The following is a 1,101,866-nucleotide window of genomic DNA, read 5'->3' as shown; positions in this document are numbered from 1 at the left end:
GTGGGAAAAGCCAGTATGGAGCACTTACTCAAAATGAAGTTCACAGCTATTTAGCACTGCCCAGCCTGAAAGAGATCTCCATAACCACATTAAGTCCTGAAGACAGGCCATGAGCACACACTACACTGCAGAAGGCTGCTCCTCTGGCAGGCTCTGGGAATGCTGCAGCTTTCTGCTGGTGGCCAGGAGCCCTGGTTTCAGCCAAGGCACAGTGCCAACATCACATCAATGCTGTAATTGCTGCAATGGGAGCTTCCTGGGGCCCTTTATGGGTGCCACCAGGAGATGAGCAGAGCCCAGACAGGTGACCTAAATTAGGCTGAGGGTTATTCCATACCTATGTGATTGTAGGTGGTTGGCTTAGGGCTGACTGCTGCAAGATGGGATGGGATGGGATGGGATGGTTTTATGTTGCTGGTGGGCTGCTGGCCTGTTGGCCAGCAGGCAGTTAAATTATTAGTTGGACATTGCATAGCGAGTAATTGCATTGTGGAGATTACATATATTTAGCTATCATCACATTTTTTATTATGTTTCCTTTTATTAATCTTAATATACAGCTTTCATCTCAGCCTACTGGCATGTCTCAACCATTTCTGTCCCTACAAAGTACTGCCATCATGCTTTGTAGCCACATACACTGCTGTCGCCAAGAATCATGTGCAGCTGGATGGCTGACACCTACATGTTATGGACAGGTGCATATTTCGGTCATTCCAAAAGGAGCTTTAGCTAGAAATGTGAAACTGGCTCATTTACAAGTCTAGCAGCTCAAAGCCCTCTAACAGTGAGCTCTCCTGTTTGTGATCAGGTTGAGAGATGCCTGAACTCTGAGGAAACCAGGAACTGTTGACACGTGGTCCAACTATCCGCTTGATCTATGTTCTGTGAGCATATAACATTCCATTTACTGGAGTCTTCAGGACTGAATGAATAGTCATCTCTGAGGTTTTCTCCCAGCCAGACAAGGCTGTCTGTTAATCCAGGGATTTATCAGCAGCACTGTCTTTCACCATGTAGTCAAGGACTTCTCAGGCTTTCTAGAGTGTCCCATTCTCCCAGACATCATTATAGAGAAAGGAGATTCCTCCTCTGGGGACATCCTCAAGAGCCAGTCTTTGATGTTTGTAGGCAAAATTGTCATTGTTTGAATAAGAGGTTCCTAGTTAGTGGCACTCTAAAGAATTACTCTAATTTTATATTTTCAAAACACCCTAAAATGTGTGTCTAGGAAGGCAGCTTGAGATTTGATGTATCTCAAAGAATGGCAGTGAACTTTGCAGTTCAAGTTGATGTCTTCTCTTTTCCTTCCTGTTCCAAAGAACTTGCCTTGACTTCAAATTGCTTTTAAATCCTTGTAAGGGGAACAGCTGTCCCAGAATGTGTTACACTCTAGCAGAGGGAACAGTTAGGTAATGAGAGGATCAGTTCGCACCTCTTTGATGAGTTTTATTCGTTTATACTAATTTTCATGTGTCATTCAGCAGTGAGCATCATCTTGACATGAAAGAAAATATAAAACTTCAAAAATCTTTCTGTATTGAAAAAGGACTGGGGACAACAGTACCCTGACAACTACCAAGAAAAGTAAGGACTCCTGTTATCTCCTTTCCTCCTTGCTGGTAGATGCCCTCTTCTTTACACTGCTTACCAGCTCTGCATGCCAATCTGTTGCTTCATCTGCTTTGAGATGGTGCTAAAACTAGGAGAATACAGGTAGCAGCTGAAAAATAGCAAGTGCCACATCTCCTACATGACAGCTCTAACCAGCATATTTTGGAAACAAGTTGGGACTGCTTCTGTCAGAGATCAGAGACAGATCATTTCTGAGCACATAGAGGATACCAAATAGAGTGCAGAAGGGAGCGCAGACTCCAAAGGCTTATTTTTACAAGGGTGAATGAAGACTTAGTAAGTTTGATAAACTTGAGCTAAATATGTCAATCCAACAGCCTTCTTCTTGCTAGCTTTCAGCCATTAGCCTGTTAGGAACATCTTTCTCCAGTGCTCCCAAAGATGTTCTCAACACCCATCTTCTCATTAAGCCTGGCTGGGCTCTGCAATGCTATACACACAGAGGGGCAGAAGTATGCTTTTCTCTGGAGTGGAAAGTAAGCACATTCCTAGTGTACAGTACTTTTAAAAGCCCACTTTGTCACCTTCTTGGAGGTAAGAAAGACTGTTTGACCAGTTGGACAGCTAGCCCTGAAACAAGAGACCCTGATCTCTTCAATATGTCCTACACCGGTAACCTGAGCTCCCAGCAGTGGTACTTGATGGAAAGAGTTTGTATTGTACTACAGAAGACACAGGACAAAACTAGCCCTAAACCTATTGCAGCATATAGGAGAAGACTGACATGTGGGAGTATTTCCTGCTTGTTTTTTGGTTATAATTTTTGCTTTGTGCTGACTTAAATCTTTTGTCTTGACTTCTGAAATTGTAAATTCAGAGACATTTTGCGTTTGGCATGATTAAAAGCTGCTGCTGACAAGCAACTTGAAAATGCCTTCATGTTTTATGTGTATTTCAAAATCTCTTCAGCTATATGCTTTTGCAGGCTCTTGATCTTGCAATAGCTGATTTGTACATTTTGAGGAAACAGTAAGAATCACACACAATTTCTGATCTTCTTAAATACCTTTAAGATGTCACATAAATCGATCTTTTTTTCTTCTCAGTTTACAAGGCAGCTCATGCTGTCTTGCTTAGCAAATCTTGTTTACTGAATTCTCTTTTAACAGATTTCAGTGGTAGTCATTCAACCTTAGATTCTTTCAGCAATAACAAAACATGCAGCTGTGCATGTTCATAGTTTTTTTTTTTTTCCCATCAGATTAGAATGATAAATCACTATTATTATTGTGCCAAATCCTTGCCAAAATGTAACCTGTTCATCAGAAGAATGTTCAGTTCTATCATCAACATAATAAACTAGTGCCTGTAATTCAAGGATCAATCATGTAAATGCATTCCTCATGACTCCCCCTCAGTTTGGTTCTCCAGTTCTTCTCTTACCTTTTGTTCTGGCTATTCTTACCATTCTATTCTTGCTGTGGATTTGAAGCATCTAACTCTTCCTGTGTCTAACATATATCTAGAAGGAACAAGTATCCACTTACATACTCAAGTAAAATTCTTACTTATGTCTCTTTGCTTTCTGCTCAGTCTAGCTCTTCTCAACCCAAAACTGGGCATTCCAGAAAGAAATAGCTTCGTGTCTTATTGTGAACTCTACTTACAATGGTCTATTCTGTGAATGAACAGTTGTAGATTTGCTTTGAAATCCATTGGTTTGTAGTCCTTGGTATTCAGAAACTGCTGGATATCCTCTCTTAGAAAATCAGTTCACTTTATGTGCCTCGATTTGGGCACTGACAGGCAATCACTTGTAATTTCACAAAAAGAAAAAGTCAGTGTAGTGAGTGCTGAATCTGCCATTAAAAATAAAACTTTCTTCTCATTTTGATGTGATGAGATAAAATGACAGTGTAGCTATAGTAGGTTATTTTAGGGATCTTATGCTCATACAGTGTCCTCTTCACAAAAAATGGCATTCTACACTGCCAAGACAGCACGGTAAATGGCTAACAGACATCTCTCATACTACTTTACAACAGAAAATCATCATCAAATGGAGGTGTTGTTCCCCAAGGACTGACAGTAGGCTGTTCTTGTTCAACATCTCCCACAGTCGCTTAGAAGTAAATATAAATGTTGCTGATGCAATATCCAGATGACATAGAACCCAGTTAGAATGGTGGTATCAGTGAGCTCAGCTAAGCACAAAGTGGTCCAGATAACTTGTCCATTTAAATGAAATCTTTCTTTACACACCTACATTTTAAGTGATTGACTTCAGAACAAAGAGTGCAAGATGTTTCTACAGAGTGGGAGGATTTTATCTTGGAAAGCAGTGCTTCTGAAAGAGTTTAGGGATCAAAATGGAGAAACAGCTCAACTTGAACTCCCAATATAAATCTGTAGCAAAATGGGCTAATGAGATTCTTGGGTGTTTCAGGAGGAAAAGGTAAATGGGAAAGGGGGATTTTCACTTTGTGAAGCGCTCTTGAGACCAGTACCAATATACAGCCTATAATTTTGGTGTTCGTGTATTCAAAAGAATATTGAAAAATAAGAGCTGTGCAAGAAAGATACAGGAATTATTCATGAGCCGAAGAAAATGCCTTACGGTGAAAAGACTGGGAGAGCTCAGTACTTTTATCAAAAAGAAGATTGAAATTTGACCAAATTATAAATGCTTCCAGAAGGGAAAAACAAAAGGTAAAGAAGACTTTTTAAAGTAACCAAGGAATACAACAAGGAAACCATGGATGAAAATTGAAGTATAGCCTTCCAACCATGGTCAGTGATTAATATATATTTAACAGCAAAGATTAAACAGTTGGAATCCAAGGTTGAAAAGAAGTAGTACGTTTCCTGCCCGTTGACGTCAGCTCTGTATTCCTGCTTGGATAACAGCCTTTATCAAAAAAATTGTCATTATGCATAGTATAAGAGGCTTATACCAAATGACCTGAAGGTTTAAATCTGTTTTGAATAGTCTAGATAGTTTATTATGATTATGAATACAGTCTAGATAGTCTGGTAGTTCCTTGTAGTTCCTTTAAAGTAAAGAATAGAATAGGTCTTGTTTATCGGAAATGGCTAAACATCTTCTCTTGAAACGTAAAACTCTTCAACATCTCTAGATTCATACTCAAAGTAACCAACATTTAGTGAAGATTATGGCTGTGGTCTTAAAAAAATCAGTGTAACAAACTTTTCCACTATTAATGCAAATAAAAATGGTGCAGTAATTGATATAAGTTACGACACAGAAACTGTCGCACCATACCGCAAATTATTGATATCTGTGAGATGAAATGAAACACAAATATCCTAAAATAGCACGGTATTTCTTAGATTTCATGAAATATTAAGCAATACTGGGAAATTTATGGTAAAAAAAATATGCTTTTAAAAACTTTCAGTCACTAATGTGGTTGCTTGAGTATTATTTAAATGTAAAAGAGCTGTAATGAATGGACAGTTTTGCTTTTTACTTCCTGTAGATACCTGGAGAATCTAATGATTTGTGAAAAAAGGGAAATTTGCTTGCTACAAAACCTTTTCTCCTTTTGCCTGTCCTCGGCTTGGCTCTGAAATCTTCAAATTATCTTCTGTGTAGAGAAAACAGGCTTCAAAGGAGTAGAAATGGCTGTTGCATGGGCAAAAAAAAACACCCTACAATTCCTTTCCTTGCATTGCTCATTACCTGCCAACTTTCCTCCCACAAAAAATCTATTATAAGTATTATTATACATTTCTTGGGACTTAACTTCCAAAAGGAGTGACTTATAGCTGCAGAGTCTGTGATTCTATATCCTCTCCTATGGAAGAGGCAGCCTTTTTAGTGGGTATTAAATGCAATTGTTTTGTTCTGCTTTTCTGATGGAATTAATGGCTTTTTTCTTTTTTTCTCTCAGGAATTACTATTTACTATGTGCAGAAAGATTAAAGCATCTTCATAAGTGTTGGTTCAGTAGGACACAAAGGCACCAACTGAAATGTTTTCCTGAGTTTGAACCTTAATCTAGTAATAATATGTGAAAACTAAGAATAGTATTAATGTGACCCTTCAAGGATATGTTTCTTTCTACCTTTGGGTGTCTCTGCAGATCTACAGCCAACTTGAATTGAGTGGACACACCAGGCTGTATGACCGGCAGCTTTGTGCATTAGTGGGCATCAGACCAGAGCTCAGGTATTGCCAAGTCTGTGAAGGAAAGTGTGTGAGTGGAGTTGGAAACACTAGATTTGAGAGAATAACCTTAACTCAAACCAGTGGGCTTTAAAGGACAAATGCAGACGCTTCAGTGCTGTGTGCTGGAGTGCCAAGTCTTCAGTTTGTCTCAGAATGGTTTGTTTATAAGAACTGGTAAATGTGCTTTTGATTAAAGAAAAACATCCAAATGCACTGACTTTTACAGATTCTGGAACAGAAGGACTCTCACTCTCATTTATGTGTGCACACATGCATAAATATATGTCTATATCTGACATTGCTATTCTTATTTTGGTAGAACCTAGAGACCCCATCACATTAATCATTCTACAAACGCAAACTAAGTATCTTAACTTAGTTGATTTTCAGTAAGTTAAGACTTGCTATTTAGTGTAGACTTATGGATCTTATTATCCCATCTTAAGGATGAGATTATTTTTTATATTTTTATCTTGAAAAAGAAATATTTACATTTTTAAGTAAAATTTGTAATCGTACCAGCCTTTCAATATTCCAACTTTAGTCCGAGGAGTAGAACACAAACAGTGCCAGACATGCATTCCCTTGTGTTTTTTATCGTTGATTTTGGTATGCTCTATTTTTATTCAATTCTATGGGAAATGCACACGCTTTGTGCAGCTGCCAGAATGTGATTCCCCAATGCCCCCTCTTTATTTCCAAGTGATCTTTTTTCAGATTCAAGTCCTTTTGCGACAGCACTTTTTCTTGTTTGATCAAGTAATCCTTCCTCATACTGAACCCATTTGCTGAGGACAACAGTTACGTACGCGGAGCTGAAAGGACAGACATGTGAGTTAAGGAAAGTCTCCCACCCTGACTGTAACGATTGGGTTTGCTTCCTTTCTCAGGGTCTGCCATTATTTGTGCTCACTCCACCTAAGGGCTGTATGTGCACAGCTCTATCGGCAGCCAACAGGGCAGAATCCTTGCTTTGTTCAAATTCAGCTGAGTGTAGCAGAGCTGGGCTGTTGTTGGGATGATGGTCATGTTCTGCTGAAATCCCTCTCTCTGAGCCTACCTTACAGGACTGTCTGGAGGCTGCCCAAGTTTTAGCAGATTAATCTGTAGGCACCGTCTGTATTCTGGGGCTAGCCAGAACACATCAGGCTTCAGAGTGATTTACAAGGTTGCAGTTGCATAAGGAGCTACAGAGGAGCTAGAGCTGATAATGCATTTGTGGAACAGGAGAGCAAATTGAGCTGTGTAACCCCAAAAGGGCAACTTACTGAAATAAGCACGTGGTCTTGAATCAACATATCCACTCACTTTAGCATGGTGCTTTTCAAGTCAGCATCGTTTTCTGCCCTAAGATCACTTCCATTGGGTGACTTTTTTCTCCTTTACATTAAGGGTTTATTTGTTAAATATAGTGTTAATATTGTGTTTATTGTGTTAAAATCAATCTGGCAGTGCCCTTACAGCCATAAAATCCATGCTGTTATATCATTACCATAAAGCCTAGAGAAGGTTTCTTGTTTTTGAAAACACAGTTGCAGTCCCAACTCAGTCCTCTATCAAGTGCCCCAGGCATGTACTGATGGCAAAGAAACAGACCACCACTGGAGATGACATCTCTGAAGTCCACCTGCACTATGCCTTCTAAAAGTACTGACTCACTTGCACCATGACACCCTGCATAAATGTCCTTCTCTTTTCTCACAGAATTACTCAGCAGAGCCTTCAAGCAAATGGGAAAAGGAAGAAATGTGGTATCGAGGACAGATAGGTAGGTTGGTAGTCTTTTGTATTTCTTTGTGCTGCCTTGAGTTATATCTCGTAGCTCAGGCATGTGCTTGTTCCTAGAGGTTTGGTCTACATGGCTGTTTGTAGAGAGGGTTATACACATTTCCCCATAACACATATAGCAAGGATCTAGGTCCATGGTACTCCTCTTGCTCCGTGGATTTCTCCAGCTGCTGTCTAGATAATGTAAGAGCATCTTTGTCCATTTGGGACTTGGACCAGAAGCATCTGGGTTTGGCAGGAAGTGAAACTCATGAAGAAAAGAGAAGAAATATTTTGAAGACTGTCAGCATTGCGGAGATGGATCTCCATGTACTGAAACAGAAGTGGAGACTCAAACTAGCAACATCAAGAGGAATCTCCCAGGCCAGTGCTTCTACAGAATTCATGGTGCCAGAAGTTCCTTTCCCTGAAAGCCAATTTTTCCCACCAAGGAAAGGTATGGTCCTGTCCTTCCAGGTCAGCCTCCAAAGTAGATGTTTTCAGAAACGGTCTATCGGGTCTTTTGGCTGACGGAAACCTACGTCAGAGCTTCACTTCAGAGGGCTTCCTTCCTCCCAGAAGAGCAAAAAGAAAGAGAAAAAAACAGTCAATGTATCCAAGAGCCTCAAGGGCCTGTAGGCTTGTCTGTGATAACATCTCTGGCCTGTGAGATATTTCTAAGCAGTGGGCTCTGAGCGCCTCAGATGTTGCAATCCATAAAAGACCTGGCTTTGAGAATGAGATAAAACTTTTCTCACAGGATTTATAGACCACAGTGAGCAATCTGCTAATGCATCCTAGAACCTCTGAGTGGGAAATGGGTCTTGGCAGACAGCACAGCTTCCAAAGTCCTTATGACTTCTGAAAATCATGTCACTTGCTCCAGCTATGCGCAGTTTTCTGGAAGATCCAAATCTTTCCTTGTAGCACCACTCTGAAGGGTCCTAGGAGAGGCCACTGGGGTGGAAACACCCATAGAGATCGCAAAACATAGCCTGGTTCCCTGAATAGGAAGAAGATGAGGAAGTAAGTAGATATCCAGCTTTACCACTATTCGTCTGCCAGATAGTCCTGTGGGAGCTGGCAGCAAGGTCCAACTAGTCTCATCCTTATTATAGAAAGGGGATAATGACTGCTGAGAGGACAGAAGGATTCTCAGTGTGTGATCAGTGCCCATACTGCTGCCCTGGCTAGCTTCCAGCATGATACTCACCAGGCTGAGACTTTTTTCCTTAATCCAGAAAGTGCTAGCCTAGTTCTGTGGGCTTCCCATGGGAATCATCATTGCATGGCTTGAGATATGGAAGGAACTGGGATCACTCTGCTCTCCTCACCTGTCCTGGGTCCCAGTCAGACACATCTGCAGTTCTGGTGTGTGCTTCCAAAGGGAGACTACTTTCTGTGAGTCTCTACTGTTTTTTCCTCTCTCTCTTATCCTTACAAGATGCAGAGGAATATCTATTATCTTAAAATATTTATTACTTAGTAAAGATCAAACATTATTTCATTTTAAACATGGTAAGTATTTAAGATTTTAACTTTTAAAACAAATATTTGCAAATTATTCTGTTGTATAAACAAATCCTTATTTAGAAGGATGATGTTTTGAAAAAGGTTTCTACAAAAAAAAAAAAAAAAAGACATTTTAATTGATGGCTTTAATTTTCTATTTTGTGTCTCAACCATCGGCATACTTCAATTTAGATGTCAACATTTTTATGCCTGGAAGCTGGGGAATAAAAATAGTTACACTCTAAAAAGAGGCAGTTCTGAGGGTGAGAGGTCCTGATCTTGCAAGTTCTTGCTCAAATGGAAACTCAATGGGACTACTAGGGTGAGGAGGAATTACTCACCCAGCAGACATTATAAAATGAGGTTGAGCTTCTCTACTAAAATGGTAATAGCTCAAACATGGAAAATCTTATTCACTCTGCTGAAATGGGGTGTAAAAATCCGTGCTTTTTGAAGAAGTGGCCACAGCTGAAAGGCAGTGGATATCTGTTTTGAAAGCAGATGAAAACCTCCTGCTAAGTGGTTAGGCTGTAATGTTGTCTTAACATTCATTGTGTGGTTTGATTTTTTTTTTTTTTAGTTTTTATTTTTAATATAGATGAGCTACAGTGATTGCAGGATGGTTTGGAAGCCAAGTATGTATTCGTGTGAATATTAACAATGCCTTGGGCTAGTGAGAAAGCTTGAAAACTTTGTATTAACTTAAATAAAAATCAGTGCATGTTTGGAATTACTTAATTATGTGACCTTAAAAACAGTTTTCTTGGCACAATAAGATGACCTTACCCTCAAAAAAATGTGCTACATGACAGAAATGTACTATATGGCAAAAATATCTTTCTTTCCATCACAAAGGAGTCCTGACACAGGACAGAAAACCTAATTTTATTCCAAGCAATCCAGCTGGTACATATGAAATTCAGAAAGAATGAACACATCACGACAGCAGCATACCAACTGTCTGACTCTCAAGATAAGGGTAAGTGCCTAATAGCTGCTTTCCAGAAAAAGAGTACTCAGCTAAGAACCAGGGTACATGTCAAGGAGGTTTTAAAGTGGGAGCATTACTCACAGCTCAACAGTGATTAAAGAATATTAAAACAAGCCAGAGAACCCTCTCTCTTCTTTTAGTACTCCAAGTGAATGGAAAAATATCCCCAAACGCTTTTCTCCCCTGGCACTTTCTTACCCGATGCTGTTTCTGAGTACCTCTATGCTGAAAGTCAGCTTAGGTTTCTAAGAGGCAGCCCCCACTTTCAGGATTCAGTGTCTGTGCATATCCTGGGCTCCATCACACATGACCAGCTTCAAAGCTGTTTGTAGCAAAACGAGTTTTACAACAGGAGGAGACCCGTAGTTCTGAATCCTTCAAAACACCACAGTTAATATATTAGCATCTTGTTCTCAGCCTGTGAAAGGGCACCTAACCTTTCCAATTGCTGGTATTTTTTCTCCTTTTGTGATGTTGCTGAATTTCCTTCTGAAAAACAGTGATTGCATGAATGATTAAGCAACTTTGTAATTTGCTTGTTGTCTGCAGTTTGTGGCAGTACTCCCTCGCTGTAGGTTAGAAATAAAGAATTTCCCCAGTATGAAACTTCTGACTCCAATTTAGTGCATCTTGGTGGTTCCTTCATGGACAAGTTTATGGGCAATAGAAAACTCTTTCCAGTGCAACTGATTCTCCTTCTCCTCAGCTGGAAAAAAAGAGGTCAATGCTCACTTTTTTCCTCTGTTCTGATTATGTTCGAACATATTTGTTGTATTTGGAATTACAAAGCAATTACCTTCCCCAGATCTCAGTGGTTTCCTCTGTTGTTCTAGGTTTTGATGTTGCAAGTATCTATGTGCATATGGAACTTTATGTCTGGCCAGCTTGCACTGTTGGATCAAAGGCTAACATCTTATTTCTCAGAATTATTTTTGTAAACAATTCATTTCCAGTGTACGACCACACGGCTTATTAGTTTTCTGGGGTTATGATCAGGGATGCTGAAAAAACATGGAAATTTCATATTTTTGTGTCTTTTTAAAGTTTAAAGTTTGGTCTTGGAACATGTCGATGCCTGAGCTATTAGTGGCTGGGACAGCCTGGCTCAGTGCTGGGGGATATGAGAAGAAATTCACAAAGAAGTTGATTCTTTTCCCATAATTAGCTCATTTCCTGAGCAAAGTTACCCCACATATAACATTAAGTAGATCTTCTATAGTTTGTTATTTATTAGCAGGCCTGCTTTTTTGTAGGTTAAGTCAATTCTCTTTTAAATGCTGCTCATTTTCTTGTTGCCCACTGTGACAACTGCGACAATCTGTTTGTCATAGAGTTTAGTACATCTGAATTTATATATAAAAGTAGCAGGAAGTGGAGCATCCTTTTTTGTGGGTTTGGGACCTTAAAACATAGTGTGAAGATTTACCAGATTACTCCCTGTTTTTTAAAATGATGTGTTAAGAAATTACTTCTTAACTTTGCATTTTATGAATTCTCTTACAAGGGTGACTCTACTTTGGAAGTTCTTGATTATTCTCTGTGTTATGGGTGTGATGACGTGGCAGTACGGTAATACAGCAGGCCAAGGCAGGTAGCAGGCAGTTTGCCATTCTGGGCTGAATTGTTTCTGGCTCAGTACCATACGCCTGATGATGGCATGTGTCTTCTCAGGAAGGACAAATTGCTCTCCTTCATGTTTGGCAAGCTCCTGCTGGAAGGCCAAAGAGGTTTATATTTAGTACTGATGCTGTTTAGCCAACAAGCTGGGAAAATTGTCATGATGATGCAACTAGAGATTTACTGAGGCTGTTTTCCAGAGCTGAGGATGACACGGTTGAAATAGGCTTTGAATTTCCAGACCTGAATCGTGGTGTTCCTATTTTCCTGAGGTATGGTACGTCTGGCTCCCACACCCAGCCTGAAGCCAGAACTAGAGATCATTCCAATATTGTATTGGTGGGATTCCTACAAAGCTGCCTATTTTGATATATGGCTTGGTACTTAAAATTTGTCTCTCGTCATTTTGTCCTTCCCTTCTGGTGACTCATTGCTCCCTGTCTGCCTAAGCATGTGTGCTCCCAGATGTGCTGAGAGCAGAGGTCCACAAAGCATCAGCTATTTTCCTATCAAAACCCTCTTTGCCTGCTGTGGGTGTGTCTCCTATGTAGTGCTCAAAATATTGGTGGGATCGAAAGCAATGCAAGCTTTGGTGCTCCCTGGGGAAATATCATCTCATCTGTTCTTTCCCTTTGTGAAACAGCAACATTGGGAACTTCCCAAAGACAGGGAGAAATGCTATGGGCTTAACGTAAATCTTATTTATGTTATTTCCACTTAGAATTGGCCACCAGGATATCAGCTGTTCACACAGAGCATCTGAGTTGCCTCCTCTCAGACACCATTCCTACGGGAACGATCACCATACAGAGATGTACAGTGAAATTCATCCTCTTCTGAATGCTTGCTTCAATCTTGGATAGGTACTGTTTGTACTGGAGTTACATTTTCAACTGAAAATTTCAGCTATACTTAGGCTTTGCAAATATAGCAGTGTTAGCAAGCTTAAGAAAGAAATTATCTCTTGAGGAGATAAAACAAATATCCCAATGTAAACATGATTTTATTGTCTTTGTTTAGGCTGTGTGAAGGAATGGAGAACCATTTGGGATGAGCTAAACAGGCTTTTTATTAACACAACTTTTCAAACACAACTCTGCTCAGTCTCTTGGCTCAAGACCCATGAAATAAAAAAGATTAAGGAGTCTACTTTCTTCTTTGCTTAAAAGATCCATACATCAGAATATTTGCTTGTGTTCTTCCACACATTCTCATAAGCAAAGGAATTTTGAAGGTAGTCCTAAAAGCGCTGTCAAGTTGCATCATAATCCTTCACTTAGGCATTTAAATCTTCTTTTATCTGAAGTAAGCACTGGTTTGGTTCTTGTAGCTGTAGCAAAACATGAGTAGTCACCTGTGCTTGTGTTGGGACTATTGGGGTTTTCTCTTCTATAAGCTAAGCAGGAAGTACCTGTGACTTGCTTATATTGTATGTGTGTCCTCCACATTTGCTGTTTAGGTACTATTGGCAGCATATTGCACAACTAAGAGTAAGGAGTCTACCATTTTCCTTGTTTGTCCATTCCCTGTACATAAAAATTAGGTTGTTCTGATGATGTAATTCCTGAGAGGACAGATCATCTTCTCTGGCTTCTTGTCATGACACTGGCATTGCTTGTGGAATTTTTCTTTCTATCGGAGTATAATTTCCAGCTCTTCTTCCAGTGAACAAACGCTGATTAATAACTCTTGGCATCGGAAATAATTCACAGCTTTTGCTTATTTTCAGTAGCTTAGTACACTGAGGGAAGGTCTTGACAACCTTCATTTGCTTTGATTAGTAGCTGATTGACTATTTTTGTGTTTTTCTCAGCTTTCTGTCCATTGGGCCAAGAAAAATATGGAGAGCTGGTTGTGCATGTCTGTATCATCCGTCCTGTACAGATCTGTTAACCACCCCCCTCAGATGTTTGTTGTTGACTATTACTTGAATAAATTAATTGCAATCCCTTTATCTAGCAAATACTGCCACATGGTGACTCATGGGTATGAACATCCTCCAGCTCAGAAACCATCTCTAGTCCATTGGTCCGTCAGTAAGATATTTGCTTATATTTTCCAAAGAAGTCTTTTTTCTGTCAATGAAGTGGTGTAGAGAACTGTTCAAGCCACAAACCAGGTCCTAAAGGGCAGGTGCTCAAGTAATGCATGACCCTACCCCTATAGGAAAAGTTTTGCTGTTTTTCTTGCAAACTTTTCAGCGTTACAGAAAAGAATGCTTTCATTTGGGCAAAACAGTTAAGAAACTAAGTTACAACAAGGAACATTCGGCCCAGCTTTCAGAGTCTTGCTGTCATCTAGACTGAAAAGCAGGTTCCATCAAGAGCTTGTCCTACTGCACTTCCTCTGCCAGCTGTCCCTCCTTTATAGGCCTTTGGAATCGAGAAAATCATTGAGCAGAGATGAATTTCCAGACTGGTGACAGATAGCACCTTCCTCTTATTTCTTGCACTTACTCACATTCAGTTCAGCAAGTCGCTATGTGTTAGTTTAGGTGTTGGAAAGAGTGCTAGAGAAGCATTTTGCAAGTTGGTTTCTCAGTTGGGCAGCTTGAGTGATACCAACACAGCATGTGTGTGGGCTGAATGCTTCCACTGGCCTCGCTACTGCCCCTTGGCTTCCCAACCTCACCCACTCTATGCCAGACAGTCCCTTTAGCTTGGTGTAAGGCTTTTTTAACCATAGGCTTTAATAAAATGTACAGAGTCAATTAACAAGGAATGTCTTACTCAGAGCAAATGATAGAGACTAAAATGGGACTCATAGATGTGAAAATGTATTTAGGATCAAAGATTGTCATGTTGTACATCTCCCTCCATCACAGTTGGGAGCTTTGTGGGATTCTGTCGCTATATTTGCTATATTGCTGGCTCTCCTATTGGTTGACTGAGTCTGGAAAACTACTGTAATAATCAGCTATCAGTGGGTAATGGTTTTCTTTGGGTTAAGGAAGAGCAGCCACCACTCCTGCCAAGCCCTGTTGGATTCTTTGGGCAGCATCACCAGGCTCCTTGGGCTCTAGTTCTGGTATACTGAATGAAGGAAAAGGCCTCTGACTGTTTTTGATCGGTCTTGCTGGGGAAGCACATGGTCCATCTTTCCCTGATGCTCCGTCTGGGAGGTCTCCTGAATATCTTTTTCAGAGCTATTGAGGAAATGGAGCTGTAATTACTGTGTTCTCTGTTTCTGTTACCCATCCTGTAGAGTCAGGTATTTTCTTCTTTCCAAAAGACTTTGGTAGCCAAGAAAATTTGCTTCTTCTGTTAAACAGTTAACAAAAAGTTAAACAGATCTACTAAATTCTCAGAAAGAACTGATTGTCTTAAGGGATTTTTGCCTTGTAGATCTTTTTTTTGTCTTTGTTTCTGATTGGCACTGAAAGGTTTGGGGGAATTATCTGTTTGTGTTTTTCCAGATGTCATTCTTTTTTTCAGCTTTCTTAAATCATATTGTAGATCTTTTTTTCTGCTAGTGTTATTTATTTCAATGCCATACTTTTATGTCTTTTAAACCTCCTTTCCCACTAGAGCAGAAATGTTGCTATGTGGACATTTGTCCCTGGCTGCTCTCGTGGAGCTTCTGCCCGTATCAGTGCTCTTCTAAGTGATGCTGGCAGCTTGTCTGCTTCTAGTGCTACTTACATGTCTTTGAGTGTTATGTTTCCGGAGGTTTTGCTGTGAACTATGTGTTTTTTGCTGTGAATTATTTATTATTTGCTGTATTTAAGCAACTCCTGGCAGTCAGTTCCTATCCGAGCTGTTGTTTCCACGTCTTTTTGAGAAAATTGTGCTTTTAATTGCTTTCTTATGATTCAGTTTCAAGCTGTATTCTCTTGATCCTGTAAGTAACACTGACAGATACCTCATGTGCTTTAGCTTTGATGCCGTTGTAAACGAGGATATTGTGATTATGGCAAAGCCTTTTCCTTGTATCCTTTTGTTGGCCTCTTTCTTGTGAAGACAACATACCACAGGGAGCTCTTTGAAGTCAATTTACCAGCGGGCAGAAAGCAGCCACCTTGCCTCTCTGCGGGTCCAGGCACTGACGCCACTAACTCTGCTGGTGAGTTTTGGGTAGCATTACCACCCTGTGGTGGTCCCACATTGTTACTCTCTTCAAGTCTTAATCATCCAAAAAAAGACCTTTTTTTGTTGTTTTCTGCCGAGTTCCTCTTGTTTGCCTGGTTTGTTTGTTAGAACTGCAGTGACAGCATGAAGATTTTCCAGTCAAATGTGTATTTACTATAGAGCTCACCTTGAGCCTGTTGATGCAACACTCAGGAGGGTGAACATGGAGCATTACATCAGGGAAAGCTTGGTCTGCTGGTGCTTTGCCCTTTGAAGACACACTGTCAGATTTTCCTGATTTGTTTTGCTGTCAGATTCCTTTTCTAAAGAGATTCAGAGGCAAGAGAATTTTTAGCAGGTTTGCAATGGGACAGGTGCTGCTGGTGCAGTTACCTGCACTGCTGGCACTCAGTTCTCCTGCTGCTGTTCCCCTGGGTGTTTCATGATTCCTGCAGGCGAATCTTCTGGCTTTAGTTTTAGAGCTCCAAGCAAAACCAACAAGAAATGGAGCTGAGAACTAAGGAGAAGATATGGAGCAGCAGAGGGAATAACTGTTTCTGTTACAGCTTTATATACTGAGAAAAAGCAAATGTAGTTTCATATTTTACAAACTGCATTTATTCTCATTGGATAGTCCCGATAACACCAGTAATAAAGGTCTGCTTTGTGAGAAAGTTCTTTATCAAAGGAGAAAAGCTGAGACTGGTGCAGAGCATCATAGAACAGCACTGGTCTGGCTCTCAGTGCTACACGCAGAGACCCAGAGAACACAGCTCATCTGACACTTGGAGCCCATTGACTTAAACCTTGGCTTCTAAATGTATTTTCCCCCTGATTTGCCTGGGGTTCTTGGGGTCCCACTGGCTGGAAAGGTGCAGCTGTGCCCAATGGCCACCCCATGGAGCTGCCTTCCATCTCCACAGGACCTTCGGGTCTCCTCACCATTACAATGCCATTACAGCGATGGATTCCCAGAGAAGTTCCTCTGAAAAATGAACGTTTCACTAATTAACACCTCCCTAGGACATAAGGCCTGCTGGTACCTGAAGAACAGTTGCGTGCCTCTGCGTGAGGCATCACTTTGAACAGAAAGGCCTTTGCTTCAGTGTTTCGGTTTTAGATTCCTTTAAGTTCTTGAGATTTCCAGGTATTTTTCTCTTGAGGCAGTCAGAAACAGTGTTTTGTGTGGTTTGGAAAATATGTCATAATCTGTGGGAAAGGAAGAAGTTTGTAAAACAGAGATGTCATGAACTTCATCAAAATGAAGAATCCCTTTGGCTGAAGGAGAGCACTGGGGCTGGGGATCTGCTTAGCCCAGGGAATTGCTTTGGTGCAGACACCGGACAGAAGCAAAGGAGCTGCCATTCTGCACCCAGCATGCATTTCCATCCTACTGGGAAATAACGTCCCCATGTGAAGGGCTTAATCTGATCCCAAACACCTGGTGTTGATTGGCATAAAAACACAAGGCTGACAGTTTCTACTTATTTTATTTTTTTTAGTCCCAGGTAATTTAACAGGAAATATTCCTAGCAAAATTTAGCCCTATCTTGAATTGTTAGTGATCTTTGTACCAAGAAATGGTGCTGTGGCATGAGATTTCCCACGTCACAAAACGTCTGGAGCCCTGGGAGCCTTCTGCAGGGTGGTTAGATAAAAGGAGATACATTCAAAGGCAAAGAAGGATCAAAGTCTGAGCTATGGTCTTAAGACTATTCTGCACTGTGGGCCATTAACACATCTCTTTGTTTTTCTCTCTCCTTTCAGAAGTCTTGCCTGGTTATTCTCCATTACATCAGATTTTACATTCTCTCTGTCTCTACTCAGTGTTTACCTTTCCAAGCAGTGCTGCTATGTACAGGTTGCCTCTCCAATGTTTCTTCACACATCCGAACAGCAGAAAGCTCTGCTCATTGGACGGCAGTGTGGAGAGCATGACTGGCATTTGCAAACTGTGACTTGCGGTGCCAAATACCAGGGAGCTCGCGGTGAGGTGTGGGATGTGCTCATACTCGATATAGCACTGCTGCCATACACAGGTTCCTTTTGTTATCTAAAATTAACCAGCATGTGCTTCTGGCAGCGTGCTGCTGCTGTTTCCAAAGTGACAACCTCTTCTTTCACATCCCCAGGAGATCACCTGAGAGGCGGCACACCTGTGTCTCAGCACTGCCTCCTTCTCTTTCCCCAGCCCAAGGGGGGCTCTGGTGGTGTCAAAGCTGCAAGCCCTAAAGTGACAAAACCCATTCCCAAGGGTAGGAAGGGACAAGGTTTTCCTGTCAAGTGCCCGCCTGCTCAGCATTAACATTCAGGACATCACATTTTCAAAATGTTCTGTTGTCAAAAGCTATGAAAAGCTGTGTCTTTCTGACTGCTGCCTTCCTGCATTATGCTGGGACCGGTCACCAGTGCCTCTACCGCTGTAGTGATGCAAGAAGCCAATGTGCTGACAGCCATTCGTATCTTTGCATCAGTCCTTACTTACTGGTGTAACTGCAGACAAACCGCCTTCTTTTCTCTAGCATCAATCTTACTTTCTTTTAACCAGCCACAAAATTTTAAAATACATAAGTACATTTTCTGGCCAAAACACAGATGGCTGAGCGTGGTGTGATGCTGGTGCCAGAGGACAGTTGACTTCTGGACCTCTACAGCCAAGAAGACACATGAACTACATCAATGTTTTCCAGGTACTTCAGTGTTACTGGGATGCTCAAAAGGCCTGCTGGCCCTTGACAACATTTTGGTGTCCAAGATCTTCTCTTCAAAAATTTCTTAATTTCAAGACTCCGTTTCAAAGAATAAGAAACTCACTGGCACAGAGCTTGTGATTTACATGATCTCTGGGAGCACTCCTGTGGATTTGCATAACGGTGTCAGCTGACAGTAAGGAAGGTTTATCGTGAAAAATGCCCTACAACAGTAATAACTTCCATTCACATTTTAATCGAGTCAGTTGTTCTCATCTGTATTTCTGTATCATCAGACACTTTGTGCAGGAAGTTTTATGTTAAATAAAGCTGAATATTCTGCTAAACACCACAAACAAGTGCAACCACTGTGTTCAGTGTGACCTAAATAGAACACTGTACACCTTTATGTCCTTCCCAGCTTCTCTTTGTGTCCTGGAGCATATGCAGGCCAGAGCCTTGGAGAATCGCTTCTCACCAACCACCACCTTTATGATCAGGCTGGAGCCAAAGTGGTGATGAAGTCACAGCTGAGTTCAAAGCACTGATGCTAAGAATAGATCCAAACTGCTACTGCTTGGCACAGTAATGACATGAATTTGGTCTGCTGAGAAAATGTAATGTTGAAATAAAAAAAAAAACAAAAAACAAAAAACCCTAGACCTTAAAAGTAACTTCAAAAATAATTAAAAAAATCTTTGGTATCCCAGCAGAAACGGATGATAATTGAGACCTACTCAGAAACATTACTAATTTCATCTCCCTGCATGCTGAGTTAGAGCCTGTGAAATACGTGGTTAGTGACTAATTTCCATTTCCTGCTTTGTAGCCCATATGAAAAAGCTGTTTTGAAGGGTTGGTCTATTTAGAGCATGTTCCAGCACTGGAAGACTGTAGGCCTCAACTCTGCAAATGGTGCCCAACTCTCTGTGGTGGCAGTGACAGCTGTCCTGAAGCTGCACCCTTCCAGGCCTGGGGTGCCCCAAGTGGCACCCAGCTGCACACTGACACATAGCAGCAGACAGACAACCAGCAGTATGGGTGCACAGCTATTTATTCACAAAGTGTCAGCCAGCAGACAGCTTGTTCTGTAGTTAACAAGGGGATACAGCAGCTGTTCATACTCTATGAAGTCACAGAATCACAGAATTGTAGGTGTTGGAATGGACCTCAAGAGATCATTGAGTCCAACCCCCTGCCAAAGCAAGTTCCCTACAATAGGTTGCACAGGTGGGCATCCAGCTGAGTCCTGAATATCTCCATAGAAGGAGACTCTGCAGCCTTCTCTGAGCCACCTGTTCCTGTGCTCCGTTACCCCTACTGTAAAGTTCTTCTGCATGTTTGTATGGAATGTGCTCTGTTCAAGTTTCAGGCTGTTGCTCCCTGTCCTATCACTACACACAGAGGGATGCCCAGCACTGCCCAGGCAGCCCAGCAGCAGGCACAGAGAGCCCTGGAAACATCTGCTAATGAGCTCAGCACGGAGCTGCTGCAGAAGTCTGTAACAAACATTGTATACAACTCAATGCAGCGCACTGTAAACTCCACAAAAATGATCTGTCACAGCTTAGTGTGGGACTGAGCAGTTCTCCTCTGGCTGTGGGTTCATCACAGACATCCATCTACATACAAAGGCTGCTTTAGGAATGCCATTCGTTTCAACTTGTGGTTAGCATTTATTTCCCTATGCTGCATTCAAATATAGCAGTAGATTTACTTATGATCTCTTACTGAGACTGCAGTCTTTAAAACTTTGGGAAAAAGCTTATTCATGAAGGAAAAATCAAGTGAATAGAACATATCAATCAATTTATTTCAGATCTACAAAATACAAATCTAAAAATATCGTTTTACAGACAGCATTCACCATTTACTTTGTATTTTAGTACAGTTTTAAGCCTATCTTGCACAGAATGGTAATGTAAGAGAACAACAAATTATTCTACATTTTACCTTTTCAGGTTTTCTTAACTCAGTCTATCGTACACATCAAAAACATCACTGTGCATGGGAATCAATTAAACATCTATATTTCAAAAATAGATTGGCTCTATCTCATAACAGAGACACCAATTACAGTACATTTAGTACAAATCCTTCCAGGATAAGCTCAGTAGTAACAGTGGTAGCAGTAGTTAAAAACAGTTCTGTGAAACAATCAAAGCAAATGGTAACAGAATTACAAAATTCAGTTCATCATTTAAATGTAAAGTAAAACCCATGTAAAATTACAATGGAAGAAGAAATTACATGGGCACGAGTGCAAAAAAGCAATACTGTAAGCCATCTTCTCTCTTTGGTAAGAATCAATCAGCAGGAAGTACATGGTAACAACTGGAGTCAAAGACTAATTCATGACATATAGTTATTCCTACCTTAGGCAGTCTAGGTGATTTGCAGGTATCCTACAGCAGAGAAGTTACAATTCTACTTAACAGTGATCATTTTTTCCTCTCTTAGCTTTAAATATTGAAATTATTTCTTTTCTTTCATAAATAGCTTTTCAGTAGTATAGTCTCTTAAAGAATTTAAAAATAAATAGCAAAATATACACAATTTCAAAGATTAAATTTAATTCCTTCTGGGTATCTCCCAAAAATATCTCTCCAAAGAATAAATAACTTTGGGTTTCTCAAATATTTGGTAAAATGTCAATTACTTTTACGTGAGGAGCTTTCTCTGAGGAATAAGGAAGTACCATTGATTTTTCTACAAAGCTTTTACCATACAGGTGGAATTTCAGTAAATTTACAATAAGAATGTAATCTGTAATATAATATGGAACTTCCCATTTAAAAAACAAAACAAAACAGTAAAAAAATCCAAAATTAAACCTTAAGAATTTCAGGTTCAAACCAGAGGAGCTTCTAGGGAACTATGAAGCTCTCTTACAGCAACAATCAAGTTGAGCTATGTATGTCAGGAGGCCACAATAATAATAAAGCAATTTCTTTTGGCAGTGGAGTCAAGGTTGTTTTCTACTGACACATATTAAAAATCAGAACAAGAATACAGTGGGACAAAGGGAAGTGATGTGGGTGAAGAACACTTGAGTAAAAGCCATCCTGATAAAGAAATAAATTTCCTGCAGGGATTTTAATATTACCATCAATTTTAAACAGACTCTTCTTTTCCCCATTTGAAGCCTGGATTCCCATGAACAATTAAGGCAATGCCGCTGAAAATTTCTATCTGAGATTGCAGGTTATCATCTGACCCAAGCTCCTCCTTCATTATTACGAAAGGAAAGAAGAAAATTGCAGGCCACATCAGCAAAGCAGCTATTTGACAGTCCGGCTACTGGAAGCATCATTAGCCATTAAAAATATATATATCTTAACTGCAAGAAAGCTCTTCTGGAGAGGCAGACAAAAAAAAAAAACCTTTTTAGAAGCTGCAGTGAGGTAAAGGCAGTACTGACTGCTCATGTATTTGGAATGCATAAATAACAACAAGTACATCCACTAACTTCCTATTCACACCTACAGATAGTTTACACCAAGTGTTAAGCAGAATGCTTTTCTACTCCTTGCTTGATTCCAAGCACAAGATGTAAGAACCAGTTAAATTGCACAGTCCAGCCCTTATCTCTGCAAACCTCGATCTGATCAAGGAAATGCTTTTTAGCATCTTCTTCGCTTTTCCCTACTGTCAGCGCATCCCGGATATATTCAATATCCTCTTTGCTGGTTAACTGGGGCATTCCGGTCATTAGCATCATGGAGAACAGGATGATGAGCAGGTTGGTGTGATGTCGGAGAGCTAAATAAGCCTTCACACACACATCCTACAAAAGAGAAGGATTTTCTGTTAAATGATGAGGTGCACGGCAAGGGATGGTTTAGCAACTTCACGGGAACTTGGGTATGAACTACTGCCACCAACCAACACCGCTCAGTCAGCAGTGTGTCAGGGAGAGGAGACCCCAGAGAGCTGCTCATCCAAGCAGAAACATTACGCTCACATCTGCATCCGTTGCCACGTCGTTGGTGAGCGCACCTCAGGGCAACAAGTCCTGCTTTGGTGCACAAACTAAAGGCTCTTTTAAATAATATGATATTAGTTGTTAAAGCTCAAAACCTTAGCTTCACCAGAATTTCAAATTAATTTCCCTGTCATGTAATCCCTTGCTGAGACTGTTAAAAAGGCAGCAGTAATTCATCGTCTTTCTTCACAACTGGTATGTTTCCATTTAAAGACCATGGGATAGCAAGTGACTCTGAATAAAGCAGCACCTCCAGGGCTCAATTCTTCATTTTACGTGGATGCCTTTAAAAGCTGCGGAGGTGACGGCTTGTTTAATGGGGATGGCTCTCCAGGCGTGGTGTTCTGTCACATCTCTCCAGCTGACAGCTCTGCTTCAAACCCAGGCGTGCTGCCTCGCTTTAGGACTGCCATGGTTATGTACTGTCCTACTGGATTCAAGGGATTATTGGGTTTTTTTATTGTTTTTTTTCACTTCCATATATAAGTAATTTGTGCTTAGCAGCATAAACTTCAGAAGGATTAAATTTCTGCAGCTTAGAAAAACAGAAAATACCTTCGGAAAGAATGGTTAATGATAAGTGACTAATCCATAAATCGGAATGATTATTTCTTACATTGAATTCATTACTCATTTATTTTTTAAAATAACATTTTAAGGAAAAGCAATCAAACGTTAGAAATCAAAATGAGGAAGTTAAATTGGGCCTGCAATGCGGTAATGGGAAGAGATGAGAAATAATTCCAAGCAGGTTGTTGCTATTAAAACCTAAGCTGAAGCAACACTGATTTTTACCCAAATAAAGATTCAGATTAACCTTTATTGAACTAATTTTAAAAGTCCTATGCAATTCAAGTACTTTCATATACCTTTCTAACAAATCTCATTAGCTCTGTAGAACTCTGGTTATTTCTGACACAGTGGATTTTTTTTTTTTCCTCAGAAACAGTAAGAATGGCACCAATAACCTTAACATCTATCACTGCTCACACCAGCGACGTCACACAAACGAGCAGACAGGTCAGGAAAACACAAGGGAAGAAAGATGATATTTTGAACATCTGTCCATAGGGGTTTTTTTTCTCATTTTTTCCCCTATTGCTTGGGCCCCTTACATTTCCTAATAAATCCTGTCCTGAAATAAGATGAGAACTTTAATGTCAGTTCAGCTCTGGCAAAGCAGAAGATGAATTGCAATGGCCAAAGCACAGTTTACAATAGAAAACACAATCAACTTTTCACAGGGATTAGTTTCACTTCATGACACCTAGAAAAAAAATTCTACTTATATATATCGACTTCAAACAGGGAAATCTTGTCACAAGAGTTAGTGTGGTTTTTGTTTCTCTTGAAAGAGATGAAAGCTCTTTATAGTCGTATCAAAGGAGGTTTTGCATTTCTTTGTGGATGATACATCTCACTGCTGAAGGTGTCTGAGACAGAAAAACAATTATGCAGTCAAGAAACTGGCATCGCTGTCCTCGAAAGAATTCAAAGGATTTAAAACATCTGCACCTCCTTGTTACAGTTATTTATGCAGGCAGAAGCTGAATGGAGTTTGGAATTAACATCTCCCAGGAAAAGTCATTTCTGTACTTCTGAGAAAGGCAGAGGGAACCAAAAGTGACACAAGTGCGTGTCAGGGCTACGTGCACACTGTGGGATTAAGAAGAAAGCTGTTAACTAATCAAAGCCACAGGCCAAATGAGAGGAGCTGAGGAGAAACCTCCCCCATATTGTCCATGTGACAACAGCGAGTTATTCTGGAAGCTTGAAACTGTATTAGTTTCCTAAGGGTCAAGTGTTTGTACAACATGGAGTGCCCAAGTTTTGTTATACAGGCCTTCTCTTTCCTGTAGATCACTTTTCAGTGATGAAGTGTACATCCTTCTTCCTTCTGTCACCTTTGTCTGACAATCAAATACATGGGATTTTGTTAGCAAGTGGCACAACCAGAAGAAATGATTAGATCAGTACTAAAACCACAGATCCCTGTAACATCAAGTCTGTAGGGTAAAGTAACAAAAAATGAATGAATGAAATAAATGAGAGAATGAATAAAAAATAATTCAATGGCAAAAGCAGTAAAGAGAAATTTAGGCTAACTACACATAATAATAGCTTGGTGGAAAAAGCTCTAAAGACTAGGGAGATCTACAATAAGGCTCTCTGAAGGGTTCCTACATGTAAGACATGAAAAAGTTGAACATACGTAGGAGTAAAAGAGTGGCATGGGCTTCAGCCAAAGCTGGAAAGGAAACGCCACCATGTTTGACACTCACAGCAAGAGAAATCTGAACAGTACTGAGGCAGCTGAAAAAATCACAGATGGGACAGAGAAATAATTGTCATCTCAGATTAAATCATGCTTATCAAATAATGTTTTCTACTAAACATTTCTGTCATTTCATTAGTAGCCTCTGGCATCTAATTTTCTTTTAAACCATTGTGAAAAGAGCAAAAAGGGAAGCAAAATGTGGAGTAAGAGCTAAGAGAAGCAAGCTTGATTGTCACACTACTGCCAGCTTTAACAGTGCAGCAGTACCAGCACCTAATTGCTGTATGCTGCTGCAGGGGGCCTGAAAGTCAGCTGTGTTGTTACACCTGCAGTAGGAGCTGTGGCTGACACATCTGTAGGGACAACAGGTGACAGGACATAAAGCCAGACAAACCCATGGATATTTTAGAATATCAAGGAGACTGAGGCCTGTGTAAACAAAGCATTCTTCTAAAGTACAACATATTTAATGTAACTGAAGCACAAATTAATGAGTGATGCTCTTAAAAATTAATGATGGATAAATGCTGAGACTTTTCCATTACTGCTTGCATGAGTCAGCAGGCACACTGAACGAACCCCTCACTATTTGGGAACATGACACAACCTGCTGGTTGGAAAGCAAGGCTTTCATTTTGTTTACATTTGTTATCTGAAAATATAATTAAAACACACTTTTTTACAGCCAGATAGGAGATGCGTATCTTGCTCTGTGTCACCATTTTACTTGTACAAAAGTATTTTGCTTTCAACTTTCTTTTTAAATCCTTTAAGGCATTACCAGTACAGTATAGCAGGTTGCATACAGTACGTAACACAGCAGAACTGTACACAAACTTACATTTTTTCAGCCCATATTATTGTTTGTCTGTGCCCACATCATCCCACATCAGATGAGCAGGTTATGTGTCATGGTCACTGTTCACAACGGCACAGCATGTTAAGCACTGTTCCTCTGGTTAATGACACTAATGGAACTGACACTGGCACTGTCGTGGCATTTCTGCACCAGTGGGATGGTAGCAGTATTTAGTTTAGAAATTTGTACTGCAGTAGAAAAATAAACACATTCAGACGAAGCCAGGATTGCTCTGTATGATGAGGGCTTACTGAAAAGAAGCTCAGACCAAAATCACCTCCTGTTACTTAAGCATTTGGACTGCTGAAGTAAAGGTCATACATTCTCTGAAGACCTGGAAGATCTATATATATGAACGCAACACCTCCTCACGACAGATGCTAAGAATTTGCCAGTCTTCCAGTTCTCCACCAGCAAACTTTCATATTTTTAACTATTTCCTGTTTCCAGAATTGAGGTGTTCTACAAACTGACGTAGCCTAGATGGGTGTCCCAGCCCCACACCTGCACGTGGCTGATGGCATGAGCAGTGCCACCCTTCTTGTATGAAGTACAGCTGATGGACTTCTTTTAGAGCATGGGCTCAGCATTCCCCGCTTCCAAAGCTAGTCCTTGTGCAAAAGAAAGACTCAAAAATGGCACCTGGTAGCTTATAGTTATTTTCAGAAGCCTGGGCTCGAGAATAACACTTGCCTGGTTATTTGCTGAACAATCACGTGTATGTTCATTGGGACGTGCTCACTACCCCACAGGTACTCAGTGTTGAAAAGCAGACTCTGTAGCAGGTAGGGCAGAGGGAATGGTTCATCCAAAGGGAATCCTGAGTACCAAAGTCAGGCTGCTGCTCTGACTCACACTCTGGAGGAGACTTCAGGTAACACAGAGAACCTCCTTTCGAATCAGGCACATATTTAAAGTTCCTAATGATGTGTGCAGGAACACCAGCCCAGACATCTCTTTACCTTTGTTCAGACATTTCATTAAACATACAAAACAGCATTTTGCTTTGCTCTCCTTGTGACAAGATTACAAAACCACAACTTGTTTTGGAGGAGCTCACTTAAAATTGCACAAACTGCAACAGAATAGATTTTTAACACTGTTCTCTTTCTGAGTTCAGTCCATCTAACTTACAAAATCAGAATCGTAACAGTCTAAGATCACTATAAAGCTTTGTCCAAAGACAAAGCAGGCCCAGCCTTAGGATAAGAGGGCAGAATCAGGAGGAAGTAACAGTGGCACAGCCAGCTAAGGAACACTGACTTGTACTGCACAGAATACTCTGCTTAACACTGTCTCTCTGCTTCACAGACACTGTCCCTTACAAAGTATTTTCAGTGTAAACAAGAAACAGACTGCCTGCCTGACTGCAGCTAGCTGAAGCTCTTCAGTGTGGCTTCATGGCTGTTTGCATCCTAGTTCTCCTAATCCTGCAGACAGTGTTCGTTTTTAGAGCTAAAATAACCCAGAAATGTATTATGACTCAGTAAATTATATTAATGCAATACCCAGGAGCACAGAGCTTGGAAGTCTAAGGCACTAATGCTCATTTCAGAGGGCAAAAAATGCCACTTAATTCATTTACAGTTAAATATTCACTTTACCTGAAATTTGTGGAAATGGAGACTTGTCTTCTTTCCGGAGGTCCCCATGACAAACAGAAAATCCGGAGTCAGCACAAAAGGAACTCTTTCCTTATTAATTCCAAGGAAGCTTTTATAATTCCCAAGAATATGGCCAAAATCAATATGAAAAAGGTTACCTTTATAAAAAGAAGTTACAGTTAGGCTCAAATGCAATAAACTGCCAAGAACACTCATATGCATTTACTGTATTTCCAAAATCATTTGTAGGTCTGAACTATGACTCTATAGTTCAGCAGAAAAAGACTATATTCTCTCTCTATATTTTTTTTTTATTTTTAATACATAATTGTGTTCTCTTAGTGAAATCATTTTTTGTCTTTGACAGTTGTTAAAACTAGGTAGGCCCACTATGTTTTCTAAACATACACTCACAGCTTTTCAATCACGAAGTGAGGAAAGCTTGTGCCTCCAATTCATAACAATCAGATCCCAGCACATCACTACGTGGGAAAAGTTTGTCAATTACGGCACTAATTTTCAGCAACTCTGGAACTAGAACATGCTTCTTCCTCACATACCTGCATTACCAGTTTATATATCCTCCTGCAGTGGAATAAGTTTCCCACTCTATGGATAACTTTGAGATTGCAAGTATAGTATCAGGTCCTGGGAAAGTGATGAAAAACTTCACTTTTAAGGAATGCTACACCTATAGGACTGGAGTGACCCACTCCTCTTTAGATTGCTTTCTTAGTTTCATTGGCAAACAAGATGTAAGGATAAAAGAGTATGTTCACTTAAAAACATGCATTTGTAATAATGGCATATACATACAAGAAGACAAAATATCAAATAACGTAGGATGTTACTTAATAGCAATCCTGAGGTGTATCATCCTTACAGGTGCCAGCATTTCAGCCAGCTTTTGAGTCCTCACAGCTTATTCCAGTGCTGACATATTCTGCAGACCTCCCAGTCACCTCCTTCTCCCTTCTGCTGTTCCAGACAGCTCCTGTTAAACTCTGGCTAATCTGCTCCTGTCTATAAACAAATATCATTTCCTTTACTGTCTCCCTTTCTACTGACCTATCACACACTTTCTGCTAATACATAATATATATAGTATTAATTTATATATTAATATTGAAAGCATTAATATTAAAGCATTTCTTTGTCTTCTTTTCCACAAGGATTTCTGGTGAACTTTTTTTTTTTTTTTTTTTTTTTTTAAATTGTAGTCTTCAATTAGCTCATTTCTGCCTTCAGGGTACTTCCTATCTCCAGCCTTCAGCTGGTAAAACTTTAACTACAATATGATTAATGTTAAATATATGGTCTTCTGACTAAAACCAGAAGTATTTTCTGTCTCTTTGCATTATATAAAGACAAATTAGGAAGTAACGAGCTCATGAAACTGGAACTGAATTTGTCAGGCCAGATAGAATGCCTTCATATGTACAGCTCAATCTGGGGTTTTTCCTGGGATGTCCATAAAGAAGTAATCCCAAAGTTTGCAATACAAAAAAATTTAGGTTCTTTCAGGAGGCATGCAGCCATGTGGGGAGAAGTTTGTTTCCTCAGGCATGGCAAAAGGACAATAGCATGCACATGTAACACATCCACATAGCCAACTTCTACAAAGAAATCTGATTTATCACACATTGGTCCTTAAGGATTTCAATGGACTATTCACAGCCGACCCGGTTGCGCTGACCCATTAAGTGACCTGTGCACGTTCTAGACAACACCCTCCTAAAGAACATGGATAGAATGTTCAGTAGACAATAGCTCACTATACAAAGACCAGCAACCTTCCAGAAACACATCTGGTGCTCTTGCATTAGCCAGTCGGTCAGGTAACCACATGCAGCCACCCTTACAGGGTAGCTGAGCAACTCAATTTTGAGGTAGCTCTCATTGGCTGGCACAGAAGAGCTTCCCAGCAAAGGAGACAAACAATGGTGTGACAGAGAACACAAGAGGTTGGCAGCTTCTTCTGGCTCATCAGCAGGTGAGATTAAACATTAAAGGTGCAATGCCCGTGACAATCTGACAAGTATGCTTAGTTCCATGCTTTAATATCTCATGTTTAAATTGTTTACATGTCATTTAGTATGCTCATGTTTGAACTGCTGGCACTCTTGTTCCATGACACACCATTCCACAGACCTCAGTAACAAAACACCACAGTCCATGTTCACTTATTTTCTAGGATTTTCTACAAAGGTACATAACACAGTTATGTTCCTTTGAAGCAATCACAGTCCAATAACATTTTAATTCTGATAGCACACATAATCCCACTCACAACCCCTCCTTTCACCCTCCAGACAAGTGAGTATCTGTCTACTTTTAAAACCTTTTGACCTTTAGATCTTAGATCTAGGCATAAACATTTGTTTTGCAAAGCCATATTACTTAGTTTGTAACAAACTCACTGTTGGAAAAGAACAGCATTATTAACATGGAATGGCTTAGGTCAGAGGAGACCTTAAAGCCCCCATCCCCAACCCCTGCCGTGGGCTGGCTGCCCCCCACCAGCTCAGGCTGCCCAAGGCCCCATCCAACCTGGCCCTGAGTGCCTGCAGGGATGGGGCACCAACAGCTCTATGGGCAGCTGTGCCAGGGCTTCATCACCCTCTGAGTAAATAATTTCTTTCTAAATTCCCACTCTTTTAGTTTAAAGCCATTCCCCCTTGTCCAATCACTATCCAACTGTAAAAAGTCTGTTCCCCTCCTACTTTTAAGCTGCATTTAAGCACAGGAAGGCCACACAATGAGGTCTCATGGAGCCTTCTCTTCTCCTAGCTAGCTAAACAAGCCCAACTCCCTCAGCCTTTTTTCACAGGAGAGGTACTGCAGCCCTCTAATCTTCATGGTCCTCCTCTGGACCTGCTCCAACAGCTCCATGTCCTTCCTGTGCTGGGAGCCCCAGGCCTGGACACAGTACTCCAGGTGGGGCCTCACAAGTAGAAGGGAACAACCATCTCCTGTGCCCTGCTGGCTCTTTTGATGCAGTCCAGAATACTGTTGGCCTTCCAAGCTGTGTATCTCTACAATTTAGAGATAAAGGTGTGGCACAGGACCAGGTCGAAGGCCTTGCACAAGTCAAGGTAGACAACATCAACTGTCCTTCCTTTGTCCACTGATGCTGTCACTCCATCAAATAAACATCTAGATCTTATATGAAGGCCCAAAAAGGGTAATGATAGGTTTCAATATCATAGAAGTATCTGAATTTGAAAGTAATGGTGACAGAACTGATTCTTTACCTTCATTCATTGTTATATGCATTACTTATTAGATCAAAACATAAACCTAGTGAGGTGTAGATAGTCCCCTCTTCTTATTCCCCCCAAAAACCCAGACTCACCTGTTTCTGTGATCATAATGTTATCATTGTGTCTGTCTCCTATTCCAAGAACAAAGGTTGCCACACAGTAGCCAGCACAGGAATAAACAAACCTTTCCACAGCTGCCTGAAACTAAAAATAATTTTAGAGATGTTAAATGCTTCAGTGTTAGAAATGTTCCTTCAGTCATTCCCAAATTAATATGCCTTTCTGTTGATGTGTATCAAGCAAAAGTCAAACAAACTGTCTTATAAAGTACACTGTTGCACAGCAGAGATAAAGATCACAGCCCTGCACTGCACTGTGCTGTGAGAACAGGCTGTACTCTCTAGGCCAAATAAAATTAGCACATAGTAGTCCACACTTTCTGAGAAAATAAAGCTCAAACAGGTCACTGAACCTAAGCAAAGGAGTTATGAGTACCCAAATCTGTACTTCAATCCTGTAAAACCACAGTGCCTCTCAGTGTTCCTACATGTCCTTTCAATCTGCTCCTCATGTATCACTTCTATATACCACTGACAAACGAATCATTTCTAAAGCATTTTGTAACTCAGAAGCCTGGCTGCCAGCTGGATGCAGAAGACTCTTCCACAGGCATTAACAGCTGAGTGCAGGGAAATGAATGGATTTTTCAAACTTGTGAATAACACAACTGTAAACACAACTATGGACACTATGCTTCTCAATTACTAGATTGCATTCAAAAACTGTGCCCTGGTTTTAGCTAGAGTAGATTTATCTACTTTGCAGTAGTTGGTATGGTGCTGTTTTGGATTTAGGATGAGAATAATGTCAATAATACATGGATATTTTAGTTGTTGCTGAGCAGTGCTGAGCAGTAAGTCAAAGATTTTTTGACCTCTCACACTCCTCTATCAATGGCCCAATAAGAAGTTGGGTGGGGACAGAAGCAGGACAGGTGATCCAGACTAGCCAAAGAAATGTACCATACCATATGGCATCATGCTTAACCATAAAACCTAGGGAGTTAGCTGGCAAGGGCTTTTATTGCTTGGAGACTGGCTGGGCATTGCTCAGCTGGTGGTGAGCAATAGCACTGTACATTACTTGTTTTGTGTAGTCTTTTTTGATGTTTTTTTTCTTTTCTTTTTTCTTTTTTCTTTTCTATTAACCTGTCTTTTTTCAACCCATGAGTTTTACATTTCTCCCCTCCTCCTGATCCAAGCCCCCATCCCACTTTAGGGGAGGAGAACTCAAAGAACTCACCTTCTCCTCAATGACACATCTGTCCTTGAGCCACTGGTTCAGTATTTCATCTTTAAATGCACCAGTGTTGCCAACTGTACTCTGCTGAATTTTGGCAATTGTTGTAGCATCTTTCACAATTTCAATCATTCCTAACAGAAAACAAAGAAAAAACTAGAATTTATATTAAATTTATATCAAAGCATATAAAATACACAAAATAATATTTTAAACTGTGCTTTTTAAACCTTCTGCATAATTTCAATAGCTTGTGAGCATCCACTTATTTTACAAGCAACGCTGGCTCTTACCCACTCCAAGCTGAAGCCAGCCAGAGCCCATAACAACACTATTGTGGAAATACAACCTCTGAAAACCACCACCAAATTGAATAGTCCTTTGGTTTGTGTTTGTTGGGCTGTTGTTTGTCTCTCAGGAGTGAGCTCCAGATCACATTCCAGCTGTTGAAAAGGTTTCTCCTGCCTGTGCTCACAAATCTCCCTCTGCTGGTGAACAGCTTCTTGATTCTGGGGGAGCAGAGCTGTTACAGGAGACATCTTTTGCTTCTCTTTGCATTTTCAAGTTGTGCCAGAATAGTTGTGTAGTTTAGCAGTGTGAAAAGTCTACAGATTTTAGAGCGGATGCTAATGACAACCACTTACTGATCATTCTCTGCTGTAGAGCTAAAACAGCAGTACAAAACCTAGACAGAATGTTGTGCAGCTTATTCTGCCTAAGCAAATATTCCAGCTATGTGGATAGCATATCTCTCCCAGCAGATCCTTCTAAATAGACACGCCTCTCAGTAGGTATGGTTAGTCCTAGAGAAGGCTTCAGTAACTGGGACAGATCTCAACTAAGCTGCATTCATCTGAGCAGAAAGCAGCAAAAGCACAGTGCTGCCTGTTACCGGGGAGCTGCGGTACTGAGGCAGGTGACTTTTACATTATGTGCCAACTCGAGCTTTTTACATTTGGCAGTAACCCAGCACAGTAAGTAGTGAAAACTGCCTCATGAAACCACGAACATATGGCCATGCCAACGGGAGAGATAGGAAGGTACGACTGTTCACCCATGATACATGGTAGAGAAAGTTCCTCCTCCTGAGGTCTATTTGGCAGCAGCAGTGGACATTTCCAGAACTGCAAACTGTGTTGAAAACAGATGTCTTCAACAGACTGAAAAAGATCTACATAGGAGGGGATACCATCCAGGTGTTAGGAAATCTGTAGGACATCTGTCTGTTTCCCTATTTTCATTGTACGATGGGGTATTGTCCTTGTGTAAATACATATAAACTGTCTCAAGTTCTTAAAAATATGAAGAGGGAGGGAAGAAGCAGTTTGGAAGAAAACCATCAAAAATATTGTGAAGGAAAATTTGCATGTCACCACTCTGGTTTTGTTTCAAACAAGCATAAGCTGTGTTTCAAGGTGTCCCACGTTGGGTATTACTAATTTAGGCTTACAGGTATTTTCAGCAAGCCACACAGAAATGAAGTGTTGATGTGATTAACCATGGCCCTACCATGGTGCTGGGGGGATGCTGAATTCTTACATCTCCTTCCCCATTGCATGTACAAAAAGAAACAATTATTTCCTTGAGATCACAGAATGGAGAGCCCATTAAGAATTTAAGAAAGAATACTGAAGTCTGTAAGATGACTATAAGAACACCATGGTCACTGGCAGAATTCCTACACCTTCCTCCATTAATTTAAAAATATTACACTGCCTTATGATTTTAAACAAGAAAAAAAAAAAAAGAAAGCATTACATTTGTTATAACACAAGGTTAAAAAATGACCTATATTTACAGTTTAAGCATAGTTTGTATTTTGGTATATCATGACCATTTCCTTTGACTTTATTAGAATTCTACCAGTACGATTTCATTAGTTTTAAAAACACTTATATGAGGAGAAAAGAAACACTTATATGTTGCACTTCCAAGTACTGCATCAGTAAGCTGGGCTTTCTACATTCCTGAGAAATCTTGAAGCCAAAAGAAAGAATGATAAAAATGTTACGTGGCAATTTTGGAGAGGAAGTACACTGCAGTACTTAGTTAAAAGAGTTCTTAATTTTACTGGGACTCAGTTTATCATTCTTTGGTCTGTAAAGCAAAATATACTGCAAAAAAATAAAACAACTGAAAAGCTGGAGATCATGTTCCCATAAGTGGCAGCATTTATACTGTAATCATTTTATCAATCCATGCAGTTCCTATCATACTGCCAGCTACACAGATGACAGGTGTTAACAAACTTGCTGATTTTTACAGATGTTCAAGATCTGAGTAAATGGAAGAGCAGTACTTGCTAATCTGTCTCACTGATGGATAGTTTATATCAGCCAAAGCATTCTTTTCAGCACAAAGCTTAATTTGGGCATAGCCAATTTTTCTGCAGTGAGGAGGCTTTCCTCCAGCCATCTGTGTGACAACTGGTCAGCATAATTAACTGTGACAGTCAATTCCGTATTATCTGAATACTGGGAAACTGTGCAATGTGGATGTCCTAGGGTGCATAATACATGCAAATCCAACACAGTGAGTCATGGAGCCATCGGGATGTATACATTATGTATCAGTTTGGTATTTCTGGATGTAAGTGGACTTCTCCCAAGCTGATCAGGTTGCTCTACATACCATGACACAGTTCTCCAGGAAATTTCGTAAGGAACCCCTTGACTTCTCCCATTATGAACTCTACAAAATAGAAGATCTCCACTGCATGAACTTATGCTTACTGACAAATAGTGCCTGAACATCCCATCAAGTGATGCTGCTGCTTCTAGGAAGTATAGACTATGGAGTTTCAGGTCAGGAAAAAACGCAAATGCTTTTCTATTTTAACTCTTTTCTCTATTTCACCTTTATTAGCACATAAAACACATATTAAACACTTGCTTTCACCACTTTTTCATATCAAATATTGTTATTAAAGAGAAGCTTACAGCTGGATTCAACAGTTGAATTAGCAAAGGAAGCACAATCACTTAAGCTAGTCTAGCAGTATAAGGATATCCATCAGAAGGGCAGAAACCACAGCTAAGAGACAAATGAAGGCTACTCACAGAAAGGTAAAGAAAGTGATTTTGATTTCTGGACTACAGAGTATACTGAATATTTCTCCTGTACACAACTTCTGTAACTACAATCTTTTGAATTTCTAATTACAGTAAGTGTGATCTCATACCTATTTTGTTCCCTGTAGAAATACAGCCATACGGTAGCAAACAGAGGTCCAAGGATTCTGCTTCCCAAATGGATTCCATAATTCGAAGAATCTAGTAAAAACAAAAAGGAATGCACGAATTTATTACAAGTTCACAGAAACAAAGAATCACAGAATGGATTGGGTTGGGAGGGACCTTAAAGATTATTGCTTTTCAATCCTCTGCCATGAGCAGAGACACCTTTCACTAGATCAGGCTGCCTAGAGCCCCACCAAACCTGGCCTCCTCTGTAGAGAAAGCACATCCACAGCTTCTCTGGCACCTGAGGGTGCCTTCATCATCTTAAGCATAAAGATTTCTTTCCAGTATCTAATCTACATTGTTCTGATATTATGTATTACTTAGACAAATAACACTGCACAGACTTCGGACATGTGACTAAACTTACTTGTCTATTTTGTGGCTTAAGAAAAGAACACAGAAAGTATGCAGCCACTCAAGATTATCAGTTACAGAATCAGGGTGGGTTTTTTTCCTAACCTGTCCTGTGACTGGGCAATCTTTACTGCTTACAAGGTATTAATAAGTGTTTTCTATTATTTCTACATGATCTGAGATTGAACACATGAGCAAGTACACCCATTTTCCACCATAAATATCCCTGCAAATGCTAACAACCCCATTTGTCAGAGCAGTCACTGAAATATTACTACAGCAATGCTATCTATCATTTTTTTTTCCATTTGTAACTTCACCTATCACATAGATCAATGAAGAAAACTCTTCATCAGACAAACAAGCCAGCTTGCACTAAATGACAGATTTCTTCTCTAGAACACCAAAATATTAAGTTTGTGTGAATATGGCAGGAAAAAAAGGTAACAGTAACTTAAAACACAGTAGTACAAAAAAGAAGATCCTGTTTTTGTTATCAGCTTGCCATACAGCTTACAAAATGAGAGCTCCTATTTTAAGTGGACAGCACATCCTCCTCTGAAAAGTAAAACAATTTAAAAATATTTACATATTCAATTTATTCCCACAATACAGCATTCAAGCTATCTTACCTGTAAAATAAGCATGTCCTGACGGAGGTCATCTCCGTGTTTAAAGATGATGCCTATGGTTTCATTTGATAGAGCAGTTGGATCTGCACATTTAAACTCAAGCCAGAGGGGCTTCTTCTTGGATGCCATTACTTTACATTTTTCTATCTGTGAAAGACACGTTTATTGTTAGGCACTGTGCTCCAACATCAGCACACCAACCTTGTTATACATCAGCTAGAGATTAGTTCACCAACTTCCAATCAGTTAAACCACAAGAAACACACTGAAAACACATGTAAAGGATGGTTTTCCATTGCCAGAGAAAACCTCACTGAACCTGAGAAGCTTTTAACACTGCCCATGATGAAACAAAACATATTCTTAACTCTCTACAACTGATTTTAACTTGTAAATCTGCTTCAGACAGAAAGAACTTTTAAGCCAGGAGTAAGAGCTTCTGAAATAACTGGAAAACACAGAACCTCCCCAGCACATTCTGAGATGCTTTGCAAAACAGGAAAGTCATCCAATGCAATTTGCCATATTGTCTACCCTTGTGACTTTTCGAGACCTCAGTTATTACAGACTACTTTATTTTACTCAATTTCCTTAGAAAATTGTGCAGCCAGATTCATGTACAAATGGCATTTGTGAAAGTAATTTAACACAGTAATTCATAAAATAACAGAATAAACACTCATTTAGTTTTTCTAGTTTTTCAGCTCTTGTGAAGTTCAGCAATGAAACTATTCAAATTGTATTATTTCAAATGTTTTCTCAACTGATTATGTCTTGTAGAAATGTGGTATGAAATACTTCCTATTCTGCAATAATTACGTACAGTAAAACCACATAAAATAATAACAGCATTTACACCAGTGTTTGAGAACTGACTGAAGTGATAATGTCAGGAAAGAGTATTTCAGAATATTCATGTTTCATAGACTGAGGTTCTGAACTTTGAGTTTAAAAGAAAACAGCTTTTATCACTAATTCTATTAAAAGGGGAAAAAAACTGTTACATCTTTGAACTTACTTGAAACATTGGTTTTGCTACTAATACCTGGTTTAGACTATTCAAATTTCAGGCTGTTTTAAGCTTATGGACAAGTAACACTTGTTAGAATGAAGACAAAATTAAAGCTTGCCAATATCAAATGTTGTATCAAACATTTCTGTTCATAGAAAAAAACAAAACAGCTGCATCTATTTTGGACATAGCTTCTTTTCTTTGTAAACCAGTTAGTTTATGTACCTAGAAAGGCCTTGGAAGGGCTGCCCACTTTCTAAGTAAAGGAAAACTAGAAAAGCCTCAAAGATATTTTATTTTGAAGTCTGTTTTTTGGGTCAAAAACTTAACAAAATAAATTTTAAAAGTTAAACATGTATAAAACTAAAAAAAAAATTTAATTATTTAAATTAAGTTTCTGAAGTTATCAGAAATGTTGTATTTCTGAGTAAATATTGTTTCAGTTGACTTCTGTACAGACAGTACCTCTGTGGTCCTCAGCTGGGAGGTGTTCAGCTCTTTCAGTTTGAAGGCAGACAGGCCTACAGGCTGTCTACGAAGGCATGAGCTTATTTAACAGAAACACGGACGGATTTGGAAAACAATTATCAGTCACCTAGACAAGAACCCTACTGACTGGCAGTTCCTTAAGCTGGATGGTTCATCTGTTCTTAGCTAAGAGAAAAACCAAAGGATTCCTTTCTTGTAGGCTGCACATCAGGTGCATCCAAAGAGCTTTCATTGTGTGTCTTTACACAAATTTCACATAGCATAGTAGCTTCAAGAGCAAATGCACATTACACATTACACCTGCTGATTTATTCATCATGTTTTTAACTGCAAAACATAGGAATTGGCACAGACCTCGACAATCACATGACAGCACTGGAGGAAACAGGTGTTTCTTAACGTATTTCAGCAAAATGTTAATGTATTTTTTAATAAAAGCAACACAATCAGCAGAGATACTGAAAAAATCAGAAATAGGTAAACGTTTGTGTTAGTAAGACCAAGGTCTCAAATAAACCTTAAGGACATCTGAAGATCAGACACATCTTTCAAGACAAGGAAAGTAAGAAGAAAAACTGAACATCCCAAAATCTCTGAAGTCTGCTGAAATGGTTTTATATAGGCATTTGATGTAAATAAAATTCAGCCACCTGTTAAATCTCCAATTTAACTGACACTTAATGATTAGAATTTTTTAAGAGTTGTTGTTTTTGTGTTTTTTTGTTTTGTTTTGTTTTGTTTTGTTTTTTACTGCATGGTAGCATATCATCTCACTTAGAAAAATGCCATTAGCAGTAGGAAGTATACTTTTTTGAAGCCATGAAATGTCATCACATTCACAGTGAAATAAGGCGTTTAGATGTTTTTACCAAAGGAAACATACTTGCAGATAGGATAATTTTTTCAAAAAGGATTTGTAGAAACTCAAAATGTACTTACCACTAGGGCTCCTGCTCTTAGCCCAGGGTCATATGGGACTCTAAAACTTTCTGGAAGTTTGCTGCCCTGTAGTTTTTCAAGTTTTTGTCTAAGCTGTGCAATAACTGCAATTGCAAGCAAGAAAACACACTAAAATCAAAAGTTGGAAGTAAAAGCATTATAGCTAATGGAACTTATTAACTCATGATTTAACTAAAAACAAATCCTCTGTTTAGCTACTTTTTAAAGTACATTCCTTGAAGACACTCTGTTTTGAGGAATGGAGGAAAACTCTTCAGCTTCCATGATTAACGGACTGTTTCAGATTCCAAAAGTCTTCAAGCACCTCACAACTCGTGGTCCCTCTACACAGCGTCAAAACCACGCAGTGCTTGGTATTCCTCAGAAGACTCCATCTTCACGGTTGAAGAGATTACATTAAAAACTCAACTTTCATTAAAAAAAAAACAACAAAATGACACAACACAAAATGTATATATACATTTGTATATTTCCCTTATTACTGCCAAAGAAATGCTCAAATATTTCCCTCAAAGGCTCAGAAGGAAGTGGAAACAGAAAGTACCTTGCATTTACCAATATTATTTTCACCTATCTCACTGCTACTATCCAGATTCATGGCTTTTGAATTCATGCAGCGGTGTACAGTGTTGTCATAAGGAATTCAAACACAGATATGCTGAATTTCTTATTTTTCTTTTTGCAGCCCTGTAAATCTCATATTACAGTAAGAAGAAAATTTGGTGACTGATGTGATATCTAATCTGGTAAAAATATAAAATTAATTAAAACCTGCCAGTGAAGTACAGGAGCTAGTAAGTGAACAAAATAATTAGAATCACTGAATCACAGAATGGCCTGGGTTGAAAAGGACCAGAATGATCATCTGGTTTCAACCCCCCTGCTATGTGCAGGGTCGCCAACCACCAGACCAGGCTGCCCAGAGCCACATCCAGCCTGGCCTTGAATGCCTGCAGGGATGGGGCATCCACAGCCTCCTTGGGCAACCTGTTCCAGTGTGTCACCACCCTCTGTGTGAAAAGCTTCCTCCTAATATCCAACCTAAACCACCCCTGTCTTAGTTTAGACAACTTTAGACAACTTTCTTAAGAATAAAATAGGTTGTGATAACCTAGGTCACACAAAAAGCCTTCTAAAATTTAACTACTGATCCCTTACACAAGTCTAGCTTGATTTCAGTAAGTCTTCTCACAGTGTCAGACAATGTAATTTGAAAACTGTATACTGATCAACTGAAATGTGTAAAAATTAGGTGTTAGCTGACACAGGTCAAAGCACTTCCTAAACCAATTTCCACGTTGATCTAGCTTAAGAACAAAGTACTGCATATTTTAAGAGAAATGTTTCTTCGTTAAGAGAACAAACAGCTACACATACACACATAGGGATGACAAATCATCGAACAGCACAGTGATGAAAGCAGACAATCCAATACTAGCTGGTACTGCTATATTCTTAAGAATTTATTTATTATCATTACTGGCTATGTTTTTAATATAAAGAAAGAGATTACAACTAAGGTGAATGTAAGTTTGATGACATGACTGTTACTGGAATACCACAGGCCTTAACGTAGTTTATTAAAAAATAAACCACAATCACTGAAGGAAGAAAAAATACATATATAAAAATTAGATGCAACTGCATGAGAGAATGAAATGAAACTGTTTAAAGCATTCAGGCTTAAAATATAAAAAATAGGAGAATAGAAATGATATGGAAGAAAAAGAAGGAATAAACTAAAAAAGGAAGTGTGGGAAATAAATTTTTAAAAATTCAAGAAGCTTAGGATGCCTATAGAAAAAGTTGTATCCTCAGTAGTCTGAGAATGAGTTAAACTAGATGTATCATTAGTAGGACAGTCTAAATGGAATCCTTATTCAGTGGAAATTTCAATTACATAAGACCTCTTTAACTGTTCTGCTTTTCAATACAGAGATTCTTTAATTTCAAAATCCTGTGGGTGCTAAAGTGATTGCTTTCTCTTGAAACTTTTCTTCTTTTCCACAGATCCTTCAAAGATAATATGTTAAGGAAACCACTGCTGTTGTAGACGTGTACATCTGCAAGGCTCTGAGTTCCTCTCAGAAACATGGGATCTGACCAAATCTGTTTAGATTATACAGCACTTTTAGATACATTTAAAATGCTATTTAGAAAGAATACTGTATAAGCATTCAGTGAGTCTCAAAGTTCACACTAAGTGGTAGTGTAAATGATAGCATATTGTATATCAAAGAACAAATGCATATTCCCTTTACACTTTATGCAATCACAAATAAATTTGTTTTTCAACTGATACAAACAATTTTAATAAAAAGGCACTACTGAATGCTCTGTATTTATGTTTTTAATATGGAAACCTCCAGCCCTGAAGGATACCTCCTGAGAGCCAGTAAGCACAGCCGTCAGATCCTCAGTGGATTCCTTACTTTCCAAGACAAGGTCTGTTAAAACTGCTGCATCTCAAATATCATGCCAGACTTTTCCAGTAACCAGAACAGGAATGTCTTTTGAACCAAGGACTCTGTGGCCTAGAACACACTGGTCTGAAAGTGTAGGAAGAACTGGTATGCCTCTCTCCAAAATTTTACAGCTTTTAGAATTTATTATTGCCATGTCTCTTGCACTTAGTCCCAGATCTGAGCAACTAACAGGAATCTTAATAAAAATGCTTTTAAGGAAGTCACTTGAGGGAAAAAAAAAAAAAAAAAAGGCAGGAAAATACAGAGGTAAACAGGCATTGCATAACCCTAGCATGGGGCCAAAGCAGTGCTTACAGGAACTGAAAATAACAATGTCACATCTGTGTCTCACAGGACTCCTATTCATTGCGCTGCAGAGCACCAAAGATGTGCTCTGTATATTCAGGGCTGATCCATCAGCTACTTGTGGTCTAGCAGAGACTGCTCTGAACTCATCCCCACTGCCCTTGCCAAGGGTGTTCCAGGCCCTGCTTAGAGTAAGGCTATGTTTCTTGGCAAGTGCCATTTTTTGCTCTGTACTTCCAGTTAATACTTGTGTCCTGGGTTGCTTCTATTTTTCAGTTCTGATATTCAGCTAAGAATTAAGTACAAAATTTTAACTTTCCAGTTGTGTGGCATGAGGCTCATGAAGATAAGTTAAAGAATGGAAATATTTCATCTGTAATCTATCCATGATTTTTAAATAACTTAGGTAACCTGATGCCTGGATTTCACAACTAAACGGAAAAGAACAATACTATTACAAACAAAGAAATGTCTGTTAATAAATACCTTGAGAAGTGACATCGTATTTTTCCGCAGAAACTGATTTTATCTCCATTGTGACTTTATGCAACAATTCAATGACTTGAACCTGTTTCATGAAGTCATGCAGCATTGCTTTTCCACAGCCCCTAAGATAGGCCTCTAGGATCACAGCGAACCTCTGTTGGTAGTGCATAGATTGGGCAATCTCACTTCTTAAAAACCAAAACAAGAAGTGACCAATTCGTTTGTTCTAGTGGTGAAGAAAGACATTATAATTAGCACATACGACAATTCCTTGAGATAATGCTAGTAATTTAGCATGAGTTGGCTGTATTTGAAATACTTACTCTTAAACCCCGTTTCAGCAGAAATCTGGCTAATGCGCTGTCATGATAGGGCTCAAATTTCACAGCCTGGAAAATACAGAGAAGACATGTTAGTAACATATGTAAGGCCCTCTTACATTTTACAGATCACATGTACATAACACACTGCTGTAAGAAAGAGCATAATAAACAGTTTTTTTGAGGAAACAAAGTTGAAAAAACAAAGCAATACTTCTCTGCAGGATTCAACAAGCAACTTTTATCTGCAACTTTTATTCTTTTCAGATCAATGCAGCGAGCAATTTGTGGCCAGCAGGGCAAGGGAGGTGATTATTCCCCTCTGCTCTGCCCTCATGAGGCCCCATACTGAGTACCGCATCCAGGCCTGGGGCCCCCAGCACAGGAAGGATGAGAAGCTGTTGGAGTGGGTCCAGAGGAGGACCATGAAGATGATCAGAGGGCTGCAGCACCTCTCCTATGAAAAAAAGACTGAGGGAGTTGGGCTTGTTTAGCCTGGAGAAGATAAGGCTTGGGGGAGAGATCACTGGGGCCTTCCAGTACATGAAGGGGGCTTAAAAGCAGGAAAGGATCAACTTTTTACAGTCGGATAATGATAGAATAAGGGGGAACAACTTTAAACTAAAAGACACGTGATTTAGGTTAGATGTTAGGAGGAAATTCTTTACTCAGAGGGTGGTGAAGCCCTGGCACAGCTGCCTATGGAGCTGTGGGTGCCCCATCCCTGCAGGCACTCAGGGCTGGGTTGGATGGGGCCCTGGGCAGCCTGAGCTGGTGGGGGGCAGCCAGCCCATGGCACGGGTTGGGGGTGGCTTTAAGGTTCCTTCCAACCTAAATCATTCTGTAATTCTATGACAAGCAAGGCAGGGCTGAGCTAACTGGTGAGACTGAGTTTTGGACTGCCAGTGAAACAACACAGCAGTCTGTAGGAAAACCTAGCAAGATGAGAAAACAGCCTGCAGTCTGACCGACACAGAGAATGCTTGAAAAGATTATTGCCAAATGAAATAATGTATTTGTAACTATTCTCTAAATAAAACGTTCAGTAAGAGCACACCATTTCTGCCAACAGGCAGCACCTCAGGACGGGAAGAAAGGCTCCCTGCTGGGTCCCCAGCTCCCACAGCAGTAGAGAAGCAGCTTATCAGTGCCCATCATCTGAGGCACTCTGGCCCTCAGTCCCAGCGAACCACAAAAAAGAAGAAAAGCTGAGATACAAATACTATTCTATAGGATAGTGCACAGCTAAAAAGACGACTTAAGCAGAGCTGCTTTTTTCAATGGCTCTGTGAGCACAGATAGATATTTTCTCTTCCAGCAGCCACTCCCTTGCACCATGCCCACAGATATTGCCAAGACACTGCCAAAATGGGGTGGAAACAAAGTCAACAATTTCTTTAAGTCTCAGGAATTTTGTTCTGTTATTCTCACCCTCACCACAATAAGCAAGTGAGTCGGTCTATAAAACACAATCTAACCCATGTTCTGGGTTGGGCCCTGAGCTGTGAGGGGTAGCCTGGTGACTCCTCCATGTGCTTTCTCCATCTGCTTCTTTTCTGTTGACTGAAGGACTCAAACTTACAGAAGGATCATACTGAGGATAAAGGGGATGAAAGGTAGGCATGTAGACCCGGAAAGAGAAAGTAGTAGCAAACAAGCCCTGGAAGAGAGTCACAAAATCCCTTGTGTGGATAGAGGGATTGGTGAGTGGTTTTAGGTTCTGGAAACAGGACGTGGCAGTGGGGAGATTAATAGCAAACAAAAGGGATGTGCAAAGCCTGGTGTGTGCAGAGTGCTCAGCTTTCAGAAGCATCACAGTACACAAACCTCCAGGGATAGCTATGCAGTGCAGCACAACAGCTCTTTCAAGATCTCTGTGTTCTGCAGCTTGCAAGGAAGCAACCAAGCCATGAGCATAGCTACGCTGAAATTCATTAAATATCTCCTAAACGTACTGCAGCACACAGTTCTACCTTCATTCATAAAATATCTACATTAACTCTCCAATAGTTTAATTCACCCAAACAACAGCATCTTACTTAGGAAAGATAAAAGGAACTCACAAACTTAAATTGATTATAAAATATATAGAACTTTTACTTCACGTGTGAGATGACGAGGTATTGTATGATGTTTTTTAATAAAAATTTATTTTCACTGCCATAAGGAACCCAAATGCAATGACGATTGCATACATTCAAACAGATTTGCTTACAAGGAAGGCTACTAAAGACCTTATTCTGGTATACATCCTGCTGAATGTTCTCCATGCACATACCTGAAAAACAACTTCAGAATAAAACAGAGCCAAAGGCCTGGCCACCACTTCAAAATAAAACTTCCTTACCTTAAAGTTGTAAATGTAAATTTCAACATAAGAGATACTAAAAAAAAAGTTTTATGACTGTCCTTATTATGTTTGTGTCTTGGAAATAATTATTTTTTTAAAAAAATCAATTCTTTTTTTCTGCATAGAGACAAGTATTTGAATATGAATAATAAAAGCCAGCCATGAGAAAAAGCCTGACAGTATTTCCCTACCTGGACCTTTGCTGGGTCAGCTCACCAACAGGAGGCACTGACACAATGCCACATAAAAGTAGTGTGATTTTCTTCACTGGCATTTGTTTTTCAATGGATTTTGCTGTGATTTCACTGTCCTTGCCACGTTTTACTGCAGAGATCTGCAGACCTTTATCGGATGCTCAGTGGATTTATTCATGGCATATCTACTTCTGTTTGGGATAGACCAAGTGGGAAATAACACGATTCCCATCTGCACTGGGATGTAGGATGGGAACACCCTATGCACAGGGAAAGAAGCTGTAAAGCTTTCACAAAGGCACACATGTAAGAAGTCATGACTGTTTTCAAGATAGACATCCATGATGTCCTCCTAGAGCAGAGCACTGCCAAGCATCCATTCATTCTCAGAAAATATCGGTGTCAATACTTGGCTGCATGGTGCCAAAGGTTTGTGCCCTGCAATTAGCCATGGAAGAGAATCCAAGGAAGCAGCTAAGAGGTATAAGCTAGCACTTAGTATTTTTTCCCTTTTGAGGATGACAGTATTTCAACATCTGGATAAACTTCTTATTAAAAATGACATGGTGAAATTAAACTACTATGAAATTATACTACACTCATTTAATTTACCTTCAGAGTGATTTATTCTCTTTAAAACTCTCTCCTGAAAGCAACTAATATCAAAAAGAAATTTTAAAAAGAGTATTTCCCCCCTTCTGTTAGGCACTTTGACACGGACCAATGGCCATCCCATGCCCTAATTTAGGTTCAGAGGAGAATGAAATTGCTGAGCTGCGTGCAGACTGCAGAGCCGCAGCCAAGCGGATCCAGCCCATCAACGTGGGAGGTCTGGGGAAGCAACCACGGCGGTTCCTTTGGCTAATGCTAAGCACACCAATTCTGCCTGGGGAGCCTCATCTTCAGACAAGTGAAGACAAGGCTAACAAGGTTTCTTTAAAGCACTGCCAGTGTGCAGCTAAATCTGAAAAATGAACTTTGTTTTTGCAGCAACCAGGACCCTCTGAACACATGGAAATCATGGAAATCCAAAGCCCCATCCCACCAGTTCCCAGGTTGCTTTTTTTTTTGGGGGGGGGAGGAATAAGGGGGGAATGGGTGGGGTTGTTTTTCATTTTTTAATGCCAATTCTGTTCTCTGATTCTTTGAAAAAAGCATTTCCTGCTGTGCAGGCTGACAGCCCTGCACGCGACCCAGAGACCTGCCAGGCCCAGGAAGCCGCAGCGCCGCCCCTCTTCACTGGGGGACGTGCTGCCCTTGCAAGACCGCAGGTCCCACCTCTCAGAAGCCATAGCACTTTGCCACCAACAGCCAGCCCAGCTCCAGCCCCACTTTGTGAAAAACAATCCAACCGATCTGCTTGTGCAACCGATGCCAACTTTCCAGACGTTTCATCTGGCAGACTGCACACAAAGCACTTCAAATAAATACAGTGGTGATTCATTTCCATTAAAAAAAACACTTTTTTTTAACTCAACTTCCCAGAATGAATTACTTTTATCTATGAATAACAAACTTTTATTTGCTTTTTAATTATTTTAGAACATTCTAGATAAATTTGGTCCCCTTAGCAGTCCATGACTGACAGCGCTGCCACACGTCATATAACAGCACTGTCATTCCAGATCCTGAAATCCAACTCCAGATTTTTATTTGGGCCTTTGCTGTGTTAACATCTGCCTTTACTTTCTTTCTCTGTGTTCATAAAGGTAACGAACAGCATCATCCATACGTGACAAGAACAGGATTAGAGATAGGACAGTAAGGATTGGCTCCCACCACAGCCATGTTAAGCGTTGACAACACAACATTGTGGTAGACACAAGATGCAAACTGTAAGGCACAAGGCAATGGTAATACCAAAATAATGATACAGACAGAAGGTGAAAGTTGAAAATGAATTTTGGGTTAGTTTAGTCACTACCATGCTTTGATTAAAATCTGAAGGGTTCAAAAGAGGGTTGTTTGCTGGCATGGGAATGGTTATATGGTAATGTAATTATTCTCAGAAGCCAGAGATCAAAAATACAAACACACCTTACCTGCACAAGTTGCAAAAGATAATGAAGAACATCATCATCTTCTAAACTTTCCAGTTTTTGAACTGCCATTGCTCGTACATTTTCATCAGAAAAGTTACAGTCCAGAAGCTGCATTGTGAGTCCAACATCTAAAGTGCTTTGATCCCACGCCTCCTTTTTAGCTAGCAACTGATATGTTTTGGCCACTATTTCTTGTTGTCCCCATTTGACAGAGCTAAGCAGCTTAGGGTATGCCTTGGGGTGCTTTATGCTTTCATATCTAAAGTGCCACAACAGTTCTTTGTCCTCAGGAGAAAGTGGATTAAGTGGGTCAGTTGCTATGATCTCTTCAAGTTGCTTGCGAAGCTGGTTGGGCATTTCAGCTCGTGTCCTGTCCCCCTGAGAGTCAGATGTCATCCTGTGCTTGGGCAAGGCAATTGGGTGACAATATTTGTCCAGCACAATAGAGATAGCCATGGAGTTTTCTTTATCCGGATTAGTTGCTGAGGTGAGTTTGTCTGCATTGATACTTCCTTGTTCTTCCCCTTTGCCTGGGATTTTCCACATGTGGAGAACATACTCCCCACTTCGTAGCAGGAAACGGTGATCTATCAATAAAAGATTCACGTAATACAGAAGTTGAGTTTTGCATTTGGAATCAGAGTTGGGGGATTCGTGTGACTGAAGGTTTGTCTTTGTGGACAATCCCTGTGCTTTACCACAGTATATCTGAAGATTCAAGAGTGCTCCTTTAGGCAAATCCTTGATTTTGATATCAAACTCCAACCAAATATTCCAGAGAACCTCCTCAGTAAAAGGCTTTGAGGAAGTCCTCCTCTGTGAAAGGAGCTGTTGCCCATGTTGAATGTTAGCCTCCACAAAAACAGTAAGATCAGTATTTCTTGGTAAAACTGGGATATCTATACCAATTATTTTCACCCTGAATTTCCTATTGCAATCCCACAACGAGATAGTGAAGACTCTCTCATGATCTTTTCCATCTATTGTCAATTGTTCATGATATCCTGTAACTCCTGTACAGTCATCTACCAATGGCCACTCTTCCTTCTGCACCTCATCCTCACTTGGGTCAGGGGGGTTGTCTAACACAAGGTGGATTTCTTCCCCATTCTTAAGGCATTGTCTTATCCAGTGAAAATCCTTGATGGGTGTGTCTCCAGTAATGTACTCATCTCTGCCACAGATCCTAAGAACAAAATCCAGTTCGCTATGATCTTCAGGAATATCCATCAAAGATTTTTTCTTTGCCATTTTTGTGAAAAAGCTATGGAGAATCATATCTGGAGTGTCATCTATTGACACTTTAATTTTTTGGCTCGTCGTTCCTCTATGTATGATTATGAAAATGTTATTATTAGTTATCTTTTTGAACAAATATTCTGGGAGTGGCTTAGATGTAGTCCATGGGTGCATTGCATACAATTTAGGATCTCTACAGGCTACTTCTATCATTCGTGGAGTGACTAATCTGCGTCGGGTAAATTCTAGTTCATCATCATGCACGTTGCTTACATCAGTAACATCATAACCAATTAAATCATTAAGCTGCCGCTGAAATTCCTGAACTTCTTCTGATGGTTTTTGTTTCTGGACTACATATATCTTGCCTACTTTCTTCTGTAACACTTTCCAGTACAATATGCAGTCTAATGTCTGTAATAGTTGATGTTTATCATAAATTTCATACCATTGTCCCTTCTTCTGATACTGGAGAACGAACTGATCTGGGGTGAACGCATGGTAGAAGTCTGTGGTTTGACTCATCTCTATTGCACGCATCCAAATTTGTGCTTTCATTTGCTCAACAGTACAGTTTCCAGCTATTTCGAGTAACATCATTTCCGGAACTTTAGTATGCTTATTGCTTGTAGGTAAAATGAACTCAATGGATATCAGTTCCATTGAAGACAAATTACTCGATGTACAATGAGGTTTCATTCTTCTTCTCCTTCGTTTGTTTTCTTCTCTCATAACAACAGGCTGTTCATAGTCACCCAACTCCATGCCAGAAGGAATCTAACAAAACATAAAAACATTTGATTGCATTCTCATCTACATTTTCTTTACAGTTATGTTTTACTTATACATGATTAAAATCACATACCAGTCACAATCCTGCTACATGTTTTTTAGATTTCCTCTTCCCCTTAATTTCTGGTCTTAAATTCTTGCTTTATATAAACCACTCCAGATGTAATCTTTTCAATTCAAAACCAAATATAAGGAAAAAAACCAAACCCAATGATTAAATAATTAAAATAGAGCTTTTAAACAGCCTTCCCAGATTTCACTGAGGATAAGCAGTCTGACAGTGTATTTTTGCCCCAGTGACTTGCTCTTTAATCAAACGCCGATTCCTCTTTTTTGATGTTGTTGGTACTAACAGAAGTGGATTTTCATAGAGATCAAAAGACACTGTAAAGCATATGAACAGAATACTATCCTACCAAGTTCTAGGAATGACAGAATATGAAAAAACGAATGATTAATTTTCAGACCGGATTCATTTTCCTCTAACTCTCTTTTTCTTGATGAGGAATAAGGACTTACACCAAAAAACATTCCTTAAAATTCAAAAGCCTGCTTCTTAAAAGAGACGTTTAACATGCATCTGAATTCAAGTCCAGTATCTTTAGATGTGATTTTTAAAATCAAACCACTCAGCAGACTTATAACATACAACAATTTTAAAAGCAAGCATTCTGATAAAAACTATGACTGTATTACAGAAGAAAAAACTCCTAAGCTGAGGACATAAAAAACCTCCTAAGCTGGGAGTTGGAACTAGATGATGTTTAAGATCCCTTCCAACCCAAACCATTCTATGATTCTATGACATTTCATTATCCTGTACCTTACTGTTATTTTGTTCACAATTTAACATTGTTCAGTGGAAATGAGTTGGAAGTGGAAATTATTCACCAAGAGGTCTGAAGACACTGGACGCACTTGCACAAGCCGCCCGCTGAGTTTTCTTTCACTGACTTACAGCGACATAAGAAACAAAAAAATATTTCTCTAACTATTGGAAAAACTAAAACACACTGAAGTAATGACGCTTCAGCAGATAACAGAACAAGAAGATAAAAACATTTTAAGCTAAAACAATCTAACATGCTAACTACAACTCTTTTTTCAAGTCACGGAAAGCGAACTGTGGACATCACTTCTGTAATGGACAAAAAGGAATTATTACCTGCTTAGCAAATAAAGGCTGAATTGCTGAAGACGACTCATTTGTTTAATTTCTGAAGTTCCTATTTTTCAAAGGAAGATCATTCATACAAAAAATACTTTGTTAAACTCTTCTGCTTTTCTTGCTCGCCCTCCTATCCAGATGCAAAGGAAGTGCTGCACTTAGCAGGAAGGAAGTTTTAACCAAGTTGATTATACGTATGATTGCTCATTTTAAAAAAAGGCAGAGCGCTTTTCCTGTCATAACAGTAAAAATACATTTACAATGGAGCAGTGTAATTTTAACACACATGCATAGGAGACATGCTTACAGCCTCTCTTTAGCACAGGCTAAAACAGCTAAAAATAATTTGGGCAATAAAACTAATGAATCTAAATAAAACATTTTTAATATCAGCATGAGGATGGAGTATATTTTAAAGAGTTTAGCTACTTTTTAAGAGTTGAATAAAAATACTAGATAAAAGAAAACTAAATCTGCAATGCTTCCTTATTTTTATTTGCATGGTGGTAGCACTTTGAGGACCCCCAGCTTACATTAATTACAGATTTTTTAAGCCAATCTCCCTATAAACATCACATAGAGATGGTATATTCCAAGGATCTTGCATGTAACCTCAACAACAGAACCATTGGGCAATCCTCCTCCTCATCCTTTTAACTCATGCAGTTACGGTTACAAACACATGGTGAAACCCACTAGAAATGACAACTTAAGATTTGGGAAGAATTTTAACTACGGATTTCATCCTTAAATTTTGAGGGCTTGATTTTGCAGCATCCTTCCAAAGTCTGTATTTTAAAGTGTAATTCCTAAAAGATATAATATAGTCAGGATTTTAATATATTTTTCTTTATTTAATGGTGAGCTATTACCAGGGAGGTTTCTCATGCCTAAAGGATGCATATGTTTCTTGCAAGTCTCTCTCATCCTAAAACTCTTTGTGATGACCCTACTAAGTAAACCCAGACTCATTACAGTTTCACTGTTTTCTGCCTGCTCAAAACATCCTATTTTGCCACTGTGTGGTACATACTTAAGGATAAATTTTCCAAACACATATATGCATATATTCCTTCTCCTGATAAGTTATTCCAGCACTAGTCCACTGATCAGCACTGTCAAGACATCCAAGTGAAGCATCTCTACCTCATGCTGCAGAGAATTACCCCATACGCTGCACAACTACAGTGACTGACAGCTTCATCCTCTTTTAGGACCTACCAGTAGAGCAGCAGTATGAAAGAATCAGATATTCCCCAGCAAACTGCATCAGATACAGTGCCAAGTGTGTGATACCTGTGCAGTTGACCATATAAGATTCTCCTTCCACATTCATTTGGGGTTGCAACCTGCCATGTCTACTCCAGTGCAAAAATCCAACTCCATCTCTAACCCAGCTCCAACAGCTTCAGAAGTCAGTTCTTGGAACAATGACCATCTCTAGCCTGTGTTTGTACAGTGACAAACACATAAGTGTCCCCATCTTACTTAAGGTGACATCAAAATTGTAACTATTTCCTGCTAATCCATGCGTGGCCATGGCACAGATTTATGTTTAGAACTGAAAATCTTTTAAAATTACTTCCTAAATCCTTTGTCATGTCTAAGCATTACTTCCAGTATGGATGTTTCTATATACCTATTCCAACAACACAAAAAAAAAAAAAATTAAATTAACTCCTTTTTTTTTTTTTTTTTTTTTTTTTTTTTTTTTAATTCTTATGAGCCCTCATCAAGTCTCAATATCCTTGTAATAACTGAAGCATCCTACCACTAGCCCACAAACCCTGGAGGGTACAACAGAACACAGGAGGAGGAGGGCCTTTAGGGTAACTAAAAGAAGCAAACAGGTTCACTCCCAGCTCCCATTAAGTTCCCACCTCTTTGCTCAGCAAAGTCAGCAAACTGACTGCAACAACAATAGAAAAGATTGGTTAATTTTCAGCTGGATCAGTTCCTTGATCTGACTCATCAGTTGCAGGGGTGGTAGGGCAGGGAAGGGAATTGAACCACTGCTGTTCACAGTAACAGAGACTGAAACATAACAAATAGTAATACTAAATCAGTGCACCTGTCAAACTTCCCTGCCTGGTTAAGACTGTTAGAGTTTTACTACTGCTTATTCTTTACCATTTATACTTATGTTTCTACTAGTTTCTGCTTTTAGTTAATCCATCATAAATCAGTCTTTTCACTTTACTGTGAATCTACAGGAAAATAGGCACTATCCAAGCAAGAATTAAATGTTATGCAAATACAATAACGATTCACTTACACTGACGCTCTGAGATAAAGCTAACTGTAAAGATAAATGAAGAAAAAAATCCACATATATGACACAGCCCAAAGGTTTCTAAGTATACTACATCTACATGCCAGCACTGCTTTATAGCTGGAGACTGCTTTGCAGTTGATGGATGAGTAAAATTCATCTTCCTACACTGCGATGAAGTTGTGAGCTATGCAGGGAAGATGCAGCACTAACACGTTAAGCATGAACACAGCTAAAAGAACTGCCTTGGTTCTTCTGTCAAATCCACTAGCAACTACCAACTCTCACGAGGATTAAATCAACACAAGTTCCTTCCATTAGCAAGTAAACATTACAGATAACGTTGCAGACTTCTACATCAAAGAGTATATTCATCAGCAGATACAGCTTAACAGGAGGTTGTAGAGTGAATCTGATTATAATTTGGGGAGGACTGCAATATTTTCAAGGCCCAAGTCTTTCCCAAAGACTTCTGCATATTTTGGTTTCTACTGAAGTTCTCTATCTGGCATAGATACCCAAAACTGGAAGAAACAGTAACTTCTAGCTGGTTCTAAAAATAAAGATAGGAAGTTTGGAAGAATCTTGGCTAACCAGTTAATGTCAGTGATGAGTAATTTACTTTTAAATCAATGCAGGGTCTGAAAACCCAAGGATCACAGCTCCAGCTGCTGCAGTAGCACACTGTCATTTCAAGTTGTACCTATTTTTCCAAATACCGACCTCAAACTGTATCATAGGATCACAGAATGGCTTAGGCTGAAAGAGACCTTAAAGACTGTCTAGGTTGAACTCCCTTCCACTGGCAGGATCTATAGAGAATGCCAGCTCCAGAATGTCCTAAGCTTTATTTCAGACTTTTTTTTTTTTTTGTCAGGGAAAGTTTATGACTTATACATACTGGCATACCGGGTGACACAAGAGATTATTATTTGTTTGATGAGGAAATACAGTCATTTATTGTTTCAATTCCATGTGCAGCACAGCTAACTCGCAGACCTTAAGAACACAGGCAGGCCGATCACCCACTTGGCACAGTTTGGCCAGCGTTACCAGTAATTTCACACGGAGCTTTTGTCATCAATTCCGCAACTCCTCAGGCCGAGCCCTAACTCGGCACCGAGGCCACGCAGAGCGAAGCACCGGCCGGGCTCGGACGCACTCAGCCCCGCCTTGCGGGCCGCGGTGCCGACTAACGACTCAGCAGAGCCCCTCGAATCGCCCTCAGGGCCGAGCGCGTCGCCTGACCCCGGGCCGGGCACGGCCGGGAGCGCGAAGCCATGGCCGGGCCGGGCCGGGCCGAGAGCGCCCTGCGACCGTGCCCGCCCGAGATGGCGGCCGGGACCCAGAGCCCGCGGGAGGAGCGGAGCCGCGGAGCCCACCGCGGCCCGGCAGGGAGCCGGAGCCCGAGTCCGAGCCCGAGCCCGAGCCCGAGCCCGCTCGCCTCTGCCCGCCGCGGGGGCCGGGCCGGGCCGCGGAGCCGCACCGCGGCATCCCCCGTCCGAGCCGTCCGGCCCCGGCCAGCCGCGGGGCCTCGGCGTCGGGCGGCGCCGGCGCGGGGAAGGGTCCGGCGGCGAGCCCGGAACGGCGCTACTCACCGCTGCGCGCGGCCGCGGCCCCGCTCCGGACAGGTGTTCTCCTCAGCAGGAAGCGGAGCGGGTCGGCGGCCGGAGGGGAGGCTCCATGGCCGGCGGTAGGCAGCTCCGGAGCCGCCGCCAATCACGCGCCGGGCACAGGGGGAACCGGCGGCGGGGCCTCCCCGCCCCGCTCGGCCGGCACGGCACGGCCCGGCACCGGGCGCTGCGCCTGGCCCCGCCGCGGAGCGCGGAGCGGGCCGCAGGGCCGGGCCCCTTCCCCCGAGCCGGGCGCGGGCCCGGGGAAGGGGCCGGCGCCGGGCCGGGCCGCCGCGCGGGTCTGTGGGGCGCCGGGCCCCGCCTGGCAGCCGGGAGGCAGCGGGCGGCCGCGCCGGACGGGGGACCCGCGGCTGCGGTGCGGCCGCATCGATCGGGGCGGGGAGCGGCGAGGATCGCGCTCCGGAAACCGCTGCCCGGCTTTTGCGCAGCCCGGTGACCCTCGCGGCGTGGCCGTGGCTGGGGGTCCTCGCCGGGTCCACATCCCGTCCGCGCGGAGGCGAGGAGCGGCTGGCTTGTGCCGGGCTGGGCTGCCCTCAAGAAGCCCTGTGACGGTCATTGCTCCCCTGCTCAGTGGCCTTCTCCTTTGGGAAGATTTTCATGTTGGCTTATTAGATGTCCACTTCTACAGGATCTACCTCTTAGTTGTCTTATTCCCCTTATTTTTCCTGCCCCTTGTTATGTGGCGGTGCCAGATTCCTGTTTTCCTGTTGTCTTTGCATCTTCAGACCAGGCAGTTCCTCAGCCCTGCGGGGCTCCCTGCAGCCCGCCTCTGGCCTCAGCCAAATGGGCCGTGTTGTTTTGGAAAGCACTGCCCTGAACTGGACAGAGGACTCCTCCAGCTAAGGTCCTGCCAAAGCTGCCCGCGGCAGGATTAATTCATCAGCATCACAGTGCCAGGACTCAACATGCAGCACAGGCGAAACCATTCACTTCCAACCCAAACAAACAGCTCGTCTTTACAACTCACTCCCCGCCCTGGCTGCTGCCTGACTCTGAAAGGATCTGAGCATTTGTATCTCCTCAGCTCTATTTTGAAATGGTTAGCAAAATTATTTCAGCAGACCTTTTTGGCCCTGATTTTGCTATGCAATTCACAGGTGAACCCTGGGCAGCAGGGAGCCCACATACTTGCCCTGAAAGCTGTGCTGACACAAGGTTACATCTCCATGGAGTGCTTGGTAAGATCAGATGTTTTCACAAAGACATCTTTCTAGGTACACTGCATTAACTTCCATAGACAGAAAAATGTCAGGAAGGAATAGCTAGTATGTTACTCGCACAAATGCTATGATGAAAGGTTGGGTAATTGTCATTATAACACTGGAATTCTCTTGACTCAAAAAATCATCTGCACGACAACATTAAGAACTGTAATACCAGGTTGAAGCAGAAAGCAATTCAGAAACCATAGTGTGAACGTGGAGTTTTAAAATGAATATACATTACACTTAACAATGGCTAAATGGAAGTGTAACCCTGTACTGGCCTGAAGTTCCCCTTTTTCTGAATATGAAAGCAAAATAAAAACCTTTAACAGCTTTCACGTGATGTGCTAGCAGCACAGGGGAAACTCGTTGAAGATTCACTGACTGTGCTTGGTTTTGCCTTATGTAATTGGTAATATTGGTCAAGGAAGTTCACCTTTGCACAGCATGTGCAGTGCTGAATTAAAAGAGATTACAAAATCTTATCAGAATTGGAAGCCTTTGTTTTTGTTGCCTGGATCCCCAGCTGGATTGCTCCAGGAATGCAAGGATAATAAGTTTGCCTACTAACCTTGTGGTTAGTAGGACTTATTTGAGAATGCACAAACATATGGAGATTGGAGCAGCTAAACCAAAGCCTTTCATTTGTCAGAAGACAAATTCAAAGGGAATAGTTTACAACCTGAACAACGTGTTTCATGTTGTCTTCTGCCAGAATTGTATAAAATACCTTAAATAACTGTAAATCAACATAATGCTACTTGCAATGAAAGAATGAAGTATTTTCTGTATTCCATTCAAGAAAATGAGGTAAAATATTTTGTGAGATGTTACAGATTTTTTTTTCCTAATTTCAGGAGTTAGTGGGCTAATAAAATATTTTTTGCAGCTAATTTTCCACTTCTACATACACAGCACAAGTATTTATTACTTTTTGTGGCAAATGAAGTAACACAGGATTTCCTGTTACCAAGATTCTCTCCTTATGGTTCACATATTCTTCAGAAATACATATTTTAAAATTATTTTATTCCTGTTGATTTCTAAACGTGACTTTAACCCTTTCCCATAAATTAGCTATCAGTCGTATCTCTTTTCCAGTCAATAACAGTCTGTACAAAACATAGAAAGGCTATTTTACCATATAAAAATGGAGCTCCAAATGTTCAGGAATACCATAGCTTAATGAAGGAAAGCAAAGAACACAATTTGGTATTCAAATGAAGCTGATTTAATCAAAATTAGTCATGCAAAGAAGCAATCACTTTGCTAATAAAATCTTGTGGAGTTCAGTCACAATGCAATTATTTCCTTTATCTTTCAGTTGTAATAAAAATATGACACAAAATTGCTGTCACGATCTTTAATGGGAGTTTTGGAGGTTGGAAAAATGTAAGATGGTATTATTGTGTCCTCCATACAGTCAAATATCAGTTTTTATGTTGCTTCATGGAGAATTGAGATAAAGAATAACAGCCACATTAAATGCTCAGCAACAATTTTATGTACCAACATATGTTGAAACTTGATGTAGATGTTCTATTGTCACTGACAGACTTGGTTCATTGCAGTTTTGGGAGCAGTACCTAATAGCTTGTGCTTTTTTCTGTATCACTATCAGAGTAAAAACTTCAGTACAGAAGTACTGTAGGTCTGATACCAACAAAGCCAGAGTCTGCTTGCCTCAACCCAGCAAGAGGAACGTTCACTTTTGTAATTGCTTCCTTATGTAAAGGACAATGAAAAAAATATTGAGGGATACATGCTATTTTCTGATGGAGGGTAAGCAGCTTTCCCCTTTCCTACAGAATTTATGAGCTGGAATTTTCTGAATGAGTCATAAGCACTTTATGATGTGTTCAGTTCAGGATTAAAAATAAATTGACAAAATACCTTTATTTTACAGCTCTGCTCTGAAAACCAACCAGGTAAACATGCAATCAGCTGTGTTAACTTCATTGTATGTGAGATTATGTTAACTTTGGTATCAGAAATAAATTTTTGTTCTTGCTATAACTTTCTAACAAGTTAAAGAGTAAGATGGGTTTTCTTTGGTTTTTGCATCATGTTCCGGGTATGGTGGCTGCTCATGTAGTGGGAAGGGAAAGAGAGTCCATCTATTTTTATGCCAGTTCTGGGTCACTGCTCAGGGAAGCAGTAGAAGACCCCGCGTGAGAGAGGTGGGATCCAGAAGAAGAGCAAATAGAAGAGCTTCTGCTGCAGAGCCCTTCTCTGGAGGGGTGCCAGTAGCAGCTGCATCCTCTGTAAGACGTCTTCTACACGAATGACTGGATTGAGTTCCCAGGGAGAAGAGACTCAGGGAATCTTTCAGGATCTCTTGACCATGGAAGTAACCCCGTGACCTGATTCAAAATGTCTTTTGCGAACTTCCCTTTAGAAGAAAGCTCAAACAAGGAAAAAAGGAGCCTCATCTGTCTCAAGTCCATTCTCCTCCAAAAAATACCTGCTCTTTCTTTTTTTCATGGTAGGTCTGTGCTCCTAGCCTAGATCATGCCTAAAATGCCTCATTTCAGACATCTCTTTTAAAACAGGAAGCAGCAGCTGTTCAGAAGCCTTCTGAGATACATCTGCTGAAGGCTTTGTCTCCCACTCAACTGACTTGGGCTCTTGCCCTTCAGAGAAGTTATTTAAAGCACAGAGGTGGGAGTACAAGCTGTTTCCTCCATACACCTCTGAAAGTTGCATACATGCATAAGCAGAGATGTAAAACTCATGTAATGTCTCTTACTGGCTTCAATACATAGCTTATCTATTTATATGTGAATGGCTGTGCTTGACAGACAGCGATGTTATTCCTCATGACACCACAGTGCGTGTAAGCAGATCTGTTAAGACCACTGTTTATTCATAAGGAGTGGGTGAGCCCATGAGTTGTGGCTGCTGTCAGAGGTCTCAGTATTAGGTGGTGAAGCAATATTGCATCATCTGGTGGTGCTGGGGCTTGGCAAAGGAAATGAAACAAGACAGAAATAGAAATGTAAAGAAAAGGAGAGCACACTTCTAACAAGGCCTCTAGTCTAGCAGACACCAACAAATTAGTATCCCTAAATATATGGTACAGACAGAATTTTCTCAGTCTCTGAAATGTACTCTCACCAAAAATAATGAGTCTAACTGTCTGCCCATCGGCTTCTCTATGTCAGCTGTTCTCATTAGCCATTATCCTACTGCGTAGACATTTATTTCTCTTAATATCTGAAAACTGGCTCTGCTATAGGCTTGCTTCTTGGTGCATTCTCCTGATCTTTTCTAGAAATATACCCTAACCCTTCTCCAAAAGCGTTAACAAATGGCTTTAGCAGACTGCCCAGAAGATCACCAAATCTGCATTATTCTGGACCAGAGCAGAAGATTTAGTTCCAAAGCGCTGGACCCATGTGGGAAGATCTGTTTTTCTCATGAGGAGGATGGGAATCCCAGTCAGATGCTGGGGTTGCATCTGTGACAGCACTTCATCTTCAGGAGACAGTATTTCATCACAGTGAGGTACTTTGCTAAATAAATAGCTGTCCTCGTACTGGAATACACAGCTTCTTTCTTTACAGGCAAATCAAAATCTTGACGGGCAGGCAGCGCAACTAAAATAAATTAAAAACCAGATTCAAACCTCGCTCTTCATATACCTGCTTCACAGAGATGAAAAGGTAAGAAAAGCAGGGAAACAGTAGGATGGGAAGGGTCGGCCTATATGCAGAAAATGAGGGCAGCATTATGCTGTGGATATTCATGCTTCATCACGTGGCAGTCTGTTCTGTATAGATGGTCCTCCATAAATTACGTCCATAAGAGTCACTTAGAGACAAACATGGGAGCATCAGCCAAGTAAAACAGTTGGTACTGCCAGACAGCATGTTTAATTTAGAATTCTTTGAGTTATCATCACAAATATTACTCTGCCTGTAAAATGCACATCTCCATACATTCCTACTTGCAGTTGAAAGATAGAGTTCTCCAGCAAACTTTCATGAAACTTCTTTAGCCTTTTCCCTTTTGCAACATGAACCCTGAGCTTCAACAGGATGGAGGGCATGGATGAGCCCAGATTAAGTGGGACTGTCCTCATCCATCTTGGAAGGCAGCAACCAAAGTGCTGGTCAGAGCCTGCACTTCCCAATGCATGCTTTCTAGTGCCTCAGCTCCCCAGAAAAGCCAACTGGTCTTTGAACTGCAGTTCTGTACACATGAGGAATACAGCAGTACCTGTCTCTGCTCCAGCTAGATACGTGTGTGAGATAAATTTTTAATGGCTCTTATTTTTGCCTGTAAAATTTGGCAGATGGAGAGAGCATGCTTTCTAGAGCATGCAGGATACAGTGATCCCAAGTAAACTGGTCAGACTAACGTACCTCCAGGCTTTGTTAAGCCTGCTTGCCAGCTGAAAGCAGGCAGAGCATGGAGCTGGATCTCTTCATAGTTGTTCATCTGGTTGTCTATCAACTACTGGAGATACACAGCCCACAATACTCATCTCCTGAACAACATTCAGAGTCTCTGATGCATTTCAGAAGCTAGAGGAAGTCTTCCTAAATTCACATAATGAAGCAGACATACAGGAGCTTTTTGTTTCATCCCAGCAGCAAGCAATTATTCTTCCTTGTGAAACCAATGTGTCTTCCCAGTACTTTTCCCATGTATTTCCAATAACAAAATGCTTTAGCTGAGATGGAATAATTGTCCTCCTTGAAGTGGATCACTTAATTCTGGATAAACCAGATTCTGCAGTGTTTCCAGAGTACATCAGTACCCCAAAAGCACCTGGTAAAGGAATGGGAATAAGGATACAAACACGAGATGCACCTAGGAAGATACTAGAAGAGTGTTTCCTTTTCTGGTCTCAGATGATCTAAAATACTCCAGATAGTCCTTGGACACTTCCTGGATTCCACAGAAGAAAGCAGTCCATTCCATCAGGAATGCCCTTCCTTCATGGAGGAGTGATTGATATTAGGAATGCTTAATGAACCTGAATAAATTAGTAACTTTGAGAGTAGCGTTTTAAAAATCTCTCAAAGAGTGGTGATTGCCTGACGGGCTACAGAAGGTCATTTAGCAGAGGTGGCTTTAAGCACAGAAGTTGCTTGTACTGGGATAGCACTGTAGATGTGTAGGAAGCACATCCTTAAGAATGACAATGGTGAGGACTTGGGTCAATGCCATGGAGCTGGACCTGAGGAAGGGCAATCTGCTGGCACAGAGATGCACATTGCCTTGGCCATCAGCACCTGCACAGAGAATACTGCCTCACAGACTTACAGCCCCTTCAGAAGGTAAACCCCGGAAGTCTAAATATCTGTATTTCAACAGACTGAGCACTGGAGATGGAAACCACACTTTTGTTCATTCTTTCCCTTATTTTTGCCTCCATTTTGAGTCATTGGCCCCAAAGTGTTTGTAGATGAATGAGATCTTTGCAAAGTTATTACTGGGAGTTCAGGAGTTGAGAGTGAGGATCCAAAAGTGTGCTAGTGAGGGAAAGCAGCCCTTAAGACTACGGCTTGGCTGTGGTGTACTCAATTCATGAGAGCCTCTGTTAATAGCTCAGTAAAGAACAGGGTTGGCTGAGCTTGTTTAACTTTGAGTCCACTTAGATAAACAACAAGATACTCATCATTGTGTCCATCTGCTGTGAATGAAGGCATATCAAAAGCTCATTGATCTAAAATCCCAAATTTAGCTTGCAAAATGTTTCCACTGCTCCAGTGTGAGTAATATGAATTAGCCTGACCAAAACAGAAGATAAAATGTATGCAGGCCAATCAATTACACAAGCTATTCTTGACTAACAGTCTTCAAGTAATGCATGGCCGACGCACAGGAAAAAAAATGAAAAAAAAAAAAAAAAAGATGGATTTGATGCAGTGTATGTTTGCAAGGGTGACAGTGCTTGTGCTGGCAGTCATTTCAAAGGAACTCGGCATTACTTCATCATCCGGCTTTAATTCCATGAAAGAAGGAACACAAAAATCAAAGATTGTCTTCACTGGTGACTGGGGGAAAAAAGCTGTTTGAGTTAGCCTGCTAATCCCATTTAAACAAATACTGAATGTGGAAATTGCGGATTTCTAAGATAAGCATATCTGTCACAGGCCCTGCAGCAGGGGGGAGGGAAGGGCTTGAGTTTGGGAAGATACATGGGCAACTTCTGGCACTGGTACATGCCAGGAAATTGAATCCAAGGTTGGATTCAGCCACATAGAGGCTCCAAAGGTAGGAAATGCCTGTCTCCCTGTGCTGACTGCAGAGGGGCCTGTAGTGCGACTAGGCCAGGAGGTTCAGCTAAACACCTCACATTGGCTGCCATGAATGCAGGCCTTCCAACAGCATTGCTGGCCACAAGGGTACATTAAATGAACTTCTGTAACTGGGCCTGGGCTTCGGTACCTAACCACTCTGAACCGCCTTCCACCACAGCCATACTCCTTGCCTGCTTTTCAGCCCTGGCAGCACAGGCGCCCAGGGAGGTGTCAGTAATAAACAGCAACAACGGCCCGGACAAAGGCGTTTCCCTTTCGGTCTCAAAACGAAAGTGCTCCATAGATAAGCTTTTGCTTTTCAGAGGCGCCTCCCCCCCACGTCACCGCCGCAGTGTGACGCCATCAGCCGCCCGGGCGCTGTTGCGTCACGCTGGCTGGGGGCGGCCCGGTGTTGTGCTGACACCTGCCGGGCGGGAGCGGTGGCGGCGGTGGCCGCGCGGGGCGGAGGGGCGGGAGCTCGGGGTGGGCTGAGCCCGGCGGCAGCGGCTGCGTTCCGCTGCTTCACGTCCACGCTGCCACCGGGAGCCTGAGGTGCTGCGACGGCGGTGGGAAGCAGGAATCGTGGAATCATAGAATCACAGAACGGTTTGGGTTGGAGGGTTGAAGCCCACCAGCCCAACCCCTGCCGAGGGCTGGCTGTCCCCCCTGCCCAAAGACAGGGATCTCCTGAAAAGAGATAAAGGGCCTGGAGCATCTCCCTTGTGAGGAAAGGCTGAGTAACCTGGACCTGTTCAGCCTTGAGAAAAGAAGACTGAGAGGTGATTTTATTAATGTTTATAAGTATCTTAAATTTGGGAGTCAAAGGGACACAGCCAACCTCTTTTCAGCAGTCTGTGGGGACACAACAAGGGGAAACGGCCATAAACTGAAGCGTAGGAAGTCCCACACCAATATGTGAAGGTACTTCTTCACAATAATGTGAAGACAGAGCACTGGAACAGGCTGCCCAAAAAGGTTGTGGGTTCTCCTTCTCTGGAGATATTCAAGACCTACTGGTGCAGCCTGCTGTAGGGAGCCTGCTTTGCAGGGGGTTGGTGATCTCTAGAGGTCCCTTCCAACCCCTACAATTCTGTGATTCTGTGAAATTTTGGGAGTCAGTGGGTCTGTGTACTCCTCAAAGCTCCACCACAAATGTCTCATGTAATTTGAAGAAAGGTCTTGGGCATTCTGTCTCTGTGTGCATCTCCTTCACTAGCGGGGCATGAATAGTAATACTTATCTCCAAGGGCATCTACAGCATTCTTGTAATTTAAGATCCTTAGGATATGGAAATGCAAAATATTTGTGTGGTTATGGAATAAAGTTGGCAACATGGTTTTCATTTGTCTGTGCTACAATTACACGTGCCATCTGAAATGAGCATTGGCAGAGCTTTCCTATCACACCAAGTCCCATGTAGTTACTTGAGCACCTAAAGCAGCTCTGGACATGCTTTCACAAGAGGAGCAGGACAGGAACAGGAATGACTTCTGCCAAAGATGGGCTCAGGGCAAATGCTCAGTCTGCCCAAGAAGCTGTCATCTGCCCACCAGGGTTTGAGCCCAGGCACTGCTGGAGCTGAGCAGACAGCTCATGCTGAGCACGCCAGGTGTGGGTCTGGGATCTCTAACAAATGGTAAGAGAGCTGGGGCACCTCTGCTGTGAGAGGAGTCTCTGGGAGGTGGGGTGCCTGGAGAAGAGGCATCTTCAGGTAGACCTCATCATAGCCTTCCAGTACTTAAAGGAGGGGAATCTAAGAAAGATGGAGGGAGGTTTTTTGTTTTTTTTTTTTTATGAGGGGCTGTAGTGATAGGAGGAATAATGGTTTTAAATTATAAGGAGGATAGACTTACATCAGATATAAGGGCACTGAGGCACTAGCACAGGCCGCCCAGAGAAGCTGTGGATCCCTGGAGGTGTTCAAGGCCAGGTTGTATGTGACTTGAGGCAAACTGGTCCAGTGGGAAGTGTCCCTACACATGGCAGGGGGGTTGAAACTAGATGACTTTTAGGGTCCCTTTCATCTCAAAGCACTCAGTGATTCTATGATTCCCAACTTCTCAACTCCTCTGCTGGAGTTGAAGCTGAGGGTGCGTGGCAAGGCTCACCTGTCCAGGGGCTCCATACAGACCAGTGAGACCACTGACATCTTGAAACCACTGTGGTCTCTCACGTAGGAGCTTGGACTGAAAGCAGCATTAATGCAGCCTCTGCATGTGTTGCTCCTTTCCATCAGCTCCATGCTATCCTTTATTTATGCTGTACAATTGATTAACCTACATACTTTATTTATCCTGATATCAGATAACCACTCCAAGCATGAGGGGTATTAGAAATACCAAAACTGCCATGTGTGATGCAGGACATCCATTCAACAGTGTTACAATATGCATCCACCACCATCTATGGCAGAACATTATCTGTCAGAATATGGAGGATGGCAAAACCCTTCACCCTCATACCTCCAGCAGATCTGATGGGGGAACGATGAGCCAGCTTCTACTTGAACTCAGAAGCTGATAGTTATCCCTGATGCAGGAAAGCAAAGTATAGGGCAAGAATATTATTACATTCAAATGTAAAGATCCCAGTCAAGATGTCAGCAAAAGAGATATAGCAAATATTATTGAGTTTAGTAAAAGAAATCAAATGATAATGAAACATAAACATTTCTCCTGTAACAAGAGGTGGGGAATCAAGTCATACTTGATCCAAAAAAGAAAAAGCATACTAATAGCACTGCATGCTGACTAGTGGGAATTAATATTTTACAAAGGAGTAGTCACAGTTCCTGAAGAGTAGAAGTTGAACAGTATGCAGTCAGCAATATTGATGAGTTTCAAACATGGTTTGTCTGGAGTGAATGGAATGTTTTAAGAAACATCTAATATGAAGTAGAAATTAAAGCCCTTGGACTTGTTGTAATTAAATTTAGAATAATCCCATAACTAAAAAAACCCCAAACCCTGGATTCAGATATTTTCCAGAAAGTCAATATAGGCAGGTAGAAGCATGACCCATTCCAATGGAGCTGCTGGCGTCACTTCCTTTCCCTACCCTGCTGCCCTCAATCTGTCTGGCCATGGGCAAGGGACCATGTTTCCTAAGTGGCAAGTGGTCTCCATCTTTCACCAGTTAGGATAAAAAGCAAGCAAACAAAAGTAATTGCCAACTCTACTGAGAGCAAGACAACTTATTTCCAGCAGGAAGAGCTGAAAGTCACTGAGAATCTCACTGCAAAGCACTGCTGGGAGGTATTGCTCTTGGGCACTCACTTCATGGTCAGAAGCTGGAGAAAAACTGACTTTAAACTTGGTCTTATCCCAGAGTAAAGAAAGAGGAGAAAGCAGAGCAGAGAAGCTGGTTGCTTCCCTCTGCAAAGAGAAAATAACTGGAAAGGATATGGATGAGCCAAAGGCAGGATGGCTATGCCCACAGGACTAGTAAAGCAAATGTCACCTGTATTGTTACTGCATAAGACCTAACAGGAGAAGGAAGGAATTTACACACAGAGGTGAGGTTACAGCATTGGTGCTGAACAGGTGGTTAGTAGGTGCATGACTCATTTGGGCTGGGCAGAGATGATAACACAGCAGGGAAGATCTCATACTTTCAATTGGTAAGAATTCAGGTGAGGGCATTTTAGACTGCAACAGAGGAATGTTGAAGCTGCATCAGGAAGGGTCAGGTTGGGTATAACAAAGAAGGTTCTTCACCAGAGGAACGGGCACCTTGGTCATGGCCCAAGGTACTGGAGTTCAAAACACATTTAGACAATGCTCTTAGACATAGGGCTTGAATGTTGAATAGTCTTGTGTGGGGCCAGGAGTCAGATTCAGTGATCCATACGGATCCCTTCCCACCTGGGATGTTCTTTGATTCTGTGTAGTGCTGTGAAGTAAAGCATATTCATTTCCAATTGTCTTGCTATTGTTTGCCTGATGGTCACTATAAGATGGTATGCTATTTTCTGTTTTGGATTCACTGTCTTGCATCTTTTGCAAGCTCATTCAGCAGTGTGTCACAACCATTCATTAACAAACTCAGTTGTAATAAAATAACTTTGATTACTGGAATCTTTGCTGGCAGGCAGACAGGCAGCTGCAAATAGCTACAGATGTTGCTGAACTCAAAACTGGATGGCAACTGTTTGGCATTAACTGAAGCACAGTATCCTAAGGGTGACCTTAGTTTCAGAGTAACACAGAGTGTAGTGAGGTTTCCTACACAAAGCCCAGGACATGCTTGCCTATCCTGGCTCATGGGATGCCCAGTTCCAGAATTTTCCAGTGGCTATGCTGACCACAGCAAGTGACAGCACAGAGAAGGAATGAGGTTGCTGGTATGACAAGAGACAGGAGGGAGCATTTCCACAAGTAACCAGAGCAAATATCTGTACAGCACTGGCACTGGGTGGGCCCTATTCTGTCAAAAATCTTCAGAGTAGTGAAAGTGGTCTCCTCTGCTTTGTAGTGATTGTGATGTCCATTTATCTTTGTGAAGGGTGACGACTGTATCATTTCTGGGCTGTGTATTTTTGTCCTGCTTGCAGTGGATCCAGAATAATTTTCTTGTGTCACCTCACTACAACTTATGCTTGCTCAGTGAGAGAGTACACTGTACATGGATGCCTACAAAAAGGCAAGGGCCACCCTGGGGTATGCACATCCAAGATGTGAATTTTAAACACATAAATTCAGAGCAACTGAAACTAAAAGGTGATGTGTTTTTTTTTTTTAAATTGAATAGTTAGGAACTTTCCACACGCATGAAAGAATCTTCTTTTTTTTTTTCTTTCTTGTTGTAATTATAGTCTCTGAGGTCTGCTTATGGATTACAGCAATCGTGACAGATGTCTTCTGCCAAGATTTATGCCTTTTTAGATTAATAAGTGCAAAACTTGTAAACAAAAATCACAAATTTCCTTAAAAGTTTTTCCCTGGCTTAGTTTTCCCTGGCCCCCTGTCTCTGCCATCCTTCCCATCTTTACATTAGGTCCACCCTGTTGCAGTATCCCTCTAAACTAGAAGTTTAGCTAGCCCTGTTGTGTTAATTATCATTTCATCATCACCAGTACAGCAACTGCCTCTTAGTTCCAGGAGGAGGGCTGGCATCTCCAGACTATTTTCTGGGCTTAATCCTGGGGACACAACCAAACTTCTTGCTGGCATATCTCACTAGCAGGTCACCAACATCTGATCCTGCAGCATACTTTCATTTAACATGCCCAGGCATCCAGGAAGGCCAACCATATCCTGGGATGCATCAAGGAAGGCACTTCCAGCTGCTCAAAGGAAGTGATTGTCTCACTCTACACTGCACTGGTGCGGCCTCACCTTGAGTACTGTGTGCAGTTTGAGGTACCACAATAGAGAAAGGACCATTAGAGGGTGGCCGAAAGACTATTAGAGAGTGTCTGAAGGAGGGCTGCAGGGATGGTGAAAAGTCCGGAGGGGAAGACATATGAGGTGTGGCTGAGGTCCCTGTGTTTGCTCAGCACAGAGCAGAGGAGCTGAGGGGAGGCCTGATGGCGGCTGCAGCTCCTCACAGGGAGCGGAGGGCAGCGCTGAGCTCTGCTCTGTGTGACAGCGACAGGGCCCGAGGGAACGGCATGGAGCTGCGTCAGGGGAGGGGCGGGAGAAGGGCTCAGGGAAAGGGTCTGCACCACAGGGCGGTGGGCACGGAACGGGCTGCCCAGGGCAGTGGGCACGGCGCTGAGCTGCTGGAGTTCAAGGAGCGTTTGGACAACACTCTCACACATACAATCTGATTTTTTGATGGTCCTATGTGGAGCCAGGAGTTGGACCTGATGATCCTTATGGGTCCCTTCTAACTTGGGATAATCTGTAATTCTAAGAATAGTCCTTGGTAGATTATTTTCAGCCATGAATTTGCCTAATTGTTCTTTGAATTATGTTAGCTTTATGAATCCCATGGCATCTTGCAGTCAGTTCCACAGCTTAATTGTGCACTTCATAGAAAAGTGTCTCTTTTGTTTGCCACTTGAGGATTTGATTTTATGCCTTCTAGGTCTTAAATTATGAAAGACACTCATGATTTTATATCTCTGCCATAAACCTATTTTCTACAGGCTGAAAGTTCAAGCACTCATTTCTTGTAAAGACACAACCCCTGTCAAGTTTCTTCCTTGCTAGTTTCCTAGCACTGCTATACCAAAGCTATTGGTAAGGACTGCACATTGTATTCAAAGAGATGTACCATGGACTTATGGTCACATACTGTTATTTTCTACTGTTCTTTCTTCTCTTGTCCTTTATTAATATTGCTTATTTGCTTAAATAATGTGTCAGCTTGACTTATCTGCCCTTGGAGAGAGGAAGATGGTGTCTGATGCACAGCTGGCTAAATTTCACCCAAATGTTTACAAAGAGTTGTGATAATAGAAGCTAGAGAAGAGGTACTCTCAACACACTCCAGGGCTACACCAAAGCCAAGGTGTAGCCAAGGTGTACACAGGCACAGAAGGAGTTTGGTCCTTACTGGCTGGCTATAATCAAGCTTATTTCAGGAACTTTGCTTGAATATTATGCAAATACACACTTACTAAAGGGATGATGGTGCTGCCTAGCTGAAATTACTGCCATGGTGCTTTCCAAGCTGTTGCAATTGCAATGTAAGGAATCCCACAGACTTACAGAAGCATCATATCTTTTGTACAGTGTTTATGAAGCTTGGAAGAATGCTGTCACCAAGAGCAACTACAAACATTTCTTTGAAAAACTAATGACTGAACACAGGTAACCCACAGTGGGTTAACCCACTGCATCCAGTTTCACTCTTCAGCTCCAGTTTTTCATAATGCCTTTGGCCCTATGCTGGATACATTCAGTCCTTGAGTTTGTGGAACTAATAATGCAGACTATTTCTTAATGAAATTAGATCCTTCTGCGCTGTTGTCCTTAGCTTTTCTGTTGATCTCCTTAAAACTCTTTACGTTCTCCTTGCAATTCTTTCCAGACTAAGCTAAAGCCTAGCTGCTGAATTTCCCAGTGTGATTGTTGCATAGTAGATCCCTGAAGCTCCTGGACAGGTGATGTGAATGCTAAAAATTCAAGTGGGTTACAGGAAGCCTGAACATACTCATTGGCAAGAACTCCTCTGAAGGTTTAAAAATTCCCAAACTAAAAATAGTTTGTGGCCAGAAGTGAGGGTAGGGATGTGGAGAGCCGGTGCTACAGGCAAGCTGCTGGGGTAAGCTTAGTGTCTGTGGTCTTGTCCTGGTTTCATCTGGGAGGAAGTTGATTTTTCCGTCTTAGTGTCTGGTATGACTGTGAAGACCAGAACAGGTCTTGCCCCTTGCAAGTTTTGTTTTTGTTTCTTTGTAAGCTCTTGATTGCTTCAAAGCAGCAACATTCCATCTAATGTGACTGCTAGCCCCGATGCTGGCCACCACTTGCCACTCCTGAGATTAGAGGATCTTCTCTACATCAGCATCCAGTGCAAGTAAGCAGAGGGGGAAGGGGGCATGCAAGAGAAGACTAGAGGTTTTTACTCGTACCCTCACAATCCTTGCACAAGGAAAGAAAAGGGGCAGCACCACAGCCTCACCATTTCCATCTTGCAGTTGTATTTGTACCACTTCTGTACCACTGCTGAAACTCCACTGATACCACCACCAAGTACTCAGAACAGATGGACCATGATTGTCTACTCTGTCAAGAAGCAAGAGCCAAGATGTGCACTTGATACAAAGCAACTCAACTTTGTCTGTAAGAATGGAATGGCAGGAATTGGTAACAAGTGAAAAAATATAAAGAAAAAAAAAAAAAGTATGATAATGAAAACATTGAGAAAAAGAGGAATGCATGCAAAAGAAACCACATTACAGAAGGGAAATTAAAGGTGAATGGGTTTGTGGTAAATGTGGAGGGAAGGGAGAAGCACCATCTCAGAAGGGTAGCAATACTCATAAAGGGGCTATATCACCTGCAGTATGTCACCATCAGGTCCTGGCTCACCTTCGTGTTGTCTTTGAGAGTTCTGCATTTCAAATTCAGAAACCATTAGGCGTGGTGAAGTATAATGTGATGTCAGCAAATCTTGGGCAGGGTGCTTTGTCCTGAACATATTTTCAAAATTTAAAAAGTAATTTATCTTGCTGCAGACATTAGAATTTTCAGAGTGGTTATGTCAGTGCTAATGAGCTCCAAAGCACTAAAAGGAACCATGTACAATACTAGCCAGAGTTTCATATAACTTGTTTGACAAGCAATAATGATTACAGCAGAGCTGGAAGTCAAATGTGGATATGCCAAACAAACAGTAGCTTTTGTCTGTACTAGGAGCTGTGTATATCAAAAGGGTGTTCCCTTTGGATAAAAGAGTGAAAACTCTCTTACCTAGATTTTCTAGGTTCGTTCATCCTTGATGTATCTATCTAGGCACATGCGATACTCTGAAGATAATGCCATAAGATGATGGCCATAACTAAATGGTGCATTTCTGGATCAGAACCTGGAGATGTTACTGAAAGTGGAAATAATGAGAGATTTGAAAAATAGCTCAAAAGCGACTTCTAGGAAAGCTAATGTACTGGAAAATAGACCATGAGGAGAGACTGGAGAAGCTCGCACAGGAAACAAACTGGTTAGAACCATAGAATCATTGAATGGCCTGGGTTGAAAAGGAACAAAATGATCATCTAGTTTAAACCTCCCTGCTATGTGCAGGGTCACCAACCACCAGACCAGGCTGCCCAGAGCCACATCCAGCCTGGCCTTGAATGCCTCCAGGGATGGGGCCTCCACAGCCTCCTTGGGCAACCTGTTCCAGTGTGTCACCACCCTCTGAGTGAAAAACCTCCTATCTAATGTAAACCTCTCCTATCTCAGTTTAAAATCATTCCCCCTTGTGCTATCACTATCCACCCTCATAAATGGCCATTCCCTCTCCTATTTATGTGCTTCCTTCAAGTACTCGAAAGCCACAAAAAGGTCTCCCCAGAGCCTTCTTTTCTCCAAGCTAAACAAGCCCAGTTCCCTCAACCTTTCCTCACAAGAGAGGTGCTCCAGCCCTGTGATCATCTTAGTGGCCCTTATCTGGACTCAGTCCAAGAGCTCCACCTGGACCCACTCCAAAAGCTCCACGTCCTTCCTGTACTGTGGGCCCCAGGCCTGGACACAGTATTGCAGATGGGGCCTCACAAGAGCTGAGTAGAAGGGGACAATCACCTCCCTCTCCCTGCTGGCCACCCCTATTTTAATTCAGCCTAGAACACAGTTGGCCTTCCGGGCTGCAAGCGCACACTGCTGGCTCATGTCCAGCTTCTTGTCCATCAGGACCCCCACGTCCTTCTCTGCAGGGCTGTTCTCAAGGAAATCTTCCCCCAGTTTGTATAAATACCTGGGATTGCCCTGACCCAAGTACTGCACCCTGCACTTGGCCTTGTTGAACCTCATTAGGTTTTCATGGGACCACTTCTCCAGCCTGTCGAGGTCCCTCTGGATGGCTTCCCTTCCTTCCAATCAGTATCACTGCTCAGCTTGGTGTCATCTGCAAACTTCCTGAAGGTGCACTCGATGCCATCATCTGTGTCACTGATGAAGATGTTGAAGAGCTCCGGTCCCAAGACTGACCCCTGAGGGACACTGCTTGTGAGCAGCCTCCACCCTGACACTGAACCATTAATCCCAACCCTTTGGCTGCATCCAGCCAACCAATTCCTAATCCATCGGACAGTCCACCCTTCAAATCCACGCCTCTTCAATTTAGAGAGAAGGATGTGGTGAGGGACCATGTTAAAGGCCTTGCAGAAGTCCAGGTAGATGACATCCATCACCTTTCCCATCTCCACTGAAGCCATCACTCTATCATAGAAGGCCGCCAATAAGCAATTTGTTTACACTACAGATCTCTCAATTTCTGCTTTTAGTATCGTGTTAATGGATGGAAGACAATTTAGAGACTGGTTGAAGGAAAAGATCTTGATTAAAAGCATATTTTATACCTGTGATAGAATTAATTTTGCTTTAGTCAGGACTTCTAGTGATTATCTATCAAACCTAGTCATAGAATTCTTCTAAAATCAGTGGAGATAAATGGCTGAAATGCCCATATGCACCCTGACAGCTAGCTTACATTAGACAGTTCAGCAATTTGAAATGTGCCCAATTTATACTGCCATCCGGCAAGCCGGTTCTGCCTCTGTAATCTACTTGTATTTCTCTGCTTATTTTCTAATCCATTCCTAATCTTTCCACTTTTCTGTAATTGGCCAACTCTCCATCTTCACATATTCCAGCCTCTCCTAAAACAAGAGCATTCTGCTGGGAAGTCCCTGCCTGAGGGGAAATCTATTCCATAGCTCTTTGCTTTGGTAAGAAAGACTGTAGATTTATTTTTTAATTTCATTTAACTACAAATTGTATCTGGCAATTTTCAATGGAACCATGGTTCAACTATTCATTATCAACGTCTTTGACAGCAATCTTAGAATCTCAGCTTTTCATTTTTTTTCTATTGTTTCTTTCCTGACTTATTTTTCCTTTGCTTTCATTATTTACATGTACATATGAACATCTGCATAATACGATATTCACTTTGTAACTGAATTGTTTCATTCTATGACCACTGTGAGACAAAACAAGACATGCACCAAGCAAAGCAAATCTGTATTTTAATATATTAGTCACTGGAAGGAAGTGCTGCCTTTGGAAATACTGGCTCATTTTGGCAGGAAGCAAATGAACAGGAATTTTGGTGATTCAGCTTTCAGCCAGGGAGGGACAATTAAGAAGAATGTGGATTAGGAAGAAGCTAGAAAAGAAAAAGAGAATATGAGGAATATGGAAGAAAAAAGCAGCTCTAATACATGTAACATGTTATGTGCAGAGTAAAGGTAGCATTTCTCTGTAACGGTATGTCCAACTCATCTTTACAGTCAGGAGATTTAAGATGTAGGCCTTCGTTTCAGGCAAGACTTGAAGTTAGCCTCTGGCATCTTCATTTACATTTCTAAATAATGACCACTTTTTCAAAGGTGATGGGACATTTGCAGATCTCATTGCCTGCAAGGGGATAATGAATGGCTTAGGCCATGAATTGCAAATGCTCAGCACTGAGAAGTTCGCTCCAGACAAAGCATTTGAGACTTTAACTTTAGGCTCCTAGTGTCAAAAACTTAAGGCTCAAAATGCAGATGTAAGAAAAAACTAATGGACAGTGAAAATGCTGGCTTAATTAGATGGCTATAATTAAACCCGTGCTCACCCTTATGTGGGTACTTCTAAATGCATGTAAGAATGGCTCATTGATTCTAAATTGAATAGGAGCCAACATCAAATAAACTGAAATAAAATACACATAAACTGGAGCAAGTGTCCATACTAGGATTTAGCATGGGTTTAATTAAATTAATAAAGATTAAACCACCGCTATTTCTTATTTGGATGGACCTTCAAAAGGTAAGATTTAGTGTGGATCATTTGTTAACTCTGATGACTGTTTTCACTTTATAATGAAAGTTTGGAACACTTGCATATATAGGAAAATTCTCAGTGCAGTTGTACATTGATAGCATTGATAATAAGCCTGTGTGGGAACAAAAACACTAAGTAATTCACTGCAATTCTGAAAGATCATTTCTAAATACTTGCAAATGAGCTATTCATCCACCTCCATCCTACTGGAGATTCATCGAGAATGAACTTGCCTTGAATATCTTTGACTTTTGAGGAGAGACTTAACAGTAATGCAGGTCATGTAGAGGGCCAAGACCTCAGCTAGCTTCAGTCACTATCTCTCTGCTGAAATAAAGATTATCTACAGTTATGCAGTATCTTCTTTTTCTTTTCATTATAAAATGCACAAACAAAGAGCATATTTTCAAAATATTCTTTTAGGTTCCTATTTTTATTCTTTCTTTAAATAATATTCTGAAAATTAGTCAAAATAATTAACGTGTTCCAATCATCTAATTTAGGTATTTATTTTGTGTGGAGGTGAATTCACAATAACTTCAAATTGATTATAAGGAATGCTGCCAATCGTTACTGAACCTCAATTTAATAGAATATTTTGAAAATGAATACCAATCACAATCCAGGGTTTTTGATCTAGAATTGCACCAAATACATGAAATATATGGAATATTTTCCAAAGATATGCATGAAACACGGTAAGTGTGTTCGGTGTATATAAGATGATGCATCCACAAATAACATGAGCAAACGTCTGGCAGGTTTTACACCGTGGAAGGATCTCAGACGAGTAACACGACCCGAAGCCAGGCGTTTTAACCCTTTTCCTGGCTCTGTGACGTCCGTGAGCGCTCTCCCAGCTCTGCACATCCCCGTGCCGCGCTGCAGTGGGGGCAGAGGTCCCTTAGCAGGAGCAATTTGGGGGTAAGCAGATCATCCTTCCAGGCTAACTCAAAGCACAAAAGAGAAATTCAAAATGAGGTGTTAATGCTAACAACCAACATCTGCATAATAATTAAGGGCTTACAACTTTCACTGAAACAGAGATCAAGACTCTTTCCTACCTCAGGTGCCCGAAGATCACTCTTCTGCCCCACGGAAGTGCCAGGGCCGAGCTGGCAAGAGATCCGCATCTACACTTCTTAAAACAAGCACTGCCGGCAGAGAGGAGGGCAAGGTTCATGTGGACAAAGAAAACAAACTAGAGGAGCCTGACTAAGACATGATGAGTGACAGAGAAAAGCTGCTCTAAGCATCCATTTAATAATGCCGAATCCCTATGACATAAAAAGCTGATGCAGCTTGAATTCCATTATTCTACTTCATTCAAAGTATTTTGAAGGGCAGCTTTCTCTCCATGGGCTTTATGCTGGATTGCCTGTCATGGCCTCTCCAGTCCAGAATAAAACATAAACCCAATATAAACACTGTGTTATATCCCGTGGCTAATTCAACGAAAAATCAATCATGCTCTCACACTGTTCTGCACTGAGTTTCTACTGCCCAGTACTTTGGCAACATATGTATCTGGAATAAAGGAAAGTGGAAGTACAGAATGGAGTGTATCAGGAAAAGAATTCTTAAATTGACAGGAGTGGTCAGGTGCTGGAACAGGCTGCCCAGGGAAGTGGTGGAGTCACTGGATGTTCAAGAAACATTTAGACATTGTACTGAGGGACATGGTGTAGTGGTGGTAGGTGAATGGTTGGACTGGGCAATCTTGGAGGTCTTTTCCAACGTTAGTGATTCTATGGTTCTATGATTCAATAACACGTGGCATCAAAGATAAGATCTCACCAATAAGGTTTTTAAATAATTCTTAGCAGACTTTAAACATAGTCTGTGTTGAGACAAGGGAGAGAAATTCACATTTGATTTAACAGTCTCAGTACTTCAGATAGTACTGAGCCTCAGGAAATGCAGTGTGACCAATATTACAGAATGACATGGTCTGTGATGCGTGAGAACTGTGTTCTTGAGCAATGTATTTCTTACGCTGGAATTATATTCAAAAAGTATTACTAGACTGATTTGTTATCTACTAATTTTACATCATCGGTAACATACATTTTCAGATTAAAACCACACTGGTTGGTCGTGTATGGGAAAGTGCTGCAGAGCATTCTTTTGTTTTATAAATTAAAATTATCAGTTAGAGGATATACTGTAGGACTATATTTTTGACAGAAAGCAATAGGAAAAAAAAAATAGGAGAATGTTCCTGCACACATATTACCATCAATAAAGAGAAGGGGGGAAGAAAATGAAAGACAAACAAAAGCAAACTAAAAATCAAAACAAAGAAAAAAAATACAAAGAAATAAATTGTTTGCCTTTTTCTCGATCCATGGAGAATTGTCAAGGTCAGCAGAGACCTCTGGTGATCATCTAATCCAGGCACACCAGCCCGCAGCCCGCAGCCCACACGGCCCAGCACAGCTTGCACTGCAGCCACCCCCTGCCCTGTGCAGCCATAGCCACAGCTCTGCCCCACCGAGCCGCCTGGCCCTCAGCACCAACCCAGCATTGGTGTCCTATTGACTCTGTCTGGGCTGAAACCAGGGCTGCACTGCAGTGCCAACTCAAGTTACAGCAAATATGTTTATGGATTTTGATACATTGGCTAAACACAGTTCTATAAACAGCAAATAATATGCAGTCGTGCTTTGCATTGTGGTAAAGGTATTTGAGAATAGGTTTCAAGAGTGCAAGAAAAGCACCAATTTTTTAATTTACTTGTGACTCCATTTTCAGCTGACATAAATAATTTTTTGTCAGTTTTCCAGTGGGATGTATAGAGTTGAAGTAAAAGATTTAACTATGTCTGTCTACCAGACTTTCATGAGCCCTCTCTTACCAGAGAGAAATATTGCTCACTTCAGAGCCACGCCTTATTTGTGTTGTTTGGCAGTGAGTACATTAGTGAAAAATTATTTGGAAGGATGAAGTACAGGAAGAGTAAAAATTCATCAAAAATCCCTACTGAACCCTTGAGAAATCACTGAATTGCAACAACTGCCATCAAAGCAGACTCCTGTGTTAGTTTCACAGAAACAAGGTCAAATATCAGCTTTTTATGTTTTGTTGCTCTTTTTTTAAAATACATTTTAATAAAAAACATTAAAAAATCAAATAAGTTTTGTTACTTATATATATTAACAATATGTTTATTGAGAGCTGCTCTGAAAGTAATGTCTCGTATTTTATGACATGAACCTAACATTTTAGACAACAGTCTATTATTGATTGCCAAGACTGCAGTGACCACCAGTAGAGCATTTATTAATAACAGGACAATGATTATCTTGACACAGTTCATAAGTGTTATGTGCAGAATATAGAGATTACTCCCAGAATGTGGAAACAAACGTTAAACAGCATCTGGTGAAAGATCTTCTAAGAGTGCTTTCTGTATGACAAAGCATGCTTCTTGGTGCATTTTTATGTTCACTATTGCTTGAGGGTTTGTTTTTTTTTTTTTTAGATGTATTGAAGTCTTTTGCTAAAACAGACATCTTTTTTCTTTTTTTTTTTCTTCCAAACATCATTGTCAACAAATGCTATTAAAATAAAATGCGTATTAAAAAAATTAATCTTTTCTTCCCTCCTGCACCTAGTCACTCACCATTTTGAAAGAGTGTTTACTGTGTCTATGAAGAAAATGAAAAATGAACATGCAATAATCATAACCAGTGGAATAGCCTTTACCTCAGGCTCTGTCTTTGCAGGGGTTTCTGCCTGGCCGTGGGTCCTGGCGGCCAATGGACTTTAAACTCCGCACTGCTTTCTCTGAAAATGCTTCATTGCTTTTCAGTTCTAGAATATGTTCTTCCAGCCGTTGCACCAGGAAGGCACTGGGAAATAAATGCTACATTTTACAGTTGTGGTTGCCCTCTTCTCTTTTTCTATCAGTCTGTAGAATAGAATGATGGCCAGCTCCAGAGTTCACCCAGTCTGCTGGGCTGTCTGTTAGGGGCCAGAAGAGGTGGGCTAGGGAGAGAGTGCAAGAATGGGGCAAACACTGAGGGTTACCTCCCCTGATGTAGTCTTCCCTTCTTGCCTAGCCGTTGTCTTCCAGGCTTTCCAAGACCAAGGGGATAGTCTTGGGTTTTGTACACAACAGGATCTTTGCCTTCTCCTCATGTCTTCCACTCATTCATTGCTTTGAACTGTGAGCTCTGTAATATTTGTAAACCCTTCTCAGTGAGCTCATCTTTTTGTACCGCATTCAGTTCTGCGGTACAAGTTTCCAAGTTGGCACCCACAGCTTTGCTGGAAAGGGAATCCACAGAGTAATTATGAGTCATCTGAAAAAAGTACCTCTTTTTGGTTATTTAAAAAAATTTTGCTATACAGCTTCATGTGCTTGTCTTTCATTCTTAGATTATGAAAACGAAGACAATAACTTACAATCTTTTTTCTTTGTACTATCACAGTTTTATAAACCTTTATCATATTCCCCCTCAACCATCTGGTTTTTCAGACTGAAGAGTCTTAGCTTATTTAGTCTCTCTTCATAATGAAGAGAAGCTGTTCCAAATTTCTGCTCATCCTAATTGCCCTTCTTTGTATCATTACTATATCCTTTTAGAGATGGCAGGACTAGAAGCACAGATCTGTGGAGGCACAGTGGACTTGTATTCATCAGTGCTGTTTTCTATTTTGCTTTCTTTCCCTTCCAGAGAAATTCCTAACATCTCATTTCCTTTTTTGACAGCAACTGCATCAGCAATTTTTTTTTTTTTTTGAAGTACAGTACACTGTGATTCATATATATGTATATAAGAGCAATTGTTTTTTTAACAACTGATTGAGACACAATTCTTATAAATCCCTTGCTTTTGTCTTTAATGAAAGTGCTTTCAGGAATTTTGCCAGTGCTTGTCTGGGAACAGCTCAGAACAAGGAACTTGATGACTGCTGGATAACACCTGAAGTTGAGCTGCAAACGTATGTGGACTTGCATGGTCACACAAGGTCTCCCAGTAGTGCGCTAAAGACATTTAAGAAACAAAGTAACTGAAGCAGAGTGCTAGCTAATACAGCCTCTCAACAGCAGAGGGAAAGATTGCAAGAAAGAGTGCTAATTTTTAAGGGTGTTGGACAGTAAAAGACTGTCCTTGCTGTCTAGGTAGAAGAGCATGAGTATGTTAGAGAAAAATCCCCAGCAGCATAAGACTTAATATCCAGGGTTTTTGCATAAATCACCATGACTCAAAACTCTATGTGATCATGTGTACAGATAACATTTTAGTAGTTAGCAGCACTGTTTGATACTAGGCAGGAATTATTTATGAAATAAAACATTAATGCAGTAGTTTATCAATTTATACTTTGTTTCCCATTCTTAAGAATTCTGTAAAGAAATTCTAGTGAATAAATAGAATGAAGATTGCTAGATCTTTTCTTCTCTGTTTTGGTGTAGACACTCAATGTATTTTTAGAATAATGATTGTTAGAAACTAAGAAGATCTAAAGAAAATTAAGTAATTGAGTCCATACACGTTAGTCAAGCCATTTTAATCCATTTCTTCATTTTATTCCTCTGTTAAAGAAAGGCAATATTTGCTTACAAAACTCAGGAGTGCTGTGAGCGATAATTAATGCATATAAGCAGCACTATGATTAAAGTGAAGAGCTATGTACTTCCAAAGGATTATTAATTTTATTATCATCATTAGCACTGCACTGAGCTATTGTAAATTGCTGAAAGAGCCAATTACTGTGGATTTTCTTGAGATGACTTTGTAAGGTATTAAAAGGAGAATGTTACACTGCAGAAATCTACAATGAAGTTGTAAAACTGAGATTACATTCTGTGCTGTAAAATGGTATCATTCATACCAGAAGCAAAAGTAACTTGTAAATACTGATTAACACAAAAACATACTAATCTATCTTTTAACTCATACAGTGGCTCCTTCCCCACTTGCTGAAAACCTCTATTAATGATTTTGAGTCATAAGCCAGAAGTGTAATCTCAGGAAAAAGGTCATGGCCAATGACCTTGGCCAATAGCCAATAAACAACTGGATTTCTGAAGTTTAATGAGGGCATATGGACCAACTGAGCAGCTGAATCTGACAGCGTGGAAGCTCCCACCACTGGGAATGCTCATGCCAGCTCCTGCAGTCCAGAGGGTGATGAGCTGTGGCTATCCCATGGCTGTGACCAGACACTCGTGCTAGAGTGGGGCCATCTGCAACACTGCTGGATAAGATATCTGTGGTCCTAAGGCTTCCAGCTACGGCTTCTTATCCCTCGCCTTGTAGCATATCTCCCTCAGGTAAAGCAATCTGCTGGCACGACTGAGCTCTGAAATGAGCTGTGGAATAAATCTGATTAAAAATGGCACCAGCAACTGTCGTTTGGGGAAAGGGTATTTTTTAAAAATAGATCATTTATAAAGATGTTTTGGAATATGGCTAAATCTCGAGACTGTCCCCATGAAGATTTAAAATAGTTTTGTCAAAACCTACTTTAAATGGCTATTTGGATTAATATTCTTGAGTTTCCCATGAGCACAAGCCAAATTATACTGTGAAGAAAAATTCACTTATTTCCACTGGCAGTAAGTAATAATTTCTTATACATAATTTCAGCCTCTTATTTGAGTAGCTACACAGACATTCCAATTTAGTTTCTTGATGAGTTGAGAATAAAAGATTTCCCTATTCTAAACTGAGAGATTAATTACAGAATAAAGACTGTCTATGAAGAGAGATACTGTTATTCTTCATCCTTTACCAATGCTGAGAGAAAGTAATTAGGAGTCTAATCAAACCCCATGCAGGGTTCGTACGGAAGGTTAAACCACCTCTGACCTTGCTGCCACTTTACTTTTCTGGATACTGGAAAGAGTGCTGGTTTAATTGAAACAATCCAGGAACCTGACAAGACACTCTTCCTGTGATAACAATCTCTGAATTATTGGAAAATACCATCAAGGGAGACAGCGGGGTTTTATGGCGGCTGAGAAAGTTGTCCTACAGAGCTGCCAGCACAGCCATGCCATGCAGGAAGAAATAGTGGCGTGGACTCATTCAGTTGGTGATTTTTAGAAAGGGCTCAACCAAGCAAAGATTGTTCTTTTTTTTTTATTGGTTTCATTACCAGCCAGCTTGGTTGGGACGTGAAGCCTACTTCAGTGGTGCCGTATTTCAATGTCTCGATGACACTGTTGAGCTACTGACCAACAGCATCACATTAAAACTCTTCTGCAGCAACAGGATGAGTGTAATTAATGCTGTGTGGTCATCACAGCATGTCTATTCACTCATTTTAGGCCAGATGGGACATCCTGAAATTCAGACTGGATCTACATTAAGATTTCTTTGTTGTGAGGGTGGGCAAACACTGGAACGGGCTTCCTATTGAGACAGCTGATGCTCAAAAAGCATTTGGCCAACATCTTCATAAATATGCTTTAACTTTTGGGTAATGCTGAAGTTCGACAAGGCTTGGTGATCTTTGTAGGTCACTGCCAAATGAACAATCCCCATTTTGTTATTTTCTTCTGCCTTTCTTCTCCCTTTGGGGGATTTGTCCTCGGCAACCTCTCACCAAGCCCTACTTGAAGACATTTTGTGGAAGCAAACACCCTTCCCACCGCTCTGTGAACCACCCTTCTCTTGCAGCACGTGGCACAGAGGTCACGTGCGGCTCCACCACTACAGCGAAGTCTGTTGGCCCACCTGCAGCCTCGAAGCCGGCAGAACTGCGCCCTAAGGGAAAGAGCTGCCAACTGGGCCACCCTACCGCACACGGGGTTGGAAACGGTGGTGCGGCGGAGCCTCCCTCGGCCCTTCGGAGCCAGCCAGAGCAGCGGGAAGCCGCAGGGCCCAGCGCAGCCCAGCGCCCGGCCACGGGTGGGCGCTGCCCCGCGGGCGGCAGCTCCCGGCAGCCCCTCGCGCCTCCACGGCCGGCCTCCCGCGGGGCGCCCGCAGCGCCCCCAATGGCCGCCTCCAAGTGCGGGAGGCGGAGCTCGGCCTGCGCGACGCGTTTCAAACGGGCGAACCGCCGGGCGCGGAGGGAGGGCGGGCCGGAGCGCAGTCCCCGCCTGGGAGTTTAAAGCGCCATTTTGTGCCGGGCGGCGGATATCGATCGTCGCTCCCTGTCGGGCGAGCGGCGGGGCGCTCGGCGCCCGTCCTCTGCCCTTCTCCGCGCCTCTTTCCCCCGTCCCTCCGCTCCCATGACCCGCAGCAGGAAGCAGGCGGCGCTGGAGAGAGGAGCCGGCAAGATGAACCCAGGAGCGGGGAGCGCCGCGGAGGGGGCCCGGGCGGCGGCGGCAGCGGCAGCGGCGGCGGCGGCGGCGGGGGCCGCCGGGAACGGAACGGCGCCCGGCGCCTGGGGGCTGGAGGGCGATTCGGAGAAAGTTGTGTACTCGCGTTCGCAGGTCTCCTACGCCGGCACCAAGGCGCTGGGCGACGCCCTCAAGCTCTTCATGCCCAAGTCCACCGAGTTCATGAGCTCCGACTCGGAGCTGTGGAACTTCCTCTGCAGCCTCAAGCACGAGTTCTCCCCGGTCATCCTCCGCAGCAAGGACGTCTACGGCTACGCCTCCTGCCGCGCCGTCGTCCCCGACCCGCCGCCGCCCTCGGCCGAGCGGCCCCGCCACCGCCCCGGCAAGCGGCGCCTCCCGCCCGCCAAGCGCCGGGCCGCGGTCACGGGCGGCTCCGCCAAGCGGCCCCGGCGGCGGCGGCGGCGCCGCAGGAGGGCGCAGGGCTGGCGGCACCGAGCGGCACCGGCGGCCGGCGGCGCCCGCGGCGAGGAGCGGCCGCGGGCGGCGGCGGCGGGGCCGCCGGGCGAGGAGGAGGCTGAGGCCGAGGACAGCGAGCGGGGCGGCCCGGCCGGGGAGGCCGCCTGGGAGCAGCCGTTCGGCGGCAAGTCGCTGGAGGAGATCTGGAAGGCGGCCACCCCCCGCCTCACCACCTTCCCCACCATCCGGGTGCGGGGCGGCGTCTGCAACTGGCGCAGCCTGGAGGCGGCGCGGCGCCGGGCGCAGCGGATCCTCGGCGTGGACCTGTCGCCCGTGGTGCGGGTGCGCCGCCTGCCCGTGGCGCCGTCCTGAGGCGGCGGGAGGGGAGGGACGGCCGGCGCGGACAAAGAGACCGATATCAGTCACCTGTTTACATTGCTTTTGTCTGGATCATGTTCTTCTGCTGCACTTTACGGCTCGCTAGAATCGGGGCCGGGGCGCCGGGCCCCGGGCGGGCGAGGGGCCGGCTGCGGGTACCGCGCGTGGGGACCAAGTTCCGCTTCCACTTCTCCCGTCGGGCTACCTCACTGGTCCAGAAGTCCACCCAAGAAGTTGTTTTCCAAAGGAACTTAACTTTCATGCTTGTATAATAAAGCACCATCCGATTCTCGTTCCCCCCTCCCCCCCGCCCTTTTCCGATGGATTATGTATGCTTTGTGGTGTTGCACTAGTATGTGCTCAGGGTATTTTGAATCCCAAGCATTCCCAAGTTTCAGTTCACTCTGACCGAGGATGCGTAAGAATGGAGGTTCAGGACTTGTGGCTGTTCTTGATGGTGCAAAAACTTTTTTTTTTTTTTTTTTAATTTCATGGGCTTAGTGATATATACAGATGTATTGCTCAGTATAATTGTTACACTTTTGTATCTAAAGTCATTTTTAAAGTTTTCTAGTTGAACTAAGTATTTGTTTCTATTGAGCACCTAAAGATAGAATCATGCTGATATTTTATAAACATGTTTACTTTAGGGAAGCTCATTTGGTCAACCTAAGTGAACTTAATAAAAATTAAAGAAAAGTGATGTTTCAGTTCAATGAAACTGGACTGCACAGAGGTGGGTTCCTCGCTGGAGTCTGCCGTGTTTGTGCTTAACGGAGGCTCTGTGGTATCCCCAGTAAACAAGCTTAGAGCTGGTGAAGAGTGTAACTACCCAATTGGAAGCATAGGTGTCTGAAGGTGAACTGTGGTACGTGTAATGCTGGCATTAATGGCAAAAAAGAAAAAAAAAAGAAGACTCAGTACCTGGTTACTTCTTAACGAAATAGCACCGGTGTCAACCCTGGGGCTGTTAGATGACTAATGGTAGATAACCATATCGTTGTAATTACATGCACGTAATTATTTTTATAAATCTCTCCTGGGCTTCTTAGTGGACTGTGGTGTAAAACTCATGATGTGGTTTAACCACTTGGACAGAAAAAACTCCATCTTGCTGTTCTGTGTGGTGGGCAATCTCTCTTTAATCTTTGTTGTTTCTGTTTTTTGTAAAGGGCTTTTCCTGGTTCTTGCTCATTGCTGTTGGTGTGTAAGAAGCAAAGGTGTAGATTTTCTGCTGCTTGATGTTTTTTGAGTTTGGGAGAAGTATTTGGTGAGAGACAGTTTGTATCCTTTGTATCCTAGCAAGCAGGGAACTTCTCAGTTTCCATAGTGGAATGAATGACTTCACAATTTGTTTATGGAATGGTTTAGTGACTTAAAATTTCTCTCCTGATTGCTGTTGACTCCTTGTTGCCTGCTGTTGGTGGGGGTAGTAAGACAGCTAGATGTCTAGAGGTAGTCTGTAAAAACTTTTAAGTACTAACCTGAATCAACCAAATTCTTCTAAAACTTCTTTATATGATGTAGTTTTTACTTAGCAAAGCTGAGAAATTCTTATTCTTCCAAAGTAACCATCTGTTCTACAACCATTAAGTTTTGAAATCGTTTCCATAACATTAGACTGCCTGCTGATGGCTGCAGTAGTGCCACGTCACATTTCAGAAGGGAACTAGGAAATGGAAGTTCAAGGGTGCATATTGTTATGCTGTTTCTCTGGCTGTAATACTTGCTTAAATTTAGAGGCGAAGTTGTGTTGATTTAAAACTCAGTATGACAAACTGCCTTGTGACCAAATGCTAAGTATTTCAGTTTTGACATTTTCAGAAGTGCTAGCTAAGAAGATTGTTACTGATACTTGAAGTGTCTAGTTGACTTCATTGAAGTTATGTTCCTAATGCTAGGTTGAATTATTTTTTTCAGTGTTCTTTTGAGAAATCTGGGTAGAGATAATAGAATTTAAGCAGCTGTCTTGTGCAGATTTTTCGCATAATTTGTAAGCAGGTGTAGGACAGACTAGATTAGATGTCTGGGGCAGAGTTAAGGCTGCCAGAGGTAGGATATGGGAGATACTGTAGTTTGTGCTGCCTTGTTTTGATGCTTATTCTGAAATGTTCTTTATGGGTACAAAATACTGTGAAATAACATCACTTCTGTTGAGTGAGTCTTGTAGGCTGCATGCCTACACAAGGCGTACTTATTTTTCTTATTTTTCTTATTTTTCTGCTTTGACTTCTTGGTTTTGAGGCAGCAGCTCTTTGGGGGGTATGCTATGTTTTGCAGATAACTCTGTGAGGAAGTTGGATCAAAGATCTGATAGCAGCATTCACAAATTCTTAACTGAGCTATTTCTGTCTGTGAAGTCAGTTAAGGGGGGAAATCTATTGTTAGGTTTTCTGGTAAATTAATGTGCTAAGATAGCAAAGGATCAGTGAAAGGAAGGACTGTGAAAGCTAGTAGCTTACAGGACAGGTAGCACAGCTTAATTTCATGGTCATGTTTACAACAGTTTTGGCAATCGAGGGTAGGATTACCTGTGGTCCAGCTCTTCCCCTCTTTTTCCCCTCTCAAAACTGCAGTTCCTACCTACTGCTTTGTCTTGGTGCTCATCTGAGGAAGCTAATTTGAAATCTGTTCTATTTTAAGTTTGTGCAGACTGATAATTGTTGGCTTTTTTTGGATCTCTTAGCTACAGACAAGAACTGAGGAAGTCAGGTGAGAGTGTGCAAGCCTTCTGCAATACTGAATTAGACAATTTTAAAATACAGAAGCATTAGGTTTTATTCTACCTGATGAACTAATGACATTATTGTACTTTACAGGTGCTGTCAGAGAAAGTATAATAGATTAAGTGGATTTCTGGTCTCACTCAACGTGGCTGTTTTCATACAAACGCATTATGATGTGAGAAGTGTGGTTTGCCTGATTTAATTCCATGGCTTTCAGTATCCTCTCACAGATTCATAGAATGGCCTGGGTTTAAACAGACCTCAAAGATCATCTGATTTCAACCCTTCTGCTATGTGCAGGGTCACCAACCACCAGACCAGGGCTGCCCAGAGCCACATTCAGTCTGGCCTTGAATGCCTCCAGGGATGGGGCATCCATCCTTGGGCAACCTGTTCCAGTGTGTCAGCACCCTCTGTGTGAAAAACCTCCTCCTAATATCTAACCTAAACCTCTCCTGTCTCAGTTTAAAACCATTCCCCCTTGCTCTATCACTATCCACCCTCATAAATGGCCATTCCCCCTCCTGTTTGTATGCTTCCTTCAAGTACTGGAAAGCCACAATGAGATGTCCCTGGAGCCTTCACCAAGATAAACAAGCCCAGTTCCCTCAACCTTTCCTCACAAGAGAAGTGCTCCAGCCCTGTGATCATCTTAGTGGACATCCTCTGGACCTGTTCCAAGAGCTCTGCATCCTTCTTGTGGAAGGATGGGAAGCACAAAATGCATGCCCAGAATAAATTCAGCTTACAGTGTCTAGTCTAGTTGAGTCAGCATGGCTGAGTTCATATTAAACAGGAGTCCTGTGGTAGCCTCTATTTGCAGACTTTTGCAGTAACCAGTTCCTTCCCTTCATTTAATGGCTATGTGTACTTGAAGTTATACTCTTTCCTTTACCAAAATATGAGTTTTTACCCAGTCACTCTAATGTTATAGAATTTCAGATTGCCACAATGCCAAAATGAGTTTTGTTACAGCCCCAGATGTCAAGGAGAGAGTTGAGATGTCCATTGTGTCTCACATGTTGCTGAGAGTATATTCTGAATTCAAGAGGCAGTGAGTGCCTTCCTCTGTCATCATACAAGTACATTTTTCAGGACTGAAGTGTGTAAAAGGAGAAAGCAGTGCCTTACAGATGTTTTTCTCTGATGTTGCATAGAAGTTGTCACACTGAAGGATCACAGTGTACTGTTGTCCTTGAAGCCATCAATTGCCAACCTGTGAACAGCAAACTCTATATACCCATGTCTCATGCAGAGCATCATTGTGTATACTTGCCAATGGCAAGACTTGCAGTACTTGGATTTTGCTCTGAACATGTAGGGGATATTGTGTGTGTCTGTATTTCTCTTTCTTCTTGCCTATCCGAAGCAAGGAGCAAAGTAGTTTGTGGGTGACAGATTTGATCCCAAATAACGTTTCAGTTAACAAGGCAGAGTCCTGGACTCCTTGTGATACTGAGAAGTGTTGATTTATGCTAATTTAAGTTGATCAGTAGTGTAGTCTGAGTTCAAAGTTTGCATGTACAGGAAACCAGCACTGAAAACATCTGTATTTCTTTTTGGCCTGGTAGACTGACACGTCAAGAAAAATTTCTTAATTGTATGCATAAATCAAACCCATTGACTATAGCTTGAACAGAATGCTTTGACTTCAGGTGCTCGGTTTATGATGGTGTTTACAAATACAGGAAATCTGGACTCAAATGACTGTATTTACAGTAGATTTTAGACACTACCCATGAAAAAAGGCAATTCATATTAAGTAACACAGCAGGTAAGGAATCCTGGAACTCATGAGACCCAAATGCTCTCTTTCTCTCATTTGGAAGAGGATCTTTGAAGTGCCAAGTCCTGAAGACTGAGTTATAGCAGCTTAGATCATTTCACTCTGTATAATAAAAAATCACTAAACATGAGGAAAATCCTGGATATTAGTGGGTTTGGTTGTTTGGGTGGTGATGGTGGTTGTTCCTTAGACCTTGGTTCTTCTGGTATTTATCTTAGGTGAATGTTACTGCCCTAACAGTAAAGACTGAGGCAGCTGCATTCCATAGTGTTCTGTGGTAGGATATCTGCTTAGGCAGTGACTCCAAATGTGTACTGCTCATGATGGTTTATTCCCAAGCTTTCAAGACTCATCCAATGGGTATGATGGTAATGGGACAGTGTAGGACAATGTTGAAATATTTCTCATCCCTAATCAAGGTAAAGCCATTTTTCCACATGTAAAAATAAAGTGTATTTCCTCAAAGTTAATGTCTAAATATCTTTGTAGGGCTATATATAAAAAAAAAATCTTAGTTCTTTTGTTGTTGCTACTTTTTCTTTAAGTAAAAAGACCTGAAAATATTTCTGGGATTGTTATCAAGAGTAGAATCTCATTTATCCACTTATTTACTGTAAAACTCCCCAGGATGCTGCTGAATAATTAAAGCTTGACATTATAGGACAAGGGAGAAATGAACCTTCATTCCTGTAGATTGCTTTTGCTCTGACAGGTGTACAAATGAGCCAAACGGGTTCCATGTGCTCTCCACTGGGATTTAAGAAAGCTCCCTTTCCAATTCTTTCAGACTCCTTATTTGAGATTCTAGAAGATGAGATTTGATAGTCTCAAAGTTAGAATATTGCCAACAGGAAAGCTCTATCCCTTTAACTGTTGCTCTTCCCCCCCCGCTACTTCAGGAATGCACACTGTCTGTGATGCCCTCTTTTCTTAGATTGGTTTGGAGGAGAGAGATGAACAGTCTAGAGGTCATGGGGAAGGAAATACATGCTCTTAAAGACAGCTTTTATTTTTGGGCGTTTGTGTGTTGACTGCTTCTTCCCACCTTCACTCTTTACTGTGCTGTCAGGCACCTCTAATTACCTGTTGCTTTGCTCATGCAACTGAGCAGCCTGTTTGCCAGCTTACGTTGCCCTTGCCAAACTACTCACTGTGGAATGATCTGTGAAGATGGAGAGGACACGCTTAGAACTATTTGCATTTGTAATAGATATTATCCTAACCTCACATTTGGGCAGCACTGGACTGTAGTCAAAATACCAGATGCCGTTTCCAAGAGGATGGTATTTCCTGGATGAGAGCTAAGAAACAGAACTGAAAGAACCTGATGTGATGATTCTTTGTGATTGAGTATGCATGAACCTAGATGCCTTTTCAAAGACTTTTAGGGAAAGAAGAAAAGTTTCTTTCCATCTACCCACACATCCATATGCTTAAACATTAAAATGAAGGTGCTATGTTATTCTAGGTTTTTTCTTTTCCAGTGGAGCAGTTGCAATAACAACCACCTGCTTTGCTCATCCCAGGGTTGTTAAAGCCATTTATAAATGAAATTGTCCCAGGGCTCCATAAGGTAACTAGTGAATACTCAGCCATGTACTTTTGAATTAGCTGTGCAGTATTAGGCTGTGTGGGTCGGCAGCACAGCACGTTGTCCCATCCCACTTGGTGGACTAGGGTGAGGTTACCCTTTTAATTCTCTGTGTAGTAAGTAGGAGTAATGACAATTACTTGTGGGGTTCAAACAAATCACAAATGTACTTTAAAAAGCAAAATTACAATGGATAGCAGTGAGGCAGAACTTGCAACAATATTACCCTCATGGAAACTGGGCAGATTTACAAAAGATAGCGACTTGGCAGAACTGATTTAAAATTCAGTGGAATTCCAACAGTCAGTGGTTTTGCAAAACTGTAACGATACTCCAAACTCGTAAGGACGCTGCCCCTATGTACCAAAAGTGAAGTCAGAGAGAAAGAAAGACATGAAAAGAGAAAAAGGAAAGACTGGATCCAGCCAAAAGAGAAGTCAGAGACAACGAGAGAGAGATGAGAAAAGGAGAAAAAGAAGAGGAAAGATGCCATCACCCTTGGATCCAGCTATGGTCTCTGCTCACAGCCATGGACCTCTGGCGGCAGATGCATGTGCGATCCTTCATGTTTGTGCCTTTTATTGTCTTGCTCACACATCCTCAGTCTGTTCTAAGACGTTTTAGGAGACGGGTAGAGCTGCTCCTGAGCTTTCCCCACTCCATCACTGTAAGTCAGTCCCTCAAAGGTGCTCACTGGCCTTGCTGGGTAACTGCAACACCTCAGTCTCTCACAGGGGCTCCCAGATGACTGCAGCATTTCGTTTTTCCTGCCCTTTGAGACATTAGCTCAGTCTTCTACACGTCTCATCCCCTCTAAGGCTATGTGTCTATTCAACTGCTGTGATGCGCATGTGTTCTTGAAGGAGAGAATAAAGAGTTGGGCTAGGAGATGGACTGAATGGCTCTTGTCCTTCAGATTACCCAAGCTCTAACGTAGGAGTTCTAAACATTAGTGATTTCCTAATTATGGAAAGCTTATCTTTCGTACAGCAGATACTACATTTCATAGAATTTATATATAATAATTTCTGATAGCTTGTGGTTTGTTCTCACAAAGCAGTTCTCTTTAAGAATCTTTTATTCTAGTTTTTATTTGTCTGATAGCATCATGTTTAACGTATACCACACGTATCTGCATGCTATACAGGATCAGCAAAACTGTTTCAAGGCCACAGTAATCCTACCTAGAAACAACCTTCAGTGCTTCTAATGATTTTCCCATTCAGAAGACACTTTCTAGTAAGATATGTGTGGATTTCTACCTTATGCAGTGTCCACTAATAAATTGTGGCATAATCTTCACTTAGTGTCTGCAGTCTTGGGAGGTGGTGAGGAGAACTGAGCTCCGATTTTTCAGATATCTGATTTTTATTTTTCCAGTAAGAGTTTCAGAGAGGAAGCAACCACAGACAGAAAAACCACTGCTTTCGGTGGAAGACTGGGAAGCGCCATTGCTGCTGCAGTTGACGGGCCTTCAGCAAGAGGGTCAGAGAACTTGGACACAAATTGCTTTCCACTTAACTACTTTTCCCAGAAACATAGCACCTCTTCCTGTGAAAGCACAGAAATAGCGGCCTTTGGTGTAGCTGTAAATGTCAGGTGTGATTTTTTCATATAAATTCCCGGTATTTTGTACCTTAGCTTATACTGTGGTTAGACAGCGTTTCTTTTTATTCCTCTAAGGAACCCAAAGGTTAGATCTTTAAAATGCTGCCTGCATTCTTTTTCTTTGCAAAGATGCATCCATTGCTCAGGAAGTTGTGCTTGTAGAACACAATAATTTAGGCTGAAAGAGACTGACAGTGGTTACCTGGTCAACAGCATCCTCCACAAGCAAGCACAGATAAAAGGTGTCTTGAAAAGTGGTCCTTCAAACACATCCGAAGTATTCTACTTATAAAGAAGTAGAAGAAATAAGGAAATAAGTATTCACAAAAAAGAGTGCAAGGAAAAAATCTTGGGCTGAAGCCCACGATGAGCAAACAAATAAGGTTTCACTCTTTTATGCTACAGATGCTGTACATTGTGGCAATAGTGTAATATGGAGCTTTTTATCGTCTTTTCTTGGATGATGAAATTAATGCTGCTGAACAGAAATGTCCCAATACTTCTAGATTCTAGATAAATGGGAAGGGTTAGAAGAAAAAATGGAGGAAATTTTGAACAAGTTCTGCTTTTTGAAATCATTCCATCTACTTGATTGCCTTTGCTTCAAATTCCAGCCTTTCAGCCTTTGTAATCTGACAAAATTCCCAAGTGAAATGAGTTGTGCCTCAGAGAATATACCCTAGCTGCTCTTAAAGCACATGATATTTGAATACTGATTAGATCTGTCAAATGTGCTCATTTATTAGCAAGAAATAATGGTCCTTTATGTAACAACTATGCATAAATTACTTTGATCTGCATATAAATTTCACCTCATTGTCCAGTATCTAATAGAAGCTATTTCATCCAGCTTTCCACTAGACCAGGTGTCTTAAATAATCCCCTGATGTTTGTATTCTTTTCAATTGGCTCAGCCATTTTGTCATTATCCATTTCCTCACCTCCAGTTTCCTTTTCCATTTTTCCAAAGCATGTAAAAGTCTTCCGGAATCCTTTCTATTAAAAAAAAAGTTGCAGTCATGTTGATCATGTCCCATTTGGAGCCATTTGAATGAAACAAAACCTCAAGGCTTTTGGGGAGCTGCCTGCAATTATCTTCAAAAATAAAAGTTTGACTTTGTGAAAAAAATCCTATTTAGAAAAAAAAGGAAAATATAAAGCAGTCTCTTTTTTTTTTCTTTTTTTTTTTTTCTCCCATGATTTTTTTGGTCATTTTAATCAAAACCTGTCTTTTTTTTTTCTTTTTTTTTTTTTTTTTCAAAAAGTATTTCATTAAATATTTGGAAAAATTGAATTGTATTTTGAGAGAAGCATAAAAGGTAACAGGGAAGTGGAAGCTGTTTAGCTATTTCTGAGCACTGAGTACTCTTGTGATTTTCTCCATTGCTTTCTTGAATTAAGTGCCTAACCTAGGATTTTGTGGGTACCTACCTACATGAATCACTGGTCAGGTGAGCTGGTCAGATGAGGACTGGCTGGGAAAGAGGGTCTTTGTGTTAGGCACACCTCTGACATGCGTGGTAGGATTTAGGATCACCTTGTCCTACCTTTTCATGCTTGACAACCCCCTTCTTTCAAGTCTCTCCTTCTCCAAATGAAATCTGTCTGAAACCTGGGTCTGAAAAGCTGGTACCCTACTGTACTGCACACTACATAGGATTTTCTCTGGGGCACTGGGTGTAAAAAACCCAGCAGTTCAGAATTGCAGCTCTCCATCTTGCCTCATTAGAATGCTGCATAATATCAGGAGCACTAGACAAGGAAATAATATGTCATGTCAGCAGTGTTGCTAATTAATGTGTAAATCACTTTGCTCACAAGATCTGCTAAGAAAAAAAAATCAAAAGATTTAAAAATTATATATATGCCTGCAACTTTTGTGAGTCAGTAAATTTCATGCTTTTCAAGATATTCTTTACCTCCCAGAACAGAATCTCATTTTAATTTTGAATGATAGACAAGTTTTCTCAGTCTAGGAATGGGGACAGTATGAAAAACATCACATACCATGATGCTGGCAATAAAATCCCAAAGAGTTGGCAGTCGTAGGTCAGAGAAGACAAGGCTTGGGAGGGAGCCAGAGCCTGCCTGTGAACAGCAGCAGCAGGCTGGAGACAGCTGTCTGGAATCCGTCTGGGCAGCAGGCACCCCAGGAGATGAGAGAGTCATGCAGGGAAGCAGCTTTTTGCTGCTATGGGAGCCATAACATTAGAGCTTGTTTCCACTTACAGAGGTTTCCTGTTAGAACTACAACTAGCAAACTCTGCCAATGAAGATGAAAGTTAGACAGCTTCCCAGAATTGAGCTAAATGCACAGAAAGGAGTTGCTGCATGTATAAAAGCATCTATATTACAGGTTTTGTTGGCATGGTTATGTGGTTTGAGAATGGGTGTTGTGTTTTTTAAACTGATGGAGAACAAAGCTTTAGGAAGTGGGCAGGAGAAAGGAGCAGCAAAGGGAGCCACAAGTTGCATGTCTCTAGGCATGATCATTAATAATTACAAGAGCAGTCAGACCAAGATTCCCTGGGTCTTTGGAACTGTGGGGAGGTGAAGACAGCTGTTGTTAACAAAGCAGTCTTCTGCTACTCCCATAAGAGCTGGGAATACTCATGGGAATTTATCATAATTGTAGGGTTACGGAGCCTGGAGCACTTTTCTTTTCTTGTTTCTGGACAGTTTCTGCACATAAGTCCCATCAAACACATGCATCATGATAGCTAGCTGGAACGTGGATCTGAGAATGTTTTTAAGGTGTTCAGTCACATTATCTGTCCATCTTTGACTCACCTTGGTAGCTACAGTCTAAAGATAAATAATCTGGGTTGTGATCAGGCATACTTAAGCTTCAGAACATCTCTTGTTGGATCACTGTAATTTATTCCTGTGTCTATGGATAGTAGATGAAGGAAAGATTGGATCCACATGTTCCAGTGGGGCCCTGAACTCCACCAAGGAGCTACGCAAGGACACCAAGGAACATGGTACTGCTCCTCTCCCCAGACCAGCTGGAGGCAGGAGGTGATAAATGCTGGCCAGCCCCACAGAGCAGCTGAAGGCTGGAGCCATCGCTGTGCCTTTCAAAATACCACCGAAACGGCAGCAGCACTGTGGCTGCATCCCAGGCAGAATATATGTTCCCATAAAACTCAGTTACGAGCTCTTACCACTATCAAAAACCACTGGAATGTTAAAACACCTTGTTACTAGTGGCAACCATTTTCTGCTAGTCTAATTTTTGTCCTTTCGAGGAGTGGGAGGAGATCAAGTCGCATTTCTTGTTTGCTTGGGAAGCTGCAGTGTCCTTTGCTTTGCTGTGCATGTCAGCCCTCCCTCAGCCTCCCACAGTCTGTGGGCAAGGATTTACAAGCTCAGCAGCCCCTTGGTGAGGGCTTTTTTTTTCTCTCTGCCACCTGGACTTTCCACAGGGCACAGCAGGGCCTGCAGCCTGTCCTATCACTACCTGCCCTCTCGTAACCTGTGACTCACCTGGTCTCATTGTCTCTCTGCAGAATTATTTTGTCTAGTTGGAAGATAAAGATAACTTTGTGTTTTCTAAGGATAGATGCTAGGCAGATGTTCTGGAAGGAAAACACCAAACAGCAGAGCAAGTAAACCAAAAGAGTACAATTTTGTGATAAAACAATGTTTTCATGTGCCCATCTGAAATAAAATTGTTAGAAATGGAGATCAACCTTTGCTTCCCCCTACCTGCCTTGTTGTTCCAACTCTCAGAGAACAGCCTCAGGACTCCTTTTCCACAGGACTCTCAGCCATAAATCACAGGACCTAGTATGTCTTGTGAGAAAGTCCTGGCCACTTTGTAGGTCTCAGACCAAACCCACCAAACCTCACCATCTAATATGTCCAGAGAGCTGCTGGAAGACTGTGTTACAAGGAGATTATATTATTTCTGTGTGACTTACCAGAGACATTTCAGCTCTTGCCTCCTGTAGCCTGCTGCTACAATAAACTGGAGTCCTGTTGCTTAGGCAGAATTTTGGATAATTGAAAGGACTGGAGGTAGCTGTGGGAAGGCACTGGAGTCCTGAGCTCTGCTGGAGATCTTAGTGACTTAAAGCATTGAAGTGACAGAATTCCCATTTCAGGTTGATGTGTATTAATACAAAGTGTGAGAAGTGAGGTGCACTGGCAGATAAAAACATTTTAAAGCTTGAGCCCATAAAATTAGTTACTGCGAGCTGTGGATATATAAACTTTAGCTGCAGAGCTTTTACACTCATACATGAACATTTTGATTGTAGAATAATAGAATCATCAAGGTTGGAAAGATCAGTAGGATGATCTAGTCCAACCATCAACCCATGCCCATGACTGCTGTAGACCATGTCACTCCAAGCTACATCCATCCTTTTCTTGAACACCTCCCTGGGCAGTCTGCTCCAATGCCTCACCACTCTTTCTAAGAATTTTTTTTCTTATACTCAACCTGAACCTCTGCTGCTGCAAGTTGAGGCCATTATCTCAGCAGATTAACATTTGCCCATCTCAGTGATGGCAGAAGGCACAAAGCTTTGCTGAGAAAATCCTGGAACACTCCAGAGGTTCATCCAGCTCTGCGGCCGTGTGCCTTGCTGACTGCAAGGGCTGTTCCCTCTGAACTCAGCCAGATCTGCTCCCAGCAGGATGCTGTGAGATACCCCACAGAACATATGTGAAGCTTTGTAGGACAAATTTCTTCCTAACACTGAGTACATGTGACTGTTTTTCATCTACTCTGACCTTGTGTCCTGCATCAGCTGAGGTCATGGCATCTGGTTTCACGGATGAAAGCAAAATTATTCAGAATAAATGCAACTCAAAGTGCCATACCCGCAAATCTTTAACATGGGACCTTTCAGCTTTTCAGCCCATCCACAATGGTGGCCTTCTCTGTTGAAACTGTGAATTTTCTGTTCCCTTTGGTTTTATCTTAAATCTGGTCTTACTCAAAACCAGTGTGTTGATGCTGGGGCGATCTAGCAATGGCTCTATTTTTTTTCTTCTAAAATCCTGTCCCTTATCATACATCAATTTTGGCTTTCTCCATTTCATTCACTCTAAATGCAATACTGATAAACCTCTAAATGAGCATGAGCCAGTATTGTCCCACACAAAGAGAATCATTTTTTCTCCTTTTCTGATTTTCCCAACCATCTCACAGTGAATCACATGAAAAAAAGCTTTCCAGAAAGGGATAATGTGCTTGTTCTAGCAGCTGGCAACCCTGCCCGTGGCAGAGGGGTTGGAACTAGATGATGTTTGAGGTCCTTTCCAACCCAAGCCATTCTGTGATTCTATGATTCTGTCTCCATAGGTTCGGACACAGAAAAGCAGAGCAGTTTGGGTCCTGCCTTCTTGGTTTGGAACTTGTCTCAGGTTCTTCAGCTGCCAGACCCCTTCCAATCAGGACAGCATTGGCATTTGTTCGGCAGTTCTCTGGGTATTACTACACTAATGACTGTTCTTCAGAAGATTTATCATTGAGGGACAGAGCACTGTGCTTCTGCTGGATGGAGCTGTGGGCTTAGAGCATATCTTTTTGCAGGGACCATCTGTATCTGTAGCTGTTCTGTAGCTGTTCTATGAGCTTTGCACTTTGTCTCTAGAGAAAAAGTAATCGCTGGCTATACTGTCCAGGTCAATGTGCAGATAGTGCTAGCTTGGGAAGGAGGCATGAGGAATTTGCCTGATCTGAGTGTTCATAGCATGGCTCTGCGGTTAACATAGGGAACTTGCTGTCATCACCACACAAGTTTTGAGGCTTGGGGATATTGCAAGGAGATGGAGAGGAAGGATTTATGGCTATGAAGATTTTTTCCCCCATTTTTTATTACTAAAAGACTGGAGTTCACATCTCAGCTGGTTTACACAAGATAGAGATGTGAGCGATTTATGCACTGATGACATCAGAGATCACAGTTGTTCTCTTCTGTCTTGATTCCCTGTCCTTGTCTGTCACCCTGCTGATGCACATCAGCTCTGTGTCCAAGGCTGAATTCCTCAGCAACAGAGATAAGGTGTCCTTGGTTGCTGGCACTTGCCAGTGGAGTGCCTTAATGGAGTCATTACTAGGTATGACAGAGCCAAATCTGCCCTTCAAGAATATGCTTTTTGGATGCAACAATCTGAAACAATGGAGGGAAAAAAAAAACAGGAAAAGAACCACAACACTAAAACATCTACTGGCAAGTCAGAGTGGCAAAAGGCAGGCTCCCATGATAATGATCCTTTGAGACAGTATTGCATTTGGCACTCAGGCATTTGTGTGATCTGCGTCTTGAGAATCCCTTAGCAAGATGAGGAAAGAGTTTCCATTTAAAAAGAAAAAATATGGCAGAAACTGGGAGTGAAAATTCACCTTCTTTAATTTGTGGTGTGTCCATGCTTACATCCTCCATAAATCTTGAAGAAGGAGCCACTCATAGTTCTCCCACTCACCTTTAATCCACAGTGTTCCTTCTCTGTAGACTTGAAGTTCCAGATAAATTTATCTAAGATTTATCTTCGGATTTTATGTTTGTTTTTGTTGGTGGGAGAATTCTTCTATTTTCTTAACTCAAGGGAAAATGAATCAATGTGCAGTGGGAGGCTTTGACACAAAACTGAACAAGAATGAATTTCTTGTCTTTGTGGACTGGAGAGCATACATCTCAACAGCATTCAGTAAATATTTATTCACAGTCTTTTTACAGTCTTTTGCTATAGGTAAAACAGAAATAATCTATATTGCCTAAAAACCATTTCAGTAACCTGTCAAAATTTTATTTTGTAAATACACAATGATCTCAAATATAGCAATATATTTTCTGTTTGATATTTTGATATTCTAATAGTGTAATTATGAAGCATTGAAAATTGGATAAAATCCCACTTTAATTGTTTTTTACATGATATTTGAAAAGGTAGCGTTTTTTCATATACTCACAGCCTAAAAAACTTCAGTGTATATTTCACAGATCATCACACAAACAAAACACATTGCAGAGCCCTTGCTATTTGTGACATGTTTTGACTAAAATAGCTGGTGATGAATAGAGACAGATACATATGTATGTATGTATGCATATATATGTATATAAATACAGATTTGATACGTGGTAGCACCTTCTTAAACAAGTATTATTTAACTGCAACTTATTGAGTAAGTATCTGAAAATAACATGTAAAAAATTAATGCTACAAAGAGAGAAAAGAAATTAGGTTTTGGATGCACCCATGTGTGCTGAGGGAACAGGCAGAGGTGACTGCTGAACAACTATCAGCTTTGGAAGGTCTTGGCAAACAGGAGTTGTGTGTGAAGACTGGAAGATAGCCAGTGTTACTGCGGTCTTCAAAAAGGGCAAAAAGGAGAGATTGCCCAAAGAGGTTGTGGAGTCTCCTTCTTTGGTGATATTCAAGACCCATCTGGACACCTGCCTGTGTGATCTTTAGCAAGAGATCCTTTCCAAGCCCCACAATTCTGTGATTCTGTTTACATATTTGACAAGATGCTGTGCACTGCCATATCCATTCCTCCATATTAGAAAAGAGTGAATTATTTTCTTCTTTCATTATGTAATCAGAGAAATATTTCCTACATACAGAAAACAAGTTTGTGATATTTCCAAAGTTTTCAAGGAATCTGGAAGGCATATGCAGGACTTGTAAGCACACTGAACTGGTTTTAAGAGCTGATAAATTTCAATTTGCATGCGCCCATTTAAATCCATGTAGAACCTCACTATGGCAACAGCATTGCTGGAGAGAATTAACATAGAGATAGACTTGGTATTACTTTCCTCGTTTCAGACTGCTCAAATAACAATAGCAGTAGAGTGGAAGTGCCTGTTGTGCCAAAAACAATAAAGTGGATGCACAGAGACAGAATTCTTGGCAACAAATAGGCTGTAATATGAAGTATTTTTAGATTTGGATTCCTTTCATTGGATGTGTAAAGGATAAAACTCCTTGGAGCAAGTTCCCAGTCTTCTCGTTCCCTTTCTGGAAAAGTGCAATTCTTGGAAGTAAGGTATTTGATTCCAGGAGAAATCCTTTCTCCTTTTGGCTCTTTTTTCTTTGTTTGTTTGTTTTCTTAAATCAAAACTCAATACGTGATACACTGACAAACTGCAAGATGTAGAGAAGTACTACTGACAGAAGGCTTTCCCACAGCCTCCTGAGGAACCGCAGTTACCTGAGGAATTCATCGTGTTCCGTGTTTTCAGTGAAACAGCTCTCATCCGGTCAGCAGTTCTGTGAGTGGTCATCGCTGCCTCCAGTGGTGCCATCTTGGATCTGGATTTTGGTGTGCTTTTTTTCAGATGGCACACTGTACTTCTGTCAGCTGGTAGTGCCAGTTACCCCAGGGCATGAGCCTGGTCTCTAGTCCACTTTTGCAAGGATTTCATTTTTAACTCTCTACATAACCACAGCATGACCGTAGTTCTTGTTTAGGAAGGAGGATGATTTTGGTTTTGCTCTGCACAGAGCTGTGCTCTTTTCCTGTTGAATTCAGTGATGAAATCACTGTGAATTCAGTGGAAGCAGGGCTGAACCAGAAGCTTCTAACAAAGGCAACATTGTTTGATGCGGCAGGGGTCAGGATGTTGGCGATGCCTTTCCTCTTTGTGCTCACTTCCTCTCCTCATTAAGGCTGTGGCTTTTGTTTTTCCAGCTCCAGGGTGTCTGTGTGCCATTGGGCATCAGTGGTGTTTTCTGGGCTGTGGTGTCTCCTGTGCTATGAGACAGATGTTTAGAGGATCCTTCGAAACATGGCATCTATTGCAGGGCAATGGAATCTCTGCTCCTACTTTAATCATAGAATCATAGGACATCCCAACTTGGAAGGGAACCGTAAGGATCATCAAGTCCAACTCGTGTTTTAGATGCATAAAATCTAAGATTGGGCTTCTGTTACCCTCCAGGTTACATTTGCATGATAAATTGATTATTTCTGCCTTTTGTGTGTGGGGGTGTGTTGTTTAATGCAAGCAGTAAAAGGTAGCTTAAACCCCAAGAGGCTGTCTGAAGTAGCTTTTGTCTTGTGTCCATCAGCAGTGTTTCCTACAGGCAGGATGTCAGCAAGCTTGCTTTCTTGACCTGAAGTGGAAGCAAAACAGAATAAATGAAGGCTCAGAAATTGAGAATTATGGAATGTATCCATACCTCAAATCTGGCAAGAGGCCCCATGAGAAGCTCTAAGCTGTTGCTGCAGAGAGCTGATGAAGGCACCAACACCTTATCAAGGAGGTACAGGCACCCCAGGGATTACAAGGGATAGAGGGGCAGCCAGTGTTAAAAGGATAGTGGGTATTTTGTCAGGATCTGCCTTCAAAGTGTACGTTTTTAAGTTGTGATACATAATGATACTGGTTTTGCAGGCTAAACTATTAAAATGAATTACTGCCTATTTTCATTCTTTGTAATTACTGTAAAAGTTAGAGAGATATATTTGTTCCAAATTAAATTTTATTCTCATACTCAAGTACGTGTTTAGATTAATTCTACCTGAAGTAGATAAACTGCTTTGGTTTTATGAAGCAATCTGGTCAAATTTCCCAACTGGGTATCCTAAAGAGAGAAGTCTGAAACATCAAATGTGCTGGCTGTCCGCTGATGAGGAGACCTTTCCCCTGCAGGGAAATCTGTATTTCATGTTGTCCATTCCACATTTCAAAAGCACTTCAGCTATAAATTGCAAAGATATTGCTCAAATACATGTTTGATTACCTCTAGTATTTCTGAGGCTCTCAGAGTTGACAAACTCATAGCAGCCAGCATTATGAAGCCCTTGTATTGTACTCTGCCTTGGGAGAGCTGAGAAAACTGTGTGAAAACAGCGTGTATAAAGGGGTGAGAGATATAAACTAATTCCCTTTCTGGTATCTGAAGATTTCTCTTGCTGTAGAATTCCTCCTGGGAAAGCTGCAAAAATTCAACCTTGGTTGAATTAGGAACCCATAAACCTCATTTATCTGAATATACATACAGAAAAGAAGAAGTATGATAAAAGAGAGTTTTAACTGTTCAGCCCCCTCTGCAAATATAAACACAGCTTTCCTTGTGTTTATGCAGAACTGCCTACAAAGGCCCTGTGATGCAGAAAAGGGATACCCAAAGCCAGAGCCCAGCTCTGCCAGGACTGAACACTTTGGCCAACTCCGCTGTTGCAGCGCAGCGATGGGGAGCGCTCTGCAGAGCAGCACATCTGTAGTCATGGAAGGCAAATCCAGGGCAGGGTTTTGAGTAGGAAGAGCTTTGGTCAGAGGCAGAAGATGTGCAGTCAGGGAGGAGGATGCACAATTATTAAGAACAAGAATGAAATACTGCCTGAGCAGCAAGGATGAGTAAATGGGATAATTACCAGGAATTTACGGAAGTACAATCATACGGAAGTACAATCATAAGATGGTCTTTATTAGAGCAGAGAGAACGCAGTGGAGGAGCCAGAAATAAGCTCCAGGTTAAGAGCTGTCATGATGGAGAATTTGCTGGAGTTTTAATACCAGTGGAGAAAAACATGAATTTAGTCTTAAGATATTGGGTGATCTTGCAGAACAGGGCAAGGAAAAGATGTGGGTCTGGCCACTTGTTCACAACTGCTGGTGCAGATGTGTTATTGTAACTGGTGAAAAGGATGTAGATAAGCAGATATAAAAGGAAAGCAGGATAGCACCTCCATCAAGTATAACCCTGAAAGAGAAGACAAACAAACGGGATAACAGGAAGAAAATTTCAATGGGCAAGGATACACCTGGCTGTTGAAGGTGAGGAAAAGGTAGAGAAAAATGAGAGAGCGGCTCTTGTTCTTAATAAAGAGATGGAGGGGCTGCTTCTGCGCAACAGAGAGTGAGAAGTTGGTGAGAGTAAGAAAACAAAATCAAAATGCTGGAACCAGAAGCCTTGAGGTTTTGAGAAGCTTGGGGTAGAGCAAGCAGCAGGCAGGGATGGAGGTGGAGCAGGGCAGGCAGCTGGAATGCCCTGGACTCTGAGGGAAAGGGAAAGAAACCCACTAACAAACTGGTTAGTGAGAAGCTTGAGGTGGGCAATGGAAAGGTGGGCACTTGAGCTGCAGAATTAAAGCTGGGGAAGGAGATTATACTGGAAGCTGAGCAGAAGAGAAGGTGGTGATTGGTGCTCACACACAGCCTTTTCTCTTCACATCTGAATGTGCCTCTTTCTGTCAACTCAATTAAATTAAGAGATCTCATTTTCCAGATGATGGGTGGATGCTGATACATAGACTTCAGGAGCACAGAGCTTGTAGGGACAACTAATTTGTGGGTTAGTGGCCAAAATTTTGTAAATAAGCCCTAAAAAAAAGCAGTATGTTCCTAAACAGAATTAATCTTCCCCTCCATCTTTTTGATGCTGTTGTGATGAAAGAACAAGAACAGAATCAATCCTCTCTGCATCCATCTCCATCTGTCACAAGTGCACATGGAGGAGTGGTGTTAGGGGCAGGTCTCCCTCCCTGCTGTCTGCCAAAGCTGGTGCATAAAAGACATGGCGCATGGGACAGAAAGCAAGCAAGAGAAGGAACAACTCTGTAGCCCGAGCCTGATGTGATGTTTGAAGACTAGGGAACTAGTAGCATTTATTTCATATGGGCTCTCCCTTTGAAGGCAACATAATTGCTTGAGATGACCTGACATGGTCATCCAAAGGCATCCCTGTCCATGGCGGAGGGTATTGCAGCTAGATCTGTAAAGGTCCCTTCAACCCAAACCACTCTGTGACACTGTGATTCTATATCCAGCCACCCAGCAAGCTGCGATCTGGCTGGAGCAGGACAGTTAGTGATGTATGGACAAGAAGTTCATAGGGTCACGGTGGTTCTGGAGGCTTAATGTCTCCCTCTGAGCAACAAGTACTAGCAAGGACCACATGTTTGTTTGCTGAACTAATGATGCTTTGTGGCAGTGAATGTATTTTCAGTGTCTAAATGTGGTGCTCAATTGGGCAGGTTTCCATGGACTTGCCAAGCCTGACACCACATGTGGGACATACATACCCAGCTGTGGCTCTTGCTGTTCCTCCCTGGGCTTGGCAAGGTGAACGTGCTCTGTGGCAAAGCTTCTCTAGCTCCTCTGTAGGATCGTCCTCATTGCAAACCCTGCATCCATGACTGAGGCTGAGCAGGTATCCTGAGCAGGTTCCACTTGGTGGTATGAGAGCTCTCTGCTTCTCACCATGCTCCATGCTCCACACAGCTCATTGCCACCTCCCTGCCTTGCCACTGCCACGGCTGATGTGGAGACTGCCCACATCACTGCCTGCAGCAGGACTCAGCCAGTGCTCATGATGCTGAGATAAGATCTGCTTATCACTTGTCTGTGCTCAATATATAAATATTAAGAGGAATATGTAAAAGAATCTCCTGAGAGCCACTTTATACAGATATTACTACAAATAAGTTATTGTCCTTTTATGGCTGAGGGAGAGATCTTGTAATTTACAGTGCATTGTATAACCTCGCTTATTTCTCTGGCACTGGGAGTAGCCAGCAAATATCTATTCATAACAAAGAGGACAGCGTTGGGATCACTGTGTAACAGGAGAAAGAAGGATGGTGGAAGGCTGATTTATGGTTGCTCAAACAAAAGTTATATCTGTTCTCTCAGAGGCAGACTGCCTTGTTAAGTAAAACATACTGCTAAGTAAACAGGTGATAAATAATCACTTTTATCGAGGCAATTTGAGCGGGTGGTATGAATTATTTCATTAAAAATACAAATAACTTTTACTGCTGATTTGACAACAAGCTCATTAATGGTTAGGTTCCATTTGATTCATCCTCAGATATCTGCTTTGGACTTACCCACTGCGCACAGTATGGCAGTGCTTTATCTTGGGGGATGTTTTTTGTACAACTGAGACTTGAAAAGGCAGCCAACATTTAAAAGAACTGCAGCAGAAAAAGCCCTGGGGAATGTAGGCTAAACCCAGACATCCAAAGCAGTGTCAGATCCACGGGAAGCTCTTGGCTCCATCTCTGCCTATCAGTTTGCTTGGTACCTTCAGGCTGTTAACTCTATGTGAGGAAACATCCACTGAGCCACGGATTGGGCATCCTTATCTCTGCTGTATCACAGTCCTTTCAGAGGAGCCCCAGAGATGGCTTTAGTTGTGTGGAGGACACAGAGGGAAAGGTGGGATGGAGCTGACAGCAGAAGGCACTGGCCCCTGGTGGGTCTCATCTGTTCAGGGGAGTTGGGGTGAAAGCAACAGCTGCTTGGTTTCATTCTTCATATTTACTGAAATCCCATATTATGAACACCTCTGGCTGGAGAAAGCATACACAACTAAAAATAACTTGGAATGAATTTAAGCCAGAATCAGCCCACCTGGCAGTTGCAAACACAGCTATCTCCTGTTCCTTCCTTCCTTCCTCCCCTTCTGTCTCTCTGGCTAAGTTTAACCAGTGTACAGGTGTCTTCCTGTGCTGTGAAGATGAAGCAACCACTCTTTTCTCAAACCAGAGTGGTTTGATTGCTGGGGCTGATGTTCTTTTGAAGCATAGCAGGGTGATGCTAATGAGCTGCAAAGTTTCCCTTCCAAACCTCAGCAGTCCAGAGCTGGTGAGATGGGGTGCACTATTTGGCTGCCTGGCTTGAATTGCAGTGATGTCATCATGGTGATGGTGGTGGACAGACCTGGTGGCCAACACCAAAATTACCATGAGTATTAAGCACATGTTGTGGGTAACATGTCCCATCCTGGGGCCTCTACCTTCCCTTTGCCCCTTCCAGCTTCTCTTGGGATCTCAATAGTTGAGCTACAACTGCCTGAAAGGAGATTGAGGCGACGTGGCAGTTGGCCTCTTCTCTAGGTAACAGTGATAGAATAAGAGGAAATGGTCTTAAGTTGCGCCAGGGGAGGTTCAGTTTGGATAGCCAGAAAAATTTGTTCTTAGAAAGAGTGGTCAGGTGCTGAAACAGTCTTCCCATGGAGGTGGTAGAGTCACTGCCCATGGAGGTGTTCAAGAAATGTGGAGATGCGGCACTGAGGGACATGGTTAGTGGGCATGGTGGGCATGGATTGGTGGCTGGACTATGTGATCTTAGTGGTCTTTTCCAACCTTCATGATTCTATGATTCCTTCCATCACAGCTGAAGGGAAATAAGCATATGTAGACACTGGAATGGTTTTATTTAGCTATACTTTTTTCTGTAAAATATCTACCTCATGTTCCTTTGAAAGAACATCTTCAACAAAGTTGAACCAAACATAGCCCTGAAGGAGAGATGGAATAGAGCTGCTCAGCCAGTCTTGCCTCTGGAAGCAGAGGATCCAGTCACCAGCTATGGGCATTTTTCCAGAGATGGGACTGGGTGCAGGGAGTTGTCTCTCAGCTTTTTCATCAATTCTTCTGTGGACCTGAGCACATCACCTAAACTACTACCCTCTGCAATTCCATTTGTGAAATAAGAGTAAAGATGCCCACTTCTCTGAATAGCTTCTGGATCTACAGAAGAAAGACACCTGATATATGATGTCTGAATATGTAATCAGGACCAACAAGGCAGCCTGAAGGCCAGCTCTCAAGTCTTTGATGTGTTCATTCTGTCATTCCTCTGAGGACATGCTGCTGCCCTTGTGCACAGGCTGGTGCTTGGACCTGTGAGCCTTGTGGGATATGGGGGGGTCCCAAGCAGACACCACCCCACACTGCTCTGGAGGCCATCTCACATTCTGTTTGGATTGAAAATGGAGTTGCACAGTGTTAGCTCCAAGTTTCATCAGATGTTTCATTTTTTTGGCAAGGTGAATGTGCTCTGTGGCAAAGCGTCCCTAGCTCCTCTGTAGGCTTATCATTGCAAACCCTGTATCCACAGCTGAGGCTGAGCATGTTCATGCCCAGGACATTTCTTCAAACAGCCTTCATGTGAGTTATGTCTGTGTTCTCTTTACTCCTTGTGTTCATAGTTCCATAAAATATGCAATTGATTTCCTAACGCACGAGGTGCTCATTTTAAGTCCATGGCTGCTGGCTATGTGTAGAGACTGTTGCTTTAGAATTTTCTCTGTTGCTTTTCTCACAGGTGTGACTGGATTTGTCAAACAGTAGTCATCAGCATCACTGTTATTGTATCTTTTGAAAGTTTATATTGCTCTCAACCTGCTTTGATTTGATTCTTGATAGCTCATAACTCCTCATGACTATAGAGAAGAAATTATTACTATTTCCATTAGGGGTTCATTAATAAATTGAACTAGCTCTGGAGGAAGCCAGTCACTGGGCAAGGTTCAAACCTCCCATCTGCACCAGTTCTTTACCACCTTTCCCTTATTCTTACTGTTATAAAATGCTCCTCTTTTTGTCAGTGCACATAATTTTCTTACTGAGCACAGACTGAAACAAAGGGTTTGATATTATTTAATAAGATTTTTTAATGGGGCCGAAGCTTTCAGCTGGGATTTGAACACTATCACAGTTAACATGAATGGCTAGGGTAAATGCTGAAGCCTGAATAGGCAAAGAATACATAGAAAAGGAAGTGTTTTCAAATCTTCTGGGCTTGCAATTCATCCCAGATATAGTAGGAGCCAGCAGAAGCAGCTGCAGATCCATTAGTCATTGTCTTTGGGCACTCATGGGGGATGGTGGTGTTTCAGAGGATTGGAAAAATATGCATATGCATACACACAAACAGTTTATCCATAAAAATATCTTCAGAAAGAAGAGAAGGAAGGTTTTGGATAATTACAGAGCAGTCTGCCAGGCTTCAGTTCTAAGAAAAGTACTAGAAGAAATAAGAGTATTGGAAAAAAGGGAAAAAAAGATAAGCAATAGCCAGCACATACCTGTAAGGAACATACAAAGTCAGAACAATTTATTTCTGAGAAAGAGACCTCGTTGGTAGGAAAAAATCAGTTGACTTAACATTTCTTGTAACAATTGTCCACAGATTCATTCATACTCTGACAAACAGGCAACACATCTCATAGCTATAGTCCTTTCTAGCCTAATCACATTGAGCAGGTATATGCCCTGCCTCTGCCCTGTCAGGCTATGTCTCTATGTAACATATAGTCTGGTCATTGCCCCTACACCCTCAGATCCTCTTGCACATCTAAATAGAGCTCTTTTTATGACTGAAGCTTTCTTTGATCTACCCTTAGATCTTCATCTTGAATCTTAGCTTGACACTGTTCATTCATTCTCTCCTCTTTGGCAACTTTCTCCTTGAAAAATGAGAGACAGTTTGGCTTAATAAATGATATGCAGACCCCTGGAGCTGATGAGCCTCTAGTCTGCCCTGAACAGTCCATTTTTTGAAATTCTCTCTGAAATCCAGACTTAGCGACCACAACCAGTGCAAGAGGATGTATAGGCATCCCTTGGGATCTGCATTTTAGTCATACAGCCCATATGCTGTAGGTAAACCTACAAAACTGCCAAGTTTAGCCTTGGGATTCAAAACCAGTATGTAGCAGAAAACTATGGAGAAGAAAGTCTGCAGAAATTTCTTCTCATGAACATTTTTGTATAACATCTATCATAGAATTGTTGAATCACAGAATCATAAAATGGTTTGGTTGGAAGGGACCTTAAAGCCCACCCAGTCCCAACCCCCTGCCATGGGCAGGGACACGTCTTACCAGCTCAGGCTGCCCAGGTCCCCATCCAATTTGACCTTGAATGCCTCCAGGGATGGGGCACCCATGTCTTCTCTGGGCAGCTGTGCCAGGGCCCCTCCACCCTCTGAGTAAAGAATTCTCTCCTAACATCTAATCTGAATCTATACTAGTGAACATTACAGGGTCTTTGTACAGATCTGGGCACTTGCCTGCAACCATCCCAGCTATTTAGCTTCTGACATACTGCCTGGCATGATTCTGGTCTCTGCCAGCTGGCAGTCTACAGGCTATTCCTAGGCCCAGCTTGGAGACAGCAGTAAGCCTGAAACTCTTCTGTATATGCAATATGAATGGGGATAAAGGATTGTAACTAAATGGATGTGCTCTCTGCCATGCCATTTGTCCTTATGGCAAAAGAACAAGCCCCAGCCCAATTTAATTTACCAGTATAAGCACAGAGACTGCACAAATATTGTGCAAGGACTTGCCCACTGATCGAGAGGTAACTGGTTAAGAGGTCTTTAGCTATAGCACAGTACAACACTGCTCCAGATTTTCTGGATGCAAAAGGCCATTAGTGAAGTTCGTCACCAGTTCTATCCCTCATTGATGCCCACGGTGACAAAAAAAATGGTTCAACCAATAACGCTAAAGCTTAAGGACAAGTAACCCCCAACAATGATAAAATATGGGGAAGCTGGAAAAGACAGATCCTAAAGAGGATTATATTCCCTCTGTCCCTTGCCAAAATAGCTGCTTGAGTTCAGTGGGGTGGCATCCCTTTGTAGGGTCATTGTGGAAATCTCCAGCTCTTCAAACCACTTGGAAAAAAGAAAGCTAAAGATTGAGTCTATTCGCTAGAATTCATGGGGCAAATGTGAATCTGATTTTGGTCACATCTTGTCTTCCCTGAGCTGTCAGTTCACCAGAGATGCAGTTCAAGTATGGGTTTGCTGCTCTCCTGGTAGCACATATTACCATACTTTGCAAATAATACTGCACTATGCCATTTTCTAGGAAGACACTCCCTCCATATATCAGGATCTGCTCTTCTGTAGCAGAAAATTTATTGGCCTGCTATGTCAGTCTTCCTCACATTTCGCCCTATTCCAGTTTATCCTTCCTTTTCTGTTGGAGTGGGAGCTGTCATGCGGAAGACCTGTGAACCCACAGCATTTGGCTGCACTATGGAAGTGCTGGACCACACATTTCAATAATTTAGCCCCCAAGAAACTAATGATATTCTACATCAAGAAGCCACTGATGCTGGATCTCCTCTATGGTTCAGGGAAGACATTTATTTTGGGGTTCTGAATGAAGCCTCAGATTTTCTTTCTAGTGAATGAAGCTGCAGGCTTTCCTCCTACTCTTGTAACAACCAGAGATATTGAATACACTACAAATTATCTCTGCGTATTCCTACCATTGTTTCAGATAGCTCTATTCAGTTTTCCAAGATACTCAAAGTTGATCCATTTCCTTGCACTTCTACAGAAAATTAACCTGGACATTCTAATTCATGCTGTTAGAATACTTTCCTCATCACAGCTGTGAAGTGCCTCCAACATTCAGAGAGGTAGGTAAAGGCAGCTGTAATTGTGGTCAGTGTAATATTGTAGATGCAGTTTAGACCCCAGCATGTAATGATGCTGTTGGTGCAGGACCATCTTCTCTAAGGAGAAGCAAAATATTTGTTTATAAATATCAAAAGGGACGTGGGAGGTAAATGGATGAGGCCAGGCTCTTCTCGATAGTGTGTAGCAATAGGACAAGGAGTACTGGACTAAAACTTGTACATAGGAAGCTCCGTACTAACATGTGAAAGAACTTCATTATGGTAAGCGTGACAGAGCACTGGAACAGGTTGTCCAGAGAGGTTGTGGAATCTCCTTCTATGGAGATATTCAAGACTTGTCTGGACACTTATCTATGCAACCTATTGTAAGGTACCTGCTTTATCAGGAGGTTGGACTCAATGATCTTGAGGTCCCTTCCAACCCCTGCGATTCTGTGATTCACAGCAAGATCTACTTTTTTTTTCTGTTAGTTTGAATACATCTGATTTGCCTTGGTAGACATTTATTCTGCTGAGGTGTACTGCCAGAACTGAAGGACACGAGATTGCCCATTAGCTTGGCTAAGGCCAATTTTGGACACTTAGATATTATTTCAGGCCTTCACAGAGCCCTGTGTGTGTCCTTTCAGAGCACTGAAAATTGACCCTTCCTTGTGCATGTTTGTGCTGATATCCCTGTCCACTTGAAGCAATCTGAAACAAACCACCAGGCAATTGTGAATATTTGGGGTATTGTCCACGGTCTCTAAGGAAGGGTTGTTAAGTGGATGATATTCAGGACATGTTGATCCACGTATAAATTCACTTTCTTTTCTTCTTTTCTTCTTTACAGCAATCTGATGTCTTCATGGACTCAGACTGAAACAGTCTGTGGGCTTATAAATGCACTAACATTGATCCCAACTGGCGTACGGTGGTATAAAATGCTAATACTTACAAGGTCTCAAGTGCTTAAAAGGCACATCCATAGAGAGATTGGGTACACATGTGTATGACATTTTTAGAGAAACACTGATGAGTCAGAGGATAGACCTACCAGTGACTTCAGCAAGTCTTTGGCATCATTCCACACAACAGTTTTGTAAGCAAGCTAAGAAAATATAGGTTAGATAAGCAGAAATCTTTTGGAAAATTGTCCTCAAAGGACAGCTATCAATGGTCCACAGTCAGACTTTTAAGTCTTATTGAACAGATTTTCTATGAGCTGGTTTCAGGCCACACAGAAGCCAATGTATCCATTAATGGTCTTGACACAGAAATAGACCATACCCTCACTGATGTTGTGGATGATCAAAGCTGAGGGAGAAGAGAAATGCAAACACTTTAAAAGGCAGGATTAGAGTTGAAAAAGTTCCCAACCAGTTACAGCAAGAACCTAAAATAAATAGCCAATAATGCCATAAGGATAAGGGAAAAGCATGATGTATGGAGAGTAATAGGTGACTACACAAATACAAATTGGGCAGCTGCCTAAGCAGCAGCTCTGCAGAGATGAAGTTGGTGATTAAAGGTGAATATGAGTCATAGTTTTGTGCTGCTATGAAGGAAGACAGATGCCCCACTCAGGTATGTAAAGAGGAGTCATATGTAACTTGTAGTCAGTGTTTCTTCCTTTATTTTATTCCTACCTTCAAAACTACCACAGTTTTGTCCATTTTGGGGCATCACACTTTACCATGCCAGCTGGACAGTGCTCCAAGGAAGGCAAAAAGATTTTTTTTTTCCTGGAGATAAAGAAACTAGTCTGAAAGGAACAGAAATATTTGTATTGATTCATACAGAAAAAATAGGGCTGAAGGGGGGAAAAAGATATGGTAATGCTCTTCAGATTATGATAACAGACGGCTACACAGGGAAGGGGGCCAAACTGCTTATGTGCCAAGTGTAGGGCAGCAAATCTCATGGAAAGACTTTGGGACAAAATTAAGGATAAATAAATTCTGTCCTAGAGGACCTGCAGCATTTTTAGGAATACACTGTAAACCTGTGCTGAGGTTAAGAAGTGAGATGAGATGGCCTCTCTGCTCCCTGCTACTCCTGTCAGAAATCTTGTCCACAATCTTGTGATCACTTTTTAAATTCAGTATGCTACCAATGTCTGTCCAAGTTCTACCTGATTTGTTAACTTATTTATCATTTCTCCAGTATTTTTCTGCTAGAATTATCCCTCCCATGCGCTCTGATGGCCTTATCTGTCTTTGCTGTCCATCTCTTTCACCTCAAACACAACCTTTCATATAATTAGTTTTTTCTCACAACAATACCCTATAAACAACAACGTTCATCAGTTGCACATTCAAAGTACACGTTTTTACCGTCTGATATTTAAGCCTGCAAAGGTGAATAATTGGTTTTTGCTCCTTCTTATTCTTTGCATTTTTGGAAGGGTGATGGGTTGTGTCCTGTGTGACAGGCATCTTTCTCTCATTCACATGGGCTGAAATCTGCACAGTAGGGACCTAAACAAAAATGTAGTTTACAACATCACAAACAAAGGGTAAGAAAGAAAAAATATTACAAAACTGAGATTATTCTAGAGATTTATGCTAGTTTTCACTCCAAGTTAGACATTTAAACAAGAGACTTGAGTGGCAAGCCTAGCTGGCTCCATGCAGTCATCCAAGACAGAGAAGCATTTCTGGTGAATGATTCATCCTGACCAACACCCAAGTTGCCTGCTGGTGTTGCCAACCTCAGAACCCAAGGAAGATGCGGCTGCTGGCCAGGGGCCACAGTATCTGGCTGGGTGGTGGGCAGTGCTCAGGTGCTACAGGAGTAGCAAACGTGAGCAGAAGGCAATTAAATTACCTAGCAAAAGGGACAGCAGGTTGTTAAGGAGAGTGGGAATGTCAATCAATTTTTTCTGAGATTATGGGAAGATATTTGCAGCAATTGCCTTTTTTTACAGTTCTATACATGGCTGTAATATGTTCCAGGAATCACATTTCGAATACTCTGCTTTTGTTGACCTTAACTTGGTTAATGTTTAATTTTTACAGATTTTGGTCAGATAACAAATTCATTTTATCTGAAGAAAATAACTTGGTGAAGCTGTGTGCAAATCCTGCTTTTTTTGGTGAGTAGTATCTTCTCTCATTGCTTGACCCTTAGCTGTAATTCTTCTTACAGGTGATCCAGGTTGGTTGGAGAGCTCCTTCCTGCCTGGCTCAGAGGGCTGGATAATTTCAGTTTTCCACTTGACAAGTAAGAAATTCCAACCACAAGTCCCAGTGATTCACCTCTCAACTTTGTGTCACGCCTGCTGCTTGGTCTTTCCAAAAAAAAGTGGGCCTTTTCATTTGAGTAAAGGGCTGCACGCCCCGGCTGAACTGACAGAGCCCTCCAATCATCAGCCAGGACCAAAGGAATCATTTCCCTGTTCCCTAAGCCATGTTTCTGGCACCTCCCTATTGGCCTTTCCTTTCCTGTTGCACAAACCTTATCTTCGCTCACAAGTCCTTCCTCAAGACCAGTGCTTCTTATCATCTCCTGTTCACCACCCACCATCCCGCTGTCACATTTCCCAGCAAACACTCTGAGTGTCAGCCCAAGGCCAGCACTACTGGGGGGAGCTGCCCAAAGTCACCTCCATGAATCCCTTGGTAAACCATCCTGGGATAACAGCCACACCAGGCTGAGCCCACTGCCTCAGGTGTGCAGGATGGTTTGTCCTTGTACTCCTCTATTAGTCAATGCTTGCCTGTTCTGGTGCTATATTTAAACGGTGAACTACTCGGAGCACACCCTGCCCTTTCATTTTGTGACTGCAGTGTCTCATATAATGGGGTATGGCTTCGTGACTTGTGCTGTTAGGAATGGACGCAAAGCAAATAAATAATATTAATGCTAATCAGAGCCTTTCCTCACTTCCTGTTTTTGTCTTCCTTTTCTTGTTTCTTTCATCTTCACTGTTATATTTGTGTTTATATTACTTAAATAAAAGAACGACTCAAATGCAGCTTGTTTTTTTAACTTCCCAAGAGAACATTCGCTTCTTTGTCCAAAGTTACAAAACCCGAATATTGAATCAACCACCATGGAAGCTGGTTTTAATCAAATATTTTACCTTGGTGGGCCTTGCTGCTGTTCAGGAAAATAATCCATTTCTGTCTCAGCAGAAGCCTGTGTTCTCTTTTGAATCCAATCCTTGCTTCATTTGATTTTCTGCTTAGTTTGATCAGTACCTCAAAGAACAGATCTTTTGTATTAAATAATAAAGTAGCTTACACCTTTCTGTTTGATCACTTTAAGAACCACTCCTGAATAATTTACTAGAAAACATCTTCACTTTTCCACAGACACATCACTAGACATGGCATGCAAAATACAGGATTTACAGCTATGGCAGGCTAATTTTTTGTATTTTTCCTGCAAACAGTAAATTTATTTTTGTGTTTTAGTCATCCCCTAGCTATTTCTGTATCTGAGAAAAAACCCGCTAAGTAGTTTTGGATAGACACTTGGATTCTGAAATGTGTCAGAGAGAAAATCTCTATATTTTACGTGACAGTCTGGTCAGTGATATTGATGCTGTAGAAGACTCATATGTAATTACTCATTTTGGCATGCTGAACCTGATCACTGCTTCCCTGGAGAATGCTCTGAGCAGCAGCTCAGGGAAACGGCTGACCACAGTGTTCTTCTGAAGTCTTCCTCAGAATGGGATATTGCAAAATCCTTTACTAATTTTACTGTTGTTTATTATAGCAAGATATAACATTTTAATAAAGCTCAACATTTTTGGTGTTGTCTTATTTAGCAAAAACTGTCACTAAAAGCCTGGACTTAAGAAATCAAAAGAAAATACACACATTTTAAGTATAAAATACCAGATTGTCATTAAATAACAGGAAATTTCAGCTTCTGGTGTGTCTGGGCAGCAGCCTGGTGGAAAGGATGGGATTGGATTTTTAGTGAAAGCAACACGGTCCCCATTTGTATGTTCAGTGCATTCCAGAGAATTAATGGCTCTGAAAATGAACTACTAAAATGGTAAGAGTTATCTACATATTCCATTTATTTTATAATAGCTGTTAATCTTACACAGCTCAATTTGATAAAGCAGATCATCAGATCTTGATTTTTCTGTGCTTAATTTAAACTGTAATTAACTGTGCATTATATATGTAAATTGTGATGCAGAAGTCTCTAAAAGTAAATGAGGATGGAAATACAGTCCAAAAACAAGTGTAAAAAATTGAATTGCTAAATTCCTACCCAAGTGGGAAAAGAGCACCAGATTGTGTTAAAGAAACAGAATAGCTAGAAAACATAACAAGCCAACCATTCACAATGTGTTCCCAGGTACAACATGAGAAGGAAAGGGAGGCAGTAATGTAAGGAGCAATGCCATCCGAGTTTCCTGCCCAGTTGTGTCCCTTCTGGGCAAGACTTATTTGATGAAGTCTGGCTGCTTGCACAGTTCAACATGCAGCAAAACTGGAAGACGGGATGTAAATGTCCATGGGGAGGCCATGGCGCTGCATAGCCTGGTGAAAGGAATAGGGTTATACAGCTTGAATACTCACTTAGGCTGACTAAATATGTCATGTTGACCCTTGGTTCAACCCTCTCTCTGAAGCATAGTAGAACCAGACATACAAATAATGGCTTTTTCTTATGCCAGCAGACACACTTGTGTAGCTGGGCAATACTCTGGCTTTGGGAACTCATCTGGTTTGAAACAAACCCTCCATTCCTACCATAGCACTCTTTCCACTAAAACCAGGACGAGACAGTATTTATTCTTGAAAACAGACCAATAAACAGCCATGTTGGAGTTTGCAAAACTTCTTTTGTATAATTTGTACTGCCCTATGACTGCTGTATCCCTGTGCAATGGACACTCATTGAACATAGTTCAGTGCAATATTTGATGAGTTAAAATAACACCTTCCTTTGTTAGAAAGACTTCTTATTGGATTCCAGTACTAAAAATTCCTTTGCATGTTTAAAGAATAAATCTCTTACACTGCTAAAAAACAAATCTAAAATGATTACTTGATTTAGATGTCTAGGGTAATCAAACACAAGTCTCCTCATTTTAAATGCATTCTAAATCACTACATAGCTTGCAATAAAGTAATTTTTTCTACTTTTGTGAGGGGAGATCATAAAAGATACCATCAAGTTTGGTGATACATGACAAATTTCTTGGCACATTCAATGAAAAGCAAAAAACCATTTGATTGTATTATACCTGAAAATCTTTAGTAATAAGCACACAATTGTGTGAAAGTGAGATGTCCAAAGCAACTCTTGGCAGATTTACAGGTTTGTCATGTGTAAAGTAAGGAAAACTACTCATGAGAGCAAACTCCAGGTGCCTACAGTAGATAGCATGAACACAGCCATTGTCTTGACAATCTGGAAAGACCCCTATATCTGTTCTGCACCTGATTTCTGTACAAAGAAAACTTCATCAAACAGGGGTGCTCTAACGCAATTCAACTCTCATAGATGCTAGGACACAAGGCAGAGGTAATTTGCCCCTGACTAATCCTATTGTAGATCAGTACTTCTAATGTGATCCACCTGCTGATCTCTAAGGTCATTTCTTCAGTCCCTCATGTCCTGCAGAGTCATTCTTCAAGTCAATATCTTCATCAGAGACCTGGATGAAGGGATAAAGTCCACCCTCAGCAAATTTGCAGATACAGAGCTGGGAGGAGTGGCTGACACAGCAGAAAGCTGTGTTGCCATTAATTCAACAAGACCTGAACACACTGGAGAGTTGGACAGAGAGGAACCTGATGAGGTTTAACAAGGCCAAGTGTAGTCTTGCACCAGGGGAGGAATAACCTCATGCATCAGTACAGATTAGAGGATGACCTATTGGAGAGGACCTCTGCAGAGAAGGACCTAGGTATCCTAGTGATCAACAGGTTGGCCGAGAGCCTGCTGTGTGCCCCTGGTGGCCAACAAGGCTGATGGTATCCTGGGGTGCATTTAAAAGAGTGTGATCAGCAAGTTGAGGGAGGTGGTCCTCCCCCACTACTCTGCACTGGTGTGGCCACATCTGAAGTACGGTGCCCAATTCTGGGCTCCCCAGTTCAAAAAAGACAGGGATCTCTTAGAAAGAGTCTAGAGGCAGGCGACAAAGATGATGAAGAGCCTGGAGCATCTCCTGTATGAGGAAAGGCTTAGAGACCTGGGACTGTTTAGCCTGAGGAAAAGAAGACTGAGAGGGGATCTGATCAATGTTCATAAGTATCTAAAGGGAGGTGGGAGGCAAATGGATGAGGCTGGGCTTTTCTTGGTGCTACGTAGTGATAGGACAAAGAATAACGGCCAAAAACTGGAATATAGGAAGTTCCATACAAACATGCAGAAGAACTTCTTTACGGTGAGGGTGAAGGAGCCCTGGAACAGGTTGCCCAGAAAGGTTGTGGAGTTTCCTTCTTTGGAGACCTTCAAGACCTGGCTGGATGCCTAACGATGCAGTCTATTGCAGGGTACCTGCTTTAGTAGGGAGGTTGGATTTGATGATCTGGAGGTCCCTTCCAACCCCTGCAATTCTGTGATTCTGATTCTCTGACCATTGGGCAAATTCTGTTGTTCTGTTTTGTTAGGGTGGGCCAATGAATTCTGTCTTCTTTTGTCTACTTTTGTTCAGCTATTGGTAGCTGTGTATACCCCAAATTCTTACATTCATAGAATGGCTTGAGTTGGAAGGGACTGTTAAAGGTCACCTAGTCCAACTCCCCTGCAACAAACTGTAGGGACACCTACAGCTAGAGCAGGTGCTCAGAGCTCTCTCCATCCAGACCTTGACTGTCTCCAAGGACGGGGCACCTGCTCCTCTCTGGGGAACCTGTTCCACTGCCTCACCACACTTACTGTAAAAAAAAACTTAATCATTTTATCGAATCTAAATCTCCACTTTTTTTTTTTTTTTTTTTTTTGAAACTATTTCCCCTTGTCCTGTCACAACAGACCTTGCTGAAGAGTCTGTCCCCTTCCTTCTTACAGCCCCTCTCTCACACTATTGTCATAGGGAAAATGTCCCATCCCTGGGATCTCTTTTGTGGCCTCCTCTGGGCAAACAATTGTCATTGTTCTTTATCTCATCATTTTATTATGAGTATTTGGTACAGATCTCTAACTGAAAGTTGTTTATATGGTGTTTGATAAACCTATTGCTTCTCCACAGTCCACACTTTGTGAAGACATTATCTGTGTTAAACCAGCAGCCCTTCCCTTGCCTGCCTGAACCTTGCACCACAGGCAGGGTCACAAGGGCTCTGAGACATACTGTCCAAGTCAATAAACATGACAACAATGGTAGCAGTTACTCTTGCTAGAACAATGGTGCCCCGTAAAGTCATATTTATTTTCATGGCCTTTGTTTTGTGACCTGTTGATTATAAGACTTTACTGTTTTACTCTTCTGACTAAGCTGTTTGCCTTTTGTTCTATCTCATCTGCACATGAACAGATGAACAGATATTCCCAACAAACCCAGGCTGCCAAACACCCCCTGGGACTCCAGTCCCTGTGCCAGATATTTGTTACATAGCAGTACATAGCACTGCAGGGAGATGATGTCCCTTTGACTATGCCAACAGTGACATCAAAGCAATCATTTAATTTCTGGCATATTGAGAACACCTTGGAGAATATAAATGATATTACAATGAAATGTAAATTTTCAGCATCTTGCTATCAAATGCTTTCTTAAAGTCACTGAAGTGTGAGAGTTGCCATTAATTTCTTTGTTCATTATTATTATGCAGTGTGAACGTGTGGTCAATGAAGGAACTACTAGGAAGTAAACCAACACACCCTACTTAGTGTCATGGTAATTTCTCTTCAGAATAATTGTACAAGACCCCTTCTTGGACCATGATGCACTTCCAGTTGCTTCAATCACTTAAAAATCTCTTAAGCAATAATAGTATATTTCCCCTTTTTCTTTGAGGTTTTTTAGTCCTTGTGCTCTACTGTAGCTTCATTCCTCGTATCATTTGAGTAGAAGTGCACTTGTTTTCCCATCTGACAGTATTTATAGCTCTGCAATTTGCTCTTGGAAGTTTTCAGTTTGCATTAGATAGTCTTTGTGAATAACCAGATCTTTTCACTGGAGTTCTTACTTGAAGTACCACATTCAGTCTTCTTTCAGTTGTGGGACTATTTAGTACATGAGGGAAGTAGTCCATGATGCACACTGACACAGCCTGCCCTTCCCTTTGTTTCTGTGCTTGTTGCAATTTGCTTCTCTTTCCTTCCTTTGGAAAGTCCCAACAAATTCCAACCCATATCAGGGAATGTGCTTCTGATGGCTCTCCACGTCAGTTTTTGTGATTGGAAAGGCGTTCAAAGTCCTTCCAAATGGAAAACTCATTTGAAGGGGTAAAAGTTGGCAACCATCCCGTGATGCTTCCTATTACATGACTAAACCATTGACTTTGGTGATCGCTTTTCATGAGCCTTTTAATCAGAAAAACAGTAATTTCAGTAGCCTCTTTGACCATAACATTGAATCCTTCATAATCAAATGCAGTTAAAAGTGAAAAGATTAATCTTGCTCTAAGGATGAAATACTTGAAATGTGTAAAATCTTTTTTTTTCCTTTACTTCAAGATAGCCACGTAGAAACATCCTGATCAGAGATCTTTTTCTTTCTTTCTTTCTTTTTTTTTTTTTTGTGGACTGCTATCAGAAGTACTGATTTGTTTTATATGTAAAACAGCAACTCATGCAATATAGCTTATGCAATTATACACTTCTGCAAATAAAAGAAGTGATATGATAAGATGACCATTTGTAAATCAGTGTGGAGTAGTCATCTCCAGTTTTACTAATATTAAAACAACACCAAAACCTGTCTAAGCTGCTTTAATTGATATTAAGCTACATGAGCGACAAAACTGATTGCTAATGCTGGAGAACAACTGCTTGTGTGGACACTTTTGGAAGACTAGTAATGCCAAGCCACTAAAAAAGGCAGGAAAGTGCTCTACATAACAAATCTTTGCTTCATGTCGCAGGATAATGATGGCTTGTTTCTTTGTGCAATTAGTTCATGTTTGTTTCATTAAAGCCAGAACCTTTCTGTGATTCTTTGTCAGCTTCTCACACTGTGGTACCTGCACTTTGCTAAAAATCTCCACGCATGAACTGAGACTCTTGTCAGGGCACCATCAAGAAAGCTGCCAGGCTGACCCAGATTAAACTTGGCTTGAAAGCCTCTTGGAGAGCACAGGAGAGTGCACTGCCCTCGTGACAGACACCTGGAAAACAGCTGCCTCGTGCCACCCAAGAACAAAGTGGTTTACAAACGGTACAAGACCACATCACACAGGGGTTAACCCCTGTATAGCTAGAGGTGTAACACAACAGCAAGCACTGACTTTTCCACACTGAGAATGAGGAAACTCCTCCACTTGTTAAGTGCTGTGAACCAACAGGCCAATTGACTGCTCTGGTAAATCCAAGTACTGTCATAACAGCAGCAGGTCAGGAGCACAGAGATATGGGTTAACAGGTTCCTCCAAAGCCAAGCACATAAATAACTTCATTGAAATACAGCAATGTATCAGATATCCCTTTGCTTTCAATACTGAAGATAAACAAAGGCCCCATTGTCACCAAATCACAAGAACTTGTTGGGCTTGATGCTATTTTTTGCTGAGTTCCTTAAGAATTAGAGGATAGCTGGCAATTCTGTTTGCAAATATGTGCACTTCTGTTGGGTTTTGCAAGTATGGAAGACTGGAAAAGCCATGGCTGTTCTGCACGTGAAGAGAAGACAAATGAGCTCTAAAACTACCAGACAGTATGTTTGCTGTCTCCTGTTTAGGAAATTTTCTGTTACAGTGATGTACAGAGCTGAAAACCTCTATTAAAATGTGTTTGGTGTCCAGTCCCAACTTCTGTGTCTAGTATCATCCACCTAGAAACTGGCCACCAGAAGGAAGCTGTGCAGATGGGCACTGCTCGATGCATTGAGAAGCCCTGTCCTTGTTCAAAAGCTCAGCAGCAGCAATGTGCGTAGCCAAGAACAGTCTGTGATAGACTCTCTAGTTTCTAGGCTTGTGTGACTACATCTTAGGCTTTATAACAGCAGTATTTCACGCTGTCTTCCATGGTTTATGGTTACAGTGGCACTGTGGGTGAAATACTAGGCATAGTCTTTTCAAGAGACCAAGCAAACCTTCAGAGATGATCCTGGATTTTAATCTCTTCATCTATAAGATATATGAACTGTTCCAAAGAAGAATGGGTTTTGAACCTTTGCTCTCAGATAGATCTTGTTTTCATATGTGAAATTCCAAAAGCAATGACAGATTAGAAAGAAACTTGTGCCAAAGTTGCTGAAGCATTTAATAGAGCCTGAGGAAGCCAGCGTCAATCTTTCCTCTGTCCAGGATTACTTTAACAGAAGTACACAACCTCCTCAAGCCCTCTGTATGGCTCACGTGAAATGAAATCTAATCTAAGTAAGGTAATCTGTCGGCATTCAATTACGTTTAACCTAAATTGTTAGCAGTTGTTTATTCTCCACGTTATAATTACATTGGCTACAAAGAGGATCAAGTCAACAGTGTGGAGGAGACGTCAGTGGGGTGACTGGGACTGACAGGCAGCTGCACCAATCCCTGCACTGCGGGCTGGGGGGGCTGCACACATATGTCCAGAAATTGCTGCAGAGGATGGGTTGGCTCAGCTCTCGCTGCTATTTAAAGGCACATGAGCTGCATGTTAAATCGGGCATTAGTATTGGCCTGGCTCACCGACTCACAGCTGGTTTGGCGGCACTGTACAGCAGTGTCGTTGGGGGGTTGAAGATAAAATGAAGGCAGTGCCTGTAAGTGCAGAAATTTTAGGTCATTAGGGGCTAACTGCTGCTTCTCCTCTTGAGATGACTCCCTAAACTTGAACGGCATTAGCAAATTAAGGGCACGGTTTGCCACTGTACTTTGAATTGACAAGAAATGCCTGGTTTCTTCCTTGAAGAGCATTCCAGGTAAACCTCTGGGATTTTTGTGTAAAATAAGGAGTGTTTGCATTTTGAGGATTTGCCTGTTTCCAACCTGAACACCCAGCTGGGTGCCCATTGTCAGCAGCTACCCTAGCAACGCAGGAGGTGGCTGAATTTTATAGCAATTTTCCTACAGAGTATTATAGGGGAAAAAAAAAAAAAGAATCTGTTAAATCCATACACTGCTATCTAAAACATCTATCAGCTCACAACAATAGCAAACTATTACCAAAAAGGTTTTAAATGCAAATGAGTGGGAGAGGAACCATAGCATAAGGAAATTGAAGCAAATTGCATGGGCCTGGTGCCATTCCCTGGCACTGGGGCCAGCTGGAAAGGAGCAGCCCACATCCATAGTGTTAACCTCTCCTGCTCTCCAGAACAGGATGGTTGCATGGAAACTGGTGCTGGGAGGCCAAAGTGCTGTTGAACCCTTCCAGAAATGGCATAGGACAGAGCTAGTTGGTACAGGCCAGCGTGCTGAGAACTATGCTGCAAATTTCATAGCAGGGAGCAGGGGAGCAGTCAGGGACATCCCAGTGCTCTCAAACCTTGGGGCATTGAGGTAGGCAGAGAATTGCAGCCTCTGCTAGGGACAAGAAGAAGAAGAATCTCAGAAGCAAAGAGAGTACTCCACCCTTCTGCAGAGGTTGGGAGCACGAGAACATGTAAGAGGTGTCCTTTGCTCTGGAAGCCTTGCTGGCACAAGTTGAGCTCTTCTGCCAGGGGTGGGTGTGCACTTCCTGATATGTGCATTTCTGCCAGACAGAAGTTACCTATTTATTTGTTTATAAGTATAGGTTTCCAATTACTTTTGTGGGGTTGTAAGGCTTTTCCTATAGCTGTAATGTTCCTTCATCTTATGCACTCTGAAGGTTCTAATACATATTTTCACCTCAGTCTTTTCTCATACAGTTTTGTGTCTTTGAATTTCATTTCATGACAAAAGATTTCAAGCACAGCCACAATACTTGTTGTGACTGGAAGATATCAGTACTCAGTTATTTAAACCGAAAGCTAGTAATAAGAAGGAAGACCCAGTCAAGAGGACTTACAGCTTCTGTGAGAGGATTCATCCCTAAATCAGTGCAATGTAAAGCAGCCTGGCCAGGCTGGCCACGGAAATGGGGCTGTGGTTTTGTAATGCAGCGTGCTCAGGGGTAGTGCTGGTTTAAATTATTCTCACTATCGTTCGTTCCCATCACAGAGCTGACATTTCTTGGCAGGATTTTTTAAATAGGATCGGTTCCCTAATCCAGTTCAAAATGCAGTCCTACAGACAGTTGTGCTGTCACAAGTGAATGGGCTGGAGGCCAGCAGGCAGGAGACAAGAGATGGAGAGTGGGAGCCAGGGAAGGTATCAGATTCTGAGCCTGTGCTGAGCTTATAGCTGTTTTCTATTCCTAATGCCTGCTGCTCTTTGCTTTCTGCTTCTCCTACGGATGAAAGCCAAATCCAAGGAGATAGCTCAGGATTTCATGGCACTCCATTGTGTGTTTTCTATGCACCTTCCTTCCTCCTCAGCTCTCACTGAGTGCCTGTGTGGACAACCCCATGACGCCTTACTGCTCTGGCAAAGCAGCACTGAGACTTCCTCTTCCCAAGCAAGAATCACTCATAAGGCAGGATGTGTTTTCACAGCAAGCACCAGCTTAATTTGCTTATATAAAGACTGGTAGATCTGGCCAATGAACCAATGCAACCCTTTGAGAATTATAGAATGGTCTGAATTGGAAGGGATCCTTAAAGGCCAGCTAGTCCAACTCCCCTGCAATTATCAGGGACATCTCCAGATGATAGTACCCATTCCAGCAGGACTTCCACGATCATTCAATTTATGTAGTACCTCTGTAAAAAATTAACTGCTCATAGATGGTTAATGCAGTTAACAACAGTGACGAAAGGGGAAGAACTCAGAGTAGAACAGAAGGAACAGATTAGGGAGTACTTCTTCACTGAGATGTTTTCAGCTTGGTTATGCCTAATGAAAATCACACGAGAGTACTTAAGGACAAGCTAAAGCAATCACAGAGGTGTCTGCAGGCAAAGCCAGCTCACAGGCATCTGTGGTTGAATTATCCTGTTTGGAGATTATCTGTGCCACATATGCAGAGATAGCTGGGTCTGACATGGCTCATTAGCACGAGCATCACATGAATGAAGCACTGCAGATTCCAGGTTCACATTGGGTCTGGAAGCAATCCAACAACCTCCATTCAGGACAAGGCAAAGGCCTGCTCTCAGAAAGCCCATCTGGACATGAACAGACTGTGTATACCTGTACCTTTGTCATTCCCTACCGAGCTCCAGGAGACCACCAATGTGAGGGAAAAGGGAGAGGTTGTTTCAATCCCACTGCTAGAGCCACCTAAGAAGCCCTGTCCAACATGGGTCCAAAATAAGTCCAACTTATTTGAATAATTCCAGAAAAAGACTTTGATGATATGTGCACTGTATTGCCACAGCCTGTGTACTTCTCTGCATCCATCATCCAGAGTGCCTCTGCCCTCCTGGGGCCTCAGCAAGGGGCTGACAGCATCCTGGGGGATTTGTGAAGCTGCAGAAGAGCGGAAAAGGGAAAGGTTTAAAGAAAGGAAAGGAAGAGCTGGTATGGGTCAGATCAAACTGAACCCAAATGTCTAAGAGCTGCAGGCAGGTTGGCCTCGCTCACAGCCCTGCTGGCACAGCCCCTGGCCAGGAGCAGGATGAGGTCCAGAAGTGCCACCTCTGTGCCCACTCCTCACCAACTGCCCCGGAGCAGGGGCAAGCCCAGCGGTGCCTGTTAGACTGTGCCTGGAATTTAAAAACTCCAGTATTAAGAAGCAGCTGACAGGGGATTGCGAAGTGTAAATCACATCAAAATCACTTTTTTTTTTCTTTGTTTTGTCTCTATCTTGTTTGTGTCTGTGGCTCTTTTTTTCTGTTGTTTTCCAAGGACACAGGTGATACCACCAATGCCAGAGCTAGGAGCTGCTCATTCCATCCCTGCTCGTGGGAAATGCGGCAGCCTGACGGTGCAGCTCCTGCCCAGGTCCATGCTTTGACAGTAGCCACTTCCCAGGAGCCTTTCCCAACAAAAAGGCCATTTAGCTGCTGCTCCTTCTAGTCTGAGAACATCAGACTAGATAGCATCAATAAGATATTTCTTCAAGTATCAGAAGGGTTTTATCCAAATCACAACAATATATGAAGGGTTGGAAATTTGTAGATAAGGTATCTAAACAACCCCTATTTCTCCACCAAATACACTAGAATAATAAAGAAAATTAGTCTCCTTTGAGCATCTTTAAGTAGTAATTTAATTCTGGTTTTATGTAGACATTAGACTTTCTCCCTTCCAGCTGTACTTGCTTTTATACTATGGCAGTGCACTATGACTGGGAAGGGTTCGGCAGGTGTCCTAAATATGTGCTTCCAGACCCTGAGATATTTTTGACATATCTTCAGAAGAAAATCTGCAACTCCAGACACTGTCTGAAAGAATCCACTTCAAAATAGCAGGGATCAAATAAGAAGTGTTTCTCTGTCTGCAGAAAACACTATGAAAGATCAAGCACCAATATGCTGCCCCACATGCTTTTCAAACCACTTCTCCATATGCCATACAATGAAGGAACTTCACTGTGTGATTCACCTGTACTGAACAGTGATCACTTCAGTATTTTCCAGTCTTTTGGCTGCTTAACATCTTCTGCATCACATACCCGAAGGGAGGTTGCATTGCACCCATGACTCAGACATTTCTCTTGCAATAATTACACTCCTAGAGCAGAATGGAGGTTTCATGACTTTGTCACCATGGTTAATGGATGTGTCTGTATGCTGACACCAACGTGAGTTATCCTTCTGTCTCCCAGGTATCAGGGAGCGATCAAAGTGACTCATCTCTGGGTGCCAACTCAGACCAGCAAGGAAACAGTGCCTTCTTGTTTCTTTCCTCTGAATTTTGCTCATGTAAATAGCAAAATCTGAAACAATCCATCCCATGACTGCATTTAAGGCAGATTAAGTGACTCAGTTGCAGGATCTCACCTTCCTGCTGATGCCAACAGCGCAGCCCTTTATGTCAGTGCTGACTGCTTCAGGCTTCATCTTAGTCACTGAAGAGAAATAGGCACTTCTAGGGCACAACTCATCTGGACTAGGTTAAACATCTGCCTTAGTGCAAGGCAGGTCACTTTCTAAAAGCACCTCTTCCCATGCTGACTGCGGGCACAGCCTGCACAAGGGGGTGATGGGTGACAAGTCGTGCCCTAGCGAGTCAGATACAAGTGCACATGTATCTGAAGTCCTGATCGAGTAACCTGCCCCACCACCCCCTGCCACCTCCTCCACCTGACTTCTTTTTGTTTATGCTGCACTGACAGTACTAGACTCACTGGGTTAATTAGTACATGGCAAAAGATTTCGTTCCTCCTTGTCTGTAACACTTCTTTCTGTAGAGGTGGAATGTCCTAGTTAGCCTCCTCACCCTCACATCTGTACAGGTTTCTCATAATGGAAAACAAAATTTTGTCCTTGAGTCAGAATAATCTGGACATCCTTCAGCTCCAGTGCACTTCAAAAAGGCTCTCAGGAAGTGCTGGAATGGTGCAGCTGAGCCAGTGCTTCAGTGCAGGGGCTGTTCCCACTGCTCTCCAGTGGGAAAATGCAGGAGTGCCGGGGTCAGGAAGGTCTGGCTTCCCCTGGGGAATTGGGGCACCCATTCTTCAGGTGGCAGGAGCTGCTCTCCCACATGGCAGCAGAGGACAGTGTGAGGTGATGGTGGTGGGACCTATGGAACCTGTCCTGCAGACAGGCTGGAAGCTGACCTGGCCAGCTCTGCTGTGTTTTCCACTTGTGAGCAGGGAGCTCACGTGTTGGGTGGGTGCCCACCTACCCGTCCAGATTCGCTCTTTTCACAAAGTGACTGATTTGTCAACTGTCCAGTTTGCAGACCTAGTTTCAAAAGAGGCAGCACAATGTGTTGGGATTCTTTTTGGGATTTGCAGTGCTCTTTTGGATGGTTTCCCAGGGGGCTTTTCATTTTATTTGACTTACAAATCCTGGAGAAAGGATCATATCAAATCCCAACTCTAATGGCACTGGCTATTTTTAAGTACAACACTAGCATGAAACACTTCTACTAAACACTCCTTAGGGGTATGGAGAGACGATAAAAGGAAGGGCCTCACAACAACAAAATCCATAACATTTAACGACACATTTTTAGGGAGTCACGTATAAATCTTTTCAGGGTTATGACGAATTTTAATGAAAATAGATTTAAAGAATGATTGAGGCAATTTAAACACAGTTATGAAAAGTAAATAGGCAAAAAAAGAGAGAATAAAAGGGCTACATAGCTCACAGTAACTTCGTTGTGATGCCTTGGACCAAACACAATAGGTGTATTTACTGAGGGACACCCAAAAACCTCATCTGATGTGAGTTCTGGAGTGGGCTGCTCTGAGTGTGGTGAAACCTTTCCAACTCCAAACCTCCAGCTCCCCAGTGTCACACCATGCAGAAGGCCCTGACGCAGGGCAAGGCCCCATCCCTGGCAGGAGGTTATGCATGGGGATTTTCAGGATTATTTTCAGTTATTGTTAATGATCGGGCGCAACTGCAGCACATTTTGAACCAAGAACATGGAAAGTTTTGACAAGCTTTATCAGAAGTTTTGCAGTTCATCTCAAGGACTGGCATTACAATTAATGTCCTTCTCTAGTTTATAGTTGTAATCCTGGAGCAAGAGCCGGCGCTTGTTAATTTTATGCTTTCTTTCTTTCCGGTTACCCATCATGTCAGCATATTTCATTTATGTTAGGCTTTCTGAAATCAATCTTCATTCTAATGTATAGTCCCCTATTGCCTTTTTTTTTCAGTAAGCAGCTGAAGATTTAGTGTTGGCTTCTAACACACTGAATCCATTTACGATAGTTTACATAATCAGATTTTCAGTGCACTGTAAATCTGTCTTGAAATACTCAGATTGCTCCAAGACTAAACTGGTTAACCTTCTGAACTGTTTTTCATCATTTGTGTACATTTCACCATTTTAAGGAACCGTTAAGATGCTATTTTGGTAGGGCTTTAGCACCTTCCATGTGTCATTGATTTCTTTCCACCCAGTGGGGAATTTCTACAAATGAATGCCGTATTTCAGAAGAAGAATTGATTCAGTCATAAATATCTTTTAAGCTACTAAATGTCATACTTTCTTGTGGCAGTGGTCTAATTCATCTCCTGAATATAGTGGTTGACTTTTGCAATTAAACAAAGTGATGAAGTTTCACTGGGAAGAACGATCAAAACTAGCCAACATGTTAACACGCAGAGGGGCACTGAATCTCAGAAGCAGCTCTGATGGGAAGCAAGAATGTGCTCCTGGAGGCTGTGCACACTGTCCTACTTTTAGCATCAGGGTTACCAGAAGCAAGACACACCTATGCCCAATGTAAAGCAACTGGAGCATTGAAACTGTTTCTCCACACCAACATGAGTTCCCATCTCTTTATATAAAGTTGATTCAACCCAAACACTCCAAACTCGGTTTATAACTGCACACACTGGAGTATTACTAAATCCTTTTAGAAGCTGAACTGGTGGGAGAGTGAAAAAAATTGCATTTGGTTGTAGTTTGCCAGTGTGGACTGACGTCAGATATGAAGTGTCTGAGTTCAAGGCTGGGAGATAAGAGCTCTGCAGAGCCTCAGCTGGCTTCACTCTCTCCCTGTGATAACGTTGTTACCCTGCAATGCCACGGGGAAAGGAGCACAGCATGGCAAGGGGTTACCTGGAGCAAATCCAACCCGAATCAGCCACAGTTGGATAAGAAGCAATTTGTTTACTTCATACTGATGAGCAGGGTTCAGCCAACACAGTCAGATCAGTCTCTGCTTTGAAACATTTGTTCCCACCCAAAACCTGGGTGCTGGGAGGTGTATTTCTGACACATACAGCTGCCTGGGTGAGCAGCAATCTGAAAAAAGGAGCGTGTGGGACAGAAGGGACAAAGAGAGGCAAGAGCTGAAAGGGGCTGTGTCTAGAGCGAAGGCATGGGAAAAATAAATTTTCCAGGGCAGGAAAATTGCCCATGAGGCATCTGGTGAATTTATGATACCTTCACATTGCACAGCCCTATGGCTGTCAAGTGCTGGATTGCTCTGTTAGATATAGGTGTACATTTCACCTGAATGCTCAAGTAGTTTCTTGTGCTGGTGTCCTGGACCTTGGGACCTTGCCCCTTGAACTAAAAAAAGCACATTGCTTAGTTGAGAGCATGTGATCCTTATCACCGGGGCGGAGCAGCAATGTCAGGCATGGCAGAGGCTCAGCACCCAGCTGTGCCTGCGCTGCCTGGTGCACCCTGCTGTGTGGTGGCAGCTGCAGGTGGGGTCCGGGTGGAAGTGCCCACTGCTGCTCACTCGGGTTCTCACCTGTCTTCTTTCACATGGAATTGGGATTATATGCAATGGGAGGAACCACGAGGCATGGTCTGAGCAGGACTATTCAGTATTTGGGTGTAGCAGCTAAAAGGCCATCTGCCAACAGAATAATCCAGAGGGAGAGCAGAGGAGTGGTGTTCCTTTTTATTACCTGTTCATATCAGAAGTGTTTACAACCAGAGATTGATGTGAGCTAGATTCCCAAAGTCACCTCTGCCCAAACTTCAAAGCAACCTTCAAAGGACTTAATCCAAAATGCTAAATGTTCAATTTTTTGAATCAAGGAAGAGGCAAGATGGGCTGGGATTAAAGTACATGTGTGTGCAGGAGAGAAAGAATCACTGATGCAGGTAGAAGCAGAGTTGTGCAGCTCTGGGTTCCCATTTCCAGCTCCAGCATGTGTAGAAAAGCTGTTCCCAGCTTTCTGAATCAGGCAAACACAGCTGATGTATTTGTGGACCTGAATCATGTCACTGTATGCGGTGCTCCAGCCAAACCCCAGCAGTCAGGCTCCTTCTTGAAGTGCTTTGGTACAAACAAAGCAGGATCACTAACTGGCTATGTGTACGTGTAACATGTATCTTATATGTGACATACATAACGCATATAAGGCTGCTGGTTGCAGTCTAATGAGTACAAATTTCTACTGGTGCTTTTGCATGAGTGATCATGGGGTGCACATTTCTGCACACGTGCAGCAGTGCAGCGCATGCTACTATGCAAAATGAACCTTGGCAGTTGGAGCTGGAGGGAAGGAATGTGGGAAGGGATTAGTGCTGACCAGAGAAAGGCAGACTTTGATAAGGAAGCACCATTAATCATGCCTAATGAGTACCAAATGTATTCCTGGTGCTGTGAATGCAAAAGGCTTCCTGGTACAACAGTCACAAAGCAGTGGCATTCGCACCTTGGAGTTCAGGCTGCAGCAGCATGGGATGCTGAGCCCCTGGGGCATCTGCTGTCTGGGAGGGCAGTCCTCAAACCATGCACTCAAGTTAAGTAGCCTGCCTCCAGCACACAGTGATGGCATCAGTGCTGAGCCAAGGATGGGCTGTGGTTTGAGCTCTTCCCCATCATACACCATGTGCCCCTCTTCAAGAGAGTCCATTCTGTTTGGAAATTAAAAAATAAAAATAAATGGAAAAAAATAGTGTAAACTGGATGTCCTCCACTTACTCTCTGTTACATTCTCAGATCAAATAACACAGTAGTCAACAATAGACTCCCTGTTTGTCTATGATACCCAAGGCTTGAATTAGCTACTTTGGGGCTGTAAATTTTAAGGCAGACTACTGAGGTGGAGGCAGGTTTGGCAAAGCAGCTCCTGCTGCTCAGCGGTCAAAAATACATCTAACAACAAACTCATAGTGTGGACTGCAAAACAATGAGACAAAACAGAGCCCATGTGACAGTGTTTGCTCTTTTTTTCTGTTTCCTGAGCCTTCAGGGTTGATGTCTTCTCTCCAGCCAGCAGTCTGAAATTTAACTTTTTAAAGTGGAGGTGCTCTTGTAATTTCATGATGCTTTTAAATGCACATATAAATGTGGTTTCTTAATTAACTATGAGCTGTAGGCTGAAGATATATCAGTAGAAAGTTTTTCAAGTCATATTTATAAACAAATTGCTAATCTCTTCACATTCGTAATTGCCTATCAGAGCAGATGAGCACTGCAGATATCTTCCAAGATATTGTTAACTCTTATAGCTATTTAAACTGAGAGTTGTTATGTTTTTGTAACATGTGATGGGGAACTTCTGTATGAAGTTTGACTTGTGAACTGGGATTTAAGAGAAAGAGCAAATATTGCAAAACTGATAAAATCTGGAGAGCTAGCAAAGGCACACTGGCAGGGAGAGCCAGGTGTGAGACACCCAGTACACTCCTGGAGGCTTGTTCTTTGACATGAACAGAATGCTGAAAGCGCATTTGGCTGCCTCAAATGCCAGCCACACCCATGGTTATGTCTTTCAGCACTTCCCTTCCTACCTCCAAATTGTGCTGAATAGGCTGTGGGCATCACCACTTCTGCTGCTGGCAGGGAACACAAGTGGTGGGAAATGGCTGCACCAGACCCAGCTCCTCCGTACACAGATTGTGCATGAGGCAGCCCAGTGCAAGTCCCACAGCTCCCGTAACCCACCTCCAGAAGGAGCAGCAGGAAAGTCTGCTGTTGGGCAGACATCAGCCTTGTGTGTGAGAAACCTACAGCGCTGAGGACTCTTTGAGCACAGCTTGACGTTTCCAACTCCAGGTTTTCTGAAAGGTGCCGTGGCCCAACTTCCAGGAAGCCACCTGGTTTATGCTAGGAAAGGCAGTGATCAACCTTGACATTAAAGGGTGAAAGCATTTTCCTAACTAATTTGAATGTTTCACTTACACAAAGACTGTGAGAAGGGTGGGTGCAGCTATTCAATGGGCTGGCATACATCTTTTATGAAAAAAAGGTTGTGGGTGTTGGGCTTGTTTAGTCTACAGAAGAGAATGCTCTGGGGAGACCTCACTGCTGCCATCCAGAACTTGAGGGAGCTTATAAACAGAAGGGGGGCTGACTTTTTACATGGTCTGATAGTTACAGGACAGGGGGGGATGGATTTAAACTAAAAGATGTGAAATTGAGGTTAAATGATAGGAAGATATTCTTTACTCAGAGGGCGGTGAGACCCTGGCACAGCTGCCCATAGAGCTGTGGGTGCCCCATCCCTGGAGGAGCTCAGGGCCGGTTTGGATGGGGCCCTGGGCAGCCTGAGCTGGTGAGGGGCAACCAGCCCACAGCAGGGGGTGGGAGCGGTTGGGCTTCAAATTTCCTTCCAGCCCAAACCATCCCGTGATTCTATGATTCTGTTATTCCTGGTGTCCTGCACGATGCCCTGTCGCAGATACCACACTTGTCTCCTCTGGTTCAGGCTGGATATTTGGAAGATAACAATCTCTCCATTTTGCCTAATCTGGGATCTGAGCATCTTTCCTGAAGGAACATTGTTTCAGGAGCTTCTATGTGCCCCACACTTGCTTGTGCCGTATGGGAAACTCCAATATAGCCATTTGCATGCACTTGAAAATTGTCTCTGAAGTGTATTTAAGAAGCCTGACTCAAAAGCTTTGAGAATAGACTGGAAGAAACCAATGACATCACTTAACAAGAATATTTCCGACATTATATTCCCCAGTTTTCCAATCTGACATGTAAGGAAGTAAAAATGTCAGCATAGTCTACCTCCACTGTCTCATTCTTAAGACTTCTGAGAGTAAGATAATGGAGCATTCCCAGAGATTTCTGCCGCATCCACCAGCTCATCTTTGGCCTTGAGTGTGCTGTGAAGCACATTACAGCGTGTCCAAATAATGAGAATTACTGCTGGCAATGCAGGAAGAACTCGGCGTCAAGGACAACACTGAGCTTTATCATGCTCACATGTAGCCTGCTGAAGATAAGAAAAAGAGATGTTCCAATCAAAAATGTTTGTGTATCTTTACTTTTAAAATAATAGCCTCAAAAATGATCCTGAAGGCTCTTGGACGGCAAAAACCTTTGCATACAGTAAATATTTTTATAACTTCAAATTTGTTCCTGGCAGACAATGCTTACATTTTTTTCCAAAGTTTGTTTTGAACCCCATTGGAATTTATTTTGGGATGTGGAGAACTGCTTGATGCTTTTTCTCCGTTCCTGAGCTGGTCTCTGGTGAAGCTGATGAAACACGTCAACTGTGGTAGCACTCTTTGCTCATCTTTTGGTTTGTCTCCTGCACTAGGCTGAGCAGAAAGTTGAGAGTAGACTTAATCTGAATCCTTCCTGGTGACAACCAGAGAAGTCCCTGATTTCTCAAGCTGAGCCTTTCACAGGGATGTGGTGGCATCTCCAGCAACACACAACATAGTGCACAGTGAATGGCAGCCAAAGAAAAAGCAAGACCTCACCTCTGCAGTGCTGCAGCATAAGGCATTTCTTCCATGAGGCACATGTGGTTTTGTGGTTCAGAAAAATTTTCAGGACCTGGCTCTCTATTCCCTGGAGTTTTAAGTTGTAAAGATGAAAGTCAAACACAGAGCTGCTTGGAGGAAAGAAGCTGAAGCCCTAATTTTTGAGTGAAAAAATGTATTTTCAGTTAAAGCTTGTAGATGTGTGTCTAATGCCATGGTGTGATCAGTACATCCAAACTGATGGCACAGCTTGCTTTGCAGAGGCAACACAGCAAGGCAGAAGTGAGCTGAAGCCAAAGCACTGATCCTGTTTAGCCTTAAGGGAGCTGGGATTTTCTTTAGGAGGGAATCAGGATTTTCTTTGGAAAGGAATTGGGATTTTCTTTAGGAGTGGAAGGAGATGAAGTCTTTGGTTGTGTTGCTAGCACAGCTCTCATTCCCATGTTGTTTTTCTTGAGGCTGCCTCTCCTAAGGGAAAGCTACCCGTGAGTGCCTCCTCTTTCAAAAAATGAGGGGGCATTTTTGAGCCAGATCAATGCTCCGAGCAGGTTTGCTGTCAGGCTGTGCTAGTAGAGCACAGCTCGGGGGCAGACAGAGCAGGGGGAAGGGCAGGAGCCTGGCAGTGCTTGTGCAGACAGAGCAAAGCCTGGTTGCCACAGCTGCAGAGCAAAAGCTGTTGGTTGTTCTTTTTTTTTTTTTCTTTCTTTCTTTTTTTTTTTTTTCAGGAAATTAATGCTTCTCTCACACATCTGTGAAAGAAGTTTTGCAGAAGTTCAGCAGAAGACAGCAGAAGCTGAAATCTGACCACCAGAGAAAAACTTAATTTTCTCAATTTTGTGAATGCTGATTCATAAACTCTCGTGATTGGCGATGCTGCTGTTTGCACGCCTTTCACACATAACTTTCCATAGGTTTTGCATCCTTTAATCAAATGACAATTCTTTCAAAGGGACAACATTTGCAAAGCTGAATAAGAGAGAGGGAAATTCACAGCAAAGCAACCGTAAGTAAATGAAAGGTGGTGAATTCACCATAAGCAAATAGAATCAAAGCAACCCACTGCAGGGCAGACCTTGCTGTAGGGGTTGAGGGGTCCATTCCCCCCCATCTCCATCGCAGTTTCCTCTGTCTCAGTGCTGCCCAAGCCTGGCGCAGCAGGAAGCGCTCACTGCACACCAGCCTGTGGGGATTTCCCTGGTCCACTGGTGTTATCTGAAAGTTCAGGACTCAGGGTGAAGCTCTGTGTCCTTGTTTGCTTCTCTTTGCTTGTTTGTCCTCCACTGTTTTGTATCTCAGCCCACGCTCCAGATCCTGCATCTGAAACTCAGCAATTCCAGGCAAGTTTCCCTGATCAGGATGCAGTGTTGGCTGACCATATGTTTTGAAACCCGAGGTAAGCTCTTCCATTGTCAACTGATTTCCATGTCTGTAGGATTCTAAATGCTCCTCCTGTGTCTGCAGGTCCATTGCTTTAAATGGGATCTGTGACCACATCCTGTGCCTAGTGGTGGCACACTGCCACTGGAAGGTTATGGAAGGGTCTTTACCTTAAGGAATGGGGCTGAGCCTCAAAGCAGACTCTGTGCAGAGCCCACATTCAGCTAGACTGCAAAACCCATCCTCTGTCTAAAGCGTCAGCGGTCAGCAAACACGGTCCAGAGTTTTGTGTGTTGTGCAGGAATTGGCAGGCTTTGGAAATGCAGCTTCCCCACTCAGGTTGGCAATGAGATAAGGATGATAGCTGTACCAGAGGGATGGATTTAGGGCACACTCCCAATGCCTCCCAGTGCTGCATTAGTCACAAAGGTCACAGCTATTAACGGACAGTGCCAAGCTGGTCATGTGTCATCAGCTTCTAGTTTCCACCCACTAATTTGTGCTAGAAGGGAAGTAATTTAGTGTCAGACATTTTCTCTGGAATCTGAAGTCTCAAGGCTGAGCAGAATGCTGCTTCCACCCACTGATTAATGGGAGTGAGAAGCAGGGGGTGAAAACTACATTAAGAATTTACCTATATATACTGTCTACTTAAATCCCCCAAAAGGGTCTCAGGAGCAAGAAATGAAGCAAGAAGAACCCAGAGAAACGCTTCTTCTCCTGCCCTTGCAACTAAAGGAAAGAGTGCTGGCATATCCCATACAAGGATTCTGTTGAGACCTCTTCATATGACACTTGGGCATCTACACACAAGCCAGAATGACCTGAGGTGTGGAAATCATAGAACCACAGAATCATTAGGGATGGAAAGACTACTAAGATCGTCTAGTCCAGCCATTAACCCATGACTGTGATCACTCTAGACCATGTTCCTCAGTGTTCCTCATCAAGTTCCTCAGTTCCTCATCAACCCTTTTCTTGAACACCTCCAGGGATGATGAATCCACCACCTCCCTGGGCAGCCAATGCCTCACCACTCTTTCAGAAAATAATTTTTTCCTAATATCCAACCTAAATCTTCCCTAGTGCAACTTGAGGCCATTACCTCCCCTCCTATCACTGTTACCTGGGAGAAGAGGCCGACCACCACCTCAACACAATCTTCTTTCAGACTGTTATAGAGAAATATAAGGTCTCCCCTGAGCCTCCTCTTCTCTAAACTGAGCAATCCCAGTTCCCTCAGCCTGCTACAGTGCACACCCATGAGGTGAAGCTTGGATTTCTGCTTGAGGAGTGCTTGGCAGAATTGGGACGGTTGTGGGAAGCAGTTACCTCCCTTCCAGTTACGGCAGTGATAGCTCTCAGTGCTGCCCTGTGTTAAATGACATCAGAGAGCTAAGCTGGATGGAAAATATATGTATTTTTTTCACTCAGCTGTGTTAGTTTTTAGCCAGATAGTTCTCCAGGACAACTCATGGTGCAGATGCATGTTCTTGTGATGATATGGCATGACCAGAGCACAAAAACAGACTGAAGGCACAGGCAAGACTCTTTTCAAATGAAAATGCTCAAACTACTATAGCCTGAATGTACTCTAAAGCTACTCCTTCTGAACAAAAGCTGTGTTAGGCAATGTCCACAGATATCATGAGGCTTTGTGCTGAGGCAGGTCTGCTCTTCTTTCAAACATCTGTCCTTGCCAGCTTCCCCCTTCCCACCAAATGTGCAGGACAAGCAGATGTGATAAGGAAGACAAGTAGGAGAATAGATACCGAAGATCTGGGTGAAACCCACTCCTGTAGCTTCCTGCTGTCAAAACATGTCTGTGAGTAGTGAGGATCAAGGCCTGGCCCATGTGGAGAAGCTCAGCTTTGCAATGCTGCCACTGCATCTGAGCAGGATGCAGAGTAGCAGACGTGAAATGAATGTACACACAGAGAAGTTGATTTACAATTTAGTTTTGTTTTTTTCTTAACGATGAAAAAACCAAGCACTGAGTTGTTAAGGACTGATGGCATTTGGCTGAATGACAGCCAGGCAGGCTGAGTGGGGCAGATGTCTGTAAACATCATCAGAAGGATGCAACGTGCTCATCTCTGCGTGCTGTCCTAAGCACACTGGAAGAAAACTGAGACATCTTAATAAATTCTGTGAGAAGTGACATCACTCTTCCCTGTGTCTGAGAAGCTGACTTCATCCCAAATAACATGTTTTACAGGAATCTCTTCCATCCCTAAGCTGAAGGAGATTTTTCAGCAAGCCATTTCCTTTGTGCATTTCTCAGTGCACAGCTGACGTAAACAGATACAGCATGTCACAGCCTGGAACAATTTCCAGCCATGGTGTAGGTCAGAGACTATGCCATGTCTGCAGAGCAGTTTGGCACATTTTGAGTTTAACCAGTAAATCAGATCAGCTTCTTAGAATGCTTTTGTTTTCTGCAGTCCAACAAATGCTGTGTACTTCAGCTGAAAGAGATTCTTCTCTAAAAAAACGATTGTAGTGTGAGCATTTATTGAGAAATTGCATGTGTGAGTCATAAAACAAAGACCAGTCCTAAAGAAAAGCAGAAGTGCACAACAGGAAAGGCTAATTTCAAGGTCATTACCCAAAATGATTGTTGTCTGGATGGAATGAATTGTGATATTTAGGAATGTCTACTGGAACGTGGAACATTCTTCCATTCTGGAAAGAAAAATATTTATTTTGTTCATTAATGCAACAGTCAGTGTTTTGGGTAACTAATAACTAGTGGCTCCTCCCATGTGGAAGGAACATTCTGTGGCCATATTTCTTAAACCTACATACCCATAAGGCCTTCTGGGGGCTTTGCATCTTGCCTTGAGGCCAAGACTGTAACTTCTCACTACTGGATTATATCACATTTGGAGTGAAGTAGAGGCAGATTTAAAAAATAACTGTGCTGTGGGCAATGCCTACAGAGTAGTTCTTATTCAGGATCTTGCAGACTCTGCAAAAGTGTATCTGTAAATCCCAATTTTACTTGGATCTTACCAGGAATGAAACCATTTGGATCTGGCAGATAGATAACACAGATAAATTGCAAATTCTGCCTGTACGGACTCAACTGTGCTGTGTCTCCTGATATTCTGGAAATATTCTTTGACCCTGAAACTCCTCATTTGTCTGCTTGCCTTTATGTCTTTAGGGCTTGATCTGCTGGAATCAGTGGAAGCTTTGCTCCTGATGATAGTGGGGCATGTCTGGGCTCAGCCTGAGCATGGATGGAGCTGAAACTGCAGCTTTTCTTCTGCCTTCTTATCTACACCTTTGGACTGCAGTCTAGCTATACCAGTTTCACTCAACCTCACCTCCTGCTTTGCTTCATCCTGCTCCCTTGCTCTCTTTGGGATCTCTTTCTTTACTTGAGTCCTAACTTCCCTGTTCTTGCTCCAGGTAAGAACAGCTGTGTTGGATTGAACCATCTGTTCTGCTTCCAATACTGGCCATAAACAGACACCTAGGAAAAATTCAGAACAAATCTATCATTTCTCCTGTAACACTACAGCAGCTTCTAGCTATTTCCAGCTCAGAGGCTTTCCAAAACCTGCTGTGGTCCCTTTGTGTCATGGATCCCTCCAACCATCTGAGGGATTGCTCTCCTTGCAATCAATCTCACTCTTCCTGGAGAAGGAGTTCCTTGGCTTGACTACTGCCTGCTGCATGACCAGGTTGCTTTTGTCCTTTTGGTTGCTTTGGATTTGGCTCCTACCTGCATTAGCTGGTCCCTCATTCTTGTCTTGGAGATACAATGAACACTCAATCCCTATCCACTCTGTGTATTAATGATTTTATAATTTCTTTTTGCAGTATCCTCATCTCATCTCTTTTTCATCTTGAGAACCCCCACTCTCCTGCACTACTCCTTGCACAGCAATTGGGCTACGCCTATTAGTCTTCTCTGAACATTCTGCACTACTTTGCCAACCTTTTTGAGAGGCCAGAACGGCACAGAGTATTGAAGGTGCAAGTGAACAATGGATTTATTTATACAGTGGCACAGTAATGTTCACTATTTTGTTGACTACTCCTCTGCTGGAATTCCATAACAATTATTTGTTCTTTGGCTGTTACTGAGCACTGACTTGATATGTTCAAAAAGTTTGTATAGTAGGTTGGCTGTGGCCTTCCTCCTGAGTAGCAATTGCAAGCAGAGACTGTTTTACACATGAAGCTAGAGCTGCTTCTCCCTAAATGCTCTCATTGCTTTACATCCACCTAGACTGAATTTCATTTGACATTATATGGGTTGCTCGCACTGTCCTATAATGTCCTTCTCGAGTTCTTCCCTGCCTGCCCTCGTATTTGCTACCAATTCCCTGTATTATAATTATATTTTGTCACCTCCCTCCTAACCTGTTGAAGCTTTCTGCTCTGGCTTTCCTCTGCTGATAATCTCTCTGCCCTTTCTTTGCTTTCCTCTCTGTGACAACTCATAGTACCTTTCATATTTATTCACTTTATTGGATTTATTGGATCTGTGATCCATCACGTTTTCCACCTGCGGCCTACACTGTTGAGAAAAAACATACTTTTTATTTGTACTTGTGGGTTCTACCAGCACTCTGCTTTGCCCAGTGGCTGTGACTGTTTCCTGGACCCTGAAGAAATGCTCTGTGTGAAGCCTCCTGCAGAGAAAAGGGACAGGACAGGACAGGCTGCTCCTGCCAGGCAACTGAAGTAACAGGAATTTTCAGAATAATTCATGATGTCATTTTAGTTTTTTTTTTAAGGCTTTAGTAAATAACATTGTGCGTTTTGTTATTTGGAAATGAAGGATTTATTATCCTTTTTTGATCCTGATAGCTAGCCAAAGTTTAGATTGTTTCAGTTAATTCTTTAGCACAGGGACTGTTTCAAAAATTAGCTGTTTATTTACAGAAAAACCAGACAATACTTCTTTGCTTAACACAAGGAAACATTTTGGTAGCAGCTCCAAGCTCTTTCAGCCAATGGGTCTTGCAGTTTGCATTACTAGGCAATACCTGGCAAGGCACTTTGCTGGCACTGCTCAGCTCCATCAGAGGACTTGGATCACGTGCCTACATTTTGGATGGTGGCTCTTATTGTTCCAGACAGCTGATTCCACAGAGAATGTTAACTGTTCCCTTTTGCTTACTGGGAATTAAGAGAGCTAACACAGTCTGTGACAGAAGGAACTTCAGAAGGAATGAGCGGTTTTCTAGATGTAATCATTTCTCGAGAAGGAGAATAGTCAGAAAACTTTTCTTAACTATTTTCTTTCACCTATAAAGCACAATTCTGTCATGTAGTGTCCTCATCTCATGAACATATCAATTCTGTATGGTTCTGGCAAGGTCAAGCCTTTCAGAAGCAATAACAGAACTCGGGCTAGCAGTGGAAGTAATTTCTACTGGGCTCAAGACTTTTAGAGAGTCACCTGCTGCTTAGTTTTCCATGTTGAAGGTAGAAAGTAGTACTGCATCTTGTCTTCAGGGATTTGCAGATGGGCTGTCAGTAATGAGAAGGGTAGGAAGAAAAAGAGTTAATTTAGAAACTAGAGTTGGCATCAGTGATATGCAGAAATTGACACATCCTTTCTGCATGACACAGACAATGGTCAATACATCTGTGCAATTCCAAAAATGTATGTGGCAACCACTGAACTGCAGCTCCTGGCTCCAGAGCTTTCCTTTTCCTCCTTATTGGAACATCTCACGGTCTTCTCTACTGATCTTTCTCATGAGGATGATGTAGTTTTTCCTCCCTCCCTTCAGACTACATACTTGAACGTGTCTTTGAAATCTCAGGTAGCTGACACAGCTTTGTGTACTCCTGTAGCCTGGCCCAAATCCAATTCTTTATTATATTGCCTAACTCTACTGTTCATAACCATGTCAAATGCAGCTAGGCCTTACCAGCCATCCAGGCACTCTCATTGCTATCATCTGCTTGTAATTCCCTTGGCTATCTGTGGTGTAACAGTTCATTGCAGTGATGCTACTCCTTCCAACAAAAGAAAAGACCCAAAGTGAAGACAGCATTGCTCAGAAGCCTTGCTAACTGCCACCTTCCACTGCCCATTCTCCATTGCAGAGGACTTAAATGCTTCTTGTCAAGGGACAACACTATTTTTTTCATAGTGACTGTTTCTTGTCATGCTCTACTTGATGAGAGGACAGATTTCCAGTTGAATGTGTATGTAAAGAGTAAAACCAAAGAAGCTTTCCAGCTACGTGAGTAATGTTACAGCATGTCACCCTCATGGGCTTGCTCCCTCTGATTCATGTCAGCACAAGTGTGAAACACTCATGGGCAGCACGATGGGCTGATACAGGCACCCAAGTGCCTTCCGTGGCTATAACTTTGTTTAATATTCCTTCTAAGGTTTCTTTTTGCCTACAGCAGCTCAGAAATCTGAGTGTCCAGGCAGAACACAGCCAAGCCTACCTAACGCAGAGCTGATCTGAAAACATGAGACATTAAGACCCTTTTCCACCCTTTCCTCCAGCAGCGAGATCTGGGCAGTTTTCTACATGCATTTTGCATATACATTCATGGTTAATGCTCTGAGACAGGATCCGATGTCAGAGCAGGTCTTCTGGGTAGCAGGAGGTGAGCACACACAACCTTGCTGAATCCCCAGAAGCTTCTGAGTTTGTCTCAATGACCCCATCACGATGCCTGGGGAAATGGAAATAGAATGCTGCCTATAGAAAATGCCATCATTTTGCAGAAGAGTGTCAGTGCCAATGAGACACCCTGATCTAGGAACAAATGACTCTTTATCCTGGCACATGTGAGATGGCTCTGCAATAGAAAGAAGGACAAGGGCTGCTGTTGCAATGATTTCTATTGGTATCCATCAGCAGTTAATGCAGACTCACAGTTTCTGTAATAATCTGAGGCTTTCAAGTATTTCCTTATTAGGCAAAAATCCTTTCTTTGGCTGAAATTTGGCAGATAAAATAGGAATTCATGAGAAATACCACTGTACTTCACTTTTCTCAACCAGAGAAATATAGTGATTTTCTATTTTTGTTTTGGGGATTCTTTCTGGATACTCTAAACATAACAGCAATTCAAATCATATTGGCATTTTCTTACATTTTGCCATCTCTGAGAGCATTTTTATGGAGTTAGAGAGCTTGTTAATTTATGTGTCATACAAAAAAAAAGAGATCAATCATTATATGTAGTCAGTTTCTGTTTGCATTTCCTGCTGACTTATCTCCTCTTGAGCCTGGGCTTGCAACAGCTGCTGTAATAGGCTTGTTACCCATAACCTACATCTACACTTGCCTGACAAACTGGAATGAAAGCAGTGGGTTGCATATATCTTCCTAGATAACAGTGGACTTCATTCTTTGTTGCCTCTTAGTTGTGTGGAACAAGTAGAATGACATCGTGTGACAAGCAGGCCCCAGTCCTTTGGCTATTTGTAAGATTCACTCAGATCTCAGAGCTCAGTGGTATGATCTTTTCTTAAAAGCTTCATAATAATGACCAGAAGGTACACTAAAGACACTGAAAAGCATTTTAAAGCTGACTTGAAGTGATGAAGGCCAATGAGTTATGAAGGAACCATTCTTCTATTGGAGAATACTCACTATCTTTGCTGAAAATATTATTTTTAGCAGCACTGTTTGCTATATATATAGTTTATGCACTATTTTGTTAGAAACTAGTGATCTCACCTCTCAGATGCAGTTAATAGAAACTTCCTATAGCATAGGTTACTTAAACAATAAATCACTAATGCTCTAGATATTTATTATTCATTCTGCTTCTAGTTAGTCTTATTTCCCTTGATCCAATAATAGAATATAAGTTGTACAACTCTGAGAAAATCTTTTTGATAGAAAAAAAAATCCTAGCATTTGTAAATGAGGCAGTAGCTTTGGATTGGTGGATTCAGACTCTATTAATAATCATCTCTTGGTTACAGTTACCTTCAGTTGTCCATACAGCAGTTTCTGCAGAGGAACGTGTTTTTGTGTTCGCAGTGCTGTAAGCCATTTACACCATCTATAGTCCATCTATACATGTATACATGTCTCTATTTTCCATAGGCTATATTTCAGCCAGACCTCTGAAGTAGCTGAGCAGCTGCTCAACCTGGAGGACAGCAGCTGGCAGTGAGAGGCGGCAGAGAGGTGACCTAGAAGAGCATTTGGTGAGAAGAGGTAAACATGCTATAAATTAACACCCTTGCATACCTAATGGAAACCTTCCTGCCTTAACAACCTGCTAGACAGGGATGTGATTGATCCTGCTGCACAGCATCTCTCCCTTCCATACTGGAAATCTGTGCACACTGTGATGGAGGAGTGGAGATGAGTGAAGTGGGAGACCTGGCAGTGGCAGCACTGGGACAGCTTGGTTCTGCACCATACTGCCAGCAAGGGCACAGTTGAGATTTGTTAAAACAAGCTGTGATTTATGTGCATTGTAAAAAGCCTAAGCACAATGTGGTTCAACTGGATTTGGCTCCTTCTTTGCCTCCTATTACCAGGAACCTCTCAGCTGATGGCAGATGCAGCCCCTTCCATGCCCTGCCAGGTTGTGTCACAGGGCACTATGGAGAGCGTGGGTATGCTTCTTCACCTACCCGTGCATCCTCCCTTGCACTTCTACAGGAAACACCACTCTTATTTATTATGGAGAATTTTGAGCAGTGAATTGCTAAACCAGGACCTCATCCATATGGGGGAGGACTATAAAAGCAATTGCTCTGTCAGCTTTCTTTCTCATTCCTCCTTCGTGGATGTGCATGCATAATCCCACGCAGGGCCCTTGTGTTGTTATAATCAATGATAAATTTGCTAAAATCGAGTGTCTTCTTGCCATCTTAACTTTTTTTTTTGAGGGATGTTTGGTTTCCGGGAGGCTGGGGCTAGGCAGTTAGGGAATGCCACATAGTAAGGTTAAAGCAGGAGGTACCAGGAGGCTTTCAGTCTCCTTTAACAATGATTTGAATCTGCCCTGGACAATGTTTTGTGGAGCTCTGTTGGAGTAAAGGGAGAAACAAGACAGATGAGCATGCAGGTGCACTGTTTTTGGTTATGCTTCTCTACGTTAGAGAGGAATTTCTGGTAGAAGGGAGTTAATCATTAATCAGAGAAGATCCAACAGAAACTTCAGCACTAGAAATGCTGCAGGTAATGGAGCAGGGTGCTCAAAGCAAGAAGGATTCTGGCAAATGCATAAAATGGAAGAAGCTACCACAGCATTTCCTCTCTTGAGCAAGAGGCAGCTCTGCTCTCCATGAAGTGTACGGGCCCTGGAGCCCAAACAAAGCATTGAGTGGCTGTGTGCTGGAAGAGCAGAGGCAGGAGTAGAAGATGGTGTTGGTACAAGGATGGCACAAGGGACATGGTGGGGACTGCTCACGCCACCACACCCCTGCCTTCCTGCCTAGTTTATATTTTTTTCCCAATTAAAGAAAAATACTGGCTATTTGGGTGAATATCTGTGAGTAGGGAAAATTTGTCCAGTGAACATTGATTTAGCATAATTTTCCTGCTTTGCAAGTCAGGGGCTTGGGCCAGGACTATTTACCTTGACACCGTTAAATCTGAGGTCATGGCTTGCTGCTGGTAGGAGGTTTACCCTGCAGCACTACTTCCACTTTCATGTCTCCTTCATATGCACAATTCAGGATGAAATGCTCCCATTCTGTTTGTGGCTTGATTTACACATTGGTTAAACAAGAAAAATAAATGTACTGTCCTCACAGCTCCACCTCCTCATCTCAGCTTCACCTGTGCTTAAACCTCTCTCTATTTTCCTGCCTTCTGCTGGTGCTCCTTCACAGTAACCTCTCCCTTCTGGCTGGTTTGTGAACAGGCTGGTGAACAGCACTCCTTGCAGCTTTTTGTGTTCCCAGGGGCTCTCAAGGCTTCTAGCAGCGTCCTCATTATCCAAATTTCTCCCTTTCTCTACTGAAATGAGCAGTTCTTTCAGCATCAGATATCCATGCTCAAACCATGAGGATTTGGCCCTTGTAGATAGGAAGAACTTCAGTGATAGGAATTCTTTTCTCAGTAACTATTAAAAAGAAGTTTGGCTACTTCATTTCAGTTCTGTACATTGTGCTGCACGTGCAACTCCTCCAAATACCTGTTGGCCTTTTAAGATACTGCCTACTTTTTGGAGGGCATGCACTGGGAGCTGTCAAATCCTCCTCACACACAACATGGCAAAATCTCCCTCTCCAAATCAGGCTGACACTGCCCATCATTTCTACAAATGCAAACCTCTCTGTCTCTCTCTCCATCCATGCCCATCATCGCAGAGGGTATATCAATCACAGTTCAAAATCCATCTCTATCCAGGGCAATGCTTTAGGAAACAAATGCTGCAGACTCATTTCTGCAAACTAGGTAAAAGTCAAAATGTATTGCCAACATACATAAGGAAATTTAAAGTTGATGAGAAATCTTTTTTCTCCACACTGTTGCGATTTATTTTCCGCTGGTGCACAGCCCCAAGGACCTCTGTGGGCTTCTCCAGCAGCTGCACTCCTGGGGCTGCTCAGGATGTTTTTTCCACCTTTCTTGGCACGCAGTTTTACAGTGCTTCTCTCACCTCTCATGCGTGAAACCCTTCTCCTGACACAATACCTGGCAAGGCCCCTGGCGCACGGCTGTTTGGGAACAGGAGAAGCACTTGTGTTTTGCCGCAGGCTTGTTCCGTCTGAGATCCTGGAATTATTTACAGTGATGTTAATTTTCAGGCACCACTTTTAGGATTATTTGGCCTCATCAATAATTGTATTAACAGCGGGACGGCAGTGATACTAGGCGGTGTCAACAGTTTCCCACATGCTTAAATAAGGACGTTCCCACTGCAGAGGGCAGCACTATGACAGCTGATTTTTTTCATTGGATCTTTTAAGAAAGGACAAAGAGGATCCGATTATGCTGTGCTAAAGCCAGTGCTGCTGTGGCAGCAGAGCCCTGGTTAGGCACATAGCGGCACAGGAGCCAGCCTGATCCTGGACAGCAGCTCCAGCTGCGCTCACTGCCACCGGCCAACTCCCAGGTCTTATGGCCACAAAAAACAATGGAACATTTTATGTGATGGAGGATTTATGTGATGGAGGATGAGACACATCTGTGAAGCGTTCCCACCATGGATGTGAGTCCTGTGGCTGCTGTCAGCAGCAGGCCCTGCTGGCAGAAGCCAGGGCTGCAAAGCAACCAGAAGGCTGTGTATCTGCTGTTCTGTTTCTGTGTTTGGTTTGGTTTCCTGCCTTCCCCCCTTATTAATGTACAGAAGACTTCTCCACTTTGCCATGAGTGATTTACAGCTTAGTAATTTCTGCTGAATGCTCTGAAAGTCACTGCAACCACGACAAACTGTTTACCAAGTTTTACAAGAAAATGAGCCTGCCCTCTAGCTGCAGATCACGCACATGGCTGTTTATTGCCTTCTCTGCAGGATAAAGGAGTTCACACCCGTTTGGCTTCCTCACGTGCTTCCCGGACACTCTTCCCTGAGCATGGGGCTTGTTGGGCATCTTGGTGGGACTGAGATGGCTGCCTAGGAGCCCCTGCGATTATTTGCCAGGATCCCCTAACATAGCCGCTCAGGAGGCCGTGATGTGGCCACCCAGGAGCTCCTGACATGGTTGCCCTGGAGCCCTTGACATGGTTGCCTAGGAGGCCTTGACATGGCTGCCCAGGAGCCTGGTTGCTGACCCAGTGCAGCTGCAGGGCTTTAGTGCAATAATGCTGGTTCTCCAAACTGCAGGGCAGCTGTTCATGGCGTCCATTCATCTTAATTGTCCTCATCAGTGGTGACAAACCAGTTCCTTGAAGGGCAGGGACATTTCTTGCAGCCTACAGCTTTGCCACTAATTGTAGCATTTTTGTGTAGTCTTGAGATATAATACTGGCGGTACATACACCTAGGTCAGCATCTGAATTTAAACGAGGAGTAGGATCAGAACCACAGCAAACATGAATTCAAGTGCCATTTTGTATGTATATACATATTCTGTGGCTAAAACTATCTTCAAAAATGCTGAAGAAAACAACAGCCCACAAGTTTGCCAGGGGACTGGTACTCTAAAATCATAATACCTCTGAAACACTGGAAAGGTTTGGTGTTTTGGAGTTCTATATAGCGAGAAGACAAACTGATGCAGATATGTACTTTATATCCTGGCATAGAGACACGTGGTACCGTACAAACAAACCACTGAATAAACAGAGGCAGTGCTCTGGGTTAAAGAAGCCAATGGCTTTAGGCATGTATTACTTCAAGAAGTAAACAAACTTTTCCAAATCACCTCAAATGGAAATACTGAAATTTCTGCAGAAGGAAACTTTGCTGGCACTTTCAGAATGGATTATCCTGTTACTAATAATTTGCAGTGAAAGGCAAGAAGTTGCTGGTTAGGGAAAGTGGCATCTTCTTTACTACTGTCATTGCCTATGCAGGTGCTAGAGATAACGTGGATCGGGTCTGGATCCTCTCTTTGCCCCAGCTGACTTGGAAATCTATTTCCCAAATGTGAGGATGACCGAGCTCTTCCATTAGTAACAGCAAACACATGTGACTGTGAGCAGACGTCCTGGCTGGAGCTGGGCTCACCCTAGTGACCATAGTGCTGCCTGTCTTCCAAGGGGTTTCAGCCAGCCTCTTCTGCAGGCACTGTCTCACTTAGGGACTGGCTGACATGCAGAGGTATTTATTAGCACAACAATTAGGCTGTCACACTCAGAAGAAAAAGTAATGAAATTAATTGTTCTGGAAACAAAACATAGTTCCTGGCCAAAACTTTTTTTTCCTTCCAACCACAAAGCTATGGCATTATAACCTGAATGTGGGGCACTCTGAGTTTAACTGCTGAACTGAACAGTAAAATCCTCCCTGGCCCATGTAATAAGTCAGTAAGAAGAAAAGAAGAACACTTCTAGCATTTCTGATTTAAATTTTTCTTGGAAATCTTGGATTTTAACCAATGTGTCAATTTTGTAGCAAGTGCCTGCCATTACTGACTGCTTTCAAGTAAAAAGTCCAGTGAACTCTTCACCAGGTATTTGGTTACAGTGGTGAGATAGAGGGGTGTGGTGAGCAGCTGAAGGGCTCAGGCCCTGGGACAGCTTTGAGCGTGGTGGGCAAACAGGGGACAGCCACAAGCAAAGCCCAAAGTGGAGGAAATTTCTTGTGAGAGACTCTGAGAGTGCAGCGAAGAGCAAGATCTTGTTGTGGCTGGTGTAAGCTAATACTTGGGATGGGCCACTTTGGGGGCATTTGCAGCAGTGCTGGCACATGTTGTGACATCTGACCGCAGTCAGCCACCTGCACATCATTAGGTTCATACACCATGTATGACAGCACTGTGCCTCAACTTGCTTCTTCATCAGCAGTGTTGAGAAATATCTAATAGCTGGCAGAAGCAGGGAGTCTAAAATCATATTCAGTAAGGAATTTCCCTCTTCAGGAGCCACTAGGTGGCATATGAGGTGTAGCAGAAATGAAGCGCAGTAGCTGCAGGCAGAACAAGCTTCCCAGCGGTTGGGTATGGCTGGAGGGACCGTCACCTGTCAGAGCAAAATTGCACAAAAGTCACTTTGTGACAGTAATTCAATATCCTGTCACAAAAGTGTGGGTGTTATGTTGTTCGTTTTTTTTTTTTTCTCTTAAAAAAAAAAAAAGGATGATGATATTAGCTGTTTGTAGGACAGTGTATATTAATAGGCAAGATCCAGCCCACAATTCTCCACAGAAACCTCCTAGCACATCACTGCCCTCCTCAGTCTGCAGACCAGGGTGTGTAGCAACCACCTGCTGGGCAGGCCAAGCAACAGTTATTGAAGCAGTTACCAGTTACCTCTTGTTCTCCCTTACAATTCATTTAGAATCTTATTTTACATTAACCTTGATCAGCTAGAAGTTTATATCTAGCCCAATATATCTCATAAAGGTCAGGGAACAGTCACCACTATCTTAGCTTGCTACTGCAAGTTTTGAAGCAGTTTTCCAGCTGTCACCTCTATCTTGTATTAAATAAACTCCAACAAATATCCAGGGCAAACCCATGTGCATACTCAGGGCTAGCTATTTCTGGCACTGGGTCACAAATACATCTTTGTTCCAGTAGTTTTTCGTCTAGTGAAATTTGCAAGTTATGCCACAGAAGGCTCCTAAACTCCCTCAGTACAATGTTGGCATACACAGCTTGGAAATAACCTTCTCAATCCTGGCCCTCTGAATCACAGGATGATAGCACAGCATGGTATTTTCTCCCAGCTACTCAGCTCGCAGGCATATTGTCATTTGGAACCAAGTTTTCATGGTTAATCAACTGAATGAATAACTTGTGGAACTGTGTGAAATGTAAGGGGTGCCTCCATGAAAATGGGCAGAAATAGCCCTCAGTGTATATGGGAAGATATGTTGAACCTATTAAAGAGTCCTGTCTCTGAGAAGGAAGAGCAAGGGGTATTTTGAAGGGCAAAGATGGGAATTAGGTACATTACTTCTACGCTGGACATCATTTGTACAACTGCCCCATGCCACGGGAAAGCTGTGGTCTAGATAAGTGAAAGGTGAGGGCAGGGACAAGTTCCCACACTATGCTTGCAATGGTAAGTGTAATGGTAATTGTGCAATTGGCCCTGCACTTTGGCCACAACAACCCCAGGCAATGCTACGGGCTTGGGGCAGAGTGGCTGGAAGACTGTGTAGAGGAAATGGACCTGGGGGTATTGATTGATGAGCCAGCAATGTGCCCAGGTGGCCAAGAAGGCCAATGGCATCCTGGCTTGCATCAGAAACAGTGCTGCCAGCAGGAACAGGGAAGTGATTGTCCCCCTGTACTCAGCTCTGGTGAGGCCGCTCCTCGAGTACTGTGTGCAGTTTTGGGCCCCTCACTGCAAGAAAGACATTGAGGCCCTGGAGCGTGTTCAGAGAAGGGCAACAAAGCTGGTGAGGGGTCTGGAGCACAGGTCTTATGAGGAGCAGCTGAAGGAGCTGGGATTGTTCAGTCTGGAGAAGAGGAGGCTCAGGGGAGACCTTGTTGCTATTACTACCTGAAGGGAGGTTGTAGTGAGCTGGGGGTCGGCCTCTTCTCTTGTGTAACTGGTGATAGGACTAGAGGGAATGGCTTCAAGCAGCACCAAGGGAGATTTAGGCTGGACATTAGGAAATACTATTTTTCTGAAAGAGTGGTCAGGCACTGGAATGGGCTGCCCAGGGAGGTGGTAGAGTCACTGACCCTGGAGGTGTTCAAGGAACGTCTGGATTTTGTGTTGAGGGATATGGTTTAGTGAGAACTATTGGTGATAGGTGGGTAATTGGACTGGATGATCTTGTAGGTCTTTTCCAACCTTGGTGTTTCTGTGATTTGTGATTTCTGTGATTCTGTAACCCAGGCCCTAATTTGATTATAAACTGTGGGGCCTGGTATTAGCCTTGTAGATGGCTTCTTGCTTTGTCTCTCTGCCCTGGCCAGTCAGTAGGTAGTGTTGGCTGAATTGTCCTACACAGTCATCAAGGACCATCAGGACTTGCGTGCTTTCTGCCAACTGAAATCTTGAGAGGATTTGTAAATAAAATGACAATTTAGAAGTTTAGGAAAGATTTACTGAATTGATCACACACATGTTCTTTCAGTAGAAACACCACTTAGGGCTTTTCAAAGCAAAACAAAGTTGTTGCTGTTGTATCTTTAGCATTAGGTGACAAAACACGCTTTTGGTGGCTCTCCTTGTGGTATGTAGGCCTATGAGAGTGGCTTTGGACTCTTCAGTTCAGAAGAATCTGCAGAACTGATAAAAAAATGAAGAGAATCTAGCCACTTTAAAAAAGAAAAAGAAGAAGAAGAAAGAAAAAAAAAAACAACACAAACCCCAATTAAACAAACTTTTAAATAATTTCTGGAGAACATTTTCCTTTTATGTAAGGACTCAGGCAGTAACAATTGGAACAAGGGAGTACTATATGTTTTTACTAGCCTGAAACTCTGTTGTGTGGGAGGAGTGATAGACCTATACTGTGTTATTTACATTAGCAATAAGTAAACATGCTGAAAAATGTTGAAAGAGCATGGAATTTACTGGGAAGAGAGGAGGTACTAAAGGAACCCAGCATGCCAGTCTCTGTTGTTGTCTCCTGACTCTACCTACTTCTGGCACAGTGCCCTCTTCCTTGCTTTTGCAGAGTGCTTCAGCTTATTTCCAGCTCTGCAAACAAATGCTTTCCCAGCTGAGGTCCCAGGTGATGAGCATGCCTGGGATGGGCATCACCATGGGCATTTAAGTTCATGTAAATTAAAGGACAGCTCACTCACCAACTGCTGTCCTAGACCATGCAGTAAGAAGCAGGTTAACTCTTTATCATCTAAAGAAAAAGAGGATTTACTTTTAAATGCATTTACTTATGACATGAGGATGCTGTGTGCTGTATCCGCCCAGGCTGAAAGACCTTTTTGTTGAAGGGACGGATCTTGGAGCAGAAACCCCATGAGGAACATCCAGATAGGGATGGATTTGCTATCCCACAGATGCCTAAGAAATCAAAAATGTCCAGTGTCACACTTTAAAATGAACACAGTCACCTGGGGCTTTGCTGTTTAATAGAAAGGTCACAAATATTTCTCATCTCCATAATAACCTAGAGGTCATAAAAAAAGGCATTTATGTCCAATGACACATCAAGCATCAATCCCTGCCATGGTGTGGTTCCAGCCCAGAGCTCTGCACTTGGCAGGATGGTATAGGGTATGCAGGGGGCTGCTTTTCCCCTGAGGAGAGCAGTTCCACCTTGTTCTAGCTAAAATTTCTTTGCAGAATGCTCGGTCCTTGCTTTCCTACAGCCTGGCTACCCTCCTTTCTGCAGTTGTCTGCTCTCACAGAACTGGGGACGGTTTCTCTTGGAGCAGAAATTCCATGCCCACATTTATGAAGTGGCTCTAGGTTCTCTCTCTGGGCTGGTGCCTTCAAGATTTTGACATTTGTCCTCTAATGACAAGCTGAATCAGTTCCCAGTAGTGTCACTTTCAGCTGGTTTTTGACAGCAAAACAGGCTGGGCACTAGTAGGTGAAGCTGAAGAAATAAAGTGGACTAGGGAAGAAACCTTGAAGCCCCTTTCCTCTCTTTTCTCTAATGTGTGGTATCTACACCACCACAGTGATCTGAAGACAGGTTCCTATAATAAACTGACCCGAACCTGAGGTCTTGTCTATTTATGGTCATGTCGCATCTGACCTGCTCTGCAGGGTCTGGGTTACACATTCTGCACTTCCAGAATCACAGCAGATGTGAGCAGTGGGTTTTTCTGTTGCTATTGCAACGCTGATTCCCCTTAGGATTTCAGCTGAGCTCACCGCTGTTCCACCCAGACCCGGATAATTCGGCCTCACTCCTGAGAAAAGCTTATTTGCTCTCTAAAAGCTGCTAGCGTGACCCAATCTCAGTGATATAAGGCACAGACAGGGAGGATCGCTGGTATTTGGGCTCAGGCCATGCTAGAAATGAACCAGCAGCACTCCTCTGTCAGTAGAGCTGGTTTTTCTACAATAGCCTACTGTGTTGACTTGAGAGAACTGTATTGCCCTACAGTCTTAACCAGAGTAGTTAATCTAGTAAAACTTGGCAAAGTAGATGCTGATCCAGGTTTTGTACTTTGATATCGAGGTAGAAATGTTTGTTAAAACTGTGGAGAAAGAATGTGGTTCCTTAGGCAGTGAGAAGTTTGGGTGGCATGGGAGGGATGGACCTCATGATTGTGTATATTCAATTTTCAGCTCTAAGCTTTTAATGCATGTTCCTAGCTGAAGTGTCAGCTTCGGTTTTCCAGGCACTGGGTAGAGTCATTTAAACAGTCAGAATGACATCATAATTAAAAAAAAAAAAAAAAAAAAGATTTTGATGCATTCAAACTTTGTGTATTGAATACAAACTTTGTGTATTGAATACTGAAATGTTTTGAATGTGAATGCTTTGAATGTTGAAGTATTTTTATTAGACTATGAAATACAAATGTTCTCTTCTGCAGGTGCCAAAGTACAACTTTGAGCCTTACCATAAAAAGTTCACATCTTTTCTTATGAAATGCTGCTGGAATCATCCTGTTTCATGGAGATCCTGAGTTTCAACACAACTGTTTTCCCATGCACAGATCTCTGTTAGAAGATTTTCAGCTTTCTGGCCACATTACTGGCTAACACAGACTCAGTACATCTACATGCAGTATAATTGTGTAAGAAATTCCATCAACTGAAGCATTTTGATAAAAGCCCCACCACTGTGTATATGCTTGAAATCTGCCTAGAAACATCTTACTTCCAGTATGACATATTCTGAAAGAGCATTATCATTACAATAAAGCCTCTCTTCTCTTTCATCTATGACCTACTTTACAGTAATTTCTATCAAAAAGCGCAAATGCCTACTGAATAAAACTCTATACATTTAATTCTTTACCCCAGGATCTTAAAATCTTTTATTAACCTTCAGAAATTAACCTCTCACTGGCACCCTAGGTGATGCTCATGGCACGTTTTGGGAAATCGAGGAACTGGAGGTAAAGACTGATGTGCTGAGCTGCTGTATAAGCCTGCAGTGAGTCCATGAGGCTGCCAAGGCTATCTGAGTTCCCAAAGCTCAGTTCTACTACCTCAGTGTCTTCTCCTGACCTTAGTCATAAAATAACGGGAAGTGGGGAGAGCTCTTCTGGCACACAGGCTGTGGAAATCCTTAGACTATTTTGCTCTTATTCAGTTCCCATATGATCTATTAGCACATGTGATACAATGTTTTATTATAAAATTTAGGGGGTTCGACTGTGCCAGGAAGTAAAGCAGCGAAAAGGGAAAGAAAGGAAGTAGTTCCAGACCCTATGCTTGTCCTTGAGATCCTCTGCCAGTAAGTGGTGCTTGTCCTGCCCTGTATTTTTAGTTTTCTTTATCATGAGACTGAAGAGCTGGACAGATACCAGGAAAACTAATGGACTGACTGACTATGCAGAGACAGAAAGTGGGAATAGCCATTATGTCCTGACAGCTGCACCAAATAAACAAGGAGAAAGAGGGAAGGAGTCTTCTGAGCTATTGCTCTGGAGCCACACATACAAGAAGTGAGAGAAGACAAAACATTTTACACCTGGAAATGTTGTTTTTTTTGAGGACCATATTCCCCTCCTGCAAGGATGTGGCAAAAACCTATTACAGTCAGCACCATGAATCATATGTCCTCACTACAGCTTGAGGAAGAGACTTCTTTAAGCCACAGAACAAAAATGCATTTTTTCGAATGCCTTTATGCCATCTTAACACATTTGCTCACATTTGCTGACAAAAACTCATAATGAGTTTTCATGCAATTTTCTTATTTTATTTTGTTTTATTTTATTTTATTGTACATTCTATCAGTTGTAGCTGATAGCAGTGGCAGCAGTCATACAGAGTAATTAGCACTGTTGCTCTTCCAGCTTTGGTTTCAGCTCTATGAAGGCAGGACTTCTATGGGCTGCAAACCAAGGGCACTTTGTGAGTACTTTCTTGGCTTCTAGAAGGTGATCAGTAGTGACAGCTAAACATCCCATCAATTATTTATCAACTTTATCATAGTTTTGAGTTTTGCCCTTTATATCATGCAGGAAATAGAGCAGAGAAATAGAACACCTCTGCCTGGGAAATCACTTAACATTGCATGAACTGATCAAAAAACAAACCAGACCAGCAGCCAGGTACAAGGAACATGGACACTAGAAGAAAGAAGCAGGTTGCCAAATGCTGGAGTTCCTATATTGACAGCTCCCCACAGTATCTTTCATTTTTAAAAACTGCAGCATTCATCCATGCTGAAAATCAGAAAAGGCAGTTCCATTGTCCATGTCTGCGGAGGGCATGGGCAAGCTTTATGCTGGTTTGTGGAAATCTGCATTAAAAAGGCACTCAAACTCCGTAAAGTATCGTTTAAATGCTGTGTTTTACAGCTAATGCTATAAGGAAAGAAAGAATAGCATACATAACTGTACATCCCTTCTGATGCCGATGCTAGAGAAGTTTGTCCTGCGGACAAGGGATGCACATGACACACCACAGTTCATGTGTGACTGCAGTTCATGTGTGAGATGGCTGCTTTGTGGCTAAGCATGGACAGAGGAGCTCAGCTCAGACCAGGCACTCAGCTCCACTGAGGCTTCCTTACCCTTGATCCTTACAGAAGCAGGTTGTGGTCACGCCAAGCCCAGCAGCATGTGTCCTCCACCCACCCAGCAGCACCATGCACATGGCAGGGGTTTGAGGGAACATCAGCTCTGCAGTCCCACCCTGTCCCAGGATGTTACATGCCAATTATTGGCATCTGTGCACCAGGCTGCCTCTAGTAGTAATTATGGCTCAGGTGTATGGGCTAATCTGTTGCTTCTTGCTGTGAGATCAGTGTCCTTGTAGTGGCACATCTTTCAACAGCCTTCCTAGGTAGGCTTTAAATCCCTCTAAAAAATCCTTAGCAAGCAAAAATCCTTAGTTCAGTGTTTCCCAACTCCTGCATGTCACTAAGCAGATATTCTTAAGCTGGTGTAGATTTAAGCTTAACTAACCCAAATGAGAAAAAACCACCTTGCCATGAATGTGTTTGTCTTTCTGCACTGGCTGACTCACCCAGGTTTGGGTTCTACAGCTATTGTTGAAAAATAAGGCTTGGAACCCTACTCACCCACCCTGCTGTAACTTCTTAGGCTTTGCCAAGGGAGTAGAAAATGCCACTGAACCAGAAGAGCAGCCCTGATGCTCCATGGGACTTGGGTTGTACCAGTGCAAGCGGCACAGGACAGAGCCCTACTGCCAATTATGAATATTTAAGCAATGCCTACATGTCTGTGGTACAGGTGAAGCAAGGCTGGGCCGAGAGCTGCCCACCTCCATCCTCACCCAACCCTGTGTCCCACTGGTCTGGCTGCAGGTTACACAAGGAGCTTATTCCATGGCAGTAGGCACATGAGTTACTCTATCTGTGGGGTGCCTGGAGCTGGTGGGAGTGGAGACTTAGGACCCCAGTATTGCGGGGTGCATGGTGGCTGGCTGGACAACTCCTGCTCCAGGTCACTGCGTTTGATGGGCTGATGCTTGGAAAGCAGTGGTCCTTCAGCTCACAGTGATGTGCAGTGGCTCTACCACAAGGAAAACTGGTTTGGCACTCCTTGTTCAGTGCTGTACCTTCTCTTTGGCCAGGATAAGTCTAATTTTCTCTGCCTGAAAGTAATATTTTTAAGCAGAATTACCTTAACCTCCACAGAGGGCTATTACAAGTTATTTGGATACATCTACAGTCTACTGTGCAGCTGTTCAGGCTTCAAAAATCAGATTACCCTTTCCTTTTAAAACCTAGAGGAATGTGATCTTGAGCTGTGAGTCACCTTATTGTGACGTACTGCTTTGGACTGTTTCTGCTTATAGAAGAAGATGTGAGCATCAAACGGCAGTGCAGGGCACTGAGGGATGAAGGAAAGCCTTCCAGGCGTGTCATCCCAGGGGGAACCCAGCAGGGATCAGGCAAGGGGCTGTGTCCCTGTGCCAGCAGGAAGTGGGATGCTGGATGCTGGAGGCAGGGTGCAGGATGCGGGATGTGGGTACAGGTGGATGGACTCACCCTGAAGCTAGGCATGCTTCTGCCCAATGGCACACAGTGCAGCATGGAAAGCATGGAAGGTGAAAGCATGCTGAAAATGGTGCTGACCTGAACAAGAGAAAGGTATTCTCCCTCCCAGCTGTCAGATAGACTCCTAGGCTACAGTGCTCAAGGCCTGAGCAGGGAGGATATTGCCCTCTACTCCCACCTGCAGCCCTGTCAGCATAGCCACTCCTGTCCCCTTGCCCTGCTGTGGGGCTCTGTGCCATGGCCACATGCCCTGTGTACGGTGGTTTGGTGAGGCTGCAGTGTGGTCTGGACTTCTCCCAGACCCTAACATGACTGACAGTGGGGAGCACAGCATAGACTTGGGCCAGAAAGCAGCCACTTGGTAGCACTTACATTAGTCAATGAGCAATAAGGCAATAAGCTGGTGAATGTCCTCTCATTCCTGGTGGTGCCCCTGGTCTTCCAAGTCCTCTTTGTGCATTTTTGCACGTGTGCAGCACAGCCGTGCTGTTACACAACCAGCTCTGTCTGCAAGTGTTCTGGTTTCACTTGTGATTCATATCACACAGGGGCTGAAGCATGTTCACTGGCTCCAGCAGAACAAAAGTCACGAAGCTTTGTAGGCTAAGGTTCATAGCACTTGGCCTCTGGAGCACCACAGGCACTTCAATCACATTGATAGTGGTTAATATTTACAGGACCAAAGATCACAGAAAATCAACAATGTCCGTGAGGTGACCGTGAGCCGAGACTTTGAAACCAGAGCTGGGAATGCTGAGGTAAAACTTTTCAGATAAAAAGGACAGCAAAAATAACCATCAATGTGCAGCAGTGGGGTTTGCTTCTTTCCCTCCTACATCTCTTTGTGCAACCTTGCACGCGCAGCTTAGCCTGAAAGCTTCTGACCCTAAAATCAGGCTTTATATCACATGCTTCGAATAAAATGATTTGTGATAAGCAAAGGGAGCACCGGGCTAATCCCACAAGTATCTAGTTCATGTCATGCTTTCCTGGAATTGTGTAGCAACCCAGTATTACTGGCTGGGGCTCCCTGAGCTGCATCATGGTCCACAGGGCACAGCCAGCTGACGGTGCTTTTTCTAGATACATCTCTTGCTTGCAGACCAGTTATATTGTGCAGTCCCAAATGCTCACATGCAATTCAGGAATCTGGGAAATACATTATGCAAGAAGGCTGCAGGAGTGGAATGAGATAAGACAGACAGAAGGGCAGGGAGAAGAGGCAGCCTCAGTATAAAGCCAACAGGAGAACAGGGCAAAGGTCTCATGTGTGAGAGTGGGGCCTCCGTGTGATTTAGCTCCATTTTGGAAAGCATTTCCTTGTTCATGGCCAATCCCTGGCCAGGTGTCCAATCTCAGAGTCACAGCACAAAGCAAGAGCACACAAAAGCTTTGAGGCTGGGCTGAGGTGTACAGCACGCTACGTTTTCTGTCCCAAACAATGTGCTAACTGCAGGGTTATTTGTGGAGTGGGGCTTCAGCTGGGGCTGGATGCAGATTGGCATTCAGTCTCCTGGCAGTGGGCTTGGGAGGGGGCCCCCAGGAGTAAGGGAGACAAAGGTGGCATCTGAGGAGTCAATGGGGGCAGAGCTGGCCAGTCCTAGCCACCATGATGCTGGTCCAAAGGAGAGCAGGGAAGTGACTGTGACCACAGAGCTCTGGAGTAATCCCAGGAGGGAGGAGTTTTTGGCACTGGGTTGTGCTTAGGAATACTCAGTGCAGTTCCCAATGGATTCTTCTCCCCACATCCCAAAATATCCCTGAAACAAGAAATCCTGGGAAGGAGTCTCCCATAAGCACCCCAGAGCCACCAAAGTTCAGCCTTTCACCTCAACTTCCCCCAACCCAGGCAGCTGAGATCTTCCTCCTGTGGCTCATAAACACAGAGAGACCCTTCTGCACAGCTGAGCTGTTTGATGCTTAAATTGACAGTTTTCAACCTGCAGCCCATAGAATCCTGAGGGCAGGTGTTAAATAACCCACAAATGAGAAGCTCATTGTCAGGAGTTTAAATTTCCCACAGGGGGAATCCCACATCTGTTGGGGAAAATATCTGTGCTCATAAACATAGAACATCCACAGCCTCCCAGATGTGTGCTTGCCCATAAAACATTTGGTATTCTTGTGGAATGGCATTCCTATGGAGTTAGAGTTTGGCCACATGATAGCAGTAGCCAGGGCTAACATTTGGAGTTGTCTACGTTCTGCAAATTTGTGAAAAGCTGTTAAGCACAACCATTAACAAGGCCGGGATTTAGATCTCGGCTCGCCTGACTGGCCAGGCCTGTTCCTCTATAATCCTGAGAAAAAAATGCAAAGTCATGTGTATTCTGTGTGGGGCTCTATTTTTATTTCTTGTACGCTTCTAGCACTTTCTCCTTTGCTAAACTGCTTGCATAATGCATTGCAATTGTAATTCAGGGAGAAAAGCATTGTGGCCGCTGGTGGCTGAGGCAGTAGGAAATGTTTTACTAGCAGAATTGGCAGGTTTTTTTTTTTTTTTTCATTTTATTGTGGCTGAGAAGGAGGAGGAGGTTAAAACACGTGAAGCTGGCAGTGTTTCTGTGTTCTAGCATTTATTAACAAGATGAGGCAGGGACCGTATTTGCTCTCAGAGGGGTTGGTGTTCCATGCTGCAGTACAATTTCATGCTGCACAAGGGAAGCTCTGCTTAAACCCTCCAAAGGGTGAGAGTGAGTTTAGCAGATGATCATTTCACGCAGTCCCATTAAACAGGGCATTCAGCATATAAAAATGCTATGGGGCTCTGAGCTCATCTTGCCACATTTGTATTTACTGAAGATAACACAGGATTAGGCAGCGGTAATTTGAGTGTACCATGCGTATGCATGCATATGGTATGTACAATCAGTTCAATGTCTATAAGGAGTTCGATTCCCATTGTCACATTACCTAAATACCCACTAAAGGAGGGAAATACTATTATCTCTTGTTTACAAATAGCAGATTGAGGCATGGAGAGCATAGCGTCCAGACAAGGGTTGCCAAAGTCCTGCCTATCTATCACTGGAAGTCCAATGGGAGTTATGTTAGAAAGTGCTTTTAGTGTTGTGCAGCTTAATTACTTGTCTGGGGTCACAGAGAGCAGCTACAAAGAACTGAACAGAGATTTCAAACTAGCACCTTATATCTAGACCATCCCTCTTTCCTCCTCCACAGAGGGAGAATTGTGATATTGAAATAAGACAGAAAAAATTTTGTGTCCTTGGCAAGTATTTATATTCTTGATTGAGTAGATTCTTTGGTTTCATGGTTTAATCCAAAGCTAAATATGAATCCAATTATTTCACAGCATCTTAGGAATACGATTTTTTCTGTGACTGCAACTTTTGAAATGTCACTGCTTTGAAACCTTTCAAGTTAGGATTCTTAGGCATTACACACATACATACCTGTCACATCGCGTTCTCATGCTTACTATGAAAAGAAGGAATCATTAATGTGTTTTTATTCTCATGGGAAAATATATTTTCTCTTTCTAGAAATGAAGAATGAAAATCGAGCCTTCGTGCTCTTTTTCAGCTAATTGGCTACTGTACACTATTTGTCTCTCAATAAGGTGTTGACTTATTTAACACAAGTCATTTCCAGAGTTTCCATTTTGCAGAGAATTTAGATGCATTTCCTGTTTTCTTTCTCTTTATTTCTTTGTTCTTTGGTGGCACCTTTCTCTGCACTTGAGATGGATTCCAGCTTAAAATTAAGTTCCCTCCCAATACCAGATGGCTTACTCAATTCCCTTTGAAATGTGAACCTGTATGCAAGGGTATGAGTGGCATGTGACAGGTAAGATCCTTCTCAGTGCCAACTCTTACTAAGAATTTGACTGCCTACAAGCCATGCATTTGCCTTTTGAAAGTGAAATGCAGAACTCTGTACTCTGTTGGGTGCCCCAGAACCCCTTTCCAATGCACACGAGAGCCCACAGTCTCAGGATGGGACCCAAAATAGCCAGTTGTCCAGGCAAGCCTTAGAGAGCTGCTACACCAAGAGCAAGGCAGGCCCCAAACACCCATCTCCAGGCAGCTCAGCCAGTGCTGTGGGCAGGCATCCCCACAGGATGCTCAAGGACTTTTCTTCCAGAAAACCAAGCAGGATACATTCCTTTATAACTGGACTGGAAGAAAAGTCCACCCCTATGCCCCCCTTGGGATGATAGCTTGAATTTCCTAAGTAGTCCAATTGCAAATTTCTCATGGTACTGTTGGGCAAATTTGATGGCACTAACCATTTGGTAACACAAAAGAACATTTGCATGTTTGATTGAAAGCAAGTATTTAAGGATATGCTGCCATTTCTTCTAGGTATTTAGCAAATGGGTTCCTCATTCCCAGTCAAGAATAGAGAGATGTGCCAACTGGTGTCTTACTGTGACTTACTGCTACAGTGCTTCATTTTTCCTGTCAGATGGAGTCATTCAGGAGCTGTGTGTGATTCAGAGAGTAACCTGTACTTCAGTAGTAAACATTTATCTTCTGGGTTGGGCTTTTTATTTGGCTGTTTGTCCTTAGACTTTCAATGTAAGGTATGGATATAATGACCCAATCCACTTTTCAGCGCAAATCTGCAAAGTCAATGCATAAGCAGGATGAGTGCAGCAATTTTAGGCCCATCTGCCTGACTAATGGAATGTATCTGGAAAAGATCTCTGCCTCGGTACACTTCCAAAGCGAGGCGGGGGTATTCATATCCATGATTGCAACACTTCTCCCCACACTTTCTCTTGGATGTACCTTGGACACCGCTGTCCCTGACCCACAGGCTCTGTCCATATGTCTTGGTGCCTTGATGTTGTGTCTGCTTGGGTCTGACCACATCCAGTAAAAATTTTGGAGGCTAAACCCTTTTCACCTTGGTCCTCCTGGTTATGCTTCACTTATCTCCATGAGATTGCTGGGAACAATCATCAGGTGCATTCGCAGGATCCCTCTTCCCTGCACATGATGAAGAGAGTAGAATGAATGAGGAGAGCAAGAAAATTGATGTGCTGAGGAAAAGGCAGTTTAACAGGTGAAGGAAAGGGGCAGGGGGAGAAACACAAGTGATGCAAAAGCAGTCACTCCCCATCTCCCACAAGCAGAACCATGCCTAGCCAGATTCCAAACAACAGCCACCTTAGAAGTCTCAGACCTTTTCTTCTTTCCCAGATATTGAGCATGATGCCATATGGTATGGAATATCATTTTGGCCACTTGGGGTCAGCTCTGCTATCCATTACAGCTATATACTGGGAGATGAGGAGACAAGAGGGAAGTCTGAAGCCTCAGGTATTTCATTGGTTACCAAATGGCAAGATGGAGCCAGATCCACCCACATAAATATTTATACTAGCAAGACAAAGCTGCAGCACAGAATCACAGAATTACAGAATGGCCAGGGTTGGAAGGGACCTCAAGGATCATGAATCTCCAACCCCCCTGCCCCATGCAGGGCCACCAACTTCCCCATTTAATACTAGACCAGGCTGCCCAGGGCCCCATCCAGTCTGGCCTTGAACACCTCCAGGGATGGGACATCCACAACCTCTCTGGGCAGCCTGTTCCAGCACCTCACCACTCTCTCTGTAAAGAACTGTGAAGAATTCCTGGCTGATGGGAAGAGTCTTCAGCAGGACAATGGCAATTCACATCAGCAGAGGAGCTGCTACTGTAATTAGTCACTCTTAGAACAAGGATGGCTGTCACCTTTCCATCCACCCTGCTCTCTGAGTATGGCTGCTACTTGTTTACACATATTAATATATGCTAGTTTTGCTCATTGTCTTTTATGTATGTATGTCTATAGAGTGTGAGGCCGGCAGCAAAACTGGTGGGCATTGACTTTTACCAGCCCTGTCCTTGCAGAGAGCTGTGTCTTTGCTCCCCTGCAGCACTGTCCATGCCTGTGTGCAGTGTGCTGCATGTGCACTTCTCCTGCTTGCTGCTGGGATGCAGATGTTGCAGCATCCTCAGCCTGCAACACCACTGCTCTGCATGCTCTTGGACAGCCTGCCTCACCCAGCCCAACCTACCCAGTGCTGTCCTCTGCCAGGTGACACACAGGCTCAGGAGGCTGTAGATGTGGGACTTCGTTCACTCCTGTACTCTCTGCACAGGGGATGGGAGGGAACATTGTCCGTAGGCTGTGTCTGCCATCCACACCCAGGGATGTACCAATCTGTTGTCTGGATCAGCCTTGATAACCTGGTTGAAGGACCCCACTGCACACCATGAAGGCATCAACTACTGTTTTCCCTGCTCCTTGTGAATACAATCAAACAGATTTGGGGCACTGCCCTGCTGTTGCTCCATGCTGGTCCCACCCTGGCTGTGGCAATGGCAGCCAGCCCCTGCTCTATGGGCACCTTTCTGTGACCCTGCCCCAATCCTTCTGTGGAAGTGAGGTGCTCACAGACTGGAGGCCACCAGGACATGGCTGGAGAGGGGTGTGTGCTTGCCAGGGGCACATGGGAAGCTGGGAGCCCATTCTGTGATAAAGTGGGCATAGCTTGAGCAGAGACTGGTGTGCAGAGGGATGTAGGAGGGAAGGGAACATGGCTTTGATGACCATGGGCAGCTGCACCACCAGGCTGATCAGCGATCTGGACAGAATGGTGTCCCGGAAAAGGCCATAGGACTGCAGGATGCAACCAGGGGCTTTGGCAACACTGGGAAGTGGGATCCCAGGTGTGGGGACCATAGGTAATGTGAGTTGTGTTGCCCCTCACCTCTCAGCAGTGCCTTGCTTCAGCTTTGAATGGGAGCTCAGTTCATGGATGCTCTGTGCTTCAGGTGCCTGCAATCACTGACCTGTTGATCTCCAGATATTGGAAGAACTGGTACAGCCTTCCATTAATAAATAGAGGAAGGTAATAAGCTTAGTCTTGCATAACCAAGGTTTACAAAAGACACTATATTCTTATTTTAAAAGTAATATTAATTTGAGAAATTTGGTTGATAAACATGTGTAGCAATATGCTGAGACTTTTACAAGGAAGCTTGCTTCAGCATGAATTGTACTCTGAGATAAAAGATAAGACAAAATTGATACTGGGTCTTTCTCTTTTTCAGGAACAATCCAGAATAAAGCAGTTGTTATTGACAACATAAGAAGGATTGGTTTAAAAAGCAAAAAAATTAACACAAGCAAATAATGCATATTTTGGTTTGGTAAAACAGAGCATAATCTATGTAGGCACAAAAGATGCAGGTGACATTTACTCAATAATTCTCTGTCTTGCACAGCAGTAATTCTGGAACTTACAGATAATCAGTTGTACTGAAACTGCATGTGATGTTGAGACCTTCAGGGTAAACACTTGTTACTTAGCAGAAGTAGAGAGGTTTGTGGCCTCCATGTTTGGTGCTGGTACAGCTGGAATACAGTGTCCAGTTGTGAAGTTCACACTCCAAGAGGGATATATAAAAATCTGAGAAGGTTCAGCAAAGAGCAATGCTGTCAGATGGCCCAAAGAACCTCTCCCAGGTTTGTCTGCTTATGTTCTCTGAGCAGTGTATAACAACCTGCAGGGAAAACAGACCTGCCAAAGTGTATTGATGTTACCAGTGATGACACAACAGACTTCTGTATCTACAGTTGACAGAAAAGGTTAAGTGGGAAATGCTATTTGATTATTTTCACTAATGAGGATGATGATTGTCACAGATTTGCCATCCCTGGAGAAGTTTTCAATCTCTTTCTCTGAAAGATATCCTCAAATTCAGCTGTAGTTACCTTGCTTGATGGATAGCAGCAAACACACAGCTCAGCCCTATGCAGATCTTAAAATGGAAGTTCTGAGTTCAGTATCTTCTCATGCCCTTATGTACAATGTTTGATACCTTTGTGCATGTCAGGAAGCATCAATATTTGTGTGGGGGACTGCATGGCAGCCAACACACTCCTCCTTCCCTTTGAGGAGAGCCAGTGCAGTCTGCAGCTGGGGGGTGGTATTGGATGGGCTTTAAGGTCCCTTCCAACCAAAGCCATTCTGGGATTCTTTGATATGATTCTATGGTACTGCAAATCTGCTTTCATACAGCCCCAGTCCTCCAGCTCCTCACCCTGGCATTGGAGGCATCTCCACTTGCTCAGGGAGACTGACAGCTGCAGGTCTTTGGAGGAGAGCTGGATAGAGGCAGCAAGTGACTGTGCCCAGTCTGCCCAGCTCAACACTGCCAGCAGTGCTGAGAGCTGCCTTATCCCATCCTGCTGATGCACAGCAATTCAGCCCGGATGGACCCATTAAGTTAAGCTACTGAGGCTGGCTGAGGTTCTGGAGCACCTGGCTGCATTTCCACAAGCAGTTTAGACACAGAGCATTCTCCTTTGCAAGGACTGTCTGCAAGCACTTTAGATCTATTTTCTCCCTTAATGATTCTTTTGAGTAAATCAATCATAGAATCATAGAATCATGGAATCATAGAATTGCTCAGGTTGGAAAAGACCTTAAAGATCATCGAGTCCAACCACAACCTAACCATACTACCCTAACTAACAACCCCCTCCTAAATCATGTCCCTGAGCACCACATCCAAATGATTTTTAAACACATTCAGATATGGTGACTCAACCACCTCCCTGGGGAGCCTATTCCAGTGCTTAACAACCCCTTCTGTAAAGTTCTTCCTGACATCCAACCTAAACTTACCCTGGTGCAACTTCAGGCCATTTCCCTCGTCCTGTCACCTGTCACCAATGAGAAGAGACCAACCCCGCTCTCGCTGTAAGCACCTTTCAGGTAGTTGAAGAGAGCAATAAGGTCTCCCCTCAGCCTCGTTTTCCCCAGACTAAACAGCCCCAGTTCCTTCAGTCTCTCCTCATAGGGCATATTCTCCAAGCCCTTCACAAGCCTTGTTGCCCTTCTTTGGACCTGCTCCAGCACCTCAATGTCTTTTCTGTACTGAGGTGCCCAAAACTGAACACAGTAGTTGAGGTGAAGCCTCACCTCGAGTGCAGGGGCAGGATGACTTCCCTAGACCTGCTCACTAGACTATTCCTGATATAAGCTAAAGACTTTGAAGAAATTTTAGAATGAGGAGTAAAAGTAAAACTCAGCACTCTGCATGTTGTGTTTAACAAAAACCTCTGTTTGGACTTGGAGTGCTAAGTTCAAGCAGCCAAGAACACAAGGTGTTTGATTCCTCTGTGCAGTTATAGGCAAGGAGGTTCAGGAATGAGAACAATAAACCAGACATAATCACTATTACTTGAAACTCTTTCAAAGATATCAGATGCTGAGAGTCTGAATTGGTGAGAAGTACTGTCTGCTTCTGCCGCCTTCTTATGTCTTGCTTCTTTTACTAGAACCATACATTCAAATACAGAAGTTAATCTCCTTCCCCAGCTCAGACTATTAAAACTTTGAGAATATATATTCCCATTTCTGATTTTGGGTTCAATCACTGCTTTGAGTAAGGTGCAAAAGTTACTTTTGCAGTGTTAGCCTATGAAATCCAAGAATTACTCTTCCAATGCTTCTTACTCCTTGTTCGAAAAAAGCAGCTACAAAATATGAACCACTTCACAACATCGTGTCATAGCAATGTTTGCAAAGCCTTACCTGACAGACTGTTAAAAATTTTCACCCTGTCTTTCTCCACACTGCAGTAAATACCAGACCTCATCTTTGGAGTTAAAAATCTTTGGGACATTTGCTACTTCACTTTGCATCTTATGCTGCACTACAAATTATGTCTTCACATCACTTTTTGACATGTATAAGCAAGGAACGCACAGCAGCATTTGTAAAAAATGGTCTTGTAGGAGCTCCTTGACTGCAGTATGAGCTATTTTTGACTGTCTCTTTTTGTGTAAGGGTGAACACTCCAAGCATGGATAAGTGACTTTTCCACCAGAGCAGTGCCCGCTGCACAGGTGCACCTGCTGGGGCTGTCCCTTTGTCAGCAGGCACAAGGCATGCAGAGGTATTTTTAGCCTTTATACATATACATATTTTTCTTCTAACCCATGAAGGACAGCGCTCTGGGACAAGAACTACGTCATCCAGTGAGTCAGGAGCATTGGCTGTAGGGCAGGTTCTTGTTTCTAGCCAACATGTGGCTCACCAGAAGCAATTTTTCTCCCCATCAGTTCTCAGCAGCTCACAGAGAACACTCTCCCCTTGGTATTTCAGCAGAAACAGAATCATGGAATCATCAAGGTTGGAAAGACCACTAGGATCATTTAGTCCAGCCATCAACCCATGCCCCTCAGTACCACATCTCCAAGTTTCTTGAACACTTCCAGGGACAGTGACTCCACCATGTTCCTGGGCAGCCTGTTAGTAGTCCTCAGCCATGCTTTTTTTTCCACTGTCACTTTACAGGAATGTCTTAAGTTCTTGTGCCAGGGACCTAACCTTCCTGTTAGAGGTATCGCTGAAGTGATATTTCTGTGATAGCCCACTTTCCCTCTGCCTCTGCTAGCTTAGAGCAGGCGTCACAGAGTTACAGCAGGTATCCAGCATGAAACTCTCTGCATATGTATGATTTGAACGCATTTTCCAGCATATAGACCAGTTTTCTTATTTATACTTTGGTGCCTTCCTCTCAGGGCTTTCTCCCTACTTTGCTTTCTTTCCGCTTGCTCCTTTTGGTGGTTAAGTTACACTCAGACCTTATTTTTTCTCTCCTCTCCTCTCCTCTCCTCTCCTCTCCTCTCCTCTCCTCTCCTCTCCTCTCCTCTCCTCTCCTCTCCTCTCCTCTCCTCTCCTCTCCTCTCCTCTCCTCTCCTCTCCTCTCCTCTCCTCTCCTCTCCTCTCCTCTCCTCTCCTCTCCTCTCCTCTCCTCTCCTCTCCTCTCCTCTCCTCTCCTCTCCTCTCCTCTCCTCTCCTCTCCTTGCAACTGTCTGCAGAGCAGAGAGCATCTCCTCTGCTTTTAACTTTGCTAGCAAAGAGGACGCCAAGTGAGACTTCTGCACAGCTTATGTTAGAACGTGATTTAAGTAATGCCTGCCTTTCCTTGGCACCAGGTGATGCTCCATCAGACTGAGCTTTGAGTGCAGAGCTTGGAAGGATGAAATATAGTACTAACCTTTAAGGCATCTCCAGAAACTCAAAGTGTGTCACTGATCAAATGTCAAGAGCAGTGCTCTTAGATATTTTATCTAGTTTGTATGAATTGGAAATCCAAGTGCTTTGCAACATGTGTTAATCATTATGTATCACTGAATCAAATCATTATGTAATACTTACGCCTTATTCTCTCAATTCTCCATACGCATACCTTTAGGTGTTATCATTTTAAAATGAGTGACATTTATTTGAAAATAGGATGTGCATGACTATATGGTTTTAGACACATTCATCTCAGTGTGCACAAAAAGAAAAATTCCAAAGCCTGATTTTGAAGTACCTTGAAACATTTCAGATGTGAGAAAGCCCAAACAAATCAGTCACATCAGTGTAAGGGACCAGGAGCTACATCCAGGGTCTGCTTTGAGAGCCCCCTGTGAGGCTGAACACAGAGCAGGGTCAAGAGCCAGAGCTCCTCTGGCACTGATGTGTGCAGGACTTGGAAAGGTCAGGGAAGGGATCGCATGACATGCTGCCACTCCCAGAAAAATGAACTCGATGGTCAGGAGGTGTCCCATGTTCCTGAATGGCATACAAGTGTATAATCAGACTATCTGACCTTATATGGTCCTAAACAAGCAGATTGGGAGTGTGCGCACTGATCTCCAGCATGGGTAATCTCAGCGGGTACCTAGGTGCAAGAGTTTAAGCAAAGCATTGTAGCCTTTACACAGATCTTGGTAGGCCTTCGTTCCAAAACTGAGTTAATGCACTTGAGTCCTTGAGCCCACAGAGAAACTGCGTCTTCAACTGCTTCTACATGTTCACATTTTTGTCATACAGCTCATGCTGCTGGAGAGATGAGAGCACCACTCACAGGCAGAGTAATGGCCAGATTTCACCTGGGAGAGTGAAAGAAATTGAAACATATTTATCACAATAATACCATCTTCAAATCAGCAGCAGTTCAGAATGAAACATTTTCTGAGAGTGTTGATTGTTGATTTTTTTTTATATTTGCAAAACTGTGGTCAGCTCTGATTGCTGTGTGGTAGGCTGCTGTAAATTTCACTTCTTTTGGTCTCATTTCTGGATTTGTACATCCATTACATGTTACAAACTACAGTTAGCACTGACAGAAACCTTTCAGGACGTAGCACTGAGGCTCTTAAGGATCTCTCTAGGGTCAAAATATAGCTTTATACAGCTCATACAAAATGTCAGTTCCCCAAGACAATTTACAAAATACAGTGCATATGCTTTCTAGACATCCTGATAGTTCCTTAAAGCACACCAGTGACTATGGCATATGGCTTTTATCGGAGAACTGCACAATGCTGCATTTGAGGCAAGGCATCCAGTTGAGATGTCAGTGGAGAAAAGGCAATTTTTAAAAAGTTCACTACCACCTTAACATCAACAGAAATTCATGTATTCAGCATGTAACAACGTCAGCTCCTCGGATTGGCCTCATTTCCCATGAGTGCAGACAGCAAAAGTAAATGGTTGTACTAAATGGAAGAAATGTGATAGGCAACAGTGTGTGTGCAGTTATATATATGTGTGAATGCAATGCATATATAACAAACCTATATGCTGCATGCATAATCAACAGCTTTGGAACACTTAAATGCAGTAAGCATTCTAGTAGAGAGTTACCATGTGTCATTCATACATGTGTTAGCCTTCTGTATGCACCTAGACTGCCTACTGAATTGATTACTGGTTGCCCAGTCTGTTTGTTCAGCTCCTCAGACTATGACTGAAATCCTGCCTTGCTCCTTTGCGGTGAGGTGCCTCTGACTCTGCAATTTTTGAAGCAGAATTTAAAAGTGATCCTCCTAAAATATTTATCTGAACATTTTACTGAGAACACTTAGGAAATTGGGCAGGATTTTAAAAACAAAATCAAAACAAAATTCCCACAGAAACTTGTGTCGATTTCTGATGTCCTTTAAGGTTGCTTTTTACTCCTTCTAGATACAGAAAGAAAACATCAGGAAATGTTTCTAAACACCAAGTTTGAGCCCCTCACACAGTCCACAGTTTTCTGCTTCCTTGTGGATGAATGTATTTGACTACAGCATGTCTTTTGCAAAGCCATTCTTGAGATTTGTCTTGAACACTGATGTCTGCTTCTGTGTTTTCCATTCATCAGACTGTAATCTGAATGCAATGGAAGCATCCTCTTCAAATAGATTTTAGAGTAGATTTTGAACAAAGTTTTCCTGAGTTCATCTTCTCTCCCTCCTTTCTTTTCACTCTATGAGCAGGGCACATTTTTGCAACAACTGTACGGAATGTTCACTGATGGCAGTTTCACACTAGGTATCAATGAAACATTTTGCTCTTTCCTCAACCCCTCCCCCAGCAAAATCTGCTGCCAGGGCACAGCATTGTCCAGAGATTCATGTTTTATCTTGTTTTCTTTGAAGCACTCAAAAGTTCTCCCAACAGAAGAGTTATCACTGATGCCAACTCTCAGATTTCTGCTCCCTGTTTTATCAGCCGTAGAGCTATTCTAAAACACATCTCAGCAATTATTTCATAATGGAAATGATATAGCTTTCTTTTTTCCTTCTTCACATCTTGCTAGAAATGGATTTATTTTTTTTCAGACTGAAGCTGACTTCAAGGCAGTTTCAGCATCACTACTGAATCTCCCCACCCTGCAGATGCCTGAGCTTTTATTTGCTGCACCCTTAGCACATAATATGTTTTCATTTCAGACTTGAGTTCCATGCTGTTCCTCATTATTGTTTCAAGAAATATTTGTCACAACAGTTGGGGAGTGCCAGCAGGTATTAATCTTCAGCCCTGCAAAAGAGATCTGCCATGACTAGGAAAGCAATGGCAGAAACAAGGAAGGCTTTCCACGTTCTATCTGTCAAGCCAGTTGAGCAGTCTCCCTTTCCAGCAGGCCCATCTTCACTCTGCACATCACATAACTGAAAGGCTTAGGTTGCCAACAGCCCCCTTCTATCAGTTTGCCCTACCTGACTTCTAAGTGAAGCAAGAAATAAGGTAGGCAATCTGACAGCAGTCATTCACGCCTGCATAGCACAAGTTTCTTACCATGAATGCAAGGCAGTCTGAAATAACACTGGCTTTTGTGGAAATGTTCTATCAGGAGAGCAGGGCCAGCAGGAGATGAACCATGGCAAGAGCTGCGGACTATGCTGCAGTTTCCTCCCACCCATGTCTCCTGAGTCTGGCTCTGTGGCTCTGTGGCTAGGAGATGATGTGGAAGAAGAACACTTCTCACTTATCTGAAGGAGCCTGTGATCCTCAAAAGCAAATCTTACCAGTAAAGACCAAAGCAAAGTGGATGCTGTGTATCTTGGCTTTGGTAAAGCTTAGTACACAGTCTCCTAAAATATTATAAGAAAAAAGCTTGAAATAAGGGCTAGACAAATGTCAGTGAGGTGTGCTGCACTGAGCAGAACTCTGCCAGCAGGGTGAGGGAGGTGATCCTTCTCCTGTGCTTGGCAGTGGGCTGTTCTGTCTCATTCTGGGCTCCCCAATACGTGACATGCATGGACATACTGGAGTGAGTCCAGCAGACGGCCACGCAGATGATGGACTGGAGGAGAGACTGAGAGAGCTGGGAGGACTGTTCATCCTGGAGAAGAGAAGTCTCTGGAGGACCTTACCAGTGTCTGCAAATGTCTGATGTGGAGAGTAAAGAAGGCAGAGACATTCTTCTCAGTGGTGCACTTGAGAGGAAAAGAGGAAATGGGCACAAACCGAAATATGGGAAATTAGACAAAAGAAAACATTTTTTTTACCATGAAGATAGAACAACAGAGCAAGTTGTCCAGAGAGAGTGGGAAGACCAGACTGGGAGCAGCCCTGAGCATCCCACTGCAGCTGACCCCGTTCTGGACAGGGGAGCTGAACCAGGTATCTCCCGAGGTGCCCTCAAAGACACTACTTACATGAATACACAGATATTATGGTTGTGGTGCTCAGGGTACAGTTTCATCTGCTGTCCCTGTTCAGAAGGCTCCACGGTGCCAGAGCGGCAATGCACCAAATGTTCAAGTATGTCAGAGCATTTTTATTTGCTTTGGACTGATGCAAGGATATTGGTATATTCAAATGGTTTCATATATCAATAGAAACAAAACAAAACAAAAAAGTTCTTTATACTTTTATCAAGCTCTCTTTCAGTTGTTGAGATAAGGTAGACTACATCCAGAGAAACTGTGAGTTTTCTTTTATTAGTGATAAAATCTAAGTTGCTGTTGGAAATGTCAGGAGGGTTTAAGAGGCTTAACAAGGAGACTCCTGAATTCCTCAGGAGATCTGTGAATGTAGGATACAGATCTGTCAGAGCTAGGGAGCACCTGGCACATTACCAGCAGTCAGCTCACCAGCCTTTGGAGAATGAAAATCACTTTTCAGTTCAACTTCCCTTGGTAACCTGCCAACTTCCTGCTTGCTCACAGAATCAACTGCTTCTAGAAAATATACTCTGAGGTCTAAGCCACGAGATTCAAAACACAGCTTAATACGTAAGCAGCAAGTACATGGGAAATTATATTGTATTGTAGCATCTCTTCCAGTGGCAGAGGTGGTTCATCTCCATGATGGAGCAATGCCCTAAGTTCTGCTAGTGGTGCTACTACCCTGCAGGCATAAAGGCCTCATTAAGCAGTCTGACTTCTTCCCTTCTGAAAAGCAATAGGCAGGCAGAGACGCAGAGGGGTGGTGTGGAGCAAGGGACTGAGGGGAGAAAGCCAAATTAGGGCAGCAGGTGGATAAGAAGCTGGCAAACAGGCCTGGAGCTGTGCAATCCCACCTGTTTTCCAGGAGCCACTGCCCAGGGGGATTCCTGGAAATTGCTGGTGCCTCTGTGAAAGAAGAGGAGGATTTCCCCAGTCTGACAGAGGGCCATATGCTGCTGAGTTTCATGTTTGTGCCCAAAAGCAATGGGGAAACTGAGTGCCCACCCTTCCTCATCATTTCCCTAAAAATACTCTGAGTGGTTGAATCATTCAGTGAGATTAACCTCACTGTGACCATAGGCATTTCTATTCACATGGCTGGAGACTGCCAAAGATATTTTAATAAATATGTTATTTTAAAGATATAAAGATGTATTAATACATATAAAATCTCCACATACAGCAGCAATTAGTATGATCTAAAGAGAAGGAGGATAAAGTGTAACTAGGAATACTGAACTATAATCACAGTGACCATGAAGCTCCCTCCTTCCCCTTCAAAAGCCCACAAATTTACATTTATTCTTTTGGTGTCCATGCGTGCTACTGGAGAAGCACTACCATGCTCACATCTGCCAAAGCCATGCCCAAAGCCAGCCAGAGACCCTGCAGCACTCACCCCAGGGGATGGAAGAAGACAGGGATGGAAAGGCAGACGGAGGTATATTTCCATACACGTTGTTTGCTCTGAAGCGTTAAATATTTTGCCATTGGCTTGACCATTTGCAGAGTGTTCTCTATTAAATATTCATCATTCACTATCCCATTAATCACAGTAAGTGAATCAGTTAATAGCTGTGATGAATGTAAGTGTCAGCAAACACTGATAATTTCTTTCTAAACAAAATTCTGTCTTCAGAGGAAACTCTCCAAAAAAAAAAAAAAAAGTCTGTGTGCTCACAGATCTCAGCACAATGTGTGCAAGAACCCAGGACTTGGCTGGTTCTCCCACATTTGGGAATTCTGGTGATTTGTGATGCTTCACTTTTTTAATTTCAAGTAGCAATGTGAGTTTGCTTGTTCTGCAGTGCTGAGTGTATTGGCAGTGTCATTCCTCTTGAATAGCCCTTTTGCCCGAAATGCAGCTTGTGTTCCTGTCAGGATGACAGATAACGCACTTCGTATCCCCCTGGAGCTTGGAAAATCTGAGATGAGATTGGCAGTGCAATATAAAAAGATATACTCTCAAAAGGGAGGCAGCAGAGGCAAAAACACTTGGCCTGAGTGGAAATAAATACTGGAACTTCCAGCCGCAAACAGTCCTCTGATTTCAAGCAGTATTTCAGTGTGAAATGGCTTTCCCTCATCACATTTGTACAGCAGCTAGAACAATCCTCATCTTGACATTTCAGTAAGGCAGACACTGAGTTCTTGAAGAAATACACAACCACATGTATTCTTGTATGAGACATCCACTGCTGTTAACAGCACATGCCCTCGGCCAAAATTAAATCCAGGTGTAGACCTTTGTACAGCATTGACTTCAGACATCAAAAAACAACACTGTGTCCAGGAAGAAAAAACAAAACAAAACAAAACAAAACAAAAAACAATAAAAAAACCCACGACACAGCAAACTTAGTTTCATTTTAAAAGATAAAACACACAGGTGGTCTGCCATTTGCTGTGGGTACATAAAAGGAGTATTACACAGATATTGAAGGAGAAATGGACAGATCTGGCAGATGGCATCATGCTCAGGGTTAGCCAAATCCCCTCTCACGCACAAGAGCCCATATGGCCAAGCAGAAACTCTATCCGCCACAAACCCTGTGCATGCTTTTGTGGCATTTCTGTGCTGGGAGTGTCGTGTCACCTTACAGTCTTGCTGTGATAAAACAAAACAATGTATTTTGGCAAAATGTGTTCATTCTCAGGACATCCTCAGCTCTCAAACTCTCCCCCCCCATCCCCTGGGGAGCTTCTGCCTCATATGAGCGCTAATCACGGCTCCCACACGATAGAAGGTAGTTTTGAAAGCCACGTTTGTAACAAGAGGCAAAACCCCTCCTGACAGATTTCTGTCCATGCAGAAAATCAGCAACCTGTCTCTGAGAAGCTAGGAGAGGCGGGTCTAACTGGACACAGCTGCCAAAGGGACCTAGAAAGCATGAGTGATGCCAACAGCTCAACACTTCTCCTTGGTCCTGACACCAGTGATGGCTCTGGTGGTTATTAGCTTGTGGGATGTCAAAAAAGAAATCCACTCAAAGGCTGAAGCACATGCAGTGCATTCTCACCACTTGTCTCACAAATGGTACCACAGGACATACAAAGTGTCCTGTTGTCATACTTGTCTCCTACCTTCTGCTTTTTGCACTCAGCCTGAGTTGCCACATTCTCTGCAAACTTGCAGGTAGGCAGGGAATTTCTAACTGGAGGCACTGCTCAGGTATGATGATCTTCCAGTGCCGTGTTCCATGCCAGTACATGCTCTGGCCACAATTAGCCCAATAGTGATATAAGGCTCAGAGGAATTTTGGTGATGGACCTCACACTGTCTGTTTGGGATGTAAGGCTCACTTGATGATCCTTATGGGTCCCTTCCAACCTGAGATATTCTATGATTTTATGAAACGTGCCAAGGCAAGAGGCCCAGAGAATATATTTTTATTTCTTAATGTAAATGTAGCCTCAACATTGGGAAAGGCTACCCTCATCAAGTTTGCTGGTGATACTAAGCTGGAAGGAGTGGCTGACACAGCAGAAGGCTGTGCTGCCATTCAGCAAGATCTGAACAGGCTGGAGAGTTGGGCAGAGAAGAAGCTGATGAGGCTTGACAAGAGAAAGTGTCCACTCTTGCACCTGAGGAGAAATAACTGCATGCGTCAGTACAGGTTAGGGGACGACCTAGTTGAGAGGACCTCTGCAGAGAAGGACCTGGTGGACAACAGGTTGTCCATGACCCTGGAGTGTGCCCTTGAGGCCAAGAAGGCCAGGTATCCTGGGGTGCATTAAAATGAACATGGGCAGCAGGCTGAGGGAGGTGATCTTCTTCCTCTACTCTGCCCTGGTGAGGCCACATCTGGAGTACTGTGCGCTTCCCCAACAAAAAAATAAACAAACGAGGGATATCCTAGAAAGAGTCCAAAGGAGGGCAACAAAGATGATTAAGGGCCTGGAGCATCTCCCATGCACAGAAGGGCTGAGAGACCTGGAGACCTGGAGGTGTTCAGATTGGAGTAGAGAAGGTGGAGAGAGGATCTCATCATTGTTTATATACATCTAAAGTGAAGGAGTCAAGCTTATGAAGGCACTCTTTTCAGCAGTAAGCAACAGTAAAAGAAGGGGCAGTGAGCAGAAACTGGAACATGGAAAGTTCCATATTAACACAACGAAGAACTTCTTCATGGTCAGAGTGATAGAGTGCTGGAACAGGTTGTGGAGGCTCTCTCTATGGAGATATTCAAGAACCCCCTGGATGCCTACCTGTGTGATCTATTGTAGGGAAACTGCTTTAGCAAGGGGGTAGTACCTATGATCTCTAGAGGTCCCTTTGAACCCCTACAATTCTGTGATTCTGTGCTCCTGTGAAAGCCCTCAGTATGGCCATGCTTTCTTTGCTTTGGTGCAGGAAACGCACAACAGTCCCTTCAGTGAATTGCAGTGGATGTAGTGTGACATTAATTTGTAGATTAGGAATAACAGTATTATAGGATTAAGTCAAGGGAGTCTAATCCATTTCCCCAAGACCATTCTAGTAACTGTTCCATCTCCAGGTTCCACATTCAGGATATTTTTGCTTTGGAATAAGCACCTTCCATGCCCAGGAGGAGAATGGTGCACCTCTGTAATTCTAAGTAATGACTTTGGCTCACATAATCAGGGGAGATTTAGATTAGATGTCAGGGGGAACATTTTCACTGAGAAAGTGGTGAGGTGCTGGAATAGGCTGCCTAGAGGCGCTGTGGATGCCCTATTCCTGGAGGTGTTCAAAGCTGTGGGCAACCTGATCTAGTGCCTGACTTAGTGGTTGGCAACGCTGGCCATGGTGGGGGGTTGGAACTAGATGATCTTTGAGGTCCCTTTCAACCCAAGCCATTCTATGATTCCGCGATTGTATGATCAGTCAAACCATCAATGCTGCTCACCTTGGGTTTTGCATCTGTTCCCTCCTTGTGCTCAGTCCCAGGGATCAGCCTGCCAGGTTCTGGCAGATCCTGACAGATCCTGACTGCCAGCCTTGTCAGGATTAAGTCTGACTCTAGGGTATAGGTCACTGAAACAGGAAAATGCTGAATGGAAAGTTCATGAAGCCTCTGAGACAGCGGGCTGTAAAAGGGCACTTCCAAGGAGGTGGAATGGAAGCCAGCTGGGTTCCTGCTGGCCTGCTGAGCTCATCATAGGGTGTCTGGAATAGTAGGAGGCACTCAGAACCCTGCTGTGGCTACGCCGTATGCCTGGGCTTTAAAAGCAATCCCAACGTGGAAATGTGATTCAATTAGATAGAGTTGACTTTTATTTTTCCCTCACATTTCACCTGGGGGCAAATATTAATTCTCACTTAAAAGTTATCTGTCTACATGTAAATAGTACTGGAAATCTAATACTGGAGCACAGATGGCAAAATCCCTGTTTACATAATATTTGTTCAGCAACAATAAGTTTATCTTTGCCTCTCTGAGCATACATAGCCTGCTCTGTCTGAACAGCACTGCAAAGCTGGGAAGACATTTCCCTCCCTCAAAGATGCCTTTCTCCATGCTCCTTTGGGAACACACAGTGGCCTCACCCTCTCAGCACTTCTTTACAGAGGATGCTGTGAGGGGTGAGGAGGCCCATGGCCGTGGGGTTCGGTCAACACTGCCAGACAGAAGAGCACGTGGGGAAGGAGGATCTCAGCTCACAGCCCGCTGTGGCCTTGCTGATGGGAGGAGCTGCCTTAGCTGGCAGACTGCATATTGGGGAGAGTCAGGAAGCAAGCCTGGGGCCTGCTCTTGTGCACGGCGGTGTGTTGAAAAGAGATGCCTCCATTTGACAGCTGGCACCACACACTGGCACCTGATAAAAAGCCATGGAACACCACAGAGCCAGCACAGTGCCTGGCAGCTCCCTCCCAGCCCTCCATGTGCTGCTGCCATCGGGGCAGGCCATGTTCCTTGGGGCTGCTGACCACAAGCTCAAGTCCCAGCAGAATACTGCCACCACCACTTCTAGTCCACTCTGTAAGCCTGAGAAAGGGAGAGGATACTGCTGTATTTGAAAACATGTAGGAATCGGTTTCTTCCATGCCATTCCATTGTTCCAGCTCTAGTTTTATTCCAGGAGCTTCTCACCCCTCAGCATGGACAACCCTGTAACAGAAAACAAAGTCCTTTGTTTGCTTGGGTCCCTGGGCCCCACTGGGCTGCCTGAAATGCTTTTTCCTGCAGTAAGCTCTGAGGTTGTTCCATTTTATCCCATTTCCTTGGGGAGTTTTTCCTGCATAAAAAGGCTGTAGCTCTTCTCCCTGTCAGGTCCTTAAGATATATTGTAGTTGTATTTCACGGGGATGTAAAGAGGCTGGCAGCACTACACTCAGACGGAGCCATTCATCACAAGAGGTTAGCAAGAATGAATATAATTTAGTAGCATGACAAAATTTGTGTCCTGTTTTTGCAGGAACCCCAAAGCTGTGGGCAAGAACACTTGAGGCTGGGAGCCAGGTCTTGTCACTCTTGTGTCACAGTGGGCACAGTCCTGGGGGCACTGCTGAAGAGAAGGACTGACACACAACGTGAGTCTGACAGTTCTGGGGCTGCCATTGCTTTAAGAAACTTCTGCATCTATTTTATTTTCTGTTGGTCAAGAAAGCTCTGAGTGGAGACCAGATGGTACTAATTTGCTTAGGGTTATTGCTGGTCAAAATTAAACAGTGCTCCATTCCCACAGACAGACATTAAACTGGAGATGATTATCATTTATTCATTGGTATTTCAGGGTTGCCCAGCTGCGAGGGCAGCCTCCATCAGCTGGGTGGTATTCAGAATACACGCAGGCAGAGTTACAGTTCTTCTTCCCAAGAAACCTAAACCTGAAGTGAAATCCCCAGATGCAGCATGCCATGACCTCAGGCTGTTATCAAATAACTTCCCTCTTACTATTTCAAAACCCATTTCTCAGCAATATGGCTTCCCCCTTTTCCTCCTCAACTTGAGAACCAGTCTCAATGTCAGATTATAGCAACTGCTAATTGGAATGACTGAGAAGGCACGTTTCAAGGAAATGCTTGGGCTGCTTCAGCTTTGTTGCAAGGGTTGCTGATAGTGATTGCTTTTCTTTTCCAAATCAAAACACAACCAAAACAGCCTGTGGACAGTATCTTGGAGATTTAGCCCTGGGGCAGTTTTTTCTTCTTATTGAGAAAAAGAGAGATTGTATGACTGCAGTGTTTGTAACAGAAACATTTCCCTGGAGCAATTCTTGACAAATTCACTGGCTTTCTCCAAGTCTATACTTAAACAGTGGTGCTGAACACTGCAGCCTAGCAGATCTCAGAGGACCACAGCAGCTGTGTGTCCCACATGGCAGGTCTAGGACACGTGGCGCAACTCCTGGGGATGGGGGAAAACAGCGCTTCAGAAAGACTGTGTCTCTGAGCACCTGGAGAGCAGAGGAAACAGAGCCACAATTCCATGTGCCTTTACAGAAGAAATCAGCCCAGTATAATCCAAAGAGGTTCAGTAGAGGCCACTATGTTTCCTCTGTTAGCCCGAACTGCTTTGATAACAGACCTGTGCTCCAGTACATGATGATATGCAGACAGTGAAACCCACTGATAGCAAATACCAGAATGAAGAGAAGTTTAAAGATAATGATATGGATGTCATAGTTAACACCCAATTAACTCATTACAAGCTGGTATTTGAACAAATGTATGAGGCCAGTGATCCTCTTAAAATGGTTGAAAAAAGTCACATGTTTGAATCAATAAAAGATTCTTCAGGACAACATCACAATTTTTCCTGGGAAGTTTAAAATCAGAATTGACTTGAGTAAAGGCTTTCAGTCAGTAATCCAAAAACAGAGACACTCAAATTCTGAAGGCTAAGACAGTATCTTGGTGTGGTAGGAGCTGTCAGACTTCTAAGTATGAATCTAAAGTCTGTCCCATAGCTATAACTGTGGTGTAGCTGGGTATCAGGACTGTGCCTCTGCATGCACACTGCACCTGTCATCAGTTCCCTTGTAGTTCAGGAATTCCCCAGCTTGTCATCAGAAGAGATTAAGGCTGGTCTGAGACAAAAATTTGCTCTGAAAGTAGGTCTGAGCTTCTTCCCATCATGGTAATTAAGTGCTTGGTACACAGGAGCTCTCTGCATGGGAATTTTGGTCTGTTCTAGAGATTATCCCAGGTAGCTCCTCTGTATCGCATTTCCCCTGAACACCTCAATGTGTGTGTGTTGATTGATGAATATCCAGGGTGGAGCGTCCTCGAGCTTTTCACTCCATTCTGCTGCAGAGGAGATCAAACTGTACATAGATAAGAGATTTGCAAATAGTCGGTACAAACTGTTCCTGCAGAAGCAGAAATAGTCATGTAGGACAGTGTTTTGTATGCAGTTTGTATATAGCTGTTCATGGACAAAACAGTTTGGAGTCAGGAAATTGCCAGGCCACATAAATTTCTGATCACTGAGGGAAAGAAGAACACAATTAGATAAACACAAACCTCTATCCTCCACCCTTCCCAGTCTCATTTTCCCTTATTTTGCTATAGACAGAACTCCTCTCTCCAGGTGCAGGTGGCACAGGCAATTGGAGCAGTGTGTGTAATACTGTTCTGCTGCCTTGTGCATAATGGTCTGCGACTGCTGACACTTAGCATCATGGTTCCTACCACACTACAATGGCTTCAGCTACCCTGTCCCTGAATGTCCTTGCTCAGGAGCAAGTCCCTCACAGGACACAGTACTTCAAGGGTGTCCCTGCTGCACAGTGGGTCACCCACGGGCTGCAGTCCCTCCTGGACATGCCATTCGGTAGAGTTTCCCCTCTCTGGACCCAGTGGCTGCCAGTTTCATTCTCACATCTGCTTATATAGGGGGATCCAGTGCTTCACGGGATGGAATTTTGATACACGATGGCACGTTTTGGTGCACAGGGTGTTTTCTCAGCATAATGTTTTAATTTCCTTCAGGACCAGCTGGAATCATTTTCTGCATGAGGGAAGTCATGACTTCACGCCATGCAGCCATCACTGCACACTGCTGCTATGACAGCTTGCAACATCTGCCCACTGCAGATAAGAGCGGCGGAGCACACACCGTCACACAGCACATGGGGTGCTGCAACCAGCAGTTCATAGGAGCCTTGCACCGGGAGTCTTGCTGACACCGGACAGTGGCCAACAGTTCTGAGAGAAATGGTTCCCTGTTGGAGAGTACCTTATGATCAAGGAAAAGATGGTAAGATCAAGGAAAAGTGATTTTCTTTTAAACAAACAGTCCGCCATTGAGTGTCTCTGCATGGGAAATGGTTATTAAAATACCATCATTTTAAAGATGCACAGCTCAGTATCTCCCAACAGCGTGAGCATCAGGGTTAACTCTACTTATCAGCAGTTGGTTTGCATACATTAGAAACTGTAGTAATCATTGCAGAAGTAGAGCCAAACATTATCAGAGCTGATTTTTTTTTGGTTTTGCTGCCAAGTGAAGGCAGACTGCAAAGTGGCTCTGTCCATCCCTCAGAAAGCACTGAGAAGGGGGAAACCTGGCAGCTGGATGTTGTTGAGTAGTGTTACTACATTAGGATGAGCTCCAGCCCTAAAACTGTGCTCTGTGAGTGTGTGTGTAAGTAGGAATCTGCTGAGATTGCAGAGGAGAAGTCAGAGCCGTGCCTGCAGCCAGCCTGCACACAGCTCCATCCTCTGTGTGCTTTAAATAGAAATCTGGGACCACTGAGGCTTGCATAAAGTGTCTCAGACAATTACTTTGTGCACTCATACTCTGAGCTGGGAAAACAGGCTCCAGAGCATCACATAAGAGCTGTGCAGGCCAGTTCCAGTTGTGCCCATTTTGGGAAGGGATTAAGAGAGGTTTAAGGGTGCGGGGAGAGTCTGCAGAACTGCTGCATTTGGTGAACAGCATCTGCCTTGCTGCTGAGGACTTACTCTCTGTTTTCATTCCGGATTGCTTTTTGCACCAATGCTGCGATACCTGAAGATGCAATGATTGCTATAATTCAATAATTTCAAAAACCTCTGTGATCTAAATAATGTCTGACAGATGTTTTTATACTTATCTAAATTTATAAAGAACAATGTCGACTTTGGTAGTGGTTATAAATCTCTCCATGCCCTCTGATGTTACAGTCTATGATTAGTGCACCGTGAAATCTGAAGATTCATTTCAGAATATGCTTTTAAATGCAGAAAGCCATGGCAGCCTCTCAGGGAATGCTATTTGCAGTGTCCAGGCTCTTAATTTTAATGCTCATCCCTAATCCTACTTCCAGTAAACCAGAAGTGGAAATAAAATTGTACTGTTACACAAGTGCAAAGGCAGTTAATTCTGCCGTCAGCAGATGTGGTGGCTAAAGATCCCCTTAACCACAGACATGTGATGTCGGAATGACAGACCTCTGAATGGGAGAATAAATACCAATGTGAAAGTGAAACATTAGCAAAGATTTCATAAAAAATTGAAGTAATGTAGTGTGTGAGGGGGTCTGAGTCACAGATGCATTATACTGCAATATTAGATGTTGCAAACTGTGAACATGACTCTGTAAGCAAAAGGAATTCTTTCTGCTTCCCACCAGGCAGACAAAACACACCCAACCTCTTGTTAACCTGCAACAAGCTGCATGTGTTGACTATTACAGTGATAGTTTCTCCACTGAATTCCTATGTACAATTTCTCTCAGGAACAGAAAGACCAATACATGGCTTTGTATATGAATGTCACTATTCTGGGACAGTTGCAAACTTCTACAGTCAAACCACAAGATTTCTCAGAGGGACTCACAAATGACTGATGTTTACCCTGGGGTAATTACAGTCCCTCCATATGTACCTTTCATCTGTCAGATACAGTAAACTGAGACACAGTCTGCCAAATTATAAATTCCTATTTTCTCAGATTCCTTTATAGATGCTAAAACTCAACAGTTCTTCTCAGACACCAGATATTTTTCCATGTCCAGGAGAATGGAGATTCTTTGGTGACATGTGAAAGTGATCTCTGGTGACACATTTTCATCTTGCAGGTTCTTTAGCACATAATAAAAGCTAGAATAAATTCAACTGTTTTGGGGGGATTGTATAAAGGCTAATCTGATTCAGAATTCCTATGCAAATGTTAACAGGTAAAATGATGTAAGGGCATTTTAAAAACAGGACATCTTCCTCACTCCATCTGCACTCCTTTCATGTTTTTCTCTAAACTTTGTTTTGGCTTTAAAGTCCCCAGTCACATTTTCATTGCACATTATATATGGAAAAATCTGGAAACTGGAGGGTTTTTTGATTTCAGTGTATACATATGGGCTATGCTAAAGTCACCATAAGTGACTGTATTCTTCCTGAAGGCCATAGAAACAGCACAGGGCAGTATGTTTCTTCAACTTATGAAAGGCTACAGCTGTCTATTTAATTAGACTGAGATGGTATTTTTTTTGTAGTCAGCTGAGGTAAGAAGCTGTGAGCTGCCTGCCATGCCATGGCTTCAAGGTACTGGAACCTCCACACCCTCAGGGCAGGCTAAGAACTTTAAAGGCTGCATATGTTAGAAAGGAACATTGAAAACTGTGCAGTGGAGACCTTATATTTAATGCCAACAAAGCATAATTTTATTTAAGAATTGGAATGTCTAATTGATGTAGATATTTCTCTGTTCACTGCCTGCTGAGTATCACATACAGCTTGGTTGTACCTCTGTTAGCAGGTGTGTGCTGGAAAAGACCTGGCTTAGATTTTGCTTGTTGCATAGCATCACCACTACAGTAATGTGGAGTTCAAAGCAGGTTTCAGGCAATGTCAGATGTCTCAGTGTTACAGAAAACACTTCTCTCTTGGTATGTCTGCAGAATATGTTTATGTTCTGGAGTGAGCTTTTGGACCAAAACTGCTGCTGTCAAATTGCTGTGTGTCACTTGGCAGCTCGTGTGGGACTGGGGATTGGCATTTTGGTCAGGAGCACTTTCCAGATCAGACATGTCTCCATTGCACAGGGGCTTAAGAGCCCTCCTATAAGCATCACGCCAAAATGGCTTGCACCCCTCTAATACGCACCATAAAATTCATCCACCTGCTGCATATGAGTCTTATCATAGTCTCTAGTGGCATAGGGTTTAGAAGTTAAGATGGAGTCTCAATGGAAGACGTAACACAGGATCATAGAATTGCTGGGGTTGGAAAAGACCTTAAAGATCATCAAGTCCAACCACAACCTAACCATACTACCCTAACTAACAACCCTCCACTAAATCATGTCCCTGAGCACCACATCCAAATGGTTTTAAACACATTCAGGGATGGTGACTCAACCCCCTCCCTGGGTAGCCTATTCCAGTGCTTAACAACTCTTTCTGTAAAGGAAACATTCTCAGAACAAAAAGTGAGACTGTAACATTTCACATGATCAAGGTGAGAAAGTGGGTGAAACTTTCTTCTAACAAATCCTGAAAAGAAAGAAGAAAGAACTACTTGTGATGTGATTATGTGATCATCTGTGGCACTACTTGACTGTAGTGACAATGAAAATATCAAGGTTAGAGATCCTAAGGAAAGTAAGGAAGGCAAATAGGACAGAGCAGCCCCTGGGTTTTAACAGAGCAAACTTTAGCTTTATCAACTGTCAGGTGAGATCCCATGAGAAGCAGTTCAGAAGTAGCGCAGGAAATCTGCCAAGGCCTTAAGTACAGCATCCTCCAAATAGAAGTGCAATACACAGTATGTCAAGTAGCTCTACCAGGAGACTGGATAGTGTAAATAAGAAACTCATGACTGAGCCCTAGAACAGTGAAAAAGCATATAGGAGGGGGAAGCAGGAATGGACAACAGATGAGGAATTTAGAAATATTGCCAAGGCACAAAGGGAGGGGTTAGTAAAGCTATACTTCAAGTAGAGCTGAGACTTGCCAGGGATGTGAAGCACAACAAGAAGAGCTTCTACTGTTTCACTGGTTCTGGAAAACTGAACAAGGAAAACATGGAACTGTTGCTGAATGGGGTAGAATATTCAGTGAGAGTGGGGCACAGATTAAGCTAGAGTATGCAGTGCCTCATTTGTCTCAGCCTTCACATACAAGGTCTTTCGGGCATCTTGACTGAAAGGCAGAGTTCAGGGAGAAGAACTACCAGCAACAGATGAGGGTCAAGTCCATGGGAGCAGACAGGCTGCATTCAGTATGATGAAAGAACTTGACAATAGTGCAATGCAGCTACTCTGTCATTTTTGAAATGTTGAGTAGACTGAGGATGATCTCAAATAAGTAAAGACGTAAATGTTTCACCCAGCTTCAAAAAAAGTCATGACCAGTTTTGCTACAAGTCATGGAAACAAGGCCTCTTGAGGCACATTTCTGGATACATTAAGGAGACAGTGATTCGGAACAGTCAGCATGGATTTCATAAAGGAAAAATCATGCCTAATCATTATTCTATAATAAAATGACTGGATTTGTGGTGAGGGGAGAGTAGCGGATGCAACTCACTTTCACTGTAGCAAGATTTTTGATATGCTGTCAATTTCATACCAAACTGACAGGTAAGCAGAGGAAACGGTCAGTATACTCACGGGCATGGCAGCCATTCAGAGGGACCTGAGCAGCCTGGAGGGATGGACCAGTGGGAATTTTCTAGAACTCCACAAGGACACATGCAAAGACTTGTATCTGCAACAGAAGAATCCCCTGCAACTATACAGATGGACACAGATTAGGTGGAGAGCAACTTTGCTGAAAAAAAGTCTGGAGGTCTTGACAGACAGCAAGCTAAACAAAAGCCAAGAGTGTGGCCTGGCAGCAAAGGCTGATAGCCTCCTGAGGTGTATGAATAGGAGCAGTGCAAGTAGATTGAGCCAAGTGATCATCTCCATTGGCATTCATTAGATTACATCTGAAAGACTGCATTTGCCTTCAGACACAAGATTGACGTTGATCAACTGGAGTAAGATCAGTGGAGGTTCAGAAAGGATTTGCAACAGATGCCCCATAAAGAGGTGCTGTGCTTCTGTAGCTTGGATAAAAGAAAACCAAGTGATTCATGAAAGGAGACCAAAAGATCATTGACTTAAACAGAAACAAGAGAGCGTAAGACTGTATATTTAACCATGAAAATAGTCAAGCAATAGAATAGCGTCCAAAGAAATTGTAAAGTTTCCATCTTTGGATGATTTCAACATTCAACTGGATGAACAACATGGTCTGATCTCAAAGGTCACTCTGAGACCTCCAAATGTCCCTTCCAACCCAAATTATTGTAGAATTTTATACACTTCATGGAGTTCTCACTGCTATCAGAGCTTGCTTCTGTGCCCCCAGTGGGCCTGATGTGACACTCCCTGGACTCCGTGTTCAAGTTGGGACTGGGGGAGGAAGTTCTAATGGCTTTTAATGGAAGACATTTCTAACACATACCAGCTTCGGGTTGTCTTACAGTTGTATATGTATCCCAGAGCTGGCATATATGAAGAAGTAAGAAGCCCTGTTATTACCAGAAAGTACCTCTTTCTTCCAACCTCTCCTCCTTCTTCTACTGTACCACTGGAATGGTTCTGCTGATGACTGCTTGTAGTGGGAATACTAGCAGGACCTGACCACAAGTAGACATTTTCCAAAGTAAGTGAAAGATGGAGAAGGGAACACTGTAATCCAGGAAGTTCTCGGAAAGGAAAGGGGAGGGACACAAAAAGCTGCACTGATCTTTCCCATGTAAGGTGAATAAATGTAGCTGAAAAAACACTTTGACAGTAATGTCTTGACATCAGATCATTGTCAGGAAATGAAAGCGGATGCTGTTCAGGGAATCTTTATCTCTCAATATTGCAATCACAGTGTACATAACCAACACAACTGTTGCAACATGCTTTAAACCAGAGTAACTAATGTGATGTAACTGACTTCTGCGCAGAAGCCCTCTCCAGCTGATGTCAAACAGGGGAAATTCCCAGATAACAAACCCAGGACATTCTACTGTCTGTAGGTGGTCTACAGCAGCAAAATGACTGGGACAGCTTTAAAAAATGCTTGCATTCACAGTCCATTCCCCTCATGCCCCCTTTCCCTTCTCTTAGAATTCAAGCAAGAGCACAAAGCAAAGCAGTGTTAGGTTTCTGGGTACTCAAGAACCATACTCAAGAAGATGATGGTGAGAGAGGAAGGGAAAAGTTTCCCAATTCCACTGACAGACTTCACATATATCACTGTTCTGGATGTTAGATGGGAATGACAAGCCAGTGCCCCAAGTTTTCTTTACCAGAATAGACATTATATGAAGGCCAAACTACAAGAAGCATCATGATGAACTCTCAGTCAAAGCTTTCATCTTGATCATCTTAAGCAACCATAGACCTACTGTCCAAAATCTTGACCCTATGTACTGCTAGTAAGCATCCAATTCTATCACTACTTCTGGACAATTGTCTTGGCAGTAAAATTTCATCCCCTATTCCAGCCAAGCTTGTAATGAAGAATATAATTTCTGAACTCCATATCTTCCTTCACTAGGAGGATAAAGTCTTTGACATCACTCTTTGCTTGGGAAAAGTCAAGAAGAAAAAAGCAAAATCCTAAATTTAAAATGGATAAAGAAAAGGAATAGCCAAGAAGGATGGATAGGAAAACAAACAACAAACAAAAGCAGAAGGAATAACAGCAAACAGAAACAAAATGTAGTGTCTTTCGCCATGGATCCAGGCAGCAAGCTGTTGAGTGGAGTGCTTTCATGAGCTACATTAAAGGTCACGAAGCAGCACAAGCAAAGTGAAGTCAGGGTGAAGTACACAGTGACAAAAGCACAATTAAAAATGATTACTCTACTACATGACTACATGGAATAGAAAATGAGGGCTAAACAATTAAATGCAAGAACCTGTTCTGAACCTAGAGCCTGGGACCAAATATTTGCCCCTCAAAATCTCAATTAACATTTAAAAATATTTAGAAAACTATGCTTTAGCTTTTCAATTTGTTAAATTAAAATAATGTTGTGTACTTGGTATATTTTATGGGCTTCATTTCATCAGTGTTCAAAGGACTGTAAGATCTTAAAAGGGTACGCTGGTACTGAAGTACAAAACGTATTCTTTTTTACTGACATCTTATTGATCAAAATCTCTCATACATTTGAAAGTACTCTCTCCCTGAATTACAGTGGCTTTTAAAAATACATAGCAGTGCCTCACAACTTGTGAATAACAACCTGAAGACCCATATTCCAATTAATATGTAGAGACAGGAAATTTATTCAGAACACTGAATTAATATTCTTATTTTTAAAAATCTGTAAGATTCTGTAAGATAATAAACCCACAAATAATTCAGAGTATTTTTTTTTTCCAAAATCTCTTTGGACTTCTGATCTGGCTGCATCAAGAGACAGAAAAAATGTTAAGCTTCAGTTCTTGCAGACGTAACCTATTAAAGAAATTTGTGTGTTGTAAGTAAAAAGGCGTTCACCAAGGAATGTGAGTGCAATCAAATTTCCATTAAAAATTAGGTTTTCCAATACCTAACTGCATTGATGATATTAACTATATATTAACTATTTACTAAAGCTTACAACAATTTCTACATGGCGATACAATGATGTGGACTCTTAATTTCATTTTATTATAAAAGGCTACATGATAATTGCACAATCAGTGTGTTACATTTGTAAAAAATGCAGACCTCTGAACATAGAACAGTAGTCCACAGAACAACCTACTTTTGCCTTTTTTTGAATCAGAGTTCACATTCAATAGTCCATTTTACTTAAACCATAAGAGGGGAAAATTTAAACTTAAATCTGTCCAATTCTGTAATCACACCAGTTTCAATAGCAGTACTGACTTCAGTATGTTTATACCTCATTTATATCAGTGTAATAGAGAATGAAACAGGCTGCAGGTATTTTAGTTTTATTTTTCTTAGCCTTCTCTATTCACTGAAACAAGTTGAATGTAATTAATATGTATGGAAGGAGTAAAAGTTTACGTTCCAGCAGTGCCTTTAAAAAACAGAGTACCTGTACTTGCTTGATTGGCAGTAAGTACCAGATAGAGCTGTAGAAGATTAAAGTACTTCCATCCTACTGCTTCTGCGACAACAACTAGGAGTTGCTCAGAAAATGTTGAGTGAACTTCATGTTCCCTAGTTGCCTATAATCAAGAGCATTAAAGCTATGCAGGAATTCATTACGATTTTCTAGATAGACCAGATGAACATCAGAAATTTTATAGAAGATAAAATAAAACATAATATTTTATTCATGAATAATTCACAGTAGTATTCAAAGAAATATTGGAATTCATGGCTCCTTATGAAGAATTTAGAGACTTTAAAATCTTTCTCAAGAAGTATACAGAAATATCTATCTGGAGAAAGATCAGTATGTTGCCTGTACAGACTGACTCATCCATCTTGACCCCTTCTCCTGAATCAGAATCATTCTTACTTACTTTAACATAAAATATAACAATCAGAGGAATCAGTGACTACAGTGAGTGGTTGAAGATATTTACATTGTTTGTTGTGTTCTTCTAGAGAACTCTGCACTTGCACACTACACTCAGTGCTCTGATGGATGCTCCAGTCAGCTCATTTGGCTCATCAATTATTTTCATGAAAAAGTTACTGCCTATGCACAGTAAAAGGGGAATGGCTGATTCAAGTCCCACATGGTAGCCACCTTCCTCCCTTGTTAGCATAACATTTAATGTTTTCACAATCTCTGCTTTTGTGATGACAGAAATCACCATTTATTGTGCTCCCAGCAGCTTTCACTGTAACCTGTGCAAGGGAGCTAGGGCAGGTTCTATGAGCTAACCATTCAACACAGAGCTCTCAGAATGCCTCTAGCTGCCAACCAGCCTTAGGTCTACTCACCAGCTGTATGGTCACTGTCCCTCCTCACTATATTAGCAGAGCAACTGGTTAGGAGTTTTCTGATTGATCAGACAAGAGTTTCTTATTAAAAGAGAAGTTCAAATAAGGCCTCTTCTTGATTACTAGTAACCAGTTTGTGAGAAAAGAGCATGCTTGGACATCCAGGAATCCCAAAGGTATGGATGACCCAACTACTATGTACAGATTTTTCACTGCATAGAATTTTCCCACAAGACAAATACTTTTTTTTCACCAGCTCTGCTCACTTTTTTCATGTATCTACAATTATGTTATGCTTGTACGATAGAAAACAACAACCATCCTCATGTTACATGGAAGAAATAGACAGCAGGCTTGCCAGCTGGTAAAGAGGACTTTAAACAACACACCAGGGAACAGTGATAATAGTTTGCAATTAAGTAAGGGAGGTCAGGTTGGTAAGTAATGGGACAAGGTAATAGGAGAAAGAGAGCCCTTGGGAAGAATGAAATAGATAAAAAGAAGCAATCTCAAATGCCCATATGCAAACATGCAGCCAGACAAACAAACTGAAGCAACAAGACTCCACATCTATGACATCGGTTGAATCACTGAAACATTATGAGATCAGTCATACCAGCAGAATTCTGGGATGTTTGGATGGCTGGATGGATGGACAGACAAAGGCTGTCAAAAGAAATATTAAACCATTGCCCAGGAACTCAGGGATGATTTCAGGAAAGCCAAAGTTGAAACTTGGTGGCAGGCATCAGTGATAACAAGAGCTTCTACTGCTACATTAGCATTAACAGAATACACAAATATGGGCCTGCTTCTGAATGGGATGTGTAAGCACAGATAAGGCTAAAATACTGAAGGCTTCTTTTGTCTCGGTCATCACCAGAAAGGTCTCTCAAGCCACTGTGTCTACAGGCAGGAGCAAAGTAGAAGAGCATTCTCCATGGGAGAGGATTGAGGCAAGTATTTCTTGAGAAACCTTGTCTCATCCGATGTGATCAGATCCCACACACTCTGTGAGGTGAGGCTGAGATTGCTTAGAGAAGGCTTTAGGGAGCACCCAATACAAGCTTTACAGTGCGTACAAGGACATTGAAACAGGGACAAAAATCACTAGAAGGATGATAAAACATTGGAACACTGGTTGAGAGAGATTAGGGAGCCTTGGTCCTTGGAAATTTTCAAGATTTGATGTGACAAAGCCCTGGAAACCTGGTCCAAATTCCACATCAACCCACTTTGAGCAGAAGACCAGGATAGAGATCTTCCAAGGTCCCTTCCAGCCTGGATGGTTTTATGAATTATCACAAAGAGTTTAAAGTGAGTTGCCTGATACCCATCAGAACGCGGAGGGAAAAGTAATGGGCTCAGTTATTTCCCAAGACTTCAATTCACCTTTTCCCTTCCTGATGCGTGTCCTCTACCAGCAGATCAAAGTCATACAATGTTTTTACAAAATACATGTGCACTCTTGCATCCAGGAACACTCTCTAATTCCCAGGTCTGAATCCAGAACCATACCACATCCTGACTGTATCTAGAGCTCTGTCACCCTTGTGAGACTAGAAATTTGCAGCAGTTCTCGTTGCCCTGACCCCACCTCGCACACCACAAAAAACAATCCCAGGAACGCCTCTTGGAAAGCCGATCTGATAAATAGATGCTAAACTGGACAGTCAGCAGCTTAAACACCCATGTACCTACCATGGTGTGAATTTAAATCAAGATACAATTTCTGCACTGCTTTCCTGATTTAATGGAACTCCTGAGAACCTCCCCACAGCTATGACTCGTTGGACTCATATGACTGTGGGGAAGATAACTGCAGCGATGTTCACATAAACAAGGACCAATGACCATTTCTTCTACATATATATTCTCACTGTTGTCTTCTGGATCATTTATTTTCCATCTTTAATTTCACTCCCACTTTTTTGCATTGCTCCAGGCTAGACAATTTACCCTTACTATCTTCTAAACATTTCCCTTTGGGAGGAATATTTTTGACTCTTTAGTATTTCAGCATTAAGAAGAACATTATTTCTTGTGCTACACACTCAGGTATTTCCTTATTCCCTCCAATTCCTAGGGCATTTTCGTTCTCTCTGTAAAAGAGACCTTTGGGATTAACAACTGTATAATATCTTTCAGTTAATTGTAGTATATATCTTAAAAGTCTTGTAAATTTAAACCTTTTAATTGGAATCAACTTGTTCTTATCAAATGGAAGATCCTTGTGACAGTATCAGATTTTTTTTATGGGTATAATAAATAAGCTCTAATAAATATAAGGTGAGTGATACAGAAATAAATCCTCTTAATAGGAATATGGATTAATTGCCACTACTATGATCAGGTTATAAAAGAGAGAACACAGTACTACGCAGACCATAGGAGGAGAAAAAAATGATCAGATACAATCTGCCTCCCCAGCAAGAAGAAATAAACTGCTTCCAGAAGCAGGAAAATGCATATCTGAGATAGAGAAAATGGATGAGAAAATGAAAACATATGGAAGGGACTGATTCAGCATAGCAAATTAACAGTGGCTATGGAAAGGTCCATGTTTCATTTGAAACTGAAGTTTGTCATAAAGCCAAGTATTTACCTCACTAAGTAAGGAATTATTTAAACACACACTAGGAATTACTCAAAACATTTGTGGAACGATTATTACTTGCTGCCCAATCAGCTAAAGGCCTGGCTTTTTAATTTTGTGCTGAAGATTATCACATTTCATGTGTAAGAAGTAATGTTGCCAGAGAGCTGATTATTGCTTCATCTCAGGCAATACCTTCAGCACTGATTTGACACACAAATCCTATCTTTAAAATCAGCAATCTAAAATCTCCCTCCAGTTTCCACTCACTTTGGGATCTCAGGATCTAATCTATAGAGAAATAAATATAAAAGACGCTTTGCTCATGATCCCAGAGGAAGGACTAGCTGTAAACAAGTGGGGATTTCAGGGGTGTGTTTTAATTATTTGGTTCATTTCTTGAGAGCACCGAGGAAGAAATGAGACCATAGGCAGGAACTGAGATCGGGGAGCCTGGCAAACCGGGATGGGAAGAGATGCTGGCAAGAAAATGCTGTGTGCAGGGGGCTGTGCTCTGATTCAGTTCAGTTCAGCAGTTTATCAGATTGACAAACTCCCCAGATGTTGCCAAAGTGAAAGAGAAAAGCCAGACCCTACAGTTACTTGTTGGGTAGGTGCAATCCAAATAAAACAGCTCAAACTGGGATCTCATGTTGATTCTGAATGCAGTACAAGCTGTCACATAGCATGGCTGCCACCTCTTCCTACAGGGCTCAGGCAGCTTTTCCTCCTGTTCCACTGTTCGGCACTTCTTGTAGCTCCTCATAATTCTAGGTAATGGGTTTTTTATTGTATATGCATCAATCTGATCTGTATCGATCAGAAATGGTGCACAAACTTCATCCCTGTCTCCTCCTGCCACACGGAGGACTCTGATCTCCAGTTTTCATTTCATGTTTCATTACGAAGTACTAAATTGAAATTACAACAAAGATGAATCAAGTAGAATTTGATTTATAAAAAGACAAAATCCAAACGTAGCATTCATAGAAAGCACTATGCAGCTGTATATAACATAGCAGGTGAGTATCTGTTCGACCCAAAGGCTTTCTTGGTGCCCATCAGTTTGCTTCTGTGCATGCTCGCAGCTGCCCCAGTACCTCCGCCCATCAGCACCCGCACACAACATCCCTCAGCTTTCATCCATAGAGGATTTCTAGGCCACGCTTCACACACACTAATGGGATTAAGCTCTTCACAAAGCACTGCTGCAATCTATTCCTGCATGGAGAGCTTTCTGCTCTCACTGCCCACTGTGTTACAGGCAGCCCTGCAGAATGAGGCAGCTCCAGCACGTGCCCTCCAGCACAGCCCCGACCGGTTGGCTCAGACAGCACAGGCTGCCTGCCTGCCTGCCCCAGGTTGTCTGCTGGACAGAGAATTTACAATGGACTGGGGTTGAAAGAGAGCAGAAAAACCTGTGTCTAATCTATATTGAAAAGACAGTGGGCAGAATGCAGGGAGCCCTGTTCCTGTGCCAGTGACGGCATTTTCCATAAACCAGCCAGCACAGAACTTGCGAAGCTCAGTGCCCTGTGCCAATGCAAATATTGTGCAAGACCACTGTTAGAAAAATAACTTTTTGGCAGAGATCATTCCTGTCTGGGACAGCAAAAAGAAAGATTTCCAGCTCCACAAAGGAGTGCACACATTTGCGCACTGCTTCATCACCTCTGCAATTATTCACCACACATGCTGATTTTAATCCTGTTCAAGTCAGTAAAACTGCTGACACTCAAATTTAAGTACACAAAGTAGTTTTTGCTGGATTTCGGCTAATAATCTAAATTCATCTCTTTTCATTCATTGTTATCTTAAGAATCAACAAAATGCAAACCCAAACATCAATTTCCATAGAAATTCCCTGGTTTTGAAGGTGCTGCCCTTGCCAATTCCCATCTTTATTTTTTTGCACCTCTGCACAGAAGAAGCACAACCCATGGCACAGCCCAGCAGCAGTTTGAATGCACCAGCACTGAGTGAGCAGAAATGATGCTGCATCTGTCTGCAGGGTTTGCTCACCTCGAGCTAGGATGACTTAGCAGAACAGCCCTGCATCCCTATGCAGCACCTCAGCTCCAGCCACAAACATCCTTGCTGACTGCCTGAAAGAGCCTTGATTTGTCCCACGGTCAAACCCTAAGCCTGTGGCGAACTGTTAGAGAAACGGGCATCACTTGGGGCTCAGTTCTGATCCCTCTGCAATCTAAGCATTCACACTCCTTGGGAACAGCAGGAGCAAGATCTTTCCCTGATGAATCTCCTAGTTCTCACTGAGAAAGTGTGCAAAGGAAAAAATAACACATTTTTTAAAAACTTGCAGTGCACCAAATGTGATGTTTTTTTGACAGAAAGCTGTCTGTCAGTACTGCTTGCCCTCCATACCACTTTTCCAGAGAGCAGCAATTAATTATTCATTCTTTTCTCCCTTTAAAGAAACAGTAGGCAAGATGCTGAGCTTATCGAAGTCAGCGGCAGCTCAGGGTTCTCATGGGAGAAGCGGTGCTGGCTGCGGATCACGCCTAACAGAGCACGCCTGAGCGTGTTAGCACAGCACCAGCTCAGGGCTGAAGTTCATGCGAGGAGACTGGTTGAGGTCATCTGCTGAGGAGCCACGAGTGTAACGGCGGGGCTGGAGCACACTGCTTAGTGGCAGGGCTGGCTGCTGTTCTTTTACAAATGCACTGATTTTTCTTGTTTTGCTTCTGGAGTTTTCCTGCAAAGCTAGCGCGAATGCTACAGAAACTAGGCGGTCACTAAACATGTCTAATCTTCCACGTCACCAACACAGCAACAAAGGAAACTGGGGGAATCAGTGTTTTTAGGGGACTCCTGGTTTTTCCTTTTCTTCCTAAGTGTATAGAAAGAAAACAAAGGTAGGCATAGCCTTCACCTTTCTAGAATGAGCACGGAGACCCAGACCATTAGCAAGGCTCTCCAAGCCCAACAGCTGGCACTTGGTCCTCAGACATAAGTGTGGTGGCATGGCTGAACTTCACAAATTTTGCTAACACAGTGGTGCTGTGGATATTGTGTGGACACATAACTGTACATCTAACTCCCTTTGAAAATCATCCTTTCAAATATACAATAGAAAAGCAATCCGTTTTGTTTGAGGTCTCTCATTCCTCCACCCATGCAAAGCTCAATCTCGCCCTATGGACACTACAGCCACTGTTATTATGGCAGTGCAGAGGCTCTGGATTGAATCAGTCCTCGGCAGCTTAGGGGATAAACAAACACAGAACTGAAGTGGTCTCAGCTCCAGAGGACTCACTTTCTATTGTTTTACTCCAGAGCAATGAGAAGTGATTAAATTACAAACTTCATTCTAGAAAAATGGCCGTAAAATCTTCACACTATGCCATAACATCAAAAATTCTCAGCCAAACACTGCTGGAGAAACTATTTAGAAGTACTTTTGAATCCTGGAATATATTTACTGGAAATAGTTCACTCTTCTTCCTGTAAAAGCCAGATGCATTAATTAACATGAACTCCATTTGCCCAAGCTGAGCCTCAGGGCACAGTAATGAAGCAGAGAAAATTTGGTTTGAGAGGCAAAGAAAACACTCTCTACTTACTCAATTTAAAAGAAAAGGAAATCCAACTGCTCAGATGTCTGTGGACCTTGATGTGTGTGCACGGGTGATCCAGTTTAATGTTCACATCAGCTACTCACTTCCACTGCATGCCACAGTCCACAGCCACCCCTTAATGGGCCGTGGAGGGTTATTTCAGTTGCACATTGTGCCATGGACTCAGCCTGTATGTGCCATGGACTCAGCTCAGAGATTACTCATACAAAGTTTATTGGCTCAGGTGCTGCACTGCACAAAGTTAAGCAGTGTCAGTTCAGATCTAGAAGCAGTTTATCCATTTTTATGTTATCTGGAACATAATAATATCAAATAAACTCTACTGACTCAAACTAGCTCTGTTCACTGTATATCTGGACCTCAGGAAGACTCAGAAGTGTGGCACAGGCACCTTTACTCGTGGAGCCCCATTAAACCCAGCAAGCTTCCACTCAGGAAGGTCTGTCCTGATCCAAGCTGGTTCTAGGAAGATGCACTCAAATATCCATGCACAACACTTAATTCATGAAAAATACTGAGCAACGGTGAAACAAAGAGCAGAGAAACCTGAGTAGCTCTTGATGGAGAGAGCCTCAGGACTCAGCCAAAGCAGAGGAACTGTCACGGATCCACAGCAACTATGCAGAAGCAGTCAAGTATCTCAGTACTTTAGAAGCTTCAAAGGATCCTGTAGCATTTGTCCACCTGTGTGACAGCATCTTCAAGTTAACACAGCTTCATGTTATTCTGAACAGGGAAGTGATTGAATTTCTTTTACTCTTTGAAGAGCAAGCAAAAGCCTCAGAACTGCTTATCATTTTTTTATTTCTTGACATACATCGTATGAGATAAATAAAGCCATAATCATAACCAGAAGTGAGGTTAGCCTCACGAAACTGAAATTCACTTCTTCCAAAAACCAAGGCAAGAGGTCTTGCAGCATATCTGGAAGGCTAGGAATCTACCCCCAGGAGAAATACGTGCATCTCCTTTCAGAGATAAGACCCAATAATGAGATAGAGCTCTTAGGAAAGTATAAAGAAAAACTGGCTTGCTATAATACACACTTTGAACCACAAAATCTAACAAGTTCTTGAAGGACAGCCATCCTGAGATGAAATTCTTGCTGACCCAGGTCTTGCAGATACACAAACATCTCTTGCTAAGCTGGAATTTAGGAAAGAGCTGCTACACCATGAACTGAACAGCAACTTCAGTAGACAGACTACCAAGCAGTATTTTAATAGAATATTAGTTTGTGTATATATACATGAATATATCTTTACATATATAATTTTATATATATTGTATTTACACAGAGATCCAAGAATCTGAGTATCAAACTACATATAATCTAGTGTGGCTGCCCACCAAAAGGCTCTGCCATTTCCCTTAAGTAGAATCTTGCACTAGATTTAACCTTATCCTAAAGCAAATCTTATTTTCTTACACAGTATGGTACAGTTATTTATACAGCCTGCATAACAGAATTTTTAAAGACTATTTTGAGTTACAAAGGCACAAGCCTTTGGATAAATTACAGGGGAGAAATACTAGTGCTTGCTTCATTCGCTGAATATGATTTAAAGTGATGTGTCAGGATTTTCTTTTATTTGCTTTATGCAAAATAATCCACTACTCCATGATTCCTTGTGATTGAGATACTATATTACAAGATTATTGATGGATGCCATTTAGCAATGAGAATAAAATTCTCAAGCCTGCTATAATCTACTTAGATGGTACTAACACCTGAGCCAGTTGTGCACTGATCGTCTCTGGAGCTTCATCCACAGTGAAAGAATGCCATTAACTATACAGAGAGAAAGCACTGAGGTGCTGCAGAAAGGTGTAGGGTAGAAAACTTTAGGAAGGACAAGAGAAAATTTAGGAAACTTAGTCCTGATGAAAAGTCTCCAGGTTCCACTCTGTTTTCTTCAGTTTCGCAATGAAGGGTGCACTGAGCTGGAGGAAGACATTTGCTGCCAATTGTTAAAAGCTTCAACACCACCATGAGCACTGGCTGCACCAACTTGTGCCAAAGCTAAACCACAAAGGAGTTCAGCTATACCTACATATTTAAATAGAAGTTGTCAGTTTTAAAATATAATGCTGGCATCTAATTCATGGAATCACAGAATCACCAAGGTTGGAAAAGACCTCTAGTCCAACCATCCACCAACCACCAATATAAGCCCACAAAACCGTGTCTTAATACATCTAAATGTTCCTCCAGGGACAGTGACTCCACCACCTCCTTGGGCAGCCTGTTCCAGCATTTGACTCTCTTTCTGAGAATAAATTGTTCCTAATATCCAACCTGATGCAACCTGAGGCTATTACCTGTCATCCTATTGCTGTTACCTGGGAGAAGAGGCCAAGACTCCCCTGGCCACAACCTCTTCTCAGGTGGTTGTGGAGATTGATGAGGTTTCCCCTGAGCCTCCTCTTCTCTAGACTGAACAATCCCAGATTCACCAATATGCTTTAGAATTATCACCAAGATAAACAGAGTACGAGGGATTGGTGCAGGCTGAGAACTAATTATCAAAAGAATCACAGAATCCTTAGAGTTGAAAAAGACCTTTAAAGGCCAACTAGTCCAACCCTCCTGCAATGATCACGGACATGCACAGTCAGATCAGGTTGACCAGGGCCTCATCCAGCCTTGCCTTGAAAGTCTCCAGGGACACAGGGCGTCCATCACATCTCTGGGCAACCGGTTCCAATGCCTCACCACCTTCACTGTAAATGACATTTTCCGTATACGCAACCTAAATTTGCCCTCTTTAAGCTTGAAGCCATTTCCCCTTCTTCTATCGCTACAGACTGCTAAAAAGTCTGTCCCCTTCTTTCCCGTAGCTCCCCTTTAGATACTGAAAGGCCACTATCAGGTCTCCTTGGAGTCTTCTCTTCTCCAGGCTGAACAGCCCCAGCTCTCAGCCTGTCCTCATAGGAGAGGTGTTCCATTCCTGGGATCATTTTTGTGTCCCTCCTCTGGACACGCTCCAGCAGGTCCATGTCTCTCCTGTGCTGAGGACTCCACATCTGGACACAGCACTCCAGGTGAGGTCTCGCAGAGCAGAGGAGCAGGATCACCTCCCTCACCCTGCTGGCTGTGCTGCTTTTGATACAGCCCAGGATATGGTTGGCTTTCTGGGATGCAAGGGCACACTGCTGGCTCATGTCCAGCTTCCCATCCACCAGTACCCCCCAGTCTTTTTCAGCAGATCCTTTCATCCCACAGCTTGTATCGGTAGTGAGGGTTGCCTCGACCCAGGTGCAAGACCCTGCATTTGGATTTGCTGAACCTCATGAAGTTCACCTGGGCCCACTGCTCAAGCCTGTCTAGGTCCCTCTGAATGGCATCCCAGGAAAAATAAATAAATAAATAAAATAAACCAACAAAAGAACCAGAAACTCTTCAGGTGAGATGAAAAATTCACAGTCTATGTGCAGAAATTTCAGTCACGTGGATTTTCTGTGTAGCTGCAACACGACTCTCACAGCTAGATGAAATAAATATCCAGTTTTGCAATGGTTATCAAAGTGATACAATCTAATCTCTATCTTAATTTGGCTGATCTTGTATACAATACACCAACCTGAGAACATATTTGCAGGACAGAATTCCTCTAAAGGCAGCAGCAGACTACATTACAGACTTTATATACATATAAATATATATATATATTTAAATATATAAACTGCTAACGGATATACTTCTACAACTCAATATAATTTCTTATCAGAAATCCCTGAGAACAAAAACATGTCCCTGTATTAATACGACTTTATAAAACCTACCATTACTGTTTTGTTTATTAAAAACATGTAAAATGAGTACCTCTAAAAGAGTCTTCTTATATGTCAAAGGACAGTAATAGAAATCATTTGTGAAGATCTCACTCACTGAAGATGCTCACCAATAGAGCATTTAGCTCTATCGTCGGGCTAAATGCTGTCAGAAACAATTCAGCTGAAATTCCATTTAAATTGAAGAACACAATTTCTTAATGTGGTTCCATCTGAAAAGAGAAGTCATGCCTATTTAAATTACAAATCCTGGCCAAAGTCATTTACAAAGATAACAGACAAATAAAGCACAGGCATCCAGTGTTTGAGGTCCCCAGGATCACCTCTCTTCTCCCATTGTAATACACTCCCACTGCTACAACAGCTGGAGTATTTCCTTTTTATCCAAATTTAAAATATGTTCTCTTAACCAGCAAAGTGTGATTTAATATAGTTCTGTTCAGCATAATACTATTTTCTATTAATACGCTGAAGTGTCCTAACTTACAATATTTCATTACAGATACAGCTTTAGATTTGCTCACATGAGCTAAATTAAACCATTCTTCAAGTTCAGGCACATTGTAAGATCCAAGAAAGAGCCAGCAGGAGGAGGGGGAAGATGCTGACAATTAAAAATTCCGTCTGAGCAAATCATCATTAATTATGCTATCGAAGGCTTGAAGATTTATCAGCAGAACTCCGTAGCGAGAAATGTCAGTCTTTAAAAAACAACAAGCCCTGTGGTACGTCTCTGACTTCTCTAATTTCTTGGAACACTTAAGATAAAAGACGGATCTGATCAAATTAATCTATTTTTCTTTTCAGTGATCTGACTTACATTAAAATAGACTTTCCAAACAAAAATGGAGATTTGTCCTTTGCCGCAATGTCACCAGGAAAGAACACATGGAGGGAGGACAGGGGGAAAAATCAGGTGTAAATGAGATCACAGTGCAAAGTTTGGGAACAGAGCAGGGTTGTGTGTAAAGACAATTTCATACTGCCCCATAATCGTGGTCCTGCACTGATGGGACACTCCATGGAGGGAGAAGGAATTAAGTCAAGAGAACTTCAGCAAAAGCACTTCAATTCGAGGCAGATATGGATAAAGGCAGAGAAGCTGGCCCTTGGTAAACAGCATTTTAAGATGAGTTTCGCTAATGGAAGAGGGGAGTTGTCTCTCCTCAAACAAAGGGAGGGCCACAGAAAGCCCCAAGGGAGGAACTGCAGTTGGGAGATGCCAACATTTTCGCTGTGATGGCAAAACAACGGCAGGGAGATAACCTCGCAAGCAGCAACAGAGCAAGCGGAAGGAAGGCCTGTGCTGAGAGGGGCTGGTAAAGTGAGTGGGCAGCAGCTCCTGATCCAAACCTTCCAGTGCTCTGCCTAAAGCACAGGCTGCCGCCATCTCTGCCAAGGGGAGCAGGGCCCAGGGCAGGGCCTGGGGCATAACTAGGGCAGGGCCCGGCAGCACGCAGGGAGCTGACAGGCGCCCGTGCCTCGAGGCGGCCCGCACAGACACACACGGCCCCACAGGGGCTTCTGCCCCCGGCGTGCGCCTGAGGCTGTGGGGATGCCTGTGCTCCTGTGACAACTTGACCAGCGCGGTCCACCCGCCCTAGTCCTGATGCTGAAAACGGCGACTTCTTACAACAGGAAAACAAAATAGGAAAACAACAACAGAACACTGCAGCTCTATCCATCCAGAAACTCGAAGTACAGGCAATCCCTGGATCTCTGTCCATACCTGGGGCTTGGATCCACACACCACCAAACTCCAAGGTTAACTAGCAAGGGCTAGTTAAAGAGTTTCCTAGCGCAGCGCTGATGAGCAGCAGGCACGCGGCCCACACACCTGTCAGAGGGCTCCTCCCATGCCCGCATTCCTGCAAGGCCCCGGGACGCGCCCCGCCCCGCCCCGCCCCTTCCCAGAATCGCGCCCACAGGCGGCGCCCGCAGGAATCGAAACTGGAGCCCCTGGGCGCGTACTCGCGAACCGCGCGACCCCGACACCGCCGAGCGCCGCACTCGCCCCGCCCCCGATGCCTCAGCCAATCGGGAGAGAGCGAGCACCGGCCGCGCGGTGACGTCACAGACCCCGCCTCTCTCCTCCGCCCTCCGCCCGGGCTCCGATGAAAGAGAACGTGCGGCTCGGGGCTCTCCTCCGCACTCGCGGTGTCGCACCGTCCCCCCCCCCTCGGCACCGCCTGCCCAATCAGAGGCCGCTCCTGCCCTGGCCCCGCCCACGCGCGTGCTGACCTCACGGCACAGCCTCCTGCTGCTCGGCGGCGCGGCCAATCGGCGCCCAGAAGCCGAGCGAGGTCCCGCCCGCCCGGCCGTCATCCGCTCGGCCCCGCCTCCTGCCGTCCCCCCTTTCTCCTCTCTGCCCCCTCCCCGCACCGAGCGCCTGGCGGCGGCGGGCAGCGCAGCCCAGTCCTGTCCGTGCCGGCGGCGGCGCCAGCTCGGGGCTCGGCGGCATGGAGTGCGCGGCGGCGGGCGCCGAGTTCAACATCCTCCTCGCCACCGACTCCTACAAGGTGGGCGCGGCGGGAGGGACGGGGCCGGAGCCGGAGCCGGAGGGGGGTCACCTCTGCGGGCACCGTTCCGGACCCGCGAGCCTGCCGCTGGCTGAGGCTCCGAGCTCGGCCGCCGCCGGCCGCCGTTCTCCGCCGGCGAGGTCGAGGCCGGAAGGACCCTGCGGCGGGAGGGAGGGAGAGAGCGCGCCCGGCCTCGGGGCGGCGCGGAAGGGCCGTCGGTGGGGCTCCGCGGGGCCCCGCGGCCCCGGTGCCAGCGGGGTGAGAGAGAAAGTGAAAGCGGCGCGGCCCGGCGGCGGCGGCCATGGCGGCTCCGGGCAGCCCCCGGCCGCGGCGGGGACGGCGGCGGCGCACGTGCGGCCCTGGGGCGGCGCTGTCCCTCCCGCGCCGTGGCGGGGCGGCATCGGCCCCGAGGAGCCGCCGGCTGGAGACGCGCGTGCGGGGCGGCCGCTCGCTGCGGCAGCGGCTCCGCGCGTCGGCTCTCAGCTCGGAGGCGGCAGTTTGAGCGATGGCGCTGCCTGGCAGAGGGATCTCGCCGCGCGGGCTGCCCGCTGCCGTTCCGCGGGCTGTGACCCAGAAGCCCTTTAGGCGTATCGGATCGTGAGCGCGCCCGGGCGCGAGCCCCGTGGCCGCTTACCGCGAGCGCGGGGCTCCGCGCTCAACACGGGGCTCCGGGCGCAGCCATGGCGGGCGGCCCCCGGCCCGGCCCGCAGACGCGCGCCGTGACTCCGGGAGCGACAAATGAACTTTTTCCCCTTCGGGAGCCGAATTGCGGTGTCAGGGAGGCGGTCGGTGCTCTGAACGCCGCCGCGGTCACACCGCCGATTGCGGTGAAAGCGTTTGTTAACGCTGTCGTCCCTTAAAGCTCTGACCGCTCGTATGGGGTTGGGCGTGTGCTGATACCCAACGGGGCTGAAATGTTATATTGCGGCCGGGTCCTGGCACTGGCAAACTTCCGGAGCAGAAGCTTGCTGGCTTATGTTGCTGTCTCTACCAGCTCATCTCTGAGGGTATGATGATACTATTATTATTTGATGTTATACGAAGAAACTCTTTTTGTGAAGGAGTTGGTAGCGCATACTGCCATAGTCTGCAAGCAGGTGAGTTGGAACACGAGGAGACACCAATAGAACCTCAGAGCGGCTCTCTCAAAGCATCCTAAGGCTTCCATGAGGCTCCAGAAACCACCTTCACTAAGGGCTCGACATTCCTTAAGAACTACGTTTTGGTCTTCTGTGTTAAGAGGGTAGGAGTGCCTTCTCCTGTGAAGACAGGCTGAAGGAGCAGGACTTCTTCAGAATGGAGAAGAGAAGGCTTTCACATACCTGATAGTCTTTCAGTACTTGAAGGAAGCTTATGAACAGGAGGGGGACAGCCTAATAGTGACAGGACAAGGGGGAATGGCTTTACACTAGAAGAGGGGAGATTTGGGTTAGATGTTAGGGTGAAGCTCATTACTCAGAGGGCAGTGAGGCCTTGGCACAGCTGCCCATAGAGCTGTGGGTGCCCCATCCCTGCAGGCACTCAGGGCCGGGTTGGATGGGGCCCTGGGCAGCCTGAGCTGGTGAGGGGCAGCCAGCCCACGGCAGAGGTTAAGGCTGGTGGACTTTAAGGCCCCTTCAAATCCAAGCCATTCTATGATTAAATTTAATGCAGACATGGAAGATCCACTTTTCTAACCTGCTTGAGTCTAATCACGTTAAGTACTGTAGGCTAGCATTTAGGCAGTGTCCATTTTCCATCTCATTTGCACACAACTTCTCTTAAATTAACCAGATCTGTTCTGGGATCAGTAGAAGTGAGGGGCACTGGAATGGCAGCTGACCACACTGTTCTTTCTGCTCTGTAGGAAGGCTGATGCAGTGACATTCTGCCAGTGGTAAGAACCTTACAGGAGTCAAGTAAAGACTGAGTTCTTTCTAGTTCAGGCTGAATTGGGGTTAAGTTCTCTGCGACAGTTCGGAGTGTTTTACGTTATATCAAAAGAAGTCGGAGTTGCCTGCTTGGTTCTGTTAGGACCTTTCGAATTGCCTCCCCGTGCTTTGTTCCAATCCTTAAGAACTCTTCGATCTTTGAGCAACACCTAAGTAGTTGCTTTTATCCTGTTAGGTAACAGGGGCACACATCACTTATCTGCTCCCTGGGTGATACTGTCATTTCCTAATCAATGAAGCTCACTTACTGAAAGCACTTTCAGTATGACTGCACTAAAAGATCTGGTAGTCCACAACATCAGGCTTTCTGCAGGAGTTACCAAACGCTCTGATGCGCTATTAGAACAAATTGATCTCATGTTTTTTTTCTTTTTTCCTTCCCCAGTATTTCTGCTATATCCACCATTACAGCATCGGTTTGTATGCAATATGTGACAATCAAGCTATGAGGGAAAACATCCACCTGTGTTCAGAAGTTTACTTCACAATTCCATTGCAGTAGGCACAGATCCATACAAACTAATGGTGGTGACAGAAGTCAAGTGCAGATAAACAGCTCTGCTGGGGAAAAATGCAGAGCGTCTCAAACAGAGCAGCCCCATCTGAGACAGCTGTCTGAGAGTAGCAAGTTCTGGTGTCTGAGCTGTGATCTGGCACTGCTCATTTGTTTGTGTTTGGCTGCTATTGGCTCCAGTGTCCCAGTTCTGTGCTGAGGTAGGAAATCTGAGGTGGAGAGAAAACTGATTACTGGTTTAAGAGTCTATTAGGAGTCAGAAACAAATGGTGTATGGCAAACTGATTTGGTTGAGCTTTCTTTTAAGAGCTGATCCAATTCCTCTTCCCCCTAAACAATTTTCCTGTTTGTGTGCCTATCGTAGAACGCTTCCTCTTAAGTCACAGAAGCTTATCAAACTCCCACTTTCAATACCATGCTTATTTCTAGTACGCTCCTTTTTTTCTGGGCAGGAATCATTCCCAGAGGGTGATTTCAGAGATGTGCTACACTCCAAAGCCAGTGTTGAACTTTCTTTTTTGAGCTGAGGCTCGCAGATCTGTACCACTACATCATGATTTTGGGGCAGGGCTTCAAATTGCCCAGTGTCTCTCTACCCCCCAATAACAATACAAATGTTTTTACATCAGATGGAAAACAATCTGAGTACTTTGTTGCAGATTCTTAAGCTTTCCCAAGTTCTCCAGCAGTGGCTTTCCTATTATGTGCCTCTGCTGCCAGGCCTGTGGTCACACGGTGGTGTTTGTATCTCACTGGTGAGTGAAAGCAGTTGTTAATTCTTTGGATCATAAGACTTGCAAGAAATTAATCTGTGCGGTGGTGCCTGGGGAACTGCTCTGTGACAATGTCCAGTAGAGACACTATACTTTTAGTGGTGAAATTTCTTGCTGGTAACACAGTACTTGCTGGAAGAGGGAAGTACTTGAAGTCCAAATTCTGGCTGCTAGTTGGAAAGCTGCAGCTGAGGGGATGAATACGGGTAGACTCCTTGAAGTTCGCTGTTCTTCAGCTGAACATACTGGCTGCTGTCGTAATGATCTGTTGATACTAAGAAGTCTCCATAATTTGATTTTTGGGGTTTTTTTTTTTTGGTTGTTTTCTATTCATCAAGGGTCAGTTTATCCCACTCTTGCCCTTCCTCCCATCAGGGCCATGTGTTGTCCTGCCCTTCTTGTGCCCCTTGTGACTCACTGCACTTCCTAGTGAAGTCTTCCACCTTCTTCATCTCTGATGCTACTGACACACTGTCTCTCCCTGTTTTCTCTTTGCTTCCCAGCTCTCTGTTTATCCCATGTTTGTTTGTATACAGGCTGCAAACCTTCTGGACAGTACATCACCTGAGAGCCAGGGGAGGGCTGGCCTGGCAGGGTGTTTTGGTGGGCAGATGTCAGGGATGGACCCACAGCTGGGCAGGCTGCAGTGTGAGCTGTGAGTGGGGAAGTGCTGTCAGGAGGACTGAACCTTGTTTGCTAAACCAGTAATAGCTTATGTTGTTACCAGCAATGGGCCCTATTACTGCTGGTTGGAGTGTTTTGTAATTAAGCTGATAGCTATAATAAGCTGCCATGCAATTACCCCATAGGAGGAACTGACTTGATATCTAGACTGCAAATGAGATCTGTGTCAGAATTCAGTTCTTTCTGGATGCTTCAAGGAAGCTTAAAGATATTTTCTTCTTTCTTTTGTTTTTCCTTTAAAAACAACAACAAAAGCAAAACAACATCAACAAAAAAACCGTGTGCATCTTCTGTGTTGAATTTTAAGTATGTAATTCCAATGACTTCTTTTACTCCACGTGGATGCAGAAGAGCACTTCTGAAGTGTTTCATGTGAGTGTGTTTATTCTCAGGCTCTGACAGGCTCTACGTTCTTTATTTATAAGGCTGTGGGTATGCAAGGAAGTGTCATGAGTATTCTTTATTGGTTTTGATTAGTACTTAATGATGACAAACTATTCTTAGCAGCACATATATGTCTGTTTATTTTAATTAAAATCTTCTGGTGGGGATGTGGACGTGTTCTGTTATTCCTGTAATTCTGGCAATGGAAGGATCAGAAGCTTCTGGCCTGGTATTTGATGTATGAAGCAGTCTTTGCCGTGTCAGGGTCTGTTGTCTTTCACCTTTTAACGTGGTCACAGAGTCCTGTTCCAAAACTCAAATCATCATTGCTCTATGGGAATGCTGCCACTGTATGGGATTTGGACAATTTTTAAATTAATTAATTAACTTTCATTATTGAAAAGCTAAATGCTTTTTCACTTTTAATTAAGGAATGTGAGGCTTGTAGCAGTACATGAAATTCTACCACTACTCAAAGATGTGTAAACAGTAAGCATAAGGCATTTCTGTCATCTTTGTTATGATAATCTTGGTTGTAAAACATGAGAATTTTTGGTGACAGATCTGCTGAAAAGTTCCACTTCTAAAACATCGTATTTTTTCTGAGCATTTCAGAATACCTTTAGTTACAGTGCTTAGACTTGACCTTGTTTTGTAGGTGAATGTGAACATCGTCCTTTAGAGCATCTCTTGTTGCTGCGTGCAGATTCCATATAAATGTCTGTGTGCACGTACTTGCATTATTTATCGTAGTACCGACTGATCCCTTAGGTTTTTTTGCTCACTCTTATTTTTCAGCCTTTAAGAGATAATGGGTATGCTAAAATACAGAGGCATTAGATGTGGTACGTGACTGAGACTGAAAGCTGACTTTTTATCAGCCTGTGTTTATCCTAAGTACTGCTTCATTTTCTCTGCTGTCTGTTAACTGCACCTTCCGTGTAAGCTACTGGCAACCTTTGCTTTGAACCACTCTATCAGTTAAACCCAATATTATTAGATGAAGTGGTCTTTCAGATCATGACCTCTGTCTTTTCCTGTGAGTTTTGAAATGGTAGTTAGTGCCAGAACAAGAGAGAATCTTAGAGATGCTTCATACAAGTCTCTCCAGGATAAATGCTTGAGGGACCGCTGCAGGAAAGTTATCTAACTCAGCATACTGTATATGGGGTAAGGGGGGATCCCAGATAAATATTTTCCAGTACCAGTTCATTCAACAGTTGCTCTGATACCACATCCCACAGTGTGGCTCTCCTTTTTGTTTGTCACTTATAAAGGAGTGTGGGTCAATTTTCACCTACGCTGTCATGGATCTAGCCCGTTTTGGCATGTGAACAAGGCTGGCAGGATGTTGACTAGCCCCTAATTCATGCCCTGTGTGATGTGCTGCAGATCCTGAAGTGCCCCAGTGGAGTGGCCCACAAGGACAGTGCTCCTTTGAGCTTGGCTACAGTATCTGTCTTTCAAAAACTAGACTCTTTTATACACATTTTGCAATAAAGAATTTTCAAACTAACTACAAAAAGGTCAAGTACCTACTTAGTTGTGCTGGTATTATCTGTCCTAGAGGTACAATACAGACCAGCCCCTGCTGGCTAGATACGCAGAGTGTTGTTTTCTTTGCTACAGACAGAGCTTAGAAGCATCTTTCTGATGGCTCACGATAGCACCCAGCTGAGCAGCAGGAATGTGAGCACACCAGATTTCTCTGCTGAGGTCAGAGCTGGGTTTCTCACATTCTCAAATGGCTGGCATGTATGGCCTTAAGTAACATTTTTAAAGAATTTCTTTGCAAACTCCTGTACAGTAAAGTTTGTAAACAGACTTTTATTCCAGAGGGTTTGCTACCTAGCCTATTAAAAAAAAAAAACAAAAAACAACCCACCTTTGTCTCCATTCTCACTGTTTTGTCACGAGTACCTCTTAATTCATTTCTCTTAAATTTTAACTTCTTATAGTTGGTGAATTTTCTTGGATGGCTGCTCTAAATCTGTTTTGTGCTTCATGCTATTTTTCTACTGCATCTAGTTGAATAGAAGTATTCTTTGTCCAGCATACACCTTTATTTGGATTAAATTTAATGAGGAGTTTTCACAACTGGAGAATAAAAGTGCTCTATTTCAGACGTAATTCATAACCTTGTTGTAGATGGTTGTTCCAGGGCTGTTTGTTGAAATTTGTGGAAACAAAACCTAAGCCTCAGTCTTTGAACTAAGTATCAAAAGACCTTTGAGCATGTTTTGGAGTTCTGTTTTCTTGTAAGGGTCTCTTAATCTCAGTAGGAACTTCTGCTGGGTCTCTATTTGTTTCTGTAGAAACGGGGGTTTCCTATAGAGCGTAGAGTCACTGCTGCTTATCAAGAGCCTGTCTGTACAGGTCCAACTTCTGTCACCCAATACCTGAAAGCATAGATTTATCAACAGTCTCAATCTGTAAGTCGCATGAAATACATTTCAAATGCCATCTGTTGTCATCAGTTGTTCTTTCTACACTCTGTAGCACACAGGGAGGTGCAGCATATCATCTGACAGCAAGGAAAGCTCAGGCGTTTTTGAAAGCATAGCTTTTATTTTCCAAGTGTCTTGTAGCCTTTTTTTGTGTCGTTGATTGTGTTGTGTTGGGTTTAGGTTTTTTTTGTTTGTTTTCCCCAGAGGTGTTCTCTGTCTCTTCTGTGAAATGTTCCTGTTTCCTAGGGCTTGATCCTTTTTTGGATTTTTTTCTAATATTTATTTATTACCACCAGACGTTTCATAGAATTTCAGCATGGATTGGGTTGGAAGGGACCTCAAAGCCCATTCAATTCCCCCCTGTTGAGGGCAGGGTTATCACCCACCAAATGAAACTGCTGTTTGACTTCCCTGCACAACCTCCTGACCATCATTGTGGTGAATGTGTGTTATTTCCCCTGCCCTAGATATCCAAAAATCCCCAGTAATGAACAGAGCCATCATCATGCGCTGTAGGCAGATGTGCCGCTTAGGTTCAGCACCCTGCCTGCCAGCTTGCAAGCACAGCAGAGGCCTTAAGGTGTGGAATGATGATGTGGCTTAGCATGGTGGATCTGGAGCCTTCCTGTTATGGTTAAACACAGCAAGAGTGGGGGAGAATGGGTCTTGAGGTTTCTTCTCACCTACCTGTACTGTGTGCCTGGAGGAAGCAGTGGTTGGAAGGGGTGGTGCTGTAAGATTGAGGTTGTGTCTGAGTACCACAAAGTCCATGGGGGGCTTGTGGGCACCCAGTGGGTGCTCTGGTTTTATAGAGGAAACTCGTGGCTTCATAGAATGTTAAAGGCAGCACAAATTATACAAAATCACAAAGACTGGTTAGGTGTGAAGTAACTTAATTGCAATGGAGGTGTTTGTTGTTGGTTTTCTTTTACTGTTTAAATGATTTCTAATATGTGAAGAATAGAACTACATCTTACATATATAACTTGTAAAACAAATTATCTCTGCCAGGTACTTGATGAAGTTTAATTTATAAATGTATCAGTTTCTTTCAAACTGGTTTAAATTTGCATCCTTAGAAATAACACTTTTGTGGACAGTAACAGCTATATGTTTTCAGTTTGAGGTCTAATCTAAAGTTAGAAAAAATAGCAGAACCTGTTATTTAATATTTGATGGATGTGCATTTGGGGTTTTTTTTGTTTTTCTTGGTTTGTTTTGTCTGTTTTGTTTTTTTCTTTGGCTGAAGCTCTGCAAGGTAGTCTGGAGGAGCAGTCTCCCCAGGCATGCTGCACAAAGGATACTTCTGGCTGTTGGCTTTCCAGCTGGTTTTCAACCCTCAGGTTCTGCTTGTGTACTGCCAGAGCACCCTGTTCTGCAGTTACGCTTCAAAGCAGAGCTAGAATGGGAAGGCTCCATGAAGAAGTGTTCAAATGCATCAGGGGAAGGTGGCACCAACTCAGTGTGTGCGCTGTGCTCCATAAGTTAATCTGGGACCTGTAACTCATAGACGAAAGTGTCTGGCTGGAGGAGATGTCTTTAAATGACTGAAGCCAGACGTTATTTCAAAGACAGTAGCGGGAGATCATGCAAGCTTTCGTTATAAGGCAAATGTTAACTGCAAATACCTGCCTGTCTTAGTAACTTGGATCATTAAACTTTATTAGAGACTTGAGTATACATTCTCACATGGATGTAGTGTTTTGCCTTGCTTGAATTGTGGATAAAGCAACAGCATTACACTGTTTTGTTCCAGAGCGCATTCCAGGAATTCAGGTACTCTTTTGGGAATTGTTCTTGTAGTGTCTGCTGTATACATCTTCATTTGTCAGCTCTGTGCTGAGTGCTCACTCTGAAATCACGAAGCTGTAGCATCCTAGCAGGATGAAGAATGAAAACAAAGTCAGATGGTGTTCTGAGGCAGTATGATAAAATGAAGTTCCAGCTTAAAGCCCAGTCCCTCGCATGGTCACAGAAAAGACCAGAACTTCTCATGCAGTCACAGTAACTTGTGTGGTGACGGTGTGAAGCAAGGAGTTCTGCTCTCTGTTGAAGTAAATGATCCTTCTGATTTGTTATGTTTTCCTCTGAGACCATTAATAACTTTTTTTGGTAAGGGATTTGTGTGTATGTTCACACTCCCATTAGTCAGAAGAAAATATCAGAAGATATTTTTTTCAGGACACTCGATAGTAGGCTTTGTGGTGGTGGGTTTTGTGTTTGTGTGTTTATGTGTGAACAGAAGTGTCTCAGCTGGCATTGTTAGTTTTTTTGGAAGCTCTGCCTAGAGCTGGGGACAGACATGTCACAGTTTATGGAGTGAGATGTTTCCAAATAGCTAGAACTAAGTCTAAGAACTAGTTGGTAATTCTCCCTTTGGAGTGGCTGTGGAATTGGAGCAGAATAGGTTGTGCTCTGCTCAGCAGTGCTTTGTTTGAAGTGAAAGCAGATAGCTTGCCATTACAAGCTTGGATTTTATTTGATTGGCCTTGGAAACTTCATACAAGTAAAGATAATGGAAAGATCTATAAATTGACCTTTTTGTTTATTTGACTGTTCCTTGCAGCATTGGAAACCCAAACACAACTGCTGCAATAGAAGAACCAGAAAATGCAATTGCACAGTCTAGCTGATTATCCAAGCTGAGCGAAATACTAAATAGAAGTGACATTTGAGAGGAAAAGAACCCACTGTTTTTAAAATTCTTAATGTACAGTTTTAGCAATACAGGTAATGGGATCTCAGATGTTTTGTTTTGAATGTGTCAAAGGTGCAGTTTAGAAGGACAACAAAGAGATTACTTTCGGTTCAGTTACTCCATTTCTGGATTCTTGTGGTATTGGAAATGACACCTTTTAAGATTATGTGGGGTAAAAAGTAGCAGCAATTAAGTTACACTGATCTTGTGGTTAAATCTGGGCCTTTCAGAAAGACTCGGATATGCCTTTAGCACCTTTTCAGATTTTGTTACGTGGTGGTGCTTGACTGCCATAGGATGAGAGGTGGTGAGCAGGTACAAACCTCAGGTAGCTCTTCTAATAGCATTCCCAACAATGACAGGTTTGTGAGCTGTCATTAACATAATCTGGGTTTGGGAAATCCTCTCTGGCCAAGGTGAATGAGACATTGGGGTACATGCCACTGTCAGTGCCTTCTTGAGCATGGATGGCTTTCACTTGAACTATGTGACTATAGCCTTAACCCTTCAATTAAATACAAGCAGATACCTCTGGGTTGGAAGTGGCAGACAACTTTATGGCCAAGCCTGATAGCTGCAGGAAGCAAAGTGTGGTGGAGAGAAAACTGTCTGGGCAGGTGAGTGCTCAGTGCTGCTCTGAAAACCCAAGCAATGGCAACTTCCACAGTTGATCAAAGCAAAGTTGTGGGGGCAGTGGAAGAGCTGACCATGAATGGTACTGGGGGAACAAAAGTCTTGTTACAGAAACGAAGGAAGTAAGATAAGGGATACAAACTTAGATTTTTAGTTCAGAAGAAAACTGCAGGAGGGGACATCCCCTAAATGCTTACTGAGTAGGGTGTTAATGGAGGAATAGGTCAAAAGAATTGGAGTGCCTGTAAGCTCTAACATACACAGGTAGAGCTCTGCCCCATTACTTTTTCTCTTGTGCTTTATAGTGTTGTTTCAAGCACTTACTGATGTTTTTCTTATTGTAGGTTACACACTACAAGCAATATCCACCTAATACAAGCAAAGTATATTCCTACTTTGAATGTCGTGAGAAGAAGACTGAAAATTCCAAGTTAAGGAAAGTGAAGTATGAAGAAACTGTTTTTTATGGTTTGCAGTACATTCTGAATAAATACTTAAAAGGTAACTATCTCAAATTCCAATACAAATACACCAATAAATATAAATACCTTAATTTTTCCCAAGCCTTACTGCAGTCATATGGTTGAAACAATTGCAGATTATCTTGGTTGGTACATATTTATGTGATTCTGAAATCGAGGTGACCACCCCAATAAAATGATATTGACTTCTAACTTCAGGCACCATCCTACTTCCTTTCTTTATGACAATGAATTATTAGAAATGAAGCGAAACATACTTCACAAAATCACAAGAAGATGCATTTCACATGTTTGAATGCATATTTTAGTCTGTATTTGCTATGGAAGGTAGTAACCTTAATTTCCCTTATGTTTCCCTTGTCACTCAGGTTATTTAATACGGCAGCTGCCTGTGAACTTGTTTTCAAGAGTAACATTTGAAAATTCTGTGGTGGTATTTAAGAGTTTGCTTTTTTTTTTTTTTTTTGCATTGTACAAATATCACCTTTTCTGACCCGAATGCAAATTGCATTTGCCAAGCATTAGAAGGAGAACTGCAGCCATACAGCTTGCATGCTTTTGTCTTATCCAGAATCCATAAATATCTCTGCCACATGTTGGAATTAAACTAAAATCAAAGCACTTAAGAATCTTACCTCTTTTCTATAGCAATCTGAGGATTGTTCTCTAACATTGCAAATAGACAATTAGTCCTAAAGCAGTAGCAGTGCTTACTCAAGTAATCAGTTAGTCTGTCTGTTTCTATCACAGAAGTAATTAATTAGAGACTGATTTTTAAGGCATCTCCACAGGGATCTTCCTGGAGCAGTATGGCTGGAGACTTGTGCTAGGCAGGCTATGTCTTGTTGTGTGTGTTGAGTTTCATAATTGCTATACTATTCCAGGAAGACCAGAGATAAACAAAACTCATGATGACTTATTAGCTATCATAAAAGACAAAAGATCTGAAATTGTCCTTGAGCCATCTGCAGATCAGAAGTCTATTTTATGCTGTTGGCTTCACGAGCATCATAATCTACACGATTAAATTAAATATGGTTTTAACAAGCTACTGTACTGCTTTTGATGTGTTTTCCATTCTTTTTTTTTTTTTTTTTTTTTTTTAAGCAAAGTAAGTCTTCTGTATCTAAACCTCTTGTTACTTCTTTTCTAAGCTTTCATTTGTTTCTGAAACCACAGGTAAAGTGGTGACCAAAGAAAAAATCAAGGAAGCCAAAGAAGTGTATAGGGAGCACTTTCAAGATGATGTCTTCAATGAAAAGGGATGGAACTATATTCTGGAGGTAAAACTTAATGAAAATAATACAAGATAACAAAGGATTTCTGAATCAACTATAAGATAGATATGGCAGTCTCTTCTTTAGACCAAGACATTTTAGCCATAATAGCAAAGAGTGGGTAAGTGTAGCTATTTATGTACAGTGTACAGGGATTGGTAGCTGTCAAAGAATGATCATATAATCTTAAGAGAAAAGCAGTGTCCATCCTTTTGGATGACAGGTATGGCTTTGCAGGAGATAAGGACTTATGGCTGCTATCAGCCAGGTTAGAGCAAGTGGGGGCTTGTTGACCAGTCTCCGTTTATAATTTGGTGCCTAGGGGTTGGTTGCATCATCTGTACTGCTGTCTGTAACTCCTCATAGCTGCTGTAATTCTAATGCAGGAAGCATTACAACTTTTTGTGCATGTGTAAATATTCCAGAAAATGTGTAAATGTGTTTTGTTCAATTGTTTCCCCAATTTTTTTCAGAGATGCTTCAGTCCAACTCTATTATGAAATACAAGACTTGACACGTAAATCCCTCCAAGTCTTTCCACATTTCATCCTATTTCTCTTTTGTTTGTAAATATGTCCATCTTCAAGTAATTGCAAACATCTCTGTGTAAAACCAGCATACTCAGACTAATAGCATTCTTCAGAGTAGTTCTAATCACTGTGGATGAGTTAAGTACTAAGCCTTGCTATGATTTCTAATGAATGACATTTGACGCTTGGAAACAATTTTTAGCCCCTTGAGTTTATTTTCCTATTGATACCCTGACTGAATGCATTTTATGGTGGCATCTGTTGGTAATCTGGAGATACATATATATGGATGTCATCTAGCAGCAGGGCTGAGCCACAAAATGTGCAGGAGAGCCACTGTTCACGAAGAGATACTTAATGCAGATTGATTCATAGAAGCCTTATCTACTTTTGAAATAACTACAGATGTGAAATTCGAACTGTATTCTTATTTAAGCTACATTGTGGACCTTGTGGGCTGCTCCCCACGTGTATTTAAAGTAATCTTGATCCCTCTTTCGCTAAACTGAATTGATAACTTGTTAGCTGCATGCCTGTCCACACTGAGTTTTAACACTGTTTAACTAATCCCATTTCAATGCGTGTTTTTGCCTTAGTCAAAACAACCATTCCACATGCCCCCTGTGAACACTGTTTGTCATTGCTCAGGTTTTCTTGCCAAAACAGTTCATAGGAAAACAAATACGATTTCCCCTTTTTGATCTTAGATGCGAATGTCTGTCGAACTGGAAGAGTTCGTTCCCTTTGCATGCTTTATGCCCTTATGTGCACTCTGAGATCCTTCCGCTTTTTGTACCTCTATTAACCTACCACTGCTTGCTTTCTGGCTCTGTTATCTAATTTCTTGTGCTAGGTAAAGCGTAGAGGAAAAATACTATGCATTTTTGCCTAAAATATGTACCAGATGTTTGCTCATTACAGTGTTTGCTCTCATTACAGAGAAGCTCACTACCTAAAACATCTGAAAATGCTGGTACTATACTGTTGTGATGCGACCTTACTGCTTTTCATGGATAAAATCAACACCTAAGGGACTTCCAAATCTCTTGGGCTTTTTTTCCCCTCTTAAGAATACTTTTATCTTTGTAGAAACATTAGTGAATATTTTTGAGCCTTTTGGAAGGTCTTGCTGTCCTTTATTTATTAAATTAGTACAATAATCTCCAAGTCTGAAGATCCCAAAGCCTGTGTGGTATATAAATGCAATTAGCTTCAGCGTATTGCACTTCAGAAGAAAACTTAACTGTAGTACATAGGGGATTTTTGTAAGTGTGTTTTGGGCACTGGAGAATATGTGTTGATAGCAGTTAAGAATCTCTGTAATTTCTCTGAAGTTATGCAATTTTTGTTGCCTTTAAAGAAGTAACATCTCATATGAAGCTCTTCGTCAAAAAGTATTAATGTTCAAAATGTTTTAAGTGTTGTTGGTTCATCTGGCACTGCTGTTTCAGAAAGTTATAATTACTGTTTTAGAGCTACTGAGCACAACTTTTTGTGAAAGGGATATTCCATAGAGTATTTAGTTTTTCAGGGATGAAAGACTGAATTTGACAGAAGAATGATACTTCAAAACCGGATTTTGTATTTAGTGAATAGTTGAGGTGATAAAATGTTCTTTCAAAGAGATTCTAGTAGATCCTACTCTAATAAGTTAACAAATCACACATCTGTACCAGGCAAAACTACTACAGCTCTTTAAAGGCTTAGATAGAAGCGAAACTTTTTTCTTTCTTCAGGTTAAAAACACTGAAGAAAAATGAATACCTAGTATTTCTTATTTCTGTGAATAGAGTCTATGTAATTTTAGGTAATATTTAAACCCTTTTGCCTCAATTTGCACAAGGAATGCAACTGAAAACCTTCATTTGATTTGATGAAGAGGCTTTGTCAGAAAACTCACAGACTGTTATTATCTACTGCAATCAAGTACGAGAAGTAATATGGAACCTTCCTGTTGCCTAATGACATTGTTCTTTCTCCCATAGAAATATGATGGTCATCTTCCTATAGAAATAAAGGCTGTTCCTGAGGGCTCTGTCATTCCCAGAGGAAATGTTCTCTTTACAGTAGAAAATACAGATCCGGAATGCTACTGGCTCACAAATTGGATTGAGGTCAGTCTTGGAAAGTTAGCATGTTTTTTTCCTAAATAAAAATGAATGCACTTAAATTAAGGGTTGAATCCCATATTGCCTTAAGGGAAGTCTGTGACAGCTTTCATTTTCTGCTTTAAATAAGCCTCGATTCTTTCTTTAGTATTCATACGTAGACCTTTCCTCCCTACCTGGGAAGTGATTGTAATAATTTTATAGCAGTAGTTCCTTTGTAAGGGAAAGAGGAGGATGGGAGTCATGTATGTCTGTAGCTTGGGAGCAGTAACTCTTGAGATGGCAGGTATTACCCTGCCTTGTAAAGGTATTATAAAGAGTAATTACTTTAACCTAAAGTAAACTGTTGGAGGCTTTCTGAATGGGTGATGAAAATAAATAGCCCTTTTGTATCTGAGCAAATGTTTACTTAGGATTCAAAAATTCTCACTCAGCGTGTGCCTAATAATGATTTGGGTTTTTGCTTTAGACTATTCTTGTTCAGTCGTGGTATCCAATCACAGTGGCTACGAATTCTAGAGAGCAGAAAAAGATTTTGGCCAAATATTTGCTGGAGACTTCTGGCAGCTTGGAGGGACTGGAGTATAAACTGCATGACTTCGGCTACAGGGGAGTTTCTTCACAAGAGGTAATACAGCTTTTCTAATAATTTGGGAAGTCTGATCTCAACCATAACAGACAGCAGTGTGTATTTGTTAACAGTTGTAATTGTGTGTGACAGTGAAATTGTGAACTCATAGAGTGCTGTGTTTGGACTTATGTGGAGGGAGTGGATCTGGGTGTGTGGAGTGTGCCTGAAATCTATCTGAGAATTAAAGTGGGAGAGCTTCCTTCACCTTGGAAATTGTCTTTCCTGTAAATGCATGAAGAGTGCATTGGTGAAAGAGGAACCGAGTCAGAGTTCTGCTGTTTCAAATTGGTGCTAGCCAGTAACTGATTTTAGGCTTCTATATTTGGCCTGGCAACTGAAAGCTGCATCGTTTTTCAGACTGCAGGAATAGGAGCTTCAGCTCATTTGGTGAACTTCAAAGGAACAGACACTGTAGCTGGAATTGCATTAATTAAGAAGTACTATGGAACAAAAGATCCAGTTCCAGGATATTCTGTTCCAGCTGCTGAACACAGGTAGGATTTTTGGCAATTAAAACTTTTTTCAATAGGAAAAAGTACATTTTGTTAAATTTACTCATCTTTATATCTAGGAATGTGGGTTTTTTTCACTTTAAAGGAAAAGTGAAAGCTTCACTTCATCTTAAGCTGTTTCATTTATTCCATACTGTATTTGACTGATGGAGATGATGAGGCTAAAGTTCTGTACATTCTAGGGGCTCAACAGTGGTGTGGCTGTTTTTAACTGTAAATGTTTTTCAACTATAAACTTTCTACCAGAGTGAAGTAGCTAATGCACAGAAGCATCCCTTCTAACTCACAATATTATGAGATTCTAAATGTACATGATTATTTTTAAAATGGAACCTGAAAGCTAAAAGATATTGAGAATGCATATTATGTACTTCACATTTACAATTTTGTTTAAAATAAAATGAAACACCATATAAGGTACAACTTTTCACAGAATGGCCCGGGTTGGAAGAGACCTCAAGGATCATGAATCTCCAACCCCCCTGCCACATGCAGGGCCACCAACCTCCTCATTAAATACTAGACCAGGCTGCCCAGGGCCCCATCCAGTCTGGCCTTGAACGCTTCCAGGGACGGGGCATCCACAGCCTCTCTGGGCAGCCTGTTCCAGCACCTCACCACTCTCTCTGTGAAGAACTTCCCCCTGACGTCCAACCTCAATCTTCCCTCCCTCAACTTAAAACCATTTCCTCTTGTCCTGCAGTTATCAACCATTTCAAAGAGTTGACTCCCCTCCTGTTTGTAGGCTCCCTTTACATACTGAAAGGCTGCAGCGAGGTCACCCCACAGCCTTCTCTTCTCCAGGCTGAACAAGCCCAGCTCCCTCAGCCTGTCTTCACAGGGGAGGTGCTCCAGTCCCCTGATCATCTTTGTGGCCCTCCTCTGGACCCTCTCCAACAACCCCCTGTCTTTTTTGTACTGGGGGCTCCAGACCTGGACGCAGTATTCCAGATGGGGCCTCACAAGAGCAGAGTAGAGGGGAACAATCACCTCCCTGTCCCTGCTGGCCACCCCTCTTTTGATGGAGCCCAGGATCTCATTTGCCTTCCGAGCCGCAAGGGCACACTGCTGGCTCATGTTAAGTTTTTCATCTATCAAGACCCCCAGGTCCTTTTCCACAGGGCTGCTCTCAAGGACCTCTCCTTCCAGTCTGTAGGGATGCCTGGGATTCCTCTGGCCCAAGTGCAAAACCCTGCACTTTGCCATGTTGAACCTCATCAGGTTCACCCGGGCCCACCTTTCTAGCCTCTCGAGGTCCCTCTGAATGGCATCCCTTCCTTCTACCATGTCAACCGCACCACTCAGCTTGGTGTCGTCAGCAAACTTGCTGAGGGTGCACTCGATTCCATCATCGATGTCATTGATAAAGATGTTAAAGAGGACCTGTCCCAAGACAGACCCCTGGGGGACGCCGCTCGTTACCGGCCTCCACCTGGACATAGAGCCATTGATGACCACCCTCTGCATGCGGCCTTTCAACCAGTTTCTTATCCATCGAGTTGTCCACCCATCAAATCCACATCCCTCCAGTTTGGAGATAAGGATGTGGTGGGGGACCATGTCAAAGGCCTTGCTCAAGTCCAGGTAAATGACATCGGTCGCCTTTCCCTTGTCCACCGATGCCGTCACTCCATCATAAAAGGCCACCAGATTGGTCAAGCATGACCTTCCTCTGGTGAAGCCGTGCTGGCTGTCACGGATCACACGCCCTTTCCTCATCTGATCAAGCATGTTATCATGGAACAGATCATCCTGGATCTTCCCAGGCACAGAGGTGAGACTCAACAGCCTGTAGTTCCCGGGGTCCTCCTTGCTCCCTTTCTTGTAAATGGGAGTGATGTGACCCTTCCTCCAGTCATCCGGGACCACACCTGACAGCCATGACTTCTCAAATATGATGGAGAGCGGCTCGGCAACCACCTCAGCCAGCTCCTTCAGAACCCTGGGATGCACGCCATCCAGCCCCATAGACTTGTACACATTCAGTCACATGAGGCAGTCTCAGACCTGCTCTGTCCTCACAGCGGGGGGGATTTACCACCCTGGTCCCCACCCAGAGGTTTAGGGATGCAGGGTTTTCCTTGTTCTAAAGTTTCCTCTCAGCATAACAGGTTCAGCCAATAATATAATCTTCTATTTGTTGTGAATGAACGGGATGGTTGGTGGCCCTGCCTGTGCCAGGGGGGTTGGAGATCCATGATCCTTGAGGTCCCTTCCAACCCTGGCAATTCTGTGAGTTCATCTGAAATGCCTGTTTGAGTTTAAGATCACTGCTTTGATATTGGAATCTTCTACAGGATCAAGAGTGAGCCCAAACCTTTGGGTGTTACTTGTGCATCTGCATACTGAAATGAGAACAAAGGAAGGAAAGACCTTGGTTTTTTTTTTTCTTAGCTAGTACAAAATATGGTTCTTTTGAATAGAGGCTTTCATTCAGAATTGCAAGAAGGAATAACAGAAAAGGTTACAGGAATAGTTCTAATAGGGTAGTGATCAGCTTTAAAGGTACTTTGTTTCATTTCACTTTCTGGATCCTTGCTGTAATGCTGTTCTAAAACTGCTGCTTGATGCAAATTTTGTTATTTCTACCTGACGCACCCCACAATTGATTTAAAAAATAAAAATGGAGCAAGTGACTGTAAATTTTCCTATTATGAAAGAAAACACATAGAAGCATCTTTTGCACAGTGTGCAGAAGTGGGTAGTGTGAGAGCATACTTTGTCTTAAACTGTCTTTTGTTTGAGTGTGTGCTGCCTAATGCTGACCAGTCTCTGTTTTCAAGCTGGTTCCCAAAGTGGCTCTTTGCAAAAGACCTGGATTTCTCCAGAATTGTTCTGCTGTTCCCCAACTTCCAATCTGAGGTGGTGCTCTGTGTGGTGCTTCCTTCTGGCACACCACCACCAGGTGTTGTTCCTGTGACTGCCCAGCCTCCTGGGCCATAATTTTGTTTTCTCTCTTTGGTCCTGTAAGCCATCCACTTAAAAGTTAATGCTAGCATTTTGGGGGAAAAATTGCAATGCAAGTTATTTCTTACTGCACACCTATGTTTTATACAAGTGTTCTATCTGTTCACACACAAGTTATTATGTAAGTTGTGCCAGCCACATGCAGACGGCCTCTGCTGATCGGCTGGCATTCAGTAACTTACTGCCTCTCAGCAACTCTGTTTTCACGTGCTTGCCTGTACCCTTGTTCCAAGGGTAAAGCTCTGAGGTTCTTCTGGAAGAAGCTTTGTGATCGGGATCTTGGTGGTTTTAAATTGTTATCCAAAATAAAACTAAAAAAAAAAAGTGTTAAGTTTCTTCTAATTTATGCTGCTAATTCTCTACTTCCCATTTGACAGTCTAAAGTTGCCAGAGCAGATGGTCTGTTCTTGCATTTGTAATTCCTTTATTGTCTGAATTCCAGATCCAAGAGAAACTCTCACAAATACAGAAAGTAAATAAATAAAACTAAGTTACACGTTAAAGAAGCTTCACATATTCAGTGTTTGTCTAAGCTGCCAGAGATGAATCCATGCTGCTGTTGGTATATTTGCTGTCCACGCAAGACAGAGCTCATAAGAACGTAATTTGTGCTGACCTGTAGTCACATTGCCTATTCTTATCTTGATTTATTTCTGTTAGGAAATGCAGAATGTGTGATTTAACACAAATGCTGCTCTAATGTGTTTTCTTTTTTCAATTGACTTCACAGTACCATAACAGCTTGGGGGAAGGATCATGAAAAAGATGCTTTCGAACACATAGTGACGCAGTTTTCTTCAGTGCCTGTATCTGTGGTTAGTGACAGCTACGACATTTACAATGCTTGTGAAAAAATATGGGGCGACGACTTAAGGCATATAATTGAAGGCCGAAGTCCAGAGGCACCACTTATTATTAGACCAGATTCTGGGAATCCCCTTGACACTGTTTTAAAGGTAACGCTTTAAGTTTTTTATATGTGAGATTAGGAAGGACAATTGTTTGTTTTGTAATGACATGCTAGCCAGTAAACATAATGTTCTAGCTTAGTATGCTTTGAAAAGCATACCTATGAAAAATCTGAACTTGTATCTCATTTAAATATAGATATGGCAACTCCTTTGCAGTCTAAATTTCTTCATTGTTTTCATTAAATGCATTCTTGCATACCATTTCTTGAAGCTTTTATAACAGCTATCAGTTTTACTCTTCTAATGATGCTGGAAAGATTCATCACTTAGTAGAAATATTATTTACTTCCTTCTTTTTATTTGTATTAATACGAATGCCAAGCAGGTAAGGCTTCTTTCCTCCAAGATTAGGTATCTTGGAGTCCTGTATTAGTATAATCTACCATTTTAAGGTGTAAATACGAGTTAAACACCCTTCTCCCTTCTGTAAGACTTGTATGTAAGTCAATGACAAGTGAACTTTAAGTTGAAAACTACTTCTGGCTAGTTGCAGAGTATAATGCAACTGTCTAGTTGCAGAGTATAATGACAATTGAAGTTTTAAAATAATGAAAGCTGTTGGTACCTCTGAATTTGAGTTGCTATCCACAGTTTTACTAAATTTGAAAGATTCTGGGGATACTGGTATTCTCTCAAATCATGCAGCTTTAACACTTTTTTTTCTTTTGGGGCAAATGATATATCACAAATAGGAACTTTGAATTATCTTTGTCATAGCAAGTAAGAAAAATCCCATCTAAAGAGTTGCATTTAAGTTAGTGCTGGCTAAGAAAATCATAGAAAACTGAAAGTCTCCTTCACCATCTTAAAGGTGATTTAAAAAAAAAAATAAAAAATAGAATTGTCAGATGACATCTGAATAGCAATAAATGACAGCAGCCAAAGAGAGAAAGAAAGGAAGCATGGATTGGATTAGCTTTTGGGTACATGTTTATAAAAGCTTTATGGTCTCTAACTGCTTTGATCTCATGGCTTCTGCCACAATGGCTGGTGTAAGTTTTGATTGTGTGCATATGTTAGATATATTTGTTTCTTTACCGGAAGGGCAGTTTACTTTTTTACTTTTATTTTGAACCTTCTTTTCCATAGGTCTTGGAGATCTTAGGGAAGAAGTTTCCCATCACAGAGAACTCTAAAGGCTACAAATTGCTGCCACCCTATCTCAGAGTTATTCAAGGGGATGGTGTGGATATCAACACGTTGCAAGAGGTGAGAGATCCAGTTCACATGTCAGGGTGGTACTGGCGATGTTACTATTTAATCTGAGATCTGTTATGACTAATTAGATGTTGCAGCTTCACTACTGACCCCTCCCTTGCCTTTGTCCCAGACACTGGCTGTGATATCCTCCTGTGTAAAACACGTTCGTTAAAACCTCGCAGAGAATAATTAAGATGCATAATAACTAAAAGGCATATCCTAATCTTAGTGTTGTAACCCTTCTGCTTATGCTATCTCATGCGTTCTTGTTTGCTTTTGTCCTGCTGGTCAAACTTATTCAGATAAAAATCTGGCAGTGTTTGGTCCTCTCATTGACGCCTAAAGCATGCTGTGTGATTGCTGTGCTAGAGCAATAGTAGTAATTAACTGGTTGGGTTCATTAGTTATGTATTCTCTGATGACTGTTTGTACTTGGAATTTTGAAGGTGTGGACTTTAAAGGTGATTTGTTAAAAATGAAGGTGAGGGAGGTTAAGGAGTCCATTGGTTTGGTGACTAATGGAGTAGGGATTCTTGAAAGCCCAAACGAACAACAGATTAGGCTGTGGTCTGAGTCAGTGACCATGTTGGACCATTGATACCTGAATCTGGTAAATATATATAATCTTTGAGTAATGACAATGAAGTGCCCTTTCAGCAAGACAAAATCTAGTTATTTAGTGGTTGCCGCATCCTAGAAGCTACTTAAAACTTCATTGCTATTTGCTAGAAGGAGATTCTAGCTAACGTAATGCAGATAAGGGGGATAAGTCAAAGGAGGAGGACTTGACTTTATAAGGTTTGTTCTGTATTTTTCATCTTTAACTGTAACAGAGTTCAAAACCAGAAATATGTAGGACAAACTTATATCCAATGAAATTAATTTTGATGCTTATCTTAGCTTCTTAGGTTGATGCATCTTTAGATTCTTATTAACGAAGTTGAAGTTTCAAGCCAGCTAGGAAACATCTGCATGTTTAACATGAACGCATCATGTTAACCTCAACCATGGAACTCTGAGATGTTTGTCACTCAAATCCATAGAGTTCACACTGAGGTTGTTTGCTGATAAGCCAGCCGTAGTGCAGTCATACACCACAGTTCTGTTCCTGCTCCCCATAGCCTTGAAAGCAAATTTTATTCCTGTAGCTCTGCGAGAATAATCCATGCTAATGTTCTTAAGGAAACAAAGCATGAGAAATAAGTCTTATGGTTAGATTCTAAGGGAAGAGGCTTCATAAATAAACTTACTATTCTCAGTGACTTTAAAACAGAATTTAACTACAACTTGGTGCTATTGTTAGGCAACGTATGTACTTGTGTCACAGACTCACGAAAATCTGAATGAAAAAAAGTTGGACCATTAATTCTTGTAGGAACTCAGAGTTTTCATTTTGTCAGTTATACTTGACGAAGTTCTGAGAGGTAATAAGCTCATAGAGCATTGGTTGTATTCAGATAAAAGGTGACTGGGGACATGAGCACCTCTCATATGAGGAGGGACAGAGGTGAATCTGTTCAGCTTGGAGAAGAGGAAGCTCGTGGGGATCTCATCGATTTGTATAAATACCTGAGAGTGCAAAAAAAGCAGGGCCATAATGTTAGTGGTGCCCAGTGACGGGACAAGAGGCAGTGGGCACAGTGTGGAACACAGGAAGTTGTGTCTGAACGTCAGGAAGCATTTCTTTACTATGCAGTGATGGAACACTGGCACAGATTACCCAGAGGCTGTGGAGTCTCCTTAGAGGTCTTCCAAAGCTGCCTGGCTGTGACCCTGGGCGCCCTGCTCAGAGTCTCCCTACTTGGACAGGGGCTGGGCCAGAGGGAATCAGGATTCCCTGCCAACCTCAGCCAGTCTCTGGGAATACCAAAACCATTTTTTAAAGTTATTTATGTTGAAGGATAAAATGCACTGCTCTCAGAGTTCTATAATAGAGCAGAAAAATAATTCGTGTAGCTAATGGGAGAGGATAAAAGGCAGAAGGAGCAATTCTTTGCTGATATTTTCCTCAAACTGTTGCTGACTGTGAGGAAAGTCTTACCTGTAATGTGTAGAAGTGGATAGAGGGTCCAATTCCACGGGGCTCACAGAGTAGATATAACTCACTGCTGCTTAGTGGCCACCTTCTCATCTTGCCTGTCTGTAATCTTGCTGTGCACCTCACATCAGCTTTGATTGTTGAACTGCTGACCATTAAACTAATTTATGCCACAAACGTAGCAGCAAACTAACTTGGCTGAAAGGAATCAATTTTTCTGTTTTAGTGAATGAAATTGTGCCATAAAACAGGATAATAATCACTGGCACAATACAGGAGAAATAGAAACTGTTGTCTTGAGCTGGGGGAAGCAGAAAAGGAGGAAAGCAATGCTTCTAATCTGGCAGCAGCAAGTTCTGTTGGAGCAAAACGACCACAAGCTTGCAGCCTATTTTAGTCATGTTTAAAATTTCATGGATTTTTCTTTCCTTCTATGTCAGCAAAACCAAGGTTACTATGCTGACTTGTGAAAGAATGGATACTAGCTTGCCATTTAAAGAAAAAAAAATCTTGAAATATAATTCATACTTTTTAAAAAGGAGTATACATAAACAAATGCAGTGACTTTTTTTCCCTCTAAACCCCTATGGAAGTGATCATTCTAACTATTTCATGTCAGCCTTAGATTCTAAGCATGACCAGTTATGGATCTGGTGAGAGGTAGTGGGTATAACAGGAAATCTAGAATGAAATAATTGCAGATCAGAACTTTTTAACTAGCTGAAAGAAAAACATAGAAAACAACTCAGTATAAACTGGATTTTAAAATTCTTTGTTTTAATAGGGAATGCTGGTAGAACAGGTAAGGAACCTTTTCTGACTTTCTTCTAGTATTTTCACTTTAAAAATCATTCCAATCTGCTAACTCCACAATATACTACACTTTCAAAGGACTTCCTTTTGAACATTCAATTTCCAGATGTCTTTAAATGGTTATAAAGAAAGAAAATCCTCTAACCTAGAGTCATAATTGTTAATCATGCTTATAATGGTCAGCAGGAGGTGGTCAAAACCTTAACACCAGAACTGTTCTTTATATAGGTTTGAAAATGTGAGACAATATATTGTTCTCTATTGGTTTTTCCTTGGGGAGGCTTCAGAACAGAAGGATAGAACTGGATCAGAGTCCAATGTTTGCCTTATCAAAAGACAGCAATAAATAAGCAGAGTCTGTATCTGTGAGTCAAGGCTAGTTTCTTCCTGTCTTACTGGGTATTATGCATGATGAGAGGATATTGAAGGTACTCTTTGTTATCCTTTTCTTGTTCTGTACATAGCTTCTGAATCAAGAAGCATCAAGAATTGTATTTGCACTGTAATGATCTTAAACCCTTTGTCCTTTATGGGTACTACTTTAAAAGCTGCTTCCAAGAGAACCTAATCACCTGAAAATACACGTTCCTTTTGTACAGGGTTGCTGTTGAGAATGATGAGGTAACTAGTATTAAAATGCACAGGATTTTCACATACAGAGGCACTATTTACTCAAGTTATACAGTTTCCGAAGGGTTCCTTCTTCAGGCAGAGGTCATGGGAGTGGGGCCTGAGAGTCCTTCTACTTGCTTCCTTGGATGAGGCTGAGTAAGCAGCTACCATTAGATTGAGGAAAGCCTATTGTAAGATCTCTACAGAATAAATCTATTTAACATCTTGTGGAAGATTGTTCAAGATATTCTCTCGTATTTAGGTCTCTGGAAGCAAGTGCAAATGCTCATAGGTGGGTTTCTGTTGGTTTGGTTTTTTTGTGTGTTTTTTTTTCTTGTAGTTAGCCCCTCTTGTAGTTAGGATCCGGGGGTCCTGGCTGATGGCAAGTTAAACACGAGCCAGCAGTGTGCCCTGGTAGCCCAAAGGGCCAACCATACCTTGGGTAAGGTTGAGTATCCATTGAAGCAGTCTACACACAACTAAATGGATAAATAAAATATTCATACCATGTTTACATTAGCTATCCATTTATTACTATCTGAAAGTTGTCACTTCTTTCCACCCCCACTCCCTTCTTTTAGAAAGCTTTGTTTTACCTTGGCTGTCTCAGAAATGACTTAACATCAGCATCTCCTGGAACAGTTGTATTATCTGTTACTGTGGCATTTCTTTTTGGTGCACAAAAATTAGCAGATTTCTCATGATACTGGTTTCTGAAACTGCACTGTTGCCCATGGGTTAAATCCTTCCGTTCTGTTCCTCGGCCTCCTTTTACCTGGATGGATGGGACTTTGAGATTTCACCATTTTCCATTTCCATGCTATATCCATTTTGATGGAAAAATAGCATGGCCTAAGAGCATATTCTGTCATAATTTTCTTTTTCTATTATACTGTGGAGGGGATGAAGAAGAATAAATGGAGTATTGAAAATATTGCCTTTGGATCTGGAGCTTTCACTTCTACTTTTATTAGTGGAAATATTTAGGAGATATGAGTTCAAACATTCTTATTGGGGTTGTCACTACCTTTTTAGCTTTATGTAGGGGTAACAAGTCATGGAAACAAATCTTGGCCATTTATGAGTGTGACTAAACTAGCACCCATGACTCTAGGCTAAGGGATGTCATGTTTGTGTAGGTGGAATGGGATGAGGGGAATGCTGTAGTAAGCTTTACATTGGCTTATTGATACCAGTGCGGTTCACATTGATCTGTATCTGCCTGAGAAGGTGCCAAAACATGTTCTAAGCAGCTTTATGTATTTCCATTTCTAGATTGCTACTCTTAATTCTAGACAATGCGATTTTTAAATTTAATTTTTAAGTGAACTGCTGCATGCCAAGTATTGACAGGATTGTTACGTAAATCTCCTGGAAACTGAATGTTAGTTGGTTCAGTTGTTTGTAAAAAGCATCTTGTTTAAGTGGTATGTTACTTTGATGGAAAAATAGCATGGCCTAAGAGCATATTCTAACATAACTTTCTTTTTCTATTAGATTGTGGAGGGAATGAAGAAAAATAAATGGAGTATTGAAAATATTGCCTTTGGATCTGGTGGAGCTTTGTTGCAGAAGCTAACTAGAGATCTCTTAAACTGTTCCTTCAAATGTAGCTACGTGGTAACCAATGGTCTTGGGGTATGTCTTATACTACTTCTACCATTATGTTTTCAGCTGGGGCCTCCCCACTTGACAAACGTTTTCATATCTCCTGTTAGATTACTGCCATCTACACAAGGTATGCAACTCCAACAAAGTCCAATGTACTTCTGATTTTAGGTAAATGTCTTCAAGGATCCGGTAGCTGATCCAAACAAAAGGTCAAAGAAAGGCCGACTGTCTTTGCATAGGACACCTGCTGGAGATTTTGTGACACTTGAAGAAGGAAAGGGAGATCTTGAAGAGTACGGGCAGGTAAGAATTTTCAAGGTTTATTACATTGTTCTTCATGCAGAAGTAGATTGGAAAAAAAGTTAATCGAAAACAAATTGTGAAATTGTAATTTTGTTTGACTTCTGTCTCAGTACTTCAGAAGTATCTCCAGTGCAAAACTCAGTAACAGTAAAATGTTAGGATGTTGTTAGAATGTCCAGATTGTACAATTATCTGTCTTTTGTCTCTGTTCAGAAACAAGAGATATTGCTTTTTTCTCCAAAACTAGTTTATCTTAATGTAATAAAATACTAGAAGGATATGAAGCTACTGGAGAACCTCCAGAAGGGGGCTACAAAGATGGTGAAAGGTCTAGAGGGCAAGACACTGATCCTTCTGGATCCTTTCCCACTTGAGATGTTCTGTGAGAATATTATGCTAGCCAAGTACTTCTGTATGAGCCATGCTCTGCAATTCAAGTAACATCCTGAGGTGAAAGGGGGGAGAAGGGCAGATTTTATTGAATTTGTATTTGCTTTCCAATTTGAGATTTGTAAAACAGTTCCTTCAGGTGTTAATGTTCTGTGCCTGGAGTTTCTCAGTTTTCAAAAATGTAAATTAATCCACAAATTCAGTTTCCTTGTTAATTTTTTGCAATCACAAAATTAAGTGCTATTTCAGTAAAATAAACACACTCTTTAGGCCAGTCTCCAGGCTTTCAGCTGGAAATCACTTTAATTTTTCATTGGATGAGCAATAAACTGTTTAACTGCATGTCTCTTCCTGAATTAAGAGGTTTGAAAATAAGTAAGCTATTAAATTGTACTTCAGCCATTAAAAGCTGGAAGATTCTTGAGTTTTTTGGTACTTGGAGACACATTTCTGTGCTACAAGGCATAGGAATACTATCAGGCACAAAGTTTTTATGCAACAATAATCATAAAACTGACATCTCTGAGAAATGTAAACACAGAAAGCAAATAGAATCTCCATAGATAACATGCTCTGGATGCAAAGACCTAGGAAACAGACTTTCTATCTGGAAGTATGATGATAGGACAAGTGATAATGGTTTTAAACTAAAAGATTAGATAATAGTAAGAATCTCTGTTATGAGAGTTGAGAAATCTCTTCAACTCAGTCATAAGAATTGGGGCCTGAAATAAGGCAGTATATGGTTCCTTTATTTTTGACAGGTGAAATGGTTCATAAGATGTTTTCTGTAATGGGATGTTGGAGAGGGCTGTATGTGTGGTGCAGGTTCTATGGCTGCCTGGGAAATGATGGGGAGATGCAGTCTGTTGTAGGCCCTGTTTCCCTAAAGCCGTGGGTCTGTGTGATAGGTTTGCAGGCATAGCAGCTGCCTGACATTGCTTTATGCTAGCTTTTCTGCACAGAGCTCTGCTTCTTGCTCTTTCAGTGTGCTGTTTGTGAGCACTTCTCGATGTGCTGTATTACAGAATTTTTATGCAAAGGAGACTGACTGTGTCAAGAAAGATATCTTTCATAGTTGGTGTATAGAAAACAAAGACTTCATCTAAATTTCTGTAGTTGAATTGTACGTAAGGTTTGGTTGGTGTCTCCTCTCCTAGCTAATCTAGCAGAGTCTATTTAGCTTATGTTGTTCTGTCTTTGGCCATATGTGGACAGCTTACTTCAGGGACTACCTAGCACTAAACTTCTGTCTGTGTGAAGGGTAACTTGAATCCTTTCTTCGGTGTGGCAGTGAGACATGGAAGGTGAAAAGATCAGGTATCGTGGCAGGCACGAGCTTTAGTCTCATCAGTTTTGATCTGGGTCCTTGCATTTGAGTTGACATGTAATTTGTGCAACCTGTATTGTTTGTTCATTGACCGTATCAGCATTGCTAAACCAGTGGTGTTTCTTGCAGGATCTCCTTCATACGGTATTTAAGAATGGGAAAGTAACGAAGTCGTATTCTTTTGATGAAGTAAGACAAAATGCCAGGCTGAAGAACAGTGAACTAGAAACAGCGTCTCACTAAGTTTCATTCCACGTCTGTGTATGTGTGTAACAAGTATGTACTGCATAGCTACTGGATTTACTGTACAGATTTGTGTGTTTGTGTTTTATGACATTGTAGCCAAATTATTTGTTGGTTTATGGACATACTGCCCTATCTTTTGCCAGCCTTTAGAAAAGATAAAATCAGGAAATGGTACTTACATTGTAAAACATATTTAATGCTAAAGTGTGCTTTTTAGGGCCCTTTGCCAGTAGTGATTCAATCTGGTATTGATCTTTTCACAAATGAGACAGAGCTGAACTTTTTTATATATAACAGAATATCACAAAATGGATTTACATAAAATTATCATGATTGCTTTATGTTTATATTTAACTTGTATTTTTGTACAAACAAGATTGTGTAAAATATATTTAAAGTTTCAATAAGTAAGTCTTTCCAACTTTTCATGATTTTTATGAGCACAGACTTTCAAGAAAATATTTGGTGGGGGGGGAATCCATTGCCTTTTGTCCATTAATCAGCAAATAAAACACGGCCTTAAAGTTTGTTGTGACATTGTACCATTTGACGACTAAATCAGGACTTGTATCTCCTTAAGATCCTTTAGAATTGCTGACCTCACCGTTTCTTGTAGCTGTCTGTATTAGTTAATCTGCATCGAAGAAAGTTACTGTTCATTTTAGAAGGTTTAGGTACTTACAGGCCTTGCTGGCACAGTAAGGTATGTAAATCGAATGCCAAATTTGAAAGGGTTCTCTACTGCAACTTAACTTGCCAAGTCTATCCCACTTGGCATATGCACCTCAATATTTTAATAGTAAAGTTTTTAAGAGATCTCCTCTTCCACTATAGAATATATGTGTAAAATATTGAAATATGGAAGCGGTGTATTTTAAAGTAATTACACTTCTGGGTTTATTTTTCATATACTGTAAGTGACATGACTTTAAAGCAGAATACTGGACTCGGTAGTGCACTTTTTTACTTTTTTGTATTTTTTTCATTGATTTGCCTTTTGTCAGACTGGATGTTAAATTGTAAAAAATGTTTAACTATTTTTGTTAACAACTTTAATAAAACTTTATGCTAGCCAAACTCCTACACGAATGGCAGAGCTGTTTCCCCTTCTCCCCCATCTCACTGGGGTGAGGAGGGGCTCTCATTTTGCAGAGGGTAACTGTAAGCAGTGTTTGAGAGACTTCTGAACTGTCTGCACTTGATTGTACGAGCTCTCTGCATATGCTTGATTTAAATGTCTGCTGGAAAACAAAACTGTTGAGGATTTCATTTGAGAAGCTATGTAGTAACCTCTGAAATGTTAGTACTGCAGGCTGGCTCTCGCTACAGAAGGAATACCTCCCTTACTTAAAAAAAAACAACAGCAAAAGCAAATGGCTGCTGTATTTTAATGATCAACTATTGATGGCATACTGATATAATTAACGCTTCTAATTAGGAAATGATGTTAAAGGAAAATGTCAGAGGTCCTCTGAAATCACTCTGAAATCACTTAAGCCTACAAAACTTATACAAAACATGCATTTAAAGGAAGATTGAAAAGCCATACTTCATTGTTTTTATTCTCTCACCAAAAAGGGCCACATCAAAGCATTCAGAATCTCTTTAGGGTTTGTGGTTAAGATATTTATGCCCGGTCTCAATAGTTCTCGTTCATGAAAACTTGTTTTCCACTCTTAGTGTATGTGATTATACATTTAAGTGATGTATTGTTTCAAAAATAGCGCTTTAGTAACATTTTAAATGCTGACCTTTCACACTGAGGAACTACCTTCCCTTTGCTATTAGTGATACTGTTTGTATTTGGCCAAGAAGGGATTTAAATCTGGACGTTGTACCAATAGCAGGTAAACAGTACAGAGCCTATTTTACTCCTCCACACGTGTACTAGGGAATTTTATGATGTACAGTTTAAAAGAAAAGAAATTAAATGCTGCTTTCATTCTGTACCAATAAAAGTTTTGATAACTATTAACTACCCATAACTGATATTTTTGTATTTGGGAACTGAGGATATGCTGTGGAAGCACTGTTTTCTTTTGTATCACAATGTGCATCAGTATTTGTTCAGTGTTGTCTAAAATGTAGCTTGCTCGTTGGAGTCTTAGATGAAGTTGTGTGTGTGTGCACGTCACTCTCGGAAGTTGTCATGTCACTCATCTTGGTAGCTGCTGATCTATTTCAAAAGAAGGGGACTTGGGGAGAAAAACACCCGGTGCTATTCAGACCCAAATACGTGTTTCTGTCGTTTTGGGCATCAAGGAGTTGACAGAAGTTACTGCAGTGCTTAAACCATACAGTATCCTAATTCTTCCACATAAAAGCAAACAGCATGTTTGGGCTTGCTTTAAATTACTAGATTTGTAGTCATCGATATATTTTAATTATCCCCATTTCATAATATAACACAGTATTTGTATTTAAAAATAGGAACTGGGAGTTTTGTGTTAATACCTTATTTGTAACCATACTTAGCATAAGAAATGGATTTTATAAAACTATTTTTCTTGAGCTGCATGATTATGAAAAGATGTTTTTTTTCCTACTTTGAAGGATGGGAGGAGAGAATAGAAGAGTACTTAACTGTTTGGATTGCCAAAATCAAAACTAAGTTGAAACATTTTTTTCCTGTAGGTTTTTACATTCCTTCTTAACCTGTGTAGTGAGAATAAATATTCCTCACTTAAATCCTCTGTTAAAGTAATTCTAATGTACTTGGCATCAAATACCAGTATGTAATACACATGGAAATAAAGTTTAGTTCTGGCAGTGAAAATAAGAGCCATTTGCCTGTGTCTTAAAGTTGTGATGTTGGGCATCAGACTTCATTCATGTGCTCTTTGTTGCCGAACAGATGGGAGCATAGCTGTGCTGTCACAGTCTGCTGTAGAAGAACAGATCTGACAGCTGCCGTGCACTTTGTGGTCAACTTTAGAGCAAAGAAGAGAAGGAAGACTGAACTCTCCTTCCTTTTCAGTATTTTTCTTGCAGTGTGTGAGCGTATCTGTGGTTCAGTATTGTGTGTTCTGCTTAAAGATCACAGAATGGCCTGGGTTGAAAAGGACCACAATGATCATCTAGTTTTAACCCCCCCTGCTATCTGCTATGTGCAGGGTCGCCAACCACCTGACCAGGCTGCCCAGAGCCACATCCAGCCTGGCCTTGAATGCCTCCAGGGATGGGGAAGATGGAGCACTTGTGATTGGATTTGCTATAAGGTCTTATCCACTGTCTACATTTCACGTAATCCTTTCTCAAATAAAGATTGATTATTTAATTTTTACGTGGCCATGTGGAAATGTTTTGGTATCTATTGAAAATATCATCTCTTAGTAGAGAGAATAGCTCCAGTCCCTTTGAATGGGATTTTCATAATTGGAAGTAATTGTACTTTTAGTTCCTACAAAACTTAAAATGACAAGATGTCCCTTAACTGCAATCTGTAATACAAGTGTAAAGATTATTTTTTTTTATTTGTTGCTTTTCCCTTCCCATCACACTCAAATACATGAAAGGGCACCTATAGTCTGTAGCAAGGGCCTTGCTGATGTTTAATTAATGGTAGTTGTATCTCTATGCAACACTGCATAGAGACAAGCTTCTGCTTGTCCTTGAGACTCCCAACAGCATCCAGTAGGCACACACTTTGAAGCTTGTGAGCAGTTCAGCACGAGGTGATCTCCTTGGCTTAAATGTGACAGACAAAGGCAAGTTATGGGGGGAACATCACTGTGCCTCCTGAAGAACCTAGCCAGCAGAAGTACAGAAACACTGACATTCAAGATACTCTGTAAAGTCATGCTTAGTGAAAGCACAACTGTTCCACAGATATGTTCATTTTACCCTCTTTTTACTGATAGCACAGCCAGCCTTGTTAATGATTTAAAAACACCCGCTGCATTTATCTAAAATACTTCTTATGGGAAGAGACGAAAAACACGCAGCCATAGAGCTCCTCCGGAAGTTCTTTTCCTGTAGCGTTACTTTTGCTGGTTTCTGCTGTAAGACAATGCAGAGCAATTCAAAGGATTTGGGAATGAAGGCTGTAGGATTCTTCTCAGGTAATGTACTTCATAGCATTTCCTTACAGCTCTTTATCTGAGTACTCATAACTGCTTTTTAAATACAATTTTTAAGCTTTTCCTAAATTCAGGACTGAAGTTCTCTATCCCACTCATGGCTGGAGCAGGAGGGAAGAGTCCATCACATCTCCAGCAATGTTTGTATTTCCTTCCCCTGCAAATCTTCTGAGGAGGAGGGCAATGAAGCAGAACTTCATTGCTGGTTTACGTCTGAGAAAAAAAGTCAGAACATTTGGGCTGTACAACTTTAGCAATTGGGATTGTATCTGAAACAACGTGGTTTCTGGATCTCTATATGCAATAACACAAGCATACTTTAATTGGTCTGTATACTTACCTGTGTGCATTTTCTTATGTTTCATTGACCAATACTGTGAGTTCTGATGATCCAGTTCTTGGCAGTTTGCTTGTGGTGTGCTGTTCATCGCAGGGGAGTTGGAATACAAGATCCTCAAAGGTCCCTTCCAACTCTACGGATTCTATGATTCTATGACAAGGAAACTTATTTTATGATGACTGAGTATTCCTATAAAAATATTACTCTCGTGCCAGGTGAATTGTGAGCATTCTAAGCCTTGTAAGGCTTCCTTTCATTCTAAGAAAAAGTGAAGAATATCAGTCTTGAACTTCCTTCCCTTTTCCGAAAAGAGGAAAGCTGTTTTCCAAGGGTCACTGTGATGCAATTTCCTCAGCTGACTGACGCAGCAGCAGCAAGCACACTTCCCTTTCAGGGAGTTTTCCATGATTCAAAAGATGCTACTCTGGTTTATGCATAAGGAATTGCAGCTTGGTTTTTTGGTGCCAGAAGGATGGCCTTTCCTGCAATTTAAGAGGATAAACTGTGGGTTAAATGGCTTTGGATAGGGATATGTCCGTAAATCACAGAAGGGTCAGAGCTTGACAGCTAATCTCCCTCTGGTGAGGGTGCCTCCCTGTGATTTCTGTCTCAGCTGAGCTGGTTCAAGTCTATCCTATAAACTGCTGCAAAGCATTGAGGCTGTTCAACTGAAGCAGAGTGTGGCCCGTGTCCCTGTGATAACAAAACAGTACTCTGTTAATGTGCACCAGTCTAACCTTAATCCATTTTTCAAGGCTTATAGCAACTTGTTAAGCCAAATGCCAATGACAAACTTCATTAAAGCTGCCATTCATCCCATGCTGTCTTTTTTTGCAGCTTCACCTGCAGCACTGTTGCTTGAAGACCACTGCTTGTTTTTATTGCATCAATAAATCTGCACAAGATAAAAGGAAGATTTCACCTCCATACAAAGTTTTGCAATCTTTACACCACACCTTCAGACCAAAGCAAATAGATTAACACAGTGAAACCAGAAAAGAAAGCTGTCCCTGTGCAGCCTTTCATGTCCTGACTTACAGTCATGAACATGCTAATGAAGACCTGGGTCTGGCAAAGTTGAGAGTGTTTGTTCTCTTGAAAACTATACATCCAATGATGCCATATGTCAAAACATACAGTTATAATCTTTCTAGAGACTACTAAGATGTAGCTGAATGCTCATTTAGCTTGATTTCTGCAGCTGCTTCTTAACTCACCCATCTCAGCCAGACTCCAGAGGCTTTGCACCCATGGCAGAACCCATGAGACAATGAGGCTGCACTGCATGCAGAACAGCAAGGCAAAGTCCTCAAGTGTTCAGAGGCTGCAGTGCTGAGTCTTGTATCCATTGTGGAAGCACAGCACTATATGAAATGCATGTCTGCTGCCATCCTGATCCCTGGAGCAAAAAATAATTGCATTTTTGGAGGTCCTTTGCTTCTACCTGTGGAAGAAAGCATGTTCATGTTCCAGCCCTGATCAATACAGCCTGTATGGAACTGGGGAAGATGCAGAGTTTTGTTAGTTTCTCCCATGCTACAAGGGGATCCAGCCCAAAGGGACTTTGATACATACTGTCCCTGAGACTTTGGTGTGCTGTAAACCAGCATGAGAAGAGCATGGAAGTGACTTTGCAGGTCGTGATATGATTGTAAATAATAATTCCCTCCCCAGTCAATCAATTATGCACAACGACGATCATTCAGGTGATTGTTATACTTCAGGAAAGGCAGATGATGTGTGTAGGCTAAGGCTGCCTCTAATTCACTTCTCCCTAGCTCCTTAAAACACCTGGAATTAGGAAAGAGAATGAAATGTACTTCCACCAAGCAGTCATGTGCCATTTTCCTAAAACACTTTCTTTGATAAATCTTTCATCTAAATAAGAAAGGCTGACACTAGACATTCTGCCTTGCCATCTGAAGCTGTGCTTATTAGAGATTGCTGTAGCTCGTGTGGCTACCTCCGTGGTGAGCTCGGTGTGCTGCAGGCCTCAAACAGCTGAAGAGGTGTGAGCCACAGCCAGCAAACCAGAAAAGCCAGGATGGTGCTCATGCTGATACCGCCAGTGAAACATGAAGTGCCATCTTCCATTTCTCCACTGCCCCTGGTTTGCAGATCATTTATTTTCCAAGCCCCAGGAAACACTGCGCTTAGTAACTTATCGATGATCTATTCTTTTCTGGATTTGAATTCTTATCCTTAAACCCATGTGTTTCAGCACCTGAAGCAACCCATGGTAATTACACAACTGAGCACTGTGTTAAGAGCTGGTACTGTCGTTTGTTCTGAATCTGCCAACTGCTACTTTCTTGTGCCATCTAATTCTTCCCTTTGGAAAAGGCGAGGACGTTTCACCTGTCCACACCATCCAGGTGTATATACATCTGTGCTGTGGTTCCACTCCAGGCTGAAGCGTCCCAACCTACATAGTTATTCTTTGTACAGAAGCTCCTTACTGCTCTGTATTTTTCTTTTTCTTGTCTCTCTCTAAACCTTTTCTAACAGAAATCCAAGTGACTTTAAGTTCAGTGTTACGATTGCTTTTTCGTAGCACTTGAATTGCTCAGGTTTTTTTTTTGTTTGCTTGTTTTTAGTGCTCATTAACTTTCTACTGACATTTTAATAACACTATTTTTTTAACTCCAGGATTTTGTGTTTAACTGGTAGTAGATGACTCATAATGTATCATTTCATATGTAAAATAGGATTATGTCTTATGCCCATCAGTTTATGTTTATCTACACTGGATTTCATCTCCAAATTTAATTTGTAGTCACAACATTTCATAAGATCCTTTTGTAATTCTTCCCAACTGGTACACATCTTTATTACCTCAAATAACTCAGCAACTCCAGCATCTCCTACTTACTCATCCTTCTCCAGACTGTTTCATAACATGTAGAGCACCATGAGTTACAGCACAGATCACTAAGAAACTCCACTCCTGTCTGTGAAAGCTGAGTACTTTTTCTACTCTATTTCTTATTTTTGGATCCACAGATCTCCCTTCATTTTGCAAAACTTCTTAGCTTCTTAGTTTTGGGCTCCTCAGTACATGAAAGACATTGAGGCCCTGGAATGCGTTCAGAGAAGGGCAAAAAAGCTGGTGAGGTGTCTGGAGCACAGGTCTGAGGGGCTGAGGGAACTGGGATTATTTAGTCTGGAGGGTGCTCAGGGGAGACCTTAGTGCTCTCTACAACCACCTGAAAGGAGGATTTGGTGGGGTTGGGGAGAGGTTGGCCTCTTCTCCTGTGCAACTATCGATAGGACAAGAGGGAATGGCCTCAAGTTGCACCAGGGGAGTTCAGGCTGAACATTAGGAAAAACTTCTCAGAAGGATTGGCTGCCCAGGGAGGTGGAGGAGTCACTGTCCCTGCAGGTGTTCAAGAAGCCTTTAGATATTCTACTGAGGAACGTGATTTAGTGGGGAAATATTGGTGATAGGTGGACAGTTGGATGATCTCAGAGGTCTTTTCCAACCTTGGTGATTCTATGATCCTTTAAAGACTTCTGGTAAGAAATCCTGTGGTACGCATTTTGGAATTAAAGTATAAGTATATTATATTATAGGATCTCCTTTACCACACACCTGCTGATTCTTTCAGAGAACTGACTTCCTCTTGAAATATTGTGTGGAGTCATCCCAGTAACTTCTTTCCTACCATTACAGTTTCAAAGTTGAGTTTGTTCAACTTCAAACCACTTGGCCTTTCTATGCCTTTGATAGCAAGATCACAAGTCCCTTGAATATCTGGAAAATCAAGCTTCAGAAAGTTCAGGGAATTTGTGAAACTGACCCTTGTTCTTCTGCTATCTTTGCTATATTAGAATAAACTTCTCAGTAGTAAATGGCAACATCTTGGTAAAATTCTGTGGTTTTATTTAAATGGCAGCAGTCACCTATTTCAACAGAGTCCTTTGGGACAAGAGAATCTTTCTTTCTTTTATGCATACAGGCTGTATGGAGATTACTGACGTGTAATTGTATAGATGTATGTATCACACACAGATATGCGAATCTCTCTATATTTGAAGAGATGGGTGCATATAGATTCATAAATATTCCATAAATAGAAGGAAATGTCTATAAAGACTAAAGACATTCTAACAGTGATCTTTCATGTGCTGTGATCTTTCACAAACACGAAAAGGGATCCATCCTTGCCCCATTTCTTCCTGGTAGCTTCATTCCGTACACGAAGAGTTGTGTAATCAGCTTTTTTGGCTGCCACCTGACTGGCAGCTTATGCTGAAGTGATCATCTATGATTACACTTAAATCTGTCTCTGAATTCTTGCTTGCCAAGACAGTCTGCATGTCTGCCTCTGGGGTTGCATAAGTTGGAATTTAGCTACCTGCCAGTGGGTGCCATGGGACTGCAGCCAGGCAAGGCAGCTTTGCATAACAGTAACCCGTCTTTCTCCCTCTCCACTACCTCCCAGTTTCCATTTCTTCCACAGCTTTTGCCAGCAGAAGTTTTATGTCATTGTCTACCTCACTGATAAACCAAACTGTAGCAAAAAGATGCCAACCTTCTGGCATTTCTGATAAAGTGGTCATGCTTGTTGACGATCTCCAGTGATCAATATGTGAATCAGTTATGAGTGAAAGAACCTTTTTTTAACCCATTATAGTTAACTCCCTGGTAACTCCATCCTGCACAAATTTTTAAAACCAAACACTATACTTTATTAATGCGCTGGAAGAATTAACATACCATGATGGTTTTTGTTATTCTACAGATATGCACTCCCAATATTAAAAAGACAACAGCTTTCAGACCCACGCTCTATTAATTCCCTTTGTCACTACTGGCCATTAAAGTGCTCTGAACTGGAAGGCTACAGATGATATTCCCCATTTAGGATCTCCTTCTCCATTTAGCTTTGAGCAGGAAATGCTGCTGGCCAAATCCTCATTTCTGCTGCAATTCCTAATTATGAAAGGAAATACCTTTAGATAAAGAATGTGCTGAAAATATTTGGCAGCCTGAGTTCAGTTGATAGTGTCACATGGGAAGAGGAGACCACAACTATGGGGCTGTCTTCCCAGCGTAGCTCTGACCTGGCAGCTTGTCTCACCCTGGGCAAACGCCTGTGTTGGATCAACCTTGCCAAGCCAGAAGACTGGGACCCCAGATAGGCTGGAGTGGGGTCCTGGGACATGGGCTGCTCAATTCAACCAGGAATTTTGTTCTGCAGAAGGGCTCAAACACCCACTACAGCCCCACTGTGCATCTCCGTGGAGGCTGCAAAATCCCTTACAGGCTCTTTCTTGAAGCAGTTTCCAACTGTGCAGGCCCTGCTGTGCTGTCCTGCCAGGCCCTGAGCTCCAGCAGCATATAGGCAGCAGTGGGCAGATCTGGGGCCAGAGTGCCACAGTAGCGCTGGGACATTGGCACTGCCAGAGTGAGTGTATGGCTGACACCAGGGTGAAATTCAAGGCGGTGAGCTAGATCCATCCCAGGTGTGGAAACCTCCAGCTCATTAGGTGTGAGCAGGGAAGGGAAATCATCTAGCATAACATGTTCCACCATGCCAAGCTGCCTTGGCAGGGTGCAGTTCTGTTTGTAGCCGAGCTCCGTCTGCTTGCACCTAGAAAAGCCAGAGGAGTCCTGCACAGCGCGCTTTTGCCACTGACCTTTCAGCTTCCAAGCTGGGGACCAGCGTAAGCAAGGAGCTACCCCCACAGTGACTCCTCTCCCACCACCAGCCATGCAAAAAGTTCATGGGGTTCTTAACAGCATCAGGCTGCTGCCCAACACTATTGCCCCCATGGGTGTTTTATAGGGATTACGTCCTCTGGGGAGATACTGGCCATCTCAGATCTGCGTACGAGGTTTCTCCTGTGAGCAGGATTGCAACAAGGGTATCCCTAGGTGAAAGTGGTGGCCCATGTGAGATGTATCCACCTCACTCCCTGCACTGCCTTCTGCATAATGGCCTCTGTAGTAGGCTCAGTGTGAATTCAGTATGCTTGGGAAAGGACAGAGGCAACACCACAAAGGAAAAATTATTCCAGAAGTGGCAGAATCCAGGATTCTGTGATGCTTTCTTGTGTCACTTGAATAATAAACCAGCAGACCACAGTGTTTGTAACTAGAGTCTTCTCTATATTTTTAGCAACTGATCTATGAGATCATTTTGCTATTTTCAGTTGTTTGTGACTTGGAACTTTCTGCTGGGAACATGCTGTGTGGGGAGGAGTGCACACATACTCTGTGCTGCCAGCGAGGGTCCAAAGAGTGCCTGAAAAACGGGGCTCCTTGATGAACCTCAGCAAGCAGAGCACCACCAGCTGCTTTGGAAATACCCTCAAGGTTGCTCCTCCATGACAGAGAAGAATAAGCATGGAGCTAGGGGAAGTCCAGTCTTTGTTAGGCTGAACTGATCACTCCTTCTGTCTGTCTGTCCATCTGGAAGCCAATTCCTGTGCCCCATTTGCAAGCAAGAAGCTTCTTGCTTCAAGCAAAGAATGTAATTCCCCTACACATCATTAGGTGATGCATGGGTTTTGGTGTGAAGTGTCCCACAGCAGATCACGTCCTGTGCATTTTACATGAGCCCAGGTGTTAACAAAGCACTTGAAAGCACTGCACACTCCTGTGGCTGCCCAAGTGCAGAGCCCTGGGCAAAGCTCCAGGTGCCCCAGCCCAGATACTGACACCTTAAGCTACTTAAATACTTTTTCAACAGTGCTTCAAATGTATGAAGGGTCTAAATGTGCAATTTGTGCAAAAATGTGTTTACCTGGTTTTACTTTCTTTCCCATTAGAGAAGATTAGAAGAAAATATGAACTTTCTTTCTCTGAAAAAACAAACTGACCTTTTGTCTGTTATGAAAGCCTTTATACAATGATTTGGGCAAAAAGAGCTGGAATTTCTCCTGTGAAGCATATTTTTCCTTAAAAAATGCCAGTTTGTTACAGAACTGCTGGCAGAAATGCTTGGTTTCAATGAATCTGCCCATTTGATGCACTATTAGATAAGTTCTGAGCTGCAGAACTGCTGAGTTCGTCAGCACAACTTTTCAAATAGAAACTTCATTCACAGCTACAGTTAAAAAAAAAAACAGAACAAGTAAAAGCGGTAAAGGGATCTGAAATAAAAATGAGGTATTTTTTCATGATTTAAAACAAAAATGTTTAAACTGACAGAAGCCAAAAGTTTTGTTATTTTTGCTCTTGGGGAGCAGAAAAAAGGTTTTGTAAGCAGCCCTAGGAGGAGTGGGGACCAGAAGGGAGGTTGCTGCATCCTGAGGTGTGCAGAAAGCTGCCAAAACTGAGCAGCAGCGGTACTTTCCAGTACATTGAAGCAAAAATAAAAGGTATCAGGCAGTCCTTCTGCCTTAATATTTCCTCTGCAGCTGGAAGGTGGGACACAGGCACCGGATGGTTTGCCTGAGCCTACGTGGCATGGGGAGGATGGGTGAGATGTTGGCTTGCTCTTGTTCGTCCCTGTTACACCGATCTGCTGCTGTTCGATGGTTTTCTTTTGTTTTCTCTGAATAGTGCAGCTTCAAAGCAACAGGTGAAGCATTTCTGGCTCTCTCCCCTTCCACAAAAGAAAAATGAAAAAAAAAAAGAAAATGTTTTACCCTGAAGACATGTCTTGTTCAGCTAAAAAGTTAGAAGGCTTAGTACAGTTTTCCTACTGATTCTTATCCCCCAAAAGGATACGTGCTGGGCTAAAACTAGTGCGAGGTTCAGTTAAAATCCTGCCCTCTGCTAAAAGTATTCTTTTCCAGGAAATATGGTGGGGATGACTGACGGGTAGAGGAAACCAAAGGAAATCATTAAAGATAACTGAGTAAATTGTCTTTCCTTTCTTTCCACCCTCCACTTTCCACACCAGAGAAAGATTTGAAAAAACACACAAAGCCAATTACATTCATTCTGATTTTGGACCAAAAAACTGTTTTTTAAAAGGAAAAAAAAAAAAAAAAAAGGCTTCACCCTGGAAAAACACCTTCCAGAGCCTGCATTGGAGAGGTGCTAAATGCACTTCCCAGCTGTGTGAAATGACACTGCCTTTGGACTTCTGCCCCATGGCACACCAAAGGCATGACATAAAAGCTCATTGCTGATACCTTCTATCATGAACTTGAACTCACCCTGCAGGAGCCACAAAACTCCCAGGACAATCAATCTGCTGTAAAAACACTACACCCAACCCAGCAGCTCTGGGGCTGACCTGATTGGTTCTCTCAGCTCTAGAATGCTCAGCTGTGACAGGTACTCTGTCTCACACTTGGCTTTGTCTTTTGGTTGGAATTCCTTGGATTTTGTCTGGTTGGTTGTTGTTGTTACTGGTGGTTTTGCAAGCCTTCTCTTATTACGTCTACAAATATGAAACATTTTATAACTCTGTAAAAGTCATCCTTCAGCTCATCCAGATGATATAGGAAGATGAAGACCACTGGGTGGATAAGGAATTGGCTCAATGGTAACACCCAAAGAGTTGCAGTCAGTGGCTTGACGTCCTAGTGGAGACCAGTGACAAGTGGTGCTCTTTGGGGGTCAATACTAAATCAACACTGTTTAACATCTTTGTTGGTAACACGGACAGTGGGCTGAGCACACTCTCAGCAAGATTGCTGGATGGCACCCAGGTGTGTGGTGCGGTCAACATGCTGGCATTGGGCAGCAGTTGGTTTGAGCTGGGTGGACATGTGCTTCTCCTGCAGGAGACACACTTCTCCCAACCCGCACAGTCACTGGCTATGACCTGCCTCGTCCACACGTGATGCAGGCAGGTTTGCCACAGCTGGGTTGAGCGCTGAGATGCCTGAGCATGGTCCCATGCCAGCCCAGCTCTACTGCAGGAGCTGCATTTGCTATAAACCAGAGACAAAGTAAAAATCTCAGCCTTCATTTGAAAAAAAAAAGTGTACCCCTCATGGTTAAAAATGAGTTTCTGGTTGTTCTAGAAAGAAGAAATAAAAAATAAAAGTGTTTCACTTAAACTACATTGACTTTAAATTACTCATATTTTGAGTTGGTACAGATTCACACTGGGGAACCCTGCACAAGAGAGAATACAACCACTGAATGGCTGGGGCTGGAAGGCTGCTTCGGGGCTTCTGCTCCAGGAAGGTCCATGGGAAATCAGGACAGAGTGCCCAGCCCACTGTTCTCCTGGGCCTTAAAACCTTCAGGGTGGCTGTGCCCAGCTCGGGTCTCATACAGATCTCTGTACAATAGACATAGGCTCCTTTGAGTCAGTAGATGCACACTGTCCCCTGTATGCTATTTCACAAAATCCCCAGCTCTTTGGTGTAGGTCTGCTCTTCCACACATTTTTAAGAAGGTGGATTGACCTGAGACTGCAAATACACCAACCAAGCTCAATTGTTTGCAGGTGAAACAGAACTCAGGTTTATGATGACATCTGGAAATGTTACCAGGACAAAGCATAGCATCTGGAAAGAAAACCTTTGTGGGTATGCATGAAGCTATTGAGCTGTTTTGATGGGGAGTATTGATTTTTCTCTGCCGTCAACTGCTGCCACACAGCCTCGCAAATACTCCCTGCTTCAACTTTGTGGGAAAGTTCAAATTTGCCTGTGGTGCTGGAAAAAAGATTGATGAAACAATAGTTCTTTTTTACTTGTCTTTCTTAGGCAACACAGTGAGATAAAATTGCAGGGGAAGAATAATCAAGATGAGGTTCGTCCTTTTTGCCAATGGGCTGAGCAAAGAGCACACAGCAACTTCTCAGAGGAAGCACAGAGGCAACAGTGAAAGCTACAGCAAAGTGCACTCTGGTGCAAGAAAATCCTAAGTGTTTCCTCATGAAATGACATGAGAAGATTTTTTTGTCATTAAAAACTGTTATACCCTCTTTCCCAAGCTGCCACAGAAGTTAAGAGTGCAAGCAGCTGCCATCAAGTGACAAGACAATAAATCTCTGTCTCAAGGGCAATGGGAATGAAACCACCTCAAGCATTATTGGAAAATCCCTCCTTGTTCCTTACTGTGTTCAACCAAATGATTAAATCACAACTTTTCCCCACTCAGAGCTGTGCATCTTGTGGATAAAGGATGACAAATGTACTACCATCCACCTCTGACAGTTTGCGTGGCTGATGCTCTGTGCCTAAGGGCTGCAGAAAACTACCTTGCAGAGGAGGCAATGGCTCATCCTTACAGGAATTGGGCCCTATTTTGGTTGAACTTGCTTTTTATTTTTCACCTAGGGAAGATCCAACATCAACATTGCTGTCATAGCAGCAGCACAAGGAAATAAGTGATTTCCTGTCTGAGCTTGTTCCACTGCTCTGCATTTTATTTTTGTGCAAAACCACAGCTGTGTGTATCATCCCACCTTGCACTGCGACACTTCACCCCATCTTCTGTCATGGGAAAGGCACGGGGAAAACATTACAGAAGCAAAATTGCGTCCCAAATGCCTCCTTTTTGGTTGCTCCAAATGCCTTTCCCAGAAACACACTGTCATGGCAGTCTTCTGGTGCCCTGGATTAGCTGAGAGTCCTTCTTGCAGCATATGCCCCTTCCTCCTGGAGCAGTCAGTGGAAATGGGAACAAATCCAACCTTCAGCTTATTCTTCAACCAGATTGCTCCAGAACCTAGAGCACGATGAGGCCCTCTAGTGGTGATGCAAATAGTGGAGAAAAACAGCATAACCCACTGACATTCCTCTCCTTGCTTCTTTTTCCTTACTAATAACAATAATAATTTCAATAAGATAAAGGAACTAACATATCCCAAGAGAGAGATGATCTCTTTGTGTGTGTTTTGTCATTGATGTCTACGAGAGGGTTATTGGCAAGGGCGTTTGACTATCCCGACCTCGGACAGAAATACAGAAAATGTGCTGCCAGTTGATTGCAAAACTCGCAGTCACCACCTGCTCCCTCACAAGCCTTTGCACAAGCTCTGGCCCCAAGTCATGTGCCCTTGCACTGGCTGGAGCAGGAAGCAGTGCCTAAATGCAATGTAACCTCCCCAGCCTACCACAGCTCTCGTGGTGACAAAGTCATGAATGGCTCTGCAGCTGTGGGGGCTCTGCTGCCTCCATCTGCCTCAAGCTCCTGGACAGTACTCTGCCGTGTTAGAGTGCTGAAGACGATTCCCATACAAAAGACTGATTTTCTTAATAGGGCAGTTGAAATAAGGCACTTTTTATTTACACATCACTGAAATATTCTGTTGGATCCAAAATATCACGTTTTGTGTCTAATGGCCTTTTAATCTATTCTCACTATCAAATTAGGAAAATTTCTGATAAAATCTGCTTTGAAAATAATAAAAAGACAAAAACATTTTCTTTGAAAACATGCAAAAATGTTTTTTTATTTCTATACATGTATGTAACATATATGTAACATATTCATCAAAACCTTTCATGTCATCTCTTTCTCTCTGTGTATGTATTGTACTGTTACCTTCATCCAAAAGTTACTTTCTGAATTAGGTATGATTTCCGGTCCATGGAAGAGGGAGTTGGAGAGAATGCCACCTAACTAAACAAAACAAAAAAGGAAAAAAAAGGAAAAAAATCACAAACCTCTTCTAGTTCTGAGATTTTACTTCCACTCATTTCAACAGTCACTAGCAGAGATGTTGGGTCTTCTGAATGCACCCTGAGTGAAATTCAATCCAGTCTTGAGGTCAGTGCGAATGTCAGCCCAGCCTATGTGTAGAGGTCCTGCTTGAGAGGTATGTGATCCATTGGCCTGTGCTGGTTCATCACACAGGGCTGAATGTGACCTTTAGATCATTCCTCCAGCTCATTTGCCACCTTGTACATTATCTTTGGGACATTAATCACAGCAGGACAAGCTCTCCAGGGAAATGCTGCCGTGCAGCCAACAGGCTGATTGCTAGTCCCATGGCGTGCAATGTGATCCTTAGTGCCCAACTTCTGGAGTCATATGATGATATGAGGATCTCAGCTTCCACTACAATGAAAATAAAGTTTCTAGCCATTGAGACTGCAACGAAAAGCTGGCGAATGCCACCTCCTAAAGGTAAAGGATCAGAAGACAAATGGAAAGGAAGCTCAGCTGTATCTGATTTTTAAGTCAACTGCATGGCTTGAAAGCTGGATGGTTTTGAGGACTAACAATTGAAGTTTTAGTACTTTAAAAGAGAAATAATGAAATTCTTGCTGAGAAATGCTTTTTACTTCTTCTCTCCCTGCCCTTATTCCTTCTAAGGCTCGAGACAGTTGCTCACTCTATTTGATGCTTCTCAGCCTGAAGATGCCATTGGAGAAGGATGCTCTTAGCAGTCAGATGGAGTGTGAGTACTGGGGATTTTCCAGGGTTACAAAATGTTTTCCTTGCATCTGCCAAAACTAACGGCAGCCGTTGCTGAACACGTGTCACTGGAAAATCACAAGCAGGCTGGCTGCCAATTGCGCAGAGCTCTTTGGACAGAGGCTTGTCAGGGTCTTGTGAGTGTGAAAGGACACAGCCGTGTGTGAGCTGGGCAGGCAGCGCCGCAGGCTGGCTGCGGGCACAGGCGGCTCATGGCTGCACTCGCAGCCAGCAGGCCTGGGGCCGAGCCAGCACTGCCGTCAGAACCCTGCTGCCAGCCCCTGGGCTCTGTGCTGAAGTGAGCCTTGTGTGATGATGCTATGCTTGCCGTCAGATGAGCACATTCATTTTTTAATGGAGAGGTCTAAGTGGAAGCAAAGTGGCCAGACAGAAACAAGCAGCGAGCAGCTAATGGTTCGCTGACATGCCATCACAGTTCAGCTGTGGCATCTCCCACACTCCTTGAGTCTTGTGCCAAGCCGTCAAACCCTTCCCACTCAGCAATTAGCATGTGCCAAAAAACAGATTTAAAGGAAAGCTGATGAGGAGTTTATCTACTGTGAGCAGGTGAAGAGGAGTGTCACCAGTGTGGAGAACTTTAGATTTATACTTTCCATGTAAGACATGAGCAAAAATTAATCAGAGACATCGAAGTGCTGTCTATGCTTGGTCAGTCCTGGGGTCTGTTCTCCCACAGTGCACAGAGACAGTGGGAAGCTTCCATATGCCATGGAAGGGTTTCTCCCAGCCTCGAGTGTGTTGTGACACAGGAGGTGCTGTGTGTGGTTTTGGTCACCACTGGATAAGAAAGACATAAGAGAGCATCCAAAGGAGGGCACCAAAAATGGGGAAGTGTCTGGAGGGCAAAGTGTGTGAGGAGCGGCTGAGGTCCCTGTGTTTGCTCAGCACAGAGCAGAGGAGCTGAGGGGAGGCCTGATGGCGGCTGCAGCTCCTCACAGGGAGCGGAGGGCAGCGCTGAGGTCTGCTGTGTGTGACAGCGACAGGGCCCGAGGGAACGGCATGGAGCTGCGTCAGGGGAGTCTGGGTGTGGTGTCAGGAACTGGACTCAGTGATCCTTTTGAGTCCCTTCCAGCTTAGGATGTTCTTTGATTCAAAGGATCTGGTGAGGGGCTCTATTCAAAACACGTACAACCATACAGTGAATGGGCACGTCATGATGTATAATGCAGAGAAAAGCCAGCAAAAAAGGATGAATCCACGTAATTAGGAGAGATCATAGTATTTGATAGTATAGGTGAGAATCACATACAGAGAAGAGCATGGTATTCCCACAGGAATGCACACCTATGCATACATCTGCTCACATTGGGTTGATTCTACCTTCATGCTTTTATACTGAAGCCAAGTTCTTCAGATGAAGAAGATGGGAGATGCTCAACAGCACCCATTTTTTAGTTCATGACTTCCAGAAAGTTATTCTTGATTTATACTAGCCTAATGAAAGCACAAGTGAAGCTCCACGGAAAGTTCTGTCAAAATGCTTAGGTCCTAAATTCTGCCTTCCCTTAACAACATGATTTTTAATGAGGTGCTTGAAATTTACAACTTAATGTAAGCTACATCTGAATATGTTATGTGCCAAGCCTAAATATACACTCTTGAAGGAGCTCCAAAAAAAAAGCTGTCTTGGATGCTAACAGGAAAGCATGGAGAAGGTAAAATCATTAGGCACTACGTATGGCCAAGAATTTGTTGTGTGCTCAGTGCAGAAGGGATGAAGAGAGGAAGTAACAGTGGATTTATGCCTCCGCAGCAGCAGCCAAGCTGAGTTAGCCTCGCAGCATGCAGCCCATGGCCCTCCAAGGTCGCTCCAGCTTTATGTTGGAGTAACATGCAGTGCCAAAACATTGCCTGGGGCTGACAGGCTACCAGCAGGACTGATTAAACCAGCTACTGGAAAAATCCCCAGGAAGCTAGGCAAAACATAGCATTTTCAAACGCTGAAACACCAGCTGTATCAATTCCTAGAACTGACTCTGGGATTTGGTTGTTTTAAATTTTAGGTACACACACACACTTACACAGCAGATCGTGACAGTGAGGTGACAGCACAACCACGGCATGCCACAGTCAGGGGTTTCAAAGTGTCGTACACAGGTAAAGTAGCACTGTTTGTGCTCTACAGACGTAGATATGCAGATATTTGCTGGAAGGCATACTGCAGTGGCAGCGGCATCGGGATATATGTAAGAGACCCCAGAGTCACCATGCAATTAGGAAGCCCAGACTTCCCTTCCAGGCTTTCTGTTCTTCAAAATACTCTCACAGCAAAGGGCTCATTTGTGAATATGATGAATGGCTAATGAAAGAGCTCGTCCAGCGGGATGCTTACAGTGCCACGGGCTGAGAGCAGACACAGCAGCATTATCACTGCCTGGCTTCTTGCCAGCCTCCTGCTGCCTTCCACCTCCCGTCTCCTGGAAAATCCACCCAGGTTTGATTAGTGTGAGAGGGCCTCCAGAAAAAAATGAAGGCAAAAAGAAAGAGAGTTGATGTCAGAAGGGAAAAATCAGTTCTATAAGGACTGACATAAGCAGCTAAATGCCTCGAGAAGGTGGGAGAGCAAGGCGAGTCCCTGGAGCAGGGGGAAAGAATTAAACTCCAAGCAACTTCTTGCTCTGTGCCATGACTGTACCCCAGCCCTCCCACAAAAATGCTGTTTCTGGACAGAAAGATTAAAGAGTGGTAAGGACAGCCACCTGCCCTGGAGCACTGTCAGTGATCCTAGCAAACTGGTGAAGCACTGGAATTTGGCTTGGGCACACAGACTCAGTCCCACATAATTCCTAGGCCCAGTTCAGGAGTGAGGATGGCCTGGCCCACCCCACCAGGTCACACTGCCACCTCTGTTTGGAAGGCCCCCAACAACACTTAGTTTACTGGAGTTAAAGCATCTCTGGAAACTTTTCTTCCGTGTTTTACACTGCATTTTTGCCAGCCACCATGATACAGATACGTCTCTGAGAAGGCTTTTTAAAGATTACACTGGAAAGATTCCCAAAGGAAATCTGAAACCTGACTTTTAAGATCTTGATGTGAGGGCCAGGGTTTTTTACAGCTCAAGTAAGTCTGGGTAGCCTATAGGAAGTCCTTTTCTTGTGATTTCTCCGCAGTATTGTTTTCCTAGGATAACTGGGCAACATTGCGTCATCCTTCTCAACTGGTATCCCCATTTGCTCAATGTTCTGCCAAAAAGGCATTTCTGCTGCAGACAAGCAGGTAGTGGCAGTGCCTGAGCGCATTCCCTGGCTCTGAAGGCAGCAGGAGAAGGGCAGAGGTCACCGAATGCCTTCTCAGTTTGTTTCTGCTAAATGTCAAGTGCTGAAGCAGGAGGGATGATGTTAAACATGCAGCTACCAACCCACAGCGCCAAGAGTGCAGTTTGTTGTTCTACGTGAAGCTGGACTCAGCCAAACCCTTGGCTTGCATGAACAACACGGCTCACTCTTTCATTTTGCAGGCAGTGAACGTTTGCACTAAGGATTTATGAACTATTTTTACTGAGCAGCATTTGCATTTAATGGCATTGAGAAGGGCTTTTATATTTACATGGGCTGCTTGAGACTTGTTTTGTGTTTTCATTTCTAGAAAATATAATCCGGTCAAATGATAACAGAATTAACTGCATAGCAACATTTAATTTTATTATGCTCTCTGTTTCAGTTTTTCCTCAATTTCTCACAGCTGTTTGCGTTTTATTTCATCTGTATGTATTTTTACAATCTGTGATCTAAAACACGCAGTCTACCCAGTGCATTTCATTGCTTCCAAAATTTTAACACACTCTTTGCGAGTATCTATTGTGTCCCACTTGGCAAGCAAATAATTCCTGCTGAACCATCTGTATTTGTGCACAGCCGTTCCACCCAAGCACGTAAGACTTCCTTTCTCACAATTTAGAATGAGAAATATCTGTACTGTTGAATAGATTAATTTTTGTTTTGTGGCTTCATGTCCACGACCCAGATTTGAGTTATAAACCTGTCATGTGTCAGGGCTCATTATCCACTGATTGCATAAGCTATTGTTACCAGGATACATTTAGAATTAATCCAAAATTCACAATTAATAATTTGAGCAGTTCTACAAATAAGGCCAACCATTATCTACTGTCTTTTAGTTCAAGTATATTTAAGTTCACTGCCAGAATATCTTCTGAGTCTTTGCTTTCTGATCAGAAATATCTCATCCCCGATCCATATTATTTCATGTAGTTATCTCACTAACTTGTGCGTCAGCAGGTCTTTTAAAGAGCAGCATATACTAAATTTTTGCACAGATAATAAAATAGTAAAATCTGAAATAAATACTGTTTATATCCTTTTTTTGGCTTTGTTTTTCTTTCAAAAATATTATTTTATAAGTAGATATTGATTGAAGACGATTAAGCTAAGCCCTAAAATGTTTGCCCTAAAACATTTTTGTTTTCTCAAGTCCAGTAATGCTTCAGGACTATTTCCATCTGGTAGTAACAGTCCTGTTTATTATGGAACATCTTGGGTTATATTGTGCGTCTGTGCCACAAAATCCATTGAAATCATGCAAAACACCAATGTCTCTGCCAAAGTCAATAAAATTACTGCTTGCTGAAGAAAACAGTAAACAACAGAACTTCATAATGATGACATTAACACATCCTTTGTCAACAGTTGGAAAATCTGGAACCTTAAAAAAATAAAGCAAAGCAATGCATTCTGCTTGCTTGTATAATTAATTATACAAAAACTTCTATTGAGATTTGGTTGGATAGGCAAAATATTGGGGTAGCAGCATTTGTTCAGGATGCAGAGTGGAATGCAGAGTGGAGTGCTACATTTATTCATCCATCAAATAAATGGGCAAGTTCTAAAGCTGCTTTGCTTCTCAGCCTCAGTGTGCCACAAGTCCTTGGAAACTTGAAACTGCTGAGTGGATCTGAGGTGAACTCCAGTCCTGCTCAGAAAAACACAGTGCATTTGGAAGCTCCTGAGGAATCCTGTCCTACCCTGCGCAACTCTCCTGCTCCTTGTGTTCTCAATACAGTGTCCTGAAAGGGAATCATCATCTTCTTTTTTGCAGTGGACATCTGATGTCTTCTGTGAGGGTCAGGTTGTTTCTGGGGAGGGTCAGAAATCACTTTGGCTAAGGAGAAATTTCCAAGATGAGGTAGCTGAAAAAAAGGCATTTCCTGTCTCATCCTATTATATAGCTGCTCCATCCTATTGCAAACTACATCTTGCTTTGTAACAGCACAGGGTTTTGTGCATCTATTTGGTACAAATATATAAGTAAAATAAAAGAAAATAAATTACAAAATGAAATAAATAATGGGTTTTCTTTTTAATCCCAAACAAATGTGTGATAGTGCAAACTTCTGTGGATGGCAGTGTATCCAGGGGTGGAAAACCATTTTTAACCAGCATACTAGTTTAGTTCTCAGAGACAGTTATCAGAAAATGAAAGTAGGAGAAAGAGGAAGGGTTACCTTATTTCATCAAAAAATAAATTCTAAATAGCACTACAGAGATGTGCTTTGCCATAATATACAGGTCGCATGTAGTAATGTTAGGCTTTAATGATTCTAATGCAGAGAAGCTTCTGATGCTTACACAACGTTTGGCTGACCATACTGGTTTGGCTAAAGCAGAGGATAGTTCTACCTCCTTTCTCCCACGCTTTCCACCTTAAATCATCCATAACATTGTTAATATCTTCCCTTCATCCAAGTAATTCATTGTAAATGCATTTCTGTTGGGTTGCACAAGTGACAAACATAAATTAAGAATAATTTATGGTATGAATAATAACTGCCTTCTCCTGAAGCTGGATAACTTCCACGGCATGCTGTATCCCAGCAGGCCACTAGATGGTATGACAGGATACTGTCTGCACAACTGCAACCGCTCAGCACAGCTTCATTCTGCCTGAAGATTCTACAGTGTAAGCTAGAATTTTAAATACAATAGCACACATCATAATTATTGTCTGGTATGTTCCAGAGCTCCATCTTCAGCGATGGCCTTTTGAGGTGTACTCACAGAACAACTCACAGCTCAGCACAGTGCACAGGCTGCCTCACAGCTGACTTGTTAACACCTACAAATGTTGAGCTATGAAAATTAAGGCACGAGGTTCACTTGTAGATTTCCATGAGGAAATCAAACTGCCCGTGAGGAAACTGCAGCTCCAAGAACCTTCTGTGGTGGTAATGCATTAGAAGAGGCTGCCCAGGGAGGTGGTGGAGTCACCATCCCTGGAGGTGTTCAGGAAATGTGGAGATGTGGTGCTTAGGGACATGGTTTAGTGGGCCCTATTGGTGATAGGCGGACAGTGATTCAAGCAGAGAGGGTTTCTAATGTTTCAGCAGTAAAACTGCTAAACAGTCTGGTGGGCAGGGCAGCCCCATGCAGTGGTGTCTCCCAGCCAGATCAGTTCAAAATTAATCATCCTCTCTTGCTTTTTCTATAAACACAGACCCTATGACTTTCCCTGAATTAATTCCTGTTTGGACTGTGTAGGAGATCAGCATGGGAAAGGACATCAAGAATCATCAAGTTCTTTTCCACTGCTATCACAAGTCACAATATCACAAATATTCTGCTGCTGCGAGACACCTCCAGAACCCCACACTTACGCTGCATACTCAACATAAATTACATTCCTTGATTACATGCAGTCATCCCTGTGGTAAAATTGTCTTTTAGTATCAACCTCTTCCTTCCCTGAATCTGTTCTCTGATGTACTTCAAGCCAGCAGTAATATCTTCAGTTACTCTTCACTTTGATGAGCTAAACCATGCAACTTCTTTCAGTCTTAGAAAAGGAGCTCTCCACGACCCTTAACCAATCAGGCAGTTTTAATTCATCTCAGTCAGTGAGGCAGTGCTCAGAGGATGCTCCTTGCAGAGCAGCACTGGCACCTTGCTGTCCCCATTGTATCTTAATGTCTCCATTAGAGATGTGTCTCTAGAGAGCAGGCAGACCCACAGGTTTCTCTCACACCAGACACCCTGACAGCGGCTATATAAGCCCCACAGCTCTGTCTTCTCTTTTCCAAAGAATGAGACTCAGTATCTCGAGAAATTATTTTTACTTCCTCACTAATTTATGCATTCTCAGTTTAAGATAACCAGTTAGTTTCTAATTAAAATCAGTGATTCACATCAGTTAGGTAGCTTCTAATTACATCAGTGTTTCACATCAGTTTTATATTCTTCTCCATTCATCAAGTCTCAGGTCAAATACATGTCACAGTGACAGCTATTAACTGCATCAGCTCAGTATTTTAATCATGCTACTTAAGCACAGGATAAGGCATAGGCCAGTCAGCAAAAACTAACTCCCAAATGACCATATATCTCGAGATAAGCTATGTTTATTTAATTCTCTATTAAGAGGGTTATATTTTTTCCTTAGGAATAGTGATAAATGGACAGGATTGGCCTTGCCATGACATCAGACATCTGGATCCTGAGCAGTGTTTCAAAGATGACTGTCAATCAGTAGTAGTATTACAAGAGCTCTTTTATCAACCTCATCCAAACTGGGCTTGCTGGGTACGGACAGCTGACAGAAAAGCTTTAGCAGATGTGACAAAACACTCTCCTGAGTCCTGCTGGAGTGGCAAGGATTTATTATACTATTAGCACATTAATACTTCTCTGCTTTTTCCCAAATACAGAACATAATATTGATTCTTCCTGCATTTTTTTTTTCCTTTGAGTTGATTCCCACCATTTCTATCTATTCACTTTGGTATAATCTCTTCCTTCTACATTTTAAAAATGCATAGCTGTTGTCTGCAAGTCTGCAGATCATATACTGGTCCCTTGGTCCATTTGCTCTCTTATCACTTTTCTGCAAGAGGCTACCTTCTAGTTTATATTCATTATTAACAGCTTCTCCCACTTGCTGTATAATTTCTATACTTCTTTCACTTTCTCTCTAAGCCAAACCAATTTTCTAAGCAAAATAACTCTCTTCTTCTGTAGTGCTCTTTTTCATTGCTCTTAAACAGTTTCATGGTTTACCTGCTTAAATTCTTCCTTGCAGAGATTCGATTTAGAATCGGGTTTAGCTTATGAAATTGGCACTGTGAAAGCATCATCTACATTTAATATGTTTGATACCACTTTGGAATGCAACCTATTAGCAAAAATGTTCCAAAATGCTTTTAACCCCAGTGAAGAGATAAGTTATATGGAGTGAGAAATTAAGAGCCTTTTACAGTTTTGAATTAATGAGCCCACAGCTAGAATACAGCATGAAGTTGAGAGTACTTCCCTATCAGGTATCTGATACCTGGAGAGACTTTGGGAAAAAAAAAATCAATTAGGGACTGAGAGCATTTTTGAAGAATGCTTTAAATAAGGAAATACTTTTAACCAACTAATGAGTGGAAAAGGAGAGGAATCAGACAAATGCCTATGTGTACTTTTATAGAGATGTTCTGCTTCTGAGGTTTAAGTAGAAGATGGGGAGGAAGAAAGATAGAGAAACAAAGAAAAATACTGAGATATATTGGATGTAGGGGGATTGCTTGGGGTATTTAGACTGAAACGAATACCAGTTTCATACAGAATGGTTTTTCCTGTGCACACAGCTTCTCTCACAGTGGTGGAGAAAATAACCAAATAGATCTTCCATCTTTTCTCTTGACCTGTCCCTTTTTTAAATCTTATTTAACTCCTTAAAAGAACTGGCTGCTCAAGGCAGCTAGGCTAATTAGTGTGGCTCAAACACTCAACATTGGTTGTTTTTTCTTGGTATGTTGTGATGAGATTCATGTACTACACAGACAGTAGGGCTCATAGACTGTCTCCCACAGGGTACATTTTCCTGGTTCAGTCACTACTCATTTAACTCAGGCGAAATAGCACTGAACTGTGACAGATCCTTACAAGAGGCAATTTCACCAACCACATTAGAAATACTCCTATTAACACAGAAAAAAAAAAAAAAAAAAACAAGAAAAAAAAAAACATCAGCTCCACAGAGACTTCTCCACCAGAGTTCAATCTCACAAGATCTTCACAGCCTAAAGAAAAGAACACTTCAGCTGTGCCACTGCAATATCCCTGTGAAAGAGCTCTGCCGTGGTCTTGTTCCCTAACCTGTACCCACCATTCGACTCTATTAAGTTTAACAGAGATTACTTTCAGCACCAAAATAACAAATTCCTTTGCAACATTAGTCAATGAAATCAAATTTGTCATAACCAATGAAATAACAAATTTTGTAATCTTAGACCTTCTCTTGGTCAGGTAGCCTGTGCTGAGCATATCTAGAGTAGCCCCAAAGCTGCAGGATGGATGCCCTGGAAGACAGCTCTGCCCTGAGCTGCTACAGGTCTGACAGCTGTGCTGAACAACACATCTTCAGGAGCTGGAGCTCTCTCAAGGCTCCACATTTCCAGCACAATACCAGCGCACACACAGGTGTTGCCCCGTTACAGGAAGCTTTCAAAGCGAGGCTGGATGGGGCTCTGGGCAACCTGGTCAACTGGGAGGTGTCCCTGCCTATAGCAGGGTGTTAGAACTAGATGATCTTAAAGGTCCCTTCCAACCCAAACTATTTTATTATTCTATGATCATCACTGGCCTTGTTACTTTCATTTTGAAATGCAGTTCTGCAGACTGGTGATTTAGGTCCCTGCTGTCCTGAAGTTCCCACTAGTGTGATACCCTGCTGTCATTTCTAACCACACAGAGTGTTTTAGTAGCTTATTCCAAGGAATGACTGATCATTTTTGTGCTTCGAAGGCATACGCAGACAGAAATAAGATGATACCAAGTTTCAAAAATCAATTCTAGCATATGCTTAACGATGCCTATACACTCTGCTGGAGTGCTGAGAGGTCTGGCACCCTGTCCTAGCTCCCTGAGTGCCTGCCGCACGGCCTCACACCTCCAAGGAAAGCTGCACAACTAGCCTTCGCTATGCAGGTGCTCTCACCCTTCAGTGCCCTCTGCATCATTTGTGTTTTGTAGCCACAGATGCACATTCTTGGAGAGTTCCAATATAGAAGCCAACTAATTACCATTTATAACTAATTAATAATTAATTTGTAAGTTGATCTTAACAGCAAGATGACACTTTAATAACTAGTTTAATACTAATGCTGGTGAGCCTGAAGTGACATCAGATTTAAAAGTAGTTTACAGATTTTGGTGTAAATAGGATCAGTGACACTAATTCACTGTATTGTGAGGCACCAACATCATTTTCATGTAATAAACGAGCCCACTCTACTCATTTTACTAGTTTATATAATCCTCACAGACAGGCACATCAAAATGAGACAGCTGCGGATTGACAGTATTTCGTCCGTGCAGTTCGTGTTACACTGACAAGCACACACGAGAACAAAGCAGAAGTCACCAGCCAGGGAGGAGGCTGCCAGGTTGTGCAACTACATGTATAACACAGCAGCAAAATGAACCGTCCTTTTCACAGCTTTACATTGGGCAGCCTCCAGGAGCCCATAGCAGCTGGCAGATCTCAGCACCTCTCGCTCTCCACACAGTAAGCTCCTTCTTGCACAAAGAAGCAAATTGTGTGATAATGTCACACCCTGCTGCAGTGTCAATTGTATGAGCTTCAACAAGACCAAGTGCTGAGTCCTGCACTCCTGGGTATTTCACAAAACAGCCAAAGCTGTTCCTACCCCTGACTGCCCTGCTACCCCAGGTGAGATCCCAACTCACGTCCTCCACGGCAGCAGCAGTCATCTTACACAGCTGGACCCTTGCATAGGGTCCCAGTGTGATGGAACAGGGAGCAGGGCCATCAGCAGTGCAAGGTCCTATGCAGCAAGGCCATCCCCGTATGAGGTAATGGGGGCGGGGCTGCCTACAGTGTGATGTGAGTGGGTGGGGTGGAGCCTGGCAATGGCTCTAAAGGGGCTGCCTGGGGACCTAGGGGGTACTAGGGGTTTCTCTGGGACTTGCAGGCTGCTCTGTGGTCTTCCAGGATGTTTGGCTTGCAGGTGGACTATGGCTTGCTGCTGGAGCCCCTGGGCTTCATCAAGGTCCTCGAATGGGTGAGTGGGACAGGAAAGGCCCCACTGGGGTTGGTAGTTTGTCCTCCTGCTCAAAGCTTGACTGCCGTGGCTGTGCAGTCCTCAGCAGGAGTATGTTGGTTGGCTGCCTGTTGGTCCATTCTGTGTGTTGTGCAGCTACGAGTGGCTGCTCTGCAAAGAGCTGCTCCTCAGGTCCCCTCTAGGAGGGAAGGAAGCACTTCTGCAGATGAATAACATGATGTACTAATCACTGCTGTTACAGCAACTTGGGCTGCTGGGTGGTAGTATCTTACATCCTGCTTGTAGGAGCTGTGGAGTTTCCCTACTTCACAGAGGGCAAGCAGGAGCTACTTAGAGATATAGCTTCTTGCTATGTCAGCATACAGTTGTGGGTGTCTGAGACTCCTAGAAGTGCTTATTAATTACAGGAGATACTGTGCTGGCTTTCCCTGACAGCATCCAAATCAAAATGGTACTTCCTCAATAGAGCTGAGTGGAGTGTAAACAAGAATCTTTGAAACTGACTTGTTTGTTTGCTTTTTTCCAATTATTTCTATAGAAACATGGTGCATTGATTCCTTCTTGCTTTTGCTTTAGTGCTCTTTCATTAATAACTTATTTGTTTGCTTAGTTCTTGGTTCTTATTAACTCTTTCTGCTAAGAGGCTGGGATGGTTTCCTTTGACCTCTAGTGATGTGTGCTAATGTCTTTGTTTCCATCTCTAGATTTTTTCCATCTTTGTTTTTTCAACATGTGGAAGCTTTCATGGGGAAACTACCCTTCTAGTTTCCTGCAAGGGTGTGGTGAACAAAACAGTTACAGCTGTGTTTGCCTATCCATTCAGGTGAGATTAATCTGTTCAGCTGTTACTCACATACACTGATTATTTTTTCTTCTATCTTTCTCCTTGTGAACAGCTCACATACACAAACTAATATTATGACCCTCTTGACTTGATCTGTGGTAGTTGAAGGGAAAGAAGTATTAAGGTATAATAGTTGAAAGCACTCTGGTCATTGGTGTGCTGTGAGGCAGGGAGGTAGAGGTGACAATTGGCTGTTAATATTTTGTATTATTTTACCCTAAGCTATATTCTGCCTGTGTGGGAAAGCTACATAAAGTGATTAATCGGCAGAACAGTGCAAGTAATCATAGAATCATTGAGGCTGGAAAAGACCTCTAAGATTATCTACAGTCTTAGCAACCTCTTTCTTTCAACATAGTTGATCTGGGGACCCAGGTAGGACTGTTTTTGATGTGCTGTTGTCATGATATCTTCATACAAAGGCAGAATGGAGAAGATTAACTTCACAGTTTATTCCACTACAGTGTTTCTGAGGCTTTGCAGTACATGACTAAATACTCTGCTGTGATTATAATGTAAATGCAAGCTGCTTTCTTGAAGCATGAGGAAGAAGGCTTATTCTTTCTTCTAACTTTGGCACAATCATAAGAAGTACATGTGTTATTTGCATGTTCAGTAGGCATATGTGTAATGATAGAAATGGATTCTGATGCTAGCATGTAAAGACCACTACAGAAGTACAGAGCTTAGTCACAAACCTCAGCATTGTAGCAGCACTTGGAGGAGAAGATAGAAATCTGAAATGCTTCTGTGCTGGTCATTGAGCTTCCTTTGCTTAAAGATTCAGTGCTTGCATTTGTGTGTAGATATGCAGTTGCTTCTTTTTAAGTCTTGCCCTTCACCTTCACTCCACCTTTAAGTGCTAGCCTCCAAAATATGTCTGCTTCTGAATGGGGGCTACTTTCTTCAGTTAGTCTAAATGTAAGATCAACATTTTTCTCTTCAAGCTACTGTTGCCTATCAATGTAGGATAGGGAACAATCTTCAGAGATATCTGTGTACCTCTGTATTGTATAACTGATAATGTTATTCAAACAATTTCTCTACAATCTTAAACAACTAGCATGCTGAAGGAAGCAGTGGTGTTGTGAAGCATGACTGTATGAAGCTTCCTCTGCATAGTAGACTATAACTATGTAATATTTTATCTTTTCTAGGTTGAATACTGTTCAATTTAGTGCACCAGATTCTAATCGCTGTGGTGGTACTTGGACTGACATTTATCTTGTGGGCAACTTCTCCTCTTCTGCACAGTTCTTTGTTACACTTGCAGCATTGGTTTTCCTCTACTGCATTGCTGCCCTAGTAGTGTATATTGGATATAAACATGTGTATCAGCACAACAGCAAGTTTCCACTAACTGTAAGTATAAGTATTTCTGTGTCTTATCTTTTTGTACTCCTAAGAAGGATGAAAAATACTGTTAACATGCCAAATCTGAATTAATGTATGAATATTCAGTAGTTCCAAAAGCATGTGGAGTGTGAGCCATGTATCTTGGATTTGTGGCTACAGCACTTGAGCAAAAGGAGGAAGGAACCCAAAGTCCTTTAATATCCACGGCATCTTGTCCTATACATCTACTGAAGTGAAGACTAGAATGAAAGTCTTCCTAAAGTGAACAGTGTCTTCCCCACAACTTATCTTTAGTATGTATTTGAGTATACAGTTACTCCATGGGGAGAGGTCTCTCTTTTTAGTCACTGGGAACTACCTGCTCTGTAGAGTATCTGCTGTGCAGATGTGATAGATGGAGGGATCCTTAGAGCGTTCTTGGGTATGATCTGGAATATCTCTCAATCCTAGTGACCTTTCCAGCCAAACTTTGGGATATCAGCAGTCCAGACTGGAATCACCCTACTATCCCAATTTTGTAAGACTTTAATTTTTAGGAAGTGCCAGCCAACTGGCTTAGAAACAAATTTGTTTCCAAGGATAAAATTTCTTATTGCTTGATAGATACAAAAGACTGATACACAACTTTATAATCCATGTTGACTTATAATTACAATACTGTTAATGTCTGATATGCTTGTGTTCATTAGTACTGATATGGTTATTCTAATGTAGTTGACACAGTCTCTGCCTTGTTCTCTTGTGTACTTACAATTTCTTTTAAACCTTTTAATGAGTACTTCTCTTTTGTAGGACTTGGCTGTAACTATTGTAACAACCTTTCTGTGGCTGGTCAGTACTTCTGCTTGGGCAAAGGCACTTGCTGATATAAAAATATCAACAGGGGCTGGCATTATTTCACTAATGGACTCTTGCAAAGCTCCAGAAACAACTTGTCATTTTGGCTCTGTGACCAGCATGAGATCTCTGAATGTATCTGTGGTATGTATGTCTTATGCCATGCAGCATTCAATGAATGTTATAAAATGCAGATGGTAGCTGAGAAGCATATTTTCATTACGTGTGTTAAGATTGCTTTGTGGGGATATTGGTTATACTACGATACAATGCTGATACCTTTTTTCCTTTTAAAAAAAAAAAAGGAAACTCCTCTCTTCCTATAAAGGAATATAAACAACTTGAAGGATTTATCTTTAGAGTTGTTAGATGTGGTAGTTCCTAGACACACTCTAGAGCATATACAGGTGTCTTCTGTCATCTCTTTGGTTTGGAGAGCTGTTTCTGGCTTGTTTAGAAGTCATTCTGTGTTGCTGGGTTGGTTTTTTGTTGGTTTTTTTTTGTTGTTGTTTAACCTAAGCTCACTTCTTTCTTAACCTACAGGTATTTGGTTTACTTAATATGGTTTTGTGGGGAGGAAATATCTGGTTTGTGTACAAGGACACCAACTTGCACAGCCAGTTAATCAGAGGTTCTCAAGTTCCAGGGGCATATTCAGCTCAAAGAATATAAGAACAAGATTATACTTTGGAGTGCTTCTACTTCTACATCAGACTGCCAAGAACATGGAGCCAACAGGATTTATTTCAGTAATAACTGATGGTACAGACTTCTGTTTCATATGAAGTATTACCTTGATGTAGTCTTCAATATTTCAACTGAATTGTTACCTTGAAATATATTATGCCTTAATAAAAAGGCTGTACAACTTTGTGCAATATTTTTAAGAGAAAATGTTGAGGTCACCTAAATGCTGGCACCTGGGGGGGTTCTTACGTTAACCTCATAGGAGGGATGGGGAAGGAGCACCTGTGTTTGAATTATAACTGCAGCCTATCTAGTTCTAATAAGCCTTTACTGGAAAAAAAAAAAAAAGCAAATACAACTAGAATGTGAAATCCAGTGAAAATGAAGACCATCTTCTTGGTAAGATGGATACCATGCAAAAGCCATCTGCATAAAGCCTGGAGCTCTGTCAGGATTGTGGATGTCACACCTAGATTTGCAGGTACTCCCTTCAGATTACAGCATCAAATCTGTCAACATGTCTTTTTTGGAGGACATTAATTTCTGTTTAATATAATAATACTGTTTCCTATCTTAGGGTAATTTTCAGACAAGGGAACTAGTATTTCAGCATAAGTTCACTTATCAAAGGTGTGTGTGTACAGCAAGTGACTTAAGTCTCAGAACTTGCTCACATATTGTGGACTCCAAGGCTAATATATTCTAATGGCTAATATCATTCAGAGGAAAGAATAAAGACTCTGATATGTACAGTCTTTGCATATGAAAGGGTTGGACTAGAGCTGTCTGGATATAAGGAAGTCTTCATTGACACTGCTCAGCTCACTTGTATTTACTGAGAGCAATACTTGATGGTTCCTGTGGATATCTATGTGAAGATACTGGACTAATTGCCTAGATAGTGTTTTGTCTAACAAACTCTTGTTTAATCTTTAATCATGAAACTAAACAAAGGTGTGCCACTGTATATGATGCAAACTTCAACTGTTGAATGTACAAGAGCTGTATTTCTGATAGTAAGCTTCTAAGTATAATAAAGTTAGTGTGGCTGCTGCAAAAAGAGTGTACCTTGTGTCCTTACTGCTGTAATAGATGCAGACATGTTGGGATGTGGCTCTAGCTACTTCTGACCTTGCTAGCTGAATGAGATAACCGCTGTGGAAGAGCAGTTAGGCTGATGCCTTGAATTGGATTTTAGTGGGTGATTTATTTTTTTTTTGGCTTTGATGTATTTTAATTTTTCTCCTTTTTTTTTTGGGTGAAGATATTTTTTCCTTTTTGAGAGGACCATCTCTTACTTGAGCAGATTACAATTACCTGGTGCTGTGCAGCACTTCTGTCAGCCTGTTATGTGGTGCCTTTTATTACTTTTAACTGTCCAAAGCTTAATTTGAGTTTTATTTCAGAAGCATTAAGAAATGCAGTGTTCGCACGGCCTTTTTAAAGGACGTTCTGTTTCTTCCCCATTTGAGGGTAAGGGTTTTGAAAGCTATGGGTATCTCACTATTTCCTGTCTATCAATACCAATTCTTACTGATAAATAGGCGAGCCGGTTTTATTTTATAATCACTCATGAACCAAGCACTGTATCACCTTACAAAGGCTTATTTTGAGGGAATGTGGGAGAAAAGTAGTGCTCAACTTCAATCCACGTGTCAGGGGTATGACATGCAAAATCAAAATGTGGTCTCCTTGAGACCTTTTCCTCAGTATGAAAGAGACATTGAGGTGCTGGAGCAGGTCCAAAGAAGGGGCAACAAGGCTTGTGAAGGGCTTGGAGAATATGCCCTATGAGGAGTGACTGAAGGAACTGAGGCTGTTTAGTCTGTGGAAAAAGGTGGCTGAGGGGAGACCTTTATTGCTCTCTTCAACTACCTGAAAGGTGCTTACAGCGAGAGCGGGGTTGTCCTGTCACTAGTGAGAAGAGACCGAGGGGAAGTGGCCTCAAGGTGCACTAGGGTAAGTTTTTTAGGTTGGATGCCTTTACAGAAAGGGTTGTTAAGGAAAGGGTTGTTAAGCACTGGAATAGGCTTCCCAGGGAGGTGGTTGAATCACCATCCCTGGTTATGTTTTAAAAACTGTTTGGATGTGGTGCTCAGAGACATGATTTAGCAGAGGGTTGTTAGAGTAGTATGGTTAGGCTGTGGTTGGACTCGATGATCTTAAGGCCACTTCCAATTTAAGTGATTCTATATTCCCTGCATCTCGCTTTCACTAACTCAAGAAAGCTGTTTGCTGCACCCTTTGGTGGGCAAGGTGTGATTCTTAGCCTAAAAAGGCTAAGAGGGTGGGAGAAGTGACATGTTGAATGAGCTACACCTGGTACAGGTTTGTTCAGGGTTTGGTGTGGTGGTTTTTTTTTTGTGACTTTGTGGATTTTTTTGGTAGCAGCAGTGATTTGTTGTTAGTCTGCTCTGCTCTGTTTATGTAACTGGTGTTAACTGAACATGTGGCTCAATGCCAGCTCTGAGGGTATTCTTTAGGACCACCCAGTATAAATTGCTCTGCAGATGCTTTCTTCTTAAGGACTGATAAAACTGTCAACATGTTTTGATTTGGCAGTGCTGTTAGTCTTTATATTCAAAAATTCTCAGGCAGTCAGTGGTTGGTGTTAATGTAGTGCTTGACTGAACCGTCTCCACAGCCTTGCTTGGGTATCTCTTCTGTGTGAATTGCCAGGATGTGTGCTGTTAGTAGTCTTATGCTCTTGGCACTTTCTTTGCATCAAGCCTTCAGAAGATGATTCCTGGCTGGGTTAGGTTTCTGTCATTTCAGTAGTCTTAATTGTGTCTTGAAGCTTCACCAGCATTACTGATGTCAAGTGCTGAGCTTCATCTTGCCTTTCATCTCTGCTACCAGCTGGGTTGTGCCCAATTGCATTGGGCTATAAATAGCGTGGATTTTGTTGAAAGGCTGCAATTACAATGCTTAGGCGTTAGCTAATGCAGGGCATGAAGCTTTTATCAAGATTTAAAGTACTGAGCCAGATAGTTGATTATGAATATAAGGAATATTTTTAAGTGGTCTTGCACTAACTGTTTTCCTGTCTTCCAAGAACATGTGCCAAAAACAACCTCTGTGGTGTCCTTGCTGACCTCTTCTCTGGTATCAATTCCATGCCCCAAGTACTAATTTCAAACCTTAAATTCTGACTTCTCCTTGAAGAGATTTCTTTAATTAAGGACTGCCCTGACAGTTATCACCAATGGCTGCTTTTTTGTAACAGTATGTTTATATCATGTGTACAGATGGGAAGAGAAAAAAAAGTGTTGGTTAAAAAGGGGGGGAAGGGGAAGCAAAAATTACTTTGCTGCTTATAAGGTTTTTTCACTTGTGGGGCAGGAGGGGGATGTCAAAACTATTGGTTCTTCTTAGTGTTTCTGATAGAATTATAGACACTTGAGACTAAGATTAAAAAAAAAAAGCTGTAGGATCACTACTACAGGCTTACCACAAAGACAACATTTAGGCGTTAAAGTAATTCCATTGCTATATTTTTAATTTTGGAGCAAACTGGTATTTGTGACTTGATCAAAGCTTGCACTGCTTTGAGCAAGGTTGAACCAAGTTTTTTTTTCCAAGTTCTGTACTGTTTTCTTTTTCACCTCGTGGAAGACTGTTTCCCTTTGTACCTTGTTTTTCTCTTTTAGCCAGAGGCTCACTGTTTGCATGATGCTTACTTCAAGTACACATTGATTCCTAAGGTCTAAAATTTCTGAGTTTGCTTATTGCTTAAGGAGATAAATAGCTAATTATAGACTAATTAGGCTCTTCAATCTCATAATTCTTTAGGGCTTAAGGTTATATACAATGTGTATTACTATTTTTTCCTTTAATAGTGTTTTTTTTAAATAAAATTAACAAAATCTTGTTCCTGTCTATTTGCCACCTGAAGCTCCAGTTCTACAATGAGCTAGCTGGCTGTCACAGAAAATGCTGTTGGAGTCAGAGGTGTATTTTTTGTCATAAAATGGTAGTTGTGTGTATTTCTGCACATGAGAGAAGGAAGGGATTAGATCAGTGTATTCTTCATTGGCCAAGGTCTAGCCTGCAAGTGAAGCTGAAACAAAGCTGGGGTTTAACATGGTCTCCTTCTGAAAGGTCTGTATGAAGAGGTATTCCTGTTCCCTGTAGTCTGAAGCTCTCTTACACGTGTAGATGAAATGTGTTCTATCCCTGGAGTGCTTCCCTTAGAAGACAGACAAAATGTGGCAAATGAGACTAAAATTGGTAAAATATACATAAATGGATATAATTTCAGAAGAAACTCAAATGGAGCATGCTACGTTTGCAATCATCAATCGGGTAAATGTTAATGGTGTCCTGGCTCTGCAAGCCGAGGTGAATGTGATACACAGTCCACAGCAAGCAAGATTTCAGAAAGAATAACCAAGCGTCCCTTCCTTGTTCGTTAGGATAAGGCTTGTTTTGCTTCAAAAAGAGAGGATTGCTGTAGGATATTGCTGGCTTTGATGTCTGTTGGAGTCTTGCAGCTGAGCTGAGATGGGACTTGGTGCAGCAGGAGCAAGCAGCTGCTCTCATTTACACTGGACACCCACAAAGGGCTGAGGAGCCTTTGCTTTGAATTGATAACACATCCGTGCTGGCAGCACTGAGATGCTTACTGCTGCTTAGTGCCTTATTTACTGACAAAAGCAAGGAGGGGAGGAGGGGGGGAACCTGCCTGGTTTACCAGCTTTATCTTGACTGCATGAGTATCTCTGTGGCTAACAGGAGATGCAATGCGCTTATCCCTCTGTGCTGAGGAAACAGAGCTTGGAGATCTGCCAGGTCTCTCCACTGAGCTGTCCTCAGCTGGCAACAATCCTGGCAGCCTTCAGTAATGCAAGCTCAAAAATCTTCAGAGTGTGTGTGGATCCTCCTGGTAGCAAGCTGTAGCTATTCAGCTCTAGCACATGCACTGAGGTGTGATTTGTGGTGTGGTTGTGAAGGGCTGCCATCAGAAGCCCAGGGGAGGAAGGGAGGCTGGACGGTGGCAGTGGAAGAAAATGGAGCAAAGGGTTGGTATGGGATATCACTGGGGAACTTTCAGGCTGAGGACAAAATCCTGTCATTAAGAGATGTCAAAGGAACTGGCTAACTTGTGGCTTAGGGCCCATGACCTGTGATCTGAGGGCCAGATCTGCACAGCTGTGCTGAGAAATGTACTTGCTGAGTGCATCAAGTCCCAGAAGAGCCACTGCTATGGCAGTTGGCATGCTGTTGGCAGTGGGTGTAGATATTGCCACAATCCTGCAGGAAAAGCCATAGGAATTGAAGTCCAAGAGAGATCTGGCCGCATCACGTCTCCTGTAGGTCATATGAGTGGAGTCACTCTGGGACCTGTATCGTCCCTGGAGATGTTCAAGAAACATGGAGATGCAGCACTGAGTGATGCGATTTACTGGGCATGGTGAAGGAACCTGGCTCAATGTTATTGCTGCCAGCTACCTATGCCCTGCCAGTGAGGAGTGGCTTGTACTTGGCACTGCATCCAGCTAATATATGAGCAATTCCTCATTTATTCATAAAATGAACTTGTTGGCTGAAGAAGGTGTTACTGCTGTCAGCTGCATTTTCTTCTTACCAGTCTGCTGGGCAGTTTGCCTTAACGCAGCCATGAAGGAGGCTCTGTACAGGTCCCTTAGAGCCTGATTCTCAATCTGAGTAAAAGCTGGTATAGCAGATGCTCCAACAAGTTTACTCAATTAATTTCAGTTTGATTCAAGTATTTTTCTACAAGTATTTTTCTACAGATACCACACTCTGGACCACAGCTGTGCTTTCACTCTGTGGCCCAGGTTCCATAGCTATCTGTCCTAAATTCCCTGGGCTGTTTCTTGCACTGTAAAGCAGCTGGGGTTCTGCTTGCTGCACCTCCCCACTTTGGGGTGGTAACCTGTCAGTTGTTACACTTACTGCTGCTCCCAGCTCATTTTTATTTTCCCATGTATACACATCATTCCCTAAATCATTTTCCTCTGGTGACTTCAAATCTAATTCTCCACCTCATTCTGCAGATGCAGCAGCTATTCTTAATTTTTGCATCTTGATCTGCCTTTGCAAGCATCTAATTTTAGCTTGCATTTAATACAATCAAGTTCCCTTGGAGCTCTCCTTTGCTCTCAGGCGAATTGCTGCACTGTGCATCTTAATCTTTCTGCTGGATTCTGCCATTTTCTGCTTCTGTCACTTTTCTTTCCCTTTTTCTGAACTGTAAATGTTGTATTACCTTTCTGAGCCTTTAGACTATACTCCTTTTCAAGTTTGTTGGGGTTTTCTTTTAAAGTGCGATTTTAATAACTGCTGTGATTATTTGTTGTTTCATGCTTTTGTGCTGGCTCTCTTACCACAAGATGTTTTAGTTGCATCCCACAACCATTGCAGTGATGTGGAAATTGTGTTCTCAAGTTTCACTTCGTAAGCTCTACAATGACTGGAGAACATATGTTCAATATTGTCCCTCATCCTGCAGGCTAAGATATCACACACATAGGGAAGGAAGTGTCTGAGCCTAGAAGGTCTTATGTGGATATTTTTGATTGATTCTCTTGTATCAGTTCTTTAACCAGATCAGTTGGTACCATTTGGGCAGGAAATTTTGACTGCCTGCAGGGAAGGACCTGAAGTTTGGTATCCAGCAAGGAAACTAAAGGCTGGACACACACTGGCTGTCTAAAGATCATGGGCTTTTTTTTAATTATTATTTTTCTGCTGTGCTCTATTCTGAATTAATCAAAAGGAAGCTATGATGCCATCAGATCAAAACTATTATTCTTTAGCAAAAGGGCTTTGTGTAATATTGTACCTTGGGAGCCTTTCCCCCCCCAGCCCCCATCCAGAGGGTCAAGCATCGCCTGTAAACTTCTTGCTGACACAGTATACTTATAGCACTGCTGGAGCAAGTCATGTTTACACCATGAAAACAGCCATGATTGGATAGAACTGAGTGTTTCATGTTAGTCAACCAGCTAGCAAAGAAGATATCCCATGCCAGAAGCAGAAGAGGAGAGAAAAGAAGGTGAGGTGCTGGTAATAGGTCTAAAGGAGAAATATAGTGCTACAGTCCATCACACTGCAAAAGCTCAGGTCTGAGCTCTGGGCTATCAAAGGTTCCCAACAGTGGCTGTGGCACACGAGGCAGCTCAAAGACAGTCTACAAGCAATGACCAAGGCCAGTATTGGTAGCAGGGGAGGAGATGGAGCTGGAAAAGACACAGAGGCTGCATAAACAGGCAGGGGGCTGGTGGGATTTCATCCCCGAAGATGATGAATGCAGGTAGATCAAGCAGTTATGGTTAGAGCAGAACACAGCATGTGACAGGAGAGGAGATGAGGGGATTATTTTTAGCTTTAGTTTCCAGAGAGACTGTGCGTCGTAAGTAATGAGAAAGGACTGGCTGGCACAGGAGCCTGTGGGGTTTGCACTCAGCTCCATGAAGAGTATTTCTAGGTTGTAGCTGCACCAGGATGTGAATCTGAGAAATACACTGCTGAATCCAAGAAGCCGAAGGGCACGTATCCTATCTTATCCTGGGGCCTTGGAAGCTCTTAAGGAAATAATCATTTCATTATGATCAATTTTGACTGGCTTGTTTTAATGTACATATGGCCTATGTGCCCATTTCATAGCTTTCATCCTTACTGGAAACAGAGGAGTGCTGCTGGAAAGCTGAAATATTTCTGCTTTCTTCTTCAAGAGGCTACAAACCTATCCTCCTGTCTGCAGTGCAGTTACACACAGATCTGCAGCAAGTGCCGCAGGCCTTCAGCGCGGAGCGGCAGTTTGTATCCGCCGTACATCAGCATCGGCAGCAAGGGCAGGCCTCGGAGGATCAGCCCTTTGAGGGTGCGCATCCGCGGCCCGCTCAGCTGCAGCCCCGGGCCGTCCCCTGCAGCTCCTCACCTCATCAGTTTACGTGTATGTGCGTGCGTGTGCGTGCACAAAGGAAAAGGGCCGTGGCGGTTCCTTCCCGCGCGGTGGAGCTGCCGGGCCGCTGGGGGTCAGTGTTGCCCCGCGCGGCGCCGCTCCCGCCCGGGGTCAGGGCACGGCCGCGGCTCCGCGTCGGTAGCGCCGTGCCGTCACGGAACGAGCCGAGCGAGCCTGCGAGTGGGGCAGGGCTGCGCAGCCACGGCGCTGCTGCTCCCAGAACAGGACTTCGATAACCTGGCAGCCAGACGCTTTGCTCAGGAGGAGATTGTCCCGCTTGTCTGACCCTGCTGCGTTGAGCGGTCCATCTCCAAGCGGTATGAAATAGCAATCGTGTGGGCAGATATTCTCATCTCTGCAGCCAAAAGCTGTTCCCCTGTGTGGGTCTCTTGGAGACCACGAACAAATAGTGTGAGCACTTTTACATTCCCTGATAAAAATGAAGTTATGTGGCCAGAAGCTGAGATGTTTACTGGAAGCTCTATTTGGTGTTAATACCGATGTGAAAGCAGAGCATTTATGTATCAGAAGAGTGTTTGCTTTGGAAAAAAGCACTAAAGCCACAGCATTACGTTCCCACAAGCTATGGGGGTATGAGACCAGTGTGGAAGAGTGAGCCGTGCTCTTCTGTAATCTCTCCTGAAACTTCCACAGCAGCTTTATTCCAAAGGTCCTAATGGAGACGCAGAAGTCAAACACAAACGCAGAACTCACACTGATTTTGGCAGACTTTGGATAAGACTAATATGCAATGTGTAACAAGCAACTAAAGGGCTGAAACTGTTGCCCTCAGCCACCCTGCTTGAACCACCAGAAGCCTTTCTCTTGTAGTCTCAGTTTATCAGTGCCATCACTCTAAAATAAAAGGCACCAAAATTCATACCTGTTCCCATCACCCAGTCTGTCCTCTCCTGCATGCAGCAGCATACTTGCCTTCTGAACTCTTCCAATGGTGGAAAAGCCTCACAGTCTCAGCTAACCATTCCAGTAATTAAATGCTCAGAGCCTGCATGTTGTCCTTACTCACAGTCCATCTAGTGGTTGTTTCCAATGCTGAATGTGTGCTCTCAGAAACACTTTGGAATGGAAAAAGCACAAAGCTGGTTGAACAGCTAGATGAAGTTTCTAATATTTAAAGCTGCACTGCACAGCATCTTTTCATATATTCATACACGTAATAGGTGTGTGTCTAGGTCAATCATTTTTGTCTTCTCTCCTTTTGCTCAACCAAAAAAAGAACAAATAACTGAATTCCTGGTGAGATATGAGGCTGTTCTTGATTCCTTCACAGGGAAAGAAGTCAATAGCACTGGGGGTAGCTGATGAGGAGGCTGTACCTAATGGGAGTCGCCTCTTCTCCCAGGTAACAATAATAGGAGAAGAGGTAATGGCCTTACGTTGCTCCAGGATAGGTTCAGAGTGGATATTAGGAAACATTTGTTCTCAGAAAGTGGTGAGGCACTGGCACAGGTTGCATGGGGAGATGATGGAGTCACCATCCCTGGAGGTGTTCAAGAAAAGGGTTGGTGTGGCACTGAGGGACTGGTCTGGAGAGGTCACAGGCATGGGCTGATGGTTGGACTAGAGGATCTTAGTGGTCTTTCCAACCTCAGTGATTCTGTGATGCTATGAAAATGCTGCTGCTTTTACATAAAGCTGAGGCTCAGATAAAGCTGTGCTGTTCCTTGATTTTGTAGATCCTGAATGTAAGTTTGTGCATAGTAAAAAGAAAGAGTAGGATGGAGCTGGAGTTGAGGATCACACCAGCAGCGTGGGTCAGGAAGCATGTAGTTGTGCCTTAGGTTCAGCACACTGGTTTCCCTTTGCAGCAAGAGGCATGGAATTGTACAACGGCTTATTTTGTGGGGACTGCCCCCAGTAGGGCTGGGTGCACCAGGAGGTTCACCCACCCTGAGCAGTATTAGCAATGAGGCCTGGCAGAGCTTGGACATCAGCAGTCAACTTTGTAGAGCCATCAGCTGTTCTGAGGTTTCCAGTGCTGGGATAGTGGCTTTCCTCCAGCTGTTGGCCAGCTGTGGGGGGCTGCAGCACCAACAGCATTGGCTGTGACAATGAGTTTGCTTAGATGGATGTTCACAGTGTGCTGTGATAACATGTTTTGCCATTGTTGGCTTTTTCCTGAGAAGGAAGGAAGTTTGTGTTGTAGCTCAACAGCAGAAACAGCAGTAGCCAAAGATGAGTTTTTATCCATCTCTTTCCAGGTTTTCTGGCTGAAACTGCAGTCTCTTTCTGCCTCCTCTTCAATAGGGGGTAATTATCTCTTAATCACAAAAGTAGAATGAGAAGAATGGAGGAAGCAGATTGGCTGGCCTGGAGAAATGCCCAGGAAAATAGGTTTAAGAAAATGATGAAAACAGTGCATTTCACTTCCACGGGTGGAAGAAAATGAAGATATACAATATTTGGAGGTGCTGGGTGTGCCTTTGGGTCTCTCTTTGTGTCATAATGACAAAGCAATTGGAGTTACAACAGCACTACCAGTTACCATAGGACTTCTCTAAGTGACTGGAAAACCACCTACACAGAGATTGCATGTAGTGTATTTACAGCAGTGAATGGGAACAATGGCAGCTGGAGCTCCAACCAGCCCTGTTGGTGGTGGAGGGGCAAACAACACTATAACAACCACCACAGCCACAGGAACTGATAATACATTCAGAGACCATAAATCACTCTTTCCTATCTCTATCATTGTGTCCAGGACATGCTGAGTTTCTGATTGCTCAATGAAATGTCATTTGACTCCAGACGTTTGGTGTTTGTAAGGAAAGCTGTTCCTGAGCCAAATCACCCCTTTGGAGTGCAGCAAAAGGCTGCAGCACTGTGAGGAGTGGCTGTTTAATGTGTGGGATCCTCAGTGGCATTACCTGCCTGGCCATATCCCCCCTCATACAACAAAACCAATGTGTGTGGCAGGATCTTACTGTCCCCTCTGCACCTAGACCAAGGGTTTTCTGTTGCCACCAAGCTGAGATTTGTCCCTTGGTGCAAAAACAAAAAACAAAAAACAAAACAAAACAAAACAAAAAAAACCCACCTTTTTTCATCAGGAAAGAAAAGAATATAAGCCACTGAGAATTAAGTAATCATTTATAATTAATTTTCTTCCGATTAAAATAATTTTCTGAAATCTTGCAGGGTTTGCTTGTTTTACATCACGTTCCTAGACAGCACTTATATTATACACGCTCACACTTGGAAAAGATTATTTCACCACATGTGTTTACTGTAATTATTCTTTTAAGTGTGCTCCATTTGATTCTGTAAAACACTGAATGTGCCAAAGGAAATACCAAAGGTGAAGCTATTGAATGCTGCTCATGGTACAAAAGAGAAATAAGCTGAAAATATTGACATAAGACCCTTAGTTGCCATGACAAGATGTAGGTTGTCCCCACTCCAAAACTGCTTTCAAGCTATGTTCTTTTCTATGGCAAGTCTGGATGAGAGGGAAGGATGAAATAAAACACAGAACGAAAATATTTCTAGCTGTCACTAGCACACTTTTCAACTCTAAGCTGCTTTTCACCCATTCTGCTTTTCAGACTCAGCAGAGACAGTAGAACCAGAAGCCAACCTCACGCTCAGCTCTCCACGCAGCTGCACTCCTGGCCCCATTCACAGTGTCCATGTGCACATTGCCCCCCCTGAAAGTGATGTGGGGACATGGCCATGTTGGTCTGGGGGCAAGGAGCTCTCCCAGAAGGAAGCTGCCAGAGGCTACAGCCCAGGGGGCAGCAGATGCTTCTGTCCATTATGGTGCTTTAGGTTCTTTTTCTCACTCTTTCACATCTTTCATTTCTCAGTGAATAAACTCTGCTGCCTGAAGGGACTGTCTCTGCACATGGAAAAGCAGGGGCTGCATTCTCCCAGATCACAGTCACTGCCCTGTTACTTTCCATCCCTTCTCTCCCAGTCTTACCACACATGTCAATGTTAAGCCCAGCTTCAACCTGCCCTTGGGTCTACAGCAGAGTCCACCTGATGTTCTGCAGCTGAGAGAGGCAGAAAGCTTTAGGCCTGGTGTAACCAAAGGCAGCATTCATTCAGGGAGAAGAGTCAGTGTCTGCGCTGCTGGGCTGCTGAAGGTAACTCCCTGTCCTCAGGCTCCTCTTTCTGCTTCGGTACCTCCAGCCCGTCCTGGCCTGGTGCTTGGGATGGCCCAGACAAGGGCCTGGCAGCTTCTCTTGGCTCTTTCCTCTTCTCTGAAGTCACTTTTTCGCTTGGCACCTCTGCTCTGCCTGTCTCTTGGCCACCATTCCCTGTGGCACTTGACCTTACCTGCACGGCTGCAGTGTGCTGGAGGGGTTCATTATTCTTCTTCCATCTCCGGGCCCCTGACTGGGTATTGAATTCATACATTTTGCCAGTGACTTGCAAAGGAGAGAAGACAAGGAATTAAATCATGCCTACTTTAGCAGGTTAAGATGAGACAGATCTCATGATGGGGCTAAAAAGGAAAACGTGATGAGTTTGGGAACAGAGCCAAGAGGAAAAGCTTCACTTCTTCAAGCAAATATGCCCACCTTCCTGGGCAACTACCAGTTGTGGTCACTGCCCAAATGAGATGCTTCTGCATCTGTATAAAAACTGGCTTCAAAAATTTTTTGCCCTTTTCAGATTTTGTGAACAGTTTCTACTTGGACACCAAACGTAAGTCTCTGCTCTTTCAGTTCATTTACTGTTCAGAGATAGGTGGAAAAACTGCCATCAGTCCCGTGTGATCACATCACCCTGGTCTAATTTACTGTCTCTTGCTAAACAGGTAGAGAACAGGAGCTTTAGTGGTACTGTTCTAATTAAACATTATTAATATGAGACAAACAAAGGACTATTAAGGCCTGCAAGGAAATAGTGGCTATGTGTTACTGCATGTTACAGTTTGTATCAGAATTAATGGTTTCTGACACATTAACACAACTCAAGCAATTAAAGATGAAACTGGATCTCTTCACAAGGTGTTTCCTGAGTGCTTACAGGACAGACATGTTACAGCAGCCCAGATCAGGCAGCAGCTCCTGACTGGCCCTCCTAATCAATTTCAGCAGCTGATATGCTGGAAATTATCAAATCTCATCTCCAAACTGCCAACACTTGATCCTCTAAGGTCTGGAATGAGGCATGGAGAGGAGAGGGGAGGAGAAGAGAGGCCTCATTTCTCTGCTGGAACCACAAAACCATGTTATATTGCAGTGCTTGTGTGAGGCATGACTCAAGTGCTATTGCTCGGGAGGGGGTCAGATAGGCAAAAATGTGGTGAGGTCAGCTTTGTGAGGAAGGGAACCACCAGCTGCCCTGGCACAACACTGGCAAGGTTGGAGAACATCACTGTTTAGCACTGAACAAATCCAGTTACAAAGGGGACTTCACAGCCCATCCCTCCCGCTTCTCTTTATAAATAGCAGATGGGCTTAAAGCCAGCCCAAACCAGCCTCAAGCAGCTCTCTGGATGGCCTTAATTGCACAGTAGGGCCCCGTTTGTTCACCAAAGTCCCTGTGCCTAGTGTTTCCTATTAGCTCACAGCCTCAGAGAGCCTGGAGCCAGCTAATAAGAAACACAAGTACAGACACTTGGGTGGAAATTTGGCCAGATTAATCCAAGACTCAGAACAAGCCTGCCTTTTTCTGAATAAATTGAGACCTATTGTTTTGGGCCTATTTTCAGATGTGTTTGTTGAAGGCATATTTTGACTGAGTGTGTCCCATTTCACCAGCCACCCTTCTCCATGCTGGGGCCCTCTGTTGCCACAGTTTATCTAAAAGCAAATGCTTTTCCTTGTCCTCCCCAAGCAGCGATGCTCAATACTCAGAGAAATGGCAGCAATGCCCTGTTGCTCTCTGGAGGAGGTTTGTGCAGGAGCAATCAGCTCACCCATGCAACCAGGGAGCAGTTTGGGATGCAGAACCCATACACCTGCAGTTGCATCAACCTGTGGCCGTTTCTCAGACAAGGGGAGGTCAAAACCATGGAACTGTGACAGCAACCAGGGCAGGGGACAGGAGCTGATTCCTCCTCTCCTCCTACCTCTGGCACCAGATCCATACATGTGGGTGAGCAGTGAATAATCTGGCCATTGGAAGTGGGTACATTCTTCCATTAGAACTGTTAGTAGGGCACTTTCCTGCTTTTCACTGTCTGTGAGGTAGAGCTCCTGCTCTCCTTGGAAACAGCAAACTTGAAGTATGAAAAGCAAATGTTGAACTGTATTTAAATCAATTCATCCAGTTTGTTTCTGGCCAAATATTCATATTCACTGTTAATTGCTTTTTATTACCTGGGTCTCTGGCTTCTCCGTCAAAGACAGTGTTGAGTTTTATCATTTCCTGTGAAGAGAGACAAATTGTTAAATGAATCCTGTGAATTAGGTAAGCAAGGAAAGCAATGACTTGGAAATGTTGACCTACATGGATGGAGGTGGATTTCTATGACCTGTATGTCGCATTCCTGTAGGCTGAGTTTAATCAAAACTGGCAACAAAAACCATTTGTGGTGAAAGGTGTTGCTACTAGATGTTCAAAGGAGAATTATAAAGGTCTGACATGCACCATACCTCCGCATGTGCGACCACAAGAGGGTCGCCTCCACCCAGGGGAAGGTTGGGAATTCCCTCTGCAAAGAACCTGGGAAGGGAGAGTGCAATAGTGGGAGGACATTGCAGTCTTTATACCAATACAGCTATCTGGGAGCAAAGAAAGTCACTACAGTATTTTTGTCACAAAATAGTACCAGAGAGGCTGCAGAATCTGGCACTTGGAAGCAAAGGAACCATGATGTGGGTGAGCACCACCACACATGGGGTTGCTTCCAGATGAGGAGGTCAGCTGCAACACTACCCTGTTTTGCATTTAGGGACAGTCCTTTTTCCTCCCTTACCATCTCAACAATCTCTTTGAAAAGAGTCATCCTCCATAAAAAGATGATCATATTGCATGATGGGGCTCAGAATAAAACTTTTGTTCTGTTTTGTGCTGAGGATAGCAGTACTCACCAAAGCCACTTCCTTCTTAGGTTTCTTCTTTTCTACAGAAAAGTAAATACACATAGCAAAGAATCAGATTTAGGCTGTAGTCATCAGATGGTGACTACAGATATTACATTTTTATCCCCCATTAAACAGAGATGTTTAGTTTCTAACTTCTCAGCTTTCTCAAAAGGGCCTTACTGCTTTTCACAGGATGATCCCTAACGCTATTTGAAAAGCGCACACCTTCAGAGTGTTTTGGAGTGAGGATCAACCACTGCCAATAACTAATCAAAGTGCATACATTGAAAAGTCTTATTCCTTCAATAATGAATAAATAACAATGCTTTCTTAAATAAAATTTCCTTCCTAAATAATATGAATAGATACAGAAATTCAAATATGTTCATTAATAAAGCTTATTCACATCTTTGTTCCATGAATAATTCCTTTCATCTATGCCACTCCACACCACCACAACTGGGGATTTCTTTGGGGTGAGTTCACCCCACCTGGCCCAGCCATCACGGGTCTGTGCACCACATACTGCCCCTTCAAGGCATATTTTGAGGGCTCAGGTGTTGTAGGAGCTTGGACTAGCTGTCTACCAACAAGCAAATCATCCTCTAGGAGATATTTGAACCACAAATGCAGATTGTTGTGTTTGGTGTTTTTTTGGTTTTTTTTTCCATGAGTGTTTGTACCTGCAAAGCTTGTGCTTTCAAACATTTGGAGACAAGCCAGAGAAGTGCTGCAGATCCAGTCAAGTCAAATTCAGACTGAAGAACAGTTTGCTTATATGTGAATTCACCATGCTATTAACTCATCCCACATGCAAACAAATTTAGTGGTGTCTCAGCAGCACGGCTGGAGATGATACCCAACTAGTTGCCGTGATTTTGTCTCACCAGTTTGTTTAATGTCCATCCTTTGGAGAACTGCTTGCTGGCAATGCTGGCTTTTGCAGCTGGGTGTGCAGTGCTGAGGTACTGTGTTGATAGGAAATCTATTCTGTCCAGCCTTTGGACCATTCTGCCAGCCCTTGGGAACCAGTGTTTTCAGAAAACACGAAGCATCGCTTTTTTGGAATCTGGCCAATGGTGAAATGCCTCAAATTGGGCAACCAAGAGAACAGCTAGCTTTGTTGAGCTGTTAGTCATGTTTTTTTCTGAGCTGGGCAAAACTATTGAGTAGAGGAAGTTATAAAAGTGGATTCTTAATGAGATGATACAAACCACGCTTGTTAGGGGAAAGCTAATGGGTCTAATAAGAAAAAATGTGCTTAAAAGCACCTCTTTAAAAAACACTTCTTTTTGTATGTGTAACCTGTACCCCTGCTAAGTGATACAGACCCCTGCAAAGGCACCAATACTTGAAAATAAATCTTCAGGTATATGCAGTGGTGCCAGGATGAAATGAACGGTGTTGGAGAACAGGGAAGGCAGTTGCTGATGAGGGATGGAACCATTTTTTTAAGAATTAATATATGAGAAATACAGTCATTCTTTACCATCCATGCCAGAAAACTAAACTACTCTGAATTTGGTTTTTTCCTAATAATTAATAAACTAATTTGCCTAATGAATTAATAAATTCATTAATAAAATGAATACCACAAGGACAATGATATCACTTAGGGTGGCATCCCATCAGCAGGCAGGGTGTTTGATCTGAGTACTTCTGTACTGGAGCAAATGTATTTGTCTAGAAATGGGTTTACAAATTTTCCACAGAATAGTAAACTTGGTGTTGTTGAAAGGTATTAAAATAAAGAAGTACACACCTGGAGCATTTATCCTGCAATGAAGAAGAGTGAGAGATATTGTTAACAAATGTCTTAATTTCCCTGTATAAAAGTATCATGCTTCATTCTCTTCCACTTGGCAAGAAGGATGTGTTTCCTTGACTTCTGGGATATGCTTGATTGGTTTTGTTTATGTTTTTGTTTTCACTGAATGCCTGCTCCATTTAACACTGTTCCCAAACAGGAAAACAACCTTGAATGTTGCTCTGACACCTCTCCAAGAGGGAATGATAATGAAAAGATACACTCTTATTGATTATAGCATTATGGATTTATATAATCTGGAAAAAATGCATGTTCAGACATTCTCATCTTGTTCCATCCTTTGAGGAAGGTCAATTTTTTTGATTTGCTGTGCTCAGATAATACTTTTTAAATATATGAAAGACTGTAAACGTATTTGAAAATATAAAAATTGCTTTTTAATGGGAAAGCCTGCCTCCCAATGAATCACTAGCTCTATTAATAAATAATAACAATGGCCAGGCTTTTTGCTCCTGGATTCATTTGTCATTTTTATCACAAGTTGCTAAACTCCTTGCACACATCACTTGAATTATAATCACTGTCATACATTACCTCTTTACATTTTCTATCATTTCCAAATGTACCTCGAGTCCCAAGAATACTTACATAAATCCTTTTCACACCCCATGAAAAAGCTCTTATCTCTGTGTTTGTGACAATGCCACTTGGAGGCACCTTGGCTCCCAGCAGCCATCTCTTGCCACTCAGAACCAGAACTGTTCCCAGTGGCTTTTGCCAAGAGAGAGCACCCAGAGCTACCGTGAAGCTCCATGGGTCAGAGCCTTGCAACAGGCTGGAGGAGCACTGCAGGAAATCTGCAAAAGCTTTGCCAGAACAGAGAATTTGGCATTAGTGCCAACATTTGAAACAGCTTCCGAGTAACGTGTTGAGCTGGAGGAGCACACTGGTACCCACCCTTGTGATGGGCATAGAGTACAGCTGTATTTTTGCTCAGCACAGACAGGTACAGACTCCAGTTGTGCCTTATGAGCTTAGCTGTCATTAGAGGTCATAATGCTAAATCCACTATGACCTTCCGCTCATGCATTTGCTGAACTGTTAGCAAATCCGTGAAAAACGATCCATGGACATTTTTGGTTGATTTCTTAAAACCAAACATTAGAATCATAAAGCCATAGAATCATTACATTTGGAAAAAACCTCTAAGATCACCTAGTCCAACTGTCCACCTACCACCAATATTGCTCACTCACCACATCCCTCAGTGCCACATCCACACAGTTATTGAACATCTCCAGGGATGGTGACTCCCCCACCTCTCTGTGCAGCCTGTGCCAGTGCCTCACCACTTTTTCTGTGAAGAAATGTTTCTTTATATCCATCCTGAGCCTCCCTGTGCATCTTGAGGCCATTCCCTCTCATCCTGTCATCCTATTGTCTTATATTGCTGCAGCCAGCAATTGCACTTACCGCAGCAGAGAGGGCATATAGCTACAAAACACTCAACCAGGATGCTCACTCACAGAGGTGTGCCATCAGCTTGGGGTGCAGATGGGCAGCGGGCACAGAGCCACCTGGCAAGGAGAGCCCCCAGGTGCCCCAGCAGTCCCAGGAGCAGCAGGCTGCCCAGCGTGGTGACAAATGGCACGTACCACGCTGAGTCCAAGTAGAGGTTCTCCCTCTTCGTCACCACTGTGAAGCCGGGCTATTAAAACAAGATAGGAAACGTTTCTCAGTGCTGCATTCCTGTACGACACCGTTCCTCTGGCTGAACTTCTGCACCCAGACACCTGGCCCAAGGTGCCCCAGGGCTCTGCTCATGATCGGCAGAGGCAGATAGCATCTGCTGGAGGTGGCAATTCATCCCACATACCTCTCTCAAGGGGTAACCACAAACAGTGAAACAGAGTCCACCCATCTCGCTGCTTCCAGATCATGTTTCAATGTCTTATATTAAAATAGGCACGCCATGGTGGGGCTGGAAAGCCTCAGATTGCCTGAGAAGCTGTGAGCATGCTGTCGGAGGGTTTGGAAGTTCAGGGAATACTGCCATTATCAAGATAATGGTTTCTCATTACCTAAGGCAAAACTGGAATTAGGTCATCTTCATTGCAGTGATCATTCAGCCCTCTTTGTAAAAGGAGCTGAACCCTGAGGAATTGCGTTATTGTATGAAAATAAGTGAAACTTCTTTTCCTTGCTCCAGAAGGGAAAATCACATTTCCTGAGCAGCTGCGATCTCCCACATCCTCCATGCACCAAGAGACACAGCTTTGAGCTGGCATCTCTCTTGGTGCTAACAGCTCATTCACTGGGGTCCCGCCATGAGACTATCCCTATACAGATCAGAAATTGCTTGTTTCTTCTACGGGGTTAATACATGGTGTGGTTCTATTCATTCTGATCATCTACTGAAGTTTTTATTAAATTTTCTGTAAGACATTTGTAATCACATTGTGTATGAAATTTAGTAGGATATCTATTTGCTAAGGACACCTTTCAAAAAATGGCACATGGCTGAACTGGGTAATATCTGTAACTATTAAAAGGAAGCGTTTAAAATGAAGAGGTGTCAGTGTCGTCAGCCAACAGGGCTGAGTACACCAAATTTTTAAAGAAACTATCAAATAATCTCAAACCACCACTACTGCAGCCTCACTGGGATAGAAGTCACAAGTGACTTTGTGATAGGGTTTCCCATCACTGTGCTACCAGCCTTCCATCACCAGATTCATCAGGCTGTTGCCTGAACACAGGTAACAAGTGGTGATGGGAGAAGGTGCTGTAATGGAAGTGATCTTCTGGAAAACAGAAGAAGAGAAGGTGCTGTAAGTGGAAGGCTGGTATCTCTGGGGAGGCTGTCAAAATCTTTAACTTTGCAGTTACGTGATAATGGCAGAGTGGCTGCTCTTCTTTTTTAATTCTTTTCTATTTGGAGACTACAAAACACATTACAAATGTGTAACTGGAGCCAATCCTCCATGACACCAGGCAAATCAATGGACACTGGCTTCAGTGTAAGAACACAAAGCTCAGTGCTTCCTAAACCTGGACCCACTGTAGGTTTTTGCTTTCCTTTTGCATACGTCTACCCTCTTTTCTTCAGTCTCATGCAGATTAACCCATGAAAGAACTGCAGAGTAGGCATAATTTTCAGTGAACTTACTGTCGTGGTAGTGACAGTTGTTGGGTTTGGGATAACTCTGATGCTTAAAGTCACTGTTCCAGTTTTAACTAGGTGTGTAGCCTTGTTCTTGGCAGATAGTAAATTGTCATCTGTTATATAGACACGCAGTCTGTAAATCCATTTTGTATCAAGCCCACTCTCATAGTCAAAGGGAGATGCAAGAATCAGCTGAGATGTGTTGGAGCCAGCCACTGGTGAAAAGGTAAAATGATTGTTCACGTTGCCTGCAAGTCACAGTAATGAACAAACAAACAAACAAATCATCAAAAAAGGAAGAAAAGCGAAGAAAAATCCCACATTAAAATAAACACGTGGAGCAAACTAAAAGATTGGTTTGTATTGACAACCTTCTATGGATCACTTAATGCCCGTGTAGTCATATGGCTCCTTGATCTTCTTGATAACATATAAAATCATATAAGTAAGTAATCATAAAATCATGGAATAAAACTGTCTGTGAGGACACAGCTGAGACAAGGCTGTAAAAACTCCTCAGTGCCATCAAGGATATAAGAGGAGACTCTCACCTCACCTGAATGACTTTTTCTTGTAGCCTGGAGTGCATCCAGAAGCAGCAGCACCCAGTCTGGGTGAGAACCCTTGTATGTTGCAGTCCCACTGCTGAGGTGGCTCTGCAATGGCCCCTTGGCCACACGGGCACCACCAGCATCTCCTAAGTCCCTCCATCCCTTCCCACCACTTGTTTCTCTGCCCACAGCACACCACACAGTCATTGACTGGCTCCCCCTGATGACAGCTTATGACTCAGAGGTGTTAATTTCTACCAGGCTTCATTCCCTCTGTGAGTTGCTGCAGGAGGCAGAGAAGGGAGATTGGTGTGTCTGGCCTTTCATCTCTTAATTCTCTGTTCAGGTTACTGGAGATCTGCTGGTGACCTGTGCAGTGTTTGGACTGACCCGAGACAAAAGAAATCAAAGCCATAGAAAGGTACCAGAAGTACCTTGGTTCTGCTTATTTTGCCCTGTAGAGCTCCACAGTTGAGGTGACTTTGAAGGACACATCTACTGTGCAACAAATAATGAGGCCATGAACAGCTCTCTGGCTCAAAGACCAACTGCACAGCACAGATCACATCTCTATAACCAAACTTCAAAGCCTGCACTCTAGAGGGCCCCTGCACACTGCACCCAGCTAGGTCCCGGGCTCTGCAGCAATGCCCAGGATTCCTTTGAGGCTGTACTTCTTGGCACAGACCAAAATCATGCCAGCAACTACAATTAAATTTTCAGCAGTGTGAGTCAATAACCTCAGCTACAAAATCAGCAACAGCAAAATAAATTCACCCAAGAGAGTGTATGCTCTTTTACTGTGAAACTGAAAACCAATCCGTACTCTTCTTCAAATGGATGCAATTGATTAATAGGTTCAATCATTCTTTCTAATAACAGGGTTTTAGTGCATGCAGCACGGAACTAGGGCATGCAGGTTTGCTCAGTTATTTTGAACCACGTGCCATTATCTAAGTGAAAGCTACACAGGGTAAGAGAAATCACCTTCATTGCTCAAGATTTACTCAACTGTAATTGCAAGTGAAATTTAACCATGCAGATATATCCCTCATTTTACTGAAGTCCTTGTCAATAATGCAGTTAATTGTGGATTAATTAATGTAGTAGGCAATCCAAATGTGCAAGGCCATCATTCTAGATGGTAGCAGTGAACTTATAGAGTCATCTCTTTTCAAATGCACCAAAATAATGATGCATGAAACTTGAGGATCACAATTAGCTCTCCGTAAGAAGCAGCATACAAACTGTGCTAGATTTTTATTTACAAATCAAATTGAACCATCAGTATTTAAGCATTTTTGCACTGTTTTCAGTTCACACACTGTGACACTGTACCTTCTTCAATGAAGTAACGGAAAGACCTGGGATCAGAATCACGATCTTGACATTGAATCCTGAAACCATTGACATTGGTCCCAACTGCTAAACTGACTGGGATTTGAAATGAATAGAAATTGGGTGAACAAATGGGTTCTTCATCATTTACTTCCAAAACATTGACAGTTACCTGAAAGGAAAGAATAATAAAAGCTGAAGGTCTTCCACTGTATGGGGTCAGAATTTTATTAACTTCAGAAACTATTTGGCTTTGCCAGTTTTGCTCTTTAAATCAGCAGCAGTTGAAGAGCAATGAACCTCTCTTCCAAACTACATTCTACCAGAAAACATAAATGTTTGTTTGACCTTTACTTCTTTTTGTGACCAGAACTCTTTTGGGAACAGGTTCCTTAACTTGAATCATGCTCCAAAACCACAGGGATTTCAATCTGATGTGTCTGACTAGTTGAATTACCTGAGGTGTATTATAGTAGAAATGATAAATATTTCCAGGTATTCATTAAACTTCCTTTCCAGTACCTCACATTGCTTCACAGTTATTGGTTAGGCTTCTTAGTACAATTTAATAATAATTCAGAGCAAGATCCATGGAGGGATGAAGATTCCTTACAGGCTGACCAGACTGAAAGAGAAATGTGGTAATGGCCTTCTGCATGTCCGGAAGAACCTTTGTTACACCAGATCTGCTTAATGTCAGCTGGTGTTATCTGGTTGAGAGAAAAGCTTACCACTCTCAAAGCTCTGTCCTTTTGTGTTTGTTGGATTTTAATATATAACAGATAAACCTGTCATGATTACAAGTTCCTGATGCTAAGTTTTCCTTAATGATTGCCTTGAAATATTACAGGCGATAAAGAGATTAAGCACCTCCTTCCTAGTGTCTCCATGGGCAGTACTTGGCTGGAATAGAAAGCAGGCCTAGTACCCATCCACCTCCCAGCAGATGTGAAGGAATAAAATATAAGGTCATGACAGAGGATGCTCAAAGTATTCTTGTCAAGAAAAGAGACAAGTGTAGATAAAGGAGGAGAAGTAGAGTGGGCTTACTCACAGATGCTGTTGCAGTCTTCTCTTGGTCTGAGGCTTGCACTGTGAAAAAGTGTTTCTGAGTTGTTTCATAGTCTAATCTTTCTAAAATTTTCACATCTCCATTAATTGGGCTGATCCAGAATGCATTTGTGTAATCCTTGGTCCCTCCTCCAGCTATAATGGAATAAGTGATGACACTGGGTGGCCAGTCTGCATCGCTGGCAGTCACTTTTCCAATACTGGATCCAACTAAGAAGGAGATAATCCGTATTTCATTAACATTTTAAACTTAGAGAAGAAGGAATTACAGAATACTCTTTCCTGCCAAAGCTTGATGAAAGTGTAACTACATCTCTGCTTTAGAATTTTTCACCCCAAAGAAGTAAAACGAAGGCATGAGAAACACTGGTTTACCATGTTGAGTATGGTTCCCCATGTATGTGTCTGCTAACAATGAATACCACAATGCAAGGAATCTGTAGAGAATGACAGCAGAAATTCTCTGGTGGCAAGAGCTGCCCCAGAGGCTGGCACCAACACACACTAACTATTTCCAGTGTCCAAGCACTGGCTTGAGTTGGAGGAATACCTTGAGAAAAAATTGCTGCTCTTCTGTCTGGAGAGTTTGAAACAGCTCAGCACAGACAAATGCAAATCCTGCTCCTGGACTGGGGTTTAAGGCCACATTTGCAGTAATTGTCCCTAGGCTGCGGCAGAAATGGGAAAAGCTTGGCTCCAGCCTGAGGAGCTGCACTGCCTGTTGGAGCATACACTTCCCTTCCAAGCACCGCTATCCCACTCTGCCTCCTCAGTGAGCTGGGTCTAAGGGATGGTGTGGTGACAGTTGAACACCATGCCTGGGCCAAGGGAGTCCTCTCTCATCTGTACCATGGTCTACAGCGGTTTCTTTGCACTATCGCAGCCCTTTCAAAATGCTAATTTAGCAAGAGCAGAAAGACAGTCTAAAACAAGAAATCTGAGTTCAGTTCCCGGCTCTGTCCCGGATTTTTTGTGTAATTGCTGAATTTGTCTGTCTCAATTTCTATCTGTACAACTGGAGTTCTTGCCAGTTTTGTCTATTTAGGGGTACTAGGCAATTGTACAGGACCCCAGCTGAACAGGAGCTTTGAGCAATTCTCCTCATTCAAATAAATGAAAATATGTTTGGAGCAAAAGTGTATTTGTCAGCATGACAATGTTGCTCCTATCATGTAGGTGCTACTTACCTTTAGTAATTTCTGGAACATTAAATTCATATGATAGACTACTGAACACTGGAAAAAATTCATTCACTGGCTTTATCCTGATATAAATGTAAATGGTATCTGGAAATATAACACAAGATGAAATCATAGTTAAGCACGGCTGTGAAATTTTCTCATGCATATATTCAAAATACATATGGTACTCCTCTCTCCATGCTGTTGCAGCACAGGAAAATATTTTTAAAAATGTGTAAAAAGGATACTTGCTTGAGTAGTTAGGAGAGGCGATATCTTGCACCCTGACAGTCAAAGAATAAACTTCAATTCCTGGATTAGATGGATTTTCTAAATCAATACTTTCAGTCATCTAAATTAAAAAGAAAAACAATTGTACTTATGCTCTCTTACATGAAGTCACAATACACATGATGGCCATCAGTTTTCTCAGCATGCTGTAGATGTGGTCTCCCTCCTGAATACCCAGAATCGTCCCGTAGGAGTAATATAGTAATAAATCAATTACAGGATTGAATTTCAGGCTTTTCCTTCATGTTCACGGTTTGGGGTCTCTTGGCAATTCAAAACACTTTCCTTCTGCCTGTCTTCCCCTTAAGTGCAGGAACTTGTGTCATTTGTGCAAAGGGTCTTTGCCTTTTACCTGCTTAATTCCAAGTGCATGTAACAAGCTGGCTATGTACCGTGCCCTTTGTTGGCTCAACAAGAGCCTGTGATTGCTAAATAGCCATAGTTACTCCTTGAGCACAGGCATGCAGACCTGTATTAAAGGTATCAGGTTCAGCCATAACTGTTCATCCAGGAACCAAATAGCTACTAAACAGTGGCTCATATAGAGCTTTAAATCCGAATCTCCTGAACTCTGTCTCTTTGCAAGAGCCTCATAAATTCTGGGGCAGTGAGATTAAAGCACAGGCATCCACTGCTTTTTGTCTATAGGAAAACTCCTGCAGAGATGGGACGCTTCAGATAGCCTATTACATTACACAAGCACAGTGATCAAAGGGCTGACAACAACCATACCCTGTGCAGCGCTGAAAATGTCTTCTGTGCTGGTAGATGAAGCAGCTAAGGATGGTGGTCATTCACATACATGCTTCTAATAAAAAACTACGTTAGTCATACAAAATCATTTTACTGCACCTGTCGCACAGTTGTCTTTTAGGCAGAATGCCTGTGCTCTCACTACAGTTCATGGGGTTTCTTTTTTCTATATTTGTCTGTGGCTCTTTTTAAAGCAACAAAGCAACCGTCACTGCACATGTCCAGCAGCTGGTGGGGATTCTGGCAAATGCAAATTTTACAGTAGCTATTAGCATAAGGAAGTCATATTTTGACACGTCGAATCACACGAAGTACAAATCCCACCACACTTTTGTGAATATTTACCACATTTACCATATTGCAGTCCTTCACACTGAAGAGAAAGATCTTCCATGATCTATCGTGAATAAATAGGTATGAGATGGTATCAGGTTGCTTTGTTTAACGATTTCAAAGTTAGTGCTTCACATGCCCTAAGAAACTCCTTTTTTTCAGTCCTATCTAGCACTTAGATTTAAAACAGCCCTCTGTCTTCCAAACTCTGTAGGATCCATAGAAACTGTCCTATTAAAGGGTTCGTAGCTTACATCTCATCAAATCATTCTCATCAACTCACTCTGTTGCAACATGAATTACAGTAATTCCTTTTTCTTGTACAGGCAAAAACTCCAAAGTAAGAAATGACCTTTGTGAAAACTCCTAAGATGCTTTCTACAATGAGTCCACTTGACATAAAGCCACAAATGACTGACCACAAGTCTTCCGGACTCAGCAGACTCCAGAGCAAAGTTGTTGCTTCCAAAACCAGATAATCCAGTGAAACTAAATAGATTGTTTGGTGGATCAACATCAATATCTTTACAGCTGTTTCTGAGATCAAGAAGAACTATCCCAGCAGTAGTATTTTCATTTATTTCTTTCCTGTTTAAAAGAAACATATTTCCCATCAGAGCTCCTTATATTTCTCCTCTTGAATTCTTCATATACTCCATGCCCAAACATCAACTTACTTCCATTTATTTTCTAAGTGAAATCCTAGATGTAAATAGACAACAGCTGATGAAGCAATCTAGAATCTGAACCACATGCTGTGGTGGATAACAGCCCTATGTAATGAGCAGCACACAGACCCAAAACCAAGGCCTTGAAAATCCACTGAACTACAGAAGGCACCATGAGATTTTAATGCTCAAGATTATTTCAGTTCCTAATTTGTATTTTAAAACATCTTTACAACACTCATTTTTTCATTACATTATAATGTTTTCCTGATGAGAAGTTCATTCTTTTCTCCTTAACTAATACCTGGATCATTCTGCTGCCTTGTAAAACCAGTGTTTCTGGCCCTGCTGTTGACAGTGATGCTCTCAGTGATGCATGTGATGGAATTGGTAATGGAAGGTGCAGATTTTATCTTAATCAAGAAAATAAGAAATAAAAGAAATAAAGAACTAACTGAAATGTCATTATGCCTTGATGTTCCCTTCTACAATCCCTATATACAGTCTCTCATTTCCTCCCCTGAAGACTTTTGCCTCATTCAGATGAAAGTTTGAGCTCAGTGGACCACAGAGACTGTTGTGCTGTCATCATGGACATTGTGACCAAGCAGTGCTCTGAAGAATTGGATATTCTTCCTGCTAGTCCATAAAACTGCATGATTTAAATGCAAGACATTTATCTTAGCTAGTGAGCAAACAATTTAAACAGATACCCACTAACTAGGAATGTCTCATTGCAGAGGCCTTGGCATGAGATGCTGGATCTTTATTTGCAGAACAGTCCATCTACCGCTAGTGGCAGTTCTTTGAGAACTTTGCTACCTGCACTTACAGCATGGGCACATCCAGCACTTCAGATGGACAACTGTGACCTCAGTCTTTCTGAAAAATGGAGATAATGTCATACCCTCATCTACAAACATAAGCCAGCTGATCATCATAGAATCATAGATTCTTTAATGTTGGAAAACACCTTGAAGATCATCTAGTCCAGCCACCAACCCATCCCCATCACGTCCACTAACCACACCCCTCAGTGCCACATCTCCATGGTTCTTGAAAAGCTCACAGAGTTCTCAGAGAGTTCAGGGCCATAGCAAAGTCCATGACTAGGTTACAGTGCACAGACATGTATGACAAGAGGCTTTGAGATCTGAGGACCCTAACTGATGTGCCCTACACTGGGCACTGGACTGTGGCAACAAGGCAGTACTAAGGCAATCAGAGCATCAATACCTGAAGGTGGAGGGATTGCATTCTGGTGGGTTGTCATTGATATCTCCAATGATGACTGTGATCTCCATTTCACTGGAGTGCCCCCCACGAGGGCTGTCCTCCACCCGGACTACTATGGAGACATTGGGATGGAGCTGCAGGGGAGGGACATCGCGGTCGATTCTCCCGGACACCTGCAGCACTCCAGTTGCTGGGGAAAAGCAGCCAGCAGTTAGATGCTCACCCTTAGGGGAGGCAGTAAACACTCATGTTGTACTTGTGGGAGGACAGGATAGCTCAGCAGACAGGTAGCAAACTGAAGTCTTTTGTTCTCCAGAAATTATGACTGTTTTAACTACTTTTTAAAATGATACAAAATGGCTTTGATAGCTCTGCGTAAGCCTTTCATAGATAAATACCCACTGCTCAAAAATACACCAGTGGCAACCTCAGCAGAGGGCTTGGAAAGCACTTAGGTTTCATTACACACTCAAGGAAGTGGTGCAAGTCAGAGATGAGTGCACTCACCAAGCAGCAAGCACAATGAGCAGGCCATGCTGTCCTTGTTCTCTAGCTACTAAGATGGCTTCACTTTCTGCTGTTGTATTTCAAGCACCCTTCAGTACCTCTAAATCTACTCATATATCAAAAGATCTGCTCTCAGCTTGTGTCAAGTGCTCTGATCAGCCATTCAATTAATTACTTTTTCAATTCTGTTAGCCTCTATCTAAAAAAGAGAAGATTGTTCTGGCAGAGCACAATACTGTTGCCAGAGTCCTGAGGAGATAAAGGAACAGTTTGTATATCCTCTACCTTTTGGGGTGTAATCAAGAGGGATAGTAGCAATACACAGCCAAAGGGCACAGGGGATCCAAAGCATGTAAGGATAATCTTGATATCCCACAGCATTCTACCGTTGTCATAAACATCTTTAAAACAATAGTAGATGAGCACAGAGCAGTCACTGAATTACAGCTCTAGGAGCAAAATCCTCAGGACAGAGATGGGTGCACCCCAGAGAGCATGGGGAACATGGGACCAGCACATAGGAGATGACTCTTTAGAATGGCCTCACCTGAATAGGGGCATGAATAAAGCCACGAAGCTGAGCAGCAGTTTTTGTGTATCACAGTGCTACAGCAGATTGCATGTAGGAGAGAGCAAGCTGTGGTATAAGTACTTGCAGCCATTGCAAGAGTCCCAGAAAAGTCACTACAATGGTTAGAGAAAAAGGCAGCTGATTCAACTTCCACTCAAGGAGTCATCAATCTCCAGTCATAAGAAAACATCTGTCAATAAGTCACCTTTGATCTACTTTCTTAATATATTTTATTTAATTTTATTCAGCTGATGGAAGAACTTGGCCCTAAAAATGTGCTAAGCATTTCTTTTTTATAGGGAGAGACGCTAAAGAAAGTCAACACTCAGGCAAAAACATCTTCTGTGTGGCCACTCTCTTTTTTGAGAGAGTCAGAAGGCATGTTTTTGTTTGTCTTACATGGATTTATGGAGAAATATGTGTCAGAAGACTGGATGCTGTAGAAAAGTCTGCTAGGAGAGTCTTCATCATCAGGATCTTTAGCTGTTATATTGGCAACAACAGTTCCTGGGCTTTGTTCCTCAGGAATCCTGTAGATTCTTTGTTTTCTACAAGAGAAAGCAACGTTCATTCAGCAAAAGATCTGTCTGTGTTTGCAAGAGCAGCTGAGCACAGACTTAGCTGAGCAACCAATTGTAGAGGCCATGCTGGGCTTGGAGTTGTCACAGTCAATATCCCAGTCACTGGTTCTGCCAGCTGGACTGCAGCAGCAGCTGAGCTGCAATGTGCGCATTAAGCATGACAGAGCTGCAAAAATAAGTGTCCTTCCCTTTCCCTGCAACTTTTTCATAGTGAATGCAATTTGCCTTTCACGGAATTGTGGAAACTGAAGATGGACAGGGCTGTTCAGTCAAGCAGTCTGTCTCCCTGCAGAACCACCAACCTGTCATTTCCTGTATATTCTGTTATTTTCCAGGAGAAAAACAAAAATAGAAGCAGTAACACAGTTATATTTTGGAGTGAATGCTGGAGGCATATGGGGTGCAACAGCATTACTAAAAAGCATGGGCTGCTCCTCAGGTAGAGGCAAGAAAGAACATTCCTGTGGGTGCCCTGCTGATGTCCCCATGATGTTGCTCCAATTTCCCAACATCTGTCTGATTCATTTTAAATACAGATGCTGTTTGGCATGCCAGTGCTCCCAGATCTCCCATGTAGTGAGTTTTATGGCTCAGATATGGTCTGGCAGGCAATTGTGTAGGATTGTTTATAATGGTTGCAACTGCGTGTTCACATAGGCACTAAGGTATGCAGTTATGGTACTTAACCCATGTGCTAAAACAGGTATGAACAAGCATACAAAAACTGTGCAAAGACTATGTGAAAGGTGATTTATTCTCCTGAAATGCACGAACACACAAAACACCTACTTACAAAAGTCAAAGGGAGTTGAAGAAACTCAACAGTTCAAAGAAGCATTTAGGAGCATGTTTCAAGACAGAACCTTTTTTGTACATTTTAAACTTTCTGTGCCACCACAAACTGACTAGTGCATAGTTCCTAGTTCAGGAAGACATGAGCCCTAAGCCCCAGAGAGGAATCACAACTCTGACCTCTCTCCGTAGCTTCCATCTTCACACCCTGCTAGCCTTGCATGTGCCATTGCCTTGTCCCCACCACACAGGTCTCAGAAAGAAGTGGGCCATTCTCAAGAACACGCCCATTACACCAAGGGCTCATACAGCTGGGCAAGATCTGGAGCATCTCCTACACAGCCATGTCTGGGCTGTGTCCTGCTGTCAGAAGACCCACCTCTTGCCAGTGGTATTTTACAGCACAGTTCAAGCAGATCTTTTAGATACCGTAATATAATTGTGAAGGAAGCACGTATTTGTTTTCTTGTCCTCTTTGTTTTCTTGACTCCACAACTTTTCCACTGATTTTAGCAGCCAGAATTTCAAAAGAGTGAATGCTGATGCAGTGTTGTGAACACCAAAAACAGATGTGCCTGCATATACTACGGGAACAATTAGAAAGACCCTTTGAAACTCCGCTCTTGACAGCTTTGATCAGGAGAAAATAAAGAAGGTTTGCTAACTTGTCAAGTTTCCCAACTTCCATCTCAGCACTAATTATTATAGTGTCAGAAAATACAGTCCCAGCATGCAGCTTGCATTTTAGCAGGATGAGGGCATGCTTGTGCGTAGTGAGGACAGCTCACAAACAGTAATTTAATTTCAAGCTCTTTACAAACTGAGCTTCTATTTTTGGCCGCTCTAAGAGGGAAAAGATTCAAACAAATACCATGCCTTATTTGTGTCACACAACAACTGAGTTTTAGACATTAGGAGTTATGGATACTCCATTCACTGTCTTGAACAAATAGATAAATATTTAAAAGAGCTCCTTTGGCATTCCAAACGTAAGGATAAATAAACAGAAGTGGCAACATTTGGATGAAATAATCAATCTAGAACACAATGTGCAAATGTTGGCACTGGGAATTGGATTCCTGCTGCTTGTACAGCACTGTGGATAGAGCTGTTAACCTTTTTGGTTACTTCATACATGAAGTTCAAGTAACAGCAAAAATATTCATATCTTTTTCTAATATTTCATTCTTCCATTTCTCCAGGTTCTCTATAGCTCTGCCAGCAAGGTCCGGATCCTTGACCTCAGCCTACATAGCACCCAGAGGACTGCTCCAGATCAATGCCCAGTGACCTCTTGGCATGGTCCAGGTGCTAGATGGACTTAGAATCATAAAGACTGCAAAAGACCTCTGGGATCATCCAGTTCAACTGTCCAACTACCACCAATATTACTCACCAAACCATGTCCTCGAGTACCACAGCTACACATTTCTTGAACACCTTCAGGGATGGCGATTCCATTGTCTCCATGGGCAGCCTGTTCCAATTCCTCACCACTTTCTGAGAAGAAATGTTTTCTAATGGCCAACTTGATCATTCCTTACCTCAACTTGAGGCCATTCCCTCTCGTCCTATCACTGTTACTTGAAAGAAGAGGCTGACCTCCACCTTGTCACAGCCTCCTTTCAGGCAGTTATAGAGAACGATAAGGCCTCCCCTGAGCCTCCTCTTCTCCAGACCAAACCATCCCAGATCCCTCAGCCACTCCCCATCAGACTTGTGTTCCAGACACTTCACATCTCTGTTGCCCTTCCCTGGACATGCTTCAGAGCCTCAATGTCTTTCTTGTAGTGAGGGGCCCAAAACTGAACACAACACTTGAGGTGCAAACTCACAGTGCTGAATACAGCCACCTCCCTGTCCAGCTGACTACACGATTTCTGAAACAAGCCAGGTTGGCACTAGCCTTCTTGGCCACCTGAACACACTCTGGCTCATGTTCAATCAATTATCAGTCAATACACCCAGATCCTTCTCCTCCATGCAGATTTTCAGCCACTCTGCTCCAGCCAGGTCTGTAGCAATGCATGCAGTTGTTGTGATCAAAATGCAGAACTTGGTCTTGTGGTAGCTCATACAATCGACCTCAGCCCAGTGATTCAGCCTGCCCAGATCCTTCTGTAGGGCCTACCCACTACGTGTAGATTGACGTTTCCTCTCAGCTTAGTGTCATCTGCAAACTCACTGATGGTGCTCTCAATTCCCTCATCCAAATAATCAATAAAATACTGAACAGGACAGGCCCCAGTACCAACTTCTGGGGAACACTACTCGTGACCAGTCATCAACTGGATTTAACTCTGTTCATTTTACTCCCTGGGCCCAGCCTGCAGCCAGCTCTTTACCAGCAAGGAGTGTAGCTGTCCAAGCCTTGGGCTGCCAGCTCTTTGCATAGGTGGCAGGAGAGGTCTCACCATAAATACTCCCACCAGGGACTTTCTACAGCCTCAGGATCAAAAGACATAAAGAGAACATCTAGAATCCAATTAATGTCTCACACAAAATGCCAGAGATAAATCAACTGCAGAATTGGACCAATTCTATAAGAACTGTGCTTGTCTGCTTCCTGATTCAGAAACCATTTGTTCACCATGCTTCCCATCACAAAATAGCCCTCTGGTAGCACATAGGTATTCTTTCCTATTTCACAAATTTTCAACAATGTTCTTTATTTCCATTAATTTTCAAAAGCTATTTCTGACTTCTGTGTTATGACGACAATTTCCTGCTTACGACAGAGTCAGGAATGGCAATGTTTCAAAGAGGAGTAAGGTCGTTACAAGTGTGTGTGGTTGAGAAGAGGAAAAGACAGATCAAAAGTGAGACCTTTTTATGTCTAGACATTTCTGCATGAATAAACATCATTACAGTGAAACACACATCTGCATGAAGAGTAAATTCTGTATGACTGTATTCACATGGGCTAAAACTCAGGCCTTTGTCTAAACTTGTCCAAAGGTCTTTGCATAGTTTTGACCTCTACTTGCTAACAAGTACAACAAGCCTGTTTGGCTGCCCTTATAGCGCGAGAGCAGAACCTGGAAAACTTAAAACTAATAAAAATACAAACCATAAAAAAGGGAAATGAAAGCAAATCTTTTCAGTAAAATAATAGGAGTCATAACAAAATGAAAACACTGTTCTTGGTAGTACTGTGTTGATGTATTAGTTTGCCCTCTGTGACACTCTCCCATTGGTGCCGAGGCAGTAAAGCTGGGAAAACATCTACATTCTCATTACAATGGAAGTTTTTCACTCACGTGGTAAAGTAAGGGCTTTCATCATTGATGTTAATTATATTTATATTCACTGTTTTAGTAGAGTTTAGTCCTTCTGGATCTGTCACTGTTATATTTAAAAAATAGCTGTTAAATAAGAAAACAAAACAAGAATCATTCTTTGGCTACACAGAAAAGCATTGCCCACTGCAAGCACATGGATAAGAGAAATTCTCACCAGTGTGGATCCTTCTCATAATCTATTTTTTTTCTTGAAAAAATGTCTCCATTTTCCAAGACCCGGAATGGCACTGATTCAGGGAGTGGTGAATACTGAAATGAAGAAGAGAATGAGTTAGTTTCTGCATCATTTTGCTTGAGCATCCCTCTGGTCGTGCACTGCTTTGTATAAGGGCCAAGGCACAGCGCGGTGTCTGACCCAGAACCGTGGGTCTGACACAGAACCGTGATGAAGCACGGGGACGCACAGATGCATTTCCCTCTTTGGGTCCAGCTCCTGAATGTGCTCTTTTGTATAACAACAGCCAACAAGGCAGAGCTGCAGAACAATTCTTAGCTAACTGCTGCTACTTTTCTCCTTTCTGCAAACAAAATTATCATTTCTCAGGGATTTTGGTTAAATTCCAGAGTATTTTCCAATATGTTAATCCATTTGCTTAACTGAGGGTCACAGTGTGCCCCGGGATTGTCACAAAAATGAGACTCCATTGCCATGTGACCAGTTCCCTTACTGTCTAGTATGTAAGAATTTACATTGTGACACAGAAGATTAAAAACTTTACATACTTTCAGTCACTCTAATCTACTAAAAATGTTCTGTAGACATTTTTTATTTTTTTTTAATATATGATTCCTATTGTATCTCTGATTAACTGCATCAAATTCTGCCTTCAGTGCCCCTTAATTTTGGAATGCTGAGAATTCAAAATACAATTTGTGTTCATACATTGAGGGTGGATTTCCTCAATTTATTATTGACAATGCTTCAACCTTTTCCAGTGTTCCTGATGATGAAGTGTGTTGTTGGAAGGGGCAATTAGCACTTCAGATACAGCGGTTGATATAATTTCTGTTTTTTTGTTTTTTTTTTTTTTCCCAGCTTACTTTGAGTTCACCGTTTTCAGGATCTGTTGCATTGACTTTGTAGATGAGTCCAGGAGGCATTCCTTCTAAGACATAGATCCTCACAGCTGCATGGATAGAAGTGCATGCAGTGTTAATTGCACAAGAATGAAGGGCACACCAGCAAGAAGACTGACATTCTGAAGCTGTCTGGGTGCATTACTGTCTGGTGTGTGCTCTCACTTCACCAGCGCCCTTTCAAAATTCTCACAGGAATGAACACAAACGCTCAAAAGACTAAAAGGAAAAATGTGTAGACATCCCTCACTGATAGCTGAGAAAGACTGATCTGTAAATAAGGACTTTCCTGACTTGCTCAATGAGTATGGAACACAACTGCATTTTGCATATACATGTCTGCCTCAACCATGCAGATGGGGAGAACGTGATCTGTTCTCCATCCCCATCCCCTTCGCACCCTCCCCTGCCCCTGCCAAGAGAGTTCAAAGCCTTTCCTCTTCATTTATGCTTTTCCTTTACATCTGTGGGGTGAATACGTGGTAGATGGCCTGTGCTTAATCTCCTGCCTTACTCAGAGCAAAGGGGTATTCCTCCACAACTTTGCTGCCCCACACTCAGCCACTGGCAGCTGGCTCAGGCACAGTGATGAGCGGAACAACAGCTCCTTAGATCCCATTATTTGCTTTCTGCCCTTTGTGTCTGCTGAACCTGGCATTTCTGGACTATTAATTGCTGCTGTGACCCCTGCTGACTGCTGCTTCTCATCACGGCGGTGGGAACCCCAGTGCAGCATAATGAGTTGTTCCCAGAGGACAATAATACAAATATAAGGTTTAATGAGAGGGAGATGCTTTTTAATAACCAACGAATGCGCAATTAGTGTCTAATTGTGGCTGGTACTGTTAACTACAGCCATGCAGTGAGACAGATCAGACATCTGTGCTCACCAATTTATGGCAGCTCTAGCTGAGAGTTAAGCTGATGCACTTATTTGTAACAAGCTCTCACGTAGTATGTTTCATGCTGTGCCAATCCCCTGAAGTGTCACATTTAATTATTATTAGATTCCATCAGCACCCATGATACACAAGACACCCTCAACACTGAGAAGATGACACAGCCTCTTCCCTCGGGGAAGCTAATTTGCCTTACAAACTAAATGTTGTATGGAACGGAGCATCCGCATGCTTGTTGGCATTGGAGAAGCGGCTGTGCTGTGGCCGTGCTGTGCTGAGCTCAATCCTGAGGACAGCCCAGCAGCACCCACACAGCCAGCTGCAGCCCTTGTAGCACTGCCATTCTGGGTCTGGGGGTTTGTCAGCCACTCCCAAACACCTACCATGAGCAGATGAGTGTGATATTCTCATACTAAGGAAAAAGAAAACAAAGAAGGAAGAAGTTTTTTACAATAAGGGCAGTGAGGCACTGGAACAGGTTGCCTAGAGAGGTAGTGGATGGCCCATTCAGGCTCAGACTGGACAGGGCTCTGAGCACCTGATCTAGCTGTAGGTGTCCCTGTGCACTGCAGGGGAGTTGGACTAAATGGTCTTTACAAGACTCTTCCAACTCAAATGATTCAACGATTCTGTGACTGAATGTCTTTGCCTAAGTGCTACTGTGGATCCAGACACACAGCCTTGTTGTTGATGCTGCTGCAGACTTTTCATTTTTGCATCTTTGTGACCTGAAAGCAAACCTGGTTTCGTGTGTGTGCAAATTTTTGCACAGCTACAGTATACGCTTCTTTAAATTTATCTTTCCTCTCCAAATCTGTCCAGTTTCAACAAACTACTGCAGCACAAATCCATACTGTGTAGGCTGCATCCCTATCAAACTTCAGGTTCGCAATTCATATCTCTAGGGCACTTCATCTCATTAAAAAAAAAACACCAAAAAACATATAAAACATAAAACATATAAAAATAACATTGCTTTCATCTTTTTCCTTTTTTTTTTTTTCATTCTTCAAATGCATTTACATGTCTTGATCAACTTTACACAAATCTTCAAGAAAACTAAAAGGGCTTTTCTGGAGATGAAGCATGCCAAATTTTTGTGTAAAATAAAGCTTTGATAGAAACAGCATGCTGTTCCACCCATTTTTTCGTATAGGAAAATGTTTGGACCACTTTAACTACAGGGATTGTGTGCTGTTGAATTCTGTATTTGATGCCATCTTTTTGAGTGCTGCTCTTTTCAGATGCCACCATTATCTTACTTTGAATTGCCATATTTCCCCAAAACACAGGACGTTCATTCTTATCTGCTACTTGGACAGTTAGTCTGTTGAGGTCAGTCCTCCCAGCAGTATCTTCAACAAAAATCTGTAAATCAAAGCGCTTTGGCATAGTTTCATAATCTAGGGTAGGGTTTCCTGTGGTAACAACCTGAAAATAAAAATCAATATTATTAGCACATCATGCAAGAGATGTAAGTTACAGTCTATAGGAGTGAATCCAAGAAACATCAACAAGCAGTGAGCATTTTAGATCATCTTCCACTTAGTGACACAGCTCTTGCCTGTGCAAGAAACGTGAGGGAAAAAAGGACAGTCAGACCAAAAAGTTGTGGCTTTGTGGAGCAATGCAAGGACCTATTGTGTGAGGGACAGTCTGGGAAGCAGAAAGCCCGGCAGAAACTGTCCTGCCCTGAAGGCAGTGTGTTGCCTTCATGACCACAAGCACATCTCCTTTGCAGGAAGGATCATGCAACAGGAGTCTGTAGAGCCCAGCAGGAACAAGGCTCTTCTCTTTGTAAGTGGGTCTGGGAGAAGACTTGCAGGAAACCACAGGAAGGAATGAGCTGCAAGAGCATGCTGCATGAAAGTGAGACCAGAACTGCTTGGGGAAATTGATCTAATTAAAAATTAACACAGTCCTTATGTTTTGTAAGCCTGATAATGCAAATGTTTGATTTGTTGAGATTTTTTTGAAAGACTTCCAGCTCTGCATATCATCCCTTAAAATAGAAGGTGATAATCAAATGGCTTGGCTTGGAAGGGAGCCTAATGTCTACCAGTCCCTTTCTTGTGCTGGGGGCCCCAGGCCTGGATGTAAGCCTGGACCAGAACAAGAGCAGGATGCTGAAAGCTGTATGCTGCAATCCTCACTGTGAAAGCTAATAAAGAAGCAAGAACTTTCCTTTCTTGGTACAAGAAAGGAAAATGTAACTGCTAACTTTCTGAATCTAGATGTTCTCTTTTGAAGTTGCATTTGTGAAAAATGGCTTTGGACTGGCATAGGCTGTGAGTGGCTTACTTTGGTTCCAGGCAGGAACAATGCTTACTGATAAAGGCAGCATCTGTACACCTGAAGCAGCTGCAGATATGGTGAGCAGCATCTTGAGTCACTCCATAACTGCCCACCCCTCGCTCCATATGAGAATCTCACTGCTCTTTCCCCTTCAGCCCTGGGGAGCAGAGGGAGCATCACATCAAGATAGCTTTGAGCAGCAGTCTATTTTCATTGCCTCAGCACAGTGTTTATATCTCAGTAACGAGGACATTTTCAGAAACCCCAAAACATATCAAGAAGTGTGATATTTCCCAGGCTTGCTGCAAAAGAGCTTGGTTCACAAATACAGAAGAACCTGTGCTAACAGGTACTTACCTAAGCAGTAGGCCCCATACCTTACATACAAGATATTGCTTGTATCTTAGCAAAGATTTAGTGGCAGTAAGAAGAGCTATCTCATTTTGGACCACATTACTCCTGAAAAATGTTGTACAAATCCACTAAAAATAGTGTAAATAAATAAAAGTATCAAAATTCATCAAATAAATTAACTAAGGACACTCATGACCATTTATCCTTGCCTTGTGGGTTGCACATATTCAGTCAACTAACTTGCACAATTTGTATGTAGCTTTCCTTATGAGTTTCTCATGACTGATATTCACTGGCTCAAACACCTCATTCCAGTTCCTCAAGTGGGTTAGGAAACCTCAATACCAATTACTGTTCAGTAAAGTTATACAAAGTCCTCAGGGGCAATTTAAGTAATGGGACTGTGGTAAGAAACAATGATAAGTTGGCACTTTGGAGTGACAGAGACTTTTAGCTATTTGCAAGGTCATTTTTCTTTCAGATTAGTTTTCCAGTCCCACTCATCAAGAAGCACAGTGCTGCACAGCTTGTAGATGGCACAGGACAGGAATGAACGGGCATAGAAAAGGACTACATTTTGCAGCAGAAGGGACACCTTTAAATCAAAATGACACAATACAGCCTAGGAAGTGAGAAACTTTCAAGAAACCTCCTTGGGAACACCCAGAAAAGTGTATTAAATTATTTTTTAAGACTCTACTCAGGATGTATCTGTATCTTTCAAAGGTGCTTAAGAGAATCACTATTGAGGTTCAGATACACAAGTGGGCTGCAATGGGGTGACAAGCATCATGCCTCTGAACACTCATTGCCAGTGGCAAATGTGAGGCAGTGCTAATTTATCCAGCAATGAAAGCTAGCTGGAACCAATAGAAACTGCCTTGCATTTGACACAGAACAAGAGCACACAATAGATAGAAATAGATCAGGGATGTGTGGAAGTGTGATAACTTCGTACCTCCAAGTGACTTCCTCATGGGTCACAGCTCTCATTCAGTGTTAAACACAGCTTTGATGTGACTCAGCTTGCACTGTTTTGGAAGTGAGTCAAACTCGTTTCGGTTCTCGGTGGGAGTGTCCAAACAGGAGCTCCATGTGATTTAAATAATCCACTTTAAATTCACAGCGACTTCATATTAAGTAGGTTGAAAAACTTACAGATAACTACAGATAAACCCACAAAACAGAACTCAGTCCTATATGCCCTTGTGATTATTGTGATGAGTGGTTTCTTCCTAGATGCAATTAAAATTGTAATCATTATTGTTACTCGTTTGTCATATCTATTGCAGTATGTCCAAATAGCACTACAGTCTGCATTTACAACACCTTTCTGGTTAACAGATGAGTCACTGTGCACTGCCAATTCTCAGCAATCCAGGAGCCATGAGCCGACAGGACACAGCATTGCTCAAACTGAACAGAAAACTCACCCTGTACATAAGATCTCCTGCAGATACAATAGCAAATGCTTCCGTAAGTGGATTCGAATTTACTATGGTAGGATGTATTGCAACAACACCAGAAGACAATGGAGAACCAGTTACATTGAAGGTATAAATGGAAACACCAGCTGGTGCATTTTCTTCAACAATACTTGTTGCAGGTAAGCCCCTAAGCAGTGGGGTTCTTCTTCCTGTAAGATGAAAATGATTGAAAAATTACTTCTAGGAGTCTCAGACTGGCAAGAGCACACAGCTGCTGTCAAGAGGTGCCATTAATGAGCACAAAATGCCCTGATTCTCCTTTTGCTGATGAAATGTGGTGTTGCACTGCAGTAAACCCAGTACTAACGGCAGAAGAATCGATCTTTTCTTTGATTCAGTACTATGCTATTGTCACCTCAGATAGCTGATGTTTAAGCAGTATTGCTTCATATCCCCAAACTGGCAGCGTACCGCAATGAGGCTGAGAAGGACTAATGCTGATGGCTTATCCAAAACACTTGCCAAGAAAGCTGGCTGCTGTCAGTAAAACTTTCCATGCGCTGCGTCCCAGGACAGCAGTGGACCCTGCTCACCAAAAGGCCAGGCTGCCCATATCCCAGTAACTACTGCAGCAAAAGTATCATGAAGTCTTTATTTTTGCTGGGCAGCTGCAAGGTAAAAAGCTTCTAGGGAGACTGTTCTGAGGCCATCAGGTGTGCAGCATGTTTGCACCTGGGTGCTCGGCCTGAGCCTTAGGAATGCCAAAGGGAAATGTGCCGTGCTGCAACACCTCTGAATGGTGGGAAGGAGCCACATCCTTCTGCCCCTCCCCTTGTGGCTGGGGAAAGGTGGCACACATCAGGCCCCAGAGAGGCCATACAATTGCCATTCCTCAATGGTGGCAGGGCCTTTAATCTGGAGCGAAGAAATCAGCTCCAAGAGTTTCAAATGACATTAGAAGCCTTGGTGATTTTTGCCCTAAACCATCAAAAATCTCGTTTCTCTGACTCACTAGTGACCTTTTGGAGCAGATTACAAAAGATTTGTGTTTGTGTGACAGACGCTGCTTCTATTACTGAACTCTCAAATAATCATTTCCCATAGGACCAAAGACCCTGTGTCCTAGTGTCTTTGCTTCACAAGAAGCAAACGCAATAGTGATAGGTGAGTCCAGGAGGCAAAGCACGGAGTATGGTGCCTCTTCCCTAAACCCAGTGAAGGACTAAGCTTGTATCAGCGTTCTTGAAGATTCCAGAAACCATTGTCAATAAACACTGCCTTTGTAAATGAGATTGTGCTGAGAGTGCTTTCTGGGAATACACTTTCACAAGTGGAGTTGAGCTCTGAATGTAACCTGTGGGCAGTATTCAGTATCCAGTACTTAAAACAAGTCACAGTTCTTTGACAGAAACCATTTACAAAGTCTACTAAATCATTTATAACATTTAGAAATGTAGGGGAAAAAAGTTTATATTTTCATATTATCTCTGAATAGTTCCTTGGTTGTTTACTCAGGATTTGTCTTTTTGTCTTCGTAAACCATAAGTGCTTATTTTTTGCTCTTTTTTTTTAAATGAAATTTTCTATGCTGTATCTAAATGGCTTCTTCATTGAGCTGATTTTACAAAAGCCCTCCCTCTGTTTCCACAAGTCCTTGGTTACCTCCTCACTTCAGAGCATGAACCATGCTTGAATAAATTTAATACATTATTTATCAGAATTACCAGTCCCAATCATTAACAAATTCCGAGCCCAATATAAAGCAGTTATGAGAATGGCTTTTGGAAGTATATGTATATTCAAGCCCTAATTACCTGTGATTCATTAACCTTTACAGAGGGGCTTGAGTCATATTTTCAAGCTATTCTCTTCCTATAACCACATAGGTTAGACAAACACTGTTCTTCAATACCAGTTGAGATTCACATGCAGTGCTCTGACAAAATGCAGAGGGGCATCAAAGAAAACACCAAATACTGTCAGGTTTCTGAGGACTGGAAGAATTCTTTCCGTTTCCTGAAAGCAAGGTGATGCTATCTGAGAAGACAGCTTGCTACAAGCAACTCCATCAGTCACACAGAATGCAGTTTATAGATCCATTTTAAGTTGCTAACATGTACGTATTGGCAAACTTTTTGTATTTTTACACTGAGCAAAAATACTGATACCCTCCTAATATTCTCCATAAGTGTTTTTCTGTTCAGTTTTACTTCATCAAATAGAAATGCTAACAATATTTGAAAGGACAATGCTACAAAATTAAGAGTAGATAGCATTTCTGGCAGAACTGACCTCCTTTCCCTCCCCAACACTGTCACACTGAGCAGCAGCTATTGCACACTGAAGTGCCTCTTCCAGAAAAAAAGTCTTGTGAGGGGTCATATTCTCTTCATTATACTGCTGTAACCACTGCTGTAATCTATTTCAGCAGGAAAATAATTGTTACTTGATTTTTTCCATCCGTGTCTGATCCCTAAATATGTATTATAAAGTTCCCAAGAGAAAGTACAACAGCCAACAGTGTTCTAATTTTAGCAGTGTAATGAAATCATGTTCTTACCAGATACTACTCCCAGCAAAATGAAGAGAAGGAACATGCTCTTCATCGTCTTTACAACCCTGTCCTGCATGTCCTCAGGATGCCAACTAAAGGAAGACCATGGCATGTTTTCCCTCCCTTACAATCAGCTCCACCTAAATTCTTCCTCTTTGTTATGTGGCATGAGAAATGAAACAAAGGACCGTGTCTCTAAGGGAGTTTCTAAACACCGTCAGCTTGTTTGCTTGTCAGGGAACTGCTCCTTGCTCACACTCCAGCCACAGACCTGGGCCACACTTGAGAAAACAGTCATGAATAATCCTTTCACTGCAGTGATCTTATTAATTGAAGCATTATGAAAAGAACCTAGGAAGTTCTAAATGTGGAAATACTGCACTGCTTTCATAGCTCTGGCAAATGAGATGCTCTCTTCAGAGAACAGGATCAAATACTCACGCTTTCTTTCTTACACCAGCAACCTGATTTTTTCTCATTTCACCAGGTACCAGAGAATTACTCGGAACATGCACTGCATACCTGGAGGTGAGAATGCAGCACATGCATGTGACAAAGTCAACTTTGCCATAGCTGTCTCAGGAACAGCATGGACCACCAGTACACTGGTTCCTTGCATTGGGCATTTAGACAGCTGCCCCACAATACACTTGTGCAACTTTTACTTTTTTTGACCTAAGGGCAGTCCTAGCATTTTTGGTGAAACATATTATCAAGGTGGTACTAATACTGGAACTGGAGGAACTGGATGCAATATAGGTGCATCGTTATCAACTCACAGAATGATTCAGGTTAGAAGGTACTTCTGGAAGTCACCTAGTCAAACACCCTGCCCAAAACAGGCCCAGTTAGATCTAGTTGCTCAGTAATTTGTCAGTTGGTTCTCAAGTACCTTCACACAAACTTATCAGCTCTGCAAAGAAGTTGGAGCTAGTGATTCAGGTTTTACACAGCTCTGGAGTAACCACATCGATCCGTGAGCCTCTAGATATAGCTCTGGAGGGTTCTGCATGATGCTGTGGCTGTCCTGGTGATATTGCTTCAGGGAATTGTAAGAAACATCCATTTGGTAGTTGAACTGTGCTTCTAGTGCCTGCTGAGTCCAGATATGGCCTTGGCCTACAAGCAAATGTGGTCACACTATGTCACCTGGAAGCACGTGCTGCACCAGGCTGTTACTGAGGAAGCTAATCTTCCACTGCCCTGGGAAATGTGGGCCTAGATAATATATTAGCAATATATATGTATGTATAAGGAAAATCTCACCCTCAAATGACCTATTATGCTGATAAGATATGAATGCATATGTATTCATAGCAGGAAAAAAAAAATCTGACCTGTTCCTTTACATACCAGATCATTGCACAGCCCTTCACATGCATTTCTTGGGTCTGCAAAAATGCTTTTTACCCAAATGGACATCTCACAAAGATAAGGTCTGTGTGCACAGACGTGAACAAGGCCTGGGCAATAAGTACATAATGTTTTACAAATTACCAGAACAGAGTGAAACTGCTGCTAGATTTTTTCCCTCCTTCTAGCTGTAATTTCTAATCTATCCCATTATATTGCTATTTCTCTTACTCTTAGAAGAGCTAAAGAAAAACAAAGACTAAATTTTAGAGCCTGAAAGATACATGTTGACATTTGTTTAGCATCGACTTTGATAGATAATTCCCATCCTAAGCTCCAAATAGCCAAACCATGCCAGAACTCAGAGATCACTGTTTTTTAGCCTTTATTTTCTTTCTCTTCATTCTTTGGCTGCTTTGGGGAGTTTGTTGGTAGTGGTGGTTGTTTGCTTTGCTGTTTGATGTTCTTTTTTTCCTGCAAATACATACTTTGACATCTTTGTTTCGTCTTCCCTTTGTGTGAGAATTCACATGGATCTACTTTCAGCAGGAACTCAGTATCCAAAGATACCAATCAGACTTTTCCCTGCACATCTTGTGCCAAAGACAGAATAAAGGGACCCTGGAGACATGGACAATACAAGCATTTGGAAGACATATGTGCTTAAAATGACAGCCTATCCCCAGCTTCTCCTGGAAGTTCAACAACTTTCAGGTGCTGTGTGAATTCCCAGTGGAACAGTTAATATGTTTTTTTCTTGAAATCTGTCTCCAGGGCTTACAGATATTCCCTGATAAGCCTCCTGGTTCAAGCATGTTGTGAGAAGATCCCACAGAGGTGACCAGGGAGACGGGGGGAGGCACAGAGCAAGGAAGGAGGGGGCAAAGAGCAGCTGTGGGAGGAGTGCCTGTGAGCAGAAATGGCTCTGGCTCTTCTTCCTCCTTAATGCACTGTCAGTACCTCTCAGTACCTCCCTTGGCCTCTCTTCTTTGTATTCCCCTGCTGAGATGGTTTCTGTGGTTCCCTGATCTGTCCTGCCAGGCTGTGAGGAATGAGAAAGATGCCAGAATTAAGAGAGCCCCAAATTGGGAGAAAATCAAATCACATCAATAAGTAAATACATATTGGCAAATATAGAGGTGCTGAGGAAGAGATGAGTTAGAAAAGGTGAGCAAGGCAGGAGGAGCTTGCTGGCAATGAGCTCTGCTGCTGCAGGAAGGACAGGGATGAAATCTGTGGGGTATAAAGCAGCCAGATGAAAAGAGGTCAGGGCAGTGCAGGCCAGAGTGCAGCCAGGGAGTTTGCAGGCGAAGCAGAGGGAGGGAAAAATTAATTGGAGCACATGAAAAGGTCAAGGAAGGAGCTGAGGTTTTAATCATTCTTTGTTTTTCAAGGCGATTTGAAACCTGGGCATTTTAGAGCACTGCTGAAAAAAACACATTTCTGAAAAAAAAGTCTTCTGGAATATCAGATAAAATGGAGAGAGTGAGAGGAAGGTGCTACACCTTTCAAGAAATTAAGGGTCTTTGGTTCAGGAAAAAGACCAACAGATGAGCATGTGAGAGACTGCTCCCATTTTAGGCTGGGATGCAGAGATAAAGCACATGGAAAGTGAAGATATCAGGTAGAAAAGAACAAAATCTGACATGCAAACTTCTAATTGCCTGTCCTCAAGAAAATGAGGGATTTTAACATAGGCCGATGTCAGAGAAGCAGTCTCCTTGCATAACAACATGTGCAGCTTCAAGATTCTTTTTCTGTGCACTTAATTTTCAACAGACTTCTAGTCTGTTAACAGGAAAAAATGTTCTCTCGCTTTTCAAATACATCAGAGGTTCAAGACATAATTTTCTCATTAATGGCTATTTCAGCCAGAGCAGTGGCTCTCTTTTGTGTAGCCAACCCACAGGAAAAGAGGCATTTTGCTCTTACTGCGATAAATACCCACTAAGAATTGAGCAGCTTAATGAGAATTTTCCTACCCCAATCCAACTCCAGGTCAAGGGTTTTTATTGGTATTTCACCAATCAAATTACTCAGATTGTCAGCCTTTATTTTCCTATCCTCTCTCTTTAAACAGTACAGCTTCTCCATCTGCTACCTTGGTAACCTTTCCTAAAATATTAAAAGAGTACCTCAGCATCCTACACCAAAAACTTACGCACCATTTCATTTGACTTCTCAGCTAAAAGCTTCTTCTGTACTATTTGTGAGTAACAAGAGCAAGCTAAAAGCCATGAGTATCCAGGCTATCTTAATCTCATGATCCCAGCTTAGCAAGTTTAGTAACTGATCCCATGCAATTATGTAAAAACGTCCCAGACAGATATCTGGGCCATCTATTTTCTAGCATTGACTTGTAGACATGTAAACCTGCAAGTCATCTTGATAATTAACTTAGGTGTCTGTTAATAAGAAGCACTTCCATCACATCAAGGGCTTTTATGGCATCCAGGTTTAAGTAAAGGACAGCCTTAAATCTGAGTAAGTACACACAGAAGCCTGAAAATATAGTTGTTGTCAGAACTGAAAACAAGTTATCTCATTGCTCCACTGGTCAAACACCTCATGGATGAGAACATTTCCAAAAGAAAAATGAATACCAGAAGTCTGACATTTCCTACTTATTCCATAACTTGAGAATGAGCCCTCACTTTAGGGGGCACTGAGGCATAGTTCTAATCCTTCCCATTTCATCCACTCCATCCTGCCTGCTCAGCCCCTGCCTTCCTTCCTGTTGTTGTAATGACAGGTGTGGATGGAGGTAGACAGTGGATCACAGAATCTCATAATCATAGGAGTTGGATGGGATCTCTGGAGATCATCTAGTCCAACCCCCTTCTAAAGCAGGTTCCCTGCAGTAGGTTGCACAGAAAAACATCCTGGTAGGTTTTCAGAATCTCCAGAGAAGGAGACTCCATGATCTCTCTGGGCAGCTCCCATTTGTGCCCATCACCCCTTGTTCTGTTGCTAGGCTGAAAAGAGCCTGGCCTCATCTTGTTGACACCTGCTCTTCAGATATTTATAAGCACTGATAAGACACTGAAATTAGTTCAGTAAAGCTCTAGACACAGGAACATATCCTAGAATCATAGAATGGCTTGGGTTGGAAGGGACCTCAGAAATCATCTAGTTCCAACCCCCGTGCCATGGCCAGGGTTGTAAACTGCTAGATCAAGCACTGAATCATGTTGCCCAGGGCCTCATCCACACCCATATAACTGAGTTCTCCCTACAGAGAGGTCAAGCGACTTACAGGGCCCCGCAGAAAAGAAGTGCTAAGTTCAGTGGTGCTTACAATTAAGATATCATGGCTTTAAACAGCATTCTGTTGCAAAATGTTTTTCCCTGTGCTGTTTGTTTGTTTCAACAAAACATCAAAGTTGGTGAAACACAAGCTTCATTATTCACTCAGTTGAGCAAAAGTAGATGTTACCAGAAACTACTTTGTGTTCTGTGGTTAAAGATCAAAAAGACATGGTAGTTTAGAACATCCAAAACCTGCAATAAATGCTACCTCTTGTCCATATCAACCACGTATGTCACTTGAATTTTAATCATGTGAGCTGTCTTTAAATTCCTATATACATTAAGATTCAGTGAAAAATGCACTGAGGTCAATGAAGTCCCCTGAGTGCTGGAAATTGGATTGGGGCCTGAGCTCATGTGGTGAAACCTTATACCTTGGGATACAGTATTTACTGCAGATTACAAATTTGTCTGTTACTGTGATTGCCAGGCCACCTGGGATGATTGGTAAATATATAAACAAGGACTTAAAGTAGCAAATGATGCAAATGCAACAGGAAAGAATGCTCTGGGCAAACACGGGTGAGAAACTCTGAGGTTTCTATGTACACAACGTGATGCACTTCACTTTGGCGTATCCTTCAATATACCACCAAGAATTATTTACACAGGCCTTTGCATCACAAACCACACTGCATTCTATTTTATTCAGCAAAAGGGATTGATTATATTCAGCAAAAATGACTTCGCATTTTTGCACAAATAAAATATTTCTATATTCACTGTTTTCAAAAAGCGTATGGAATTAAGGGAAAAGAGTACAGCTGGGCACAGGAAGGGGGCTCACGTGGTGGAGGGTCACTCAAGGGGACAGTTTCTTAAAGTGAAGTTCCTCCATCTTTGGAACAGGAGGGCTGAGGACTGTTCACTACTTCACAGCGGAGGACAGTGCTCTTTTAAGAGGGGTCTGAAGTAAGTGCAGAGTGACTTATTCAAGGCTCTGTGTTTCTGACAGGTGATCCTGTCAGCTTCTCTCTCCATCACATTACTGCACATCAGCTGCAGGATGCATAGCCTCAGTCTTACCATCACCATTCTTGCGCTCAGCAATACCACCACAGTAGCACCATCATATACTCAGCCACGTGGCATGAGAACATGAGGACAAAGGCTTATGAGATAGAGGATTGAAGCAGGGGCTATAGCATGTTTGATGGTAAAGAGAAATAGTGGAGGAAGCTTGGGGAAAGTTGTGGAGTGGAAGAAAGAAGAAGACAGGACATGGGAAGCTGAGTGCTGATCTGAGGACATGGAGATGTGCAGTAAGAGAATAAGGGAGGCAGTGGGTATGACTTTGGGATCTTAGAATCATAGAATCACCAAGGTTGGAAAAGACTTGCAAGATCATTCAGTCCAACTGTCCACCTACCACCAATATTTCCCCTCTAAACTACATCCCTTAGTACAACATCTAAATGTTTCTTCATCACCTCCAGGGACGGTGACTCAACCACCTCCCTGGGCAGAGCTGTGGCAGCATGGTAGTAATCTGGGAAAAGGATTATGTGGTGGGGGAAATGTGAAGTGCTATTTCAATAGATCTGGGTCTGAAAAAGTGTCCTGAAGACAAACACAGTCTCAGCCACACAAAGAAGGTAATGCAATATTCATAGCTGGCTCTGATCCTTGCTGCCTGTGGGCTTTGAGATCAAAAAAAAAAAAAAACCTTTAGTGATATCAAACAAGGATAGGGCCAAATTCATCTGGGTACAGATACAGGAGCACTTTTTTATGGTCGCTGAGTTCACACGATGCTTATTTTATCTGAGAACAAACGCAAGTGAAAAAAATGAGCCACCGATGAGTGGTGTGAAGCAATACTGCAGCTGAGTAATGACCTGACTGAGTCTATCACCACATCAATAGGCAGAAGGCAGCAGAAAGCAGTGCAGTACTCCGGACACAGATACTTCTTCCCTGTGGATCTGAGCACAAACATCATGAAATTGCCTGAGAACACAAAAGCTTTCTTAAGGAAATGGAAGAGCCCATAAACGTATCTGTCCAACAAATGCTTTGACAGAGAACTGTGAAGCTGTAAAGATAGGTGAGGGAATATACAGAGAGAGGAAGAATTTCTGCAGCTCAGACTGCCATGACTGACACAAAACCTAGCTGCTACAAGCTATGTGAGTGATAACAAGGCAAGAAGGTCAGAATGCGTCCCTTTGCTGTGCATCACTCCCCTGACCGCCGCTGGAGCTGAGGGAATATTGCCATCTAGTGCTACACAGAAATCCAGCTGTCTGCAGGGAAAGCTATTGAGTTCCTGTAGGCAGGGTTACAAAGCATATTAAAGATGTGCCAGGGATGTCAAGTTGGTCAGTGTTTTTGCCAGACTTGTCATTCAAAATTGTACATTCTCTCTCTCTCAAAAAAAAAAAAAAAAAAAAAAGTACATTGTGGGAATTGAGTCATAATGCTTTGGAGGAGAGACCATGTTCACATTAGTTCAACGGTTGTGAACTTAGGCAAGTGCAAATGTACTTGCCTAATATTATAGCAACTAGCAGTCAGATTGATGAGAAGTCATTCAGGATCAGATTTAGCTCACCTGCCTTGAGCTGAATGAAACACAGACGTGCTATAGAGTCACACCAGGCTTCTTTGGAAGAAGAATTACCAGAACACAATCAATGTGACCATACTTAACCCTGTTCTTTAGGATGCGATATGCTGTATTTTTCCATTGGCTGCAGTGAAAACAAGCACTGTCCCATCCCAATATTGCATTCCCTGATAGGCAGACACACTGGGCTATAACATAATTTACAATCACCCCTGTGGGCAGCAGTATAAGAAACTTCTGTCCATTGTCATGCCAGAAAGAGCCCTTAGGGGTGAGACAGCATTTCAGCTCCCCTCCGCCAAGCCCCTGCTGAGCCAGTGATGAGGGGTTTTTTAATCAGTGCATATGTCTGAGATACTTTTAATGAGGCCGTCAACTCACTTATCTATGCTACCAAATACATGCCAGATTATAACAACTTCCAGTCATTGCCCATCTGGAGCAGATTCAAACCAGTGGTTGATGTGCAAAAGCAATTTGAAATTCAGAATCAATTAAGCAATCAAATCTTCCAGCTGCAAACAATGTCCAGATTTTCAAGCCAGTAACATAATGTTTATATACGTTGACTTAAAACTACTTAGATGTCCCATCAGTACCTCTGAGTTAATTGGTATGTTATTGCTTGTAGCTGTGACACTGCCCACTAAGCATGTAAAGAAAAGGATTAAATCACAGAGGGAATCAGAGTCAATAGTATGAAAGAGTAATATTTTTCAACCTGAGAAAATGTAGCACATTTGAGATAGCTATAACTCCATCTTCTTTTAAACAGCATGAACCCCAATTAAGCAAGAGGCTGCAAATTTAATTTGCTTATATTTCATAAATTATTTCACACTGTCAAGTATAAATCCTTACAGGGGATTTTTCCTCTCCAATGCTGATTGGAAAAAAAAAAAGAAGTCATAGATTGTCCCAAATGAGGAATTATTTAAGTACTAAAGAGCTTCACAATAATAGTAGTGGATGAATTTCCTGTGTGAAGTCAAACTTTGCTGGGATTTTAGGTGTATTTTCTTTGCTTCACAGGGAGGGTCACTTAACAAAGTCCTTACATGTGGTATTAGAGAAGAAGCAAATAACAGCACTGCCCTGAGTGTCCATAAATATACATTAAGATTCCATCTAAAAAAGAACTTGAAAAAGCAAGAATGGCAGATGTTTATAAATATGTTTTAAAGCACCTATAAATGCGATGCTCTCAAACCCTCACTGTTATCATCTCACTCTTCCACGACTAAGATTAGCTAAAAGCTGACAACTTCCAGAAATAAATAAGAAGCTGGCTGCAAATTCCTAGTTCCCTCATACCTCTTGGTCCACGGGGACACAGAGTGACCTTTCAGATGCAACACAAAACCAGCCAATTTCCTTAGCTTTTTGCCTCAGACAAAGGCTAGCTCAGGTAGTCTGGGTGTTGTAGTAGGCAGAAAAAGATTACTAACATTTGCCCAATATCTTAAGTGCTGTACTTAAGTGGCTGTGCAGCAGAGCTGGATCCAGCACAGAAGGCTCTCACTGACTTCATTGGGATCTGGATCTTTCAGGTTTGAAGGAGCTGGGATGTGGCAGGAAGGTTGGACAGCTTCCTCGCTGGTGTGAGCTGTTGTGGCTCTGCTGACATTTGCACCAGCTGAGCCTCTTCCCCAGGCTACACACAGATTTATGAAAGCTATGACATAAAATAAATTCACAGATTATTTTCCCACTCTAAGAGGAAGCAGTGAGATTAAATACCAAATCTTTTTTAGAATGAAGAAACTGACATCCAAAATGTTCACACACCAGGCGGTCCAGTTGGTTCAAAGCGGTGAAGAGCAGTGATGTCCATACATGTATCTTTTGTCTCAGCTGACACTAATGGCAGATTTTTCTAATAATCTCTAGCTGGGACACGGGAAACTGGATCTGTGAATTGATTCTGGATAAGAACTGAGGATGACGTATTCAGGACATGGAGGGTCTGGGCAAGAAAGTGCTTGTGGAACCACGGCCTAAAACACTTCCTTCATTTGTGTCCAGAGGATGTGGATTAATGCTGGTCTAGGTCGCTGGATATACCGTACATGGGGTATACAGACCTTGAAATCTCTAACATTGTTGCTCTTTTGTGAATACAGGAATTCAGCATTGCTTCTGTTTTGGAAAAAGGAAAAAAAAGAATTGTGCTAAGCATATTACTTGTTTTCTGCTGAAATGAATTAAATGCCCTGTGAAGTTTCAGAGGGGCACTCACCATGTCCCAGCTAAATGGCTTGTTTGTAGCAAATTACTTTCTATTCTTAAGCAAAAAAGAATTTAATCGAGTGTCAGAAACAAACTACGTCTTGACAGATTAGCAGGGCTGCTGCTGTTAATACAAATCTGTTGCCAGATTTGTTTACAAAACTTCTCCTTCAGGGATGGGTGAACTTTTTGGAATTTGCCAATCTTCTGAATAAATATTGTGGAGGATTTGTAAAATGAGAATTAATTAAACTTTTCTTCTGAGTGCAAACCAGACATCTTGTTCCATGTACAAATTGCTTATAAGCAGAGGGAAGCCTTTTTGGAGTGCAAAGAAATGTGAGGACTCTCTTTTCCTTGAAAAAAAAAAAAAAAGAAAAAAGAAAAAAAAAAAGGTCTGACTAACTCAGGATCTGCAATTTATTCATTAGATTTGATATGTCTCTCTTTAATTTTCTTCGTAACTTTGGATTGAGCTCAATACATTTGACTTCAGCTTTCAGAACCTCAAAGGTTTGTGTATTTTTAATGAGTCTTTTTGGCTGCTTCTGTAAAATATTCATTTTTGGAAGAGTGGCTTTTTAATACTGACTACTATATGTGACTTGTGTTGCCCCAGTGAATGTGTGTGGTGTGTGTTTTTTGGGTTGTGGATTTGGATTTTCTGAGGTTTTTTTGGTCAATGTGAGGTACTCGTTCCTGATGAAGTCTTCCACTGCTATCGTTGGGAAGATATTGATTCTGACAAAGCCAGCAGCAGTAACAATCTGAGGGGCACCAACATCACTGAGAGGGTGAACTAAGCACATGGACTGTTAGTAGAACATGCAGATAAGTTATAGGGAAGTTTATGGGCTTCACAGAATACACCAGCTTTAAAAAGGAGGCATGAAGCACTCAGGCAAACAGTCTTTGTTTGATTCTTCAGGTGTTAATTCAGGAGGATTGATTCTCCCAGTTACCTTTCCATAAAACAATTCCAGCTTTTGAAACTATCAAGACTGTCTCTTGTTAGAGATTTCATCAGTCAGAGCCATCACGTGCTGCTGTTGTCCTAACTTAATTAAATGCCACTGGGTCCATTCTCCTAAGGCTTTGCTGGGTACAGCTGAGCAGTGTTTTCCATAGCTGCATGTTGGAGGGATGGTTACACATCTCCATTTTAAAAACAGCCTCAAGCTTTTGCTTAAAGAGGCTAACACTGCCACTGACAACTAGGAAATCCTGGCAGAGAGTCCACATGAATATCTCTTTCTATATTTGCACAATGTCAGACATACTATCAGCACTGAATAAATAACAATCATAGAAACCTGGAGTCAGCCAGGAAAGAGCTGTGAAGAAGACATTCATATTTTAAAACCTGAAACTGCAAAATTATCACACCATGACTCTGGGAAAACTGTTCTTTTTCCTTTTTCTACATCGTTTTCCTTTCCTAAATAGGACGGAATGCTGCTGTTGCTGAAGGTACCAAAAAACACAAAGCCTTTATTTGGTCCTGTATTGCACATAAGACAGTATCTACACCTGGAGTACCTTGACTGCTTAACATGTAAAATCCCTTCAAGGAGCAAAATGAAGAACATTTCTGATTTTAAAACCAAAGAATACATTTCTATCTGGGGAAAAAAAAGAAAAAAGAAAAAAGAAAAAAGAAAAAAGAAAAAAGAAAAAAGAAAAAAGAAAAAAGAAAAAAGAAAAAAGAAAAAAGAAAAAAGAAAAAATGGTAGGAATTGAATACAAATACGGGAAAAAGAGTGCAATTTAAAAGCAATTTTACCAGACAATTTTGTTCTTGATAATGTCTGGACATTGCCAATTTTTTTCTAAATATGGTTAAATCTCTATATTAAAACAGATTTATGCAAGCCATAAATCTTTAAAACAATGAGCAAAATTCATGGGGAATTTCGTCTCCAGCTCCACAGAAATAATAATAAAGGGCAACTCCCCTTATTAAAACAAGTTGTATTTGGTAACTCTCATTTAATTCAGACTCTTGAGAAACATTCACGGTGGCTCTTTCTTCACAAAAGAATCAATTATGTCACCTCAGCTGTTGATGTGTAGGGCTTCTACACAATACAGAGGGTATTTCAAGACTGTACTTTTATGGTTGCGGACGAGAAGAAACAGGCTCTTATGTACTTTAAAATCTGCTTTTATAACTACTGCCAAGGATTTACATACAACAACTTTTTCTTCATTTATTGGACATCTTTAGTGAAAATACAGAAAGATTCAAGGTGTGCCTCAGTCTAATATAATTGCAATTAAGTTAGTCCAGGAGCCTTTTTCAAAAGATATAATGGCAAGGATAATAAGGGAGAAGAACAAACTGAAAACACAGAATGCCAAAAATCACCATCTGCTGAGATGATGGAGTATCGTGCTTAAAGCTGTTAAGGTGTTACTAGAGCTGTTGTATGTTACAACATTAAACAGTTAATTGCAGTTCATGGGTTTTAAGTGAAAGGACTAGGGCCTGCTTTTTACCATAGCAACCACAGAAAAAGAAATTTCTTAAAGCATGTATTCAACCCGCATCAGCAAAAAAAGCTAAGAAAACAAATATACTTGGGATTCAGCATTTAAATTGCAATTATTTGGAGAAATTCTTCTTCCCAAATTTACATTCAGTGTATCTTGGCTAGAGTAAGACATTTGTTCAAAAACTGCCAGTAGTCTTTCCTGAGGGACAAGAAGACGAATTAGATTCTGTATCTTATCTCACTACCAACTGCTAAGATGACTCCCGCTGCGTAGGTAAACAGAGTAGGGAAGTGAGTGGAGAGAAAAGAAAACTTCTGTCTCGCTGATGTGTGGCCAATTGTGCTGCAAGCAGAGTATGTGTATAAATGAATCAGTAAAGATCACATGTATACCACTGTTCACCTTTTGCCCCTCCAACCATTTCTTTTGTTTGCTGAGGTCAGCTTATTAGTGCTCTTTTAGTAAGAGAAATAATTTACAAGGACAACATTTCTGATTGTTGAATCCCAGGTCAGGTCAAGTTTGAGAGGAAGGTAAAGGACAGAGAAGAGGAAAGTAGAACGACAGTGGCATCATCGCTGTTCCTAAAATAATAACTCGCGATGTTTTGATACTGATAGAACTTCTTAACCATGTGCTCTTTTGAAATAAAATGCTGGCAAGTTAAAATATCTTTCAAGAATTGGTTCCATTTTAGTGGAATAATGAACATATTGAAATTCTTCTGGGGGGTTGGAGATTCATGATCCTTGAGGTCCCTTCCAACCCTGGCCATTCTGTGACTCTGTGATTCTGTGAAGCCTTCCCAAAGGCTGGGTGGATGTAGGAGCAGCAGATTCAAGCAGCAGCCCTGCAAATCACCAGGAGCAGCAGGTGATGTAGGCAGGTAAAGAACAAGAAGGTTTGAGGTCACTGTACCCAGAGAATACACTGAGGACAGGAAACAACATGAAGGACTGCATTTCACCAGCCCTGAACTGACTGAAGATTTGCATAAGGTAATGTTTTTAAAACATCTGTTGTAGCTGCTGAAAACAGTTATGTCTGCAGTATCTGCCAGCTCTCATAATCCTCTGCTGTTGTTTTAAAAGTATGCATAGGAAATTTTGCAAAACCTAAGACCAATAATCCCATGGCCAATACAGGATGTTCTTAGACTCTTACACAAAAATATGATGTGAGAACTGAACAGAACAGTGGGCTACACTAGGATTCAGACTGACAAGGGCAGTCTAAGGGGGCTTTGTCAATGGATGGAAAAATTTCTGTAGGCAAAAATATTAAATGCTGAAAAAATGTAGGATACCCATATATGAGCCCCTTCAAGTCCTAGAGACGCCCTTCAAGTTTTCCCTCTACAAATGCAGGAGACACGCTCATGGCACAGTGCATCTGTTAAGCCCTTCAAACAAGACCACTTTTAACCCTCCAACACAGACTCGGTTATCCGTTTCTAGCAATTCATATTGCATTCCTATTAAATGTTGTGTATCAAGGGACTGTTTTTGGGTCTCCTTCACCACCATAATTCATTTCTTACATACAGCCACTGATTTGTATATACAAATACAAAACTTCCTATCTGTATTTCTTTTTAACAGCATGACAAAAGTTTTGCTTCACTGGTTATGAATAGCTTTGGAAATATTTAACAGTGCCCAACTCTACTGTCACCAGAACAAAGAACTCAATAAAATTCCACTGCTTATGCTATTAATAGATTTGTGAGAGCTGTTGTGTTAATTGTACTGATTTTGATGAGGTATGAGAGTGTAGGAAAAAAAGGCTGTATTGTTCTTTTAACCAGATGACTGGTAGCCCAAATATATTTAGACAGATAAAATTTTATGAGATTTTTCAGCCCAATAACAGAAAGCCTTCCGATTTTGGTAGTCTTTCCCATATCACAGACTACAACTGCAATTGCATTTTGAAGTTGTTAGTTGCTGCAATACCACGAGAAAAAAGTGTTCATAATGCAGCAAGAAAAACTGCCATTGCATTATCAGACTGTGATGGGGTGTGATGGGGTCCTTGAAGGTAAATACGAATGCAACAAAAACAGAAGAGTTCAGATTTTGGATATTCAGAATAAGACTTTAATTCCACATAAGGAGTTTGTGTTTAGGAACTGCTTTGGATTTGAACATTTCTAATTGATCTTATATAATAGTAGTTCAGCAGAATTAAACAAAGAGGGAATCTACAGATGCCTACTGTGTCTTAAAGGAAAAGCATTTTTTAAATATCTGTCAATGAAAAGATTTAGAAAATAAAACCAAATTCTAGCTATAATCTTGCATCAAATGAATGTGTATATGAAGTACAACATATTCAAATACTGCATTTATAATCTCTCCTGGGGTTGTTGGTTTTTTTCCTAAAACAGTATTGCTCACTTTTCATTAGTCTTGTAACTTTTACATGTACAAGATGGCACAGCTCTGTACCTAGAAAGCAAGACTTATTCAATGCCCAGAGCTGCTTAACTGGAGGTTATTAGTTAGTTAAATGTTTGATAGACAAAGATCTACAAAGATTTTCTTAATTTGAGCCTGGAAATTTGGCTAGCAATCAGCTCCTATGCATTTTAGAAGTGTGAAGCCCTCAAAGGCACCACTTGATATTTTTATTAAAGTCTCAACTTTTGGCTTCTTGACTAGCTTTCTTTTTTTCTTCTTTTTTTTTTTGCATTTAACACCAAGTATTATTAGTACTGTGTACTTACATTCATCTGCTTAAAGGAAATCGTACCTACTCACCAAACTATAATTTTCCAATAAACAGACCATCAGTGGATGACCTATTTATATCATTAAGAGAAGGATTAATTTTAATTTTAATTACAAAATTCATTAGATCTGTGAGACTTGAGTCCATTCAAATCTGACATCTACATTCATACTGTCTCTGTAAAATGCCTGCTGAAGAATTTGATGACAGAAGTGCAGGATCACCTGCAAGATGTTTTGAAGGATGATGTTATCAAAACTTCTGTGAAACAGCCTCTCATTGCATGCAAGCCATTGCCTGAATATTAAACATGTTTTTTACTTCAGTTGCCTTTAGTTACCAGGCATATCACTTGCTGTACCCAAATTCTTGCTATAGCCTTTGAGACCCTTTGGGCTGCACACAGAATTTCCAGCGTTTCTGTGAAGATGTTACCTTTAACTTTCCTGGTTGAGATAGGAATCTCCTATGGACAAAACACTGCTGGACTCTCAATATAAGGAACTTACAAGAGACTTCTCTGTACAACACATCAGCCACAGCGGACTTCTGGCATTGCACTTCCAGCCTCAGCCAGAAATACAAGAAGAACAGGATCACTTTCTTCTTTGATTTCAATGTCTGCTTCCTGTACAGGCTGGAAATAGGACATACCATAATGATTGTCAAAATGTTTCAGCACCTTGAGTAAGGTTTGATTTGAGATGGCTCCTGGAAGCAGCAAGGGCTCGGAGAAGCCAATACAAGGGGCCTCCAGCAGAGCCTGGGCAAGCTGAGCAATCCTGCTGGATACCCAGGGAGAGGCAGAGTAGAGCTGCTGAAAGGAGAGCAGGAGGGATAGAACGAGGTTTCTCCACAGGTGGAGAGTGCAACTCCAAACAATTTCTGAGGAGAGAGGCAGCTTGCTGGCACAAGGTAGAGATGCTCCTCAGGGCTGGGAGAGACATACAGGAGAGACCTGTCCTCTGCTGAGGGAGCCAGGAGGAAAGGATAAAAAACAAGGCAGGGAATATTAAAAGACATGTCAGTGTCTGGCAAGATAGCTCGGCCCAAGTGGGAAGTTAGAGACCCAAAGATAGTGTTTCATGAGAGTGATTTGATGCGAGAGAAAAACCTAATCTGTAGTGTTTAGGGTAAAAGGACAGAGGGAACAGAATTCAGAAGGTGTAGGTCTGGGAGAAGAAAGATACAATAAGGATAAATATGACATCTACACTGAGAAGGAGTGGAAGAAAATCAATTATGACCCATTGAGTGAGGCACAGTAAAGTTGCTGTTGTGTCATGTGCTGCCAACACAGCGCTGGGATAGCAAGCACAAGTGTGCGAGTGAATGGACAGTGATCATATGCATTATTCAACTGGAAAGCTTTGTTTTTAATACATTTCTGTGCCTACCTCATGAGAAAAGCATGAAAATCTTCGGGGACCTGTGTTTTGTGGTTTTTGTTATTTACAAAAGTATTTTGAGAGAGCAAGGCGTAGGAAAGGAGCAAGCTGCTTGCACGCAGATGTAATGTTGAGACAAGGTAATGGTCTCCACCGCCGAGTATTTTCATCTTGCAAAATCTCTGTCAAACTTTGTCAAGACTTTCAAAAACACAGAGAACTCGTACGAGTTTCATCTTTTCTGTCCTGACTGGATGGTTAAGAGGTTACTTTGCATAAGGCCCTCAAAAATATTAGAATTGATGTTATTTACCAAGAAACTATTTAAAAAAAAAAACTCAGATAAATATTTAATAAGTAAAATACAAGTGATTTTTGCTGCACTAATGATAGATATACTTAATAATTTCAAGAAGCACTATGACACTGACACTGTTTTGAAACAATTCCACTGCAGTCTTTTCTGGGTACCTGTCAATATAGAGAAATACCACTTTAGTCTGTCAAGTCTCTAGCCACACTGCCCAAGTAACAGAATCTGAAGGCAGGGACTAGGAGAATGAAGAACCACCCAATGTAGAGAAGACCAGGTTCAAGACTATCTGAGGAATCCAAAGGGGCACAAGTCCTCAGGACCTGATGAGATGCAAAAAGAAAACAGCCCCCATTTTTAAAATGGGCCTGAAAGATGGGCTTGTAGGAACTTCATGAAGTTCAACAATGCCAAGTGCAAGGTCCTAAACATGGGCTGGGGTGATCCCTAGCAAAAGTAAAGGCTGAGCGGAGAATGGATTGGGAATAGCCCTGAGGAGGACATGGGCGTGCTGGTTGATAAGAAGTTCAACACAAGCTGACACTGTGTGCCCAGAAAGCCAACCACATCCTGGGCTGCATCAGAAAGAAGAGTGCACAGCAGGTCAAGGAGGTTATTGTCCTTCCACTCCACACTTGTGGGACCCCTTCTGGAGTACTGTGTTCAGCTCTGGGTCCCCCAACCTAAGAAGAACAACGAGCTATTGGAGCAATTCCAATAGCTGGTTGATGATCAGAGGACTGGCGCTCCTCTCCTATGAAGACATGGTTAAGAGAGAGTTGGGTTTATTCAGCCTGGAAAAGACTCTGGGGAGATCATATAGCAGCCTTCCGTTACCTAAAGAGGGTCTACAGGAAAACTGGAGAGGGACATTTTACAAGGGCAAGTTGTGGATACTCCATCCCTGGAGATGTTCCAAGACAGGGTGGATGGGGCTTTGGGCAACCTGATCTGGTGTATGCTAGGGGGGTTGGAACTAGATGATCCGTAAGGTCCCTTCAAATCCAAACCACCCCATGTTTTTTTGACCTGTCATTCATATATCTCATCTTCCCAAATAGCCACAATGTTAAAAATCCAGCTCTCAATATTCTGCAACCTATGCGCTCCCCTGACCTGCTTTAACCCTACATTTCTCACTATAAATCCATTTAATGAAATGTTAGAACATGGACCTAGCATGTTTTAAGAAGTGACTTTGAGATCATTGTTTGATATGGGTTGTACCATATTGCTGAGATATTCAGGTTTTTGGTGGATGCCAGGACATGGGGAACATTCTTGAGGGAGTTAAAATATTGGCAAGGAAGATGGGTCTGAACTGAACTGTCAGAGACTCCTGGTTGAAACCTGAAACCCTGACAGAAAAATACGAATCACACTGCTTTGCTTCTTACAAGCAATTGGTAAGTTCCTGTGTCCAGGGAAGATGCATGCCTGCAGTACACAACAGGTCCCACGTAGAGATGCATTGGCAGCATTGCTAGCTTTGATATTAGAGACAATCCAGCTATGGTAATATGGTAGGTAAGATAAATTGTCCTCTTCAAGAGCGGGATAAATTAGCTGCAGTACAGTGCCGTGTTAATGCACTTAGACTACAACCAATATGTGAGCAAAATTGTTTAGAGCAGGCTTTTAGACACTGGAACAGAAGGATGTGCAATTTATTTTTCACACTGCTTGCGTAACTCTCTTGGGTTAGAAATGTGCAGTAACTGTTGATTTCCACCTCTACTTCACAGCCATTTTTTGGTCATATTTTTCTTTAAATTCTCCAGAGTTCACTGTAATAAGGCAATGCACTATGCATTTTCTGTGCATAGTTCTGTGTAATATACCTTTCTTTATATTTCCCCTTTCATCTGATCATTGCTGCTACAGTGCTCCAAGCATTGTTTTTCATTTGGGGTGCAGCAATTTCCAACACTTGCTTGAGAAATACATTTTGTTGGGATACGAATGGTGGTATATAAGATAAATTATACTCTCACTTAGAAATTCTTTCTCAGCTCTCCATTTTTTTTTTTTTTTTTGACTGTTTCTTTTTCTTTTTCTTTTTTCTTTTTCTGCTGGCTTCTTTGGCTAAGATGGAACCAAAAGCTTAATTTAGAATTTTTTTTCTCGTGTTATTTCAGGGGATATTAAAATAGATTTCTCTGCTATAAGTGTCTGTTTAATCCAGTTTTCTAGCTAAAGGCTTTTATGATGGCAGTCACATACTGTTGGAGACACCTTCTGAGATCATGAAGTGATCCCAAACAGCACACAGAGTGAACTTCTGGCAACAGTGTGGCTGGAGGGAGTGGGTCAAAGTGGCTTTCACATTTGTTTTGCTAGGTGCTGAGATGTTTTAATGACAATCCTACATGCATCTGTTTGCAGAAAACTCAATGTAGGATTTTTTAGATATTTGTTTTGCTTAAGTAATTTAGCTACTGCAATTATCACATAGACTAGGATGCTGCACTGCAGAAAAGTTTCAGAATCGGTTTCAGGACAGAAAGACAGGGTTATCTGTAGGTTTTGCACTTTCTCAGTCCAAACTTCTCTGGTATCATTTCCCCTGAGATGGAGATCTTGTAATGAGAAATTTCATTTATCCACAGTGGAAAGTGAGCCTAGCTATAAATTGATAATCTACAATTAGCAAGATTGTAAAAATAAACTTTAAAAATTATTTGTACACGTCAACAAATGAATTAGTTTAACATTTCTTGAGATCCTGGAAAGGAAGCGGAGTTTCTGCACTTCAGTGACAGCCAGTTGATCTGATGGGGCTTTTCTTATGCAAACTCTGACAGTCTTTAAGAAATCCTTGAGATTCATTTGCTGTTCCATTCCCACCAAAGTGGATACCTGGGTTCATAAAACTGTCTGCTATGTAATAATTTCTGCTATGTAAGATAAAACCACTATTGTGGAAAATCCATTGTAAAATAGGATTCTGAGAAGTACTAATGAATCTCTTGCCAAGCTGCTTAAATCATAATGATTTTGTCACAAGAACATCATATGTTTATAATCTTGTTATGATAGCGAAGCCTTATCCAGCTGTTTTTTGTAATACTTTTGTAGCCAGTTTAAAGCCATCTGCTGCACTTATTGTCAGGTATACAAGATTTAAAGCGGAGGTTCACAAATTGTTGTTGTTGTTGTGACTGCACACGCAGCTTCAGCAACCTCATGGTACTTTCTCAGTATATGATAGCAGAGCTGAAATGCAATCATGTCATTATTTATTTGTACATAGTGATTACATGTGATGTTTCTGACAGCCACATGTGAGAACTGCTGTTCTGTTTTGCTTTCTCTTACCATTTAGATACTGAAAATTAGAGAAATGTTGAATTGATCTCCATATAAACCAAAGATTGGGTTGCAACTTTCTTCTTGATGTCATAACTTTTCCTCTTATTTTACAAAGTCCAAGTTTTCAATTCTATTAAGTATATATAGAAACATATGACTTTTATCTCCCGCTTGCTTAGTAGAAAGCTTGCATTTGGAGGTTGTCATATTATAGATCAGTGATATACGGATTAAAAAGATTTGTGTTAAAGTTTCATCTGTGTTTTGATGCTTGTTAACTTAAAGGCCTTAATTTGCTTACAGTTTTCTTTGTAACTCTGTGTAATGATTAGATTGCTGCAGTATTTAGAGGCAGCTACCAAGATCAAGGCTGCATTACATTAAACTCTGAAACACACATAGTAAGAGAAGCCCCTTCTTTGCAGCTGAAAAAAACATACAGTTCCACAGAGACCAGGGAGGGACAGAAACACCTTTCCTGACTGACTGAAATACTTTTTTTTGGCAGAGTGATTTGTACAAGGTCACAAAAGAATTTAACTTTTGTACTGGTGTGCAAGTGGAAAAGAAACATGGAGGATGTTTCATCTGCACTTTCATGTATGTTTTCTTTACTCGTTTCCTACGGAAGTAAGTCTTCAGTGACAAAATGTTTGTGCTTTTCCCTCTCTTGTCTCCATCCATAACTTTTGGATTCATTATTGATACTAATTTGGAAGAGGAGTAAAAGTCTTAAATACAATTGTCTTTCTATAAATGCTTTGAAAGCAGATGCCAGCATGAGGAAAGAAGAAAGCATTTGAGCACACTTTTCAGTGTAAAGCTGCAGCCCACGCTCAAATTCACCACATGAAAAACTTCTCTAATGTCAGGTCGCCCATCTTCCTATTTCACTGCACTACCATCCATGCTGCACACACTGTCTTTCAGTCCTACAGTGAAGAACCACTCCTGGGGAGCAACCCTAGCACAGACCAGAAGCTGCTTTTCTGCAGCTTTTCTGCAGCTTTTCTGCAGCTTCAGGGCTGGCACCCTACAAGACAATGGAGACAGATCCATCTGCAGTTTACCTGGGGATGGGGATCATTCCTTGGTGCAGAACAGAAAGGAAGCGTAGACTTAATCAAAGCATAACTTGTACTTTCCAAACAAAAGATAGTGATCATTGGAAGGTCATACTTAACTGCTCTGATGATTGAGGAATCATTTGTTTAACAATAATGTTGTTCTTAAATACATATGGTAGGGAGGAGGAAGAATTCCTTGGGGAGGGCTTTGGAAATGTTTCCCTCAAACTGTAAATCATTGGATTGTTTCTTTTTAATAAAAATTGGTGCATCTTGCATCTTTGATTTTATGCTAATTTTCTTTCATATGGTCTGTTTCTGTTAGAGCCTAGACTGTAGATCTGCGGTATGTCATGGTGAGCAGCATGTAGATTAGTGCCATGTGTTAAAGTTGGAAAGTTACTTCACTTCTTTTGCTTGGTTTGTGGCAGCTTGTATTAAATAGCTTCCCCCTGTACCCTCCCCTTTTTCTCAGCTGTGTGGTTAGGAGCTGCTTTATTACTGCGTACCCTGTGGCAGTGTTTAATATTAGTTAGATGTTTGGCTGTATGTACTTCCCCGAGATCTCTGTTGGTTTTCATTGGTGGGAATTTCCTGGGTGCTCACATCTTTCTTTTGAATCTTCTCTCCAGATATGTATATTTTGTCTTCACAGAACATTACCGCGTAAGGGTGTGCCATGTGATTTCTTTAATTACAAATCCATCTGGCTGTTGTCAAAGACTTTTGTTCAGTCACCTTGCACAAATGCCAAACGTGGCTGACCATTAACTTCATGTCATTTATCACTACTCTCAAGGAATTCCATCTTGCTATTCCTAACTGAAGTTGTATTTGTTATAAACACAGATTAAGGGCTTTTGTTTGTTTGTTTGTTTAAATTGTAATATGCTACCGAAATCAGGACTGTGAGGTATTTTACTTTCAAACGGGTGCTTATTTTCATTGCCAGGAACAAAAACAGCTGGGTGCTTTACAAGTATTAAGAAAGAAATCAGGAAATATTCGAGCATTATAACGATTGTTTAATGAAAATTCAAAAATAGGAATATTTTTATTCAGAATTGTCAAGTCCAGTCTCTTGTTTTCTCATGTAACTGTTCTATAGTTCATTCATTAATGGAAACCTTCCAATTTTCAACCTCAGCATAAGCAGTTTATGCCTATTTGTTCTTTTCATTTTTCTTCACTGCTGCTGATTACGTGTTCTTATAATTAAAAATATAAATCTAACCATTTCCAGATGAATTGTGCTAGACTAAATCAGGTTATTTTCATATGACAGACTTTTAATTCCTCTGATCATTCCAATAATGCTTCCATACTTTTTTCGTTAGACGGTAATTTAAACTGTTGACTAGAATCATACCTAATATTCCAGGATAGATCTCACCAGAGCTTCCTATCACGGCACAACCAGTCTTCCTGCTGCTGAAAGTTCTATGTGTAACGTATCTAAGGTCGTACACCTCATGCATGCTCCACACTGGTTGCTAACAAGCCTGCTGCGATTGACTGGTTTTCTTTTGAGGCATACGTTGGCGAGCTCTCTGCTTCTTTGATTGTTTTAATTGTGTTCCTGTCATTTCTTGCAGCTAGCGTTACATGACTGGAGGCACTCTGGCCAGGCCATATGGTATGAAAGATTTTAGGCTTGCCTCCAGATATTAGTGATGGGGCTTGTGTATTCCAGCCACTTTTTGGAAGATGTGGAGTGTGAATGCTGTCTGTATCTAATACTATCTGTTAACAGCATATATGGGGCAAAGCCGTTTGTCTTTTGCCCAAAATGTTTATCCATTTTGGTGCTGCAAAAGCCCAGTCTCCATAAAATAGTAAAAGTACTTAAATCTGTTTCAGGCCGCAGTACCACATAGTCTTCTTCAGGCTGCTTTGCTGCCTTCAGCAGCTCTTGTTCTGCCCCTCTGGCCACTGCTGCAACCCTTAAGCCAGTGCTACGTGCTATTTTATGTCTTAGTCGAGAGCAATGGTATGCTCTGCTTCAGCACTGTCCCATAACCCACAATGGGTTGGAATGGAAACGGTGACAAAGGGTCTTAACTTAGCTGGGGGGGAAGGGGGAACAGGTAGTGGGGAAGGGATGGCAGGAGGCCCTCAGCACCCCCAGACACAGGGCTGGGCTCCCCACTGCCCACAGCCCCAGGAGTGATGCTGCACGTGTCCTCAGCAGGGCTGCCTAAATGCGACCAGACCTTCAGCAGTGTTTGTGTGAGGCTTTACAGGTGTGAGCAGCAGCTTAACGCCGTCATTCCTTTATGCGAATTAGATGTATCGAGTCAAATATTTTCCACGGGTGTGTGTTTTTCACAGATGCGCGTTTTCTGTTCTTACCTCAGCGGAGCAATGAGCCAGCAATGACACAGGCCTAGAATAAGGTGCACGCGTGGGTCCCGCGGCTTGCAGGCAGCGAGACGAGACCTCGGCACCACCTGAGAGGGCCGGGACCGAGAGCTCTCCCGAGCGCCGCACCGCAGCCCCACAGCCCAGCACCACGAAAACCATTTGCCGACACGCGAGCGCGGCCCGGGCAGCGCTCGGACAACAAAATGGCTGTGGCCGCGCTCCCCGAGCGCGCAGCCGGAGGCGGCCGGGGGAGGGCGGCCCCGCGCCCCGCTCCGGGCCGCCGCGGGGCCGCGATCCCGAGAGGCGTCCCGGGGACTTACTGCGGGGCGCCGGGCCGGCGGCCGCCTCCCGGGGCGCTCCTCCGCCGCGGCCGCCGCGCGACGGCTCCGGGCCGGGCCCGCGGGCGGGGGGTCGCGGGGCGGCGGGGCCGGGCGCGGGGCCGTCGGGGCGGGCGGGCGGCGGGCCGGGGGCCGGCGGCGTCGCGGGGCGCGGCGCGCAGGCGCGGGGGGCGCGGGCATGCGCGTTGGGCGGCGGGGAGCCCGATCTGATAGGGAGCAGGGGCTGACACTACCCCCGTGTGGGCGGCGGAACGTCCCGAGGATGACGTGCGGCGTTCTCGAATCCCGTGTCTCGCTCGCTCGCTCGCCGCCGCCGCCGCCGAAGGAAACGGGAAAAGCAACAAGGAGGCAGGAGCAGGCGCGGCGCCATGGCGGCCCTGGAGCGGCCCGTGCCCAGTCCCGAGGCGTTCCTGGGCCAGCCCTGGGCCGCCTGGGTGCGGGAGGCCGCCCCCCCGCACGCGCACGGCGCCGCCCCCCCGCACAGTAAGGGCAGGGACCGGCCCGCGGCTCGGAGCGCCGCTCCCCTCCCCGCAGCGCACGCACGGCCGGGGCACGGCCGCCCCCCGCCCCGCGCCCCCCCGGGTCGGGCCGGGCCGCGCCGCGCCGCGGGAGGTGCCGCCCCCCCCCGGGCGCTCAGCTGACGCGCCGGGCCCCGGTGCCGTGCGTGCGGGAGGCGCGGGCCGGGCCCCGCCGCGCGGGCTCCGCCGCTGGGCCGGAGCCGCGGTGGGGGGAAGGGGGCGAGGGGGAGGATGCGCGGCGCGGAGCGGAGCGGCCGCGGGGAGGGGAAGGAAGGGGAGGGAAGGGGGGGCCCCGCGAGCGCCGTGGCGGTGCCGGAGCCGCGCACCTCCTCACCTCTCCTCCGAACAATGCGTGCACACCTCGGGCCTCGGCTCCTGACTGTGCCTCTCCTCCTCTGCAGGTGCAGATCTGGAAGAGACTGGAAAGGAGGGTGCGAAAAGCAGGGAGGTGATGAGGCTCAATAAAGAAGGTGAGCGCGGGGCCGGCGCGTCTCCCTACCTGTCGGTGGTGGTTGGCCGCGGCGGGCGGCCCCGCGGTGCCCGAGGTCGGGCAGGTGGCTGTGGCCGTGGCGGTGTGGTGCGAGGTGCGGGCGCGCAGCCGTGTGCAAGTGGCAGGTGTGTAAGGGGACAGGGTCATCCTAAGGCAGCAGAGGGGACGGGGTCATCCTAAGGCAATGGACGGCCCTGTTGGGGCCATATTGGATTTCTGCTGGGGACTCTGTCCCTGCTCGGTCTAATGCTTCACTCGCTTCTATGTGAAGGTGAGCAGATCGAGCCCCGCGTCAGGGCAGAGAACCTCTACGTTGTATTTTTATATACGCTTATATTCTCAAAAGCATTCAGCTTGTTGAAGCAGTCCCTTAGGATCATTGCATTCTCTTTAGGCCAAGTTGCATTTTATTCTTTCATTCTTGCTGCTGGATGTGACTTCCAGTCAACTGAAAGCCAGCGTCTGACGTTGCCTTACAGTAGGCCAAGTCATGCATATTGTGCAAAACCCAATACAATAGGTCACTCGGGTCGGAGGGTTTGCTGGTACCATAAGTATGGATGGGCAAATTCCAGGCTGATGATGCCTGCCCATAGGCCATACTTGGCTTAGTCCTGTCTGCTGCTGGGCAGCACAGGCAAATCACTCTGACACATCTTGTTGGTGATGTGCATTGTTGAAATTGTGCTGGAGGAACATCTAGTGCAACTGGTGGGATGGTTTGGGGCATGCTCTCCTGTTCACTCTGTTCCGTAAGGAAGCGCTACGTGCTTGCTGTCTTCCCATCGCGATAAATAATTCTTGTGAAATTGGTTCCTAACAAGTGGTCTGGCATAGAGTAACTTCTGTGTGACTTCCTGGTGCTGAGAGAAACCCCGCCATCGCCTGTAATGCCAGAACAGATATTCTGAAATGGTGCAAAGGTTTTTGTTACTGTATCGTTGCCTTTACATTGTTTAAGTTTGAGCACCTCAGCAGCTTAAATGAATTTTATGTTCTATGAACAAACTCTTGAAAAAGAATGAATTAATTAGTGAAGTAAATTTGTGTGATAAAATCACATTGAATACGGATTAAATAAAAATAAATTAAGAACAATATAGAACCCCCACTTTGACAGACTTTGATAGAGATGCCAGGCTTGATTGTGTTCCTGTCTTGATATTTACGTGCTGGAACTCCTCTATTTTGCCATCTCCAAAACAAGCTAGAGACAGAAATGGGATTTTAACGTAGTTCATCAATAGGTGAAAGGTTTGAGGCTCAGTCTGTATGGCTATTGGTGCTGTTGTGCATGCACTTATTCAGAAGTAACTGAACACAAGTTTTGGTAGAAGAGCTTGACCTCCATAGGGAGCGTAGTTTAGTGAGACTAAATATTTTGTGCCTAGAAATCCTAGAGCACAAATTCTTGTTGTGATGTTATTAGAGATGTAAAGATCGAAGAGCATCACTGCTCCTTAGTCATACCCATATGCAAATCATTTCCTAGAGCGGTTCGGTGTACGGGGTGAGCTGCAGTCTTTATCGGTTTTGGGGGAGTTCACAGACTCCATTAAGGGAGATCTAGTTGAACTTGCTCTCCAGAAAAATTATTTCCAAACATGCAATGTCATCACTGATAGTGACAGGTGTGAACTACTTACTGCTTTTATAGGGCTTGCATTGCAGAACGGTTTAAAACAAACAAAAAAAGCCGACAAAATGCTGTTGCATTTAGAAAATAAAAAGCTGTAGGAATTGTTTTGTTTCCTTGTAGCAACTTGCTTTGGATCACTTAGAACTTTCACAAAGTTCCAATAAATGAGTATGTGTTGAAATACTTCTCCCATGTTCACCTGAGCGGTCTGTTAACACAGGTGCTTCCACCACACCCACCCATGTGTCTGAACGCCCAGTGTAGATCCTGCTTGAGCCCTGCTGTCCTTAGCAATAAAGGTGTGGAAAAATGTGAAGAGTTAGATTGTTTCACAGGAAGCATTGCTGGCATGCTTGTGGAATCACTCGTGCACTTCCTGGGGTCTTGCACATGATGTTCTGTGCGATGTTGACTCTTTTTGTTGGGTTTGTTAGTAGACACGGGCTGTGGTCGTGGTAAGTCTTAATATCAAACTCAACTCATTTTTGCTTTGCAATCTTACATGTTTGAGTAGGCAGTCTATGCTGCTTACGGTGCCAGGAGATTGTGAGCGGTGTCGTGCAAAAATCAGACTTTGTGTGTAAGGTAACAGATGGATGGGATGTTAAGAATTAATAATACCAGTCCTGTTTAATAAAGGCAGTGTAAAATCTGGTCTCGCCATGCTTGCTTCTTTTAACGTTTATCTGAGTTTTGTCAACTTTCATTTATATGACCACATTTACGTGGCCTTTCCTTTATAAATTACTGAAACTGTGGGAAGGATGATGTGGGAAGGGAAAGACAGTGATCACCTCCAGACCACGGCAAGTGACGCGTGTTGTTATGGTAGACCCTGATGTCAAATACTTCCAACCAGCTTCGTCCCTGCATTGCTGCCTCCTCTCTGGTTGTGTACTACTGTGGTTAGGGTGGTGGGATGCTCTTCCTCCTTTTGCGGCCTGGCAGGGGACCCAGTGACAGTGTGGAAGCGGGCTGCTGGATTTCCACCTGGTGATGTGTACTTCTGGCTCATCCCTGGGCAGTGGGGTCACAGTCCAGCTATGCTATTTGTTTCTGTGACACAAGAGGTGCACTGAGGCTATGTGCACCATGGCCATCTTTAGGAAAGAAATAATGACACAGAAAGATCACTCGTTGTTTTTCTTTATTCTGCAGTGGATATAGAAGCAACACCAGGGAGAGAAATTTCCTGAACATTTGTTGTTCAGTTTTGTAGATAGAATTGCTTTTTGCATGCTAATACTTTGGGTTTTCCTTCAGCGAATGCGGTTTGTCCACAGTTGACTTCTACTGGCATGTAGATCTGTGGAGAGAGGATTACAAAGTTGCAGTTCACAGAAAATGCAAAATTTGATGCATAAATGTATGTGCCACAAAAAAAACAAAAAACAAAAAACAACCAACAACTTTATCTGCTTATCTAATCAGGAAGCTGAAACTGTATTGTGTAACTTATCTGACAAATCACTACCAGCCAACCAGCTTAGCTAGAAGAGGGGTTATCAGAATTGGAGCAGCATTTGGAATTTATGTTGAATTTTTAAAGAGTTGAATGGCATATGTGAAGAATTGAAGATTTTCTTATAGATAGCATGAAGAGCAAAGAGAGTCTGTATTTATTTGGCAGTTTGTGTCCCGTAAACATTACCATAACAGCAACCTTAAGACAGATACTGTGGTACTTTATTACTGGCGATATCCTGTACCTGATTTTAGATTCATTTTGGAGGTGTATGTTCTACTTTCACATTTAATCACATTCTTCTACTGTTTCTTATTTTTTATTCTTTATATGCAGAACTCTTTATTAATATGTATGTTTAATCAGTTTAGCAAATGTGCAAGGATTAAGTGCTGTGTCTATTTCCAGGCAGACACTGCCTGTAAAAGAGCAAAAGATACCCTGTGCATCTTCTCTAACTACAGCAGAGTTAGATGTGACCTGTGGGATTTAGATCTATATCTGGGTACTTGGTGTCATAGCCAGCTTCAGTTTCTCAGTTCATTGGGTTTGTATTATTGAGGTTTCAATCTGATTTGTGTGTTTTGTCTTGGATAATCTTTTCAGTAACCATTCTGATACTCGTTTTTAGCATTAAGGATATTATATAAAAATGGCTCTATTCTGTTTTTCTGATTTGTGTTTAAAATTTGACATTTTCAATATGATATTTGTGTAGCTCCAAACATGACAATTTTACTTGGAGCTTATATATGTAAACTAGAGCTTAAAATCTATTGGTTTTCTAATACTTTTTTTTTTTTTTCACTTCCCATATGAATATCTGATGGAGAGTTACTTGGTAAATGCTCTGGTACCATCAGAACTAATCTAAGAGGATTCCAATTAATTTTGCTTTCAGGATTTTGTTCTTCAGTAAAGCATCTTGATGCATTTATTATTCTTCATGGGGAAAAAAATAAGAAGTTAAGGAGGGTGGGAGATGGTAGGAAACACTTCAGTACAGAAAAAGGATGTAGCATACAGCATTGTTTTGTATGAGAAATGAGGAAGAAGACTAAAATTATTTATGAGGATATTGTGAAAGAAGGGAAGGCAAAAACAGCTGGTTGATGTAAGCATAGGCTTTGGAGTTGATTTTATTTATTTTCTTAAAATTATTTTAATTTTAGTTTGTTTACTAGTGGCTTTTGAATGGTGTTGTCTCCTTTAAAAACATTTCAAACCAAAACTGTAGGATAAAACTTTTGTTTTTATTTCCTCATCTTTTCCCTTTTTTCTTTTTTTTTTTTTTTGTGGTGGTGAGGAATATTGGTGAGGGCTGGGAGGGAAGGAGATGGTAACAGTGTGCCCCAGAAGGGAGAGGTGAAGAGATGATTGGATTTAGATCACCTTACCGTAGCTGGTGATTTGGGTTTTTTGTTTGTTTTTGTTTTTACAGTGGGCAAAAAAGAGGAATTAATGCTGTCTAATTTTAAATCTCTTCCCTGTTAGCTAGTAAGGTCTTCCATAGATACTAGTTCTTGAACAGATGCAATATTCAGGTGGAGCTTGGTGAGTGAACAACCTGGTGAACAACCTTGGTGAGAGAGCTGGCAGGATACAAAACTGTGGCTGCTGGCAAGAGAAACTTTTTCTTACTGTTCTTACCTTTATGCAGGGAATAAGAATAATGAGCAAAGGTCCCAATGGGATTTTTTTCAGGATGAGAAATGACAGCGGGTTTGAATTGTATGCATTCTGGTGTTTAAATTCCTGATCAGTATATGATACCTGGCTTAATTCTTTTCCCCTTTCTTCGATAGCCTTCTGCAAGTAGAGTGGAGTGGCTCCAGGCTGTGGCTGTAGCCTCATTTAATATGTCTTGAGGACTGGCTATGGAGGAAGAATGGAACCTTATGTATGATAGTGCCCAGAAATGCAGTGATAATTATAGTTCAGCTTTCAGAAGATAAGTACGTAACTGTGAAGCTAGAGCATGTAATTTACCTCATCATCCTGCACCATGGGTAAAAAGAGCAGAACAGTGAGAATGTTCTCTGATCAGATACTCAGTATTTTGAATCAGGATTTTAATATATTAAAATATATATCTAAAACTCTTGTTCTCTAAATGACCTCTTCAAAAATTTGGTTAGGTAGCATGTATTCAGGAGATAGCTTTCCCAGTATTTGTCCAAGAGTTACTCTGAAGAGCTTGGTCCTCCTCTGGTTTGAGGTATGTCTTTTGTATATCAAGGGGGAAAGCACATGTGGTTTTCTATCCGCTGACAGCACTGCTACTAGAAGTCTCACTCTGACATTCCTTCTACTCATTGTAACTTATCACAGGACTTGAGAGCAAGGGAAATGACCCCAAGCCCTGTTGTCATCACAGAAAGTGAAGTCACGTGTGTCTAATTTTGTCTGAGATACAGAAGCACTGTTTTCTTATTGATCCCCCTCTTTATGGGGTGAATGGTTCATAGATGAAATTTGGGTTTCCACTTTAAAAAGGGACTATGCAAGTGTTGAACCATTGCCTCTCAGTTGGAGTAATTTCCTCGAAGTGGGCCTTTTGTTCTTCAGTAATTAAAAATGAAGACATTATCAGGTTCTATTTTACCTCTGGGGCAAAAGATGCTGGCCATTTAATGAAGGCAGAGGTATGTGAGATGGGAGCAGTGGAAGATCCTATAGGGAATGTGTTTAGACTACATTTGAAGTTATGGGTCACTGGAGTCCTTTGGGCAGAAGGCTTGAATTTCTGGTAGTCCCAGTGAAAGTTTAGATTTATAATGCTACGTGCACTACTAAATAAGATCACTTTCAGTGAAAGTAATATATAGATATGAAAAGGAATATGTAGTGTTTCTTAAGGAATTAATTCTTTAATATTAAATGCCGTGACAACTTGTTACTAAAAATGATTTTTGAATAACTAGCAAAAAAAGATGTTCAGTTTACATGGGTATGGATTAATGTCAAGTTACTGGATCCCTCTATCTTATAGCTTCAGCTTGGCAGAGATGCTCTTTGGCTTGTCCTTGAAAAAGCAGATTCAGAAGTTGGTGTGGGGTGCCAGGTGAAGCCAGTAACTTATATGCTGAAAGACCTGTGGCTATGGCTGTAGTGAAACAGTAAGGGTTGTTGACAGAGATCTCTCAGCATATCTGTAGGAAGAAGTTTTTGGTTCTTGTTCTGGGTGAGAAAGATAAACCCTGTACGGGTATAATAATCCAATTTTTATCATAGTACTTTGCAACTGTCTGAGCTAACTTGAATTGAAGATGGAATCCAGCACTATTACTTAGGACAGAAATGGGACAAAAGAAAACCAACTGCTGTATGCATGATTTCTCTCTTTTTTTTTTTTTTTTTCTTTCTGGTCTACTTTCTGTGGATGATTTTAAGGGAGTGCTATGTTATAATTTGTTGCATGGTTTATTAAAAATTACGCTTGCAAGCCATTGTTGGTGAAGTGAACTTTGTGATTGCTCTCAGTCTTGCACTCAACAGAGTCAGAGATGTGTTCTTTTCCTCTGAGATGCTGTAATTATTATTCAGCAATTTATTTTCACATTTCAGTCTGTTATACTAATAATACAGACCTGAAGCCCAGCTTATATTCCTCCTTGTACTGTTGATAGCAATAAGATTTCAGAATTGTTGAGTCTTACTGAATTCTGCTGTTAATGTTTGGGTATGTACAAAATGTGTAGTGTCTGAGGAACAAAGATGTGTCTTTTTCCAGATCCAAAAGGGTGTCAGCCAGAAGTGGCAAAGAACTTGAAGACAGAAGTTGTAGATTCTGTATTACTGCTGGTACCAGTTTGTGCCTAGTGCAGTTTCACTTAATCCCCAGGCCCCGTCTGAATCATGTGTAAAACGGAAGCAGTTGTACTGTGACAGAGCTGCATACAGCACATGGGGGGGTTACGCTGGCTTCCCCTTCTGTTTGCTTGGAGCAGGTGTTCAGCAGAAGAGAGAAGAAGGGCTGAGGAAGAAGCGTTGAGAAGTAAGGTTGACTGTCAAAGGGTAGGGGTTCATGGCGTTTGATTCTGTGTGGGGATCTTTGCTGTGCTCTTTGTTTTGTTTATATTTTTTTATGGTACACAGCGTTTGATGTTTCTGACCAGTCACTCTTCCTCTTCCTTCTGCTGCAGGGGGCTAGACATGAGAGGGACAGGGACTCTGGGAACTGGAAGTTGTATTTGCACTGGGCAGTGCTAATATAAGAAATGTAAATTGTCACATGTTCATCTTTGAATCTCTGATAGATATTCTGTCCTCAAGTCACCTTTTGGCTGGCTGTGATTGTGCAGGTCAGATCGATGGTCAGGTGAGAATTAGCATTTTATTTTTTAAGCTGCTTTTAGTCACATCTCATTGAGTTGGGATGCTACTGATGATTTAGATTAGAAAAGTTTGTTGGAGCCATGTCACTGCAACAAGCACTGGCAGATCCAAAACCTGTTTGTTTGGGGCTGATAATAGAGTCAGCTGGAGGACAGTGATCTGGATGAACGTAAGTAATTCATCTCTTTCTGCCATGATTAGGAAGGGAGAATTTATTATTTGCAAGATCCTAATGCCAGCAGCCCCTTCAGGGGCTAGACACTGCTGAGCGTGGTAGCAGCACAGGGACAAGGGGTGTGTGCATCTGCACATGTGCTTGTTGTGAAATCCTTGTGCTACAGAGAACTAATTTTTAATGTATGATAAAACAGGAGTTTTAGTATTGACAAAGATGCTTAGTTGTTCAGCATGGAAGATGGTTGAATTTGTACACTACTAGTCTAGTAAGCATAATTTTCTTAGAGCAGTGCAAGGAAAGCTTTCAGGTGATGTTTAAAAGGCAGTGAAGTAGTTTTGCAAGTGCTTGGAAGGTATCATTACTTGGATGTGGAAGCTGAATCACAGAATTGTAGGGGTTGGAAGGGACCTCTAGACATCATCGAGTCCAACCCCCTTGCCAATGCAGGATTCCTACAGCAGGTAGGAACCTGAATCAAAATACAGATTGGTTGTTGAAAACTTGTTAAATGGATACTGACATCATGAGCTAACTAGATATGTAAGCAAATGATATCTTGGCAGGTAGGATGGGGGCAGTATAGCTTAGGTAAGGTAGGGATCTGAAAAGCAAAGATGAATTGTTCCCAGTGTTTGAAGTTGAGGGATTGTGCATAGATGAACGTAGAGAGAATAACAATCAGTATCACAAAATAGAAAAGTAACTTTTGAAACAGTGTGAGTATGCAGGATAATGTTCATTGAGACAAAAAAGAAGAAAATCGTATTAAGTATAATGAAGCAAAGGACAAATCTTTAGCTTTGGAGGTGTTGAGAGAAGGATTTTTTCCGAAGGGTACAAGACAGGAGGAATCAGATATAGACAAAGCATGAATGAGTGGATTGAGAGAGAAGTCATTGTCAAAGATGACATAGTATTTCATATCTGAATGATGGACAAGATGATGATGCTGTCCACAATGATCGAGAAGGGAAGTGGGGGTAAAAAAGAGGGTGGAAGAGGTGAGGTCTAAGCTCTGATCTATCTGTATAGAGCTGAAGGTGACAGCTTTTCAGTGACAAGAGTTGTCAGAAAGATAGGCTGAGATTTTTTGTTTAGACATTAATCTACTCTGTTTGAGACCCTGTGTCATAAGGAGCTGAGTGTGGGGATGAAATTCCCAAACAGAAGGAAAGTGCAAATGTTGTCACTCAGGAGCCATAAGAGAAGATGAAGTAGGAATAAGGAGCTTTTCAGTGACCTTGAAAGGAGTTGATATGGGAAGTAAGGGAAGGAAGCAGGAGAGAGCAAAGCTGTGGAAATGAAGAAAGGAGAATTCTTTGAAAAGAGAAATGCAGTGAAAGACAAATGGGTTATGGAAAATAGAAGTGGTGAAATTGCAGTAGTAAGAGGTTTCTAGATACTTTAGTGGAAATATTTGCATTGGATTACAAGGTATAACTGAACGGACTTAGGACTGGAGTCAGAGCGACGTTGCAAGTGTAATTTGTCATTAAACAGTTAATAATGAGCTCAGAGGCGAAAGAAGGATAGAAGAAGAATCAGTGTAGTTAGAGAAGAAAGGGATCAGAGATAGATTTCCAAACAGAGGAAATACTGATTGGATGTCTGGGAGAAAGCTGAGCAGAAAAACAGCAAAGGAAAAGTGAGGAATAGGGTGATGTGAGTGAGAATTTTGACATATGTATTTCGTATCTGTGGTATAAGGAAGAAGGGAGAGCTGAAGGGAAGGGAAAAGGAGTGGGAAGGGGGAATGAGAAATGATTATTATTTTTTTCTGGCTTTCTCGTGGAATAAATATTTGCATTCTATTGTAGAGAAAGAAATGGATACAAGAGAAAAGATTTGAGGAATGAGTCAAAAGTAGGAGGAGAAAAGGCTGAAATTGCAGGTGTGGGTTCAGCTCAACTGGAGGAATGGCACAGCTTAGTAAGCAGCAAGGAAAGAGAAAAAATGTGCAGTAACCTCATTTCCAGACTGGTTTCCTTTTCCACTGCAAATTCTAGGACAGACAGGAATAAAGCAAAGGGAATGGTATTTAAAATGAGCATGGGTTCAGGATTGGTGGAGCTGAACCTCATCCTAGGAAGGAGAAAGCAAAACACATCAAAGGTAGGAGCAGAAGGAACAAAAAAAATTTTAGTGGTGTGAAAGAGGGTGGAGTCCAAGGTACTGGGAATAATGGGATGGGAATAACGAGCAGTGCTGCCGCTCAGAATACGCCAGGTCAGCCTTCCCATCAGATTCTCAGCCGAAAGATTTTTGGAGATGGATGAGAGGACTATCAGGAGTTTCTCAATGACTGCCTCGTGCTTGAATCCATCAGTTGCCTTTGAGAAAGATCAAAGCCCTTAAGAAGAGGAAGGTTCTGGAGCAATCAAGAGGCTGTCACCTTTCTCTGGAAAGAGATGATGGTGACAACCATGACTTTGGAAGTAGAAGGCTTCTGTGCATCGCTGAGTAGTTTTATCATGCAACATGTTAGGTGGAGATAGAAACCAAGTAGCAAAGTACTTCTGTCTGAGCAGTTTTCTTCATAGTGCATCGTGAGTAGTTACACATCTGCCTGAGCCATTTCATGCTGATGTTAGCTTGTGCTTCCTGCTTTCAAGGCACTGCAAGGCCATATGATTACATTTTCAGGGACTGGGCCCAGGCTAACATTGTATTATGCTGGGTGTATCTTCAGAGCTCTGGTAAACATGGGCTCTTGCTTGTCTTGCAGGGCAGAATGAGCTTGTTGCTGTCTGTGTACTATGAACAGGCGTGCTTTATGATACAGCGCTTTTTATTTTTCTTATTTTTTTTCCTGAGGAAGTGAGACTTAATGACTTCAGAGGTGTTAACATGGGAATGGCTGTCATTCCTGATAGAGGCTACTCAATGTTTAAGAAGTTAATCATGGGTTTTCACACCTCTTCAGTAGGTCTAAATACCTGTGTAAGGACAGGAACAGGAAGAGGGTGCTAGAGGAAGAGTTGCCAGCTCCCCATGGAGGTAGGTCTGAGCTGATCTTTTGGCTTGGGAAGGTTTCGTTCCTTAGCTTGCCTCTTTTCCAAGCAGTTTTCGGCCTGTCCCTGCATGTTGTCAGTGTTCAGTCATCCCAGTGGTTCGTAAACATCCCCTTGCTGGGTCACTGAGATTGAATTAATGTTTGTAAGAAGTCTTCAGATTCCTTATTCAAGGTCTCTTAAGTCCAGCGTTTTTATGTGCTGTGGTTCATGTTTTTGTTTTGTTTTTTGGCTTTATAAAAGACAGAGAGAATTTTGGGCAATACATTAAGAAACTGAAATCATGACAATTCAAAAATATGAGGAAAAATTGGAGGAAAGAACTTGACATTATGGTGAGCTTCATGTAGTTGTGTGGTTTTTTATTTTGTTTTGGTTTTTGGTAGACTCAGTACATTCTGTGCTTGGTTTTAGTTTTCTCCAGCTAATCTCATAACTCAAAGCACACTGGATGTGCATGTTACCAAGCTCTGTAGGTATTTAGACTCTGACAGAAGTAATGCAGCTTTACATATTCTGGGGTTGTTCATCAGAAAAAAATTCTTCATGGCTGCATCTCTGAATGAGGGAATGCTGCTACAAGGTGGCTTTTTTTTTTTTTTTTTTTTTTTGTGGCTTTTATTATTGTTTCCAGCTTTCAAGGTACCTGTCGCTACCTTGACTGTTTTCCAAGTTTTTTGATAGAACAAAGCTATTGTAAACTTCTATTGCCTTCCTGGCAGGTAAGAGTTTGTTCTGAATGTGAGGTTCTTGGATATTTTTGAATTCTTTTTTAGTAAACATTTATTTGTAGGAGCTCTAAAGAAGTGTGCAACTTTTATGTTCAGGTGGTGTAAAATACATAAAAGTAGTAGCTTTAAAAAATGGTAAGAGGTGGTCTTTATTTCAAACCTTAAACCGTAATTCAGATACAGCTATGAGCAGTTTATGTTGTAAAGATAAATATCTGTGAGTGTTGAAGAATTGCATGTTTGCAGCTATTTTAAGGAGGAATTTGAAGGAGGTAGAGAATTAATTTGTTGATGTGAAAGATGGAGGCATCAAAGCTCATGGCATAGCACTCAGGAAAGACGTGTACAGAACAGATCTCTAATGAAAGCATGTTACTTGTAAAAAAAAAAAAAAAAAATGCCTCCTTTTCTCTAAATACTGTTTTAGTGTAGTGGAGCTTGAAAGTGAAACCGATTGCAATTGTCAAACTGCAAAAAGGACATAAATACTGAAAGACAGATCTTCCTTAAATCCGTTCCCTAAACATGCCCCCTATTCTCTAAGTACTTATACATTCCCTTTTTTTATTAGTCATCAGCCTCATCTGTTCTCTTGAATCCTGCCCTGGTTTTGATATTAGCCCAAAACTGAAGAGAAACTACCACAACATGCAATAATATTTCTTATTCTTTCATACTCTGCTCTCTTCTTCTGGACTAGTTCTTTTATGTCCATTTATTTGTGTGCTATGGGAGTAGAGGCTAAATGAGATACAAAATTCTAAGTAGCTTTGACTCTTGGTGTGGACTTTTATCCACATTTCTCTGAAGTTTGAGTTTATTTCAGGAGACCCCCTTAAATGTGAGCTTTTTGTGGCAAATTTTGGGAACACTGTGTGGAAGCATCGAGAGCAGCAAGAACAGTATGCAGAATGTTCTTTGTTTTAATACTGTGAGGTTGTGACAGAGACTTTCCTTGTGTTCACAATCATGTATTAAAGCTGCTTTTAGTAGTAATCAAGACAGTGTGTGCATATCTAGGGGAAGGATATGAAATGTGATTTGTGCCTGCAGCGTTACCTATCACCACAGTGAGGAAAAGGGACCGAATGAATAAGAGAATAAACAAGTTGACTACTGATAATGTTTACGTATCACCTTTCATTAGAAAAAGACCCAAAGTGTTCTGCTGGCTATGTGCAGAAATTAATCCGTTTGTCACTGAAATGGGGGACTATGAATGCAAATATGGCTGCTGTTGACAGCCTAATCCTACCTGCACTGGAATTAAATGAAAGCATGCTGAAAACCTTCTGTATACTGATAGGGTATAATCCAGTCCCCACTGAAATATTTTGTTTCATGATGATTTGGAAAGGAAAGAAACAGTGTCTTATTTCTAGATTACTATGTGAATGGAGGTACATAGTTTTATTTGTTTGTTTTTTAACAAAAACAAAGGCAAAACACTTTTAGACCTAATCATGTTACCTTTCCTTGTCGGAGGCTGTGGTGTACTTCACTGGCAAGCATTGTGATTACTGAGTTCCAAAAGATGGTGTTCCTATTGGCGCCAAATTTTGCTTAATTTTAATAAGCAGTAATAAAGGAGAGCTGTGTTTTGAAATGCAGTGTTAGGGCTAATCTTTCTTCCAAAGAATGGTTACCTGAATGACGCTTAAGAGAACAAGTCAGTTACTGGTAGGGTGTGAGGAAACAGGGTGTTTACTGCGTGTTAGCAACTCACCATGAAGAACAGTGTGGCCATCCTAGCTACTTTGTGTCTGTGTTGGATTATTATTTTTGTTTATTTTTTACCCAAGATAAAGGGAGAAACTAGATGGTGACCCAACAATAATTGAAGATTATAACTGGCAATTAATTTTTACTACATGGGTTGACTTATAACATTAGCAAATCCTCCATATCCAGCCTGCAGCTCTGCCCTTTGTGTGGTAGAACGTTGCCTCAAGCCTGAAGCAATCTTTTGTTATGCCCACTTGATTTTGCTTACAAAAAATTCTATGATGGCCACCTGGTACCTCAAGAGGTGAATATAAAGGGAATGTTAAAATGTTATTGTGCAAAATAGACGGGAAGTGATGAGATTATTAAAGGAAATAGCTATTTAAGGAGGTGCCTTTACATTAGGTAACTATTGCATGATTGGGACATGATGTTTTTCTCTGCAGTTTTTCCCTTGTAAGATGTAGGTACTGAATTCTTACATTTTATCACATGTAGAGCTTATTCAATTAAGATTAAAAAAAAAACCAGAATGTATTTCTGTACAACAAATGGAAGCAAATTTGGTCGTAGTTCATTCTGAATTTGTTGTGTTAGAAGGAACTTTAGTCTAGAATACAAGGAGGGAAGGAAGCATTACTCTAGAAGGTTGATTAATTGAAGTGTGTGGCCTGTGCAGAGAGCTGGAAGCGCATGACAGGGAAATGGAGCAGTGGGGAGGTGAACAGTGCTACTTTCTGTACAGCTTTACTGAAATACTGTGTATCAGTTCTGATGTGTATACTGTAAAAAGGTGTTGGGAAAAACTGGAAGGAGTTCAGAAAAATCTACATTAATTTGAGGTCTGGATAATCAGCTTTAGAATGGAAGATTTAAGAAGCTCAATCTATTTAGTTTATCAACAGACGGTAGAGGCTACCTGATAAGTCCGTAAGTACTTGGGGCGAAGGTATCTGTCAGTTAGATGGTTCTTTGTCAGCAAGATTAAGGGGATTCTCAAGGCTGAAGGCTGAAGCTAGATCAGTGCAGACTAGAAGCAAGGGGCAGTTTTCTAGTGATACAATTAAAAAGGAATAGCTTATCAAGCGATGTAGGAGATTCTCTGTTGCACAGAATCCATGCACGAGGCCCCAGTGCTTTCCTGGGAAGCACCTCTTTTAGCCAGGCAAGAAGCTTGGATTTAAAACTAGAATAATATGGTGACATTCTGTAACCAGTCTTACTGTAGAGATTTAGTCCAAATTATATGGAAGCTTTTTGTTCTTTCCTTCTTTAAAACCTCATATGTGTTAAATGCTTCTTCTGGTAAGGTTCATGTAAAAGATAAGGTGATCCAAGCAAAAAGCTTTCTAGAGGAATGGGTGAGAGAGGACTGTCCCTTAACAACAGGCAAAGAAGTAAGTAACACTTTCCATTCTCCCTTTTTGCTTTCCCAATAATCAAAGACACAAATATGCCTCCATCTGTTAGTTCTAAGAAAAACTTAATCTTTAGCAAAATGACTGTTAGTCTTTCTAGAAGCATAGCACATAGCTGTTGTGCCTTCTTGCTGTAGTTCACACAACTGACAGCTGGGCCTGAAGGTCTTTAACTTTGCTTTGTTTGGAAAACAACCTTTGTTAACATGCTTTTTCTGATGTTGTTTTCTTGTCCACATATATATATGGGCATGGCAGGTCAATCTTCATGGTGATGTAAGAGGCTCTGTAATTTCTAGTGATCTGTGTGAGAGCTCTTTTTGTCCTCGTTTTGCAAAAGAAGTAGTAGGAATCCTTGGAAGGACTTCAGCGCTTAAATCATTTCCTTCGTGATAAAGTCAGGAACTAGCCAGTCTGAGTGAAAATGTCACCTTTTCTCTTGGTTATGTCCACAGCAAGACCAATCACTGCTGATCTGAGGTACTCTGCAACTTAGATGAGCTGAGTGGCAGCACCTAGCCTGCTTTGGGTGCAGACACTCAGGGCGTTCTGAATTTCTTGTAAGCTGTTTTAGGGCCACGTGAATTCTCTGTGATTGAGCATAAATTGTTTCTAGTGGGGAATATACAGGGCTGTACCTTTCCTGTGCTATCTTGTAGCAGTACTGTGGTTTTTCTCAGTTCCTTGCTGCTACCTGTGACAAGGTGACATAACTTGGCAGATCCCTGATCTGTCAGCTCTTAGCTGAGTAACTGTGCAACATTTTGTTTATACTCTGTTGGCATGTAGAGTGTTACACATGTAGAGAGGCAAACTGATTATTTGGACTGAATATTGCTGTCGTGATCTCCTCACCAGATAGGTCCCTCTATCCATATTTTATCAGATGTTGGATTAAGCACTGAAAATGTCTGTAATAGTCAACAAACTCATTTGAGAGATGCTTCACTGAGTAGTGACAGGTATTTGTCCAATGCTTGCATTAACTAATTCTAAAAAAACACAAAATCTCAGTATTCTGTAAAGATAGTTCAGAGGCTAATAGATTGGAACTTGTCTTTTTCCAGATTTTTTTTTTTTATTCCCCCCTCCCACCCCCCCGTGCAAGTGGATTTCTTAATGTTACTGAGATTTTTATGACGAGATACTTGTTTTCTTAGAGATGAACTCAAAACAATGTGTGAAGGTAGTCTTTATGATACTTGCATGTATTTCTCTTGTGCTGCTTTTCATATCTGAAATATCTGAACCAAATATGACAACCTTGTTGAGGAAATTTCAGCCTTTCAGTACTTCAGGTGCACTTATAAAGAAGATGGAGGATGAAAAAAACAAGCTATGTGGGCACATAGCGATAGGACAAGGGGGAACAGCAGTTCTAAACTAAAAGAAGGGAGTTTCAGATTGGTTGTTAGGAGGAAATTCTTTACTCAGAGGGTGGTGGAGCCCTGTCACAGATTGTGCAAAGAAGCTGTGGATGTGCCATCCCTGGAGGCACTTGAGCTCTGGGCTGCCTGATCTGATGGGTGGCAAACTCCCTCGGCAGGGGGTTGGAACTGAGTGGGTTTTAAGGACTCTTCCAATCCATTCTGTGATCTTTAAGCCAGGATCTGCTCTGCAGAATGCCAGCAATCATGCTAAGATCAAGCAGATGTTTGGTGTGCTTAACGTTCCCAGCATCATTTAGCCCATACCTGTGTTCAGGCGAGCTGCATGTGAGACTGTGGCAAATACAAAACTGAAAGATGACACTTTGACATAAAGCACTAAAAAAGTTAATTTCTAATGTGAAAGCATCAGTACAGGAAGGGGACAGATATCATGCAGTGGAGATAGACTTGTGGAAATGGGAAGAAGCAGTCAGATAAATTTATTTCATCTGCAGAGTATGACCAGCCAAGGCTGGTATGATGATCTGTGTGTTAGGCAGGTCTCACTTGCTGTTGCTGTCAGATACAGGTCTGCAATTGTGTACAAGCCCTGTTGCACAGTATAAGGCTCAAAGCTTCCTTTCAGGTGGTGCTTTTTGTAGCTGTTAATCAAACTGGAAGGTAATATCTCCAAAGTTCTTATTTCTCATTTGACTTCCACAGAAAAAAGGTTAATGTTTAAAAAATAAATAAAAAGAAATCATGCTCTGGATGTCATACTGCAATCTCAATGTTTGAGTTGATTAGGACTATTATCTTCCAAAAGTTGGTTTTGGCTCAGGAGAGAGAAGTTGGAGAACTTCAGAGCAAGGTATAGCCCTCAGTGACACCAGACTATTCTGGAGGCTTGCTCAGCATTGTGTGTCAGTTCCTGCCTGACAAAAGCTAGGGCATCTTGAACCATGCATTTCCATCTGATGGTTGTTTCTTATGAAGAAGGCCTTCCTCCCTTTTCTACTCCCCTTACCAAAATGTTGAGATATGCTTCTGCAGGAGACAGCTGGCTGCAGACAGCGGGGCTCCATCCCAAAAGGCAGCAGTGTGAAGGAGCTCATTAACTCCTGCTAACAGTGAGCGCTCAGCGTGGCACCCACACACAGAGAGCTACACCTCTGAGGAGGAAAAACATGACTTTTAGGATCCAGTTACGCTTCGGGATACTATAGACAGGGTAGGGTCTGCAGTGTGGAACCATGGAACTGAAATGCTCCATGCTGATACAGGAGCTTAGGGATGCAAAGAGCTAGAGCGCAAATCTGACAGTAGAATCAGGCCATCTTTTAAATTGTATGCTGGCTAAATGAGCCTGTCCTTGCTCACCCTGTGAGCTTTTTCATTTGCTTCCCCCCCACCCTGCCGAGGAGGAGGAGTGAGAGAGCAGCTGTGTGGTGCTTGGCTACCACCAATGTTAACCACTACAGCTGCCAATGTGATGCACATACACACTGCAGTCTGAAAAAGATATGAAGCGTTCAAAAATGTTAGCAAGAACAAGGTGAAGGATGGCACTGCAGCATTAGCATTTTTATATGCTGAAATTCTGCAGGTGAATTACAACAGATATCCTAAAAATGCTTGTGTATACATATATATATTTAGAAAATTCTCTGCAATCAAGTTTTGTATTTTGAGATTTTTCCTTAAAGTATCTGTTGACTTAAAGTGCCACTCTTTTCAAGCATCAAGTCATATTTCCTTGTGCACTTCTCTTTATGAGAAGAAATTATTCCTAAGATCCAACCTGAACCTCACCTGGCGTAACTTAAGGCCATTACCTCTCGTCCTGTCATTGTTACCTGGGAGCAGATGGTGACTCCCACCTCGCCACCGCCTCCTTTCAGGCAGTTGCAGAGAGCAATACGGCTTCCCCTGAGCCTCCTCTTCTCCTGACTGACCCATCCCAGCTCACTCATCCCCTCCCGATCAGACCTGTGCTCCACACCCCTCACAGCTCCACTGCCCTTTTCTGGACGAACTCCAGGGCCTCCATGTCTTTCTTGTAGTGAGGGGCCCAAAACTGAATGCAGCACTCGAGGTGCAGCCTCACCTGTGCTGAGCTCAGAGGGACTGTCACCTCCCTGCTCCTGCTGGCTGCAGTATTTCTAGCATTTATGATTCTGATTTCTGATATATATATTTTTTATGCTATTCAAATATTAATAATTTGAAAAACTACAAAACATTGGTTTACTGTTACTTAGAAGTCTCCCTGTTGGGTTTCTTATTTTCTTTCAGCTGTATCTTTAATAGCAGGTAGCTTTAAGTATATACTATCTACTATTAAGTGTACCTGGTGTTAAGTGGGCTGGTCAGTATGTATCTGTAAGTCAAGCTGGTATTTTAGATTACCCTTGCCCATCATCAGTGTTTTGGGTGATTTTGTGAGAATTCTCTCAGCTATCCTGCAGCAATGCAGTGTTTATAAAAAAGCACATGATCAAACACTGGGTTTGTTTAGATATAAAATTTACACGTGAATGCTGCTTTCAAGGAAGCCTATGCTTAAATAGTGCTCACTACCAATATCCAATACATGGTCTTTTGCAGGTGTGGGGAACAGCTTGCTCTTGTCTACATTAATATCCAGACTATTTTCTGCCCTGATCAGCTGATCAGTGATTGACATCTGCTGTCAATTACAGATTGCGGATGGGCCTCCCTGTGTCGAGGTCTTTCCCCTGTGGCCTGGGGGCAGCGAGTCTGGCTGGGCATGTGTCACTTTCATTTGGCATTACTGTTCTGCTTTTCTCTGCTTATCACCTCCTCCAGGAGTGTAGTATTAAATAGAGAAAAAGGGGTCCAGGACATCAGATCCCATTCTAATAAAATACCTAGAGTCTGGAAGCCTTCTGTAAAGGCAAATTAGATAAATGTGTGATGCTTCTGCATTCAGATTGCGTAGCATTCATGTAAGGATATTGTTTTCATTTTGGTTTGGCTAGCAGTTTACCCTTTTAGAACCAAGGAACACAACTTTAAGGCACACTTGTCTAAAGCACTTGGCAGGCTGTTAATAAATTAAGCCCCTCAAGCTTTCTGTGACACTTCACAGATGGAGAAACAGAAACAGAGAGGCCAAATGACTTGCTCCAAACATGTAAGAGAAATCTCCAGTGCTGTTGCTAGAGTGCTTTGGATGTGCTTCCACTTGGAGATTGTAGGAGACTGGAGTGAGCAAAAAGATTGCTCCTAATTGCTACGTGTAGCACATTTCAACAGAGTTCCTAAAGGAGTTACATCTTGCTGTTGATGCAGTGTAGCTAGTTGTGTCTGGATGGAGGCAACATCCCACTTTGCCTCCCTTTGCACAGCTGCTGGTACTGTCACAGAGAGCAAGGTAGAGGGTCAGGTTTGTATATACGAACTTGGAGGCTGAGACCTGCCACAGTGTGACACTGTCTGCTGCTGGCAGGTTGTGTTTTAATTCTTCCTTTGTTTACAGAGACAGAAATTTCTGTATCTTTTACAAAGTGGGATACCTTATGGAAGAGTGTACATGCAGTCAAACAGAGGGTACTTGGCAGAACCCAGGCAAACACTGGCAAACCTTCCTCTGTATTGTGTTATTTATACAAGAACATATATGGACTGTGCTGTATCATTGATGTTTAACCTCTGTATCGAAGCCTGAGATGGTTTAAAATTGTGGCTTTTTTCCTCAATTCCTCCAAGCAGCAGGCAGAGCAGCAATTTGTTGTCATTGATGATGCTCAGTAGCTTGAAGGTAGATTTCCTTCATTTCGTGGTGTATCAGCTCGGTATTCTCTTTTTATGAGAGCAACCTGACTTGGAGCACTGCTGTGGGGTTGGTTAATTCAGGGAGGCTTGTTGGAACAAGGACTGTGCTGATGGAGATGATACCTCGTTTTATTTGGTTTTGAGTTTCGTCTGACATTTTCTGACACAGCATTGCTTCTGTCAGAGGTTTTGGGCAGATGTAAGGGGATGGAGGGCTGGAGGTGAGAGAGAATTACCTGGAGAAGAAGGGTAGGGAACAGGAAATGGGGCAATTTGGCACTGTGGTGGAGTTCTGGGAGCAGATCTTCTGAAGTTGCTGGGAATGTGTCCTGGCCAGTTGTTTGCCCTCTTGCCTAATTTGGTTTACATGTAAGTGCTTCAGCTACCACCTAATGGGAATACTACAGGAGCCTGTGAATTGCCAGAATCTGCTTGACAGTATCAAGAAGTGTGGTAAATGATTAAGCATCTGTTTACTCAGTATCCTGAGTTGGGATGGTGTCTGAGCTACTGATGGCTTCCAGTTCCCTTGGAATGTGTGCTCAGCTCTCTGCGTGACAAAGTAGAGGGCAAAGTTTCATTAACAGCTGGATAGCTTCCACGGAGAATGACATTGGTCACCTCACACATCCAGAAACTTTTAAGAAAAGTTGAAAATTCTGATTGCTTTGGAAATGATAAAGTTTCTTTCTCATTTACATTTGGAAGTTTTAAAGTCTGTAGGTCTTCTGGTTGTATTTGAGAGGCATGCAGGCAGATGGATGCGTGTCGCTAAGGAGATGTCACTGTCCTCATCGAGAGATGTCGTGATGATGATGATACAATAAACCAGTCATTAAAATAGAAGTTTAGGTCTTTGTGCCTTTTGTTCTGTAACTTTAAAGTGAAATGTGATTCCAGTGAGAGAAATAACAGCTGATGATTGAACTGGAATGAATAGTCATATATTTTATATATATGTCTATATATATATTAATTTTTTAAAAAAATACTATATATATTTAAAATACTTTTTGCAAGGAAGCGTTACTTGGGAGGAATGCTTTTATTATTTTTTTGTGAAACATCTTTTCAGTGGAATTTTAGCAGAGATCATTTTTATTTGCAGTTTCATCAATGGTTTTGCAACAAGTTTGACATTTTGTAATAGTCTGTTTCCACAGAGGAATAAAAGTCCTTGTAAGGTTATTGAAACATGCAGTTGTAAAGTGCTCATGAATTACCTTGGAATGTAAACAGTGATTCTAAGCTAGCTATGATTATGTTATTTCAGTAATAATTGGAGCACGTTTGATGATTAACTGGGCATGATTGAGTTATAGGGATTTTTTTTTTAAGCTATTATTTATTTTCATATAACTTTCTTTTTTTTCTTTGACAAGAGAAGGTGACATCAGTTACTTTCTGCCAGCTATACCACTGATACTGAACCACAATAAATTAATTTTGTCTGTAATATGCCAAGTGTTCAGCTGCTGAGCTGGAGGTGGTGGATAGCTACAGCATTCTCCCCACTGTAAAATATAGCTCTTAGTTGGAGCTAGATCATCTCATTATAGACTAAGATTTTGAATATGAGAGTAGATCTTAGTTATCCCCATGTTTTCCTTTGAAATTGTGAGTGTATTGTAGTTGAATTTAATAGCTGCTGCCTTTGATAGTGCTGACCATAAAATTCAGTTGGTGCATGAAATGGAAGCTGCTAATCACAATTCTGTTCCTCTGTCACTTAAGTGGAAGTAAGTTGTTATTTGTGTTCATTGGGAGTTTAGGGTGATGTAGTCAGGAGAAACAAATCTTTTGTTATTCACTAATGAAAAACTGAGGTAAGGTAAAAACTATGTTGAGAACATGCAGTAGCATTGCAGTGCTTTTTAATAACTGAAGTGATGTTCCAAGTATTCTTCTAACGAGTATTGCAAATGTAGGAAATGAGCGATAAGGCCATTAGTCAGAACACTAAATAAATACATTAAATCAGCAAATAAATTGATGGTTGCAGCATCCAGACTGCCTTGACTCTCTTGTACAGTCATACAATAATTATGCATCCTGGTAACTTATGAGGAGTATTTGCTTCCACACAGTGGATTTTACAGCTCTTTGTGGCTTTTTTCATTGCAGAAACATGTTGTTTTAATCAAAATAAAGAGTTCAGTTTTATAAACTGTACAAATTCTTGGTTCTTTAATGCTTACAATTGAAACGGGACTTAACATGTGGCCATTGGCCTCTGTTTATGTACCAAATGATGTACTCCACTTGAACTTGGGAACTTAAAATAACAAATATACTTTGAGGTATGAAGCTGGTTCAGGATTCTTCAGGCTGTGACAGAAGTATTTTCCCATGGTAAAAGCGATGTCTCATGCTGTTCAGATGCAGAGTTCTACGGCACATTCATGTCTGTCGGATGGGAGATTGAGAATGAAGGTGTGCATTGGTAGCTTGCAGACTGTGTGATACCCCAAATAAGCACCACAGGTGTATATGGTCTTTCTGGTACTGTGCTGATGTTAGTGTATAGTGTGATTTCTATGCTCGGGCATTTACCCTTCTTAACAGAATTTCACAGCCTCTTTTGGTTAGGGTAATGATTCTATTTGTGGTTACATTCGTTTACTCTTCATTAAATCCATGGACCACATCAATCTTGTCCAGCTGCTGCCAGTATCCCTGAGACAAGTGGCTCTGTGGGTCTGGTGCTGTGTTGGGATCCAGTGGATCCCTCGTGATACGTGTGTGTCCCCTTCACACTGAAACAGCTTCAGCTCACACAAGCAGCTGTGGAGTTTGCTTCTGATCTTCCATGGAGTTCCACTTGGAGGTCGTGCATGCTCTGCAGGCTGGTGTCCGCTTTGTGGCTGTGACACCATGGGTAAGCTATTTGCTGTTTGTTTCAGAAGCTGAATTTTGTTGAATTGGGTCTTTTGGAAAAGTACTAATACTAGAGTTTGTTGTTGTGTTGTTTTTTTTTTTCTTTTCTCCTAGATAGAATTTGATGATAGGAATTAGCTGCCACTTATGCCTTTGTAATTATCACACAAACTTGTAGCTGAGGTGTTCACATATATTAAGGTGCATATAATACTTGTTTTTGTGCATGGTGCTTTTCATCGATAAATTTGAAAGTGTTTAATTAGAACTTACCACGTTCATAATTCCTCCTGATGTATGGAGAAAGCAACACTAAGAATTTGAGAAATTTGGCAAACAGTTTTCCCAGTAGGCTAGTAAAAAAATGCAGGGTTTGGCTCTGACCCTGTCTGTTGTCCTGCCTGCTGGATTGCATTTGTAACAGTCCTGCAAGGACCATATTGTTACAGTAAATAGGGGTAGGTTTGTTCCTTGTAATAGATTGGAGGATGGTTTTATTTAATGGAATAGGTGAAAATGTCTCGTGTAATCTCTGCACGTAGACCTTGGTGATATTTCTTGCTTTACAATGGTAGAGTATATCTGAATTCCATGAGAGAAGGCGGTGTGCCTTTCTTTGCTATCTCCTTTCTCTCATTTAGTTAAGGTGCTGCCACTGCTGAAATCAGGTGAGAGCCAGAGAACTGAGGGTGGCTGTGAAAAGCTGTGTCATGGGTTGGATCTAGGAGACTTCTTGTTCCAGTGTTACTAGAACTGGGTAAATTGGGGAATACCAGGAGGCACGGTACACTTGCAGAAACACTGAGTAAGTGGATCCTAGACATATGAAGAATTAATCTTTAAATAGACCTATTTTGACAATTTAATTTTTTTTTTTAATACTGTTGCAGAGCTAGCACAACACTATAATACAGCATTAAGTAAACAAATAACCTCTTTGCTACACCCAGTGCTGTAGTGCTGGTGGGGAGATTCCTTTTGGGTGAAACTGACAGGCCTCACACCACAGTGTAAGTAGTGCTAAGTGATCCATTCCTTCCAGGTAGCTGATAGGAGGATGAGCAGATCATGGAAAACTGGTGCTGGTGAAAGTAGGGCTGCTGGGACCAGGCCATGTCAGCAAATATTGTTGCTGACCTTTCACAAGTTCACACTGAGAACCTGAGACAATCACTGAGCAGACCTGTTTCCAGCAGCTTACTTCTCACCTCTGTACTGGTTTCTTGTGTGTGCTCCTGGAATGGTCTTTGCTCCCTGGTAAAAATGGCTGTGCCCTTTAGGAATCATGGAGCTTTAGAGTTGAAGGGGAACTTTAAAGGTCATCTGGTCTAACCCCTCTGCAACAAACAGGGACATCTACAGCTTGACCAGGTGCTCCGAGCCCCCTCTAGCCTGACCTTGAATGCCTCCAGGAACGGTACATCCACCACCTCTCTGGGCAGCCTGTTCAGTGTTTCTAGAACAGTGTTCCAGTGTTCTGCTTTTCTACCCTTACTGTAAAAAAGAAAAACCTTTTTCCTTATATTTGTTCTTTTTTTTTTTTTTTTTTTTTTTTTTCCAATGTGAGAATCTCACGCTCGTCTGCATAAGTCTCCCTGGAGCCTTTTCTTTTCCAGGCTGAACAGCCCCAGCTTTCAGCCTGTACTTGCAGGGGAGGTGTTCCATGCCTTGGATCATTTCTGTGGCCCATTTCTGGATGTGCTCCAACGGGGTCTGTGTCTTTCCTGCACTGAAGATTCTCCATCTGGACGCAGTATTCTAGGTGAGGGCTCACCAGCACAGAGCAAAGGGGCAGGATCATCTCCCTCACCCTGCTGGCCATGCTGCTTTTGATGCAGCCCAGGATACAGTTGGCTTATGTCTATAAGGGCACATTGCTGGCTCATGTCCAACTCGCCATCCACCGGTATCCCCACGTCCTTATATGGTGACCTTGTTCAGATGTCAATAGCAGTGCAGCTGCTGTCATGTACCCACTGTGAGGAAATTCATGATGAAGCTGCCTTGAGAGGCACACTCAGTGCCTCAGTGGTGAAATGGCTGCAAAGCAGCCTTTTTTTTTTTTTTTAGGTCGGTGTAGCACAGCTCAAAATCTGAACTGGCATGCTGATTCTTGATTACGTGCAGTGGTCTTTTAAACAGAAAAGCTTCTCAACCTGCAGAAGTGCTGCCTCATGGTATTTGTGTTACAGCCTGAAGTACTAGGAATTATTGCTGCTGCGAAGTAGTGGAAAATTAAGCAATGTTTTGAAAAAAAAGTGAGCGTCAATTACAATGATGCATCAAATATTTAAGGTAAAAGTAAGAAAAGCAGTTATCTTGCCTCATTTTGAGTAGTTAATTCCCCCCCTTTTTTTTTTTCTTCCTGTTCAGGAAGTAAACTCTCCAAAGATTTAAGTTTAAGCCTCTGTTTGAGAATGTGAAAATGAAATTATTGCATAATTTTGTGTGTTAAATGGCATTGTGAGAATCACATACGTGTACATCAGAATATGATTTCTGCAATATTCAATAGGTAGCAGAATTTGAAATAGAACTGCGATGTGATTGACCTAATAAGCTGCTTTCCTTCATTAAAAGGAAAGAGACCCATTAATAGTTTTTATTATATGAATGGGCAAGCATTTGAAAGGCAATACTAACCTGATGATTTATATTATGGTATTACTGAGCAATGTAATAAGTGGTGAGGATCTTTTTGATATATACAAATAGCATACGTATTCCACAGTTTTTTCATTTCTTTATTTTGCTGTTTCAGTACTACTAGATGTGCAGGTTTCTTTAAGTTTGCTCTTTGAATTTTTTTAAAGCCTTCAGAACTGAACTATCTTAAAATTTCAGAGGTGGTAACACTTTTTCAGTTTCTTCTACTCATTCTTTAGATGGTGAAAGTTCTGAAACTATCTTAAGGTCTTTTCTTCCTGATGAAGCAACAACTGAAAAGATTCATTTTTCTCTCATCTACACAATGATTCTTTTGAGTGTGTCTCAGTACTTGGTTTGATCTTTTATGGAATGCTTGCTTTAACTTCAGAGTTTTATTTTGAGGCTTTGGTTGATACTGTACCTGTAACAAACTATAACTTTGTTGGAAGGAAGAAGGGAACAGCTCGGAAATTAATGTGTACGTATGTTTTAGGATCTTTGTACTGAAGATCTGATGGGTGTTTTAATACCGTGTGGAGATGTACTGACCCTTGTGCTGTGCATGGGCATGTTCTCTGCAAGGGTTGGGTATCTCAGAGGTAAGAATAGGCTTTTAGCATGGACCCAGTTAATCTAGTAAAAGTGCGTGTATCTCCTGGTCTTTCTTTGAGAATGGGGAAGAGATAACTGTACCAGCACGCAGTGTTGCATTGCCAGACTAGTTTGTCTGTATTTAGCATCTTGTACCAGCAGTGGTATATTCTTATTCTGGAGATGTTTATTGTGTACATATAACTGTAAGAGCTAATGATGTATGTGTGCTTTTTTCAGACTAAAACATTTGACTGATTGTACTTGCAAGGATAATTATTCCCTTGAGAGCAGAACTCTTAAAACAAGAGGTATTTTCTGGAGTTGCATGTTAGTGGAACTAAAGGCTGCTCTGCTAGAAATACTATTGACTGCTTTGTCGAAGTGGCCTTGGGGTAGAGTTTTTGTACGTGCAAACTTCAGTTGAAGACATTCTCTTTCATATTTCTGCATCCTGTTATCCATTAATGACCTTTCTCTCCTGTATTCTTCTTTGGCATAAAATCCTCTCACTGCAATGAAAGCCCACCTGAGCGCTGTGGTAACTCAGTCTGCACATCAGCAAGGAAGAGAGCTAAGTTCCATGTCATCCAGAGTTGTATGAAGGATGAAGAAGAGGAGGGATGGCTCCAACCTTAGCTGCTAGCAGCCATCTTCTAGAGTTTTGTAGTAGTGACTACAGAATCCATGCACACATGCTGTATTTTGTGTTGTAGCCTATGGAAATGTTTGGAATCATTCACATAGCATTCTGAAAGCAAATACTGAGGTTGATGTTTAGGAGTACCTTTCTCTGGGCATAGGAATTTGTATGTGTACAAAGTATTCTAAGAAGAGGACCTTTGCTCTCACTGTTTATTGCAAATTGTTGAACGAGATATGAACAAAATTAGGTGGCTGGATGTTTTCAGTCCACTTACACTTTCAGGGTCTTCTGGAAATATAATGTAAAATACATCATTGCAGGAAAAAGAGAAGATAGACATAATGTGATCTTGTTGAAAGTCTACCTGAAAGTAACTTCTAGGAGAGGCTTGGTATGTATGAGACAATGTTCCTAAAGGACTGTTAAAGATGTAGGAGGCAAGACAGAAAAAGCACAGGGCAGTTAGTGGCAGAAGGGCAACAAAAAGAATTGGCATAAGAATTAGTGTACTTTTGGAAATAGCAGAACAATACATTTTCATATAATATCCAGCTGTCATTTAGGAATGAGCAGGCACCTTGCATCTTTGGTAAGAGGAGAGTTCTTATTTTGAGAGATGCTCTTTGCCCTTGGCTTTTTTTGTTGTTTCCGATGAAAGGAAAATTGGAGTAACAAAGCAGAAGTACATTTGGTGGTGAACTTGGCAAGTGGTGACTACGGGAAGAATTTTACATTGGTATACATGGCTGCATAGGAAGTACCTTCTTTTTGTAATTCATTCCTTATGTTTGTTGAAAAAACTTATTTGTAACAAATGTAGTTACACAGTAGACGCCAAATATTTGGTGGTCAGTAGTGATTACTGGTCATTTACTTTAAAGTAGCAACCCAGTAGTGAAAGATGGTATATGCCAGACTTGCTCTTTTACTGGACATCACATCTTTTTCTCAGGTGTACTGAAACAACAGGATGTTCCTTGTTTGTCATGAGGAAATGATGACTTGATTGTAAAAATATGTAAAATGCTCTGAGAGCTGAGGAACTAGATTTGAAGTATAAAGAAACACAGATTTTCCTCAGTGATAAATGATACTTCAATAGCAGTAAGAAAACAACAACAACAAAAAAGAGAAACAACAACAACAACAACAAAAAGACTTCTATAACAACAATTGATGAAATGGGAACAGCATATGGATTCACTCGTCCCGTATAAGGACAAACAGTGAGATGCTTCACATTTTCTAAATGACATAAGTGAGATTAGGGATTCTGTTTTTCTAAATTTTTTGTTTTTACTCATTGTTCTCCATGCTAGAAAAATTAGGAGCGTATAGTCAGTAGTCCTGCTGGTACAGTCTATTATTACTATTACTGAAGTTTGGTTAGGGTAGAAAAATACCTATTTATAGGACTTTCTTTTTAACCTTTACTATAGGCTCTTACTCAAAAAAGTGGAATTTCGGTGAAGAATGAATCGTTTTCTTTGGTAATGTCCACAAAGAAGAATGTTTGCTGTAATTGTACATGCCAACTGGATCTACAAATGCTCCTATAAAGATTATTAAGACACTTCTTTAAGGCCTTAGAATAGCACTGTAATTGTCACACACTAGTTCTAAAACATAGTGAGAGTTATCTTATTCATTGCCTGTTCTGTAGGAATAGAGAAGTCCAAGCCAAAATGAAGGGCTCTGCTGTGGCTGCAGTGTATGGACGAATAGTAAGAGAACACAGGCTGCTATCTAAACAGGAGAGGCAGACAAAGAACATATTATCCTGATTTTAGAGATGGGATACTGAGGCACAGAAAAATCTAATCAAGGTCATACAAGAATGTTGTTCTGTAGCCAGGAACTAAGCTCTCCTTCAGCCCAATTGTACTGCCTTCAACCAGAGTTGCTGTTCTGCAGAAGATAATGCAGCTTCCCAGGCGAGGGACGCGGTATCAGTTCTGTCTTGCTGAGTGTTTATGAAGAAAATGCCAGTTGGAGGATTAAGGTCTGTTTCATGGCAGTCTGCACAGAAGTAGAAGGGAAGTATTTTCAGTCAAGGGATTTTCTCTCGAAGAATGATTGACTGTGGAGTGAATGTTGTTGGTGTGTATTCTCTAGGAAATGGAAGAAGAAAATCTGCACTCCTTGTAGGATTTCACTATAGTCTGTCCAAATGATGGTTCTACTAAAACAAGTTATTACAAATTAATTGTATTTAAAACTTTTTTATTTTTTCTCTTCATCTATGTTAAGGACTAGTGAATGTATTCAGCATTTCCTTAAAAATAAAAAAAGCTAAAGTTAATAAATGTCAGAGAAGTTACGTTCTTGCCACTTTTTTTTTCCAGGCCACCTAATTTATCATTCAATGTAAAATCATTAAAGCCATGGTTTTAACAAATGAGAAAAATAATGAAAAAAACTCTCAGTGACTCACCATGACCTACCATAAAGATGATGTGTGGTACACTGGTTGTGTAATTTGGAGAGAGGAGGGGTTATTATTTTATTTTGATTTCAAGTACTTTGACTCACACCACAAGAAACTTTGGATCTTTGCACTAGGTAAATGTAGAAATCCTGCTGATTCTGATTAAAGTAATAGCTTACCTACACCATTAGTAAATGTTTATTGATTATAGTGAACTCTTAGGATTATTGTGCTGTAATATAAGAACATGAACTGACGGTAGTTGATGCTGCTTCTCACCTCTCTGGCTAGCCATGATCAGAAACAACATTCACGCTGAACTAAGAATACAATTCTCTGGTAGCTCTGACTGTTTCTTAGCTGTTCTAATAACCCTGTAATAGCTTGTTATGCTCTTGTGGTGATTGGGTAGCAATTATTGCCTAAATTTGAACGTCAGAAGTTATCAGTGAGATTTGCTTTGGAGTAGAGAAGGACCTGATTTTTTCCAGAATTAAAAGTGTATGAATTTCTATTTTCTTTTAAGTCTTAACCGGTGTCCTGTAGGGAGGAAATAACTTTCATAGATGAACGTTCTTAGAATTGGTGTTGCTGTTGGTTCTGCTGCAGCACTGCATACCAGTCATATGGGAGATGAGTATTTTTAATTGTACAAAGTCAGGAGGGAATGGTAACAGTTGCAGCTCTTCCTTCCATTTTCATGTCATAGTAGCAAGACTGTGCTTTGTGAATGTCCTATCTGTTACAGCTTAACTCAAGGAAAGCATGAGCAACCTCAAACTTTTCTTCTTTATCTCGTTTTCAACTGCTGTTATCATATTAGTCTATCTCCAAATGGGATCAAACCAAGTGCTCACCAAGAAGCTCAGAAAGGAAGTCAACCTTGTAAAGAAAGGGACAGGAAAGTTCTGTAACAACATATTTCAAATTCTTGAGGTTTCACTTGCCAGGAACAGGAGAGCCTTTTTTCTACTCCCTTACCACCATTTGCCTTGCTGGCTGGCGTGGTGCCCATCTTGGCAGTCATGGAAATCACCTGTGTTTTGATGGATGCTGATACGACAGCAGAGAAAACAGTCTGCATCACTGATGAAAGGGAAGAAGTCTCCTTCTCCATTAGCATTCTTAGCCAAACTTCTAGTGCCAGGCTACCAGAAGGAGTTAGCTCTACAACAGGAGTATTTGAGTGGCTCATCTTTCCTGGAAAAAAAATAAAAATAAAAAAATCCCTAGTTGTCACTGATACTGTTTTCACCTTTGCCTAGGGACAGGCTAACATATTTAGCATGTGAAGACCCTCCTGACTTGCAGAAGCCTGATACACTTTTCTGAAATCTGTTAATGTCTCCAGCCCACCAAACAATGGCTGCTCAGTGAAGGGCAGTGAGACCAGGCTGTTGCCTGTGGCAGTCATCAGCTGTTGTGAAAGAGAAAGCTGAGAAGTCCTGGGTACCTTCTTCATAGCTTCAGTACTTCTGTAGCTTAGAAATATTTGAAATACCAAGGAAAGCACTGAAAAGACATCAGACATTTCAATGGGCTCTTAAATATCTCTGCTCTTCACTCTGCTAATTCTGCAGTACCACTGTGTTTAGGTTGGTTCCTTCCCTTTTTAGTGTTGCTGGTTCATCAGAAAACTTTGGCATCTTCTGGCCGTACATCAAAACCTTGTAATTTTGTCGGTTATTGTAGCCAACAGGCAGCCCTGAGATCTCTTCCTGTCCTCTGGATGCCAAGGTGTGTTGTCCCAGCAGAGAAGCTGGCAGAGTCCACCTGCTGCAGATGTCTGAGTAAGCGTGTATGTGGTGAAACCCTGCAGCTGTTGCTAAAGGTCAGGCATCTAACTCTGGAGAGCCATACATCAATCTTAAATGAAATGTAGCCCCATCATCCATGAAGGATACTGTTGGTGCTGACAAGTCTCATTTGCAGCAAGCCCTCTATTGATAGCTGTTCAAGAGAAAAGAATTGTTCTATTGCCACATAATGATTCATGGAGAATCTCCAGTTAGATTGTATGACATTGACTTGGAGTTACGAGGAAAATGAAGATGATTCCAAGCTATTTCTCTTCTTACGGTTTTCAGAACTGAATAAACCTGAAGTCTAATGCAGTGACTGCATTTTCTCTCCCCTGTGTGTGCACAGCTGAGTGTGAACACATTCAATCTCCAGTATTTTTGATAGTAATATACTTGAGCTTGTAAAAGAAATTCACTCCTGCGAGGTCAGAGCAGGGCTTCCATGCCTTATTCTCCGTGTGCAGGTGTCTGGGAGTTCTACATGTATGTTCTACACTTGAGATGTCATGGATTGTGTAGTCAGGGTCTTTACAAATAACATATCTTTCAGTGTTTCTTAGCATCAATGATTTAATTTTGGCTCTCATTTCATAATAAACTTACTATCTTGGTGATTTCCAGACATAAGCAAGACAAAGTTTGTAGCTGGAGGTGATATCTTAAAAAAGACTAATTGTATCTGATATGGAAAACGAACATTTTTGGACATACCTCATCTCCATATGGCCCAAAAGCCAAATCCAACTGTTTACCTGTGTAATTGAAGTAGTTTATGTTTACATATGCTTTCTTTTAAGCATACAAAAGTCTGTTTCTTCCCTATGTTTTGCTTACCTTAATTTTTGAGGTTAGTTTTCTAACTGATGGGTGAAAGGTTTGGTGCTTGTTTGTGTTGGTGGGGTTTTTTTGTTTGTTGGTTGGTTGTTTTTTTTTTTTTTGTCTTTGGACATTAATATGCTGAACTGGCATCTACCTTACTGCACAGCAACAGGTTTTCTTACCTCCTTCACTTCTGAGTTTTCACTTGATGCAATTTTATAGTAGTAGATCCTGTAAGCACGTGTTCTAGTTACTGAAATGTGTAATATGTTAGATGGAAGGCATCTCCCCAATCAAGATATACGGTTCATGAGATAATTTCCCTGCATTTAGTAAAAAATTTTAACAGCAGTTACAATTTTGTAGGCAATATTTTGATGTTATGAGAGTTGCTAAAGTTGCTGCATGTTCTTATTTTAAAGATATAGTTAAAGCTAAGCATTAGCTAAAACTAGTTAAAACTAAGCACTGTGTAATTGATAGAATTCATAAGCTTTATCTATACGGTTTATCTCTCAGCAGTATTCCTGATTCCTTAGTGCAGGTTTCATGGCCTGTCACCCTGCTGAACTCTTTTGCCATTGCATTCCACCCATGTCTTGCTCTCCCAGTTTTTCCCTGCAGATTTAGCAGAGAACAGGCAGTGCAGGACAATTTCTGTCCCAGGTCTCACTGCACCCTCCAGGGACATCAATCCACTCCAGCCCCGAGCTGCAGTGGCTAAATGCACATGTACTGGACTTTATCTCTGTTTTAGCAGCTTGAATGTTTGTGTTTACCCTGTGGTATAAAATCTCATCTAAAAAATTAACAGTAAGGCTTTAACAGGAATTCACGTGACCAACCAAGTGAACCTTAGTGACGTGGGGCCCTCTCTCAACATGCTCTGGTTTCTTAGTATTATTACCAACACCCTTCATCACTGAAGGACAGGCAGGAAGGCCAGGGTGTTCAGGAACAGAGAAGGTAGAAGTTAACCTGTTTAGTTACCTTACACTACGTCATTGAAGAGTTAAATAGTGAAGTGGGCACTTGGTTTGAAAGATCATTTTAGTGTTAGAAATGTATGAAGAACTGTGCAAAGCAGATGATGTGTTAGTGAACGCTGGTGGCAGAAGGCAGGGGCAGGAGGATGAAGGATGGAGGAAAAGGACCATACCGGTGCCTAACTTTGATCAGCGTCAGTTCCTGTGGCACTGCTGCCTGATTTGCAATTGAAACAGAAAATTCCAAAATAACATTTATTCTGAGTGTCATACAGTGTTACAGAAAGAAGATTGTTAGAGATGAAATCAAATGCCTTTTCAAACACAAAGGAGTAGCTGGGTGCTTTACTGGTTTGTTCTGTGTCAGGGGCTGCACTTTATCTGCATTGTACAGAGTGAAATAAAGACTCTGGGAGCAGAAGAGCTGTTTTCTGCCTGCTCCAGGAGGTAAGAACTTCCATAGGAACAAGTTTTCAGAAGTGGGGTTTTCAAGGAGAAAGAACTTGTATCAGCTGCTGTCTCATCATCTGCGTTATCGTAAGATGTGGAAAGCTGAGATTTCGCGGCGCCGCAGGTGTGCAGCACGTTTTTTAACATGTGAGTTTTATATTGTCCAGTATTCTTGTGATGCATTATTTTTGTGGTAGCCCTGGCAAATCTGATCCTGTGCTGCCAACTTACTGTAGGCTGAAATTGTGAATAGCCTGCATAAATTTCATAAAACTCAGAATTCTGGAAGAAAAGCCTATTTTTTTCCTCCCCCCTCCTCCTTACCCCCCCACCCCAATCCTTTGTTGTTGTTGCATGGTGTGTCATGCAAAATAGTAATGTCAGCAAAGCTCACTTTACAATCTTTTCAAACTGAAACAATTTTGAACATTTTCTTTCATTGATTAGGAGTCTTTGGGAATGGAAGTCACCACTTCCAACTTCAGTAGAGTCTCAAACTGTCTGGGTAATACTGTGTAGTGCAAAATCCTACACTGTCATTGTGACTGATATGTCCTGTTTTAATGTAGTTGATGGCAAATTCCCAGTGTTCTTTAGGATTGCTGACATCCTCATGATTGCTCTAAGCTGGGATGCACCATACCATCCAAAGGAACTGGTCTGGCCTGAAGGTGTCACTTTTTTTTTTTTTTTTTCATTAAAAGGGGAAATAAAAGGAAAATCATGTGGGAGGAGAATAAAGCTGATGCAAGGAATGTTATATTTATTGCTAAGATAAGACTACACTGTCTATGCAAGCATGTTTACCTGCTGTTTGAATGATACCCCAAAGACTACTTTGTATTGTTTCAGTTTCAAGTTTCTTTTTACCATTCAAATTACTTAGCTTAAGTAATCTCAAATGTAAAAGTAATGTAATGCACTGTAAGATTTTTTGTTCCCCTCCATTTCTGAATGCTGCAGAGATTTTTCAGCTCTAGAACAAGAGGGAAATACTGAGCAAATTTCTAGACGCAGACTTTTGAAAGTCTGTATCTCTGCATGGGTTTGGATTTTCTTTTCATTGCTTTTTTTTAAAGCTATTCTTTTGTTAGTTTTAAACCACTTTGACTGCAGTATTCCTTCTCTCCTTTTTCCTCCCACCCTTCTTCCACATATGCATCACTAATATTTTTTAAGTAGGCCTTGTGTGACTACTTAGCAAAGCAACTGATATATAAGAGAATGTTTAAAGTGTGTATAATTTATAGCAAAAGATCATCATTAAAAATTTAATTTCCCACACAATATTGTGAGGTCTTGCTGTTCACAATAACCTTAATTCTGCAGGGGAAGAATGTTTTAGATTATTTCTAGCTTATGTTTTATTATATGGCTGGATGTAAATGATTATGAATTATATAATAACAGAGAGGGAACTTCATATAAGTCATCTGGCTTTGATTGTTGCTAAAAATAATTATTTTGTGTGCTATTGTAGAAGTTAAAAGTTGTTTCTGACACCTGCATTTTTGTGTTCCTGCCACGGCTTGTAGAAGCAGTGTTTTCTTTCCTTTTTATGGCATTTGTGCTTTTTAATGCACATTTTACCAAGCTGATGTCTTATGAAACTGTCATGTGCCTACAGCTGTCTTTATAATTGCAAATGCTAGTAATATAAAAACTACAAGCGGAATTGTATTTGTTTCCCAAGCACCACAGCAAAGCATCTACACAGTAACAGTAGGTTTAAGATTTTAATCTGAGAATGCCAGGTTTCCTGCAGTCAGCATTCACTGCCTCTGATTCCACGTACCTTGCATATTTTGCACATGCTATGGGACGCTCCACATCCTGTTAGCCAGGTAGCTCACTTGCAAGCAAGACTTTTGTCCATGCTTGGTATTAACAGACATGGCAGGCCAAAAGATTTCATTATGGGGATCCAGTGATTTGATGCAGCAAGGAGAAGGGCACTTAAGAGTAGACCTTCCATAAAGTCTGGTAGGGCTATAAAATAAGTTACCTGTCCTTTCTTGCCATCAAAATCTGCTTGCAATCTGCTGAAAGCATCTTCAAATAAATGAAAGAATATGATAGGGCCCATGAGCAGCTTTTATGTTTTGGAAATGGTGTGCAGGTCTTCTGCCTTGAACTTGTAGTTATCTGTATTAGCAGTTAGCAAACAAGAGGGTCACAGGCTATGGTAGAGATCACTGTGCCAATGTGGGATGGGCGATGCCAGCTTCAGTCTCTCTTTGCCCTTTAGAGGAGCCCCGGTGGTGGTAGAAGATAAATGCTGATCACAATCCTTCTCTCTTTGGTCCCTCCCTGTTCTTTCAGAGTTTAGTATTACTTGAGAATGAGGTAATCTTTATGGTCACCTCAAACCAAAGCCATTCTGTGATTACTTGATAATTGCTTACCTTATTTACAAGTTTTCTGTTGTCATCTTCTATATTGTTACCTTTTTTCCTGAAGAGGTCTTCTCCAAGCTAACTTTGCAAAGAGCTGTTTTCTTTTCTGAAGCTAACCTTTCCTGAGGAGTTTATTGTCATTGCTTCCAGCTAACAGCCAGGGAGGTGCAGTGGTTGCCTCTAGAAGACAAATCTTTGTTTGGAGACACTGTTGTTTTTGCTGCAGATAAAAAGATCTAGATTGTCAAATGGCTGTAATCAGATCTAGGAACAGTAGTGTCCAAACAAACGCTTTTGTTCTGGTTGCTTTGGGTAGGACATATCAGCAACTAACTGCTCTTACTAAAAACAAGAAAACATATAAGAGTATGTATATGTATATATATATATATATATATATATATATATATATATATATATATATATATATATATATATGCTTACTTATATTGTCTGCTTCCTTTTTCATTTTGTACTGTCCTTGTTTCCTTGGTTCTAAATTCTCTGCGATAGGGATTGCATTTGTAATACTGTCATGCCTAATAAAGTAAATCTCTGATTTGAATTTCTGGCGAGACAATACTAATGCTTGGTACTGCTTTTAATTAAAAAAATAATTTATATATAACGTGTGTGTGTTTACAAATCATGAGTTTAATCAGGAAGATTGATTTCTGCCAGTCTTGTTAACATCATTGAAACTACTAAGGTTAGTTGAACCAGCTTAGACTTGATGAATTTTTGCTCTTACAAATTCCTGCATAATGAGTTTTTAAGGAATCCAATCTGAATGACACTGTTTATAAAAGTTTTTTAGGTACCGTGATTAAAGCACAACAATTTATTTGTGTAGTCTGATTCCTGCTTCTGATTTTCAACTTGTAGTTCTTCAGTCCTTAGATTAGTTTAAGTGGCTTTTGACAGGTAACTAATAACATCAACTTGGTAACAGAAGGTTGATATTTACAGTGGAGGTTTGCACTTCCACCAGACTGTTGCTATGAATCTGCAAACTCAAAAAAATTCCAAGGTGCTGTCTTTCAGGATGTCACTTACACTGCATCTGTGCAGTACTCTGATGCTGTGTCCCTCACAGCTCTGTTTTGGTACACCCTCTTGCATGTCTGTGCAGTATCTTTGCACCTCACTTTCTGCCACCTCAGTATCACAAGAACCTGAGTGTTTGCTGTTTGCAGAGAGCTTGCAGGTACTAGAACTTGCCCTTCTGTCTACTTGACCATGTCTGGTGGGAAAAGGCAGATAATTTTGTGATCCTGTGAACTAACCCGATTTCTTATTCTGTGTCCTTGGGTAGATTTCTGCTATATTAATACCGTACGTGTTTCTGTAAGTTATTCCCTGCAGCTAGACTCTATGCTTTAGAACTGGGTATAATGAAACCTTGTATACAGAGAGGTGCAAGCTAAGTGCAGCTTAAAGAATTTAACATTGAAAAGGTTGCAACTTTTAAGTATCTTTTGTGTTTGCAAAAAGCAAGTTCTTTGTCTTTTCATAGCAAGATTGTCATTGGACTATTCAAGCAAGAGGAAAAAAGAAATATTCTATAAATGTAATGAAATGCTTGGGTTTGAGCTGGGAGTCTGTATCAAATTATATCTTGAAGAAATACTGTTTTCATTGGTGTTTTTAAATCTGTTAGTGGTTATCTGTATGTTCTGATTGGAAATGAGGTTTTGACTAAGTAAGAACTGCCTATGTAAAGTGATCTTTATGATCACTAACATATCACATGAAAAGAAATAAATAAAGCAAACAGATCAAAGTAGTTAACTACTGCACTCCTTCGAATTTACCTCAGATATGTTATTTGTGGTACATTGAAAGCTTCAGGTAGTCCAGGCCTGGTGCTGCAAGGAGGTGACATTGAGTCATTCAGCCAGGTGTCAGCCTGGTAAGAGCAGTAACAGAAATGGGGCTTGATTTTCAGGAGTAAAGGACAATATCTGTGAGTTGGTAGTACTGATGTGTGCTTAAGGAAGCCTGCTTGGATCTGCTTGTGGGGCTGCCTGAATAGCAGGAGGGGCTGCCCTGGTCCTGGGAAGCTCTCATGGCCTGAAGATGGTTTCTGTCCATGGCTGCAAGTGCTAACATCGTAAGCAACCTGCACAGCCCAAATCACTTGAAACATAATGCTAGGGACAGAATGTTTGCTTTTGGTAAGAACTAATGAAATAATGCACTTGCTTAAGTTACTTTTTGAAAGAAATAGCTATCATTAAATAGAAGTGACACATCAAAAACCTCTTGGAGAAGTAATGGTTATCAATCACTGCTGTTGTGCATGTTTATTGTCACTGAGGATCTTTGCGTTTCTCTTCCAGTTGAAGAAGTGCCTGCCTAAGAGGTGCCAGGCTGTTGCTTCAGTCTGAGTCAGAAGGCATTTTTGCAGGTTCTGTAATGGATTTGGGATGCTTCTGAGTAACACTGGAATGCCATTTTGTGATGTCTTTACTTAAAGATGTGACATATTTAACTAAATGACAGCAAGTAAAGGTGTTAATGGCCCGTGTGGCCCAAATGAGACACAGATCCTAATGCAATAACACCTTTGTTGGCAGTGTTGGCTCCGGTGGCACAGTCACAGGACCAAACATGGCTAAAGTTACTGCCCTCAAAGCTGAAATGTAGTGGCTGAGCACAAGTGCTTGTTCTCAAGTTATAGCAACGCAGGGCGAAGTGTGTTAACTTACTGCTGTTAGAGCTCTGAGGCCTTTAGTAGTAATTTAAGCCCATTTTACTCTATGCTTGTCATGGCTTAAGAATGTGTGTGTTGCCTTCTGTGTTTCAGCTGAGAGGGACAAGTGCCCATAATCGTGTGACTGTCCCATCATCAGATTCCATGCAATTACTTGTGCTGTCACTGGGAAATACCTCATTAACCGTCGCTGTCTCTTCCCAGTTTTTTCAAACAGGAGAGCATTGAACAAGGAGGGAGATTTGCAGAGAACAAGGAATTTCATGTCATTACATCTGGTTCAGAACAAGGATGGCATTCCTGACTGTGTGAAGCTCTTGTAGCATCCCTATCCTTGGCTGCTATAACCAGCTTTTAAGCAGGGGACTTTCTGCAGCAATCTGTAATTGAGCTTGGAAGATTGTAACACGGAGCATATAATTCATGCACTGTGTTTTCTGAAAGAATCTTTTTGAAGAGATCTGAAAAGACGTACTCTTCTGCTGTTTCTACAGCTGACCAGCACAGAAATGTTTAGTGCTCTTCTTGGCAGTGAGCACTGCTGCCTGTCTTCTGACTCAGACTGAGGGAATGTGACCACAGCTGTAGTATAGGACCTTGAAACCCTGAAGAGGAAAAAAATCTCTTAAACATAGCAATAAACTGTTACAGAGCAGTGTATAAATATGCTTTCTATAAGTTAATATAACAATAGTGGCCCTACAGTATTTAATTTTTTTTTCTTAACATTTATTTAAAGCATAATTTCTAATTCTTGTATATATTTTTAACTCTCCCACAGATATGCACTTATTTGGCCATTATCCAGCTCACGATGATTTCTATCTTGTAGTGTGCAATATCTGCAATCAGGTAGTCAAGCCACAGGTTTTCCAGTCGCACTGCGGTAAGTGAATGTTTTCTTTCCTGAATTACAGTGCCAAATCAGACTATGGTTCTCTTAAAAATTGTTGCGTATGGTCATGACAGAGGCATTGCAGATACTTTTCCAAAATTATCCTGTGTTCTTTCCACAGAAAATAGGAGGAATGCCTTCAGATAAGCATGTTTCATATGTAAAGAAGGAAGTTAAATCAGATGTCCTAGAAGCTGGGCTTTTTGAGTTGAACTTGTTATACTAAAACAAGCTATTTTAACCAATCCTGTAGATAAGATACTAGCTAACCTAGAACTATTATGATGTAATGTTGGATTATCTTTTATTAAAGCAGCACAGTGATGCTGGTTGATGTTAGCTAGAACTTGGATGTTGTGATGGGTTGTTTTCTGATGGGATTTATACATAGGTGCTTATAGGGTTAATTTTATTTCTCATAAGGCTTAATGTTTAACATAATTGGCATGTTGTATCACATTTGTTAAGATTTGCTTGAAAACTGTTCATTTGAGAAACTGTGGAAATGTGGAGAATACTTATTTCTTAATTAATATGATTAGGTGATAATTTTTATTTGTAAGTAGAATAGCTTTGGTTAGAAATTTTTGTTATTGATTAACAAACTGCTGTCAAATATTCTCTAAAAGCTTCATCCCAAGGTCTGGTTTATTTATTATTTATATGGTGGTTTCTTCATTATTTGTCCAGTGGTTTGTTTCTGGTTTGTTGTTTTAAAGGATTGTGAAGCATGACTGGAATGGCTCACTTTGCATGAGATTTTTAAAATTTTTCTTCTTAAAATTCAGTTTAACCAAATTAATTTGAAGGTGATTGCAAAATAACAAATGGTAGCTAGTGGTGGTATCAGTGAATTACATTAAGAGAAGAAGAAACAAACAAACACCAAGGTTTTCCTTGCCTATGTGCAATAAGTAGACTTCATAAATCCTCTGTCCCCTTCAGTCTTCTCAACAGCAAGGCAACTCAGTAAGTGAAAAATGTAAAAAATGTATTTGCTTTGAAGGAGAGATAACCAAAATATTACCTTGGGCTCTTATGGATGGACTACTAACAGCCAAGCAGGAGTGATTGCACGCATGTTGAAAATAAAAATGGAATTCATTCATTATCTGGTATGTCATAAACAAAAAAATAAGTGCTGAATGAATTCCTGACTAATTTTTATCAAAAATGTATTGATGTAGCCTTCTGTAGTTGTACTGGACGTGACCTTCTGGCTTGGGAAACAGTTTGAAGTTGGGCCTGTCTTCACACAGAAGCCATGTAGAACTCTTACAAGCAGTGTAAAGTGACATGCTGGATTCATGCTTTGAATTCTTTATCTGTCAAAATTTGCTACAGGATGACATAGTTAACAAGTATTCACAGAATGGTGGTGGAATTTGTTGGTAATACATCTTTTAAACAATATTGAGTATACTGAAAGGAACTGTGGAAAGGATAGCAGAAAGCTAAGAAGCTGCGCAAAGTATTTCTTACAGATGAGAGTGTACTAATCCATGTTGGAAGGAACTTTCTGAGTTTGCTAGAATTGACCATAACTTTTGTGTTAGTGTGTTGTCTGTGAACTGCTAACACACTGTGTCTGTCCCTTTTTCTTTTTCTCCATTATCCTGTTATTTATGCAGTTCTTTCACTTCATTCTCACAATCCTGTTACACTGAACAATTGAGAGTTAAATTCTGGGTTGCTTGATTTAAGAGCCCAAGGTTAATAAAGACTTTTAAATCAAAAGTCTGCATTAAAAGAGATTGAGAATATTGAAAATAATTGACCAAAGGCTTTACCCCTTGAAGATTATATTTAATGTACTTAACTACTTAATGACTTCTTTCAGAAAATGTATACAAGAATATGTGCAAGAAGCCTGTACAAGAGCTCTAAATATATGTTTATGTTTTGTTTTAAAGATGAAACAGAAAAAGTGATCTACTAACCATATAGAGAAGTTTTAGAAGAAGGAAATGTTCTTGGAGGACTTAGTAATTCTTGTATATCAACAGTGATATTTTTTTAAGCATGTTAATCTACTGCAAATACTACATGTTGTGTAACTGACATGCATTGGCTAACATACAACCATTTTGATAAGAAATGGCTAAGATCTAAAGAATGCATCTTGTTAATCAGATTTTAATTAATTTGGTCACACAGCAGTATAACTAAATTCAGTGATACTGAAGATCTCTGTCATTAGACTTTGAGGTTATTTAAGACCATCCTATTCACTGTAAAACACATTATTTCACATCTTGAAATGCAGCTTTAATGTTGAAACAAAGGCAATGAAAGGAGAAAGCATTAGAAGCCACCACTGTTCTTTTGACTCTTGAAGGCTGCATCATGGGGAGTCTTTATTGCTATTGACAGGGACTGGTAGAGATTAATCCCGGAATCTCCTGCAATGTGTGGTTTGTTACTAATATTCCTGGTAAGACACAGTGCATATTCTCTCAGTAAGGATTTAGATCCATGCCAGACGTGTGCTTTTTGTCTCTGAGTTCCCTGCATTGCAACGTAAAGGTCTTGGCTTTGGAGCTTGATTTGGAATGCTTAGTCTAGTGAACATTTGGGCTCCTGTACACTTCTCTTGTGCCCATCGGGGCATGTGACTTTCTCCAGAGCATTAGAAGACCCAGTGCTGCATTTGTCTCTAATTTCAGGCATGTGGCAGCCATCCTTGATGGTGCTGGGAAATTGTGAAGATCGAAGAATCAGATGTTGTTTAACTTTTAAGAGTTTGCTTCCTGGACCATCAAGCAGAAGAAGAGAGAAATCTGGTTGTGGTTCAGGCTTTTTAAATGGGGGCCGGTACGTCATACAACCTTGGACCGGCAGAAGTCAGAAAAATAAAATGAGAGATCTGGCTAATTGGAAGACTGAATTACTGAAGATCTGTCCAAACCTCCAAGAGAAATGCTGAATTATTAAGAGTAATTCCAGGTCCTTACACCTGTGGAATAAACGTTTGCATCCATTTGTAAGGATTAAACCATTCATATACATATGATACAGAGTAGCTTCTTAGAGTGAAACAATATCTTTTTTTTTTTTTAATATGTGAACATGTATTTATTTCTTCATTAAGGGCTTTGAAATGAGACATCAGCCTAGTTAGATGGCTTGCAGCATATCTAAGTGTATTGGTATGTGGAGAATTTTAGTTTTGAGACTGTTTGTTCTCAAATGCTGACCTCAATGAAAATGTAGAACATTTCTAGGACACTGAAAGTGTAGTGCTTTACTATCCCTGAAGTGCATAATGTTCCTAGCGTTCGCTTTTTGTTTGTTTGTTTTCTCCAATATATCTGTTTTCTAGAAGATTTTTAGAGCAGCAGCCTGTGCTGAGGTGTCTGACATACGACTTCTCTTATCTCAAGTTCTGTGGTAGTCTGTCTGTTGCTTGTTAAGACAGGGCCTGTACTGTTCCCCAGCAGATATATCTCTTTTATTTTAGCCCCAGTCAGAGCAAAGCTTCATATTCTTATCCTGCATTATCCTTTATCCCAATAAAAAGCATCACATACGGACCTGGTTATTTTTTCAGAAATGTTCCTCACTCTCGTAGATTTGTTAACTTTGGTCTTTTCCTGTTGAAAAGAAAATCTCTTACAAAAGGTAGCTCTGGAATAGCAGAAGCTTGTCAAAACATCTTAGCTTCTTTTAATGTGAGGAAATAAGTTAATGAGGAGAAAGTGTTAAAAGTACAGGGGAAGAGGAGGCATTGAATTACCAAGTTAAATAACGAAGCTTGGTTAAACAATAACTGCACTATAACCATGAAAGAAAGTTTCCAAACATACTCTGGAACAGTTTCAAGAAATGTGGAGGGTATCTTAATGAATGGAATGGTTAAGATCCCCAATTGATGAAGTAGTAGCATGTAGAGGAGAACAATTTTGCTTCATCAAGGAAAAGTGGATACAGAGATCTCTGTTCATTTCTTTATTGGAGCTTCATTGCTATCTGTCCTTCCTGTTTCTAAGTTTGTTCAAATATAGTCTTCTGATTAAGAAGTAGAAATTCTTATTCCTTAAAAAAGAAAAAACTACCCTTGATGTTTCTTACTTGTGTTATAAATCCTTGCGTTGACATATTCATGTCCTTTGGAAAGTAGGAAAACTGTTATTTCCTTTTGATCTTTCAGTTTGGTCGTATAAGCATCACTGAAAAGAAACGAGCTAGAAAGTAATGAAGTGCAGAAGAATATAAATAATTTTCCTAAGAGAAGTTATATATTTTGAATTGCTCAGACTAGCTATTCTACATTATAATATTTGTGTGTTACAATTTAATGAACCGCAATTAAAGAACAGAAGGCTGAGCTTGCAGTATGAATAGTAATGCTTGGCTTTTCTAACACAAATAAGAACACTAGCAGCAAGTATTTTTGCATGCTTGTAAGAGTTTTGTTAAGGGTATCACTGTCACAGTCGCTGGATTATTCTCCATTTTGATACGATTTTCAATTACTCCTTGTCTTATTTTTTTTTTTAAGTACACACTTGGTTTTTTTTAATGGTAATATTTTATCCACTGCATTTGATCTTTTATCAGAGGAAGTGTTCTTGTGCCCTTTAATGACAATGACGTTTTGAATGATTTTCATTCTGTTGCTCTGATTATTTTTTTTTTTACAGCCTTGTCAAAACTTGTTCTGTGGTGTCTGTTTATCAAATAAATTTCTGGCTCTCCTGTGGTTAGGTTTCACTACAGAAGAGAACCGAAATAATGAAAATTACTCTCGTTCCCCCCTGCTTTTTGTTAAATGTAGCAACAGTTGTTTAATGTTAGCAGCTGGACTGGCAAGAATCCAAGTGTTCTTTTTTCTTTTTAGGAGGTAGAGAAGGAACTGAGTATTTTGTACGTACTGTATTTGTGCATTTAACTTGACTTGTGCAATTGGCTAGGATACACTGATTTTTTTCCTCAACTTTCATTTCTGTTGTTTGAAATTGGAAACTCCTTGTAGCTGAAAGCATACAAAAATTCCCTCTAGCTTTACAGTCTATCAGACATCTTGTTTTCCAGACCAAAATGCAGTCAATGGCATAACTCTGTTTCCTGTCTGTGGTGGAAATTTTAGCCATAGTTCCTGCAGCAGTGCGTTTCAATGATGTAGGTCAGTGCTTTGTCCTTGAGAGCTCTGTGGCTCCAATGTGGCAGTGATCTCTGTGAAACTGAGGCCACGAGCCATCTTCTGCACCATTCCTGTAGAACTTAAATAGTAGTACAGTGTTGCATGGACAATCCAGGTAGGGTGAATCCTACCCTTGCAAAGGCAAAACTGAAAGAACTATTTTGAATTCATCTTTTTCCCTAGGTATTCTTAGAGTGCTGTATTTTTAGACTGTCAGAGCAATTCTTGGGATTCTGAATGGGTACAGAAATGCCAGTTCTGTCTTGGAGAGAGCAGCTCTGTATCCTAACTGCTGATAGACTCTGTCCAGATTCAGAAAAGTGTTTAGATATGTAAAAGGTAAATTGAAATTTTAAGACCTACGGATTTTTATTCATTGGTTCATTTGAATTCTTAGCTGCTTGTATGCATGGGCTGGCGGTCACCTCAAATTGGCTACTGTACTCATTTGGAACAGCTTGGGATTTGGTTTCTTTTGGATACGCCCTAGAGAGAGCTTGATGAAAGATACACTGGCAAGGCTATGTTCATTCAAGAAAAACAAAACAAAATCCTACCTTCTCTGTGATAACTTGGCTGGGAAGGAAGGTATGTGGATTTAGTAGACTTACCTCCTAGCTGCTATTCTCCCATCTTCCCCCTCCTAAGAGAGGAGAATTCTGTAACCAGCAGACACACTATAAACCACAGTAAAGCAATGCTTTTTGCATTGGGGTTATATCAGACAAAGTGAATCTGATTGTAAAGATTAACATCCAGATCCAAGGGATGGACTGTGGCAGAGACTGAAAAATGTGCAGCCGATGCTCAGAGCAGCAGCAACGTGGTGTGTCTTCAGCTTGTAGGTCACTGAGATCAGCTTAAAGCTGGAAGGAGTTTGTTTTCTCTGTCTAGCAAGTGAATTTAAGTCAGAGCTGTGTTCAGACTTGCTGACCTGCTTCCTTAGAAACAAGTAGCGCACTATTTTATAGGCTTGTTTTTTTAATTTCTTTTCTACCATCATCCCACTGCTTATACTGCTTTCTTGTTTATTATTAGCTAATGTTCACAGAGCTTAAAACAAAGAAGGCCAGCTATATAAATATATGGAGAGATAGAAGGTCAATGAGTAGTGTAAGTGGAAAGCTCACAACTGCCGATAGAAAACTGCATTTCAGAAATTCACCCTTGCAGCCTACATAGGTGGGGGTTGGCCTCTTCTCCCATGTAAGTAGCAACAGGACAGGAGGGAATAACCTCAAGTTGCATTAGGGGAAGTTGAGGTTGGCTATTAGGATACATTTCTTCTCTGAGTGCTCAGGGGCTGGAACAGGCTGCCCAGGGAAGTGGTGGAGTGACTGTCCCTGGAGGTGTTCAAGAAACGCTTGGGTTAGTGGGAAAATACTGGTGATAGATGGAGAGTTGGAATAGATGATCTTGGAGGTCTTTTCCAACCTTGGTTTGATTCTGCATGCCAACAATTGAAAATTTCTTCATTTGAAAGATACTTCTAATGAGAAAGCAAGAACATTTTGGCAGTGCTGATCTCTCAAGGGATTGTACATTGGAGAGTGTACATGAAAGAAGATGGCATTCAACAGTGAACAGAATGCTATGCATGTATGCAGTTGCTATTCAGCATAGTGACCTTCTCCCCTACTCTTTACCTATTTCTGGATCTACATATGAAATTAAAAAATCTGAAACTAAAACACTGTGTTTTCCATAATTTTTACTCGATTAAGTTTTGGTTTTACAGTGGCTTGATTGCGCTGTAATTTTACAGTCTTAAACAATTCCACAGAGGAAGTAGGTTGACAGAGTAATAATGGCACTGGGCTTCTAAATGCACTGGAAGTGTATTGTTCATGTTTACACCTAAGATAATTTATAATGATAGAAATTCTCTTTTTCATAATCATTGATAATACTTCATTAGTGAACTGTTATGTTTTGTTTTTTTTTTTTAAACTGTGGGTAAATTGTGTTAAATGATACAGTACATACTTACACTGGATGGTGTTGTCATGGCATTGATGGAGATGCATATTGCTTGTAATTTCTTTCAGTCAAGATTTTAATAGAGATGTAGTTTTAAATAGTAACCAATAAGGATTTCTTTTAAGGAGCGTCCATTTATAGAACTCAGCTGTCGAAGGTTGACTGTAGCATTAGGCTTAAGTTTAATCTCCTACATACTATAATTTGCAGGGCTGAGTTTAGTGCCTTGTTCTCCCAACTGCTGCACTTGTGGAGGGATGGGGGTGCGACAGTGAGGGAGATGGGAAAGGTACGGTGAAAATGTGCAGTCATAGACTGTAAAAACCTGCCAAAATTAAAAGCAGAGCTATTTGGGCTGAAGTTTTCCATAGTATGTTTTTCCTGGGCTGTAGAAAGTGGATGTCTTCCATCTTAGAGAAGGAATGTGTTGGTAGTGTTTGTTTCTCTTACAGCAAAAAATCAACCAGACTCCACAGTCCTATTCCTAGGTAAAGTTCAAACTGAGAACTTTTTGAATTCACTGTTCAGAAGTGTTTTGGTGAGCTAAATATAAGTAAGAATAAGTCTATTTTATATCACATTATGTTGCACATTTCAGAAGGTACATTTGATGTGGAATCTGGGTTTGCCAAAGGCCCAGACAGAAAATCATTGCTTCTTCAGCATTCAGCGTATTCTGAAGTCTGGAGAGCAAGGCTCCTGTCTGTTGCTCTCTGTTGATCCAGCCCATGATCAGACGAGGAAGATGTGGTGGGTTTATTTGGGTGGGGTTGTTTTTTGAAAGTTGACGCATTCAGATGTGTTTTTGTGTTACAGAAGGTAATTAGCATCTGGATTAGTCACAACCCAGTGGCGTTCCGTTTCAGTTCTGTAGAAGCCTTGTCTGTGTAAAGCCTGCCCGATGACAATGACTTCCAGCAGTTCTCTGACCATTTTTGGTCTAGTTAGTTTTCCAACTGTTACATGTAATTTCTCATATGCTAACATGAGGAATTTCTTGCAAAGCAGGCTCTGGGCCTGGCAGGAGGCCAGGGCATCCCAGTCATAGTGCAGGCCCTTATGACTGCCCAGGTTGGGTTGCCTCAGTTCGTCCCATTGTAACCAGCTTGTTACACTGTAAAACTGTGGTACCTGACTGGTGACACATCTGTTCCAAACATTCTGTTTGCATGCATAAAACGCTGTACTTAAAATTCTCATCATTTCAGCTATAACTGAAGCTCTTCTGAGTGTTTCCCATTTCCCAGTCCTGCAGTGATTCATATAATTATCTTAACAGTTGAATGTTATTCTATTTAACTAGTGGTATTAATGTAAATTAATGTTGTCATATTAAAATCTAAAAATATTGAATTAGGCATTCTAAAATATATTTTATCATTACAGATAGATTAAAAGTTCGGTAGGATTCAATTTCTAAAATAGAACTGTTGTATTCATCTGGATAGAGTAATTAATCAGATTTTACAGGACATAATAAGAACTAATAGATGAAGGGCACTTATTCACCTCACTAGATGCGTATTTTGAGTAGAATTTATTTTCAAATGCCTGATTTAGCTTCCTGCTCCAAAATCTACCAATTGTTAAGACTCAGAAATAAAATCTAGGAAATCTGCCTCACTATTTATGTTTGTCAGACTACTGATGCTGCTAATGGGAAACATTTTCTTTGACTAGCGTTATGGGAAATAGTAGATTTTTTTTTTTTTTTTGATAGATTTCCTGTTTCTAAGAAAATAATCTTTTATCATGCTTAGTGTCTGCTCTGTATCTAGTGAAGTATAACTAATACCATACTTACATAAAGCACCAACCATTGCATATGAAAAGTATGTTTAAGGCTAGTCTTAGTCTATCATTATTTTGTACTACTGCTTCCATTTTATTCCCAGTGAATAAATAATGTGTTATGCAGAGTTATTCTTTTCATGAGTACATCGTCAGTGTTGTGAATTAGTAATTATGCAATTAGAAAATTTTATTTTAATGTTGTTTTAGAGGCTTGAGATTACTGACTGAAAACTGCTTAATTTTTTAATTCGGTTTGTTAGAAGAAGGATTGGCAGGGAAGTGTCTCATTTTTCCTTTTACCTCAAAATACTGAAGATCTGTGCAAGCTGAAATGTGGGCCAGTAACTGGCCGGCAAAACGGAAAAGGTCTGTGTAGATTATACTTGTTCAGACTGATTTAGTTTGTGCTTGGTGATCAGACTGTATGAAAGATGCAGTCTGGTATATCCTTGCATGTTCTTTAAGCTTTCTCACCCTGGCAGTACCACTGTGTGTGCTCATTCTGTGACTTTGGGTCACTAGAAGCTGTAAGATAACTGAAAATGGTGCTTTTGAAGTTGATTAGGACAACAAAGAATTAGTTTGCTGTTCAGACCTTTTTGTTACTATGTAATGCCAGATGCATTCAGTAGGAATGCTGAAATGAGCAGTAAAGCTTTTCAGCATTTTTGCATGGGCAGGAAAGGTGTGGTGAGACACTTAAATCTGCAGAGAGCAGCACAGTGCAGGACAGTGTGTTTTCAATCCTAGGGGTTTTTTGTTCTCCATTAACTAAAAACTGGTATGAAGCCATTACAGCCTCGATGCAGGAGTTAGCTGCAATACAACAGAAGATTGTACTCAAATGAAAATAATTCTGTGTGAGTTCAAAAACTGCAGTTTTAGATGAGCGTAGATCGTTTGGGTCTAAATCACTGCATAACAGGACAGCCTTTTGTTGGCTAGCCTGGCCTGCAGCATACCTTTCCATTAGGTGAAAATGCAGCAGAAGTTCTGCAGCAAAAAAAAAATTGAACTTTGAAAAGAAAGGTCTGATGTCTGTCATTGGACTACTGAACAATTTTGTTGACCCATTGCTTTTTGAACTTAATGGAAATTTAACAGCTATGGTCTTGCAGAGAGGATTCTCAAAATGTAGCTGTAGACTGTGTGAAGAAATACTTCTCCTTTTGTTTTGAACCTGCTGCCCAGCAGCACACAGTCACTTCCTGTCCACCTTCATTATAAATGTGTATCATAACCCTGCGCTGTCATCGCTTTTCTAGTTTGACAAGTCCACATCTGTTTAATTGTCACTCTAGTAGAGACTGTCTGTGTCCTTGCCACATGTCTTTGTATCTGACTCAGCTCTCCTAAACCATTTGTGAAAGGAGGGAAGCAGTGGTATCGCATACCATATTTCTTAACTAACATTTGACCACTACAGAACACTGAGATGATAATTACAAACCAGTATCTCATTACTCTGTAATAATGATTAAGAGGCCATCATTCTGTATATAAAATTTTTTCTTCTGTGTCTTCCATTTTTTCTGCCATGACACTTCACATTTCTCTGTATTGGATTTCTTTTACTATTTTATGACACTATTCAGCAGCATTAGGTCTTTCTGCAATCTGCTGATTTTTATCTTTAGTTCTCTGAGTAACTATATACTGAAGATCTTGTTATCTGGCTAACCATCTTCTTTTTTGAACTGCTTCTGAGTGTTGAATAGTTCTGGCCCTAATGCAGACCCTTGCTGCATGCCACTGGTGAAACTCTTCAAGAAAACTGACCATCTTCACCCTCTTCTTGCCTAGTAGGTAGTTAGCTAGCCTTCGTGGGATGGGGCTGGAGTCTTCCTTCCAATTCAGTGGCAGCTACCTTTGCTCTAAGAAACATCAATACAGTTTAATTTCACTTGGAAATTTAAGTAGACAGCATTTATTGGATTTCTCATGTCTACATGTTCATTTATGCCTTCCAGAACATCTGTGACTCATAATGTTTTCCCAGTATATCATACTCATCCATTTGTTTACTGATTTGGTTCCTTCATATAGTTTCTACCACTCTGACCTGGGTTCATTTCTGACTTGCTGCTGTTCACTTATCTGTGCTGTCCCAAAAGTGATGTTATCTTTTGAACTTCAATACAAGGGGCTTTTTAGTGAGAGGCTCTGCTTGCAGGTTGGAAGCTCAATAACTGCGTTTGAGAGTTCTGGGAGCTCCTGGACAAATGGGATTGGTTTGTGCTTGCCAGCCTGCTTTGCAGCCACTCTGTCAGTCATTTAGTTAAAGATGAAATCTCAGCATTACTGTTGTATTCCATAAAACAACCCTGAACCTTCTGAGCCACTGAAGTCTATTGCCAGGACTAGAAAACAAGCAAATTTTATTTTTGTATGTATTTGTGCATGCATACATTTCTGTGTACGTATTTATATACTAACTGAAGCTGTTGCACCCTGATGCAACAGTAGCCTTAATTCTGGAATAACTACTAGGGAGCAATTTATTGTCGCTGCCTGCATAAATGAGATGGAAAAAATGGAGCTCACTGAAGAAGAAAACGCTGGTCTTTCATGTTAAGGAAGTGGCTTGAATATTACTAATTTTCCTCTCCTTTCAATGAGAATTTCATGCTGGTAGAGGCAAAGTGTTCCATTTGGCTTGAGTTGAAATCTCTTTTACAAGACTGAAGTAAAAATGGAGGAAATGAAGGGAATAGGTTTACAAAATGATTTCTGTTCCTGTACCCGCTAGTTTGGAGATTGGAACAGTTATGTATGATGTGGGACATCCAATTTACCCTTTTTGTCCCAAATCTGAGGGGATCTTAAAGAAAAATAAAGCCAGTTACAGAAAAGAAAAATAAAGCCAGTTATAGAATCCTCAGAGATTTATAAATTGATACTTGGAAAAAAGATCTATAGTAGTATCAACTCTGTATTATTGCATCAGTGATAAGTACTGCCATGTCCTGAATATAAAATAACTTTGAGGACAGTCAGGATGCTCCAACAGCAGTTATCTGTGTTGGGTTTGTTGACAAAGACTCAGCGTTCCCTTACAGTTCATTCTGCATCACTGCAGCACAGCCTGCACCATCACTGCACCATCAGCTGTGGAGATCCATACACTGAGTTGAATATTCTCTTACACGTGACATGATAATACCCCACTTGTCCAGTAATGTTTGTCCTATCAAGGTAAAGAAAAACAATTTAAAAAGAAATAGTTTGTTGTTTTTTTTTTTTAAAAAAAGCTAAAAGCAGAGGAAGGACATACACAAGAATGTAACACACAACCGCAGTGGCACAATCGCATTTCCTCACTTGGATTTCAATAAGTGGTGAAAACTTCATCTAGGGTCTGCCTGTCAGCCTGGGAAGATCTGGAATATTTTAGGCTCTCTTCTCTTCCGTGGCCCATGTCCCTGCTGCTTCAGTCAGTCTTACCTGGCCTGCTGGAGCCAGTCAGGTCAAAACCACCAGTCTGTCTATAATTGGAAAAGGGTGAGAATGAGAGGTCAACAAAAATGCCAAAGCGGAGAATGTATTTAGCAGAGCTTTTTGCTGTGTTTTGTTGTTTCTTAAGGAAACAGGCAGGGAGGTTCCTTGGGATGTTTTTGTATCCAGCCCATGTTGTGTTGACTTTTTCACTTGTATCCAACATCATTTTCACAACATTAAGAAAGAAATTCAGAAATGCTAGCACACACATTTATAGTTTTGAGATCACTACAGTATCTAAGTATCATTCCCCAATTAGGGAGTTCTTGGAAACACATGAAAGCTTCAGAAAGCTTTTATCTTGCAGTTGGCATGGGCCAAACAGTGATCTGCCTGTGCACGATCTGCAGCCATTCCTCCTCGCCACAGACTGGGTCGGGATTTTTGCAACCCTTACAGCAAACCACTGTGGGCAGGCAGGAGCGGACAGAGCTGAGTTGTTACTCGTAACCTCTTTTAAGGATGCCTGGTTGTTGTGATCCCATGAGTGACCCTTTCATTCTTCCTGTGATGAAAAGTCAAAAGGAGAAGTCAGATTTTGGAAGTGCAGTCAGTGAGGTGAAATGCCGTCCTTCCATGCATTTCTGAGGCCTGTGCCACCAAAACCTGGCAAGGTTGTTATCAGTCTCTTCTGCTTTTCCATCAACAGACATGGATTCAAGTTACTCAGTAGCCCATGTGCTAGGATTCTTTTGTTTCCAGTTGCTTATCACATGATGCAGTTACATGAAGAAACAATAAAGTTGTTACCAGCATTTATCCCAGAAGTAATGTTTAAGCAGACAACTTGTTTTGTTTTTGCGTTTTGAACTCACAGTCTGGAAGTGGTAATTTTACTAGATAGTATCAATCAGATAAAATGAAGTTCAAATAACAGATAACTTGAGAATAAAGCATAATGGTTTCATGAGAGCTATAGAAACAAACATATTCCACTCCACTCTTAACACATTCAGCTTGCTGAATGCAAGTCTTCGCTACAGCCATCAGCTATTCACTGAGTAATGTATGCTACTTCATTTTCATTTCGGTTCAGTTCTTGAGGTTTGGTTCCACAGTTCCATTTTATAAAACAAATCTTTCCAGTTTTTAAACTGAATCTTACTTTAATGTCAATTTAGTAGAATTGACTTGCATCTTGTTTTTGTTTCTTAAAGTTTGACATTTAATGTAGGATTAGATTGATTTTCATTTTTTTTCTAGACATACACATCACAAAAGAGAAAACACAAGGCAAGTATTTTATTCAATCTTAAGGGAAAGGTAGAATATTGGAAACTCATGTTTAATGACAAATGGATATACATACACCAGCTACATTGTGAACTGCACAATAACAGTTGAAAAGCAAGTAATACAGGTGACACTTTTGCCTGTTGATGACCAAACAAAACTGTCATCTCTGCTGCTTTATCATATCGCGCCTTTCTTTTGCCAGTTTCCCTTCTCAGCTTCAGCAAATAGCAAATATACTTCACTCCAGCCTTCCCCAATGTGATTTTGAGGAGTCCACCACTGCATATCTTATTTCATTTTGTTTTCCAGTTTAAGAGAAAATCTGCTTGAAAATGCACTGCTGCCTCCTTTTAGATTAATTAACATAATCACCTGAAACTTTCTTATGTGTCGCTCAGCTAACTGAAGGTCTGACTTGGGCATTCTGTGTCTGTAAAGGGAATTGCTTCATAGCAAAGCTCTGCTTAACTCCATTTTGTAAAGCATATTTACGGAGTTATGTGAGATGCAAAGATAGCTTTCTCTTTTTTCTTTTTTTTTTTTTTTACGGTAGATTTTAGAGCAGTAATTTTGTATTCTGCAAAATGCTGTTCAACTTCTGCTCACAAAAAAAAAAACACAAAACAACTCTCATTCAGTTAAGTCATGCAGTATAAGTTATAGGGTATTTCATCCCAAATAATGTTAGTGGCAGTCCAGGCAGCAAAAAGCCGAATGTCTTATTCAGACATATCTACATATCTTCTCTAAAGCTGGATGTACATAATTTCAGTATGGTGTGTTTAATGCATGTGTGCCTGTTCTGCTGGTGGTGTCGGTGATGGTGCTGCTGCCATCTGCACAGCAGCATGTGCAGAAGGAAGCACAGAGTTGTGACAGAGGAAGGGCTTGCAGCCTTGCTTCACTCGCAGAGGAAGCTGCTCACTCCTGGCATTTGTATTGCAGTTCATGCTGAGTTTTTAAGACAGGATTTCTCCCTGCCTGGGCCTGTTTCTTTCTCGTCTTTTCCTTCTTTTGTTAAGCTAGAATTCTTAGTGCATTTCACATAATACACATAATGCATTTACACAGTGCGTTTCAGTGGATGAGACAGCAGCAGCCCTGCCTTATGCTGGTTATACCTGTTAAGCTTTGCTGTTCTTGTTTTTATCATATAATTAAAGCTCTATTTCAGCTGCACTGCACTGATCAGTCACCAGCTGGTCTTTACAGTGTTCCAGTTACCTGGTAGTTTGGAAGAGGTCTGTTTTTTCCTTAAATAATGGCCATCCCTGATCTAACACCCTCCAGGCTGAAGGACAACCATGGGTACACTGCAGGCATGCTGTGTACAACTGGCTCCCTTGGGGCGCCTTCACTCAGCGAGGTTTGGTTTGGTCTGGGAGAAATGGTTTGGGGGATCTGAGTCTGAAAGTGTTCTGCCAAGAACTTTCACGCAGGTTTCCAAAGCACTGACAAAGCTGAGTGGATGCAGCATTAAGCCAGCACTGCTCCTATCCTGCCCAGGGGCTGGAGCCTGCTCAGCTTCATGCCGGGTGGTGCTGTAACAACACCCTGAGACTGCAGCATGAGTTACATTTCTGGTTTGTGTCACCGAAAGGTGGAATCTTTTGGGGAATTCTGAAGCATCGTGTATTTCAGTTGTTTAAAAAATAAAGTGCGCCTATTTACCAAAACTAAACTCCACTTTTCGCTAAGAGCAATATGTTTAATTTAGATCATTTAGAAATATGCATAAGAAGTGTTGCCGGATGAACTTGTAGTAATTAATAACTTGTTTAATTTGAAGAATTACAGTGCTGATTATTGTATGTAGAATCATGCTATGGCTTAAAATACCTTTTTTTTTTCTGTAGATTGCTCTGTCAAATGGAAGAATGTTGAAATATCAAGTATCAGAATTATTGCAAAAAATAAGACTATTTATCGTATAGACTTTCCATATACCGTCACACAGCATGGATGTGGAAATGCAGGCTTACCTGTGTTGAGGTGGGATGTGTCAACGCCCATACATGAGGAAGTCATTCAGTATTTGCTTTACATGAGCAAAAGCAAGCACGATTTTCATGTAATTGCACTGATGCTTACCCTAGAAGAGGAAAGGGTGAGCTGCTGATCTCTTTCACTGCCTCTCATGTTCAGCAGAGGTAGAAGTGCACCCACTCCACTTCCAGAGCAAATATTCACTGGTGGTGGGCTGGGAAGCTATGCGGGCCCTGAGCCGTCCCGCTCAGCCCCAACTTCTGTGGTGTTCTCTGCAGGAAGGGAGTTCTTTCAGAGCTATTGCTCAGCATTCATTTTTTTAAAGATTATTTTGTACTATGTCACTGCAGCCTTCCTGTAAATATGGACCAGACCTCAGGCAAAAGCAGTTTTGAACAGAACGAAATGATACCTTACAATTAAATCACTATTTCCTTTAATTGAGCATCAAAACTCTTTGACTTCTGCCATTCAAACAGATATTCCATTCACATGTTGGGGAAACATTTGGAGGCATATGCAGAATTGTAATTTTCCTGGGGTTATTTTTCTTGGAACTTAATGTTGTTAACTTCCAGCAATGTCTGCAGCTGGCTGCCTAATAAAAATATCTTGCATTCCTAGAAACATTACATTGTACGGATGACCAGAATGACCAAACAATTTTAAAATGCAACCCACATGGTTACATTAAAATATGTTTTCTTTTACTCAGTATGAATCTAAACTAAAAGATTAGCTACAGCAGTGCCTAGTAGTGATTTTATTCATGTGGATTATCCATCCACAGAAGTTCTCCTAGTACTATAGCAGTTCACTTTTGTCACTTTGGGTGCATTCCATCTTATTTCAAAACTACTGTAGGTGTCCTGATTTCTGTAGCTTTAGTGATCTGACCTTCCTTGATGTGTAGAATACTCATGTAGGGTTGCAAGAAATGAAATAACTGATGTTCTTGTGGTACAAATGAATTTTCACGCGTAACAGAGTTACCCTGTCTTTCATACTTTTTTTTTTTTTTCAATGCCAGATTCTTAGTTTTAATGTAGTAAAACTTTGTTCGTTGTAGAACTTCAGTTCAAGGTAGTGACAGTGTTTTGAACCTTGAATTGAATGAAAGGCATGGCTTTTAGTTAGCAAAGAGAACAAATGGGGCACTGATGTATTTCTAATTCATCTTCTATTTGAAGGCGCAAATTAAAAATGTAAAACATTCTGTTGTTTTAAGTTTAGATTTGGGAGAATTTTCAGTGGCAGGGCTGGATTTTTTTGCCATGAAGTAGCTGAGTGTCACAAGCAAGGTACTGATAGTATGACAGCAGTGAGTTGCAAGTCTGGCAAGGTGTGTTGAGTGCAGAAGCGCTGTAGCAAATGGCTGTTAGGTGGCTGTCCCCAGGCATGCTGAGTCGCCCATGAAGCAGCTCTGCAGCAGTCGTTTGTTCCAGGCGCTGTTCTAGAAAATGAAGAAGGCTGTTTGTTACTGATGCATATAGGTAGTAAACAAAGAGCTTGTCTCCTTTTGTGGCCAGTTCTTTACAGACTCCCAATAACATTTCTGAAAATACTGAAGAGGTGCTCGTTCTTAGCACATTTATGCATCCTCTTTACTGGATGAAGCTGTGACGGAAGAGTGCAGGGTGAGCTGCAGCCAGCAGTGTGGTGCGGAGTATCAGAGGTAGAAACCAGACTGTCAAACTTCGTCATCTCTCCAGGATGCTTTCTGTGTTGGTACATCGGCATGCCTGTGACTGGGCCAGGCTGTGGCTTGTTGGGCACCTGACGGGGATCGAATCGCCCTGTGGCATGCTGTGCAGAGGGACAGCACTCTGCTTATCTCATCTGTCTGTCCCTGCTCACACCACCATCTTCCTCATCCACAGTGCTTCTGCAGCTTATCTCACCTTCAGTGAGACTATTCAACTCACTATCAAAAATAGGAGAAAACTGTGCGCTTGGATTTGTTCATGTGGGTTTTTTTTGTTTGTTTGTTCTGTTTTTTTGTGTGTGTGTTTGGTTGGTTGGTTGTTTTTTTTTGGGCCTCACACCTTTCCTCCTTTCGTTTGTTAGTTTTCAGCTTGTTTAGCAAGAAAAGCTGGTGAATAGCAGAGGCAAAGAAAAAGGGAGCGTACGTGATTCAGTGGGAACAACAGCAACAATTATTAAATCAGTGTGGCCTGTCATGTCTAAACTACTGCATTCAGAAGGGAAGAGATAGCAGATTGAATAGGAGTCTCTGCAAATATTTCCTGAACTTACCTAGGGATGCTTTTACTGTATGTTATCTGTGCACTTGTGTTTAGTGAGACTGCACTGAGACAGAAACTGACTCCAGTTTCTCAAAGGCTGGAGATCAGAACAAAATAGGTAAGGAACTTTCTATGTTTTAAATGTTTTTACTATTTTTTTAATCTTAGAATTTTCTATTATCCATTACGTGAGTGGAAAAATACATCTGGAAGGCTGATAGCAGTACATGCAGCCTAAAAACAATGGAAAAAACTTATGTGTAATTCAGGAGTAAATAAATGTAGGAATAATACTTACATTCTTCCCATGCATGCAGGTGACCTGTAAGACACATTTTCTGATTGTACTTTTGTACATAAAAGAAGCACAAGTGTGCTTCTGTATGTTTAGATAAATACACTCTGGTCTATTTTCCACATATCCACAACAAGTAATCAAATACCAGTTTGACAGTTTGAATCAACTTCTTTGTAACTTAGAGTACATTTCTGCAATACTGTCAAAATGTGTATGTCCACACAACATGAAAATAATGGTGTGAATATAAGTTAAATTGCTAGTTCTAATGCAATGCTAAGAGGCTGGCTGAAGCAAAACCTTTATTAGTAGCTCCAATTAAGTCAGTAAGAGATCACAATATTATCTGGAATTCTGGAATCTCTAAAAAGAAAAAAAATGCAACTTTGGAGTGCTCATGAACATTATATAGCATTGCACAGGTGAAGCAACAAAGCTCACTGAATTACAGAATCACAGGGGTTAGAAGGGACCTCAGGAGATCATCAAGCCCAATTCCCTGCTAAAGCAGGTTCCTTACAGTAGGTCACACAGGTGAGTGTCCCAGTAGGTCTTGAACATCTCCATGGAAGGAGACTCCACAACTTCTCTGGACAACCTGTTCCAGTGCTATGTCACCTTTACCATGGAGAAGTTCTTCTGCATATTTGAATGGAACTTGCTATGTTCAAGTTTCAAGCCACTGCTTTTTTTCCTATTGCTACACACCACTGAGAAAAGCCTGGCCTCATGCATTTGCTTCCCACCTCCCTTTAGATATCTATAAACACTAACCAGATCCCCCCCTCAGTCGTCTTTTCCTCAGACTGAACAGACCCAGGTTACTCAGCCTTTCACGACGCTCTTGTTTGCTCTAACTTGTTTGTTAACATTTGAGACTTTTCCCATCTAACACATTGAGGAAGCAATATGCATGCAAGGAAACTCAGGAAAACACTACATTGTCCAGCAGCATTGCTGCCATACGAAATATTATTTCTGTGTATTTTTACTTGTGCATTCACTCCTTATGTATCATTTGACACGAATCTTTTAAAAAATATTCAGAAGCTTTCAGAGTCCTAGCACAGTTGAAAAGGTTGTACAAGAGGAGTGCTGAAGAGTCTGTTGTTTCTGAGGTTGCACAAAGAACTGCAGATTTGAGTTTCAGAGGAGGAGTGTTCATTCCTCTTTGGGTTAGCTTCATCTGTTACTCTAGATTCATGTAAGTGTTATTCCATACCCAGAGTGGTGCTGCTGAGCTCCATGGCACTCGTGAGGTGCCCAAGTGTTGACATCGTCGTTTGTAAGGAACTGAGAGCAAAGACTGGTTTTTGTGTGATTGTACAGTGTTAAGTGTACTTATGTTTTGGGAAGACAATGTGATCATCTCTTGTTATTTCAGCTTGCTTAGACAATTTAGGTTGGAAGTTTTACACCAAGAAATCCTTGTTCAGCTCAAAATGGGGAAAAAAATGCTCTTAATTTTGTTGTTACAATGTTTTATTTCTAATAAAAGAAACTTATCTCTAAAGACCCCCCTCTGGACTACGGCCAAGAAGGAGAAACACAGTAAGAAAGAACTTTCTTAGGAAAGCAGAGAAAGCAAGCTGTCTTTTCTTTTGCTGTTAAAGTACTCAAAGCTGTTTTTAAAATACTCCTTGAATTCCTCCAGAATACCAGGCCTTTCTGGAGGAGCAGCTCTGAAAAGTAGGGACTGCTGAGGCATCAGCCTGATCTGTAAGATAACATAAACATAACTAAATGTCTGTCAAGCAGCACTTGCTAGTCAAGGATTTGTACTTTTTCTTCGTACATTAACAGTTGTTTGATTTGTTTATGAGGATCTGTGATGTATCAGGAGTGTTTTATAGGCTGCAGACATAGCTTTGGTAGATGAGATGGTTGATTTTGTGGAGTTGTCGAGTCAGGATGCTGGGAATTCATAGAAATCTGTTCCCTGCTAAATATGGTTTAGGTAAGATACCTGGTGACAGTTTTTTCCAGGAGTCTGCGCAGATGATCAGCTAGAGCTTTAGGGATTCATCTGAGATGATCTCTGCAGATAAAATCAGGAGAATTTTGGCTTTCCCAAATGTTCTGACCTACACTGCTCTGAACTCATCTTCCCTCCACCAATGCAGAAATATCCATGGCCCTGAAACATTTGAAATTGGGCTTCAGAGTGAGATTAATACGTCATTACAGAAAACCTTCTTGAAACAGTTAATACAGCTGCTGCTTAAATATACGAGCTGGTATTTCAATTCTGTGTTGGGTTTATTTTTTTGCCTGAAGTCAGCTCTGTTGTTTTTGCCAGTGCCGGATTGCTGAAGCTGTAGCCTTGTTTCTAGGTGGAAAAAAAAAGCCTGCATGTTGACCTACCTAGCACTATGAGGAAATAGAATTAATTCTGTCACTATTTTAGGCCCACAGAACTTCAGCAAGAAGCACACATACTCCCAACAGATTGGACTCTTATTTTTTGCATTTCAAAGTTTTAGTCCTATAACACATTGCAGACTCGGCAGTGTCCATGTACTAGGTGCTAAGAAGGGTTCTTATTTTTAAAATTCAGATCCTTCTATTGAAAATTGCTTGGGAATATTCTTCTGTTGCGCAGCATCAAAAAAAAAGTTGCTCCAGGTGGTGCTGGTGTGATGCCCTTTCTGAACAGGGACAAACCCAGCTCCGTCGGTCCAAACCTAGCAGCAGTGAGGTGAGATTTTCTTTTCAAAACAGTCTTAAAAGCACACCAAGGCACTGTTAAATGGGCAGTCTCCTTCATGTTTTTGTGGAGCAGTACTCTTTCCTGAGCCACACTCAGAGTTTCAAAAGTGTAGGCTGCGAAGGAATCACTTTCTCTTGCTCCTTGTTTCTTAGACACTCAGTTAAAGCTTGTGAGATTGTGAGATGAGCACAGTGTGATCTTTAAAAAAATTTTAAAAATCCTTTTTATTATCTACAGTGAATTGTATTTCTCACTCTTGGCTTGTTTTGTTTTCAACCTTCTTAAAGATTCTGGGTTCTGTAGCTAGAACTTCTGCACTAAGATTGTGGAGAAAAAAGTTACATTGCAGTGCTTTGTGAATAACTGAGTACACATCTCGTCTGTCATTAGCAGAACCTGTCTCTCCTAGTGCAGCATTTTATAAAGAAAAATATTTACAGGAAGTTCATCTATAAGGAAAATGTCTGGGGTCTTCATCTAATCTGAAGTTGTTCCCTTACATTTAAAGTAAGAGTTTTAATATTGTTGCTAGATTCCCCTTTTTAGACTGAAAACAATAGTGTTGGTTATCACTTCCTGGAGCACTGGTTCAGGCAGACTCTCGATGGATCACTTAAGGCATTTTATTTTAAGATATGGAAAAGGGACAACCTCCTGGATGTATCTTAAACAAAAGCTAACATCAGCCTTGCTTGCCAGATAGTGCCTTTTTATTTTCAGGTAGTGAAAGCATCATTTTAAATTTACTAGGCTGTTTGTTTGTATGGTTACTACGCATCTTCCCGTTCCCCAAAAAATCAGCATTGGAGGGTTATTTTGTTTTTTTACGTGGGAGTTAACTCTTCCTTAACATTACCAACTGTTAAAATTTAAACATTCAGAACCATGCTGTGACTTGCCATTCAAGATCTGGGGTGTGAATGTTATCACACGATCACGTGAGGCAGCAAGCGCCGCTCCATGCAGCAGTGCTGCTGCATCCCCAGGATTGTCACTGGGTGCTCTGCCAGCTGCCCTGCACACATCCACCGGAGCCACACAAGTAGGTATTAGCAGTATCTGCCTCCCAGCCATAAATGATGCAGTAAGCAACATGACCTGGAAAATTAAGCTTTTAAATTTCTCTCGCCTTTATATGTGCATGTATATATACTTGGATTTTTTTCCAGACGTTACCAAAATGTTAAATGTTTTTACTTAACTATCTATTATGTACTTATATTGGTGTTACTCACCTGTTATTTCCGCACCTATTGCTAGTTTCTTTCCTGCTTATTTATCTTATTAATTTTATTTTGTCTCATTAATCCTCTCTTCTGTGAGGGATGCATAGCCATAGCAAATGCTTCTCATTCAGAAATCCCAGAAGCATGTAGTATTATTGTGCTCAGGTAGGCTCATGCCCCGAGCGCAGTTTGTTGTGAGGTTTGGTTTTTGCTTGTTTGTTTTTACCTCAGGCCTCACACTGAAATTAAATGAGGTGGGGAAAAAACCCACCACCACCGGTTATGCGCCTTCAAAGACGCAGTGGCTCCATTTGCGCTGTCTGGGCTCCGTTTCGGGCCTAGTGGCTCAGGATCTCTCATATCCAGTTCTGCCTTCCGCTCAACTGGAGCTGAGCCAGGAGCCGCAGTGCCCCGCTGAGCAGATCTCTGGGAGCGCTGCTTCTGTCTGCTTGCACTGCCAGCCTCTGCCTCATCAACCAGGTCTCTGGCAGAGGGTTCTGCGAGTAAGAGAGGTGCGGGTAAACGAGGGCTGTCCCCTTGCCACCCCTGGGGACCCTGCAGAGGTGGGAGGATGAGGAACTGGGGTACAAAAGGCTCCAGAGCCATCTCTGAGCTGAACAGGAGGGAACAGAGCTCCACATGTGTGCGAACGTACACGTGCTAAGTCGTAAGACAGCTGTAAGTGCCGTACGGGTTGAGCTTGCGTTTGTCAGTGCGTTTCACATTGGCCACAGCTGTGAGAACAGGTCTGTGTTAAGCTGAGGTCCCGTGCTGCCGTGGAAATTGTGGGCTGCCTTCTGGGTGCAGCTTCTGTGCCGCAGGTAGTTGGGAGCTGGGCTCGGTGAGCCACGGGTTCCCGTCCAACTCGGGGCATTCTGTAATTCTGTACAGTTGACAGCTGTTGAGAAGAACACGGAAATGTTGGCACTTCCTGCGCCAGTTCCGGGCCGTTCGCCGTTCGGGACCTTCCTGGCTGTCAGTGGGAGCACGGAGGCTGAAGAACGCGGCGCAGGCCTTCGGCAGGGAGCATGCGCCGGGCCGCCTGTTTACGGCGCGCTGCCCCGGGCTGCTGCCGCCGGCGGCCGCTCCGCCAGGGGGCGCTCGCGGAGCCGGGCGTGCCCGCAGCGGAGCCGCGCGGGGTGCGGCCGTTCCGCGGCGTGGGGCTGCGAGCCGCGGCTACCCCCGGGCGGCGGCCGCTCCGTCCCCCGGCGCCTCCCGGAGCGGGGCTGCGGGGGTGGGGCTGTGAGGCGGCGTGCCCAAATCGGGAAGTGCCGCCGGCGGGACTTTGGCCCCGGCCTTATCTGCGCCGTGATTTTTTTTTTTTTTTCCAACCGTATCGGCGTAGCGCTGTGCAAATAACGATCGCTCGTGCTGCCTGCGGGATTGGAATCTCACATAGTCTGCGATGTTCGCTTTTGCTCCGGTGCTTCGGAGTCCGAGCGCTGATGCCGAGTTCCAGCGCAGGCCGTGTCGCTGCCCCTCACGGGGGTACAGAGAGACAGAGAAACCTCCGCCAGAGCCGCGTGCAGAGGGCTTACCGGGATTTCGCCCTTTTTCATAGTATGTATTGCTATGGCCTCAGTTTGGCACTGTCACGTTTATTTCACGTGTCTCCGTGTGGCACGGCGCAGTGCAGACTGTGCTGGGTGCTGGCAATAGGCGGTGGCTCAGAAATAACATCACCCGCACCTTGACTTGAACGGTAACGTGACAGTGGTACCAAAGCAGTTTAAACACAGTTGGGAAATTGCCGATTCCTGAGCTAGCAGCTGTCAGCTTCGTAGCGGGCTCCTTTATGTAAATTCCCTAGAGCTTTTTAAATAAAGAGCAGGAGAATTAGGGAGCGTTTGCTTTTGGGGCTTTGATATGGTTTGAATTGTGTAAGTTAAATTAAAAGAAAGTGAATATTTTTGTTCGTATTCTCTAAATATCTCTGGTTTCTCTCAGTTTGGAGTTCAAGGGTTACTTGCAGGCTGTCAGGGCTGTGTGCATGTCTTAGTGTTGGCGTTACCGCTGCTGCTCTGCTGTGCTGTAGTGCGGACTGCAGCTCCATTACTCACTGGGTATCGGTTGCAGCCTTCTGTTATGCGCTCTAATAGGAGAAAATAAGTTTTTAATAGGAGAAAGAAGTTTTCTATCTCCATTACATAATTTATAAGTGATTATAATTGCCCAGACAGGTTGTGGATGCCCCGTCCCTGGAGGTGTCAGGCCAGGCTGGATGGGGCCCTGGGCAGCCTGGTCTGGTATTAAATGTGGAGGTTGGTGGCCCTGCATGTGGCGGGGGAGTTGGAGATTCATGATCCTTGAGGTCCCTTCCAACCCAGGCCATTCTGTGGTGGTGCTGTGGTGATCCATGAAGTCCCTTCCAACCCAGGCCATTCTGTGATTCTGTGCTAACTATCAAGTCTTAAGTGACATTTCTGTGGGTTTTTCCATCGGAAGACAGGATCCTCCTGGCTCACCTGAGGCCAGTGTCAGCCAATGGAGGTGGCATCTGTCCACAGCTATGGAAGTCCATGACTGCCAAATGAGCTTTTTCTGTAGAGCCTGAAATGTTCTGAGGTCTCTGATCAGTATTGCACTGTAGGATGATGAAGCTGTGAAGGGTGTGGAGCACAGGACTCGTGGGGAATGGCTGAGGGAACAGGGATGGTTCAGTCTGGAGAAGAGGAGGCTCAGGGGAAGCCCTGTTGCTCTCTACAACTATCTGAAAGGATATTGTTGTGGTGAGGTAGGGGTCGGGCACTGGTTGCAGGTAACAGCTATAGGAGGAATGGCCTTCGGTTGTGCCAGAGGGAGTTCAGGTTGGATATTCGGAAACATTTCTTCTCAGAAAGACTGATGGGTTGTTGGAACCGAGTTACCAGAAAGAGGGGTAAGAATTGCTTGTAAGATTTGTGACTGGCAGATGGGCATGGAATGGTGAAGCAGAGTGAGGTCCCTGAGCGGGGTGAGCCCAGGTGGCCAGGGACAGCCCCCAGGTGACAGGACAGCAGGGCCCAGCAGTAGCATCTGAGGAGCACTCACTGAAGGACTCGAGGTTAAGTTACGTGGCTTGCCTGCTCTCCATTCCTACACCTAATGCAGTCCCATATTAATATAATTAAAAGGTTGAAAACAAAGGTGAACCAGAAGTGTTTTTAAGAAGAGGTAGAGCAGGTGCAGAAGTTGCTTCTCTTGATTGCAGTACGACTGTGGCAGCATGCATGAAGCCCATTGCCAGCCTCCGTGCATTTCCCTGGGGCCTTCAGGCCATAACATGTCACTGTCCTTTAACATGTGCGTCCTTGGAGGTTCTCCGAAAGCGTTTCACATGCTGCTGATCGTGTCTCTGGCTAGAACTGTTATCCTGTGGCAGGGGGAGCAGTAACAGAGCAGAAAATTTATTTAAGCACACTTTGTGTGTGTGTGCTGGACAGATAAACAGCTGGTTTACCTGGAAGCTACCGACTGAAGTTAGCTGTGGTAGGAGCCCACATGAAAGGGAAATACCTTTGGTGTATTTTCTTAAACCTTGCTGCAGTTGAGACTTTTCAGTGCAGTGGTTTAATGCTGTAGACTTTGCATTTCTGGTCTTTCCTAGTTCATGGCATTTGGCAGCAGGGAGGGGAGGAGCGTTGGTCTTTACCTTCTTACAGTAAATAAGAGGCAAAAACTTCTAAACCTTTTGCTGATATGAGTCATTGAACATTTAGCAAAGTCTGTTGCTCCCAGTTGTTTATCGGTAGTTGAGTCCATTCCTTTCTTGTGGTGCTCTCATCATTAGTAAATACTCCCAAAAAGCACGGTATACCTGCAAATAATGTAGAGCAGGAATCATTTTCCATTGTTGTTATCTGAATGTTACACTATCCAAAATACGTATATTACTTCCTAATCATGAGAATAAGTTTTATGTCCTAAGATAAAACAGTAAAGGACAGTAAACCTTCTGTAACTTCTGCTGCTGTCAGCTTTCAGATGTTGAAATCTAAGGAGATAAAACAACTAAATCTTCCAGAATTCTCTGATGAATAACAATAGACTGAATTTTGGTTTTGAACTGTTGTTTCTCTTGAATTGTTTCTGTTTCATACTTTAAGCAATCTGGCAGATCAAGGCATTTGGTACTAGGGAGAAAGAAGGGAGGGATAATAATGTTTTAGATGTAGGACTCCAGATTCCCAGAAGTGTTACAGCGATGTTCACGGTACCTCTTGTTCTCTGTCTAGTCCTGTACTCCATGACCCTTTGTTTTTTGCTACCATATGAAACTGTTTCAGAAGCTCTGTGCTATACACTGTCGTCTTCAGATCTAAGTAAATCTCTTCCTTAGTATTTAGAGACGAGGTTGATTGCTCAGGCATGGATACTTCTGGTTCATGTGTTAGCCATTGCTGGTTAAATCTGCTATACTGTCTAGCTACCATTTGGCAGACACAGCAATAACTGCTCTGTGATCAATTTGCCAAATAAAGAGTTTAGTTCCTCCTCTGTAATCAGGCTGGAGTCAGCTGATTATAGCTGAGATTTTTCATGCCAATATTCTGCATGTTGTCCTTTCCCTGTCAACTTTGGTCAAGTTGCTTCCACAGCTGGGGGGAAAAAAAAGAGAGATTTTTAAACTCTTCCAATTTCTGCAGTCTAAATACTTCTTGTTACCTCTAAGCAGTAGGGTTTATTTCAGCTGTAGCACTTTGAGGAGGAGGGACAACTTCCAAAAAGATCTAAGAGGGTAAGGCCTCTTTGGACTTTTCTGTCTTCTGACAAGTGGGAGAGGATTCGGCCCTGTAGCATGAGCACAGATTGTCTGGTTCAGAGGAAGCAATTGGCAGGTAGGAAGTCATGTTGCTGGGTTTTTTCCATTTCATTCCACGACTACCTTTTTATTTCACTGTTAATTATACTTTTGGCATTGTGGCCAGGAAAACAGCTTCAATGTGGATTGGTACCATCCATTGCTTTGTTTTTCCTACAGTTAGGAAAGCACTTGTATTTTAACTTTTCCCTCATTGAGAATATTGGGTTTAAATGATCTGGCTGTAAATCATGATCCCAAATGATTTCACAGCTTCATCCCTCTGCACAGAGGCCATCCCAGCTGTGTTAGCGTTTGCTGTGCTGACTGCTGCCTGTTGCTGTGTTGTCACAAGTGTCCTGCGCTCATCTGCACTGCACTCCCCAGCTTCCTGCAGCCCTGATGCAGGCTGGCAGGAATGCATGCAGCCAGCTTTGCCTTGACACTGTGCCTGAACTAGTAAAAATTCTTGGTGCTGGGAGCACAGGACGCTGCAAGGTAGTGGCTTCACCTGGGTGCAAGGTAGTGGCTTCATTTGGAGTCTCTGCCATTTCTGCCAATGTTCTTGCCTTTGGAAATGCCATACAGACAACCAGAACACTTCAGTTCAAATCAATAAGGACTCCAGTCTTTTGCTGGAGAAAAAGGTTTTGTAACATTTCCAGACACACGCCAATCCAGAAGTGTAGGAATCTTTGCACAAAGCTGCATGTAGGCTAATGAGCCCAACTGGAGCTGGTTTGTTTCTGCATCTCTGGTACAGATAATCTGACCACGGGTAATTGAGTGTTGACTCTATAAATAACTCATCTGTACACACTGCAATCCTGCCCTTTAAAATGTTTTCTCTTCTTCCTGTTGGCTCCCAAGCTTACTCCCCTTATAATTGTTTTTTGACTGACCAAAGGCTGCTTTCGCCTCTTGGCAAAGGGTTGTGCTGTTCATTCTTCCCACCTAATGTGACATTGCATCTGGCATGGATGAAGCCAACTTAACCCCTATAGGAAAGTCATCCCAGAATGCTTTACCTGTACTCAGGTGGTTTAAAAAAAAAACAAACAAAACAATTGGTACATGTTCTGTGAGACCTCCTGTGACATTTAAAATCATAGACATGTATCATTCTCTTCCATTCAGGGCAGGGATTGGAAGGTTGGTACATCGTTTATCCAAAGCGTGGCGTTGTAACACATGAAGTTAGTTACAATGAGCAATAGTTTAGACACACATTCAGAAGTAGGACACAAAGTGCATTTAACTGGGATTCTCTTAGGCTGATTTGTATCTCTTTATGTCCTCTTAGGGATGAGTTTCTTCGGTTTACACTGCTAGACATCGTAAATGATACGAGTTGAATTTGAAACCGTCTTTTTTAGGTCTTAACTTGCAAATAAGAGTAGAACTAAAGAGGTTCTGAAGGAAAAGGAGCAGCTACCAAAGTGCCTTTACAGAGACCCCTCTATGGTTTGGGTATGTCTGTAGTATTGTTTGCTTGCAGTTTGCTTCTGTGCAAGGCTGAGGGTTTGGGTGTTTGTAAGTGCAATTGTATGTAGTGAGAGAAACACAAATAAGTGACCTCTCCAGGAATTATTTTGGACTTCCCTTTGGAGGCTGTGAATGTGGGGTTATAACCCATGGATATCCCTGCAGTGTTCTAAAGAACTGGTTTTGTTATTTGTGGCACATAATCAGCCTGAAACATAAGGAGCTGATTTATCTAAAACATTGGGAATGAGAAAATACTCTGCACTGACACTTATCAAGCCTGCTATAAAGGCAGTGTAATACAGAATGAAACTGAAATGCAAGCTCATTAAAATTTCAAAACAAACCTGCAGTTCCCAGTTGGACAGATCTGTTTGGTTAACTTGATTTTCAAAAGCTGTCAGAATATCCGAAGGGGATTCATTTGAGGCTGGGGAATATCCATGAGGAGTGACAAACACAGAAGAACAAGTAAAATTACCATGTAAAAATGTAAACTTGAGTTTCCTGAAAAATAAATATAATAGCAACAAGGCTCATCCAATTACACTGATTTTTCCCTCAGAATTTTTAACTCCCTACCAGTATGGCATTAAAGATGCATAGTTTCAGTGATTCTTTGAAAATCAGCAACTATAAAGAGACACATTCATTAACATGCCCCCAGAGAACAGCATTTGGTGTGGCAGCAGCACTTGTGCTCTGGCAGTTGTTGCATGGGTGCCTCTACACCAGGCATTGCTCAGACTGCCTCGCAGGAGCAGGGGGAACACAAAGGACGCTAGAAATGGGGTGAGATGGCAGCAGTGCTGCAGGGCAAGGCAGCTCAGGGCGATCGAGGTGTAGAGAAAAAAGCCACGGAATTTTAGAAAAACACTTTTCACTATTTTTCTGCTAATGGAACAGCTTGCTGTTAGTACAGAGAGAAAATATATATGTACGTTGTATCATGAAAATGCTGGTTTGGGATTCCAAAAGCCAAAACATTTAAGTAGTAAATTACATCCAAGCACTGCAAGGCTGTTATTCGCAGCTAATTCAGTAGTGCTACCACTTCTGTACGTGATTATTCTAAGGAACACTGAAATAAGTTATCTGGTTATTGAGTAAACTCTGGCATGATACTGTGCATATAAACCAATCATGAACATATGTCTCCTAAGGATGATAAGTTGTTTCCTCTGAGTTATATAGTACAGTAGTGTTGTTGGGTTTTTTTGCCAGAGTCCTGAAATATATGTATGCTGCTTAGACACGGCCCATCTTGCTGTAATGTTTGCTTTACTCTTTTATCTGTACAGCAGTTGTTTTTAGCTACTTGAAATCTGACTCTGACTGTTAGTAGTATCTGTAATGTGGTTAGTACCGTTAGCTCAGTTACCTGAAAAGCTGTTGTGATTGCATTCAGCATTGTGGGAGGAGCTGAATACCATTCATCCCATTAGTTTTGATCTGAGTATGGAGAAAATATGACATCTAGTGCTGAGCTCACTGTGGAGTCCTGCCAGCCACCTCATTTGTCCATCCTTAGATTCTCTTAGCTCTGAAAAGAAATGCTGTTCTGTTTAGATTAAGTAAATCATTGAATACCCTTTTTTCTCTAATAGTCCTATTGTAGATAAGGGGAAACATCCGATGAGTTCCTAAAGTGTTAATATATCTAAATTACTTTATTTTGTAAATTTCATTGAAGATGGAGATTGAGATGCAGTGACATATTTTACCTGAGAAATACATGTAAATAAATAAGATGACCCTTGATGGGAAGGATCTGCCCCAGGGGGCTGGTCATACCAAATTTCCCACTATTTCCAGCAGTGTGTTTGGAGCAAAATGATTTAAGTCCTGTGCTTCAGGGAGGGAATAGATGAGTCGCTTTTGAATTTGTGTATCTAATAAACTAGACCGCTGCCGCTCATGTTTTATTTCAGTGCTAAACATAATACTATGTCCAACAAATAAACAAACAAATTAAAGATTTCTCTTCACATGCAGCCACGAAATCACCCGTAGAATTCCTGCTTGTCTGCAGTGCTGCTGTTGCTTGAAGGAAGTATCATAGCTTGACTGCCAGAGAACTTAGTAAGTTGGGGCTGGTAGTGCAGGTAATGGAACACCCATGCAGAAGGCAGGCGAGGGCTGTCCTTGCAGGATGAGCACAGGGTGTAGGATGGCATTAACCCCACACCCTCCAGGCAGTTCAGAATGTCTCACAGGTTTTACGTTGGACTCTCAGAGCATTGCTTCCAGCGCAGCTGGAAATTTCCATGCCAAAGCTCTCCTCACTGTTCTTTGGGAGAGTATCACTGAAAAAAAACCAAAAAATTTTACCTTTGCTTTTACATATGTCTTTTTTGCCCAGGGATTTCTGGTATAACTGAGCTGAGAAAAGCTGAGTTCCAATAGCCAACCAGGCGGTTTTGCTGCGGTAGCAGTGCGCCAGGGAGCAAATACCAACTACACATTCAGAATTGTGTCTTTATAAGAAGTGGTGACTTCCTACTGAGACATCCAACTCCTTTTTGAAGCAAGTTAATACTGTGCATTGTTACTATCCCATTTTATAGCTGAAGAAGTAGGCCCTGTCGCCAGAGTTACGTCTAGGTCTCCTGCTGCCGCGATGCAAGGCGTGATGTTGGCAGCAGGACGGGGTATTTGCCCTGCCATCGTCCTCCCAACTCTGTTACGCCGGGGTGCCTCGGGGCTGCAGGTCTCGGAGCGCTCGCAGAAGGAGCGAGCAAGCAGCCAGCAGCTCCGCTTCGCATTTGGCGCGGTGAATCCAGTTGGAAGCAGTTTTGTGCTGTGGTGGAGCACTGCTTGACCCTTCCTTTTTTTTACACTTCCTACTGAATAGAAATAAGTGTTCTGGGAAGCGCTGAGTGTTTTTTATGGAATTTGGCCATTTTTAAGAGATTTGGCCACTTAAGAGTAATTTAGTGGTATTCCAGAGATTATTCCCGCTGCCTCATGTGTAATTACCCCGTTATCCCACAAATGAAGGATGTTTCAGGAAAGCAGCAGGCTTGTCCTGCTCGTCAGACACAAACACCCCCCTCTTTCCTGAATCAAGAAAGAAAAAAACAAAACCAAACAAAACCAGAGCGTCTTCCTCTCACTAGGCACCCGTGGGTTTGTTGCTTTCCATTTTACACTTCGGTTTAACTGCGCTTAACTTTCAGTTGTATCAACAGTCCAAAAAAAAAAAAGAAAAAAAACCCAACCCACAGCTGCTTTCAGTGCGTGTTGTTCTTGGCGCGGGCCCCGCGCTGGTGTCCGACTGGTAGGACCTGAAACCCGGCGCTCGGCAAGTGCCTGGAGTCAAAACAGGCGGCGCGCGCGGGCCGGCGGCGCTGCAGGGCAGGTCAGCCTCTGCCGGCAGCGCGTGCGGAATGCCGCGCTCCTCTGACGGCATCTGCGGCAGCGTGAATCATCGCGCGTTCCAAAAGTGCGTGTTTACGGCCGTCGTAGAATCAGATTAAGTTGGCAGCCCGCTCCTCGCTGTAAGTGGCTCGGTTTACGTTTCTTCTCCCTGCGGGATGTTTTGCATAAGTTTGCCGACCCTTCGCGCTCGTAGGCTTTGTGAAACGGAGAGTCGTTTCGGTGGGTTCGTGTCAGAGAGCGGAGCTCCTGTTCGTCGTAAATAAACACGGGCAGAAGGGTGGTTATTTTAGCACTTGATAATTTCCCACTTATGTCATTTGACCTGGATTGAAGCTGTGATTGCTGAGCTGCGTCCTGCGCAGCGTGTCGGCTCCGGGGTTGAGCTGGCGGTGCGTTTCCTTTGTCAGTTTACAAGAAGTATCAAAATGAAACTGGCTGTGCCGTTTCCTTCGCGGCGCGCTGCGGGGAGGAGGAGCGCCTCGCGGGCACCGTTTCCTCACTGGTTCGGCCGCGCTCCGGGCAGCGCTGTGCCCACGAAGCGGGTAAAGTTGTCCTTCGCTCTCACGACGTTATGCTGCAGCTGGTTTGCACCGAGCCTGTGTTTATTTTTAGCGAGCTGCACGTCCTGCCTTTTGTTAGGTTGTTGGGGTTTTTTTGTCTTTTTTGTTCGTGTTTTTTTTTTTTTTTTAGACCGCGGTTGCAAAATGAAAGTGCTTACAAGGTGTTTATGAACTCTTGTTAGGAAGCAGCTGCCAGTTGCTGCAGGATGACACATTTCTGCAAGCAGGCGGCTCGCTGGGCGTGCTGTGCGCTGGCTCTCGCTTCTCAGGCATGTGCCGTTTTCTTCCTGGTTTGGTTTGATTAGAATTAATGCCGAGTGCCTTTTTAAACTTTGAACTGGGAGAAGTACCAGGTGGAAGGTTTCCCTTTACTGTTTGCTGAAATTGTAAGTATGCGTTGCTCAACTCCGCACGGTGTAACAAAACACCTCAGGATATACTGTAAATAGAAAACCTGTAATTGGTACATAGGTGTTGGATGGCGTTACCATAAGTAACGGGCTCATAACAGCGCCCGGCTCTGTTGTGAAACGGAGTCACCTGTAGATGAGACACTAAATTGCATTAACGTCTGCTTAAATATTGTACGCGGGGAACGATGGGCGGTATTCGTATCGTGTACGGGAGATCTGGTTAGTTTCTGCTATTTTAAATAAAAGGGCTATAAACGTGAGTGTTGTGGTGATCCTAAGCTTGAAAGGAATGGTGTTACACCGTTTCTGTTTATTAACAGCAAATAACATTCATACGTGTCTGGGTTTCAGCAGTTGTGTCTTGTGTTTTCCAAACGTGGGCCCGAGCCGCGGTCCCTCACGCCGCTCACGGAGCTCCTCGTGGCCCAGCTTTGCTCTGGGCCTGCTGCGCGTGGGAAGCAGGGCTGTGCTCAGCGAGAGCTATGTTTCACAATGACTGCTGCTGACAGAGATCTGGCACGTCTCTTCCAACAAAGTTAGAGGGATTTTTTGTTCAAACTACCTGCAAACTGTACTGAAAGACCAAAGGCACATCTTCTGCGCCCCAGCTGTCCCATGACTCCTTCCTGTGCAGCCTTCTAAGTCTCGCCAGCGGAGGGGACGCTAACTGTGAGCTAAAGCTGTTCCCTCAATTGGGTGAATTTTAAGTAGAGCAGGCGGGGTAAGAAGGGATGCAGATGGGATGTACTGTGTGTGGTGTTGAAGTGTAGTCCAGGCAAGAGAGGTCTGTGGTGTCAGTATTGTGTAAAGGTCTTTTCTGGGTGCAAAATGACTGCAGTCTGCCTATCAGCACATGGTTGGCATAAAGTACTGGCAGTGTGTTTAGTGCTGAGGCGTTACGTTTAAGGCTTGCTATGAGCTAAGAGGGCATTTGATCTGATGTGAGAGCCAAGGTGAAAACTAGAGAAGATTCTTTCTACTTCAGAATGTGCTTTTACCCCTTTTCTCACACACTGTGGATCTGGAGATTGTGTTGCTTTTCTATTGCTTTGCTTTTTCGCGTGTGATTAGGAGATGCGGCGTTTCCTGCAAAACAGCTGCTAGTATTCCCCTGTGGCCAGTCACAGAGGATACGTGGAGTTAAAGATTCAGAGCCAGTCCTAGAGGACTTGGGCAGCTGCAGCCAAGGTTGGGGACAGGTAGGGGGCTGCATCGTGTGGGACACTGGAGGAGGAGAAAGGGAGCAAGAAGGAGAGAAGCTGTGGAGGCTGGGGGACTGTTAAGTCTCCGACAACATAAGGACTTCACATCTAGCAACAACAATTCAGATTTGGCTGAGAAAGTTGGATGGTATCCATGTTTCCATAGGACATGGAGAATCTCCTGGAAAAGTTTAAGATCGTATGCAATGCTACCAATGCTTGAAATGTGCGTGAGGACAGTATGTAGCATTGAGTTTGACTCCAAAAAAGAAAGAAACAAAAATATTGATCTGAAATAGATTCTTTAGGAAGCGCAGTTAATTCAGTGCGAGCGTGCTAAACTTCTCTCCAAGATTCGTGTCATTAATACATTAACTGTTTGACAGCAGCAGTCACATGTTGCTCGTCAGTTGCCACAGGGGCTGCACTGAAACAGCTGAGAGGTTGCAGGAGGATTAGTGTGGGGCAGAGGACTGGAACTTTGATCGTGCCCTGTTTGTGGAGGTGACGGCAACAGCTATTTGGGGAAGAAAAACAGAAAATGCACTGTTATTTTTGTGGAGTGAGCATCTATTCGGATGTATTCAGAAAGTTCTCTCATGTTTTAAACGAGTGCACATTCATAGCATTGCATGCTTTTGAAGCAACGGGAACGGCAGTGAAGTTTAGGCTGTTACTTTGTGAGTGGTAGCTGGATTTCCATTTGTCTCGCACTTCTCTTTTTGTGGGGCAAAAACTTTCAATCTGCTTTGGGTTCGTGTCTAGCCAGTGACTGTGCTGTTTGCTCATGCAAGCAGGGACAGCTATGGCCACAGCTGTGTGTGCATGAGCTCAGCTGCCCACTGCGTGCCATTTGTCTGTGCATCAACTGCAGAGGGGTGTCCAGGTTCTTACGTGGCTGGGCAGTTACATGCCGGATGTGCCAGTACAGGAATATCTTGTTTTGTAATGGCCGTCTGATCTGTAAATGTCTTATATTCACATTTATTACATAGGGTGGATGACAGCAGACCAATAACATAACAAGTAAAATGTTAATAGGCAAATTAGCAGAATTTTGTAAGGAGGCGGTGTGACCAGGAAGTTCATTTTGATAGGGAAGCGCAGCCACCCTGCACACACAGAAAGAAAAAGAGAAACAAGTGCCAAAGACGATAGCTTGTGCAGAGGAATACAGCAATATTTAGTTACAATTTATGCCCATCCCCCCCGCAGTATGGCTTTGTCGGTGTCATTTCCCACCTTGGCTGTCCGGCCTCCTGCTCCAGGTCCTGCGTCCTGCCCTGCTGTCTGTGCCCGCCCAGGAGCACAGCTCTGCGAAGGTGCTGCTGCCATCAGCTCCTGCTCCTGTTGCAGTGATGTTACCTCACGTGAGCAAACAAGTCGATTTTCCCTGCTGCAGCAGTGCCTGATGCCGTCGTGCAGCACCAACTGTTCACATTCTTCCTTCTGTATAACTTTATAGCGGTCGCAATTTCCATTCTACACTTAGGAGGTTTTAAGAGAAGCTGAGTAACACTGGTAGTGCTCAGATAAGTGTCAGAAGTATGCAGGACTTTCTGTAGCTGTGTATTGGGCAGTTTGGAGTTGAAAGGAAATGCCAAGTGCAGCAGTCAGTTCTGATTGCAAAACTGAGCACCGATCTGACACATAGAGATAAAATAAATAGTCATGTGATCTTTTCCTTCCTTGTCTTCTGGGTAAATTTTTATTTTAAAGAGGGGGGTACATGTTACTGGAATGCCATGTTACTGCTATCCTATCATTTTGTATGTTACGTTGAAAAAAGAAAAGCCACCAAAGCCAATGCACTGTTTTGCTCTCAGGAATTAATGAATTGAAGAAGTTGTCTTGATTTAGCTTGATCAAAAATCCAGTGTAAGGCAAATCTTAAAAAATACCCTGCTATGGCATGTGATACTTAGATGACTTTAAAATATAATTTTAGATGGCCCGTGTCTTGAATGTCCGTGTTTCCGGAAGATTAATTTTAATAACACAGTAGTGTACTTCACTTCCAAATATATCCTTAGGGGCGGTATCAAACATATGGCTTACCAGGGGAGAGTCGGTCTGGAGAACACTGGGAGCTATGGCAAAGATCTGAGTGGTTTATCCTGAATTTGCATGATTTGTATGTGAGAAGCATGTTTGTTCCAAGTTTCACCTTCTATGTGGCTTGGTTTTACTGGTTAAGCAGCAGTTGCTTTTTCATCAGCCCTCAAGTAATTAATGGTAAAATCACACATTTTTATTAGGCTAATTTCAATTGATTAAATAGTTGCTGGGAAGGTTGGTAATTGTTAAAACAATAGCTATTATTTAACTAAACAAACATTCTATGAATAAAACTCCACATTTCAGAGGCAAATGCATAGCTTCCGTGGGCGTTACACAAATGAGTCGTGAAATGAGTGTATATTAATTGCATCCAGGAAAAGACTTCTGGAGGTAGAGTCTGTATGCTGAGACCTGTGGCAGGGTGGAAACCAGCACATGATGGCAGGGTGAGAACCAGCATTCGGGGGTGAAAGAAGCTGCTTTTTATGTTAAAAATCAGTAAGAATGTTTGGGTCTTCAATTATGGGAGATTCTTGAGTGCATTTCTGCAATTGTAGTTGAAGCTTGGATATAGAGGTTTGGAAGTGCCTAATCTTTAAAGGAAAACATCTTTATTTAGTCACTAGAGATGTAAAAAGAACAGTTGAAAATATTCTTCATATGTATTTTAAGCATTTCTCTTTGTTCTTGAGGTATTCACCTATTGCAAATCAGTCATGGATGAATCCCTATTCTCCCAGCATGTTTTTACCCAAGGAGATGCCAGACAAATTGCTGTGTTTTGATTCTCTGTGGGAAAATTTTTCTTAGTTCTCCTTAAAATATCAAACCAGGGAGCATGGAGTTTGTGTTGTGGATATAACACTTGTCCTTGGAGGAGCAGGTTGCCATTACCGCCTTACGCCGCTCCTGGCTGACGGGGTGATGCTGGGCAGGCCCAGAGAGCAGCACCCAGCCACACCGCTTTCAGTGCAGGAGGCTTTAGACCTGGACAGTTTGCTATGTGTTGGTAAAGTTCTTGGTCTGTTACCACCCTGTTTGGAATCAGAATTGTTAAGGTTGGAAAGACCACTAGGATCATGTAGTCCAACCATCAACTCATGCCCACTCTAGACCATGCCACTCCCTGTGACATGCACCCTTTTCAACTAGAATAGAGAGGAAGAATTTCCTCTTCCCTGATCTTTATTTTTTCTTTTAGCCTATGAAATGCTCTAAAGTTTATTATTTTTCCATTACAGAACGAAGACACGGTTCAATGTGCAAACCTTCCCCTTCTCCAGCTTCTCCAGCTTGCAATTCCAGGACATCCCTAGTGCAGATGAAACCGAAATCCTGTATCAGCGGCCATAACCCTGTCAGCAGCAACTCAAAGCCATTCAAAACGCCCAAAGACAATCTACTTACCTCCAGTAGCAAACAGCACACAGTCTTTCCTTCAAAAGTTTCGAGGGATAAACCATGGTGAGTACCAGAAGAACAGTTACCTGAGCTGTTGGTGTTCAGAAATAAGTATCTATGCGTAGTTCATGATCACAAAAAAAACAAAAATCTGTTCTCTCTTCTAAAGTTTACCATTTAAGCCCCTACCTTACCTAGGGGAGGAAAATATGATGTTTTTAAAATATAGTTTTTGGGGTTTTTTTAATATACTTATATCTGTATATATATGTATATATGTGTACACATACATAAGGATGACATATGTATGTCTGCGTATATTTGAAAAGGAAAAATGAGCCGATTTACTTGTCTGATGTTCTGTCAAATTTTGGCTTTCCTGAGATGCAAGTGGGGGATCAAACCAGTTTGCTATCTTCAAGGTCCACCTGTCTTCACAATATCAGCCCTTAAAACTGATGCTTTTAATCAGCAACATAGTTTTTGTAGAGTTCTTAATATTGACTTAGCTCGTGTTCATGAAAACGTGCTGCTTCCAGTCATTTATCTTCAACAGCAGCTGCTGTTGGAGCTCCTTCTGTATTTTGATAACATGTGCTGCTTTATAAGACAGAAGAAAATTCCAGCTGCAAAAATCACTGTTTTGTGGGATTTTTGCATCATGTATAGCGACAGATACCCATATACAGTCTTGGAGACTGCCCACCTCATCCTCCCATGACTCTGATGGTTGCAGCATAGTTGCAAAAATGTAAAAGAGAGTTGAACTGGGTCATAGTTTTATCCCTTAATAAACTAGTAATTCTTTACTTATCTATAGAAAAGATGCTTTGTGATTCGGTCACTGGATTGTTGACTTAGAAGATTTGGTTCCTGCTTCTGCACAGGCTGCTCTAACAGCTTCATCTCCTCAGCCTCAGTTCTGTGTCTGTGAACTTGAGATAATCAGACTTCCTTTTTCTTTTCATCAAGTTTTATCTAATTGCTGCTTAAATATCCTTGCTTTTTATATGCAGTGTCTAGCGTAAGAGGGTTGTGATTTTAGACTGCCTGAAAGCAGTAAATAATTTAATGCAAACCGTTCACCAAAGAGACCAAGCGTAAACTCATATTATGTTAAAATAATAGCTCATGTTTTCTGCTGTAAACATACACCCTTCAGTATGATTTCAAAGACAGCACCGTCTGCCTAACCACAGAATTTACCTTGCACTGGAATAAATCTCATTTTTCTTTAAATCTGAACCCACCATTCCTGTACATATGATGAACATTGAGGACAGTTATTTCATTTAATCTGAAAATAGAGATTGTGGATGTTTTGGTTACTCGCACAGATGAGATATGGGCTATTTTAGTTAACACGTAAGGACTTCAATTACTATTAAAAAATATTCTTGCTTGAATAATGACCTTTCATTGTGAATGTTGAAGAGAGGATATTTATACGAGAGCATATTTTTAAAACTAATTAAAAGAAATTCAGAAAGCTCTTCAGAGCATTAATGCTATTGACTATGAATCTGTTTCCCAGTTTCAGACAACTTCCATATCTATTCAGCATCTAAGTGAAGCTGTAAGCAAATATCTTCTGTTTTGGCAACAGATGGCATTCTGTCAGTCAATAAAAGCCAAAAGGAAACAAAATAACTACATGTTTTCACCAGTCATTTTCCCATTATTAGGAAAATCCCAAGCGCTTATGGATGATTAAGAAGGTAGATTGAGTTGTTTAAAACTGTTGTAATGGTTTATTAATTATTTGGCAATTATATGTCGTTAGATCTAGTCATAAATTACAGAATTCTTGCAGCTCTGTGAGGAGGTAATGCTATAGTTCTGTTTACCAGTGGGGAAAATAAAGTATATACTGTTTAAAGATATTGTAATCTTAACGTAACAAATCACTAGCAGTCTGAATTGGAGATCAATAAAATTGTCCTTCATAATGTAGTGTTGAGTACATGGCTTTTTACATGGCTTTTTAGAGAATAAAATCAGTCTGATAACTGTCACAGTTCATAGTGAGCTGACATCAGTTAACGAAGAAAGAGTTTTCCTACCTGGAAAATTAGTAGAATTACCTGGATTATCATTTTCATTTAGGATTCTATGAAATGTTAAGCAGCTCTCATTTTCTCAAAGAAAAAATTACTCATAAATATAATTCCTTTTCATGGTAAGGTTATATCTTCCATTCACCTGTCTGTTCAGTCTGTCAAATGTCACCTCCCTATCTTTTAGAAAGAAATACTGGAAAATATTTTTGTTTCAAAATATATGAACAGAATTCATTGCATATCCATGTGTTATTGTTTACATCTTCAGAAACTTCCAGTTATTCACTGAGTTTGTCCACTTCATTGTAGTAATTGCCACAGATATTTACATGGGTTAGCTTAGTTCAGGGACTGTATAGCCTGTAATAATTGCTTTCCAGAACTAGAGTAACTTTGTTGCACTTACCTGATTCTTTAGCATTTTACTCAGCATCCCTTAAATTTTAGATGCCGGGATTAGTAGTGATATAGAAGCTATCATTAGTATGATTAGTAGCAATGGCCTCTGCAACACCATGGCCCAGTATATCCGTTGTCACACCTGCCTGCATGTAGACCAAGCTCTTCTGGTGTTTAATTCACTATTGATTTGCTTGACTCATCATCATAAACCTTGCCCTAGCAGCTTGTTCTCTTCTTTGCATCCTTCTTGTCCTGAGATGTATTGCAGTGCTTCAGATGGCTCCTCAGCTAATGCTTTAAAAACCGTGATCAGAATGCTCAGCTGAGAGAGATCTGGAATTGCTTTTGTTTTGTCTCTGCTGTCTTAATCCTTCCCTAGCTGGAGTATGGAAGAATATTTTGAATACATTACCTGGAAATACCTCTCAGCTGTTTCTTCCTGTGTCTCTCTAGCATTGTTACTGTTAATCCAGCTGTGCTCAGAGGCTAAAGCAGTGCTGGGACATGACTGCAGTGTGCACAAGGCAGGCATAAACCAGTGTTTCTGCAGCTTGCATTCAAGGTTGTAGGAGATACACCAAGACGGTAGAAAATAGAAAAGGTAAAGAATAAGATGATTGTTAGTAATTAAAATAATAATGAATAAGAGTTCATCATTAATAAGAACAGCCCAGGTACCATTTGTAAAAGACATTTTGGTGCCACTTGTCTCTCCAGCTTGTTCCTTTCTCATATGGCTGCATGCCCTGGGGCCCATGGGCTCTGGCTGCCCTGGCTGGAGCTGTCCTGGCTTCAGCCTGCATGCTCGAAGGGCACAGCTTTGGTTTCTGCGCTCCCTGCAGGATCTGGGTGCCCTGATGCTACAGGGCATCCACTTCTTCACACCGTGGTTCTGAGGCACTGTAGAACTGGAATAAAGGGCTAGATGATCCTGAAGGTCTTTTCTAACCTCAGTGATACTGTCATTCTAAGCTGAAGCAAGTCTCCTTGACCTCCCTCCACAAGGGTTAGCTGTTGCCTGCCAGAAATTCAGAAAATGAAGGAAATGAGATGGAAATCTCATGGTTTTCATCAAGCTCAGACTTTTTGTAATAGGATCACAGAGGTATACCTGTGGGTAATCATTTACAATTTGTAGTGTCATTTACGAGATCTTTTTAATCATCCCTTAGTCTTTATTTCTTTGTGTTTAGGAAATACCATTATTCCTACAAAAGCTGAGAAAGTGAAGCTTGTCAAGATTTAAGGATGTTCCTAATGCAGCAAAATTCAGAAGAGTTAATTTGCGCCACGTATTTGTTACATCTTAGAAGCACTTCCAGATTGCTGACTAGAACAATGTTTTACAGTTTTTAATTCTTATGAATTTTCTTAAGAATTTTTAAAAGTGAGTTGAAAAGGTGGTGAGATTTTAGAATGATTATAGTAATAAATGACTCCCCCAATCCAGCAAAGTTATGTTAGAACAAGGAAAAAATATGTAATAAAGCCTGAAGAAGTGAAAATGTAGGTAATAGGGAGACACAGGTATTGTGTCACACTGTAACTCTTTTCCTTGCTTAAGGATGACATGACAAGCAATGGCTTTGAACTGAAAGAAATTATCATAGGTTACTGAGGAGAGAAATACATCCTTGTTTGAGGAGTTTGTCATAGGTTCTGCTGAAGGAGCTTCTATTTAATCCAGAAGGAAATCAGTTACCTAAGAAAGAGAGTGAGCTTTTGAAGCCCACCATGATGAGGTGCTTTCTGTAGGCCTCAGATAGATCTGTAGCCTTTTTCTGGTTCCTTTCTAATTCATGGATGTCAGTTTTGAATACTGGTCAACAAAACTGGTGATCACATTCCAGTATCAGTGTAACAAAGGGTACGTGAAAAGCAAATCTCCTTCTTAATCTTATTTGCTATATCCTTTTCTTTCAGTATCAGCACAAAGTCCAATAAAAGCTCGTATTGTTATTCACCATGACCACTAAATAGTTTTGTCCTTATTTTCCAGTATGTTTTTTCCTATGTTTGCCCTGTTTTTTTTATGTGTAACTTCACATTTGATGGCATATATTTCTTCGATTGAATGCACATTACTAAACAATCCATGCTACTTTCTATAGCTGCCTTTTGTCCCTTCATTACTCACATTTCCCTCAATCCTGATGCCACTGGCAAATGTTACTAACAGTAATCTGGTGTTTATTTCTAAAAGCCGTTGCGGTTTTCTGATTGGGTGATGGTGGCTGAACATCCCACAAGCAGGCACCCTCACTGAAGTCCCCAAAAGCTAATTTTCAGTTGTTTAACATTTGCTTTTAAAGTGCTTTTATTTGTGTTTTCTGAGAATTCGAACAATTTCCCGGTTATCTTTGTCAGCTTCACTGGTAACCTCATCAAAAAGTGCAAGCAGAATCCTTTTGCTAAGATTTGCTTTTCAGTACAACCACATGAACAGACTGTTTATCAGTTTATTTTTATTACTTTTTCCATTATTATTTCCGTGATATTCTCATGTAGGTTTTCAGTGCGAACACAACAGCAGCACTCAGCTATCTTCTCCAGGTTGCCAAATATTCCAATGTTCAGTTAGAAATTAACATGCAGAGACCAGAAGATCCCTCTTCAGCTCTTTGGGAACTCATGGCCACATTGCCCAGCTTTTTTTTTCAGATATTTTCAACCAGAACTTTACAGTTATTTTATCAAAAAACACCTTTATCCAAGTGAATTGCATTATCATAATTCCTTCTTAGAACAGGAGAAACACCGAACATTTTTGTGATTTTCACATTGCTGATAACTTTTAATACTGCTATTGTTGTTAGAATTTCTCTTGTAAAAGGGAAAGAAACACAACTGAATACAGATAAATACAGATCTTTTTCGCATATCTTTGGCAGTCTTCCATACCTTCATTTCTCTCATTTTTATAGATTGCCATGTGCTCTTCCTCTCTTTTTGTTGTATTTTCCTTTTCTGACTGCTCCTTGCAGCCATTGTCTCTACTAACTCGGAGCAAACTCTGTATGCAAAAAATGTTTTTTAAATATGGTAACAAATTAACTTTTTGAAATATCCTCACTTTTCAGTCAAAGAAACCTGATTTGGAAAAGGAACTCTCTCGATCCATGAAGTATAAATCTGTGCATTTGTGATTTATTTACCTTTTTAGTCACTGTTAGTCTCAATCACAGTTGCTGTGTCCTAAGCAGCTTCCAGTTTCCAGTTCTGTTATTGATTCAACTTTACTTGTGCTGACTTGAAACGGGAGTTCTTTGATGTTGTGTTGCCCACTTACTTTAAGAAAAAGAGAGTAATTATCAATTGTATCTTCCAAAATCTGAAATAATTTACTGCAAGCTGTATGGAGTCATACAGAATGTCTGTCTTAAAATATCAAAATATTTAAATTTTTTTCTTCCACATTGCAGTGAAATGCAAAAGGAATAATTGCACTTGTTCTCAAGGTTGACTTGCTGGTCTGTAACAAAAATAAAGCAAAGCATTGCTCCCTTGGGCTTGACTCTCTTTTACTGTTCAGCCCACGTGTGTTGTAGGACTTGCGCTAAGTACAAAACATACAAAAAACTTTCTTTCCATTACCTGAATAATGGATCTGCTTGATCTTTTCACTGTGTTATCAGCATTTGAATTAAGACAAGCATTATAAGCTGGTTGCGAAGATAGCTTTAGCTCTAGTTTGTGTATAGTTTCTATATAGTAAAACTACTTGATCTAGAGAAAAAAAAACAAATTCTCCTATTTTCAACAAATTTATTTGTCAGCTGTTTAAAAGCAAAGCAAAGTCCTTCTGCAGTGCTCATTTTATGAGTAAGTTCAGTTGTTTTCATGCTGGCCAGTGCCTGACATCTTTTTGTAGTCAGCTCTGTGTTCTGACCAGCTGACTTCTGCACTTAAGATACAACAGAATATAGAAGTTTTCTATAATTCCAGCTGCAAATTTGCTACCATACTGAGAACGTAACTTATGTTAGTGTCACAAGTGTGCTGCTGCAGTAGTTAAGTGAGGCAAAGGTATTCATAAGTTCACAGATTTTATTATAAATACCTTTTAGTAATATTCACTTCACTGAAGATTATGTTACTTTTTAAGGGATTGCTACTAAGATTTCCACGCTCAAAATCTCTTTTCTCCTTGTTTTTGTGTGCCATTCTGAGCAAATGAATTGTTTTTATTTTAAACTATTGACATTGTTAGCACATTACTTCATTATCGTAGTGAACGTATCCCCGACCTGCTTGTGGTAATGGCATGAGAGTGTATCCTTAAAGGGATGTATGTTCTTGGTACCAAAGAATTACTTTGTTTATGAGTAGTGGGGAAATGTGTCTTTAAAAAAAAAAAAACCAAAATCAACAACAAACAACTTTGTTTGGATAATTCTTTCCATTGCCAGGCTTTACAGATGGATGCTTTGTAGAGGTTTGATTGAACAAAAGTAGTGAGTAATGATATTAAGTATTCCATTTTGGTCTGAAGGTGCTGTTTCACTTGCATCAAATTCTTTTTATCTATGGAAAGCAGTTAATGAAGTGTGCTCTGTGATACAGAAAATGCAACGTGAACGTTTTTCTTTGTTTTTTTCAGTGTTCCTGTTCCAGTAGTCAGTCTAGAGAAAATTCCTAATCTAGTGAAGGCAGATGGTGCCAACGTTAAAATGAATTCTGCAACCACTACCACCATCACTTCCTCCTCAGCCTCGTCATCCACCATACCTGCTCCAACCTTGGTTAAATCTGGTTTGACATCCAAGTCAGTGCCGCCGTCGCCAGAAAAGATTCTGAACGGCAAAGGAATTATAGCTCCATCAATAGACAAGAAACACCAAAATGGCACTAAAAGCAGTAACAAGCCTTACAAAAGACTTTCAGGTGAGTAATGTCATAGTTTACCTTTTGATATAGTCTACTTTTCTTTACAGATATTCCTATAGTTCAGAAATAATATACTGCTAAAATGCTGTGGCCTGTTTTTATTCTGATCTTTCTGCTGGAAGATGCCAGTTCACACATAACAAAAGGAAAGCTTTCAAACTTGTAGCATTTGACAGCTGTTTTCAAAATACTCATTCCATTTGGTTGAATGTAGAGTGCTTCATGCATTTCTCAATTGGTCAGCTGGTAAGTAAAGTCACATGTAAAATTTTAAGGAAGTAAAATCATTAAAGCAGAAGGATAGAGGGCTTCTTCAGTCTGTTGTGTTATATCAGTTTATTTACAACAAAAAACAATATTTATAGGCTGAATGGCTTCAGTACAATCATGACCGAGTTGTGCAGCTTCAGCTTTAGGACATGGAGTTACCTACCAAGTCATAATTTTCTTTAACAAATACTAGAAAATTCTAGGAAGATACTGGAGATTTTGGGGGAGTTAGGAAAGTCATAATTTGCCTCCTCCCCTTCTTCCTCTGCAATTTACATATGAGAGGAGCAAGAAGATGGCAGTGTGGGGGCCTCTGTTTTTTTTCAGGAGGGGCAGATGGTGGGGCTGAGGGGCTGGCATTAGAGTGGAAATGCCTTGGGTGGCCTTGGGCAGTGCAGCACTGAGGGCATTGGGCCCTGTGCAAATTGTCACCACATGCAGAACAGCCCCATGTGGGAGGGCTGAGGGGCGATTAGAAAGGTTACCATGCTTTGGAGGAAGGTGTTTTTGCATGGAGCTCCCCAGTGGTGACCTGTGGCCATTCTTGGGCCTCAGAAACTGAAAACATGTTTTTGTTTTGAATGAAAAGAGGGAAAAAAAGTGTTTTGATGCTTCTATAATTTTGGGTTTTGTTGTTTTGTAGTAGTAGTTGTTTTTTAAGCAAAAGTAACTGACCCAAGTTTACTGCTTTAAGAGCTGCACAGGGTCTATTCATCTGCTGGCAGTACTTTGTGATTTGGGCAGGAGCTGCCTGTGTGTACTGAAAGGCTAATTTGGCTAATGGCAGCATGAGCCGCATTAGATCGTCCGATGGCAGAGTTAGTTCAAATGATTTCTAAATGTGCACTGGTTATGAAGCAAGTATAAGTGTGCAAGATAAATGCTTTAATTTCCAGTTAATAAGTGTGTGCTATTTTTGACTGAATATCACTTCTATTTTTTTTCTTTTTTTCATTTTCTCAAATTTGGCAGTGAGCTCTGTGGTACTGCTACCATGGCTTGGATCCAGAGCAGAGAGAGGTATTTGCTAGGGCTGCGTGTGGTATGGAAGGATGCCATTGCCTTCAGGGGTCCAACACTGATTGCTTTCTTAACTAGTTAAAGGTGGCATATAAGAAAACAGAGCAGTTGTTCATGATAGCATTCCAAAAACTAAAAAATATTAAGAAAAAGGAACTGGTTAGGCTTTTATACCACGTTTCACTTGCAAAGATCCAATTTGTTATTCCAATAAAAACTCCATGTAATATATTTTGCAGTTAACTTAAAACACTGATTTCTTTTTACCCATTATTTCCTTTAATATTCCATAAGTTTAATTTAGCTAATCAATTACGGGATCTCACTTGGGCAATTGAAAGCAATACTGATGTTCCTCGTGTCTCCATGTGCCGCTGCAGCACTGTAGGAGACACTGTACCTGTATTGTACAAGTGCTTGCTGCAGTATGCTCATAAAGGAGAACTATTTCTGTTCTGAAGGGCCCTCCTTCAGCTTGCTTGCCTTGTTCCTTGGAGGTGACTCTGTCTTTAGTCTGTATCTGGGCTTATCACTCTCTGATTTCTGTATGATAGGGAAAGTTTCAATGCTGGAAATTTCCTGTCAGACTGGGATGCTGCACAGAACCACTTGAGCACTCTGATGGGCCTCAGTTTCCTTTCATAAGATTAAAAAAAAACTTTTTTAATTGATATTGTTTATAAACTCCTCTCTCATTAGCAGATTTAGAATCCATTAAATCTTGCTTGTGCTGCCTCGTGCAGCAAGGCAATAAATTAGTGATGATGCAAATAACAGAAGTTCTGTGAGCACTGTAAATTAATTGCCTGCAGATTGTGTGTCATTATGATGGATTCTGCTCCATTATTACACTGAACTGTGCAGAGGCTGAGAAAAAGATCTTGGAAGGTCAAGGAGATGATTATTTTTGCTTTACTATAAATTTCATCCATTTTACATTAAAAGAATGAGGAGCTGGCTGCGGATTTAGGTTTCGCTCTGTCCTTCACTGTTCAAGTGTACAGCTGTTAATTTGTGAAGGTCTGACTGGCTTACATCTGTTTTCTTTCCTTTCAGTAGCCTCTATTTTCTCTCGTACCATTTCCCTGGTTGTTGGTTTTTGTTGGTGATGGTTGGTTTGTTATTTGGGTGGTTTTTTTTAATCTTTGCTGAGACCTGGTGGTTGTTTAGTTGAGGAATGCCCCTGCTCCTTTTTGGAGGCATTGTCTTTGGTGAGAGAGAGGAAAGCAGCTCCCTGACCCCCAAAAAGAGTCTGTAGCTGCCGGGCATAAGTGGATCACTGTTCTCTAGTAGCAAACTGGAAAAAAAAAAGTTTTTTTTTGTTTTTTAAATATCTTCAGTTCCTGTTCTCTTTGGGGTGAAGTTAAAAATACAGTTGCCCAGCTGCAACTAAAAATATCCTTCCACCACCTAGAGGAGGCCTACAAGAATGCTGGAGGGGGACCTTTCTACAAGGTCATGTAGTGATAGGACCAAGGGGGAATGGCTTTAAACTAAAAGAGGGGAGATTCAGGTTAGATGTTAGGAGGAAATTCTTCACTCAGAGGGCAGTGAGGCCCTGGCACAGCTGCCCATAGAGCTGTGGGTGCCCCATCCCTGCAGGCGCTCAGGGCCGGGTTGGATGGGGCCCTGGGCAGCCTGAGCTGGTGGGGGGCAGCCAGCCCATGGCAGGGGGTGGGGATGGGTGGGCTTTAAGGTCTCCTCCAACCCAAACCGTTCAAACAGGAGTTTGACTCTTCTTCCCTCTGTGAGGTTGTAATAAAAAACCAGCAATAATTATCTCTTTTAGTTCATGAACATATGTTTTTATCCACTAAAAGTAAGAAAAAATGTGTTTGTTTTTTTAATGTTTGGTCATACACAGAACTTTTTATTATTTCTGTTGAGCTGTGTAAAAGCCACAGAAACTACAACTGTGTGTGACAGATATCAGACCCTTGGTAGATTTTACCAAGAAGTAGTGCTGACTATTCTTTCCAAGCTCACTTTTTGATATCTGTCTCTGCTAGTAGACCAGCAACATAGCCATGAATTGAACTTGGTCATGTTTAAGTCCATGTAGCAGATTACATACAACTGCTAATAATTTTCTTATCTGGAAGGCAAGAGTTACCATATGCAGGCTCCTTGGCCTGCAGTTTTTCCTGTTGGCTGGCTGTGATGTTGTCCTAACATTGTACTGTAGCTGTGTATTACTGTCTTCATCTTAGCTCTGATTTTTTTGTCGTTGTTTGTTTGTTTATAATGAGTATTTAGGTCCTTACATCAGTTGTTGTATTTAAGTACAGGACGCTTACTTTTATCCAAATGTAGCACAACTATATAGTGAAAGAAGACCTTGGCAAACAGCTATATTCCATGATCAAGCAGATGCAAACCAGCCTGCCAACTAAAACATACCATGTCTACATGTGTAAAGATGATGGTAGATTTTTTTGGCATAAGTAATAACTCTACATCCATGGTTTTGTTACATCTCTGTAGTGCAAAACCTAGAATTATATTAATACAACTTAAAGGAGGTGATGCTATCTGTGGTATACAAATACTGAAATATTAACGACAATGAAATATGCAAATATAGCGTATTAAATATTAAATACACTTCTAATGTTAATCATAAGTAGAACTCAAATGAGGCTTTATTTTCATGATCTCTGCAAACTTTAAATTCTGTGCCTCCATGACTTAAGGAAATAAGAGTTAACATACACTTTTCTTTATACTTCCTGAAGATGAGACAGATTTAGATAAATTCTGTTTTTAGCATGTCACTAGTAATCTTGTGTTTATGTTTTAAACAACACTGGTTGCTTTCAGAGTTTCAGAGTATGTCACAGTAAGGTTGTATAATGCACTGTGCTGTTTAGTCTGTATGTGTATTAAGTGTGCTTCATAGTCAAATTCAGAGGATGGGTTTGCAAATGTGTTTCATGGCCTCAGAAGCAGTCAGTGTTGGAGAGTGAAATGGGAGGTGTCCCTGCCTGTAGCAGAGGTTAGAACTTGATTATCTTAAAGGTCCCTTCCAACCCAAACCATTCTCTGATTATGTGAACCCCTTGGGACATGACTGGGTTATGTGTGTAGACCACTCTGTTGAGAACAACTCCATAAGCAGACTTACTCCTACAAAGTCTGTGACTAAATAGTTTGAAACACATACGGACAGAAAAAAAATGCACAAGTGGCTGAGTGTGGTGCACATGGCACCATTGTGGAGCACTGGGGTTGGGAACAGTGCCTCGGGCTGAGCCTGGCTGCATTAAGTATTGTTAGGCAAATATGGTGCTCTGGCTAAAATTCCTGAAATAATCTACTTTTTCTCCTTTTTCCTCCACCTTCATCAAACAGAAAGAGAATTTGACCCAAATAAACACTGTGGAGTACTGGATCCTGAAACAAAGAAACCTTGCACAAGATCGCTCACCTGCAAGGTATTTTTCTTAGAAGATAAAATATCAGATGCTTTGTTATAGTTTAAATCCTACCACAGTAGTTTGAGAGGTCATACCTGCTCCTGTCTTACAGACAATGGGTATGGTATTCAGACGCTGTCTTCAGGTAATTCTTTTGAGTAATTCTGTTTCTTTGAATCAGAGCATCTGCATTATTCTGCTGATATTTGTAGAGAGATGTTTTTTTCTTGTCATTTTGTTATGCAGAAAGCATTAATGTTTCACGTAGAAGCACAAAAGTTATTTTTAGTGCTCCCTTTTCAGCTCATATGTGCAAAAATGCTGAAGTATAATCACTTGAGTAAAAATTTAACATGATTTTCATGTAAGAAATTACTTGGAGGCTGCTCTTCTGATAATGAGGGGTCTCGTTAAAAAGTAGCACCAACGTAAGTTGTTTATAATGACCATTTGTATGTGTAGCTGGTGCCTGTTGGTAGAGGTGATCGGTTACATTTGCTTAAAATGGATTCACATTTTTCAATCCAATGAAATCAGTTTTTCTTTGTAAGTTAAAAGCCGCAATGATGTTACTCCTTAATATTTTAAAGTTATTGGAATTACACTTTCTGTCTTGGAAAAGGTAAGTCAATAGATCCTGTTATGAAAATTGTTACAAAAGTAATTTCTTAAGAAATGATTTCATAAAGTATCAAAGATAATAAGGAGTAGCAGTTTTATTTCCATAACTGTGGCTGAAGTTGTTTGAAGTAGATCTTTATCTTTTAGAGTTGTGGTGTATCGGAAGTATAGAGGACTCATAAACAATGTCATGCACACACAAATGCTTTTTAACCACCCTATTTTTAGACTCATTCACTTAATCATCGACGAGCAGTTCCAGGCCGTAAAAAACAGTTTGACATCCTTCTAGCTGAACACAAAGCTCGATCCAGGGAAAAAGAAGTCGCAAAAGACAAAGAGCATCCACCATCGGCAAGGGAAAGCTATCAGAGCCAGCCCACACCAGCACAAGACTCTCTGTCAGGATCTTCAGTGAACTCTGGGCAAGAATCTAAAGTAACATCTCCTGCAAAATCTAGACCACCAAATTCTGTACTTCCAAGGTAAGCAGTTCTCCATTGTGAAGTGTTGCATTCTGGAATTGCTGTAAGAAAGGTGCTAGTTCTTTATACAGCTTATTTTATAAACATTTAGTGTTTGGGCTATTGCATGATAAAACATACCTTCATGTAAGGATTTCCCTTAGCAGTATAAAGTGGAGTACTTACATTAATGTAAACTCACCCGTGGTAGTCTGTGGTCTGGTTAGGACTGGGGTGAGGAGTGTTACCTGTCCTCTGCTCTGAAGCTCAGATTAACAACATTTTTTGGCTAAGATGGTTGGTAGTAACGAGGAAGGGTTATAACTGAGCCGTTCTGACACATTTGGAATTGAAAGTTGCCTTTATGAATTGAGATACTGCTGGCAAAATTCTGTACAGTTGTATAGGAATGTTTTGTGCAGATATGTTACCAACTACATCAGTGGAATGTCTTAAAGAAAGGTGCTTCCTTGTAAATGACAGTGTAAGCAGCTAGGTCTTAAACCCATCCGTCTGAGTCTGCCCATGGTGTGTCTTACACCACTGTGGCAATTTTTCTTAGAAAAGACAAAATCAGAAAGACAACATAACCTTCCAAAAATTTACCTTTAGAAGAACCACTGTGAAGTACTGTAGCTACTGAATTCTTCTCTACCCACTGGGAAACTTCCCATTTGTTTTGTATGGCTTTTTGCTTTTGGAGTGGGTTTTTAGGAACTCCTGTTTTTTCTGGAGTGGATAGAGTTAAGCTGGTTGGTTTTGTTCATGTTAGCATTGTTTCATACATCATGTCTTTGCAGAAGTCTTGGTCAGAATTAGGTACTCATTTTTGGTCATCTGTATAAAGTCCCTCTTTCAGAGTCTTATCTCCAGTTCTACAGACAGCTATTTCCATTTTTTTCTGTGTGTTCATCAAGTCACAGTGAAACTATTCACTCAGTGGCAGAGGGGGATCTCGCATGGCTTTGGATGAATGAAAGAATAGGAAAGTTGATGAGAATTCTGTGTAATCTCTATTAGAAGGGTGACCTTACACACAGTGCTTACATGCAGAGGAGCACAGAGGGACAGGCAGGCTTTAGTTTTAGTAGGTGTTACAGTCAAAAAAACAAAACTGAAATGTGGTTCAGTGGCAGCAGAAGAAATTGCAAAGAAAAGATAATGGTAAGGAGAAGGATTTTAGCAGTTGTATGTTGTGTTGGTAGGATTTATACTTCTGTTTCTGCTGCAGTGCCTCTGTTCTGTCATCTTTCCTGTTTTTGCAAGCAACCGTGCCAGAGGAAAGCCTTGCTCCCTGCTGTGAGTCAGCATACAGCCTACAGCTCTTCTCGCAGAGGTTACGTGGCTGCTGCCTGCTCCCCCAAGCAAAGTTTGCTGTTTGCCCTGAAAGTGACATGGCCTGACCGGGTCACCTCTTCCTCAAGGCTGAGAAGCACTCACAATCTACCTCATGCACCAGCCAGCAGCTGCAGCAGTGATTTTCAGCTGGTGGACATTGTTGAACAATCCCAGCTCAGTTCAGGAGAGGGCACTGTCCACAGTTTTAGTGGCTGATAGCCCAAATTCACCAGATGAGGAAGGCTAGTTTTGGAGAGCTTGTTTTTCATTTTCTGATTTTGCTCAGCACAGGTATCTCATCAAGCCACAGAGGTCTGCACCCTCCCTCCCCCCAGTACTCCTTGTAATTTGGTTTGCTTCCACTAATTTGACAGACATCGTTGTGCCCTGTGATGTAAAGGCGTGCCCACTTTGTTTTATTGGATTTTATGCAAAGGTTAAAAAAAAAACAAAAAAACCTACGTGCTGCAGGGTCCTCCCAGTGACTGCACATGCTGAACTGACTGTGGAGGGAGACTAAAGACTCTTGTTGTATTTAGTATGCACATTTCAGTAAGAAATAAATGTGATAACTGGACACTTGGGATTAACAAAGCAGTGGAGTAATGGTGCTTTCTGGAAAGATTTTACGCATCTAGTTTTGTTTGCATATGTAATATATTTTGCATCTGTCAAGATCTTAAACTGAACTATTTGGTAGATTTAACATTTCAGGCAATACAAAGATACTTCTGTTAATGTCAACTTGGTGATAACTGTTATATTCTTGCAAGACCAGCTGCTCTTTATCCTTTACTGTCCTTCTTTCCATGCTTGTTTCTGGCATAATTTACTTCAAGGCTTGACTCAGGCAGGTGTCTTTGCACGGCTATTGAACGCTGGTGATTTAAATGTATCTTCTCTTTCTAGACCGTCATCTGCCAATAGCATAAACAGCAACAGTTCTTCAAACCACAGTGGGTATGTACCAGAACTGCCACTGCCTTCCATGGGAGGAGATTTAACTAGTAGATTGTCCAGTGATGAAGGAGAAGTGGATGGAGCTGAAGAATCTGAGAAATTAGACTGTCATTTTTCTGGACACCATCCCAGACCTCTTGGGGTATGTCTCTCTCGCTGGCATGCCTTGCTGTTACTCTTAAGTAATTAAAGAGGGGAGGAAAGAGATGTGCTTTGGTAAAAATGTAAGGAATGGGAGACTATTTTGAGTCTATATTACATTTGGCAGAAAACTATGGTTTGAATGGGAGCAGGTAGGAGGAGAAGACTGGTTGTTGCATATGATAGTTAAATACTATCATATATGATAGTTAAATACTATCATATGCAACAACCAGTCTTCTCCTCCTACCTGGGTTGTGGGATGGGATAAGAGGTAGAAAGTAAAGTTCTCCTTTTAGTTTTCTTCTCAGTAGTCTGAATCAAGTGTAGTTCTGCTAAACTGTGAAGTTGCAGTGTTTTAAATGTGACATGAACAGACAATTTGTTGTCATACGTAGTTCTTATGAAACTACCTTGCAATTGGTTATAGCTCTGAAAATCATATGGCAGTGAAGAGCTATTATGGTACTCGTTGATCTTTGTAGTATGCTATGAAGCAGTAATTAAATATCATTTATGTGAGTGTATGTGGACATAGGAGCTATTGCTTCATTCATCTAAAAATGGAAAGTAGAGCACAGCATTGCGCATCTGCTCTGGCAGTGGCTTAAGAATGTGTTTCTCTGGCAGCTGCTTTTGTCTCTCTCCCATGCTAGTAGCAAACTATATTGTACGTCAGAGAACCTTGTGTCACTGAATCTGCAGTGTGAATTTGTTTAAGTTTTACAAACAATGGGAAGAAACAATGGGAGAACTCGCCAACACCTGAGCAGCTGTTTCTCACAAAGATCAAGCCAAGGAGTAAAATCAGTGAAGACTTCATTTATGTGTTTTCCTTATGCAGAATAAAGCTAGCACAGTGAAATGTAACACTGTCTGTATTCCTTAGAGAAAAAGAGGAATTTTGTCAGCCCCCAGTGTTATTAGCCAGAATTGCTTCCTTTACAGTAGCTTGGCATTTGTATTCTTTCCCTGTGACACATGGATAGGTACCCAACAGTAAACTGAATTGTTAGCAGAGTACAAAGTATACTTGTATATTTGAGGCAGAAATGTTACGTGTGTATTTCATACATCATGAAAAAAGTATTTATGCTGCAATAGAGAGAAATACCTTTTAAAGCTATTTTGCGGTACAGATTACAAAGATGTTCAGGATCAATAAATGGTTGTTCTTTTATAGCATCGAAAGTTTTTTAATAACACTGAACTGTCTTTTCTTACAGTTCTGTTCGTATGGTAGTCGCTTAATGGGAAGAGGGTACTATGTCTTTGACAGAAGATGGGACCATTTTCGATTCGCACTAAACTCCATGGTAGAAAAACACTTGAATTCACAGATGTGGAAGTAAGTGGGAGTTTTACACGTGGGCATAGCTCAACATCTTTAATTCTGTATAAACACTAAATGAAATGCTCCATGGGATTTGTTTTTGAAATTACCTCTGTGTTAAGTCATGCCTGTAATAGAAAAACAAGATTTCTTTTCCACTGAGGAATATGCAGCACAAGAGTGCTATCACCTATTCTGATATGTGGTTCTGCCAGATTTAGAACTTTTCTGTAGTCCCTCCAATCTTGGGGGGGGGAATAATTAAGTAGCTCTGCTAACATTTAAGTGCATGAAAGCTTGGTGTTTTCTGGGATTGGAGATATGTCTTGATATCATGCAGTTTTATAACACAGGTTGAATTTGGCCTGAACTTTTATATCTGTGTCATACAGCCTTATCACCATTCAGACTTTTCTCAGTGAAACTTGTGTTGTGTGGTAAGAAATTCAGTATATATATAGGTCGCTCTGAAAGTAATGCCTCCTATTTATTTCCATGGAAACTACAACGTACCAAAAGCACAAGAACACCATTTGGTAGAGCAAATTCTGAGCTACAAAACACTGTTTTCAGCATAGTCACCACCATTTGCCAAGTTGCGTGGATGAGCTGATAGAGACACTCTTCATTTCATGGCATGACAGCTGTGCACCACCATCTGAAATGGGGCTTGTCTTTCACATCGCTGTTGCCACTGCTGAAACTCACCACTCAATGCCTCACTGTGCTCACATCCACTGGTTGGTTTCCATCAACATTCAACAAGTGTCAGTGAATGTCAGTGGGTGCCGTTTTTTCCACATGACACACCTTTGCTTCATCCACGCTTCCGTGTCAGACCCCATTCTGTCAGACTGCCCTTCTGCTGTCATCTGTCACGCAGCAACAAAATGTAATGGGATGTTGGTGGGAAGGTTCAACCTCTACTGCCATACCACCAACACCTGCCTCTGATGTCATGGGCCAGCATAATAAAATAGAAGGCGTTACTTTCAGAGCAGTCCTCATATTTGCTAATGTGTAAAGGAATGTGGAAATTTTTAGTCCACAGTGCCTTCTAGACTCACCAGCATTAGAGGTCTTAATTTTCTGGTTTTGACTCAGTATTGAAGCACCTGTGTGTGACGTATGCAGGTTGCAACCACTGTATGCTTAGGTTACATAGAAACATGAAAATAGACTACACTACAAAAAAAAAGATTTTTTTTTTAATGTATATTTTGAAAAGGCTCGTGGGATCTGCAGACATGATTGTTTTTATTTCTTTTTTTAATTCTGCAATGGAATATGCATTCTTCTTTCACTGCAGTTACTCTAAAGTGCAGTGTTTCATGTCATTGTTTATTATCAGGACTGTATTATATTCATTGGATGCCAGCCATTAGATGAACAAGGTTTGATTTTTATTTATATAAATTATTGAAGTACTAAACCATGGCTTGTCTGACTGACCTGGTAACTGGGTGATAACAGTGCTGCTGTGCTTGCAAACATCATTTGGAAATGGGTTTGCCATAGAAGGGCCACTTGCATCTCTGTTTAGAGACAGATCACACTTGGTCCAGAACGGGTTCCTTTCTTCTACTTAGCAATTTTGGCTGTTAACCACTGTCTGCCACCTTCTACAAATAAAACTAATTTTGTTTCTATAAATAGGAGAAGTAGAACTTGTTATCTGTTGGCTTTGTATGTCAGGTTCCTTTCATGAAAAGCTAAAATAACTTCTGTGGTAGTTGTGTGATACAAGAAATAAACAGGTCTTGTCCTGCTCCCACTAAATCCAATTGTAAATGTTTTCCCAAATTCTAGCATTTAATGCAGCCTCTAATATTTTAATGGATTCCATCCATACTTAGTTGTCTGTGTAACACAGGAAACTGAGAGCACTTAATCCTTTTTGTATCCCACTGTTGTCCTCCGTCCTTTGGACTGAACCTTTCCTGTCTTCCCCAAGCAGAGCCATGCATAAAGCTGTTATGTTGTAGTGGAGCTAGTCCAGCCTAGCTGTGGCTCATCCAGCTGAGCCAAATGGTAAAAGGGATGCAAGGCCATATTTTGAGAACAATAACAACATCTACAAAGTGCTTTTTACCCCTAGTTCTCAATGTATTTTACAAAGGTGGGTAAGAGTTATTGGCTTTTCTTTAATAGTAGACTGAGGAACGGGCCTGATAATTGCTTTGTTCATAGTCCCATAGGAAGTCACAGGCAGTAGGACTTTGCTTATTTCTGAGAGCACAGTCTGTGTGCAAACTCTTACTCATTTCTGTCATGAACAGTGCCCTGTCTGAGAGTCTCTACAGGAAGAATACTAGGAGAGAAGCCTGTTAATTAGGATTTGATTTATGGTAAAACAGCAGAGGATTAATTTTGTCATAAACCATACCCTGTGCTGTTTTATTATACTTCACTGAAGGCAGGCGTGAGTCTCTTCAAACTGAAGAGATGTCAGTACTGGGGATTAACAAGGGCAGAATTATGGTGCTCTGTGGGTCCTTAACAAAGAGGAATAGGATTAATAGTCTAAATAATGAGAAAAACTCACATGATAATTTTCCAAGAGACATTATGGAAGACTGGTTTTTTGTTAACATTGGAGTGGATAAAGTAGTAGGTGATGTGCTGTTGGTGGTGGAATAGAAAGGAACTTAAGTACATTCTACTGATTTCACAGGTAATATCATTAAATTTTATTCTCTGAATAGTATTCATAGTCATAGAGTTTATCAAGTGTTGTTTCAGATTCTGTCAGTCTTTCAGTATCGGTGAAATGAATGACTTAACTAGTTAATCCTGTCCACATGAGCTCTTGGGAATGGTAGTGCATTGAGGCAAGGATGAGCCGTTGACCCTTTACCTCCTTTTCTTCTTTAAGCTGAGTGATAAGTAATTCACAGATCCCAAAACTGACTCATTTACTGCCCTCACAGGTCTGACCTGTGCTCAAGCTAATTCTGAAACTGTTCTACAGCTTGACCTTTCAGGCAAAACTCATGCAGTGAATGAAGCATATTGTTTAGTATGTTTGTAGACTCCACTATCAGGCCTTTCAGACCCTTCCCTTCCCTTTCCCTTTCCCCTTCCCCTTCCCCTTCCCTTTCCCCTTCCCCTTCCCTTTCCCCTTCCCCTTCTCTTTCCTCTTCCCCTTTCCCTTCCCTTTCCCCTTCCCCTTCCCCTTCCCCTTCCCTTTCCCTTTCCCTTTTTTTTTTTCTAAAGTAGATAAAAAATGAGATAAAATTTGTAAGAAGGTGGTTAATTGTAACACCATATATGTAATTGCTGCATGGGACATGCTCAGAAGCTCAGCTCAGCTCTGGTTTAATAGTGGAACTGCACAGTTCAGGGGTGATGTTCCATGCACAAAACATTGCGCTGTGTAGATCTTATCTTCACCTGAACTTCTGCTACATCTCCAGTGCCTTCATGGAATGAGCATCCCTCATCTGAACATGCGTTTTTAGGAAAACAGAATTTGCTGTTTTCCTGAATCCTTAGAACATCAAAGCACACGAGCTTTGTGACAGGCTTTTGAAGTTTATAAAGAAAAAAATCAGGAGTGAAAGTATTTTTAAGCTGTTGTAGAATGTGCAACTTATTTCAAACTGTGAATATTAAAATGTCTGGTTGGCAGAATAGGAAACAAAACTAAAATGAACCAAATTTGCCTTTTTTTCTCTTTTTTTAAGAAGTTGGTCTTTTCCAGGAATCATCTCTTATCCGTATTGTTCAGATGGAAGTTTTTAATGCATCTAAATCTCTTTTATTCTTTCCCGTTTAGGAAAATCCCTCCTGCAGCAGACAGCCCCATGCCTTCTCCAGCAGCACATGTCTCCACTCCCTTTCCAGCGTCCGTCTTACAACCTTTCAGCAACCCCAGTGCAGTATATATTCCTTCAACACCTATCAGCTCAAGAATCACTTCTTCTTACATAATGACATCAGCCATGTTATCAAATGCAGCCTTTGTGACGACATCGGATACAAATTCCATTATGTCACACACTACAGCTTTTCCTCATGTGGCTGCAAGCCTAAGTATCATGGACTCGACCTTCAAGGCGCCATCAGCTGTGTCACCAGTGCCAGCAGTCATCCCTTCCCCATCCCACAAGCCATCCAAAACAAAAACCAGCAAATCCTCAAAAGTAAAAGACTTGTCATCTCGTAGTGACGAGTCTTCAAGTAACAAAAAGAAAAAGCCGCAGTCATCGTCATCCTCGTTATCTTTGCAGACATCTTCCTCGTCTTCATTTTCAGGGTCCCACAAAAAGAACTGTGTCCTGAACACCAGTTCGACTTTGAACTCCTATCAGGCCACATCTTCCTATAACAGTATGTCTGTGCACAATACAAACAATGGAACAAGCCCACTCAGTGCCAAATTGGAGCCCTCAGGACGGACTTCATTATCAAGTAGTTCAACAGACTCAGTGAAACACATGAGCATGGTAGTAAGCAGTATTGACTCTTCTAATCTGTCTGTACCTTCTCTTGTGCACCATTCAGGGGACCACTCCCTGGGAGCACATAATGCAGTGTCTTCTCTACCCCTTTCTTTCGACAAATCAGAAGGAAAAAAACGTAAAAACTCTAGTTCTAGTAGCAAAGCCTGTAAAATCACTAAAATGCCTGGTATGAATAGTGTTCATAGAAAGAGCACTGCCAACCTTATTTCTGCGGTGCCAGATCCAACAAGCAGCTCCATCTCTCGGCAGGTAAGGGACCCTTCCGGTTATTTTTTTGCAGGTCATGTTTGACTTACTCCAAGTAGTTCATGCATTATGAACAAGAAAATGCAGTGTTTGCTTCAGGTTGTTTTTCATCAAACAGCTGATTTTCTGGGTTCATACAGAAATGTATTTATTTTGTACAAATCATACAGACATGCCAGTGAGGGTAGGGGGGGAAGGAAAGGCGTTTTTTACTGTCTTGAAATATTTTAATGAGAATTTTTATTCAGTTAATAAAATAGTCATTTGTAAATTTGAAAGTGAAACTAAATGTCAAGAACGGATAAGTAATTTTTAGAAATCAATTTCCAATCTTAATCCTCATCTCTCTGAAATAAATTGTGTGTCATTAAAGCTGGGAGATAAGAGTCAACATTTCTGTTTTTCCTATATTTGTTGCTGATTCGTTGTTTAGTGTTAATGTTAAACCTCATTTCATTTATGCAGACTGCTTACGTTTTGCCTTTTCCTGTGGGGGAGGCCTGAGACACGTGACTTCAGATGCTGTTTCCTGTTTGAAACTGGGAGAATTAAGAAATTAAGATCTTAACGAGATCACTTTAATTGACGCTTGTTTATCTTTTAGTGTGAACACCTTCAGAATATCGAAGTGGCTGCAGCAGATAAGGTTTCTTCCTCATCACTAGCAATAGAACTTTGGCTTTTCTTTCAGTGATTCTGTATATGGACAACACTATATGTAAATTAAATTTTGCTGAAAAAGCAAGTTTCACTAGCACTAGCACTAAAGTGCTATCTTTAGTATGATCTTCTGGTTAATTCTGCCACTGTGTCCAATGCAGTGCTGTGCACAGAAAACAAAGCTTTCCCTGGCCTCTGGGAGCCAGAAGCACAGAGAACAATGTCAGAAAATTCAGAGAAAGTAGCTTAGGATAGGTTGGTTTGTTCCTGAGCTATTGTGAAACTCTCCTTTCACAAGGATGTTGTGCATGAAGTGGAATTAAGAAATGGAGAGGGTAGTGTGTAGAGCAAGGCAGTTCATGGGTGCCAGCAGGCAGCAGTGGGAGTGGAAGGAGGGAATGAAGAACTGCTAAATGCGGTGTAACAGGCAGAACGAAGGCCTCAGAATGGCTTAAGATGTCTGTTTTCTTCCTGCTTCCAGTAGAGCTGCAGCTGAGATTATTGAAGTGGCATTTAAAAATGGGCTACAGTATTGTCTTTCTGTTTTAATCCTTTTATAATAGCCTTTTATCATTTTAAATGTCTTGCAATCAGAATTAATCTTTAAGTCACTGAAATCAATGGAGAATGCTGTAAATTCATCGTTCAGTCACACATCTGATGTTTGAAATACATGTGTGTCTAAAAAGGTGAATTTACCCTGAGATACGATATCTCAAATGGGAAGAAAAAGTGAGTACAGGCTGTTGCTTCGGTGCAAATACTGGCAGGAGAAAATGGATCGCATTGTCTTTTCACGTTACGTAAATACATCTGTAGCTGTTGTAGTCCAAGAAGTCGTACAAATACATGCGATGCATGTAGGCTTGTGCGATATATGCGTGTGTAAGGAGGACTCGTGCACATTCTGAGTCCCGTAGTGATTGGATGTGTGCCTCTGGGACATTCCTGTGCCAGTGTGGGTTATATTTCAGCAACTCACACAGTAATGGCAGTAAATAAACCATCAAGGATCAGTCAGAGGCCTTTGTTAATATGTGGTTAATTCACACTATAGTTTTCCCTTAAGGAAAATGTTAGATATGTGTAAAGATGAACAATAGACATATATGTATGTGTGCATATCTGTATTTATATGTAGAAGTCACTCGTTGCTGCTCACATAGCTATCCTTGGAGCTGCACTGGCTGTGCAGTATAGCAGTGAAGTGAAGCTGACTATTTCAGGTGTCTGGCTCGCAGCTTTGTGACAGCTTTGCTGAATTCCTGCTGTTTGTTTGTGCCATAAACAAATGAAATTTGTACCCACTCAAGTATGTGGGTCTTAGAATATTATGTCCTGTATGTGGGAATACTAAAACTCTAGAGGATGTAGCACTTGCAGTCAGCTTTAAGCTGCGCTGTTTTGGCTTGCCATGCGCTAGAAGTGCAATTGCAGTAAAAATTCCACAAAAAATACGACGTTACTTAAAATCTTGTTCCTGCTCCCTGATGTAATAAGGAAAATTAAATTAAGGACATAAGAACACAGGAAAAAGCTCAAGTGACTGCTGATAAGCCCTGGATTTTTTGTTTTTTCTAATTTCACTCAGGTCTCCTTGGTAGTTAGTAACTGGAAGTGCGAAGTGCTTAGTTTTGTTGTAGAGTTTATTTTTAAAAGGAAGAAAGGATGAGAGTTGTGGCCTCAGCCTCCGGCTTTCTAAATGCTGTGTGCAGCACTGAGCCCGGCACAGCTGGCGCTGCCTTTGCTCTCCTCACGGAGGGCTGCTCGGCCCTCACACGGCCCTTCTGCTGAGGAGTGCAGCCCAGCAGCAGCCTGCAGCACTCAGCCCTTCCTGGGGCAGCACAGCAGGCAGCTCTGGGGAGGTGGGCTGTGTTCTCCACGTGATTCCAAGATCTCTGCAAACTGCAAACCTGTTTCTCAGTGAGTGTTTTTCTCATTTAAAAGATGGAGCACCTCTCCTATAAGGAAAGGTTGGGGGAACTGGGCCTGTTTACTCTGGAAAACAGAAGGCTCCTGGGAGACCTCATTGTGGCCTTCCAGTACTTGAAGGGAGCATATAAACAGGAGGGGGAATGGCTGTTTACGAGGGTGGATGGTGACAAGGGGGTATGGTTTTAAACTGAGACACGGGAGGTTTAGGTGAGATATTAGGAGGAAGTTTTTCACTCAGAGGGTGGTGACACACTGGAACAGGTTGCCCAAGGAGGCTGTGGATGCCCCATCCCTGCAGGCATTCAAGGCCAGGCTGGATGTGGCTCTGGGCAGCCTGGTCTGGTGGTTGGCAACCCTGCACATAGCAGGGGGGTTGAAACTAGGTGATCATTGTGGTCCTTTTCAACCCAGGCCATTCTCTGGTTCCATTCTATGTATTTGCACTGTATTGTGCAAGGATTTTATGAATATTGTCACGGTGGATGTAGGGAGGAAAGGTCTGCAAGTTTGCCACAGTGTTCAGAATAGCTAGGAAAAATTTTACAAAGCTGTGTATCTGTTCAAGATTTCTGTATTGAAGAAAAGCCGAATGTCATGCACTACTATCTAGAGAAGAAGAGCTGTGACATTCATAACAGGCTGAGGGGGAGCTGGGTGGGCAGGGGCTGCCCCTTCAGTCTTTGTGCCATTGTTTGGAACTGCTGTAGGAGTCAGCTGTACAGAAAAGCACTGCCCATTTCTTCTGGGTAGGGAGTAAACAGAGAAAACTCCGCTGAGCAGTGGTTGTGAGGTAGGGCAGGTGTGTAGAGGGAGCCACAGGGTGCCCTTCAGTATATGTATGAAATGGGAAATAACAAATGATGCTGCAGAAGGGAAGGAGAAAACTGACGTTGATGAAATCTCTGTTGGCCACTGCCTGAGTCCTGTCTATTCAGTGAGAATCTTGCAGCTGCATTTCTCACTGCGTTCAGATGATGGATCCTAGTTACCTCTCTGTCAGATTATTAAAGTTGCCATTACTTCAGGTCCATCATCGATGTGGATAACTGCTCGTATCTGGTCACTTGCCCATTGTGAGCAGGTGTCCCTGGTCACTTTTGGTCAGTCTCATATCCCTTTTGATTCAGTAGCTCTCTTCCCTCTTGTGCAGCAACAGAAATATCCACCGTGTGTTCATGGGTCGCTGCAAAAAGGTCTAAAACAGACTGCTCCTGCAGAGTGCTGTAATCTTTCAAGGATTTAAGCACACAGATGGAATTTTGCAGTATTTTATTTAAGCACTTTTAAAATGTATATATACATACTAATAATGTGTATATGCACTTATTCCCAAAGAAGTTCTGTGATCCAGTAATGTGGGGCAATTGCGTGTTCAAACCTCTGGAGTTCGATTCTTCTGGTTAATATTTGCTTCTTTGAGCAATGCTAAACAAAGGCCACATGGAAGAAGATGCAGTAAGGCAGGGCATGCCATGGTGCTCAGCCAGCTGCTCTAAAGCCATGCACCCCAAGGAGTGGGCAGGGGCTGTGGGAGGAGGGCTCTGAGCACTGTGCTGTCATTTGCTGGCCTGCTGACAAAGCGAGCGTGGTGAGCGCACAAACCAGTGCTCCTGGCCACAGAGGTGGGATTTTACAACCTGAATTCCTCCAGAAACCATTTCTTAATGTTGTTTTCTAATCTCTGGTAGTATTGACATGCCTTCTAAGAGTTTATGTAAAATACTGGCTCTAAGAGATAATTATGACTCTGAAGAAGTGGGGTTTTTTTGTAATAGCAAAATACCTGTGTTCCAAATGCAAATCAATTAGTGCCACTTTGCTCAGGAAAAGGAAAGCCATTTCCAGCATCTGCATTCAACTGACAAATATGTCTCTCAATGCTGCTCAATTAATGTCTTTCAGATTGGAAAAAATAGCAGTGTAGCTTTGTCACAATCCAGTCCTTCGAGTACATCAAACCCAGTACACAACAGACAAGTAAGTTGTTTTTTTAAAAGTGCACTTAAATAGTTTGTAAGTGGTGATTAAATATTTTCTGTTGCAAGGCTTAAAATACATTTTCTTTATAAATGCAATTATTTACAGAAGTTTTCTTTCAGTGAACTAATATTAGGTTTTTTTCCTCTCGCTTAGTGTTTTTCCAGCTATTTTTCCCTCTGAGATTTATGAATAACAAGTTCTCTGCTTGTTTTCCACCACCTATAATATGCTTCGTGTTGGCTTATCCAGTGCCCACTGGCTGTTGCTTTGGTGATAAAAAAGCAGCAGCAGCAGCAACGTGTCTCCACAGGATCCAGCTAAGCTAGCGTGTCTTTTCCGTCCCGCTTCCCCTGCTAGGCTGGATGGCACAGCAGAGTCCCAGACTGGCACAGAAAGGACAATGTTTAAAAAGAGACAGAAATGAAAATCAGTAAAAGGAGGGCAGAAACGGACAGGGAAGGCAGAGGACTTGATTGTTCAGAGAAATTAATCTGAAAGTGTAGCCTGCATTCTTCTCAAATTTGAGAAATCCTTAGTGCTCCCACCAGGCCTGTTTGTCACACCGACTGCTGGTCAGGTAATTGTAGTAAATTCTGAAGGTCAGCTCTTTTGCTTTTGACTCTCCAAATTGAGTCATCTATCAAGAATTCATTATCGGGATCCTTGTTTTGAAAAAGGTTTCCACCTCAGCAAGATGTAACCACAAGTAAACAGAAATGCCAGCTTATTTCTCTGTTTGACCAGTCAGCATTTTAGAATCCCATGTGCATTCTGAGTACACCACATCGTAGTTGTTCCAGATGGTTATGCTGCTTAGTTTCTGCTCTGCAGGTGCAGCACAAGAAAAGTAATTATTGTGGTGCTGATAACCCACAGCAGTCTCACCATTAAAACATATTCTGAGTCATGATGAACTGTCAAAAGGTAAAGCAGTTCCACCCCCTGCACCCTTGGTACTGAATGCAAAGGAGCGTACGTGTGACAGCACTGCACTGAAGGGAAGTGAGTGGAGGGTGTCTTCATACCACAGTGCTCATAAGGACTGGTAAGCTGCTGTGTGAAGCTGTCATCCAGCTACCAGTGACAAACATGGGATAAAGCTCATCTAAGTGTAGAACTGGTTTTGTTTTAGCCCTGTGCTCCTGTATGAGTACAAAATGCACACTGCCCAGACGCACAGCGTGCTGGGATCTGTTGCCTGGATCCCGCAGGCAAAACCTTACTGGACAAAACATTAATTTTGTGGCAGCTATATACAAACAGAGGCTACTGGTAAGCTTTTCAACTGCCTGTTTCCATGACTTTATCAAAAATAGAAGTGTTTGCTTGTTCTAAGCCCCGCAGACTGGTGTTAAAAATACATTTCTGGCAGCTTAGTATCTGAGCATGGAGTTCAGAATACAAATACAAAGGAAAATGTAGATCTTTAAGCTTTATTAAACATATTGTTCCTGTTTGGGTTTTTTTTTCTGTGTTAACTCTGACACAGGGTGTTAGTGCTTGGAGCCATGATTGCTTCCCACTGCCACATCGGAGCTGCTTTGCTGACAGCTTTGATTCTCCAATCTGGTGAAGGAATAGCCTCTAAATAAAATTCTAGTCTGAAGCTGAGCTGTACTATTTCTTTATAAAAAGTGTTATTAATTAGGTAACATAAGTGGATCTGCAAATATATTCTTTGGCAGTCAGTGTACCTTTGGGGCCTGAGAGAGAGCCTGAGCTCTCTTGCTTTTAATATTAGTGCTGATGTAACCACGATAATCAGAGTCCAAGTGATGCAATGTCAGTAGGCAGAGAGAACATCCATTACTACACGGAGTTTTACAGCTGGAAAAAAACAGGCATGTATTCCTGAGTGCAGACCTGGGAAGCAGACAGACGTGGCGTGGTGTTCTCAGTATTGATGTGTGGGACTGGTGGGCACTCATGACTGCTGGGCCTGCTTGCTGTCTCCACTGCATTAAACCCGAGTTCAGCTCACACGGGTTGATCTCAATTTATGTTTACCTTGAACTTTCCTGCATCTATTTGAGAGCTGAACAGGAGCTTGTGTACATAAAGGTGCGCCAGGTTTTCCAGCTGTTGCTGCTGTAATAAAAAGCACTACTTTTCCTTACAAAATCTTCATCGTTTTTAGTAAAGTGAATGGAGTTATAGTTTTACAGTCAAATTCTTTGTGCCTGTAGATACAGACTCTATATATGTTTAAGGCTTGTTTTGTCTGGATTTTGTCCTCCTTCTAAGTCTGTAACTAATCAGTGTTTTTTTCTTCATAGTTCTTTTAAGTAGATCATAGATCTCAGTATGCAGTGGTTTATAAATACTGAGTAACTAGCTGTTGTTATGAAGGGAAGGTGCCAGTGTGTGTGCTGCATGGGGTTTCCTCAGGCATGAAAGTGTGCTGTGCAGAAAAAATGATTCTTCAAAGTTACTGTCTGGTTACTGCTCTTATTTCTACTGATATGTTGAGTTAATGAACGTAAGATTAACTAAAGCTTTCTAAAATCAGACAGTCTCAAAAGGAAATACCCAGTTTACTCAAAGCAGTTCTTAAAAGTCTATAATGTAATCAATAAATAGGGGTGGACGTGAAATCAGTTCCTGGTTTGAGTTCTCTCAGATGCACATGTTGTTGAAGCATTGTGTACCAAAAGATGTTTTCTGAATCTGAACTTGGTTTCTCTTCTAGAAGACATCAAACCGGACTGGTAGAATAAGGACTCTTCCATAACACGGAACAGGAACCAGCCTATAATCTCTAGCTCTCAGCAGCCCTACTCCACAGGGTTTTTCTTTTCTATGACCTGCAGATGGATTTAACCTTTTATGAATTTGTGGTTTTAAAGAGAATCAAATTTACAGAAAACTGTAATAGTGATTTGTTCAGTTTTTCACTTGTATTTGCCACTGATCTGTGCGTTCTGCTTGGTTATGTTTCATGCCTTTTCAAGCTGTTAGCGTTGCAATGCTCCCTTTGTTTCCTTACCAGAACACGGTGGACATTCCAAAAACAAAGCAAGTCAAAAAGATCGTGATTTGAATTTATTTAAAGGATCTCCAAATTGTTTCATAGAGTAAAAATTACAGTAATTCTGTATTTCAGCTTGTCCCATGGATAAATATTGAGTGCATTTCTTCGTGACTCGCAAACAGCTGGGGCACTGCAACCATAGGGATTAACCCTGCCTGGTGCTCTCTACCTACAGCATTTAATGATTTCAGTGGGAACTCTGAGTGTTCGGCATCTTCCGGGCTCGATCGAAGCGCAGAGGATTTTTGCACCAAACTGTAATGGATGTTATCAAAGGCTCAACACGTGAAATCCCCTTGGAGGAATTCTAGACCCTTAAGATAACAGAACTCGATAACTTCGCTAAACAGTTTGAGTGTGCGAGGACAGGCGTTGAGCAGATTGGCTTGCGTTAATAGAATTGCACTGACAGTGTTTCTTATAGGATTACTGAATAATTTTTTAATAAAATACAGATTTTATAATCAGGAAGCCAATGCTAGGTACTGGAACAATAGTATGGAGGAGTTGATTTTTATTTCTACAGTGTTAAAAGTGCACTTATATGCTGGTTTATTTACATCTTGGGGAAAGGCGAGAGACTGCAAATAGGGAGATTATTACTACTTTCTTTTTTAAAAAAAGAAGGCTTAAGGTAAATTTTAAGACTAAAAATGTTTAAGCAATTATAAGCGAGGCTAGACCCTTTGAAAAAAAAAAGTTTAGAAATATTCTTAAAATAAATTTTTATAGTGTTAATTTTGTAATAATTTATGTTTTGCTATACTTCAGAGCTAACTGACCGTATAGTTTCAGAAACAGTATGAAACTTAGGAAAGTTTAAGCAATGTTTATATTTTTAAAATGTTCTTTGAATTATGTTTTTATTGTACATTTCTTCAGACTGAAAAATGTGTACATATCTTTGTTATTTTTGCACAATTTTTGTCTCGTTCAGTTTTAGGAGCAGTGCTATGTTGATTTTTTTTTTTTTTTTTTTTTTTTAATTTATTTTGAGTTATAAAACCGCAGGAGTTTATCAATCTCAGAAACAAATCATCCTCTGTAACCAACGAGCGGCTGTTTCTGGCTGTTGAGGGAAGGGAGTGGTTGTGAGGTGCAGTGGTCGCTCCTGAGGAGCAGCGCTCAGCAGCGGGTGGAGGAGCGCTGTGCTGGGGCTGGGAAGCTTTAAGCTCTTTCCACGCCTCTTGGATTGGAAAGCTGGAATATGGAGCCTGTCCTTTGAATGCTGCTTAATTGTTTTGTTTCAACCGGCTTACACCTGGCAACATTGGGGGAGGTTAAGCACCAAGTCAAATCCCACAGTCTTTCATCGTCAAGTAACCATTATTTAATTACAAGTATTGAAAATTTCAGCCTGAAAAGTGAAATGGAAGTAAGCATTTGAATAAAGCGGATATAAACTGGACCAGCCTATAATGCATTATTAGTGTAGCATTCACTCGGTAGTTCTTTTTCGTTACCCTTTGCCTGAAAATCTTGTGATTTGTTTCCAGCAATAGAGGCTCAGAAGCTTTGGTTGTTACACATACGCAATGCATAGGCCCGTCAGCCATAAAAAGCGACTTGGATAACTTGTATGCCTTCTTTTGTATCGATGTAACAATTGTAAATAGTGCTGATCGACCTTTGTAGAGAATAGTTTATACAGCATATTCTATTATTGCTGATTCTCAGTGAACTATTGTTTTAAAAAAAAGAAGAAAAAAAGAAATTTTTCTATTTACACCTTATATTTTGTTATGCTGTCGACCCATGGCACTTTAACAAAACTCTGTGGGTTTTGCATAGCTGGTCAGTCATGGGGTATATTAAATAACTGTTGTTGCACAGAAATGAATTTGCACCTGCTATATTGTGCTTTCCTACTACAGATTTTAGAACCTTTTCCAGAAGACTTTTGAAGAAAGCATGTCCAATCATTCTAAGAAAGAAATGCCATACTTGTACAGCCAATTTCTTTTCTACAATCCATATTTTGTAACACTAAGTATTTTCATTCTTTGTCCTGCACCTTTATGTATTAGCAGTATCAAATAGAATCCATTCCATGCTTGTGATAATTGTAAGCGGAATAAATGTCTAAAGTAGGTGTAAATAGTAAATTCTATGGCTTACAGTTTAAAAAAGGAAAACCAGAACAAACATGTATCTGATTGATACTGCCATGGTTCAGCACCGGGCCTGGAGATATTCTCTAGTGAGCGATTGTATTTTTGGTTTTTTTGTTTTGTTTTGTTTTGTTTTGTTTTTGCTTTATTATTATTATTTTTGGGTTTCTTTTTTTTTGTAACATGGCTTTGTAAATAAAATAATTTATATGTTTGTAAGAAAGAGATGAGTTTTGTCATTATTTATCTTTGCAGAGCCAAGCGGTGTGTATTGCAGGGCTGCCCCTTCTCCTCCCTGGGGCTGACATACAGAGCACAGATGGGTGGCCAGCGCTGAGAGGTTGTGCCGGAGATCTGCCCAGCTCCCTCTGCAGGGCTGAACTGATCTGGAATTATTTTTGGCACTCGTGTCTAAAATATTCCTGTGCTTACACATCAGGACGTGCATCCTCAGCGACTGAGGGTTTTATACAGTAGTGTTTCAGTTCCTTTGCTTAGCTGAATGTGTTTTCTTACTTCTTATCGATGTAAGAATTAACCTCACCAGAGCTGCTGGATTTAGGAAATCTGACTTCAACGAGCAGTGCAAATATATAACCAGTCTTTTTTACCATTGTTAATTCTAAAAATTCAACTTTGAGCTCTAAGTGCTACGATCCTTGTTCTGTGTGAAAGCCTGCTCCAGTTGCAAATGAGACTGACACTGTTTGGTGCCCCATCAGCTTTGCACAGAGCATTGCTGGTTTTTCTCTCGGCAAACCTCTTCTGTAGATCTGGGAACGTGTACACTTCATGTTGCTCCTCTTAGGAACAACAATTTTGGAGATACTGTAGGAAAGAGACATCATTGCAGCATGGTCTTGAAAGCAAGAAATGGAACTGCAAGCTGGGGTTGCGTATGCATCCATTTAGAACAGGCAGAAGAGATAGCAAGCTGCCCTGGGTTACAGGAAACAAAAATAGGAAGAAGACTTTACCTTCCAGCTGAACAGCGTTGTGTGTAATGTCTTGCTTGTTCTTGATGCCTGTGGCAAAAGCTAATCCTGAACTTCCTCTTTACCACACAACGTGTTTGGGCTGCTTATATTTTGATGTTTCTTTTTAGTCTCAAGTTTAACCTTTTCAGTACGCTGTAAAGAAACCAAACATCATTTGGTCACAGTGCATGTCGAAGTTTCATCTGACAGAGTGATCTCCATGTGTGCTTGAAGACAGCTGAAGAGACACTGTGTTTGTAAGATGGTATTTCTTACAGACGTCAGAAATCAAGGCTACAACCAAGAAAACAGATTATTGCAGCCACGAGTTACTGGTTGCTTGCCATCATCTGTCACAGCCAGCAGAGGTCAAGGGCCCTACGTTTATTTTCCAAATATGACTGAGTCATTTATTAGTGCTTGCAGCTTTGCTGTCCTGGTTTACAAGCTGTTCTCTGTTTGGTTTCCCACACCCTTTTGGGTTATGCAACAAGTATTTTGCTTGCAACAGTATTCTCCTATTCTCTAACACGCTCTAAATGCCACCAGTTCCAGAGGTAAGCAAATCACACCAGAACTTTTTTATTTATTGCACTCTAGTTCTTAGGCTTCTGTTTTTACCAGGGAAATATCTGTTTTAGAAGAAAGTCATTGCTGTCTCAACCGGTATCTGTTTTACTCATCCAAATCTGTCCGGACTGACAATTGGAAGCCACACCAATTACTGGTTCCAGAAATGTTTGGAGGCGATTCATGCAGCAGATTCAGACTTTTGAACACAATGTTCATTTCATGCAATTTTTTCTGCTCTTTTTCTCCATGAATACCTCCTGAAAGTTACAACTCCAAACAAGTACAGGCCTTTTTTAAAACTTAATTTCCTAGGCTGAGGGCAGATGCAGCCAGTAACTCATTAGCAGGCCCTGGTTTCACTTTCAGCTGCAGAATGCACAGTAGATGACATGCATGCTCTCCTGTTCTCATTTCGTAACGCCTCACAAATTACATGAGCTGGGTTCTCCTTTTTTTGGGTGGGCAGGGGGCTGCTTTTTTTAGTGGTTAAGGCTGACCTGCAGTAGCATAAAGATCTAATCTGTGAGCAGCTGTCTCCACAGAAGGGAGAAAGGAAGAATTCCAAAAGCTTTCCCATTTCAAGGAGAGCTTGCCAGAAATCCTCAGGATCCAGGAGGGACTGATTTTGAAAGTAAAGATACCAGAGGGATTCCTTGTGGTGCCAAATGTTCTGCTGCCCCTTTGTGTATTTTCCAAACCTGTCAGGTTTGGTTCTGAAATGAAAGCAGGGTTTGGTTAATTCAGAGCAGTTAAGAAGATTAATGTGACACCACACAGGATTTCTTTTTCAGAAAAGCTGTTTGGCATGAACAAAGTAAATGTACAGCATGCTACAGGTGTTGTTAATGCCTGTTGGCATTAATGCAGTAAGTGGACGGAAAATTTGCGAGTCCCACGTGTCTGCAGCTGGGCTTGGACTGAGCCAGGGAGCGGAATGGTGACAAAGCATCACTGCAGAAGGGGAACCAGCCTTCCTTCCCAGTGGCAAATATACTCCGTGCTGATTTGGAGCGCTGTGTCACAGGTGAGCACACGTGGCCTGGAAAGGATTACTCAGGTTCAGCCCTTTAACCTCACCTACCACAGATGCAGAATACATCAGCCCATAGTCCTTAAGATTCTCTCAGTGTATGCACAAAGCTTTCCTTTCTGGTCAGCTCCACTCTTAAATTGCAGCTATTTGCTTTTACTTTTTTTTTTTTTTTTTTTTTTCCCCTCTTATTTTGATGCATCTGGTTTTTGTTAGTGGTGGTTTAGGCTTTTTATTGTTGCTGGCTTTGTTTTGTTTTGTTTTTGTTTTGCCTACAGCTGCTTAGTTAAATTCCTTCCTTGTTAATAGCTTTTAGGATTTGTGTTTGGACCTCACAGCCTGAGGAGTAACCCCAACGCAGCAGGTTTGCCTCTTCATTTTCAAGGAGACACCCTGAAGGTGCAGAAAGCTGGTTTTCACTTGGGTTATTTTGCAGAGCTGGACACTGCCAAAGAAAACAGCCAAAAGGAAGTGCTCCTTTCAGCCTGCTGCCTTCAGCTACATCATGAGTGACTGCAGAGAAGATGGGCCCAGACTTCATAGTCATAGAATCACAGAATGGCTTGGGTTGGAAGGGACCTCAAGGATCATGAAGCTCCAACCTCCCTGCTGCATGCTGGGCTGCCAACCTTCATATCTTCTACTCTCTGAGTTGGAAAAATGCCCATCCGCCAGTCCTCCCCTGCCAGCCAAGTAGTGCTGCAGCTGGCAGCATGGCTGCCTGCAGGCCCTGCTCCTCTCGGTTTCACTCTTTAGGACTGTTGGTAGTCTATGTAGTGCTTTGTAATGAGGTAGAGGGAAGGCTGAAGTTACGTGTTGCGTTCTACAAGAGGCTCATCTCCTGCCGCAGCAGTTACTAAGTAAAAGTCTTCCGGCAAAATTCAATTTTAAATAAATAACTGCACAAAAATAGATGTGGTCCTTGCGGTTGTGATAAAAAATTAGCAAGCATTACTGTGATGAAACCAGAAATCATTCAGATGGGTCGTCAAATCCTGTTCTTCTTCACCAGCAGAAATGCAGTTCCTCTGGTGAGCATCTCAGAGCTCACCCTGCTGCTGCACGCGCTGTGCTACGGACCAAGGACAAGTGCCCTACACGATGTGTCAGCAGAACGTTTCTCGAGGAAATAAATTGTGCTTTCTTAACAAAGAAATGACATTTTATATATATATATATGTTCCTATGGTGGCTTGCTTTGCTTCGTGATTCGTGGAACCGTTCCTGACAGAAGCACGCTGACTTCAGCCTGCGGTTCCCGCGTGCGCACACTGCGAGCGTCAGCTTTCAGTCGCGTGTTTCGCGCTGCTGCCCGCCGAAGGAGAGCCGCGCCGTACCTCACGCCGCTTCCCAGCCCCAAGCGCTGACTCCCCGCCCCCTCCCGGCCCCGAGGTCCGCCCCGCTCCGCCCGCCCTCCTCAGGCACCTCCGAGGGCTGTGACGGCTGCGAGGGGCGGCGGTTTGGCTCCTAGCAACGCCATGGCGGCGGGCGAGCGGCAGAGCCGCGAGTACCTGGAGCGGCACGGGCTGCCCGCGCTGCTGCACCGCCTCGCCGCGCTGCTGCTGTACCGCCGGCCCGGTGCGGCCCTCCGGGGGAGGGGCTGAGGGGAAACGAGGGGTTGGCGGCGTTTATCGCCGCGCTCCGGAGGGAGAGGGGTTCCGTCGGGGCGGGGAAGGAGACCCTCGGGGCGGCCGCGGGGAGGGGCAGAGGAAGGGGCGCGGAGGGCCCGCCGCAGCGGCAGCCCCGGCCTCGCTCCGTTGCAGAGCGGCCGCGGCAGTTCCTGCTCCGGGCGCTGGAAGCGGTGCGCGCGGCGCGGCGCGGCGAGGCGGCGATGCCGTCCGTGCTGGACGAGGCGGACGTGGAGGCCGTGTTCAGGATGCTGGACGCCGCGGGGCGCGGCTTCGTCACGGGCAGGCAGTGCCGAGCAGGTCGGTCCCGCGGGCGGCGGCTCCGCGCGTTTGTTAAAAACGTTTCAGGTCTCTGCCTGCGCGCACCGTGACGGTATCGGCTCGCGCTTCGCAGCGTTAAATACGTTTACTTTTAATGATATCCCGGTCGCGCTCTGCCGTCAGTCTGCCGAAGACTTGCTCGGGAACCTCTTTCCTTCCCCTCAGCTCTCAAGACGCTGGGGCTGAGCACCGCGGAGCTGCGCGTCGGGGATGAGGAGGAGGTCGGGCTGGCCACGTTCAAGGAGGAAATGTAAGTGCCGCCGCAGCTCCTGCGGGAGCTCGGCCTCGAACCTTAGCGCCTCGCACTGCCGGACCTGAGAAGGCCGATGCTGTAGCACGGATTGGCTGCTGAGCTTTCGGGCTCCCAGCAAAGCAGCCCTCCCCATTCCGCACAACGCAGGCAGCATCAGGCAACCCAGCAGGTCATAGCAGCGTAGGATGGCTTGGGATGGAAGGGACCCCAAGCCTCGTGAGTTCCAACCCCCCGGCGCGGGCTGGGCCTCCCGCCTCCAGCTCTGGTACCACAGCAGGCCGCCCAGCGCCCCGGGAGGCAAATCGCTGCTATGGAAACAAACAGCGCGCTCAAGCAAAGCTGACTTGTAACGCAGCACAGGCAGTAGCGCAGCAATGAAGCGAGCTCCAGCTCGCACTCATTGCTGCTGGTTACGGCATGCTTCGAGGGACGCTGCTTGGTAACTTACAGCCACTGCAAGAAAACAAACCAGCTGTTCTCTTCTGTCCTAGGATGAAAACGTTGCTGGAAGGCTGGACTGTGTAATGATTTGAATGGAGGTCTGTTCTGCATACTAGAAATAGGTATTTTGCTCCATCCATTTTTTGGTGTGTCAAGACAAGTTTAAGCAGTGCCCTTATTTTTCCCTCATCCATTTTAGCTGTCTGCTGAAGAGAACAAATGACAAAAACACGTTTGTGTTTACCAGGCACTAGAAATGTATTAATTAAGATAATAAGATCGCCTGATTAAATAGAAATCCTGTTTCCAAATCAAAAGTGTTCTGGCATTTCCTCCTTCAACTGTGGCCTCACAGTGCTGGTACAAAAAACATCATCAGCTTCAGTAACTTCAACATGTTCACGGTTGGAGAAAGAGAGCATTGCCAAATAACACAACTTTTAAACAAGCTCAAGAATAAAGGAAGTCCTATTCAAAAAACAGAGGGCACTTTGGGACAGAAAAAAAGAAGGATTTTGAATTAATGTTGATAAATAAAAGTGATAGATTCCTTCATTCCATGCTGAGTCTTGCTGTGCACATTTTAATACAGAACACCCATTGAACCAGGGATTTAGAAGTAGAAAACATCTGCACTTAGGTGAGAGTGTACCAGTTGTCCATACTGCACATAGCCGCACTTGCATACATGCATCAGCTCCGTATTCACTACACCACTGTGACAGCATCCCAACTCAAAAAGGCAGACCATCAGAAAACAAATAACACATTCATTAGTAATGAAGAACCTGTGAGCTTCGAAGTGTGAAGACAAAGTAGTGATGGAAAAGAAAGTAAGATCTGTGCAGTTAGAAGACAGGACCATAGCATCTTATTTTTTTGGAACTGTATATAATAAAAGATTAGATCGGACCAATGACACAGCTTTCTGCTTTTCTGAAACAAGTGATCTAGATTCAGTTTTAACCACTTCTGAAAAAAGTCTTTATTTGCCTGTATTTGGCCAAATAGCTCTCAAATTGAGAAGAATCTCAACATCCTGTTGTGCTAATTTGTAAACTCCCAGTTCATTTAACGCTGCTGTTGCTGATGGCTGGTTTGGCTGTAACGGTGCTTCGCTTTCTGAGGCTGACTGCAGTACTTCCTTCAGAAGCAAGGCAGAACCAATATTCAGATTCAGGATAATGCAGGCTTCTTTGATGCTGCATGAGGGGAAAAAAGGTACATATGGATTAATAAAAGAAGCAACCATGGGATACTTAATTTTGTATGCCCAGCAACTAAGAAAAAAAAGCTCCCACTGACTTCTGAAAATGGTCAGAAGTACTGAACTGGAAAGTACTGCTTATAGCATGACAAATATGAGGGAGGGTTATGACAGAACAAGGGGGAATGGTTTTAAACTGAGACAAAGGAGATTTAGGTGAGATATTAAGTGGAGGTTTTTCACTCAGAGGGTGGTGACACACTGGAACAGGTTGCCCAAGGAGGCTGTGGATGCCCCATCCCTGCAGGCATTCAAGGCCAGGCTGGATGTGGCTCTGGGCAGCCTGGTCTGGTGGTTGGCGACCCTGCACATAGCAGGGGGGTTGAAACTAGATGATCACTGTGGTCCTTTTCAACCCAGGCCATTCTATGATTCATTCTCTGAAACAGCATATTTATTTTTGTTAAGTATTTTCTGTTACAAACATCAAAGAATCACATAATGGCCAAGGTTGGAAGGGACCTCAAGGATCATGAATCTCCAACCCCCCTGCCACATGCAGGGCCACCAACCTCCTCATTTAATGCTAGACCAGGCTGCCCAGGGCCCCATCCAGTCTGGCCTTGAACACTTCCAGGGACGGGGCATCCACAACCTCTCTGGGCAGCCTGTTCCAGCACCTCACCACTCTCTCTGTAAAGAATTTCCCCCTGACGTCCAACCTAAATCTCCCCTCCCTCAACTTAAAACCATTTCCCCTCGTCCTGCAGTTACCAACCCTTTCAAAGAGTTGATTCCCCTCCCCTCTGTAGGCTCCCTTTAGATACTGAAATGCTGCAATGAGGTCAACATCAACACTATGCCTCCCCAAGAGCACAGATGATACACATATTTTAAGTATTTCTTCTCCTCTCAAACTGTGAAAAAAATCTTGATGATAGATAAAACACATGCATCTGGACATTCTTTTCTGAAATACTGATAGATGAGATTTCCCACTTACTGCTTGAAGTAGTTTTCCGGCCTCTTACAGTAGTGTGAAAACAAAGGAAAAAGATTTCTGGTCATGTCAAACTGAAGCTGTGCTGCTCCTCCTTCGTTGAAATGATTTGCCATAATTATCTGCCAACAGAAAGGGGTGTATCTTTTGTTTAGGCCAGCCACCAACACTTATGCTGTACCACATATATTTTGTGAACACCCACCTCCTGATATATGTAAGTGTCCACTTTCTCTGCAAGCATTTGCCAGAATATTTTAAACAGAGAGTGACAGAGTTGCTGTTCTAGTTGTAGCAAGCGGTCACGTAGAGTCAACAACATTGGGCAAGCTGTGCTTGACAAAGACATTACTGCCTGCTCTGCTTGAGATGGTAAAGATAACCACCTGAAAGAAATTAGCACACTGAAGTCATTACAGTGAAATTATTCGTATTACAATAGCTGAAGTTAAAATATCACTTAAACAAATCTTAGCTGTTCTCAATGGTGCACAGTTTTCTCCTTTTCCACTTCAAAGCTAAAAGTAATCACTGAGCTGTTGTATTTGTTTACTTTTTTTTAGGAACTCATCATCAACCAGTCAAGAAACCTTGTGATTCTGTGAAGACAGAAGTAGTCACTACATGCCACTTTTTTGAAGAGAAGAATTCTCATCTAAACTATATTTACTCAGAATTCTTCCTTTTTTTTTTTTAAGCTAATGTGCCCACTTATTGCAGAAGTGCTTTAGAAAATATAACATTAAATAGGCTTGAAGTAAGCGTAAAAAAACCCTTCAAATGCTTACTACTCGAGCCCTTCCTATTCAGAAAGCCAAATTTCTTATTTTTCTGTTCTTGCCTTTATTTGCCTCAGTGTTTTTAACAGAAAAAAAGATACTGCAATGTGAGAAGAGAATGAGCAGACAGAATCACCTCTCTTTTTTGTACAGCTTTGCAGCATCTGTGACCTCTTTGAAGACGTGGTGCACTTGACGACTCAACATATCGTGTTTCAGGCGTTCCAGGAGGTTGATCATTTCATCAAAGACAGAACTCTCCATTGAAGCCAGCTGCCCCAGCTGCAGCTGGCTGACAGCATTACTTTCTGCGCAAACCTCCAGTTCAGCCTGCTGTAGCTGCAAGAAGAACTAGAGGAGACAATATCAGATATAAGTACTACCAAAAATAATCTTATTATTTGAACTTTTCTTTTGTACTTTAACAGGTAGGGTTCTAGAAAACACTCTTCTGACACTTCCATAATCTTACAATTTTAAGATTATAAAAACAATTTCCACATGGTCCCCATGTTTGTAAAAACAAAGCACTGTGTTTTAATCCTAAGAGCATAACCGATATGGGTTTCAAATACAACAGCAGACAGGTCAAAGGAACAGATTCAGAGAAATACTAAGTAGGTGCTCTAAGACAGCAGAACACTTTAAAACAGTCAAAATCACTTGCCCTCGCCCCATCCTATCTGCAACAATAAGATGGAACTTAATATTTGTTTCAGAATTAATGTCTCTTTAAATCGTAATTTTGCTGGTCTGACAACAGCAAGGAAATGGATTGGGTTCAACATGACAGCAGCAATTATCTCCATTTTGCTTCTAAGAACATCAAGATGTTTATGCAGATGCAGCTACGTAACATGAAGGCTGCTCTCCCCTCAAATCAAGATGATTTCCTAGAGCCACAGTTTTCTATGAAGGTAAAAAGAACCTGGAGGCTGTCCATCCCACACACAATGCCTATTTACATCTTTTACATGTGACAGTTGTATGACCTTGTATCACAGTAGTCAGAACAGCTGAGTAGTCACCAGGCTATTATATAGCAATATATACACCCAATAACCAGTTATCAGTGAGTGGTGTTTCTGTGCACCTGGTCTGAGCTGTACTGTAGGTACCCAAACCAAATCCATTTAAGCTAACTTAGCACAGGAATTCAAGAAACGTGTGTATGCTACTGCTCTCCATGCACTTCAACCAGCAACACGCTGGCTCAGATCTCCAAAATCAACTTGCTTACTTTTACAATATGGAGCACGTAAAGAGACAACCTTTTTGGCTGTTCAAACCATTTCATTCCTCAGGTTCTCTTTGCATCTCTTACCAACTTTATTTTTAATAAAGCTTAAACATCAAATGGTAATCTACCAATATCTTTTTTATTCAATCTGAATTCATATCTAGTTCTATTTTTTCCCTAATTAATTCTTCTGAATACATTTAAACAATGCTGAAAATAAAATGTTTTATTACGACACAAACAAAACTATTCAATATTTTAAATAATTACTTACTACATTGTCAGCCCAGTCTGCCAGCACAGTTGCTATGTAGTTAACGGCATTGAGGATTGCACAGTATCGGAAGCCTAAAGAATCTCTACTCTCCTCCTTCATTACTTGAGTTAATCGTATCCTAAAATCATCAACTAACTCCTTTTGTAGCCCCAGGAACTGCAGTTTTCTGGAAGCCGTTGGAAGATTCTTATACCTGTCTGGGAATTAATATAATGTTTTATATTTTCCAACACTGAAGAAAAAAGTTTTGAACAAGAGACATTACTGGCAGCTTGTCCTTACTACTATAAAGGCATCACACAGCACTTCAAAACACCTGACTCACAACAGTATCAAGGAGAACACACCACAACCCCTCAGGCAACCTGTTCCAGTGTGTCACCATCCTCTGAGTGAAAAACTTCCTTCTAATATCTCACCTAAATCTCCTCTGCCTCAGTTTAAAAGCATTCCCCCTTGTCACCATCCACCCTCGAAAACAGCCATTCCCCCTCCTGCTAATATGCTCCCTTCAAGTATTGGAAGCCGCAACGAGGTCTCCCAGGAGCCTTCTGTTTTCCAAGCTAAATAAGCCCAGTTCCCTCCTTTCCTCATAGGAGAGGAGCTCCAGCTCTCTGATCACCTTACTGTCTCTACTATTAATGTGTTTCAGTATTTTTTAAGTGTTACTTTCTAAATATCTCAATAGCTCAAGATTATTTGTTCTGAAATTTGTGTCCAAAACACAAGATGAACAGGAAATTTTTTTATTAAGTTAAATATCACAACTTTGCAACAACTTTATTTGGTGACTGTTGCTGACACAATTAATCTTCAATAAAGGAATCTATTAGCTGCCATTTTTCTGCTACTCATTATAAACAAGAGGAATGCCCATAGGTTAGCAGTTACCTGTTATAACTAACAACAGAGTCATAAAAGTTTCCGCACAGTCTGGGACTTTCATTTCATCCACATCACTGATATCTTTGTACTGCGATACCCACGCAGCCTCTGATGAAAGCATAGAGTCCATTTTCTGAAGAGCAACTGAGATGCAAAAGAATTGTAAATGTTGTTAGTACTTAATAATTTAAAAACCCTCAATTATCTAAAAGCCCAAAAAATCATAAGTATAAAAAATCTTTATCTCCAGTAAGTTGAATTTTATGTTTTCATATAAAGAAAAATTCCTGATGACTGGTTTTATATAGAACCAGCTCCAATAACAGTTATCGCAGACACAGACATAACATCAGGGTTGACTGTGGTTTTTGTTTTAAATAGTTGATTGGTTCCTTTCCAGTATACTACTTCTCCATTTCCTCAAAAATTAATACCTTCCCTTCATTTCAATTTCAAGTCTGTCTTTGCACAAATGTATATGTAACACTGTCTTAAAATAAACGTTCTAGATCCCATAGCTTAGTCTTACGAACTTCAGAAGCACTACTGCAGTCAAACCAATTTTTAGTCAAAACAACCAAAGAATACTGAAGTATCACAGGATGGTTGGGGTTGGCAGGGACCTAGGTCTGTACGGCCAAACTCCTCCTTAAGGAGGGGCCCCTGTAACAGGGTGACCAAGGCCACATCCAGGCAGCCTCTGAAGATCTCCAAGGAGGAGACTCCACAGCCTGTGCCAGTGCTCAGCCACCCACACATCACAGAAGTTCTTCCCGGTGTTCAGATGGAACCTCCTGTCTTCCAGTTTGTGCCCACTACCTCTTGTCCTGGCACTGAACATCGCTGAAGAGTCTGGCTCTGTCCTCTGTACACCTTCCCTTCATGTACAGAATCATAGAATCACTGAATGGCTTGTGTTAGAATAGATCTTAAAGCCTACCCAGCCCCAATGCCTGCTGTGAGCTGGCTGCTCCCCACCAGCTCAGGCTGCCCAGGGCCCCATCCAACCCGGCCCTGAGCGTCTCCAGGGATGGGGCACCCACAGCTCTACGGGCAGCTGTGCCAGGGCCTCACCAGAAAAGAATTTCTTTCAAAATTTAATCTGAATTTCCTGTTTTTTTAGTATAAAACTGTTTCCCCTTTTTGTGTATCACTACCAGCAAATGAACAAAGTCTGTGTCTCTTCTGTTAATAAGCTCCCTTTAACAACCAGAAGGCCACAACAGGGTCTCCCCAGAGCCTTCTCTTCTCCAGGCTGACAAATCCCAGCTGCCTCATCCTCTTCTCATAGGAGAGGTGTCACAGCCTTCGGCCATCTTCATGGCCCTCTGGTTCTGCTTCAACAGCTCCACGCCATTCTTGTGCTGGGGGCCTGAGGCCTGGAAGCAGTACTCCACATGGGGCCTCACGAGGGCAGAGTAGAGGGCAAAGACACAGTGATGAGATCTCCTGGAGCCCAACATTGTCCAGGCTGAACAGCCCCAGCTCTCAGCCTATCCTCACAATGGAGGTGCACCAGTCCATTCAGCATCTTGGTGGCCCTATGCTGGACTGTTTCCACTATGTCCAGCATACTGGTGGTGAGGGAAAAAACTGGACACGGTACTACTGCAGGAGTGGTCTCACCAATACTGAGCGTAGAGGGAAGGAAGAATCATCTCTCTTGAACTGCTGGCAATACTTTGCCTAATGCAGGATAACATCAGCCTTCAGGGCAGCAAGAGCACAATTGCTGGCTCATATTCAACATAGTGTTCATCAAGACTTCTACATCCCTTTCTGCAGAGCAGCTTTCCAGCTGGATGGCCTGCAGTATGTCCTCGTGCTGGCAGTTGTTTCTCACCATATGCAGGATTTTGTACTTCTTCATGTTGGACTTCATAAGGTTCCTGCCAGCCCACCTCTCCAGCCTGTCCAGTGCCCTCTGGATAGCAGCACAGCCTGCTGGTGAATCAGCCACTTCCCCCAGTTCTGTCATCTGCAGATTTACCCAGGGTGCATTCTATCTCACCGCCCAGATCAATACAGAAGATGTTAAACATCTGAACCCAGTACTGACCCCTGGGCATCCTACTCACTGCTGACCTCAAGAATGTGTCTTTTGTAGTAGCCCCATTCAAGCAGCTTATCCCACTTGAGGAGTATATATTGCCCAATCAGAATGAAAACATACACAGACCAACAAAATTTCTTTCAAGTCTTACATTTCTTTTCCACTGTTAGCCATCTCTGGAAGCAGGACTCTTCTGAGAGAATATGCATGCAACTGGGAAAGCTGCTGAGATAACCATGAACACTGTATAGCTCTCTCTCAAACAGAAGTACCTCGTCCACAAGGTGACAAAAGAGAGTGTCATCGTATAACAGGAATGGAATATCAGCAGCCAGCTTCTCCAAAATCAGCATTACAAGAGCACGAGAGAATTCAAGCTTTTAAAAGAAAAAGTGAATAAAATATCAGAGAGAGGTACATATAAACTTGTGCAAATGTATTTAACATTTAAAACTGTTACTGGACTGTGTTAAGTCTCACTGCACACTAAGTAAAATCAGCAGAAGAGTGCTTGCACAAGCTGACTGTGTAGGTATTCATACATATACAAAACCACTGAAGTGCTTACCCCAGCATTCACTGGCGATCCCGCCTTGTCCAATATTGGCTGGATTTTGTCATCAAGGAACTTTGCGTGATTTCCAATCCACATAAGCACTTGTGTTAAATACCACTCAGGCTTATTTAAAAAATAAAATAAAATTAATGAACTCACTAATATACGTAACACTATAAAAAATACACTGTAGTAGCAACTGTCAGAGTGCAAATACACTTAGATTTGCCCAAGACTGTCAACACGAACACGCAGACCTGTACACCTAAACTCTTACAAAATGGTTCTCAAATCCTTCCGTCGAAGCATTACAGCAGTGCTAACGTTTTGCTTGTAAGAAACCTGCTTAAGTGACATTTCTTGGATGAAAAGACTCAGCTTTTGTAGATAACTCATACAAAAAGCAAGTCAGTTTCCAACTAGCAATCTGGACATACGTCAAACAAAATTATACCCATTATATACCAGCAGCTGAATCCAGTATTTTCAGTTACATGAATGTTGCAGAGCACGATGACAAAAATCAAAGCCACAGCCTCATACAATCTTTGAGTTTAAGCAATTTTCAACATTCCAAAATGATTTGCAAGGACGAAGATGAAATTAATCTATGTTTTGAAATGATGGAAGTGAATCTAAGGTTGCAGTAATTATTTCAAAAAGATTTAGGCAAGAGAAAAATATTGCCTAGCCCAGAAAATACATGAATCCTCTCAAAGGTCTCCAAGCACTGCCTTGATGTCTGTCCACACTGCAGTAGATACAAGTACCACATATTTTAAGAAACTGAATTTCCGAAACAAAAGTGTTAAAGCTATATAATTGAATGCTGCTAAGATTAGTAGCAATAAAATTGAATTGAGTTCTTCCATACCTTGCTTAAAACATTTGTTGGTTTATTTCCAGTGAAATGATACCGAAATCTCTTCTGAAGAGGATTCAGCATGATCTGTATTGGAAGGATAATAGGTGGTGATGGGGGTAAGGCGTACTTTTCTGGCAGTTGTTTAGGTTTGGTTAATAGTTCATCTCTAAGTTTGACAGTCAAGGACAAATACAGGTGTTGAGTTCCTCCAAAAGCATGACTTAAATGTGTTTACAAAAACAAACAGCGTTTTAGCTCTACCTCATTGACCGTATTGTACCTCATTGGCACTATTACACAAGCTATAAAATTCCTTGAATTTGTACAATACTGAAAAGTTTCAGTTTTATAAAATATTTAACATAACTCTGGCCACTAAGAATTACTTATTCTACGACAATACAAGTCACTGAAATCAGTATGATTTAGGAAATCAATATCACGAAACAAAATCTCATCATCACTCCCAAACCTGTATCCAAGAGACACGTGTATTCGTGCTTCTTAAAGGAGTATCAAAGATTCAAGAAAATAATACATGCAATATGTGATTTCCCACCTTGAAGCACGTGATTTAAGTGGCCTAACGTAACTGACCAGAATTGTTACCACCACCACGCTGCGTAAAATGACCACATTCATTCCTATTCCAGTACTGTTCTGGGGTTTTGTTTGTTCAAACTACTTCAGGAAAAAAAAACCCAACCAACCAAAAAAACCTTGAGTTTTATTTCTGCTTGATTTTACCCTCAAACTAAAGGAACAGGATGAGCAGAATCTTCTGATTTACCTTAAAGGCAGATCAGAATCAGAGAACAGAATCACCAAGGTTAAAAGACTTCCAAGATCATTGAGTCCAACCATCCACCTACCAATATTTTTCCCTTAGTACAACATCTAAATGTTTCTTGAACATCTCCAGGGATGGTGACTCCACCACCTCCCTGGACAGCCCATTCCAGTGCCTGATCACTCTTTCAGAGTTGTTCCTAATATCCAATCTGAATTTCTCCGGGCACAACTGGAGGCAATTCCCTCATCCTATCACCGGTAATGCCACAATCTCCATTCAAGCAGTTGGAGAGAGGCTAAAATCTCCCCTGAGCCTCTTTTTCTCCAGACAGAACAATCCCACTTCCCTCAGCCATTTCTCACAAGACCTGTTTTCCAGACTCCTCACCAGTTTTGTTGCCCTTCTCTGGACACACTCCAAGGCCTCAATGTTTTTCTTGTAGTGAGTGGCCCAAAACTGAATACAGTACTTCAAGTGCAGCCTCACCAACACTGAGTACAGAGGGACGATCACCTCCCTGCTCCTGCTGGCAACACTATTTCTTATACAAGCCAGGATGCCACTGGCCTTCTTGACCACCTGGCTACACTGCTGGCTCATGTTTAGCCAAACACCAACCAACATCCCCAGGTCCATTTCTTACACTGGGCCAATAGTGTTGCCTGAGATTGTTGCAGCCAAAGTGCAGGACCCAGTACCTGTCACGGATGAACTTCATTCCACTGGCCTCAGCCTGTTCAGATCCCTCTGTAGGGCCTTGCTACGCTGAGGCAGATCAACACTTCTTTCCAACTTGGTGTCATCTGCAAACTTACTGAGGGCGCACTCAATGCCTTCATCCAGGTCATCAATAAAGCAACTGAACAGGATGCACTCCAACACCAACCTCTTGGGAACCTCACTCACGATCTCTTACTAGCTGGATTTAGCTCCATTCACCACCACTCACTGGGTCCAGCCCTCCAGTCAGTTCTTTACTCAGCAAAGACTATAGGATAATACTGTGGGACACAGTATCAAAGGCTTTGCTGAAGTTGAGGTAGACTGTCAACAGCCTTTCCCTCATCCACCAGATGGATCACTCAATCAGAGAATCCTACTGCTACTCAATGAAAATCATTGTGTTTTTTATAATTCCCTTCTGACACACACATATATCTTCAACTCTCTCTCCTTTCTGGGATGGGACATATTAAACTGATTAATACTTTTTTGAATTCTAGCTCTGTTCACTTATTATCTCCTATATGAAAAAGTACATTCTAATGTTAACACAAAGTAACAAATTCAAATTGTCTTTTTTCTTTAGAGAGAACAGTTTTACTGCTTTCTACAAGAATGTGCATCTTTGACATTTATTACCCTCACAATACATTAATTTTTAAAGGATACGATGTTTGCAATTTCAGAAGCTGACAGAACAACATCTCTAAGTTGCTGTAAACATCAGAAGCATTGGCTGGTGCAGTAAGGCCAAATGCCTGAGACTGCGGTGGCCCCACAAATGGCCAACGAAGCTGGGTCAGCACTTCTTCAAAGTCACTGCAACACAAAACACACACTTTACCACAAAGCTACAGCACAGCATGAGATGAGGGAGTGATGAGGCATCCCATACCTTGACAACTTGTCCTTAAGAATTTTATGCCAAAATTTAACAGTGGATCTCACAAATGAAAGAAGATGAGAACAAGATGACTCCTGAAGCTTAATATCCAGTTCTGCCATAGATGCTAGAGTACTGGCTGCCTCTGGAACATTATTGGTCATCAGATACTGCTGAATGTTATCACTATAAAATACAAGAAGAGTTGAGAAAAATTCACTAAAGATAACACAAAAGAATCAATTGCATTTTGAGAAACTGACACAAAACTTGCTCAATCTGAAATATTTTAACGAGACAAACTAGGTTACCACTCCCATCACATCCATGTAGTACTCAGCAAGGATTCATGAACCAAGCTTTTTGTATGAAATTCCTTAAATGGCTGAGAGCCAGTCACAGAGACCTGACGGCAGAACTGCTGAAGAAGGGAGGCCCAAAGTTCTTTGAAGCACTGCTCTTCAAGTAACTTGTTCAAAGAACTGTTTTTTCTTTTGCTTCCCAGGAGGAAAACTGGAAGCAAGTTTCAGACTGCAGCTGACCTGTCACATTTCTGTAGCTTAGAACAAGTTGTTTCATAACTTAAGTCTCTCTATACAAGATTTGCTCTAAAGGTACCTTTCAATTTCTGACATTCTTTACGAGCATTACACAAAATTTTCCACCAAAAGCAGCTACAAATCACATGAAGTAAGACAGCATTGCTCATTCCCATTAAGACAAAATCAGTGTACCAGAATGAAAACTCAGAATTACAAAGTCTGAAGTGTAACATTTCTGCTCAAGATATTCAAGTATATTTTAGTTCTTTCACTGTAATTTACAATGGGTGAAAAAGTTTTATGCACACAGCACCATAGAGAATTACTGCTCTCTTCCTTAACCAGAGCAATAATTTCCAGCTCTCACTGGAGAACACGTTAACAGTTTACAGGATCAGATGACAACTTGCTGTCCTCATGTATTTCTTAAATTTGTTTGTTTACCACTGAACCTTTGAAAAAGCTGTGTGATATCACTAGTAAGAATTCTGTGTAAGTACATCAGCTTTACCTGAGCTCTTCTATTCGGGAAATCCATTTAAGATAGGACAGGTGACGCTCAATCTCCTCTACCTGGCTGATCAGCACACCGAGATCCTCCATCCATGGCTCAGCTTTCTCTAAGTGGCTGCTGATGGAATCAGACAGCAGAGTTTCTTCCTCTAGAAGCCGATTCAGATTTTTTTTAGAGTCCTCCGCATTCTTTAAGGCATTCTGAATTCTTTTCGGGACTTCGGATGAAACTGTAAGCACCTGCATTTACAGACAAGCATTAGGCCTCACACAGGAACACTGCACTGGGGAAGAGTAAAGATACTTACCTGCTCTTCCAACTGCTTTTTGTTTTCAGACAGCTTTTCGATCAGGCTGCCCAGCTTCTTCAGAGAATCGTAGTCATTCCCAACTTCTCTTTCCACAAATTCCGAAACGTAATACGGGATATCGCAGCGATCTGGATCTCTGAAGGCTTCTTTCTTCGTCACATTAACGGCTGCCATGCCTTCTTTCTCCACAACGTTATTTACGTAATTTCTACCTGCTCACCACTAAGGCAGCACTACCAACTACCGACCCGCTGAGAACACAGAGCTGCGGGAAACGCAGGGCAGTTCCTCACAACCCGAACGTTAAACAGGCCTTTAATAGTAATACCGGCTTCAGCAAGGTGGGACGGGACGGGACGGGACGGGACGGGACGGGACGGGACGGGACGGGACACAGCTCCGCCAGCACCGGACCCGCCCGCCCTCCCTGTCCCTCAGCCCGGCCCGGCAGCGCCGCGCTCCCCCACCCCGCCGCGCCGCGTCAGCACAGCGCGTCCCAAGGCCGCAGCGGCTGAGGCGCGCGCAGCACATCCTGGGCGGGGCCAGAGGCGCATGCGCGCCCGCCTCCTCCCCGCCCATCCCCACGTCCACGGTCGCGCCCGCCCCCTCCTCTCGCCCCTCCCCGCTGCCCGCGGAACCGCGCTGTTCCCCAGGCGCCGTCCTGAGGGAGCGGCGTGACCGCCCTGTGCGGCGGCCTCCGTCCCGGACGGCTGAGGGGAAGGTGACGGCGCTCCCGCCACGAAGCTGCCCCGGTGGTTCAGGTGTCGGGCCGGACCCACATACCCCCGTCCTCAGAGCGCACGGAGCCGGGACCACCTTCCGTTCATGGGATTTTATTCACACAAGCGGCACGAATTCCCGATTTGGTTTAGAATCGTTGAAAATGCAGCGTAGCTGCCGCTGTACAACAGCCTCGTTCTGCCTCCCAGCAGCTGCCTGGCTCAGGCAGGGACACAGCGAGGCACTACGGACTGACACACCATTCTTTTTGGTGAACGCATTCCCAGCGCCTTTTCTTGGCACGGGTTGTGCCAAAGCTGGAAATACACACATTTTCCCCAGGAGAAGACCTTGGCTAATTAAAACAGCTGTGCCTTGTGACGTAGCCACAGCCTGGCTGACCGCAGCAGCTTCCTGGAAGCAAACAGCCACCAGTACCTTCATTCAGCTCTAACTAATTTTCCCAAATCTGTAACTTCATACAGAGACTTCAAGGTGTGCTGAATTGATCAAAACATCCACTGCTCACTGAAAAAGAGCAAGATGAACATCTGTCCAGGTCAGAAGCTATAAGCCTGCTTCTCAGAGATGCAGCAACACAGCTCAAGCAACCTCACGGTCCATTCATTAAAAAGCACCAGTCACTAAGGCTTGTATTACATTACAACCAGCATCTTCCTAATAACTACTTAATTTAAATGCACTAATAAAAACTTAAAAAAATACAAATCTCTTACTATCACCCTTTAAAGATTTGTACAGAACGTAAGTAGGAAAAAACTCTGTGCATGTTAAAATCTAGGCCGTGCTAGCAGTTCACTCAGCGTAACCAGGTAGTATTCAGCTGCGTTTGGTTTTTTATGCTTGTGTCCATTTTCAAAACTTCTCGAATTGCCATAGTAGCATAAGTGGATGGAGGAAGGGAGAACTCCATCTTCAGTGCCCGGAATTTACCATCTATCATAAGAGGAGAGAGAAAACAAAAAGAAAGCAAAGAACATAAGTAATGCTTATTCTGAGCGCCATCCAAACTGGACCGAAGTTTTCCACCACCATCCCTGATCCCATACAACGGCCTTTACCACCACACCCCAGTCTACAGTCCATAGTGTAAAGTAGAATTTTATAAACCATCTTCTATTTAACATTTTCTTTCAGCAGGAAGTGATATTCTAAGTGTTCACCAAAAACTAGATGGACAGTTTTGTCAGACTGAATTCTTATCTGCTCTTCTTTTTTTGTCTGGAAATACTGTTGAAAGACTTTGTGACCAAAGTTACTTGCAAGATTTACATTGAATTCTCTTAAGTATCTGAGTGGTCTGTTATGCTCAGCACAGATAAACACTCAAGCATAGCAATAATTCGTGTCTCACTTCTACTTTTTCTTTACACATTCCATAGAGATTTATTGCTAGATGTTTATTTGATTGTACAGATGTCTGTAAGAACATGTAGCAACCGATTCAGATTCCCAGAACAACTGCTCACACTCTTGAGAAATAATGGTCCTTACTTACACACCTAATTTGGATATTTTCAATACCACTGTTTAGCAGTGGTATTAGCATTAGTGATGCTCATTTAAAGAGCTTTCAATAGGTAGCAGTTTAAAGCAACAGCCAGATCAACCTTCAGTTTTGCAAAGATCAACAAATACACCAATTTACCTGTAGGAAGAACTGGTAAAGGTTTTCCTTCCAGCTTATCCAAATCCGTAGTAAATAATGGGATTCTAGGATCATCATATGCAACGACTTCCCTATGTAACATACATAGAATTTATTATTATTATTCTAATTCAGCAGTTACAGTAATGCAATTGAGCTGGAATTACTGTCTATTAAATTAGATAAGATGGTATTTATCTTGCAGTAACTGGTAAATGTTTAAGAAGAAAACTTGCCTCTGTTTACATATGGATTATAAAATAATGAACTAGTGAGACATTGCTTTGCATAATTAATCTCTTTCCTCCCATGGAATATCAGGATTTCCAGCTACACAAGAAGTGTAGTCACTGCATTTTCAATGTATTCATACAATAAAAACTATTCAATATGCAGTGACTAGGCTGAAAAAGCAACTAGGAAGAAGGTAAGCTTTAAATATCGGTAATAATTAAAGTAAAATTCAAATATTTGAATTCTGTCTCCCTTCCAAACCTTCTATTTTTTTTTTCCAATGTAATAGTGATAAGTTCCTCTGTACATTTGTACAGTCACCTTGCACAGTTTAAAAGGTATTTATTTAGTTGCTATGTGACAGCTAGGTGGTGCCACTAATAACAGGAATCTTGTACATTTATGTGATGGAAATCTTTCTGATTGACACTGTTGACTGGAGACTAACTTTCTCACATCAGGATTACAAAAAATAACTGTTTTGAATATTATCTATCATGCTTTCACCATCAACCTGAGTAATTATGAAGTGTTTAGGCAAGCCCTTGCAAAGGAGGGTAGCAACTAGACAGATGTCTTGACACTAACACATTACAAAACCAGAGGACCAGTGAAGAAATAATACTATGATTCAACTTCAACTGTGTGAAAAATGTGAGAAAAAATGCACAAAGATTTCTCCCTACCTATACTTTGTTCTACATGTGTATTCTGTAAGTCAATCCAATAGTTCTTAGTCATCCCACATATTACTCTATTCACATCCAAGTTCCTTTGTCCTCCTACTTACCAACTGACATTCTGAGGTCGAATGATAATCTTTCTGTATGCTCCAGAAAGTGAATAGTCTCTGATTTTATGCCTCATGTTGTTGATGTCAAGATTGTCAGCTACTAGCATTTCCTTGTAGGCTTCTCCAACTGGAAGAGAAGATATTTAATCAGAGATTGTAGTGTGGCTGATTGAAACGGGCTTTTTTCATAGAGCACTCCTTCCTTTATGTGCATTTTAATAGTTGTCAGTGTATATGGGTTAAATGTTAGACAAAAATTTAAACTTATTTAGTAAAAACTTTATTAACTACAGTATTTTCTTATACAAACTGATTAACAGAGGCAAGTAACCAAGAAAGAATCTTTCTTAACAAATAAAAATTGAAACTGAAAACTCAGAAAATAATTTACTGACATTTCACTAGCATCTTATATACAGTTTCCAATTGTCTACGCTTCAGAAAACTTCAAAAAGAAAGGCCAAACTACTGCTTGTTCCGTCTTTGAAAAAGCAGAGACTGAAAAGAGTTAGGAAAGCCATCTGAAGAACTTAGCAAAAGGCACCATTAAGTAGCTCTGACACTGCCAAAGCAATGAGTAATTACTATAATCTCACATCCCTAAGTAAAGGTGTGTGTGTATACACCTGGGAAAGATGGGGTGGCAGTGGAAATGTAAGAGTCCATTGCAGCTGAAATACTCTTGTTTACAGAACAATTACCAGCATAACCAGAGAAATCTGAACCAATAAATTAGCATTCTTGTGGGAAGAAGGAGCTAGAATTCACCCCCTGCTTGTCTGTGGACAAGATCAAGCTAAGGGAGCAGTCAGCACACTCAAGGACAGGACTGCCATTCAGAAGGACCTGGGCAGAGGCTAGATGATTGAGCCAAGAGGAACTTATGAAATTTGTTAAGGACAATGTCTGTGTATCACAGAATCACAGAATTACAGGGGTTAGAGGAGACCTCAAGAGATCACTAAGTCCAACCTTTCTGCTAAAGCAGGTACCCTACCAGTAGGTCACACAGGTAGGCATCCAGACAGGTCTTGAATATCTCCATAGAAGGAGACTCCACACCTCTCTGGGCAACCTGTCCCAGTGCTCTGTCACTCCATGTTCTTCTGCATGTCTCTGTGGAACTTCCTGTGCTCCAAGTTTTAGGCCATTGCTCCTTGTCCTATCACAACACACCACCAAAAAGAGCCTGGCCTCATGCATTTGCCTCTCACCTCCTTTCAGATATCTATAAACATTAACTAGATCTCCCCTCAGTCTTTTCCTTAAACTGAACAGACCCAGGTTACTCAGCCTTCCTCATTCAGGAGATGCTTCAGGCCCTTAATCACCTTTGTGGCTCTATGCTGGACTCCTTCTAGGAGATTCCTGTCTTTTTTGAACTGGGTAGCCCAGAGCAGGAAACCACTCCAGATGTGGCCTCACCAGGGCAGATCAGAGGGGAAGGATCACCTCCCTTGATCTGTTGGCCACGCTCTTTTTAATGCACCCCGTGAGAGCATCTAGGAACACTTAACTCCTTGTGATGCTAAAAGACTAGACAGCAACTTTACTGACGGTTATTTGAAAGTCCCAATGGAAAGGAGACCAGCAGCAAAAAAATCTAAAGGCATACTAGACTGTGTCAACAGGAATGTAGCCTGTAGCTACACCAAGAAAAACAATTAGTGCCCCTTACTGGGCTTTTATTAAGTTTTACTTGGAACAGTGTGTCCAGTTGCAGGTATGAGTACAAATTAGGTTCTAATGAACTAGAATGAGTCTAACTGAGAGATACTCCAATGGCCAAGAGTTGTAGCACATATCTTGTATGGTGAATCTGAAAGAACAGGGCTTCTTTAGCTTGGAGAAGATTCAGAGATCTGAGACACTATTTGCCCTTGGAAAATTCATCCCTGACAGGTCAAAGCCATGAAGAAGTTGGCCTGAATGCCAGATGGCCTCCTGAGGTCATAGAAATCAGTCAATCACAGAAATGATTCTATGACTACCCCTTAGTAACAACACAGTTTTCCAAATGGATTGCTGAATTTATTCAATTAAAAACAATTTTGATATAACACACTTTCTCTACAAGATATAAAAGATGAAAACATGTTAACATTTAATTAAACCATATCTGTTTCTTTTCTTCCCAACTTCAAGTTTTTGAGTTACATATTCTGTAAGTTTGGCTTGTTTCCTAATTTTAAAAAAACAAATGCATATACTCCTTAATGAGCTTTTCACTACTTTTTTTTTCCTTATGCCACAATAAATCATTTTGCCTCAGTAAAAGTCTTCAGGAAAAGCTATTTGTTAAACTGAAATATGAAAAAGATTTATGTTAAATGAAACAAATTACCATGTAAGCTATTATCAAAGTGGGAGAGGCTGACATAACATATCTACTAGAGCACAGTTCTGAAACAGTCAATTTTTGACAGTCAGGAAGGCTGCATAGATCTCATCTTCCTTTTAGAAGCTATCTTAAAGCAGATCTACAGTTTCAGATTTATTGTGTAAGTTAACAGACTTACTTTTATGCTTTGGATAAATAACATCAAATCCAGGTAATGGCATCACTACATCATGAATGGTGTAGTTATGAACATCTCCTTCTTCAATGTGTACAGCTGTGGCTACAGTCAAGACAGAAAAGGAAAAGAGATTCTAGTTACAGCTACATTAGCCAAATTTACAATGAATCATTTGATTGAAACAAGCCTACTTTGGGGAGGGTAACCACTGTGTTTTTATCTCCACTTAACAGACAACATTTCCAAGAAAAAAAGTAATTTTCAAGGTTGTTATAAGCAGAATCACAGCCTAATTTCCAAGGACTTTTAAAGCTGAATGACATAAAGACTTCTAGATGATGTCTCCTAGTCAGACATCTGGCTCACATGAAGGAGAAATACTGTGAATGCTCTCACTGCATCAAAATGTCAGTGAAAAATCCAAGTAAACAAACCTTTGACTGAGTCTCTGCTTTACTAGATGCTATCATAGAATGACTTGGGTTGGAGGGGACCTTAAAGACTGCCTAGTTCTAACCTCCTTGCCATGAGCAGGGCTGCCAACCAGTAGGTCAGGCTGCTCAGGATCTCATCCAGCCAGATCCTAAATGCCTCAAGATGGGGCATCCAGAGTCACGCTGGGCAACCTGTTCTTGCACCTCACTAGCCTCTGAGTAAAAAATTTCTCCCTAACATCTAACCTAAATCTACCCTCTTTTGGTTTAAAGCCATTCCCCCTTGTCCTATTGCTATCAGACTGTGTAAAAAATCAGTCCTCCCTTCTGCTTGTAAGCACCTTCCAAGTATTGGAAGGCCGCAATGAGGTCTCCCCAGGGCCTTCTCTTCTCCAAGCTAAACAAGCTCAATTTCCCCAACCCTTCTTCAAAGGAGAAGTGTTGCAGCCCTTCAAACAGCTTTGTGGCCCTCCTCTGGACCTGCTCCAACAGTTCCACATCGTTCCTGTACTGGGGGGGTCCAGGCTTGAACACATTTACCGATGTAAATTCCAATGTAATTTCCTGTGAGTAAAGCATTCACAACATCCTCCTTTACCTCCTTTAAGTGTGAGATCTCCTGGTACAGCTTTAAGCCCATATTCTTCTATTCTCTTGCTCACCATGTTGTTCCACACGTAACTCTGGTAGCTATGAATATACATTAAACGATTATTCCTTGGTATCTGGAGGTTAAAAAAAAGTGAAAAATTAGAAATATGTACTTTTAGGACTTTCTCTTAATCACAGACCAAAATGCATACGTATGAAGCATTACCTTCTTCAGCAGCAGACCTAGCAAAACAATTTCTTGGTATACAGACTTTTTTAAAAACTTATCTGCAATTTGGAAAAAGGGTATATAAAGAAGTAATGCTTTTGTACATTGGAAATCCATACACACACAAAAAAAAAGTGTTAAAATTAAAAAAGAGAAGCGACATTTTTTTTTTTTTAATTGAACAGCTCGAAGAAACGAAGCTGTTATAAAACACTGAATTCATACTCAAGCTCCTGCAATGCTTAAGTGAACTTTGCAGATGCTAAAGCACAGTGTTAGCCTAATTATCCTCATCATAAACAAAAAATTAATTCTCAGCTCTTACGCTGGACCCAATAATTTGCTGGTTATGAGATATTTTCTCCGAAGACTTCATCTTATTTACAGTACTTGAAAGTGACAATGAATCCACCACATCTATACAGTGCTGCCTCATTAGCACACTGTCAGTTTCATTTATACTTCTAAACCATCAGGAAAAAACTCTGATTTTCTGCACCATTCTCAGATCCATACTATACACAGCTACTAAATATAACTGTATGGCTTCCAACTTAAAGAGACTGTGGTATAATAAATGGGAGAGCTCATTGTGCATACACTAATTACAGATGTCACACATTATTATACAGCAGTAGTTCAAGCAAAAAAGGTAGGATAAAAGCAAAGATTTTACACAAGTTTAGACTAACAGAATCCTGATGAGTGTATTTCAAATTCACTGTGATACCATAAAAAGAATATGTTTATACCAGTAAATGCCCCACAGCACTTTTACACTCACTATGCCAAATGCAGAGATTATGTTCTTCATTCCATACTTTAACAGTCCGCGTAGAAGCTGTCCTTCCACGCACCTTTTTACAGGTAGTTTTTTGAGAGCTGCCGCTGGATCTTTTGTCTTTGCCCATTCTTCTCTGCATTTTACTAAGTATCCCTTCTCAGCTAGAACAAGGATGCAAAATAAAAATATTTTAGCCACACACATAAAAATCCATCTATTCTTTTATTAAAAGAGTTGGAAAATTAGCATTTCAGTCACGGTAACTGCAGAGATCAACAGAATCACAGAATGTTTGAGATTGGAGTGCTCCAAGTGCAGTCCAAACAGACTGTGTGTTAATATTCAGATTCCTTTCCACATGCACTGCAAGAAACTGCACAGTAAGCCAAAAGAAACAGAAAGGCTGAGAACCTGAAGATTCCATCTCACTTGCTAAATGGGCTGAAGTTTAAATTTCAGAAGCTGTGCAAAGTTGTCCTCCCAAATGCCCTTTCAAATGAAGAGAATCAGAATCTAGAAGTGGTTATTCCTCAAAGTACAATTCTTTGAGGAGGAGGGAAAAGAACACTTCATATATTTCTCAGTCCTTACCTCCTGGTCGTGGTTTTAGTATCAAATCCATTACTTCATTCCAGTTGTTCTGTAGAATAGCTCTAAGATCCAAACAGGAAAGTGTATTAAGAATTTACTAAATACATTGTTTAAATTTACTAAATTTACTAAATTTTAGAAAGTAAGTACTGTGTTTATGCAATATTAAAAGTAGTGGCATTATGCAGGACACATGCTGAAGCAAGTTCAAAACAAGTTCCTTCATGAATCTAAAATTAAAACTAGCACATGCAAAAGGATAGAAAAGCCTTCCAAGAAATAAATAAATTAAAAGTTACAGAGATTAAGAGGGGAAGAAAAAAAAAAAAAAAGAGGATGGAAACAACACATACCTGCCAATTTGATATGTAGGAACAGCTGTGGTTCCAAATCTTTGCATTCCATAGTAGTTAATGAATCCAATTTCCCTGAGAGAGTTCATTGCTTGCTCTATCTGGTCATCAGTTCCTGTTATATTTCTAGCATTAAACAAACAAACAAAAAAAACCTGTCTATAACTTTTCTTAACCTTTTTAAAGGGCTCACAGTATTTTAAGGTCCCCAAAATAATAAAGCTCAACATTAACATTATCCAACACTTATCAAATTCAATAACTTCCATCCCAATAGGACCTTTCTTCTTTGTTGTAAAACCAGATGACTGATGTCCCTGTACTGTTTGAGGGAAAAAAAATTACCTGAGAACAACAGTGAAATGGTTCCCTTGCAGTTCTCCTAATTTCAATGGATGATTCTTATAACTGAAATTTCCTAATTTAAAGTTCATCAAGCATTTATTCAAATGAGCAAGTCTTTGTGCAGTGATTCTAAAAAAAAGAAACAGACCAACAGTGACCATCCTCTGTCAGGTAAGTTAAATAAATATAAAAATGCCATCATTTTGAAACAAAAAGCAGTGAGTTGTGTTTCACCACTCTTCTGCTCTTCTATTCAGAGTATTTTTATGTAATATCTAGAATAAAATTCCAAAGACCTGTTTATTCACAACAAAATATACACTGTGACAAAACCATTCATGCTGTCTTCGTGTTTATGTTAGTGTATGCACTCAAAAAATCAAAGTTGTAATACTAAAGTATAACATACCCTACAGCACAAGCGTAACTCTTCTTTACACTGTGAGTGTACTCAAGACAGCACAAGCTTAAACAGACTGAAATAATTAGCTACTATGTAAGCTTATTGGAAATGAAGGAGCATGAAGTCGAACTTGTCACTGAATTCTCTTTTCTCAATAGTATTTTGAGAAATATGTCCTGTTCTTTGCAGCACAGAGCTGGCTCTTTGACACTTCTACTAAAACACACCAAAACAGAGAAGTTTATCAAACAGTATGGCCAGTGTACTCGGCTGAGAGTGGGCTGATGATCAGTAAGCTCTCCTTCCCTACTCCACCTCTCTTCAGTGCTCTACAGGAGAGTCTGGTACTGAATGCTACTGAACATTACCAGAACCAGCAGGTTCCTCCCTAGTAGGCTGTCAATGCTTATAATAGGCTAAGCTCTTGGACACAATGTTAGAAAAAAATAGAACAGCACCCAAGATGGCTAAACACAAGTTCAGTTAATTGCCCATCAACTGATAAACCTGTTATCAGAAATTAAAATCTGGGGCTTCTTACCTGATTCACAAATTAATAATTCCCTTTATATGTGCAAGTGTATGCAAACCACTGGGAGAAAAACTACCAACAATTAAGCAGTGAATGCCTTCCTTTTAAAAAGGACTTGATCAAGTTTCTGGCTTTTAGACTTCAGAATTCCTCCACTTGAGGAAAACAGTTTTCAAAGAACTGTAAAAAGCAACAGGAGCAGAATATTACAGCAGCTAAACAGATATTGTAATCCATGGCTGTGAGGCATCCTTAGTTACTGATGTAGCACTAATTTCAAGTGCCTAGGAACCACATATTTATCTTAGATTATGCCAAGATTAATTGTATTATGGGAGCAGATTGAGGCAGGAAAAATTTCTTGTCTTTTTCTTACCCTTCTGGCTACTCACAGATGAGAAAGGCAGTGGTTAGCCTTCTCTGGAACAGTTCAGAAAGTTCAGTGAGAAAGGAAACAGGATTCCAACTGGAGGAAGGGGAAACAAAGGCCAGAATGGAAATGAAACAGAATTTCCATTGCATCATTCTGCTTTGCTGCTGCATGAGGGTCATGTAGTGTGGGAACACAGTGAGGCAAGTTGGGCCACTGCTTCATCCAGATGCACGTATTCACATGTGCCTACCCTCTAACTCAGAACACTACTGATGGAAAATATCAGCAGTCACCATGGAATAAAAAAAGGGATTATAGTATTTTTATTAATGTGTGGCACCGGTACTTAGCAAGATCAGGACACGAATCTGCTACTCATGACATGCCTACTGAGTGAGGATTATAGTGAGGTAGTGAAGCCACCATGGTAGGAATGCAAACAATCCAGTGTATTTTTACTTACCTAAGAACAGCAATTTCTTGAACTGTTATAGCCCTTTTATCTTTAGTTCCCATGTAAGAAAATATGTTTGGCTTCACTCTTAAAGGCAATAATGAAATGTATTAGAACTATGAGAGCAGAGACAGATCTGACATAGTTTTCAGCATAATTACCTAGTGATATTATTTTATATGAAAAAGATGAATTTTACATTAGAAGCAGAACATGCACATATATATGTAGATGCAGCCTAGTTCTGGGAAAGAAAATGCAATTTGACACTCCTGAATATGTGTGGCATTATCTAAGTTATTTCTAAGCATGTAAAACACAAGGAAACCTTCCGGACTAATTAACTTCTAGCACAACTATGCTTTCAAACTACAAGCCTTCAAATACTTCCTTACATACTCAGTTCACAAAGATGGCAGTAATCACTATAAAAAAATAAATAAAATAATTCACAACACATTCATTTCTCCCTTAAACTTCAAATAGCATGTCTGCTTGAATAACATGCCTGCATATTATATGAGAATATGGGAAGTTAATTTAAAGTTTGTTCCACTTCTATCCTCAAGAAGAAAATTTCCTCTCCTTTCCTGTGTTTGCAGTTATTCCATCAATGGGCACCAGATGGTATCAGGATTGCCACTACATACATATTTCCATCAAACTACACCCTCAATAGTCTCTTCTCATATGAAATACTAACATGGTGTGGTATAGAGTTTGAAGCACAGATATTTACTTTGGGACAGAAACAATGAAGAGAAGTGGAAAAGCAGGCAATAGATCACTGAATTGACCCAATTTAAAGATAATCTTTTGTCTGTAATTCATTCTGTTCGCATCATGCCTTTCACAAATCTTTTTGTTGCTGCACCTGATGGTGTGAAAGGAACTCAGACTGTGTTTGCCTGGAGAAATTAACACACAGAACTACGGATTATCAATCAGTGCTTAGGAACAAATTAGCATATCATCACAACAGTATGTGTCATACACATGCTCATAACATACTTTTATACATGTGCACACACTTGAAACAAATAGCTTTTAATTTATGTTATTATCATTGAGGCTATGGGCTGCCTCACCTTTCTCCAATGAGCCCACTTGAATTACAGACTTTTGCTACTGAAATAACAGGGTACAGTCTTTCAAATTACTTGAAATCACTTGGCTCTCTCCCTCTGAGACTTAAAGTTTTAAATTTTATATCCTAATTTTTTTTATTTTTTTTTAAGAAAAAAAAAACTGGCTAAAGATTAGGCAACAGTAACCATTCGTGTTGCTCTTACATTACCCTGAGGCATTACATTTACTTTAACATGAAACGGGCAGAGGGAAATCTGTATGCTAGACAAGTTGACAGAAACAACAGCCTTACCTTAAAAATTTTGATAGGACGTTAATGGCATCCATAGTATCCTTGTTCTCCTTGTACAGTACAAAATGGCAGTAGCTTCCCCTGGATTTTGGCCAAGAGTGTTTTCTTGGATCTTTAAAAACAAAAGATTAGAATGTTAAAAGCGTTTCTTTTTAATTGTTTCAGTGAATATGGTTGCCATTGAAGCTTCATTTAAAACAAACACATAATAGCCAGTTTCTGATTATTTCCATCTGCTTAAAAAAAAAAAAAAAGAAAAATTAAATATTGACAGTAAAAGCTACAAAGCACACTGAAAAGTACATTCAGTGTGTACAAAATGGTGAGTTCCTTTATCACAAAGCTAGCTAAAAAAGATCCCCATGTCACTTGACTGCCATCTCATTTGACTAAGCTCTTCAAAATTTTTATCGCTGTACTGACTTTCAGCCAGTAAAGTAAAAGCCACTCTAAATTTCAACTAGTGTCTGCTCTAACTAACAGATGAGGACCACTGGAGCACTGTTTGTAAGAAGACTACAGTATTATTTATTATTATTATTTATATGCAGACATTTAGTAAATATGTTTAAGCTTCATTAAACTTTTCACTAAAGGACAGCTCTTCTTGTCTTCTTCAGCAAAATCTTGCATTTAGCTTGAAGAGCAAGATACCTCCATCAAGAAATCATTAATAAAACAGACGAGAGGAAAACACAGCAATTCACAAGAAAAGTCTTCGCCATCCAGAACAGTTCTTATTTGACCAATCCATCTTGCACACAGTCATTGTCACACCCTCCAAGAAAGGAACCCTTCTCAGAGCTACACCAAGAGGCTCCCCAGCTCTGGGCACGACAGCCACAGTGTGCCTGTCCTCACACTGCCCATCACGCTGAGTACTGGAAGGCTGCAGCTATAATCCCAGTGTTTAACCATTCCTCACTCAATATGTCAGGGTATTCAATCAGGTAGATGGGGCTGGACAGGCAGCCTGCATTCCTGATTGCTATTTTCCAGAGTCATGTTACATGATTTTAATGTGAAATATATTTCCAAGCCTTTTTCCAAATCTTTTCCTGCAATTCGAAGGCTAGAAGCTCTTTGTTAAGATCAGGATGTATGATACATGAAGTTATATAAATCTGGAAATTGCATTCTGAAATAGAAGGCTGAAGGGTAAAATTTAGGCTTAAAGAAATCAAAAGGAAATTTACAATAGATTTCAAACAGTATCATCAATCCTGATCAGTCAACGTCACTTACTGCTGGCAGATATCTTTTCTGCATTGAAAGGCTACTGACTATCCTGCACTAGCAAAAAAAGTAGTAGTACAAGCCCAATTCTTGGCTGTTTCTGGGAATTTTAAACACTACTTGTGTGTAGATTGTTTGGGGCTTAACTTCGTTTTGTTTTAGAACTGTAACTAGTTTGGCCAGTCTTATCACAATTTAGGAGGTCACAATGGTTGGCATTTCATTTTGTTAGCATGAAATGTCAACATCTCTTACCTGTTGCAGTTCTGACCTCTGTCCCAATGCATAGCATAAAGAGCACAAAAGAGTAGCATTTAATTTTTAGACTGTCAAAGGGTTTTTAAAGGTGAACATGCAGGTTTATGGTTATGGGATTGTTTATGCTTTAGAGCATCCAACAGTTAGGTGGTGGATGACAGCAATTTAGACAGTTATGCAATGGAATCGTGCAGAGGCAAACGGTGAACATATGGAAAGCTTCAATCAGAGACGCAACAAACTTTATTTGTGGACAATGATGAAACAGTAATTTACTGACAATCTAAAGTATTTGGGATGTGAACTGACTATAGACACAAAGTATCTTCTAATTTTAAGATTTTAGGAAGCCATTTTTGCTATCTGCTCACGTTATGAACAAAAGTACTCATATACCTCTCAGCTAATTACTGCACATTTCTGAAGTGTTTCCTGCTTGGGGAGCCCACACAGGACTGAGAAGTGTTGGTGGCTACATAAACATGGAAGACATAATCCTGACTAAAAGCAACTTGCGACCGAAACTTGCATTCATTAGCACTTACACACACCCACTGAAACTGCACTCATCTCCACCAACTTGCACAGGTGGCTGTAGCATCACAACTTAAAAGGCCAAGTTTAAATAGATGATGCTCCTCTGCTTCACAAGATGGTGCTCCAGATAGTATTTTAATCCTAGAGATGCATTGCTAAGTTCTCTTCAGTGTATTCCAAATACTTGAATTCTTCTATACAGTATTTATCAAATCAGACTGGCTGAATAAACAAACTCAACTGTAACAATGGTTAAAGAATATATGCAAGCAGAAGGGAAAGGTGAAGGTAAAAACATTACAAACTGACAGAGAATAAAACTGGTTGAGGAGAATTTTATGTTGGTAAGTATACATATTCATGCACGGTGCATGCAAATATACATGTTTTCTAAATGATTAAACAAGATATGCAATGTGTTATAATTTGTACCAGTCAACATACAACATTCCTGTACTCACTTAATAAAAGCGTTAGAAGTAATAACTAAATTGAATGTGGAGATGGTCTTATTTCAAATTTTAAGTTATCCTAATTTCCTTGTCTTTTGCTTTCTCTGCCTCCTTCATCTTTAAAATGAAAGGGCTAAGTTTACAGATTGTATCACTTGCAAAAGTTTGAAATGAAATAATAATCAATCAGTTTGAATCAAATCTTAATAGTTCAGTATCTGAATAATAATTAAGTGTCCAAAATGGCATCTAGACAATTCTCTCAACTTACAGGAGGAGCAAAGAAACAGTAACATTAAAATAATAATAATAATAAATATAGAACACATGAATTTATCGCCCATAAATAAAACAAGATTTGTTAAGACTGAAGTGGATAATACTGCCTTTTGAAAATCTTTCATTACTTCTATTGCTCCACAATAGTGGCTACAATGTGTCTGGACAATCCTCTGAAAATAAAATTAGCCTTGAAAGCAGAAGTAGCCTTATAGCTGAAACTAACTTAAAGGCCACAATAAATACTCATAATTTATGTCTATATAAGTAGTCACTCTGAGAAAACAAAATATCTCTAATCAAGTCATTAAGAATTTTGTCATGAATTTTCAAGACAGTCAGGATTACTGAGTACATGTGGGTACAACCACAATGCACACCTACATTTTCAGGCAGGTTCATGAAGTCCACTTCAAACAATACACAGAATAAAGTCCCTATTTTGCCTATTTCTATTGTAATAGCAAAAGAACCTCTTGTTTCTAACATAATTACACTTGATTAACGATTTGGAAAGAAAAATGAGTAAAAAAAATAAACTGTGGATACTCTTTATGTTTCCAGTTACTTCAGGTGCACAGCAATGCTGCAAAAAAAAACCAGCCAGACGACATTAGGATGAATACTCTATGTGAACTACCTCCTAATTATATATATATATATATTTTTTTTAAATTTTCAGATTAATTTTAGCATTTACTTTACCCAACTGCTGTGATACTGAAACTCACTTGCCAGTGCTTTTTTCCCAGCAGCATGATAGGCAATAATGTATTTTTTTCCATCTCGATCTTCTGTTTTAGTCTCCAGCCCAGGAAACAAGGACTTAACAGCTTGGTGGATAACTGTTCTTTTTTCTTTAGTGTCTTCAATGACCTGTGTTGAAACACAGGCATGCACAAACAAAATCAAATAACACAAAAGGAAAATGACTCCCCAAGATTTTAAGTTTTGCATGCTTAAAAAAAACCCAAACAACTACTGAATCACACCAAAGTACTGAATGGGTGTACTTTAAGAAGTCTTCCTAGTCAGCAGTTTTAAAAATAATAAATGCTAAAAATCCCAGAAAACCGAAAATTCTCAAGACAAATTCCCTAATTTTGTGTTTAATAAAATTTCCTCTTCTAGCAACAACTATGGCAAAACTAAGCTTTTCTATATCAAAAAGAAAAAAAAAAATGATGAGGTAAGATAACTTGGAGATTACCTAGCCTAAAATTATCTAGCCTGGAGAAAAGAAGGTTCCAAGGGGACCTTATAGCAGCCTTCCAGCAACTAAAGGGGACTTACAGGAAAGCTGGGAAGGGACTTTTCATAAGGGCATGTAGCAACAGGACAAGGAGAAATGGCTTTAATCTAGAAGAGGGCAAAAATAGACTAGATATTAGGAAGAAATTCTTCACTGTGAGGGTGGTGAGACACTGGAACAGGCTGCCCAGTGAGGCTGTGGATGCTCCTACCCTGGAGGTGTCCAAGGCCAGGCTGGATGGGGCTGTGAGCAACCCGGTCTAGAGGGAGGTGTCCCTGCCTACAGCATCAAGGCTGGAATTATAGGTCACTTCCAATCCAAACCATTCTATGATTATTTAATATGTTAATGCTTCATTGAAATGATCAGACCTAATCCTATTCTACTACCTAACACAAATTCAACAGCTGTTCTTCAAAAATATGGAATATTGGAGTATTCAGAAATATGAAGCTTTGTTTTATTTTGTACATTGTTTAATTTCTTGTTACAGAAGAACATTTTTTAGCCTCTTTTCTATTAAGTTACTTAATACTCACCTTTGAAATAATCTTTTTATCAGGATGGATGATATACTTCTCAAATAAACATTATATAAAACACTACTAGACAGAGAACTAAAACACTGCAAGAAAATTTTAACACTGCAGAAATTAAGATGTGTTTGAGTACAGGTGTCCCACTGAAATCTAAATAACTACTCCTGTGCAGAAATTTAAGTGCTTGTAATGCTTTACACAATTGCATCCTAAGTTAGCAACATTTCATCATTAGCTGCTGCAACATCACGTGCAAGCTGCTCTCATACCTGACATGCATTAGAAAGCTCATAATTACCACTCACTCTTATTCTCTCCCCACAAATTTCATACTGTTAATCCATTTTACCTCTATGGCCACACTAGTTTCCTTATTCTTTAGAAGCTGGAGCTCCTCTAAACGCTTCTTGTCTTCATCTGATAAAACAGTGAATGTTTCTTCTGATGGATCCTGACACATATTCAAGGGGAAAAAACAAACATCCAATAACCCACATAAAACAATTTTCATTCTCTTAATGTTTTTGCTCATTTAGCTGTTACCAAACCTTTACCTCAAAATTTACCTCATCATCCACTGGAACAGTGAAGTCATCCAAATGGCTCACACGTCCATCTTTGCCTATTTCGTGAACAACGAAGTCTGAGTACCTGATGGGAAAAAAAGCAGACAAAAATTGTAATTAAAAAAAGAAATCCCACATCACAGAATGCTTTCATAAGAAAATATTTGTTTGTAGAAGCCATTCAAGGGAGCACAAAAGAAACCTCAGCTATGATAAAACTGTAGCTATTCCCAGCCCTCAAAATATTCCAAGAAAACAAAGCAAAAAAGTGTAAGATAATTAAACAAAGATGATACCCAGGCAGGTGCCGTAGTTACCTGCTAACAATTAAGACTCCATTAGCTTGCTACAACTTCAACACACATGCATTAACTGTAGCTCCTAACAACCTGCAGGACAAAATACATTAGCCATTCTCTAAGGAAAGAGGGACACATACAGCTCTGTTTCTTATGTTCAGCTGTAGAGAACACTTTCCAAAATAAGCTGTTGCTGTGACAGAGGATGCAGAACAAAAACATTGACCACAGTGTTCTGGATTGAGTCACTATGCCCGACAATGGAACATCCCAACTTTAAGGGAGTTGAGACAGTTTATGTTGCACTTGCTACATTCTTTTTAAGTAGCAACCACTTCTAAAGAAAAAAATATCCTACGTTTATAAATGTATGAATGTTGAAAGATTAATAAAACACTTCATCATGGGAATGTTTCTATAGCACCCTCCAAGCCTATGTTTCTACATGTGCCATGCTATTAGCCATACGTGTTATTGGCAGAATTCCTTGCTTCAGAGTGTTCTGTACCTTCTCCCTCATTATCTGCAGCTGTCTAGACATGCTAGTGATGGTTACCATAAAACTGCTGGGATTAAGTTAATTATAGGTGTTATAAACTGACATCAAAGTAAAACCGTCAGTCCACAAACATTTCTACCACACAGCTACCTCTGGCCACTTCAGTTTGAAAACTGGCAAATTTCCCGAAAGGCATTTCAGCACAGACTGTGATCACCAGAGAAGGCTTATGCTAGCTGTTCAGTGCTGCATGGAGCAATTAAATACATCACAAGTACGCTTCATTTGTTATCATATTACATATTTTATTATATAAAATGATCTGTATGTGAAGTCAGGACTTAAAAACAAGGACTTGGTGTAAAACAAAACTGCCTTGCTAAGGTAGGACAACAATGATTTTCATTTCAGAGTTCTTGTGTTTGCACTCAGAATTTTACTCAAAGGTGTTTAATTTAAAAACTAGATTTTTTATGAGGAAAAAAGTTACCAGTATTCAAACATATTATTAAGAATATAATGAAAGATCCATATCCTGTGTGATAAAGTTCCCTTTTATGTTTTGTAAATGACATTACAACTGACCAGAGTACATTTTAAAGCGTACTGGACAAACTGCCAATACACGTGTAACTACCGCAGCACAAAAGTTAGAAAAAAGCAGGGGAGAACTGGAGATGGATGGCTTCAGTATTAGTATCAGGTACTGCATTTCATATCAGTGTTGAAGAGCGGAATGAAAGGTAGCTGTATCACATTAAGCTTTATCCTGCATGCTGCTGCTACAGAGTAAGATAAATGGCAAAGATCAGCATAATCATCTACCTCTATCCACACTGAGCTTTCCTCTCATTTGACAGGAAAGAAAAAATAAACCAAAACCAATCCAGAAAAATGCCAAATTAAACATTTCTTTCAATCTCAGCATCAGCAAAAGAAACTGATGAACCTCCCAAACAGCAGCACATAATCTGGTTGCATCCTGTGAGTTAGAAAAGGAAAAAAGAGAACAGCTGTTAATATGGGGAATTAACATACATAACAAGACAAAGAGTTACCTCTCCTTTAAGATTCCAGAAAATCCTTTGTGACAGCTAACAAATTTAGTTATGCCAACATCGCTTTCTGTCAGTCCATGCTTCATCATGTCTGCAAAGCTCTCCGGATCTCCATCTTCATCACTGTCCTCTAGTTCCTCATCTTCCTGCTCCTCACCTTCCTCATTGGGAATTATTTCATTTTTTGTGTCCTCAAGCATAGACTTGTCAGGTTGTTCTATTACAGTCTGAACACTCTGTTCAGAGTTGCTTCCTGTCTTAGAGTTCTCTGAAATCTTCTGTCTTTTAATTTCATCCGCATTAGCCGCATCATCCTCAGAATGAGGACGTTTCAAGGATATGTTATTCATTTCTACAGTTTCCATGTTTAAGGCACAGTGCAGAATAGAAAGCCCTGAGAAGCAAGAATGGCTTACTTCCTTGTTTGCTTAAAAGCAATATCAATACATGGCCTGTTCACCACTCCAAGGACTGTGCACCCTGCAAACAGTTCAAGAAAACCATAAATTTTCTGCATTCTTTTTTTTAGTAAAACATCACATAAAGGCTTTTTTTACAGCTGAAACAACATGACTTGGAAAGAAAGGAGTTGTTAAAGGCACTTAATAGCCACCCAGCATGCACATAAGATTGTAGAAGAACACTACACTATACCTTTACCACCATCAGTTTTGCCATCACAGCTGCAGCCAGCCCTGTCCATGTAGGCTCTGCGGTCAACAGTAATTTAGTGCCTATCAAGCTTTCCATTCCCAAGTCTTCTGCTAAACTACTACTCTCAAATACTTCTCATTCTAACAAGACTTCATCTTGCAAGGTTTGAGAGAGGATGGCTTGATTCCCCTTGCAAAGATTGGGAGAGGATGGCCTGATTTTTCAAAGCCTAAAACCTCATCTTTCCCTTTTCTACATTCATCTGCTGTAACACACACAATTCCATACAGAGCTCAAGATAGCAATAATTCAGATCAAAAGATAGCAGGGAAGTGATGACAAAATCCTTGAATTAGTGGGACAAACAAAACACAAGCAGGTGAAGTGATCTATGAGAACACAGTATGACTACTCACTCTGGTGGAGCAGACTCTTCACTGGCAGCTTCAGCCACCACCTCTCTGTCAGTAGAATCCAAACATCAAGGCCTGAAAAACGGAAGAAAACTCTCTGAGAAGGTTTGCGGGGAGGAAGAAACAAAAACAAATAAAAGACAACCTACCAAAGCAAACCAACAAGCAAACAAACAAAAAAATTAATGTTGCAAGGATATCATCAACTGCCCTGTGGTTGTTACAGTTGCTTCCAGCTATCTCCACAATGGATGAAACCCACTGCATGCCAAAACTCCCCTCTGCAGAAGTGCTGACACATATTGAAGAAAGGGAGCAGACAGCACAGATGGAAGTACAAGAGGAGGCGTGTGAGGATACAGGGAGGGATGTGAAGGGGACACTGCTGGGGACGGCTGAAGATGCACTCCTAGAAGAAGGCACACCATTTCAGAGCAGGGACACCTTGAGGGGCCCACATGGCAACAAGGCACATCGTCCTGTATTACTTCTCCAAACACAGGAAATCGCTTTTTTTTAATTTTAAAGAATATGATGTTTTTAAAGGAGAGCTCATGACTAAGTCATTAATCACCCTGTGCTGAGTTGTTAACTGATTGCTACTGCTAGCCACAGGTCATCTCTTCATTGGGACTTCTCACTCTATAGCTGACATAAATGTAAGGTAAATATAGAGAAAATGCCTGTCCTAGGGACACCTGCAATGCTTTGCTTCAAATGAAGGACTGAAAAAGGAAGCTAAAGAAAAGAATGGATGAAAAGAAAATACAAAGACTTATAAACTAAGTGATTCAAAGAGTGACAAAACATGCAGAAGAAAGTAAAACTATCCGCAAAGCAACGTACCTTCAAGCAGGAAGCCTGAATTTCAGTTTGTCCTCAAATAAAATCCTCCTTTAAAAGTAAGGTAATTGTATCCAAGAGAAGCAATTCACCAGCATTTCCATATTCTTCCCATATCTTCTTAAACATACAGAGCCTTGACTGGAAAGCACCAGTGAGGACAAGGCTTCTAGATGGCTCCTGAGACCTTCTGCATGGCAAATGAAATCAAAGCAGGCACTCTGAAAACCCCTGAAACACCTGCCAAGGAGGTAATGATAAATCTGACGTTTGTAAAATAGCTAATAAATGACAGCAAATGGTTACAAGCACTCAGCGTTGGCCCCGGACGTCGCAGTGCTGCAGGACACCGCCCGTGCTCGCAACAGACTCACGGAGTCCCGCACTGACGGCGGCCAGGGCCGCGCTCTGAGGGCCGTGCTGGAAGGGACGTGCAATGCCCGCAGGGGCCGGGCGCTGCAGGAAAGGTCTGGCCTCTTCCCGACAGCCGCGCAGCCGCCTCAGCCCCTTCCCTCGCAAACAGGTGTTTCCATAAAAGCCAGATTCCGCACCCGGCGCAGTTTCAGCAGGGACAGAGCTGGATCTCCTGCTACGCACACAGGACTGCCTCTCTCCCCGGAGCGCTCACGGCGCGGCCCGTCACACGGGGCGCTTCAGCGGCGGCCAGCGTCCCGCCGCCAGCAGACGGGCGCCGTTCCCTCACCGGCGAGGCGGCTCAGCGCGGCCCGCGGGCACGCGCGGCGATGCGGCAGCGCGGGGCCGGGCCCTGCGGGGCTCGGGGCCGGGGAGACGGCCTCGGAGCGGGCGGCAGCGCCAGGCCCCGGCACGGAAGCGGCAGGCGGCTCCCGGGCGGGAGAGCGGAGCCGCGGCCCGCGGGAAGTTGGAGCCGCGAGGAGACGACGGGCCGCCACAGAGCCCCGCGGGGCGGCGGCGCCGAAGGAGGGCAGAGCTCCGTCCGCCGCCGGGCGCGGGGCGCCACTTACCGCACGCGGGAGCGGGAGGCCGGGCCGGGCGCAGCGGGGAAAGAGGGAGGAGGTGCGGGGAGCGAGCCGTGCGGGCCTGCCGCAGCTCCGCTCCGCGTGTGTGAGGGCGGGAGTAGGAGGGAGGCCGGCCGGCCCCGGCACCGCCCGCGCGAGGAGCTGAGCTGAGCTGACGGCCGCTCCCGCCGTGGCGGCGCTGCGGGGCGCCTTTCGGCAGCCTTTCGGCAGCCCGGTCGCGATGAATTCCGGTTCCCGGCGAGCCGACGGCAGCGGCGGTGCCCGTCAGCGCTTGTGCTGCACCTCCGGCCCGCTGAAGATCCCTTTGGAAGCGAAAAGACCGCTTTGATGCACGTAGGGGAAGCAGGCGGGAATTTATTATAAATTCCTGTAAAGTACGACAGCTCTACAGAAGCAGCTTAATTTTGCCCCGGCCGGTACAGGCAGTCGGTCAGCACAGCCGCGGCTCTGCGAGGCGCTGCCCCCCCAGCTCCGCTGCTGGCCGCGCTCGGTCCCGGGCCGGGCGGTGCGGGAAGCGCCATGTCGGAGCCTGCGCCGTGCAACTCGGGGGGCCATCATACAAGCGGGCTGTGTCTGCGCTGTGCGTTCCCTGGCCTTGTCGGAATGTCTGCGTTCACCTCTCTGTTTCGAGCGGTAGTGCAAAAACCATCATTAACTTCGACACGTGTAATTTGTCTTTCCTTTTCAGACCCTTTGCGGTGTATCGTAATGCTGACCAATCTCATTGTTTGCCAGGCTATTAATGCCACTTCTTAGCTTCTTCCCATTCTCTAGTCATATGTTATCCTGCCCCTCTGCTCTGCACTGTGAGACCTCAGCTGGAGTACTGCTCCCACATGTGCTATCCTCAGCACGGGACAGACACGGACCTGTGGGAGAGCATCAAGAGCAGGGCCACAAGAATGATCCAAGGGATGGAATGCCTCTCCTATAAGGACAGGCTGAGAGAGCTGGGGCTGTTCTGTCTGGAGAAGAGGCGGCTGTAGGGAGATCTGAGAGCGGCCTTTCAGTATCTGAAGGGGAGCTGTAAAAAGGAGAGCGACAGTCTTTTTAGCAGAGTCTGTTGTGAACTGGAATTTCACACTTGGAATTTCATCAACCCAATAGAAACCAGGAGAAAAATTGGTTTTGTGTGCCTCTGCGGATGGGTCAGCGGTGGACAGAACCCAGTGACAGACATGGAAGAGTTTAGTGCTTCTGGCAACTATGGAGCATCACTGAGGATTCCAGAGCTGTGGCTGCAGTTTCCCAATTTTCAGGCTGTCTTGGCAGTAGAAGAAATGTGAAAAAGAGCTTTGTGTCATTTGAATAGGGCTGTCATCTTACCAATTACTGCTATAGCTGCTGTATGTAGGTGTTGCAAGGTCATACCTTCACCCATCCGAGGCAAAGACATGATGTTATCCGCCTGAAAATATCTGTCTGGGCAATCCTTCAGCAAGACTTCTCCCACACATCAGTCCAACTTTTTTTTTCTCCTGTAACTTGTTGCTTCTTTCATGTTGCACAAGAGCTTCCCTAAAGCACTAATTTTTTACTCCTCCTACAGTAAGTACCACTTTGTCTACAAAATCAGTCAGTAATTAAGAAGCTTATATGTTACAGCCTCTGCTTGGTATGATAATTACCCTACTGCTAGCTCTCCCTGTTGACTGTGTTGATCTTCCATCCATTACTATTAGTTTGAATTGAATAGAATTTGGAGTGGTATGAAGTGCCTCACACAGGGAAGAAACAGCATTTTGAAGGACCTGCAGGTGCTACCTCAAGGTAAATAGCTAATAATATCATTTCTATGCATTTCTCAAGTTTTCCAATATATTCACCAAATTTCATTACATCTTTCTTAAAACCAATAAGCAATCTCCAACTTACTAAAGAACTAATTGCCTGTGTTGAAGACTCTACTGGCAAAATCCTTGAGACTGACCTTTCTACAGCTTGGGGGCAGGAAGGAGGGAATCTCCAGTTCTGTTTCTGAGATAAAACAGAGCCATTATGACCAATATAGAACATCATGCCTTCAAAGTGGTATATTTGGTCATATTCTGCTATGATGTTTCTGAGTGCAGGCAGGCAAAGAGCAGTATGTGTTCATCACCACTTTCCCTTAGACAAGTGCTCCGTTTTACATACCAAAGTATAAGAAAATATGATTGCAACTCTAACTTGATTTTTTTTTTTTCTATCAGGTTAGTTTAACAACTAAAAATACTCTATAATGAATGGTCTTAGTATATCATTCAGGTGGTATTCTTAAAATTATATTTTAATCTCAGTTAAAATGTGAATATTGGTTATTTAATGCAACCTAAAAGAAGTTGTTTTGCTGTTGTTGTTGTTGAAAAAACGATGACCAGCCATGGTCATTACAGTTCTGGCCTGTAATAAGTTTGAGCTTATAATGGCTCTGTGTGCTCAGGCTCACCAGGAAGGGGAATCAGGACAGCATGCGTTGGCAGGTGGGAGTATAAATCTGGGTAGGAAGAGAACTCATGTCAAGAGCATGTCGAATCAGTCTCTTCCAAGCAGGATCCTCAAAAACCCAAAGGTGTATTCCACTCTGTGGGGAAAAAAAAAAAAAATAAAGGAGAGCATCAATATCAGTACTCGCTCTTCAGCTTTAACCCTCCCAGGGCCACAGACAATCAGGCTGATAAGTTGTAATTTTACACCCTTTGCACCAGCTGCACTTAACTTGTCTGATTTTTACCTATCACTAATAGCACCACAGAGAATTAGAATGAAAGAACTATTAAAAGCCTAATGTATTTTTTCATATGTAGGTTGTTTGCATTTCTAATGCCTATTTTGAAGCCTTGTGTGAAATGAAAAGTGGAAGTGATAATTCATTAGCAAGCAAAATATAGAAGTAAAGCATTATGAAAAAAACCTGTTGTGGAGGGAGATGGAAAACTTAATACTCAAGGTAAACAATTTCAATTAGGAAGTTCTTTGAAGTATGATGAGAGCAGTCAAAAAAGGATCATACAAACTTCCAAAATAAAGACAAAAAAAAAAAAATTGAAATTTGTGGAGCTTTTAAGGGCCATTAATTCAAAGGCCATTGCCTTTAAGTTGATTCTTTTTTCCTTCTCCGATTCTGTTTTTAAAAATGAAAAGGTATTAATTTTTCAAATTGATCTCTCCAGTTCCCTTGATCAATTAGTCTGCGATAGGAGAAAGGTAGAGAAACATATTTTGTAGATATACTATCAGAATTTTAGGCAGAGAAGATTCTTCTGACCAAGTTTTTCTTAAAAAAAAAAAAAAATAAAAATCTTTCTCTCTATATGTTTACATATATGTATATAAATGGCTGTAAACAGTTGGGAATTGTGCTATACAGAGTAATTTTAGGTTAGGAATATATGTGTCCAGAATGTTAGGTAAAACTTTAATCTCTGAATTAGTGGGGTAACTGAAATTCATTTATTCCTTCTGTTAAAAGTTTGTTAGATGCCTGAAGCTTGGTAGCACTGCTCACAAAACAGGATGTTACTGCCCCCAGGTCCAATGTCTCTATCTTTGAGTGGCAGCATTTGATTTTTGCAAGGACAGTTAAGAGCAAGTGTTGCAGGGACTCAGGGAATCTGAGCTGGGGAATAATTATGTATTTCTGCCTGCACCCATAATTATCTCAGGAGGCCTTTCACCTCCGGGGTTTGGAAGACCTTTCTGTGTACTTATGCTAGAACAGTATGGATGGGAAGAATAAAACAACCAAGGTGGCCTGCATACAGAGCCTGAATTATTACCTGCCAGTGGGGCCAGCTGCTCTCCCAAGGCCACTGAACAGTTGTACATGCATGGGTGGGACCACCTCCTGCAGCATGGCTGCTGCCTCACATGGAGGGGGAAAAGCAGAACACTGCAGAAATGGAGAAAACAAGCTGTGCTGCTGCTGGGTGTGTGCCTGCCAGCCCTGGCCATATCTGCTGTCACACTTGGTTTTCCGTAAAGTTTCTTTGATTGCTTTTGATCACTGGTATTGGTGTGAAATGTACCTTAATAAGCTACCAGCAAAATGCCTGTTGTCCTTTGCACAACTGGATCTAGCCATTAAAAATGCTGTAGAAGTCACAGCATAAATATCAAACATTGATAGACACAAAGCTGAAATGGACTGTGACAATACCCGTGGTATGCTTTTAATCATAGTGGTGAATTACATTAAAATCTCCTTGCCCAACACTCTTGTGTTTTGCTCACTTTTAGGCTATGGCAACATCATAGCGTTCCCTCTTCACACGCCTAATTCTTCATGTAGTTTGAGGACAGTATGACCCAGAATACACAGTCCTTCACCTGTCTATCAGCACCTTCTTTCCTGCTCTCGGGAGACACTGTTGATCCTTCTTTCTCTTACGGATTTGTCCAAACTTGTTAGCACTGGCAAAAGTAATCCCCATTTCCCCCTGGCTGCTTGACAAAAGGAGGACAGTGAACTTCTATCTGCTGCCTAGGAATACAGTAAACATTCATGATTTCAAGTATGGTGATAAGAGCGTATTGCACCACAGTGCCATCTCGTAGCAGTTTGTTTGGCTGAGCATTCACTGGGCCAGCACATCACCGCTGTCAGCATGCAAATAAGCTCTCCCATGCAGCTGAGTATGAGGGCCAGAAGCCTGAAAATAAACCAGCAAAGTGTGCCTGTTGTAAGGAATGAGAAGTACTTGCCAACTTTTAATCACCGGGCTTAGTGACTGGCATGACAACATTTTTCTGATGGGGAAATTATTTACAGGCAGTTGGAAGGTCAGGAGGCTGTCTGAAACACTCAGTGGCAAAATTGGAGTTAGCTGTTCAGTGAACCACGTTGCTCAGGTACCTGCTTGGTGTTCCAATGGGAACATGCAGTGCATTCTAAGTGCAGCCACCTTCACTGTATGTTTCAGTGTACAAAGTTACCTTCCAATTAAGAAATGAGCACAATAGTAGGAAGGATTTCGCTTTGAGTCTCAGCTTGGCTGTGAGACACAGTGCAGGCTGTGTAGTGGGCTGTTACAGTGGTTTGCTTGATTCTATTTCTTCTGTCAGACGTTTGCCAGTGTTGATGATGAATAGTGGGGAAAAATACTGAAAAAGCCCTAAGTGATGAATTAGAATATTCAAGTAACGTTCAAGTATTTCTGCTGCCAGACAGTCATGCAGTCCCCGCATTACTACATAAGGTTTAAAATGTTGAGAGAGGAAGAGGAATTTCAAATATGTTTATTCTTATCCAGATAATCTCTGAATTTAAACTCTAATAAAGCTTTTCACCAGAATGAGATGTTAACTAACCAATACTTTATTCAAACTTTAGTTAAACAACTTTTACCTCTGCAGAAAGGCACCCAAACTGTACTGTCTATTCTACTCCGTTTCTGTGGAAACTGTGCGTTGGAGTGGAATAGGAAAAATGGTGGAGAAAAGGAGAGCAGTAGCATTTTTGGCTGAAGTCCTGTTGGCCAGCCCCAGTTTCATCTGGGATAACTCAGCCAAGCAAGACCTCAGTGCTGAAGCCCTGACAGTTCTTTTTCCTCCTCCTCTTAACTTGTGCCGAGGGAGGAGTCTGCTTCACAGACACCATTCAGAAAGTGCTTGCTAAAGCAATTTATCTGTATTTTTCATGCAACAAGAATTTTAGTCAGCCAGTAATGTTAGTCAGTAGCTGCCTACACTGGTAGGGTAAGGTTTGTTCTGAGAAGAACTTCCATTGACGCACATATTGCTCAGTCACTGGTCTTCTAAAAAGCACCACTGTATTCTTGGAAAGAAACTCTCCTCTTCCAACACTGAAAAGACACAGTTTTCATCATTCAGGGGTTTCCAAAATATGCATATGTTTGATGGATTGCCAGAAAAGACAGACAGACTTGACCAGTAAACTTAGCTCTCTTATTTTCTCTTCTCTGATAGCTGTTTCACTGACATTCATATTGTTTTCTCCTGGAATAAGACATCTTTCTTAAAAGTAAAATATGAATTAACAGAAGAATATATTTTATTGTTTTTTCTGTTCTTATGATTTCTTTTAATCAGTGATTGCCTGCTACCTGTATGTGTGAGTCAGAGTGAAAAATCTACCGTGGTAAAGTTGTGATTGATGTCTTAATACTGTAGAGGTATTTGGGAGGGCTGGGGGTCTATTTCTTCCACATACACACAGAAAATGACTGGCTTCTGATTGTAGTCTGAGGCTCCAGGTTGGAGGGCCAGGGCATTTTGCTGCCTAGCTTCAGTATACATGTTGCCACAGAGTACCAAAAGGCATTGTGCAGCACTCATGACAACCATCATTCAGTAGAGAATTCTAAATTACTGCAGAAAAAGAGACAACAGAAAAAGCAGTTTGCAAGAATGGACAGTATGGGAACAAATTTAAGTAAGGAAATAGCATTATCTTTTCAAATTCAGGTGTTAAGTGTGTGCAGACCCAAGAATTTCAACAGAGTTACTTACAGGTGGAAGCTAAAGGGAAGAGCCTAGGTCATGGTGATGTTGGCTGTACATGTTCATGCTTCTGTATGGAATCAGGGACATCTGCTTCTTGGTCTGCTGCTGCTTCAGCTTCTTGGTGAGACATTAAAATCTCTTCAGGTCTCTCTCTAGTCTCCTGTGTGTGCTGGCATTGGCAGTAGAACATTAAGAACTTTAACTGCATCAGTTCAGGGAACCCTGTGGACCTTTGCCATTGTGTGCCTGTAGCGCATTGTGCTGTACATGACAAAAGCAGGAAGGGAATAGAGAGAAAATCAGAAAAGCAGGCAGTTGGTATCAAGTACTGGTGCTGCCTTCAGTCTTTTCTTTAGTAACGTTTTCATAAACTACAGCTGAGTTGCAGTTCAACTGAACTTTTAAGTTTTGTTTGATTTGTAACCCATTCTACATTTTTTAGAATAAGTGTTCATTGTTTCCACTTGGCAGGTCTGACTGCCCTCCTTACGTTATTCAGGCTTTAAGTTTGACAGCTTAAGAAATATGTTTGTTGAAGTGCTTATTGATGCTCACCCATTTGTAAGGAATGGCAAGTTCAGTATTGATACAGACAGAACACAGTGAAACAACACTCCATTAACCCAGGTTACCTAGTGCAGAAAGTGATCACATTTATATCAATATATGCTTAAAGAGACAAATTAGCTTTTTATTCACTGTAATCCATAAAATTCATTAGGCACAAAACAGAAAGCATTAATCAGCAGCTGCTTGTCTCACACTCCTCTTTACAGATCTGGATCTGCCCTTTACAAATTGAGGAAATGTGAAAAACTCTCTCCAGAGCAGAGTGAAAAGTCCTATTCCTTCAAAGCTGTGATCCATATGAAGGAAATGATCTTCACAGCACACTGTGGCTCACCACTGAACTGAATATCACACAGCAGCCATAGGTGGCCAATTTCTACAGTAACTCCTATGCACAACATACTCTTCTATGAGTAGACAATCCTTTGCTGAGGTCCAAAAACTACTGATGTGACAAGGGTATGCCATGTGACTTGGGCTCCAAATTACCAACATGCTCAGTAATGGCTTATGAGCAAAAACACACTCAGTTTGTCCCAGCCAGACTTGCCAAGTACACACTCAACAAATTGCCATTGAAACAATGTGCCTTAAGCCAAGTTGCAGCTCAGACTAACAAAACAAAGGTTTGCTTTAAAAAAAAAGGTACCGAATTCAGAATCTCTACTGTGAAACAAGACAGATAACTGACTGGAGACTGTTTTACTTTAAGAACTAAAAATATTTACAAGAGAGACAGTTTTATTTGAATTCAGGTATATTTGAAACACACTGGTAAAAACGTGAAGAGAATTTAGGCATTAGGAAGATTGCAGGTCAACAAGTGCACAAAAAATTAACTGAAAATAACAGAACTTAGTGCAAATGAGAAAGTATTATCTTACAATCATTACTGCAATTTCTCTTACGTCCCTTAATCAGAATCAAAGTGTAAATCTCAATACCCATTTTAAAACTATTGCTATTTATAAATTGTATGTTCCTAAGCTAAATGCAATGACAGCCGAAGCAAATTCTTTCTGATTACTCAGCTTATCGAGTTTGGAAAGCCAGAACTCTGATTTGCAAAAAAGCTATTTTCACAAATTTAAAAAAGATACAGAAATCTCAAGTGTAAAAATTACACAATCATTTACACCAATCTTGTCTCATTCTAAATGTTGAGTCAACAGGTACATTTTTAAGACAAAATTTACAAATTCCTGTCTGAAGTTTGACTTTCAAAAGATTTGGCAATTCAGGTGCAGACAGATTCCATTTAAAAGTGCCGAGAAGACTCTGACCTATCAAATCACTACCTTGTTTTATAAGCAGTAAAATTAATGACAGTTGTTTTTTGATTAATTGATATCCTATATCCCCTACATCTTCCTACTGTTATACTATCCAAGCATTGTTCCAGTCTTTTTCCTTATGTCCTGCACCTCCTTCCAAGACCCTCAGCTATATTTCAATTCCCCAGTCTTGCAGTACTCTAAGCTCATTTGTACATCCTTCTAGATACAACCTTTTCCCCCTACTTGCTCTTTTTCAACTGGTTGCCTGGTCCATAGCAGCACAATGGGTTTCACTCACTGGTGAGGATGCAACAACTCCTGTCAAATAGGCTCCTGTCTTTTTTCTTTCCCGTGAAAGGAAACATTATTAGTGTCTATCCTTAGTTTCTTTGTAGTAACTCTGAGACTTCTAACCTTGTGCCAGATCAATGTGAAACTGAAAAATGAATTAAAAAATTATCAGATGGAAACTAACCCTTCATATGAACCTTGTTTTCTTATCAAATAAGAAAAAATTAGTAAATCCTATGAAAAAGATTAGGAGTAACGTAGTAATTAGAGCAGCTTTTGACATGCTTCACTTAGATATTTTAATTAATTTGCAGTATTACATTGCTTGTACTCAGTACAAATACATAATTTTCCCTTTCAGGGAAAAAAAAAAAAAAAAAAAAGAAGCTTAAGATCATCAATTAGAGAGAGGTTAAGCAAGTTACAAAATGTGTAACTTATTCAGAGTTAAAACTTTAAGAACCTAAATTAAATTTCTGACATTTGCAAATGTTCTGGTGCTAGCGTTTGTTGGCATTTTCAAATGACTCCATTGCAAGCTGCACAGTGTTCATGCAGGGGAGTGCAATTTGATACATATTTCTATTTACATTCAGTATGTTTGGGTATACAAAAGGATGATTTTCCTACTTAATTAAATAACGTTTGAATAAAAAACTGTTGCTAACTGAGTGCCTGAGTTAGTTAACTGAGCAAGTTAATTATTTGCTACTTGAAGAAATGCAGGGAAAGCATCTGAAATATCTGATTTACTGTCTCCTGGGGAGGCATGATTAAGCAGTGTGGTTAAACTAGGAGAAAATTGGTTCTTATGCAAACAGTATCCAACAAACTCATTATTAGTCTAATATAATCCAAAATGTCTTGAGTCCTATCTGAGGTGCAGGGCAGTTGTGGTGCACGAGGTCCCTACTCTGGTCCTGCAGTTCTTTGGATGGCAGCCCAGACCAGAGCGTGGCAGAACTGCTTTCCTGCCTCATCTGGTTCTGGAACCTGCCTGGTTTTCCTTAGAATCATAGAATAGAATCATAGAATCACAGAATCATTATGTTTGGAAAAGACATCAAAGATCATCTAGTCCAACTGTCCACCTACCAACAAAATTGCCCGTCAAACCATGTTCCTTAGTACCATATCTAAATGTTTCTCAGACATCTCCAGGGGCAGTGGCTCCACCACCTTCCTGCACAGCCCATTCCAGTGCCTGACCACTCTTTTGGAGAAATTTTTCCCCATATCCAGCCTGAACCTCCCCTTGTGCAACTTTAAGGCCATTCCCTCTCATTCTACTGCTAATGGATCACTACAGCTGAGATTACTTGCTAGTGAGTTATTCTGAAGCTGTAAAATTTGATATACAAGTAATTAATATTTATGCATTTTCTAACGAATTCAGTGAAAGCAGAGATTGTTTTTATGATACTCCTTCTACACATCCAAACCAGGCGCTGGGGAAGGTTGAGCATGGCCAGATTGCATTTCAGTGTACAGTTGAGAAATCGGCTCTGCTGATCCTGTGTAACTGCAGCTTGTCTTAACAAATTTAACCTAACTTTAACTAGTTATCTTGGTTTCTTCAGCAGTGTAGCATGCTAATTTTCTATCTTACTTACTGATTAATTCAGTAATATAGCCCACAGCAGCCAGAAGCTCATTGAACCCAGGATAGCTCATTCAAAGCTAACGTAAATGTTATGCAACTGATATCCATTTCTTTGTCTGCAGTGGATGTTTAAACATAATTTCAGGAACACAAGTTTGGCCCTGATGATAAAGGGTAAACTTGCTAAGCTGTGGTGGAAAGCTATACCATATCTTTGCAGAGATATGAAAGATTAAAAGTTAAGTTAAATAAGGCTATTGATGTATGAAAATGGGATGGAAGAGGACACATGTCTCACACTTACATACCTTGTGATCTTGTCCTGAAAAAGTCATATTAGGAAATGTTCTTGAAGTCCTCTAAGTCTGGACTTATCTGCATAGCCAAGGGGATAAATTAAAGTTAAGTTTTGCTTACTTGGTATCCATCCCATCTATTTTACAGTACATGAATTATAGCATGTGCACCTGGATATTACTCTGAAGCCCACACAGTTCAAGACAAGTTCTATTTTTATCAGTGTAGTTCTTCATTTTACTTTTATCTCCTCAATATGAGGGACTGTACATCCTTGTCTTCACATGATTTTCTCAATTTCTGTATAGCTATTTCAAGCAATGCAAAAAGATACTCTCAGCTGTGTTTCAGCATATGTGAACTAGATGGAGACTTGCACAACCTTCTAGTAGTCCTCTGGGGTAAGCTCAGAAAAGAAGGTTATTTTGGATGACACACACTTACAGATGATTACTTTTTATAAGTTTGAGGAGGAAAGGAAAGGATCAAGCAGGGAGTAATTCAGTGCCAGGACAAGAAAATTAAAATCTGCAAATACATCTGCTGGAACAGTCACACTGGGCAGCTTTGTGGCAGAAGAATTTGTCTCAGATTTTAGATGAGGGCAAAAAGGGGCTGTTACTGTAGGAAATTCCAGCAGCAGAAGATGTGAAGTGGTAGCTTACGTATGGAGTAGACCTGAAAACAACCAAATGGACAGATAATCTATGCTGTGATCATTGATTTATCAGCAATGGACTCAAATAGAAACAGAACTGATGACAGAGCCACCAGGTAAAGGTTTGTTCTTTTTTCTGTATAGAGTTACAGCATCACCAAATGCTGTAGCCAGTGGAGGTATTGCATAGCAGATGGTATAGTATGACCCTTTCTTTAGTCAAGAACAGAAGTGGCATTACTTCCCTGTCTCCTTCTCCCCTCAGGCCCTTTGTTCTAGTAGGTATCTACGTAACTTTCAGCTGGGGAAAATGTACCTATGCAATTAACGATTTACTCTAGTCAGGATTTAACTGATACTTACTAGATTTATTCAAAGCTGGGATTAGAAGCTTAGCAAGATCCAAGTGCACATCTTTATATCTTTAACAACTGAATTCTGTGAGTGTTACACTGACGCTAGCATTGAAGCACTATTCCAGAGGGTGTGCGTGGTGTGTCCCTCCTTTACTCAGTGAAGAAGTCATTTTGTGCTTGCTGCGGTCTCTTGTCACTTTTAGTTCACAGTATGCTTTGCAGCCAAAAAGATAAGAAGCACATTTATTTTTAGCTGGCCTTGGCATCCCAGCTTAGTGTCCTGTTAATGTTCACCTGCATGTTTTTCCTGTTGCTGCTTGATGAGTCTTACAAATAAAATACGAGAAAATCACAGTGGTCAGTTAAATTGCTAGAGAGAGTCAACTTCCCATGCCTGTTCTACAATTTATTAGCTCTCTCCAATTAGCAGTTTGCTAATTGGTCATCAGATCATAACAGTCTTCTGCCAGAAGCCAGGAAAAATTATTCCTTCTTTCAGTTTGGGACCTCCAGCGAATTAATGTATTCTCATGGCACTGCTGTTTGAAACCATGACTGGTAAACAGCCCTTTTATCTGAAGGTCCCAGTCCCTCAACAAGAGCCTCCTTATCATCACAATTTCTTCATAAGAATACATTAATATGAAATACTACAAGCTCTGTAGACTGGCAGCATGCAGTGTAACTATTTCTAAGCGCAAGAGGGAGATGAACTGACAGCATTCTAAGCATATAAAATATTAATTTAAGGCTTAGTATGATACAAAGCATAACAGGGATGATGGTTTTTTCCTTTCATTCTTTCTGTGGGAAAAATCAGACAGGTACTTTGTGAAAAGGACTCTGATTCAGCAAAGACAAACCAACTAACAAAAGCAGAAAAAAAATCAAAAACAAAGATTCCAGGATAGTCTGCTGCACATAAGTTTTGGACACAAATCTAACATGAACCTTGAAGTGCAATAGAACAGAAACCTGGAAAAAGGAAAAAGTGGTTTCCAATAATTTAGAGAGCAATTGGAAAGTTAGAGAATGTAAGTTACATAATATTGTCTTGAGTCACTCTTTTCTATCGTGTCCAGCTTTCCATCAAGCTGCAGAACAGATCTTTACCAGGCTGTATGTAATATGCAAGGGACACATTTCACACTATCAGTATCCTGGGCTGCATGAAGCAGAGTGTTGCCAGAAGGACTAGGAGGTGATCCTTCCCCCCCTTCCAGCCTTGGTGAGGTCTCCCCTGGAGTGCTGCATCCAGTTCTGGGCTCCCATCACAGGAGAAATATGGGCATACAGAGCCACCAAGATGGGTTAGGGACTGGAGCACCTCTTCTGTGAAGAAGGCTGAGAGAACTGGGCCAGTTCAGCCTGGAGGAGGCTTGGTGATCTCATCAGTGTTTACAAATACCAGAAAATAAAGTGCAAAGAGGAGCTCTTTTCAGTGGTGCCCAGTGACAGGACAAGAGGCCATGGTCACAGAGTGGAAATGAGGTGCCACTGAGCACCGGGCTGCACTTTCGCACTGGGTGGTTGAGCACTGGCACAGGCTGCCCAGAGGCTGCGGGTCTCCTCACTGGAGGTATTCAGAAGCCACCTGGCCATGGTGCTGGGCACCCCTGCTCTGGGTGTCCCTGCTGGGGTAGGGGTGTGGGATTTTCACATAAATCTTTAAAATCACCACTGCCTGCATATCTCTTGTTTAAACCTTGGGGATAGGGATCTGCAAGGTCAACACAAAGAACAGCAGAAGGAGGAAGTCTTGTGGCAGCAGGATGGTCCTGTTTTGGTTTAAGGCTATGGGAATAGGCAGATAATGTTTCAGCACAGAATCTTGAGGGCCACAATGCCTGAAGTGAGACCTTTTGCTTCATTAACCATGAAATTAATATTAAAGTTAACACCCCTCAGTATGTTAATGAGCTCTCAGGAGAACATGCTGAACGTGCATAACTTATAGTGCTCAATTCTCATCTCAAATCACGCCAAACATCACCCCAAAATAAGGGGTTAAGATATAAGGGAAAGTTTATCTCTGGGGGGAGTGGAAATGGGGAAAAGAAAGGAAGAAAGACTGAAAGAGAGAAGAGATGGGAGATAAGAGATGGGAAGCTGCATTTCTCTTCTTTCACCAGGACAGGGACTCTTTCTTGGTAAGCACTGCACCTCACCTCTTGGTGAAGAGCACCTGGGACAGCATGTAGTCTGCTGGAGCCATTATCACATGTTAGCACTACTGCAGCATTTATCAGAAGCAATCCCAAACTTGTTATGTTTGTCGTTTCAATATATTATCTTTCTTTTTAGATGTTTGTGAATATGTGCATTGAAAGTCTGGGTAAGGGGGAATGCTGGCAGACAGGCATTGCTGAAAACGTCCAGTGAAAATCCTGGTGGGATCTGGCAGAGAGGTGTTTTGTCACTCTGTTCAGTGAAAGCCCTTGGCAGGGGAGCTCTGGCAAGCAAACTGCTCTTGTTGTGACAGGGGTTGGACCAAATGGCTCCCTGAGGTCCCTTCCAATCTCAGCCATTCTGATTATGTGATCAGGTTCTTCAGCTTATAAGGAATTCCAGAGTTTAAAGAGTGATAGCCAACCAAAAGTTCCTGAAGTGGAAGACCACTTGGACAGATGTATTTTTTTCATATGAAAACAAGGCTGATTCTAGAAACAAAGAAGAGTAATATGCTGGCCATGAAAATTTCTATTACCACTGAGATTTGCCCCATCCCTAGAGGTGTTCAAGGCCAGACTGGATGGGGCCCTGGGCAGCCTGGTCTAGTATTAAATGGGGAGGTTGGTGGCCCTGCATGTGGCAGGGGGGTTGGAGATTCATGATCCTTGAGGTCCCTTCCAACCCTGGCCATTCTGTGATTGATTCTGTGATTCAGTGAGATTACTACTAATTTCACTGCAAACAGGATTAATGTGTATTTTTCTTATTTGCAGGTTTTTAACTGAATGTTTGATCTATTATTTTGGAGAAAGAGAGAAGATCCAGGAAGCCTTGTTCAAAGCTTTGAACAGGACAGACAAAGTTGATATAACCACAAGAGTAATTAGATAAACTGGTTAGTAAAGATCCCAATATTTACAAGTTACTGACATATTGTATGAATGCAATTTTACAGTGTAGTGATTTTAAAGGCCCGGGTCAAATAAATATTGCAATCAATGCAAATCTTTAGTGTCAATATTTACATTCTTAAAGTTTATTATAAAAGTTTGCAGCTCTGAAAGCAAAAATGTGAATATTTCCTACCACAGTCATTTATGTGACTATAATGTGGGTGTAAAACATGATTAAATCAAAACAAAAAAAAATCAAGCCCAGTGAATTAATTTCCAAGGAACAATGCACAAGCCAAATTGCAGTGGATTAGTTCTCTGTGCTTTGAATGAAAACATAGCTGACTGTTTAGAATATTTTTACTGTTATTTATTGTTCTGCATCTTATAGTAGGAGAACAAGGAATTCCAAGTGGCTGGAGGTGGATGATTAGTCTTTATTCAATTCTTTGAATCTAACAAGGTTCATTCATGAGTGTTCTTTGTGAAGGATGGAAGGAAGTCCTGGTTAGCTAACAAGCTAAACCAGTTCAATTTTAATGATTAGCTGTGGCATTTTCTGCTTCTAAAAAATTAATGTTGCTGTTTTATCTGGTATAGATATTGTATAGCATATCCAGACATAATGAAACTGAATGGTTAGTTCAGACATGTTATGAACCAGGCCAGCTATACTAATGACTATTGAAACTGATATTTCACTTTGTAAGATCCAGTTACTGTTACTTTGTAAAATTTTAATCATATGGGATGAAATATCCCATGCTGTATGATGATACAATCCATGCATTTTAAAAAATGATGTTTTGATCAAATTAAAAGAGATCTGAAATACTTCTTCAAAATGTCCCTCTAGCAGAGTAGTTCCTTGACTACCTTTTGTGTAATCAAGCCTAATTAAGCAAAAGCAGCACTGTTATGTGCCTTAATGGTAAACAACACTGTACAGATAACTGTAGCTGTTAATGCACGTTGCCTGTGTAACAGAGACATTATTTACCAAACGGTTGCTTCCTACAAAACAGGGCAAGCATACTGTGCCATCTAGATAAAGTTCTCAACCTATATCCAGACAAACCAGCTTGACTAGTGCTTCTTTATTAGCAATTCCCTTGACAGAAGTTCATTTCGGAAGGAGTCCTGTCCTTCCTGAGATGCAGCACAGCAGGGCAATGGTTATTCATCTCCCAGAGAGGTGCTGGCAAGGGCATTGTAGCTATGTCACACTGAAGGATATGTTAAAGAGACATCTGGGACACTACTGACATGACATGGTACCATCCTACTAGTCAGCTGGTGTCTGATTTTTTTTGAAGGCTGTGAAAACATATCAAGAAAAAGTACAGAGGAGGTTGTGGGGAAGAAAGAGTCTTTACTCTTTGACAAAAATGAGTCAGTTGCTTCCTCTTATACTGAGCTTACAGTTTGTCCTCTGTTTTCATTGTGACTATTGTTTGTGTAGTCCAAGCCAAGTGCGAGGAAACGGGGTAATCCCTGCAACTAACATGTAATGCATTCTCATCTTGCTGGTTGACAGTCCTTATGTTTAAGTAAAGAGCTGAGATTTCTCTGAGCTGATAAAAAGAAGACTTAGTATCAAAGAAAAGGCTTTGCAAGACCTATGAAAATCTGAAATTTTAAAATTATAAATTATAATTTTAAGATTATAAGACTTTGTAGAATGGCATTTCATGTGTTTGATAGAGACGTGAGACTTTAGAGTATTCCATGCATGACTAGACTGTGTAGATGCCATTCAGAGTAGGCATGAACCCAAACTACACTGTTGAAGAACCTTCCCTATAATTGCTTATGTTGTGTTTGGTAAGGAATCTGAGAGCAGTCACTAATCTTTCAGTGATCCTCTCATCCCTTGCTGACATTTAATCAACATGAAAGAAGAAACCATCTGATTTAAACAGAAAAAAAAAAAAAAAAAAAGACAAGCAATTGGAACAAGAAAATGACGGAGGTTGAGATGGGAAGGACAAGCTGGGTTAAGAGTTGGTAACCAGGAGGAGTGGGAGCTAATGAAGAAAATTAAGGCAGGAAACAGAGGAAGTTTAACTGAAAGGGTGTTTGGGAACCTGCTTTGAGTAATGAAAGAAGAAAGGACTCAGTGAATCATTCCAGAAATATGAGTATTTCAACACTAGATTGACTAAACGTAGAATAGATATTATCATGAAAAATATTGCTACAATCTATTTTAATCCTATTTCAGGTCTCAATTAAGTCATGCCAGTTCATGTCCTATTTTACACTAGTACAATATGAATCTGGGTTGAAACAGCTATTTCTGGGTGTAGGTAAGTCTGCAATTTGATGTCAAATTGGTGTTAAACTGGTCTGCTTTGAACTTATTTTTCTTCTTTCATTAATAATCCCAATATACTTGATAAACAAGAATTCTCTACCAGAGTTAACTCTTCAACTGGCATACACTTTACCATTTTACAGGTGAAGAAAATCAGTCAGGTGAGTCATGTAATTTGCTCTAGGGAGCGCACGATGAATCAGTGAGCCAGGAATGTAAATTCAGGAATTTCTGACCTTTTGTTTTTTTTCTAGAAATTCCAACTCTTGCTTCCTGCTATATTTTTATCCAGTTACAGTACAAAGATAACAATCCTGCTTTTCTTGTTTAATGTGTTCATTGCTCCTACTGTTAATTGAAGCTATATTCAAGCTGTGATGAGCCAACAGTCCTCCCATTTTTAAAAGCAAACACGGCTTACTAGTTACTGTTGGTGAATACTTCTTATCTCTAAATTTGTTTTCTGTGTTGCTCAAAACCAAGCTAAGAATTGTTCTCTTTGCTTTATCTGCATCCTAGAGGGGGAAAAATAAAGAAAAAGAGCACACTGGCAGCCAGAAAATTCTTACAGTGAACAAAAGGACAGACTCATTGTTAGTATGCACACACAAGTGCATCACACTTACAGAAATGTGGAATGGGGGTGGGAACTGTAGGAACAAGAGACAAACATGAAAGGCGAGAGGATGAGAAGGCTGGACTTGCATGTTAATAAGAACTCTCATTAACTGGGAATTTCCTATCTCTACAGTGCTCTTTTCCCACCATGCATTGTTTTTTTTTTCTCTTTGCCTTACACGTTATTTCTTATCTTATCCATTCTGTGTAAAAGCAGCATACAATTAGTTAATATTCTGATTTCTGAGGAAGTGCAATTCAGACAGCATGCTAGCACACACTGGGAAAAGTAATGCTGAAAAGAACTGGTACAGTAATCAGGGCAAAAGCTTCCAACATCCTTCTGCTGAAAGAAGAGTTTTGAATTATTCTCAGAAAGCAGACCATCGTGTTTTTAGGATCACCACTATTCTGCACAAATGCGTTCCATTCATATCTGAGAAGTAATTGTCTTTTTGTGTAAGAGAGATATTTCAAAGCTGAATGAAAAGGAAACGAATCAAACATCTGTGGGGTGCCAGATGCCTGATGCAAATGACATTAAAAAGAGGTAAAAACACCATTCCATAATTTAATATTTTTTCTTTGCCCCCCTTCCTCCCCCATGCACCTAAGAACATGTAAATCTGTTGTTCTTCCTTTCTGGGTAGGTAGTGTCACCTAAATCTCATCTTGCCCTTCCCCACTGTGCATGAGGCCCACAGTAATCCTTGTAATAGAACAAACACCTGTTCCAATATTGTGTTCAAAGAGAGACAGCCAGAAGCAACGGCATTCTGCCCTAGATCACTGTTCTTTATGTTGTTTATTGATTTTATAAATGCATTATTTTACTTTTTAGTCTGTATTCTCTCTTGATTCATCATTTATTTTTGAAAAAGGTAAGTTACATACAGTAAGATGCATATTGAGATAAGAATGGAGAAAATCACAGAATTAATGGATTCAAATAAACATAATTCAGTGTAAATCCAGTTGTAACAATGTCTTGAATTCTTTCTGCAATTTTCTGCTTACAGGGATTGTCAGGGAGGTACATTCTCAAGAGCCTGAGGAATACTGTTTCTCTTCTTTATATCTTTTTTTCTGAAATACATTTAGCTTCTACCGAGTTCACTCTCCAATTTAGTTAATTGCACATGATAATCTTCTCAATATATACATACAGAGTCTCAGTGGATTTCTGCATTCCTGCCTGAACATTATCTGAGTAGCTTTTCAGGAAAAATAAAAAATCACAACAAAAATCAGTAAGAATACAATCATAAAATATGTGCCCATTGAATAGAAAGAGATTGTCTGTGTGGAATACACCCACCTGGTCCTACCATAATCCCTTCTCTGTGTGCTAACAGATTGTTCCCAAGCCCTGATTATGTTGCTGACATTATGCTCATGAGGGAAATTCCTTTCCGACTCCAGATTTGGTGAGTTTTTAACCCTGCTGATGTAAGCAAAGCACACTGTAGTTATCTAAGACCCAATTTTCCAATCAGTTTTACATACAAATCTCCTACTGAGGTAATCAGAATTGTACGTGAGTAGATGAGAAAAAGATTGAGACCCTAATACGATTTCTGCTTTACAGCTAAATCTAAGAAATAACTTTAAGCCACTTATTGCTGAAAATAATAAAACCAGTCTCACCATTTTCTCCATCATCAGCTACTTGCTTCTACCATCGTCTGTACAGGCACAAGTATTCATGCAAACCAAATCCGAACCAATGGAGTTAAAATTAACCTAGAAACAAAGGGTAGATAATATGACCTTCTTTCTAACATTCAACTACTATAAATTTTCATGCATCTATACTTCCTGAGTAGGAAGACTTCAAAATTTTAGCATAGTCTTCAGTTGCTTTATCATCACACTGACGTATCACTAAAAGACTGACCACAGAAAGGGAGATGTGTAATGTACCAACACTGCATGGTACCCAAGTAGTATATTATGTTGGAATATATTTTTTGTCTTTCTTTATGATGGAGGATGGAAAACAGATTTTTTTTTAATTTAGAAATGCAGCTGTAGTGCCTCATGTTGGCAGCGGAGAGCTGAAGATTAGGACTTCATGGTCCTATTGTTTTCTGTTCACTGGGCTCTCTAGCCAGACAAAAAAAAGCATTATATATTGTGGTCTGCCCTCTCTGAATTGTTTAGCTTTGTATTTCTCTTCCTGTCCCATTCCTGCACTGAACTAACCATTCGATTTTCTGTCTAGTTGAAATCTCTATGATCCAATTACTTAAGATGCCTGATTACTGCTTCCCTTCACTCTCACAAGACCCTGACTACTGCTCTTTTTAGATCTTCATCCTTGCGGATTCTTTGTTTTAGGGAGGCAGCTCTCTTGAACTGTAGTGACTGCTTGCTGATAGCTTTGAATTCCAGTCCCAAGTGAAGGTAAGCAAGAAGATACACCAGCCTCATGCCCAGACTGGAGCTTTCAGCGTGACCCAAATCATACTCTGCATCAAGCATCATTACAAATTACAACTATGCCGAATTTCAAAGTCACAACAAGTGTCAAAAATTGAGAACTGCAGAAATAAGTGCCAGTTTTCATCAGGTCAGATCTGAGAGGAACCTGGCATCGTCGGCACCACGATACTGCATTGCTGTCATGGTCTCCAGGAAGGAATACAATTGCAGGGTTGTCGCTCGTGACAAATAACTTAGAACGAAGGACACCTAACTTCCCTGGATTTGCCATGAGGTTAATTGCTTCTGGCACCTGACCCCAGTCTCACCATAAGCCAAAGCCGACCCAGCTTCGGGCGGCTGCTGGGGGCGGGCGGACACCGGGCACGGCGCGTCGCTGCGCTGCCACAGCGGGCACTGCCGGGGGCGCCGCGGGGGGCGGGAGGAACGCCCAGCAGCCGCTCACCGAAACGACAGAGCGGCCGCACGGCCACCCCAGCGGGCCCCTGGAAGGGGGTCAGAACTGCCCCAGGCCCGCTGCGATACGGAGCCGTTCCTACCCGCCCTGCGTGCTTCGGGGTCGGTACGGAACGGGAGTGGGAGGGTGCGCGGGGCCACCGCCCCTCAGAACGGCGCACTGAAGTACGCACAAACAAGTTAAGCGAAGCCCAACAGTTCCTGGCGCGGGGCCGGTCCGCCCAGGGCAACACGCCGGCACCGCACCTCACAGCTTCCCCTCCACCGCCCCTCAGGTGCGCTTCGCCACCTGCCGCCGCCCCGCCCCCGCCTTTCCGGCCGCGCTCCGCCAGCAGCGCCGCGCCTGCGCACTGTGCGGCGGCGTGCAGCGGGGGTGTCGCTGCTGCCGGCCGGTGCCCGGAGCGCGGACGCGGCGCGGCAAGCGAGAAGGCGGGGCGGGGCACGGCCGGGCCGGGCTGGGCAGGGCAGGGCAGGGCAGGGCAAGTCGGGAGCGGCGCCGGCACGGCCCGGCGGGAGCGCGCGGCTCGATGAACTCACGCAAAGGTACCGCGACGGGAAGCGGGGGGTGGGAGACGGGGGTTGCGCGGCCATCCTAACACCGACTTCGGTTGTTCTCCTCCCGGCAGTGTTGGCCCTGCAGGCTCGCAGGCGGCGGCCGAAGCAGCCCGCGGCGGCCGGCAGGAGGGACAAACACCCGCCGTCCCACAAAAAGTGAGTGCGGAGCGCCCGGGCCGCCGGGACGGAGCCTCCCCCCCCAGCTGTTCCTCGCGCCCCTCCCGCTCCTCTTCCCGCCCCGTAACGTCCCGCCCGCACCGCTCGGGACCGTGCAGGGCTCGGTGTCCGCACGGCGCTGCCCCGCAGGCGCGCCCGGCGCTCCGCTGTCCGTCTCTCGGCTGGCCGCGCTGTCCGGCTGCGGGCGGCCCGCCGTGCCGCTGCCGCGGGAACATTGCTGCCTGCGGGCGCGTCCTGCCCTGGAAATGGGGCGTCGGCATCTTCAGACCCCGTCGGTCCCGCAGAAACTGGCACAAGTTTGTGTTTCTTCTCCTGTCTCCGTGTAACCCTCTACATTCCTGTCATCCTCCACCTTTTCTCGATCTATGATACAGCTTTTACCGTGTGCTCAGGAACGCTCCCACATCTCTGTAGTGCTCCACTGCCTAGGATGCTGCTGCTCTTTTCCCTGGTTTGTATCTGCATAGGATCGCATGCTTTAATTGATTTCTAACTTTAACTGTACTTTATTCAGTAAGGCCCTATTGGTGACCCAATATGTGCGACCGTGTCTCTTGACTTTGCTTTTGTTTCATGGAGGTCCTGGTGTTCACACACCTCTCAGAACGGGGAGCTGGCTGTGATGGGTGGGCACGTGTGTGTGATGGGGTAAAGACGTGGCCATGTGGTGCAGTACGTAATTCAGAGGGGAGCGCCTTTCCTTTTTATTGCTGTGAAGGAAATAATAAGTTACCTCTGATCCCGGTGTTTGTTTTCTTAGAAATGCTGAGCAGACTTTTTATCTCCCTTTGATATGAGTAAAACCCCTGTAGGATGGAATTTCATTACAGTGATCGTTGGTCTCTAATGGTTATCTTTCACCTACATCCTGTTCTGCTGGTGCTTTTTTGTCCAGTGGTGTGCAGAAGTCGCATTTTGCTTTCAGCTGTGTGAAGCTGGAATTGCTGCAGTGGAAGTAAACCTTGTGCACAGGAGGCACGTTGTGATGGGATTGGTTCTGTTGTTTCCCAGCACCTTTTGGAATGTTGGTTTGTAATATTTTGTACATTTGTTTTGCTACTTTGAAAACACAAATATCTCCTATTTTATAGGAACTGTAGGTTTGGAATTGTGTTTGCAGCTTTTGGATGAGTCTTAACCACAAGATTATTAGTTTTTGTTCGAGTTAGATGATTGCATTTAGTACATTCTTTTTTTTTTCTTCTTCTTTTTTTTTTTTTTTTTTTAAACCAAGGCTGCCTTGGGATGTCTTGCTGAATAAGTTTGTCAAAAGTTTGCTTTTGCAGCCATGTTAGTAAGCACAGAACTGGTGCTTTTTTAGTTAGAAGAAACTGGCTGCTGCTTCGTCAGGGAGCACAGCCGGCTGCTGGCCGGCTGCCATCCTGAGTCGGCAGTTCCAGATGCGGTGTCCCAGTCTGCTCAGTTGCCTCGGGAAACAGTGGTTTTGCTGTGGTAGACAGTGGAGCCGTTGCTTCTTTTTTGCTATGTTTTTCTTCTTCAAACTGCTCTTCTACTATCGAGACCTACTCCGTTTTATGCTTTTGGGAAATGTCTTGCAAGAGTTCTAGTCTTATATACAGTGCAATAGTTTAGGATCCCAAGGTAAGGTGAGAAAACAAATGCTGACAGAAGTGTCAGGTTTGTTCAGTTCTTAGCCTTGCTTTAAATCCAACTGCTGCTGCACGTACTGATGTGTTTGAGCTGCAGTTATCTGATACACATCAAATGCATTGGAGCTGCAAATGAAAATGTTGTTTTGGGGGTGGAAATTCTGTAACAAGTTCCTAGTAGCAAATTACATAGTTATGAATTACTCCGTTTCAAACCAAAAAGCTTTTTTTTTTGTTTTTGTTTTTTGAACTGTAGTTCTTAGGCATGCCCTCCTCTGTTGGGTTGGGGCTTTATAGAGCAGCTTCCATTGTTGCTGGTAACAATGTGCTTCAAAGGAGCTGCAGGATTCCTCCTCTAGAATTGGCAAGAGGAGCTACATCACATTGTAACTTACTTGCAGGCTTTTGTTTGAATGGTATTAGGATGATGGCACAAGAAGAAAAAAAAATTGCAGTGCTCTTTGATGCTGAAATGGTCTTTTGTCTGTTATGACCTTGATTGCCTTGGAAGGTGTAATCAGTCCTGGGACTGCTCAGTATTGACCCCTAAGTCAGTGATGAGAGCTGGTGGAGGTGAACCCAGACTGCTTTTGTAATACTGGAAAAAGTGAGAGTAGAAGGTAAATGAGTTGTATTATGAAGAGAAATTTGTCTTGAATCAAGTCTATATCTAAAACTATGCATAGTAGCAGAAATTACAAATTACAGACCACCTGAGGAATCACCAACCACCTGAAGCTTAACAGCTGGAGCTGGGTTCTGCATGTGGGATGGAGCACCCCTGGCTCTGTGTACTGACTGGGGGATGGGAGGCAGGAGAGCAGCCCTGGAAAGCAATCTGTGGGTTCTGTCTGATGGCAAGTTGAGCATGAGCCAGAAGTGTGCCATGGCAGCCCAAAAGGCCGATGATACCCTGTGGTGCAGCAGGCCCAGCACTGCCAGCGGGCGAGGGGAGGGCTTGTCTGCTCTGCTCTGTGCTGTGCAGCCTCACCTCCTGCACTGGCTGCTGTGCGGGTGCCACAACATCGGAGGGGCATAAAACTATTAGACAGCATCCAGAGGAGGGATATGAAGATGGGGAAGGGTCTGAGGGCAAGGTGTGAGGAGCGGCTGAGGTCCCTGTGTTTGCTCAGCCCAGAGCAGAGGAGCTGAGGGGAGGCCTGATGGCGGCTGCAGCTCCTCACAGGGAGCGGAGGGCAGCGCTGAGCTCTGCTCTGTGTGACAGCGACAGGGCCCGAGGGAACGGCATGGAGCTGCGTCAGGGGAGGGGCGGGAGAAGGGCTCAGGGAAAGGGTCTGCACCACAGGGCGGTGGGCACGGAACGGGCTGCCCAGGGCAGTGGGCACGGCGCTGAGCTGCTGGAGTTCAAGGAGCGTTTGGACGATGCTCTCAGATCTAGGGTTTGAATTCTGGGGGTCCTGGAGCTGGACTCAATCTTAGAGCTTCCCTTCCATCTTGGGATTTTCTATGGTTCTATGGCCTTACTTTTCATTCAGTCATCCAGACTACTGGAAAAGAATAATATCTTACTATTTAAAAATAATGGCTAGCTCTTGACTTTGATAATAATAGATGGACTTGCATGCACTGTATACGAACTGCTAATGTATTTTTTTGAATCCCTTTGCACAGTATTACAGTGACTTTAATTATTTATTTACTTGCAGAGCTTATGAAAACTGTCTGTTTTCATCTGCTTTTTTTGTAAGAGTAGAAGCATGTCTCAATATATGTATGTTATGTGAAATGTTTCATTTGTTTATTCATTTTTGACTACCAGTGGTCTGAAGCTGTGGGTATCCTAAATACACACCCTATCCTGGGGTGGATAAATTTAAGATGTCTGCTCAATGTTGGTTTTAGGGGTTTATTCAAAACGTCAAGTTGATAGGATTGCAGCTCTTGTTTCCTTTCTTTATAACCTTTTGCCTTCTTGCTAAAAATACTTTAATTGGAATTTAACCTTCCTGTTTCTATCAAATTTTCATAAGATTTCATTAAGCTACCTGTACCACAGGGCTGCAGCTGTCGGTCGGTCATCGTTACTTGTCCACTTAACATATGTAGGCTTCGGGTATTTAATGCTGTACTTTTTTAAAGGGAGTAGCATTCAGAAAGATCTGGCAGAAAGAAATGAAGTTGATTTTAGTTATGATTTTAGTCATCTAGCTATGATACTAACAATTTTTTTATAGAATAATTTCATAGATTGATTATAGAAACTTAAGATGTGATGTGTTTGAACATGAGTAGCTGAGTCAGTCTAATGTTCACCTTTGTAATGTGATAATAGAACAGATACCAGACTTTTTGTGAAATCCAATGGAATCTAAAGTAGGTTTTGATGTGAAGTAGCACATGTGTATTACTAGACTAGATATATTCATTCATTTTTGAACTCCTGGTGTAATGTACACAGAAAACATCACACATCTCTAATAAATCTGATTTCTGAAATGGAAGTGACTCCAGAGTTTCTCATATGCTCAAAAGATCCATTTGCAGAGTTGTGCACAAAAAGTAGTTATTGTAATACAAGCCTCAGCACATTCATTATCTTACAGATGTCGAGATTCGTGCTTTTTTGGTTAAGCAATGAATGTAGAAACTGAGACATTAATCTCATTTATAATAATTGCATTTGATGAATATACATTTCTGTTGAATAAAAAGAGTGTAGCTCAGCACAAACCTCTTAAACAAGAGTGCCTTAGTTGGGAAAGGAAAATGACTGCGTTTTCTGTTTTGGATTGTATTGAGATGAGTGGTTAGGGTGTAATTTCATAACAAAGGACAGGGCCACTCCTTCTGCAGCTCATTTTTGTTTTGTTTAATACTTACTGTAACTATAGAGTAGGATGGTAATAAATTTTATGGGCAAGTCCTGGATGTGGGTTTTGAAATAGAAAGTCTTCCTTTTGTTATTAAGATGAATACAGCCTGGAAGTTATTGGCTTCTATTTTTAAACTAAGGTTTGAGGATATATGTGGCAATTTTTATTGAATGAATGAGAATGTCAGATTGTATCATAAATTTAATTTGGTTTGACAAAAATAATATGGTGCAGTGTTTAGTTTTGGATAACTTAAATTCTTTCATGTTCATGTTGATGTGTAAGAATTCATTCCTATTGCTTGGCTTCTTGATGGTGTCCTAAATATCCTGTTTGGCCATTTTAACAATTTATTGTGTGGGAAGGGGAAAAATGGCTGAAGGATGCAGAAAATGCTCCTTTCGGTGGCCATAGATTATCTTGACATAGGACAAAAGTAAAACTTGGTAAGAAATCTGTTCTCACAGGTGTGCTAGATATGCAGCTCTTTTGCTGCTGTCGTACAGCATGATGTTTCTCAGTTAAAGTTAGTATTCACTCTTAGGCATTTTCTGCAATAGGAAGTATAGTAGAATCATATGTGTCTAGCAATATTCCATTAAAGTAGAAATGTGAAACAGTGAAAATGCTAAATGAAATCATTGCATCAGATCAAATGATCTCAGTTTCCTCATAGAGGAGAAGTGCTGGTCCTGCTGAGGAGCAGACATGACGTTTGCATTATTAATTTATTCTTAAGGATTTTGTATTTAAAGCTGATTTTTGTTCTAAATTTTATTAATGTTTTTCAAGGGTTGCTATCTTCAGTACTGCGTTTTCAGAGAGCAAGCTAGAAGTGGTCTTAACTAATGAACCTTGGGGCAGAAGTGCAAACTGCGTATGCTGCTTGTAACCGTTCCTGAGCTTGGAGTGTATTCACTGCATGCTGGTCTATTTGCTTTCATAAGGTCTGCAGTAAAAGAGTAAATCTATGTAAGAGTAAATCTATTGAAAACTGTTTTTCTTTGGTCTCTGGTTGTGATTGCCTAAGAGGACGACAATGAGCTGTAAAACTTACCTAGCTACCTTTTCCTGCTTCCCTTGAAAGTGAATATATTACTAGAAAATACTACTAGATCTTAAAATAATCTGATATGGAATTTGTATATATGCACAAACACGTGTACAGAATAACGTATATAGAACCTTAAAACTATTTTAGTCCTTCTTTGAAGGAAGCCTGGGTCAAGATATGGATGAGGAAGACTGGGTAGTTGGTGTCAGGAAGTTAGAAAAGTTTTAATGCTTCCTCAAATGTTATGCTTGGATAAAATCATGGCTGTGACAACTAAGTTATTTCTCTTAAGAGTATCATCCATCAGATAGCTTCCGTGCATGTAGGTTTGTTTGCTGGATGGGTTCTGTTAGCTGACCCAAGGCTCCCTGTATGCCTCTGAGGATTCCTGTATGAGATTGACTGTATGTTCTTGGAGTTGGAGGCAGTCTTGTATCTACCTCTCATTTGTAACGTGTTCAGGGGCTGTGAGTGTAAATGGTGACTTAAAACATACTGGCAGGTGGCCCTTTGTGCTTGTTGACACAGGCCTGCCCCAGAAAAGCTCTCACAAGGAAGCTTTTCCCTTGAAGATCACTTCTGTGTCATACCTCACATTTTTTGTAGTGCTTTAAAGCTTTCTCAAATTCAGAAATAAAACAGTGAATCCCCTCTACTGATAGAGGTGTCATCCCCCATGGAAGGGATCTGAAATATGATTTTATGCTTTTCTTAAGCAATGCATATAGCTGTAAGTTCCTGAAAAATCTTCAGTGCATTCACTTCTAGCACGAGTTTGAGACAGTCTTTTACATCCCAACGTGTTGAGCTGTATTGAGAGAAATGCATCTGAAGAGGGCTGGTCAGTGAAAATTGGTTTTGGCTCTGTGTGGTTCTCAGGGTGGTAGCTTTCTGTCCTGGATGGTGTGATATAAAAAACCAAGATGATAATTTGGATTCAGGATTTAAGAATTGTATCAACAGGGGGCCACGTATTTTTTGTTTGTTTGTTTTTGGTCTTGGAATGGTTTGCTGAAGACTGTCAGAGAAGGCCGTGTTCATTTTTAGTTGCTTTTAAAGAGGTGTAGGAAAGATTCAGAAAGATAGTACCCCAAGTTATGCCAGTATCTAATGAAAGCAGATGAGTGATCTCAGTCCTGTACAGAAAGAAGAAAGGGATAGGATGGTTAATAATGAGAACATAGATCTATAGCAGATGGATTCATAATCCCTTCATTTTCTTAATGGGTACAGTTGTAATTCTGTCCAACTCATACCTTCATAATATAGTCTGCGTTATAATAAGCAATAACCGATCCTGTTTCACTGTGGGGGATTTCGTACTGGGGCCCTTTTTTTGTTAGGCAGTTAAAAAAAGGGAAAAAAAGACTTGAAGCAAAAAATTGTCTTTACACTTTGCAGTGTTCGTATCTTTAAAATAGCTCTGGCTTTCCTATATTTAGGAATATATATAATATATTTAGTAATAATTCCCACTTTCTGTTTTTTCCGTCTGTACTTTTTTGTCCTTATGACTCTCATCTTTGCCTTCTTATTTCTCCCTTTTAATTCAGCTCGTGTTGTAAGCAGAGCGGTCAGGTAGTATTCTTCCTCTTGTGCCTCCTTCTGTACATCAGTAACACATCCTTTAGGATGAGCTCCGTTGTTAGAAACTATTGTTTGGATGGTTTCCTGATTATGTATGTGGAGAACTGGCTGGAAAGATAAACATACTGTAATAAAGCACACATGAGGGAGGGTAATTGCAGCAATCTATATCTGAAGAGGAAGTTAACCATAGGAAAAAGTTTTGTATTTAACAGAAGACATTTTGAGTAAGTTTTGAAATTTACTTGACCATTTTTTCAAGGAGAACCTCTGTCAACGTAGTAACATTTTTGAGTTAATTGTGTACCATTTTAAAGTTAGCCTGGGTATTTGGCAGTCCTGTGATAAAAACGGTGTAAGTTTAAATACTGTGTGTTAGTTCTGTCCAGCAAATCAGCTGGCATATTTTTAACTTCTGTTTGGCGTCCTCTGTAATGAAGTCATATTCTGGGGTGTCTCTTGGTGTTAATGCTTAAGGAATGTTATCTTGGATTTGTTGGTTAAAGACAAACCACACAACTGACTCCTGTGAGACAATGTTTCTTGGTAGCGTTGGTGCCTTACTATTTTTCCTCAATTCTAAAGTTAGTCGATTCCAAATCAATAATTCAAATGTAGGAGGCTAAAAGAATCAAGGGCTTCAATTGCCTTCAGCTATTGTCAATGTTTTGTTTGCAGTTTTTGAAAATGGAAGTGAGAATTCCATAATTAAATGTCAATTATATTTTCCTATCCCTGAGGAAAAACGTTTAATATTTCTGTTGCTTTTTGCTGAGATAGAGGTCAGAGCTGTTCAGGTACAGTATCTCTATCTTAAATTCTGGTATTAAATTCAGTTGTTACTAATTTTGAAACTGTTCTATAATGATACTGTTCTTGTATTCATGGTTCTAAGTAAAATTTTCTCTGGGGATGTGTTTGTTTTCTTTCTTCATTGATCTTTTTCTTCTATTTTCTCTCCCCCTTCTCCCCAGTTATTTCTCTACTTGATTGTTGTTCCCCTACTTGCTGACCTCCTACTGTTGTCACCAATATGTGATATTATTCAGTCTGGAACACCTGCATTGGTTTGTATGAAGTAATAAGAGATGAGTTTCCTAGGTAGCTGCATTGAGTTTGCAGATGTTTGGCTGTGGTGCCCCTGTGACCGGCTGCCTTGGAGATTGTGGTGAGAAGAGGAAATGCATAACTGAGCTGTGTCTGCAGGGCAGTGCATGCAGTCAGCAGAACAGGATGCCTTCTTCCTCCTCTAGCCTGCATAAGCAAGAAGCAGCTATTTGCTCTACAGAGCTACTTCTGGTTCAGGACTGGATAGTGGTAGGACAAGGGGGAATGGTTTTGAACTGAGACAGGGAAGGTTTAGGTTAGATATTAGGAGGAAGTTTTTCACTCAGAGGGTGGTGACACACTGGAACAGGTTGCCCAGGGAGGCTGTGGATGCCCCATCCCTGGAGGCATTCAAGGCCAGGCTGGATGTGGCTCTGGGCAGCCTGGTCTGGTGGTTGGCAACCCTGCACATAGCAGGGGTGTTGAAACGAGATGATCATTGTGGTCCTTTTCAACCCAGGCCACTTTATGATTCTATGACTTCCCTGCCTGAACTGTTTGTGAAAGATTCAGGTGTGAAATTCTGAATTCCTTTTAGGCAGCCTCAGAAGCTCAGGCTGCAGCCAGGGTTTGTCCTGCTGAGCTGCGGGCAATGAAGCAGACTGGGTTTGTGCTGTTGAACAACAGGGAGCTCTGGAACTACATTAAGACAGCAAGTTTTATTTCTCTCTTATTTCACTCTCAGGAGTGGCCAGTGGTTGCTTACTGCCTTTGGGTACTTTGAGATCGGGTATCCTGCAGAAAATCCCTGAAGAAAACGAGGCGTTATGATTCACTTAGAAAGTAATTGAAAGAATGCCAGTTAGGTGCAGCTGAGGGGTAGGTTAGGGAGGTACACAGCAAGACAACTATATTTAAACAAGACAAATAAAAGGAACTATTACACAGTAACACAAATGAACTTGTATTTCTGTTTGAAAAGGGGCTAGTGATACACCGCCTTGGAGCTGTGATGAGCAGGAAGTGATGTTGTAGGGAGCGCGCTTTGCAGCAGTGGCAGAGTACTGAAGTAGAAGTGAGCTGTATCTTGAGCAGAGTGAAACACACTAAGCATGAGCTGCCTCAAAAGGTTGTTCTTTGTGGATTGAAATTCCATGACTACTTGGAAGAAGTATTGTGTTAGGGATCTTTCTGACCAACTGTGCAAGGGAAAGTTTAATAGAGCAAAATGTCTGGTTCCAGATATAACTGTTGAAAAGCACTAATGTAAGAGAGGCTAATTTAAAAACAATGAAAGTGTAAAGTGGTGGAGGCATTTAGGAACCATTTAAATATGCAAAGTAAGAAAATCCCTGAGTAGAAGAGATTTGCACAACTTCTTTTCTTGCACAACTATTTTTATTTTTGAGAGCTAATTATAAATAATTTTAAACAATTTATATGACTGTTTAAATAGTTCTTGATATTTATGTTTATGTCACGTGGTTCTCATCTTACCATCTCCAGAATGATGCAGTAGAACATGAAATTGCTGAAAGGTAGAGACAGCAAAGGTAATCGAGGGGATTGGACAGCTTCACTTATGACTGATGTTTTTGAGATGCATAAAGATGGTTAAGGGATGTTCTGTGGCTGTGCCTGAAAAGCTATAACTGGTATAGAAAGTGGATAACAAATAGCTTGTCACTTTTTGTTACAAAACAGTGATATCTGGAGAGTGACTTTCATGCAAAGATTTTTTTTTTTAATGCAGTATGAACAGCAGAATGTCTCTTTGCCATATACCGTAGGGGCCAAGCTGTAATGAGTTTAAGAAGGATAGAATTGTAGAACTGTCAGTAGTTCTTAGATATATTGTAGTGGAGGTGCAGTCTGACTTTCCCAGCAGGTGTTTGCTGAAGCAGACATGGAAGTTTTTTCTAATTTAGAGCTGTTTCTTTACTTATCTTTGATTATGTTTCTGGCACCTACTGGTATGATACTGGCCTGTGTGGACATTTGATTTGAATTAGTGTGGCAGCTCTTTGATTTGTAAGACCTCCTCAGGATGCCTCCACTTGCAATATCTGACAGCACCTGTGATCAGTATCTATAAGTCCAGATGCAAAAAGTCTGGAGTTATCTAATGTGCTGTTTCCATAAGCAGGGAGAAGCTGGGAAACTGAAGTTAACTACTGACTCGTATTCTTCACTGAATGAGTAGAATATATATTTGAAAAGAACATTTGTGAACCCCAGTAATCTGGGGTAAAGAAGAAGGGGCTGCAGGCATTAGCCAAGAAGTACAACGTGATGAAGGAATGGGAGTGCTGGAAATGCTCCTTTTCCCATAGACTTCGATGCCATCTGCAGGTCTGAGTGTGATGCCGAGGTGAGGCTGGGGCTTCAGATTGTCAGTATAAGTGTTTGCCTCTGTTGCTGTGAACAGCTCTGTTTTAAAGCTCGGGTTCTCATGGTTACACAGTGGCTCAGTAATTCACTCGCCTGCGAAACAGGAGTTAAGATGCCTGATGAATTTCAATCTTGTTATTTCAACCTGCTTTGTGCAAGTGTCAGTCACGGGATTACAGGCTGTGCTGGGCTTTGAGCTCTGGGAAGGACAATAGCTTTACATCTCTCCTGAATAATCGAGAGCAAAAGACTGATGGAGGTAGAGGACAAGTGATTAAAACGGAGGCTTTGCTCTTGAGGTTTTCTAATACTTGGGCATCACTTTGCTGCCTGGTTGTGGCTGTGTAACTCTGAGTTGCAAAATGAAGGTAATGATTTGGTCCGACTGAATGTATTCAGATTAAAGTCTGTTTTTTCTTTTTAGCATAGCAGTTGTAATTCATCATTTTATGAAACAGGGAGTCCTGAGGGAATCAGAAACTTACTCTTCTTTCAGGTTCCCTTTTGTGGTGCCACATGGCACAGTATGACAGATCCAAGAATCTCTTCCCAGATGGGAATGGTTTAAAAATCTTAGAAGTGTCAGGGAAACTTGAAAGGGAGCAGCAGCTTTGTGATACTATTATGAGATCTAGGTCAAAAGAATAAGAATGATCTTTGCAGATAGGAGTATCCAAAATCATTTTACCTCTTTACGTCCTGTTGCTTGGGGCTACGTGTCTTGTATATTAGCAGCGCAGTGTTTCAGCACAGGTTGGTTTCTGCATCTCACAATGCTGATCCTGGACTTTAATAACATTCAACTAGAATTTGATTAAGAGCTTTGCTTCTATTTTTCTAATGTAAATTAGAGATTCTCATATACTTGGTGTTTCACAGAAATGCTTGCTCTGTTTCAGCTTGTAAATCACACACTGTCTCAACAGTCTTGAGGATAACACAGCAGTTCTGGTAGGTGCTTCCAGCATTGTGTGTTTTATGGAGTCACTTTTTAATGAGGGACTGGCAGTCCTGGGAACAGGGACTTAAGTCACGGTCAAGGCTCTAAGCAAAGCTGGATGTGAAAACACTGTGTGAATATCAAGTTGACTTAAGATGTGAGGCTGCCAAATTTTTAATTCACCAGATACTTGTTCGATAACTACTCTGATATTTATATGGAATGATTACTTTTAAGTATTGCATTTTCACTGCTATTCCGAGTTGTGTTGCTGTTCAGTAAATCCAGCACCTATGAAGTAGGTAAAAGCTAATATATTTAGTAGACGCGATTTCCCTCAATTGTCTAAAAACAGCTTTTGAGGGTTGATGAGTTTATCTTAGAATGTTGAAGTAAAAGTAGCAAAATTCCTTCATATTCTACGTGAGACACATTGCAGGAAATCAAGTTATTTTTCCTTTTACTAGTATTGAAAAATAGAATAACTGTGTTCTTTAATGCTTATTTTTGAGACCAGAAATGCCTGTTGTGTATAATGAGAATGTTTATCTGAGGGGTGAAGATCTCAAGATAAATGAGAAGTACACCAGACTCCCTCCCCCTGCCCTTCTCTGGGGCATCTGTGTCTCAAACCTTGCTTCGCTAGGCTGCTGAAAAGCCTGCTTTTAGTATAGCCGCAGTTGAAAAGAGCATTGCAATAAATTACAGGTCAATATGTGTATTGAGGGGGAAATATTGAACTTTAAGACTTTTCTGTCTTTTTGTCATAGTTTTTTCTACATTAGGCCTGATACACAGAATTCACATCGTAGACCGCTGGTGATTAGAAGGGAATGTGATTTGGACAGTAGAATTGGACAAGATCAGTGGACTGCATTTGTTTTTATTGATATTTGACTCAAGCGAATGCTTTGTTTTCATTTTGATTTATTTTAAATATTCTTTCATGGGAAGTTCATTCTTTCTCAGTGTGTTCTGTAGGAGAGTACAGGACAGTATCGGGGCACCAGATGTGGTCGGCCTAGTTTTGAGATGCCTAGCCATTTAGCTGAAGGTGTCAAGCTAGACACTCAGTATGAGTTGACACTACTGGGTGAATGTGATGGAACAGTTGGTAATTTTGATCTGTCGTTCATTCTGGTAAATTAGGAGTGTTTTCTCTTCATGCTAGTCCATGCCAATGCACGGCCAGCAGTCCCATAGCTGGCCTGTGGGCTCTGCTACTTCTCTTTTGCTGCTGTTTCAATGTCTCAATCCCCAGATGCAGACTTCCCTTGCAAGGCAGTCTTGAACCTTCTGATTCATTCTGGCGTTTGTGTGTGGAATAGTCTGTGTCTGCTGCCAGCTTCTCTGACCTCAGATCAGCTGGAAGTCCAGAGATGTGTGCCTGAGCTACTGCAGTTGCAGGAGAGCCAAAAATGAACCAAAACATGAAAATGAGTGCTGGAAACAGCTGCATGCAGAATCTGTTGCTTTGGAGTCCTGAAGCAACTGGAGAGTGCAGTGATAAAGCACCTCAGCACTTGCAACTTAAATAACAAAATAGGAGAGTGAGTGTGTTGAGGTAGTGAATTTAGCGTAGTTTAAGAAAAGGTTAAAAACAAAACAGAACAAAAAACAGCCAAACGGTGCCTTACATTTGTAATAGTTCCTACGTGTTCCAATTTACCATAAGGTGTTTGTTAGTTCTCTTTTTTTTTGGGACGGCTTGCTAAATGCTAGCATGGTGGTCTGATCATAGAAAGCATGTAAATTAAGCACCTTCTGATATTGTAACTGAATTCATTACACCACAGCAAACCAAACATTTGAAGTATGTTAATGTTTGAGTGATTAGAGCCTACTTCTTGCAAGAATTAGCAAATAGTTAAAAAAGCAGAACCGAAACAGATAGTATGCCTGATATTTCACTCATAGTATCAGAATGTAGTGGAGAAAATGTGGAGAAGTTGCCTGACTTGTTTATTTATTCAGAGTGTTTTTAAGACATAGTTCTATCCAAGGGCAGTGGAACTGAATTTGTGCCAGCTTTTTCCTTATTAGAGTTCACAGCCTGAGATATTAACTTGAACTGAAGCTGGCTTAAATTAGTATGAACTCTGCATGGTGGAGCACTGGGAACTGGCGTGTTTGATTTTGCAGTGATTGCTGCGGAGCAAGAAGCTGAGCTCATAGCTGGTTCTGAGAGGCAGCTTCCCAAAGTTCCTATTCCGACCTTGTTCTGCAGCAATATTTCAGTTTGGTGCCGTGAATTTTACATCAGCAATAAGACATGCGTTTGAATATAACATCACATAATGGTAAAAAGGTTTGATTGTTTCTCGGTGTTTGTATCCTTAATTTTTTCCCACAGTTGGTAATATGGAATTGACTTTGCCAACATTTTCATTTTGAGAAAAATGACCTTAATAAAAACAAATGGTATATTTCATATTTTGTAGGTGATTGGTGTAGATAATAAATAGCGTGTATGTATGTATATTGAAACAAAATATTGCCTCTACATAAGCAACTTCATTTGAGGATTTTTATACATACTTTTAACTCAGTCTCTCACCCCTCTTTGAAGGTAACAGTCCAATAGCAGGAATGAGGTTGGCAATTCAGTAACTGTAAAAAAGTTGATCCTCCCTCTTCTTCTTTTTTTTTTTTTTGGCCGAATAATATTGCCTTTCTTTGTGGGTTGGCTTCCTGAGTTGTACTTCTCAAAGCATGGCAGTGTTGTAGGCAAGTATAAGGGAGCAAATTGCTTGTTTCTGTTTAAGATGGCTCCCTTCAAACTGAATTATTGTAGATTGAGTGGAATTAAAACTTAATCAGGAATTAAAATCACCTTCATCATATTTCCAGATATTAATTTCTGTTTTTTTTTATCAGCAATGATGTAGACCAGCAAAGCTTGGATTTGCTGAAAATAAATTTATACCAAAAATAAAAGCAGTGTGAATGGTGACATGTCCCAGTGACATATACAGTCAGTATACACATGTATGTGTACATATATTAAAAGAAAAAAGCTATTCCCTTCCCTAGCAATACACTGTTTAACCTTTTATTTAGAGGACAATAAATGAACTTTTCTTTATGGAGACTATGAGAGATGGGATCCAGCTAGGGTTTCCATATGCCAGCTGTGTTCTTTCTCAGCCTGAAGTTCTTCCTTGCTCATCTCCCATACTGGTAGTGTGGACTTCACCCACTGATTGCTGCAGCATTGTAGAAATGAAGCTTGGACCTGTGTCTTTGCAGAGAAAAGAGGCACTCGTGCATCCATCTTTATCTCTTCTCCTGACTTTGAGAATCTCTTCTCGCTGCGTTGTTGCATCTCGGTTTCAAATAAGATGCTTGAGCCTGTTATGTTCAAGGTTTTGTTAAGAACAGAAGAAATGGTCACTGTTTGCAGAGCCAGGATCATCAGGATGCTGGCAGTTTGTTCCTCTTGACTCTGAAAACTGCCTTGATTGTATTCATGTGTTTGGCAGTGCATTCCACAATTGGTTCTTTCTTTACTTTCTTTGCTGTCCTGTTAATCCATATGACAATCTAAGTTAATGCATGAGGATTTTTGTATAGTGGTGTGTGGTGTTTTCTTTGTTATCCTTTTACCCAGCTCCTGGGCTGCAGTCCTTGGACCTGTTACTGACCACAGGTGAGCTGTCGGTAGCTCTGGGTGTCTGTATCACCCTGTGACTGTTCTGTGACTCTGTACTTTTTCACATCTTTACTGCTTTACGCTGCTTTTTATTCCAGCATATTAAGTAGTTCATTTAACACAGAATAACTAATATTTATTGCTGTGTTAGTTACATATACACGCAATACTTGTTGCAACAAATAGTTATACAAAGCTAAGCTACAGCTGTGTTTAGCAAGTGGTAGTCATTTGATCATTTGATCAGTAGACTGTTGCTGTTAAATACTAAAAACAAATCTCCAGGCAGGCTGAGACAAGTGAGGCAAAGCTTGGTAAATCCCAGTGCCTGTGTTAGAACCTGACCACAAAGCCCATGGCCAGTTAGAAGCAAAGGCAGCACCACGTTTACTGGGCTACACTGGCTTACTTTGTGTGCTCTGTAGAGAGGAGTAACCATTGCTCTTTGTTCAGATAACTTCAATGCAAATATACTGAATTCATAAAACTGCTGCTGTGCTCTGGACCTTCCTGTTGCTCAGGTGATTTCCAGGCTTATTAGCAGCAGCCAGGAAGTGACAAGGCACAAATTTAGTGCTAATCTAGTGATGTCTCGATTAAATCACATTTTGTATCTTTTTCCACAAAAATGGATGACTTTGGAATTCAAACGATGGAGCTTAGATCTGCACATCTGAGGGGATGCTTGCAAGTAGCTTTCCTACTGTGACAGCAGTGCGTTTGGAGAAAGCAGCTCTTTCTGTCTGTTTGCAAAATGTTAAGGGAATTGGCTTTGATTTAAAATTCAAATACTTTGTTTTTTACAGAAAGTCTGTATAGCCTTTAACTGTTTTCTGAGCATTTTGTTAAATGATCTCAGTGCTGAGAACAGCAGTATTAGATAACAAGAAACTTCTCATTTGCTACTTCTCTTTGTAGAGGTCTCTTCAGGTTGAATCTTCTTAAAGCAGTGTCTGCAATGTTGGTGGTCTGCAGAGAGCTTTTGGCTTTATTTGTTTAAATGTTTATTCAGCATTTCATTAGAAAGCTGTCACTTCTTCCTAAAAGAACCCTTATGCTTGTGCTCACTGAAGAAGCTTTTTTAATATTTAAGTGGACAAAACTATGTAACATTGCATATTGAATAGAAATTTTAGCTGAAATCCTTGAAAAGGCTTTGACAGTGCTTGCAAGGTCTGGTCTTTCTTTGTTATGGAAATTCTCACTGTATTCTGAAGTGGTAAATCTATGCCAGGAAAGAGAGATCTTAGAAATATCATAGAGAACATATAGTGTATTTCAAGGTTGGGAAAAAAAAATAAAAGAATTATCTTTTCTTTCCTGATGATGACATCAGTAGCATTTTTCTAAGATTTACAATAAGTATGGTTACAATACCAGTCTATTCCTTACATTTCTATGTAAATATATAGCATATAAGATGTGCTATAATGACACCAGTTTGATTAAGGAGAGATAAAAGAAGAATGCAAAGTAAATAATTAAGCACTATTACACATCTCAGAGTGCTGCACAGATTAAAGAGATGTATGAAAAATTTTGATTTTATGTTTATGTAATCCCATATGACAGATTTCTTGGCGCTGTAGTAACCTTGGCTCTTTCTTGCATTTGCTGTAGTTACACCTCTCTACTTGCCATTACAAATCCCAAGTACTTGCAATTCTCTTCCTACGCCCACTAACTCATATCTTAATACTTTTAGTGTCTCCTGTTCTTCACTGGGCCCCCTCAATAAATGCAGCTGTTCTTTTCTCTTAGGCTTTATGTACTGCAATGCTGACCCTTTCTTGCTGAAGTCAGTGGCATCTGTGTGAAGATCTGAGCTTCTCCTGCAGCTATCCCAGTGTTTGTGACATGCTAGCTGGGAAGGCGCTGCTTGTGGGCACTGCCTCCAAGTTCAGCCTGGTTGGTCAGCATGTGCCTTCCCCTCAGCAGCTGGGCAAGCCAGGTGGGAATTAAAAGAGCTGGGCTTGCCCTGGTTTTCCATTAGTGAGGGACTCGCAGGGATTTTTTTTGTTCTTCTTGGCTGCCAGCAACAAACCGAGGCCCTCAGCCCTCCTCACCTTGCCCTCAGACCCTTCCCCATCTTCATATCCCTACTGATGCTGCCTAATAGCTTTATGTCTCTCTGAAGCTGTGGCACCCACACTCCACCCAGTGCAGGAGGTGAGGCTGCACAGCACAGAGCAGAGCAGGACAAGCCCTCCCCTAGAGCCACTGGCAGTGCTGGGCCTGCTGCACCACAGGGTAAGGCTGGCAATTGTTTAGGAGAAAATAAAAATAAAAAATTGTTTACTAGAAGAAAAGTGAATTTAAAAGCAAACTACTGGTTGAAAATAATTGTTCAAATTTGTTTCTGCATGCTTGTTCTATTTCCAAGAATACTAAAATAACTGCTACCATACAGTTTGAAAACAGCATTGCAAATCTTTGATTAAAATGTAATTGATACAATTTTTTGTCTACTTGTCTCTAGCAATAGGGACAAATGAGCAGAAGTGACAAAGTCTTGTTGATCAGGCATTACTAATGCTGCATAATAAAGAACTAGATTCCTGAGATGTAATCTGAGTGAAAAACAGGGCTGTGTGTAACCATAGGACTGTGTTATGTGTAAATGTTGGTTTGAATCAGAAGGAAAAAGCGTTGGAAAAGCTGCGTAAACACTAAAAACTTATTTTCATGTTTGTCTTTTTTTTCTTTTTCCAACTACTAAGCCTGACTTAATAATAGGAATGTTTGAACATTGCTTTATCTCTTATTAGATAAAACAGGACTTGTTCTGCATTTTATTTAGCATAATTAGGGTGCTCAGATCTTCTTGCAAGCCACCATAAACCAAAGGCAAGGCAGATGGGAATACGCTCTTCTCCATTTAGTGTTCAAGAAAGTGAAAGGGATAACTTCTAAAAATTGTGCTTAGTAACTGTATTTTTTCCTCTGAAATTATGCATTTGAAACAGATTTGGAAAATTACTCAACGTTGGTTTATTACATAATGTAAACCACATTACTTGATAGTAGTGTCTTATTCTGTCCATAGAAATTATTTTATTTTAAAAAGAATTTACTTCTTTAGCCTTAATTGACCTTGATCATTTCCTTTGTTTTGGGTGGACAGGAATATTAAACTTTTCTATACTGGGGAAAAAATGTACTCGATGGATTTCTCAACCTTGCTTGAATGTTGATATTTGCATGTTGGCTTTTGTGATTATTCAGACCTGTTGAAACAAACCACTAGGTGGCAACATCAATTAAAAAAATTCCGAGAAGTGCAGTTAAATTTGTCATCTAAAATAGGACACTAAACAGTAGGTTTGGTTAAAGTGAAAGCATAAACTTTCTTGTATGTTAATTTATCCTGATCTGGGAAAGAGATGTTCTGCAAAAAAAGTGCTGGTTATTCTTAATTAAGAACTGTTAGGTGTGTACACTTGGATACAGAGGAAATATTGTTTTCACTTTCATATGTTTGCAGTATATGTTACGCATTTAGAAGAGTGAATGACAACTGTACTACTTCTTGATGAAGATTGTTTTAGCTTGCCAGTAAGAATAAATTAGGGGGGTATCAGTGCTACTTGAAAAGCAAATTCCTTTTGGTGTGCATGTAACACTGATTGGGAACTAGTTAATAAAATCAGTCTGAATTTACTTACTGAGGATGAACTTAGAGATACTGAATGTGTCTGTTACCAACTGACACCTGTTAGAGGATGTGCCAGTTGTATCTTTGTTGCTTTTGGTGCTACTGGTTCTGTAAGGTAGGATGGGTTTGTACTGAGACTTGTCATTAATAGCTTGCAAATGCAGTCCCTTTCTGCACAGCTTAGCACATTTAGAAACCATATCCGTATGTCAAAGTACCTGTCTTATCAAGGGTATCTTGTCCCTTTCACTAGCTATGTCTATTCAGATGCTGCCTGCTTAAGTTGATATCACAGCCCTCCTTGTGTTATTGGGAATATATGTAATGAAACTGATGACAAGCAAACAGTCGTGTTTCCACTTAAGTGCAGTTTTACTCAGCTCTTATTCACCTGCTCCATCGTGTCTGTACCATTCCACATGTATTTTTAAAAATATCTATGTAGGATGCTGATTGCTTGTTTATATTCAACTTGTGTGATAGCCTATCCATCTTCCTGGTATCTTTATTTCTTGGGATTTATTCCAGAGCCCTTTTGCTGTTACTAATGGGTATGTTGCTGTTGTATTCCTGGATATTTTTGAGTAAGGAGTGGTTTCTTTTGCTTTAATTCTTGGCCTTAATTTGGTCAGGTTTTGTAATCACTTTATCAGGCAGAGGCCAGAGGAGCTCATTTATTGGAGTTATTTGTTTTGCTTTACTATGTATTTTTGTAGGGAATAAACGTTTTCCTGTCTGTCATGTATTGCAGTGGCTTGGCTTCTCAGTCCTTGCGTTACACATCTTCTCCTGAAGTATTTATGGTATGGGTGATGTAGCAGAGGCATTTCCTTAAAGTACTGTTTCTCAGGTGGCGTTGGAAGTGCTAGTGTGCTGCTGTGTGTGTCCAGTTGGCTCTGTCAGAGATCAAATTGGACTGCTTTTTAGAGAAATTGGGTGGTGCTTCATAAAGTAAGTGCAGTGTTCCCAGAAGTTCCTTTGTCTACATATGTGAAGTTTAGGTGAACACAGATGATGCTCGTTCGTTTTCTGTTTTGCTGTTTTGTTTTTACAGATTTGATCAACTCCTTCATCTATTTAAGGATAAGTAACTACGTCACGTACGGTATTATTGTCAGTGTAACTTGATTCTGTGCATGTATTTCCCTCAGTAAATGTAGATGACTTACTCTTGCAGTGTTACAGTAGACATTTAAGCACTGCTGGGGCAGGTGGAGAAGATTTCAGAACTATATTCTGCGGTAAGGTCAACTTCTGTGGAGTTCACTGCTGTTTAGGTTTTATATAAAAGTTTACTAATTCATAATTCATGTGGAGCGCCCTCAGAGGACATGCAGAAAGTGCTTCAGGGGGGTAAGCAGTGGAGCCACATCAGTGCTGCGTCCAGGAGAACGGAGTGGGGAATGGGAACACGAAAATTCAGCTAGACAAAATGTGTTGGGAAATGCTGTGAAGAATCGTAATCCTCTGCTGACCCAGAGTACAGTTCTGACTTTCTTGCTGTATTTTTCTTCTTATTTGTAATTTGTTGTTGTGTTTTCCTGTAGGTGATGGATCTGCTTGTGTTTGAGGTGGTCTGTTAGTGCAGGGTGGCAGCTTGCCTGCGTTACATACTAGGATGTGGTTTCTGCCGTCATGTCTGAATTCTGGTGGGTGTTTCTTCTTCTATTATAAAGAAATATCTGTGATTCTTTCAGCTGTTCATTTTTCTAGGGTGTACTGTAGCCAAAAATAATGCTGTGTCATTTCTCCGTAGAGGCTTTCCTTCCAGGTGTGGCACATACTTCACACAGCATGTGCCCTTGTGCTGTTCCTGCTCTGAATGCTTTGCTTCATGTGCGCCTTTCAGAGCACTGCCAGGTTCGTGCTGTGAATATCACAGTGCCTGCATTACAACAAGCACACTGTGTCTGAGCCTTTCCAAATGTTTCTCCTTTAACACTCTTCTGTAGTTCGTACCTTGCTGCTGCTCCCTTACCTTTTCAGGCAGCTGCTGCCCAGCTGTACATGTAACGCCGCTGAAAGACAGGATGCATACTGAACGTTCCTTGTCATTCCGGTATCCACTGCGGTTTGCTTGTTCTGGCTAGTTTTGTTCTGATGATTAAATGGCCTTTCAGTTTTCATTTTCTGCTAGGGGATCCCATAAAGACTCGATCCTGACTTCCACTGTTTCTGTAAAAGTAGGTTTGTATTGACTTTAGCTGGGTTACTCGCTAAACATGTCCCTGCTCATAATTGTATCTGTGAAAATGTGTTTTTTCCTCTGTAAAGGAGAATGCTTACTTAAGTAAAAGTGAACCCAAACCAACCAACCAGAAGCTGCAACATGTGGATTGCTTTGAACTGCTGCCTCAGGAAGTGTCCTGTCAGGCTGGTGCTGGGTTGATATCCCTGCATTTTTGTCCAAAGCACATCAGAAAGTGGGAGGTTTTGTGGGATGTCTGTTCCCTTGTCTGCCTCACATGCAGCTAATGTCAGCTCTGATTAACTCCTTCCATTTCATCTGATTAAATTCTTTTTTTTCCCCCAATATTTTCCAACTTAAAGCCAAATTATTTACCTTTCTGTTTCTTGAAGACAGAGTGAATTCTGCTGATATGCACTTGATTTCTGGCTTCCACTCTTCCAGAAGAACAGGACCTGGTTTGGGAACTGCAGGCCCCTTTGCTGGTAAGGGAGATGAGGATTTCTGAAGAGAAGACGTGATGGAGGAGTTGGTCTAAGGCTGTAGATGAACACTCAGTACCCACCATCTCTTTGGAGTACTTCTTAGAGTAGTTTTACAGCTTCTTGTTAACTTATTTTTTGGTATTCAGGAAGTGCTACCAGTATACATGTGATTGTAGACCCTGGAAAACAAAGTCTTTGAGGACGAATCACTCCATGGCAGTGGTTCCTTAAGTATGACAGGCTGTGAAAAATGATTTGCAGTGAGTTTGCAGAACTCCATGAAATGAGGAGTTGACAGAAAGGGCTGGCTGGTGGCGGTGCTCTGTCAAACTTTGAGGGATGTCAGCAGTCTTGGCTCCAAAATCTGTAGGGTCCATCTGTTACCTGTGTGGATTTTCATTCTTCTTCACTGCTGCATGCTTTTGAGAAACAAAATCAGCAAAACTAGGCTTAATTTTTGGTAGCTGTGATACAAAAACATTCCTTTGTGTGTAGTAGAGCTATTTTCCGTACTTGCTTTTCCTTTGAAAAAGAACAGCAAATGCAGTGCAGTTTGGCTGCAGGGAATTAGATGACTCATTTAGTAAGTACTGAATACAAAGGCAAATAGTCTTTCTATTGTATTACAGTTTTCTCTTGTATGTTTCTATTCTCTCAGATTTTAATAGGGAAATCAGCCAAGTAGCCTAGTCTCAAAATGTTTTGAAAGATAACTGAGTCACACGCTACGAAATCTGGGTGCTCCCTTTAAACTGAAACTTCATTCTATTTGTGCTCAAGTATTTGTTTGTGTTTACAGGCTACGTGTTGAATTTTACTTCATTTTCACCATAATAAAATGCGACTATTCTGTCACACATAAAATACAAAATGTTAAGATCTGTGTAAATGATAGAAATGTTAACTGGCAAAACAGTCGGCTATTTATGTGCTATGAATAATGTCACATAAAGACAAATGTAGCAAGGGAGAGTCAGTCCTACATGCTGCATCCCTCCCACCAAAGGAAAAAAAAAAGAGGTGCACTTTCTTACAGTTCTCTTCAGTGGGTTGTTTTTTTTTTTTAATTATGAATTGATTTCTGATAAACAGGGGTCTGGGAAACCTATGGGAGTAATGCTGCTCATCACTTTGTGGTGCTTCCCTATTCTGTATGTATTGCATGGTCAGTAAAAAGTCACATACTCGTATTTAAAATGCTCAGTGGAAGCAGGTATTCAGTTGCTTATTATTAGGATTGTGGGTAGTATATAAGAAAGGTGGCTGTCTCTGTAACATGATGTTGTAACCAGTGTGGTTTTCCTCACTTGCAGGGTGTGTCATGTTAAGTGTTATCCTGCTCTGAGGCTGCCATGAAGGATGTGAGTTGTTGAACTGTTGATGTTGTCTGTAAGCACCATCCTCTCCTACAATAAGGTTTTCTTTGAATGAAAGTTTTCTTTTTTGTTCTTCACTAGAACAATGATGTTTTGATGGATTTGAGAGAGCACAGTAGCTGATGGTTTTGTCTAAAATAGTCTGTCAAGTGGAAAAGCTCATGCTTCTTCAGGTTATGGTATGTGCAGAATTCTATTCTTATTTGTTTTAAACTGTATGGATAAATGAAACTCGCTGTGGTAGCCACTAGGTATACAAATAGGGCTGCATAAGTGGAGCTACTTGGTTACTGCAAAGCCAAGAGACCTTTGAGATCTTCCAGAGACCTAACAGACTTAGCAAGCAAATTTTCTTATGAGACTATGAGACCTTAAATGGAATTGGAAAATGATGGTGTAACCATGTGGTGTGACCACTGGACTGAGGCTTCTTGGAATTTTGTGGTCATCACCTTCCTCTAAATGTGAAGGCTGTTGTGTCCAGCTGTTTGTCTTGGATAGCTGGTTTGTGCTTAGCTTATGTGTCTTTTTAATTAATACCTTTTGGAGAAATTATTTTTTTCTTCAACATTCAATCTAAAGGGAATTCCAGTGGTGGCTCTGTTGGGCTCATGATAAACTAGGGTGGTAAAACTACTAGGGCTGGCTTGTCAGACTTGAGATGCAGCCGTTTGTTTGGCATTTGTTTGCCATTTCATAAACTGAAATGTACTAGTATGTACTAGTTCATAAACTAATATACCTATACTAATTGACAGTTTTGTCATAGATCATTAATGGGCAATTGATTTTTATCAATAGCAGTGGATCTGTCCATAGGAGTGGAATTTTTGCTCTGGACTTTTGCTGTCTGCTTGCAGTACTGCTTTGATCTGAGGGTGCTGAAAGGGAGCTTGAAAGGGAGCTACACTGCTGCAAAGATAATTCTTGTGCTGCATGTGAGTTGCACAGCTTTGGAAAAGAGGTGTCTGCTCTCTTCAAACATGGAGCTTCTGTCGAGCAGGGCACTGGATCTATGACTCACTGCTGGGCAACGGTAGGAGGCTGCAGAGGAAAAGCTGATGGAAGCTCTCACTGCTGTGTTATATATGACCAAATCTTAAAGTGTATATTACTTGTACTGATGCTGCTTTATTTTGTGCTTTAGACTGAGTACATGGGACTGTCTCAGCTGAGCTGAGCAGGAGCGTGGTTTTACAGGCGTTTCAGGACCACAGTGCATACTTTCTGCCTCACTGGGGTTATCATTTCCAACAAATAGCCATGGTTCAGAGGCTCCCACTGCAGTTCTGTGAGCAGAGCAGTCCAAGCAGTACTCTTGCTACGTCATAGGAAAACACCAGAAAGTACAATGAGTCACAGCTTGATTTTAATGACAGAAGACCAGGGAGAAGAAGCTAATTTTAATTTAAATAAATTAGATCACTGAGAAGGTTGCTTGGGGATTATTTAGAAAAAGTAATCATAGAAAATGGCATATTAAATTTTTCTAGGTCACATTTCGGGAATGAAGTTTTAAAACAGACATTAGGGTTTTTATTCATATTATTTGTGAACATTTCCATGGAGATATAAAAACAAAGCATCTAGGAATACTTAGCTTCTTATTTAGGCACTTATGGGGAAAAATATCTCAGACTTGCAAAGATAAACCTTACAGTAGCTTATCGTGGGCTGAGGCATGCATAATTAAAATATTAAGTCACAGTGGATTATTCCAGCATGAATCTACGTCTGAATTTGCTTCGTTATTCAATTATGATGCTGCTAGTGATGAACTGAAATCAAGACCTTTGATAATTTAATAAATCCAGTATAAGAAGCTGAATGTGATTAGTATCTAAATATTCTACTGATTTTTAGGTACTTAGAGCAGTGGCATATGTTTGAATCAAGTGTTCCTGAGTCGCTGTTTTAAAGGCATCTGTAAATCAGACTCTTACTGTGCATAAGACCTGCATTTAATTCTGTTTTGGGCTCTTCAGGTTGTTCACTTTTTTGGTGTTATGTGTAGCACGTGGGTATACTGAATTGAATTTGACACTGTCCCTCTGCTGCCATCTATCACATAGCAACAAAATGTAATGGAGTATTGGTGGGAAGGTTCAACCTCTACTACCATACCACCAACATCTGTCTCTGATGTGAGAGGGACAACATAATAAAACAGGAGGCATTACTTACATTGGCCCATGGTGTTGGAGGTGGGTTTTGGTGATATAGCAGTAGAGGTTGAACCTTTCCACCAATATTCCATTTGGAACAGGTTGCCCAGAGGTGTGGTGGATGCCCTGTCCCTGAAGACATTCAAGGTTAGGCTGGACCATGCTCTGAGCATCTTAATCTGGCTGTAGGTTCTCTGTGGAAAGGCACCCATTGACATTAATCAGTGCTTGTTGAATCATAGTCATAGAGTGGCCTGGGTTGAAAAGGACCTCAAAGATCATTTAGTTTCAATCCCCTGCCATGGGCAGGGTTCCTAGCCACTGGACCAGACTAGGGATGGGGCATCCACAACAACCTGTTCCTGTGAGCTATCCTCTAAATGATAAACTTTCTCCTAATATGTAACCTAATCTCCCCTGTCTTAGTTTAAAACCATTTCCTCTTGTCCTTTTACTGTCATCCCATGTAAGCAGTCATTCCCCCTCCTGTTTATATGCTCCCTTCAAGTACTGGAAGGATGTTTATGGTGACTAACCAGTGGATGTGAGCACAGTGAGATGGTGGATCATGCATTTTGGCAGTGGTGACAGAAATAGGGGGTCACCTCCACTGGTGTAAATGCTTACAAGCGTGGCATGAGGACTCTTGTTCATTGCTGGCAAAAAAGCATAGCGAACGATGGTACTTGTTGAAAAATGTTTTGAAGGTAAGAATTTGCTCTACCAAGCAGTGTTATTGCACTCTTTGTATCTGTTGTGGTTTGAATCAAAATAAATAGGAGGTATTACTTTTGGAGCAACCTATGTAGATCATAAGCTCTGTAATTGTTTTCTGTAAATAACATTGAATATTGTGGTAGCTCACCATCTGCCAGCTCTCCAACAGAGATAAATACTTTGTAAGAGGGTAATTTAAGAGAATACAGGCTTTATGTTCTTTCATTTGCCTCCTCCTAAAAAGTAATTTCAAGCTGAGGGCTCTGGAGGCCCTGTTGGGACCTCGCTCGTCAGCCTTGTGAACTCTGTCTATGATGACGACTCTGAATTTTGCAGTGTGAAAAATACCTCAACCACAAACCCAAGTGTGTTGATTGCTTGTGATGTCTTTCATTGAAGAGAATTGTAAGTAATTCTTCTAAATTATTGTACATTTCAGTTAGAATGAATAAATGTACAGGAGTCCGTGCACCACGCGGAATCGCACAGAATCACAGAATGGCCCGAGTTGGAAGGGACCTCAAGGATCATGAATCTCCAACCCCCCTTCACATGCAGGGCCACCAACCTCCACATTTAATGCTAGACCAGGCTGCCCAGGGACCCATTCAATCTGGCCTTGAACACCTCCAGGGACGGGGCATCCACAATTGCTTTGAAAGCTGACTGCCTGGGATATCTCTGCTTTTTTTTTTTTTTTTTTTAGTAGTGTGCCACAAATATTAAAGCATTGTCCTACAAAACCCTGTTCTAGGAGTTATATTTCTGCCCCTTCAGTTGCCTTCTCTGTTTTTAATGGGGCATAATTTAAAAGCACCATGTTAAATTAAAGAGCTTGTCAAGGATGTGAGATGCAAAGATGTGATTCAGGCTTGTATTGAGACTGTGTGCAAACGTGAAGCCAACAGAGTCTACAGAAGCTTTTTGAAATAAATACTGCCAGGAGTACAGATGTCCCAAAAACTTGAAAATCTCTGGTGCTTAAAGCTCAGCAATTTAAATTATTTCATTCTCCTTTGTTTTCCTTGCTTCCAGACTTGGTTTAATGGAATTTATTTTAATGGATTGCCTTATTGCTAGAAAAGCAAGGAAATTGAACTGCATTGTCCTGATGCTAAGGAGAGTTGGAGCCATGTGTAAGAGTAGAGGATTATTACCAGTGAACTCTTCAGAGACTCTCCTCAGTGAGCAGGTAGTGATTACAGCAGTGATAATGCAGTGAGTTCATTACCATTCAATTATTTTAATTTGACTTAAAGTAGGGCTTTCTTTTCAATAATGAGAAGAGAAGCAATTGATTGACAAAAAGGTTTCAATCTGGTTATTAACTGGTGTTTGTTTATAGAAAATCATTCTGCAAATGCTTTTGAATTTTATATCTACAAAAAGCTGTTGTTTAACCTTTTTCTCGCATGAATCAGCAGGCCACATGGAGTGAGAAATTTTGCATGCTACGTTTGTCCTTGGAATAAGTGGTGCTTAGAGCCCTCTTCTCTTTGGTGGAGTCTATTATAGCGCAGGCTGTGAAGAGAAGATTTAGAGTGAACGCTGTAGTGGGTAAAGGCTACTATCATTTCTTTAGTGTCATCACAGAGTTAAGCCAAGAGACCCGTGGCACATTTTTGGAGGGCTAGTTGTGTAATTTAGTGTCTTTTGTGGTTTGGGGTCAATTGCAGAAAGGAAATGTTGACTGGTGGTGTGACATTGCTGATAATTACTACCAATCAGTAATATGGTGCAGTTAGTGACTTCCTGAAGCAGGAATGTGTGAATTAAGAAAGATATCAGAATATAAAGGTACTGCAGTGGTCCAAAATTGCTGTGTCCATATGGACATAAAGGAGGTAACCTTAAATTTGTGCAGCAGTGTTCTTGAATTAAACTGTGTTACTGATAGCCTTGTAACCTTGCTACTAAGCAATACAAAACAAATACAGAATTCAGCTAGGATATAGAGGAAATGTAGATTTAATTGAGAAGTAGATGTATCCTCATCCTAATGAGGTCGTTTAACAACTTAGAGGAAAGTATTTTAAATTATTTGATAGCAGGGTAATTTTTAAAGACAAAATCGTTTAATAATACTTTCACATTCCTGCTGTCTGTCCTGTGAGGCAACACTGCAAGGAGACGATGAATCACTTCTTCACGATTCTGTATTTTGCATACGGTTAATCCACTATGTTCAAGATAACATCTTGCAGATGAAGCTGTATTGGACTATCAGCTTATTTTATCTGAAGTTAGTTTTCAGTCTTGAGAACTTTTTTTTAAAAGGTCTGAAGTTCTTCACATGCTGTCACTGAAGACTGAAATGCAAAGGAACCTCAGTTGAGGCTGGGAGCAATAAAATGTACTGCCTTTATAAAAGGTGATTTCTCAAGTGGGAAGACGTAGTTTGAGAAGGAAAATATGTATGCCTCATCCACCAACATGATTACTATAGGATCGTCCCTTCTAGTCATTCCAAGAAGCATATGGAACATATTCTATTTCTTGTTTTGACCAAATGGTCAATGAAGAAATTTTTGAAGGATATTTCCTGTTTTGCTAATCCAGCTCATTCTTCCTTATCTGCACTTGCCCACAATGTCCCTCCTTCATGTCCTCATCTGTCTCTTGATATCTGTCAACGTTGCAAGCCTTGCCCACTCATTCCTTATCTCCTGAAAATGCTCCATTCTTCCTCTCGTGGTGTTCCTTTTCCTATAAATACCCTCCAGGATGAACATGCAGTTGCCTTACTTCCTCAGTCTGCTAAGCCATTTCTGCTCTCATACCCATAAAGAATTGAGGATATGATGGATATAGTTGGCAATCACATTGCTCTAATAATAAACGCTGTGTGTGGAGATGCATTTATAAGTGCTTTTATCTTCCTATGTCTTCCTCTGGTGTATTCTTTGCATTCTTAAACTGTAAACTCTTCAGGGAAGCAGTCTTGTCATTCTGCTTTATATGGAACAGTATGTTCTAACCCTAACTGAGGCTAATGTAATGTAAACACTATATAAGAATATATTATTATGTAAGATGTTCTGGCTGGTGTAGAGAGGAACCTCAGCATTTGCTGGGAAGTCTGCGTCTGGTGGCGGTGTTGGAGCTGGAATATGAGAAATGGGTATCTTAGGGAGGCTTTGAGGTCTGACACAAATGATCCATGGCTATAATGCTGAAGGAGATAAAAATAAGGACTTAGCATGAAAGTGTATCTTAAAACAGCTTTAATACCATAACGGTGAGATGTGTGTAGAGCATGCTTAACCCAGCATTACTTTGCAGAGGTTTGATAAATGCCTACAAACGTGCAAAGGAGAAAAGCTAAGTGATTTTAATGGAAAGGTGATGTAACAATTCTCAAAAAAAAAAAAGTAGAATTGTCATCTTGGGTTCTCCCTGACAGCTGGCAGTCTTTACAGTTGCTAAAAATAAATGCATTTTATGCTTTGGATGAACCTTTTCAGCAGTGCTTTGTCAATAAAACAAATGTAACCTGACAAAGGGCATGGTGTGTTTTAAAATGTTTATTATTCTGGATACTGCCTAATAGTTGATATATTGCTTTTCAAATTCTGTAGGTGCTGCTGGTTTTTGAGCCATTGCAATGCTGTGTTTTATCAAAGCTATTTGAGAAAATGAGCACAGCCTGATAAAAGTTGCCATCTGAATAGATAATATTTTCCCTGCTTTTAATCCATATTTATGATTTATCCTTAGACTTATACTGCAGGCTGCTCTTCTTCTCCTGTGCTCATGTATTCAGATCCTGGCAGAAGTACCTCGATAATTTCGTACTGCTGTCGCTACGTAACCTGTGCTGTCAGAAAAGAAAACATTCTGTTAGAATTCTCATATTATGCACCGTATAAGGGAAGACAGTAGTCCAAAACACATTTTCTCTGAGCATGTTTTCTCTGAGTGGATCTCAAACGCTGTCAATATGCGGCTTAAAGCGTACGGATAATCTGTTCAGCGTATAAACTGGTCAGAGGAAAGGCCAAAAAGAAAAAAAAAAACCCACAATCCTTGACGAGATTTAAGAACGCATACTTACAGTTGAGTCAGGAGAGGCTGGGGAAGCTGGAGGGCTGACTAATTACACATGTAGTAATGTATGTGCATCACAGGCTTGTGTTGGAATGTCGTAGCAGCTGATGCTGTGCAGTGTGTCGGCTCCCCTTGTATGGAGACATCCACTCCCAGTGTATCTATCCGTCACTCTAGGCTCATAATGGTGTCAGTTTTAGCCTAGCAAAAAGATCTTTAACTTAACAGAGGGGACCAGATCTTGGCTGTAAACTTCCAAAACCATGTTAAAGCAAGATTTGTTAAACTAAATCTAGAAAATTTGGTTTTGGTGAAGAAGGAGCATGGAGGAAAGGTCTTTTTAAAAGCAGGCTAATGAAAGTGAGGGCTTTATGTATGAGCGTTATTGAAAACAGTTTTATCCAAAAACTCTTGCATGAAGAGAGGCCTTAAGATGCAACCCTGCCCAGCTGCAGAAGCCTTGTCTGCCTTTGAAACAAAAGAATCGATAAGGGAAACCTTTCTGGCAGAGATAAAGGCACACTGCCTGAGTTTATTGCATGCTGAAACTCTCTGAGTAGGGCCAAACACCGTGGTTAATACCCAAATCGTTGAATTTTGAGCTATGTCGTACTTCCTATACATTTATGACCTTGTTATAATGACCAAGGTTTCCACGTGTGTGTGGGCACTCTGCTATTCCAGGCGGTTTTGCAGTATGCTGATATCCCCATCTGTGTTACTTCTCAAAACTGTGAATCTGATTATGAGAATGAATGAAGGAAATAGTGCTGAAGTGTTCTGTTTTTGTTGATTTTTTTTTTCCTGCTTGAGTTTTTTATAATTATTTTTCTCTGCTGACATTTGTGTATTCTTATTTCAATATTATTTTTGTCTGACTTCTATAATTAGATTTATAACACTATTTCTGCTCCGTTACCTGCCTGATCTGTTGTGCCTTTTCTTTCAACTTTGTCGTATCCAAGTTATTTCCTTTTTCAAGGAGGAATAAATGCTAATATTTACACCTCATCCCTGGAGGCACTCAAGGCTGAGCTGGATGAGGCCCTGGGCGGCCTGAGCAGGTGGATGTAACCAGCCCACAGCAGGGGTTGGGGCTGGTGAGCTTTAGGGTCCCTTCTGACCCAAGCTCTTCTGCAGTTCATTCTGTATGATTGATTACTTGCCTCTATATAGGAGGATTCATATATTAGCATAGTATAGCATATTAGTATAGCTCCTTGTTAGTTTATCACATGTGGATTGCAATGAATAATAGCAGTTTTGAAAGGTTGTTGAATACCTGAATGAATCCACTGTAAAAGCAACAACAAGAAAAAAATCTAAATCTATGGCCTTCTGTTTCTACATAGGTTGCTCTGAAAGTAATGCCTTCTATTTATTTCAGTGGGAAACTACAACAGATACTGGTTCCAGGGGATGGGAAAGGCCTCAGCAGGCAGTCAGCACACAGGGGGTTGGTGCAGGAGGGTGTCTTGCTTCAGTTATCAGAGCAAGAGGGGAGATTCTTTGGTTTACCCAGAGTGAGACTGAGACACAAGTAAGGTCAAGTGATGGGGAAGGCGAAGGCTAGTGATTATCATGAATTAGGGCAATGGGGAAGGGAAGGTGATAACGATAGGAAAAGAGCAGGAATTACGTAAAGTATAGTAATCATCTACAGACAGCTGTAGGCTATATGCTGGTTCTCTGTAGACTGAGCCTTAGACTTATTGCTCTATTAGTAGAGCAAATTAAAGTGCAGATATGTGCAATACAAGCTGAGCTGTCTCTCTTGGTATAACAGAGCAGTCAAGTTTGGACCCACGTACCTTGGGGTCAGCTGCCTTTCTGAACACCTTGCTCAGCGATCAGGCAGAACATTCTTTTGTTCTCTGGAGGTCAGGAACTCCTGACAGAGAGCACAGTGGATAGCTGGGTTTGGTTTTTTGAAACTGTTCCAGTTTGCTTTCTCTTTCTGAAAGGACATTTGGATATAGCCAAGTGTAACACAAAATAATTTATTTTGCACTTTCTTATGTATTACTTCTGGACCTAGCCTGCCTCTTCTCTATCCAGTCATCTTAGTTAGGAAAGGAGCAAATTAAAGATGTGGTTTCTTGGGGAATAAAGCAAGTCTGAATATTTTATCTCTTTCCACCACCTTTCCTGTTTATATTTTGAAGTGGAAATAAAGCGAGGCACTGTTAAGTCTTGCTGCTTTTTTGTTCTTGTTGAAGAAGGTTATTGGTGACTTACATTAGTTTGGAGTTTTTCCCAACTTTAGCATAGCATTGGGGGTGTTGCATGTTTAATTTCTCTCTTCTCCTCCCTCCCCCAAAATCCCAACCTAACAAACCATACAGAAGTCTGAAGAAAACTGTTTTTGAGTTCATATTTTGTTTTTAGTTCATATTTTGTTTTTTTTTTGTGATGTTATTCTACTGCCTTAATCAAATTTTTGTTTATAAAACAAAACTTAATTTCTAATGTAAAAAAGCAGATACAACAGGTTCTCTAAATGTGCTTTGGGCTCTCAAAGTAGGTACAAACTGTATTCAAGATACTGTACTGCCCAGCATGCAAGTACCTACACAACAAGGTTTTAAATATAAGAAGCTGTGTACGCCTTGTGGGCCTGCTGCTGCCCCAGCTGCTGCTGTCCTTGCCTGGTTGTGCAGCGATGTTGGGGAGTAGCTGTGAGCTTATTGTCACAGCCCTGTTTTGGGAGGAAAGGAAGCAGGTTGTATTTTTTGCTGCGTATTCTAGTGTGTCTTGTACATGCTGCATAGAAGAGAACATGCTAATCCTCTTTAAAATATTGAAAGTGTTCTTGTCTGCCTTCTCCTAAGCAACCACACATTGGCTCCATTAAGTTGAGCAGATTTGCTGCATTCACTGTCTTCCCTTGCAAGATACAGTCTTTTTTTTTTTTTTCAGTTTGCTTTTCTTCCCACACTCTTCTGAGCTCTCTCATCCTTCTTTTCTCACTGTTTGCAGCTATTTTTGCCTTGGCATAATATCTTTTCATCATCTCAATGTTCTTCTCTTGTCCTTCCAGAATTTTTTGCTTTGTTTTTCTCCTGTTATGATTTTTTTCTCTGCTCTGAATGAATTCTGCTGATTTTATTTTGGTCCATGTCTCCCACCAGTACTCCTTTATCTCTTTTTCTTAATCTAGCATTGTTTGAAAGAAGTTTGTAAGGATTGCTTCTTCTGATAAAGCTCATTACTTCTTTTTTTCCCTGTTTTCATGCGTATAAAAACAATCTCATTATGGGTTTGAACACCAGGAGCAAATAATGCTTATATAAATCTGTATTCGAAGTATCAGACAAATGGGGTGAAGTAGTTGTGTGTAAAAATGCACATAATCTCTGAAGCGTATTTCCTTCACTATGAGAGGAGCCAGGATGATCATCAGTTGGCTGTGTTGGGGCTGGACTCACCGGTCATGTTGGAACTTGAATTATCTGATTTTCAAGCACGTATCCTGTATGACTGATACATCAGGGAATGGTAAAGAGGAAAGTGAAGCTGACATAGAATTCAGGTGTTTTATCTTCTGATGCTCTTTCTCGAGTTTTTTAAATTTAACTTCTTTTTAGTTTTTTTCCTACCTCTTCATTTCTGTGAAGGGAAATGCTGCTGTAAGTAGAGTATCAAGGGGAGATTTTTTTTCTCAGAGCCTTCAGTGATGACCTGCAAGTCTGCTTTTTCTTCCTGCTTGCTTTTCATTTCTTTAGGACTCTCTGTGTTGGTCTAGTTTTTTTTGTGAAAGTCATAGTTGACTGTGATGGCTCCGTATTCAGCATTGTATGCTGCTTGAAGTGTTGCCCCACCAGCTGCCAAAATTAGGACTGTTTTAAAAATCGTGATTTACAGAGGCTTCTTGCCAGTAGTGATGGGAAGGCATCTTGCTCTGTTTGTCACTGGAGGAGGACAGAAATGTGTGGGAGTTCTGACTTTGTGGCTTGGAGAAGAGGAGGCTGAGGGTGTATGGATGTGTGTGAGGGACAGTAGCTGGTAGCTGTATGCTAGTTGTACGCTTTCAGAGGCATCACTCAACAAAAACTACTTTGTAACATGTCGAAGGAGGATGATGAAGGACAGCGTGATTAGCTACTGAGTGGTGTCACCACACAGTTGCAGTGGATGGCAATGCTTTGCCACCTACATGAGTCCTCAGTGCCAAATTATTTGCAGCCAGCTTCTAGGCAAGACAGGTGTCCCATGAAATTGCTTAATAAGTTAAGGGGAAAAAGGGGAAGTCGTGGAGAAGGGCAGAGGGTGTTGGAAGAAAAAACGCAGAGCTAACTTGCAGAGCATGCTCTGAATTTTTCATCAGTAGCAGCTGATTATGATATGATGTAGATGAGACTTGGGAAAAAAAAAAAACAGTGGAGATGTAAATCACCTTACTGATTATAGGATGAGATCTCGTGTCTGGACAGCCCTCTGCTTACTATAAATTCCTTTATTGTTTCACTTTGAACTCCCTTCTTTTCTATATAAATATTTTGTGTCTAGCTGCCAGACTTTCACAGCACTTCCTTAATTGAAAGCACCCCATCTTTTTTCATTCTATTTTTGAGTATAGCAGTATGCATATATCCTATATATGCAATGATAGATAATCGATGTGTGTGTGCGTGTGTTATAACTACATTCAGATTTTAGGAAGACATCTGACAGTTCTATATGTTCCTTGCAGTAAAGAAAGTGTAAATTGAGGAAGGTTTTGGCTGAGGACTAAATTAACAGAGTTAGGATGTTTAACATTTGTATCACTTTAAATAAATACCATCCTGTGTTACTACTCTGACTACTCAGAGTGTAAGGAGAAAAAAGAGATGAACTTTCTGGCGTCATTTCATGCAGCTGTGTAAAACCAGGGCATTGCAGTTGATGATTGAAAATGGTACATGTGGGAAGCACACTTGCAATATAATTAGAAAGTCTATTTATATGTATCTTAAAAATAAATTGATCTGTTCAGTTTACTAGAGTTGTATTTTAAAATAATAAAGATGTTACATGGATGGAGATTGTTGTTCAGGCTTTGCTACTAGTTGTCTGTTACCATATACTGATGCATCATGCTAGTCTCGTGGTGATGGTTGCAGACTGGCTGCAGTTGATCTGACAGGTCCCAGTGGAGGATTTCAGTGCCCTTGCAGAGTTTGTATGGGCCATCAGTTTCTTTTTTCAATGAGAAATTAGCTGGAAAGCGTATGCTGAAGGATGCCAGACTCCTCAGGTATGCAGTGTTGATATTTGTTGTAATATTACAAAGGCTGCTCTCAGGCAAAGTCTTCAGTGCCAGTGATTCCCAGCATTTAGTCTACACAGCTGATGTGGACACAGACTAGCCTATTATACAGTAATTGTACAGTGTCCCACTTGAGGAACTGCAGGAAAACCCCTGAGTATTTGGGTGTTGCTCAGTGTGTGGTGCATGGGTCAGTGCCTTGCCTTTGGACTAACCATGGCTGCTCTAGATGCCTCTTGTCCCGTCTTTCACATCTGCTTTTCCAGTTTTCCTGTTGCTTCATCCCACGTATGCAACAAGGGGCATACTTAACTGCTGTTTGACAGAGCACTTCAACCTTCCTGCTGAGCTGTGTTTCAGGCAGAACCAACAGAACAGCTCCATGTCCCACTGGGACAAGGTGGCTGAAGGCAAGGAGAGGGCTTGGCTTATGTTGTGCTCTGTGTGACACAAACTTCTTGATGGAACTTTTTCTTAGAGCCAATTGTCCTATTATATGGAGCTCAGAAAAGGCCAAACAGGTCCTGTCTTGTTTTCTGCAAGAACAGAGCTGAGAACATCTTCTTTACCATAGAGTGTAAAAATCTAGTAAAGCTATTTGCTGAATAAGAAATGTGAAAATCTTGCAAGAATATATGGAGAAAATGGTCATGTAGATACTGTGTTTATAAGCATAATACAAAACATTGGCAGAACGTATTAAAAACATGTAGTAGGTATGCTGTATTTTTTTTTTTACCAGGGGATTTGTAACAAGAAGTTAAAACTTTTAAGATCTTTAGAACGCCAAATAATAACAATAATTTAGGCAAAGGAGACATTTTAACCCGGAGTTTTAAGATTATAGCATGCATCTAATAATCGTGACCCAACACAGTCCTTTTGGGAAGGTAGTGCAGCTTCATCTCCAGTATCTACAGGTCTGGGTCAGCCTGTAGGTGAGGTTTTCTGAGCCCCTCAGTCCTTAGAAGAAAACGTGTTGCTTTGACTCAGTCTGGATGAACAGAAAACTGTTTTGTTTGAGATTAGAATTTGCTTCATTTTTCTACAATGTTGGAGCAATTTAACTTTTTCTTGCTTGGAAAAATGATAATATCTGAAAATGTGAATGGAATGCAGCGTTTAGTCGTGTTGTACACCTGCAAGAAAATGACAGTGTCAGAAGAATCCTAACATAGTAATGATTGTACAGTGTATCACGAAAGTGATGTGTTAGAAGTACTTCAGACTAGAAATCAGAAGTTATCCATTTAAGTGGCAAGAACATTAAAGCGATCCAGTTTGAGTGTCATTATCACGTCGGATGTGGCACTTCTTTCAGCTCTGTCAGAAAAGCTGACCCTGCACACTCGGTGAGCCATCTCCCTCCCTTGAGCCAGCGTCTGGAAAATACTTCTGGCTGTTTGCTGTGTTAGCTGCAAGACTGATAACTTCTTAAATCACTCCCTAGCTGCATTATTTACAGCTGTTCCCTTATGATGCTTTAATGATAGTAAGAAGGAGCAACCGGCAGCTGAATTTATAGGACAGAAGAAAATGTTTTTAAGATATTAAGTGAATGTCTTGCTGTGTTGTTTAGTTATTTTTATATTTTGCCCAGAATATATGTCCTGCAGAAATAAACTTTCCCTCTCAGCACCTCTGAAATATGTTCTTAACTATGTCTTTGTCCCCTCCAAACATAACCTTTCTCATAACAAGGATGGATAAATGCATATACATGGTTAGAAAACAAGCACAGTGATATTTGGGGTTAATAATTTTGCCCTTGGTTTGCTTTACTTGTATTTAATCTGACAAGTAATTATGCAAAAAAGATGCTTGAATGTTGTGGTTTTTCCTTTGAAGAGTAGCTTTCTGCCCAACCACAGCTTTTCAAATGAACATTGGGCAGAGTAGTTATTGGGTCTTTATTTTTTCCTCCTCCTTATCCACATTTAAAGATGAAGGAGGATAAAGGATAAAGGGAGGAGGAACTGGGGCACAAGGGGGCGGGAAGAGGGAGAGAACAGCAGCAGTTTGTGCTGGAGGGCAGCTGGGGCTGCCAGAATCATCACCCAAGAACTGGGAGAATGAGGAGTTCCTCTTAATGCCATCTTTGTTTTTTCCAAAGTGTTTTAATGAACAAATACTACAGCCTGGCAAAAGATCAAATGCCAGGTTATGTCAACGAGACTTAGCTAAAGTTGTGTGGATGACTTAAAAATAACATCCAAATGCATAGTTACACTCCACTGTCATGCTGCTTCCCTGACTTGATAGTGGGTCATTTTTAGACTAACTTTATCATATCCTTAATGCATTTCTAAAGCCTGATGCTTTCTCAACTTTATCTTCAAACTTCAAAAATTTCCATATACAAACTTAAAATAAATTCAAAAAATTTGACAGCGTTAAATTATTCAGAGGTATTAAGCATGAGGCTTGGGCTGTATATTTATTTGGGAACAGAATATTTCAACAGGTAAAAGGCACATTCATCTCTGTATTTTATATGCTTTTTCCCCTTTTAGAGAGGCTTGGATGGTTCTGAAGCGCTGGTTTCCACCCTCACCTCTGTAAAAGCAAGGCAGAAGTGACCACTGAAGATCTGTGCTGTCTTCAGTTCATCTTTGGCTTCCCTTGGTGTTAACAGGGACAAAGCTGAACTCCTGGCAGCGTGCTGACACGAGGTGTCTGTCTGTAGGAGTTAGCCCTGTTTTGTCACTGGGTACAGGCAAGTGGTGGTAGCAGCTGTTCTGAAGGAAGACAGGTGTTCTTCAGATTTTTTTGTACAATTATTTTTTTTTTTCAATCTCGACTGAAGCTCAGGGAACATTCAATTTGAAAGGATACCAGTGATATTCCTGTAGTTTCTTAAGAATGAAGAAAGAAAAGAAGACATGATATTATTAACATGAAGTAGGAAAAATGTACCTGTGACTCCTGAGTAAAAGAGTCTTTCTCCTGATGTAAGGGAAAGTGAAAGATTTGATCACATTTTTATTCTATCTTGTATATATATATGTGTGTGTGTATATATGGGGGGCTGCGTTGTTAGAAACAAACATATATTTACATTCTGAGCAGTAACTGCAACAGCACTGGTGCAGGAGTCTGCAGAATACAGCAACACTGGCTTCTTGATATGCCCCATTGAGAAGAAGGAAGTTAGCTTTATCAATTCAAAGTGAACAGTTTTTAGAGTGGTGATTTTATCTTTTGAATATGCATAACCTTAAATGTTCTGCTGTAATTTCTTCATGCCGTGAGCATGGATAGGGTAATGAATAGGAATAAAACTGAAAATATTAGTGTAATCTCCGAACAGGAGATTGCAAACAGCAGGTTTCTATCACTCGTTCCTTATTTAGGAAGTCACTGTCTGGAGTATCAGTATTGCTGTAACGTTGCCTGTACCAGACCTGAAAAAGTCTATATAGCTACTATGTTATTTTCCGGTGTTAAACTGCTAGAGCTGCTATTTCTGCCGGTGAAAGAAAGCAATGTTCGAGCTTTTTTTTGGACGCCTGGGCGACCTCTGTATTCTTCTCAGCATGCATCTTCTAGATATCTTGGAAGCCAAGATATCCCTGAACGTGCATGAACCTGATGACCCACATGAAACTTTGACGTGATTGCTGTGGTTATGCAAATTAGGAACCTCTTCTGCAGAAGGAACACAGAATTATGTGCTGCAGAGGAGTCTCCTGTTCCGTTCATAAGATCAGAAAATACCAACCAGAAATTCACTGAAGACTGCATGGATTTCACACCTTTAAGAAAGGAACAAACAAATTTGCTGTTAGCTTCTCAGAGCCTGCAGGATGACAGTGCTGGCACCTGGCTTCAGTCCCATTGTATTCACTCACTTCAAACTGGTTTTTGCATTCCAAAGGTTGCTTAGGAATTTCAGTCAGTCTTGAAATTCCATGTGACCTAATCTTTCTAGTGTTTGTAAACATGCAAGAAGGAAAGATGCCCACTTTATACTTAGTAAGTTTTGTCCTGTTATGGTAGTACTAAAGCACTGAAGCCATCCCTCTAATTCTTGCTGGCTGTGTCACGCTGTTGGATAGCAGAAGTTTCATCACAGAGCAGCACCACCGGAGGTCTCATGTCTGTGATCTGCTGCCAGACTCACCTGAGCATCACAAGCACTGTGCTGGGACACGTGCACGATTCTTTTCCCTCATTTTGAAAGTTTAGCAACACCTGGAAGAAGGATTTGTTTTAAGGTTATTATAATTGCTGTTCTGCACTGCTCCATTTTCTAGTTCGTTGCTCATTGGTCAAATGTAGGCTTGCTCTGAGGTTGTGCTGTCTTCCAAAGAAGCCCCTGGTATTCGAGCAGTTCTCTATGTAGAGCTATACCTTGCTTTAAAAGTACATTATCTTAATGAAGCCAAGGAGCAAATCTCTCAAGCTGTGTTTAGACCCGTGCTTGTTGATTTTGTCTTGCTAACTGGTGTCTTGGCAGGACAATTTTAATTTATCACCACTGTGTGAACTGTTTAATGCATCACTTGTACAGTGTCCACAGCTCGAAACAGGGATATGTCCACATAAAATCAAGTTAAAGTTCCTAATGTGTTTCACTGGCTTCAAGATTGAAAACTTATTGTGTGTTGTCTGATTTGTTTTGCATAATGTTTTCAGGTCTGTCTTTATGGGATTGGGAAGTGGGATTGTTTATTTTAGCACTAACATTGGAAAGGCAGTCAAATTACAGAAGGATGAGAGTTTTCATATGCAAAATGTAGGATTCAAGCTGCTATAGTTTAACATGACTAAAAGAAGCAAAAGACAGCAGAGAATAGATGAGGACACATATTGGGTGATGAAGGAGATATTTAAAGATACCTTAGAAGGAAAGTTAAAAGCATCTTCAGCTCGTGTCCTATTGTATATGCGGAAATGGAAAGAAAAGCATTGAAGTTATTTTTTTATCAGAGTAGATTAACAGAATGAGACTGAGTCTACTTATTAATTAAAAACTGGGTATATTTTTATTGCTTATTTTGTTTTTTTCCTTCATGCATATTGTAGAAGTAAATACCTTTATTTCTTTGTTGGGAAGATTTCTTCCATGATTCTTTCTGACATTGTTCTAGATTCCTTGTGCAAACTTTGTTTAGGTTTCTTGCTTCATTCTTGCAACCTGTGGCATGATGCTTTCCTAGAAATCCCTCTTGAGTTTAAAAACTCTGGTAGCACTTATTTGTAGAGCCCACCCCTCCAAGCTTCTTGTCTTTACTTTTCTGACAGAGAGCTGATTGCTCTCAAAAAGGAAATCCCTCCCCATGTTAGCATTAGCTGATGCTTTTTGTTGGTTTAATGCGTGACCTCCACCTGAGCATCTCGGAGGAGGTAAAAAAAGGTTGTGCATAGCTTTGCTTTGGTTAATAAATATAAGAAGTAGATAAAAGGAAATGATTCTGAAACCATTTGGAGCATTGCAAAGCCTTTTTGTTTTCATTCAATTGAAGTTTGTGTAGTATGGCTTTAGAGACTTAGTGCATCTGCTTTGCTCAGGGCTTGGATGTGAGCCAGTTGTCTGACACCTGATCTCTATACAATGTAAAATTACTTGGAGTGAGCTGATAAAGTGTGTGAAGCAATTGAGGAGTTAGCTGCAATGCTGCTGGCTTCCCTACCTGAACTGGTATTTTGTGGCTTCTTTCTATTATCTGCTGCTTTTGGATTTGCCGGCACAAATTTTCATTAATTTTTCACCTTTCCTTTTTGTTTTTAAGCCATACTATTATGGTCTGTTCTTCTTGGTGTGGTTCCTGAATAGGCCAGTATTTGCCTCTGGTGCCACAGCACATGGGATTAAACAAAAGTTGGAGCGTTGGCTCTGCATGAAGTTGGAGGGGCTGGAGCCAAGAGCCTTGAAGGAAGAGGAGCTCAGCTGCAGGACTCTTCCTCTTTTTTTTTTTTCTTTTCTTTTTTTTTAGCTTGAAATTTACCAAACATCTCTACAATTCACATTCTTCTGTCTGTGAAGGCTGGCTGAGTAGGCTGAGACACCACCATTTGAAGGGTTTTTTTATTTGGACTTGGGATACAATTTATATGTTCTAATAAATTCTATAAGAGAGCTCAGATTTGTGGCTATGTAATTTAAAAATAATCAAAATAAAGAAATGATAACATTGCTATTTCTGCAGCTTTTTCTCATGGTTTAGAAGGCACTTTGGAAATAAAAGTCAAATAGATTTCCATCTATCTTATCTGGTGATATCATCTCTGTGATCAGTTTTGTATCTGGAGTGATAGTTGTGTTGTGAGCATCTCCTCAGGGGGGTGGTATGCTTGTGCAAAGGTATAGATTTGCTTTTAGACATGGGGGAAATGGTTCTTGCAAAAATCTCAAATAGCAGAGACGTAAAATGAGCAAATCCTATCTCAAATTCATGAGAGGGGCAGAGATGGAGAAGGAAAAAGAAATCACTAAATTTAAATAATGTTGTGATGGAAATGTTATTAACAAGTGAGTGGGACCCCTCATTAATAATACTAGAAATTATTTTTACTGTGAAGTCTCATCTGATTTAAATTTTTATCATTGTGTGAAATAAATCTTAATAAATCACTCAATAAAAGTGAAATTAAAACAATGGTGCAGAAAAATGTTGTTGTTTGTTGTGTAACTTAAAGCATCCAGGGACTTGAAGTTTGCAGCAAAGGAGCTTGTATCTTGGATTATTTTTTTTTTTTAATATCTTGTAGAGTGTTGGTAGCAATAAGACATTAATGTAATAATCCATTCTATGTGAAGATAATATAGAGGCTTGCTTATGTAATGAATCAGCTGATCATTTTAGCCCAAGCTCTTTGAATTTTATTTTGCCACAGTCCCAGTATTCATAATATCTGCTTATATCAATGGTTTTTAATTTTTACGAGGGTTAAACAAATTCAAAAGCAGTACAAAGTCATGTTGGATTATTGAGGTATGTTCTAAGTCTAAGATCAGTGGTAGGCGAAGTGGGCTTTCATCTCTCACCTCTGTGTTGTCAGCTTTATCTCTGTCTAGTAAGGCATTAAGAAGCTGACAGAGCTTCCCTCAAAGCACTGAGCCCTCAGCAGTTCCATTCATACTGGAAAATAAGAAAGTACGACATCCCAAAGCTGTGAGCTTTCTCCAACAAGGCTGTCCAAACCTTTCATCTTCTCCTTCCCACAGAAGTAGCTATTAGCTTCTAGTGCTGACAACACCAGTCTGTTACAAAATGTGTAGTGAGGCATCCTGTTCTCTTTGAACACTGTTGGATCAGAACAGAAGGAGAATTGACTGGGAATGGTGACTGTGATGGTCCTTAAGAAAGGAGACCATATGAAACTGAAGTTACCTGAAGTTATCAGATCATAGTGAAATACAGTACAGATCTGCAAACCTTGATACGTCCTGTGTTGAAGGGAAGCAAAATTCATGCTCTGAATGCAGGTGGGCTCTCACTGTGCACTTGGTTATGTTCAAGAATAAGGATTCCTGGCCAGTGGGTTGCTCAGAGTAGAGGAGATGTGTAAGAGAGGGCCACCTGCCTTTTGTGGAGCAGGTATGAGTCTCTGCATATACATGTTTTATAGCAGTGCATGTTAGAAATGCCTGTCAGTAGTTTTGGCAGATACTTGAGAACTCACAGACATTCTCATTCAGTCACAGAGGTCATAGTGCTGTGCCCTAGCTGGGGCTGGCCCCAGGTCTGGTAGGTGGCACAGTAAGTTCTGCACCTTGGCTTTCACAAGAATGCTACGTGCATAGGATCACAGTGGGGTGCTGAGGGAGAATACAGTGGTATAGACTTCATTTTAACCTGGGTAATACAAGATAGACAATGGAGATTTTTCAGAGTTGTTTTTTGCCTCAAGTATCTATTCAGCTTTAATCTTAAAGGCAGTCTCTCAATATTCAGGCTGAAACTCGGTGAAGTAGCTGTTCATTTACAGTACACTTTGTATTTTAGTGCACGTAAATACTTTGGAGTGAATTTGAGCCCTGCAATAAATATTTTTGCTCGCACCCTACCACAACTGTGTGATCTATTTCATCTTTTGCACTGCAGTTTAAACACAAAGATGCTGTAAAACACTCTTTTACAGTAACCCTAAGATTATGGAGTCTGCCTTCCTTTGTTTCTTTAGAACAATCTTTAAAATAATTATCAGAGTGTCCAGTGCAGTGTATAATTTGTATGGTGAATAGCAGTGGCATAATTTGCACTAAAAATCTGTTTTAAAATATCGGTATAATTGTATAGCTAGAAATTAGGAAGTGTTAAAGATTTCTGTGGAGTCTTTATTCAGTGCAACATAGTTCTTAGTGACACATTAGAATTATTGGGGTGCAGAGCAAATATGCATGTGGCCTAAACAGGAGCTACTCTGGGCTTCAGGTGCTGAGCCTGGAGGTGGATCCGGCCAGCTCCTACTCCAGAGAGATGCAGAGCTGTTGGAGCGGGTCCAGAGGAGGGCCACGAAAATACTCAGAGGGCTGCAGCATCTCTCCTGTGGAGACAGGTTGAGGGAGCAGGGCTTGTTCACTCTGGAGAAGAGAAGACTCCAGGAAGACCTCACTGTGGCCTTACAGTACTTGATAGGACAAGGGAGAACAGGTTTAAGCTAAAATAGATGAGATTTAGATTAGGTATCAGGGAGATATTTTTCACTGGGAGGGCGGTGAGGCCCTGGCACAGCTGCCCATAGAGCTGTGGGTGCCCCATCCCTGCAGGCGCTCAGGGCCGGGTTGGATGGGGCCCTGGGCAGCCTGAGCTGGTGGGGGGCAGCCAGCCCATGGCAGGGAGTGGGGCTGTGAGGTCCTTCCCAACCCAAACCATTATATGACAAGAGAATTGAGGTCATTTGTGGAGGCCTCTCCGGTCTGTGTGTTTTGGGGAGAAGCAGTGGTGTGCACTTAGACCAGGTGCTGATCATTGCTGCCCTGCCAGCAGAGCACGTGAATGCTGAACCTAACCAGCATTATGTTTTTTTTTTAATGTAGATTTAAGAAAAGTATATCCAGTTTCTCTTTTCTGTTTTCAGAGAATTCAGAGACTTTGTGTCTGTAACATTTATAAAGAAAGAAAAAAAGCCATGTTGAAGCCTTCCCATCCTAGAATTCCCATCCCAAATAATAGAAATGTACTTAACTTGTGAGCAACCGAACTTGGTCTTAATGTTACCCAGGATAGATGATACCACTATTTCTATCTCTTCTAGGGTCTTCAAATGGTGCTCACATTTGTGGCATTATTCTTTGAGGTTGTTTTAGTCACAAACATCTTTACCATACTGCTTCTCATAATTCATTTTTCAGCTGTCTCTGTACGTTGTTTCGGGAAGATCCCGTGGAAGAAGCCACAGATGGCATGGGAGTGCCTTCCCCAGAGCTGAGCTGCTCTGTATGCTGTGGGGCTGGAGAGGCACTGGGCGGCTCTCTTATGGCAATAGCATACACCAGGTTCTGTAGTGGACGTTTCTGCTCTTTTGTTGTTAGTGCTACAGTGGTAATTAATAGATAAAAAAAAAAAAAAAAAGAGGAAATTTAACTACTACTTCTGAAAGTGATTTGAAGGAAATTTAACGCAGAGCACTAAAAAAAGAAATCTCAATGTGTGGAGTATTTTTCCTTTATAATTTTTACCCCATGTGTTAAAGTACTGATTTAATACTTCATTCTTTGTGACAAAAATGATTCAAAGAGCCATATTTTTCAGGGCTTTTGAAATGGATGTTTCTGAGGGTGTCAGTCAGCATTTAGGCAATTAAGGGGAGAAATACTATGTGCCATAAGCCTTCAAGTCCTCTTTTTTTCCCCAGAAATTGAAATTTGTGCCACAATTTGTAAGCGTTGCGATAAGAATCACCTCATGCATGTGTCAGCTCTGTTTGAAGAAAGGCAACACCCCTCTGCCTAAAGAAATGGTTCCTCCTGCTTTCATAAACAGTCATGTGCAGAGTTCGGCAGGGCCTGATGCCCCCGGAGCTCGTTCCTTCCCAGCCTGATTGAATCGGTCTTCACAGAAGTGCTGTGAATCTTGTGGCCTCGTTTGAAACAAAAGGGATTAGGAAAAAACTCCTTTGGTTGTTAGACTTTGGAAAGCGAGGGCAGGCAATCTCGGCTGTGAATATTTTCTGATTTTTCCAGAAATCAAGCAGAAGATTGAGCTGCTGATGTCAGTTAACTCTGAGAAGTCGTCCTCTTCAGAAAGGTACAGCCACATCTTTTGCATGAACAATTAATGGTGTAGCATTGCAAGCAGCAGCACAGGGCTTTTTTTTTTCTTTCCCACATTAAGTTTGCTCGTATCGTTTCTGTATTGCATGCTGGTGATTGTAATGTGTTAATTGAGCCTCTGGTTTTGGTTAAGCTTTGTGCATTTTTGCAAAGATTTATTGATTGCTTTTTTTAATGAAGTCTACTCGGCTGCAGCATGCAAATGGCAATACAGCTATGAGGCTGCTGTTTGTGTGCTGGGGTTGCAGACCTCCTTCCTTTTCACTTCTGTGCAAACGGCGTCGCGATTTCTAAATTCATTTTAAAGATTTAGTGTTTGTGTTGTGTTACAGGAGACCATTCTCCAGTTACAGAGGGTTCTTTTGAATTCAGATTAACAGAAAATGTAACTTGATGAAGCATTTAATGTCCTGTTATGGGGAAAGGGAGTGCCCTTTGCAAAGTAGCTCAGGAATCACAAATTCCCAAATTAGTCACATTCTGTGAGATAGATGTGATCCTTGTTCAAGTCTGTGCTAGGAAATGGAGCAGTCACTGCATGCAGTAATGGTTCATGCCTGCAGGTAAGGACAAAATGACTCAGAAGTGTTTTTAAAGCAATTATTTTATCTGTCAATCAGATGATTATGATTTTAAGTAGCTGTTTCATTTTAAAGAAATATTTGGAGGCACCGAATGCACTTTAAGTTTTCTGACACAAAATAACCTCCTTGAGATTATTTTGTTGGTTTTAAATTATCCAGTCTGTTTGCTACTGTTTCACTTGTGACTGGATTTGAAGGTAAATTTTGATTGTAGGAATTCTTAAACCTGGAACAGAATAATATTTTCATCAAGTTATTTACAGCAATCATTTCAGCTGTGTTCAGATGCTATATTTTGCCATTTTGATATTGGGCTTTGGCATTAAAAAAAAAAAGTTATTAATTTTATGTACTCAAACTGTATGGTTAGCTGAAATTATTACATGAAGGATATTTTATTGAATGTTTCATCATATAAAGACACAATCTTATACTGAATGCTATCTGAAGGAAGCACAGTAAAAGATAAGCCTTTCAAAATGAGCAAGTACTGTGTGACATGCATGATTGAAGAAGGTCAAAATGAGCAGTGTGGTTTGGTTTATAAGTGTATTTCTGCTAAGGCACGTAGAAGCAAACAGAATTGCCTTTCAGTAGCTGTGGTATAACAAAATACCAGCAATGAGAAATCCAGAAAATGGTGGGGGGAGTGGGTTGTTAAGTCACCTTTCCAAAATGGAGAGATGTAAGAACGGCTTTGAGATGTATTTTGTTTGGTTATTCAAAATGATGAATCAGAAAGGAAAGAGAATATTAATGTTTATCTGTTTGCTTCCCTCTGACTGTGATGCCTACAGTTTTTAAATGCAAAGCTAATAAAATGGTGGTGATAACAGAGAGGATGATGGGGTGAAAGCAGTAAAGGAAACAGGTGTTAACTTGATTTTTGGAAAGGTTTTTCTATGGAGTTGGCATTGCTGAGGGGGATTTCAGCATACGATTACACATTAATGTATTTAGAAATGGGAATTTTATGCAGCACCCTAAAACTGATGGGTCTGATTCTGAGCAAAACGTGCTCTTAGTTGAATTGATGGCAGTCCTAGATGAATTGGTCCCTGTAAAGGATTATTGCACATAATTAGAAATGGATGCATGTCTGAGATTAATTTGGATACCATTCATTAAAAAGTAAGATTTCATAACAGCACGATGAATAGTTTTGCAATAGACATTCAAATGTGAATACTCTGTATACACACAGACTTCTCTCTTTTGAGGATTTAATTATGTGGTAGGGTTCACCTGGAGAAGGATTTGGCACATCAGCTGCACAATTTGTATGGTCAGTTATAAGTAATAAAACCCAATTTAATGTGTTATCTGAGATTTTTTTAGAGTAACCACATTCTTTTCCTGTATCTAAAAATAGACTGAATTCTTTTTGCAAGCTGTTATGAAACAGTGCTGTCGGTCCTGTGAGCTTCCAGTTCCTTTCAGGGCCCTTTCCAAAATTACTGTGTTTTGGAGAAATAAATATAGTACCACTGAGTGTCTGAACTGTAAAGCTGTCCTCAGTGTAGTGAAATTGCAGCGTGTGTTCGTAGCTCACATGCACAAAAATGTTTTTGACAAACACATTGAATTCACGCTTGTGCATTTTTTTACCAATTTTTACCCTTCCTCATTGTGGTTGGTCTGTTTAACAAGCTTGAGTTTCTGAAATACCAGGTGGGAGACCTGGGAGAGAGCATGGCTTGTTTCTTGTTTCCCACACCAGCAGACTGCTAGACGTGCTCGCATGGCAGGAGGGGAAGGGAGAGGAGCTGCTTTGTACCGTACAGAAACAGGAGGAAGGAGGGAGCCCGTCATTGGCCTTCTGGTTTGTTTGCTTTATGTTTTTACTGCAGAGTTGAGTGTTTGTAGCTTTTCATGCTTGCTTGGCAAGTTCAGTGTGTTACCCTATCCTGGAGGGAAAAAAAAAACAACAAAATGGGTAGGAGGAAGCTGGGCTCTAATGGGTGGTTTGGCTGTTACAGGAGCTCAGAGCATGAGGAGTCCTGCAGCATTCTCAGGATAGTTGCTTGTTGGGTTTTTAAGAGGCTTTTAGGAGACATTAAGAAGAAAGTGAGATGGACCAATATGCTGAGTATCCTCTGAGATGTTAAAGATAATACAGCCCTGAAAAGCAAATGAATGCAGATATGAGATGTTTTTCTTAATGAGATTCCTCCTCCCTTTCCCCCACCTACTCCTAGAGAAACTTGGACTTGGGGGTGGCATAGCACGGGGGGTTAAGGTAGCTGTATCTTGGTATTCTGTGGGGTATTGCATCGGGCAGATAGAATGAGGCAGCATGTTTGAATCCTATCACTGTGAGCAGTGGGTGCCCTGCATGCCTGGCAGCAGCCTGAGCCAGGGAGCGCAGGTAGCTGGGAGCGAGGGCACGGCGGGGCTCACAGCCTGCCCTGACTTGTCACACCAACCCCGTTTGTTTGCAGAGCTGAGATCTGAAAAATACAGGGGGAAGTTTGGAGCACACGGGAATGTTTTTGTCCAGCGCAGTGCATACCTGGTTTGTTTATTTAAGAAGCAGTGATGAACCCCAGGGGTCTTTGTGTGAAATTCCTTGCCCATGCCTTGCAAATGCCATTAGCAAGCCAGCAGCAGCCAGAGCAGGGTGGTCTTGGGAAAGCCCTCAAAGAAAGCAAAACTGCCTTTATTTCTGTTGTCAGCTATGCCCTCATCCCCTGTACAGTGTAGTTAGGCCTTTGAGCTGTACAGATTTTCTGTTTTGCCTTTTTAAGGGCTTTGTAGAACTTCCATTGTGTTTCTGTTCCATCTTGAAAAATGCCAGTTCTTCCACCTGGATCACTTCTTAATGTTTGGACTGTTCCTAATGTATATAACAGTTTTCTGTGTCATGGGGTAGGACAAAACACTTGGCAGTCTTTTTGTTCTTCTTTTCTGAGCTCTGATTCTGGATTCTAAATTTGTCAGTGATGCAGTTTTACCACAAGATGTTACTGCTAAAGGTTATTAGTAAGGCTGGTATGTCTGACTGACTCTCTTACTGCCTTTCTGCAAAGGCTGTGTATGCATGTTGCTTTAAAATGGATTTCTGCTTCAGTGTTCTTCCACAACACTTGGAAAATAACAGAAACAAATGATGACAGCCAAGCACCCATGAGCAGTTTTAAAGTAGATAACCAGTGCTTTTATAATTCAATTTTTGTGATTTTGAGGGGTTTTGTAAATGTCAGTAAAAGGAAAATATTTTAAATTGACAGCAGGACAGCAAAGTTCTCGTTGCACAGCTTGCAGAAGTATTTGGGGTGGGGCAGTGTAGCCAAGCTTTTAGGACAACTGTTCTTTGCTTTTATTTTTGTTTCTTTTGTGTTGTTTTTTTTTTAGCCTTGAGGTATGTAAACCCCTCTCTCTTTGTAATTTATCTTTGCACAGAGAATTAAATGCATGTCTTCATGTTTTACATGGTTTCTTCATCAGGTCATTCCAAGAATGCTGTTGGGGAAAGTAAAGGAGGAATAAATCTCAAATAATGGTTTGGAAGAAAAAAGGTGGAGACTGAATACTGTTTGTTTCTTTTCCTAAGAAGAGATCTAATGTTAGTTGATATAAGAGGCATTGTGAATTACTGTGGTGTTGGAAGATTCCTTTGGGTGTAGGAACATGTGTCTTTTGTTTTGTTTTATTTTTAACTTAATTGTGGATGCATTGCATCTCCTAAGGCAAAAGTGTCATTTGTACTGAATTACAGAAATAAAACATGTTAAGAAGTAGAAGAACAATCAGTTCACAACATCCAGTATGACGTGACATTGCTGTGTCAGATAAATGCTTTGGAATAATTACTCCATAGCAGGGCATTGTAAGATAATAATGTGTTGTTATTCTTGTAACTAACACAGTTTTTTGGTTTTGCTTATGATAATATTGAACAATGTATATTAGTTCCCTACTTCCAGACTTCCAGCTAGTTCTGCTGTTTGTTGTACTTGATCTTAAAAGTAGGGAGGAAATGATCCTATCCAAATGTGGGACGGCAGCTGTTTATCCAGGGCGGCATTTCCTTCACTGGAGGATGACAGTGTGCCTGTAGAGCCAGAAGTAATTTTAGGGGACTAATATTGGCCAAAACAAATCCTACCATTTGTGTATTTTTTGTATCAAGGTCTTCACATACTCACTGTTTTCGTGTGACAGACTTTTAAGGGAAGTATGAAAGGAATGTGCAGACAGGGAACGCTGCAGCTTGTCATTGTGCATGTGGAGAAAAAACAACCAGTAACGTGTGCAGAAGCAGCCTTTTTCTTTCACAGTGATACTCTGAACTTTCTTTTAGAGCAGGTAGTCCCCGTATCAGCTCATCAGTAGGTTTTGAAAAAGTTCAGAATTGGAAATGTATTTTATTTTTGCATGTTGGACTTCGTTTATTCCTGTCTCTGTATGGAATTTCTGCCCTATGTAAGAAAATCACATGTTGGTATTTGATCACAAGTGAAAAGTATTGTTAGTATTCCTGTTATTCAGGTTATCTCCTGTGTATGACTTGATCTTTATTTATTTATTTTTGATCTTTAAGAAATTTTCCTCATACAGTTATCAGTGAGATATTTATTACAGGAAAGTTTTTAAAATACCTTCTGAAAACGTAAATGTTGGTTGTTGGCACTGATGGTTGGTATTCAGATGAGAGATCTTTGGGAAAGGGAGAGACAGATGGTGCTGGGTGGTTGCATGAGATTTTCCTGTGTGAGAGTTGTCCTTTGCTGGAAACAAATTCAAGCAATCCAGTCATGATTATAACACAATAAATGGCTAAAAAAAAAGCATGTAAAAAATTGGAAATAGACGTTTTGAACAATATGCTTTCTCTTTCCAAGGTAAATGAATGTATCGAATTCTACTTCAGAGTAAAAAGTCAAATAAAAAAGTAATGTGTAGCTTTAAGCATAGCCTTTCCTATTACAAATTTAGTCCAATTTTATGACTGGAGACTTTTGTGCCTATCACTGTCTTAATCATGACTTCACTAAAATGTCCACTCTGGGCCCATGGGCAGGTTGTATGGGTACATTGTCTGATAGATTGCACAGCACAGAATGTATTTATGCCTGATTTCTGCTTTTCTGTTGTCAGTGTTACAGAGTAGATTAGCTTGAGATTTCTGCATGTTCTTGTTTTGTATTTGCAAATGAATAATAGAATGTTTAGATGTTACGTAATTTCATAAATTCACTATGATGATATTTTTGCATTTTCATTGGTACTGCAGTTGAGGTACTAAGCAACAAGTTAAGCAACTTTATATTATTTAAGCATTCCATTTTCTTGTGTATTTTGTGTATTATCAGGGTAATTGTGGCTTCTTTCAGAATATGCATTCCTGTGAATGTTGCCATACAGAGGATATCTGCCAGTCTTACTGTTTGGTTGAAGAATACCTTTTCTGTCCAAAGGTTCTGTGGCGAGGTCTGTCACTAGAAGCCCTTAGAAATTCTACACTCCTTAGCTTCTCTCCCAGATGATTCTGTATTTTCTTCAAGACTCACTCTTAGGCATGGGTAAGCTCTCTGACAAAATCCAAACTGTCAGTGTTGACCTAAAAAAAAAACATATGTGAAAGTCATTTCATGTAGGGCACCTACCCGAAGCATGCTGCTGATAGTGACTGGATGGATGGTGTGTTATTTCTTTCCTTTGCTTCTCTCTTCCTCTCTCTCTTTGTTCTTTAAAACTCCAATTGGAAACAAACGCATGCAGCTCCAAGTTCTATACGTTACAAAGGAACCAGTTCTCTACTAAGTTTCTTGACACAGTGGCTTTAGTCCATCAGCCTGGTTGATCGCCTCTCATGGTGACTGGACAATGCCCCAGGGCAGGACCACATCCCAAGCAGATGTTCTATTTGGATGAAACTTTGGCCATTGTTTATCAGGCTGTTCTAATAAATGTATTTGAACTGTAGCTTTATGTTGATGTCTTCTTGATGTCGAACTGTGGCTTTATCTTGATGTCTTCCAAAGCAACAAATTGCTATTATGTGTTTCGTGCTGTAAATCATTCATACATCTACTAAACGATCATATTTCTTCTCTTGAAAGCTCATGAATGTGCATACTTCAACATTTTGCTAGTTAATCTTGAAGACTTTTCCTCCCCAAAAAAATCCTTGGGCAGAACAATTCCATGGAAAGAAGGAAGAAGTTTTTAGAGCTCCTTCTTTGGCAAAATGTCATTAAAGTTCACTACTTTGTTTTTCATGAAGTAACTTCTTAAGCCCAAACAAAACCTACTGGGATGTTTTCACAGCCTTCCAACAAAGGCAGCAACCTCTTATTACTTCTGCTCCACAGTACTACTGTACATGGGAATAGCTTGTATCTTCTGGGGGGTCAAAGAAGGCCATAGTAGTGTGGAAACTATTCTTAAGCTGCATGTTTTTTCTGTATTGTCAAAGCTAAAATACTAGAACAAGTTTTGGCAGAAACAGAACCATTTTTGTCATTAATAATACTATAAAGACACAATGTAATTTTATTTTGTAACCATTACTGCAGGTAGCATATCAAAATATCCAACAGTGAATTTTTTGTTGGAATGGAAGGAGACTCAGAAATGTGTGAGGTTTCTGGTGGACAGTCATTTTGGTATTTTCTATCCAACGTCAGGGCCTCAGATTCACAGAATTGCAGGTGTTGGAAGGGATTTCAAGAGATCACCAAGTCCAACCCCCTGCTAAAGCAGGTACCCTACAATAAGTCGCACAGGTAGGCATCCAGCTGGGTCTCGAATATCTCCTTAGAAGGAGACTCCACACCTCTCTGGGAAACCTGTTCCAGTGCTCCATCACCCTTACCATATAAAAGTTCTTATGCATGTTTGTATGGAACTTGCTGTATTCAAGTTTTAGACTATTGTCCCTTGTCCTGTCATTACACATCACTGAGAAGAGCCTGGCCTCATCTGTTTGTCTCCCACCTCCCTTTAGATACTTAAACATTTATCATATCCTCACTCAGTCTTCTTTTCCCTATGCTGAACAACCCAGGTTACCCAGCCTTTCCTCATACAGGAGATGCTCCAGGCCTTTAAGCATCTTTGTGGTTCTCTGCTGAGCTCCTTCTAGGAGATCCCTGTCTTTTTTGAACTGGAGAGTCAGAGCTGGACACAGTAGTCAAAATGTGGCCTTACCAGGGCAGAGTAGAGTAGGAGGAGGAGGATTGCCTCCTTTGACCTGTTGTCCATACTCTTTTTTTTATGTTCCCCAGGAAGCCATTAGCCTTCTTGGCCACAAGGGCAAACTGCTGGCTGATGACCATCTGTTGTCTGCCAGGACCCCCAGGTCCTTTTCCACAGAGCCCATCTCCAGCGGATCATTCCCTAACTTTTACTGATGCATGCAGTTGTTCCTCCCTGGGTGCAAGATTCTACACTTGCTGTTGTTAGACCTCATCAGGTTTCTCCCTTCCCAGCTCTCCAGTTTGTCTGGGTCTTGTTGAATTGGTAGCACAGCCTTCTGGTGTGTCAGCAAATCCTCCCAGCTTTGTGTCATCAGCATTTGTATTATCTCATTGTCTCTCTTCTCCAGCTGCTATGGCTACTGTTCAGAAGCATTCAGTTCCTGCCATGCTCACATACCAAATGAACATATCAACCTTTATTTATTCCATTCCATAAACTATAATGGAAGATGATTGGAATTACCCCTATTCTATATGAATCCTTCTATGAAAGGATTGCCTTTCCCACAGGAGAGTATGTGTGTGGTCTTCTCAGAGTGGTACTTTGGTTGGACAAATTTAAGCCTTTCTGATGGATTCTGATGCTTATGGAACTAGAATCAGGAATTTCCACTGCTGTTTGGTGACTTAGCTCTGAGAGATCTCCACTTCTGAGAACACTGAAATACTACTTTTGACCAAGACTTTCCTAAGAGATGGAGAAGAGTTGAGTAAGCACAGTGATTATGAAATAGAACTTTATCAATTAAAACATTGAGTTCTAAACTAAATAAGAATCCGAAGCCTTTGTATACTTGGTTTGAAGTCTCACTTGGCTGCTTTCCAGGTAATTAATATTTCAGTGTTAATCTAGAAAGCCAAAAAAACAGGTGGTCTTCCTCAGAATGCTTGTATTTCACAGTGGAAGAACATTTGCAAACGAGTTGTTGGTACACAAGAAAATAAGTACTTTATTAAAGTTTACTTAATAAACTTACTTTATTACAAGTATGTTTGAAAGGGGGGATCTGGGTGGATTTCTGAGGCTATTAATTTGTGTAGTCTTTTCTTCTGACATCGTAGATACAATATGCGTGATTTTTCATACAGAATACTTGAAATCAAAGATGCTGTTATTCTTTATGGAATGATGTTCACAAGTTTCTCTAAGGCATACCTTTTACATATGTTCTACTATTTCTTATCTACATCTACTATGTCTTATCTTTTTGCTTTATTTGTGTTACTCTTCCATTATAATGGTATACAGTTGAGTCCTGACTTTGTAAGAAAACACAGGAAAGATGCAGTCAGAATTACTTTTGAACGTGTTTAGCACCCAGGAATTTCAAGGGCTTTAAAAAGATGCAGAGGCCATTCAATTGAAGCTGGGTAGTGCCTGAGAATGCTAACATTTTTTCAGCTATCGTTTAAAGACTGAATTGTTAACAAAATGTCAAAATGACAGATTTATACTCTTCACCTGCAAATTGTTACTGATAGCTTTGCTAAGAAATTTGTGTCCTATTAGCCATGTCAGTTGTTAGAAGTATCCAAATCTGGAGGGTTTTGGGTCCCATGGGCATACCTCCCATCCCAGCTAAATAGCTAAATACAAGACTGCTGCAGCTTTGTGTCCCCAGAGCCAGCCCCTGATGAGACTGAACACTTATTCCCTGTAGGTGCACACACATACACGCACACACATAAAATGCATACGTAGCTGGCTACATAGACTAGCGGAGACTCAGAACAGAGCTTTCGGTGGCACTCACACAAACATACATGGAGTGCTCAAAACAGGATCTGCATGGCCAACCCAGTCCTCCTCCTGTTTTCCAGCTGCTCAGGTCTGATGCCCTAGTTGTTGGCCCATAGAACCTCTAAAGTTTATTCTTGTTCCAGTTGTTGGTGCTTGGACCTCTTATCTACCTGCTGGCTAGTTGGGATTAAGTTCACTGGAGTTCCCACATTCAAATATGAAGTGCACCCACAAAGAACATAAAAATAGAGTTTAATGACACTGTAGGATAGACTGTCAGATTAAGGGGAAGGCTGTCAGACAAGTGTTCTGAGCCATCTGCACTGGGCCTACCCCTTTCATCCTCCTCTTTCCTCACTCTTTTCCTATGCTTGTTGCTTCCTTGTCCACCTTTATCCCTGTCTTTCTCCACCTCTAGTGCCTTTCCCTAAGTATTTCGTAATGTCTTGCATATTTCACAATCCTATGGCAAGTTTTATCCAATCCCAAAGTATTATTCCTTCCCACATCCTGTAAATCTTGTATTCCTAAGGCAATAACCTTTAACATTCAAGGTGCTCTTAGGGAGAGAGCTTCCTCCTTGTTCATCTTGGTGGGTTTTTCACTGGGAGACAATGATGTAATTGATTGTCTTGGGAGGAGCTGATTCAGGAGCTCCCTTTTCACAGATTGGGTTGCTGGGGTTTCTTACCCGCTGATTTTCCGCTGATTCTTGCTGGCTCTGTTTTTACAGTGATTGCCCTTTAATCAGATAATCTAACACCAGTCTTCCAGTCGCACCTGTCAGAACTGGACTTGGGCCTGTTTGGATTTTTGACAATCTGGCACTGACATCCAAAAGATTACAATCAGCTGAGGATGCAAAATCATCAATTCCTTTATTAACATTTCTCTGTTTTATTTAATTTTGACTTGGAGAGTTTTGTCTACTTAACTGTATTTTATAGACTTGTGTGTCTGGAAGGGAAAACAAGTTTCTTCTTACAAAGTGCATAACGTATATCTATGCTTCAGACTTACAGCTGCTGCAGTAGTTAGGCTCATATGTCTAATGAAGGCAACGCTCAGTAACAACCACAAATGAGTAGTGCTACTTACTCCACCAAACTTGTCCTCTGTACTTGTTGCAAAACCCATTTGAGGTAAGGTAGCATATGGACATACAGTATAGTAAGTGAGGAGTTCTGGAGCATAACCCAGCTCAGACTGGTCATCCTGCCTCTGCTCATTCTGGTCCAGAATAGAAAAGAGCTGTCTGATGATGGCAATTGAAAGAAATTTTTTGTACTAGTTAAAAAACAACACACGCACATACGCAAAAACAACCAGCCCCAAAGCAGTCATATATCCTTGCTTAGAAGTGGCATCTTTAAAGTGGACAGGAAGGCTGTCATTAATTTGACCTGCAAGTACCAAGAGATTGCTCAATTCTGTTACAAGGTAGCTGTGCAGGCAGAAAAACAGCCCACAACACTGGTTAGCCAATATTTGCCTATCTGACATCTGTATTTGGAAAACCTGGCGAGTATGTTTCTAATGTAAGAGCCCAAGAGCTAGCTAATGCTTGAGGCTTTGCCAAGTTCCTCTCTCAGGAGAAAAATAGACTCTGATTTGAGGGTTGTGAGATTTTTGTGCCTGTGTGTGTGTGCAGCCCTGTTTATTTACAAAGAATGTAAACAGAGCTCTGTTTGCAGGAGTGGAGCAGAAACACTGTGCAACAGGCCGCTGTTTTGCTGATGTTTTCAAGTCTGCCTGTCTAGCTAGTACTGTGCTCAGGGAAAAAAGAAGAAAAAAGGAGAGAAGGAGAAAAAACACCCAGCTCTCCTTCCTGAGATCACAGACGCAGTGTTTCTTGCTGTTTCGTTTCTGGCTATTACATTGAGGCATCTGTACCTGCAAGTGATTTTTCCCAATTCATTCAACTTTGTCATTGATATTTAAGAAATTCTTTAATCCATACACTTTAAACTCTGACAGGATTTGATGTGTCCATGTGTTGAACAGTCCTTTTCTCTACTTTTTTATTTTGTTTATTTGCAACTGTTGTCTAAAAGAGCTGATATGACTTTCTTTTTTTTCTCGGACTGGAAGTGTTCAGCTCAGCAATTGGCCTTGATGGCAGCCAGTGCACAACTACTGAGAGCTCAGCATGATCACAGACATTAATTTTTAGGATAACAGTGTCATAGTTGAAAGACAATTTCAGAAGCAGTTTCTGTGCAGCCTGCAGTACCTCTCTTTGCATGCTGCTCTTCATTCCCTCCCAGGTCACAGTGCCTGGCAGCTGAGGACTCCTGCCCTTTGCTGAAAATAGCTCTGCTTGGGACTTCCTTGCAGACAGGTGTGAGTTGCTTTGGGCTCCATCTTCCCAGGCATCTGCCAGCCCTTTCCTGGCCTGCTCTGGAGCAAGATTCTTTAGATCAACTCCACTCTGCATTTTTGTTTTCCTTCTAGCTTGTTGCTTTTCTCTCACAGGCAGGCTGGCCATGGTTATCGCGTGGTACTTGGTCACTCTGCTCCGCTGGGCCGAGCTGCTGTGAAGTCAGCAGAGTCTGACTTCTGTGCAGGCCTGTTTCCTTCTGGAACTCCTGAAAGCTGCTGTGGTGCAATTAGCTTCCTGGCTCCCCGAACTTCTTTAACATGTAGTTATTCTGTCCTCAGCTAGCAGTTTGCGTGCTGCTGCCTGTGAGAAGGAATTTGAAGTCATTTGTAGTGCAGCTTTATCCCAGAGCTTCCCTTCACCCTGCCCCAGGCCTCGTTTTGTTGTCCCCTCTATGTGTTTAGATACCATCTGCTCACAGTCCTTTGCAAGTGCTTCCCTTTATCCTCTGCATTTGATTTGTCACTATTTTTTGTTTTTAGATTTGTTTTGGAGTAGTGGTCCGTTGACAGAAATATAGATTGTGCAAAGGGAAAGCTATAGACATGAAAATATGGTGGAACTTAGTGTACTTCTGTATATGTGTATTTTTGACACAGATTTTGTAGTAATCGAGGTATCAAAGAATAATTATGGATAGAAAAGGACACTAAGGTTACCTAGTCCAGCCATCAACTCCACCACCTCCCTGGGCAGCCTGTGGCAACACCTCACACTCTTTCAGAGAAGAAACTGTTCCTAGTACCCAACCTGAACCTCCCCTGCTGCAATAGCTGGCTCCCTTAGTTTACAATAGCTTGCAATAACTGGAGTTCACAAGTGGAATAGTAGCATTTATTCTGATGTAGGAAAAAAAATTGCCCAAGTATGTATGGAAGAACAAAGTGTTAGAGGCTTAAAAAATATTTAACATTGATTGAACATCAGCAGTCTCTTGTTTATATTTACTTTAGCAAAAATTTTTACAGCGTTGATCATAATATCCTGATTGACAAACTGTTGAAGTATGGGCTTGATAAGTGGGCAGTGAAATGGATTTAAACTGAACTTTTGGGATGAAAGGGTTGAGGGCTGTGACCAGTGGCACAGTGTACAGCTGGAGGCCCATCACAGCTGGGGCACTTCAGTGGCACTACAGTTTAACATCCAGGGAGGTCCCAAGTCCTGCACCTGAGTGGGAATAGCCCCCAGCACCAGGCTGGGGGCCCACCAGCTGGTGAGCTGCAGAACAGGACCTAGGGAACAGCAAGTTGAACATGAGCCAGGAATGCATGGGGCAGAGCTGCCAGAAGGTTGAGAGGCAATCCTTGCCTCTCTTGGTGAGAGTCCTTGCCCAGTCTTGGTGAGACATGTGGCAGTGCTGTGTTCAGGACCAGGCTCCCCAGAACAAGAGATGGAGGCATACTGGAGCAGGTCTGGTGGAGGGCTGCTGAGATGGTGAAGCACTGGGAATATCTGGTATAAGAGGAGAGGCTGGGGGAGCTGGGGTTGTTCAAACTGGGGAAGAGGAGTCTCAGGAAGGATTGGTGTGTAGGAATTGATATCTCTGACTGATCTCAGTGGTGCCCACCTCTGGGAGGTGGGGTCATGGTACTCAGTGAGGGAACTATTTGGTTGCTGTTGATCATCTGTCCTGGGTATTTCAGAGCAGTATGTTACTATCTTAATTTCTGATGCTCTGAGTTATTCATAGTTAATTATGCTTTCCATCTATTAAATGTTCAGCAGATTCTAAGTAAGATTTTATTTTTTCTTTCTTTTTTGCTTTGTGGTAAATTCATATCCATAATTATTACAGAGAAAGCTTTTTACTGAATTATATTAACAATGTAATAATTTAACTCCTTCAAGACGTGGCTGATCTGCTTGTCATAAACCAAGTAATACAGCAATTTTTCTGTTCTTGGGCAATCTCATCTTAATTCACCAATAACAAATGTGTTTAAACATCATTTTGGTTTCTGTGGAAGCTGTTGTGAGGGAATCACTGGGCAAACTATAGCTGTTTCTCCATAATAAGTGCCTAGAAAACTATTTTTGCCTATGACTTTTGTATTTTAGGCTGGGACCAGCTCATTCTAAGTAATCAAATGTAAACCGCAAATACTCAAAATTGCAAAATGTATGCAACACTACTCGTTCAGTACACTTAGGGTCAGAATTTGGCAATGATATTTTTTGATAGAAAAGGAATATATAGTGTATTGAAGTGTTTTATCCTGAAGTGAAATGATAACAACTGTATTTTAATGTGAACAAAAATGGCTAAAAACTGCCAATTCTGAGTGTAATGCAGTTAGATGTCAGCATGGATAATGATGCACAAGGATTTACAAGGATTGTACAATACGCTGTGCTGCATTTGTGTTAGATAGGCCCGTTGTGATAATTAGTAGATGCAAACATGAGTGATTTACATTGTGCATATTGAAAGCACTGAATATTATCAACTGGAACATTTTCTCCTTCCTTTTAGCCTCGCGTGCACCTGTTTTGTTCCTTGTGTCAGTTGGTGAAAGAGACCACAGGGCATCAAGTTGTGATGCAAGATGTAGCTTTTCAAGTAGTGCTGATAATCTGCTCTAAGATCTGAACAATGAAGAATCAGGAGGCAATCAAGAAAGAAAATAATTCTTGCTAAGTGAAAAAGTGATTTTTTTTGGAAGCAAGATTATATAGTATTCATAGGGGAAAATATTGGCAGGAATTTCATATTCATTTTGCTGGTCTGCAGAGTTCAATCGCACACTGCTTCTGTGATTGCACAAACTATTTCTTATTTTCACTGTAACAACATTTATGTTGTTTAAAGAGAGTTTGAGGTGGTGAACTAAGAATTAAGTTCTATATAATCCCTGTGCTCTGATCTTTTCTAAAGCCATGCGTAAATGAGTGCCTGGTTTGATGAGAGGCTTGACGGTTGAGGGAGGAAGGTATTGCTGTGTCTCATCTGATGTTTTTTTTCAAGTAATGTAGTTCTTTTTTAATCAAGTCTTCTTGAGATAGGAATCAAAGTTTTGTAATATAAAATTTAAGTGGAGTTTGAAAATATTAAAGTTTCTTTCTGGGTAATTTTGGCATACTTATTACTGCTGTTAGCATTCAGTGATATAATTTTATCGTAATACAAAAGTCTGCTTTCAATTACAATTTTGTTCTTCTGCATGCAATAGAAATCCATCAAAACACAGAACTGAGTTTCTTGGGCCAGACTGGAGTTCTTTGATTGCTGTTGTGTAGAGTTGTGTCATCATAGTATCAGAGGAGATGATGTGTTCTGAGTGAATCACTGACTGGATGTTAAGATGAAAATTTAGGAGTTTGTAAGTTTTTTCATTTTTATTTGATATGTTAATTTCACTTCAAAATGCAAATCTTAAGGAAGAGGCAATTTCAATAAGTTACAAAATGTACTGTTTATGTTAAACTTAAGGGGGAAAAATATTAGTTTTATGGCCTTCATGCTAGTTAAGTTTGGTGGCTATGTTTAGGTATTGATAATTACTGCTCTGGTGTTGCTGACATGACTGGTTTGGTTTTTTTTGTAAAATCAATTAACTATACCCTATTTTGCTTAAGGCATTTTGCGTATTCCTTAAGGTTTCTTGCTTTTATTTATTCACTTATTTATTTCACATTTTTGGCAGTTGTACATTGTTATATCAGCATACTTCAGAGCAGGGCTAGCTCGTGTTGAACTGGAATCTGTAAACTTGTAATTAAGATGGTGGTGCTGTTATGTAATCAGGTTCAGTAAGGATATAAGAGCACAAAAGGGAAATGTTTTACTCACAAGAGATGCTAGCCTCTCTTTCGTTGTTTGATTGTCATTTGTTTGCTTTAAAGTTTCCCTTTAAGTGACTTGGTTCCTTAAAGATAGGGGTTCTCAGTGTGAAAGATGCATGTTTATATTTCTTCCAACTGAAGGTGACTGGTGAAAGGCAGGGGACATGCACTCTGAGGAGGAATTTTTTTTTTCAGTGTTTGCTTATTTAGAAGGAATGAGACCTCAATTTTAAGAAATGATGTTTAATGGCTTCCAGTAAAGCATAATAGCACATGTACATGCAGTATCCTGAAGCGTTCATTCCGTGTAGCAATAGCTAAATGTAACATTTAACTTAAGTATTCCTTTGCCTTTTTTATTAACAGGAGACGCTGAATTTAATAATTCATCTGGAGTTCTCTTGCACTTGTATGAAGTTAATCTTAACACTTCAGTGCTCTTTTGTAAATGTTTTTTATTGGAGTTCCCACTGTTGTTACAAGTACAGTTTGCAAACGTTTAAGCTAAAGAAAATAGCTGTGGACTGAGGCTGATAAAGCTCTGATTTCAATAAGCTGTGTCAGTTTGTACCTACACTGACTGAAATACTCATCTTCACCTCACACTCCTTTTTCTGTCTTATTTTTACTTGTGCCAATGATTATAACATTCTTGCCTTAGGAAAGCTTGATGCATCTCCCTCTAGGGCTCATCAATGCTGTATTTGAATTGTCCTCAGGGTTTTCAGCAGCACAGCAGAAGTCATTACTTTGCCTCAGGATCTGATTGTGCTGTGTCTGAAATGATCCCAGTCTATGGTAGGCAAAATGAAAGGGGCCCATGTTCGATTATCAAACCCTTCTACATTCACACTGCTTTCACTTCAAGGACATTTTGTTAATTCTTCAGACCAGTGTCATTTTTGTATCTCCGTGTCTTGTGTAAGGCTGTGGATTGTGGAGGTGGGGAGTTTTCACAGTGGTCAATCTGTACTGGTTTTAATGTACTCTGGTTTACTTTTGTTGCTGCTTGTACTCTCTTGGAATTGTTGGATGTCACACTGGGACATGGGATTTGCTCTCGAGCCCTTGGCACATGCTTGCACAGTGCCGTGGGGAACAGCTGCCTGCAGCCAGCAGGGCAGCGATGCTGCTGTGTTGGGAGTCGTCTTCAGTCCCCCCCACTGAAGGAAGGTGAATCCTGGGCGCAGTAAAGGTTGTCCACATCTCTTTTCACTTTGCTGCAGGAGGATTCATTTCTGACACAGAAACAAATATCAAGAGAGGCAGTGATGCCTTAAGCTGTTCCAGCTGTCTCCTAGGTGGATATATCCCGAATTTCCAGTTGGCACCTTCTGTAGCAGCATTTTGGTGCTGATGTCAGGACAAACTTACCCAGGTTACTTATGCTTCTACTGAACAATGGGGGGTATAGAAATTTTGCACAACTCCCACAGAAAGGCTGACCTCAGCCTAGCAATTTGGCAACTGCAAGGTGTGATTGTGCCCCACCACTGCATTTTGGCCTTGCACCAGCTGTCCTGTCCCCCTCTATGCAAGTTTGCCACCAGTTTACTGAGGCATCAGGAAATGCCAAAGCCTGCTTGATGGGCATGATGGGGCATGGTGGGAGGGAGGAGAGAAACTGTGTGAAGGCAGTATTTGCATATTCATTGAGATATTGAGGTTTTTTTCCTCTCTCTCTCTCTCTCTCTCTCTCTCTCTTTCTCTCTCTCTATATATGTATTTTTTAAAGCAATAGTAATAACATTAATGCTTAGATCTTAAAAATTCTCGCAGGGTTTACTTGCATTTGTTCCAAGTTGTTTTGTGGATTTTTATTTTAATTGTAGTCCTCACTATTGCTATAACTGCAGTTTGCAAACTTTAACACATTCACTAGAAGAACATGTTGCGTTTCAATTCTTGAATTCAGCAGCAGTTCTGGACAAAAAACTGTGTTAATCTAGATGAACGCTCATTTATTTTGCCCAGCAAAGTTTATGCATCTTACCATAAACCCGAATTATGTAGCCCAGTCCTAGTAAGGTTTGAGACTCTGATTTTCCAGTACCTTCTCCATAGGCAAACATTTCTTTCGTCTTATTGAATGATTAGATAGTGAAGTTTTCAGACTGCCATAGTGCTTAGGTATTTGGGGTTTAATATATATTAAAATGAAACGAATAGTAAGGAAAAGTCATCAACTATTCTTGGTTATATGGTTCCCATTCAGTAGTTGCAAAGTCAGCTGCTGCTTGAGGGTTGAGGTGGAATAACTGAGCTGCAAAGCACAGGCTTGTTTGCACTTGCAGAGCCTTATCGCCCAGCTCCTTTCAGTTTGAGGGGATGAAGGTTAAGACTTGTTTTCTTTTTGCTGGATCCTGAATGTCTGCTAAAATGTTCAGGAGAAGAAACGATGTTCCTATCACCTCTTTTCAAAAATGACGAGCATAGCAGGTTATCCTAGCCTTGCAATAGTTTTTTTTTTTTTTCAGTCTCTCTCCATCGTTAGTTAATCCAGTATCATTCTTATCTTCTATCTCACAGATCAATGGCAGCTGTTGATCTGTGTGGTGTAAGGCATTTAACTTGCTGTCTCAAGAGGTCTTCTGAGCAGCGGTGGAACTGTAAAGCTTTGTTGAAACATTCTTGTTCTTTTTGACAAAGGTTCGAGAATGAAGGCACTGAAGAAGGAGAAGGCACAAAAGTGCAATCCATTTAGCACAGATTTTGGGAACTGTTTTTATAATCCTCCAGATTAGGAACTTCATTCTTGAAAGGGGAAGTGGAGGAGGAAGGGTTAACAACATCTATGGTCCCCTGGCTGTGGAATTCCAATAAGATTTTCATTAGTGGTTTAATTTAGCTATAGACTTATAACTAATGTAGTGTTTTCACCTTTGAACTTGACATATATGGCACACCTTCTATGATACATTGCCCATGTGTTTCTAAAAACGAAAACACTGAGACAAGGCATTGGCAGTCCTATTAGAATGCATGTCAAGTAGCAATGTGCTCACAGTGTAACATCCTCCTTAGTCTGTCATGAATGGCAACAAATAGTTATTTGTGAAATGAGAAAATGTCTTTTTATCTGTGATCAATATTAAAGCTGTTAGACAAATATTGGAGAATTCTTCTAACTACTAGCCTAGTCCAGCAATAACATTGAAAATAACATTTTAAAAAAAGTTTTCTGAATTTAAAGAAAAAAAAAAAAAACCTAGAAAACAATCTTGGGAATGTTTGCCCAATTCAGTGATCTGGGTACATCAGCTGGGAGCAAGAGATCTAAATGCCATGAAAGACATGTTTGAAAAATGAAAGCACCCATTATAGATCAAAACAAATGTTTTAAGTTCACTGTGCCCAAAATCTGGTATGTTTTTGTTACAGCAAAGATGTTTAAGCTTTGAAGTTAGAACAGAACAGAACTGGATCATGCTGTTAGGAAAGTCATCTGATCTAAGGCTTGGTAAGCCCAGTTGGCAGTGTTGATAGGCCTGCTGGGATGCAGGAAAATGATATTTGCAATTCAGCAGGCCTTTGACAAGGTGAGTTACTGGGGTAGGAGTGGCATTTGCTCTCTCTGGATTGTTTTAAAGGATAGAGGGATCTGAGAAAGTAAGGTTCAGGTATCGGTGAATAAAAATATTGCATGATTTACTTCCTTTCTGAGAAGGAAAAGGCAACAACTGGCAAAGGAAACCTCTTTGTGCTGTGCAACATAGGAGCTTTTTACCTGTGGCAGACTGTTCCAGCTCAAAATTGAGACAATTCTCTTCTTTATAAAATTTTCATTCATGGGTTGTCAACATTGTTAAAATCTATGCTTGTTCAAAAATGCTTTGTTTCTTCTTTATGATAATTTACAATATAGAATGTCAAGTTAATCAGGTCAGTGTTATGTAGTTAAGATGATCTGAAGCCTAAGTAGAACACTAATAGTTTTCTAAGACAAGGCCACCTGTATTGGACAGACTGAGAGTATGGGAAGATGCTTGTGTGTCTGTGTGTGTTTGATTCAGTGTAACTACAGGAAAAATGTCAAGGGCCACTCACTTGCATTTATTGTAACATCAGAATTTTGTTCCTTCTGAGAAATCAGCAATGAACGCAATGAACCACATGTATTTAGTCTTCAAGCATTTGTGCTGTGTATGTTACTACTTAATTTTTGAGGTGTGGTATAAAGTTCAGTGGAAGAGATCCTTCCTACTGAAAATACAGTTTTACAGATGGCTTAAGTCCGTGTTTAAAATCTCATTTTACCCCCAACACTTCTGTGCTGGCACTGATATGCTTGATGCATTCAGTTTGATCAACCTGAAACCCCTGTCAGGGGTGCAGCAGGGGGCAGGTTTCCACTGAGTTAGGGCTTATATGGTGGCCTAGGCACGAATGCTGACAGAAGTGATGCCTGGAAATGTGTTGGACGTGAGCAGAAGGGCAGTCTCTCTCAATGGAAGCAGACTGAAGCCCAGATTCACCCTCAGTCCCAGAGGGGAAAGAGGCAGGAGGTGAGCTCCCTGCCACCAAAATAAGGAAAGAAGAAAGGTGATGACTTATTCCTTTTACTGCTGCAAACATTCATCTGTTCTCTTCCTTGTCTTGCCTCAGCAGTGTTGCTTGTGGGGTTCTTTTGCACACTAATTTTAAATTTCGACCAGCTTGATTTGCCTTGGGGATTTTTTTTCCTGGATTTTTCTTCCCTTTAGCAGAAAGAAAGGTTGCAGTTGGAAGCAGGTGGGCGAAGCCAGACTAGGTAGTATGGCCTCCTGCAGTTGTAAGCTTAGCACTGATCATACTGACTTGTTCTGAGTTGCAAAATGGAGGGGTTACTGAATAAAAATAATAAGGAAAACTCTAAGAGAGAGATATGTGTGCATCAAAGTGTTGCTAATGTAAAATGAAGCTCATGGGGGGAAAAATATTTACGTTTACTGGTGGTGCACAATATCACTAGTGTCAATATTGGAGAGGTATTAGTTCCATGAAAGTCACAGCTCAGTCTTGTAGCAGGAAAGCAGAAAGATAGGGAAAAGAATAGTGGCCAGTGTATCAATATCTACCATATATAAAATATTTCACTCAGTGCTGTGTTTACCATCTAAGAAACATTATAATAGGGAAAGGATTGAGAAAAGCGACATGGTTGTTGGAGGATGTGAAACAACTTGTGTACATGGAATGGTGAAGGAGGCTAGGACTTCATGCTGGCATGGGAGTGTCAAAGAGGGGATAAAAATATATAAAATTGTGTCACAAAAAGAGTAAATAAGAAAGAATTTTTCACTGTTTCTTCCAGTACTGGAAGCTTGCAAACAGCTTCTGAACAATAAAAAGGTAATCAATCAGTCTTCAAATGTGGGTACTTTAGCACATGGAAGTCCTTGCCACAGTGCTAAATCTTCATCAGTTCAAGAGGTGGCAGTTTAAGGTCTTCAGCTTCTTCACTGAAGACTGTTAAATACCATGTGTGGCCCAAAAAGTCTCTGTGGTAAATTATTGCAGATTGGACAAGTTATTTGGTTGCTGTCATGTTTGCCTCATTTTTGTGCTCATCCATTTTGGGAAGATGGACATTTCAGCCACTGCCAGGAATAGGGTGATGAATGAGATGCGACTTTGGTCTGACCCGGAGTGGCTGTACTTCTGCTAGCAGAGATTGAACTAGCTTTGTGTATAGACAAGATACATTTTGTATTTTTGAGGTGATTGATTTGTAATGTGAAAATGGCCCAAGTATGTCTAGACTTTCTGTTACTGAGAACAAACGGACCTTAATTGGCACTTACCACTTTTGAACTGTTCAGTTAAGAAAAGTATCTTTAATATGTTTTTTAGGATAATTGCAACTGTTGATTGTTGTTTATCTGATTAAGAGTTTTGCTGCTGTAGTTAAATTTCAGAATTTTGACTAGATCACTTATCTGAATGTGGAGCCTCTGCAATTTCATGGAAGTTTTTGAAGAATTTACGCCATGTAGATGACTGAATATAGCTTAACATTTCCAGATAAGATAAAATGGAGATGTGTTGGTTTTGAAATTGATCATAAAATTAAAATATAAACTTGTTATTCTTGTTCTAGGAAATAGTTCTGTAATAGTCCTTTCTTGTTAAGAACATTCTAAAATGCCAAATGGTAAGCTGTTGAAGCCATTCCAGGTGATAAGCAAAAAGCTATAACTATTTTCTCCCCAATTAATATTTTGAAAATACCACATATAGAAGAAAGAAGAAATAAACTTGTAACTTATTTTTGAAATGTATACAGAAGTTACGAAGGTGTTCTGAACTCTTCCCCTCCTACTCTCCGAAATGTTTTTAATACTCTCATCCAGCTTTTTACATGTTTTAAATAGAATTTCAAGTCTGGTATCCCCTCTGTTTTGCTGGTTTTGCTTTTTTTTTTTTTTTTTCTTTTTGGATGAGTCAGATGTGCATTAGTAGTTCTCACTGTTTTAATTAAAGTGGCAGAGTGGTTGAATCCTTAACAAGCCAGACTACGGTAGGAGGGACAAAACAGAAGAAAAAAAAACCCCTTCACATCTCATCTTGATTCTTAGGTTAATCATCCAGAGTCTCTCTAAAGTCATAATCACATAATTCTTTTAAACACCTACAGATTTTTCTACTGTAGACAGTAGTTTAACATCTGAAATAAGAACAAGCAAGAAAAATATTTAAAATTAAAAATGATAAGTTACAGGTTTTCAAACATAAGAAATTTGTGCAAGGGAAAGTATATAATTTTACATTTTCACATTTTATTTATTTTTTTTTTAGTTTAGGCATTAATATGGCAAGCAGGTACAAGACAATTTTTGGTGTTAGTAATAAAGGCAGTTACAGTATGTATGTGGTAGATGTGAGGTGATGGGCTTCACAAAAACTGGGCAAGCCGTTTCAGTACTTACCTGTTTTATGGTTGCTTTACGTGTGCATGGCAGGTGTCTTAAATATATCTTTATAGGAGCAGGGGAACTGCAAATCACATGCAGAGTGAGTAAAGCCACAATACTGTTTTCAGATCCTTCTTTAATATGAAGTTAACCAAACCCAGAGCTTTCTGTTGTGAGAAGAGTAACCATTCCTGAAAAATTTCAGTTGTGTTGTTGTCCTTATTTTTTGAACAGTTACTGAATTAGGCTCAGGTCTCAGTGTTAATGCTTTACATTGCAATCCTCATTTTGTGGTGTTCTAAAAATCAAAGGCATTTAACATTCATCAGTTCTTTTTTTTTTTTTTTTTTTTTTTTTTATCATGCATTCAGTTATTTGCTTCTGTAATATTTAAGTTTTAAGCTACTACATAGCTATTTCTACAGATAAACAAGGCTCCAATTTTTATTTAAATAGATTCAACGGCTGCCTTCCTGTTTACTTAACTGCTATGTAAATTGCATGTAAATTCCACTCTGGTACTTACATATGGCAACTGGCATCACATCCGCCTTGTCATTTATGTATGTTTTGGATCTTGGTGATTTTCCAGCTTAGTTTCTACCTCTCTCACAGCAGTTCAACTTGAATTTTTACAGGTTAGCTTCAGCCTTTGTTTGCCATAGTACTGCCATAAGTTCATTGTTTGCACCTGTATCATGGAATTGTTCAGGTTGGGAAGACCACTAAGATCATCTAGTTCAGCCATCAACCCATTCCCATGATCACTGTAGACCATATTCCTCAGTGCCACATCCACTCTTTTCTTGAACATCTCCAGGGATGGTGACTCCACCACCTCCATGGGCAGCCTGTGCCAGTGCCTCACCACTCTTTCTGAGCAAAAATTTTTCCTAATATCCAATTTGGTGTAGTTCTGACTATAAGAACCTTCTAGATAAAATCTTATGCAGAAATATAGTGATCTGGTTCTTATGTTAAATTATAAGAGTTAGGTCACACATGAAGAAATCACTTCAGAAGTGGATTTTTTGAAAGGAAATGCTGGAAGCTGCAAGCCATGTTCAGTGACACTGTTTATTCAGAGCTTGAGCAATATTTTCAAGTGCTGAAAATCACCTTTGTCTAAAAGAAAATTACACCATCCTTTTTGTAGCAAGATGAGACAGCACTTTTGTAAGGTTAGTTGTGAACTTTTGACACCATTCAAATTAGTGACAATCTGATTACATTTTCCACAGAAAATACTGGTTTATTCTACACACTCATCTTTTTGGAACTGCTAAAAAAAATACTTTACAAAACAGAAATGATTGATGTAAACTTAAGGAAATTGAACATTTCCTTAAAAACAAACAAAAATCAGAACAAACGGAAAAGCCAAATGGTATTAATTCAACCCACTCTGAGGTTTGTAAAGGCAAAACTACTTTTTAAAAAAGTACGGTATTGTAATTTTGTGCTTCTTGAACCTGTTTGTTTGGGAAGCTAGGTGTAAAACATGGATAATTTAGGTCTGCTACTTTTAAAAGGCATGTGGTTGTGGAGCAGCAGAGTGCAAAGTTTTGCTTTGTGTCGTGTCCGTGACTTTGGGAATTCTGTGAATGCCAGCTCTCGCTGTTGTACTTTTTCTCCATATTTAATAGAAGAATAGATTGTTCTTCCTTTGTTTACTCCCCTCTTGGAAAGGGAAGTAGAAGTATAGTAGAAGTGCAAAAATCTGCTAAAATTAGAAACTTGAAATAAATACCAAGGCAATAAAAGACTTGTATATCTCAAGTCTGGGTTTTTATGGATGCTCTTCATGTGAACAGCTCCTTCTGGTCTGCTGAGAATGGAATTTCATGTCAGCACAGTCTAAGTGCAGCACATCCTGAGACTTGAAACCTGCTCACGAGTCTAATATTTTTATTTTTAAATCTGAATGGCAGTTCATGAGCAGTGCTGGAGAGCCAGACCAGTCTGCAGTTTCAGAGGCAGGAGGTTTAACTCTTGGTGTAGGGTGCTGTATAAGTTGCCTAAATCAGGGAAACTGTAGTGTCTCCCTACTGTCAACAGGGAGAATAAGTTGTCATAAAAGCATGCTTTAATTCATTGTGTTTTATTAGACACTCTTTTTTTTTCCCCCCCCCACAAAATTCAAAGTTATTTTTAGAGTTGTTTTTCCACAGAGTTCTCTACAGTTCTCTCTGTTATAAAGAACCTCTTCTCTGTTAACTGTCAGGCCCTGCCAGTGATGCTCTATTTTAACAAGAACTCTTGATTTTGGAGAGTACAATATGTTGGCGAGTAACTTAAGCTCCAGGCTTTGTTTGATATTAATGTAGAGACATTCAGAAACTCAGTCCATGTCTAGAAAATGCAATGATCCTCTTCTTATGAGATTTTTTTTTTGTTTAATTGCAGAATGAGAGTCTAAATTGTGTGCTTTCATTTTATGTTTGAGTAATATTTTGTGCCTTTCACTCTGTTCATTTCTTAAATTAAGAAAAGAGAAAATCCACAGCACAAGTGAAAAACGTAATATAATAAGACTTATATTAAGAAAAAGCTTTCAACTTTCTACATCTAAAGATCCATCTAAAAAAGAGCATCTCCACTTTTGTGCTAAAGCTCCCTGATTGTACTGATGAAGCTCCAAATATCAGTAGTGCTGTGACATTACTGTGAGGACAGAGGTGTTAAAAGACTTGAGGAGCAACCTAAAGCACCCCTTATGGTGCATTTGGTGCATAGCCCACATCCCACTGAGGAATGTCTCCCCCAGGAATATCTTAGCCTGAAGTGCTCAGTACCATCAGTGCATATCAGCTCGGGAACACTACGCAGAGATCCCTGGGACCCTCTGGAGTAGAGGAGCATGGATTCCTGAGGCTGCAGAGGGCCGGTGCTGGTGCTGCCGCAGTGCTCTGTTGGCTGTCGGTGAGTGGGGAGTGGGGCATGTGGTGAGCAGCTTACCCTGCACGTACTTTGCTCTGTGAGAGAGGAGAGGACAGTGCTGAGCATATGGTGACAAGAAACGTTCTATTAAAAGGTTGCTGTTGTTCTTGGTTAGTCTTATTTCCTCGTATCTTTAACCTTTTCCAACTTCAGCAACACTATGGTGTGCTGGTCTTGGAAGACCTAAATCCTATAACAAATGCTGGATGAATTTGTTTTACAGATTGAGATTTGACCATTTGTTTGAAATTTCCATAAAACAGTTCTTTGTCCTACCATTCAGGGTAATCTGTCCTGTTTTCACTAGCTGATATTTGACTTGTTTCCGAAGTATCATAATGTGCTGGAAACAGTAATGCAGAAAAAAGGTTAAGGGCTGTTTGTGTTACAATTTAAACTTATTATTTTAAAAGGTTGGAGCATGGCCTACTGTGTCTTTTGAGTTCATTTGGGAGGGGCGTTTGTTGAGGATTAGATCTCATGTTCAGAGGTGTTTTGACATAACCACAGCCCCTGTCCTGGAAGGATTGAGGGCATGTTCTGCTGGTTTGGATGCAGACTTGCAAAACTGTCACTTGCTGTTCTATTCATGCACTCTTGGAACAATAGTTTTTACATTTTGCTGTCCTTCTTCTGTGCTTATTTTAGAATGATAGTTTGCAAAATACAGCCTCCTTTATTTTGGACTAGAGACTGTTTTGTAAATGTGGAATCTACAGAGCACATTTTTAATGAAAGTTTATTTTTAATTAGTTTCTACTTTTTTTTTTTTTTTTTTTTTAATTAATAATATTCCTCCAAAGACCTACATTCCAGATCTGTTTTCAGGATTTTGATTTAGAAGAAAAAATCAGAAGAATGCTTTGTTTATTGCCACACTCTCCCTTTTTGACCTTAAGCATTTAACTTCATGTTAATGCAGAAGCATTTGTCCAATCTTAGTGGTCATTCATGCAGCAATATATCTAATATCGTAATAATGGCACAATTATTTGGCTTGTAGAAGATGGAATTAGTAGTCTAACTTCAGATCAGCCAGTGTGCAGTAAAGAAGAACATTTGAATAAAATCTCTATGAAGTTTTAAATTCAACTGCTTTATGTGGGTCACTTGGGTGTAGTTTCTCATCATTATTTGATCCTAGATAGAAGAAAAAAGCTCACAGAACTGTTATTTTGTTTTCAGCTGCAGTCTAAATAAAACTACAGTGCAGTTAAATAGAAACTATAGAAACTGCATTTCTATTACCTGCATCTTTTAGGTGGGGTGCTTGGTAAACCTGAGCAGTTTTGTAAGAATTTTAGCTGTTCAGGCAGTCTATCTGTTTTAGAATTGGTCCTTCCCATGAGAAAATTACTTCCCATGAGTACATTTTTTCCACTCTCTTTCAAAGAGCAGAGCAATTGAACTGGGGAGGAGTGGAGGGGGAGGAGGAAAGGTGGGAAGCATTTGAGCATTGCAGGCCTGGTAGGGATTTCTCTAAGTCTATATCCATAAACCTGTTTTAGACATAGAATTATACCCTGTTATTTAGCTTTGCAGAACTGTTATAGGCTGGGAAAATTTAAAAAATAATTAAACCTAGAAACTAATTTCATTATGTTACTATGGTAGTATTCTTCTGCATAAAGCAAAGCGTGGCCTGATGGGTTTCATCCCTTCCCTCATTTTCTGTCCTGTCTCCTCCATCCCTGTGAGTGATATGGGCACCCTGTGTGTGCCTGCCTCTCAGGTGGGACTGAGCAAGAGAATGTGTTGAGTCTGTGCATGAGCTGCCTTGGGCTCCTCTGCAGCATCACAAATACATGCATCTAGTTTTTTAGTATGGTGTGCTTGCAGGTTCTGTTGCTTTTGTATGTGTACTTTTGCACATTTTCATTTCATTACAGTGCTCAGAATGATTCTGCATTCTGATCCTTACTTTACGTACTGCTGACGAAGCTTCTAGGAGCTATATTTTGCTAATTAATTAATTCAGGATGGACGTTAGGAAATAGTTCTTTTTCAAGAGAGTGGTCAGGTGTGGAATGGGCTGCCCAGGAAGGTGGTGGAGTCACCGTCCCTGGAGGTGTTTGAGAGATATTTAGATGTTGTTCTCAGGGACATGATTTAGAGGGAAATATTGGTGGTAGGTGGACAGTTGGACTGGATGATCTTAGGGGTCTTTTCCAACCTTGGTGCTTCCATGATTCCGATTTTCCATAGGCTGTTGTTGCACTAGGTTCAGTGGAAATTGGAAATGTCTAGGAAATGTTTCCTGGAACATTTTATCCCTGTTTAGAGTTTTACTAATTTTTCATTTAGAATATGTGCCATTTACTGTTTTTATATCTTTTTGGTTTGCATGCTCTGATATAAATGCAAAAGCTGTCTCTAATAGGGTGTTTAGCTTAAGTAGTAAGGCACTAAATTGAGCAAAAGAAAAGTAGAAAATAGAGTATGCCAAGGTGAAGATGCTTTGAAAGCCCACTCTGTAGAAATTAAATAACAGTATCACAGTAAGGTCCATGGAGAATCCATAGTGCTGTGGAGGATGCCAGAGGACAACCTTGCTTCTGGTGACAGAGGCTGTGGCTGATCTTATAGGTTTTTAAATGTATAAATTGCTGGAAGTAACTGCTGTGTTCTCTAGACTGCTTAGTCAAGATCTTCTTTAAGCTCCAAGCTGGCTGTCCTGCACTAGCTGAAATGATTCCGGACTGCTGTGAAGAGATAACAAGGCAGCCCATGCATCTGGTTTTAAAACTACTCCCATGTACCTTTGCATTTGGTCACTATGCTATTTTTTAGTGCCTTTTATCAGAGAAGTATTGTTTTTTTGACGGAAGCATAATTCTGTAAAATGTTTGATTAACTTTGGTCATGTTCTGGGAATATAGACATTTAGTTATCACTGGAATTTGTAACTGGGAGATGGTCGTTTTTAATTTTGTTCTCTATCAATAAAACCAAAATAATTTTAATACAATTTATTAATATCCTTCATTTGAAGTTAAATACTTGTCTTGTTACTTACTTAATGTTGAGTTGCCCCTTCTTTCTGCCACAGTAGAGGGAATTTAGGACAACTAGGTTTCTACATGGTTGAGCTATTGGGTAGGTGATGCTTTCTCTTCCTGTCGTGTGGTTTCAGAAGTGTAATGATGAATGATTTTCTCCACTTTCAGTCTGATCTGTAGTACAGTCTGATCTGTAGTATTGAGGATCTTCTTGTCAATACTTTCTTCCTGTTTTGTCATGACAATTATTTCTTTTTTATATATGAATCTCTTCAAATATGATGACTATTTTGAAGTCACAGGTTGTACTGATAAACTGTCTGTGTTCTTTTCAAGCTCAGTGATGCCCAAATATTATCTTTGATGCAAACAAAATTATCTTAAAAAGCAAGACTTCATTATTTTGCAAAGTATATGTTCTGATACCCTCTGTTGATAATTAAAGCAGAACAAGAGTCTTTGTGTATGACTTCAGTAAATATTTTTTAATTTCAAATATCTCTACAATTGTAAATCTCATTTCTTAAATCTAATGAGATACGTAATTATTCTTATATAAATGATATTTTAAAAAGAAATGTCATTTCCTTTTAGAACTACTGATTAATCTATTCAAAGAAGTGATAATTCATATCACAATCACACTCTCATTAGAAAATAATTAGTTTTGGGGAGCCACAGTCTGTAGGAGCTAGTCATAGACATAGAATCTAAAGAACAAGCAAAAACTTGTAGTCAAAACTAGTTCCATGTTTTCCAGAAAATACGACAAAACTTATTTTGATTTTATTATGATTTTCTGAGGAAGCATTATGCATTTATTGTTTTCTTTTTTAGCAGGATGATTCTTGGAAAAACTGCACCAGGCTTAATTCACTTCTTGGTACTAGCATTTTGGATGTCAAAATGGCAAAATGGGATTCCATGTAGATAAATGTCAGTGATATTTTGTTGAAAAATAATCCTAATTTTTACCTATAAAATAGTGGATGATAATCATTTAGGGAACTGACTCTGAAACAGGTGTTCCATAAATGTATCAGATTTGCATTCAGTAATGATCAAAAGAAGCAAATATGTGATTAGGAGCAAAGAAGATGACAAAGTAGAAAATAACATTATGCCAATATAAGCCCATCACATTGCCTGTGTTGCATACAAAGGGTACGAAAGAAAAAGGTTTGGGAAGAGTGGAGGGGAGGATCTTGAATTACAGAGCAGCTTTCCTGTGAGGAAAGACAGAATTGAGTAGGATTCTTCAAGACTGAAAAACAGATGGCAGAGGGGGATACAGTAGATGTCTATTAAATTGTGAGCCAGGAAGAAGGTGACAGCAGAATGACTGTTCACAGACATTTTCTGTATAAAAATCAAGGAATGTCATTTGAAACTATGGGATGACAGCTGCAGAGCAAACAAAACAAGGTGATTCTTTGGAAAAGTGTTGTTATGCTCTGAGTTTCATGCCACGTGGATACTGTAAGTTTCCATGTGCTCAAGGGCAAACTGGTTAGAATGGTGCAATAAAAATGAGCTAGATGTTGCTGAATGTGTATGAATCCCATCTGGCTGTGTCAGAGGTGCCATTTTTTGGAGACCAGGAGACTGCCTGGAGGAAGAAGGAACTTTTTGTCTTAGCTTGCTTTTACACTTTTCCTTGGATGTCTGAGCACGGCTGTTTCTCAGATATGGCATACTGGTGTATATGGATCTGTGATCTCTCCCATTTGAGCCCTTCTAATGTAATTGCACTCAAGTTCTTGGATCTTTCATGGGATTTCTCTTTCAGGAAGGATAATTTGTTCTAGCTAGTGTTTGTAACTTTAAGCATTTGGAAAAAAAGCTGTATAGATGAGAAAGAGTAAGACACTGCGTTCTGGCAGTAGACTGAGCATTGGCTTATGATATAGGACAGAACTACATACGCTTGAACTAAAGCCTGTTTTTCAGATCATGTGGCTCATTGACTTGAACCTGGCTTTGAGACTCCTTCCCTGGCTGCGTAGGTGTAGTGTGTGTGTGGGTCCATCTCTTCCTCTCATATTTCTAGTCATAAATTTTTCCAGGAAGAAAAAATACTTCAAAACTTTTTTTTCAAAACATTTTACCTATGAAAGAGTGTCCAGAGAAAGTCTAACAGAGGTGAGGGAAATGCTTTTTTTTTTCTAAGCTTAAAAATATCCACGGCATTTACCAGCCATTTAAATAGACTCTGAGAGTAATTTCCATTCTAACTCTTGTTTACAGTAAGCTGTCTAATTCAGTTGCTTTGGTATTGAAAACATCTCTGGGACATTAACCATTCGTTGTGGTGTTAGGTATTTGGAAGTTTGAATATCCTGATCTCACACCTGATGATAAAAGCTGAGCACTGGCACGGCTTTCTGATGGCTGTGGATCTCCTCCTTGGAGATCTCCAGAAGCCACCTGGCCGTGGCCCTGGGCACCCTGCTCTGGGTGTCCCTGCTGGGGCAGGGGTTGGGTGGAAGGGCACAGAGGAGGGCACTGCCAGCCTCCGCCACGGTGAGAAGTCTGTGTGGGCCACACAGCTTGTACTCAAGGGAACCAGAACTGCAGAATTCCTGTGGTACTTGTGCCTGAAAATTGTTTGAAGGAGGAAGGCAAGGAGGGTAGGAGGAACATATCATGTCACCTTATTAAAACAAGGGAAATAATGAAAGTTAGATTGGCCTTCCTTTGTTTAAATTTTTTGTTACAAATAAGAATCTTTGTAGTCGTCTGTTGTGGCTTTTTGAGAGTAAGATATAGGAGCTGTCTCAATTTAAGGAATGAATTTGAGTTTTTTCATGGTACAGTGCAAAAACACACGATGTTATTTACTAAAAAAAATAGGGGCCTGCCTTTCTCTTTGATCCAAAACAAGGAAAAAAGGAGAATAGTGAATTCCACTTCCATATATATTTCCTATGATATAATTTTGAAGCTAGTAATATAAATAAATTCTGAATGTCTGAATGAAACAATCCAAGAATTCTTGAAGCCACTTTAACCAGTCTGCAGGCCTCCACTGAAATCATAAACCTTGCATTTACAGGCTCTGTTGCATATTATATAAATATGACTTAAGCTCTTTTCCTGCTCACACGGAGCCCATGTTGGCAGAGGAAAACAGGGCCAGTTTCCATGGTGACGGCGAGGCACTGTGAGGAGGCCTGTGGTTGGTATTTTTATGCAGGCGAGGAGATGCAGACCTACATTTTTAGCTAGGAAATGTTTCAAACCACAAAAACATTTAGCAACGGTTATAAACCTATTGAAGAGGTAGATCTGCCTAACAGTGGAAACAGAAACCTCTTGTTTGCTTTTTGCAATAGAAAATTTATTTTCATTGTGTTTCTCTGACGTTACCGAAGAGCATTGTCAAATATATACACAATTATTACTGATGGATTTGCATGGAAATCAGAAGGAATTTTCTGTACTTAAAGGGGTTTTGTGCTGTGGCAAAAAAGAGACAAAACAGGCTGATTTTTGGCCCAGCCTTCTGGCCTATTCCATCCACTTTTTAACCTTCTCTGCTCTTGTCTTTCAGGACGTTGAGAAAAATCTCATTCCTTATGGCAGTCTTATCTCTATGTTTTTTTTCTCTGTGTTATTGAAAGATGATCCTTTCTTGCTTGTTCTTTTAACCTTCTGTTATCTTTCAGTGGGACTTAATATATCTTTTTCTATTTTTAGCACAACCATAAGGATAAAGAGAACTCTTACTCTGACTTCTTTATTTTCTTTTTCTCCCTGGCACCGAACATGTTAAAGGTGCCAGGCCCTCGGGCCCCTTATTAGCTGAAGACTGTTCAGTAAAGTTTTACACCATTGCTCCTCTCTGTATGTTTTTGCCTGCCCTTTGTGTGTTAGGTACTACTAGTATTTGTTTTTTAAAAAAATGGTTGTAGCTGGTGTGCAGATTCATAAGTGGAAGTCAGATGAAACTGGAAAAATTAGAGGTTTTTTTTTTACAAAGTTTTACAGAGTGTCTTCTGCGTACTTGTGAAAGTGTTCACATGGTAAGCTGGGACATCACACAAAGGTAAAGATAGTGAAGAGTGTGTTTCAAACAGACAAAAAAGGCTGCTTCGTCTGTCTTCCTGGAAGATATATCTGTGAACACCTGAGAAGATCTTCAAGGTAGTTATTTTCCACTGATATTAAAGAAAAGCTAGGAGTGAGGAAACATGATATAAAGGCATCAGGAAGCTTTCTAGAAATGTTGCATTTTCATTTGGTTACCAAATGAAGGAGTCTCTAAGGGAAAGGAGTTCTGAATCCTGCTGCTTCTCTCTTATCTTGGAGTGGTCTGAGGTGAAGCTTTGCTCATCTCTTTGCATTTCTCTATGCCACCTACACTGTAAAGTTCTACCTTGGTGAAGTGGGATGTTCTGGGAAGTCAGAAACTTCTGAGAAGATAAACCTATCTGGAAGCAATATTCTTCAGAAGTGTGAAAGGCTTCATACATCTCAATGAATCATCTTTCTTCCCCAGCCCTAGCACTGTACAGCTAATCTGTATCTGGTATTCCCTAGCGGGAATTCATCAAATATCTAAAGGGAACTAATTTTCCCTGACTGGGACCCTTGTGGAAATCCAAGTAGACTAAATGAGGGGGAAACAGCCTCTTCTTTATGTCTCACACTCAATATCAACCAGAATTAAACACAGAGGCATTTTACTGTTGCCCAAGGCTTGGCTGCCTTGTCATGCTAATGATTTAAAGATGTCTTGTTTTATAATGGAATATCCCCACCCCATCTTGCATTCAGCTTCTGTTTCACTTTCTGAGAAGTTTAGCACTTTCAGGTTTTGCTATTAAATGAAAATCTGTGTGCATACTGAATGCATATGTATCTTGATTCAGGAGCAGAAAAATGTATTTGCCTCTGCAGTAACTATCAGTACATAAGGTGAGATGAGCCTGCTCAGTTCCTCTCCTGAAACAGTGACACAGCTCAGAGTTTCCTTCAGCTGTTTTCCATCCATTGTTGCTGGTAGCCTACATAGCTTCTTGAAGACTTCGCTGAGGCTTGTCAGATAACTGAGCCAATGCCAGAGTAGACTTTAGCTGACTTTGGCACTGACTCAGCTCAGTGAAACTCAAGGCAATACATTACAAACATATGTAGCATGTCTTAGTTTTAGCACCAGTCAGATCAGAAGCTGTGCCACCACCATAACACCTCAGTATTTCCATTTTCATCAACAGTAAACTTAAAATGTTCCTTGGGTCTCAGTTTCTGCTCTTCTAGTATACGGTGGATCTGAAGATATAATATCATCGTCCTTAATTGTCCTTAGGAGTTCAGCACCAGCCTTTTTTCTGTTTTGAATTGTGCCATACTGATTGTCCTTGACATTTGACTTCTGAAACCTGAAATCTTGAAAGTTCTTCAGTTTTTCTGAGAGCTCTGCCTAGTGGTCAGGTGCAGATACAGGTTTAATTGTGTGAAAGAGATGAAATAGGGGTGATAGCTTCCCACTAAGTAATAGTTGCTATCCACTTCCTGTTGTAAATTGGGTTCAGAAGTTACCTTTGCTAAATGAGCTTGCCTTTCTTGAGGCTTACAAATTGCTGATGTGGTGTGGGAAGCTTCAGTCACAGCACTCTGGTATCAGGACACCTGGTTGTGGAAGGATCTTATTCTGGGATGCAGGCTCATCCTTGCAGTTACATCTTTTTTACAAGAGCAAATGTCCATCTGGGACACTGTGACAGCTGGGATTCCTTGAGTGTTTTTTCACCATGGATTAGAATCTCTGTTATTGTTAGAAATAGGAATGTTCTGATAAGTGAGTCATCCAGCATCCATGCTGTGAGGTAAAGCACACCAAAGGCAACTCTGATGGTTAGATAATCCTTGCTCTCAGACTTGCTGACACGAAAGAGATTCTGAAAACCTCATAAGGACTTATCACAGTTTTCGGTAACCAAAACTGCCTCATTCAAGCCAGCTGAGCTGGCTAGACAGGGCTCTAAAATACTTCCCCAATTTTCCTGAGGCAGCCACTGCTTGGTGAAGGTCCAACTGAAGGAAAAGACATTAAGCTGCAAACTTCAGACAAAATGGAGAGCTTCAAAATGAGCCCTACAGCCCATAAGGTGAGTGGTTGATAGGAATAAGGGCTTGAAAGACATTTCCTTGTCAGTGTTGAATGAGTAGAACAGCACAAGGAGGAGTAATGACCTCTGCACTACAGGAATGTGTGACAAGATAGGACTCTGGATGCAGCTGCTTTTGGGAAGCATATGGTATGACATTTGCATCAAATAAATAGAAGATACCATATTCTGTAAGAGACACAGATGGTGGTTGGGCAAGAGATCAGTTCTAACTTTGCATTAAAAAGTAAAAAAGCTAAGGTGGAAAATTTATTCTGAGAGCTAGGCACTTTGAAAAACTTATTTTTCTCAGAAACTGAACCTATTGTTTTCTTCTGTGTCAGTTTATCAAATAGTTATCCCAGTAAGTGTTTTTTACATGTATCTGAGCAGCAGTAATTGCTATCACCTCTACAAACATAAGGAAATAAAAAGACTAAGTCATAAATGCCATGGTGCATTACTCAAGAAGAAAATGAAGAAAGCCTCATTGAGTCAATCTTGCTGCAGTGTGAAAATGCACATAGTGGGGATGAAAAGTCAGTCTCTAAATTTATCAGCCAGCATCATTTTAGTTGGTGTCACCGTTTTGGATTGTAACTCAAAGCTAAAGAGTGGTCATGGTCCTGTGTCCAGAAGAGGTTGCCAACTGCCTTTTATTTTCACTGCTACGAACTCTCTCTCAGATACAGGAAAGCTCAGCTAGGACAGTGCAGACTGGAAGAAAATACTTTGTTTGTGCTTACAGACTGCTCATCTCTTGACCCTAGCTTATGCATAGTCAGTGTCCAGGTTTTAAAATTACTGCTATAGAAGAATGGATTATGAACATTTTTCACCTCCAAGTACAAATGCAGCCCTTAAAGTTTTTGATGCTGTGTTTATCAGGGAGGGTTGTGATAGAACAAGGGGTAGTGGCTTTTAACTAAAAGAGGGGAGATTTAGTTTAGGTGTTAGGAAGAAATCTTTCACTCAGAGGGCAGGTGAGGCCCTGGCACAGCCCATAGAGCTGTGGGTGCCTCATCCCTGGAGGTGCTCAGGGCTGGGATGGATGGGGCCCTGGGCAGCCTGAGCTGGTGGGGGGCAGCCAGCCCACGGCAGGGAGTTGGAACTAAAGGGTTCCTTTTAAGGTCCCTTTCAACATAAACTGTTGTGTGATTCTGTTAAAACCAGTGACTCACTATTTGAATGAGTTGTCTTGAAACACATATATCTGAAATTTGACCTTTTTCTCACTTTTGGCTGATGCTGAACTTCGCAATTACTTTACTTCTTTTATGAATTTCTGTTATGAAAAAGAATATTTCAATTAATATGAATGAGTAGACATGCTTGTATATTGTGTTTGCCCACATATATTGTATCCAAACAGAAGAATTTTAGCAGCTTTCAAAAACTGGCACCATTTGTCTGAATGACAGACATATTTGTAACATGACTAATACTGACAGTAAAAAGTTTTGAAATTTTGTTTAGTTTGTTTCTATTATTTCCTGCTACTACTTTGTATTTGCTGCAGATAATAAAAATTTGCTGACGTAGTAGTGTAACCTAATTCCTTCAGGCTCTGATCTTTTTTTGTTTCCTGCCTTCCAATTGTGTTTCCCAGTATTTGTCCCAAAATAGTTACCTTCATCTCCCTGCCTTATAGATTTAGGTTCCCAAACAGTAAGTAAGCATGGAAATGAAAAATGTTAGTGGGTTTTTTTTTTTTTTTTTTTTGATTGATTGATTTTTTTTTTTTTTTTTTTTTTTTTAACATTGAGATGATCATCTAAAATTGGGATTACATTTTCCTGGTGTGAGACTAGGGGAGAAGAAAAGCAAAGGATGCGCTGCTGCTGGCAGTGTTTGATAACTAGTGAAGAATTACAGTTTCACTGTTCCTATTAAATCTTTTCTAGTAGGCTGTTAAGCAGGAAAAAAAGGGCTCTGAATGCTTATTTGTTGATTTATTCCTGCTCAATATACATGTGTATTTAGTATATTTAGTAGTGCATGTATGTTTCTATTGACTCTAAGGAAGTTGTTGGCTTTTATTGTTGGGGTGTTGGTTGGGGAGATGTTTTGATGCCAAATAAAACTAGATCTACTCTATTCCAAAGGGGCAAATAGCACTCTGGGAAGACAGAAGATGCTGCTCCAGCCTCCCCTCCACAACTTGCAAATTTGTTGCTAGTAGCAACTGTAAGATACTGAAACCACAAGCAGCAAGTTTTCTGATTGTATCTTATTAATAGACAGACTAGAAACACTATAATTATTGAGACAAAGAGAAAGTCAAAAATTAAATACTACAGTGTTGCATACAAAAAAGAAAGTAAAAAGATGATTTCCATTTAGATACTTGTGATTCATTCTGTTAAAAGTAACCATCAAAGAGCTTAACTATAGTAATAGGGAAAAAGAAGTGGGAGCAAGCAGTAGCCATGACCTCAGCTGCCTGCCAGTGTTTCCTGTGAAGTCCTCCAGTCAGTCAGAAGTTGAAGTCCTTCCCAGAGGGATGCAGCCACACAGCATGAGAAGGGACTCTTCTCACAGGAGAATTCGGAGAAGGTGACGCTTCAGTGGAGGCTATGAGACTGCTTTGTTTTTTTCACCAGGTTTTTAGTGGTTTTGTGGAGCAGTGACTTCCAATGGAAGTTTCATTTTGGCATCCATTGGGGTGCGTATATACAAGGGCTGCTCTAAAAGTAATGATTCCTGTTTTATTTTGTTGACTTGTATCATCAGAGGTGGATGTTGGTGGTATGGCAATAGAAGTTGAACCTTCCCACCAATATTCTGCTATATTTTGTTGCCGTGTGACAGATGGCAGCAGAGGGGCTGGTTTGACGGAATGGTGTCTGACATGGAAGTACATATAAAGCAGAGGTGCAGAGTTGAATTCCTCCAAGTGGAAGACATTGCAGCCATTGACATCCATCGTCATTTGCTGATCATTTGTGGAGACCAACCAGTGGATGTGAGCACCATCACTCACTGTGTTTCAGCAGTGACAACAGCAACAGTGGGTCACCTTCCCTGGTGCAGGTTGTTATGAGCATGGCATGCAGGCTCTTGCTCATCGCTGGCAAAAAAGCAGAGCTAACGGTGGTGGCTATGTTGAAAAATAGTGTTTTGTAGCTGAGATTTTGCTCTATCAAATACTTATTGTGCTCTTTGTTGTAGTTTTCATTGAAATAAATAGAATGCATTGGTTTTGGAGTGACCAGCTTAAAAAACTCTTCATTTTCCATTAGTCAGCACATATTCCACAGATGTATTTCTCCTCTTTGGCTTTTAGAAGTTGTGGTGCAATTTATTTTTTTTTATAAGTTTCTCAACCTTTACAGCACTTTACTGCAGGCTCAAACTATGGGCGGTTTGTATGCTGCTGAGTGCACTTCTAGGAATTTTCTTTTCATGTCCCTAAGTGATTCTGCGTTTTTCTAGACTGTTGACTTTTTCCCTGTGCTAGCCTGTCAAGGAGAACTGGTCTGGAAGGCAAAACTTTGCAAGAAACCAGTATTTGAGAAGAAAACATGATAAGTTCAGTTAAGAGTGAGGCTTCCTTTGTAAATTTGGCATATGTTTTGCCATCGTAGGAAAATTTTCACATAATTGCAGCTGTTTGAGAGAACAGTTTGGAGGGAGACTTTTAGAGCTTGAAAACATTTGTTTCTGGAACCTTGGTGCTACTGTCTCAGAGAAAGTCCAGAAAAGCCACCTTCTCTGTTGTACCAACCTGGCAGACTTCACTGTTTCATGTTAGATGTAATTTGTTATAATTATAGGCTGCTGCTGGTTCCTTTCAGCTCTGCAGTGGGCTTCTACCATTCACCTTGGCCCTGCTGATCTCATGGCGGTGAGAAGTTCAATTCATGGGTTTGTTATTCCTCATGGCTATGTAACCTCCAGCCCTGAGGCAAGGGAGTGACTCCATGGAAAAAGATGTCTCACAGTGCTGCCAGGCTGGGGTGGAAGCATGAGGAGGCTTGCAGCACAGGCTGCTTGAAATTGTATTTATTTATAGTACTCATTGTTTGGAAAGGAAGACAGAGTTCCTTGGCACTTTACTTCGACATTGGTGTACACTAAAGCCCAAGGTTGCCTCCAAAAGGGTGAAGGGAATGAAAAGTTACTTCTCTGTGTTGGTGTTTGGTTGAAGTTACAGAACCCGTTGTGTTTCAGCCTCCTTTGCTCCAGGAGGGGTTTCCGCTAGCACTGTGATGGATGCTGTGATGTTAACAGTCCAACAAGGATGATAGTTCTATTTGATAACAACCAGATGTGGTAACTGCTTCATGCTTGTTCCACAGCAGCAGTCTGTTATTTTTATGCATGGATATGCTAGAATTGGAAAGTGTATTACTGTTTAGCAGTGGTATAAGAACACTAATTGATCTTTTTGCTTAAATAGGGTGCCTCAAGAAGTTTACTTGAATAGCCTATTGGAGCCAGTTAAAAATGTGTCTCCTTATAATCTACTTCCTTCTAGATTTATAGTCTTTGATTGTAAAAACTGTAAGATAATCCCTGGTATAATTACAAATTATTATAATATGGAATTACAAATAATGTATAATTGTTATTAAATTTAAAATTATTTGTAATTCTAACAAGACATTTAAGATCTTATTTGAAATACATTGTTTTGATCCTTGAGCAAGAACTTAGGGTTGTTTTGATCTCTTACGTTTTTTCTGCTTGATCTATGCACGTATTTATTTAGAAAGCCTTCATTTTAGTTTGTCTCTTTCAAACATTCAAAGAGCTTACTGTTAGCAGTCACTTGTCTAATTAAGCTAAATCTGCATTTGGGAAAAAGAATAGGCAAGAGTTCAACTAGTAAAGCAGACACCATTTGGACACAAGAGAAAGAGGTCCAAATAATTGAGTCCCTGAGCAATTAGTAGTAGCTGGAAGAGACTTGTGTATAGAGATTTCAGACTTCAAGCTCGGCAGCACCTGGGAGTCCTGCCCTAAAGCATGAAAGCTTTTGCGCTTTTGCCTTCAGGAGCTGGAGGGAAACACCACTGGAGCTCCTTCCAGATGGACCCACACCCACTCAGAGCTTTTGTAAAGCTCACATCTCGGCATTAGGAGGCTTACAGAATGTTTCTTCTGGTCCTTAGCCTCCCCCCACCTCCTTGTTTTTCTCTTCAATTTGAAATTCCCCAAAGAGCCTCTGTGGACATGTCATGAGATTCATAACATTGTTAGAATACTGTTGTTTCCAAATTTTATCTCATTAAATATATGAAGGAGTCATTTAACTTCTTTTTAATCACATTTTCTGTAAGCAAATAAACTTCCCTGGATTTGTGCATTTGAAAATCTTAAGGATGCTTTTTTTCTACCCCTAGGTTGAGGCAACTCTTAGCCTACTCTCATGAGTTTCTGGCTCCCTCCAACATTTTTCTCACATAACTCAGTTTTCATTTTGAGACAATTCCCTTCTGAAGGCAAGAGAATCAAGTGCAGGCATTAGCTGTGTTCAAGGTAAAGTTTTATTACCGAAAAGTAGTCTTTAAATTAATAAATCCAGTAGTTCATCCTTCCTGCAGCGTTCACAAAAGCCCCCTCCTGGGTTAGGCCTTCCCCCATGGAGAACACCGTGCTGGTGGCTTTTAGCATAATCTCACTGTATAGCAATCTTGCCTGCAATGCATTCTTACTCATTGCTTGATAGTAACAGTAAAAACATCTTTTTCGTATGATGAGTGTTTTGGATGAAGAAGCCTGAAGCCTGTTTTACACATTAGTCACGAATGATTCATCTGCTGAGGAAGAGGAAGGCGTGTCTGAGGATGAGATGGCTGCCCTGGGTCAGCCCACAGTGTGGCTGCGTTCCCCCAGCCGGGGCGGCTACCTCAGGAAGGGCACAGGGCTGCCCTTCCAGCAGCTTCTGGCTCCTGGCCTTCCTGAGTCAAAGGTGGTTTTGTGGGAGCCACCAGTAGGCTTTTCTGCCATGACTTCTACTGATCCTTACTTGAGTCTAGGTATGCTTCCTTCATCTGTAGAGTCCTGGAAGAAATTAAAAAAAAAAAAAAACTTTCATATAGTGTTTTTCTGAACTTGACTCGATTTGTGTAGGGTGTGACTGTGAACAAACACTTCCCATTCATTCTTCTGTTCCTCTCAAGATTTTATAGATCTCTGCTGACTGTTTTCCTGACTGAGGAATGCTGGCATGTTCAGAAGCTTCCCATATGGAAGGCATTTCATGGTTTTAGTCACCCTCACTGCTCTTGTTTTACCTTTTCCAAAATAGAAGCATAGCAAAACAACCCACCACAACAAAGCTGGACACCTCTTCCTGAATTTGTCATGGTACAGTTTATTCAACATGTGCAGGTTTTAATGTTATGCTTATTGCATAACCCTGGAGCAACATGGTCCAACCATGATCTGTGGAGGACAGTAAAATACAGTTTGAAGTCATTTTTCTTTATTAAAGTGGGTGACTGATTTTCTCTGAGACCCCTTTTAGCATGTAGCCATATTCAGCTTTGTGTTTGTATGACAGAAATGCTTCAGCTTTTCTTTTGTTAAATTAAGCAATTCCCAGTTAAAAATAGAATTTCATTGTATTTTGTTTGGATTGTGGTGTGTTTAAAAAGGAGCAATTAAAAGATAAAAACATCCTGACTAGTGTTTGCTAATTGTTTGTTGTTACTTAGTTAATATACTTGTAAGGTTTGTCACTGTAGCCTGTGGAGGTGGTCAGTCCTCTGCATACCCACTAACAGAACATTGTGAATCTAGAAATAGTGTCTCATCGTCTTATCATCAAGTATTTATGCTTGGATGATGATGAATAACCTAGTAGTGGTAGACCACAGAGTATCAAGTGATTACTGCAGAAAAAAGAAAAATAGATTTAGTATATGTGAGCGCGTGTTACATAATGCATGTCATTACATCCAGCATTTTAGGAAATTAAGAAGAGTTACAACTCAAAATAATGCGGCTGTTGAATAGCTTATGGTATGGTAGGTTTTTTTTTTTTTGGCAATTACATTTCTGAAAAGGGAGTGGAGGTTAGCATGCCTATTTGTTATTCACAACTTTCCTAATGTCTGAAGTGTTCATGTCAAAGATGTGTAAAAGACCACTTCAGTGAAAAACAAATTCAAATTTTAAGAAGTTCTATACTATAAAAGGAAATCTAGGCTGAACAAAGTATATATTCGTGTCATGCTTCACAAAGGAAGATGCTGTTGCAACATAGACAGTATTTTATCTTTCCAAATCAAGGACTAAGAAATAGCAAAACTGGAGATCTCTTGCAGATTGATGCCTCAACTCAATATTGTGAATTGTGTCAAGGCAGAAGAGCAAGCATCAGTAATGCTAGGATGAGCCACTGAATTTTTAGGCAGAATTTAAGCAGCCAAAGCAGTGCCGAAGACTTGATCTTCACCTATACCTCAGATATGTAACAGTGAGCATAAACAAACAACAATGTCCCTTGCTAAGAATCCTAAACAAAAGCAAGCAGATGGCAAAAGAAGCCAGTGATACAGAATTAGCAGTCAGGCTGGTGTCTCAGAGCAGCATTTCTTTCCATCACCCTTCTTCATGCAGTAGCATTTAATTGCTTTAAAAGGTACAAGCAAAGCTAAAAGAATAAAGATCTTTCTCAGTTTAAATCAGTGTTTTGTTACTTGCAGATAAAACCATAAATCACCTCACAAGGAAATCAAGTTATGTCCTTCCTTCCTGATGTGCGCAAAGGAAAATAGGAAAACGCTCCTGAATTCTAGGATACTGAGTGCAGCATGGATTGTAGACAGGAAAAAATAACCCTTTTCAAACCCAAATCAGGTAGAGTAGCATGAGAAAGATGGAGAAGCAGCCCTGTTTTGCTAATTGGTTTCCTTAGAAATAAGTTCCCTCCTCTTGTCTCTTGGAGGGAAATTCTTGGTATTCCTTGACAGTTGCTTCAACATGAGTGACAAAATGTGTAATGCTTCCAATTCCTTTCAAAGCGTTGCTTTTATTCTATAAATAAATAGCTCTAGTAGTTGTTTGCTTAAAGAACAAAATCAGTGCAGTTTCAGTCGATTTTTTTTTAATTATTACCTGCACCACATTGCCTCAGTCTACCCTTCAGTTACTGATTTTGCTGCATTTGTGTCATTTTATGTGACCAAATGAATAAAACTAAAACTTAATCCGAATGATGTAAAATGATGGTACCATCCAAAACTGTGCATATTAGCATTGGACAATGTTTTAGATATATTAATATAAGTGCAGGCTATTTTACTGTGTTTTATTTAACTTCTTTTTTATTTATAATGTTTCAGTACTTTATATGATATGTGATCAGGGTATCCAAAATGGTATTGTTCCCATTAAATGGGGTTTCAAGGTTTGTAATGCAGAGCCTTTCACAGAGATTTGTTTATAAGAAGATGAGAGCTTTCTGCCAACATGGACGATTGGTTTGCTGACCCCTTGAGATCAGACTGGTGAAAATGCGCTATCTAAGGTGTAGGGAGATGAATGGTGGTCTGAGGATGTGCTGTACCTCCTTTTCTCTATGTCCATTTGTTTTTCTCATGTTGTACAATGTGAGACACTTGTTAGGAACAGAATAGGAATGATAAAGTCAAAAAAAGGTAGAATTTATGGAAGCAGGAGCACATGGAAATATGTTTGTTCTTTATCTTATGAATGGCTCCCTTCTCTTGCTTCCATTCTATCCTAAACTTTACACAGTTAATGATTAAACATATTTGTGTACCTTTAGTAGGTTTCTCTCCATAACGTATTGTCTTGTATAACCTTTGTATTTCATTAATAAATTAGTTCCAAGTGCTCTTTTTTAAATCTGGCCATTTACTGAAATAATGGAAGAATGTTATTTTTTGAAAGAAATATCAGGCAGATAAATTTGGTATGAATGCAACTTCCAGTAATGTCCTTTAAAGCAAAAGCACAATAGCAGCTGCTGAGCAGGCGGTGCATGTTGCCAGTGGAATTTATTTCTGACCAACTGTGTACTTTTCTACTCCAAATGCTCTTTCTTGAACAAATGTGGTGTGTAAAAAGAAAAAAAAAAAGTGGTGGTGGGCAATGATGAGAAAAATGAATAGAGGAGTATGGATAGATGTAAATACATTTTTTATTTGTGACCAAGGAAGTACTTGATTCGAAGTTTTAGGAGATCAAAAATTAACGAACTGCAAGGCTTTTTTCCAGTTGTGGTTATTGGAATGATAAAGTACTGTAAATATGTGTTTTTTTTTTTTTTTTTTTTGAGATAACTTAGATCTGAAGGATAAATTTATATGCAAATTGTAGCAGCTCATGGTGGCACATATACTTCAAGATGTTTTGCAAGTATATAATTTTGCAATTATGTATTTTTATTCTGCATGAAGTATGAGTATCAAAAATAACACAGGATCAGTACCTGAGATGTTGAAGAAGGTTTTCTTGATTATTTGACAAACAAGTATGCTGCAACTCTGGATTCCATTTTTAAGTGTACCAAATATACCAGACCAGGCTGCCCAGAGCCACATCCAGCCTGGCCTTGAATGCCTCCAGGGATGGGGCATCCACAGCCTCCTTGGGCAACCTGTTCCAGTGTGTCACCACCCTCTGAGTGAAAAACTTCCTCCTAATATCTCATCTAAATCTCCTCTGCCGTTCCCCCTCCTGTTTATATGCTCCCTTCAAGTACTGGAAGGCCGCAATGAGGTTTCCCCGAGCATTCTCTATATACTTAATAGGATATAAAATGCTTCAAGTAACAACTTTCATTTTCCTATTTTTTTAGAACTGTAGATGAAAGACAGCTAGAAAACTACTTCTTGGTTGGTGTCAGTCTGGTTGTGTCCTTTAGTTTTGTTTTCTCTTTTTTTTTTTTTTTCCATTTAGCATATGCACAAGAGTGCTGTATGTGCTCTTGAACTAAATTGGAAGATTAATTTTTCTCTTTCTTACTAATAGCAGTTTTTAGCATGTTATGTACTGACACAGCTTTTTGTAGTCCCAACAGCAGCTACAGATAAGGAAAAGTGTGTTAAGTTGCCTGTTTATTTTGGCATCATTAAAAAATGGTTTCTTAATGGGTATTAATGATATTTTTTCTCATTCAGCTAGCAGGAAAGAGATTTTGAATAACTTGATCTTCTCGGTATCTTTTAAAAAATATTTCTTCTCAGTCATGCTAAGAACATAGGTCTCAGATCTCAGTTGCTCATCAGGAATTTAAAATTCTGGTCCCTATCAGGAACAAGCTGCCCAGGCAGGTGGTGGAGTCACCAGAAAAGGGTGAATGTGACACTGAGGGACATGGTTTAGTGAACATGGTGGTGATGGGTTGTGGTTGGACCAGGGGATCTTAGTGGTCTTATCCAACCTTTATGATTCTTGTACTTTCTGTTTCTTTTGCAAGCTATTCTAGTGAATAAGTCCAAATTCATTGGAAACTTGCTTTTGTTGCAATTAGGTGCCCTCCTGGGACATCACAAGATGATGGTAAAGATACCAGCGAGGACTTGGGATTTCCCAAGGTGTTTTCCCTCTCCTCTGGACAGCCAGGCTGCCTGCTGACCAGACCCTTCACTAAGCATCTTCTCTTTCACCTCCAGGCCAGAGCCTCAGCAGAAAGCTCCCTCAGCACCTCCACCCCCGCCGCCACCCCCACCTCCACCCCTGCCGGAGCCAACCCCGCCAGAGCCAGAGGAGGAGATCCTCGGGTCTGACGATGAGGAGCAGGAGGATCCCGCGGATTATTGTAAAGGTGGGTGCAGTCCTGTGCTGTCAGCTGCGGTAATGGGCATCATGCAGTACTCGCTGTGCCCCTGAGCACCCTGCAGGAGTCACACCTCCACGTTGGGCTGCAGATACTTCTCTTTTCAAATATCAACTCTTCAGTGTCAGAACAAGGGAAGGAAAAGTTAATTTATAAAACTTTGCAACAAAGTTTGGAAGAAGACTCCAAGATGTGAGATGTGACAATTGGGAGTTAATATCATGTAGCACTGTCACTTTCAAAAAGTAGATTTGTACGAATCACACACTGGAACAGGTTGCCCAAGGAGGTTGTGGATGCCCCATCCCTGAGGCATTCAAGGCCAGGCTGGATGTGGCTCTGGGCAGCCTGGTCTGGTGGTTGGTGACTCTGCACATAGCAGGGGGGTTGAAACGAGATGATCATTGTGGTCCTTTTCAATCCGGGCTATTCTATGATTCTGTGCACATTTTCAACCAGGTTCTGGGGAGGTTTTTAAGGACCTGGTCATTGTTTATGGAACTGACACAGAAGTTGTGAAGAACTATTTGCATAACTGTCTTCAACTGAATTTTTTCACTTAGCCATTGCTTATGCATGCATTTTGTAATTAAAAGATACATAATGAAAAGATACACTGTATGTCTGTTGTAGTTATAAGAATAAACTTTCCTTGATTGATATTGATTGTAAGAGAAACAAATATCCTAACTAAAACAAGCATCCCCTCTATATATTCTAAAATACCTCAATGCATTTGACATCAACTAAATATGTATTTGAATCTATATCTTCTCTTTCTCATACCTGCACAAACGTTTGATACATGCTTTTTTTTTGTACATTGTCTTTCACAGACCTTGGCATTGCGATGTTCTCTGCATTTTTTTTTAGTTTCTGATTTCTTTAGCTTTTGTAGGTACCTACGTCATTATTAGTACAGATTTTACCATAAGACTAACAGGTGAATGCAGATAGTTTTTTGCATAAAAACTGCAGTACAACAGTCAATGTTTTAATTTGGTTCGGTGTTACACATAATGCTCCAGGTCTGTTCCCATTAGGATAAAATATACAATGTATTCAAGAATCATCATAGATAACAGATCTGTCAAAATTTACTTACTGCCTTGAATTAATTTTTTAGTACAGCCAAAAGACACTGACGTACATTGACTTAATCTGTTATTCCACGTTCGTCAAATCAAGAAATAGTTTCTATCAAATATGATGCTGTCTTAACTCTGAAGGTTCTCTGTAAGCCTGCAGATGTGCCATTTTAGGAATCCTTTCTCCCAGCTTGGAATAAGCTGTTCTGTATTTCCATATCTAATAATTGGAAGTGACATTTTCTTCTCAGTGTAGGAACTAATAGTAATACGTGATATTTCAAGCGTTGAAATGGGTTACAAATTCCAATAGTGAAAACCAAATGGTAAACTCAAATTGAATTTTGAAGTCTGCAGCAAAGGAAAGAAAAACTCATAGAGAATACATGTTTGTATTAAATGCAAATGTTACAACATGCTTATTCCTTATGATAACTCTTGGTATCTGTAACATCTTTCATTAGTGAGGAAGGATGGATTTGATGTTTAAACATCTGTTTATTTGTAAACATCTGTATCTACTTGAGATTAAGCATTTCTAGGCCCTGCTTAATTCTTCCCTGAAGTAAGGACTGCATCAAACAATGCATTGTTGTCTATGTTCCATTATCTTTTGCAAAATATCACCATCTGGAGTGGTTAGATCACAAAAAAAAAAGAAACAAAATCTACATGTATAGTTTACTTGTAAGTCACCTGTTCTAGAATCTCTGTAACTCCAGTTGGTTGTCGGTACGGTGCATGTTATGTTAAGAATACTTGCAGGTTTCTTCAGAAATTAAAGGGAGCTTCCATACACAGGAAGTTCATTCTGTGTTCCTATAATATTAAGTTCTGAACCGATGAAAGTACGTTCAAGATGGGTCAAGCTCTGGCTCACTCTGATGTAATCATTTGTTTCTGCGAGATCAGCATTTTTGCTGCTCCAGTGCATGTTTTCCCTAATTGTAATTTCCAGTAAGATTGATCAGAATGCTTCCTTTTTTAAATGTTGCTAAGGTTGACCTGTAGGGGAGGCCACCATGTTGTGTAAGAATCTGAATGGAATAGCTGGATTAGGAAGATCTGGAACCATATAGACTTTGTTTAATTTATCTGAGGACCAAATAAGTTATTCAGTAAAGAATTGCAGGGGTGGCTTTTAGAAGTATTATTTCCAAATTTCTTTGAAAGATGTTTTATTCATCTGAGTATGTTTTACTGTCCTTGGTAATGTTTATGAAGTAAGAGATAAGTATTTGGAAACCATCATAGTTTACTGAAGTCTCTCTTTTCTTTCTAATTTATCTCCAAAGCAGTAGTCTCCCAGGATTTTCGAGTGAGACGCAGAGCATACTTCATCTATTCTCAACCCCAGTCTGAAATTTCATAGGAGGGCAATTTTGTTGAGGGTTTATGTTAAATATATAATACATATTTATAATATATAAATATACACACATATATAGTGTGTACCTACATAAAATGAACATTTTACCTGTTAACAAAAATACTCAAGCAGTGATTCCTATAGTTACTGATTCTTAAATATATACATACATATATGTATATATGTATATATATATTTTTTAAAGAATATTTTACTATGAGCTGAGCTCCTATCTTCACCACATCGCATGCCGAATAGTAAATAGTCCCAGTCATAATAGTGTTTTTTATCAGGAAATTGGATTAATTTGAGTTATCACCGGATGTGAAAGAGAGAACTAACAGCCATTTGTGTAAAGCAGACTAACTTTTGTTCCCCTGGACCTTCCTCCAGAGCCTGTTAAAATCTGTGAAATGGCTGCTATTGATGCCACTGAATTTAGATTAAATGCTTTTCAAATGTTTATTTGTTTTGAGAAATGGAAATATCAAAACTCCAACTACGTGATTTTTCAAGGGGTACTTAGACAATGCAGCTCTGAAACACTTGGAGATTTTTTTGAAGAGTTTGTTATGTCATGGATGTAATTGGAATTCTTTGCTTCTCTGATCATCTTCCTTGCCCCCTGGAGATGTCTCCCATTCATCCAGTTCACAAAGGGAATAATTCCCTATACAAACATAGAACTAGCTAGCTACAATTACCAATACATTCAGGAGACATTTAGGAATAATGATCTCATTTTTTCTGACCCTCTTTCTTGAGTGCTTGTAGCTAGCTAGCTGTGTGAGAGACTTTTTTTTGTGTGCTGTAGTGAATAGCACAACAGATTTTTTGTTACATTATCAGTAGTACCACTTACACATTGTATATTTTCAAATGCCAGTCTTGTTTTTACAAAAATGCCTCATTTCTCTCAAACTTCTAATAATGCTGTCTGGATGTTAGTATTTGGAAATAACTTCCATATCACAAAGAAGTTAAGTAATTGCATTTGTCATACGATTACACTGGTTTTTAAAATGCACTTAACTGTGTTGTTACCTGATTGTTCACAACCTCTGCACAAATAATACATAGCTGACAGCATCAGGAGCAGTCAAGGAATAACACGTACAGGAACAGTAAGGAATATTTCCAGAACTGCTCCTGTTGTGGTGTAGGACAGTAGAAAATATCTTAAAAATTTCATATATACTCAATGAATAAATATATATTGTTGTATTGTTATGATTAGTTATGTGTCCTGTAGTGGCCAAAATAGCCTGGCTTTAACATGCATAGTTATTATTTAATCATATTATAGCCATTATTCTTGCAATACATAGATTTTACTAAAATCATTCATCAACTCCTGGTTTATTGACTTGAAGTCAGTGTCTTTGATTTCTTCTGGAGTGTGTTCTCTCTTGTCTGTGCTGGGAAGAAACTACCACAAGTTCTCAGTTTTGACCCTTTGAAGCACAGCTATGCCAAAGGATATCTTCAGAGAAGCAGACTTTAACAGCACTCTTTAAACAAAACTGTTCGTAAAACCATATATTTAACTCTGTCTAAATTCTTCATTGTTGAGTGTTAACGCTGTTACTTAGTCAAAATGTAAACAGTTAAAAAATTACTTCTAGCCTTTGTTTTATGTGCTTAAAGGCCTGCTTAGGGCTGCATAAGTGATGTTGTGTTCCCATGGTCATCCGAAATTCGGGAAGAAAAAAACCTCTCCTAACTCCAGTGTGTTGTTGGAAATCTGACATTCCTTTATTCCTCACAGTATGTACCAGATTTGATAAATCAAGTGCACGCTCCTGGAGTTCAGGTTCTACGTTTAAATAGTTAAAACATATTGGCATACATATTCACTCTTGTCCAGGAACTCCTTAATATATGCTAACGTTCAGTGGTCATACAACCACCTGCTTCCTCCCCTTTACTTCTCCTTCAGCTTCATCACAGTGACTTTTGGCCGACCTTAAAATGTTTTTCCCTATTTGGCAAATTTTCCATTGCTTGATATGCCATAATAAGCAATTTTGTATCTTGGTGCACTATAATTCCAAACAATTTACGTGAAAGTCAAGAAAAAGCCCTTGCACCTGGTGGATGCAAAGCTGAAAGTACTCTGTTGCAAGTTCAGTGCTTCTGTGAAGCTGGATCATTGGGAAAAAAAGGGCTGTTCACATACCACACAAAGCTAAACTAGGAAGTTGTAGAACTAGCACTCATTGATGCCTTTTACCAAACTAATATATTGGTCCTTAAATGAATTTATTGACTTCTATTGCTAAACCAACCTGTGTCACCATATTCTCCTGAGTTCATATAATTATGTTCAGGAATGATTGAATAGGACCATACATTTAAGCAGATTGTAAAACACTTCAGAAATTTTTGTATTGTTTAATTTAAAATCTGTGTTGCAAACCATAGAGAGGTGTTAAAACTTGGTGTTGTGTACTTTCATGCAGAGGATAAAGCTTCATGCTTTGTCTCTGTTTTCTTGCAGTGATATATGCAGGACAAAAATTAGAAGAAATGATGCTGTGATACTGAATTGTGTGTGAAAGCTTTTTACATAATCCTTGCTGTCAGATCAGCAGACTTGATGTGTTTCAGTAATGTAAACCTTTTCAGTAATAGAAAGGTAGAATAATGTACTTGCTCTCTTGACTTTCCTCTCACATCTATTACTTGATCATCCTTTATGAAAAGAATTTATCAAATAATACTATTTTTTTTGTTGTTTGTATTAAACCAGTTGGTAACTGTCTTGATATAATTTTATTCATCCGGATTTTGAAATATTTTTATCCTCAGCTGTTTCAGCGGGGATGGCCAAGCAGAAATCTAAATTATTAATTTTGTATTGTTTTTAATGTTATTTCATATCAGCAATATATTATCCGAGCTTTAGAATCCTGTGAAATATGTAATCTTTATAATTCTATCGTGTAATTGTATTCAATTTATTAGTCTGCTCTGGAAGGCTTTGTGGCAAGCTCACCAATAAACTCCCGAGCTTCTGTCAAGGCAAAAGATGCTACTAGCAAAGAAGGGATATAAATATTTTTAGATTTGATGCCGCTGTTCCACGGCATAAGATAAGAAAAAGATAAGAGCCCAGTCCCTGTACTAAATCCAAGGAATTAAGTAATAAATTGACATCGTTGTTTGAGCTGGGCTTTGGTTCTGACAAGGTTTTTGGGAGATCTCAAAACAAATACAACAACTTAGGGGAAGTAGTCTTTTCCTAATTTGAAGTGGAATAATCAGTAGTAAAGGGTTCTGCCAAAGGCCAGTTGAGTGTGACATTCTGAAAGACCAGAAGGAGCCAAAGAGATAATTCCTTGATGCTTGGCAGATGGGCAACTGTTGGAGAGTTGTAGCTGTATTATTTTTAGCAATTTAGTCAAAATTGTGAACGTTTTTTAGTGTGTTAGGTCCAAATAATAATCTTGTCTGATCAGCTGTCTTTCCCATGCTTAAGAATGCCTCTTAAAATAGGAAGGATATGAAAAACCTTCACAATGGAGCTGTGGACATCACCTCTACCTCTTACAGCCACTTCACACTGTGTTGAAACCTGAGTTCCAGTTGTGGGGTTGGCCTTTCTGACAGTGGGGCTTGGGGCATCAGTTGGGACTTCGGCGATGTGGTTGAGTAGATGGCCTGTAGATGGGTTAAAATGCACTTTTGGGCAAAGCCTGCAGCTGCCTGCTCTCTCTGCTTCATCACTATCAAAGCCTCAGACTTCAGAAAATGCACTGCTGCTGTGGTTCAGGATCCAAGCAGAAGAGCATCACTGAATTTGACATTGTTCTTAATATTTTCTGGTGAAGTATTTTATTGCCGCCTTTTTTAGTAGAAAGCAAATGGGAATTAAAACAGTCTCTGTTGAGTTTTTGCAATCATCCAAGAACACGTTGGCTGGAGAAAATTCGAATATGATAAAGAAATAATGTAGATCTTTCCTGTACTCTCTGTGAAGTAGAAGATAAGCCTGGGGAAATACAGAACAGATGGTAATGTTTCCACAAATGAAAGCCATAAAGGAGAAGGGCCAATAAACTCTATAGTATGTACAGGGCACGAGTATTTTCCCTCCAGGCCAAGTAAGGCAGAGTTTTTAACATTAGAGTTAATGTTTCTTTTTAGATTTCCTATATATAGTACAGGACAATTTGAAAAAGGAAAAGTTATACTACAAGGAAAAATTATTCTGCAAGATTTAAATGAAAAACTGAGAGGTATTGTTTGTTTCCTGACTAATCTTCTTCTATTTTTTTTCTCATGAAAGGTGGCTATCATCCAGTGAAAATTGGCGATCTCTTCAATGGCAGGTATCATGTTATTAGAAAGCTAGGATGGGGACACTTCTCTACAGTCTGGCTATGCTGGGATATGCAGTAAGTGAACTACTTATTTCTATGCGCTTGATTTTGTTTGCAGTAACCCTTTTTTTTTTTTTTTTTTTTTGGCACATGATAAAGCTATGTAGATGTATGCAGTCGTTTTCTGCAGGAAGGTGTCTGCATTAAAATTTTGCCCTTGGTTAAGGCTATAATTTATAAAACTTCTCAGAAATGTGTAATTATTTTATTTGACAGATTAGTTTTGCTTATTGAATTTACATGTTGTCTTGAACACGTGAGAGTGAGATATTTTTATTTCTGTTGCATCTTTAATGAAAAAATGTAATTACTGTGATACCTCTTAAATACATTAGCTTCAAGGAGATAAAATATTTAATAAGCCAGACAATTAACAAAATGTTGTTAGAAGTTGCTTTTCTGTGTAGTTTCAGTGTTTTAGTATTCTATCAGAATACATTAGGTAATGAAACATTGTATTTAAAATTTCCAAATGTCTCTTTTAGTTTAGAGCACTTGCTGAAAATGTTTTTGGTTTTGTTTTTTTTCTAGGGGAAAAAGATTTGTTGCAATGAAAGTTGTAAAAAGTGCCCAGCACTACACAGAGACAGCCTTGGATGAAATAAAGTTACTCAAATGTGTATGTATCACTCATGTAGTATGGTGTTCAATACCAGCCATAACAGTAATAACAAATAAAATTAAAAAACGTAGTGCGATATATTGTTTAAACTTTTTTTTCCTAAGTAGCTTATTTGTTATGTTACTGTGAGTTCTAAAGCTCCAAAATATTAACTTTGGGCACAGAGCAAATTACTTAGTGTTTTCATGTCAGTTGTTCCCTGAAATGTCTGTCTTGGTTTAGGTTCGTGAAAGCGACCCTAATGATCCCAACAAAGATATGGTTGTACAACTAATCGATGACTTCAAAATTTCTGGAATGAATGGAATACGTATCCTTTTGAAAACATTGCATCTTCGTTAATAGTGATCTGTGGAGATAAGTAAGCTCTTCGTTCTGGCTATTTTTAGGTAGTCTTAATTTATAACAGTAGTGCAGAAACATCAACATAAGTGTAGATGGAAGGAATGGTCCAAGATGTAATACACTCACTGGAGTGAAATCACTTAGATTTTTTAAATACAGTGCAAAATAAAAATTAATAAAAGACATTAATCCTGTCACAGTCTATTAGAACTACAAAGGATAAGATTGTTTAGAAACAGGAGTTTAACTGAAAAGATAATAATAGGTGAGGCTTACAGTATGCATGTTCTGCTCTACACTAGTACGGAGAAAAAGTTAGTGTCATGAAGTAGCTTATTTCTGTTTTCTTCTGTGAAGTGTGAGGGTGTGGAAGAAGTTTTCTCATTATGTTTTTTTTCTTTTGCCACATGACCTTGTTTTTTTTTTTGGCCAAGATTTTAAAGATTTTTATTCTAATGCTCTGAGATAGGGAGTGGGGGATGGAGAAAGAGGTGCAATATGTGACAGAGCATTGTTCTCAGGGAAAAGTTGGGGCCTACGAATATATCTTTATACTTGAACTAAAGTGAATTATCCTTGTTAGTTGTATTAGGTATTTTAGTAGCTTATTATGTTACTATTCTTTCATTTACACATACAACTGGTATTTATCTGTGTGCTTGTTGTGTTTTGGAGACCTAATAATCATTGTTCATACTACTCAACCAAGAGAGTTCCTGCTCTCTTGAGCTCAAGATTTTGGTGATGTGCCATCAGTCTTCAGAAGATTAGGTTAAGATGCTCCTCACTGACTCTGGTCCTCCAGGAGAGGAATCTAGGAGATGACTGCCAGTGAATTTGAAAGCATCCTCCCAGGAAGAAATGTTTGGTTTTTGTTCCACCTATCTGTCTGTTGACATTGGTTATGAAGCCTTAGAGTTCGTAATAAGTGAGAAGGGAGAGTATGGGGACATGTATCTCATTTGCAGAGTAGGATCCTAACTGTTTTCTCTCATTTTATTTGGTGCTTGGTTACTTCATTGGTTAGCTACCATGCTAGAAGGCTCTTAAGTGTCACTGAAGCCAGTGCTTTTTTTGTAGGTTTTATAATCAAATTACCATTAATTAAAATAAACTATACAGTTGCTTGCAGTCATTTCAACTTGTTTATAAATGATTTATGGCCAAGGACCTTGTTAATACAATGGGGCAAAGAACCCTAATTGGGGTTTCTCAGTGTTGTGGGACTACAGAAAATATCTTTGAGCTGAAATGCTTCCTGAGAAGTACTGTATAAATATCTCCATTGTCTGTGTTCACTAAAAAAATAATGTCACCAAAGCACTTCAGCTCTTAAGACAACTGTTCTGGTGAAAACTAAATGAAGTTATTTTTAGAAATCAGAGATTTTAACTTGCTGTTTTCATTGTAAAACAGTAATATGAAGTGGGGAATAAGAAAATGTATACCTATGTGTAGAAATAATTTTTATTGGTTTAATGGAGTCATTTCTTGGTAACATTCTTAAATTATTGGTGAGATACACATGTGTTAAAGGCAAAAGCCATTTCTGAAGAAGATTATGAAGAGTAAATTTTGTTAATAATAGTATTTTGAAAGCATATCCAACTATAGCATTTATGTTGACAAAGCCAAAGGAAACTCTATTGGTGAAAAATAAGAACTCAGGTAACTTTGCATCAGCAGATTAAAATTGGACAGCTGATAGTGATTTATTCTATTTCAGTTTTACCTTCATGCTGAAAATTCAGGCAGTTCAGAAGTTGTTTTATATGGAAGGCAAATGTTTTAATTACTGGGAGAGAAAGGTATAATAGTCACTAGTGCAAATATGATAGCAAGTATCTTCTGAGTTGTCTCCTGAACAATTTGTGCATTCTGAGTAGTGTGACTTATTTGATCAAAATTTGGCTCTGTTGGTTATTTGATTAAGTCCTTTTGGTCTTGTAGGGGAAAGAAATCTTTGGTGCAGGTTCTTTTGGAAGGGAGCAGGTAACTATTTTTAACATCTTGCTGCTACTGGATTTCATTAACTAAAAAAAAAAAAAAGGCTATTTTAGTGCTATGTTAGTGTTATTGGGATGAACAGGCTGAGAGACAGACAGTATTTCATGCTGTGTTGTTTCTGGTGTCCCTTGGGAAAATCACTAAATATCCATTCTTTGACTGTAAATTAAAACAATGTATGCATCACAGATGTTTGATGGTTACAGAATACCTTCAGAAGTCAAAGAAAGACAGGGGAGAGGTGGGTGAATCCTTTAGGTGGCCAACACCACGAAATGTAATGGAGATTCCAAACAGGGAAGCTTGTAAAGAATGCTGTGGCACAGGGCTGTGAATATGCAGAGCCATTGGCCTGGGCTGTGTGTCTGGAAATAATCACCCTTCTCCTAGGAGCTGTAAGACATGTTTATAAACATGTGGATTTTAACAGATGCTATGTTATACTACGCTAGACTGATAATTTTTGTTAGCTACTTGTACGCTTTAAAAATACTACAATTATATATGTTTTATTCAGGAAATTTCTGAATGTGGGCACTGTAATGTTTTCAGTGTGTAGATCATTAATTTTATTTATGCTGGATGTTTATTAGAACCTTAATAAATGATTGAGCATTTTTTTAATCAGAGGTTCTGATAATCACACAATGAAACAAGTGTTTGGATAGATAAGTGAGAAAGTAAAGAAGGAAATGATCATGTATACAATAATTCTGTGATTCTGTAATTGTAATAAATTTATCTTCAAAGAATAAACAGCACTAATTAAATGCCGTAGGGCCTTAATGCTGCTTACACAAAAGCATCTGAGATACATCCAGAAGTGCTCTGTGTTGGTACCAGAATTTTGTCATTTGTTTTAACTAGTCTGTAAGCCTCATCAGATTTTTAAATAATCCTGTATTTATTTGTGGATAAATAGATAGTTGCATGTAAGATTTTAGTCAAGAAATAACAGTTCTAAGTACTTAAAGCTGTCAGCTGATACATATTACATTTGTTCACTCTTGTTCTCTCTGCTAAGTTTCCCTCTTTCAAACATTCCCCAGACTTTGCTTCAAAGAACATTTCATAAGGGATGTGTGTACAGTGTGAGCTTTGGGTTTCTTTTTTCTGGAGGACTATTTGGACACACTCATATATCAGGCACTTGATGTCGTGGGATGATCCCAGAGCTCACAAGGCTGGATTCCTGCTTTCCTCACTGTTTGTGGACACACTGCCTCACAGTTAACATTCTTCAGGTCATGACAATGAATCAGACAACAGTCACATTTTAACATGTCTGTAGTAAATGTTGAGTCTACTGCATGTCTTTCCGCCATCCCACTTTCCTCTCCAGTACTGAGCATGCCTTGTGTTTATCAGACTCCTCATGGCAAAATGCTGCAATCTTTCTCAGGTAGATGTCACTCCTCCTGTAGCTCTCTCTCTCTTTGCTTGCCTCTGCCATTCCTCCTTGCATCTTCTTTCTCTATATCCTGTCCTTCCTTGCCTTTTCAATTCCTAGCATCCCTTTGTATTCTGCTTAATGACAAGGCGTAGCACTCTAGTACATGCATGGAATGGCAGGAATCTGCACTGGAGAGTCTGCTGTAGCAGTGGTCTGAAGGATGGTGAGCAGGTGTCCTAAATTTCATTTCTTAATGCTGCAGTGTCTTGCCTTCCTGGAATAAGTGTTGCTGTCTTCCTATAACTTCACAACATCATTGTGTGGACTAAATTGATAAGCCCTGTAGAGATAACGTGCTGTGTTCTTCCTCTCTGATGACCGTGTGCTGTACGAGTGACTTTTTGTTTGTTGGGTGCTTGTATGGTAAAGTAAACAAGGCTGTTTCTTCTTCTGAATTGAACAGAGTTTTATAATATTTTGAGTAGACTGTTTGTGGCCTTTCCTAGTACATGAGTTGAGGAGCATCAACTAAGTTGAGCAGGTAGCAGCTATCAAAATAGTACAATTATTCTCAAAGTGCTTTGACCGGTCTTGAGACATCATTCAGTCTAATTTCAGTTTAAGGATGTAGATTACAAAACTTCACATAGCTTTATTCATATGGGTAGCTGCGTGAAAAGAATGTAAATGGTAGATCCATAGACAAGGTATGCATCATTTTTACTCAAGACAGTGACACTAGGATCATCAAGATACTAGGTACTAAAACTTCGGTAAGTCAGGTAAGATTTCTCCCCTAACAGTGTGTTTCCCTGTGAATGTTCTCTGAGATAGAGAGGATCTGATTTCCATCCACTGAGATTTTCCTGAATAACCATCAATTCATTCATTTTTATTACATTATTCTGTGCAAAGTTATAGTATTGTGTAGTTCAGATTTTAACATTCTTTCCAGGTTCCAGCGATGTTAAGAGCATACGTACCTGAAGATCAAGTTGGTGTAGTATATAATTTCTTGCTATTTACTATTATGTGGAATATTAGAATATTTTCTCAATAGGAAAATAGTCTACTCAGATGTATGAAACAGAATTTCTAACTCAGGTGGTCTCTGAACCATAAATCACTGAAAGTGTCTACATCTTGTTCTCTTCCAATACACTTCACTGATTATCTGCTACTGGAAAGATCCTGAGTCAAATTAAATTTTCTGGCATTGTTGTTTTTGCATATTGCTTTTTCTTTTGTTCCTGAGTTCTTTGGTAATTGCCATTATTGTTTGCAGTTAAAACTGTATGAAGTGAAAGATCCATTCTCTTACTACTTCAGTCTTTATTTTCAAGTGTTTCTCAATTGAACCTAATCAGAAAGATGTTTAGAATAGTTCTTTTTCTAAAACACTACAGCTGTAGTCTGCTGTTGTTAAAAGCTTTTATTGTCTTTTAAAATTTATTAGAAATTAGAGATAATAGGACAAATCAGTACTTTGAACTATTTCAAAGAAAACAAAAATCAATTACTTATTTAGCAATTTAATTACTCACCCGAACACTGTTTTTACCTTTAGAAATAAAGGACAAGAATACATTTAAAATATATTTAAAACATTTAAAATGCTTTATTTTAAATTGGTCTATTTGGGCATGGCTCTTTTTTCCTGTTTATATATTACTGCAATGTAGTAACCGTGTTTCGATCAGTTAGGGGTGAACTGTGATTACATGATTGCTTTAGCCAACAAGCAAACAAACATTTGTGGTTCATCTTATTAACGAGTTTGTTTGGAAATTGTCCTTAATTAAGTCCCAGATGTTTGTATGGTCTTTGAAGTACTTGGACACCATCTCTTAAAATGGATAATCAAGTCCAATTATCAAGGCCTTCCCATCCGTTGTGTAAAAAGTATAATTCGACAGGTAAGATTTGCTAATGTTTTAATTAGCTTTTTCCACCATTGTTAACATTTTGAAGGTTAGAATGGTGACATTTCAGCTTAATTGTTACTAATTATTATCTAAGATAAGATAATTTTACTGGTAACCTCATGGAGCTGGGGGGTTTGTGGGACCTCTTCTTGGGTAGCCTGCATTTCTGCATATTGTATTATTTTTATCAAGATATCCCACTGATAAGGGAGTTTTCAGTACTGTTTTGGTGAATAAGATTTTTTGTATTCAATTGCAGTTTTGGTCAACAAAACATCAGCATGATATGCTTCTTAAAAAGCTTATCTGTCTCTGAAAAAAAAACCAACAAACAAACAACTGATTCTAAAGGAAAGAACTGTTATTTGAAAATTATTATTTACCTAATTTAAGTTCTTGTTGAGTCAGAGACCTAACCAGGTGAAAACAGGACAACTTATAGGGAAATGTTGTTTCAAAATATATTCTCTTGCTGTATTGTGGAAACCAAATTGCTGAGAGGTAAAGAGAAGTATTGTCTCAACATGGAAAAATCATGTACATCTCTGTGATTTTGTATACACTATTAATCCATGTGCAGTTAATACTTAGCTGATATGTAAATATTTTCAGATTGCCATTTAAGTAATTTGTATTGTCTTTCAGCAACATTACCTCTGTTGTATTAATAACCTGTCTATTGAAATAGTTATTTTCTTTGAAATCTTTATTGTATGTCGTCTGATGAATCTCAGCCTATCAGCTTTTTAGTCAGAATTAACTGAATGCTCTGATGCAGCAGTTAGTAAGTAGTTGAAATTGTAGGTCTACTGATTTCTATACAGCCAGGTGGCTCACATACCCAAAATAAGAAGCTGTACTGATGCAGTGCTCCAGCTGAACAGAGCTGTCTGCTGTGGAACGGGAATGTGTCTGTTTGTATTAGTATGTGTCTATAAATATCCACGGTTTCCCGTAAGCATTGTCATTTTTTTGTTTGGAATGCTTTCACTATGGTTGCACCATTATCCTGGAGGTTGGCCAAAGTATGGAAGTTTACAGTGTGCTTTCTTTATACACTGCCTTTAGCAACAAACCAGTTTTTGGAGCTCCCTGCTATGATTTACGTACATTACAATGGCTGTATGCAGAAACAGAGCGTAAACCAGACCTCTGAATGGATCCAAGCTAAAAACAATCTCTTTTTGGAAGGAAGCTGGGAACTTCTGAACACAGCTTCACATGGCTTTGCCTGTAACCTTGCAAAGGAGAACTTTGAAGTGAGGTCTTCAAGGATGGTAACCAAAACCCAGTGAGGAGTGGGGTTAGCAAGGAGCTGCCTTAGGAATGGAATTATACGGGAAGCACGATGGAGAGGTTTTGAAGAACATGTTCTCCTTCCAGATGCAATTAGAAAACCAGTGCCATGCGTGTTATAAAACTTGAATATGAAACAGTTCAGTTACTGCAGTGGCGCTCAGCAAAATAAACCGTTTTGTTTCAAAAAGTATTGTAGCTGAATGCTATAATGAAAAAGAATTTTTTTATATTACAGTTGGGAATTTTTTCCCCCACTTCTTTAGTATTTTTGAGTATTGGGGCGAGATTAAGGGTTAGTTTAAAATGCAGCTGAGAGCTGAGTTTCTTAATAAGAATCTCATACTCATTTCAATTTTAAGCAGTACTTCTTCCCTTGGGGCAGAGTTATATGGAATGTCATGCAAGAGATGCCTCTGTAGAATTGAAAAAAGGGCTGGTTGCCACAGTTTCTTTTGTGTAATGAAGGTAGAAGTTAGAAATGTGCATTTACTTAATTCTAGAATCCTTATTTTGAGTTCTAAAATATATAGCATCAGTCTACTTTAAAGGAATCATGTTCTGAAACTGTATTTATTAAAACCAGCATTGTGTATTGGAGCAATGAAAATTTTCACTTTTGCTTTTCACCTGTGGTACAGCAAGTAGTCTGTTTAATGTGTCAGTATGATGTTGCTCCCTGACTGCAAAAGAAAGAAAAGAAAAGGGATTCTTAATTAGATACTGCAAACGATGGTGGTATTTCTTGATGTGAAACCAACCATGTGACTTTTACAAGGGAGAAAATACAGTTTTGTAATTTGCATTTGCAATAACAGGTCCTGTTCTAATTTTTCAGAGCTATAATACATTGTGCATGTAATTTTTTTTTTTTCAGTGGAGAAATAAATAAAAAGGAGAATTGTTTTCCCCATTGTCCATCATCTCAGACTATGATGCAAAAAAAGTACATGCAGCATGCGTTTTAATACTGGTATTGTGGTATAGTATACTTGCAGTTTTTAGGATAAAGCAATCTGATCTACATTTTAGGATTGCTAAGAGCATCATTTCTCATTATAAAATCCTGGCGGTCCTTGTGGTAAGTCAGAGAATCATGGAATCACGGAAGGGCCTGTTTTGAAAAGGACTTCAAAGATCACCTAGCTTAAATCCCCCTGCCATGGGCAGGGTCACCAACCTCTAGACCAGGCTGTGCAGAGCTCAGTCATGGGACTGTTGGTGATTTTAGATAAAATAAGCTATTTTCTGTTTTTCTGAAAAATAATACTCAGCCAAAATGAAAGATAAAACTGTCCCTCTAAAACTGTTACTTGAACAGGGAAAAGGCCATCTTCCTAAAGTGGGTAACAATAAATCTAGTTTCTTAATAATGCCATTTCTGCATGTCACAGTGGAGCAGGTACTTTTTCTTCTGAATGTTTTTGCCTTTCTGTGTGCTCCAGAATTTTTTTATCTTGGCCTCAGTTTACACGTTTGATTGTTATTGTCATCTATAGTGATGGAAGGAAGAGGTTATTGAGATCAATACCAATGTCATTTACTTGGACTTGAGCAAGGCCTTCAATACGGTCCCCCACCACATCCTTATCTCCAAATTGGAGGAATGTGGATTTGACGGGTGGACCACTCAATGGATAAGAAACAGTTTGAAAGGCCACAGACAGAGGGTGGTCATCAATGGCTCTATGTTCAGGTGGAGGCCGGTAACGAGTGTCGTCCCCCAGGCCTCTGTCTTGGGACTGGTGCTCTTTAACATCTTTATCAGTGACATCGATGATGGAATTGAGTGCACCCTCAGCAAGTTTGCTGACGACACCAAGCTGAGTGGTGCAATCGACACGGTAGAAGGAAGGGATGCCATTCAGAGGGACCTCGAGAGGCTAGAAAGGTGGGCCCGGGTGAACCTGATGAGGTTCAACACGGCAAAGTGCAGAGTTTTGCACTTGGGCCGGAGGAATCCCAGGCATCCCTACAGACTGGAAGGAGAGGTCCTTGAGAGCAGCCCTGTGGAGAAGGACCTGGGGGTCTTGATAGATGAAAAACTTAATATGAGCCAGCAGTGTGCCCTTGCGGCTCGGAAGGCAAATGGTATCCTGGGCTCCATCAAAAGAGGGGTGGCCAGCAGGGACAGGGAGGTGATTGTTCCCCTCCACTCTGCTCTTGTGAGGCCCCATCTGGAATACTGCGTCCAGGTCTGGAGCCCCCAGTACAAAAAAGACAGGGGGTTGTTGGAGAGGGTCCAGAGGAGGGCCACGAAGATGATCAGGGGACTGGAGCACCTCCCCTACGAGGACAGGCTGAGGGAGCTGGGCTTGTTCAGCCTGGAGAAAAGAAGGCTGCGGGGTGACCTCATTGCAGCCTTTCAGTACCTAAAGGGAGCCTACAAACAGGAGGGGAGTCAACTCTTTGAAAGGGTGAGTGACAGCAGGACAAGGGGAAATGGTTTTAAGCTGAGGGAAGGGAGATTTAGGTTGGACGTCAGGGGGAAGTTCTTTACAGAGAGAGTGGTGAGGTGCTGGAACAGGCTGCCCAGAGAGGTTGTGGATGCCCCACATTTAGCTTGTTCTGGATAACAGGAAACAAAAATAAAATTCCTTTTTAAATTAGGTTCTTCAAGGTCTAGATTATCTACACAGCAAGTGCAAGATCATTCATACGGATATTAAGCCAGAAAACATTCTGATGTGCGTGGATGATGCCTACGTTCGTAGAATGGCTGCTGAAGCTACTGAATGGCAGAAAGCTGGAGCTCCTCCTCCGTCTGGCTCAGCAGGTATGACAGTATGTTTAAATGCAATGTAGTACATTTGTGTCTGTAAATTAATGCTAACAATGTTTTATTTAATGCATATGAACATTTTAAATAATTGCATGTAAAAGAAAAGTACATCCACTCAGTTTTTATTTATACTCTGGAGAGCTAAAAAGGAATGTTTTCTTCTCAGTTTTTCATGTTCAGGTTTTTGGAGTGCCTGATTTATTGGAACACAGTCCCACCCTGCAAGCTGTAATGACTTGCATCTTTAATACAGCAGTAATCAATAGTGATATCTAACTTTTGTGTCTGGTTCTATTACAGTATCATCAGTGTTCTTTTGAAATTATCTGTCTTTTTACCAGTTGTAACTTATTCTCAAAATGTAGTGACAAGTCTTGCAGTCCATAGCTTTTCATTCTTGAAAACAGCATTTATTGTACTTGAATGAATACACAGTGAGCCCTTCTTCCCAGCACTGCACGTGAAATATTTTGTTAAGCTTGCCAAGATCTTAGATGGAAACTGCACGTTATATGTTTAGCTAGGAGGAACCAAAGTGAAGGAGCTCACAGCTATCAGTGAAGACATGCCAGAAGGAAATACAGCTTTTTGAGAGGTTTTTTGTGCATGGTTACTGTTTTGTTTTGTAGCCCAACACACCAGCTACAGGCAGTGGAAAAACAAAGCATTTAAAGCTTTTGTAATGTTATCAGAAAAAAATATATTATGGATTAAAATTATAGAGATACAGTACAAATACCTACTGTATCAGGAGCAGTCGTTGTGGCTTAAATCATAAATATTTCCATAGTGGCACATTATTTTCAGACTCTTTGCATTTCCTAAAGCTCTTTCTTTTCAACATCATTTTTTGGACTCGGTCTATGAATATGAGTTTTTTTTGTTGAGCTAACAATGATTGTGCTGCTTTACAATATTATTCATGTTGACATACAATATTATAAATTGTTAGTATATTGTGTTGAATTTTACATAATGGGGAATCAGGCTGTATGTTGCCTGTGTGGGAAGCAGACTTGACATTGCTTCCTGACATTAAAATAAATGTTAAGGAATATATTGATGGAATTCTTATCACTCTTTGTTCTTGGCAATTTGTAATTAAATATATGGCATTCCACACAGGAACTGAAGATGTGTTTTTGTTACAGCATTTTAAGAATAGGTTCTGCATAATTGCATTTTTTAGAGGTGATGATAGATTTAAGAACCTTTGAGACAGCACTGCCCTTTCAGGGACACAAATGCAGTTTTCTGCACCTGTGGTGGTGGTGATGGTATTTCTATGTGTGGCATTTTGTTGTTGTTGTTGTTACTGTTCTGTGCAGTTTCACAGTGACTTGTAATTGCAGCAAGCCAATCATTGATGGTATCTGTCTGGGACATGCGTAGGTAGGGGTGCATGCTGGAGGTGCTTTCCCTGTGCTGTAGTGCTTTTTGCCATAGGCACTCCTTCATGCCTGCAGTCCTATCAGAGTACTCTGCTTCAGAAGGAAGGAAGTGTGAATATTTGACTTTTCTGTTCAGTCCAACACAACAGTCATCTGTGTTGATACTGCCTGAACTATTTAAAATCTGTCTGCATCTGATCAGTCAGCTGACTGCGTGCATTTCATCTGTGACATCTCTGAAGTCAGCTAATGGTTTCTGTCTACTCATGACTGTTTTGGAGTTCCCTATCTGACTTTGATCAACTCTCCACTAGCCACAGCAGAGAGAACAGAAATTAATGATAAATCCTTTTAATTCCGGACAGTCTAATGGAGACACTGTATGATTTCAGGCAGGAAGCATTTGTAAAGAGTTAAAATGCTGGCTGAAAATAAGATTTTAAATCACTTTAAATATAATTTGTAGAGTTATTCTTGTAAAAATGTATATTGAAAATTTTTTTTTCTTTGCAGTGAGTACAGCTCCACAGCAAAAGCCTGTAAGTATTGCTATATAATTCAGATAAACTATCTTACTTCCTGTGTTTCTGGAGGTATTAGTAATTATTAGACTGTTAGTAGTATTTATACTTTTTTAAAGCTTCCTTTGAATGGCACTTCTATGTTTCAGAAAACATTTTTCTTTTAATGTCTTTGGCCTGGCCAGTTTTAAACACAATATTTCTCTGATGGAAATTCTCTTAGAAATTCTGTAGCTATATCTAAGAAAGTTGAGCATTGCTATTGTAATCTCTCATGGAATAACCCATTCAGTTTACATCCTGACGGGAATGCATACATGCACCAAATATCATGCATTGCTGCATGATAGCTGCAGAAGTTCAGTGCCTTAATCAGCAAGGTCTGAAAAGGTACTTTATTTCATGAGGTCTTAATTACCTTTTTGCCATGTGCTAGTAGAAGAACCTCTGATAGCAGAGCTGTTTAGTAGTTGAACCTACTAAGGCTGAACCTACTGTCTGCATTCAGAATCTGTATATAATTTAAGTAAGCATACAACATGCATGGAAGTTAGAATTAACTGTCTGGTTTTGACTGTCATGTAACTTGTTTTGAAGATGATGGCATTTATGGACAAACCTTTGAGAAAAGAATGTTTCTCATTGTTCATTGCACTTCATTTTTGAATTGTATAAGGATATCTTATTGTGGTATCTGTACAATGAATGAAAATTGGATTAAGCTAATTTACCTACTAGTAAAATTAGAAGTCAGAATTCAATTAAAATATAATAAGTTGTTTCAGTCTTAGCAAAAATCTGTTGATTTTTTTTTTCCTTTGTTGTTAGACCTGGATTTTTTAATCCTTATGTTATATAAAATGCAAAATGTTTAATGATCACCATCTGTTCTTTGTGAATCATATGTTTTGGACCAGAAATATTAAAACTGCTTTCTTTTCACAGGGAAATAACTGAACAGCAAAGGACTTATTTCAAATTCTTTAGTATTTTCAGTCTTATTGAATTTCTTATGTAATTTTTCTCAGCATATTTTTGATGAGCATTACCTGCATTGTACAGAGAGAGAAATGGTGTATATAGTTTGTGCATAGATAAACAGGTATGATAGCAGAACATCTTCCACATACAGTAGTATCATCTGCTGATCTAGATTAAAATTATTGTTCTAGTTTAGATTATAGGAATTTTACAGTGTCGTCTCAGTTGTATTTTGTTCGTGGGTCTAATACACAGCAATGCAAAAGCATATACAAGCATCTAAGACTTTTTAGTTTTATTTGATACGCATAACCCTAGGTTGTACTTCATTTGAAGTAAAGTAGAATCAACAGTCTATTTATTATATTAATTACTACCCACTACTTTCAAATAAAAAGGAGCCATACTGCATGTTTTCGGTTTAAGATGCCTTGAGGAGAATTGTTCAGAGTTTTGTTTGGTTTGTTTTTATTACTATTTCAGGTTGGGAAAATATCCAAAAACAAAAAGAAAAAACTGAAGAAAAAACAGAAGAGGCAAGCAGAGCTGTTAGAAAAACGCCTGCAGGAAATAGAAGAACTAGAGCGAGAAGCTGAAAGGAAAAAAATAGAAGAAAATGTAACCTCAGCTGTACCATCAAATGAACAAGAAGATGAGTACCACCCAGAGGTGAAACTAAAAACAGCTGATCTCGAAGAGGTCGTAGATGAAGAACCTGGAAATGATGATGGTTAGTGTCATCTGCGTTTATTGACCTTGAATCTACTGTTTCAGGAGGGAAAGTAATTGCAGCTTATTCACAACATTTCATGTTAAAATTCTTTTTTAACTTCGGTGGCTTGGAGCATAGTTGTTAAGGTCCAACTCCTTTCTTGTTTCTGTTGCTTTCTTATAAACTATTTCAGTTTTGATAGAAATGTTATACATTTTTGTGTGTGTGTTTTTTTTGTTCTTCTCAAGCTATAAATATTCCTATCTCTATGGTGAATCCCTGTTTGACATTGATTGAGTTAAAGATTTGTAGTGCTTGCTTTCAAAACTGCTTATAGATTTCATGCATAACATTTTTATCTTGCATTGTTTCCTCAGTTACACTATCCTGAACCACTTCCCATTGCTTTTTTTTTTTCCAACAACCCTGTTAGTTCCCTTTCTTGCCTTAACTTAGATTTTAAAGTCTCTGAATGTTCCTTCTGTGCTGTGTTGGAAGTCAAGTACGTACTGAAGAGTTAATTTGTGAATGGTTTTAAGATGGTATGTTGATGTATGATCTAATAACGTTGCTCGTTAAAATTTTACAGGTGAAGCAGAAGATCAGGATGAAAAAGAAGACACAGAGAAAGAAAACACTGAAAAAGATGATGATGTTGAGCAGGAACTTGTCAGCAATGACCCTACAGACCCTAAGTGGATAGAATCACCTAAAACAAATGGCCATATTGTGAATGGCCCATTTCTATTGGAACAGCAGATTGAAGATGAAGATGACGAAGAGGAAGAATGTCCAAATCCAGAAGAATATAATCTTGATGAGCCAAATGCAAAAAGTGATTACTCTTATAGCAGCTCTTACGAACAGTTTAATGGTGAATTGCCAAATGGACGTCATAAAATTCCTGAGTCACAGTTCTCTGAATTTTCAGCTTCAGTGTTCTCTGGGGCCCTAGAGTCTGTAGCTTGTGGTTCTGCTGTTTCTGAAGGATCAACTGTAACAGAAAGAGAGGAAAGCAGCCCATCTCATGACAGGAGCAGAACGGTTTCAGCTTCAAGCACTGGGGATTTGCCAAAAAGTAAGTATTACTCTTGCTGGCATGTGCCATCCACACCTGAAGTCTCTCAGAGGTGATGTCTTATTGTAGAATGAGTGCTGGAATTAAACCTTATGTATATGTTTTATCTTTGTTCAGTGATGTTTGTATGCAAATGCCATGTTTTTTTTTTCACTTCAAAATTCAGTACCAAGTCTATTGAGAAAGCTGTCACAGACAATTCTCAGTAGCATGAAAGCATCTTTCAGTAATAGATGAGGACTCTTGCACCATTTCCTTTACTTTGATTGAACAGTAGAACTAGAATTCTGTGATGTTGCCTTTTCTTCACTTTCACCTGAAGTTTTAAATATTTTCACTTTCTGAGTTAATGCCAAACCTCCTTACGTTCTGGCCTACTCCCTGCCTGACTCTGAAGGGTGCCCACTGTAGAAATGGTGCCCACGTGCCAACCTCTGAAAACTGCTCCTCTGCAGTGTGCAGATTGCTCCCAAATCCTTGCTTTCTGGGCGCTGCCCAGACTTGGGCATAAAGTGAGATATGAGGTCAGACTAGTCGTAGTAGGACTGGGTCACAGCTGCAACCCACCACTGAGAACCATTTTTTTTTCATTGCTCACTGATTTAATCTTCTTGGCTCTGCTGCAGTGAACATTTTACTCATTGACTATTACATCATCTGAATGCAAAATCTCAGTCATGATTATTTAAAATTTACTGTTTTATCTTTGAAGAGTTATGGAAAAAAAGCAAAGCTGATGTTTAGAAACGAAGAGGAGACTTTTCAGTTATTTTGGTCCCAAAACATTCTGGTTAACTTTGACCTCCTGTAACCAAGTTTCAAGGAAAAGCAGATGTGTTTGTTTTTAATGACTTTTTACGAAATGTGAGATAAAGAATTGTTTGAATTGATGTGAGTTTTTTGCCTAGTACCGTGGGCATTGATTGCATTAAAAAAAAAATAAAAGGAGAGAGGATCAAACGAGTAGAATAGAAAGACGGGGAATATGTTAAGAAACAATTGTAATAGTGTCCTTAAAGGCAGTTGAAGCATGCTTTAAGTAAATTGGATGCCTATTCATACATTCCAGTGTAAGAGTTTGATCATTTCAACTTGAAACACAAAAGAAAAGCACCTTGTTTTGTTAAAATAAATCTACCATCTTAAATTTTAAGAGGAAAGCAAAACTGTGATTTTTTTCTGCTTTAGAACTTACTTTAAAGTGTATTAAATAAGTTACTGTTATAAAATATTTGCATTAACAGGTCATCTACACAGGAAAGAGAGAAAGAAGGTCACATATGAAAGTACACTTTATTCACATAGACTTAAGGCCAGACGTGTTGTGAGATTGTTTAACCTGGCTTCCTTTTAACAGCAGCACTTTTGCCATTGAATTAAATAGCTCCAGAGTATTACCCATAGGTTTTATTTGTAGTGTCATTGGCTAAAAGATAAATACATGAGTTTCAGCTTCAATAGGGAAAATATTGAAAGACTAAATCTGTAAGCGAACAGAAGAAAATGAGATGGTTCAGGAGAAAATCAGCCTGCATGAACGTCGTCCTGGATGAAGCTACTGGATATAAACAGAGCTGTATTGAAAAATACAATAGAGTGTATTTCCTCATTTTTAGAGCTTTGAAGAGTGTTTCACACAGTTTATTATAGAATCTACATAAGGTTATCTGCAAATAGACAAGGAATATGCAATAAAATACAATTGAGTAGAGCGGAATTTCTGTGAAATGTCAAGATTCAAGCTAATAAGTCTTCCAGTCCATCTTCTTATATTCTGTTCTCCCTTAAACAGTGGCTCCTCGATGCTTCGTAGCCTCTTAGAATCATATATCCATAGAATATCCCGAGTTGGAAGGGTCCTACAGGGATTATCGAGTCCAGCTCCTGGCTCCACATAGCATTGCCCAGAATTCAAACCCTGTATCAAGGAGTGGTGTCCAAACGCTCCTTGAACTCCAGCAGCTCAGCACCGTGCCCACTGCCCTGGGCAGCCAATTCCGTGCCCACCGCCCTGTGGTGCAGACCCTTTCCCTGAGCCCTTCTCCCGCCCCTCCCCTGACGCAGCTCCATGCCGTTCCCTCGGGCCCTGTCGCTTCACACAGAGCAGAGCTCAGCGCTGCCCTCCGCTCCCTGTGAGGAGCTGCAGCCGCCATCAGGCCTCCCCTCAGCTCCTCTGCTCTGTGCTGAGCAAACACAGGGACCTCAGCCGCTCCTCACACCTTGCCCTCAGACCCTTCCCCATCTTCATATCCCTCCTTTGGATGCTAATGGCTTTATGCCCCTCTGATGTTGTGGCACCCACACAGCACCCAGTGCAGGAGGTGAGGCTGCACAGCACAGAGCAGAGCAGACAAGCCCTCCCCTCGCCCGCTGGCAGTGCTGGGCCTGCTGCACCACAGGGTATCATCGGCCCTTTGAGCTGCCAGGGCAACTACTGGCTCATGCTCAACTTGCCATCAGCCAGAACCCCCTCTTCCATTTCACTGCTGGCAGTCTTTAGGCAGAATGCCTCTCCTGCTGTTCCTGGGGTGATGTATAAAATCCTCATGCTTCCAGAGAGTAAAACTGGTATTGTCATCACGAGAGCAGCTTATCTCCACAGCTGGAGAAACAAACCTACTTCATTCCACCTTAATGTTACCTCATAAGGAGCAATATACAATCCTTGTGTGCAAATAAAGTAAAAGGACCATAAATTCAGCCATAGCTCACCTCTTCCTCAGAAGGAGGAAAAGCTTAATGTTGTTCATCTGAATGGCACCAATCATGGGTTTAAACAGTAATAAGACAAATTAAACTACACTAGAATGGTATGACAGTTGCAGGCCGTTCAGTATTTCAAATGGTGCTACTTCTTCCACTGTATCTTTAGTGCTCTTTTCATGTATAGATGTGGACTTCGTTTGCTTGTCTCCAGGTAGTCATTGCTATACATTCTTATGTAACATGGTCTCACTAGTGTACAGGCTGATCTGCATTCAGTGGGTGAGCAACTATTTTTTGTCAAGTTTTTACCTTTATTTAATTCTTTGTCAAGTGTATACTGTGTGACCAAATGCTCCTAGGGACAGATTTATTAATTTCATCATGACTTTCCTCCTCATTCTAGTGCTTGAATGTTTACTAAGTATATTGTCATGGTGTGACTGTGAGAAGAGGAGGTGTTATTTCTCAGTTTTACAAAACTAGGACATTTAGAAGTGAAAATTAGAAATGCTCACTAAGTTTGCCCTCAGGTTGAGTGCCATAGGATGCTTTTTAAGAGTACTTGATAAGAAGTACAGCTTTTTTGACTTCACAGTTAGTTGTGAATTATTTGTCTAAAGCAGAATCTGAGGTGTCTCATTCATCTCTCAGAAAATACAGGACATAAACTCACTGAGTTCATGAGAAAAACACAAGGATGTAGGCACTTGCCTGTTAACCTTTGTATGTTCCCTGTGTTAAAAGGAGGTTGCAAAATCCTTTCTAATGTTATTTTCGCATATCTTACTAATGAGGCCTTTTTTTCCCTCTTCATTCTCCTGCTTTATTTACTGCAGTCCTTCACCTTCAGCAAAATGTACGGGAAGGATTTATTTCAGCAATAGCAAGGCTACTGAACTGACTGTTGTTATTTTATGAATAAAGCGTGGGTTTGTGTTTAAAAAAAATTTGACCCTGCTATGCTGCATGGTCTTAAGGGAAGACTTTAAGTAGTTCCTGTCTTTTCAGGGCTGGAATGCAACCTTAATACTCTCTCAGTGTATTTTACTTTTATGCTCTGTTTTGGTGCTTTTTTTAAACTTGAGTCTTGCACTCAATTACAGCTCTTTTAGAGGACTGTTTTGTTGAGGTCACTGCCTGTTCTATCTTCTGCCATGTAGTGTTTTCTTTTCTTCCCTGGTAAGTTCTGCCATTTTCTTTTCCAGATGGCCATTATTTAGTGATTGCCCGTTTGCACTTGCTGTCCCAGTAGTTTAAGATCTGCATCTCATTTCAGTCATTCCTAACTTATACCACTAGACTTCCTCTCTTTTTCCTCCTAGTCTCATGTGTAATGTATTTTCTTCTAATATACTTACACAAGTTTAACTGATCATTTTATCCCCATTGGATTCCCAGATGCTTTTCAGATCTGGTATCTCTTTCATGTCTCAGTTTCTAGTTGAGTTTTTGTAGCTTTGAGATGAAGAAAGTGATGGTTCCTCTACTGTTGTCTTACTTGTGATACTTGGTTCTTTCTTCCACATTTAAGACAACTTGCTTTCTTTCCCACACGTATTAGGAGTCAGCAGGTGGTATGTAAAAATACCAAAAAAAAAAAGAAGCAGGAGTCCTCAAGCATTGTATGTTAGAATCTCCAGTGTCTCAGGAGAATATAAAGATTGCTGGATTAATTGGATCTCAGTTTTGCAGTTTTACTTTGAATCATGTTCAGGGCAAATAGATCCTTCAGATAACTTTGATTCAAAGTTGAATTATCTGTGAAATGGTAACAGTCCCCCAGGCTCTGAAATCAGCCACGTTTTGATCACTCCTTTTCCAGCAAGGCAGATCTAACAACAAAAACAACAGCAACAATAAAAACAACAAAAAACAGTGGCCAAACTTCATGTACCTTAACCAAGAATGGAAGTGATGGATTCATTTTCTCAACCAAACTGTTCAAAGAATGTCTTTCATGTGGAGTTTGAGTTTTAACATTTTTTGTCATAGCAACATGCTTTATTTTTTACTTAGCTGCTCTGCCACATATTTTAATAATAGGTATATGGCAGTTTGTTAAAAATGCACTTGGTATTTGTGAGGATGTTTAGTAATCAAGGTAAGAAATCCTGTTTGTGTTGCTTTAATTTCTCCTAATGTTCAACGAAGTCACTTACGGAGAATGAGTAGTATGTTCTGAATACTCTTCTGCTTTTTGTTTGTGTTAGCAAAAACTCGTGCTGCTGACTTACTGGTGAATCCACTGGACCCAAGAAATGCAGATAAAATTAGAGTTAAAATCGCTGACCTGGGAAATGCCTGCTGGGTGGTAAGTGTAACTACATCAATTCAACTCTCTAGTCTTCACTATTTAGAACAGGCCTTTTTATTGCTCATTTTTGCAATTAATGTGATTCTTTCTGTTTTAGCATAAGCACTTCACAGAAGACATCCAGACAAGACAATATAGATCCATAGAGGTTTTAATAGGAGCAGGTTACAGTACACCTGCTGATATCTGGAGTACAGCATGTATGGTAAGAACTATACAATAATACAGTATGTATACATTATGTGTTTTTCAAGAAAAAAATCCTGAAAATAGTCATTTTCTGAGGGAAGGAATCTGATGAGGATGGTTCTGATATTTTGACACAAATGTAATACTATAAATTATATACCATCAGATACCATCTGATCGTTGATCTCTTTTATTTCAGTATTTTAAGCACCTTTAATCAACAGGAAGTATTTTGGAGAAATGTTTTAGTTTTCATTTCAGGCATTTTAAACTTGCAGTTAAAAATATGTAAGCTTGGTATATTTTAGATGTCAAAATCTAATTGAAATAGTATGACTGCATATTTTGTTCCAGTCTTAGACTATGCAATCCCGTGCTGTTTCCTTTTTCTTGCATAAAGTAGTGAAAACCTGAAATACTTTAAATTTTGCCAACTTCAGTGAAAGCATTCATCAGGCGAGGTTTGCAGATCACAGCTTTGGACTCTAATCTTGAAGGGAAGGAATTTATTCTATTAGAAAAATATGTGGTAATGTTCTGTTGAATTTGTTTTAACACGGCAAAACTGAAGTGATGTGTTTTTTAAAAGCTTTAGAGTGTAGGAAGAATGAAAGCCTAATTGTTGCACCTTCTGAAACATTGATTCTGTTTGCAGTCTCACTTTCAGGACAAGTAAGCTGCATGCATTTTCTCATTAAAGATAGATTTGGAAATACATTTAGAAGTACCTTTGTCTATTTAAAAAGTGAAAACTTATTCAAGTCATTATATTTTACAAATACGTGTCTGAAAAGAGTAAGTGTGTGATGAGGAGAACACTTAAATACTAGACACAGTTTGCAGGCGTGGGTGATGAGAAGAATTGCAGAACTCGGATCGGAGGAGGACTGAAAGGAACATAGAATCCTACAGATATTATAAGCTCAGCAAGCCATGTGTTGGAAGTAACTAACTATAAGTAAATCTGCAAGTATGTATTCTCTAGAGTTCAGTACTGGTTTTTGTTTTAGTAGATGGAAAAGAACATCCATTTCTAAATTTACTCTTCCGTTTTGAGGCAAAATGTAGAGTTTTGCTGTTACATTGAAAACAAAGCATAGAAAATCTTCCACAGTTCTGATCCTGAATTCTTTATTTATTCCTCCCATAATTATCTGTAAGATTGCAATAGAAACTTTTCATTCCTTATATCTGACATTTTGCTAAATTCCATTCTACTTGATACCTTGTTACAGTATTGAATGCTCTGTTTTACTGTGTGGTCTTAAAGGTTGTACTGGCTCAGCCTACATCCTGCTAATTGATACTTGGTGGGAGTTGTAAAATACTTTCTTGTTCCTTTTAAATAGAGAAAATGCCTTTTGAAGGGTGGCATCTCTGGCACGATGTATGAGTTCTTATATTGCAAGATTTTTTACCTGAATTTAAGTATTTGTAGCAATCAGATGGGTTTTGAAAACACTGTATGGTATAAGGGGAGATTAAGAATGTGCAAGGAAATATTGGGCTCATCCTACCCCTTCCACTTGCATTCATTTTCTTGTTACATAAGCTCTATTGCTTTTTTCATGCAAATCCTTTTTAAGCTCAAGAAAACGAACCCAAAACCTAAAGAATCCCTCCCACTGATGGTGTCTTAATTCAGATTCATAATTATTTACAAAATTTCATTATTTTCATGGGAAAAAAAATAATTCTGCTTTTTTTTAATATGTAAGCTTTAAATATAGTAAAGCATTTGAGGCAGAAATGGTGGAGTTCTCTTTCATCTTTGGCCACAGACATTGTATTTTTGCCCTTAAAAACTGTAGAAATACTGAAATCTTACAAGCACTGACATACAACTGTTGTCTTCACTGTACAAGTGCAGTCATGTAAAAGATAGAGATCACCTCAAAAATTCATAGTTTAAAAACTCCTCAGGATCTGCTTTCATTCCTGTGTGGTTAGGAAATGGGTCACAGCAGTGTAAGTGCTCATCCCGTAACAGAAGGAGCACTGCTCTGAGATAGGTATTAACTGTACAGACCATAATAGTCTTTCTGCAGAGGGTTTTTGACAGATTAACAGCCAGAGGAACATGACTGGTGTGGAAATGCAAACTCTTGATTAACTTATCTAGGCCATTTTTGGAAGCCGTGATTTGATTCTTTCCGGTCCCTACAGCATCCAAGAACTGAGGTTCTGAAGCACTGTGATGCCATGGCAGTCTAACTTGCTTCCTCAGGTTTGGATTCTTTGTTGTACTTAGGTGTGATTCAGAAAACATCCTTCTAGGTTACTTTGCTTGTTTCCATATTTATGTCAATTTATCCTGTAGTGTTTACACCTATGTTTTCAAAGAGGACTGTCTGCTGAAGCTGGAGGCGTCGTTTATTTTGCTCTGGCTGACTGAAAATACAGCTCAGGTATTCTGTGAGCTGTGCTAAAACAAATTCAGTGGAGAGGAAGGTGATTCTTCACCTCCTTGAATTCTTGCTTTGCATATATGACAGGTCCAGCGTTATTAAGAACAGTTTTGGAAGCTGTCCTCTGTAATATGAGTGATTCAGCAGCATTGCTGTTACTTTATTCTCTGCAAGCATCCATCATTCTTTACTTTGTATGTATACATATATATATGTTAAAAATATGAAATATGATATCACTGAACACACAAAATGTCTGCCAACTCACCCCTGTGCTAACTGCATTTGGTATTTCCCCTTAATTGCTTAAAAAAAGGGAGGAGGGGTGGGTTGTTAAGGACTAGCAATACGTTAGCAAGAGACTGTGAATTTGAGGTCATATTCAGGTTAATTCCTCTAATAATATCTCCCTGTCAGAATAGTATTGAATGCTTGTCCAGAAAGGGTGACATTTGGCTTTGCACTGGGAGATCTGATGTAATTACAGATTCTGTCCTTCATTCTCAAAGTGGTTTTGATTTTTGGATAAGCTTTCTTGTCTCAATATATCTATTGAATGCTAACACACCTTGCAGAAATCTGTGCCTAATATGCATGATATGAAGTAAGGTGAACGCAAAGTAAGGCAGTATTTGAGCCAAAGATGAGACATTAAGCTTTTAAAACAGTTGTTGAAAACTCTGAATCATTGTTCTCTGAGCCTGATCAGAAAGTTGAAAATATTTTTATCTCACAAGGACAGAATTGCATGGTAATGTGTCTGATAGATGTTTACGTATCCAGGACCCTCAAATCAGAGATTTCTGACTATTGTCCACACAGAGGCCAATCTAGGTGAGCTCCTCACTCCTCTGTCTGCGTCGCTCTTTTTGGCAGAAGACTTCCTGCTTCAAAGCCATGGACAAGTTGTTCAAATTCCACAACACGGCTACCAAACCCTCCTGGAAGGGCTGCTTCCCAAGCAGTCAGAGCACTGCTTACCAGTACAACTCGTGCATGAAGACTGCTTGCCTTGCAGAATAGGAGGGGATTTGCCATCTGCTATATATTCATTAGCATGTCGGATACTCTGTTGAAAACACTTCGAGCTTTTCCTGCCTCTTGGTCTGTAGATTTTGTGAAGGACTATCTGAAGTGCATCGGGACCAGGCTTCACATGGTGTCTTAACTTGATTTTGTGCTTTATGGATCTCCTTTTGAGCCTGAGGTCTTTCCTTGCCTTTTGCTTGTTAATGAAATGACCTTTTTCACTGGGAATAGCATTGATTATGCGAGTAGAACTACTGGCTTCTGTGTTGACTTGTACCTAAGGCACAAAGAATTATTGTCAAACACAGAGGTGTACCACAACCTCTGCAGCAAACTCTGGTTTTTCTCAATGCCATTTGTTGAGCATTTTTATTTGCTCTTTAGTAACAAGCATGAGGATGATGATGATGATTTTAACAAAAGCCTCAAATTACGGTGCCCTGAGTATGCAAAAGGTCTGTGTTTATGTGTGCACAGCTTCTTTCACAATGCCCCCCTTAATCTGGCTTTTAGCACGTGGTATGTTGTGTCTGCATGGAGTGCTGTCCTTAGCTGAGCTCTGCTCATGCAGGTTGGCTTCATCGAGCCACCAACTCCATGATTTTGGTGCAGCATCCTAAGAGAGAGTGGAATTGTAGCATTTGTATTATCTTTAGTGTGAATATGGTCATAGACTGTCATCGGGATTAATTGTGCTGGAAATCTATGTAAGAAGAGTCGTGTAAGGACTCTACCTACCTGATTACCTTACTGAAGCAAGGTAAGAGAAGGAGAAATAACTAAGCACTAAAAACCTTGTAGTTCCCATTCTTTTGGTGTTATGTCAGTGAATAAGTACCGTTGTAAGCCTGCAGCCTGTGGGCTGAATCTTCTAAATTTAGATGATTCAGCGCAACCCAGTTCTTGTACCCCAAACAAGAAAAGTACATTTTGAAACCTGATTTAGGGGATGAAAGAAGTTATTCTCAGGCCAGTACCAGTCTTCTGCTCAAGTAAAATGAATTTTAGAGTCCTAAGGAAAAAAAAAAAGGGAAAAGTGCAGGATGATGTGCAGCTTTGGAGGTTTAGAATCACTGCATGCGTGGTTGCTGTGGAGCTAATGGAGTTAGGTGCCAGTAGGGTTTTCAGGGCTGCGGCAGACAAGTTGGTAACTTGTTCTTTGCTCTGCAAAAAATGATACAAAATGTAACTGAATTTTTTTTCCACTTTGATGGACTGGGCCTGAATGATTGTTAGAGTCATGTGCTGGACATTAGTGTGCTTTGCTAAGGAAATTGCACGGTGCCCTTCATCTTTCACCAGCACAGCCTACTTAAGTGGGATACAGAACTGCTTTCATCCATAGTGAGACACTGGGAATCTCTCCTCACAGTATATTCTACAAAATCCTGCGTCCCCTCGCTGTACTAAATCCTGTGTTAATTATGCCAACAAGAAAGAAGTACATTTCTCATTTTTACCCCAAAAAAAGGATGAGGTCTGGAGCCAGCAGTGCCTTTAGCTGAGTTGAAACTGCCCCTGGATCAGGCCGAATTTCTGCTTTTGCTGTATTGAGAGGGTCACTTTCTGCAGAGAATAAACTGAAGAGAGACACTGAATGATTTAGCATTTCCTGAATCTCAAAAGCCATGGAACAGAGCACTCCACTGCTGCTGCCAAGAATTGCTGGCAGGATGAGGGAGCTAGCATTGGCTGAAGGCATCCCTTCGTATTGCTCCTGGAAACGACTGCAAGCACTGTGATTCCACTGCTTCTCTTTATTTATGTTCTTTGGACTGGAGGCAGGAAAAGCACCTGAAATTATGAGTGTCATCATCTGACTTCTGTTGCTCGTTATGTACAGCCTTGTTTCAGCTGTGGGGAGATGACTGTATCACAAGCTAGAACATTAACAAGACAAAGTGTTTTTAAAACACATCTGAGGTGGCTTCTGTGGTAAGTTGTGGTTCCTGAAATATCTTGTTTTTAAAATGAGAAGCAGCTAATAGGTCATAGTTGTAGATGGGCAGGAGGTCAGAGAAGGAGAGAATTGTACTTATTGTTTTTTCTATCTGAAGAGAATACAAATGATTAAAGGAAATACTACCAGAGTGAGATGAAGAAGAGGGCAGGCAAACAGCTTCCATAATAAGAGAGAATGCTATTACAGCTTGCGGTACCAGGCAAGCAAGCTTATAGGTTGTTTTTTTGTTGTTGTTGTGAGCTGTTCTATCCATATGAGAGAGCTCTGAGGACAGCAGGAAGAACGAGCACAGTATGATATGAAGCAGGCTTATGATGTTACATATAAATGCTTGTTGTTCAGCCCCTTGCTTATTTCTTTGTATCGTGTCCTCTGACATGGGCTGTAGAGAGAGCTGTGCTTACCTGCTCTTTGTGTTGTGTTGTCAGTGGGAGGAATCAGCCATGTCACCATGGGACCATGAGTGCCATTGCAGTCAATATGTGTGAGCAGCACAGTGCTGTGGGTGTGATGGCGTGCAGCGGTCTGCTCAGAAGCAGTATTTTGAGGAAAAATGGAAAACAAAAAATGCCAGAGATAAGAAAAGCTTCAAGTCACTATGCACATATTTTTCAGTAGGCAGATACAGTACAAAATGCTGTTATTAATCACTGTACACCCTTTTGCTTTGAAGGTGGTGGGTGGACAACCTGAAACATTCAGAAGAAAGTGGTTTTTCAAAGGAACTAAGTTTCCAGAGCAGCCACTCAGCATTTGCATGATTATGAGACTGGAGTTTTATCAAAGAACAGAAAACTATTTCCTTTTTGAGCATCCCTTGCATGTCTGTGTTTGTGTGTCTGGCCTTTCTTATCAAGCAACAACCATGCAAAATCCCTTTTATATTTTTTCACTGCCTGGATATTCAGAATATGTTCATGGGAGAACAAACTGTTATCTGGTGTGCTTGTCTCAAAAAACTTGTTGCTCTTTTTTTTTGTTTTGTTTTGTTTCCGTGCTCCCACATACCTGTGGAACAGCATTTTTAAATCTAAGCCTGTTTTTGAAGCAGTAAGTCTTCTCATTCACAGCTCCTCATTTCAGCTGAAACTCTGTCCAAGAGCTGGATTTTGTCTGTCGAAATAATAATCCTGGCCTATAGTTTGTTGTCCTTTTTCAGCTGGGGCTTCATAAGAGGAATTGAGGGAGCCTGATGAAAGCCAAGTGAATTATTCTTCTAGTCCTCTCCCAGACATGTATCCCGAGGCATGCAGCCATTTTCAATCACCAGATTGAGTACACAGCTGTCATACACTGAAAATGTAGCTATTTCCAATTGTGTGATTAGACATGGATCCATAATGTACGATAGCAGTGCCAACAGTTCGGTATTGTGGTGGGTTCATATGCAGCCACATGGCAGGGAAGGAATCGTAGCCTCTCCAGAGCCTACAAAAGCAGCAGGGTGACCATTTATCTGAAATGTTCTCCATCTGCAGATGGTGAGAAACAGTCTAGACTGTTTTTCTGTGATAACCTTAGAAAAGTGGTGAGTAGCAATTGCCAATGCAGTCAGCAAGGAGGGCTGATTGCCTTGGGCTTTTGTGCCATATGTTAAGTGTGCTTTGTCTCATTTGTTATCTACATATAATAGTTGCAGTACTGATTTCTGTTGAGGTAAATGTCAGCATTAAGAAAGAAAGGATGATAAATTCAAAGTCTTGAGTTTTTGTCAAAAAATGTATTTTAAAAAAATGAATATTTTGAAAAGGAAAGTAATTACATTAGTATGGCTAGCTTGCATTTGCAGGACCATAGAAATTATAGGCATATTTTGATTGGAAGGGACTTCCTGAGGTTCAGTGGTCTGCCTGCCTCCTGCTTGAACCACGCTGAATGTTGAGGCTACATCAGGTTGTTCAGGGCCTCATCCCATTGCATGTCACGTACCTGGCCAGATGGCATTTCCACAGCCTTTCTAGGCAGCCCATCCCAGTGCACTGCCAGTTTCTTCATAGGACTTCTTCCTTGTGTCCTGTTGGAATTTCCCATATTGCCACCTGTTTCCATTCCCTGTTGTCCTTTCCCTGTACCCTTCTTTTCAATCATTGCCTTTCAGGAAGTGGAGTACAACAAGTAAATCCCCCTTTTGCCTTTCATCTCAGAGGTTTTCCCCTGATCTTTCTGGATTCTCTCCTGTCTTGGTGTTCCCAGGTTGGTCACAGGTCTCCAGATGTGGGTGTGAGTGCTGAGGAGAGGGGAACAATCCCTTCTGCCATGTGCTGGTTACTGCAGCACTGCACATGCTCAGCCTGCAGCATTGCCTGAGTGCTCTGCCATCCTCAGCTCTTCTTACCATCTGTTGGGTCTCTGGGTCCTGATTTTATCACAGATTGCCACCCAGTTGTGAATTAGGTGGTTTTCTGTACCTACGGTTGGGTCTGAAAAGTGCTCAGAGCACCTGAGTACTGTCAGAGTTCTGAATCCCAGCTGCTCTTTGAGTGGCAGTAATTGCACACACTGCTGGGTGCACCCATTGTGGACATGAGCTTAAAAAGGGGAACTGTGACTGTTACCACCCAGAGGTTTCATTTTCCTTTCAGCTGTTTACCTACTTGTCAACATGCTTTTCATGCTGACTCTGTTTCGGTTACTTTATGGTAAAAACCTTGGTCAAGGATTTATTCTTCTTTAAAGGAAGTCTTGGGAATGCCATTTGTCGTATGAACTGGCTGTTGCCCTGCAGGGCTCTAGGAACCTATTGCCCAGTGGTTCCAGATGTGAGGTGTTTTCCTGCACGAATGCTAAGAGTGTTGTTGCAGATACTTATTGCAGCACCCAGAGGGCAAGGATGTCTCTGGCTGTCCCTGCGTGCATCTGACTCTGGAGTTGTTATGGTTTTGGTACAGAGGCCTGTAAGGAGGGTCACAAACTGAAATGTCTGAGGTTCCGCCCATCCCGGGCATGGAGTCAAAGCTGTACAACAACAGAAAAAGGGGAACAGCATCACAGTTTTGAAAAGCTTTATTTTCTCTTCAGCAGGAGAGTGGTATAAATATCCCAGATCTGTGAGGGCTTGCAGCTCTCATTAAATACCATCTGATCTAAAATTCTGCGTGCTGCTGTGGAATGCTTGCTTCTTATGCTTCTTTCTGAAAGGTTTTTACAGTTTTTCCAATTTAATCATTCTAATCCCACGCAGACGTTTTGAGCTATTAATACTTCGTTTTTTCGGGACAGAAGCAGTATTCCTTTGCAGTTCACCTTTGTGACTAAATTCAGCTACATTTACATTGTTCTCTAGGAATCTGTGTTAAAGAGAGATAAGTTTCTTAATGCCCTCAGAAATCAGCTCCTTCAGCATGTATGCTAAGAAAGTTAGCTCTGGTTTTTAAATGGAGGTATTTCCCTTGGGTGCAGAGGGGACACTTGCGACTTCTCAGTCACATCTTGAGAGAGCAACAGTGTTGGGTTGGCCATGTTGGGTTGGCCAAGTGTAGCTCCTTGCTATCCTAAAAACTTCTTCAGTTTGAATAGTTGATAATAACTTATGAAATCTCACAGGTTATTTTTTTTAAGCTGTAAAATAAAAACTCCCGATCTTGAACTCAGAGTAGAATAAGAAAAAATATGAATGACTGTTTGTGAGTGATAATGTGTTCAGAAATGAAAGACATTTGTAGGATCAACAAAAATGTCAGCAAAGGGTATTTTTGCTTTCTCAACCACTGTGTGAGATGGCAGTGAATTGTTCTGGCTGTAGCCCACTTGGATCACTCTGCATTTCACAGCTTGAAAAAGTCAAGTGCCAATAAATAGGTTAAATTTACAGGTGATTCAACAACTCCAGATCATGGATTGGAACAGAACAATGTATATTTTCAGGAAACAAGTATTTTATAGTAAATGTTCTGACGGAGTGAAATTCCCTTCTAAAGCTGTGCCAGCAAGCTCTGTCTGATTTTTGGAATGGTTTTGCTGGTCTTGGAGATGGAAAGCAGCTTGATATTTACACCACCTGGAAAGAATTAGATTCCTGTGGCTGCCTGGGTAGTTGGTGATCCTGAGCAGAAAGAGAAACGCTTGACAGATCAGGTCCATATTTGTACGCGAGTACAGGCTCCCATAATTATTTTATTCTTTTTGAGGCTTTTAATACGCATTACATCTGAAAGGAGAAACTCTGCTCGTAAGTAGAAACACTGCCCATAGGTTTTGTCTTGACCTATTGCAGGGTTTGCATCCCCTCGGAGCACCACAGTGACCCAAAGGGGTCGGTCTGTTCTGATTTCCTTCGTCAGTCCGAGCCTCAGTATTTTATTTACTCCACGACTGCAGTATTTACTTTGATGACTTCAGATTCATTAAAAAGATGTTTAGAAACTGTTGTAGATTTAGAGTCAACAAGGAAGCTTACCCTGTTTGATAATTTGAAGTCATTAGTTATAGTTCAAAATGAATTTTATTTCCTGTGTAGACATTTTTATTTCAGTCCTTGGCATTTTTATCTGACAGATAATTAGCCTTCAGGTACAAGCATAGCTCCTTCCCCTATATTTAGAAGAACCTGTCTCACCTTCGTTAACTTGCACACATTGCACACAACTAAGGCCCAGGATGGCTGGCTAGGCTGTGGTCCCACGCTCCTTGCCCGGCTCCTCCACTCATCCTGGTTGTGCAGGCAGATGCCCATGTTGGGGTGCACTGCTGGGGTGGTTGGTGCTGAGCATGGGGCTCCCTCCAGAGCCCGGGTTCGTGCTGTCCTGCACCGCAGGACCCCTGGTTCCCAGGTGAGTGGCCCTTGCAGAGCCTCAGGTCCCACTGCAGGCCTTTGGAGCATTGGTTCCCTCTTTGTTCCGATCGATGTATTGCTGACGTTTTAAGATTAAAAGCTGTATTTCCAAAATACCCATAAAAATGTCTGTTATGTTATGTTACATTGTAGGCATTTGAGCTAGCAACTGGAGATTATTTGTTCGAACCGCATTCTGGTGAAGACTATTCCAGAGATGAAGGTATGAACCCTTTGAGATACTGCGTGTTTCTGTACATTTCCACCTTCTTCTTAAATTTCTAGCAAGCTTACAGTGGGCTTAATTTTTGTTGTTGAGTGAATTGTGCATACACATTGTTTTCAGAACATAAATACAATTTTTTTCTTTTTAGTTATAAGTTCCATCAGTAGCTGTGGGTGGGCAAAAAGTCCCTTCTGCAGATATTCATCTACTTAGCAACTGCCTGAAGGAATTAAACTGCCCCTCTTGTAAGACTGCATTTGTGTGGAAACTTGACTGAGAATAACAACATCTTAGTTTAGAAAAGAAGCTTAGAATTTGAACTTCGTAGCATTTTCTAAGATTGGCACTGGAATAATGTTTACATTGTGTATTTTTATCTGAATTAGACGATTACTAATTTTTTTAAAATGAGAATTAACTCCTGCTTCCATCTGTATACCTGTCCATTCTCATGCTTGTTTGCTTGTAAGTGTCCTTTGCAGTGGTAACGTGGGCATCATTCATTGTTCCTAAGTGCTACTAATGATGCCAGAGCTCTGCTGATCCTGGAAACCTCTGCATGGATTTGCTGCAAACATTGTTGATTTGAAACTATTTCTGATTTTTTACTAATTCCAGTTTCTTTCCTCTTCTTTTTATCCCATCCTTTCCCTGCCCCTTCCACTCCCGTATCCTTTTTTTTCTCTCCCTCATAGACCACATAGCACACATCATAGAGCTGCTAGGCAATATCCCAAGGCACTTTGCTCTATCTGGAAAATATTCTCGGGAATTCTTCAATCGCAGAGGTAGTACCTCTTCTTTTTGGAAGGTGCCGTGATGCAGACAGAAGTGGAATTGCTGTTGCTGGTGGTAGCACGTCCCGCTGAGGAGGTTTTCTAAAATCGTGCAGCAATAATTTATTTTTGAAAAGCAAAACGTGGAAATCTGTGACAAACTGATTTTTTATTTTACTTTTTTTAAACCAAAACCTCCTGACAAATAACTATTTGCTACATCTAAAGTATGCAGCAGAACTTGCTCGTGGCGGCCGATACTCGGATGTGGTTCAGAGAAAGAGGTTTTGCTGAAAGCATCTTTCTGAACAACCACGGGGCGCCGCGTGTGTCTTTTTGCCAGGCTCAATCTATTTCTGTCTGTACCGGGCCATGTTAGTGTGTGCATGCACCGTACTGATTAAACTGTTGTATGTTTCTGTTTTGCTGGCAATGTTCTCCAATGCAGACCACATAGCATTGATCATTGAACTGCTGGGAAAAATCCCTCGAAAATACGCTATGTTGGGGAAATATTCCAAGGAGTTTTTCACCAAAAAAGGTAACGGTATTTATGCAACACTAATTTAAAGCATAATACTATCCAAAAGGAGAGTGTGTGCATTTATGGGTACTGGAGACATATTCCATTTAATGGAGAGCTCTTCTTAGGAAATTATTCAGGTGTGAACTTGGCTTTTCAAGGAAAGTGAAAATTTGCAGTACTCGTTTCAGTATTTCATTTAAAATTCCTTTTGGGACATACTCAGCAACATGTGAGCGTTACAGATGTCTGTGTGAGTCTGTCGTCAGATGTCCATGTAAATGTCAGCTGTGCACAGCTGTGAGCTGCTGGAACAGAGCTATGCCCTCCTGTCGGTGTGCGCTGCTGGCACCCACTGGATGCACAGGGAGGCTGTGGGCTGCAGACACAGCGTGTGCAACAGGGCAGCGCTCCAGAGCAGTGCATGGGGACCTCCTCTGCATCCTCCTCTGCAGGAGGATGGATGAGGACACAGCACTGTGGCCGCTCTGTGCTGTCTCACTGTGAGCGCCTCCACTGCCGTGGGCCATAGCTGAGCTGTGTGTCACTACACAGAGGAACAGAATTAACCCCAACAAACATGCTAGCTGTTAGTGCCTGATACTTGCCCAGGCTGCTCTGGAAGACGTGCTTCTTACACGGGAGGGCTCGTGCAGTTCTCCATGTGTTCTTCCCTTCCTCTCCCTATCAGCTGCTGGGGTAGCACCACGGCCTGTCCTGCCAGCGCTGGGCCACGAAGTGTGTGGGGTCGGGGGTGGCCACAGGAGCTGCATGTGGCAGCTGCTGGGCTGCTACTGTGGTCTTGTGGGGGTAACGGAGGCAGAGTGGCAGTGGCTGCCTTACTGGGAGCCTGAAAGCCCAGGACTTCTGTGTGGAGGGGAGGGGGGCTGCTGGGTTTTTACAGAGTGGTGACAGCAGTGGATAAGCTGGGAACAGCTGTTGTACAGCAGTGTGAGCACCAGGGAAATGCAGCTGTGGGCATTACAGCAGCACTTCCTACCTGTGGGCAATGAGTTTGAAGAGCTGCTGCTACCTGGGATAGACAAATCAAGGACAGGGAGTCCAGGAATGTGCAAAACAGTGAAATGATGGGGCAGGAACCAGAATCCAGAATCCCCTTTGTGGAACTTAAATGTTCATTTGAAGTCTGGACCGCACAGAGATTGTTGTTACTGCTTCCCAGCTTCTTAAGTGCTTCTACAGCCTTCACAGAACTTCTGGGAGGAAGCTCCCATCTGTGGTGCTGACAGCCCTGTGCTGCCCAAGCACACTGGTCCCAGCTTCCTGGGTGTTCTGAATTCAACCCCCATATTACAAAATAAGAGGAGTATGTGAAGAGCATGACCTCAGGTGTCATAGTGACAGCCACCAAACACCAGCATCCCAGTGTGCAGTAATGTGCATTTTATGCCACCGAAGCATGGAAAGAAGACACAGGACTGCTCAGGGGAGAATACGTGTGGCAGATACACTTTATTCACAAAGTGGATGGCGACGTTGCATTTCCAGGCCTTCTGATGTGTTTGGCTTTTCCCTTGAGAATATAGTGCCTAAAACAACACAATTTAAATACAAGGATGAAGACGGGCTTTTTTCTTTATTTTTTTTGATGTGATGCAGCATTACTCATGGGACACACTGCTACTGGAACCATCCCCACGTGAACCGCCAGAGGACGCTCTGCTCTCCGTCCTCTGAGTCCCCTCCTTCCCGACTGAACAGAAAGGAAGGAGGGCACTGGCACTCCATGGGTAGCACATCCCATTTTCTGTTGCCAGTAGCAATCTTCTCTTTCTCTTGCCAGGGATTGACCATTTGCAGTCTTACTGAGTTGGAGCCTTTATGACAGTGCCTGGAGAGCTGCTTTTCAGGTGGCACCATGAGGAGAGCCTTCTGCTGTGCTGAGGTGGCAGACATGCCCTGCTGGGCACGTGGCACTGCCAAGCAGTTGGCTCAGGCTCCCAGAAGCAGGCTGGGGGCATGGCTGTTTTTGGCTGCCCTAGAACTTCCATGGGTACAGGGATATAGGGAGACTCAGAGCTGACATCATGTTGCCCGTGATGGGCAGCAGGTTGCAGGCGGCTGATTTCAGCTGCAGACAGCAATCAGTTTGCCAGACCGCTTTGCTTAAAATAGTGTGACTTGCGTGCCCCATGCAGGATGACACAGTCTGTGAGTCTGGATGAGTCGTGTTCAGCCTCCAATGTTGGCTGAAACCCACTGGCAGCCCCAGTGGTTTGAGGAAGGTGCAGGATCACGATGAGGGTAAAAAGTGCCCACAGAGCTGTTCTGTAGCATCGCACAGAGGCTGAGGCCCAGATATGTGCCTGGGAAGCAGGGAGGTGGCTGCGGAGGAGGAGCAGTCAGAAGAGCCTTTCTTTCCCGTCAGTCCTGACAGCCTGCAGATACACGTAGCTATAGTGCCAAGCCTGATGGCAGAAGAGCTGTCACATCCTTCGTTTGGTCTGAATCTCACTGCCAGGTTGGCCACGTGCCACCATTTTGGTGGGGCTCAGTGCTCTGGTGGGTTTGAAGATGATGCAGGCAGCACTGGAGGCTGCGTGGGAGCAGTCAGCCTGGGCCTCCTCAGAGATGGAGAAGAGCCTTCAGTACCAGATCTTTGTGTTTGGCTTGGTTTGCAGCTAGTTGCAGCAGCACTGATGGCAAATGTTGCGTAGAGTGGCAGCATGACCCGCGCTCTTGAGACTTGTGCATTAAGATTGGAGCAGTTTTTGTGAGATTCAGGGGTGTCGGCTGACGAGAAAGCAGAGGCCTTCAGTATTCCTGCTGACTGCGAGCACGCGATGGAGTGCTTTTGTGTAGAGGGAACAGAAGGAAGGCCTGCAGCTCCTCACAGGGAGCGGAGGGCAGCGCTGAGCTCTGCTCTGTGTGAAGCGACAGGGTCCGAGGGAACGGCATGGAGCTGCGTCAGGGGAGGGGCGGGAGAAGGGCTCAGGGAAAGGGTCTGCACCACAGGGCGGTGGGCACGGTGCTGAGCTGCTGGAGTTCAAGGAGCGTTTGGTCAGAGCTCTCAGACATAGGGTTTGATTTTTGAGCGGTGCCGTGGAGCCAGGAGCTGATCAGTGATCCTTGTGGTGCCTTCCCCCTTCTGAGATGTTCTGTGATTCAAAGATAACAGGAAAAAACACACTGGCCCCAGTGCTATCTGGGTGTAATGATGCTTCCTTGGTTTCACTGCTGGCTGTACTCACTGTGAGAGCCTCAAGCAGGCGTGCAGTGCGCTGATCTTTCTAAATAGTGCTTCTCGGAGAACTAAACAAGGATTGGTCACTACTGGGTAAAGGGATATTTTTCTAATACCAGTAACGTTTGTGTTTGCAGGAGAACTGCGACACATTACGAAGTTGAAGCCTTGGAGTCTTTTCGATGTGCTTGTGGAGAAGTACGGCTGGCCTCACGAAGACGCTGCACAGTTTACAGATTTCCTGATCCCCATGCTAGAAATGGTCCCAGAGAAACGTGCTTCAGCTGGAGAATGCCTTAGGCATCCATGGCTGAATTCTTAGCAGAATTTCTCAGCTATAAAACAAGCCAGCAACCACTTTTCAATGCATCGGACCTAAATGGTGACTGTCACAAATCCTCTAGCAGGATCACACGTGAGCTGGCTTCAATCCTCAGACCTTTATTTTGCTTGAGGTACTGTTTGACATTTTGCTTTTTGTGCACTGTGTTCTTGGGGAAGGGTAGTCTTTTTGTCCTCAGCTAGTAGTTTACTCACCCACTTTCTTCAGAAAACACTTAACGTGTCTTTAAGCATTGTTTCTTGTGTTGTGTGGCATTCAGATGTCAGATTTTTGAACAAAAGAAACTTCCTCCCATGTGTTTTGGCAAGTTTTGTAACTATTTATGAAAAAAACTATTTTAGCTGATGCATATTATATAATTTACAAGCATAAGAAATTTATGAAGTCAGAAGTGAGTTACGGCAAGGAATTGTACAATTTTATCTTCTGGCAAAGGGACGTCATTCTTGTATTATAGTGTATGTAAATGCACCCTGTAAATGTTTATTTCCATTTAAATACGGGACCGGGGACTCAATTTCAGAGTAAAGCTACTAAGTTTTAGAGAGCTTTATAGCAAACCAATTGCATGTAGTGGACTTCAAACTGCTTTAAGGAATTGTGTAAACTTTCTATTCTGTAGCAGTTCCCGTTCATTGGATTTTAAACAAAGTGGCTCTGGTTTACAGGATTTCATTCCCCAAATGGCACTTTAAAGGAAGGCTAGACTTCTTTCTAATAAAGTATGCATTATCATTTAGCACTCCCTTTTAGAACTTTTGCCTATTTTAATTGCTTTTAAGGAAAGAAAAAAGCAATTTCCCTTACAATGTGATAGTGAAGACATGGTACCATATGGTGTTGCCTTTTTCTAAGCACTGTAAGTTGTACTATACCTTAAGAAACAAATTAAAGGTCGAGCATGAGAACCACTCTGTGTAGAATTACTGATCTTTTATAATAAAAGCGTGTGCTTGAGTCAGCAAAGGGAGGACAGCTGCAAATATTTACAGTGCAGTGAGTAAAATGCAAGAAGTGAGATCATGCTCATCCCATTCATAGCTTTACATGTTTCTAAAACAAATTGCACTAGCTTTATTTTTCCCCATAACTAGACATGCAGTTCTTCTTTGTACGTTGCACGCAAAACTACGCTTTCCTAGGAAAAAAGCTACATAGACTGAGGCTTATAGGCAATACAGATTTTAGAATGTACGATATGGAGGTGTGTTTTGGCCTCTTTTAGAAGTCAGTGGGATGAATGTAAGCTTAGTTCTGATTTTCATGTAACTATGGTGCCACTTTTTACTGATTTTGTCCATATGAAATTTATTCACATGCCTTTGCAATAACTAGATTGTGAGAAAATAGCCCCATGCTGTAACAATAACCAGTTGTTTGAGGTGCTTGCAGTTGTCTAATTAAAGTGTTTTGTTTTTTCAGACAGTGTGCTGTCATTGGCATCTTTGATAGCCCTAAGCCCACTGTTGGCTAGAATGACGCGCCGTGCTGGCGGTGGGTGGGGGTGACCCGGGCTGAAGCGCAGCTCTCTGTTCAGCCGTAACCAACATCGCATGGGATAAATCCAATCCTTCTGAAGGGTAACGGGGAACAATGGGCTGCAGTTGTGGGGTGTTAAATGAAATGAGACCAAACTGAGTCGTGTTTCATTCAAGGTGTTTTAACTTCACGTAAGCAAGCAGCTGCTTACCCTCTCCCTACATCCGTACACACCTCATCCAAAAGAGACCCAGGGGCGGCCAAGGAGCGCACCACCAAGGCTACGGGCTGCAGAAACTCATCCTGTGCTGTGGCCCTGCACCAACGGGGTGTCAGCACCGGGTGCCTCTGCATTCTGCTTCCCTCTTCTCACAGGAACTGCTTTTAAAGGCCTCAAGGATGACACTGGTGAGAAGAAACAAAAGGCTACAAAGGAATCCAAAGAGGTAAAACGTTACGCTTCACACCTGGCCATGCTGTTGGTAGTGTCTGGATGCTGCAACTGATCTCAGGGCTGTTCTTAAATACAGAGAATATCAGCGTTTGCACCAGTTTAAAATGCAAGTCAAATAAGGGGACTCACCGCTGCTGCACTCCTTTCCATTTGGTTGACCACTGTGACAGAACAAACCTTAGTAAGAGACAGCCAATGCTGGGCCTGTTCTGCTGCCCCCCTGGTCACACGGTAACCGCAGTGTAAAGTGCTAACAAATAATAGGTCACAGATGGAGGTGGCTCCAGTTAACCAGCTGTGAACTATGGCCACGATTTCTCAGGAGTGTGCTTTTTCTTTTTTCTGCTGCATTGGTTGGTAGCTGGGCAATATGCTTCTACTGCACGACCGCACAGAAGACAGCATATTCCATATCATGTTTGTGTGTTTTGCAGAGCCATTGACTGTTCAGGGAAGCAACTTGAAGTTCTGATAATTATGAGCAAATAATTTTAAGTAGTGTCTATAGTCTAAGAATTACCACTTTTTCTCAGTCAGTAGGAAGTACCATTTCCCATCCTGTCCAGTGGCAGGTTTTCTAGCAGCCAGAGCAGAGGAAGGTGCACGCTGGTTTTCTTCTCTGGATTCTGAAAGAGAGCCAGCAAGCATTTGTTCTGTTATGTGAATAGAATTTAGCACACTCACTGATGAGCTGCAGGACGTTCTCATACACAGCTACGCTATAAAGGCCTCACTCCCACCATACTGCAGTAAGAGCTCCAACAGAAGCAGGAACACACGTACTGACTCGTGCAGGTGGTGCTGTGATTTGTAACTAAAATGAGAACATCATCTGATAGAGCTTTACTGCACCATTGTGCTGGCATATGTTAGACACACTGCGTTGGTATGCATGAATTAACATTAAATAAACTGACATACTTAATAACCGTACCCTGCATTACCTGACAGCAGACCCTGCCTGAATCAAAACTATTTTTCCTCTCCTCTAAGCTCAGCAAGGGAACAAAAATCCCCTCCTGCACTCACTGCTACAGCCAGCTGTGCAATGACAGGAAGGCCATTAGCAGACACCACACAGGAGGAACAGCCACCCAGCAGGCAGGGCTGCTCTCTGTGCCCACAGCCCTCAACACACAGCACCCCTTCCGGACAAGTGGTTAAAACTGACATAATTGTGATTTATTAACATGAATTAAAATGCCCAACCAGTGCTGCAATGTGACAGTATATTAAAAAAAATTAAAGATCATATACTGTACTACTTTCACAAAGATCACACCTTTTTTTTTTTTTTGCAAAAGAGACTTATTATATACATTACTCTATCAAATGAAAGTAGCTTTAAGCAATTTTACAAGCAAAAGAAATACAGTATTTACAGCACTCAGACATTAGAAACGGTCTATACATTAAATTACATTTTCTGCAAATAACTGATGAAACAAAAAGCCATGTCCACACCAAAACTATAAAAATTTGTATTGCATTGTTTTCTATCTCTATGCACACAAAACTGTCGACAGAAGAAAATGGAAAAAAAAAAAGTTGTTAGTGCCATCACTTAGCCTGTGTACTTATTTAATTACATATGTATAAAAGTAATATAGAAAACATTCACTAAATGAATTTAACTGCAACGATAAAACTTTAAAGATTATGCAGCATCAAACCTACTGCCCGAAAAAACAGCTGGAATGTTCACTTACAAAATAAAAAGGAATACCTAATACTGGCTGAACAGCACGTTTCCGGGAATTTTAAAAAGCAAAAAAATGGAAAGATACAATGAGAGAGCACTGGTGTTCGCTTTTATACAAAGTATCATGTACAAGCTTTAAAAAGTACCTCCCACAGGTACATATGAAATATACACAGTTTATATTACAGAACATTTTAAAAATGTTTAGGATTAAGGGGATCCGTTTTAATGCCACCCTGAACCATGGTAATTGTTCTGAAAGGTGGGCGGCACCTGTGCTCTGTGAATGGGGATCTGTCCAGGCACCGGTGACGCCTGCTGCGGTCCTTGCACTGCGTGCGGAAGCGTTACTGAGCCAGGGTGCGGGCAGAACCCTGAAGCGGTGGGGGTTGCAATACTGTTTGGTCCTTGAGGTTGGATGTGGGGACCCTGACCAGGGAGCGGACAATGAGGCCCTGTTCCAGCAGGCTGATGTTGAGGTCCGGGTCCTAATGTCGTGTGGTGGGGGGCTTGCGAGGAATAGGAAGACACGCTCGTGTGAGCGCCTGAGGGAAAATGGGGGGGTCCTTGATGCGATGGGTGGTGTAACCCTTGTGCCGATGCCGGGTGGTGCCCCGAGCCTATAACGTTGGATGGGGGAGGCGGAGGGGGAGGAGGAGCAGAGTTTACAACGTGCTGGTGTTGTGCTTGCAAACCTTGGTGTCCGGCTGGAGGATGAGGAGGCTGGTGGTGGGGAATGGGGCCCGGCGGCGGAGGCGGGGGCGGCAGATGGTGACCGGCAGCTTGAGAGTGAATGTGGGATCCGGGAGCCACCGCCACAGCGTGAACCGGGCCGACGACGTGTGCTACAGAATGCTGCTGATGGGTGCTCTGCTGCTGAACCAGGTGAGGGCCCGGAGCAGGGGGTGGTGGCGGAGGAGGAGGAGCAGCAGACGCTGAAGCCTGGTGATGAATACTGGGGGTCTGAGAGGGCAAGAAATGCCCTGCAGTTACGTGGTGTCCCGGCACTGTCTGCTGACCCGCAGAGCCAGGAAGTGCTTGATTTGGTCCAGATGAAAACACAGTCTGTTGGGGGATGCTACCCTTCAGTTGACTGTAACTCTGAAAGTTTCCAGAGGGCTGCTGGTTCTGATAGTAGGTGGAAGAAGGGGGTGGAGGAGGTGGGGGAGGTGGGGCATTGCTGTTCAGATTCTGTTGGTTGAACTGGCTGTAAGAAGCCGAGGATTGTCCTGAAGCTGTCTGAGCGAACAGCGGCCCGCTGGCCTGCTGCTGATTACTGGGCTGAAGGGTTGGCGCTGCGGGATAGAAACCACGGTGCGTTTCCCTCTGGGGTGTTCCGACTTGAGGTGACTGTGGATGATGAGGTCTGTACGGAGATCCCAACTGCTGCGAGTGAGGCTTTGGTGAGAGATAACCGTGCTGCACGGGCGCGTGGGGCGTCGATGGCTTTGGGGGATTTTCTACGTGAGGCGAAGGGGGACAATGGAGCTTCAAAGGTGCAGAAGGCAACTTCTGTGAATGTGAAAGTTGCTCAGCAGAACTGCGCAGATGTGATTGAGATGGATGAGTTTTTGAAAGTGCTTGGACATTATTTGTCAGCTGTTTTTGTTGCAGCTCTGATTTTGGATGATTCACACCTTCTGCCTCTGGTGCATTAGCTGCAGTGTCCCAGTGTGAATCTGGCTTTGTGGGTGTTTTTCCCAGTGATGGCGCTGAAACTACAGGACTCGGTGAAGAGGGCTAGAACAAAAAGAAAGAGAGCAAAACGTTCAGAACATTTTAGTTATGAAAGCATTAAAGCAAGAAGAAGCTTCTCAGAATAGTGCTCTCTGATGATGGCAGAAAAACATTAAGGCACAGAATGCATTTGATATATGAAAACCTGCGAGAGGAAGAAGCTTAAGCTTAGTACAGGCATCATTTCTAGCAAGTACAAACAAACTATACTCTAAAATCAAAGATCAGCAAATGCATTTGGAAGTAGTAACAGAAATACGGCCTGTTGGGGCTAAGTCAGAATCTGTTATTTGTGAGCTTCGCATTTCCAAGTCTGAAAGGAATAATTACTACTAAAACAAAGTATTTTTACAAAGTATTTTTCAGAATGATTTAACATTCTAGAACTGGCAGAACGCAAGCAAAGTCACTGGTCATTACAACCTGAATTACTGCATTTCATAATTCCTCCTCATGCCGCTGCCTCTACTGAGAAGCAGTGCTACTGCTGGCCTGGCAAGAGCCAGCTTCTACTAAGGGGAGCACTACTTCAGTCATTTTACTGCTGTCAGTTCTGTCAGTTCTTCAGCATTTCACCTGCAGAACTGATGCAATACTGAATCCACTGACAAAACCTCTTCTGTGCCTACAGAACACAAAACCATAGAGAAGCAGATATGGCTACTGGAGGGACACAAACTTTTTAGCATGCTGGAAGGTCTGCAAATGTGCTAACAGATGTTTACCCATGTTACGTAATTTAACAGAAATGTCACGTATATCTTCATCTAAATAGTAAATAAAGCATGATGGTCAAATGGAGACAAGTACAAACAGTTACGATGCACACCAAGTGCACGTGCACCTGCATACACAGTGTGTTACCTTGCTTGCTTTTGAAGGACTCTTGCATGTCTTCTGTGAAGTATCTGGGGATGGACATTCAGAAGTAGGCTCTGGATTTTCAGGATCAGGTTCTATAAACATAAATTAGAGATAAATATTAAAGTGAAGAAAAAGAAGTATCTTGTAAAGAACACTAAGCACTTTGTATTTGACTTTAAAAGAGCTACTTGAAGTTGTTGTAAGAGATCATTCAAATACATCAAGTGTCATATAAGGTCATCTGCTTACTGACCTTCCATACATTCAGCGAAAGAATGGACCTTAAGCTGTAACTGGAAAATGAGATTTGAATGAGATGAAGTTGGGAGACTGAACATGGGACGGTGAGCATGGACTACAGGGTGACTCTCCCCCTACAGATGAAGCAGACCCAAACACAGCATTAGAACGATTAAGAGCTACCAGGGGGAACTGCTTAGAGGTATCCACCTTCAGTGTAGTAAGTGAACTCACCACAGTCCTTGTCTTTCCTATGATCACTGAGAAGCAAAGCTCTATGATAACTTCGTTCTCTCACTTGTTCCACAGAGGTTGATGCAGTCCTGGAAGAGGGAAGCATATTCTCATTTAAGATGTACTCCCACGGACCAAATTTCAGACAACATATATGCGAATACTGGGGCACAGAAAGTTTACATGGCTGACTGCACATAACAGCCAAATAACTCACCCTACAGGAGAAATGCCATTTGTTAGCCATTTTAGGTCTGTTTTCTCACATTTTAAATACACTGATTTCCTCAACCTTGTTACATTATAGAAATATCAATTCCTTTCTTCCATACATGTCTGGAGTTGTTTTGTGTTTTTGTTTTCCTTTTTTAATTCTCAGCTGACAAACCAAAACACACATTTTAAAAAATACACGCAGTGAGTACTGCTTCATACTCTCCATTTGTAGAAAGCAGCCTTCAGAAGTCCTATCTTTACTATAAAATAACTTGCTCTCTAATAGCAGATCCGCAACTGTGAATATTACACAACTACAGATGCAAACTATTTAAGCTTCCAGATTTACCTTGCTAGATAGTAAGTGAAATGACAGCTATGCCTCTTGCTATCAGTTACACACTCGCAACGTGATCGAGAACAGTAATGACAGCACTCTAATTATAAACTCAATTATTCTTTTAGGCAAGAACATATGGCAATACTCTACAACACTGTTGCAACTGAAATAAATGTTGGGGTTCAGCCTATACCCCACACTTTTTCCTTGAAATACAGTACACTGCCTTCTATATAATGAACTTACAGCCACTTTTCAGGCAGATACTGAAGACTGCACTTATGTTGTCCCTTGAGTTGGCTCTGCAAACTCCTTCTGTTCTGGAACAGCTGGAGCATCTAAGCAGAGTGGTGCTAAATGCCTCAGCCCATGTTCATCTGCAACACTCTCAGGCCTTCACTACAGCATAAAGAACTGCAGTGCTTATTTTGTTCCAGCAATATTTTGGAGACAGAGTTGGCAGAATGACTAGCTATTTTCAGGCTACCAAAGAATGCAGTGGGAAAAGCTGCACAAATTGAAGCCATCCTATGTCATCCCCCTTCACACTGCATCTGCTTTTAAATATCTGGAATATCTGGTGTGGAGTACAATACAGTTTGCACACAGGTAAGCCATCCAGCCACCATAAGCAACTACACAAGTGTCTCCACACACTGCCTACTTGAGCAGAAGGAGCTGCTAGGTAGACTGCAAGCTGTCACTGTATGCTGTAAGTAACAGCAAACAAGAAAAATGCATTCCAACTAGATCACTGAAAAAGACTTCCTATAGTCTTCTAGAAGCTCCTGTTCATCATCACAGGGTTCCTTCTTCCCTCTGGTACTTTGGAAAGCTTTTGAAATTTAAGAGAACAAATCTTCAGCCATAGATGAAGAAGTGGCAACACAAGGAAGCTTAACGCAGAGCTGAGGCCATGCTGAAAAGCAGACTCTGCTCTCACAGCCCTTACAGCACCCTCTCCATCCAGCTCCCACCTCCACACCTTACCAAGAACACTCTGCAGGATCTGTGCAACTGCGGAAGGATTGCGATGCCATTTTCTCACAATTCACAACTGGCCTCAAATTAAACTTTATAACTTACAGAACTAGGTGACCTGTCTTGTTCATGCTAAAGCTTTTTTTGCTCTTAAAAAAAAAATACACCCTGACTAAAAATAAGTTGACATATATTACAGATAATTTTCTATATATTCTCTTCTTTATGAGGTATCTGTTATATTGCTGAGGTAAGAGGTCAGACAACTGTTCTAATCTGAAAAAAAGGGCTGAAAAAGATCAGTAATCTTATTAACAAAAAACAGACTCGGAATAGAAGTGACACACAATCAAGTAAACAGTGTTTCAGAACTTTTGTCTTACCAATCTGTAACTTACCACTGAACTTCAGGCTCGTTCTTCTCACTGGAAGAAGTTTCCTTGGTTGCACTGTTGTTGCCCACATCTTCTGGAGCTGCATTATAAACAGCAGTTGGCAGTGGTACAGGCAGGCTCGCAGCATTATCAGTTTGTTCCCCATTTTCACTACTGTTGTTAAACCCATCATTAGCACCACTGTTACTATTTATGCTTCCTCCACCAGCAGCATGAGGAGATACAGTAACCAGGGGAAAGTTTTCTGTCTTTGAGCCACTTTTTCTAGCTTCTCGTTGTCTCTTACGGTATTCTAGCAAGGATACCTATGGAGAAAGATCAGAAGAAAGTTGACTTGTTTCCCTCTTGACATTTTCAGTTGAATACATTCCCTCAGTAAGATACCATCTACTTGGTTCTAAAAGAAAATGCATGGAGCTTAACAGAAGAGCAAATTTACAGGGCACCAAGGTATTAATGAGTACAAAGAAGATGCAAAGAGCTTCTGCCAGGAGAAGGAGGCGTGCATTTTGCCCAGGGAAGAGGCAGAAGTTGATGCAGGTCAGAAAAGGTTTGCTGCTGAATTCATGCCGTTGGCTGAAGCTACAAAGTACTTTGTGGTTCCTCCTGGAACTGCAAAGAGCATACTGATAAAATAATGCTGAGTTTGAGATTGAATCACTTTCACCCTGGATCCTGTGTGAAAAATCTACCAAACTTTTGCTTCACTCTCCTGCATAAATCATGAGATTCTTTGAGCTCCTCATATGTTTTTCTTAACATAAAGAATTTGCCTCATGACATATTTTCCACAATTTATTTTAAATCAGTGTCTTTTCTGTACTCTACAATATCAATTCAGAAAATATTTCAGTGATCAATTTCAAGTAAAAAGTTTGTTACCAAAGCCAATGATCCAGGAAGAGATGAGCAGTCCTACTCTGCATCTGTGTATATACATATACACACATACAGACAAGTTCTTTCATAAATTAGAACACAGAAACTTCCATAGATTAAAATTCAAGAATATTAATAGATTACTTCCACTGAGAAAAAAAAAGATTTTCAAATGCTTTCATTATGTATCTTCACAATTTGATGCAGAATGCTGAAGTGCTGACATTCAGACTTTTTTTTTTTTTTTTTAAGGAAATCTGTGTTGTGGAAATTTCATTTCATGTCTTTCCTGCTACGTATCAGGGAACTTGCTTAGTTCTCACTAAATGCAGACATCCACTTCTACTCAGAGCTAGAAAGCAAGAAGGCTGCTCTGTCCACAGCCCCACATGGTTGTTTTCTATCCATTAAAAACTCATCTGTACGACAGCATAAGAAATCAAAACCAGTTAATTTTTCCTAGGAGAAAGTCAAGGTTTAGAACTGATCTTGCTGTGAAATACCTTATACTTCCCACATCACAGGAGTGGGATCCTGTGAAGATTAAAGCAAAGCTTAGATGTTAAGAACAGATTAAATCTGTGATTTGTGCCCACCATGTACAGAGACATATTGAAATGGGATAAACTTGTAAAGTGCTGAAAGAAGGAAACATTCATAAAGATGCTGAGATACAGAAGCCCCTCCTTTAATAAATGCACAAGGACATGTATTTCTCACAAATTCATGGGCTTCTATTGCTATTCTACAAAAATCCTGAATTCCCCCCTCACCTTAAGTGAAATTTGCCCTCTTCCTTTTAGACTGCAAAGTGTACTTGAATTTGTGTGTGCGCCCTTACAAAAACAGAAAACCATTCTCTCAGAGATACAATTTCCTCTGATTGTTTCCTCAAAGCGAGATTTTAGACAGGAATTCTGAGCGCGTGCAGGGGAGGCAGAGGGAGAACAACAAGTGTTTCATTTGTGCATCAATGCAGTGCAAGCACTGAGCAGTAACAACCATGAAAAGAATGTCTGCCACTAAGAGAACAGGGTGTTACCAATGCACCCATCAGGTGCTGCTGCAATTTGAGGAGAAATTCACTTCACCTTCAGATAAAAGCAGCAGCTCAACAAGTTTTAACAACTTCTATGTTCACATGGCTTTGCAAAAGCAGCAGGGATACAGTAACATGAAAGGGAACTACTGAACTTCTCAGGGTCAGAACCAGGTGAGAACCCAGCTACTACCTTGTTACAGTTATGTCTGGGTGCAAAGAGAGGTAAAGCAACTTGTGATGGTACAGTCACAGCCACTCCCTCGTAGGATGCACCCCAAGAAGTGCAAGGGGACATGATGGAACCAAAACACCCCACTGGGCATGAATGTACGTACACACGCAGACAAAACTCACCTCCAGTCCCTCAAATATTACTTCCATGAAGAATATAAATCACTAAATTCTGCAGACTGTTAGAAGACAGACTCAGTAACTGCTGCAATGGAAACCACTACTTTTAACATTTGTCAACTTTTCTGCATGGAATCAAGGAGTTTTAACCTGACAGTAGTCAGGATATTCCCACAGGTTAACTTCCAACTTTATTTCCAGCTGAGCACACTGAAAGCTGTTACCTACAGGGGCTGTTTGACAAGAACAGCAAATTTTGATTGTGCTTGTCTACCAAAGCAACTGCTTTATTTCTTCTTCTATAAAGGATTCCTTGTACCTATAGGTTTGTGTGTGTTTGTAACAGCAAAACAAAGATACTGTAAGTACATAAAAATGAGAATTCTGAAGCATTAGAATCATAAACCTCTAATGCAACTTGTAATAATTCAGAGATTTTCTCTGTACATGATTTAGGTTGGCACTATTCTGTCTAATAGAATATTTTAATACTTGGTAGCACAAGCAACCGTTTTCAAACCTGAAAAGCAGTTATTTATTGAGTAATTCATTTGAGACTCATGTGAAACAACATGAAGTAAAAATAATTATATTTTTATATATTACTTCAAAAATCTGAATGTATTAATGGATGTATGCAACTTTCCTCTTTCCTCTTCTTAAGTTCTCCTGCATAATATCTACATTAAATATAAATCAGCCAGATTTTTATTAATGTTTCTTTCTGCTATCGAAAAATACGTAAGATATATAGCCTATGTGAGAAAGACAAAATGATTCTTAAAATTATAACCTTTTTCTTCTGTGGAGGATTCTGGGGTGTGCAATTCCCATCCATCAAGTTGTCATTATTGACAGTCCTTCCAAAGCCAGATGCAATTCCATCTTCTGAAGTACAAAAAACAGATGCTTCCATGAACATGCCTCTAGCATCGTCTTGAATCAGGCACTTTGACTCACTTATTCTGAATCCACCTCCTACCTCCAACTGATGTGAAGGGGTCAAGTCCCTCAAATTAGAATTCATTGAGAAATTTACACCTGTCCTGTCGGGACTTTTTACCCAGGAAGAATAAATTGTGCCCCGTCCACAATGAGCAGTTTCTAATTGGCTGCTTGAATCAGTCCTATCATGTGTAGGGGCTTCCAGGTTTTTATGCAGTGTGCTTTGCTCAATTACTTCGAGTCCCAGCTGGAGGTCTGACACAGATTCCATTTCTCCTGTGCACTGCCGTGTCGCATCAGTCCTGTTTCTTGGACTGGAATATCCAATAGTCTTTATTTCCTGCAGGCCCATTTCTGTCAGGTTGGAATTTCTGAAAGAATTCAGTGCTAGAATCGATGCTCTGTCATATCCCTGCATGAAAAATAAAAGAAGAAAACATGTAAATTTTTCTTCCATATTGCAACTGCAGAATAAAATCATTCTGACATTCATCTATGCCTTTAAATGAGATTAAGAACTTTGCACTACCATGAGTTTAAGAAATAGCTCTGTAGCCAGATACTTTCCTCTACCACCACCATTAAAAGGATTTTAAATAAAAAAAAAATATATTAACCCACATCAAAATAAGCTTTCAGAACCAGTGTTTGCTTATGACTGAGAAATGAAGAAGAGCTTCAACAGGAACAAGTCCCTGGTTGCAAAGGAACTGAACTTAAACATAAAACAGATCTTTGGTGTAAAAAAATTTATTTCAAGAAAAAAAAGGTGGTGAGGGGGAAGCTTTTCCAGGACACTGAGGAACTTTAAGACCATAGTAAATTCATGGTTCTGCAGAGGAAAACATATCAGAAGCTAAATAAACTGACTTTAGTATTTCTTGTAATTGTACAAACCATAAAAAAAACTCAGCACATGCCCAAGCTTAGAAGTATCCTTACTAAACCAACCTGTTTTAGGGTTTTGTAATGCTTTTTCAATTATTTCTTTTACAACAGAAAATTCTTAAGTAAAACTCCTCTTTTTGAGTCAGCTAAATGCTGAAATAGTCAATTACATTAGTTTGAAAGTAGCTGTTAAATTCAATCAACTGCTATGACTGCATGAAAAGTTTTGTGTTCCAATATTTGTTAACATTTTGACCTAAAAACAATGAAGTTTTCTATATACGTATCTACTTAGCCCACAGAAAGTATCTGGGTCATTCATTTACACCAGAAGTGAAGCTCTCCAGAAATAACCACCTGAACGTTTTATCACTAGTTACTTTTACCTGTTCTTTTCAGGTGCTATTAAGTTCACGGTTCAAGACAGTTATGTAAATGTGGTAGCTGTCACACAACTCAAGTTCCACACTGCTGTGGAACTTTTCATCTTTCAGATAGAAACACCCCTGTAGAAGTTCTCGTATCTATAAACCAAGTCGCCCTCTAGTGGTTCGACCGTACGGCTCGATCGCATGGAATGAAGCACACCCTTACCCGGGAAACTCCGGGCACACGCCCGTAGCACTCGCTGTACGTCAAGTAATCCACCAAAACCACAATATTTATCCTTCTGTGCTCTCTCAGTCTAAGTCAAATTAGGCTCAAGCATTTAAGAAACATTGATAAAAAGGAGAATGTTAATTTAAATCTAGATACAGCCTGAAAAACCCAAGCATTGTTTTTTGTACTCATCTGTTATACTGAAGACATAGAAATGAAGTTAAGCAAATATTCAGAGATTTTAGCAAATATCCTTACCTCTTGAGTGTAAGCTCGCCTTTTTACTTCTGGGGAACTGTCAGGTGAGGAAATATTCTAGATGAACAAGAAGAAATGGAAAGTCAATTTAACTGTTAGCGTAGAGAAACTTAAGACACCCCCTTGTAACAGGACTACAAATACTGATTTATACAATAATGATAAAGAATCTGAAATGCATTACAATGCTCACCTCAAAGTGCATGGTATTTCCATGTATACATGGAGTTACAGGAGTAACTGGTGAATAAATGGGTTTGTAACCATTTCTACAAGCTTCATCCTCTGTTTTTACCCTAGGAGGAGTAGCAAACATCAATGGCTCTGAGGCAGCAATATCAGCATGAGTTGGTGTGGCATATGGAGAAGGAGTAGGTGTAGAGGTTTCTGAGAATGCAGACTCCAACAACTGGTACAGTCTTCGTTTTTTTAGAGGTGTTGTTAGATCTGCATTAAAACCAGAAAAAAAGCTAGAGATATAAATACAGCAATCCCAGTTAAACGCTTGAGGCAGTAAAATTATAAATTCTACATTCAAACGTTACTAAGACAAACACTTTGTGGGCAGAATTCCTGAAGAATAATTAATGAGAAGCCGAAATCACTATTTTTTTCTTTAGTTTTTTTTTTTTTCCACTAAGATAATGGAAGCACTGTTTATATTTCCATACAATTGTTTACCTAAGAAGTGGAAATTCGAGGGATCATCGTCTAATATGTTCCATATCCTTAAGAAACTGTGTTTAGCTTCTAGCATGCTTCCATTTCCCATCATTCCCGAAAAGCTGACTAACTTTCCCACATGCAATGGGGCCACTGAATTTAAAAGTAAATCTAACCCTAGCAGCATGTACAAATAATGTATAATCTAACCTCTTCCTGATAATCATACTCCAAACCATTAGCCTTTTTGTTGACTGAATGTCCACGTTTACTATGAGAAATGGTTGTTACTTGTTTAGTATCAATTATACATTAAAGAAAGAGGGAAAATAAAACCAACAATTATTTAACTGAGCTTTTCTTTCCAACAACAATCCAAAAGGCAAAACATCAGTAAACAGGGCAAATATTGCTGGAATTTTCATTAACTCATTGCTTTAAAAAACTTCAGTCCTCCACATCTACCTACTCAGACATAACTTGTATGAATTTTATTAGTGGAACCTTCACCTGTTAAGGAACAGCTGTCATTCAGTAATAAGGGGCTTTTATTTTCACCGTTGATGGCTGGACTTCTAGATCCCTCTAGCAATGGCGAATTAAACCTATCAATCACTGTTGAGTTTTCTTCTTCCAAAGCCTGCTTCAACCAACGCTGTAATAAAATAAGTTCAGATCAGTGACTTAACAATTTAAAGATACACACTGAAATATGCATTACAAATCACTTGCCAAGCAGTTTTTCTCTGCTGGAATTCATGCAAGCAAATAAAGACTTATTTTTAAGTAATTAGGCATGGGGAACCATAATGAAGAGAAGCATTACCTTCTTACAAGAGCCGGTCATGTTTTCCACAGGTTCTTTTTTCCTCCTCTTTTCTGAAAGGAATGGTGAAGTAAAACGAATATAGTGCTTTGGAGTAGAGTATACATGTGGGCTGTAAGTGAGACCTGGTAGAGAATTCAGTTGAGTAGCCAGAACTTCAGGGTCGGTGGTTATACGCAGAGGCCTTTCTGAAACACTGTCTGTAGGCTTCCCTGTCTTATCACTCTTTTCACTTAACCATTCATTTACCAAGTGCTACACAAAGAGGAAAAAAAAAAAAAAGCATTTTTTGAATGTTTTCATTAGTAGCTTTCAGTTTTTAATCTTATTCTTCACCTAGTCATCCATTACACAAACCAGAAAACAATTTCCAGGCTGCAAGTTTAAGAATACAAGTATTCCTTGTATATGAGACTGAGAACATGAGGAAGGCTTTGGTGAAGTTAACTGGGCGATGGTAGGAATCAGTGTAGAACTGTGCTACACAACAGAGGTTTTGTTGTTCTTCTGTTTCTGAAGAACAGGCCAGTGTATCTTAGTTCCTATTAACAGGGATCAAGAACTAAAGCAACTGAACTCAAATATGCATGCAAGTATTTGAAATACTTAAGAGGTTCACACTCAATTTTTTTATGTTTTCAAAATAAGCAGCTTTAATCATCCTCTGCAATACAGACTGGAAGATAAAAACTGCCTTCTTAGTTGTAAGATGGATGGTTTTAAGCTTTTATGAGCATTACTAGCAGAAGAGACACCTCAAAAACAATGAAAGCTCATTATTTCCTTTGAGATATTCTGTTTACTGCCACTAAGATACCTTATAAACCATATGATGAATAAAATAAGGAAAGTTGACCGATGTCCTCCCCCCCCTTGTAATTAACAGTTTTACTTAAGTTTTGTATGTTTATACACACACAAAATCCAGTCCATTTAGAAAGTACTGTCCTTAGAAAACATTTGCTCCAAAAATGAGCTGAAAGCTGTATTAAAACTTAGTATCTAAATGGATGTAATGCAGAATTTTTAAATCATAATTAATATCAGTGAGCAGCTGTGTAATTTTTAAAGAAAATTTTTAAAAAAATAATATATAGTTTAAGATACAGAGGCAGCTGCCTATAATCTTTTAAAAACTCCATGGAAGTCCATCTTTTTCTCCCCATCCCTTAAGAGACATACCTTCTTTGTTTTAGGATACTTAGTAGGACATTTATTAAGTGCTGGAGCTTCTGTTTCCGTAACCATTTCTGTAACAACAGTTTCTGCTTCTGGCTCAGCCACCAGTGCAGCATTCTCAGTTTCATTATGTTGTGATGTTACTTCCACATCAGGAGAAGATGGCTGAATATCTGAACACATGCTCACAGTTCTGTGCCGTCTACGCTGCTGTCCAATATGAGTTCTGCTTCGAGAGAAGCTTTTTCTCTGTTTAGCTCTATTAACCTTGGCTGGGGTAGGCTTAGTGACAGCTTCTTCCTTTGCTGGTTCCTGGTACAAAACACCAATCTAGTAAATGGATCTAACACATGCAAAGCTATATATCTTTTCTCAAAAGGAATTGTAAGCTCCCTCTTAATATGTCTTTATTATATGCCTTTATATCATTTCTATTTTTACAACTAAAATGCTTCATAGTTAATATCTCTGTCTTTCTTCAAGGCAGGCTGTTAGACTTCCCATACTTTCCTCCCAATGTTCTGGCAGTGATGCATCAGGTAACTCACACAGACCAGTCACTAGTCAGAACTACCACAATTTTCTGTAACTGCTATATCACATTCACCTGTGGGCTAGAAATCAGCAGCTTACATCAGAGTATCTTTCAATTTGATATAGTTTTTCTCATTTATAGCTGACTGATGTAATTTACTAGTAAATTTATAGCTTAGCTCTGTAAGATAATTAACAGCAAAAGCTGACAGAACAATCCAAACTGAGAAGCCATGCAAACATCTGCAAGGGCAGAAGTGCACTAGTAACCAGCAACAAGAGAGTAAAGACAACCTGTTCTGAATAACCTATTGACAAAACATGTATTTTCCCACTGGTTACAGAAGATGTCTAATGAATACCATCTCCTGTGCCTAGAATGAGCATCTGTTAACACTCCCCCAGTATCTTTATGTGTGGTTCAATACACAGATAAACAGTGCCATGTTAAAATCTAGCCTTAAAATAAAGATTCAGACAACTACCTGAATAAATTCAGTGTCATTGAGAATCTGTGGTTCCTTGCATTCTGATTTAACCTCAGTTTTTGCTGTGCTGATCCTTTCCAAAGCCTGTTCTCTTCTTTTTTCTCTTTTTTCTAATCTGGCAAAAGCTTGCAAGATAGCTTCCATTTTCCGTTCTTCTCTTGTCTGATGGATATAACAATAATTGTCATCACATTTCAGTCAATCTTTCACATATGTAAATACAGTGACCTTTTTTTTCTTCAGAACATGTACAATGTATGTTGACATGCAGATCAATTTCAGCAAAAGCCCAAAGGAAAGGGAGATGTTAGAGTAACTGCAATTACTGCAGACTTACGAAGAAATGATTGTGTTCTCATCAATCCTGACAAACAGGAAGAGAGTTCTGCTTTGGATTTAAGAACTTGCTAGAAATAATTGCTTCTTACTATATTGCTAGCCTCATACATTATTGGCTCACTTACTTGTTTGTATAGTATTTAAAAAACAATGAGTCACTCATGACCAGAAAGATTAAGTACCACTAAACATACAGAATAAACACAACAAAAAATTTCATTATCCTCTGACTCAATTTTCCAAGTGCCACAAACTATATCAAAACCTGCAATCAGCATTGAAGAATCACTATTTCAAAATAAGTTAATGACACATCACCCACAGAAGTTACATTTTCTGTCAAACCATAATTCAAGTCCTAGTCCTTTTACAGAGGTAAATATCTGAGCAGAGCACTGCTGAAGACAGTACAGATGCTGTGGAATTTGGCTGCTTCTATTTAAAGCTTTAATTATTTGAAATTCCCGCAGCTCAACAGCAACACACTGAGAGCAACACGTGCTTGTCTCAAGGAAAGAATGCCCATAAGTACATTGCTCACGAGTGAATGAGCAGCCCAGTTTTGTTTTTGCCACTTCTGTTTGACTGGTGCAACACAGGCAAATTTGAACTTATTCACAATCTTCACGATGGAGCTAAAAGGATTACTACTATTTATAGTGCTATTTATAAAAGAGCTATTAAAAATAACGTGCAATAACAAAAGAGCAAAGAAAATAAAATCTAATTATTTTGACAGACATCTTTTTTTTTGTTTGTTTTAAGGCAATAAAAGGTTATATATACACATAAAATAAAAGAAGATAAAAGCAGATTTTTGTCAGAAAGCAATGATAAAGCCACATGAAATGCTCACTCAAATAGCAAGCCTTGAATTTTAAGCTGAAGTTCATGTACGGATCTGTCTTCATATATACTTAGATTCTAGAAGCCTACAGAAAGCAGCAGTTAGCATGGGAAGAGCAGGTGTCACTAAGCCTTAGTGACAACTTTAGGCAGCTACTTGCTTCCCAACTTACCATCTTCCTTTTCCTCTCTGCAATCTGCTCCTCTGATTCCATTTCTACTTCATTGCTAATGGGAGTTTTTTCTTCTATATCATCAATAAAATCTGGCTCCTGAAAGATGGAAATGACTGCTTTATAGAAGCTCCGCTACTCCTCCAAACTAGGGAAAACTACAAGCTACACAGAACTAAGAATCCTCAGATCACAACTTCAAAAGTAACCAAGCCAATAAATGAAGACAAAAATGTAAGAAAGCTAAGATCCACTTGTGCCTTTGCATAAACCTATAAACATAACTATCTGACTAAATATTTTTCAATCTGAGCTTCGGACATCTGCATCTTTTTTCTTAAGCATACTGATTTTAATTTTAGGGTCCCATGCCCACCCATCCACCCCCAGAATAAAATTATCCAAATTAAATCTCCAAACCAACAGAGACATGGGCAATAACACTGGCCACTGACCCAGCCAGTTCTTTATCAGTTAAAGAATTAGGGAGCTTTATATTAAACATCCATTAGTGCAATGCAATGCATACTGTCATGCCAAACGAGATATTACCATAATTGCATAGAATTTTTTCTTAGCTCAGAAGTGTATTCCCTTGAAGTGAGATTCTTCATTCACAACCTCACTATACTGTCTAATGACTGCCATGACCTACAGAAATATTAAGTTAGCTGACTACTAATGGCCTTGTGATTTCAGAAAAAACAAGCAGTAACTTTGAGAAGAGTCTTCTGTTCATTATTTTTACATAAATTTTACCTTTTGATAAAACGATCACATAAAATTATTTAATATAAATATACTTTTAAGACAAGTATTTTTCCCATATGCTTTCTTTTACCTTAACATTATATACTTCATGACAGGAAAAAAAAGTATTAATTGATTGGTTTCTATATTTAGATACATTTAACAGCTTTATTCTTTTCACAACACTTACTGTTTTAAGTTCAGTTAGGAAAAACACTGATGTCTCCTGTGACTGCTCTGTATAGGCACTGTATATTATCAGAGAAGCCCAGGAGAAGGTTCCAAATACCAGTTATCATTTGTTTAAAAACAACAACAAAAAAAATCACTGGAAGGCTTATATAGTGCCTTTGCAGACCTTTTTTTTCTTTTCTTTCTTTTAACAGTCACATGCCATGCCTTCTGGTCTTCCAAGCATTTTAAAGCAATGTAAATATGCTCCTGTCACTGTTATTACCTTCACTCCTACTGGCACTAAAAAATAAAAAGTTCAAAGTGTCTCCCACTTAGAACAAAAACTCTCTCTCCCTCTGTGTAAAATATCATCACAAGCCATCACATTCAAGAAAAGTTTAAATTGTACTTTCCCAGCAAAAACAAAGGTAGTTACCATGGTAACCACCTTCTCACGTGAAGAATTCAACATCTGCTCTACAAAACTTTATCTACTGATTCTATGGATCTCTCTCAATAGTTCCTTCAAACTGACAGATCTTAAAACTGCCATGGTATTACCATCTAGCTTTACCACACTTACTTCAAAACTCACCTTCTTCCCTCCCAACCCTCCAAACTCTATTTAGACTTCTAACCAGCTTACAAGACAGACAGAAGTTAGATTTGTTACAGAAGCAGCACTATTTGCTGCTATGTTTAATAGACTGAATTTCTGAGTAATGTGGCTTTTTAATTACTTGCATTTCAAGAAAGACTGGGAGCTCCTGAAAACATGACTTGAGTCTTTTACATTAGAGATCCATACAGAAATTCAGAGGAAAAAGTGTATGGTTAAAACTGATAAGGGAACCAAAAACTTTAATCCAATCAAACATGAAGAAAAACTGGAAACATTATGAAAGCCCTAAACAATTAGTTCATCATTTTCTGATAAATCCACATACCCCTTTCTCTACTCATTAAAATTACTTTAGTAACCACTAAGGAGACTATCTGTATTTAAAAGCTCTGTTTTGTTATCCTTTTTGTGTCAGTACCTGGTTATTGGAAATGGACAGCCTGAGGGGAGAGAGCTTCCTCTGCTTATTATCCGCGATTTTCATTTTGGTGGCTGCTCCTTCACAGTCCAATGTGATGTTCTGATTTTGAGTCTCTTTTTCTCTTGAAACATCCTTCTCTTTCTTTCCTTTTTTCCTTCTGGTTTCATATCCAGTATTGATGTTTTCTGTAGGTTCAGAACGTCTGAGAACCGGACATTCAGGATTTTCTTTGAGGCAAGCACAGTCCACTTTGTATTTACTACAAGTAAAAAGAATGCAAGCAAGCATATTTTGATCAGGCTATAAAGCAATGGTACTTTACAACGTTATGTCACGTAAGTGGTAAATTTCACACTAAACATCTGCTTTGAAGTGAACTAAGCATATGAAGATCAGTTGTCTCAAGCTTTCGCAAGATAGCCCAGAACATACTAGAAAGTTCTTTATTTCTGCAAAGACAGTAAACAATTTACAAATTAAACACTGAGAAAACCCAGACACGCACTCTGTTCAGCCAAGCTGACTTATCAGAAGACCACAGAAAAGTGTCAGCTTTGTGCAGTAACATGTGAACTAAATGGACTGCTCCTGGACTTAGGTGCACATACAGAATTACCTGGAACACCCAGGTACAAAATCACATTATTAAAGCATGCAAGGACATAAATAATATAAAAAGCAAAGTCCCCCCTTAATACACCACGACTTGATAAGTATTTTATGTATTTCAGAATAACATGTTCATATACTTACCAATTTCCATAATCAAAATCAAATGCTATAGTAATCTCTGCTCCTTTTGGAATGTTATGGATGGAGTAAATATAAAGATGAATTGTTCCATCTTCAATTACATGCCTCACCTATAGATAAGAGAGTTATCACATTATCGTAATGAATTAAAATTAAACATAAACTGCATAGAAATTATAATAAGTGTTCAAATTATCAGTTGTAGGACTTCAAAAAGAAAAGAACATGCAAGTAAACATAAGCTAATTTAACTTCATGTAAATGCTCACCTCTGCATTTGGTGTACATGAGCGCCGGATGAATCGAGCTTCGTTTCCAAAAGTCCTTGCATCAACACACATCTCTAGCCCATGAAACTTGGAATAAAATAAAACAAATGGATATGGCCTGAAAAACAGACAAGAAAACCAGACTGTTACCCTTTTAAAAGACTGTAAATACAACCTACTTCTTACATTAGTTATCTTTGTATCATGATGTTGCCGAGACGCACTGAATTAATCTCAGAACCATCCATGAGTGTTTGAAGCTTCATTACTCTAATAGGTACATTCCCTAACTGTATTCTTGGAATGTTGAAAGCTTAAGTTGCAGTCCTGGATGTAATCTTCTGCATAGGATTTAAACGGAGGAATAGCAACAGAGCAAGCACTAAACATGGAAGACACAAAGCTAAGATTCTTCAGTGTCCTTAATAAACTTTTTTTAGAGCAAGTTCTAAATTGAAACTCCAGTAGAAATGTAGGTGCCTCACAGAGCTGTCTCAAAAAAAAAAAAAACACAGATGAAACAAACCCCATCCCTGCCTATTTCCCATAGTAACCACTTGGCACTCAACTCTCTTGAGGAAACTGGACATCTAAACGTTCTGCCAAGGTGTATTTCTGCTACTGCAGATACCTGGGAAGCCTTCCATCTTTACTGAGCAAAAGATCTACACTCGCTCTTCTCCAACAGGCTTCTTGCAATGTCTCGTTATCAGGGTGTCCCTGCATTTAATGGTAGGGGTGAAAATAGTTCAGAAGAAGGAAGCAGTCGTGCATTTGCATTTCTCTGTAATCCACAAACTAGAGAACCATGGCAGTGAAAAGGGCCAAGCTGACCCACATTCAGTTCTGTCCCTGGCCTGGTAGAATGAAAATCTCTCTCAAAAGAAAGCCTTTACCATTACCTTCTGAATTATTTTAGGACAGCAGAACCTGTCAACCTCTGGTTTACACTGCACAACTCCCAAATGAGAATACGGGAATCCTTTAACCAGCTGAGAACAAAGAAAGACGAAAATAATTCCTGAAAAAAAGTTGTAATGATGCTCAGAAGAGAAGGGGGGAAACCAGATACCAGCTGCAATTATTTTTAATCAGACAACAGTAAAACTCAAGACATCACAGGTAATAAAGACCCCCTTGCATCTTGGGTACAAGTCCGCCACAAGTGTCTAATAGTCATCTTATTAAAAGATTTGGAATAAACAAACCTTTTAAAGAAATATCCGTTAGCTTCGAACTGTTCTCTCAGCATGAATTTCCCTCTGTATTCAATAATAAGTGCATCAGGAGGCAAGTCTTTGGCAGCTTTTAGAATTTTCTTGTTTTTTTGCACATAACTCTATAAAGACAGAAGTTAATTTATGAATTTCATTTTCTTTCATTTTTCCCATTATAATTAACAGCAGATTATACTTTCACAACTATTAACGCTATATGAACTAAATACTTTCTTCTTGCTATTAAACCTGCAGACTAATTTGATCGGAATATCTTGTTCCCCTACCAATGCAACTAGTTACGAACTTCAATTCAAGAAATGTCATTGCCCTGTATTATGGTATGGTGAGAAAACACCACACTGATGTTCTCACTTCAAGTATATTATAACCCTCAGTACACTTAGCTCTCAGTAGTACATGGTTTCAACTCCTTCAAATCAAAACAAAAACATGCAGATATACACATTCAATATTCATTCAAGAAAAAACAGAACAGGAAAATATCAGAATAATAAAGAAACCTAGAAAAGTTTGCAAATTCCTTATTTCCATACCTTTAGATGAAAGGATGGCTTTTAATTAAAAACCAATACATACCCTGACAATTAGTGAACTCACACCTCTCAAAACTGTCACCGCCAATCAAAAAGGAAGTAGCCTCTATGTAGGAAAAAGGCTCTGTAAGCAGGGATATTCCTCTAAGGAGGCTGTCCCATATGCCATGATCGTCTTTGAGGAAAAGAAGCAAAGATGCTTCTATTAATCTGCTACAGTAACTACTCCTTGAGATTTCTGCTACAAAATGCTAAGGTCTATTACACAGCTCCGATTTTAAGCTGCTAAGTAACTGATGTCAAGGACAGAAAAAAAAAAAAGACAATGCACAATCTCTTTATAAACTAGAAATTACATCATCCCAAGAGTCAAGCATCAGTTGTGATACCCACTACTGCCAGAAACATCTTTCATGAACTAGTAAGTTATATTCTAATCTGAATACCTAAAAATTCAGAACTGACTTACCACATCTTATGAAAAACATGGACTGTTAACACATTGATGTACAGAACAGAGAAAAAAACTCTGACATTTATTCCTACTCTAACCATACCTGATAGTCCTCACACATCAGAGAAGCAGGAGCAGAGAAGTTTAATGTTTTATGCTCTTCACAAAAAAAGCACTTTATATGACAATTCATGTTTCAGTCTGAATATAGCATCTTAGCTATTTATGCAAATTGATATGCAAATATAAATGTAAGTGACTATCTTGGTCATAGAACAAATACAGAGCAAGCAATAACAAACATGGCACAGCTCCTCACCTCTACTGGAGGTTTGAAAATCAGATTGCTGGTGCTGACTTCTTTCTTGTCATTTCCATTGCCCAATCTCAGAGCTATTTTTTGTGCCTCCCTCTGAACACCTTCACTGTACTGGTTATTATTTGCCTCTTCGTAACGATCCATCCATGCTTTGATTTTAGTTTCCCATCCAAAGTTTGAACTGTCCGTAGGATCAATCTCTGGAGCTGAGCCCTGTAAATTAAGTAAGCAATCACTTATTATAAGGTAAGAAAAAAAAATTTTTTTGAAAGACATGTTCCCACTAGTAAGCTCAACAAAATAAGTCTACAACATGCTACAAAATGAAGGGTAAAGGTGTGCCATTGATTTAAATTTGTTTATAATGCAGCCTTGCTCTGTCTTTGTTGTACCTATGAAAATTAAGACCTGTCAAATCTGTACTTCCATGTACTTTCCCCTTCAGTATACAAAGGGGAAGTACAGTTTGTAGGAAGTCCAGTTTAAAGTTCTGAATTACTGAAAGCATTTCACTGAATTCAATAGCATTATATTTGCCCTTTATAAACTGCATCATTTCATAAAAATTGCCCAACTTCAGGAATACATTCCTCTTAAACAGGGATTCTAGTTTTTAGTGGGACGAGGATGAAGACTGATACTGTCTCCTCCTGCAATATACATGCAGGAACTGAGATCAAATCTCTCTCTCCCTACTCAATTTTTATGAACATATGCAAACCAGCTTCCATTCCATTACACACAGATCCGATAAACCCCTTCCAGCTTCAAGAGTTATGCCATGTTTTTCTGCTTTGCACTTAGCTAATCTTTACAAAGCCTATCACTAATACATTAAGGTGCATAGACTGTAAACTAGTGTTAGAAGCTTAGCACCAATCATTTTTCTCCCCCTGCCTGTTCTTCACTAAACATTTTTTCCCCCTGCAGCACTCTGGGTCCTTTCACTTTTAAAGAAAGTACCATTGTACCTCCAGACCTCACAAACAGCAGCCAGGCTGCAGCCAACCAGTGCTCCTTACGGACAGCAGCAGCCAACGCTCCCTTTTCTATCCACCTGAGCAGAGACACTATTAAACATTAATAAAACAGCAAGTAGTTCAGCAGTTTAATTTACCTGTTACTGATTATATTTATTTTGTACATTGCAGGAACCGTACATACAAACAGCATAAAAAAAAATGTGATGCAAGCAAACTGAAAAAAACAAAAGCAACAGAACCATACATACACCACATTCAAAAACAAACGAAAATAAGAGATTTTGTCCTCTGATTTCCTGATTTTGTCTTGATATTTGCAAGTTGCAATCGTATCTCTGAAGCCTCAGTTGTGTCCCACTTACTGATATTTATCTCAAGGATGAATGAACTGTGGAAAACACCTAGCTTTCACACAATGCATGTTTTTCTCCCACATAAAACTAAGAATGCTGTAACATTTAAATCTTGCAAAGCAGCCATCCCAAACACCATTCCTTTAACTACATCAGCCCTAGCAAGAAGTGTCCCACCAGATAGATACACCTATGTATGACAGAGCAGAACTGCTAACTTAGCTCTCAGAGTTGGAGCTACAAGGTTTAGATGAGATGTATTCTCAACTTCATTCCCCTTCATATAGCACAGATGTGCCCTGAACATTTTATTGACTCAAGAACCAAATATTCTCAGAAAAAAAAAATTACACTACTTCGCTTAAATCTGTAGAACAAAAAGATGAGCTTTTCATCTCAGTTTAAAATTACCACAATAATCATGCAGTAGCTTCATTAGAGTAATTTAGTACTTAAGTGTTACAAAGCATCACAAGCACATCTGCAGTTATGCATAAATTAATGTACAATTAAGGTTTGAAACAAAACAAAACAATCATTAAATCACATTACCTTTACTCTTGAAGATTTTCTGGATCCTTCTCGAAATGCCTGAAAAAAGATTATATGTTTATTTTCTTACGTGGCAATACAGAATCTCTTAAGGAATTCAAAACCAATTAACAATTCATTGCAGACTATTCTCAGTAAAGCATGCAAGAAAACAGACAAGTTACAATGTAAATGCAGGAAGGCAGCAGTTGTCTCCAATAAAACGTAATAAAAACTAAAATCAGCATTTCAAACTAAAAGTGCATTAGATTTTGGTTCTAGTAGACTATGCACCTACTCTGCCTGCCTCTCATATTACAGCATAATTTTCTGCAGTTTCACAATGCAACAAAGAGCTGCTCCAGAATTACTTACTGAACAGCTCCATACTTAGCAGGAAAGTGTGTGAATACTCCAAATACTTCACTGCACTGGTAGTGGGATGAAGTGAGCAGGAAGCAGCTATCAGAGAACCTATAAAACTAATTTTTCCTCTAAAAATCTAAATCTCATTCTTTAAATCTTCTCATACTATGTCAGGAGATAAAAACAGAATAATATGTTGCAGTAAGTCTATGTTCAGAATCTTTCACTCAAAAGGAAACATTACTTAAGATCTCCAAAAGGATACCAGTAACCATTTCTCACTTCCGAAGGACAGAATTCTCAGCTAAGCCAGTGAAGTTTAACCACAGAAAGCAACTCACTGCTTTAGGAAATGCCATGTACTTCACTGCCTCACATTGAGAAAATATTGTTCACATCTAAACAGTACTGTCTCTATACACTGTTTACCAAATTATTTTAGATAACCCCAGCAGCACATTTCCACACAATTTCAACTCAAATAAATGGACATACGTCTCATCAGGCAGAAAACATTTTTGAACATAAATCACCACAACTCAAGATTTCAGACACAGAATTCTTCTTTGGTTACCTGAAGCCTGCTCTGCCCCCCTTCTAGCTGTATTAAATGGTGCAGCAAAATGCAATTCCTCCTTACAAACTCTGTGTCAATTATAAAATTCAACCATCACAGCTGTACATCTCACTTTGAATTTATGAGGGGGGAACAAGGGAAGACTGTGAAATGTAATGCTCTGTTGCATGTTAATGTAACCCTGGTAGTAAAATATTATTAGTAACAATGGCCTGAATTTTAAAACCAGTGTCTCCTGATAAGAGATGTCACACAGCTGTGATTTGTAACAGTTACAAAAAGAGAAATCAGATTCACTTACTTTTTTACATTTTGTTATGTTCTGCTCTTTCTCCCCACTTTTTTTCCTCTTCTTATCATTGACCTTTGTAACTCTTGGAGAAGCTATTGTAAATGTAGTTGGTGTGTGTTGAAAAGCAGTATACAGTTCCACAGGAACTTCATCACCACTCTCTGTTGCACTGGTATCCCCATCTTTAAAACAAAGAACAGTTTATAAGCAATCAGAAAGAACATTAACTAGTTGCTCTGTAACTTCTTTTAAAAGCAAAAGGCATATGCTGTCAAATACTTCAAGTACTTGTATGCAAAGTTTACCAACAGCTGTAACAGCCTGAAAATGAACCTGTGAGAAGTTGGTCATCAGCAGGCATTTGCCATACCAGGTAAGAAAAAAAATATCACACTAATTCAACTTTTTAAATGGCATTACTGTATGGTATTTCATTTTAAGCAACATTAGTATTGAAACAACAACAACAAAAAAAAGCAAAATATTATTCATCAGCTCATTCATCTATATACCTGGCCTGTACTTGTAATATGGTTCCAAGATTCTCTTGAATGATGGTAGTCTAAAAGGGATGAAAATTATTACCTGCCCAGCATTTCTTTTAAAATCCTATTAATCAGTCACGTCCAGATGAAATTTTTACTGTTATGTGTCCTTTTAAGTATGTCAATGTGGCTGAAAGCCTTTTCTCTTAAAAAAAAAATCTCCTAACAATAACATGCTGCTACTCCCCACAAGGAGAAATGGTGTGTCTACTACTTTTGTTAAAACAAGACTGTACACAAACTGATGCAAATTTTCATCGTGCTGTTCACAAGCTAAAAGCTAAAGTATGAAATTTAGCACACATCATCACTTGTATCAGGTAAATACATTTCCTGACCTGAAACAGGATTACCCTAGATCTGTCAGTGTGAGGAGGATTGGAAGGGAGATGGTACAAACAGATAGGAGACTACAAGTGCTTACTACAGACTTCTCACATTTTAGCAGCTTTTCAAATATTCAGCCTTCATTAAATACATTTCACACTAAGCAAGGCTTTTTGAAGCTGCACAGAAGGCTTAACAAATACTTAAAAGCGCAGAGAGAAGTCTTTGAGATTAAAGGATGTGTTGCCTTAATCAGTACACTCGACAGCTCTGTAAAGAGATCCAGCTACTCAAGATTTTTCTTGATCACAACGTTCCTTAAACAGGATTACTCTCTGCACAATAGTAAGCAATCCAGTTTTACTACACTGGTTCTTTTTTTAAAGTCTATAAGGCAAATAAGCATACCTTACCTATAGTAAGATGATACGGGCATACTGACGTTTTACAAGCTGATCATGTTTTCTTAACTTGTTTCCATCTCTACTGGGACTATTTTATGAACCAGTATTGAAAAAAAATGAAGAAGCCTAACCAAATAATGATTTTCATGTATAGCAGATTAAACAACAGTTAATAAATGAAAATTCAAGGCAACTTTGAAATCATCAATGTTGTATTTCAGACATGAATGCCCACAGCATCATTATATCAAAGGAAATAAATAAGCAAACAAAAGCTCCTACAAAGTACCATATTCCCCAGAGAAGTACAATGCTATCTATTGTTGTTGCCTATCTATACTGTGCTCTAGCTTTCTGTAAAGAATAATTACCTCAATTGAACATACAATTACACAGAGTTGTTTTGACACGCTCCTTCCTAACCTACATAACTTGCTTTCACTTTGAAGAGCCTCAGCAGAGCTCTAAGGAAAGATTTTGTAGCATGGAAGACATGGTACAGACACTGCAGAAGTTTCACAGAAAATTATGGGCCCAGACTCTTCCCTCCATAAGCAGTAAGTGGTATATCAGCACCACTTTAAAGACCAGGCAGCTTGAAGCAACATCCTTGAACAAGTAATAGATCTAGAAACTGTATGTTTAAAAATACAAAAACCCATCCTTGATGCAAATAACTAAGTAGTTAACACACACACACTCCACTGATTCACAGGAAGCAATCTAATCCACAGCAAGCAATATTACATGTTTATACCAGAATAACAAACCAAACTCCACCACAAACAACTGCAAGCACCAGAACTAGGGATTGACTGCTTGGATGCTCCAAGAAAGAAAGGTGAACACACAAAACTCACCCCTTGGTGCCACACACAAGTGATACTCCTAAAAACTCTTTTCCTGAAGTAAAACAACTGATCTATTTCTTCTCCTCACTGTTTAGCTCTAGACAGAACAGAGCTGAGCTCAGCAACACTTTAGAAATCATTAAAATAAAAACCATTACTTTGTATTCTCACATCTAAATGAAAAGTTATATTATGTGCAAACTTCAAAAACACTATAACCATACTCAAAGAGCACAGAAGTAGAGCAACCCTGACTTTCATCAAACACCTGTAACTTATCACCAAGTTACAAGCAACATTCTGCTGCTTTCAAATACTTTCATTAATAGAGCCACTTGAATCAACAGAGCTTTTTTGCTCTTCCTATTTGATATCATACATTGAAACTGGCTATTTTCACTGGTGTCTCATGGTAAACTATTCATACATAGAATTACTTTAAGCTTTACTGAACCACTTAATATCAACAAACACAAGTAGTACATTTAGCCAAGCTGAATGAAAATTAACCAGAAATTAATGGATGCCTGCTCTCTAATTATGTACTGTAAATTACAATTATTAATAGCACACACACTAAGTCACAGCCTAAACAGGATCAGAAGTGTGGGGCTTACTCTGTTTTGATACTTAAGATTAACCATATAATTTTTTTTCCTATTAACTGCACAGAATGGATTTAAGACTGATCAGGACTAAGGATCAAGTCAAACTTCAGCTCCTACGTAAGATTCTGATTACCTCTATTCCTGCAAATGATCACAGTGTAACCACAAATCCAAAGAGATTACTTAAATAGCATGGAACATTGACTTCTACTGTACTGTACATGAATTCAAACTTAACTTCACAGTGTCATCATACCACTTAATATATAACAAATGTATTTGCTTTACTGTTAAAATAAGCACAAAACACATTCTAAACTCTAAAAAAATATATATAAATCTGTAATACCTAGCATTTCAGTTAAAACTTTTATAAAGTAAGTTCTGTTTTGTAAAAATGAAAGCAGGTAAAACCGAAAATAATAGTGGTGCTCTAAATAAGTTATTAACATCTTTAACTGTCAAAAGCAGCTTGCACATACCCCCACACTTCAGAGACAGCATTTGGAAGTAAAACATCTTAAATTACAGAACAGAGATCATCTCCTACGTTAGGGCTTCTGTAACAGCTTCAAAGTAATCACCTGACAACCAAAAGCATGCCACATTTTGGCAATAGCTGGACAGAACTCCTGACAAGTAACATCAGTTGAGCTTTCCAATTCTATAAAAGGAGAGCAAATTGCATAAAACAAAGAGGTGGAAAAGGTACTACAACAATAAAAACTTGTATTAATTTTTGTAGTTGACAAAAATACCAATACACACAGCCACCAAATGAGAGTTAGGATTCCTTCACAATTACGCTATATCGTTTTAAAGCTCATTTAGTTATTTTATTTTTCGTCAGGAACATTAGCAGCAGTAGAACGGTTTTAAGGTGTCAGTATTAGGATGTAAGTGTACACTGTTAAGGAAGAAATGACGGAGCAATGAAGTCATTTTCCCCCAGAGATAACAAACCCAGTAACCCCTCTCTTAACCCAGAAGAAACCTCAAACTTTCCCATCTATTTTTAGTAGCTCAAAGTATTCTTATGATTATAAAAGCTACATTCATTTTTATAAAATCTTAAGGCTCAGACTGAATTTCTCTGCAGCAATAAGGAAAACAACAACAACAACAACAAAACCCAACAGGGATGACATCTTTTATCGAAGCACTTGGAACTTCAACTATTCTGATATAACGTTGTTATAAATGGAAAGAAATACAAGAATCTATAATCTATAACCTATAAGAAATAGATTCACTGAACCTTACATTCTGAATGCAGTCAAAATTGCAGAGAACTGTGTACACACTCTTAAGTCCATGCAATTGAAGTTATTTTACAATCTTTAGTGAAAAAAAGTTTAAGTTTTACCCACCTGACATATTTTCCCTTTTCCTCCGTTGCAATAGCACTGCCCTTTCCTTATCCAAGTTCCTGAAATTAAAGAAATAAATTTTACTCCATGCTTTACATTTATGGATCCACACATCCAAGAATTATAGCAGACTTCTTGTTTCTATTTTCCAGTGACCATAACAGAATAAACTGTATACAAACTGAGAGTTTAAATACTCATGAAAACGTAAATGTTGCACTGCTTCATTCCACTGTAATGCAAAGTAAAGGGCAGCACTCACATCACTTCAAAAACATACTGAAAATGGAGGTAGCTCAGAAAAAAGATTGACTGTTGGCCCATGGATTATAAATAAGCAGGCATTAAACCATTTTCTTGCAGATCTAAATAATCATTACGATATAAGATCCTAAGATGACAGGGCTCAAACATTTTGTCAGAAGAAAAAAATCATTTATTTGTAATTAAATGTGTTCTGAACACAGGTCTCTTATTCACTGTGTAACTGACAATCTGCAATGTAACTAAAGAAAGCATTTTATGCTGTATGTCACAGGGCAACTATCATTAGTCAGGTACCATTCTCCTACCACACAAAACAAAATGCCTTCATAGTCTTGTTGTATGACTTCTAGTTTGAGAAGGAGGATAAAAGGTATCTATTTCAGAGCAAGAAATCTTTGAAGCAAGGACTGCAGCATTTTGGAATGATACCCAGAAACGTATTCAAAACTGATGGATCAGTTAACAACCTGAAAGAGCTCCTGTAAAGAATCCCCCACGTTTGACAGTAATGAAACAAAAGATAGAATGAGTTTTCTCAGGCTGACAGACAAAATCCAGGAGATGCTGCTATGGCAATAAGTGTTTCAAGTGTTTATCACTGTCAGCTAGCACGGTAAAACAATCCAGGAGAACATGGAAATGTATATCAGTATGATCACCTGCATCCGAAACATACCTCCATCTATTCTGTTATGTTTTTGTTTGTTTTTTTTTTTTTTTTCTGAAATATTCTCCACTTCTTCTAGCTATCTGGAGTTCAAAACCATTGAACTACTCACCTTGGTTGACAACGTTCACACAGATATATGTCAGGAATATGCTGTCTGTCAATTCCCATACAGTCAATGTGCTGCCAGACACTAAAAAACAAAACCCAAAACTTTTAGTTATTTTAAGCAAAACTTTAGAAACTTTGTGTGCACATCTTTTTACTGTGATCTTATAATAAGATTAAAAACAAGATTTAAAATAATAGTAAAGGTTACCAGAATTAAGGATCACTGAAAACAAACAAGCTTGTTATACATGCAGCCAGGTGAACGAGGCCCAAATCAATGTTGTGATTAGCTGTAGATATTATTTCAAAAATATGCAATTAAGCAACACCAATTTGTTTACTGGAAGTCCCAAAGCTCAACTTTCCAGAATCCAGAAATCTACTAGCACCCACTCAACATTAGTATGCCGAAACAGGTACTTAAACATGAACACAGAAGTTTAAACATTTAACTTCAGCTTCCAAAATAAGAAACTGCTAGGTTTAAGAATTTCAGTAACTATGGAAAGACTAAGTCAACTCTTGTGAAGATTAAGAGTTCTTATCAGAAAGATGATGCACACAGAAACTGATATTTGAGAGGTTTATGACCAATCATCTTGTTTTCTTCAAGTTATTCGGTTTACACATACCTAATTTACCAACATGTTTTATTATTACTTGGTACATGCAGATTTTTACTCTGTCATAATAACAAACAACTTGGAGAAAGTACCAGACAGATACCTGCTCCAGAATAATAAAATCCTTACTGGAGTAACAATACACAAATAAAGGCATGAACAAACTGACGTGAATAGTTAAGACAGACAGGAATAAGGTGTGATAAACTCACTGGCCTTCATCAACTACTTTGCCTATTAGAAAGGCATACGATTTTCAAGTAATGTTCTGATGAAGGAAATGTCTTCTTTTCTATTAATCAACATAGCTAAATGACTATTTAATTGCACTTAATATTACAATGCAGTTCTAAGTCATTTTTACCTTCCTGACGCATTTAATATTCATTACCTGCATTTGTCACAACAGATCATATATCCATCATCATGTGTAAAGCCACAAATGCATCTGGTAATATCAGTTCCATAGCTTCCATCCTCTGATGTACTGATGGTAGTAGCACTGGAGGTTTCATCAAAGTTGGGAGTGGTAAATATGCCTACTTCATTCTTGCTTATAACTACTGATGGAGGAGGAGAAGCTGGAGGCGTTGGAGGAGGCCGAGCACCATAGTTATGGTCCTAGATTGGTTTTGAAAGGTAAGTTGTAAGTATTCATGTGCTTTGATGGTTATTTAAGCCAAACTAGAAGAATTAACTTCATAAAAAGTCTCTGAAGATCTAAGCATTTGTTCATACTTCATACTTTTTTTTTTTGTCATTGTCTATTCTTGGTTATCTATCTTCTCAGCTGTGAGGGTAGTGACACACTGGAACAGATTGCCCAGAGAGGCTGTAAATGCCCCCTCCCTGGAAGTATTCGAGGCCAGGCTGGATGAGGCTGTGAGCAACCTGATCTAGAGGGAGGTGTCCCTCTCTATAGCAGGGGGTTGAAACTATATGATCTTAAAGGTCCCTTGGAACCCAAACCAGTCTATCAATCTGTATTTTTCATAAACTATGTTCTGTATTGAGTTTCCAATCAACCACTTTTAGTCAATTTACCCAGACCTCAATAAAATGCAAAACTGTAAGCAAGAACCAACATTTTCATTTGTTAGAACAGCAGATTTTACATTATCTATTTATATACAATATCTACTGTGAAACTTACTGCATAGGGCAAACCAATGTAGCTGTGTGAATGCGAGCTGCTGGTATACAACTGGTGCGGATAACTGTTCGATTTTTCAACTACCACAGGGCTAGCTTCTACAGATTCCGGTCTGCAAAATCAAATCAGAAGAAGAACGAACAGTTATACTAATAAATGTAAATATTAAAGTGTGTAAACTAATATAACATGAATAACCTTCATGCGCTTGTTTCGCTGCTGCTAAGTAATTACTTGCTCCTCCTGTTAAAAAGGAGCATGCAAATAGATAGAGGGAAAAGTTGGGGAGGAAAAAAGTAAAAGAAAAAAACATTCAACTCTATATTTGTTTACCCTTTCAGAGAAAACAATTTTCACCTAAAAAGAAGCTTTCAGAGGTACAAAGAACTTATGCCTCTGTAGTTACAAAATCTTCCTTGAAGGAAAAAAAAAAGTCCACATTAAATCACTTAATATAACCCACAATTTTGGCTTATGAAACAGAAAAACATATTATGCATTTTGTCAAGGATCTATTAAGCTGTAATAAAAGCTAAATAAAGGAGTTTAGCTTAATGACAAGAGAAGGAAGCAGCAATACACACAGAATTGTAAACTTATTGATACAGCTCCAGCACCAGCTGCAATGCTACTAAGTTCTGCAATGACACCTAGTGGTTGCACCAGTGCATCATTCTCAACATTTTCACAAACCAGCTCTTTTTACAAACAGAAATCTTAAGGCAAATTTATTTATTAAAAATGAAACAAAAAACAGTTACCAAATTATATTTAGCTGGAAAGAAAAAACTGAAAAAATTGCTAGATAATGCTTTGCAGTAAAAGGTTGTAATCATCAACCCACCGCTTACATGATCTAAATTACAACACAAGATGAGAAAGGTAAAGGAATACTAAAATAGCAATCTTTGAGTCCAACAAATCACACCTTTTCTCAGCAGTTACATTTATGTCAGCATCCTGAAGCTTTTATTTTTTTTTTAACCCCCATGACCCAAATAAACAAGTACAAACTCCAAATGAATGCAGTTACCTAAATGCATTAATAATTTATTTTTCACAATGAGACAGAACAAAATATCTCTATCTAAGAAACTGAAATGGCTTTTGACTCACAATACAAATCAAGGCTAATTTCTTTTCTAAATTTAGCTTTGTTATACATCAAATATATTTCCCATCACAAATACTTCAGTAATTCCTTGAATCGATGTTTAAAATAAAGATGCTTGTTCTGAACACTGCTAATTCGAAAATCTGTGCATTTTTCTTCATACTCTAAGATACTGAAGACAGCTTTTTGTTGCTGTTGTTCTGCCATGAGGTGATACTAGGCTGATGGAGGAGAACAGCAGCAACTCCCACTTGTTGCTAATGTTTTTGTAAAAATATAATTATTCTTCCTGGTAACAATACAGATCATTATTCTATCTACTTGCAGGTGTCCTACTAATATCTTAAGCAGCCTGCTTCTCATTAGCTTTTCCCTATGTGATACTACTACACAATAAAACAGTGTAAAAAGAAACACTTGTTAAAATTACCCATAGGTGAGAATGTTAGTTAATGAAGTCCAAAGGGGAAAAAAAATCTTCTAAAAAACACGAATGTTTCTCACAGTCACCACGAAGGGTGGGGGAAAGAGGAGGATATTCATCAAACACAATAAAGAAAAAAAGACACCAGTTGGACAGACAATTTTTCCTATAGATCTCCCTTTCCATTATGACTATCCATATACTGACATGCAATACACCTATGCAGTAACTACACACCATCAATGTCATCTAGGTAATCCTTCTGATGATCTTGCCAATCTAAATGCCAGTGGATTAGAAGCTGACCTTTCATCCATGATGTCTAAAATAGAAATTCTCTTTTTTCCTCTCCAATTCAAGAGAGTCTCAATCACTGTATTGCTTCCATTGTTATTCTTCACCACTCACTGAATTGGAAACGCAAAACCATGGTTCCATGTCCACCCACTATGGGTTCCAAGCTCAACCTAGATGGTTTTCTTGAGTATATGGAAAATAAAAACCTCCATTTTCAGAGCAGGAGGGTTTACTCATACAGGCTAGTGGGGAGTTCGTCCTTAAGCAGTACTGTCATTAATTTAGGAGATTTTTCTTAATTGGAAATAAATAAATCCATCTTACCACGACCTAAATACCAGCTGCTTTGACATGGGAGCACTCAATGAAAATACCAGAATGTCCTAAAAAGTGAGGTCACATGTATGTCATTAACTGTCAACAAAACTAAAAAGGTACTCCTGAAAAATATAGAGCAAGACAGTACACCCTACTTCCTTAAATCTATTTCTACCTAAGCTAGAAAATTATAAACCACTGAAGAGTAAAGCCTTTAAAATTTAGATGAAAGCAGTTGTGGAAAGCAGAATTAAGCTTCTAAAAAGGAAATACAGAAGACAAACAAATGCAATCCATTATCTCCAACTATCCTAAGACCTGGAGAACACAGAGTGCAGAGCCAAAACCCAAAAGCCCAACTTTCATTTGAGACTGAATGTGTATCGATTAGCAATTCACAACCATGCTAAATATTCAGAATTAAAAAAAAAACAACAAACCAACCAAGAACAACAGCAAGGACTATTTTTTAAAAAAGCAAAGATTCTTCTGGGTTCAAATTATTTAAAAACACCCTTGAACTTGAAAAAAAAGAGTTAAAGATGTCTCTTAAACAACTTTTAACTCTGCAGATGAAGACTCATGTTCACATCATTCCCTAGTGTTCATATTTAAAAGTACAATGCAAACTGAAAAAAAACATTCTGCATGCTGCCAGCAGGTGGCATTAGTCAAAAATTAAATAACTAACACATGAAACCAGACAGTTAAAATCAGACCTTACGTTCACCTATATTAAGGGAATCAATTATAAGCCATTCCAAGCAACAGCAAATTCTCCTTTAAAAAATTCCCCTTATTGCTTTCAAACACTGTTTCATTACTGACTGAGCAGAAATTACAAAAGAAGCGAGGGTGGATTTTGAACACTCCAAATACGATCAGTCCTTAGCACCTGGGGATATCAATCACCTTCACAGAATTCCAGGTATTCAAACAGAAAAGAATCTCAATAAAACTGAAGTTTCCATATCCTAAGGCTAAGCTACCCACCCACATTCAAAAGCTTAGCTAACAGAAACTCCAAACGAAATCTCTTGCTTCCAAGTGTGCTTCAGTATCAAACTGCCATCCGTTAGTTTAACTGATGTAATTTTTCTTAGAATTTGGGTTTGTTTCCCCTTTGCACCAGCTCACCTGAGTGATGTCTGGCTGAAGGTCAGCTAAGATAAAGGAGTGCAATGTATTTTGTATGAGAAGCAGCCAGCACTTTGAGTTTCAAGACACTTCATTTAGCCAAACTCATCTGATGGGCTTACAGCTACCTAGAGAACAAACAACTCAGCACCACTTGTTTAACACAGCCTTCCCACTTGGGAAAACCCCACAACTCATTATAACCACTATAAATACAATCAATACCCAACATATCCATTGAAAAAAAACACAAAAAGTACATTTAAGGCAGACAGACAGCGATAGAAAAGGGTAAAAACTGTGAAAATTGTTAGGGACACAGTTTTGTGTCACATTTCTTTAGACAATGAAGTCGTTTCATATCAAGATAAGCTGATCGTGCAACTACATATTACATTAATGAATCTAATTGCCACCAGTCACTTAACATCTGAAGAACAGCAGTACCTAATCAGGTCTTCATGTCACAGCACCAAGCAAATAACACAGTGAACGATCATGTTTGTACTGACAATTACATGTATTTACTCTAATTTCAACATGGCTTGCTGCATCCGCAAAAAATGTCAGTAACCTCAGGAATGGAGACCTTCTCTTCTCTAAACATAGAAGAAATCCACGCACACAAAATAACAGAGAGAGTGTGAACAGTTCAATTACTGTTACAATTACAGTTCAATTACAATTAGTAGAATTACTTAACACAGACTTGTAGAGTTTTCTGCACCAAGAAAATTACTGTCCATGATATGAAATAGACATCAACAAAACAATTTTGTAAACTTGAATGCACCATTAAGTTTCAAAGTAAGAATTCTTGGTTTCCTTCAGATAAATGGCTCCAACTGCCTATGTTAGTGGAGTTAAGCTCACACAACTGGAAACAGAGAAAAGAAACAGGCATTTAAAAAGCTGTTTGAGAGTTCTTTTTTTAACTGCATAACAAATTTGCTTTGAAGTTTGAAGAAAAGACATTCCCCTCTTAAATGGAGTAAGATTACTAGGACAGCACATACTCCAAAGCAAAGCCTGTACGTATGCTGTCTATATCAGTACCAGCTACCCAGTGTGTCCCTCCATGGGATGAGTTACCTATATAAAGCAGCAAAAAATTTAACACCACCACGGCCTTCTACCTCTCAGACTGTGCAAACTATTTTCTCATAATATTCAAGAACCAGGTGGACACTACTCATACGGAATGATATTTATTTGACCAGACCAACCTCTATTCAGAGACTGAGTGCTTTACTGCTGCTTTCTTGAAATTAAATATACCAAAAGAAATTGTCCCCAACATAGGAAATCAACACATATTTTAAATACATAGGTTAAGGAAACACTGAAGTTGTTAAATACTTTGTGTGAAAAGCAAACCAGATAGTAACTGTCTGCTAAGCAATAAAAAAAACATACCTCTGTAGAACAGTTCACCTTCGCTCCTTCACTCTCCTCAAAAAGGAAAAAATGGACTTAAGAATAGATTACTGCTTAGAGTTATTAAAAATCCAATATAACTACGGAGACTCCCAAGTCTTCTCCAACTAAACGTATTAAAAAAAAATCCTCAGTAGAAAAAAAAATAAGCAATAGAAATCAGGAACCTTAATTAGTAAGTTAACATACTTACTCTGAGCCTGCAGCCATTTCCAAATAAGAAGTATCTGCTGTGTCAACCCCCAGTGGGATCACTATGCTCATGACGTTCGTTTCTGATAAATTCGATTACTACAGAGTCCTATGCATTGGTATCCAAAACACTGGGGCATGCCAGCCACAGTGCTCATTGCAAACATCTAAGTGCATCCACAAACCCTGTGAAAAGAAATCACAACACAAAACACAGCAGAAGATTGAGTCAGATCATTTTAAAACAGGTGATTCTATATCACATATATATCTGACATAGTAATTTAGTGTTATTTTATGCAAGCAAAAAGAAGATAGAGAATTCAGTTTTCTTTTGATATCAAATACACTAACCAGCACGATGATCTTACAATTCAGAAATACTACAAACTAATGAAAATATTATCATTTAAATTTGTGATCACAAAAATTCATTCATCATGTTCCGTGACATGACAAAGACTCACTTTAAGGCAAACATACTGAACATCAGGTACACTTCCTTACTGGTCCATCCTGTCAGAGCTTAGTTGCTTTAACTTTCAATAGTAATCTTGTAAGAAATTTTTTTGATGTATTTCTCAGAAAGCATTCCTGACTTCTGCTAGGGGCTTTTTTTAAAGCCAAGCCTCCAATGCTTACAACAGAAACTAAATGCCATGAAAGAAGGCCAGAACTCCCATTCCGTATCTCTTAAAACCAAAATAACTATGATGATTAACAAATACTTATATGAAACGACATTTTCAATCTCATTTTTATGGATTATTGTTAGAAGACATACACATCAAGGGGATGTTTTTCAGTAGTGATTTTCTTAAGTGGCAAACAAACAAACAAAAAAAATCAGTAATAGTTTTTAGTTGTAGAGGAAGGATACAACGTACGATGATTCATGCAAGTAAACAAAACCAACCCCAGTTGCTATGGCAGTTACTACCGGTCACCTACTGCTCTTACTGAGTAAGGGGAAAACCAGACTGAACACAGAAGAGCTGTGAACTAGCACCTCTATTCACAGGTTAGTAAACTAATGTGATTTCACATCCTGATGTAGATATGTAAACAGGTAATTGAAGCAAAATGCCCTCATCTTCACTACTTGCTTAATGAAGAATTGCAAACTCCTTCCCATGGCAGAACTGCATGAATCTAGATCACTCAGCAATGAAGCATATGCAGACGTAGCAATACATACAATTCTTCCATCTGACATGCACTTCAGCTAAAACGTAACACTACAAAAGCCCAACAATTCTGAGATCCAACATACTTTAACACGCTCCTTGCCAAACACACTGCATTGCCAAGGAAAAAAAAGCAAGCCTCGAGGAAAATGGTGCACTTGTAAAAAGGACTTTTCAGAAAAGCAATGCAGACAAACTTGAATTTGCTTCTTCTGTTGACCAAGTCAGAATCTCAAGGATGATGGAGTATCTAAAATAATGAACATCTCTAAGGAACAGACTGATAGCAAGTCTTCACCCAATACATCTGATCTCATTACTGAAGCCTGACATCTCAACGTGCTTTTTAGTGTCAAAACCTCCAATTCACTGCTTCTCAGAAAAGCAGCAGTCACATCTCAGTCCCACTAAATGAGTCACCAAGTGCAATGGAGTAGAAAAGAATCAGGCCGACCAGCTGTTGCTTGTGCAAAGCCTCTTGTTTTCTCATAGTAAACCCTAACCATTTTCTTACCAAGTGTCACAAACGTCACACTGTATCACCAGCTACGCGTAAAATTCAGCATCAAAACAGACTATTTTCAAGAACAATCAGTGAGAAAAAACTGGTAAACCAAAAGCAGGTACAGAGAAATAGCAGGCATTAAAAAAACCCCAAATCCCTTTCACCATTTCAGTGAGTGTTCGTAGAGTTGCCACAGTTTACTCACAGGGTAGATACCCTGCCCTACAGAAACCTCATTTACAACTTACACAAAACTTCAGTTTCCATTTAGTTCCCTTTTTCAAAAGAAAACAAGTCTGAATTAATTACTATCCAAAAGGAAATTATCAACTTGTTTAATCCAGGTAAATCAGCTACCACATGTTAAGACACGCTGATCCACTGTTATCTTCAGTTGCACCTACACTAACAAATCATTAGCATAATAGGGATTTTTACTTTATGCCTGTAATTAGAACACTCTAAAAAACAACTTCAGTATGCTACAAAGTATGTACATTTTATAAGGGCAGGTAGTGACAGGACAAGGGGAAATGGCTTTAAACTGGAAGAAGGCAGATGTAGACTAGATATTAGGATAATTATTCACTGTGAGGGTGGTGAAACACTGGTACAGGTTGCCCAGAAAGGTTAGGATGTCCCTCCCTGGAAGCACTGAAGGCCAGGCTGGATGGGGCTGTGAGCAACCTGGTCTTGAGGGAGGTGTCTATAGCAGGGGGTTGGAACTACATGATCTTAGAGGTCCATTCAAACCCAAAGCAGTCTATGATTCATTCTGTGTCTAAAAGACACATAGGTCACCATAGTCTGGGATCAAGGCCTCATCTACTGTGAGGTTTCTCAAACTCAAAACAGCTTTTGGTGATGGTGGTCATTTTTTGTTTTGTTTTGTTTTTTTAACTGAATTTTCTAAAAACAAATAAAAAAAAACCCACAAAATAACCCAACCCACTGGAGATACAATCATATAAACTATCCAACAATAAACAACACTGATGTCAGATTTCAAATGAAGGAAAATTACTTTCTGTCATGTCACAATGAGAACTACTATCATGACATTAAAATATTCCCAGTATTTTTCATGGATTATATCTGGACTACAAAATTTGGACAGTTCAGAACAGACAATCTAATAATCAGGGGATCATTTTTCCTTAGCCATCCTAAATGGGATTATTTATCCTGTTAAGCTTAATACTTTAAATAATTCATAAAATACTATCTGGTATCATAACAGCACTTTTCAATTTCAGCATTTATTTCAAGTCTTTACTCTGCCAGAATCCTGGAAATCTGGCACCCAAGACTATCTAAAGAAATTTACATAGGTGCTTTTTACTGAAGTTATCACCATCACTGAAAGAATTTTGGTAATTTCTCCAGGTCACCATCTTCCTCAATACTACCACATCAGCACAACTTCACTTCATGAAAAACATCTTATTTGAGAAAATTCTGCATTTATTTAGTTGTAGCTAGTCAGTCATATTACCAGGGTAAGACAAGCTATCTAAAAAAGATGAATGTTTTTGTTTAACCTGGTTAAAACATCTAACTTGTCAATCTCTTGCAAAAAAAACTTAACCACACTTTTCCACTGTCACTTAATCGCAGTGGCTTACAATTTCTATGGCAATTCTCCTCCCTAGAGAGCACAAATGACTTTGCTGACTTAGCTGCCTTATCAAAAAAAAGATACTTGAAAATTCACCTCTGCTTCTCACAATTTATTTTGCTTATGATGCCAGAACCAGTATTTTTAAGTGAATGGTGCTCTAGCAGTGGAAGCATAAGAACACAATACATTCCAGATTATTTCATCTGTGTGGCTTTATACAAAGAACATCATTTATGCATTAAACAACAGAAAATAAGTTACACATTATCAATGAGGTATTGCACTTACACAATATTATTCTGTGGTTTAATGAAGACCACATGTTTCCTTTCTGCTTTGTCCTTCTAAGATCAATTATGTGACAGAAGATGAAAACAGTTTTCATTGGTACATGGAGGAGGAGAGAAAAAACACAACCACAAGTACAGAGGGTCTGACTCTTCAGTTACAAGTTAAACGGGTCATCTCCTGAAGTTACACCAATATTTTTGGACCTAATTCTACAAGATTCAAAACAAAGTGCAGTTCTGATCAGGTGCTGGCTAAAGGGAACTACAGGCCTACTTTATCAGCATGTCTTCTCACCCCTTCCCCTTTCATTTGTTTCTTGGGGAACCACCAAAAGCTACACTGAATAGCTTCAGGAAACAAGCAGTTGACAGATCACCCTGACGAAGTGCACTTGAAAATTAAGAACTTGAAATCTAGCCAAACTCTCCTGATGACACCAACAAGGTTTCATAATCGGCTATCAACCAGCTATCAATCATCCTCTAAACGTAAAGAGTCCAGACAATTTCTTCCATGGTATTTTCTATGTAGGCTTTATATTTTAGGTGCTGTTGTTTTGGTTTTTTGTTCTTAATATATTTCATACATTCATTTTTATATGTAAACTCTTTCCATATCACATAAACATTTTTCAAGTCAAAGGAAACCAGGCAATACTTGCTGTACTTGGAAAAGTACAATTCATACTGGTATGAGCTACATGAGCCAGCAGCGTGCTCCTACAGCTCCGAAGGCCAATGGTATCCTGGGCTCCATCAGAAGAGGGGTGGCCAGCAGGGACAGGGAGGTGATTGTCCCTCTCTACTCTGCCCTCAAGAGGCCTCATCTGGAGTACTGTGAACAGGTTTGGGGCCCCCAGTACAGGAAAGATGTGGAGCTGTTGGACAGGATCCAGAGGAGAGCCACCTCCTCTGTGAAGACAGGCCAAGGGAGCTGGGCATATTCAGCTGGAGAAGACAAGGCTACGAGGAGAACTCATGGAAGCTTCCAGTATTTAAAAGGTGATTATAAAAAGGAGGGGAATCAACTTTTCACTTGGGTAGGTTGTGATAGGACAAGGGGGAATGGTTTCAAGCTCAAGGATGGAGGGTAAGATGGAATGTTAGGGGGAAGTTCTTTACAGAGTGGTGAAGTGCTGGAACATGCTGCCCAGAGAGGCTGTGGATGTCCCATCCCTGGAGGTATTCACGGCCAAGTTGGATGGAGCCCTGCACAACCTGGTCTAATACCAGATCTGGACGTTGGCTGCCCTGCCTGTGGCAGAAGGGCTGGAACTCCTTAGGATGCCCCTCCAGCTCAAGCCATTCTATGATTCATTCTATCATTCTATGATACTCAGTAGCCCACTTCTGCAAGACATTTCACCTTATTTGATAAGAGAAAGATAACTAAGAAAGCCTGCTAGAACCTACACTGTATGGACAAGCACACTAAAGCTCTCATTCAGGTGCAGAGCTGTAAAACTTCTATGAGAAGTTAAAGGTAAGAGGTGATGGTAGCACCAAGTGTATCAAGCCAATCTCATGTACTTACCACAAGCAGGTAACTACGATAACCAAATGGGGGAGGAAGGGAAGAAACCTGCTTTTAGCATTCTATTTGTTATATGAGAGTTTGGTTTTTAGTTGTTTTTGCTTGTTTTAAACACAATGTCACTGCTGCGTTTCCTTCCCCATAAATAGGTTTCCATATCCTATCACAGCACAATAGATAACAAGGAAAAACACTTCTAAATTAAGAAAAAGCTAAAAACTTTTCTAGTGGAATTGAAAGAGAGTGGCAATACAACATTTATTTTTGAATTAATAAGGGGACATCAGTGAAATTATAAACTAAAGGTATATATATTTTTTTTTAGCTTAAGATCAGAGAATTTTCCATGTAAAGACTAAACTAATCTCAGGAAGTTGACTGCTAAACCAATTCAAGTTTCCTACATCAGTCACCATTACATGAATACATGGTCTCTCTTTTCCTGTTCTACTTGGACAGTTTGTATGACTTCAATGGATGCATGAAAGAACCCTGATACATTTTCCTACCAATTGTCCCTACCGATCAACATCTGCCAAATAACGTCTACAAAGGGGAAAAAAACAAAGCAGTCACAGATTTTAGGTATCTTTGGGATTTCATCATAGAATACTTCAGGGTCTATGTTATTACCAGGGTGTCTGTAAATGTAGGACAGAATCGTAAGGATGAAAAATCTAATCAGAACTCTGGCTATTTCAAGAGAGGAAACAGCACTAATTTAAGACAAATAATTTAGATTTTACATTGATGCACACGAATTTACCTCAAAGTCTTGATCGAATGCCACTGCAAAGATTAACACAAATTACCATCCCCGTTTCGTCTGCTCTGCATCTTCACAAGGTCTGTATACACATATAACTAGGGGGAAAAATAAATCATAACTTTCTAACCTAAACTCATCATCCCACACCCTTTAACTACAGGCAAAACATTATGAACAATTTCCTGGAGCAAGGTTTAGGTATCAGAATACACACAGTGCACATATTAAGGCTCTTTGAGTGGCATGTACAAATCTGAGGAAATTAAATTGAAGCTTACTGGAGCAAATGGAAATTGTTGATAAAAAGTTACTTATCTGCACAGTCAATTTTCTATCCCTTACGGGCCAAGGAACAGCAGTAAGGATAGAGAAGAGTTATCACGTTTACAGATAAAATTCAAACACAAAATACAGAGACTAGTTGCATGATAGTCTTGAGTCAAGCCAGATCTTTCAGTTCAACCACAACACGATGCTGATCTGGTTATGTCAAGTCAATTTGAACATAAAAGCAAAATAACTACACTCATATAGCATTAAACCTAACAACTCCAGCTTCTGCTCCCAAGAGAAAATTCATCCTATCTGTCCATCTTGGCTCCACACAGTCATACAGGATCACTCTGAAACTAACTATGGGGTTTCACAGCAATAGAGTTCTTGTAAGCAAGACACAGAGACCGACAAGACAGCATTACTTTTCTACCTCCAGTGACTTGTGCTGACATCGACGTAATTTGTATACAGAAGACATTTCAGGTTAACAGAGAGATGATAAGAAATATTATTGTTTGATTTTCTTACCACATCAGGAAAAATAATCTCTATGGTATGCTGGTGCCTGCCTTCCCCTCAAAAATATTTTCTTTGTAAGGGGAGGTAGATAAAAACATTCTTGAAATGTTGGTAATCAACGTAACACTCAGAAACTCAGTTAAGTATCTAAAATTGAGCCTATTGAATGTACTGCAAAAAGGCAAATTTAGAGGATAAACATTCTAAAAAGCCTCCTATAAGTTATTATGAGTTTACAGAGTATGCAATTTGAACATCTTCCTCCCCCCTCAAGCCCAATTACATCATATGCTCATACATGTTTTGCAATCATTAGCAAAAGCAATTCTTGTCATGCCTGCCTTCAGATTTACAGGCCAACAATTTTAACCTGCAGTCATGGGAACCACCCTTCTCACTAAGAAGTCCACAAGAACTTACCTAGAAAATGTCAGTATACTATATACTTATACTTTAACATGATCTATACAGGAGAAATTTCTAAGTAACAATGAATCTATCACTAAAGTGTGTCACAGACCACAAATTCAGTGTGGAAAACTTCTGTCCTGAACTGTCCTGCAGCCAACAGCTCAAAAACTTGAGCATCCCTACCTGCAATCTATTCTTTAAAAATCCATTTTCTAATTGGAGACATGGAAAAAACAAAATAGTAAGAAAAATTTATTAAAACACTTCCATATTTTACTAAATTTCAACTTTTTATCACTACTCTGAGCACTCTGACAATTTAATGAAATATGCTAGGTACGATTCAAATACCAGATACAAAAACATACAAAAGTTAACTATAGCATGTGTACATGTAGATGCATACATATGTATGCATCTACACACACAGTAATTTGGAAAAACACATGTAGCACATTTATATACACAGATTAAATACAACATATCAAAGGAATTGGAATATTTATTTATTGCTGACTGCTTCCAAAGAGATAACACATCTTTAACCAGACCTAGAAGCAGAACACATGAATAAATGACTAATCTTGCCCACGATGAAGTTCCTTCTCCATTTCCCCCCCACCAGTTTCACCATAGTACAGATTTTGCTAAGAGATTAGGAAGGATATCCAACTCCCAGGCATTACATCACTGAAGCTGCAGTCAGTAGTCATGTTCCGAAACAACTATGACTTCAAATTCAGACAATTGCTGGCTGCTGCTCTCTATGGTAACCTAACAGAAAAGTGAGCAGTCTATTTCAAATGTAGAATGAGACAAAAGAGGGCAGAAGGTAAAAAAACAACAGTGAGACACAGAAGGCACACTCAGATACAGTATAAACAATAGAGTACCATTAACGACCAACTCCTGTATACCATACAGAAGAAACAATTTATTCTAGAAGAATCTGATTTCCCATGTACTTGTAGTTTTATCAAAACATTCTCGCAAGACCTCATGTTCTCTCTATCCCATAACAGTATCCTCCTCCTTATCTTCCTCATCATAATGTGCCTTACCACAAGCCCCTGAATTCCCTCCTGCGCCAGCCACACTGACATACACACTGTCAGCAGTCAGGTCCACCTCAGCTCCTTCTCACAGGTTGTCATGTAGCAAAAAAAAAAACAACCAAAACAACCAAAAAAGTATCTCTGTGGTTGGTTTGCAGATATACACGACAGTTGCCAGCACAAAGAACAAGGAATGGCTAAATACGCTGCTTCTTGACTCTCCTAGGACAATGCTCACAGCTGTCCCGTCCCATTCCCTTCAGGATTTTCACTGGGTTTCAATAGTGAGAAGTTATTAAGCGTATCAAATTGTATTTTAAAGCTAGTCATCTTTAAACCAACTTATTAAAGAATCAAGGCTATTACAGCCAAACTACTACAGGGTAAGGCTGCTCTTCATCCCACTTTGCTTTTAATCCAGCCCCCAATACAGTCAAAGCATTCTTATGAGTATCCTGATGCAACAAATGCAAAACTTTACAATCAAAGACCTTAGTCCTGTTTAGAATGACAAGCCAACTTCATAAACCGATCTTGATTTTGAATTATAAAACAAAGAAAACTGCCACCTCCACTGGATTCGAGATCCATGTAACAAAAACTTGAGTTTCCATCACTGAAGTATCAATTCTCCAGCATGCACATCATTACTTGCATTACCTCAACCCTAGTCAGTGGATATAAGGCTGCACTTGATGAACTCAGCACGAGTCCAAAAGCAGTCTGTCAGCCAAAGCTTTCTGTTATATGACAAACCAGTTTCCAAGGGTTCCAGGCTCTCCCCCCACCTTTACCATCCCATTCAAGAGCACTGCTCTTGTATATTCTTAAAGAAGTGATGGTACTTATGCCATTAAAACATATGGAAGACTTCCCCTTACCTCTTCTCTCTCTTCACTCCTTCTTTTCGTCTCTCAGTGGAAGTTAAACAAAATATGGGACTAGGAAGAGAAAAAGAATGAGTGGTAGAGGGGAAACAAAGGCAAATGCAGTTACAGAAAGAATAAGAACTAATTTACTGAAATCTACCAAAGCAATTGCAAGCAGAGGCATACAGAAAATAGCATGCTTGTAGATTTGTTCTTACATTTACAGAAAACCAATCTCCCAAATTAAAAATTAGCTGCCAGTCCTCCAGTCTGCCTACTTATGCTCACCAAAGACTTGCCATACTTCTTAAAGTAAACCAGGCACAAAAAGGCCCACCCACTTGAGCACTAACAATTAATTGAAGGGGAGAATCAAGACATTAAAATATACAAGAAGTGCAGTGTATGAAGGAGCTTAAGAGAAAAGACTACTTTTTGATAACAATATTGCTTACTGCTTTGGGAACCATATACTAATTTCAGCTATGTAACATTCATGTGTTGCACTGTATCACCACAAGATATAAAATTAAAATATTAAGAAAACTAACAAATCATTTAAAATATCTCAGTTTTAAGTCATTACTGCATCAGCTGTCTCCTTGCAAGCATTTTTCTCCATCTAATGTAAAATAAAAAATAACTGTTGATTAAATATGCAGGCTTTTTTTTTTTTTTTTTTTTTAAGTTACATGAGGATTCCTTAAGAAAAAAAAAAATTCAAATCTGTTTCCAGAAGTTACTCTTCACCATTTCCAAGTATAAGGTGTCTCTACAACTATGTACAGCCAGTTTCCCATACACAAAGTCTGCAGGCAACATAAGTGTAAGAGCCAACTAAATGTAACCATACAGATAATGGCAGGTCAGCCACTGGATGTCTGAACTCAAAGGGCCGCTATTTCTCACAAGAAGGGAGTCAGGCTTCTGGAGGGAAAGGGAAGGTGAGGCTACAAATACATACACACAACAGTTAGCGGTTTAATCTCAGCATTTTGCTGACTTCACAACATCAAGTAAAATTACTCATTTACGTTTCTGCGCTGCATAGTAAGATTTGGAGACCTACTGTAATTATTAGATATCTACTATACAGTAACTAAATTGTTCACAGTTTGATTAAAAGCATGACATTTCAACCAAACTAATTACTGTTTTGTTTCCACTGAGGCAGATTACGAAAAGAACAACAAAAAACAGTTCTGCTGTCTTATCAGTGACATTTGACTTGCATGAACAGCACAACAGGGCTTCCACTTTTAATTCTGCAAATACTTTGTAGACATTCAACTGCCTGCTGCACTTGCGCACAGGAACCTAAGTACAGGCCAGGCAAAGTAGCATTCTTCCAAACAAACCTTAATTCTTTGCAGCAGATAGAAAATCCTTTTTACACAATTTTAACCACAAGTCAACCTGGACTGTATTTCTTGGCAACAACCTAGCAATATTTTGATGTTCTTTACTAAGATTTTGGAGGGAGAAAGCAAGGGAACAGACGGAGGTAAAAAAGATGAATATGCCATGTTCAAGGACAGTCACAAAAAACACCAAAGTTCGACATAAAAAACGAATAAAAACCACTTTATTTTCAATTGCAATCACCTTACAAAAGTACACTGACTGATATAAGAAATTTAGAGATTCCACATTCATACCCTCATAGATTTGTGTTTTCAAGTAAGAGCTCAGTGTGTATTTTAATTGCAGCAACAAAGATAAGAAATGCACAATCTTGGAATAAACACAGCAAAGAGATTCTGCTCAGCAGAGGAAGCACAAAATACAGCTTTCACCTCTGAATACTACTGCCACATAGAGGAAAAAAAGATGCAGAGCTTCTTTTATTGTTTTGAGGGAAGAGAATGTAAGTGTCTGGAAAGAAGGAGAGAGCACAAATGTCTGAATGCTATGTACGTTTTTTTCTTCACCTTTATCAATGAGAGTAACGCAATTTTTGGTTATGAATATTAAGATTCCCATCAAGCCTTCCTACTCCATTAGAAAGCAAACAAAAAAAAAAGACAACTAACCAACTCACTGCTTTGGTGAGGCATCTGAAGGAGCAACTTATCCTCATAGACAGGAAGAGAGCCATTCTAATTTTTAAATCAATTACGTATAAAGTCAGTAGTAATTCCTTCACAGTTCTACAACACCTTCAGAAAGGGAATGAGGTGTAATCTCACCATACCTTCCCCAAGAAAACTTTAAATAAACTGCTATAATTCTCAAGCCTTCAGTTTCAGTTTAAGTAGTAATACCCCAAAAACACTTCATTCAAAAAAGTTTCTTCAAACCAACAGTTAAGACAGGATTAACTGTCTAGACTTGGAATATCAGCTGTCTTGTGATACTGAAACACAGTTCCATTATAACCATACTAATTAGGAGTTCGCTCCTTTGTCTACTCAAAGCAAAATAAGAGCATCACCCTCTGTGAAAGGGAAAAAAACCAACAAACTATCTATAGACACAGTCCAATTAGAACAGTTAAGAAATAATGAACACTGAATCAATTTAAATATTCAGAACTCCTCCAGTTAAAAGATCCAAACCTACATCCCATACATGTCTTCAATTCTCATTCTGGAAATATGGGATGGTCATTGAACCATTTTCCATATCATCTATTCTTGAAAAATCAACAGTGCACAAGAGATTATAGGTCCTTCTTTAAAAGCTGCAATCTAAATTACGATAACATCATTAAAATCCACTCATGTAATACCTTCTTTGAACCTGACAGCATTTCTTTCTAAGATAAAGATATCAAAGTGAATGATTACCTACATTATGGTGCCATAACACAACATACAGAATGTGACTACAGATGAGAACAAACTTCTTAAAAATCTTATCTGCACCTGAAATGTTACATTTCAATCCGTACATCTTTCAGAAGCTGTTAACCTAAAGCTAGAATCTCTCTTACTTTGGCAAATCAGGCCTAGGATGGAATGCCAAACTGCTGGTGCCTTGCAAGCCTCATGTAAGTTTTACAACACTGTGTGCTAATCTAAGCTGTGTATAAACTATCACATGAAAGGAGAGATAGCATTCCTTCAATAAAATATGCAAAACTAGAACATTTCACTTGCACAGGATGCAATCTGCATGCCACTGCCATTATTTTTCATTTGCGCTTTTGAAGCAAACAACTTCAGTGGACACCAATTTAACACAGGTCCTACAAATATTTTGATTTGTGAAAAAATTAACAAACAAAATTTAAGTCAGATGTTAAAAAAAAGTACAACCTTGTACAACAAAACTCTCTTCAAAGGCTTACAGACAGTCTCAATTATTAAAATCTTCTAACAACCTGCAGAGTTTAAAATCCTGCCAGTTTCATTAACACATTAAGATTCGCAAAAGGAAAGAAAAATAATCTCAGTATCTGCTAGCAAATACATGAAACCTTGACAAGGCTTCTTTTAAATAAGCTCTTTGTTATGCCTTAAAGGTAACAACCGTTTTGTCTTTGAACTTGATTACAGCAGGGTTTTTTTTTGTAGGTCACGAGCAGAATTTTGGATCCTGAAAGAGATTAGGTCAACTTTTAAGGGTAAAGTTCTTTTTAGTAAGCAGATGACTGTATGAAACATTCACCGTACACCCTTAAAAAGCCCTAATTTATAACTAACACTGTAAATAATCCAGAACTTGAAAGAATAAGAAATAAAAAGAGTTTTTCTTTCCTTCCTTAATTCACATTGTACATGTGCATTCTACACGAAGCAAGTAAGGCACCTCAGTTTAAAAAAAAAAAAGCTGTATTTCATTCTTAGCAATAAATCAAAACTACTGTTTGCACAGTGGAAACATCTGAACACAGTACCTGCTCCAGAAACACTGTCCAACAAAATTAGCTTTTGAGAGGAATTCACAAATGACTGTTTGTATGGAAGTCACAAGACCAGCAGCATAGCTGGACTTGCTTAGGATCACTTCGGAACTCTGAATCGGCTTTTATTTTATATCCCCATCACTCCACTCAATTTTGTTAAGATTTTTATATGAAGATGTCAGAATTTTATAATCCATCTGTTTAGAGCAGTGGCATAATTCAGTGGTTACACACATCATTCCTTAACTAAATCCCACAAGCAGTCTTACTAAAATTAAGATTGTTCTTAAATCAAACCGGGATCAGCCTTCCAACTGTACAGCCTCCATCCAGCATGACACCCATCACTGTACTTCAGCAGAATTATTAACCCAGTTGTGTGCACTGAAACCTAACCAGAGATTTGAGGTAATGGAACTCCAAACAGTAATCTGAATTTTTGTACTAAAAGAAACTTCCCCTACGTGCAGCTTCAAAAGGCAGTATTTTTTCCTCTTTGAAGCTTCTGAGATGGCAAATAGCTTACCCAAAATGCATACAACAACCATAACAGTTGAGCAGATTTTTCCTGCAGATAGGAAAAACCCAAAGACAGTTGTAAAACCACTTGTGTGACCTCTGTATTATTTTAACACATTAAAATTGCAATTGTAGTAGAACGTCTGCAAATTAGAAATCTCTTTAAAAATTCAGGTTGAAAACCTTCTCTCCAGAACTTTTGTTAGTTGGCACTGGGAAAATATTTTTGACAAATATATACTTGAACAAATCAGCATCAAAATAAAGCTGGAATTTCCTTTCTAATGTCTCCTTAGACAGGTCTGTTTTCAGATTGCAGATCTGTTTTACAAATGGAGAAACTGAGTCACAAAGACAAAGTGACTCACTATAACATATACAGGAAAGCTGGAAGACCTCAAAATTCCCAAAAAGGCCTTAATGCACAAAACCTGCAATCCATAGCAATTGTATTTAGGTATTCCAATTTCTGAATTTCATTTTTTCCCCCAACACTACTTTTCTGTAAACTGTACAGAATTGTTTCTTCTAACGTTAATCTGGAATTGGACCTCTGCCCAAGAACATGACTGAGGCCATGAAATAGAGCGGTGTAGCCCTCCAAGTTGTGATGTTAAAAAAAGTAATCAAGAAAACACCTCGAAAGAGGAAATAAAAAAGACAAATGTTTTTTCAAGAGGCTCATACCTACAATTCTTCAGAACCGTATCTGTGTCCTTTCTAATAAGCAGAGAGTAAGATGTGATATAATTCAAATAAATAAATAGAATTTGTATAATATGAGGAAGGTATCACTGGGAGTGTGCATTGTTGGCCCATTAACGCCTCACTTGGTGGCTGAAATCACACAGCTTTTGGCCTCAAAGCACGCAAAAGGTAAGTGTTAACAACACCGAAAGTCTTCCCATCTTGACGTTCAACTTCAGGTGTACTTTAAGCCACGCATCTGTGCTGTGATATATATGAGTAGTATCTAAACTAAAGTCCTTCAGAGACTGAAGACAATTTTGCCATTTCAGTACTTCACTTTTGACTGTTTCAATCCAGAAGCTTCTAAAGCTATACTGGCATACACTCACATTTCTTCAAACCGAGGACAATATTAAAAGACAAGCAGACAAAAACGGCAAACGTGAATTTCTTTTCTGTTGTTGCTGGTTGAACATGCAGTTTGTAGGCTTTATAGTTTGTATCAAAGCACACTACACCAACCACCAAATCCTTGTGACTTCCCTTCCCCCCACCCAAACATATTTATAGTGGTGATAGTAAAAGGTTCATATTTCATTTTGGAAAAAAATTAGAGGTTAGGAATTGCACTTTCACTCAGTACAATACAAATGTATGCGTATTACCATACATACGTTTTACGTAGGAATATACAAATTAAGAAAAAGCCTAATACTAAGATTCCACGGTACCTGAAATTCTACGTCTTTAACAGAGTAACAGGTTATAATCCTGCCTGCATTATTTCCCAAAGCAGTAAGTTCTTTCAGCATTCCCAAACCATGAAGGCAGGGGATTACCACCCCAACGTCCAGCAAAAGTATTTCCTGGAAGGTGAACATGACGGTCACAAATGTGATTCCACCCAGAATTTGGCTGACTTAGTGATCTGAATTTCCTTAGGTTGAAAAATATTACTGCTTTTAGGTTGGTAAGAGGATGGGCAGATACATGGTGCCTACTATTGCAAAGGCAGGAGCTTTTCCAAATTACTACACCAGCAGACGTACCACCTTACAGCAACCCATACACACCCCTCAGAGAAGCACTCCTGCCTCTTTCCACCCCCCGCTTCCCCGACAAGAGTGGTCTCGTTCACTTGCCTTTCACACACATAACCAATAAAATTAATCAGCTGGAACACAGCATTTTTAAATTGCACTAAAGTCAAGAGATGTTTTGTGTGTTATTTGAAGAGAACGGTCTTTTCATTTTAACAGAATAAGGCTGTAATACGCTGCAGACAAACGCACTGCATGGGGTGTGGAGGACCCAAGCTGATTAGATTACCACAACATCAGCCTGAGGCCGCCATTTTTAGAATCTCTAAAGGACAAAAGAGGGAAATTAAAAAATTTACTCCACATTTTTTGTAAAGTAACTTTAAAAGTATGGTCATTGTAATCAATTAATTACGCATTATAACTACGGCCGTGGATAAATCTCTCTTTTCTCCAAGCAAAGCCCTCAATAACTGCAACATTTCATTATTATTCCTTCAATATACTGTAAATAAACAGACTAACACATTCCTGAACCTAGCTGCAGCACTGAGTCCCTGCCCTCAGCGACACGGTGCGCACCATGTTAGGGACCTCCCGACTCCTGGCCACCGCGCGTCCCTAATGGCCGAGTATAGGGGGAATACAGGACCCTTGTAATCAAACTGTATTATATTTCTCTACCCTATTTAGAACCGTACAGTGAACCATTTGTTCCCCCTCCCCTATGTCTGCAGCGACAGGGGCTGCTCCACCAGCATTTATTTCCTTATGACTAAAATCCACCAGCCTAGCAAGGCGAACGCTGGCTACAGGCACAGAAGCAAGAAAGGGATGCGCCAATATCACTACTCACAACCCCGAGAAAGGGGGTGGGGAGAACGATCCCCTTTTAAATTGGCACAGAAACTCCTGAGGACAGCTTCCCTGCACCAGGTTACCCAGGAGCAGAGATAGGAGCAGGGGGCAGAGGGGAGGCGGGGGTGTGGAAGGCAGGGAGATTAGGCCTACAACGACCATTTTAGTGTCACAAAGCACAAACATACAGGATGGAGGAAGAAGAGAGATCTCCCTGAGCTTCATACAACTCGATACGCAGTCCCAATAACACGCAAACCCCTTCATAAAACCCACCCGCCTGAGGAAGGTCTGTTTTCACCTAACAGCCTCTCCCGGCTCTTTCTCCAGGCATAATGCTTAAATCTGGCAGAACTGCCAAAAAATTCCCCTCAGCTCCTCCAGCTACAGTAACCCGCCATATTCACAAGCTATAGCGACAGTCTGCCATTTTTTAGCCAAAGCCCACAAAAGGAAAAACGAACGCGAGGCAACTCCAGCGGAATCTAAACCCATTCCGGGGGCAGGCAGCCCCAGTCAGCGGGGCAGAGAGCCGTCCTACGGCACTCACCCCCTGCTCCCAGCCCCCTCCCCCAGCACCCGGCAGAACGCGGTGGCAACGAGCACGGACTCACCTGGAATGGTGACAGGCCCACAGCAGCACCCCTCAGCCGGGCCCCCTCCTATCCCAGCCCGCTGCAGCCGCCTTGCTGCGGAGAGCCCTGCCCTGGGCAGGACCGACCCTCAGCACTCTGCTAAAAGAAAGAAAAGAACGGGGAGATCCCTCCTCCCCCAGCACCAGCTGAGTGCGCGGCGCCCGGCGGGGTCCGGCTGAGAAGCGCCTCTGCCTCGGGACCTGTGTACAAACCCCGCTGCCGCCCCTGCTCCCGTGTCTCCCTCCTTTCAGCCTCCTACGCTCCCTTCTATGTCACTGCCTCTCTCTGGGAAAATGGCGTCCGCTCTCCCCTCCCTCCCCCTGCACGGGGCTCACCCGCCCCGCCTGGCAGGGGCAGGGTTACCAAGGCGAAGCCAAACAGCCGCCATTTTGCTTGTGGGCTGGAGCGCGGGCTGTGCCCGCCGAGCGCTCAGTGTCCATTTTACAAAAGCTCTTTGCGCCTTAACAGAGAACGGCGGGGGCCCGGGAGCGGCTGGGGGCCGAGGGGGCGCGCGGGGCGGGGGAGGAACGGCGAGAGGGGTCCGGCGCGCGGCCCCGAACGCCGGCGGGAGGATCGACTCAGAGGCTCGTTCTCTGGGACACCCACCCCGGCGTCCTGCTGGCGGCCGGCATTACGCTCAGCTACGTCGGCTCGTCGCTAAGCTCAAAGAGAGGGGTAAATTTTCCTCACGGAGCGCACGAAGAGCCGCATGGAGGAGGGGGGGGGAGCGGGAGGTTGGAGCGGGCCCGCGTCGCGGCGGTGCGGGGCTCCGAGCGACTGCCGGGGGCTGAGGCGACAACGCTCTTTTCCTCAGAGCGTTCGGGAACGGCGCTCCTTCCCTCCGGCGCCGATCCCCGCTCTCCTCCAGGAAACGGCGCGGGGGGAACGTTCGGCTTTGTGCGGACCGGGCGGGCCGCTCGGCTCCGCCGCTCCCCCCGCCACGTCCCCTCCCCGCTCTGCCCGGCCTCAGCCCCTCCGGCGCAGCGAGGGAGGGGAGGCGGCGGCTGGGGTTTCATTCGACGCCCACCAGGGGCTGAGCGAGCCTCCTTCAGTGCGCAAACGCGGGGCACCGGATAAAAGCGGGGCTGGCAGCCGCTGCCCTGCCTCGATGGAGCCGCCACACGCGGGTGACCGGAGAAGCCGCTAGCGGCCGCGCCGTAGCCTAAGCGTCCCCCCGCCCCTCGGGCAGAGCTTGGGGCTCTAACGGGCGCTCTGCGGCAGGAGGGAGCCGAGGTGAAGGGATCCGCTCGGACGCAGCGGAGGCGGCTGCGGCGGGGCAGTGAGCCTGAGGGAGGAGGGGGGCGATTAAACGTCTTGTGACATGGCGGAGTCTATGGGTATTTTTTCCTGTCTAACTCTCCTGTGCGTGTGTCTCTTGTTTCTCTCTTTCTCTCTCTCCTCAGGGTGCTTGGCCGGGGCTGCTCGCTCGGGTTCTGCCTGTTGTTGCGCGAAATGGCGGCCGGCGGCTCGGTGGGTTTGGTCGTCGGTTTTTTTGTGTAGGTTTTTTTTTTTTTTTTCTCCTTCCCCTCCTCTTCCCCTCCCCCACTCGTGCCTCGGCTGCGGCTCCGCAGCGAACCGCGGCGGGGACTGAGGCAGGAGGGGGAGGCGGGCTCTGCGCGCATCCAATCGGAGGCCCCGCCGGGCGGCACGGCGCGCCCCCATTGGCTGGCGCTGACATCATCCTGCAGCAGGGGCCGCCGCAGCCGGGCAGGGTCGGCGCTGCCGGGGGAGGTTGGTGCAAAGGGAGAAAACGGGCGCCATGATCCCAGCGCGAGGGAGGACGGCGCGGGCGGGGGATCCCCGGCGAAAAGGAAAGCGGGAAAAGGCTTCGGCTTCTCCTTCCTTAACGGGGCAGGGAGGAGAGGAGCGGGGGAAGAGAGAGAGCGAGAGAGAGAGGAGCGGTTTGCGCCTGCTTTTGTAACTGCGTCAGTCCAAGATGGCGCAGGGTGTCCCTGGAGAGGGAAGGGAGCCGCACGTCCGCCGGAGGTCATGTGACCGCGCTGCATTCCTGTGGGCTTTGGCTGCCGCCCAACGCGGCTGAGGCGGCGGCGGCGCTCGGGAGAGTCCGCGCTTCCCCTCCCCCAGCGCTGCCGTTGCCGCGTCGCTTCCCCTTCCCTTCCCCCCCCGTAACCCCGCGCGCGAGGGCGTAGCCGCCGCCGAGGAAGGTTCTCGTCGCTCTCCCTCCTCCCCGCCCCTCTCCCGGGTGTAGCCGCGCTGGGGGGAGGTCCTCCGTCCGCCCTCCGCTGCCGTAGCGCCCTCCTCGGCCTCCCCTCCCCGATGTAAGTCAGGCTCCGAGTAACCGACCGGAGGCTCTGGGCCCTGTGAAGTGACCTCATTACAGCTGTGCGGCGTCGTGGCGGAGCGTGTGGCACCGGGGGGGTTGAGGGAAGGGCCGGAGCCTGCTCACGTCTCTGCTCTGTCGGAACAGCGCTGTGGGTGGGAAAGGCAGCGCCAGCGTTCTGTGTGTGCTGGTGGATCCTGGCGGGGGAGCGATGTGGCACGCGTTACAGCTAGGCCGTAGAGGGCCTGCAGCGTTAGCGCAGGGATCCTGGTGTGTACGTAGGGAAAACGGGCCTGCGGCGTGCAGGTGCTGCGGGCTCCCTTGTCTTGCTGCAGGAGAAGCATCTGGTAGCGCAAGGCTGGCGTAGGGTTTCATTGCGTTAAAATATATTTTCTGGCTCTGTATTTTATCTCAGGATTCGGGGGGAGGGGAGCGTGAAAAATGTACATTTTCCAATTCTAACCCGTCTTTCTTCTCAAGGAGTGCAGCACATTGTACTGGTAGGGTGGGCTGCTCGTGGTTTCGGAGCAGTTTGGTGCTGGTTCCCACATCTCGTTTTCATGTGTTACGACCTAAAGTGAGCCTCTGCACCTGACCCAGCAAGCAGACTTAACAGCTACAATTGCTGAGGCAAATGATGGTGATTTCTTAATTTAGAAACGTCTGGCAGCGCTTTTCCAGATGTTAACGTGTTCACTGGTGTGGTTTGTTTCTTTTCTGTGTAGTGGAACCTGGTGAGGCATGAAGCTTCAATTTCTGGTGGATGCATTATGTTAAAACGACTGGAATGGAAGTTATTGAGTATGTGACTAATGTAGAAGAATCCTGTATAATAGACGCTACTTAATGTGTTACATAAGTAACGTGAGGTGGAGTCTGGTTGCATAAGAAACGGCTGGGGATGGAGAGCTGCTGTACGCAGTCCATATTAGCTGCAATTAGAGCCTGCAGGGTATGTGAGCTAGGGAGGGGAGCAGTGGGCTTGAGAACATCTGATAGTGCTGCATTTTTCCTTTGTACCAGGAAAGAAATGGAGACAGTAATAAAGGATGACAGTGCAAAGCTTTTTAAAGTTTGGAATCTCCTCTGAGCTTAACTTCTGTGATGTACACTGTTTCCTGAAAGAAACCCCCCTTTTTTTGAATGTCAGATGGTGGCTGTCAGCTGAGCCTCACAGCAGCCAGTTCTATGCAGGATTCTTGATCCTAGAGGTTGTTAACGCTATTCAGAAAAATGAAGCACTGGAAGTAGTGCTTAGGAGGAGGCCGTTGGTTTGTTGACCAAACATGTAAGTGACTGGAATATTGCTTCTTCATGTATAGACATACTATAGCAACAAGGTAAATAATCCCTTTGTAGTAGAATCTTCTAGAAAAGATTCTAGAGCACAGTGATTCTTACGAGATAGAACAGATTTTTTGGGGGACCGGACATGAATATTTTCTTGGATATGTACTAGTAGAGAGCATCAGTATGAACTGAAGATGACAAAAAACACATTTCTACTTGATTAGCACTTGCATTTAGGCTTGCATTCTGTGATTACAGAGTGGGGAGCAGTTATCTATCTCACTGTAAGGGAACAATCTGAATAATTACATTCTTATATAAGTAACTCAGAATACTCAGAAATCAAAGGTTTCTCTGTACTAGAAAGCTTTAATTCCTAAAGAAACCTTTTAGGCAGTACTTAATACCTGATTTTGTTTTAGGAATCAAGAGGTGGACTTTCTTAAATGTTCTGTCTAATGGGTAGCTTGTTGTAGAAGCACTTGAACTGTGGAGTCTTTATGTTCTTATAGAACAACAGGAATGATGAAATATTCTAATAATTTTGTTTGTTTCAAGGCAGTCTTGCTAGTTGTTTTCAGGGAGGCACTGTCTTCTTTGAGAAGTGGTGACTGGTGGTGTTGCAGCATGGTCTTGAAATTGTGTCTGTGATGTCTTCTGAAATGACTTCTGCTGCAGATAAATAACAGCAAACGCATGTACTGCTTTGAGACAAACCTACGGGAAGGGGATTTGCTTGAAGGCCAGTCTGTAAGCTGTGCCTTTATCTGGAAGGTATGGGAAAGGAGAGGAGCTGTAGGAGAGGGAGGTATTTAAAGAGTAGCTTGTATTTATAGTAGCCAACCAGAGGGAGGAACAATTTCTACTTAACTGTAATTCTTCCCTTTTACTGAGGGCATTTCAATTGACTGCTTGTTCTCCAGCAGTTAGACTTGTGGTTCTGACTTGCTGCGGTAGCCTGTCTGTGCATGTGTATATGGTTTGTGCTTTTGCTAAAACCTGTTATTTAAACAGTACAGTTTACAGTACTAGTCATACAAAGACTGACAAGAGTTCAAGGGTACTTAGAGGAGAAGGGAGAGGGGGATACGAAATGTAATAGATCCGAGTGTGCATTAATGCCATAGTTGAAGCAGTGCTCATGCTGAAAGATGATCCTGTACCTCTTCCCAGCTGTTCATTCTTGCTTCTATGCTGCCCTTTTTTTTTTTTTTTTGTAGTGGCACAAGTGTTCATGTGGGAAGTGGCATAGGAGAACAGATTTAGTGTAAGCCTGATTATAATGGATCGTTTTTTAATGTGAATGTTGGCTTCACAAACACTCCTACTTGAGCAGGAATAGGAAGAAGCAGCTGCAGGGAGAAAGAATGGAGATGTACAAGTTTTACCTGTTTGGGTTTTTTTCCTCATTAAAGGGGCAATTCTTAAGAAATCAAGGGGGCAAATCCTAAAGGCATTTGACCTATAGAGTCAGAATCACTATAATCCTTGCCTAAGAAGTCAGGAATATTAAAAAAAAAAAAAAGTGTATGCAAGGCAGTACTAGGTTGATCTGCAGTTGTAGGACCTGCATTGGTAGGATAACCTACAAAAATGACTAGGCTAAAGCTGGGAAAGAAGAGTTCCAGTTAAGAGTTCACAGGATTTGGGACTTAATGAGCTTATTTTATTGGAAGAGCATGGAACTCGAGGAAGGCTTTCGTGCTCCTAAAGTGACTGGTAATTTAATAAGTGGGCTGTTTGGTGAAGAATTAGTTGTACTGGAAGAGTTCTAAGATAATCTTTAAAAAGCTTGTGGTCTCAGTGGGTCACAAGGGTCATTTGTCAAATTAATATGTGTTGCTTGTATGTCCAATGACTTTCTACTGAGCGGAAACCAATCAGTGTCAACAGATATTTCCACCTGGATTTGGAAGGACTGTTTGAAAAGCAGCAGGACAGGAACATCCTTTGCATGTAACTTGAGGGTTTGTGTTAAGATAAACTTTTTTGAAAAAAAAAAAAAAAAAAAAGTTGACTCAGAAGGAACAGCAGGGGTTTTTCTATGTAAGAAGGACCAGATGTTGGCTGGCAGTAAAAATAAAAAATATAATGAAAATAGTTGAGAGGGGCAAGCTTACACAGCTTACACTTGTTGTGTCAGCTTCTGAGGTTTAGTCAGGGTTTGCACTGGTCCAGCATGCTGGTGGGGCCTTCTTAATGTGTGAGGTAGTATTCTCACTTGATTATATACTGCTAGCCCAGACGTCCTGTCAATAATAGTTCTTTGAAGATGCTGGAAATAGTCAGCAAGTGGATTATTCCTCAACTGCTGTTAAGGTAGAAGTGGGAGAGACACAACAGTGGTTCTTTCTGGTTTGTAGGAAGAAAACGGAAAATACTGCTGCTTGTTGAGAGTTAGGCTGTGCTGGAGTGAGGAAGTTACAGAGCTGTGAGCTCCAGGATTCCGGAGCTGCAGCTCAAGGTGATCTTGTCACAGGGAGAGCAAAGAAGTGTTTCTCTTGTTTGGAAGTTTGAGAACCAAACAAAGCTTTTGTACTTGTGTGGTTACAAAGCATTGTACTGAATGGGCTCCTTACCTCTGCTGAAACTTCTTGGAGTGACTTGTTTGGAGGCAACTTTTTTCAGAGGGATGGGGAACAACCACAGGATCAAGACTTCAGTTTCCAGACAGTTGACCACTTGTGGTCAAGCGTGGAAGCGCTGTTTGACAGCTTGTTAACGATGTGCAGATATGCAGCATTTCTTTTTCAACAGTAAAGTGCAGCTGGAGTGCAGCACTGCATGATGTCTCCAGAAAGGATTAAGTTCAGAAGACTGCTGTAGTCCTGTCAGCATGGCCTATTCAAAGGTATAGAATTATGATGACTGAATGCTGTATTCAGAGTGGGAAGCTTTCTGGCTGGCTACAATCGTGTTTCCTTCTTGCTAACCTTAGTAGATTGACAACTAATGAAACTTCGTGTTGATGAAGCTTGTGATACACTTCTGTCTGGTTGGTTGTCATATGTTCAGGTCTTTGGTAGGTGCTGGGTGCAGTGTTAATACAGTTGCAATATACCAAACCCATGTGAGTCCAAGGCTAACTTGTGCAGCAGATCTGGAGAGTCACTGTCAAAACTAGTGGGGAGAACACAAGAAGAGGGGAAGAGCTGTATGGAAAATAGGTACTTGGCATCTAGTTCTGTCTTGTTCCTGCCCTGCGTGATTAGATCACTGTCACGTGGTTCTCTAAATTTAAGTGAAGTGAAAAATGAACTCGGGATTTATAGTTCTGCTGCTTTTAGTGTAACCTAAGCTGTAGCTTTGGGTCAGTCTTAGACCAGGATAATTCTCTTCTAAGTGCTGAACTGTGGTATTTGTGCTGTTTCATTTTGGGCGGTAATCTTTGTGCTGCTCTGTTATCTGAGACAGGAGAAGATGTCCCTCCAGGAAAAACAGCGGGCCTTCTAAAATTAAGACTTCCTAAGAGCTGTTTTTTAGTACTGTTACTACCCCTGTACTGATTTAGAAGGCTGCTTTTTGACAAAATGAAACTGTTGCTTTTGTCAAGGTAGAACTGCACACTGAATTTATCCCCAGAGCTGCATGCCATCATCTCAGTACTCATATGCTGGAGCAAGCATATTGTAAGCTTATAAAGGCATGCTGGGCAGTTGTGAGATCCTATTTTTAAACTGCTTCTGAGAAACACTTCTGTCTACTGTCTCTGCACAAGCATAGGAAAGAATATACTTCATCTAGGAGCCACGGTGTCTGGGCTCAGCTGACAGCAGTTTTTGAATTTGAAGTATCTCCTCTTTAGAAGAGATAGTAAATTTGAATCTGTGCTGATTTCTGCTGGGGTGGGGAAATGACTATAAGTAAGAAGCAATGGCAGTGGGCCTTTGAGTTCTTGACTTTAACTGTCTGTAGCCAGAGACAGATTTGTGGTACCTGACAGACTAACCAGACATGAAGAAGAAGAAATTGGGTTGTCGAATCACCTGCTTTGCTGTACTTAAAAATGCAAGAAATATTAATAGCAGGAATGTTTTTGGTGGTACTTCTTGTGATGAGTCTGGAACGTAGCAGGTTTTCTTAGTCTGCCGCAGACTTGTGGAAACTGTATTACTGTAATTCTGTGATACTACCATGTAATACCCTTAAATTTCCATTGACTTTTGAAAATTGCATAAAAATGCAGCTAGGCTTTATAGGCAAGTAAACCAGTTCTTTAAGGTTTTTCTTCTGTTTCCCAGATGATCTATTTAAGGGTAAACCTGTAATACAAACACTGAATGTAGGTGTTCAGCATTCTTGCTGTAGCGCCGAGGGAATCCTGAAATTGAAGGACCTTTTCAGGGTATATACAGAATGTTGTTTGGAGCAAAAATGGGGAATACAAAGGAAGCATTTAGATTGTTGTCTTTCTTTTAAATTTGGTGAGCAGGAATATTTCAAATGAGACTAACTACTGTGAACAAGAAGGAAAAAATCATGCTGCTGTAAGATGAATTATAGAGAGCAAATTCATCCTACTGAAATCTGCACTTCTTACAGCTTTTTCATCAGGTGATTCCTAAAACTACAGTTGGTAGTGTAGACCTAATGAATGGGAGGGAATGGTTGTCACAAAGTATTTTTAGGACTGTATCCTGAAGGCTATAGTTAGGCCTGCACTATTTCTCAGTTGACTGTGTGTAATTCTGTTTTATTATTTTTTCTGGAACAGGCAAGCTGCTCTTCTACCATTTCCCCCCAGGTATTGTGCTGCAAGTATTATTGGCCTTGCAAGCAGCTGTTAGCTACATTGGTTTATCTTGTCTTTTAATTCAGTGGCATAACTCCTTGGTAATCCTGTTCAGGTAAATAGGAGTAGTTATCTTCTGTTCTTCTTGGTGTTGATTATCCAGATTCTGCTCTCTTGGCCAAAAACTAGAACGTACTTGGAGAACTTTTTGTTAAACCTGTTATAGCCTCATCCTACAGTTAGCAAAGCAAGGTGATGGGTTTGGGCGTATGACACTTTCTCCTGCTTATGTCACTTAAACATGTCTTATAATTTTAGTAACGCTGTGATACTGCAGTGATGTTCCACCAGCTCTACCTGCTTTAGTAAGTGGGTGAGAATATTCAGGCAGCACTCAGGGTCTGTTCTGTTCACCTCAAGGCTCTGCTTTACCTCCTCTATTGGCCTACGTTTCAAACTTCCTACTTGACTAATCTTCACATCCTTTCAATGTATTTTGTAAGTAGCACAGCACAAAGTAAGCAGAGATCAGACTGTCTGTAGCTGCTCCTATCTAGATGTGACTTGCTGGAAGGTACTTCTGCCTGTCTTTAAATGCTGCATAATGCATGGATTTGTCCAATAGGCAGCCTCTGTATTTGGCAGGAAGTGTCTTATGCTTCTCCTTTTTGCTTGAATAGCGTTGAACAGCAATTATACACTGATTGTGCTCATTACAAGTAAATTCCACATCCTGTTTAGAATAAGATGTACATATGAAAAAGTACAGAACATCTGTTGCATCTTCCTAGAAATAGCATCTTGCAAACTTAGATATTTCAGCTTCTGAACAGCTGTGAAGCTGTTCCGTATTTAAAACTCAAAGCCTTTAAAGGTTGTATAAAGTAACAGTTTAAAATAGGCAGCATTTTTTTTTTCCCCAACATGATGTAAAAATACTGTTCTGGAGTTGATGCTTCCTACCCTTCTGGATCATCAGTCTGTTCAGTGGTGTTCTTCACTCCATATAGACTATCAGAGAAAAACAAACCATGACTGGTTGTCAAAAAGTCCAGTAAACCTTTCTATTTCTGCACCTTTCTAAAACTCTACGTCAAATCTGATTTTTGGATGTGCCCATTTGGCCCTGGCGCAAATAAGTTTTACTACTGTTCAGAAACACTTCTACCGTAGCACTTAAGATGGAATCTTGCTCTACTTGTGATATGATAAATAAAGATGAGGTGCTTTGTTGAACTCGGTTGTTTTTTCTTTACATTAGTTTAATGTGTGAGCATTGATATTTAGGTTTTTTTGACAGTTCAGTTAAGCAAGAACATATCTGACTTGTGTTGTCAGTTATAAGCTCCCTTGGCACATGGAATATTCCCTGTTCAGAGGAGGCTCCTGGCCTTCTTAGCTGTTGCAGAAAAGAAAGGATGAAATGCGTTCTCTTGCACGCAAACTTGAAAAAATGTCAGGTGTTCGTTAAATCTGGTTAAACGAACTGTTCTTCAGTGCATGAAAGTACATGTGCATATCAGTACATGTGGATACCTATGCTCACAAGTAATTACAGACTACCAGAGGGAGGATGATGAAGGCTTGTAGAAGACAAAGCGTACGTTTAGAAGAAGGAGTGAAAGTAGAGATGGGTTGAAGCAAAGAGTGTATTCCCACTGTTAACTGGAGACTTTTTAAAAACAAACGAGCAAAAAACCACCTGAGTGAAATTTCTTTGTCTTGGGCAGAAAATGAGCAGGCCTGACGTGTACTTCTTGACCAACATACAACTTTTAAGTACCTTCAGGCTATGTCTAGAGTAAACTGTAGAATTGATTAAAACAGGGGCACTGTATGCAAGTGCAAAGTTTTAAATGACTGAATGAGTTTAGAGGAGGATCTTCTCTATATGGAAAACCTATCCCTATTTCAAACACTTGTGCTGCATTGTACATCACATGATTGCTAGTTGTTGTGTAACAGGAAAGCCTGGATTGTTCTTTTGTTTGTTTGTTTGGAGGTAGGGGGCAACTTGAAGCCCTTTTTCCATGGGGTGAGGAGAATGTTTCTTGGTGATCTCCTTCCCTAATTTTCTGGGTGGGTGCAGCTAGGTGTGCTTTGCTGTCCCATGGGGTTAGCTAGTCTGTAGCACATAAGATCTACTCAAGATTTTTAGTTATCAAGTTTAAGGGTCTTAATTTAGAAACTTAAGATAGTTTTGTTGGCATCTTAATGACAGTGTGAGTGATTTCTAAACATCAAAGGAAAGTAACCAGGCTGAGACTTAAGTTCATCAGAGACCTGCAGTTTTACATCTGAATTCCCACTTGCCTGCCAGACTTTTGCAAAATCAGCTTGCAGGTTTCCTGTGATTGAATGGATAGTGTGAAGTACATAAGCCTAGAAACAAGCTGGATGGAAAGGAGAAAGATTGGACAAGAGTAAACAAAAGGGTGAGGTGTTTAATTAGATCTGTGTTTTACTTTCAGTGCTGTTTTGAAGCTAGGTGTTCATGCCAAACTCAACTTTCTCTAGCTTTCTGCAATGGCAGATGTTCTAACCAGATCAGTAGCCTTGTTATGTGTGGATGGGATGATGAAGCCTCTGAGTATGCTCCAAAGTATTGTGTGTGGTCTGTATCACCTAAAACTGTCTGGAGGATATAAGTAATCACTTGTTTTTTACTAGTCCTTCCTACAGTACTTCCTACAGTTTGTAGGAATTCAACTTACGTTTATGGGTAGAAATCATGGAAAATCTGTTCCGTGGCAGCAGGCTGCGTGTGTTCTTTTCAGTCTTTTTCACTGTTTGCATTAACTTTGAGTTTTCTGTAGAATGTTGTACCCAGCTTAAATACAAAGGTGTTTATTTCCTTTTCTTCCCATGTGAAAGAGAAACCGTTAAAACTGCTGATTTTTTTTCCCTTTATTGCAAGAGGTGCCTGAAAGTTAGTGCTTGAGTCCTCAAGTCAGAGTCCTGTCATTTGGGTTGCTGCTTAACTGATTTCACAGATAGGAACAGAAAAAAAGAGCTGTAGTTTAAAAATATAACATCAAGCTCATCTCTGCCCTCTGAAAGTAAACTTTCCTGGGACAACCTCCTGATCTGTTTGGGTAATGATAAAAAGATTCTGGGCAAAATGCAAGACTTCTGTGATTGTTTGCCCAGAGTATAAATATTTCATGCTTCTTTGAATGCTTGTGTGGCCTAAATCTTGTAGCAGTACCATCTAGCTATTCTTAGGTTTGGGGACCAGGAAAAGTGCTCATTTCCTGTCTTCCCCTCCCCCAGAATCTCAGTTACTTTAAACAAGGAGGAAAAACAACCCAGAGCTGCTTTATCAGTTCCAGCTGAAGAAGGATGCCAGTCTGTCCTCACCTGTTGTGGAAAGAGCAGGACAGGACTGCAGTTGCACTGCAGCCCTCTCAGTATTTCCTTTTCCAGCAACGCAAAGGCATCGTGCTTCTCAGTTATCTGTGAGTTACACATGGCTTCTCTCAAAAAGTGGTTGATACAACTCATAACTAGATCTACTTCTCTGATTGCTGAAATTTGATGCTGTGCACTGGCCTAAGCAACATGAGAAATCGGTGGAACCGAATGTCACAGTAGTATAGTGTGAATGTATGTAGATAACAGCCATTAGTGTCTTTGTCATCCATAGCTACAAGTTGCTTCTACATGTAGGAGTGATTTGTGGGTACTGGTAACAGCACTTGTTTAACCTGAGCTATGTCAGACTGCTTCCCTTCTTTTTAAAAAACAGCACACGAACAAAAAAGCCACCACCAACAACCAAACATTCTTAATCGCCAGCTTGAACCATAGCAGTATGAGGAAGTCCAAGGTAGCCCCTCTGATTTTCTCCTAAGGGAGAAATTTAAAACAAACAAAAAACCATACCCTCCTACCTGTAGTTGCTGTTTTGAAAAGTAAAATAGTATAACAACAGCTCTCTTGCTGCACAGGTTTATTGGTAGTGGTACATGGGTGTTAAAATCTGTGAGAGGAGAGTCTGGAGTGTTGTATTGATGTCATATTTGCAGTCAAAGTGCATGTACCCTTAATATAAATGATCTCTCTTCCTGACAGAACGGTCTGCAGCAATCCACCTGAGGTGTGAAGCTTCTTAGCACTGCAGAATGTGTGCAGAAGAGGCCTGGAATCACTCAGGCAGGAGGCAGATAGATGGTACCCCTGGCATGGATAGGAGTCCCTGTGTGTGGAGCATAGCTAGAAGCAGGAGGCTTGTCTTAGCATGCTCCTCCTGCAGCTTCTGTGTGTCACTGGTGGATATAAGGGACCTTTCATTTCAGTGGTAGGTGTATTTTCCTCTTACGTAGCAGTGGTGGTCATGCTCTATTTGGAGACGTTGGTTTACAGTTTCATTTGGGGTTCTGTTTCACTTAAAGTTTGGTTTTGAAAACTGGATAGATCTCAGCTGCTTGCTGTGATTCTTTCTGCTGCAGTAAAAAAAAAAAAATAATAATATTAGCTGCTTTAGCTATGTATAGAAGGATACAGACTGAGAAAATGTTGAACTGCAGGAAAAAATGTCTGCTTCCAGAAAGACTTAGAGCGGGTTGCATCTCTGCTTAGGCACAGACAGAAAGAAAAGCCTTAATCCCCCAGTGTCTGATTCATACTAATTCAGTGTTAAAGAGACGTGGCACTGTGGTCACCTGGCTACTGAGATTCTTGAGCTACTTTGCTCAGATAAATCTTTCAATTGTAGATGAAAAGCAAGAAGTTTGTTGCCAGTTGAACACTTTTTACAGGCTTGTTGTGATTTTAGTTTGCTCTGCAGTTCTTGCCAAGAAGTAGTTTTAATGTCTTTATGGTAATGTTATAAGAAGCTAGTAATAAGGTAACAACTGTGTGAACACCTATGAAGTGTGATGTGAGTCACTAGTGCCTACTACTATTGAAAAGATAAAAAGAAAACACGAAACAGCGTGTTCACTACAGCAGTAAATCACCTAAAGGACAGTGGCTTAAGTCAACATATGTTCCTTTTAAGCTGTAGGATCTGCTACTGCATTTGAGTCTGTGGGTATTGAAAGGTCTGAATGTAAGTGGGACTGGTAGCACCACCCGTGTTGTTCTCAGCTTTTTAGCTTCCCGAAAGTTTGAATGATGAAGTTACAGGTGCTGTTTTGTTTTTGAAGGCAGCAGAATCCAAACAGGGAAATCGTGCTGCATTCTTGTTTACATGCTGTAGAATAAAGGCTCTTGCTTATGAGAGCTTACCAAATGTTTTCCAAGCTGTGATCCTTTCATGGGAAAGGAGTGTATCTAAGTAGTGGGTGGGGCTTAAGAAGCTTTTGTTTCAAAATGAGCCTTTCACAATTCCTGATGCTGGTCAGATTATACATACCTCAGCTGTATGAAATAGATGCAGTTTAGCCATGTGTAACAAAGCCTTTTCACACATATCTCTTGCAGGCTGGAAATAGCATTAGCTAGATCTATAAGAGACTTGAGTGAATTCTTCATATAATGGGCACTCAAGACTACTCTAAGCTGAATGTATGAGTGTGCTCTGCTGCTGTTAATCACCTCTAATTACAGTAATGTTTAGGCAAGAAAAGAAACCACTTGGTTCAAAGGGGTTTTTTGATGGAAGATCAATAATAAGTAGGAAACTAAGTGGTAGGTTCACATATATGCATAACAAATAAGGGTGAAGGACTGCATGAAGGGAAGGAATTGGTCAGATGATGATTTTGAACAGAGCTAATCTGGAAGTAGAGAGGCTGTTGGTGAAGGCAACTGTGAGTGAAAAGTGAGTCCTGTGTGGGGGCCTGCTGAAATGAAATGGTTGTCATGTAATGGCATCAAGAAGTCAGTGCAGAACTCTGGGCCTGGAACCACAGAATTGACAAAAACATCTCTAAGATGGTTGATGGGATTGTTTGGCCTTGAGGCTGGAGACGTGATGGAGGTGATGCTAGTTGGAGGAAAGAACTCTGTGTCAGTACAACAAAGTATGGAGTGATAGCAGTAGGACCGAGCTGATGGTGACTGCAGGCTTGGCTTGGTGCTGGGATGCTGCCAGCTCTCTTAATGAGCCCCAGCTGGGAAGTGGGATGTCAGGGCATGTTGTGGATGTGGGAGGCAATACCAGTTTGTGGTGTTACCTAAGCTGCTCTTCTCTGCTCCTGTAGATTACTGTTCTGACATCAAAGCTCAGTGTTCCGTTGCTGTAGTTGAGTTGATGGATGCTGAGAGCACACTGAACAAAAGACTGCTCTGCTCAGTCTATAGAGCACTCTTTCCCACACCTCAGTTTTTGAATTGGGGCCCAGTGCAGACCCAACTACAATCCTTCAGAATAGAATGGAGCTGTTGTATGTTGTAGAACATAAACCTTCCAAGCCTGTGTTACTACAGAAACATTAATTTTATTCACTTCTGCTCAGCAGTGTAAGTGGGTTTTCACACATCACATCAGTGCCTCGCATCAAGAGCTTAAGTGACGAGAAACTAATCACTAGTTATTAATGAAAAAGGCTTCAGGAATTGTCACTTTGGAAATTTAAGGCAGAGATAGGGGGCAAAATCTCAAAGGCATCCTGTTAAATATTTACTACAAGATGCTATTAGTTGTAGACTCATTAGCTTGTCACAATTTAACAAAACTATTTCTACAGCAAATATGAAACAGGCTTTGCCCTTTGTTTACAAGATGACAGGGAAAAAATTAGGCAACAGCATGTGGCCTGTAATTACGAACTTTGTAAAACAAGAGGTCTGGTTGTTCAGGCAGCCTGTTCTGATACTTCTCAACTTCTTACTGTTTGATTTTCTAGTGTTACTAGAGATGAGCTGAACTTGATTTTCTGCAAATGTTTCTTCTGAGCATCAAACATTTCTCACTTTCATTTCATGGGTTGAAATAATGCAATTAAAACAATGAGCTTAATGACACAGCAAGTCTTGCTTCATCTCCCACTCCTTTCCATGATAGCTCCAGTCCTTCACAAGTAATGCTGGCGGAGAAGCTGATGTTTACAGCTCAGTCTGATGCTTTTTGAATACAGCCTTCAGTCTTCTCTAGCAAATTAGAACCAGATGGGAACGGTAGGGAGCAGAATGGAATTCAATTCTGTTTTGAGGCTTGTGATGTTAACAGAACTCTTAGGTTTTTTATTGTTATTTTGGCAAGAAAATGGCTGGTAATCCTCCTGGTCCAATCACTGTAATGTGCAGTTTCCTTCCAGTGCATTGGGCTGTATGCACTTACTGAGATGTGTTGCTTAACTTCACCAAAGTGGTGGACTGCGGTATGAGCATATTACACAAATATTTTTTTTCCCAGTAAAAGGATCAAAAAACAGTACATCCAGGCAGAAAAGTGTCTTTTTCTGCTCATCTGCACTGCTAGTTCGGGAGCAAAATGCCTTCTGCAGCATGAAATAAGTTTTTCTCCCTTATGCTGCCATAACTGCAAGTACCTGAAGTAGTAAAGGAATACGTAGTGGAGTTTGATGAGGGAGATGGGCTCGGTCACACCAAACTGAAACAGTCATGGGATCTTCATTGCAGACAGGAAAAGGACTTTTTCACGTAGCTACTGCTGTGCTGCTTTATGCTGGTTGGTGCACTCTCTCAGGAAGAGATGCAAGCTGGTGAATCACAGAAATTACACTTCCTCTTGGGCCGTGGGGATTTTCTTACAGCTTTCCCATGTGTAGCCACCAGAGCTGGTTTTGTGTAGCCTGTGTGCCCAGACAAGAACTGCTCAGAGACAGAAGCCAAACAGTTATGCATAGAATGTAGTAGTTTTTGGCTCAGATTGTGTGATAATTGCAAAAACATTGCAGGGTGTGGCAGGAAGTGCTATGTCTAATATTACTGAATGTCTGTCACTTCATACTTTGCCTAGAAGAACACAGTATGCTAATTCTAATTAACATACAAAGGTGGGGAAAAGGTTTGCACTGCCCTCATCATTTGGAACCTGTTAATGTGCAAGAAGTTGTTTCAATATGCTGGAGTTGTATTGGTTTTCTTCCAGTTGCTCAATTTTAAACTCCATTATTTCTAATTTCCTACAGAAAGAAAGTCTGCAGGCAGGAGAGGAAGTTACAACTTCAGAAAGGTTACTTGGGACAGTGAATATTGGAAGCAGTGGCAAAGCCTCAAATTACTATCAGATTTCACTCAGAATTGAAAATATGTAATGAAAAAACATAGTTTAAAATAGTCTGTATCAATTGACTATTGTGAAATACATACCTGGTCTTAAACAGTTGTTCTTAGAAATATTCCTAACAGTTTCTTACAGCACTGTATTCTAGTGTCAGAAACAAGACTTGTGCTGTTACCCAAACATACTCGAGGAGAATTTATATATACCCTGCTTCTTTGGTGATCGTTTTTAATAAACAGGGTGTCACAACTTCAAGAGGTGGACAAACAGGAAAGAGGGTGGTCATGCTTTCAGGCAGATAACTTCAGTACATGAGAAAAGAATAAACATAACTGATACTATTTTTCGTAGTAATCCGCTCAATTAAATCTCGCATTTCTGTAAAGCAGTGGCATGCTCTGCAGTGCTTAGAAATATCAGCCTGCTGCTTTCTGGGAAGCATATTCCCCCAGGGCTTAAGTTCAGGGCTGACTCTAAAGACTCTTAATGCGTTTATTGTGCTGTCTCTACGGTGTTTGTGATGGAAATATTTCTGTGGTCAAGTGGAAGTTTTTTTTTTTCGGGTGGTCTGTTAGATAAATGGGAAAACTTTTGATATGAACACAGAAGCTTTCTGGATGTGGAATTATGAAATGATGCGTTACTCCTGCATGCAATTTTGTTACTTCTCATCTGGTGTTGTCTTTTCACCCCAGTGCCGATGTGAACTCTGGAAGAAGAATCCTTTCTCTCCCATGTTTTAACCTTTGCTGTAATTGGTCCAGTCCTTGTACAGCAAACTGTTTATTGTGGTGGACTGTGTTCTGGTGCACCTTTGAGGAAGTGAAAGAGTTGATACAGGATTTGGATTAGAGGACCGCCTGGATTTCTCAATGCAGTATCTTACATTCAGCTTCCAAAAGAGACCATTTCATAGGATAATCTGTGTTTCCCAGTGTTTTGAATGCAAGTGTTGCTATTGCCTTTTGAGTCTTCATTTCTGGGCTCAGGTGATCCTAAAACATGAGCTGGTATGTAAAGCTCTGCCTGAAGTGATGTCCTCACACCATTTTTTAGAAGTAGAACTTATGCTTCCATTCCTAAATAAAATTCTTGTTTAGACAAAAAGGGCTGTATGTTTTAATCAGATACAGTTAACGTCCATGTACCTCATTTGAGATACTGAGATTGTTTTTTCACATATTTTTAAATGAAAGTATTCCTTACTGGTGAATGACAGCCATGTAAACTACTGCTAGACTGTGTGAGTATTTGTTGAAGGAAAAGCATGTTTTCAGTGTGTGGTTTTTGGACTTCCAGACTGATTACACAAGCTCAAGAAGGCCCACCCCACATCCTGTGGGGAAAGCCAGTTCACAGAAATGCCCATTGTTCATCGGGATTATAAGTCGCTGTACTTTCTGTCCAGTCCCTTTTTCAAAGCGCTATATGGAAAATCTTAATGTAAATGAACTCCAGCAGCTTAACAAGTGCTTGGTCCTGCCAGGTACTGAACACTCTGCTCATACTGAAATAGAGGGAGGGGGGAGTAAACACACTGGCCTCTCTGGCTAGAGAACAAAGGTGTTATGTTGATAAAAACAGCTGAGGATGTCTTATTAGTTCTGTGAATCAATTGATAATTTATGTACTTTGAGCCTGAAAGTTGTGGCAGCCATGCTGGTATTTACTTTCTTGGGGAGAAGAGAGGAGCTACAAGGAATGTAGTTTGCTGCAAGCCTGGTAAATTTGTCTTGGCAGTGCTTCCTCCCTGCTCACTTGCTAATGTAAAAGGAGGATGAGGTGTCTGGATCTCATACCCCACACTGCTGAGATCTTTGCCATTCTACTTAAAAGTTATCTGGACCTACCCATAAGAAAGGAAGCTATTGAATAGTTTCTCAGTCTTTTTTTTCTTTTTTTTTTTTTTGCTTCATCTAAACTATTATATTGGAGAATATATTTTTAAAAGGTGAGGTGCAGTTTTTTGTGTTATATTTTCTAAAAAAAGTGTTTCAAGATGAATTTTAAATTTTATTCAGTATGTGTGTGTGTGTGTGTGTATATATATATATGTATATGTACACACACACAGTGAATAAAACTGATATTGCTTAGTATAGTTCAGTGTCTGTTTAAGACCAAAACATTGGTTACAGTGCTGTTGAGCACAAGCCTGCCATGGGAATTTTCAAGGCTATACTGTGCTTTACAGCAGTTCTCTGAAAGGAATCACCTCTCTTCAGTTGCTGCCAGTCTGCTGACTGTTCAGCATTCCCAAAACATGTGGCCCATAAAATGGGATTATAAGGGAAGGCATTCAAGTAAACAGAAGTTCCCTCAGGACAAGATTTGCTTTCTCAAGTGGAGCTGCTGCATGCTGCAGCCTGGCTGCTGCTGGCCACATCCCTGGCCAGGGCCTGGCGCTGCTCCTCCAAGTGAGCCAGCTCTGACACTGGCGGGATGTGCAGCCTGCCCCTGTCCTGGGGAACAGTCTCCTTCTGAATAGCTGGCACAGCAGAGCCCCTTCACTGTATTTTTGGAAGGGCTCACCTGATTACGAGTAAGGGGAACTCGCCCTTTCTGTGTCTTCTCTGTGTCTGCACGTAGCAGTAAATGACTGGTCCCATGGCATGGAGCTAGCTGCCAAAAATCTGCAGTGGGTTGTATCCAGCAGTGACTGTACAGTACTGCTGAAGTGGCCCAGTGTATCCATGCAGTGAGTTCCTGGATAACTGACTTTTTTTTACATCCGTGTTTCTTTGAACAACAGTTATATTGGTGGGCAGTAATGTGACTATCTCAGTGATTGTGTGGTCCTGTCCAACCTGTTTGTTGAAAGTGTTTATGCTCAATTTCAGTCTGCAGTTTGAACGCTCTTGGGTTCTGTGTTGAATCAAAATATTACATCAGCCTCAGCGAGGAGCATTCCCAGACCTGCTCCCTCATGATCTGCATCTGGTGCTGGCCCTGCCAATTCACTCTGTGGTTGCTGCTCAGCAGGATTATGCAGCATGAGATATATCAAGACATGGAGCCTTCAGACTTCATTCCTTTCAGGGTATTTTCTTTCACATCTAAAAATAAAAGCACAAATCTCAGGTGTCTTTTGTCCTTCTTTCTGTCCAGAGGACATTAACCCTGGTAATGATTGTGGTGGTAGAAGTCACCTTGTGCTGACAGTGAGACTTTAGAATCTGATGGCGTTGTCTCAGCTGCTAGAGCTACCACTTTGTAGCACAGCACGGAGACTTCAGTTTTCAGAGGCTGATTTCAGAAATGCTTGTTAAGGCAATAAGAGTTCATCAATTCATGTGCAGATGTTCCAGGCTGGCTGGCATCACGTTGCTGATGGCTGTTAGTGGGAAGTGTTGATTTTGTGGTCTGTGTGGGACAGAATGCAGACTAGTGCCTCTGAGGCTCAGTGTGGGTAGGTGTTTTTTCCATTACCTTTCTTCCAGGGTGACTCTGAAGAGAAGCTGTTGAACTCATTGCAGTTGGCCTTAGTGTGAAGCTTTGAACAAATTCAGCAGTAAGAATTCTCAGTTTTCTGAAGAAACCAAAGCCTGCAACTCTCCTTTCTTGTTCTGTACTGAGTGACCCCGTGAGCAGAGAAGCCAGCCCAGTCCCTGCCCTGCTCAGAAGCAGTGAATTCATGTGCCTGTGTACACCCTATATTAGTCCAAGCAAAGAATTACTTGCTACAGATTTAAAGTTAAAAATAGCTCTTCCATTTTGCTTGTTGGTAATATGGGTTAACTTCTTTCCAAAACATTCAGAATGCGTTATGCATTTATGAAATCAAAAGCAGTAAATTCAGGGCCTGTAACTCACTCCACAGATGACTGTGGAGTTGCCAGCAGTGACTGCACTCAGGAGTAACGTCAGCATCACAGATGGGCACAGCTCGTGTGTCTAGAGGGTCCTGTTAGCTGGGTGGGTATGGGGTGCATGAGAGAGCAGGCTGCCTTGGGGTTATGCCAGTCTACAGATGGGACTACTGATTATTCTAGACCTTTAATTCTCTTCCAGGTTGGAACTTTTTTGGAAGGCCCGCGGCTGCTGGGTGTTCTGTACCAAAGTCTATTTAAAGCTGAGAGCTGTTTGTTTCTCACCATATTTTCTGTATGAAGCAGTCATATATTCATTATATTTCAAATGTTTGAGTGTTAAAAAACAGGATTGTTAGATCAGATTTTCCAAAGCTTGAGGAGATTAATTATATTTTTAATACATCCGGGTTTATGGGATCTGCTGAATTATGAGGGAGAGTAATGACACAATTACTGTATTTTCCAAACATGAGGTAGAATATATAGATCCAACAACAGGGAACTGAAAATGTCTTGTGAATAATAACAGCAACACCTGCTTGTATTTCACTTCATAATTTCTGTGTGGGGTCATTTATGTTGTAGAAAATTATGTTTTATGAACGAGCTTTTGAGGGCAATGGTACATTGCTAAAGCTGCAGCGTTTTATATTATGCTGTGCAGATTCTGTCTCATAAATCAAAGGAGACATATATCCATGACCTCAGCTCCAAGAGTTCAGAGGTTAGCGTTGATTTAAATTAACATGTTTTATATGGGAAAGAGCTTTTTAGAAACCTTGGAAAATTGGAGCTGTGGTCAGTGGAGGGCATGTGGCATTGAAGCACCGACTGGCTGCTGCGAGCTGCCCCTTTGGCTTCAGCAGGTTGTGCGCTATTAAAACTAACTGAAACTTGCAGATGGGGCATGCTGCTGAGTTAAGTGGAATCAACATTAATTGCTTGGTAATAACGAGTTGTAAGCCAAGCAGATATCCTTACGGGAGTCTTTACCAATTCATTTCAACCTGTTCAGTAATGTAGTGCATCATTTAATGATTCAGCAAAGTTGATCATGTTAACTTGGTTAACGTGTTTCCTTTCCTCCCCTCACCTAGATTGCAGCATTGTCAGTCAGGTAGGAGAGCTCACCTGAGTGTGCTGATTAAGCAGAAAACTGATTGCTTTCCTTGTAGCAGCCAGTTGATGCTTCTTGACTCTGAATTTGGCTTCTCATGGGAGTCACGTGAGTGCCAGGGCTAGTACGAGTGAAGCAGGATGGGGAACCTGCTGCTTTGTCAGCAGTCAGTGGTCAGGTTTTGTTTCTCACAGTTGTATCGCTAAGTTTTATAGCTCTCTGGAAAACTGAGGATGTTGAAGTGTTGCCTCCCAGCAGCTGAATGCTGCCCTGTTGTAGGCACTGCTGCTCAGTTTCTCAGCTGCTTGGCCCAAAGCCAGGTAGGGGTCACAAATATGATTGGCTTCTTGCTTCTGGGATCTGCCTAGAAATTTCTAGGGTCGATGTGAAGAATTCTTAACAATAAAGTGTGGTTCAGATGATCCTGTTTGTATGTTTTCATTCAGATGAGATGACATGGTGCCACTTGTGTCTAGGCAAGTCTAGGCACAGGTTTGGACAGGTTTGTTTAGGCACACAAGCCATCCTGAAGGAGGTTGGAGGTATTCAGTGCATTGTTCTGTAAAGCAGAGAAAGTAGTAGTAAAAAAAAAAGAAAATGCAAGTGCCGGTTAATATCACTGGCAATGAACTAGTGTAACTCAGTGCAAATCCCAGCCAGTTTTATGTGGGTCATTAGACTGGTGTCAAAGTACTGAATTCAGTTTTTAGACTGAATAAGACATTAGAAGGTCACCATCACCTTGGAAAAAAACCTTCATTTTCCATGTGAGTTGAAAGGCCCTGAGCACCCTCTCTGAGGACTGGATTTTACTGTTACAAGTGACACTAGAGATTACTAAAACTGGAAGAAGTCAGATGAACCAAACACTATTTCATTTTCTGTTTAATGCTGTCGTTAGTGTTCTTGGCAGTGTTTCATATGTATTCAGTTTCAGTGGGTTTTTATGCTTGGTTGTGCTTCCTGTCTTATTTATTAGCATAATGATGTCATTGTTGTGTACCACAAGAGTGGTGGGGGGACCATGGTTGTATGCTCTTCCTCAACCTCTGCAGGAAAGGCCTGGCCCTCCTATGAGATGACTTTGGATCTGCTTTGATGTTTGAAATCCACGTAGGAGGGTCTTCTGTTTTATGTGCCTCTGTATGGACACGTGGAGCAAAGCAGGAGGAACAGACAGCAGAAGGATTTCATGCTTTCTTCTGTAGGAGAGACTTGCAGGATGGTCCATGTTCACCTCCTGTCAGTGATCAGCTGGAACCTTTGTGACCCCGTGTTGAGCTGTGGAAAGGCAGGAATGGGCAGGGAAGCCGCCTACCCCTGAAGCAAACAAAGCTATGCAGTCTAGGAGCAGGAGTGTCAGCCACATCTCTGCTCCTTCGGCTGGGCACTGAGTGCGAGAGGAACGTACTGAGAAGGCCCCATCTGCATGGTGCTCTTTGGTGACCAGGAGAGCAGCAGGCACTGAGCAGAATGTGTGATTTGTTCCTCTGGAGTGTCCTGAGGAGGCAGTGAGTGTGGGAGTAGTTTTTCCATGGGGATATCTCTGGGAGCAGGCAGGTCCCAGCACATCTGGGCAGGTAGGCTTGGGCCTGCTGCTCTTGCTGTGGCCTGAAGCATGCAGCATGCGCCATCCTGGGCTGTACAGCAGGAGCAGTCATGCAGAAAGTTTGAAATCTGCATATTAAAATGAAACACTTCTGGAATACTCTGTCCCTTTAAATCTCATTGGAAGGGTCTCTTCCAGTGTGAGTCATTTGCAGCTGTAGAGGACCCTGGGCAAAGCCCTCCTCTTTGCTGAATAGGGTTGTCAGAGCTCCCAGGGTCAACGCAGGGAGAAAAATACCCCGATTCATTTCCCAGCCAGATACGCATAGGAGAACTCCCCATAGGGCTGCTGCTGGGGGAGTTGTGGCTTTGGTTTTCCAGTTGCTCTGCTCTACATAAGCACCATTATGCAGCTCAAAGGTCCCACCCAGAGGACTGAAACACCCCAGAGCCCATCCCCAGGCAGCACACAATGGTGTTGATATGACTGTTGCTACAGAGGAAGTGGCTTCTGTTATAACCAGAGAGCAATCTGCCAAAGTCCACAGTCTGGGCAGTTGCCAAGCTGAGTTTGACAAAAAAATTTGACTTTCATCTTAGCTTTTTCTGAAGATAATTCTCCTACTTCCTACTATTTAAATCTCACCTATGCTAGGATTTTTATTTTTACATAAACTAATTTATGCTTTTACTGACAGAAAGTAATATGCAATAGATTAAAATCTTTAATAGGTCATGAAAATAGTCTAAAATATTGTCAGTACAATAACAAAACTGACGTTAGGCTATATGCAGCTCGGGGCTTTTTTATGCCCTCTTCTGTTCCTGCTCAGTGCAGTCTGTTCTTGATCTGAATTAGACACTGGAAATACTACAGAGGTACTATAGCAGAGAAGACGGGGTGTGAAAGCTTTGGGATATTTGAGGCTTCAGGCGCCCCCTTGTGCCATTTCTTTTTTGTGTTGCAATGCCAGCAAACACAAGGGATGCAGTCTGCACTTAGAAAACAGCTGAACTTCAGCTGCATCATTGCATGGGGCCTGGGGTGTGCTCTGGCACTTGCATGGTGCTCAGTGATAGTTCGGATGTGTAGGAGTTGCTTGTTGACAAGTAATGCAAAGTTCACCCCAACTATACAATGTGCTCATTGAAAAGTTTTGAACATACAAAACATGTTTTTCTAAAATATAAGAATAAGTTCTTGTATTCATTTAAATGTAGAAAGGTTTTTGGGATATAAATTTTGTCTGCTGGGCCTGATTTTAAGTTGGGTTTTGGATCTCCCTGACTCATAAGAGTACTATGCAAGCTTAGATTTCTTCTGATCTACTCTATACTATGTTTTTAATCATCCATCTCAGGACATGGAGAAGATGAAGTTCTTGAACACCTTTGTTGCTACAGTCTTTTACAACTTAGGCTGCCCCTTGGGAATTCTAGACCCTGGAGATAGGAAGGAGAGTGGGGAAAAGAATGCTTCCCTTAATCAAGGAAGGCATGGTCAGGGATCGTCTGGGCAAACTTGCTGCACACAAATCCATGGGCCCTGATGAGATGGACCCATGAATGCTGTGGAAGCTGGCAGAAATGATTGCCAAGCTGCTCTCTATCAGCTGGGAAAGGTCATGGAAAACAGGAGAGGTGCCTGTGAACTGGAGGAGTGCCAGTGTCACTCTGGATGTCATCTCCAAACAAGTGAAAGAAGAAGAGGTTATCCAGAGTAGACAGGTTGGATTCACCAAGGGCAGATCATACTTGACTAATTTGGTAGGCTTCTGTGATGTCATGACCAGCTGAGTAGAGGTAGGGAGAGCAGTGAACATTACATACCTTGACTTCAACAAGGCTTTCGACACTGTCTTCCTTAACATCCTTGTGGGTAAGCTTAGGAGGTGTGTGGTAGGTGAGTAGACAGTGGAGTGAATTGAGAACTGTTTGGCTGTGCCCAGAGGGCTGTGGTCATTGGTGCAGAATCTGGTTGGCGGCCTGTAGCTAGCTGTGTTCCTCAGGGGCCAGTACAGGGTCTGTTCTTGTTCAACATCACTGACCTAGATGAAGGGATAAAAGGCCCCCTCAACAAGTTTGCAGATCATATAAATCTGGAAAGAGTGGCTGACACACCAGAATGCTGTGTGACCTGAACACACTTGAGAGCTGGGTGGAGATGAACCTGATGAGGTTCAACAAGGACAAGTGCAGAGACCTGCACCTGAAGAGGAATAACCATATGCATGAGTAGAAGTGAGGGACTGACCTGCTGGAAAGGAGCTCTGTGGAGAAGGACCTGAATGTCAACAGGTTGGTCATGAGCCAGCAGTGTGCCCTTGTGACCAAGAAGGCCAGTGGTATCTCAGGGTGCATTAAAAAGAGTGTGGCCAGCAGGTTGAGGGAGGTGATCTTCTCCCTCTACTCTGCCCTGGTGAGTCCACATCTGAAGTACTGTGTCCAGTTCTGGGTTCCTCTGTTCAAGAAAGACAGGGAACTGCTGGAGAGGGTCCACCAGAGGCCACAAAGATTATTGAGGGCCTGGAGCATCTCCTGTTTTTGGAAAGGCTGAGAGACCTGGACTGTGCAACCTGGAGAAGAGAAGGCTAGAGAGAGGTCTTATCAATGCTTATGAATATTTAATGGCCAACAGTCAAGTGGATGGGGCCCAGTGGCAGAAGAAGGAGCAACTTACAGATAAAAGCAATTGAGCATTTTGTATGCAGCGTGTTCTTTGGGGATTAAAGGTGTTGCTGATTTCCATCATATTGACCCTGAGAAGTTGTAGACTGAGCTGTCTGCCATTCTGTGGTAACAGTTCTAGCTAAATAGCAGTTTCTATCAATGTACTTCTCCTGAGTTTATTTCATACAGCAGTAACTAGAATGTAAAGCAAGAGTGACCGTGGTATACTTAGCCAGGTTCCATCTACTTCAATATCCCATCTCCAGCAGACACTGTATGTGAATACCTTAATAAAAATCTAAGAAGAGGTCAAGTATAAATGCTTCTTTGTTCACTGTTCTCACAGCCTCTGACCATTTTCACTTCTCAAGCTGATTATGGGTGTTGTATATTTAGCAAACATTGGACAGATTACTTTGCAAGATTGTCTAGTCTTCACAACACCTTTTGGCAAGGAGTTCAGGAAATCAGCTGACCCCTGGGTAAGGAGCCACCTCTTTTTCTTTGTGTTGAACTGCCTGTTATCTTCAGTGGATGTTACCTCAGCCTTATGTTGGAAGAAAATTTAACAGTGACCATCCAAGGTGCTCAGGATTTTACAGTCCTCTGTTACTATCCTTCCAGTTGTCTCTTTTTTCAGTCTGAAAAGTCCTGTTTTATTTAATGGAAATTGTACCATATCTGTAAATAATGCAATCTGTAAATATAAAATAAAAACAAAAATCCTGACAGTTGCTTTGAGTCTTGAATTTCTACTGGGGACTGAATTGATGCTTTGGGAACTTTCTATCATAATGTCAATGTTTTACTTCTGAGTGCTGATGGTCAGCTCAGAAACGCAGGAGCAGTTGTGTGCAAAGTTAGAATTGCTTTTCTGCCTGTACATCATTTTACCTTACCTACATTGAATCCTACTTGCTATTTTATGACCAGTTCGGTCTGTTGCCCCTCGTGCTCACCACACTGAGTATCACTAAACTACCATTTCCTAGTATGCTGAGCCCAGCAGCTCTATCAAGTCACTGAGGAGCTGTGCTGGTGAACTTTGTCTACTGAGAGCACCTTGACCAGAAAGAAAAGACTTTAAACAGCTCTTCTACCATGCAAGGACCTTTCCTTAAAAGCCTTGTCGAGGAACATGGTTGGAGGCTTGCTGGCAACTCAGCTATGTTTATCAACCAAACCATCCTCATCCATGGAGCTTCTGAGCTCTTCAAAGAAGCTTGAGAGGTACTTAATGCAGACAGTCTTGGTTCTTCCAAGGTGTCTCATGTTTAATAATAGATGTTTAATAATTTTATTCCGTGTTAAAGTTTATATTACTTGCTAATAGTTGAAGTCACCAGAGATGACGAAAGAAACAGGTTTTTTGAGTAGTTAGACCTCTTGCAAAGTGCTGAGTGAAGCTCTTCAAAAGGCAGTGCAATTTGAATGGTTTGCATAGCTGAGATAGCTAATCCCACTTTTCTCCCTCGACTATGTCATTTGCTCCAAGAAATAATACTTTTCACTTGGAAATTTCACCTTCTCTTCCAAAAAGAGGATATTTGCTCCCAGAAATACCCCTTCTCTTACAACTGCCACATGCTTTCTCCCAACAGTCCTCCATGACAATACCAAATGGGACACTTGCAACCAAGAAGAGGACAGTTTCTCGCAGAAATACCACTTTTCTCCCCAGAGAGGAGATTTTCTCCCAATTGGATGACATACTGGGGAAGAAAGACCTGTTTTCTTCCCTCAAGAGGACATTGTCTTCCCCAATGAGGACATTTTCTCCCAGAAATACCGCTACTCTTAGAAATACCTCCATTTCCTCCCAATTCATTTGTTACTGGATTCAGTAATCTTAGCAAAATCAGCCATTCCCCAGCACAGGCTGTTGTCACTAATAATTTGAGCAAAGTTTGTGGGTATAATCATTCTTTCATTACTACCTACTGTAAAATAACAACAAAAGGCTCCTTGTGGCTGCACAGCATAACCTCTGTGTTTGAAAATCTGACGGTGTCAGGTCTGATGCAGCTGTCGATAAGAGATCATTTGCAGATTTACTGCAAAGTTATCCAGTGAGAAACAAAATAAAAGGTGAAAAAAATTCTCCAACAAATCCAGCAATTTGGAAATAATTATCTTCTTTATGTTACAAGTCATCAGAGTTATTGCTCAGTGAATAATGCAGTGATGGTTTCCAGGAGAGTGGCAGATTGGCAGATGTTTCATAAAACACAAGAATGCACTTATTAACATAGGCCTGTTAGATCTGCACATGCACAGTTTGTGTAAGAACTCACAGTGGTGAGGTACAAGGGCTACACAGTTTGTAAATTAATTCAATGATTATTGATTAATTCAAATTGATGCATTGTACCTCATTCAGTGGTTGTTTTGCTTTGTGTGTGTGTATGGTTTTCTCTATAATATCCAGTAGTAAGTCTGACACAATTAAAAGCAGCATATCTTGCATTTACAGCAAGAAGGAAGAGTTCAGTGTGTACATAGATACTCCCTGCAGAGCTGCTGGTTTGTGGTAACTACTTTGTATGTCAGTCCTTATTCTGCATTGCAGTGGTTAACTCTTGCCTTTAAAAAAAGAAACGTTTGAATTCATATGCTTTCTAGATGTGTCCAGGGGCCAACTCTGAGCTCTGACTATTGCCACACTGTGCTGTTGCATTCAAGATTATCTTTCCAGATAAGCATGATAAGTGTTCAAATGAATCTATCAATAATCAGTGGAAAGGATGTCATAATACAAAGGTCTGTTACTGTAAAAAATCTAAAAGTCTTCAAAAGCGAGTTTGGAAAGGAATTGCTTTGTTTGTAACCTAGCTGCAGGATCTGGCAGCAACAGCTCAAGAAGAGGTGTGGGGATGAGCAGAATAGATTCTCTGCTGGCCAGCAGAGCTGGGAAGCTGCATCCTACCAATAGGAGACTGACTTCTCTTTTTTGAATCCCTTTGGGTAAAGGAAGGGAGATGTTTTTTGACTTCTTTTTCTTTTTTTTCCTCCTAATGAAACATTGGAAAGTAAAAGCCATTCTCGAGAGAAGAGAACAGCCTACTGGAAATAAAAGTTCTTTGAAGTCAAATGGAGTACACTGTCAGGAGATTTGTGATTTCTTTTGGTTTTTCTTAATCTCTCAGATTTGTCACAGTAAATACAGCTAAGAGAAAAATGTAAACCAGGAGGTGGAAGAAGGAATAGATGCTGAAGATACAAAGCTTGTTATTGATTACTCAGTTCCCAATTCTCTGATTTGGATCTATAATTAAACTATTTTCAGTTGAGTTTTGGTTTGTAGCATTTGCTGCAGTGCAGTGTATGTGTGATACAGTGCTGAATCTAAGCAGGATGTGATCAGAAGTGCTCACTTCATTTTCTCTGAATGCCAGTCTCTCTCAGGACTCCCATCACTATTGACAAGCACATTTCTCAAAATCTACTTTCTTCCAGCATCACTTAAATCACAGAATCACAGGGGTTGGAAGGGATCTCAAGAGATCATTGAATCCAACCCTGTGCTGAAGCAGGTACCCTAGAATAGGGTGCACAGGTGGGCATCCAGATCAGACTTGAGTCTGCAACCTCTGGGCAACCTATTCCAGTGCTCCATCAGTTTACAATAAAGAAGTTCTTAATGCATGTTAGTACAAAACTTACTCTGTTGAAGTTTTAGGCCATTACTCTTTGTCCTATCGCTACAGTCTCTCACCCTACAGTACAAGCAATCTTTCATGCGTTAATGAGAAGAAGACTGACTTTTGACACTGAAAGCTGTTTTTGTTGTTTTTTTGTTTGTTCTTAGACAAAAAGTGAAACAACAAAGTCTCTTACTGAGTTTGGCTGATGCCTGTGAAAGATATTATTTGATTTATATAAAATCTTAGACATAAACCAGCTGAGAAAGGAAACGTATTTTCTATATTCTAGAGTTAGTGTTGTTTCCATGCAGTCTCTCAAAAGCATCTCTCTTCAGTGCACTGTTTTCTCTCCTGGATATTGCTTTTTTATATGTACAATCTGTGCAGCATCTAGTGTCTTTACTGCTTATCATTATCCACCATCCTGGCATACATGACCTACTTCATTGCAGTGACTCTAGTGCTCACGTAGATGTTACTCTGTTCTGGTTGAACATGAAGCTTCTGTTTGCAGCGTTGTGTAATTTTTCAGCCAGAACCATGGTTGTATAAACAGTCAGACAGAAGGAAGCAAGTATGTTTGGCTGGGGATGGATGAGCTCCTTTCAGTATTGCTTCTGTTTTAAATCTTGATTCTGAAGACACATCCTATTCAATGATGTGATACAACACAGGTGAGCTAATGAGAGTATCACATTCCGTGGCATTTAGCTCAATAGAAAATCACTCACAAGCAGATACAAGCAAGATAAAGGGTACAAGAAGAAAGAATAAAGACAGCGTAAATAAATCTGTTTGAATTATGAATAATTATCTAATAATGTAATCATTATTTACTGTATTTCCGGATTAGATACATACACCCATTTACTGCATCAAGCTAAATAACTCCTTTGTTTACTAGCACTGTTCCCCCATGCCATGTTTATGAGAGGATACATCTCCTCCCATTCGTGTCCTTTGCAAAACAGCCCCTTTGGCACAGTGTAGATACACTAGCTTTGTGCATATATTCTCTTACGAAAAGCTAAAGGCGTAAACGAAATATCTGTTTTGACAAGATGCCTGCTTTGATCATAAATGTTAAGGTCAGGAGATAGTAGTATGATTTTATACTCACTTCCTGAATAATACAATCTGTACTATCTTTCTCCAGTAATTTCATCATAAAGTCAGCAATTTCCCTTTGAACTGAAGTCTGTATTTTAGGAAAATACCTTGTCTTGATAGTACAGGGCCATTTTTAGCCATGGAATTTCTGCTGTTGTTTTGAAGTATTATACATCAAGGAAGAATGGAGTTTCTGTACTAATATATGCAGCATTTGAGCGTAGATATCTTGTGCTCACAATGCTTCCTTCTGGCCTGAACACTTGGGCTCTCCTTTTTAGGAGAATAAAGCCACATATGAATTCATACATTTTTAGTGCCCGTCTGCATCTCTGAATGTTGTAGAAACATAGAAAATGATTATCTGTGACCATGCTCAACCTTGCATCTCTGGCTAGGCTGCCATTTCAGAGTTCTACATCTGCTTCCTTGCTAGGTTGCAGTTACAGCTGTATGCTTTGTGTCTGCTGTTTTTGTTTGTTTGTTTGTTTTTTTCACAAAGCTCAAGCAGCTGTGTCCTGGTATCTGCTACCACTGCAAATCTTTGTCCTACCTTAGGTACTTGGGCAGTGACTTCTCATGTGTCCTGCCATCTTCCTCCATAAAGTAACTTACTTGGTTTTCCACTTAGCCTGAATGAAGTGTAGCTATCAAGCTTGCTGCCCTATGCCTCATCAGCCCGTGACTGATAAAGACATGTTTAATATCTTGGGTTTTCCACAGTCTGACAGCCTCTGGGATTTACAGAAACAGTGTTGGAAGGAGACGTGCTTTTTATATGGTTGCACGACCTGTTGTGAATACTCTCCATTCTTACATGTCTCCTGAGCTGTGCAATAGATCTGTCAGTAGTCTTTACTGTCACAACGCAGAGAACCTGGTATGGTTATGGTCCCCATTAGATGGCCCTTGCTTTTGTTTCTCCACCTTTTCCATCCATGTTTACTGCCATCTTTTAACTGTTTACTGCTGCACAAAGGAGTGCAGAATGAGCTCTAAAAAGTAACGATCAAGAAAGAAAATAAAGGAAAGCATACCCTTCAGTGGCAAGTTGTTGCACAGTTCTCAAGTTATTCTTGCTTTGAACCTTGAGTAAGACCTGAAAAACAAACACATATTCTGTGGGGACCTGGGGGATGGCTCTGAAGTTCTTCACTCTGTAAGTACTGTGAAAATCAGGTCAAGAAAATGTGCATCCTCGTGAGAGAACTAGGAACTTTGAAAAGAAAGGTATTGGCTTCAGTTGAGCAGTTTGAGAATGCAGAACTAAAGAAATTTCACAGATAGATGAAGAAATTATCGCTACATCTCACTGATGAGAGGGAGTCTCCTGTCAGGCAACTCTACTGACATGTTGGGACAGATGATTCAGCCCTGTAGTGGAGAATGACCCCAGTGCTGCTTTCCTGGAAGCATCTTCACTTGCAGATTTCTCATTGAAGAGTTAATTTGCTTATGGAAATGGATCAGTTGACAGAGCCTGGGGTGGTACAGCTACAGGAAGATTTCACTCACTGGTGAGGATGTAAAGCTGTAAGCAAACCTAATAAGACCTCTGCTGAATTTTCCAGTGAAACCATACCAGTAGTTGTCAGGATCTGTTAAGTAAATAAAGGTTGGTTATTCTCAGTCTTGTCTCACTGTTGAAACCATCCTATCTTATCAGGAATGAAATGCATGAGGCATATTAAAGGAGGCAGTGTTTGCTATTCACTGATGATTTGTTACAAATAGAAGATTTCAGAAATGGCGCAGGACAGTTCTGGCAGCAGTCAACAGACCTGTAATTCTAAGATTCAGGCAATATTTAGAGGAAGGAAGCAGAGTATTGCAGAACTCAGAGCTTGTTCATTCCCATAAACTTAACTGGAACTTGAACCTACTATCACATGTGCAAATGAGATCCTGAGTATCTGAATCTGCTACTGAACTTCACCCCTCTGGGAAATAAAGACAAGCCTATTTCTGTCAGAATAGTATTTTTCCTCCCATTACAAGAGACCAATCTTATCAATAGCACTGATATTAAGATCTCATTATTTACAGGCATTCTTTCAGCTCTTACTATTTTATTAAGGGTAATCTATCTAGATAATTGTTGCAGGAGGTGGCTCTCATGGTTATCATGGTACTGTGGCCACATGCTTAACACCTGTACGGAAGTTCTGCCCAATTCTAGCAGCACAAACCAGTTTTAAGCCCGGTTTGAAATGACTCGTGTTCCTAGAAGTCCTCTGGTTGCCTATGGCAGAGGGCTGAAAAGATGGCACCATCCCAGTAGGTGCTAGAATGAGCCCAGCTGGCAACCACGATATAGGAAAAGCTATCTGGAACCTGCACCTGGAAGCTGACTTCACACGTGGAACAGGAATTTGTTGAGTGTCTGGAGTATCTGCTTTACTTGTCAGCCTTCCAATCTCCTGAGCAAGAAAGAACAAACAGTGACCCATCAAGTCTGTGGGTTCCTATGCTGGCAGTTTGAATGCTGTTCTGCATATGGAAGGGTGGAGTAGCAGAGTGATTAAGGGGTTCCCCTGTGCTGCCAGATGTGCAGATCTATGTCTTAATTTGTTATTAGCCCCCATCCAGCCCAGGTGAAAGTCATCTTTTAGGACTAGTGAAGTTAATTCCAAGGAGTCTAGATGGTATTTTAAATTCTTCCTGATAAGGGTGTGATTAACTGCAGAAAATGAAGTGTCTTAGCCATATTCACCTGATGGACTAGCAAGCTGGCAGACCTCTGAACTCTGGACTAGAGAATTACCAAACCTTTGAAACCTCTGGATTCAGTGAAGCTTCTGTGTTGGTTTAGAAGAATAGTTTGGGACTCTAATATCATTATGATGTTGTTTATTTTCCAGAACTGACTCTCTTACATTAGAACTTTGAGTGTGTCAGCAGTTTCAGAGTGAGGCACAAACCCATAGTGATTTGCAAGTTGTGTGACTGCAAAAGGATGTTGTTGCTTTCTGGTTGCAGCATGTATGCCTTGGAAAGTGTCAGATTTACATGTATGATAAGGCATCGGTATGCACTGATTGAAGTATGTTCAGAAAAAAAGGTTTTAAATTGCTTTTTCCTAAGAGAAATTTCAGCCTGTCCTTTTGAAATATCCCAGAGCTGCCTTGTTGCAAGAGTCATTTATTAGGAAGTCTTTAAAGTAGAATGAAAGTAAGAAATCCTATGAGGAAAACTGTTTGTTTCTTACATTTTCCCCACCCTTCCCTCGCCCTGGTCTGCTCCATATGCATAAAAGGAAAATCTTTTCAAACCCTATCAATCTAAAATATCATCAGATGGAGCAAAAGGAAAGCAGAAAGCAGAACTTGCCCCAGAAGCGTTCCCACACTAGAATGTTTTAGATGCTCCAGCCCCAGAGCTTTGGCGACAGAGAAAGTATGAGCAGGGAGATGTTCAGGCTGTCTGTGGAGGGGTGGATCAGAGAGAGTCTCATGCCTCAGGCAACGTAGGGAACTATCTGGCAGAGCAGAATTCCTGCTGCAGTGTGATGCTGTAGGGACTTTGGTGGCAATACTAACTCACAGACTTTGTGCTTATTCTCTCTCCCCGCTTGCCCATTTCCATGCCATGGTGCATCATAGTTGTGACTGGGTGAATGCAGTTCCCTACAAACTTACTGAAGCCTAGATTATTTTGAAAGCAGGGTGGGGCTGTCATTTAAAGCCAGGGAAGCCTGACCTGATTTTATTTACAGCAATTTACATTGTTTACCCTGAGGTGTAACTGAAGGCTGCAGGGCATGCAGGAAGACCAGAAGAGGAACATCTAGATACGATGTTTGTTGGGTTGTAGCTATAGTTCAGTGTTGTCAAGACCAAGGGACTTGTATTAGAATTCCTGGGAAATTTAATATCAGAAAATCTGGTGTCTCTGTGCTTCAGAGCAACTTGAGGGAGCTTAGGGGTATTCCAAATTCGACTGAGTTCCACCAAAGCTGCTCAGTGGATGTGCTGTGTCACCTCTTCTCTTGAAATAATGCTATCACAGTGTTGTGTTCAGTAATGGGACTCTGAGGAAAGTTTAAATAATATATATATATATATATATATGTTCTACTAAAAATTTATTTCTCTTGTCGTCCTTGAGAGCACAGAATGCATTCCAATTGCACAGTGTAATTGGGTCGCACATTGACTAGGTGAGATAAAACTATCACAAATTCGTAACATGAGTTTGGGTTTTAAACAGTTTGCTAAAAAAAAAAAAAAGTTGTGCTATTTTTCATCTTACTCTAACAAGTCAACTGTGAGGAAAAACAATTACCTAAATACTTGTTTTTATATGACATCATTAGAAAGAAAATGAGAGGAACTGCATGCCACATTTGTTGTAACTGCATTAGGATCCAGGTAGATCTAATTTATATGGGGAGTCTGTTTCCATGTTGAGGAGAAAATTAATTTCATCTGGCAGACAATTGAGTTACAAAGGCCTCACATTCAAAGTCTTCTCCAACAGAATGTAAACAGGACACATTGTTTAATAGGATCAAACAGATAATGAGGAGCTAAATTACGGCAAGACTCATCAGTCAGCAACACATACTGCTAGACCTTCTCAAAGGATGCAAGTTAACATTCAGTAAAGGTGAAGGTTTAACTTAACCCTAATACCCCTGCCTGTCTGGAAAGTGGAAAGAGGACTTAGAGGATGTAAATTTATAAACCTTAAAGGTAATACATCTGTGTGCGGCAAGTTACAAAAGCTTTAAGGTCTCTCAAAGACGTACAGATCATTTCCCTGCAGTGTTAGAATTCCACTGTAATAATGAAATTTTGCTATCTTGCATTAAAAAGGGGAAGGGAAGGGAAGGGAAAATGGAAAAGGGAAAAGGGAAAAGGGAAAAGGGAAAAGGGAAAGGGAAAGGGAAAGGGAAAGGGAAAGGGAAAGGGAAAGGGAAAGGGAAAGGGAAAGGGAAAGGAAGGGAAGGGAAGGGGAAGGGGAAGGGGAAGGGAAGGGGAAGGGGAAGGGAAGGGGAAGGGGAAGGGGAAGGGGAAGGGAAGGGAAGGGAAGGGAAGGGAAGGGAAGGGAAGGGAAGGGAAGGGAAGGGAAGGGAAGGGAAGGGAAGGGAAGGGAAGGGAAGGGAAGGGAAGGGAAGGGAAGGGAAGGGAAGGGAAGGGAAGGGAAGGGAAGGGAAGGGAAGGGAAGGGAAGGGAAGGGAAGGGAAGGGAAGGGAAGGGAAGGGAGAGGGAAGGGAAGGGAAGGGAAGGGAAGGGAAGGGAAGGGAAGGGAAGGGAAGGGAAGGGAAGGGAAGGGAAGGGAAGGGAAGGGAAGGGAAGGGAAGGGAAGGGAAGGGAAGGGAAGGGAAGGGAAGGGAAGGGAAGGGAAGGGAAGGGAAGGGAAGGGAAGGGAAGGGAAGGGAAGGGAAGGGAAGGGAAGGGAAGGGAGAGAGAAGAGAAGGGAAGGGAAAGGGGAAGGGAAGGGAAGGGAAGGGAAGGGAAGGGAAGGGAAGGGAAGGGAAGGGAAGGGAAGGGAAGGGAAGGGAAGGGAAGGGAAGGGAAGGGAAGGAGAGGGGAAGGAGAGGGGAAGGAGAGGGGAAGGGGAGGGGAAGGGGAGGGGAAAGGAAAGGGGAAAGGAAAGGGGAAAGGAAAGGGGAAAGGAAAAGAAAGGGGAAAGGAAAGGAAAATATACTATAAACTAACATTTGAGACTTAAAATTTGTGCTGTGGGGACTGACTGAAACTGCACAAGCAGAATGTTCATGTAGCAGAATGATGAAAGGGCATTCCTTTTAAGTGCCCCATGGAAAGTGCTAAGCAGACTGGAATAGTTCCAAAATTTGTAGGTGGGATTGCTTTTCACAATTCTGGGATTTACTCCATTATTGTCTGAGTGACTCAGCTGAAATTGTCCACAATATGCGAGACATATTTTATTGTCAATATGTTTTTGCCTGGCATTTTTTTTCTGTGGCTACATGACCTTAATTCAACTAAATTTCTAAAATGGTAGGAGTTCTGATAACAGCTTTGCACTTGTCTCTATCTAAATATGATAAAGACTCATTTGTATATTCAGGAAGGCAGGGTGCCATTGTCTTGTATCAATGTTTTCTTGGTTAATCTGCTGCCAAGAGAAAGATACTGCCTTCCCTGCTATTAGACTGAGCTCTATCTTCTATGCATGATGCTGCTGGTTGCAAAATGACCTTGAAGCATAGAAAAGCAACTACTGGAAGCTGTGATGCTTAATTAAACTAACCAGTCAGTGAATCCTGTTTGCCTATGTTTGGGGGAGCAAATGGACCATTTTCATTCTAAGATAGATTAGGGCTAAGTGAGTTTTGTGCAGATAAAAATTAAAGGTTTCCATGTGTGTATCTGTAATCATCTAAAATCATCTGGCAAGAAGATTTCTTCTGATGTTGTAGTCCACAACATGTTTTGACAGAAAATAGTTTGTGCTTCATGCCCTTTTGTCTAGAATATTGCTTTCCTTAAATGTTGGATGAGAGTTTATTTGTTCAACAAATTCACTGGAGTTCCTGTAATCTCATTGGAGATAAAAATCCAATGCAACATATGGAATTGCAGTGTCTTGTTTTTAGAGTAGTCAGTACCAGCTGTTGCAGGATAAGATTGAAGATCTGTAGAGGCCAAATGTGAAATCATCTTGAATTCTGCCTCTGAGCATTTAGACAGGGATTGAGCTGTAAAGCGTAGTGATAATTTTTAAATTCTGTCTAAAAAATGTCAGATATTCTCATTACCTGCTTACCTACGCAGTAATGTTTTGGATCCTATAAATCTCAACACTAACAACTGAGAAGGAGTTTATAGGTTAACTGAAGGTGTCACACTCCTCAACTCTACCAAACCTGCCATTTGCAATTGTCTTGCTTCAATTTCATCATTTTTCACTTACTCAGCTGTCATACCCTCCTGTCCTAAGCACCCTCCAGCTTCCAGTTCTAGCTTCTTACCCCAGAAGTGGATGAGGTGCATGTGTGCTAAATGTCTCCTGTCCTCCTTTCCTTGCTCCCCAGGAAGAGAAATCCATGCACGTTGGCCAAAAGGGAGACACTTTGGCCAGGTACCATTTGAGTCAGAATACTCATTTCCCCTAAGTCAAGGCACAGCTCTGTTATCTTTTCTTTCTGTGTTCCTTCTAGATAAAATTCTGTATGTAACATTATTTTCTCGTGTTTATCTCCATTTTAACTAATTCATTCTCATATAAATAGTTTATTATGATCTTCAAGATGAAATAAAACATACCAATGGTCTTTATTAAGTCTCCTTGGATATCATACAATGGCAAAAGAGCTGCTCTTTATGTTGGATGAAAGAAATAGAATACAAAAGTTATGTAACACTTAATTCCTTTTAAAAAAAACCACAGTGGGATTTAGGCACAAAAACAACTCCTGAAGTCCTTGACCACTTTTATATGCACAGGCCCAAGTGTCTCCTTTTCAAAGGAAGTTTCCTGAAACTTGGTTGTTCAGTTGTGGATTTGCAAGACAAAATATGAGATTCCACTTTCTGCCACCCAGCTCAAGGATAAGAAAGGCACTCCCTGGAGCAGGTAGCCAGAAAGTAACAGATAACACAAAAGAAAACATGTAACTTGAACTCCACTTGTGCTAGCAAGCCAAATTATAGGGACTACTGGGATTGTGTGGGGCTGCAGGAAAGAAATTAGTGGCTGAATTTTGAGTTGTAGGAGGAAAGAAAATTGAAGATCTCAGTTGCATAGGATACTGAGTGGCACAAAAGAACTATTGGACCTCAGGCTAGCACATTTCAAACTATTCATCTACTGACAGCATGTCATAACCAGACAAGAGCAAAACTATAAATAACAGTAGGAAATGTAGCTACATCATGCCAAGACAGTGAGTCAGTTAGTCACCTGATGTTTTTCTTAATAATTGGGGATTTTGCCCAAATCCTACAGAAAATTTCTCCTCTCCCCTTCTTTAATACCTGAGGGTATTTGGTTTTCTTAGATTTCATGCCATTAGTTTGCCTGCCTGCAGCATTTAACAAACTTTTTAGCATCTTTATTAAAAATTAAATCTGTTTATTAAAATAATTTCCCTTAGAAGTTTTTCTGCAAAACATCTCAGCCCTATGCAAAGTAAATTTAGCACATAGGATAGAAAGCTACCTGGAGACACAGGAGAAATTGTGCTGTTCCACCAGCCTTAATTCCTTTTGTCTTTAGACCTATATAATAAATAATATAGAGAAGGATGCTTAATACTGATATGGCAGCATATTTTAGTAGCAGAAGTATGCAATGTACAAGACAGTGTAGACTTAGACTTTCTTACATTCTATGACTTTTTTTTCATTTCAGGCTTTTAAAGCACTCCTTTAAATCTCATACTATCAATATAAATAATAATTTAACCCGTAGCTATAACAAAAAGCTTAAGCATTTCATTTTCTCAGCACTTAGTGCTTTGAACAGATGTAGCAGCAGTAGAAGTAAATACGTTGTTTAGAGGACTTTGCTAGACGACCTGTTTTGTGCCTGATTTCAAAGGACACCTCAGTTGAAAACACTTTCCTAATGGCTGACTGCTTTTAGCAGAGTCGATACCCCCTTTTCTGAAAGCAGAGTCACACAGAGGACTACCAAAGGTTCCCAGATTGAACACAGGGCAAGACGGACCACTCTCTGATCTGCTGTGGCAGGTGTGCATACTCAGGGAATTCTTTCTGGAGAAACAAAACAAAGTGTATGTAAATGACACATGCATTTCTGTGTAGGATGTTTGTCCCAGACATGGAGAAAACCAGATGGGCTGTTTTATATATGAAAAAGTATCTTGTAGTAAGGTAAGTTTGGTCACACTGATAGATTAAACTGGATTTTTTAACTCACATTGATCTGAGAAACCACAAATAACTTACTTGCAAGGTAGTGTTTTCTCCATGTTAAGGACAATGAGTTAACAGGGTCACCCTGAATTCAAGGTGCAGTCTCATCTCTGTGGTCTGTATAGCCTGGTAGGAAAGTAAATCTGGGTGGACAAATGTCCAGTGTCAACACTAGTAAACTAAATAGTTTTAGGGATCTTTCTTGGGTAGAGGAGCTAAGCCTTCTATATCAGCAAAATGTCCTAGTCTTGTTTTGGCCTGAAACAAACATGATCTACCAAGCAACGCTCAGGTATGATTTGGGAATTAGCATGTGCCAGGCCCCAATCCCAGTGGGCAGCCTGGTGAAGCCACACTGCTTTGGAGACTAAGACTTCAATAGTAAGGGTGTGGGGCTTTCTGTGGCAGAGAATGGTCTCAGACAACTTTAATTTACTTTAATACGTTAATTTTAATTTGTATACACTGAGCTATGGAGTGTGGGTAAAACCTCTGGGGGGAAGGGCATGCTGCTAGCTCAGCGTTCCTCCTGCCTCAGAGGGATGCTCTTCTGGCTTTAGTTGTCTAATGCTCTGCTGCTGCACAGGAACATCTCAAGCATCCAAACACCTCTTTGTATCCTAGTTACATTGGCATAACAAGGTGGCAAAGGAGAAGGTGTGAGGAAGGATGACCCCTGCAGGAATCATGTCAATAGCAAAATGCAGAGACTATCAGTATTACCCTGCAGTGCTGGGTTTCCTATGTCTTCTACAGACAGCTCTAGGAGGGAAGGGAAACTTTTCAGAAAGGAGCAGGGCCTAATGCAGACACCTCCTGTGTTTTCTGTTTGTAGATTATCAGGTGGTGGATTATCAGCTGGTGGTAACAAGCTGGAAGCTGAGCATCAACAATTGATAAAAGACACTTATTAAGCACATTTCTGTGTTACCAGCAGGCAGTTGGGTGGGTTGCATTGCAGCTTTATTCTGTATTGATACATCCATCAGTACTGACTTTCACAAGTTGGCATAATGGAAGAGATGGTGGCATGGCCTAGATAAGTACCTATATGCCAGGAGCAGAACCTCACAGCTGCACAGTGGCTGTTTTGAGACTGAGAACTCAGTTGAGGACTGGCATTTCTTGTGTAAACAAACCATCTTGCAGGCAGGTACTGGGGCCCTGTTGGAAAACAAGATAATTGAAAAGATAAGGTACCCGCATGGTCTTGAAAGAGTTGGGTTTATGAAGAATACACAGCTTCATCAAGGAGATGTTGTGGGTTGAAGCATGTTTAAGCTGGTAACAACAAAAAGAGGGGTGGGCCCCAATGCCTGGGCAAGCACCTGAGATCGCCATGCTCCTAAGGCAAGGTCTTGGAGCTGAAAGTTCTGCAGCAGAGAGAGGCAGAACAGCAAGCTGTGCTCAAAATGCTTTAATTAAACCACAGAGGGGAGCGGGTGAAGACAGGTGTTTCTCAGAAAGGTCTCACAGGACCTGGCTGAGGCATTCCAGTGGGCAGTGGTTCCTTCAGCCAGGAGCTCTCCTGAGTGCCAGCTGTTGGCACATTTCTTCAAAGGAGAAGTCAAAATGCAGAAGTGTTGCAAAAGAAAACAAAAAACAGAAAGTAGTTAAAACATGGGATGAGGGTGGATTTGCCACAGATGTTCCCCTCGGGCAGAAAGCCCTGGTGAGCAGCTCACTGCTCAGGACACTTTGAAGGTCAGAAGGGAGCACGAGCCGGCAGCCTGCCCTCACATCCTCGTGGCCCTCCCACCATGGCGGCCCACCACCACCCTTGCCTCAGCACAGCCCTGGCCTCGGGGGCCCTGTTCTGCCAAGGCAGAGAGCCCAGTCTGGTTGGGCAGGACATCTGCATGGCCTCAATTGAGTGTTTTTCATACACTTATTATTTTTTAAGTATTAAATTGATTTAATGTGAACAGAGGCACAGAGAGCAAATGATTTCTCGGCAGAAATGCTCTGAGTTCCCGCTTGTTTCCAGCTGTTCCCTGCTGTGGGCAAAAGGGTGCCAGAAGGTGCAAGAAGGAGGTTTTTGAAGCTAATTATTTACTGGTTTATAGACTTTCAGGAATTTCTACCTGTCAGGTTTGATAAGAAAACCTGGCACTTCAATGAAAGCAATTAGCTCAACTTCTGTGATGTGTTACTAAGTGATTGTGCAATTATTTATTTCCTGTAAAGTGACAGACCACTAAAAAGGGCTTTGTGTTTTCTGTTTGTAGATTATCAGGGTGGATACAGTCACCAGGAGTTGTGGGAGCACTACAAAGCCTTTCCCTACAACAATAAGAGGACATGCACTTCTCCCCATTTTGTCTACTGTCCTCTACATTGTCCCTTGATTTTATTCAGCGATTATTAACCATGGTCATGATACCTGGAGCCAGGTTTGTATTGATGTTAGCTCTTACCTCAGAGAGAGACAAACATACCCTGGGTTAAAAGCATGGTGTGCTGTGTAGACAAGGAAACAGACCATGGATGGACTCATGTATCTGCTCTGTTGGGCAGACTTGCAGTTTGAGTTGTCTCTGTTCACTACTGAAGATGACAATGGAAGAAATAGCAAGGCTCCATTTGCCTCCACTTAGAGGTTTCCTTTCCAGCTTATATTGCTTCCTGCCAGGCTTGAAATCAGACCCCTCTGTATGCAGGAATAATTCTGTCCACCTCAAACCAGTTCCAATCCACTCTGCAGATGAAATATGAGAACTACTAAAAATAATCACCAACAGGGCAAGAAATAAATAATCCACCACTTTGTCCAGCAAGAAATACTTAGTTACTTGGTCATCAGAAAGTAATTATCCTTGCTGAAACTATCTAAGAGGCTAACAGTGCATATCTGATCCTGTCTTTGGAAAACAGTGGGCTACAGACTTTTTGAGGTCCTTTCTGGTATGACAGTAAGGATAGCACTATAGAAACTATGTAACAAGGGAATGGTTGATAATTTGGACTTTTTTTCTGGAACTCATGAATACTTTATACTTTTTTCAAAGCCAGCATTGAATTGTTACAACTCTTGGAAGCACTGTGAAAGAAAAAGGACAAAAGATAAGGAATGACAGAAAGCAAACTGTCTAAAATGTTTTAGTCTAAGCAAATACATAAAATCTTTGAGTACCTGTGAGCCAAAAAATGAAGTAGAAAGGAAAATTGTACATGCTAAATACTATTTAGGTTGAAGTTGGAATAACTAGTGTTTTTGAGAATGAGCCACAACATTTGAATGAGGTTATTCCTTTGAAAGAATGCCTGTTATGTAAGGGAAAAAGAGGTGCTTTAAGGTCTTGAAGAAATTATTTAAATTGTTATGAAAATCCAAATACATCCCAACAACCTCTAGACGCAAAAAAAAAAGGTGAAAAAAAAACAAGGTCCTCTCAGGACAGTGATAAAATTAGGAAAATCTATACTGGTAAAAACAAGATTGCTAGAGGCAGCACTGACCCTAAAGTCAGTCTTGACACTTAGGATGTTAATGCAAGAGTTTCTTGAAGCTCAGGTGTTATGAATAGCAAAAAAGAAATAATAGATATGTATTTTCTGCATTCTTGATGGTGTGAATGACTGAACCTCAGCTGGGCTAATTCTTTGTAGCTGCTCAGGCAGAAAGCCAGACCTTTCAGGTGGTGAGTTACTGGCAGAACAGGAGGAGTTCTGGCATGCAAGCAAACGGCATTCGTGGGCAGGGGAAAGCCCAGAAAATATTAAAGTGCCCAGTACTGCTCTCCCACGTGGGCTTTTTAAGCACCACGATACAAAGCAACCAGCAGGAAGGTAGAACGAAGCAATGGGATTCCAAGAACCATGAGAAGGGGCAAAGAATGTGGCATGACTCCACTCAGCTCACCAATTCCAATACAGTTTTACCTATCTTACAGGATAGGATAAAAAAAAAAAAAAAAAAAAAAAAAAAGTAGGGAGCTTTGATGTGCATGCACAGTAAAATTAGTATAGAATTTTAATACCTCTTCTGCTCCATAGTCTTATGAATGTACATCATTCCTCCATCCTTCCTCTCTCCCTCCCTCCCTCCCTCATGCTGACTGATTCTCTAGTACTCTGCAGTTTGAGTTCTCTCTGTAATTTTATTTTTTCTGTTTGAAAATAGTTGGAGCCCTTCTGATTTCCTTGCTTTGTTAGTGCATGTCCCTTCAAGTAAATGCTCCCTGACACAGCCAGGCTTTGGCACAGCACCATCCCTTCCTCTGACAGATTCTGCTTCCCTACGGGATAGACCCTACTTCTGCACATCTCCTTAGGTGCCTGAGTTCATGTGAGACCTGATGCTACTGAAAGCTTCTCGCCCATCTAATTCATGCTTGCATATCAAGAAATCTCTGTTTATGAACACAATGTATGTATCTAAGTGAATTAAGGTAACTTTTATTCTGTACGCCATCTTCAGTTTTATGTCTGAAATGTGTAGAGGGTGCAGATGGGATAAATTCAGATTATATGAGAATGTTTGGTCTCACAAGTGAAAACAAACAAACAAACAAACAAAAAATACCCAAGAAGTTAATAATAATGTCAGCCTTAAAAGCTAAGGTCTTCCCCAAGAGTCTGTGTCTAAAAATATCCCAAACTAAGATCATTATTCATTCTCTGTGCTGTCATGAGTCACATAATAACTCCTGAAAATCCAAACAGGTATGTGAAATTGAGAATATCTATGGAAGTCAGATTGAACAGAAAAACATTTCCACTTCAACTGCCACAGAGCTGCTGTTCTGCTGTAGCTTCCTGGGATTGAGCTGAGATAACAAATCTCTCAATGTTTTACTTAACTTTGATGGCAGCAAGTGAGTAACGCAAGCTCAAATGGGAATGCCATTCAGCTGGTGCTGGCCCATAACCAAACCCAGCCCTGCAGAAGGCAAGTTCCTTGCGGGAGGGTGGGGCTGCAGAGCAGGAAGGAGCTGTTGTTTCCTGTTCACTTGGCTAGTTGTTTCATTCAGTGTGTCTGGCTAAAAGGAGAGTTTGGGAAAGCGAAGGGTGATTTAGAAAGTTTCAAGTGCCTTTGTGTTCTTATTGCTTTTAAAGGCTGCATACTGATGAGTTGCAGCAGGAGCAGTCCAGGCTTGCCTGTGCCATAGTGAGATGGGAGGTGTGGGGTGAAGGTTGGTGATCCCTGAGGGATCTGCTGGGGGAACCAAAAACTCAAAGAACTGTTTATGTAGGAAAAAGACATCGTCTAGTTCAGATAAAAGGCATCAACTCAAATGTGTGTGCTGGTGGCTGTAGGAAAAGAATATAATTTGGTACTCTGAGGAGTCACTCCTCAGGTTTGAGGGGCAGCTGGGAGAGAAGCAAATTATATTCCTTCACAAGTTTGGAGCTTTTCAATTTACCCTTGTCATGCAGGTGACCTAGAGATTTATCTTTGCACCATCAAGGTGGCCTTTCATCAGTCAAGATCTATGTATTATTTTTTAAATGAAAGCAAAAATCCTGTCCTTCTTTTACAGGAAGGACCAGCAGTGACTTCTTTCTCCAGCAGTAGGGCTAAATCCACCAGTCCGACAAGGCTGTGCTCAGCTGCAGGGAGGCAACATCTCCAGGCTCTGGCCCAGGGCCCCAGTTTGGAAAGGACCACTGGAAACCGTTCTACCAAAATCTGGTGCAACTCTGATAAAATGGCCCAGCCCATCCTGTAAAGACTGTTGCTGAAAAATCTTGAAATAATCACAGGGGAAACGACAGGAACTCAGGCCTCCCTTCCCACCCAGGCGAGACACTCCCTGTCTCTTTTTCCCTCCAGCCCACTAAGCACGCAAGGATCTGATGGAAAGGGCAAGAGTTTCAGCAGCAGGAAATCTGAGCCAGAGCCACAGCAAGGGCAGGCTGAGACGGAGCTGCCCCTGTGCCAGTTCCAAGGCAGGAGGGCAGCAGGCTGCTGAGGTGGGGTTGCAGCAGTGTGTTAAGAGTCCACACTAAACTTGTGGGAGTATGGAAATGTAGGATCAAGTTCAAGGATTGCAGTAGCAGACAAAGGAGGAACAATTCCTTTGGCCTGAGTGACGTTTCACTTACATGTGCTAGCTGTAAATCTTATCTGGAATCATGAGAGGCTTTAATGTGGTTTTCCTCATTTACGTTTAAGAACACATCCAATTAACAGAAATACAGCAGCTGAAGTGCCTGTTTTATAAGAGGGCAGGGCTGAGCAGGTTAAAAATGCATAGGACTGGAGTATGTTAGTCCCTGTTAATGAGGCTTTCAGCTCTGCTGGCCCGATCCACGTATCTTCTTTCATCAGTGGATTAGGTACAAAGGATCCACTCTCACTATTTTCATCAAGCAGGAGAAGCTGTTGTGTTTGATTTTTACCCCGTGGTTTCTAACAAGTCAGTTCCTGGTGAGACAGTCTGAATCAGGCTCTTGTTTGATACCAAGAAGGTAATGAGGCTTAAGCTGTACAAACTCTGCATGCTCTTCTATATGCACACAGAGCGGTGATCTGCAGGCATATATAGTGACAGTGCGGGAAGTGAAGGTTTTAGGAGCTGTGTTCCTTGCTCCCTTAAATTCACTGGGAAAAACAAACAGAAAAACCTTTAATCTGTGAAATCCAGTGACAGGAGAATACAAATACAAAAGTCTGAGGAGATGAGGTGCCCTCAGCAAGGCTGTTTCAAGGCTTGGTGGCTGGCACGTCCTGCTGGATGCTGGTGCCATCAGCTCCTGTACTGCCAGTCCTACAGCCTCAGCTCTAGTCCTAGGCAGCAGCGGGCCAGCGGGGCTTGGGTGGGTTTGCTCCCTGTACCTCTGCATGGCTCTGGAATTCATAACGACATTGCAGACTCTAAAGAAAGCATCTAAGGCCTGTTCAGCCTGTATGGAGGAGCTGAAGTTGCCACAGGGCAGGGAAGGGACCGCCAAGGGATCTGGACAGTCATGGGAAAAGACATGGTGAGGAGGAACAAGCAGGCCTCGCTCCAGTCTGTGGGAGCCTGCACTCACTCCTGGCCTGTAAATGACTTGTGGCAGGAACTGTCATCCCTTGTGAGACACGGTGGGTGGTGCCGGCCACATAAAATACATCTAAATCCCAGCTCAGTCCAGACTGTAAAACTGGCTTAAAGTGAAAACAGATTGAGACCAAGGGAAGGAGAGAGCTTCTTAGGCTGCAGATGGCCACCATTTAGAGCTCCCTCTGGGCTGTGTCAGTGGGCCACCCCTGCTCCTGAGCCCCACTTTGCTCCTTGCCCGATGCAGTGATGCAGCTCCTGTTATAACTCGGGCAGTGATGGGCAGCTGCAGCTGGGCCGGGAGCAGAGAGCTTTGCTGGCACTGCTCTGTGCAGTGCCACTGTCTGCAGCGCTAGGCCAGCGCCTTATGGAGATGGTGCCCCTTTTCAGCTGTTCGTTGCCGCTCCGATGCCAGGGATGCCCTCGGATCTGCTGTCAGATCAGGGCAGGCTCTGCGGGAACGCGCTAATCCCTTTCAGGAAAGTTCCCGTGGCTCAGTTCAAATACCCGGTTTGAACTGGTTAATCTGACCCGGTCGGTCTGTCTGGCGGAGCACCGACACCCTCTGCACTGCCGCGGGTGAAGGTCGGCTTGAGCTCAAGGGCGGTGACGGAGAGCAGCTGGTTCTGCTGCTTCCAAGAGAGACATCTGCTCTCAGCCTTAAAATCGTTTAGCCCAAATCCCGTGCAGCTCAGGGCTGTTTCCTGTGCAGCTTTTAGTGCATTTTGTCCTTCCTTAGTTTAAAACAGGATTTCTATTGTTTGTCTGGTGAGGCTAGTAAAAGCTACCTCTTAAATTACCCCTTTATATCTAATTATATACCTGGGTAGACAAGTAGTTTGTCCTAAAGAAGCAGATGGGGTGAATATGGGACTGTGTCTGAATTCTGCAGAGTAACTCACAGATGCCATTTTCAGCACGAGCTGTTTTTGCTGCAGCACAGTTTATCTTGCTCAGGAGAAATTTCAGGAAGTTGTGCAGAGCAAAAGGTTGCAGCTTGGCTTCTCATTGTTTTTATTTCTCCTACTCTTACATTAAGCAGAAAAACAAGGGAAAAAATCCTCTCCCTGGGACTCATTCCCATGTTTCTCATGAACTCGGAGTTCCTCTGCCTGGAATCAAACATCTATGAAATGAAAACTGAAGGAATAAAGAATGCACTGGGGAAAGACCGTGTTCACTGCAGTGCACATTTTTCATGCTGGACTGAAGTTTATTTCTCCTAACTCCAAAACATTTAAGGAATCTCACTAACATTTATGCATAAATAACTTTCCATGACAAACAGTATCAAACTTCAGTGCTCAGGAAGATCCACCTAAAACAAATTAAACTTGGCAGTACTTTTTTTCAGTCATCTAATGGTAAGTATCCTACATTCACATTTTACGTCACCTGAACGCAGACTGCTTTGTGAACTGTTTGAAGGGCACTGGTAAAGGAACTCTGTGTAGTCCCCTGCATTTGGTTTAAGTAACTTTTCCCCCGCTGTGACTCCTCCTTCCTCCTAGCTGCTCTGCTGGTTTGTGTGCTCATAGGAGTCATTAGAATAAACTCATTCTGCCAGGTACTGGGTATATGCTCATTTTAATCGACGGTGTGTGACAGTCACTAGACTTCTCATATGTTAGTGGTGAACTCCTTTCTGTCAGCCCTCTGATGGGCTTGGTAGCTCCTGGCAGCAAGGTGGAGTGAAGAGCTAGGGGCAATAGTTCCCTATTCAGGACTGGGTATAAATCTTGTGTTGGAGCACAAGTATTATGGGGATTGGCTGAGGGAACTGGGTTGGTTCAGTCTGGAGAAGAGGAGACTCAGGGGAGACCTTACCACTCTCTACAACTGCCTGAAAGTTGTGGCAAGGTAGGGGTCGGCCTCTTCTCCCATGTAACAGTGATGAGAGGGGATTACCTCCGGTTGCACCAGGGGAGGTTCAGGTTAGACATAGGAACAATTTCTTCTCAGAAGGAGAGGTGAGGCACTGGCACAGGTTGCCCAGGGAGGTGGTGGAGTCACCATTCCTGGAGGTGTTCAAGAAATGTGAAGATGTGGCACTGAGGGAATTATCCTTCACAGCCTGTGCATATCAGGTAGAATTAGTGGTCGCATGGAGATGGACTTGAAAGCATGTGCCCTTCAAGACTGATGTGCTTGGAATGCTTTGGATTTACCATGCAAGTGCTGGGTGAGTTCCATGCGCAGGAAGTATCATCAAGGGGTTGAGATGCACCAGATTTACTATGCACACATGGTGCAGATTTCATGAACTAAATATGCTAATCTACTGCAGGCTGTCCCCATATTGGCACTCCTCAACACACTGGTACTGGTAGTAACCATGTGGCCATAGAGTGAGTTGAATCAGCTTGCTGGAGTGGCTGACCATGCAGATAAATAAGTATTAGGACTGACAGAGGAGAGGTTATGGGAGCAGGCAAGATTGCTCCTTTGCACAGTAGCACATGCTCAGCTCGATAACAGCCCTGACACCACACAAGCTCAGTGATTTGGCAGGATTTTTAGCACATCGGATAGCCCAGGCAAAATTATGTCTGGGGCTCATTCTTTCATGAAATTGCTGAAGACTTGACATCATACAGGACAAATTTCTCTACATCCGTCTGGTAAAGGGGACCTAACTGGGACACTGGGACTACTGCAGTTCTGGATAGGGCTGGCTAGGGTGGACTAATCCCTGCATATAAGAGAGTAAGAGAGTACTGATCACTGAGACTACGTGAATGGACATACATGAAGATAGAAATTGCACGTGCATTGAATAGTTCAGCTGCTTATCTTCTAGGAAAAAGTACTGTCCAGTCCCTGTAAAAGGATTATATTGATCTCTAATAGCTGCAGCTTACTGAGTAAATAAATGTTTCTAGTAACACATCTGCTTCTGTGCTTCACTGCTTACTCAGACAGTGAAGCCCTGGGTCTTGGAGCTTAATCCCTATCGATTTTCTGTCAATTCCTTCTGTGATGACCCCAAATCTTTACTAAACTGTAGCAGATCAGTGTACTTGACTGGGCCTTCACTTGTCATTGGCTCCCCTGGGGAACTTGGAGGCATCATTGGGCTTCTCATCTAGCTGCCACAATCTGCAGATGATGAGTGTTGGTCTGGGACTTTCTGTATGGGGCTCTGGTTTGCTCTGTCTTCAGAAATACTTCTCCTTTAACCTTCTGGGATAATCATTCCATCTGTAAAGTATTCCTTTGCTTCCTGTTGTATTCAATAAACTTCTTTGCTTTAAAGGTCTCTTGATACTAACCATCTGTTGTCTGGGGGGGAGGAGAAGACATAGGAAAGACAAATAAGTTATGAATTGTTGTTCAGAAGTCTCATCTGTAAAATCCTAACATAGAAGCATACTGAAAAGGGAGAGAACAGGAGTAAGAACTGGGAAAACTTCTGCTTCAGGCATTTGTTTTCTGGCGCAGGGCCCAGCAGGCACTGCATTAGGCAGCTTGGACTGACAGCTTGTTTTCATGTCTGCAGTGGTACTTCATCTTCTGGCCTGGGACGACATCTGGCTGGCATGTTCTTCTCCACACCCCAGGAAGAGGACTCTTGTTAGCTGGTTACTGCAGTTCTCAGCATTAAAACATACTGAACCAGACTGCAAAGTAGCATGAGACTGATTTAAAAATAATGAGATTTATGTATTGAGTTGAGTTTTGACTTCTTTTTATTTGCTTTCTGGCTTGGAAACCTTTAGAATGTGTGATGGGTATATTTTTTGCTTTTCATCATGATTGTGAATGTTTTAAAAACATACACACAAAAAGCAAGAAGACAAATGAAATAGACCTTATAGTTGAGAAATCCTGAATAAATGATTTCGGCTTTCACAATCACATCTGTTGTCCGAAAGTTGCAATAAAAAATAGAATAATTGGCAGTATTCTTGCCAAGAAGGAACAGGGGAGTTGGTGGGACAAGAAAAGTGGAGAAACTGGAGTGAAGTCTTGTTATCTTCATGAGGCTGCTGGAGTCCAGGAAGAAACAGAGCGGTGTAATACTGATGGATTCGTCTTCAGATTTTGATTACTTTCTCTGAGGTTGGAAAGATTCCCTCCAGCAGCAAAAAAGGGTACTGGATACATAGAATTCATGGTCTGGAAATGGACGCCAAGGCTTAAATGAAATACATCCACTTCAGGTACAACAAGTGTATAACTCAATACCAGCAACAAGTTAGCACCACAAGTATATTAAAATTTTACCTCTGTGCACATGTCTAACAGTTAAAGATCCCTTCCAATAACAAGGGTTCCTGTGTGACTCTGGGCCTCTCAGGCACAAGCCTTAGTTTTTAAGACTTTTGTCTGCATTCCCTGCATCCCTCACAGTACACTTTTGCTTATGGTTAACATACTAATGGCCTCCTGAGTCCCTATTTTGTTCATCTAGGAGGAGGGACTTTAACCTTTCCAGCCTGCAGCCCAGCTTTCCATAATCTCATCAGATTATAGTATGCTTGGAGAGAACGCCATCCACAATGGCCTGAATCTGATGGCCTGTCCTTTAGTGACCATCCATTTTCATGTTTTGTAGCCTCTGAAGATGCTCATGAGTTTCCCATTGCATGACCACAACTCATCAGTGCTGTGCTTAGTATCTTCTCATGGTTATTATTCCATCAGCCTTATTAACCCCTGCTGTTCAAACATGGGCAGTCTGGAGGAATGCTGACCGGCTGCAGTTGTCTGGTACAGCAGTTTGATGCAGAAGAAACTGAGAGAACAGGGACTGTGCAGTCTAGAGAAGGAGATGGAGAGTAGGTATCATCAGTGTCCACAAACATCTGAATGGAACGGGCAAAGAGGACAGAGCCAGGCTCTTTTCAGTGGTGCTCAATGCCAGGTCACAAACTGGAACACAGGAGGTTCCTTCTGAACACCAGGCAGCACTTCTGTGCTGTGTGGGTGGCTGAGCACTGGCACAGCTGCTCTGAGGCTGTGGATCTTCTCCTTGGAGATCATCAGAAGCTGCCTGGCTGTGGCCCTGGGCACCCTGCTCTGGGTGTCCCTGCTGGGGCAGGGGTTGGGCCAGATGGATCCAGAGCTTGCTGCCACCCTCAGCCACTCTGTGATAAGCTGCCTGCTTTACCCATCCTTTCTGATGCTTGATATCTGTCTTCTATCCTTCCACCTCATATTCCTGAGCATCACACAAAGCCTCAATGATGGGCCTCCCATCCAGCTTCCGCTGGAGCTGAGAACAGTTGTAAAAGGCTATGGATTTAGGAAGGACTTTAACACAGAATACTGGATTTTTTTTCAACTCTCCCATCAGTCTTCATTCCTCTCTCCTGTTACATCTCTGTACAAGTCACATTGCCCTATGGGCAGCTCAACCCTGAGCTCCTTACAGCTTTGCTACCTTGCCTGTTTCTCCAATCTTCACCTTTCTGAGTCTGAGCGTTCTTTGAGCAGGGATCTGCCAGCCAAATTATTCTGCTGCATAGAATATAAATCTTCAGGTGTGATTGATTGACAGATTCTTCTTAGCTAGCTGTCATGAAAGGCGTTTCAGGTGTTAGAGAGGCCTCCTGCCAGTTTCTTCATGCTAAGCTGTACGATCAGTGCAGACCACCTCTGTCCACTGACCAAGCTTGAAGTGCTGTATTTTCTGGGTACAGGATTTAATGGATGGAACAAAACACAAGTACAGAAATACTGAGAGAAGATGAGAGATGGGAAAGAAAATGGTGAAAATTAGCAACCATTGGGAAAAGAATGTAAGAGTGAACTGAACCCAAAAAGCATAGTTCAACATAGAACAATGGTATTCAGTCTGATATATGGATTACAATTAGGAAATCTACAAAAAGATATATTCTACAAGGTCATGTTTATATTGAATTTAAAAAGGTTTGGAAAAATTTTAGGGATCAGGAAAGTGGAAAAAACAGAAAGCTTTTAAAAATTCATTAATGAAATTACAGGGTAGATAATGGCAGGACAAGGGGAAATGGTTTTAAGGTAAGGAAGGGAAAATTTAGGTTGGATATCAGGGGGAAGTTCTTTACCAAGAGAGTGGTGAGGTGCTGGAACAGGCTGCCCAGAGAGGTTGTGGATGCCCCGTCCCTGGAGGTGTTCAAAGCCAGGTTGGATGGTCCTGGGCAGCCTGGTCTAGTATTGGATCTCTCCATATGTAATGGTGGCCCTGCAGAGTTGCTGGAGCTTGATGATCATTGAGGTTCCTTCCAATCCAAGCTATTCTATTCTATGATTCTATTATTTTATTCTACAGTAAACTGAGAGCCCATATATTTTGTCACTGAGTACACTGCAAAGCCGGCCATGTGCCAAGAGAGAAGAAAATGTCATCACTGACCACATCTTCCCTGAGAAGATAAATAGGGAATTAGTGTCTGTGCCCCCGGGCAATGCAGCAACCTGGCCCTGGGAGCGCTGGGCTGCACAGCCCTGGGAAATGCTTTTCAGAGGTGAGGTGAAGTTCTGGTCCACATCTACACAGATGTCTTTGTACATTCAAATAAAGCTGTAGAAGTTCTCACACATGACGGCTGCCCAGTGTAAGTTAATACGCAGATTCTCCTCCAGCTTCGAAGAGAGACACAGGCGGTTACGTGCGCACTGTTTTCCTTCCCTCGACCTCTGCAAACGCAAACCCGCCCCGCTCTGGCAGCGCCTCCCGCGCCCTCCCCCGGCTGCCGCTAGGGGGCAGCACGGCTCCGCGCAACGCGCCCGGCCGCCGCTCTCTGCGCCCCCAGGACCTTCGGGCTCGCTGAAGAATTTGTAATTACTTAATGCAAAATTAATTAAAAAATGTAAACGAGGGATCTCATCTTGTAATACAGCAAATGAAATGAAATAAAATAAAGCCGTGGTGGCACATATTAACCTGGAACGTCTCAGAATTTCGGACTGGTTTTGTTCCGTATGCTTCTGGTTCAGGCGAGCTCTGCAGTACCAACGAGCAGCTCCTTTCCTGGCGGCGGGGGGAAGGCAGCTCTCCCAAAAGTTCCCTGCGAGAAGCTGCAACCCGCCTCAGATCCGTGCCCGAGAGCCAGAGTAATTCACGTTCTTTTCTTCTGCCGGTTGAGAATCACATGTGCAGTAGAATCATAGACTGGTATGCGTTGGAAGGGACTTTTAAGATCGTATAGTTCCAACCCCCTGCTTTAGGCAGGGACACCTCCCTCTAAACCAGGTTGCTCACAGCCCCACCCAGCCTGGCCTTCAGTGCTTCCATGGAGGGAGCATTCACAACCTCTCTGGGCGGCCCGTTCCATTGTCTCACCATCCTCACAGTGAATAATTTCTTCCTAATATCTAGTCTAAATCTGTCCTCTTCCAGTTTAAAGCCATTTCCCTTTGTCCTGTCATTACCTGCCCTGATAAAAAGTCCCTTTCCAGCTTTCCTGTAGGCCCCATCAGGTACTGGAAGGCCACTATAAGGTTCCCCCAGAGCCTTCTCTCAGCCTGTCCTTGCAGGGGAGGTGCTCCAGTCCTCTGATCATCTTCGTGGCCCTCCTCTGGACCTGCTTTAACAGCTCCATGTCCTTCTTGTGTTGGGGGCTGCAGAACTGGACACAGTACTCCAGATGGGGTCTCACAAGAGCAGAGTAGAGGGGTAGAATCACCTCCCTCGACCTGCTGGTCACCCTTCTCTTGATGCAACACAGGATACGGTTGGCCTTCTGGGTTGCAAGTACACATTGCTCGGCTCGTGTGGAGTTTTTCATCAACCAACACTCTCAAATCCTTCTCCTCAAGGCTGCTTTCAAGCCATTCTCCACCCAATCTGTATCTGTGCTTGGGATTGCCCTGACCCAGGTGCAGGACCTTGCATTTGGCATTGCTGAACTTCATGAGGTTGGCGTGGGCTCACCTCCCAAGCCTGTCCAGGTCCCTCTGGACGGCATCCCTTCCCTCCAGCATGTCAGTAGGCACTTAATGGAACATAATGTCAGATAAAAGAGAACTGAGGAACTAATCATGTACCCGAAGGTTGACATTAGTTCTGTGCTTCACCTGGTGCCTGTGGGAAGGCTGTGCTTGGGTACTGTCAGTGTAATGAGGGGCTCAGTCCTGTTTGTGACACCCTGAAATCAGAGCACAGCTTGGTGCTAAGAGCCTGTGGAAGAGTCCCAACGGGTAATGTCACGAATATCATTGTTGGCTGTAAAAAAGTGGTAACATTTTTAAACATCTGGTAAAAAGTCTTCCATGTAGCATATAGGATTTATTTCAGTTTATTTCAGTTTTCTTCTCAATAAATACCAAGACAACAGACCAATTAGAAGTTAATTATTATTAATACATAAACCATATTCACTGTAAGTAATTCTTACAGCTGTATGAGAAGACGTGTGAGGAGCGGCTGAGGTCCCTGTGTTTGCTCAGCCCAGAGCAGAGGAGCTGAGGGGAGGCCTGATGGCGGCTGCAGCTCCTCACAGGGAGCGGAGGGCAGCGCTGAGCTCTGCTCTGTGTGACAGCGACAGGGCCCGAGGGAACGGCATGGAGCTGCGTCAGGGGAGGGGCGGGAGAAGGGCTCAGGGAAAGGGTCTGCACCACAGGGCGGTGGGCACGGAACGGGCTGCCCAGGGCAGTGGGCACGGCGCTGAGCTGCTGGAGTTCAAGGAGAGTTTGAGTGATGCTCTCAGACATAAGGTTTGAATTTTGGGTGGCCCTTTGTGAAGCCAGGAGCTGGACTCGATGGTCCTTGTGGGTCCCTTCCAAGTTTGAGTACTCCATGATTCCATGGTATTAGGCTAATACAAAGCTAACTCGCACTTGACAGAATCAGGAGTAGCAATCCATGCTGTGATGCTAATTTAAAACTGGTTCATGGAGTTAAAGGCAGGCACAGCTCCCAGATTTTTAGGTCATCTTCTGGTCTGCTTTCCTGGTGACCGTGCTGAGGTTCACACCTGGAGGTGATCCTGCACCTCTGGGCTCAGTAATTGGAGTGCAGCAGCTATGGGAACTGTGCCAGAAGGAGAGGATTTTTTTGGTGTCTTGTAGGCAATTAGGGGCCACAGCTCCTCCTGGGAGTTAATGAGCACAGTGTGCTGCTTATGCATGATTTCCTGGAAATCTCTCCTGCACAGACATTACTTCCCTTACCACACTGTAAAGTAGAAAAGGTATGTAACTGCATGCAGAGGTGTTGTAGCACTCTGAAAGAAGCAGGGAGTGTGTCAGTTCACTTTATAAAATGCATCAGGCATTTCAGAATGCAATACTGAGTAGCACTAATAAAAATCTACCAGAGACACCTGGGGATTAGGAAGTGGCACTATGGTATCTGGTTGCTGCAAGCACACAGTGCTGTGGCTTTGTGTACTTCTGCAGCACTGGGTGAGCAATGCTCAAAGTGAAGGGAAGAGTGTGAGTTTTGAGGCTGCATACTGCACTTCTTGCAGAATTTTTGTTCTTTTGTGAAAGTCGCTTGTCAAATTACTGATACAACCCAATGAGGATGTCATGTCAATGTGGTGTGGCTGCAGGCATGACTCAGTGTCTGATGTGTGAAGGTGTTGCTGCTGGTGCTCCAGCAACAGGCAAAGCCACTCCCCCCTGCACAGAGCTCCCTAGGAAGGAGAAATGGGTAAAGCTATTGATTTTAGTGCATGAGGAAAAAACCTTGTTCCTTTATGAGAACCAGCATGCATCTGGTTTTCAATATATAAACTACTCAGTTTCTTTCTCTCCCTTCCCTTCCCTTCCCTTCCCTTCCCTTCCCTTCCCTTCCCTTCCCTTCCCTTCCCTTCCCTTCCCTTCCCTTCCCTTCCCTTCCCTTCCCTTCCCTTCCCTTCCCTTCCCTTCCCTTCCCTTCCCTTCCCTTCCCTTCCCTTCCCTTCCCTTCCCTTCCCTTCCCTTCCCTTCCCTTCCCTTCCCTTCCCTTCCCTTCCCTTCCCTTCCCTTCCCTTCCCTTCCCTTCCCTTCCCTTCCCTTCCCTTCCCTTCCCTTCCCTTCCCTTCCCTTCCCTAGAGGAGGTGGATGATGTGCGACCTACTGATCTCATCGAATACAGCAGAGTATCAGGGACTGGGAATAATTAAATCCCAGTCACAACCATTTCTAGATCAGCCCCAAACACAGACACTACTGCATCAGCACCGTGGTCAGCAACTCCTTGACAAGACTCACGTCTCATTGGTGCGGGTTCTGGGATGACGGCCATCCACCACAGCCCTTGATGGCTTCAGGAGTCCCACCTTCAGTGTCATTTCATGTTTTGAAATTAGGGAGAATAGACTTCTGAACTTTTCTCCAGTCACTTTCTAGAGTTTCCAGTGTATTTAGGAATAATAAAAATGCATTGCCAATTAGAATGTGGTCTTCAACATCCCCCTCTGTTAACTGCCACAGTTATTTAGCTATAGCTAACTCCTAAATAATGTGCAATCTTCTTTCCCTTTTTATAAAATTTGATACCAAACAAAATAACCAGAATTTCCATATTGGTCAGATACATACAGTCAAGTGCCAAAGGATGCAATCCATTTACCAACAGGGTGCTCTGCCCATGAATAGGATGCATGCACAAAAATCTCTGTGCTCATTAAGGGAATGGGGTTTGCTCAGACTTAGGAATCTATGTAGGTGCAGGTATGTGGGAGGTGGCCAGGCTTGTGTTCAGGAGGAGGACAGTAATCCAACAACAGCAGCCGTTACCACAGGTGAGTTGGAGAAAAGCACTATCACACTTTATTTTAGTATGCTACAAAAGTCCTTGTTGAATTTTATTAGGTACTTTAATACCAAGCATACTTTAAAGTAACAAAAATTATTGTTGTTATTATTTTTACAGAAAATCAGGTATTCCAACAGTTTTCTTTACAGTTTTTGTTGACTTAAAAAAAAAAATTACAGTTGACAGGTTACAATGGAGAGTAATGGGAAAGCGGTTACATTTAAAAAGGTAAAACATACTATTCATACTGAACCAACATTTACTGATGCATGTCCTTGTAAGTCTCCTGTTCGTGTACAAATGGTACATTTTGGTGGAGCTGTCCTTGTTGGGCTGCAGGGACTTGTGATGACACTTTTTGCAACTTCGTGTGTATTTAGAAAGGACTTTTTCTTCACACAGTCACCATGATGCAAAACTTAGTGCTATATATCCAAATAATATATGACAGAGAAACCCTGTTTCAGTGATTTCTGTCACAGCAAAAGTCCTGCGACTGCAATAATTTGGGATAGAGGTAAACATAAGGAGCAAAAGAAGATGGTGATACAACAGCACATCCAGATAGCAGAGCTTCCACAGCCTTTTGAGATGAGTGTGTGTCTGTGGGTCAACAGGATCAGTGACTGAAAGTAGGCTTTGCTAAGACACCACTGAATGGGAACTCCTGAATGCACCCAGCCTTTGAGGGTGTGCGTTTCCCAGCTGCCACTGGTTGGACTGAGCACAGATTTAAAAACCTTTTGGAACTGGGACCTCAGTGATTTCATACAGGTTCATGTACCAATTATCTGTTTTTTTTCCTTTGCATGCACTTCAGCGCAGCAGCAGGTGCTGGGATTACATTTATGGAGTTGGATGAGTTGGGTGGCACTTTTGACCAGCTCTAACAGCAGTCCTGTAGAGGTCAGGGAGTCTCCTACACAGTTACAAGAGCAGATTTAGATTAAAACAACATTTATTTATATCTATTTTTTAAATGCTCCCCAGATTCACATATAAATTTATTTGCAGACATCCATCTACATCAGGGTTTGGCTTCTAAAATCAGCAGTGCCACACTGCTACCTTGGTGATTAGATAATTCCTTGAGTTTATTTGCTTGAAGATGATTTTTCAATCAAAGATAAAACTAGTTTTCTGAGATCTACACGCTAAATTCTTGAATACTTTGTGTTATTCAGCTAATCATTAAAAATCAGCTTTAACTCATGCTTTGCCATGTCTTCAGTGTATCATATCATTTAGGACTGGCAATAACAACCAGTGATGCTTTTAGCCATTTCCTCCGATACTCAGGAGAGGACAGGAGGAGTATGGGGCTGCTGCCAAGTCATGAGGAGCTGCATGTGGCACTGGGTGCGATGAGCGCAGGCTGCTCTCTGCCTGGTGCTCAGACCCAGGTCTTTCTCAGTACCCTGTGTCTCCGTCTGTTTTCTGCTCTGGAAGGAGGGTGCCCATTGGGCAGCTCCTGCAGACAGAAGCCCTGGGCTCTGCACACCCCTATGGCACAGAGCTGTCCACAGTGGGAATTTGTTTGTGGTCTCTTCACTGATGCGTGGAGTTAAGGCCAGAAAGGACATTTAATCACCGAGCCTGATTGGCAATAATGGGGCCAGAGATCTTCCCCTGTAGTTGTGTGGGAGAACAGGGAAAAGAACAGAAATGCCCTTACAGTATTTAGTACATTTAAAGGGTAAATCGCATTTTCCTATGAAAAAAGAAAGCAAATGCTTTTATTTTGTCACTTTAAATGCAAACAATTCTATGTTGCTTGGGAAATTATAGCATGATGATATTCAGTCAGACATATCTTATACTATATATGCTTCATAGAACTAGATTATAGGTCAGAAATAATCTCTCAGTCTTAAATTTGTTACAGACATTGATTAATTGTAGCACATATGCCATAAAAATTGAGAAGCATTACAGTTTTAGTCAACTTATTATACACTGAAGTAAATGAAGTGCAGAAATGTAGCATTAAAAGTTATGCTTTTCCACTAGATGATGGAGACATTCAGAGTCTATTTATAAATGCTTATTTAAGAGATGTCCTATCAGCTTCTTGGCTACTGGGATAGGAATAGTCTGGAGTTAACTGCCTCTCTACTGTGAAAGGTTTTAAAGCTTTTTGCTTTCTGTCTGAATAAAAAAAATGACATTTACAAACCTCCTGATGCATATATTTTACATATGTTTGTCTAGCAACAACTACACCCCTTTTAATTTATTCCCCAAATGTGACTTTTCATGCATGTCTTCCAAATGCTGTATTCAGCAACAGTTTCTAATGAGCTGGTGTGTAATCCATGATTGCATTTCTCTTCTAGAAATCCCTTCCACGTCTGGCTGGTCTATGTTAGAAGGTAGCGTTTACCAATCAGGCGGTTTTGCTCTCGTCAGCATTCTTCTCTCTCGGAGGCCCTTTCCCAAGCTTCTTCCCGTTTTAATGTTGATGTACAAAAGCTGTTGTTCATTTTGTTTTGTGCTCATTCTAGTGAGGATTGGCTTAGAAGGACTGTGCAAAACAGAGAGAAGAGAAAAGTTGGTTTACTGCCAGCCAACATAAAGACGTTCACACTGCGTGCACTTGGCTCAAGCCAAACGTCTGAGCAGTATTTGCACACACTTCATTATTGGTATTTCCACTTAGCATGAAAAATGGCAAGTTCAATTTGAAGTTCAATCTTCAAATATAGCGATGATTTGTAGCCTGGAAGCCTTAAAAAACAGTTTTTATCAGCAAATCAACACAAGAGGTCAAAATAGTGACATTGTTTCATTTAAATTTTGAACGATATGAAAATAAAGAGACAATGTGTACGAGACCAGAATCAAATTTGCTGGAGGAGTACAGCAAATCACATTATAATCCTGACATCTCTGTTCTGTATCAATAAATCTTTCACTCCTCTGAGCTAATGCACATTTGTAACCATGATAAAACAATATATGGTGATGCTGTGGGGGATGGTTGTGCTGTGCTGACCCTATTAAGCCCTTGGGTGCTGCTGTGCAGGTGCCAGTGAATGCCAAAATGCAACTGCTCTGGCATTTGGCTTTGACCAAAGAGTCCCAGTACAGGTGTAGCTGGCTGGTGCTCAGCCCAAGGGAGAGGAGCAGTACTTTCATCATTATGCCATTGGACTCATCCTAACACAGTGCCCACTCTGAGAGGCTGCTGGGATTTAGAACTTAGGAGAAAACACGGTTCATTTTCTAATAATGAAAGAATGAATTTAACCATGGAATGACAGTGAACGAAGTGTTTCAGAACTAGAAGCTCTTAAACATGTTGGAGCAGGAAAACAGATCACTGATTCCCCCTGAAGTTAATTCCCTGTGGCCCTGCACGCTTGCTTCCTCCATCAACTTCCCATTGATTCTTGAACTGACGTCTTTCAAGCAAAGTTGGTCCTGGTAGGAAAGTTCTGATTCCTTGTAGCCCACCCATGTCCAGCATTTATTTATAATCCAGACGTATTTCACACACACACACACACACAAAAGGACATTTTAAATTGATATTGCTGATACTAGAAACTAGGAAATGAACCATCCAAGAGTCAAAAGTATTGTTTCTTTTCTTACACAATCCAAGGTTGGTGAAACAGAAAGGCGAGGAAAGCCAAAGTTACATGGTGGGGAGCACATGTCCTTAGATTCCTATGAACAAGATAAAACTAATAGAGCTGAAGGAACTATTTGTTTCACTTGTTTTTTAATCATAACAAAGTGTGCCTATGTTATGCAAATCCTTAGCAGTGTTCTTTGGATTTCCAGCAATACTCAGTGTTTGGATTGTAGTAGCATCTGGGTTGCCAAGCCCTTTATTTATTCTTTTGACAAATTTTGCATACAGGTGTTACACACATGGAAATGACATTTAGTAACTACCAGAAGTGCCTAGCTGATAAAGTAGAAATAAGTCATTCACATCAACATCTCTCAGTCTGAATTGTATCACCCCATGGGCTCTTGATTGATTCCTTGCTGCTGCCTAGAAATCAGGTAATGAAAGCCATCTTTGTGAAAGCCCCATTGCCCAAACCACCCAGGTACTCTGCTGTTAAATTCTCTGTCTAAAGCTGTGAAGAGCTGCCTGTTGGGCTGACATCCTGACAGGGTGTTGTTACTCGTATTTGAGATGTTCTCTTAGGGAAGTCACTCCTGCTGATGGCAGATCTAGGTTACATTCACCCTGAGAGGATTTACAGCATTTTAGTGTTCATCTAAATATTCAGGGATATTTCTTTGTTTTGAAGATAAAAACAGACATTAAAATTTGGTGGTTGCTCCCTCCCAAGGTGTAGAACACACTGGATTTCATGGAGTCAGTTACATGCTATTACCTTAAAGCCAGTTTGGATAGTAAGTATACAGAGGAAGGCACCTTCCAGGTCAGAATACAATTTCTCTACAGCAGGCTTAACACTTCACCCCATTAATCATCATCAGCTACATTTAAACAATCTCCTTGCTGTTTGACTGGTACTCTAGAAAATAGCAACTTTCTGAGCATTAATCTTTTATTGCTGTCTCCAAATACAATCAATTACTGTGGTCCCCTGAGCTAATGAGCAGCTGGCATTCATGGCCACACCAAAATCAGTGCTATTCCAGACCACATCATTTGTCAGGAGCCCACAGGTGAATGGACCAGAGGTTTCTCCCAGCACCTCCACAGTGTTCCTCCAACCCAGGGAGAAACATTTTCTATCTCTAAGAGGTTGGCGTTTAGTATCTGGTAGCAGATGGAGGAATCTTATCTTCTTTCTTTGAAGATAATCCCTTTAATGTACATGATAAAAATTATTTGGGTGGTCTGAGGGAATGATTTCCTTTTTCTAGTGTCGAAGAGGAATAAATAGATGTGTGTCCTCCTTGGCTTACCTGTTATGGATGCCTTGTCCTGCCCAGTGCATGGAGCACCCTTTGCCCTGGCCTCATTGCATGTTCTTTTATTAACCTGAGAGCCGCCCTGGGGCAAATACCATGCTGCGTAAACAGTCAGGCATCAACTCAGGTTCCTCTCCAAAGTCATAAGTGTCCTGGTGTCAAAGTCAAAATCCTAATATGGGCTTTTTGGGGATGCATCCCATACACAATTCTGTCTAGATTTCCCGTAGCGCTGTGGGAAGTGGTTTCAGAAGTATTCAAGAATTTTCTAAATACTCTGAATGAAAGAATGTCCAGTCTGTTTTGCCCACAGGAGACTCAGTTCACGGCTGCACAAGGGCCTTTCTAGCACCCAAGAGAGAGTTTCAAGGCCACAGGGAGATGATGGTGGAAATGAACCACTAAACCAAAAGAATGGCATCTTATAAGAGGCCATTTTCCAGGAAGAGACCCTTTTCCAGGAAGAAGTAGAAAAATGGATAAAGAGAATCCAGTCAGAATAATTCTGCTGACCTCTTGGTATCTGTGTACTACTTACAGCCATAAACAACTCATACGCTGTCAGTCACAAGGAGAAACCCTATGCATTGCAGGCATACCGCAGACCTAAAGCTGCACTCCATGCTCCCAGTGCCTGCCTTGTAGTTTCAAAATCCAATCTATTCTTACACTGTATTTTATTTTACCTTTTTCTGCTGCTATGTGTAGAGAATGACACAGAGCAGGAGAAAAATGCTGTGGGTGCAGAGAGGCTGTTTGGTTGCAGGCAGTGTGCTCTGTGTGCTATGGGGGGGAGGAGGGAGAAGAGTGGGATACATTATTTTCTGGCTTTTTTTTAAATTTTGAAGATTTTTTCTGTGTTTTGAAGCTGTTGCGGTAAGAAAAAAAAGTTTCAAGAAAAAATGTGATTTTTAAGAGAAATTCATTGGAAAAAAAAAGAAAAAAAGAAAAAAAAGAAGAATGGAACAATTAAGTTTGATCATCTTGTGCCAAAGTGTGAAAGGAGAGATATGTTGGGAAGTTAGGTCTTGAGCCCAGGGTTCAGCAGCTTCCCTGACTGTATTCTTGATTTCTTCAAGTTCATTTTCTTTTCCAGATGGAAGAGTTGAGGAAGGTGAGGGGCATGTTTGGGAGGAGAGAGAAGATGGAAGATAGGAGGTGGGAGGTGGGCTTGAAACGATATCTCACATAACACTAGCTCTTAGAGTCAGGCATTTGGGCAGGCAAGGGAAACTGATTCCATCCTCTGATAGTAGTTCCTGGCACTGGTGAGCACTTGTGGGCTCCTGCAGTGCTGTAGACCATGGGAGGAGACTGGAGTCGTATATCTGAGATGGACAGAGTGAGATGTGGGGATCCTGGATGATGGGATTTATAATTGTCCGGTGTGGCAATTAATAGCATGCATGGAGACGTGAAGAGAGAAACTACTGCCCATGCAGTGATGATCTTTATCCTGAAATATCAAATTATTAGGCAGTTGTGGATTAGTTGTTTGTAGCAGGTTGTCAGAGAACTCATGTCAGCACAGCTTGAGGGCTGGTATTTTTAGTCCTGTTGGGGCGTGAGGCTGACTCTCAGGGCTGCCTTCATAGAGCAAGAATGGCTTTGCCGGAGGTGCGCTTGAGGCTTCACCTCCACAACAGTTGGACTAGATTATTTTAGTGGTCTTTTCCAACTGTAATGATTCTACAATTCTACGATCCTAGGAGGGCTGAATTCAAAGGATGAGAAGCACAGCATAGGGGCTGGTGGGCCTGGTGCAGGCATGCAGAGAGGGGGCTGAGCAGGTGAGGCGCGAGTCAGTCTCACAGTAAAGAAATCTGTTCTCATAGTTGTATGGAACTTATGTTGCAATTTGTGCCATTGCCCCTTGTTCTGTTGCTGGGCACCACTGAAAAGAGCATGGTCCCATTCTTTTGACACACGCTTTTTACAGTGTTGATAAGATCCTCTTAATCTTTTCCAGGATGAACAGTCCCAGGTCTCTCAGCCTTTCCTCATACATGAGATACTCTAGGCCCTCAGTCGTATTCATGACCCTCCACTGGATTCTCTCCAGCAGTTCCCTGTCTTTCTTGAACTGGGTAGCCCAGGACTGGACACTCCCATGGCTTCACCATGGCAGAGCAGATGGGGAGAATCACCTCCCTTCAGCTGCTGGCCATGCTCTTTTTAATGCATGCCAGGAAACCATTGGCTTTGTTGGCTACAAGGGCACGCTACAGGCTCGTGGCCAACCTGCTCTCCATCAGGACCCCCAAGTCCTTCTCCAGAGAGCTCCTCTGCAGTAGGTCAGCCCCTAATCTGTTCTGATGCATGCAGTTATTCCTCCCAGGGTGCAGGACTGCACACTTGCCCTTGTTCAACCTCATCAGGTTCCTCTCTGCCCAACTCTCATGTCTGGGCAGATGGGGTTTGACTGCACTTTTTCAGTGCCAGTTGCTTAAAGAAGGCACGTCATCAGAGCCTGACAATTTTCTTTTAGCAGGATTCTCTTTCAAATGAACCTAGATAAAACCAGATGGCAATGACAGGCTCTGAAGCCCCAAGTAGGGGCTGATTTCAAGCTTCTTCCGCCAACCTGCCTAATCCCTGGCTCAGGTGGCCTTCTGGTTTGAAAAGTGACTCCAAAAGCACAACATATGCGTGTGCATTGGTGAGAAAGGCAGGAGGAGAGTGACAGGCAGAGGGAAGAAAGACCTATCCAAGAATAGAGGAACATCATAGCTGCCATCCCTGTCAGCTGTCAGTACCAGTCTGTGTTGATGGAAAATCCTTGGGTGACAGCTCTTCTGCCTTGCCACCAGCAGCTCCTGGGTTCCTCAGCGGGGCAGTTGGGGGCCAGCACTGCCACTGCTCTGCTGCACAGCATTGAACAAGGCAGGAGGCTGTGTGCCAAGGTGGGTGCCAGAATGCCGGGATGTAGGGACCAGCTCCAGCCAAACAGTGGAAACAGTTTTCTTCCATTTCAATATTTGCTCTGTGCCTAGTGAGAAAAGGAAGATTTTTATCATAATGAACAAACACAGCAAAAAAGCCTCCTATTCTTTATCCCAGAGAGCTTTCTTTTACTTCAGAACAGAAATTCAAGAGGCATCAGAGAGATGCTCCTTCCTCTGGTGGTTCCTTTCCAGAAGGCTCATCAATTTGTCTTTTGTACTTGCTGATGTTGCTGGGGGTTTGGGATGACAGCCACGTCTCAGGACAGGTTTGCTGGCATGGGGGATCTGGTCTGTTGTTGGAAGGATGGAGAGGCTAAAATGCCTCCATCAATACCGCCTTTCACTTGAAGCAGCTTCCTGCTCCACAGAGTTGTAGGCTCAAGTCAAGCAGAATCAGTGACTTGTTGTTCATCTATTTTTATTTCCTCTGTGTGGTTTGCTGCAGTCTTTCTTTACCCAGATGGTCAAATAAATTGCTGTCACTGAACAGGAGTCCCTGAGCAGTGATTCCTAAACTCTTCCTGTTCTGTAGCTGTTGAATGAGAAAACATTGTACTTTCTTTGTATTCTACACATTTGCTGGCATTGCTTTTTAATTTCTTTCTTGGAACCCAGAGGATCTGTAGGTATTTTTGTTTGTTTCGTGAGTTTTCAAGCTGCGTGATCAGACTGCTCAGAAAGCTCCACATCAGCTTTACTTAAAAGCTTTTGGGAACTTTGATCTGTACTTGTTTACTGAGAGCCATGCTGAGGGCCAGGCCATGTCAGACTAGTAGACGGCCCTGAGCAGAGAGGCCTGAAAACGTTTGGATTCTCACTGTATATTTTTATGTTTTCCTCATTTTATTAATAATAGATTTGTACTGAGCATTATTAGTTCTGTATATTCCAGGAGTTTACTGGTGCTGTGCTGGACAGCATTAGAAGCTGATGTTAGTGTACCTTCAGTCTGGGAAAACAAATGACGTTGATACAAAACTCTACTTTTTCATGCTAAGAAATCAGAAAGGAGCCCAGAACCATCCTATGGGGCTGTGAGCGTGGCCAAGCTCGGGGAGAGCTGCTCACCAGCACCAGCACCAGCACCATGCCCAGGCTTTGTGATGTTCCAAACTTTGGTGAGGCCACAACGTAAGTGCTATGTTCAGTTTTGGACTCCTCACTACAAGAAGGAAATTGAGGCCCTGGAGCATGTCCAGAGAAGGGCAACACAGCTGGGAACAGTTTGGACCACAGGTCTGATGGGGAGCAGCTGAGGGAACTGGGATGGTTCAGTCTGGAAGAGAAGAGGAAGCTCAGGGCAGACCTTATTGCTCACTACAACTGCCTGAAAGGAGGTTGTGGCGAGGCGAGAGTCAGCCTCTGCTCCCATGTACCAGTGACAGGATGAGAGGGAATGGCCTTAAGTTGCACCAGGGGAGGTTTAGTCTGTATATTAGGAAAATTTCTTCTCAGAAGGAGTGGTGAGGCACTGGCACAGGCTGCCCAGGGAGGTGATGGAGCCATCATCCTTAGAGGTGCTCAAGAACCATGTGGATGTGGAACTGAGGGACGTGGTTTAGTAGTAAGGTGGTGATGGATTGACAGCTGGACTGATGACCTTAGTGATATTTCCAACCTTAATGTTTCTATGATTCTATAGATTGTACCTGTTGTGTGTGTGGTGGGGTGGAGGGGTTCTGCCCTGATGGAAATCTGGGCCATGGAGCAGGGCCATGGAGGTGCCAGCCAGCACCCCTGAGTAAGGAAATCACCACGGCGTGGTTGATTTTACTGTGGCAGAAGAAACAGTGGCTTTGTTTCAAGAGATTGGTTTTCCCCAAATAATTTTCCAATTCATATAATGAGCTTTTCCCCTATTAGAAAGAAGCAGAGCTGTGACAATTTGCTGGCCATTCTGGTATGTTAAAAGGAAATTTTCTATGCATCAAATTTTCTGAAATAATTTGCTGACTTTCAAATGTTATACTTCATTAAAACAACTACAAGAAGTTCAGTGTAAGCATCTTGGAAACCATAGCAAATAATATCAGTGCTGGCAAATCCTCAATGCTGCAGAATAATAAAAGCTTTTAAACTGTCTTTTCTTTGTGTGAAATGAATTTTCCTCCTCCTTGGCCAGCACGATCTGGGAGCACTGCACTGACCTGACCTGAAGGGACTGGTGCTGCAGCCTTCCCTCCCTTGGTGTCTGCGGTACCAGGAGACATCCCCACCCTAATACTTGTGCTCTTGATTACATCTCTTGATCTCTGCCATCTACTGGGACAAATGTTTCAGCAAAATGGAAGTTTCAGCAAGGATGAGTGTTTCAGTGAGTGCTTATTCATTTTGAAGCATTGAGTGCAGCAGCTTTTTCCTGGTGCCTCTGACTGCAATCAAGATTTATATGAAACAAATATGCAAGGCTCATCACAGGGCTGTGTACCCATGAGGTGCCACCACTCACAGCCGTCTCCAGAGCTGATGCAGTGCACGGTGTTTCCTCACCCAGAATAGCTCCTACCTATCAATGTGGAGAAAACACTGAACCACGGCTGCAGGAACCTGGGGTCTGCATTCCAACCCCACTAACGAGCTGCTGGCTCCTCTTCCTGCCCTGGTAAGAGGTAGTTGCCAAACTGTGTGTTTGTGGGAAGCAGGAAGTCAGTGATCTGGAGAAGCTTTAGTCCTAGGCTCAAAACCTCAGCTTAATGGTTAGTTAAAGGCTTGTTTGAGAATGAGAATGTTAATTAACTATCTATATATTCTTTGGGAAAAGAGGGAATATTTGGGGCCATACGTAATACTCATATAACCCAAAGCTATGTGGTTACAAGTAAAACTCCTCCTTACATGAAATCACCCTAAAATATCTCCATGAGGCTCAATGAAATTCAATTAGGTTTGGGGATGGCAAAGAGAGGATCTAAAGAGTAAGAGAGGCTTCTAGTGACCACCAACAACCACAGAGAACTGCCTGGCAGGCAGCAAGGAGCACCTGAGACCTCCTATGTCCTGAGGGAACTCCCGGCAGCAGTATTGCGTTCATCTTCCCTTTCAAGCTGTCCTACAGGATTGCTGCAAAACTGATTTGTGAAGGTTTTGGACAATATATCAGGATATGTATCAGAATATATTATTATTATTATTATGTTATTCCCTTAAACATTTTTTTCAGTTGCCATAGGAATTTTAAGTGCAGTCTTGCGTAAGAAAAGAAGATTCCCTCTCCAAAGAGCTTTCAGCTCAGAGGACAGTGTTCAGCAGTACAGAGACAGAGACAGAGACAGAAATCCTGCACAGGGAAGGAAGGGAGGGCTGTGCTGGGAAACTGCTGAAGAGCATGCAGGAGAGCTGTCAGATTTGCTGCAGCCCCAAATGGCATCTCGAAGCCTCTCTTTAAGAAGATATGAATATGGAAGCTTAACTGCTTGAACTTCATAGCAGGGTGGAGTCATAAAACCACCAGCCTGACTGGAAAGACTGATGAGGAGAGGAAATACCTCACTCACCACCTCAAACCAACATCCAGTTTCATTGGGTTCCTCAGAACTCATTGATCACCCTTTCCCCAATGATAGTCCAGCACTGCCCGTTAGGTAAAGGTGACACTCATGTAGATTTACTCAGAAATGAGTTATCAGTGAAGAAAGGGAGGATTTGGGGCAAAGACAAAATGAGTCTGGTCTGTGCTGTTATACCCTCTTCAGCACTCCCTGAGGAGCAGTGAAATTGTGCCCTTCACAGCACTGCGAGCCCTCAGTGCAGTACCCTGCTGTGCAGCTCTAGCAAAGATCTCCTAAGAGCTTTCTACCCTAAATAAGAGATTTTTGTCCATCATTCCCTCTCATTTTCCTCCATCAGGGTATGGCACTATGGTGAGTGCAGGGCCAGGCCTGTCCTCTCCCACAGCCAGGGCTCAGCCGTGCCAATTGCCAGCACAGGTGCCTCCTGCATTTGCTGTCTGCTTCCCACTAAGACACCTCATTGGAGCTTAAATCCTAATGATGGATTTCTGCTCTGGAGTGATGGCTTGTGATGTGAGGCTGGGTTAATACATGTCAGCTGTCATCGTCCTTGTCAGTTGCTGCTGTCAGTGAGCAGCGGATAAGTAAATCTGTGATGATGAATATCCCAGAGAGAGCAGGGTTTAAATATTTCATTGCTTCAGACACTGAAACTTCTCATTTGGAGTCCTTTTCTTATGTCCTCTGAGATCACTCTGGCCCTGGAGAAGAGCAAAGGCTGTGTGGGTCTTCTAAGAAGTCAGCAGCTGTGGGGCAGGGAGTGGCAAAGGCAAAATTCCCAGCATTTGGGGTGGGCTGAGCTGCTACTTCAGTCTCAGTAAATGCAAAAACAAGCAGAAACTGAAGGAAAAGGGCAAAAATTTTTTTTTTTTTTCATCATCTTCCTTGCTTCCCCTCTGCTGCTGAGCAGGGTAAGGACTCCAAGCAGCCAGCTTAGGTCAAATACCTCTGGTAGTGTGCTGGATGTCTGTGTGAGCAACAACACTATGGAAAGCTTCAGCCCCATGGTTACAGTTTAGTAAGCATGGCTGTTCCCAATGTTGTGGGTCTCCAGTCCCTGGAGAGGGCTTGGTGTTTGTCTCTATGGCTTCTGCAGCCATAGAGAATCTTTGAGAATCACTGCATCACAGAATATCCCAACTGGAAGGAACCCATAAGGATCACTGAGTCCAACTCCTGTCTTCAGTATTTTAGATACAGCTCTTTCTCAAGCCTCATTCATTGAAAAGAAGTTCTCTGAGCATGATGGTTGGAGTGGTGATGGGATATACACTGAAGTATAGAGATATCCTTGGAAATCCACCCTACAGATGTCTTGGAATAATATGGCCAACAGTCCAATGGCATAACCCTATCAGAATTACCCTAAAGCATCTAAAGTATGACACTTTGTTATAAATTCAATTTGTGACTTCTTCATTAAGGATAAGCTCTTCAAAAATCAGGGTTAACGATCATCTCCTATTTGAGTTAATGCAAATTCAAATACTAGAAAAAATCCAGACTTTTTGGCAATATACATGGAAAAGATTTGCCATGATCACTAATGCTTTATTGCTCTGAAGTATTCTCATTCCCCTTCTGAGCAAACGGACAGTTAAAAACATGCAGGTTTCTACCAGACACTTACATGTGAATGCTGCATGTTTTTCCTTTTACACCTGTACCCCTACTGCTGCTCACTCAACCAAAACTTCCAAGAAGAAGGGCATTTTCCTTAACTCTCCCCTCCTGTCACTCAGCACCACTACGACTACGGAATATCCAAAAGAAGGAAGACAAGCTGCCTGGAGATAAGTTTATTTCCTCCTTCTCTGAAGTGTCCCACAGAACCCATTGATTACTTGCAGGCAGAAAAAAGATGCAGTCATTCAGATTTTCAGTCTCCCAGGCTTCCTGGGTATTTTGCCCACAGGAGCTTTACAATAAAAGTATTCTTAGTGCAAAATACCAATTGGTTGAGACTGAAGTTTTCTCGAGTGCTTCTTTTTAATCACATCAAAGATGTTATTCTGGGAGGGATGTGGAAAATGAAAGGAAATATTCTGATAAACAAGATCTTAGCTTCTTTGGGAACTGGCTTTTTTCCACTAACTACCTACAGAACCAAATAAAAATGAAATGTCTCCATTTTTTGTTCCATGCCAGAAGAGAGAAGCACAATCCTGTCAACATTTCTCATGAGACAAAGTTTTTGTTTTCCAGAAAGCCTTAATGAACCACAAGCAAGCAAGGGAGACCTGCAAACACAAGCTTCTGAAAATCTGACTTATTTACCTTGTGTTTCTTGAGAGCAAGGAGTTTTCTTGGCAATTATAAGGAATAGGAAGGGGAATTATTTGAGAACTGATATTCAAGTGCAACACAGGATTCACATGAAAAGAAAGACCTTGAGCATTTGCAACATTTCTTAACTCATAGGAAACAGTACAGTCATTTCATCTTCATCCTTTCCCCCCTTTTAGCTCATCTCATCTCCTCTGTTTTTGTGCTTTTTTTCCTGAATAACTGATAAGCAATGTCTTCCATATGAGCATGTTCCTGTAAGTCTATGGCTCCACTGTCTCTGGTATTTGAGGACTCAGCAGCTAGATCCCAGCAGAGGACAGGTAGTATGGATTCGTGGGTGGAACTTGCTGCTTCCCTATTATATAAGGCACCCAAATCAGTATTCATCTGTGCATTAAGTAGCAGCATTCTGCTTTTTTTCATGCAGGGAAAGTACAGTTTGTGCTGTCTTATATAAAAATTGGAAATTTTATGAGATGCATTTCCCTCAGGACATAAGGAATAGAATTTGTTCCTTAATAACTAACCGATGGGTTTTAATTGCTTGTTGTAGACTATTACCTGTTAAATTTATCTGAAAGTGATGCTAGCAAAAAAACTGTTTTACTTCCTTCTACTTTTCATCCATCGACTAACTTCAACAACCAAGGATAAAACATGACAGATGACTCAAGAATGTGGCAGGTCATAAAATATTAATTCTTAATGTTATCTCCTAATGAAACATGTAACTGTGTTAAAATCTTCTTTAATTCGGATTCCTTGCTCTGGTTATTAGAATCCTGGCTTAGGGTGCAATCTAATATTCTGAAGTTTTGGATTGGACTCAAAATGTTGAAGCTGGAAATAAGGAACCAGTTTTACTTTTCCTGAACCAGTACTTTGGATCTTGCTCCCAGCCATATTTTCTGTTACAATATTGCCTCCTGTAAAACATTTTGGATCTTTATGATCCGTTATGAATCAGTTGAGCCAATCCATTTCTTAGGATCATCTGATAATGAGAAACACTATAGCTCTATCAAGGAACTTATCCCAACATAAGAACCTCCTCTGGATTATTTATGAAATACATTCTACACAGTTGCTAGTTTATTTTTCAGAGCTTTGAAATTTCTCTGAAAAAACTTAATTTTCAGACTTTGAAAGCCAATTTCCAACTAGCAAAGATTCAGAGTGGGCTTTTTGTCTGTTCTTCCATGAGAACGGGGTCTTTTTGTATGAACTGAGAACAAGTTTGTTGAGTGGAGCTCAGTGTGTGTATAGTCTTGGGGCAGCAAGGAGACGCTGCCCTCCTTGAACCTTTCAAGCAAAATTCTGGAAGATAATTTTCAAAATTAGATTTACAATCTCTTTGGAGCAGGAGTTACAACTTGTGCAAGATTTCTAATCCCAGGAGTGCTGGAAAAATATTGCTCCTGTCTCAGGGAAGGCACAACCAGTGTGGGCAGGACTGACAGTAGGAGCCACCTGGATGATTCTGTTGGTGTGGCTCGACCTTGTGGGCATGTGTCTGAGGTTTTAGGGCCCACTTCTATGGCAAGATATGATTAGAACTGGCACAATACTTCATCCAGCAGCTAAAACAGACCTTGTATCGCATCAGCCCCATCAGTAATGGGTGGAAGGTAAAAGTCTGTTGAAAGTATAAAAGGAATATTAGATAAACTGTCTGATGACGTACTTGTGTTCCACCTGTTCTCCATTTATTCAGTCTATTACATATGTTATATATAATTATTCCATTTTTAAGATAAATATGCACCCATTTTCCATTTATATAAGACAAGCTACTAATACAACTGAATCATTCCTGCAAATCTCATGCTTGGTATTTACCACCAGGGCTACAATCTGAAGAGCATTCTCACAGCATTTAAGAAACACTATGCAGATGAACTGCTATGAAAATCAATGCAAAACATGTTGGAGAAGCATAGTCTTAGGGTGGTGATCAGCGATTCACAGTCCAGCTGAAGAAATGCAGTAACTGGAGTTTCATGGGAACCCCTCTTATGTTTGATATTGTTAAAATATTTTCATTAACCATTTGGATAAGGGAATAGAGGATCTCCTCTTCCATTAGGACAGCCCCCTGGGGCCACTGTCCCACAGAGGCTGTTAGTAAGCCAACTGACAAGTAAGGGACAACTGCTCACAATTTCCCCAGCTAACAGAAGGGCTGACCCTCACAGGGGCACAGTGCTTTCTTCCCAGATGACTTACACAGAGGGCATTTCCACTGATCAGTGGAAGAAAGATTCCCCAGCCCTTACTTCTGTACCAACTGCACTGTCTATTTTTAACAGCAGGCTCCCATTAGCATTTGTTTGCTAAAAATAAACATATTTCAAATGCAATTCATTATATAGAACATTAGGGTAAAGGCAATTTATGCTTCAGTCAAGAAGAAATATTTTTAAGAGACAAATTGGTTCATGCAAATATGTGTGGCTTGCACTCAGTGCACATGGTGCCAGCTGAAATGGTGCTCTGATTTCAGTGGGTTGATGGGATGGATCACAAAATTGAGAAAGTTGCTGAGGAGATCAGTTCAACATCTTTCAACTCAATTAAAACGGTGACCATAATTATGTAAAGAAAAACAAACAAAAAAAAGGATGGAGTGAGTAGGTAGAAGCAGCACAAGTGTAACACATGGCTGGATGTGTTTTTTTTGTTTGTTTGTTTGTTTTGGGGGGGGTTGGGGAAGAGAAGGTGTCTTTATTGTACTGAACAGAACCGTGCCCTTAAAAGCTAAATTCTCCATATTGCTGCTTCTCACTTGCAGAACAGGGGATTATTACAAAGGCACAATTTGAAATCAGAAAATGCCAGTGCTGAGGATTTTGAAGTGGGTGTTCAGATGAACTGCTGAGCAAGGCACTGCAGCCAGAAGGTAATCTCTGGTGGGTCTGTCCTTCATGAATCGCCTACTTGCCTTTTGAGTTAAAAAACATGATCACAGAATCAGAGAATCACAGAACGGTAGAAGTTAGAGGGGATCTCTGGAGATCATCAAGTCCAACCCCCTGCTAAAGCAGAGTCCCTGCAGCGGGTCGCAGAGGGAGGCGTCTGAGTGGGTCTTGAATACTTCCAGAGAAGAAGACTCCACAGTCTCTCCGGCTTCAGAAGTATTTTGTGAAAATAAGGTATTTTAAGCAAAACTTGTTAGTCCTGATGGCACTGTTAGTGGGAGGACTTCTGGGGTGTGTAGAGAATCCCTGTTCTGAATTGAGACACACACAGGAACTGAGCCTGAGCCTCACATAACTCTCATAAGCGCCCCTCTCTCCTTCCTGTTATAGTTCGGAACTAAAATATTACACCATAGATAACTCACAAACCATAAAAAGATGAAAATAACTCACAGTCCTTGGGATATGTGGGGATAAAAGCAAAGCTTTCACTTCCAGCCAGTGCTCACGAGCGGGATGCAGCAGGTCCTGCAACACTGGGCTGGGCAGCTTTCACCCACTAGAGGGGAGTGCTGTACCTCCGGTTAGCAGCTCCCTCACAGCAATACTGCTCATTTCAAACTAAGTGGCATTATTAAGAAAATTAATTAATGTTACTTGTAATTTAATTCAAAAAATATAAAATTGGAATGTGCAAGAAAACGTTATTAAATGTTCAAAATCCAAAAATTATACCTTATCAGATTTCGGATTCTTCATTAAACACAATTTTGGGGTTGGCAGACTTTTCTTCTTTTAGAAAAAAATGAATTGCTTTATCTTTTTTTTTTTCTTTCTTTTTTTTTTTTTTTCCCTATACTGTTTCACAACGTGCAGATGAAACACTTTAAATTAAAACCCATTTTGTTTAGCCTAGGGACTGTATATGTAAAATGCTCCTGATGGTTCAGTCATCAGTGTTAAATCTGCAAAAACCAGTGCCTTGCTGTTCCAAAATAATGTGGTGTCAGGATCTCAGCTACTCAATATCAAAGGGAGAGACAAGGGTCCAGGCGTGCTTCCCACTTGGGATGTGCTGCTGGGGGAATGCCCCTCCCCAGCTGTAAGGCCTGGCATCTCCCTGTATGCAGCTGCACAGGCTCCCATTCCCCCATTTCTCCTGCCAAGATGCCCCTACTGGCATTGTTCACTAATCAGCTTTGTATCTGCCCCACTATCCAGGTCACCAGTGCAGCTGTGAAATGACATTGGCCCCATTACCAATTGGTGGTGCTCTGGCAGTGACAGGCTTCCAGCCTCACACCGTGCCCCCGACCACAGCCCTTTAAGCCCAAGAGTTCAGCCAGATTTCAATCCACCCCACTGACTGCTTATCTAGCTCACACTTTATCAGCTTGTCGATGAGGATGTAAAGGCAAACAGTGTCAGAATCCCTGCTCAAGTCAAGATAAACAACGTATCCTGCTTTCCCTTGTGCACTGAGTCAGGCATGTCACCATGCGAGGCTCCCAGCTCTGTCAGCCCACGCTGACTGCTCTCCATCTCCTTCTTGGCCTCGTGTATGGAAATGGTTTCCAGGATGATGGTTCCATCCTGTCCCCAGGGACCGAGGTGCCTGCCACACCTGTAGCTCCCCATACCCTCTGCCTTCCTGAAAACAGCAGTTGCACCAAGTGCTTTGTTTCTGGTATTTTTCACGGTTCTCTTCTCATTAAGGGAATGGCAATGTTTTTTGGTGCCCCAAATAACAAGGGTTTTCCTCAGCTTTTCCCTCATCTCCCCTCCCTTTCTGCAGTGACCAGGACAGCAACCTAAGGCAGATGAATCACTGAGGTGTTTCCAAACATGTGACCTGATGCACCACAGGCTCGAGGTGGTTATGTGGATTACAAGCCAGTGAAACACAGGCTTTGCCCTCTCAGAGTTCCTTTTCTTCTTCATCCATCCCTGCAGCTTAGCTATCCCTGTTCCCTCTCCTTCCTCAGTTTCTCCCTTTGCTTTGCTCCCTATGCAGGCAGGTGGGCACTTTTCTCTTATTACTGAGATTTTTCCTTCCTATTTCCATCACAAATTTCAAGCTCCTCTCTCCTCATCTGCTTTTCATTCTGTTCTTTATTTTTTATTCCAAGAGGAAAAAGCAAGAAGCACTGGCATCCCAATTATTTGTATGTAAATATTTCCCCTGGTTTTGTCCTGATTTAGCAAAATTCAAAGTCCTGCAGGAGCCAACAACAGAGTCTCTTTTATTCCCATCAGGCATCCTTGCAGCTTTCTTCCTGGCCAGCAAAGCAGTTTACAAGACCGACAGAAAACTGACATTCTTTTATCCCTGCTGCAAAACGTGTTTCATAATTCCTATTCTAAAATGTATATGCAGCCTTAATCCCCCTAATATGTAGGGTTTAATATGTATAAAACGCCTGCGATGTACATCAACTCAGTGCAGAATTTCAATCACTAGAAAGGCTGAGACCGAATTAAAGAGGAAGCACTGTGCATGGCAATGAGCTCATTTTGACGGGCTGAATTAATTTTAAATAATAAGGAAGTAATTTCCATCTCACTAAATGTCTGCGTTTTCCTGCAAAAATAAAACAGTATAGTCAGAGAGGTACTCCAGAGAAATGAGCCTCGTACAGAAAAGTAAACCAGATAGTAATTAAAAAAGTAAATAAGTCATAATTGCAATTGTAAAAGGTAGTAATAAGTATTAATGCACTTCAAGCCCGGTTGCTTTGATTGCTTTATCTTGTTAGCTTTATAATCAGAGAAATGTCATCATTTGAAGATCCGCAGATGTAAGTGCAGACAAATACCTCCAGCAGCCGGATCTGGTGTTGTGAGGACACGATCACAGTGGGCTGTTGTAGCAGGAGAGACCATGAGGAAAGGGCGCAAAAAGGATGTACAGGAACAGATCCCTGTGCACCTCAAGATTTGGAGGCTTGGAATGCAATTTTTCTCTGGACATCATATGTGGGACATGACTTTTTAATTCAGAAGCCTGACCAGCAAAAGTGGTCCTTATTAGAATGATACTACAACACTCATCCAGGACACCGAAATGATGCAATTTCTTTAACAGAGTCATAGAATAGAATCAGAAATTAGTTTGAGTTGGAAGGGACTCTTAAAGGCCATCTAGTCCAACTCCTCTACAATAAGCAAGGACACATACAGCTAGATCAGGACATGTACAGCTTGCTCAGACTCCCCTCCAGCCTGATCTTGAATGTATCCAGGGATGGGCATCCACCACCTCTCCGGGCAACCTGTGCCAGTGCCTCACCACCCTTATTCTAAAAAACCTTTTTCTTATATCCCATCTAAATCTCCCCTCTTTTAGTTTGAAACCATTTTCCTTTGTCCTATCATCACAGACCCTGCTAAACCCCTTCCTTCCTACTGCCCCCCTTTAGATACTGAAAGGCCACTTTCAGGTCACTTTGCAGCTTCTCTTCTCCAGGCTCTCACAATTCTCTCAGCCTGTCCTCATAGGAGAAGTGTTCCATCCCTTGGATCATTTTTGTGGCCCTCCTCTGGATGCTCTCTAACAGGTCCCGTGTCTTTCCTGTACTAAAGACTCCAATGACCTACGCATGGGTAGATCTGTGACCAGCACCCCTATGCTCTAGGGGAGGGCTATAATCTCTCATCATTCCCGCATTTCTCCTTGAATACTGAATTATTTTCTGGGGGGAATTTAGGCCATGGGTGTCCATGTTCATGGAAAAAAACTGCTCCCCTCTAGTATGGGTGGGCATCTGGCTCTACGGGGTTTGGGCATAACATCCCCTTTTTATATGCAACATCCTGGTGGTTTTACCATGTGCCAGGAGCTGGGACAGCCTGGCTCAACTTTAATCCTTTCTCCAACTGCTTTACTTTAAAGTCTCCTGTGAAATGCAGCTTTCCCTGTCCTGTAGGTGAAACTGTGAGAAAGGGAATAAAAAAATGAGATCAAAGATGACATTGTAGCCTGGCGACAGGGGCACTAAGCTGTTGGAAAGGTGATCTGACTTCCACTCTCTGCTCCCATTAATATTTTATAGTCATTAAATTAAAAGTCAGGAATATGTAGGATTAACTACAGGTCAGCATCCCCATACTTATATCTGAATGAATGAGATACTGTTCGTATGGCTGGAAATAAGCTATTAGCAGTGAGCACGCCAGGATGTCAGCACCAGGCATAAATTTAAATGATTTAAACACTGTCTCCACAGCAAGGAAAACAATGAGATGTCTGCTCCACGACAGAACTGCACAAACCTAAGCCTCCTGAGTGTGATACTCCCTGAGATTCAGGACCATTTGGCAAAAATCAGCCAGCCTTCAAAGCAATGATGAGGCTGGCACATAGAACAGTCACAAATGGCTTTTCATATACTCAGAGATAATAATCACAAAGCAACAACCTTTGAGAGGTGCCACAGCCAAGCCCTGTGCCTCAGAAGGAGAATGCCCCGTGTGCCCACTCCTAGGCTGCTTTCTGCTTTGCAAACTTGAGTGGCTCCTGGCTACAGGACTGCCTTGGGACATACTGTGCCGTGCCATGCTGTGCCACACGAGGACACTGAGCTCATCTCCTCGTCCCAAGGAGGACGGAGGTGGGTCAGTTTGCGGCCTGCTCCCTGGGCTCCCCACCAGCTCTCCCTGTGCCTGCAGGCACAACAGTGCAGCAACAGTCCTCTCCAGGGATGCCAGTGGGCTTGGCCAGACAGCTCACATTTCCAGTAGCTTCTTTTCCCATAGTTGCTAAGAGACCAAAGCAGTCCTCTCAGCTGCTGAAACAGATGTTTAGTGATTTCCTGCCCCTCCCCCCTCCCCCATTCTAATTCTGGTAACAGCAGCTCTGAGCCCATGGGGACTTTCCCTATGTTCTGGATGGAGATGAGCTGGGCAAACTGCATGCTTGGTGGGTGGGTTTGATCCCAGCAGCATTTTGGGAGGAAGATAATGGCAAAGACTGCCTCCATGTGCAGTCACTGTGCTGCTTCCATGTGCTGCTCCATGCTGGAGCACTCTCAGGGTGCCCACAGCTGGAAGCCAGTGAAATGCAGCAATCCCATATGAGCTTAGAATCATACAATCATAGAATCTTTAAAGTTGAAAAAGGCCTCTAGACCACATAGTCCAGCCATCAGCCCATCCCCACCATGCCCACTAACCACAATCCTCAGTGCCACATCTCCACATTTCTTGAACACCTCCAGGGACAGTGACTCCACAACCTCCATGGGCAATCTGTTCCAGTGTGTAAGAACAAATTTTTCCTAATATCCAACCTGATGCCCACAGGGATCATTATGAGGAACAACATTCATCCTACACTGAGCTGCTATACCTGAAATGAATAGGAAAATGGACTTGGGCAAAGGACAGGAAGCTGATCTCCATGATGTCTCTGGATCCATTTTGTGCAATAGCAGCACAAGATGGGCTCTAGTTGAATGGGGATTGAATGCTGATGAAAACCCTCAGGGAATTCAGTGATGGGGACTGGAACTCACTGATCTTTAGAGTCCCTTCCAACATTAAGCCATTCTGTAATTCTGTAATTCTACGATCTCTGCACAAATGGTTCTGGGAACTGCTCTTTTTATTTCTCTGCCATGCTAGGATTTTTCTAAGTTCAGCTGGGTGTTTACAATTAATAATGGATCCAACTCAGTAGAGATTTGTTGTGTCTTGGAAATGACACCAATCAAGATACACAAATGCAGCTAAAACAACAAAATATTAAGTAGTGTATGTGTTTGCTAACTATGCTGTGCTGACTTCCAAGGGTGGATGGCAGCTCTAAGCTCAATGCCTGGCTCCCTGTGGGCTTGGGTTGACTTTATTAAGTGGTTATGTCTCGTGCTTCAAAATTTCTTCCCAATGGAGCTGTAGCTGGGAGAAGTTGTTACAGCTTCTCCTCTTGTAGCCTTGGTGAAAACTGTTCGTTGTATCACCTCATATATTTCCTAACTCTGGCAAATAACAGAAATAAATCTGGGCACATTTATAACGCTGAGATTTCTCTGCTCAAGGCAGGACTTAGAGCAGCCAGGACTGAGTGTTTGACTGAGAGTGTTCTGCTGAATCAATGCTGCTGCTCTGTGGCATATGTGAGTGATGGGGTGTGACTGTACTGATACAAATACTGGGCTGGTAGAGAAGGAGGGCGCAGGAGAGGACCAACCACATGCAGCAGCGCTCCCTGGTGAGCAGCCGTTTCCCAGGCAGCTGGAAGACTGCTAATAATGGCTTTAGGATGACAGGTAATGGCCTTAAGTTGTGCCAGGGAAGGTTCAGGTTGGATATTAGAAACAATTTCTTCTCAGAAGGAGTGGTGAGGCACAGGCACAGGCTGTGTGGGAAGGTGATGGAGTCACTGTCCATGGAGATGTTCAAGAAATTTGGAGATGTAGCACTAAGGACGTGGTCAGTGGGCATGGTGGGATGGGTAGATGGTTGAACTAGATGACCTTAGTGGTGTTTTACAACCTCACAGAATCACAGAATCACACAGAATCAAAGAATCGTAGGGGTTGGAAGGGACCTCCAGAGATCATTGAGTCCAACCACCCTGCAGGTTCCCTATACCAGGTCGTACAAGTAGGTGTCCAGGCGGGTCTTGAATATCTCCAGAGAAGGAGACTCCACCACCTCCCTGGGCAGCCTGTTCCAGTGCTCTGTCACCCTCAATGATTCTAAGATTGTATGATTTCATACCTGAGGTCAATTCAGAGGCCCTGTCAGCCTATTCCTTTTTTTCTGGCAGTGGGTGCCTAGGGCACAGCAGGGAGATCTCTGGGGATGGATTAGAATATTGTGCCACCCAGCAATTTGCCTGTTGGGCTTGTGGAGACTATCATCAGGAATCACTGACTGGAAGAACTTTGCTTGCCTTTCTTCTGTGACTACATCCAGTAATTTTGTGAACTCTTTTAGCACATCTAGTCTCAGAGAGGAAAATAAGGGAAAGTGAAGTCTGGGTTGATAGGACGTGGCTGCCTGGCCTCAACCCACAGCCCGAGGCACAGTGTCAACCTCCAGGCCTTCTCACTCTCCTCAGGGCGAACTTGTGCTGACCTTTCTCCTTAGCAGGCACCATTCACCCGGTCAGTCATTAAGTTTTCAAGTGCGACGTGTGGTTTCAGATTTGAAAGAAAAATAGGGCTGTTCCCCCAGAATGGGAGTTTTTGCGTGAGCCCCAAGCTGACAGAAGAGGAGACATTTCTGAAGATCATGGAAACAGTTATGACAAGCACATTTGCTGCACCTTCTGGTGATATCACTGACAGTGAGGAAAAATAGGAACACGAGGATTTCTGATTAGCTGGGTAAATAGCCAAGTTATCTAATTGGATTCCTCCAGGCAGCTGCTATCCTTAGCAAGAAACATGACTATAATTCTATAATGGCACAATCTGGGAAATCCTGCCAAATACATGACCCCTATTTTTTACTCCTCTGAGCAAAATATTCATGGTTTTTCCAAGATGTGTCTGTCTATCAGACAGTGTTTAAAAACATATCTGAGCTTACTGGGCTCACAAAAAGAGGCAGGAGTAAGTTTTCAGGATGCACTGATTAGAAAAGGAACTCCTATCCCAACAGGTAGTAAGAGAAGAGTGTCATGCTCTGAGCATCACTAGAAGGATGTACATTTAGCCAAACTGGATGATTTTCCACTTGGGAAGTGATGTTCGCTATTTACTGAATTAATATTAATCACCAGACCAGAGTTACTACCTGGTTCTTAGAGTTTTTAAGTAAGTCAGAAAGCGGCCTGTGCTTTTGCTCAAGTGGCAGTCTATAAACACTGCCTGTTAACTTTCATACAAAGTGCTCATCAAGGTTTATGTGAAGGAGGCAGCCTTTGTAGGACTCAGTAAACTTTACCACTGTCAGTGACAGAGACGCTTTTAAAGCAGATGAGGAGCTCTGCCTTTTTATAAGACTCTGGACCAAGATCGTGGAGAGAGATTTATTATTAGGGGCACGTAATCTACAAATTAATTAAATTCTAAGCATGTGAATGGAGCATCATAATATTTTATACAAGCTGTATTTAATTAGACTTAGAATGTACAAGCATTGCTGTTAAGCTATGACTTGCACATATTTTGCAACACTGAAAACCTATTACAAATGATTTGACAATTTTTGCTGCAGGACATAATGTCCATCATGGCTGATATTGGTCAAACGGGATTAGCCCTTTCAAATGCTCTAATTTTGGATGTAATTTCTCTGGTATAATTATCCTGCCTATCTGGGCGCTAAAACCTTAACACTTAAGTTATGCACAGTACTCAAAATCACCAACCACTGCAAGCACTGTGGGATACAGATCTGAATGAGTTACCCCTATGCATGCCTGCTTATATCATCAATATAAAACAGATAAAATAGTTGTACTCTTTTTTGTTTATTAATTCTGATACGTAATTGTGAAATCTAATCTTCACTCTACAGTGATCCATTTAATCACAATTAATTCTTGTTACTTAAAAATCTTAATGGCGTCTCTGATCTTCTTAATCTGTCATGAACATTGCCTTTAAGGAGACTCAAAATTCACTTCTTAATTACAAAGCTCTTCAGAGGCAGGTGACGTGGTGGAAAAATTGTAAGTAACAGAGCTGAAATAAAAAGCTCAAGCTAGGTTATAGTAACTATTTCTAGGCCTGGTGTTCCAGCTTGAGCACCATTGGTAAGGTGGAGATACTTAAAGAATGAATGTCCTCTGGACGGTGGGTAGAAATAATTCTAATACAATGCCAGGTGTATCACAGGCATTTAACGTGCCCTCCATTCCTAATAACTAATGGAGGCTGGAAACATGTTAAGGCTACAAAAGAGGATATCTTCAGCAAAGGATGAGAGCTAGGTTCTAGCTACAGAACAAATGGTAGAAGCAGACCAGTTCTGCCTTACTTTGAGGTAAGCTCATCAAGGTTAACTTGGGCAAGAGCAAGGCACTGACCTTTCCTCCAGCAACTCCACACATATTGCATCTCCCTGGGGCACTGCAGTGAGAGAGTACGCATCTAGTCGTAAGGTAACACCTCAATGCCAGAGGCAGGAGTAACATGGGGGACCAAGGGAAGACCTGAAAATAAGGCCTGTCGATGGGTCTGATTCTCTGGAAATGGCTCACATCTGTGGAAAACTTGAAAACTTATAGGATTTGAAGCTCATTGTGGTAGCGCTGCGAGAAGAGATTCTGTGTCATATTGGGAAGCCTCCTGCAGAAGAAAGAGAAACAGGCAATCTGGAGAAAAGAAGAAGATCAGCAGGAAGGCCCAGAAGAGTGGCTTTATGGAAAATTTCGAAAGATTGGGCCATGAACTGGACAAAGAGGATGAAGGTGAAGAAGTGAAAGGATTTAGTGTGTTTTTTTTGGAGAACTGAAGCAAGGAATCAATTTTAGCTGTGACATTTTGAGGGAAGGCAAGGTGAATATCAAGAGGGCCAGAACAGAGAAGGTCACGAAGACTGAGGATGTAGCTATCAGACCTTACTGCGGGAAAAAATAATAATGAATATTTGTGTGTGGCACTGCAGAGGGAATTTAAGTGGGCTTAAATGACAGCATCAGCCTAGAAAGAAGAGGAAGGATGGTGAGAATGTTGGAAATAAAACTGAGGTCGTGCTGCCTGGATGTGGAAGATAATAGTTTTACCAACTACAGTCGAACAAGATAGGCATGTGAGGTAAGATAAGAGGTCACTTGTAGCTATAGCTGCATAGTTAAATGAAGTCATTTGACATTGCAGTTGTGGAGAGTAGAGACCTCCCTACAGAGAAGGGATGCAGACAATTCTGAAAAAGGTACAGACAGAGAGCAGACCCTAGGGCACTCAAGGTATTGTCCAGAAGCTGGCATTGCTCAGGAGGAACAATTCGGAAGACGGTGGACAACAGCTACATCAAAGCATGTGAGGAAAGAAGAGCACAAAATAAAGAGCATGAAGAACAAATATGAAGAATGCAGGGAGTAGGCAAAGTTGGGATTGTTTTTAGTGGCATCTCTGAATAGCCATCCTGCTGTAGCTCCCTGTATGAGTACTCTTTCTCCTTTCAGCAATGAAATCTCTACAGCATTTGAGAGTTTGGGGTATATTTGAGAGCTCAGCAGGTCAGAGGTGCACATGCACAGAGCCATGTATGGTGTCATATGTACTCCGTAGACCCTGGTGCATCGCTTACCCATCCCTTGAGTATGTGCCTGGGATTTGTCAGAGTCAGACACTTCAGTATCTGTGGACGAGTGTTTGGTACAGGAGAATCAACCCCTCCTCTGCTGTCTTAGAGAGTGACTTTCCCACATGTCTGAGCAGAAGCAGATTTTACAGACTAAAGGGATTATGTGCTGGATATTGCACATACAACACATCGACACACATCTGCTGCCAGCCTGGGACAATTTGACCCACTGGTTTTTGGGTGGTTGGCTTTATCATGTCCTTCAGTCAGGCGTACAGACTTTGTCCTACAGAGATCGTACACTATTCAGCCGGAGGTGAGTACACTCCCCACAGAGATGTGCTATTGATAGGGAGATGTAATGACTTAGATGAAATCATTACTTATCCTTCCAGTAAGTCATGTCCTGATTTAGTAACAAATTCCATTTGTAGATCATATTGTCTCCGGTGAGTCTGCTTTACAGCAGCAGTGCAAACAAATTAAACAAAGTTTTGATATGCTTTTATCAAAGATTTGTCCCTAGTGTCCTTTGATTTACTTCTTAAGTTCTCCTCTGGCACGAACTGGATGGAAGCAATATTTTCTCCCCTTCAAAGCCGATCTGAGCTCAAGCACCTCTGAGAATATATGAGCTCTGCTTTCAGAGCTGGCTTCAGGCATTCTGGAGAATGACTGTGCTCCCCTTAATATATAGTAGGCAGAAGATAACTGTATGTCTTCATTTCAGTGAAACTGCTTTTTTCTGCATTTCCTTGGCATCCAGATGGTGGTGCTCTTTGTGGCCTGAGCCACTGCCAAAATCAGAACAACCTGCTGCCTTTTCTCATTGGTTGATGAAGGGAGTTACAGAGGTGAATGTTCTCCTTGCCTTTAGAGACCTTTCCCTCTCTAGCAAAGACCAAATTCATGGACAGATCTCAGTTACAGGGAAAAATTCTTGTATTTTTCTCTTTTTGTAGTTGCATTACAGAGGTTAGAGATGGGAAAAACCCTTTAACTACTATATACATTGCTCAAAGTCTGTTGAAGTTGGTTGTCTCTATCAGGAAGTATGGTTTCCAGTGAACATGCAGTGAAATGTGGAGAAGGAAAAGAACACCCTGTTCCACTGGCAGCAGTATGCAGTCTTTGTCTCCAGTTTTCCAGAGAGCATTTTCTGCTGAAAGTGCTGTGACTAATAGGTTTCATGGTGCTAACATGATTCCCGGTGGGACTACAAAATGGAAATATATTTTAAGACCATATTTTAAGAATATATTTAAGAAAATACTTTTAAAGATGACAGCTAGAAAATTCCAAATAGCCATTCACCAGGAAGACAGGTAAAGCAGTGTGTACAACAGCATTACCCACTTCTAGCTCACTTTGTATATAATCATTTTCCAGGTTAATGCATTGCCAGGATAATAAAATGCTAATGCTCTGTCAAGGTTTCTTGCCCTCTTGTGTGTCAAATTCTCTGGGCAGTCTCAGTGCAGAGGAGGGATATCACTTGCTGTCATTATGAAAGAAGGATTTTCGTGGCAATCATATAACACAAATGCAACTCCAATGACAGCGGATGGCTTCCGATCGTTTGGCCAGATGCGGTGAGAGGTTCTACTCTGGTTCCTATGCCCTGTGGTTCCTATAGGACTGATAGCATCCTTCTGGCACAGGAATGCCTGTGGCAGGATAAGCTTTGGAGCTGCAGATACCAGCAAAGCCAAGCCACGTGGGCTTCAGATGAACCCAACCGAATTGTCTTTTATAGTGAGTGTGGGACAGGACCCTGCCCTTCTCTATAAACTATCCCAAGATCTTTGAACCACTACAGACCGTCATGTCTTGTAGCCACTGGCCATAGGAAAATGGGCATTCTGGGGACTCATGATGCAGAAAAGTTGCCCAGCCTTAATGTTAGATTGTAACAGTGCTTTGCTGCATGAAGGTTTGAGGTCAGCTGAGCTTTACGCTGTCACTCATAAAGACCCTGCAATTTTCACACATCAGGAAGCTGGATAAGGCTTTGGGCAAGGAAGACATCGGTATTCCACATGGAATACCTTTCCTAGCTGTCCCACGTGCTTTTGGGAGCAATTTGGTCTGTGGCATCCAGCCAGCAAACCACTTAGACAGGAGCACCTCTTCATCCATGGACCATCCTGCTGAATTCGTTATGGCTCCTTATATTCTTTCGGGAATGAATGTGCTTCACTGAGCTGAGTCCAGCCTTTCTCTCATCCCCATGTAAAGCTCCTTCAGGTCCCTTGAAACCATTTTAGTGTGCTGGATAGGCCAAGACACTGACCAGGACTGTGCTGCTTGCTTTAGGCATAGCCACATTTTCAAAAATGAATGAGCAGGGCCAAGTTTAGCTTCAAGTTAAAAAGTAGCACTCTTTGTTGCAAAGAATATGAAAATCTGGAAGAGGGGAGCTGTGCTTGTTCACATGTACTCTTCTTTACTCCATGGCTTGCGCTCACACAGGATTGGCAATGCTGGTGAGATTGGTACAATGCTGTAAAATGGCAGATAAGAGCAGAGGAGGAAAGGACGAGTTATGCTTTTTATTATTACTGGATCCCAGGCCCTCAAAGGTGAGGGAGCAGCAGCCTGAACAAGCATGAGTAGATGGATCAAGTGGAAATGTTGGGACAGAAGATCTTGTGAAGATGACAGAGGTCAACACAAATACCAAGCAGAAAAAGACTGCCAGGGGTTAGGAAAAGACATAAAAAATGTCCCACTCAAGGCAAGCTTAGGTCCATGGTGCAGAGAATATCTAAACACACAGAACAGAGGAAGAAGCAAAGTAGGCAAGAGAGCTAGACAATGTGATTGCTTTGGAGAGCATTGGCTAATGCTCACTGCTGCTGTTGGACACAGCAAGGAGCAGGGAAATGGTGATGACATTCACTGTGAAGAGCTGTGTCTTTGCCTGGGAAGCCCAGAAGGTGCTGTGGGAAATCCTAGTGTATGTGTTTCTTTTACTGAAAGATAATGGAGAGATGCTGGAAGCCAGACACCTAATCTGATGGGCAGAGCTGCAAACAGCCGAAGGTTGAATGAAATTATAGGGGGCAATTCTGATCAATGATGATATTCTGGGAATGACTTTCAGAGGAGTTAGCCTTCACATGAGGGATAAAACCGTGCTGCAGGTAATAAAGAAAAACTATTCCTGTCATTTGCTCAGAATGATATAACTGGAGAAGATAACTGTGCTGAGCACCTGGTGAAGGATGGGTTTTCTGAGGCTTGAAGGGAAACCAACCATGGCAACAGGGTTTGCAGAAGAAGATGTGAGAGCACGTTCTAATGGGACTGGAGTATAACTCAATTGTGATTCTAAGTTGGAAGTACCAGAAAAAAGGAGATATGCTGGTCAGTATAGGCTAGTTTAGCACAAGTTTTTCAGCCAAGTGTCATTAGGTTATATTCTTATGTTTGGAGAACACTAATTAACAAATGAATGGCTTTGCTGAAAGCCGAGTATGAAGAAAGGCTGAGGGAACTGGGCTTGTTTAGCCTGGAAAAGAGAAGACTCCGGGGAGACCTCATTGTGGCCTTCCAGTACTTGAAGGGAGCATATAAACAGGAGCAGGAACGGCTGTTTAAAAGGGTGGATAGTGATAGGACAAAGGGGAATGATTTTAAACTGAGACAGGGGAGGTTTACATTAGATATTAGGAGAAAGTTTTTCACACAGAGGGTGGTGACACATTGTGGATGCCCCATCCCTGGAGGCATTCAAGGCCAGGCTGGATGTGGCTCTGGGCAGCCTGGTCTGGTGGTTGGCAACCCTGCACATAGCAGGGGAATTGAAACTAGATGATCATTGTGGTCTTTTTCAACCCAGGCCATTCTATGATTCTATGAAAGGCTCTGCAGACAACCTTTAGACACGTTGGGTAGCTCTGTGCACATTACTGAAACTGTCTGACTGCGTAATGCCAACCTGCACCCATGTGAGGATGTGCATAGAAGAGAGATGGTGACATTCAACAGCCTGCAGCAGTTCCACAGGACTGTCCTCTCCTGCTGATGAGGTGGTGTCCTGGTGTCAGCCACTCACTGTGCAGGCCATCTAATGTGGTGATTGAATTCTGCAGCTGCAGTTGTTAACATAGTTTAAAATAACACAATGATGAAAAAAATCAGAAGGAGAGGATTTCAGGAGGTCATGCAGACCACTCCTTGTTCCAGGGCAACTAATTGCACTGATGGCACTTCTGATACGTTGCCCTGATTTGTCCTTAAGCCTCTCTGAAAGTGGCAGCTCCCCTTCAGGGAAAGAAACACAGTTTCAGGTGCTACTGAACCCATACAGGTGCTGAAAGACAAAAATACCCTCTCTCCTTTATGGAGCACCCCCTTGGACTTGTAAGATAAGAGAAAAGAGTTGAGGACATCTCTGTCATGCAAGGGGAATCAGAAGGGAAACCAGGCTTGTTCCAACAGTGCCGGGCCGTCACAGCACCCAGAGAGGGCTGAGTAAAGAGATGGCTGTCAAACACATGGATTATAGGTGTGAATAGGCAGAAGCATTGCACACATCAGCAGTTATCTGCCAGGCACTGGTGCCTAAGAGTCAGCTGGTGGGAGCAATCCTGTAATGGGGGGCCAGGGCTGAGAGGAGGCAGTGGCAATCAGGGAGAATTAGTCCAGTTCAGGTAATCTGAATTTTGAACCAAGAGAAGACTAGGGGAAGGAAATGAGAAGAAAAATGATAATCTGAGTACTGTGGAAGGAGGGAATATTTCTTGTCATATTGGCACAGCAAAGCAAGACTTGAAGAGCTGAAGTGGCTGGCAGTAGTAAAGGTCTAGTAGTGAAGTAGTAAAGTAAGGTAGCGCTCCTGCATTGGGGCCGTGGCTGAGCTTCAGTGTCAGACTGCTTGTGGGAGGCAGTGCAATCACATAACAGCTATTGAGTCCTTGTTTTTCTGCAACACACCCCAGCATTAACTGTATTTGAAAATACAGCTTCCAGGCTTCTTTTACAGTTGTTTCAAAAAATAATCTTACCTCTGTAGAGTCTTATCTTGTGTGCTCTACTTTTTCCCTAGGTTTTTGTTCACCACTGATGTTAATTAGGAACTTCCTTAGCCTTGTTTTTCTGATGTTTTCCTTTGTTACTGAAGATAGAGAAGGTGACATTGCTCACCAGGTGGATTTTCTCAGCTCTGACAGTCTAATCATTAGCGTCTTAAGGAACAGAGGTAGAGATCTTACATGAGAAAATTGAGATAAACTATAAAAACATCACATAGATGGCTGTCAGTGTCATTTGCCACAGCTCTGATAATTCAAAAATAGATATATTTTTGGAAAGTCATTCTGTTCCCACACAACACCTGCTATAATTCCACACATTATAGGATAGTGTACAATGGAGTGAAGTGATGGTTTTGTGGCATGATAAGAAAAGACAGCAAATGCCTATGAGTGTAGCTTGATAGCAAGCAGCTGAACTGGGCACACTGAGAAAAGTAACTGACATTTTATTATGCAGAAAAGTGGAACAGTGACCAGTGCATTGACCTCTGGTGAACTGGTTTCACATTATAATTTACAGCATAGTGAAAGCTATTTTGGTGGCTTTACTGTACTCTCCACCAATGTAGACATGAAATTACAGAAACTTTGAAAAAAATAAGTTGAAAGGGATTTCTAGAAGTCAGTGCAGTGTAATCTGTTCAAGGAAGATCCAACTAGAGCAGGTTGCTTAGGGTCATGTTCCGTCAAGTTCTGAGTATCTCCAAGGATGGGGATGACGCTACCTTGCCAGGTAACCTGGTCAATATTTGATCTTATTCATCACAAAAACTCACAGTACACTGAAAATATGAGTGGCCAATCCTGGGTGAACAGGAATCCAGACAAGGAATAACTGAGTTCTGCCTCTCCTTACCAGACAGCACCAGAACATTCACGTGAATAAATGTATTTCAAGACACTGATCAGTGTTACCCTTATAAACACTAAGATTAAAAGAAATATATAAACACAGGAGAATATAATCTTCAGAATCACAGAATCAGGGAATGGTTTGGGTTGGAAGGGACCTTGAAGGCCACACAGTTCCAGCCTCCTGCTGTGGGTTGGTTGCCACCCACTGAGCCAGGTTGAGCAAAGCCCCATCGAACTGGCCATGAGCGCTTCCAGAGATGGGGTATCAGTAACTTCTCTTTGTCCATAGCAGTCTTTTTTAAGAATACTGTGAAAACATAACATCCGTAATTCCAGTGTGGTACTTGTCTCATGAAATAAGATGCTTTACAACAGAAAGAACTATGACAAAGCATTAGCACTGCAAAGCACAGATGTGCATAGCAGAGTCGTACACAGCAGGCAGCTGCACCAGTATCAGGCTTGAATTTTGGAAAAAGCAAACCAGAAGCTTCTGCTTTTCAGCGATAAGCACAGGAGCAATGTCAATACTGTTTCTGATCCATTTGGCCTGAAAACTTAAATAACTCTGCAGCACACTTCTGAACAGCCATAACCAATTGGGCCCTGATCCTTGCAGGTGTTTCTGAACGTTACTCAAGAATAACACACACGGTTTGCAGATTTGCCACTAAGCAGTTGCCACAAGCTACTGAAAAAGACAAATTATTATGACTATTAAAAAAAAAAAAGCTGGGAATATAAAAATCAAATGAATGCTTAAACGTTGCTGAGCATGCTGCCTAACATCAGAAACACGAGACAACAGCAGAAAGCCATGCAACGTATTTTGGCAGAAGCGCGCAAACACTCCACAGCTCGTCCCTTGGATGCCATGCTCACACTTACATTAGTCTGTGTCATACTACCTTAACTTGTTTTAAGCATTTCCATCATCTGTGAGGTTGGGAGGGAAAAACAGAACAGTTAAGGTATAATCAAATGAGATTATGCACATCGTAGTATGATTTGTAAACAATATTATTTGCTACAGTGGGGAGAGTGGGAATCATTCAGGTTTCTGCTGCTATTTAACCAGATAAGGAACTTTCTGAAAGGCAGGAGTAATTCAGCGGGTTACGAAGGAGGTGGATGAAAAGGTACAATTAACAGAGGAGAAACAGTGACAGAACTTAAATAAACACAAAACAGCAAAGTCATCCTAAGGATTATTGTGTGTTGCTGACTTTTTTTGCTGTCATGCCAGAATCAAAACTCCAGGTAACATCTTTTGATCAGTGGGCAATTTTAAGCACTATGTTAACCACACTACTTCAGAAGTATTTGAATAAAGGTGTAAAATTAAAAAAAAAAAAATCACAAATCAGAAATGTTGAACAGTTATTGAGATGAAAGACAAAAACACATCAGTTACTACATCAGTAAATACAGATCTACAGAATTTTGTCTTCTGGATCAGAAGTTAAAGTAAAAAAGATATACTATCTGACTCCTGTTGGTGTACTGCTTGTCTTTTTTGATTGTACTTCCAAAAACAATGGCACTGTCTGAAAGAACCCAACCTACCTGGTGTGCACAATGGCTTACGTCTGAAGGGCGGCCATGGCTTATGCTTCTAATTATGCACCCATGGAAGTATGCTCTGGTGGGGTCCTGCACACCCAGTGCCCTGGGGAAGCCAACAGGGAACCTGAAGATACTTCAGGACTCTGAGAAACATATCTTTAGCTACATACTCAGGTAATTTCTTGTGAATTTACAGCACAGCCTTTTGTGCCCAGTGAGGAAACACGCTGAAAGTCACCTACAAGCGAAAGGATTTATATATAAAAAAAGGAAAAGTGTGCCTGCATGTCTGTATGCTACACTGCTGAACATCTAAAAATTTGTAACAAGCATGGGAGAAAGAAAAGAGGCTCTTCTATGGGAGCAGCAGAGCAATCAATTGGGCTAAACTTCTGCTATTCCAGAGGGGCCTCAAAGGAGATGCTAAAATAGAGTCTCAGATCTTAAAGCAATCATTTATTAACTAAAAACACAGCCCAGTGGTTCCAATATCAGCCCAAGATTGTTTGAAAAATAATTTAAGAATTTCAAACTGGATTTGACATATGAATCACAAATAGCCAACATAGAAACAAGCATGTCTTCTAACTGTTTCTAATGTAGAAGAAGTGTAAAATACACCAGTGAAGTTAGAAGTAATAGCTGGAAGTATCTAAATAGAATGTTTAAACAGCTGACACAGCCTTGGTGAAAATAATATTAACTTCTCTAAAGCTTTACAGCAGGTGGTAAGAATTTTATTTTTTAAAACAAATCAGCTGGATTTCTGTCGTTCTTGGAAGCTGTAACTGCATGTAGGCTGTCACTGGATTGCCTCCTAAAACAAGGAGTTGGATTGGCTCCTACCTCTATTTGGGCAATGAAAGACGGAACAGAGACATTGAAGGATACACGTACTGGCTGAGTACTGAAATATAAAGCAAAGCATCTATCTCATCTATAACACTGGGGGGAAAAAAAAAGAAAAAAAAAGAGGTTAAATACTCTGTCCAATAAATGATATAGCCAACATTTTACTTTCCCTCCTGTGTTAGTTTGCTCCTTCTGCACTGCCAGACCAACATGGAAGCATTTGTAGGCACGTAATTGCACTTCACTGCCTGCCTCCTTTCTATACATCCTGGCCAGGTGGAGCTGATGTTTGGTGCAGGTTGGGTGGCAGCTGTTACAAGTCAGCAGCACCACAATGATTTGGTACACTTGGGAAATGTCCTAGAAAAACCCAGAACCTATTCAAGCATGCACTGATGAAGGCTCCATCCTCCCAGTGCCCTGCCTTTCCCCAGACACATGCACTTTCCACAGGAATCCAAGGACATTCCTGCTCCTCTTTCTGCCCCCCTGGGACACACCAGCTGTCCAGCCATGCAATCCCATCCGTTGGCCTAGGGGAGGCCTAGGGGAGCCCAGGCATTTATTGCCTAGGCTGAGGTTCTCCATCCTCATGGAGATGAAGGCTTAGTTATCTCCCTGTCAGCACAAATACATACAAGGGGAGCTGCTGGATCCATTCCAGCCTCAGGAACTTCCAGCACATGCTTCCCGCCCCAGGTAGCTTCCCTCAGCAGGACACGTTCCTGCCAACACTTTAATCAGGCTGAGGAACATCTCCCCTCTGTATATACGTAAGCATTGCATAGCCATACTAAGAATCATTTCTGTCCCTCAACTGATTTGCTTTGCTCAGATGTAAAACTCTTGTCCTCCTTTTAGCTCCTTCTTGGCTTTGGACTCAATGATCTTTATGGGTCCCTTCCAACTCAGGATATTCTATGATTCTGTGAGTGCTGTACCTCTCACTATGTCATAATTCCTGCATCAGTCTGTATCCCAAAACACAGGATTTTACACAGGTTAAGTATATATAGCTGGTGACTGTCTCCTATACAAACCCAGTAATAGGAACAATCCAGCACCTGGTGAACTGGGAAGATCAGTCCCGATTCTCTTTTCTTAGGTAAACCAAGATAATATACACGAGATACTGGCAGGCCTGAGGCCAACTAGGGATATGCCCACACTCATGTTTTGACTCGGATCAGGAGTATACTTCTGAGGTGAATTTCCCATCAACTATGCTTGTTCCAGCTGATAATTGGCTGATAACCACAGGGACAAGAAGGAGGCTGGGTGAAATAATGACCTCCCCACACCGTGCTGCTGGCGCAGACATGGGGCCTCAAGCATGAGCTGCTCACCTCACAGCACTACTGCTAACATGGGCACTGCCTGGGAGAATCCTGCTGTCTTGATTGATCTTATTTAAATCAATGCAGTTGTTTGTGTGAATAAAGTAGACAGATCTGCCCCTAAGTGGCATTTACTCTACCCTATTATTTGGTGTATAAAGGGACAGTGGTAAATATTTTGTTACTACTGTGAATTCAGAAAAAATCTATTAAAGTTTTTAAGAAAGTCCATACTTACACTGGCATTACCAATTTTAGCACTTGACTGTTTTTATTTGGATACGTAAAGCAGCCCTACTCTGGAGCAAGTGTAGGGAGAACCATTTGTCTTTTGGGATCGTTGAATATAGAGCTAGAGGAAGAAATAATCAATTTTGTTATAATCCTTTTCTTCTCAACTATCAAATTTTGCAGGTTACATATCTGTGTATTGCTGTTTATATATTCTTTTAGCTCTGTTAGTGGTGACAGTAAAATTCTCCATGATGTATATAACAAATAATAATTTGCATCTAGAAATACTGATGATGTCTTGCCTATGGCAACAAACAGGTTTTAAAACAACAGCAAAACGTGCCATGTCTTCTTAATTAGTCTCCATTGATTAAACATGCAGATTCACAAAAAGCCTGACACAACTGAAAGAAGGATAACTAATGGAATGGTTGTATTCCCTAAATCACATGCAATTCATCTTTACTAAGCTAGCTGAGCCCCTGTAATCTTAAAGTATTTATGAAATAATGGGCAGAAAGCTATAGGTCAAGCATATTTGGTACAAAAAATGTTTGTTTAATTCGTTTCTTAGGAGGAAATTCTATTCCTGATGGAAAAGGAGAGAGCTCAATGTGTTAAAGCCACAGACATCTTGCAGTAAGACATAAGAAACATAGAACGGTACTGGAAGCAATCTTTACAGTGCTGAGATTTTGTTCTGTATAATTAAACATCTCAGTTCAGCCACAGAAACCTGCATCGACCTCGCCTGCCCTATTTTACACATCACAGCAATTAGAGAAGCACATTGTATATATTTAGACAAAGACTGTATGGCAGGAGCTGGTGATATAGTGACTCAGCACGGCATCATCAGAAGGTATTAGCGGTACTCAGGCTTTGTACACCCCTGGGAGGGCCAGACCTGTCAGATTAATACAAAGGACTATTTCTGTATCACCCAGAAAGTTTCTGCCATACATCAAACTGCACTGGCTGCTTATTTTAGATGACAGCAATTCATACGTTTTTCTCGAACAATAAAATCTTTAGCGTTTTTTGGTTATGCACATCTCCTACAATGAATCTTTCCTTTGAAGCATTTTGCAGAGGAAAGGTTTCTAAATGGAGAGCATCAGAGACATTTTCATCAGACATTTCCAACATACCAGTGAATTAACCACCCACGCATCAAAAGCAGGCAGCTGTGCTCACATGCTGATGCAGTACCAGGGAGTACGCTGGGTGCGTACTTTGGGATGGACCAACATCTGGATGAGTGCCCTGCTCTGTTGTGCCCTGTTGGGGCTCAGCCTCACGCAGCACCTCTCGGAGGAGATTGGGTTCTTCAGTTGTTTGCAAAAGGAGCTCAAATAACCTGGCATTGGGATGAGGCCTTTCGGTAGTAACAGAATAATGCTACTTGTTCTCAGATTCAGATTTGATCAACAGCTTTGTTTTTATGCTCCATTATTTCATTTCTTGATAATTCTTGAGAACTCTTAATTTCTGTAAGCATTTTTCCTTTAAATTAGCTTTAAGAACAGCTGCAGCCATTGTATAGTGTGTAAATGCAGAATAATTAAATCTTGCCCTTTTCCTTCATTGTCTCTCTCTGTCTGCAGTGAAAGATCTCCTTCCCCACTCACAGCCCCAGCACATCTCTGACGAAGCCCAGCCCTCCTCTCTCTCCGTTTCCACACTCCAACAGGGACATCATCCTCCATCTCTTCCTCCTGCACCTCCACCACCATGACCTTTCCAAAGTTGAAAACTGTTTTTTTTTACTTATCCTGTTCATTTCTTCTCACTGCAATGGAAATCTCGTCCTTCTTCCCATCCACTTTGTTTTTATTCTTGAAAACAACTTGCCTGAAAACTGGTGTATTGCTGCAGGTGTTGTTGATGTTGGGTCATATGAATGGGTCATGCAATCCTGACTCGTGCAGCCTGGTGCTAGTGGAGGGGCTGTGCTCTGTCTTGGTTGCCTGTAAACTTGCCTGTAGTATTGGAGTGTTAGCCTAAATCTAAGTACTTCACCTCCTGCCTTCTTCCACATCCCTGCACTGATGGGTCAGATCCCAACTATGAACACGTGGAGCACTGGAAGACACTGGAGAGGTCTCAGTTGCTTCTCCATGGGTGGAATCAAGGATTTCAAACAACTTTGAGAGAGAGAATGAAAATCACCACAAAAGCTAGGTAATTTCACCAAAGATCATTAATGTTGCCTTTCACAATGTGTTCCTTGAGTAAATCTCAGAAAAGTATTGTTAAAGAGGTCAGTTATTAACTCTACTCTAATAGTACAGTGAAGTCATTTGGAGAAAGTGACATTGGAACCATAAATAAAACAGAAGTGAGCTTTTCTGAGTCAGAGGCTGACTATTAGTGCCTTCTGCCTCAATGCCAATGGATGTCTGTCTCCACTTTCCCATTGCCCTTTCGAGGTTCCATATCAGCTGCCCAACCTTGCTCACCAAAGCACTTACCAAAATGCCTTAATTGGAGTACACTCCCAGGTCACACTTGGTAAAACTTAGCTGTGTCTGCACATTGCTAAATGAGGATGGATTAATTACACGCTTAAAAGCTTTGCTGGATGGACAGCTGCACTCTAAAGCCAGACCAACCTTCACTGCTTGAGCCTGGAGAGAGGAGAAAGTGTTTTTCTCCTTCTCACACTGCCTGAGAAAAGGGTGAACAGGAGGAGCACTGACTTGGTTTCTGCATCAGAGCAGGCGGTACACAGCTGTCAGTGGTGCAGGAAGTGACGTGTGAGGCTCTGAGCACTTGCCCACATCCCAGAACACCCCCAGAGAGCCACCAGCAAGGCTGGCTGATAAGTGCACCACATAACAATGGGTCTGCCATGATTTTAATACAAACATTTGGAGAAAAGGACTCCCTGCTGGGAAAAAAAAAATCTCATAAAAATATCCAACATTTTTTGTGCAGGTACTTATTAATATTATCATAAAATCACAGAATCATTAAGGTTGGAAAAGGCCTCTAAGATCATCTAATCAAACCGTCCATCTACCACTAGTATTGTCCTCTAAACCATATTTTTAAGTACCACATCTACCCTTTCCTTAAGCACTTCCAGAAACACTGACTCTACCTCCTTCCTGGGCAGCCTGTTCCAATACCTCACCGTTCTTCTGAGAAGGAATACACAATCTGAACCTCCCCTGGTGCAAATTGAGTCCACTCTCTCTTGTCTGAGTAGTAGTATACTAAGATAATTAGTAATAATATTAATAATCACCAGTATAAAAAGCATTGTCCTTTAAATGAGAACTGGGTATTAGTAATACTTTTATTTAAGCAGCTCTTTATGTGCAAAACATGTCAGGGATGGTGTCTAAGAGATGCAGTGCAGGGGTGCTGGAGCCCCCACTACCTCAGCTACTAAACAGCCTTTAAACTATGGAATAAAAGAACCACAGTGTGTCTGTTCATATAGGAACACACCATTTAACACCCTGATAAAATGAAAGACTATATTTCTTACACCTTTTTTCTGACCAAATCTTATTTCCAGAGAAACAACAAAGTTTAGACTTAATCTGCTTAATCATACTTCTATTTTTATCCCTTTGTGTTGTTATCATCTACGTGCAATATTTAAAAAATTTGTCCTCAAATTTCTTTCCCCCTTCACATGCATTATTTTTGCTTCTGAGTGATATGGTTTATCCTTACATAGTAAACTCACCTGTGGTACTGGGGACAAAGATCTCCCTGCTGAAACACTCTAGTTAACAGGAATTTCAATATTTATCTCTATGGCAGATGGGTCAGGTACCTTTTAGATCCTTTCCCTTTTAAGCTGTACCTTTTGTTTCAGGTCTCCCTGGATTCCCAGTATTGCTCACTGCAGTGTGAGCACAGGGTCTCACTGCTGGAGCTGAAACAACCATTGGTTTTATTTTTAGTTCAGCAGCAAAACCAGAAGAAAAAAAAAAAAGAAAAAGCTTTCTATCAGCCTTCTGAAATGAAATCCTGAAAATTTCAGATCAGCAAAACACATGATTCGAGGGACAAGTTATAAAAGTAGAGGAAAAAAGCCTGGCAGCACAAAGCGGAGAAGTCAGATGGCAGCTATTCTTCCCTGACCTGGTACTCAAAGGAAGGAGTGTTCACTGAGGTCAAAGCCACGCTCTGCTCCATGCACGGATTTGAGCCAAGGCTTTTCTTTTACTGAAGATGTTCCCTAACTCCAGGCAGAGGTCGCCTGAAATAAGATGTTCTCCAGCTCTCCTGCGGTGCCTGTTTTAATTTTCATTGCAGCAGCACAAACTCTCAGCAGTCGCAGGGGAAAGAGCACGTGTGAAAAGTGACTGCAGCCTGGTGGGTATGGTACCGTTGGGTTTGTGCCTGGTGACAATGACTATTGCAGCCCCTATTAAACCACAGGGAAAGAATACATTTGGGGCACTTCTCCCCATGTTTTCTGGCAGAGTGATGGATTAATGGGGACCTTCCGAAGGGTGGACAGTGGTGGGTCCTCCTTCGTGGAGAAGGGGAGGGCTGGAGCCCCACATTCTGAACAATCAGCAGTACACCTGGCAGAGAAGAGGGAAGCAAATACCGAGGTCCAAATTATCAGATAAAACTATGCTGAATTTGACCCAAATTCATAAATAATTGTGTTATGACCCCACGTGGGATTTTGAATTAATGAAAGTAAGAAAAACAAATGATACTGTTAAACACTGCTCACTATCTCTGAACATCATGTGCATTAAAATTGCCACTTTCTGTGACATCCTATGGCCACACATGGGAAGGCTGCTGGTGAATATTGCTCCACACCATAGGGGTCAAGACAACATCATGGTCTCAATTGCACCCCTATGATCTCCTCACCCCTCTTTGAGCCAGTCCAAACCTGCAGGACCTGCACACTGATGCTATGTCACAAATTCCACTGTTTTAGGTTGGGAATTCCTGAGGCTGCATGTCAGCTCCATTGCACGCATTATTATTTCTATATCTAAATCTTCTTTAAATATTGAGCAAGTTCTTTTCATAGCTGAGCAGTCACTCCAGCAGGTGTGGAGGTTGATTTACAGTTTGTACTTTGTACACTTTCTGTAGCAGAGCATAAAAATGAAAGGCTTACATCAAATTCATTCATACATGGACACATTCAAGAAAAAATTAATTTTAAAGCACTTACACGGTATATAATGATTCTATGTCATACCTTACAAATCTATAAAGTAATTTATAATATAAAGTCTGCTTTAGAAGAGGGCTGCAGTAGAACAGATATGAAGGCAATTTAGATCAAAAATATCCTGGTGCTGTACTCCCCCAGATATCTGCAATTCAGATCTGATAGGAATCATGAGTAATCAGTTTTTAAAGCAAAAAACCTTATACAGGGAAAGGCTCTCATTACAATACCCACTTGCAAAACCAGGCTATTCTAGGACAAATTAAGTTTTCTAACCGTCATTGTGCAGCACGCTAGATAAGGTGTGAGATTCAGATCTCAAACGAATCTAAATCAGGAATCATGGATATGTAGGACTAGAATAAACTCATTTAGATGAGTACTGGATAAATGTCATGCGACACTTCAATATCAGAGCCATTATAATTAACCTGAAGAGAGTTTCCACCCTGTCCATAAGATACTACAGCCATGGTCCTTCTCTTCTGACCTGCACAACCCACAGAGGGCACCACTGCAGAGGATGAGCATCTTCTCTGCAACATTTGAGCATGGGTCTCTTGGTATCCCGTCCAATGCTTTGTGTTTCTGGGGACTGCCAGCTTCCTTCTGCTTTCTTCAGCAGGATCTGGGAATTACGAACACTTCTGAGCCCCAACCACTCAAAGCAATATTGTGCTTGTAAATTCCCCCACGCTGAACACTTGCCATTAGAAAATTGCAGAATCATAGAGCTGTTTGAGATGGAAGAGACCTCTAAAGATCATCCCCTGCAATGAACAGGGACACCTACAGCTAGATCAGGTTGCTCAGAGCCCCATCCAGCCTGATCTTGAATGTTTCCAAGGACGGGGCATCCACCACCTCTCTGGGCAATCTGTGCCAGTGCCTCACCAACCTTACTTTAAAAAAACCCACTTTCCTGAGGTAGGCAATCATAAAAAATGTTCAAAGGCAAGTAATGACTTGGACTCAACCCTAGGATGATCAGATACATCTCACCTGAAGTTGCAGGCTGGCACAGGCAGAACGGAGTGCTGAGCCTAACGAACTGGCAGCCAGCTGGTGTCACAGCTCCTGCTCCCTTGCACCTGTGTTTTTTCAGGGAGCAGTCTTGCTCTTTCTTCAAGTAGCAATTTCATATACTAACAGTACAAGGAGTAAAATATACAGCACTGGCTGAGAAATTCTGCCATGCTCCTCTTCCCAGCACTCATTCAACTTGGCTTGCATGAGGCACTGGGGTAGCTGACTCTAATTCAGACACAGTGCAATCCCTCATCTTCTCAGGAGAAGAAAAAGACATAATTAGATTGAGGTGGCTCCTAAAAGGTGCATATTTCAAAGGCAAAACTAGAACATAATGCTTTCAGAAAATCCATAACCAAAATATAATCTGTGCACACAGACTGAAGGAAAATGCTGTTCTTCACTACAGCCAATGTCTGACCATTCCTACTTCTCATATCGGAGGGATAAAGGCCTAGCTTAAACTCCCCACACTGTGAATTCTGAGTTATTTATAAAAAGTGGTATAACGAGTCAGCAGGCAACAGCCTGCACAGCCACAGTGACCTGGGGAGAAACCCTGGTGATGGAATGGCAGAACCCTCCCTGTGGATGCACCAGACATGAAGGATGGAAGAGCTGCTCCTTGACCAGGTTTCTCAAAAGCAATTAAGGATATTGGATGCTTTTAAACTGAAACAGATTTTGTTGGATGTTTTCTTTATGGAAGCCTGTACAAACTGGGTCCCCCAAGAGCCAAAGATCCTTAGGAACAGGTTGATTGTTGCCAGCCTTCTTGCAGCCCACAGCTGCCATGTTGCTGGCATGTGTGGAGGAGGAAAAGCCCTTCTAGCTCCAGCAGCAATGCATGAAGAAGAAAGAGCTGTTAGTCTGAAACAATGAAATGGAACAGGAGGCAGATTTCAAAGGAACCTGAAGAAAACTGGCATCCAGCTCAATGGGAATGCCTCAGGTCCAGACTTTACCTATTTCTGTACAGAAAGCAAGCTAAGGCTGCAACCTGCACAACCACTTTAAACAAAAGGAGCTTTGTTATCAGAAGGTGATTGTCTGCAATTGGGAAGCGGGAGGAATCAGTGGGGTGCAGGAGGAGCCCCACTCTGCTTCTCTCAGAGTGAGGTGCACTCTGCTGTGCATTTTGCTGAGCATTTTGCACGCTCCCCTTTGTGGTTACTTATACATACCCACAGCCTTAATCATTTGGGCTGGAGTCCTCTGTGACTTCTTCCTGCCTCTGGTTGCATTTTTTTTTCTTTAAAGTTTCAGAATAACAGTTCAGCAGTTTTTGAGAATCTGTATGATTGCCTAAGGAGTTCCTGACTCTGAGAAAAGACAAAACTCATCAGTTTTCCTGAGATTGTCACAGTAGTACTCAAATATTCAATAAGGGGTATTTGGATGGAAATTTTCTGATTTGTGATTGTGAAAACTAAAGATAAAGATCTTGATAATTAAATGTCAGTGTAGGCATAGCCCACCATTGCACTACTATGGGGATCCAGAATGCTCTGGGGGTTGTTTGTGCCCAATCGTGTCAAGATGATGTATCATTCACTTTGCAGGGTCTAAGCGGCCCCATCAAGCATTCACAAAGCAGGAAACAATAAGCAGCAGCCTGCAGTGTGAGGGAAAGATGAGTGCCTAAAGATGGGATCCAGGAAAGTCAGTGTAACAAAGGACCACCTATGCCAGATGATAGAAAATAGAAAGCATGGAACATATTGGAAACATAAGCTTGTTGAGCTGTGCACAAAATGCAGAGGAAGTACTCTGGCCTTTTGTGGCTGCTGGAGAGCTGCTTCTGCTTGAGAGCATTTCAGTGCAAACTTGCTGCTTCCTGCCCCCGTATTCTGGAAAGGTGGTTATTGTAAATCATCCCTTTTGTAGTATTAAGGCTCAGGGAAACCTCATCACAGTATTCCAGTACTTGAACGGTGACAACAAAGAGGAAAGCAGCTCTCTTCAGAAAGAGGCACATGCCATCCAGAGGGACCTTGGCAAGCTTGAGAGGTGGGCCCATGTGAACTTCATGAAATTCACCAAGGCCAACTGCATGATCCTGCAATCTGGGTCAGGGAGATCCCTGGATCTGAGGATTGAAGGCAGGCCTGCAGAGAAGGACTTAGCGATGTTGATGGACAAAAACTACTTGCATGAGCAAGCAGTGTGCAATTGCAGCCCTGAAGACTAGCAGTATCCTGGGCTTCACCAACAGAGGGGTGGCCAGCAGTAAGGGGGAGGTGATTGTTCCTCTCTGCTCTGCCCTCATGAGCCCTCATCCAGAGTACTGTATCCACGCTTGGGGTCCCCATACAGGAAAGATGTGGAGCTGTTGGAGTCCAGAGGGTGACCACGATGATGCTCAGGGGGCTGCAGCACCTCTCCTATGAAGATACTCTGAAAGAGATGGGCTTGTTTATCTTGGAGAAGTGAAGATCCCGAGGAGACACTGCAGCCTTCAAATACTTACAAGGGCCTACAGGAAAGCTGGAGGAGGACTCTTTATCAGGGAGCGTAGTTATAGGACATAGTGCAATGTTTTTAAACTAAAAGATGGGACATTCAGATTAGCTATAAGGAACAAATTCTTTACTCAGAGGGTGGTGCACTGGCACAGAGAAGCTGTGGGTGCCCCAGCCCTGGAAGCACTCAAGGCCAGGCTGTACAGAGCTCTGGGCAGCCTGATCTAGTGGAGGTGTCCCTGCCTAAGATAGAGGATTGAACTAGATCATCCTTAAGGTCCTTTCCAACCCAAGCCATTCTCTGATTCCATGAGGAAGATGAGGGATGATGGATACAAGTTGCATTGGAAGACATTTTGTCTTGATATAGAATTTTTTTTTTACAGTGAGAACAATCTGTGGAACAGCCTCCCCAGGGACATGGTAAAATCCTCATCACTGGAGACTCTAGCCAAATTTGCCTCCTTTGGCCATCTTCGGGTTAATAGTATGCTGTCTGCAATTTCAAGTAGGAGTGAAAGTCCCCTGGATATTGCCAAGTATCTCTCCCATGCCTAAGTACAAATCTGCTACAGGCAGATCTTTGCTGTGTGTGGATAAGGGAACAATCATCAAGCAATGCCTATGTTTGCACAGAAACATGCTTATTAACAAATTACATTTGTTTCTCAGTGTTAGCACTGTCATAACTTTCTTGGTGAATTGAAGTGGAGGTGTTTCTCTCTCTGGAACTGACTCTTTAATTGCACTGCTAATGAGGTAGGTAGAGCGCCAGGGTAAATAAATACACACAGTGCTTGCTACTGTTATGGCTGGAGATCACCTCCACCTGCTGAGCTAACACAGCAATATTAAAGGCTGCAGGATAGATAAGCATTTTGATATTGCCTCAGCTTTCAAGTTAGCTTATAAAAATATGGATTTATGTAATTAAAAAAGAATTTCAAGTTGTTTGGCTTCATATTGCTGGGCATAACATCACCACTGTGTAAGTTATATAAATCCCATATAAAACAAAGATTAAGAACTATTAAAAACTATGTTCTCTGAGCACAACTTGATGATAAGCCACCATCATCAAACAGGTGTATCTAGTAGGGGTGGGCAGAGATTGCTTCTAGGCCGAAAACAATTCACTAGCAGTAGATGCTACATTGGATCATGGCTGATAAAATCTGTAGCTTACAGAAGAATTGTAAATATGTAAACATGTAAAATAACAAAGAGAATGAAGCCATATGATCTGTCACCTGGTCATCTGGGTATGCTGTCTTCAAAAACAGCCAAACACAAAGTTAAACTCCAAGAAAGGGGAAATAATGGCAGCTCTTTTTAGGTGCTTTTTTTCCTGAAAGGATCTAGAGGCCAAACAGCAAGAAGATGAAACCTCAAGCCCTGTTGTAGCTGAGAAGGCCAATGAGACCTTGGGTGGATAGATGTGGGTTGCTGGACAGAGGCAGCATCTGGCTATCCTCTCCCTGGCAGTGTTGAGGCTGATGTGCATGTGCAGTGTGTAGCCTTAGTAATTGCATTTCACCAAGGATGCTGAAAAACTGGGAGAGACACAGAGAATTGCAAAAGTGGGCCAAGGACTGGAGAAGGTACCTAATGTGGAGAGAGAGATTTAGAAAGTACAATTTGTCTAGCTTATCAAAAAGAAGACTGAAAGATCTTGATTGCAGTTAATAACTATCTTCATAGGGAGAAAAGAGCCCTTTAATCTAATGGGGAAGGATGAATGGCTGAAAGCTGAAACTAGATACATCTGAAGAGGAAATCAGGCAAAACATGTTAATAGTGAGGGTTGGAAACAAGCTGCTAAGGGAAGGCATCTGCAGTGCTTGAGGAAGATGGCATGATGCTTTTGAAAGAGGGATTTCACATACATGTGCTAGGCCTCAGCCTACCCCAAGATAGACAAAGCTAGGTAGATTTAAAGAGCAGTGATAAACCAGTTGTCTCAGTCAGCCCCCAGCTCTGTGGCCCTGTATGAGCTGTCTGGAGCTGCTTGGCCTGAGCAGGGAGAAGGGGGCCCTAGTTTCTCTCTTCCCTTGCAGCAGTATAGTTGAACTGGGATTTACCCCTGTAAGCTTGTCTGGCTGTTCCTTAGGCCTGTCTCCAGAATGCCTGGCATCACAGTGAGCCCTTTGCTCATTTTTCTGTCTGAAGATCTTTTAAACTGAAATACATTTCCTCCCCCTGTCGCTCTCACCATCTCCCCATGCTCCGCAGACATAAACAATTATTTTTTTCCCCAGCATAACAACAACATCCTTCAAATGCCTATTAGAGAGCTTCACCCTCACTTAGGTGGTGAGCTCAGCTGTGCACACGCTCTCCATGAGCCAGTGCTTGCAGCCAGAACAGCCATGCTGCACTGCGGCTGTGCCCTTGCATCTGGCAAATGATTCCTAATACAATTATAATGTTTTCAATCTGCAGCAGGATTGAACTCAACGGGACTAAGATGCTCAAAATAAGTTGGCTATGATGTAACCTGCAGTAAACCCAGAATCCCCATCTTCTAGAAACTAGCTGTAGCTATTTTTTATTTTTTCATGCTGCCAGTCTCACGGCAAAATGCTGGCAAATATTAATTCCCACACTTGGCACTGCAACAGGAAAGGAACTGCATTGTGGAATGATGTTTCAGGCTTTAATAATTTTCTTTGATAAAATGCATCTTTTTAGTAAGAGAAAAGCTTAGCTGGAAATAAGCAGAGAATTCTAATATCCCAGTATGATGCTTCTAGACTTTTTCATGATGGTGATTCCCTTACTCAAAGATCAAAAAAACCTGTCAAAGTCTCCATACGCTTACTGTAGAAGGAAAAGTGAAAATGTGATGTGAATGCTACAAGGGTATGTGGCTGAAGCAGCTCCCAGAGAAGACAGGATGTGGTCTCTAGTTCAATTTGCAGTGCCTTGTGTTATCCCAAATTGCATTTCTGGGAACCTTCAGGATCTCAGACCTTTGAGAGAGAAACTTTCTTCCAAATTGTGAGTGGTTCCCAGTGATTTCTGCTGGTAAGGTGCAGATTACCTATGGATGCTCAGCAGGTAATTGTCTGGTCTCATGATGATGTAACAAGAAATCCAAAAGTCCCCTCTTCTTCCCAGCATATGCTCTTTCCCTCAGGACCCCTCATGTACTGTCTTCACTTTACCTTCCAGGGAAAACAGCAGCTGTAGCTGCTCCTGGGATACAAAGGCACAGGCAGCTGAATTACAGAGGACAAAGTTGTTCCTTGAGCAGTGCCACTCACTGGTGGTTAAGCTCAGGGATATTCACTAGTTATTTTTCTTAAAGGAAATAGAGAAGGGTATCAGACAATAAAGCTAACGACTTAGCGATACATTTTCAAAAGGATGGAGAATGAGTTATTTGACTGAAAACTCAACGGCTTAATCGCAGCTCCTCCAGCAAGCCTCTACCTGTTTGGCCACAGTAAAATACGTTGATTTTCCTATAACAGTCCTAATTAACCAATCAGAAGTAAAGGACAAATTATACCCAAACAGGATATTTCTAGGCAATTAAGAGCACAACATTCTATTTGGTAGAAATGTATAAGGAGCAGCTGAGGTCCCTGCGTTTGCTCAGCCCAGAGCAGAGGAGCTGAGGGGAGGCCTGATGGCGGCTGCAGCTCCTCACAGGGAGCGGAGGGCAGCGCTGAGCTCTGCTCTGTGTGAAGCGACAGGGCCCGAGGGAACGGCATGGAGCTGCGTCAGGGGAGGGGCGGGAGAAGGGCTCAGGGAAAGGGTCTGCACCACAGGGCGGTGGGCACGGAACGGGCTGCCCCGGGCAGTGGGCACGGCGCTGAGCTGCTGGAGTTCAAGGAGCGTTTGGACGATGCTCTCAAGTCATGAATTTTAGGTGGCCCTTTCTGGAGCCAGGAGCTGGATTCAATGATCCTTGTGGGTCTGTTCCAACAGAGGATATTCTGTGATTCTATGATTCTATGAACCTTTAAATCATCTGATATAGCAACAATTAAACAAGGTCTGGCTTATGTGTATAATAAGGAAATCAACAGAAAGATCAGGATAAAATATCTGAAATTGTCAAAGAGAAATGGAGAAGTGGAAATTAATGCCTTTTGTTTTTTAAATTTTTTTAAAGGTTTTCATAGCAAAAGAGCCTTCCAGGGCAACTACTTCACAATAAGGAAGAGGAAAGCAAAGCTTATGAAGACATTAATCAAGATACAAGTGAAAAGAAAATGAGGTGCTTTGGGGCATAGAGATGACAGGACATGTATCTATGGCAATAAAGGATGATGGAAATCATATGAAGGAGAATAAAACAAAGGCTACATGTGGAAAAGGATGCAAGTGCTGTAGAACACCTACTCTGACAATATAGTCTCTTGCTATTACTAAAAGAGAAAATCAATAAACTGTGTAGGAAGAAAAGCTTACTAAATGATTGACTGTCCAACTGGATTCTCCTGTTGGCAAATACATTGCTCTGTGTGATAGATGGTCACCAGGGTCAAGAGGTCATTCTCTGAAGTGATCAGGCTTCATAAAACACTGATTTGCAAGCGACAGAGGCAGTGGCAACCTGGTGGAGTTACTGCTTTCAGGTTGTTTTTTTTTTGCACAGACACCACCAGCATCACAGTGAGCTCATTTACTGCACTGTGGAAGTATTTCAATCAATGGGAGGATGCTTGTAGCTCTGCTGTGGGACGCACCTAACTGCCTTACCCTGCTGGCCACCACCATCATCATCTGCTTGGCTTTTCAGACTGGGAGAACCTCTGGGGAACCTGGCAGTGGAAGTCATCTTGATACAGCTGGACCTCCAACCCTGACACACTGCCTCCTTCTAAGGGGAGAGTGAACGTGATTTTGCCCTGGTCAAGCACTGCCTGTTCTTCTGCCTGCCTTCCTCACTGGCTGTTACCAGCAGGTCCCCAGTTCCTCAGACAAGTCTCGGAACACTGGTCATTGCACTGCCCTCACCCTACCCTACCCTACCTCACCAGCTGTGCTTCTCAGGCAGGACCAAGATCTAGGATGCTTATTTTAGACTTACAGAGTACCAGGCTTTGAGGATAAGTCACTGGCATCTGTAAATCCCCAGCTCCCAAATGCCTTATGTTTGCTTGATGTGGATCTACCCAATTTGACCTCAACACAAAAGATGTTTTTCTGCTTTTTCAGAGTTTAAGGTTGGAGAAAAGACAAAGTGATTTTCACTTTTCCTGGAATAAAAAGTACTGTTTCAGGCTTATGAACACTTAGGGCTGCTTTTGGTTCGCTTCAGTATGAGGAATGACAGGGGATGATCAAACTGAGCAATGACCCCTCGATTGTAAAAAAATAAAAAATAAAAATTAGAGATTGTTTCTCCTTCTGAAATTAACATAAAGAAAACCTTGTTGTTGTTTGTGAGTTGAGAAGAATTTTTACATTTCAGTGCATTTCTCCTGAATACTAGCAATTTAGGAGAAAACCAAAATGATTATGTACATTAATAATAGCATGTAGACATTAAGATAACCTTGAGGCATCTGAATTTGATGCCTGTTTCTCCAGCTTGCAGTTAGCTTTTGAATGTGAATGGATTAAAATAAAGAAAAATAAAGCAAACAAAATTTAAATGTAAATCCTATTGTCTAAAACAAAAACCAAACAAACATTGACTTGTAAGTAGTTCTTATTTTCCACAATCAAAAATAATCTTTCTATCTGGATGGAGTGCATTTCTAACCTTGAATAGTTAATAATATTCAAATTAGTTACAACTTAGGAAAACTCTTTTTCTTCCTTAAGTCATAAATTGTTTCTTCTAAAAGAAAGTAAAGTTTTATTTTATTTTGCTGTGCCCACACATCATCATCCTCTTAATATAAGACTTAATATAACTCTTTGGAAAGAGAAAATGAAAGTTTTCTTTTGTTTCTTATGGAAAAAGTCTATTTCCTTATGTCAAGGTTGGCAGGAGTCTCAAGAGGAGGAAAATGTCTCCACTCACTATTTCTTTTATTTTTTCTTTTTTTTTTCTGCATTTTTGGTTGTGTTTAGAAGCAATGCTATTTATGATCAGTGCATCTGACACACTTGTTGAACCATGAAGAGCAGTGAAAAGCAGAAAGGTCAGCAGTGGTCTGACTCCCATACAGCCTGCCTGGCTGATGCGTGCTTTGTAATTTAATGATCTGCTTCCTCAAGTACCAAATTTCCTCAGGAGCATTCGACTATTTGGAGATTTCTGCAAAAATACCAAGAAATCATATCACATGCAATGGAAAGGCTGAGAATCTTGCTGGAGGTAAGCTGACAAAACCAAAGATAGAAGTTCAAGAAATATGGTTGAGAAACTTATTTTCCAAATTTAGCTACATAGCAGGAATGTAAAAAAAATGCCCTAAAGTTACTGTGGTAGCAGAATCTTTCCAATTATTTGCCCACTGAAACATGTTAAATCAATCAGGGCTGTATGAAATCTCCTCAGTTAATAGGTCAAATAAATCACTGGGGCAATTTCTCTGGAATTTGATGGACTTAATGCTGAGAAGGAAGTTTGCCTTATGAAGTTACAGACAGGCTTAGCTGACCAACTTGCTACCTGATCTGCATGTTAAATGGTAATGAAACATTAAGCAAATAGCACAAAGTACTCCTTGAAGAAATTCTGTTGTGACACTCAGGAACGAAAAGGGGCAGAAGCCTAGTTTTAATGATCCAAAAGATCCAGTCAAATCTGGACAACCACATGGAGCAGAGGTGTACAATAAGAGACTGAAGAAAGAGGTCTTCAGATGTTGTCTCTGCATTGGAAATAGTTTGAACTATCACTTCCAGAGTGACAGATTAATCTAATTTTAGGGGCAAAGCAGAACTGACACTGATGGATGACCAGACTGCAGGAGGGGCAGAGAGCACCACAGGGCAGGTGTTAATGCCAGTTTCTTCTGTGCAGAGAGAACCTCCTCCTCCAACACTGATGACTCAACAAAGGGCAAATATTTAAGGAAAGGTCTCACTCTGTTTAATTCAAAAATTGGCTCCAGGAATTCATTTTGCACGAGGGTATGTCTGCAAGATGCTATGAGCTCCCCTGCTCCATTGCTGTCCCTTAGCAATGCCCCACAGCAAACAGGGATCCCCAGGCAGAGTGCTGCATCTCTCATTTGAAAAACTGCCTCTTGAAATCTTTCATTTTTCAATTTTCTTTGTAACTGTATATTATCAGATGTATTTGATGCCTAATTTAACTTGGTTTCCACATGTTATTATGCTTATGAAATGTCTTTGTCATTCAGTGAAGCAGATGCAACCACAAAATCTTGCTCTTCAGCTTAATTTCCAACTACTTTTCACATTTATATTTCTAAATCCAGGCCAGCCTTCTAGACATACTTAATAATTTACTATTTTCAATGCCCATTGCCCTTATCCAAAAGAGGATAGCATGGGAGCCCTGCAAGAGAAAAGACTGAAAAGAGACAAGAATAAGAGCAAGAGCAGGTAAATTTTTATGTTGTTAAATATTTAAGTAAAGAAAGGTAAGTTCCAGCAGGAGGGACGAATTTAGACCATAAGCATTCACTGTGATGAAGCAGTGTGGGGTGGAGTTTTCTGTTCACATTGCTGGGAGGGCCTGAACAGGAGTTAATCAAGAGGTTGTGTAGGATGATTTACTGGAGGGTGCTGGAGTGGGTAATGAAATGGTAGAAACAACAAGAAAAGTCCAGCAAACTGTGGCAATGTAGAAAGGATTTACACAGCCTGCCAGAGCAGGTTTTCAAGGTATGACCTGGGGTTATGCCTACACAAGGAAAAGAAACAGTCCAAGTCCTGCTCTCTAGACTTGAGGGAAAATGGCACACACATCTCTTGATGTGTCCTCATCTCATTCAGCCTTGTTTCCTACAGGGCGCCCTCCACCCCAAATGACTCCTCTGTAATGCCTAATGGTTCTGGCCTGTGTCATATCACAGAATTACAGAATGGCCCGGGTTGAAAGGCACCTCAAGGATCATGAATCTCCAACCCAAGCCATTTCCCAGAAACTGGTAACCAGAACGAGCTGACCAAGGGATGTGCTGGCAGCACACTACTAGCCACCTGGACCGTGCTTCAGCCCATTCCATGTCCATGCTTATTATTAATATAGTTGTACCAAGAGAGTCCAAACTAGATGTAGAAGATGTATATACCAGCAGAGCTCAGTTGGCTCTTCTCTGACAGATGAGTTGGATGTGCTTTTGTATTTCAGTTTCATTTACACTCTGAGGAAGGTTGCAGTGTTCATTAATAGCTTAAAATCCAGGAATCCAATCAAAGTTAACCTTCTAGGTTCCTTTAAAAGAATGGCATGAAAATAGTCATATTCAGACAGTAGTTGAACCCCAGACTGCTCTGTGGATAACTCAATTATTCTTAGCAATCTCAAGTGGCACTGGACAATTAAATGTGGGCACTTGAAGTGTGTCCCACGAAGGACAAGCTGACTGGCCCCTGCTCTCCATTGAAAAGTACTCACCAAATCTCCTGTGACAATCTGAGAGCTTAGGTACCTCATGTGCATATGAGAGCCTTCTCCTGGAGTTGAATCCTACTCAAACTAGTGACTGTGTTGCCATTGGTCATGTTCTTTTAGAAGATACATATCAAGGATGCAAGGTAAAATCAAATGAAGATATGCCTGCATTGCAGCTATCTGGCAAAAAGATCACAGCTTCCCATCATGCATAAATGAGGTTTGTCCATGCCTCATCCTCTACCTAGCAAGACTTACAGCAGTGTAGGTGCAATTGCACAATTAAAAACCATTCTAGAAATTATGGGAATGGTTTGAATCAATTAAACTATGTACCAAAAGTAATGCCTCCTATTTATTTCCATGGAAACTACAACAGATACAAAGAGCACAATAACACTATTTGGTAGGGCAAATTCTCAGCTACAAAACACTATTTTTCAACATAGTGCAATTTGTTGCTATTATCCAACATGAATTTATGTGCTCTCTTGTTTAACCTGTGCTGCTGCATCTCTAGTGTTATGCCTGCACAAATGAGGTTGAAGCTAGCTGTGGCACTGCTGCATGGGATATGCTTACATCTCTGAATCCTGGTGGTCTGAATCAAGGAGGTCTGAAGTCCCTACATTCTGCTGAAGAACCAAGCACAAGCCACAATTCAAATATGATAACTTGTTACTTCTGCTCAGGTCAGACAGACAGAGAAGCAGAGCTGGTCCTGCTGTATGTGTGAATTACTAGCCAAGAGAGATAGAACTGTCATTGGCCTACTAGCATGGTGTGCTTGAAACCAGCATATGAACTCCATTATCTGCCTGCTGGGTACTGGACGCTGAATTTACAGGGGATGAACTTTAGTCACTGCCAACAAAACACAGAATATGTGTTTGAACTGTAAAATGTGATTGAACTCTAAGAAATGAAGAGGAAAAAAAACCATCTTGAATAGAGCAGCCCTGCTGTTCAGGGAAGTAAAAGTAGAGAATGGAGTGGGAGATATATATAAAAGGAGACACCAATATATTCATATCAAAATAGCCTTATGGAGTGAATGAAAAATGAAACTGGGAAATGAACTGTAAACAAAATGAATTTACATGAAACTGAACAAAATGGAGAAGGTAGACTCACTATCTTTATCTTGTGCCTTCAGGATAAAAAAATGGGCCTTAAAAAGGTTATATATCTCATGAAATACATCTGCTGAGCTTCTAATGGTTGTGCTGCAGGTAGATGACATTGCCTATCAAAGCATAAATAATGTTCTTGCTTTCATGTGTAAAGAGGAACTGCAAAGCCTGTGAGTGGGTTTCCCCAAAGCAGACTCACCCTGGAAAAGCACCTAGTCAAGGATGGGAGCCTATGATTAATTCTGCTTCAGTTAGGCTATTGATCTGTTAGGCTTTTAACATATACACAAGTCCTATGGGTGCACCTTAGTGCTTAAACAGAAATAAAGCATGATGAACACAAAACCAGAAAAATATTGTTTTCCAAGCAGTGTATGCTGGCAATCATAGCAAGACTGCTCCTTGGAAAGGTGTGGAATAAATCAGCCAGCCATGTTTCCTCTCGCTCTGGAAATATCCTAGGGCTTGCAATTTTCTCAGGTAAGTTTAGTGCTTACAGAAAATACTACGCTGACTGCCCTGAAAAATTAAGTCTTTGTTTCCAAAGAGCAAAGGTGTGCCTAGTAGAAAGATTATTTTTCTGCAATTTCATGTTAATAGACTGTAAGATGTTTTCTGGAAAATGGTATTTTCCATGTGAGGAACTCAGCCCCTGTGCCTCTTGCTAACAGAACCAAGGGACATCCTCCTGTCTTCTACAGATGCTCCTCAGTGAGGGAACAAAGTAACAGCTGCACTTTTTGCTGCAGGGCACCCAGGTGCTCTGTGGTTAAGACAAGGTACGTGCATGCCTGTTTTTGTGCTATGCTGGCAGCTTCCCTCGCAAAACCTGATTGCACCACAGCAGCTACCAACACCTGAGTACAGCCTTGTCTTTATCCTCTCCATATACCCTGATGGCACCATATCCCATAGGCTGAATGTTTTCTGTCCAGAACTCTTGGTATAATTCTGCTCTGTTATTTCCTTGCTATTTGCACATGCTCACAACTGTCTTATTTGGATCAAGTCTTTCCAATGGAGCACCAAACTAGAAAGTATTACAAAACTATGGCTGAGTATATGGAGCCCCAGATGGTTTAACATTTACCTGTGATATTCCACACTCCTATTAATTTGACAGCAAAACAGTGCCAAATATGATGGAGCAGCATTTCTCTCATAGGACACAATGGGATACTATTGTGATGCTTTTCAGCTGCGGTGATGGTGACAGTGGGTCACCTCAGCTGGTGCAGATTTTCAGGAACACAGCAGGCAGGCTCTTGTTTGTCACTGGTGAAAATACATAGCTAATGGTGGTGACTATGTTGAAAAATAGTGTTTTGTAGCTGAGAATTTGCCCTACCAAACAGTGTTATTGTGCTCTTTGTATCTGTTGTAGTTTCCATGGAAATAAATAGGAGGCATTACTTTTGGTACATAGTTTAATTGATTCAAACCATTCCCATAATTTCTAGAATGGTTTTTAATTGTGCAATTAAAGTAGAGACATATAATCACGTAATTAGGCTATGTAATTACAATATGTAATAATATTGTAGTGTTGTTAAACACATCCTTTTTAAACAGGAAAAAAGCAAGCGTGCTATGCTGAAACCATAACGTGTGAGCTCCTGAATGTATATATTTCCTTCTGTATATCCCAGTTTTCGTTGTGCGATCAAGGAAGTTTGAACATGAAGGATAAGTTGGTGAGATACTGAGCATTTTTGGAAACTGGCTCTACTAAATTGCGTGGTACTATTATGGAATGTTTGTGTTCATGTAGGACATGTCTACAGACAGATGCTGAGTAAAGATGTGATTATAAAGCACACTTAACTCCCGCCTGCATTGAACGGATAATAATGTCCTTATGATGTGGCTGAACTCTCTGCTTCTTTGAGTGGAATTTAATGCTGACTTGATCCTGCAATCTTTAGTTCAATGAAGAAGCTCCCAGTGGCTTCAGCAGGGTAGGCTTGCATTCCCTGCCAGGCTGTTCCCCCTCCAAAAAGGACTTCAAGGCTCCTTCTACGCACAGAAAATCAATGTCTTATTCTGCATCCAGCTCTGCCTCTGACCTGGTAAAGTCAAGTGTAGTTTCAGTTGTAGAATGCTTAAATTCATGTACCTTTCTGAGACAGGACAATATGTCTCAGAAAGAAGGAATTATTTCTCTCAAGTTATGTCAGCTCCCAAGTGGATCAGACAGTCTGTTCCATAATGCTGAAAATTGTTTCACAACTCACAAAATTAAACTAAAATGGGATTAATAGTGTAATTACTGACTTGTTTTGAAGAGTTCAAGTGAATGTCTCAAACATTCATCCACATTTCATTTATTTTAAGGAAAGGGTGGTAAATCCCCAAGCCAGACAGATGCTATTTGTTTGCATTTGTGAGACATTTTTCACCCCCAGCTGTGGAAACTGCATCATAACTGTCACTGTTTTTGTACAGAATTAATGAACAGTTTGCAAAATGTATCATGACCTTGCTAGCTGATGGATGTGTTAATAAAGCCTTAGATTTTGCAGAAGGATGACCTAGTTTCATTCACACATTGGCACTGCAGCTTTCAATGCAAGCAGGTGCAAATGCTGGAAGGGGTCTGTGCAGCTACCTGGATGGAAGTCTGAAGTGCCTCATCTGAAACAGCACAGCTGGGTAATACCTCCTTTCCAATTTGTAATCACAGAATCAGTGACTACTGCCAGTTCTAAGGGACCCAACAGGATCACTGAGTCCAACTCTTGGCGCTGCACGGAACCACACAAAATTCAAACTCTGTGACTGAGCGCATTGTCCAAACGCTCCTTGAACTCCAGCAGCTCAGCGCCGTGCCCACTGCCCTGGGCAGCCCGTTCCGTGCCCACCGCCCTGTGGTGCAGACCCTTTCCCTGAGCCCTTCTCCCGCCCCTCCCCTGACACAGCTCCATGCCGTTCCCTCGGGCCCTGTCGCTGTCACACAGAGCAGAGCTCAGCGCTGCCCTCCGCTCCCTGTGAGGAGCTGCAGCCGCCATCAGGCCTCCCCTCAGCTCCTCTGCTCTGTGCTGAGCAAACACAGGGACCTCAGCCATTCCTCACGCATCTTGCACTCTAGGCCCTTCCACTTCTTTGTTGTCCTCCTTTGGACACTGTCTAGTAGCTTTATGCCCCTCTGATGTTGTGGCACCCACACAGCACCCAGTGCAGGAGGTGAGGCTGCACAGCGCAGAGCAGAGCAGACAAGCCCTCCCCTCGCCCACTGGCAGTGCTGGGCCTGCTGCACCACAGGGTACAGTTGGCCCTTTGGGCTGCCATGGCACACTTCTGGCTCAGATTTAAGTGGCTGTTGATCAGGTAATGTTCACTTCAGGATGTGCCGAAGTGTCTCATACACTTAAGTTATATTATGCTCCTGGTCAACATGCTGCTGTGCTGATCTAACAGCTTATTGCTACCAAGAGAAGATTTTGCTCTCCCTTCCTGCTCTCCCCTCCAAATATGTAGACAACGTGTTGTGTCATCTCAGTCTGGGTGTTGCTGGAGACCGTGGAGCTCTCTGTGAGCTAACATAACTAGTACATATTCATTTTTTCTGGTCTGTGAGCTTGAATGTGCAGTACCACAACCTCAAACCATGAAGACTGGGCTTGAATCAAGGGACAGAGGTGAGGCGAGCAACAGAATTACCTTCATTTGGTACTAATGAGCTGTTAGAACAGCTCCAATACAATGTTCATCATTAATAAGACCATCCAGGATAGCATCTGAAGCACCTTACTGTGCCACAACAAATTCATTGCTAATGGAGGCTATCTATTTTAACAGAGACTAAAAGTGTGTATACAGAAGATAAATAGGCTTGTGGTCTATTATCCTTGTTTAGTTCTCTCATCAGAGAGAAAATTTTACTTCTGCACTGCTGCTATGTTAGGAAAAAGCAGCTTCTCCTCTCATCAAAACAAAAATAATTTTGGTTTAGATTAAAAGCCATACTTCCTTGAATTGAAAATGATTGGTTTCAAACTATTCATATTTTCTTATCACTAAAGAAAATATAGATGTACATATACATATTATAACAGTGTCTGAAAACCTGAATTATCAAGTTTTCCTAAAATGCTAGCCATGAAGTCATCCTGCAATGAAATCCAGATGAATACACTTGGATGGAACTCCATTAGTGACAGACACATCTCTGTCCAACAGCGGGAGGTGATAATGACCAGGGGATGGAGGCAACTCCTGACAGATGAGGCAGTGCCTTGTCAGGAGTACACTTTCACAATGCCCACTCATCCCCTTCATCATGACACTCCAGTGATCACAGCATGACCTATATGCTGAAGCAGAACTGAGAGAGTGGGGAAACCCCTGAGTGAATGTGTTATTCAGTGAATTTAGATCCCTGCTGCTGCTTCTCCTATTCTGATCTGCTCCATAATTTGCTTGCTATTCCTATTTGTTTTGAGAAGATGCCCCCTAACTTCATGTGTCATGAAGGTTTTTCTTCTTGTAGATCAAACATCGGAAACTTTCAGAGAAAAGAGAAAAATACAAAACTTTGCATCTAATGAGGTGAAACCACGCAGATAAAACCTCTGCACAAACAGAGGTGCTTTTTTTTTTGGCTGGACTTTCTTGAAGTGTGCTGTGAGTGAGCTGATAGCTGACATGAATGTTTGTAGCAAACAAAGACTGAGCTATCAGAGTGACTGCACAAATTTTACTTGTATACATCTTGGTGAACACTTCTTGCTGCAGTTCTCAAGAAGCTCAGCCAAAAGCATTGCGACAGCAGCTGAAGCTTCACAACACGCACAGTCTTGCTGATGCTGCTGATCAATGGGATGCAGAGCTTTTTTTTCCCCAGTACAGCACAGATTTGGGGGTAGCTGCTTGCATAAGTGAAAAAATCAAAAGTATGAAGCAGACTAAAGAACAGAGTCTGGCACCTTGACTAAAACAGCACTTCCTTTCAACTTTCTCAATTTGACAGACTTTTCATGAGAGTTATTTTTAACAAATTGTTTTTTTATGGTAATATGTACTTTTATCATATCTTCCTCATGAGGAACTCCAACTGTCTCAAAGCGTTAATTGAAAAAACCTTGCAGAAGACATTAGAGGCAAGCGGAGTGTGCCACAGCCTATGCAGGACAGATGGGAAGACAGGGGCACAACACAGGTATGTGCTATGTCCAAAGTAATACGAAATAAAAAATAGTCTTTCTTCTCCCCAGTCCTTTGTTCTGGCTTCAAGGTAAGGCTGCTTCCAGCCTCCTCTCTTCTGCTTTTGGAGTGGATTTGAGGAAAATCATAATAATATGCTGTTTTTGTTTTGAGCACAGGCAATGATAGTTATGCCACAAAGGGATTGCTTCTCCCTTTCCTGCATGCAATGATATTTCTTTTGTTTGCAGACAGCAAGGCAAGATCTTGCTGGAGCAGAGTGTTAGCAGGGACAGGGACACGGGGTTTTCTGTGTCACAAGGGGACACAACCTAGAGAACCCTGAAGAAATACTTTCCTCTGAAAGGGCAGGCAAGCTTGCAAAAGAGCATGACCAGCAGGTTGAAGGAGGTGATCCTCCTCCTCTGCTCTTCTCTGGTGAGGCCATATTTTGACTACTGTGTCCATACCTGGGCTTCGAAGATCTAAAAATACAGGGATCTATTAGAAAGAGTCCAGCATAGGGCCACAAAGATGATTAAGGACCTGAAGCATCTCCTGTACGAAGAAAGGCTGAGTAACCTGAGTGTGTTCAGCCTGGGGAAAAGAGGACTGAGTGGGGATCTGATCGATGTTTATAAATATCTAACGGGAGGTGGGAGGCAAATGGATGAGGCCAAGCTCTTCTTGGTGGTGTGTAGCGATAGGACAAGGAGTAATAGTCTAAAACTTGAACATTGGTAGTTCTGTACTAACACGTGTAAGAACGTCTTTACAGTAAGGATGATGAAGCACTGCACAGGTTGCCCAGAGAGGTTGTAGAGTATCCTTCTATGAAAATATTCACAACCCATTTGGATGCCTTCGTGTGTGATCAACTGTAGGATGCCTGCTTTAACAGGGGAAGTTGGGCTCAGTGATCTCTTGAGGTCCCTTTCAACCCCTACGATTACGTGATTCTGTGAAATCCTGCAGGTCAGCAGGGCTTATTAGCTCTGACTGCACTGCAGTAATGCAGTAATGCAGTTGTGTGGCTGCAAAGACCTGAGCCTTGTGTCTGTGGGTGGTTGTGACTTAAGGGACCTATGTACCATGCTCTGGATGTACACACCCAAGATGCTCCTTTCCAAGTGGAAGCAGCATCTCAGTAACAATTAGAGGAGTGAAAAAACACTCAGGAGTTGAAATGCTGGAACCAGGGCATATTCAGGCATGCCTTGCAAGTTCAATGCTGTACTGAAGAGCCTCACTGGAATATTTGCCCACTGCCTCCATCCCTGGACCAAGCATGGACCTTCATGAGGCAGTGTTTCCAAATTCCCTACCCACAGTGCTACTGGGTCCTTCCCTCCCAAGCTTGGGGACACTTGTAGGAGGGGAATACCCTATCACAAGCTAAGATCAGACACATCCAACATGCTCCTTAAACTGTCTCAGCATACTTTGAGCTGGGGGTTATAATCAGACTGAAAGACAGTCTCTAGGGTTTGTCAGCTGAAGAGACGATAATGGGTTTTTTATTTCAGGAGAAGGAAACACTCCTCATGTTTTCAGTGGACACATTAAAACAAGGATGACTGGACTTGATGCTGGCTTTGCTTACACTGCTGCAGAGGCTACAGTAACAGCAGGAATTGGATGATGGTGATTTGTCTCAGACACTCCTGCCCCATGCTCTGTATGCAAAGTACTGGGTATGGGCTTGGTGTCAATGGTGGCCAAATCCTGGACATAGCAGCTAGGCACAGCACAGCCCTGGGGCCCCCGTGCAGAGTTGCTTGTCTGAATGGTAATGATACTTGCCTTCTTCCACTTTTTCCTTGATTATAACAAGAAAAAATGCTACATCCTCAGAATGCTGAATTTTCTAGACAAGTTCTTCTCTATCTTTCTCTTTAAAAGGTAATTGTAGCAAAATGCTGATTGATGGGGCTTGTGAATACAGCTTTTTCTTATCTAAAAACCAGTTGTACTGTGGGAGCTACTTTGCTCATTAGAAAGAGTTAATATCCATTTTCTGGAAGATTGAAGAAGTTCCCCAGGCTCAACCCATGGCCCATTGAGTTTGTCAGCTGCCGTAAACATCATGACTTCAATCTGTGTTGTAGACTTTGTCTCTTAAAATCTGTCGCATAAGCTGTGGTAGCATTTGGCACATTCAAAATTTAATCTGCAGATGAGAATCGATTGTTTTGTATGCATCGACCTTCAGAAAAGTTTCTTACACTGGCTGCTGCAATGATAGTATCTCCTAGGAAGATTATCATCTGTGGAGGCAGGTAGCTTGGTTCTACCTTGTTTATCTCCAGATGAACAAGGAATCTCTGAGGTACAGCCCGAGATCTTATCAGTAAGAACTTAATAGGCAGCTCTGGCTCCTTGGCATGTTTTTGGACACACAAGTTAAGCTTGTAGCAAAAGGTAATGGCCATGCCTGCGTTGCAGATATTTTAAAGTATAACTGTTATGTAAATAACCAATTCTTCAGTTCGATGGCTGAAGCAAGCAGTAGAAAAAACAGTTTGGTGCTGAATCAAAACAGATTTTTTACAGATTCTTTTGAAAAGTGATATTCCCATTTCTTCCTACGGTATTGTTTTCTTTAAAGTTAATTCAGAATATTTCATGAGCTACTTTTTGAATTATTTAGATGCTTGAATAGACTTGTTATTTAGCTTTAAATGAACCCAATGTTACAAAAGCAGTACAATGGACCAGTGGTGTCTGACTTTCAATTAGTAGCATGTATCCTCCTTCTGTATGTCCTGAGTACAATCCAACTCCTTTGTCATAGCCTGATAACAGTTCCATGGCAACACTGATTCCACTAACACCCATCTCTCTGATAGCTGTCTTTCTTATGGACTCAGATCCTTTACCAGCTCTTATAACTGTCCTTGGATTCCCAGAAGTTTCTAGGCTCCCATGCTTCCCTATGTCCCAGATGTCCCCTATGGCCTCTCTCCCAGAAGACCCTTGGTTTCATTACACGTTCCCTACCTTTTTATATATGCAAATACATACAGATACATATATGTACATACGTATAAATACTTGCAACATTTTTCATATCCTCTGCCTAACTTGATTTAGCATAAGAGCCAATAATAAAACAGCAGGCAGTGCAGTATGTTTGAAATGAGATTTGTGCTGACTCGGCCAGCCGAGTGCTATAAAGCGCTGAATCTCCTGGCTTTCCCTTAGTGGGATCACTCATTAATGCTCTCTCTTTTATCCAGGCATTGATCTTCAGAACACTTCTGGGAGTTGAATGTTTTTAAGATGTTAAGCTTTTGTCAAGTTTTGTGGAAACTACATGATGGATTTAAAAGTTATTAGGGAAGAGGATTACTAACCAGGTGGGAAGATAAGCAACGTAATTCCATATGGAAATTTTTTCTGATGGAAAAATTTGCTTTAAGATATGAAAATAAAATGAGCTAGCATAAAAAAAATCCAATTAAGGCAAAGCATAACGTTCAACATCCATGCATTAAAAAGCTTTGTTTCTTGAAAACTGCATTTAACTAGCAGTTTGTTCAGAAAGAATTCCATGCTGGGGTTCCTCTTGGTTTGAGATCCAGCTGGTATCCAGTGTGCTATAAGGAATCAATGAGATGCTGAATTAAAGTCAGAATTCTGAATTTGTTTACTGTTCTTCAGAATAAGATGTTTAAGAATTCCTACTTCCCTGAGGACAGGAAAATATAATGATCAGAAATTTCATCCTTGCTACCAGCTTTGAAAATACGTGAATTAAACCCCAGAAATTGGACATACTGAAAAACTGAATAGGCAACCACAAATTCTTCACTTTTCTTGGTTAAATGTGTGGTGCAGTGTGCAAGCATACGTCCTGCCACTGTAGTGCCTTGGCTGGTTTTCCTGCCATTGTCTTTTTACAAGCAATAATAAAGATGCTGTGATGTAAAGATGAGAGGAGGGCCAGCTTTTTACTGCTATAAGCAATTGCTAAAGCACAAATTATTTCTTTAAACGTGAATGTAAGTCAATTGTAATTGAATTACCCAGTTGGGAGAGTAGACAATTGAAGGAGGACTGTTTTATCTTAAAATCTCATTATGTTCACTGGGAACTGGGCGCTAAACTGTCACTAGAAAATGGCAGACAAAGATCATAATTCCTAGAGACTAAATTTCTTGGAAACCTTCAAGAAAGAAGTGTCAAATATAGGTTAATTCACCTAATTCAATAGATTTCAGATGCTTAGATGGAGTGGAAATACAGAGACTGCTGTACTTTCCAAGGCAGATACAAGCAATTGAGAGTTAACCTTTGGCTCTCCTGCATAGCATTGCTGAAATGCATCAGTTGTCTCCTAATGTATTCACACTGCTCCAACCTTCATCACACGCCCAATCTACAAGGACAGTCTCGTCAGGAGCAAGTACTTATTGTTCTTCAGAGGAGACCTCGAGGTGATTTTCTTTTTGGGTGTTTGATATCCCACACTGACAACCCAATTATCAGAGAGTTGAATGACACGTCTAGGTGAATTCTGGGAGTAAGTATTAGCTATGTAAGGTGGGGAGTCTAAAGAATCCCAAACATTTACCTTTGGATATGTAGATATGTTCTTTATTAATCTGTGAGTCTTTCTAGTGAGATTGTTTGTTAGTACAGGGTTAAGATCTATATTTTTCTGTTATTGGCATCTACCTCCTATCAGCTGAGCAGAACCCAGTGCTTTTTTTTACATATTTCAGACATCATCACTCTCTGGATTCAATTTTTGGTCATTTTTCATTAAATATGTGCATATAGAATACAGAACTGATGATTTAGAAATGAAAAGTATCAAATGTTTCAAACTGTTAAACCAGCATGTTCACAAATTCGATGGCATGATACATTAACTAGACTGGACAAGTGATGAATTACTGCGTTCTTTTTCTGTTGTTTAAAAAAAAGAACTGGTCAGTGCAGAGTGCTTTGATCTGAGAGATAGCTATAACAGCCCATGTATTCTTATAGCGTGATAACATTCACCTCCTCTTCCCAAGCAGGCTAAGAATGACAGTACTCTTATAATACTTCTATTGTTGGAGTTTTGATTGTAATACTAGATCTACAGTAACAAAATCCACTAAAAAAATCCCTTTCCTTCTTTTTTTCTTTTTTTTTTTTTTTTTGTCTTCTAGAATGATGATATAATCTTTTTTTCCCCCTGTAACTAGGGAGATATAAATTGAGAAAATACCTAGTCCTTTGATTATGAAAGTTGAAGGTCTGAAAGAGAAGAGAAATAAAGAAATTTTTTAAGCAAAAGGGATACAAATGTGTGCTGTGTGAAAGCAGGGGAAGAAAGAGAAACAAGGTTGAAGCCCGGGAAATCTGATGGCAAGTGAAAATGGAACAAAAAAGATTATTTATTATAAATGCCTATTATATATGCCTTTATCTCTCTGCAACTTTTTGAGGAGAACTTCAATTTATGTCTGGAAATCACTATAGGTCTATTCAAACAGAGGCTGATTGCTGTAACCTCAATACTATGCTGAGCTTTAAAGAATATTCTGAATTATTATTGCACAAATGTGTTACAAGTTTAGCCTGTGCTGGACAGTGCTGGATTAACCTGCCTGGTTTTAGGTAAAGATTCAAAGTACAAGATAAAGAATCTAAGTAGCATATAGTGTGTCATAGTGAATATGGATGTCCAACCAGCAAGACCACTTTCCATGACAAAATGAAGAAGGTGATACCTTGGTAATTTGTTTGTGATCTTAAGGTCGGATCTGATACACAAATCGTTCTGAAATATGACATCCAATCAGTTAATGCCAACATCAACAGTACCTAGCAGGAATGCAACATTTTTGTATCTAAATTGGTGTCTGAGTACAACTTCACCATATCTTACCTGTATGAGAACTGGTTGATTGATGAGCAGATGCAGTCTCAAATGCCAACTGCTCACTAGAGTATAAATGATTGATCAGCGTGTAAACCTGCTGATCTTCTGGCATTATTGTAAACATACAACTTCTAGTCATTTCACTGAGCTTTTTTACGGATTTATTTAAGATAAGCTTGTCAGTCCTCTTCAGGAAGATAGTTGGGCTGATAGTTATATTAGGAAGATTTATTGTACTTCATAACATGTCATCTTTGCCCATATTGGATAGGAATTAACATCTACAGAGCAGCAGGGAGAATACTTATAAAACTGAGGTAGAACATTAGAAGGTAGTTTTGCTCTTTTGATAGCTACTGCCTTGGCTTGGAAGTGCCAAGGCCACATGCCAGTGTATTCTCAGAGGTCTTCAGCTATCATTTTAAATTCAACAATTAGATGCTGCAGGCTAGTTCTGAAGGGGCACAGAAATACAGCTTTAATGCTGATACAATTTTTTATTTTCTCAAGGAAAGTTTCTCCTTAACCATTTAGCATTAAATCTTTCCATTTGCCAAATCCAGCACTTCCATCAAGGATACAAGCTGGGTTTTTTTTGGTATCTGTTCTCTGTACAACACTTTTATACCTTGCCAGCATGGCTTCTGTACTCAATTTCCAATTAACTCTTTGATAATGTTTTCATCTCTCTCATATTTGAAATACATTGACTGATTTCTAATACACTTCCACTTTCTCTAGTAGACCAATATTTGTCTCTGTAGGATATATGATGTCAGAACTTTATTGCTTTATCAGAGTTCTATTTCAAGGGGTCAACCAGTTGTTACTGTTGTAGTGTTATGATGGTTCTTCAAAGGAAATGTGGAAGTATTTGATACATATCAAATATTGAAACCCAAAAAAATGTTGTTGGAAGCTCTGTATTCAAGGATTAATTTAAGTGAGATTCATGAACATTTAAAATGTGTATGAGTTACTCTAATGGATTCATTTTACTCCCACCGTCTAAAATTCTTATTGATTTACCAGGATGAAGGAAATCACTGCGTAATCACATCCAACATGCCCAGTGGAAAAGCTCTGAGATTTAGTTTCAATATTCTACTTAAGTATAAAAATAAAAGGTAGTAAACATTTTGCTGTGCCAATCTAACTTGCATTCTGAATTTGCTTTCTTTGAAGTAACCATTAAATATCTGAACTATTCTATTCTGCACCGTTTCCAGATGCACTCATTTTAGCAGGCATTTACATAACACTACTATTTTTCTCAATACTTCTCCAAAATACGCTTTTCTTTCACATATGTCATTATGGTAGAAATGTAAAAGCATGCAGCTAAATTATTGCATCTGTGTTCAGGAAGCAAAATATTATATACTTTTACACTTCTTTGTTCTGCCGGTGGGTTTGCTCAGTGTTTCAAGATGTTTGTCTACCTATTAGACACTGCAAGTGGGAATTCAGTGTCTTCAGCTGTACCAAACAGTAGGGACTACTCATACTGTAAAGATTCACCTTTATAGACTGTCCATGTGGAGTGACAGCTTATGAAACCCTTGGGAAACTGAGGAAGGAAAACAAAGAAAGACAAAGAGATGCACAGTGCCCTGACACTCTTACTTTAGACAGTGGGCTTATGTTGGGATGATTTTTTAAGTGAATTCATTATACATGTACGAAAGAAAGTCAGCACCCAGTCTCCTTTTCTTCATATCTTTTCCCTTGCTGGCAGGGGAGGAGTGAGGAAGAAGGAGAGAAATCTACAACATTCAGTTTTTGTCCTGACTACTGGGACCCAGTTCCAACATCCATTTTCTCTCTCTCATTTGCTATGATGAAGAGGATCAAAGAAGTCTTTATTTGTGTCAGCAAATGGCTCATTCTATAGGCATGGCCTGATGCAGAATGATACACTGTGGAGCAAGAAACATGGCCACACATTGACAGAGACCATCTGGAAGGTCAGTTTAACAAGAGCTGGAGTGGTGCTTGCAGATAGAAGGGCTATCAAGCATCTTGGCTGCAGAAAAGGAAACTGAGCAAAGTAGAGGTGTAGTTTCTCTTCTGGATATGGCAGAGTTAAAACCACTCCTGGGAGAGGATTCAGCTCTGATTCTGCAGTTTAAGCAATGCTGATAAGGGGGATTTGGACTATCCTCCAGCTTTTGTGTTATCAGAGAGTAGTTTAAGTGACCACGCTGAACTTTTCAGTCTCTATCAGGCAGAGTTATACAAAAAGTAGGGAGATGTGGCTCCAGCGTGCAGGTACTAGGCATGAACAATTCACTCAAACTGGAGAGAGTTCATTGGGAATACGAGGACAGAACTGAAGGAAATGGCACACAGAGCACAGAGCAATGGTCTGTCTTGTGTCAAATGCTGCACCTAAAAGGATGTAAGTACTTTGAGATGAATGACTGTGCCACTCTTGCCAGCTCATTATGATCCCGAAAATGTTTAGATTTACAAAACTAAGGTGAAATAATTGCAAAATCGAATGTGCAGTTGTACTGCAAATACATATAGTCAAATAGGACTGCAAGGAAAACTCTATTTTCAGTTTTATCATGTCTATAAAACATTTTTCAAACTAATGCTCTTAAAGTAAGTGCATGAAAGTATTTCTGACAGCTGGAATGCTTACATATCAAATGCCTGAAAGACAATACTTAATAACATGGGCCATGTGCTATGAAAAAAGTCATTTATATCATTTAAAAATGTGAATTAAAAAAACCCCTCTAGATACAAGAGGTATGAAAAACTGTGATTGATTCTCTCTGAATTATAATTTCACATTTGATTGTGTTTCCTTTAACAAATGAAGTTAGTACACACTTAAAGCAGTCTTAAGTGCAATGCTACCCATGAATATAATGTTTCTGTTTCCTCTTCTACTGCTACTGACTGATATTGTACCAAGTAAAACTGTTCAGACATGGCAAAGTAACAGACAAAGATCTTGGCAGTCAAGAACCCTGTCTTTTAGCCCAGTCAAGCTTGGGTCTCGTGGATCATCCCAGAGCCAAGGAACTAAAATGAATGTCCCAGGGCAAGGCTGCCCAGGCATACAGGATCAGTGGGAATAATTATCTGGAGCCCACCAGGCTTGGCATTCAGGAGAAGATTAGGGATTTAACAGGAAGCTCATATCAACTCTGAAAGTGGCTCAGAAATAACATGAACAGTTTGAAGTTTCTAGAAGAAAGCAATATGAAAATGACTGACTAGAGAAATACTACACTGCCAGCACCAAGCAAATCGAGTTTTGCTTGTTACTGTAATAAGCTGCCTTGAATGTTACCTGTGACAGAAACCTGAAAGAGACAGATATCTCAAATATCTCATTAGTAATCACTAACGTGTCTTATTGAGTATAACTCTGGAAAACAAGGCTATTTGCCTTGCTTTCATTTGGAATTTTAGATAGCTCCTTATTCTAAAGCTTCTGACATAATCCTTTTGTTTCTGTTGACATTGTGATCACAAAGGGGGAGGTTACCTGAATTTGTTTTCAGACATCTTATTTGCAGATGGAAATTTATCCTAGCTTTATGCAACTACTGAATAAGAGTCAAAACAAATTCACAGTAAAAATACGATAATGCATCTAATGACTTTTTAAATACTGAGAAAGATTTCCAAGAAAATTGCTGGAACTTACTTCAATGGGGAACAATTAGAGATCAGTTCTACAGGCATCCTCTGTATGCTAGAACAAGACATTAGGACTGCTGTGAGCATATGGACAGCCCGGGAGGCTCTCTGAAGTGGCAGGCTGGACTGGACAGCAAAATGTTCCCGCAGATGAGTTGTTCCTCATTAAGTCTCGATTACTGGCACAAACCTGCCTTCATTATTTAGTCTACATTAACATATTGGCTGAAAACACTAATGTAAGAACAACTGAGTTATGAGCTTTCCAGTTCTCTGTTGTTTTTCCTAAAAAGACAGTCCTCATCAGTAGGGAGGGAACATGGATGGTGGGATATGATGATCTTTCTGTGTGACTAGCTCTAAAAAGAATGAAATGTGTGCCAGCTGCTTCCCTTTTATATATCTATGCATTTAAAAGTCTCTCTGATTTTTGTCCAAATTTAAAAAAAAATATTTTCTAGTGCTACTACGAGGCTTGGCACAATCATTGCTGTCTGGCTTGGTAAATACAGTCCTTCTTCTAAAAGGCTTGTGACACAACGGGCTTTGTTTCAAGTTAACAACACAGGTCTCCAAATCTGTCAGGCTTTGTTTAAACTTGTCTAGGCCTGCCACAGTTCTGTTTCATCTTGTAACAGCATTTCCTAATGAGCTAATCGTCCTTTGGTACACACTATGCCACTACACTTTGCAATGCTTAACTCCTCTGTGGTTTGCTGCCCTACAGAATTTTTAAGCAGAGCAAAGAACCCATACAGTGCATTGAGGTCCCCATTGTAAAGGACCAACAGTATACCATTTAAGAAGTGTTTCTGGCTAGCTTTTTGTGATCGAGATGCCCTGAAGTCCTGATACTTGGTCCCTCATATCATGAGCTCATTAAATGGAAAGATAATTTCTTTAACTGAGCTGTTGTACGTGATTCCTTTCAGAGTGTAACAGCAAGTGGGATCCATCTGTCTGAGAGACAGTAAGCATCAAGTTCTTCCTTTGTTAATCAGTGGGGAACTAAGACTCTTTATTCATGGTCTCCAGCTTCTTTGGTTAAGTAATTAATGCATATGCTTAGGACTAATTTTACTTTCTCATTATAGAATATGGAGCTTTAAAGGAACAGTTAGATCAGCTGATATATCAGTCAGCACCGCTACAAAATTGACCTTTATTTAATAAGGCATTTTAATCAACTTTTGACTTTTAGTTTTGATGTTTCATTTGACTCTTTTTAAGAGTATCATCATTAAACACAATGGTAAAGTAGTTCCCTGAAATAATATTTTATTTGGGGTTTGGTTTCAGTACGTATACTTTTAGTAATAATAGCTTCACTTTTTGTAATAATATCATCACTATTTAGCTTTCCTACTTCACTTTCTATTGCTGAAACAAAACATATATCATAAAAGTCATTCTCATCATCTCCTTTTAGAAGACAGAGAAATGAAGAAATCAAATGATATATTTGAGCTTGGTAAAAGGACTAGAAATCACACCCTTGCTATCCTGCTCCATGCTTTTCCCTTACTGCCACTCCACACAAGTATAAAAGTCTAAGTAGCCTCTCACATGCTCCTAAATGCAAAAGTAAATTAAAGAAATTAAAGACCTAGTGGTATTTTCTAAGTCCACAGTGAAGCACCTTGACTTCTGGTCCCACTCCCCAAATTTCTCATCTCAGTTACTACTAAAATCTCCAAAATATTTCCATTTTCTGCCTGCCTTGATTTGAAGTTCTCTCAGGTTCATGTTTCAGGTTCTTACATCTCCAGCTGTGCTCTCCAAGAAGTGTGAAGGAGGGGCATGAAAAATCCTCTGCCTGAAGCTGTTTTTCTTTTTGTCATAGAATTCAATACATACTGGGCAAGAGAGTGCATGACATTAAGGCATTGCAAAGGAAAGTCCATGATTTGGATCCCATGACTGTTTATACAGTCCTTGAAAGGAAGTTTATACCTTGGGCAGAGACCCAATGGCAATGCTATGAGGCTCTTCATCCAGGAGATATGAAGTTCCCTCTGATGCTAATCACAATGAACATTTCATGTTAATATTTTCTCTATTTATGTAGTTGAAATCACAGAGAATACTTGTCATTACCTAAAGTTGGAAATTTTTGGTAAAAAGCTTCATAAAAAAGTATGTTAGTTTGGCAGCTAGTTGCATTCTTTAGTTGAAGTCTGTGTGGTACTACTTGCCTACCAAGAGTTTCTTCCAGTTCTCTGTGGCATGATAGGTTGTCATCACATAAAGAAAACTGGAGCTAATTGCAGTGATGTTATGGTGGACAAGCCATTTGTTGTTTGAAGGTGAAGGAAAATAGTGAACTCTTCACAGCTGTGACAAGGATTTGTTCTTGGCTGACACAGCAGAGAATCATGTTTTGAAACAAGAAGTGAGAGCCAGGAATTCCCAGACTGGAACCTATGGCTCTGGGCTTCAAAGACCCCAATTCTGCCTTTGAAAAGCAGGGTTCCTAAATATTTCTCCTTTGAGGCAAGTCTATAAACCTTTTGACATAGTTCCAGCTTCCTCTGGCCAGCTGCAGCCTTGCGAGCACATGTGGTGGGCTGTCTACAACAATCCATCACACATCGCTCCCCAATGGCTTCATCTTACACTTCCATTCTCAAATGGAAATTCAAGTGGCCAAGTTGGTTCTGAGTTCAAAGTCACCTCAAGTGCTTTGAACACAGAGCCACAGTGAAGCGGCAAGAGGCTGAAGTGGACACCTGTGGATCACTCTTGAGCTTCAGAAAGAATGAATGGGAGGAGACAAGCAGACACTAAGATAAATGCCACTCAGAAAAAACAGGGAACAGAAAACAGAGTAACAGATATGCTGTATTTTATATTTGAACAAAAAGAATATAATAATTGAAATGAAAATGTACATATACTGACTTTTTGTGTATCAAGAGAAGTAGGGTGTACACAACTTTACATAAAAAGGAGCTATAGAATTGTTTATCAGATAGAAAAGATGGATATAGAAGGGTATACCCAGAGTTCTGACTGGATTTGTAGTCTTTATTACAAGCAGAGGCTGTTGGCAACTCTTCTTTCATTGTAAATATAAGGAAAAACTAATATAGGTATCAAAATTCAGGTGTTTATTCACCTAGTTTTGAACGAGTTAACTTGAATGTTTGGGAATGTATGCCATGAGAACTACATGGACCTAAGCAGGGCTTTGCAATTTTGCAGCAGTTTGCACACGTGCTATGACCTGAGCTTTTTTCCTTTCCCAGAATGACTGCTGATGTGCACTCTGTCATATAGTACTTCAATGGGACAAGAACACTGCTGGCCTCTTGTCACTCAGCTCCAGACAGCAGGTCTTCTGAAGACAGTTTTCTGTTGCAGCTGAAACCATGTAAGCAGAATATTCTTGTTTACAAGGATAATTCTCTTGCCAAAGATATACAGCTCTCCAAGAATGCTATTTTTTTTGCTCTTAGAGAAAACTGCTTTGTCACCAACAAACCCCTTCCTTCCCCTTAGCTTCTGTCTTTAAGCATGTGTATTCTGCAGTAACCTCAGCACAAGCAAATGTACAGAGCTAGCCTTCAGCAACCTCTATCATGCACTGGCAGCACCAGAATGGAGAATAATGAGGGCGCAGGTGTCAACAAACTGGTAAGTACTCTCCTGGGCATTCTTCATCATGCCCAGCTCTCTGCAGTTTGGATCTGTCTGTCTGAATTGCAATCACTGCAAGGTAGATGAATTCTTCAGATCTTCCACCTATTTCCTTGGTCTTTTTAGCTATTTCAGCCATAGGCTTGTAAGTCTGGGAAATCTTTAGTGCAAGTTGCTTATGTGTGACCATATGGGCAACGAAGGTGAGTCAAACATTAAGCATACACACCTTGTAAAGCTGTTCCATCCATCAGAAAAGGCACTGTTGTCCATGAAGTGGACACCATCCGCTTGGTCTGACTGGTATTACTTAACTGGATAGTTTCTTCTGAATGTTTGTTTATTTATCACACTTAATACAGACCAAATTACCACTTTCTACCATAAAAATAATTGCTTTGCACCTTCATTTTCTTTTGCAAACATTTTATTTCATCTCCTCACCCTTTGGGCAAAACTTCAATTTTATGTCATTAAGACATTAGAGTTGAAAATGTTACATTCTGTCATTACACAACACATTGAGGTTTATGCCTGATGCTGATGGGGTTGATGAAGCTTAAAGCTAAGACTTTTTTTGTTATCACCCTGAATGCCATTAGCTTAATAACATGCAGGCCTTTAAGTCATTCATTACATAAGGCATTGCAATTATTTCCTATAAATTAAAGTAAACCATGTAATACTGTTCTCACCTCTTCTTTTGCTAGTGGCATAAACCTAATGTGAAGGTCTTTTGGAAATATATTCTTTTCTTCAAAAGGCAATTTTTAAAATGAGGAAGGCACAGTCTGTTGTGTAAAATTTGCATGATTAGGAAAATGCATTAGGTACAATGTAACCTGAAAAAAGGTCTGCTAAACTTGAGCTTCAGGCGTGAAATTGACATGGTAGTTTACTCTCCAACCCCAGCAAATAAGAAATGAGAAGACATTATTTTTATCATTTGGTGGAAAGGAAACTTTCTTGTATTGCAAAAATATAGCTGTTTTATCCCGTGAATAATTTTAGCAGTCAAATTCCTAATTTATGAGCATTCATTAGCCTATGTAGATACACAGAACTGTAGTAATCAAAAGCATACAGCAGGTGGTAATTCAGCGTGGTAAGTCTACAGAGAAGTAAAGCTTGCTCTTTTTTTCATCTTTTTTTCACCTTTTTGCCATCCTGTTGCATATTGTATACTTCTAAATGTTTACTCATCACCAATGCTCAGAAGCAGCTGTGCTGCTGGGTACTCGCTCCAACTCACAACCCTCAGCAGCTCTCATTAACGAGACTGCGGGAGCTGATCTGCAACAAGTCCCCAAGACAGAACTTCTACCTGATTAAGAAAAGAGCTGCCCAGCTGTCTGATCACTTCTTAATAATTCATTCTTGTTGAGGATTTTTCCACAAATGAAAGCAGTTGTGATTCTTACACTTACTTTACAATCTCTTCCCCTCTGCTGAGCTACTGCATAATACTGCTGTGCGTGGAGCAAAGCCCTGCAGCAGTGGAAGAGCTGAGAGGGCAAGTGGAGTTCCACCTTGGTACATTTAGGGCTGGTTGCTGCCCATGTCCATTCTCCTGAAAAGCCACCAAAAAACCACAACTGTCTCTTGAGGGGAAACCTTGCTTATTATGGAATATAGACTGTCCAGACCTGTGGTCAAAGGACATCACCACCATCAAGGAGGAGGATTTCCTGGACTCTCAGCCAGTGGATAGCCCATCACTAGTGCTCACTGACAGTGAGACATCTTTTTGCCCTTAGAGGACAGCAGCACCCTGGGGACTCCTCCTTGAGAAATGGTTGCTTGTGTTACAGATGTCCTAACCCAGAAACAAGACTGCAAACAGATGGTGAGGAGGAAAGAAGAGATGGGTGTTCAGAGTTCATGACTACTTCTTGTGAGGACTTTTTCTTCCCATTGTAAGAGTGGCTGGGGAGGCTGAGGGTGGAATTACTTATATCCACAATTTTATTTTCTTGTCTGTGTGGGAGGCACATTAGTGATATTTGCATATTTCAGTACTTTCATAACCTGACCACTTACAAGAGATGCATGAATACTTTGCATGTGGATTAAGTCTGGTGAGTATTTCTCCAGCCCTAATGGGGCCAAGGGGGCATAGTTTATGATATGAATGGCAAAGCCTGCAAACATGCATACAGTGTGCAAAGGGTACAGACAGGGGGTTGGTTGGTGCCAAATCAAGGGCAAGCATTGTCCCTTATCTTCTGTTAGCATCTTCATTGTGCTGCAAATAATCAAAACCCCCTCTACCCACAGACCACTGCCCCTGACTGACCACCTGAGCCTGTAGAGACCACCAGAGGGAATTGTTTGTGCCTTCTTGTCTTAGTAGGTGCTTCCCTGGCACCCTGAAAAAGTACTGATTTCTGACCAGGAAGGAAGCCACAGATACCAAGGAGAGTGCCGGCCCTGTCTCTCAGTGAAGGTGCCAGCCCTGCTGCCCCTAAAGGTCTGCCAGGAACCAGCCCCTGCAAAGCACAGAGCCTGTCAGAGCAGTGCCTGCCCTGCCTCGCTCCATGTGGGAGATGCTGTTTGGCAAAAGCTTTTTGTGAAGAGGGAGATGTCTTTTTTTAGAAGGCAGGTTGTCTTTTTTTCTTTTCGTCTGAAGGACAGTTTAAAAAAGTGGTGGATATTAAGCTTGACTATGAAGAACAAATTGGGGTAAATCTCTTTTGGTTGAGTTCTGGTTTGCATTGAACCTAATGCTTTGGTACATTTCTATGCTTCTTCTGAGGAAAATGAGCTGCTGAATGATATTGTCTGACATGCTGAGGATCAAATGTTCTGGCAGGAGCTTGTGCCAGCCATGTGAGAGGTGATGAGTCTCATGAAGCTGTGTTTTGCTCACAAGGTGCCAAAACAAATGAAATTCTGTTCATTTGTTTAAGTTCAAAAACAGTTTTTGGGATCATGAGCTTTGTGTGGCATAGACAAGTTGAACGATGCTGATGCTGAAGGCATTTGTGGCATAGCTGTCAATATCCTTCTTATAAATCTTTTAATCTTCAAATACAGTTGAATTTTACTCTTGAAGCAAAGGACTACAGAGACAGTCTTTGAAACAAGTGCCCTCAGTATACCTGCAGAATAGATGTACATGGGCAATTGCAAGCAATATACACTTTCCCTAACCCACAACATTAGTAGGCTCTAACAAGGTCTGGAGCTGTATGTGAAGTTCAATCTTCAGGTCCATTTATCTTAGGGCTGAGTGTGCTGTCTGCAAGTCAGCAGGCTGGGGCCAATGTGCTGGTGCTTTCAGATATGTGGATAATAGTCAAGAGTAGGACTGAGACCAGCTATTTTTGTACAACACAGGCTGCCAAACAGCTTTTGATTTCCAATTCAGTACTGAAGGGCTTCTAATTTCTCTGCTATTATTTGAGCAACCGACAAAATTACAAAGGTGGTAGATGAGTTGAATGCAGAATCCCTCACTGCTGGACCTAGGGGAAACTTGATGAAATTAATTGGGGATCAATTGAAAACAGAAGTACTTCTTTAGCAGTCAGTAGTGAGCTTTGGGAACTGGTGGCCATGTGGTGTTGTGGGAGCTGACAGTCTCAGCAGATTCAGGAGGGATTAGACAGATTCAAGGACAACAAGTCCATTAAAAGGAGAAGGCAGGGATGTGCCCTCTGAGGTGTCTGCCACATCAGGTACACAGCTGTGGGTGCTGAGGTGTACAAGGGGATGAGACTGCAGAAATCAGCCCAGCTTGCTAGCTGAAAGCAATACAATCAACAAGAACCAAGTTTCTTTTCCAGTCCTGGGTCTGATCCGTGCTGTAAACCCATTAGTGCCCACCAGTACAAACAGTACTAGTTCACTGCAAATCTCCCAAGCCAAGCATTCCCTCCTCCCTGTCTGCTGTGCTAACGTATACAGTGTAATGCCATATTGCAGCCATTCACGTTACAATGCAAAATCCTAAAGGAGCCAAATGAACAAGTCTTGCATAGAGTATAGAAAAAGATGGAGACTGTGGAATTTAAAGGCTAACAAAACAATGTACAAGTGGGAAACAAAAATACATCCAATCCACAGCTCATTAAAGATAAGTCACACATAATGCAGAAGTTATAGCAATTTCAAACTTTCTTGGATTTTGGAGGCTGAAAAGTAAAACTTCATCTGCCTCTTGCATTTCCTTTTTCCCAGCGAATTAGGAAGTAAGCCAGCATGCTAATTTTTATGTATAAAACAAAATAAAACAGACAATTTTTTTAAAGCAATTCCTCCTGAGGCCACCCAACAGTAGTGTTTCTAAAGCAGTCCTACCTTTGTTTTCCAACTTGAGCTCCTCTGCTAGCAAGCTGTCTTGTCTGTTGCCAAGCACAAATGCCAGAAATGAGAGGATCAGGGCATCCAAGATTCCAATAATAGCCAGGATATAAGCCCAGCGGACTGAACAAGCCCCCAGCGTGTACTTGTCTGTCTTTTCACCACACATCCGTTTTACCTCATCTGAATCCCAGCCATCAGGAAAAATCATACAACCCAGGACGAGACAGGCAGCTTGGAGAAAAAAAGAAAAGGAGAACAATGGGATAATGAGACCAAACTTTCATTTTGACGAGAACCTCACAGTTATCATTAAAACAACACACTTTTTCATCCCGAGCTTCAAAGCTAGCTTACTTAAAAACAAGTCACACAATTATATGCTGTGATTAAGTATTTAGTATAAAACCCTATGATATAACATCAACTTGTCACCTTGCTTAAAAAAAAGTTACATCCCAAATCCCTAACCAGATTTTGTACCAGCACAATCACCTTTTTGCTGTGAGACTGATTTTTTTTTTTTCTATGAAAGGCTCACATAAAACAAAAGATGAAAATGATTCTTAAGCTGGATATTCAAGGAAACACTGGATTACCACCAAATGGTTAGGCAAACAAGACAGAGAATAATAGAGTAGAAATCCTCTCTCTCATTCCAGGCCATCTAAGAAGCTGTAATATATGTAGGCTATAGTAAGGTTTTTATTTATATTTTACTTTTTTGGTAAGTTGGCAGTACCATTTTAACTGAAATATGTTTTATTCATAAGGTTTGTCTCCTCAAAAACACGAGTACTGACACTTTTCTGCAAGGAAAAATAAGCTGTCAACATGGCTGCCAATTTCTGAACTGGCTTACCTGAGGAATCAACACATGACATCTTGAACATGAAAAAGTGCTGATCCTTTTAACAGTGAGAAAAAAATATGGGAAGCCTCTGCCCTCATGGAAAGCTAGCTGACATCAAATGCCAGCCACTTTGGTAGGGTCAACTGAACCATGCAGGGGACAGGAGCAAAGGATGTGTGATCGGGTTCTCTTTTATCAGCTTGGGTGACCACTAAACAGCTGACCTTAATTTTTAAAAAGCAGAAATTTGCTTTCACCCTTGTTTCCCAGGGGAACTGCCCTGCTGGGGGCCAAGGTGGCTATTGTAGAGCAGACAAAATGGCATGATGGGCTTGTTTTATTCAGAAGCAATGAGCTCCTGAAGCAGTGCTGCTGTTGTCTGCTGGCCAGCAGCTGCTGGGACATCCCTTGCCTGACTGCTGCCAGGGTTAGGGCTGGGCCAGCAGGGCCTCCTGTGCCCAGTCCCACTCTGGGCAACAGACCTCATGCACAGTCCCAGTAGGCTCTGAAGCATGTCACAGCCTCTGCCCCGGTGTTTTCTGAACATAAAACCTGGCTTCCCCCTAGCACAAGGGAGCCACATTTCCTAACAGTGCAGTGCACTTGAATAGTGCACAAATACATCCCACTTCCTTAGTATGGCTGATGAGATATGATGGGTCCTAAACCATCTTTTGTAAGTCTTATCATTACACTGGTGTGCTGTGCGCCATGTGTTGCATGCACACATTTGTTAACATGGCACACACTTGCAGTTACATAGGCTAATAGAAAATAGCACATTGTGTCTTTTGACATTTTGAATAGTTGTTGAATCAGCCCCCATGTCTAAAAGCCATAGATTACACACGAGTGGGTTGTACAACCAATGGCTGCTGTGGGTTTGGGAACAAGAATAGGCAGTCATTTCACACACCTCTCACATCCTCATCCTCAAAGCAAAAATACATCTGCACTGTATGGTGTGATGAAATACTGTAACAGAATCTCAGAGTGGCTGAGGCTGGCAGCGCCCTATGTGTCCCTCTGCCCAACCCCTGCCCCTGTGGGGACACCCAGAGCAGGGTGCCCAGGGCCACAGCCAGGTGGCTTCTGGAGATCTCCAAGGAGGAGATCCACAGCCTCCAGAAAGCTGTGCCACCTGCAGAACTGCAAAAAAAAAAAAGGCTTTAAAAGCTACACAATTGCTGTAGAAAAAGCCTCAAAAGAACATTTGTAGAAAGCATCTGATGTAGGATAAAACCTGCATATAGTACACTTATGAAAATATAACACCTCATTATAATTTCAAGGACAATTAGGCATAGGAACAAGGACAATTAGGTAGGGACTGATTTACTCAGCATATGCAGGTTAGACAAATTGTAAGCTGCCTATTGCCTTGCATTAACTCATTAACACGATTTCATAAGACCTTCCAAAGCTTTCTGAGACAAACACTGCAATAATTTTTTTTTCTTAAGCTGGCTATGCATAATTCCAAAGAGATGATTTCTTGTAGTCAACACATAGGAATTACTTCCCATTTTGGGGAACTTCTTTGAAATGACACATAAAATTTTCAGACCTCTGACATTCATAGAGGTCCGCATTTACCCACGTAACTGCAGAAAAATATTTACTATGGAGCAGCAACAATTTTTACTAATTGTCCTCAAAATGAGAGGAAGCTCAGTGCTCAGTTAATGATTGATAGATCATGAGATTTTTTCTATTATTTGACATCTCTTTTTTTATTACATACCACATCAGACATGCATTCTTAGCACTTCCTAAAAGTAAATCAACTTCGTTTTTTTCCATTTATGCAATTAAAAATATGGGCCCCAATCTCAGGAAGTCAGTATGCAGCCTCCCAGCTTAGTCCTCAGGTTTCCAGTTAAGTCATCTTTCCTGACTTCAGTTCCTGTGTGCACTGATATATTCCCTTATTTTCCTCTATTCATTCTGTTGGTTGCAGTTGGATTTCTCTTGGCAATAAGAAACATAGGTAAATAGTGTTTGGACTGGATCCCTTTGCATGAAGGGAGACATCAATGAGAGGATATTATTTTCTCCTTTGTCTATACAGTGCAGGTGCTTTCTACTAGATGACTACTTGGTCAATACTTCAGATGCAGAAGTCGTACCTCAAGTCTTCACTTGCTGAGGGAACATTTTGCACTGAATCCTTTAAGAATATGGACTTGCTTAATAATATGAAGCAGGTAATGATTCATCTATCAGCTACAAGAGCAAAAAGACAGGTATGAAATCCACCTACAGATCTACTTTGTATTGCAAGAAATTTTTTTCATTTTAATCCTTCAAAGGAGGATTAGAAGATTTTCTCTAGGAAGAAATTACTTTCAGTTTTATAAAATTTTGAGAAATGAAAACCATTTGATGTTGCAATTGCAGTTACACTGCTAAGAGATGATTTTATAACACAAACACAGGTCCCATATCTTACTTTGTCTGAAATTCCACTGACTCCAATGACAACACAACCAAAATAGAAACGTGAAAAAGGCAAAAGAATGCACTACTACAGTTTTACTGTTCCCCACTTCAAATACATTCAGAAACTTTCAGATTTGGAAAGCTTGCCTACTGAATGAAAAAACTTAAATCATTGGCTCTTACAGGCTTTTTGATTCAAATAAGGAAAAACTTAAATATGTATTTGTTGAAGCTGGACTTTTATGTGCAAGGTGAATGCATTCCAGCAGCACCTCCTTCCCAGTCCTGTCGACAGGCCTCTGTAGTGGCTCTGCAGCTAATCAGGGCTTGGATGAGAAGCAGCAGGGAGAAATTGATAACAGACTGATTAGTGTCACTGGCACTGCTCAGAACTATCTGGGCAACTGTAAAACTTACAAGAATAATATCCACCTTGTTTTCCCTTGAGAAAGCTATTTGCAGGAATAGTACCTTTGTAGCAATGGCCCCAGACCTCCCCCAGTCCTGTCTCTAATTCTCTTACAAGGTGTGTGCTAACAAATTGTTTCACCTGTGTATTGAAGGCTGGTGAAACTTTTCAATTAAAAAAAAAAAAGCTAAATAGCAAGCGTGCCTGATAAACATTTATTACTGTTGGTAAAAGCTTTTTTCCCATATGAACCCCTAACAGGAACGGTCTTACGGTTTTCCTTTACAGGTCTGAGTGACAAGTGAGAGCATTCATATTAAGCGGGAGAGTTCAGAATTTTACCTCCTGGGATGTAATGATGCAGATACGACATTTTCAGAGATTGGAAACAGACCCTGAACTGTTTCTGGCACTGACAAACTTGTGACTCTGACCAAGCTAATATTATCACAGCCTGTGCTCTGTGTATGAGCTCAAATGGCAATTAGCAAGCAAGGAGTTCATGATCCTGTTGTTGTGCCAAAGATGGTGACAGATTAATATTATATTATTGCATGGAATGAGGTTCTATTTATAAAAAAGCTGACTGTTATACAGGAAACCAGTGCTAAGAGATTCCTGCTGGCACACTCCTCTCTCATATTCATTCTTTTCCTGACAACAGACCCAATTTGCTTGTACGTAGAGTATGAAGATGGCAGATTTCCTGATAAAAGCATAAAAAAACCCCTGGAATTGGAATTACACTAGCCAACCTAGCCAACTATTTTCTTTCTATACCCACATATGAAAGAGCCTCCATGGTTCCAAAAACTGAAAGGTTTTTTCAGATTTTTTTCTAAATGATATTTACAAACATAATTGCTCGTCAAACTCCAATACTTGAATAAATTGTTTCCCAGCCATGCTGGTTTGATGGAATGAAATGAAAGGAGAGGACGCCGGTGAAGAACATTTACTGGGACTGTGGACATTCTTCAGAGAGGTGCCATCTGGATCCCCATGGAGATGACATGGCCTGTTAGTTGGTGCCATGAGCAGACTGAAAGTTCTTCCTCTGGCAACAGGACAGTTTGATGGTACTCATATGGGGCTGCTAACCTCATGGTCACTGTTCAGAATGACACAGTCAGTAAGCAACTGACACGAAATTCAAGATAAGGTCAATGTTTTCAGAGAGCTGAACAGTAAAAGCATAGTTGCTCTTCTCTGCTCCAGGTTCTCATGTTGGAGAAGGAAGCTGCTCTGTGAAACTGCTCCAGAATGCCGACATATCATTTTCATCTAAATGACATGGACAAAAGGTGACCTTCCTAAAGGAGTCCAAGGATGGTTCCCTGGGTGAAGGATCAAAGATTTGAGTGTTAATATTCCTTCAGAAACCACATGTATAAAGGAGACTTTAATTCCAGACTAATTCTTATCTGAAGTAAGATGCTATTATGGCATAAACTGAAGCTTCAGTACTAACAGCTTTAGTCCACCGATTCTTTTATTTTGTTTCATCTTATTTGCTAATATAGAAAAGCTTGAACAGCTCCACAGGATTGAGATTATTTACAGACAGTATCAAAGGGAAGAAGAGGATTCTACATTTGTGTGATAATGTAAAAGATACAGGGCTCATCACTTTATGGCCACTTGACTTAGGACAATAATTTTGATGCCAAATCTAATGAGAAGATCAAGAGATACTAATACTTTCTGTGCTGATTTTAATACTCAGAAGAATGAAATAAAAAACACCACCGTATATTCAGTGCCTGAACAGCAAAGAGAAAGAAAATGATATTATGGAAAACAGCAGTGAAGTAGGTGCCACAGACAGGGAGGGAAGACTTGCCATGACCTGGCAGAGTTGACAGATAGCTGTAAGATATTTTTATGCTTGCTTTTTACTCTTATATAACAAAATGGAAGAATTTGATCAACTACTGCAAGATGGGAAGCTGGATAACTGAAATACGTTTGAGCAACAGCCATCCCCAAAGACAGGCACTAAAGAGCGAGAGTTGATCAGAAAGGTGGAAATAATTGGAAAAGTCATATCAGATGTGAGGAATGTGCTAAGCAGTGAATATGTAAAAAGGAACAGCAGAGACAGGGCAATCTCTTTCAATTAAGATCACTTGGAGGATGAACAGTAAGAGAAATTTTACTCTATCAAGGAGGGCTGTTTTAGACCTCAAGTGTTAGATTCATGTATGGATAGAGATTTCTTTGATATTACAGACAGAAGTTCAACAAGGGGCTGTGTAATCGTGGGATTCTAAGTTTTGATCACTAGGCATGATAATTAAGCTTTGAAATTAACGCACATCTATGAATAATGTAGTTAATACAACAGCTATCTTAGGTTGAACATAAAGATAATATAAGAATACCTGAGGTTTTATGTCTGTATGGCCGTTGACTCAGAAGTTGTATCCTAGTGACTCTGTATGAAGAACCACAATTCTGATCTTCCAATCACATTTACAAGGAACAGGTATTTATAGTATCCTGTCCAGAACATATATGGAAACTGGGGCTATTAACAGATACAGGGCTAATCATCATGTGGGCAAAAATTCCCTAGAAATGTCACGACAATGAATTGCTAACAGCTATAGCATGGGTAGATGACTAACTGGTGACAAATAGATAAACTGAAATTATAGAATATAAATGATAAAAATATTCCTTTACAGTGCAGCAGGTGTGGGAGGTACTATAGATAGGAAGGCATGTGCCAAAAGTTACATTTATGCCTTGTTGCCTCTGATGGTGTTCAACAGCCCTGAGATCTAGTAAATGTTTTTTCTGGTTTTGTTGTTGTTGTTAGATCGCAGCCATCTAATGCAGTTTTAGATTGGCTTTACCTGGTAAGAAGATTTACTATTAAAAGTGTTTATTTTGAATAGTGTCATGGTGGAGTGTGACAGCCTTCTAATTTAATGTTAACTTCACTTTGTAAAACTTGGTCTTTAGCCAAACCGTATCAAACCAGATCATACTGAATTGTGTTAACTTTAATTAATGAATGAACTCAATGTAAATACGTGTGGGCTGCAGCAGACAGACGGGAGAATAAGTGCTATTTAGAATGGCATAGGCTAGACATAGCTTGATATTTACACAACTAATATTTCTTCATTTCTTCACAAGTTGCTTATTGAAATAGTGAAGCTATTTTAAACTTGGTTTTGGTACCACCACCATCTGCTTCTGATGTTGTGGGCCAACAAAATAAAATACAAAGCATTACTTTTGGAACAGCCCTGGTAGTTTGCCAGAAATAAGCTATGCTAAATATTTCAAGAGAAATTGAAACAACGTAAAATAGTCTTAAATTAAATTGTCACAGCCAAAAGTAAAAGTGAAGCAGAAATGGACAGAGGCTGGGACTAGGAACTAATCTTTTACCTCATTTTTAATGAAGAGAAAGACAACAGGAAGGCAATACCCTGATGGCTGATGGACATGAGCATTCAGAAATGGAAACTCCTGCCTCCAAGTCCATAGCAAAACTAAGCTGATAAGAAAGTGCTCAAACTGAAGGAACAGATCATCAAATCCCATGTATTATTGCATAGAAATGCCTTACAATGCTGGTGCACTGAAGGATTTTATGATGACACTGCATAAACACCAGAGAATGGATTCTGGAGGGGGGGAAGAGCTATTTAACTGGAAGGGCAGACTTGGCACCTGAACAAATGGATGTAAAGTGTCCAGGAATACATTAAGGCTGTAAAGTAGAAGGCAGTTTTCAATAGTCAGGGGAGAGGCCTTGGCATACACTCTCTGTAGCTATAGTCAGGCCAAGAAGTTTTAAGTTGTCCAAGTTGATGCTTTCAAATAGTCATTAAAAACGGAGTTTGATCAGTCTATTAACAAAAAAATTAGTGTTTCTCTGTGAGGCTAAACTCAACTACCTTGGACCTGTATGATGACTACAAGAACTTCAAGGTCTACATGCCTCAGTCTTATGCTAGATATTTTCAGTTACAGACACCCAGTATCTGGTGGTGCAGACAGATTTGCACTTAAGGCAAGCTCCAGGTTTGAGTGCTATGGCCATTTTGCTGCAAAGCTTGAGATTTATTTTCCTTTGACAGTAAGTTGAGCAAAACTCTCTACATGGATAATCCTGCCCTGTATTGCAGTTAGCAAAGATTTTTGCTGCCTTTTTTCCCTTTTGCATGAATCCAGCTCTGCACAACTAGCAAGTTCACAACCAGCAAGTTTTTCTCATGCTGTTACTGCTACAGCCCTCAACTTGAGGAGTTGCTTGTCTTTCACACAGAACACACAGCAGCGTATTAGTAATGCATTAAGGAATCAGCCCACACAGACTGCTGCTCCTGAGAAACATGTGGTATGACATCCTACTTGTGTTCCTAGTTTCACTTACATGACCACTTAAGGGGATTTGATGGTCATGCCTGGAAAGCAGGTTAAGTCACCCATCCACCTCAAGGAACAGCTGAGGTCAGTGGCCAACAGCTGAGTGAGCAACTTCAAAGCAAGTGCTGAGATTCCCACCAACTGTTATGCAGCCTCCACTTCCCCGGCTCTCATGCAGTGAAGGAAACGCGAACAATGAAAACACTTGTGAGAGGAAATGAAATAAAAAGGAACAAAGGGAGAAAAAACTTTTCAGAGATGTGCTGAGCCTCTTGCACCTGCTCTTGGTTAATGGCCAGCTAGAGAAAGCTCTCCAGTGGAAGCTGGTCAAGAGATTCAAGGAGTTGGTTGTTGGTGGCTGAGATAAATAGCCTCTGGCAAGGATCCTCTGCAGTAAGCTGAGATGTGAGCCCATGGGCACTTCTGCCTTCTCTGCCAAAAGCACACCTACGATTCCCAGAATATAATGCGTCATGATAGGGAAGTGTGATCTAATGCTGAAATGAAAAGAAAAATGTTTTAAATCTACCATTTATGAGCATCCAAACTGTCTGCGGGCACAGCTGTCGCATTTCCTTTGCCTTCACTTTGGGCCGCGTGCTCCCTGTGTGCGGTCGGAGTGAAGTTTCTGAGGAAGTGAATAGAAGGCAAGTGAAAAGATGATGTGATGCACGAGAGCAAAGAAAAAAGAAATAACAGTGCAATAGGGGAGAAAAGGGAAGGTTTTCCCTCTTTTCTTTTGTAAAATGCTGAAGTTTTGCTAGAAGTCACCAGCAGCTGACCATATGCCATACTTTTCTTGTCAAGCAGGAGCTGCACTCGTCCTTTCTGAGATGCTGGCTCATCCTCCAAGTATTAACACCTACTCAGCTCATTTCATTGAGGCCGAAGGATGCCTGTAGTGTGTTCTACCAGAGTGGAGATCTGCCCAGAAGGACTCTAGCCACCCTTTATGGAAGGTCCAGTTCGAAACTGTTCTCATTTCTCTCTTTAAGATCAGCAGCCTTCCCAATGCCAGTCTGCACCTGCTCCCTGTCTCCTTGAGGGATGGGGACACACACCTGCAACTCAGCATTGTGTGGTATAGAAAAAATGGGACACAGTACTGAAGCAAATTCGTGCTGCAGGTAATGCAAAGCTAAAGGCCTTCAGGGGAGTAACTTGGGACATGAAGACAGATCCGTCTGAAGAGAAAGAAGTGGAAGCGGCAGAAGGCAGCCTTGTTCTTGAAATGTGAATGTTAAGATTTAACTAAAGCCATTACAATCATTTACATCTGACTGCCAAAACAGTGCTAGCCGATATTGCAAATGGACTGGCATAGATGCAAGACAAGCTCTAACAGATGATGAAGGCATTGACTTTGTTTAGTGCCTTCCACTGTCCCTGAGGCACATGTATACGTCTTTATGACTGCACAGCTTGTCATGTGCTATTCTTCACTTATCTCTGCTGCAGCTCTGCCTGATCTCCTAACAGCTTTGCTCAGGAGAGAAGAGAAATGGACAATAGGCCCTGAGACCACTCAGCTGCATTGCTTCTTCATTAAAGCTGACATTTGGCAATGACACCTTCATGCCTCTCAAGAGCTGACATCTCACTGAAGCCAGCAGCAGCAGAGGTCTCAGGGCAGCAGTGTCTGTCCTGCTGAGTACATGAGCTCTAGGTGGTAGGAGAGAGCCCTGAAGGAGACATGTTTTCCTCTCTTGCCTTTTTCCTAGTAAAGCAAGAGTGTCCTTTTACCTAGGGCCAAGCCTATGACATTGCTGAACCTCCCGAATTGCTTTTGACAAGCCAGAGCTGAGTAAATTTAACGTATCTGAAAAATCTCTGTATTAATGTTGTGAGTATTTTACTATGGGGTCTGCTCGGAAAGTAATGCCTCCCGTGTTGATCCACAATGTCAGAAGTGGATGTTGGTGGCGGCACTAGAGGTTGGACCTTCCAACCAGTATTCCATTACATTTTGTTGCCATGCAACAGATGGCAGCAGATGAAAAATGGTGTCTGATATAAAAGGGTATGTGAAGCCCCTGAAGTGTGTCACTGAATTTCTTCATGTGGAAAAAATTGCAGTGATGTGCACTGTCTTTTGGAATAGGAAAAGGGTGATCCTTCTGGATTTGATGGAACTTGGACAAACCATCCCCTCTGATCTCTGTGTTGTGACACTGACTAAGCTGAAGGCTTAAACTTCCAGAGTCAGGCAAGAAAAGAAGACTACCTTTCTCTTGCAACACGATAAAACCAGGCTTGATATCAGTTTGAAGACTGTGGAGCACACTGAAAATCTTGGCTGGACAGTCCTACCACATCCACTGTATAGGAGGGATTTGGTGCCTTCTGACTTCCATCTCCTCAAGCTGATGAAACATGGACTGTGTGGGCAGCATTTTCCTAGCAGTGACAACATCATACCTGTGAAACAGTGGGTCATCTCCACTGGTGCAGATTTTACAAGTATTACATGCATACTTGTGTTCACTGCTGGCAAAAATGCATAGCTAATGGTGGCGACTGTGTTGAAAAACAATGTTTTGCAGCTAAAAATTTGCTCTGTCTATTCATGCTATTATACTCTTCGTATCTATTGCATGGAAATAAATAGGAGGCATTATATTCAGAGCAATCTATAACTGCAGCCTTCCTTGCCTGGTACTCTGGTAATCCAGATTTCTCTATCAGCTCTTAAGTGCAAGGATTAATTACGGAACTTATCTTTACTTATACAGAGGCATATTTTTGTGTCTTTATTTTTTCATTCTTGCCAGTTAACGCAAAGATTTGCACTATGCAGCAAAACTAACCAGTCTGGTTCCCAGCAAATCCTTGTGTGCATGCATGTGTGGTTTCTGCCTGGGAGTGTGATATCAAGCTCTAATAACTTTTTAAACATCCAGTTCAGCACATGTATTGTTCTGGTGCTACAGTGCCTTGATATGAAGCAGTCCTTAGTACTTCCAGCACTGCAAACAAGCAGACTGGTACTGATTTTCAGTACTGATGCCCAGAAGTCAAAGAAACTAGGTCTTTCTCCATTTAAAATATCTGATATATGCCTATTAATATATCACTGCTGGTGATTCATGTCTTCAAAATTAACATGTCTGTTAAGACATTGCAAAGACTGAGATGATGCAAGGCAAGGTAGCAATGTGAGACATATCCAACAGTCTCAGTGAGAGTGGCACGAGCTGCTTGAAAACCTGGGTACAAAGCTTGAGGAGGCCTCAGAAAGCCCAGAGGTGCGTGCTGTTCAGCAGCTCATCAAGAAGGATGAACCACAAGGTGCAATGTTTCCAAAGGGAGAAATCTGGCTCTGCCAGCTGGATCTAGGGAAAGAGCCAAAGGAAATGGGAGTTTAACGGGGATTGTAGTAACTGTGTCTTCTTTGAAAAATGTTAGTTTATCCTGAAGCCCCATGTCCTGGGTGAAGAAAAAGGATCTGGGGGTGTTAATTGACAGCTGGTTGAACATGAGCCAGGAGTGTGCCCTGGTGGCCAAGAAGGCCAACAGCACTGTGTATCAGAAATGGTGTAGCCAGCAGCAGCAGAGAGGTGATCGTCCCTCTATACTTGGCACTGGTGAGGCTGCACCATGAGTGATGTGTTTGGTTTTGGACTCCTCAGTACAAGAAGGAAATTGAGGCCCTGGAGTGTGTCCAGAGAAGGGCTGAGAAGAGCTGAGAGGGATCTGGAGCACGAGTTCTATGGGAAGTGGCTGACAGATCTGGGTTGGTTCAGTCTGGAGAAGAGAAGGCTCCAGGAAACCATATATCTCTCTACAACTGCCTGAAAGGAGATAGTGGTGAGGTGGGAGTTGGCCACTCTCCCAGGTAACAGCAACAGGATGAGAGGGAATGGTCTTAAGTTCAGGGGTGGTTCAGGTTGGATTTTAGGAAGAATTTCTCAGAAAGAGTGGTGAGGCATTGAAACAGGCTGCCCAAAGAGGTGGTGGAGATGCTGTCCTTGGGGTTGTTCAAGAAAATAGTAGATGTGGCACTGAGGGATGTTGTTTAGTGGGCATAGTGGGGACGGGCTGATGGTCAGAATAGATGATCTTAGAAGTCTTTTCCAACCTTAATGATTGTATGATTCCTTTCACCAATTCTACCTTCTCAGAATAGTTTCTGAAAACATGTACGACATGTCCAAAACAATTGTGAAGCAGACAGGTTAGCTTACCAGATAATTTTGCTGCTGGTGGACACCAGAAAAAAAAGAAGAAATTCCACAGTTAAAATACTGCTGAATGCGTCAGGCAGCAAGTATTTCTATCAGTACATTGCAAGCAACTGACATACAATGTAAGAGATATTGAGCATTCCAGCAAATACATAGAAAATATAATGTTCGTCTTGCAAGCAGTCCATTATCGTGTCATTCAAAGGACGTGATTGTTTTTAGAAAAAAGTTTAGAGGAAACATGAACTTTAGGATCTCAGTCCATTAGAACCAGCACTGCCTGTAGTAAGTTAGCAATCTGTAATTCATGATTCCTGCATCTATTTCTGGTGACACCAGTGAATTCATTTCTGTCTCACAGGACTCCTTGCTTTGGAAAGTGGTACTATGAAGTGATGGGCTCAGAGCCCCTGACTTATGCTGAACAAGTGTTTTGGAAGTAAATCCAATTTAAGTCAGAGTTCATGACATTTTTGTTGGAAAGCTTTGGTTTGGAGAGTCACCTTCTTTAATTTACTGACAAATACTGTGACCATGATTATGTAGATGTGGATATATGGAAAGTGGGTTCTGTAATTCTTTCCAGAAGTCCAAGTTCAGACTCTGAAGTAAAGAAGAGTTTGCAATGCCTGGTTCAGGAGAAACACAGGGGCTCCAGAAATGCCCAGGGAAGTATTCCAAGATACCATGCAGCTCCTGAGAGATCAGAAACTGTAAAAGTCATGGATCAAACTTCCTTAAAACCCATGCAGCAGGAATCCTTCTGCATGGATTCTACTTTTGGCATTAGAGACAATACCATGTTACAATTTGCTTCTTATTAAGCCCAAGGGAAAAATAAAGATTGCGGAGACAACCTCTAATTCATGCAGGAATATCAGCCAGCACTTTGCACGTTAATTTTGTATAATTTAAAGAGTTGCATAATGTTTGCCTTCAAAAATTATCCTTTGACATCTCAAGATCCCTAAATAAATCTATAAAGCTTATAAAAATGTGGTAAGAGTTTACTTACCATACTCAGGTAAGGTAAATACAGACTTGTCAGGTTTAGCACAAATTAACTCCAAGCATACGGAGAAGGCTGCTGGTGAGGCATTCAGTTGCTCAGCCCTCAGTTACCTTGGTGCTGAGCCACTCAAAATCAGTTTTTCCTCTTGGCCTTTCTACTGTGAGAATAACATTTCCCAGCTTGGTTCATTACTACAGCATAAAGATTCACCATGCAGTCTTAATAACATATTAAACTCACGCTCACCCAGCCATGACCAGCTCAACGTGTTTTCAGCCTACTGAGAATCACATTTAACATTCATCCTCGCAACTGCTCAGACAATAATAAGACGTATTCTTGGTGAATGTTGAGCCACAGAGGCAAAGAGCACCTCGTCCTCCCTGAAGCACAGCGGTGGCTGTTAGCCCACCTCTGACCACGCTGCTCTGATGGAGCATTCTTATTTGCAATGCTGCATTTTTAAAAAATGAATTTCTTCTGACCTCTCTATATTCACTGCCTATGCAACATCCATGCTGGTTTCCAAATGCATCCATTCACGTGCAAGTTTCCTTTTGACACATCGGTGCATAAGGGCCGTAATCCCAGTTTGGATGACAGCTAATGACATGGTACAAATCAAGGAATCCTCTGCAGCAAGACTCTTGACTCTGTTCAGATGGGACTCTGCAGCATTGCAGAAACCCAAGACCTGAGAAATATACATCTAGCAGTGGCAGTGAAAGTGAACTCAGCTGTGGGTATACTGATACATAGGACCTCACTACCAGAAAAGTTTCACTGATCTCGTGCAGTAGTTAAACTGGGCAATAACAAAGTTTTTTTGTTTGGGCTCATTATCAGAACTATTTTTCTTTGGAAGAAAATGCCACGTTAAGCTGTACTAAAGATGTAACTATGGGAACAAAGTAATAAGGTTCTGATATAAATTTGGTGGAAGTGATTTATGTATCCAAGAATTATGCTGTCATGTATTAACTTATGTATTTCTGAAAATGAATGTATGAGTTAGTTAAAAAGTAAGATTAAGGGCTGGCTCCTTGGAGCTTTCCCTTGGGCAATGTTGGGACTCCTGTGGTGTTCCAGTATCAGCACAATACCTTGCCTCTGCCTGGCAAATAATTATTTTACCAAGTAAGAAATTTACTCTTCTTTCTGCTTAAGCAAACCATGATTTTTTTTTGGTTACAGTTTCCTTGTGGCTAGGTATAAACAAATTTCTAAAATGTAATCATTTTCATTAGATCCCACTGAATCTAATCAGCGTGATCTGACAGCAAACAAGTCTTTCCAGCAGATCCCCCACAAAGCATGGTATTTGGCAGACAGACCTGCCAATGGCTTCACTTGCTTGGATTTCAGTCTCTCAATATAGATTTGCTGCCCCTACATCCTTTGCCAGCCAGGGCTTCCTGCTGATGCCTTCCCTCTTGCCAGTGTCAAAATGCCTCTCATTCTGCCAGTACTGAGTAAAATATTTTGTCTGAAATATTTTTGCCAGTAAAGATAGCAGCAGGTCAATTCAGGCTAATCATTGTGCACTCCACCAACTGAACACAAATCAAGAAATATTTCTGAGAAAAACTGGAAGTTTGCCACTTTTATTGAGAATCCCCCCACCTCCTAGATAATATTTTCTCCATCAGAGGTAGAAAATATGTAATTTGAGGCTTAACCACAATTATTTTTCTTGCCAAGTTTTCCAGAGACAACAGCAAACTGACAGACAAACTTTCTTGCACAGTGCCAGCGCTGGAACAAGAAGCAGGCACAACACATGGCTCTAGAAAGAAGATTTTTTTCACATGCTCTGTAGCCCACTCTGAGACTTCCAGACCTGCCTCTGGCCTGGTCTCACCTGCAGATGTTCAGTTCACAAACATGCTCTCCCACAGAAGCTGCATCTGAGAAGCAAACACCCATAGTAAGCTGGCAGTGTCTGTACTCTGCACCTACTACATGTGCCTACAGGTGCTACAGTCGCTATAGGACCTACATAAAACACATACGTACAAGAAAGAAGAGCCCAGCTGGTGCAACTGCAGAGATATAAGCTAATTGGTAGCTTGAATGATTTCACAGGGTGCTGATGGAGCAGTGAGTTTTGCTGCGACAGCTTATGGAGTAAAAAACCCATGAGAAGTAGCATCTAATATTTTCCCTCACCTTACCACTTGTCAGCGCTTTGAGATTTGCTCCTGAGCTCTCTTCTCTTCCTTTCTCATCTTCCTCTGTTGTTTAGCTTTTCTCTTTAAGCATTCTCTCTCCAATCTCTCTGCAAAGAATTGCCTTACTTCTCAGTTGAATATTTCCACTGCTTCCTGCAGGTATTTCTCTGTTGTCTTCCTCCCTGAACTCTTCAGTAAGATTTCCAGACTGATTGCTCCCTTGGTTCCATCTGTTGCTCACATTCCTGCTTTCAGTTTCTAGCAAGCTGCAGCTCTGTCTTTCCTGAAAAACTCAAATCTTCCTATTGGGACTTAGCAGTCTCTATTTAGGGCTTGCAAGGTTTTACGCTTATCTGAATGCTTAACATGCCTGTAGGTTTGGGGCCTCGGCCCCCTAATGATTGCTTCTTTGAATGATTAATGCATCAAAACAAACGCATCCTCACAAACCTGCAACAGATAGCAGTGCTAAAGACTTCGCCAGCACTTGCTGTTAGTGTAACATCTCATAGAATCATTGAGGTTGGAAAAGACCACCAGGATCATCTAGTCCAAATACCAGCCCATCCCCAGCATGCCCACTAAGGCACATCCCTCAGTGCCACATCCATATGGTTCTTGAACGTCTCCATGGACAGTAACTCCACCACCTCCCTGGACAGCCTGTGCCACTGCATCACCACTCTTGCTGAGAAGAAATTGTTCCTAATATCCATCCTGAACCTTCCCTGGTGCAACTTAAGGCCATTCCCTTTCATCACTGTTAACTGGGAACAGAGGCCAACCCCCACCTTGCTACAAGGCACCTCAGTGTCCATATACCTGGGTGGCACAAAGGTGTCCACAGGGATGCCTTCCTCCTGCCAAGGCTTGGAAGTGCTGTTCTATCCCAGCCCTGCCTCTTGCAGCATCCCATCTCTGCGGAGCAGAGCCCTCTGCTCATATGTAGCTTCTTAGTGGTAGACTTTTTATCACTTGAAGATACAGTCTGTAAATTAAATAAATTTCACTGCTCATGCTATTTTTTTAAAGTAAAAGAACTTACTTCGTTAAATGAGCATATATTATTTATGTGCCAGCACCATATGACTGTTTCACCTTCATTAAAAATCAGCTGTCACGGGTAACCCAAATACCTTTACTGACCTCATCCTCCACATATCTATGTAATTCCACACATTATGCCTCCCATAAAACACAAAGCTCAGAAGAACATAACAAAATAAAAATACATATCCCAGGTCAGCTTTTGTCCCTGTATTGCCATCATCATTCTCATTTCCCTACACTCCGTTTCCAGCAGTGGGCAGCAGAAGCGAGCAAGCATAGCACAAACATGCAGCAGCATTTCCCCAGGTTATTCTGCGAGTCTCAAACAATTTGCAGCTCACAGAGCAGTGGAGATATCTTTATCCTTAGTGGGATGTCATGATTTTTTCTTCCTCAATTAATTGGCCCAGCTAAGTTTTATATCCATGAAGGCTGTCAGTACCCACAACATCTTGAGGTAAAGAATTGTATAGCTCAACTATCCATTAGATGTAAAAGAAAACTTTCAAATTTTTCATCTGCTATCTTCATTTCATAGTTCTTAAACCCTGTACTGGAAAATGTAGTGGACAGTACTCTTACACCAGAGTTACCCACGTACCTCCTGCTTTGACGGACCCATGTGCTATCTCTGCTGACTAATGTCCTATGCAAGGATGGAAGGTCCTGGTCTCTTTGTTCTGACCTTGTACAGGAGCAGAGAACTGTTGCTCCTGTCTGCAGCCTTTTCAGAGCTGATCTATTCAATCATAATTTCTGTTTCTAAAATCCATGGTAACTACTCTGAATGCTAATTCAAATTTCTATCAAATTGCCCAGGATAGCTACGACCTGTGCTGTTCTGCAGTTCCTTCATTCCCCTTTGGATCCTTTAAAGACTCATACCAAATTAACTGCTTTCCAGTCCTTTGGTATCAAGGCAGTTTTCAACAAGAAGTTAGACTCTGCTGTTGAAACGTCAAAACTTCATCCCTGAATTCCTTTAAACCTTTTTGGCATATCTGTTCCTGTGGATCCTTCTGATATATTATCATTCGTTTTCTCTATTTGCTCCATGATCTTTTCTATATCTCCTTTTTAATTTGAAAAAGAGCATCTGATAAGTCTCCCAGAAGGATGATTTCTGGTGTGTAAACTTCCTCAAACTCCTCCAAAGTAACTATGTGTACAGAAGATATATATGTATGTATATATTTATTTACCTATACTCATATACATATCTTTTTTCCTGGAATATCCTTGTCTTCGAGATTTTTAACAGAGACTTCTCAGAGACTTCATACTTTGAACATCCAACATCCTTCTGGACTTCTGGCAGATTTCCTCCTTATGACTTTTTTTTTCTTTTTCCTAAAGTATTAGCAATTTTTATGCCTTTTTCTAACTGGTTTTGTTCTGTCTCATTATGCTTTAATTCAAAGTCAAATTGCCAGATTTTGAAGTCTTCTTTTCCTCCCTAGCTCCAGTGTTCACAGATTACAGAGATAGGCCCAATTCTGAAGAAACGATTTCAATTTGGTAAGGACCCAACACTCCAATCGCTCCAGTCTTTGTGAAGATCTGCAGACTCAAATGTTGCTGAAGATTTGCATTTCCCAAGATATGCAGAAAAGGAAAATTAGTAAATTTTCTATCACAAGCCCTGTTACTGGAGATGAAATATCTTAGACCATGATTGCTGCTTTTTATCTCTGCTGATTCAGTAGCCATACATTCAATGAGTCACATTATTATGTGAAACGTTTATCTTAGAACATGAAAGAAACGATATATTTATTCCTTCTGGAGAAAAGTACTCTGTCTTCAATGGCACCTCAGCCTGACCACCTCTGGTGTTAGGGCATGTTGTACAAGAACACTTCAGGATCCGATAATGAACTTCAAGTCAAGCACACAATGTATCAGGGTTGTCAGCTACCATGATTTGATCATGAATCTCACAATGTCTTTAAACAGTTACTTTGATGTGAAGACTTTTATGTTTTCATAAAAAGAAGTCATTGAAAGTTTCTTTACTCAGAGGGCGGTGAGGCCCTGGCACAGCTGCCCATAGAGCTGTGGGTGCCCCATCCCTGCAGGCGCTCAGGGCCGGGTTGGATGGGGCCCTGGGCAGCCTGAGCTGGTGGGGGGCAGCCAGCCCACGGCAGGGGGTGGGGCTGGTGGGCTTTGAGATCCTTCCCAATGCAAGCCATTCTATGATTCTATGATTCTATACATGAAAAGTGGTATGCAGAAAATAAATAATGAGTAATCCCTCAACTATTCTGCTTCTTCAAAAATAAAGGCTTTGTGAACTTAAGCTGATCTGATAGTGGGATGTTTAGTTTCTGTGACACTCAATCCCAGTAACCTCTGTGAGAACCCCTGGTGATTCTGCAGCCTTTCTCCTATCAGACACAAAACTGGAAGGATCCCATTGCATTTCCAGTCCTGTAAGCAGCCCTTCCCTGCAGCAAGCTCATGCTTACTCCTTTGAGATGTACCTTGACTATCTTAAGTGAGAAGCTGCTTATTTTCAACAGTCACTTGCCATTTTATCCCATAAAATTTAGTTTCTTTCCAGCTACCATTCCTGTATATCTTACATCTCCACTCCAATACTTCTTAATAAGGTTTTGAGACCAGGCCATTCAGAAATTTTCCAAAACTTAACAAAATTTCATTCACTTAATGTGCCCCTAACAATAAATTAGATCTGGATTGACTAGGTAGGTAGCTGTTTGCAAGAGTAAAATGCCCACTGCTGTGGCTTCTTCCCACTGCCAGGTGGGGGACTGAGCAGGTTGCTTGACCTGGAGCTCACTCATGCAGCTCAGTTTGCTCAATAGCTGCAGCTCACCAATGCAGTTCTGACATGCTCATCTCTCTGGTATGGCTGCTCTGGAATAGGCTACCCAGGGAGGTTATGGAGTCTCCTTCTCTTGAGATACGTGAAACCTGCCCAGATATTTTCCCATGCAACCTACTGTAGGGAACCTGCTGTAGAAGGGAGTTGGACTCAGTGATCCCCAGAGGTCCCTGCCAGCCCCTACAGTTCTGTTATTCTGTGAAGGGCCAGGCCTCACCTGCATATACTGCTGTCTACACGATGCTCCACAGGACATTCAGAGGATGACTGTATTGAGTACCAAAGGATCTAGCTTGTCAGAATGATTTATTTTTGTAAATGTAATCAGTAGATTGAGGGGTGAGGAGTGTTATGAAGTTTATGAGAGGCTTTCTCATATCATAAACTTTTCATGAAGGCTAACGAAGAAGACAGATATCATGTTTTCCTGGTCTTTTGCACCCACTCAGCTTTCTCACTGCACTGGAAGTGTTCTGCAGAAGAAGCACCACCACTGCAGCCTTCTGATGGCACCTGCACAAAAACTTAATACCAAAATCAGCTTCAAAATGAGGGCGTCTGGTTCTGGACTGCGGCTCCTGCCGTGTGCAGTGCACACAGGACCTGCACCCTGCCTCGTCTCCAGTACTAAGACACTTTGAGATATGTGTGCAACCCTGATGCTCACCACAGCCTGGAGAACACTTCTGACACCCCTAGCTTTGCTCCTTTCTCAGGTGGTAGGATCTGGCAGTCCAATTCAGGATGTGTACATGCTACATAGTGTTTCTATATCCCACCATTGTTTAGAAAGGGAAACCTACAGGGTAGCCTATTTTTGCCCCCCAGCCCATGACAATTATGACAGGAAACAGGCAGGCAGACAGTTCTTCCAGCCCTGCAGTGACCAGGTGGTGCCAGCATGCATAGGGCTGGCTTGTTTTAGCACAGGAGAGGAACCAAGTACAGCACTATCAGAACCTCACTTCCAACAGCATTCATTGCTCTTTTAAAATGCAGCAGACCTCAGCCGACTAATTTCAAGCCCCATATATAACACTATTTCTAAAGCTTTTATGTAACTAGAAGTGTTTGAACACATGCCTTCTTCCTTTCTGAAATGTTAATCAGCCTTCTCCTGTCAGACTTCTAATTTGACATATTTAAACACCCTGATAGGTTAATAACAGTGTCTAGGATCTCAGTGCTTGTAACAGCTTCCGACTCCAGGCAACACTTCTAGACGTATCAGTACACTTTACAGACTATGTAGGTAATATTGTACAATTTGTTCAGAAAAGATTTATATATATATATATATTATGGCCAAATGATGAAATACGAACAAGATATCTAAGATTTATAAACACATAGGTCCACAAGCTGAAAAGCTGCAAGCATGAAAATCATCATAAAATTTCCCCCTGTGCACTCCAGGTAGCATTCACTACTGAGACTACGCTTCACAGTGTTACACTCCGCACTTCAGTAATTTGGCTGAGAAGTTGTTTACTAAGCAAAGGCGCCTGCAAACACCTTCCTCAACATCAAAGACTGCAACTTGGATGTTTCCAGCCAGCCTACAGTACTGAATCCTGTCTGTCAAAATAAAGAAGTAAGGGATTTCTTTTTAACAGGAGGTACATTGCACTGAATAGCACCTGGGTGTAATTTCTCCTGCATGTGCAGGCACTGTGCTCCCATCTTTGCTCCTGCTGAAGTCAAGTACAAAATCTCTTTTCATGAAAATGGCACCATGGTCAGTTCCTTTGCACACCTTCTGAAGAAACAGGGAGTTTGTTCTGTGAACTTCATATAGAGATTGTGAAAAGATACAATGGTTTTAGGTTCCTTGACTCAAAAATATTCAAAGCGAACAGTTATTTAAGGGAACATGTAGGACACCTTTGGTATTTGAACATCTAGGTTCAAGCACCAAATATACAATCCTTATCTCAAACACTGAAGCTCTGATGGCTCTCACACAAGTATAACCATCGTCATGTCTTCCCCATAACACTACAAGGTTAAATGCTTCTGAGATACATTTGTTCCATAAGCACATCTGTAGCCATAGCCAATTGTGGGAGGTACATGGTTGCACAACTGCACGAGTCCTCCTTAGACCATAACACAGATATATTTAATAGCATGTAAGTGTGTGACTAGGATGCCTTTAGATTCTCTGGTTTATTTTTCCTATATTTACTGGCACTCTAACTACCTATACTCATCAGAGACTGAATGTAGATGATCATTATGGTGCCTTAGATCCTTAGAAATGTAGCACTCACGGGAAATAAGCTGTGGAAAGACATAAAATTTGGGATGTTGATTTTAAACACCTTAGTCTTTGGGTCCTTCAAGTAGATCTGGTTAAGCTGCCAAATTCCATAGCTAGATAAAAGGTTCTTGCTTACCAAATAACACTGATATAATTCAGGGTTGGATTTTTTTTTTTTTTTTTTAGATCCATTCAGTAATTCATTCTGACATGAGTAAGAACAGCTGGCACTTGTGTTGATAATGTACACAGAGATTAAGACAGCAAAATTGAACTGTTTACACTCCAATTGTAGTCAATAGAGATGTAGTCAATACAGCCAGTGGAATCTAGGTGGCAATTCACCCATCAATTTAAAGTGTCAGATTCCTAGTGAATTGAATAACTCTCTGGGTTCCATCTCCAGGAGGAGTTACTGGACACTCGGTGCACGTGCAGCCCATATGGATATGTAAACCTAAGTATTAATGTGCAAGTTGCATCCCACACTATATATCTCCATTGGCACTGGCATTGGAGCAACTAAGGTAAAACACAGCTCTGACTGCATCTGGAGACAGAATAAAACTTGGTCAAGGAAATGATAAACTGGAACCTATTTCTGCATATTATCTGAAACAGAACACAGGTGATTTTTAATTGGAGAGACTTTTTGAAGTGCTTTACACGTGCCAGTGAATTGGGAGACACTTCTAGAACACTTCTAGAAAAGGGGACATTTCTTATTCTAAACCAATGTTTCTGAAGTTTTTCTTCTGGTCCATCTAACACAATGTTTCTGCACTGTAAATCCAAATTGCATGCGGTGCCATGAAAAAAGCCATGAAGTACTAGCTGTAGGCAAGGAAGGCCAGAAGAGCCATGTGCTACCATCAGCTCTGTCTTTAATTAGACATTTATTCTTCACCCTAAGAGATTTTGCCATGTCTCTTTTCTCTGTGCCACTCTAGGGATTTTTTTCTCCTCGCTGTAGAAATAATAAACCAGAAACCAAGGTAGACATTTACTGCTGTAAATGAAAATAAATGCTGTGGTCCAGCTGTGTTAAATACGTTAACACTGTTCTGTTAAACAAACTATGTATAGATGAGCAAGGATTTGGATGCTGTTATGCTGTTGATAGGCCACGAATATTCTAATGTGTGGCTATAATGATATTAGAAGGGATTTTGACTGTATTTCATTTGTAGCTCTTACCTTATAGCATTGCCTTTTTTGATGGTTTACAATTTCTGAATGAATAATTGTTCAGCGTGTCTATTTAAAAAAGGAGGAAGATTAAAAATAAAGCCTACTTAAGCCTTCTTAAGCACAACTCTATATCTTGAGTTCTTGGTACCCTCAGCTGTTTCTTAAGTATTTCCATTTATACACCAACCACAGGCAAATTCTGATCTCACAGAGGGTAGCTACACTGCAGTTAGTCTCATTTTTTAAATTGAATAATGAATGTGCAATAAATCTAGTGTAATGTTAACAGAGTCCAGGCCACAGAAAAATGATCTGGCTGAAAGGAATTCCAAGACAGATAGCTTTAGAGACAGAAGATGACAGTTCATCTTATTCAGCCAAAAGACATTTTAGATACTTTTACTCAAAAATTCTTTCTCTCTTTCTGGTCAAGGTGCTCTTCATCTGCAGGTAGATGCATCAAAAGGATTTTGGCCATATTCAACTTTTCATTACAAAGTGTATGATAACCAGCCAGATAATAAATTGCATGCTTAAGCTCCTGAGTTAGATTGCAGTATCAACTTAACCAGATTTTAATATTTGATTTGGTCAAGTATACCATTTCGAGTATAGACATGCTGTCCTGTTGCAATGTGTCTTAAAAGGAAAACAATGCTGCAGACATTGGCCAACTGTTTTTTTCTCTGTCACTTTCCAGATTTTTGTGCCAGGTGTTGTTGCACATGATGTGTGTTAGTGTGGGCTTTGTTCTATTTTCCTTCAGCCTTGTTTTAATGCGCAGTGTGGCCACAAACAACTCCTTGCTTTTGGATAAGTTGTGTCCAACATTTAAAACATAAATACACTCTGTCTAACGATTCCAAATGCAGAAAAATAGAAGTGAAAGAATTGTGAACTTTGGGTTTTCCTTCTTTAAATCTCCTCCCTCACTCTCTGAGTCATTAGTAAGCATTTCCTCTTTAATTAGTACCAAAATATTTTTGGTATTTCACATAGATGTTGAAGAAAATGTAAACAATTAAACAAAATATACCAAAATTGCAAGGATGATAAGTTGCAACAGATGTTGAGCCCACAACCAGATTTCCTAATGCTTTTGACTTCAAATTCTCAGGAAGTGCAACTTTTCCCTGATAATCATTCTGCTTTCTTTGAATGGGAAACAATGACTAGAAAATGATTTTTGTCTGTGAGCAACACATAGGCAACCAGGCAACCCCCAGGAGTGGCATCTGAACAATGAGAAGCGTAGAAAAGCTGATCTGAGCAGATGTACCCCTAATGAGAGTAATGTGGGAGTTCGTTTTTAAAAATGTAATTATATGTTCCTTACATCAGTACCACTTTCCCACTGAAAGCATCATTTTCTGTACACAATTCTTTCAGTGATCAGTGATGTTCTGTTTTCCAATTGGAAGAAATTATTTATCTCAGCAACAAATTGTGCCACTCCATTTGTCAAATTGTTGCTAGTTATTAAACAGCGTATTATGATTTTGACTCTAAATTCAGAACTAGGAAACTGAAGATGAGATTCAAGTAACAACTGTAGCTCACCAACCAAACCATGCGGTGCTGTTGGACTACTACCAATGGGTCACTGTGGGCAGTGTTTTGCCTATAGCATATGCATCCATGCACATGCAGCTCTGCCTGTGATATATGTGATGTATGCTTACTGAAACTGCAATGTTAACCTGTAGATTTAAGGATTTAGTATTCCTTATGTCATAAATGTTGATTACTGGGCTATATTACTGGCACAATCCTGTCATTACAGATCAGCACATAAAAGAATATCCTGATGTAGTTGATACTTCAAGCTGGTGAATTACTAAAGACATCCTAGTCTGATACTGTGAGGTTATGAGAAGTGTGCAAAATTGAAGAGCGTGTATATGATTTGAAATATTTTCATATAGATGTTCCAGTTAATGTAAGTGAAATGAATGAATGGAATACCCTTGCAGTTTGTGCCATCTAATGAGAATAAGGGATTACTCGATTTCATAAATCACTCTTGAGTTACTCACATTAGTGCTTTTCAAATACAGTTTTGCCCCAGACTTCTACAACTTGTAAGCCTTGTTGAGTTACTGCCACTTTCTCAAGCATTCCTTTAGAAAACATGAACCTGAGCCAAATTTGCTCTTTGACTGAAAGACAAAAAATAATTCCCGTGTCTGCTGTCCTGCATGGCTGACTTTCCTCCTGGCTGACAAGGTAAATGAAATTGGCCTTTGGTCCAACAAGGGTGGATACAGAATGAGCTTTGTCCTTGAATTCAAGATAGCTGCTTCCCTCTGCAGTGTACTGCCAAGATGAAACGTGATGGCTCTTTGCTGCCTGTTATTAAGCTGTTGATTAGAATGCAGGAATTGACAGCTGAAAATTGTACATAAGTCAGTTCATATGAGCTAAGCATCACTTGATTAAACAGCAAAATCTAAACACACTGTGTGGGGAATAGAAAAATAGTGGTTTTCCCTTGTGTTGATTCATCACATTCAGAACTTGTGAAATATGTAGTAGTTAGCAGCATGGAATATACTCTCACTTACTTTACTTGTCAGTGAGCATTGAAATTGAAAGATACTTCTGCTGATCCAAAGACCTTGCTCCTAGGGTTGCATGCGGTTTGCTACACAAGGAGAGACAGACAAATGGTAAAAGGGAAAGCCACAGGGGTGACAACAAGAAGCTGATGGGATTGCTCAGTGGGGCATGAAGATGTTTTCACATTTGTTTGCTGAAAGTTCTCTCTTTCTCTCACTTTACACAGGCAGGATGATAGAAATGAATGCTCAGATGGATTCTGAGCTTATTTATTTATTGCTGAAGAAGAGATTAGCCTTAGCAGAATGGGAAGAAGGATGAATAGGAGATTCCCTTAACAGAGGTGGCTCTGTTGGAGAAGACTTGTAAAAGAAACTCAATATAACCAAAGAAACAGGAGGCACATGGGATGAAAGAAAAACAGTAGTAAGTATTTTGCCAAATGAGAGGCTATTCCTCAAGAACAGGAAAAGCTAAGTGAAACAGTAATGGGGAATATCCTGGCAGTATCATGGCTCATTTTTTTGATCAGTGGAAAATTCCATTACAGACCAAAAAGAAAAATAATGTCTTACTGGAAGCCAGCTCACCATTTGGCATTATCCAGGGCTCTGTTCTATTAGCCTGTATTTAACCCATTTATCATCATTTCTGTCCTGGTGATTCCATCACTTCTTTTTTCTATGCTGCCTCATTCTTTTCATTTTCAGAGTTACAAAATCAAAATGGTAACTGTTTGTTTAAGATAATTAAAATATACTCTGTAAATCTGTAGACTTTCAACCATTTCAGACTTTCAAGATATTATTAGCATTTCAGTTTTACTGATATTAAAAATACAGGATAGAAAGTTTTTTGGGGATCAGCAGAAGAAGGTGTTATTTTTTTGGTTTTGTGTCCTCTATCACTAGGTCTCAGATGCAACATCTTAATATCTCTGAGTCTCTTATGTCTTTCCTTCATATTCTCTAAGGATAAGGATATCTCCATCTCCTCTAACTGCTGACCAGACAAAAAGCAGCAGATGTTGTAAGTGGTTCTCAGTCTCATGCATGCTAATTGTCCCTCACCAATCAAGCACAAGCACTGCAAACTGAGCAGTAGGTGACCACTGAGCTCACTGCCATTCTTCACCCAGTGAAGGCATTAATTTCAGACACATTTGTTAAACTAGTCAGTGATTTTCTTGAGTGTCTCATGACATTAGTGCATTTGGGTCTCTGCTCTTGTATTAAATCTGACAGTACGTCCAAGTACAAAAAAAATTATTAGAAGGAACTGACAGACAGGGAGACAGCATGGTCATGCACACCTCATTTCCAGAGGAAACCAGGCTAAAAAACCTTGTTATACAGAAGAATCCATAAGGTATTTTTGTTAAACATCACACAGAGCTAAACCAAAAGCTGTGTGTATCTCTTGCTTTATGTGGCATGTCTAACCGATTTTCATGTCTTTCTCACAGGGTCAGATGATGTTGACAAGCAGAATGCAACAGTCTAGCACACAAATAGGTCATTATTTCAGTGTTCAAGAATATCCAGTGGAGAGCCCTAGAGATCAGGGTTTTCTGCTTACAAAGCATGAGACATCCAGAGGATGAGTCACCTATCTGAGACAGGTGTCAAAGACAGGCTGAATGAATTACCTTGCTGGTGTTGTCTTTCCCTGGTAATTACTGGGGGAAAGCTACCCTGTGGGCAGCTACAGATAGGTAAAGGCAATCCCAAATAAAATGACTAATGTGGCTGAATGTTAAATACTTAGAAATGTCTTTAGTGTACAGAAGGTTGTGTAAGTGTTAAGAATGAAATGACTTTAATCACCTTTATTTTGCGTGACCATTGGTTGTGTTACTTATAAGGCAGTTTTTACCAATAAGGCTCAGATCCTGTCAACTAGATTGTACAACTCATCGGATGCCTCTTGAAGGAGAGCAATTACTGATAGGAGAGATTGCATTTGTTTCTACCACTGCCTCTTCGTTCCTCCCATTCCCCCACCTCTCCAGCTGCAGCTTCCTCTTAGCATGAGGGCTAGAAGATGGAGAGGAGTTGTCACCACTTAATATTTCTCAGAACACACTTTTTCTAAATTTTTTTTCTTGATGAAGAAAACAGGAATACCTATATCCAGGCAAACATATATTAAGTAAATTCTTCTTCATTGAGTCAAAATGGTTACTAATCAAGCAGGATATGCATAATGTGAACTGTCCCCATATTTTTTGGATGTTTCTAGAAAGAATCTGTAATCACAGATTGACTTATTCTTACAGACCATGTGTACAGTAAGAGATAACCCCAGCAAGTACATTTGTCAGGCAGACTCCACATAAACTAAGCAACATCTGAATATAAATTCAAGTCATTATGGATAGACATGCACAAATTACTGAATTCCACTTTGCAAATTGCACTGGGAGGAAACAATTAGAGATTCAGGTTTTATTTTGGACTGGTAAGGGATGTTCCACATCTACACTGTAGCTTATATGTCAGGTGGGCACCTGCACCTCTCCCTATGTAAGAGCAGGTTTGTCTGCAATGTGCTGTACAGGAAAGTGCAGTTTCTCAAAATAATGCTGACATAGCAGGCTCTGGAATTGGAAGCACTCCATCTTGTCGTGTGGACATGCCCAGGGAAATCTGCAGTGTTGAGATACAGAGATAATGAGCTGGGCACAGCAATGGTCCTAATGTGGTTAGAATGTAAGGAACCAGCCAACACTTTTGTGAAGCACTGGGCTCTGTGGTACAGGGGAGCTTGCTTGGAGTTATGTGCAGAGTTGGAAGTGCTTTGTATAACACATACACACCCTCTACCAAAGACAATACACTGTGGCTGCCTGGGGATTCATTTTAAGTGCTAACATGGGCAGTTGACATTTCACTGCAATATCTTGTGAGAAACTTTCCCTTGCTTAGTAGAGAGGAGCTATCTACTGATGAAAGGTTTTCAAGTCCTGAGCCAATCACAGAAAATATCCCTGTTTCTGGATGGAATATGGTTATTTGAACTTTGAAATAACCAATGGTAAGCCACCTTCATGGCAGGCCTGGATTCTGGAAACCCAGAAGTGTTTCTAATCCAGAAAGCTCACCGTGCACTCTACCTTTTAGTCAAGAAAAAACAAACAAACAAACCCCATAACATATCTTTTGAAGGTCTATTTATCTAAATACTTATTTTTTCTGCACCCAGATCTCAAAGATTGGATCTGCATAGTAGTTTCTCTGCTTTTAAAACATTCATATGATCACAATATGATAGGTAATGTTGTAATGGTGTAAGTACACCATATAGTAACTGACAAAATGAAAAAGATTAATTTCTGTCTTTTATGGAATTATGTAATATAATTAGGTAAAACTCATAATCAGCTACCTCTTCCCTTTTACACTGCAGGAATATTTGTAAAATAAACAAATTTGCAAAAAAAAACCTACACAACAATTTTGCTAGTCAAATCAGTGCTGTTATGAGAATAAAATGGGAAGAACCGGATAGTGCAAACATTTTTGGATGTTTACTTCCAACTGTTGTCCTTCAGTGCTGGGTAGGTGATGTGAGTGAGTGAATACTCACTGTATAATTTTTTTTTTTTTTTTTTGTATGTTTAATGTACATTAAATGTACAATATGAGTGGGAAGACATAATGAGATTTACAACATTTTCTTTTGTAACCTCCTAAAATAGGATGGTCCAAGGCAGCCAGTGGGCAAGAAAAATCATTGCATCCACACTGGCACTGGAGGAGAAGGTGGGGTAGAAGTGTAAAGCACAAGAAAGTGCTCACATCTGCAAGCTGACCAAATTGCTTTCCCAAGTCTGGCAAAGAGGAATCTGAACCTGCTTCTGAATCATTCAACCTACTGCATTACAGATTAGAAAGCTGCCATCGTCTATGCGTTGCTGAAGCTGAAGAAACAATATGGAGTGTAGCTTATGATCACCAAAAGTAGTTTTGTGTGTATTCAGTTTCTTCAATTGCCCTTGCTTAGCGGTGCAAAGATGTAAATCAAATATTCAACAATTTAAGTCTAACTTTGGTATCCGAAATGTTTTCCCACATTTACTCCTCTGTTGATGAACAAATACTCTAATCAATAAAAAATACAAACATGCACAGAGTGTAATTGCTGCCATTTTCATGTAAGTTAATAAGGATGTGTTATTTTTACTCAGACAAAAGCACGCCCACCCCTCTCACCTTTACTACAGCACAGAAGAAATAAGACATTATGTTAAATACCAGCATCCACACCTGAATAAAAGGAGTTCACTGTAAGCAGGGAAACTGAGCAGTGGCATGGACAGATTTTCATTTAAGTATAGGTGGAGGAAAAATAATATGATTACTGTAGGATACTGGCTTTTGAACAATATCAGTGTGCTGTAACTTCAACAGTATTTTTACTTTTGTGGAGATAAAGAGTTCTTAGTGTAGGGAGAAATATTTAGAGGCAAGGGCAGTACAGAGCTTCTAAATGGATCAGATTTGTTCTAGTGAAAGGCTCTTTGTCACATTGTGATGGACAAAGTGTGCTTGTCTGGCAGGTGTGTGGAGATGGTGCATACTGCAGGGTCAGCTGCAAACAGGAACAGGAACTGAGCCATGGAGAGCACTGCCCCCACAAGCCACTTTCCTTCCTTTCTGTAGTCCTCAGATGGGACAAAATCAGGATGAAGCACAGCCCTGCTGAAAAGAACTTGGTGGATGGGAAGCTGGACATGAGCCAGCAATGTGCCCTTGCATCCCAGAAAGCCAACCATATCCTGGGCTGTATCAAAAGCAGCACAGCCAGCAGGGTGAGGGAGGTGATCCTGCTCCTCTGCTCTGCGAGACCTCACCTGGAGTGCTGTGTCCAGATGTGGAGTCCTCAGCACAGGAGAGACATGGACCTGCTGGAGCGTGTCCAGAGGAGGGACACAAAAATGATCCCAGGAATGGAACACCTCTCCTATGAGGACAGGCCGAGAGAGCTGGGGCTGTTCAGCCTGGAGAAGAGAAGACTCCAAGGAGACCTGATAGTGGCCTTTCAGTATCTAAAGGGGAGCTACGGGAAAGAAGGGGACAGACTCTTTAGCAGAGTCTGTTGTGATAAGGGGAAATGGTTTCAAACTAAAAGAAGAGAGATTTAGATGGGATATAAGAAAAGAGTTTTTGGTGATAAGGATGGTGAGGCACTGGAACAGGTTGCCCAGAGATGTGATGGATGCGCCCTCCTTGGAGACATTCAAGGTCTGGATGGAGAGAGCTCTGAGCAACCTGATCTAGCTGTAGGTGTCCCTATTCACTGCAGGGGAGTTGGACTAGATGGCCTTTAAGGGTCCCTTTCAACTCAAATGATACTATGATTCTATGAATACATAAATCTCCTGTTTTTACACACTGATAATGCAGGGGAAGGCTGGTGTCCTGCTCCAGTGGCAGTTCTGAGAGCACTGACCATAACTAGTGGTGTTCTCCTGTGACAAGGTACAAAGACAACAATCACGAAGCAGCTTTACAAGCAAAAAACCAGAAATATTCAAAATTGAAGTTGCTGTTTGAACATTCTTTCAGTTTTTTCCTGCCAAACAAAGCAGGCTTCCCCTGACCAACCTGCCAGGACAAGGAGACAGACCCATCCCAGCAGTTTTTGCCTCTCAGATCTAACTTGTGGGCTCACATTTCTCCTCACAGCACAGGGTACCTGAAACTTATTTCACAGCTCTCATTTGATAGCTTATGGCTATGGAGAGCACCTGAGCCAGATATGATGACCCTGTGTGTTTCTGGGGCTCAGCAGAAGCCTTTTGCCAGTAACTAAAGCTGCATAGCAGGAAACAAAGTAATTGTATGGTCCTTGGTGCTGTGGAAAACTCCAGCAAGATGTCGGCTGCTCAATGATATCTGTCCTGCGTCACATAGAGGCATCCAGGAGCAGAGCTTCTCTAAGCCTGTTGTCTGAAACTCCATGAGAAGAAAGGAGCAAATTCAATGCGGCTCATCCTTTATCAGCATAGCAAGATTCCTTTCTTGGAAGTACAGACCTCCTCTCTCTCCATTAACTACAGAGGAAGCTTAGAAAACCAACATATAATAGGTTAGTTTTCTGAAAGCAAAGTGCAGGGAGATGGCTACAGGCCTTTGCTTTCTACAGAGCAAAACATCAGCTATTCAACCCACACTGAAATACCTGGTATTTACAAGACTATACACAGGACTCCCACAGCCTTTGCATTACATCTTCATTTTTTGGAGACTTTACTGCTGAAAGCTGTTCTTTGAGCAAGGTGGCCAGTATAGTGGCCTGTGGCAGCTGGCAGTCTATAATTTAGTAACACTTAAGATTATAATCTGCATGCTAAAGCCTTTCTGTTTCATATGCCTCTTTATTGGATGGATTGGTACATGATTGTAATGTTTATATTACCTTGGAGGACCTTGCCTGTAGACATCAGATCAAATGCTTCCTGGACAAAGCAGATTTTCCCCATTTTCTTTGAAGTGCTTGAACACTGAAATCTGCAGAATTTTCCAAAGAAACTAAATGTTTGTGTCAACTTTAAACATTGAGAAAGGAGTACCACAGACAGAAGTACTTGACATGGCACAGGAAGAAAGAAGTTTGGACTTTTAAAAATCATTTCTGATGTTTTTCAAATGTGGGGACAGAGAAGGGAGAAAGAATTGCAGAGGAAGGGCAGAGACCTTGAGCTATAAAAGAAACCACAGATTACAAAATGGGAACATTAGACACCACAGACATCAAGCAAATGCTGATGCGTGATAGAAAGCTGAGAAAAGGCAACATGTGAGCTGATAGCTCATTGCATTTGCTGAGATTAGGCTTATTTTATTTTGCCTGAAAGTGGAGTTGAGATAAAAACCTGTGCAACAGGCCTAACAAAGGACTTTTAGTATTATGTGTCCTGGCAATCAGGGAGCCAAGCTGCCAAGCTGGAGCAAACTATGGAAGCAGACACTTGAATAGGGCCTGCAAGCTGTCTCTAGCACCAGGACTCAAGAATTTGAGCCACAAAGTCTCAGCCTTCCCAGGGGGACACCCGAGGAGTTTCTGCTCCTTCAGGGCGTGCAGAGCCCAGACAACATGCCTGCACCATGCTCTGGATGGTGGAGTGTTACGTGGCCGAGAGTTGAGACCAAGCACAGCATGGCTGTGGACTGGTGAGCAAGAAGGTGAAGGAGCTCTTCTTTTGAGACATAATTCTTGGACGTGGGAAATTTCTGCCTATGTAGACAGGCCCCATGGTGCTCAAGTCCCAATGGAAGACTTTAATTGCTGTTTGAAAGCAAGCTGTATTACTAAATTCACTTGCTGTGAACATTCATGTCAGTAAAACTTCATCACTCAAATGTTTATGAAAAACAAACACTGGGAACAAGTCAGATTAAACTGAATTAGTTATTTAAAAGTACATACTGGGCAGAAATAATTTTCAGTTATATTTGACTAATTTCTATTAATTAGAGTAAGCTTAGATTTTCTCCACGAAAGAAAGAATTCTCAGTATGTCTTTCCTTATCCAGTTTCTGAGATGAAAACAAGACCTAAATCTGGAAATATCTCCTTAGAGATAAGGAAAGTTTGTCTGTTATTCTTCATGCAGAAATGCATCTCGGTAAATTACTTATTTTTAGCTTTCTGTGTTTTACAAGCAATGAGGAGAAAAACAACCTTTTTTCTTTCCCATGTGGACTGCTAACAGGAATATCCTTTGCTAGCAATTCCCCTTGAAAAAAAAATTGTAGATGTAATTAGAAGAAAAGGTCTCTGAAGACTTAGATTCACTGTACTTCAGATTTTCAACAGCTAAAAGCTTGAAAGCATCCACCTTTATTACCAGGTTGTTCATTTTTTTCATTTTGAAAGTAAAGTAACGGCTGAGCAATTTGCCACCAAAAAAATCTTTCTTCTAAATTAGTTACTTTTTCTTTATTGCTTCATTTTCCTCTTGTGTGTTAACTGTACCTACAAAATCCAGCCAGTGATCAAATCTACTGAGTTCCTGGAAGTAATTGTGTGACATTTGTAGGTCTTCCATCGAGCTCCATGATGAAATTTACCCATCCAGTACCTGTTCATTGTTGATTATTGAGCTGAACTTTTAAACTGATGAATTCTCTAGGAGAATTTAACGCATGTATTCACCTACTCAGGCCACCAATCAACCTGGGGTTTATTTTCAATTCACATTTCATGTACAGAATTACACTTTTAACCATCTTGAAAAGGGGCATTTGAAAAAGGGAAATTCAGACAATGTTTATATTCAGACATATGTTTATATGCATCAAAACGATAATATCTTCATAACGGAATGCTGCAGTTTCCCCACAGTGAGTTATCTCTGTGCTGTTACTCACATTACACAGTTTTTATGATGTCTCTGTGTTGTCTTGTGCAAATTGTCATGCATTTAGCTGCAGCAGAGAAAAGCCAATCAAACATTTTTACAAAATATAAAATATATTCAGATGCTACACGATTATTACAGGAGCCAGAGCACCTGTGGATCTTTTGGAGCAGAAACATCTCTCATACTTAGGAAGTAAAAGAGCCTTATAAAAGCAAGTTCTCATTCTTGCTGGTAGAAGCATAGCACATTTCAGTGTCACACCAATCACACAACTAAACAGGGAGACATTCAGAACAAAAGGAAAAAAGATCTCTCGTAATAACTGGATGTAGGAGCTCAAATTATGTGTTTATTTGTTTTCTGATGTCACAGGAATAACAGGAACATAGTTTGAGTTGCAGGTAATTATGTTTCCTACTCTTTAAGCAGTGCCACTGCTCCAGCACTGGAGAAGCCCAGTGAATGGCCTGCCAAGGGAGGTGGTGGAGTCGCCATCTCTGGCAGTGTTCAAGGGGCGTCTGGACGAGGAGCTGCGAGATCTGGTTTAGTAGCTTGTGGTAGCAGTGGTAGTGTGAAGACGGTTGGACTAGATGATCTTATAGGTCGTTTCCAACCTTGTGATTCTATGATTCTATGATTCTATGACTCAGGACACACAAAACACGAAGCCAAGCGCAGCACATGGTATATAGAGAAGCAGCCAGGACTCTGGGCACTGAGAGCTTCCTTCCTATCACATTCAGCCAAAGATGGTGTAATCTGTACGATTTGTGTCCAGATTCCTATGCATTGAAATGATATATTTAATACATTGTTTGTTAAATACGCAAGGTAATTCTGAATTCAAACTGCTCAGCTTGAGTAATCAGGTTGAATACAGGGTAACTAGACAGCAACTATTTTTCTAGAGATTTCAGCGATCACCTTCCTAGCCCTTCCATAATATTTGGAATTACACTAAGAAGTATAGAACAAGTCCATCCATTAGCGATGGACTCCACAGCTGGAATTCACTAACATGTCAAGCATTAGCAGGCATATATTAATGAGAATAGGAGAACCTCTCCTGCCAGGCAAGGTTGTGAAGAACCACTCAGATGGCAGAGAAGCACTGACTGCATTAAAAATCAAAATTAACAAGAGCTAAGATTTCATAAAGTGAAAATCTACTCTTACAACTCCTCTTGTATGGCACATGGTGGGTGCAATCTGGGCTTCAATCCTCAGAAGACAACTGGGGATAGAGCTTACAGCATTCAAGGATACTTGCAAGAGGTAGGAGTTTTACTGATAATCATAGATACACAACAGGAAACTGTTTCTTCCAGCCAAAACAAAACAGCTTTCAACCCATGATCACTGCTTAGAATTGTGAGCCCACTCTTTTTTTTTCTTTTTTTTTCTTCTTTTTTTTCTCACAAACCATCTCATTAACTTGAACAGTACTATTTCTATCTCTGTTTGCCTTACTAGGATGAATAAGAGTTGCTGGATTGGGCTGTGTGTTTGGAGTGTGATTTTTATTTTAGATGCGTGGGAGCAGAGCCCTGAGTTTGCACAGAATGATGCTGGTGTGAAATGCTGAGGAAAGAGCATCCATTGAGCCCTGTGAAAAGCAGATAAAGAAGTAAGTGAGAGAGAGGGAGGATGAATGGGCTGAATGATAACATAGTCTCCTAACAAGCCCCAGACATTTGAATATTTATTTTGATTTATTCAGGTTTTGATAGCCCCAAAGAGCACTTTTAAGTGCTTAATTTGCTGTGCTCCATTGATTTTAATTAATCTTGCTTTAGGCTTTCAAACTTGATGAGCATGGAGAACTTAGGGGTAAAAAGAAAAGGGGGGGGGGGGGGGGGAAGGAGTGTGTTTCCTCACTCTGTGACATGCCTTAACCTCACAGCAGTGATGGATGCAGTGGGGCTGTGCCAGCCCTGGACATACTAGCTGGGGGAAATCCTTCAAGGGGTTCCTTAGAGAGGCTCTCACAGGCTGCTAAATTCATCTGCTGAACTTAAGTAGAAGATGAATATCTAACACTGAAAGCATCCATACAGATAGAGAAGGTCCGTTTTTCCTGCAGCCAACAAAAAGCCAATTGCCTGTCTGCAGGTTCCATCAAAGAAGTAGGAGGCAATGGGGTGCCTGGTGTCACAGGAAGTTTTGGCAGTGGTTGCTGCAACCAGCATCTACTGCTGTTAGACCGGTTGGCTTGGGGAAGCAGCAGACCATCCTGCACTGTGAAGAAGTAGGGTTTCTTTCCATATCCAAATCCCTACAACACCCCAGAGCTACACTGGATATGCAGACTTCACACATCTGTGTTGTGAAAGGCTCTGTGAGGCAAAAGGACACATCAGTGGAGGAAATAAATTAGACTAAATCTAGAGGAGTAGCTGTCTCCCTGGAAATGATGGTAGCCCTTTTAGCCCTTTTATCTCTCAGGATCTTTTAAAGGACTCAATAATGAATAGTGATAACTGCAGCTTAGAGAAAGGTGCTAGCATCGAGTCTTCCTAACGAAGATGAATTTAACTAATGCCAAATAGTTAAGTGGTGTTTAACCAGCTGTTAAGCAGCAACTGAAGGATTCAAAGCTCTTGTTCCTTTGCACAGCCCCTCCAAAACTCCTGGTTCCTCAGTATCACCTCAGTAAGGCCCTGTAAGGTAAGGCTGCTGAGTCCTGAGGGATGCAGGAAGTCACTCCAAGTGGCGCTGTGGGATATGCCAGTAGGGCTAGGCTGTGGCAAGGAGTCCCGTCTCATCACGTAGCAAGGTGGTAAGGTCACTCATCAGCTGGGATTTACACCCTATCCTCCTAAATGGCAAGACACTGACCAGCATTAACTAATCAGTGATTAAATTGTTACTCAGAAGCCACAATTCGACATTTCTGACTTCTCTAATTGCTACTGTCTCATTCCGCATCTTGTCTTCCTGGGAAAAGTTATTAGAAGGTCATATGTTTTAGATAATCACAAGTTGAATCTCGTGCCTATGAATAAGCAACCTTAGATTTCTAATGTGCGTAATCCTGAATGAGTCTATCTGCATAAACAGTCCTAAAAAAGAGAGAAAAAATAATTTTCTTTAGCAAATGAAGGTATTGATAGAGTATGCCCACAGGAGACATAACAAGAAACCCACAAATAGATTAAAGTAATTCATTAAGAACATTAATCAGTTTCAGGCTATCACAAACGGTAGTAATCAATCATTCTAATTAAAAGGAACCATGCATTCTCTCACTGTTTTTACCTCAGCCCATCTTTTTCCAAATCGATGATTAAAAACATCATATTTCAAAGGTACTGAATACAGCCTCTGTAATCTTTGTCAGAGAATTTCATGAAGTATCAGATGTCTGTCTGTTGTGAGAGCTTACTCAGGAGGAAACAAATCAGCTGGCAGTTCCAGTTGCTGTGCTTTGTGTAAGGGAAGAGAGATCTGTTTACCTCAAAATGAAAAGAGGTGAACTAAACCACCTGCTTCTTTCCTGGACAAACATAGCTTTTCATGCACACATGGGCACATGCTGCCACTAACCCCTTCCCATATTTCTAAGGGTTACTAATAACTATCTGCTGTGCTTCAGGAAGCTGTGCCTCATGCGTGCCTGCTGTGAGGCCCATGGAGATGCATGAGGGCACGTTCTTCCTAGTGTAACAAAAGTGCTGGAAAATCATAGTAATGTTCTGGAAATTTACAACAAACAAACAAATAAATAAATAAATAAATTTGGTGAAAACCTGGCTGGGGGCCTAAGGGGTGAGGAGCTTTAAGCAGCAGCCTTGGGAGTCTGCCAGCACTGGGTCACGGTAAAAAAAAGAAAAAAAGAAAAAAAGAAGAAGAAAAAGAAGAAGGAAAAGGAAAAGACTTAAGGAATAAGGAAAAAACTGAGACACTTCCCTATGGGGATGAGAGATTCGTTCTGCTCAGTCTGTTCTTCAACAGTCACCAATCTTAGATTTCAAGGAAAAGAAGGAAAGATGACATAAATAGAGAACATATTTAAGGATATTTCCTGTAACTCACGGTTCAGAGGCTTCTTAAGCCTGAGGCAGCATTTAATTGCTTCAATGGAATTTTCATGCCATGCATTTGTCCAGTCCTTTTCTTAATCATATGAGAAAATACATATTCTTTTCCTTGAATATAAGCTGCTTTGTTCTACAATTTACAAGGCAATCTACTACTAAAATGATGGGAAGGAATAAAACATATTTGCTCTTATAAACAGTTTTGCTACATTCATCAATGTGTTGCAGCCTTCTAAGATCAAAGAGTGCTGCAACTTACCCTTCAGGAGCACAGGGAAGAATAAAACAATGGAAAATGCATTTGTAAAGTGGCTATATCCTCCCTTCTAAAAGATTCTTCCTGAAGTTGATCCCAGTACTTAAATACCTACTGCTTAGATGGTATCTGCCTCTGTCTATCAGCATGAAATTTCAAAGGGTGTTTGGTTTCTGAGATGTCTAATGTTGATTTAATTTAAGATAAAGACAAGGCTGTAAAAGTGAGGATCAGTCAGCAAGAAAGGCGTAAGTCAAATGTTGTAGCAGGGAAGATTTTTTCAACTGTCCTTTTACTGAATAAGAAGAACAAAAGGCAAATGGATTGGTCACAATAGAGATTCTTGCACTTAAACTGCAGCTGTGACAGAGGGATTCAGAAGGATCATTTCATTTTTCACCATCCTGCAAGACAGTGGATGAAAATATAAACAGTTGATATAGTTCAGTAGTACTTTCAAAAAGCCATTGGCAAAGTTCTGTACAAGAGGAGAAGTAAATCATCACGAGAAAGATAAGCAGTGACACGGCCTGCAAACACTAGGAGCAGGTGCATCAATAAAGTGTTGCCTCAATGCAACTGAAGGTTGCTCTCCAGTGTGCTGAAATCCCAGACTGAAGCTAGCTGTACTAATTACACTTACGTGTGAGAGAATTAGAAAAAAATATATTTAGATTGATCAAAACTAGAGAAAAAACCCCAAATGAACTCTTTAAGTGAGTCCTAATGAAGCTATGTGACGAGGCTACCTGAAGAATGTGACAAAAACAAATCTGAAGGAAATGGTTTGAGCTACTGTTCTGTATTACTTGCTTGGAAATTTAATGTTGTCACAAAGAAAAAAGACCTCTATGTGCTCAGTATGAGCTTCCTCTCACAGAAACAGTCAAAATATAGGTATGCACAGAGAACAGATTTTTTTTTATTGATAATGTTCAGAGGTAAACAAAATTTTCAAATTTAGCCTGAGTGCCACTGCTCATTTCTCAAAAGAATATAGTTTAAACAGAATGAGATAAGAAAGGGATAGCACAAATACTAATGGACATGGGGTACTTAAGGTAGAAAATAATTTCTGTATTAGAGAGAAACTGAAAAGCCTCTGGCTATTTAGAGAGTAAGTGAACTGAACAGGACATACCAAAGATACTAAATGATTAATTGCATAAAGGTCTTTCTGTTCCTTGCCCTTTAATGAAGCAGAATCAAAGGAACATTTCAACTATTTGGAAGACCACATTTATCTAACTCTACAACATGGAAATGTTCCCTTCTTTTTCCCAGAAAACAATGCTTAAATGACCCATAGACATCATTATTTCAAGGTATTACTGCAGCCAAAATCTAGTAGATGAATGAATATAAAACATTCATAGAATATAATGATATATTCAGTGATTATATCAGATATAATGATAATATTCAGTGAGTTTAAGTAGGATAAAATAAGTTGAAATATAAACTTTCTATCTATCTTTGTAAGTTATTAATTTCACCACTGTAAGATTTTCAGTTTCAGGGCCCACTAGGAAGGTTGACCACAAAACAGCATATAATGGCAACTTGGCTGAATTAGCAGAGAATTAAGTTTCAGTAGTGCAGTGCAGCATTTCCTGGACTAAATTTATCATCTGTGATGGTGATGCAGTCCAGCCACATCAATGCATGTATTCTAAATGGAAGAGGGCCAGTGCTGACCTCACATGACCAACCTGCATCAATTAGAATAAGTCCACCTTGCCAGTTCTGTTCTTTTAATTTGTCACTTAACTATCTGTTCTACTTATCAAAACTAAATGGCATTCCTCACTGATACAATCCTTATCATAATACATTCAAAATACTTTGAAATTCAATTCTGAGCTCTAAAAATATGCTGTTTTTAAATGATCACATTTAGAGCTGCCTATAGTGAAACACTCAGGGCTCTTACAGGCTGTGGAAAGAAGCTTTTTGGGCAAACATTCATCAGATGGATCTGAAGTGAAAAGAAATATTACTGTAAGAAGATGGATGGGGGGGATTGACTGCCCTGCAGGATGTGAGAACCTGCTCCGTGCTCTTTCAAGTCCGAACATTTAAGCTATCTTTTGAAGGTTGCTGTGTTAGGACCTAGCAAATCTCAGATACAGTCTCACTCTTTAATTCATAATTCCACTGCCTCTTTGTTTACAAATGAGGTCATCATTAGAATTCATGATAGGAAAATTGCTTGCAGACCTTGAAAAATAATGTATTTTTCTGTGAGTGAAACTTGATCACTGACACTTAATGGGCAGAGCTTTATCTGGGAGCTGTGCAACCCAAATAATAGCATGGGTACAGTTCCTACCTTTTCCTAATGCATTTTATTTTTCTTTATGTTCTTTTCTTCCTCTCTTTCTCCCCACCCACCACTTTTGGGCTGGCAGCTAGCCAAAGGCATGCAAGAATGAATTGAAGTGTTGTGGCATTTAAATTATATCAATGCTAAAATGCAGAAAGGAATCTTTTTCTATTTTATTTCTAAATTGAATGCTTTCACAGAGAGGCACTGTTATCTGCATTACAATTTGAGAACTATATTAGTAAATCTTGAATGCTCAGAATTAGAGTATTCAACATTTTAGATGGATGGTTGAACTCACCACAGAAATGCATTAAAATGAAGATATGGCTTCATTTAGGATGAGCATGAATTCTGAAGAACATCTGTGATCCAGAAATAAGACTAAATTTCTTGGGGCACTGCCATGCAGATGCATGTTACCCCCTTACTTTTCAAAGTAAACCTTTTCAGATTTTCCTGTCTAAAGATGAAAGATAGACTAGATGATCTGATAGGTCATTTCCAACTTTGTGATTCTATGAAAAGTATGCCTCCAGAGTGATTCTCCCAGTACTTTTTCTCTGTCAGATTACAAAATCGTGGGAACAGTCTAAAAATGCTGCCTGAGAGTAAAAAAAGTTCCCATTTCTTTTAAAGCATGTCATAAATGCACCAGTAATGCTGTAAGCACATGGATATGGTGGAACTTCTTAGAAAAGCTATGAGTATGGAGAGATTATTTCAATCTTCTGAGTATCTTAAAGGCTTTTTCCCTACATCTATAATGACGCTGCAAACCCTTAGTGCTTCACCATCATCCTTGTTCCTTTTTGCCTTGATCTGATCTGGAAGGTTGTAGGTTTCCAAGTTGCTAGGGATGCTGCTGTGTGCCATGCCACATGTATCTCTGGTTCTCAATAAAGGGGAAACATGCCTGGAAGCACAGTGATTGTAGGGGCAGCAAAGGAAACATCTGCCACTTACAGAAAACAAGCAGAACAAGGAAGTGCACTGAAAAGCTGTGTCTGTGGAAAATGTAAGGATTATGATGATCAAACGGTGTGATTTCCCTGTAATAACTGAGGCCTGCTATTCAGAAATGTGAGTTCCAAACAGTGGTCTGTATTTTCGTTTTTCATTTGTAGGCAGTATTTGGCGGCAAATATTGAGGCAATACAGACCCAACACAATACAGAAAGAATATTTCATAGAAACATGGAATGAATCACAGAATGGTTTGAATTGGAAGAGACCTTAAAGCCCACCCAGACCCAACCCCTTCTGTGAACTGGCTGCCCCCCACCAGCTCAGGCTGCCCAGGGCCCCATCCAACCCGGCCCTGAGCGCCTGCAGGGATGGGGCACCCACAGCTCTATGGGCAGCTGTGCCAGGGCCTCACTGCCCTCTGAGTAAAGAATTTCTTCCTAATATCTAACCTAAATCTCCCCTCTTTTAGTATAAAACCACTCCCCTTGTCCTATCACTGTCAGACCACATGAAAGGTTTGTCCCCTTCCTTCTTATAAATTCCCTTCACAGACTGGAATTTACCTCAATCAGGTTCCAGTGATTATTTCTGTGACCCAACTAGTAGTGCAAAAGACAGGTATTCCTACAGTCAATGCAATAAAGTTAGGAAATGAGTATCCCAAAAGAAGTCCTTTGCCACTAAAATTATTTTATTCAGGAAATCAATAAAAGTTATCTGACTTATATAAAATGTATCTCCAGCACAAGGATTATTTGCTTACAGGGAAGAAGCTGATCCAGAAACACCTCTGCATGTAGCAAAGTCCTTTGCTCAAAGAAGCTAGAAAAAGGCTGAAGGAATTTGTGGAGGAAAACCGAGAAATGTTGAGAACTTAAGTTTGTAAACTTGAGAAGAACCCCAGAGAGATGTGACCATAGCTTTCAAGGAGCGAAAGACCCATCAAGACAGGGACCAGAGTCCCACCTGGGCCTGGGTGAGGACCCAGGACTTGGTTCCAAACAGAGGACCAGCAGCTCCACTGCCCTCTCCCACAGCAAGGGGCTCTGTCAGTACTTTTAGCCCTTTCCTGTGTTTTTGTTTCAGCATGCCCATGGCTGATTTTCTCCTTGGTGGAACTGTACACCTTGGTGCCTGACTGTGCACCTCCTGCCCTGATTGACCTCAGCAGCACACCTCAAAATTGGCTACAGTTCACAGAATCACAAAGAATCACAGAATCACAGAATGGCCCGGGTTGGAAGGGACCTCAAGGATCATGAATCTCCAACCCCCCTGCCTCAGGCAGGGCCATCAACCTCCCCATTTAATATTAGACCAGGCTGCCCAGGGCCCCATCCAACCTGGCCTTGAACACCTCTAGGGATGGGGCATCCACAACCTTTTTGGGCACCTGTTCCAGCACCTCACTACTCTCTCTGTAAAGAACTTCCCGCTGACAATCAACCTAAATCTCCCCTTCGTCAATTTAAAACCATTTCCCCTTGTCCTGCAGTTCTCAACCCTTTCAAAGAGTTGATTCCCCTCCTGTTTATAGACTCCCTTTAGGTACTGAAAGGCTGCAATGAGGTCACCCCGCAGCCTTCTCTTCTCCAGGCTGAACAAGCCCAGCTCCCTCAGCCTGTCTTTGTAGGGGAGGTGCTCCAGTCCCCTGATCATCTTTGTGGCTCTCCTCTGGACCCTCTCCAACAGCTCCCTGTCTTTTTTGTACTGGGGGCTCCAGACCTGGACACAGTGCTCCAGATAGGGCCTCACAAGAGCAGAGTGGAGAGGGACAATCCATCTAGGTCTCTCCCTCCCAGAATTTGCCAATGCACAAGGCAGTGTCAGATGCTGAAGTTCAAAACATCCTTTTTTTATACCTGTTGAGAAAGTAGAAATACAGAACCTTTCCCCTTTTACTTGAAAAATACATATCACTTGCAAGGATTCATGTTTGCTTTCCAGTTCAATGAAGAACCTTTTTTATTGAATTCTGTCTGCTCAGGATGCCCATAATGGAGCCTGTTAGATGTCTCTGGTGAAGACTTGATCTGTTTGATCCTGACTCCCTGGGGATGAGGAGCAGGTTATATTACTTTGATCTGAAAGGGAGAATATATGATCACATTCGTATACTCCTCTCTATCCCTGACCAGAAATCTTGTCTGCATTTTTTCTGCCACACCAGATATGGACTTATTTCCCCAAAAGGTTCAAGGGAACTATCTCCAAGAAGAAAGACGTGGCTCCGACAGTGTAAGATTGCAAGCTGTACAGACCTTCAGCCTCAGCTCTCTATTCACCTGTTTGAGACAGTGGTTATAAGACAGTATGTTCACTTGCTTATATCAGTAACAGGAAGGAGCCAGAATGAGAAGGCACTTGTCTGAGAGGTCACTGTGCTTGTGCACTCTTTTTCTGTATGTTTTCTGAGCACAAAAAGTGCAGCTTTTGCTAATGGTAAAACTATGTGATACCACCCCCATGCAATGTGCCTGCAAGACACTCAAGTATTTCTCTCTTTGCCCATCAGCTGTGGCACTTCTGGCCTGAGTGGGTCCTGACGGTGTTGCCTGCAAAAGCACGTGGAGGATGTGACTCATCATCATGTAGGTTCATTATTTGTCTGATTTGATTCTCTGTTATTGGGGCAGACTGTTCTTTTAAAAACTTGACAACAGAGAGCAATGAGGGTAAATGCGATGTGTGACTGCTAAGTACGTACGTGGTCCAGAAGGATACACTATTAACAGAATTTAAGGTGAATTCTGAAAGATGGAGATGATGGGACCGCATGCAAGAAATTTCAATCCACCTCCAGATACAATTTTTTTTTGTATTTCTTGAGATGTGTCTCATCAAAAATCACAGTACAGTTACAATTAATTTGGCCAAACCCTACTTTCTTCTTCCTCTCAATCGTCAAATAAGAGATACTGAATTTTTGTTGAATTGATACAGAGACTGTGTCTTCCTTTTGAATTCATCAATTATATCATAAACATTCTGTTTTCTAAGCAGTACTAATGGTATGCTTTCAGCTCTGTGAAGTATGTGTAACTTTAATTTGAATTCATTCTATCAAATGTATTCTATCATGTAGAGTACACAACTATTTTTTCTACAGAAATCTCTGATTTCCACATGGGTACTTTGATTTTGAATGAAACCTCTTCTCTTTGTTTAGAGAATCACAAAGACGGAACTTTTTCCAATGTATCTGACACTTATTTTGCTGTTCAGAGCTGAGAAGACAAGAACAGAGAGAAATGTATTCATATTGAAGTATCAGGAGGTATCTGTCTTTGATCTTATTTTGGCTAGGATCAATGGTACCCACCAGCTTAATGACACCTGTGGCATTTATGAAGCGGGAATACTAGAGAGTCTTTTGCCTCCAGCACTGCTCTCTGATGCTATAAAATTCATAAGCTCCACACGCTACCTGGACCAGAAAGACTCTGCTTTTGCAGTGTTTACAAGCTTTGCAGAAGTGCCAGACAGAAGTGAGAACCTCTGGAATCTTCCAGAAGCTATTGAAATGCCAGAGACGTAGATGAACAAATCTGCAATTCTTACAGACTTCTTTACAAGGAAATAAATTTCCATCAATCAGGATTTATCGGGGTTTCCTATGGGAGCACCTAACTGAAATTAGCCCAACAATCTCACTCTAAAATTAGCCCAACCATCTCACTCTAAAAGGCTCCAGCCTGATGCAGTGTAACTGACTGAGGTTATTAGATATAGCGAGCTTTGATGTAGGATTTCTGTCTTCTTTCCTCCAGCTGTTAGAAGCAATGTAAAAAGAGGAAACTTCACAATTTTATTTATTTATTTATTTATTTATTTTGCCAAGATGGAAAACTCATGTGTTAAGGATTATTTGAGATGAAAATCAATACTGAGTAGCCCTGAAGTTCCTCCCCAGCATACCTCACTAGGAGAAAAATTTATAATGAATGAATATAAATTTGATGTATGTTCAGGTAGATTTGCCACAACTGAAGCATGACAATAAAGAAGCTTCTTATAATCTTAACTGGGAAATTTTTTGCTCTTTGCAGCTAGACTGTTGAAACACAGTCATAAAGAGAACCTTAAAAAGCAACGTACAGTTCAGTTCTTATCCTGCATGCACCATATGATTTAGCATCAGAGACAATACTGAAGTAATGGCAGGCATAACTCTGAAACCCATCCTGTCTGTGAAACCTGTGAACTGACGGACGTTCAGAAGGGAGAAATAAATTAAAACCTGAACTGCTAATAAGCTCTTAGTTCACTGAAAGCAAGATCTTGAAGAAAATCCAAAGCTTACATTGAATATTCTCTTAAATAACATTTTAAAATGTCCAGATTCATTTTTAAAATTAAATTTTATATTACATTCGTCCTCCCATGTGGTGCAGAGGAAGAAGGACCTTGACTACATTAGGGGAAAGAAGCCTTCAGATGAATAAAGTTGTACCTCTTCAATTAGGAGCTCTGGGAGTGATAGGGCAGCCAGGCTCAGACTAAGGCACTACTATGCAACAAGGCAGATTAATCTCCATGTAAAGCTTATCAGCAGTCTGTCTGACTCCAAGAAATTGATGCAGGGGCAAGAACGTGTCTGGCAGGTGAGCTGCGGAGCTAATTACACAGAACATCAGCAGATTCAGAGGAGCGAGAGATACATTCAAAGTCCTCAGCTTGGAAAATGGTGATGGGGAATAGAAAACATATAGAGATAAGAAGAAAGGCAGACGAAAGAGCTGTCTCCTATCATTCACCTCTTATGTGCTCAGAAAGTATCCAGAGGAACAGCCCCCAATGGGCTGAGCTGCAAACCACTTGAAAAATCCAGATTAGTCGCCGCTGAGTGCATGGCATCATCACCAGAACAGCAGCCTCTGGAGGTGTACCAAAATTAGTAGGGGTGGTTGGGATCAACTAGAGATGTATAGCTTTGTCCTGGCAGGCCTTGTAAAATGCCCCACGGTTTTCTACATTTAAGTGATCCTAAATACCTCACTTATATATTTCCACTTTCTGGTGGACTTGGGCAGTATTCTTTCTTGAAACCAGTTCATGATTATTTTCACATCATACTAGAGTGCACATCTTCCACAGGTCATACCTCCCTCATTTGCTGCTAATTACTTCCCAATTCATGGGCTGATTTCAACTATATCAGACAAAACAGCAAAGGTCTGTCTCAAAGACTACTGAGATCTACAGACTCCACAGAAAGCTGCAGGGTAACTGAGGAGAGCCATAGTTCAGATACCCACGAGCTTATCCCAGTCACTTTTGAGTCTCTTGGCTGAGATGTGCAGTCAATGGTTGCCTGCATGTTGCCATCAAATTACTCTGCAGGAGAAGATCGTACATATATGCAGAGATAACAGAAAATCTCACAATAACTCAGTCATAAAGCCAATCAAGCAAGAGACATAAATCTGTAGGAAACTAGGCTTTGTAAGAATAGGTGCTTGTAAAACTGCTTGTTAGCAAATTAAGTTTTCTAGCCATTCTCTACCTGCTGTTAACAGTCTCTGTGTGAATGTTTATTTTCTGCCTGAATCTGAAGACCAAAACTGTAATTCAAAATGCTTAGGATAAAACAATCTCAGCTATGTAAGTTCTTTGTAGACCGAATTCTTTAGTCAGGGTATTCAGAACAATTTTTCTTCCCCTACTGACTCAGATGAGAGTTTCATCTATGCAAGATTTAATACTAATTGGCAGTAAAAGAAGTAGTGGTACTGCAACTCTGCAGAGGACTTTAGCCCCATCTTTAAATGCTGAAAATCTATGAGCATGTCCTCAAGTGTGTGCTTAAGAATTTTGCTAAACTAGGTTAAAATTCCGAATTATAAACTAAAAAGATTGTAATTTAAACAGTGAAAGAAAAAATATTGAACTTAGGTTATCAGGAATTTTGCCTGAACTAAGACTGGGTTTAGGCCTTATACAACAAAGAAATGCACAACTTGTGTTCTTCACCATTGAGCTTGGCTTCATCTAGTGAAAACACTTTGTTCATTTGGGAACAAATCCTAATATACCAATGCAGACTCCTACTGACTTCCAAAAGCCAAACATTCTATAATGCTTTATGTCAATACTCAATGATTTTTGCTGTTGACCACTGGCTGGCTACAGATGCTCCCTGAAAGACCAGAAATTAAAGCTTCTGTGCTCACAAATAAACAATTTGTGGAGAGATAGGAAGACTTCTGAAGTAGGAGTAAAGTAGTAAAGTAGGAAATGTTTATTGCCAAGTTGGGAGGAAAAATCATGAGGGTATGATTTTGAAGATCAAGTGAAAGTGAGAAAGCTAAAATGTCAGATAACCCCTTTTTCAGATTAGCTTATTGTGTAATCTCATTCAGCTCAGTAGGAGAAATCCTGGTACAAGTTAAGAGTATAATTATCAGAATTGTTAGTCATAGATGAAGTTATGTAAAAAGAATTGGTAATTTCCCGTCCTGGCTAACTTTAAAAAAATCAAGGAAAGCTGTCAAAGGGTACTTCATCTGTCTATTAGCTCCCACCACGTCTCAGTTAAATCAAATGACAGGTACAGAGGGTGTTTTGCATGATTACATTAAAATAAGAGTCCAGTGTGATAACATGAAAACAAACTGTGAAAATGTAGGATAGTACATAATATACACTTTCATATAAAAAGCAAATATTCAAATTATGCACATGCACCATTAAAGTTTCATAGGATATAGTTTAGGATCTTACTAGTTCCTGATTTCTTCCTAAGTTTCTTCCTCTTTACATTCTCTATAATTTAAATGGGAATTTTTAACAGTCTGAAACTAAAATGCTCATTAGAGTATCAGCTGCAGACAGTGGAATGAAAGGATTTGCTTCTGCACCACAAGATTTGCTTTGAGTTCAAGTGCAAAGCTTTATGTTATTCTGCAGTATTTCACTGTATTTCAGACAACGGTGTTCTGCCATCTCAGGAAGGTTACAATCACCAACAATCAGAAATCCAAACTTCAAAAATTGCAGGGGGAAACGGCATGGTTATCAGATGTCCTAAAATGCATTCATTATGCAGTTAACATCTCTAGCACAAACCTTCACTGTTTTTCTCAACAAAAATTACATTTCTGTACTTGAAAAAATAAGGTAATCATACACAACATGAATAAATAACACTGAATGTCCAGATCTTCTAAAAGATCTTCTATGCTCAAAACCAGTCATTAACTTCTTTCAAAAATAACAGCTTGCCATTAACTATGTGTTAGATGTGTGGAGAGACACAATTGGTAAAAACAGGATGTAACTGTAGAAATGACTTTCTGCTGGGCTATTGCTCCCCTAAAGATTCCAGTTGTGCCTTTTTTTTCCCAGCAATGGACCTGATAGTTGACAGCAACATGTTAGGCACAACAGAAATGCATCATTACATAAAAGGCTGGGAAAGGGAGATATGACAAATTACATGGTCTAGTTCTAAGCAGCCTAGAGTCCCAGTGGATCCTGTGAAAAATGAGGCATGTTAATTGGCAATACAGGCAGCAGAACGTGTCTTTCCAGGAATGAAGACTCGATCCAAATTTGAACTGTTTTCTGTAAAAGAGGAGCATCTTACTGAGGCCAATAGCTGTGTGAAAACCAGTACGAATGGGATCGGATCAGGGGGCCTGACTCTTTTACCCTGCCAGGAGAAATTCTGTGACCACAAATGCAAAAGTGAGAAGCTTGTTTCTTCTCTGGCACTGCAAAAAAACAAGGTAAGGAAAAATGGACCGGCTTACTCAAGATAAAACAAAGCATAGCATGGTAGCTTGTTGGGGAAGGGCTGCTTTCTCCCTAATCCCTCATTTTGCTGCCTGCTTTTGGCATAGATGCACAGCTTTATTCTCTGTCAGTTTATGTTGTGAGATCTCTATATGAAATGGAGCTAGAGGAAGAAACAATGGAAAAGACATGCTCATACCCTCGAGCAGTCTAGACAGAAATGAAAACTAATAAAAATGACGATGATGTTAATAATAATATGGTATGTGAAATAACTACAGCTGACATATGATCTATTGATTAAAGTCTTTCATGTGACAGGATGTCAGCCAACAGAAATAAGAAATCAATACCTAATTTAACAGTAAAGAACATATCAACCTTCTTCAAGACAAAGAGAGACTGTGATGTTAGAACAGAAGCAATGTGATTTTGTGTGTGTGTGTGTGTGTGTGTGTGTGTATGTGTGAAAGAGAAAGGATTAGTTCTATTAAATAATGAATTCTCTCTGAATTCAGCAGGGAGATGGGTTTGTCGGATCACTGATGAGCAATTAGTAAGTCCAGGCAAACAACATCTGTATTGATGCATTTCAATGTATGTTTCTGGGATGTCAGGATTTTCAAATAAACTGATATATTTCAGCAGCTACAGACTCCAACAAACATGCATTTAATACATATTAGCAAAGGCATGAAGTGTTTTGAGGCTTGGATATCATTCACAGATTGGCTGAAAAATGCAGATTCTATCCAGAAAGTTGGATGTTTGCCCATGAGGCCCCAAAAGAATAGTGCTCTTCCAAACCAATGCAAGTGCATCCCTCTGGGGAGCAGATGGGCATGTTGGGTGTACCTCCTGGTGCCTGAGTAACAACAGCTTTCTGATCCAGGCTGCCCTACTGACCCAGGCTGACAAGCACTGCATGGAACTAGATGGTTGATGGTTGGGCTAGATGATCTTAGTGGTCTTTCCAACTTTTATGATTCTAAGATTCTATGAGTGGAGAGAAATGGAGAAAGCTCACGGCAGGATTAATGCAGATAAGACGAGTTGTTCGTCACAACCAATTTTATTGAGGCGAATATTTTAGTTTCAGATTTTTTTCCTCTCAAAAAATTTCTTCACTCATGAACACAGATCTTTGGTGACAAAAAATAACCTTAGGAATAATGCATGCATTTGTAATGGGGAGAGTAGTTAGGGTAGTTTAACACAGGAACACATGATCAATGAATGTGGTAGACACTTTTATAACAGGAACACATACAAAAAATATATCGTTTAGTAAGTCCAAACTTACTGGGATTCACAGAGAAGTGAAGGGTGAATTCTCTGAATTATAGGTTGTGATTTATGGGCAGCTTATAAGGAGTCATACTGATGTTATTTCTCTTTCTAAGGACAGAATAAAGTGATACAAATAAAGCTTGAATACAGCAAAACAATTTGTATAACTACATGGGAAAGCTCTTCACCACAGCAGAAATATTGCATTTTCATGCATATAAAACTGCAAGTAATCTGTAGAGAAAACAGATTCTCCACAGTTTCATCGAGAAAAGATGTTATATGTGCAGTGTCGTAAGAAAAGTTTAACCATGCATGCTCTCCATGAGTACTGCCACTGTATTTTCTTTATTCATTATTTTATATTTGTTCTAACACTATTAACCCTCACCACAGTGTAGTTATTACCTGGCAGTTGCCAGTCTGGTGGCCCTCTGGCTGCCACTCAAAGCGAAGAGGCTCAGAAATAGAGTGAAGTATTGCCACCACATTTCTCTTTGTCTGGGCACATCTCTGTCCCGACAGGTAGAGCCCCACACAAAGCTAGATTTCAGCTGTTTCTTTTCAATAGCTACAATTAAAGCTTTATGCTTTTTCTCCACTGTAATATGCTCCATAACCTGTTTTAGTAAGTATACCAAGTTTTTGAGAATTAATATTCAGATTAATTTTATCTAAGATTATGATCTTTTACCATTACAGTGATCCTCTGAAAACACATGTCCATAACTGATGTTTTTCTGTAGCCATGTTGACATTATCAGCAAAGAGCCAAAGATCAAAAGAGAATGAATACTAAATAAACTTTTAATCAAAAATACCAGAGCTAAAATTCACTGGCAATATAGTTTGAGAAAATCCACACAGTCATTGCTAAGCTCTGTCTGTTCTTCGCTTTAAAAAGGCTTCAGTCTCCAGAGCAATAAATTGTTCACAAAAATAAATTAAAAAGCAGACTACAGAGAATTAATTAATTTACAATTTCAGTATGGAGAGATGAGGATAAAAGCTTAATATTATGCAAGCATGTGTTTTTATTATGCTGATTTTCATAGCATATACAACAATGAACTAAATTGTTCTTGATTTAATCAATAAAATATATACATTCGAACTCACATTCTTGAATAGATTTTAAAGTTCTCCTATGGATATTACTGATTTCTATGCCTACCTCTACCAAGCATCACATCCAAGTCATCACGCATTCTCAGTGTTTGGTACTGCTAATTAATTAAACCGTACCATGCACCCTTAGGAATTGCAATAGTCCAGCAATATAATAGAATCACTAGTTATGAGGAAAATACCAAATCTTTTGGGACCTGCAAAACCTCCAATATCTAACTTGCCTTTTTTTTCAACAATCAAATGATGATCTAGAAAAACTGATAATCAGGCTAGATATTAGGAAAAATGCTTTTTCAGAGCGATGAGGCAGTGGAACAGGCTGTGCGGAGAGGTGGTGAGGTCATTGTGCTGGAGGTCTTCAAGTGGAGATGTTGCACTGAGGGAGATGTTTTAGTGGGGATGGGTTGATGTTTGGACTAGATGATCTTAGAAGTCTTTTCCAACCTTGATGACTCTATGATTCTATGAATGGTCTCTGATTACCTTTATCTCAGTTCCATATCCAGCCCAGACAAAAACATGCCCATGTTCTGCCAGTCAAACATGGGTGCCTCTGTCTCCTCCAGTGCAGACCTTGGGAGTGGAAAGGCTCAAATCTGAAGGTAGCTTTGGAGCATCATCACCTGCAAAATCACAGCTTGTCTTGGTGTTTTGTAGTCCAGCATCAAAGAACAAAAGGATGGCTGAGTTGGCAGGGACCCCTTGGTCCCTCTGGCTCAACTCCTGCCCAAGCAGGGACACCCAGAACAGAGTGCCTAGAATCATGTTCATGTGGCTTCTGAAGATGTCCAAGGAGGAGAGTTCACAGCCTCTGCACAACCTATGCCAGTGTTCTGTCATCACACAGCACAGAACACTGGAGCAGGCTCTGGTCTGAGTACCAACAGGCAATGGAAAGCCATAAATACTGAGGACGTCCTTACCACAAAATCTATCTGCAGTGATGGAAGAAAGGCACAACCCAAGGGCAAGACATGTAGAATTGCACTTTGCTTAATTCCATACTATCGTCTATTCAAGAATTTTCTACAGTAGTTTATGATATTATTCTTTTCAGACACCTGACTATTCACGTGTGGGATACAACCTCCTGAGAATCTGAGGCAGTCATTCAACTCTGCACTGTGTTTCACTTGGGGCTGTCCAATCTGCCTTCTGAAAAACTGTCTGCAGCTCCTCTGTGCTCTTCGAAAAAAGAAAAAGTAAAATAGTGCAAGTGCCATAACACACAAAAGCTCACCAGCACCATGTACTGCCTCAGAGATTCCCATGGTGGCATCAGGACAAGAGTGGAAGATGCATAATCTCAATAGAGTCCAAACTGAAACATTCATGAGACTGGTCACCACTGGGCTTTCCTCATGTTGTAGGTCTCCAGGTTGGTAGAGTGCAACCATAACATCACTACAGAAGCCCAGCCTTCACATTGCAAAAAACAGTACTTGAAAAGCAACATGGTGCTGCTCAGTTAATAGTTGTCTCACTCACTGTGACTTCAGGGGACTACTCCTGAAGCTATAAGATTTAAATATTTCTGGACTGGGCCACACAGTAGTACAGCACAGAATCTGAATTCTCAGGAGGAATTTTTGAACTGGTATATATAATTTATCTCACATCCATGGATGATTTCCTCGGCAGGCTTGGAAAATTTGTTCACTAACTAGTGGCTATAAAATACTTAATTTTTCCCTTCAGAAGCTATTTTTCAGTTAATATTTTGTGTGATCATGTGCTTTTTAGTATTATTTTACATAAATGAAATATTTAATTAAGATTCCTTGGAGTCTGAATTTCAAACATCAAAATTAGATATAAATATTTGACCGCTGATGTGGACTTAAACCTCATGTGGCACGAGAAACTGAGGAGCATAGGCAAGTTGATGTTTTCTCTTAGATGTATGTTTTTAAGAAAGACTGATGCCAGAGGGTAAATGTGTTGTAAGTCACAAGAACATCCATTTTAATTACCAGATTACTTCCTTGATTCAGCAAAGAGAGAGACAGCAGAAGGAGCTAATCCTGGGGCAGGGCAGTGCTAGGATCAAACCCTTGCTGAAAATGAGAAATGGCAAGGCAGAAAGTGTATGGGGTTTGCTTTCATCATAGGTTTAGCCCTGGGCAAGGCTGTCGTGAACTGGTAAGCGTTAAAATAACTTGCATCATGTTATACAAAGTGCACATGCTGTCGCAACCATGCACAAGTCAGAAATGAAACTGAGAAATTAATAAATCCATACCTGCACTGTGTCTGAAGGTATTATAGAAACTCCCCTTCGGGGCCCCACCAGCACACTGAACTTTAATAACTCAGTGATTTGTTTCTCAGAACCATTTTCCTGTTGCAGCAGCTACCCTCTACCATGCTAGAAATCTCCCAGTTAACCATTAACCTCTACTGATGTTGAGGTTGACCAATTTTTCTCCTAACAGATGTAATTGCACTTTACCATTCCCAAGTCAAGGGGAGAACTGGCTGGGTCCTCCCCAGTGACTTCTGAGCCCCGAGGCATGCTGCTTGCTTGGACATATGCTGATTGTCAGGACCAGCTCCTGACACCCTCCAACATGTCCTGGATGCAGGGTGACTCTCCTGAGAGGTGGAGAAGACACGAGCAAAAAACATGCGGACAAAGGCACCTCAATCCAAGATATCTCTTGATCATAGAGGGCCTTACACAGTGGATGGGAAAAGACTTAAGCCTTTCAGAACATAATAGTTTAGGATTAGCGAAGGGAAAAGTAATGAATGGGAAAGGTATAAACTCCTACACGGTTTAGGATTAAGTTAAGACCTACTTGACTGCTCATTAACTTTGGTGTTTTCTAAAATAATCTCATGTAATGTCAGTGCTTAAAGCTGTAAAGCGATCTCACAAAGCTTTGCTCATCTATTACCCACATCAGTAACTTTTTCTAAGGAGGAAGTAAATTAATGTTGGTTTTCTTCTCTCCCATGCTGAGAAAAAAGGACTATTGAGCAGAATTTATGTGTGGGCTGGTGAACATCCTTGTCAAAAGTAAAAGTCTGACTTTAATGCATTTGCTATCACAAATAATGAGAAATGAAAAACATTTTGTTGAAGGCATTTATGAAAGAACACTGAAATCTAAAACCTCCTTTAAAGCTGGTAAATTTGGTTCTACAACACAGATAAAGAAATGGGGGAAGTCTATTGGTGACCCCTCTGTGCGACCTGCTCCAAAGCTACCAGAGCTGTGGGAAGAGCTTCTTAGGATGGTTTGCTCCATGAAAAGCCATGTCTGGGCAACAGATTCCTTGATGGTCAGTTCTGTTGGTATGACAGGAAGTGCTGGTATTCAGGCATCTCCTGCTGTGTGATAACATCTGGACCAGAATACCAAAACAAACAGCACCTAAATTACAGCACAATCTCCTTCATTGCTTCACTGCAGCAAACCAGTGTCAGGAAGGAGCTGATGGAAAGCATTGTTGGGGCTGGGAAAGGAGTGATTTCTAACTTCCATAAAGCATCTCAAGGGAAGAAGCATCACAAATCTGGATGTAATTTTTCACTTTTGGCTAAAAATGTCTTCCCTCCTTAGTTTTTAAAATAATGTTGTCTACAGAAAACAGCCACTTTTCACCAGAGTGTAAGTCTAGGTAATAAGCTACTGGGAAATTATATGAAGGAAGATCTTGATCAGAATTATTGAGAGTCCTTCAAAGCAAGTCCTTAGATTTCATGGCCGCAACCACAGAATTCTTGTTTGAAAAATCTTATTTTATTTTCCCGACGAAATCAATACAGAAGAGGAAGTTAAACTCTACTCGTGTGACCTATATCTCACACAAAACACTGAAATGTTTTAAAATATGTGCTGTCATTCACAGAACTTCCAAGAGCATTTACATACTTTTTGCTTTTGCAAATGTCAAGATCATGAAGGGATTCACTATGGATTAACTATAACATTTTATAATTACATCATCCGAGTTATATATATATATATATGTGGGTTTTTTTTGACTGAGATTAGAAGATCAAACACAGACAAACCTATTATCTACAATTGTCAAATGATGAAAACAAAAATATTTGCAGCAAAGCAATAAAAGTGCCAAATTCCTTTGCAACAAAATAAAAAAAAATGAGTTGGAATAGTTTTAAGTGCTTTAATTAAAACTTATAGCTCTCAACAGTGCAATACATCAGGTGTTATTCAAGGCCAGCTTCACTGAACGAAGCTTAATTGTATTCAACATCTGATTTCACAGCAATATATGTCCTTACGTCACTACCTGGCACAATGCAGAACAAAGCCAGAGTATGATGTGCTCAGTTTGTCTTTTGGTTGCTTGCAAAGCAACACTGAGAAGATTTATGGAAGAACTGGTAAAAGCTCTCAGGCTTTATCTTAGGGTTATGGTGGAAGAAGAAAACCAACAGCAAAAGAGTGGTCCACTAGGGAGGCAGGTGAACACTAAAGTAGCCTCAAGCGATGAGCCTGAGTTGCAGCAATGGCACATCATTTCAAGTTGATGTTGCTTCATGACTGCAATAAAGGATCTGTTCATCATCTTATGTCTCTGGAAATCTCCACTGTCAATGCAATTCCCTGCCTGCTGTGAGCCGAGTACTGCTGACCTGAAGAGTGCAGCATATAGTTATGCAGAAAGCATAATTTACACCCTCACAGTCAAATAGCATAATCACATTGCTATGTAAACAGGATCTCTGCAAGGAACCCAACTGCCACATTTGATAATTCCTTCATACGTGCAAACTAAGGATCTGAACTGCTGATGGGCAGTGATGCTTGAAATGTGAAAACAGCACAGGAGAAGTTCAATATGCAATTAACCATAAAAGCAGCTCTGCCTCACTTTTTGGGAACATTTACAATATGATGTCTGAACTGATTTAATAGCATGGAAGAGATAGCAACTGACATAGTCTCTCAGAGGAACAGAATGAACACAGGAATATTTAAGTAACATACGTGTGACAAAAATAGTAAGTTAGAAATAACTGTGGGCAGCCAGTTGCAATTTGGCTCGGCAGCTGCTGCTGTAGGTGAAGATTTGCAAAAACAGAGAACAATTTTGAAGATAGTTAGGGTAATCAAGACCTCTTTTTCAAAACACACTGACTAGCCTTTCTCTGAAAGTAATGTCACTGTTGTCTACTATAGGGTACCTTGGGACTGTGGCATACTCATCTGTTAGCATATTTTATGCCGCTCACCAGGAGGAACAGCCTTGCAGAGGCAAAGGTGTCTGCTTGTGCTGCCTCTCAGCTCTGGGTGAGACAGAGACAAAATGCCCATTGCACTGAAACCAGAGTGTGTCCTGAGCTTGCCCACCCCAAACTGGGTGGCTGTGGCATTATGGGACAAGGTTTAGTGATGAGATTGGGTGTGCTGGGTTGATGGTTGGTATTTGTGGTCTTAAAGGTCTTCTCCAACAGAGATTGTGTGATTCCAAGAACAGAGCCAGGAGAACATTTTACTGTTTTGCAAGAATGTTCTTACATGATTGTTTCATTTAAGGAACTATAAACTGCATGGGAAAAGACAGCTAAATCTCTTCCCTCACTGAGTAATTAATCATTTCTAAAACTGTGAAAAAATAGGTGTTTAGAAGAGGAAATCCAAAAGTTGAGAGTCTCAGGGTGAGAGAAAATTGTGGAAAAACTTCTGTCCTTGAGTCATGATAGACTGAGAGTTCAAAACTTTGTGAGATAATCCAGATTAATCCCTGCTCACCTTCTCTCTTCTCTTTCTTGTGTCTGTTGCCTCTCTCAACCAGCTGTCTGTTCTCTAGCAGAGCTGCAGCCTCAAAATCATCCACTGCTTCAAAATCTTACACATGTGAGTTTATTTCACTCTTCTGAATGGAAGTAAATGAATCTTATTTTCATGGCTCACTCTTCCAATGCCTTCTGCACGGTCTGATACATTAATTCAGATTATAATTCTGTGCACTTTTTGCATTAATTCTCAACTGACTGACCCTCTTCATCTGTAATTATTACCATGAAGGTTTTGAATATCATTAAACTCTTCTCACCGACTGCATTAACTTTAAAAGGTAATTTGATTAATTCTGCAAACCACTGGTAGATGGAGATTTAACGCCTCATAGAATTTCTGCATTATCAGTATTTTGCAGCAACTAGATCTGAAAGATAAACGAAATCCTTGGAGACCAGATGAAAAAGGTTGGTTGTTTTTGTGAAAGATTTTAAGTAATTTTGTTAAGCTTTAAAAACAGTGTTCGAAATTGTTTTTCCCAGAATTACAAACAGATCATTCCTCTGCATTCCCCTGCAGTACTGATTTAATAACTTTTCATTTCTGTGAAACGCATACATTTCCAGAGCTCAGCCAAAGGTTCTTCACTTGGGAAAACACAATGACTGTGAGGCAGCAAAAGTTATCAACTGATAAATTGTAGAACAATGTAGTCTGCCAAAATAGTCAACATGTAAAGAATTCACCTAACTTCAGAACTTCATGGAAGCCAAAGAGGCATGCTAATGCTGTTTCAGTGACTGGTGTCACCAATCTGATGCTATCGTGTTTAAATAAAAGTGCTTGGGGATGATAATAGCGTAGAAGATGGTGCGTAGTGTTAACTGAGCAGCAATGTATTGCATTAATGATCTGGTGTAAGGAACTGCAGATATTAGTTCCCTTGCAGAACTTCTTTTCCTCCATAGGCATGACTGCTGTTCTGGTAACCAGCACTTTTCTGCATGTGTTACTTCAAGGGCAGCAGATAGAAATATTCATTAGAATCTCCTGAAAGTTAACAAAAGCTCAAATTTTAAAGACTGGAGTAGGAAATGAAGGCTACCTGCTTTCTTGTATGGTGTGTCCTGAAGAGCATGGCAAAAAGAAATGCTGCAAGAAGCAGTCGCAAAAGGAGAGGCAGCATCTACAGAAGCTGCCCTTGTGACCACACCAGAGCACATCAGCTCCAAAGACAAATGGTTAATCCAATAGAGCTGAACTGCTGGAGAATGGATGAGATCAGAGAACAGCTGCTCTATAGGGAAGTATTTACAAATTTGTCACCATTTGTATAGCATAGGCAAGAAAACCATACCCCCTACAGAGACACTGGCTAACACATACAAAGAGGGTGAACTGGTACTTGGGCGGTGGCTGCTGCAGGAGCAGAAGTGTCTGGTCAGCCCCCAGAAAAGGCTCCCTACACTGTGACTGGAAGGATTCCAGAAAGAGCTGAAAGGTTCTCACTTGCCATGCTCCCATTTCTCACCATCCCTTCTTCCATCTGGGTGACACATGGAAGACTGTTAAATGGATAAAGGCTGTAGATCTTTCTTGGCGTGCAGCTGGTTAAGGAGGTAAGGTTTTCTTAGTTTGTTTTTGCTAAAGCATCCTGCATAATTCAAGTTTTATTTTTAAGGCTGTAGATCCTACAGGTTCAAATACATTCATCAGTCTGTAAGCTGGCTGTAACAAGCACATTGCTAGAAGGCTGAAACCCAACTCTCTGAAGAGTGTGCTGTTGTATTTATTTCATATGTAGTTACAGCTACTAATCGCAATAACCTCAAATGACCCTTTAAACTGAAACATCTAATTAATGTGAGTCAAGGAAACAATATTTTGCTCTCTGTCAATGAAAATGATCCAAACAGTGGTGAGATGTGGACATATGCACTGGCCTGTTACTGTCCATCCTACACTGTTAGTTCAGTTCTTAACACGGTTTTGCAACAGTGCTCAGAAATGACATGGGGATTAGCATGGCATTACCAATTCAAACAGATTGTTAGATGTGGTCTGTTTTTGGTTGATGGGATAAATTTGTAAGTCCTGTCAAGCCAGTTGTCCACAGGGCTAAGGATGGTCCTTGGCTCATTTTAGTTACTAAACTGGACGGAATGATTGGAGGATGCTGTAAAGGGAAAAGCTGATCCCATTCAGGACAGTAACGTCCGAAAGATAGTCCCAGTCTATGTTTTGTCATCTACATTCCAAATGAGTGGAAGATTTTTATTTGTCTATCTTTGGAACAATTTGTTGGTCTCCGGAAGAACACCACTGCTTTCATGGAATCATAGGATCATAGAATTCTATTAGAATTAGAAGGGATCTCTAAAGGTCATTCAGTCCAACTCCTCTGCAATGAACAAGAACATCAATAGCTAGGTCAGACTGCCCATAGTGTGGTCCAGTTGGCTTTGAAAGTTTCCAGGGATGGGGCATCCACCACACCTCTGGGCAACCTGTTCCAGTGCCTCACCACCCTCACCGTAAAAGACTTTTTCCTTCTATCTAATCTAAACATACCCTCTTCAAGCTTGAAACCATTTCCCCTTGTCCTATCACAACAGTCTCTGCTAAAGAGTCTGTCCTTCTCCAAACGTATTTCTTCAGCCTAGCAGAATTTGTGGTTGTGCGCTGCCAAGGACCTGAGGACATTCCATTATTCCTAGGGATTCTGTTGCTCAGTCTCAGTGTCAGCTTCAACAGGCAGTCTAGCCTCAAAGAGAGCTGCAGGAAGCCTTACCACAGGTCCCTAATAATTGCATTTTATCCGAGTCTCCCTTTGGGACTCTGTCTGCGTTTTTGGCTGAGTTATGCTGCAGGAAAGTCCATGCCCAGTCTCAAAGCTCCCTGATGTGGACCCAGAGCTACTGGTTTGACTCCTGTCCAATCCACTCCAGTGCTACAGAAGCTTCATGTAGTTGAGTTTACTCAGCATTTGCTTTGGATTTCCTGGTCATGAGATACAGGTGTGGAGGCAAATCCTGCTGATCTGCCTGACTTCTGCTAGGCTAGGTAAAGTAATGGGAACACTCCTTTGCTGCTGAGATTGATGAAAATACGGACATGAAGGGCATAAAAAAGGTGCACAGGGAAGAATTTTTTGCTGTCTGTAGTAGCAAAATGACTACAAAGAATATAGTCAGGCAGGAAGTTTTTAACAAATAAAAGGAATGATTTTTTTTCACCATAGAATGAGTAATTGAATTGTGAAAGGCACACTGCATGATGCTATAGAGTAAAAAATAAATAAATGAATTAGAAAAGAAGCTAGACAAGTTAACTTAAAGGATAAATTCATGCCAATATTCTGATATTTTTTCTTTCGTTATAGAATATGGAGGGAAAGTCAGGCAAAAATCCAATTGTCATGTTTGTGTCAGGCAATTATTCAGTAATAACTTTAGCTTTTTGGGATAATGGGTATAATTTGTTCCCCACAAACTAGCATTCTCTGTTGCTGTGGACTGCCTAGGAAAAAGCACTGTGAGAATGAATGCAGATCACCTGCTGGAGATTAGGTAATGGGGCTGACTAAATGTGTGGATGCTTGCCCTTGCAGTTTGAAGTTTCCACACCAGCAAGTGGGACTCACAATGAAAGCTTTGATGATGAAAGCTCAGTAATGTTCAGACCTCTCTGTGCACTCACTATTCAGCCATTAGAAAAAGCTCCATCCTTAGCCACCATCTGCATATGTTCAAATTGCATTTATGGTTGCTATCTCTACAAGTCATAGAGTCAATTAAAGTCTATTAATGAGCCCTATTGTTAGATTAGTGCAGAGAGATTGATCTACAGAAATAAATCAAAATTTCTAACTGGCCATCTTGGCTTTGTTCTCAGCTCAGGATAAGGCAGCATATTCTTCCATATTCCAAAAAAGAGTACCTTCTTTGAACTGCTCTTGTTATTTACTTAAATGTAAAAACACATCAATCACAATGTAGCTGTGTATTCTGGAGCACAGCCTACTTAAGGCAATGAGAGAAATTCATAAATGTGTATTGAATTAATCCTGACATCCTACTCAGAAAGGTAAGAAATATCTTAAATTTAAAGATCTCATCATTGAAAAGTCAGTGATTAAGTGGCTTATTAGGATATGTTCAGGTATTTCATGCCCTGCCTTTAAGCCCCATCTCACACATGATCCCTAATGGCTGAATGACAGTTCTGTCTACAGGCTTCAGCATCCTTAGAACTTAGCATGTTAGTTATATTTATTTGTCTTACAACATAAGCATAAGATGAAGTCTAATCAATAATCCAGAATGTTTGCCACCTCTACACTAAAAATAAGAACAAGATCCCACACACAGATGCAAGGAGCAAACAAAATCTTCCAGAAGCCAGATATCCAGAACCATGGAATTTAGTGCAAGATGAAGCAGCAATACCCAGGGCAGTCAAAATGCAACAGCAAAAATTAGAAATACAAACATGGGCTGAAGTCCAGTGTAAGTAATGTAAATGTTTAATTTGCACGTGGACATGAACTATATTTAGCTGCACTGGTTGTCTGCAGTGAGGAGATAATTAACTCCTCTTGGAGTGGATGCCATGTTTCCTGTAAAATCAATATGGCAAACCAGGCAGCAGTGACTGTCCAGCCATTACCCAGAATGAAGCTAGAGGTCTGCTGGGGGTACAGAGAACTGATGGAAATTGTTCTTCCAACAATTATATGGATATCATCATGCTCTGAATCTCAAGACTGAGCAAGAGGGCAAGAGCACCACTGTGTCAATGGAGCCTAGTAATCTAGCCACTTTCCAGAGGTCCAGCCAAGCCTTGGTAGTGTCCAACTGCAGGCACTCTTGTCCAGCACAGAGTCCTATCACTGGGCAGTGCCAGGGACGGTGCCTGGCTCAGAAACGACAATGTCAGAAGAGAAAGGAGGGAACTTCCCTTCACTCAGACCATGTTCCTGGTCTATGTATGCATCACCTTGCTGGAGACCCAGGAACCAAAAAAGTGGCAGGAGTCAAGTGCTTGTTGGGTCAACACAGTTATTGCTGGTTTTCCTCATTTTTCTCATGATGTGAATTTCAGCATCTGTTCATGACACCAGAGCCTCTTTCAGAAAGTTTTCTATTGCTGTAAAATCTGGCAATAAAATAGGGTGGGTTAATAGATAATTAAACCGTCTAGACATGTCACACTGCAAATAGTATGAGTAGAAATATTGCCATTTAAGATGTCACCTTCTTTCCTGTACCCTTTCCTCCTCTTTTTGAAGAAAGCAGCAGCTCCTGTCTGCTCTGCAGTCTGGGGCACATCCCTCCCACGAAGGCCCCACAGGCAGCTGAGATCTCCTTCTCCAGCACAGACAAGCTCCAGGACTTATCTTCAACATTTGGATGTGGTCTCAGCTGTCCACCCTTCAACCCTCCCCAACTTATTAACACACTTCCCAGAGGGCAGGTATCCATCCTTTGATCGACTGCTTTATCTGACCCTTGTACAAAAATTTTCAGAAAAATTTCTTCCCCAGAGGCACTTGGCTCTCAGAATCATAAGAGAAACAACAAGGAGTCAAAATGAAGAATAACTGCACCAAACCCTGCCTTTGTTTCCTCCAAACTTCTGAGTGTTCACAGATTAAATCTGTGCTTTTATGCTCCTGGATCCCTTCATCACCATCTCTACTTTCATTTTTTGTATGCCATCGCAAGCACTTTGTTCAGAGCTACAGCTTTCCTCATGACACAGCAATCCTCTCCTCATGAAATCTTTACAAGGTTCATGTTCTTCTTCATATAAACATTATTATGGATATTAAATTATTATTTTACATTTTTACAGAAACATAGAATCATAGAATCATTAAGGTCAGAAAGATCCAACCCTCAACTCATGGTGTTAACACATTATCATGTTACTGCATGTTATGTACAACAACTCCATATCTGCATTAAAAGAGGAAACGCACAGTGTAGGTGGGGCTTTGGGGAAAGTCACACAGTGCTTATGATCCTGATTTTTTTGGCACTGTTTGTGAAATTGCAGCCCCCAGGGAAAGCCATGAACTTTTTGTTTGATAAAATAAGCTTTTTATCATGATGTTCTGGATCATTTATTTCCTGTGTCAGGGGAATGAAACAGACCTAAGTCTTTCCTTGGCCTCTACTTCTACTATTCTGTAACATTTCCTTCATCAAGCAAATTCTGGGAATACTGACATGTCAGGCATTTACAGACAAAAACTGTACTCTACATTTTCACAAACAGAACATCACTGTCCTTAATTAAACTTCCATGTTCTCTGAAATTCCTAATTTTTGAAAAAGGAAAAAAAATGCGAGCTACATAGAATTCCTCCCTGAGAATTAGCTTATGCAGAAGCACGATGCTCTTGAGTTGTCCTCGAAAACCATTCTAGATGATATGCGTAAGATTTGATTTATCAATAAATACATTTGGAAGAAGAAACAATAAACTCTTATTTCCATTTCCAGCCTTCTTTTTTTGCCAATTCTTTTTTTTGTAAGTTTCAGCTGCAGTGGCACTCAAATTACAGTGAAATTATAGTTTCCCATGAACTTGGAGTGAAAGAAAATGTAGGAATTTCAAAATTAAATAGCAAAATGCTGGTTCCAATATAGACTGAGTAACCGTTGATACTATGAGTGGGCTGGTTTGAGGCAGCTGGAGGACAGAGAAAAGGACAACTTGCAGAAGATACTGTGGTAGCAATGATCTTGTCACACGGCAGTGGGACCCACAGTGAGATCACAGAGCCCACCGTGTGGCTCATCTCTCACACCATACACCCTTGTCTTTATACTTCCTGTACAGTACATTAGAACAGAGATGTTTCAATTCACCTGGTATTACCTCCTGTGTTTTTTTTTTTTAAATCCTTACTGCTCAGTACATAAATTAACCACATACCTGTTTCCCTACAGCCACCACATGGTGCCAGTTGGAATTAGCAGTTTATAACTCTCTACACAGTCTAGGCACCTACCAGCTGGTGATGAGTCCTTCCCTTAGAATCTCTTCAAATATTTGTGGTTGTTTTTTCCTTTTTATGCAGTGTTGTGTGTTATTGGCATAGCAATACTGTACTCATACAACTTTAAAACATTTGAATGTGAAATTCACAGAATTACAGAATCACAGAATCACAGAATTGCCAGGGTTGGAAGGGACCTCAAGGATCATGAATCTCCAACCCCCCTGCCACATGCAGGGCCACCACCATTCCACCTAATGCTAGACCAGACTGCCCAGGGCCCCATCCAATCTGGCTTTGAACACCTCCAGGGACGGGGCATCCACAACCTCCCTGGGCAGCCTGTTCCAGTACCTCACCACTCTCTCCTTAAAAATTCATAAATTCATAACAGATGGCTTTTTGTAATGGAGAATAAGTGGGCAAGACCTAATTTTAATGTTACATGTTAAATATATAGAATCATAGAATCCTTAAAGTTGGAAGAGACCTTTGAAGATCATCTAGTCCACTTCCCTGCAGTGAACAAGGAGATCATAGATAGATCAGGTTGCCCAGGGCCTTATCCAGGCTTGCCTTGAAAGTCCCCGGGATGGGGCATAAACCAGAACACTAGGTAACCTGTTCCAATGCCTCACCACCCTCACTGTAAAATGTGCTTTCCTTACATCTAACCTAAATCTACCCTCCCTTGCACTTGAAGCCATTTCCCCCTGTTCTATTGCCATGGACCCTGCTAAAGAGTCTGTCCCCTTCTTTCCTGCAGCTCCCCTTTAGATACTGAAATGCCACTAGTTGGTCACCTCAGAGCCTTTCTCCAGACAGAATAGCCCCAGCTCTCTCGGCATGTCCTCAGAGTGAGGTGTTCCATGCCTTGGATCATTTCTGTGCCCTCTATGGATGTACTCCAGCAGGTCCATGTCTCTCCTGTACTGAGGACTCCACATCTGGATACAGTACTCCAGATGAGGCCTCATCAGTGCAGGGCAGGGGGGCAGGATCACCTCCCTCACCCTGCTGGCCATGTTGCTTTTGATGCAGCCCAGGACATGGTTGGCTTTCTGAGCTGTAAGGGCACGCTGCTGGCTCCTGTTCAGCTTGCTATCCATCAGTACCCCCAGGTCTTCTTCAGCAGGGCTGCCCTCAATCCTTTCGTCCCTCAGTTTGTACTCGTAATGTGGGTTGCCTCGACCCAGGTGCAAGACCTTGCACTTGGATTTATTGAACCTCATGAAGTTCAGCTGGGCCTACTGCTCAAGCCTGTCTAGATCCCTCTGAATGGCATGTTGTCTCTCTGGCATGTCAACTGCACCCGTCAGCTTGGTGTCATCAGCAAATTTGCTGAGGGTGCACTCGACCCCACTGTCAATATCACTGGTGAAGATATGAAAGACATTGAAGATTTAAACATGTAGGGGAAGGACTGGGAAATGATAATACCACACAACCTAAAGTGTTCTGTAATGTGTTCTGTGATTACTTTACAGACAACAACAAAATTCAAGCTAACATACTTCAGAGATGCAAAACTGACAAAAGGCCTTTCAGAAATTTGTGACCAGATGGGAGAGGACAACAAAGCAAGTTCCTGAAATATAATATTCTCCCTAATCTGCCTCAAAGAGGAAGTAATCTTATCTAAAGTATCTGAATATTTTTTGGTGGGTTTGAATACAACGGAGACACACATAACTGCTGGTGAATCAGAACCAGGGGCATGGCTAAAATGTTAGTAATGATGTGTCTGTGCATCAACTGCACTGTATCATGAAATGAGCACAGGTCTTAATTAAAGAAGTATCTTCATAAATGACCAACGCTTTAAAATCTGTGAGATTATTTACAAATAGATGAAATATTCAGACTAAGCTGTTTATCTCAATCTATGATTCATATTGTTAGTTTTGAAAGCTATTCTGCTGTTAAAGACAAGAAAATATTTGTTGTACATCACTACATGAATGAAAAAAATTTAAGTATGGACACAAACACATTTAGTGTTTGGCATTCAGAAGACAAAAGAGGTTCACGTCATCTTTGTAAGACAGATATTATTCAGGGAGGCACTGGCACTAAGTAGATGCACAAATCCTTGACTTAATTCATGCGCAAACCGATCAGAAGCAAATGCAGAATACTGCCTTGGGTAAGAACTTCATTGCATTATGGAATGATTGGAGTTAGACATTATCATATGAAAAACATAACTAGCTCCATTTACCTGTGCCTGGATGGCTGATTCAGTTCCACTCTGCTCATAAGCTGTTTCATTTTAACTACAGGTAGATTTTGATGGACCACAAACTGCTTCAACAAATCCTGAAAGCTCTTAATCTATAACATCATAAAGAATACTATTAAGCTTAGCCTGTCTTTTCTGAACATGATATACACGTAAACTGGCATAAATACATGGAAAAGGAAGAGAAAATAATGACCTTGGAAAAGCTTGTTCCAGACGCAGCTCAGCTAGTAGAAAGTGAGAGCCTGAAGGTGATAGGGAAGATCTATAAACAATAGTCAGCTGTATAAACACGTGGGTGTCACACTGTCATATTTATCTCTTCATATTTTAATGCTTTGAATGACACAGTGCTTCACCAAATACCACACTTTACCTTGAGAGTATGATTTTTTTCCTGAAGATTATGAAAATAAATATCTTTATGTTCTTCACCTTGCCAGTTACTGCTGTAGTTATAGGTAGGGTACTGCCATTTCTTATTGCAATGACTAAATGTAGTAGTTGTTGTCCCTTCATGCTTGCTTAAAATCAGGATAGCAAAACAGCAAACCCTTGATTTCATATCTTCCGGTCTTAGCCAATGATGGAGTTGTTGTTTCAAAAACAAACACACTCAAATTTGTCAGTATTTTGCCAGCTTTTTCAACGTCCTGTCACAAAACCTGTTTTCCTTAGTGAAGTTTTGCCAGAATGGAAATCAGAATTCAGTTTGAAGAAAAGCATAACAACAACAGCTTGTTGAATATGACAGAAATCATATTTTTATTAGTTGTATCTTTACTACAGAATTTAAACACATAGATGAGATCCCAATATAGATAAGCATTTACTACTAACACAATAAAACATTTAGGGCATAGAAAATCATTCAAGAACTTAGAAAATATCTTGAACTTCAATATCAAGGAACTTGTAAATGAATATATAAACACAAAAATGATATTTTAATTTAAATCCATTCCTTATTTAAATGTTCTGTACCTTTTAAATAATTTTTAAAAGTTAATTGAAATCAAAGAATATTTGAATAATTTAAAAAGGCTTCCTGGCTAATTTATAGGATTTATCTTCTTTCATTTTTGCTTTAAACTTTCATGCATGTGTGAGCTACTCTATGGATGAGGTTATAGGCAAGGAAATAAGGCAGAGAACAGCTCTTTTCTCTAGTCAGTAGATTATTTCAGATTGCTCCGAAATGTTTTCTTAGTTGGTCCTCAGAAAATGGTAGAAAACCTCCTGGAAGGGAGTGTCAATGCCACCCTTGAAGGGCAATGCCTGTTCTACTCCTGTTGTCCTCCACTGCTTTGGCTGTCTCCTCAGCACAATGGAGAAGGGCTCTGTCTGCAGGGTTAGTAGATTTTATCTTTCAGTGTAAAGCTAATATTAGCAGTATATATCCACTGAAGTGAGAATGCTGTCAACACTATGCATCATGCACAGGATCTTCACTGGGAATGACATTTTGGTTTAAATAATAGTTTATACTCTCAATATTACCTTTGCAGAGAGACTGACCATAATCTGAATTTTCTTCCTGAATGATTTCCTAAACAGCTTCCACTAATCTGCTAAAGCTGTCCAGCTGAGACTTGAACATTTTGAAGGCTTTTAAAAGCAGCTTGACCTGATCCCAGGGGAAAGCACAACTGGGGAGCAGTGCTGGTTGTGCAAAAGCCTCACACCAGCTCAGGAAAGGTCAGGAGACTGTTCCACACTGTTTCCTGATCTGGTTACTGTCTTTAGCTGAGAAAAGAAAAAGTTGGATGCTCTCTTACAGCAAGCAGAAAGCCCACCTGCTTTAGTGAGTCTGGGGGCTGGACAGCTGCAAAAAAGCAGAAACACTGGAATGTAGAAACTTATGGCTTTTCAGTGGTCTTTGAGGGATAAAAGCCAAGAACCTTTATTTTTTTTTCTGCATACTGTGCCCATGTTCAGAAGAATAATGCAGCAATCTTTCTTTGCTTTCAGCTCTGAGCTAATTATCCCCTCTTCTCCCCTTTACAAAGGTTCCTTTACTGTAAGTTTCATTAGGAGTCTGTTAAAACAAAGACATCCATCCATCCAGTGCATGCAGGAGACATTTCTGTGGTGTCAGTGGGGAATTTTTGACATTATTTCTGCAAATTCCACAGAAAAAATGAAACTTTAGATGAACTGAAATCATCCTGTGACTTCTGTATGGTGACTGCCACCAAAATGCCACACTGAGTGACAGCCCTCCTGCCTAGGAGACAGGAAGGGTGATGGATGAAAGTACCATGACCAGGAGCACGTATTTGTTAGAATTCAGGACTCACAGAGAAGGCAGGATGGCTACAAAATCTTCTCTCAAAAGCTGCAAGACAGTACCATGGACCAACAGGACTGCAGGCATGACAACCAACACATTTGGAGGTGCTGACACCACCTGTGCCCAGGGCTACATGAATACTCTGCATTTTTTCCACAGGTGATGACATCACCTTCTAATTCCAGCCAAGAATTAAACCTGGTGAACTTTGTCTCAGGTGCCAAGATGGAGTCTTTGGGAGGAGAGAGGCTTCTCCAGTGCTGGACCCACCCTGAGAGTTCCAACAGAAAGGGAATTACCCTCTTTGGACTTTCATCTCTTCATGGATTGCAGGGTGTGGGTGACTAGCATGCCTTAGCTACATCCAGTTCAGGCCACGCCAGGCAAGGTAATTCTTCCCCTTTGCTATTTTGCCTTAAAAAAGCCTGATCTGACAGCAGTAAGACATTTGATGAACTAAATCATTTCCCTGCTTTCTGTACTTCTATTGATACATTCATCCACCGTCTTCTCTTACACTTGCATTACACCTGCTGGCCTTCATGCTCCGTGTCTGTGCAGCACCCATCCCTGCTGTTAGGGCTCATTTGAACAACAGCAGAACAGGCTGCGGCAGAAACATGGTGCTTTACGAGGGTACAGATTTTCTTTGTGTTATAGAGCTGAGCTCTCCACAGGCTGTGGGTGAATCTATATTAAGCATCAACCTCCCTGTAGTTGACTTGTGCCCTTTCCAGAAGTATGGCCTGATTATTCACCGCAGATAGCTCAAAGGCCTTAAAACCACCTTTCAAAAACTCCAAGGGAGACATTTCTGGCAGGACAGAATGAGTCTTGCTCACCTGGATTATTATTGTGCTAGTAAGGCTCTGCAGGGAATAATGCTGGCCTGAAGAACCAAGGGGTTTTCCAAGAAGATGAAAGCAGCTCAATCATTATCAGACCCATTTCCTTGGGCTCCCAGCAGGCACGAATTAACGGTGCTATGCCAAGAGCTTTGCATGGTTAAAATAACACAATCACAGACATACGGTCCTTTGCAACAAGCACAGTCTACATCTCATGTGGATCCTGTGCCCTGAGCTTGCTCTTGCAATATGTACCATTGGGACAGACTTCACTGTAAAGTACACCCATGGGGGCTCACACTTCTCTAACCTACTCGGCACCATTCAGCATCTCCATGGGGCTGGAGAGAGCAGAAGATTTTGATGTTTCTCTTTACAGGCTGAATTTTTGTTAGCACTGAGGAGTCCCAGGCCAGTCTAAAGCTTTTCTGGTGATTTAAGTTGCTGTAATATACTTGTCATCCTGCTGGCATAAGTGCATCTCAGAAGTTATGCAACTAATCTTTAAATTTCTAAAGTCAACTGGGAGCCATAATCTTAGGAAGTATGCAACATTCATTTGTATTAAAGAAAAATTATGTATGCTTTCAAGTCCATCTTTTTTCAGTGCTGAATTTATCAGTTGGCCACATCTGTACTATTCATTTTTCCAGAGAAAAGCTTCAGTTTTTGCTTCTCAGGAACATACCATTCTTTTTTTCTGTACTAACTCAGCAGTAGTTAGCAAGCAGGATGATACCAGAAAGCTGAACACCATTTGAGCCTCAGAATATTATGGTAAAGTGCTTTCTTCTTGGAAAAAATGTTTTGATACTGAAGTCTGTTTTCAGAGGTATAGACTCAGGCTAGGGTAAAATGAAACCTAAGGACAAGTGAAAAACAGGGTTCTGGGAAGGGACAATATCAGGCTATGAGCCTAAGTCCCAGGAATGACTGAATAGATGAAAAAAGCCTACCAAAAGCCTTGAATACAGCAATATTTCCCTTCAGATCTACCCTGCACAGATACTATCACAGAATCACAGAATCGTAGGGGTTGGAAGGGACCTCCAGAGATCATCGAGTCCAACCCCCCTGCAAAAGCAGGATCCCTACACCAGGGACACTATATTTGCGGTGGAGTTATTCAGGTATTAAATTTGGCCAAGAACAAATCCATTCACGCTGCCTTTTGTCCCACTTGTGCAACATGTATATATACATATTCAAAAGGATTTTTCATGCTGCAGAAATACTAGACAAAATTTAAAAAATAAGATTTGAGACTAATTGTGAGCCCCAGGCTTCCTCATCTAGACCTTAACATCAGTTGTATATTCCATCATAAATACCACCACCATTTGAAGATAATCACCTTGTTTATTTTATTGCCCTTCACTTTGTACCTCCCCATGGCAACCAGCACCCATCAGGTTTGTGCAGTGGGGTGTCAGCCAGGAAAGTGGGTTAAATATTTTTGCAGCATGGTGTGATAGACATTACTGAAGATAAAAAGTTAATTTCTCTAAAGTATTGCATAGATTGTGCTTCAGTTGTCAATATGCTCTGCCCACACAGAAAGGTTACCCACCAAATTCCAGGGTTTTCATATTTCTCCACTTGGAGAGGCCAGCCCAGGCCATTTCCAGGCAGAAATGCAGTGGCTAATGAAATGGCTACAGGAAACAGCCAGAAACTCTCTGAAAGGATCAAATGATCTCCAAAGTCTGAATATGGTTACGTTATGGGCACTCAGCAAGATGGAAAACAGAAAAAAGACTCATATATGCCTCATCATAATTCACTGACGTGGATCTTAAGTGTACCTACAAAACTCACTCTACAGTTTTACCTTCACAAGGCCTTCATCAATTTACTTGGTTCCCCTTATTTTCTTAACATTTTCCATTTGCTCCTATGTCCTTTTCTCACTCTTTCATTTTCTTCCTGACTCACACGTACCTCTCCTTACAGTCCCACAGCAACTTCAGTTTCTATTCACTTTGAAGAAATACACATTTTAGACTGGTTTTGATGGGATATATTCCGAACTCATTTAGCCCCCTGGAAAACTGCATAAAAGCAAAAATAGTGCTTAAAAAATATAGAGAGTAGATACAATTATGACCCTCTGCCCTGTGAGCACTGATTATATCTTCCAGGAGGAGAATTCCCACAACCTTTTGCAAGCATTTGCAATTTTACTTGTTAAATTGGATCTGAATTCAGGGCAATTCTTTGTATAGAGACATAATAGAGCAAAGTCTCTGCAAAGAAGTTGGCAAAGGACAAGGACATCACGTGGAAATCTGACGGCAGTATCTGGTACAATGGATAAAAAAATGTTTTCTCCATAAAGATTGTGCTGAACTTAAAAGAAAGTAATATTCTCATTCCTGATTTCAACCAGTCACAGAAAAATTGTTCTCTATTGCACATTATGTCCTGTCATCCTCTTCTCTTTAGAGCAATGACAGTCCTGGTGCAACCCAAATAAACCTTCCACAATTTCCGCAGAGAGGAATGACTCTTTGGGATAGCTGAAATGTTTAGAGTCTGTACAGTGCTGAGTGCATCTGTATCTCCTTTGTGTCCTGACAAGGCATTGCAGAAGAACTAGAGATGGATAACTCTGGATTTTGGACCAAGTTCCCAGCATCAGGCACCCAAATGCTAGGACCTGCAACACTTACCTTGGAGGTGCCTCCTTCTTTTTTGGCTGTAGTCCAAATCTTTCATTACACTTGCTTCCTTCAATATTGGAAAAGTTTCTTCTAAGATTAAAATTTATCACTTGCAAAAGTTCAGCCTTTAAAGACCAATGATGTGTATTACCCTACTGATGTGAACTTTTTTTTTTGGTGTTGCAAGAGCAATTAATGAGTGGCAGGCCTCAGATTTTTGGCAAACAATCTAGAGAATTTTGAAGATTAATTATGCACATGTTCAAAAGGTGAGAGACTGAATTTTACCTTACCAGTTCTGTAAAGAATATGCTTCCACTGTGCCAAAAATTACCCAATAAAAATCTTAAAAATAGATTTTAAAATAAACATTAGTTCTGCCCAGGGGTCAGTGCTGATGCCATTTCTATTCAAAGGTCTAGAAAATTTGCCTTAAAAACCTCCCTGGAGATTAGGATGTCTGTCTGACACCCAGAAGACTTCAGAGTGGTTACACAGAGGCTTCGTTGTGGCTGTTCTGTGTACCTTCATGCTTCTCATGCTGAGGAGTGGGGAAGCAGTCACTTTGAACAACTCTTGAAAGTGACAACTATGAGTATGTCTCAGTTACCTACCTTCAGCTTCATAATGCACCTCAGGATTGCAGAGGTCTGCCTTACATCCTCTGCCTGCTTCTAGAGCACCTCAGGGCTGCAGTGGTGCTCTCCAATCAAATCAATTCTTGTTTCACTACATCAAATCAACACGGCTTCAGTGGTAACTATGGTGAGTGGGTCATTCCTCCCCTCTAAAGACAAGAAATCTGGGACTAAGTCATCAACGCTGGAAATTCTAGAAAATTCTTGACTGTTTGTGTGTTTGGATTCAAAGATGGCAGCATCCTCATGCAGATGGCCATGACCCGTGGGAAACTGCAGAAGCAGATATATGTGTGAAGATGTAGTACAACATTGCAGTCATTTTATGTTCAAGTTTCATGTAGACTTTGTGTATTTCCCATTTTATACATAAGATGAACACCAAACTGCTCAATACTGCTGAGACTGGAACAGTTATAGATACTTTCCTGACTCTGGGGAATCCAATCATTAAAATCCAAGCAGACAGACCCATAAAAAAAAAAAAGATGCAATTGGACAAGGAGATTTACTGGACATACGCATTGAGATTCTGCCTAAGCCTCACACTGAACCTCTAGGTTTTACATGAATGTAGATCTACATATAGCAAAGCTAATCACTTTAAGAACACAGAGCCAGAGAAATTAAGCTTCTGCAAGACAGTGAAAGGGCAAAGAGGATGATGAAATACCAGCATGAGGAGACAACATATAAGAGAGACTCCCAAGATCTGAAAAAGCTATAAGCTGTACAAGCGGGACCTGAATACTGTAGAAGACTTCAGCTTAAACTAAAAGGCTGCACTAAGGAAACGCTGGGAGCAGATATTTATAAACTGTATTATGTCCACATCTCTTAAATAAGGTCAGATAAAGGCAAAGATAAAGGGTAGATCAGGTAAAATCAGTTTTGCTTACAAGGAAAGCCTTATTAAAACTAAAATACCATAGAATATTATAGAATATCTAGAGTTGAAAGGGATCCATAGGATCATTGAGTCCAGCTCTTGGCTCTCCACAAGACCACCCAAAATTCAAACACTACGCCTGAGAGTGTTGTTCAAATACTTCTTGTACTCCAGCAGGCTTGGTGCTATGATCAATGCCCCGGGCAGCTGAATGGATAAACCTGGGGCAGACCCTTTCCCGCCCCTCCCCTGACGCAGCTCCATGCCGTTCCCTCGGGCCCTGTCGCTGTCACACAGAGCAGAGCTCAGCGCTGCCCTCCGCTCCCTGTGAGGAGCTGCAGCCGCCATCAGGCCTCCCCTCAGCTCCTCAGCTCTGTGCTGAGCAAACACAGGGACCTCAGCCGCTCCTCACACCTTGCCCTCAGACCCTTCCCCATCTTCATATCCCTCCTCTGGATGCTAATAGTTTTATGCCCCTCTGATGTTGTGGCACCCACACTGCACCCAGTGCAGGAGGTGAGGCTGCACAGCACAGAGCAGAGCAGACAAGCCCTCCCCTCGCCTGCTGGCAGTGCTGGGCCTGCTGCACCACAGGGTATAGCTGGACCTTTGGACTGCCAGGGCACATCTTAGATTCAATGATATTTAAGGGCATGGGAATGTCAATTCTCACTTATAATACAATGAAGGGTTTCTCTTTTGAATCTCATACTTTTGGGTTCATTGACTACGGCCTCTTGTTCCAACTCCTTGACGTCACTCCTGTTTTATGTCTTTTTATTGTGATTCTCATTCTCAAAAAAACTCCAACCTTTTACAATTTTAGTGCCTTCATATGAACTTCTCCTTTTTTGTTTTTGTTTTTAAGAAGCAGACCTCCCAAAGGTTATTAAAGACAACATCCTTTGGATTCACTGGGACATGCAGTGAAAATCCAAAGTCTTGACAAGGTGGACCATCATATCATCTTTTTCAGACGTTTTGTTCCCTAGATCTACATATCATCTGCTGAGCTTGCTTGCATCATACTTGTATACACAAGGAACGGAGGTAGATCCCTAGTTTAGAACTGAATTAATCAGAGCACTAGTTTGTCACTTCACATGCTCCCTGAAACAATAATGTAACTTTAGAGCAATTCTTCATAGAAAAGCAAATTTCAGTACCTGGTAGCTAGCTGCATTTCTCTATGTTCTATTCAATCAGTGAAGACTGCTAGTGTTTTATCAAATGCTGCCAATAGTCAGTAATGAAAATTGTAACAAAAGATCTTCCTTCAAATGAAAGCCAGTGAAAGCTACTGGTGGCTTTTAAGTGTTATCTGTTGTTTTCAGTTTGTTTGTTTGGCTTCTTAAAATTTTAAATGAGAGAAAAACACTTCTGGAAGAGCTTTTCCCAATTTTCATCATTTCTATTCCCAACAGTAAAAATGACGCGCTACACTGATTCTTTTAAGAATATAGAATAGTAGGAAATAGAAGAATAAGGATAGTGCGTCCAGATGCCAGATTTAATTTCAACTTCACAAGCAACAACCCTGTTGAAATTTTTGTAAGGCTGGTAATTACACACTAAACAATCTATTGCTGAATCTAGCATCAAATCTTTTCACTTGGCAATAACTGCTACAAAACGTGTCTAGAATGGTTGATCACCATAACTAGAACTTGGGGATAAGAGCTTCAAATACATGTTTTACTCTGACAAACCTCTACATTAACTCAAACTAATTTACAAAGAATGACTTTGCTGGTACTTGTTTCTTCAACTAGGTTTTATTTAATATGTGTTTGCAGAGAACTGCAGTTTCTTCTATAAAAGCTATCATATCTAAGACCTGCAATTAGTTTCTTTAATAAAATCTAAGATTTCTGAATTCTTTCAGAACAAATCATTTGAAATGTCTCCCTCAAATGGTATTTCCTCAGGAGTTGCACTGTTCTTTGCAGCTTCTGCTATGTTTTGAGGTCCAGTTGCTCCTGAATTTCACAAATTCTGTTGTATCTTTCATTTTGTGCACTATTTCCTACAACATCTTAATTACTGTTCTTGTCTAAACCAGGATTACTGAGGAGCCTGGGAAGAAATAAGTTTTAGCTGAATCTTACTGCTTACTACTTATCAAAATACTCTCTAATCCTTGCAAGGCTTACTCTCTGTAGTGGTTCATTGCTGTTAAAGGACAAACAAAATTTGCTATTTCCATACAGCATGAAATGTTCTCTTACTTTTAATAGGGAATGTTTGAAAAAAATACTAGAATGCAAAGCACAGTGGGGAAGTACATTTTAGAAGAGCAAGGATAAGGGAAAGTCAGGCTTTGGTAAGCTTAATCCTGTACCCCTAGGAGTCTCTAGCAGGAAGGCCAGAATAGTTCCAACTCCGACAGATCAGCTTCACTGAGATTTTTTTCAGATCCTGAGGCAAGAATGTGTCTCCGAGGTTGTCAGAATATGTTCTCCAACTTCTGCATGCCAGGAATCATGGTGTCTACAAGTTCAATGCCAGAAGACATAGATAAACTAGAGTCTGGGCCACTCAGATGGTCATGGCTAGAGTATGTGCTCTGTGAGGAGAGGCTACAGGCCTAGGATTTGTTCAGTGTGGATAAAAGACAGCATCAGTGAACTGAACAGCAGACCCCAGTATCTGTGAGGAAGTATTCAAGGAGACAGACGGGGACTTCACTCAGTGCACATGGAAAAGAGACAGTAGATATTAGCTGAAATATTAAGACTACATATAGTATAAAGAGAAATTTTATTCCCATGATGAAGTCAAGTAGTGAGAAGCTGCTCAAGGAGATTTGGCAGTCTGTGTCTGCAGATATCTTCAAGACTTAGTTGGATAAAGCCCTGAGCAACCCGGCCTGATGCCATGATCTTACTCTGAGCAGGAGGTTGGACAAGAGACTTCTTGAACTCCCTTTTAGCCTGAATGATACTAGAACTCATCTGCTTGGGTGAATTGCTACTGAACAAAGTGTTTCTGCATGTCTGCATGAATCATTAACATGTGGAGACCAAAACGTGTGGTGTGGATGGAGCAGGAATGTGGCAACAGTGGGAAGAAGTCTGTTAGGGTCCAATTGTCAGGACTGCTGAGTGATAACTATGCATGGAAACACAGGATATTTTTTCTATGCATGAAAACTTTGCACTTGAAATACAGCCAGAAAAGCAAGTGAAAAGTTTACACCAGCTGCAGTTTGTTTGTCCCCAGCATTCCCAATGCATTGTAGGAATAAGCTCTGACAAGGTTACCCAGGGTTCACTGAATCAGTGAATTGGCTTAGATGGTTGCCAGTGTGGATCTAAGAATATCTGCCCTAAATTTTTTAGCACTCCAAATACTACAAACACTCAGCCCAATTGCTTTCCAAAGGGATTATTTCTCTCCATTGAAAAACAGCCAGCTCCACAAAGCTGCCTGAACTCAGTTATAGCCTGAGCCAAGTTGATTTTTAACATTAAATAACGTTTCTAAATTGCTTTGGGATCCATGGATGACAGTTTTTATGAATTTGCAAAGAAGGGTTTAGCTCTGCAAAGACCCAAATCACACAAACAGTTCTTATTCAGTGATATCTTCTCTAATTTTCAAGGGGACCAAGGATATTTTTGTGTGACTACGAAGTATCAGATTACCCCACTGCTATCTAAAATATTGCAAAACATGAGTAAGTCCCATGAAAAATAATGTCAACATGAAAATGATGAGATCTGAAAGATTCTTTTCATATGCAAATTTTCCATTGTTAACAAGTCCCAGGGATATTTAAGAATATTCCTGACAGGCAGATATCCTTGACTTGTTCTTAGGATCATTCAGTGATGAAGGTCTATAATATTCCTCACAAATTTCTTCTAGACCTTCAGCATTTTAAAATAAAAACTAATTATCCATGTCTTTCCATTTAAGTACAAAGCTTGTATTCATCTTACAGAGGATGCAGAGAATCTCAGCCCTGGAAGAGGAAGCAGAAAAGGGGATGGGAGAATTTGGCTTTTGAGTGACATGTGATGTCTATCAGCCATGTGAACTAAACAAGCACTTTTCTCTCAAGTTTTCCTATTAGGCCATGTTTACTCCATCTCTGATTAGTCTTACTGTTTAACTTTTTTGCTCTCTAGTAAAGTTTCTGGAAACATGGTGCCCAAATCTGGACTGATTACTCCAGCTAAGTTTTCACTAGTTTTCAGTGGAACATTTCTTTCGTTATCTATTTAATGCTATATCATGGCTCTGCATGCCACAGTTTTGGTTGCCTGTTTCACTTATTTTGCAGCTGATGAGCTGCTAGATGGTGCACTGACAAATCAGCCACGTGCAGCTTACAAAAAGAGGGATGGAATTTACACACACATATATAGCACTGTGTGGAGGGGAGTCACGTCAGGGGCTGTTCAAACATAGCACTGGCAGACAAACTGGATGAGCTAGACAGTGGGAGATTGTATGCATAGTGTACGAACAATTATGCTACCCAGTTAAAATGTGCATGTAAGGAATGCATGAGATGATGTATATGAAACCCAACAGATGCACAGAAAGGAATCTAAGCTGTGCTTGGACTGTTTTTTCTTCAGACTGATGAACATTTGCGCTCAGCATGTTCCGTTCAGACACCCGTATAGAGCTGAGCTCACCACTTGCCATGCAGTCTGGATAAAGAAAGCCAAATGATGAGTCCAGTGCCAAGACAGTTTTTTGTAAGTAGACAGGTCTGCTACCTATAAGACTAGAATCAGAAAAAGGATCAGAAGCAGCCAACTGTGCCTGGACAGCAAACACTGCACTCGTGGCACAGGCTGTAGTGCAGGATGGAGCCAGTGGCTGATAGGAGAGGGAGGCTGGGAAAAAAGTATCCAAAACTCGCTGAGTTACATATGATGTACTTCAGAATTTTTCCCCTGTCTGAATTTGAAACTTGTCTTTTAGTCTTTGTCATATGTAAATGTAATAAGCAATTTCTTTAGTCACCAACTCAAATCACCGATGTAAAGATTGTACAGTTTTAGGTTCAGGACAGAGCCCCATGCAGCTGCTTGCTGGAAATCATAATACTGATCTCATTCTGTCAACATGGTTATGAAGCCAATGCTCAGCTACCTTGTCACAATTTCACCTAGATGATACCTTCCTCCTCAGCTTGCTTTTGAAGACACTACGCAAGACAGCACTGAAAGTCTTGCAAAAGGTACGTGACACTTGCTTTCCCTCTGTCCACATCTATTGCCTTTGTTCTAGGAGGAAATTATTTTGTTTTGACGTGATTCATTCTTGACAAATTGATGCTGGTTGTACTACCTCTCCATAATCCATTCCAAACACATGGAAGAACTTTATAAATATATAAATGAACTAACTAAATATTTCTCACCTAATCTTTAATGCAATCTACTCTGCTCATAAAAATATTTACGCAGAGGCACATTATTAACTTTATATTTTTCTGATCCCTTCCATGTAAACGCCTAACATAGCTGTTTCCTGCACAAATTAAATAAGTTAATTCCTTGTAAAAGAAATTAAAAGCTAAGCTTTAATTTGTGAGGCCAGTCACTCATAGAGAATCCTGGTCTTTTCCAGTGGCTGAGGAGGTGTTGGCTCCAAATGTTTCAACTCTGATTCTGCCCTAGAACTACTTTGAACATGTATTCAGGTGCTGAAAAACATTTTAAATAATAACATCAAGTATGATATTACATATCAAGGTTCATATATCTTTTTGGTGGACTTGGGGGGTTTCATGAGCTGATCTGCAAAGTACATAGGAAATATTTAATTAACCCATTAATTTATTTATAAAGCATTTAAAAGGGTCTTAGGTAGATTACGAGCATGCAATAAAGAGAGAAATAAGTGTTAAAGTGGATTTATCAAGTCAACCTTATCCCAGAGAGAGGGTTTAATTAGAATTTCTACAAAGTCTCCTGCTCTCTCTGCCATTGCATCATAAATGTTACACTTTTCAGTGAGGTTGGGATAAGATGTGGTACTCTTTCTTAAGCATTTATAATACAGCAGTAAGTCATAGTTTGGATGCCAGGGTACTGGTGCTTTGATTAATATAACAACATATTTTATGGTATCCCTGGCAGAAGCTAGGAGAGATTACAGTTTATACTGAAAACTGAAGTCAGAATTCTCATTCAGAGCAGAAGGCTTCAAGATAAATGATACACTACCCTACGGGTTTCTCACAATGGTTATTGATTGCACTGTATTAGGGAGTGGTGTAACTTGACCTTACAAAATACTGCATACATTCAAGAGGCAATTTATTAGGTATTTTATGTACCAAAGGGAAAAACAAAAAACTTGCCTACATTTAGACATTGCCTACATTAAAATACTGTGCACAAACCACAGCTGATATACACTGTCCCCTTGGATTGCTCCTATATGGATGGGAAAAGAGAGTAGACCCACTGCAAGGAACAGCACAGAGATACTGCGCTGGAGAGCGTATGTGTAGAAAGTCCATAATTACTCCTCTTGATCAAATGAGTCTGTTGCTCTCTCAGCTTTCAGTTCTTAAAAATGGATGCTGTCCTCAGTAGAAGGACAGTGATGAGAGAAGGTGGTGGCTGGGTTTGGGCACTGAGGCCCAGGCCGTGCTGAGGTGCAGCGACAACCACCTGCAGAAGACTTCTGGAAGAGAAAGGGCAGGGTTGGGTTGAGGTGGCCCGTGTTGTGGAAGCAACACACAAAAAGATGTTTCCCATCAACCTGCCCTAAGATCTGAGGAAATTTAATCAGAATTCTGCAAAGCACTCAGATGCTGCATGAACATGAGGATCTGTTCTCCAGCCCTCTGCATAACCATTGGCTTTGAAGAGAGACTTCCTGCCAAACTTTCCCCTATTTGAAAGCCACCATTTACCCCTCCTACAATGTTATGGTAGGAAAGAGGAAGTCACTCAACAGACTATTATTCTGCTGCTGACACAGACTTTCAAAACCAAAATAAACTCCAGGCCTCCCTCCAACTTTCAAACCATTATTTTCTTAAACACAGGAAGTATTTTGTCCTACATAATAACACAAATTATAATTATGTAGTCCTTTTATCAAAAACAACTAAACAGTATTACACCACTGCCAAAAAGCTGGACAGTCAATGAAAACCAACGCTGCCTATCAAAAATCATTATTTATTGTAGACAAACAAACAACTATCTTTGAAAATGGACCTACTTGTATGGCTGCAGTTTAAAGCAGTGTTTATGGTAGCAATTTAAGCTCTTAAAATATACGCTTTAAAAATAAAAAATATACACTTTAAAAATAAAAAGATCCACTGTAATGTCTCTCAGCTGCATTTCTGCAGAAGAGTTTTAAATCATTTCAATTACTTAATGTAGCCTATAATTCATCAGCACAAATAAGGCTTATCAACCACTGGCTCAGATACATGTAATTGTTAAATTACATAAAACTTTATGTATTCTACAAACTCTTCATATATCAAATGGCTGCCTTCAAAATCAGTAAGTTAATTCTTCTATGCAAAGAGCATAATGATTCCATGTATCTGACTATATCCTCCAGGGATGCCCCATCCACAACCCCCCTGGGCAACTTTTGTCACCACCCTCTTCCTCCTAATATCTAATCTAAACCTCCCCTGTCTCAGTTTAAAACCACTCCCCCTTGTCCTATCTCTATCCACCCTTGTAAACAGCCGTTCCCCTTCCTGTTCATATGCTCTCTTCAAGTACTGGAAGGCTGCAGTAAGGCCTCCAACATGAGCTAGCAATATGCACTTCCTGCCCAGAAGGACAACTGTATCCTGGGTTGCATGACAGCAAGTTGAAGAAGGTGATTAAGCCCCTCTACTCTGCTCTCCTGAGTCCCCACCTGGACTGTGTAGTTCTGGGGCCCCTAACACAGGAAGGACATGGAGCTGTTGAAGCAAGTCCAGCGGAGGGCCACAAAGATGATCAGAGGGCTGGAGCTCCTCACTTACAGGAGACAGGCTGAGAGATTTGGGGCTCTTCAGCCTGGAGGAGAGAAGGCTCTGGGGGGACCTTATGGTATCCTTCCAATACTGGGTCTGGAAGGGAGTCTACAGAAAAGCTGGGGAGGGACTTTTTATAAGAGCATAAGTGTGCCATAAAAAGTGACATCGAAATTCAACTTACATGAGAACTACTTTGCCCTTTGTAATGTCGATCATTAATTATTAAACTACTTGATTAAACAGGTAGTATTTGCTAATATGCTGGCAACAGAAAGGACATATTTTTGGTGGGGAAATTTAAGGACTGTAGTGGTAAATAAAATTATTATTCAGTTATTTACAGATATATGCTTATATATATCTGCAACAAAAGGAACCAATTGAAGCCTTTGCAGGCTCTACCCTCATCTGGCTTCACCCCTCTTCGTATCTTTCTAGTCAAGGTACTTGGTTGGAGCAGTAGAAACGGCACTGCATGCAGGAGAACAATGCTGGTTCAGCTCTGTTGTCCTTACATACATGGGCCAGAGTCCACTCTTGTAGGCCAGGAACCTGCTTGCCTTCCACAAAGCAGTCACAGAAGTTCTTCAAGCTGACGGGAAACTCAGGTCAAAAACAGTTTTATAAGTTCTAACAAGACAGATGGACATATATTTTTTTCACCACAGCATTTATAAGCAACTACCATAAGCAAGATCTGAAACTTCATTTCAACTTTTTCTCCAAATCACATACTCTCCTTTCTTGAATGCTTAAGATCATTATGCATACAGACTTTTCTCCAGGTTTTATGCTATAATGTTTGAGCACTGGGTTTCATTGAAGAAGAGAACAAATTTCCATTCGGTATTATGAAATACAATAGAACAAATTATTTCTGTTGTAATAACGAGTTCTTACCAAAGTTTCCTTTGTGCATAAAATGTATTACAGAATTTTAAGAAACGCTTAATTTGATTAACAGTTTTCTACATTAATCCTTTGCTCAGTCATTCTCAAGAGCGGCATTAATTTAGCAGAGCCTTTGCCAGGCTGCCTGCATGGACGTGGATCAATATCCCAAAAGGCAACCATGCATAAGCTTTGATTTGTGACTTTATGATCAAGTAAGGAACTCCATCCAATATGAATACTAATTGCAATATCCAAATCATTATGCTTACTTTTCTAGATTACAATATTTAAAATAGAGCTACCAACAGAGCTTAAAACCCCTTATTGCACTTTTGATATTACTTCTGATTATGAATATGTTTGAAAGCATTTTAAGACTTGGATGGTGTCCCAGGTTTTAGGCAGTACGGATCCACTCAATCCTGGATGTCATTCTGGGTTTTCCAGCATACAAACAATACTGCACAACCATATTCTTTGCAAAAAATGCATCTCCATAAAGCCAGCACTACTCTTTATTGACAGGGAAGGTAGTGGGGATATGATTCTTCCTCTTCCAAGATCCCTGCTGAACACTTCACTAAGAAGGAGAGGCAGAGGTGCAACCTCATCAGGTCAAATCAAATGACCTTTTCTGTTTCTCAGTGAATTGATAGGCAACTAGGCAGCCAAACTGTGATTTTTCTTTCACAAAACAAACCTTTTCACATTAACAAACAGAAATGTATATTCACACAGCCAATCTGACATTACTAGGGCTGCAGGGTTTGTAATTTTTAAATTTAAACCTGTCAGCCCATGATAAAGAGAGTTCAAACCAACTCTGCTAGGTTAAGCACATACTGAGAAAAGAAAAAAATAGATGGTTGTTATAAGAACAGTAGGGAAAATGAAGGAAGGAATTAAAGAAGACCTGATGTTTGCAGAAGAGCATTTAACTTCTTTACTGAAAAAGGCCTTGGGGAATATTTGCAAAACACAGATTAGCACTTCTGCCACTGTGTGTGGGATTTTATTATTCAAGGTAACCTCTCTCTAACCAACATCTATTTAGTATTAAACTGTATTTCTTTGATGTGTTTAATGGCCGACAAAAGAAAGTTATTTCAATTGACTTTTTTTTTTGTTGGGGCTGGAAAACCTGGGAGGTAAGGGAATAGGGAGTGAGAGCATGGACACACTGTGTCTGAATTTAATTCTTGGAGTCTTCCGCTGAAAAGTTTTCCCATTTTATATTATTCTAGCACAGTCAGAAATTTAAGCTGAAGCACATTAGAAATTTTAAAATATTACTGCAAAATGAAAATATTAAATTTAAAATGTTTGCTGGAAGATTGCTCTCAAGCTACAGACAGCACAGAAGGATTCAGTACCATGTCTAGAACCACCTGTTCATCTGTTGCTGGATTTAAATAATATTCAAATCTGATGCAAATCCTTCTGTAAGCATAAATTACCCTGGTTTCCATCAGTTGCTTCTTAATATGTGGAGCTATTTAGGACATTAATTAGGTGTGACTAAGCTACTACTTTTTTCTGTTCAATCAGAATTTTTCTTCTCTGTTTTTCTCCTCTGTTTTTACTTTATGTTTTTGACTCTTTGACTGCCTTGCAGTGGCTCTTATTTTTTTCTCCTTCCCAACATCATCTTTGGATTCAATTCTGCATTTTTCATCATTCTTTCAGTTGCCCTGGCCGTTTTTTTTTTCTTCCTGTGTGATTTCTCTTCCCTGAACCAAATTCTCTCTCTCTTACTGTCCAGCCTCAAGCTTCTTCAGTTTTCTTTCACTGCTTTCTCAAGAATTTTTCCTTCATGTTAAATGTCTTTGTCCCATCTCCATACATTCCCCATCTCGGCTTACAGACTGATAGACAATAGATAGTTAATCAGTGCCATTTGTCTCAGCTGTCTCATTTGCTTCACATTGACCTCCAAAGCAGCAGATCAGCTCCTGTGCTCAGGTAGACAGCTCTGGATAGATAATTAGGAAGAGAGGTAGTCAATAAGCTAAGCTTCATCGGCTAACATGCAGCAGAAAATAAAGATACTTGTAATGCAGAAGAGGAGAGGTAGAAGGGGAGGGCATGACAGGATCCACAGGCCATGGGACCTGTACGATGAGCTTTCTTTTAATGTGTTCCAGAAAAATGAAACTTTAAATCTGTAAAGCTCTTTAATTATTTGACTCCATATTTCAGTCAACTGCCTTTTTAAACTGCTCTATTTCTGGCTCTCTGAGCACATACAACTTTTTAAAATGTGGAATAGATAATTCAATCCATTAAGTTTTATTAGTAGACTTGGCTGGATGCCACTATGCTCAGTAATGAAACTAGCATGAAGATCAGCTGTGCCATGTAGTTCTGGTAGATAGCAGGGAAATTTCATAGATTGCTCCCTAAATCTTATAAAAAATACTGCAGCTCTCTGGCAGTGCTTTCTAAAGTACTTGACCGTTCCATGGAGAAAAGTCAGATTCTTCTTTACACTTTTTGTCAGGTAAAAAACCCTGGGATCTATTGGAAAACAGCACCATTATATAATACTGTTTCTCATCCTGGAAAGTGACTGCTCTAGGCAACATCATCAGCAACCTGCTGTGCTAGTGGAGGTGAATGCTAGCTCTCATGTTTGCAGCTTCAGTCTTCAGAAAGGAAGTAGAAGTGTCTGTGGCTTCATAGATCCCTTCATTGAAACCCAGTCTGTACTGAGACTAGGGAAGTGCTCCTCTTTGAATAGAGGTGCCCTTCAGGTACCTAGCTGCTACTGCTGGGGAATGCTCATCTTGGGAACAGCTGAAACCAAACACCTCATCATGCTGACATGGGCTGCAAAGCACTGAAGGAAGTCTCGTACTTCTAGATGCCTGGAACTTTATAAATGGGAGACAGTCTGACAAAGATCCAAAAGCAACTTAAAGTGACTCTGTTCAAATACACACAGTGTTCTGCTGGTATGGGGAAGAGTAGCTATAGTAGTAAAAACTCTTTGCAGTGTGTAAAGAAAGACAAAAAAAGATGCTGGTTTTAGTAGCCATTCAGGCTTTGCTCCCCAATTCTTCTAGTTCTGTCATCACTGTGCTTTTTTCCCCCCCCCCTTTTTTTTTTTTCCCAAATGCTGTATAAGAAACCCTCAAGTGAACTAAAGATTCCTGGAGGAATTAAAGCCAGGATGTAGAAAATTCATCCAGACACATACAGACTAACACTTAGCTCTTCTGGAGAGCCCTCATCAACCAAGTGGGCAACGCATTGCACAGAGGCAAAGAAATAGATCCTGTAGAACTGATCCATGCCTTCTAACATTCACCATGCAGAACAGCACAGCGGGAATCATGTCCTCAGAGCAGTAATATAACTCGAGCCTGCTGACATGTTATATTGGATATTTAAACTTAGAAGAAGCCCCATTCCCTCTTTTGTCATCTAACATCCATTTGGGACATGGGATCTTTCTCCTGGTATAAATGGGTTGGAACATTCCAAAGTATTATAAGCTTTTAAAACATAAATGAAGTGTAACATGAAAATATTATTTGAGCTTTCCATCCATATTTGTCCACACACACAGAGATGGGAGCTGTAGGTGTGGACAAATACTCAAATGAATGAGCAACGCTCAAGGAACAGTGCAGCATCCCACCCACTCAGCAAGGCCCTTCATAGGTCTCTGGGCTGCTCCAGCACTACATACAGGAAAAAAAACATTTAAAAAGGAAGTTTTCCATGCAGTAGACTGGATTGACAGTAATGAGTATTTGCAGAGAACAGATTATTGAAGCAGCTTACACATATTAAGGTTTAGAAATCAACGATGGAGCGTGCATATTATGAAATACAATGGGTGTTTGTATCAACCATTATTGTCTGTTTATTTGCATGCCACTGAGCATCTTCAGATACTCATACAGCCAGCTGTGCCAGGCTGAAAAGACAGTAATGTAATGTCAGAACCAAGTCAAACCAGCATAAATCATACACAGCAAAACAAAATACGTAGGTCACTCTGAAAAAATGCCTCCTATTTATTTCCATGGAAATGACAACAGATAGAAAAAAGACAATAACGCTATTTGATAGAACAAAGTTTCAGCTACAAAACACTATTTTTCAACACAGCCACCACCATTAGCTATGCATTTGCACCAGCAATGAACAAGAGCCTGCATGACATGCTCCTAAAAATCCACACCAACGGAGGTTACCCACTGTTGCTGTCACCACTGTTGAAATGCACCACCCACAACCTCACTGTACTCACATCCACTCATTGGTGTCCATAAACATTTAGCAAGTGTCAGTGAATGTCAGTGGATGCCACTTTTTCCACATGGAGGAATTCCATGACATATCTTTGCTTCATTCACACTTCCACGTCAAACGCCATTTTGTCAGAAAGCCCCTCTGTTGCCATCTATCACACAGCAACAAAATGTAATGGAATATTGGTGGGAAGGTTCAACCTCTACTGCCATATCACCAACATCCACCTCTGCTGTTATGGGTAAACATGAAAAAAAAAATAAAAATAGGAGACATTACTTTTGGAGCAGTCCTGGTAAATCAATCATCAAGAAACTGGGAGGGTAAACTTGGAGAACTCAGAAAATCAAGCAGCTTTTGTGAAATCCCTTATTATTGTGAGAAATTACACTTTAAGAACACAGCTGTTCATGTCTGCTGCAGTTCATTCTCAGCAGGTGTGCATGGAGACAATCAGTGTAATTGATGCAAACACAGAACAGCTGCCAGCTCCTGCATTGTTCACCTTGGGTTAATGCCATCTAGGAAGAAGCAAATACCACTGAAACTAATGGCTCCATCAGTTGGATCAGCACATTATTGAGTGGCCTCCTCAGAGACTTCAAGTTAGTGTTGGTTCTGCTTGTTCACCGCTCGGCTCTGAGAAAGTGGAGCAAGTAACCCAGCCACTCAACCTGCTACACTGCTGTTCATCCACTCACCAGCTGTGCAGATGGTGTTACTCCTTACACATGAACTGCTTTAGTTGATGGAGCTCCCTCTCCAATGCTACCAGAGTTGGAATCATCAGTGTTTTCTTCCTAGCTGTGGTGCAAATAGAGTAGGGTTTCTTCCCTTTGAAATAAATACACCTGTCACTGTCTCTGTCTTGCAGGGAGAATAAATGTTTTCAGCAGGAAGTTTTTTGAGCTTGGTTTCAGACCTCATGGCAATATTTTTTCTAAGCATTTGAACTTTAGATTTTTTTTTTTTTTTTGCTGGAAGAAAGAAACGTGGAAAGACATTCTTTTAATACTGGAGAAAATATTTTCACAACGTTTTGAAAGGGAACAGCTGTAAAGCTTGAGGTGGGAAATCAAATTCTACCAGAGAACAATGTGCAGCCTTCAACTCAGTTAAAAATAACAATTAATCCTCTTTTCTTTTTTTTTTTTTCCTTTTGTAAAGAGACAGCCTCTTTAAATGTTTTGTGAGTGAAATCAGTAAGCTGACAACATATTTTTCACACAGACGTGGTTTGCTAATTGTGATGGTGAACGATTCAGTAAGCTGCATTTATTCATCAGCCTTTAAAAAGTATCTTTCTCATCATCAATTTATTCCTCATCAATCAATTTCTTACACATTTTTATTGCACCGTCCACCCTTTACTGCACATCAAAAGTTCTCTTAAAAATGTATTTTTTTTAAAGAAGTTCATTTGAGCACTTTAATGTTAATTGTTCTGTGAAGTGAATAAACACTTATGGTGGTGATGGTGTTATTACCATTATTACTGTTATGAAATTTGCATCAGCTGTCGCAGTATCCTCCCACTTCTCAGTTGGATGATAGAGAATTATCCCATTGTCTTCAGGCCCAGGGCAAACCCTGCAGAAATGCCATCATTTTCTCAGGGAATGTGTACCAGAAATCAAAACAGGAAAGAAACTCAACAAGCAAAGCCCTGAAATATTCTTGCTCATCCATGCAATAGAGCTACAGCATGGCCATGTACATTTCTGCCCTGTTGCTGAGTGTCTGAAGCTTTGCTTGTTTTTCTTCCTCGTTGTTAAAATGCTTCTGCTTGTCCTCAAGTTACGTTTTCGGCATAATAAGAGAAACAGTTTTCCATGTTATAAAAATACTAACGCTAACGTGAAGTCTGCAGAGCGTCATGAAGAAGGAGGTTCCTAAACAGACAAATAACTACAATAAATTTAATCACTGGACCAGCTAAAAAGTACTAAGCTGCTTCATTTTCCTCTTCCAAGGCAACAGTTCTCACCATTATTTTTCATTAATATCTGACTCATGGAGTCTCATAACTATGTAAAACTCAGCTTCTCCCATTCTAAAGTTTGCTTCCCTTTGAGAGGAGGGAAAAATAAATATTGGTTCAAAAGCAAAGAGTGATCATAGAATCACAGAATGACTTGGGTTGGAAGGGACCTCAAGGATCATAAATCTCCAATCCCCCCACCGCAGACAGGGCTGACAACTTCCACATTTAATGCTAGACCAGGCTGCCCAGGCTCCATCCAATCTGGCCTTGAACACCTCCAGGGATGGGGCATCCACAACCTCTCTGGGCAGCCTGTTCCAGCACCTCACCACTCTCTCTGTAAAGAACTTCCCCCTGACATACAACCTAAATTTTCCCTCTCTCAACTTAAAACCATTTCCCCTTGTCCTGCCATTATCTACCTTTGTAAAGAGTCTACTCCCCTTCTGTTTGTAGGCTTTCCTTCAGGTACTGGAAGGCTGCAATGAGGTCACTCTACAGCCTTCTTCTCTCCAAGCTGAACAAGCCCAGCTTCCTCAGCCTGTCGGGGAGGTGCTCCAGCCCTCTCATTATCTTTGTAGCTCTCTTCTGGACCCTCTCTAACAGCTCCCTGTCTTTCTTGTACTGGGGGCCCCAGACCTGTTCACAGTACTCCAGATGGGGCCTCACAAGAGCACAGTAGAGATGGACAATCACCTCCCTGTCCCTGCTGGCCACCCCTTTTCTGATGGAGCCCAGGATACCATTTGCTTTGCGAGCTGCAAGAGCACACTGCTGGCTCATGTTAAGTTTTTCATCCACCAGGACCCCCAGGTCCTTCTCTGCAGTGATCTTTGGGGGTTGGACTCGATGATCTCTGGAGGTCCCTTCCAACCCCTACGATTCTGTGATTCTGTGATCTATTTGTTTAATTTTTTTTTACAAATCTGTTATTATAAAATTGGATCTTGTTGCTTTAAAAAGTGTAATGATTTTTACGTTCATTCATACATCAACAGGGTTGGGCTTAGCAGTCCTCAGAAAAATGGTATTTCTTGAAAAAGAAACTATTTATTAGTGTATGATTCATCATGGCATTAATTTTTTGAACGCGCATAAAAATAAATCCCTAGAACTATTCACTACTGAAGTGTTTTGGTAATGCGTGATTTCATTCAACAATAAATGTAGTTATGTATCTAAATGCTATCAAGGGAAAGATGGATGATAACTCATGTTGCTGTCAGAATTTTGGTTTGGTCCCTAAAATGTGCACAGGTACATTGTGTAGCTGCAAATAGAAAATGCTGCAGTAATAGGTCCCTGCCATTTCTTCTGGGATGTGAGTGCACAGGGAAAATGGGATTGTTTATACAGTGGACGAGAATGTGAGGGAAAGGCACCATTGTTTTATTTGTTTGCTTGTTTGTTTGCTTTCCCCAAAAAGCTTTTATTTTTTTTTTTCCACATCCTCCTTTTGTTTAGGGAACCAGATGCTCCACTTCCTGCAAACTCGAGTCCAGTAATATGCATTTTAGGGGTGAAATTACATCTTCAGTGTTCTGCAGTTACTATGGTTACCATCCTCCAGCATCCCTGCATGAACCACTAAAAGAAACACTGCAAATATAAATGTGCACATTTTAAAACAAAAGGAAAATCCTGACCTATCAAAAATAACAAAAGAGAGTTATATTCTACATGATAAAAGAAGAGGAACTTACCTGTGGTCTTGTTTATAAACTGACTTTCATGGGCTTTAATAGTTGGAGTAGGTTTTTGCCCCATCTAGAATTGGTAAGATGGATGAAATGTGATTCATCCCCACACTCCAGAATTGCCCACCACTAAAGCATGCCTGGAAATGGGAGGACAGCTGTTGCCATTTGATCAGTAGGGAAGTAACTCATCACAGCAGTATTCAGGCTCCCAACACCAACCTGAGCAGGCAGCCCTCCTCATAAGGACAGGTGGGATGTCAGGGGTTACAGTGAGAGTTACACGGGTGGAGGTGGGAAGCTTTCCTGGGAAGTGAGAAATGAGAATTTGATTGCCCTGCATGCTGGCGGGGTCTGTAGACAGACTGGATACTCACAGTAATCATACAGTCATCAACCATTCCAAGTTTAGATGAACATGTGAGTAACATTTCTAGGGAAAGACATCACTAACTGAAAGCCTTGGTCACTGGGATTTGAAGGAAAAACATAGAATTGACTATGGTTGTTTCAACAACTCACAACTAAACAAAAGAGAAAAGAAAGAAACAAACAACAACCCTACAATAGAGTTAAGGTTTTCTAACTGTCAGTGTTAAAAATGTTGAACTTGAATATGTTGAACTTGATTAAACCAGATATCCTAGGGAATATATTGAGATAATGGTTGGTGGCCCATTCCCCAAATACGTAATTATCCACTCCCATAAACAAATAGCCAAAGAACTGACCCCAGTGCCTCACCAGAGGCTTTCACTTCAGATATAGGGTAATAATGCACTCACAGTGACTGCTGATGTTGTGGAATAATCCAATTTATGTGAAAAATAGAAGCTAGTCAATTCACAGAACCTGATGGTGTCATTATCCTGCACCTTCTTACTCCTGCTTTTTCTGTCAGTACCATTGTATTATAACTGTCAGTGTTTTCACTGGAAAAAATAAATGCAAGTTGAATACTACACCTTTACATTACATATTGAAAGACATTTCTAATTGTTTTCTTATGTGTTTGTTGATTTTAGATTGCATAGCCAAGAAGGTCACTGCATTTCAGGGTCACCTTTTTATATCTGATCTACAAAGGTTGATTGAAAGCACAGCAGCATCTGAATGGCAAGTTCTTCCTTCAGAGTACATAGCAGAGGTAAGGTGAAATTTCAAGAACCAACAACAAGGAAAGTTCTGAATGTTTCAGCTTCATTGTTGCTGTTCTTCATTAACAAATGAGTGGCAGAGGGTATTGTGAAACGTGAGGGAATAAAATAGAACAAAAGTGTGAAAATGCATCCTGTATTTCCCTGCACTTCCTCTGCTGTGTCCTTAGGACTTTCAAGACTTACCTTGGAAAAAGACTTTGCATAATAATAACTGCTATGATTAGATTTTTTTTTACCTTATATAATGCACAGAAGGCACCTGATATGCATTGCAAGAATTACTTGCAATTAAAATTTCAAAATGTTTCAGATTATAGGACTTCTCCCTCCCAGCTAACAAAGCAGCCTCATTAGTTTTCTCAGAAGACCCACAGTACAACTCACTTAACCATAAGAACACTCTTTTAAATTCCTTCCAAATACTTAGAAATTCACAGCAGCAATGATAGCAGCAGTCCCAGGGCTACAGACGACTCACCAATGGTCAAGTGCTTGTCATCAAAGAATGGCAGCTCTGGGAGCAAGGTAAAAGCAGCTTTAGGAGCAGTACAAAGAGCAAAGACCAAGTACTGAACATACGTAAGAGATACAGTTTGACGTGGACTTGCAAGCCAGTGAAGAAAGGGCAAACTGAAGTACAAGTCAGCAAATAGAAAAATGATCCCCAGAGGATCCCAGAGGGAGAAGGGGGAAGAAATCATCAACACTGTGTGACTTGGTAGGCTGATGAAGCTGTGAACCCTAAAATTGAGGCCACTGACTACAGAATCCAGCAGAGCATTGGAAAGGTAACACCAGAAAAACGGATGGCGTTGGAAAGTTTTGTGTACATATAATTTTAATAGCGTGCGGTTTGAACCTGTTAATATCATTGTCACCAAAGTAAAAATTCTTTACTAAGAGCTCTTAACACCTTAAGTAGTCTAAATTCTTGGCTTTATATCTATGGTGCTTTCCTTTGGCACCTAGCAAGATTTTGTGTAATACCAAACTGGGAGGACTTCAGGCTACGTGTTCTGTAGCTTCAATGCAACAAACTGGTAGCAGTTACCCTGAGGGTAGGATGCTAGTAGAGCTAAATCTGCTCCTCACACATAGCAGCTGTGCTCTCCTGGGGAAAAGCCGGCACTACTCGTCATGAATTAAGGCTCCCAGGCTGCAGATGGACATGATCAAACATAGTAGCAGGGTACTGAGAAAACAAATGCCTGAAATAATAACAGCTAAGAATATGGGGCTTCTTTTTCTATAAAGGACGCAGGAAAAAGCAATGAGACATAATTTAGGATCCTCCTTCTTCCCCTTTTGCTGGTATATATTTGGCTGAACAGTATTTACAATAATTTATGTTCCGTTTGTACTTCTCCATGAAAAATAAGAATATCCTTTGAGTACTAAATCAACTTCAGTACTATGGCAGACTTAATCATAATATATAGCTTTGCAAAACCTCCACCCCGATGCGCCTTGAATGATCTTTTTCCTTTTTAGCAGCATTTATTCCGCTAATTTAAAAGCTATTAAGTAAGATGAAGTATTCCTGGGCAGTAAACTGTAATTCTTAAGTCATTAGTGGATAGTTAGTGTATAATACAAATGTTAATGCAGTTTAAACTTGGTATAACCTTTCTAGACTTATAGTCGGCAAATAAAATGTTAATAAAAACTTCCTGACTCTATCTAGATTTGGCATTAGTGAGTATTTCTGAGAAGAAAAAAATGGTCAGCTGGATAGTAATATTAAATACTGTATACATGTTGAGAAATCCACAATTATGAGGTCAAAACAAATTTGGCCACATGTAATGTGTCAGTCTATTGGTGACACTTTCTCTTCAGATTTGAAACTATTAGTACCAAATGTTAGCTTCTAACCTCATTCTGGTTGTTATACTGCATGCAGAAGTTTCACATTTAATGTTGAGTGCTCTTGCTTTATTTTGATTTATAAAGTAGTGACAAAAAGTACTTCTGTGGAGAACAAAAACCACAGCAGTAAATGTCATACATAGTTTGGCAAGCAAACTTCCTTGGAGATGAGTGGAAAACTCTCAGTAACTTTACCAGAGGCTGCAGTGGAGCAGTGCCAATAGCCCAAGGTGAGGGAAACCCATCTATTTCTATGTCTGCAGGATACATTTCCATTATGCTAAAATGTGCAACATATTATGATATAAAATGTGAATCTGCAAGCCAAATAAATCATAAGCACTTCCCAACGCTTCCCAGTTTGCACTGTGATGGTTATAACCTGCAGCCCACAGCCCTGGGCAGCTGTCCCTGGAACAGGGATGGGTTTGGTGGTAACCACCCAGGATGCTCTTAACTGAAAATCACTATAGCTTTTAATGCATTCTGTTAATGTAAAAATCTAAACTACAGAAGCTGGGTCACCAAAGTATGAGTACTGATCTCTGATCTATATCCACACAGTCTACCTCTTCCTTGTCATATTACGAGGACAATTCCAGCATTCAGAATATTCTGTTTGCTTTATTGAACAGATAAAGACTTCTATTACTGATATTTTTATGGTAAACTCTAAAGGTGTTGTTCTTCCTGCAGGACCAGAAGAGCCCTCTCAGATACTTTTAATGACTATTACTGCATCCTCAAAAAAACCCACAGAACTCATCATCCAGCCATGTCATGGGGTCAGGATAAAGGTCTCAAGGAACAGGCATGAAGCAGTAATGCAGTGGGGGTCATAAGAGACCTTCAGGAATCTGGTGATACATCAGAGAGGAGGAGGTAGAAGCATGGGCTCTGCAATACTTGAAAGAAGGACAGAAGTAGGGGAAATGACATTAACAGGATACACAGAATCTTCTTCCACCTCCCAAACAGTGAATCATGTGCAGTGCTACACAAAGCCACCAAGATCAATTTCTCAAGTTTTGTTTTGCTGCTGAAATCTGGGAGACACACTGAGTTTTTGCTCGTCGAATCAGGTAATGTAATTAATAGAACAATGGAAAAAAACAAGAATGAAACCTGAAAAAAAAAATCAGATGGCATCCTATCTACACAAAATTTGAAATGGACGTACTACTGCTAAATTGCCATGCAGTTATTCTTGCAGCAGCACTCCTAGGGCTCCAGCCAGCCCAGGACTGCGTTGGTAGTGATGGGTGGAGAGTGACAGAAGAGATGAAAGGTTGCCTCCCTTCTCAATTAACTGAGTATGAATTTCTGAGAAATTCAGAAATTAGAATAACCATGGTAAATCCTTTGAGAAAAATCACTCTGCCAGTCAATAGTCTACTTGCTAAGCATGAACTATCATTTATGAACGTAATTTCTTATATATTTTCTTAATTCTAAAGATGATGATGTTTTTTATTGTTATAAAGGGAAACTTCATGCATCACACAGTAGCGCTGGCAATCAGGAAGAAGTCAGGTTTCCCCCATGAGAAAGTGTTTTCCCTTAAAACACTCAATTTAATTGTGCCCACAACTGTAAAAAATAGATTAGCATGCTTTCATTTTGCAGCATTTGTTAGTATAATTTTGAGCCATTTGTCTGAAAACAGTACTCCATTTCACTGCCTCTTGTTCAACAAATAAATTTGATTAGCAGGAACTATGTTGCTCTTGTGAAACTTAGAGCTGTATTTGGAATTAGGACCTTTTTTATTAGTATGCATTAAAATCTGTTATTGATCTCCTAGAGGTGCAAATATAACTGTCTTCTGTAATGCAAAACCAAATTAGATTCTGATCAGGTTCAAAGTGTTCAATCAAGGACTACCTAGCAGCATTTTTAAATGAAATGCAGGTTGTGTTTGGCATTTCAGATCAGCTATTTGATTGAAAGTCAGGAAGAATTCCCAGTGATGTAGCATCTTTCTTCCTTTGCTGTGCATCTTAAATGTATCTAGCATTCAGCAGCTGCATAACATTGACATATTGTTTTGTTTGGTCCGGAGCACTTCGATATTTAATGTATGCTATGCTGGCTAACTTCAAAGGGACCAATGCAGTACATTAGCTTAAAAAACATTTGTTAAACATTTTAAACCTAACTTCTTTATGGCTAAAGACTGCCACGTTCATTAACAGAATGCAAATGTGTAATATATCACTTGTTGTATTGATCCTCTTACGGTAACATTAGCCGTCATATGAGTGCAGTGATAGAACACGGTGTAATGGTTTTAAACTAAAAAAAGGGAGATTTAGATTAGAGATTAGGAAGAAATTCTTTACTCAGAGGGCAGTGAGGCCCTGGCACAACTGCTCAGAGAAGCTGTGGGTGCCCCATCCCTGGAAATGTTCAGGGTCAGGCTGGATGGGGCCCTGGGCAACTTGGTCTTCTGGAGGGTGTCCCTGCCCGCAGCAGAAGGTCAGAACTGCATGTTCTTCAGGGTCCCTTCCAAAAGAAACTTCTATTTTTCCATGAGATGAAGCTATAACACAGTGGTCTTTTGAGACCTCAAAAAAGCTCAGGAAATCACTGTGCAAGGTGCTGTATCCATACAGCACAGGGGCCCTATGAGATAGACTCTGTCTTGAAAAGCTTGTAATTTATACTTGAAAACTGAGATGTAAGGAATATTATGGCCTTTCTATCATATTCAAAATGATACAGGGATGTTTTCTTCTCACTAGCTCCATATCTGAGCAAATCACACTAGGCTGACAACAACCAACGGTGAGAAAGGCAATTTGAGGATGCAGTTTATCTGATCTCTGCTTTAGCAGAAAGCCATTCTCTTAACAGAAAATATAAAGTCATCTACTTTTGCTAACCCCAACAGTACATCCTGTCTTTCCAGATGCTGCGAAAGGTACTCCAACCTCCATCTATTCCAGCTCTTCTCAGACACGGGTACCGGTCTCATCTATTTTAGAGGAAATCAGTGAGTCTACTCTGTGATGAAAGCCCAGAGACTGAGACTGTTGGACAACAGATTATAATGAAATTGCATGGAGACAGCTGAGACCAAAACTCAGCCCTTTGGGATGCTCTTCATTAAACTGATGTGATTTTGAACAATTTGGCTTCACTAGAGATGTGCTCACAGCATAACACAAAGCCTTCCGGCTCAATACCACAACTCTGACGTGTGGCTTGGCACACAGATACTACTGCAGTGAAATGATGTTTTCAGAGGTTTAGCTTGTTTATTCAGATTTAGACTAACTCAACCAAAAAATGCCTATGTGCTATTACAGTTAAAATACAAAATTAGACAGAACTGGCACGACGTACTGCATCAAAATACCAGCAATTAACCTCCTGGTCAAGAAAGACCTCCAGCTGCAGTGCACACCAGGTCCTCTCCTAGAAAGCCAGCTGATGCCTACAGGGACATCTCCTGAACAGCAGCGTGCAGCCTCTGAGTCAACAAAGAAGCTGTGGCTACTCTTTTTGACTCAAGTGAATATCTTGTCATGCCAGCCTTTGCTCAGATTTTACCATCCTTTTACAGTAAGTGGCAATTAAAGGTGTGGGTTTTTGGCTCACAGACCAAAGTGACACTGAGCTCAATGTACCTCTGTTCACAGTCCTCCTTCCAACCTGGGTACTGACTGTTTTCTAAGGTGTTCTAGAGTATTTCTGCTACCTTCTTCTAACTTCTATCTACCCAGCAAAACCACTAAGAAGAGGACGTTAGCTCTCTTGCTGATTTGCTAGCAAACCCCCAAAATGGTGACTGCTGGCAAATAATACACTTTATGTCCATGAACATAAATAATACACTTATGTCCATGTCTCCTGCAGCTCACTGAGTTTAATGGTTGTCTACTGCTTGCTTTCTTCCAGTTCTCACAAAGGCTATGCACATGACTGACAGGCAGTGTTCTTGTGGAAAGACCTTTTGTGTAGTCAGAGGACACTTCTGCCCTCCAGCCTTGTGCAGCTGTGAGAGCTCCCAGCCTGGGTAGACCAGCCTGCATGAAGACAGAGCAGCATGGAGGATTATGACTCAGAAGGTGAACAAGAAGGAAAGCGTGTCTCATGTGCTGGCTGCTAAAGTGGCCACGTCAGTACACCCCTGAGTGGTGAAATAGAAAGGAGGGATATGTAAGAAAATTCAGCTTCATAACTGGTGAGTAACATTTCTTTTCTGTTGCCTTCTAACGTATCATGTGCTAAAGTCAGAAAGTGATGACCACGCTGCCTCATCAAAAGCAACAACCTATATGTACCCCTTCAGCCATACCTTTCTGAATGCTCTGGGATGATGGGAAAACTAAAGGACAATGATTGCTGCAAGTCCTTCTGAAAGGTCAAAGCATTAGAAGATTCTCCCTGTAGCTGACATCCCTTGCCTGCACCACACTAATAGCAGGTTCTGGTGGGAGAGCACATTGTATTCAGTGCAGGTAGAGAGAAGCAACCCCCATCTCCAAAGTCACATCACTCTGCCCAAACAGCATGAGATAGATGCATCCCACAGAGGGCTTGGTATCACCTCTGTTTAACAATAGATGCTTGTAGCCACGATGCAGCACTGATGCTCTCCCTCCCTTCCCCATCCATGCTCCCAGCTGTGCCTACAGCTCCTCATCGCCAGCATCACCAGCTGCATCTGCACCTCCTGGTGTCCCTGACAAACGCACACAGACACCAGCCCAGAGCCTAACATTAGAATCGACTAGTCCTCTGCCAAAACTGAAATACAATTTTAGCAGCAACTGCTGTGGGAACAAGATCCCACAGATCCAGATGTCTGCTTTGTGCACTTGCTCCTGGCTGCTGCGGATGAGGTGGTGGTGGGAGCCAGGGAGCACCAGGCTGCTGGGAAGTGGTGCCCTAAGCACCAGCGTGGTGGAAACCTGTGACAGGAAAGCCCTGCATTTTCTGGCAAAGCATTTAGTGAGGCTTGTTCCAAGCCTATTCAAATCACTATTTTAAAATAATGAAATTGTTTAACACACACCAATTTAATTCATATTTTTTTATTAACCAAAAGTCAATTATTCGCCGCCTGGTAACAACATGCATTGTTGCACAAAAGCATGTGGCTTATTGTGTTGTGCTGAAAGTACTTTATGTATATAAATGGAAGGCTGAAAACCACCCTAAAGGTAACTTCATTAAAACCTGTTATTCCAGGACTGATCTTCATGCAGTGACAGAATCAGGTCTATAAGGACATAAAGCTATTAGAGAGTATCCAAAGGAGGGCAACAAAGACAGTGAGGGGCCTAGAGTGCAAGATGAGGAGGAGCAGCAGAGGTCCTGTGTGGAGCCAGGAGTTGGACTCGATGTTTGTGGGCCCTTTCCAACAGGGAATAGTCTGTGTCCTACCTTCTGAATATGGTATCAACCCTATTGTGCCTATAGAGTGCCTACATAGCACCTATAATTTGTGTGAGCATCATTTTTTAGGTAATAAATGATGCTCACACAAAAACTACTGGAAAAACTATCTTTTTTGATTTACTGCAGAAGCCCTATAGCCTGTCTCTGAATGAAAAGTGCAGACTGCTGAAGTTGTGACATTTGAACATTTTCAATTAGTTGATACGCTAGTAATTTGCACGGTATCATCCTAAATAATAATACATATTGTGACTGAATTAATTTGGCAAGCAGCCAATAACTGATTAAAAAAGAGTTAATTATGTACTTGTCATAAGATGTATGAAATGTACTCTATTTATGGCAAAATGTGTTGACTTTAAGTCAATCTTGATATTTACAGTGAATTAAAAGTTACCACAGAGTATAAGTATTTATGCTAAGGATGAATTGTCTGGAGGGGAAAACAGGAAAACAAGAAAAGGAAGGAGGTGCCAGCAGTCTCTGGCTGGGGAAGCATGTGCTGGGGTGCAGAATTCCATTGGCTTCTCCCAAGTCACCAACACAGTGGACAAGGAGCCAAGGAGGGGCAGCTGGTGTTCATCAGGCACTAACACAAACAGGCAGACAATGTCTGAAAAGGCTCTGATAAGTTCTGGCTGACACTGTTTGTGCCTTTGCAACAAGACCAGAGAGAAATCCTAAGCACTGCAAACAAGGTGCCTAGCTCTTGTGCTTTCTACACTGACTTTTTAGACCACTCATAGCTTCAAACACAGACCAGAGCTGTGTTTAGGAACAGATGAAACACCTGCTAGCAGCCTGGGATGTACTGCATGCAGAAACTGCATAATAAGACCCTGAGACCATGCAAAGCCTCCCCAGGTGAGTGGCTACTCTTTTCTAGAAAGCCCTACAGCTTGTCCCAAAGCAAACACCTGTCGATAACCAATGCATACAGCAGTGTGTGGGCACTAAACAGACTGTTTAAACATAAACAGATATATCTGCAACCAGGGCAGCAATCCCTGAAGTCTCTGTGGTGTGGAAGGGTATTCTTCAGCAGTGGAGGACAGGCCAAGAGCAGCCTCAGTCAGGCCCAGGTAGTCTGGTCAGCCAGCACTCTGAAGGGCATTTCTGTTCCTCAATGACTCACCTACATGGTAGCATGCTCCTAACACAGAAGAAAAAGAGCTTTTGTAAAACAAACCATGCTGTTCGTAGTTAAGATTCGCTAAGACAAAAATGGAGCACAGTGCTGAAAAGAGAGTTACTGCATTGGAGAAGGGTTATCAGAGGATTTCCTCAAAGATTAATTTTTGGGATCAATCTCATTAAAGACTGTAACCAAAAGCAGAAGTGCAGTAATAATTTTCTGGTGATTCCTAGTTAGGAGGAACTGTCAATTCAGAGGAGAACTGGGATTACACACAGCAATAACCAGACGACCTTGAGGTCTGAACTAATAGAAATGGGTGGAAATCAATTGTGCAAAGTGCAAGGCCATACATCTGGGGACTAATAATGAGCACGTCTGGCATAAGCAAAGAGCTCATCATTTGGAACTGGCAGAGGACAGACACTTCTAGAGACCTAGAAGCATTGGCCAATGATGGAATCATTGCAAACAAACATTGTGAGGTAGAAATGATAAATACGATCTGAAAGCACATCAGGAATATTTCCATAGAGATGGGGAAACTCCCCTGCAGTATTATGTATCTCCCCACAACATTTTGTATGTAAGTATGGCATTATATATATACTTGCACTTTATAACTTCCTGAAGGGAGGTTGTGATGAAAAAGGGTCTGGCCTCTTCTCCCAGGCAAATAGTAGGACCCGAAGAAATGGCCAGAAGTTGTACCAGAGGAGGTTTAGGTTGGACATTAGGAGAAACTTTTTCTCTCAGAGAGTGGTCAGGCACTGGAATGGCTGCCCAGGGAGGTGGTGGAGTCGCCGTCCCTGGCGGTGTTCAAGAGGTGCCTGGATGAGGAGCTGCAAGATATGGTTTAGTAGTTTGTGGTACTAATAGGAATGAGAAGGTGGTTGGACTAGATGATCTTGCAGGTTGTTTCCAACCTTGTGATTCTATGATTCTATGATTCTATAATTCATACTTACATGTATAAGAAAGGTGACTTCAAAGTGGATAAAGAAGAGAGGTGGGACATTTATAAATACATGGAATATTCAAGCACATGAAAAGACTAAAGGAACATGGGTTAAAAAAAAAAAAGATGATGGAAAGCAGATATGATAATTCAATTTAAATATGCGTTTGGTCAGAATTTGAATATTAATTATCAGGAAGCAATAAAAGCTGGTTAAGCTAGAAGAGAATAAGAAAACAGATGGAAATAGGTGGATTGCTAACATATTTACGGCAAAAATAGGAGCAGGACTTTTAATCAATTTTACGTGAGTATTGAGACCACTTAGTTAAGTACTTAGCTTAAGACAGAAGGTTATATGGGTATGGAAAAAGTTGCATGTGACAGCTGCCTGCAACTGTGGAGTCTGGAAGTCCCTTCAGGGCATCTCTTAGTGCCTGAGGTGTCCTTCTAAGGCCCTTATTTCTGGTGTGACTTTTCCCTTGTCACTCTCTTGCAGATGTAACTTGCATCTAAAAAAAAATCCCAGGTTTGTGATTCCTGGAAGTTGTGTCATGGTTGTTTGTTTGTTTGTTTGTTTTGGTTGTTGTTGTTGTTGTTTTGGTTTTTTGTTTTTCTGAAGGAGTCCCTGACTTTCTGTGCAGTCATTTTACTCATTTGGGGTATTTCTCCTCTATGCCAAATGCAGCAAGCCAGCTGGTTCCACCTCACACCCAGGTGATGTAAGTGAATCAAATGATCACTAGTTTATCTGTAAGAGGGATTGTTTCACATTCCTTTCTGGAATCTCAGAATAGAGGATATTCAAACATGGAGACTACAAACATGCAACATGGAGACCTGTATTGCAGGTCTTCAACTTTTATCTTGAAATTTGTAACCCTGTAAATTCTCTGCTGTCCATAACTGGGCACTACCCCACAGTGACCAAAAAAGTAGCATTATTTGAAATTTCCCAAACTTATAGCAGAAAAGTGTCATTTATAGGTTGCTATTATTACTAAGATAAAGCATGGCTCTTTTTCACATGGTTATACGAAACAAACTTTTCAACCTTAACTTCAGTATATGTCAGGTGCTAGTCTTCCTGTCCATTTTGCCTCCAGAATGAGAACTAAAATAACATAATAGGCATTAAATCATCAAACCAAAAAAATGTATCGGCATCTTGTGTTGTTATGAAAGGTACTATACAGTACAATTTACAAGGTAATGGGCCTATTCATCATAGGCACATCATTCACTCTGCTTTCTCTGCTCAGATGATGCAGGGCAAGAATTTTGATAGACTATTTGTCCTTGATTTGATTAAAGGATGAAACATGGCTTGAAAACAAGAAACTTTGCCTGCCATTCTGAACCTCTGAAATACCATACTTGTGTTGCTAGCATGGAACGGAAGTACTAAATATGCTGATCACAACATTATGAAATCAAACGTTGTACCCAAATCTCATTTTTTTCTAAATTCACTGTATCAAACTGAGATAAGAATCACACAGATGTCCATTTAGCTTCACATATCAAAACTTCCCTACTTGGGCAGCAAGATAGCTCCTGCTGCGGCTCTGTCCCATAGGACCTTAGAGAGGTCTCTTAGGTTACACAAAATGATGTGCTTCCAATCTCCCTCATGGTCTTTCTGACTGCATCTACACTGAACCTCTTTCACCGTTTTTCATAATGAATAAAGATTGTGACACACATGGATATTATAGAAATGAGGCTATAAAAAAACCTTTTACCAATAATTTTTAGTGCAGTGGCAAATGCATAGCCTGCTCTGTGACCTTATGGGTTGGCTTTTGCATAGCTCTCACCAGGAGAAAATGTTCTTGCTTTAGATGTGGTCTAATCCAGATTTTGCTCCCACCTCTTTCTGATTTTTCCAAAGGGCTTTTTTAATTGCAGTGCACGAGGTAACTGAGGCTGAAGGAATCCACAAGAAGAGAACAACATTCAGAAGTCTTTTTATTAAGGCCTTACTTAATTACTCTTTTTCCAACAGTAGATGAACTAAAGACTGCTGGGGTGGATAGGAATAACATGCTCTCTTCACCTTGGCTAGTTAGCTATACATACAGTAGGTCTGAAGGCTGAAACCCTGCTGGACCCCACAGCGCTCACCTCTCCTTGTGAGCCAACCACCAGACAGCCCCACACCAACCTGCTGACTCCAGGAGCTCCTTCTGTGCCCACCATTGCTACATTTTCACCGACTTTCTCTGTGTTTCCTAAATAACCATAAGCTAAAAGCTTTTCAGTGTTTCACTTCTTGCATGACAATACACTCAGCAGTTCCTCTGCCTTGGTCCCTGAACCAATGGCACAGGCTTGTGCTTGTGGCCATGGCAGATGTGAGACCTAGTAGGACTGCAGCACAATCCGTAGGCTGCACACCCTCCAAAGTGCAATTCTGTCCTGAAATATCATTTTGAATTTTCATTTCATGGTCTGCAGCATTTCAAGTTTCTCTTTCCATATTAAATACGCTTGTTTCACAAAGTACAAAAGCAAACTTCCTTTCATAATCCTGTACCTTGCAAACTCAGGTCCTCACTGAAACCTGAGGATTGATCTGAAAAATCTCACAAACTGTAATCTAAAACATTTGAAAGGACAACGTGAGGTTTTTTTTCCCTTCTATCTCCCTCGGAGCGTCCTGGTGCCAGGTCACTGTGTACTTCTGTCCCAGCTGGCCCAGGAGTACTAAACAAGCCCTAGAGGGCATGTCTGCATTGTCAAACCCTCTGACAACTGGATTTGACCTCCCTCTTCTTCCCAGAAAGCAGAACTGACCCAATCCTGCCTCTTAAAACAATAAAAGACTTGTCTTTTATAAAGACAACGTCACTGCCATGCTCCAAGGAGGAAAAGGCCATTTCAGTGTACTGGGGGGCATCTGCATCTTGCTGCTGCTTTGAAGGACTTTCTGTGCCTCTCTTGTGCACATTTCCTCCCAAATACTTTCCAGCTCAATCACAAGCATTCGTTGCAGCCTTAAAACTGGCGTATACAACTACCTACAACAATCCAATTTTTAAAACTTTTTCAGAATAATTTGTACCCTTTCAGTACAATGACTACAAGACAATAGGAGCTTTATGTATTATAGCTCCTATTATGGAACGATCTTCTTAGAGCTGCAAGGAAGAGCCATGCAGTAAATCATCATTACTTCAGGCAGTTGCCACGGTACAGACAGCATGTAGGACTTGATGGGATGCAGTTCAGACGCCAGTACCACTGCACTGAACCAGATGCAGATGTTTGCACAAACACTGGCAAATAAATGCCTGGAGGAGGGAAAAGCACAAATGCTTATCACAGAATGGCTTAGGTTGAAGGACACAATGAATTTCACACAGTTCCAGCTCCACCCACCACGGGCAAGGTTGCCACCCACCAGACCAGGCTGCCCAGAGCCCCATCCAACCCAGCCTTGAATACCTGTATGGATGGGGCATCCACAGTTTCTCTGGGAGGTCTGTTCCAGTTCTAGTGCTTCACCACCCTCTGAGTAAAAAAATTCCTCCTAACATTTGATCTAAATTTCCCCTCTTTTAGTTCAAAGCCATTCATTCTTGTCCTATCAGTACCCAACCATGTAAACATTCACTCTCCCTTATTTATATGTTCCCCTCAGGTACTGGAAGGCCACAGTGAGGTCTCCCTGGAGCCTTCTTTTCTCCAAGCTAAACAAGCTCAACTCCCTCCACCCTTCTTCACAGGAGAGGTGCTGCAGCTTTCTGAGCATACTCATGGCCCTCCTCTGGACCTGCTACAACAGCTCTGCAACCCTCCTGTGCTGGAGGCCCCAAGCCTGGACACAGTACTGCAAATGGGACCTCATGAGGGCAGAGCAGAGGGAGACAATCACGTCCCTGTCCTTGCTTTCTACCCTTCAGTTGGTGCAGCACAAGACACTGCTGGCCTTCTGGGCTGGAGGTGCACACTGGTGGTTCACATCCAGCTTTTTGCCCACCAATTCTTGAGTTTGCTTCAAGCTGTGGTTGGCAGACACTAACAAGAAGCAGGACTGTTGTATGGAAGGATTGTGCTACAGACAGCCATGCTTATAAGCCTAGTGATAGGACTGATGGAGAGTGCAAATGAGTTGTCCTAACAGGAGTGATGGCACATTGCTAAAGTAACAAGGGTGCTATTTGCACGTGCACCCTGCAAAGGCCTGCTGTTCACCATGCACCCCGTTTTCCAGGCTCTACAGGCACTGGTTCAAAGCCACATGCTGGCTGGACAATAGCAAATTTGCTCCATGCTGTGGTCTGACAAGAAATGTCAGTCCATTAGAGAAATAATGCACATTTTTCAAAGGATGTGCCCAAATAAATGTTTATTTGATCACTGCTTCTAAAGAGCATTTTGTACTAACAGCTAAACAGTATGACATGTTTGCAAAACAGGGTAATTATGGAGCCATCCTATTTATTATTTTATGAGCCTGCCACTAAACAAGACAGAACTGCTGCAAGATTAAAAATCAGAATTTGTCCACAAAGTAGTGGTAATCTCTGACTCCACCTGTGTTATTCAGAACCATTTCAGGGGAACACAGAAAAAAGAACTGCAAGAGGATGGACTGATAATTACTTCTCCTTAATTACGATTTGATCTTTTGTACATCAGGGGGATGAAATCACGCACAGATACACACACTCCTGTTCATCTGGTAATTCTAAATGACATGGAATTAAAAGCAAAGCGGTGAATCTCTCACTCAATATGCACACACAATTCCCCATTAAAGACAGTGGTTATTTTGCTGTGACCAGCATGTGTTTTGAATGTGTAATGTCCATCATAGGCTTTTATTCAATTAGGTCTATTGGAAACAAGACTTGAACGCTAAGGAGGAAGTTGAAACAGAGGTTAAAACAACACGCTAATTGCTTCTGCAGTGTTTATGGTGCTGCAACATCTAAGCCTGGTCACAAACCCCTATCTCTCCATGCTTTTCTCTTCAAATATGCAATGCCCCAGAGGGCAGCTGAGGAAACCGTGTACAGCTTCATACTTGTAATGGCAACCACAGAAATGAGGAGAGTTTCTTAAAAAATGAAACCAAACTGGATGATTGTTATTTGTTCTCAGGACCTGGAGGTCAGAATGACCAGCCTGCTCCACTACTCACACAAGGAAGTCTGCACAGATGAGTGCCCCTTTGCTGCAGAGTCCCGCACCATTGAGCTGTGCTGTACCTCATCCCCAGCGTCATGCCAGAATGAGCTCCTGGCTCGGATCCCTTTGGCATTTATGGCATCCCATTTATGTACATCGGCAGCACTTGAGGTTGTCACTCAAGGGGCAGTCTGCACTTTACCTAAAAAGAGTCATCCTGTGCTGGGGGAAGGGACAAGAGGAAGAGATGAATTTTAATGCCATTTCTTATATTTATGAAGTCCATTGGAAGTACATGACAGTATTTGCTCCATCAGCTATTCTGTATCACGTCCTGTCTCTGCGCTGGTAAATACACCAGGGAAGTGCACCTGACACATACCTTCAATGGCAAATCTGGTCCCTGATGATTTTGGGGGTAGCATCAAGCAGGTTAGCATCTGCAGGTCTTCAGGAGGATCTGCCCACTCTGCAGTGGTGCTGGGGAGATGCCATCCTGCTCTGCAGTCATTTTTTCCCCCAAAATAACTCCCAAGCATGAATGAAAGCCTGGTGTGGTGCTACAGTGCATTATGATAATGGACTGTTCGTTATTTTTGACATTTTCTGAAGAAGTCTTATAAACTAAACATATTTTCCCAGCCATACCATTGTCGTTTAATTTTAATTTGAGGAATATTGGTTTATTATCCGGAGAGACCTAACATTATCCTGCTTCCTTCTGTAGCTTTTTCCTAGACATAAAAATCAGGTACCATATCATCAGAAATATGCCCATCTGGAGGCTCTGATCTACACATCCTTTTGTAAAAAAAAAAACAAAAATAACTTCACAAGATCTAGCCTGCATGAAAGCATTTTCTTGGTTCCCACAGACGTTGATAAGAAAGCAAAAATTATCTTGTTGATCAGTTGTCTGCAGAACGTATTAACTTTATCAGCTATCTTGTTAAAAAAATTACTGGCTTTCCAACAAGACATCTAAGTTGCTCCGAAAGTAATGCCTCCCATTTATTTTCATGGAAACGGCAACATATACAAAGAGCATAACAACACTATTTGATAGAGCAAAGTCTCAGCTACAAAACACGATTTTTCAACATAGTTACCACCATTAGATATGCTTTTTTGCCAGGGATGAATAAGAGTCTGCATGCTGTGCTCCTAAAAGTCTGCAGCAGTGAAAGTGACCCACTGTCACTGTTGCCATTGCTGAAATGCACTACCCACTGCCTCACTGTGCTCACATCCACTGGTTGGTCTCCATAAATGTTCAGCAAGTGTCAATGAATGTCAACGAGTGTCATTTTTTCTGCATGGAGGAATTCAATGGCACACCTTTGCTTCATCTGCAGTTCAATGTCAGATGCCATTTTTGTCAGACTGCCCTTCTGCTGCCATCTGTCACACGGCAACAAAATGTAATGGGATATTGGTGGGAAGGTTCAACCTCTACTGCCATGCCACCAACATCTGCCTCTGATGTTGTGGGCCAACATAATAAAACAGGGTCCTCATCTTTACAGACAGCTATGAGCCCAGTTTCCACACCAGGAAACGTGAAGACAGCAGTATCACCGCTCTGATTTCATTTGTGTGAAGAGGCAATGCATGAAAGCAAGACCCCGCTGCCTGGCCCCACAGACACAGATGACACTCCAGACACCACTGCCTTGGAACACATGTCCTGCAGTGTTGCTGGCTCTCAGCATGGAGCTGCTGTTGACCAAACACCCTAATGCTGCCACATGTGGTGAAGAAGCCATCTCCTGAGCACTGATCCATGGACAGGCGTGCACGTGGATGTTCCGCCTGGAGTACAAAAAAACAGAAGGGAAAGGGCAGATGGAAATAGCCCCGTTATCAAACTGCAGTGGCTCTTCCTGGTACGTAGGGCCATGAGCTACCTTTCGTGTCCTATCGCTTACACAGACAGTCTCACTGGAGTTGTTTCCAATCAGCCTGCGGTAAAATGATTAGATTTGGTTCCAGTACTTATAAAGTCAGATAACTGTTTTCATAGCCAACTAAGACAAATCACTCAACATTTGATTTCCTTTCATTAGAACAGTGATCAGTCCTGGTGTCAAGCGTAATATACTCAGTACCTTTCTCTGCAACACTGAAACTGTGACTTTTGTAAACATTTCATAGGATTACACGATCACCGTGGTGTAAGCCAGTAGAAAGATCTGATAAGACCAGAAATTTGATAGGGGAATTATGCAGAAGAAACATTCTGTAAAAAGCTCCTTCATACATCCTACAAATTTTGATGGCTTGACAAACAATTTCAAAGATAAGAAGTTTCCCTTTGCTCTTGAATATTTATGGAAAGACACAGTGGCTCAACACCCAAAAGAGAATCAGAGTAAGAACAAAGCAGCGTAATTCCTCTCTTCCTTTATCACTGGGGCCAATTCTGGCTGTGCAGGACTGACTTCTTCATCAGCACTGCAGAACAGAGGATACAGGGAAAGCACTAGAAATCCAAATGAAGGATTTCTAAAGATGTCCAATTAGGATTGCAACACAGTGTTTTGTGTGAGCACAAACCTCACTTGAGCTGCACAAACAAAAATGCTGTGTTCAGATACATCCACACATAAGCTGCCCTGTTCTGAGCACATTTGAGTTTATGAAAAATTATAATTCACATATTTTGTAGTAGACACAAGTAAATGTTAACTAAGTAACTTAAACCCCCCAACAATACAACCAATAAATCTAATTTAAAGCTCAGTGAGTACACTAATAAACTTCACAGTATTCCAGTGTCACTGTATGTGACCAGCCATGCTAAAATGTTACTATATGTGAATTTCAAAACTGAAAGTGAACTATTATGGGCAACAGCATAGCAGGCTGATACAAAGCCATTATGATATACCATCTGTGCAAACGTCTGTCCATGAGCACATTTTATTTATAAAATAAAAATAATCAACATGATGTTAACATGAAAGGTATGAGAACCTAAGAAATAAATAGGAATTAAAACTTGATTTTATTAAAGGATGAACATTTTAAAATAAAAGTGCCTAAAAATACTTTTGTTTGTGCTTAGGACAAGAAAAAGCTCAACGATCTTGCTGTAAATCAGCAATCACTGAGATATAATCTCTTCCTAAAAAAGAAGCGTTCTTCAGTACCATGTCTAAGCAACAGGCGCTGCAAGAGAAGAAGTGATACAAGCCAGGAAGTGGCAACAAGATCCCATACCACAAAGATAACAGCATGTTGTGAAGCAAAGATAGGACTTTTAATGTATGATCGATGATCTTAGTGGTCTTTTCCAACTTTAATGATTCTATGATTCTATGAATTTTGAGAGGTTTTTGCTCCCCTCTGACTTTGACACAACAGCTAACACAGGCCATGGTGACATTCAGGAGGGACACCGCAGTCTGCCTACATAATTGTGAGGTCAGCACCAAGGACTGAAGTTCTAAAATTAGATTTTTAGTAAGCATATTATAAAATTCAGGTTTTAGTAACCTGAGAGTAACAGATACCACTTCTTGTTTACTGAAGTTCAGTGCTTTATTGCTGATATGGATCTAATAATGAATGTTGTAATGTTTCTGCTAACCCAGAATCTCCAGCCCTGCAAAGGAGAGGGGCATGAACTGCTCTTATCACTCAAAGCTAGGGCAACAAGATTTATTTCCCCAGAGGATCTGGAGATCAGCTGAGGGTATGTGTCCCTCCCCATCCCTCTATTGACTCCTCCAGGAGTCAGCCTCACAGCAGCAATCAGGAGAGATTAAAACCCTCTCACCTCCCAATTACTGTTAAAATAGAACTGCATTAATTGCAGTGGTTGGTATTGTGAAATGTTGGAAAGTGTCAAAAAAAAATCCAATTTCCTTTGCACCAACTGTTTTCTGATTGCTCTGAACTCCCAGAGAAGTGAATGTGTTAGGCAGTGCCACTGAGTGAACAGAGGTTGGGCTTCCAGATGTGATGGCAATAAGTACTGTTCCAGGGACATTTAAAACAGAACTAGCTAACTCAATATTCATATTCCCTTGGAAATGAATCAAGACCAAGATAAACCCATGTATCTGCTAAAAGAAGTGTGCAAAGATATCAAAAGGACAGAAGATGCTCTCACAGAGCTCTGGTTCTGCATTTCCTCCCCAGCAGTAAAACAGGATGGCTTCAGAAGCCAGCTCCTGGCTGGATAGAATTCACACAAGACTGTTGTTTCTGAAATAAAGCCAATCATTTCCTAGTTTGGCTTTGCTCCAGCCTCACCTCCATGATATGTCTGCAGGCTGAAGGCAGCTACACTCCTGCCCATGCCAGACACTTCCGTGGGGAAGTTCCCCAGTAAGTGGCTACACAGCTCAGGGAGAAGAACTGCAGAGCTTTCTCACCTTTTTAACTTAATTTCTGTGGATCTGCAAAAAGAGCAACACTCATGCCTGAAGATCCTGTTCCTGCTCTTCTGTTTTTCTCAGTTTCCAGCAAAGCAAGGAAGCTCCCTGCTTTGAGTTGACGTTGGCATCAATTGAATGGAGCAGCAGCCACAGGGTACTGGTCTGGACCTGCTTGCCATCTGCTGTCACTGCCAGAGAAAACCAATGTGAGCACAGGATAAATTGCGGGATGCTGACCTTTGAAGCCCGATGCAACCCTGGTGCTTCTTCTACATGCCCTTGTCAAACAGCCAAGCTAACAGCGTGCTGCTAATGATGCTGCATGGGGAGAGTGGGAAGGGAAAGAAGAGGGACCTGCATTTGGAACTCAGCATCTTTTAATTAGGAGTACATGTAATTCAAACTGCATTTTTGACTTCTATTACAGACCAAAACAAAGCTTCAAATTTGGAGTAATACATTGGAACAGGCTGCCTGGGGAGGTGGTGCCTGGTCTAGTATTAAATGTGGAAGTTGGTGGCCCTGTATGTGGCAAGGAGGTTGGAGATTCATGATCCTTGAGGTCCCTTCCAACCCTGGCCATTCTATGAGTGAGATTTTGATACTGTTAAAGCAGAATATATAAATAAGGACTTCTAGTAAAGTGTCTCAGGTACAAGACTTCAGCTATTTTCCAATTTGTTTATAGTTTTAATGTTTGACTGAGAAAAAAATACTGACCAGCAGGACAAAAGACAAGCAGAGAAATGTTCAGAACACAGTAATTTATTACTTTTATGTCCCCGGTTATCAAGCCTCTCCTATTTCCAAATGAGAGAGGTAATATTATAAACCTCTGCAATCAGAAAATTGTTTTTCATATAAGCTACATGCTCTCTTTCTGCCTGCTAACATCTATTATTTTTGCTTGCTCATTCAATGGAAACCCTTCTATGTATTTTAGTTTCCTCTAAAGTTATCCCATAAATAACAAAGCTTAATGCTGCTCCTTATTTTTCTCAACATTTTTAAATGTTCCAAGAATTTTAAAATGTAACCAAGAATTTTTGAAGAGATGCTTATGCCATTAATATTGTTCCTTGTATGTGAGGACCTAAACTTTCAGACAACTACAACAGAACTGCTGTTGTGCCAGCATTTTCAATAGGTCATATACAGACAGCTCAGGTAATTAAAGGCTTGTCTGCCTGACAGCAATCCCAGAGAAAATAATGAAATGGCTGAGAGGGACTTGATTAATAAGGAAATAAAGATGGCTAATATAATTACCGCCAATGAGTGTGGGCTTACAGCAACCAGATTTTGTCAAACTAATTTGATTTTTTATGGGGTTTCAAGTTGCTAAAAGTAACAGTGATGGTATAATAGACTTCTAAAAGCTACTTTAGATGGTGCTTACTGCATGATGTTTTGATTAAATTGAATGACATAAAAATCAACATGACCTAAAATTAAAAGGATTAAAGTCTGAGTAATTGATAATTCATTAGGGAATTGTTCTTGAATATGTGTTTCCAGTGGGATCCTAAAGCTAACAGTTCTTAGCCCTACGCTTTATGTTTTAGCTCTCATCTGCAGGAGAACATAAAATCATTACTACTGAAGTTACCAGATGGGACAGAGATTGAAGGAGTGGCCAAATAACAAAGAGCAAAAGTTAGCAGTCCAGAGTGGGTACTATTGCTTTGGGAACTAACATGAACAACCAACATCAGCTCCAGCAGGGCCAGATGGGAGACCATACTGAAAAAACAGGGCTATCTTCTCAGAAAGAATAAATATGAAAAGAGCCTGGAGACACTGTGGACTTTTCAGCTGAACATGCATTTGAGTAAAATGTTCTGCTAAATGAATAATGTCATTCATGTATGTGAATGCACCGAATGGCCTAACAAGTGCTTACCTTAGCATTCGGTCCTGAAATACTGCAACAAACTTTGACATCCACAGCCCAAGTCAGATGCTGAATAGCCAAAATAAGTTTAGAAAAAAGCCAAAAGAATGATGAAAGTGTTGGAAAATATGGTTCATATGAAAAAGGAACAAAGTGCTTCAGATATTTAAGAACAAAAACTATTTGCTTGTAGCCCAAGACTCAATGTGTCAAACACAACTTCAGTTTAGTGGGTTTTTATGACAGGCAAACGTATCCAAGAACTGGAAACTGAATCTGGAGAATTGGTTCAGATACATAACGTATACTTTGTATAGGGAGGATGATTTAACCCTGGAACAACTTTCCAGTCCTGAGACAGATGTCATGTTAATAGGGATTTAATAAAATCACAGGATCTTTTTCCAAAAGCTATGCTTTGTTTTAATCTGAACTCATTTCAGTAACACATGTGGCATGTGTTACCCAGGGGTTTAGGTTAGTTCATTATACTGTGTTCTTGGAGCCTGAATATTTATCACTCTAAAAAATTTTCCATTTATCAGGCAAAAATGCAACAGTGATGCAAATTTCCTTTGGAAAAAAAAAATCCTTTTCCTTTTTTCTTCTCCTGGAAAAGTTCCTTTTTCCATTTGAAAACCCCTTCTATTATATTTCTTTTTCACCCACTCCCAGGGTTTTAAGTGGTCAGTTCTAAACAAATGATTCTGAATCCCAATGGCCAAAAGGGCTCAAAGCCCTGATGACAATGAGGACTTTGAGAAGAGAAGACTGAGGGGGAATCTTATCAGCACTTATAAATATCTAAAGGGACGGTGTCAAGTAGATGGGGCCAGGCTCTTTTTGGTGGCGCAGTAACAGAATAAGGGGCAATGGGCACAAACTGGAACACAGTGAGTTCCATCTGAACACGAGAAACAACTTCTTTACTGTGAGATTAAAAGAGCAGTGTGAGCTGCCCAGAGAGCATATTGAGTCTCCTTCTCTGAAGATACTCAAAGCTTACCTAGACACCTTCTTGTGTAACCTGCTGTAGGGAACCTGCTCTAGCACAGAGTTGGGCTTGATGATCTCCAGAGGTCCCTTCCAACCCCTACCATTCTGTGATTCTATGTGGCTTTTTAATAGGAAGCTGAGATAGTAACAGATGCTACAGACAAGTGACATGAGTTCTGATGCTTGCTCCCAGGCAGTTCAGAAAAAGACAATTCTCCTAAGCAATTCTGGATAGGCTGACAAATGGTCACTCTAAAACTTTAAGTTATTGCAGTGTTTGGCTGGATTTATATTGGTAAACTAGAGATGAAGTGCTTTTTAATCAATATTCTATTTGCCCTTTAAGTAATCTATGCTTTTTGTGCATATGTGTATATATATCAAATTCATACTTTAAATGATATTTAGCAGCTGAAATAATTACCCCCAAAGCATTGTATCACTGCAGAAATCACTGAACTGTAAAACAAATCACTAAACTTTGCTACATGACCTGCAGAAACTGAGCAGAATACAGGTGGCTCACAGTATTCTTGCTCCAATTAATGGCTAAAGAGAAATAGCTTACCTGGGGGAAAATGACACTTTCCACTTAGAATGGAAGCATTTAAAGATAATAATATACGGGAAACTCCAGAAGGCAATCAGCAACCATTATGAACTTTTCATATTTCAAAACTTGATCCTCAGAGGGGCCAAACCTCTATAACCGTGCACTGCCTCTCAGGATCACGTCTTTATTTTATGCTAAGTCCTCTTTCTTGCTTCCATTAAAGCCACTCCAATCCCAAAATCATGAGATAAAAAGGTAGTGGGAAAAGATATAAATAAAATGTGCAGTGCAGAATAAATTCACATCTAAATTGCAGGCCAAGATTAAAAACAGCTTCTGCAGAAGACTCATCACATTCACTGCCTTCCCTTTCATATCTATTTTTCTGCCTTCATTCCTAGACTATTTACTGTTTAATAACACATTCAAGGTCTTGCTTGAATGCTTTGATGCTTCTTGCTTGAATAGATTTTCTCTGGAACATACTCTATGAGCTGTCTGCATTATGTTTGCTACGAAACATTTTTTGCCCAATATATTCTCTTTAAAATGACAAAAAAAAAAAAAAAAAAAAAAAAAAGAACAAACAAACAAACAAACAAACCAGCAATTTCTGTCAAGTTTTTTGAGACCATCCTTGAATTCAGTGCACCAAGATGTATCAGAATGGTCATTGCAGATGTGAAGGGAAATTTCTGACATGTATATATATATATATATATATATATTTGAGGGCTGCTCCAAAAGTAATACCTCCTGTTTTATTATGTTGGCCCACAACATCAGAGGCAGATGTTGGTGGCATGGCAGTAGAGGTTGAACCTTCCCACCAATATCCCATTACATTTTGTTGCGATGTGACAGATGGCAGCAGAAGGGCAGTCTGACAAAAATGGCATCTGACATTGAACTGCAGATGAAGCAAAGGTGTGCCATTGAATTCCTCCATGCAGAAAAAATGACACTTGATGACATTCATTGACACTTGCTGAACATTTATGGAGACCAACCAGTGGATGTGAGCACAGTGAGGCAGTGGGTAGTGCGTTTCAGCAATGGCAACAGTGACAGTGGCTCACTTTCACTGCTGCAGACTTTTAGGAGCACAGCATGCAGACTCTTGTTCATCCCTGGCAAAAAAGCATATCTAATGGTGGTAACTATGCTGAAAAATCGTGTTTTGTAGCTGAGACTTTGCTCTATCAAATAGTGTTTTTATGCTCTTTGTATATGTTGCTGTTTCCATGAAAATAAATGGGAGGCATTACTTTCAGAGCAATGTACATATATATCCCACTGGTCATTTATGTCACAAAGTTGCATTTCACATCCAGTATTTTATATGTTCCTTACTTTTCATTAGTACAGACATTCTAAGAACACCCTGCATAACTGTGCAGCCCCTATGCAAACAAATCTCTCACTAAAAAAATTAAGAATTTTGCCCATGGAGTGAGAGTAAATTAGAGCCCAGGAACGATTTACTCATGACACTGTAACTGATGTCTTTGTCTTATCAAGCTTTACTCCTATTGTGATTAAGGTTTTGTTTCTACTGTTCACAATGCAAGGAGATTGTATCCACCTTAATTATTCCCAAAGATTTTCGTTTTTACCACATTGAATTTCTGAATGGATGTTTACTTTGTTTCTGATTCATTTCTCAAAGACAATTGAAAGTGCATTTTTCTAAAGGCTTTTTTATAGTTTCATTTTTTATCCTTTTTGGACGCTGTAAATATTTTTCTTTCCTATTGATTTCTGTCCTTTTTTCCTTCAACCAATGCTAATTATCTTACTGGAGTTAAATGAAACTTGTTTAATTTTGTTTAGCAATTTCAATGCTTACATTGCTATTATGCTGCCATAACCTCTCCCACCAACACTGGTAGCACTACCATTTCTACAGGAAAAGTAGTTAGGTTAGTTGAATTGTTACTTTAATTAAAGGTAATAGTTTCTGTTGAATCCTTTACTCTTATGTATTCCCTTATGACCTATAACGCTGATTATCCCAAGGTATAAATAATATGTCACAAACTACATTAGAAGAAGTCTAGGGTTGGAAAGTCAAGTAGCCCATAGTTAGGAAATAAAAAAAGCTAACACATGCATAGATTCACTATTTGAGCTTTTCTGAATCATTTTAACACAAATAATGGCAGTAATTAAACATAACAATGCATTAAATATCCAATAACAGTACAATGTATTCAGCAACAGTCCTGCATTTACCTGTGCAGATTACCGTGCTAGCAAGTATTTCTCATAAAAAGGGTAATTAATCTCAGAGACTTGCAGCAAACTCAAGAGAAGCTGAGCACTCTCCCTTCTTTCAGAGGTCAGAGGGACTGAGCTCACTCAGTTTGTTACAGACTTCAACTTTCAGAGAGCAAAGGTGAGAATTTCTGTATCCTCCTCCAGAGGCTTCAGAGAGAGATGAGAAAAGTAACAACTCTATGCCAACAGATGTATAAAGCTAGTTTTATTAAGCAAATTACAAGGCTCAGTGGTATTTGGTATTAATCAGAATGGAAGAGCTGCAGAATTCTGGAAAGATGCTGCCTAAATCTTTAGAGTTGGGTTTGGTTTGTTTGTTTTTTTTGTCTGTGGCAGATCTGGGGTGCCGGAAAAACTACTGAAATAAAGTGCTCACGCCATACTTTGTAGCTGAACACTTCCCACCAGGAACCAAGCTGACATTCTTACCAGAGCACTTCATCAGCTTTACAAGCTGTGAGGAACATGTTTAGAAAACTGGAAGGACCAAGCTGGGAATAAACCAAAACAACATATGAAGCTGTGCTGCAAAAACAGACCCCACAGCTGGCCCCACAGCGTGGTCAGGGACCAAAGCACGGAAAGCAAAAGTGAAGTCAACTAAGAAGCTTTATGAGCTCGATCTTCTTAACTTTTCAGAATAAAATTTCAAACTGTTAGAAAGAAATCCTCCTTATGCTGGATGTTGATCAAAACTTCCACAGGAAATTCACAAGAGCAGAACTTAAAACCTTGTACCTGGCCATGTGGTGGCTCTGCAGCAGCCACCACATAGGAGGGCCTCAGGTCTCAGTGTAAGCACATCTGTTTTGTTTCTTAGCCCAGGAACCCAGAGCTTTTCCTGCCTACTCAACTGCAATGTTGGGCCCGGGTGAATCTAATGAGGTTCAACACAGCAAAGTGCAAGGTTCTGCACTTGGGCTGGAGGAATCCCAGGCATTTATACAGACTGGAAGGAGCAGTCCTTGAGAGCAGCCCTGCGGAGAAGGACCTGGGGGTCCTGGTGGATAAAAAACTTAACATGAGCCAGCAGTGTGCTCCTGCAGCTCGCAAAGCAAATGGTATCCTGGGCTCCATCAGAAGAGGGGTGGCCAGCAGGGACAGGGAGGTGATTGCCCCTCTCTACTCTGCTCTTCTGAGGGCCCATCTGGAGTACTGTGAACAGGTCTGGGGCCCCCAGTGCAAGAAAGATGTGGAGCTGTTGGAGAGGATCCAGAGGAGAGCCACAAAGATGATGAGAGGGCTGGAGCACCTCCCCTGGTGAGCTGCAGAAAAGAATGCTGCAGGGTGACTTCATTGCAGCCTTTCAGTACCTAAAGGAAAGCCTATAAACAGGAGGGGAGTTGACTCTTTAAGGGTAGATAATGACAGGACAAGGGGAAATGGTTTTAAGTTGAGGGAGGGAAGATTTAGGTTGTATGTCAGGGGGAAGTTCTTTACTGTGAGAGTGGTGAGGTGCTGGAACAGGCTGCCCAGAGAGGTTATGAATGCCTCATCCCTGGAGGTGTTCAAGGCCAGGATGGATGGGGCCCAGGCAGCCTGATCTAGTATTAAATGGGGAGGTTGGTGGCCCTGACTGTAACAGGGGGTTGGATCTTCATGATCCTTGAGGTCCCTTCCAACCCAAACCCATTCTATGATCCTGCCGTCCAGTCAGTCATTTTACAACCTGAATCCTATCCGCACTTTAAAGTTACAGTCAGTTAAAACACAGATTCAAAAAGTTGCTTCACAAAAATGAGGTCCCATAGTAGGGAGGTTGGAAAGGTTTTCCCACCACCATCCAAGCTCCTGCCCACCTTCCTCCCTGGGTGCTGCATTTTATTCTGTAAATGATTACTTTCCTTAAATTAGTATTAATATCCAGTATAAATTTGGTTTGCAGTCTCAACAGTTCTCACAACCACCTTTTCTGCTTCCTGGGTAAAAGTCTTAGAAGTGTCAAAACCACATGGAAAAAACCTTATGACATGAGGCAGACAACTTAAATGTATTTTATCTGCCTAGCCAATGAATATTTTATTATAGATAGTAGGCTTTTCAGAAAACGAGAAATATCCAGTAATTAATCTCTTAGATGAAATACAAGTGTACTTAAAAAATCGTTTTTGTAGTGGCTTATGTAGAAGATGAAAATTTTGAGCTTTGACTTTCTGCCTTCATGAGTATAAGCAATAACATTTCAAAGAAGAATCTACTTTACAGCTCAATACTTGGCTAAAATTAAAACTGTCCCAGAGAGGAGATGATGCAGAAGATACAACTTAGGTAAAATGAAATAAAATGTCATCTAAGTAGAAGGTCATTTTATGTTGCACTTCAGTTTCAGATCATTTAGCAGACACACAAGATCTTTTTTTTTTTTCAGCTAGTTGCACTATTAACTAGGCAAATAAAAGCTTTCTTAAAGATGATCTTTACTCTCTGCCCTTTAAAGCAGATCTCCGCTAGAAAATTAGATCTCAGAGCATAATACATTTAGATATCATTACACTAGAGGCTACAGACAGAAAATTTGAAAGTTAAAAAACAGCCAAAGAACTGAGACAAAGGCCTGCTTGCTCTGTATCAAGAAAATAAAGTGAAGGTTAAGCTCTTTTTTTTCCAACCTGGTAATAAGGTTGCAGGTCAATAAGTATTATATATTTTCTGAAAAGTGGCTCCAAGGAATTAATACATTTGCAGTCTAAAGCAAGCATTTGGAGGGGGATCGCTTGCTCATATGTAGATATCAAAACAGATAATAGGTAAGGCTGAGTTTGTTGTTTAGACTTTGCTTAAAGGCAGACAATTTGACAAATCTTCTGAAGTGCAATTTCCATCAAACAGTAGAACAAAGTGATTCCCACCTATCTAGCTACATAAGAAGCTTCAGATGGAAATAGCTTAATACCCATCTGTCTGGATGCATTCACAAATCCAGTGGCCACTCTATTCAGCATACTGTCACCATTATTTTTCTTATTATTTTTTGAGACAGTGGTAATTAAAAATTAAAAATATTAGATGCAGAATTATTTTCCTCTGAGTAACAGTAAGTCAGTGCATGCTTCTGTGTAAGTGTCTTTGTCAGACCTTTAACAAAGACCCAGTGTAATATATACAGTCTCTCCAGATCTTACAGATTTTTTTTTTGACCTGTGCTTGTCCCAGATTTTTACACTTATTACAGCTCCTTTGGTCTCTGTGTAAGCTACTGACTTCACTAATGTAATTGCAACTTTCTGGAGTCTGATAGAACTCAGAATTCTACTTTGTAAATACTCCAGTAGGATTTCTTCTTCATGATACATTTGTAAGGAACACTGAAAAGCAGATATAAATAGATCTAGAATGTCTTATCAAAGTCTTTTCAGTTATTATTAAATGAATTTCTTCCTCATGATTTATCCTTCCAGGTAGATAAGCTGAAATTTTATCAGCTTTGATACTGTATTTATAAAATGTGGTTCAGTCCGTTTCATTTGCTGCTCTTTTCACTCAGTATATATTAAGCTTTTTTGTTACATTTAGATGACTTCAGCTGCTTTATATCCCTATATTCATATGAAGAATCTTCTATCTTTGTGTCTTTCTAAAGACATCATTATTTGCACCTTATTTGTCTTCCATTCTCTATTATCAAGTATATCAGGAGGAGGTTTCCTACAATTACTACTTTGGAACCCTAAAGAACATAACTTTTATCTTCAGAAACTAAGAACCATTACAAATTGAGTATTTTTTTTCCATTGGGACATGCAAGAAAGTCAACAATCATTAGTAGTAGTAGTACTACTTCCCTTCTAGATATTTGTTATTTAGAAATATAAGAGGTGTCCTGGAATGTGAATATTACCAATTAAGACATGCAGACTTTTGTTCAGGATGGATCCATATGATTTGTAAATATTTCTGATTTCTTCTGTGTTCTAGAATTAAGGAGAAGAATCAGAATAATATTAACTTTGCTTTGCATAATTTTCTGAACAGAAGTGAGAAGCAGAGATACTCTATATTCATCCAATCAAGAATTTTAATGATCTCCATTGATGAAAAGAAAAAAAAAAAGTATGGTTATTTTCTTAATTTTCTTAATCTTTTTGCTTCTGTTTATATTGGCTAGAAATTCTATCTCTTCTGAGAAATCTTCAAGTAATAAAAGATCCTCTAGAAATGCCAGCAACCTCCACAGGTTGACTTCTTTAGTTCTCTGTGCTATTTTCTATTGGCTGTAACCACAACATACTTGACTATTTATGGACACAGTATTTACTACAGTATGAGGAAAACAGCAGATATTTCTCAAGTATATTTGATAATCTAATGATTCCTCACTACTCCAACTTTATAAGAAGTATGCACAATAATAAATACTACTGAATGTATGAATCACAGCACGTTATTATTTTTCTGAATTTCAAAATCTATTCCACGAAAATTTGGTAAACATACAGTACCTATGTTATTCCCTCTGTTCCCAGATGCATGAGATGCAAACACTATGTTATGTGTTTCTCTGTGTTTAGAATTTGCTGGTACATTTTACAAACTAGAATTTATCTTCAAAATACAAGCAATTTATTTCTCTTTCCTTTATGACACATCAATGCCTTCAAGATATTTATCAGCAGATTGTCATCTGCACCTCTCTTATCAATGATCTTATTTTTAAAGGTAATACTACTGTGTACTTCTGCTGAGATGAGTATCAATATTTATTGGCCTCGGGGTAAATATTTACCAAAGCAACCTGCAGTCAATAACTTCTTTGTGCAACAGTAGCTCTTGATGTTCATGGAAGTATGAAGACAGTGCTGGGCACATACATTGAAATCTCTCTAACTTACTCAGTCAGCAGAAAAGGGTTATGAAAAAGGTAAAGAGACTTCACGAACAGCTGCTTTGTTCCCATTTCAGTTTTAGTGAATATAGAAGGATGAATACTGTCTTACTGGAGAAAACAGCTCCTACTTCCACTCAAGCTATGCACTACCACACTTCAAACACAAATGTAAACATACAAATCAGAATCTCACAAGATTTATTCTGTTTTTTGCTGCTTCTCAGTAATTTTAAAAAATCTGTAAAACTGAAGCTGTAAAGCTGAAATTTTTCAATCCAACATCAAAAATAACACATTTTCCATTTGTTGATTTTTTTTTAAACAAAATATTGCATGACAACCACTTTTCCATATCATGCCTGATGCCATCATGAACTATAGCCTGACAGAGGAAAGATGGTGAAGAATTTTGGAATTTTTAACAGTGCATTCTACAAGGTAAATCACATTTAAGGGAAAAAGCAAAACAAGCAACAAAAACAGCAAAGCCTCACCTTTTTCTAGCCTCTGATTTCAATAAACGTTTCTATGGAGCTCAGTAGGATCATCTGGGGGGTGCTAATTTGCCTGTGCAAACAGATGTTCTCGATCTCCACGTTAATGAACTTGGACACGGCAAACAGTAACTTACTGACTCACTGCTGGAATGTTTACATCCAGTAGTTTAAGCCAGAAAATGTACAACAATGTTTAGATAAATTATCTCCTCCTCAGCTAAAACAGCCTCTTCTGAATTGCTTCCATTGGCACCAGAAATATCTCTTCCTACTACAAGCCTCTACAGATTGTTCACATTGGGCCTGATTATCACTTTGTCCTGCCTTGCTTTAATGCAGCTTTTCAAACTTCAGTTTGCTAAAGTTTTACACCAGGATGAGCAAGGCTCCTCTCTGTGGTTTGTATCCATCACTAAAGCTCAGTGCTCTTATATAGTTTTATTCTTTCAGTCTCTCCAGTCTCCAGACTAACAGAACAAAACATATCTTAATCAGCAAAAAATTTCCACTTCTTACATCTTGTCATTTATTGTGCTTCTCATTTATATTCAAACCTCCTCATTTATATCCTGATGTACAACTGACATTTCCTCTGCATTTTAAAGTAAATATATCTGCCCACTTCTTTATATTCTCCATGTTTGAATTCGTAGACAAGTCACTGTTTTGCTCTGCTTCCAGAAAAATTATCTTCAGAGCCTGCTACAGTGTCTCCAAACACCCTTACTTCTCCTGCATCCACCTTCTCAGTACTCTACCACTTCCAGTGCAGCTCTCAGTGTAAAATACTTCTTCCCTCTCACTTGGGGAAAGGATATTTTCTTTCTCTATCAATCCACACTTGGCCTTTAAACACACCTGGACAAATCTAAGAGTAGGTTGTGCCATTTGTCAGGATGTGGTTTGACATTCTCAAGTTAATTAAAATAGCATTTTCAAACTGGATTAAACTTAATTGAAGTTAGTAGGGTCAGCTACCACCACTCACATAATTAAAGATGACAGAGACGCATCTTTCTAGTCAAATCTAGGCACATTGCATAGCAAGAATTCCAAAAACAATGCAGAGTACTTTTGTAAGCAGGGATATACGGAATCATATGGCCATCCACGTTTCAGGGAAACCATACAGGTGAAGAAAAAATCCCTGGTCATGTCTGCACTGGACAGTGCATGTATGAGTAAAGCTCTGATAAACACTTTGATAGGAACAGTAAACATAAGCAAAGAACTCAGTATATCTACTGCAAGCTAAGATTTCTTCCAGTGAAAAACAACAACAACAAAGACTCTGGTCAACCTAGAATGTGCTAACAGAGATTAACTACAGCAAGGATATTAGAAAACACATCCCGAACATCAGCTCCAAAAAGAAATCCGGGGGTACACAAGAGTGGATGGGAGACACTGGATGCCCACTTGGGCCAATCTAAGGATTTACACTTTGGGAAGAGACCAAGTGATACAGATTGGGATCCTGCCCTTTCTACTAATTATGAAGCTAGTTCCCATACATGAAAGAAAGAGGGTCCAGCCAGACAGCTCCAAATACATGGAAAAAAAAAACACTTTACATCAGAACTGTCAAGGGTAAATTAAGGACAAAGAGAATTTGGTCAGTAGCACTGAAAATTTACTGGATGAAGTGTCGGTGAGTCAGCATGAACTTCTTCAGCTGGGCTTGGACTTACTAGCGAGTATAAGAATTGGAAGCATTGAGAGGACATGCAATTTGCCAAGGGACTTCAATCTTTCCTTGTACTGGTATTCAGTAATAGGAAACAGGCACTGCTGAGAAAGGCATAACATAACAAATGTTTATTACCAAAGTCCCTATTCTGTTAAGGAAGCAAATGGATAAGAGAAGAAAGATAAAGTATTAAAGCTGAGATACATGAGAACCAGCTTGATAGTTTATGCTTTGTTTTACCAAAAAAAAAAAAAAGAGAGAGAAAAAAGAAAGAAAAATGAAAGAAGAGATCTAGGTCAGATGAGACAAATCATATAAAACTGGATGGCAGCAAACGTTGTTTTTCATTCTCTGGGGGATAAACAGATGAATCTTAAGCTGACAGAGAATTTATGACTGAGTTTTTACTATAAAGAGTTCATGTGATACCCAAAGTTTACAAAATAAAGAGCATTTGGCTTATGTACCAGTGTTTCTTTCCCTTGGAAAACAAGGCATTTCTAAGTCCTATGCCAGTATGAGATCAAGAATCGGCCAGGCTAAGAGAGCTCAGAGCTCTTGCTCTGTGTCATTTAAGGCACAGGACTTCTTCCAGCATTGAGGGCCAAGATGTTTCTGGTTAATAGCCAGGAATCATTCTCCCAAACCCAATTCAGTTTGCTTGCAGAAGGGCAGTATGAGAATGACACCGGTACCCGTGAGATTTCCCTGTTAGTCAGTGAAGAAACACGTACCTGAGCAGCCAGTCTGGACTCACATAGAGCTCTGGCTAAGACAAAAACACAGTAGAACACAGATTAGCTGTGGAGAACATATTTTGAACTATTTTGAAATGATTTATATCCTTTACTACAGATAGATGATGATCTGTAGCAGCTCCAACCAAAGGAGACGCATAAATGGGTCTTGGCAAGGTGAAGTAGACAGAAAGGATGGGGAAAACCATTTTGACAGCTATACACAGGCTGTGGCAACGTACAGTGATGCTCCTGGCTCGGGCAACATACCTGCCATATCTGACAGGCTTACAAAGGGATCATGACATTGTCTGCTTCTTTCAGCTCCTCCGTTACTGCGAATGATAACCTAAGGCCAGCTAAAAAATGTCTCTGCAAGAACTGAGATATTTATTTATATTTAGATATTTATTTATTCTGAGATAAACTGACAATGGCTAATCTGAACCTAAAGCCAAACAAGCAAAGGTTGTTCTAAAGTTAGGAAGTTTTCTGTAGGTATATTTTCAGCCAAACAGAAATTTCCACTGATAAAAAGAAAGGAGGCTGTGCACTGAACTGCCCAGCTTTCCAAACATTCATGGACATGTAGAGTTTTGTAGGGCTTTATTCCTATTATAGAAAATTGCTTTTTCAAATAAATTATCATTACTGAAAAAACTTTGTCTCTTGGATGAGAAATAGGTCCTGTATCAGCAGACTGGGTTTTGCCACTTCCCAAATTACAACAACTTTTGTAACTATGCCTGTCATAGCTCACTTATATTTCCTATTCTTTTTCATACTGGATGGACTAAATATAATTTGGGAACTAGCAACCATTTGGAAAAGCATTGACACAGAACTATGATGAGTTGAAGTGGATGGTAACTGATTACAGGAGAGTAATTCTACAGAGGGATATCATTCATGACCTGAAACAAACCCGTGACAGTGGGTACAGTGACAGACTGCAACCTGACCTGCAGAGGAGACAGTTTCTGATCAAGACTGAGCATTCACCCCAACAATGCCTCCAACAGATTATGTAAGCTGAGGAGTAATTTGCTAAATAGCTGTAAAAACTGTACCACTAGGATTGTGCAACTTCACCCCAGCTCCAGAAAGCAATGTTGGTGCCTCGTCATGATAGCCTCGTTTAAGTGATAGATTGCAAATACTGCCTTGAGTAGTAAACCAAAACTGATTTCTCAAAGGAGCAAGAGCACTCAAGAAAAAAAAATGACCATCTTCTCTCATCCCATAATCTGCAGAAAGGGAAATGCTGCTCATTTATCCACTGGCAATGAAGTGTGACTAGAAGAAGTTAGATGCTTCCTACGCACAGGGGTGCCAGTTTCAGAACTACAAATGACATTAAAAAACAGAAGTGCAACCCCTTCCTCACTTCTCACAACACTGTGAGTATTTTCTGCTTCAAACAAACAAACAAACAAACAAACAAAACCACAATTTTTGTGAAAGTACTAACTGGCTTAGGTTATCCTGAGACTTGGTTGATCTCAAAAGCAATTTAGTTTTATTTATATTTCAAATTGGAATTCTTAAACAAAATTCTTTATGTCTACCTGTTTAAAAAAAAAAAAACAAAACACCTTAACTACAGGAAATTGCAAGCATTTCTCACCTGGGATGCCTGTAGTCAGTGCCCATAAGTAGGCCTTGTTTCTGGATTCCCTTCACGCAATTGAAGTGTAGTATCTTAGGAAAGCAGTTATTCACTTTGCTCTGCATTGATCTTTGCATTGGTCTGTCCCTTTTTTGAAACCTCACCTTTTACCACTGCAATGCTCTTGAACAAAAAGAACAAAATTCCATTTCTGCATACCGGTTCTCAAAGAGAAATCCTAATCAATTGGACATGACAGCTCCCTAAAGGTAAGTTCTCAGCCATGACAGTCAGGCTTATTTTCCAAGGATATAGTTTCTGGGTTAGTATTTCTAGTTTCTGCCTCCTCGGATGGCTGTATCTTTTCACTAAGAGGCTGGAAACCAAAATTTCCAATCGTGATTAAATCCCCTGTGAAATACGTATTCACAAACTGAACAGTTCTATCTTCCTGACCAGCGTGTACCTTGAGATAGGCATCAGCTCAGATGAATTTCAGCAAATGTGCTCCAGAGAGAATGTTCTTTTGGTGTGAATCACAACCAGCACACAGAGCGCTTGGGAAGCAATTCCGTTTTCCCAAAAACACCCACGGGAGTTGGAAGGTTACACAAACCTTCTCAGTGAAAAGCAACAACAGTTACAGATAATCAATTTCCATCTTTTTCCCAGTAGAAACTGGTGGTGACCGATGGTCAGTGCTGGATGGCTCAGCCTGATTATCCTTGCTTTGCACCGATTCTGCCATTCCTGGTTCTATCCTGACAGTTCTTATCTGCACAACTGCTAGCTTTACTTCAAGAATTTTTAAAAACACCCTACTATTTTCTTTACTAAACATTTAATTTCAAGGTAATTAATAGAATTTTATTGAGGATCAACCCTTGTTGACATTTGGTTTGCAAGGTGTTTCAAAATCTCAAGAACTAAATTATGTTTGACAGCTGTATAAACAGAATTAGCAATGTAGCAAACTTCATGATGACTTCATGACCCACTCTGTTGAGGAAAAGAACACGAGGCATCCAACCATTTTACTCTAATACCAAAGTACTAATGCTTCTAGAGGTTGTAAATTCTGATTGTGTTATATGCACTTTCCATCAACCATACCTTTTAGAATTACGTTCAGATATAAAATAACAGGAGTTCATTATCTAAAACACTCATCACTATTTTGATGCCTTGCAGATAATTCAAACTATTTTTAACTATTCAACCATGTCTATGTATATAGTTTTTATATAAAATTACCCAAGTCATGAATTGTGTATAATTAAGCTTTCTCACCTCAGCAGCAGAAAGCTATTTGGCCTGAGCAGCAGAAATTATGATTGCAATTTTAAGGGTTGTAATGAAGTATAAGAATGGTCTTTTCCTTCTAACATTCAATGAAACTATATACCTCAAAAGCAGCAAGTAATTATACCGTAGCTTGCTTTATTAGATAACTTACTTTAAGGTGGTCAGCAAATCATACAACCACTGCCTCTGTAGCCAAAAAATTCCTTTCTTTTAGCTTGTGACCTGTGGGTTTGGCTAGAGAAATGATTCCTGACAAAAAACCTTCCTGGAAAAGACAACTACCATTGGATTACATTCATGATTGTAAATATGCTTCTCCCGTTACCATTAGGGTTGCATAAGTGTCCTCAGGTTGGCTCCTTGTGCTCGCCTCCAAGCAGCAAGTTCCTTGCTCTGTTAACTTGATGGCTGCAGCCACCAACACCTGTGAACAGCCATTTGGCAATACCATCACTGATGTCACTCAGTCTGCTTTCACCATTCCTTACCTTGGACGTGCATCAGATATGAAGTCAAACATACTTGCTTAAATAGGCAAGCTCATCACCTAGATTTTTGGGAGGAGACATTTTCCTGTCAAACTGTCTTCCAGCCTCCTTGTTTCCAAAGCGCCTGTTCTATGTGTAATTCACAGAATCTCCTTGTTTCTGCATCTTTTTTTCCTTTAATCCAGAGTTTTGCTGTCATTTCAAATTTATCTTGCTAAATACTTTTGTTTTCAATTCTAAGGCTCCCACTCACAATCACTTACAGGTAAAAAAGATGAATTCAGATGAGTAATATACACTGCATGTACCTCCTGAGCTCTTTAGTGTTTGTAGAAATGATTATTTGCCACAAAGATTGACAGTGTATCAGCCAATACAATATACAGAAAACTCATCAGTTACATTTGAATTGTTAATAAAATCAAATGTCAAATGCAGATCTTTCACATAAAGAAAGCTGTATATATTAAAATGTCCCCTTTTATCACTATTCAGTGGCTTTGTATGAAAGTGACAGAAATTAGCTGCATTCAGTAAAAACAGTAGGGATGATTTAAACATAGAAATATCTTGTTCACTTTGGCCTCTCATTTCCTGGCTAGAGCTTATGCTACCTATCACTACTCGGGTTCTCAGGTCAAGGGATACAGCAGGCAATCATGTAAATGACTGCAGTACAGATCTTTTCTCCCATCTGCCTGCAAACAGAGAAAAAGAGAAATCAAGCTAGAAGCAATCATTGTTATTTCAGTCATCTAATTTATCTGGAGCTTCTCACATCTCGCCATGACTGCAGCGATCTTACCTACTTCAAATATAGACTCTGGAAAAAAAGCAGAGAGTGAAATAAGCTCCAGGGACTGTCAATGAGCACAGGAAGTTGCACTGTCCTTTCATAAGTGAGCCTTGATGAAGATGTTAGTTTGTAAGTAGCATGGCATTCCAAAGAAAAAATAAAGCTATAAAGGCTTTTAAAAACCTTTCCACAGCTCAACAAAGAAATCCATAAATGCCTATCATTACCCTACACATCTTACAGCAGAAACAGATTCAAATTCTTTTGATATAAAAAGATACAAATAATTAAAATGAGCAAAGAAGATACAAGCAGGAAAGTGTAATGTTGCAGCATTTGCAACAGAAATGTACACATTAATAAATTGTTGCATTTTTGTGGACATACCTGTGACATTCACAAGCCTTAATTCAGGCTTCAGTCTCATAGATTTAGATGTTGTATAACCATCGAGAAAGAAGCAAAAGGACCCACAGCCTGGAGAAGACAGGAAAGATCAAGAGAGAATGGAAGGCCTGGGGAATCATAGTATTGCCCAGGTTGGAAAAGACCTTAAAGATCATTGAGTCCAATCACGACCTAACCATACTACCCTAACTCCAACAACCCTCCACTAAATCATGTACCTGAGCACCACATCCAAATGGTTTTTAAAAGCAATGTTCCTGATCCAAACTGGTCAAAGACTTCAACACAATAATAAAGGTTCTGCAATAGACTGTGGCCAAGAATGAACACAGAACACTGGAAAGCTGAGCTCAGTCTGTCATTACCAGTTCTGCAGCCAGTAAGATCTTCTCTTAAATGGAATATTTCTCTCAAGAAATACTTTGCTCGTGGACAGATTGCTGGATCTGAGCTATCCTTTCGTGATTCATTTTTGCAACATGATTATTGCTGTTACACCCAGCCCCTTTTTAAGTCAATACAAGTGGTTCGGAGATCTGCTGTCACAAAATTTTAAGGAAAGTTTAAAATAAACCTATGTATAATGTTTGTGATTAAGGCACTGTCCTTTGGCTATACAGCAGATTATGTGTCTGCTTTGTAAAGCTATATTTTCTCCTTTGAAAACTCCCTAAAACTCATTTCTGCACTGGCATATCTAAGAAACTATGTCAAGCAATGATGCTGAAAGAAGTATTGAAGTATTATTAAAAAAGTCTCTCTCTTGTATCTGTTGCCCACTGTCTTGAGAAAGCAAACTATTCAGGGTAGGTACTGCTCATACCTAGCTCCCCTACTGAAAGCCCTCCTGCTGAAACAAGAGCAATGAATCACCCAGGCTGGGTTTTATAATCCCCTTCAAGCCAAATCTTGCATGTCTCCAGGGTACAGCCCGGCACCAGTCAGGTGAATTCATGAACTGCATTGGGAGAACTTCAGGACTTCTATGCCTAGAACAGACCATCATGTGCTACAGTTATCACTTAAGTGGCATCAAGGTTGCCTTAACATGTGGGCCACATAATCAGACCAGTATTCATATTCATCACCTTTTCAAACGGTATAACATGGAGAGAGTATTCCAATTAAAAATCCTTATTTGTATCCAGCCAAATAGAATGATCTGAAATGCAGAGGATTGTTAGGCTCCCGTACGCCTTTTAAAGCCTTCCATCTGATCTGTTTATCAAGCCTATGAAGTAATAACAAATGAATAGAATGGAAAAAATCCCCCAAAAATCCAAACCATAGTCATGGAAAAAATCCCCCCAAAATCCAATCCATAGTCACGTACCAATGATAAGTCACTTCTGAGTTCCCCAGAGCCACCATTAGCGCATCTACTATGTCAGCAAATACATTATATTATTTTTACCTGGAGTATAACAGATATTAGTGTAAATGGAAAAGCATCAATTGAAACCAAAAATACTGCCTAAACAAGTTAGAATAGCAGTGACTAAAATCAGTTATTGAAAAAAATACAGCTGAGCACGCTATTAATATGGACATGACCTTGTGAGTACACTCATCAGCCACAATAGAATAAAGGAACATACTTCTTTAAAATTAATCTAACATGAGCCATGTTGCTGTCTATGTTACGATAGAAAAAGCTCCCCAAAATAGCTAAAGGCTGTAGCTTTCACTCCTATAATTACAGGTAATGGTACTCTCTCTCAGTGATCAAGGAAATTAATTTTCAGTGAGGAAAGTACTCACATTACTTTATTTTTTTTCCTTCAGAAGGAGACAGTAATGAGATTTTAGACAGACAAAATATGGATTATAGCGAGCTTTCATTATTATCCCCATACACAAAATGGCACTGCAATACAATACCTCTAGAAATACTTTGAATTCCTGCAGAGATCAGGAAGGACAGATATTAAATTTGTAAAAGTGTATGGGAATGTTTGCTTTTTAATAAGGACTCATCCATTTATTAATGAGAACTGATACTAAAAGGCTTCCTGTAAGTTCCAGGGCAGGAGGGAAAAGGATCCAAAATTAAAGAGCAATCATTGATACAATGCCTTTGGCCTTTTTCATTTATTTATTTGGTCTATTTATTCCCTTTATAAGGGGAAAACACAACAGCAGCCTTAAGATGGGTTCCTCCAAGCTGTACGCAAGGAAATTCCTTCTCCTTTCCTGAGTCAGCTGTGAGTGGTGGGCAGCAAAGCAGCAGGCAGTGGGCAGCGCGTGCTGCAGCTCAATTAAAAGCATAGAAGGGACTCTCGTGGGCTACCTCTAGTGACTCTGTAACTTGCCACCCCCTTCCCAGGCTGAGGTGCAAGCAACACTTTACACTGGTTTTTAATGTTACAGGACAGTCTCGTGTGTGTTAGGAGAAGGAACAGCTCTTCTGCAGAACTCAAAAGATGCCAACTTCTTATGATGCGATCAAAATCTTTCTTAAGATTTTATAGGAGGAGATGCACTCTGGAACAGGCAATAGGCTGATGGTCATGGCATCCTCCTGGGTAAGAAGAAATGTCTAAGATTCAAGAATCTGTGCTTTCCACTTGAAGGGAGAGATATGATGGTGGCTGGCTGGCACCTCAGACCGCAGGCTACTCTGGACTGTTCCCTCAGGTAGTTCTGCCCCGGACGCCTTTCCCACTACTTTCAATTTTACTGAAACTGGCACAGTGCTACACGTGGTTTTGATTCCTGCAAATCAGTGTTTTCCAAGGAAAAAATCTTTTTGTTAACATTTCCTGTCAGCAATGTGGATTATCTTAGAATCATTCCAGGAATTCAGCTCAGAAAACACCCACTTACTTCTAGGATATTTCCTCTGATGAATCAGGAAACGTCTTTGCATACATTACTTTTGAACCAGTGTTGTCACTAAATCCTATAAGCAAAAGCCCTGGAAACGTCTCCATATTGCTGTTCACCGCTGGATAAAGCAATTGCAAACCTTTTATAACATGAACTGATAGCGGCCAGAAAGTGAGTGATTCATGTAAATCAACAACTCCCAGCCATATCATTATGGATTAGGGATGTGAAATCCAGCATTACTAGTAACATTTATGAAATGCAGGAAAGCTGAAAAACCTCACCTCTTTGAGTCTGTCCCCCTGATAGCAGGCCAGATGCCCTAACATCTTGTCTACTCGAGCAGAGAGGACACTGCAGAGCACCATTAGTGGGAAGGTCTGTACATCTGAGTAACAGTTGCCTATCTGTAAGTTCAGATGATTGCAGCATGCATTATTTATTTAGTTGTGCTACACGGTAATTAGCAGTGCTGGAGACTGGCGAGCTCAGTTAGTTTAGAGGTTAGATATGCTCTATCACAACATTGCTAACTCCCAGCCATCTGCCTTGAGATGTCAGTGCCTTTTGCAAGTCTCTCTTATATGCATCAGCAAAGTGGAGTAGCTACAAGCCTGTATGCTTTCTAAAATGAAGTCCTTTTTCTCTTTAAACAGCCTTGTAAAAGTCAACAAGAAGAAAATGGTATTCACATCCTAACATAAATAATCTGTAGCCTTTCTTCAATCACCTTTCACCACTTTTAGAAATTTGCTGGAAATGAATATATTGGAAATGAAGTCAGGAAAAGCAATCAATTTTTGATTTGGAAATTGGATCTTCCCTTGAAGCCAGCATCTTATGTGCCAACTTTAAATGCTGCTAACTGCAGAAAAACTTACTCTCTGAACATCATGATTTTTTTAATAGAACAACAAAAGTTAAGGTTGGGCTCATTCTTTGGTGTCTCAGCTGGACAGACTGACAGACAGGTAGCTGACTGACCACAGTGGACAGTGGAATGAGGACGTGATCATCATCACTGAAAGCAGGGTGAATCAGAGATGTGGGCAGGATGAGCAAGTGGCCTGGCACCAGAGTAATGACATGAGAATTTTGACAGCTGAATGCAGTAAGGAGAAAGGCTGGATCTCCACAATATGTTGAACTGTAAGAGAAACAAAGTTCACGACTGATACAACAGAACAGGAGCTCCAACCTCCTCAAATCTATGAAAGTTTTGGTTTTTTCCTGCTGGAAGCACACACATCTGTAGGAAAATACAATCCCATATATGGCAGTTAAGCATGTTCATACTGCAAACAACAGATAGATGTTGACGTACTTATCAGAAACAGCTATCTCACATAGTGAAATGTCTACAATGGCTTTTGTGCTGTCTGACCCTTGCTGCTGCTGTTTGTTAAAAGAAATCTGCTGTTTTCTGTAGCTGAGCCAAGCCAGGCATCTTGACCTCATGCTTCAAGCTTGAGTGCAGCCCTGCCCTGAAGAGCTGCTAAGCCACATCCCCTGAGAAGAAGGGATGGAAAAGAGCAGCAAAGGGAAGAAGATCTCTGGCCAGCTGTTGTTGGCTCATTCATCCTATACAATGACAGAGCAGAAACCATGGAGAGGTTCTGAGGTCAGTGAGCTTTGAGTTTCCTGCTCTGGAGCCCAGCAGGTACTGCACCACAAAGTATCTTTTTCCTGACCCATCTCATCTGTTCACCAGCTGCAAAGCTGATCAGTTTAGAAGACAATGATCTATTTACATAGCTACCTTTGTTACCTTCAGGTCTTACAGACAGGAATTCCAGCTCACCTCACTCAGAGCACACCTGGTCTCTTGCTTCTCACAGGTCTTAGCTCCCAGGTTGGTGAGCTTTGTTCCCATCCTCTCTCTCACATACAGAACAGCAACACAGACTAGATTCTTCCCATCTCTACTCAATCCTGCAGTGAGTCTTTCCATACAGTCCCCTGCAAAGCCTTTGTTAAGAATGGAAAAACCATACACCTGCAGCGCTCTGTAATCCATGTCTGAACTAGGAACTGGAAAAGAGAGTAATTGCTGGAGAAGTATGATAAAAATGTTTTGAAATGCAGGTTGGTTAGGAAATTGATGAACTGGCAGTTTCTTTTCTTTTTCTTTTCTTTTCTTTTTTTTTTTTTAATTTAATTCACACTAGAATTAATTCGGGAAAGCCCTGAAGGGCACATGAACCTAGGGGTCAGAGTAGATATTCAAAGCGACTCCCTTTGGCCTTACAGTCAGTGAAAATCAATGAAGATTACATTTCCAGGTGAAAGAAAAGGCACTTCACTCTCCAGACCGGATACTAGCACAGACTAGCTTGAAGACCAGTGCCCAACATCTCAGCCCAAAGGACTTCTCACTTCTCAATGCAATTTTGCACTGTTCTCCAGGCTCCTGCACTGAGATAAGGTGAAGTATCTTGTTCTTTGGGTATCATCCACAGACAGTCTGCTTCTCTTTTAGATGCTGTGCACTGGACTATGACAGACTACCCTGGGCCCTCTCCATGTACAAGAGAGGACTGCCATTTGAGAGATTTCAGATAACAACCTTTCCATTCTATAGCTTTATTGCAAGGTTATAATCAGCTGCAGCACAGCACTGTGACCTTAGACAAACTTGGATTCATTCCCACTTAAAAGTCATGGAAAGAAAGTAATTCAAGGAAAAGGTCATTCAGTACTAAATAATAACTCATCAAAAATACAGCACTGATTTTTTTTTGTTGTTAATCTAGGATGTATTTACTTCCTAGGGTCACTAGCAGTGTTCTGGTGAATGCAGACCGCCCCACGTCCAGGCAGATTATAACTCAGCTCCATTTAAAGGAGTGTTTGGCAGTCATTGCAGGGGTAATCTGGTTATTAAGAGACCAGAGCAATGGCTACAGACCTGTGTATGCTGTATTTTTCCCAGGTGACTCTGACCTAGTCTCAGAAAACACATGTCTTCAGGCTTGGATTCTTGAGTCTAAACTCTTGAAGTTTCCCTGAATCTCAGTTTTCCCCTTATTAAGTAACAGCACTGCTGCCATTCTCCTGCTGAGGTGAAGAAGTTAATCTCATGGATGCTTGCAATGTGCTCCTACACTCACAGATCAGACAGTAATAGCAGTACTGAGAAATCTTTCTGTTCCTGAGGGCCAAGAAGATTTTTAGCTGGTTACATATCAACCTCTTGTTCTCCCATAATAGCTCCCAAGAAAACAACCAATATTGTCGTGATCTATACAGAACGTAGCTATGGGTTATACGCAGATAAATCCATAGCATAGCATGATTTACCTAAGCACTTCTAAAAACATTAACTACCATGTTTCTACTGCAGATTTGCAGTAAGCATATCTGGCTTAAATAAGGAGAAACTCTGTGACATGCCCAAGGCCACAGTGAGTTTCCAAAGCACCAAAATTATGATTCTAAACTGGGAAATCCTCACTATTTGATCTGAGTGTAGGTGGCCTTCCTCTTAGAACTGAAACTCCACATGGAAGCAATTTTTCATTCCTACTCAAATTGCTTTAGCTATTTTTAGGCCAGATGAGTAGAGTATGTATCATTAAGGATTTTTCAGGCATTTTTGGAATTGCTTCCTAACCAAAGAAGGAGATTCTTTTCACAAAAATACATTCTCTAGTCATTCATCCATAAAGGCACTAAGACCTTTTGATATTCTTATAATCAAATCAAATTAAAAAAAAACCACTGAGTTAATCAGGTTAGAAAAGCCAATTCCATATATATGGCAGCTATTCTTTATAAAACTTTTAGTGGGCCTAAGTACAGCATACCAGAGATGGACAAGCCCCAGAGCAAAGCTGTACCACAGTGAAGTAGAGAAAGAGATCAAGCAATTTGAAAAGAGGACAGTGGAGTACGTAATGACCACAAGTATCTCTCAGTGAGGTCTGGAAGAACATTCTCTAAAAATGTCTCTGTTCAATCCATGGAAATTGGTACAAACAGCCCTCCCAGTATCGCTTCTGAGCAGCAGAGCTTAGTGGCTGGGACTGGAGGCTGTGCATGTGGCTTTATTGGGGCTCCTTGCTGACACCCCCTCCTGCCTGGTCCTATTTAGGATACGAACTTTTCAAGACACAGTCATATCTTTGTACCTCCTTTTGTATGCTGCTCAGCGCAGTGTGGCTCACATCCCAGCAGGACACCTTAAGTGCTCCAGACACAGCTGACCTTCAGCTGTCCAACTGGGACTTAAGCAACCCACAAAAGGGTACTCCACAAAAGAAATAGAACCACTGTGCTCATGCATCCATGTGCTGTGTACTTACCCCTGGATTGCCTTGGGACTGCTTCCCCACGCAACCATCCTGCTGCAAGCCTAGTTCTCTCCCATACGCAAACTCCTATTGCCTTACCTACATGTTTGGTGTGATCTGTAGTTTTGCATCATCCAGGTTATCCCAACACCCTCCTCACTAAGCTGCATAAATGAGTTTACCAGAACAACATCCTCTTCTGTTCTGCTGACTGCAAGGGATAAAAAATTCAGTTTTAGTTGCCTACAGTCACAGGAGGAGTGCATGGCAGACACAAACCTACCGCTGAAAGCTTTTCTGACCTCTGCCATCACCAAAGGAGCTACCTTCCCCTCAGGAAACATTCTTTATCTTGACAGGCAATAAGTTCCTGTAACTACTGCTGATTTCAGTAAAACCTGCCCTCTAGGGCATTTGCCACAAGTACTTTTGGTCAATTGGTAGAACAGTGTCAAAAGAGAAAAGACTTTTTGGAAAGAACTATACAGAGAAATAAGGCTGGCAGGAGAGATCCAGAGAACACAGGAGAAGTTCAGGGAGGAAGCAGGATATCAGATGTTGTCCTCTGCATCTTTGACACGTAGGCTTAGGCTGGAGTGGATAATGCTGTTGTTTCCAGCTCCCAAAGCTCCAGCAGCAAAGCCTTGTGGCCACTGCAGTACATCTGAAATACAGAACAGAGTGGCTAAGGAGCTTTCCCAGGCTGCAGAGTGCGCCTGCTCTGCTCTCAGCCATCGTCAGCTGTCTGTAGTGAGCCTCCTCTACAGCTACAATGCCGTAGAGGAGATGGGCTGCAGAGACAGAAGTTAATGAGTAATTAAATGTTCCCATCAGAGTTTCCCTTGCAGTATCACTCTGAGTACCCAAAGAGAAGGACGTGCTTATCAGAAAGCAGGAAAGAGTCACTGCTCTAATGAGCTTGAAAGCCTGAGTACAAGCAAAATTGGCCAATAAGCAGAAGAGAAGGCAAATCCATTGGTCACACAGCAAGGCATATATATATCTATATTTAGTTCAGTTAACTGAGACACGTCAGCTCCATGCTTAAGAGCACCCTTCACAATGGCATCATAGCGGAAACCAGTCCTGTGTGTACAGTGCACCAGCAAATACTCAACAGCACCTCAGGAAATGAAGGAAGTCAGCCCTCAAAATGCTCTTCCTAGGAATCTGAAAGAAGCATAAAGACAGCACAACCTTCATCTCTGTAGTTAACCTGAAGTTCAGATATACGTGCCTCAGAGAGCTATTTGATATCTTCTGCATGTCTACCCCATTTACAACAATAGAGTGCAGCTTTCCATCTTTGAGCAGAGTGGTTGGCTGGGTCACATGCACAAAAACTTTCCAGCCTTGGAGCCCGATAGCCATTTCATCCCTTTCCCAGTGAATCTCCTCCAACATAAAGCAGGGTGAAGAGTAATCCCTAGCGAATACTGTCTGCAGCATGGGATTTTCTGCTCCACTACTTCTGAACATCTCCAAGCAATCACTGGACAAATTGCACAAGTAAGGGGTCAGTGCCATCGTGAATATTTCATTTAGACAGCACAACAAAATCCAGCTTAGAGAATAGAACGGAAAAAAATCACTTATCAATTATTCTTTTACTCAATGCCACTCATTCTTCAATAAAATACTGCAGAGTGATTTCTCTTGCAATCAGAAGGAGAAAAAAAACTCCACTCTTGGCAAACTATTTTTGGAAGCTGAAAATCTCATTCTGCTTTTCTTTAATTCCTGCTTAGAGGAATTTTATGATAAGGATGTAAGCCTTGCAGCTTATTAGAAATTATATAATTAAGATTTATTTAAAAAAACTACAAGAGTTATTTTTTTTCCTACAGAACTTCACTTTTACAGACAATCATTGCAGAGCCAAATTTATCTCTTTCTGGCAGGTATTTTTTCCAATTCATATCACTTTCCTACATGCTAGCACTTAACTGTCATGTACTTTTCTCGTAGACACATTTACCCTTTCTGCCATTTTTCCTGCCCTCCATATAAAAAACTTTTTTTTAAGATAAGATCACCAAGCCCTGTCATTTTACCTAGATTTCAAAATCATACTCCAATTAACAGGTTAAAAACCTAAATGTTAAAAAACTAACGGAGATAAAACCTTTCCCTGTCCCCACTGCAGTACATTTCGAACTGTTCACCACTGAAGCTCTAGCTGCAGTTCCTGGGGGGTACATTTTGTTAATTGTCATTTTGTCCTCAATGTTGCTCACACTGAGAATTTCACCAAGAATCTCAGATATCTGGTGATTTATCAAAGAGCCAGCCAGCTCCTGGAGATCTGTGTGTAAGCAAGAATGTCAGGCTAACCTTCAGAGTAGTAGACCGAACTCTGGAAATAAAAATCAGTATAACTCCAAATGGTAATTATTCCTTCCAAATAAACTAGTTGGTTTTTTTAAAACATTTTATTTTTATGCAGACTTTTGTTTCAAGAAGGTCACTATTCATGACTACTCATGTCTAGTTGACTCACAGTTCACAATCAGCTATTCACATATCATCAGTAGTTGCATCTGAGTTCATATTGTTGCCAATTTTGCTTTCAGCTATATAAAATACCTGCAGCCCTCAGGATTGCAATGTGCTCCAGTCCCACGCTAAAGGAGTCACTGAAGCTATGGTCCTTCACTCCTTTCAGCTCTGCTACTTGCAGAACCACTGGTCCTATAAAAAGCTATGCCTGAATCATAGCAGTTTAGTTTTAGAGGACAAAAGAGTAGAGGAAGGGGCCGTATCCTATTTTGGGCTCTGATACTAATGTCAAACACGAGAATGGGCAGTCAGCAAAGCCTTTTGTCCTCAGCTGCTGAGGCTGAAAAAGCTGAGATAGTGATAACCATGCCTACCCTTATGCAGAAAACATTTTGGAAAACCATTATAAAAACACTAAATAGTATTAGACATTATTCTTACTTTGGGGCACTTTTGCATTCACAGATATTATGCACAAACCGCTTACTAAATCAGCTCACACTACATTTTTGAAATCATAGGCTACCTGGAGGAGATAAACTTAGTAGCCATCTCTTGGGACATGAAAAGAATGATCCTGATTGGCAGCAAATGCTCGCCGCATCTTCTTACAGTTTCTAGCAGTGCAAAGAAACAAACATTGGCATACCTGGGCTCTGTACTGCAATAGTTTGGTAAAACTCTACAGTGTGTGCTATCCAGCAAAGCTGACCAATGGACATGTTCAGCCTAGAGTCTATAGGTGTGTGAATTCTTTTTATGAAAAGACAAAGTCTCCCTGAACACTTTTGGTGTAGCATGACAATTCACACCAAGACGCAAATGTTTCAGGCAACCTTCTGACTGGCACTTCATGCTGGAATGTGACATGGACCACAGAAGGAACAAGTAATTTCTGCTACATCTACCTGCAAATTAATACATAACAGCTGATATATTAGGTGAGATTAAGGTTCATCTATCTTGGAATGACAATCCCAACAGCAGACACTTAAAAGAAAGAGAAATAGAAAGAAAAAAAGTAAGCTGGTGAGGGCTCTGGAGCACAGGCCTTATGAGGAGCGGCTGAAGGAGCTGGGATTGTTCAGTCTGAAGAAGAGGAGCCTCAGGGGAGACCTTGTTGCTCTCTCTAACTACCTGAAGGGACGTTGTAGTGAGTTGGGGGTTGGCCTTTTTTCTCTCGTAACTGGTGATAGGACTAGAGGGAATGGCTTCAAGCTTTGCCAAAGGAGATTTAGGCTGGACGTTAGGAAATACTATTTTTCTGAAAGAGTGGTCAGGCACTGGAATGGGCTGCCCAGGGAGGTGGTAGAGTCACCGACCCTGGAGGAGTTCAAGGAACGTTTGGATTTTGTGTTGAGGGATATGGTTTAGTGAGAGCTATTGGTGATCGGTGGGTAGTTGGACTGGGTGATCCTGAGGGTCTTTTCCAACCTTGGTGATTCTATGATTCCCCCACTGTGCCATCCTTACTCCCCCCATCCTGCTCCTCAGCAAGTGAGCTGGTCACAATATGCCAAGCAGTGAGTTCAACAGTGATCACTTGATCTCCTTTCTTAATTGTCTAATTGTCTTCCGAAGCAATCAAATCACAACCTGGGAGAAGTTTCTGCTGTTCAGTCTAGAACACCAATACACAACAGAAACAGAACACTGCTCTGAAGCAATGTTTAGATGCTACTGTCACCCCACTTAGTCCTTGTGGTAAGAGAGCCTATCTTGTACAGTCACTACAGCTAAATTTATTAGTGGAGTATCCTGAAACAAACCCTCATGTTCTTCTGCATATGAACACTTTATCTACATGCATTTTAGGCCATAAATTGGAGATGACAGCAAAGTAATCAGGAGAGTATCATGCTGTGCCTCCTAATTCTCCTGGGCCTCCACTGATTATATAGGAGAAATCCAAGCAGACATGGAATTAAATCACTTTCCTTATGTTGGACTAGCAGAAGCTGTTCCTTAAATGACAGATTGCTAACAGCTCCCTTAATGACATCACCCAATATGTCATAAAATTTGCTGCCAGCACGATGGACTTTTTTTCCCCAGCCAAAAGCATTCTCAGGCTGTAGAACAGAAGTTTCATTGACAAAATGTGGCTTGAGAAATAACCTCTAAAGGGTTTCAATGCATAAGGCAAGTGCCACCCAAAAACACATTGAAGAATAAAGCTATACTTCTTGGCACAGCTTTCCTGGAACAGAGCCCCTTGTCATATTTCTCTTAATATCTGTGATTGAAATTATCCATCCACCATCTCTGCAGGTTGCACAAAACTCGCAGCTCAGGAACAGTATCCAGATCTTTGCCAGATTACTATCCTTGGGTGAAAATTGTTATCCTCTTACTACTTTCACGCTCTTTGGAAGGAAACTCTTCCCAGGTGGGTATTAGCATTAGAGAAGAAACAGATACACTTGTAGTACAATAGCAAGGATTATTTACCTGGAGTTTCACTATTATCCCTTTACTTCCAGGCTCACATCAGTTTTTCTGCCAGAAACACAAGTAAAGTGACAAGCAGAGCACACGTACCATGAACAGCCTTTCAGAATTTCTAAGAGACAATTTGCAGGTTTTTCTCTGTTCTTCAGACACTGGGGATTTACCCTGCAGCAGTGTACCACAAATGACTATATATTTGCTTTTAAAACGTTACAGTGAAACCCACTTAGGCAGCCACCAACCATGACTGCACAAAAGGTGCTTAATTACACATTCCTGTAATTCTGTGCTACCTGGTTTTCTCATGAGCATCTATGTCATGTCTTATGCAAGAATTAGCTCAATTAAATAGGCTGTTTTCTAAAAGGACAAAGACTTTACTAAGAAAAATACTTCAGTAAGTGGAAGGAAAAAGTCTTCCCTCTTTATTTAGACTTAAACTAATTTCTGCTTTATACCAGAGAGCACTCAGAGGCTCTGAGGAGGAGTCCTTCTGATCAAGGTGAGGTTGCCCCTCTCCATTTATTTGCAGAAAAATCAATGTTGGCTGTTGTTCCTCTACGTCACTCGGCAAACAGATCTCCTTCTCTATGTGTGCTGTCTTTCCTGCATGCCAGTATCTATCCATTCAAAAGCAGATATAGTTGGACAACCAGAACACATATAGGAAGGGAAACAGCTCAGTACTGAATCTTGTGGGAACTTAAAGCTAGTGCATTCAGCTGAGTGGTCCTCAGATGTGGCTTGAATATCTTTGGTAAGCACTTCTGTTCTCTATAGCATTTCTTGCCAACAGAAAACCCTCCAGCGTGCCAGTATGCTGGGGATGCTGAAAACCAGTGGTTTGAGCAATCTGTCATTCATGAAGATTCAAAAGAGAATCACTGTGATGGTACTCACTGGCATTGTGAGCAAACGAGCCATGACCTGTATTTCTGGATTTGCTACAGTTCTTTTTCAAAAGAAAAAGCAAATAAAAAAGGCAGTGTAGCATTCTGTTGAATGCTGAAATGACCAAATAAGTAGGATCTATGACACCTTGGTTATCTGTCACTCATTCCTGTCTGTAGGACAACATTCCTTTCAAGTCTGCCCATGATGGACGCAGCCTCAGTACTTGGGTTCTCAAGTTGATGCATTTCAACCTATGCCATTTGCCTATGTTATTAAGTCACTTCGGTCTTGTCATGCACACAAATAGCCTGGGCTGGCTAAATGTGCTGCACCACACATATTTTCATTCTGCACAGCAAAAGGCTTAAAAACTGCCCATGGATTTCCTTCTCCAGCTCAAAACTGCTCTGCCATGATTGCAAAGCAACAGATGTCAAAACCCAGAGGAGCACCTCATTAAACACAGAGACAAACACACAAAATATGTGTTTGAAATGACAGCCCAGTGTGTTGATATACGTGTGCCACTATTTATCATCCCACAGATGGTTGCTTACACTGAGGTACATCCACAAATATGTTTAACTCTGCTTTCCCCTATTCTAGGCAGTCACCATTTTTCCTTGTTTACACTGACTCTCACTAAAACAACGTGAAGATCTCTGTGTTTTCACAAGGGTGAAGGGTTATGTTGCACAAAGCAAACCCACAATCTGCATGCCATCGTCTCCTTGCAGTGGTAATAACCAATACCTAGGAGCATTTTTTAAGGAGTCATCTCACTCTTATTTTGCAGATGGGAAAACTCAGAAAGGTGAAATGACTTACCAAGGTCACACAGCAGGCTATGCTCAGTACACAGTTGCTACCATCACAAATTGGCTAGCTCATCAAGCTCCTGCTACTCACACCATTCAGATACAATTCAAACTAATTATTATTTTTACTGCAATTTGCACTGCAGTCAGGGCTGGAGGTCACAGTCAGGATTCACCTATATTTGTCTCTGTGCAAACATAAAATCAAACACAGTCCCTGCTCAAGGGGGTGGCAGTCTCAGCAGGGACACAGTCTTGTGGGAACACAAAACACAGTGAAAAGGGAGGGAGCGACAGAGAATGGTGAAGTGAATGTAAGGTTTCACATTACTTTGGGTAACTGCAAAGTATGGAGGCTTATTATTACTTAAATAATTTAAGTGGGTAAGAAATATACGCATGTTCCTGACAGCCATCTGCCTACTTATTTACATAGCAGTTTATCTTCATAATCGTATTTGCTCAAATACTTCCCTTTCGCTCCTGTGGTCTTTGCTTACACTGACAGATGGAAAGCAGATCCCAGTATTCACACTTTGGGGACTGACTCACGCTGCACTAACCACAGACATACATTACACTGTACTTTCTATGGGATATATTACAACTAATTTTACAACTCCTCTCTAATCTGCTGCAAGAGCACTTCTTGCTGAAGACCTCTTTATTTGATATCTGCTTAAGCATTTTAGCACGTGACAGCAAGGTATACTAGCTATAAGCTAATGAAATCATTTCCCTTGCACTAGCTTTTATTAAAATCTGTGGCAGTGTAATATGTATTAACTCCCACCTTACTGTCTGTTCTAATGTGGCTACATGTTAGCAATACATTATGCACCAAATGGCCAGATAGCCATTCTTCTTTAGAAGACTTAACTGTGTATAAAATTGGCTGCACAGTGATCACGTTATGTTTATATCATAAAGACAAATTTTCTCTTCTTGTAGAGTCACACTGGGTTTCTGCTGCTGATCATACAGCAGGATATTGAACATTACAAGTGTGCAGCAAGATCTCACCGTGATGTCATACAGTGTAAGAATTAATAGCTCTTCTAATCCTGAATGGCACCAACATGAGATTATTTGCAAGAGTAAAGTTGTTCAGTACCAAGTCAGGATTGCTGAGCAGTCCTTTGAAGTTAACCCTTTATTTTTCTGGTGTGGACCAACCACTCTGTTATTCATTATAATGTGTGTATTTATGTAATACATGAAAAAGGAACCAATTTCACAAAAGAAATACTTGATGACTGACATCTGTAATCTCAGATGGGTATGTATTTTTTCTGCATTTCAATTAAGCCGAACATTTAAAATGTTTCCAACCCATCAAAGCCAGAAGTTAAGCATGTGCATAAATCCTTTGCTCAGCTGATGCAGTCTGTTGCAATAAATGGCATCTTGCCATTGATTCTAACAAATTCTAGATCAGCACAATAATACCATAATGTACTCTAGAAGAGCTTGAGAAATCACAATTTAAATACATTATTTTAGAGAACAAAAGACTAAGCACTTCCTTGCTCCTATTCTCAAATAGCTAAATCCATATACAAATTAATGGCCTATCACAATGCCAGCTGAGGATGGCATTCCCATCAAAAGCAAGAGCATTACAGAACTTACATAAATATGCTTACAAAATTTCATTTCAGACTATTACAACTTTTCAGAAAATAATGCTAGGTATGTGTCACTACCTGCATTTATTCCAGTCTGACAGATACCAGTGAAGCTCAGCAGAACTGAGATACTTAAATAATTAGAACCTGACTTTTAGTCCTATGACAAATGGAAGCAACAAATAACAACACTTTGTTTAGCAATTGTCAATAGCTATTTTGCAGTTCTTTAAACACTATCCACTAATCTTCTTCAGAATCGGGTAATTCAAATTCCTTTATCATATTTCTGATACCTGGGATTTATAACACTGGCTTTATTTTAATCCCAGGTAAGAACACACTGAGAAAGAACTGTGATTGATAGTATACTGCTAATTTAGAACAAAATACTTCCAATTATCCCTAAACTCAGCTTATAAATCCAAGACATAGGTAAACCTAATTTCATAAAATTCAATATGTGAAAGCATAGCCTCTACATCGACATTACTGTGTTGTATATCACAACAGAGCAGATCAGAAAAGCAGAGCAGATGGTGCTTAGGACCTAATTTGCACTACACATGTTTCAGAGGTTTCACTTTAGACCAGGTTTAGTCAGTCCCATGGGTGACACACACATTAGTGGTAGAAATGTATTAGGTGTACTCCTAGATGACATCTTGTTTAGTTCATTTAGGAAGAAATCCAGTTTGCATATCCTAAGGCAATAACATGAATCAAGGAGTAGTAAGCTGGGACAACTGGAAGATTTGTTTTAAAAACGCACTCCTGATTCAAACTAAAACACCATTTCAGTAACCCTGAGGGCTGGTTCTCCTGTTAATTGCTGGCTGAAACAGTTGTACATCAAAGTCTCTTACAGATAAGCCAAGAGTATAAACTAGAGTTTGATCCATTTGCCAGCACGCTGATGCCTAATGCCACTTGAGCTGTTTGAAACATCCATGGGCAGATGAGAGACACGACAGAGAGCCTGTGGAAGACCTCTATCCTTCTGACAAAGCAGTCAGAGGTCAGACAGGATCCCTGAGGCACTCTTAGCACAGACACCTGGATGTAGGCAACTGCTTGGAGGCTTAGCCTCCAAGACGGAGCATGTCTCCATCAAGCAGAATGAGAACTTAGACGTCTTCCTCTTAGATTGTCCTCTGCCCATATAGCAGACATTGTACTGCATTTGTACTGCTCTGGTCTCCCAAAATGTTTATTCCCAGTTTATTACAGCATAGCAGTGAACAGAGAAGAGAAAGCTTATCTCCAATATTATATCTTAACTAAAATCATAAACACTGCAGAAAGAGTTGGCTGGCCTTGCTAGATCCAGTTTAGTGCTGCCAAAACCTGTGATACCATACTACTGCAGCCTGACAGGCCAAGCCAGATCTGCAGAGTCAGGTATCACTGTGCACATCCTCTGACACATCCGCTGTACTGCATGTATGCTTACCCATTATCTAGTGTCATACAGCTCCTCTGTCCCCATAAAATGGAGCTGTCTGTTGAAGCACACCTTCAGACCTGATTTTGGAAAAGGCAGTCCCAAGGAACAGAAAAGAATTACACCTCTTGTGAAGAAACAAAAATGCAGTTCTGTTTTTCCAGACAACCTCACTTCTGCCTTGGCACAATTCCCCCAACATACAATATAATTAAAAAGAAATAAAACGTTGTATTATGTGTTTAAAACTCAGCTGTTAAATTACCATCTTAGATTAATACAGAAACTCAATGAATTCAGTGAGGCTAAATATCAACTCAGATATTCGTATCTGCAGATCTGTCCCTGAGGGTGTAAAACCCTGATCAGGCATTTTTAAGTATGCATACTGCATCCAAAAGCTTTCATAGAAACGCACATGATTAAAAGTGTTTACACTGAAGCTCAGAGTGTGCCTTTTTTCCACAGGGTTTATATAGAGTTGTTGGAAGCACTGAACACTTGTTTATCCCATCGACAAAGTGTTCCCTCCCCTCCATCCTCTCAGCTGGTTGCAGAAGGCAGAAAAGAGGCAGAAGCGAGAGGATGTGGAACACTGCCACTTCCCATTCTGCACCACAAAGACTGCCCAATAACCTTGTTCTCGCTGCAAAATGCAATGTATCTGACACAAACCAAAAATGAAACAATCATGGAAATATCAACAAGAGGCAGACATCTTTCCTTCTTAACTCGGCTGCTCAGGAAGACTGCTTGGGTAGCAGCGTGGCATCACAAAACAGTTTAGTGAATGGAGAGATAACATGGGCTAAGTTCTTTAAGAAACATGCTTAGCCAAGCTCTATCTCAGATGTGCCATAGAACTGATGATCTGTAAATGGCTCTTCCTAAAAGCCTGTTATTGCAGGATATTTTAAAGATTTACTTTTCAACTACTCTCACTTTAAAACACCAGTCTCTACCTTTTAAGGAACTGTATTACATTTTCTTACAGGAAATTGAGTATCCGAGTCCTGTGAAAATGTTGAATGCAAAGGGAAAATGTGAAGCACATTGCAGCAGCAGCTGTTAAGACTGTTTTGCTCTTTTGTAAGGAAAATCCTGGCTTCTTTGTTTAGAATACCAGGCAGGAATAGAGCTACAAATGTGGCCACTGTCTGTTTTTAATCCTAGAAGTACTGAGGCAGTATTAAAAAATAAATAAAGAGCAAATGAGAATAGAACATTCACCTAGATGGAACTTGTTCTGAGGAATGAGAAATGGAGGAACAAGGCACACTTGTTACGTACATCTCATCCTGTAACCTCTTCCCTACACTTGCCTGTTTTCAAGGTACAGCTCAGTATTTTGCCAAATCCACTCCCACGAGAAAGTTGTTGCAGAGCCTTGGTGCTCGAGTAATTAGAGACTTCCTTTTAATTTTCAGGCTGAAGTGATTTATATCTAGGTTATACCCATTTGTTCTTGTCCCGCCATTAGCCACAAGTTTAAAATCATTATTTTTCAATCTATGGTCCATGAACTCAGGAGGGGTATACAAACTACTTCTAAGAGAATTTTAAAATGTAATGAAGCAAAACAGACCTAATAGAATGTAATTTACTCTAACAATGCTACAGGGTATGCAATACCATCTCTGGAAAAAGTTTAGGAATCCATAAATCAAATAAAATTGAAAGCTGTTCTTTTGCCTTCCTCTTGTTTATTAAACCTCTAATATAATTTCAGATAGAAGACATTTTCTCAACATTTCTCTTTCTACACTAAGGACTTTTCCTAGTTTTTCCTTGCAAGAAATATCTCTGTTCTCCTAACGATCCTGCTCAGCCTTGTTGCAGCTATTGATATTTCCAACAGAACTGGACATGTTTTACCAGAATCCCACATTGCAGTCCCTCACCAACACTGCCCTAAGGGAAACAGTTCATGAAATAAATCCCAGGATCACACATGTCCTCTGTGCTACGCTGGGACCTCATTGTCATCCTTTGGTGTGCTGATACACTCAGGTTCTCTCTTCAGTCATTTTTATTTGCCCTCAGCTGCATGGCCTGTCCTTCTGCACTACTGAGTCCATGCCACTGCTGTCTCCTCTCTCTACTCAAGGTTTGTGTGTTGTTCCAACCTGTCCTTGTACAGAACCACACAGACATATGCTGGACAACTGGTGATGTGTCAGCTTGGGAATTTGTGCTGGTACACCAGCTGGTGACACCATATCAACAGATACAAAATGTCTGACGTGAATGAAATTAGTTAGAAAAAGGGCATAAAGTCTTTTTCAATAGTCCAGGTTATGCACTTTTAATTAACTAACAAAACTTGCCTAACAAGCCCAACAATCAGCAAATCATCTTGATTCGATTCCTCCTCCAATTTTATCTTTGCATTCTCTATCCATACACAGAGGAAGTGAGATCTACAGCAAAACTCCTAGATGTCTAATGCAAAACCATATTTTTCTTGTCTAATGACCATGAATTGCAATTTCAAGATTTTTCTTTACTAATGTTCTAATTTTCCTTCATCAGTAATAGGAAGGCTAAATAGAAAGACACAGCAACCAAGTAGTAATTAACTTTCTTTAGAGGAACATAAAGCTACAAGGATGAGTAATTTTATTGTCACTGAAAGTCTAATACTTCTCTCATGGAATTAATCTTAAAACTCTGAATTAACTGTTTGGGAAACTACACTGAATGTCTCTGAAGTAAAGACTCAGCACGCAACAGTTTTATAATGCAATGTTCTAAGACTGTTAATCAAGCTCTAGGTACCTGGGAAAAATCTGGTATTGAAGCACAGAGTCTACACCAGAAAGAAGGTTCATTAATGATTTTTGGGCTCATAGGTTACATTTTCCCACTCTCTCGGTCAAACACTTTTGTGACTCACTCCCACACCATTTTGGACAACTTTTTCCTCCTGCCAAAGCTTACAAGAATCTTTCTTTTTCAGGGACTACTTACCAAGCCAGCTGCACTTAATGCAAATTTTTCATCTACATTTTTTTTGTTATAAATTTAAATAATGAAAATCAGAAATGAATACTATGGCACTGAGCTGCAGTTACAAACTGATTTAAATTAAAGTAATAAATTCCACGCTACCTTCAGTTCCCTGCACAAAATTAATTCTGGAGATCCTCATTTTGAGATTTTGCTATGTATTGGATATGTCTATGCGGATGAATTAAGCAGTGCCAGGGAACATTCCCAGGCATCAAAACTCAAGTGTCCATGGTATTAAATTGTAAAGAATCGTCCCCAGCATGTGCCACAGCAATTATTTTAATTTGTCCCAGCTAATTCTCTTCCCAAAAATTGTTAGGACACTCCAAGAATGGTTCCCAAGTGGCAGTTTCAGGTGGGCGACCTAGTTTTAGAAGGTAAAAATATAAAATAGATGGCCATTGGCCATTGCACCAGCTGAGGCTGCATCAGGGGCTGGCACTGGACATGCTTAATTTGCCTGTGTGGGCACAGCCATGGTGTGCCTCTGCTGGGCTCCAGCAAGCTGAGGAGATGCCCACATACAGAGCGCTCTGAGCTTCACTTGGAAGGCTGTTAATCTCCACGAGTCCAAAAGGATCACATGCAGATGCTTCACACACACATGCTGTCATCTGGGCTGTTGGAAAACAACCTCTCCAGGCCTCCTCTTGCCTACATCAAGAGACTGTGTGTTATAAAGGAGTTTGAGACGAGTTGGCTTTGCTGCAGGCAGGCCAGCAGCCTGTTCCTGCAGAGGCAGAGGCAGGAGGGTGGGCAGCAGGAGAACACGCAGCTCTGGCCCCCCTCCCTTCTCCACTGAAATCTTCCCTGATCTTACGAGGCCTTGCTCTATCTTATTCATGATGCTGTGGCACAAAGTTCGTCATGACGAAGTATTGTAAGACCACGGCTGAACACAGCCAAGGACAGCAATCCAAGGCACGTTACCCACATGAAATTACTGACCTTATTCAGTGAACTTCTATAGGAAAGCACATGACTTTTGTCTTGCAACAAAAAGGAAGCAAAAAAAATTCCCACGGTTTCACAAACAGCATCTTCTAAACATCTCAACTCAGAATGTCCATACTTGACCTTGTAAGTACAGCACGTCTTTTCTTTCTTCCCTATAAACTTTTCCTTTCTGAAAGGTAACCAGAAGAATAAGGAGAGGAATGTGTGACACCTCATCAACTGTCTGCAATAATTTATTTTAAACCGTTTATTCTGTAGCTCTCTCCCTCTGATGCAGTCTCAATTACTTGATTGAATAATATTCTCTGAAATAGCACATGATGTGCTTGTGTCAAAGAGGCTCTCCACAGAGGCCATCAGCTACCTTTTAAAATCAATGAAATTCATGAATTTGCATCTGGCTTCTCAAGGAGAAAATAAAGGAACCTTTTCCCCCAGTAAGTATGACCTTCTCATTTTAAGGCCAGCTTATTTCAAGTTTTCTGTACCTCTGAATGCCGATGTGAAGATGGATAATATCCTTCTTAGAAGAGATAGATCTTAAAGTCTATTATATTCCCCTTCTTAAGGATTCCAGCCATAATTCTCTCTTAGTAATTGGGATTTGCACACTGTACCACACAGTAATGCATATTCTAGCTATCCACTCTGTCATGCTGCCACTGCATTTTTAACAATGCTGATAGCAACTGATATTATCAAATTCTGCAGGCTTTTTGGGCTCTCTGCTTGTGCACGTATTTTTTTCATTTCACATTTCTGAGCAAAAATGCTTTTATTTTTCCCTTTGTGATGCTTCGCTGCTGTGACCCTGCCATTCCTTGCAGCTGGATCTTGTTAGTTTTCAAATACTGAGACCACACTGCCTGATCACGCCACAGATTTTCTATTCTGATATATTTGCTGTCTTTATGTTTGCAAGATCAAAGCTAATGCTGCTTATACCACAGTGCTGGAAAGGTTCACTTTTGAAAAGGTAAAAGAACTTTAGTGTTTGAAAGTCTAGCCTTGCTTTATACTATGTCTCCTGCTACTGAAAATACATGTATCTCCTCATCCTTGCTTCATTTTCTGTATAGCAATTTTCTTCATTAAACTTCTAGAAGGAATTACCAAAAAAAAACTAAGCAGCAGCCTTATTCCATGCCAGTGAAGCCCCTTCTGCTGCAAGCAAGTAGAGCTGGGCCAACACCAGTTGCTTCAAAAACCTCATTTCCATTTCTTTTTCCCCAACAGTATCTAAGTTCTCAGCTCACCAGCTTTCAAGAAGTAAAATTCTCCTCTTTTAAACTGTCCCCTGGTTTCTTTCTCTTCTCTTACACATCTTTTTTTTTTCTTCCAATGAAATGGAATTTGTCCTCAAATTGCCTGGATAACTTCACACATTTCCTTTTATATCTTACTGTTCTGTTATCTTACTGTTTCTCAGGCAGTGGACCACAACCCCCAGGATGTTCATAAAAGGCACTTTGGGACAGTTAAAAGATGCTGAAATTTTTATTACACTCTAAAACAAAACATATCTCTTCTCCATTCCCAAAACGCTGTTATCTCTCAAAATCAAGTTCTGCTATCAAATTCTCAAATCACTCATACAAATAAATGATATACACTTCTTAGATGATACATTTTACCCATGTTCTCTATAGGATTAAGACTGATGTGGATGTGTGATTTTGAGTATGATGACCAATTTCAGCCTAATTTGACTGATGGTAGAAGTCAAGTGTATCAAGAAGATACACTTCTGCACATTCTGTGAAAAAGCTGGTACTGGGGGGGAGTGGAGAGGATCCCAAATTTTCACTAGCAGAAAGACAAGGAGAGTTTAAGAAAGCCAAATGGCAGCCTGAGGACTTCAAATCAACCATAAATATCTTTCAGCCAGCTGTAGGACATACTGTGTCCTTGCCAGCTATATACAGGTAAAGAGCCTGTGAGAAATCTGAGAGCTCAACTACAAAAATAGAACTGATATTCTCAGAGGAAGGGGATGATGGGATGTAGGAGAGAACTGGTGATGCTGTGGATATAGGGTATTTGGGGAAAGAAACAACTGTTAGAGATGCAGAGAAGAAACTGAGCCAGAACATTTCTCCTTCAATTCCACTGTTCACAGAAGACACCTTTTACCTCTGTTACCTCTGAGTTCCAAAGCATGGAACTCATAAAATGTTTCTACAGAACAGAACTGAGCAGGCTGCACAGCCACATCACTCTTTTCACTCACAACTTCCCAATCCAAACCTCAGTTTTTCACCTTTCCAAACCACACAAAAAATTGTCCAGCTCACCTCAGAACAGGAGTAACGCCCAGGCCAATAAGGGAATGCCCAACCCTGATGAGAAATTACTTCTGGAGCTGAACAGACAGAAGATCTTACTGGCAGCATGAATTCCCTCTGAGAGAAAAAAGACTACATACTAGGTCCAGTTGAACTGCAGATGTCCTTATAGGCTTGATGAAACAGTCCGTTTGTTGGCAAGCCGAGCACCACAGCTGATTCCCAGCTCCATGCCTGCTCACACAGCTCCAGCACCCTATTTTCCCACCACGTGGGACATCTTCACTATCATCAAACCCATCAGTATTCTGCCAGAATTTTCTGCCAAAGGTCTGGCACCCGTGGCTGCTCATGATCTCTAAATAACCTCAGTCGGCTCACCTGGTGGGTCAGCATAAATGCTGAAACTCAGTTCAAAGCCTGCTGGTGTTCTGGGCTTGCTTTCCTCTCTCAGCCTTTACATGCATCTCTCTTTTTACAGAAGAAGAGTACCATGGGAACAGAGGTGGGCAGCTATGGTGGTTAAGGACCACTGTTTGATCTGACATATGAATATTAATGCTGAGAAGTACTCAGTACTGTGCCTCACAAGGTATTTTGCTTCTGCCAAATTAAACCACATCTCTTAGAAAGAGGTATTCAATATTATCTAAAGACTTAACTGGTAAAAAAAAAAAAAAAAAAAAACAACCACCCTGTAAAGATAACTTACAAATGAAGCTTAAGATACAAAGCCATATGCCTCATGGCTAATGCAAACGTGCTGAACTTCAGATTCCAAACACAGCATTTGTCAAATTAAGGAACAATGCACTACTTAAGATCTCCTCCTGTGGGTCCTCGTACACCATAATCTGTCAATTTTTAATCTTTTTTTTTGAATAGCAAGAATACTCATCCCTTCAGCTCTTCTTTCATTTACTTAAATCAGTCTTGAAATCTTTTTGACTTTATATATGAAAGGGAATGATGTTGGAACCAGACAGAGTGTGCTTGGGCAACACGGCAGGTAACAGAAAACCTTTTTTTTTTTTGCACTCACATTCAGGTACCAAATTGGATCTCATAAGTGCAGCAGTGCAGTGAGAGCTCTACTCAGATGCTCACCTACCACAGCCCCCAGTCCCTCTTCTAAATAACTGTTTTTCATAATATGGTCTTCTATCAGTAGGATGCTTCCCATATTTTAAAGAAGTTTTATGCTGCATTTGGTACTTTAAAATATGGGTTGTTCAAGCAAGCCCAGTTCATTGTGATATCTGAAAGTCTAGCTACACTTGCTACAATGTATTAAACAACTATGTGCCATCTGAAAACTTCAGCAACAGTTAATACACATTTCTGTTCTACCAAATTGATAAGGATACTTAAGAATTCTGGGCTGCAAACAACACCACTGTCTGACTCCCCGAGGCACCCTGCCCATGTCCTGCATAAGGCTGGGTTCTTTCAGCCTTCCACAATTCATCCCTATACCAACGTCCAAAAGGCAGCAGTAACAAAGGCTCTGAGCGCTTCAAGGTCAAGACTTGTAAGACTCTTATATAAGTCTCCTTGTCCTGCAGATTTCTTTCAAGTAAAAAGGCAAACAATCAACACACTGTCATGAAGAACTTCACCTTTTCATTCTGAACAACATTGTTTTAAATGAACTTTTAATCGTGGCACGTAACCTCTCTCTTATGTCTGCTTTGGCTCCTAAGAACTGAAAATTTGGTAACATGAAATCACTTTCAAAAGGAGTTCCTGGGAAAATCTGGGGAAGCGTGGAAAGCCTGATATCCGCACCATGCAAGTTAGTAACAACTATGAAGGACAACAGATTATGTCCAAAGCAAGCAAGGCAGAACCAACACGGCTATTTTAAGCCAGGTTTTGCAAGGTTTTAGAGTTCTCTGAAGATGACAAAACACTCATATTGTAGAAATGTGGCTAACAAAGTCCACTTGGCTTTTGATAAATCTGTCATTCACAGGTCTTAAAAAAATGAAACTCCCAGAGGATAAAAATAAATGTCCTTGCAAGGAGAAATAATTAGAAACAGATGGTAGGAGAATACTGTCAATTTTCAGAGTGGAGAGAGGTCAATGGTGGAGTCCTGCAGGGATCCGTGCTGGAACCTGGGAGCTGTTCACTTATTTATAAATGAGCTGGAAAGCAGGGTAAATAGCGAGGTGACAAAGTTTGCTGCTGATAATCATTCAGGGGAGCTAAGATAGTGGCTGACTATGAAGAAAGACTTTTCAATACTGAGTGACTAGGCAATAAAAAGGCAAATTAAATTCAGTGTAGATAAATAAATATGAGGTCATTTCTTTGAGGGGAAAATACCTAACCTCACAAAATGATGTGCTCCAAGGTGACTATTACCACTTCAGGAATGAGATCTTGGGGTTATAATAGGCAGTTCTATGAAAACATCAGCCCACTGCTCACTTGCGGTGCAAAAGCAAGAATTAGGAATTACTAGGAGAGGATCAGAGAATGAAAGAGAGAATAGTATTATGTCATTGAATAAATGGATGTTTTTTTCTGTCTTGAATGCTGCATGTAGTTCTGGTTCCAACACCTCCAAAAAAGGTGGACAAAGCAGGCTAGAAATGGCACAGGCAAGGGCAGCAAGCATGAACAAAGGAATGGTACAACCAGAAGACTAAGCAGCTAAAGATTCTGCGGGTCTCATAAACAGGTAACTGAGGGGAGACAACAGCAGTCTAATGGGAAAGGTGCTGGGAAGGTGTTTGGGGATCCACTGTTCACTGCCTCTGTTGGTACATGAGCCAAGGAGTTAGACGGGTTCAAAAAATGATTAGATAATAAATCATAAGAAAGAAATTCCACCAAGAGCTTTGAAATGCTAAGACTTTGACTCAGGAAATCCCTGAATTCAGGTGCTGGAGGCAGGTAGAGCACCATGAGGAAAAATTAGTTTCTTATGCCCTTGCACTTTTGTAGTATTTACAGACAACTGTGAGAGAAGACACTAGACTAGATAGGCCTGTGGTTTGGCTTGGGACACATGGTTCAAGTTGCTTTGCTCAATCTTAGACGTAGGTATCCACTGAAAAACATATACATTGGTATTATCCTACTCATCCACGGAACATTTATATGCCTTTCTTTTGTTTTGCCTGCTTTTACCTTTTCTGTAACTTGCAACTTCATAGCAAAGAAAAAAGTAATGAAAAATGTCTAATAAAAAAATCACAGCAGAACTGAAGTGCTTGTTTAACTTCTGTAGGAAAGAGTCTTAATAAATGTCTTTATTTGTGAGTTTCCTTGCAAGCTTTAGATGCCAGGTATTAAAAAGCAATAATACTTCATCTCTAACACCTTCACTAAGTGCCTTTGCTCACAAAGCTGTTCAAATTAGGTAAGCATACATACAAGAATGTATGATTCTGAAATGTCAGAAGGGGAGGCTAGAGAATCACAGAATTGTAGGGGCTGGAAGGGACCTCTAGACATAATGGAGTCCAACCGCCCTGCCAAAGCCCTACACCAGGTTGTACAGGTAGGCATCGAGTTGGCTCTTGAATGTCTCCATAGAAGGAGACTCCACAACCCCTCTGGGCAGCCTGTTCCAGTGCTCTGTCACCTCCACTGTGAATAAGTTCTTACACTTGTGCAGAACTTCCTATGCTTCAGTTTCCCCTTGTCCTATTGCCACTTGTCCTATTGCCACACACCACTGATAAGAATCTGGCTTCATCACTTTGCCTCCCATATCTTAGATATTTATAGACAATGATCTGTCTGACTTTTCCCCATGCTGAACAGACCCAGGCCACTCAGCTTTCCTATAAGAGAGGTGCTCCAGGCTCTTTATCATCTCTGTGGCCCTCTGCTGGACTCTCTCCAGGAGATCCCTTTCTTTTTTTGTACCAGGGAGCCCAGAACTGGACACAGTATCCCAGGTGAGGCCTCACCAAGACAGAGTAGAAGGGTAGGATCATCTCCCTTGACTGCAGGCATCCCTGGATACCATTGGCCTTCTTGGCCACCAGGGCAAGATGAGGTTGTCAACTGGCTCTCAACATACATTTCCCCTTGCCTTAGCAGACTCTGTTCCCTTCTTTAGAATAGCCTGCCTTTAAATACTGTAATGCCACTCTCAGGTCTCCTCAGAGTCTTCTCCAGGCAAAACAGCCCCAGCTCTCACAGCCTGTCCTTGCAGGGGTTCCATCTCTTGGATCATTTTTGCGGCCCTCCTCTGGACACAGGGAGAATCACCTCCCTCGTCCTGCTGGCCACCCTTCTTTTGATGCAGCCCAAGATACAGTTGGCTTTCTGAGCTGTGAGGACACATTGCTTGTGCCCTCTTCACTTGCCCTTCATCAGTACTCCCAAGTTCTTTTTTGCAGGGCTGTGCTCTATCCTTTCATCCCCCAGCTTGCAATCATAGTGTGGGCTGCCACAACCCAGGTGCAAGACCTCGCACTTGGCTTTGTTGAACCTCATGAACCTCACCTGAGCCTGTCTAGGTCCTTGTGGATGGCATCCCATCCCTTGGGCATGCTGACCGCACCCCACAGCTTGGCGTTATCTGCAAACTTGCTGAGGGTGCACTAGATCCAACACTCAATGTTACTGATGAAGATATTAAAGTGCATCCGTCCCAGTACTGACCTCTGAGGGACATCACTTGTCACTGATGTCCATCCACACACTGAGCCACTGACCATTACTCTCTGGGTACAATCTTGCAACCAGTTTCTCATCCATCAAACAGATGATATATTGTGTACCCTGACAGCCATTAAGCACATAGAGCAAAATAAACAATACAAGCAATGGCAAAAGCATTAAGGAGTCTAATGTATGTTGTCCTCACATACACATAGGAAATTCCTTTTGTTCTTGGATTTTTCTGCTTAATCATGTTATAGACATGATAAAATGAAGACAAGGATTCAGAATGCACGTGCCTAAGATACTGTGCATCTTTTCCTTAATTAAAAAACCACCTCTTCAAAACAAGAGCCATATCATGCTGACGATTCACAATGACTCACGCAGTTGCAAATGTGATCAAAATGTTTCTTTTAAAGAAATATGATCCTAAGCTATTATTTGTAACCCTAAATGAAGCATGACCCCATGTTGGAAAAGAATTTCTAGGGAGACTTCAATTTCATGAAGTATTACTACATGATCTAACTGAATATTAATACTACTAAGGTACAAAATAGCAAGCAAAATCAAAGCCACTCCCACCCACTTGTTTATTTTACTACTTCAGGTTCAGTTTTGTTTCTGTACAATGCATATGTCATACACATGTAACTGACACTACATCATTACTTGTGAGATAAGCATCTAAAGCTTGCTATTGCTACTTACTTACACTCCCAAAACTGTAAAACAACAGAAGCCAATCAGATAGCTTATAGGAAAGCTATCAGAACTCATTAAAATTCCTCTGTGCTGCACATTTTGTTCCATGTCATATCCATGTCTTAATTCCATAGCTTTCTTCTCCAAAGCAAGCAACCTAAACCAATGCAGATTTTCTTTCCTTTTGAGTAAACTTCTTTGGTGTAACACAGAACACTCAGGCCAATGCTAAATTAAGTTACAACATTCAGCAAACAACAAAATAATTCTCTATGAATAGCCACTATTATTACAGTTCTTCCAGGGCATTCCCATACGAACAGGGAATGATGGCCAATAGTCACGTGGCTATAAAGGCATCCCCCTATTATTTAAATTTTGGAATTCAGTAGTCTGAAAAATGATTCTGCCACTGATCTACAACTCCTTTTATTGATTTTTAATGCCAAGAGCACATCTACCAGCTTCAGAGACTATGAGAATTCCATGTCATTTTGCCTGAAAACATATCTTCAGTGTCCCATCTGAACACATGCAGCATGGCGTACCCTGGTTGGACTTCTGGCCAGCTGCATGCAGTGGTTTCTAAACATTGTTATTCGCCTGTGCAGAAATATAGTAAATAAATCAGATTAATTTTTATCTACCTACACCAGCTTCTAGTGGCATAGAACAGTAGAACCCCATAAGTAAAATACTATTATCCCTAATGTCGGTAAGTATAAGATAGCTGGAAATTGTGCTGTCCTACTGCATACAGGACACGAACAGAAGAGGCTGAGGATGCACCAAACCAGTATATATTCGTGCCATCTTTTACAGGTGGAGCAGTAGCTGAAAGCAAAAGTCCTTAACAGAGCAGAGGAGACATTCAGTGGTGCAAAGATGGAACACTTTGCTCTGCCTGCAGCCAACTGACATGACTACGTGCAATTAAGAACACTGTATTGGGATGTGTGTTATTGAACAGACAGAGTAGCCACCAACATCACATAGGATTCCCAATGCAGAGAAGATGAACCCAACCTCAATCTCACTGGCAGGGAGAGAAAATTTACTGATCTCAAGTGTCTGCAGATCATCCCCCAGGTGACGAGAAACTGCACAGAAACTCAAATAACAAAAACAAATAACAAAAATACATAGAACACACATAGAAACAGAGAGAGATGGATAAAGCTGTCTCACACAAACCAGAAATTTCCACTAAGCCTCATGAAGTAGGTGGCAAGAAGCTGCTCAGGAAACAACTCAGAACAATTATTGCTCAGAAAATGAAATGAATGTAGGTCAGTTTGGGGGACTGAAAAGTGACTGTGAGCCCATTCGGGAGACATTTTGCTCTGCCTTCCTAACAGCAACCCCTGAACTTCTCCTTTTCAGGAATCTATCAGGAAGAGAAGCAGAAGGCATACTTTGACTTTAGACTTTCCCCCTCCCCAGATTATTCAAGAATTGATCTTTTCTATCTCACTGAAAACGATTTTATTGCTATCCCAACTCCAGAGACCATTCATTCCATCCTCCTTCCCTGCCTTCCCACTGCACACAAACTGCCACATCCCCACCAACTCAGAATGAAAGCAATGCTGAAGATGCGAGAAGGGATGTCCTGGTGTTCCCCCTCCTTTTTATCACGCGCCTTCCTCTGGGAGACTCTGGATGTGATGGGGAAAGTCAAACGAAGTCAGGCAACCAGCAAAGGAGATGAGATTTTTGTACACTCTGAATGTACAGAGAGACGTAAGCCTCGTAAATGGGGGGGCAGGACCCAACCCCATCCTCAGGCACGCGGACTCCAATTCCAGCCTCACCCCGAGCTCTCGCTCCGTCCCGAGCCCGGCGCTAACCCCACCGGGCTCAGCCACCCCCACCTGCCGCTCCCACGTCCATTTTCTCCCGACCTCAGCAGCAGACCAAGCGCCGGAGCACGGGGCCGGCGGCGCTGCGGGCAGGCCGGGGCCGAGGGGCCGCCCGGGGCCACGGGGCAGCGCCGGGGTCAGAGCCGCCCGCCCGCCCTTCCAGTCCGGATCCACCGCCCCGCCGCGAGTCCCGGGCCGTGACGGGCGGCGCGGAGCCCCCCGGGCCGGGGCCGCTGCCCCACTCACCCGAGGTCAGCTGCATCCAGGCACAGATCTTGTAGACGGTGGCCGTGTTGCAGAAGAAGAAGAGGATGAAGCAGACGATGCAGGCGATGATGAGCATCATCGAGAGCCCGATGAAGAAGGAGGCAGCTTTGAAGGCTCCCGAGGGCAGGCTGGAGAAGTCCGTGAAGCTGCCCCGGCAGGTGAGTTCCCGGCTGAAGCCGTTGCCGATGCAGTAGTGGAAGAGCCCGAAGTAGCCCGCCTGCGGCGTGTCCACGCCGTCTCCGATCCAGTAGGGCTGGATGAAGCACACCACGTTGACGATGGCAAAGCAGATGGTGAAGATGGCCCAGAGCACGCCGATGGCCCGCGAGTTCCGCACGTAGTTGGTGTGGTAGATCTTGGCCGCCTCCTGAGCCGGGAGCATCCCCGCTGCTGCCGCTCCCGCCGAGCCCGCTCCCGTCGCCGCCGTCCCTGCAGCCGCTCCGGGCATCCTCGCCGAGAAGCTCCCCCCTCCCCTTCCTCCTCCTCCTCCTCCTCCTCCTCCGCCCCGCTCACTCCTCTCGACGCGACGCGCTCCGCCGCTGCGTGCGAGAGCCGAGCAGCCCCTCCGCCGGGCTTCCGCGGCGCCGCGCCACCACCGCCACCGCCGCCGGCAGCGCGGCCCGCCGCCTCCTACCGGGGCTCGGGGCTCGGCGCCGCCGGCCGCCGCGCGCCGCCCTCCCCGCAGCCCGCCCTCCCGCCGCCGCCCGCAGCTCCTCGGCGCGCCGGGCGCCAACGGCCGAGCGCCGCGGGGCCGCCGGAGCCCCTCCGCCCTGCGCAAACGCGGCTCCTGGGGCGGGAGGACGGCCGGCGGGGGGTGCTCGCGGCGGCTGCCGGCTCTGGGGACGGGCCGCCCGGGCGGGGGGCACCCGGCGCTGCTCACGCCGCGCGTCCCGGGGGGACGCGTTCAGGCAACACCTTGAAGTTTAAAACCTCCGCGGCGCCGCTCGCTTGGCTGCGGCGGGGTGAGCAGGGGCACGGGTGGGCTCGGCTCGCGCCTAAATCAGCCCCCAGCCAGGCTGAGGTGCAGTCAGCCCCGCGAGAGCATCGAGGGTTGCTTCTCGCCGCACGAGGAGCCCATCGCAGCGCACGTGGACCAGAAGTGCCCTAAAGCGGCGGCGGTGCGGGGCTGCCGCTCCTGGGGGCATCGGCGAGGAGCCGGAGGTGACGCCGCGCCGAAAAGCCGCTCAGCCGCTCGAGCGACTTGGGCCTGGCACGCTGCGCCCCGAACGTTTTGGCATGCAGCAGTAATTAGCATATATTAATGAGCAATTAGCATCTGGTAATAATCATTCATACTCCAGTGACACTTGGATTCTCAGTCCCCGACCTATGCATTGAGCTCGAGTTAATAATAATAATTGATGGTGCATATATAGAGCTCTTTGAAGATTGCTCCCCTCGGGAAGCGCCGCAGCCGGAGCGCCGGGGACGCAGGGAGCGGCTGAGTGGGGCTGTGCGGGCCCGGAGCCGGCAGAGGGCTGCACACAATTAAATATTAGTGCTGATCGGTCCTCAAAGTGCGGGAATTGTTCCCCTCGACCGGTACAGTTTTGCTGCTCCTTCAGACAAAGTTTGACTTTTCAGTCAGTTGGCAGAAAAAAATGGGCAAGTTGAATAAAGTATGGGCTGTGTATGACTGGACTGTTCAGATGATGCGTTCGAAAGGCAGCTGAGCTCATTCCAGCCTCACACCACAGGAGGATCTTTCCCCCTCTCAGTGTTTGTCCTCTTTCTGCAGGCCAAGGGCCTGCTGGGCCCCAGGATGCAGCAGAGGACACCTGGTATCTCAGTGCTGTAAGGAGCTGTCAGGAAGTGGAGAGGATTAGAGCCAGGCCTGAGGTTGTCCATGGAAAGCTGCATGGAATAGAAGGATGCGGGGAAGTTAGCTGACAGCTGGCTGAACATGAGCCAGCAGTGTGCCCAGGTGGCCAAGAAGGCCAGTGGCATCCTGGCTTGTATCAGAAATAGTGTGGTCAGCAGGGTCAGGGAGGTGAAAAATTCTTCTCAGGAGAGTGGTAAGGCACTGGCACACACTGCCCAGCGAGGTGGTGGAGTCACCATCCCGAGAGGTATTCAAGAAAACGGTAGATGTGCCACTTGAGGGACTTGGGGATGGGTTGATGGTTGGGCTAGAAAATCTTAGCGGTCTTTTCCGACTTTAATGATTCTATGATTCTAGGACAAACAGTTCAGGAATAGAGGTCAGAGAGGGCTGGGCAGGCTGTTCTAGGAGCTCCGAAAGAAAGGAGGTTGTGAGAGGTGTGAGTGGAGTGAAAGGGCTGGGGTTAGTTGTCCTGTGTGCACACAAAGGTGAAACCTGGAATCTGCATGGAGGAACGAAGAGATATGGAGCTGGGAAGGAGCCAGGAGAGGAGAAGTGCTCTGCAGAATAAATGGATGAAGGAAAATGGGGAGTTGGAAATACTGAGACTGGAGGAGAAGTTGGAGAAAAAGAGTCAGATGAGAGTACCGAGAGAAACATGGGAGCCTGTCTGAGCAGAAAGCAGGGGAAGAGGATAGGACTGTGCTGATATGCTGAATGTTAGGGTGAGAAAGAAAGTAAGATTATGTGCATCCAGGCAGTGGCCATTCTTTGTGTCCTAGGACATCAGGGTGTCTTTCTCTGCTCTCTAGCACCAAAAAAATGATACCTACAGTTTAGTGCATCTGAATGATAACATGGTACCAGGTGCTATTCTGGAAGCACCTGAGTCACTCCAAATGTGTCCTGCACCAGAACTTTGTATCCCCACTGTTGTTTAATATTAGAAATTTCTCCACCCCCTTCTAGTCTCATCTCCCTACAGTGTTGATCTCTATAGAATAGTAAATTATAAATCTTTCATCAGTTACTTCAGGAGTTTGAACAGCAGAATCCTCTATGTTGGATTCAAAAGTTCCTTCCAAGATAATTAACCCAGTGGTATCAATATTCTGTCACACAAAGAATAGTGCTTGTGTTTTTGCAAATGACAACTGGAAATATGAACACAACTGCAGAAGTGCTTGATCAAGATTCAAAACCAAAGGTTAAGAAAACCCAGGAAAAAGATTATCTGTGCAGTCCTTAATTGGTTCTTTCGTATTTGTTTACTATGATATACTTTCTAATAACATAATTGCTTTTCTACCATCATCCTTGCTCACTTGTTTCACAGCACTGGCAGTCGCTACTTGATGAGAACCCTCTCCTGAGTTTTTTTTCTCTCCCTGTTCAATGTGCAGCCCAGATCTGCTTTTATGCACATGGTGTTTGCAACTGCAGACAGGCTTAGGATGCTTTTTATGGTTCTTACCACAATTATATGAGTACTTCACGGTTTTGGAAAACATCATGTCTCTATGAGATAGGATACTTAGGATGCTGGTATATTCTGGACAGAACAGTTAAGGTAAAAGACAGCTGAGAATTCATTTCTCAAAGCAGAGCTCCCATGGATTTTGTTTGTAGCTCTTCTCCAAATGAGGCCTCAATAGGAGCCACACTGAGCTGCTGCTCATCTAGAAAAGGCTTTAAGCATCTTGCCTGCCAATGCACACATCCTGTCTGTGGCAGGAGCACAGACTGTCTCAAGCTCTTCACAACAGCATTCATCATCTTAATCTTCAGAAGATTATCCTTTCTCTCCAACAACCCTGTTCATACTTTCACTATTTTTTCTGCCTGAAAATTATCTGGGTCCCAGCTCTGTGGCTGCCATCTAGTTTCATCTAAAAAAAGTCTTAAACTATGTTAGCTATGCTTTTCACCAAAAGCTTCTTCAAAAGGTGAAGCAGGATTCTCATCAACGTGATCCTTCTTGACAGCAGACACAGTGTCACACACCAAATAAGGCAGGATCCTGTTTACAAATTAGCAAATGAGCATGCAACACACAGCAAAGGGAATGTGAATCATGTGGCATGGACAGCTCTTTTTTTGGCACATCCCATTGAGTACCAGATTTGACAACAATAATTCTATTTATAGAAATGCATGTGTATGTGTGATTATAAAATGTGTGAGCTTAAAGAGAATTTATACAATCTTTGTAGACCGTACTTGTAATCATTTTATCAAATCAGAATGTGCTGATTTTTATGCGTGTAGATCATTACAAAAGCAAAAAATAAAGGATATTATTTGCTTTGTGTCTCCAATAAACTACTTGCAGCATCTCTATTTGGAACTTGTTAAGTATTTCCTGTGGTAGAGCACTGGAAGAGAAGCTTAGGCATTCTATGTGTCCGGAGGACTTAGTGCAAGGACTGCATTTTGTGCCGGGGACAACTTTTAATATGATACGTAAGAACTATAGACGGGTGCTGCTGCTGGACCAGAGGTCATATCTGGGAAGAAATGCATGTACAATCACAGCATCAGAAATATAGAAGGGCTTAATTTGTAAAGAACCTCAAAGATCATCTAGTTTCAATCCTTCTGCCACAGGCAGGGTTGCCCACTGCTAGATGAAGCACTACATTAGATTGCTCAGGACCCCATCCAAGCTGGCCTTGAACACCTCCAGGGACAGGGCATCCACAGCTTCTCTGAAGGGCAGCCTGTGCCAGCCCTTCACCACAATCTGCGAAAATTTTCCCCTTGACATATTATCTCAGTCTCCTCTCCTTTAGTTTACAACCATTCTTCCTTTCCTATCGCTATCTATTCCTGTAAAATTTGATTTCCCTTCTGCTTATAATCTCTTTTTAAATACTGAAAGGCTACAGTGAGGTCTCCCCACAGCCTTTTTTTCTCCAGAGTGAACTTCCTCAGCCTATCTTCATAGGAGCCCTCCAGTCATCTTCATGGCTCTCCTCAGGATTCTTTCCAACAGCTCCGCATCCTTCCTGTACTGGAGGCCCCAGGCCTGGACGCAGTACTCCAGATGGGGCCTCACAAAGGCAAAGCAGAGGGGGATAGTCACCTCCCTCTCCCTGCTTACCACCTCTCTTTTGATGCAGCCCAGATTTGTGCTGGCTCATGTTAAGTCTTTCATCTATCAGAGCCTCCAAGTCCTTCTCCACGGGCCTTCTCTCAAGGAGTTCTTCTTCCAGTCTGTATACATATCAGGGAATGCCCTGACTTAAGTGCAAGACCTCACACTTTGCCTTGTTGAACCTCATTAACTTTACATGGGCCCACCTCTCATGCTTGTCAAGGTCCCTTTGGACCATGCTACCTTAAGCGTTTATGGGGCTTGATTATATTGTGACTGGTTGCCAGCGCTGGTAACACCACAAAACACACGTCCCACACTGTGGTGAAGAACCAACTGCAGCAGTGGCTGGTGACAACCCTGAGCAGCAGTGTGGGCCGTGGGCCTGGCAGCAGCCATGCTGCAGAGGGGAGCAGCAGGCCCAGCGGGTGGCCCTGTAGCCATGGCAACCCAGAGTCTCGCCACTGTCGAGCCTCTGCTGTCGATCAAGAAGCATTAACTTTCACATTATGTCTTTTTTATTACTGCTTCTGCACATTTTGTCTTCCATCCCTCCAGGGGCCTGACTGTGCTGGTGAAATGTTCCTTCTCAGGGAGCAGGGAGCAGCATTTCTTTCTATTTCTGTAGTGTTTGCAGCCGTGGGAGAGACACAGCAGAGGGCTGGCTGGAATTACTGCTATCAATGTCAGGGAAACTGTCATTGCCATCATAGGTTTGATCAGAAATGGTCCAACATAGGTCTACCTTAAAATTAGAGAGCAGGTAACTTACTTAGAATATTTTCCTCACTTCCCATGAATTTAATCCTGCTCCTGTTAGTGATAACAGAGGGGGTCCTGTAGGGCATCCACAAATCATGGCCATGCTGGAGCTGCATCCCCTTTAGGATGCAGGACTAGATAACCCAAAATCTGGGTAGGGAGTGTAATTGTCAGGAGGTCACTTATCCCAAAGTCAGCTCTGTACTGAAAGAATTGGCTGTGAGTGAAAGTTCTTTTCAACATAGGAAACTGAAAGAAGATGGTGGGAGTGGGTGTAGTGGGAGTGGTGGCTGTAGTGACACAACGGATGTGAGGAAGGTGAGAATTATCTCAGTTGTACATGAAGCAGAGATTGAAAGGAAGATGTCCTGGCAACTTTTAAAAGAAAGACCAGGGTGGGGAAGGGATTAAGTAGCAGAGTTCCCACTGGCATCAAAAGACATGGATTATAAATGAATGTGCTGAAGTAAGAACAGGGAATGTGGGACCCTAAGTAGTTACTGGCATTCAGAGAAAGAAGAAAAGAAGCACCCTTTGACACAGCTCAGCTTTCTTCCCACAGCCTGTGTGACTTGTAGGAGTTGTAGAACTGCTCTGAAACACATTATGGTGAAAATGAAATACTTATTCTCCCCAAATCTATCAGGTTCTAAGCTCTCCAATTGCAGCCTATCAAGAAATGCTTCTTTGGTCTTGCTAAGCTCTCCTACAATGCTGAGGATGTGCAGCAGTGCCCAGCTCAGTGTCTCACTATTGAGCAAGTCAGGTCGCTCTCTCACCATGCTCTGCTTTGCTAGTACATCCTGCTTGTCAGTGCTTCTAATTAGCTCAGACAGAGCTTTCAGGTGGCTTGCTGTGTTGTGCCGTTCACACACACCATCAGAGACTCCTCCTGCAATGATGGAAATTTTATCTCTCTTGCTGTGGCAGCTGTTTGCCAGAGGGTCAGTAGCTTCTATACTAAAGGTACTGTGAAATACCATGCTGCAGGCTATATCCTGTACATCTTCAAAGACAACTGTGCAGTTAAGGCTGGTTTCTAGACATGTTTTTCCTATAATAGAAGTTTAGTTAAAGTGTGTCTCCTAGACTGGAATTCACATGGAGGAGGAAATACATTACTCTGGACCAGCCTAGTTTAAGATACATACAGAAACTCCTCTGCCACCAAGATGCATTTAGGGTTTTCTTTCCAGACCCCAAGCATCACTTAGGTGCCTGCAACTTTTCCACCAGGAACCATTTAACTGAAGGCTATATAATGCTAAATAACATTAAGGAAGCTTTCAAAAAGTATACCTGCTAGTGCTGAAGTACCCTCTTGGCCCTTAACAGGGCAACACTAGTCCAATCAGGATGTGATCTATGATGTTCTCTGGCAGAGAAGAATGATTAAAAGTATTTTAATTTGCACCAGAAAAAATAATTTATTAATCTGCTTAACATTTGAATCCATCCAAATATGTATTTCCTAATTTACGAATATATCTTCTTGGGAGGCTAAATAGCAGATCATTCAGGATGTAACAGATGTAATAGTGAAGCACAAGTATGTAATATTAACTTCTTGGCATTGATCTTCTACAATCATAGATGCCTGCAATCTATTATATTTTTGGTAAAATCAAAAAATTACTACTCTTCTAGTGTAGGCATCAGGAACAGTGCAGACCTTTCTGATGCACAGGCCCTGATCAATACTTGAATCTGCAAGGGAAGCCTGGGAGCTGCCAAGAGTGATTATCATGCTGCACAAGATGATATCGTAGCCTAGAGCAAGCATTTACCCTGGCACTACACATCATGGTGCAACTAAGTCTGCTGTGCTTCCAGATGGATTTATGGTAAAATAGATAAACATAACTAAGTGACCTGCCAGTATACCAACACTGTGACCTGAACCAAACTGGGGAAGGAGATTAAATGGGAAAAGCATGGAATTTATCTCATACTGAGTATCTCTATAGCATAATGCAATGCCATCCGGGGATATCACAGCTACTGCAAGCAATGTAGTTACATTAGCAAGATGTTAATGTGCTTAATTAGCCTGGATGACAAGCAGGTTATAGGAACCTGTGCACAGCATTGTGCTTATGTACTTAGCCACTTAAATCTCCAGAGTGCTTGCAGCTCACTTAGGTTAATACTATCTAATGAATTAATAAACATATAACCTATTTCATTGTTCAAGATGTTTATAACAATGTTGAATAATAGCAAACCTAAGACAGACTTTTCTGGAACTGCTGAAGACACACACTTCAAGTATTTAAGTGAGCTAGGAGTAGATATTGGTTTAAATGCTCCTTGCTACCTATTTATGCATTAACCTACCAGTAGCTTTACATAAACCACATTTTCCTCACCTGGTTATGAAAATATTTCATAAGAGGGTATTAAAAGCCTCAAAAGTGCCAATTTATAGGCCACCTATACCTTTGTCTTTATTTAGAAGTCCCGTAAATAGAACAGAATAAATTAAATTTGACTAGATTATTCCTCAGTATATCCGTGTTAGGTGTTACCTATCCCTGTTCTACTGTATTCATTAAAACAACAACAACAACAAAGTTATTTCTGTGTTTTTCTAGAAAAACATAGAAATTAAAGCTTGGAAGACCAATCTGCAACTCCTTCAGTTCTGTGTTCATACTCTTCCCTTACCCTTTTCTAAATATAGACCTTGTATTTGTATTTTTCTATTTTTCTAATCTTTCTAATCTTCTAAAACTTCTCATCCCCGATGGACACCACGATATTGCCTCAGCCTTTTGTCTGAAAAATTTCCTGAGTGATTTCCATGAGCTCCCCTCCTCAGCAAACTTTAAGCAGCATCCAACCTATTCCTATTCCACATCTGGACTCTTTATAACAATGCTAATGATCTTAACCATTTAAACAAATTTGATATGCAGGATGAAGGAAAACAAAGATTTCGGCACTGGTGTCATCTGTTATAAATTTTCCCTTTCCTCTGAGAAGCAAAACACCACTTGCTGTAGTCCCTTGGTCTTTCTCCTGCTGCTAACAGAGTTCCAGAATGTCTCCTTGTTTTTAGCTCCAGGCTGTCATTTGAATAAATGTTTACTTCTTGTGTGCTGCTGAAATAATCTTTGGCTCAAAAATGTCTCTAAAACAATTTTTCATTTCAGTGGTGACACAGAGGTAAAGAGCTGTTGAGTAGAGCCAACACTTTAATAGCTCTGAAAAAAGTATCAAGAGTTTCACAGTGGGAAATTGGCAATAATACACACTCCTTGCATGAAGTAAGTGTGCCTACAATAATGGGGAAAATTAATGGACATAACCACTATAATGAAGAGACTAATGAAACCAATGAGCAATAAACAGTAAGAGTTAACACAGTGTAAGATTTATCAAGCACAAATTTTTGCAGTTAAAGGACATTGGGAGGGAAAGGAGATCGCATTCTGATTTCATTGAAGGACGTGGTATTGTGCTTTTGTAGTATCTTGTTCAAAATATGTCAAGCGGCTTGATTGGGCTTAATACCAAGTTATTATGAAAGCCTTTTGAAGGACAATAAAAATAATCAAAATAAATATTTAAACATATTCCAGCAATATTTAGTCACATACCCAGTGCGTCCTTGTTAGATACAATTTTAATTAAGCTGAAGGAGGCAATAAACGTTGTGTAGTAGAGGCTAACTAGTTGTAATCACCACTAACAGTAGAAAAAACAAATGGGAACTTACGTGAATGAAAATATAAAAAGATATCATCTGGAGATAACCACAAATTACTGTATCTGGCAAACATAGGTCTCCATGAAAAAGGAGAAAGCTGTGGAGAGCAGTGTGTTGGAAGAGAAGCACTTATTTATACTGAATAGAGATGTAAGAATAATTGATTTTTCTGTTTGGTGGCCAAACTGAAAATAAATTAGGAAAAACTAATATCCAGTCAGATATATTGTTCCCTTTTCACATATTTCTACCATTTATTAACACTAAACTTAGATCGATGTTAGAATGAATCAGTGTAGATAAGAAAAACAAGACCATTTCATTTTGAAAATATTGGAATAGAACGTTTCTGATTTTTGTTGTTTTTTCCCCAGTACTATTTCTCAAAATGAATTTCTCAGCTTTTGAATTGATTTTTGATTCATAATATATCTTTTCGGAGAACTGAATGTAATAGACTCTTAAAAACACAGCAGGTCATTACCAGTCACAATGAACTTCTGCCTCCACACCATAAATTTGCAGTTGGTCCTTAGGACCTGTTTAGGAGCATATCTGACAGTCTGGGGGCTTTCCATGTCAAGCAAGAAATCCCATTTTCTCTCAACAAAGTCCTGCAGAAGTCATCGTGGACCAGAGCACCTGACTGATGGTGTTGGCTTGGTCCTCACCAGCCACCAGGGCTGAGAAGGGGGGACAAGGCCAAGGACCACCAGTATCACATATGCTTGCCATACCAGGGATGTTTTTAGGGCCATGAAGGCTGTCTCTCTGCACAAAGAGCAGAAGCCAGAAACAACCAAGAACCCCTGTTCTTGCCACCATCGTGGGAAATGTCCCGTCCAAGGAGAGGCAAAGTACTGGCATTCCTAATCTTGGGGAGACCCAGCACATCCTGCCTTCAGGATGTGGCCGTTTCAAGTGCTGTAATTCATAAAGGAAAATGATTCTGAGTAAAAAGTACTGTGATTATTTCCATAGTAGCATTCCTTGCTGTGCCTTGCCTGGGGGCCCCAGAGCCAAGGACAGTAACTCATCAGAAACCAGGTGAGGGGTTTGAAATGTAGGTGGAAAAAAATGAAAGTCCAAAAAAAAAAAAAAAATGTCCAGGAAAAATCTGTGACAAGGCTCCTAATAAGATTTAGGTTATCAAATCGTAATAATTGTGTGTCTAGATTCGGCTTCCAGGTATTACACTTTGCTATAACTTTGTCTAACAGATGACAGAGCTGCGATGTGGCAGATGCTTTCCACTTCCCATGTACGTACCTAAAGACCCTGATCAACTTCTTATTCTTTCAAAAGGCCAAACTGCCAGAAATCCATAACCACCTCTATATGTATTTCCCAGATTGCGGATTACTCTTATGTCTTGTTTCTAATCCTTTGCCAATTTATCAATGATCTTTTGACTTGAGAAGCAGAAGAAAAATTGATTAGGAAGTTCAGAATGAATGACAAAAAAAGGTTTTTTTCAGTCCTGTTTATCCTAATGGAATGCTCCAATCTTCACAGTCAGAACTGCAACCTGTGCTCACAGATATGTTAAACTTTGTCATAGTCTGTTAAACACGTCATGTGAAACTCAAGCTCTGTCTAAGTCAGCAAGAATCTGCAATAGGATGTTTGCTAGGCTTTTGGTTTGTTGGTTTGTTGGGTTTTTGTTTTGTTTTGTTTTGTTTTTTCCTGCATATGTATTCAGTTTATAAAGTGTTTCAGAATTACTTTGTGTAAGTTCTAATCATGATCTACCAGTTCCTCTTTTATAAACAAACAAAAAAGAATGGCAGTGGGCTAGGAACTCATCACAACACCTTCTTACATTCAACATTTTTTTTAACAATTACCCCTTGAAACATATCAGTTACTTTTTAATCCACTTAGCATCTGCACTATTGATATTGGATAGTGTTCATTTTTAAATCAAAATGCCACGCAGTAGGAGATTGAACACAGTATGGAATTCTCCCTGTGACACACAAATCTGACCAAAAAAAAACCAACTCCAAGACATTTCCCATTATTTTACTGGGAATTACTGTAACATTGACTGACCTACAATTACAGCGGCCATCCATTTAGCATGATTAAAAAACGCCACGTGATCTTCAAACAGCATTTCCATTTTTCCAAGATCTATAAAGAGAAATTAACATTAGTGGTTTGCAGAGTTTGCTGCTTTAAGTACATGCTCACTCATCTCAAGAATGTTGGGAAAGCTTTGCAACAAGTATAATTAAATCCTGACTCTTCTATAAATCAGACAGACTTGGAATTAAAGACTTCTCTACAAATCACTTTCAGTTGTTTGTAGTCAGCTCTTTTGTACAGAGCTCACTTGGATTTTCATCTCCTTTTGTTTTCTCCCAAGAATATTGGATACAAGACAAGGAATCAGGAGCTGTGAAGTCCCATCATATCATCTTCTCCTCCTGACCTTTCCACATTCTCTAAGTACTCTGTGGATTTCACTGCAAGTGCACAGAGTTTTCCCTACCACCAAAGTCAATGTTGACAATGGGATGGATTTTTGTGCCGAATGGTAAATAAAGTTGAAATTTTGAAATCACAGAAGAACTCAGTTCAAATGACCTTATTGAGCTGCCCTGTTTTCACAAGACGATATAAGAAAAATAGTAAACATAAAATAAATTTCTAGCAGAGATAATTATAAGGAATTAAAGGTAAGTAAGATCCTATCCCAGTTGTGTGTCTTTAGAAATCTTCGTTTCAAATGTAACTGATGTAATTTTTTTAACAACTGTTCTGGGGAATTGCATTTCTAAGTGAAAACTGCTACATTTTTATGCTTTTGCTGTATTTTCTGCAAAATTGTAAACATATGTTTTTGTTGAAAGTAACTGAAGAGACAGTACAGTGTCTGGGTTCACGATCTTCTCTGCAGGAGGTTAAATGGAACCATTTGTCCACTCCTCTCCAAGTATGAAAATGGTTGTTTGCTAACCTGTAAGTTACAGATCCTTTGCAAACCAGATCAGCTGCACGAAAGACTGAACACGGTGTGCCTTCCTTTCTCATGAGACTTTTATGAATAAATTATGTTGCTCAAGTTGGCTGAAGATGTTTATCTGACACATACCAGCACCTCTGCAGTCTAGCAGACATGGGAAGGAGCTGTGCCCACAACCCACCTTGCTGTTCAGTAGTTACACCTCCCATCTTCTTTGCCACCTGCAGAGCTGGCTGGCTTCCTTCTGTCTCACAAATTTTGCTTGAGAATGTGTACTCTTTGCCATCTGTGCAGACTACTAGGGCTAGAAGAATGAAGCATATTCTTGAGACTATTTTTCCAGCAGTGCTGCACCAGAACATCCACCTGGCCCCAAACAGAGCCATGCACAAAACCCCCAGCATTTCCGTACTGCAGAACCGTCAAAATTTCCTAAGGAAGGCACAGAGCTGATGAAGTAAGCCTTGACAGGCCAACAATAGACTCACTTTTCTCTGCCACTTTTTTCAGACAACTCATGTCCATGATCCAGTGGTTACCAGCAGACCACAATCCAGCCTTAACAGCTTATGTTGTTCTTAGCATCTACCTTTAAGGAGCAAGCAGAAATCCCAACTGTTCTATTGTGAACATCTGGGTGTGCCCAAGCTTTGCCATGCTAGACATCCTATCTACATCCCATAAGAGACAGTCATGTGCCATACCTGAAACCTCTCAACTTACACTGGTAGAGCTCAGGTGGCTCCAGAACCACAACCTAGTTAAACAGGACAGAAAAAGATTTCAAAACTGAAGTTGTTTCCCAGATTTCATTCCACACACAGAAGTTGTGTTTAGGAGCACACAGAGGTTTAGAAGCTTCCTATAAGAATGCTGTGGATGGATCCTCTTCTCAGTGTGTATGCCCTGGTAAATGTGTTGTTTAAGAATTTCTTCTTGCATGAGAAGGTTACTGAACCTCCTCTTGGTGCTTCTGTATTTTGTGCAGTGCCTGATAAAGCAAAATTGTTGACATTTTAAACATTTTGGTTTAAAAAATATATATATCTAAACCAAAAGATGGTAATCCCTACCTCCAATCCTCCTTAGTAACTTTCACGAAGAAGAAAAAAATATCTGCCACAATAATTCAAATGTATAGAGAAGTGATCAAGAAAAGACTGTTCTTAGTTCCTGCATATCATGCAGGAAACAGAAGCAAAACATGTTAGCATTTGCTCATCAGAAGCAAATTCGGGACTGAAAGAATCATTTTTATTTATTTGTTTGTTTGTTTTTAATCAAAGCAGTTATTTCTGATTCAAAAGAGCAATACCAAAATGACAGTGGACATTAGACAAGGTCCCTAGTGCCATCCGGCCACAGCATTCTCAGTGTTTCCACTAAACTTTGAAGAGCTTGGCTGAACTCAGCTGGGAGATGTAAAAGGCTGATCAATACAGAGCAGGGAGCAGCCCTGGGCAGGGCACCAGTTCACTCTCTGCAGCCTCCTTAGTCATGCACTACTGGCTGAATCTGGTTTTCCAGAGTCCCACACATGGGAAGCTTTGTAATTGTGCTCCTCAGTGAGTGAATGTCTTGATGCCTCCCTTTAGCATCTGTGAGCATATTTGTTTGTGAGGGTAAGCAGAGAAATGAGCATGGAGTTTTGGGCAGCTCACCAGATAGAGGAGGACGGGAGCTGGTCGCTGCCATCACTGCCAGTCTCAGAATGACATCTCCTTGCTGAAGGACTTGCATGTTCAGTACTTCTGCCTGCTTCCCCCTATCTCAACATGTTGTACCAAACAGACTAATAGTACTTCAGTATAATAATTTCAAGTCTCTTAAATACTACTGAAAGTGTCCAACAGATGCATTGTTACTGGCTGAATTGGTCTCTAGATATTTCATCCTCCTGCACTGGAAATCTGAAAAGAAGAGTTAGTATTTCAATTTTACATTTTATGGGATCAATGTTTTGAGTGGTTCTGATCATAATAGCTTTAAGCTATCTGAGCATTTGAATCCTTACTGTTCTTGTCATAAGCCTTGACACTGAAAACAACAATTAAATCAATGCCATCTCCTTCCCATAGGTGCCATGAAATTTCTTCTCCGTCTTGACAAATAAAGAAGAGAAGATGCTCATTTTTTTACATATTCAAAATTCCTTCCCAAGGAAAACTGAATAAAAATCTTGAGGGCACTAAAATATGAATGATGAAGAGTAATGTCATTGCATTGGATTTGTAGGGCTAGCATCATTAACTGCATTATGCCAGCAAAAGGAACAGTAATTTTCCATAAAGTCATTTTCCTAGGATCACTTCCAAAGACCAATTTTACAGAGACTATAGTCTCTGAAAGTCCCATTCAGAGAATTAAACATTATAATAATATAATTAGATATTCCTGAGACAGACAAAGCATAAAGTCCAGATAACCATTTCTTGTGGTAGCTGGACCATCACTCATCACGTTAAAAAGGAAAAAAAAAAAAAAAGAAAAACAAAAATTTACAGGTGAATCTTTGTTTTAAAAGCAAATAGTAAGTACTTAAACTTGGATTTTCTGTATGTTATTTAGTTTTCCAAGTTTAATTTATGAATAACCTACATTACATATGAACAATGGATCTAACAGATGTGATTCTGGGATGCATGTGCAGAAGAAAATAAAATAGGAGTATTAGTGTGTAATTCTTGTTCCCCAGTTAATGAAGGATACTGATTAATTATAAATCATTCATATAAAAGTCATAAGAGCAATGAAAGGAGAAGACTGTGCTTTAACTTGAAGTATTCAACATCCCAAATATGTCTGATTAGGAAAGATAAGGATACAGGAGGACTTGATCAATTTGTGCATGTATTCTGAAGAGGAACATGGTAGTAGACCAGTAGACATAAGCATATGATGATTCACAGCCTAGAAATTGAAATCAGATCAGTTCCAGCTAGATCCTTAAAAGCAGAGGCAGAATCTGAAGATTGTTGATTTCCATGTCGTAGGAAGCCCATAAGCAATGAATGTGTTTCTAGACAAATATTCTTTTGAATACAATTCATTTAAACCTTCTGGCCTTAACTATGCAGGTCAGGCAACTCCCACCTTGTTTTATAATGTAGAAAAGTCCAGTTTGGGGTTCACATACTCTCTCTCAAAGAATGGAGCCACCTTCAAACACATTTTAATCTTTAATGCACACTTTTAGTGAGTACTATTGGTGGATGGTTGGACTGGATGATCTTTTCCAACCTTGGTTATTCTGTGATTCTGTGATTCTGTGACTTACATTTGAAATAATATTGTTATATTTATTTGTATTAAATTAGTCATAAAGGTTCCAGGACCAGTGTGGTTTGTGCACGTTCCCTATCTCTGTATTGCATAAAGTTCATTTCTGTTTTTCCTTTAAAAAGTACAGGACAGGACTGCAGTAACAACCTACAATTGTCTCTTTCCAATCTTCATAAGATACTTCAAAATTTGAAGTAAAAGGAGAAGAAAAAGTAAATAAAGTCTTTCCAGAGTGAAGTATCAGCTTGGGGGGATTATTGAAGCCCAGCTCTGTTTGATATAATAAACTGAACTCACATAGAAAAGTAACAAAAAAAAAAAAAAAAAAAAAAAAAAAGGAAATTATATAGTTAAAAGGAAGAGAGAAAAAAAACCTCCCAGCTTCATGTCTCTATTCTCAAAACAACCACACAACAAAAATTCTTTCTGTACGCATCCAGACCCAGCACTGCTGGGATGATACTGACGTGGGACCCTTGTTCCCACTCCGCTTTCTTGTTTGCACCTCCCACCAGGGATGGCTGTCTCCTTGCTGCAGGTCCCCAAGCCAAAACTTTCTAGATTGTGAGCAAAACATCCTATTTGATGAAAATCCTGGCCTGCTTCCATCCAGAAGGTGTCAGCAAGCCCTGATCTTTGAATTCATGGTCCCTGAGTTCACACAACAGCTTCACCTCAGCTTCAGCACTGGGCAAGTTTAGCTACGAACCAAGATAAATGGAAAAGCAAATATTACACTCCTGATTGCAAATCAAGCACTGGAAGGGAAGCAACAAACAACACTACCAACTTCCAGCATACTTGTCTTTGTAAAATTTCACTGGGGCACAGAAGCCAAGGAAACAAATGAGCAGCACTCCGCTTCTTGAGTGATATCTCAAGAATCCAGCATCTCTCCTGCACTTTGGTCCTCCTGTGACAGTGGTGGTTGTTGCATTGCCTCTTGAGTACAAATGAAGTATCAAATGCTTTCCTGGGGAATTCACTTCCCCTTCCTCCTTATCTTTTAATTTAGGGGAACTTAACCATGTCACAGCTTTGATTAGCTCTTCTCTCTGAGAATGCAAACATTGCTGGGCTTGTCTGAGACCAGGATGTGTTCTCTCTGCAGAGCCTCTACACAACAATGATTTCTTATCTCTGCATTACCCTCCCAGGCAGTTGGACAGACATGCGATAGAAATCTTTCTGTTCATTTTTAAATATCCTTTTAAACACAGTGGATAAACATCTGTTAATGGTGCAAAGCCCTGGATAGGCTGACAGTATGTGAAACTTCATGGGCTTTTTGCAACAACAATACTTGACATATTCATTTCAGAGAGAGAGAATTTGTTTTTTAGAGTGCCATCTCCACACTGCTTTTCCATCACATCTCCATATAATGTTATAGAAGGCTTTAGTACAAACACTCAGGTTGTATGCAGGGACTTCATGCAGTTGCTTTGGCCTAGAGAACATTGGCTCACCTCCAGCTGCCATCTCAGAGATCTCCCCTTACAGGTCTCTGCTATTGGGTGCCTTCGTGTTTTGGACACCCTAGGGCATTTCACAATCTATTTGTAGGGAACCAAATGCATACCCCTTAATTTTCAGTGATGAAGACAAAACCAAACAGGAGCCTATCTTCAAAGATAGATAGAAATCCATCTGCATTTCATATCCACTCCTCCAAACCTGTCTTTCTGTAGGCCTTTATCCTGAAGACATTTACTTTCAGTGACTCCTATACCTGAAAGAAGGAGCGCTCCAGTTGCAACAAAAAGTACTTTTTCCTATTTCAGGTAGATTCAGGACTCTGAGGATCGATGTGCTCACTGGAGCTGCCTCTGATGAAGTAGAAACGAGGTGGAGAAGGTGTCTTAGGCCATAGAACCTAACCTTAAACACCAGTTGTTACCGAAACTCTAGCTTATTTCTGTTTAACAGAGCTGTACATTTTAAAGGCAAAACCAAAGAAAAAGAAATGGTGATATTTTGATCTTTAACAGTTATTTACGCTTTCACAAGCATTATGGTTCAGCAGCTCTGAGTCAGTTTTAAGGGCCCTGATTCATACACTTAACAATTTTACATCGAAACAATCAAATTAAGTTTTAAAAGCATGATTTTTAGGCTTGATTTTTGAAAGCTACTTGACAACTTGAAGATAGCATAAAATTTCCCTTAAGTTGTTCTTGGTAACATGAATCTTTGGTAGCATATAGGCACTAAGTGGGCTTTTGTGTTATCTCCCCTTTCTTCTGGCACAGATCAGAGCTAAGCTAAGAAACATCATTCCCTGTGATTTTGTTGGATCCATTGATTCAAGTAATGGAAGCCACGGGGATCAGTGGTGCCTGCTTTCATTTCAGGTGGCTTTCAGGCCGCTCTGACTTGTGCTAGCAGGTGATACTAATAACTCTGGAGATAACCTTATCCAACATCTGCTTAAAGTTGTGTTGTCACTGCCCTCATCAGCAGCCACGAGCTGGAGCCAAACACTCAATCTACAGAGCAAATGGTGCTAAAGTAAGAAGCGGAGCAAATAATGAGGAATAATGCAGTCTGCTGCCAGAGGACATGGATCATTAGGTTGATTAGACCAGCAGATGGTAAAGGAAATTCAGTGTAGAATTCTGTAAAATAATTAGTCCAGTATCTCGGAAACAGCCCAAGAAATAGGTGCTAAATTGAACAATCAGATAAGACTGGGAGCTTGTGTGAAAACAATAATTGGAATTTTCGTGCCAACCAATGCTTCAGAAAGAAAAACACACCTAAAGCTGCACTGATAAAAGACAAAGTACAAAATGGTGATGTTTTTCTGTACAAGACACTTGTCAAGCTGTTTTTTCAAATACCGAGCACTACATCAGTCACTGCACACATCAATAGGTTATTATTACGTTGGAGTGGGTACAGACCGGGTCAACAAAGATTACAGTAGCTCTGCAAAATGGGTCACAAAGAAAAGTTAAAGGAGCAGTGCTTCTTTTTATTGAAGAGTCCTCAAGAGAATACAGTGCAATTTTTTTCAAGTTAAGATCTGGATCAATACAGTCAATCTAGTTAATGTTTCTAAACCAAAATGTGTAGGAATGAAACAGAGAGCATGTAATTAAAAAGGGTAATGTACAAAATGAGTTATAGGATTGGCTTTTTGGCATCTGAACTGTAACACCACCATATCCAAACAAAGGAGAATTAGTTATCTGGTCTCCTGAATAATAAATACTTTTTGAATAAATCAGGGACTGGCCTTCTCATTCCTCAGAACATGTGATAGTCCATCTAATAGCTAATTATGTCATTACTGATATTGCATGGCTTACTCTGAAGAATTCAAAACCCGTGGGTTTGGGACAGACCGCAGGGATCAGCCAGTTTCTGATTAGTGAGCAACACCTATTGATCATCTCACAATCAAGTTCCCATTCCAAAGTCTGTACAGGGTCAAATATAGCTTGTGCAAGTGTAGGAGAGAGTGAAGGTACTGCAGGACACCAACAGCCGCTGAAGCTTGGGGACAAAAACAAACGGAACTAGAAGCAATGCTTGGTAGGCCCTGGTTTGAACGCTATCAGAACAAATTCATGGGCTGTATCTGCACTCATCTGGTGCTCAGTAGGTGTATAAAAGAAAGTGTCTTGTATGCTGGAAGGACAGAAGAATGCTGCGTAGGTGGAAATCTAGCAGCACGATGTGCTTAATAAAGCTGGCCCTTTGTAGCCTCACTGCAGTGACCCAAAACATTCTGGAGCATGAATTTGTATCTAGCAGAGTTAGGCAGGAGCGCTCAGAGCCCTTCTACTGAAGGCAGCTGGGATCAAGGGATGTTGAAAAGGGGAAGTTTCTTATGAGCTGCTCTTCACTTGATGCAGCTGATCCTGGTCTTGTCCTCATTTTGCAAATGTGGAATCCAGTTAAGGTCGTTGGGTGCTCTGTGATGCCTCTCAGAGAACATACTTTTTGAAATATTCTCCACTGGAGCACAAGCCAGGCAGTGCTGTAAGGGCACAGCTGGGTTTCTAATCCTGTGGGCTGATCGGCTCTGGCTTTGGCTTGATTAAAAATATCATGATGTAATTTATTCAAGAGATTGATAGGCACAGGATTTAATTAACCCAACTTCAAGGCAGCTCTGAATTCCCTGTTTGCACCCATGTGGCACAGAGGCACCAGTTCAGGAAGGGGGAGAATCTGTCCCATTGACTGTGGAAGTACCCCAGCAGCACTTCAGTGCTTCCTTCCCCTCCTCTTTATGCTCGTGTTTGTTCCTGGAAGACAGGTCATTTAATAAGGATCCCAGAGCCAAGAGAAGGCTTTGTATTGTACAATGCTTGTGACTAAATGGGTCTCCAAGGTTGACCTTCCTGTTGTCTGCTTCAGTTTGCAGGTCAGTGTAAAACAGGCTTTCCCACTTTGCTTGCTAAGTATCTTTTGGTCTCAACTTTGTAGTCATGGAAATTAATGTAATAGAAACAGTACTACCAAAAATTAAATGGAGAACTCGAGGTTTGTTCAGAGGGAAATCCTTTCCACTTCTATGGCATTGCTATTATTATCCGCATGCCCTCACTTGTGTTATTTGCAGCTGATTCCTCACTGAGGGCTGGGGAGGTTTAGATAAAGAAACAACCCACACAGAAAATATATAACTTCACACAACTACTGAGAAAACTGAAGGTAAGGGTTTGTATTTCTCCTGTTCAGTTTCTGCTTCTGTAGCAGGTTCTGTGACTGTGAGACTTAATCCACTAAGACTTTTATATGATTTTGTTTTGCATAAGCATATTTCTTTTTATATGATGTGGACCAAATTCAGGCTTGGGTGAGCTATGTGCTGTTCCTTTTGAAGTCATTGGGCTATTAACTCTCACGGAAGTGAGCATAAAACTGATTTTGGTCTTTATCTCTCAGAATGGGCTCTCTGCACTGAAGAAAATAAATAGTGACATATAGGAAATAAATAATGAAATCGTGTAAGTGTTCTCTGATTTATTCCTTGGACATTAAAATAGTCTGAACTCTGATTCTGGCAGTTCAGGTTTGCACAGTCCCATTAAAGAAGCTCTGTGCACTTCCAGAGAATGTTTCAATTTAACAGTTCTGAATAGAATTGCAGAGAACAATTCTTGCAGGTGCTTGGAGAAAGGTCTTAGGATCCGCAGAAGTAACAGGAAACAATTACATGTTTTCCTTAATGCAGATGATTTAATAGTGAAAATATCCTCTATTTACACACCATTTAGGAAATCTATTTGTGTATTAACCTTCAGAATTATGTACCATAACCTTCAGAATTGTCCCCTTTTCCCATCACTGCTGCAGTCATCCTCCAGATGAGGATGGAGTCCATAGATCCTTACCTGTTGTTTCCACACAGAAACCCAAAGATGAATGTTCATGTGTTCTCTCCTCCGCTCCTTGGTTGGCCCAGTGCCCCACAACTGTTGGGATGAGGTGGGGGAGGAAGAGAGGACTTCACCATCAACATCCCAGATCTGTGGGGGAACACAAATGGGCCAAACCTGTGACAGCAGCATGCCACTTTCCTGTTGAACAAATCTCCAAAGCTTATGGGCTGACCTTCCCTTCAAAATTTTCAAAACTCTGCACTGCTCCCAGAATATTAAAGGGAAGATGGGACTTACTGAAACAGTGCTTCTAATAATATTTCTTATGTAGGAAATAGAGCTAAACCTTATCAAATTCAATAAGATAATTAAATAACACACAAGGAATCATCTCGACTCATGTTGGAGACAATCCAAACCTTGTAATTCACTTGAAGTTGTTAAAATTGTCACACAGCTCATCTTTTTTCTGCCTTTCTGCAGAAAAACAAGTGTGACTTCAGTGTGCTACAAACTTTGTGAAAGCAAAGGATGGAGGGTAGAAAAGATGAAGTAATCTTCCAATCAGTCAAGCATCATAATTACTGTTAGTACTGCCGTCTCCTGCAATTAGCACCAACCGCAAGTGACGTTGTACACAATCCCTGCTGTGAGAGAGGAAACAGCATCGATGTAACACCTCCTGGAAGGACTGCATTATGAGGAACTGATGTGGAAAAATATCCTAAATAAGTTAATTTTCACAAAACAAAATGCTATGGGACTAATAGAAAAACTGTGTGCAGCTTAGGTGGGATGGTTGGTGGCCCTGCGTGTGGCAGGGGGGTTGGAGATTCGTGATCCTTGAGGTCCCTTCCAACCCTGGCAATTCTGTGAATTCTGTGAACAATCTCCACGCCACCCTTCACTTCCTTGTAACTGCCTTTTGAAATGCTTTTTTTACATGTTTTGAGATTGTCACTCTAAGTACTGTGGAGCCCCCAGTACAAAAAAGACAGGGAGCTGTAGGAGAGGGTCCAGAGGAGGGCCACAAAGATGATCAGGGGACTGGAGCACCTCCCCTATGAGGACAGGCTGAGGGAGCTGGGCTTGTTCAGCATGGAGAAAAGAAGGCTGCGGGGTGACCTCATTGCAGCCTTTCAGTACCTAAAGGGAGTCTATAAACAGGAGGGGAATCAACTCTTTGAAAGGGCTGAGAACTGCAGGACAAGGGGAAATGGCTTTAAGTAGACGGAGAGGAGATTTAGGTTGGTTGTCAGGGGGAAATTCTTTACAGAGAGAGTGGTGAGGTGCTGGAACAGGCTGCCCAGAGAGGTTGTGGATGCCCCATCCCTGGAGGTGTTCAAGGCCAGATTGGATGGGGCCCTGGGCAGCCTGGTCTAGTATTAAATGAGGAGGTTGGTGCCCTGCATGTGGCAGGGGGTTGGAGATTCATGATCCTTGAGGTCTCTTCCAACCCTGGCCATTCTGTGATTCTGTGATTCTGTGATTCTGTGATACTGCATCTCAGCTGGAGATGTGCAGAGCAGAGGGTTTAAGATGGGGTAAGGAGGAACGTGTGCCACTGCTGTGCCTGTCCAGGAGAGGAAGCTCACAGCGCCTGTGGGCACAGTGTCTCCAACAGTTCCAAGCTGCTGTAGTGAACCGCTGAGGAATAATTGCTATGGGGTGTTTCAAAACCAGTTGTCACTGAGGGGTGTGAAATTACTTTTTAATGGAGATGTCATGAATCTAGCGGATGCTCCGCTGTGTCTACTGATCAGCACGTGGGGAAGGTGAAGTGGTAATAAATATGCGTGTGGAGACGATCATGCATATCTGTGGGATTTTATGAAAAATAGCCGTCTTCAAAAAACAACCGAAGATTCACTGCCTTCCCTGAAGTTTTATCTCTGATTTATGACTGGGACATTTTTGAAAATCACTCTGTTTGACAAAGTGACACGAGCTGAAGGAAAATATACACAAATAATTTTATTTCTGACTTTAATCTCCATATGCTTGGGAAAGGATTTCTCCTCCTTTGAGCAAAGCGTCATCTCCTTTAGGCCTGAGAGGTTTTGACCTATTGATGGTGTCTTCACCACTGCTCTTTCCTCAAGCAAATGAAGCACTTCAACCTCTGGCCAGGAAGCAGTTTTAAAAAAAGGATACAATTTACTTTTGTAAGACCTTGTACATACATCATGCAAGCCTTTGGGGGCATAATAATTGCAGCAAGGAATAAAACTGTAAAATTTAGCAGTATAAAATCAGAGGAGACACAGGGCCAAAAGTGAGGCAAGTCTTTGGTAAGAGGAAGGCAGAATGCGTGGCACAGCCTGAAAGCTATAAGCAAAATAGGTTGGAGCACTCCTGAACTGTGATTTTGAAGGAGATGATGTGTTAATAAAGGAGGTGTATAACAGCCTAGATAATAATCATGTTTGTAGCTGATGTGACAGCAGCACTGGGCACTGTGACAGGAAAGAAGGTACAAGGTGATGACTCTTTGGTCTAAGTTGAGTCAAGCATGGTGATCAGTGGGAGTAAGCATAGCAGTGTGCACAGATACCATCCATTAGGCCCATTAGGGGGTGGTAGAATGGTTTGAGTGTTTTTCTAGCTGAAAAGAAGCCAAGAGAGAATGTCCAACAGAAAAGTAAAGGCTATACTGATAGCCAAGCAGAAAGAAGAAACAAATGTATACAAATGTGTAACTGGGAACAGGAGGATGTAGTTTATTCTGCAGCAGATTAACAACAAACTGTGCAAAATGCAGCAACTAGCAGCGTAAAGGTCAGTTTCCAAACGTGGTTGACTCAAAGAGGTCAGCTTTTCTTGTGATGTGGCAAGACGTGATTTCGGAAGGTGATGGATGAGGCAAGTGTGTAAATGTGGGCATTTCCCTTGCCAAATGTAACGTTCTTTTCTGGATGCTCAACTCCAGGAAATGTTCCCCATCCAGCTTGCAGCAAGGTTGGTGTGGGAGAGTGAAGAGGCTTTTCTGAAGAAGGCTTCAAATTGGCTGGTGCCAGCAAAGTGATAATGAGAAGTGGAGGTGAAAATAGCTAAAATGTTGAGCAATCTGTCCAGGTAGGAGGGGATGAGAAAAAGACATTAAGACACAGACTAAATTTTCTGATCTACCACTTTCATTTTGTACTGTGCTAATACAAATAGAAAACTAAACCTCCACTGCACAAAGCAGTCCCTTTCAGAGAAAAGCAAAATTTCTTGAGACAAAAATATGGTATTCAAGTCACCAGTAAGGACTTCTGGTTAATAAGAACATAATGATACTATTGTATAAATGATTAAAAATGGTTCACCTCTGCCTGGAGCCAGGAAAGCCCATTAGCAGGGCTTTGGTGAAGTTCTCATCCCTAGAATAAGATGGCTGGGGATTCAGTGCTACATTAGGAAGGATGCAAGAATATTCCTCCTGTTGTTCTGCAAGCACATTCCATCAGCTGAAATGCTTTGCTCAGTTTTGGTAGTTCCTTCTTTTGCCTTGGAAAAAATTGCAACCAGCCAAACAAAGAAGCCTATCTAACACTGAAGCAAGCCATGCTTGAGCTGCGAGTGGCAGATTTATCTATTACACATTGCAGCTATAACTGCAGCAAGGAGCTCCCTCTGAGCTGCCAATGTTACATGAAGTCGGTGCTTACTGCAGAACAGGGAGATTTGGGTTTGCATTCCACTTCTGAGGACCCTGCTTTCTGTCCTGCATGCCCATACTTTATCTGTATCATGCATATTTGCTAGAGAGCCAGGCGCCATGGCAATTTCAAAATCAGATTTTCTTGTGAATTAAGGAGACATATGTGCTCTCATTTATGCGAGTGAAAGTTGGAGGGAATTCAAAGATGTGGGTTTGTCCCTGGGGATTCCCTGTACGTGTGTGTCTCAGCCAGGCAGGCTGTCACAGCCGCAGTCTGGGAAGCGGCTCTCTGGATGGATTAGCGCTGCGGACGTCAGCAGTATGATTGGATTAGGTGAGCTGTCTGCACACCTGCTCCTTTCAGTAACCAGTTCCTGGCACTAAATGACTCGGACGTGTCCTAAGGAGTTTTCCTTGTCATCAGACTTTTGACTCCAGGAGTAGAGGGCAGAGCAACCTGCAGCTAGGTCCTCAGAAGATGTGGAGACTGGAAGCCAGGGCTGTGTGACCAGAGAGGAATCCTGGCAACACGCATGGACCCCAGGTCAAGAATGCATCCAAACTATGCAAGACTCCTTTTCTCAAGGAGGATGAATAATCTTTCTGTAAGCTGTTATCTGCTCTGGTACTGAAGACAGACAAGTCATTATTTCTCCTTTTGCTTATCTTCCATAGCTTTTCCTCCCAATTCCATAGTGTTTCCCAAAATGTTAATGTTACAGAAAATCCACAGCTCTGCTAGGAGAAGAACTAAATCTGTAATAGAGATGGTAGCCCTGGTTTCTGGATTGCTTTTTTTTCCATAGTAACTTTTGCCCAAGTCTTCCCCTTTGTTGTGTCAGACTTTTTGTGGGCTTTATAATTCTCTCTTTCCTGGGGCATATCTTTCTTCCTCCAGAAGAAAGATGTATCAGGGTCCCAAATTTATCTTTTCTTCCACAAAAAATCTCTTTACCAACTTTTAATACTCTCTTTTTCTCTTCCTGACCTCTATTTCTGAATTGATTCTTCCTCCAGCGTCTGAACTCAGCCTTCTGAAACCAGCAGACTGATTCTCTGGCTTTTCTTCCTTATCTTATTTCTCCTTTTTCATTCTGTTTCATCCATTCCTATCTCCTGTTCATTAACAAGATCCCTGGAAACAGAGGGAAGGCCACTATGGCCTTTTTAGCTGCCAAAATAGTGCCCGTATGTTCATACAGAGTAGAGTTGCTGTAGTATATGATACAATCATGCTGCTGGGAGAAAAGAAATATTTAAAATGTCATTAACTGCATCGATAAATCTAGTATTACTAATAAATTTGGATGTTAAAAAGTGGAAGACAATATGAAAATTTGTACAGAATATGTTGTCTTACAGTACTTAAATCCAGTTGGAGGGTACCTGGCAGTTGTAGGAAGACATGAATGTTAACTGTGCTCAGCCGGAATTTTTTGGTCAAACATGCAGACAAATGAAGTGGCATCTTCTCCGAAATACTTGGCTGACTGGTGAACATGTTTGGGAATGGACTTTGTACAAAGTGATCAGAATAGTGAGAGCTCACCCAAAAAAGACATTTGTGCATGGGCAAAAAATAGGCAGAAAGTTGGTGAAAAAGGGCAAAGGCAGAAACTGCAAGGAAGGTCAAGTGAGGTTTAAACTGAGATCAGGTTTAAGGAATGGTGGGGAGGAGATAGAAGATGAGTCCACAGCCCTGGAGAGCCCTGTGAGAGGCCCTGCTAAAATTATCACACCTTTATGATATTTATCCTGGTCTGTAAATATAACATCAACTAGACTGAGCTGCCAGTGACACTATGGTAAATAGGTTTGAAATCCAGTGAGAAATTAGATGAAATTTTCAACTTAAAGAGATGCTAACTGCCACCACAGGACAGCAAGTTATAACTACAGTAGTTACCTGATGGTTTCAAAAGCTATCTGGACATAATCCTGGGCAATCTGCTATGGGTAGTCCTGATGGAGGAGGGGGGTTGGAGTATGTGAGCTCTAAAGGGCCCTTCTCACCTCAATCACTCTGTGATTCTGTTTCATGACTGAGTTAGTGAAGCAACATAAGTAACACAGCTGATAGTTTGCACGAGACTGAGAGTCTTCCATCATCAGACACCCAATGTCTCAATTTAACCAACTTGGAAAGAAATTCAGATGCTCTGGAACCATCTGAATCTGGTGAAGGTCCTTCTGGACCTTCCATCGTGGAAGGCAGATGGCACTATATATGATGCTGTACTAGGAATATGGATGGTGCTAGAAGAATCACTTCTCTTTCAGTATTCATAAGCTGAATTATTACACCAACTATTGTGACCAGGTTTTCTGCCAAGGCAGCCCTCTGTTACCAAGGTTAGGTTGAAAAGCTGACACCTGAAGTAATGCTGCTCTGTCACATCTGAAGATATCAGGCCCACTAGAGAAACAGAGTGAACTTGGCTTCCCCACTTACATGAGGCCTTAGCTGTGTGCAGACAACTGATGGCAAAGCAACCCACATCTACCCATGGTCCTTGGTACTGCAGCATTTGAGTGTCTACAATTTCAAAAACACCAAAAGCTAACAGCAGGCTTTCTGTTTCCTCCTTTCAAGTCTGTAGGTGAAACATCTTGACACATTTGTGAGGACTTTGAGGGAAAGCCAATGTAGGCTAAATACCTGTTACTGGTGGTCTGAAAAGAAAAAAAAATGTCATTTTTACCAATTTGAACGTTTCCCATTGCTACCAAGAGATACTGTATCTCTCTTTTTTTTTTCTTTTTTTTTTTTCCACTGTGTCCCTGTCAAAAACCATCTAAAAATGTGACTTTTGATCTTACCTGTGGGAAGCAACATAATTAGAGCCAGCTCTTTTAGGGCCTCACTGCCTCTGATTGTGTGAAAAATTACTTCAGCATAAGAAAAACTGATCAAATATCCAAATACTATATAATTCAAGATCAGACATGAGGTTATCATTAGAAAGTACTTGGAGATTTATAAGAATATATCCCATAGTGGGTGTCAAGAACATTTTATAAATCAAATTTGAATAGTGCATTGAGGAGCCACAGTGCCCTAAAGAACATTCATCTTCTGATTCTGATTCAGTTCTCAGATTCCCAACAATCTCTTGGGCACATCACTGCCTGCAGGTCAAGGGAGGTAATACTTCCCCTCAGCACTGGGAAGATTAATCTGGAGTGCTGGACCCAGTCCAGTTTCCCAGTACAAGAGAGACATGTACATACTGGAGATGGTCCAGTCAAGGGCCATGAAGATGACTGAGGGACTAGAGTACTTTTCCTGTGAGGAGAAACTGAGAGAACTGGGACAGTTCAGCCTGGAGAAGAGAGGATCAGAGGTGATCTCACCAACGTCCATAAATACCTGAAGGGAGGGTGCAAAGAAGACAGAGCCAAGTGTTTTTTCAGTAGTGCTTCATGCCAGGACAAGAGGCCATGGGCACAAATTAGAACACAAGAGGTGCTGGAGTGATGGAGCACTGGCACAGGTTGCCCAGAGGCTGTGGAGTCTCCTCCTTGATGATCTTCAAAACCTGACTGGATGCAACATTAAGAAGGCTGCTCTGAGCAGCAGGTCAGAGTAGAAAATCTCCAAAAGTCATTGTCAACCTCAACTATATGGTGATTCAATGACTCTAAGATTTGGCAATTTGCTGTGGGTTTTTTTCCTTCACATTTTTAACAGCCTTGGTTAGGAAAAGACAGGTATGACACAAATGTCAACAAACTACTGCAAATGTTTACCAAAGGACAAAAAATATGTTTTTTTAGAGGCAAAACAATTTTCCCAGCTGCATTTGGCATTAAGAAGGGCTAAGTTAGCTGGGTGTCATCATTTCATACTTCTTTCTCAAAAGAACAGAAGTAATTCCAATTCAGATTTCTATCTGGAACACCAAAGAGTTGGATTTCCCTAGCTGAGTGCTGATTTTAGACTGATTTTATACAAACAAGACTTCAAGAGAGAAGGAACATAAAAGAAATTTTGCAGAACCAATTAACAAAATAACAGCACTTAATTAAACCTACTCTTCAGTGTTCTTCAAGTCCAACCTGAATTGCCCAGTACCAGCTGTGGGCAGCCACCTGCTGCCTCCCTGTATTGGTGAGGCACTGGAACATGTGGCCCAGAGAGGTGGTGAATGTTTCATCCCTGGAGATACTCAAGGTGAGGTTGGACCGAGTTCTCAACACCCCGCTCTAGCTATAGGTGTTCCTTATCACTGCAGGGGAGTTGGACTAGAGGGCCTTTAAGAATGCTTTCCAACTCAAATGATTCTATGATCTCCCCACAAACAGCTCAAGGATACATCTTCCTTATCCACTCCTGAGGACCTTTTGACCCTTTTGGACTTCAGCTCATCAGATGCAGAGAAGAGAACCATCACAATCACAGAGTTTGACACATCTGGCAAGAGGTTTGCCTAGTTAGTGCTCTGCCATGAGCTGTGTGTGTGCAACCAACACAATGAGCTTCTCTGGGAGGTGTGCGCAGGACATCTTCACAGGGTAGGAGCCACCAAAACATTGGTGCATCCTGAGCTCTGCTTAGTGTAGTGACAGATGAAAGAGTCAAGAACTGTTTTGCTACTAATGAATGATCTGAGGGCACTATTCAAAACTCTACAAGCAAGATATAGGCTCAGAAAGCCAGGAGATTTATAGAAGATAATGTATATTCCTTAATTATTATTATTATTTACTTGTCCACACGGTCCACTTTGATGTCAAACTTCCGTTTTCATCAGAAATGTGGCAGTTTATCTGTAGACTACAAATTCTTAGGTACCAAGAATTCTAGACAATGAACCACTTGGAAATCCTGTGTAACTCAGCACTGCTCAAGCTGTCCTCAAGCCAGCATCCTAGCTGGAAGCAGTTCCTTAACAGTTCTCTCTGCTCCCTCCTCCCACCGAAAATAGGTATGTGAGGCACAAAGACTTCTCACAGCCAATATCTGTGAAGGGGTTGGTAATTGTTATACAGCTAAAATGGCTCCAGGTCCCCCCAGAATCCATAGAATGAAAAAGAGAATACAAGACTTGGAGTTTTTTTGTTGTTAGAATGCAATAAGCCTTTGACAGCTGTTCTTCAGGAGATTGTGCATTGTCTGTGTCATCTAACAAGCTCTGTACAGCAATTTAATATGTGCGTAATATATTTCTCTAAGTACATAATATACTTTTTTTTTCTTTCTGAATACATAATCAAAACAAAAAGTAGTTCTTAAGCCTTCTCTATATCAGCACCTACTAACCAATTCCATATTTCCCATCATTTATGTTTAATTTTGTGCAACAGGCCATGCCATCTAGTTTACTGCACACTACAGATACTAAAGGAACTGTTGTTGCTGTGATGGATGTGCCTATCTGTAGGCAAAGTGCAAGCATTGATTTGTGTGCAGATGAACAAGCTGTGCAGGGAGAGAAAGGTTGAAAAGATCTTCCTGTGACAGGTTTCTGTGTGCATGACACATGAGAGAACACTGCTAGACATGCCTGGTCGCAGCCTTCCACCCCACGGTTAGTGGGGCACTGCCTCCTCCTCTTTTTCCCTCTTTGCCTCTTCTCTTTGGACTGGAACCAGCTATTCATTCTGCTGTGTTTCACAAAGATCCACCATCCCCAAAGTAAAATGTCTGAATATAGGCTTTAGCCTATATGCACACAGAAACAAGTTATCTTACCCTTTCTGGACACATTTTCAAATCAGGCCTCCCATCTCTAAAGATTTTATGTGGGTTTTTCTTGCCAAGTTCTTCCATGTCAACTTCAAGCTGACTTAATCTCTGGCAGTCAAAACTGCAGCTGTGTCCTGCTAGAACAGCCTCCTCACAGTGATGCTTTTATGGAGAAGCACTTGTATTGCTGCGTTTTTCAAGGGTCACCAGATCTCACACACACCAATATCCCATAGTGAGTCCTTTTAGCAAGGTTGTCCTTGGTCTACATAGCACTTTGAAGAGATGTTCTTCTGTTGAAACCCCTAGAGTGTTCTGCATTAGGGACAATTTCTTAATCACTCACTTGTGATAGGCTTACACAGAGCTGTTTGCCATGAGCTGGGCTGGGCTGTCTTGATTCACCATTCCTGGCCAGCACTGTGCTTCTGATCACTAACTGGCCTTTCTATTTCAAAGAGTGATTAACTAGATATCCCTACAGTGTCAGCTGTCTCATCACCTCATGCAAATTCAAGCTTCCTGGCCATCCTTAGAGCACTAAACTTAGCTCGTATTCTAACCCAAGACTAAAGAAAGCTAACTAGCTTCATCAGCAGAAATATCCTCATGTGAGTAAGAAACTGACCTAAGCTCACATCTTAACCCCCTAGGTAGCACGTATGTTACCAGCACCTGAATGCCTGCAGCTGTTTTCTCCTCTGTGCTTTGAAAATCTCATGGTCCCACCTGTTTTTCTATTCCTTCATGCCAACCTGCTCCACTGTGAGACAACCTCTCATTTCTGGGACATGTTTTAGTGCAGGAATCAATGGTGCATGTTAAAGAGATCCCTGAAGCTGTCACATCGAAAATTTGGCCAATATCAAAAAGTTTGCAAAATCTTGCAATTATGGATTTTACTAAGAGAGGTTACCATAACCAGATGGAACAACCAGTCAGTGCAATCAAACAGCAATAAACTCCCATGGCCAGCCCAGCACACAGCACCCATCAGCACTGAGCTTCAAATGGCAGAATGTCTCAAGACCAACTCAACATTCTTAACCTCACCACAGACCTCCATGAATGTCAGAAATCCCTATGTATCCAAACAGGCTGAATACACAACCAAGCACAGTGAGCTGGAATTTGTTAGCTGCTCATGGAGAGACTTACTCAAGGGATCTTTTTGCCACTCACTCTGATGCTATTGCCTTCAAAAAGACCTCAGAAAACATTTATTTCTGGAAAATTGAAAGAATGTGTTTGACTGTTACTGACAAATAGGAAAGTATGTCTATTTCATGGAATGCTATTGTATGTAACGGACAGAATTTGCTCCATCACTGTTCCTCGTTTTTCTTATGGATAGACAGCTGAATGAAAATAGATATCCAGACTGCAGGCATCCACATCTGAGCAAATGACCCCGGAACCTCAATAAAATCAATAGAAACCTAGTCAATACAAATGATATTAACCAGAAGCTTACTTCTTACCAAATTAATTGCCCTCCTCCCCTCCACACACATTAATTGCTACTGACTAGCTATCAGTGGCTCTAGCAGGACCATAAATAGTTGACCATATGTTGGACATGCAAGGAAACCCATCAGAGATTTCCTAATATTCCTTGGCTGCGCCATCATATTTCACAGCAGAAAGTCTATTATTTTCCCTGCTTGCAGTGCTCACCATCTCTTGTCTTTCCCTGACTTCAAGATCATCTTCCCTCCCCAGCAGTCTTACCTGCAGGACTGGGCTGTCCTAAACTTGGTGAAGGCAGACCCTATTGCTCCTGTGGTAGGACAACATTTCCCATGTTGATGTAAGTGTGGGGTTTGACTCTTCAGCTCCATGGACCACAACAGCAGCTGAGAGCTCACTTGTAGTGAAGGCACACGGCTCCTCCTTGTGTGCCCTGTGTGCTTCTCTCCTGGGGCTGGAGGGCTGTGGGGAACGCTCCGGCCCACGCCATCAGTTCCCAGAGAGTGACCTGTGGGCAGCATGGCCGCTGAGAGCAATCTGTAGCTCATTTTACAATAAACATTTTTCTAGGGATTCAGGCTCTTCGGATTTTTGAGTGTTAACAAAAGTCTATGTTACATTAATTGGGTACTTCTAATTTACACATAGGATGTTAGTGATACAGACCCATACATTCAGCTATAATACAGAGCAATGAGAAGACAGGCAGAGAGCTTGTTTTTCTCTCCCAGCCATTCCACATCCATTTTTACTGACCTTTCTTCCTCTGCTTTCCAGCAGACATTCTTTGTCTTCAGACTATATTTGATCACTCTTTAAATGCAGTCTTGCGTTTGATTTCCTTTTACAGAAACACGTGTAACCTGACACTGCAGATAGCTACTGCAATCCCAACTGTTTGTGCACTGATTTTTCTGTCTCTGAACTTGTGAACCATATTAAAAATTCAGGATTTATTGCAGTTGTTTCAAGAATTTCTGACAGACAGTTGAACATGATTTCAGAGGAAATAATTCGTCTATACTCAGCCTTTCCTGTATTCCCTTTGGCGTTCCTTGGGATTGAGAATATTAAAAGTAAAAGAGAAATGGCACAGTTAAAGGGAATTAATGAGACTGCATGTCTTTTTAGCATGCAAGGAAACCACATTCAATCGAACACCGGTGTGTTCTCATTAGTGATAAGCAAATCTATTTTGAGGTTATTCCTCTTGGAAGAGCTATGCGAATTCCCCCCATAACAGCACAGACAAGCTCTTCAACCCATAAAGGTCTTTCACTACCTATTACTCGCTCTCACAGTACAGGCAGACAGCTTTGCAATTACTTTGGATTGCCTCCAAAGATTGTACCAGGGGGTGTATGTCTGCATCAAACTGTGAACTTTAGTTAATCCTGAACAGACATCCAAAGTTGTCCCCAGCAGAGTGCTGTGTGGCACTGCAGATAGTTCCTCATTAAAGGATCTCTCTTAGGTACTTTTCAGTAGGTCAAGGAGGACATGCTCTTTTCTCTCTTGCCCTGTGCCGATGGGACACACTTTGTCCCGAGTCTTGTAGGGAGGATCAGGGCCACATCTCAAATCTTCTGCAGAGTTTCTTCATTCCCTCAAATGTCACTGACAGAAGTAGCAGCAATCCATTCCCAAGCCTATTTTTCTGTCTTGCCAGTGCCTGGATGGTAAGGTGGGAGAGATGAGATCCAGACAGAGCTCCACGATAGCGTATGTAAGTGCCCAGAAGTTGTGCTTGGGATATCTCAGATGTTCAGTTGAGATCTTGGGCTTGTTACTTGACAGAGGCACATGATCATATGAATCAGAATGAGAGGTGATGTCTTTAAGCTGTGCCAGGGGAGGTTCAGGTTGGATATTAGGAAAAACTTTTTCACAGAAGGAGTAGTGATGCATTGGAACTGGCTGCCCAGGGTGTTGGTGGAGTCATCATCCTGGAGGTGCTCAAGAAGCATGGAGATGTGACACTCAAGAACATGGTTTAGTGGGCATGGCTGGGTGGGTTGATGGTTGGACTAGATGATTTTAGTGGTCTATTCCAACCTTAATTATACTATGAGTCTCTGAATGCATCATGTCTTCAGCCTATCAATTACAGATGAACAGCATGTGCTCATGTTGCTCATGGCTATTTGCTGATATCATGGCTTCCCCCTTGGGGAATGAACACACTTTTAGGACAATTTCTAATGACTAGCTCTGTGCCTGCTGTCTTCTGGTGACGACTGAGGAATGAGGACCACTTTTTCTCAAGTATTTTCTACTGATGAGCCCAAATTAGTTCTCTCTGAGCTCTCTGCTGCTGTTACAGGACTGGCAGATTTAGCTCCAAGCCCGGACGAAGTCTGATTTCAGTGAGTTGAGGGGGAGGCAGGGAAGACACGAACTTCACAGCTACACTGCACTGCATGATGCCATACCTCTCTGTGCTGCACTAATGGGTGTCACCTCACCAACTGCATGATCTCCTCTGTTCCTGCTAGTCCAGAGTTAGCAGGAGCATTTCTGCTCCAATTGTCATTCCAGTGTCTGCAGCAGAGGCAGTCCCCAGCCCGACTGTGCTGATGTGGCAGCACTCAAGCACGTGCATAGGTCAGACCTCCACAGTTCTTGACATGGAAATTGCTAAAGAAATACTTTGCAGTTTTGTCAACAAATAGAAAAATTGGAGTTTACTGGAATGAATTTATTTAATCAAATTTGGAAGCATCATAAATAACCATTTTGAGGAGAATAATCATCATCAGTCAAAGATATGTCTAATTTCTATGTTCACTTTGTATCAAGTGCTTGAAAACGGACCGGTTTTTTTTTTGGCTGTAAATTAGTTTGAGGCACATGATGTACTTGAATTGCTGATTAGTGCAAAGGTGGCAGATGCCTTCTCGCCCTTGCTGCACACTGCTCTGATTTGGGCTTTCTGCTGAATTAGGGCTGCCTCATCCCATAGAGGCAGAAATTTCTGGAAAAGGGAATGTGGGGAGAACAAACCATCCCCTGGTTTCTTACTGGATCAGAATAATTCTCAGAATAGTGTGTTTTCTCCTCTCAGCTGTGTCCCATCCCAATCCATGTTTCCTACTGTATTTCTGCTGGAAGGTAAATGGCATAAAACTGTTTAAATCTTCTCTTCTTCAATTTTTTTGGCATCACACAGAACCGTGGACTACTTGAGTTCTATTAATTACTATGAACTATTTTTTTAATGATTACAGCTGTGGTTGCTTTATCAGTTTCTGTTCAGATTTACTCTTCATCATAACAGATATCTTCTCTGACAGAGATCCGGACACTGTGCAGAGCATGCTTCAGCTTTCTGTGTCAAGGAAGAGCAAAGACAGAAAAGAAACTAAGAGGAGAGCTATGAGGAGACACCAGCACTGGATTAGGCTGACCTGCAGGGAACTGAAAGAGCAGAGGGCTGGTCCCTGGATACAGCAATCACATAGAGCTGAACAGGGCCTGTGTCAGGGGACATTTGCTGAATGTGACTGCCACCCTGCTTTTTACCTCAGCTTGCACTTTTAAATCCATCTCCGAGTCAAGTTTCTGTGTTGTTTTAACACTGATCAACAGATATGTGGGCATTATGTTACCGCGTATCCCTGTGAAGCACCACCAGGCTGAGTCCCTTCCTGGGAGACAAGAGTTCTGAATTGCTTTGATTTCCAGGGCTGAATTATTAAATTCTTTGTTTGCAGAAGTTACCAGCCATGTTATCTCCTGTACCCAGCTGACAGGGGATGCAGCAGCTCACAATCTTTTGGGCATTTGGTTGCATCAGCAGGCCCAGCCGCAGAGCCAAGGCCCCGTTGGCAGGTGAGAGGACAGGGGTTCTGGGCTTTTCTGCTCTAAATTACTAAATTATTTTTCCTCTCTAAAGTACTTCCTCCTCTTTGTGGGGGAAAATATCTGTTGTTTTAAATGTTTGCAAATATTACTGAGCAGCACATGCCTAACACTCCTCAAAGTGTGGAGGACTGAAAGCTTGACCTATTGCACCTGGAGCAACAGTGGAAATCTTGAGAATACTTCTGTATATGTTATGATGGTAAGTTAAAACGTGGCTGTGATGTCTCACTGAGGTACAAGCTATTTAATAAAGCATAAAAATGCTTCCTTTTTTATTTTTTTCATTCTTCACATAACCACAGAAACAGCTTTTCCCTTCAGAGGTGTGGTCAGAAAGAGGGAAGCAGACACCGATGTGTGCGAGGCAAGAGCTGAGTGCCATGTATTGCCTTACAACTGGTCTGTAGTTTATGTTTCAATCTTGAGATGATTCTTAATGCCTAGCAAATGACTTTCCTCATGCTCCTACAATCTCCAACCTTCTTTCTGCAGATCTCTGAATTTGATCATGGATGATCATCTGTTATATTTAAAAGCCATTTGGCTCTATGTCCTGCCAGAACAGAAACCAGTGTTGTACATTTGAATGTGTATTGCTTATCCAAGAGTAATTAGAAGCAAAAAGGTGCAAAATGATGTAAGGTAAGAATTGCTAAGTGCCATGCCAGGACCTTGTACAGGTCAAAGTTATAGGACAGACCAGGATACTTGCAGGTACCCTCTTGGTGCTGTCTGTATTTTCTCTTTCTCCTCGCACTCAAATTCCTCTGGGTTATGTTTCAAAACAGGCCTTTCTCTAAGCAGCTTGGCCTGCTTATAGATATCCTCTCTGTTCTCTGTTGTTACTTTACTATCTCTTGCTTTCTTCCCTGAGGACGCGAGGAGGAACTGAAAAGACTTTGAATATTTTTCATTTGATTTTTACTTGCATATTTATGCTTTTGCTAGATACAGGAGTTCGGCTCATAAGTTACTGTTCCTCTTTATATTTAGTGGAATTACACTGCCTCTGTGATCATGTACAGCTCGGAGACGATTTTTCAAATACCAGTGATGTATTTACAAATACACACTGTTATCCAACTCAAGCACCCATACAATGAGAGGAGGAAGTATCTCTCACTTTATGGATGAATATTCCATAGCTTCCAAATATCAGGGCTGGAGACAGTCCTCAGAGTAGTGGCATCCCTTGGGCAGGTAAAGAAATCAGAACAAAGATATCATCAGGGCAATAATGATTCTGGCAGAACAGACACCCACACATTCTCTTACACATCTACAGTAGGTTGCTAGTGATAAAACTGCATCACTTCTAAAGAAAACCACACTGGTCCTTTCTAAGTCTTTCTGATGTAATTGCTTTGGGAACTGAAAGCAATGAAAGACAAACTATACTCTAAATATTTTCTGACAGCAGAGGTTTCTAATCATTCAGGAGAAGCGACAGGCATCACCATCTCCGATTATGCAGTTTCCGAGTAATCACAACAACCCACTGGGGAAGAGAAGTCATTTCCCTCAGAGAGACACCTTAGTGTCTTCTCATCATTTAGCATGTACTGCTATGTTTCCATATTTATCTGGTGAAGAATACTAATGAACTTCACAGAATACTTGTACTTACAACTCTGTCAACAGTGGTGGTCTTTTGGTTTTTTGGTTTTTTTTCGTTTTAATATTAAGTAATGACGTGGCACATTAATTCATACTTTCTGTAGAAACATTTTGAAAGGGATCATAGTGCAAGTGGAAGAGATGCTCTAATAAGACACTAGCAGCAAAATTCCCTGTTCCAATCTCCTTATGATCTCAAGTGACCAGTCAGATATGCAGGAGGAGTTGTGGGGCTGTGCCTGGGCTCCTACTTGGGCTGACAAACTACATCACCTACTCCATGTCACACTGGGAAGAAAAAAAAAACAAAAATATTTGGCTTTTATTGTTTTGGTTGTAGAAGTGAAGTTTGCTTTAATATTGGAGCATACTATTCCTCAAGCAGAAAACATCTACAGAGAAAAGACTTGAGTACGGAGAAACATATTATTTAAAGCTCTCCATGATGGATTTAAACAGTGAGAAGAATCTTCAGAAGAAAATCAACTTACAGGTGCCAGCATTCCACATCAGAGCCAACAGGGAGAGATGATATTTTCTACCTCCAGAAACAAGATGTGTATGGTGAAGTCAGCTCTCCTTTTGATTGCCTGATATGGGTGGAAACAGGAGATCTTTCAGGCATAAAAGCTCTTCAGGTAAGATGGAAAGAACATCCCTTTCACCCAACTTTCTTCTAGTGTCATAAGATGTTGCCTCCTCCTGAAAGCCACACCTTGCATATAGCCTTACATCATCACAGCTACCATACAGTTTAAAAAAATCCTTTATCTCAACATTTTACATCAAAGTATTAAACTCAAGTAAGGCTTTCTTAGGTCTCAAACAATGGAATCCTCAAAAATAAGTAGATTCACTCAGTAGCAGGTCTTAGCCTTGAAGAAAGACGGAGCAGCAATGTTTTCTTTTCCAGACAGAGAAAACAACAACCGTCAGCTCTGAATATTCCCATTTTGTTTCCTGGGCTCCTATCAAAGAGGGGGGGCAAGGGCAAAATGCTCCAAAAGGCCTACTGCTTCCACATCAGGGATACAAGTGTCCCTCACACCTGATGATTGTGCTGAGTGTGAACCAGGGCTCTGTATGAATCAGAGCCACTAGGAGCTACCCAAACATGGACTTTTGCTAGCATAAAAGTTTAATACACATAAAGGAATAACTGAGTTTCTCCCATGTCCTTCAGTAGGAAATGAAGGTGAGGCTCAAAACACCCTATCACAGAGATCCTGGACAAACAGCTGTAGGTTTACATGCAACTGCAACAGGTGTACTGTGAACCAGAGTGCCAAACCCAAATCCCCAGATGGCTGCACAGCTTTAAGGCTCTTAGGATGAGTTTTGTTCAAGTCCTCATGTAATCTCTTGAACACTTTTGCCAGTCAACATGACCTCCCATATACTTGCAGTCAGTGACTCATATTATGCATTTTGCATTGTTATTATTGCTCTCTTCAGAGTATAGTAAAAAAAAGTCAGCTAATATCCTTGCTCAGAGGCTGTTCAACCTTCTTTTGCCCTAACACAGCATGTAATGCTGAAGGCTTGCTTAACTGAAACGTGGAACTTACATAAAAAATGTGGGATTACTGATCCTTTAAGTGTTATTTTGTTCTGTATTCCTCTGGAGCTGAAGACAGAACAGTATGTATGGAGCTGTAGACAGCATAAAGCTGAAGAATATTATGCATCTGCATAAATATGCATACAAAAGTCTGTTTTCTGATGCTCTAGAAAAATCCGCAGGTAGGATTGCAGTTATATCCTTGGCAAAAAATCTCCTAAACACCCAATACCAAAAACAAGTATTAGAGAATAACAAAGTCCTTTAGAAATATTCAAAATTCTTCATGGTTAAATAGTAAATGATGAACATTCCCTTGTAGCTGTAATATGTGCCACAACTTTAAATTATTAAATGTGCAGCTGCAGTGAGCAAAAGCCTCCTCCATCATAAAATCTGGTGTACTGCTCTTGGAGAGTTTTAGGAACAAGTGGCATCTGTGCATCTGGCCACGTAGGCAGTGTGTACTTTGTGGCACTGGTTCATCCCTGATGTGTCAAAAACTCAGTGCTCAGAAACATAGAAGACTTAACTGCTCGCTGCCATCTCACATCATACAGTTGTACCATCCACCCTTCATCTGAATCACGGCTCCATTACCTGTGACCAGTGCTGTCTATGCTTGGCTAAGAATCTTGCCTACAGAAAGTCAGTTAATACACAACAAAATATCTGCAGCATGTTCAATATACCCAGAAACTCACTGGGCTTCCCACCATGTTCCATCCTCAAAACTCTTTCTTAACATCAAGCCTTATTGAACCCCTTTAATATAGGACACCAGTGCCTTTTTGGAGATTAGAAACCAGGAGACTTCAAGCTGATCTGGTGCACTATCAGTTGCCAGTCACCTAAAAATATTGCCTTCCTGACCTCGTGGTGCAGGAACGCATGGAATGCTGCACTCAAGAAGTGAATCATCTATGCCAAAATCCTGATAAAGAAGGGGCACTGGCAGTGCTCATTTCAAGTGCATAGTAAAGTTGGTTTGGCTGCCCTGGTTGGTAAATACTTTCAGAATACTTTCAGCTGGAGTTCCTGAGCTGCGGTGTATTTGGCAGGAATTGGCACTGATATTCAAAGATTTGAAAACCTCTTTGATTCCAAACTTAGATCTGGAAGCTTTGTGATGGTTTTTATGTTTAGCTTAAAAGAAACTGAAGAAAGCATGAGAAGCCATTTATTGCTACAGAAACCAAAATGCTAGGAGGTAAGGGAAAGGGGACAGGAGCTTTGAGTAAGTATTAATTTATCGTACTCAGAGCAACTTCGTTCACATGTGGCACAGAAAGAATGCAAATACAAAAAACTTACAGGCAGTAAGCATTGTGGTAGCATCCCTGCTACTCATAGGGAACCTGAATTGTTTGAGGACTTGGGTGAAATCTTCTAAAGATTTCTTCGGATTTTTGAAACTTTTTAAAATCTAATGGTGTTGGGGCCCCTCCAGCTGCATTTAATAACATGCAGATAAGAGAAACACAACCTTCTATCGTGGATTCCTTGTAAATTCAAGCATGAAAGTTGGATTAAGAAGGGCTTAAAATGGCTATTAAATATTCTTGCTATACCTATCTGTTCTGATCTCTGATCATGTTCTCCGTGCTTTTTGTTCTGTGATGCTAACAGTATATCCAAAAGAATGGGCTACTGCTGCTTAGCAGTTGCTGCAAAGATTGGTGAATTATAATCTGCTGAGCCTGGTGAAGACTTCTCTTGCTGTGAGTAGAATGGAAAGTAGCCAAGGTTTCTGTTACAGAGATGATCTGGATAACACGATCCCTGTAAAAAAATTGCTGAAGATGTACGCCTCATCCCTGCGGTGACAAGCAAGCAGATGACTGCTCTCAGGCTCATTTGCTTTTTTGGGCTCCCAGAGTGCTTCCCACAGCTGCAGAGGTGCAGGTGAAGACAGCATCCTTCTGGCCAAACTGCCACCATGGCTTTGCAGGAAGGCTCAGGTAGGACCATTGGTGTGCCTGGGGCTGGGAGGATGGGCTCCATCCTGGAGGCCGAGGTTGGCTCCTCTGCTGCAGGAAGGGAAGGGCCCCTGGGCAGGCAAGCACGTGGGCTAGGATGCCTGCAGTCAGATCCTGCAGCTGCTGGAGGTTAACTGGTCACTTATGTGTTACCTCAGACTCAAGTTAACAAATTAGAAAGCCATACTAAAGCATTAGTGTGTCTGTGCACTTCTGGCTAGAAAGCTTATCTAAAAAGTACAGAATACCTCAATTATTTTACTCAAATTTCTGTGTGATAACTTTTTTTTTTCTTTGTGAGACAAACTTACTCAGCTAAAGTGTACTTTGCTTCATAGGAAAAATCCTTCCTCCTTTGACTATTTCAGCATGTGTACCATTCACAGGAACTTCCCTCATTTGAGTGCAACCAGGTTTGGTAGCAACAATTCAGCACCCAAGTGCCACTGTCGTGCACAGAACTCAGTTGAGCAGCTGCATGCTGGGGCCCCTGTGCTGAAGGAAGTGAGGAAGCTGCAGAAATCAGGACCTGCTGCAGGCAGGCTATGGGGTCCCACAGTTGGGACCCACTCTCTTCTAGGGCCACGAAGAGCATCAGGATAGCAGGCTCCCAGCAAGGAGATGGGGAGGGGTCATTAAATTCTGCTCTTGGTGCCCATGGGCTGTAAGAGACACTGGTACTGCTTATTCTAATAACTGCCCATTCTTAAGGTAGACTAAAAGATTTTTGCTTCCAGGTGTGGTCTAAGCTGTGCACACAGAAAACGCTTCCCTTTGCTATGCCTGCTAAGAGGTGTGCTCATGTAATAAAGGAAACAGGCATAGGAAAGAAATCGGGCACATTGTTAAATAAGGACAGTCGGTCTTGTCTCTTACCTTTTGCATTTCAGTTCATTTTAATTGTATTTGGCATTTAGTATTTGGCTTTGTATGCTTCTCTGGAGGCTGAGGTGGATGCACTGACACACAATGGACAACAAAACCTGGAGCTAAAGGAGTGTGGCAGGCAAGTCCCAAAGGAGATGGAGAAAAATGGAAGTATTTTGTCATAAAACTAAAGCTTTGCATTGTTAATGACTCTGCCTCCTCTGGTTGTGCCCAGTCCAAGTCTGTGTGGATGGATGGGTAAACCCAGACAATGATGTAGGATTTTGGGATGTAATACATGATGTAAATGACACAATTTTCAAAGATCCTTCTCATATTAATGCTAAATCATCCTCTTATGGAATAGTTCCCTCTTTTAAGCCATTGCAAAATGAGGCAAAACCAAGGAGGGCGGGAGCCCTGGGTAGCCTGCCTGAACACATGGAGATGGGGAATCCCAAGCACCTCATTGGATGGACGGGAGGAGAGGAGATGGCACAATGCTAACAAATAGTCTTAGGCTCTTGTAGGGCACTTACAACAGCCCCAACCCTCCAAACAAACAAAGAAACCCCCAAACCCAAAGAGGATAGCTAATTATTTTTAAAAACAGCTTTAGTACTTAATGGAAACAGTAGTACAAGCTCTGGTGAGTTCAAAAACAGCATTAAGCAGCTCATGTTTGCCTGTCCGCCCCAGAATTCACTGCTCCCTCCATGTTGACTTCGATTCTGTTAAAACCTGCATTTGTAAGGAAGACAGGCTGAGCATAAATTTTAGGCTCCTATTTTTGCCATCATTAAAGAGCTTTATGAGCTTTTATCAGAGCCCTTACCTTTGCAGGAATGTCTGGCATTAGTTACAGCCTAAGTGGTACAGTAAAGGTACATTCATCTTCCTTAGAGTGCAGATACCTCCCACTGGCTTCCTTTACATGGGGTTTGGCAACTGATATGGTACATTAAAAAATTAGATGCTTTTTCTGAGGCCATCACATGTGGTAATTAAATCAAACATGCATAAGAGTTACACTGTGAGTTCGTCAATGCATTTGAAACCACCATGGTTCAAATACAGGGTGATGCTCATCAGTTCAGACTGATCACATTTTCCAAGTTTGTTCCAGTGCAGGCTGTTCAATTCTGCAAAGATGTAGATATTCTGGTGGCATTTAGGCATATGCTTTACACTAAATATGTGAATAGATCTCACTCCATTCACTAAGAATGTAGCATATGGCTGCTCAGTTGCTTATCTGTAGTCAGATTTCCTGAGAGGAAGCCCTAGGACAAGGAGAAAGGAACATGAAGGAGCCTGGAACAGGCCGAGCAGAACCCAGAGTCGAGGCAGACTGTTCCCCATTGATGGGTGGTGGGTGCTGTCATTTTGCAGAAAGATGAGTAGCACACAAGGCCCTGGAGTGATCCGAGCTGAGTCAGTTTTTCTCCATTCCAGCGGGTGTGAGCTGACCTCAGTGCTCCGGTGTTGAGTGTGAGGAGGGCTTGGGGCAACACCGAATAGTGGCACATTGCCTCCTGTCTGTCTGGGTTTGTTAATGGTAACTTCAGTGTTAGCCTGGAAATATTGAGCAGTTGCTAAGAGCACTATCAGGAACCTGATAATTGTAATGTAAACGATACAAAAGCAAAAGCAAAACGAACAACAAAACCACAAGACATTGAAAAGGTTCTTTCCCTGTGTAAATGTAACTGGGGTGAAATACTAGCTTTCAGTATTGACTTGGAAGTAGCTTTCTACTTCAGTGTGATGTTCTCAAAGTGAAACATGGCTGCAGGGTAACAATGAGAGCTCCCAAACTAATTTAATACCAAAGCAATAGATCTGTATTTTGTTTTAAATATGAAGTAGGAAGCAAAAGTGCTTTCTTGAATGAAAGCCCACTTCTGTGATAAAATCATATCTATTTAAGACAACACTAACAAATGCTGAGCAAAGTTCCTTCACTTTTCTGGAGCTATAGACATGGATTCCTTGCATTACGCATTAGAGAGGATGGAGTGACCATAGCCTGGAAGTTGCAAACTGTTCCTAAGGAAGCAATGTGTGTGGAAGTAAGGCAGTACAAAGGGTAAACCAGCACCTGCCGAAAGGAGAATGGGAAAATAGCCTACATGCATAATGAAATTCTGTTCTCCTATTCTGGGACTGGTCTTTCCCAGCTGCTATGCGTGATGTACATCTGTGGGCCCTGAAATGATTTTAGCACAGGGACATTACGATGCCTTTGTAACCTGAATAACCCTGTTTTCACTCTCTTCTCTTTTGGGCTCCTTCCTGACTTTCTCAATTCTTGTGGATTTTCAGAAGGTTTTTATACTCTATGGCTAAGGAATAGACTCCATCTGGACCAACCCCAGCTAACAGCTTCATTCCTGCTTCCTGATCTATGCCAACACACACTACGGCCAGCAGGAACAAAGCAGGGCCTCCTCTTCTTTTTAACCTTCTCCTACCTTTGGGAATATGCAGATATTTATAATCCTGTCAGGTGTTCTAAGGAGGTTTCCTTGCGGCACGTGCTCATCCTCAATGGCTATGCATATAGAGAAGGATTGTACCCACAATCTGTACTGAGTATAAAGCCCTTATTTTCTTATTTCCTCATTTATCCCTGTGAAGTTGAGTAGGAGGCTCTAACTTCCCAGTACTGTAATCCATGTGGTGAGCAGTCCAAGCAGCTTCATTTTCACCGTCACAGCACCAGTCCAGTTTCACCCAGTGCAGAAACACAAGCAGGATGTTCCCTTTCCCCTAACAGCATCATGTTCTCAGGCAGGAAGGGTGGGAAAAAAAAAAAAAAAACCACAACAAAAACAACCAGTTTCTGGACTCACAAGCTACTTTTAACGCATTTGTTGCATGAGAGAGGATGAAAACAGATAGCAGTATGTGGCTGCATGCATCTCATTTGTGCAGGGCTATGAAATCTGTTTATTTACTGTTGACTGTCTGCATGCTCTTCGCATTTGATACAGATTTCTCAGTGCTGTGAGATAAATCTATGTTTTAAAATCAGCTTTTGAGTAAAGAGGCCAGTAGGAAAGTGACTGATTGGTATATTAAGAGCAGCATCTGCATCTCAGTGCTTCCCAGACTCTCCTCAGTTACCTATTGCTTAAGGGAACATTTCAGCATGTAGTATTATAGTTTAAGTAATACATAAGGCAGCTCTTTAAAACATAAGCTGCAGAGAAGTGGGTATCTACTGATAGGCAAAACGTCAGACGTCTCTCAGATATTGGTAAATGTTGGGCTGAAGTCACAAAGTGCACAGAAGATGAAATCATACTTCACAGTTTGCATACGTGGTGCAGTGATATAAGATGATTTGAGCTGTGTGTGTTTCAGGGCGCACAATACAAATCGTTTAAGGTACCTGGTCTGTGTTAATGCTTTTCTGAGAACTCATCTCTACTGGGATGTCACAGATAAGTGCCATAAATACATTCAAATCTTTTCTTTTTTTTTTTTTTTTTTTTTTTTTTAATCCACATCTCAGTGCTGATTATATGGTGGTAAAAAAGCACACGGTAATTTAGCACAATTGAGTCTCTTTCCTGCCTCATTCAATGCAACAGTACTAGCATAACAGAACAGCAGATTGCTGCAGCACTCCTCTGAATTGCATTTTCCTAAAAGAATTACAAAACTCATATAGCAAAATTTAAGTTCATTTCCATGTGTATAAACCATGTTCTCTGGTAAGATTATCCTTGCTATTTTAATGCCATAGCACTATCTGTGAAGGACCAAAGAATCTGAAAGACCATAAGCAGAGAGGAGTGAGCAAAACTGAACATAAATTGCATGGTAAAAACTACTACAACTCTATTAATCAAGATCATTCAGCTATAGCAGATATATACTTACTAGAACGTACATATTGCTGATTCTTAGAGCACCAAAAGGAAGTGTTTAAGAAAATCCAAGTGTTTCTCCACATTTTGCTGCTTCTGTTTTGAGAGCCCAGCATGTGAAGTCAAATTTGCTGAATAAATAAACACAGAGATGCAGAAAAAAGGTTTGTTGTAAATTCTAACACAACCAAAACCATATAATCGACCATGTGACCAAGTCTGACTCACTGGAGGCTACAAAAAGCAATTGTATATGATTTGGTTACCAATAAACTTGTAAATCTAGTTTTATGAATTCTGCAATGTGCTAGAATACAGAAGTCATATCAAACTGTCAACACAATTGACCAAATGTTTGAAGATAACTCTTAAAATAAAAGAATTGATCAAAAGTTTATTAAGTTACAGATTTTCAGTTTAATTCTAGGATAGGTGAGATGGACTTATTCATAAGCTGAGCTGATACTTACTGTGATGTAAATTTAAAAACAAAAAAAAGCTTTGGCAGAGTAGCTTCAGTGTATTTGTATCTTGTTGGCCTGCAGGTGCAATAGCATGGAAATCTGTTTTGGGAAGCCCAGACAGTGAGCTTCCCAGCATTACTGGGTGTACACCACTTTGGTACTAACTTCTGCAGAGAGGTTTAACCCTTGCTGATCCTCAGACACAGCAGAGCTCACCACACTCAGATGCTGGCACTTGGCACAGATAAGAAGCCGAGCCAACTTTGCTGCCACTGAACTGTGGAACTCAGGTCATTGGCCACTGGGTGAAGTCTGGCATACAGACAGGACTGATTGTTCTTGCCCCACTGTTAGCCCTTTCAGAAAGATGATTATTTCAGCTTTCTTCTGTGAAAATGGCTGAGATATGTCTCCTAGAATCTGGCCGAATCACACTTGTTTGAATATTACAGAATTAATATTTTCTAGGTCGAGGCTATTTCACTGCCACTATCTGAGCTGTCATCAAAATGAGTTATATCTGCAGTTATAGAAACACATGACATATCACACCTTTTGTTCGTACTTGTCTCTGAAGTCCTGGGAATGTCAAGATTTAGTCCATTCTCACATATTATTATTTCACCCTGAATTCCAGCATACCTCATAATGTAATAGTGGCACTCTGCTGGATGGTATGCCATTCCTTTGCACATTTCCCTTGCATCTCTTGCATTTCCGTTATAGAGTGTTACAAACTGTTTTACTAGGTGTCAAGATACGTACTTCCTGAAGTAAAAAGCTAATTACATTTCTTACATTAAGAATCTTAAAGTTAAAGGAAAACATGTAGCTACAGCTGTCATCTATGGTCAAACTGGCACATGAAACATCCCACAATAGCTGTGTCTCACCATACTCTTCAGCATGCTGTGACACCCTTTGTCTGTTGTTTCACTTTAACCACTGAAACTTGTGATCAGTAAGATGAAGGATTTGAAACTTGCTCTTTAAAGCAGCTCTTAGACGGGCCATCTTAGGTGAAGCTGACTTATTTCAACTATTAACAAAATGATTCCAATGTGATAAAATAATAAAAAAAATATTTGGCAATTTGGATCAAATTCAAACCAAATAATGGTTTGGCAGTCTAGAAGATTTTTGGGGGTGATTTCACAAAAAAAGAATGCCTTCCAGCAACCCAAAGGACAGCTTCAAGTATCTCAATTAGTTGACCTGTGCAGCTTCTGAATTCCTTTTATGGCATTGACAACCATGACTCTGTCATTGCTGTGGGTCCTGGGCTCATTTTGTGGCATATATGTCCAACCCATTTGTTTCATGCTTTTATTGCTCTCTTTTTGCCCCCCAAGTTTTAATGAAAATACATTTTTTAAAAAAGAAATTTTGTTGTATAATGTACTTATGTACGTTAACTATATTGTATATTTTCTATGTGGGCCAAGGCAATTCCACTCCACAAGACAAAAGGTTAGGTACCCATTTCTTAAGTGTCAATATTTCAGAAATTACTGTCAATATTTCAGAAATGAATTCATATTCTTTGTTTAAATTCCTTCTCCCTTACAAAGGGAGATTATTACTTATATCTTGCATGCAACATTATATGCTTAGTCCTTACTGTTCTAAGAGTTGTGATATCTACCTGTACCTCATTTTCTAGACAATATAAATTAAACATAAAATTTATTTCTGAAATGGAGGGACTACATTGTTATCATTGCTGTTAAGCTCGGAAGTAAGAAAAAACATGCAGATGGCAGGAGTGCCAGAGGGTGGGGACCCCTACGTATCCCAGCTATTACTGCACTCTTATTCCCTTTTTTTCTCCTCACATCTTCAGACTCTTCACTACAGTCCTGTTTCACCACGCTCTTCCCAGAGTTCACACTCAGCAAGCTACCACTTTGTGCCTCAGAACATTCTTGTCTGCTACTGCTAAGAGTCCCCCAGGCCTCCTCCTTTGTGGCCCATTGCTGTCATGCATGCTATTCCCCTCTGGGCACTTGTGCTATTCCTACCTCAGCCAGTAATTTGAACATTAGAATATATGTAACAGGCTTAGCAGAGTGTAGGATGCCTGCCATTGCTATACATCTTTTGCAGGAGGATGGCAAAGGGAAAAGCTGCAGAGATATCTCTCATTGCTAGCTTCCACCAGAAGTACTAAAAACAACTCAAGCAGGCATGTGAAACCTGTAAGGCTTCTGGAGAAATCTCCAGAATAATGCAGTCATTCAGGACACACATGAGGTCTACATTTCCTCCAAGCCCAGATCCATGCCTGATGCAGCTGGATTTTATTTCTATAGCAATCTCAACAATAAGAACTTAAAATTAAGAACTTTGACATATCGGATTCTGAATTAAGCTGGACTAGCATAGAGATCAACACTTGCTTTCATCTACAATTGATGTGGGTGTTACACCATTTTGACTTTGATATTTTCAGAATGAAACAGAGTTCAGAGCATGCAATATCTTGGTCGATATAAACAAATAAAAGAGATATCAGCAGAATACATATTGACAGAAAGGCAGGTTTCACAAAGGAAACAATTATCATGTTCTCAAAATTTGAAATCATCAGCTGAGATGTCCTGAGATGAAAACTGTTCTTACTCATAGCTCAGAAAATTCTTGATAAAGTATTATCAGACATCTTTTCTTTTAAAATCTTCTTATCTTCTTGAGTACAAATACAGCTCCTATCTCTGCCCTAGCTCAGTGATACTAACCTTCTCTCTTCCACACAATCCTTTTTGTATGAAACTAAAATTCATAGCCTCTCCCTCCCACATCAATCTCTAAAGGATAAACATCACCTTGAGTTAAAAGGGTATAAACTAGAGTTCTTAAACTTCATGATCTCTCTCTCTCTTTCTTGAATTTCTGTGGGCAACATCTTCTTCCTGCTGGTCACTGGTAACCCAGACAGCATCTTGGATTTCCTTACTCTAAAATTACACCTGCATTCAGCAAATAATTTTCATATACATAACCTATCACCACATACATCTTCTCACTCTCCAATGGGAAATATTGCCTGCATCTGTGAGCAGTTCATCGTGTCAAACAACATTGTCCTTCCAATCAATGCTTTTGTGCTGGGAGCATATCTTAGTAAATACTGGCAGAGGTGTCTCTTTTCAATTCCTCCTTAACACTTTTTGCTATGCTATGTATCAAAGAAGAGGAAAAGATTGCAATTATTAGGCTTCTGCTACACTATGATTACAGCTTCTTGGGGGAAGGTGGGAAGAGCCACCAGAGCTAACCAGCTGATTGTGATCTTCTGGCATGAAGCTATATACTAAGGAGTAAACAATTGCTAAACCTACAAACAGGGAAACAGACAGAGGCACGAGGACAGAATCAGATGCTCGGCATATGATGTCATTGAAATGCTCTGCGTAGTTTTAGAACTGATTTTTAAATACCAGTCAATAAAGAAAAAAAATAACATCTATAAGTGTATAAATTCTCGATGGCAGCACAGGTTTGTCTTTACATAAAAGACAAGTTGTGTAGGTTAAGTGCTCGAATGCTTTGCCAAAAACTGCAACTGTTAGAAATACTGACAATTAGCTGAAAGTGAAGAAGAAAGAGGTCAGTCCTAAATGGTCATTTATTGCTACCCAAAGGATATTGTAAGGTAAAAAATCCTTACCTATCAAGGTTAGCATAGCATTATCCTCAATTCATGTATTATTTATTGTAGTTGAAAGAAACCACATCCCAGTGATAAATATGATGAAAGATCTACTACCTAAATCTGTCTTGCATTTCTTTCCTTGATTTACCACTTACCAAACAGAGATCTTTTCATTAATATAGTAAATTAGAAATGGGAGATTATTACATAATTGCTGTTAGTCTTAGTGGTTAATCACTTTCATTTGACAAGTAAATTATTTCAGCTCAGTACAAACAGCAAATCAATTTTTGCCTACTGTCATTAACAGTAATCAATAATTAATTACGATTATTAAAAATTGTTAGCACAGAATTTTTCTGCTCAGCACTAAGTTAAATGCCAAATTTATTTTGCTGGGAAGCTGACATGAGACTGAGACAGCTGTATGTCCATGGAAAATAAGCTGAAGAAACAGCTCAAGCTGAGAAGGAGATAGGATTTCTTATTAATCTCAGTAAGCAGTCTATCTGCCAGGGCAACATTTAGCTGTTTTTTTACTATTATAGATTAAAATTGTGATATTATGTTTAGTCCACAAATGTGATGACTCAGTTGCTGATTCCTCCTGCAGTGTAGATCTTTATTTGGTTTTCTATTTAAAGATTAAAATCATTTTCAATTCTACAAGAATGCGTTTGGATCTGCCTCATAACTTACTGGAAGCAAGCAACAAAACAAACGAACAAACGAGCCCACCAACAAAAAACTCCAAAACAAACAAACCAAACCAAAAACCAAAACCGGATAGAAGTTGAGCATGATATGGCTGTAACTATAAAACAGCAACAGGCTCACAGTGAATGGTTCAGCAGTTACACACCCCATCCAAGGAACCAAAATCTCTCCCAGCAGATTATACGCCTTGCTTACGCTAATTCTGCATCACAGATTGTGCCTGCAGAGATTGCCTCCTGGCGGCACACCCTTCTGCAGAATGCTCCCTAACTGCTGCCAGCCAGTGCTGTTAGCAGCCTCTGCTCCACGGTGCCTCAGGCTATGGACGAAGATAAATGTAGTGTATTTCTCAGCACCATGGAAAGTTTAATGTAAAAGGAAACAAAGTTTCCTTTAACTTACACTGGGATCTAGAAAGCTCCCTAAAACTGAGGGAAAGTTTTAGTACTGGAATTAACCATGGAATTAATCAAAGCATTAAGTGGTCTTTAATAAAACCCTTGTGCAAACCACGCACAGTGGTACACTAGTTAAAACCTCGTTTCATTCCATGACGCTGTGCTGCCCTTTCCTAGCCCAGCACAGCTAAGTGTAACTGTGGATTTGAGCAGTAAGAATCCGATGCCATAGTTTTGGTTCAGATGACTCATGAAATATCATGATGACGGCTCCTGCATATCAGAAATGCTGATGTAGTAACATTAGCCATTAGTTACTCTCCCAGCCACAATCCACATGGTTTGTTTCTCGTTAATTTCTTGTTAATCCAAGTGTCTGCCCTTGCCATTGGTGCATATATAATAGTCACATCTTTCTCCATGTCTCATCTTAGAAGTGGTGAATGTTAATTTCTTTCTGAAGTAAAATATTTCTAACAAGGTTTTTTTTTAGAATTCATTCAGATTATCTCCAGGCATTAAGGTAAGTAAATCAACAATTGCCAGATAGGACTGACTTCAACTGGAAGTGATATCACTTTGGTATAGCTTTCAGAACCTGAGTACGTAATGATAATAAAAGGTTTTGATTAAGCTTGTGTCAAGACATCAATTTCCTTTGGCCCTCTTGCTTTATAAAGACTGTAATGAAACTTACAAAAACTCAGCAATTTTGTACGCAAAAATGATATGCTCTTAGTGAAGCATTCTCCATGAGTATGTACATTGCTGTAAGCTGCTACATACTTTGGTAAAGGAATATATATATTAATACACTAATTTATTTGGAGAGGTTGGTGCCATTTTCCCAGAAAAATAAATTGGAAAACAAACATTATTTGAATAGAGAATTAATGAAAATGTAACTTTAAAGTAAAACCAGTGAATTGATTTTACTTATTGGCAGTTTGAAGAAAGATATTTATTTACTCTCATTCTTTACCAGATTGTCCCCCCTGGGACCTGGAGTCTAAGTAAACAATCATGATAGTGTGCAACTGATTTCTGCCTGAGCAGCCAGCTGAAATTTCAGCAGTATTTGGCTATGATGATATATTGATCAAGTCTCTTTCAGTGATCTAAAACTCTAGATAGTTCATATATTTCTGCCTGCAAAATACTTTTCCTTAGATACTATGGGAGTACTTCATCCATAGAATTACTGTTTTTCATATTAATGAGTTATAAATGAGAGCTTAATTACTGCTAATTGCTTGAAAATCCACTGTTGGTGATTATAATCACTAACGATTAGATTGTTAAGCATTCATCTTTGTCTATCTTTAGCAAACTTAATGAGCAATTATGGATCAGATCCTCAGCTGTACCAGTGCAAATGAACCTCTACCAGCTGTGAGCACAGCCATGTCACCATTAGCATTATCCCCTGGCATGGATATGGTGCCTGTTGTGTCTGGCCACCACAGTGTTGTACACAGGATGAGATGTGCAGGAAATATATTGCATTCTTGTAATCCTCGTCCCAAAAAAGTTGTCTCCAGGGACTATTTCTTTGGATTTAACTCAAAGCTCTTTGGTCTAAATCTTCTACTACAGTCTGTGTAGCATAACAACACCTCATCTTCCTAGTTTTGATATCAGGAGAATGAGGAGGTGAGCTGATTCCTTGAAGCTGCCTAATAACTTGTAGTTACAAATAGGATGTGAGGTTGTGCACAGATTTATCTACCTCTATATAATTTCATTTGACAGAAATAATAATTTTTAGGCTTCTGCTGGGTATTTAAAATGTGCTCAAACAGCTTTATTAGGAACTTGGTCATGTCTGTGCAGCTGCTACAGCCACTTCCACTAGAAAAGCCTGCAGCAGAGTAGGCGTGCTTCAGCCAGACCAAAGTTATTTGGTCCAACATACTTCTCTCCTTCATACATTCATTAAGAATGTATTTAAATTATTCATTTTTAAAAATAACACACATGTAAATCTATACTACGTGGAATAGCAGGTTTCCATCTGGGGAGAAATTAAGGAGTCTGCTTTTACTAGTGTATTACCCTTCTCATTGCAGCATTGCACTTACAAGATAGCTCTGATGCTGTTTAAAACAGTTGAAGATTATCATTTCAGGGGTATTTCTGGCAAGACTTCTACAAATTCTGATGGCAACTAACCAATATCTATTTCATTTTTGTGATACTTGTTCATATGAATGAAAGAAACTTCAGTCAAATAAACCTTTCTGCTCTAACAAACAACGTTCTTAAATAACCGAGAGTGTGACTCAGCATCAGTTTATTTTCTCAGTCACAATATTGAGAAAGATGTTTGAAAATTTCTTACTATTAGTGGTCATAAACTATGTCACAATTTCCATACTGACCCTTTAATTTAAGCACCTCTTCTCCTCTCTTTGATATCTGTTCTTCGTCAAAGTTCAAATCCCATCCTTCTTTAGGATGTGTCAGATATCCTTCAGCAGATTAAACTGAAATCACTTTAGAAGCTATTGTAGATACCTTTTCTCTTTCATTATTTAAGCTTTGTTTCTGTACCTTGGTGTGTACAGTGAATCACTTGAGATTCCTTCATCCACCTCAAACAAAAATCACCCAGTTAATATTTTAAATAGTCTCTATCTGGGGATTTAAGTCAAATGGATGACTTGTAGAGGATGATAACACTGTCCTAGCAAAGCAGGGAACATATGGTTACAGTAATTCCTTATACCACTTTAACAATCCTTTCAAGTGAATGTCTTTCCAGGGCAATAATTTCTTATCTTCCTGCTCTTTATGGGAACCCTTTTCTGCACCTCTATCAGCTTGAAATGATTTTTCTGAATAGGAAGAGACTGCTAGGTAATAATCCAGACACAGTCTCAATGGCATAATGCACAACAGTATTACTGGTAAAATATATCCTGGAAAGACTGAGAGAAATGAAGAAGGAAATTCTGCACATCGTTTACACTCACAATACTCTCTATATTGTATTATACAGAGCCTACACAGAATATGTATGTGTTCTATATGCAGTTCCATGATTTACAAGTTAAACAACCTAATCCTGTAATTCACATGTTCATAAGTTCAACAAATAAGGAATCCCAGGGATTTGAATGAAATCACTGAGTATTCTATTTTCTATTCTCAATAAAAAAAACATTTGTTGAACCAGAACTATGGTAAGAAAACTTAATGGAAAATTAACTACTACTTGTACTGAAAATCAGGTTGATACAAAAAAAAAAAAAAAAAAAAAAAAAAAAAAAAAAAAAAAAAGTAAAATATCTGAGCATGAACACAAGGAGAAAAGACTATCTTCTGCTGTTAGATTTAAGTTTCAAATCTCAGCTGTTTGCTTTCTCTTTTAGATGACAGCAACTCATTGTCAGAATAAGAACCGTGACATTTTATTATGAATTAAGAAAATATTTAAATCTCTACAGAAATGCATGTTCAGTGGCAACATCAGTGTAAAACGTAATCAAAAATGTACACTGAAACAAATTACACTACAGGTAACCAGCCTGGTACTAAAGCATGAATCCTATCTCTAGCAGCTGCTACTTACAAGTTTTGACCTTCTAAATGAAAAGAATAAAGTATCAAGCTTACTAAATCAAAGCAGGAATACATAGGTGCTGATGGGCCCAAAAAACTGGACAGAACTGTTCAATCATCTTCTGTAATAGTTTTTTATCTGCACATATACAAGTCCAGATTTCTATCTTACTTTTCACAAGTCACACCTGAAAAAAACAAGCATCAGAGTCCCACGATTTCAATTGACGTAGATATTCTTAATCATTTTAAACTGCTGGAGAAGGGATATATTTTTATTTACTATGTCGTGATAATAATGGTGCCACTTGGATCTATAAATAGTTACTATTGGGTATTTTGTCTGAATTCTAGATTAGAAGCTAAGTAAGACAGTAGTGATGGTCCTACTCAATTAATAACTAGAGTTGTAGAAATGAGGCTATTCAAAAGTAACCGCTTTTTTGCTTTGTGTTAATTTCAGCTGGACTTGTTCCCTGAGCTAGCTCACTGCATAACCACCCAAGTCCTAGGAAAATGAATGTAAGCAGTGATGGAACAGTGAGAATGAGATTCTCCACTTTAAAGCAATAAGGATTTACAGGTGCTTTAGTGACCCTGGGAGGGTCTGCAGCCTGAGCCATCAATGCCTCTAAAGCATGAACGTCTGAGCGTCCAACCTTTTGGCGTGCCTGGGCCACACTGAGTGAAGAGGAATCGTGCTGGGCTGCATATACGCAGCTCACTCCAAAAGTAATGCCTCCTATTTATTTCTGTGAAAACGACAACAGATACAAGGAATACAGTAACACTGATTGAGCAAATTCTCAGCTACATTGCACTACTTTCCCACAGTCACTACCATTAGCTATGCATTTTCACCAGCTATGAACAGGAGCCTGCGTGCTGCGCTTGTAAGAATCTGCACCAGCAGAGGTGACCACCGTTTCACAGCTATGACGGTGTCACTGCAGAGAAAAGTGCCAAGCTCTACCCCTTGGGAACTGATGTCAGAACATTTTGGAATGGCACAAAGCTGCCAGTTCGAGTGGACAACAGGAAAAGTTTCTGTACTGTGAGGGTGGTCACAGGCTTCCTACTGAGGAGGCTAATGCCCCGTGTCTGTCAGTGATTAGAAGGCACATCCAAATAGATAATGTCTTCATTAATAATCTTCAAATTCTGGCTAGTCCTGAGGAAATAGCTGGATTTGACGATCATTGAAGCTCCCTTCCAACTGAGCTCCTCCATTCCGCCCCAGTGACAGAAGGCACCGCACACAAACCGCCCTCCGCCTCCCCTTCCCGCCTTTTCCCGCGCTGCCAGGGACGCGCTGACGGCAGTGAGCGTCATGTCGCTACGGCGCATGCGTGCTGGCTCCGCGCCTGCGCACTGCACGAGGACGGGGGACAGGTCGGGCGGTGCGCATGTGCAGAAGGCGGCCGCGGGAGCCGGCTGGCCAGCGGCGGCCGGGCGGCGTGGGCGCCGGAGAGGAGCGAGGTGATGGTTGAACCGCCGCGGGGAGCGAGGTGAGGGGGGCCGGGCGGGAACGGGGATGAGCGCTCGCCGCGGGGCGAGGACATGGCGCCGGGGAGCGCGGGGTCCCTGCCGCGTCCCGTCCCGATCTGCCCTCCGGGGATGGGCTCCGCCTTCAGCCCCCCCAGGCGCGGCGGGCGGGGACGCCTCTGTGAGCCGCTGTCCTGTGGGGCGGGGGGAGAGCGGGGCTACGAGCCCAATTTTGGTGATCGAGTGTAGGAAGACGTGCTAGGGGTTCCTGGAATGCAGGGGTATTTGGAAGCAGTGAGCTGAGAGGCATCCTCCCCGTGTGTCAGATCCTGCCGTGCCGTCTGGCTTGAGTGGTGCCTTCTGCAACTCCACCAGGCTCACCCTGAAGGTAAGTGCAGCTCCTGCTCTGATTGCAGCCGCACGTACCGCCTCCGGCACAGTTTGGGAACGTCCTGAGTTCGAGCTTGGACCGGTGATGCCAGCATTGCCATTTAATCTGAATTAAATTTGAAAGCTTTGCACCAAATGTCCTTTTTCATGTGGGCTCTGGAATGAGACCCTGTTGAAGAACTAGATGCCTGTATATAAGTAGAGGTGCAAGTCTTTCTTTCTTTTTAAATGTGTTTGCCATAAGGTGACATGGTTGGGAAGCATCTCCATGGGCTGGCAGATAGGATACTGTCAGCACATTTAAGCTGTTCTGCATCTCAAATGGCTTCAGATGTGCACAAGGCACTGTGCTGAGACCTGGGGAGTGCAGTCACTTGCAGAGCAGCAGCCCTTACATTCACACCACGTGCCTTTCAGACCTTTCCAAAACTTTCTGTCTTTGCTTGTCCCCTGCTGTGCAGGCTGAATATTTTCCTTCCATCTTTGATAGTTAGTTCTAGTTCATTTGCAGCAAGAAACTTTAAGCTATTATTTTTTTAAAAAATCTTCATTCAATTTTGAAGATACTTAAATTGGTGCAGGAGACAAGTAGGCAGACCTTTCAGAGCTGATTTGATAGAATGGGCCAGGTCTAGTTGAATGGTTGTTGGTATCCAGAAAAAAATAATTGCCTGATACATACAACCATGCATTTTTTTTTCCTATAACTGCATTACTTGAGTTTCTCATACTTGCAATTATGGACTTCTCTGTTTTTCAGGTTGATCCAAAAGTAGTTTTTTTGAGTAGTCCTTGTTAGGTCTGATGTGATTACTTATAAGTGTAATTTGAAACACTGAGACATTGAAAATAATGAAGGCAAAGTGTAAAAAAAGGAAAAAAGTCTCAAATGTATGTATATATAGTGCCCAGTGACAGAACAAAGGGCAACAGGCATGAACTGAAACACAGAAAGTTCCATATGAATGTGAGCAAAAACTTCTTTACTTATGTAGTATCTTTACAGCAGTTTTAGAAGGTGCAGAACAAGAACAGAGCTGTTTTTCTGTGTTTTGTAACTAAGATGAAGCCTTTCCAGTGGATGGGCAGTCAGATCTTCAGTATTTCCTGACTTGTTGCTGTGTAAAAGAGTGTGATCAATGTTACAGCTTTACCTGGACCTGATTGGTCTGGTAATTGAGCTTCTACTATTTTTGATCAGTATTTCTGGACTTCATCAGATGAACTTTTTTTTCTTTTTAGTTTTGCTGCTTTAAGCCTTAGTTTGCTATGCTTTCATGTTAACATCTGAGGAGCTATTATTCTGTCATCCTTATCTTTCCTTATGCCCTGCCTGTTCCCTGTTACTTGCAGGTTCCTGACTTACTGGCTGTCCAGGGAGGTGATCATCTGTGATGAATCTGTCTTTCTCATTTTATTACCTTACTACTTTTAAATGTGTACGAAGACAGACTAAAATATGTGTTTCTCCAGTTAGTTAAATGTGATAATTCTTTATTATAGCAATTTGGCTGATATACTGCATACCTTTCCATTTTTATTTTCTCTAATCAATGAAAATTATATAAAGGAATATTATATAATCAAATAATATTAAGATGTTATAATAATGAAATAAGCAAGAGAGGCACAGCAAAACAAAGAGAATAAATAGGATGCTTACCTGTGTTGTGGGCTCATTCAGGAAAGACCAGTGGAGTGGATCTTCTGAAAAGAGAGAGATCCTTCCCTACTGGTAGTCAGCTCTTAAATGGGTCTAGGAGAGGTGGAGCCAGGCTCCACCCCTTCCTGCAGCACAGGTGAATTGCTTTCACTTGTGCTCCCAGGGCTGACTCATTGCTTGCCTCAGGTGATTAATCAGAGGTTCAGGCCATGACTCAGCAGTTCCCATACATATTTGAAATTTCGGAATCTGCCTTGTGTGAAAATGGCCATATAATGCCTTACATAGTAAAGCCCAATTTTGATGAGGTTCTTTCAGCCCCGCGTTGTACGTGACTGCTCCGAAAGTTCCTATTCGTTTCTGTGGAGACTGCAACAGATACAAAGAGCACAATAACACTGCTTGATAGAACAAATCCTCAGCTACAAAATGCTATTTCTTTAAAATAGTCACCACCATTAGCTATGTGTTTCTGCCAGTGATGAACAAGAGCCTGCATGCCACACTCGTAAAAATTGGCACCAGCAGAGGTGACCACTGTTTCACAGCTAGTGTGACGGCATTGTTGCTAGGAAAATGTTTTCCACGTGGTCCAGCTTCCATTGTGCTAACACCTAGACATTCAGCAAGTGTCTGAATGTCAACAGGTTCATTTTTTTTCCTTTCATTTTGAAAGGAATTCAGTGACACACTTTTGCTTCATCTGCACTTCAACATCAGATGCTGTTTTGTTAGACCGCTTCTCTTTTGCCACCTGTCACACAGCAACAAAATGTACTGGAATACCGGTGGGAATTTACTGCCATACCACAAGCATCTGCCTCTGATGTTGTGGGCCAACAAATGAAATAGGAGGAATTTCTTTTGGAGCAGCTGTCTTCATATTGTTGTCCAGAATTAGAATATCTATTTAGATGTAATAGAAATTCCTGCTTATTATTCTCCTTTACGGTATATGACAGCAAATCATAATTAAAACTTTTTATTCTCCAGATCACTTTATTTCTTGTCTCCACATCTCAGGAGGGACGTTCATGTTTAGGATCCTGACTACACGAACTTCACAATGCCTATTCTTGAACACCCAGCTTATCCACCAGCTACTCTCCTTTGCTTGGAAAGTTTGGTGCCTTGTCGAGAATCCCAAGTGTCCATGTTGCTGTCAATATTTGGAGAGGTAGTGCTTTCTGTGTTGTGTATTTGAGTGGAACAACGATGTTTTGTTATCTTGGAGTAAAAGTAGATTTTTTGTGATTTTATTATGAATGTAGTTTGGGTACATCTTGTTTCTTTAGTCAGCTATTAGTACCTTACTGTAGCCTTGTTTCTCCATGATAGTTCCTGGTATTAACTTTGTTCCAAAAATGGAACAAAGTCTGTCTTTTTCCCTGGTCTTAAGTTCCGGGGTGCTTTCTTTTTAAGTGACTGTATATAAATTCTATTTGCAACTGTTGTATCTTTTCAAACTTGTTTTTCTCCCTAGCGTCAGCAGTTGAGTTTTCCATCCATCTTTATCTATGGACATACATCTAGTGGAAAGACCTATGTGATGAAGACTCTTCTAAACACATTACAGGTGAGTTTGTTTACATTTGATTCTGAATTTAGAACTTGGAGGACTGATGAAAACGTAATCCCTCCGCTGTGTGTCTGCTTTCCCAGAGTGGTTTGTTTTCTCAGCCATTTCTGCCTTCTTGACTCTCTTCCCCCCCCCTCCCCCCCCAATTAGTGTGAAATAGTACATAATAATATATAACATATAGAATAATAATTTTTCTTAGAAAAGTTTAAAAGAGGAAGAAAAAGCAGCCTATTTTCTTCCACTCTCCAAAAAGGACTTAACCTGCAATAGCCTCTCAGTGACAGGGGGTTGCTTATGTAATGCAGCAAACCTTTTTGCTATCTTGTAATTCTCCTTTAAATAAAAACCCCAAACCAACAACTTATGGAAGCTACACAAATGCACTTTTGGTGATACCCGAATGTCCCAGCAATCTTTGTGGACATGTATTGCAAAGCCGTTCCTAGCCTAAAATGTTGAGGGCCAAGTCCTGGAGCAGCTGTGAGAGAAGATGAGTAACAGAAAGAAGATTTTGCCAAAGTAGAATTTTACTTTTTGTTAACAAACTAATTTCAGTTATGTTCAGTTGGGTGTGCATAATCTCTTTAATTGTAGTCCCAGAAGTTTGAACTTATTGTGCAGTCATTAGCATTCTGAGCAAAGGTACAAGCCATATGCTTGCTGGAAATTTAAAAAAGAAAAAAAATTAAGTCAGTGAAATAATGAAAATCACTGGTTGAATACAAGGCTGCTGCTGTTTGTTCTGAAACTTTTGCAGATTGAAGGAGAACGCTGTATTCGTTGTAACATATTTGGTTTATTCTGGTCATCCTGCTTGTAGATGCAGGAACATCTTCGCTTTAGAAAATACAGTCTAAATCTTGAAAATCTTGAAAATCTTGAAAAATACATCTTGAATCTTGAAGCAGTGTTGCATAGGCTAATTGTTTTGGTTTTTCTAGATCCTCCAAACACAGCTTAATGTGTGTCACAGAATCATAGAATTGCTCAGGTTGGAAAAGACTTTAAAGATCATCAAGTCCAACCACAACCTAACCATACTACCCTAACTAACAACCCTCCACTAAATCATGTCCCTGAGCACCACAACCAAATGGTTTTTAAACACATCCAGGAATGGTGACTCAACTCCCTCCCTGGGAAGTCTATTCCAGTGCTTAACAACCCTTTCTGTAAAGAAGTTTTTCCTGATATCCAACCTAAACCTCTTGTAGTGAATCATATTGTTTTACCGTGGTCTTTAATATATGCTATTTGTTGTTTTTGACATAAGAAAACCACTTATTTAGACTATTTATTTCAAAATTTTGGAGGAACTGAGTACCTTGAATAAATGTTTGTAATGGTGTTGCAGCTGGATGGCTAGCTATTAAGTGAATTATGTCAACTAATTGGAATCAACAATTTTTTTTTCATACATACAAATGCGAAACAAAATTCACATCAAGGATTCCTGCTTTCTAAGTAAAATCATCTTGATTTGGAATTGGTTAATGCCATATAAATAATCACAGAAAATAAATATATATGCACATTTTTCAGATTTGTGCAGAATATTCTGCACAAACAGGCTTAGCACATGTCTTATGTAGACTCTTGTACTTCATCTTTGGGTCATTTGTATGCAATGAGTGCCAAAAGCATTGAGTAATTTCTTTGAAGTGTGTGCTGCTAGATTACTTTCTTTATAAGTTTGAGAAGTTCATGCTATCCAGTTTTTAATGGATTATTTTATGAGACTGTGATGTGTTGCGATTGTCTTGTCTTTTCTTTGATCAAAATGCTGTTTGGTGTTCTTTCAATGTTTTGCTCTCAAAAGAGAAATTTTGAAACATAATTGGAAGGTACACCGCGTGTTTTGTGTGAGGATTTGTCAGATCTCTCATCACCTTATGACATGTGATAGTTTGACTAGATACTTGAGTAATTATTTGTCTACAGCGAGGTTTTTTATTGCTCGTTTATGTTCTCTATTCTGTTGGCAGTGTTTGGTTTCTTTCAGTGCTTCATATGGAAGGGAAACTTGATTTTGGAGTATTTATATTGAAAAAAATATATAACTACAGTATAATGAAATGATTATGAAATGAAATGAAGTTGGGTATTTTTATCCCCTCCAGCTTCCTCATGTGTTTGTGAACTGTGTGGAATGCTTTACTTCACGACTTCTTCTAGAAGAAATTCTCATCCAGTTGCAAAATGGTTCTTCTGAAACAAAACAAGCTTCTCCTGTGCCTTGTGATACCTTCAATGACTTTGTGCGTCTGTTTAAACAAGCTCTCGTGAGTCAAAATCTTCAAGATCAAACAGTATATGTTGTAAGTATTTCAGTTTTAGTGCTTAGGTTTTGTTTTGCTTATGTGGATCCAGTTGTTGTCAATAACTTGTATGTGCAATGTATGTATTAGAACAGTTTTCACAACATTCTTTTCTGTACCTTGTTCACAATTTGTTGATACCAAATAGATTTTTCAGCTGGTTTACTATCTTCAGGTGAAAGTGTATTTTTCATGTTTTTGGAGTTTTTTATACGCAAAGCTGTTTAATGTAGTAAGTAATTGCCATAAATTATACTGTAGTTAAGTCTCTTATAGTATTATCTATAGAGGAGCTATATTTGTTTCATAGTTCTTAAGTCACACTCAGGTACTTCTTTGTGAAGAAGGTAATTTCACAAATGAAAGGGCAAAAGCAGGAAGCAGGGATGAAGTGCATTATGGTGCACACAAATGACAACAATTGCTGGGTATCATAGGCTTAAGTCAGAAGTCATGCTAAGGAATTAAAATGTACAATTTCCTCTGTAAATGTAAAAATCTTACGTCTTTAGAATGTTGCCCTTGGAGACAAGAATTGAGGTTTTAACACTGAGATGTCAGAAATATCCTGCAGTGAAAGATTTGATGACATTTGTAAGTAAGCATGGAAGAAATATGAGAACTTAGATCACAAGTATGATTGAATGAGTGTAGGACTAGAACACTGGTACTGTGCTAATCTAGCTACATCAAGTAGTAAACATTAACAGCATTGACTGTGTCAGCAGATGAATATTGAAATAAATATGAAGCATGCAAGAGCTCTAAAGAAAGGATGTGTACTCCTCAAAATTTTACTAGTTCTCACTTAGGTGAATAAATTTTTTTAGTATAGTAATGTGTAAGTGTGTACGTGCTTACTTAGTAAACCTACAAAATATGTGGACTGAATTTTCAGCATAGCATTAGGAATTAAATAATTTGTTAAACGAGGTCAAATTTATTATTTAAGAAAACATGAGAGTGACTCAAGATTGGAAGTCTGATCACCTGGGATTATCACTTTGCATGTTTCTCAGACCAGTTGAAGAACACATTGCTTTGTTTTCTTGTAGTCAAACAAGAAGTTTAGAATTACACAGAAAATTCTACACTCTGTTTCACAAGTTATGGTTGAGTATTTTTTTAATGGATGTAAAAACATTTTTAATAACTTCATTATATGTTTAGGGGAAGCAATGCTAACTGATGAAACTCATGAAGTTGATAAAATTTACTCTTCAAAAACTGAAAAAAAACAAAACTCCAAACCAATACTTAAAGTACCAAATACCAAAATACCAATACTTAAAGTATATAACAAACTACTTATAGATATTTCAATTTAATATAAAGACAAAAAAAAAAGTGGTATTAACATCTTTCAACAATTCCATGAAAACAAATTTAGCACTAAAGTGATAGAAATTTCACAAAACATATAATAAATCCTTACTTCTTTTCAATTAAATATTAGAATTAAAAAGCCTATTCTGCATCAGTAAAGAATGCATCAAGTGTTATATTAAAATTATTATTGATCTGGAAGTCAGAATTTTCCTGAACAATAGTTACAGAAAGCAAAGCATTAAATAGTTAGAAAGTTTCCATTGTTTCAGATAAATTGTTGCTGAATCAGAAGAATTAAGTATTAAATTAGCATTTCATTTCTGTTCTGCATGGGAACAGACAGGAATGCAGGAAATCAATTCATGTATATTAACCTGTGTCATCTGGGTTTGTGATAGAATGGTTTAAATTGAGGCTGATGGAAGACCTGTATGCTGGTAACATGAATTGGCAAAGCTAACCTATTCTATTTCACTTTGGTACTAAATAATCTAGTGTTCCAGCCAATTAATTCAGAGTGAATTAAGATAAATGTTTACTCTTAAGCAAAGGATTCTAAATGCTTCTGTTAACTCGAGAACAGGTGCTACATGCTCGTGATAACTTACAAAAAAAAAAAGAATTTATTCTTTATAACTATTTAAAAAAAAGTAGAAGAGATATAACTTCTATTCATTTGTACATCTGCAGTATTTAGCACTATACAGGAGTAAGAATCTCCAGTTTTATTGTTGCTCAACAGTCATTGGTAAAATATACTTTTTGGTTTAAAAAAACATGACAAGTTTGCATTAAAATAAATAATAAAGTACATGTAGGTTTATAGGCCTGTGTTGGCCGTTTCCATGACATACATGACATATTCCACAGCCCAGTGTTGCAGTATATTTTACATGTTGTGAATAAAAACTCTACTTTGTTTCCCATTTAGGGAAAAAGTAAGATCTACTTAAGTCAACAGCTTAAAGCTTTGGATTCAGTATTGCCTGTTACTGGGCCTAATAAAGAGTGTTTTGTTAATAAAAATATTTTCAAGCAATTCTGAGTAAACCTAGTCAGCTCTTCTCATCCCTGAAGTTGGCTATTATATGAACAAAATACAGATGTCAATATAAAATCATGTTGTATTATAGTTTATTTAAAACTATGATAGTCCCAAGAATCTTGAGCTATTATCTCAGAGATAATCCCACTTTTTCTGTTTTATTTTTAAATACCCTTTTCATAACATGTTCTTTGGTTGTCCACATAAAATTATTTTTCTTACTGTGAACAACAGAGCCAGTAGATGTTTTAATATTTTGATGCGGTAAAAGAATAGACTAATGCAATTTTCCAGAGACTGATAGTTTCTCTTTAAACAGCAGTACTTCAGAGCTTACGTTTTTTTTGTGAGTAGTGAATAGAATACAAAATGATTGGTTTTTTTTTTCATTCCTGTTAAGATTCTAAGTATAGTGAAATCAGTTGATTTGGTTTTGTTTTGTTTTTTTCCGAAAGATGTCCACAAATGTTTTTATGCTCCTGCTTTTTCCCTATAGGCTCAAACATCCAGTTGTTTGTTGTTCCTTGTATAAGCTATACATACACAACATATCTGTTATTACTACATAAAGTTTGCCTTAAAATACAATTAAATTCTGTAAACTTCTGGCCTACAAACTATGGTAAGAAAAGTTTCTCTCAAAATTCAATTGTATGAACTCCAAATGTTAGCTACTTGAAGATATTAAGTGGTAGCTCTTATTTTGGAGACATAAATTAATAGCGGTAAAAGATGACTCTCCTACAGTAAGTGTGTTAATATAGAGTTGAAGTAATACCCAATTTTTAATAGAAGAATAATTTTGGGGAAAATTGAGATTTCAGTGGTTATAAATATTGCAGATTTCTTGATCTATGTATGTACTTCTTAATTCTTGCTACCCTTAGGTATAAGAATGTAGCTTTCAAGGAACATTTGAACGTTGTGTTGAGGGATATGGTTTAGTGAGAACTATTGGTGATAGGTGAATGGCTGGACTGGATGATTTTACAGGTGTTTTACAACCTTGGTGTTTCTGTGATTCTGTGATTTTCTGGGAATTGTATCTTTTGTTTGGAAGGCAAAGCTGCTTGAGCTTTCTGAAAGCACACCTGAAGCAATAATCTCTCTGATGTTCCCTTCTTAACATGACTTCTACTTAGTTTCCTCTTGTCTGAGAGCAATTGGTGAAATGTTTCTCCAGCAGCTGAGAACAGATTTCAAGTCAGCATGAGAGTTCAGGTTAATATTTTCTGTGTAATGAAATCATTATTTTATTAAAGGTACTGGATCGAGCAGAACAGCTAAGGGAAATGGAAGCGAATGTCCTGCCAGCATTTCTTAGGCTTCAAGAATTGGTGAGTATCTCAAGGAAAAAAATAGCATGTGATTCCTACATTCAGGTTAAACGCACATGAGATATTTGTCTGTCCAGGCTCATCGTGAAAAGTGATTCCTTAGATTAGAAAAGCTGCAGGTTGGTCGGTTTGTCTGTTTGTTGGGTTTCTAAAAAATAAACAACTGGCAGAGGTCAAAACCAGAAAGTAAACCAGAATTTAAACACTTGCAGGTCTATCTTATCCTTCAATATAAACAAACAAAAGTAAGATTTAATAATACCTTCTGACAAGGATGCTGATGCCAGATATGTAGCAGTCTTTTCTTGAATGTTTTTGTTTTTAAGAAGAATGTGATTTTTTTCTGCTTAAACTTCAGTAATAATTAAAAAAAATGGAAAAAAGGAAGACTGTGGTCTATCAGGCATAAGTTCAACACAGTTCCTACATACTACGTACTTTGTACCAACAATAGATAAGTTAAAAAAAATAAATAAATCCTTCTAGCATTTGTGAATGTTAGCGTGGGGATCCAGAGTCTACATCTGAATCAGGCTGACTCAGAGAGTTCAATCAAATAGAGTAAATTCAGTATCAGAAGCATGAATTTGCAAGTCAAGAAATGTTTGTTTTCCTCAGTTTTCTCCCACGTAAAACTTCAGGCCATTTCTTGATGGCCTTTTCAGAACAGTATGAACCATATGCTTGTGGCTGGACCTGCTCAGCACAACAGCTGAGAATGTGCTTGATGTTGGCAGAAGGTTTTTACATTTCTACTATAATCACACCATAGTGTTTTTCTGATTTGAAGTTAAACTCTGTATCTTATCCTCTTTCACTTCTGAATTATATAGGCTTATCCCTTGGAAGAAGTAAAGATGGTGTATTCTCTGGAAATAAATAGAAAACAAAACCAGAAAATGGTGGTATTTTGAAATTGTCTGAAGAGCTAAATAGAGGACTTTTTTTTTTGTATCACAAGAACTTGTATGTGATTGTCAGTAATTTTCTGGTGACACTGATTTCACTGTTTACTGAATGAAGTCTCATTCAGAGTTGTGTTTTTAATCTTGGCAGCTGATTCGTTTTTGTGGCCTTTCACGTCTGTTTTGCCTGTGTTAAAGAGTTTGCTGCCCTGAAGCAGAAACAAACTGACAATAAATGAGGGAAGCGTAGCCCCTACTGTTCAGGAACCAAAAAAGCATATGATTTTTTTTTTAATATGCTAAAGCAGCATCTTCAAGTTCAAAAGTGATCTCCAGATAAATTTGCTAGCATTTCCTAATGCTGATATCCTAGTTTCTGTATTCTGAACTGAGATGATGTTAAACTCATGTGCAGGGAGATGAATGTCATGGGGCAAAGTTGCTTCATCTTTTAAGCTTCATCATTTACTTTCATGCTTAGGAGGCAAGGTTCTTCGTTATCAGTCAGAGATTTTGTGGAACAGGGCATCATTTGGGAAGAATGGAATGCTTGATTTTTTTTTTGTATGTATTATGATAGAAAGGACTTAGGTTTTTCATATTGGAAGGTCTGTCAGGAACAGAAATGGAAATACCATTGCTTTTTTCTTAGCTAAAATGGTAGGAGATCTGGGAAAGGAAAGAGGTCTGGGGAAGAAAACTGTAGAAAAGTGGGCTCATTAAAAGGAAATAGATGAATTCAAATAGAGAAAGAAGAAACAATAAAGAATGCTGGTGGGTATCATTTTAGCAAGAAGTGGGAATTTCAGAGAAGGGGAATAGCAGTTGAACTTCTCAAGTCATTCATAACTCATGTTAAACATCATATGTCAGTAGGGGTTTAGATGGAGCTCTTTATGGCTTTTTTTCTGTAGGCATTGTTTAGGAGTTCAAACTATAAGACTTCAGCGTTCTTAGAATATACTTAGAACTGCATTGAAGCACTGTGATGTGACGGAAGGAAGGAAGGGCAATTTTCAAAAATCTTCTGTTCCTGCTCACCACCTGATCTTTAAAATAAAGTAGTAGCTTGGTTTTAAGAAGATCTGAGCTTTCTTTCGCTTCTTAACTCCTCCTATCTGTTCTGAAAGTCTGGGTTTGATTACCAATATAAATTGCTGCCTTAATTCTGCAAACAGTGAATGGATTGAACTTGGTATTGTCTAGTACTGAAGCTCTGAAACCCCAGAAAGCATACATGTCAATGAAACGACAAGAGATGAAGATGAAAATCTTCAAATGTATGACTCTCTTGACTAGACTAGCTGAAGGTTTGTTATGGTAGTGATTTGTATTAAACCGTGAATTTCATTTTTGTTTGCTTATTATTTTGAATAGAAGTGTCATGGTATTTTTTTCATTGGTGTTATAATATGCAATGTTTTTTTCTGTTCATCTGTTACATTTTTTTTTCCCCTCCTTGTAGACTGACAGAAATGTGACAGTTATCTTGCTTAGTGAAATAGTATGGGAAATGTTCCGTCCAAATACTGGATGCTTTGAGCCATTCATCTTGTATTTTCCTGATTACAGCATAGGTAATATAATTCTTGAATTTGCTTTTTGGGGATAGAATAACACTTTGTCAAAAACTGTGCAAATATTGTAAAAATCATTTACCAATATGCCTTTTTATGAATGTGAAAAGCATGTTAGCCACTGGAAGGCAGAAGGCTATCTTCACACAAGCTCTAAAATACTCCTCTTAGCAGAACATCGAAAAACAACATCTTGATTCCATTGTACTTGCTAGTTCTTTCAGTTACACTGTTTTTTTTTGGCAGTGTTTGTTTTTAATGGGAATTATTTTTCCACTTAATTTAAAATGTGTTCAGTTTTTAAAGCTGTTTTTAGATAAGCTAAACTTACTTATGTTTAAATAGGACACCTGCAGAAGATCTTGTCCCAGAATCATCCTCCAGAATATTCTGCAGATTTCTATTCTGCATATATAAATATTCTGCTTGGCGTCTTCTACATGGTCTGTAGGGACCTCAAAGAACTTCAGCATCTGGTGAGGCAAGCTCTTTTAGTGTTGTTGTTGTTCTTATTGTTGTTCTTTGTTTATTTGTATGTTTTCCTGAAAAACTCTGGCAAGTCTAGATTTACTGTTGAATATGAATAAAGAGAAGATGTGTTAGCACAAAATGTAGTTTTCCTAAAGATGCATGACAAAAGTTGTGATGGTTCTGGTGGCTGCAAAGGGTTTCCTGTATTACACAGTGTCCAACCAGTCACAGGAATTCAGTATGTATGTGATTCACCTAGCCTGGAACTTCTCTTGACCTTGCCTCTGCTTAAACAATTCCACAGTATCAGAGTGGCTGAGAGGACTAAACCAAATATTTTCACCTGTTGCGATAGGGAGATGTATCTCATTAGGTTTTTGTGGCTACTGCTAAGTATGGTAAAAGCAGTTGTTGCAAATCCAGCAATTCTTGAAGAACAGCTCTGCTACAGACTTCAGGTATTACAGTGTTTTTTTTAGTAGTGGTTATGATTTTACTCTTTCAAGCTTCCTTACTCTTCAAATTCTTTTTGTATGTAGTAATGTGGATTTGAACTTTGAACACTGCTACTGTGGACTTCTGTTGTCCTTAATAGATTCTGTTGTATTTGTTTCCTGAACAATTCAGAATATTCAGTACAACACGAGACAGTTACTTTCAGTGTGTGAAAGAAAAATTGAAGTGAATGATCTTAGATATCCACTGCATGTCTGGCTGCAAGTTCTATGGTTTCCTATGTTTATTTAGTGTAACTTGTAACTCAGTGTTGTTAATACTTCATCAGTATGGGAAATTTAAATTAAAATTTGAAACAACTTCTTGTATTTTTCAGTAGTGTAAAATTTCCCATTGATTTGCTTCCTACAGAGAATTTTAAGGTACCTAAGCTGTTAAGTAGCAACAGCAAGCTAGAGCTCTGCACAGTTTTGCATAAACATAGCATATTAATTTGAATCAAAGGTCTAGAGGAGTTACAATTGACAGAAATATTTTCATTGTCCTTCTGTTGGAATTAAAAATAGGTAAGTTAAAAGTTCTTGTAATATAATAACATGAGAAAATGAAAATATGCTGAAGGTATTTGGTAAAAGGAGTTTTAACCAGGTATAAATTGGGGAATGTAATAGCAAACAATAAAAATAAACTAAAAAAAACCATGTACTTAATGGTGAGTTTTGCATAGGTACAGCTGAAAAACAATGCCAATTTTTAGCTCTGTTGTTATTGCTTAAGTGAATATAGTTACTGTATACAAGGAAATTTTTCTTGTAGAGAGAACCCATTGAAATTCCAAAAATTTACTGTGGTCAGTGGTTACAAATAATGAACAGATTTTGCCAATGAGGTGATCTGAATGTTCCGCTTGCGTTTCCAACAGGAAAATATGTCTAAGTTTCATCTGAACTTATCTGTTATGTTTAGAAGCTTTCTATTTAGATGAGATTGTCTCTCCATCAGACTTAGTTCTTGCAGGGCCAGCAGCAGCGCCGCTGGTGTAGTGGTATCATGCAAGATTCCCATTCTTGCGACCCGGGTTCGATTCCCGGGCGGCGCAGGAAGTCTTTTGCAATAGCATGGATTTACCAAGGGGAGGACATGCCTGCTGTGATGAAACAACCTGATGAATGTAGGGGGAGCAGTGAATATTGTCTTCGTGGACATCAGTAAGGTCTGTCCCCCATTGTGTCCTCATAGACAAGGTGTCAATATACGGGCTGGTGAGCAGAGATTGAGGTGGATCAAAAACTGACAGAGTGGCTGAGCGCACACAAGGGTAATAAATGGTGCAAAGTCTAGCTGGTGACCTTCTCTTCTCAGTATTGGGTCCAGCCTTGTTGAACATCTTCATGATGCTTGACCTAGGTGGTCTTCTAAGTCCTTTCCAAATTTGTGATTCTATGATTCAGTGATTAATGATCTGAATAGTGGAGCAGAGTTTACCCTCAGCAAGTTGGCAGGTGAATGACAAAACTGAAAAGGCTGGCTGCCATTTCTCTACTTGGCTCTGGTGAGCCCATGCCTCAAGTGCTGTGTTCAGTTTTGAATCCCTCGTGCAAGAAAGACATGAAGGTCTGGGAGCATGTCCAGAGAAGTACAGTGAAACTGTTGATGGTCTGGAGTACAAGTCTTACAAGAAGCAGCTGAGGGATCTGGGATTGTTTAGTCTGGAGAAATACAGGCTTCAGAGGAGACTTATGGCTTTCTACACCTGTCTGAACAGAGGTGGTGGCAAGGTGGGGGTTGGCCTCTTCTCCTCATAAAAAGTGATAGGAGTAGAAGGAATGTCCTCAAGTTGCACCCGAGGAGGTTCATGTTGGCTATTAAGAAAAACTTCTTAGAAAGAGTGGTGAAGCACTGGAACAGGCTGCCCAGAGAGCTGAGTCTTCTGTCCCTGGAGATGTTCAAGAATTAGATGTGGTACATTAGATGCAGAAACATTGGTGGTAGGTAGGCGGTTGGACTACATGATCATGGAGATCTTTTCCAACTGTAGTGATTCTATGATTCTCAGTATCTTATGAACCACTTCACAGTGCCTAGCATAACTTAGAAATATGCATGTTATTATGCGTAATTATTAGTTACATATTCTGGAATGATATTAAATTTATGTGTTGAAGATACTGCCTTGAGTTCTGTATACAAGCAGAGAGATTAAGAAAGATTCAGCAGGACAAGAGAAGAGTCAGTGGTGAAGATGGTCATTTTACAATATTCTGCATGCTATTTACTTGACCGTTTAAGAAAAGATCGAGATTAGATCCTTATGAAAAGTCCTACATTCTGTTAGGACAGTTTTTATAAATAATTCCTGCTTGTTTGTTTTAAGTACATGTTTCTTCTGAACATATTGAACTACATCTAGACTACAGTTTACTTTCCATTACTCATTTTTGAATTGAAAACTTAACATCTTTTTACATTTCCATTTATGATGTTTAGTTGTTTTATTTAAAAAAAAATAAAGATTACAGCCTTTGAATACAGAAAACAGATTTTGCTGCCAACCAAGCTGATTATTTCAGCTTGTATTTAATCTGCAAAAATGTTGTGACACTTCACAATAGAACAGTTAGAAGTAAAACAGCATAATTATTGACTGAAATAATTGTTTTTTATTACAAAACCAATGAATTATGCCATGTTCTCTATTCTGTAGGTAGATCAAATGTATGATACCTTCTTAATATGTTGTACTTTTTACTTTCTTAGGCAGCACTCAATTTTTCTAAATACTGTGAACCAGTGGTCAGAAGAGAAGGTAAGCTTCTGTCCTTGATTTGAGAAGGTATAGGAGAGTGTGCATGTCTTCCTGTTGACTTTCTGGAAGACTATTTTGATCCTCACTTTGTTAATTGTTCTGGTCACAACAGATTACTTAGGCTAGTTGCACCCAGTAGGTAATGTTTGCAATAGAAGCAGATTAAAGTTTCTGATAGCGTTGTTTTGAGAGGGAAATACTTTGAAAACTGGCTGCTCCCCTGTACAACTTTCTCCTCTCTCAAGCAGCTGTACTTTTACAAAGTAGTGACAAAAGTCATTTCTCTATCAAGAGTCTGAAGAAGATAAAAGCAGAGGTTCTGTCAAACTGTCCCAGACTTCATCAGAATAACCACAGAGAAACAGCCTTGCAATGTAGAATGTGTTACGCAAATGCATAATAAGGCAGCATTTAGATTCAGGGTGTTAGACTGATCCTACCCTGTACTTGGCATTGGTGAGGCCTACTGTGTTCAGTTGGGCACCTCAGTGCAGAAAGGAAGTTGAGTGCTGGAGCAGTCCAAATAAGGGCAACAAGGCTTGTGAAGGGCTTGGAGAATGTGCTGTACGAGGAGAGACTGAAGGAACTGGGGCTGTTTTAGTCTGGGGAAAAGGAGGCTTAGGGGAGACCTTATTGCTCTCTTCAACTACCTGAAAGGTGCTTACAGCGAGAGCGGGGTTGCTCTCTTCTCACTAGTGACAGGTGACAGGACGAGGGGAAGTGGCCTTAAGCTGTGCCAGGGTAAGTTTAGGTTGGATATCGGGAAATGCTTCTTTACAGAAAGGGTTGTTAAGCACTGGAATAGGCTTCCCAGGGAGGTGGTTGAGTCACCATCCCTGGCTGTGTTTAAAAACTGTTTGGATGTGGTGCTCAGGGACATGATTTAGTGGAGGGTTGTTAGAGGTAGTATGGTTAGGTTGTGGTTGGACTCAATTATCTTTAAGGTCTTTTCCAACCTATGATTCTGTGATTGTGTTCTGCCTGTGACTGTTCAGATGCTGTAGATGTGCTTTGTGTTCCATGAGTTGAACATTTAACAGAGTTTATTTTGGCTTGGTGCAGCAAAAGAACGCGACACTCGTAAACTCTGGAAAAATATTGAACCTCATTTGAAGAAGGCAATGCAGACAGTTTACCTCCGGGAAATATCCAGGTAACCTTTATTGGTTTCTTTTTCTGTTTTTGTATATAACAAGCTTTCTTCGTAAATATTTCCTTTGTCTCAGTTAACTTTTGTGAGCAGTGTTTCTTTTTTGCTAGATAGAATCTTTACTTTTTAACCTGCATTTCTTTCTTGACATACAATGTTAAAAATAAGATACCTTAGGAGAGATCTTTTAAATAAATTGATACATGTAGCATATGAAGTAGTAAGTGATAAATACTATGTAGTGAGTGAACTAGCAGAAGCGGGTTGTAGTTCGAATTTCTGTGGTGGTCACGCAGGTCAGCGTTGCCACAAGTGGAACTGTCAAGCATGGGATTCAATCACCAGAACATACAGACACAGTTACTGCTGCAGGTTTTGAACATCAGTGTCCTTCAGCTTTGTTTACTCATTAGATTTATGTATTTGCTGTGCTTTCTGACCCTCGTATTTTTAACCAAAGGCAAAACATTGCTTATATACAGTTACTGTTTTTGACAGCATTAAAATTTGCTGTACTGCTCATGCACTGAACTTAGGTTGGTATAGTTTGAGATTCCTTGTTTATTTGACTTGTGAGGCTGCTAGAAAAGAACCCTGATGCTCATTTTTTAATGATAGCTATTGGCTCAGGCTTAATGTCTTCTCTATCCTTCAGTTTTGTGATTCTGATATTATACCCATGTAAGTAGGGATAATTAATTAGTGCTTGATTTCTTTGTACTGATACATAATGATTTCTTCTTCATTGAATGTCACTGTGGCCATAGAGTATTCTGGTAACAGAACTGGGGTAAGCAGTAGAAGTCTTGGCTAAATGGCTTGGAAAAGTGATCCTTCCTTGAAATAGAGAATAGGTTTCCCTCTGTATGAACTAGACTTAGCTGTACAGTGAGTCATTAATTACTTTGTTTGCCTCAAATTCATACTCAATATTGATCTGTGTTACGGTCTACTCACAATCTTAACTTTTTGTATTCTTTAATGGTCCTTCCTAATTAGTATGTAATCTAACACGGTGATGTAAAGTAGCTTATTAATGGTTCCGAAATAACTATTTGTCCCTCTTTACTATTTTATTTGATTATAAATTTGAATTTTGCCATTTTCTATTATGAATTTCAGCTTTTTGCTTAATAGTTCTAGGATTTACTTCTGCATAACTGCAAGCACTTGGGGAATAAAAATAACCATATTAATTTTTCTGGCCACAGAACTGTAATTACTCCTGGGTTTTCTTCTAATTTTAAGTTAAGGCAATAGAATTTTGTTATATGCTCTTGTGCTGCCTGAACCAAGATGAAAATGAAACTTTTTTCTACCTTTGAGGTAGACAGTGTATGAAATATTGGGTTAATAATTTGGTTGAATGTTCAGTTTGATTTGAGTATTACATCAGGTCTCATTAAGCTATTTTTGTAAGTTTTAATGGCTCATGGCTGATAAACCTAATATGTGATAATAAATTAGACAGGATTTCAGCTGAGGAAAGGATCATGAGGATCTTTAAAAATGCAGTGGTACTTTGGTACTTGAATAAAATGTTATTGTTTGTAGTATACTAAATGATAGTCTAAAATCATGATGTGCTAATAACATTCCTTAGGGGAAGCTTTAAAGTGAGGATTTCACTACTAAGTGAAACAGCTACTTGCAGACATTACTTTTCACTGTCAAAATGTTCTTCTTGATTTTACCAAAGCTTTTCAGAGAAGAATAAAATCAGTTTTCTTCTTTTCACACAGACTTCAAAACTCCAGTGTGAAGTAATTATAGTATTGTTCTTGTTAGGATAAACACTGTTAAGCAAAATAAGAATAATAAAAAATCAAAACTATCAGTTTTTCATTCAATTTCGCTTTGTTTCAAGACTTAAAATGCTGTAGTAATTGAATGGAAAGGAATAGATATTTTATAATTAACTTGTTATATTAACTCAGTTTTACTTTTATACCTTAATGTAAAATTTATCTTCTGTATTATTATTATTGTCTGTATTATTGCAACCTATATTCAATATAGTAGGACTTGATATTTATAATTATTCTTATACTCTGGCCTAGCTAGAGTCATGTAATTAAACTACCTACTTGGTATATGGTTGGTTTTTTTTTCACTAAAAAGGATTTTACATGGGAATAACAAATATTAATTTATGTACTTGCATTTTCTGTCTTTTAGCTCACAGTGGGAGCGATTACAGTGTGAAGAAGAACCTGGGCAGATTAAAGGTGCCAAATACAGTAACTGTGCAGAAGCTTGTAATGTCAAATGTATTCTCTTCTGATTGATCACTGTTACCTGATAAAGTGTGACTGGAATTAATGTGGACAAGGATACCTAAAGTTCAGTTACAGTTCAGGGAAGTTATGTTTTCTTTGAAAAGACTTTCTACAAAGAACTTTTACTATCTTTCCCCCTTTCATATATCCTTGGAGTAATTTCTCCTATGGTGCTATTTGGGGTATAGGCAAATTTCATTACGTCATTATTTCTCCATCTAACAATGCACGAGGAAAGGGCTCACCCCTCTCCTAGCTGTAAACCTATGCATGCCAACTGGCACAATTGTCTGTGGAGTGATGTCAGTATTATACCTGCTGCATTGTACTGGTTTACCACATTCCTAAGCAAAACAAGTGTCCTATGACCATCAAATGCTGTTTACCAACAGCTTAATGTAATATAACAAAATTAAAATGCTTAAAAATATTAAATTTTACTGTAGTTGTAATTAGGGAAGTACTGCATGATGCAACACTAGCATTTCAGTTGTAGAAATAGACACTTCTTTATTAAACTGAATTCTCTGTATGTGATTTTTTTTATTTTGTTGTTCCATGTAATGAATATGCAATAGAAAACTTTCTCATTTGTAAATTAAAGCTAAAACTTGCTGTAATTTTCTGACTACCTGAAAAGAAATTACTAGCTATCTAGGGTGCTTCTTAATCATGCTCTGAGCTCTGATTCTCAACCTTTAAACATCTTTAATTCCTTCATCTTTGTTTGCTGATGTTTGTGAATTAAGCCATTAAGGCAGTAGTGCTTTAAAGAGCGAGAAACAACTGAAGTAAATGAAGAAAGTAGAAGAGGGACCTTTTTTAGTTGTCTCCTTACTTTGACAACTCATGAAGTAAGGTGGTTTGATGGTTCTATGTGAGCTGTGTGAAAGAAACAACTATGGTGACAAGGGTGAGGATATTTAAAAGGAAAAATTATGAAGTGCATTAAAGAGAAGGAAAGAAAATACTCAGTAGACTGTACTACTCGTGCTTGTAATACATAAGACTTATATAATGAAGTATATTATGTAGCACACTAGGTCAAATGTATTAAGTTTAAAGTCTTGAGAACATTTTCCTTTTTATAGAAAATAGAAGAGTAGCTAAAAACGGTGAGATGCTGAACTGTTGCTCAGAGATGCAGCACCTTTTCTGGTGGCATGGCAGCTCAGTTCCCTGCTGAGCTGCATCCTCCAGAGTCTGGAATGCCTGTTCATTTGTTCTGTTTGCTGGAATGGTGTCCTTGAATGAAAGTATCCTTGAATTATTTTTAGGGAGATCACACTTCAGTGGTTTTCTGAATTGCTGATTTTTAAATACTGCTTCTCAGAAAAGTCTGTAAGAGTTCAGGATGTGTATTTTGTGTAGCTTCGTGACAGCATTCCTTGCCCTTCCCTGACTATATTCATGGTAACAGTTTTGTCAAAAGAAGCCATACTCATTTGTTTACAGGAGTACAGCTGCAGAGAAGGAAATCATATAGACTACAATATTGAAACAGGAGAATACAAACCACTGTAATTTGAAGTCTGTGGAGATTTATATGTCACTGAAATCTGCTCTCAATTGTTTCTTTTACAGGACTTTCTGCACACGCACACGTGGAACTTCCTTACTACTCCAAATTTCTTCTAATTGCTGCTTACCTTGCCTCCTACAATCCTGTTAGGACAGATAAGAGATTCTTTCTTAAGGTAAAGGTTTGGTTTTTTTTTTTTTCTTATGCTGGAATCCAGTTTTCAGCAGTAATGATTGTCCCAGTTCAAAACTCTTTGACAGTTGAATTTTCTGTTTATGTGTGAGATATTTATCAACATGTGCATGTGTGCATGAAGATATGGTATTCATTGCAGGTAAGGGTGAGCAACTGAAAAAAAAAAAGTAAGAACTTTGTGAATACACGTTTTGGAGTTTACTGCTGTTCCTAGTGAATGATGTGCTATTATGTTAATAGTTAAATGGAATTTCATGTTTTGGTACTGAAGATTTTTCACCTTTCTGTCTAGTCCTTTATAAGGGTGTAGGTATGCTTGTATTAAGAACTGACTGACAAATTATCTTTATGGGCATCTTTTGTTCTTTTTGCTTGACCAAACAGTTTCATAGTAAGTGCTTTATTTTCTAAACAAATGTTGTTGGCCAGAATATTTTTCTATTAGTCCTGGAACTCAAACAAGAAAGACTACAAGAATCAAGTTAAGTAAGGCATGTTACCTAATGTGTTACATCTTTCTTGCTTATGCTCACTGAACAACCTTCTCAATTTAATTTCTTCCTCTCTCTCTTTTTTTATCATTTCTGAAGTTGATTTCCACTCTTGCATATGAACCATACTGAACTTTTCCACAGTAAATGCAGTGTGAACTTCTAAGGTTTTTGAAGCAGGGACAGTGTAGGCATTTCAGTCAGTGACATTAAATATTTTCCCCAAGAACTGGGTGAAACGGAAGCTTGCTGCAGTATCATCAGGTAGCAATTAGCAATTGATCAAGTGCTGGGGCAAAATTCAGAAACAGGTGCATCTCAAAGCCCATTGGTAACACTTTTTGGGTATGCCTTCAAGTTGTATGTTCTTGAGTCATACTGACAGTAAAAACAGAACATGGTAGAACATGGTTTTGTCAGGGCTGTAATGAGATTGCAAGTAGATCACAGAAAACTATCTTTTTGAGTGGTTAACTAAGGACTGCCAGAAAACAAAAAGGGTGCAAACAAAAGCATGGGCATTGAGGTGCTAATCTGCACTACTGGTAGATTTGCTAGGCTACATATAGTTGTGATCTGAGGGATTCTGGAATATTAAAAGCCCGATAGAAGAGTGAAGTAATAATGGGCAGTGATGCTGTTAATTACGTGAAGGTTCAAATGCTTTGTGAAATTTAAATGAAAAATAATTTGCTTTTTAAATATTCTTTAATTAAAAAAAAAAAAATCCATGTGAATTGATAATTGTCTCAATTTAAACAGTACTAAAAACTAACTGAAAATCAGCTCTGAGGTTCATGTTTTGTTGTACTAACACAGAAATGGAGTATCTGCTCAGTTGCTTTGAAACACCATTGAATAACTGAAATATACCATATGGAGATCACAGCATAACCTTTAAAATGCTTAAAATGTGTGTTGTGATCCATCACTATAAGCCATGTAGGTTTGATCACGTTCCCCTTCAACAGTTCTCTGTTATCAGAGCAGTTCTCTTTTCAAAGGCATGGTAAAAAGATTACTTTGCTGTCAATAAGTATGTATAGTATGTGTTAGCTGAACAAACTGCCTTTTTTTTTTTTTAGTCTGGCAAATTATTTATAGAAAACTCAATACAATATTAAGCTCTTCAAAAGTCAATCAGAAATGCCATGGTTATTGAGGTCTTGACATGGCCAAGTATTGAGCTATATAAATGCTAAATGTGAGATTTTAATCACTAAAATGGACAAAAGATTCCTTTTATTGGAGATGGGTTTTTCAAAATTCATTGAGCATGCTAAGAAGATACAGTTATTAATGCTTCTCAAAGTAATGGAAACACATGTGAAGTGATATTTTGAGGAATAACACTGAAATGTGTTAACGAATATTTTAATGGTACCTCTCCAGTAATTTCGGATCATTTACACATGCCATCCTTCATTTCTTTTTTTTCTCTTAATATGTTTTTTAACCTATTTATTTATAACATCTTTACGCCATTTGTGTCCTTATTTTGCCCTTCATATTACCTTAGGCCTCTCTTCTTTCTTAAGGAAGCTCCTTTTTAAATTGCTTTTATTTGTTTGTTTTCCCTTTGTGTTTTTGTTTGTCCTTTTCCTCCTTCAACTTGAACTGGCTTTATGTTGTGTAGTTTGTCATTTTGCTAACTTGCGGACCGTCTGAATTCTGAAATGGAGGAGATAAAAAATGAAAACTCAGATGGGTGTATTTTTAAAAATCAAGGGGCCATCATTTGAACTTCTCTGGAATGAAAAAGAAATGAAAAATCTTCCTTTTTGTGATATGATTGAGGGTTGGAGGAAGAAGGTAGCAATGAACAATATTAAAAACAAATTTTCACTTGTTCTCACCAGTTCTGGGTTAGATAAGAAAAAATAAATTATGCATTCCGTCAAAAAATATTAGTGTTGTTTTATACCACTTGGAACACAGTGTGGCAAGAGCTAAGGCAAATGTGATTTTAAGACTTCTAGTAAGAAGAATTACTTAGCAGCATCAGAGATGTATATACTGGAGGCTTAATAAAAAAGCATACTGCCAGACATGGTGCATGATTCTTTCTGATTCATTTAATTTTGTCACTGCAGTAAGAAGAGCAGAAAATAATTTGCATATTGTATTTGCTCTTGTCCATTGTTTTACAGCATCATGGGAAAATTAAGAAGACCAACTTCATGAAGAAACATGAAAAGGTATCTATTTTATCTTTCAAAGCTGAGCTTGGAAACAAAGATTTTCTTACTACTGCACTACTGATTTCATACTTTCATACTTTGTCTTATCCTGTATTCTTTACTGTAGAAGCAGGCATTACTTGAAATAACTTACTGGTGCATTTATTTTATGTTATATACATTTCTGTCTGATGCATATGTTTTTATTTCATCAGAATTTACTCTATCATAAATTTGCTCTCCATATCTTTTTTTATAGCTAAATGTGCTCAATGAAGCTATTTAAAGGTCATCATAGATTGGCTTGGGTTGGAAGAACCTTTAAAACCATCTAGTTCCAACCTCTGTGCTGTGAGCATAGTTGTCACCCACCAGCTCAGACTGCCCAGGGCCTCACCCAGTCTGGCTTTGAATACACCCTCTGAGCAAAAACGTACATCTCCCTTCTTTTAGTTTATAGCCTTCACTATCAGACCGTGCAAAAAATGCGTCTCCTTCTGCTCATAAGCTCCCCTCAAGTACTGGAAGGCTTCAGTGAGGTCTCACTGAGCCTTCTCCAAGCTAAACAAGCCCAGCTCGCTCAGCTTTTCTTTGTAGGAAGATGCTCCAGCCCAGTGAGCAACTTTGTAGCCCTCTTCTGGATCTGTCCAACAGCTCCACATCCTTGTGCTGGAGGTCCTAGGCCTCGATGCTGTGCTCCAGAAGTGTCCTCAAGAGGGCAGAGCAGAGGGGAAAGTTCCCTCCCTGCTGGCCACCCCTCTTTTGGTGCAGCCCAGGGTAGTTGACCTTCCAGGCTGCAGAGATGTACTGCTGGCTCACGTCCAGTTTTTTGTCCACCAGCATCCCTGAGTCCTTCTCCGCAGGACTTGTCTCAATGAGTTCTTCTCTAAGTCTGTACACATCCTTGGGATTGCACAGACCCAGGTACCATGCACCTGGCTTTGTTGAACTTCATTAGGTGCTTGTGTGCCCACTTTTCAAGCTTTTCCAGGTCCATCTGGATGGCATCCCTTCCTTTTATTGTATCAGCTGCACCACTCAGCTTGGTGTCATCAGCAAACTTGCTGAGGGTGCGCTCAATCCCACTGTATATCATGAATGAATAAAGATAGCATGTCTAGAAGAGCCAGGTTTCACAATTTCTGTTGAGCGCATTAAAGTAACAAATGATTTTGAAAATCAAATCACTTCAATTCCTAGTTATGGTTAAGATATAAGGACTTCAAATTTGTGTGTTGAGGTTTGAGAACTTCGCACTTCTGTCTGTTGTTTACATAGAAAGAATCAATTAACCAAAAAAAGGTAATTATTCCATCAGACTATTAACTAAACTTGTCATAGTTATAAATATCTAAACATAACTGATTTTGGTGAAGCTGCACCAGTTTTTACTGACAGATGCTTGATGTTCTTGAAAAGCAAGTACCTGTATGTTTATTTGTAGATGTAATGTAAAAGGAAAAATCAAATTAACATTTGTAAACTGTTGAGTTGTTTTTAGATGAATCATAGAATCAGGAGCAGTGCAGATAGTACTAAATCCATGCAGAAATCGTCATATGTCCTTCCTTCTCTGTGCCACAGTCAGTGTGGGTGAAAAATTTAATTTGATAATTTCTTAGCTTAAATAACCCTTCCTTCTGAACTTGCCCTCATTTTTCTTTTGGCCCTGCAGGAGATTGGAGTCCTTGGGTCCTATTTCTGTAGTGGTGCTGATTATAGTTGTGAAAATTTGGTTTTTAATTTTACTTTAACTATTGCACCTTTAAGTAGACAATTAAGTATATGTAGGAATTCTTAAGTCTTTGAATTTGTGTCCTGTACACATAAATATCATGTACCTCTTCTCTCTGGCATGTGAACTCCAGAGATATTTTGGATCATGTGATTATTTTAAGGACTGTTATCTTCTTGAAATACATCCACATCTTAATTAGTTGATAAATCATTTTCAGAAGAAAGAGAGAGGAGAAATAATTGCTGTACCTTAGACCAGAATGTTCTTCCTGCAGCCTCTGCAGGAGCGGTGTTTTGTTTTATTCTCTCAGCAATAGGATTTTCAGCCTTAGTGATGAGATGGAGAACAACTAGGGAGATGAGAATAGCTAGGAATGTGAAAGAAAGGGGAAAATAAGAGATTGGATGGTGGAATATAGAGGTCACAGTCACCTTAACTGTGCTGTAGAGCTTGTACTTCAGTGTAATTGTTAAATGCACTTATCTGAATTTACTTCTTAGTGCTCAGAAGTACTTCCGTTAATGATGAATTTCTTTCATTTTGTTACTGTTCCTGCAGCATCAGACCATGCAGGCACAGTCTCTGCCCTGTAGTCTATTTACATTTTCCTGGAAATGAAATACTATCAAGTAGGTGCAAAAACAGAACAGGAAGAGGTACTGAGGAAAGAAGAGTAAATGAGGGTAACTGACAAGATCTATATAGTTATGTAAGCAAAATTAATGGCCCAAAAGTTTTAAGATTTTAGGGTTGTTTTTTTTTTTTCTTTTTAATCTTTCTTACATTAGTTCTAGTTTTGTTGGTTTTCCATTTAGCCTACTGCCGAAGCTTTGGGCTGTTGTTCAGGAAGTGTGATTAGATGTGTGCATTTAAATGAGCTTGCTTTGTTGCCCACCTGTAAGTTTCATTATCAGGACAACCCGAATTTGCAAAAGACTCATCTTATACCTTTGTTGTATTATAAATTAATATTACTTTGAAGAGAATTAAAACTTTGTAATCCTGTACATCAAAAATACCGACCAGAAGATATCTGCTATGTTACATTAAACTGATTGCATGCAAGAAACTGAAATATGTCTTGGGGAATCATCAGTACGACAGAACTTTGTAGCATTTCAGGAGAGTCTTTCCTTCTATAAGAGCTCTGGTTTTCTTTGTAGTCGACAGGTAAAAAGGCCCTTTCATTCCTAACAGTTGATGCCAGAAATTCTAACTGCTTGTAGGCCAGAGTCTGGTTTTGAAAATTTTTCAGGCACTGTACCTGCAATAGTAGAGAAAAGGACTGCAGGTCCTGTGGGATCTTCTAGACCAGCATTTCTTTTACTGCCCTCTGACTTTTATAAATATTGCACAGAGATGCAATGACCTAGATGTAACCCTGTGTATTTGATTTTACAGTGAAGGAAATGGAAATACAGGAATAAAGGATTACATATGCAGTGTTACAAGTAGGGGCTCGCTTGCTTGTGTTTTTCACACCAATTGTATGTACTTATGTACCTTTGCTTAGAAAGACTTGTCTAACATCATATTTAGAGTTCACATTCGCTTAAATCCAGGGGGATGCTGCATCTAAACTAGTGTCCTATAGACAGTGCAGAGCCAGTTGATGTGGGCATTGGAGTACAGTGCAAGATTCATCTCTTGCTAAAGTAGGTTCTGTATTGAATTGGATGAATTGCACCATAAACTATATTGATTAGATTTCTACTGGCTATAATGGGAGCTTAGGAAACTAGTTTGGCTGTACATATCTACTTGGCAGGATGCTAACATTAGGTGAAATAAATCCTGCCTTTAAATGTTTAGGTACAGCCAGGCTTGAAATCTGAAGGCATTGCTTTCTAATTAGAAAAAGTAAATCTTCTGAATTTCCTATGAGGGGAAAAAATTGCCTGTATTTACCTTGTTGCAGATAAGAGCAGAATTTGTTGGGTTTCTTCGCATGGTTGATCTGGAACAATGTTTTTTCCAGTTAAGTGAGATTTTTCCTGGTGAAGCTGCTTTTGCAGGAGTATGCTTTTACAAGTGATCAGATGTGTTGGTGGTTGTTTTATTTTGTTGGAGGATACCTTGACTTTAACCTAGAATTTATAATTATTTTTTTTTAAATTTCTAGCATACACCCCATGATACTTCAGTTGTGTAACAGTGAGGTAAATTTGAAAATACTTTCTGCTCAGAACAGTGAGAAGTGTAGTTCTGTTTTTTAGCATATGATAATAAAGGTTGAAAGTTCAGCCAATTGAGGTTAAGAATTTTCATCTTATTGTACAGGTGATTTAGTTTGGGTTAAGTTTTTACTATGTAAGAATGCTTCTAATCCTCATTCTCATTCCTGAAATTTTGGCATGTGAATATGGGATTTAGAGTTGTGAAGTTCTGAAAGGCTTAGGTCATTTAAACGCTGGGAATATGAAACTGCACAATCACACACAGTGACAACTGGGGAAGGGAATCATAGAATCAGAGAATGGCCTGGGTTGAAAAGGACCACAATGATCATCTCATTTCAACCCCCCTGCTATGTGCAGAATCACCAGCCACCAGGCCAGGCTGCCCAGAGCCACATCCAGCCTGGGTTTTTTTTAATCCCTTAGCAAAGGCATGTAGATTTGATAGCTTTAAAAATTCATGAATAATTTTTTTGAATGTGGAAGATATCTTTCTTTGTGAAACGATATGAGGGTTCCCTTGGGTTTTTGCAAGTACTATTTTATGCAGTATTTTGCCTCAGTTCATTCCAGAAGATCTTCATAAATCTTATTCTTCACTATCTTCTGTTTGGAAGAATTTCTGAACTGTTCCTACTCTTACAGGAATTTATTTCTGCCAAAGAATTCCAGTAAAGTGTGAGTTCCAGAAGGAGCATTTCATTTTGTTTAACTCTCCTGGCTTTTCCAGAAGAAAGCATTTCTCAAATTTGAAAATTCAAATCTGTTAAAGGCAGAGAAATGATAATGTGAAGGAAACAGACTTGTGAAATAACTGTATGCTAAATGCAACTTCGGGAATTACTGTATGCTGATTGTGCTTGCTAGCTGCTTGGGGTGTACACATTTTAAGAGTTATTGTGTGTTTGTTGACTACTTCTGGTTAATACTGGAGAATATGTTTCATAGAACTGCTGTTGAGAAGCAGAAGGTTGAGATGGTGTGCGGTTCATACCTTCCATCTTATCTGCATTCTGAGGGTGCTGTGCTAGAGTGAATTGGGCTTATCTGCATATATGGTTTTAGTACAGTTTTGGTGACATATTTCTGATATTACTACTTTCTTTGTTAGCAAAGAGATAGCTTTAGGGACACCTCCTGGATTTTTGAAGCTAAAACATGTACTGGAAGTGTTCTTTTGTTCTTCTGAAGAAATGAGTTTTCTAAAAGCTAATACCACAGAGGTGCTATTGGTATATTCTGGAAGCATTTTTAAACAAACTATCTTTGAAATTCCTCTTTAATCTTGGCTGCTTTGCTAGCAAAAATAGATCATCGTATGCTACGAAAAAGGAAGCTGAATGTCGAAGTAGACAGAACGAAATACACACTTAAGGAAAACACTTGTTTCCTTTCATCAGAACTTTTGACAATCTGGGTCGTGAATACATCTCTGTATTCCTGATAGTATTGCATGTGTGGAGGAGAATTTCATATTATCCAGTTCTGTGCTCTGTAAACTGTATTTCTCCTTTTTGTAAAATGGCTTACTTAAAAAATAGTTGAGAAAAGGTTCATGCTGCAAATCGGGAACTTATTTCTGTGTTTTAGTTTGAATTCGTTGCAGTCTGCAATGCCTAAAATGTCTATCACTTTGTCTGGTAGCAGCTCTTAGGAGAAAATATGATGGGTTTGGAATCAGCCAGCTGAACTCCTTAATTTAGGCAGCTGAAGTCATGGGAAGTGGATCCCTGCTTAGCATTCTTTGGGCCACATCTGGAACTGTGTGTCCAGTTCTGCCCCATCTCCAGTACAGGACATATCAGTGAGTTGGCCAAGTTCATCCCCACGGTAGTCAAGGGCTGGAGCACTTGCTCTGTGAGGGGAGGTTGAGGGAAGGCCTGTCTGTACCTGAGTGAGAAATGCTGGGCATAAGTTGAAACAAGATGTTTGTACCAGGTGTAAGGGAAAGACTTTTCCCTGTAGTGACAGTCAAGAAGTGTCACTGGCTTCCTGGAGAGGCAGAGTGCACTCTGTATCCTTTGAGGTTTACAAGACTGTGCTGATGTAGTCCTGATTAACCTGTCTGGTCTCACAGCTGACCCTGCTTTGTGCAGGAGGGATTTGAATTGAGACCTCCTGAAGCCCCATCTATCTGCACATAAGATCCCCACAAACCTTTTCCTCTCAAGGTTAAGCAGTTCAGCTCTCAGCATCCTCATATGACAGGTGCTTTGTGGTCTATTCAGTTTGCACATAAATTTAAATGTCATTCAGTACAGTAGTCAGCAAAGCTCTTGAGTAGCTAGAGGGAATCTAGTCAGAGTGCATAGAGTGATTTACCAACCATTACCTGGGCATCTGCAGGAGGGTCCCTCTGACTCCATCAAGTGGATCTCTGGTGAGTGCGGTGGTGCAGACTATTAAATTTAGGTCTTCAAATCAGGAAGATGAATCCTGTTCTTATAGTTTTCCACTTTGCTATGTAAAGAGTAAAGCAGTTTAGAAACTTAGGAGAATAGATGAAAATGAAAGTGGCTTAGTATGTGAATTTTGTAGCTGTGATGAGCTTTTATCCTCGTGGATATATCCAATGATATTTGGTTGTTGGTAGTGAAGAACTCATCAGAGCTATTTTGTGTGTTCTTGTAACAATTATGTGAAAATCAGTGGGTCTGCAAGTTGGTTCTGCTTTATATTTCTACATGGCTTGTTGTTGTTCTTTGCCTGAAGTTTGGTAGATTCTGAGTTCAAAAAGTCAGTTCTCTGAGGCTAGCAGCAGTGAAGCTTTAGACATACATATATGACTTCGCTCTTATATATATATAAGAGCGAATGAATCTTGTTGAATTGTGGGAGTGAGGGGGCTGGATTGAATAACCTCCAGGCACCTCCAGAAGTGCCTTCCAGCCTCAACTATCTTGTGATTCAGTAGTCTAATATAGATGAAGTGAAATTCAATAATCTATTTATGCTGTGTTTTTGTAGCACTGCTGCCTTGTCTGTTGGTATAGATTAAAAGAAGTACCACATGAGAAGCAGAGAAAAAAGGGAAAACTAAGTTTTACATCTTCTGTGCTGTTTTTTTTCTTTCACATGGACTTTGAATGACTTGAATAAGTTACAGTCTAGTAAAACAGGTCTACAGGAATATGTAGTGGATCCCCTGTGCATTTTCTTGGTCACTAACTCTTTTCAAAGCAGACTTTAAAATGAGTAAATATTTGTGCTGAACTCTACCTTCTGGCAGCAGAATGTCCCTGCCTGTTCCTTTAGTTATCAATAACCATTAAAGAATCTTTTGCTCTAGCTGTATTTTTTTTTTATGTGAAGTTATTATACTGTCAGCCTTAACTCTATTGTGTTCACAGAAATACGATTTCTTTACATCACTTCATCTACTTGTCGTCAGCATCGTTGGTTGACACCAATTTTGAATCCATGAAATTTAAATCTGGAAACATTATTGATTTTTAGAGATGTTCATAATTTTAGAAAACCTTAAATAGCCAGAAGACTTCAGCTATTTAGGATTTTCTAAAATTATGAACTTATCATTGAATCAGTTGTTTTAGGGCAGAATGTTACCTGTTGTTTCAATATAGTATTCACAGGAGCCAATGTATTTCCTGGTCTTACAGCAAGTTTTTACTCCACTGAAGGCTTTACATGAAACATAGAGCAAGCAATTACAATGCCCTTGTGCCCACCCATCAGTTTTCTTCACTGGAAGTAACTAAAGTAAAAGCTATGACTCAAACCCATGAAAATGTGATTAGACTTAATAGTGGAAAATCAGGTGATCTCTGTTAAACCATACAAGGTCTACTCTGCTGATGTACTGTAGTCATGTAGAAGACCGTAAGACTGCCTATCAGAGTGGTTTCATATGGCATTTAATATGAAGAATTCTTGTTCTGAAACATCTGATGATTTTTTTTCTGTAGTCATTTAATTGATACTTTTCAGGCTGTTTTGAACAAAAACATGATTAGAAGTAAAGCTATTGTGTGTGATGTAAAACTAATGTGATGTGGCCTATTTGTTTTTTATAGTGTTAGGATTTCTGATTTGCAGCTGGCTTTCATAAGAAGCTAATACAGCTGCCACCGCAGCAGAGAAGTAGTGTTAGGTCTAAGAGAGGAAAAGATTAGCTAAAATGAGTCAAAGCAGATATGGTGATACTTTAGCAGAATCTTCTCTTTTTAAACATTTTCAAAATGGAACTATCTAGTAAAACATCTGTTTTCTGTAGGGAAAATGCCCCAAAAACATACTTAAAAAACATTTCCTGCAGATTTTTAAAAACTACTGTTATGTGCAGTACTTTTCAGGTAATTGTGGATTACAGACTGTAGACAATAGAATAAATCTGTATATTTTCATTTTTCACTGGCTAAAAATTGTTGGCTTTTAAGAAGTCTAATGTGTCCTCCCATTGATAAACTGAAGAAAGGTATTTGTACCATGTCATAAAATCTGGTCTTTCCTCTTTAATCTATAGATCGGACAAGGTAATTTAACAGGACAAGTAAGTCTATAAATCCAATGACAGAAAATTTGGCATCAGATCCTCTGTTATAGCTCAAAGTGTTCCCATTTATTTTGCAGTTTGAACTCTTGCCATGTTAACTAGAGCTCTCTGTCTGTATTTTTTTATTGATTGGAAAGCATGTATTCAGTGTTTTCCATAATATATGTGGAGCCATATATATATAAGACAACTGTGAGTGATTATTCCTCCCTAGAGACTGAAAATTACAAGAATAGCATCTTGTGATATTCTGGGAAAAGTCTCCTGGATTAAAAACTCCTGTTTGTTTTGCAGACCAGCAATCACCTCCTTGGACCAAAGCCATTTCCTCTGGACAGATTATTAGCAATATTATATAGCATTGTGGACAACAGAGTTGCTCCAACTGCAAATATATTTTCCCAGGTGAGTACATATGTACTGCTTTTATTTCATGTATATTGTCTGTGGAATTTTTGGAAAAGTTTCACGCTGGTATGTGTGTGTGGGTTTTTTTGTTGGTTCTTTAAGTCACCATCTTAATGGAATATAATGGAGAAATAAGCATATTATTAATTTAAGTTGAAGTCTCGTGGTAGTATTTATCTGTATTAGTAGCTATGAATACAAGCTTTTATCTGTGTAATGATCTCAAACTTCGTAATAGCTACAATTTTTCTTGATCATGGAATGTTAACTGTGTTGGTTTGCTTGTTGGATTCTCACTGAAGTCTGTTAGCCTTCTTGCATTTCAATTTAAGTGTATAAATGTTCTCTATCCTACGGACAGAATTAGTCACTGATAATATGTTACAGAAGTTGTAGTAGTCAAGAAAGAGGAGGGGGAGGAGTAAGGTCTTTAAAGGTGAAAACTACCTGCTGTGGTGTATGTATGTCATAAGGATGATATTTTTCATTTGGACCAACTTTGTTTTTCAGAGGAGAGTCAGTTTCCCATTTCACTAGATGGCAGCATAACTATAGCGTTTAATTGAAAAGCAGTAAATGTAGGATTCTCTCTATTCTCTCTAAAGCTATGTGTTTATCAGTTGTAAATATCTATTCTCTAATGTCAGCTTGATTCTTAGAGCTTTCATGTACACCTTAGATGATCTCCCTTTCCGCTGCTTTCTTGCTTTCCAGCTGACTTTTACTTAGAAATATTTTCTACATCTACTGTTGTCCCCATGACCGAGGCGCGTTCTGCTGGGGGCTAGCGATCTACCCTCGCTAGGGCCATTGCAGCACAGACACCAATATGAGGATGCAGCAGATGGCCTTTATTATAGCGTGACATCTCCTTAAGTACACCTCTGGCTTCGTCTACGCCCCCTTAAGCATACGTCGTATGTCCATCACACAGCAGGGGAGGTCCAACCCGTCACATCCCGAGTCCTCGTTAGCGCCTACTACAACAAACTACTTGATAAGTCTCAAATCAGGGATTACTTAAATGATGTTTGTTTTCATGCAGAGTTCTAGGAAATAAGGTTGAGATGCGCAACCAGTTCTGCTGCAGTTTTCATCATCACTTTTCAGTGTTCACACATGTTTAAGTTGGCGAAGTTCATCTCTCATATTTGCAGAACAATCCGCCACAAATAATACACATTTTAAAAGTAAGAATCACATAATGGCCAGGGTTGGAAGGGACTTCAAGGATCATGGATCTCCAGCCCACCTGCCACATGCAGGGCCACCAACCTCCACGTTCAATACTAGACCAGGCTGCCCAGGGCTCCATCCAACCTGGCCTTGAACCTCCATGGATGGGGCATCCACAACCTCTCTGGGCAGCCTGTTCCTGCACCACACCACTCTCTCTGTAAAGAATTTCCTCCTGACATCCAACCTAAATCTTCCCTCTCTCAACTTAAAACCATTTCCCCTCATCCTGCTGTTATCTACCCTTTCCAAGAGCTGACTCCCCTCCTGTTTATAGGCTCCTTTTAGGTACTGAAAGGCTGCAATGAGGTCACCGTGCAGTCTTCTTTTCTTCAGGCTGAACAAGCCCAGCTCCCTCAGTCTGTCCTCATAGGGGAGGTGTTCCAGTCCCCTGAAAGAAATGCAAGACCAAGTGAATTATAGTGCTTTATTTAATCACTGATATGTGTATTTGCTAGTAATGATAGGGTGCTTTACAGATGCAGTAGGCAGTTACATCTTCATGCAACATTTTCTCTCGAACTTAGTTGAAGGTTGTTGGTTAAAAGTTAAAGGTTACCGTAGGATCTGAGGCAAGTGATCTTATTAGACATCAACCTCAAAAGATCTGTTAGTAGAAACATTTCTGTACTTAGATCAGTCAATTTCAGCTTGTAGTATGCACCTCCCAGGAGAGGTCAATGCTTTACCTCCCAGAGGCATTCAGAAGGAAGCTTAAAAAAAAAAAAAGATGCAAACAATTTATAGAATAATAGAATCCTTAGAAGGGACCTCTGAAGGCCGTCTAGTCCACCTCCCCTGCAATGAACAGGGGCACCACATCTAGATCATGTTGCCCAGGGCCTTACTCAACTTTGCCTTGAAAGTCTCCTGGGATGGGGCATCAACCACAACACTACGCAACCTGTTCCAGTGTCTCACCACTCTCACTGTAAAAGATTTTATCCATATATCTAACCTAAACCTACCTTCCTTGAGCTTGAAGCCATTTCTCCTTGTTTTATCACCACAGATCCTGGTAAAGAGTCTTTTCCCTTGTTTCCTGTAGTTGCCCTATAGATACTGAAAGGCCACTCTTGGGTCACCTCGAAGCCTTCTCCAGGCTGAACAGCCCCAGCTCTCTCAGCCTATCCTCATAGGAAAGCTGTTCCATCTCTGGGATCATTTTTGTGGCCCTCTTCTGGACATGCTCCAATAGGTCCATGTCTCTCCTGTACTGAGGACTCCACATATGGAAGCAGTACTCCAGATGTGGAGTGGCTTTTCAGACCTGTTTGTGTCACCTCAAGAATTCACCGTGCTCTCAAGAAGAATTCCGAACTGTGTGAGTTTTTGAAGCTACATAGTTTCCTATAAGCAATATTGTATGAAGGAGCATCACAGGTTGTTGCAGCATGCTTGTCCAGCTTTTGGCCGACTTCAGCTTTATAGCTACTTAGAGTTTCTTTGGAACAGAAAGAATTCAGTGATACTAATGTGAATAAAAATGTCTAATTTTGGATAACAGTATCTATTCACTTTTTTTTCTTCTGGCTGAAATATCAGAGGTAACTTGAGATAAATTGCTTTTCTATAAATGTGTGGATTCTTTAATTCACTGTACTGTGAAGTTTCTTGGTCAGTATAAAGCATTGCATAGGGAAAGGGTTGTGACTTTTATACCTCAACTGTCTTGGTTTGCTGCATTCATTGCAATATATCTATTGATTTAAGACACAGTGTTGAATGTGAAACTTAATACAAAGTCACAAAGACATCATCTCAGTTAATGATGTTGATCAATAAGGATAGAACTAGGGTTAGTTAGGTAGGAAATGAATAGGTGTCTTATAAGGCTATTATGGAGTTGAATAAGATACAATACAATCCAAGTAATGTTTGGGTTGGTTTCACTTGTGTTCTCTCTACTGTTGATTGGCCATATAGGTGGTACTTTTGTTAAATATTTGAAGCCAGGCATCAGTGATTTAAACAGTTGTTTCATTTTAAGGTATGAAATAAGTCAACACTAGATGGCAGTGTTGTCAAAGAATTGTCATAGTAATATTTTCTTAAAATATGCAGATTAAACTGTTAAACTGTAGAAGGGTTCTGCTGAATTGTAACTAGGTTAGGGCAAACAGGTTGAAATTAAATGTTGATACCAAAATAAAGTATTGTAATTTTTTTGTCTCTAGGAACAGATTTTGTATTAAATTTTAGACTAAAATGCATTTCTACTGTAGAATAACAGAGCAGAATTTTAAAAGATTTTGAAGTGGTTGAATTGTACTTCCACTCGAATAGCTTAAAATGCTTCATGTTCCACTGATTTTTTTTTTTTTACTTTTCTAAACTAGTTTCCAAATAGTTTTCCAAGTAATTATTTAGGAGCTCAATTACCTTACAGAATCCATATTTTTTGCTGTTAGATTGCCACAAGTTTTTTTCTTCTTGCTTGTGTATAATTAGGGAAATAGTTATTATACAGAAGTTTTAAAAAGCTGGAAATCAAACATCAGTCTTTTTAACTGATTCAGCTTTAATTTTCTGCTCTTTCATTTGAAGACCAAAAGGCTGTACATGAACCAAATGCTTGCGAATTCTCCCCATGTGCTATCAGAAAATAGCATGCCTTGACTTTAAAGTTGATCAACAATCTCAGTCATGATTCAAGGACTGGCAGCTGCTTTAAGATCTGCCATGCTGCTGATTTCTTGATGTTTCTTATTCCTTGTTTCTCCACGTAATTTCTATTCATACCAAAATTGTGGTTATTAGCTTTTCCAAATGAAGCTTTCCTTGAGCAGAAAAAATTTCAGTGTTCTGCTCAATGGTTGGGTTTATTAAAAATGTTTCATTTTTACAAAACAGAATTTCAACTTAAAATTTCAATCTTAATACAACTTTTGCTTTTTAATGTTAGTAACATGAGTAATTAATTAGTCACTTAACAATCTCATACTTTTTCAAACAGAAAGTTAATGTGTGTCTTTTAGCTGTGTGATCTTTACAGTTGATTCTTACTGGAATTGGGTTATATGCATTGGGTTATGAAATTTGATTTGCTCCCCCTGCCCTCACTAATTAGCAGAGCAAACAGCAGAAGGGAAAACAAAAAGATACAAATTTACACTTCTGCAAATTAAAATTGTTTTCACTTCCACTTAAAGGTTGAGCATTCTTCTGGTTTTTCTTTCTTTCTTTTTTTTCCGTGCTATTTTTAAATAATATTTTCACACATCTGGTGAGGAATTGTTTGAGAGGAAGCGAAGGTGAGGTTTTTAGACTACTGATATTGGAACATTTGTGAATATAGGTCTTCTTTTCCAGAATATCCTTTTTGTTGTTGTTGTTTTAGCAGTTCTAATTTATCATGATATTGCTTTTCAACACATTTTCTGTTGCTGTTACGTATTACCAATTTGGTTGTATTTGCTTGTTTTCTAATCAAGAGATAAGGGAAGTTAAATCAGTGATTTCTGTGACCATTTCAGAGGACACAATCTCCAACTGCTTTTCTTCAGATGCACTTTTGGGTAATAATTTAACAGATGAAAGATGATACTACCAACATCACTTGTGCCTCAGTTGGAGCTTGCACAGTTGATGTTCTAATTGGCTGTATGGCTAGGTCGAGCATGTTTTAGTGGGGAAAAAATGAAAAATGTTCAGCCAGTGCAGTGATGCAGTATGCAGTCTGCATCCTACAATAGCAGCAGAGTCACATATCTGGGTAAGCTGGTTGATGTTTCCTAGCAGCTCGCCTCTGCAGCCCTCGGGAACCACCAGGACTATGATTTGTGTCTACATGCACCCACTGTGCAGAGCTGCAAATGTGCATTGTGGCCAAATATAATTGCTACAGGATGGATGGATACAGGAAACTTTATGATATCTATCACAAGTGCATGCTGCACAGGTCTGTTCAGTCTGGTTTGTAGAAGGATAGTATTTCATTTTTGATTTCTACTATTTAGACAGAAATACAGTCTTTTCTTTGTAAGAGTGTGCGTGGAACATTATGCAGGAATTATCAATATTTATTTAAATTAAAGCAGTTCTGTTTACATTGAAGTAAATAGGTGTTGTTCATTTAATATCACAAGGTTGTGTTTTTCTTGTTATGGTTTACGCTGTGAATTGCTAGCCAAAATCCACCAATACTTTTGCCTCTACCAAAATGATTTTTCAGTTGCTTCTTCATATTAATTCTCTCAGCTGTTTTTCATATGTCCTGTTTTCTATATCTTTTATTTTGCTTTTATTTTCTTAGAATCATAGAATCATTAAGGCTAGAAAAAGACCTCCAATATCTAGACCAACTGTCCACCTTGCTGTGAAGTATGCTTTCCATTAAAAAGATTGCCTAGATCTACTTGTATTTGAGTTGTATTGTTGCTTTTGTTCTCTAAAATTGAACCATTTCCTTCGTCTCGCTTACTTTTGCATAATTAATAACAGAACCCAGGACATTTGGAGAGAGGCCTATGCAGAGAGATGCAATAACTGATCTCAGAATATAGTAATGGCTGAAACATGCTAATAGGTAACTTCTCTTCTGTCTGCATTTCACTGTAATGCATTAAAGTTAAGATTGTTAGGTTATTTTAAAATAGATCTATTTTATGTTTATATTTTTGTTTAAATATTTATAATTCAGATATATGTATAAGTAGTCTGCCTATATATGAAAACAGTGAGCATTATATATACCCAATATTAATATACGTAGAATTAATTTAGTTAGAATTAATTCTCAGGGTGTTTGGAAAATGAAATTTTCACGAAGGCTGTTTCTTTCTGTAGATATATAATGCTGGATCTGCTATCTTATATTCCACAGCCTGCATTTCATTTAAAGATGTTTCTGATCTGTTTAATGCTGGATCCAGGAAAGGAATTTGAATTTCCTTAAGAGATCCACAAACTCCTTAAACTAATATAAATATGTAAGAATTTGGAATGAAGGTTAAAAATTAACATTTTCCAATCTGGCAAACCCATAAATGCAATTCCAAGTGATGCTGGTTACAGAGCAAGTGATTTTATCTGAAGGTGGAATAAGTCTACAGCTCTAAGATTTAGAGTTGCGTGTTAAGTACCAATCTGATACAGATCTGTTAGAAATACATAAAACCCCTGATGTATATAGAATGCTCCCAGCTGGAAGGAGCCAGAGCAATGTAATTTCCCTTGATTAAAATACCCTTTCTTGGAGCATAGAATACTGTCAGGTTTGTTTTCTTTTTCCTTCCTTTCTTGACTGCCTTTCTTGGAGTAGAGTAAGGAATAACTAATATTGGCGTATGTCAACTGGAACAGTTTATGGCAATTTACCTACAAGATTTGTTTGCCTATGTTTTGCTAGCAACATACTTTATATCTTGCTATTTCATATGATAATTTGGTATTTAAACTACTACTTTGTTGTTGTTGTTTCCAGCTATGCTAAAATTCAGATGGCAAGACGAGAGTAAGAATTCTGGTTTAGTTACCTACTTATTTGATAGGGAGTTTGCTTTTTGGCATGGCCTTTCTCAGACATCAGATACACCTATCCTGATCGTAGTGCTAACTCATGTTGGATCCTCTTGATGAGGCAACTTTGAGAAAGAGTGCTGTCATCTTGGTGTTTCCCACTTGAAAAAAGTGTAATTGCATCTGCAAAGCTCAGATTGTGTTTATGTTTGAAAATACACTGCTTTCCATTCTACACTTGAGAACTCTTGGCAGAAGAAGAATTACTCTCTCTCTTTGCTCAATCAGCTGTTCCTGCACAGTGTTCCAGCCTTCCTTGCTGTTGCAGGGACTGCTCATAGGAACCTTTTTTCATTCGACCTGTCTGAAGTGTTTACTGCTAAGATGTGTGCATTTCCAGAGGAAAAGGTTTGGTCAAAAATACAGTATACAGTATTGTGTACAGTATAGCTTTCCATCTAATCATTCTAAAGACTTTTTCTTCCCAATATTCCAGAAATAGGATGATTGAACATTAACTCTGTACTCTGGGGTAGTTGTCATTACTAGTAATTTTCATTACTGTTACAAATAAACTTCCCTTCTTCTTGCAGTGTCTGTGAAGGTCCACATATAGTCTGTGCTGGCAAAATGAGTATTATTCTTATATAACATCACTTATTCTTATATAACATCAGCAGTTCTATGTACATTCATTCTCTTCAAGTTGTGCAACCCCTGCAGGCATCTTGTCCATATGGGCCTGTAAAGTAGCTTTTTTTGTCCAGTGATGTCATGACTACCAATACCTAATAGAGATTGTTAGAACAGCTTGCTTAGCTGTTGGCAAAATTGCAGCTGTATTTTCTATGTCTTTGCAATAATAATGTTGCATTTGATCTTACCACATACCTTACTCTATAGGTGTATTATGCATCACATACCTTGTTTTGTTATATCTATTGATTAGAAAGTTTAGTAATCTATTGGTCAGTACTCTATTAATTTTTAGTAGATTTGGAAAGATGGTGATAAGAGGTAATAAATAACTCAGTTTTTCTATTACTGGTCACCAAACTGATCTGATGGAAATTCATAGCCTTAAATGGGAATTTGTGATGTATAGCATGGGAACATAGGTTAGCACTTCAGCACTGGCTGTGACAGCTTGAGAAAGCCTGCTTTTTTCAGAAGAGAAAGAAAAAACATGACTTTTAACCAAGTAGCTGACTATTCTTTAAGCATCAGCATGGCTGTGAATAAAAATAAATGTATTCCTGGTGCTTCATTCCTTCTAGTTTTAGCTGGTACAGAAAAGATCTTGTAGAGAAACTGATGTTTGAGCTACACTGTGTTGTCTGACCTATCATAGAATCATAGAATGGCCTGGGTTGAAAAGGACCACAGTGATCACCTTGTTTCAACCCCCTGCTATGTGCAGGGTCGCCAACCACCAGACCAGGCTGCCCAGAGCCACATCCAGCCTGGCCTTGAATGCCTCCAGGGATGGGGCATCCACAGCCTCCTTGGGCAACCTGTTCCAGTGTGTCACCACCCACTGAGTGAAAAACATCCTCCTAACGTCTAACTTAAACCTCTCCTGTCTCATGTCCATGTTAATGAAGTTTTACAGTTTCCTGGGAGGCTTTCTTAAAGTATTTTCTTAACCAAACTCTGTTCTGTTCTACTTGAATTCTTCTGTCTCGGTAATTTAGGTAGAAAACTTATCTCTCCAAAGAGCTTCTGGTAACAGTGCCCAGGTTTGCACTTCAACCATTTTTAAGGTACAGATAAATGTATATAACAAAGGCAAATTGTTGTGAATTATTGAAAACTAGTTTAACAGAAGAAATTCTAGTTATGACAGGAGAGCCTACTGAGAGGGAGGGAGAGAAGGAGGACTTCAGATATGATTGAGACTGAGGAAGATGAATGGAATTTCTAAATTTGTTCTGCCAGTGCTTTTAGTTAGCAAAAAAAAAATGAGAAGCTTTCTAGCTATATTTGTTCTATGTTTATTATTTTAGTAGCATCTCTGTAAGAATTTGCTGACTCTCACAAACCAGTAAGTAGCTATATATAATGCTCTTTAAAATTTGTTTACAATAAATTTGTACTTTTCAAATATGATCAAATAAATAGTGATTTTTGAGATAGATGCACCAAGTTGCTAGAACAGTGGTGAAGAATTTTAAATTTTCTTAATCTGTTAGCAATTCTTGCAGCCCTATGTTCCTCATATATTCCTTTGTGCCTTCACATCATATACTGTATGGTGTAAAACATTTGTTGCATGCTTTCTTTAACTTTTGTTTTATCAGTGCATTATTTGTAAACAGTGTTTGAAGTTTGAAACTTTGACTTATCTATGCAAATGTGTTAAAAGAAGTAAATGTGAATACATGAAAGTCAGAGCAGTGTTCGTCTCCTTCCAGACTTTCCTTTCCATCCCTTTCTTCACATGCTTATTTAGAAATTGGTTTCATGTACTTAATGGGAAATCATTTAATACTCCAGGAACAAATTCACACTGTGTTTACATCAAGCAGTTGCAGCTGAAGCTTGTTAGTGATTGCCTCTCAGATTAAAAAAAAAAATCTTCACTGTGGTACATGAACTCCTATTGTTTGGAGATAAATAATCGGCTCATCCCCTCTTTAGGGAAGAACAAAGAACATAATGGTACATCTGGTTCATCTGTTAAGACAGCAAAGATTAATTAAGCAAATACTGCACAACCTCGCTTGATAACGTACATATCTAAAAACAGCTTGTGTATGATAAGTTTTCTAATCACTTTCCTTTAACTGTTTACTGTATGCACATAATGTGTTCCAGAATTACCAGCTATTTGTCAAAATGACTTAGGATACAACAGGAGAACTCTTTACATTTTTGATGGCAAGGAAGGTACCAAGGCTGTGTACTTGTACAGTGATAGAATGCAAGGTAGCAAAATGATGTATTAAAAAATATGTTGGATCACTTCAGTGAATGCTTGTACTGTTTCTGCCCTGCCAGCTGCAGTCAGTTCAAGCCACTGACTTTCTACTTGACATCCCTTGTCTTCCTCCAAGGACCCTCTGCTGCTTTCTATTCATTTGATGTGGAATAGTGTGGCTTGACACAGCATCTTGGATAAAAGCAGCAGCTACGTTACAGTTAATTTGAAAGGCAGGATTTCAAAATATGAAGCTTGACAAAAAAATGCCTCTTGACAGACAAAGAGTGGTTAAGAATTGACATAATCTCTCTTCTCCATGTATGGAAATAAACATTGACAAATAGATGCAGGAAGCAATGTGGAAGACTGACAACAGGGTACATGTAAATCTGAAAAACATGAAAAGTTTATGTTCCAAATGAACATTACAAGTACTGCTTTTTAAAATGTGGAGGAGTCATAAGATAAGCTAAAATGTCCTAACGTAGCTTAGACTTGCAGAAGTTTGATTCCATAAAAGTGTTTTTTGTTTGTTTTTAAGAAAAAATCCCCTTGACTTGGCTAATGAACAAGTGAATCCACTACAAAAGTATTATTCTAAAAACTGATAATGGTGCCAAATATCAAAAGATGCAGTAGGTACTAGGCACAGTCTCTGTCCCTGATACCTTGTGCATCCATTTCTCAAAAGGTGAAGGAGAATGGAGGACAGAAACAGAATCAGATTTGTCTTCTCTATACTTTCACAGTACACACATATATCTAAGCTAGTCAGTAGTGTGAGTTTCTAGTTAATGGAGAGAAATGGTCATACAGACATCATCATCTCATGCACCCTGTTGTAGATGTGATCTTCTGAGACTTCTGTGATTCTGACAGTTTTTTATGTTTATCAGATTGCAGTGATGTGCATCCATGAAGTACCAATTTTACTTCATCAGCTAGAAGCTACATAGCTACAAAGTAAATATTTACATTTGAAGCTATCTTAAAGTTATTCCAGCTCTGAGGACTAAGAAGTCTTACTCATATTGGCTAGTAAGTTATTTTTCTTAAGTCCTGAATTTCTCATAAAACAATCCAAAAACTTGCCACCAAATGCACCTTCTTGGTTGTCATGTTCCTTGTCAAAACTTTTGTAGAGCAGGAAAAACAGTTGATTTTTATACACTATCAATCATTTCATCACTCCTGTGGATTGAGTTGTCTGGTTATACTGTAGTATACTTGGGGATATATAGGTTAGTTGGCTGGCAGCCTAGTGCCAGCCTTCAATTTGCAGAACTGCTTTTGATTTATTTCGAAGAACAAGTACTTAAATTCTGTCTTTTTAATGCTGGGATTTTCCTGGTAGACACTTACTCTGCAGAATTCTGTAATGATGATCTGTCATTCTCCATCCTTGAATTTGTGTGAACCATACATCTTCGAATGACATTTTAGTAACAGCAACTGTAGCACAGCTTATTGTCTTGCAGAAAACATCAATAGTGATCTTTTTTCACATGAGAAAGCCAAATATGACAAGAAAGGTAGGATTTTCTGCTTCCATTTTGAAATATGAGGAGACTGGGTATAACCTCTGCATGAGGAGCTCGTAAAAGAATTGGAAAAAAAACAGGCTGCTCAGATACAAGTTCAGAAGATGCTTTAGAGGTAAAATTTCAAAACATGACTTAGCTTATTTAGAGGGGATTTTAAGGCACAGTTTAATAATGGAAATTAAAATTGAAATACTTTAAGACATATTATAGACGAGCAGAATGTAGGTGCCTGCAAGCACGTTTCACTAACATGTGATGGGACAATTTTACTTCAATCTGATGAATTTCAATTACCCTGCGGTTAGCCCTGTGGAGAGAAAATATCCAGTACCAAAAATTCTGTATTTTAATCTTCTAATTGTTATCTTTTGTATTATAACTGATACTCAATTCTAAGTATGATTACAAGCTAATATACATTTCCGTTTCAAGCAGGACGTGTGGCCAGTTCTTTGTAACAATTCATGTAGAACACTGACAGGTGTCTCTGTGCGTGTTTTTACGTATGTAATTTTTTTCCCACCTGTTCCTGTCCATGTGTAATGCAAATCAAGTTTTTAAAAATAAAGACCAGGGAGAGTGCTAACTGGGGGTTTTAATAAAAGACATAGAAAGAGAGTTCCCTGTTGATTTAGTTTAATAATTGAGGACCAGTGTGACCTGGATCAAATGGGCAAGAGGGCACTCTATGTTCTACATATCTAGGCAAGAAATATGAAACTGAAAAGTTGCACTGCTTAATGATATATAATAAAATAAATTTCAGCAGTTGATACAGAGAGTAAAGAGTTTGACTTGATGGATTACTGCAAAGATACGAGAATAAAACTGAAGATTGTTGATACAAAATTCTTTTCCAGCCTTTTTTAATTTATTACTAATAAATGGCATAGAAAGATGTTTTCTAACAGGTATTTTCTAGTCTGAAGTGACCTCTAATGGATGTGTAACACTGATGGTGCAGAGAAAAGCTTTTTAATAATTTGTATGACTGTAGTACTTGTGAAAGATGCTAGACTAACAGTCTAGAAGGATGGGTGACGGAAGCTATCTGTTCTGATTCACTGAACAGGTATAGCAGTGATATCAACAATGTAATCTCTCTGTGCTTCTTTTTAACCTGAAAAATCTTTTATTTTCTTTATTGACTCACTCTTAGCAGTGTGAGATTCTGTTGCATAAAATGCATCAACTAAGAGAAGCAGGAAAGGGGAAGGATGAAAAGATGTAGTGACTGACGGGCTGTTGCAAAGTTGGCTGGTCTGTTGACGAATGCATACTTGACGTGCTTTTTCCTTCCCTCCTCCTATACAAAATAAAAAGCATCAACATCTCAACAGTTTTAGTCTTATTGTGGGTAATGAAAAAAAAAACTGGCCTGAGAACTGTGATTTGACCAGTTTTGTTTTTTTTAGCATTTACTGTGTGGTCATGATGAGAATTGACTATATATTAACGACTGGGAAAAGTAAAGAGGTACAGGTGGGAAATTAACAAGGCAGTTTCTGCTTAGGAGAAAAAAAATCCCCTAATTACTTCTGTCATTATATAACCACATTTAAACCAATATCTTATTATCATAAACTACATTAAAAAAAATAAGCTGAAATAACCTGCGCACTGTCTGGAGTTTACTTCATGGAGCTGCACTTCAGTCAGATGAGAACAAATCTGTCTGACTCAAAGGAAGCCTTTGTAACATTGTGTTGTGCTCGGGCACTGAGGATAACTCAGTGTTTTGGGGTGGTCATGAAGAAACGTAAGAAAACATGATAGGAATCACAAATACAGGACATAAATAATCCTTAAAGTCTTTATGCAGTTAACTCTGTTTGTAGCTAGATGTCTGCTGAAACAAATGCAAAGAAAGAAGATTGGTGTCTGTACTCCAAGAACCAAAGATGTTTCAGATCAATTTCTCAAAGTTAATGGTACCTGAAATCTGACAAAGTGGAGCCTGGAAAATAGTAGCCAAAGGCAGAAATGAGTAATGTAAATAATTTCAATTTATTAGGCACTTATGTTTATAATATTTTTAATAAGCTAAAATGCTAGTTTTTAATACAGGTAATTTTTTTTTCTGTGGTTGTTCATTATGAACAGAGAAGGGAAATGGAGTGTCATGCTTTATCAAAAAGAACAACCTACATATTCTAGTGAAAAAAGTGAGAATAAATTCACAAATTCGGACTAGCATGCGTAAGTGGAAATGGCCCAATACAAAGCTGTTCAGAGAAAAAAAATAATTGGAAGATACTAACACTTGAAAGAAGATGTAGGCACGAAGAGTGATAAAAATTAAAGGCTAGAAGGGAATATGACTTGTGAAGAAAGATTAAAGGGAATGAACATGCGTAATTATTACATATAGTTATCTGTGTGCTTGGCGATGCTCAGATCAAGAGGGATGATCCCTGTACTAATTTGGCTAAATAGCTACTGGGGGATGATGAAAATGTCTAAAAGCATTTATAGCTTTCAAGTAGCAAGAAAGGATTCATTTTGAAGTCCAAAGGAGGTCTAAGTAGGAGTAATGAAATAAGATGAGGTGAAAACCATCTTTGAGTACTGTTTAAAAAAAAAATCCCCAAAAAACAGCCTACGTGTTGGAGATGTTGAAGTGTGTAATACTCTCTCCTGATGTTTCAGTGGATTGTCCTACTACTTGAGCTATTTGAAATTTCAGTGAACAAAGCATTCATAAATAAACTTGAGAAAAGAATTCTGTGTTGGAGGGAGAAGAGAGGAAGATATCTTAATAGATACTTTCAGTCTCTAATTTCTGTGATATCACATGGTATAAATTGACAATATAAGCCTTCTAGTGTACTACTGAAATATAATTTATGTAAATTCTTTATAGAATAGGCATTAACCTTCATCCTTACTTCAGTTCTGCATTAAGTCTTGCCTTTGATACAGTAATCTTAATTAAAACTGAATATTTCATGATTTAACTCCCTCTGCATCCTCAGTGGAACAATACTCTGTATTACCTATAGAAGTGCTATCTATATAAAGGATCTATTGCATCAGTTGATAGTTTCACTTATAGTCATATTCATGCTAATAAAAATGCTGAAACTCAGAGGTTTAATTTGTTTTAAATTAATTTTATTTTATAACCGAATATTAAAAAGCTAGTTTTACAACTTAAAATTACGTTAGAAAATATCTTGTGAATAAGCACAATATTCTTCTAGGAAAACAAAAAAACACACAAAAATATGCATAAATAAGAAAAACAAGTAATTGGAGATGTGATATGTCACAACTGTCAACCACTATCATCTTCATGGTATATAGGTAGTAAGAGAAAAACTGCTCATTTTGATGAAAAACCCTAATATGTTTTAAATAGGAAGAAGTTGAAGCTGGAAATCAGGGGCATAGAAGTTTGACCATGTTATTTTTCATCTGTTTGTAGTTGCTGTTTTTTCTTTTTCCTTTGCTTTGCAGTGATTACAGATGGACACTGTCCTAGAGAAGTACTGGAACTAGCCCAATTCTCCAAGCGTGTGCTCACATATACATCCAAGACATAACCTTAATGTAGAGCAACTCTGTATTTGAGGTCACTGATAGACATATTGAGATGGTTCTCTGCTCATTAGTGGAACCCTTTGGAAAATGACATTTTCTGTTTTTTTAAAAGATGGGCAAATAATTTGTTTCAGTTTTATAATGCATTGAAAATATATTTTTTTCTATTTTATCTGTAGGTGCTTACTGTATAATCATGGCTGAGTACATTGTGTAAAATGACACACAGTTATCAACCTGATCAACTTCATAAATGTCTGAATGTGACATTAAGTGGCAGTACTCAGAAAAGATTATGCAACTCAGACTTAAACTATAGAAGTTAAGGAAGCATATGAGAATCCATACAGAAAATTGTTAAATTTATTTTGAAGTATGCAATCTTTTTTGAAGTTACTTAATTCCATATTGAAGTAAAGGTGACAGACTTAAGATTTCAGATGAAAACATAGCAATGTTATATCTTAATGTCTGGAATAATCTTTACTGAATAGCTGACTTTATATTTAGATAAGTAATAATTTCATTGGTGTTGCTGGAATCTTTGGATATGTTGAAGATTTGGATGACCCGATATAAGCTAATACTGTTTTACTTCTGCAAGTCTAACCTCTTGATTAAATAACATTTGCCATTCATTCCCATCAGTATTTTGCATATATTTTCCTTTGTCTTAGTTTTTCCCTTGTTGGATCTAGACAATATTATTAGATTTTCCAATTACAGAGAATCTGGAGAGCAAATTTGAAAGTTAAATACATTTATTGGTTAGAGGAAAACACAGAAAATGTGTAAACCATATTATATCTCTGGATCATTACAGGAAAATTTTAACATCTGGTCTCATTGAAGAAAATGAAACTATTTCATAACACTATTTCCTTGCTGTGTGCCCCTGTCTAGTGGTATTTCCAAATGTACTATGTAGCAGTTACAAAGAAGTTGGAAATTATTGATGCTGTATGTAGCTCTAGCCCAGGGGATTTTGTGTAGCTGCTTACAGGGAACACTAAGGGTTAAATTCAGTTAAGCCTTTCCCCAGCTTTCTGGGAACCTGGCAGTGGCTTTCTTTCAGTTGCTTTGTGATGGGAGGAACAATACCTGAATTCAGCCTTGGGTTGTGCTGGAGACTGGGAAGGCACTAGGTTATAGTGTCAGCATTGGGCAATGCCCAGAGAGTGCTTCACCCTGTGGCTCAAAAAAGTGGAATGTTAACAAGGCAAGTCTAAGATAAGACCATGTGTGTGTAGGGTTTTGTTGGTTTTTAATCCATTTCTCTCTGCTTGTGGTTTTCTTTTTGGTTAAATTAATCATGCTAGCTTGAATAGGCTGCATTCTGCCACTGGAAATTGTAGCCTAGGCTGCAGTTGGTGATGGGCCAGCCCCCAAGTAGGGGGACGGGGGATTCCCCTTGGGCAGGGCTTGCCACATGAGAAAAATTGCCACATAGAGACTAAAAGCTAGGCCCTGGGCCTAGATAATGGTTATAACCTAGCCTATGAAAGATCTTACTGTCAGATATTCTTTCATCGGTCAGCTGAATGGAAATCGCATTTCTGAATGAACAGCTAACAGTTGATTTGTGAAGTGGGCCATCCTGCATACATTAACAACTATTGCCTGGGCTTCATCCATGATCCCCTCAAAGAGCAACTGCTTGTGGGGACCACTGGGAAGGTTTGGTTGGAGGAAACTGCTTAGGAATCTTGTACTTGTTCCAGTTTTCCAAATTTTTTTTTTCTTTGGAAGAAGGTTTTGGTTTATATCTGATTTTTTTTTTTTTTTAATAAAGGATATGCATGTTTCATTAATGAATTGCTGTACTTCTACTTCCAACTGTTTTTGTTTTATCTGTAATATTGAAGTACTTCCTGAGTTGTTGAAGACAAGACTCTGGCTGTGTTCCCTTCCACCCCCACCACAAGTCCGTAGTATATTTGAGTGTGATTATGTATCGGTGTCTATTCCATATCTTCATGGTATCAACTTTTCAGAGGACTGCTTATTTCTTGAACTTCTCCTAGCTTGGTTTCCAGAATAGCATCCAGAATTGCATATCTGACATGTCTTTCAGTCTATTTACATCCTGCAAACCTTTTTTAGCTTATCTGGTTCTGACTAAAATGGATGGAAAGTTGGATGTTTCAAAGACATTAAAGTCCAACAAATGTAACAAAGGATGGTGACCACTGCCTTCTGTTCAGTGGTTTCCCAGTTTGAGCTGGTGCTGGCCATCCACCAGCAGCTAACCCAGACTCAGTTCCCTGTGTGCATCTGGGGAACAGAAGGTGTGTGATGTGCCAAGTGGTATAATGAGAAACAGGAAGGAGTTGTGAGGGGATAGAAGTAGCTGAGGTTGTAAGAGCCATGGTCAGGGGAGTGAAATTTGAGTATTGTGCGTTGGCAAAAGCTTATGGATACAAGTTTTTATCTTTAAAGAACAGTTTCTTATTTAATTCAGTTGAAACATGAAACATTTTATCACTTACATTTTATTACGTTAAGCATTTTAATACACTGAAGTTCTGTAGCCCAGAAATCTCAGCTTTGTGTAACTCCAAAATTCAAAGGCAGCTTTGTGGAGAGCATCTGGCTGGAGAAGCTACCATTTCAGATATTATCCCAATAGATTATGTGTATTTTTAAAACATGCTAATGTTTTTGTAAACATCTTTTTAGTCAGATTATAAGGCTTTCAGAACATTCTGCTGCAGAATATTGCTGTATCTAGCAATGTCTTCTATTGGTGTCTTCCATTGGCAGTAGTTTAGTATCAGCTTTGTCATCCATTGCAGGTTAAAAAAAAAAAAAAGCATGGATATTATTCCATTATTTGAGGATACAGTATTTCTATAGTTATAATTAATTTGAAATAGAACAAGTTTTATTTAAAACTTCTAAACTAGTGCATGGGCTACACAGGCTGAACCTTCCTGTGAGGTTTGTTTTGTTTTTGTTTGTTTGTTTGTTTGTTTTAATGCTCCTACTTAAAAGAATAAGAAGTCATCTCCACTGTGGTTGTGTGAATTATTTTTGAACTGGAAAATGGATCCATACAAAAAGTACCTTCAAGTGCAAAAATTACATTACTGTAAAATGAAATATTTGTACTTTTCTAGTTATAACATTCTTATGATTTAATTGTTAAATTATTACATTTAAAACATGCACGCTTAATGGTTTTGTTTTAATGTCTTTTAAGGTGGAAAAAGCACCTTCATACCATATTCATCCACATGAGATCCTTTTACTAGTCTAGAGAGATTTGGGGGAGGAGAGGAGGCATCTCTCTGTAGCTAAGAGTGGTCTCTTTTACTTGAAATTGTGAGTTCTACTAGTAGAACTACTGGAATTATATTTTCCTTTTCTGTAAGAACTTCATAAGGAGTATTAGTCACATTTAGTTGTGTGTGTGTATTTACAAAGGATATACCATGACAGCTTACATTTCAGTGTATCAAAATAAGTTGTATTTGGATGGTTTGGAGAGCTCCAGCTCCATGAAGGCAGCATATTAAAATAACATTTTTCTCAGTGTGTGAATGTGCTTAAACCTCAATTGTCCCCAGTAATGGAAGAAATCTACCAATTGCTGAGGTTGGATGAGAGTACTTTTGTTTCTACTGTTTGTTGGAATAGTTAAGAAAAATAAACTGATGAAGGTCCATGGCAAACAAGATCATGTTTTTAAACAGCACTTCCAAGTCTCTTCTTTAAGGTAACATTTGAAAACATAAATTTAATACACCCCAAACACTTTGTTTTGGTTGTCCCCTAACTGTGAGCACAAGATTTAATTAATTCCTGAGCATTTTGTTAGGCAAATCCACTGCAAATGAAGTTAAAAGATCAAAACTGGAGGTAAGATAAGACTAATTTATCCAACTAATATATATATGCATTTAGCTTTATTGTGCAGGTTGCAGGATAATACTGTTATTTTTGGTAGAGTTTTGAGGAAATCATTTCTTGCTTTGCTAGAAATGTGGTTTTACTGACAGTCACATAAATATTTGTTGATATCTGAGTATGTCTACATCTATCTATTTTATTTTTCTTTAGAGAAAACTGAGTTTTGGATAATACATTCACTGCTTGTAAAACCTCCCCCACTGCTTCCAAAATGTCAAAGGCAAGCACAGGGATTTAGCTATACAACTTCTATTGAGAGTAATTGGATTTGTATGGCTTCTATCCGTGCTGTTCTTCTGAAAATATTATGGCCCCTTGTATATAAAATGTAACAATGTGGTCAAGAACATAATATCACAAAGAATATTTGGACCAAACAGTAAAATGAGGTTTTATTTATGTTTGGAGATTAATAACTTTTGGTTTACTATAAATGTAAGGTTCCTGTTTCAGTATACTGAGTGAATACTAAGCATGTGCTGTGCTTGCCTTAGGGCTTCACTTTTTCTTAAATGCATGAAGCATTTACATAGGAGTCTTCTGTACTTAACTCAGGAGGGGGAAGAGCATTTCTGATTCATTAATCCCTTTTTCTTTTTGTAAGTAACTGGGTCCTTCACATCGTGCCCTCAAGAGGTGTAAAATATACAAAGAAGTGGGAGGAACAAGCAGAATGATGCCTGGCTTGCTATAATGCATAAATTCAAAATCTATCTCTCTTTGCAAGAGGAAAAATAGCAAGGAGGGAAAGGACAGCACTAAATTTACTGCATGTGCTTGCATGATGCACAGGTTTGGGATAATTATTTTCTCTCTTGTTCAATAAAGTGAGTCGTTACCATGGTAGCATTCATATTGCACAATTTCTCTGTTATAAAATAAATTGGGAATCATTTTAGGGACAGAAAAGTCTTTTTTTTAATGAACGTTTGCTCTGTTTTGTTTTTTTAGTGCAAAATTCTTTGAAATGCAATTTCCGAAGTTGGTAGCTTTAAATTATTCTTGGGGTGAGGAAGTCTCAGCACACTTCGCAGATCAAATCAGCCGTGTTAATGATGTGTAGTGCCTCTCCAGACCAGATATGCAAGCACAGAGGTGTCCTTGCGTATTGGGAATGTAGTTTTAATAACTTGTTAACTTTGAAGAAAGTCCACCGATACTTCTAAGATTGTTACGTGTTGTAGTAAAATCGAGTATAACCATTAAAGAGGGTGCAGGCTGCCAGGCACCTCAGAAGGAACAGTTTGGATGTCCCGATCTGATAACTAGTTCCCACCAGTGGTCTGTTTTAATGAGTCTTCTTGGGCATGTCAAGAACTTCAGGCTGAGCAAGTCTGAGTTTTCAGTGACAGAGGGGAAGGCCTTCGAGTTGAGTTGTTTTCAGCCCTAGACAACGATTCATCTCTGCTGCTTGAGTTTCCCTTACTGCAAAGCAGCAGGCTAAAACCAGTACTCCCTGATCCACTGATTCTTTGATACCATTCTTTGTTATAAACATTTACTGACTGCAGTGCTAGTTCTGATATGGACAGGTTAAAAGGTGCAGGAGGAATAGTTCTGTTTCTGTGCACTAAAGAGATGCCAGAAGATAGCCTTGGGACTTATTTATCCATTATGTAAAGCTTACGTGAAAAGCCTTCAAGGGGTGGAAAAATCTTCAAGATACAGCGCAGTCAATGGGAATGACGAGTAACTTTTCATCAGACACCTATATTGCCTTTACCAAATCATACCTGCTTCCCCTCTTATTCCTTTGGTTTCATTTTTCTCCTGTTTTTCTCATTGCAGTAGACAGAATAGAGAGAGATAGACTATACGCGTAGATACAGTCTATGTCTCCCTCTGTAGATAGAGGGAGAGTGGCTATCTTTCATCCATGAAATAGAAAGACTTCGTTCATTGTTTAATTCTTTCCTGTGTTTTTGCATCTTTTCATTAATTTCTTGCATGGATTTTTTGGTTTAGTGATCAACGTGATACTTTCTGGGGTATAACCTTCTTTATGGTGATAACCTTCAAAAATCATATTTATTATCACTGAATGTTACAAAAAAGTCTTGACACAATTAATGAAAAAACACCGTGAGTGGCACAGCCATCAACTGCAAAAATCAATGTTAATTAGTCATGGAAACTTGAGATTTGCATTTTTTTGATTGCGTTTTATTCCTGTGAAACTAAAGTGGGATGTCTTGTGCTGCTTTTTCTATGCATTAATCCTTTCCTGGTCTACATATAGAAATTGCATTGTGCGGGACATCAGTGCTCCATAAATGATAATAAAATGATATAGGAGCCATATAGTCAGTGCTCACTAGCTATACCAATTTTAATCCAAACTTTATAGCAAGATGCTTTACGATATGAAGGAGAGTTGTATCTTTGAGTGTTTCTGTCAGTCCAAATAGTATTATCCTTGTATCCTGGAAGGGCGGGACAAATACTAATTAGTTGCATGCTGCTCTTACACGATACTTTCCTTTTGCAGATATTTAGATGGAATGCACACACTGCTCCCAAGAGCAATTCAAAGAGCAATTTCAAGAGATTACTTGATACAAAGTTTGTCTCTTCCTCTATCCCAACCTGGATATTTTCTTCCTGTTCTATTACTTGTCTGTAGATAAAACTGAGTTAAATTCTTATCCTGTATAGTTAGCAGATATTACAGCATGCTAGTTCACTACTTCATCTGTTTTCTTGGTTGACTGTGAACTTTTCTACCTGACATGTGTGCTTGCCAAATGTGTTAGAAGCTATTTTTTCCCAGGTTGGGAAAGCTAAGTGATACACGGTGTAACTAGCAAATTTAACAGTTGTGATGGAAACTGCATACAAAAACAGTGTTGTGTTTGCAGAACAGTTTATTTCCTTTCAAATTAATTGCTGACAGATGATGTGTTGTGCTGACAGGTGATGTTTCATGCTCTTTATCTGATGAAACAGTACAACTGAATAAAAGATGGAAGGCTAGTACTTACGACCACTTTCAAAGATCCTCTATCCAAGAGGCTTAAGGATATTTATAGATATATTTTGCAATTGTATCTAAAAGGTATTTAATGGGTCACTGAAGTTAAATTTTTAATATTTCATGACATCAATTCATGGATGACTGGAAGCTTTACTTTCTGTAGAATGATGAATACAAATGGATGTTACAAATTCAGTCACTTTTGTAGTGTAAACTTGCTGCATACTTATAAATTTTTATAAAAAACAAAGCGAAATTTTCTTATTGTTGATTACAGCCATCAGTTTCTGTGCTGTTGCAATGGGGTTTCCTTATTTTTCAAGCAGTGAGGATGATTGACTTACTGAGTGATGGTCTTCATCCTACTACATGCAACCTTATCATAATTTTCTCCTGCAATGTGTTGATTAGGTTCATTAATTTCCCAGTTTAGCAATCTTTTTAGCTTCAGTTCTACAATGCAAGAACAAAATGAAATGCCGTATTTCAACAGATCAGATCTGTATGTGTGAATAATTTTATATGTAATTACTTAAGTCCCTGAAATGGAGATTACCCAGGAGTGTATGTTGTAGAATTTCTCTTGCTTACAATTGTATTGTACTCTTTCCTAAGCATCTATTGCTGCTCCGTTCAAGAGAAAGCATACTGGAACAGAAGAGATCTTTGCTTTTTTTAACCAGGATGATGTATTCGTATATTTCAGTGATATGATTTATTTCTATTTTTATTTCTGTTGCTATCTGTTTCTATTATAGAACCACTGAAATGTGTGGAGATGTATGTAGTTACAATGAATATAGTGTTAATTTTGAGTGTGTTGCAGTGCTTCTCTTGAGTAGTTGAGATACATTATGTTATTGTGGGACACTGAGCTCTTACACGTGGTATGTATTTGAGGGCAGTTTACAGACTAGGGAGGTTTATTAGAAACAAACCATATATGAGAAAGAAAGCAAGGGGAAACATTTTTTCAAAATTAGGTTGGATGGGGCCATGGGCAGCCTGGTCTAGTACCAGATCTGGAGGTTGGGGGCCCTGCCTATGGCAGTGGTATTGGAACTTGATGATCTTGGGTCCCTTCCAGCCCAAGCCATTCTATGATTTTTACCAGTAAACAGAATTTTAGATTTGATTTTAGTAATCCCAAGATAGAAAATAAATTTCTTTAAATTGTCATTTTTTCAGAGCAAACTCCTACTTCAGACTACTGTAAACGTTACCATTTGTCTAGCCTTGTGGATAAAATGTTTAATTTTTGTATTTCAGAAATATTTAGGTCAGATCTTCCTGGAGCAGTTGTTTTAATTAAAAATTCTTAAAATCTTTTTTCCTTATATAAGCTTTGGATCAATATTCTTTCAACTTAATTATCATAATCATAAAAAAATAGACTGCAGTTAACAGGCTTTGAAAATCTGTTTCTTAGAGAAAGCAAGGTAATTTTGTCTCAGAAGATGCCCCCAAATATCTCATTGTGGGAATTATCCTTTTAATTTCATGAGTTCTGTTCACAGCATTGTGAATCAGTGAGTGCTGATTTTTGTCTTGGCTCAAGTCAGAAATCCTAATTGCTTTCGTTATTTTTTCAATACAAAGTTGTATCTGCAAGCAAAACCAACAGCAGTAAAAGGTCAGCAGTTGTACACAGCTCTATATTTTGCTAAGACAACAGTATTAAAAATTCAGGGGCTTTCTACACTATGAGTATCAGGTCATGTCATTAGTACACATATTTGACAACATATTTAAGGTTGTCTGCTCTGGATGCAACTTGTCTTGCATTATCTAGAAAGCTGCCATTGTTGGACAGAGGTGCTATAAATGAAGGGTATGAACAACTAGGGGAAAAGTTACTGGAGTTTAGGATTTAGATTGTGTGCTCAGTATCTTTTTCATTAGAAGTTCTCTTCAGGGAAACAGTCTGTGTGTGTGTGTGTATATATATATACACTTACGTATGTAAATATAGCTTTTTAAATGCTTCTGGAAAAACACTGGGAATGTAAGAGCTCCGAAGCAGAAATGAATCTGGGATGGTGGGGTTACAGAGAGGCAGACAGATACTTCCATACTGCCTGTGCCTTGAAAAATAGCCAGCCTTTGCTTGGTGTCCGTGTTATGAAGCTGCCTGATTTAAGTAATCAAAAGAACTGTAAGCATAATTCCCCAGGTGTTCTTTTGACCGTCTGTTACCATCTTTGTTTGCTCTGATTTTAAAATTCAAAGGAGAAAGGCAAGTACTTTTGAATCATCTGTCTACAACTTGTCTCTAGACCCTGTGGTTAGGAGTGCTTTCCCCAGGTTGTTATGGAATGATTCAAATGTGTGTGCATCCAGCAGATTTTAAATACATTCAACTCTTGTTTTTCAGCATTTTGGAGGATCAAAATAAACTGCAGACTGTTCCAAGACTAGCAAGTTTCTGAAGAAATTTCCACATATATCCTCGGGTGCAGAAATGTATTTTGAGATAAAAGTATTTAAGCAAATTTTTAGAGTGCCTCTCGGGGTAGATGACAAAGTACTTTAACATCGTTGTGAATTGCTTTCTATTGTTCTCCTTGTGCACATTGAATTAATGCTAAAGTAGATGTTCTAAGAGAAAAAGGATCCTTCTCAAAATTTATCTACCAAATAAAAATAGTGGAGAATAAATTTGTTTATAATTCTAAAGAACCATCTAAGAATAGTTCAAAAATGAATAAATTATTGAATTGCTTTCAGAAAATTCTGTTATTGTGACAATTATAGTGGGCAAGGCTGATGCTCTCACTACTTTTGAGATATCTTGAACTTTTCTGGAAGCTGGTAGGAAGAAGCAAATTCTACTTTTTTTCCCCAGACTGTATGGAGAAAATAGTGTAATTAATATTGAGAAAGTTCCTGTGGACACCCAAGAGAAGGGTGAAGGGGAAATACAAAGTAGTAGGATGTAAAAAATGCAAATTTTATTGATGTGTATTGATTTATTATATAACCTCTGGTGTATGTGTCATAACAGCTACTCGTTAATATCAGACACACAGGGAAGAATATAGAATTGGCTAACATAGGATGAATTTGTCTGGTGTACATTACAACTTCTCACTGTGTGGCTCAGCTGTTTGCTGCAGATTCGACAGTCTTTGTGTTTAACAGCCCAATAGTTGTATGGATTGTGTTAAGCTACTTTCTTAACTTCGTAAAACCTTGTATCACCTCACTGAACTTCCAGTGGCCAGGTGTGCCACAGTCTAACTGCATATTTGAAGAAATACCACCTCCTGTGCTTTTGATGCTTACTTTTTTATCTTGCCATTTTATTTTCCTGGGATGTTTACTGAGCCTTGTTTCAGTATTCATGAAACAGGAGCTTTGTTTTCACTGCATTTTAAAAAGTTGTGGATTTTTTTTTTAAATGTTTTTTGAAAGTAAAGATGTGAAGGCTAGAGATAATGAGAAAGTAGAGGTGGGAATACAGTAAAGGAGAGATGAAAGGATGCTACACTGATGACTCAAGATTTGCAGGTATCTGAGCAAATCTGTGATTCTATAAATTAAATTGTCACCAAGCAAAAAGATGTAGAAGACAGATTGGAAGAGAATTGATTCTAAAAAAGAATATAAATTCTAGGGGAAGGTGAGGATGTCTTCTTGAAGGAAAAAAATACATTTGCTGCTTCACTTATGATTGAAGAGAAAAGCCATCAAGGAAGCTGATTTATGGGAAAATGTAGTAGAAATAGACAGCTTCTAGTATGCTGAAATGGTCTGAAAGAAGGTGAGTGATTTATGGGACGGGAGGAGGGGAGAAGGAAAAAAAGTGAAAGATTCACACTTACGCCTTGAATCAGCCTATGAGATCAGCAACACGTTTTGTCAAATATTTAGCGTAAGTGGGACACAAAGTTAGACAGAGTACAACAGGGCAAGTGATACACATTGTTTATACAGTGGGAAACATACCATATGGGAATGATAGTTATGACCCATATAATTGAAACTGAAGGAATTTTGTAATGTAAACATTCAAGATTCTATGCCATGGACTTAAGAAACTTTTTTGCTATGAAGATGTTCGTGAAATACATTTAAGATGGTATGGTACAAACTAGTGAGCCGAGCAGCATAAAGTTCAAGAGTAAGTTAACATTTTTTTTCTTGAAAACAGAAGGATTATATTTTTAAAACTCTAAGAATTGTTGAGAGTTTTATCTGTCTTAGTGAAGGACTGAGCTACCAATGTGACAGTGGCCAAAGAAAGAGCCAAAAGTGTAACTTGTTTAAATCTGTAAATGAAGTCAGAGATGACCATAATACAGAGATGCAGAACAACAAGTGCAGAAGATTTGACTAAAAGCAGTGTACTCACATAAATTGGTCGTGAATAAAATGACTTAGGAACCTGAAGCGAATTTCCTAGGATTCTGAAAAAGTCATCTATGGGAGTCATTGTGTTAGAGAGAAAATGTTTCTTGCTTTTATGATAAAATGCCGTGCACTCATGAAAAAAGTGCTATGACCTAATGGTTTCAGTAATACAGAATAATCATGATCCAGGAAGTACTTAAGACTGAAAGCTGAAAGTAGAATTGTAGGGATACGGCATGATAGTTTTTAAAGGAAAATATGATTCAAATCTCTCTGCCTGCCATGCTGTCAAAAGTGCAGCCTGGGAACAGCTAAACATATTAAGAAAGCATTTTGAAATTCTTAAATAGGTATAAAAATAATAATTAAAAAAAACAGCAAGCCTAAGCAACATCAGATTTTAGAGGTAACAAAGTGGTCTGAGCTCACTTGTTGAACATTTAGTGACGAGTATGCTGTCTCACCTGGAATTTGCCAACATTTGTGTCTTGTTCAGGGTAATTATCACTGCCAGTGTTCTGCTTGCTCCATCTGAGAAAGTCTTTTGTAAAGTATTGTCAACTGATTGATGAAATGTGCAGAGACTATTTAAAATATACGTGGTGTGGTATATAGAGTCAACAGAAAAATATGAAAAGAAATACAAAAATAACTGGTATAGGGGGAAAAAAGAAACCTAACAGCACAAATATTCATAGAAAAAAGAAGAAAAAAAAAGCAGGCTTCTAAAGGGGATGGATACCTTACAGTTGCACAGCAATGACAAATATATCTGCCATGCACTGCAGCGTCTTGTTGAGTTACCAATGTCTGTGTGTGTTATCATGAGAAGGCAACAGAGTTCCTCCCCTGGAGCTATGTCTGAGATATCTCTCTGGCTTTGGCCGGAAACATTTGGGTTACATTCAGAAGATGGTTTAAAAAGAGAAGGAATAACTTAAGTTGAGAAAAAGATAACAACTGAAGCATATATCAGCAAACCTTTAACTGTACACTTAAAGGCTTTAAGCAGTTTGACAAGGTAAAGAATAAGGCAAGAATGGTATGGTATAGTTAGAAATATTGGGGCGCTACTGAGAATGGAAACTTTGACCAACTACCAATGGAAAATTTAACAAAATACTTTATAAAGTACTTAACTGTCTGTTAAAACGTAAGCATTCAGAAAAAATATTGATTTACTTTTAGTAATTTTTATAAGAGCAGTTTTGATCAATTGCTGGCTTAAAAATATGTAATTGCTATTTCTATCATTAAATTCCCATTTGTTGGCTTTCCTACCAGGGCTGGCACACTGAACATATTCTGGATATAATTTTGATTGAAACCATTTTGAGCAGGTAATTTGTAGTGGGGTCATTGAATTCAGCTCCAGGAGACTAGTTCTGCAGTCGTGGTGATTGAAAGGTGCTTTCTAAATAGCATCTGGTTTTCAGACTGTCTTACTGAGCAGCAGCAGCTTTAACATGTGCTTGAGTTGAACTACAAGCAGCAGTGGGGTTTGAACAAGTGCACAAGCTGCATTTGTGCTTTGAGAGCTGTGTGGTGATGGTGGTGCAGAGTACTCAGGTGCATATAAATTTTGATGATTGTGAAATAATATAGTACTGTTGTCTGAGTATTATAATTTAAATTATGGAAGTTCTTAATACCTTGACTGGTTTGAGGTTCAGAATCGTAAAATAGGTTAAAGCTGTCAGTTTCAGAAAGTAACCCAGACTTAAGAGTTGCAGTTAATAGTACAGCAAGGTAATAAGAAATTGTAGACTGTAGAGATGAAAAATACCTTGTAGATCATCCAGTACATCTCTGGCAGTTTGAGATTTGTTCCTAAAGCAGTGTTTTTTCATAGGATTTTGTCTAGTCCAGTTTAGAGTGTTCTACTTGGTGATACTTCAGTCGCATCTCTTATAGCAGTCAACATCATTTCCTCAGTTTAGTTTAACCATTAACTTCGAGAGATGCCACACGATTTATCCAGACTTCTTCCTGAGGTATTCTGCTGTTCAGAACCAAACAAAACCCATGTATGCCTCTACCACTTTTCTGAATTCAGTTGTGTTCTGCACCTCTGTCAGTGCTTTCAGGCATGCCGTGTTGATGGGAAGAGCCTGGCCTTTCCCCATGGACAGCTCTCACTTCTGGAATTCTTCTTGCCCCCTCGCAGCAGCGTGCTAACAAAGCCTGCCTTTGTTTCTGTGGGGAAATGATGCAAGGCCGTCTGTTAGCTCAGGCTGATAGGAAAAAGGCAGCCTTTAAGGATGGCTGGTGGTTTACTCTGTGTTTTTTCCAGAGGTTTGTCCCTGTCTGTCTCTGACCAGCGAATCTTCAGAAGCATTCTGAGGGGTCACTGCAGCAACAATTGGCCATGTATGTGTGGGTATTCCCACCTTGCAGCCAGGCTTTCAGCAGCAGGTTTCTCACATAAATGCATTCCAAAGAAAGCTCAGTCCTGGTTTATTTTAGAACATAAAAATGACACCTATTCGTTTTTCTCTTTCTGTTAACTTTTCTTTAGATTTTCTTGTTCCTCTTGTAGAAAATTCCATTTACTTATTAGCTTTTGCTGGTGTTAAATTATTGCTACATATAACTTTAATTTTATGAATAGCTTTAAAATACTTCTCCCAACTGTAATTTCCTTTGTTCAGAAGATTCTCAGTAAATATTCTTCTTTTATGTCACCCACACAATTCTTCTGGCTAGTTGCTAGGCTCTTCTTGCCAGATGTTTTTTTCCAGCTTTTGTGACAATGAAATGCAGCCACTGTATGCACAGTGTTTAAGGAAAAAAAAAAAAAAGCTTTGAACACTTCTTTGTGCCAAGAAGTATAATTAGGTTGATACTGCTTTTTTATTTTTTTCAAATATGATGACATATCTTCATTTAAGAATAGGTTACCTCCAGAGTTACCCATGCCCCAGGTTAGTGCCAGATGCTCAGCTAAGGGGAGCCCAAATCCCTTGTGTCAGGGAAAATCAAGCCTTCTATGACCTAGATGGTATAATAACTGATGAAGAAAGTCATCTTTCCTATGAATCAGATCTAGATAGATGGGTTGAGCACAAAATGCTTCAGGGACTTAATTCCACTTGTAGCAAAACTGAATCTTCTGACAAAACAACTTACTGCCAGAAGTGTGCATCACCCAGTTCTGTCGCTGGCCTATCTGTGGAAGTGTTGTATTGTATTTGTATAAAACAGGAAACAAGCAAACAAAAGAAAGTTGTTGCTTTGGGGTGACAGAACCCTCATAAAACCATTGGTTTTGATTTTTCCTGAACTTGTTGAGAAAGCTGTGCAAACAGAGCTCTGGGCTGGTGCCCACAGAACAACATGGAGGCTCTTGCATGTCCTCCTGATTTCTCTGCCTTTCTCCACGTATGGAGTAGACATCTGTAGCTTGAATTCTACTCTGAAGACTCGCAAGTTAGGTATTCTAGAATGTAACCTTTGACTGTCCGTAGGTGACATGATCCCAGGGCTGCTCCCCTGAGATATGGACTCTGGTTTTGTCAGTTCTGAGCCTTTTCAGAGAGAGAGCTGTTTCCTACCTGAATTAATTAAAAACATGCATGAATTGAAAGCAGCAGTTCTGTCTACTTCTTCCTTTTTAAGCAGTCTCAATTATGGAGCTCAGTGTTTAGACATTCCTTTCACTACGATGACATTTTTATTAAGCTAAATAAGTGGATGGCTTTTGAAAGAAATGAGTTAAATGTGGCTTGCTAACTAACTAATTCTGACGTGATCAAAAACCTGTGTCTGGTAATACTGGGTCTGAAACATTAATGAAACTTCACATGTAGTCTGACACTATTTTGGATTTATAGTGCCAGCCTTCAGTGAGGAATTTTATACTGCTGACCTTATGTTACATATGTGGCATTTGGTGATAGTTGGAAAAAAATCAATTATGATTTGCTGTTAAATCATGGCTGGAACATTTGCAATGCAGCAGCAAAGTCACTTTTGCATCTCACAAAACTGCAATAGCTCCAAGCTATCTCTAGACTTTTGCTGGGCTCATTGGAAGCTTTTAGGAGCCTTCTGCAATTCCTTCACTGGTAATTTCTGAACATGGGGCCAGCTGCAAGTGCATATTGCAGAAGTGATTAGGCAGTAATGGGGCATTGGGGTGTAGAACAGCAATTGCAACAGCAGACTACTACAGCTAAATAAAGACTTTGTTGGATGAAGAGTGTAGAAAAATATGCTCTCAAACTCATGAGTATTCTAAGAAAACAAACACGTAACAAGTTTGAGATTGGTTACAATTCAAGGACAAGTCCAAAGTGATTAATGATCTGTGTTTTGAACCATGTACACTATAGCAAGTTCAGTTTTCTTAAATGCTTTCAGCACTAAGAATTTGTAAATCATCTGCTTCTCTTTAATGTAATTTATTGAGCTGAATTAAGTCTTTGTCTTGGTGAGCAGAGGGAGGCCTGTGTTCCTTAACCAGACTCCAGATACCTTGCAGAAAGATGACATCCTAATTACTGTTGCCTAATGCCATATACAAGAAAGTTAAGCACAAGCTCATATAAAAGATTGCCTCATTCTTGATGCTCATATTTTTTGCTATTCTCCACAAGTGTAATTTTTTCATACCATGTCCACAGGAGGGAAATTTGTACCTCCTGCAAGTCCTGTCACACATTTGAAGACAAAGTTCACTTCCAGTGGAAGAGTGGGGTTATTACTGAGTTAGGGTTTTTTTAATTGATTCTGATACTTGCTACCTTTTATAGCAGCATGTTTCCTTGAAGCTTTGAATTGATGCTCTTTCTCAATACCATTCATGCTTCATATTCCTTACTATATTATTATCTTTAGACGAAAGCAGGTCATAGCCTTTTGTTTTGTGGTGATTGTTTGTTTTCTGAAAAGTAGGGCTGTGCTGAGATACCAATTCTTGTTGCACTGAGTTGTCAGCAGCATCCTTTGCAAAGGCTAGGGAAATATTTTCTTGTTCTTTGCTTTAACCAGTTTCTTTCCCAGGGGTGGTGGTAGGGTGGCAGCAGAATCACTGCAGGATTCTTTCCTGAGGCAGAACAGCCTGACTGCATTCAGTGCTGACGTCCTTTGACTGCACTTCGGTGATACTGCAGTCATCCCTGGGAAGAAGAAGACAGTGACAAATATGCTGGTACACTGCTGTACTGATACAATAATCGGCAGCTCTGCCAAGGCACTGCATGAGTTTTTATAGGCAAATTTCTGTCCTTTCAGGCACATGGTCTTCAGACCTTTTCTTTCTGACCTTTGAATTCCTTTCTTTTAGCTGGAATAGAGTGATACTATCCATCTGTTCAAAATGTGGTATGAGCTGGAACAAGAAAATTCAACTTTTGAGTGTGAAAATTGATGAGGAGGTCTTCAGATATAAAGGAAAGAGAATCAAAGTCTGTCCTGGCTGTCAGGCAGAGATCTGGAAGATGTTCAGTTCATGCCTGTTATTCTCCCCCAAGATCTTCCTCTCTCTGATCGCAACTCCAGAATAACTTTGATTGGAAGGATTTAGCTTGTATGCCTCACTGCCTGTGCTGAAAATGTCATAGAGAAAATGTACAAGCATTCCTGAGTTCTCTAGTTCCAGGACTATGTGAAAATCGGTGAGAAACCACGAATAACTTTCTGAAGTATGAGAATATTGTAACTTGGGAAGATGCACTAATGACAAACAGGAAAAAAAAGATTGCCACTGCTCTTCATGTTAGCAAAAATGATTAATATTACTGATGTTTCTTGTTTGTAGATCACCTCCCTTGTGACTCTCCAGTTGTTGTCTGTGGTTGGCAACAATGACCAGCTTGATGGACCCCGATACAAATGTACCGTATCCCTGGACTTCATCAGAGCTATTGCCCGGTGAGCCTTATGGAGACACTTGGTGTTAAATGTGCCAGTCTGAATGAGACTTAAAACCTGTATTTTTCCCAGCCTTTATGTTAGCTCTCTGCAGATCAGAATGGATATCTGTGGATGTTTTTGAAGAATGAGTGAATGAGTCTTATCTACGGGAGGTGTTGAACTTGAGATAAGTTTCAATCCTGTTTTGAAAAACAGCTATCTTACAGTGACAGGAGTAGGCCAAAGAACTGCTTTAGTGTGTCACAGTAACATACTGTCTTTGTGCTTAATGAAAGTCAGGGACTTCCCATGAATATACTGATCTAAAACAGCAGTCCACTTTATTACCAGAGGCACATTATAGTATTTAAGTCCAAACCGATATTTAATTCTCAGAAGTGTTGTTTTACAACTTACATAAAAGCTGCCTAGGTTATAAGAAATCTTCCACATTGTCTGTCTTCTGTAGTTAATACAAAGTAATTCAATAATTCAATGTAGGTACGTCAAAGGTAGTAATTACCTGTTCTTTCAAAGCCTTCAGTCTGGGAATTGGAGAGCAGTTCCAGATGCATCAGGAGAGATGGTGATAAATTACAGACAGAACTGCATGCAATATATAGGCAACAATCCAAATGATGTCTCACTGACATGAAATCCAAACAGTATTACCTCACACATGTTGCTGCAGCCAGCTCAATTAGCAGGTCTTGGTTAAAGAATATGTAGCCAGACCAGTGCCCAGGAATGACATGTGGCAAAAAGAAAAAGGTTATGAAGGCCACCTCTCCTCTGTAATATGGGACTTTAGAGGAATCTGTGTTTCAGACTGTATCCCCTATCCTCAGTGCCCACGTTGCTTCCTTGAGCTATGAAATGTCTGATAGTCAGGTCAGTGAACCACATACAGGCACAGTGAAGCAAAACTTCGTCTTGTTCAGGCCTGGCTGGGCCATAACTGCTAGCATCTCCAGGGCTTTGCTGCATCAATTTGCTGTTTCCAGCAATAAAGTCACATGTGAATGATGCCCTGAAAAAGCTCCCACTGGTACCAAGTACAGCAGACCATCTGTTGAGCAACATGGATCACTGTGTGCAGACATCCCCATGCTCTTGCTTCTGCTCTGACTTACTATGAGTACAGAAACCAGGTTTTAAACTCTGTACTGACTATGTACTTCTCAAATTCTGACACTTGAAACAATGGCCCTTCGCCTACAACTTCAACATCCTTTGAAGTTTTGTGGACTCTATTAGAGTTGCCGTACAGTACAGGTGGAGAGAAAACAGGACCAAAACTTGGGCTGTGCAGCTTATGTTTAACAGAGAAAGTTGATAGAGATGTTGTTACTTCTAACCTCAGTGCATAACACATTGTCCTGGCCTTTAGGTCAGATGTGCATGCATATATTCTGACTGATTTTTCCTACGAGTTATGAAGAGGACGGCAATTCCCTCCCCCCAAGTAATGTGGAAGTGTATATAGGCTGCACAAATAGGTCCATTTAAGTGATCTGACGTTTTAAAGTTGGACTGTTCTTTAATCCTGTTCTGTTGAGTTTTTTTCTGTAATTATTCCTTTGTTACAAATTATTGAGTTTTTTTCCAACCCACTGTCTTTATTATATTCTTAAGAAAAGGATGGGTGAGATTAAAAGTTTCCTGAACCCACAATAAATAGGTTTCTCCCTTGTCTTGATGAGACTTGCTGAAGGCTGAATGTGTGATCATTGGCTAGCTGTGCTCTAACATTGCAGATGCTTGTAGTTTTTAACCACAAATGGTAGAAATACATTTATTGCAGAGAAGGAACTACTTTGGCATTTCAACCACAGTACACTTTGAGTAAGTAGACTCTCTCCTGATTCTTTCATTTCATTACTACAGTAGCACTAAAATAACTAGGCATCAAAATCCTCAAATACCTCATCCTTGTTAGCATCTCAACCTTGCTGCTGGACAAACTTACTTCTGCAGGGCTGGAGAGTAGGACAGGCAATTGTGCCCTCTCCTTCCCCTCCCCACCCCTATTCAAGCTATTCAGCTTTTATTTATTAATCTATTTATTTATTTAGAGCAAGAATGAAGTCTGCTTTTTTTTTTTTTTTTTTTTTTTTTAAAGCCAAAACCCACCTGCTTTTGGAAAAGGGGAGCAAACTTAATTGTCTTTGTGGTGGCTTTTAGTGTGATAACCTCTTCCAATGCACAGTCTTTCTGTTTAATACTGTAGAACTTCATGTCTCTCTCTATTCTATTACATACGTTCAACCTTTGGAGATAAATTCCCATACTTTTTACTATGTATTTACATTTTCAGTTCAAGTCAGTTTAGGCATTTCTTTTTAAGAAACTTTTCATTTCTGATAAACAGGTCTCAAACTCAGCTTTATAATCTTTCTGTAGCTGAAGTAGGAATCACTTAATGTTCATAGAATGTCATGAAGCTTTTAATATAGTCTCTAATGATCTTGTTCTTATGACAGTGGTTGAGTTCCATTGAGCTAATAAGGTTGGTGTTTGTTAGAATGTGATTTGTTTCTGTGGAAAGCCTTATAAGTAGCATTTTTATTGAGCAACATAAGGTAATATGAATCTAACAGTGGCATTTAATATCCTTTAGTTTTGTCATTGGATTATTAGGTAGACTCCAATACATTATATCTTATTAGGTATCATGGGGATTTCTGAACTTTTTCTCTTCTCAACATGATGTTCTATAAAAACTTCTTGAAAAGTGGGTTACAGAATAGTGCGTGAGTAGAGAATATTAAATGATTGCAGCCTAGAAAACAAGACATTCAGTCAGTTAATCTCACTTAGCATTGAGAACAGTTATTTTTGAATCGTTGAATACTTAAAAACACAAAAAAAAACAAAAAAACTTTTAATTTTATACTTGTCATTATATGCAGTAATTTGTGTTATTTGTTCAGGCAGTAAATCTCAAAGTCTGAGTGTTAGATTGTGTGACAGAATGAGTTTGAAGACAAAAAGAAATAATTATATGTTTTATTTTACTGCTGTTCATTCTGCCTGCTATTGAAGTATAAAAGTATACATTAAAATCTTCTACCCTATTGAGTAGTGTTCTCAGATTTTTCAAATTTAGCTACGAATATGGGTCAACTAGTGTCAAGACTGAAAGAACACAGACTGCAAATGAGTGGAGATGAAGGAGTTATGTAGTACATGGTAAAACAGGTGGTTTGGAAAATGAACAAAACATTCAATAGCATAAAAGGCTGCAACTTTGCATCGCCAACAGGAATATCATATTTACCATATGAAAATGTACGTAGATATTTTTACTGCATAATGACTGGAATAAGAATCTTTCAGTTGTTGCTAGAAAGCTGCTTTATTTTTTTCAAACTTAACAAAATTTGAATAAATAGAAAGAAGGAACTTAATTAAAGATTAAGTTAAAAATTAAATCTTGATGGCCTTTATTTGGAAATATTCCTTGATTTTGATAGTGCTGTGTCTCACATATATGTCTCCAAACAGGCTGAAGTCTTAGCACTGTTACAATGCTTGCTCCAATATACTGTGTTTTTGTTTATAGGACTGTGAACTTCGACATAATAAAGTACTTGTACGATTTCTTGTGAAAACAAGCTTCACAGCCATATGGACACTGTGACAATGACTAAGGCAAGCTGTGTTCATCTCTCTACTTAGCTGGCCAGAAAGAAGAGTATTTTGGCTCTTTTGGATTTGTCCAAACAGGTGCTGGCCCAGCATGGATTCTGATGAAAATATTCTGATTGGTCTGGGTAGATCTGAGCAGAGGACTATTTACCGGGGACCCTGGAGTATTTGGAAGCAATGTGTTAATTATAAACAGCAGGGTTTGAGCACAATCTGTTCTACTCTTAATGATGTTATCTTAACACTGAAATTGCCTGAAACCCATTTACTTAGGACTGCATTTTGCTCTATGAACTCTCCCCAGTGCTTTGAACATGGCAGCAGCCCTTGTTTGTATGCCCAGTCTTTTCACTTCCTCTCCACAGGAATCTTTCCAATTGCCTGCCAAAGTAGCTTTTCCTGAGGCTACCATTTTAGGAGAGTGGAGTAGCGAAATACAATAAATATAAGAAAATATTTAAAATCAAGCTGGTATAAATGCTTTCTCTTCAGTCATTCGTAGGCAGTGTGTTACACTGTTATCTGGAGATCACAGTGATTGGGAACTCCCAATTAATCATCATACTGTCCTTTTTCAGACCATTCATAAATGTTAACTACGAATCTATTTTTATGATACTTGCTTTTAAAAACTCATTAATTCATGAAATTCTAACCTGAACTTGAAAGTTTTTTTTTTTCTTGAACATTTTAAATTTCCTTTAAGCTTATCCAATTCTGTAGAGTGCTAATTATAATGCTGTTTTAAAGAATGTAATTTAAGATGCACACTGTGGTGGTTTTTGTAACGATGTCAGTCCTATAGAGAAGTGTGGTACAGCTGCCGTTCCATCAGAAAGGGAGAGGTTCAACAGTTGACAAAGTATTCCTGTAGTGGTTGTCCAAGCAAGGTGTAATAATGAATAATCAATGTAGTTCTGTAACAGCACAAAGCTTTGATTTTGGAAATATATGGTGGAATACAATGAAACTGTGTTTATCCACAGTTTACAAGCAGAGGTGTCCCAGCTGCTGTTACCTTTATAGAGTATTGAAATCCATTGGCCCACTTAAGGATTATTGACTTCATAAATGTAAAGTTTTTTTCACCATCTTGAAGACTCAGGGTCCCATAGCCTGTTATTTGGATATTTTGTTCCTGAATGCTTGCCTCTGACTCTTTCATAGTATAAGACCATGCTACGTCGTGTGTTGACTTCTATGGATTTCTGAAAAGAAAAATACACACTTGCCTTGATATTGGAGATGGTCAAATACCCTGAACGTGTGTAGCTCTTTCTCATTATTTTTTTTTCCAATTGTGAACATGTAGCCAGGCTTCTGCTTCTGGATTTGGACTCAGATGAAGGAGTTCCAGGTGAATCTAAGCAACAGAAGCATCCTTCTGGCCAAGCTGTCATTTCCCTCCTCAGGAGAATGTGAAAGGGCAGCAATGAGTCATCTCTGTGATCTGTTTTCCTTCCGACTGCTGAGCTACATCAAACCCTGCACCTGTCCATGAGGTGGCAACATTTGTCACACTTGCTGAAATAAATGGATGCAAATATATGACCTGTTTCAAAATGTTTATTGCCTACTTTTGTTTTTACTAATAGAAATGTATGCAAGTTGTTCTTGGGACTAAACTTTACAGCTACTTCTTTTTTTGGAGCTTGTGATGGGCTGAGTTCAGCTCTTGTGCTTGGCCTGACTACCAAAGGCTGAAAATTCGTGAAGGAAGTTTGAGCTGTTACACTTAAACTATGCAGAGAAACAGCCATGCATCATAGTTTTTCCAGATATCTGATGTGGATTACACTTGGATATATGAAACACCATGTGACTGATACTAATTTATGAAGTCCTGCAGCTCTCAAGTCACAAAATTTTGAAAATTCTTCAGCTGACCTTTT

At 41.0% G+C, this 1,101,866-nt stretch overlaps 13 protein-coding genes, 6 long non-coding RNA genes and 1 other non-coding gene across 66 annotated transcripts; 12 read left to right on the top strand and 8 right to left on the bottom strand.

The window, feature by feature from the left end:
- Positions 1-20,203: 20,203 nt before the first annotated feature.
- On the bottom strand, positions 20,204-53,821 carry PIK3CG (phosphatidylinositol-4,5-bisphosphate 3-kinase catalytic subunit gamma). 2 transcript variants are annotated; one of them, XM_031598347.2, is made up of 11 exons: positions 53,621-53,821; positions 46,552-48,567; positions 41,969-42,034; positions 41,646-41,871; positions 38,368-38,471; positions 35,928-36,074; positions 34,881-34,971; positions 31,703-31,833; positions 30,493-30,604; positions 27,138-27,295; positions 20,204-22,198 (listed from the first exon to the last, which is right to left on the bottom strand). In XM_031598347.2, the coding sequence occupies exons 2-11, from the start codon at positions 48,553-48,555 to the stop codon at positions 21,917-21,919; spliced, it is 3,321 nt and encodes a 1,106-aa protein (XP_031454207.1). In that variant the 5' UTR covers positions 48,556-48,567; positions 53,621-53,821; the 3' UTR covers positions 20,204-21,916. The 2 variants fall into 2 exon arrangements, with proteins under 2 accessions (XP_031454207.1, XP_031454296.1); XM_031598436.2 differs by lacking the exon at positions 53,621-53,821 and adding an exon at positions 49,748-51,428.
- A 574-nt stretch (positions 53,822-54,395) lies between these two features.
- LOC149919404 (uncharacterized) lies at positions 54,396-78,590 on the top strand. Its single transcript, XR_016464437.1, has 3 exons — positions 54,396-61,894; positions 73,315-73,477; positions 77,411-78,590. It is a non-coding gene; the product is annotated as an uncharacterized LOC149919404 (long non-coding RNA).
- A 2,033-nt stretch (positions 78,591-80,623) lies between these two features.
- On the top strand, positions 80,624-86,807 carry CCDC71L (coiled-coil domain containing 71 like). 5 transcript variants are annotated; one of them, XM_090135980.1, is made up of 3 exons: positions 80,624-83,084; positions 84,316-84,341; positions 84,449-86,807. In XM_090135980.1, exon 1 carries the CDS (start codon positions 80,745-80,747, stop codon positions 81,621-81,623), a length of 879 nt encoding a protein of 292 aa, XP_089992106.1. In that variant the 5' UTR covers positions 80,624-80,744; the 3' UTR covers positions 81,624-83,084; positions 84,316-84,341; positions 84,449-86,807. The 5 variants fall into 5 exon arrangements, with proteins under 5 accessions (XP_089992106.1, XP_089992094.1, XP_089992100.1 ...); XM_090135968.1 differs by having other exon boundaries at positions 84,273-84,341; XM_090135974.1 differs by having other exon boundaries at positions 84,316-86,807.
- A 64,704-nt stretch (positions 86,808-151,511) lies between these two features.
- LOC149919403 (uncharacterized) lies at positions 151,512-152,848 on the bottom strand. The gene is made up of 2 exons (XR_016464431.1): positions 152,347-152,848; positions 151,512-151,662 (listed from the first exon to the last, which is right to left on the bottom strand). It is a non-coding gene; the product is annotated as an uncharacterized LOC149919403 (long non-coding RNA).
- Positions 152,849-153,806: 958 nt separating this feature from the next.
- On the top strand, positions 153,807-158,484 carry LOC116232043 (uncharacterized). The gene is made up of 3 exons (XR_004167600.2): positions 153,807-153,891; positions 154,476-154,556; positions 158,124-158,484. It is a non-coding gene; the product is annotated as an uncharacterized LOC116232043 (long non-coding RNA).
- A 27,512-nt stretch (positions 158,485-185,996) lies between these two features.
- On the top strand, positions 185,997-188,426 carry LOC149919402 (uncharacterized). The gene is made up of 2 exons (XR_016464432.1): positions 185,997-187,511; positions 188,054-188,426. It is a non-coding gene; the product is annotated as an uncharacterized LOC149919402 (long non-coding RNA).
- A 10,313-nt stretch (positions 188,427-198,739) lies between these two features.
- NAMPT (nicotinamide phosphoribosyltransferase) lies at positions 198,740-229,928 on the top strand. 2 transcript variants are annotated; one of them, XM_031598029.2, is made up of 12 exons: positions 198,740-199,064; positions 209,021-209,112; positions 209,473-209,629; positions 210,790-210,893; positions 213,403-213,531; positions 213,995-214,153; positions 214,514-214,650; positions 218,366-218,591; positions 219,696-219,815; positions 224,767-224,907; positions 225,049-225,183; positions 227,033-229,928. In XM_031598029.2, exons 2-12 carry the CDS (start codon positions 209,053-209,055, stop codon positions 227,144-227,146), a joined length of 1,482 nt encoding a protein of 493 aa, XP_031453889.1. In that variant the 5' UTR covers positions 198,740-199,064; positions 209,021-209,052; the 3' UTR covers positions 227,147-229,928. The 2 variants fall into 2 exon arrangements, with proteins under 2 accessions (XP_031453889.1, XP_031453811.1); XM_031597951.2 differs by lacking the exon at positions 209,021-209,112 and having other exon boundaries at positions 198,769-199,064.
- A 24,803-nt stretch (positions 229,929-254,731) lies between these two features.
- On the top strand, positions 254,732-258,977 carry SYPL1 (synaptophysin like 1). The gene is made up of 5 exons (XM_031597737.2): positions 254,732-254,895; positions 255,600-255,718; positions 256,897-257,101; positions 257,888-258,076; positions 258,476-258,977. Exons 1-5 carry the CDS (start codon positions 254,827-254,829, stop codon positions 258,602-258,604), a joined length of 711 nt encoding a protein of 236 aa, XP_031453597.1. The 5' UTR covers positions 254,732-254,826; the 3' UTR covers positions 258,605-258,977.
- Positions 258,978-269,680: 10,703 nt separating this feature from the next.
- Positions 269,681-323,649, bottom strand: CDHR3 (cadherin related family member 3). The gene is made up of 20 exons (XM_090135914.1): positions 323,390-323,649; positions 300,275-302,663; positions 297,721-297,923; positions 294,901-295,069; positions 292,704-292,789; positions 291,817-291,911; positions 291,621-291,725; positions 287,387-287,535; positions 285,910-286,099; positions 284,425-284,593; positions 282,881-282,980; positions 282,635-282,733; positions 281,431-281,657; positions 280,377-280,548; positions 278,491-278,735; positions 276,848-277,029; positions 275,316-275,329; positions 273,560-273,591; positions 272,846-272,894; positions 269,681-270,943 (listed from the first exon to the last, which is right to left on the bottom strand). The coding sequence occupies exons 2-20, from the start codon at positions 300,378-300,380 to the stop codon at positions 270,630-270,632; spliced, it is 2,706 nt and encodes a 901-aa protein (XP_089992040.1). The 5' UTR covers positions 300,381-302,663; positions 323,390-323,649; the 3' UTR covers positions 269,681-270,629.
- Positions 323,650-323,901: 252 nt separating this feature from the next.
- On the top strand, positions 323,902-432,639 carry ATXN7L1 (ataxin 7 like 1). Of its 5 annotated transcripts, none has more exons than XM_090135863.1 (12): positions 323,902-324,222; positions 324,659-324,727; positions 363,562-363,666; positions 400,916-401,138; positions 408,138-408,421; positions 413,066-413,148; positions 413,980-414,236; positions 416,463-416,655; positions 417,881-418,002; positions 421,766-422,702; positions 427,197-427,271; positions 429,964-432,639. In XM_090135863.1, the coding sequence occupies exons 1-12, from the start codon at positions 324,108-324,110 to the stop codon at positions 430,003-430,005; spliced, it is 2,505 nt and encodes an 834-aa protein (XP_089991989.1). In that variant the 5' UTR covers positions 323,902-324,107; the 3' UTR covers positions 430,006-432,639. The 5 variants fall into 5 exon arrangements, with proteins under 5 accessions (XP_089991989.1, XP_089991985.1, XP_089991992.1 ...); XM_090135859.1 differs by having other exon boundaries at positions 428,764-432,639; XM_090135866.1 differs by lacking the exons at positions 323,902-324,222; positions 324,659-324,727; positions 363,562-363,666 and adding an exon at positions 386,983-387,352 and having other exon boundaries at positions 428,764-432,639.
- Positions 432,640-436,398: 3,759 nt separating this feature from the next.
- EFCAB10 (EF-hand calcium binding domain 10) lies at positions 436,399-440,791 on the top strand. Of its 8 annotated transcripts, XR_016464415.1 has the most exons (6): positions 436,412-436,574; positions 436,760-436,924; positions 437,069-437,195; positions 437,690-437,761; positions 440,410-440,603; positions 440,703-440,791. XR_016464415.1 is itself a non-coding variant. In XM_090135899.1 (5 exons), the coding sequence occupies exons 1-4, from the start codon at positions 436,475-436,477 to the stop codon at positions 437,721-437,723; spliced, it is 426 nt and encodes a 141-aa protein (XP_089992025.1). In that variant the 5' UTR covers positions 436,406-436,474; the 3' UTR covers positions 437,724-437,737; positions 437,839-437,916. The 8 variants fall into 8 exon arrangements, 7 of the variants coding, with proteins under 7 accessions (XP_089992008.1, XP_089992025.1, XP_089992022.1 ...); XM_090135899.1 differs by lacking the exons at positions 440,410-440,603; positions 440,703-440,791 and adding an exon at positions 437,839-437,916 and having other exon boundaries at positions 436,406-436,574; positions 437,690-437,737; XM_090135896.1 differs by having other exon boundaries at positions 436,407-436,574; positions 437,690-437,737; positions 440,410-440,755.
- On the bottom strand, positions 438,207-450,784 carry RINT1 (RAD50 interactor 1). Its single transcript, XM_031597400.2, has 13 exons — positions 450,264-450,784; positions 449,954-450,195; positions 448,913-449,086; positions 448,687-448,836; positions 446,511-446,667; positions 445,649-445,759; positions 445,232-445,457; positions 443,034-443,171; positions 442,140-442,339; positions 440,762-440,976; positions 440,052-440,232; positions 439,850-439,968; positions 438,207-438,841 (listed from the first exon to the last, which is right to left on the bottom strand). Exons 1-13 carry the CDS (start codon positions 450,438-450,440, stop codon positions 438,625-438,627), a joined length of 2,307 nt encoding a protein of 768 aa, XP_031453260.2. The 5' UTR covers positions 450,441-450,784; the 3' UTR covers positions 438,207-438,624.
- A 156-nt stretch (positions 450,785-450,940) lies between these two features.
- PUS7 (pseudouridine synthase 7) lies at positions 450,941-473,529 on the bottom strand. Of its 4 annotated transcripts, none has more exons than XM_090135824.1 (18): positions 472,540-473,529; positions 471,560-471,796; positions 470,717-470,788; positions 469,647-470,126; positions 467,779-467,875; positions 467,574-467,675; positions 466,165-466,309; positions 462,672-462,783; positions 461,300-461,377; positions 459,529-459,657; positions 459,184-459,309; positions 458,831-458,892; positions 458,240-458,400; positions 457,234-457,360; positions 456,202-456,303; positions 453,680-453,809; positions 452,656-452,747; positions 450,941-451,943 (listed from the first exon to the last, which is right to left on the bottom strand). In XM_090135824.1, exons 4-18 carry the CDS (start codon positions 470,009-470,011, stop codon positions 451,807-451,809), a joined length of 1,965 nt encoding a protein of 654 aa, XP_089991950.1. In that variant the 5' UTR covers positions 470,012-470,126; positions 470,717-470,788; positions 471,560-471,796; positions 472,540-473,529; the 3' UTR covers positions 450,941-451,806. The 4 variants fall into 4 exon arrangements, with proteins under 4 accessions (XP_089991950.1, XP_089991951.1, XP_089991957.1 ...); XM_090135825.1 differs by having other exon boundaries at positions 471,560-471,746; XM_090135831.1 differs by lacking the exon at positions 472,540-473,529 and adding an exon at positions 472,108-472,284 and having other exon boundaries at positions 471,560-471,746.
- Positions 473,530-474,963: 1,434 nt separating this feature from the next.
- LOC116231262 (uncharacterized) lies at positions 474,964-493,588 on the bottom strand. 8 transcript variants are annotated; one of them, XR_016464385.1, is made up of 6 exons: positions 493,125-493,302; positions 491,698-491,793; positions 483,048-483,114; positions 481,076-481,281; positions 479,005-479,259; positions 474,964-475,117 (listed from the first exon to the last, which is right to left on the bottom strand). It is a non-coding gene; the product is annotated as an uncharacterized LOC116231262 (long non-coding RNA). The 8 variants fall into 8 exon arrangements; XR_016464387.1 differs by lacking the exon at positions 481,076-481,281 and adding an exon at positions 476,313-476,425 and having other exon boundaries at positions 493,125-493,288; XR_016464389.1 differs by lacking the exons at positions 481,076-481,281; positions 493,125-493,302 and adding an exon at positions 493,489-493,588.
- On the top strand, positions 493,387-628,077 carry SRPK2 (SRSF protein kinase 2). Of its 8 annotated transcripts, XM_031596665.2 has the most exons (17): positions 493,387-493,494; positions 493,578-493,662; positions 584,141-584,292; positions 591,053-591,161; positions 591,678-591,765; positions 591,991-592,078; positions 597,323-597,429; positions 601,345-601,510; positions 603,421-603,446; positions 604,893-605,139; positions 605,711-606,199; positions 611,116-611,216; positions 611,317-611,424; positions 621,733-621,802; positions 622,501-622,593; positions 623,030-623,122; positions 626,447-628,077. In XM_031596665.2, exons 1-17 carry the CDS (start codon positions 493,479-493,481, stop codon positions 626,629-626,631), a joined length of 2,223 nt encoding a protein of 740 aa, XP_031452525.1. In that variant the 5' UTR covers positions 493,387-493,478; the 3' UTR covers positions 626,632-628,077. The 8 variants fall into 8 exon arrangements, with proteins under 8 accessions (XP_031452525.1, XP_031452286.1, XP_031452373.1 ...); XM_031596426.2 differs by lacking the exon at positions 622,501-622,593; XM_031596513.2 differs by lacking the exon at positions 623,030-623,122.
- Positions 628,078-629,315: 1,238 nt separating this feature from the next.
- KMT2E (lysine methyltransferase 2E (inactive)) lies at positions 629,316-682,739 on the bottom strand. The gene is given in 27 exon segments (XM_090135779.1): positions 629,316-632,027; positions 632,889-632,980; positions 633,142-633,214; positions 633,216-633,262; positions 633,363-633,451; positions 635,298-635,599; positions 638,360-638,923; positions 640,258-640,314; positions 640,451-640,704; positions 641,431-641,575; positions 641,747-642,001; positions 642,929-643,237; positions 643,945-644,109; positions 645,306-645,404; positions 647,270-647,531; positions 648,026-648,135; positions 648,295-648,412; positions 649,503-649,633; positions 650,842-651,054; positions 652,730-652,768; positions 653,953-654,125; positions 658,049-658,107; positions 659,095-659,175; positions 660,108-660,337; positions 660,870-660,981; positions 665,790-665,974; positions 682,396-682,739. Coding segments are annotated over 26 exon segments (5,565 nt in total). The 5' UTR covers positions 665,861-665,974; positions 682,396-682,739; the 3' UTR covers positions 629,316-630,512.
- A 276-nt stretch (positions 682,740-683,015) lies between these two features.
- LOC149919401 (uncharacterized) lies at positions 683,016-736,489 on the top strand. Its single transcript, XR_016464400.1, has 4 exons — positions 683,016-684,695; positions 723,838-726,988; positions 727,093-729,959; positions 732,095-736,489. It is a non-coding gene; the product is annotated as an uncharacterized LOC149919401 (long non-coding RNA).
- A 2,767-nt stretch (positions 736,490-739,256) lies between these two features.
- LHFPL3 (LHFPL tetraspan subfamily member 3) lies at positions 739,257-976,746 on the bottom strand. Of its 5 annotated transcripts, none has more exons than XR_016464349.1 (4): positions 976,131-976,746; positions 816,841-817,077; positions 746,932-747,164; positions 739,257-741,794 (listed from the first exon to the last, which is right to left on the bottom strand). XR_016464349.1 is itself a non-coding variant. In XM_090135752.1 (4 exons), exons 1-4 carry the CDS (start codon positions 976,597-976,599, stop codon positions 741,766-741,768), a joined length of 873 nt encoding a protein of 290 aa, XP_089991878.1. In that variant the 5' UTR covers positions 976,600-976,746; the 3' UTR covers positions 739,257-741,765. The 5 variants fall into 5 exon arrangements, 4 of the variants coding, with proteins under 4 accessions (XP_089991878.1, XP_089991889.1, XP_089991897.1 ...); XM_090135752.1 differs by lacking the exon at positions 746,932-747,164 and adding an exon at positions 781,586-781,723; XM_090135763.1 differs by lacking the exon at positions 746,932-747,164 and adding an exon at positions 772,825-772,872 and having other exon boundaries at positions 739,258-741,794; positions 976,131-976,740.
- A 55,137-nt stretch (positions 976,747-1,031,883) lies between these two features.
- ORC5 (origin recognition complex subunit 5) lies at positions 1,031,884-1,101,541 on the top strand. Of its 9 annotated transcripts, none has more exons than XM_090135716.1 (16): positions 1,031,884-1,032,013; positions 1,035,067-1,035,220; positions 1,035,527-1,035,619; positions 1,037,746-1,037,943; positions 1,041,580-1,041,654; positions 1,044,025-1,044,136; positions 1,044,482-1,044,612; positions 1,047,821-1,047,869; positions 1,048,932-1,049,022; positions 1,051,198-1,051,247; positions 1,052,883-1,052,995; positions 1,055,657-1,055,704; positions 1,064,409-1,064,519; positions 1,096,229-1,096,341; positions 1,099,889-1,099,977; positions 1,101,287-1,101,541. In XM_090135716.1, exons 2-15 carry the CDS (start codon positions 1,035,110-1,035,112, stop codon positions 1,099,932-1,099,934), a joined length of 1,341 nt encoding a protein of 446 aa, XP_089991842.1. In that variant the 5' UTR covers positions 1,031,884-1,032,013; positions 1,035,067-1,035,109; the 3' UTR covers positions 1,099,935-1,099,977; positions 1,101,287-1,101,541. The 9 variants fall into 9 exon arrangements, with proteins under 9 accessions (XP_089991842.1, XP_031451882.1, XP_031451959.1 ...); XM_090135721.1 differs by adding an exon at positions 1,032,317-1,032,378 and having other exon boundaries at positions 1,031,886-1,032,013; positions 1,099,889-1,101,541; XM_090135707.1 differs by adding an exon at positions 1,032,317-1,032,378 and having other exon boundaries at positions 1,031,886-1,032,013; positions 1,035,037-1,035,220; positions 1,099,889-1,101,541.
- TRNAG-CCC (transfer RNA glycine (anticodon CCC)) lies at positions 1,046,092-1,046,162 on the top strand. The gene has a single exon. It is a non-coding gene; the product is annotated as a tRNA-Gly (tRNA).
- Positions 1,101,542-1,101,866: the final 325 nt, after the last annotated feature.

Source organism: Phasianus colchicus, chromosome 1 (assembly GCF_987193195.1).
Source record: "Phasianus colchicus chromosome 1, bPhaCol1.hap1.1, whole genome shotgun sequence".
Taxonomy (NCBI): Eukaryota; Metazoa; Chordata; class Aves; order Galliformes; family Phasianidae; genus Phasianus; species Phasianus colchicus.
The sequence above is the reverse complement of the archived record's forward strand: the minus strand, read 5'-3'. Positions and strand labels throughout refer to the sequence as shown.

Bases quoted from the DNA above. Each gene is read 5' to 3' on its own strand.
- PIK3CG (XM_031598347.2), bottom strand. From the start codon at position 48,555: ATGGAGTTGGGTGACTATGAACAGCCTGTTGTTATGAGAGAAGAAAAC. The intron at 38,472-41,645 runs GTATTTATTAAC...TTGCAATTGCAG, and splicing joins ATACGATGTCACTTCTCAAG to TTATTGCACAGCTTAGACAA. The intron at 22,199-27,137 runs GTAAAGTGAATA...TCTCTTTTGTAG, and splicing joins TCCATTTCCACAAATTTCAG to GATGTGTGTGTGAAGGCTTA.
- CCDC71L (XM_090135980.1), top strand. From the start codon at position 80,745: ATGACCCGCAGCAGGAAGCAGGCGGCGCTGGAGAGAGGAGCCGGCAAG.
- NAMPT (XM_031598029.2), top strand. From the start codon at position 209,053: ATGGCCAAGCCTGATAGCTGCAGGAAGCAAAGTGTGGTGGAGAGAAAA. The intron at 218,592-219,695 runs GTAACGCTTTAA...TCTTTTCCATAG, and splicing joins CCCTTGACACTGTTTTAAAG to GTCTTGGAGATCTTAGGGAA. The intron at 224,908-225,048 runs GTATGTCTTATA...TTCTGATTTTAG, and splicing joins TGGTAACCAATGGTCTTGGG to GTAAATGTCTTCAAGGATCC.
- SYPL1 (XM_031597737.2), top strand. From the start codon at position 254,827: ATGTTTGGCTTGCAGGTGGACTATGGCTTGCTGCTGGAGCCCCTGGGC. The intron at 254,896-255,599 runs GTGAGTGGGACA...TTCCATCTCTAG, and splicing joins TCATCAAGGTCCTCGAATGG to ATTTTTTCCATCTTTGTTTT. The intron at 258,077-258,475 runs GTATGTATGTCT...CTTAACCTACAG, and splicing joins GATCTCTGAATGTATCTGTG to GTATTTGGTTTACTTAATAT.
- CDHR3 (XM_090135914.1), bottom strand. From the start codon at position 300,380: ATGCCATGGTCTTCCTTTAGTTGGCATCCTGAGGACATGCAGGACAGG. The intron at 291,912-292,703 runs GTAAGCTGGGAA...TCTTCATTTCAG, and splicing joins CTGAAAACGGTGAACTCAAA to TATTCACCACTCCCTGAATC. The intron at 272,895-273,559 runs GTGAGTACTGCT...CTCTCTTCACAG, and splicing joins CTAAGAAGGAAGTGGCTTTG to GAAATGATAAAACTCAACAC.
- ATXN7L1 (XM_090135859.1), top strand. From the start codon at position 324,108: ATGGCGGCCCTGGAGCGGCCCGTGCCCAGTCCCGAGGCGTTCCTGGGC. The intron at 416,656-417,880 runs GTATGTCTCTCT...CTTTTCTTACAG, and splicing joins ACCATCCCAGACCTCTTGGG to TTCTGTTCGTATGGTAGTCG. The intron at 422,703-427,196 runs GTAAGGGACCCT...AATGTCTTTCAG, and splicing joins GCAGCTCCATCTCTCGGCAG to ATTGGAAAAAATAGCAGTGT.
- EFCAB10 (XM_090135882.1), top strand. From the start codon at position 436,475: ATGGCGGCGGGCGAGCGGCAGAGCCGCGAGTACCTGGAGCGGCACGGG. The intron at 436,575-436,759 runs GTGCGGCCCTCC...GCTCCGTTGCAG, and splicing joins GCTGCTGTACCGCCGGCCCG to AGCGGCCGCGGCAGTTCCTG. The intron at 436,925-437,068 runs GTCGGTCCCGCG...CTCTGCCGTCAG, and splicing joins GGGCAGGCAGTGCCGAGCAG to TCTGCCGAAGACTTGCTCGG.
- RINT1 (XM_031597400.2), bottom strand. From the start codon at position 450,440: ATGGCAGCCGTTAATGTGACGAAGAAAGAAGCCTTCAGAGATCCAGAT. The intron at 445,458-445,648 runs GTAAGCACTTCA...TTCTTTTAAAAG, and splicing joins GATCGCCAGTGAATGCTGGG to CTTGAATTCTCTCGTGCTCT. The intron at 440,233-440,761 runs GTGATTCTGTCT...AATTTCTTTCAG, and splicing joins AAGCTGTACAAAAAAGAGAG to GTGGTTATCTTTACCATCTC.
- PUS7 (XM_090135824.1), bottom strand. From the start codon at position 470,011: ATGGAAACTGTAGAAATGAATAACATATCCTTGAAACGTCCTCATTCT. The intron at 467,676-467,778 runs GTAAAGGTTTGG...AATATGTGTCAG, and splicing joins ATGATGAGGTAAATTTTGAG to GATCCATCAGAAGAAACATT. The intron at 459,310-459,528 runs GTAATTTTTTTT...GTTTAATGCTAG, and splicing joins CATTTCACTGTTGTTCTCAG to AAATATAACAGGAACTGATG.
- SRPK2 (XM_031596665.2), top strand. The intron at 605,140-605,710 runs GTTAGTGTCATC...AAAATTTTACAG, and splicing joins AGAACCTGGAAATGATGATG to GTGAAGCAGAAGATCAGGAT. The intron at 623,123-626,446 runs GTAACGGTATTT...TTGTGTTTGCAG, and splicing joins GGAGTTTTTCACCAAAAAAG to GAGAACTGCGACACATTACG.
- LHFPL3 (XM_090135752.1), bottom strand. From the start codon at position 976,599: ATGCCCGGAGCGGCTGCAGGGACGGCGGCGACGGGAGCGGGCTCGGCG. The intron at 781,724-816,840 runs GTAGGACTGCTT...CGTAATTCCCAG, and splicing joins GCTCAAGTTGGAAAACAAAG to ATCCTGCTGAAGAAAGCAGA. The intron at 741,795-781,585 runs GTCAGAAGAGAA...TGTTTTGCACAG, and splicing joins GCCCTCTGTGGGTTGTGCAG to TCCTTCTAAGCCAATCCTCA.
- ORC5 (XM_090135716.1), top strand. From the start codon at position 1,035,110: ATGCCTATTCTTGAACACCCAGCTTATCCACCAGCTACTCTCCTTTGC. The intron at 1,035,221-1,035,526 runs GTAGTGCTTTCT...TTTTCTCCCTAG, and splicing joins TGCTGTCAATATTTGGAGAG to CGTCAGCAGTTGAGTTTTCC. The intron at 1,049,023-1,051,197 runs GTAACCTTTATT...TCTGTCTTTTAG, and splicing joins TACCTCCGGGAAATATCCAG to CTCACAGTGGGAGCGATTAC.